Source organism: Chrysemys picta, chromosome 3 (genome assembly GCF_011386835.1).
Source record: "Chrysemys picta bellii isolate R12L10 chromosome 3, ASM1138683v2, whole genome shotgun sequence".
NCBI classification, from domain to species: domain Eukaryota; kingdom Metazoa; phylum Chordata; order Testudines; family Emydidae; genus Chrysemys; species Chrysemys picta.
In genome coordinates this window covers 20,688,876-21,842,308 of record NC_088793.1, presented here as the reverse complement: position 1 = coordinate 21,842,308, position 1,153,433 = coordinate 20,688,876, and the positions used below count along the sequence as shown (strand labels likewise).

General features: G+C 42.0%; 6 protein-coding genes and 3 long non-coding RNA genes across 31 annotated transcripts; 5 read left to right on the top strand and 4 right to left on the bottom strand.

Annotated features, from left to right (window-relative positions):
* The first annotated feature begins 247,640 nt into the window (after window positions 1-247,640).
* KLHL29 (kelch like family member 29) lies at window positions 247,641-788,557 on the top strand. 6 transcript variants are annotated; one of them, XM_005297329.5, is made up of 14 exons: window positions 247,641-248,019; window positions 329,072-329,181; window positions 449,402-449,707; window positions 599,488-599,629; window positions 600,428-600,967; window positions 695,045-695,183; window positions 711,715-711,914; window positions 717,336-717,595; window positions 741,214-741,412; window positions 745,833-746,015; window positions 748,401-748,581; window positions 761,624-761,817; window positions 776,387-776,531; window positions 788,282-788,557. In XM_005297329.5, the coding sequence occupies exons 3-14, from the start codon at window positions 449,447-449,449 to the stop codon at window positions 788,463-788,465; spliced, it is 2,628 nt and encodes an 875-aa protein (XP_005297386.1). In that variant the 5' UTR covers window positions 247,641-248,019; window positions 329,072-329,181; window positions 449,402-449,446; the 3' UTR covers window positions 788,466-788,557. The 6 variants fall into 6 exon arrangements, 2 of the variants coding, with proteins under 2 accessions (XP_005297386.1, XP_005297384.1); XR_010599378.1 differs by lacking the exons at window positions 761,624-761,817; window positions 776,387-776,531; window positions 788,282-788,557 and adding exons at window positions 750,462-751,168; window positions 752,084-752,708; XM_005297327.5 differs by lacking the exon at window positions 329,072-329,181 and having other exon boundaries at window positions 247,645-248,019.
* Window positions 788,558-807,760: 19,203 nt separating this feature from the next.
* On the bottom strand, window positions 807,761-963,618 carry ATAD2B (ATPase family AAA domain containing 2B). Of its 4 annotated transcripts, none has more exons than XM_008163070.4 (28): window positions 963,274-963,618; window positions 942,526-942,680; window positions 938,671-938,717; window positions 936,453-936,606; window positions 933,846-933,948; window positions 933,192-933,300; window positions 925,830-925,946; window positions 924,403-924,478; window positions 910,987-911,085; window positions 909,331-909,442; window positions 908,801-908,916; window positions 906,796-906,970; window positions 903,973-904,061; window positions 903,429-903,588; window positions 900,662-900,752; window positions 893,458-893,769; window positions 881,954-882,083; window positions 878,597-878,783; window positions 875,342-875,527; window positions 868,648-868,783; window positions 868,130-868,311; window positions 865,752-865,911; window positions 854,932-855,054; window positions 848,806-848,943; window positions 825,748-826,449; window positions 814,048-814,175; window positions 813,125-813,253; window positions 807,761-811,257 (listed from the first exon to the last, which is right to left on the bottom strand). In XM_008163070.4, exons 1-28 carry the CDS (start codon window positions 963,418-963,420, stop codon window positions 811,216-811,218), a joined length of 4,305 nt encoding a protein of 1,434 aa, XP_008161292.2. In that variant the 5' UTR covers window positions 963,421-963,618; the 3' UTR covers window positions 807,761-811,215. The 4 variants fall into 4 exon arrangements, 3 of the variants coding, with proteins under 3 accessions (XP_008161292.2, XP_008161291.2, XP_065443671.1); XM_008163069.4 differs by having other exon boundaries at window positions 868,115-868,311; window positions 963,274-963,610; XR_006174082.2 differs by lacking the exons at window positions 807,761-811,257; window positions 813,125-813,253; window positions 814,048-814,175 and adding an exon at window positions 831,336-831,426 and having other exon boundaries at window positions 826,370-826,449; window positions 868,115-868,311; window positions 963,274-963,610.
* Window positions 963,619-965,340: 1,722 nt separating this feature from the next.
* On the top strand, window positions 965,341-1,008,506 carry UBXN2A (UBX domain protein 2A). Of its 10 annotated transcripts, XM_065587594.1 has the most exons (9): window positions 965,341-965,394; window positions 970,030-970,254; window positions 977,477-977,677; window positions 982,873-982,926; window positions 986,039-986,174; window positions 995,164-995,273; window positions 997,775-997,909; window positions 1,003,996-1,004,157; window positions 1,007,211-1,008,506. In XM_065587594.1, the coding sequence occupies exons 4-9, from the start codon at window positions 982,886-982,888 to the stop codon at window positions 1,007,398-1,007,400; spliced, it is 774 nt and encodes a 257-aa protein (XP_065443666.1). In that variant the 5' UTR covers window positions 965,341-965,394; window positions 970,030-970,254; window positions 977,477-977,677; window positions 982,873-982,885; the 3' UTR covers window positions 1,007,401-1,008,506. The 10 variants fall into 10 exon arrangements, with proteins under 10 accessions (XP_065443666.1, XP_005297390.1, XP_065443668.1 ...); XM_065587592.1 differs by lacking the exons at window positions 965,341-965,394; window positions 970,030-970,254; window positions 977,477-977,677 and adding exons at window positions 977,981-978,968; window positions 982,381-982,495; XM_005297333.5 differs by lacking the exons at window positions 965,341-965,394; window positions 970,030-970,254; window positions 977,477-977,677 and adding an exon at window positions 977,688-977,817.
* LOC135982174 (uncharacterized) lies at window positions 986,814-988,191 on the top strand. Its single transcript, XR_010599377.1, has 2 exons — window positions 986,814-986,949; window positions 988,062-988,191. It is a non-coding gene; the product is annotated as an uncharacterized LOC135982174 (long non-coding RNA).
* A 1,084-nt stretch (window positions 1,008,507-1,009,590) lies between the features above and the next one.
* Window positions 1,009,591-1,075,812, top strand: MFSD2B (MFSD2 lysolipid transporter B, sphingolipid). 3 transcript variants are annotated; one of them, XM_042848680.2, is made up of 15 exons: window positions 1,009,591-1,012,840; window positions 1,019,052-1,019,107; window positions 1,020,468-1,020,593; window positions 1,023,428-1,023,552; window positions 1,028,350-1,028,473; window positions 1,031,273-1,031,351; window positions 1,036,090-1,036,268; window positions 1,047,380-1,047,470; window positions 1,047,567-1,047,688; window positions 1,049,455-1,049,538; window positions 1,058,749-1,058,829; window positions 1,063,450-1,063,559; window positions 1,064,906-1,065,049; window positions 1,069,721-1,069,897; window positions 1,071,029-1,075,812. In XM_042848680.2, exons 1-15 carry the CDS (start codon window positions 1,012,603-1,012,605, stop codon window positions 1,071,084-1,071,086), a joined length of 1,794 nt encoding a protein of 597 aa, XP_042704614.2. In that variant the 5' UTR covers window positions 1,009,591-1,012,602; the 3' UTR covers window positions 1,071,087-1,075,812. The 3 variants fall into 3 exon arrangements, with proteins under 3 accessions (XP_042704614.2, XP_005297462.1, XP_065443662.1); XM_005297405.4 differs by lacking the exon at window positions 1,019,052-1,019,107; XM_065587590.1 differs by lacking the exons at window positions 1,058,749-1,058,829; window positions 1,063,450-1,063,559; window positions 1,064,906-1,065,049; window positions 1,069,721-1,069,897; window positions 1,071,029-1,075,812 and adding exons at window positions 1,050,640-1,050,749; window positions 1,055,848-1,056,887.
* On the bottom strand, window positions 1,063,252-1,074,006 carry LOC112058901 (uncharacterized). Of its 2 annotated transcripts, XR_006174081.2 has the most exons (3): window positions 1,073,866-1,074,006; window positions 1,070,244-1,070,316; window positions 1,063,252-1,065,191 (listed from the first exon to the last, which is right to left on the bottom strand). It is a non-coding gene; the product is annotated as an uncharacterized LOC112058901 (long non-coding RNA). The 2 variants fall into 2 exon arrangements; XR_010599375.1 differs by lacking the exon at window positions 1,073,866-1,074,006 and having other exon boundaries at window positions 1,070,244-1,071,033.
* LOC135982173 (uncharacterized) lies at window positions 1,065,187-1,069,339 on the top strand. The gene is made up of 2 exons (XR_010599376.1): window positions 1,065,187-1,065,321; window positions 1,066,275-1,069,339. It is a non-coding gene; the product is annotated as an uncharacterized LOC135982173 (long non-coding RNA).
* Window positions 1,075,813-1,080,748: 4,936 nt separating the features above from the next.
* Window positions 1,080,749-1,108,707, bottom strand: LOC101948404 (WD repeat and coiled-coil-containing protein-like). Of its 3 annotated transcripts, none has more exons than XM_042848678.2 (4): window positions 1,108,417-1,108,707; window positions 1,102,612-1,104,545; window positions 1,100,171-1,100,288; window positions 1,080,749-1,082,489 (listed from the first exon to the last, which is right to left on the bottom strand). In XM_042848678.2, the coding sequence occupies exons 2-4, from the start codon at window positions 1,104,523-1,104,525 to the stop codon at window positions 1,082,443-1,082,445; spliced, it is 2,079 nt and encodes a 692-aa protein (XP_042704612.2). In that variant the 5' UTR covers window positions 1,104,526-1,104,545; window positions 1,108,417-1,108,707; the 3' UTR covers window positions 1,080,749-1,082,442. The 3 variants fall into 3 exon arrangements, with proteins under 3 accessions (XP_042704612.2, XP_005297393.2, XP_065443661.1); XM_005297336.4 differs by lacking the exon at window positions 1,080,749-1,082,489 and adding an exon at window positions 1,095,193-1,095,881; XM_065587589.1 differs by lacking the exon at window positions 1,080,749-1,082,489 and adding an exon at window positions 1,095,193-1,095,881 and having other exon boundaries at window positions 1,108,310-1,108,688.
* A 9,892-nt stretch (window positions 1,108,708-1,118,599) lies between these two features.
* WDCP (WD repeat and coiled coil containing) lies at window positions 1,118,600-1,145,797 on the bottom strand. The gene is made up of 3 exons (XM_005297337.3): window positions 1,143,844-1,145,797; window positions 1,128,247-1,128,367; window positions 1,118,600-1,121,115 (listed from the first exon to the last, which is right to left on the bottom strand). Exons 1-3 carry the CDS (start codon window positions 1,145,764-1,145,766, stop codon window positions 1,120,949-1,120,951), a joined length of 2,211 nt encoding a protein of 736 aa, XP_005297394.2. The 5' UTR covers window positions 1,145,767-1,145,797; the 3' UTR covers window positions 1,118,600-1,120,948.
* Window positions 1,145,798-1,153,433: the final 7,636 nt, after the last annotated feature.

Genomic DNA, 1,153,433 nt, shown 5'->3' with positions numbered 1-1,153,433 from the left:
TGAGGGGTAAGCAAACTGGATAATAAATTCATACTGGTCGGGGTTTTGACCAGGGGATGATGGTACAGCTCTGGGATCCTTGGCTGGGAAGCTGGTAGTCATTTTGGCTGTAGCCTCTCTATTGTTGGTTCATGCAGTGGGTGGTAAGTCTGAATGTAACTGCACCTGGGTGTGTCCCTACCTGTGTGAATGCTGATGGAAGTGTATGACTGGGACCAGGTCCGCAGCTTGTCACAGCAACACAGTGTGAGAGGGAGCCCAGGCTGATGAGTCAGAGGGCTCAGTGGTACCCCAGTTCCAGGTGGCATCCTGGGGGGTAACCTGTCACAATGTCCATGGTGGGGAGATGCCTCCAGAGATTACAGCATTCTCTGAACCAGTCCTGATGGCAGGGACAAAGGAAAACAGTGGCAGCTAACACAATCACATGAGAACACTTTTTCATCAAGTTCCACATTTGATTTTCACTCATTCAGGTGAGTAGCATGACATACACTGCAACCACATGCAATATCTTTGGAGACCATATTGTAGTAAGTGTATGAAGTTTATATATCACTGTGGGCCAGAGATTGTATACAACTTCGGGGGAGGAGGGAGAAGAAGTGGTGCCACAGCTCTGCCAGGAACTAAGGACAGTGTGGGATACTTAGGGTGAACCACTTACATTGTAAACACATCCGAAGAGATACCACCCACTAGAGATGTACACATTCAGTGGTTCAGACTGGATTTTTCAGAGACCAACAAAGAACTGGCTTTTGGCATAGAAGGATTGCATTTAAACTGACTCAGAGCCTTCTTTCTGATCCAGCAAATGGACAGGACCTTCTGTCCAAGGGCCTGGACCCTTGTAGAATGGTTGGAAAGACTTTGGCCTACTAGGGTTCCATAGACTGATAAGTGACTTCTGATATCAGCTTTTAGCATGTGTATAGGAACTTGTAATGCTTTTACCTTAACGATAAAGGTGCTTGCTCAGAAACTGCTGTTTGGTAAATTGTAACTGCTGGCATACAGTGTTCATGGCCCTTGGAGAGAAAAAAAAGTGCAGGCATTGGCCTTTAGGCAGACTGGCATGCTCAAGATATTACAGTATCAGGCAAGGAGCTGTGCAGCCTTAAAATTCCCAGTCAGAAGGGAGTAGATGGTGGCTGCTCTTTGGGTGTGGTGCATGCTGGTGAATGGTTAACCCTGTTCCCTGAAGTCAGGAGGGATTTCCATCCAGCCCTCTAGCTAGCAGCACTCTGATGCTCCCCTCTCTGCCCATCCACTAATCAGTCAGGGCTCATGGGGGTAAGACTGGCTCTTTCACAATGCTGCTGATCTCTGGAGCCCCTTTAGGACACAATGGACCCCTGGGGTTCCAGGGGACAGTCTTTGAGCCTGAGCAATGGTGCCTGGTCCTTACACTAGCCATGACAGTGCTGGAGATGGCAGGGAGTCACCTTTTTGTCCTTCCTCCCCCTTGAGCACACATCTAAGGGCAGAGTATAATCTAGCCCACAACTGTTATAGGGCCTCAATTTACACCCAGTGGATTTCCATTGACTTCAATGGCTTTGTATAGGGTGTGACTCAGAATTTGGTTCTTTCTGCACTGAGACACCTACATCTAAAAAAAATCTGGTCAAATTCTGCTTCTCGTTTGTACTGATGTAACCCCGTCATGAGCTGCACTGGTGTAAGTGAGCAAGAATGTATGGGAGCTAAGAGCAGAAATGTGACCTTCAATTTCCAGGGAGAGCAGTAACAGTTTAAGAAATTCCTTAGTCTTTCCTTTCATTATTTAGCAGATAAACATTTTATATTAGGTAGATCATCATTCATGGAAAACAAATCCCTTCCCTGGGGAAAAAATAATATTCTGTTTATGCTGCACATTGCCCAGCCTCTGTTAATTTGACTGTAAGAACATGTTTCATGGGATTAGTTACTGGATTTGGGAGCATTATGGCTTCACCTTTCTGATTTAAGAAAAATAAAACCTTCTAGTCGATTAAAAATACTCAAAAACTGGAAAGTAATTATGAATGCATTGGGTTGGAATTACACACCAAAACATAACCTAGAGAGATGTGAATACCACAGGGTATCTGCTAGAAAAAGCAAACAAAACTCCTTTTTACAATGGTGTAAAGAAAATATTTCCCCCTATTGTTATTGCTTTGTTTGTCACCAAGCTAAATACATTTTTTAAACTAAAAATAATTTCTTACAACAAAACTGAATGGGAAAAAAATGAACAATTATATGAAAATGGCAACAAGTTTTTAAAAAAATAACTACCAGTCCAAACATTCAATGAGTGGAATTCTGGCATGCTTTGGGTTTGGCCAGAAAAATGGGATCAGATTAATGGGGCATACGTGCTGGCGGCAGCAACTTATGCTTGTTTGTTTGATTGAATACAAATAGCAGCAAATTGCTGGTATTTGTAGAAGAATCAATTACATTACAAAGATTCATTGCATCCCTTGTTGGCCAGGCATAGATGTGTATATTATTGCCCCTGTTCAGCAGGGTGCTCTCAGTATTGTCTTATACTTGTTTCCGTTTAATATACATAAGTAAGTGCGGCCTTCAGTTACTCTGTACATCTCTAACTACAAGTCATGCTCAGCTAGCCAAACACTCTTCTCAGTTGCCTGCTCTCTACAGATATGTCAACATTGCAATTAAATACCCATGGCTGGCCCCTGTCACCTGCCTCATGTTCATGTAGCTTGGGCTGCAGGGCTATAAAATTGCTGTCTAGATGTTCAGGCTTGGGCTGGAGCCTGGGCTCTGGGACCATTCCTCTTCATGGACCCAAGGCCAATGGGCCTCATGCAGCTCCCATTAAAATCAGTGGAATGATTCTCACTGGAAGCTGGATCATTAGGCATGGGCTTAAGTGCTTTTCTGAACTGGGGGCCTAAGTTTCCTTCTCTCACTCATGATTACATGTTATTGTGGGATTCCATGGTCTGCAGATTCATCAATTAAGTTTGTAAATAAGAATATTGGGTGGGTGGGTGTTTGCTTATTTATTTGTTTGTTTTCCTTCATTGCCGGTGCAGGAAACTCAACCCAGGTACTATCTGATGTTTTTCCTATCACCACCTGTAATAAAGGATCCGCCAGTCAAATTAAACTCTCAGGGCTTCTCTACACTTACCGGGGGATCAACAAGCGATGATCAATGCATTGGCGGTCGATTTAGCAGGTTTAGTGAAGACCCACTAAATCAACCGCAAATTGCTCTCCCATCAACTCCTGTACTCCACCGGATTGAGAAGAGTAGTGGGAGTCGACAGGAGAGCGTCTCCCGTTGACATTGCGTAGTGTGGACCCCGTGGTAAGTAGGTCTAAGTTACATCGATTTGAGTTACTCTATTCACATAACTCAAATTGCGTAGCTTAGATCGAATTTCCCCTGTAGTGTAGACAAGACCTCAGTAAACCCTTTGCATCCCTGCTGTCTCCAGATTAACACCTGTTCAGTCCCATTGCCCATAATGGATTTTCCGCAGTAGGACTGATCGGTCATATAAATGGAACACATTGCTACAGTCAAAAAGAACAGATCCCACTTCTAATTGGCTTGGCTCTTCAGGGCTAAACAGCAATAAAAACGTATTTTAGTCACTCAAGTAAGCAGATATGACTCTGGATACATACGGGGGCAGAATAATTGGATAGGACGGTGCCATTTTTAGGCATTTTTTCAGAACAGAACTATACTTTAAGCACCCATCTGTTACAGCATATGCAAGTTGAATTACACATACAGTTACAGGAGATGAGAAGGGTAGTTTACTACTTGCTTATCCAGTTTCTCCCAGTCCAAGCTTCCTTTACCGTCCAGGTAAGCCACCAAAAATGGGGGAATGTCATTATGATCATGCTGTGTTTTGGTTTTTGTTTCTCCGCAATGGAAAGGCGAATCAACGCCCTTGTCTAAGCTGGCATAGAGGACGGTCAGAGGAGTGGGTGATTTTATATGTGCAGAGGAAGAGGATCTGTTTCCAAATTCCCTGACAACGAGAACAATTTGAGCAGAGGAAATTTAAAATGGGATTAGACCAGCCAGAAGAAAAATTACTATATAAAATTACATATATAAAAATTAAGTGAGCCAAAGTTTCCAGTTTCCTTTATTTAAATATGGTTACAGATAAATTAACACTAACCTGATTTTGTTAGCTGAAAAATTAACATAAAAAGAAATAAAAATTATCAAGTATCCAAAACCTGCCAAAAAAGTTATTGCTTAGAGACCTTTTCTTGGTGTGAAAACTAGATTCTAATTTAATTAAAAAAACTACTTTTCTGCGGTCTGACAAACCTATTTTCTTGCTGATTACAGAAGCAGACAATTGATGCCCAAACTATCAAAGGTTGTATTGTCAGTATGTTAATCATCGTGTTTCTTAGCAACCACACTTTATTTACAAGTAACAATACCTCTGCAGAAGGCTGCCACATTTAATGACAAGCAGCTGTGTGGGGAGGGGGGGAGGGAGATGCACAGAAACTTAGCACCTTTGGTATTAAACAGTTTATGAAGCGGGAAGAGACCTACTTTTGCTGATATTCAGGCCTTGTCTATACTACAGGGCTGAGTCATAGAATCATAGAATCATAGATTATAGGACTGGAAGGGACCTCGAGAGGTCATCGAGTCCAGTCCCCTGCCCGCATGGCAGGACCAAATACTGTCTAGACCATCCCTGATAGACATTTATCTAACCTACTCTTAAATATCTCCAGAGATGGAGATTCCACAACCTCCCTAGGCAATTTGTTCCAGTGTTTAACCACCCTGACAGTTAGGAACTTTTTCCTAATGTCCAACCTAGACCTCCCTTGCTGCAGTTTAAACCCATTGTTTCTGGTTCTATCCTTAGAGGCTAAGGTGAACAAGTTCTCTCCCTCCTCCTCATGACACCCTTTTAGATACCTGAAAACTGCTATCATGTCCCCTCTCAGTCTTCTCTTCTCCAAACTAAACAAACCCAGTTCTTTCAGCCTTCCTTCATAGGTCATGTTCTCAAGACCTTTAATCATTCTTGTTGCTCTTCTTTGGACCCTTTCCAATTTCTCCACATCTTTTTTAAAATGCGGCGCCCAGAACTGGACACAATACTCCAGCTGAGGCCTAACCAGAGCAGAGTAGAGCGGAAGAATGACTTCTCGTGTCTTGCTCACAACACACCTGTTAATGCATCCCAGAATCATGTTTGCTTTTTTTGCAACAGCATCACACTGTTGACTCATATTTAGCTTGTGGTCCACTATAACCCCTAGATCCCTTTCTGCCGTACTCCTTCCTAGACAGTCTTTTCCCATTCTGTATGTGTGAAATTGATTTTTCCTTCCTAAGTGGAGCACTTTGCATTTGTCTTTGTTAAACTTCATCCTGTTTAACTCAGACCATTTCTCCAATTTGTCCAGATCATTTTGAATTATGACCCTGTCCTCCAAAGTAGTTGCAATCCCTCCCAGTTTGGTATCATCCGCAAACTTAATAAGCGTACTTTCTATGCCAATATCTAAGTCGTTGATGAAGATATTGAACAGAGCCGGTCCCAAAACAGACCCCTGCGGAACCCCACTCGTTACGCCTTTCCAGCAGGATTGGGAACCATTAATAACAACTCTCTGAGTACGGTTATCCAGCCAGTTATGCACCCACCTTATAGTAGCCCCATCTAATTTGTATTTGCCTAGTTTATCTATAAGAATATCATGCGAGACCGTATCAAATGCCTTACTAAAGTCTAGGTATACCACATCCACCGCTTCACCCTTATCCACAAGGCTCGTTATTCTATCAAAGAAAGCTATCAGATTGGTTTGACATGATTTGTTCTTCACAAATCCATGCTGGCTGTTCCCTATCACCTTACCACCTTCCAAGTGTTTGCAGATGATTTCCTTAATTACTTGCTCCATTATCTTCCCTGGCACAGAAGTTAAACTAACTGGTCTGTAGTTACCTGGGTTGTTTTTATTTCCCTTTTTATAGATGGGCACTATATTTGCTCTTTTCCAGTCTTCTGGAATCTCTCCTGTCTCCCATGACTTTCCAAAGATAATAGCTAGAGGCTCAGATACCTCCTCTATTAGCTCCTTGAGTATTCTAGGATGCATTTCATCAGGCCCGGGTGACTTGCAGGCATCTAACTTTTCTAAGTGATTTTTAACTTGTTCTTTTTTTATTTTATCCGCTAAACCTACCCCCTTCCCATTAGCATTCACTATGTTAGGCATTGCTTCAGACTTCTCGGTGAAGACCGAAACAAAGAAGTCATTAAGCATCTCTGCCATTTCCAAGTTTCCTGTTACTGTTTCTCCCTCTTCACTAAGCAGTGGGCCTACCCTGTCTTTGGTCTTCCTCTTGCTTCTAATGTATTGATAAAAAGTCTTCTTGTTTCCTTTTATTCCCGTAGCTAGTTTGAGCTCATTTTGCGCCTTTGCCTTTCTAATCTTGCCCCTGCATTCCTGTGTTGTTTGCCTATATTCATCCTTTGTAATCTGTCCTAGTTTCCATTTTTTATATGACTCCTTTTTATTTTTTAGATCGTGCAAGATCTCGTGGTTAAGCCAAGGTGGTCTTTTGCCACATTTTCTATCTTTCCTAACCAGCGGAATAGCTTGCTTTTGGGCCCTTAATAGTGTCCCTTTGAAAAACTGCCAACTCTCCTCAGTTGTTTTTCCCCTCAGTCTTGATTCCCATGGGACCTTACCTATCAGCTCTCTGAGCTTCCCAAAATCTGCCTTCCTGAAATCCATTGTCTCTATTTTGCTGTTCTCCCTTCTACCCTTCGTTAGAATTGCAAACTCTATGATTTCATGATCACTTTCACCCAGGCTGCCTTCTACTTTCACATTCTCAACGAGTTCCTCCCTATTTGTTAAAATCAAGTCTAGAACAGCTTCCCCCCTAGTAGCTTTTTCAACCTTCTGAAATAAAAAGTTGTCTCCAATGCAGTCCAAGCATTTGTTGGATAGTCTGTGCCCCGCTGTGTTATTTTCCCAACATTTATCCGGATAGTTGAAGTCCCCCATCACCACCAAATCTTGGGCTTTGGATGATTTTGTTAGTTGCTTGAAAAAAGCCTCATCCACCTCTTCCATCTGGTTAGGTGGCCTGTAGTAGACTCCTAGCATGACATCTCCCTTGTTTTTTTGCCCCTTTAAGCCTAATCCAGAGACTCCTTGGTAACTGAACTAGTGGTACAGCACCAGTGTAAGTACAAAACAGTGTCCACTCTAATCATGGTTTGGGGTCCAATTCATTTGCACTTTTGCCCACATTAATATGCTAGCACTGTACTTCATGTCTTCAGTTGCCTCTGGGTACCCATCCCACAATTCCCATCACAGCATTGGCTTCTGTGAGATTTTGAAAGGTTTTCTAGGAACCAAGGGAAATTGTGGGAGAAGAAGTCAAACTCCCACAATTCCCACATGGCACTCCCAGCATTAACCCAGTGCCAGGGCCATTCCCTACTATTTTGTCTTAAAATGAAAACTCTATCCTTCATCTTCTCGGGTCACTGCTTGCCATTCCTGGCAATGCCCATATCTGCCACCTCAATATACACTACATTATTGGGTAGGACTAAGTTCAGGTGGCCCTAGAACAATTCCTTCGAAGGTTAACCAGAGCCTATATGTCACCCTCAAATCAGATGGCAGTACGTTTGTTTGTAAGATAGTTTCTTCCAGAGACATGCCAGTGATCAAATCCATGGAGAGGCAGAAATAAAATATTTTGATGTTTACTGTGAAAATAGCATTCCATAGAGCTCTATAGTGTGTGGGACATCTTTCTTCACGGCCAGCTTGAACCCCTTTGGTCAAAACCACCTAAGCAATCATCTGCTTGGGATGTGGAGTCTGTGCACTGTGGGAGGACTGTTCACACCAGTTAGGCAATTATTCCAGGGATATCCATACTGACCCTAGGAACACAGGAACTGCCAGATAGGATCAGATCCATGGTCCATGTAGTCCAATATCCTGTCTTTGACAGTGGCCAATACATGATGCTTCAGACGAAGGTGCAAGAAACCTCACAATAGGTAGGAGGGAATAATCTGTCCCATTAAGGTCTCAACCTAATTCCTAATAATTAGGGATTGGCTGACGCTCTGAAGTATAACTTCCAAAATTTTTGTTAGCATTAACTATTATAACACTGGATATTCTTGTTATCCATATAAATGCTTTTCGAATGCTGCTCTTTTTTTTTTTTACCTCAGTGACATCCTTTGGCAATGATTTCCTAATCAGGTGTTGCATGAACAGGTACTTCCTTTTGTCAGTTTTGAATTTTCCACCTTCTAATTTTATCAAATGTCTCTTCGTTCTTGTGTTATGAGACAGGGACAACACCCGTGGAGACTGGCAGGCTGGAGAACCACACAAGGCCAACCATACAAAGACATGGCAAGTATCTCAGTGCAGATGGGTTCAGAGTGGCATTGGCTGACTCCACAGGGACCCACATCTGGGCTCAGTTATCTAAAAAGATAGTCACTTGATACCCTACTGAGGGTGAAGCAAATGGGGAAGTAATGAGGGAGTACTCTAGAGGAAAATTTCTTCCTTGGAAACTTTCTTTAGCACTCAATTGTGCCATTTAGGCACAGTCCTGTAGTGGGGTAGAGTCATACAACTGTCAGGGAAACCGAATCCTTCCCTAAACTCCCAATCAATGTGCTAGGGGAATATGGCAGCTCCATAGGGAGGAGGAGTCTCCTCACCCATGTACACCAGCCCTTCTCCATGGTCCAGTGCGGAGTCATGGCCCTATATCCTCCCTACCCCTTTTGACATGGCTGGAGAGAGCAGTCCCTGCATTCTGCAAAGGGCAAGGAGAGCAGTTGTGTCTGGCTTCCCGCAGGTCATTCAAGACCCAGGGAAAGCTCCTTTTCCTCATCACAGTCACAGTGGGGCCCTTCGTTATGATGGCAGTGTTTTCTCCCTAATAACAAATCAGCTGCGTTAGTCATATCACTCTGGAAAAGTAACCAAATGAAAAATAAATCACCATTTCAAAGCACTGACAGTGCTACTGACAATGACATTCAACAAAGCACATCAAGCAGACTTCACTGAGGAGTGTTTGATAAAGTTAAAAGCCTCAGGAGACTTTGAAGTCTTCTAAGCACCCAGCATAGCTGCAGTTACTTACTGTTATTGCATCCAAGAAAGAACCACCAATATGCTACTCAGATATCCCGGAGAAAGACTATCTCATATATACATATATTTATACACACACACACACACACACACACAGAAAATTAATGACTTTGTATGAAGTAGCACAGGCCTGAAGATACTGCTAAGGTTTCTGTTTTGAAGGTCATCTGAGAGCCAGAGTCCTTACATTGACTATAGCAACAGAAGAAGTTAACTTCTTCAAATCAGTGCAGACAAGCTAAGGTCAATTTGACCAAGAGCAACGAAAAGTTCAATTAAATATTATACTGACATTTTCTATATTCTAACAGCTTTCATCCAGGGATGTCTAGATTGTTTATGAGCTTCCTAGCAGCCATGTAGGGTGCAGAAAAGATAATTATATTTGTTTTAGATATGGGTAAATGGAGGCATCTGGAGACTAAGGATCTAATTTTCAGAGGTGCAGTGCATCAGCAGTTTGCACGTACTTCAGTGGGACTTGCTGTTGCTCAGTGCTGCCGAAAATCAGATCCCTTAGAAGTCTAAAGAAGCCTTCAGCTGACTAACAATAGGCACCCACTTTTGAAAACTTATTTTTACTGTTAATTACAATTCCTTATCCATAGTAGTCCCATTAGAACTAGTCACAATCTTTTGTGCTAATCCAACTCAAAGTTTGCTAACCCTGTTGTGACACCCGGGCAACCCCTTATTCACCACTGTTATAATTAAGATATGTTTTGCACAAAGTATGCCTTGTGAGGTATCATTTTAAAAGTCTTGATCTACTAGACATTAATATCTCATTGGATTGTATGTGCTGTATTAGGGCTGTCAAGCGATTAAAAAAATTAATCTTGATTAATCGTGTGATTAATCGTACTGTTAAAGAATAATAGAATACCATATATTTAAATATTTTTGGGTATTTTCGACATTTTCAAATATATTGATTTCAATTACCACACAGAATACAAAGTGTACAGTGCCCACTTTATATTTATTTTTATTACAAATATTTGCACAGTAAAAAACAAAAGAAATAGTATTTTTCAATTCACCTAATACAAATCATGTCGTGCAATCTCTTAATCATGAAAGCTGAACTTACAAATGTAGAATTATGTACAAAAAATAACTGCACTCAAAAATAAAACAATTGTAAAACTTTAGAGCCTACAAGTCCACTTGGTCCTACGTCTTGTTCAGCCAATCGCTCAGACAATCAAGTTTGTATACATTGATTTGCAGGAGATAATGCTGCCCGCTTCTTGTTTACAGTGTCACCTGAAAGTGACAACAGATGTTAACATGGCACTGTAGTAGCTGGTGTTGCAAGATATTTACATGCCAGATGCGCTAAAGATTCATATGCCCCTTCATGCTTCAACCACCATTCCAGAGGACGTGTCCATGCCGATGACGGGTTCTGCTCAATAATGATCCAAAGCAGTGTGGACCAACACATATTCATTTTCATGATCTGGATCAGATGCCACCAGCAGAAGGTTGATTTTCTTTTTTGGTGGTTCAGCTCTGTAGTTTCCGCATCGGAGTGTTGCTCTTTTAAGACTTCTGAAAGCAAGCTCCACACCTCATCCCTCTCAGATTTTGGAAGGCACTTCAGATTCTTAAATCTTGGGTCAAGTGCTGTAGCTATCTTTAGAAATCTCACACTGGTACCTGCTTTGCATTTTGTCAAATCTGCAGTGAAAGTGTTCTTAAAACAAATGTGCTGGGTCATCATTCAAGATTTCTATAACATGAAATATATGGCAGAATGTGGGTAAAACAGAGCAGGAGACATACAATTCTCCCCCAAGGAGTTCAGTCACAAATTTAATTATGGAAGCATGTCCTCTGGAATGGTGGCCGAAGCATGAAGGGCATACGAATGTTTAGCATATCTGGCACGTAAATCCCTTGCAATGTCGGCTACAAATGTGCCATGCAAACACCTGTTCTCACTTTCAGGTGATGTTGTAAATAAGAAGCGGGCAGCATTATGTGCCATAAATTTAAACAAACTTGTTTGTCTTAGCGATTGTCTGAACAAGAAGTAGAACTGAGTAGCCTTGTAGGCTGTAAAGTTTTACATTGTTTTGGTTTTTGAGTGCAGTTTTGTAATAAAAAAAATCTACATTTGTAATTTGCCCTTTCACAATAAAGAGATTGCACTACAGTACTTGTATGAGGTGAATTGAAAATACTATTTCTTTGTAATTTTTACAGTGCAAATATTTGTAATAAAAATAATAATATAAAGTGAGCACTGTACACTTTGTATTCTGTGTTGTAATTGAAATCAATATATTTGAAAATGTAGAAAGACAACCAAAATATTTAATAAATTTCAATTGGTATTTATTGTTTAACGGTGCAATTAATAGTGCGATTAGTGGGGAAAAGAACCAGTAAACATCCACATTGTTCTTACTGGAGCATTTAGTGCATTTTGAGGACGAACACCACATGTTGTGATAGGTATGTGTTGGGGGGGTGATGTTGATTATCATAGTAGTGGAGATGCATGTGCAGGTTTTGTATCTGTTGTTCTGGCAGGGTCTGGTGCCGCTTTGAGTTGATGTGTCCTCGTCTGTGGAGAGCTTGCTTCTGATGATGAGCTTGGTGGGGTTGGGGAGTTGTTTGAAAGCCAGAAGTGGAGGTTCAGGAAAAATTTCTTTCAGGACGTGGTCCCCATCAGGTATGGGTTGTAATTGTTTAATTATACACTATATGGGTTCCAGTGTGCGGTGTTAGATGACAACTAGGGTGTGTGTGGTCGAAAGGTTTTATTTTCTGTATTGAAGCAGGTTTTCTCGAGGGATCTGGATGGCCCATTCCATGACGTGATCTACTTCTCTTGTTTGGTGAAGGCACTTTGAGTGTGTTCAGTTTGTATCCTGGACTTTCTACTCTGAGCCTATTCCATGGTATCTGAGCACCTGGCTGTAGATAACAGATTTCTTGGTGCATTTGTGGTTGTTACTGGAAATATGGTGATCAGTGACTTTCTCGTATCTAGTTGTCTGTAGGGTCGCACTTTTGAAGCAGATCACAGTACCTAGGAAGTCGGTGCTGGTATGGGAGTGTTCTAGAGAGATTTTGCTGGATGCATAGTGGCTGTTGAAATTGTGGTGGAAATCTATGAGGGAGTTTATGTCATCAGTCCAGAGGATGAAAATATTGTCAATGTATGTCAGGTTTATCATTGGTTTCATGGTGCAATTGTCCAGAAATTTTTCTTCAAGGTGGCTGATGAAGAGATTAACATATTGGGGAGCCATCTTAGTATCCAGGGCTGTTCCCATGGTTTGGACAAAGTGTTTGTTGTTGAATGTAAAATGATTATGGATAATAAAGACACGGATGAGTTTGGCGGGGTGTTTGGGGTGGATATCTGAGAGTATGTCTACACTAGCACTTTTGTCAGTGTAACTAATGTTGCTCAGGGGTCTGAACCCCGCCTCCCCGAGCGACATAAGTTACACTAACGGAAGTGCTGGTGTGGACAGTGCTATGTCAGGGGGAGACGCTCTCCCACTGACATGGCTACCGCTGCTTCTTGTGGGTGGTTTAATTATATCAATGGGACAGCTCTCTCCCATCAGCATAGAGCGGCTACACAGGTGATCTTACAGTGCCGCAGCTGCATTGATACAGCTATGCTGCTGTAAATTCTCTAGTGCAGACATAGCATGAGTGTTATCCATTGTCTTGTAGATATTTGAGGCAGGCAGCAATGCTGTCATTGTGAGGGATGTTGGTGTACAGGGAGGTGACATCCATGGTGGGAAGGATGGTGTTCTGTTACTGTTGCCGAGTTTTTAGAGGAAGTTGGTTGTGTCCTGTAGGAAGCTGGCCCGTTGTGTGGTGAGTAATTTGAGGATGATTTCTTTGAGCCATGATATTCCTTCAGTAAGAGTGCCATGGCTAGATATGATGGCTCTGCCTGGGTTCCCTTCTGTGTGTTTCTTGGGAAGCATGTAGATGGTCCCTGAGGTGAGTTCATGGGAGATGAGGTTGTAGAATTTTTCTTTTGGGTTGTTTTTCTTGGATTTGTGGTCTTTGTGCAATTCCATTCAGATTTAGCTACAGAGTTGTAATGTGTTAAAAATAGTCATTCTCCTTTTCTTACTTACTTTCCATAGGGAAATTTTGGCACCCTGTCCCAATCACTGAACTTTCTAAAGCACCTGGGCCTGTCATCACCACATAATCTGGGCTAGTAATGCCTGGGAACTGCCAAAACAGCTGTAGTAGGATGAAGATGGGGTGAAAGCAGTGACAGGCTTTCCCAACAACCCCTTCCCCCGCCCCCAACATGCCTGGCATCTCTCCTGGGGGCATTGTATGAGGCAGGAGCACCTACAGCACCTCAGACCAACCACACAGCCCCAGTGTCCCATTTTCCCCTTCCCCACAGAGGGCACAACATCGATCCAGAGCTCCCCTACTTCCAGGCTGATGAGAGGCAATAAAGAGTGATGCCAAGCTCCCCTGTCAGCCCCCCAGACGCAGCACATGGGTACCCACCCCTTAGGGCATTATATTGGGCAGAAGTTCTCCCAGCTCCCAGGCTGATGAGAGATGCTGAGCCAGACACTAACCATAACCACCATCACCTGCAGGTCTCAGCATATGGTGCAAGAAGCCCATCCTTCCATCCTGGGATAACAGCCTTCTCCTGCTGATAACTATTACAGTTGCTCCTTTAGTTGAAGTGACAAAAGTCTGTGCTGCAGTGCTGAATGCTCAGAGTTTGAACCCTGCTGCAGTGTTTCTTACAGTTGTACATAATAGAATTTTTTTTTTATCATTCTCCTTTTGAAAAAAACATAGGAAATTCCATACAAAAAGGTAAGTTAAAAGAACATTATTTAGGGTGCAAAATCAAACACTCAGAAGTTTTGTAAGTGCCAGATTTATGGTTTCCCATGAAACTTTAATTTGGCCCCTTGTGCATGTACATTATGGCACAGTCTGCAATTACATGATCACATATTAATTTTTTCCCAGAACACCTGCCTATTGCACAGGTTGGATGCCCAAGGGGTCCAAATTAAGGTTGCACAGACCATTGTAAATCTGGCATTTTCTAGTATTTGACTTTGCAATCTAAATAACATTCTTTTAATTTTATCAAAGTCTGCCTATAGGTTAGGCCAAAGGAAATGCTATGCCACCAAAAAAATACAAAGCAGCCCCCAAGAAATAGCAGAGTTTCAAAAACAATGGTATTGCCACCAAGGAATATCATCGAAATCCAAAGAACAAACTGTAGTATTCTATGAAGAACTATCTGTGTATCAAGGGCTATAAGAAAAATAGTGTAAAGCTATCATCAAATCAATAATGATATTTAAAGATGCCAAATTTTAATAAAAACTGAACTCGCAGTGTGCCCAGCATTTCGGTTACTGTTGTGGCAGTGTAGCAAAACTTCATAAACACAATTTAATCAGCCCATTATACTCTACTCTATATGAGCTATATAATTAATCTTGCTAAAGGCAGAGAAGAGGTTCCTTTTTTTCCCCTCTTAAGTTTAATTCTGTCAAGCAGCTTTGTGATCATTAATAAAACCTCAGTGCATTCACCATTATGCACCCTTGGAAATATGATGCTTTTTCACAGCAGTTTACAATTAAAATTCGAAGTAGAAAATTCAACCCACATTTAAAAAAATACTGGACATGCCTATGCTAGTAAATAGGACAGGATATCACATGCGTGGAACAAAAGTCATGCATGAAATACGTACTTGTCCTTAAATAGGCATGAGACTTTCATGGCATGAATCTTCCATAGGTGATCCTCACCCTTTTGCCAGAATCAGTAACTCAAAAATGACATTTATATACCTCCAAACGAAAATACACATCTATTCAATACCATAAATTGAACTGATATAGATTGTGAACTCCGGGGCATTTTTAAAAATGTTTTTTCTTGCTTTTTGCTTATCTTTTTTAATTAACTTTGTATTGAATTTTCCATAAAGGAAGAATATAACCAACCAGTAGAAGTATTATAATATGAATTTTACTTTTCTAATTTACTTCAGCTAATTTGTTTGATTTCCTAATGAGCCAAGTTGCTCTAACTTCAGCTGCAGTCAGTCATACAAATAGTGGAAACAAAAAATTCAAAGCATCAAAAATAAATTAGACGAAACACTTAATAAACTCCAGTAAGGAAGAAAGATAATGTGTACCACCAAAAGCTATATACCACATATGTGACAATATTAAAAAAATAAAAAAAATAATGGTTCAGCCAACAATGGGAATCATATAGTATACATGGTGAGTTTGTTCTTATATGATATCTTAATGGGAAAAAATTGTCATAGGAAATTAGGACCAAAAACTCCAAGAGCAGTTTATCACCTTTTTACAGGCGCAACTGCAAATGCAAAAGTATGAGCACATTGCCACGTGCAATTGCTGTACTTGCTACTGAATTTTTTGCACATGCAGTTGTGAAAATGTGCATGTCCTGTGTGAATCAAACACATTTTTTCAAAGCTGTGCTATATGCAAGAAATGGATGGCTCAGGAAATTGGTAGTGAGATTTCAGAGACTGTTTCTTTAGGATCACATGTTCCAATCCAATTCAGATGAATAGTGATCCAGAGCGGTCACCTTTTATGTTTGTATGGCAGCTTAGGTGAAATAAGTTTAGATCAGTGGCCCCCAAACTTTTTAAGTCGCACTCCCTTTACCCCTAATATAATATGCCCATGCCCTTCCCACCCCCCTCGGGAGCTGTAGTCAGGAGCAGGGATGCAGCCGGGGCCGAGGGGCCGGGCCCTTGGGCCGAGGCTGGACACATGGCAGGGCTGGAGCAGAGCTGGGAGCAGAACGGGGCTAGGTGGCGCTCCCTCCCCGCCACGTATGGGGGCTGGCCTGGGCCCCGCCGCGTCCCCATGAATGTTCCTCTGCACCTCCGTAGGGGAGCGTGCCCCACAGTCTCTGGTTCAGATTATTCCCAGGGGACATATGTAAACCATCCCAAAGCCACCACCATAATTAGTGTTGCTTAGTAGTTTCTTTGGCAGTCTGAGCAAAGCTCGAGATTTAGGCCATGTCTCCATTATGAGCACTTTGCCAGTATAGGAACACCAGCATTCTATACCAACAAATCACATCGAGTGTGGCTGTAACTATACTGACAAAGAGGCACTTTTTACTGATAAAATAAAACCATTCCCCATAAGCAAAACAAGCTATACCAGTAAAAGCACAACTATGTCAGTCAGGGACCACACCTCTTCACACCCCCAACTGACACAGCTGTGCCAGCAGAAGTCTGTAGTGTAGACCTGGCCTTAATTACTCTCTAGTTGCCCTGAGAAGTGAAAGGGTTGAACCACACTCAAGGGACACAGTGGGCATGCTTGCGGTGCTGTCCCTATTGTACCAATTTTGAAAGCAAACTCAGGGTTTCTTTCTGAAAAGCTGTCAATTTGTCACCTTTCATGAGCATATAAATTTGCTAAAAAAATTCTCAATAATAGAAAAGAATAAAGGAGGATACTCTGATGTAAATCATAAAATCCTGCATTTGGGAATATTTATTATTTGCTGGAAAACAAGAATTTAGCTTTGACTGAACAGCAACAATAAAGGAGCAAAATAAAGGCTCTAATTAATCACTGAGTGCTTGTCATGCTGACAACTAAAGAATTGGAAAGTTACAAAGTACCAAAGCGAAACAGCATCAATCATCTGATGATGGCAAATAAATTAATCCAAAATCATTGGGTGCCATCAAGGTCTGGGAAGGGGGGAAAAAGACAAAGGAAGTATAGTAGGGGGCATCAAACAGAAAATGTACACCTGACCCTGTTTAAATTCATATTACATAACCCTGGCAAACCACCACCATTCCCAGCCCTGTGCCAATCATAACAGCCAGATGCCACATTTATTTACTTGGGGGATGACAGCCACAGCTTATTTATAGCGGAGTCAAACAGGTTTATGGTTACAATACAAACCCGCTCTGTTAGCATGCAGCATATGCAGTTAATTAATCTCGCCAGCAAACAGACTTTCTCAAACGCAGAAGAGCACCATCATGGCTGTTATACCACAGCGCCATAGGTTTGCACGGTGCTTTACTGACACGGTCCCTTCCCAGCAGAGCTTACAATTAAAATCACACAGACAACATAGCAAATAATGAAAACAGTCTCCTGGAAGTGGCTGCAGGGAAGGGGCAGATAACAGCAAATGATGGGGAGGGAACACTGTGTTGTATTACAAGGAAAGCATGTGGCAGATATGGTCTGTTTCATAGCCAAAGGCTTGTGGGAGGGATAGCTCTGGGGTGGAAACTTGTCTGAAAGAGTTTTGAGGCTAATGAAGAGATTTGAAGGAGAATATTTTGGGGACTTCCTGGGAGGATGGGACCAAGACAGAATTACCCCCAGGAGCAGAGGTTCTGGTTGGGTTGATCACCTGCTGCCCTTCCTGAAAACTGGGGTGCAGACATTGCTGACACCAACTCAGCAGAAGGCTGCAGCTGCGTGACTGTGTGGTGCTGGTGGTGGCCCCACAGAAAGCCCTCTCATGGAGTGGCACGAGGGTCTCCACACACAGGGCCCTCTGTTGAGAGGCAAGAACTTTGACAGCAGGCTCCCTCACACAGAGTATTCTGCTGAGCAGGATGGTGAGGGTGTGTTAGCAGAGATGCCTCTCCACAAGAGCCCTTTGTAGGGTGGCAAGCAGGGAAGCGAGTCAGTGGTCTTCAGATGGGCCAGGGCATACCCTGTTCTCAGACTACTTCTCACTGTCTGCAGGCATGTTGTGGTCTGATCTAGCAAGAGGGAAGCTAAGGCCGTGGGGGGGGGAGGAAATCTTGTCACCACAGCAGGGTTCTGCTGAGGTGACATCACCCCAAATAGAGCTCCTAAAATGATTATGTTCCAGATGCCATTTTTTAATTAATACTATACTACCCATATCAAATAAATATTGTCCACCAGATAATCCAATCCACTTTAATCCAATCCACTTTCCTCACTCGTGCCCGGATTGTTGCCTTCAGCATATCCTCCAGCCCTTTGTCCAGCCAGATTTAAATGATTCAAGTGATGGTGCTTCCACCACTTGCCTTGGGAGGCTTTTCAAGAGCACAATAGAACTCAATGCTAGGACATTATTTCTAATACACCTCTACCTCGATATAACGTGACCCAATATAACATGATGGATATAATGCAGTAAAGCAGCACTCCAGGGGGCGGGGCTGTGCACTCCAGTGGTTCAAAGTAAGTTCAATATAATGCGGTTTCACCTATAACGCAGAAAGATTTTTTGGCTCCCGAGGACAGTGTTATATCGGGGTAGAGTGTATTTATACTAAATTTCACCTGGCTCCTGGAACCACACTATACAACTCCTCTCCCTCCCACCCTTCAAGTAGTTTTGTAGATGCTTAGCATATCCGCCTCTTAGTCATAGTTTGGACAAGCAATACATATTCAGTTCATTTCAACTCTCTTCATACATCAAACCCTCTAGACCATTAATCAATTTCCTTGCTCTCCATACTGTAGAATAACATCATAAAATCCTAGCAATTAGAGGCCAAAAAAGACCTGTGAGATCATCCAATCCATCTCCCTGCCAGTGCTGTGTATTTCTTAATTTTTCTGACAAGCTCATTTTCAAAGTCCTGAATCTGGGGCCTGCCATTTCTTCTGTCGCTTCCTCCAATTTGTCAATAACGGGACATCAATAATAGATTTTGTTTGTAAAAAACAACTCTTTTCAGGGGAACTTTTTTTGTGATCACACTGTCAATATTTCTTTCAAGACAATTTTCAAGGGTTGGCCTCAGTGAAAACTAAAGTCCTCTCATTCATATTCACATGCCGTGTTAAACATGCAATGCTCCAGTAGTTTAGTTTTCCCACTCTAGCTTCCAGCTGCCTTCAGCACTGAGTTGAAAGAACTAAGTCCTAAGGGTGAGAAGTTATTTAGCTTCCTCGCTATCCTACCTCTGTGTGTTTCCAAAGAAGAGAGACTATTGTCATTCGTGCCAAGAGGTGACAAATTATATGTGGCTAACTTTCCGATACAATCATCTATCTCCCTAAGAATATTGAGACCACTGGAGGGAAGCAGTGCATGAGAGACCTGAAAGATACTGAAAGCTGTGGCTAGATTTTCACATATAACTATAATAAACCGATGATTACGCTTAAGTTAGAAACAGATGGGACAAAAATCTGGACCCCTCCTCACTTCCCCTTAATATGTATTGATTGATTTATCAATCAATCAAAGGAGCCCTACCCACCATGGGTTTGGGGTCATGTACAATATTTATTTAAATATATACAATGTTTTACTCTTTTCCAAGAAACAAAATGCAAAGAATATTCCTCAAAAAACCTCAGCAGTTACACATAACCAATCACCCCTCAAAGAAACACATCTTGCATTTGTGCAGTGGAAGTCAATAGGTTTGGGCTCTGTCAGATAATACTAATACTTGGAACTTTATATGTTCATTAGCTAACCAACCTTCACATCACCACAGTGAGGTATCAGAGTATTTTTTGTCTCCATTATACAAATGGGAAAAATGAGAAAGAGCACAAGTGATTTGCCAGATATCACACCATAAGACGGTGGTCAAGCAGTGAACAGACCCCGGCTCTACACAGTTCCATGTCCAGTACTAGCCCATACGGCCATTCAACAGATCAGCCAGGGAACTAACCACCAGAATTGAGGGAACTCTACTGAAAATCCCCTGCCTTCACCCATCATATATGTAAATCTAGCATTGGTCACTGGATTTCCTCATTGACTTCCATGGGAACAGGATTGGGTCTCAAGAGAACAGTTTGCTAATGACAATGAAAGATAGATAGACTTTTGCCAACAGGTGCCTGTTAGTTATAGAATTAGTAAGTATCCTTTCTTCTGTTGGTTGGCTGGGTTGCTTGGTGTGTGTGGGGGGGGGGTTGTTTTTTGTTTTTAAACCCCACATCAATGCGTCATTTAGATTTCATGGTTATTACAAATCAACACAATTTGAATTACAATAGTAAAATTTAAGTGTGCGTCTTTAATAATCCTCCTTTGTGTGCATGCAATGTTCAGTGCAGTGCTTAATCGCATGTTCACCAGTCATTCTAGATGTATCAGAATAGGATAGGTTGTTCAGAATATTGGGCTTCCAGGGGAAATAGAATGTGCTCCTTTAATTAAAACCTGTGTCATAATGCATATGCTCATGGAGGTGAAGTTAAAATTGAGCCTACAATCTTAACTTTAATATTTCCTGACTTTTGAGTTCTATATAGCCTTAGCATTGCTTTAACGTAGCTTACTGCAGTGAATGTATATAACAGATCTTAATTATAATACAATCAGACCAAATTGTTCAAATCTGGGTGCCTAAAGTTAAGCTTCAATATGTGTCTTTAAGTAAATGTGACCTGATTTTCAGAGGTACTGAGCAACTGCAGCTCCCACAAAAGAAAGAGGCAGAAAAAGAAAAGAAAAGTATGGGAGTAAAAAAGGTGTTAGGTTTGTGCTACATGATTATTACAGTATGGTAAATAAGGCCCTACTGTGTGATTTTGTATCTGTCCAATCTATTTGGCCTCTTTTAACATGTGCTAAATATAGAGTAAATGCAGCAACAAACAAGAAAATGAATTGATAAGAAAACAAGCACAGCAGTACCTTGCAGGAACTGTATAAAAATAAAAGTCTTTAAGAGCTCTTGAAAACATATCCTTAGATTTTTCATTCTGAAGCTCAATGGGGAACCACTAGTCCAGCTCACCAGTGCTTAGAAAGGAAGAATCGTAAAGGGGATTGTACACTATGGAATGTTCAGAGTGGATCAGCACAGGCATTTCTGTAATAGAAGAGGGGAATTCTGGTTTCAGTGTCCTTCAATGACATACATTCTGGCCTTACCCACTGTCCCCTAAGTAATGTATGCTACTTTATACTGCACTGTATAGCGGCAGTGTCAAGTGGCTTTAATGTAAATGAGAGTCAGGCAAATGGTGATAGTATAAGACAGGGGATACGCTCAGACTGGGGGGTTCCTTTAGACAAATTGTACTTTGAGACAACCCTACACACACACACACGCAGGACTCAAAAGAACTTTAATAATATAGATGGTTGAAAAACTGATTTTGCATCCGAGAAAAAAAACATTCAGGGGGTTCCATCAAAAGGAATCTGACTCCACACCACCACCTGTCTGTTATAACCAGGAGATGATCATTTAAAGTAATAGAGATTGGGGATGAGACAACATAATGGGGAGTGGTGATGGACTGTCTTGTTTATTTTCATTTACTCTCACACCTCACTGATAGTATAATTTGTACAAAACAAAAAGCAATTCAGTTACAAACCCAAAGACTCACAACTAACCCACATTAAGATGCAGCCCTTTTAATAATACAACAAAATATAACAGTCATCACCCAGTGCATGAGCCCATCCAGGAATGGATCTTAATAAAAAAGTCTACCATACAAAATATAACCCAATGCCAAACATCCAAACTCCCTCATCCTGCTCCTTGGGGAGAAGATGTTATATTTTCCACCATTTCTTCCAGGCCCTTAGAGAGTCACCTTCATCTTTTCTGGATTCAGCCTCAGCAAACGAGCTCCCACCCAATCCCTCCCGTCAATCAGACTTGTCACAGGCAGGTCAAATGAGATGGATATTGGAGCTGGGCATTATCAGCGTATGGAAGGCACCACAGCTCTTATCACTTCAGCAACCCTTCTAGCAGCCTTATATACACGTTGAACAGAAGGTCTGGTAAAACAGAACCTCAGACCTGTTTACATCTATGATGCCAATTCAACTCTAGCCCAGACTGTTAATGTCCAGTGAACTTTGGAGATCTCTGTTCAGTTCTTGTAGAGATGAGTTCAGGGTCCAAGATGTGGGTCCAGATGGCAATGCCCTTTACCTCCCCAGAGTTTGAGCAGAGTTGGGATTGGGGTATATACAGAGCCAAGGTTAGATTTTCAAAATAGAATCACAGATTCATAGAAACATGGGGCTGGAAGGGACCCCAAGAGGTTATGTTGCGGAGGGACCAAGTATATCTACACGATCCCTGACATGTGTAAATCAATGGAGCTCTATTTAATTCAGCAGTCACCAACTGAATAACTGGCTCATAGCTCATAGCTCACTACCTGTGGTAGAGATGAAAGAAGAGATCATCTAAGGAATGTAAGAGAGGTACCCAGCTGCCATTGAAAGTCAAGCAGTCTAGGCACCTTAAATGCATTAGGGCTCTTTGAAAATCCCAATGTTAAAGAGATTCTGGTCAGTTATAGCAACCTTTAATCTCCATTGCAGACTGTGGAGACAACATGAAACTGAGATCCACAAAATTATGGCAGAATTCTGAACCCCCTCAATGTTTGGAGTGTTTAGATTCAGGAATCCAGCTGAGGTCTGTACCTTGATCTTACTGTACAATTTGTATGGCACTAATGGGTTCCGAGGACTAACTCAGACTGAATTACCTTTCAGCCCTGGGAGTAGCTTCTCCCGGTTACAGTTGTTGGGACCAATGTAGGGATATCTACACTTCCACTGCTTGAGCTCAACTTGCTTTGGCCTCCAGTCTTCATGACTGTAAGTCTGGAACTTTTCACAAAAGCACACACTCCCTAACTAAAAATATATACTAATAAAGCAGAGAAGCTTTTTCAATTTCCACTAATAACATGAAGATGCTTTTTGTTTTTTATACACATAGAGATCCATCTCCACCCACAACAGCTATGTGGCAACATGTCACCACAATTTACAAAGGAAAACATCACAATTCTCCCGAGATGAAATCTGCAGGTAGGAAGGCCCTTCAACTATCAATAACAAAGAAAGAAAGCAGCGAGATTTTGTAATTATATCCAGAAAATCAAAGAGCAACCTTTTACAAATCAGTGTCATTTAACCCTTCAAGAGTAGTTTGCATGTGATCCTATACTTCCCAAGCCTACTAAGGTCCAGGGGAAAATATCAGTGTAGCCTTGGCTCTCCTCTGAGATCCAGCTCACACGTAAGATTCTCAAAGTGTGTGAAAATAAATTGCATTACCAATAAGGTAAACAAAATGTAACTGTGCCATCCAATTATAACATTATACAGCACCACAACATTTAATCATTATTTTTCTTATTAAAGCCATTCCAAAATGCTCCCCCTCACCTCCTCCAGCGCAGTGCTACTGTTGTTATTAATTATTTGTTTTGCAATAGCGGAGATAGAGCACAATATTCTTGCTTTTAAATGATAAATATGTGTCACATTTGACAGTAAGAAAAGCAGTCACTGCATTTGTAGGATTCTAGAAACTAGGAATTATCACTAAGGCTGTTTAAATGAATTTACAGTGATAGGGGTTCATACTTGCCTATCGCCACACATACGAGAAGGGGAAATGGAACCAAACCGGAATGAGACTATCTAACTTCATCTCCACCCTCCCAACTTTCGTGCTTCAAATAAAATGGGACAAAGGTCCAATTTTCAGATTTTGTTTTTTCAATATAAAACCCCCCAACTAGTGATTTTTTTCCTAAACCAAAATCAAAGCCTGCACCCTCAGCTAGGCACTTAGATGCTACAGTGGTGAGGATTACATAAGTATTGGGCTAGATAGATAGATCTCATCGCTATTTGATAGAACCATTTACTGAGTCTTTACAGACTCCAGGGATTCACTTTACAAACTGGGGCCCAGAGATGATTTGTTAAACCAAAACCTGCCCATTGAAGTCATATTAAAAAGGAAAATAGAACCACATTTGATTTGACCAGTCTCTACCAAGGAGGCAAAGCAGAGAGGGGAGACTGGCTGGCTCAAGGGTCTGCTAATAATCTGTAGAGTCTATCTTCTGTTCAAAGGTCACTACTGATTAATAGCTGTCACTATCTGACAGCTGTTTTGTGGCCTGTGTTAATGAGTGAGGATGGGGGTTTCATCACAAATCCAGACCTTGTTGGCAGTCTCATCAGAGACAATTTGAATGGGCACAGACTGAACTACACTGCAGATGGTCTCTTCAGACCAGGGTAGAGACGATTTGATTGGACAATGTGGGGAAACTTGACCTGTGATTGGTGGTGCAGTAGTTATAAGGGATGGGATATGTCCCAGGAATGATGTGTATGCAATTCTAGAAATGTTGCAAGAATTCTGCTCCTGAACAGAACCTAGATGCTAAATAAAGCCTTTACCATATGGTCGCAGTGATTTTTTGTATGCTTCAGTCCCCTGCCACCACTGTTTCTCCTTCATGTCCTATCCACTGACCCCAGCCAGTTCCTTCCATTGCAGTTCCCTTCACCATCCCACTCCCACATCCTACAGCTACATCCTCCTACTCCAACTCTTTGCCACCATCCAGAAACACTGCCACCTCCCACTTTCTCTACATAGAGCTCTCTCAGACCATCCCTCCCAGTATCCCCAATTTGATTTGCTATCCAACAGCCACCAAATCATTACACTCACTGCCTAACAATTCCCCAGACTGAGGTACCACCTCATCCCTTCTAACCATCCTATTGACAAACAAAAGACTCCAGTTTCCAAATTTGTCAGTTTGGCACTTGCAGTAAATTCCCTACGTCTCTGAAGAAAGCAAAAGAAGGTGAATAGGTAAAGGACATAACCTGCAAATGAAGGCACCGTCAGTGCATTTCCAGACTCACTTAGCAGCAGTGATAGCAAAAACACATGCACACACATGTAATTAAGTGCTCAAAACAGAAGCAATTTCACAGTGAGAAATCCAGATGGAAGGTTAAACACAAATACAGGTGACATTATATCTTTGGTGCCAGTGGTAAGTGGCCTTGCATCAAAATATTTACATATCCATTGAGGAGCACTGGGTTTGTATATATCTGCCAGGTTAATCAGCATGACATTAACCCCTTCCTCGCTGATTTTTGCTGCTACATACCAAAAGCTGGGAGCTGATGATAGGCAGCGGCAAATTAGGGGTTTGTGAGGCCCTGGGCCAGAGCAAGTGGGATTCCCCACCCCCACCAGCGCTCCTGCTGGGGAAATGGGGTCAGGGTGCGGGGGCTTGCCCCGCTCCACCCTCCTGGCGCTCCTACTGAGGAGCGGGGGAAGCTCCCGTGCCCTGACCCGCTTCCTGGCAGGAGCGCTGGTTGGAGCAGATCGGAGCACAGAGGCGCCCATTTTTCTGGGGACCCCCCAATTGGCTGGGGCCCCTGGGCACAGGCCCCAATAGCTAATCCGCCACTGATGACAGGGGGTGGATCACTCGATAATTACCCTGTTCTATTCATTCTCTCTGAAGCATCTGGCACCTGCCATGGTCAGAAAATAGGATATTGGGCTAGATGGACCACTGGTCTGACCCAGTATGGCCATTTTTGTATGTTCCTGTGTACATGGTAGCATTCTCCTGAAGGCTGATGACCCAATAAAGAACCAGCACTTTACAGTGATACACCTGATACATGGGGTAGTCTCTGACTCGCATCTTGCCCCATATACTAGGGAGCACTCAGGCAGTTAAGCAGGGATGGAGCGTGCCTCCGCAACTCCTTCTGCATACGGGAAAGATGAACACTGGACCATCCTTTTAGATGGTGCAGATTTCTGCTTCTGATGCACCCAGCGTTTGGGGTGAATTGCATCTACAAAGGTGTTAGGAAGGAGAGGTCCCTGCACTTCTCAAACACAGGGGTCGCTACTATATCTGGCCTTTGCACCAGAACACAGAAGGTGGGGGAAGGCCCCTTTGAGCCTTATTTCCCCTCATCCCCCCTCTCATACCCACACGCCCTAAAGCCAGGCACAATCTTGCTCAGCATTTGCAGCAATTTGACAATTAAAAAATGTACCATGTCCGACCCAAGAGGCCACTTCTTCAGAGGAAGCAATGCATTGACCATAAGCCCCCTCCCCTCCTCCACCCCCTGAACCGATACCAAGTCTCCATTTGTGTAAGGCCTTAATAAAAGGGCAAAGTCAGATATTGTGAGACCACGGAGCCCATGGCTTGAGGCATCCCCTTGTGACGTTGTGCAGTCTATATGGTTTTATAAAAACTTGATAATAAGTCAATATAATGTAACTGAGATAGTTTTAGAGAAAATACGGTAATAAGTGAATGTAAGTAACTGGGATATGCCTCATGCAAAAGGTCTCTTGTAAGGTGTCATTACAAATCTTATAATCTACTGAGTGTGATCATCTGATTTGTATAAATGTACCACTCTTGTATCTAAAACTAGAAATATAAAATGTAACTCTGAGGGCCTATTGTAATTGTGTAAAGTGTGGACCATTAATGATGGTTTGGAATCTTGATGACTCCCATTGTCTGCAGATGGCTGTATTTACCTGTGAGTCTTCCTGTATATGTGTGTGCTGGCAAGTGAGTAATGAAGTCTTGCAGTGACATGTGATCATGTCACCTGAACTGGAATCCATCTTTAACCTGGTGCTTTTCCAGTGAGGGGGGGTGGAAACCCAGAGAGACAAAGAGTTCCCGCCTTATGCAAAAGATATATAAAGGGGGGGAAGAGAACAGAGAGGGGGAGAAGCCATCATGGAGAATCCCCTAGCTACCACCTGAGCTGCAACAAGAGCTGTACCAGGGGAAAGAATTGTGCCCAGGCCTGGAAGGCGTCCAGTCTGAGAAAAACTTACTGAAACATCTCTGAGGGTGAGATTATCTGTATTTAGTTTGATTAGGCATAGATTTGCGCATTTTTTTTATTTTGCTTGGTGACTTACTTTGTTCTGTCTGTTACTACTTTGAACCACTTAAATCCTACTGTCTGTATTTAATAAAATCACTTTCTATTTAGTAATTCACTCAGAGTATGTATTAATACCTGGGGGAGCAAACAACTGTGCATATCTCTCTATCAGTGTTATAGAGGGTGAACAATTTATGAGTTTGCCCTGCATAAGCTTTATGCAGGGTATAACGGATTTATCTGGGTTTAGACCCCATTGGGAGTTGGGCATCTGAGTGCTAAAGACAAGCACGCTACTGCGAGCTGTTTTCAGGTAAACTTGCAGCTTTGGGACAAGTGATTCAGACCCTGGGTCTGTGTCTGGAGCCAGACGGGAGTGTCTGGCTCAGCAAGACAGGGTGCTGGAGTCCTGAGCTGGCAGGGAAAACAGGAGCAGAAGTAGTCTTGGCACATCGGGTGGCAGCTCCCAAGGGGGTTTCTGTGATCCAACCCGTCACAGCATCCCCTGGGTTAAGAGTGCTTGGAATGTAACAGAGAATCTCAGTTTTCATGTGACAAGAAAGCACACAGCTAGCCCTTTCCCTCCAGATGATAGCCTGGAAACGCTAACAATGTGAACAGATACAAGCTTTCCACTGATTTTCTCCCGCAGATCATAACAGAATCACAGCCCCCTCACAGCCAGCCGGGACTGGCCTTTGGGATATGGAAAAAGCAGAGCTAGGTCTCTTGATTGTGGGGAAGTTCCCAGACCAGCTGTAAGAGGCAGTGCCACCTAGGCTACTATGGTCACTGCAATCTCCCCTTTAACTTGCATCTCAGCCACCAGTGTAACCTCTAGTCACAAGCCGGGGCAGCCAACTAGAGTAAAAGGTCTGATGGACAGAGCAAGGGTCTGATCTCAGCCATAGACCTCTCCGGCCTTGGTCAAGTCACATAGGACTCAATTTTCCAACTTGGGTGATAAAAGTTAGTGACCTAAATCCAGAGGTGCTGAGCATTCACAACTCCCATAAACTTTAATGGGACTTACAGGGGATCAGCATTTCTGAAAACACGCCTCTGTTATTTAGGTATATAAATATGGAGTTAGGTGACTAACTGTATCCACCCAAGTTTGAAAGTGGTGGCCTTAACCTCTCTGGGCCTCAGTTTCCACATTTGTAAAATATCTAGCTCACAGCAAGGCTGTGACAATTAAATATCCAATGGACCAGCCCCTGGGCACTTTTCTGGTCCTTCCCTCTGTGGTGATGCAACCAGGTCTGGAAGTCAATACTGCAGCCCTTAGGCTGCTCTAACTTACTTACTTAAAGGTGCCCTACAGCTCCCTTTGCCCTTTTACTCAGCCCCTGGCAGTTCTGTATTTAGTGCAGCTCAGCCAGATCGAAAGGTTAGGGCCAATGTGTGTAAATAAGACACAAGACTCATCAGCCTCCTCAGAACCCCAGAGTGTTTGAACCACCACCCCTTGCAAAAGTTATTAAAATGTCGGCGACTACTCATAGCTCCTGCAGTAACAGCTGAAGGCTAAGGGAACAAGGCCTAAATATATCCTCCGCCTTAATTAACAATAATAAATAATGTTTGATTAATTATTATTAATAATATCATAGAATACTCAGGTTGGAAGGGACCTCAGGAGGTCATCTAGTCCAACCTGCTGCTCAAAGCAGGACCAATCCCCAGACACTTTTTTACCCCAGTTCCCTAAATGGCCCTCTCAGGGACTGAACTCACAACCCGGGGTTTAACAGGCCAATACACAAACCACTGAGCTATCCCTCCCCCTTACGATTTGTTTGTAATACCAAATCTTCTAGGAGCCCTAGTCATGGACCCAAACCCTGCTGTAAGTGTTCTAGAATCACAGAACAGAAAGATGGCTCCTGCCCCAAAGGTTTACAATCTAAGTATAAGACAGGAGACAACAGATGGATATAGATCCACAGTGTGCCAGGTACTATCCAAACATATTGTAAGACACATTCCTTGTCGTGTAGCACGTACAATGTAGGAAGATAAGCAGCAAATGAACAGTCATGACTGCTTTTCCCTTGGAAGTGGGGAAACAGGAGGTTGGTGACAAAATGTGTGATAGACCTGGTAAAATGCTAAGTTTGGTTTTGCTCATATCAGAAAAAAGGCGTGAGTGTAAAGCTCTAAGTAGGACCAACGGGAGGGGAAATTAAGCTGAATATCAGGGAAAAGTTCTCAACAGTGAGATCTATTGGTGTGTGGAACAGTCTTCCATGGGGATGATCTATTACTTTCAACATTTAAAACTAGGTTGGACAAAACTAGGTCATTCTGCTTTGAGCAGGTCGTTGGACTAGATGACCATCTGAGGTCCCTTCCAACCCTGATATTCTATGTTTCTATGAAAGCAATATAATTCAGGGAAAAGTGCTGCACTAGCAACAGATTGTCTTACATGTCATTTCCATGTCTAATGTCTGTGGTTATATGATAGCATCATGAATTATTTGGGAGCCCTTTTTAAGTTTTAGAAATGTCTGATTGTGGCTCTCTCTCTCCATTCATTCCTTGTGGGCATTAGCTCCTGGTAACAAAACACCTAACCTGCATATACAGGTTAGATATTTCAATAACCAGCCACCTGCAAATATTAGCTTTTTCATGCATCACTCAACTCCATTTGATTTTCTGTAAAAATAATTGTTTTAAATTCTTTTATATCTATTTAGGGTGTGTGTGTGTGTGGTCTTTTATGTAAAAAATAGATAGAGAAAGAATGACCTTCAGTGACAGCTAGCTATTTGCCTGTAATTCACATGCTGTATAACGTTCATTTTACAATGATTTCATTATGCAAACTGCACATCTCCTCTTGAGAAACTTAAGTCTAAATATTGAAAGCAATGAGAGGCATTCAATTTATTATGTTGCTAAAAATCAGGTACAATGAGGTTTTAAAAAATAAACTAAACAGATTTGAAAATCTGAGCAGTTGGTTTTGGGTTTGTTTGTTTGTTTATTTATTTATGTAATTTACTAATGCTGCACAAGGTTTGATACACACACACACACTGGAATAACAATTCAATAAAATGTAAAGGCCTTCTCTTGTACTGTGAGAATGGAAAACTGAAGGGGAACAGAGCCCCCTGACAGTCATAAACTTTTGTTTCTCACAGCTTAGCAAAAGGACAAACTCCTTTCTGTAAGCAACAGAGGGAAAAAAAGGAGCTTTCAACAGAGGCAATTATAAATATAAGCACCCTTTAAAGACTCCCTAGGTAGGAGTTGTGTGGATCCACACCACTCCATAAGTAGATCTAAATGTTACAGAATAGTCTGATCTTTTCTCATCCTCCAAAAGGGAGTTGACGCTAAAGGCCTGATTTATGATTGCCCAAAGGTTGCTTGACATTGGATGTGCTAGCACATAAGGGCAGGAAATTTCCCTACAAGCACTTTTGAAACGGGAAATGTGGCCCTGAGAAGAAAATCTAACGAGGGCATTCCTGACCTCCAGCTTATTCCCTGCTGCCAGAATGACCCCGTGGGGCTATAAGCCATGGGGCACAGGTTAGGACAACCCTTGGGATGCTTTGAACTGTGTCAGAGACCAAAACAGCTCCTGGAGGCACAAAGGAGTTGTAAAGCACTTTTGCTCCTTTCTTAGTGCTTGAACCAAGTTGAGCTCTGGGGTAGGGATGAATTTAGCTGTAAATATCATATTGCCCCCACAACAGAAATGAAGGAAGTAAAGGAAGTGGCCAACCAAAAATAAAGGAGCCAAGTCATGCATTTTCACCGCTGACATTTTGCCTTCCCTGGAATCATGTAATGCTGCTCAATGTCCCAGTCCTACTTTCTACTCTTAGTCTCTCTTTCCAGCTTTTACTTTGTTCAATTGCCAGTCACAGAACCACAGCTAATGAACCACAGCTTCTGCTCAGGTCATTAGCTGTTCCAGAGAGAAAGTTAATGAACCCTAGTATATAAAGACAAAATCAGGTTTTCCTTTAATAGTTTCCATACCAAGAGCATAATTTTCTGTTAGCGCAATCCCTGGATGATTTAGTTTTGAGTCCTGCCTTTTGCTCAATCTGATTTTGGAGAACATCAGGTCATTAAGTGTACGGAGACAATGTTCAGATATAGCACAGAGATGGCAGAGGTAGTTTTGGGGGGGAAGGGGAGGGAACGGGAGGGTGGGAAGTAAACCATGTAGTTTAGAAAGCCATTTGTGGAGAATTCAGCTATTGTTTATTTATTTATCTGGATTTCCAGAAGAACGAAAAGCAGCAACTGCCCAGAGCATGAGGTACCCCAGACACCTGTCTGAAAAATTACATTAACCAGCAGCTTATGTCTTCCCCAACAGCCAGCACAAGTCTCCCTCCCTGCATACAGATCAATACCCCCATCAAATGCCATCCAGATAGCTGGACCTTGCAGTCTATCTATCTAGGATACTTAAATGGCCCCCTATCATATCCAAGTGCTTTATGGACATTGAGGTATTTATCCTCACAACACCCCTGTGAGGTAGGGAAGTGCTATCGTCCCCATTTTACATATGGGGACCTGTGGCACAGAGAGGCTGGGACCTGCCCAAGGTTAGACAGGGAGCTTGTGATGGAGCAAGAAATTGAACCCAAGACCTAGGCTAGCACCCTTACCACTGTAGCATCCTTATTCTACTGCAGTGTGCCCTAGAGGTTAATAGACCAGGGCTACTTCAGAAGAGAGTGGACAGCTTCTTTCAGAATTGAGCGTCCTGCATGGAGAATTCTCTATAATCAGCCCTGTCTCTTTTCAGTTGAAAGGGATCCATCTTGAGAGGCTCCACTGATCACAGATGTGGGCCGTGTAGCATGGAGAGAGAAGCAATCTCTCCACTAAGATGGTCCTGGAGACAGCCAAAGCAGCTCACAGAGTACTGGTGTCATATACTCCCACCAAGAAGCACGTCCGCTGTATTCTGCGCCCATTGAAACTTTCAAATTGATTTAAGCTGTACTTCCATGGAGAGCACATTGCAGCGATCCAGTTTTGAGGTGACTGGGTCACAGTAGCAAGGTTCACATCAACAAGAAATACTCGCAGTCTTCTAGCCAGGTGCAGATAGTAAATGGCCATCTGGGCACTGCTGCCATCTAACAGCTTCTGAGGATACAGCAGCCCCTCCAGACTGCGAGCACATATCACAGATGGCAGGCCCACTCTCATCCTCTCCATATCATCTGGTTGATTCCTCTCCTCCCCCCTATGCATACTAGTATCACCCGAATCTTGTCTGAATTGAACTTCAGCCCATAGTTCTCATGCATGGCCCAATCTCCCGCTGGCACCGGGCCAGGCATTCAACAGAACTGTCTGTGTCAAGTGTATTGGTTAGAGACATAGGGCTGAGTGTAGCCAGCATACTGAAAGCACTGCAAGTCCTTACTAGCCCACCTATCAGTCCCATCTAGACAGTGAACAGGAGGGGAGAGGAGATAAATTCTTGCAGATGTTTCCCTAAGGGAAGAAAAGTATCCTTGGCATATCACTGTCTAGAATCACTCAACGGGGCAAGCATGGAGCCACCCAAAGGCAGACTAGCCTACCATTGATGCACTCTGCAATGGTATTGAAGGCTGCTCGCAGGTCAGACAATATCAGCATGGACACCTGATCTTAACCATTGCCCAACAGTGCTACCAATACCACCCTGGCAATTTCAGTTCCATTCCCAGGTCTGTGCTAAGCTATAAAAGGATCAAAGAGCTCTAAGATAATTAGATACTGTGAGAGCTGTCTCACCACAACCTTCTCTACTACACCTCCACTGAATACAGCTATGATATTGGCCAAGAGTTAGCCAGATTGTCAGTGTCACGTGATGTTAACCATGATTTCTACCTGATCTCACCTTATCAATGGTACAGTATCAATTGCCTATCAAAGTCTCCTAACAATCAGCTCTTATATACTGCATTTTGCAGAGATCAACTCCAGTTTTGTTTTTACAGCACACCATATCCAGAGCTAGAGTCACCGTGGCAGCCTGAATCCCTGCACCCCAGGAGTGGATTCATCCCAAGGGACAGCAGACCAGAATACTGCCACCATCCTCCCTTCAGCTTTTTCACCAGGAGGAAGTAGTTTTAGATGATGGGTGGGGCCTTGCAGAATTCAGTGCATCTCCCAAGCCGTCCTAGCGAGGCAGTCTTACCAGCCAATACTGCTCACTTTTGGAACCTATTTGTTGTTTTGGCAGAAGGAAGTCTGTGGCCTCTTTTTACTACCAGCAGTACCTGATCCCCAACTGACTTCCTACTGCTAACAACCAATGCAGAAGACAGCACAGACACTGGGCAAAACCTAGCCAATAGGTTTTCCACTCAACCTTTAGCTCGCCAGCAAAGGATTTAATCACATGAATACGCTGCATATACAGAGCTTTGCTCTTTATCATATGTAATGAGCTGCCATTAAACTGTCTATATACAATGATCAAGTGGCCAGTACTATACTCTCATAGGTATAATATTTGTGTACCTTAAGATCACCCTTAAGCTGTGATGGGATTTGTTAGGCCAAAAACAGATCTATTTTCCTAAGAATGTACTTCTTACAAATTCAGGTGATTAGGTTAAAATTAAACTCAAATATAAACCACCCTGGGTTTGGTCTGGCATAACCAGAAACTCACCAGGTTTTTGCCTGTCATTGGCTCTAACTTGACAATCTGGCATGACTGGCAGAATCAGTCCGTAATGCACAAGTAGTTATGACGTGCACTCAGATACTGTAGTGATAAGTACAGTGTAGATTAGAGAGGGAGGCTGATGTGTTAAGTCAGCTGCTGGCATTCTGCTAGTAAAATAATATTGGACCTACTGGGATAGATTCTGGCCCCTCTTAAGGCTGCCTTGCTTCACTCCAGTGGCAAAAACTGCTTTAAAGCCGTCTTACCCTGTTCGCTGAGGATTCTATGCAGATACCTGGCGTAAGGGAATCCCAGTGCAGAACTAGTGTAGCTTGCCTGGTGCCAATTCCTGAACCACTACCCCCATCCCAGGTGCACAGGCTGAGGGATAAGGGAGATGGCCAGAGTGCACAATCTCCAGATACTATAATAGCCCCTTTTTGGCCATTGCAGCCAGCATAGCACAGAGCAGCCCTGAGACTGCAATAGCCAGTTCCTCAGGAATAGCTCAGCACCTGGCAGTTTGAGATCAGATATACGGAGAGATACGGAGGCCAGTCCTGTGTATCTGGTATATTGTGTATGCTTGTGTAATTCATAGATCAGTGGGTATTATGTGTCTCCCTCTGTTTCCTTTCCACAGAGGATGTGAGTCTATCATAGCTCCAGTTGTAGAGACTAGTTCTTCAGCTCAAGCTGTGAAAATTTATGCTTGTAACCCTGGAGGTTCCCATTTTAAACCCTGCTGTCAGCCAAGATGGCGGCTGTCACACTTACCTGGATTTACTTCCCACAAAACATTGCAGGTGTCATTGCTATATACAGCAGCTACAATTTTTTCCAAGATCTTGAAGACAAAAAGGAAGAGAGGTTTGGTGTGTGTGTGTGTGTATAAGCAGGGTTCATCTGAGTGTGATGTTTTATCCTTTACCATGCATCGATATGGAAAAGAGTGTATGACTATACTGTCACAAAGGGTATGTAAATTCAGCCGGCATGAAAAAGTGACTTCTAATCAAATTACGGGATGTGATTATATATCATACTTAGACTTGAGAGAATTCGATTTTTAACTTTTTATAATTTCAACAGATAATATCAATGTTTAATTTTTAGCTTTGTTATTTTTTATCTATTTAAATTTTCATAGTTGCCGGAAATTATGGGTGGAGGGGTCAGACAATAATTATTTAATGCCAGCAGGTGTTGAGATTCAAAATGTAAAGCTTTACAACCATTAAAACACAAATTGCCAACATCACATATCAAAATATACAAAGTAAATACCCTTAAATCCAGTGTACCCATGTGTTTAAGTACTAATGTAATGTACAAAAGTATATTTGTACTTAAATACATACGAAAGTATTTTGAAGTACTCTACACACTTGTGCTTAAGTATTCTAAATATTCCGTACTCATACTTGTATTGAAGTACATTTTAAAGGTACCTAAAGCAGAGCCGGCAGACACATACCTATCAGTGTCCTACATTGAGGGAACAAGCCTAGGGTGAAGCAGAAAACATACACCAGCCCCCGGGCATGCTCCAACGCTGGGAAATTGGGGCCTAAACAATTGCTTAGTGTGCTTCTGCCTTTCATTGTTGCTTTTTTCCCTTCTCTTCCACCACGTGCTTATATTATTTAGGTAGTTATCCATATATTGACCAGACAATTGCAGGGAATATTATACTTGAAAGTACTTGTGCTTATACTTGTACTTTTACTATAAATACACAAGTGCTAGTTCCACAACATATTTATACTTGTACTTCTGTAATGGTGTCCTTGGCATTTATACTTAAGTCCTTTTTATCAGTACTTACGGCAACACTGTTAAATCAAACCCTAATAATTTCTCAAGCCACATTTTTCTTATGTTGCCTATTTGTACATTTCAGTTATGATCAATGGAAATTTTTTCTTGGTTTGTGTCTGTACAACGACATGGATGTTTACTGACACTTACAGACAAAATAATCTAATCTTTCTAAGCCTAATTATACTCAACCAAAAAGGAACGCAGAAAGGTAGAATCTATTGTGGAAATAAAATCTCTTCTGCTTAAGAGAGATTTGTGGGCTGAAAAATTAATTCAGAACAGCAGAAACATCTATTTTATTAGCAGAATTTGCCTCAACTAAACTGTATTAAATCTAATCAGTGCAGGAGATGATGACAGGCACCATGTTGTTATTTTGCAGCATTGGCAAAGGCATGGTAAACAAGGGAAGTAATTTAATATTTTTCACCTTGTTAAACTACTTAACAAGCTAGCTGATTACATACTGTACCTTTAAAAGGCAAAAATCAGAGAGCTCATTCAGAGAAACATCTCTCTGAGACGAGGAAATCATATGATGGAGGCTGTATTAAGATGTTTGCAGCTATATATTAAGTGTTGATTTTGATTGTCAAATAGGATTTAACTGCTAAAGAGACACTGTCAAGTGTTTAGGCCCCATCTTCAACCTACCTTTAAAGCAATATATTATGTTAAGAAATAGATGGGTTTAATTCAAGCAATGTGGATTTCCATAAGTACATAAGAATGGCCCTACTGGGTCAGACCAAGGGTCCATCTAGCTCAGTATCCTGTCTTCCGACAGTGGCCGCTGCCAGGTGTCCCAGAGGGAATGAACAGAACAGGTAATCATCAAGTGATCCATCCCCTGTCGTTCATTCCCAGCTTCTGGCAAACAGAGGCAAGGGACACCATCCCTGCCCATCCTGGCTAATAGCCATTGACAGACCTTCCACCATGAATTTATTTAGTTCTTTTTTGAACCCTGTTATGGCCTTCACAACATCCTCTGGCAAGGAGTTCCACAGGTTGACTGTGCATTGTGTGAAGCTGAGGACCTGGCCCACGGTTTTTATTCCATTGCAATGTCCGAGTTTTTTTCCATACTGAATATTCATTTCACCCTTTCAAGAATAGTGTTCTCTCTCTGTGTGTGCCACTCGTTTATGAGGATCCATGGGTCAAGCTGGGGTTTGGGATTACTGGGACTACTAATTCATGCAAGCATTAATTAATAATAATTATTACAATGATGTTTAGTATGGGAGTGTGCAGAAGCCAACCACGATCAGGGCCCCATTGTGTTAGGCACTGTCTAAACAACCCTGCTCCAAAGAACTTACAGACTAAATAAGGCTGTGTCTACACTGCACACCACTGGCAGCAGCACGTAGGGGATGTGTAGCTACACCTCACAGTGAAAAGTAGGCTGCAGTAGTATGTAGCTACACATGTCAGTGTAAGGCTCTGGCATGGGGGAGGCAATAGGGAAATGCCCCAGAGCCTTTCCCCACTGCTTCCATGCTGTCAGAGCCTTCGCTGATGCTAGAGTCCTTTCCAGAGGCCCCATTCAGGAACAAAAGCTCCACTTTGTTAAACATCACAGGCTGACGAGTAGAGAAAAGAGGGAGACAATTTGTATGAGGGTCCCAAGCTCAGGGGGGGTTCCCAAAACATCTGTAACTGGGGTGAGATGGGGTGAAATAGAAGGCAGTAGGTCCCCAGCAAACATGATGTTCCGGGTCCCCAGCTTTCTCTCGACGGGCCTCCACATTTCTCTTGATGGGCCTCCATCCCTTACCTAGATGTTCTTGCCAACAAGCAACATATAAAGGGTACAGGGAGAAATGCAGAAAGTCAGTGGATTAAGGCAGAAAATAGGAGAGCAACTGTGATTCCTGCTTTTCTGCTGAACTCCATTCCTTCTGTCGTTTATCTGTTTCTTCTACTGTGACTAGAGCTAGATGAAATTTTTTGAATTTCAAAATTTTGATGAAATTTCAAATTTCTAAATTCAAAAAAACACACAGGGAAAAATTTGATGGGTTTTCTGTGAATTTTATGCCCTGCTCCCTTTTACTGGGGACATTTTTTAAACTTCTGAAAAAATTGTGACATATCCTCCCATTTTTTTTAACCAGTTCTAGCTATTAACTCATTCTCCTAATCCTCCCCTACTCTACCTGCCTGTGTCATCCGTCTGTCACATCCTGTCAGACACCTAGATTATAAGCTCTCTAGGAGAGGGACAGTCTTCTTTGTTTTTTTGCTTCTTGTGCTATACAGCGCCTAGCAGAACAGTACCCTGATTTTGGTTCAGAATTCCAAGCCACTACCATAATATCCGTAATAAAGATGAAGAGCTTCAGGTGTGGCACAAACAACCACCTCCCATTATACCTCTCAGTAGCAGCACAGGCCCAGATAAACTTGAGTGACATGCACTATCCAAAAAGGCGGAAGACTAATGAGTCTTAAACTATGTCAACAATTAATAGTCCATGGGAGAATACAGATGACACTGTGCTATTTTCATGGTGCTCACTAGTATCATATAACACATAAAATTAAACCAGCAAGGACACATATAATATATATAATAACATGTTATTTTTACTTGCATTATGAGGCTTATTTAAGTGTTTTTCTCCTATCTCATAGAACTGGAAGGGACCGTGAAAGGTCATCAAGTCCAGCCCCCTGCCTTCACTAGCAGGACCAAGTACTGATTTTGCCCCTAACTGATCAAACATGACCTAAAACAAGAAACACTTGAATGTAGTATATTTTTTCCCTCAAATCTTCTCTCCCTGAGTAGCCACAAAAATAAAAAGTTTAACATAAAATCTAAACTCAAAACAAATAAAATAACTCTTTGGAAGCTCATTATTCCCCTCTCTCTCTTCTTTCTTTAGCCATCAGCCTCTCTGACACAGATGAGGGGGAAAATACACATAGGGCCCAGTGCAGACCCAAAGTAGTATATGACCAGCAGGTGTTGTTTGGAGTTTTATTCTAGGATCCCTCTTTTTTCTGATTCTCCTCTCTGATGATCAAACCACGACTCTCACATCCCCATTGCCATCTCATAATCTCAAAACATTCAGAGTTCAACTTTGGTTTGGATAACGGAACAAGAGAATAGATGCTGGGTCAATGCTTATTATGTAAACTATCCAAACCTCTCGAGCACGTACAATAAGTAGGGCCCTACCAAATTCACGGTCCATTTGGGTCAATTTCACGGTCATAGGATTTTTAAAATTATAAATTTAATTATTTCAGATATTTAAATCTGAAATTTCAGTGTTGTAATTGTAGAGGTCCTGACCCAAAAAAGGAGTTGTGTGGGTGGGTGGAGGGTCGCAAGGTTATTGCAGGGGCAGGGCCGGCTCCAGGGTTTTGGCTGCCCCAAACAGCCAAAAAAAAAAAAAATCCCGCGATCGGCGGCAGCAATTCAGCGGGAGGTCCTTCGCGCCGAGCAGGCGTGAGGGACCGTGTGCCGAATTGCCGCCGAATAGCTGGACCTACCGCCCCTCTCCGGAGTGGCCGCCCCAAGCACCTGCTTGCCAAGCTGGTGCCTGGAGCCGGCCCGGTGCAGGGGTATTGCAGTACTTCTACCCTTACTTGTGTGCTGCTGCTGGCGGCAGCACTGCCTTCAGAGCTGGGCGGCTGGAGAGTGACCGCTGCTGGCTGGGAGCCCAGCTCTGAAGGCGGTGCCACCAGCAGCAGCAGCAGACAATTAAGATGGCATGGTATGGTATTGCCACCCTTACTTCTGCACTGCTTCTGGCAGGGCGCTGCCTTCAGAGCTGGGCACCTGGCCAACAGCCACCACTCTCCAGCCACCCAGCTGCCAGAAGGAAGGGTAGCAATACTGTGACCCCCCCTATAAATAACCTTGTGACCCCTTCCCATAGCTGCTTTTGGGTCAGGACCCCCAATTTGAGAAATGCTGGTCTCCCCCATGAAATCTGTATAGTATAGTGTAAAACGCACAAAAGACCAGATTTCACAGGGGAAGACCAGATTTCATGGTCCATAACACATTTTTCATGGCTGTGAATTTGGTAGGGCCCTAACAGTAAGATTGGATAGCTCAAAAGAAAGGACTTATGAGCTTTCCAATACTTCCTCAGTCCCAAATGATATCACTGTTGTTTATTATTTTATTAGAGCAGTGTCTAGAAGCCCCAGCGAAGATCCAGCCCCCATTGTGCTAGGTGTCATAAAACACATGGTTATAGAGAGTCCTTGCCTTGAAGAATTTACAGTCTAAATAGACAAGGCAGACAAAGTATGGAAGAAGGAAAGTATTATCCCCATTGTAGAGAGCAGGGAATTGAGGCTCAGAGAAATGAAGCCCCAGGTCATACAGGAAGTCTGTTTCAGAATTGGACATTGAATCAAGTTCTCTGAACTCCCACCACATCATCTAAATCAAAAGGACATCCTTCCCCTCTGTCTGATAACCAGAAGTGAAAAACAAAGTTTGTGTCATTCTGAGGAATGTGGTTGAATGTAAAAGCTAAAGGTAACAGGGAGCAGAATTTGACACGTGATCTCTTAACAGCAGATGATGCAGCTTGCTGAGCCAACCCCAATATAATATCTCCACTAGAGAGGGGAGGACAAGAGTAAGAGAGAGGCAATGGAGGGCGGGGGAGAGAGAAATCAAATGGAGGAGGAGAAGGAAAGAGGTGCAAGTGAGAAAAGGAACAAGGGGGAAGGACAGACAAACAGAAACGGAGAGAAAAGTGAAGAAAACAGAGGAGAGAGGAACGAAGGCAGAAAGCAGAGTGGTAGAGACAGAGAAAACAAAAGAATCTGGAGAATATCCCTCCTGCTGGAAAAAGTGTGCTCTCATCAACAAGCTTAAAACACTGATTAAAAAAATGATTTTAAAAAATCATTGAGTTGATTATTAGGAATTATCAGGAGTGATAGGAAAAGCCCAAAAAACAGGCTAAGTGGAGAACAAAGAAAGTAAAGCACTGAAGAAGATGAGAAAGAAAAGCCTCATTTCGTATGGCATTAAAAAGGTTTTCAGTTTGCATCCATGTCCAAGTCATTTTGCATGAGAAGACTATTCACATGAGTAGAGTAATTCATGTCTATAAAATGTTTGCAGGATCAGGACCTTTGATTCAGGACTTAAACCCTTAATCAGACTCAGCTCGGTGCAATTGTTCTCTCTCTTTACCCACACTGCATTTAATTCTGGATTGCCTGAAGTTCAAATAGTCTTCCAGGACTTTATTCCTGTATTCCGTCTTATGCCTAATCAATTTTCACCCTCCCCTATCTCCATAGCCCTCTGATAAATTACGTTACACATCTGTTGATACTTTCTAAGATTTCGGCCTGCTTGAACATCCGAGTTTGAACCCGGAGTAAACAGCTTGCTGCAGCCCTAATAGCCTAACACTTGACTTAACACTCTTCAGCTGGAATCCTTAACAAAATGAGGCTTAACCTGGTTTAAATTAAATTATGCTGCAGAGGGCACTGCATATTGTGTGCTTGAGTCAAAGGAACAAGCCATCAAGCAGGTCATCCATATCGAATTATCTGTGCAGATTTAAAGATAGAATATAAATTTATGCAAAAGCAGACAGAGGCAGAGGAAATAACCTCTTTAACTTGTAATAAAGGCCGGTGTGTATGCTTCTGTGTGGAATTTTTATAGGACCCTTGTTGGCATGGAACCGTAAGTCATTCCACTATGTACGGTGAGAATGGACGGGATCGTATGGTTTGCTTCTGGTGTAGTTAAAACAGTTTTTGTCATTAATGGCTCCCGATGAATGCAGATGATCTGGAAAAAAAGTAGTGTAGCACACATGCCACATGGAAAGTAATATAATGAAACAATGATTAAAACTGTACAGAAGGGAAATATAAACACACCAAACCAGAGAGGGGAAATAAAAGAGCCGGCAATGAGCAAGAAAGCTAGCAAAATGAGACAGAAGGGTTTCAGATTGAATGGGCCTGATTTTCTAGTGTCTGTATTCCACATATATCCCTTAAGTTAATGAGGGCTGAAGCCACCAAAATGCTGACCTAGCCATAGGTAGATTCATTATAAACAATCGGTGCCTACACAAATAAAGACTTCACACTCATCAGCTAAATCTTGTGGGGAAAACAACTCAGGATCTCATGCTTCAAAAACAACAAGGAAGTCTCCATTAGTTGTCCGTAGAGATGACTAAATAGTAAAAATCAAACCAACCTCCCCCTCCCCGCCTCAAAAAAATCTGCCATTGATTCACTATTTTTTCTTTTTTCAAATAAAAATACCAAATTTGCTTTACTATGATTGGTCTGGGTTTTATGGCCAGGTATAACGAGGGGGATTGGTGAGTCTCTTCCAAGGTCCACTCACAAAATAATCTCCATCCATGAGAGTCCCCAGAATGAGTCACTGCTCAGAGTAGAGTATGTTAATATTTAAAACAAGATCGTGCTGCTCTCTGGGCTCGACTGAGCTCCTTGATCTGGGCTCCCCCAGCCCCATTGGTTCTGCTATGCTCCGCAAGCATGACTCCTTCTTGATGGGGGGGGGAAATAATGATGGTGGTATCTCCTGGGACTACCTACTTGGGTCACCAAAATAAGCCGTCACTCAGAGTAAATAGTGCAGATGTGAGTTTCTCCTTCTCTTTTCTGACATGCAGAATGCTATTATTAACAGCATTGACACTGAAATGATCATCACGGGGCATTTGAGTTAACCTCTCACTGAGATGAATGGGGCAATCCAGGCCTCTGAGTTATCATTCCAGCTTTCTGAGGACTCACTACACATCTCTGAATTGGTTATATTCAGCTCATCTTTATTTTTAATGAAAGATGAAAATCTGGAGAACAAAGCCATAGCTTCAGAGACGTGGCAGTACAGTGTATGGGCATATATCAGTTGATTCCAAGCCTTGTATTCTTCATAACTTATGATGATTTGGGCCACTCATTCAGGAAACGTTCACTAAGCCTTCATTTTTCAAGAATTTTAGTATGACTGATTATTCGTCTGAAAATTCATACAGGCAAGTATTTTATAAGCACCCCTACCCTGTCTGAAACATGAGTAGGGTTTGAAGCCAGGATCCTTTGTATGGCAGCACAGATTCCATCGCTTGCACTAAAGGAGTATCCCTATGAATAGGCAGTAGGAGTGTTTTCTAGTATGCCAGCTACTAAAAGGGACAGCAACATATACTCTGTCAGTGTGTGACATGTTATTTGATCTTTCCTATTCATTATCATCCTGTTAAAAACTGTCAGGCAGCCAGCAAAGAAGCAGAAACAACATCATGTCACTTGAGTGACCAACCACAGAACACAAATAATGAATAACAAACCATGGAGAGTTGAAGTGGTGTCAACAAACCATTGCCTGGTAAGATTTTGTCTGAACAATTCAGCAACTACTTACTAGTAGCATCCTGTGTACTCTGCCCACTCCCCTATTGCCTTCAAGGACCCTCTATGCCTCCACTTTTCTCTCCTCTCCTGGCCTCCTAGTTTTATTGTTCCCTTCTGAAGCCTGATCTCTGCAGCTGCTTGGCATTCTGTTCCCTTGTCTTCTATCCCAGCTCCCTCCAAATCACTCACTGGAGCGAATGACTGGTGGGCCAAAAGCTGACAAGCAGGCCTACTTTGGTAGCCTACTAAAAGCCACAGACCCTAGCAAGGAAGCCAGGTACCAGGAGGAGAGGAGGGAAAGTTGAAAACTAGAGGTTAGGAAGTTCTCATGGAGGGATTGATACATCCCAGTAATTGTCATATCTAGCATTACCTCTTGCTTGCATTCCCAATAAACAGACCAAGGTCTGAATGGACCACAGAATGTAGTTCTCTCTCTCTCACTCCTAGACTTAGCCCCTTCAGAGCAGGAGCAGAGTTTAAGTCACAATAGCAAGCAAGACAACATGAGGACGTTTACACCACCATCCCCCACATGCTATACCTGTCCCATAGGGACAGGAATTCAGTCTCCAGGGCTGTCAACCTGGAGGCAACATAACACTGAGTTCACACAGAAACAAAGGCTGAAGAAAAGACAAAGAGAGAAACAAAACTGACATAAGGCGAATTTGTCCATGAACCCCCTTTCAGAAATATAGCTCACTGACTGTTTTGGGTGCTAACTAGGGATAGGTGAATGTTTGCCCAAAATTCAAACTGAAGCCAAAGCTGTGTGGAAGTTTGGAATGGTTCCGATAACTTTAACCCTATTGTTCTTTCACTTTCGTGTTCCTATACTGCCTATTTCTATCTGGGAATAGAGGTGAAGTGTCACAACATAGTGCCATGAGAAAGGCTCTTGTACTATTCACAGCACGGCAGGAATATCTGTAAATTTCAGAAGATAACCTATTCTATTTGTGACAGGTTCGGTCACAGAGATCCCCTTGGGACCGTCACCCGATGTGCTGAAATTACCTCTGAGCCCATTTCCCCTTCCAATTTGGGACTTCCAGTACTCTGTCTTGTTGAGCCAGACACACTAGCCTGCTGCAACACAGACCCAGGGTCTTGTCCACACTCCAAAAGCTGCAGACTTAACTGAAAACAGCTCAGCAGGTTACCTATCTCCAGCACCCAGACACCCAATTCCCAATGGGCTCCAAACCCCAAATAAATCCGTTTTACTCTGTATAAAGCATATACAGGGTGAATTCATAAATTGTTCGCCCTCTGATAGAGAGATATGCACAGCTGTTTGCTCCCCCCGGTATTAATCACTTACTCTGGGTTTATTAATAAACAAAAGTGATTTTATTAAGGGCTGGTCCACACTAAGCCCCCAGTTCGAACTAAGATACGCAACTTCAGCTACCTGAATAACATAGCTGAAGTCGAAGTATCTTAGTTCGAACTTACAGGTACTTACCATGGGTCCACACGCAGCAGGCAGGCTCCCCCGTCGACTCTGCCTACTCCTCTCGCAGAGCAGGATTACCGGTGTCGACGGCGAGCACTTCCGGGATCGCTTTATCGCATCTAGACAAGACATGATAAATAGATCCCAGATTGATTGCTTGCCGCCGAACCAGCGGGTAAGTATAGACGTACCCTAAGTACAAAAAGTAGGATTTAAGTAGTTTCAAGTAAAGACAGAACAAAGTAAGTCACCAAGCAAAATAAAGCAAAATCACGCAAGTCTAAGCCTAATACATTAAGAAACTGATTACAGGTAATATCTCACCCTCAGAGATGTTCCAATAAGCTTCTTTCACAGACTAGACTCATTCCTAATCTGGGCCCAATCCTTTCCCCTGGTACAGTCCTTGTTAGTTCCAGCAGACATCTCAGGTGGTAAGCAGAGGTTTTCTCGTGACTGGCCTCCCCTTTTGTCCTGCTCCCCCTCCTTTTATAGCTTTGGCACAAGGCTGGAATCTTTTGACTCTCTGGGTCCACACCCCTCCTTCTAAATAGAAAAGTATCAGATTTAAGATGGATTTCATTATGTGGTGACGTGGTCACATGTCAATGTAAGACCACTGGTCTCCATTCCTCATAGGCTGGCCCACATGTACACAGGAAGGCTTTCAAGTAACTGGAGCCATTTACAACTGATTGTTTCTGGAGCACCCTTAATGGCCTCCACTTAATATGTTTACATCAGTGATACAAGTTTATATCTTATTCTCCTAACTCCAGATATAGAAATAATACATGCAAACAAATAGGATGAACACCCTTAGTAGATTACAAGCTTTCTAATGACACCATACAAGGGGTATTTAGCATAAAGCATATTCCAATTATGTCATATTCATAAGCATACTTCCATAAAGCATATGGAGTGCAACATCACACTTTTAACATTAATATTAATTACTTACAGTTTGTGCTGGTGCCCATGAAATGCCAGACACTTTCCAGAGTCTAAGGATGGACAGACAAGTAAGCATTGTTCATAGGAAGAAAGACAACAAAAGGAGTATGCTTCAGGTCAACACGTTTCCTTATATCCAACACAGCAAAAGTTGATCTCTAACAGGTCTGACTGAATTTCGTTTATCAAAAGATTTTTTGACAAGAAATGGTCTTTTTGAACAACCTCCAAAAAAAGTTTGTGAAAAAAGTTTTTATGGTTTAAAATTTTCTTTTTTTCAACAAATCAATTAGGAAAAAAAGAAATCAAATTAATTCAATTTGAATGTAATAGAAATTAAAGGGTTTTTTCAGTTTGGGGTTTTTTTCCCCCATCTTTGTCTCCCTTTTCCCATTTTTTCCACCGAAAGAATGAAATAGAATCTAATGGAAAATTAAACTGAATGTAACCCATTTGATAGAAATGAAAATGTTTCATTTTTTAATTGTTTCATTGATTTTTTTTTATTGATTGATTTTTTTGCAGTAACAGATGCCCACATTTTGACCAGTCCTAGTTCTCAAGTGGAACTTGAAACTGGAGAGGATAGGGCATTGTGGAGCAGTTCAGTGTTGCTGAACCTGGTATAAGAGGTCACAAAAAAGGCACAGATACAACTGAATGAAACAATAAAGTGCAGAAATACTGGTGAAACTTGGCAATGACAAGTTCAACAGGGAACAGCAGATTTATATAGAACCTTTAGATTTCCAAACCATCCAGTACTGTGGTATCTGAGAACCTGTCCTCATGTACCATAAAAATACTGAAATTTGAAGTTTGTTTGAATCAAATCCCCAAACCTTTAGAGGTTTGTCCATTGCTAGCGATAATGCAATCCCAACTGCAGCCCCTGTCATGGCCTTGACACAATCCAACAACATACAAAGGGGATGGGGGAGGAGGAACTATATTATCTGCTGCGAGTTACTGGAGTGAAGAAGAAAAAAACCCTCTTCATCTGCTTTCTCCTGAAGTGTCTCTCTCTCCTCAACCTTGTAACAGATGATTCTGAAACTGTGCTCTAACATCACCTGAAGCACAGTCTGCTTCAGGGAAGAGGAAATGATTTCTGCTGCCCCTGCTTGACATCTGCAAGCCCATTGTCAAATACCACAGAAAAAAATGATTTTAGTGTAAAGGACATGCACACGCACGCGCACACACGCACACACACACCTTCAAAATAGCATTTTTTTTTAAACTCCAGAAAGTGAAAATCCCAGCATTTTCAGGGACAGCCCAGATTGACATGTTTTGCTGATGTTTATCTATGCGCTCGGATTTTTTTTTTTTAACTCTTTTCACACAAAATTGGCTATGCATCCCTTATTCAGAAACACTGGAATCTTCCTCCTCATACCGGTCTTTCCACAAAAATTACACTCAGAATATTTATACCACTTTCTACTCCAAAACCTTAACCAACCAAAAATAAAACCCCAAACTCTGAAACAAATCAATCTTTAAAAAAAACCAAATACATTAATACATGCTTTTAAAAAATAACTCTACCTCCAAGCAGAATTTTTACCCTGAAAAGTAAGGAGTGCCAGAGATTCCATGAAGTCTGTTAGAGACTTCAATATTGCTATAGATTTTATGTGGAAGGCACTAAGATACTCCCGTGATGGATGGCAGTATTAAAACCTTAAGGCAAGATAAGATTGACAGTCAAGGAAATAAAGGAAGGACTTGATCCAGAGATGCCTGAGATCTGCAATAATATAGCAACATTTTGTGAGTGATGTTGTCCATTTTCTCATGTAAAATTATCCATTAGAAACGTGGGGACCCTTACACCCTAGGTATTACACTTCAAGGGTTATAGCTGTAACCTTGTAAATGATCTCTGAATGCAATTGCAAATTGGCACCTGGGATAAAATTTTCAGAAGTGCCTCTGTGACTTAGGTGCCAACTTCCCAATGACTTTCAGTGGGATTTAGGGGCTTTTGAAAATTTTAGCCCTGGTACCTCCACCTGGAAATCTATAGGACAATAAACAATGTCCACCCAATAATAGGACAGTTACAGAATGAGTAAAATTCAGTAGGTACACTGGGATTTTTGAACTACTAAATGATATCCCACAAGGATTGGGGGAGGAGAGAGGCCTTGGATGACGAGATTTAGTGATAAATAGCTCACAAAATGAAATTATTGTCTTTTAGGTGTTTGCAAATTGATTGCTTAATTATTTGTTCCATTATCTTTCTGGGTACTGAAGTTAAGCTGACTGGTCTGTAATTCCCTGAGTTGTCCTCATTCCCCTTTTTATAGATTGGCACTATATTTGCCCTTTGCTGGCATTAATATTGTTTCCAACGCAAATATCTCAAACCTCACCAATCAATGTCTTGTTTACAGGTGGAAATTATGAAACACATAAAGGCTAAGACTTCAAAATATGTTCCCTGTAGGTAATCTGTAGGCCCACTGGGCTTGCAGACATCTGAGGTGTAGACCACTAGTCCTGAACTGGAGAGACTTAGAGGTGTCAGGGCTAATCTCTGCTCTCGCTTTCTTTTTTAAGAACATTTCCAAAAAGCAAGTTGCTGCAAAGATGATCTAGAGCCACATTGGCGCATCCTCATGTTCTGTGCTGCAGGCTGCTCAGTCAGACAAGAATCAGGCCCTGCAATCACAATCAGGCTGAAGAATGTTACCAAGTTTGTGGTTTTCTCGTTCCTGTCTATCCTTCTCCTTCCTCTTCTCTTATTTTCTTCCCTAGTTCCGTCTTCCCTCTCTGCTTCAATTCTTCCCCTCTCATTTTATCTTCTCTGTCCTAATTTTCCCTTTTTCTTCCCTCTTCCTTTCCTCCTCCACTTTGTTTTCCCCTCTCTGATTCTTCCTCCATTCTTCTAGCCCTCCTCATTTCAACAGTGTACTCCATTTTATACTTACATCATTATGTATACTGGAGCAATAATCAAGAGACCAGGCTAGAAATACAACATGGAAATCCCTGATAAGACAGGCTAGAAAGAGCTTTTGTGTTACATTAGCATCTTTTGTATTATATAGCAAAAATATCTTATTATTTTGCTAATTTACTACACTGGTCACTAATCCAATGTGCAGGTCATATACACAATGTCTATTAGCTTTCATTATTGCTTTCTGTATTGTATTGATAACCCAGTTTTTGACCCAAACTCTTACTTCTCCATTTAGTCTATATTGTAATTGAGGGCATTCTCCTTTTTAAATCTAATTTTCTTTTATAAATGCCAATGAGAGTTAGGTTTTTTTTGTTTTGGTTTGTTTTTTTCCTCAGATGCCTAACCAGGGTGATTTATTGCAAAGCATTTTCCATCCCATCTCCTATTGTGTTTTCAGGTATTGAAATATACTGCATAATTTTTCAAGGCTTTTAATATTGCATTTGCAAATTATAAATACAGAGCTAATAACAATGTATTTCAACTGTACAACTGTCTGTGAGGCATTAATTCCAGGATAGTCAGGAATAACAGCTCTCCCAGCCATATGATCATCTCTAATTTGGAAAGCTGTCTGATATTAAACACATTAAAGACAGAATTCTGACCTAGTTTTATCAGGCTGGAATGATTCAGTGTTCACTATTTTCCTTCCTAATATCAACCCTTCTGGTTATTTTCCACCATGAAAACAATTTCCATGTAAGGAAAAATGCTGAGTTTAAGCAACAGTTAAAGAGCTTGACAGAAACAATTACCCTTAGCCAAATCATATTTTATTCATCATGGGTCCAATCCTGCTGAGACGCTTGGCATTAAAGGGAGCTCAGCTCTTAGCATAAGGTATATATACATTCACAAGAATAAACCCTTATATACAAGTTTGAGTACCAAAGCTCTGAGCAATTAATTGCTCCAGTTCTTACAAAAATGCTTTTTTCCAAATGTCTCTTTTTCCTTTAACAGTCCAAGAGGTGGTTGAACTACCTGAGCTTTTGTAAGTTATAAATGAGTGCCTTAGGGCCTGATCCAAAAGCCACTGGAGTCAAGGAATGTCATTCCATTGACATTAATGGGCTTTAAATCAGGCTCATTATTACAGTTGGTCAGAAATTTTTTGACTTTTTTTTTTTCATCTAAACCAAAACTTTTTGTGGAAAATGTATCAGCTTTGATTACATTTTCATGGGGAAGATTTCTCAGGTATAAGCTTGTATTTCTGATCAAACCAAAATGAAAGTAATACCACCCCAGAATAGCCGAGTCGTTAGGGCACTCAGCTAGGCTATATGTGACCTAGGTTTAAGTCTCTACTTTGTCTAATTCAGAGCAGGGACTTGAATGTGCATCTTATACAGCTCAGGTGAGTGCCTGAGTCACTAGGCTAATTGCTATGCCAGGAGTACAGGGTTTCTTTCATTGAAAAATAATTGTAAAGGTCTTGTTCTTATCCCAATGTAGAATGAAAACAAATGCTGAAAGTGTGAAATTTTTCACAAAATGGAATCCTTGTTTTCTGGCCAAACATATTCATAATGAACGAAAAAATTGGTATTTTTGTGCAAGGTGTCGGGTGTCTCCTGACAGAGACTGAAGCATCCTGAACTCTCGCTGAAGTCATTGGGAGCGGAGGACAGACAGCACCCCTCAGGAGGTCCCTTGTAGGAACCTGGCCCATTGGACTGATCCAAAGCCCACTGAAGTCAATTAAAAGACTCCTATTGGCTTCAATGGCCTTTGGATCAGGCCCTGTATATCTATCTTTTAAAATGTGGGATATACAGGTCATTCAAAGGCTAATTTAGTGAAAGGTGGGAGGAGAGAATGATTAACATGGTGAACCTGCATTTCCTTAATTATATTTTAATCCAAACAAGTCAGGCCAAGTATTCCAGCACATCATTATAAAGAGATACTTCCTTTTCACGTGGCTGTCTGGATTCATTATAGAGTCTTGCACAGATTCAAATAGAGTGGAACTTGCTTAGAGTGACATCCTCATTTTCACAGGACAAATTCACTATTAACGGTTCAGTGTAACAGCGACTGCAGTTGGCACACTGCAAATGGCATTGAAACTAACTGGAGTTTCAGTATAAACGGAGTTTCATTCCATTATTGTTTCCAAGTTCATTTAAGTGGGTTCTTTCCACTATATTTTTATGGAGAAGTAGCTCTTTATTCCACCCTACGATAATGAGGTGTACTCTAGCACAAAATATGCATTTTATATAGAGAGAGCCCAAATTGACAGATATATGATAGCAAAACTTTGATTTTGAACTGAGAATGACTAGTGATGGCAATCCACAAAAATTGTCTTCATTACCTGGTTGGACTATTTATATTAGTGATAAGATTTCGCCATCATTCGCATTGATGCAGCACTGTGAAAGGGATAAACAGGTGGAGAATGCTGTGGCAAAATGTGAAACAGAGGCAAAGAAACCAGATGCTTCTGTGCTCATCACACCAATCTGGAGGTTATCACTTTCCGAAAGTGAATAATAGCATTAAGGAACAAGGTGCATAACCTACTGCTTCTGCTACTTTACCTGCTTTAATACTTGTCTTCAAAATCAAAGGGTTCTACCCAGTTAGCTGCTGCAGCTGGACTTGTAAATAGAGCTCATATATGCAGGAGTGGGACTGACATATTGCACCCAATAGAGGACAGTGGATCTCATACACAGAATTCAGCCAATAGCATTAGCTGCAGCCCACATAGCAAAGGTCAAATTTTTGTTTTGCCACCTCAGACAGTATCCCCTTACATTTGTCTCTGTTGGATTTCATTGTGTTGTTTATAGCCAATTTCTCCAATTTATCAAGATCCCTCTGAATTTTAGCTCTATCCACCAAAGTGTTGACACAAACCTGGGAGGAGATTGCCATCTGCAAACTTGATCAGTATGCTCTCTATACCTGCATCCAGGTCATTAATAAAGATGTTAAACAACACTGGACCCAGAACAGATCCCCGTAGAACCCCACTTGAGACTCCCGTCCAATCTGACATCATTCCATTAATAGTTACTCTTTGTTTGCCATTGTTTATCCAATTATGTATCCACTTAACGGTAGTTCTGTCGAGCCTGCATTTCTCCAGTATACTGATCAGAATGTCATGTGGGAATGTGTCAAAATCCTTCCTGAAGTTCAGGTATATTATGTCCACTGCATTTCCTTATTCACCAAATCAGTTACCCTGTCAAAGAAAGAAATCAAGCTGATTTGTCATGATTTGTTCTTGGTAAATCCATGCTGGGTGCTAGTGATCACCCCTTCATCCTCCAGCTATTTGCAAGTTGAATGTTTTATACATTGCGCTTGAAGGTTTCCAGGTATCGAAGTCAGGCTGACTGGTCAATAGTTTCCTGGCTCCTCCTTTTCAAAGATGGGTATTACATTAACCCTTTGGGCCCATTTATTTCATGTAATTTAATACAATACACCTCCTATTAAATTTGTCCCTTTCATATATAATATTGTATCTGCCTATGAAATGGGCATCAAAAGCCTCTTTCACTTGGGTGTATTCTTTCTTTTCCTCATCAGTGAGGGGCAGGGCATACAGGGTTTCTTCAGTAGCGTCCCCCATAGCAAATATATGGGCATTTGGCTGGTATGCTTTCTCTGTTAAATCAGAAGCCATCTGGAATTGCTCAAATATGCAGGTCCAGCAGGGTCAACTATCTGATCTACCAAAATCATTTGCAGTATGGGCTCCATTGCTGCACTGAGACAGGACTCTGCTTCCTTCCTGCTGCAGCTTTCACAGGTCTCTATCTGTGAGGAGACAAATTAAGAAGCAGCTAGAGACCCCACATTAATTAAGCTCCCCAGTTGCAACACATACTGGTCGTCTTTGCTGACTGTGGAGGACTAGGAATGCTGTAGCTACTCCACAGTTTACATTCACAAAACCCTTGAACAGGGTATGCATTTCATGTCCTTAGATGTGGCATGTCTGGAAATGGCATTCGTACTTTGAATGCTGGGCGACTCATGGAAGGGATACAAAGGGGGGCACTAGCTAAGGGAGGGGCACATGACCCCCCCCCACATGACTCATCCCTGCCCCCAGCCCGGCCCCTCTGTGCTTTCCCTGACCCCTTCCCATCCCACATTACCTGGGGGGCCCTCTGTCCTCCTGCTGTGCTGGATACCAATTTCAGGAAAAAGGAGGGTGGTCCCATGCTGGCAGCTCCTGAGGTGCAGCTGTACTGCCCCAGCCCTTCCACGGAGCTGCATCTCCTGGGGTGTGTACAGCCCTGCTGGAGGACAGGGCTGGGAGTGGTAGCAGTACAGCCGTGCTGCAGGAGCTGCCGGCACAGGGCTCTGGCTCCTGGGAGCGGCGGTCCCACATTCTGCTCCTTTCACCACTGCAGTTCCCAGGAGAGCCACAGGGCTTTCCCAGGAACCACAGCAGCAAAAGGAGCAGAACGTGGGATCGCCGCTCCCAGGAGCCAGTGCCCTGTGCTGGCAGCTCCTCCAGTGGGGCTGTACAGACCCCAGGACATGCAGCTGGAGGCAGGACTGGGGGCAGTACAGCCGTGCCGGAGGAGCTGCTGGCATGGGGCTGCCTGGCAGCCCCATGTTTTACTCCTTTTGCCACTGCAGTTCCTTGCTGAATGTGCGCCCCCCCCAGCTGTCTGGGGAGGGACATGTGACCCTTCTTGCCCCTCCCAGGCATCACCTGAGCAAGGTGAACTCCGAATAAGCAAATAGAAGCTACATGCTGTGCTCGACAGCTTGAGAAATAGCTGATTTACCAAACAAACTCTTAATCCTTCCGTTGTAAGCTGTTTGTGCCAGGGACTGTTGTTTTGTGTTTATATGGTGTCTAGCACACAGAGATTCTGATCTGTGGCTGGGGCCCTTAGGCATTAACATCATACTACTACTACTACTACTACTACAAAATAATAAATAAATTGATGTGTTTGTGAAAAATCAACTTCCCTTTTTCCGATTTGGTTTAGTTATTGTGGCCTCCTGCTCAGGACACCCAGAACTGTGAGCCACTGTGTTACCACTCTGCCTCAGCTGGGGAGAGCTTTGCTACTGCTAAGCCATGTATCAGTTCCTGACACACCAGATTGTCTGCCTTGCCAGCAAACTCTTCAGGACTTGCCAGTTCTAACTTTACCTTGCAGGTAAGACTCAGTGAACACTTCTGAGTTCTCCAGAGATGTCTCCCTGCAATGCCCACTCATTGGACACTCACAGAAATTAAGTTTTCTGCCTCCAAAGAGACAGTACGCACCAGCCTGTTAGGTTAGTGGAGAATAGAATATGAGGATTGGAAGAGACCTCAGGAGGTCATCTAGTCCAACCCCCTGCTCAAAGCAGGACCAACACCAACTAAATCATCCCGGCCAAGGCTTTGTCAAACAGGGCCTTAAAAATCTCTAAGGATGGAGATTTCACCACCTCCCTAGGTAACCCATTCCAGTGCTTCACCACTCTCCTAGTGAAATAGTGTTTCCTAATATCCAACCTAGACCTCCCCCACTACAACTTGAGACCATTGCTTCTTGTTCTGTCATGCATTCTTCACTCTTAATACACAGCACTGAGATGGTCCCTGGATATCAGAGAGACAAGGTGGGTGAGGTAATATCTTTTATTGGATGAACTTCTGTGGCGAGAGAGGTAAGCTTTTGAGCCTACATAGAGCTCTTCTTCAGGCCCAGACCTGAAGACAAGCTCTGTATAAACTCAAAAGCTTGTCTCTGTCACCAACAGAAGTTTGTCCAATAAAAGATATTACCTCATGAACCCCATCTCTGTAAAAAAATCTCTATTTTTCTAAAGACCAGGGGAAATATTAAATAGAAATTTCAAGACACTATCATAAGGCAAAGGCCTTCAAAGCAGCATTAAGAGTTGGAGAACCCAAGATTTCAATATATAGTGTGACAGACCCAGACTAGTGGGGTACAGGAGTCTGGTAGAGGGCAAATATACTGGTCACTGGATGAGTTGTTTTCTGTTCCCTGACTGACCAGAGCAGGGGCTGCACTAGAGTAATCAGGAACCTGCTAGAACCAGTTAAGGCAGGCAGGCTAATTAGGACACCTGGAGCCAATTAAGAAGAAGCTGCTAGAATCAATTAAGGCAGGCTAATCAGGGCACATGGGTTTTAAAAAAGGAGCTCACTTCAGTTTGTGGTGTGAGTGTGAGGAGCGGAGAGTGAGAGTGTGCTGCTGGAGGACTGAGGAGTACAAGCGTTATCAGACACCAGGAGGAAGGCCCTGTGGTGAGACTAAAGAAGGTGTTTGGAGGAGGCCATGGGGAAGTAGCCTAGGGAGTTGTAGCTGTCATGCAGCTGTTACAGGAGGCACTATAGACAGCTGCAGTCCACAGGGCCCTGGGCTGGAACCCGGAGTAGAGGGTGGGCCCGGGTTCCCCCCAAACCTCCCAATTGACCTGGACTGTGGGTTCTTCCAGAGGGGAAGGTCTCTGGGCTGTTCCCCAACCCACATGGTGAATCTGAGGCAAGAAAATCTGCCAATAAGCACAGGACCCACCAAGATAGAGGAGGAACTTTGTCACAATAGATTTGTAACAGGTAATGCTGAAAACAATTGGAAGGGATATTAAACTTATGTTTCAGGGTTCAAGCCAACTCATCTATTAAAGATTAAAATGAGATTTCATATAAGAGGCTGACTATCTCATATCTGCCTTCCCTGGGGCTTTTACCATGGTAGTGGCCACTATTGTGGACTAAATGTACCTCAGCTTTGATCCAGTATGGCAATTCCTATGTTCCTTTATTTTAATGTGTGTCATATACAACTGAGTAGCTACAAGGTTGTTTATTAACTGCTTATTTAGAAGTACACAGACACATTTTAGAAGTACATTCAAGTGATTTTAAACTTCATAAATGAAGAAACAATGAGCTGAACAAGACTGAGGTCCAGCTACTAATCACCTTATTCACACTGAGTCACACCTTTCCCACAAGTAGTCTGACTGAAGTCCATAGGGCTACTCGTGGCCTATTCAGCACCTATAAGGTGCTATTCAGCATGAGTGACGGTATTAAAATCTGGTCATAGACATAAAATATTTATACAGCTGTTTGATCCTGCTGGTGTTGATCCCAGTTAAGGCTTTTGGAGAACAGATGACTCAAATAACTTGTATTGCTGGGGAGTTGGCTAGTTAAATAAGTTTAGAACAGCATCAAATGATGCGGAGAGGTTTTTATATGAAAGGGCCAGAAAGCTTCAAAATGGGTATTCCTGCAGGGAAATAAAGCTGCTTACAGAAGAGCTGCATGATGAGAAAGCACAAAGCTCTCCAAGCTAGCCAAGGAGGTTGCACCACCATGAACTGAAGGGTTCTATAAAAGCTTTGAAAAGTTTACAGAGCTGTAGATGTCAAAACAGGAGACTTTCGGAAAGGGATGGCCTGTGCAGATGTCCACTGGTTGCTTAAACAGTTGAAATTCCACAGGCAGAACCAGGATGTCCCAAGACATCTATACCTTATGGATTTTGGGTTCTGGAAACCCATAAAAATGGTGTGGTTTCCAATCTCAAATCACAAAAGAAATGCCCTGTTTTTTCCTGGACTATGAAAAAGTTATCCATGAAGTACAACTCCTATTCTGACTTGCCTGTCTCAACTATTCACATGAGGCAAGGATTGTCTTCTGATTGGTTCACATCAGATTTAAAAACAAAAGAAGGGGAACCAGTCATTGGACTGTCTCTCAAACCTTAATACAACAAGCTTAATACCTTCAACCAATTGCTTTCTACACGCCGAAAATCAGTGGGAGAACTGGGAATGAGAGCTCAGTGAGTTGGCCATGTATGATTCCCTCCACTGGTAACAAAGAATCACCACAGTTAAGCACTTAATTAACTAACTGAAACCTCCATCTGCTGGCACTAAGGAGGCTGGCCCTATGATCCTATATGATCATATTATACAACTGGAAATCAAAGCCTCACTAGGCTTTTAAAGATGAGTGGTTCTTTAAAACCATTTTAATCAAATAAAAAGTTCTTCTGATTCCAAAGGACCAGCCACACACCCAGGTCAATATATAACTCAGATCTTACCCAATAATCATGCTGTTGTCAGTCCTCTAATATTTAAAATCTAAAGGTTTATTTATAAATGGAAAGAAAGAAAGATGAGTTAAAATTGGTTAAAGGAATCAAATACAGAAAATAATTGCAAAGTTCTTGGTTCAGGCTTGAAGCAGTGATGGAATAAATTGCTGGCTTGTTAAGTCTCTGGTTGCTTTCAAATCATTGGAAGGTCCTCCGTCCCTTGGTTAGAATGCTCCCATTAGTATAAGTCCATAGTCTAGAGGCTTGGGTAGGAAAGAGGCAAAATGGAGATGTTTCCAGCGCCTTTTATAGCTTCTGCCTTGTGGAGGGAAATCCATTGTTTGAAACAAAGCCCTCAGCACAGCTAGTTGAAAATCACAGGTGACAGGATGGTGTTTGGAGTCACATGGACAAGTCACATGCCCAGGCATAATTTTGCTTAGGCACAGCAGTGGCCATTACCTATCCTTCAGATGGAATGTTCAGAGGAAAGTCCATTCAGTGTAGATGGGCGTCTTCCAGTGTGAGCTAAGTGTTCTTCTGATGGGCCACTTAACTTGAATAGTCCCTTCAAGATGTACAGGCTAAATACCTTGTGGGTGTTACCACAGGAGCAAACATATTTGAAATCCAGGTATACAGCCAATGTTTATAACTTCAAATACAAAAATGATACATGCATACAAATAGCATAATCATATTCAGCAAATCATAACCTTTCCATAGACACATTACTTGAAAACCTTTGTACAATATTTGTTACAATTATATACAGGGCCGCCAAGAGCGGGTTCGGGCCCCAGTGAAAAAAAATTTTTGGGTCCCCCAGCAAGGGCAAACCGGCTAAACAGGGCCGACAAGAGGGGGGGAAGCCGGGCCCCGGCCCCCCCTTCCAGTAATTTGTACCGGCTTTCCTCCCCGCCCCCTCGTCGACCCTGATTATATAACAGAGGTAGCAACAATGATCTACATGGTTATGTTTTAAGCAGATAATGTCACACTTGGTTAGCCAATACTTGATGTATTACTATTCTGCCAAGGCAGGCCTACTCTAGTTCACAGCCTTTTGTTCACACCCTTAGTTATGCCTACGGCTCCTGCAAGGCCTACACCTGATGACATGGGATACTGATCTTATAAGTGAGATTAATGCATGCAACAACTCCCAAGCATTTCATAAAGTCTAAACACATTTTTATAAATGTAATACCTAGTTTAACAATACTAATACACAGGCAAGTGTTCAGTGAGGCCTAGGGGCCTTGGCATGAGCCAGCATCTGGTCTGCCAGTGTCACACAGAGCTCCAGTGTGGTGTTTTCATTTGCCTCCATTATTAGGAGGCAGGTTGCACTAGTTGTAGCTTTTGTGCAGTAGCTACATTCAAATCCAGGTAGAACAAGTGGCAATAGCCTGTGCTAGGTGTAAGCATGATTCCCATTGGCTCAATTCTCCTCTAAGAGAACAGGGCACAGGGTTGCCAATTTTGGTTAGATGTATTCCTGGAGATTTCATCACATGACATTAATCTTTAATTCTTGCAGACTGCAACTTTAACAGGGCATTTTGATGGCCAGTCAAAATGAAAGAAGGTCTTCCTTGCCCTGAATATACTTTTTTTGTACAACCTTTGACATGAAGACCATCCTGTTCTCGCTACAAGTCAGATTATATTACTCAAGCATAAAAAAAAGCTCTGTTCTTATTTCCAAATCGGGGTTCTTCTTCCAAACAACTGAGTTGCAACTGTGTGTTTTGCTTTGTGTGAGACCCATCTTTGCCATTTGCTTCTTTAGTGCTCTCACAACACACCATGGCTGCTTATGGTAGCAGTGTAGAGTTGCCACAAACATACAGTCTTATACTTCCCTTTTTATTCAATGAGGAATATAAAGAATGAAAGTTAAAAGTTCTGAGGTGAGAGAAGGGGAGAACAGATTAAGAAATAAAGTGCTCTCAAAGCAAATCTTACAGCCCCAGTTAATTGAATAGTTAAACTGTCTTGGCATCCATTTGAAAGTTCCAAAGTATATCCCCTTTTGATGTGCCTTTTTTCTTTCTTGCCTCCCTTGGCTTGTGCTAAGCCCAAAAGTCTGGCAAACTGACGGCGAGCTCTGAAAACACTCAAAACTGGTTCACCCTGTGGATTTTCTGAGGATATCCTAGCTTGTTGTCTGATGCTCTTATGCTGCATATAAATTTGTATGTACAACTGGGTTGGTGGGGTTGGCACATAAGACCTTGCAGACTTTTCGGTGCTGGGACAGATGCCTAAAAGAGAGACTTATTTGTGGCAGGTGCCTGATTTGCCTCCTCTCTGCTGCTTGTAAAGTGGCAATGGTGGAGTAATACCTTTCTTCTGTGAAATTCTGTGAGCTCTGTCCCTGCGGGAAATAGCACAGTATTGTGATGCAGATTTTCTGCCAAATCTCACAAATCCCTCACTGCAGGGATTTCCTTTTCAGACGTCTATAGAGTGCTCACATTCAGCATAGAAGGGCTTATCACTTCCTTTTAGGAATATAAGAACCAGTGGCACTCCACAGCCTGCAAAAACCCACCTGGTGAGCAAGCTCTCATTTATTCAATTTTTCAAATCTTGTCAAGGTCTGCTCTAGAGAAGGAGAGAGTCTGATAAGTTATTTGCCATTACTTTAAAATATGCCTGCCTCAACATTGTTTCAAGAGATATGTGCTGCTACACTTTGGAATATATAATTTAAAGCAGAATTATTTCTATTGTTAAATGTATAACCTAATAATATGTAACGATGTCTGATATTTACATGGTACCGTCTGGCTATCTGGATATTTATATGGCCCGAATCACAAATTATCAGAGTGCTTTTCAAGTAGTTAAAAACGGAGGGGAAATGTGGTCCAGTGATTAGAATGCTAGTCTGAGACCCAAATGCCTGGGTTCTGGTCCCTGTTCTTTCACAGACTTCCTGAGTGACATTTGAAGAAGTTACTTAGTCTCTCTCTGCCTCATCTTTATTTAGTCTGCAGGAGAGAAGAGTTTTGGGGGGGGGGGGATTTGATAGTTGCTTTCAACTACCTGAGGATGGATCTAGACTGTTCTCAGTGGTACCAGATGACAGAACAAGGAGTAATGATCTCAAGTTGCAGTGGGGGAGGTTTAGGTTGGATATTAGGAAAAGCTTTTTCACTAGGAGGGTGGTGAAGCACTGGAATGGGTTACCTAGGGAGGTGGTGGAATCTCCTTCCTTAGAGGTTTGTAAGGTCAGGCTTGACAAAGCCCTGGCTAGGATGATTTAGTTGGGGTTGGTCCTGCTTTGAGCAGGGGGTTGGACTAGATGACCTCCTGAGGTCCCTTCCAACCCTGATATTCTATGATCTTCCCATCTGTAAAATGGGGGTAGTAGAGCTTCCCTGCCTCCTGAGGGTATGTAGAAGATTACACTGGGCATGGTGTAACAGGCTCTTTCCCTATCTAATGCCTTCTGCTGACTCCTGTCCTGCAGCCATCTTTCTTCTTGTAGTTCAGCCTTCTGGCCAGGTAATGATTTGGTCCCACCCATTTCGGGGTAACAGTCCAACAAATAAAGGTCCAAATGTTCTTACAAAAAGGTCTTCAGCCCCGACTCTGGGCCCTAGAGTCCTCACACTGGTATTCCCAGGGCTTTGTCATCTTTGTTCCCTTCTCCAGCCTCATGCTACATCACCCGTGGCTGGTAGAGGAACCTAGGCTTTTCCAGTCCAGGGATGTTGAAACAGGGCATTTAAAGTTCACTACACCAGGCTCTTTGCTACCACTTCTCCCCCACAACTGCTCTAGGTTTACCTTCCCTTAGGGCCCTTCCCTGGAATCCCCTAACAAACTCCCAAACCATTCAATATACATGTAAAACCATTTCTACCTGCTTTGGGCTTGACCTTACCTCCCTCTCAACTTCCCCCTGCTCTGTTCCCTGTCAGAATGCCTCTGAGGGGTCTCTCCCTGAAGGTCCAGTTCCTGCCCTTTTCTCAGGGATTTCCATCCACTGCACTGGCTGTTCTGTGCCACCCCTGGTCTGCTGTCAGACTTCTCTATTCAGGAGAGGGTACCAGGGCCAATTCTCTCACTGGGCTTCCTCCTTGATCCTGCCAATCTTTCCACTTTCTAATTGCAGAGGGTGATTGCAGAGATCCTCATTCTCCTCCCAGTAGCCCCCTCTGCGCCAAACTTCCACTGTTTAAACTAACCACCCAGCTCCTCTTCTACCTGAGACTCATCTTTAGTTAAGCCTGGCCCCTTCTCCTGGTGCAGCCAAGTAACATAATTGGCCTTTCAGTCCCATTTTAGCCCTTTCAGAGCCTGTGTGAGGTACACACACCATCACAGGGTGTTGTGAAGCATTGAAAATTATGAGATGCTTGGATACTACAGTAATAGGGACAATATAATTGCATAATATCATAGCAATAATAATAACTTCTTCCTTCTCAACCTGTGGGAGAAATATTTTCATTCCTATATAGGTTTTGTTTAGTTTATATATTCAAGTTGATTGAAAAAATGTCAGTTTTTCATGGGACATTTTGGGGGAAAACGGCCAAATTTTAGTTCTGATCTTTGGGAGAGGACTAAGAACTGTACCAATATGGAAGATCACATATAATCAGACCATAACAGGTTCACTCTGCTGTTAGGACCTATCCTTTCTCCTTCTGCTGTGGAGAACCTCTGTCTACAGCCATCCCTTGAAGACACATGTAACTTTGCTGAAGGTGGGAGATAACTGCCTAGCCACTTAACCTCTCTAACAATGGTTTGGTGGAAGATTATAATAATTTTTCAGCTTCCAACAGTGACAAGCTGTTGCCTGCATGCTCTGCCCCACTGCATTGTTTACGAATGATATGAGGCTAAAGTAGCAGCGAGGAAAGATGCTAAAGCAGTGCTGATCTGATCTAAAACACACTCTGACCTGGAATGAATGCAACATAGATTTTTAATACTTTACCTGCTTGTATTTCTTTGGGGCTATATTTTTTGACATTGGTCTTCAATCTGCCAGAATTGCTGTTGAAAAGCAAGCAACTTGTAACAATCTGAACACTTCCTCACAGAAAACATTTCTGAATAAGTCTAAATATTCCACTTCCAGTGCTTCTTGAGTACTAGGAGAAGTGAACAGAGCCACTGAGAAAAGCAGAAGACAGGATTATGTGGTAATAACAGAATGGCATCAAATGCTAAAGAAATCACACCGGGTTATTTAAACATAATTCCTTGAGCCTCACGATAGCTCCTCTCAGTGTATTTTGCATATTATATATATTTATATATATATACACACACACATACACACACACACACACCGCATAAAAAGGAATCAATACAGATAGCAAGACATAAGGAAGAACCTGTAAAAGATTCTGCCATGGAATTCAAAAAATTGAGTTTTTAGCTCAGTGTGGACTAAGAAATTCCAGTTCCACTAATGCATCTCATTGTAAATTAAGGTTTTAAGCAGCTGTTTTGTATTTCTGTAACATAATGCCTGATGACTCCACTTCCCCTTGCTGGTTTCACTTGGGGCTACATCGATGCAGTTTGTGACACAATCTGGCTGTACATGATATTACATAGAAATGTTTAGCATATTTGTCACTGAGTTTTTTTAATGGCTTAACATAATTTTGTTATGAGGTCCCTACTTGGGGTTATGAAGTAGACACGTTTGTTTTGTTTTGTCTTTTTGTACAATCATTCTACCTAACTTAGTCATTTTTATATCTTTTGAGTGAGCCGAGTGGCTGCTAAACATTTCATAGATGGATGATTATTGCTCAGTTTTCTACCAGACATCTATGAAGAGCATTTTTAACCTCCAGCGTCTGATACTTTTTCTCTCCATGTAAATCTTTGGATCTTTCGAGACTCATTCTCATTTCATCTCCTGTTCCCTCATAGTCCCTACATTCAGAGGTGAATCTTTGGATGGGCGGACACATGTTGATGAACTGTGTTCTGTTGTTACGGTGTCTGCAACTCTCCAGTAGTTTTTTCTATTATTGATGGAGCGTCATTTATCTCTGTGTAGGCATATATGGTTGGGGTTTTTTTGAAAAATTGATCATCAACAGGCTAGTTGTTTGTCGGGGGGGGGGGGGGAATTGAAACGTTGTGGATTTATCATGGCAAATACAAAAGTCAGAATTTTAGTCTGAAAAAATAATGGGACACACTTTTTGTTCAAATTATATTAAATGGTTATTTTAAAAAGCACCAAGACTTAATTGAAATAAGAAAAATCCATTATACACAGACTGAATATAGACATAATTCTTATAAAATGATTTTAAGTCTTATTTGGGTAAAACAACTCAAAATTACACATTTTTAGAGATCTCCTGTCATCTCTTTATATAAAGAAAAGGAATGTTCTATAGAAGCATTATTTGTTGGTAGGATCTTGGAAGCCACAGTTAATCAGCTACTCTTGGTTCACATTTGGGAAATTATCTTTGCATCATTAAGGGACACAAGTATTTTTAATTGAAAATTAAAGGAGCTCCTCAGAGGACTACTGAAGAGATATATTTATCTATCTTTCAGAATTTTCAAGACACATGTCAGACACAGTGTGACAAACAAGCAGCCAAAAATATTGCACTCATTATGGACTCCTAGTATAACATGTTTACTTGCAGTACATTATCCAGCCACTTGATGTCTCTGGGTGCTGTCCAGAGTTCCAGTCAGGCAGTATCCATTGGCAGACAAAGAAGACAAAGCTAAAACTCAAACTAAGTGGAACTCTGCTTGTCTTGTATCAATAGTTTGTAGCTGGTTTGTTTATAAACATCAATTTAAGAACGAGTGTGATTCTATATATCATGCCTTCTGCAACATGTCTAATCTCTTCTGTAATCCTTCTGCCAGGTGGAGTCAGCAGCAACTAGGGGTTCCTCTTAACACAAAACTGAACTGGCTCAAGCCCCCACTCAGTAATTTGGAAAACCTGGGAGCCTCCAACAGGCAATACGTCCCCTCTTGCAAGCACTGAGTTTGTGTACAACAAAATAAAACTTATTAAAAGGGAAAACCCCACAACCATGATTCAAACGCATATCCTAGGCAAACATTCACCCACAATGCATTAGGCAGTGTCCTCTGCCTCAGTTTCTCACTTTGCAGTGTGAATGTCCAATAAACTAATGTCCCTTCTCCCTCTGCTGCACCCCAGTCACAGTTGGCGGTCCTTGGTTAGTGAAGACCCAGAGTTCAGAAGTGCATTCACGGGGTTCACCTCCCAATTCTGGGGGGGACCATCAAGCAATATTTCTGCTGCTGCCTCTGCAACTGACTCACAGCTGCTGCTATTTCTCTGCTGCAGTCACTGGCCACTGCAGTCACTGGCCACTGCAGTCACTGGCCAGTCTCTGCTGCCACTGGCTGCCTCTGCTTGCTGCTCCCATGACATCACATTCTGAGGCTCCACTCTTAACCCAGCTCTCAGTAATTTCAGCAGGTAGTGGGGAACCTCACAGCCACTGCAGTCTCTGTGTTGTCTTTCACTGTCACCACACAGTCTAAGGTGTAGCTCTTAGACCTGCTCAATAGTGATGTCAGCTCTAGGAATCCTCAACTGGAAACAAGGAATTTCAATCGAGTCTAACCAGCTTTGTCATTAAATGCTGGAGAGGAGCCCCTTCAATAGTGTCTAGGACTCTTTGGGCAGCATCCACACCACCAGTTAGTAACACCTATCCCCACTGACTCATTTTCACTGGGATTTGGCATCCCTACCCTGGCTTAGCAAGTGAGGTTCAGGTTAAGGTGACTCCCTCAATCAGAACATGCTAAGCACAGTTCTGCAGCCTGTTACTCTTACAGCAATGACTCCTGCATTCAAACACTAGAGTGATTTGCAACCAAAACCAGCCAAAAATGGATCATTTTGCAAAGCAACTCCCTCTGCTGAGCACCTAGGCAGACTAGGCATTTCCATGCCAATATGGTCTGCTCCTGAAGTGTTTTCCCCGGATCACTAGATGTCAGGGGAGAGCTCATTCAGACCCTGCTTACACTTCCATGCAGCCACACACAGCTGGCAAACCCTTCCTAAATGGCTACATGGAAGCCACTACCCTCTTTTCCAAATCCCCCTTCGAGATTCATTCCTCCTGTGATGCCTACCAGAAATCTTGATGATTAGCTTGAGTGGCAATCAGAAAGAGCTGACAGTATTATTGTATTTAGATTTAAACAATAAAAACTTCCCAGGCAAAAAGCTCTAGCCATCCTAACAATTTATTAAACTTAACATAATGATCACCACCCAGCAGCCTTAAATATGCATACATAGTAACACGTTAACTGAGCCAGCCAGCAGCATTAAATATTCATGTTCAGATATCGAACTGAAACAGACAGAATTCAATAACCATACGCGGGTGACAAATTAAGTCTTCCAGTCAATAAATCTAAGCAATTTAAAAATCCCTTTCTCCACCTTCAGGAATATATCCTCATCCTTCCCCCAAAAGTACTTTCAAATAAATATAATTCATTAATGTATTGTCTTTAACTTTCAGAAGTTTTGGAACCAGGCAGGTGTACACTAGCTAGTCTGTGAGACAGTGTGATCTTGTCACTGTTAGGTTTATGCTTTCTCCCTCTTGTTATATTGCTTTGTTTTGCCTTGTTTCAGTTTGGCTTGTAAACAGATCTCGGCCAAGACTGTTTCTTATTATGCATTTAGGCCTTCTGGGTTCTACCATAATGCAAATAAATAATTCACACCTATTGTAATTAAGTGCAATTCTATTGAAGTCGAGGGAGTTGCAGCCACTTGTACTCTGTGTTTATGTGGCTGTAAATGTGAGTAAATATAGAGAGAAGGAATCATAAGGGTCTGAAAGAATGTGGGTTTTTAAAAAAAACCCAACAACATATCAGCCAAATGATGCAGTCCCCCCCAGGCAAAACTCCCACTGGAAAAATGAGAGTTTTATTTCAATAGATACTGTAGAAGTTAGCCCTATATTAATAAAAACATTGTCTCTTTTGTAGTTATTAGTATTATTTCTTATTTCTATTGCAGTAGAACTACAAAGCAGCTACAAATATTTCTATTGCAGTAGCATCTAGGAGCCCAACCAGAACCCCATTGTAGTAGGCACTCTGTAAACACAGAAAAAAGGCCACCTTTCCCCCCCCCCTCCCCCAAGGAGCTTACAATCTAAGTTCTTTCCAGGGTGTGTTCCCTCTTCACTGATTTTTCATAAGTATTGTCAGAATGCTGCTTTCTGCAGCACGGCTCAATGTACGAGGGTGCTGTCTGAGGATCTCCACCACCATTCAGGGGGTCTTTCAGAGGCACACTTTTTAAGACCAAGGGCCAGATCATCAGTGTAAATGCAGTTTCATTAGGCCCAAGGATCCTGAGCTTTAGTCTGTGATAGGGTGCAGTGAGTGCCATCTTCATCTGGTAGGCCCTGGCACTCCTGAAAAAATGAATTTCACAGAAAAGTCAACATCTAAATCTTCATCCTACCCTATGATGCTGCAGTGTCAAGTATCTTAGGAAAGATCATGGTGCATCAGATCAAAACTCAGTCTTTACTTTGAGTTTTCTGTAACACTTGGCCAGGAGCTCAGCCAAGTGAATTTTAGTTTCACGAAGGATGCTAGACTGAAAACCCTGGAAACTAAAGGCTCCTAGTTCTCCATAGAAGCAACACCTTAGAAATATCCTCCACACCATCTCTCCAATGTGCCTGAACTTCAGGCTGCAAGAGCCATCTATTGAACTAAGAGCATAGTTCAATTCTTTTGCTCTTTTAATCTGTGGCATCTACACTGAGGCTGAAAAAAAGTGCCACTAATGCTGGGTTTTGCAGGATTTAGTGCCACTGATGCTGAGTTTTGCAATGTGGGCACTCATCCACCAACAAATGGGATGAGTTTATTGCTCTATATATACACATTCATAACCTAAAACCCAGCTATTTCATTTGTATTAAAAACCTCTCACAAAAGAAATTACATGAAGAACCCCAGGTACCCCCATGCCTTTATTTGCAATGAATGGTTCATGACTCATCTTGACACTGGTCTAAATTAATCCCCGAGTCTGCTAAAGCCATTTACCATTGCAAAAACTCAAAGCAGCCTGCACCATAATAGGGTATTTAATGGAGATAAAAATGCTCACTTGATTTATCTTTTTTACTGTTGATGTTGAGGTTTTTTGGTAGGGGTATTTTTGTTGTTGTTTTTTGCTTCAGCAGCTTTCCCTGCTGATTTGTAGGGGCTTGCAGAGACTTTGCTACCTCAACAGTACCTGGAACCCGAGGTAAAGCTTTTTCAAACTGTTCGGCCACGAGTAAAACTATCTGGGCAGTGAAGCTGAAACAGTACTAAATTTTTTCAGCTGTCCATAACCACCTAAATTGGAGGTATACAGACACTGCTCTGAAACAAAACACAAAGAGGGTAGAGAAAGCATTTTGACAGGATTCTGACTAGAGAGCTCACAAGGCCGACTTCAAAAAGCTGTAACAAGCGACACACTTTAATCTTAGTTTTGGGGAATTGCTGTTGTTATTGGTGCTCTTTTTGCTTTGACTGTACAGGCTAAGGGTCACATTCTGATACCTTTACTCAGTGAAATTTAATGAGGCTACTCAAGGAGTCAGCTGCTACCCAGGATAAGTCAAGGTGGCCAAATCTTGCTCTTAGTTATTTAGCTCAAGACTCCTGATATGATGGGGGGGGGGGAAGGCAGGCTTTTCCCTGCATCGCAGAATGAAACTGATCTATTCAACCATTTATTCGATGTTATCATTCTGTTTCTGTGCAATACAGTCTGAGATACAAACCTGGGAGTGGCCCTGGAGTGGGTGCACCAGGTGGGGGAACCTCACCATTCTTGCATACCTGGGAAGGGACCAATCATTGTGATAGCCCTTGTACTCCATCAAGCTTGAGGACTTCTACTTGTGTAAGACTACCTGCCAGGCCAGAGACCCACTCCACCTCTGGTGGGCCTGTCTCCATGCAGGGGGAGCACTCTGCACCAGCCCTAGTGTGATACCAACATCATACCACCATCTGCTGCTCACGGCATTATGGTTCAGAGAATCACAATATCCTCAAGAGCTGCCTTGGCTCTGTGCCGGCTCTAAGAACTCTTTGCAATTCCAAAGCTCCTCATCTCTCCAGTGTGCAGGAACAATACAGCCCTACTGGAAAATCTCAAAGCCCCTATGTTGGAGTAATATTATGGGCCAGATTGTGCCATCCTTATTCACATTGGTGAGCACTCATTCCCGTAAGCAGTCCATTTGAAGACGTGTGTGTAAGTGCTCACTGACAAAGGTTTCACAGTCTGGCCCTAAGAGTGAGAGTATTTGCCCCAAAATGATCAGATTCAAAGCTAGCTTCTTACAGGAAGCATAGCTCTGCCCCTTTCTGCAGCAGCATTCAAGCAGAGCACCGAATGACAGCAGCACACAGCATATGAACAGAATACAAAATACTGTGAGTGTGCAGCTAAACTTACATTAAGAGGTTCTGGGCTGGAAAGACAACTTAGCTACATGGCCTTAGCAGAGCAGCAGTTTAGAAGAAAAAAATAACTTTTCTATTGATCATATGTCACTGTGACCAGGGTCCAGGAGAAGGAGGAGGAATGTTGATATTACTCAATTAGGACAAATGGCAAAGAATGGGGCAGACAATCCCCAAAATTGGTGGTTATTCCAATGCTTAGATCCACCAAGCTAGCCACAAAACAGCTTCTCCAATACCTTGCTGGTTACACAGAAGCCAAAACAATTCCCTTAAAAGCAACCCAGCCTTTCGTCTCCCTCCCAGACAGCCAAGTCAAATACGAAAGTCCTACCAATCCAAAGGATCGGACACATAACCTCCCAGGTTAATAAATATTTCAGATCTTACCCCAAATACACATATATAGCAATTCTTATCAACTAAACTAAAAGTTATTAATATAAAAGAGTATTGGTTAAAAGATCATTACATACACGCAGACGTGAGTACAGTTCTGAGATCAGTTTCATAGTAGAGATGAGGAGCTTTGGAATTGCAAGGAGTCCATAGGTTTAGTCCAATGTTCCATTCTCAGAGTGATCCAGATGGGACTGGAGATCTCAGTCTTACAACTTAGGTTCCCCTGAATAAAGCTCAAGCAGATCTGAGATGAAAGGAACAGATCCCAAGAGCTCTTTATACAATTCATGGGCAGCACAAAGTTCTTGGATGAACAATAGGCCTTTGATGTAACCTTCTGTTTCCCAAACATCAGTAATTAACTACATGGATTCACATAAACTGCTTAATGGGTAAATTACCTTATCACAAACTTTAGAGATATATATATAGACATGACATTATTTCACCCAGGTTTCATCTAAACGTTAATATTTACTTTTGATCTCTGAATTGACAGAATGCAGCACTAGACAGGAATTATTTGGTTACATTGTTAACCTCTAACAAGATATTGGTAAACAGACTACTACAATCACTATTTTCTTCCAATTCTTTAACAGTACAAGTTTACATTTCAAAGTTCTAGCCTATTTAACATGGAATGACCCTAATTACTATTTACATACTTTTTCTAACATGTCTCTAAAGGTTGAATCTGGGTCATTTAGCCTGCTTAACCCTTTCTGGCCATGTGTCAGTCACATTGGCAAGTGTTATCTATTGAAAGACCCATCTATAAAATGCACAGGGGCAAAGGGACAGGGTTAACATTGCTATGATAAACCTAAAAAAAATTGCTGACTTTTGTGCCTCAATCTTAATTTGCATGAATGTAATTCTTTCTAGTTAATTTCCTTTTTTACAAAGTAAAATGTGACAGTAATGTATTTCAGTACATACTTTCACCATTAAACAATTGTATTCACTGAAAACAAGGGGACAAAATTTTATCCTATGTTTTGAACATAGTCACCTCTGACTGACACTGTCAGAAATTTTAGCCCCAAAAGTAATTGTTTTTGTAAGTTAGAAGCCACCCAAAATAGATGCTTCAACTGAAAGCATCTTCTTAGATATTACATTAATAAAAACAGCTATTGCATAAATGCATTGTGGCAAGAATAAATGAAAAACTGGAAACACATTATGTGGACATAGTACAGCACAAAGAAATTCAAATAGGGAACAAAATGAAATATTATCTTTATTTGGGAGGCATCTGTTCCAGCAAGAAACGGAGACTCAATACTCAAAACAATAGGGTTCCATATTGAACTATAGGAATTTGTCAGTAGCAAATCCTATTTGAAGCTTATTAGAAGCAGTCAAGTGCATAAGAGATATTGTGGTTCTACACCACTCCTTTTTCCTGTGAAGGTCTTGAATCTAAGTATTGATCAGGTTCAGAAGTGCTTAGCTTTTAAAGCACACTGAGACCAGGCATAAGAATGCCATTTCTGCACCACTCTGAAGAATATAGGTACTGTATTTTCTAGGTTAAATTGTTTAATCTTTACTCACCCTGCTGAGCCCCATTAAAGTCAGTTGATGTTGTTGGAACGTTAGGAAAGCCCCCGAGCCTGGGGTAAGCTGGGGATGCTGCAAGCCCTTTCCAGATTGGGGTGGGCAGAGTCACACTACAAAGTGGTGCTGGGGGTACAACTGCACCTATGTTGTTTCAAAGCCAAATTTCTTCGAACAAGACAATATACACTCACTCTTCTGAAGGACTCTATACACACCAGGGTTGGTGTTTTTAAACAAGACTGAGCTATCCAGGCATGAAATAGCTGAAACAATTTTCTTAACAGCTGAAAAACACTTGGCTAACTCAGAAATAGCTGAACCAATTTTCTTCAAACTTTCCAGTGCAGTACACCTCTGGGCTAACACTCCCAAATGCTTTTTTTTTTTAAGGGAGAGTAATACAAACATAAAATAAGGATTAAAGACCCAGTCCTGCAAACAGCTAAGCCTGTGATTGACTTCACTTGTGTGAGTAACATTACACACATGAGTAATAGTTGAAGGGCCAGCCCCTGGCAATGGTTGTATCTTTTTAACTTTATACCCTGCTACAACACTATAATTCATAAATATGGAATAAGCTAAAGTCCACTGTATTTTATAAGGCTGTAATTTCTGAGAGGGTGTTGATAATTTTGTACAAAACACCCTAAAGCAAATCTAGCTGGCTAAACTTGCAGATATTGCCTTTTGCACCTGCCCTTAATTCCTATTTCACATGCAGCTGTGCATGCAAATTGGAAATGTTTTCATAAGAGCACATCAAGTGACAAGTATAAATCAAAATGGGAAACATTTCTGTATGCAATCATGCAATGAAATGAACAAAACAGGTTCACATACAAACTAATACCAGGTTTTTCTGAAATTCAAGAAAAAGTTTTAATACGCAGCTTGTCAGTCCCTCTGGCTAATCAACATAGATAACATGCCCATTTTGTGCACTTACCTGTGATATTTGAACTGTGCGTTGTGGCTCTTTTTCCTTTCACTCTAAAAAGTGTGCGCAAGAATCAGCCGTTATGCTCTGACTACTTTGTGTTACTCTAGTGACACAAAGCATGTGTACAGCCTGGCATACTGGGGAATCTAGCTCAGTGTTTTAAATGAAGCAGATGAAAAACTTATTCTACTGATGTGAATAAAATAAGGCAAATTACTGGAAGATTTAAATGTAAAGGATGTTATTTTGTCTCTCCAATTCCCCCCCCCCCCATCAACTCCTCCCAGGTTTTAAGAATTATGCAAGTACATTCAGTGGTCTTGAAAGTAACGAATGTATATCAATGCTGGAAAACATCTATGCAAGCATCCCAATGCAAATCAGTCCTGACTTGAAACCTTGCTCCTATCCCTGTTCTGAGCCCCTACTAAGCACAGAATGCTTGCCACACCTGAATAGGTGGTGGTTTTATGATATGCCTGAGTACCGTATACAATAAGACCACCAAAATCCACTTGTAACCTAAAGTGCAATCTATGCTGACTTTACAAAGGAGTTTGGCACAAAAGGCTTCATGAAACTTCCCTTGGCGTTGTTTAAAGATAGACCATATCCTTGATAAGGTAGACTAGATCCTCAGCTAGCGTAAACTGGTATAACTCCAATGTGGCCAGTTATGTTCTACCATCATTTGACCAGACATTGGGGATGGGCTCCGACTGTGCCAAACCCACGGCCACCAGGGTTTCTCCAAGTTTCAACATCATTCTTGGTGGACACCACAGCTGGACACAGTATTCCAATAGCCCTTGGACTAGTGCCAAATACAGAGGTAATTCAACCTATCTACTTCTGCTCATTGTTTATACATCCTGGGATTGCATTATTTCCCATAAAGCTACTTATTCTGACCCTGCCACTGGTTTATTTTGTCTGCTTTATATATACGTAGGCAAGCACCTCTATAGTAATGACTCCTATTGCTGCCTAAATATTTAAGAAAAGTCAAGGCTCCAAATAAGTCTTCCACAATGCAAGTTTGATACCAAAACAAAAAATTAACAAGGTAGGGTGCATTATATTATTGCTTATTTTAATTCTGGAATAGACCAAAACCTGCACAGCCATATTTTATGTTTTCCTGAAAGCATAAGTTTATGCATGTTCAATGAAAACTAATAATTTCTTAGCTAAAATAGACGATTGTACATCCCAGTGGTTTTATTTCAAATACACAGTATTTCATCTTACAGTGCAGTTGTTTAAAAGATTGTGTATCTTGCAAAAAAATTTTGTCTTACCAACCATGTAGTCAATTCAATCTCCTTAATATTTACTGGATCTGTTTGGTGCATGCATTCAGTTCTTTCTAATTTGTTCCTCCTATGAGAGATGCACCCAGATCTATTAATTGAATTTACATACGTTTCTCCGTTGTCCTGCAAAGTGCTCCTCTTAAAGAGATCAGAGTTAATCTCCTCTGCAAGGGCAAATGTAATATTTGTGTGCACAATAAACTGAAATACAGATCATGGTCTGCTAGAGCTGAATGAAATTCACTATTTATAGGTTGCAAAATTCCACACAATACCTTTCACCATTTAATTTCCATAATTCTGTATCACCTACTTTCTTGTAGTGTCAAAAATGGCTGATTTAGCATCAAAATCCACTAACTTTTCAGTGTGAAAGCCATCTTCATTCAAACACTGGGTCTATTTTTGTTCAGAAACAGGCCAATTTCTTCTAAAAAATACCCAGCCACTTTAACAAAATTCTCCACAGCAATGGATCAGTTTTCAAGTTAATAACAAAATGATGGAGAAACCTTGAGTTCTGAGTGGTATAGCTGATCATTACTAATATTTCACACCACTCTGTCATCTGTTATAATAACTTTCATTGTATTTTGCAGTTTAAGAATTATATTTCTCAACTGTAAAACTTAAACCAATGACCTTTTCATTACCAATGTTATAAAGCTCACTGATACCGTAGTAGTTGGCTAGATTTAAATGTTCTGTTGTAAATAGAAATGTCCATTTTGATGAAAAAGCCATTTTTCATCTAAAAAAATATTTTGAATGACTTGCCTAGTCTAACAGTTCCTTTCAGTTAATAGTGCCTGGAAGCCAAAGTTAGAGTTTACCAAAGCATACACAGGTGGGCTGAGCATCAAAAAAATCCCTAATAATTTTAAGCATTGAGAAGAATCATAAGAACATCATGTGAGGTGTTGCGTGTCTGTGTTCCTGAGTATTCCGAGTGCATAGAAGCAAACTTTGATGAAGAATATCTGAAAGCAGATCTTGTATGATGGCAAGTCAGTGTTGTATTCATTATTAGGCTGAAACAACTTGAAATAAATCATGCTTTTGAAGAAAGCAAAAAGAATAGGAAATGGAAATGAATGATTCAGTATATTATCTCCTTAGGCTCTCAAACAGAGAGCCGGCTGCTTCATTTTCACAAGCACTTTAATTTCAAGAGACAAAGGTCTCATTTCATTTCTAATATAATTGTTCTACTCAATGAAATTTACATTTTAACCTAGAAAGACCTTTGTCACAGGGCCCACCACTCACCACTGGTCTGGCATCTCCTCCTGGTCACTCTGGGGATTAGATCTTGAGGTTGACACCCCTTTCCACAGCTTGCACACCATCATTCTGTCTCTCTCACAAGTCTGCAGCTCCTCTCCAACCCCCGGAACCGCAGCATCCTTTCTGTGACTCAGCCCTCTAGCTGGGTCACTCAGTGTTTCCCTTCAAGGGTAGCAAAGTCCCTTCTCCTTAACAGTCCTAGGCAGTCTTCCCTCTCTCTGCCCCATGGTGCCATTCCCTCAGTGGCTGGTAGGGGAACCCAGACACGCATTCTACTCCAGGTTCCAGTCCAGGGACACTCAGCTCAGCAGTTCTGGGCCATTCTCTCTCAGGCCTCACTGCTCTTTCCATGGACTGCTTCCTACCACTCCTAGCTCTCCTTCTCCCTCTGGATGTACCAGCTCCAAAACCCTCCTCCCTTTTCCCAGAGAGTGACTGCTAGTTACCTTCCTGCAGCCTTTCCCAGCAATCCCTATCTGTTGCCAGCTACCTAGCTTAATACAGACCCCGCCTGTTCCTGAACAGCTGAGCTTGCTCTCAATTAGCAGGTGCAGCTTGTGGAGTTAATTGGCCTGCCTGGGCACCTTAACCCCTGTGTGGGGTGGTCACCCCCTCACACCTTTTATGCCATACCCATACCCCTCCACCCCACATAATTTTGATTACCTTGATTTTCTTTGACCCAGCTTCTGATAGCCTTCCTCCTATTGAGTGGCATCTTATTCTATAAGTGGTTCCACTGATTTCAATAAGACCACTTGCGGAGTCAGGCACTACTCAGCATGAGTGAGAGTATCTTTGAATCTGGTCCTTAGTTTGCATTACTTCTGAGAATTTGAATAGGGGGGACAGATAGGAGGCCCCATAACTCTTGGGAATTTCACGAAAGTAATAAAAATAGGAATGTGCAATTGTGCTGGGACACCAGGTACATTCAGACAAGGGATGATAGTTCGAAAGTTATGGATGGGGATCCTTGCCACTCTTAGACAGGGTGTGAAGTGCAGGGTGCGGTTCCAACTGAGCTTTTCACTTTTTGCTACCATTCTCAGAATAACCTTACCCAGCTGAGGAGACTGAGGGGGATATGAAAACAGCTTCCAAGTACATAAAAGGAGGGGGGAAAGGAGGGGAGTACAAGGAGGAGGGGGAAATTGTTCTTGTTAACCTCTGGGGATGGATCAAGAAGTAATGGGCTTAAATTGCAGCAAGGGGGGTTTAAGTTGAACATTAGGAAAAACTCCTAACTGTCAGGGTAGGTAAGCACTGGAATAAATTCCCAGGGAGGTTGTGGAATCTTCTTCATTGGAGGTTTTTAAGAGCAGGTTCGACAAACACCTGTCAGAAATGGTTTAGTTATTACGTAGTCCTGCCTTCAGTGCAGGGGACTGGAGTAGATTACCTCTCGAAGTCCCTTCCAGTCCTACACTTCTGATCTTATGTCCTCTAAAGAATAAATCAATTCTGTCAGCTAAAGCTTCCTGCACTGACTCCTTTCTTATGTCCTTCATGTAGAACCAGATTGTGCCATGTGATGTACATTTCAGGCTACCCCAGAATTCAGTGGGAGCAGTGAGACTGTCTGGCATCTGAAAGCAGAACTGGCCTGTTAGATCTTCATCTCACATAACATTACCAAATAGAGAGCTGTGATAATGTTGGCCAGGAAAAAGGAGGTCACACTCCCTTGGGAAGACATCCAATGGAGAGTTTAAAATGATGGGACTGCAGTAAGGGAGGGGATCCTGGTATTTTAGCATTGAGATGGGGGAAAGCACCCCAAATTTTAAGATTGGGCTCATATGTACGTGCAAGGCACAGATCTGCCTTGGGGGAAGTGCAAACCTGCCCCATCCCAGAGGTAGCTCCAGGAGGAACTCTGCCCTAGTGAGGAAAAATTCCTCCTTGATTAGGGTTACCATCCATCCGTTTTTCCCCGGACATGTCCGGCTTTTGCGTCTCTAAATAGCCGTCCAGGAGGAATTGGTAACAAGGTTAAAATGTCCGGGGGTTTTTTCTCCCTCGCCTCCCTCCCTCCCTTCCATGCAGAGTGCGGCTGCTGATTGGGCGGCTGGGCCGATTAAACTGCTCCCATTGGCCTCCAGCAGCCAGGGCCCTCCCCTGCTCCTCCCTCTCTCTGTCTGCAGCCCTGTGTAACACACAAACTGACCCACCGGGCAGCATGTTTTGCAAACACGTGGAGCCAGAATGGTAAGGGCAGTCAGGGAGCAGGGGAGTGTTGGATGGGTCCCCGGCCTCCACCTGCCACCCCCCCTCTGCGTGTCCCCCCCCCGTGGGCCCCCTCTCCCTGCCTGCCTCTCCCTTGCCTGCTTGTACTGCCAGAGCCAGCAGCAACTGCTGTCTGCTGCCCCTGGGTCCTAGTGTCCCCATCCACTAATGGGAAGACAGGCTGCCCTTACCCTGCCCTTCCACCCTAGCCCTGAGCCTCTCCAATGTCCCAAACCCTTCAGCCCCAGCCCTCATCCCCCCCACATCCTAATCCTCTGCTCCATCCCTGAGCCCCCTCCTGCATCATGAACCCCTCATCCTCAGACCCATAGTCCTCACCCATGCATCCCCTCCTATCCCCAAACTCCCTCCCAAACCCCTCCCCCTTCCCACACACCCTCTCCTGCCCTCAAACTCCCTCCCAAAGCCTGCACCCCCTCCCTTTGCACCGCCTCCCACCCCCAAACTCCATCCCAGAGCCTGCACCCCTCACCCCCTCCTGCACACCCACCCCCTGCCCCAGCCCGGAACCTGCACCCAGCACCCAAACTCTATCCCAGAACCTGCACCCTGCACCCCTCCTGCACCCTAATCCCCAGCCCAGGACCTGCACCCCAGACCTTCCCCCCCCAACCCCCCTCCCAGAGCCTTAGGCAGGTGGGGGGGAGTTCTGGGCACCACCAAAATTTCTACAACCCTGCAACCCATGCGAGTGGATAAGGGTTGGGGCAGTCAGGGGACAGGTAGGGTCCTAGGGGGGCAGTTAGGGTGGGGGGTTCTCAGCAGGGGGCAGTCAGGGGACAAGAAGCAGGGAGGGTTGGGGTTCTGAGGGGGGCAGTCAGGGGGTAGGAAGTGGGAGGGAGTGGGTGGGGCGGGGCAGGGGCAGGGCTTGGGCGGGGCTTCCCCCCTCCCCCAGTGTCCTCTTTTTTGATTGTGGAAATATGGTAACCCTATCCTTGATCTCTCTAATGAGAACACATCAGCTTCTACCAGTGTACTTGAGGTCTGGCAGGGTTATTGCCATACCTCTTCCCAACCCTCTCTGGGGAGTCATGTACTACAGGAGACACATGAGGGGAAGTAGTATGTGTATTTCCCCAGACACCTAGAGCACAACTCTGCCCCACTGTTATGCAGGACTGTAGAGGGAGGTCTGCAAAGGAACAGGGTGCAGGGCACAATCTGGCCAGTGGTTAAGCCAGCAACAGCTAATGGAAATGGGTCTCAACTTGAGCCCTAGAACCAATTAACCCTGAGCTTTGGGGTGATTTGAAATTTATATTCAGATCTGAGTACTGTGTCATGGGGTAATAATACCTAATAATCTGGGATAGTTCTGTTACATAATTAGCCATTCCGCTTTCTTTCTGGCCCAAACACAGGGTGGACATCAACAGACTACAAATATTTCTGATGTTAATTCAATCCCTCTTCAATTTCCAATACCATCCCTGTGCCTTTCAGGGATCACAGGAGCCATACTGGGAGATATGAACACGCTCCAATAAAAGTCTTGCATTTAAAAAAGTAATAGGGCATAAAATCCTCACTGTTCACCCTAACCAATTTATAAAACATTGTGTTTACTTTGTATGCATTTGCGATAACAGAACTGACTATAGAAAGGGAAGATGAGTTTGCTAAGAACAGTATATTCATATTCAATAAGTTTGCATTATTTATAACAACTGGCCTATTGATATGTGTACAAATCTATTTTGCTTTGGGTTTCTTCATGGGAACTCCTGTATGTTGCTTTGAAATATTTCCTCTAGATGTCTGCAACAATTTCAATATTCGAAATTAAGAAACTGTATACACAGTCACATGTTTTTAGATAGTCCCCTCCCCAAAGAGCTTTCTATCTGTTAGTTGTATGTTTGTATGGTGCCTAGCACAAAGGGGGCACTACTGCAATACAAATAATGCATATTAATAATAATAACAACAAGAGGTTGTGGTTTTCAGTGATTTCAGCAGGAAGCTGCTGGGTGCTCAGCACGTTTGAAAAACCAACCTGCATTTATTTCAGTGCCTAAATATGGATTTCGGTTCCTACATTTCCAAATTATGGTCTCAGAACATAGGCAGTTAATGACTCAATTACAGTTGGGATTTTCTAAGGGAGTTTTGCATCCAGCGCCCATTCAAATTCAATAGGATTTTGGTGCCTAACTTCCTTGGGCTCCTTTGAAATTCCCAGTCTAAATTATTACAGAGGGTCCAGTATTGCTAGATGTTGAGCATCTCTGGCTCCCATTAATGTCGATGGGAGTTGAATTCACTGAGTACCACCAGGGGACACTTAGCATTTTGTAGAATCAGCCTCCTAATATATTGATTCGTATTCTTCAGCACGCCAGGCGTCATTGTTACAAATATACCCTTTCACCAAAAGCCTTATTTCTCCCTTGCTTTTAATTATTTTTTTTCAAAGAAGATAAACTGGAAAGTATGAACTAGAACATAACTTAGCTTCTTTTCTTTTTTCCTGGCCTTAGGCAAGATGACTAAGAAAAACTTATGATAACATGGAAAAGAAATAATTTTTAAGAGCATTCACATAACAAGTAACTGCTACTGTGCGATAGCAGCAAAACAGCTTTGTTCTAACAGTACTGAAAGCAATTGACTATCAACACTCTCCATAAATCTTGTACCCGAAAAAGAATTAATTGTTTTAGTAAACAAGTTATGCATAAAAAATGCTGATCCTGTGTATGTGAGTCCACAGCAAAATTTACAGATCGAATGAAGTAGAGCCCTTTTCATTCATCTCTGTTTTGAAGAATCCCATTTCAATAATTCAACTGAGAAAAAGAGCTACTTCACATTATTAGATTCACTCAAAAATATTAATCTAGGAGCCTTTGCATCCTTGTTTCACAGTGATGAGTTTTGGGTTTAGTTTGGTTTGGGGTTTTTTCATGTGCACCATTGGAGTTAGTGTCTGCCTATATCACAGTGGTAACATAAGAAATCACAGCTCCATGCAGTCCCCAAGAACATCAGTTTATGAGCCAGGGAATAGGCTGGATATCGATTAACAGGGAGCATTCCAAAAGCACAAAGGGGAGCTAATTACACATCTCCCTTTGTGCCTTGGAAAATCTCCCTCCCTACTTACATTGTGAGATTAGTCCTCAGCGCTAAAGCAAAAGAAGAAAATAAGCTAGTGAAAAATTAGTCTGTCCATATTGTAGGAAGCAGAAGTTAATCAAAGCAAAGAGTTTCATGCAGCCGTTGAAACTGTGGTGGAATTAAGGGGAAATTGCTGTTTTGCTTTTGGAAGATGTTGGACTTTATAAATAATCTCCGTAGTGGGTGAAAACAAATCAGTCTATAAGGTAAAACTCCCCAGTAGAGAATGATTCCTGACGTGCTGTCTTTATTCTCAGGGTATCAAAATCGGTAGAGGCCAATATATATACAGGCAGTCTTCTCAGCTATGTATTGTCCTCTAGCCATCTCTTGACAGAGGCTTGTACTTTACCTTGTTTTTCTAAAGGTCCTTCCTCCTTTTTACTCAGTGCTGTTATCATTGTTCACACATTCTCTCTGTGACTCTGTTTTTCCTTTCCATCCTCAAATGTCAAAGGAAATGAAGTCATCAGCATGGCTGTTCTCCCTTTCCATATGGAAATCTTAAAGGGACAATACCGTGTTTCCACAAAAACAGTATAATATGATGTCAGATTATTTTCACTGTTGCTAGAGTCAGTGTTTTTGTCCCTAGGTATGCAGCCCAGTGATCCTGTGACTGTTTCAGTAATATCATATTTAAATGCTCTTTCCCAGTCTTGCCAATCTGAGGTGTGCATTATAATGGTCTGCCAGGATGTTGTTGTTTTCTTACTGCTTGGGGTGAAATGTTGATGTTTTAGTTTTAAGGATAAGGGGGCTTATAATATATTTTTCTCCCTCTGAATTAGTAATGGAATAAATGATGAAGGCTCTGTATTGGAGTGTGAGCTTGGGCAGTGTGCCTGGCTCTCCATTTGGCATTCAGATGTTTGGCAGGAAAACATCTCGGAGGGAAAGTGGCATTTACCCAGACCATACCATGGCAGAGAGTCTGGCAATGATTGGGCCTGCCTAATTTCTTGTTCTAAAATGGCTTCAGTTATTTTTGTAGGTGGATACATACTTTTTTCCATGTTCTATTCACGTCAAGCTTTTCTTTACCTGAGCAGTATATTGGCTTTTGAGGCATTCGCTCCTGACCTACCCTGCACATTAACCTATACGCTCCCCCAGAATACAAAAACCAAGATTTGAAACCAGCCTAAAGGATTTGGACAGATAATTGAAGTCAGTGGAGCCACTCAAGAGCTTAATGCTAAGCACATGTGCAAAAATTTGGAGGATCAGGGGCCTTCATGTCTATTGTATCCCCTTCTCGTCTTTTTTTTCTAGTAGAAACATGTGCAGCTCACAAAGCCACCAGCAGAAATGGCCCTGATCACTAACATTATTGGCAGCCTCAGCAGAGAGAACAAGGCCTGAATGGGCAAAGAGACTAAATTAGTCTCTCACTATGAGTGATAGTCCTCCCAGGACAGGGATGAATCACATTGGGAGGACAGTGTGCGAGAAACTGGCACTATCATTGCCCATCCTTATAGCTGCTATGAGGATAAAGAGAGCTTTAGTCGCTAGAGCTTTTACTCTAGCACCTTCAAAGAGCAATAAATTCACTTAGAAAACTGTAAAAAGGAAAAAAATAAGGCTGGAGGTCCATAAATAAATCAGAAGGAAAACGAGGGCTAGCATCCTAAAGCCCTGAACCAGCATTGCACTTAGCACAAATATAATTTTACACGTGTGCGTAATCCCATTAGTTTCAATGGGACAACTCACATGCTATGTTGGATCGAGGCCTTAGTCTCTATTTATATTGGATAGAGACAGGGCATTAGTGTATTTCTGAGAGCTCTGAACTTCAAGGCCTGGGAATCACTGACATTTGATGCCTCACCTGGGTGTCATAAACTGCCCTTCCTAATCTGTGCTTCCCTAAAGGAACTAGCACAGTCAGGTGCTTTATTACTTACAATTTTTCAAATGCGGAATATGATTATAACAGGAATAACTGCTGTTTTGTTATTTCTATTCCCGGACTGACTAGCTAAAGCTGGGATGAGATGTTTTTCTGAATGTGAATTCTGTCTTTGTAAAAGATGCCATAGGCGTCGACCTGTTCCTGTTCCTCCAACTTGTTATCACCGGGAGAAGCCACTACGGTATGTGTTGTCTGAAACTGAGGCCTGGTCCACAGTACAAACATAGGTCGACATAAGCCACGTTAAGTCGATCAAATAATGTCTGTGTCTACACTACCAAGTCCCTTCTGCCAACCTAAGTGGCTTGTAAAGTCGACTTCTGTACGCCACCTCCCCGCGAGGCGTAACGCTTAATTCAACATCTATGGTTCGACGTGGGGATAGTGTAGACACTGCGTTATGTAATTCGAAATAATTGGCCTCCAGGAGGTATCCCACAGTGCTCCACTGTGACTTCTCTGCAGAGCACTTTCAACTCCACTGCGTGTCAGCCTATGGTTGAACCAGTCCTTACTGCTGTCCAGGCTGCCTGTGAATGGCTTCATGAGCCAGGGGAGCAAGGGGTAGGTTGGGGCTCCCAGGATCACGATTGGCATTTCAACGTCACCAATGATTATTTTGCAGTCTGGAAAGAAAGTCCCTGCTTGCAGCTTTCTGAACAGACCTGTGTTCCTAAAGATGCGCGTGTCATGTACCTTTCCCAATCATGCCACTTTGATGTTCATGAAATGGCCCCTGTGATCCATCAGCACTTGCAACACCATTGAGAAGTAACCCTTTCAGTTTATGTACTCTTTGGCAAGGTGTTCTGGTGCCAAGATAGGGATATGTGTTCCGTCTATCACCCCACCGCAGTTAGGGAACTCCATCATGGCAAAACCATCCACTGTGTCCTGAACGTTGCCCAGAGTCACTACCCTTCTTAGCAGAAGTCTGTTAATGGCCCAGCAAACTTGTATCACAACAGATCCCACAGTAGATTTACCTACTCCAAATTGATGCCTCACTGACAGGTAGCAGCTTGCAAGCTTCCACAGAGCTATCACCACTCACTTCTCCTCTGTCAGAGCAGCTCTCATTTTATTATTGGTGTGCTTCAGGGCTGGGAAAAGCTCTTCACACAGTTCCTGGAAAGTGGCCTTATGCATACATTGCTCATCATCCCATAGCTGCATAATAATGATGCGGTCCCACCAGTCAGTGCTTTTTTCTAAGGCCCAGAAACAGCGCTCAACAGTGTGAAGGTGATGCATGACTGTCGCCAATAACTGTAAATTGCTTCATTCTATGTCTTCCAGCCGTGCTGCTTGCGTGACATCATATTGCTCCACATGGTGGCTCCTGTATTGGCTGTGTAAATACTGCAGGATAAGGCTCACAACAATAGTGTACAGATGAGTGGGGTCCATGCTTATCATGCGATGGCATCCGCATGGATAACCCAGGCTTACAAAAAAAAGGCGTGAAAAAGGCTTGGTTTGTTTGCTGTTGATTTCAGGGAGGTAAATGCATCATGGGAGGCTAACGCCATGTTCCCATAACCACCATTTTTGGACCCATAAGGCATTGCAAGACTAACCCAAAATTCCACTCCTCTACATGCACTGTGGGATAGCGACCCATAACGCAGTGCTCCATGCGTCAATGCAAGCCCTGCTAGTGAGGAAGCACTCCGCTGACACAATGAGTGTAGTGTGGACACGTGCTTAAATCGGAGGCTCGCTGACGACTTACATGAAGTCAACTTAACTTTGCAGTGTAGACATGGCCTGATTCTCCATTCTTTTGAAAGAGTTAACTAAATACAAGCCAGGGTTTCGAAGATCGTTCTATAATACAGGGCTTGTGGCCTTTGAAGTTATTCCGGGCTTTAGAGAATTTTTTTTTATCAGTTGTGTCAATGTAATGTATAGCTAGGTATATATATATATATATGTGTACACCCATGTATGACAGTCTGGGGATTCTGTGTATGTGCACTTATGAAGTCCAGTTTAATGTTATGAAGTCTGTGTGATTATACCATTAATGCACTGTACACTGTCAGCTTAGACTGCATCATCCCTCTCATGGTAAAGGGTGAGGGTCTGGCACATGGCTGTCTGTCCCTCAATGGGACAGCCATTAAAGGGCCATCAACGACCGAATAACCTTGCCCTTGCAGAACAATAGAGCCACCTCTGAACTCTGGGTCTTTGCTGACTAAGGACAACCAACTGGAGGAGGGGGCGCAGCAGAGGAAGATAGGAATCGCATGTTAAAAGGGACATTCATTCATCAGACTTTCAAACCACAAGGTGGGAAACTGAGGCAAAGGACACTGCACAAAGTTACTATGTGTGGGTGTTTGTGCCTTTGAATTGTACTTGTGGTATTTTCCCAAATTAATGCTAGGTTCCCTTTCTCTTTTAATGAATTTTCTTTTGTTATACACAGAATCAGTGTTTGCGAGAGGGAAAGTAATGCCTCTCAGAGGCGTCCTAAGGTGGTGTTTAGTTTTCCCAGGTTGCTGGGTGGGAGTTCAATCTGGTTCTGTTTTGTGTTGTGTTTTGTATTCCCTCTATTTTGAAATTATGAACACACCTGAAATTCTAATAGCTACTCAGAAAATATCCTATTGGCTAGCCATATTTCCTGCTATCATCAAGCAGAATCTCATAGGCAAAATGCTCTGGATGTGTAATAATCCATTGGTTGGAGCAATGATTAGGAAAGTGAGAAAAAAAGTTTCAGGGTAAATGAGAATTCAAGATTATAATGTGCCTAATTCTTTCACATACAATTTACCAAAATTCTCATCATAACACTACTAATTCAAAGGCTTTGTAAATAACTTGACATCTGGAAGAGATGAACAACAAGAGGAAAGTGGCCTTTTCACTTTAATGCTCAGTGAAGTAATTATGGTTGAGAAAAAGAAGATGAGTTCTCACTGGCAGTTGAAGTCAAATAATTACTGTGAGTACGATAGGTGAAAAAGGGTCATTGAAACAAAGAACAGGAAATTGCACAAACAGATAAGTTCAGATTTCAGGTTCAATGAGGAAGAAAAGACAATTTATTCATTTGGAAAATGATTCAGATGATGTTTGAATATATGTAGTTGAAATCTAGTCTTTTTAAAAAAGGACTGGAGAATTTAGTATTTGCTGAATGAAACAGACCTCCTACATTATGATCACCGAAGGTAAGAACAGTACCACAGTAGGAAGACACTATTGTTTGATTCCTGAAACTATTAGCTAGCTCAGAAATTGTAATTACTGTTTAAATAAGCTTCAGGGCTTTGGAGTGCCAGGAAAGGAGGAAGCTTTTCTGATTGGCTGTTTTTTCAAGGCTGGCTCTCCAGCAGAAAACAGCATATACCAGTGGAAAATCTGTATACATTTATACATGGAGAGAGAGAATACATGATGATATTGTCTGGTATTAGAGCCTAGTCTAGAGCCAATAGAAATCAAAGGGAATCTTTCCACTGACTTCAGTGGGAGTTATCTCTGACTCTAAGGGTATGTCTACACCGCAAAGAAGTCCTCAGAGTCCACTCAATTGACTCAAGCTCTCGGGGCTAAAAATAGTGGAGTAAATGTTCCCACTCTGGCTGGAGCCCAGACTCTGAGACCCTCCCAACTCTCCAGGTGTCAGCTCCCAGGCTCCATCCCAAGCAGGAAAGTCCACACTACTATTTTTAGCCCAGCAGCCTAAGCCCAGAGTGTCCAAGTCAATTGAATAGGGCCCTGAGAGTTTTTCATTGCAATGTAGCCATACCCTTCGTGGTCTAATGAAATGATTTGGCAATGGCTGAATTATTTACAAGTGATGAAACACTTGCTCACGAGTTCTACAGCTCATCTGATCTGATGGACCATCATCCTCTATCTAAATCTGAATCTTGACAAAATCTTTATTCCAGTCCTCCAAACCAACAGACATTCTGAATATGCTACACATTATACAGGGGGGAAGATATTTTAGGAACATTTTGGAGAATTTTTTCAGAAATGTTAATGGGACTACTTTTTTGTATCTTCCTTTAAAGCAAGGTTGTCTGTATACTTGTTTAAACTTTTGCCTAAAAAAATTATAATAAGGAAAGGTTTGATTCCTCCCCTCACCTCATCTCAGACACCGTTATAATAAAAAATGGCTGACCTATTTTTCTTTTAGCAATCTTTCGAAATATCACCTTCGGGCAGTCTGGAAAATATGAACCTAATAGGTGACCATGTCAGAAGAATAGGAACAACTTGAAAGAGGGAGTTATCTTCACGTAACCTTAACTATAGCTGTCATCAGGGCCAGATTTCCAGTTAGGCTCAGTAGGCACATGCCTAGGGGCGCCGGCGTTCTAGGGGGTACCTAAAAGTTAAAAGTGGGTTATGTGATTGTTTTAATTGCATGTATTTTTGTCATTGTGTTGAATACATACTTTAATTATCGTTTGTTTATTTTTGTTTAATTTTTTACAGAAAACGTGAAGGTCAGCTGTAGACAGGGGCACTGAAGATAATGTGCCTAGGGGTGTAAATCTGGCCACAGCTGTCATACTGCTCCAGTGGACAGGAAAAAAAATGAGTGGACAATAAGACATGAGCCAAACTCTGCACTTAATTACCTCCAGCTCATTTACTCCGGTTGCATCTCTGCAGCTGCATGGGACTGAAAACCAGTCAACACAGAATTTGCTGCATAGAGAAAACAGTGATACTAGATATTATTTTATGTTGTATACTTCAAAGGGAACTATGAAAGGATTTGGAACCTGAACCCAATGTGCTCTTCAATTAATTTCAATGAGTTTTCTGCACACAGAGTACTGACAGGATCAGCTGTTTGGTAGATCAGGTATAATAGATTGCAGTTTGATATGTTTTGATTGTCTATATGAACAAAAGGCAATTATATAAACAAAAGGCTCGGTGTTTGGAGCTCTTCAAAGCCATCTTTGTTGTTGGAATTTAAACCTCTGACTACTTTTGGATTTCCCAGCATACAGGAGTTCAGATCTTCGGGAAAGGGAGATTGTTCCTTCTTTGACATTTTCCCAGAAGGTTTTATTTATTTTATTTGTTTATTGGCATTTTCATATCAGTCCCTCTTTCATTTTTGCATCACCAGCATTCATTATTTTGTTTAAGAAAAGCTACTGTCACTCTTGCATCACCCAATATAGATACCAATGACTATATTGGTCGAAGACTTAAGATTTCTGCTATTGAGAGCACTTATTTCAAAAGCTACATTCCAAAGTTTATTATTTCAAATATTTCATAGGTAAATGAATGCAAATGGATCAAGTTGGTACCAGATGATGTCTGTCCAGTAGTCTATGTCAAGGAAATTTACTAGTCTCAGTCCAAGTCCCAGTGGGCAAATGTCATCATATACAAAACCCAGCAACTATAGCTGTCTCATATTGCCCATTTACTCTCTCCACACTGGCAGTCTCAGTAAAGAGGGAAAGGTCATAATAGGCATGGAGAATAAACTACTCCCTCACCCTCAGAGGTGATCCCTGCATGTCAGAATTGAGCTATGTTATCTGAGCAGTATTGTTTTGTCACTGATGGTATTGTGTCAATTCCATGGATATGCAGAAGTCTGTATGACTGGGGTGAAATTCTGTCCCCCTTGAAGTCAGTAGGAGTTTTGCCATTGACTTAAATGGAGCCAGGAAGTCAATCCTAGATCTTCAGATGGAGTAAATTAGCTGAGAATCTCAGCCCTGTGTCAATCAGACACAAACTAGCCTGGGGGGTAGTGGGGCAAGCTGTAGACATGATATATCTTGATTTTAGTAAGGCTTTTGATACTGCCCCACATGACATTCTTATAAGCAAACTAGGGAAATATAGCCTAGATGAAATTACTGTAAACTGAGTGCATAAGAGGCTGAAAGACTGTATTCACAGAGTATAGTTATCAATCGTTCATTGTCAAACTGGAAGGATGTACCTAGTGGGGTCTCGAAGGGTATGTTTTGGGTCCGGTAATATTCAATATTTTCATTAGTGACTTGGATAATGTAGTGGAGAGTATGCTTATAAAATTAACAGATGACACCCAGATAGGAGGGGTTGTAAGCATTTTTGAAGACAGGATTAGAATTCAAAAGACCTTGAAAATTAGATAATTGGTCTGAAACCAACAAGATGAAAGACAAATGCAAAATACTACATTTCGGAAGGAAAAATCAAATGCACAACTACAAAATTGGGAATAACTGGCTGGCTAGTTGTACTGCTAAAAAGGATCTGCAGGTTATAGTGGAGCATAAATTGAATATGAGTCAACGGTGTCATGTAGTTGGAAATAGAGGCTAATATCTTTCTGGACTGTATTAACAGGAATGTCATATGTCAACACAGGAGATAATTGTCCCACTTTACTCAGCACTGGTGAGGCTTCAGATGGAGTACGGTGTTCATTTCCAGCCGCCATACTTGAGGAAAGATATGGATAAATTGGAGATAGTCCAGAAGAGAGCAACAAAAATGATAATAGGTTTAGAAAATCTGACTTATGAGGTAACTGGGCATGTTTAGTCATGAGAAAAGAAGACTCAAGGGGGAACGGATAACAGTCTTCAAATATGTTAAGGGCTGTTATAAAGAGAACGGTGATCAAGTGGTCTCCATGTCCAGTGAAAGTAGAACAAGAAGTAATCAGCTTAATGTGCTGCAAGGGAGATTTAGGATAGATATTAGGATTTCTAATGATAAGGGTAATTAAGTTCTGGAATAGGCATCCACAGGAAGTTGTAGAATCCCCATCATTGGAGGTTTTTAAGAACAGGTAGAACAAATACCTGTCAGGGATGGTCTAGGTTTACTTTGTCCTACCTCACTGCAGGGGACTGGACTCGATGACCTCGCAAGGTCCCTTCCAGCCCTACATTTCTATGATTCTATAAAACCAACACAAATGCAACTAACAATAAAACAACATTTTGACAGTATGTTCTAGAACTACGGGGAGAAACATTTTACCATCAGTTAAATTGATATACTGTGTGTTGAATGTAAGAACAATGAAATGCCTGACTATATTATAATTTATAATGGCTATAGGTAATATCTAGGGGCCCTGCTTAGAATTCCTTATTCAGGCAGGATTCTCACTGACTTCACTGTGAGTTTAGACTGAATAAGGACTGCAGAATTATGTTGTTGAATATTTTATTTTACATTGCACAATCAGAACAGATTAGCATGGTGGTTAAATTAACAGGCGTGCCCTTGTGTGATTGGGGTTATGAACAACATATACTTCTGACTTCTAACTTTCTCTTTGCTCACTGGTTCGACTTTGTAAGAAAAAATCCTTCTCTCACGGGCACAAAAAATATCCTGATCATTTCCTGAACCTTCAGCCCTACCAAGTTATAACAGTTTGTATTGACAGATCTATCTCCTGAAAGGCACTTCATAGAATTAAGAACCAACATTTGTTTAAAAACAAAAACAGTCTTCACATTTATTATACTATCTACTGACCATCAGTCAGGACTGTGATGCTGTATGATTGAAACATGACCAGTTGTATCATTAATCTTGCCACTGTTAGAAATTGCAACAAATCTTATACAAATTATGTCATGTAAGATATCAACGGAAAAGTCACAATCCTCTTTGTATGCATGTATCATCTTTTTATCTAACGTTATAACTATTGACGATGTACCGGTATTTCAAATGTGTTTGCTCCTGCAGTAACACCCACAAGGTAATTTACATCCAGTCTGGCCAGCACAGTGTGAATGAACTATTCAAGTTGACAGCCCATTAAGAAACACTTAACTCTTACAATAAACCATGGAAGAAACTCGTCCCACCTGATGAGCCTTCCTGTGGACACTTTAGCCAGAATATAGGTAATGGCTGCTCCTACAAATCATCAAGACATGTGACTTGCTCATGTGACCCTGGACTCCATATTGTGCCTGTAATTTTCCTGCCTGTAAGGGCACGTCTACACTACTGCTTAAATTGATCTAACTTACGTCACTCGGGGGTTTGGAAAAAAAACTCAGTGACACAAGTTTCGCGGTGTCCACTCTGGCGCTATGTTGGCAGGAGATGCTGTGTCACCAACGTATGTTCTGCCTCTCGCAGAGGTGGAGCAAATTATGCCAATGGGAGAGCACTCGCCCGTTGGCATAGTGTGTCTTCACCAGATGCTCTACAGCAGTGCATCTGCATCGGTGCTGCTGCGCTGATGTAGCACTGTAGTGTAGACTTGCCCTTAGACTGAGAGCATCCCCTCCACATGGGTTGAGATATAAAAGAGCCTGGAAGCATCTCCATTTTGCCTCTTTCCTGCTCTGATCTCTGGGCTTGCACTAAAAGGAGCATTCCAACCAATGGACTGAGGACCTTCCAATCTTTTGGAAGTTACCAGAGATTTTACAAGCCAGCAGTTTATTCCATCACAGCTTCACACCTGATACAAGAACTCTGCAATGATTGTATGTATTTGATTTCTTTGACCTTTCTTTTCTCTTATAAATAAACCTTTCGATATTAGATACTAAAGGATTGGCAACAGCATGATTATTGGGTAAGAACTGAGTTATATATTGACCTGGCAGTGTGGCTGATTTCTTGGGATTAGAAGAACCCTTTGTTTGATGAAATTGGTTTTAAATAACCACTCATCATTAAGTCTAATGTCTGGGTGGCGAAACAAGGGCTAGGATACTTAAGGAGATTGCATTTCTGACTTCTTGTTAACCAGTGTGGTGAGACAGAAGTTTATGTTTGTTACTAGCTTGATATATCTTACTTTAGAATAACCACCAGTTTGGGGTGGGTCTGCCCCATTTCTCAGCAGTTTGTCCTGTGACCCACTGAGGCATGGTGACAAGGATACTGATGATTAAAGCCACTGGAGGAGAAATTAAACAGTAAATTTTAAAAACAAGGGCTGGCCCTGCTATCCCCTGGATTTGCCCATGGGGAATTATCACAGAGGTTTTCAGAAGTCTGGGTGTACTGAGACTGAGCAAAGTGGAGCTAATAAAAGTTTGGTGCATTCTTCCCAATCAGCTTGACCTCTAGTGCATACTAAGCATGAGAGGCCAGATCCTCCTCTGGCATATAGTGGCATAGCTCCACTGATTTAATGAGAACCTATCTCTACATGCCGTTAGGAGTTACATCAAGGCAAACAGAAACAGAAGGAGGGAGTGCAATGAAGTGCAGCAAAAGTTATTTGTTGCTAGGGGCCAGGCACCAGTAAATGCAACTCTGCCCAGGAGGCAGCCGGGACCATAGAGAACTATACTAGGGACTCGTCACTCTTTCTTTTCCCACCAAGAGCAGGCAATAGCTGGTGTTGGAGGCTCTATATTCCTTCCCAACAAGCACAGGCAGTGGGAGCCAAACACCACCATGGTCTAGAGGCAGACAGTTTCTGGCACACCACCTCTCTTTCCCTCAGAGCTTGAAATAGCCTGAAGAAGGTTGTGGCAACAAACCTTGTAGGAATTGGAACAAAGGCTGGCAAATGTGTCCCAGTTTGAACACTGGGGCCAGGAAAACTCTGTAGGGTGTGAGTAGGGCAGGAGCTGATGGGAGGACTATGAGGTTCCCAGCTTATTTGAATACAAAGCAAAGGGGTGTGAACCTATGAGGACTAAAAGATAAAATACAATCAAAGTTTGATGCAGACCTCCTGGGAAGCAAAACCACTGCATTTCACACAGCCCTAGATGGATCCCTCACAACAATGTGTTTCGAATCTTTACATTTCAGTCTACATTATCTTCTGCAGCCCTACTGAAAATGGCATAACAGGGCATGACAGAGTGTAACATATTAAAATGCAACACCTCAGAATACAGTGGAATACATCAAAACCATATAAAATACCATCTCTGCTAACAGAAGGATTTCTGAATTGTCTATGAACATTTTTGATCTGTGGATAATTCTCAACCACAACTTAAGTTTAATCAACCTCATAACTTCTTCAGTTTTATTCCACACAGGCAACACAATGCATAAACATAAAGCACCTCCTCCTGTTTTTCCCCCTCAGGGGTATCTTTATATGTGAGCAACCATTACATGCTCAGGCCCATGAAAAGTACTAGAATTAGATTTCTACAATACTTTTTATGGCTGAAGTCTGCCCATGCATTCTGAGAGGTTCTGTGCTTTTATTTTTTTCAGTGCAGAGGAAGCTTGTGGCATTGGTCATGTAACTTCAATTTAGTTCCCCATCACCTTTCTGCATAGTGATGATTCTTGTGTAACGGAGATCAGTGATTTTTAATTGATTACATGCGTTTTCTTAACTTATATATGTGTAGTGGGCTAACTCATTTGCCACTGCTCCTCAAAAGCGAAAATTAAATCATCAATGGAAGAAGCATAAAATGTTGTTATATGGCTCGATGTTTCAGATTAATGTGAAAGTCAGGAGCTTTACGTGCATGGTGCTAAACAACAACTATTTATTTATTTTAATAAATCGTGCAAGAAAACTAATAAGTGCCATTTATATAGTGCCTTTCATCCAAAGAACCTAGGACACTTGAAAAATTTTACATACCAATTATATTCCACCCTCAATTTTTGTGCAAATTTCCCATTCCTTAGTGGGGATTCTGCATGTGGTAGATTATAGCCTAAATATACAGTACACAGATTATTTCAATCACTGACATGCAGCCACCTCTGGAGTGGGATGTGCAACCATTGAATAACACACAGCAATTGTTAACCATCCAGGAAGCATTTTAGTCAGAGGGAAGACACTCTACAATACATCTTTATTTGATGTTGAATCTGTCATACTAACCTAACCTCTACCCCAAACCACTTAAGGCAACACTGCCTTCTTTCAAATTCATATCAAGCCAGTCAATTTACTCTATCCTTGATTTTTTTCCCCAGAAAAGACTTGGAAGTTGATGGGAACGTCTCAAGAAATTGTTCCTCTTCCACTTGGTTTCATGTCTCCTAAATGTTTTCCCAACCAATGCACCTCCTTATTGTGCACTAATGCCTCAATGAATGCAGTCTTGTCATGGCAGGACACAGAAGCTTTCCTTGGCTAGTTGTTGCTCTTGGGAGGAATGCAGACTGAATAAATGTTCCAAAATCAGTTAAAATATCTGGAAATCCCACGGCATTTAATACAAACAGTATATGGAATGACTTTGTTTTGTCATACTATCCAGCCACCTGGAAAGTAGATCACTATTGGTCTAAACTGTTCTACTGTCAGGAAGTATAGTGTTTAAAATACAGTATTCATCTGTCATCCCTAGTTCAAGAATTTATGATGTGGACCTTTTCCCTCATGACCTTACTTCACCTCCTCAGTCTAACCAAAACAACAGTTAGAGCAGGTAACTACACAATTTCTTGTAATCTGTACTGCAGGGAGCTATCAATGACACTAACTCTGCCTATGCTATTAGGAGTCTGACACTGGAAAAGCTCTGTAATGGCAGAGTACGTTAACACTGTGAAGTGTGTGCATTCTATCGTGAGTAAGCCACCATCTTGTGTATAGCTAGTGTTTTGTATCTCTATGTACTGGGTTATTTACTGAGTAAAAAGTTGTCTGCCTTTTTTTACTTTCTCCTTTTCAGAATTTTTCTTCTTTTTTCAACTTCAGCTTCTCAATTTTCTCTTTCTAACCTCCTAATGTTTTGGGGTCTATCTCACCCCAACAGGCACAAAAATGTAAATAAAACTTTCCGTGCCAAACCTCTTCCTACATCAGATGTTCTTAGACTAGGATGAGGTCAATCTTTCCACAGTGGTTTTATCATCCAACTTGTTGTGGGTTTTGTGTAGCAAAAAAAGTTTTTAAAAAGGTAACAGGGTCACACTTTGTTGTGTTTGTGCCTTTTGTATTGTTGCTGTTGCTATCTGTTTTCAATGTCTAAACATGGAGTCAGTTAGACCCGACACCTGTACAGTTTGTAGCTTTTTAAAAAATGTGTTTGATCATGGTTTAAGTTAGACTCCAACATAACGTGCTTCTGAATCTAGGAAAGTTTTAACTTGTTCACCAATTTATAGTTCACTGGTTACAATAAAGCCAGTTTTAAATGCATCCCATGTGTTTTTTTCCCCAATTCTGACATACTAGGGGCCTCTAAGACCTCAATACGGAAATGGTTGGGTGATTTTGGTCCAATATGAGGGCTAAACATAGGATTTCAGATTTCTCCGTGATCAGCTCAAATCTTTAAAATCTTAAAATGGAATGGTGCTTTTGACCCCAGCCCTGCAACAGTGCACAAAATGTGTGTGACGGTAGAGAAGCAGCTAAGAGCCTCTCCCACTAAACCCCAAGCATGGGGCAGACCCTATTGTAACTCTTTGAGCTCCTCTCCTACAGGTTCACACTAGGCTAATAGTATCCCTTCCCCCACACTACTCAGGTGTTTGTGTGGTGGGGGGTGAGGTAGGGTTGGCTCCAGTTACCAATGGTGATCTTCTGAATTATGCTCTCATGCAGTGCCTGAGAATCTGTAATTCCATGGCCACAGAATTTGTCACACTTTGTTGCAGAACTGAATTCAAGACTCTAGGCTGTTTTACATTGTGTTTGCGAAAACCTGAAGAAGTGAACTGTGCATGACTGATGCCTTGATATATGCCTCTTGTGCAGGCAGCCTGAAAAGATAGCTGTGAGAGGTACGGACTTCCCCTCTCATAGAGGGATGGTCTTTTTTGAAACCCACCAACCGCAATTTAAAAGTTAACTATTTCACTGCTGATCATTGAAGCAGACACATCCAGCTAATGTGTTCATGCCACAATCCCAGACTGTTGCCTATGATTCAACATACGCCAAAAGCCAGTTTGCTTCCAACAACTGCTGCAATGCTGTTAGACACTGTAAGTCCAAATATCTTTAGCGTCTGAAAACCTGAAAATGGGGAGAATAAAATAAATAAAATTTAATAGCACAGTATGTGACACTTTATGACTGGATTATTCATGTTCAATTCATTGTAAACCCTCATTTTTTAATTTATCTGAGGCTGCCACAGAATTTCCACCAGAGCGTGGCAAAATCCAGGGCCTCTGCTGCAGACTTGAGGTCCAACTGGCCACCGAGTACATGGGACCTTGCTCCCATGCCTACCTTTTCAATAACTGCCCTCCGTTCTTGTGGGTGCAATCTGTAGCCATATGTTTTGCACCTGCAACTAATTGCAGGCACAAACCCTGTCATTTAGCCATCTGTGCATCTCATTTGCACCCATGTCTAATCTGGGCTAAAGGCCAGTTGAAAATTGGACTCTTAGAGCTTGATTCTAATCAGTGCAAAAGAGAACTGGGCCCTTAGATTCTCCTACCAGCAAATATATTATTTATCATGACATTTTTTTAAAGTGGAAAGAGCCTGGGAAATGGAAAATACCTCCTAAAAATCTTTAGGCTAATGCGTTGCTGGAGTCCATCAGTTGCCTGTTAATCAGGTGGTCACTGATGTTAACCAACAGCTGCAGAGGAGTAGAGAAGAGTAAATGGGGGCTGGGAATCTTTCTTCACAAAAAATGTCTTTTTAAATGTTCTGATTATAACAGCTCCTTCAATTAGCGTTAGTTCCATACTGCATGTGTGAGCACAAAGTCATAATGCACCTTCATTCAGCATGTTTGCTTTGGTTACGGCTATCCAACAGCTTACGTAGACATAAGTTATGTCTCTCAGAGGTGTGAATTATCCGCCCATTTAAGCGACATAATCTATGCCAATTTAAACACTGGTGTGGACAGTGCTATGTCGGCAGAAAAGCTTCTCCTGCTGACGTAGCTACAGCCGCTTGCAGGGGATGGAGTAATTTTAGAGCAGCTCCATTAGACAGCTTACAGCGACATAGCTGTATCAGTGCAGCTGAGCCACTGTAAACTCTCACTTACTCCACTAAAGCTATGGCTACACTAGAAACTAATGTGTGCACTGGGGCCAAAGCTTGGGCGTGCTATTAAGAATTCAATCCCTGGTCGGCAGCAGGGGTTGAGATTATAATGCAGCAATGGTCACAGGTTAGACAGCTATGCTTTGGAGAACCTGTTGGGCAGGTGATCTGTGGATCAGCACTGATACCCTTTGCAGCACCCACTTGATCACTCACTTTCTCCCCTTTAATACCAGCCCCTCTTCCTAAGCAGCCTCTGACGGCACCATTCAAAGGAGTATGAGTGCATGTGACATGAGTTTGCATAGAGTGACATCAAATTTTTGAATCACGGCCATGTGGAGGTGAGAGTCCTCCTAGGTACAATATGCAAGGGACTGCCAGTCATTCTGACTGCTCTCCTCCTACTCCCACTCCATCTCCCTTACAGGAGAGCTTAGTCCCATTAACAAAAGGGTACCAAAATACAATGAATGAAGTGGGTTTCCTTAAACCACTGAAACCTTCAAGGCTGGACATCAGATCCTAATCTCCCCTCCAACAATCTCCTAGCAGAGAAGGAATTCTGCTCTTCCTCATGCCCAGACATGTCTGAGCCAGTATTTCTACAGCCACCTTCTGTGAACCGTCTCCAAAGATCCTGACCTTGCAATTCTGAGTGATACACAAAATGGTGCCTCAGGTTGTGCATTCTACTGAAAGTAAGAGTGAAGAATACCCTGTGTCCAGGACAGGGTAAAGAGCTGGGAGTAGTCTTTGCACTGAGGAGAAGTCAATCTCCAACCCCTTGCACCACCTTGTCCCCTTGTCTACACACAGACATTAAACTAGCTTAGTTGAACTGGTGCAGCTTTATGTGTAGACATGCTTATATCAGTTTAAAAACTAGTTATAATGGTTTAGCTTGTGCTTTTACATTTAGAGACACAAGTTATATTAGTTGAAACCTGATTTAAATCAGTTTAAGACTGTCCAGCCATAAAGTGCAATGGTTTAATTAAACCAATATAAAATCACAACTATGGGGCTTCATCCTGCATTATTAAGATCAATTGGAGTTTTCCATTGATTTATGTGGGAGCAATATTAAGCCCTTAGCACGGCTCCCAGCACTGTTGCACTGTCTACACTGGTGCTTTACAGCGCTGAAACTTGCTGCACTCAGGGGTTTGTTTTTTCACACCTCGAGCGAGAAAGTTGCAGTGCTGTAAAGTGCCAGTGTAGATAAGCCATTATTACACTGATACAACTTTGTATATTTACCTGGTTTTATTCATAAGGGAACTGTGAGGAAAAAACGGGATGGGGGAGTGAGTAAAGGAATATGTCTAACTGAGGAGAACATGATTCTTGGCATGCTAATGAAGCCATTTGTTATTTGGTCCATTCTTAGCCCTGACTCCTGCTCATAGTCAGAAGCAAATGGGGCTCCCACGAAATCCCTGTCCTGGTTATTGCTAAATCACATGAGCTTGTACATGTATCACTCTGCACATGTATTATTATTAATCTAGTGCCCAGGAATACACCTAACATAAGTCAAAATAGATTGACATGGGGGGTAATGGATAGTCTAGTGGCTCATTCATTGAACCTAGCCTAAATATATATTTTAACTAATTAGTTTATGTATTCCTCCCATCAACCTCACTGAAGTCAATGGGTTTAAGACTGCAATTTAATCCTTCTTCTTCAAAACAAAAGGTATTACTGGAATTTCCAATACATGCTGAAGTTTTAGGGGTCTCCAAATGAAATTAATAGGCAGCAGGTTTAAAACAAACAAAAGGAAAAAGAAGAACAGGAGTACTTGTGGCACCTTAGAGACTAACAAATTTATTAGAGCATAAGCTTTCGTGGACTACAGCCCACTTCTTCGGATGCAAAAGGAAGTTCTTCTTCACGCAGCGCACAGTCAACTTGTGGAACTCCTTACCTGAGGAGGTTGTGAAGGCTAGGACTATAACAGCGTTTAAAAGAGAACTGTATAAATTCATGGAGGTTAAGTCCATTAATGGCTATTAGCCAGGATGGGTAAGGAATGGTGTCCCTAGACTCTGTTTGTCAGAGGGTGGAGATGGATGGCAGGAGAGAGATCACTTGATCATTGCCTGTTAGGTTCACTCCCTCTGGGGCACCTGGCATTGGCCACTGTCGGTAGACAGGATACTAGGCTAGATGGACCTTTGGTCTGACCCAGTATGGCCGTTCTTATGTTATGTACCACACTATATAACATTGCAATTACAGACATTCTATTCTAAACTCTTCTTTTTGATAACTAAAAGGGGTTTTTCCTTAAGAAAAAATATCTTGGGCTTGATATTTCTCATAGTTGGTCTCAACTAAAGATATTTTGATTGTATATGGGGCATTGGAATTTTGGACAAGATCCACCCAGCCATGTCTTAGTTATATAAACACTGAAAAAAATACTTACCCCTAATCATTGTTCTCTGAAGATAATAGATCCAAACTCTTGGATTATAGCCCCGGGCCTTGAGCTATTGCAGTTGGGTAGCAAATTTAAATAATTTATAATTCATGGATTACTCCTATTCATGTTACCCCAAGATGGGAGGGGACTATGAAGTATTCCAATCTAGCACTATCCATTTCAACAAAAGAAAATAAACAGAAAAGAAATCAATGCACGCTGCAGGATAGTTGGTGTATGAGCATGAATTGATTAGAGATTGTGTCCTCAGAAAACATCTACAAGGAAAATAATGCTCTCTTCTCCAAAGGTACCAGTTTTAATAGAACCCTACTGTTGAAAACTAAAATCTTGAAAGAGGTCTATCCTTCAATCTGAACAATCATAGGTTAAGGAAGCTAGAACACATCTGAATAAGCGTGAAAACTTCAAAGGGCAAGCAAGACCCTTTATATGGACATGAATAGTCTGCAAACAGGGAAAGGAAAATATTCTGAGCCACTCTCAGTATGAACAGTGTTAAAGATAACTCCTGCATATAACATGCACAATTGGCTAGGAATCACTAGTGCAGATAAATAATGGAGATTTATTACCTGACTCATAATTCAAGTAGAGTAAACTGAATTACAGAGTAAATGTCTCAAAGGACAGTTCTCCAGCATACTCTTGCAAATTCAGAGCATGTACTCCAAGCCATAAAACCCCATTTATGGTTGATAGAATATGGCTTACAGCTTTTAAGGTATGAGAAACTGAATATAGTGGAAATGTAATTTTCTATACTCTGAAAAAACAACGAGGTGGAATAAACAGTCATAGCAAGACATTAATATATCCCCTGAGATGAGAAAACTGATCACATTAAGACAAATGTTATAGAAGATATAACATACAGGACAACAGAGGAGGTCGAAAATGAATCAGCCCTTGAGCATGTATGTCTTTAAGAACTAAAGAGTTACTATACTATACATTCTACAGATCGAGAATACTGAGCTGCTAGTAATGCAACTTCTGAGGGATAGTTGCCTGCCCTGAGACAGGTATGGAAGAGAGACAGACAGCTGATAGGAGAGCTCATGTTACCCTCTCTCAGGAATCCTCACCCCTCCTACACCCAGAGAATTATTTTCCCAAATAGCTAGAGGGACTATGGTAGGACCCAAAAGGATCAACTATCAGTTCATAAAACTGGACTTTGATCAACAGGGCAAAGAGAATTCTTCATTGGTCCCTTAAGTAGCCATGATGAGGTTCACAAGCCAGGTTTTTCTCTCACTCACATTAGCTTTACACTGGTGTGACTCCATTTTCTTCAGAGAAGTGACTCCAGGTTTACTTCAATGTAACTGGGCGAAGAAAAGTCAGGCAAAACTTGCAGGATTAGACACTTCCATCTCTACTGAAGAATGCCCCAGGTAAACATGCATTATGAGACAATGGGTAAAATTTTCAAAAGGGCCTGAGAATTAGGAGTTTACATCCAATTTTCAAATATGTCAAGGCCGAGATGAAGGTGGCCAGGTCTACTGGTTAGAGCCAGAGCTAGAATTAGAGAGTCAAGCCAAGGGTCAGGCCAAATGTGAGAGCTGGAACTGGAAAGACAAGCCAAGGATCAGAGCTGGAGCTAGAACTCAGGGCCAAGGATTGGGAACAAGGCAGGAAAACAGGAACCAGGAACAGGTCAGTGAACCAGGAGTCAGGCAAGAAGGCAAGATCCAATGTAGCAGTTGTGCAGACGGCATCCTGTGTCTCTCTTTGGATTTAAATAAGAAGCCCTGACCAATCAGAGTTCTTGGTGTTCCTCCAGAGAGGCCCAGGGAAGCCGTCCCGGATGTATCTTCAGGTATCATGGTCTCTCCTGTTCAGCTGGTTAGCAGCAAGCCGTTGGGTGGGTGCAAGACAGTAACTGTTGAGTACGACCCTTGAAAAACCAGGTTCAAGCACTGTGGTATCATGACAGTGCCCTCTCCCCAAGAGAGCTCCTGGTTGGAACCTGTAGTTTACAAAGAAAAGGATTTGACTTGTGGATGCATGATCTGTACTCTTGTATGTGAATTCTGCATATGGTAACAGCGAGGACCAATCATCTTGATGAAAGTTGGATTAGTAGTGTAGGTACAGCTCCAAGATTTGGTTTACTCTCTCCATTTGCCATTGGTCTGAGGATGCAGAGGAGAGGTGTGTGGACCCCCAGAATTTAGAGTGTCTCGCGCCAGAACTGAGAGATGAATTGCAGACTATGATCAGAGATACTGTGATTTAGGAGACCATGGAAATGGACAGTATAGATTATCCATAATTGGGCTGTTTCTTTGGATGAGGAGAGGTGGGCACAGGGAAGAAAATGGGCCATTTTTGCAAGGCTGTCTGTGACTGTCAGGATTGGTATAAACCCATTGGTCTCTCACAGTTTTATAATAAAAATCTAATGCTATACTTGCCCAAGGCCTAGGTCAAGTTTCCAGGGGTTGAAGGAGGCTGAAGGGTTTACCATGTGATGTCTTGGCATAAGCACCCATATTACAGGAAGCAACAAACAACTGTGTTGTAGAATGCATTCAGGGCTGCCAGAAGAAACAGGATACAAATGTTGGGTTTTGAACTTCCCTAGTTGTCCCTCTAGTGGGAAGTCATGGCATAGTGGTAGGGCCGCCAGGTACAGAGGAGCAGGAGGATTTTAGATACGGTCCTTCAAACGTAACTTAGAATCATAGAATATCAGGGTTGGAAGGGATCTCAAGAGGTCATCTAGTCCAACCCCCTGCTCAAAGCAGGACTAATTCCCAACTAAATCATCCCAGCCAGGGCTTTGTCAAGCCGGGCCTTAAAAATCTCCAAGGAAGGAGACTCCACCACCTCCCTAGGTAACGCATTCCAGTGCTTCACCACCCTCCTAGTGAAATAGTGTTTCCTCATATCCAACCTGGACCTCCCCCACTGCAACTTGAGACCATTGCTCCTTTTTCTGTCTGACTTCCTCCCTAGTGTCATGTGGTTCTTCGTTTATTGCACTTGACTCTTTGGAAGTTTTCCAAAGCAGAGGCAGAATGGATTAAAGAAAATAAATCCTGTCATATGGTGGCATTCAGGAAATTATGGGGTTTAAGTGTATGAGGTGGGGATGGAGATAGGAGACAGACTTGTTGAAAGTCTCTGGGTAAGGATAAAAGGGGTAAAAAACAAGGGTGATGTTATAGTAGGGGTCTACTACAGACCACCTAAGCAGGAAGAAGAGGTGGATGAGGCTATTTTTAAACAACTAATAAAACCATCCGAAGCACAGAATTTGGTGGTGATGGGAGACTTCAACTACCCATACATCTGTTGGGAAAATAACACAGCAGGGCCCAGATTATCCAAGAAGTTCTTGGATAATTGGAGACAATTTTTTTATTTCAGAAGGTGGAGAAAGCTACTAGGGGAGAGGCTGTTCTAGAATTTATGTTGATAAATAGGGAGGAACTGGTTGAGACTTTGAAAGTGATCATGAAATGGTAGAGTTCATGATTCTAAGGGAAGTAGCCTTTTATTCTTTTGAAAGTGAATTTTGTAATGTGGTATTACACTACTGTGGGTTTTGCTCTGTTGGCTCCAGTTTCAGATCAACAGAGCGAAAGCCACCTCTGCTACTTGTTTCAGATTTAGAGTTTCTAGGAACACATAAAGACTAAAGATAGTGACCACACACAAATGTACAAGTACAGGGTCTAGTCTGCTTTACAAGTTTTATTAAAGTTACAATTAAAGTCATGATTACCCAAACATATAGAAATTCTATAAAGTCCTATTTACAAGTTACAAATATAGTCATACTCATATCTTCCTAGATTGTGTTAGGGTCTGATGGGTCTCATGGATTGATCATCAGTAGAGGGATGGTTCCTGTGGAGTTTCCCATTGAGAGCTTAGTTGTCCTAATCTGGGAACCCTCTTTTTAGAATATGATTCTGAGTCTACCTCATTAGAATTTACACACATAGTGCCCCACCACTTAGGGCATGTGTTAGAAAAATGTGACTTCTGGGTAGCTTGTAAGCAAAAAATTACTCTTACTATTAATTTTTTTGCAATATCACCTATTAGTACATCTTTTCCCACAATCTTGTAGCATAGGATCATTCTCTGGTCACTTACTTATGTCAAGCATTTCTTAAGCCTATGGCCTAGTACAGCTAAGCTAAAATTTTAGAGGCCTCAGACTGTAGGCCTTGTGTTTCAGCCCTACTTAGATACCTAATACATAAATATCCCTTCTAACTACTGATCAATCTTATACTTCTATAATCCTACAATTTAACTCTATTTAGCATATATATGGCATAACATGTTAGTTAATCAGAACATTACACAATAAATGAACAATAAACTAAAATCATTGGCTACTAGTCTAAGGGGAAGAACAGTTCAAGAGAGTTGGCAGTTTTTCAAAGAGGCATTATTAAGGGCACAAGAGCAAACTATCCCACTGCATAGGAAAGATAGGAAGTATGGCACCCCGGCTTAACCAGGAGATCTTCAATGATCTGAAACTCAAAAAAGAGAGTCCTACAAAAAGTGGAAACTAGGTCAAATTATAAAAAATGAATATAAACAAATAACACAAGCATGTAGGGACAAAATTAAAAAAAAAACAAGGCACAAAATGAGATTAAACAAGATAGAGACATAAAGGGTAACAAGAAAATATTCTATAAATACATTAGAAGCTCTCAATGGGAGGGGAGAGAGGAGGCAGACAATAACAGAAAATGTGGAAATGGCAAAAATGATAAATGACCTTTTTGTTTCAGTTTTCATCAAAAAGCTAAGTAGCAATTGGACATCTAACTTAATGAATGGCAGTGAAAATGAGGTAGGATCAGAGATTAAAATAGGGAAAGAACAAATTAAAAATTACTTATACAATTTAGATGTCTTCAGGTCACTAGGGCCTGATGAAATACAACCTAGAATACTCAAGGAGCTGACAGAGGAGATATCTGAGCCATTAGCAACTATTTTCAAAAAGTCATGGAAGATGGGAGAGATTCCAGAGGACTGGAAAAGGGCAAATATAGTACCCATCTATGAAAAAGGGAAATAAGGAAAACCCAGGGAATTATAGACCAGTTAGCTTAACTTCGGTACCTGGAAAGATAATGGAGCAAATAATTAAGCAATCAATTTGCAAACACCTAGAAGATAAAGTGATAAGTAACAGACAGTATGTATTTGTCAAGAACAAATCATGTCAAACCAACCCCCTAGCTTTCTTTGACAGAGTAACAAGCCTTGTGGATGGGGGGGGGGAGCAGAAGATGTGGTATACCTTGACTTCACTAAGGCTTTTGATACTGTCTTGCATGACCTTCTCAAACAAACTAGGGAAATGCAACCTAGATGGAATTACTATAAAATGGGTGCATAACTGGTTGGAAAACCATTCCCAGAGAGCAGTTATCAGTGGTTTGCAGTGAAGATGGAAGGGCATATCAAGTAGGGTCCCACAGGGATCAGTTCTGGATCTGGTTCTGTTCAGTATCTTCACCAATGATTTAGATAATGGCATAGAAAGTACACTTACAAAGTTTGTGGATGATACCAAGCAGGGAGGGGTTGCAAGTGCTTTTGAAGGATAGGATTAAAATTCAAAATAACCTGGACAAACTGGAGAAATGGTCTGAAGTAAATGGGATGAAATTCAATAAGAACAAATGCAAAGTATCCACTTAGATAGGAACAATCAATTGCACACATGCTGTAGTGGGGCGGACTGCCCCACTCCCAGAGTATGGGCTGCGGCAGGCCAGTGGGCCTTCGCAGCTGGACAGCCAATGGGAGAAGAGCTTATTGAGAGCCAATCAGGGCCCAGGTTGGAGACAGCCAATCAGGGCCAGGCGCAGCCCTATAAAAGGCTGCTCAGGGAGAGAGCAGTCAGTCTGTCCCAGGCCTTCAACAGGGGAAGTTCTGTCTCCAGAGGTGAGAGACTAGCACCGCGGACAGCGCAGTGCTGGCCAGGCTTGGGAGCAAAAGGGAACTCTAGCCTGAGGCCTGCCAGGCTGCAGGCCCTGAAGGGAAGGGCCTAGCGGATGCAAGGGGCCATAGGGGAAGCGGCCCAGGGAAGCAGACAGATGAGGGGAGAGAAGGAGGACAGCGAGGCTGCCGCCAAAGGGTAGTGGGCGGGCCTGGGTCCCTCCCTTTCCCCCCTTGCAGTACATACAGCCATCGGCCGTAGGGAGCGGCCATCATAGACCCACCAGATCCCCGACAAGAAGGGATTAGACTCAAAGGGTGTGGTTGGGCGTGGTGGCTGGAATGTAGGACTGCTGATCACCCAATCCCCGGAAGGGAATATGGATGGACTGAGGGGCACTGCCAGAGGGCAGTGGTCCTGAAGAGGATGCCGCAAGTTGGTAAGTGACATGGGCTCAGAAGCAAGGGCAAGACAACAGGCGGGACACCACCAGGAGAGGGCGCTCCACTGGACTGAGCTAATTCCCAGAGGCAACCAGTAGGAGGTGCCGCGGTGGTGAGTCTCAACCCTGTTACACATGCAAAATGGGCAACAACTGCCTACGATGGAGTACTGCAGAAAGGAGTCTGGGGGTCATAGTGGATCACAAGCTAAATATGAGTCAACACTTGCAAAAAAAAAAAAAGAAAACATCATTCTGGGACGCATTAGCAGGAGTGTTGTAAGCAAGACACAAGAAGTAATTATTCTGCTCTACTCTGCACTGATTAGGCCTTAACTGGAGTATTGTGTCCAGTTCTGGTGCCACATTTCAGGAAGGATGTGGACAAACTGGAGAAAGTCTAGAGAAAAGCAACAAAAATGATTAAAAGTCTAGGAAACATGGCGTATGAGGGAAGACTGAAAAAAATGGGTTTTGTTTAGTCTGGAGAACAGAAGACTGAGGGGAAGACATGATAACAGTTTTCAAGTACATAAAAAGTTGTTACCCCTGAGAATAGGACAAGCAGTGGGCTTAAATTGCAACAAGGGTGGTTTAGGTTGGACATTAGAAAAACTTCCTAACTCTCAGGCTGGTTAAGCACTGGAATAAATTGCTTAGGGAGATTGTGGAATCTTGATCATTAGAGATTTTTAAGATCAGGTTAGACAAACAACTGTCAGGGATGGTTTAGATAATACTTACTCCTGCCATGAGTGCAGGGAACTGGACTAGATGATCTCTTGAGGTCCCTTCCAGTCCTATGATTCTATGATTTTCAATTTTCAGCGAGACTCTGAGCTAATAAGTCTCAGCTGTTTCCCTTTGTTTCTGACACCTGTTGTGATGATTGTGCCTACAAATTTACCTTAATTGTGAGCACAACTGTTAAAAGTGAGTGAAAGTTCATAAAGTGTTACAATAACATATAATAATAAATGTTCCTGGGGAAAGTTGCAAAAGGTAGACAGACTAAATTAGTACAAACAAAAAGGCCTCCTGATATAACTGTAGGACTGTGTTAAGATGGTAAACAAGAACAGTGTGAGACTCAAAATTAAAAAACAAAAGTTGGTATGTCAGAAATTAGGCCTAACTGGTATATAAAATAATGAGGGGATAGGCTGTTCTGTCTATCACTCCCCTTTGGGGTCTTTGAGAGGAAAATTGATGGACAAATGGATGGAAGCTACCATCCACTGGCTGACTAAAAGGTGAGAGGAGAGGAAGAAGCGAGCTTCACCATCATGGCTGCCATCCCCACTGTCTCTTCGAACCCTGAGCCTTTGTCATTCTGATCCTGAGAGATGTCCTGACCAGACCAGGCCAGAGAGAGGGACCACAGAGAGAGGCCACACAGCCCTGAGGGAGAGGGCCATTATATTGACTCTAGCCATTGGACCACACAGCCCTGAGAGAGAGGGCTGCCACATTGACTTTGACCACTATGCCACACCACCCTGAGGCTACGGGTGGTCAGGAGGATTCAGCCACGGGGCTATAGCAACCCTTACCCATCCCAAAAGGTGTTGCCACGCAACAGGGACACACACAGGAAATGGAAAAAGGGGCATGTCACATAGGAAGTATACATGGGAATAGCGCTAGTGTGTAGGGACAAAATCAGGAAAGCCAACACAAAGAATGTGTTACAGCTTGCAAAGAATGTTAGACAACAAGAAGGAGTTCTCCAAATATGACAGACAAAAGAGTAAGAGCAGGATGTGAGTCTTCGCACAAAAAATTTAACATGTGACTGGATGACTAGCAAAGTTACCATAAACAATAAAGGGTAAGGGATGCAGATCAGGATAAGTAAAGAACACATCAGATATCTTCTGACCAATTTGAATGAATTCAAGTCAGTGGGCCTGATGCCATTCACCACAGGGTACTGAAGGAATTAGCTGAAGAAGTCTTGGAGCCACTGGCAATAATCTTTGCAAACTCATGGATGACAGGAGAGGTCCAAGAAGATTGGAGAAGGGCTAACATAGTGCCCATCTTTAAAAAGGGGGGAAAGGAGAAGCCAGGGAACTGTAGACCAGTCAGCCTGACTTTGATACCTGGAAAGCTACTAGAGCAATGTATAAAACATTCAATTTGCAAATACCTGGAGGGTGGATCCAGGATTTGCGAATACCTGGAAGGTCATCACTAGCAGCCAGCAAGGATTTATTAAGAATAAATCATGCCAACGCAGCTTGATTTCCTTCTTTGACAAGGTAAGGTTTGGTGAATAGGGGGAATTTGGTGGACATAATACATCTGGATTTCAGCAAGGCTTTTGACACAGTCCAACATGACATTCTGATAAATAAGCTGGAGAAATGTGGCTCAGCGGAACTACAATTAAGTAGATGCATTTTTGGCTTAAAACCACAAAGAGTAACTATTAATGGAATGATGTGAGGTTGGAGGGAGGTCTGTGGGGTTCCACAGGGATCTGTTCTGGGTCTGGTGGTGTTTAACATATTTACTAATCTGTTTTTTTCAGATTTTTAGATAATACAAAGCTGAGGGGGTTGCCAGCACTTTGGAGGATAGAGCTGAAATTCAGAGAGGTCTTGATAAATTGGAGAACTGGGCTATAGACAACAAAATGAAATTCAGCAAAGACAAATGTAAGATACTACACTTAGGGAAGAAAAACGAAATGCACAAATATAGAATTTGGGGATAACTAGCTTGGCAGCAGCACTACTGCGAAGGATCTGGGAGTTGTGGTGGATCACAACCTCAACATGAGTCAGCAATGTGATGCTGTTGCAAAAAAAGCAAATGCAATTTTAGGCTGCATTACCAGAGGTATAGTATGCAAGTCACGGGAGGTGATAGTACCACTCTACTCAGCACTGGTTAGGCCTCATCTGGAGTACTGTGTCCAGTTTTGGTCACCAATGTATAGAAAGGATGAAGAGAAACTGGATAGGATCCAGAGGCAAGCAACAAAGATGATCAAAGGGATGGAATACAAGCCATATGAACAAAGGCTGAAGAAACTGGGTATGTTTAGTTTGGAAAAGAGGAGATTGATGGGGGGCATAATGGAGGTCTTCAACTACTTGAAAGACTGCCAAAGATGTAGCTTTGTAAATATTTGGGCAGTCCCCCCATGAGCCAATATTTCAGGAATTAGGGATGGAGGGTATCAATTCTGGATTGTGATTTGATTCAAGGCTCAGTGTTCTACACAGAGGCAAAGGCTGCTATCTTTCTTCTTATAGAGAGGACTGGTGCTCCAGCTGGTGATGTTGATTTACAAATGAACATTTTAGGTAGGTTTTCTTGGTGATAATCTCATAATGCTGACAATTTGGGCTCTGACATAGTGTAGATTCGGCCAAATTGACTCTGAGCTCCTGATTGCAAATCCATTGGGCAATCATAGGCTTGGTGTGGTGGGAGGATATCTCCATTTTTCTTTTGAAACATATCAGCGAATTCTTGGTATTTACAGAGGAGTTCTGCCATGGGCACTGTGAGTATACCCTTCTGGGTAGCCACTCTTATTTGAGATGTTCTTGGGTTGGAGGTTGGATCAACATCAGTAGCTGGCAAAATTCTGAAGGGAAGCTGATTCCTTGTCTTTGCCAGTGGATGAGGGGATCGTAGAGTGCCAGTCAGGTGATCCCAAGGATCAATGGGAAGTGTGGAGAGTGTATCACCCCAAATTGCAATATTTCCCTGTGCTCCTGGACAAAGATTTCCACAGAGACTGGCTCTTGGATTATGGGTCCTAAGGACAGGAGTGAGCCATCAATAGCCTTGATCAGATGATCTTAGGCTGTAAGAAGATTTGCAGTGTGCAGGCTGCCACAATTCTATAAAGTTGTCAGCTCCTCCTAAATAGATCAGGGCCTGCTGTATTGGGATTCACAGGACCTCTCCAAGGATACACAGCTGAATTGATACTGGCAGGTGGGAGTCCTTCTTAGGAAGTTGGGTTCATGAGCCAGTCAGAGTTGAGGTTTCAAGCTCAGGGGCTTCTTTTGATTTTATGTCCAGGCTGATCCGCCATATTGTGGCTGGGTCAGTTCATCTCCTGAGTTCTTTAGGATTCATATGGGACAACCGGAAATAGCATGACCAGATTTGCCACAAATAAAAACATAGGTGTATTTTCAGCACCCTTCCTTCTCTTTGCAGGCAAGCTGCCTGAGGGCCAGGTCTATCTGCATTGGTTCAGTAAGCAGGGCATACATTGATGGACCTGCATAGAGACAAGATGGCTGTCAGGACCCCTTCTTTTCCTGTCTTCATTCTCATAATCGGCCATCAGTTTGGACTGCAATATCAATGAAATCATCCAGGCCTGCACAATCCTCTACCCAGGCCAACTCATCTTTAATTTCTTCCTGAAAGCCCCATTGGAATTTGTATCATTCTGCTGCTTCATTCCATTCAGTGTCTAGAATAAGCTGCCAGAAGTGTGCCATGTAAGTGGTGATGGTGCCCTGTCCTTGCTGAAGCTTCCTTAAAGCAGCTTCTGTCAAGTGGACACAATGAGGGCCATCATACATTGATGATATTCACTGAAGAAAAGTTTCCCAGTTTGACAATAGCAGGATATTGCTTTCCAGCAAAGGAGAGACCCAGTTCAAAGCTTATCCAGACAATAAACAAGTTACCAGGCCTAATCAAAAGTTTAGGGCTGGGGATGGAATAAGAACTAAATCCCCAGAACCTCTGACAATTACCATTAAACCATTCCAGCAGGGGTATCAAGGAACTCTGCTCCAGGACACATACCATGGATTGTGGCGGCAGCATTGTGTTCTCAGTGCAGAATTGGCTCATCTACTCCTCCAGCAGTTGATTCTCACTGGTCAGTTGCGCAATTCAAGCCTGTAATGCTTGGTTCTCTGCATGGAAGCAGGCGGCCCATTCAGGCAAGCCCAGATCTTATCAGAGCTGATAAGGTTGAGGTTGACTAATTGGTTCCATCCTCATTCCTTTCTTGGGCACACCTCTTGGGGTAGTGGTCCACGCAAACCGATGAGGCTGAGATGGAGGTGGGCAGGTCTAGTAGTTGGACCAGGAATTTAAGACAAGGGTCAGAGTTGAAATCAGAATCCGAGAGTCAGGCCAAGGGCAGAACTGGATTCAGGGATCAGGAACAAGGCAGGAAGTCAGGAACCAGCAGCAAGGCAGGGAAGCAGGTTTCAGGAGTCAGTCAAGAGAGCAAGGTCCAACACAGCAGCCAAGAAGAGCCCAGCTGTGGAGACAACCTCCTTTGCCTCTTTTGGGATAAAATAGGAAGCCCTGACCAGAATTCCCAGTGTTCCTCCAGTCAGACCCTGGGAAGCCCTCCCTGATGTATGTTCAGGTTTCATGCTCTCTTCTGTGCAGCTGGCTAGTTGCAAGGCACTAGCTGGGAGCAGAGAGGCAGCAATAAACCAGGAACCCTGCAGACCCTTGTTCAAGACCTATGGGGTCATGTCAAAATGTGTTTAGGAGGTTAAATCCTGCTGATTTTCAATGAGATTTTGGTTCCTACGTTTCTTTGTCAGTTTTAGAAATGGGACACAGGCTTCTAAGTCATGTGGACACTTTTGAAATTTTTACCTAATGTCCGATAACACATTTATAATGTTAACTTAGCAAGATATAAACATTTGCCACATCTTCCCCTTTATCTAAAAGATGAGACAAGCAACACTATGGAACAGGTACATTTCTCTCACCCAAATTAATTCAAAGCTAGGAAAAGTCTATTGGTTCTTACTCCCCAAGGGTATATGCTAACACACACATAGCTTAAAATTCTCAGCAGCCCAGGTGACACTTTAGGCAGCAGCCAACTGATGTGAGTCCATAAATACTGTTTCCTAATAAATCCCCCACCTCTTCCCCTTGATTAGGTGGCAATGAATGCTTCTGAACTGTAATTTTTCAACAGTGCTAGAATGCAAGTCAAGGGCTGCTCTCAAGCTACCAGAAAATGAGAGTCTATTTCTGGAAAAAGCCAAACCCGTGAGAGTGTATGGACTTCCCTAGGAAGTTCATTTAAGTGAATACATTAGAGTCACTGCATGCTGGCATGCCACAGAAAACTACCGAACATGAGGCAAACAGATGAGAACTTGTGCTTTCCACAGAATAGAGTCTCCCCTGACTGCAGAGAGTGTGATTAGGGAGTGGATCTGACATATGTAACTGAAAAGGCTAAGTTCTTCAGTCACTAAGCAAAAAGTAAAAGCACAACCAGGCTGTGACTCAGTTACCAGCAGGTGATAAGCTGTTGTTCAGTGTTTCCAAGTGCATAGAGAGGATATTGCCAGATTCCTCCATAGGTCTGTGATCATATTCATGGTGGCCAAATTCTTTTCTCTTACACCAGTTTAAATCCTAAGGAATTCATTGACTTCAGTGGATCTGCTTCAGATTTACACCAGTCCGGTAAGCATAATGTTGCATCTTTACTGTATCCAAAAACACTTGACATATCAATTAAAGAAATGGAGTTGAGTCATGCACCTGGCACAGATGTGTGCCGATGTACAGCAAGACATGGATGGCCCAAATATCAGAAAATACATCAGAGATTTTACCAGGTTGTTGCTATTCAATGTTCAATAGATATTAATAGGAGAATACATATACCCTGTTATCGGTTTAAATGATCTGATCATTATAACCCTTAATAAACATCTGGAATCTAAACATCATTATCCTTAACAAACATCTGGATCCAATACACATTGACATCAATGAAAACTCCTCCATTGACTCCAGTGAGTATTGGATCAGGCTCTAAAAGTGGGGAAAATTTCCACAGATTCTTTCTTTCAGAGCACCCTTTAGAAACCAACTTGTACCTCCCACTCAAATCTTTTGTTTTTTTCTCCACAGCTCAAACACCCTCTCATACTCTGAAATAATTATTAGCTGGAAGTACATTCTTGATTCCTACCATTCCAGATGAGAATGACAAGTCGTTTCCAAAGGAATTTGGGCCATCGTATTTCCCCAGGCTGTGTTTGAAAATGTCCCTTTCACTGACATTTGAGTAGGGCTTAAGCAACTTTGCAGTTAAGGGATATTAGGGGCCACTTTGCCAGCATGAGAAGTGATGATATGTTCTCTGCAGAAATTTCAATGAATCCTCCTTACCCCTTAAAGCTGTCTGAGCACAGGAAAAAGATATTTATGAACCTTCATTTAAATAAAAGCTGATTTTGCTTGACAGTATTTTATTTGCTTTCCACAAGGAAGCAAGATTTTGCTCACAAGAATGTTTGCAGAGAGAGAGTCGTATGAACACCTGGGCAAATATATATTCTCCCAACTATTCACACTGGAAGTTCTGCCAATATGTATCTGAGCCACAAACGTATTCCAGCTCTCCTACAGTTTCTAAAAGTTTCATTTATCTAAATAGGAAATAGAAACCATGCCATGTCATTTAGGTTGTCAGGCGGAATCTGTATTGGGAATGACAGATACTTGAAGCCATAGCTGAAGTGAACAGTTCTCAAGCAAACTGACAGTTGAAATTTCATCACAAGAAAAGTCCATTGACTATTTTCAATTGATGTACAAATTCATAAAAAATAACCTAAGCCTCTCCACAAATAATTTACAAATAAAAAAGCACTAAATTTGTTCAATAAATTATTTTCTGTTAATTGATGTTCCAGCAGTATCAACCATTTAAGGTGTGTGAGGCTGCCGTTTGGTTCTGCTCCACAGTAAAGTCCATATAACATGGGGAAAAACACCACTTGATTTAAATGATTCAGTAAATTGATAGTCATGTTGAGCATATTTATAGTGGCACTTTAACCATGTAAAGTGCTGTAATGAATTAATCCTCACACTCTCGCATGGTAAGTATTGGTCATCACATTTTGTACATAGGGCAACCTGAAGAAGAGAGGTGAAGTGTCTTGCCCAGGGCCAAAAACATGACCGTGCCTGAGTCAGGATTAGAATTCACAACCTGATGGGTGAAATCCTGGCTCCCTTGCAGTCAATGACAAAATTCCCATTGATTTCAAAAGAACTAGAATTTCAATCCCTGAATCTTAACCCTGTACTCTGCCCTCAAACCATGCTGCTCTGCTTTCTTTGTATGTAACCGTCCTTGTATGTAACTCTCTGATCAGTATGTATTATAAGTTAGCCTTTGCACTGGAGCTACAGAGGCTATGAATCTGCTATAGATGTCAACTAGGGGACTTAGTCCTCTAACTTAAGCAGTAGGGGCTCATTCTTTAGCTCTTGAATTCCCAGGTGCAGTTCCCAGCGACATAAATTATGCCCCTATGCTGAATTAAGCACCCCATGGAGAAATCACTAGCTTCCCTAAGCAAAGAAGATTAAACTGCAAACCAAAAAAGGCATGCACTTGAAAGAACATTGCATACTTTTCCCAAGTGCATAAGGGACACAACTCATAGGTACATTATTTAATAGGGTATTTTTAATGAGTCCTATGGCAGCTATTTTATGACCAAAAAAATCCTATTGTATTTTCCAATAAGGTCACTGTACATGCGAGTTCCCAAATTAATTCATTGGCCTCCCTTGAAGAGCAATTCTTAATGCTCTCTATTAAATTAAATCTCTTTGGTTTGAGAGAATGAATTTACTTACTCAGTTGTAAGAAACCTAAGAATATCACCAATCACTTTTTGTTATATCTCCACTCCAGCAACACTGGGTTATGCAGTGACTGACAACTGAGACTTCTGCTGTAGCTGAGAAGAATTTAATAAAATTGACTTTTACAAAAAAAAGTTGTTATATCCCAGAACAGAGTTGATAATGAGATTTTTAGCTAACCACCTTTCACTTGACAAATTATGAAGAGATAATTTCCTCCCCCGCACATTAGCCTCTTCCTCATTAATGACTCGGCTGAAGTCAACTACTCCTTCACTTGTAGTTAATGGTACACAATCTTTGTCTTCGGTTAGACTCTGATAAAGAAAAATGTGTAACAGAATAAAATCAATGGTCCCTATTTAAAGTTCACAGGGAAATATTTTGGTTTAAATTAAAAACTACTCTCACTTAAAGGACACATAAGGAATATATTTCAGCGAGAGGTCATTAGTCTAAAACAATGACAGTTCAATGTAGAATTGGAAGGCCAAAACCTCCGTGGTGTTGAGCACCTGAAAATCCCCGGGATTGGCCCAATGAAGTCAATGGGAGTTTTGTCATGAGTGTCAATGAGGCCAAGACTCCAGCCTGGGACTTTCAAAGGAAAAGCAGGTGTTCAGCCATTGATTGTGTTAATAGAACATTACAGCCAATAAGATATATTTCCAAAAGTCAGAAAATTCAAAATTATGGTCTCATATCAAGAAGTACCCAATCCCCTTGGATTTATTTAGTGGTATTTTTGTATTGCTGCATAAGGTGTTGAGTGTGCATTTTGACATTACACCCCATATTCTTTATGGAAATATGCTTATGACATGGATATGGCATAACTGAGATCTATTTTATGCAAGATGGGTCTTGTAAGGTATTATCGGAAAGGTTATAATTTCCTGAATGTGATTATGCAATTTGTATGCCTGTATCATTTCTGTATCTAAAGTTAGGAATATTGACTAAGTAACAATTACAACTGTGTGTGTATTTGGGAGACAGCCACGAGGCAACAGGCCATCAGCCTTCACGGGCCATTAGGAAGAAACAATAAGACTTTGAAGATACTAATCTCTCTCCTTCCTGAGAGGCGTCCTGGGACATATCTGTGACACTACTAGGTCAGGTGGTCCTGTCACCTGGTACTAAACACAATCTTGGATTTCTAGTAATTTTCCACTAAAAGGAGGGGGAGGTCAAGACTGGGAAACAAAAGAATCCCACCTTGTGTAAATCTTATTTAAGGCTGATGAGTACTGCAAACAGGACTCTTCTCCATTGCCTTCCTGCCCAAGAAGAAAGACTGCTGAAAGTACCTGAAGAGACAAAGGAACTGAGCTGTGGGAGAAGTAAGGGCTGAGTCCAGACTAAGACAGGAGTCTAGTCTGTAAAGAGAAATAACTAGAACTCTAAGCTATAGAAACTCTGCAACTTGCCTAAAACAACATTTAGGGTGAGAAATTACTTCTTGAAACCAGTCTCCTTAAGATCTTAAGCTTAGTATGTGTGTTTTGTTTATCTGCTTGGTAATCTGCTTTGTTCTGTTTATTATCCCTTATAATCACTTAAACTCTGCCTTTTATAGTTAATAAATTTGTTTTGTTTATCACTAAACCCAGTTTGTACAATTTCTAACTGGGGAGGCAAGAATTGTGCATATCTTCCTCCACGTTGAGGGAGGGGGCAAATTTATGAGCTTATGTTGTATAGATTTTTCTACAGTGCAAGACAATGTTATTTTGCAAAAAGAACAGGAGTACTTGTGGCACCTTAGAGACTAACAAATTTATTAGAGCATAAGCTTTCGTGGACTACAGCCCACTTCTTCGGATCAGTATAGGGTGGCATTGGCACCCTAACATCAGGCATGTCTGGTTATGTGGACTCTCTCCTCAGACCCTACGCTATCAGCACTCCCAGCTATCTTCGAGACACCACTGACTTCCTGAGGAAACTACAATCCATCGGTGATCTTCCAGAAAACACCATCCTGGCCACTATGGACGTAGAAGCCCTCTACACCAATATTCCACACAAAGATGGACTACAAGCTATCAGGAACAGTATCCCCGATAATGTCACAGCTAACCTGGTGGCTGAACTTTGTGATTTTGTCATCACCCACAACTATTTATTTGATATGCAAACTAGATACAATCAACTCAGGATTGAATAAGGACTGGGAATGGCTGAGCCATTACAAACATGGAATCTATCTCCCCTTGTAAGTATTCTCACACTTCTTATCAAACTGTCTGTACTGGGCTAGCTTGATTATCACTTCAAAAGTTTTTTTCCTCTTACTTAATTGGCCTCTCAGAGTTGGTAAGACAACTCCCACCTGTTCATGCTCTCTATATGTGTGTATATATATCTCTTCAATATATGTTTCACTCTATATGCATCCGAAGAAGTGGGCTGTAGCCCACGAAAGCTTATGCTCTAATAAATTTGTTAGTCTCTAAGGTGCCACAAGTACTCCTGTTCTTTTTGCGGATACAGACTAACACGGCTGCTACTCTGAAAAATGTTATTTTGGGTGTACTTTCCAGGGGGGAACTGCACTTGAGTGCTGGGCAATTTCCTAGCTGAGTCTTCTCATAGAGAGCTGTTTGCAGACTGTGTGTGATTCTACAGCTGATACGTCCCTACCTGTGTGTGTGCGCGCGCGCGCTGCCAGGGGCTAGAAAGCCTAATTCAGCAAAACAGGGAAAGGGAGCCCAGGGTAGTGGGGCAGGCAGGCTCAGTGAAACCTCAGTACTTCCAGTGGCATCCCAGAAGGGGGGGGGTCCAACCCGTCACATGCATTTTAAACCCAATCCTGCTACTCACGTTCATTTCAGGGGTGAAAAACTGGCCCCTCTAATATCAGTATATATGTGCAGCCTAAGACTCAATACTGCATAGTGCTTGCAACTGTGAATAGTCCCATTGTCAGTCCATCTCTCTATCTGGTATATCTAAAGCACCTATCACTAAGCATGTAAACAGAGAAATAAGTTATGGAAAACCATCATGAAAATCCATAAACAGCAGTTTTCCTCTCTCCACTTTCCAAAGGATAAGGGGGCTGGGAAGTGTTTACATGGTCTTTTCTGTTTGACCTAGGAGTTGCTCCTAAATAACCAACTAATTTGGTTATTGTAAACCTCCTCCCTACTCTTTGTTGCGTTCACTCATTGTGTTATGTCTAAAATGGGACTGAACCCCTAAGGGCTCAGCCATATCGATTATTATTAATTTATTATTATTTTTATTATTATTATTATTCCCATAAATCCCAATGATTGACCAAGGCCTCATTATGCTAGGCATTGTACAACACAACGAAAAAGACAGTCCCTGCCCCCAAAGAGCTTATTTGTTGTCTAAAGTACACTCTGGCATTGTATAGAATAAATAATCCTAATAATACATAAGACAGATGCCATGAGGACTGCTCTTCATGCCTGAATGTACCATGTGTGCCCCAAATTTGTGATCTTGTCTCTGTTTTATACCAACCCAGGATATCAGATTAAACTCTCCCTCTCCCAAATATTGCCAGTATTCATACCAGGTCCTGTAAAAATAGTGACAGATACTATACCTCCTTTTAATGGGCTACAAGCAAAATTAAATACTTAAGGATTCATTTAACCTCAGATGATCAGTACATGTACAAAGCAAATTTTGTAGAGATAATTCATCAGCTTCAAAGAGAAGCTTGCGTACAGATACGTTTATTCATTAGCTGGCTGGAGAAAGCCAATGAAGCATGAACTGACTACCTCAAATACATTATCTTTGCTAGATGCTGCCAGCTGTGGTTCCTTCTTCCTTTTTGTAGTACTTGAAATAGAATCATGACTTCTGTTATTTGGCCTAGAAAGAGGCTAAGTTTGAAAAACTCAATAATAGCTGAAGGATAGGCTAAGTCCTGATCTTCAAAATTATTATTATGAAATCCAGTTCAGAGCTAATTTTTCCTTGGAGAGTTGAGCTCATATGGTGCTGGAATTGCCCTACGTAGATAAGAGCAGGTGTGGGTAGAAAACCTTAAAGCTAGGGAAAAGTCTGCTTGGAAATTATTTGATTTATCTCCCCTCCCCAATAGCAACAACCCTAAATATATGGGAAAACATTGTGCAATACATTTACAACCAGATCAGACATTGATATGACACAATATGCATTACCAAGCTGCCAATTTAGAGCTATGGGATACAAATATGGAACTGAAGGGTTTTATATATTTCTTTCCGGCTATGATGAGCTGACTTCTTGTCCCTCAGTGAGAATAGGATCAAATGGAAAACACCAGATTTTCTGGCAATTACATTTCTCCCTAGAGGCACACTCCTCTTTGAAACAGTTCTCACTGGGCCTGATCTAAAGCCCACAATAGTCAGGAGCCGTCTTTCTATTGACTTCAATGGGATATGGGTCAAACCCCGGTATTTTGACTGTCATGACAGCCTCTCAAGAAACTTATATAAAGCACTCATCCAGAATGACATACATTTATTTATAATAAAAGTATGTTATTTTTAATGCACTTCAGCTAGTTTTAAAAATTGAGATGGTTATTTCCTAGTGCCGGTCTATGTAGCCTCTGCATTTTAGCTGATAACAGTATTGCTATAAATGAATTATAGCAGAGCAGTTGCCTTTTCAATATTTACTTTGCATAGCTAGGTAATGTTACCTCAGTATTTGCACTGTTCTCTACACTGTTTCCATAGTACTCCATGCTAACCTAGAAGCAATGAATCAAATTCATTTGGATCCCAATTTCAACCCATGAAATGGCTTAAAACGAGTTCTGGGTAGTTATTTTTTAAATGTCATTTTATACCAAAAAAAAGTTCATTCGATTTTCAATTCATTTTCTTACCACTTCTTTCCTGCATTAAGTTAGCAGCTCCAGATTCCTCATCACATGCTTCACTGTAGGTATTTCACAAATTAAATACAATTGTAAGATGAAAGTCTTTATTTCATGAGGAAAGGCATATATATAATTTATGTGTTTGGGCATTTTCGGGTGGGTTGTTAATTATTAATTATTAATATAAAAATGAATAACAATTATTGTTATTTCATTTTCACCTCAGTCTCCATTCCATATTTATTCTTTTGTTGCATTTTAGGCTAGAAGAGATAATACAAGATGACTGTGCTCTTTTCCCAAACCATAGTCTGTCAGATTTTTGAATTAACAATGCCTAGTCAAGCAGCATAGTAGAGAAAGATCTCATATGCCAATTTCCCCCACTTGGTAACCATTTTCCAGTCACTGGAGGAAACAGCCAAGGCCATTCGCTCTCTTGAACCATGGAAGTGAGCTGAACTCTGCTGTATAGCAGATATCCAGGGGCAACAGGTAGTTGAACAAATTATAATATAGACACCAATAAGTTGTGTGCTATTCTGGAGTCTGTTGGCCATCTGCCTTGTTATAAATAACAGCTTACATTTTTTTTTTACTGATTTTCACTCAACCCCAAAACTCTCTTTAATCACTTCATATTTTATTCGATTTTTTTTAAACTCCTTTTGTCTAAGCCAATTTAAAAATCAAATACTTATTTCAATATCCAAAAATATACAGGGCCAGATCCCCAGTTTGTGTAAATTGCCACAGTCCCACTGAAGTCAATGGAGCTATGACTATTTACACCAGCTGGATATTTGGCCCACATTTTGCAATAGTAATCTCAAATGAAAAGCAATGTAGTGTTATATTGTCAAGGGCATTGGGAAATATTTTAATGATGACCACCATAAATGTCACATACACACCTCAACAGAACTGCCCAAAAGTTGTTAATATATTGTCAAGCAATCTTTATCAGGATATAAAACAACTATCAGCCAATAGTCCATCAATATCTGCCTTCTTCATAGTGTACACCAGGGGTCGGCAATCTTTCAGAAGTGGTGTGCCGAGTCTTCATTTATTCACTCTAATTTATGGTTTCGCATGCCAGTAGTACATTTTAACGTTTTTAGAAGGTCTCTTTCTATAAGTCTATAGTATATAACTAAACTATTGTTGTATGTAAAGTAAATAAGGTTTTTAAAATGTTTAAGAAGCTTCATTTAAAATTAAATTAAAATGCAGAGCCCCCCGGACCGGTGGCCAGGACCCAGGCAGTGTGAGTGCCACTGAAAATCAGCTCGCATGCCGCCTTTGGCACGCATGCCATAGGTTGCCTACCCCTGATGTACACTATCATACATATTCACCTCAGATTTAGACCTCATGGTAGCCATTAACAGTCATGCTATCAAGCAGAAATAATATTTTATGTCTAATGCACAGGATTGGGAGTTAGAACATCTGGATGCTAGTCCTGTCTCAAAAACGCTTTCTTTGTGATCTTGACAAATCTCTGAATTTCTTTTTGCCTCAGTTTTCCCATGTATGGAATGAAGATACTAGTAATTCTCTTACTTACTAGCATGCTATGAAGATTAATTTGTGAATGTTTGTACAATACTTTAAGATGCTTGGTTGGAAAGCACTATACATGTAAATTATTAATTATTATTATTATTATTATTACCATCCTATCTAGGAAAGATAGGATCCTGTTGTGGATGAGATGTGTAATGAGATGTATATAAACCTATATCTTCAATGGGGATACAGAATGCAGCCAGCACCCCAATAATTCTATGAATTAGAGAGGAAAGTATGTGCAGTCTATGTTTTCTTCTATAAAATTAGAGCTGTACACATGGCAGAAAATGAATTTATAAATGGACCTTATTTGTGGCATAGTGTGATTTGTCGACTTTAAGCAATAATACAGTGTTACATTAACCACTCCTGTATTCACACCCTACACACTATTGTAATAACCTTTATACAAAATATGCCTTGTAAGGTATCATTTGAAAACTAATAACTCACGGATCATTAATATTCTTGTGTTATGTATGTAAGTGACAGGTATTAAGAGTTATGAATATACACTGGAATTATAACTAAAGTGTGTGAACTAGGTATGTCAGGGGGAGTTGTTAAACAAAGGAATGTGTGTTTACCTCAATTTACATATAAGTAATAAACAGAGCCATCAAGCTAACAGGAGGTGGAGGCAAATCTCACACTAACAAGTGGGGGAGAAGATAGCATGGTGTCTACACACAGCATATGAATCCATTTCAAAGGTTTACTGGTCTATAAAGATAGGGGGGCTGAACCATGTGTAATAAGCAATTGAATCAACTGATTGACTACAATATTACTGGATTACAAAAGTGTATAGAATGAGGTCTTTTCTGAAAGCTAATGACACACCAGTGATTAATATCTTTGTGAAATGTATGTATTAACACAATGTAAGGAATTATGGATACTCAATTATATCAGGTTATACAGTCTGCCAAGACAGGAGGGACTGTCACAACCTGAAGCAAATACTCACCAGCAACTACACACCACACAACAAAAACACTAACCCAGGAACCTATCCCTGCAACAAACACTATTGCTAACTCTGTCCGTATATCTATTCAAGGGACACCATCATAGGACCTAACCACATCAGCCGGGGCTCGTTCACCTGCACATCTACCAATGTGATATATGCCATCATGTGCCAGCAATGCCCTTCTGCCATGTACATTGGCCAAACCAGACAGTCTCTACACAAAAGAATAAATGGACACAAATCAGATGTCAAAAATTATAACATTCAAAAACCAGTCAGAGAACACTTCAATCTCCCTGGACACTCAATAACAGACCTAAAAGTGGCAATTCTTCAAAAACAAAACTTCAAAAACAGACTCAAATGAGAAACTGCAGAAGTGGAATTAATTTGCAAACTGGACACCATCAGATTAGGGCTGAATAAAGACTGGGAGTGGATGGTCACTACAAAACCAATTTCCCCATACTAATTTCCCCCTACTGTTACTCACACCTTCTTGTCAACTGTTTGAAATGGGCCACCCTGATTACATTGCCCTCATTACCACTACAAAAGTGATTTTTCCTACTTTGGTATTACACTGTTGAGAATAGCCCACTTCCACCTTAATTGAATTGTCTCGTTAGCACTGACTCCCCACTTGGTAAGGCAACTCCCATATTTTCATGTACCTGAAATATATATGTGTATATATATATACATATATATATATACACACACCTGCCTGCTGTATTTTCCACTCCATGCATCTAATGAAGTTGGTTTCAGCCCATGAAAGCTTATGCCCAAATAAATTTGTTAGTCCCTAAGGTGCCACAAGTTCTCATTGTTTTAACCATCTACCTGTCTCCTATGTAAATTACTTACGGTGGAATCCGAAACAATGTGAGCCTCATCTACACACAGGAAGGGAAGAACAGCACGAGGTCACCTTGCCTCTTGAAACAAGTCCATTGAACTCTGAAAGATATAAGTAAAGACAGAAGCCATCTTTGACACCCATCACTAGACAGACACAAGGAAACAGAGCTCTTTCGAGCTGAGAAAGATCTGTCTCTCAACCAAGGGAGAGGAGGTGTTGAGGTCTCTGGAAACTGAATATAGGTGAGAAACCTGCTTTGGCAAAGATTTTTTACCTAAGAAGACAAGGGAAGTCAGCATCTTGTACTTTTGCAAAAGGTCCTGACTGAGGGAAAGTCAGCCTGGCTGGGAAGAAACCATCTTGAACAAAGCCTGCTTCTTGCTAGATTAAGTTTTAGACCTTTACAAGTGTATATTGTTTTGTTTTACTTGTAACTCTTTCTATCTCATTCTTCATACTTGAACTCATTTAATTCTACATCTTTTTCATTAACAAATTTATATCATTTTTACCATAAACTATCTCAGTGCTGTGTTTAAAGGGAAGGGTGTATTTACCCCCAGTTAGGTTAATAAGCTGTGATATGGTTTTGTCATTTTAAAGAAACAAACCAACCATACTGTTTCTTTGAATTGTCCAGGAGAGGGCTAGATAGGGTGACCAGATATCCCGATTTTATACGGACAGTCCCAATATTCAAGACTTTGTCTTATATAGGTGCCTATTCCCCCCACCCCCCAACTCCCTGACCCGATTTTTCACACTTGTTATCTGGTCACCCTAGGGCTGGACATTGCAGAGCACATGGTCTGGGGAAAATTTGGAACTGGCAGTGTTTTGGGGTCACCCTGCAAATAGTAATCCAGGCCAGTGGAGGCCAGAGTGAGGTTGTAGGGCTGTCAACAGGCTGCTGGGGTCAGAGCTGCTGAACCAGGGATGTCTACCACACACACACTCAGAGTGTGCACGACTGGTGCATGCTGTTTGGTTGGGAGTGGGTTGGGAGCTACAACAGCAAAGCATCATGAGGCACCCAAGAATACAGGGCAGGCAGTGACACAGCCCCTCACTGGTCTGGATTTGCACCCCAAACCAATCGGACATGACATACAATCAGACTGCTACTAGTGAATCAGAAAACAAATGAGCAAAGCAAAGAGATAGAGGCTTAGGATGCTCCTCTTGCATTACTTAAGTTTTATGTATCTTAGTGTACTCTAAATGAGAAGACTACAGATTTCTGACCATCCAAATGAAACCTTCAACTGGGCATTTCAAAACTCCCAGGATTTGTTCAATTTATATAGCAGGATGTTTGTATCTAATAACAGATACAACAAATCTCCTGGTGCAACCTGCTGCAAAGAATGAGTTAAACTGTGGAAACTGAGTATTTAAACAGCACCTACCTACTTGGCAGATATGCTCCTTGTGCATATTAAGAGGCACATCCAGTTACTTGTTGGAAAAAATACATTTCACTCCTCTTACCTCTGCAGAACCAACACAGCTAAGAGAGAATGAGAATGAGTCTATTTCTACTTGTGCATCATCAGCAGAACAGTTTACAAACTTCCTAATCCACTGAAGGCAATGAAGCTGCACAGATGTCATCGAGGGTAGAATTAAGACTTGGTGGGAGGAGAGAGAGGAGAGAAATCATCAGAGTCTCAGTTTTCTTGGACCTTGTCTACCATGTACACCTGTGCAAAGTGAGAGTAATAGGCTCCCGTGTGAGAATTCTCCATGCACATACACAGGTGGTAACATTTTACACCCACTTTGCACAGGTATTTATACAGCGTAAGGCACAAGACAGTGGAGAATGAAGTATACTGTTATTGTATAATTTGCCCTATGGAGTCATTATGGCTGTTGATGTTGCTCAAGATGCAAAGAAGTCAGCTTTGTTCTGAAAGCTCAGGCTGAGTTTGCTGCACTGGTTTTTAGGAAAATAGATTTTATTTTTACTTGAACTCATTGAGACATGATAAACATTGTGCCCTATGATATGACTTTTACAGAGTCTCTTTCATAGAAGAGCCTCACTTTAAGGGCTTAATTATAGTTCTTGAGATCCTTCAGCACCCAAGAAAAGAGGCTGGAGACATTAGGCCTCTAAGTCCTAATGCATCATCAACATTGGGAGATAGCCCATGCTATCACCCTTAAAAATGGGTATATAGTGCTCCTCAATGCTGCTCCGCTGGAGTCTGCAAATGCACAGGGGAAGGGATAGAGTTATTACCATGATCCATGCTATGCCCAGCAATGCCCTTCGGAGGCAGCATGTACTAGAGGCAGTGCTAGCTGGCCTTCCTCTGCAGCATATGCAGCAGTATGATGCGTGGGTCCACTATGGGAATGCGAGGGGAGAAGGGGCTACCTGTATATTGTCCAACCAGACACCTGCACACAGGCTGCAATGACTTAACTGCACTATGGTTTTCCAAATTTTAGAAATGTTTCAAAAAGAGCATCATGCCCTGCAGTTAGAGCAACCTGCGAGGAAAGGTATTAAAATACTGAAGAAATAAAGAGACTAAATTGCAAAGGATGCCATTCACACAGGAGGGGATTTTCTTTACCACACTCTTTCTACTGGTGATATAATGCTGTTCAATGATACTGTAGTGGCAATCCAGTTAATAGAATAAGGGTCTCTGCCATGGCTCTCTGAGCCATGTGGCTAATTTTTCACTTTCTATGCAGCAGTAGGTGCACCAGAATTAGGGCCAATTTATGCCTTTGGATGAATTGATACAAGCTCTTATTTACTTCAATCTAAAGGGAGGATTTAGCTGTTACAATTTTCACTTCTAGCATTTCAGTGGATCACTGCACAGTTTTCACCCATCAGCATGGTATGAGGTCATTGTGTTTCATCCTAATTTAGAGCAGGATCCTTCTTCAATTAGAGTCAATGACAAAACTCCCTTTGTCTTCAAATCAATGGAAGTCTTTGCACTGACCTCTTCAATGTACACTGGACCAGTAACATTAGAGACAGATTTTTCAAAGGTATTTAGGCACCTACAGATGCAGAAAGGCACCTAATGAGATATTCAAGAACACTTAGGTGCCATACTCCCAATGGGAGTTAAACATCTAGCCTTCAATCTGGAACTCTTCACCAAGGGGGCAAAAAGCCTGTCTCTTTATTTGACTAGAAAGCTCTATGTTTCCTTCTTGTGGTTCTACATCAGGGTTTCTCAAACAGGGATCGCCACTTGTGTAGGGAAAGCCCCTGGCGGGCCAGGCCAGTTTGTTTACCTGCCACTGGTCGCAGATCGCTGCTCCGGGCCAATGGGAGCTGCTGGAAGAAGCAGCCAGTAAGTCCCTTGGCCCGTGCCGCTTCCCGCAGCTCCCATTGGCCCGGAACAGCGATCCGCGGCCAGTGGGAGCCGCGATCGGCCGGACCTGCGGACAGAGCAGGTAAATAAACCGGCCCGGCTCGCCAGGGGCTTTCCCTACACAAGCGGCGACCCCTGTTTGAGAAACTCTGTTCTACATAAACTACAATTAAAACAGATATTGACATTATGAAAGAAGACCTACACACCAGCAATTTTCAATAAAGTGGCATTCATCACAATACTCTATTTTAAAGCAGAGGGCAAAAAAAGTTGCCATGGAACAGGTTGGAGGTTGTTGGCTTATCATTTTGCCACTGAGTTATATGACATTACAAAAGACCAAAACAAGAAGCCCTGAACAATGAAAATCTTTTGTAAAGTACACCCAAGCAGTGGGGGCGGAGGAGGGGAGAGGAATAGTGCAATACACCATTTCAATCACCTAGTATTAGCTGGAAGAAAAAAGCTGAGTGTTTAACCATATCAGATAAGCAGGGGGGAAAGAAAGTAGAGTACCTGCTAAATCATCCTTATCCAGATGTGATCAGACTTCTGCAGAAAATGTGAAGACTGAGTTCAATTAAAAAGACTGAAATTGCCGTAATTAAAGTTGATAAGGTTGTTGTCATTTAAAAGCTAATAGAACTGTGCAAGAGAGGGGTACTAAGGTTTTGCAGTGATGAGGGTCATATGAGTAGATAGATAGATATAGATAGATATGAAAGAGAAGGGAAGTTCAATTTAATTAAAGGGGTAAGGTACCCTGAATTTAAGAGAGGCTGTTCTAGTCTCCATTCTGCAGAGAAAATGAAAAGGGGGGCATTGGAAGTAATGCATAACATTGCTACTGGATGGCAGAGAAAATCAGCTAATGCACCCCAAGATGTAAGAAAGTCAATGGACCACTGAAGTCTGTAATCACACTAGTCTGTTTTACTTTGCATTTAGCCTAATTTCATAAGATTCCAGGCCTTACCCTAAACCTGCCCAGGTTTTACTGACTTCAGTGGAGTTATTCCTGATTTAAACCAGTGTAAGTGAGATCAGAATCAGGTGCTTTACACTCATCTGATTAAAAATAGATTTCACAGAGCCACCCAGATAGCTTAACTTTACAAAAAACAAAAGAATAGAGTCAACAATGGAGTTTCTACCTTACAGGAGAAAAGTACACACACCTGCTACTGTCTAATACATTAATTGCTACTCATTAGGCAGTTCCCTATGTAATAAGAATGTAGCACATAGGTATTCTGGAAAGAGACTAGTCTTCATGTCCTGGCTTAATCAAAATACAGAAATTGCCCATGGGTCAGGGTTACAAAAAGTTATACCCCTATCACATGACCATGGTCAAAATCCACTGATGCCTCCTACTGGCCACATTATGATCTGACACTTTTTCATAGCAAATGAAATGTCTCCAAATCCATTACAGTGTCCGTGGAAAAAACACTGCTTGCAGTTAAATAAGGAATGGGTGAATCTAACATGGCAGGGTGGTAAGATTCAGTTTTGTCCCTGTCCCATCCATACACCAGTAGCTGAACAACCATTTTTGACACAATGCACCACTTGTGAGGAGCAGGGGATTTCCGTGTTTTACACCCATGTCAAACATAGCAGTTTCTGTAGCTTAGATAGAGCATTGATGTCTGGTTTCTATGAAAGGAAATCTAAGTAGGATGTTTTACTTTGAAATGACATTACCAGTACACGACACACAGTTTTATCCACATCTTCAGTTGACAGCTTACTCTCTGTAAACTGTACAGAAGCATCGTTTGGTCACAAAAACTGACAGTTGGGAATCTAATTCAACTTTTATCCAAAGCTGATGTATGAGTCCCAACAAACTTTCCAAGTTTTATAGAGCTCTCTAACATACAGATGAAGAAATGACTGCCTGACTATACAGTAGTTAGGACACACATACAAATAAATCAGTAACTAAAGAAAATATGTCCCTGTCCACCCTATAGCTTAAATCATACTAGTGAGAGCTGTGTTCAAAACAGTTGTCAACCATGATTCTACAGAACTGGGTTTGACTGATAACATTTCAAAAGTGCCTAAGAGGCTCTCAGTAGTACACAGCCAACAGAGTCACTAAAGTACTATTGAAATTTTTACCTGATATCCACTTCCCAACACAGTTGTTCCTAGTACAGATTTCCTGTCTATTGGGGAGAGAGGCTTTATTTCATTTTTTGAGAATTGAGTTACTTAGATTTTCAACTGTCTTTTTGTTTGATGTCTGTATACAGGGTCCTGGTGCATGACTGGGGCTCCTAGTTGGTATGATAATACAAATAATAATAAATAATAATAATAATACTCCCAGCCTTGCTATAGACTGGTAGTCGATAGCAAGCTTTCTAACCACAGCTGTAGCATGGTTTTAACCATATCAAGTGTGGACATAAATCTTATTACAATCATATTAAAGTACACTGATATTTGAAGATGGTTTCAGACCCAGTTAAAAGCCACCCTGTGGACAAGGCATTATATGCACGACACACAGATGAAAGGTACAAGGAAACAGGACCTTCAGTTCTGCAGCAATATGGCCAATGAAAGATTACTGCACCCATATGATCCAGTCAGTGCACTAGTACTTCAGACAAAGCTTGCAATAAATTTGAAGAGAGCCCTATAAATCTCAGAAGGTGAAACTGACCCAAGACTGATGATAAATGAACTGAGATTCAACTCTCCAAGTGATAATTCAGTGAGAAATAATAATGAGCTATGCCTGAGGATGAGAGGCTGAAATAATCCCCGGGACACAGAGGGCTTCTCCATTCCATATTAAAAGAAAGAAGATATTGTTATCCATGTGACACAATTCCTGTAATAGAAGCTCACTTCATAACACCTCAGTGCTTCTCTAGCACTCTTAGCTTTTCTCTAGTGCTGCTAATTAAAAAAACAAAAACAAAAAAAAAAGCCACTTCCCGCATTGATTCATTAATATGAACGGTTTTGGTTACACACACGATAAGCCCACGTGACCCTGTACTTTCCTTACTGTTATCCTCAACTTCCCCTCCCCTCCACCTCTGCTATCACATGCTACACCTACCTGTTGCCACCCCCCCATCCCAGGCTTCAAAGTCCGAGTTCCAGCCCAAGCCACAACTTCAAAACACTGTCTATTCAGCTATTTTAGGGCACTAGTGTGAGCCCTGCTAGCCCAAGTCCGTTGACCTGGGCTGGAAGGCTTGCTCCAAAATGCTGCACAGACGTACTTGTAAGGTCTTTGGACCAAAACTGTCTGCTAATGTAGGTTTATAGAGTGCCCAGCACAATGGGGTGCCAGTACTGATGATTGGCTGTAGGGACTATTGTAATACCAATAATTAATAATAAAATTAACTCTTATAGCGCACTTTATAGTAATTAATTGCTCCTCACAACACAACTGTAGGAGCAGTATTGTTGTTCTTCAATGGGAAAACTGAGGCACAGAAAGATAAAAAAGAAATTTTTGCTAAAATTGTGTCTACAGACACAATCTGCACACACATCTTCTTCTTTGAAATTTTGGCCGTAAATCACTTGTCTGAAGTCACATAGTAGGTCAGCAGCAGTTAGCATTAGCAGTACAATAGAGTTAAGAATTATTATTCATGAATAGTGTACTGACTGCTACACAGAATTTTACTTCAACCATGTTCGTACCCGGTAAGGATTTTTTAGAAGGGGAGATCGCTTTTCATAACTGTTCATATGAGCAAAGACTTGTTCAACAAATCATCACAGAAAACAAATTTTAGAATCATTTACTAATGAAATGCTTGAACATCAAATTGTGAATATCAAATACTTTCAGAAATAATAGTAGCAAAATATGTCTGCACAAAACATTGTGGAACAAACTCAAGTATCAAACAAATTTGTAAATATTACCATCTGTTTGTAGACAGATAAATACAAACAACTAAATGTGTGACTAACAAAGTATGCCAGTCATCACCTTGATCATTAATTTGTGTGTTATTTCCCTGTCCCTACTCTTTATTTGATCCTGTGCCTTTTAGACTCTGAGCTCTTCAAGGCAGTGGCTTTTTATATGTGTGTATGTTTTGTACAGCACTCAACACAATGGGGCTTCAATTCTGACTGAGACCTTTGGTACTACCATAATATGGATAATCACAATAATAGTAGCAACCTGCATGGAACATGGAGGGTGGAGGCAAATCCCCCCCCCCCCCAAGTGATGACAGAAACAAACAGTGGAAGACTGATTCAAAGACCATCACATCTGAAGGACTTTGGGGCCTAACAGGCTGGCAGTAAAGGCTGTGTCCCTACAGTGGACTATATACTAGTAAGCAAATGCTGACACAAAAGACAGTAATTGTTAAAAAAAAGATGTAACAACCTGCATGGAACTTGAATGGAGGAGTACAGGTGGCAGAAGGGAAGAGTTTGGAGGAAGCACCAGGAAGTTAGTCTGTGTGCACATGGCTGAAATACTATCTACTACAGTTGCAGTACCTCTGTAATCAGTTCTCTTAAGAAAGAGCCAGTTTAGTATTAGGAATATGGAATCCTCTCTTGTTATTACCCAGCACACAGTACATGTAACAAAAATAGAAAATTTACAAACAGGAAAAGGGGCTAAAGACATCCAATAACTTATGTGTTGTAAATTGTGCACTTCGGCTCTGTTAAGAACTCTGGAGTTCTTGGCACACAGCTGCATGCTCAGTCCACCAGACCAAGCTGCCTCCCATTTTAATTATAATGAGGGCAAGGATTAAATGTTGGACAGGTACACAAAGCCATTTTGTCATTAGTCCCTCACCTAAATACTAGCGAGAAAAATATTTATCTAATGCTAAGTGAGTTTGCTAGCACCAATAAGAATAAAGCATTCCAGCATTCCCTTGCTGTTACTTTGAAGGAGTGGAACAGAATTTCCATGATTTTCTATTAACAGATCTGGATTCATTTTGATATTGTGAGATGGGGGTAACATTTTCAAATGTGTTTAAGTAGAAGCCTAAGTTTTATTTTCAAAAGAGATGTATGCATTTTGGAGCCCACATCTCATTGCCTGTCTCTGAAATTTAGGTTCCTAAGTGCCTAAGTAACTTTTGAAAATAGGATTCTAAATTATTTAGGACCAGATTTTTAAAGGCATTTAGGGACCTAATTCCCATCTCAACATTTTTTTAAAATCTGAATCTAAAAACATTTTTAGGCTTTTTTGAAAAATTTTACCATAGTCTATTGACAAATCATTTCCAATAACTTGATCAGCATCTTATGGTATACAATAGTCACCAAACCCAACCTACATATAGGTCAAGAATCTGTATCCATTAAGGGCCAGATTTAAAAAGGTAGAAACTCAACATGTTGAGTGGTGAGCTTCTTTGATAGCATAGCTACAGGTGTCACTAGAGGAGCTTCTGGCCCCATGCTCATTTGGAAATTGGCTTTTATTTATGTGTCTAAACAGGAGCTGAGATCTTTTGAAAATCTATTTCCATGTGGGGACTTGCAAATTTGCGCTAAAATCATTTGAAGATTTGCCCTCAAGAATCTACATGTAGAAAGTTTCCTTGTAGTAATGGGAATAGATGGATACTACAATGTGGCCAAAATTTTCGCTCTTAGGTGCAGATCTTACATATATGTCCTGATTTTCAGAGACACTCCCATTGCCCTTAGCTCTGAAAACTAGGAAGCTGCTTCAGCTGTGTCATCTCCAAGAGAAGAGAAACAAACATTGCTCAGCTAGCACAGTGGCACAGGAATGTCCGTTCTCAGCCTCGCAATCCAACCTTCCACCAGAAGATGCAATAAGATAAAGTATTCTTCTCTTTCTGCAATAAACTTGTGTGTTCTATGTTGCTGTTCACTGCTAAACAACTGCAGTATCTAGACCAGGGGTAAGCAACCTATGGCACGCGTGCTGAAGGCGGCACACGAGTTGATTTTCAGTGGCACTCAAACTGCCTGGGTCCTGGCCACCGGTCAGGAGGGCTCTGCATAGAATCATAGTCTTTAAGGTCAGAAGGGACCATTATGATCATCTAGTCTGACCTCCTCCACAGTGCAGGCAACAGAATCTCACCCACCCACTCCTGTATCAAACCTATGTCTGAGCCATTGAAGTCCTCAAATCATGGTTTAAAGACTTCAAGGTGCAGAGAATCTTCCAGCAAGTGCCCCACACTGCAGAGGAAGGCAAAAACCCCCCAGGGCCTCTGCCAATCTGCCCTGGAGGAAAATTCCTTCCCGACCCCAAATATGGCAATCAGCTAAACCCTGAGCATGTGGGCAAGACTCACCAGGCAGACACCCAGGAAAGAATTCTCTGTAGTAACTCAGATCCCACCCCATCTAACATCCCATCACAGGCCATTGGGCATATTTACTGCTAATAGTCAAAGATAAATTAATTGCCAAAATTAGGCTATCCCATTATACCATCCCCTTTTAAAAACCTTATTTTCTTTACATACAACAATAGTTTAGTTATATATTATAGACTTTGTGACAAAGTTCCTCCTCTATCTTGGTGGGTCCTGTGCTTATTGGTAGATTTTCTTGCCTCAGAGATTCACCATGTGGGTTGGGGAACAGCCCAGAGATCTTCCCCTCTGGAAGAACCCACTGTCCAGGTCAATTGGGAGGTTTGGGGGGAATCCGGGCCCATCCTCTACTCCGGATTCCAGCCCAGGGCCCTGTGGACTGCAGCTGTCTATAGTGCCTCCTGTAATAGCTGCATGACAGCTACAACTCTCTGGGCTACTTCCCCATGGCCTCCTCCAAACACCTTCCTTATTCTCACTACAGGACCTTCCTCCTGGTGTCTGATAACGCTTGTGCTCCTCAGTCCTCCAGCAGCACACCCTCTCACTCTCAGCTCCTTGCACCTCTTGCTCCCAGCTCCTCACACTCACACCACAAACTGAAGTGAGCTCCTTTTTAAAACCCAGGTGCCCTGATTAGCCTGCCTTAATTGATTCTAGCAGCTTCTTCTTAATTGGCTCCAGGTGTCCTAATTAGCCTGCCTGCCTTAACTGGTTCTAGCAGGTTCCTGATTACTCTAGTGCAGCCCCTGCTGTGGTCACTCAGGGAACAGAAAACTACTCATCCAGTGACCAGTATATTTGCCCTCTACCAGACTCCTGTACCCCACTAGTCTGGGTCTGTCACAACTTATAGAAAGAGACCTTCTAAAAACGTTTTAATGTATTACTGGCACGCAAAACCTTAAATTGGAGTGAGTAAATGAAGACTCGGCACACCACTGCTGAAAGGTTGCCGACCCCTGATCTAGACAGATGGATGACTGACCTTCTGTGGTCCACAAATTTCATAGACTGCACTTCTTACCCATTCAACAAGCAAAACAATTGTGGCACCACCAGTGGAACAAGTAGGAAAAACATTGGGAGTTGCAGCTGCAAGTTTTCCTTCCTCCCCAACACTATGCGCACCTAGAGAAACCATCTAGCCTCCAGGCAGTAAATAGAGGCAAAAGACAAGAAGAGAGAGAATGAGGTCTGGTATTCAGCTCTGACGAGAGGACAGTCAAATGTAGGTAAAGTTAGCACTAAATCCAATGGGTGCCTCTGCTGACAAAGAATGGAAATCCATTACCTTTGAATGTAAATGCCAGCCCTGTGGGTGACTGTGACAATGTTCTAAGGCTTTCTTTTACTCATCAAAGCATTTTAAATATGTTAAGAGATTTCCTCAACAAACAATTCTTGCATATTGGAGCCTCTGATCATTGTTACTTCAAAGCCAAGAATGTCGAAGCATGATCCTGACTCTCACCAGGAGAAATCACTCATGTAAACTAGGAGGCAAGGTGTCATTGTACTGTGCATTTATACTGCTGTATGTGTTCAAGTGGATATAGGTTCTGCTGAAGTATGCTGCACATAAAGTCCTCTCCTGGTTGTGGATTTGATATTTCTTACACCTTTCCCAGCTGCAGAGTTGATAATGTGCATGACCCTTGGAAAGGAGCACAGCATGGGAGGGTGCAAGGAGATTCCAACGTTCCCTGTGCAAAGATTAGAGGCAACCGGAGTCCCTGTATTTAAAGGAACTCAGAGGCTGCTACCTCTGTTTGTCTCCCAATCCACCTCAGTGGGGGCGGTAAGGAGGCCACTCCTCCGAACCATGCTGAAGAACAGGCTGCAATTGGAATGGTACAACCAGCCCACTCCTGCAGCGCTTCCACGGGGTTGATGCAGCTCCACACCCTCCCCAATGCAGACCAGCAGGTAAATGGTACCATCTGGCCCATACAGGATGAATACACGATGGCCAGAATTTGAAGTCACTGCTCAGCATCTCTGAAGTTCAGGTCACTTATTTGGGGATCTACATGTGGCTTTAAGAGCATCATATTAGGCACCATGTTTGAATATTTTGGCTGGGATGTGTAGTGGCAGTGACTGCCATAGTTAAAGTTGAATAATGATTTCTATTCCAGCATTGTGATTTCCAATGCTTCCTTTCTGGGCACCTTAGCAGTTCCACAGCTATGGGACTTCTGCTGGGGAAGTTTGAGAAAGAAGGAGTTGGATGGCCCAAGAATCAGAGGAGAACAGGGGGAAAGGGTGTTGAGAGGGTCAGGTAGCCAGAAAAGTTTGAGATAGAGAAAGGTTTGGGTGTTGGGGGTGGGATCAGGTTGGACAGAAACCCAATAACATTGATTCTCTTTATGTGAGAAACTTAAAGCAAATAAAAATTTCTATGTGAACCAAGGGAAGCCTGTAAACTCGATGAGCCGGGTACATACATTTGTCAGCACCCTAGAAAACTGACTGAAAACAAAGGGCTAGAATGCAACTTTCCCCACAGCAGTCACTGTCCATATATACACTGGGGGCTTGATCATCGTATGATGTATACAGACCAGCTCTGCTGACTTCAGACATGTTGCTAGATAGCTATGGTAGATAAGCTCAGACCTGATCAAAATGTGATGCTTGTGTTTCTACAGTCATACAATTCTGACAGGCTTATATTGGGGCTGAGTCTGTTGTCATATCGGGAACATTCCTTAAGGAATATAAGGGCCATAGGAAGGAAATATCACAGGGTGACCCCAACTATAGGCAAAGTTCACGGCGCACAGGTAGACCTTCCATCAAAAAACCCAGTACCAAAAGGAAAGGTGACTGCCCTAAGTGAGAACTGGCCCTAGAAGAAGAAATAACCTAAACTATAGAAGCCTTAATGTTAGACTCCTGCCCCTCAATTAGGACCCTGCATTGGTTCTGTAGCCTTCATTGGAGACTTGAGATGTAACTTTTCTATTCTCCTAGGTGACGAGAATTTGAGTCTGAGGCTGTTCCATTTAGAGGATAGTACTCCAAGATTGGCTCCAGCTGGACAGAGTCTATATCCTCATCCAACACTGCAAGGAGCAAGAAGGAATGATGTTTAGAATATCTATCCAAGAAGTCACCAGCTCCCAATGTATTAGAGCCAAAAGGAGCCATTAATAACAACAGTGTTATTACCAGTAGCTCCTTTAAATCAAGAATAGATGTAATCCTTGTTACAGGAGTGATCTACATCTTGATATATGTAAATAGTTAAATAGATATGGTGCCAGTAAATAGTACTTCAAAATATATAGCATAAAGTCTAGGTTTTGTAGAACCAATAATACTTGTTGTTGACGGCAGATGGCTTCCTCAGGCTGCTATTTATATCGGCTCTTAACAATCCTGACTCCTTCCTCTGATACACTGCAATCCTAGAATATGTCTGGAACATGAGGAACTTCTCCTCACCAAATTCAAATGTCTCAAATGCTTATTTAGCTTTTCTTTTTCTTCATCATCAAATAAGCGAGACTCAATCATGCAAGACACCAACTCTGCCTCAGCCCTGGGAATGGCATGAGGAGCATCCAATGGTTTTGATCAACTCTTAATCTTCCTTTTAAGGTCTGAACCTGCTGACAGACATTTTGTAGTCTAGGGTCTATCATCTCATATTGGCCGCAAACTGTGTTTAAAGAGAGCTGGATATGAGGAGAGTATGATTTAGAACAGGGGTCGGCAACCTTTCAGAAGATATGTGTCGAGTCTTCATTTATTCACTCTGATTTAAGGTTTCGCGTGCCAGTAATACATTTTAACGTTTTTAGAAAGTCTCTTTCTATAAGTCTATAATATATAACTAAACTATTGTTGTATGTAAAGTAAATAAGGTTTTTAAAATGTTTAAGAAGCTTCATTTAAAATTAAATTAAAATGCAGAGCCCCCCGGACTGGTGGCCAGGAGCCAGGCAGTGTGAGTGCCACTGAAAATCAGCTAGCATGCTATAGATTGCCTACCCCTGATTTAGAAGCTGAAAAACCAGTCTCCCTAAAATGGCACTGATGAGAAGCCAATTCCTTTTCCAACAGAAAAATGTACAATCTATACTCCCCATGCACTCTCCTTGGCATAAAGGCAACACATACTGAGACATCTTGAATGAGTTCTCAGATAGGCACTCCAGATAGCAAATGCATTGCCCCAGCAGAGGCATCTTGCTATTGCAAGACAATACTACGTTAAACCCCTTTATTTCCAACTTATGATTGAGCCCTCCATTCCACAGAATTTACTTCCAAGGGCTGGGCAACATATGTTGTATATAGGGCCGAAGCCCAAGAAGGATATAAAGAAGGAAGGTCTAAAATCTTTTGGCAAAGTAGCTGTTTAAAGCCTTTCAGAAGCCTGTTAAAAGTTTGTTTTAAATGTGCTTTTTGTGAGCCAAAAAGTTTTCTACACAATTTATTTTCTTGACAAAAGAGATGTGTTTTAAAACCAGACCTGCCATGCTGATCCCTCCAACAATGTAGCTTTTTCTTTTTTGCAAGTTGTGGTTGCTTCTTAACACTGTAATTAAGTCTGAATAATGCTGCCAAAGTAAATCATGTACTTTGTACAATTACTGTAGCGAATGTAAGGGGAAAATATGACGTGAGCTTTGTTAAACTTAAAATACACTTGGCAACCACTTAATCAACTGCTTTCTCTTTCTGAAAAGCTACTATGTTAAAGATGATGCTTCACCTCTCCAGAACAGAATAATGTTACTTCAGATGTGGAGAAACATATCCTGGCCTACCAGCTACCACTCAGTTATTTATCATTATTATGAGTATTAGTATTAGTATTTATATTACCATAGCCTAGGAACTCTGTTCGAGGAACCCATTGCGAGTTTTTTCTAGGCATCACAGCAAGGAAACTTTTAAGAAGGGATTTGAAGGAAGGCAATGAGTTAGTTTGGCAGATGTTTACAGGGAGTTTCTCCCAGGCATGAGGGTCAGCACGGGAGAAAACAGGAAGGTGCCTGTTTGAAAATTTAACAAGTGGGCGATGGAGGATGGCATCATGGGCTGGTCAGAGGTGGGAGCAAATGAAACATGATAGGTAGGGGGGATAAGCTGGTAAGAGTCTTCAAAGTGAAGACAAGTAGCTTATGTTTGACACAATAGAGAAGGAGAGAAAAGGGAGGGATGCAAAGATAGGCAAAATGGTGCTATTACATTTATATATAAAATACAGCCTGGGAATTAAGAAATATGTGAACTATTCCCAGCTCAGCCAGTGACCTGCTAGGCAATCTTGGGCAACTCACCTGAGCTTTCTGCACCTCTGTTTCCACTCCCACCTTTTGTGTGTCTTGTCTGTTTAGGAGCTACTGTAGTATATATTAAGAACAACAATTAATAGAATAAGGTGGGGTAAAACATCCCAAATGCTAATAATTTAGATAAGGACAAAGTTCATGGTTATTGGTTAACCTAGTTTTGTTATTCCTGTGTTTTTATTAGTGTTGGTTCCTTTCCTTTAATATTTAAACATTAGTTATTTTCAAGGTGGTTTCAATTTCTTTTTTCTATATTTTTTTCTAGGATCCTTGTAAACAGCTCAGTAACAGTATTAGAATCTGGCCCTTTATCTTTTTAATCCGCTTCCCCCTACCTTGTGGACACTGCTTTATTTTTAAACATCTTTAGCAATATAATAGAGGAACTCAAAGATGACCACTTTAAAGTTGTGGAACTCATTATTCGTAGATGGAACCAGGGAGATGAACTTTAGTCTTGGAGAACTGCCAGAATGATGGAAAGGGGTCTTACTATGAATTAGAATTAGTTTCTAATGTGACAGATTTTTGTTATCAATTTGCCTGGAGCGTCAGGTGATTAGGCTGACGCCAAGATTGTTTGGGGAGGAGATGACGTAACACACCAAGTGTTTAAATTTTAAAGCTTTATTAATAAAATAATAAAATACAGCCGAGAGTGCTAGAAAAGCTACCACGTCACTCAAAGGAAGGAGGAAAGCATTAATGCCGCAAGCCCCAAGTCCTAACCCAAATTCATACTCACATACGCCCAACCCAAAGCTGGCCAGGCCTGGGTGTAACGTAAGACGAAGAAGAGGGGGAGTGGTGGATGGGAGTTCTTGCCCTGGGCCCAGGTCGTTCGGGGAATCCGCTGTAATCTCCGAATTGCTCCAGCTCTCGGGAGGGTTTTTAAGTACTGGGTTTTTTGGGGGTGTTGTTATTCAGTGCCCTCTGTGCCTGGTGCTTTTTATACCAGTTTTAATTAGCTTGCTGTGGCCTTTTTGGCTGCTTAAAACACACTGGCTTTGGAGAACTTGTTTGGGTATTTTGTTCGCCTTTACCGTCGCCACCTCATTCACTCTGTTTTTGCTGCTATTTTTGCAGCTTTCCGTTTTAGTGTATTTTTTTTTTCTTATGGCTGGCTGAAAACTGTGAGAGTTAAACGCAGGTACAGATTTTTTGTTTTGCGCTGTGACTTTGGACTGGGGCCAGTGTCTTATCTTCAGACTGAGCTTGCTAGCTGCAGTGTTGAGTTAACCCGTTCTCTGCTCTCTTCTTCTTTCTCCCCCCCTCAGCCTCATATACCTGCAAAAAACACTTCCACTCCCCACTTACACACCTTTGACCCTTCCCAAAATGCTTTGCAATGCTTGCAACAGCGTTTGCCACATACAATGCTAATCTGCCTTCCCCGGGGATTCCCTGAGGGAGGGGGCCATTGGGGTGTGACATTCCCCCCCCCTTGACCTCGAATCAACATTTTGTCGGTAGGGGTCACCATTTAGGTTTAGACCTCCCCTCCCGCTGGATACGGTGGCAAGGGTTACTGTTGGTTTCTTATTTAAACAGCAATACGGCATGCACCAGATTGTTAGGACAGCAACAACTGCATACACCAGCCAATAATGACTTTTTGGCTTTTATAGTACCATAGGATAACATTTCCCTTTTGACATAGATGTCCCATCCGGATGGCTGTGGTAAAGGCAGCTTTCATGTGTGTTTTAACATCGTGGAGGAGGAGGCATCTGTCTGGAATACAGAAAGTTGCTTTTGGGTGTGTGCCAACGGAAGAAACACATTGGGCATTATTGATGAAAAATTAAACAAACATAGTTAGAAATATTAACAGTTTGTTGCAGAATGGTGGGCCAAGTGTTGCCCTCTGCAATCCATATGTACTGATAGAAGACATAGTCAGCACATACTGCTTAGCCATGTTATTGGAGGGAGCCACCTTCCACACGTTGCGATGGACCACCCAATCACAGATAACATGTGATGCCACATTTTTAGAATGCTAAGTCACAATTGCCCTTCCTCCCCCCGCCAGTGGATAATTGACCTTTTTTTTTTTTACCATGGCCAATTTTGAACAGTGGTAAAATTAACAAAGGAGGACAGAAGCGTTGGACACCCGAGGATGCCCATAGATATGTGCCACTATACATACATGATTTTGCCCTGATGAATTTTGCAGGCTTGAAGCAAGCAAGAGCGGTTCCGCCACTTTTGTTTGGGGTGTTTTTAGGCTCCCGCTATTACTGCTTTGTTCTGTTAACAAAGCAAGAGGGAAAGAAAAAGAACAACATAAATGCACCTACTGGGCAAACTGAGGCGCAGATGAAAACTCCCTACATTATTAGTTGTTTCGTTACAGCCCTGGCTTTCGTTATGGATGTTGTTTGCCTGGTTTAGGAGGTTACAACAACCATATTACATCCCAAGATCAGTCATTGCTATTGCTTGCCAAAGGGCTTCCCATTCCACTTTTACTTTAGGCCACCACAGGAGAAACAGGGTTTGTTTTTATGGGGTCCAGGGGAGGTTCAGGGCCACTCACCAGGTATTTTGCTGTGGCCCTACTGTGTTTATTTGCAAATGCACTGTTTCCCAGGCAACTCCTCTTTAGCCTTGCGCCACACTGTGGCTTGGGCCCCATTAGCAGCTTGAGCCAGGGTGAGTCTTTGGAGGGTTGTTTTTTTTTTTTAATTATAATTATCCAGATAATCCCATGGATAGCTAGAAACCCGGATGGTCCAGGCAGATGGCTGGTTTACAACCGAGGCCCACAATGCCATGACCAGAAATTTAGGGAGAAACTTATGTTTTGAGCTGATTGGCATGTGCCCATTTCTATTTGCCTGGTAGCTGAAGCTGGCACACTACCAGGGAGATGCGATTTACAATGGAGTACAGACCCACCCACTTGGCGTTTAGAGTGTGGGCCACCTTCCCCAGCTTTTGCAACATTACCTTGTTTTTAATTTGCTATTCCCAGACGTCTTAACTGATGATATTTTTACGCTTGCCTTTTTTGTTATTGAAAGCGGTTTTTACGGCTTCACAGGTTTTACATAGCTTTTTTTTAACTGGGCAAAGCTGAGACTTTTTGGTTGTGGCAAACAGTAAATGTAATTATTGGTAAACACAGTACTTACATTACATTTACATTTGTTTATTAGCGGGCTGCTAACATTTTTTTTTTTAATACTTTTTTTTAAGAATTAAGACATACCCATTGCCCATTATACAGTACTTTGATTTTATTATTTAATTTATTATTTATTATTTTATTTTATTAATTTATTATTATTCCACCAAAACTGTGACAGATTTTCATTACCAATCTGCCTGGAGCGTCAGGTGATTAGGCTGACGCCGCAGGATTGTTTGGGGAGGAGATGACGTAACACACCAAGTGTTTAAATTTTAAAGCTTTATTAATAAAATAATAAAAAACAGCCAAGATTGCTGGAAAAGCTTCCATGTCACTCAAAGGAAGAGAGAAAGCATTAATGCCCCAAGCTCTAACCCACTTTCATACTCACATATGCCCAACCCAAAGCTGGCCAGGCCTGGGTGTAACGTAAGACGAAGAAGAGGTGGATGGGAGTTCTTGCCCTGGGCCCAGGTTGTTCGGGGAATCCGCTGTAATCTCCGAATTGCTCCAGCTCTCGGGAGGGTTTTTAAGTACTGGGTTTTTTGGGGGTGTTGTTATTCAGTGCCCTCTGTGCCTGGTGCTTTTTGTACCAGTTTTAATTGGCTTGCTGTGGCCTTTTTGGCTGCTTAAAACACACCGGCTTTGGAGTATTTGTTTGGGTTTTTTTGTTGGCCTTTACCATCGCCACCTCATTCATTCTGTTTTTGCTGCTATTTTTGCAGTTTTGCGTTTTAGTGTATTTTTTTTTCTTATGGCTGGCTGAAAACTGTGAGAGTTAAACGCAGCTGCAGATTTTTTGTTTTGCACCATGACCTTGGACTGGGGATAGCGTCTTATCTTCGGACTAAGCTTGCTAGCTGCAGTGTTGAGTTAACCCGTTCTCTGCTCTCTTCTTCTTTCTCCCCCCCTCGGCCTCTCGTACCTGCAAAAAACACTTCCACTCCCCACTTACACACCTTTAACCCTTCCCAAAATGCTTTGCAATACTTGCAACAGCATTAGCCACATACAATGCTAATCTGCCTTCCCCAAAAACTCCCTAAAAAAGGAGGCCATTAAAATGGAACACTAAGCAATGAGTCTTCAGCTGCATCTAGTCTACACTCCACACAGCTAATGAAGGAGTGGAGAAAGATGGCTGTAATCCACCTTTCTACTCCACCAGTCCTAGCCCCATTGGAGCCTAAATGGTTCCTGATGTAAATTAGAGCAGCCTCAAGACTGTTCTAAATTATTCTGCTTGCAGAATCCAAGAATCTGGCAAAGCACCAAGTGTGCTGTCTCACTGGCCAGCACTCGCCTGACATGCCCGTCCACTGTTGGCAGGGTTGGGTAGGCTAGAGCTGACAATACTATCTTTGCATCATCCTGTATTTCCCTGTGCCAGAAGGAACCCGTGGCTGCTCCCTTAGAGTAGCTTTCAAGCTGCTTTGGGCCACTTCAGACAGTGCCAAGGATTGAGGTTCAGAATGATTAAAAATTATCAAAGCCAACTCTAATGTAAGATAATCAGACTCAGTTGGGCGCATAGACAGTTTTGGTGCTACATAGATTCTGGGTTAAAACATGATATTACCACTCCTGCTACCTCCTAGTCAGTCACTCCCTGGGAGAACCATTACATCACATTTGTTAGACAAGCATTTATACAGCCCCTTCTCTCTTTAGCTCTCATTTTGATGATCCGCTGGTTAATTAATTAAAACACTCTGCCAACTCCAGCACAGGTTTTCTAACTCAGTGAAATGGACTTCAGCTATTTCATGAAGTTGGATGGATAATGGGAGGCAGGGGGCATTTGTGAAAATATCACTAAATTTTAACTCAATTTTTTTCATTTATGTTTGAAATTTTGATGAATAATGTGGGCCAGCTCTGTCTGTGAGTTTATTGTAGAATATGCTGTTATATGTGATTATTCTTTCAGACACTGGAAAATATGAATGACCTATTTTTTTTTAAAGACAGCTGGGTATTTTTTAAGTATCTCCATCCCCAGACAAAAGGATCTTCCCCTCTACAGAGTATCAGTGTGGGGAGGAAGGGAACTGAGCCCAAGAAAGAACTAGGGCAATTCAGGTTAATACACAATTTTTCTTACCAGAAGGTAAATCAATAAATGGTTACCTAGATCAATTTTCTGTCATATCTATGCAACATTCTGAGAGAATGTAACAAGGGAAACCTTTGAGGATGTGGCAGAGAGGAATAGAACTGGCATTTAGATGATTGCCCATGTACCTAGGGAGCTTTGAATCACTAGGTTTTAAATGTGGGGGGAATTTTTTCATAGATAAATTCAGGCCCACATGAGACTGAGTTGTGTATGCATTGCACGTATGCAGTACTGCACTTGTTGTTTATGGTCACTGATTAACTGTACAAAACATTATTCCATTTAAGTATGAAGGTCTCCTGTAAAATTAAAGAAATGTATTTATGGAAGATGCCATATGTACATCAGTTGTGTATTAAGGTCATTGGTATAAAATGAATGATAGCATCTATCATGACTATCATTACAGCACCGATCATAAAATATATCCTGGGTCATCTTGCCAGAAGCAAACAGCCTCTCCAGGATAGAGCTGAGGTTGATGTGGGGAAAACTTACACTGCTGCTGCCTGTGCTCTGCCTGTACTATGGATAGAGGACTTCTAGGGCTGTTAAACTGGCTCCCTGCACTGAATTCATTAAATGCTAGCATCTGACAGATGATGGGTTAGATTCACCAGCCTGTTAAGTCTGCTTTGCCACTCCAGTGGTGCAAAACAGACTTAAAGCTAGCTTTACTTGGCTATTGGGAATTGCACTGGTGTAGGAGATTTCCCAGGTGGCATAGGACAGCCTGGCTGTTCCTATGCCTCCCGCTTTCACTGGCCCCAAAATAAAGAGTCAAGAACAGTGGCATGGCCAGGGAGCTACTATATACCCCTGATCACCCCATAATCCAGTTGCCCTAGAGGCCCAAGGGAGCTGGTACCTGCCAGTCCCAGGATCAGAGACCTATACAGGTGGTCTAATACCACAACTGCCCTTCCCCATCCCTCCCCCAGATACACCCTCTTCCAGCATGGCTCAGACAGTCTGGTGAATCTGAGCCTACATTTAAAAATTCCATCCACTCAGCTTCTAAAAATGTCTGTATCAAAGTTGGAGAGACAAAGTAACAGGGTTTAATTTTTGTACTGTGTTAAGCAGCTGCTTTAGATTGCATGTAGCTACTGGATCCTCATTCAAAAGTGCAGCACTGGGAATGATTGGGGAAATCAGAGCAAAGGTTTGGGTTGCGGGGGCAGGTCTTTTTGCTTTTGGCGTCTTATCTTCGGACTGAGCTTGCTAGCTGCAGTGTTGAGTTAACCCGTTCTCTGCTCTCTTCTTCTTTCTCCCCCCTCGGCCTCTCGTACCTGCAAAAAACACTTCCACTCCCCACTTACGCAACTTTAACCCTTCCCAAAATGCTTTGCAATGCTCGCAACAGCATTAGCCACACACAATGCTAATCTGCCTTCCCCACAAACTCCCTAAAAAAGGAGGCCATTAAAATGGAACACTAAGCAATGAGTCTTCAGCTGCATCTAGTCTACACTCCACACAGCTAATAAAGGAGTGGAGAAAGGTGGCTGTAATCCACCTTTCTACTCCACCAGTCCTAGTCCCATTGGAGCTTAAGCTGGATAACATGGAGGCGCCCACATGGCACAGTGCAGGTGAGTCAGTGGAAGTAAGGACTCCTGATGAAAGTTTCCATCTTGTTCATTTGTGCCAGATTTTTCAAGCCTACACATAGCTAAAATAATCCAATGGCAACAGGAGACACTAAGGAGAAAATTCCTACCCCACTACCTAGAGGGGTAGCATCTTTTTTCAACATCCTCAGAATCTTAAGCTCTCTCTTCTCCTCCATCAGCAAACAAGTATTTAGAAAATACAGACCCTTAGGAAACCTAATCACAGTAACTTAGACCAGCCACAGGTGCTTATTACAACCCTGTGGTCACTGTCTGGTCACCAGAGAGAATGAGTTCATTACGACATGCAGACGGATTTGACAGACAGCTGGACATCTAAGTACCTTGTTACTAGGTAGAAACCAAGGTCAGCAGGAAGCATTATGCTCAGCAGTGTTTTTGCAGGGTGGGGTGCCAAGTTCTGACATCTGGATTAGCTGTTAGTTTGATGGAGAACAAACTGCTTAGTAATGTTGTGATAGAACCAAGCTACAGTTTATAGCTCTGAAAGAGACAGCCAAAAAAAAATTCTCATGCAATTATTTTACTTCATTCCAAAAATGTGTTGTGCAAAGCACAGTAGCAGTTTGGGAGGAAGCTTTCAGGGCTACAGCAGGAGGCATGCTGGGATCTTTGCCTTCCCAAGAGGGAGTTTAAACACCTGTGCTCCAATAGGTAGAAGCAAGGAGGATGGAAAATGGAGGATGCTGAAGCACGGGCAATAATTCTGTTGTCTGTGTTTCCATGAAGGCAGGACCAAAGAAGGCTTTAATATCCTTTGTAGGTGTAGCATCTCATAGTAGAAAATCCAGGGACAACAAACAGGTATGGGATTAATGCTCTTTTATTAGCAGAGTTCTAGCAGTCTGCTCCACACGCCAACAACTGATGTACTAGACTAACCTCCAGCTGTGCTGAGGTTGTCAGATTTGCAACAGGGAGCTGAAATACTAACCTAGGAATAGGCCTGAACTACAACATTCAGATCCAGACCCAAACTTAGCCAGAGTTCATGGATGGTTTATTTCCATCCATTGTGCAGACAAGGGCCAGTATCAACGTTCAGATTTTTTATCTGGGCCTTTCTCTGGTGAATGAAAGGAGTATGTTTGTTGAGGAGTTTAAATATTTGTAATAAAAAAATAGCTTTGGCCTTCCCTAGGAAGTTTAATCCTACAAATTCCAGCAGGAAGGAGTGTGAAGAGGAAAGGAGCCAAAGGCTAATATCCTGCCTAGTGGTGTTTCCTTGAGGGTACACTGGAACAGATTAAATCACCTTCCTGAATCTCTCTGCCCTCGTGTGCTTGGCTTGAGGTACATGTGTACACATACACACATGCTCCTCAGACAACGAGCCTCAGTTCACAAAGAAAACAGAGACAAAAGTTTGTGCCACTTAACCTGGAACTACCTTATGTTGGAATAAAAAAATGTATTGCAGGATTATTACCACCACATTGTGGTATCAGAGGTGATCGCCCCTTCGAGTTAATCTAATACATTGTTTTTAGAGAGGGAACTGGACAACTCAGGGCAATGGGTATGGAACAATTACTCGGGCCATGGTCCTTCAGACTGACTGGTCATATGTGCAGCAGCAGCTCCAGGCACCAGCGCTCCAAGCACGTGCCTGGGGCAGCAAGCCGCGGGGGGCGCCCTACCAGTCCCTGCGAGGGCGGCAGTCACGCAGCCTTTGGCGGCTTGCCTGCAGGAGGTCCGCCGGTCCCACGGATTTGGCGGCAATTCAGCGGTGGGTACGCCAAAGCCATGGGACCAGCGGACCTCCCGCAGGCAAGCCGCCGAAGGCTGCCTGACTGCCGCCCTCGCAGGGACCAGCAGGGCACCCTCCAGTACAGAATTTAAAGGTAGTTGTGGGCTAGTTTATGAAAGAATAAATATTTAAGCACTATTAAACAGCAATGTTTCTTTCTGAAAAAGATCATAATGTACATAAAATAAACATCAAAAACTGGAAATTTGAACTATAAGGCAGAAAATGTCTAGTATGCTATTTCAGCTTGGATTAAGCTGAAGTGGAGCATAAATCCATCAAAATATTGCTTTCCTCACCTGACAGTCCCTCACAACTGGATGGACACCCCCCCCACACACACACACACACATACCACATTGCTCTAGCTGAATCCAGAAAATGTTGAGACATCATTGATACTTCTTCTGCAGCACATGCATCAGACTGATCCCTCTTCCATCCTCTACTTCCATCCTCCACTCCTGTGGATGATTTCACAGGGTACAAGGCAGTGGAGAATCAAGCCCTCAAAAACTAAAGCTTAATTGTTTATTATTGCCAGGCCAATACTCCAAATGTTCCATTAAGTTCTTCCTAAGCAAAGGAGCAGGGGTGGCCAACCTGTGTCTCTGGAGCCACATGCGGCTCTTCAGAAGTTAAAATGTGGCTCCTCGTATAGGCACCGATTCCGGGGCTGTAGCTACAGGCGCCAACTTTCCAATGTGCCAGGGGGTGCTCACTGCTCAACCCCTGGCTCTGCCACAGGCCCTTCCTCCCCCTCCCCTGAGCCTGCCATACCCTCGCTCCTCTCCCTCCCCCCCCCCGCCCCCGAGCCTCCTGCATGCCACAAAACAGCTGATCGGGAGGTGCGGGAGGGAGAGGCACTGACTGGCAGGGCTGCCGGTGGGCAGGAGGCACTGGGAGTGGGGGGTGGAGATGAGGAATTGATGGGGGGCTGCTGACGTATTACTGTGGCTCTTTGGCAATGAACATTGGTAAATTCTGGCTCCTTCTCAAGCTCAGGTTGGCCACCCCTGCAAAGGAGAATTTAGAGCAATTCATGAAGTGAATGTTACATATTCTGAGGATCATCTATGGAGTGTTTTATTTGATCATTTGGCCTATCTAGCTCACAGCTATTATAATGAAATTCACAGTATAAATTTTATGGTGTTCATTGCTTCCAGATATACCAGTGGAATCCCCTCTGTCATTGCTATTGCCCAGCATAGAGGAGAACAGAATTTGGCCGTAGGTGTCAGAAATGTAAAAGGCAATGCATACATTTTTAATGGGATAATTTGCAGTATACATGTTATATAAAAAACAGAGCATTTCTAAAGGGGTCTCCCGTCCCTCTATAAACCTGTGGTCATAAAAGTCCATTTTCTCATCATACATTGTAAATTATTTTCAAAGTTGGATTTTGTTTCATTCCATATGTAGCTGGACTTTACTAGTTTCCTCAGAGGGACGATATTAAGCAGTTGCTTAGATCATGAACTCCAAGCTAAAAAGCATAAAATTCCAGACAACGAAATTCAACCTTTTTCAGCCATCACTTCTTTGCTTTTTTTAATACATTAGGACAAAACTCAGAATTCTTTCAAAAACAGGAAACATTTCCAGTTCCTACTTTTTTTCTCTAAATAGAATGCCGAAAGAGTTAACCTTTATATTTATCTATCTGTCCCGCTCAGCCTACAAGTATCTCAAAGCACCTTCCAAGAATCAAATAAATTTAAAATCAGAAGTAAGCAAAAAGGTTTACAGCTAAATTCTAAATCTCTCTCTCTCAAACTCTTCCCAACGCGACTAAACATTGAAGTACTGGACACTTGCAATTCGCGGATATGAAGTGACTCCAAGAAGAAAAGAATAATCTTGCGCTTTAGCACAGGAATGAGAGTCAGGAGAGTTCAGCTGTATTCCCAGCTCTGCCACCGCTTTCCTGTGTGTCTGGGGGCTAGTCACTCATCCTCTTTGTACCTCAGTTTCTCCATCAAATAATAAAATAAATTAATAACCCCACTGTGTTCCTGTGCAGCTTAGTATTCATAAAGTGCTATGAAAATCCTTCGGTGGTAGGTGATATGGAAATGACTAGTGTTAATAATAATTATTACTTGAAATTTAATTTAAATTTCAAGTTGAAAGATGGGTCACAGCTTCAGCAGCCATTGATTATTTAGGAGCCCCAAACATGTACCAGAACCCCATTGTTCTAGGCACTGTACAAACACAGAACAAAAAGATAAGACAAGAGACAAAGATGAATGCAGACAGACAGATGGGGGAGTACAAAGAAACTATAAGCAATATTGATCAACATGACAGGCAGCTTTCCTACAAGACGTTACTTGATACACTTCTATAGTACAATAGTACTGTATACAATTAGTTAGCTCAATTGCTTATTCTTTGGGGTTCAGATCCCCTATTCTTCTCCTGGGGTGTCTAGACCTGATTGTCACAGATGGCTAGCAAGGTGATTCTTTGGGAGACATTCCCTCCTTACAGACTCATTTCATATCAAAAACATGTCTTAGGGCCCTCAGCTTTCTTTTGCAGAAGTGGCGCCCAGCTGCTTGTACTGAAATCGTGCATAGCTGGTAGGCTCACGAAGGACAACTGGTAAAATTGCACATTTTCAAAAATTACATTCACATGGTTCAAAAGCAAACTGTATAAAGGTCTGTACTTCAACCAAACTGGGTACAGTAACGAATTCCCAGAGATTTTGAGGAGAATGACAGTTAAACACAACGAATGGCATGCCTGCCACTATAAACATGTGATTGAATGAGACGTGCCATTATTATTATTTTTGTATTATTATCTAGAGGCCCGACGTCAGGATGCCACTGTGCTAAGCGGAGAACAAACACACAGCACAAGATAGTCCCTTCCCTGAAGAGCTTTAGATCTAAATAGATAAAACACTCCAAGAATTGGGGGAAAGGAATTTTACAGATGGGGAATTGGAGCAAAGAGATATTAATTAACTGGCACAAGCTTTACACTGGAAATTTGTGGCAGAACTGAAGACTAAAGATGGACTTTCTCACTCTCAGTCCAATGCTTTAACCACACTGCTAACCCTCTATGGGTATGTCTACACTGCATTGTAAACCAGGTCTGTGGGATCTAGGCTTGTTACTCGATGTTTCCAAGTCTGCACTCGAGCATCCGCACTGCACTGTAGACCTGGGTTTACAATTGTTGGATCCAGGACTTACAGCCATGCTAACATGCCTCCACCCTGCACTATGCAGACCTTCTGACTCAGCCAGGGCCACCCAGAGGGGGGGCAAGTGGGGCAATTTGCCCCAGGCCCCACAGGGGCCCCCACGAGAATATAGTATTCTATAGTATTGCAACTTTTTTTTAATGGAAGGGGCCCCCGAAAACGCTTTGCCTCTGGGCAACCCTGGACTCAGCTCTCTGCCTTAAGCTGCATCCACACTGCAAAACGACAGGGCTTGGACTCAGGCTCTGACCTAACCCCCCAGAAAGGTCCTGGGACCTGAGTGCTTGCAGAGCCAAGTCACACTGATTTGTGTGCAGACAGAAGGAGGGCTTGGGCTCAAACCTGAATAAGATCCCAGTCTTAGTGTGAAGTGTAGACATCCCCTATTAGTCTCTATTATCGCTCCATCATAACATTCTCCAAAATGTTCTGATAAGGGTACATTTTCTCATGCTCGCCCTCAGTGCAAAGGCAAAATGTTTTGAGTGATAGCTGAATTATATCTGGGTTGTTAGAAGAGTGGGGAAATATATGTCTGTCCTTTTTGACAATGTTAGATGCCCCTTTTCACTCAATAACTCAAAAACAAATTCCTTTTTATCTTATATTTAACTTAGCTAAAAGTGAACATTTTTCCTGCTGCACCTGTGTTCAGTTGGAAATGAAAAGAAAAACAAAGTAATGTGCAGAGATAATATGCCTCATGCAATTTTGCAACTTCTCTTTGTGATTCAGATTTTTTCAGACACATCAAAGGAACTTGTCCTCCCTGAGATCAGAGGCCACTTTTCTAATGTTGTGACTTTAAAGACAAACCTGGTTTTTAGTTCTCCAAGGGTAAAATAATAAAACCTTACATTTACATTTGTCTTTAGTCTTTTTAGATTCTTACAAACAAGGGTTTTCTTAAACATTTTGCTGTTCACCTTTGAATAAAAACATTAACGTTGAGCACTTAGATAGGACTTATATCTTCAAAACACTGCACAAGCAGGAATGAATTTGCCCTTGCAACGCCCATGTAAAGTGGGTCAGTAATTAGTATTAACCTGATTTTGAAGACAATGCAGCACAGAGGGCTGATTCTCCTCTGTGCACTCTGTCACCTTGTGTCACCATTTACACCTGTGACATGGAAGTGTAAAATGCTTCCCAGTGAGCACAGCTCACTTTGCAAAAGCGTAAATGGCTCCATAAGGCAAACGAGAATCAAGTCCAGTATATGTGGGAGGGGGGCACTCATTGGTAGTATTCATCATGAACAGGCTGGCAGCATTATTGGATGACAGACCTGAGGCGTGTACCCTGAGGTTCACATGTGCTTATCCAGCCTTCTGCCAATCTCTGCTGGCCAGCAACTCCTCCAGGTGGCCCATCTGCTAGAGCTTACAAAAACCAGGACAACACAGTGCTTGCTGTGAAACCGGCAGGAATGGGGCCTGAAAGCAGAGACATTCCTTGTTCTCCATCACACATGTTTACCATGTTGATTTATAAAACTTGGATAGTTTTGTCCGTTCCCATGAATGCAGGGTGTGCTGTCATCCCGGTGGACAAAAGGCAAGGAGCTATTTTGGGTGGCCAGGACTGGAGTCAGTAATTTTTTTCTGCAGGGTGACTAGGTAGAGGGGCAAAATGTTATGCAAGCCTGGCAATAAAATGGTATGGCCAGCCCTGGATATCATTAGATATCTTCTATCTGTTGGTTTGACCCTGATTTCCTGTGATCCTGGCAGTGCTACTTTATATACAAGGGCCTTGACTGTGATAGGCCTGTACGTATGCAGTGTTGTTGTAGCCATGTTGGTCCCATGATACTAGAGAGACAAGGAGGGTAAGGTAATACATTTTATTGGACCAACTTCTGTTGGTGAGAGAGACAAGCATGAAGAAGAGCTCTGTAAGCTCAAAAGCTTGTCTCTCTCACTAACAGAAGTTGTTCCAATAAAAGATATTACCTCACCCACCAGGCCTTTATGTCGGCATATAAGGGGGTGGGGAAGACAAGGTGCCACTCCTCCCCATTTATTATTCATTATCAATTTGCATTTTAGTAGCACAGAGGAGTCCCGGCACAAGGATCCCATTGTGCTAGATGCGGTACAAATAGTGTCCCTAGCCTCTGTTTGCCAGAAACTGGGAATGAGTGACAGGGGTTGGATCACTAGATTACCTGTTTTGTTCATTCCCTCTGAAGAACCTGGCATTGGCCACTGTGGGGAGACAGGATACTGGGCTAGATGGGCCCTTGGTCTGACCCAATATGTCCATTCTTATGTTCTTAAATACAGAACAAAAGGACAGTTCCTGCCCCAAAGATCCATAATTGTAGTCTCTGTACTTGGGGGAGTGCTCCCTAAACTGCCCCATGAGATGCGTGTGATCCCAAAGGGATGAGGGACACTCAGTACATCCCATGGTACATATTTACCTAAGGGAGCAGGGAGGAGCATAAAAGAGTAGTGACAATGGCTGTGCCCCTTCCGCATTCGCCTGCAGAGCAACGCCCCCACAGGCCACACCATCCTGAGGCACAATCTTCCCCCAGGCTCCCTTTGGAATGGGAGGTTCATCATCGCCGCTGACTGGGGTTAGTGACCTAAAAGCCACAATTTGGCCCCAAGCTTCTTAGGAAAGACAGAATGAGCCTGGAACACAATTTACTAAGAGAAGAAAGTAGAAGAGATGAGCAAGAAGCAATACGATACAGGCTGTGTATGAGCTTTGTAAAAAAGAGAAAATATAAGCAATGATAGAGAAAGGGACCAAGAATGTTTATTAAGAAGCTGTCGAGAGGAGGGGAGCTTTTTAGGAACGATCTGAGACAGCACCGAGGTATAATGAAACAAAGCAACACCAGAAGTTTGTTCAACCAATGTTGGGGCCAGAGGAGGGGGAAGGGACAAGGAATGAAAACTGTGCCTTCTGCAGCTCTGGGAGTCTGTGCTGGGGAAGGAGTGGGAGAAGACCAGCCAGTCTGTGTGCTGGGTATGGGTGGGAGCTGTGAGGGGAGGAAGCCATTTGGGACATTAATGAACAGGGAGATGGCTGCAGTGGGAGAAGGTCAGGAATAATAATTAAAAAAATGAGAAAGAAGCTTGCCTTTTATATAGCACCAGTCATCCAAAATGAATCTGTTTATGTACTGTCTTTGTATTGATACAACTATGTCAGTTAGAGGTGTGATTTTTTTAAACCAAATATTTATACCAGTACAAAACCTAGTGTGGACACAGTTATACCAGGATAAAAGTGCCTTAGGCTAGGTCTACACTACCCGCCTGAATCGGCGGGTAGAAATCGATCTCTCAGGGATCGAATTATCGCGTCTCGTCGGGACACGACAATCGATCCCCAAATCGACGCGCTTACTCCACCAGCGGAGGTAGGAGTAAGCACCGTCAACGGGGAGCCCCGGAGGTCGATTTTGCCACCGTCCTCACAGCGGGGTAAGTTGGCTCCGATACGTCGAATTCAGCTATGCTATTCGCGTTGCTGAATTTGCGTATCTTAAATCGACCCCCCCCCCTGTAGTGAAGACCTGCCCTTATATTGGTATAGCTTAGGGTAGGTCTATACTTACCTCCGGGTCTGGCGGTAAGCAATCGATCTTCTGGGATCGATCCCAGAAGTGCTCGCCGTCGACGCTGGTACTCCTGCTCGGCGAGAGGAGTACGCGACATCGACGGGGGAGCCTGCCTGCCGCGTCTGGACCCACGGTAAGTTCGAACTAAGGTACTTGGACTTCACTACGTTATTCACGTAGCTGAAGTTGAGTATCTTAGTTCGAAGTGGGGGGTTAGTGTGGACCAGACCTTATTCCCCTTCTTGTACAGGAATAAGGTATACCAGCATAAGCACATTTATACTGGTATGATTGTCTACATTAGTAGGTTTCTACCACTTTAACTTCGGGGAAGCAAAAGGCATAATTGTGCAAGAACTAGAAGGTATCACACACCTTCTATGCACAATTTTTTAAAATAATTGTGTTTGTTTTTAATTCTATTTATCAGAGTCTTACCTTTCAACTAGCACCCAGTATAATCTGAAAAAGCCACACTAATTTAACCAAGGGAGTAGATAGAATCACTTTATGTCCAGCATGTAAATTCGAGGAACTGCTTAGATTTAGTGGAGAAAAACTTGTAATATCTTAATGAGACAATTGATAAAACTTGGAGAGTTGGTACATCTCCCATATGGTTAGAGAAATCAAAGGACACAGCAGATAAAGATCTATATTATGCCAATGTAATACACTGACAGGGAGACTAGGTCTAATAAACATGCTGAACTAAGATCAACGTGAGCAACATAAACAAGTCATTGTCGGAAGAGTACTCCCAACGTTCATAATACATATTCTAAATCAAGTAACTCATAAAAGGTGTTGATAGACAATTCCAGTGGGACATAGATCAAGAGGTATCTGTGGAGCCATCATAAATACAGCTGTTGTGGCTAAATCAGAAACTAGCAACCTCACTGAATATAGTTCAAGAGCAAATGCATTAAATGAAAGAGCTGCTTGGGATGGAAATCTGGAAGTTAGAGCAGAGATACAGGAGTCAACTTTTATACCTTATTTTGCTGCTGACGCACTGTTTGACCTCGGACAAGTCACTTCCGACTTCATCCTGCAAGATGCTGAGCACTCTATATCTTACCAGCATGGCACTTAGGCATGTGCTTAACTTTAAGCATTTTGAATAGTCCCACTGACTTGTGAGCTTTGCTGGATAGGGGACAGAGTGCTCAGGACCTGGCAGGATTAAGCCCTGTAGTGGCACTCCCTTCTGCATTCCCTACACTTGTTTATATGCCCAAGCGGTGAATCAGGACAGAGCTGTGGGAGGGCATGGTCTGGGCTAAGGTGACCAGATAGCAAGTGTGAAAAATTGAGACACTTTTTGGGGAGGAGGTATAATTATATATACACAAGATAAAGCCCCTAATATCGGTATGGTCCCATTAATATCGGGAAGTCTGATCACCTTGGTCTGGACACACTCAGGTTTTGGCTGCATTAGGACTCTGGAAAAGGTCCAATCCTTCACCAAGCTCCTCTGTCTTCCTGTCTCTCTCAGTCATGTTTGTGAATATCCTGCTCCCAACTTCTGACCCTTTTGAGTTGTTTTTGTTGGCTCCAGCTCTGCTTCATCCCCAACTACCCGCGATGTGCCTCATTCTGCCTGGGTGCCAGAGCATGGTTTGGAAATGCACTGAAGCCACCGATGCCAACATAACCCTTCCTATTGGCACTCTTCCAGCCTTCACTGAGCACACCCACACCCACTCTGCCCCCCCTCCGTTGAAAATCTCATCACAACTCATCTCCTACTTGTGACCCCAAATAATCACCATATTGGGAATTGCATATATGAGGGTGGTTAAAATCGGGTCTTTAATTTGCTGGGCCTGCTTCTTCTCTCTCTGGCACCAGTTTTACACAGAAAACCCCAGTGATTTCAACAGTTACTCCTGATTTACACAGGGATGAGTGAAAGGATGATTTACACAGGGATGATGTGCCCCATGTAAAGTGGGGATAATCATCCTTACCTACAATGCAGGGGGATTGTAATGTTTAATTAATTAGTATTGTAATTCACATGGAGTGCCTAGCAGTCTATAAATGAAATGAAAAGGCACCCAAGGGAGTGCAGATAAAATTGTTCTTCCCTGAAATTTTCAAAAAAATTTGAAAAGAAAAAAGTAGACAGCCCCAAACCCAGATCCAACCCCCCTGAACATTTTGGTATTTGAGATCTGGATCCAGATGTGGATTTGGGACCCCTCTCCAGAAAGAATGTGATGAAAGTGAAGGATTTATTGTGGCTTTCCTCTTGAAAGCAAGGAACACTGACATTGTCCTTAAAAGTAAATTGTTGTCAATGCAGCCAAAGCAAGTTCACAAAGGGGCCTGCTTTAAGTTTAGTCAAGTAAAGAAACAAGTGAAAGAACCTTAGACATCACTGACCCAGAGCTTCTTTGGCATTTATAGTCAGAAAAGCTCAGAATATGGACCCAATGAATTGCGAGATAAATTCCCAATACAGATGGTTAACTTGCCATTCTGCCCTTCAATAGTGAAAAAGTCAGAAAGGTGACAGAGTCAGATGTAGAGGGCTATTCCCTGATCAAAAGAGCAAAGTATGCTATTTAATAGCAATGAAAATGCAGAGGAGGGTGTTTCTTTTACATTGTTGGATCACGTGAATTATGACTCTAATGGGGACCATAGCTTTCTATACTAGTTGGACTGGAAAAAGAGCAGGGCTTTGGAGCGGAGCCTAGAGCTGGAGCAGCTCTGGGGCAGTGGAGCTGCAGGTTTTTGCCTGGAGCTGAAGCAGAGCCGGAGCACAGCTCCAAAGCCCTGAAAAATAGGCACTCTTCTTACTGCAATCTCCATTTTCAAACATGACTCCTTTCATATGACATCCAAACATACTTAGGTACTCAGATCAGCATGTGGGTGCATAAATGGGTTATGTTGTGTCATTGTATAATGGGGTGGCACCGACCTCTTGCGAGTGGTCCCTCATCAAGTCTGTGCATGCCTGCAGTTTTCCCTCGATTTCTTGGCTCCCAGTGCCCCCGCATCAGCCACTACACTTGTCAAGCATGTCTTCAGTGACTCAGCCCTCTGGCCAAGTCACTACTCTGTCCATGTGCAAAAACTAAACAAAACAAGTCCCTTAGCATCATAGAATCATAGAATATCAGGGTTGGAAGGGACCTCAGGAGGTCATCTAGTCCAACCCCCTACTCAAAGCAGGACCAATCCCCAACTAAATCATCCCAGCCAGGGCTTTGTCAAGCCTGACCTTAAAAACCTCTAAGGAAGGAGATTCCACCACCTCCCTAGGTAACCCATTCCAGTGCTTCACCACCCTCCTAGTGAAAAAGATTTCCTAATATCCAACCTAAACCTCCCCCATTGCAACTTGAGACCATTACTCAATGTTCTGCCTTTGGGGTACACAATCCAACTGGGCCTACCTCAAAGCCCTGTAGCCTTCCCCAGGCTCAGTCCTTTAAACAGCCCAACGGAGCCCATCCTGGTATCCTCAGTTGATCGTGTCCCTGCCACCTTCCCTGGGCTCAGTCCTCAGTCTGACCAATAGGGCCTATCTCAGTACCTTAGTTGGCCAGCTTGCGTGCAAAGGTTCCTGCTCTGGGATGCAGCAGCACTCCCAGGGCTTTCTCCCTGGAGGCTCTTCACATGCCCTTTAATCCTCTGACCCCAGCTCTCCAGCTGGGTCAGTCTCAGTTCAGCCCTCTTCCAGGGGTAACAGTTCCATGTACAGTCCCTTCCCTAGGCCTGTCTAAACTCCTTTTTCAGGGCACAGCCTCTTCCCCAATGGCTGTTGGGGGGGAGGGAGAGGGACTCAGGCTCGCCCACCCACTACTTCAGGTCCCAGCCCGGGAACCCTCTAAGTAGCAGCCATTTGCTACATCCATTTAACTAACTGCATTTCCCTGGGCGACTGCCCCATAGCCTGTTTTAATTGAGTCCTGGCGGCCACTCACTCCCTTCCTTGGTCCCTGCTAGAAACTACCTGTCTTTGCCCTTGCAGCCCCTGTAGCCAGTCAGGAGCAACTTTTGCTCCTCTAGTCCCTGCAAGCAGACTGAACTCACTTTGGCTATGCAGCTCCTTTTATATGAGCCTCTTAGGCACTGATTGGCTGCCCCTTGCAGCCCCTCTTATTGGCTGTGTCCCACATAGCCACTCTAGGCAGCTTGGAGGACCTCTCTATTGTTTTTTTCGTTTTTTTTTCTGAGATGAGTATGGCAGGGCCCAGAGGCCTCCAACAGGAGGCCTCTGGGCCTAGTCCACCCCATCACACATTGTTATTTATTATTTCTATTATAGCAGTGTGTAGGGACCAGAGGCAGGATCATGGTCCCTTTGTGCTAGGCTCTTACAAATAAATAGCACAAAGACAATCCCTGCCCCAAAAAAACTCAAAATTGAGGCACCTAAGTGTCCATTTCTATATCCAAATGTGGGATTGAAACATCCTTTTAAAATACATGTTTGAAGATTGCATTCTGTGTTTCTGATAAAGTATGGGGAAAGGTCTGCAAAGGGTGATTAAAGTCTAATACATTCATTATTTAGTGGGTATTTATTTTCCTGTTCACTCTAGCTTCCATTCCCACAAACCGAGCAGGAGACCAAATTCTGATCTCAGTCACAACAGTGTAAATCCAGAGTTAACACCACTGGGAAATCAGTGTAGTTACATCAGATTTGCATCACTGTAACTGAGATCTGAATCTGGCCCAAAGGACGTACGTTTAAAAACATACTCAATGTACTAGCCAGCTTTTTCTATTCAATGCTTAACTCAAAGCAGCTAGAATGAAGCTCTTACACAGCTATACATCTAAGGGCTATTTCTGTCCTCAGGTAGATGAGCACAGATCTAATTGAAATCAATGGGAGTTACTACCTTACCTATGATGGGAGAGGTGGTCCTATTAGGTTATTTTTCTTGGCATGACTTTCATATAAGTAGCATGGTAGCGCTGGATCTGCTTCTTTACACATATATGTTTGATGCTGAGGTCTTCTAATGAATATTCTGCAATCACATGCCAATGTAGGAGAGGAGTGTATTCAGTACAGAGGGGCAGATCCTTCCTCCTTTAGTGAATGTAAATCAGCATGGCTCCATTGACTTCACCAACTTGAGTGACACTACACCAGTTTACACCAGCTGAGGATAGGGCCCAGAAGAAAAACAAAGCCTACCCCCAAAAAGCCTTTACTGTGTATATTTAAAAAAAATCTTTAAAACAGCTAAACATAAGCAAATGATTCTGGTTTCCAGCAGAAAATGTCAACAACACAAAAGTACCATCCTCGTTAGCACTCATGCCTGCCCCCCATGCCCCTCTCAGCTGGCAGATTGAAGGAACAAAAGACTGATCCCAATCCCTTAGGTGTTTCCTCCAGATTAAGGATGAAGTACATTGGCAGGACAGAATGAGGAAGGTTCACTGATGCTGTACGTGCTTCTATGTGTGGCAGTGTGGTCCAGGAGTTTGGGCACTGGACAGGCAACCTGAACTGTTATCTGCCCTTAGGCAAGTAATTTAACCTCTCTGTTTCCTTTTGTTGGGCTTATCTAACTTGACTGCAAACTCTTTGAGGCAGCACTTAGTAGGCGTTTGTACAGTGCCTAGCACAATAAGACCTCAATAGGGATTGGGGCCCCGAGGAGGTACTGTAATATACACAATTAAAATGGCTTCTGTCGCCAAGGTGGTCCCTCCTGCAGCTTTCCCTGATAAAGTCAGGTGAAAAGTGATGAATTAAAAAATATCAAAGCAATTTGTTTTAAAAAGATGGCAAACAATTATATTTGAATTAAGTAGGTGATTTCCTGGGCTAGTGGAACCCTATTTTTAATGTACAGTAATGAGCGGTGTAAACCCTGCACCTGAAGCCTTAGAGAGTGGGGAGCTCATTATTGATTCCTGTTAGTGAACAGAGAGAAGAGCAGCCCAGAGCTGCTTCAGAACTCCAGGTGGACTGAGGCTCCATTGGAGGAAGCTCTCTGCTGGCATTATATATATATATATTTAGTTTGGGGGCAATAAAATGCTATTGACCCTGTTGGGAAATGAAGGTACAACAGAACTACACCAAATGTGCCTGAGATGAGGGGTCATCCTGACTGAAACTGTAATCAGGCACAGCTGGGTAAGGAAGCCTGGCTAGGAAAAAGGGAGATGGGGAGAAAGGGTTCTTGCTTTCTGCTGGAAGTGCTTCTCTTGCATTAAGGACTTTCTTAATGGTCTACATACTACTAGTCCCTCTCTACAGACTCAGCACAGAGGCAGGTCTGAGGTGGTGGGCAGAGCCAAGGCAGCAGGCAAAGCTAGACCGAGGCTTGGGCTAAAGCCACAGATAATAGCAGCCCACCTTAGGTGGCGGTCTACTTTAGGGTAACCAGATAGCAAGTGTGAAAAATGGGGACAGGGGGTGGGGGGTAATAGGTGCCTATATAAGAAAAAGCCCCAAATATCAGGACCGTCCCTATAAAATCGGACCATCTGGTCACCCTAGTCTCCCTGCCCAGCCCCACAGCTAAAATCACTTCAGCTGGGTCCGGTGGTAGAGCCCCCAGAGCAGCCCAGGCAACACTTCCCTTAGGGGCTGAAGACAGATTTGCCAGAATTCTTGAACTCCACCAACTCTTGACAGCAAACTGTGAGTTGGGAGCTGGGAAGGAGGGAAGTGACAGAACACATTAGTCACTCACAGCAGCCAGAGGAGGACTGAGGTTGGGATTATTGTTAAAAAAGCTCCTTCAGGGGATGGAAATCTTACCTAATAGATATTTTTAATATATTAAGTGCTGGCTTTCCCAAATCTATTCTATTGTTCCTCTTTCCTTCTCTTTCTCTCCATAAAGTTCTCTTTGGTTTAAGCCCCTGGACTCAGAGCTTGTGAGTGAAGAAGTACTGTCCATCAAGGGCACGCAGAATGGTAGATATAGTTTCCCAGGTTTCTGTGTTGGGGCCTGAGTAGGAGTTATTTATGTTTTGAGAAGGAACCCCTAGAAAACTGAATCAGGCCCTTTTTGCTGTCAGCATTAGCAGGCAGAAGGGTCACAGCAGTATTACTGAGATAAAGAACTACCGGATATATTAAATACACCCATCTTCTGGGGAGGTTTACAGAAAGCTCCCCATGTCTTTTCTCTGAATGTTTTGTGTTTGGGGTGTGGGCTTTATGAAGGATCAGCCTTTGAAAATCTCCCCCAATATCTCTTTGAACCTGTTTCCCTGCGTGTAAAAATGGTGATGATGATGATAAAAATATTTATATTGCACTAGTGCCTAGAGGGCAACGGGGTCAGGGTCCTATTGTGCTTAGTGCTATACAAATATATGGAATAATGACAATCTCTACCCCCATGACCTTGCAATTGCTTACCTACATCAAAGAGTTCTTGTGAGGCTTAATGTTTGTAAAGTGCTTAGAAAGCCTGTGGTGAAAGGTGGTCTATAAATGCAAAGTACTATTATCAAAGGTAACCGATTCTTTTGTGGTTCAGGGAAAGCCACAAATAAACATACAATGCTGCACATCAAAATTAAAAAAATCAAAACAAGTCATCATCAAACAGGAAAGAAGAGTTTTGTCACCATGGACTCTGATCAGAGAAAGTGGTGGGTAGGCATCAGTTCAATAGTTCAATTATACAACTTCAGATCCAAAGGAAGCTTCAGCTCAGCATCGCCTAGTGATACTATTACTGAAAACTTTGCAAGAATGAAATTGAATTTGAACAGTGCATAGGGGAAGTAATTTACCAGAGGTCTTATTCAGGAAACATTAACCTTATAAATGCCATGGTCATAGGAGCACTGATTACTGGGGTAGTTGCTTATCTCGGAAGACATCGATCAGCTGCATTTATTTATTCACACCTTAAAACACAGGAGAGATACGGCTTTGAATAGACCATAGTCAGTTGTGGAAGTGAGCTTTGTGGTTTCATATGAAGGAACATTTGCTCATGTTGCACAATTTGAAATTGGAATTGCCACACGGCATCAGACCAGTGGTCCACTTAATCCAGTATCCTGGCTAACAAAGTTAGCAGCAGCTGCATCAGTGAAAGTGCTAGAAACCCCATCAGTAGGAAGTGATGGGATAACCAGCCTCAGGGAAGTTGTCTCCAATAGTTGGAGGTTAGCTTATGCTCTTGAGTGTTAATTTATATTCTTTCAAAAACTCTTGTTTTGTTCTTTGGGTATTTTTTTAAATGTTTACCATTATAGCTCTTGGTCTTGTTATCCATGTACAAGACATAATTCCTCGATATGTGACTGTAGGCTGTATGGCCATCCCTGTCACTGAGAGAGGCCACGCCTCCTCGCTGTCACATACCTGTAAAGGTGAGCTCAAAAGGGGGGAAACTAGCTGCCCCTAGTGTTCTGGCCCTCCAGCCAGGCAGAGCAGTATGGCAGTCTATGAGCCCTGGGCCCTCGGGGCAGTAAACAGTGAGTTGGCTGTGGCCTGCAATCATGGCAGAGCGACTACGCAGTCTATGAGCCCCAGGTAAGGGTAAGCATCAGCAAAGTCTAGAGGCTCAGGTCAGCGTGAGCACCAGGACAGTCTAGGGCAGTGGTGGGCAACCTGTTGCCCATCAGGGTAATCCCCTGGCGGGCCGCGAGACAGTTTACATTGACCATCCGCAGGCACAGCCACCCACAGCTCCCCATGGCCATGGTTCGCCCATTCCCCCATAAAAAGTAAGGAAAATACATGACTGATCCTTGATGTGTAGCAAATATACTAGAAGGCAGCATGTGTGACCTTTTGAACGTGCACTAGGCAGTTAGTCACTATGACCACTTCCCTGATGGAAGTACTCTATGTAAAGAAGCCTGGCAGGAGAACATGGCACTCAACGAGTAAAGCCCTTAATCTTGCTAGACAGCTGGGATAAACATTTATATAGGAAACATTTTCAAAAGACTAGGCAGATTATAAAGGCACTAGGAGTCACTGAAATCTTGTTATACATTGTTCACTGCATCACTTTAGATTTTAGTTTGAACTTACACTGTCAGATAAATTCCATTTATCTCCTGAATACTTTTCCTCACTGTGAGTGTTTGTTGCTATGAATTCACACCTTCAGTAAAGATTTACATTTCTTCCTTGATCGAGATGAAGATAAATGCTCAGTTTCAATCATTCTTAAGCATCTTTTTTTCCCACTTAAAGGGGTCACTGTTTCTTCGTGTGACACTGAGAGCATGAGTTGCTCGTTTTGGCAGGTAGGGCAGAGAAAGATGATGATCTTGGAGTTAAGGCAGAGGATTGGGTCTCAGGAAAGCTATGCTGAATTCCTAACTCTTCCTATCTGACTTTGGATAAGTCACTTAGTTTTTCTGGGCCTCAATTCCTCATCTGTCAAATGGGGATATTACTACATTCCTTCTCCCTGTTTTGACTATCTAGATTGTAAGCTTTGGGACAGGGACTGTCTCTTTCTCTCTGTGCGTATGAATGTACGGGATGAGCACAATGGAGCCACAGTTTTAACTGGGGCATCTGGGCACTACTTTAATAAAACTAATAATAAAATAATAACAGGGGTTTAACTGAAATTATTACTTAAAATGAGTCCATAAATACAAAGTCCCCAGGTGGTATTTTTAGAAAATTCCCATAATCATTCCTGCACTTCCATTTGATCTTCCTTCTCACTGCTTACAAAATAACCTGAGTGCCATTTTCCTTCTCCATTTATAGTCTACCTTCTCTTTATGTCCAGCTTTTTCAGTGATGCCATTAAACTAGTACTGAGAGATGCACCAAAACTGGAAACATTTATCTAAACCATCCCACAAACATTGATGTTTCAGATAAAATGGGACCTTAGTACAAAACAGGTCCAATTTTAGTACTACAAAAACAAACTGAACTGACACTCAAATTTAGCTGACAAATTTAAATGACACTGCTCAAACTCTACTAGAAATTAATTCTTTCCACCCCTTTCAATCCCTCTTTATTGAAAAGGTCTGGAGGAAAGATATCCCATGCTCCCTTTCACCTTTTTCTGTACCTTTTCCAGTTCTTGAACATCAAACTAAGAAACAAACTCTGCCCTCAAATGAGCCTGCTTGGTTCCCACTTCATTTAGCACATCCAAGGTCAAATATTAGCCCTGATTCACACTGGTTTAAATCCAAAGAAATTCTATTTAAGCCAACAGAGTATATTTTGCATACCGGTACACGTGAGGCCAGAATCTGGTTCATTGTCTCTAAATATTTAATATGGAGAGAAACAATGGAGAAATTGGTGTACAGAGAGGAAAAGACTTAAGGAGTTGAGGCTAGATTCTGTGCTGTGTCTCCAAAAGGAGAGGAGGGACAAAGAGGGCTTTAGGCTACATTTGCATTCCCTGGATCCAGAGTTACTGTATGGGCTTAAACAGCCCCTGGTGCAAGCAGGGCAACCTGAGGGCTGTCTGAGATTATCCAGGACTGCCTACCAACTGTACTGCAGCCTAAAATCTTTGCAATGCTTCTCTCATTCTTGGCACCTCCCCATGCTAGGGCTTGGAAGGAAGTGCAGTATAGGATTTCATGCATAGGTTTGATATGCTGCTGCCTGTGGAGAATTCTCTCCTGGTCCATTGTGGCTCATTTATGGCTCCTATATGCTACTGGAACAGCTTCCGGAGCCTAGACCAGAGACTACAATCAGCTCCTTAAAGTCTCCATGGAAAGGACCTTGTTTAAAAGAGCTGGACATTTGGTTTAACCTGCAAGGGGGGGGGGGGGGGGAAATCCAGAATTCCTAGAACTACTGAAAACGCAAAGTGATATTTTTCCTTCCCGGCAGTAGTAGTAGTACACTGAAGTTATTGGTAAAAGCATTAATTTATCACAAGGCTTTAAAGATCTCTATCTCTGTCAGTAATGAAATAAACACGACAGGGTAGCCAGACTGTTCTTGTTTATTATGTGTGTTATTACAATAATTAAGATTAATAGTGATTACCTGTCATGTTTGTTGATATTTTCTTGGTCAAGTAATTGTCATTTAATATAGCTTACAATCTAAACAAATGTCTGGATCACCACTCAGTGGTATATAATCCCTCCCTTCTATGCAGCAAGGGCATTGTGACAAAACTCACAGACATCAAGAATTAATATGCAGTAATCAACTCACTGGAATTTACAGGGCGAGTAATGTCGGGATAGGGGATTATTTGCAAATATATTTGCAAAATCCAAGATGAGATTCAATCTGACCAGACTGTTCCTTTTTCACTTGCTTGTGACCATACATGCAATCCTATTTTGTTCACACAAATATCTAGTCAGAGAAAAATAGTGATTTGCAAGCAAACTGAGTTAATGAGCCTCAGCAAGATGGAGAGTGGAAGATGGGGACAAACTGGAGGCAGAGCAACTGAAAGGATTCTTGCTTAGTTGCACAGTTCTAAGAACATGAAGCAGGGTGTTTGCAGTGGGGACAGATATAGAAGCCGGAGGATCAGTGCTCAGGGACAAACCACTCTATAGAACCAGGTCTACACACAGCATAGGCCATACTCATGGTCCTGCAGCCAGTTAGTTGGCTGCAACCAGGGCCGGCTCTAGGCACCAGCAAAACAAGCTGGTGCTTGGGGCGGCACATGTCTAGGGGCGGCATTCTGGTGCCGGTCATGCCGCCCCTAAAAATGTGCCCCGGCCACCCTAGCTCACCTCCGCTGCTGCCGCTCGTGCGCCACGGTGCGCGAAACAGCTGATTCGCACGCCGCTGCTCCCCCTCCCTCCCAGGTTTGAGAGCCTGGGGGGGAGGAGGCAGGGCTGGGGATTTGGGGAAGGGGGGAGTTGAGCCAGGGCCAGGGGTGGGGTAAGAAAAAAACGGGGGAGGGAGGGGCGGCCAAAATTGTTTTTGCTTGGGGCGGCAAAAATCCTAGAGCCGGCCCTGGCTGCAACAGCAACATCAGGGAAACCCCATCATAGATTCACAGTGGAATAGTTACTTTCTTCCTCTAAGACCACGATTAAGCAAATCAATGAGTATATATTTAACTTTAAGCTTGTGCTTAAGTCCTCTCATTAAAGTTAGGCAATATGCTTAAATGCTTTGCTGAATCGGGCCTTAAGTGGATACAGGATTCCATCTAATCCACGAGAAATTAATCTACAGGGAAAACTGGATTCCAGTGAGAATATTCTAATACTTTCTCCTTGTGTGCACTTTCTGTCCCAAATCGTTGAGTAGTGTTGCTCTAAGGTTTTAGACAGCTGCAGCATTCCGTCCCAGAGGGGCTTGCAGTTCAGTGCTGAGGGAACAAATATATTAGGCTTGACCGAGTGTGCAAAGTGAATTAGCATCCTTTGGGAAGTACAATGTTATAAAAATGCAAGGTACTGTACTATCATTAAAGTGATTAACTAAGTTACCATTAAAATGCAGGAGGAACTGACAGGCTGAGAGTCTGACAAACAACTAAACAAACAATTACAAGAATCTCCATTTTGTGAGCTGGGCTTTAGCCAGTTTTGATATACACAGCCGTGAGTATCACGTGTACATTGGCGCAGCATAAAGATGCTGGGTAAAGATGCCTGGGTCTGCTAGGGTAGCAAAACATACAGAGCCTTGCTGTCCTCTGTGCTGAAAGAAACACTTAGGTTATAAAAGTTTGATGTAACCGAGGGAAGTGGGATCCCGGCACATAAACGCTAAAGAGGATAGGGGCCAGTATGGAGCACTGAGGGAACCACAATTTATCTCATCAGGCTCAAATAGAGCACTGTCTAACAAGATAAACTGAGCACAGACAGAGAGGAAAGATTTAAACCATGTAAGTACCATAGCAGAAAACCCTGCATACACCTCAAGTTGCTCCATGATCTTGAGAGGCCAGAGCATTTTAAACCATTAGAAATAACAGGAGACAAACAGTAGCTTGTTGTCATGATGAGAATGGCAAAGTACAGCAGCCTTCCTTATAGTAGCTGTCTGCAGGGGATTAGTGAGGACTTCATATAGCACAAAGAAAGAAGGTGTTAACACATCATTAGGGCATCAGGAGAATCTAGTAATGCTGAAGTGCCAACATTCTTAGCAAGCACAGACAAAAGAAAACAAAGCAGAGACCGCACAGTATATTAATAAACAAATATAACACAGAGGGAAGAAGGATGGTCTTGTTGTTAAGGTACAAGGGCTTTATGACAAAGAAACCACTGTAGATATTTTGCAGCTATTAAGAAGGATAGTCCAGTGATTAAGTTGCTAACTTGGGACTCTGGAGAGCAGCATTAAGTACCCTGTTTTGCTGCAGCTACCCTGTGTGATCCTGCGGGGGGGGGACTTGTCTCTACAGAGAGTTAGTGCGCAGCAAGCTGGGGTATACACTGACAGCATCCTAGCTTGCCACACGCTAACTGGCAATGTGGACCTTGCACTGAAAGTTCCAAAGTGCACTTTCAAACAGGAGTAGATCAAAGTGCACTATGGAACTTTTAGTGCCTGGTAACAGGGTGCAGTAAGTTAATGTGCTGTAGGTTTACACCCCAGTGCTGTAGGTTTACACCCCAGCTTGCGTACTAACTCTCACTAGAGATAAGTCCTTAGTTCCTCTGTGACTCAGTTCCTCATCTGTAAAATGGGGATTTTAGCACTTCCCTATCTCACCAGGCTGTTCTGAGGATAAATACATTAACGATTATGAGGTGTTTAGATGTTACAGAAATTGAGACCTTATAAGCACCTACAATAGGTAGGTATTCAAACACTGACAATTCATCTGTCTTATGTCTTTGTAGATACTAAAGACTTTGGGTCAAGTTCATCCCTGGTGCAACTCCACCGATGAGGTCATGATTTTCCAACTTCTGCAATGTCTGTCTTTATCTTACTGATGAGAGAAATGACACCCAGACCTACTGAAGAATGAGGGAGAGGTGATGAGAGATGCTCCTGTGCTTAATATCCAAAGTGACAAGTCTCTTGTAAGAGATTCTCTTGTACAGAACACAGCGATGAGGCTTGAAAGCAGCCAGTTGTTGGATTAAATAGGGTAATTGCTGTACAATTTGGTACAAGCACTTAACTCCCCTATTCCAATCCTCAGTTACAGTAACAAAAATTCTTTTATTTTGCCTTTTGTGCTTCCTGGCTTTCAAATGCTCCTTTCTTATGCTGCTCAAGAGAAAAAAGGGGAAGAGTGTTGACTCATTTCCAGTGCAAGTGGTACAGTGTTCCTCATGCAATACGTTCTACTGATTCCTAAACTATAACAGCCTTCGTCTAACAGCACAGCTGAGTCTATGACTACATTTCCGCCTTGTGAAAACACCATTGGTTAAGATGCAAAAGAATGTTCATGAATGATCTTTCCTGGGGTTCCAGAATTATATCTTGAACTCATCTGGTAAATTACTCACCTGAGCAGACATGGGATACAGGTCAGGGTCCCATCATTGTGATTAACTTCAGTGTACACTTACTTACCAGCGACAGTGGTGAGCATATGGGGAAAGAACTCACGCTTGTATCTTTAAGATCCCGTGATGTTGGAAGTTGAAACCCCCAAGTCTGACATATAATTGCAAAATGTATCTGGACAAAACTTTACACAGTTGAACGCTGAGATCCAAACCCAAAGACAAGATAGCAGGTTCAGTATAAGGTGCACTAATTTCAGTATTTTCGTTGTCTAATTAAAAACTACAGGTTAGATATTAAGGGCCAGACTTTAAATTACATTGTTGCAAATCTGGAACAACTCTACCGACTACATTTAAACATATGGAGATACAGCAAATTTATCCTGGTATAACAGAGCAGAATTTGCTAGTGACCACATCACATACAATAATTGTATACATTTATGCACAGTTTCAGCTTTGTAAACTCTGTAATTTGAATCTGCAGAAATTTAAATAGCAAATGCAGCCTCCCCTTCCTCCCTCAAATCCCACCACCAACCCTGTTACTTTTAGTCACCTTCCAATGCCGAACTTATCTTTCTGCAACAATTACATTAAAATAAGTAAATAAAATATAAAAGTGATGCAAGATACAAGAATAATAGGAACTGACCCAACTTGTGCTATACCCATGAAAATCCTCATGGCACTACATTTTGTAAACTGTGTCTATCTATTCCTCCCTCCTCTGCTCCTTCTTTCACTCACACTCACTCATGCCCGTCACCCCAATTGGAGTATGGGCCGCCAACCACAGATCTCCAGAGTCCTCTATCCTGGGCCATTTGCTCTAACTGGTTCCAGCTATAGTCCATTTTTATGCTATCAGCCCAAAGGTCGCGTCGCCAGGTGTTTCTTGGACGGCCTCTTTTCCGCTTGCCTTGGGGATTCCACCGCAATGCCTGTCTAGTGATGTTGGTTGGCTGCTTGTGTAGTGTGTGTCCTATCCAGCCCCACCTTCTCCTTCTAATTTCTTCCTCTGCTGGAAGTTGACGGGTCCTCTCCAAGAGGTAGATGTTGCTGATGGTGTCTGGCCAACGGATCTGGAGAATCCTTCTAAGGCAACTATTTATGAAAGTCTGGATCTTCCTGGTGGTTGTTTTAGTTGTCCTCCAGGTTTCAGCTCCATACAATAAGACTGATTTCACGTTGGAGTTGAACAGTCAAATCTTTGTTGCCAAAGACAGCTCTCTGGAGCTCCAAATGTTCTTGAGCTGCAAGAAAGCTGCTCTTGTCTTACCGATCCTTGCTTTGATGTCTGCATCCGTGCCAACCTGTTGGTCGATGATGCTGCCTAGGTAGGTGAAGGACTGCACTTCTTCCAGAGGGCTTCCATTCAGTGTGACTGGATCATTACTGATGGAGTTAAACTTGAGGATCTTGGTCTTGTCCTTGTGGATGTTGAGGCCAACCTGTGATGACGTGGCTGCCACTACGTTGGTCTTCTCTTGCATCTGCTGTTTGCTATGCGAGAGGAGTGCAAGGTCCTCAGCAAAGTCCAGGTCATCAAGCTGGGTCCACAACGTCCACTGGATTCCGTTCCTGCGATCATAGGTGGATATCTTCATAATCCAATCAATGACAAGGAGAAAAAGCAAGGGTGACAACAAGCATCCTTGTCTGACTCCGGTTCGCACCTGGAAGCTGTTTGTAAGCTGCCCTCCATGGATCACTCTACAGTGTATGCCGTCATATAAGTTCTTAATCAGGTTAACCACCTTTACTGGGATGCCATAGTGCCGAAGGAGCTTCCCGAGAGTCTCTCGATCCACGCTATCGAATGCTTTCTCATAGTCAACAAAGTTGATGTACAACGAGGAGTTCCACTCCATAGACTGCTCGACTATGATGCGGAGCGTTGCTATCTGGTCCGTGCATGATCTATTTTGCCAGAAACCTGCCTGCTCATCTCGTAGCTGTGGATCAACGGTATCCTTCATTCTCTCTAAGAGGACTCGGTTGAAGACCTTCCCTGGCACCGACAGAAGTGTGATTCCTCTGTAGTTGGCACAACTGCTGAGGTCTCCTTTCTTGGGGATTTTAATAAGGTATCCCTCTTTCCAGTCTGCCGGAATCACTTCTTCTTCCCATATCTTCTCAAAGAGGGGGTACAGCATTTCCACTGAAGCATCCAGATCTACTTTCAAGGCCTCTGCTGGGATATCGTCAGGTCCAGCCACCTTCCTGTTCTTCGTCATAGTGATGGCTTTTCTGATCTCATCTCTGGTTGGTCTGTCACAATTGATTGGAAGGTCTTCGTTGGCTGGGTCAATGTCTGGTGGATTTAGTGGTGCTGGTCTATTCAGGAGTTCCTCAAAATGCTCCGCCCATCTATTCATCTGTTGTTCTATTTCTGTTATAGACTTTCCCTGCTTGTCTTTGACGGGACGTTCTGGCTTGCTGAACTTTCCAGACAGTCGCTTGGTGAGGTCATACAGCTGTTTCATATTACCGTTGTATGCAGCCTGCTCCGCTTCTGCTGCCAGTCCATCCACATAATCTCTCTTATCCTTCCTAATATTCCTCTTCACTACTCTATGGGCTTCAGCATACTCTTTTTGCACTTTAGCCTTTGCTGCTCTAGTCCTGCTGTTATTAACTACTGCCTTCTTTTTCTTTCTATCTTAGTCAAGGTCTCTGCTGTGATCCACTCTTTCTGCTGGTATTTCTTGATCCCAAGCACTTCCTGGCATGCTGATCTAAGTGTCTCTCTCACTTTCTGCCATCTGTTGGATACACTGTCTTCCTCAGACCGATCCTGTAGTACTGAAAACTTATTCTTCAGTGTCAGTCCAAAATCTTCCTTGATCTTATGATCCTTCAAAAGGCTGACATTGTACTTCACGCTTCTATCTGACGTGTCTATCCAGTTCTTCTTCAACTTCAGCTTCAATCTGGCCACCACTAAGTGATGGTCGGACGCTACGTCTGCTCCTCTTCTAACTCTAACGTCCTGCAAAGATCTTCTAAACTTCTTACTAATACAGACATGATCGATCTGGTTTTCTATCGTGTCTGCTGGCGATACCCAGGTACTCTTGTGGATCCGCTTGTGAGGAAAGATGCTACCTCCTATGACCAGGTTATTAAGTGTACACAGATCCACAAATCTCTCTCCATTCTCACTCATCTCTCCCGAGCGTGGGTCCCCATGACTTGTTCATATCCTGTATTGTCAGGTCCAATTTTGGCATTAAAGTCTCCCATAAGGATGGTGATGTCTTTGTCTGGGAGAATCTCTAATATTTTCTGAAGTCTGTTGTAAAAATAGTCTTTGTCCTCCTCTTCACTGTCATTGGTTGGAGCTTAGCACTGTACAACATTCATCTTAATCCTCTTCGTTTTAGTTCTGAAGGATGCTGTGATGATCCTGGAACCATGTGCCTCCCAACCAATCAATGCTCTCTGTGCCTACTTGGACAACATGAAGCCTACTCCCTGTGTGTGGGGTGCGTCGCTCTCTTCATGTCCGGAATACAGCAACAGCTCTCCTGTCAACAGTCGTATCTGTCCAGCTTGCGACCATCTTGTCTCGCTAATGCCTAGTAGGGTCAGGTTGTTGCTCCTCATCTCTGCTGCGACCTGCGCCGTCTTTCTTAACTCGTACATGGTCCTCACGTTCCATGTACCGATGGTAATCCCCAAGGTTGCAAGAAGGGTAATCGGCTTTGTGGCTTCCTCATGACTTTCACCACCCAGCGTCATGCGTCTTCGCGTCGAAGACCCTTCTTTTTCCAGGCTAAAAGTCTCTGTTATCTCTATTTTTGGCGTTTCTGTAGCAAGTTGATTTTTTACGGGGTGGAGTTGCTAGCCCCACGCCCAACCCTCCTCCTTTATCCTGACTTGGGACAGCAGATGGCCCCAAAGGATCTCTCTGGTGGAGTTTGCTCCTTCTTTGTCTGGTATTATCTCTTCCTAGGCCACATTCAGAAAAGCATTGGTATTCAGGACAGCAGTTGCCTATTGAAGTCAATGGCACTTAAGCATATGCTTAAAGTTAAGAACATATTTAAGTGCATTCCTGAATGAGAGCCTACCACATACCTCTTGAGAGCTGCTCAGCATGTTCAGCTCAAAGGGAGCCTAGGACATTCAGCACTTCCCAGGATTAAGTCTGCAGTTGCTAAATTGTTAAATTCCTTGGGGCAGCACCTGTCATCTCCTTTGTGTTTGCAAAGCAGCATACAGACCTACAGGATAAACCAATAATAATATGCCCCAGCAAAGCAGAGCTTCTTCCTTACATTTCTTGTATTGATTCTGCTCTTACTTATCATCAGTGCAAATTAGGAGTGACTCCTGCAAACATAATGGAGTTGTACTGGGAAAACCAGTGTAAGTGAAATTAGAATCAGGCCCTTTGCTCTCAATAAACTCTTAGGTCTTACAGAGACTCCTATGCCCAAAACATATGTCACCTCAAGTCACACAGCATGATTTTTATCCAGTTTCAGAAATAAAAAGTAGAAAAAATCTTTACTATCATGCATGGAAGAAATGAGCTCAAAAGCTGTCCTTCCTGAAACATCCCAACAAACATGTCCCTCGAGGGTTCCAAAGAGACAGTAGCATTTCTGTGTGTGCTAAGTGTTCTCTACCTCTTACTTCTCCTTACAAGTCCATCTATCTTACCTTATAGCAGGAGTTCTCAAACTAAAGGTCTCCCACCCAGAGGGTTTGTGAAGATCCCCCTAAGCAGGACCACAGTCCCCCATTACTGAACTCCTTGGAACAGTGGAAGCCAGTGAACATGGACACCATTGCTGCTTCATTAGGAGCACACAACAGCCCTCAGCTCTTCGCCTGCCCCTTTTCCTTACACTCGGTACCCAAATGAGGTAGCACTGGTGGCTGTCCTCAGGTCTCAGCCTGGTCACCTCCACAGCTTGAGTCACTGCAGCCAAAAGGTGTACGGTGGAGACAGTGGTCTCATGTGAGTCATCACTGTATTGTCTGTTGTATGTGCTCTCTTTAGATATATGCAACCAGCATCAAGGAAGAGTAGGCTTGAGATGAGGTTCAGATATTAAGGAGTTGTAGTCTTCCCAGCTGCTATGAAGACATGCTGGTATTTTAGTGAGGCTTTAGACACAGTCCCACATGACATTCTCATAAGCAAACTAGGGAACTCTAGTCTAGACTAAATTACTATAAACCTGGTGCACAACTGGCTGAAAGACCATACTCAGAGTAGTTATCAATGGTTTGCTGTCAATCTGGGAAGATAAATATGTAGTGGGGAGTACCAGGGTCAGTACTATTCAATATTTTCAGTAATTACTTGGATAATGGAGTGGAGAGTATCCTTATAAAATTTGTGGATGACACCAAGCTAAAAAGGGTTGCAAGCACTTTGGAGGATAGGATTAGAATTCAAAACAACTGCAACAAATTAGAGACTTGGTCTGACATCCGTAAGCTGAAATTCAATAAAGATAAGTGAAAAGTACTACCTTTAGGAATTAAAATCAAATGCACAACTACAAAATGGGCACTAAGTGGCTAGGTGGTAGTACTGCTGAAAAAAATGGGGGTTATAGTAGATATGAATATGAGTCCACAATGTTCAAAAAAGGCAAATATCATTCAGCAGTGTAGTAACAGAAATGCTGTATGTAAGACATGGGAGGTAATTATCCATCTCTACTCAGTTTTGGTGAGGCCTCTGCTGAAGTAGTGTCCAGTTCTGGCTGCCACGCTTTGGGAAAGATGTGGATACATTAGAAAGAGTCCAGAGGAGAACAACGAAAATGACAAACTGTTTAGAAAGCCTGATTTCTGAGGAATGGTGAAAAGAACAGAGCATGTTGAGTCATCAGAAAAGAAGACTGAGGGGGGACCTGATAAGGGCAGGGATCAATTGTTCTCCATGTCTACTGAAGGTAGGACAAGAAGTAAGGGGCTTAATCTGAAACAAGAGACATTTAGGTTGGATATTATGAAAAACTTTCTAACTCTAAGGGTAGTTAGGCTCTGGAATAGTCTTCCAAGCAATCCCCATCACTAGAGGTTTTTAAGAACAGGTTTCACACCTGTCAGGGATGGTCTAGATTTCCTTGGTCCTGCCTCAGCTAAGGGGACTGGACTTGATGACCTCTTGAGGTCCCTTTCAGTCCTACTTTTCTATGATTCTGTGCCATCTTAGCTCTGAAATGAAGAAAGCCCTGATTACTCATTACATTAAGGCTTGTTTATGCCACGGTGTACTGTACAGGGACCTCATTATATAGCTGATGTAAGGGCTGTACACTTCCTCTCCCCACTCCCACCTTTTGGCAAAAAGAGAGAAGGCAGAGCCTGCAGCACCATTCACTACATTTTCGGGCAGTCAGAGGATTCCCCAGTCTCCAGTATAAGTTAGAGAAGTTCTGACTTACACGCTCTCCTCTCCCAAATATCTACCAGAACCTATGGGCTCAATGCAGGAACTACTGGGTGAAATTCCTTTGTTATACAGGAGGCAGAGTGGATAATCATAATGGTCCTTTGTGGTCTTAAGATATATGAATGTGACTATTGAGAGTGCAAATGTCCCAACTTTGTCCTGCCACAACTTGTTCCAGCCCACAAGCAGCTATGGAGTAGCTGAGTATTGGGCCCTTTAGTCTCTCAGCTGTGCTTTCTTGTGATCCTTCCTGAATTCCAGAACTATAGTGACAGCAGCTCATTCATGGACATTAAATCTTTATAGTCCATGATACAGAATATGATACATGCAGAAGAGAAAGGATATGGGATAGTGGAAAGAACCTGCCCTCAGCTGAGAGGTGGGTGCTGGTTCCTCTTTACTCCTATGGTAGCCCTAGAAGTAATGTGATTCTGGCTGTAAACATCCTCACCCTACAGTGGAAGGAGACAGGGTGACCAGATGTCCCAATTTTATAGGGACAATCCAGATATTTGGGGCTTTCTCTTACATAGGTGCCTATTACCCCACACCCTCTGTCCTGATTTTTCACACTTGCTATCTGGTCACCCTAGAAGGAGAAGGCAGGAGAAAGTGGCAGGGACCTAAAGAAGAGAGGATAAGGGAATGGTAAAGGAGACAGAGATTTCACAATAGAGAAGTGAACCAGAATTTTAAAGAATGAAGATGAAGTCACAGAAAGAAAATGCCAGCGTTAAAAAATCAAGCTCAGAGAAGGAAAGAAAAGGGAGGGGGAAACAATCTTGAAGGGAAACAAAGAAAGATGTTCTCGTGAGTAAATAAACTGATTTAATATTTGAAAGCATCAATCAGGAAAATTGATGGAAAACACTAAAAATATCGAAAGGCATACAGCTGGTCAAATTATTCAATGCAAGTAAATTGTCCAAACTCATTTAGCATTTTTATTTGTTTGTGAATCATTGGTGAACAAACCCTGATTTCTGCAAATTCATTACTAGCAAGTATTCGCCAAGTAGTCTAAATGAAAAATTCAGTGTCATGGAAGGATGTTGACTTTAGCCATTCAATATTTGCAATTTTCATGGCGCATGACTGGTTGCTTATGTCACTGGATATGAGTTTTGCTCCCAGATTGGATGACTGACTTTAAAAAAAAAAAAAACAGAAGAACAAAAAATAACAATTGGTGAACCGAAAATACTTACTCCATGGGTATCCTTCTTCACATGTGATTATGGACAATGAATTCTCGTTCCTCAAGTGTTTCAGTGAACAAAACCCCCTTTTCACAAATGTTCATTAGTAGCAAATAATGAGCAGTAAAAATGGCCGACCTGGGCAGATGTTCAGAATGTTCATGCACACTGGTTTAAACACTCAGAGACTTTAAGGCCAGAAGGAATTACCATGATCACCTAGTCTGACCACCTGCACATTGCAGGCCACAGAATGTCACCCATGCACTCCTGTAGTAGACCCATAAACTGTGGCTGAGATACCGAAGTCCTGAAATCATTATTTAAAGACTTCAAGTTTCAGAGAATCTACCATTTACACTAGTTTAAATCTACAAGTGATGCGTGCCACATGCTGCAAAGGAAGGCAACAACAACAACAACAAAAACCAGGGTCTCCGCCACTCTGACCAGAGTGAAAATTCCTTTGTGACCCCAAATATGATGATAATTTGGACCCAGAGCATTTTAGCAAGACCCCATGGCCAGACTCCTGGGAAAGAATTCTCTGTAGTAACTCAAGCCCTCCCCATCTAGCGTCCCATCACCGACCATTGGAAATATTTGCTAGCAGTCACAGATCAGCTACCTGCCATTGTAAGAAGTTTCATCAGACCATTCCCCTCCATGAACATATCAAGCTCAGGCTTGAAGCCTGTTAGGTTTTTTTGCCCCCACTGCTCCCCTTGGAAGGTTGTTCCAAAACTTCACTCCTCTGATGGTTAGAACCCTTTGCCTAATTTCAAGCCTAAACTTTTTGATTGCCTGTTTATATCCATTTGTTCTTGTGTCCACACTGGATGCTTAACTTAAATAACTCCTCTCCCTCTCTGGTATTTATCCCTCTGATCTAATTAAAGAGAGCAATCATTTCTCCATTAACCTTTGTTTGGTTAGGCTAAACAAGCCAAGCTCTTTGAGTCTCTTCTCAGAAGGTAGTTTTCCAGTCCTCGGATCATCCTAGTAGCCCTTCTTTGTGCCTGTTCCTTCTTAAACAGGAGAGACCAGAATTGCACACAGGGTTCCAGATGAGGTACTTTGTATAATGGTGGTAACACTTCCATCTCTCTACTGGAAATACCTCACCTGATGCCAGTGCCGCCCAGAGGATTCAGGAGGTCTGGGGCAAAGCGGGAGAGCTGCGGCCAGGGCCAGCTTTAGGCACCGCGGGCCCGACTCGAAGAAGCTGCCGCCGAAGTCCCGGCACTGTCTTCGGCGGCATTTCGGCGGAGGATCCATCCTCCGCGGCAGCGATTGAGCTTCCACCGAAGACAGTGGCGGGACTTCGGCAGCAGCTCTTTCGGGACATTGCGGGGCCCTCTTAGGGGTGCGGGGCCCAATTCCAGCCCTGGCTGCGGCCCTTGTACTCACCCGGCGGCAGTCCGGGTCTTCGGCGGCATTTCAGCGGTGGGGGGCCCTTCAGTTGCTCCGCATTTTCGGCAGCACTGAAGAACCCGCTGCCAAAATGCCGCCGAAGACCCAGAGCGACTGAAGGCCCCCCCCGCTGCTGAAATGCCGCCAAAGACTCGGATCGCCGCCGGGCCAGGGCTCACAGGGCCCCTGCGAGGCCCGGGGCAAATTGCCCCACTGGCCCCTCCCCTCTAGGCGGCTCTGCCTGATGTGTCCTAGGACTGCATTAGCTTTTTTTCCACAGCTGCATCACACTGGTGCCTTGTACTCATCCTGTGATCAACCAATACACGCAGGTCTTTCTCATCCGCTGTTGCTTCCAACTGATAAGTCCCCAGCTTATAGCATGTTAGTCCCTAAGTGCATGACCTTGCATTTTGCGTTATTAAATTTCATCCCATTTTTATTACTCCAGTTTTCAAGGTCATCCAGAATGGAAGCCTCAGCCCTGAAAAATACTTAAGCACAGGCATAACTTTATGCACATAAGTAGTCCCAATGACATTAATGGGATTATTGACCTGATTAAGTGTTAGAGAAGAGCATAAAAATGGAAAAGAAAAGAAAAAGAGAAGGGAAAGAAGAGAAGGGAAAGAGAAAAAACAGACAAACAAAATATTGCATATTAATGTTTCTGCAAATGATTATGCTGCTAGAACCAAGACATAAATATGCAAGTCTGCAGTTCATTAAGACACATTAATCCCATATTTCGTTGTCATTTACATTTCAGACTAATTAGGAGGAGATAAAGTGAAGAATTTCCTATTTCCAATTTGCAGAAAAAATATTTTTGCCGCTATTCATGTGACGTTTCAGTGTAGCTCACAGATTTGTTGTTGTCACTTTGAAAAAAAAAAAAGAAAAACGCTGTCGTTAGTTAAAGTAAATATTCATCCAAACGATTTCTGAGGGACTGTGATTCCAGGCCTCTTTGATTTATGACTTTTTAATCAAGCCCATAACTTGCTCTTGTCTGCCCTCTTTCAGATATCAGCAGCCTCTACTGGTCATATGACAGTGTATCTTCAATGAATTTTGAGTTTTTCATGGATCAGGTCCATGGGTTTTGAAAAAACTATTAAGGAATGTTGAGTGCCACTGCTGTCTGGTAGCATTGATCCTTGACTACTGTCAGTCAGAAACAAAGATGAAGCTCTTCTCTAGTGCATCCGAACAGGATTTTCTCCTACCCCAACCCTGTATTATAGCTGTGAGAGAGAGCTGGGCTGGTGGGGAGAGGAGGTGCACCACCTGAAGAGAGGCACTGAGTAGGAGCTGAGTTAGAAGCAGCAGTTGACCTACTATTGACAGACTTCTTCACTAAATAGTTGTGGAACCAACAAGAGGTGACACCATTTTAGATTTGATATTGGTGAGTAGTGAGGACCTCATACAAGAACTGGTTGTAGGGAACAACCTTGGTTTGAGGGATCAGGAGCTAATTCAGTTTAAACTAAATGGAAGGCTAAACAAAAATAGATCTGCAACTGGGGTTCTTGATCTCAAAAGGACTAACTTAAAAAAATTAAGGGAATTAGTCAGGGAAGTGGACTGGAACAAAGATCAAGGATCTGAATGTGGAGGAGGCTTGGAATTACTGTAAGTCAAAGTTGCAGAAACTGTCTGAAGCCTGCATCCCAAGCAGCGGGTGGAAATTTGATAGGGAAAGGTTGCAGACCAAGCTGGATGAGCAAGCATCTCAAACAGGCGATTAAGAGAAAACAGAAAGCCTACAAGAAATAGAAGTTGGGATGGATCAGCAAGGAAATCTGCCTCTTGGAGGTCAGAAAGAGAAAGAAGTTAAGGACATAGAAGTTAACACTAATTAGGATAATATACAACATGGTTTTACAAAATTTGGATCGTGCCAGACCAACCTTATCTCCTTCTTTGAGAAGATAACTGTTTTTTAGAGAAAGGAAATGCAGTAGCTCTACTGTACCTGGATTTCAGTGAGACATTTGATACAGTTCCTCATGGGAAATTATTAGTTAAATTGGTGAAGATAGTGATTAATATGAGAATTGAAAGGTGGATAAGGAATTGGATAAAGGGGAGACTACATCAGACTGGAGGGAGGTCACTAGTGGAGTTCGTCAGGGATCGGTCTTGGGACCAATCTTATTTAACATTTTTATTACTAATGTTGGCACAAAAATTGGGAGTGTGCTAATAAAATTTGTGGATGGAAGACTGGAATATCATACAAGAAGATCTGGATGACCTTATAATAGAAATAGAATGAAATTTAATAGTGCGAAGTGCAAGGTCTATTACAGGAGTGGGTGGCTGAGGTTCAGTAGCCTGCAATGTGCAGGAGGTCCGACTAGATGATCACCTTAAAGTCTATGAAAAAGGAACAGGAGTACTTGTGGCACCTTAGAGACTAACAAATTTAAAAATGTAGATTGTAATGGATTTTTTACCTTTAGTCCTTTTGGTATGATGTCCATCTGCTTGCATTTGGAAAGGAAGATGATGTCTGTCTGTATCTGTATGAGTTTTTTCATGAGGTTGATGGATTTTCACTCCATACGGCTAAATGCAGTGCCTTGCATAATGACAGGTTTCAGAGTAGCAGCCATACAGACTAACACGGCTGCTACTCTGAAACCTGTCATTAAAGTCTATGGTCTCCCCTGTACTGTCTGTATCTGCAGACCAGCATGCAGAATGGGAGGGCTACATCTCTGCCCCATCATAATCTATCTGTAGCCTAGGGCTCTACAGTCAGACTACAGTCTACCTCCCCATGCCATTGGATACAATCAACTAAATTATAGCTATCTCCTAAACATGTGTGTAGGGGAGAAGAGACTCTCTTTCCTACATTCATCTACACAGGGTGTCCAGACTTAGAGCCCAGAGTTCACAACCAACAGGAAGCTCTCACTACTGTCTCGTATATTGCAATATTGACAATACAAGCCTGGACACTTCTGGTTACATCAGCCATCTTTATTTGTGTAGTGCCATGTGACCCACAGAGGTTGCCTCTTGTTCCCTAAATGTCAGACTGGATGATACAGTGAATAGGGCTCAGACTTCCTGTGTGACTTTGGGTAAGTCATTTAGTCTCTTTGTGACTCCGTTCCCTATCTGTAAAATGCATTTCACTACCTCACAGAGAATAAGTATATTAAAGTTTATGAACTGCTCAGCTACTATGGTAATTTGGGTCATACAAATGCCTAAGCCTGTGGTTCTCAACCAGGGAGGAGTAGGTGTACCCCCAGGTATACACAGAGGTCTTCCAGGGGGTACTCAACTCATCTAGATCTGTGTTTCTCAACCTGGGGGTTGTAGCACCCAGGGGGGTCATGGGACAAGTTTAGGGGGAACATAAGTGTAGGGCCTTAGTGAGTGGCAAGCAGGCCAATTGCCCAGGACCCCAGGCCAGAGGGGGCCCCGTGAAGCTAAGTTTCATAGATTCATAGATTCTAGGACTGGAAGGGACCTCGAGAGGTCATCGAGTCCAGTCCCCTGCCCGCATGGCAGGACCAAATACTGTCTAGACCATCCCTGATAGACATTTATCTAACCTACTCTTAAATATCTCCAGAGATGGAGATTCCACAACCTCCCTAGGCAATTTATTCCAGTGTTTAACCACCCTGACAGTTAGGAACTTTTTCCTAATGTCCAACCTAGACCTCCCTTGCTGCAGTTTAAACCCATTTCTTCTTGTTCTATCCTTAGAGGCTAAGGTGAACAAGTTTCCTCCCTCCTCCTTATGACACCCTTTTAAATACCTGAAAACTGCTATCATGTCCCCTCTCAGTCTTCTCTTTTCCAAACTAAACAAACCCAATTCTTTCAGCCTTCCTTCATAAGTCATGTTCTCAAGACCTTTAATCATTCTTGTTGCTCTTCTCTGGACCCTTTCCAATTTCTCCACATCTTTTTTAAAATGCGATGCCCAGAACTGGACACAATACTCCAGCTGAGGCCTAACCAGAGCAGAGCGGAAGAATGACTTCTCGTGTCTTGCTCACAACACACCTGTTAATACATCCCAGAATCATGTTTGCTTTTTTTGCAACAGCATCACACTGTTGACTCATATTTAGCTTGTGGTCCACTATAACCCCTAGATCCCTTTCTGCCGTACTCCTTCCTAGACAGTCTCTTCCCATTCTGTATGTGTGAAACTGATTTTTTCTTCCTAAGTGGAGCACTTTGCATTTGTCTTTGTTAAACTTCATCCTGTTTAACTCAGGCCATTTCTCCAATTTGTCCAGATCATTTTGAATTATGACCCTGTCCTCCAAAGCAGTTGCCATCCCTCCCAGTTTGGTATCAAGTTACATGCTTCAACCCCATCATCTGGGGCTCGGACTTCAGATAAGGTTCACAAGTGAAAAACAGGCTCAAGTATCACACTGAAATGTAAGTACAATATTTATATTCCAACCATTTTATAATTATATGGTAAAAAGAAGAAAGTAAGCAATTTGTCAGTAAAAGTGTGGCTGTGACACTTTTGTATTTTTGTGTCTGATTTTGTAAGCAAGTAGTTTTTAAGTGAGGGGAAACTTGGGGTATGCAAGAAAAATCAGACTACTGAAAGGTGTCAGGTATCAGAGGGGTGTTTGCCTCTGTTTGTTGCTTTTTACAGATTCAGACTGAGGGTCCTGTGGCACCTTTAAGACTAACAGAAGTATTGGAGCATAAGCTTTCGTGGGTAAAAACCTCATTTCTTCAGATGCAAGTCTGAAGTCTTGCATCTGAAGAAGTGAGGATTTTACCCACGAAAGCTTATGCTCCAATACTTCTGTTAGTCTTAAAGGTGCCACAGGATCCTCTGTTGCTTACTACTGAAAGGATGAGAACCACTGCCCTAAGCCATTAAGAGACTTCAACACACATCTTATTCAGGGAGCTGTTTAAAAAAAGCCACACTTTCTTTTTCATTACTAACAATATCAATGTTAATATTCAATATTTTGGAGGTCTCCGTTTCTTGAGAGTCTCCTAGAACCATTCAGCTCATCTTCCAGCCATTGTCATTACATTTATTTCTAAGCTATTTTCCTCTAACTTCATGTGCCTTCTTTCCTCTTAAGGTCATATGCCATCTCTCATCTCTTCTGAATTCTGCATAAATCAGAACCCTCTCTGCTTGCTTCTCCCTGAAAGTGAGTTAGTAACCAGGCAGTGTGGTCACCCAAAAGCGATGCCTGCTTCTGCCCACCTCTTCACCCCTTCCAGATTCATTCTTAAGTTTTCAGAATGTTTGGAAAGCATTTGTCAATTTTCCAGTCCATGGTATGTTGTCTAGATATTTGCTTTCCCTGACACATTGTGCCATGCCTTAGATCAGAAATATGTATTTACAGGACACCGATGCTGATAAAAGATATGAATTTTGCATTCAACAAGAGAAGAGATTTTTCGTTTTTCATCAGCCTATAAGTCTTGCTCTCAAATTCATTTCTTTCCAGTGGATACAATCTAATGCGGTGAGAGAGTATCCGAGCAATCTCAGTGCAGCACCTGTTGAAATATACATGGCCACCTCCTGGGGTGTGGATAAAACCTCAAAATGGAGAATAAATAACTTATTATAAAGAACTAGATTTCCTGTCGTTATTCACGGTAATATGAAAGGGCTCCTGCTTTATAATTTAGAAACTCTATCAGGGTCATACCTTTACAGAACATTGAAGGCATGTATCAAGTAAGCATTTACTTTTCCATTAGGAAAGATGTGGGGGGAGACGGAATGCAATGCAGTTATATTTAAGCCACACACAAGCAAGAAATCCTGAGACGAAAAAGCTATATACATTGCCATACAAACAAACAATGATCTTGTTTTTAAGTTGATCATGAGAGGAATATATTAAAGAAGGACATTAATGGCCTTAAACAAGAATAAAAAAGCAAAACAATCTACTGAGCCTGAGGGTCACGGAGTCAGGAGACATCAACATGAGAACAAATTTGTGCTCCTGGCCCCAAGCCAGGGGAAGAATGAGTTCCAAATGGAGGTGATGTGTTCCTATTCTGTGCAAGGCAGGGCACTGGCCACATTAATCATCCATGGTGTCTTAGTGGCAAATCCATGGACCAATAAGGCAGCTAACACTGAATTGAGCTCCCTGACCTCTTGGCCAGAACAAAATCAAATGCCATGATATCACAGCAAGTGGAAATGAAAAATACAATGTAGCGAACAACAACAACAACAACAAAACAGGAAAAAGATTTGAGGATACCTGCAGTAGGCTGACATTTGGACATGTGTTTCCATTTCAAAACAGATGGCTATTATGTGAAAGCCATGAAATATGACATTTTTCAATAGCTAGCAGTGGGATTCTTGTTATATCTGTTACATGCTCTCTGCGTGTGTGAGAGAGTGCATTCATTTATTACACCCTTGCACAGCCAAAAGCAATCTAAACTGCCTGAAGACTGAGCTAGTTTCCTGCTCTTGCATTCCTGACTGGGTTTTTGTGTCCCCAGTTCTTGGGGCTGGGTTTTCAAAGCCATCTAGGGGATATGGACAAATCTCAGCACCGACTTCTTTAGCCATTGTCTCAGACAGAGCCATGTTGCCCTGTGATCTAAAATAAAGTATCTCTCTGAGGTTGCTGCTTGTTCATTCATAGATTCCAAGGCCAGAAGGGACCATTGTGATCATCTAGTCTGACCTCCTGTGGAACGCAGTCCATAGAACTTCCCCAAAATAATTCCCAGAGCAGATATTTTAGAAAAACATCCAATCTTGATTTTAAAATTGTCAATGATGGAGAATCAACCACAGCTTTTGGTAAATTGTTCCAATGGTTAATTGTTCTCACTGTCAAAAATGTATGCTTTATTTCCAGTCTGACTGAGGATAAAAAGAACATACACTGAAGTTATTTCAATTTATTCCATACTTAGCTGAGCAGCTGAGACATATTTACAGGCTCCTCTGATGCTTTCAAGGTTTGACATGTTATAGAGCACAGATACTCGGTGGAACGATAAGTAAAAGGACCAATAATATACAATGAATTACAATAATTATGAATAATTTTGAACAGTCTTGGGAGCACCAGAAACTCATCATCTTTATGAATAAAAATAAACTGAGCAGGGAAGGGTCATCTTGTGGTTAAGTCACTGTACTGAGAGTCAGGAAATATGGTTTCAGTTCTGAGCTATACCATAGGTTTCCTGTGGGACTTTGGGAAAGTCTCTCAGGCTATGTCTACACTACTGCGGGAAGTTGACCTACACTATGCAACTCCAGCTACGTGAGTTGAGCTATGTAGCTGGAGTCGACTTACCTTAAGTCGAGTTACCGTGGGGTCGATGGGAGAAAAATCTCCCGTTGACTTACCTTACTCTTTTCATCGGGGGTAGAGTACAGGGGTTGACTGGAGAGCGATCTGCAGTCGATTTGGTGGGTCTTTACTAGACCTGCTAAATTGACAGCCGGTAGATCGATCTCAGAGCATCGATCCCTGCCGTAGTGTAGGCCTGCCCTCAGTTTTTCTGAGCCTCCACTCCCCATCTGAAAAACTGGAATAACAATACTTGCTTACTTCCCTGTTTAGATACCAAGCTTCTCAGGGCAGTGTCTCCCCTAATGTGGATTTGTACAGCTCCTAGTACAATGGCCTCTCAGTTGGGGCTTCTAGGCTACTGGAATACACATAACAAAATGGTACATTTTGAATAGCTTTATCAATTCATATAATTAAAAGTGTATTTTCGCTGAGCACGCCGGGTACCTCAGAGGTTGATGTGCTGCCACAATGTTAACATTGATCTATCTCAGGGTACATCTACACTACAGCGGGGAGTCGATTTAAGATACGCAAATTCAGCTACGTGAATAGCGTAGCTGAATTCGACATATTGCAGCCGACTTACCCCGTTGTGAGGACGGCGGCAAAATCGACTTCTGCCGCTTTTTGTCGGCGGCGCTTACTACCACCTCCGCTGGTGGAGTTAGAGCGCCGATTCGGGGATCGATTGTCGCGTCCCGACGGGACGCGATAAATCGATCCCCGAGAGGTCGATTTCTACCCGCCGATTCAGGCGGGTAGTATAGACCAGACCTTAGGCTATTAGAGAAACAGATAGGGGAGGTAATATCTTGGGCTGTGTCTACACTTACAGCAACATGTAGAGTACATATACTTCAGGACTCCCGAGCATAGATATAAATAGCAGCATAGTGAGGCACAGAGTAGTGAGTAAACATGCAGCAGAATATTAAGGTTATACCCCACACAGCTCTCTACACACCAAGCAGTGCCTTCCCCATCTACACTGCTTTTTTAGCAGTGTAGGATGCAGCTGCCTCCCCCATGCTAGAGACTGCCATTGTTACACCTAGCTGCCCACCATAGGGTGGATGCAGCCTGCTTTTCAGTGCAGCATATAGTTACACAACTCACATGCTGCTATATTTATAAGCATGTCCTAAGTGACTTGCTTAAGGTTACATAGTAAGACAGTGACAGAGCAGGGAATTTAACCTCCTTTTCCTAATCCCCGTGCTGATGCCCTAACCACTGAGCCATCCTTCCTCTCAAAATTGCTTTTCCTCCCTGAAAAAAATCAGGATCTTCTTTCCTGCCTCAACAAAAAAAATCCATCAGGTGACTCATCCTGCAGCATCTAGCTGTGGGGCAGTGGCTCAGGTGAGAAGGGGGTCCCCAACAAGTGGTGAGCTGGGCAGTCAGTTGAGGAACCAGGTATACTTCAATTGCTCAGGTCTTGCCCTAGATCGTGTGAGGGATTGGGAGTGGAAGTAGGTTTCTCATGAGTGCTGAATGATGGGGGAAGGAAATAGGGATCCAGATTTCCTCCCACTCGTTCTGGGTTGGCTGGGTTTCTGAGCAGGCAGGCACTGGTGGGGAGAGACTTCACTCGCTATTATTTTAAAATCCATGATGGAGTTAAACAATTGCAGAGATAAGTTACACAGGGCAAGAGAACTAAAGAGCAAGGTTTTAAAGCGAATATAAGGTTAGGAACTTTTTTTTTAAGGCGACTTCTCCAGGAAATACTAGATCACAAATCAACAAGAAAATATAGCTGTTACTGGTTCTTTTAGGACATATGTCATTCTAAAGTGAGAGCAACTGGTGAGTCAGGCCAGAAGAGGAATTTAGCAAAATAGGAACTTGGGCAAGCCAAATCATCCTCTCTTTTCCTGCTGTTTGATTGTGTTTTAAAAAAACTGAGGTGGGAAGGCTAGTTTTCATTTTCAACACTCTTTTGGAGATCACCCAAAATATTTAATGCAGGTCAGCACCTCAGCCAGGGAACAGGAGGTAGTTAAATTACAGTTGTCCAGGCTGGTTGTTGAGCTGTTGTGGGTGGCCGAACAATAAAACTTTTCCCAGACTGGAAAAAATATCTGTTTTCCAATGAACTTTACATAAAAACATAAGAACAACCATACTGAGTCAAATCAACAGTCCATCTAGCTAAGTATCCAGTCTCTGATGGTGGACAGTGCCAGATGTTTCAGAGGAAATGAATCGAATAGGGCAATTTCAAGTGATCCAATCCCTGTCGTCCAGCCCCAGCTTCTGGTAGTTGGATGTTTAGGGACACTCAGAATATGGGGTTGTATCCCTGACCATCATGGCTAATAGCCATGAATGGACCAATCCTCCATGAATTTATCTAATTCTTCTTTGAACCCAGCTATACTTTTGGACCTCACAACATACCCTGGCAATGAGTTACACAGGTTGGCTGTGCATTGTGCAAAATACTTCATTTTGTTTGTTTTAAACCTGCTGCCTATTCATTTCTTTGGGGAACCTCTAGTTCTTGACTTATGTGAAAGGGTAAAGAACACTTTCTTATTCACTTTTGCCATACCATTCATGATTTATAGACCTCTGTCATATCTCCCCTTAATCATCTCTTTTCTAAACTGAACAGTCCCAGACTTTTTAATTTCTCCTTGTATGGAAGCTATTCCATCCCTTTAATCATTTTTGCTGCCCTTCTCTGTACCTTTCCCAATTTTAATACATCTTTTTTTGAGATAGAGTAAAACCTGTAACATCAACAGACCCTGGTTGCTGGTGGGCAGGATCAAACCTGGGACCTTGTTAGCTCAATGCCTGAGCCTCTACTCTATGAGCTAAAATCCACATGGTCTTTAGCTCAGGCTGTAGCAGACTCATTTATCTCTATGTGGTCTCGGTGCAACTAAAGGGGACAGAGCACCACACCCAAGAGGTGTGTGGGTTACAATGGGACAACCAGAACTGTTCACAATCTTCAAGGTGTGGGCATATCATGGATTTATATGACATTATGATATTTTCTGTTTTATTGTCTATCCCTTTCCTAATGGTTCCTAACAGTCTGTTAGCTTTTTTTGACTGCTGCTGCACATTTAGTAGATGTTTTCAGAGAATTATTTACGATGACTCCAAGATCTCTTTCTTGAGTGGTAACAGCTAATTTAGATCCCATCATATTGTATGTATAGTTGGGATTATTTTGACCAACATGCAATACTTTGCATTTACCAACATTTAATTTCATTTGCCACTTTGTTGCCAGTCCCCAGTTTTGCAAGATTTCTTTGTAACTCTTAGCTGTCAACTTTGGATTTAAGTTATTTGGTATAGTCTGCAAATTTTTCTACTTCACTGTTCACCCCCTTTTCCAGATCATTTATGAAAGTGGTGTTCAACACTGGTCCCTTTAGAGGTCCTTGGGGGATCCTGCTATTTACCCTTCTCCATTGTGAAAAGGGACCATTTATTCCCACCCTTTGTTTCCTGTCTAACTGATCAATGAAAGGACCTTCCTTCTTATCCTATGACTGCTTAGTTTCTTTAAGAGACTTTGGTGAAGGACCTTGTCATAGGCTTTCTGAAAGTCCAAGTATACTATATTGACTGAGCCCTTGCCCATATGTTTGTTGACCCCCTCAATGAATTCTAATAGATTGGTGAGGCATGATTTCCCTTTACAAAAGCCATGTTGACTCTTCCCCAACATATCATGTTTACCCATGTGTCTGATCATCTTGTTCTTCACTGTAGTTACAACTTTGTACACCGATTGAGAGACAATGAGTCAGAGAGATACAGGAAGGATGCTCAAAATGGTAGGAGCTGCAGAGGAGGAAGATATTGTGCCTACATGGGCTGTACAAACAGACATTGAGAGGTTTGTGCAAGAACAGAGAGGGTGAGAAAAGCAGAAGAGGGAATAAAAAGGCATATACTTACAATCTAACTTCCTCGGGGTAGTCTGTAATTTGGAACTCTGTCTTTATTCTGTGTTTATATAGCACCATGGGGTCCTGGCCCATGACAGGAGCTCCTAAGTGCTAGTGCAATATTATTATAACAAATATTATCATTATTATTAATAATGATGACGATGTAGGCTGGAACAAGCCCATGAATTATTTTGGATCCAGATTCTGATATGATAGGGAAACCAGTGGCATGGTTTGATGAATTTGAAGAGACAGTTGTGCTTCTTTGTTTGAGAAGATGGGCAAGTTTCAACTGTGGCATCTTTCTTCTCCACGAGCTCCCCAGGTTCCAGCTCCTCAGACTCCAGCAAGTGCAGAACTCAGTACAACACGCTGCTAAAATACTGCTTTAATTTTGATAGGTAGTATTTCAGAGACTATTTGCCTCCCCACACTATCCTGGTCCTCCTGCCCACAAAAGTTCTCTTCAGAATGAAAAGAGGATGTTTTACACAGCATGCCAAACACGCACCTCATTTGGAGTGTTTGGTTTTCAGCACCTCTGAAAAGCAGGCCTCTTTTATTTAGGTGCCTAAATATAGTTAGGTGACTAAAGCTAGGCTCCCAAATTTGAATTTTTGGTTGAAATTACAGTTTGCAATAGCTGATGTTATTCTGTCCATAATTTGGTACAATGTTGAAAACTCTGTCTCACTATTTTACAAATTTTTAATTTTGTATATGCAATTCACACCTAACAAAAAGCCAGGTGACAACTTTCATCATATGTTGTTTTGTTACTCCTGTATTTGTTCTTTTAGTACTAGTTTTTGCTTAATATGCTTTTCCCCATCACTCTGCTCTTAGCCTGTGTGTAAAAGGGAGAATCTACTCCAAAATATATACTTCGTACAAGAGAATGTTTTCCATATTTATATGATCTTTTATTTCAATCACTTCTGTCTGCATACCCTCTTTGCAAGGTGGGAACAATGTGAAAAATTTAGTTTGTCTCAAAATAGTTTAGGCTCCAAACTTAAACAAGTCTTTGCCTGAGTAGTCTTTACTCACAAGTGTTGCTCTACTCAAGCCAGAGGGGAGGACAGATAGCTCAGTGGTCTGAGCATTGGCCTGCTAAACCCCAAGGTTATGAGCTCAATCCTTGAGGGGGCCACTTGGGGATCTGGGGCAAAAATCTGTCTGGGGATTGGTCCTGCCCCGAGCAGGGGCTTAGATTAGATGATCTCCTGAGGGCCATTCCAACCCTGATATTCTATGTCAAAGGACTACACACAAGCATAAGGACTACTCAGATGTATGAAGGACTCCCAGTTGGGTCTTAGATTGAAAGCAACATATTTTGTGCCAAAAATAACTCATTAGGAAGATAAAAGTCTGAAAAAATAAACATCATGTGACAATTTTAAAACACAGCTGTATCTTCTAGCTAATTCAGCTGGAGAAAGACATGTTAATTGTCTTAATTAACTAGCTTAATTTGGTCATAGAACCACAACAGTGTTGGGCTGTTCTACAATTTTGCATAAGTAGAAAATTGACAGAGTTCCAAACTACATTTTAAGTTGGGTGTGAACTTAATGCACATGCAGAACCATACAGATGGGAAGGGAGAGAAAGGAAACACGTGATAAGAGATACAGTTCTGTTCCTATGCCTCGGATTTATTTCTTGTCTTCTCCTATATATTGATCTATTAATTTCAATTTAATCTAAAGGGTCTATTCCCCTTAATTCTAGGCACATACACATCAATTAAAATATAGAAAGAGATTTTAAAAGTCCCTGGGGAAAAAAATGTTAAATTAGATGAGACAGCTCTGCCTAATATATCACCATAAGAGATGCCAACATCCACAATAAACACAGCTCTTGACTCTCTCCCTGGGAGAAGAGCTAAGTGGAGTGCCAAAATGATTAACAAATCCAGGCTCTAACAGACCAAGGAGGTGATCTGAGAACATCTACCAGAAAAACATGCTGTAGAAAACTCCATCCCATTTAAAACAGAGGTGTCTAGGCTGAACACCTACACTGAGCACAACTATATTCTCCCAAAGAAACAAGTGAAAGCTTTATAGGTTAAAACCCATGACTTGAACTCCAACCAGAAGCTAAGGATATGTCTACACTGCAGTTAAAAACCTGTGGCTGGCCAATGCCAGCTGACTCAGATTCATGGGGCTCATGCTCAGGGGCTATTTAACTGCTGTGTAGACATTAGGGCCCAGGCTGGAGCCTGGGCTGTAGGACCCTCACAAAAGGGCCTCAGAACCAAGGCACTGAGTTTAGCTCTTATAAATAAGGTAATTTGTTTTCTTAACCATACTGTAGGATATTATTGCTAATGAGTTCTGAAGAAGCTCAAGTATGAAGTGGCTGAGCTGCTAGCAAAAATACACACTTTCTCAATAAAAACAGCTACTACATCAGAAAATTGGAGGATAGCAAATACAGAACCTATATTTTAAAAAGACTCTGGGGTGATCCAGAAAATTACAGTCCCGTAAGCCTTACATCTGTACTTGGTAACAGTGATAATTACAAGTAGAGTATCAAAATTACCTGGAAGATCATGATAGACTGATCTAACCAGTATGGTTTCTGGGAAGGGAAATTGTGCCTCACTAAGCTTTTAGAATTCTTTGAATGTGTCAATAAAGTAGTGGATAAATTCACTTTGATTTTCAAAAGTTGACAAGGTCCCTCACAAGAAGTTATTAAAGAAACTAAGTAGTGTGAGTGGGGCAGGTGGCAAAGTATTGGAATGGATCAAAAACTGGCTAAGAGACAGAACACAAAAAGTAAGAAGTAATGGTCAAGTTTCTTCATAACAAACATTTAACAGCAGGGTTCCTCAAGGCAGTGCATTAGGTCTGGTGTTGTTTAATATGTCTATTAATGACCTGGAAAGGAAACAGAACAGTGAGGCAGCAACATTTGCAGATGTCACAATGTTATTTAGGTTATTCAGGTCCAGAGAAGACTAGAGGAACTTAAATTAAGTGAATGGGCAATATGATGGCAGATGAAGTTCAAAGTAATGCACATCGAATTGAAAAATACCAAACTACTCATACTCTTTACAGTTTTCTAAATTAGCTATGATGTTAGGAAAGGCAGGTGGACATTGTGGACAACTCAATGAAGATTGCTGCTTAATATGTAACTGCAGTCAAACTAGCAAAAACTGTGGTTGGATGCATTAGGAGTGGGATGAAGCATAATATGAAAATATAATGTCATTATATAAATTAATAGTGTGGTCTCTTCTGGACTACTGTGCCCAGTACTGGTCACCTGATCTAAAAAGGATATTTTGTAAGCAGGATCTGAATGAGCTCCCCCGACACGTAGTGATGTACTGGGAGAAAAGACCTCAGGAGCAGATTATATTTGCATAGACACCTACTTTGTCTAGGTGACCAGCATACAGACCTGCTTTGCTGAAAGTAATCACTGTATTGAATACAGGGGTAATGAAATGTTGCTATGCTTATTGCATGAATAAAGGGCAGCAGAAGTATATTTAGCATGACCTAATTGAGAGGGTAACCCTAATGTTAAGCTCAGTCACTAAGTAGGGAGTAGTGATGCCAAATCCAAGTAAAATAAAAATCAAAGAGGGTAGGTATATGCATACCTGTCTGATAGTGAAGACTGTTTAAAGAGTCCTAGTTACCATTTGACCTTCTTCCTCTAGTTTAAATACAGTGTTGATCAGACTCAATTTAGAGCTCTTGTTTCTGCTCAGTGATTAACACAGCTGAAATCACTGATGAGCAAGTCTAGAGGCTGAGGCTTAGACGTGGTGTGGAGACAGTATTGCAGCAAAAGACAAATGCAGTTGCAGTGAGGTTTGCTGCTACCCAGTGAAATCACTGAGAGTTAAAATCACTAAGGACTGAGCTACATGGTGGAACCTCAGAACATAGCATCAGAGACAAGAGGAGATAGCAGCACAGCAGCAGATGCATTGCTTGACTCCACTTCCTTTAGAAATGGGGGATGAACACCCCCTGAATTCTGAGATTTCACTGACTTTGGACAACCAACTGGGAGTGGGGTGCAATGGAGAGACAGGAGAATGGCATGCCAAAGGGACATTCATCCATTGGACTTTCCCACCACAAGGTGAGAAACTGAGGCAAGGATACTGCCTAACATACTGTGGGGCAGGTGTTAGTTACTTAGGATTTGTACTTTTGAATCATTGTTGTGGTGTTTTCCCAAAATAATGCTGAGTTCCCTCTCCCTTTTAATAAAAGGTTTCTTTTGTTATTCACTGACTCAGTGCTTGTGAGTGGGGAAGTATTGCCTCTTAAAGAAACCTGTGGGGGGTGGTCAGATTTTTTCCCAGATTACTGGGTGGGAGCTCAAGCCAGTTCTGTTTTGTAATGTTAAGAGATACCCCTAGATACTGAACCTGGCCCTTGTTGCTGCCAAAACTACCTGGTAGTTACAAAAGTAGAGGTTCAAAGAAGGGTGTCCAGAATGATTAGGAGCCTTGGAAAACTCTCATATGAAATGAGACAGAAAAGACTGGGATTGTTTACATAAGACATCAGATAGAAAAGAGAGAGGACTTGATATAAGTATATAAAATAATGAATGGTATATAGAAGCTACCCCCCTTTCTGCACCCTGAGCTGTTTTCATACTTTTTGAGCTGAACCCTCAATCTTTGAGTTATAACACTGGTCTACAATTTGAGAAGTCGTCTGCTTCAGAGATAAAATGTGCTATTTATTATGTATTTTGATGTGCTGAATTCAAATACGACAATTAAAACAACTGATTGGCTACTGTTTCTAAGATATTTAAGTTTTGACATTTTATGTCTATGTATATTGTGTAGATCATAGAGTTTTAATCATAAATTGTAAACCTAGGTCTTTTCATGTGTTTATGGTTGCTTTACATGATAATATTTCACCTGTCCTGTTTATGTAACACTTTAAAAATCAGCAAAAGGGTTATATAAATAAAATTTATTATGAAACAAAAGGCAAAAAACTATTATGTACATAGTTTAGTCCTATTCAGTGTCTACTCAGTGCTTTTTGGCTTGTCTCTTGTATTCATTAAATGGAGCATCTCTTGTCACTGTCCAGCAATAGTCTGCAAGCATTGATGGGCTCCATTTGCCCTGATAGCCTTTCTCCATTGTTGCAATGTCCTGGTGACATCACACGCCGTGCTCGTCGCTCACTGCTCCGCAGTTCGGTGGAAAAAAATCTAGATGAGAGTGCAAAAAATGTATCTTTAGTGACATGTTGCAACCAAGGCTTTTGTATGCCTTGAGGAGGTTTTCCACCAACAACCTGTAGTTGTCTGCCTTGTTGTTTCCGAGAAAATTTATTGCCACTAACTGGAAGGCTTTCCATGCTGTCTTTTCCTTGCCACGCAGTGCATGGTCAAATGCATCATCTCGAAGAAGTTCACGAATCTGAGGACCAACAAAGACACCTTTCTTTATCTTAGCTTCACTTAACCTTGGAAATTTTCCACGAAGGTACTTGAAAGCTGCTTGTGTTTTGTCAATGGCCTTGACAAAGGTCTTCATCAGACCCAGCTTGATGTGTAAGGGTTGTAACAAAATCTTCCTTGATTCAACAAGTGGTGGATGCTGAACACATTTCCTCCCAGGCTCCAATGACTGTCAGAGTGGCCAATCTTTCTTGATGTAGTGGGAATCTCTTGCACGACTATCCCATTCGCAGAGAAAACAGCAGTACTTTGTGTATCCAGTCTGCAGACCAAGCAAGAGAGCAACAACCTTCAAATCGCCACAAAGCTGCCACTGATGTTGGTCATAGTTTATGCACCTCAAAAGTTGTTTCATGTTGTCATAGGTTTCCTTCCTATGGACTGCATGACCAACTGGAATTGATGGCAAAACATTGCCATTATGCAGTAAAACAGCTTTAAGACTCGTCTTCGATGAATCAATGAACAGTCTCCACTCATCTGGATCGTGAACGATGTTGAGGGCTGCCATCACACCATCGAAGATGTTGCAGGCTACAAGATCACCTTCCATGAAGAAGAATGGGACAAGATCCTTTTGACGGTCACGGAACATGGAAACCCTAACATCACCTGCCAGGAGATTCCACTGCTGTAGTCTGGAGCCCAACAGCTCTGCCTTACTCTTGGGTAGTTCCAAATCCCTGACAAGGTCATTCAGTTCACCTTGTGTTATGAGGTGTGGTTCAGAGGAGGAGGATGGGAGAAAATGTGAGTCCTGTGACATTGATGGTTCAGGACCAGAAGTTTCATCCTCTTCCTCTTCCTCGTCTGACTCAAGTGAGAATGATTCTGGTGCATCAGGAACCGGCAGTCCTTCTCTGTGGGGTACTGGGCGTATAGCTGATGGAATATTTGGATAATGCACAGTCCACTTTTTCTTCTTTGACACACCTTTCCCAACTGGAGGCACCATGCAGAAGTAACAATTGCTGGTATGATCTGTTGGCTCTCTCCAAATCATTGGCACTGCAAAAGGCATAGATTTCCTTTTCCTGTTCAACCACTGCTGAAGATTTGTTGCACAAGTGTTGCAGCATATGTGTGGGGCCCACCTCTTGTCCTGATCTCCAATTTTGCAGCCAAAATAAAGGTGATAGGCTTTCTTAACCATAGTGGTTATACTGTGCTTTTGTGATGCAAAAGTCACTGCACCACAAACATAGCAGAAGTTATCTGCACTGTTCACACAAGTACGAGGCATCTCTGCTCACTTTGGCTAAACAGAAATGTGTCCCTTTGCAAAATCAAACACTGACAAATGAGAGGATGACACTGTATGATTTCTAGAGCTGATATAGGGCAATTTGTTCAGCAGAGTGATGTAAGCTTCGTTATGATTGCATCATCCATGACTTCTAGGAATAACATGATGCAATTCATATCATGTATGACGCAATACCAGCTTCAGATTGCATCATTCATTGTTTTGCCTAAAAGGCAAGTACTGTCCTAACCCAGTCATATATTTATTCATAGATCCAGTCAAAGATGTATTTTAGTCATTTCTGGTTTAAATTGAGATCCCTTCCCTTTATAACTCACTTATCCTCCACCATTCCCAAGTCAAGGGTCGTATATACTGACCCAATAGCATATCTTGAAAACTAGAGCCAATCAACAATTTTAAGCATCATTTTCATTCTCAGTGACCCAGAATTAGTAAAGTTTGACTACATTTATTTCAGAAGCATTTTGGCTGTAGAGCAGTGTAATTTTTGGTTGTGCCTCCCCCCAGCCACAACCAAGACAGGCTGAGTGGCCTGCTGAAGTGAATCAGGGGGTGGAGGCAGCACTCCCTCCCTGGACCTGCCCTATGGAACTGGCTTGAGCCCCGCTGGTCCCTGCCCCCAAAACAGAAGTCATACTATTCCTATGGCTGAAGCCCCCCACTGGGCCCCAGAGTTTTTATAGCATTTGGGGAGGGGGCTACTGCACAGTTCTGATTGATTGCCATCAAACTTGCTTGAATTTGAGCAATTTTACCAGGTGTCCTATATTCAGCATAAGGGAATATGGTCACCCTATCCTATACACATCTTTCTTTACACATTACAGTATCTAACGAAGGCGAAAGCTTACGTATTGTTGACTACTTCATAGAGTGGATTTTCTATCTATTCTTTTTTCCCCCATGATAGATAGCACAGCTCTCCTTCCTCACATTTACAAAGATTTTTCTCAAATGAACTATGAATAATTAAAATCTAACTCCATTTGTTCTTTTTTCCTTAATTGAAGAAATTAAAGATGTATGCAGTATCACTTCAAGCACTGCATAGAAAAAAGGTATACATTATTTTATTCAAGTATAGTACTTTAAACGGTACAGTGCATATATTTTTTTCCTAATTCATGCCTAGTTCTAGATAAATATGTGGCATATTAAGCTAATAAAAACAATTTCATCAGACAGTGGTGTTTGTGACATCTGCACGCTCTTATTTCTACAGCTTTCTGAATGGTAATATCGTTTATCTCCTACGCTTTTTCTTTTCTCCTCCCACCTACATTGAGTTATTGCATTTATATTATTAATCAGCCTGTCCACAACTAAATAGCTGGAATATAGATTCATTAAGAATATATATATATTGATACTTCAGAGTATAAGCCAACCACAAACTGCTTGGGGTTAGGAAGAAATTTCTCCTCAGGGCAGGATATTGTATAAATGTCCATTATGAGATTTCTTGCTCCTTCTGAAGCACCTACTGATGGTCGCTGTTGGAGATGGGATATTAGACTGATGATTTGGCAGTTCCACCTTGGCAATTCCTCTCATACTAAACTACTGCTATTGGAAAACTTATGCAAGTGTATCATTGGAACTGAAGGAAAAAAGAAAAAAGTCAATGGAGGATATATTCCATATGGCCCCTTTGTCAATTAATTCCTTCCATGATCAAAGCAAAGATTCTGGAGCAGTGTATGTATTTGCACACAAAGATCTCTCATTGACCTCTATTTTCTATGACCATTACAAACACACCTCAGTTATGCACTTCCTATATACTCTAGAGTGCATTTTCACCGATAGTGGCTTAGAGGTGGTGGTGAGAAAAAACTAAGAGAATCCGAATGTTGATTTCCAACCTTTATTAGTTTGCCCAACACCACTTTATTTTACTAAGAAAGAAAGAAATCCTTAGAAATTCCATAGAAGTATTTTAAAGAAAAAGTTGCTAAGTGACAACTGTGACAGACTAACAATTTCCTTCAGTATCTTGAATGGACTTGTTGAATTAGGTTTAATACCTGTGGGGTCCATTGTGCTAAAAATGCAATTGTGTATGTGTTGTGGCATTGTATGTACCTTCTCTAGTAGGAAGGGGATGCTAGTGTACTTCCTCTGTTATCCACCCTTTGAAGCCACCCCTTAGAGAGGTACATATATACTAGTTCAAACTGGATTCTCCAGGGACTGACAGACAAAGAAAAGATTGTTGGATAAATAGCCTGGTTTTAAACTAGCTCACGGACTTTTTTCTGATCAAGCAAACAGACAGGACCTCTGGTCCATGGAGGGCCCCAATCCTTAAGGAAGGCTTAGAAGGGCTAGGCCTACTGAGGCCCCATAACATTGTGTGCTTGTTCTGAGCTGTAGCTGTGAAGAACTGGTAACCACAACAGTGAGGTGTTGAAGGACTGCTCCTGCCAGAGTCCATGTTACTGGGGAGGTGAACTCTGGTAAGCTTATTGGCATGTGTATGGGTTGTTTTATTATTTTAAAATGTTTTATCTGCAGTGATTTTTTTACCTTAAGAATAAAATAGGTTTGCATAGAAAGAACTATGTGGTATATATAACTGTTGACAATCACTCTTATCAGTCTCTGAAGAGAAAGCAAGCAGGTGTGTTTGAGCAGCAGCAAAGGTAGGGAACTGTGTAGCCTGGAAATACCCCAGTCAGAAGGGCCAGATGTGCGTTTCCACCCAAAAGTCAACGGTTGGGGAGCTCAAAGCCTGATAGCGGGTGCCCTGGCTGAACCACTGAGGGGAAAGACAAGATCCAGTTGCCCTGAACAGTGACAACAATGTATGTCGTTTACAAGGTTTTAAACTGTCAGCCGACTCAGGCTCGTGGGGCTGTTTCATTGCTCTGTGGACTTCCGGGCTTGGGCTGGAGCCTGGACTCTGGGACCCTGAGGGGTGGGACGGTCCCAGAGCCCAGGCCCCAGCCCAAGCCCAGACGTCTACACAGCAATGAAACAGTCCCACAAGTCAGAGCCCGCCAAGCCCTAGTCAGCTGGCACCGGCGAGCAGTGAGTTTTTCTTTGCTGTGTAGATGTACCGCTAGGGTATGTCTACACTGCAATAAAAACACCCATGCGTGGCCCAGGTCAGCTGACCCAGGCTCACAGAGCTCAAGCTGCAGGGCTGTAAAACTGCAGAGTAAATGTTTGGGCTCCAGCCCAAGCCTGAACAACTACACTGCAGTTGTATAGACCCACAGCCTGAGCCAGTTGACATGGGCAGCCACGGGTGTTTTATTGCAGCACAGACAGACCCTCTGTTGTTTGACACTAAATTGCCTTTCCTTATCAATTTTGTTCTTTCCATTTTTTTCCTTTTGAATGGTGCCTAAACCAGCACCACTCTCTCTTTTGTTTACTTTATTGTTTGTACACCAGCATCACTGATAATCTTAGCAGAGCTCTAGGGATCAGTGAAATTTTTGATATTATTGATATCTACCAATGTGATATAAGCCATCATGTGCCAGCAGTGCCCCTCTGCCATGTACAAGGGCCAAACCGGACAGTCTCTACACAAAAGAATAAATGGACACAAATCTGACATCAGGAATCATAACATTCAAAAACAAGTAGGAGAACACTTCAACCTCTCTGGTCACTCAGTAACAGACTTAGAGGTGGCAATCTTGCAACAGAAAAGCTTCAAAAACAGACTCCAACGAGAAACTGCAGAGCTTGAATTAATATGCAAACTAGATACCATCAATTTAAGCTTGAATGGAGACTGGGAATGGCTGAACCATTACACACATTGAATCTATTTCCCCATGTTAAGTATCCTCACACCTTCTTGTCATTATCACTACAAAAGTTTTTTTTTCCTCCTGCTGATAATTGCTTATCTTAATCAATTAGCCTCTTAGAGTTGGTAGGGCAACTCCCACCTCTAAGGTGCCCCAAATACTCCTGTTCTTATTACTCAACCAGTGCTCCCTCTTCTGGCTCTGAAAAATGGAAAGCTCAAAACAATGTTGGAATACACCATAAAGGTCATGGGCCTGGTCTATGCTACAAAGTTAGGTCGACATAAGTTGCCTTACGTCAACCTAATTGAGCATGTATCTACACTTAAATTTGCCTCCCACCCATGTAGTGCCCCATTGCACTGATGTAGTAACACCAGCTCCCCAAGCAGTGTTGAGCCATGGTTGATGTATGGAGGTTGACGTATGGAGGTTGACACAGTACAAGTCTAGACACTTATCTATGTCAACCCTAACAGTCCTCCAGCAGCTGTCCCACAATGCCCACCACTGATCACGCATCACAATTATTAATTCCACTGGCCAGGAGCCACATAGACTGGAAGCCCCCCGCCCATCCTTTAAAACCCCTGCACATTTTTTAAATGCCTTTTCCTGGTTGTCCAGCGTGGTGAGCACACCTCTATCCGCTCTGTTGTGCGTAACTGCCCAGCTGACTTTGCCAGCTACATACTCCACATGCACTCCTGCCTACGGCAGGAGATATTGGATTTCCTTGGCCTGTCGGGAGAAGAGGCTGCAAAGGTACAGCTCTGAACCAGTCATAGAAACATTGACCTCTATGAGCAGGTTGTATGGGGGATGCAGGAGAAGGGGTATGACAAGGATAAGCAGCAGTGCTGTGTGAAAAGCCAAGGAACTGCAGCAAGTGTCCAGGGAGGCCAACCATCAATCTGGTGCCAAGTCACAGACCTGCTGCTTTTACAAAGAACTGCATGCCATACTTCTCAGAGACACCACCACCCCGCAAACCATGTGGATACCTCTGAGGAGTCCAAGTCACAGGCCCCTGCCATGCATGGCAAGGAGGAGAAGGTGGACAAGGAAGAGAAGTATGGGGGCAGGCGACCTAGAGCCAGAACCTATTTTTTACTCGACCGCAGTCCAGCCAGTCCCTTCAGCTGAGCACAGGAGATCCCGAGGCAGGGAAAGGAACCTTGGGTAAGAGGGTAAATAAGTTTCCTGTTACAGTGATGGGACCCCCAACTTAGCAGGATGCAGCTATTGACTTGTGATTGATGTACCTGAGGCAGTGGTACAAGAGTTGCTATCTGCTCTTCATTCCCCTGGAGAGTTAGGCAGGGGCGGGGGGGGGGATTCGGAGCAGTTTGTTTATGTACACAAGGATGTCCCTTGACTCCTCCTGTGAGATCTCAATGAATTTTTCACGTGGGCACACTGCAATCCCCTCCCAAAGGTTTCTAGGGGTGGCAGCCTTATTTCTTCCTCCACCATAGGCCAGTTGGCGATTACAGTAATGGTGCCTGCCACAGTTAACAGGCTAGCAACATATGGGCACGGGTGGCTTTGAGATGCCAGCAGCAGCATTCTCTGTGCCTTTGTTACCCTCAGGAGTGAAATACCAGCTAAAAACCATCAGCTGTGAACAATGGTGCCAGTATTCAGTGCCCTTTCCCTATACTCCTAATTTCATGCAATCAAGCAATTCTCTCCTTGTTTTCCCCCAATCCCTGGTGGGCCATACTCACCATGGCTTAAGCTGAGCAGGACACTGGGCACCAGCACTCCAAAGCAGACGTGTCAATAAGCAGTCTTGTTTAACACTTTAAGGGAGCAAGGGAATGGGAGAGTTCTGAATCTTACCTTTCTGGTCCTACTATACAGATCGTGGTACCTCGATTTATCTGTAGCTGAGGCCATGAGGGGTTCCCCCTCCACACCAGCAGAATGACTGACCCAGATAAGAAGAAGGAGTGGGGAAAAGAGAGATGGGAGGTGACGTTCTGAGAGCTCCTGCAAGCCAGCGCTGCATCAGACCTTGAAGAGACAGCCAGAAGGGTGAATATTGCAGACTGACTCAAGAACGAAAGAGTGGACAGCAGAGTCGTAACTAGATATTTTAGCGCCCAGGATGAGCAAGCATATTTGCGCTCCCTACCACTTTTTTCCATCCGTTTTCCACCCAGAGGCGATGCATGGGGGAGCACACAGGGTCACGTCCACCCCCCGCAGATTTTTCTTGCTGGCACCCCCCAATCCAGACAGGGTGGATGGCCCACTGAGGTGAGTTGGGGAGTGGAGGTGGCACTCCCTCCTCAACCTCAGCCCACCAAGCCCCGCTACGCAGGGCTTTACATGTCACCTCTGTTTCCACCCAGTTTTTCAGCCCATGGCTTTGTGCCCTGGTGGCTGTCCCACTCACCCTGCCCTGGTTACGGCCACAGTGGACAAGAGAAAGGCACAGGAAAAAGAGGGAGATGCACCAGGACATAATGGAGCCTCTCCATCAGCAAGCTCAGAAGCTGCAGACTCTTGTAGATCTCCAGGTTCAACAATCCCGGGCTCGACTCTCATTGCATTCTGGACAGCCACGCTTCACATACATCAACTGTGGCTCTCACAGATCAGTGTATGTGTAGCTTGAATGGACATCTATGTTCCTTCCTAGTATTTATTTATTAAGGTTCCTAATTTTTTTAAGTTAAAATGTGTTCACTTTAAAGTTCTTCAGATCTTTTTTTAGTTGTTTTTGTAAGTGAATAAAGCTTTTGTTTTGAAAGTTATTCATCTTTGTTAGCTTACAAACACCTGGTGCATAATGCCTGCATGCAGTGAAAGTAGTGGTCCTGTACACTCACAAGCAGCAGAATCAGTGTCAAACAGTGTAGTCATCATACCTGTAGAGGAAGCACCCCAACATTAATATGTGCAGTCGCCGTGATATATGCACAGATGTGCAGCATGTACTACACAGTTCCTAACAGGCCTCCAAACTGCAGTGCCAGGTTGAGCGTAGCACACCACAGTATATTTCAGTGTCCTGCTGGTAAAGTGCTTTTTCAAAGCCTCCCTAAGCCATATAGCTCCCTGTTGAGCTCCTCTGATAGCCCTTGTGTCTGGCTGTTCAAACTTGGCAGACAGCTGTTCCACCTCTGCCCTCTACCCCTGCAGCAACTTTTCCCCCTGGGCTTCACAAATATTTATGGAAGACACAACGGGCAGCTATAACCATTGGGATATTTTTCACACTGAGATCCAATCTGGTGAGTAAACAATGCCAGTGCCCTTTCAATCTACCAAAGGCACATTCAACTGTCATTCTGCCCCTGCTGAGCTGGTAGCTGAATCTTTCCTTGGTGCTGTCAATGCAGCTGATCTACGGCTTCATGAGGGGTACGGGGAAGGCTGGATTCCCCAGGATCACTACTGGCATTCCAGCATCACCAGGGGTAATCCACCAGTCAGGCCAGAAGGTTCCTGCTTGCAGTTTCTGAACAGACCTGTGTTCATAAAGATGCACATCATGCACCTTCCCTGACCAGCCCACACCAAGGTCAATGAAGTATCCCTGGTGATCTACCAGAGCTTGCATAACATGGAAAAGTAGCCCTTTCTTTTGAGGTACTCCGGGCAAGGTGATCTGGGGCTAAACTAGGGACGTGCATGCCATCTGTTGCTCCACCACAGTTCAGGAACCCCATAGCTGCAAAGCCATCCACTACCTCTTTCACATTGCCAAGAGTCACAGTCCTACACAGCCAGAGACGATTAATGGCCCTGCACACTTCCATGACAACAGCTTCCACAGTCGATTTTCTGACTAAAATGACTTCCCACTGACTGGTAGTAATCTAGCATTGCAAGTTCCCACAGTGTGATTGCCACTTGCTTCTCAACTGTCAGTGCAGCTCATTCTGGTGTCCCCATGTTGGAGGGCTGGTACGAGCTCGGCACACAGATCCAAATGTGGCCTTGCACATCCAGAAGTTCTGCAGTCACTGTTTGTCACCCCAAACCTGCATTACAATGCAATCCCACCAGCCAGTGTGCATTTCTGAGGCCCAGAAGCAGTGCTCCACCATTTGCAGCTACTCTTTGACCACCACCAACAACCTTGAATAGGTTCTCGATATGTCCGACAAAACTGACCACTTGGAAATCATCATGTTCCCTGCGGTTCTTCATGCAGTTCTGCAAATACTGGAAGATAGTGAGTCCTGTGCTTGCAATGCTCCTGACAATAGCACAGAGATGTGCAAGCTTCATGCTTCTGTCAGAGATGGCAGACAGCAACAAGTCCTGCATGGGTTCATGGGAAATGGAAAATAGGCCTGAACATGATGGGATAGCGATATTATAGGATGGAGATCATTGCATTATGGAAAATTGATCCCTTGCTCCCAGTCACTCCTGTGTAACTCGTTTCTGCCCCACAATGCATTGCCAAAACTACCCAAGACACTGTGCTGAACAGTGGCAACTTGCACAGAGGAATAACTACCCATAGTGCACCGCAGCACTTGACACAAGCACTCCCAGTGAGTACACGCAGCACCAATGCAAGGAGTCAGGGATGCAAGCACACAAGCGATATACTAACTGCAGTGGCTGTATGCTGATGTAACTTAGATCAGCAAAACTTTGTAGTATAAACATGGCCTACGTCCTGCTTGTTTACTCACAATAGTAGTTCTGTTCTTGCCTTACTCGCGGAAATAAAGTAAATCGATGATGGGGCTGCAACTGGTCCAAACTAGAACTATTAATTTTATTTAATTAATTTCCCAGGCTTTTTTATTAAAATGTTTAGAATCTGACATTAATACTACTAATATTAATCTGACAATTTTTACTAAAAGCAATATTTTAGTAAAATCAGAAAGAGATACCTCCCCAGATCATAACTATAAAGTGCAGTAGATCAAAATCTTTTTCAGTCTAAACTACTGGACCACATCAATTTACGGATCAGGAATAAGGAGCCTAGTAGTCTGACTTTAAGTTTATTATTGATGTATATGGGTTTTTTTCTAGGTGCACTTCTAAGTGCTGTACAATTTCAGATCCCTCAGCAAAGACTAGACTGGCAATACTAAATATGTGCATGCTTTCATAATGATCTACTGTATATGCTAAAAAGCTGGCCAGCAATCTATTGACTTTCAGAACAGCTACCCTGACCAAAGAGTGCAGCAAAGTAGGCAATTCTAGTCATATATTCATACAGAGCTAAACTGTCTTTGCCATGGCTGGACATCTTCAGAAGCAGAATGTGAAGCAGATTGAGACTCAGAGTTGAGACTCTCTGCCTCCAGGTTCACCCTTTACTCCTATATCTGACCTATACCTGGCACAGGATGTTTCCCCTGACACATTTATAGGGGCCAGCATGCTAGGGGGTGCAGCCCACACCATTCACATGTGCGTCGGACTGGTTGGGCAAATGAAGGTGACATAGCAGCCCCATGAAGGCTGCTTTCCCATTACCACAGGTCCCAATGGTATGGGTAGCCCACGCAAGGGAATATTGGGGCTGCAACATTCTCCCTCACTTCCCAGCATGGCTGTGCAGAGGCCGTGACCTGGCCCTCCCTATTATGAACTTAGCCCACTAGGTTCACATTTTCCATCAAAATATTTTAGGCCAAACTAAGGAAAAAACAGAGGCCTGGTTGTGCCTGCAGATCCACCGTGTGATGGCTTGATGTACTTTGTAAACTAAACAATGTAAAATAAGTGCTACTGACATAGCATTCCCTTAAATGTTACATGTGTAACTTCTATCAGTCAGGATTTATTAGCCATGAATCCTGCCTACCTAGCTTCTTTTCCTATGAGTTCTAGTGTCCATAGGAAAATTTAGGGTGGGAATTGGAAAATATCCTTGTATGCAAATCAGCATAGAAGAATACTTTTTAATTTATTGTTTGGATATTAGGTGCTATGACAAGATAAGTCCTATGATGTGTAATTGGCCCAGTGAGGATTTAGTGGTGTGTATAATGTATACGCTTTTATTAAAGTACAAAAAGAAAATTACTTTGTCAATCATTTCCAAGCGGAAAAAAACAGGGCCTGGAGGAAGCATTAATTCTGCTACTGTCACTTTGTGCTGGTGTAGCCTTTTCTATGCAAAGTGTTGCTACTGTACTTTGATCATAAACAATGTAGAATTTTCATTTCTGATCTGATACATACAACTGTTCAGACTGCGCGCACACACACAAGCACCATTTAGCTGGGTCGGGGTTACATGCATTACATGTCTATTGTTGTCTCTAGACTACCACAAAGAGGCAAATCTGTTAAGCTTTCTAAGTACAGTATCTATCTATCTTAGGCATTCCTAATGCTTCTGTCACACCCATGTTATCAATGTGCATTCCTTTTTAAATCTATTGCTAGCTTCTTCCACCTGCTCAAAAATAAGCAACCATCAAATAATCATCATATGAATAAAAGTATTTCCTTATCTTTGTTCTTACTTTGGCCTTATCCGCAATGAGATTAATTAAGTTCACAGATCTCTAATGAAAAAAAAAAAGTCTCTCACATCTCTCACAGCAGAGAATAGCAAAGGTCTTACCTCTTGGAGCGCTCCTTTACAACAGAAGAAGCAGACACAATGAGGCTGCTCTACACCGACTCTCTGCAATCCAGATGCCCACGGTTCCATCCAACCACTGCAGGGAACAAGGTCAGAGATCTCTGACTCCTGCCTTAGTCATTTCATCTCCCATGCCAGCTTTCAGGTGATTGTACACTGTTCTTGGGAAGTAGAGCAAAACCATCCACAAAGCAGACTTATGCAGCAAAGTGGAAAGTTTCTCTCTTCAAGCATAATAGAAACATATCATCCCAGCACTTGAGTTTAGAATATTTACTATCTTTTTATGACATCTAATTTGGCCTTAAGCACAGTGAACTTCCATACGGTGGTCAGACTAGTTTCTATGCACAGAAACTCTGTGGTTAAAAACGTTCTTGAAGTACTGATTCATGCTGTCCCATCTGTGCATGAACTGCCAACTACATGGGACTTGACTCTAGTTCTTACTGAACGGAATAATTCAATACACCATCTCTCTTTGGAGCCGTATTCCTGATAGCAGTAAAATCATCCAAGAAACTCAGTGAGACGATCGAAGGCTGATCTTATTTAACATGTTTCACAAGGATAATGTTGTAGGATGGAATTTTCAAAAGCATTCAGTGTTGGCCTAATTCTGCTCCCATCAATGGGCCCTTTACTATTGATTTCAGTTGGAGCCAATTTAAGCCAATGGTGAGCACTTTTGAAACTGCACAGGATAGGTAACCTTAACTCAGTCATTTCCTAACTTTTAAGTGCTTGACTTTGCAACCTTAATGATGTTCCTTTAATATAGGTTTGTGTGTGCAATTTCCTACATCTTTATAAGATAAAAAAGTGAAAAAAAAACTAGAAATTCCATCATGTGGCAACATATTGACACCCACATGGTTTAGCAGCAGGGTTGGAATCTTCAGAGCCACAGCACAAACTCTGCTACGTCAGGTAACAAAGTAACGAATAGTGATAGTAAGTCATGATCTTCTGTGCAGGCCAGCCACTAAGGCAGGGGTTCTCAAACTGGGGGTCGGGACTCCTCAGGTGGTCACGAGGTTATTACATGGTGGGTCACGAGCTGTCAGCCTCCAAACCAAACACCTCCACCCCAAACTCCATAATTTATAATGGTGTTAAATATATAAAAAGTGTTTTTAATGTATAAGGGGGGCAGAGGGTCGCACTCAGAGGCGGGCTATGTGAAAGGCATCACCAGTACAAAAGTTTGAGAACCACTGTACTAAGGGGAGATGAAGCACCTATTTTACCATGTGTCTTACAGCTATTTGCTGACTATTTGCAGAGGACTGTTGAGACTCATGAATCCTGGGTTCTATTTCAGGTTTAGAAGGGAAATAGTCCATTGGAGCCCCTGGAACCCCAAGCCTGTCCTTGTTTCTCCCCCTTCTATTCCACATCCCAATCCTAGTCCTTCCCCCTCCTCCAGCTCTTACCAGCCCCTCCGAACCTATCCCCCATGTTCCTCATCCCCACACTCTCATTCCTGTTCCCAATTTCAACCCACTCTCGGTTTCTTGTCGCAGTCCCCCACCACTCCCAATACTTTGTCACATTCTTTCCCCTTTTGCCCCCCACCTCAGGCCCAGCTCATCACTCCCTCTGCATTGAGAGCATGGGAGAGACAGTCTCCCATCTCTCCATTCCTGTTCCTGGCACCACAGCAGCCCTGGCTGCTGGGAAGAACAAGTGCATGGAAAGTCCTGTTCAGCCCTTGAGTCCCTGGGATGGAGTATATGCAGTGCAGATAGAAATCTTTGGAATATTTAGCTGCTGGCTTCTAATAAGTCTATACTTAGAATGTGCAAGCAGACATATTGAGAGGCTCATAGTTTGGCCAAATTAGGGCAGATTTTCACAAGGATGGCAAAAGGCACACCCCTGACACAAAAGCAACCAACCTGCCAAATTTCAAATCACTGCTCCAAAGCATGGGGGCACTGGACCTTGTCAATAAAACAAGGGTAAAAAAAATGTACATGATCAATACAATGTATTTTTCCTTAACCGCATTTGGAGAAACAGCTGAACCATTTTTGCTGAAATTTACCCAAACGTTCAATCTGAGGCAGGCACCTGGCATGGAAGTTTTCAGATCAAATAGTTAAAGTTTGGCAAAACTACAAGCAACTGAAAACAAGGTCTTATCATGGAAACTGTGAATGACCTTAACTATAGGCTTGCTCACTGCACTGCCTATAATCCACCTCCTTTGATACTGCTAGTTAACCACAGAAGTGGAGATATATACCAATAATAATTTGAATAGACTCTAGGATTTCCTTTAACCCTAAATTTCCTACATTCAGTGCTTGACTTTGCAACCTTAATGTTCTTTTGAGGTGGGTTTTGTGTGTGTAGCTCAAAAGTGCATGTTAATTAGCCTGTTGGAGTTTGCTAACGAAAGAGAAATACTCAATGCTCGTGTGTGTGTGTGTGCGCGCACATGTCCATATAACAATACAGTCACTACCAAGCAAGTTGCAAATTCAGGTTCTTGAAAGTAACACTAGAATTAGAGCTGCAAGAGTAACTGATTTTTTTAGTTCTCTGACAGTTCAAAAAAATGGCAAAATGAGGGGAAGGGGGGAATTGTTTCTGCTGAACCCAAATCAAAATACTTTTGAAATTTTCAGTAAATCAAAAAATTGGGGGTGGGGAAATTGTTTCAGGTCAAACTGAAAGTTTCATTTCATTTTCAATCTTATTTTAATTATAAGATTGAGAAGGAAATTTCAAGACAAAGTTTCAAATAAAGAATCAGAAGATCTCAATTCAAAAGTGTGAAGATCAAATGTTTCAATTTCAGAATATATTTGTTTGTTTTCAACTAAAACAATTTGGCAACATTGATACAAATTCACAACATGTGTTGGTTTATCCAAATCTGCATTTTTTTTTCAGCTAAAAAACCTTTGGCCCACAAATTTCACACCACTCTAATGAGAGCATACAATCTTGTTTCCTTTGTTACCCAAGGAAAGGGAAATTCTTCAATTCCCCAGTGGCTGGCAGGGGAATCCAGGTCTATCCTTTAGACCGGGTTCCAGCCCAAGGACCCTACAACCAATAGTCAGGTCTGCACAATCCTGATCCTCACTGTTGTATCTTTGGGCTACTACCTACTTTGTCTTCTTGCACCCTGTCACATTTTGCAGTCACATTCTCTGCAGCCCTTTCTGTTGCCAGCTTCCTGGCTTTATAATAGCCCAGCCCACACCTGCCTAGATGAGCTCCATCAAGGGTTGCTTCTCTAACCTAATCCCCTCATGCCTGGCCTAATCACACTAATTAACCCTTTCTCAGCTTCCTTAATCCTCTCAGGGCTGGTGTGTGGTGAACACCCAATCACAGTGTCATAATACTTTGTCATTCCTATCCTGGCACATGAAATGTGCTTCCCTGCACTGTTTCAAAAGAACAAGCATTTCAGACCAAAAGAATAGTAGTGATAAGTTGAATCAACATCCCTAATATCAGCTGCCATGCTTGGTACAATTGTTTTAAATGATCCTGTCATATATTTTATAACTTCAAATTAGCAACATGGAGCTTTTTTCTTTTCTTTTCTGGTTTGTTTTAAGGGTGGCTGATATTTTTTTTGCTTGTCTAAACTTCATTTAATTCAGGTCCCATCTGCCTCTCTTTGATTTTATTTCCAAATCCTAAATAAAAGTGATAACTCTCTCTGATAATTGTAACAAACCTCTCTTGTCAGTTATTGGTTTGTGGAGGGAAAAAATCCTTAAAAACTTAGCTGACAGCTCTAAACAAAAACAAAAACAGAAACATAAAAAAAATAATCCCGGCCTTTCAAAATGGCCCAATATATTTGTCACAACCTCTTTACCGAGTTCATGTATCTTCTTTATTGTTCTTCATAAACAGGCTATTGGATCTTTCTAGTTTCCAGTGTGAAAAATGAAGGAATTTCCTCTCATCCTTGCTTCCCTTATCACATAATTGTTTTGTTCGGAGCAGTAGGGGAGACCAATATAAATGTCTCTGCTGTTTTATTTGTCCTTTTCAAGCTCATTCATACTTTTCTCCAGGGCATTTTTTCTCCCTTTCTCTGTATCTGTTTACCGTTCTGTACATCAAGCGAGCTAAATTGTTTGAGATTTTATTGCAGAGTTTTATGTAATGTAGATAAAAGAAAAAATATTTAAAAGTGAGATTTCATGGTGTCTTGTAAGAGGTAAAAACAGTTAGGGATGAATTCTGCCACTGGTAATACCAGTGCAACCACATGGAATTCAGTGCGGAGGGACATTCTCAGACCTGTTAATCTTCTGGACATGCTACATAGGCCATCTTTTCTCCCCGACACTTAGGACTATATTGTCACAGCTCTTACTCTGCTCTAGAGATGAGAAAGTGTCAGGAAACAGCTGAGTGTAGCCAGCTGAGAATTCCTCCAGCTTGAGGGAGCTCACAGCTGATGCAGGGATTGTAATATGAGTGGTACTAAAAAACAGGGGTCAGGTTTCAGGAGGAACCTAGTTTGGCATGACTCCAGGGACACAAGCTGGAGTGAGGCTGCTAACAGAGAAACTCTAGAGCCTTAACATGTAATACTGGCCTGTCAGCATGTTTAATAAAGATCTCTTTCCTCAGACTCTGCCTGCCTTCCTGCCACATCACATTGCTAATGCAACAGGGTTAACATACCCATCCCCTGTACTTCCCCCACCTTCCTGGCCCCCATAGAGAGAAGGGAAGATAACACACTGTGGTCTGGCTTCTTTAACCTATGACAGGATTCAGACCTTCCCTGGCAATAAAAGCCATAACTTGCTCCCTGATGACTCCTCCCTTTGCTATGCTGAGTGGAAACTTGTCATAGCTGGACATCTGGGCCTCCATTTTCACACAAACACTTTTAGGCTATGTCTACCTTGGTGCACTTACCCGAGTAGTGAATCATGCTCATGCTGGTGCGTGCCAGCCAAATCCACCCCAAGAGTTCACTTTTACTCTGCTGGAAACGCATAGAACACTGTTTACATGCACGTACCTGCGTCCACACTGCTGCTCTAGGTACACAAGGTTAATGCTACCACTTCAAGTTCTAGGGTTCTATGCATCACACACAGCCACTCTAGGAACCACTTTGTAGTACTTTGTTGGTACTGTTCCACTCTTTCACACATCTGTTTTTGGCACCTCCAGATCATATTTCCCCTTACTTTTACCCATGCAAAAGTGGGTTGAAGTCATGAATTAATTAGATGATATCTTTCTCCTTACTGCAGGACAAATGTTTATGCAGTGGACTAGGCACTCAGGGAAATGCTGGATGGCATTTCAGCAGCATTTTCTGACAAGTCAAAGTTGGCATGTCTTGAGGAAGGATGAAAATTAATTTATGACACAGTAGACAGATATATTGAATGCTGCTATTGCAATGGAATCCCCTTTGGTTTATCATAGATTCTGGTGCATGAGAACTAGCACGATGTGGTGCAATCACATGATCCTGGAATGACCAGTAGTGGTTGTGGAACTTCTGTGTGAGGTAACATATCCTTATGGAGCTATGTGAGAAGCTTGCACCAGCACTCCAGCACCAGAACATTCAATTCAGGGATCCCATACTAGTTCAGAAAAGGTGGCTATGGCCCTGTGGAAGCTGTCTACACCCAGACAGCTACCGGTTCATTGCAAACCACTTTTGAGTTGGAAAGTCCACTGCTGGGGTTGTGGTTGCAGAGGTTTTAAAGGCAAGTAGAGGTTTACCCATGTGTGGCTAGCATAAGAAAAGTCCCAGAAATAGTAGCTGCTTTTCAGAGTATGGGGTTCCCCAGCTGTGCATGAGCCCATAGTTTACCTGCAACAAGGGGCAAGTGAGCATGTGAACTACAAAGGACACTATTCCATCATTTTGCAAGGCTTGGTGGGCCATAGATGCAGATTCATTAATACTAATAAGGGGAGCATGGGAAAGATTCATGATGCCAACATGCTGAGGAGATCAGGTTTGTTCATGAAAAAGGAAGCAGGGACTTTATTCCCACACATGATATTGCGGCGTATCTGTGCCAACTGCTGATTTGGGGACCCCACATAAGCACTGCTGCCATGGCTTCCGAAACAATACCCTGATGTCCATGGCCCTGGAAAAAGGGAGTTCAATTTCAAGATCAGTAGTTGCAGGATGGTGGAGGAATGCACATTTGGTAGGCTCGTTGGCACTGCCTGCAAACCTGTCTAGATGTCAGAGTAGCCAACTCCGTGCATATGATCACTGTGCACTGTACAATATTTGTGAGGGTAAAGTTAAGTGTTACCACTTTGGTTTGTAAACCTTGTACAGATAGCCAGATCCTACACATGTGCACACTGGTCCTGGATCCAGGCAGGCAAGGGAATGCCATATGTCCACAGAGCCTAGCATAGCAAGGAGACGGAAGATGACATCGGCCTATTCTTCTGCTGAGGCCACTTTTACAACCTTTCTGGGAAGCTGTTTCAACTTACATGAGGGCACATGGCAATGAATGTATGGGGCTAAAGGGCTTCTGAAAGTTATGGTATAATGTGATTTGTACTTGCTCAAAGTTGATAATCTGTTTATGCCTGTCACATTGCAAACCTGAATAAAACCTGTCAGTACAGCGTACCTAGAATATATTTACAGCTGGAGGTGGGGTTTTGGATGTGCAGTTGTGGTGTGATGCATCCCTTGTCCACTGTATTTGTCCATCTCAACAACTTTGAAGAACTGTTGATACATCTTGGGTTGGGTCTGCTGGTGGCGACAGCATTGCTTCTGATTTTCTATGTCCTTAATCCCAATTTCCAGGTCTATGGGGAAACCCGCTTACCTGAATTTATACAATGGTTTAATGGTTCATTTAGCAAGCGTCACTGGGGAGGGTCACAGTCCTTTGAATTACTTTACTGACTAACACAATCCACAGCTGAATGGACACCTTTTAACAAAGGTGTTTAAGGTGAAGTGTTGATCTGGGGAAGGTGACAAATACAGCCATTGTGTGCCATTATTTCTTTTCAGTACCTGCCACAATTCAAACCTGTGTTGAAATCCCTGTTAATAGGTATCCTTAAATGTTTTTAAGGTTTGGGGACAGATTGCTGGGGGAAATGCAGCCATTCTGTCACTGTTTTGACCACAGGCGCCAACTTTTTCCTTTGCCTTGGGGTCCTCAACCACCGCTCAGCCCCAGGCCCTACCCCTGCTCCACCCCTTCCCCAAGGCCCCACCCTCGCCCTGCCTCTTCCTGTCCAGGCCCCACCTCTTCCCACCCAGTTCCGCCCCCTCCCCACTCCCTCCCCCTCCCAGCACCTCCTGCAGGCTGCAGAACAGCTGACCGCGGCCGGTGGGAGGTGCTGGGAGGGAAGGAGAGGAGTTGATTAGTGGGGCCACGGGCCCCCTGCAATTCACAGTTGTTTTAGACCCCTCTTAACAGGTCTGATGGCATGACTTTCAGATTTGTGTGAGGGGAGGGGAGGGGGTACAGTTGAGTGAGAGTCACTTTGATTCTTAGCATGTTCCATGTTGTTGTTTTTTGGTTTGTTTTTAATATTCAACCTGTGCAATAAAGGCATTAAGAAACATAGATACTTACCCTTTGCTGATGATGTGGAGGACACCAGCTATGCTGAAAAGTAGCAAATGTATTCCAGCACAGAAAAAATACCCACATCTTTCCCCATCTCTGATGTGTATCCCTCAGACTTATGAGGTTTCTGAACTTTGGGGGTGATTTTAAAAGATTTCCACAGTCGTCCCAGCACAATTTTCTACACCATGCACCAGGGTAGAAAACATAAGCCTCATTCTACAACCAAAGACATACTCTCAGTTCGCCATACACAAGAGAGAAAAGACACACAGAGTGAATTAAATTTGAAATTTTACTGAAACTATGAAGTAGATGATCAAATATATAAAGAAGTATAATATGAACAAGTAAAAGAACTTCTATGTACAACATATGTTGGAGATCTCTTGCTGCCACGACTAAAACATCCTTGGAATTTCTAAATATTAGATGGCAATTTCTTAACTTAAAAAGTGTTGCATCCCACATGAGGGAATTCTACATTAGACCTTGTCTTGACAGATAAAAAGGAACTGATCAGAGAACTAAAAATTAATGGTAGCTTAAGTACATGTCCTGACTTGATTACATTTATAATGTACAAACAGAATAAAGTCCAGACTAGTGTTATATATATTATTATATATATTAATATATATATATACTTGGGACTTTAAAACAGCCAATTTCACAAAGCCAAAAACAGTTATTAGTCAAATCAGCTTGGAGGAAGAATTTAATCAGAAAAATGTGAATTACAATTGGGAATTGTTTAAGAATTTTACTAGAAGCCTAAAAAGACCACAATCTCACAATTAAGGGGAAAAGCCATATTAGTTTAAAAACCAACCTAGTTTAGAATAGAAGTGAAAGCAGCTATAAAAATTATATACACACACAAACATAAAACAAATTGAAGAAAGGGAAAGTTGACAGTAATGAATATAAATCAGAAGCTAGAAATTGTTGGAAATTGATAAGGGAAGCAAAGGGACACAAGAGGAAATCTATGGCCAGCAAAGTTAAACACTATAAGAATGAGTTTAAGTGTATTAAGAACAAAAAGAATCCAAACAATGCTATTGGTCCATTGCTAGATAGAAATGATAGAATTATCAATAATAATGCAGAAAAGGCACAAGTGTTCAATAAATATTTCAGTTCTGTATTTGGGGGGAAAACAGAATATGTAATTGTATCATATGATAACACACTTTCCATTCCACTAGCATCACAGGAGGATGTTAATCAGCAGTGCTAAAGTTAGACATTTTAAAATTAGCAGGTCTAGATAACTTGCATGCAAGAGTTTTAAAAGAAGTGGCTGAGGAGCTCACTGGACCATTAATATTGATTTTTAGTAAGTCTTGGAGCTAAGGAGAAGTTCCAGAAGGCTTGAAGAAAATTAACATTGTGGCAATATTTAAAAGGTGATAATGGAATTACCTGGGCAATTATAGGCTGATCACTATGACATTGAGACTGGGCAAAATAATGGAGCTGCTGATACTGGATACAATTAATAAACAATGAAAGGAAGGTAATATAATTAATGTAAATCAACGTGGGTTTATAGAGAATAGATTCTGTCAACCTAACTTTATGTATTTTTATGAGATTAAAAATTTGGGTGATAAAGGTGATAGTGTTGATCTAAAATACTTAAACTTCTGTAAGGCATTTGAATTGGTACCACATGACATTTTGATTAAAAAAACAGAATGATATCAAATTAACATGGCACACAGTTAATGGATTGAATGCTGGCTAACTGATAATTCTCAAAATGTAATTATAAACAGGGAATCATCATTCAGCAGGCATCTTTCTAATGGGGTCCCACAGGGATCAGTTCTTGGCCCTACACTCTCAATGTCCTGGGGGAAAAAATCATCACTGATAAAGTTTGCAGATGACACTAAAATTGGGTGAGTGGTAAATAATGAAGAGGGCAGCTCTTTGACACAGAGCCATCAGGATTTCTTGGTAGACTAGGCACAAGTAAATGATATGCATTTTAATATGGTGAAATATAAATGCATACATCCAGGAACAAAGAATGTAGACCATATTTACGGCATCGGGGACTCTAACCTGGCAAGTAGTTTCCTTGGAAATTATTTGGGAGTTGTGGTGGATAATCAGCTGAACATGAGCTTCCAGCGTGATGCTGTGACCTAAAGGTCTAATGTGATCCCTGGACATATAAACAGGGGAATCTTGAGCAGTAGTAGAGAGGTTATTTTACCTCTGTATTTGGCAATCTTGCAACTGCTGCTGAAATACTGTGTCTAGTTCCGGTGTCCACCATTCAAGAAGAATGTTGATAAATTGGAGAAGGTTCAGAGAAGAGCCACAAGAATGATTAAAGTATTAGAAACCCTGCCTTATAGTGATGGAGTCAAGAAGCTCAAGCTATTTAATTTAACAAAGAGAAGGTTAAGGGGCGACTTGATTACCATCTAGAGTTAAAGGTGTTATCATGACTTTGAAACTGTCCAACAGTAAACAGATTTAAACAAGGGCTTGGGATCTTAGCTTGGCAAACACACCATTAAATATTTTTTAACCTTTTAGAAAAGAAATCAAGGAAAAACAGTTAAAGCATTTGAAATATAAACAATAAAGCAACGCTTTCATTTTCATAACATCCCCTTTCCCTTTAGCTGGAGAGAGATTCTAGAAGGAAAAAAACCCTTGACTGATGGACTTTTACATGGTATCGAATATGGTAGTAACTGTCCTTTTTGGGGAAAAGAGAAGTTGGTTGAGATGGGCTGGAGCTGTTATTATTGCTGTAGTTGTGAAGTCCAATTCAATTCCCTAAGAAGCAAACAAGACAAACACACACAAAAGGGGAGAGAAAAGAACAGCATAGCTGAAAAATGCAGGTGCTATCTGTGGTGTTGCCTTTCGCTTGCAACTTCATTTCTGGAAAAACACAGGCACAACAGGTCTCATCAGCCCCTCCAAGCCCTGGCAGATTTGTACCAGAATCAGGCTGGTTAGGGTATTGCATTTAGTTACCTCTTTCTGGTCACAGGCTTGCAGCAGTGTTTTAACACATACTGTCCTGGTGGCTTCACCAGACTTTTATTACAGAAGGGAAAAGGAGAGACATTGGAAAGAAAAGAAATAAGGTAGGGAAGGAAAAAGACACAGACAGGGGAAAAGGCAGGAAAAGTCTCACAATCCAAGTGGTGGTTGGGATTCAACCAAAACTGGTAGAAGGGAAATGTCACCTGCGTCTCTTTCTCTGGCCCAGTCTGGTCAGGACATCTCTGAGGATCAGGATGACGAAGGCCTGGGATCTGTGGGGGTGACAGCCAAGATGGTGAGGCTTGTTCCAGTAGCCAATTTTTCCTGAAAGTCTCTTTCTTTAAGGCCCTCAAAAGGGAGAGATGGGTGGAAAAGCCAATCCTTTTATTATTTTATCCACCACTTACCTAGTTTCTGACACATCAGTTTTGGTTTACTGATTTTCAGTTCCACACTTTTCTTGTTTACCAGGCATAATCTTAACACAGTCCTCAAGTTATAGCAACAGACCTTTTTCTTTGGACTAATTCAGTCTTTCTGTTTTACTTTTGTACTTTTTCCCATTGACATTTGTTGTTACAGGTTATTGTGAGTTTTTTATGAACTTTCACTCACTTTTTACAGTTGAGCTCACAATTAGGCTAAATTTATAGGCCTCATGTTCTCAACATAATTGAGGCACAGACAAATTAAATGACTTGCCAGTAGTCAAAGGAAGTTTGGGACAAAGCCAAAAAATATAGAATCATAGAAGATTAGAATTGGAAGAGACCTCAGGAGGTCATCTAGTCCAACCCCCTGCTCAAAGCAGGACCAACACCAACTAAATCATCCCAGCCAGGGCTTTGTCAAGCCTGTCCTTAAAAACCTCTAAGGAAGGAGATTCCACCACCTCCCTAGGTAACCCATTCCAGTGCTTCACCACCTTCTTAGTGAAATAGTTTTTTCTAATAATATCCAACCTAGACCTCCCCCACTGCAACTTGAGACCATTGCTCCTTGTTCTGTCATCTGCCACCACTGAGAACAGCCAAGCTCCATCCTCTTTGGAACCCCCCCTTCAGGTAGTTGAAGGCTGCTATCAAATCCCCCCTCACTTTTCTCTTCTGCAGACTAAATAAGACCAGTTCCCTCAGCCTCCTCATAAGTCATGTGGCCCAAGCCTCGTAATCATTTTGTTGCCCTCCACTGGACTCTCCAATTTGTCTACATCCTTTCTGTAGTGGAGGGCCCAAAACTGGATGCAATACTCCAGATGTGGCCTCACCAGTGCCGAATAGAGGGAAATAAGCTCTTCCCTCGATCTGCTGGAAATGCTCCTACTAATGCAGGCCAATATGCCATTAGCCTTCTTGGCAACAAGGGCACACTGTTGACTCATATCCAGCTTCTCATCCACTGTAATCCCCAGGTCTTTGACTGCAGAACTGCCACTTAGCCAGTCGGTCCCCAGCCTGTAGCAGTGCCTGGGATTCTTCCTTCCTAAGGGCAGGACTCTGCACTTGTCCTTGTTGAACATCATCAGATTTCTTTTGGCCCAATCCTCCAATTTGTCTAGTCACTCTGGACCCTATCCCTACCCTCTAGAGTATCTTCCTCTCCTCCCACCATAGTGTCATCTGTGACCTTGCTGAGGGTGCAATCCATCCCATCATCCAGATCTCCTGAGTCCCAACCCAATGCCTTAACCACATCATCATCTGTAGTAAGTGAAGGCAATGTAGTAAGTAAAGGCCTAATGAAGGCCCTGAGGCCTGAACTAAAGTAATGGTCAAGACTTTGCTAATATGAAGCAAAGTTAAGCTGTGAGCAAGAGGCAGGCCCTGCTCACAGAAGTTGGCAAGGAAAGGGCTGATGTTGCAAAAATATATATTCATTTAGCATAGTTACAGTATAAACATGGTACCAAGACATACCATACCGGAACATTCCACAGATAACATGGAACAGGCCGACCCATCCCAATGACAGGGGCAAAAGGGTAAAATGATGGATAGAGTTGTTTTGATCGAACCAACAGGTACAAGGTGCGAGGCGGCACCTTACTGCATAGAGGGGTTGTACCTTGCTACGTAGAGGGGTTGCACCTCAATACGTCAGGAGTGACGTGTAACTTGTTTGTACCTGTGTATAAGAATGTGTCCCTGGGATGGTGTCTTTGTCCGGCCACGGGGGCAGTGGAAAGTCCCACCACTGAGCCGGGTCCTTGCCAAGAGGCACTTTTCTCGTAGTATGCCCTGAATGAGGCTCAGAAACCTACAGGGAACTGCAATTGTGTCCGAGATCGCAATAAACCTGGCCGAGGTGCCTTTATATCTTAGTAGACTCTGTGGTTATTGGGGGTTCTCGTCGGGTCTGCTGTGTCAGCTATCTGCGCAGAGCTGGGGCAGCACACAGAGGGAACACAAGCACGCAGCCGAGTGATATCAACAGGAGAAAGCAGAAGCACCACACCGGTAGCATCTGACAACATCATCCTTCCTCTCTTTACTTCTAGAGGTCAACAGTTAAGTCTTTTCAAGGACTGTGGCTGCTTTAGCTTAGGTTCACCTTCATAATAATAATAATATTTGGCACTTAAGTAGCTCTTTACATCTTCAAAGCTCTGCACAAACATTAACTAATTTAATATTGCAAGACCCCTGTGAGGTAAGTACAGACTACACTTCTCAAATGCACGCTCTCTCACTCTCGCTCTGCCTCTTAGTGTGCAGTCAAAATTACAAACAAAATGAATAATGCATTTGTGTGGTAACCATGGTAATCACCTGTATTAACTACTGTAAATAACAGTATATCCACCAAGTCATCATAGAAGCAGACCTACTACAGTTTCGGACGACAGCTTAGGCGAAGATGGCCTAAAGGTGATTAGTGACTTTGGATATTTCTGGTTTTGGGGGCCCTACCTGTGCCTGAATGGTCCAGTAACAAGGCCCTGAGCAAGGATATAGAAGACCTAAGTTCAATTCCCTGCTCTTCCAGGGACTTCCTGTGTGACCTTGGGCAAGTTACTTGTCCTCCCTGTGTCTCATCTTCCCATCATAGCACTTCCCTACCTCATAGAGGTTTTGTGAAGATAAATATATTAAAAAGTATGAAGTGCTTTGACATCCAGTGGCACTGAGACCACTTTGAGAGAGAGAAATTAATGAGTCTGCTCTACAGTCTTAGCTATCAAGCAGTTGGCTTTTAGCTCATGCAGTAGAGACTCATGCACTAAGCTCCAGTGGCCCCAGGTTCAATCCCACCCATTGACGACCATGGTCTGTTGGTGTTACAAAAGCAGCAAATAAGTGTATTATCAAAGGTTCAAGATTCAAGAGAAAGGATAATGGAAATAAAAGGGCTGCATATAAAACAAAATCATAACAACCTTTCTAGAGAATAAACTTAACATAACAGCCTAACCTTCTGTCTAAAGAAGTTTATCTCACCCAAATGTGCTTTGCAGTGTTTCAACCAAGATTGGTTGTGATCCTGTTTTCATGAATGTAATCGCACTGTTTGATTACTTTGTATGTGCAGGATAAAGCGGTGCCTTCTCCTTATGTTCCCCAAAGTTCATAGTTTGTACCTAGGAGTCAAGACAACCCCCCACCCCCCACCCCCCATAGCTCAATTTCCAGTAAGCTCCTTCCCTGTTGATTTCACACACACCCCATCGACTTTATATGTAAATAGGGCTCCCATTGTGTTGGTTTACAATGCTTAATTTGCATGCAGACTAAGACAGGCAGGTGACTAAACTTCCTTTGCCTGACAGGAACCAGTTTCAACTCTGGCTTGATATAGATTTTAGGAACATATTTTTCAGTGTATATACATAACTCCTTACATAGTATCTGTACATACATTTCACAACAATATTAATGACCAGTATGACCCTGGAGTTCATTTAAGAACTCACATGAAATTCTTTGGTGCATTAGAATGTAAATATTCTTGTAACCCCTTTGCCAGCTGGCATTGAAGGGTTTATGGATTACAATGTGTGCTAAGTAAACAGGACACTAAGAGATTTTCTGCATTCAAATTGGAATGCTACAGGCAACTGCTGCATGTTAGGTATACCTATGCTTGGAAGGATTCAATTTTTATCAGTAAATGTTGGTAAACGTCAATTTCACCATACACACACAAAGCAAAGAAAAATATTTCCATTGATGATCATTGAATTTGCAGCTAGGCATAGGAAGAAAAGTGCTGCTTGAGAACATATTTGAGTTGATTTAAGGATATTTGCTTTATATATTTTGACATATTTGTGTTTCAACAGTTATAAAGTTTTAACTTTTTGAATCTTAGCCTCTACTCTCATTAAATAATCATTGTCTTATCCCCCCATTGTCTGATTCCCCTTATAACTTCCCGCAATTCTAAAAATTTAAATCAACAAAAATAAAAATAAAAAAGCTTAAACATAAACATCAATATTAGCCGTTGAAATTATTAAAAAATAAAAATTGAATTCTGTCAAGCATAGCTATAGCTCACAACAACTAATGAAGAGGTAATTGTCCATTATTTACAGCATAACTGAAATGAAACCTGATATCTCCAAGTTGACCAATGAAAACTTTAGTTTGTGGGACAAGTGGGTCGGAAGATTGCCAAAGCAGGAGGCGCCCCCAGAAAACATGGTTCCACAACATGGCTGCCTGGACAGGATGCTGCATGGTGTATTGTGAAGACTGAGAAATGTAGAGAAAGATTGTTGGCCAATAACTCCCATGTGTTGGGTTTACTGTTCATTGTGATGTGACTTTGTGGTGCATTGCTCTATGAGAATAATAAAATAGTAATTTGAAAATGTCCTGGCATATCAGGAAAGACTTCATCTCCAGGAATGGATTATTTCCCTTTTAGGATTGAAGAGCATGGGCTCAGACTCATGACATTCTTTTCTAATCTAGATTTATTTACAGTATGACATAGTTCCTGTTACTGCTTTAAGCAAGGATGACTAAACCACTAAAATAACAGTGACACTTCCAAAGGTGTAGCAGCACTTTCAGAACTCCAGTAATACAAGTCTCTCTTTAAGACCCAACACCCAAATCTACTCAGTTTTTCTGCCTCTTCAACTATGGTGGTTTGAAACTAGTATAGTGAAAGCAGTTCTGCTCCCTAGTGTGGATGAAGTTATTATACAGGTGCATATAGCAAAATAGCTTATTCCCTTAAAATTATTCCTATGGGTCATAGAATCATAGAATCATAGAATATCAGAGTTGGAAGGGACCTCAAGAGGTCATCTAGTCCAACCCCCTGCTCAAAGCAGGACCAATTCCCAGCTAAATCATCCCAGCCAGGGCTTTGTCAAGCCGGGCCTTAAAAACCTCCAAGGAAGGAGACTCCACCACTTCCCTAGGTAACGCATTCCAGTGTTTCACCACCCTCCTAGTGAAATAGTTTTTCCTGATATCTCAGATATTTATTTCAGTAATATTATTTGTTTCAGATTGTTATTCCTTTTGCTACATTAGTATCATATGAGCTGCTTTAAATACAGACTGCTTGGCTTAATTATCTTGGATCCTTTGTGTGCTCTTCCAGTCTCATGAGTAGGTTAACGCTCACATCATACATGTGTTCATACAATTGTGCACAATGAATTGCATAATTCGGGGAATTGCAGGGGAAGTGGAGCACATTACAAAGAAATTATCATTAATCATTTAAACTAAACAGGTTTATAGTGATACACTGATACGAATTTACAGATCTGATTCTACAGGTCTGTAGTGATAGACTGAAACTTCTACTCTGAGTGCTAGATTCGTTACCTCAAGATTTGCTATTTTTTGTCCAAACACACATACAAATATGTACAATATACATGCCCGATCTAGCAATGCTTTATCATGTGGTTAGGCCTTAGTCAATGGGAGCGCTCACATGAGTCAGGGTTATAGGTCTAGGTTCTAACTCTTTAATAATACTTCACATTTCTATGACAATTTTTTTGCCACCGTGTTTCACAAGCTTTATATACACAGCACCTTAGGCACTTCTGGGTGGAGAGGGCAGTAGATAACCAGAAAACAGAATAGAGGACAAAAGTAGAGGGGAAGGAGAAATTTTGACAAAGGACAGGAAGGTAGCATGCAAACCCAGACTTTTGAAACATGCCAAAGGATATTAGGCCCCAATCTTGCAATGATCTTCTGTAGGGCTGTGTGAGTATAGATGTTCACCTGCACAGAGCTCACTGCAGGACTGGGGCCTTAACATCTATACAGGAAGAGACAAACCCTCAACTATTAAGGTTTCATTCGAAAGATCAACACACATTACTTAATTAATCAATCTATCAAACTTAGAAGGATAAAAGGCTGAGTTCAGGTTGCCGGAATTTGACCCTGTGAGTCTAATAAGTACTCCAAACCTGATTCTTCAACCACATCAGCATCTTCCCTATTCAGGAATATATTCTTCTTTGGAAGCTTCCATTAAAGATAGAAGGAACTTATGTAAATCTCACTGTTATAGTCTATGTTTTGGTAGGGTTTTGTTTGGGGTTTGTTTTCTTTTTTAATGTACGTGCTGCTATAAGTTTATGTTAGAGAAGGCATGTTGAATAAGTGAACCTTGCTTGCACTTGAAGCCAAAGGTGGTGAGGTTTGTTATAGTCCTTAGTTCTTGTGGGAGTTTGTTGATTGGGAGGAGAATATACCTTCTTAATTTGCTAATGCTATTTTAATAACAGCATGAATGGAAAGGAGATGTAGTTTGTTAGCCATGTTTTCATTTTTGATTGAAATTAATTGGGGAATCTCATAAAACTTCTAATGCTGAGCCTTAAAATGGATAAACAGAATTCAGTTAGTTTTCCAGCATATTCAAAGGCAATCTGACTTCTTTCCACAGCTAGAACTGTGGCATTTGTAATACAGGTCTGATGTGCATTTGAAAGAAGTTCTATGAATGTGATGACAGAGAATCAAGTGCATCTCCCTCTGGTGGCCAAAGCTCCAAATGAAAAAGGAGCAGCATTGACCTTCCAACCTAATAGTAAATACAGATTTGCTTACACATTAAAGAAATGTGAATACAACTGTGAATGTTTCCCCCTTCCTACCAAAAACTACCAGCATTAAAGAAGAAAAGAAAAAAAGAAACGTGAAATTGTTAAAAAACCTTTCATTGTCATGTTTCTATATAACTACAACAAGACTTTGTTCTATATAACTACAACAAGACTTTGGAGGTCTTTATTAAATTAAAGCTAAATTAAAGACAACAATATTCCTTCTGACTATTTAATATTTATGTTTTTGACTGTTGAAAGTCTTTGACTCAGTTCAGTTAAATAAAAGGAGCTACTGTATTATATTATTTGGATATCATTGACTATACCAGAGCCTAAGCAACCAGAGGGACAGACATTGGTGATTGTGGCATGAAACAGGAAAATGAAGGAGCAGGAAAAGCAATAATCAGCAAAGGCAAACAGCAAAAGAAGGATCTAAGGAGATGTGAGGGAAGAGTTCCCGGTTTGTTTGTCTTTTTCATCCTGAAATGCAAATACATTTAATTGTTTATCAAAGGGAGCTGATAACGCTTCTGCCTAGAAAAAGAAACTTTCAAAAATTGAAGATCATGTTTATGAAAAACAAATGGGAGTTTAAAATCTTTTGCTAATTTAGAGACACTGTTTCATAGAGAAGGCTCTTTTAATTGTAGACTATACCATGGATACCACTAAAAATAATGAGCATTTACCAGGCCACAGCATTGACATCACCACAGCATTCTGCATTATTTCCTATGATTCAAATATATTACCAAATACAAATTTTAAGATCTTTCATGTTTTTCTGTACATAAAGATCAACCATGTGCTATCAGTTAGAAGGACCTTTATTTTCACATATAGAGAACATGAAATCAAGAAGGAACAAAAGTAATCTCCCCTGCAAGAGCAACTGATTCTGATTGCAGGGCTTTAAATGTGTCCGTGTGTTTCCTGTAGCATGCTACATCTCAGAAAAAAATCTCCACCAAAGTCTTCAGCCAAGGAAAGGTCTTAGAAATTTAAAGGTCCAGGACACAAAAAACACACCACAAGACCACATACTACTGCAGAGTAAAAGCTCTTTTTTTAGTGGTGACATTAACTTGCACTTTCCAAAGTCCTTTGCACAGAAATACAGTATACATCCGTTTATTAGAAGCCTTGGCTTTTGTTAACTTGAATTATTTTCCACCTATGGCTTTAACCTGAGGGCATCTTCTCTATACATTTAATTACTTTCCATTTTAGATTGTGTGATGATAATAACAATAACAAAATTTTTAACTTTACATAAGTGTACCCGGATACAGGTGAATGGGAAAAGTATGACAGTTAAACAAAGGTAGCAACTAAGCAAAGATACTTAGCCAGGGAAAACCCTCCATTGTGTCTCTTGGTAAGATTTAACATCCTCCTGTTAAAGAAAGAAATGAACCATAACTTATGAAAGCTCGACTCACTAGAGATCCAGAGAGGTGTGAGGGGTTTGCCATTCCATTTCCCCTGGAAATCAATTACATTCTCCGACTACCTGCTGTCATATAAAGCCAGCATATTACTGTGCTCTCTCACTGATCAGGTCTCTGTTATAAGATTGTTGTTTCCATTTTCAGTGAAAACTAAAATTTGCCAGACATTTGTTGGTGAAAAAAAATGTTCAATATAAAAATGGAAAAAGGTTTGGTTGAAAATTTCCCCAAAAACATGGATTGGATTTCCCACGTGCCCTCTCTTCCAAAGAGCATTACAACCCCCCCCCCAATTAAATTTTGCAGGGTTCTCATAGGGTATAACAGCAGGACTCCACTTGGGTATATCAAAAGTCACTATTTAACCTGATAGCTGAAAACTGCAGTGTCATTTATTCCCCCTAACTCCTATCCCGAGTAAAATACCCTGTCGTACCTAGCGTCACCATAAGGGGATTCCATAAATCCTGTCTGGACCCACAGTCATAGATGAGGATCCTGATAACATTATATACATCACTATAACATATGACATTTTTGGTATGATCTTGGTCTGACAGCGAACAGAACTCTATCTAAAGCTGTGTTTATATTTACATCCTGATCGGTCTTTTTCATTCCGTGAAATTCTACTTTGAATTAATGCTCTGGCCAGTTGGATCCATTGTTTTGTTACCTATTGCAAACAACATCTTTGGTTTTAAGTTTTACATTGCAACCAGTTGCCAATGTGATGAGCATCAGATAAATGTTTATGTTTATTTAATTAATTTATTAAATGGCAAATCCCTTATGGAAATTCTCCTATAGAATTCCCTGGTCAGGTATAGCAGAGTAGCCGCCCCTGTAAACGAAATTGGGCCCATCTCTCTCAGTCCAGTCCAGTTGCGCCCTAGCTTGGTATAATGTGGAAGGTGGGGCTACCCCAGGAGTTACAAAGGAGAGACAGCCCCGAGGAATGAGAACGTTCAGAGTTCTATGGGGGGGGAGTTCAGCATTTAGCAAGGGAGAGAGTCTATAACCCTGAGCTGAGAGAGAAGAACAGAGCTAAGACCCTCTGGGAAGGGGATGCCCCTGAAGGAGGGAGCAGAAAGAGTTCTCTAGTGTACAGTGGAGCCAAATCGGGTTGATGAAAGCGGAAAGTGGGGGTCACCTATAGACTTCCCCAGGACAGACAGCAATGGCCAGAGAGGGCTGGAAAGGGCTGAAGGTTGAAAGCGGCAGAAGAAGATGCCTGCTGGCTTTCTGAGCCAAAGAACTGAAGCTAGAGGACTGGAGAGGGCTGAACACTGGAGAACAATGTAGGGGTGAGTCCGCTGATGTCTCCAGGCAAGAGCTGGAGCCATACCTGGGAAGGAAACAGGGCAGAGAAGCATCCCGACTGGAGGAGCTGGGGTGAGGAATGAGGAGAGAAGACAGATTTGTACTAGAGAGTTGGGCTGTGGGGAGGAAAGCCAGAGCCATACTGGAGAGCTGGACTGTGGTGAAGGAAACCAGAGCCATACCAGAGAGCTAGGCCGCGGTGAGGGAAGTCGGAACCGTACTGGAGAGCTGGGTCATGGTGAGGGATGCTGGAGCCGTACTTTGTGTGTGGATGGACTGTTGGGACTCACAAGATTGAATTTACTGTTTGGAGTGTGCTGTGGAATTCTAGACTTTGGTTGTGGGACTTTTGTAATAAACTAACCCCTCAGAGGATTATTTATATTCAGAAAGTTTGTGTGGAGTCACTGGTGGCTCCATAACAAAAGGGGAAACTGACACAGGTGCACTGATCATACCACAGCCTGCTGCCAAAGGGTGCCCCAAGCAGCGGCTGTCCTATTACATAAGTTGGAGAATATGAGTGGCCCCTGACGGGAGGGGAACTGCAAGTGCCTGGAAGAAAGGAAGTAAGGTGGAGGGGGGCACATGGAGGCCACAAGGGGGCATCCTGGAGGCAGCCACCTATGACACAGGGCTATATATTTCTCTGAAATTTTATAGACAGCTTAAAATATTTAAGATGTTCTCACTTTTTCATTAAATTCTATAGAGCTTTTCAAAAGGATGCACTTTGAATTTTCTGATAGACTGGCATTGAGGTCAGTGTCCATGTTTGCAAGGCTTTATAATATACAGGTCTAACTCTGATCTTCATTTTTACATCTTGATTGCATTCCATCATAGCAGCCAGACACTCCAGGTGGTGATTTTAGGGCAATTACTACAATTCTCAGGTGGTCACTCTGCATTAGATTTCATGCTTTATAAAACAACAATAATCACTCAGAAATATACAGCCTTTCACATCCTATTGCTTAATTAAGGAGGGTGTTTCGCAGTGCAGATACTGTTACTAGACTGTGGTTTTTAATTTTACTGTACAGTAAAACTTCGCTAATTCACAGTAATAACTGGCAAACTCACTGCAGATTAATGAATTTTGTGAATTAGAAAGTAAACAAACATGATAAAAAATGTCAAGAATACTGCAACACGCAAGGAACTTTGCTTATTCTGACAAATATAGTTTCGTTTTAATTATGCTGATGCTTGATAGTTTATTGCAGCAAAATGTAATGGAGGATTAGACCTGAGTCCTACTATCAGCATTCTGTGATTGGACTCTTGAGTGTGCATTGAGCAACATTGACTTTACCGAGACGCCGTACGACAGCCCCCTGGGTGGAGCTCATCTCAATTTTGAAAATTTAGTAACATGACACCCGAGCTATTGCATCTTTGCTGAGTCTGGTGGGTTTTGTGGTGATCAAATTTGTGGAATTGTGGAGTGAGAAATAGTGAGCTTCTCTTATAAAAAAATACTGTAACTTTTAAAGCTGTGTTTGCATGCTGTTTAAAGGAACACTGGTAAATAGATAAATCACAATTCGACCTGCTTGAATAAAATTACTGTCATCTGACTAGCAGTGTGCTCTGATCTCAGATACCTCTCATTTTGTTTAGAAGTCCACAGTGTGACTGCTGGGACATTCAGAGTGATAAACTACACTAACCAATATTATTTAGAAGTGCTAGTGTTTTATGATCTTGAACTCCCCCCTCCACAAGAAATTAACAAACATTAATATCCCGCGCTGTCTCCCCAAATTATTTTTATGTCATCAGTGCTCACCTTCACATGGAATTAAAAGACTCTTCCCCACCAGGTCAGACCAGTTACCATCAAACTTATTATGCCTAGTGCAGTGGTTCTCAAACTTTTTGTATTGGTGACCCCTTTCACACAGCAAGTCTCTGAGTGCAACCCCCCCTTATAAATTAAAAACACACTTTTATATTTGACACTATTTTAAAATGATATTTGTATATTTGTTAATATCACTTTTCACAGCAGACTTCCTAGTGCAGACTTCACAGCAGACTTGCTAACTAGCTGGGAGGAGTGTACTCACGACCCCTCACATAATAACCTTGTGACCCTCTGAGAGGGGTCGTGACCCCCAATTTGAGAACCCCTGTCCGAGTGCTTCCAGTAATGGCCTGTGCCGGAAATTTATAACAGAAAGAGTGGGGAAGGAATTTCTCAATGAGCAGGCTATTCCATAATTGCCCATTTCAAGGTTTTTTGCTCCTTCTGCAACATCTGGTGGTAGTCACTGCCAGAGACAGGATACGGGGCTAGATGGGCTACTGCTCTAATCAGGTGTAGCAAATGCTGTTGGCGAAATTGTGGCCCTATTGAAGTCCTTGGGACTTTTGACTTTGATGGGGCCAAGATTTTGCCTTATGTTTTTAAGGCAAAATCTACCTTTCATGTGTGCAAGGAGCACTCTAGCCCCACCTGAACTGTAATATCTGAATATGTGTTATCATTGGTCAAAAAATTACCCTGCCCCTTTTTAAATTCAATTTGCTTATCTGACCCCCAGAAGCAGCGAACAGAATAGGCTGCTGGCATGACATGTGAAGAAATATTTCTTTTTGTTGGATTCAAATTTACCTGCCATTTATTTCAATGTAAAACATCTCTTTCCTCTTCCTATGGGAAAATGAAAATAGAATCAACAGCTATGTTTTTATTTATCCCCTTCATAATCATAAATACTGCATTAAGTCTTCCTTTTACAAGGCTAAGTAATCCTACATTGCAAGCTCTCATCACAGGCCCAATCTGGCTCTTATTGTAGAAAATGGCAAAACTCGTGTTGATTTCCCAGGGAGCAGGAGTAGGCCCGGTATATAAGCTCTCACTGTACATCTGGCCATCTGTGCCGAAGTAAATAAAAAGAGCCAAAGTAAAGTAAAGCTGAGATGGAAACAGAAGAGGGCATGGGGAAGTACCAGCAATTCCTAAATATAAAAAGATAATCCGTTCTACAAAGGTGCTATAAACAATAGATAGTAAAGAATTCAGAACTATATATGTAGTCTAAAAAGCATAGTCATTTTCTTGGATTCTTTTTCTTCTTTATAAAACTGCTAGAATTATTTAGGGTTGAAGGAGGAAAAAAACATTTATTCATTTTTTTTATAAAGTTCATTTTATTTTCTCAAGGACAGAGGCTTATTAATTACTATTCTGATCCTGCAACTTTTTCTGAGCAGCTAGTACAATGCCCTATTATTGAAGAAGCCTATTAACTTCAGTGGCGTACCATGCTCTACCCCTTTGGAAGAAGCTGCAGCATTAGGGTGTGAGGGCCCACTCCTGCAAACTTGATGACGTGGCATGGGTGCCAATTCAATAAAACATCCCTAATTCAGGAAAGAATACATGCTTAAATCTTATTGAAGTCAATGGGACATGGCGTTTTCTTGAATCAAGGCCATAAAGCACACAGCCATACGGAGTCCCATGAAGTACAGGTGATAAGGTTCACAGGATCAGACCCAAATTTTGGACAGCCTCCAATGACACTTTAAGTTAGTCTCTCTTTCTTCCTCCTCCTCTTCTCTTTGCCACAAGAGCTATTTTTGCAACATACATTCTCTTGTCCACATCCAGAAGAAAAAGAATCCAAGAATTATATTCGTTGTTTATAGAGGTGTACAGAAAAAACATTTTAATGGAAGAGAGTTCTTGCTGGGTTGCAGGATTTTAACAAGTGACTACATAACTGGATTACTTTGTCCCTGGATTTGTTAGTCACAGGATTAACTCCAGACTGAACTGCAGTTTCTATATCAAGTTATTGACTTTAAAAATTCTCATGCTGCTTATCAAAACAAGCTGCACTGAAAGCACGTCCTTTCTACAACCCAGTATGGTGGGAAAGCCAACCTCCCCCTATACAGCAGCCCTTACTGTTACCCTAGTAGGTCTTTGAAGTTTGCTTTATTTAGAGACCCATCCCCAAGTCACACTAAAGAACCAGCCTTTGCTGTCTTCTTTCCTGAAATAAGCAAGGTCTGGAGAGCACAAGGCCTGCTTCAGACAGGATTTGTTTCTTATTTGAAGTAAGCTAGGGGCCTTTCTATGGTCTTTTGCGCTAAAGGCATGATCCAATTGCCATTTAAAATTAGTGAAAAGACTCCCATTGACTTCAATGGAAGTTGGATCAGGCTCTAGATAAGGATATAACATAGGTGAAAATACCAAAGATGAAGAAAACATCTGTCTATCTCGGTATTTACTCAGCCCTTATCACAATAATATTGTGAGTAGACGCGACTGGATTTCTTTTTCCCCCAAAGCCAGACAACTTTTCACTGACAATAGACAAAAACCAAAACAAATTTCATCTGAAAGCCAAAAAATGTTTGGATTTCAATGAACACATTTTTGGGGTTTGGGTTTCCAATGAAAAATTGAACCTATCTGAGGAAAGTTTAAATTTGAGGACAACTTTAACAACACACCACTCAGTAGTTTTATATGTCATTCAGGTGGCTGGAGTTTTCTTTCTTTCACTTAAAATTAGATTATTTTATTAAAATTCCATAATCAAGTGCCTTCCAGTAAAGGCCACTGTCCTGTAAACATTTGCACACATGTGAAACTGTATACCCATGAAAACTCCCATTAAAGTCAGATCTCAATCAATAGAACCCAGATGTTCTGAGTCCCAGTCCAGTGCTGAGTAGTATCACTAGTGACTACCATTATATAATTACAAAATGGAGACTTTCTGGCCCAGTACTACAGCTGTGCCATGCCTGGAATTGCCATTGGCTTCAATGGTAGTTCTGCATCAGTGTTTCTGAACACTGACAATTGCAGCATCACATCAGACCCTAGTATTTCTTCACTGAATGCCCTGGGAAATATGCACTAGTATATATCCTGCAAAGGGACCCAGACATGACCCCTGTGAGATTGTGCTGTCAACAGAAATAGAACAGCTCTTAAATAAAAATAAAGGCCATTCAAATGAGTTAAAAAGAAAGCAACATGTGCTTCTATTATTCTGACCTGGCAAGATGCAAAATATTAGATATCCAAGATTTGGTACAACCTAATTCATTAATTTTTCATTATTTTTGGTACTGTTTAATATTCGTCATGAAAATCTTCAATAGTCTCATAAAATTTCAGAAATATTTTTGTACATCTTTTATTCCGTCTCACATCAAGTCCAAGATGCTGTTTTGAATTTCATACTATAATGACATCACAGGCAGTTCCTGTGTCCACATTCCAGAGAAGCCATTGCATTATTAATTAGTATTATATACACATTTATATAACACCCATATTTTCCCCCGTAAATTCAATACTTTTACCACTGACCATCACTGAGCCATTATAATTCTTTATAATGGAGACATATTTAGGATGTTGAGTATGAAACAGAGTCAGATTTTCTTGGGATAGGGAACCACAACCAAAGTTCACATTTAGCTTTTGTGACATTGCTTGGTTTGTGACATTATGGAAGTTTTACTTAATTATCAATCAGTAACAAAATATAGAACAATATTTACATAAATAAGGTGACACTTTAACATCATGTCCTTCTGATTACTCTCTGGTCTTCCCCACCACTTCAACTCCTACATGACTTTAGCAGCCAATGGTCTGAAACACCTGAGGTTAGAAATGAATGCTTTATACTAGAGCTGGGTGAAGAACAGGAAAACTTTCTCAATTTTGCATTTTTTCTACCAGCTCTACTTTAATACCATTTAGAAGCTGGGATTACAAACTTTCCAATATCTAACAGCTTTGGTCCCAGCTTGAAGAGTTCTCAGAACAGCAGCCACTGATGTCAGTTAGGGCTTGAAGCGAGGGGTATAAAGGCTAGATGATAATCAGAATGTTGTGCTTTTAAGGTCTGATAACTACTGAAAGTGAATCGCAAGGACGAGAAAATACAGCTATACACTCTTAGGCTCCAACCCTGCAACCACTCATACTCTTGTTTAATTTTACAGCCATGAATAGCTTCATTTAAGCCAATGGGACTGCTTGTGGTAGTGCCTCCCAGCCCGGGTAGACAGACGCACTAGTTCTGCTCATGCTAGCATATTAAAAATAATAGCATGGATGTTGCGACAGGGGCCAGCTGCCTGAGCTCGGACCCAGGGAGTCAGGTGGGCTTGTACTCAGACAGCTAGCCTGTGCCATCGCCTGTGCCGCAACATCCACACTGCTGCTCTTTGCCAGAGGATATTGTGAAGGCCAAGATTATAAAAGGGTTCAAAAAAGAACTAGATAAATTCATGGAGGACAGGGTGTCCATCAATGGCTATTAGCCAGGATGGGCAGGGATGGTGTCCCTAGCCTCTGTTCGCCAGAAGCTGGGAATGGGCAACAAGGGAGGGATCACTTGATGATTACCTGTTCTGTTCATTCCCTCTGAAGCACCTGGCATTGGCCACTGTCGGAAGACAGGATACGGGGCTAGATGGACCTTTGGTCTGACCCATTATGGCCGTTCTTATGTTCTTATGCTATTTTTAGAATACTAACTCAGGCAGAACTACCATGTCTGTCTGTCTCTCTGGGCCTGGAGACACACTCCCAGCTGCAATGTAGACATGCCCTAGAAGTTTGCAGGCTCAAAGCCTTAGATATTATGGGGTCCCAGCTTTTCAAGGTATAAGCTTCATCATTTGCTATTTGTATTATTGTACAGCCTAGGAGCCCTACTCATGGACCAGGGCAAGGATAAGAACAAGGGAGTTAGCTGTGTGCTTGGATAATAAGGTCAATCTTAGATCTTATGCAGCAAGAATCAGTAAGAGTTAGATATAGCCTGGATGTGAGGACTTAAGGAGAGGTCAGAGTAGAAGATGACACCCAGGATATGGGCCTAAGTGAAGCCAGGATGGGGGTGTTGTCCACAGTGATCCAGAAAGGATTTTGTTTTATTTTTCGTGGCTCTCAAGATATCATACCTTAAAATAGTCATTGGTGCACCAGACCAGGCAAAAATAAAAGTCATTTACCAAAGAGGCCAGGGTGTTTTTAGCATCCCAAATATCCTGAGACAGTCTGTCATTGGTCAGTGAAGAGTGACTACATTTAAATTCAAAGTTCTTACCGTACATTTCTTACTAACCTTAAATTTCTAAAAAGAGTAGCCATTTATTGGAAGTCACGCCAGCTAGCATAAAAGTTATAAAGGTTAGCAATCCACATGTATCAGCTAATCAGCAGCTGGAGGTAGGAAGAAATCTCTCCCCTGGTGGTAGAAGCTTACTCAAATATTAAATGGAGTCCATCGTTGTGCTTTGCCTTTAATAACTCAGACGGTGTTAGCCATATCCTGTCCTAGAGCCTGATATCAATGGGAATTTTAACTCAGTAAGGCCAGCAACATCAGCCCCATAATGTGTGTCCACTGTTTTGCTTAGGGGTTAATACAATGTCAAGTTGGGCATTTCAGTTTGTAAACAACTTCTGAGCACAGGAAGGATTGTTTGGCAAATGTGTAAAGTAGGGAGGGTGAGGGTGGGAATCTAGGAGAGATGAGAATTCCTAGGAATCAGACTTTGATAGAGGACAAATGTCAAGGTAAGTAACTTTTTATTTTTTAGTTAGCTATTTTAAAGCTGTCCCTTTAACTTGGAACTGCTGTACAGCTGCAATCAAACCACTTTCAAAGAAGAGTTATTCTATAATGTCTCTAGCCACATTGAAATGGTAATTTAGACATGTTATTCATATGCTAGGTTTCTTACAAAGGAGGAAATAAACCAAAGGAAAATGCCTTTCATCCGTAGTTAAAAGAAAATGAATTTGGGAGAGGCCTTAAAATAATTGATGGGAGTTAGAAATTGCCCTGTTTATATAGGGGCTGAGGTGTAGAAGGTGTTATGGAGTAGTCTTCTGCAATTCTGGCCCTCCAAAAGCATATAGAAAAGTTGCCCAATAGACCCCCCTCAACAGAAGGCATAGGAAGGACATTCCAAGGAGAGGCCTGCGGGTCAGAGTCCATAGTCAAAGGCTGTCCCTGTGTGGGCTACTGTCTCCTGACAGGAATAATTCATGCATTGGATTGTTGGTGTGAATGGCCCATCAGAATAAGAACATGCAGTAGTGCGGCTTTTATGTAGTCTATTAATATGATATAATATTACAATGGTCCCTGGAGGGCCCCATCAGGGATCAAAGTCTCTTGTACTAGGTGTTATACAAGCATGTAGTGAAGAGTGAGGCTCAGCCCAAGACAGCTTACAACTTGGACCCCTATCCTGCAAACACCGAGCCACATGGGTGATTTTACTCCCATGAGTATCCCCACTGAAATCAGAGGGGTTACTCATGTGCGGAGTTATACATGTGATTGTATGTACCCATATTCATGACTGGGACACAACCTGGCCCTCCTGTAAGTGTTCAGAGATTGTTCTTTGTGTTGTCAATCATAAACCTACTTTTCCTAAGGGATTTTGTGGCAATCATAAATCAGCTACTTACAGAATATGTCTGCACTACAAATTTAATCTAGCTAAGGTGAGTAACAATAGCAGTGAAGGTGCATCGGCACTGGCTTAAGCACTGGCTAGCTACCCGAGTACCAGCCCTTTGGATGAGTACTCAAGTTGTTGGCCTGTGCTGGGGTCCATGCCACTGCGTCTTCACTACTATTGTTACCCATGCCAGCTAGATTAAAGCTAGTGTTGCTGTGCCTATGTGTGCTACAGTTACATCTTAATTTACAGTGTAGACATATCCATAGAGAGAATTACTTGAATTCTGCGGCTGCTGCTGCTGCTGGAGATTCATCATTTGAAGTCCAACAGTTTGAATACTTTCAATATTGTTAAATTAACAATCTCTCTATATATTTATATGGAGAAAAAGGGAATCTATCCCTACAAAGAAAAAGATGCAGGTCAGGAAGTTCCTCAAATATTCATCCTTTTATACGACACAGTACTTTCAAAATAAAATAAGTTGCCCTTTATAATATAGATTCTGGGCTCTTATGTGACATACTCCATAAAAGGCAATACAGTAAATATTTTAATTTAGAAAGAACAATAGACGAGGTATTTATAACATGATTTGCTTACAATTTTTTGAAAGGATGATTTTTTTTGTTGGATCTGATACTGAAATTACATAGGGGAAATGGACTAGATGAAGAAAAGGCTTCACTTTTGCAATAGGCTGGCATTTTCAAAAGTGCCTAAGGACCACATTATTAAAAGGATTTAGGCATCTCAAGGCACAAACAGGTGCCTACTAGGATTTTCAAAACCACTAAGCAGGTTAGGTGCCTAAAGCTTCATTGCAAACAATGGTAATTAGGCGCCTAACATAGATGCTTTTGCATATCCCAGTAAGTCTCTATGTCCATCTTTAGGCACCTACATAGCTTTGTAAATCTGGCCCCTAGCCATGGAACTATGGGCTTGATCATATGAGATGCTAAGTGCCCTCAATAGAAGTTGGCATCAGGGGGAGCTTAGGGCTCTCATTATGTGATGGGATTGGGCCATAGAGATACATGTCTTCGCTGACTGAAATCAAGGTGGGTGTTTACAAGTAAGCGATTTCTGTGAAAACCATAAGTAATATAAAAAGAAAAGTCCTTGCAGAAAATGACATAGTATTAGTTAAGTGAAAAGATAGCACTACACTAAACACCATCTCTGAAACAGCTAAATTGGTAGCAAACCACTTTTTAGAGAAATTGCTGTTGATGTAGATATACTACAGTGTCTCCCAAAATACCCATCCATACCACAAGACATACAGAAATATACTTTCCAAAAAGATAATTGCATCTCATTTCTACAAAATATACCACTGAACACTTTCATATGCTGCGTGTGTTGGGCCCTAACACATTGTATACATTAACATGACTAGGGCTTGATTCAGTAAACACTTACACAGATAATTTACTCATGTGTATAGTCCCACTGGACTAGATCATCCCCTTACACAATAAAAACCCATGGGAAGGGGCGTTGGGGAGAGAAGAAGCCTGCACAAGGATACATTCATGGAGATACCCCAACCCCACACCGACAGAAGGGTTTTCTCTGTCCCCTTGACAAAAAAGGCTGCAGGGTCTCCCCAGAAAACTTATGAATTCCCAAGGATCCGCACAGAGGTTCTTGCATCTGAAGAAGTGAGGTTCTTACCCATGAAAGCTTATGCTCCCAATACTACTGTTAGTCTTAAAAGTGCCACAGGACCCTCTGTTGCTTTTTACAGAGGTTCTGTGACTCTGCATTAGTTCCGGCTTTTGATGCCATCTCCCATCCTATCCCCTGGCTGCCCTGAACAGATAATTGAACCTGTAGATTCTCTGAGGGAGCTGGAAGGACACAATGTGTGCTCCCTTGGCTCCCATCTTCTGTGAAGCTCAGAGTGCCCTCCTTCAAGACAGAAACTGGTGGGATGACACTATGGAGGCAGCTTAGCCCCCTTCCATGGGAGAAGAATGATACACACATAGGAAGGCTCCCTTCCGCCCCCCCCCCTCCCCCATGTTCAGGTCTCGGGGCCATTGAGTTTATGTGAGTAAAGTTAGTTGTGAGCATAAGTATTTGAAAGATCAGAGCCACAGGTGGTAACTTTCAAATGTGTTTGAAGTACATGTGACACCTGCTATAGTGTGCTCTAAGGTCCCGATTCAGCAAAGCGTATAAGGACATGCTTAACTTCTAGCACTTGAAACCATTTAAGTCAATTACACTTAACCACATAGTCCAGTGTTTTGCTGAATTGGGGCATTAGGACCTGATCCAAAGGTCCACGGAAGGCAATAGAAGACTTGTATTAATTTAAATACATTTTGAATCAAACCTAGATTAGACTTAACAGTCAGGCCCCTGTCCCATACCCCTCATGCAGGCTAAACTCCTTGTCATTTCAGTGGGAACTCACCTGAACATACCTGGGTTTGGTCCCGAACTGTGGACTGCTTTTTTATGAAAGGAGGGGAGACTGCTGGAAGTTCATAAGAAGTTCAGTTCCCTGCTTTTCCACCCACCCCAATATGCTCAACAAAGATCATTCTGTAGCTAGAGCACTTCTCTAAACAGACCTTGCAGAATTCAGGCTGCTATGGATTTCACCACAGTATCAAATCTCCTACCCCAAGACCACAAGGGACAATTTTTATAGTGGCACAGTCCTTTCTCCACAGTGACTGTGGATGGTTCTCAGAACACCATGTCAGCTTAATGAATGAGGAAATGAATGAGCAATGGATCTTGAAACCTCTAATTCATATTCCTAGATGATGGGACACTTTGCACTTATGCAGCACTTTTTTCATACGATCTTAAAGCACTTTGAAGCCCTGTGGTCAGCCGCACCTTAAGTCAGGTAGTTAATGGCAATACTACTACACCCAATCATTTGTAGAAGGGTAGACTGAAGTTCACAGGAGTTTTATCCAAGGTCACACCACCAGAATACAAATTGTAAGTGAAATGTACATATTTGTATTGGGCTGTATCAGCCTTTCAAAACTGTCATAACAATTTACCAGCTAATAAAATATACTCACCCACATTGCAACAGTGATACTTGCCTATTTTAAAAAAAATACTTACTGTTGTTGAGCTGAGTTTTGCCTACAGGGGTTAAAAGAAATAGAGTTAAAAACGTACTTCTAGGCAACTTTTATTTTGTGGGTTTTTTTTTATCTAAAGGTACATTAGCTCGCGTCCATACTAAAAAAATAAAATATCAGTATACAAACGTACTCTTTTTCAAACACAGGAAACTAAACTCACACATTGCCTGAAAGTTGCTGACAAGCTCCAAGGAAAGGTGCCCTTTTCCTTTCACTGTCAAACAGAGGTGATCCTGTCATTTCCCTCCACCTTCAGTGGTTATGTCGTTGCTGAGGTCAGTTTTGAACACGACTTGGCTGTTTATGAAATGTGAAATCAACATCAACAATCAGTATCAAGTTCAAGAAGAGAGCCCTGGGCTAACAAATAAAAAAAATCCTATTTTTTCCCCACAATCAGAAAAATCTATACACGGCCACTACCTAAGGGCTTTCATTGCCTTGGGCACAGATGGAATCCATATTTAGAGAGTGCAGTCTAAACATTTTCACTCACTGCACTCATTTATTTTAGTGGCAGTCTTCCCTCTACCAGACAATGTTGCCAGTCATGAATCCCTATTTAGATTAAACATGAAAGGGGGTCTATCCTCCCATCAGCACAGTGGGGATTTATTTATACAGCCCAAATTAATGTCCTAATCAGAACTGACAGAACAGAACTCAAAATATCCCATCTCTGGAGAGCTAAAGAAATATAGTCTGAATCTGATCATTTGAGAATCAGCATGGCCACATATTTCAATAAAAGAATTCATGGAGGAAAGTGCTAACAAGAATGAGGTGAATAGTGTGTGTGTGTTAGGGTGACCAGATGTCCCGATTTTATAGGGACAGTCCCGATATTTGGGGCTTTTTTTTTATACAGGCTCCTATTACCTATTACTCTGTGTGCAGGGGGTGGGGGAGAATTATCTGAACATTCCGTTGAATTCTAAAGAGAATGTAATTCAGCTCTACTGTGACCCTTCTTATTCATTTGAAGCTAATACTCATAGAGCAATATTTTTATTCAAAAGAATGTGTGTGGAAAGCACCTATCTCATACATACTTGTCTGACTATACATTTGCATGCACATGTTTTCATTCTGCAAGTTTTTGCACGAGCCTGGGTTATGATTCTCCAGCCATCTTGCTTGTAGAACATGTGGTTACCCTTTCAGACTACTGCCAAAGGGGTGGGTGGGAGAAAATTCCACTTTCCAAAATGTTTTTTTCTGTCCTTAATAATCAGGAACAATTCCTTTCTGGGACTGTCCCCATTGCTTGTGAATGTGTGTGTCTCTGTGTAATAGTGTACCAAAGCAAAGCTTGATAACACCTAAGCTCTGCACAAAGGAAGTGACAGAACAGGGTTACACATAACCAAATCTTTATATAATCTGACCAGGTTTAGACTTGTAGTATTTGCTCATGGGGTTTGTATATCCCTAAAGAATCCTCTGAAGTTCAGTGTGGGTAATTAACTATTCAAACAACCTAGTGAAGGATGTGGTGGATTCACCATAACTTGAAGTCTTTAAACCAAGATTGAATGTCCTTTTTGAAAAAATGCTCTAGCTCAACTACAAGATATGGGCTTGCTGTAGGAATTACTGGCTGAAGTTCTATGGCCTGTGTTATGCAGGTCATCAGATTAGATAATCATAATGGTCCTTGGATTTCAAATTTATGAATTTACATAGATAGCCAGAATGTTATGCAGAATATACTAAATGAAGACATTGTTAATCAGGTATAGGGCATCACATCACTCACACAAACACACTATATAGTATATAGGAGCTGTCAGTAGATTTTTAAAAATAAGGTCAGAAATTAAATTCTAGACCTCTGCAAAGCATTATCAGGAGCAAAAACAGCATCAGCACTTTCATTCTCACCCTCACCTATATGCAGGGTTTCACATAAGCAGGATAACCTACTATTAAATCACTGAGCTGGGATTGCAGAGATCTAGGATCAATTCCCAACTCTGCCACAGACTTCCTTTGTGACATTGGGCAAATCACTTAATATTGCTGCCTCATTTCTCCACTTAATGGGATTTTGTAAGGACAAGCTCATTAACATCTGTGAATCGCTCAGATATACCACAGTAATGGAGGCCAGTACCTACAAAGATAATGTGTAGTTGCTGAACAAACATCTTCTTGCATAAATTTAGGCCTATATATTAAATTAAAGAACTCAGGAAGTAGCAGAAGCAGCAGTCGTAGCTTCCACACATATACAGGTTGTCACAGGGCTATTTCTCTCAGAGCTTAAATGAATTGTTTGACAAGACTCTGGTAAATGATGTCTCTGTTAAAGTAAATTTGACTGAATATTCCTGGACACTGTTTTTGTCCTGTCTTCCAGCTCTAGTGATACTGTAGGTGATAGAATATATGGACTACACCAGTATATGGTAGGAGGGGACATAACGCTACTGCTTAAAAACAACACCATAGACACTATTTCTCCAAACACCAAGCCAGAACTCTGGCACTAATACAATTAATTCAATGACAGTGAAAAAGGATAGGATCAGAGGGCACTTGAAAACAAAGTTAAACAAAGTCTTAATAAGTTTTGAAAAATTTCATCAGAAGGGCTGACTTTTCTACAATAAAGCCCAAACTAATAGGCACTGCCACATAATAATTCAAGACTCTGGACACCACCCATACAGTAAAGTGATTTTACTTTTATTACTGTCCATCATAAATCAAAATGACTCCAGCAGAACCCCCTTCTGTCTTCTGGGGAAGTTGTAGCAAGTGACTTTGTCATATGTAATAGAATTCAACTCGGTATATATATTGCTTGTTCTTCTAGGAATAGGTTCCCTTCACACCCCCACCCACTCCAAAGACAAAGTCATTTCAGCTTACACAACTAAAACCACATTAACTCTTATTTCACCAGTTTCAAACAAATAACCCGGCACCTTTGCAAATAGAACTGTGCATGTACACACAAACAATTTGTGAGAAGGTGGCAGGTAAAACCTGAATGTCTACGGAAACTCAGGTATTTTTTAAAGTCTGAGATCTACAGAATATAACACCAGAACTAATACTCTTGTGGAAAAAGGCAAAGGAAATTGTTTAAAATTCACTAAAACTCACTGCTGATATCCTGCTAAAGTGCTTCTTGCTCTGTCCCACGCGGAGAGTATCAAACTCACAGTGGCTTAATCAGATGTGCTCCTCTTCTTTATAAAAGTCATCCAAACAGAGAACAGAAACACTACCATGTGACTTAGGTAACCAATCAGGACTTGAGTGAAAGATTGTGAGTACAGAACACTTGAAGTGAACAGTTCATGAACAACCCATGCACAGGAACATGTTCACTCACATTTGTTGAATCACATTAATTGACAACCACATATAAAACACATCTATGCCATGGACATTTTACAAAGGGAATGAAAGGGCTATATCTGAGGAGGAAGTTGTTTCTTAGGAATTGTTTGCCTAGTTGTCACTAATAAGCTCCCTGAAAACTACTCTATAAAAAGACATTGTTCGAGGTGCATGTGTAATAGCAAATATCAACATTAGAAAATCTCCTTGCTCACAGAGGGTAACGGCAAAGATGTATGTTTGCTACAAGTCTGCTATCAATATCGAGGCCCAATATAACCCTTGGGTAAGAGGAGCATTACGGGGATGGACCACAGGTAGGAGGAGGTGTGGGACTAAACAAGGTCCATGGCAATTGGGACACAGAAATGGGGACTCAAAATTGCCTCAGTCCTTCTAGTGCTGCCAAGGCGAAGCAGGAATAAATTTTCTCTGGAAAGTCTGTATCTTACATGCAGGTTTTCAGGGCGGGAGACCAGGATGCTGTAATACAGGTACAGAGAACACAGAGTTTCTGTGTATAGTTCAGCCTATGAGAACTCCTCCATAACTTAACACATTTAAAGCTAGTCTGGAGACAACATTTGACAACATAATGTGGGGAACAATCCTGCATTGGCAAGGTAATGGACTAAAAGCCTTAACAGGTCTTTTTCAACTCTATTTTCTATTCTGTTTACCCTGTTGTGATCTTTAAAGGCCTCAAGGCCAGATATTTAAGAGTATTTGGGGACTGCGATGGGGCGTATAAGCCCCACACCGGGGAACCAAGGGTTAACGAGCAGCTCTGTGCCCAGAAGGCCCCGCTTAGCCACACCTGCTGGGCAATGGAGGCCCAGCTCAAAAGGGAGTAGCCAGCTCAAGCAAGGTGGATAAAATAAGGGAATGTTCATATACTGTTTTCTCCTGCTGAGAGGCTGCAGGAATGCCACACCATCTGGACCAAACTCTGTTGCCGAGCCGCTGCAGACCCCCTTGGAGACCAGGAATGGTGGGTTGTGATTATAGGACAAGAGCCTCCGGGTCACTGTCAAGAAGAACCATCCCTGTGAGTCCATAAGCTGACCCTGTTGTGACTTTGGAGGAGAAGAGGCTGAGGTTGGAAGGGACCCAGGGAGTAGGCTTGGTGGTGTCTGCCCCCAGGCAGGGCCGGCTCTAATTTTTTTGCCGCCCCAGGCAAAAAAGAAGAGCGCTGCCCCCCACGAGCGCCGCGCCACCGACCCCCCCGCGAGTGCTGCGCAGCACCCCTGAAATCCCAGCACCACTGAAATCCCTGCCGCCCCCGAGCACCACGCTGCCCGAAGCCCCGCCCCCAGAGTGCCACGCTGCCCGAAGCCCTACCCCCCTCCAAGTGCCGCACCAAGCTCCCGCCCCCCTCCAAGCGCCGCGCCGCACCAAGCCCCCGCCCCCTCAGCGCCGCGCTGTGCCAAGCCCCCGCCCCCTAGGGTGACCAGACGTCCAGATTTTATCGGGACCGTCCCGATATTTCCTTGTTTGTCCCGCGTCCCGACCGACATGCGGTCGGGACAACTGGACAAACAAGGAAATGCCCCGAGCCTCGAGCCCGGAAGTGCTCGCGCCCCCCCCCCCTGCCCCGACTCCGCCCCCTCCTCCCCCGATTGGCTCCCTCCCCGAATCCCCGCCTCTTCCCCGGGCTCACCATTCCCCCTCCCTCCACAAGCGCTGGAGGGAGGCCCGGGAGACTCAGAGGCAGCGCGGGGCCGGGGTGAGTAACAGTCCGGCCTGGCCCAGTGCAGGCAGGACTCGGGTGGTTGGGAGAGGAGGGGGGCGACCCGCGGGGCCAGGCGACGGGGGAGGAAGCGGCCATGGCGCTCGGCGGCTCTGGCGCCCCCGAACCCCCCGAGCCGGGGCCTGCAGCAGCGCGTGCGCTGGGCCCAGCCCCTGGCTAGGCACGTCTGGGCTGCCCAGCTGGTGCTATCCCGCGGCGGCCCCGGGGTGGAGGCATCGGCAGCCCAGCCCCGTTCGTTCCCCTGCGGGACGGGGGGGCTGGGGCCTGCTGCCCCCACTCCGGGGCCGCCGCAGGATAGCACCAGCTGGGCAGCAGCCCAGACACTGGCCAGGGGCTGGGCGCAGCGTGCGCGCTGCTGGGTCCCCGCAGCAGGCCCCGGCTCGGGGGGTTCGGGGGCGCCAGAGCCGCAGCCGCGGAGCGCCATGGCCGCTTCCTCCCCCGCGGCAGTGGGAGCTGCAGCAGCGGCTGCTCCCGAGTCCCGCTGCCCGGGGGGACAACAACAGCCGCCGCCTGGCCCTGCGGGCCGCCCCCCTCCTCTCCTTACCACCCGACTGAGTCCTGCCTGCTCGGGACCAGGCCGGACTCTTACTCACCCCGGCCCCGCGCTTCCCCTGAGTCTCCCGGGCCTCCCTCCAGCACTTGCGGAGGAAGTTTTTTTTTTTTTTTTTTTTTTTTTGGCCCCCCCCCCGCCCCGCCCCGCCCCCCCCCCCCGTCCCGATATTTGTCTTTGGTGATCTGGTCACCCTACCGCCCCCTCCGAGCGCCGTGCCGCGCCAGCCCCCGACCTCCCAGCGCTGTGCCAAGCCCCCGCTCCCATGAGCGCCATGCCACGGAAACAAAAAAAACCCCTCCAGCACTGCCCCGACGAACCAATAAATAAATAAATAAATAAAAACCCGAGCGCCGCCACGCCCCAAGATGCTGCTCCAAGCACGTGCTTGATCGGCTGGTGCCTGGAGCCGGCCCTGCCCCCAGGCCACATATCTGACCTGCCAGTGACAGGGTCTTGGGCTAAACCCGGTGGAGGAGGGAGGGTCCAGGTTCCGCTACAGCTGACCCCACAGACTCTCCCTGTACTGCTGCAGACTCTCGCCATGGGGCAACACTGTCCCTCCCCCCGCCCCGACAGGGACTTCATGGGATTTTCAAAAGCACCTAAACTCATTGATTTCAATGGATGCTATGCACCTAGATGCTTTTGAAAATACTACTAGGTGCCTAAATACCTTCAAAAATCTGGCCCCAGGTCCCAAGCCTCATAACATTCAATATTTAACAGTCAAGAAGAAGTCATTTTGGGCCCATTCCTAATGTCTCAGGTACAACTCAGATGGATTTCAATGGTAGTATTTCCTGAGTAATGGCTGCAGGGCTGGACATTTTATAGACCATAGAAAAAATAAATTGACAAGAATTCCTCTATAACCAGATAATAACTAAAGGTTATTGTTTCTGTTAATGTCAGCAATAAAAACCCAGGAGGACTGTACAATCTTACATTTAGATGGGTAGCTGAACAATAATCCTACATAGCAAGTTCATATTATGTTTTACTTTCAGATGCATTTAAAATGTAAAAATATGTAACAAGATAAGCAGTTAAACATGAGAGGAAAAATCCCAAGTAAACTTGACAATCTTGTGCTCGAAGCAGGAGTTCTGGCTTAGTCACTGAGGCCTGATTTTCAGATGTGCTGATTACCTTGGCTTCGATTCAGTGAAAGTAGGTGCTCAGCACTTCCGAACATCAGGCCTAAAGAGTCTCAAGCTGGCCATTCAAAATTAGAGGCTGCTTTTGAAATGTTGAGTGGTAACCTCTCTCTGGTTCAGTGTGTAACACAAAGACAATACTTTTCATTAGTGTTTATAAAGGACTTAAAGATGACCATGAAGGGAAGCACTGTGGAAGTGCAGAAGTATTGTTATGTAGCGTGAGCTGGTGAGGTTCCCATCTTGCTCTCAAATACTGCCCACATACTATTTAGAGTCCAAAGTCACCGGCTTCTTGGGGTTTGCTTTTATTAGTACGTGCCATAAAGTTCAGCTCAAACCTCCCTCCAGCTTGGCTGTTCCTAGGGCTCAGACCACAGGACTGCTCTATTCCCACTCTAGAACCTTCGTCTCCCGAAAGCCACTCCCGCCTCCCTTATCCAACCACCTGCTCCAGTGAGCCAGCAGAACCCACCATATGTGGATTCTGCTGTAAAAGGTTAAAAGGATGAGGTGTTTCACCAAAAACTTGCAGTCTGGTATGTACGGCTATACAGTTGGGGTTAAATCCTGGCTCCACTAAAGTCAATGGGAGTTTGCCATTGACTTCCACCGGGCCAGGATTTCGCCCTAGACATAATAGCAATATAAAACGTATATTTATTTTAGACAGCTAATTCAAGTTGCAAACCTTCTACAAAAAGATTTTTAAATGTCAATTTCTATCCCTCTGATTTTTTTTAAAATGGAAAATTAAGGATAATTGAAACACATATGCAGACAAAACTTAAAAGCACAAGTACCAACTATCATTCTCACTATGAAAAACAAATGAAATTATATTATTATAAAAATGTAATACACTGGGCCTGATGTTTACTCACATTAAGGCCCCAACACACTGCTTTGAAAACAGGGCCAGCTCTAGCTTTTTTGCTGCCCCAAGCAGCAAAAAAAAGCGCCGCCCCCAGGCCCCCCGCCGAGCGCCGGGCCGCCCCCCCCCAGCCGAGCGCCGCGCCGCCCCCCTGCCGAGCGCCGCCGGAACCCCCCCCAGAGCGCCGAGCCCCGCGCCACCCCCGCTGCTGGAGCCCGCCCCCGCCCCCTGCCAAGCGCCGCCGGAACCCCCCTCCAGCGCCGCGCCCGCGCCGCACCCCCCCCCGGAGCGCCGAGCCCCGCGCTGCCCCCCAGTGCCGAGCCCCGCGCTGCCGGAGCCCGCCCCCGCTCCCCGCCGAGCGCCGCCGGAACCCCCTTCCGGCGCCGCGCCCACACCGCCCCCTCGCCAAGCCCTGCGCAACCGGAGCCCGCCCCCCCAGCGCCGCGCCGCGCCCCCCCAGCGCCGCGCCGCGCCGCCGGAGCGCCCCCTCCCCCGCAGAATGCCGCGCCGTGCTCCCCCCGCCGCCCCTTACCAGGTGCCGCCCCAAGCATGTGCTTGGGTGCCTGGTGCCTAGAGCCGGCCCTGTCTGAAAACCTCGTAACAGGCTGCTGGAATGAGTAAAAGACTTATTTGGAAGTTCATATATCAAATTTCTCAATACTCCTTTACACTGCTCTGGCATACTTCACTAGAAGAGGTGTGTTCTGACCAGGGCTGGCTCCAGGGTTTTGGCCGCCCCAAGCAGCCAAAAAAAAACAAAAAAACCCCCGCGATCGCGATCTGCGGCGGCAATTGGGCAGGAGGTCTTTCGCTCCGAGTGGGAGTGAGGGACCGTCCGCCGAATTGCCGCCGAATAGCTGGACCTGCCGCCCCTCTCCGGAGCGACCGCCCCAAGCACCTGCTTGCCAGGCTGGTGCTTGGAGCCGGCCCTGGTTCTGACAACATCCAACATGTGAACTTCCAAAAAAAGTCTTGTGGTCATTCCAAAACTCTGTTACTAGAATTCCCAGCAGCAGAAAAATTACAGTGTTTCAAATATGTAATACTAGTCTCCCCATTTTTGAGGATGACGTTGACAATCGCAGTTTGTTCCAATGGGTCTTCACATAGCTCCATAGAACAGTTTGGAAAGAACATTTACCGCACTGATCACAGAGGCATTGGCCTGGTTGAGTTAACTGAGCTGTGCCTTGATTCCATGCCTGGAACTGCACTTGGAGCTGTGTGACACAGTTCTTCTCAAAGTCATGGACACTCACCCTTACAGCGTAGTAAAATATCTGTGTACATGATAAGCAACAAGGAGTCCTGTGGCACCTTATAGACTAACAGACGTATCGGAGCATAAGCTTTCGTGGGTGAATACCCACTTCGTCAGACGCATGTGGTGGAAATTTCCAGAGACAGGTATACGTCTGACGAAGTGGGTATTCACCCACGAAAGCTTATGCTCCAATACGTCTGTTAGTCTATAAGGTGCCACAGGACTCCTTATCGCTTTTTACAGCTCCAGACTAACACAGCTACCCCTCTGATACTTGTGTACGTGATAAAGAAGATGTCCATTGGTTCAAAATGGAACTGGCACTTAAGACACAAAGTTGTGATGCAGAGCCAAGTTTCCTTGCCTCTGGTGGCAGACACTTCTCTCTGGCTACTGCTTAAACAATCTCTGGTGGCTAATAAAAGTTCTTTGAAAATTAAATCTTTTTGCTTTGGACTTGGACCAGATTGTGCAAAAAGGCAGGAATTTTTTAAAGCATCCCAATACCCCTAAAATCAATAAAAATGTCCCTCATCTCTCCTTTCTGCAGCACACTCACTCCTGAGACCTGGGGTTTATCACAGGAAAACTGGGTAATGTTTGTGGGAGCCCCTTGATAAAATACTGGCACTACCCTGGTACCTGCATTGTGCTGCCAACAGCTGAACTGATTGCAGTGTCATCAGCTATTTTGAAGAACGGAACAAAATGTACAGTAAAGTAAGTAGTTCTGTATGTCCTCTGATATTGTACCAAAATATGGGCCTGATGCTGTGACAATGCAAGACACCCTTGGTTTCAATACAATCAGTACAGATAAGGGCAAATAGCAGTACTCCCATGCTAATATAGGGTTTTAATATAGTACTGTACACTAGCATGCAAAAATCTCCCCTTTCTGGAGAGTAAGAGGATCCACTTGCACGCTACCAGCTGACTGTCTCATCTCAAGGTGCTGCCCTTGTATCTCAGGATTTTCATAAACAACCTTCTATCTTCTCCTCCAGTCACAGCTCCACAACTTGTTTAAAAAACAAAACAAAACACAGCTTCTGGTTCGCTGTAGACTGACCCTCTATTTCATCAGTATCCAAACTTTTTAGGAAATTAAATGTGGGAATCTTGTTTTATCAATATTTTTATTACCCACACAACCCAGATTATTAATCCCTATAAGAAATGCTTGGCAAGCTGCCAGCCCTTTTTGCATAATGAAAGTTAGCAATCACATGTTGTAGATAGCACTGGGTCATTCCCACTATCAGGAACAGTGTCCGAGGCTCAGAGAAATGTACTGAAAGATCAGGCACTGATCTTGGTTTTAAAGCAATATATGCCACCGTGCACACATTGATTCCACTGCTCTATGAACAGGATACCCAGAATCATTTTTCCATCCACCTGCCCCCTCACAATGCCAGGATGCAAATGGTTCGTTGGGAAATTAGGAAAGCAGGTTTTTCTTCCAGAAATGCACAAAACAGGAAGAAAGAAAATGAGTGCAACTGACCAGAGTTAAAATGAACTCCCTTCTCCTGAAATCATCACAGTTAATATGACAAGAAAATGTAAATGCTTAAATTAACTGACAATACAGTATTTATTGTGAAATGTATATTCACTGTTAGTTTGATCAGTGGGGAAAACTATGGGCCATATTCTGAGTTCCTCTGGTTTAAAACTAGAATACCTCCCTTGAAGTCAATGGAGTTACTTTGTATTAGATCAGAATCTGGCCCATTTCCCCTGAATAGAGCAAATTGGTAATAGTAATATTTTGAGGAGGAAAAAATCCAGAGCAAGATTTAAACTTCCTCTGCCTTATAAAATACTGTGAGGTGAAAGAGTATGAAATACTTTCTAAAATAAAAACATTGGAAAGTGGTGAGAACACTTGAAAAGTGTTGTACCAGTGTTAACTAGTTAATTATCACAAGAGACCAGTGAGGGAGTGAAATGGAAGCACTTATGCTAAAAAAAATAAATAAATAAAAAACAAGGTCTGTCCCACATAACTGCAAGATTTTGTAAATAATAAACAGAGATGATTGGTCAAGGTCATGAAGCAAAGTACTAAGTATTAAGGGATAGCAAGACAAACCAGTGCTCCAAAATCACTGTGTATAATTAAGGATTCTGAAGAACCTCTGCATCATGCTCTCTTCTGTCTTCACGCATTCACTCTGAGAACATTCAAATGCCACGGGGAGACTGACATGCTACTTGTTAGGTCAACAGTCCCATTGAGATTTCTTCTCATCAGATTCTGGGTCAACTACATACTCTGGGCAAATAACACAGCACCAGGGCAAATAACATTGAACTGGGCTGTTGTATTTTAGAAAACAGAAAACTTGCATGGAAATCAAAAGAGTGTGTCGCTTGTGTTTGTTAAATAATTCAAACTGTTCTGAACTTCTGACCCTCACATTGCACAGCAGTGTAAAAGACTGAAGATTTCAGTGTTAATACACCATATATCATCAGCAAGAATTTGTGGGTATTAACACAGTTCATTCCTATTTCAGAGTGAGACCATGTTCTGCTAAAAGCATTCTAATAGTAATAATCATCATCGTTATTTTTAGAAATCTCTTCCACTATTGCAATAAGATATTTTCATTTTTGTGTGTGTGGATGGGAAGAGGGAGGAAAATTAAATTGTTCTTTTAACCTACCTCTCTGTTGCCTCCTAGGCAGTAAAAAGGATATGTGCTTTCTTCAAACATTTTTTCATTGCCCATTTGTGTACAGTGGAGCTTCCCTGCTCTTCGTTGTTCTGGATGATACTTTAGCTGTTTTGTGGCATCTCTCTCTCACAGTACATGTGTTAGAGCATATATATGTCCTTATTACGCATTCTAGAATTTTTAAAAAACTGATTGGATTACACTTATTCTATGTCTATATGAACTATGATAGTGTTCTGTATGGTTTTAAACTATTGCATTTACAGTACATGCACAGATTAGAAAATCCCTATGATACAGCGTATCATATAATATATATAATCTGCAGTATGTACATATATGTTATACTGTACAAGTGTACATGTTTTTAAAAAAAATCTGGAATGAAAAGTGCATTGGAACTTATCCAAAAACTCCCACCGACTTCACTGGGCTTTGAATCAGGCCCATAGATAAATGCCCATCTTTCTCATAAAATATAGTATACATATTACTTTTGAAGACGACTGGGAGGTTCATGACATTTGCAGAAATATATATATATATGTATATATACACACTCACATAGGCATATACTACACACGTGTATACACATACCCATCACAGTATACGTTTCTTAAAATGGCATAAACCTGCTACTCTTAAATTATGGGAAACATGCAGATAATCTCTTCGTGCTTTTACCTGGCCTTAAAAACACGTTTTGTTTAAGTGGATTTCTAAGTAACATAACAGGGAACGCGCTAAACGCCTGCACGTGGTTATTCGTGTACCGTCTAAGCAGGAAGAGTCCGGTTTTATTCTCAGGGATATTCATGGACAGATGATTTAGCGTGGCAGCCAACAACCATGTGCTGTATGTGTGCACGGGTACAGACGCAATGGATGGCCGTGGGAAACATGCCTGAGTCCCGGCGCAGGTGGCAGACAGAACTCCCCTATCTCGCTGTTTCTTTACCAGCCGCCCTCTGATCCCACATGTGTGTCTAACTTTCCCGGCGAGTGCTGCCATTGATCTCTCGCTCGGGCTCTCCCTCGTACCCCCGGGAGTGAATGCACCTCCCAGCCTCGCGGCTCAGCGGCCGCCGGCCCAGCCCCGCTCCCTGGGAATGCCCCCTGCCTGGCAGCCCAGCCGGAGCCCGGGGCCACAGGCAGAGCCGCGCACGCCGCAGCTTGGCGGCTCTCCTGTGCCGAGTGCCCGCTGCAAACCCCTCCCGCAGGGGGCGGCTGACACATCGGCGGGGAGCCGGGAGGAGGGCTCGGCTCCGAGGAGTCCCCGCCTCCCCCCTTGGCCCTCCCTCCTGCTGCTGTGATTGGTTTCGCCCGCCCCTTGCCTGGGCTCGGAGGCCGCCTCCCTCCCCATCTAAAGCGGACAGTCTGTGAACAGGAGGGAGCCAGAAGGGAGCATGGTACCGACTCTGCACCAGCCTCCTCCTCCGCTCTGCGCACACAGCCCCGCCGAGCCCCCTGCTGCCTGCGCCGCCGCCTCCTTGTCGCCCAGGCTGCGGAGCCATCTGACCGGCTGGGCAGCAGCTGAGAGGCAGCCCCAGCGGTGCGGGGCTTCGCATTAGGGGGGGAGGCTGCAATGCATAAGCCGCCGCCTCCTCTTCCTCCCGCCGCCGCTGCTGTCTCGGTGCATCTGCCTCCAGCCTGAAGAAGACACCGTGTAGCCGCTTCGCCTGCCAAGGACACGAACCCGCGTTTGCCCCCCGGTGCGCACCGCCCAGCGGGGAGAGGTAGGAGCCGGGCAGAATCCAGGGCAAAGAGGGATGGCTAGAGGGGGCTGTGCAGCCCTGCCCGGAGGGCTGGGGGGGCTCGGCCCCCAGGTGACAGTCCTTGTGTGTATGTGTATGTGTGTGTGTGTCGGTGTTGTGTGCCCCTTAATAGTGTTGTTGTTGTTGTAAAGCTTGGGGTTTGCCAGCAGCAGCAGCCTCCCGTGTATTGAATGCCTGGCTAATGAATCCCTTGCGCCTGCGCTTGCTCTCTGCATTAAAAACTTCCTGCCTGTGTGTTTGTGTGGCAGCGAAAGGAGGCGGGTGCCATGGGGTAGTTGAGTTTTGGGGAGGGGTGTGTGTATTCCCCCTCCCCTCCATCCCTATACAAACTCCACTACAGCCACACAACAAAGTGAGCACCCCCTCCCCACACAAACAGCCCAACCCACAACTTCCCACAGTTGGTGTAGTCGTGGGCACCTGACACATCCAGGCGAGGGGCTGCTGACAATATTTTAAACGAGGGTGGTGGTTATTTTTTAAGAGGCATCTGTTGTAAATGCCTCCTTGAAACGCACACCCACAGCAAAACCATCTACCCCAGAGGCAGAGGCTAGCTTTAAAACTGCCTCAGAATGAATACAAAAAATGGGGAAGTCTTTCTTTCCCAAATGAGAGCTGCCAGATCTGTATGCCCTCATTTTTACATGTTGCCTTGAGAGTATTTTTTAAAAGCATGACATGAATATGTTGATATCTGAGTAACTTCGAGACAAAACATTGATTTTTTTTAAAAAAAGTGAAATCAATACATCACTTCTAAATCTGTTTCCCACTCATTGTGTAGTCCCAGATGAAATTTATTACTTGTTTTTTATTTATCCTTGTACAGTTTTGTAGGTGTTCTGTGCATCATCCCTTGGGTACCTTTTTTTTAATCTGAGGTCTTGTTAAGGTTGAGAATAGAGTAGGACTTTTTTGTTGTTCTTGACATTGAGTGGATGTGACTGTCTTTGTCATACTATAATGCAGGTCTGTGGACATCATGATTTTTGGTTCAGGTCCCCAAATAAAGAGCGGGAAAAACCTTCTTGGGGGCTTTGCTGAGGAGTGGTGTTGCTATTAATACTCTCCATACATTCTGCATGCTTATGATCTGTCTTTTTTCCTCCCTGTAATCTTGTTTATTAAATAGTGAGTTCCTAGATTTTTGAGACGTTATGATCATTCTTTTACCAAAAAATGCTGAAGGCTTGCTTATGTAAAATTCGATTGGTTGTTGTTGTTTTTTTTTAAACTGAAAACTGCTTAGAAAAATAGTATTCTGGCAACTAGCTTAAGGGAGGAACAATCCAAATTTTTCATCAGGGAAGGAAAACTAAGATGTGTGAATGCTTGCTGTGGGCATTTTATTTATGTTTCTAAGGTTCATGTATATAAAACTGGTAAACTGAGAAACTGTTTTTCTTTGTTGGGTATATCTTTTTAAAGTGTGTGTGTGTGTGTGTGTTTTTTAAAAATGGTTTAAATATACTTAGCAGGCTATCTTTTGAGGTCAGTTTTCAGCTACTTAAAAGCCAAACTACTGTAGCTTTAAGGTGACTGCAGATAACAGTATTACTGTCTCTTATAATTAGCAATCTGCTGAAACTTTAAATCCCCCTTGATAGATGTTATGATCCGTGTGAGAGAAGCAGCAGTTTTGCAGCCAGCTTTCTTTTCCCCCCTTAAATAAGGCAACAGTGTGTCTCTTTATTGTATTCTGGATTAAATTGATGATGACACTTTTTTCTTTAGAAAAGTAAAGGACAGCTATATTTTACACTGATGTTCAACTGCTTCAAACTTTAGTTATGCTCAGTAGAATACTTACTCTTCCCTGAATAACTAATGTACGTTTTTTTTGTTATAACCTGTCCTCGCGGTAGCTATTTATGGAAGTCTTTTCCAATGTACAAGGCAGACATGAAAGTAATTTGGCATACTGACCTATCTAGATCAACACTTAGCAAGTATATGTAAATTTCAACTTTCATTACCTCTTCCTCATAAGACCAGTTCTGACATTTTAACAAGAACTCATACCTTAAATTTGTAGGTTGCCTGTATTATTCAAGATATTTGCTCTTTTCAAAATGTGTAAATATTATTATAATTTATTTTAAAGCCAATTATGTCCAGTGGTCATTTTACAGGTAATGGTCATTAAAGTTTCATTTTGACCTGTTGTAGTTCATGCTCTGCAGAACTCCAAATAAAGTAGTTAAAAATTAATGATATAGAAGTTAAATTGGATTCAAGTGGGCTTGGAAGAACTAGTGTGTATCTGTCATCCTTTGTAACTTATGAAATGCAAGTACGGTGTGTCAACCTTTCCCTTGACAACAAAACCCATGAACAAATGTTCAGCATGAATTATATTGCTTAAATAAAATCTATGGTTGTCGTAGTTACAAATAGAGTAAGGGTTACTAGTTTTCATCTGAATGCAGTGGGGTGGGGGGAAAAATTTACATTCCTCATGAGAGGTGGTCATACTTCAAGTACCCAATATGTGAGAGAACCTAATTCACTATTCTGCTTTTGTAAAAGACTTGCTGGACCAAAAAGTGGTAGAATGTAGGAGAAAATCTTTTCTTTTTCTATCACTAGACTCATTCTATCCCTATTTCTACCTGCAGAGTAGTATTCAGTAAAATTGCTGCTCTTACTTTCCAAACAACAATAAAAAGTATATTGCATGTAGAGTGACTGGAACTTCTAATGATTAAAGGAATGCAGCACATGCTTCAGTGATACACAGTTCTAGAATTTAGATTTGTGTATTTATGGTATGGCATCACCACTACTAGCACTTTTAATGTCCACTTACAGTAAAGAACACATTTTCCGCTGGCGTCTTTTATTTATCCATGACTTCCTTGCTGATCTTGGCAATTCTTTTTATTTTATTTTATGTGCTCATTTGTACTGGGCCCAATTCTCCTGTCTCATGCAGGTATTAATCCATTGACTTTGCTAGAGTAATTCCACCTGTATACTGTTTGAGAACAGAATCAGGCTCTTGATATCTTGGCACCTAACTGTTGGCATCAGTCCCAGTGCTGCTTCTCTCATCTATTGTTCACTCATCTGAAATTCAATTTTGTCCATTACTACTTGTTTTTCCTGACCTTTTAATTTAGTTCCTAAAACGGGTGTACCCGATGTTTCATCAAGCACACCAGAAATGAAGAGTTCCCTTTCTCTCTCCCATCTGACTCCAATAGAGGTTACAGGTGTGTATGTTAGGAAAACATATCCTTGGATGTGTAAACAGATTAGTCCCATTTCTTCCCTGCTCCTCCCCTGGCAAGGTATGACTGCATTGTACTATTAGTGTTTCTTTTTCCTTTACTAATTTTATTAAAGAAATTGAATTGTTAACAATTTGACCAGTAAAAAGATGTTGTTGGATGTGTAATGTAATACAGGCGAGCTGAATAATGTAGGTCATGGATTAAGGTAAATAGCATGCTATTCTAAAAGTTCTATGAATGACTTGTTTGGTGACAACACGCTGTTCCACTTGGAATTATTGCTATATGAAGCCTTTGGAGTCTTCAGAACCCTATCATTCCATAAACTGTGTGCACTCAGTAAAAACCTAATCTTGCAGTTACTCTGGTGTGTAGTCCAATCATGTCAGTGGGGCTACATGCAAAAGGACCTCTTTCCAATAGTGCAAAGACTAATAATCTATCTAGTTTAGTATAATTTCTCCAATATAGAGGAGCAAATTCTCTTTGGTGCTGATGGGTTTTTGCCTGGAAGCATGAGAATTTGATAACCATTAGCCGTGGTACTATAACAATAGATTCTATGATTATTCATGTGTCTGATACTTTTATGTATATTTACTAATCTCTCTGCCCAAATAATACCCTGCAGCAATGAGTTCCATATTCATATATATCCTAAACGTCCAAAAATAAATGAGTGGATTGATATTACACGTTACTCTTTAAATAAAGGGTAGTCAAAATTTCGGGGTCCATTCAAATGCATCTGGCAGTCTGGATTTGGTCTGCCTATTGACTACCCCTGCTTTAAATAAACCTATGGCTAGTTCAAATGATCATATTATACTTGTGCAATTCTCTTGGCTGTTTTTGTGAAACCTTCTTCTTAAAAAGACAAAGGACCAGCTTCATTAGCTCAGTTAGCTAACTGTGTTAGAAGTACCATACATTTAGAGCCATTAATTACTGCTGTAAGGGACGGTAATGCAAATTTCCTCCTAGAAATATCTTACCAACAGCATCTTTAACTGCAGGAATATATGAAATGTAAATAGCTTTGATATGCCTCTATCATCTTTACATTTCTTCTGTTTCCAGTGGTGCAAAGGCTTCTTTCTGAGCTATAACAAAATGTATTAAAAATCTAATATGGGAGTACTGTGTCATTGGATTAATAAAAAACAGCATGCTTCACAAATCTTGAGTACATGTTGTTGTTTAATTGTAGGTTATTGTTTGTTGTTTTTAACTATGGTTTCACCGGAAGTTTGAAAACTGTTCATATTACCCTGTATGAAGCAAGTTCTCTTCAGACTGTAATTTGTGCGTGGTCTTGATCATAATTTAGTTTCAAGTCACACTTTTCCATAAATATTTTTGAAGTTTTATTTTTTTTAAGCTTGGAATTAGATATTTAGAATAGCTGGAATAACAGCTTTCTTGGAACATTTTCCCTAATAACTATGTTATGTTTTCTTTTTGTTTTTATTGGGACACTGGGTCTAGATTTTAAAGTGATAAATTTGGCTAGTTACCATAACTGGCTTTAACTTTGTAATGTCTGACCTCTTCCTGACACCATTAGAAATTTGAGGCAACCTGCAACCTTTACATGCAGTAATACTGACTTGCACAACAGTTTCATCTGTAATCTATAGGGGTTATAGAGAAGATTAATCCCTTAAAGCTTGGGTACTCTATGGTAAACTCATCATTACTTTTTGCAGTAGTGTCACATGTTAAAAATGAATGCTGACTCAGTCTGCAGTAAAGCATTTTTATAACAGGTGATTATAAAATGAAAGGGCTATTACCAGTGCCTTTTTGTTAGGGATATTAGCGTGCATTTTTGTGTTTATTTGTATAGATCATGATTCTTTTCCCTGGAACGCTAGACCAGAAAAGTTTGCCTAAATGTGGGTGAAAAGTGCACCTTTGGGTCCAAGAATGTTACTCTTTCTAAGGGTATGTTTTGAAACTGAGACGATGTAGTCAAATGAAAGGAAATCTTCCACTGTATTGTAACAAATGAATCTTATTAATCAACTGAAAACTGTCAAACAGATGCATGTTGCAGGAATCTGCATCGTAAAGCGCATATATAGTGCGGAAACTCTGTAAAGAATCCCTCAAATTCACACACAAATAATTCAGATGATACTGCTCTTATGCAGTAGGGCTCATAAATTCAAGATCTGCCTAATATGTCGAGCTGGACTTTAATCATACATCTATTGATATTTTTGAACATTGAGAGAGACTCATTATCTGTGTTCAACTCTAAAAAGCATGATTTGCATCACAATGCAGACAGTAAAAATCCTGGACTTAAAGTGCGATTTAAAAGCTTTTGCTTCAGACACTTCTTAAGGTCTGTGTTGATGAGTAATTAATATTTAAATCAGATAATACCATTCTGAGAGATGCTTTGTCAGACCTTGTTATAAGGCTCTGATTTTGTTTTTGGTCTGTGAACACTACTAGTGGATATGCAGATCACAGTGTGCTGAACTGCTCAAAGAAAAGTTTCTTTTCAGTATGATATTCAAACGCACTAGCTTCTGTAATGAAGAATACACAGAACTCAAATGGTTTGGTTTTCCATTTTGAACAACAGTCGGATAAACTACAAATAAAAAAACAACAAGGGAATGATGGGGAAAGGTTCATTTAAACCCACAAAATCAAGTAAGGTATGGCCAGGTAACTTGATTAAATGTTCACATGTTGAAACAAACACAGCTGTGTTTCTTTTAACTGCTTATTGAAATATAGGTGAGAATATATGACATGACAATTGGAACATATATTTTTTTTTAAAGAAAATGATTTGTGTGCGACACACTTCTTTTAACCGTATTTCTCAGCTAGTATATTCCTACACCTGTCAAGTAATGAGACCTGCTAAGTTGGAAGGTTTTAAATTAAAACAGTTCTTGGGTGTTTTTTTTTTTTTTTTTTTTTTGTTTATCTAGTACAAAAAAACCCCCACTTGTGACTCGTCACAAAATGCTTCAAAAAATAACTTGCAAGCTAAACGGGATTCTGTCAAACTTCTTGCTCCCCTTCTATGGGTTGAAAAGCAGTACAAAAAATGTCACCTCAAGAAACTAACTTTTTATCTTTTCCCCTCTCGGGAGCGTCAGATGGCCCTGCAACCAGAATGAAAGCACTCCCTGTACCACACTCAATATAGATGAACAGGACTATCCTGTGTAGTGCCTGCTCAGTGGCTAAAGTGCTGGGGCTGGGAACAGTGACAACGAATGAGGGATTTTTATTTATTTTTGTGGCTTTGCGTGTGTAGTGACTTTCTGTACGTGTTTGTTTTGCCCCCCCCCTTCTGCCCCCCGGGTGTGTCCGGCTTTTGTTTAAGAAGATAAAAATGGAAGCAGTAAGGGCCTCATGTGGAGGGATGTTGTAAATGTTGAAGTGGTGGGATGGAACAAATTTACCTCCTTTAAAAATAAGGTACTAGATAGTCCAGTGGTATGCCAGAGAGTTGCCAAAACATAAAGGTAGATGGGTGTGTCTAGTATAAGAAAGTGAAACTCTAAAGTAAATGTTTCCTTTTTAACTCTATAATACTAGCTCTAATGCTTAAAGGTGATCTCAGCGGGACCTGAGGGTCATATAAATGACAGTCACAACTGTAGTAAGCCATTTTTCTCCCCTCTTTGCCATCATAGCTGCTGATGGGGGCAGATAAGGAGGAAAGGAAGGTGGTAGCCATAATGAAGCCTGTTTAGTGTTCTGTGTCCATTGCTGAATCATTCCTCCCCTCATTTTTCCCCATGCTAGCAGGGAGCATTGTGCAAGTGCTCATAAGGTTGACTCACATCCCAGGAAAGGAGTTTGAGGCCTATAGGACTCTGCCTATTGCAGGTAGCCTTAGACAAAGGTGGTGTGTTGCTTTTAGTCCTAGAAACGCTCACTGGAGTAGGCAGGCACAAACCCCTCCAAGGCTCTTGTTGAGTGATGTCTAAGGCCTGGTCTACACTAATCCCCCAATTCGAACGAAGGTACGCAACTTCAGCTACATGAATAACGTACCTGACATCGACGTACCTTAGTTCAAACTTACCGCGGTCCAGACGCGGCAGGCAGGCTCTCCCGTCGACTCCACGTACTCCTTGCGCCAAGCAGGACTACCAGAGTCAACGGGGAGCACTTCTGGGTTCGATTTATCGCGTCCAGACAAGACGCGATAAATCGAACCCAGAAGTTCGATTGCCTGCCGCCGAACCAGCGCGTAAGTATAGACAAGCCCTAACTCATCAAGTATCATACTAGTTTTAGGCTTAGCACATTTTCCCTTTTTAACTCTCTAACTGTGGTTATTTTGACATTTAAAGACACTTCCCCTTGCCACCGCTCCCCCCTCCCCACCCCGTTTCACAAACCACTTGACCTCTTGCATCTGAGAAGCTCAAATACTAACACAGGCATTCTGTACTCTGTCCTCCTGGGAGCAGAGGAGTACCAGACATAGTAAGAATATTGTGTGTTGAGGGATTATGAGAAACACTGTACTTGCCTCTTGAGGAGACGGGAGTAGAGAGTGTGTGGTTAGTGTTTCCAGTGCACTCTGACAGACTTGCTAACACAATGAAAGGCACAGTGTTAACCATACTGCACTGCCCTCATTCTTTTTTTTCAGACCCTATTTTTAGCTATTAATAGAAGAAAAATGTATGGAAAATCCACTGCTAAATTGGTCTCTCTCTTGCACTCCTTTTAAAAATTTTTTTTTTTCTCTTTAAAGATTATTTCAGATTTCCAAACATCAGGCATGCTGATCAATATTCCATTAGAAGTGAATTAATTTGGGAGAAACTTGCATGTATTCACATGTGGTATTGCTTCTTTTTCCGTATCCTCTGCTTTAATAACAATTTAGCCAGGCATGCCAATTGATCTTCTATTAGCAGCCACTGTCTATCTTAATTTTTTCTATCAATATATGTTGCTGGTACAATTTTTGCAATAGCCTGCTTGTAGGTAGGGGTGGTAGGTCAGTAATATTAATATGTACTTTGTTTCTGTTTTTAATATTTAGGCATTATAGTATTAGGCTAGGGGTCAAATGCTGCTCTTAGTTATTCATGCAATTCCTCACAAATCAGTGAAGGGGTGTACTGGATAAAAGAGTAGAATTTGTCCCTTGTAATCAAATTCTGGTTTCATGGACATTAATGTCAGTCTAGATTTTTCTCTAGATATATACCCAGAATTGCTAACACCGAGTGTTTAAAAACAATCATGAGATTATTCAAAATAATACATTTTGGGATTATTTTTAGTTTTGCTTTTTTGTCTTTAGGTTCACTTTTTTTCCAGCTGTTTTTTCTACAGCCATGAGGGCTATAAACTCACTTCTTAAATATAAGATGTGTCTCTTGTTATCTCATGATTCCGAGAGCTCTGGCTTCAAGGGAAAACATCAAGTATTGTGAGAGATGGAAAAACTGTATACCGGTGTGGCTGAGAGTAGAATTTGGCTCTAGTTGAAGCTTCTGGACACGCCTTGGTTTATTTCATTTTGTGAGTTTGTAGACATGCAACTGAACTGAGGGCCAAATTCTGAGCTAACTTGCATCTGGGCAAGCCTGATGACCATGGAGTTAACATGCTTTAATGTATGTTTGGTAACACATGATACACTTGAATCACAAAGAGCAAACCTCCTTGTATTATCAGGCCCAAAAGTGAATCCTCCTGAAGCTTGTGCAACTATTTAACTAAATTCCATCCTCTTTGCTGGAGGCAAGAGATAGCAAGAGAGAGATTTGTTGAAGACTGTCTATATTTGCTGATCTCCTGATGGATGGGATAAAGCAAGTCACTTAAAACATTGGTTTTGGGCTTTTTAAAAATGTTTTTGTCCAGATCAATATTATATAATGGGCCAAATTCATCCTTGTCTCAAATCTGTTGAAATAAATGAAGGTACATTTGGGGTTGTAAAATCCTAGGTAAACATTGGGCCTTGTCTTCAAGATTATCAAATCACCAAAGTAAATAAAAGCCTATTTTCTAGTACACCTTCCTATGTTTAAAAATACAATTTTATAACTAAACTTCTAGGGGGTTGGCAGCCTTAGCTTTGCAACATCAGGCTTATCTCTCCAGGAATGAAATGGAATCATTGTTTGGAGGAGAAAAAATGCTGGCATAGGAGGTAAGAAAACAAAAAGGCTTTCCTGAAATGTGTATTAAAAAAAAAAAAAAAGGCTGCCTTTCAAAGCAGTGGGGTCACTACATAGCTGAATCTCTAAGCTAAAGAAAACTATAGGCTATTTGCTGTCATAATGTCCCATATTAGATTTTTTTCATCTTTCTTAGACAGAAGTGCTTTGCAGTCTGTGTTAAAATTTGTGATCTTCACAAAAAGAAATTGCATCAAGTTTAGGGAAAATTCACTTGGTTTCAATATCACACTTGAATGGTTCACACCAGCATCCATCAAGACTTTGAAAAGGGATTTTTAGATAACAACAACTCGCCTCCCCCTCCAGAAAACCACTAAAGTTGCCATAACTAAGTTATTGGAGTGTATATTATCTTTAAAGAACATTGGGATTTAAGTTTAAAAACAGACAGAGTCAAAGTGTGCAACACTTCCTGTTCATTCTAAGAATATTGTATGGCTGCAACTTTATTGGGCCAGAGTTAAGGTTGTGTTGGCTAGAGTGCAAAACAGTGCCTTCTCTGAGAAGTACAGCTTTAGCTCTTAGCTTCCTCAGTGTTTAATGCTTCCTTTTTGTCTTAAATACCTCCTCAAAAGGTAGTATATATTTGAGGATCATGTATATGGAACCTCAGTTTCACATTAAGGATTTTTATTTAGTTAATTAGTTTTTGTTTAGTCTTTTTACCTGGAGCTCGGGAATGGATGGAGGTGTTTTTACATTTTTTTCCCCCTTCTCCCCTTTTTGTTGACTTCCTGAGGCTTGGGACAGAGGAGCCTCACTAATGCACAACCCAGGGATTGGCAACCTTTGGCAGGTGGCTCGGGCCGGCTTGTTTATCTGCCGCGTCTGCAGGTTCGGCCGATCGCGGCTTCCACTGGCTGCGGTTCGCCGCTCCAGGCCAATGGGGGCGGCGGGAAGCAGTGGTGAGCACATCCCTTGGCCCGCGCCACTTCCCTGCGGCCAGTGGGAGCTGCGATAGGCCGAACCTGCGGATGCGGCAGGTAAACAAACCGGCCCAACCTGCCCAACCCGCCAGCTGTGTGCCAAAGGTTGCCGACCCCTGGAATAACCCATAATGCCCACAGGAGGGGATCAGCGCAGGTGTAGGATTCTGACTGGGTAAGCTTATCAATCCCTTACGCTTGTTAAGAGGATCATTTCTGCAGGGATAGTGGAGAGTTCCTGGGGCCTCCTATGGAGGTCATGGTGGTGAGGGGAGGAATCCCCCTATCAATCTCTAGGAGGCAGTTTGACTTCCTTTAGAACCCCAGCCCCCACAAGCTATAGTAGCTGACCCTGAAAGCCTTAGCAGGTTTGTTGGTGACCATGCTGCTTCTGTCTCATTGGGCTTCTCCATTCCAAATGCACTAACAGGCTCCTTTGCCTCTGAGCCAATTTTGGCTTGTCTGGATCCTAGTAAGGCCTGTGGGGAGTTGTGGAGTGACCACCAAAAAATTGCACAAGACTCTCACGGGGGGGGGGGGGGGGGGAGGGTGTCTTACTTGAAATGGGAGAAATACCCCACTAACCTCCTCTCTTCAGTTGCCACCCTCATTCCTCCCCCATAGGCCATCTATGGGCCAGAAGAGTGGAGCTCTTGCAAAGTTGAGGATGTATGTATGCAAGTGGAGGGAAGTAATAAGAAGACAGGGAGCCTTGAAAGATGTAGAATACCCACCTCTTTTCCCCCCTTCCTGAGGCTCTGTGCAGGAAATCATGGGCCCCAGTGGTGTTTCTAGCATTACAGATGAGCCAGAATTAGCTTACCAGCACCTGATGTGTCATGCTGACATTTAATATCTAAAAAATCTCAAATTTTAATGTAAATCTAAGTTTCTAATACTTGGATCTCTGCACTAGATATCAACTACATGAGTCTTGTGACCCATAATTTCTCTCATTATGTGTAAAAGTTTTTGTTTTTTGCCTCTTTTGTAAGTAGGAGAAAAAAAGCTTTAATTCTGAAAACTTCTCTTTGCATGTTGTAATTCATGAACGCTTTGTCCACCTGACCTTAATTTAGGCAGAAAAATCCTACTTCAACCTAAGCTTTCAAGTTTGAGGCCAATATTCTGTGGTTCAGCTGGACTGAAGGGTCTGACAAATTTGGGCTTATAATGGAAACTCAGTTGAATCTTTAACTATGAAGCAGCTGCCGCCTCTCCATAATGCTGTATTCTTGCGTATCTTGATCCACAGTTTGACTTGCTGTAAAGGGAAGTTGCCAAGCTAAGAGCAGGATTCTTGTAAATCTTCATGCAGGAACGGATGGCAGATTGGTCAATTGACTTTCCAGATGTTCATATATATACTCTGCTATTATTGTGACAGTCAGGCATTGAGGTGATGGTTTAATCAGGGTCTTAGGCACTTTTGCAATCTAAAGAAGCTAGTAGTGTAGAAAAATCAATTGGATCTAAATAAGATTCTGCTTAACCACTTCCTTCCTGTTGCTTTCAGGCACCATGGTTCTCTTCCAATCACTCGACCTTGTCAAACATGAATATTTGATGGGTCATATTTCCTCCAAGTATTCATAAAAAGGTTATTTGTAAAGGATGGCACGCTGAAAGTCTTGCAACTATCTAAACTCCGGTCCTTCATAGAATAAAGGTCATATACTAAACCTGAGTTTGGTTTTGGATTTGGGGCAGAGTTGTAACCATTTGGACTTGACTATAGCCCTTTCCAAAATTTGCTTTAGGGGTATGATAATTCTTACTTTTATGAGCCAAAATCTACATTTGTGGACATCAGAATAAGGATTCCCATTGAAGTTAATGAGAACAATATGTGTATCCTTGGGCAGATATTTGGCCCTGTTTGTTTTTTTGTTTTTCACTACTAAATTGCTATGAAGCTTAAAGACAATTTTTTTGGATCCCTTGTTCTTGCCATGCATACTGGTATAAAAACAGGAGGGACATTTAATTTCAGCTTGTCGTCTCTAATAAGCAGGAAAAGATTCATTGCTGTTAGTATCAAAACGGAATACCTAGAATTAGTTGTGTACAATAGCAACTGTTGAACAATAGTGATAAATTATACTGAGTTGCTGGGGTATGAAATCTTATATTCAAGCTTTAAGAGGATATTACAAATGTAACACCACATCCCCAGATGGACAGTTGGCTGCAGGGACCCAAACATGGGATCTCTGGATCTTATAGCATCAGCGTCTACTTCCTGAGCTCTGTTATTTTAAATTGCCTGTTAGCCAAGGCTGTAGCAGGGTCAATATATGACCTAGCCACCACTAGAGAGGGACAGAGCACCGCACTGTGTGGGTGTGGGATACACAAATGAAGGGGTTTCTTTTTTGTTTGGTGTCAAAAAGGATAAACTGAAACCCTGATCCTGCCAGCTTAAATCTATGATTAACTTTACACAAGTGAATAGTCCCATTGACTTCAAGTTAATCATATGCGTAACTGTTTTGTAGGATGAGGGCCTAAAAAGGGATACTGAGAAGCGTTCCACAAACACCATGGAACTAAAACTAACAAATTTTACTACTCTAAATTAGCAAATAAACTTTGTTTTAAAATTAAAATTCTATATAAAGCTGCAAAGAGGGTGGGGTGTAGGGAAGGTAAATGGAAGCATAAATATCTTTTTGAGGAACCTCTCTGCAAATCAGTGCTGCAGGGAGGAAAAAATGCTTCGGTTAATCTTACACCACACATCCACACTTCTTTCCTGTGGTGTAAGTGTTTTGTACTACTTAGACTCTTATAGCAGTAGCTCTGCAATTTGACTTTGGCTGTACTGAAAAACTCTTAAGTGTATAGTGAACTACACTGGGTATAGGTTAGTTCTGATACAGATCTAAAAGACATCTTGCATTCTATGAAATCCTGGTGCTTCTTAGCATTGTAGTTCATATCCTTTCTGCTCAGATTTCTCTAAGAGTTTATTTCGTTTAGATTTTTATTCCTTAGACACAAGAAAGGGAGCGTTCGTTTGTCCAAACAAACAAAACCCCCATCAAAACCCACAACAACAAAACCATGTAGTTGTTATAGTAAATTGTGGCTACATTGAGGATAGCAGTGCTTTCATATTTGCACGGTTTAGAAACGTGTATGGATGAGATACTTAGTAACCAAATATAGTCTTATTAGGGTCTGTGGGTATCCACTTTTGCTGGAAAGCAAGGCTGTGCTTTCCCTCATTAAAATTAAACAGAAATTTTCAGAAATATGTGAAGTCTCTGTAGATTCAGGAACTCTTGGTGCTACTGAGGTGGTCCACACTCAAGTCCACAAGAGGGCATTTTATCACCAATTACTGGAGAAAATAAAATGGTTTTAAAGGGAAGATATAATATTAATAAAACATGGAAGGAAAAAAATATCCTAAATTATGCACTGATAGCTTCTTGCAGTTGATATGTATAAATGTTTATTTTCTGGATGAATTTGGTATGTTGCTGGCCAGATATGTCAACATAATCTGTTTTCCCCCCTGTTCACTGCTTGAATGATTTCACATCTTACCTAGAACTCCTCTAGAGATGGAAGAATTTTTTTTTTTTTTACAAGTGTCTTGCAGCTGGTTCAAAACCCCCCATTAGTAATCAAGAAAATTGGACTATACATAGTACAAGTATGACAAACACTGAATAATCACAGTGTACCTCTGCTCACCTCCTTCTAGGGATCTCAAGAGGCAAGGATTCTATTCAGGAACACAGCTCAGCTAGGAGATTGGAATTTGCAAATACACCCAACCGTAAATCCACTGAATCTTAAGGAACATTTGGCAGCCCGGGAAGTATACATGTGCCAGATGGACCTGATGTCTTTTATTTGGCAGCAGTTAATGCAAAAGGCATAAAATGATTGGGAGATTGGGGGCGACATCCTAGTTGTCGCTCTTCTTTTTATTAAAAAAAATGTAATTTTCTCTCTTGTAAATGTCTTTGCATTTTCCTCCTCTCTTCCTCATCCCTCTGCTGGTAATGATGGCATCTGTGCTGAAGGTCAGGCTGCCTAGTTCTCAGATTTGTGACCTTCCTCAGCCTTTCACAGTGCACATAATGAGATTAATTCAGTTTGGTTCCCTGTGGACAAATATATTCGCGCTATAGCTGGTTTGCAGCCTCAGCATATGCCAAAGATTGAATGGGCCATGGGGATGGAACTGCCAGACTAGCGATGATCGGGCTTGGGCAGACATATTGGCAAGGCAGTGTGGCAAAGCTTTCACTGCCTACTCTGTACTTGTTCTATAGATGCAGAGGGTTTAAGGTTCAGATTGCCCCTCCCACTGAAAATCTTGCAGGAAAAACCTGGGAAGGGGAAGGGGAGTTTGAGTTACCCCAGGTATAGGCTTCCTCAAATTGTTCTGGACCAGGCTGTGGATTCATGTGGAACAAACGGGTTTCTGTCCCCAGTCCATGCAGATGCCCTTAGTTCGGTAATGAGGCCTTCTGCTTGCACTGGTTCTGGAGTCTCCCGCCCACACCCTTTAGTGTGGAGCCAGTCATGCCATCAGGGCTTCCCCGGCTGATGGCTGTCCCTGAAACAACCATTAACAGAGATCTCTGCAGCATGGAGAGAGCCATTAGTTGCACTGGCGTCTTCTGTGGTGTCAGTAGGTGGCAGGGTGATGCAAAGTCTCTATTTCTCCATCTCTTCTCTGTATTCAGAGCTCTCTGGGGGAGGTCAGAGGGGGTGCTGGAAGGGTGCTGTGGAATTAGATGACTCCTTCCCTTTCCATGGTGGAGAGCTGAGACCCTCCACAAGTGGCTTTTAAAAGGACATAAATTCTCACACCTTAAAAATGAGGGGGCGGGTGGAATTAACCAAGACTAGCTCCTCTTTGATCAGCAACAGGCAGTCTCCTAGTCAAATGTCTGAATATTTTAAAACTCTTAATTCAGATGAGATATATTTTGGCCAGGAAATATTTTTCCAGCTATATTGATGTCCCAGCAAATAAATGATTTTATAAAAGCATTTTAGTATCCCTCAAGGACTGGAACTTGGAGTACTATTTTATTTTTAGCTTGGGAGACATTTGCTTTCCAGAAGTGTCCTAAAGTCACTTGTTGCTCTCACCCTGTCACTTTTGGGCAGAACACTGGATTTGGTAGCTTAACGTCTACTAGAATAGTAAAAGGCAAGTTGTTGCTGAGACTTAAAGAAAAAATGTCAGGCATTTGATGATTAGTGCAGAATAGTATATCTTTCTTTTCAAGTCTCTTATGTGTGGGGATAAGGTGAATTAAGGCATAATTTTTGTGGAGATTTGAGTGAGCCCAACTCAGTGCTAAGTCAGTAGATAATGAGATAGATGTTGGGAGAAAATGTATGGAGAAGACAATGGGGGTGGGAGGGGAGTTGGGGGTGGCTTGTGGAGGAGATGGATGCAGAACCCAGTTAGTGTATATGTGAGACAATCATAGCAACAACATGCACTCCCATAACATATTAATAGTTCCAGTGTTCAGATTAGTGAAGGAATCTTAAATCCTGGTTTTCCCCGCTGTTCTATTGGGATCCAACATCATTGCTGCCTCCAAATTCATTAGCAAAGTCTGCATGACCTCTAGGTGTAGCTTTGAGGTTTCCCACAGATTGAAATGAGGGCTTGACCTGGCTTCTGTTCATGTCTTGGGACTGTGTATTACCAGTAATCATGGCATATAAGAGCTACTTCATTGGCTTCTGAGATATAGAGAAGAGAAACTATGCTACATTTTAATTTCAGCATATCTTTTTTGGCTGGGAGCACAACTCCGTGAAACAAAGCTGTAGCATCCTTTTTCTCAATAGGCATACCATGCAGGACATCAGCCGTCTATGGCAGAAGTAGTTGAGAGCCTTTCCAGACTAGACAGAAATCTACTTATAAAATGTTATCCTATGTCTGAATTAATGTATTGCTTCAGCAGAAGTCTTTATTATTGTAAACAACTACTTGTCACCTTTTGTAAATATGTGTTCTTCACTTCAGCCTCGTTTTAAACACTGAATGATTCAGGGAACATTTCCATTGTCTGACAGTGGCTTAAAAAAAAACCAGTATGAAAGCCAGGGTCATATAAATTGCTTCCTGGCCCACAGAGCAGTTGCTACTGCAGGGGTCCACAAACTTTTCATGGTTGCGCCCCCACCCCCAGGTTGCCACCCCCCACAACCCAGGGAGCCAGGGCTGGGAGCGGGACTGTGGTTCGGGAGAGGGGTGTGGAAAGAGGTAAGGGAGCCAAGGCTGGGGCCGCAGCTGGAGGTGGGGCTGGGAACAGAGCTGCGCTCAGGGGCTGAGGCTAGAGGTGGGGCTAGGACGAGGGCTGAGAGTGGAAGCCATGGTCAGGCCACGGTCGGGGGGCCGAGGCTAGGGACAGGGCTATGGCTGTGGCCGGGAGCAGGGATGCATCTGGGTGTGAGGCTGGAGGGGGGCTGGGTGGTACTCTCTGCCCGCTCCCTGTGGGGGCTAGCCCAGGCCCCACTGCACCTCCCAAACATTCCTCTGTGCCCCCCTAGGGGGTGTGCACCACAGTTTGAGTGCCTCTGTGCTACTGCCTCATTGCTATCCACTCCTTATCTCCAGCAGAAAAGGAACCCAAGTAAGATAATACTAGCAAGGTTACAGATGGTTACAAGTCGCTGTGGAGTTGAAGGGCTTAAAAAGATCCTGCGCCTGTTAAAAACTAGTCCTGATTTGTGGAGTCCTGTGTCTGCAGAACAACTGTTGGGTGTCTTCTATAGAAATGAAGGAAGAGAGAACATACCTTTAGAGCAGTGGTCTCCAACCTTTTTAGGCCCAAGATCACTTTTTGAATTTAAGGGCAACCCAGAATCTACCCCACCCCTTCCCCGAGGCCCCTTCCCTTCCCTGAAGCCCCACCCTGCTCACTCCACCTGGTCACCCCCGTCGCTCACTCTCCCCCAGCCTCACTCACTTTCACTGGGCTGGGGTTGGGGTTCGGGAGGGGGTGCAGGTTCTGGGCTGGGGCCAAGGGGTTCGGAGTGTGGGAGGGGGTTCCGGGCTAAGCCTGGGGCAAGGGGTTGGGGTGCAGGAGCGGGTGAGGGGTGCAAGCTCTGGGAGGGAGTTTGGGTGCAGGAGGGGGCTCCAGGCTGGGGCAGAGTGTTGGGATGCAGGGTGCTTGCTCTGGAAGGGGGGACAGGACAGGGGGTTGGGTGCTGGCTCTGTGAGGGGGCTCAGGGCTGGGGCAGGGGCTTGGGGTGCAGGAGGGGGTTAAGGGTGCAGGGGCAGTATGGGGTGCTGGCTCTGGGAGGGGGATCAGGTCTGGGGTTTGGAGTACAGGAAGGGGTTTGGGGTGCAGGAGCAGGTTTGCTGGCTCTGGGAGGGGGATGGGGGTTGGGGGTGCGGACTCCTACCGGGCGGCACTTACCGTAGGCAGCTCCCGGTTGGCGGCGCAGTGAGGCTAAGGTAGGCTTCCTGCCTGCCCCGGCCCCACGCCACTCCCGGAATGGACCAACACGCTGCTGTGGCCCTTGGGGGAGGGAGCAGGGGGCACGTGGTTCGTGTGCTGCCCCTCTCTGCTCCCATTGGCCACAGTTCTCCGTTCCCGGCCAATGGGAGCTGGGGGGACGGTGCTTGCAGGCAGGAGCAGTGCACTGAGACCCCGGCCCCCCCACCGCGGGGCTGAGCTGGCCTCTTCCGGGAGCGGCATGGGGCTGCGGCAGGCAGGGAGCAAGCCTACCGGCAGACCCGCTGCACCACTGGAGATCGCGATCGACTGGGAGAGTTCCCAGGATCGACCAGTCGATTGCAATCAACTGGTTGGTGACCACTGCCTTAGGGCCTGTGCTCATGCTCGCAAGGACAGGCCCTTAATCTCTGAAAATGTAAATCCATAATGTTATAGGAAATGTTGATTTATCTTACCTTTAACAGGGCCTGCCTGACTTTCAGTGAGTGGGTGCCCCATGCTTACTGAACGCCAGGCCCCTTTGAAATGTCTAGTGAGGCACCCAAAATTAGTAGTCATTCTAGGAAACTTAGGGCCATGTGCAGAAATTTCTGACAAACGTCTTCTGAATATGAAAGAGTGTCATAGGATTGAACAATCTAGCACTAGAATTCATTCTCCCACTGAATCTCTTATTCTCTCTATTAACACAGTCATCCAAACTACTCAACAATTTCATTCAGTATTTCTTTGGAGAACAGCTCTGGAAAAAGTTGTTAAAATTACTGTAACAGCAGACATAAAAACATTATGCAGCTCCAAGTACAATCATACTGAGGGATCATACCTTTACAAAATAGTCTTGCATAGCTTTTATTTTAAAATGCTTGCTGTCTATCTGCCATGCCTTTTTGCTCGCCTCTTGAGTAAATCTAGCCCTTCTTTTATGATAAATGCTGATATAAATGAAAGATTTTTCAGATTCAAACCTTTTGATATTTAAAACGTATGCAGATAAAATGTCAAACATTCCTTTAATGGAACTGGATAACAGAACAAAATGTTATCCTAAAGTAAAGCAAAAAAATCGTATTTTAAAGAGACCCTGTCATCTTGAAATCTAATTAGTTTCATATACCACACCTTCTCTAGAGTCTTCCAACCATTTTTGTGGCTTTGGATTTTACAGTTGTTACTTTTTTTCTCTGAAACTATAGACCAAATTAGGGTGGATTGCTGATTTAAATGACTAAAATTGGTGATTTAAATTGCTTTGATTTATATCAATCAGGAAACCTTGATTTTATATCATCCATTTTAATTGTTTTGCATTTGTACTTTTTAGTTATTTGCCCAAAGAAAGGCTGAATTTCAGTGTTTGGTACCTACTAAAAAAGGTTGATTTGCAACTAAATATAGCCTTTACACTAAATTTGGTGCGCTCTCTCTCTCTCTTTTCTTTTCTTTTTTCTTCTTTTGCTAATCAGGAGGATATGTATACATACTTCTTAAAGTAGTTACATAGCTTAACTTATATCTGTCCAGACTCTTAATTTTTACCTTTTTATTATATTAGAAAATGGTGAACGATTTATTTCTTTACTAGGTGATTATTTTTTACTTGGGATTTATGTAAATGTTTAGTTAGATGGACATTCAAATTCAATTTAAAATGCACAAAAACAAAATTTGAATTTTAAAAAGAATTAAGCTACCTTAAAGGTTCTGAATACTTAAGAAGAAGAAGTTTTTATCAAAACACATTTTTTCAGTTGTAAAATGAAATTCAACAAAGGCAAATGTAAGAAAAACCAAATGCACAAATATGAAATAAGGGATCCCTGGCTTGGCAGCAGCCCTGACCGAGAAGGATCTGGGAGTTGTGGTAGATCACAATCACAACATGAGTCAACAATGCGATGCTGTTGCAAAAAAAAGCAAATGCAATTTTGGGTTTCATTAACAGAGGTATAGCATTTGCAAGTCATGGGACGTGATAGTACCGCTCTACGTGCTAGTTAGGCCTCAACTGGAGTACTGTATCCAATTTTGGTCACTGCTGTATAGAAAGGATGTGAAGAAATTGGAAAGAATCCAGAGGCAAACAACAAAAATGATCAAAGGGATAGAATGCAAGCCATGAGCAAAGGCTGAAAGAACTGGGTATGTTTTGTTTGGAACAGTGGAGATTAAGGGGAGGACAAGTCTCCAAATACTTGAAAGGGCGACATAAGAAAGATGGAGACAAATTGTTCTGTCTTGCCACAGAGGGCAGCACAAGAGGCAATGGGTTCAAACTACAGGATAGCAGATTTAGGAGATTTTTTCCTTGGATTTTGTCCAACCGTTCTTACAGTTAGATTATGGAACACACTACCTACGCAAGTTGTGGAGGCTCCTTCACTGGAGGTTTTCAAAAAGAAGGTGGATAGCCATCTGTCTTTGATGGTTTAGACACAACAAATCCTGCATCTTGGCAGGGGTGAGGGGGGATATAGACTAGATGACCCTTGAGGTCCCTCCTAACCTTGTGATTCTATGATTTATAACTAACTGATTTATTAAACAAAGGAAGAATTGTCTGTAGTTAGTGAATTGAATTGATTGTTTCTGGTCACAATGTCCTTCAAGATTTTAGAGCTAGTAGATTTCATCCTCTCCTATCTAATTTTTATTCATTGGGAAGAGGAGAAAAAAACAAAAGGAAAAGTGTATGCTGCATGTGCTTCCCCAAGCCTGCACTATGGTTTGGAAATGGTGGATCTTGTGGAAATGGAAGAAAAGAAGATACATGTAGTAGAAAATAGTACATGGAGGAGAATGGCAGGCAGGTGGAGGGAAGACAATGTGTGCATGGAGGAAATTTGGGGGAAGATGAACTTGGGACTCTCCGTGATAGGCTGGAGAGCACAAGATTGAGTTGGGCTGGGCATGTTTTAAGAATGAGAGAAGAATGACCAGCAAAGAAAGCATGGGAGGAAGAGGACATCAAGGAAGGACATGGAACACAGAGGATATGATGGAAAAGCTCCATCAACAGAAGTCTGAGGAGAAAAGGACTAGAACTCCAAAACCTATTAACCTGTGCCATGGAGTAGAAAGAGTTGCGAAGAATCATGGGCACCTCTTACCCCATGTAAACAGGAAATGGAGTCAAGAAGTGAAATGAAGATTGGAAGAGGAAAACTAGCTCTCCTGCTTTTTCAACTCCCAATCAGTTTCTTAATTTTGAATGGCCTAGCCATTGAACTGAACTAGTTGAATAAACTGAAAGGAATAAAACATTTTGTCTGCACCCGCAGAAGAGGCTACTGCTGACAAAAGCTGGTTTGGCACTTTAACAAACTCTAATTCTTGGTGACTTCCACCAGTTCAGTGATCTGACTTTCTTTAAAACTTGGCAGCAAACATGTCCTTCTTAATATTATTTTTTGTATTTAATTTAAATGATTTTAATAGATTATAGTACGTTTAGGACTGAACTTATGTTGTTTAAAATTCAATTTTAAATTGGATTATTTAAAATATATATTTAAATAGTTTTTATTTTTTTTAAAACCCACTTTTTAAAAAATCCCTACTGGACAAAATGCTAATATCCAGCAAAGATTGTGGGAGGGAGGGGAGGACAAATTCAGGCTGGAAATAAGGCGCAAATTTTTAACAGAGGAGGGTAATTAACCATTGGAACATTTTACCAGAGGTTATGATGGATTCTCCAGTTCTCCAGCACTGGAAACTTTAAAATCAAGATTGGGCGTTTTTTCTAAAATATATGCTCTAGTTAAAGCACAGCTATTGAACTTGAAACAGGAATTAATATAGGGAAGTTCTATGGTCTGTGTTATACAAACTGTCAGATTAGATGATCGCCGTGGTCCCTTTTGGACTTAAAATGAACCTATAGGAAAAATGAAGAAATATATTTTTGTTACACTCCCTAGATTACTGTAAAAATATAAGTAAAACGATCTTCAGACAGAAGTATGAAATACCTAGATGTATTTAAAAAGAAGGGACCTCTCCAACTTTTTTTTTAAGTTAGCCCTATGCATTTTTGAATTCAAAGTCTCCAATACAAGAATCCTTAAAGTTCAATTTAACCATTAAAAGAATTAAGAATAAAGATGGAGAAAGTACAAGGAGTGAAATACAACTTGGACAGTTCATTTAAAAACAGTGTACCCTCTAATGAACATCCTGGCTCACAGTGAAATATCTGCCACGTTGATTTGGGGACTGAGACTAAAACCAAACTGGCAAGATAGTCTTATTCTAATATAAACCACTACAGTTCCATAGAGTGTGTGTTCTTCCAGATTCCATTTACTTTTAACAATTCCTACATGGCATAACTCCAATGACTCTTCTGCTTAGCCAGAGCAGGAGACAGAATTAATCAATTAAAAAAATACGCAATTTACAATCTGCATTAACTAGGTGTTTTGACTCATTAGACCAAATAGCTAATACAATTTAAAAAAGAAAAGGCAAGAGTGTCCAAAATAAATAAAATAATGCTCCATGTAATGTGCCAGCAGATTCTAGCTTCTCATCCAGGCTCAAGTATTTAAAAAAGAAACATGTCTATACCATTATGAAGCTAACTGTTACAGCTACAGTACAGACCATTTTACTTGTACAGAAAGTGACTCTTCTACTATTTAAATATAGGGAGCCTTTTAGAAAAGAGCAAGCATAAGCCATTGTTGGAAAATCTGGGACTTCATGACATTTAAAGTTTTTGTTGTTGTTGCTGCTGCCTCATAAATATAACTAATAGATTTTTTTTTTGTCTAATTCACAGCTGAAATAATACACAATAGCTATAATACATGGTTTTTCTATCAATGTAGAATGGGAAGGCCATAATAATCTTACATGTATCGTCTTTCATTCTGAAGGATTCCCAAGGGACAAGAAATATCATAGGTTCTTTACTCTAGAACCATCAAATACTGCCTGAACATTCAAGATGAAGCTGTATGCACTCGATTTTAGTTGAACACTCATTCCAATACAGATATGTTCATGTAACTCAGAGAATATATTTCTTAAAACTCTCAATATGTTAGGGTAAACCTATTTAATTTTGAATCTGAACAAACATCCAGAAAATCAGATTCAATTGGAACATAGGAATTGCCATACTACATCAGAGCCATAGTCCATCTACTACCGTATCCTGTCTCCAACTGTGCACAGTACCAGATACTTCAAAGAAAGGGGCAAGAAATTTTGCATTAAACTGACATGAGATAATCTGCCTCCCGTATTAGGTCTTGTCCTAATTCTTAGGTTTTGAGACTAGCTGGAAGTCCTAAAGGGGGCATGATCTTTCTCTTCCAAAACTTATTTGCTATTATAACGCTGGATATTCTTACTGTATAATTGTCCAATCCTTCATTCAGTCTTGCTTAGTTCTTGGCCTTAGTGACACAACAGTACTTCAGTGAGTGACTTCTGTGGCAGAGAGTTCCACAGCCCATGCATTGTGCGAAGAAGTATTTCCTTCTATCTGTTTTGAATTGGCTACCTTTCATTTTTATTGTATGTTTTTGTGTTAGGGAACCCAATCTGTCTCGTATCTTCTCTGTAACATTCATTATTTTATATACTTTTATCATGTCCCCTCTATTTCAGCTTGTTTCTAAGGTGAATAATTCTAGTCTCTTCAATCTATCTCCATATGAGAGTCTTCATGCCCCGTATCATTCTTATTGCCTTTTTCTGAACTCCTACTGGTTCTTCAGTATCCTTTTTGTGATGGGATGACCACTACTGTATGCAGTATTCCAGATGAGGCCACACCATTGATTATTTAATAGCATTATAACGTTTTCTGTATTATTTCCCATCTTGTTAATTGTGCATGCTAAAATCTTGTTTGCTGTTTTCTTTGCAGCTCACACTAAGCAGATGTGGTCTTTGAGATGTCCACAATGGTTCCCATATCCCTTTAGATACCCCTCTGGCATCTGATATTCAGAGGACATACTCTGGGATTGCTCTGTCTAGCTATACCACAAGCATTTGGATATTAGATATGGAATGGGTTGAGGTGCACTGTAGCTCTGTATGCAGAGTTTTCTAGCTACATTTTAGTAGCAACAAGGAAAGTCCCATCTTTAAAGTAATGGTTCTGGAGAGATTTCTGCAGATTAGAGCCTTTTGGAATTCTGCATTTGGGAATCTGACTGTTGTGTCCCGAAACTGGGGTCCTCCAAAGAAGGTTACATCAAGACCTTCATTTCTCATTTCTATCATCTGTCAGCCAAGGATTCAATCCCATAGTTACTCCCCTCCCTCACATATAGGTTCTCCTTTACTATATCTTGTTTATTTCAGTGAGACTCTGTGAGGGAAGAGCTTTGCTTTGGTGAGTTACTGTCTTCAGGATTGGGCCTCAATTCATCCACAAAGAAGGTCATCATATGGAAGTTTAATAAAAAGGGAATGGGAGGGAAGGATTATGTGTATAATACAAGGACTTGGTATACTGATCATGCCTCCTCTACGGGTTGGCTTCACTGCTCAACTGCTCAAGTTGTAGCATCTGTACGTACAGCCCTGGCTTATTACAACATAGTAGCATCTTGTGTTAAGTTTTTTCTTTTTTGGTCTTAATTGTCAAACCAAACACTATAAATCAAGGATTCAAGACTTCGATATCACTAGATTTCCTACATCTCATCATCTGTTTTCTCTGATTTAATCTAGACTTACTTTATGGGAGAGGTCTCCTCCTCTGCTCCCACACAGAGCTTTAAACAATAATTCCTCTCAAGTCTTTTTTAATAAACATTTTGATAGAAACAAGCAAATGTGGCTTTGACTTGTCATTTCAGGTATCTGGACAATTGCCATGGGGATTCTGCTGCTCTGTTCAGTTACGCTGACTTTAACGGACGTAGACTGATTGTACGAAACATCCTTGCCATTCTATTAGATACCTAAAAATATCTACAAACTGATCAACTTCATAGAGATATTTTCCCTAAGATAGTGTTTGTCTTTATGCACATTTGTCAGTGTGTATTTAACAAACACATGGCCTATTGTACATAGTCATAAGTTTAGCGTAAAGTAAATATCCATTTTCTATAACTAGTAAATACTTTATGCTGTAATGCCACAAACATGACTACTGAAGAAATAAAACATTTGCTAGTTTATTATTATTTACATATATAAAAAAGCAAATATTTTATTGCTTGTTTGTGCAATTTGTTGTTTAGCTCTGCATCATACTCCTGTTGCTGGTTGCTAATTAAAGTCACATCAGATATGCTTCAAAGTCAGATTGAGTCATAAACACTGTAGGGAAGTCATGCCCAAGGTCAGCCAGTAGCAGACATGGGAAACGAACTTGAGTCTCAGTCTAGTGCTACACCCTCTAGACTACACTGCCACATCTGCCTATGGTGGCAGACAGACAATACTTTCTGGTGTTCCAAAGTGCTGTGTGGCTGAAGATCAGGGGTCGGCAACCTGCTGCCAGCTGGGGCCCGCTCAGCCCGCTGCCAGCCTGGATTACGGAACTCCAGACCAGCAGTGGAATGAGCCACTGCCAGTCTGGGGTCCCGGACACCGGCCCCTTGCCAGCCGGGGTTCCGGCTGCCGGCCCCGCTTAGCCCGCTGCCAGCCTGGATGGATGGAACCCGGGCTGGCAGCAGGCTGAGCAGGGCCAGTAGCCGGGACCCTGGCTGGCAGGGGCTGGTCTGGGGTTCCGTCTGCTGCCCACGCTGCCAGTGTGGCACGCGAAACCTTTTACTGGCACGTGAAACCTTAAATTAATGAAGACTTGGCACACCATTTCCCAAAGGTTGCCAACCCCTTCTGTAGATTTTTCATAAACTGATTCTTTCCTCAGTTTCTAGTAAACATTGTACTGTGATAACCCCCGGTGTGACATCCGGCCCATAGAGGGCAACGTAATCCCTCTAGCACAAGCTCCTGGACTGCCAGAGGTCAGAGAGGGCAGAATCTGTATATGAGCAAAACAGCAGGCTGGGAGTTAATGGCAGTGAGGTGGCCAGGCTCCTCAAGAGCTAGGATTTAAAGGCTGAGAACTGACCTGGGAAGCAGCTCCTTGCTGGCAAAGGGGGCAGGGGTGGTTGTGACAGACAAATACTTGGGTATAGGTGCAAACAAGGGGGCTGCATGGAAGGTCCAAACAAGATTGACTAAGGGACTGAATGCTGGCTGGGGAATGGGCGGGCCAGCATGTGACTGCCTCCTGTAAGGAGTAGCCCTGGCACTAGGCTGGAGGAGGCCCCCCTTTGTACCCTGCACTGGTCTCCATGTTGCCATCTCATGGGATTTCTGCCTGGCTGGAGCCAGTCTGGCAATTTGAAGCCAGAAGCCCCGGCCCTTTGGGAGCTGTAGCCCTGCCGGTGAGGGGGCGCTTGGATTGGCTGCCTTCCCTGCCTCCTGAGGAAGAGCAGCCAATCAGAGCTGCTGCAGGAGGCAGACGGCGCTCACCCGCCCCTCAAAGCTCACACTAGGGTTGCCAACAGTCCCATGTTATAAGGAATGTCCCTTATTCAGGGCCAGCATTAGGGGGTAGCAAGCAGGGCAATTTTCCAAGGCCCCACACAACAGGGGGCCCTGCAAAGCTACATGACATGATATCTGCACAGTCACTCTGGGTAAATGTAACGCGAGTATTACAGTAATTTAATCTCTAAAAGTGGAAATAAATCACACTAAAGTAGAGGTTTTAAAACTGTGGGGTGTGTCCCTTAGGGGTGTGTGGAGGAACATTTGGAAGGGTGAGCTGTGATGCCAGACGGCTCATGCTTCAGCCCCGGGAGGCAGGGCTCGGACTTTGGCTTCAGCCCTGCACGGCAAGGCTCAGGGTGGGGGCCCACTTCTTAGTTTCTGCCCTGGGCCTCAGCGAGTGTAACGCCGGCCCTGCCCTTATTTAAATAAAATATTGTCTGTCCCATACTAAATAAGCACAGGATACCTTTCCTCCCATATTTCAACCAGGGTAGTGCCTCTGGCTGGCAACTTGACCTGGTGCACAGTGTCACAATGCCACTCAAATTTGGCCCAGCCACCCCTTGGACCTCTGAGTTTCTCCTGTATTTTTGAATTACAGTGTTGGCAACCCTAGCAGACAGCCTGCCCCCCACTCCTCTCGTGAGCAATGGAATGGCTTCTGTACAACCCTCAGCCTTGGGAGGGGGAGATGGTGACTCCCCAGGGAAAGGGGTGAAGAGCCCCTACAGTTGTAGGAGGAGCAGAAGTGAGGCTGTGGGGCAGATGTAGGAGGAGATTTGATATGAAGACTTCAGGAACAGGCTTTGTGGGGGGCAGAATTAATTGCTAGGCAGAAGGATGAGCTGATGTGGGGGTTGAAGCTCCTGCAGCAGGAGCCACAAGCACCTTATTCAATAGATGTGGGAGCACTGATAATACTGACGTGCCCATTGGGTATGGAGAGCTAAAAATCAAGTCCGACTAAACCCTTCCCCCCAATATAATCTTTTTACAAAACTGATGTTTTGGGGCCAATCTCATGATTCTTTGGTGGTGTGGGGGATGGGGTGGGTGCTGCAAGGCTGCTTGTGCATTATGGTGAATTTTAGGTTATTTTTTCTCTGCCTCTTTAAAGGAATAGTGCATAGCCATCCAATAGCTGGAGACACTGGGGGGCCTGGCCCTCTAGTTAATTAGCATTTTTCCTTGCAGTTTATTTCTGTGTCTAGAAATAATTTGAGGAAAATATTATTAAACCATTCCAATCACGTTCTTAAATACAACTTGATCATGCTGGGTATAGGGAGCAGGGAGCAGAATGGACAAATGACCCTTCTTCTTTTGTACCCAGGGGCCTTGATTGTTTTAATCTGCTCCTACATCTCATTTCTTCCCATCTGTAATGAAGACACTGAGGCATGAACTCAGACAAGTCCTAAAGTTTTGAATGGTGATCATGGCAGAAAACAGGTACGAACACCTGCACCTCAGTTGGTGCTGGAACTAGGGATTCTGGAGGTGCTGCTGTACCACTTGGCTTGTTGTAATAAGAAACACCAAATACATGGTTTCTATCAGCTGCATCCCACTCTAAAAATTGTTCCAACCCCCCTGCCAGGCCTCTTAGGAAACATTCTGCATTTTGGACAAATCTGATGTATTCATTTCCCCATCCCAATTTTACATGTAAGTTAAGTGAGAGACAGCACAAGGTCACTTCAAGAGTAACTAGCAGGCACTAGAACCTACTTCTCCAGAATGGCAACCCCAACACTCATCCACTGAGCCATACTGTCCATTCATAATAAACATGTCCAATTATGCACCTACCTGTCTTGTTGGTGACTGTCGCTCCAACTCCTAGTCCACATTTCCTTTCCCAGAGTCAGGAGCAGAGCCCAGGAATCTTGCTTTTCCCCCCAACATTCTACTGGCAAAGTGTGTCACATCCTTCTCTAGATGTTGATAGGGTTGCCAGGCGTCGGTTTTAGACTGGAGCGCCCAGTCGAAAAGGGACCCTGGCGGTTCCGGTCAGCACCGCTGACCAGGCTGTTAAAAGTTTGGTCGGCGGGTTAAGGCAGGCTCCCTGCCCTGGCTCTGCATGGCTCCCAGAAGTGGCCGGCATGTCCCTCTGGCATCTAAGCAAAGAGGGAACCATGGCCGATAGGAGTTGCGGGGGCAGCACCTGTCCATGGGGGCAGTATGCAGAGCTGCCTGGCCGCCACCGCGCCTAGGCACCTAGGGACATGTTGCTGCTTCCGGGCAGCTGCCTGAGGTGAGCACTGCCTGGAGCCCACACCCCAAACTTCCTCCCCCACCCCAACCCCCTACCCCATCCCTGAGCCCCCTCCTGCACCCAAACTCCCTCCCGGAGTCCACACCCCCTCCCATGCCCCAACACCCTGCGCCAGCTCGGAACCCCCTCCCACACTCCGAACCCTTCAGCTGCAGCCTGGAGACCTTCCTGCACCATGAACCCCTCATCCCCGGCCACACCCCAGAGCCGCACCCCCAGCTGGAGCTCTCACCCCCTCCGGCACCCCAACCCCCTGCCCTAGCCCAGTGAGTGAGCGAGGGTTGGGGGAGAGCGAGTGATGGAGGGAATGGGGGATGGACTGAGCGGGGGGCAGGGGCTCGGAGAAAGGGCCAGGCAGGGGCAGGGCCTCAGGGAAGGGGTGGGGCAGGGGGCAGGGCAAGGGTGTTCAGTTTTCTGCAGTCAGAAAGTTGGCAACCTTAGGAGTTGATCCACATAAATAACTGTTGTCCTCTTAGCCCAAATGGCAGAGGTTTGTGTTTGAACATCTGAAGGCCCATGGCAGAGGGATGCGTATGGCTGCACATGATAGTTTTCCAATTTTTAAAAAAGAAAAGCTCATTTATTTAAGACCGTGAGAAAACATCATTTAAAACACATTTGATAGTTAAAAAACATTTTCAGTTGTGGGGCAACACAACAAAACACAAGTGTTCCATACTTTGGCTATGTGTCACATTTTTATGGCACATGACACACATTGGCAGGTTTGAAGGTTGAGCAATGCTCTTAATAACACTGGACTATAAAGTGATAATAGTCAAAGTCTCATGTGTGCGGAGCTTGCTTACGTGATTTTAGCCAAAGAAGCTGGTCAAAACAGAAAAGGAAGGAAAGCAAAACTTTCTAGAACTACAGAGTAAAGTGTGCTCTGTTAAGTTTTAAACATAGCATGGAATGGCACCCTCTTTCTAATCAAGACAGACTGCATTGCAAGAGTGACCTGAACAAACAGGAGGAAATGAGGCACTGATTCAGTCATCAAAGAGTAGGGTTATCATACGTCCGGGTTTCCCCGGACATGTCCGGCTTTTCGCTCTTTAAATAGCCGTCCGGGGGGATTTCTAAAAATGTCCGGGATTTCCCCCCGGTTGGCTATTTAAAGAGCAAAAAGCGGCTGACATGGTGGCCGAGTGCCGCTCGCACTGGGGCCTCGGCAGCCAAAGCCCCTTCCTGGCTCCCCACATCCCCTGCAGCCATAGCATGCCACGCGGCAGCGCTGGGGGGCGGGGCTGTGTGCCTGTGAGGGAACACGAAGGCGGGGCTGGCAGCGGCGGCCAGAGCACCTCTCCCATTTCCCCCCTCCTCCACAGCCTTAGCACGCCGCCCGGCAGTGCTTGGGGGGGGGGAGCAGACACCTGCTCTAAGTCGAATGGCATGGTAAGGGGGCTGGGGAGTTGGAGAAGGGGGCCAGTCAGGGGACAGGGAGCGGGGCGTTTGGATGGGTCTGGAGTTCGGGGGGGGGCTGTCAGGGCGGTAGGGGTGTGGAGAGGAGTTGGAACAGTCAGGGACAGGGAGCAGGGGGTTAGATGGGTCGGGGTTCTGGGGGGGCTGTCAGGGGGGCAGGGGTGTGGAGAGGGGATAGGACAGTTAGGGACGGAGCAGGGGGAGTTAGATGGGTCGGGGGTTCGGGGGGGCTGTCGGAGGCAGGGGTGTGGAGAGGGGTCGAGGCAGGCAGGTGGCAGAGGGGGTTGGATGGATCAGGAGTTCTGGGGGTCCTGTCAGGGGGCGGGGAGCAGTTGGATAGGGCATGGGAGTCCCGGGGGTCTGTCTGGGTGCGGGGGTGTGAATATGAGGTGGGGGTGTGGATAAGGGTCGGGGCAGTCAGGGGACAGGTAGGGTCCTAGGGGGGCAGTTAGGGTGGGGGGTTCTCAGGATGGGGTTGTCAGGGGACAAGAAGCAGGGAGGCTTAGATAGGGGTGAGGTCCTAGGGGACAGTTAGTGGCAGGGGTCCCAGGAGGGGACAGTCAGGGGACAAGGAGCGGGGTGGGTTGGGGGTTCTGAGGGGGGCAGTCAGGGGGTGGGAAGTGGAAGGGAGTGGATGGAGGCGGGGCAGTGCGGGGGCGGGGCTAGAGCAGGGCTCCCCCCCCACCAGTGTCCTCTTTTTTGATTGTGGAAATATGGTAACCCTATCAAAGAGTAGCCGTAGAGATTATACAAACCAAATCTATTATGCTCAAGAACTAGTAGTCTCATTGGAGTGGATCCTAAAACAAGCAGGTTTTTCTATTGCTAAGGCATCTTAGGTGGATTTTTTTTTTCTTCAGGGAAGTACAGCTATCTCAAAATCTACACTTTCCGAGAAAGAGGTCCAGGGCCAATAAATATGGATCATCTATCATGCAAGTGACCCCCAGGTCGGTATTCCTACTCTCCTGTGATAGAAGATCACCCACATCAGTAATTTAGTACCATTGCAGAGACTGCAGTATTTTTACAAAAACAGACAAGTGAATTAATCTTCTATGAAGTGTCATAAATAATTTAAAGCAAACTACAATTGTCAAAATAAATGAACAGAGCACATTCTGTGATATTTTAACTTGTTCACTCACTTGCTAATTGGCAAATTCAGTAATTCGCAATGAGTCTCCCACTCATTAGTGAGCATTAATTAGATTTGACCATAATAACTATTGGCAATTTCAAGATTAGGGTGAGAAATAGAAATAAAAATTAAACAGGTCAGAATTGGCAGTCTGGTAAGCACCTGTTGACTGACTTTACATTTAAAAGCATAGAATAATGACCTACTGATTGGATGTAGGCACATGTCTGCAACCATTCAGGGGAACATCACTGTTCTAACCTCAGTCACAGCCCAGTTATATTGCAGCTCAACTTTGATTTGAAAGTGTCATAAATATTATGTGCTTTTTTGGTGCTGCCTAACTGGGGTGAAGAAATCCATCAGTCCACCCTTCCTTTTATCTTCCTGACTATTTTGAGAAGGGGAAGAGGATCTTTGCTACTCTTGCCTATAAGTACAACCCCCTGCAAACAGCATCTGCCTCTTCTGTTACTCAGAGCTTTCCCAGGAAGGTGCAAAATGAAATTGATGTAATTCTTGCCAGGGTTTCAGTTGTCCACAAGGCTGTGGATAGCATTCGTGAAAACTGATCGTAGTAGTGTTGCTGCTTGGAAAACTCATAGCAATGTCAGTAGCATGGAAGATGAGTGCAGTTTTAGGAAGAAAGCACTGCATTGGATCATATATGCATGGCTGTCTTTGCAATAATCAAAGCTAGAGTTTTTTGTTGTTTTTTTTTTGGGGGGGGGGGTGGTTAAGTTAAAGCATTAATTCTGCAGAAATAAATGCCTTGGTTCTCAACCCAATCCCACAGCCTATTCACCAGGAAAGGGTTCCTCCTTCCCATATGTGTGTGAATTTTTCAAGTCCTAATATTAATAGATCTAAGGAAAGAAGCATGAGAAGGAGACTGAATTCCATAGGCTTCAATTTAATCTGATCAGAAGCTGTAACTGTAGTTTGTAAGGGTACTATAGCCTATCTACATCAACACATTTTTGGGCACCAGTAAAACAAACAAGAATTATGTCAATTTCATTCCAATGCTGTTGGTGAAAGCTATAAGCAGGGATTGGTAAGGGAGGCAGGGCCAATCTGCCCCCCTGCCCCAAAGCTGGAGAGTTAGTGGAGTAGTCTTCAGTGCCCCCTCCCCTCCACTCCCCCCGCACTGTCAGTCTCCCTAGAGAGGAGGTTTGTGAGGTAATACCTTTTATTGGACCAACTTCTGTTGGTGAAAGAGACAAGCTTTTGAGCTTTTCTTCTTCAGCTTTGTGTAAGTTTGTCTCTTTCACTGGCAGAAGTTGTCCAATAAAAGATCTTACCTCACCCATCTTGTCCTAGTGTACTAGAGAGACCAACATGGCTGCAAAGAATCTCCCTAATGGCAGCCAGGAGTATGAGAGGTACAAAATTTCCATCCCACTGAGTCTGTCCCTAGGGGACAGGTACAATAGCCACTCTGCTTTTCTCCCACCACCATCACAGCCATGAGTAAGACTCTGATGCAAGGAAAGAAACTTCCAGAGGCTGATGTGAAAAACAGAGCATCAGAGCAGGGTCTAGAGACCGCACTCTTCCTCTTCAGTAGCTGGGAGTGGGGATGAGCTAGTCTTATCACAAGAACATTATCCCTGGACCTCGCCAGGGTCCTGCCCTGCTAATATTTCTTATCTGCCTCTAGCTAGTAGGTCAAGTTTTCAGGCCCTGATTAGCCCTTCTTTTAAGATGCACCTTCTTGATGTTCTCTCTCTTCCTGAACTTTGCATTGGCATTGGCTAAATCCTGCGTTCAAGAATATTCTTTTTATTGGTCTGGTGAATCTAGCACAGAGGTTCCTTTTCCTTTTCAGTTGTTGCTTGGTCTGGGCCACAACTTGGCTAGAGCATGCTGCTGGTATGTTGATTATGAATTTGTCCTAAGCCTCTTGAGTGGAATACAGTTTTAGATTACAGAATTACCAATATAGCAAAACAAAAAAATGCAGCAAGTAGAACTGAAATTGGATGGGTTGGTTACACTTTGTCGCTAATGTTCGCTGACTACATGTTGCTGCAAGTTTTGTAAGTCTTTCGGATAATGTCTTTATTAGTCTAGTGCTGAACTTTTTTGTTTTTTATTTTCAGGGAATTATTCCATTCTAAAATAATACTGAATGACTTCAGTTATTTTAGGGAAAACAAAAGTGAATTTAGTACTTGTGGAAAACAGCTATGCTGGCAGCATGGAATAGCTAGAGCAAGAGGAATGGTAGAGTAGTATAATCCTATATGCTAAAAAGTCTAATGTTCTTCAGAGCCTTAATTGATCTGGGCCCAGGCCAATCTCAGAGACTACCTTCCTCCCATGATTTCCTGCTGGCAGCTGCAGTCAGTGGGGGTGCTCAAACTGGATCCCCCTCATTGTCTAAATAAATAAATTAAATAAATAAAAACAGGGGGTTGTTGGCAGAATGTCTGCTGTGTTGGCCTCAGGACTCTGAAATTTGCTCCACATCCTTGGTCTGAAATATTCTGGGTTTTTTAAATTGCTGCTTAGTAGTCATTGTAAGCTTAATTCCTAGAGAACCTAGGCCCAGATTTTTCAAGATATCTAGGCATTATTGCTGTGCTCAGTGTCACACCACCTAACTAATTAGGGGCCTAAATCTCTTTCAGAAAGGATTTAGGCACTTGAGTCTAAATTTCCTCAATAGTTGTTGGGATGTAGACCTTTAATATCTATTGGCTATTAAATCTCTTTTGAAAGACACTAAGGCCTGGTTTACACTAGGAAATTAGGTCAGGATAACTGCATCGCCCAGGGGTGTGAAAAATCCACATCCCTGAGCAACACACCACTAGGTTGACAGGAGAATTCTTCTGTCAATTTATACTCTTGGGCAGATGGATTACCTACGCCAATGGGAGAAGCTCGTCCATCAGCATAGGTAGTGTCTTCCCTGCAGCTGCGCCTCTGCAGTGGCGTTTTAAGTGTAGACAAGCCCTGGGTGCAGCCACCCACAAGTACCTTCAAAAATCTGGACCCAAATGTGTTTCTTTATGTATGTTCTTTATTGTTTTAAATATAACGAAAGCAAGTCTGATACAATCTGATCCTACAAAAATGTCTTAATCCCCATAGAATTCAGTTGAGACTGATAGTCTTCTAAAATTATTCTGTAGAATTGTATAGCAGGACTATAATTAGCTAGGACTTTTCCATGCGGGTAGAAGGCTCGCACTGTGTCTTGTGCGTGTCTACTGGAGCATAGAATGTCCCCTGCTCAACTCTTTACTTTTACATAATTGTACTCGATTGGATATTAAATAAGCATTCATGCTTAGCTCTCTTTATTTTAAACTGCTTTGCATAGTTTGCCTTACCCATGGTGCCAGAATGCATCTATAAAAAGTTGCCAGTGTGAGCAAAAAAATAATAGTAATAGTAATTTAACCACCAGGAAATGTATCCTAAGATCTATTGGTATGGGAAGAAAATGGGCTAAAAATAAGTCTGTCATTTTAATACTATGATGATGAGAATCTGATAGGAGTTTTTCCCCTTCTGTTTTTCCCTTTTGTTGGTTAATATAAGATTCTGATTGAATAGGGATTAGGAATTTTAGCGAGCCAGGAAATAATTCAGACTAGAAATAAGGTGTAATTTTTTAATGGTGAGTGTAATTAACCATTGGAACAACTTATCAAGGGTCTTGATGGATTCTCCATCACTGACAATTTTCTAAATCAAGATTGGATCTGCTCTACAAATTATTTTGGGGAAGTCTTATGGCCTGTATTCCATAGGAGATCAGATTTGTTGATCACAGTGGTTCTTTCTGGCCTTGAAATCTATGATTCAAGTACACAAATAAAAGAAAATACACTTTTAAACAATTTCTTCCAGTATTTACTGGTGCTGAGCACATCCTTCTTGCTGCAGAAGGACAGAGAAGAGAGCACTGCAATAGAAAATGTGTGCTTTTGTTTTAAAGACAGCAGTAATAGGATTTGTTTTTGGTGCTTAAATATGTCAATTTTTGTAAAGAGCCAGCAACCCACCTTGTTTTTAAATGTTTAAATAATCGTTCATATGCTGTGCCTTATTGAATTATGAATATGTCACAATTCAATAAGAAACAGCACATGAAGGACACATATATTGTCTTAACTTGAATTTTAAAACCAGACAGGAAAGTTGTCTGTCATTATTACAAAATAATGCTAGAGAACTCTGAGCAGCAGAGAGGCACATCATGATGGAATCCAGCCAGGAGGATTAAGGTATTTTAGAATGTCTTTGCCTCAGGCTTAGTCTAGTGGTTGAGGGAGCACATAATTCCCCTCTCCCCCCTTTTTTTTCCCTGTACAAGGCAAGGGGAGCCAGTCAAAATTCTGCTGTTGCTGTGGAGGGATATGGGGAGTGCCCCAAAACCAAATCCAGTCTGGTCTGGTGGAGGCCTGGGAACAGGGAGGGCAATTTAGAGACATATGGACACAGAAAGGAATGGATTGTGGAAGAGTGTCACCATCTGTAAGGCATTAGATACTATCTCGCATGACCTTGTATCAAACTAAGGAAATACATCCTAGATCAGTGATTCTCGGGGGCACTCAGCGGTCTTACAGGGAGTACATGAACTCTTCTAGATATTTGCCTCCTTTTACAACAGTCTACATAAAAAGCACTAGCAAAGTCAATACAAACTAAAATGTCATAGACCATTATTTGTTTATACTTTTCTGTATACTGTACACTGAAATGTAAGTACAATATTTATATTCCAGTTGATTGATTTTATAATTATATGGTAAAAATTAGAAAGTAAGCAATTTTTTCAGTACTAGTGTGCTGTGACACTTTTGTATTTTTATGTCTGATTTTGTAAGTTTTTAAATGAGGTGAAACTTGGGAGTACACAAGACAGATCATACTCTTGAAAGGGGTACAGTAGTCTGGAAAGGTTGAGAGCCAGTGACCTAGATGGAGGTACTATAAGGTGGGTGCATAATTGGTTGGAAAACCATTCACAGAGAGTAGTTAGTAGTGGTGGTTCACAGTCCAGCTGGAAGAACATATCAAGTGGGGTCCCACATGGATCATTTCTGAGTCCGGTTCTGATCAATATCTTCATCAGTGATTTAATTAATGGCATGGAGAGCACATTAATAAAGTTTACGGACGATACCAAGCTGGGAAGGGTTTCAAGTGCTTTGGAGGATTGTTTTGAATTTTAATCTTATCTGGACAAATTGGAGAAATGGTCTGAAGTAAATAGGATGAAATTCAATAAGGACAAATGCAAAGTACTCCACTTAGGAAGGAACAATCAGTTCCATACATACAAAATGGAGTACTGCAGAAAGGGATCTGGGGGTCATAGTGGATCACAAGCTAAATATGAGTCAACAGTGTAACACTGTTGCAAAAAAAGCAAACATCCTTCTGGGATGTATTAGCGGAGTGTTGTAAGCAAGACACGAGAAGTAATTCTTCTGCTCTACTCCGTGCTGATTAGGTCTCACCTGGAGTATTGTGTCCAGGTCTGGGCGCCACATTTCAGGAAAGATGTGGACAAATTGGAGAAGTCCAGAGAAGAGCAACAAAAATGATTAAAGGTCTAGAAAACATGACCTACGAGGGAAGATTGGAAAAAACTGGATTTGTTCAATCTGGAGAAAAGAAGACTGAAGGGGGACATGATAACAGTTTTTAAGTACATAAAAGATTGTTACAAGGAGGAGAGAGAAGAATTATTCTCCTTAACCTCTGAGGATAGAACAACAAGCAATGGTGCTTAAATTGGAGCAAGAGTGGCTTAGGTTGGACATTAGGAAAAAATTCCTAACTGTCATGGTGGTTTAGCACTGGAATAAATTGCCTAGGGAGGCTGTGGAATCGCCATCATTGGAGATTTTTAGGAGCAGGTTAGACAAACACCCGTCAGGGATGGTCTAGATAATACTTAGTCCTGCCATGAGTGCAGGGGACTGGACTCGATGACCTCTTGAGCTCCCTTCCTCTCATTATGTTTCTAAGAAAATGAGGGTGGACTTAATCATTACCCCTTATTTGAACGGCAAAAGTTTACAGTCAGGATTATAGTAATGAAAACATATTATTTCGGTATTGAGGCTGGATTGGCAGAATTCTGTGGGGATCTTCACTTGATATTAAGTGGGTGCTGCCAAGTTAAGTCCTGTTTTAGACAAACATACCATGTTGCCTCAGATACTAACAACATGTTGGATTTATTAAAACTGATCACTTGAAATCCAGTTCATTTTGTGGGGTTTACTTGTTGTTTCTTCTTTGCATGTCATCCTTGTTATTTCTAATGTGACTGTGCCCGTTGTGCGTGAGCACTAGCAAATGTATTTACATAAGATCAGTTAAAGGAACTATTTGTTCATCTTGGAAAACCAAAGAAGTCAGTTTCACTTTTAGATTCAGTATTTTGGGTTGTAAACATTGCAGTGGAATTTTTATTTGTGTAAACAATTCTTCCCCCTTAGAATTGGAAAAAAAAAATAAAGTGAAAACTTTGCATTGGTTTAAAGTTTTCTAAAACTTGTTTCTCCAGAAATATAGATCTGGGGTCAAAATTGAGTTGACATTGCTCCTTTAATACTTGCACTATCAAGTTCCACAACATAATTTCTCTTAATTAATCCCCATGTTCCAGTGCCTCCTTTATCTAGTCTGTCCACTTCTTTAAAATAACATTCTTCGTAGCTATTTTATTTTGCTTTCAAGATGTTGAGCACTTGTTCCCTTCTCCTAAAATCCTTTCCAAAAGAGATTAGAAGGGTGACTTGCTGCCTGTTTTTAAATCCTCTTTGAGAACTTTTTATTTTTTTCCCATTTAATATTTTTCCGTTTTTTTTCTAAGGCAGTTTGCAGCACAACACTATTCGTATAACTACTGAGAAGCTCACATTTTGGAAGGAAAACATAAAATCTGTTTAATCTTTTTTGAGATCTAGTTTTGATGCTATCCTGTTTAGTAAGTAGTCAGATGGCAGGTAGGCTGGGCACAGGCCTCAAATACACAAACATTCAACTTGGTTAAGATTTGCTCAGGCTTCTGGAAATATCTGTTAACACTGGCAATCTCAGAGATTTAACACGGGTATTATATAGTATGGACTATAACACAGATCTTATATACTATAGGATTGACTAACATTATCGAATTATCATTTTACTGGTGTGAGAAGGTATGCTACCTACCCGATCAGGTGCAATTTATGAAAAACTACTAGAGAAGATTTATACAGAGCTATGCGGTGGGGATATTTGGGGTGGAGGAAGGTTGAATGCAACGACAGATTTGGGGTTGTAATTCTTTGCATTGATGTCCACTGAAGATACCTGACTAATTAGCCAGCGTAACCCCTCTCCACCTACTGCAGCTGATCTTTAATCAGTGCCCAGTTCAGGGATTCTCTCTTGTCCCAGATTCCCAGAGCATACCAAATCAGAATCACGGGTCCCAGACACATGATGTTTGTTAGTTTATCTCTTAGGTCTGTTTGCAAAGTACAAGTCACGTTTTGGATTTTTTTTTCTTTTTTTCAAATGATATCCATTGTCTTGTGGTATGCAGTAAAATGCATCTAAATCCTTTTTTGCTTAGACTATGGAGTACATGTTATAGCCTCTTAATTTTGTTGTAGGCATGATCTAATGCAGCTCAACTTGCCAAAAACATAACAAATGGTGAAGGCCTTTATTAATCATTCTTTTCTCTACTCTTCATTAAATTGCCATAATTAGTGCTAGATGAGCCTTCATATTAGCAAGGAAAAAATGCAGACAGCAAGATGAAAGCCTAGTCTGCATTGAGCGCTATAATGTAAGTGTTGATGAGATAGAATTGAAGAGGGAGGCCATCTCGTCATTGTTGTACTATTAAATTTTGCTCCCAAAACAGTAGCATATAAAGCTCCATCTATGTGGCTAATCATGTTTGCATTGTTAAGCATTTCCATAGCACAGCAGTGTTCACAGTGCTGCTTTAGATTAGATTAGCAACATACTGTGTTGAATAGATAGCATTTGAGTACCAATGTGTCAAATTACATGGCCAGAAGAGAAATTGACTGAAGCAGAATCTCTCTTCCTTTCCTTTCCACCCCCCAAAAAACCCACAATCTTGTCTCTAGGAAACTATTTAAACTCTTATTATTTTAGGGTTAACAGCCAGTGGTGGTGGTGCTGTTGAGAAAAGCTGATCTGAAAAAGAAAACGTCTCTCTGTATTGGAGAGAGAGCAATTTCGCATTCTCTTAAATGTTAATTTTAAAAACAACCATACAATCAAAACCAAGTGAATCTTGCATATCCTATAAAGAGAAAATTCACTGTAGCCCAATTGCATAGCAATTTTATGATCAAATCCGAAATGCAGAGGACATACCACCTGCTCTCACTAGTCTAAAATTCAGCAATAGGCTATCAAAGAGAAGAATTGCTCTTCTCCTGTACATATTTAGATCCCAATTAGGGAGAAATCTTCTGGATATTAATAACTGGGATGGAAGGTGGTCCAACATCCTGTCGTGTATATGTGTTGTCTATTCATATAGCAGTGGGGTACATGCCTACGAAACTATATTTTTCATAGCTGATTGCCACTTGGATGTCATTTTTTCAGTCTCTATATGTGTTCAGAATTCTTGCCGCGTTGCTTGCCACACTGTGGGATTGTACCTTTTTGTTGTTGCTGTTGTTATATAGCTCCACTTTAAAATATGGTTGTGGCAGCATGCATTGCCATGAAAGCGATGTTTGTTTTTAAGCATGAGCTACTGTGTTGCATGCCAATTAATCTTTTCCAAAAATTGTTAAAATTATAGAATGGAGAAAAAAGATCTCATAGGCCAATTATAATAGTTTTATCCTGACTCGAGTCCAAAGATTCAATCCCATATTAGTCATACCAGTGTGTTTTTTAGTACATTAAGAAATGTCATGACTCAGACAAGCAGACACTCAATTATTAATGACTTCTCTACAAAAAAAAAAAAAAATTAAAAAACAAGCCACAAAACAAAGTGCTAATTAAGACTTGGTAACTGAGTTTCTATAAGAGTGAGATCTGCTTCAGTTTGCTTCCCTGCAGAAGAGAAGTTGATTCTACTCAAAAAGTAAGCAGACCTGTTGATTCTATGCAAGTCAGAAAGGAGCTTGTGCATTAATGTGTGGTTAGAGACTGGATGTGGAAATCAAATACCAGGTGGTTTATAGGAGGCCAAAGGAAGTTTCGTTCCAGAAGCAAGTTTTAATGTTTTGGTCCCTTTATTGCCGTTGCTCCTTTTGGTACCTTGTTGTCTTGCTGACTTCAGACTGCTTTTCATTGATTTCCAAGGGGTATCATCCTAGACGGAGTACCTCAGATTTTGTTGGTTGTTGCTATCAGATGCCTTGTTCTTGTCTCCAAAAAAAGGACTGTAGTGAGTTATCCCAGAGCCGGTGTAAGAGCCAAATGTCTTAAATACAACCAAGTTTTTTGGAAAATTTAAAGGAAATGAAAACAAAAGTAGAACAGTAATTAGGACTAAGCCTCCTTAGCTTCACCTAGGCAAGTCCCAAACCCCTTGAGATAATCTAATGCTTGCATCAGTAATCTGCTGTGCCTGTCAGTTTTCCAGGCCCGTTTTCTAATTATCGAGCATCATCAACCTCCAGTCCCTGTGTGAGTGACCTTCAGTCTGTCAGGAATGTCTTCCATCCCCCACCCCTTTGTCCTTCATGCCTGCAAATTTAAATTCTTGGAGCCCGTTAGGTTGATGTGGTGTTAACTGTCATTATCTTATTAGCTAAGGAATCTTGGCTTTTATTCAGATCGAGCAGGTGATGTTTATGCCAGTCCACTACCTTTGAAAATGAATTCCTCTTTAGTTACCTGGGCAAATAGTTATAAGTCTTCATCTCCAGTCTCTTAACAAATATTGATTCACGATTGCCTTTGGAACTAACATTAAATTATCTGCTTCCTCACCCACACCTTTCTTGCCTCCTCATTTTGGATTTCTCTTATGTTTATGTAGCTTTGCTTTACAGGTAGGTTGCACCTGTTGTTTTTCCATGCTTCCTTCTCCATACCCACTTTCCATAGCCTCTCTATATTCCCTTCATTGTTACATCAAGGGTTTTCAAACATTTTCACAGTGTCCGACCTTGTCTAGTCCCATTCATGATCACCTGGTCTCCCCTTTCTTTCCATTAGCAATTTGTAACATCTGTTTGGTAACTATAGCAATTGCTTACGTGGAAAAGTAATATTAAGGGAGTACTTGATATAGCTTAATGAAATACGGCATGCTATCTACCACAGCAGTCCTCAAACTGGACTACAGAACATTTGTTGGTCTCATGGTGCTGGTTCTCCTCCTTGTTTCATTCTCATTAATTCTGCCATTGCCTTAAAATGCTGATATTTTCCATACATTCAATTTTCTCAATCCCATCCATATAAAATGTCAGCTGGCAGTATCCAGACTGTCAAATGACTGATCTTAATAAAGTCCAATACTCATAACATTACCGGCTTTTCCTCAAGAAATTCTGTAATTGGAGGAAGGCTCTAATTCAGTTTCTTGGAAGAATAGACTAAGAGTGTTCACTTAAGATCTCAGCATGTCTTTTAATCCACAGACTCACTTAAAGAGTGGCTTGAGACAGGAAGCTCAATGAAAATCAAGAATATTAAATTCAAATTAAATCCCACATAGTCCCTCTATTTTAATTAAGTTATTTTATGTCTCCTCTATGTTTCCTTTCCAGAAATAAGTTGCCAAGTATTCAAGGTTGCATGAGGGGAAACTGTTAATGAATCTTAAGTCACAGCATTTCAATGTTCTCAATTAAAATTAATACTAATAATAGCCTAAAGCTTGGCAGTGCCTGTGCAGAAATTCATCATCAGCCAAAGTTGGCTGCTAGTGAAGTCTTCTTCTTGTAGACTTGAATTAGCTGAAGGATTCTTTAGGATGCAAGCATTCTGTCCTCTTTGAGTCAAATGCTCTGGAGCAGAACTCTTCTGTATGAGAGTGCTTTTGAGAGGGTGGTGTAGGTTATCAGCTGCTTTCAGTTAGGTTCTAATTGCACAAGGATCAAGAAACTTTTTCATCTTTCTCTTTTTAGAGTTTATTGAAGTGGGAGAATACATCTCTTTTTGGTAAATGGAAATTGATTTGATTCAGGGATCAGAACTTAATGCATCTTGATTGGTTTAGCTCCTTATGGGCTGATCTTGGTCACTTCTTCATTGATGCAATTACAGGGAAGCAGTAAATGACATGACAAAGAAAATGTGCAGAGGAGTCTTTATATGTTAAAGGGTTGTGTTGTTCTAACTTGAAAGCTGATGCTGGAAAGAGTGGCACTGTGGAATAAAATCTTTGTTTTGCCCCACTGACTCCATATTCAGTTTGCTTGGTTAACAACTTTGCTTTTCTCCATAGCAGTTCTGAGTGTCAGGATGGGTTCTCTCTGGTTTAGTCTTCATCACCACTAAAGGTGCTACAGGTTGACTTACTACTCCTGGGAAAATTCTGCACTACTGAGCACATGCATAATTAATGAACTGGGCATATTTTTGAATTTTTGTGCAGAAAAAAAGCGTCTATTGAAATGTTGCTGTAGTTCCACCTTTTGCCCACCAGAGGGCACTGTGGTGATAGAACACAGCAGCAGCTCCCGGCCAGCAAAGGAAGAGAAAGAACCTGCCTTCTTCACAGCACCTGTCAGGCCAGGTCAGGAGACAAGGGCTATGAAGAGACTGACATCATGGGGTGCTCATAAGGGGCACATAAGGGCTGGGGCAGGGTGCAGGTGCCGAATGGGAGTGGAGACGCAGGGCCACAGGGGGCAAGGAGGTGCAGGGCCACATGGTGATGGGGGAGGAGGTGCAGAACTACATAGGGACAGGGGAGTGGCTGGGTGGGCGCACAGAGCCACATGGGGACAGGGAGAGGGGGGTACAGAGCCACATGGGGACAGGGGGAGGGGTGCAGGGTCACATGGGAATGGGGGGAGTGGGTGTCTGAGTGGGGGTGGAGGGACACATGAGGATGCAGGAACACATGGGGACAAGGACAGATGTGCCTGACTGAATGGGAAAGGCTAAGGGTCAGCCAGGGTCTGCATGGGGGAAGCTCCCTTCCCCGCCCCCCACCCCCCAAAAAACCTGTTCTATACTTTTTCCACCCATACCGAACAGCCCTCCAAGTTCATACCAAGGCTCCTTCCCAGCAATTTACTTCTCTCTACCTCAACTACTCCGTTACCCCTGAGTCCCCCAAGCCTTTGCACTGCTTCTGAAGGGTGGGGGAAATATTTTTCTGTATTGTGGCTTAAATGAATTATTACTCAGAGTTCTGAATAAATATGCCTAGTAAGGAATCTATTTGTTAAAAAAGATTTCTTGAATTTTGTTGTTGTCTGTATTGTTACAGACATACTTGCTGACAGGTATTTTGAAAAAAATGACCAAAAATAATTGAAACTGGTGTGATTATATTGTGTTATTTTGACATAAAATATGAGAATTTTGCAGAATTTTAAAATATTGTGCACATAATTTTTATTTTTTTGGTGCAGAATTGCCCCAGGAGTAGACTTATGTGCTCTTTTACACTTGTGTAATCCTACTGAAGGCTACTGATTGCTACAGCTAGTGTAGAAAGCACATCCTGTTAGGCTTTGTCAGACAAAAAATGCATTGTGCATCAACACTCTGAAGTCTACACTGGTTTTCTATTTGCTTCTCTCTGCATTTTAGGGTTTTGGTATTGATCTATCAAGCCCTATATGCTCTGGGTCCTGAGACACAGCCGACTTTCCTGTGAACCACCTTAATTGTTTGAGTTCAGCTGGGCCACTCTTGCTGACATTGCCTACATGGTGTACTAAAGATAGGGTCTCTCCATTGAGAAAGTGCCAACATTGGCACTTGCTTCCCTCACTGCTCCAATAGAGGTAGTTTGTTAAGCATCAGGGTGCAATGCTATTTTTGGGCTTTACGTAAAAAAGGTGGGAGGTTGTGCTGGTGATTACTGTTTGGCCATGTACTTAGCCTATTGTAGCACATAATTGTCTTTTATGCCTACTTGGTAAAATATTTGTAACGCTGTATCTTTCCCTAGGAACACTTTGGAGTAGGCATATTTTTAATAGATCAAAACTAATCTTTATAATGAATGTTCACTTCCATAGGGGTCTGAAGTGGATTGTCTGTCTTGCTATTAGGGTTGTAACACAATTTTGATCCATTTGAAAAAATTGCATGTGTGTGATACATACGGAATACTGTTTGTTCAGGTAAAAACACATTTTGTGTAGATGCAGTGTCATTGTGTGTATTCTTTTGTAGTCTGTATGTTAATATATATTTTCTGCCTTAATGTTTCTTCTGCTAAACATTATGAAGCATTAAGTAAAATATCATCTGCATTTTTAACCTGGCTGAACAGTCAACCTACTTTCAAGCTCATACTCTTGATGGGTGCTGAAATTTATCTCAAACCATGATTGAGAGGAACAGCTTGTCATTGTGGAAGATTAATGGCATTGCCACCTGCTGTGCAGCCTTATAAGTGGTAACAGCAATCCACACTGGAGTGTACTTTTAGCTGAGCCTGAATTCAAGTTACAGATTTTTTTTATTTTACTTTTTTCCCCTGAAGCAAGGATCAGCTGAAAGAAAAATTCCTACGTGCCTTTAAAGACGTAGGAGCACAACCAGAAAAATTGCTTGGAGCAGATGCTTTCCAGTAAGGATGTGGCATGGTATATTGGTGGAAAGAGCAGATTGCAGTGTTGTTTATGTTTCAGTTGTGTGTAATAGTTTATATAAACAAATGAACATAACAGTCTTTGCAGACTAGGCGCTTTCCCGTTTGGAATCTAGTAAAGAGTTGCTTCAGATGTGCAGCGGCCCCTTGGATCAAAGAGTCATCCAGACTGCAATGCTTTGTGAAATCCTAAAATTCCTGCAGGCAAGTCCCACCTCCCTAAATCTATGGTTTAAGTCTTGTTAGTACTAAATTAACACCACACCTACCTGTTCCCTAACTGGCTACCCTTGTTGATGGTTATAGCTAATTCTTGCTTGGCTTCATCTTGGGTCAAAACCTCACCATGAATAAAGTTAAGCATTCAAGCCATGCCTAGACATACAACGTAGATAAATCTTATCCAGTATCTGAGAAGTAAATGCACTCGATCAGCGTGAAATATACTCCAGCAATCATCAGTTATCCCTCCATTCCCGAACTCTGCCACAAACATGCTTAAACATACTCCTTGCCTTGTGAATACCATTCTAGGCCTGGCCTTATATAGGGACTATTAGATAGGAGATAGCTTAGGGTGTGTCTACACTACAAGTGCTACAGCAGTGCTGCAGCTATGCTGATGTAGTGCTGCAGTGTGTTACGACAATGAAAGATGTTTTTCTGTCACTATAGAAAATCCACCCCTTCGAGAGGTGGTAGGCAGGTCAATGGAAGAATTCTAGCGATGTCTTCAGTGTGGGGTTAGGTCGAGTTAACTATGTCACGTAGGGTGTGGAATTTTTCACACCCCTGAGCAATATAGCTAGGTCGACCTAAGTTTTAGGTGTACACCTGGCCTCAGACCATAGAAACGCTGCCCACGTGAAACATGCTTATCTTTTTATCATTGCCAGTAAACATTCATACGTAGCTGTAGCCAAACTATGACTTCCTAAAAAGCATGATCCTACTAGAGTGGACAATAGAGAACTTTAAAATCATGCGTCGGAAGCAGAGACTGGTCCTGCTTCATTCATTAGGAGTCTGAATAACAATGTTGGGCACAAGTACTGCTTAGAATTGGGTTTGGCCTGGTGTATGTTTATAACAGAAGTCTTTCTGAAAAGACTGTCTGCTTCTAGCATCACATGATACCAACCCTTCAGCATCTCTCGTGGTAGTAAACAGGGTAATTTACAACTTTTCATGGTGGAAATTGCACACAGGCTGAGGGAAAGCAGTGGAATCTACTAACAACCTAAGAGTTACAAAAGTTGCTTCTAGTTGTGAAAAATCTGTGAGATGGCCGTAGGGGAAAAAATCAAATACAATTGGTATTTCTAGCTACCTGCTGGGAGTAACCAACATGCTTAAAAGTTGCCGACATTTTTGACACTGGTAGTATAAAAGCCCTATGTGTCAGACTGCTTAAAACCGGGTGAAATTCTGTTGACAGAAAAGTGTTCATGTTCTATATTGAAATTTGTTCCAGGATACTGACTGTTCCTAAAAACATAGGGCTGTAGTTCTCCAGTCCTGCTGGATGTGGAACTATGGGGGAAGATATGTGGTTTAGCTGGTAAAATGATTGATGATTTAGGCACTTAGTTTCCAATTGTATTTGATCATTTATTCGCGGTGAGAAGTGCGGCCATGTCTAGTGTTCTCAACTCTCTGGGCTGAGTAAAAGCTTGACATTTCCTTTTAAATGATAAAAATATAAGTTTCCAATGCCTATCTTTTGAATGGAATAGCAGAAAGTATGTGCATCGCCTGCTCTGTATCTTGCATATAGCATGCTTTCTGACTGCAGCATGACATTAACATCGCTTGTCTTCAAAAAATGTTAACACGTTATGTACATCCTTATGTGACAGTGTAATAGGACCACTATGTCCAACCTTACCCCTCTCTTTTTACACACTGAAGAGATGATACCAGTTGAAGTAATGAGTGAGGCAAATACAGCAACTTCCTCTGTGAAGATAAACCCAGTACTCTTATTCTGGCAGGCTGGCATCTCTGAAAGATATAGAACTGTCTCTTCTACTTTGGACTAAGGAGAAATGAGATACTGTAGATCTCCAGTTCCCACAACTACTGCTTTGTTCTAAACAATGTGTAAGTGGCCACATTGCTTAACATGTCTGTATAGGACATAATGTTTGATGACAAATACATTGCACAAATACAAAATGGAAAATGACTGCCTAGGAAGAAATACATCAGACAAGGATTTGGGGGTAATGGTGGATGACAAACTAGATATGGGTCCACAAAGCAATACTGTTGCGAAAAGAAAAAAGAAAAGAAAAAGTGAATGTCATTCTGGGATGTATTAGCAGGAGAGTTGTAAGCAAGCCATGAGAAGTAATTCTTCCACTCTACTCAGCACTGATAAGTAAGGCTAAGATTTTGTCATGGATATTTTTAGTAAAAGTCACGGACAAGTCACGGGCAATAAAGAAAAATTCACGGAAGCCCATGACCTGTCCCTGACTTTTACTAACAATATCCATGATAAAATGGGCAGGGACAGGGCAGCTATGGGATGGCTGGGAGCTCTGGGGCCCCCACCACTAATGGGGGCTTAGAGCTCCAGGGTCCCCTGCCACCAGCGGCAGAGAGGAGCTGCAGGGTCCCCCTGCCCCCTTCCCAGCAGTGGGGAGCGCTGTGGGAATCCCCCTGCCACTGCCTCAGTGGGGAGCTGCGAAGGTCCCCCTGCCCCTCCCCCATGGCAGCCGGGGGCTGCGGTGGTCCTCCTGCCCCATGGCGGTGACAGAGAGTTGCTGGGGTCCCCCTGCTCCCCTACGGTGGCAGCAGGGGAGCTGTGGGGGTCCCCCTTCCCTCCTGCGGTGGCGGCAGGGGAGCTGCCAGTGCCCCTACCCCACAGCGGGGATCCCCCGCAGCAGCCGGGAGCTGCAGAGTACCCCCCTGCCCGCAGTGGCTGGGAGCTGTGGGGTACCTCCGCTGCTCACGGTGGCTGAGAGCTTGGGGGCCTGCTGCCTCAGGCGGCGGAAGTATTTTACAGCTTCCTGCCACTGCAGGAGGCAACGAGATCCTGCAGTTCCCACCTCCCGGGGCTGAAGTCACGGAGGTCTTTGGAAGTCTCGGATTCCGTGACTTCCGCGACCTCTATCACAAAACTGTAGCCTTACTAATAAGGCCTCAGCTGGAGTACTATGTCCAGTTCTGGGCACCGCACTTTGAGAAAGATGTGGACAAATTAGAGGAAGTTCGGAGAAGAGTAACAAAAATGAGTAAAGGTCTGGAAAACATGACCTATGAGGAAAGATTGAGAAGACTGAGGGGGGACATATTAACAGTCTTCAAGTAAGTAAAAGGTTGTTATAAAGAGGAGAGTGATCAATTGTTCTCCTTAACCACTGAAGACAGGACAAAAAGCAATGGGCTTAAATTGCAGCTAGGGAGATTTAGGTTAAACATTAGGAAAAACTTCCCAACTATATGTGTAGTTAAGTACTGGAACAAATTACCTATGAAGGTTGTGGAGTCTCTGTCATTGGAAATTTTGAAGAACGGGGTTAGAAAAACACCCTCTCATGGGGAGCCGCAATCGGCCGAACCTGTGGAACCTGCGGACGTGGCCGGTAAACAAACCGGCCCGGACCGCCAGGGGCTTTCCCTACACAAGTGGCTGACCGGCTTTGAGAAGCACTGGTCTAGAAAATACTTATTCCTGCCTTAAATGCTGGAGACTAAACTAGATGATCTATCAAGGTCCCTTCCAGTCCTAATTTCTATGAAATACCTGATCTGGTATGCTGCACAGATTTACATTTGTGGGGGAGGAAATACAAGGAAACATTTGGATGATAGAATAACTTATTTTTATTTATAGGCTCACATTACTGATGTATCTGAGCACCTTGCATACATTAGCAAATTCTCCTGAGAGTTAAGGAAATATCCTAATCCCCATTTCACAGTTAGGGAATTGAGCCACAGAGAGACTGGCACTTATCAGACAGGATATCTGTGCCAAAGCCAAGAATAGAACCCAGAACTCCTGAGTCCCAGTCCTCTGCCTTAACTACAAGCATCCATTCTTTTAGGGAGCTAATAAATCCTGGAACATTTGAGTAATCAGATTGGCATGATATTGGGCATTGACCTTAGGCACTGAACATTTTCACTTGGGATTTAAATGAGTTAGAGGCTGTAATGCTCTCAGTGATAATACTAAGAACACTTTTACTGGAGTGTTGGAGAGTATTTTGGTTTTTGATACATCACTTTAATGAGTTTCATAGAAGCAATGCAGTTGTATTTATTCTTTGATACCAAAAATGTGGATTGTTTTGCATTACAGTTATATATCTGCAAAATGGGGATTATAATATTTCCTGTGTGGAATTCTGGCTCCATTGAAAGCAATGAAAGTTTTGCTGTTGACGTTGCTGGGGCGAGAATTTCATCCCCTGTAGTGTTATGAGGCTAAATTCATTAATTTTAGTAAGGCACTCAGATGCTATTCTGCAAAGCAACACAGACAAGTCTATAAACAGAAACAATCCATAGGTGGTGCAGGGTTTGTATGGTGTGCAGTCTATGAGATATGTGCTAATATAGCATTAAAGGCAAGGGTTTAAAAGTTGACCAGGGAAACTTTAATTTTATTTAATTTTATTTTGTGAGTTAAGCACTCAACATTCTTTTAAGGTAGTTTTTAAAGACTAAAATTAATTTTGTTCTAAAGGCAAAAGCGCAGTTAACAATCAGAAAAAAAGTGACTAGGTAAACGGATGAGATCTTGCTCAACAAGTCTGCTCGCTTTCTGTATTTCCAATTGAATTGAGAAATGTTCCTGCCTGCTCTGCAGAGCCAACACAGCTTTGAGAAAGGGAGCTGCATGCTTCTCCTGATGCTGAATAATCATCAGAGTTATTAACTGCACTGCCAAATTCTGCCATCAGTGACATCTGTGTAACCCCACTGATGATGATGAGAATGCCCAGGTGTCACTGAAGGTAGAATATGACTTGCAGGAGTGTTATTCCTGGTGGTGATGCACAAAAAAGGAAAGAGCCCAGTTTGACTCTGAGTATTATTGCGGGGCTGGCCAGGAGGGGAAAGGAGGAAAACCTCTTTTATTTGTAAATTGAGCAAACTTCATATAGAAGCACTGCGCAATCATAAATATGGGATCCCCTTGGTGCTTCTTTTTAGAGTAATTTTTCAGAGTGAAATCCTGTTTTAAGCCTTCTAAGAACAAAGACCTATTTCTGAAGGGTGGGGAAAGAAAACAAAAGGGAAAATGCTAGAACTCCAGCCAATTGCTTGTAGCATCTCTCATTTTGTGAAAATAAGTGTGAATGAGTTGTCGTTTCTGGAACAGTTTCCCTCTGGATTTATGGTATAGCATGTATTAAAAAAAAAAAAGGCAAAAAAAAATCCCTGCTGTCCAATTAAATATTGGAATTTTGAAGAATTAAGGATAGTTATAACTAAGTACAGCAATTTTTCACTTTTAATTACCTCAAAGCACTTTGCAAGCTGCAAATAGGTGCCATGTCCCATAATCCACAAAACTGAAATGCAGGCAAGTCTGGGACAAAACCAAGGGTATGTCTACACTGCAATTAAACACGCGTGGCTGGCCCGTGTCAGCTGACGTAGGCTCATGGGGCTCAGGCTACGGGGCTGTAAAACTGCGGCATAGATATTTGGGCTCGGGCTTGAGCCCAAGCTCTGGGACCCCACAAAGGGGGAGGTTCCCAGAACCTCGGCTCTAATCTGAGCCTGAACATCTATACTGCAGGTTTATAGCCCTGCGAGCCCGAGTCAGCTGACCCGGGCCAGCTATGGGTGTTGAATTGCAGTGTAGACAGATCCAAAGTGGCTGTTAAATAGGGCACAGTGTTAGGATAGGAAAAAGTTTCAAAATTACATTTAGGGATGATACTAACTAGGAAACATGGGTCCATATGTGACAGTTAAAGGATCTATGTGTATGAAGCTAGGTGTACGGTTGGGGCCTTAAGTAGGTATATTATGTTTCTAATTCTGCCAATATATCTCTCTGCTCTGCACACAATTCCCTCCCTGCCCTCCCACCAAACAAAAGAGGGGTGTTTCAAATTTCTGTATTGAATCTTTCAAGTTTCGTACTTTGAGTTACTTACTTACTTATTGTCGATGTGGTAAAGTGGTGACAAGCGGAAAGCTTATCCTTTTAGTAAACACATCAGTATCTTTTCCATCTGGAAATTATTTCACAATTTCCTTTTAACTGGGGGAACAAAAATAATACCCACAAAACATGTCAAAAGAAAACCGAGTTTTTGAAAGGTAGCATTTCAAGGGGAAAGGAAAGCATTCTCTCAAGTTGTCCTGGCTGTTGATAATCTTTTCTTTTATATTCTGACATCAAGTGCTCTTAACTATAAACATATGAAACGCACAGATTCTAAGAAATTCTTCAGTTAAAAAAGAGGCTGTACACTATCAGTGTGGGATACCATCATCTCACTTAATAGAGATTGTAATGTTTTAGCCTTTATGGATGTATCTGATGGGCATCAGTACACTGCACCTGGATTTCTGGAAGGACGTGATTCCAGTTAGAGATTCAAGCAGGGAACAAAACTTGATTGGTGCAACCAGAACATCTAACTAATTGCATGGCTGTGAACCTAGCAGTTCTAAGATCTTACTGCCTATTCGTTCAGTTAAAAAGAGATTGTAACACTGTCTGTAATAGTGCTATCTAGAGACTTACAATAATGTTAGAAGTCTAAGGCTAGATCCAGGAGTCAGTTTATCCAGAAGGGACCACCAGATTAGCTAGTCTGACCTCCTGGATATCATAGGCCACCAACCCCACCCAGCACCCGCACTCTAAACCCAACAACAGAAATTAGACCGAAGTATTACAGTACATTCCACAGGAGTTCTAGGAATTATATTATGTGCCCCTGTGATGGCAGGGAAATGATTAAGTGAGATATATCCAGATAATCCTGGCAAGTGGCCCCCACCCACACATCACAGAGAGAGGCAAAAAACATCCAAGATCATTGCCAATCTGACCTGGAGGGAAATTCCTTCCCTTTCCCACATATGGTAATCAGTTAGACCCCAAGCATGTGAGCAAGAACTAGCCAGCCAAGCACCTGACAGAGAGAATTATCTGTACAAAACTGTTATTGAAGTTTGTCACCAGGCCCGGCTTCTCCTGCGCTCCAAAGCATGCACTGCCATGCCCCGTGGTTTGCGAGGAGGTTTTTTTTCCTTAACAGAAGTTAGCAAAACAAACAAAAAAACAGTCTTTTAACTCATTCCTTTGCTTCAGGCTTCAAGGCCACTTCTCCCAGGGTTGTCTGGCACTCCTGCTCCTAGGAGCTTCCCAGTTTCAGCCAGCCCTGCTCCCTTCTGGGAGCAGCCACCCCAGGGCTGCTTCTCTGAGCTCTTCCTCCAGGGATCCACCACAGGAGCTAACTCCACTCTTTTTCTCCTCCAGGACACAGTCTATCTTAGGCTATGTCTACTCTGAGAGCTTACAGTGACGCAGCTGTACCGATGCAGCTGCATAGCTGTAAGGTCTCTAGTGTAGCTGACGGGAGACAGCTCTCCTGTAGATGTAATAAATCCACCCCCCAATGAGTGGCGGTATCTGTGTCGGTGGAAGAACACACTAGCTCTTATGCTGGTGTAGCTTATGTCGTTTAGGGGGTGGAATACTCACTCCCACTTATGTCGGCAAAATTTATATCTTTCAGGGAAGGTTAAATATAGCCTTAGTTCATCTCATCTGCCCACTAGCAACCCTTTATAGGCCCAGGTGGAGCCCAGCCCTTTTTAATTACTTGGATTGGACTCCCCTGCCATGTTACTGGGGAGCTGGGTTTAGTCTATCCACAGGGACCAGCTATCCTGTGACAAATTCGTTGAGAGTTTTGTGTGTAAAACAACTAAAGGATTTGGGTACATTGGACTCTCCGGTTTGGTGGCTTCCTTTCTTTGGCAAGACGTTCTTAGAAAGCTGAAACATGTGAGAGGCCTGCTTGCAAACTGGCAACTCTGCAGTTGTTACGAAACATGTTTAAGAGATTCAATCACTCACTGGAGTGACTGATACTCAGGATTCCTCAGGATTCTGTTTGCAAAGCTGCTGATTTTTATATTTGACCTTAGGATGTGGGTTTGGCAAGCAACCATATATAGACTCTGGGTTTTGTTTGTTTGGTTAAATGTACTATTGCTTAGCGAAATACTTAATATGAATCCTTTTTCTACAGAATTCGCTAATGCTCAACACCACACTCCCTATAATCTTTATCAGGTAATTACAAATTTCAAACAAAATACCCTAAAGGCAATAAGAGGCTTTATCTTAGAAACACAAAGTCCTACATGGAATAGAGAATAAATGCTCATTGAATACTGTGTTGGTGTCTATTCCAGCCACTTTGTCCTTGCTCTGAAGAAGGTGAGGTTGTTGACCTTAAATATGATAGAGGCTGTTTTTAATATTGAAAGGCAGCACATTCTAATGGATTGAGCCAGGGAATGAGAGACACTAGCTCATGAGTGCTACTCCTATATTGCCTTGGGATAATTCGTTTCTGTTCTCTGTCTCAGGCTACGTCTACACTACGGGGGGTGGGGGGGAGAGGGATCGATTTCAGATACGCAAATTCAGCTATGGGAATAGTGTCACGGAATTCGACATATCTGATCCGACTTACCCCGCTGTGAGGATGGCAGCAAATCGACCGCCGCGGCGCCCCCGTCGACGGCACTTACTCTTACCTGGGCTGGTGGAGTATACGCATCGATTCGGGGATCGATTATCGCGTCCCAACGAGACGCGATAAATTGATTCGCAAGAGATCGATTTTCTACCGCCGATCCAGGCGGGTAGTGAAGACCAGCCCTCAGTCTGTAGCTGTAAAATGGGGGTGGTGATAATCTCTTTCAGCAGAGCGTAGTGAGGAATTGGATGTGACTGAATTCTGCTCTCATTGAGGTCAGTAGAAAATGTAGCCACTGACTTCAATGTTTGGGGCCCTTTACCAAAGCATTTTGAAGGTACTGCAGCTTTCTGGGGTGAGGAAGATCCCCTGACATGTACCCAGAGCTATGCAGGGGTCACTCCCCCACCCCCCACACCTCCTCTGGAGGCCCATGCAAGCTATGTGGGCTGGGGCAGAGAAGTATTCCAGGGAGGAGCCAGTCCCCCAGGCCAGCAAAACTAAAGCTGGCAGAACAGACACAGACCAAAGCAACCTGAACAGGTTCTGCAGCAGGAACCAACAGGTGTCATCAGCTGCTTTTCACAGTTCTCATTCTGGTCATTCCCTCTCCAGCCCTCTTGCTCACCTCATTGTCACTGCACCTGTGTTTCATGCCCCGTCCTTTTCGCCACCTTTCCTCCTTCATCCCCCTCTCTTCTGTGTCCTTTCTCCCTTCCTTGTCTTTCTGGTTAGCTGACTCCCTCTTAACAAAATCTTACCCCCCCCCCCCCCAATAAACTCAAAACTGACCAACATCAATAAAAATGACACTAATGTTACATTTGCTGCCATCACTTCATCACTTTGTGTAAGTATGTGTTTGTGTGTGTGTGATACCCTTACTCTTATCTGTCTTGTCTATTTAGATTAAAGGCTTTTCTGGGCAGGCGCTGTCTACTACTATGTGTTTGTACAGTGCCTAGCACAAGAAGCCCTGAAGCACTATCTTAATAAGCATAATAAATAATAGTGAATTCAGAGTGCTATGCCTGTTCCTTTTTGGTATTGTTTGGCACTTCCCCTCTTAGACCTCTCCTAATTATTTAAAAGGGAGTAAATAGCTTGTCTTTCTTGTAAATGCTGCATTCAGTTAGAGAGGATTGCTTATCTTCATCCAGATATTTCAAGCTGAGAGCTTTCCAGAATGGTCCTTAAAATTCCACATCCATCTCCAGTGCGGCTGACATAGCAATAAAGTCCACTGGCAAGTAGAGGCTTACTCTAGAGCAGTGCTGCTTGCAGTTTTTTTGTTGTCTGTCACTTTTAATGCTCATGCAGACTGCCGTAAAATTGCAGGTGCTGCTAAGGTCTATAATTAGCTGATGGTGTCTTTAAAAAGTTGAAGTTTTGGACTAGCTACCTTCCTTTGCTCCCCTTGGGTTACAATGAATGTGACTATCATAAAACATACAGCAAAAAAAAAAAAAAAAAAGTGTTCCATCACCAGAACTCTGAGTTAAAATTATTGCATTGCACTGAAGGGAAGCACTTGTTAATTTCCTTTTTAAGAGATTTCGAAATTGTGCTGCCACAGTTGGTCTGGGTCTTTCTAATTTAATGTCTGGACTTTTTTTTTTTTTTTTTAACAGGAAACTATTCTTTCCTCCAGCTATATTCAGTGCACCATTCCTAGAATTTTATAGAGAAAGGAGAATATTTAGGTCACATGAAGTATTCTGTAGGAAAGCTTGTTTTAGATGTACTCTAATTTCATAACAGTTATAAAAGGGGGAGAATAGTCGCCTCTTATGGTACTATGTGACAAGTGGCTCAGCTAAGATATTAATTAAAATATCTGAAATGCTGTGGAATGCTGCATTACACTGTGAGTGACCCAGAACAGACATTTTGTGAAATTGTTTATGGGAAAAGTGAAGTTTGTTGGGTTCGCCTTTTGTGTCTAGGGATGCAGAAGGGAGACGGAGTGACACTTCTTGGGGTGCCAGAACTGGGAGTTACTTGTTACCCTCCTGTCTTCAACAAGAAGAAGAATTGCTGGTGTTTCACAGGGTGTCAGTTTCCTAACACTGCCGGTTTGCTAATCACCCAGTCACCACAGGGCTCTGTCAGCCCTTCCTTTGCCTTGGAGGTTAACAATAAGTGTACCCCAGCTCTCAAGTACCTTTGAAAGTGTTCCTCTGTCACTGGACACTCATAGAAAATTACCAGGTTTGCTGTCCCCAAGGGAACGGTATACTCACAGTTTGAAGGGTGTCAGGATCAGGTCCTTTACAACAACACAGCACTGAGATTTATTTATAGTGGAAACAGTCATAAATCTATTATCAAAGGCTAAGATTTAAGGAAATAGTGATTAGGGATAACAAATGGAAACAGAAATGATTACATATAAAAGAAAAGTATAACATGCTTTTTAGAAATTAAACTTAATTTAGCAATCTAACCTTTTGTCTAAATAAGTTTATCGCACCCCAAAGCCTTTTCCAGCATTTTCAACCAAACCCTGGTTGAGATTCTGTGCAGTATCAAAGGGTGTCATTTTGCCTTCCCCTCATATTCACCAAGTCAGCGTTGCCATCCCTCCCCCACCATTCCCCCATCCCCCCCACCCCGGCCTGGAGACAGCACAACCCTGTTGTGGTTCAATCTCTGGTCTCTTGCTTCGCTGTTGATTTACCATCCCCTATTGACTTCATAAGTAAATGGTATTTCCATTGTGTTGACTTAATCTACATGGTCAAAAGAAAGAGTGGTGAATCAACATCCTTTGTCTAACCTAAAATCTGTTTGCCAGCTCTGCATTGGATGCTGACTTCAAAATATATTTTAATCACATATAGACAACTCTGCAAACATCATCCATGTTATGAGGATCAATATTAAATGAGCTTTTATTAGAGACTTCACATGACATCATTTATGGATAAATACTGTGAAAGCAGAATGCTAGCTGTAGTGAGCTTGTCAGGCCTATTAGGAGTTGATGTTACACAACAGTGAAGCCTTTGTCAGTTGGCACCAAAGGCTGCGTGAAAGGGGGTCGGTAACATTGGGAGCGCTTGACTTGACTTTAATGATGTGACGAAGGGGAAAGAAAAATAACTAACAAAGCAAAGCAAACATCATAGATCATTTACATTCAAAATGTATGTGGTCTGTCCTAAGAGTGATCTCTCTGTGGGTCTTTAACATGTAACACACTGTGATCTACCAAACGTGTAATTTTTCATGTATTTTTAATTTTACTGTGAAATTAAAATAAATATATAATTCTCTCTCTTTCATTCTATAGTTATGATATATCTAGGTTTAAAGAACTGACCTACTTCTACGATTTTTGATAAGGAGGGCGAGAACATATTTTGAGAACCAAAGGGGTGCAGGCTGCAAGTAAAGGTTAAGAACCACTGGTGTAAAGTGTTCTGAGATTTACACGCAAAAAAGTGCTATATGTGCAAAGTATTTATTGCTGAAAAACAGGTTGCCGCTGAAAGACCGTGGAATGACTCTGCAGAAACAGGTTTCAGAGTAGCAGCCGTGTTAGTCTGTATCCGCAGAAAGAAGAACAGGAGTACTTGTGGCACCTTAGAGACTAACAAATTTGTTAGAGCATAAGCTTTCGTGGACTACAGCCCACTTCTTCGTATGCATCCGAAGAAGTGGGCTGTAGTCCACGAAAGCTTATGCTCTAATAAATTTGTTAGTCTCTAAGGTGCCACAAGTACTCCTGTTCTTCTTTCTGCAGAAACAGGTTCAATCGGCAAGGTCTTTTTCTCAGAGGTTGGTGTTTATACCAAAAAAAGTAAAATAAATCATCATCAGAAAGTTAAAAACTGGTCAGGTTAAGGTTCTGTGGCCCCTATGTGTGAGTCTCAGTTTCCATTCTGTCTCCCAAGCACTGCTGGTAGTATAGCCCTTCACCTTTGCAAGCTAAGTTGAAGTGAACCTGTTGTCCACCAAGTACCAGCTAGTTTCCCAGCATTTTCTCCCAGCCTCCTACTGGCTCTGTTAGGTAATTGTTCTGCTCTTCGATTTGTTTGCAGCAGTTGCAGGTAACAAGCATAAACAAAGATAGGCGAGTCACAAAGTAGATTTTCCTCTGGGGGATGATTGTTGTTTGTAGTCTAAAAACCACAGATGCATGATCAAAAATTTTTTTTCCTTAATTTTGCATTAATATCCTTGAGGATTACAATGGTGTAAACACGCTGTTAGATCCGCAGGCATATGAGGCAGTTTTAATAATCCATCCCGATTTCCCCTTTCCCCCTCTCCCCCCCACATCCGTCTCTTTTGTGTGAGAGGTATTCGGTGTACTTAGCACATAGATGCAACTAAAGTAATGTGGTGATTGGTTGACTTTTTGTAACCAAAAGCTATAATTTTGAATTATCCCTTGGACTGGAATTCTGTTTTGCAGAACAAAAAACAGGGCTCTGATTGTTTGCATTTCTTTGTACCTACTGGGAGCACTGAAGAACAAGTTGTTGTGGGACTGAAAGATGAATGGGTTTAAACAAGTTTTCAGTAATGCAAGTCGGGGGGGGGGAAACCCGGAAACAAAATGTAACTGTTTTTCACATATGGAAAATGATCTAATCAGGAAAAAGATTGCAGCAGAAACAAGGTTGTTTGAAAATAGAGTATTTATGTCACTGTATAACAATACACAGTTGTGGCTTACCTTTCTGTTCGAGTGGTGTACAGTGATGGGATTGTAAATGTCACTCTGTGCTAAATGTATGCAAACCAAATTCTATGAAGCAATGATTTAAAATAACAACCGTCTTTCATCTTTGGAAAAACCAACAAATATTATAAAAATCTAAATTGTCTGGCAGAAGTAGCTTATCTTCAGATCCTGACAGGATTCAGCATCTGAAACGTATAAAATGTGCTTAGTTTTAGCTTTCGAGCCTAGATTTAGTGAGATGCTCAGAAGGAAATCTTTGGACCAGTTTATATAAATTGTAAAAATGGGTCCCTCTGTAGTCATAAATAAACTATTTTATCAACTTTTGATCCATTTATAGCCAATGATTTTTATCAAGTAAAGAACCCAACCCAGGCATTGTCTGTCCTTTTAAGAATTAATTGTGAACTGCAATACTTAGGCCTGGTCTACACTAGGGGGGGATTGATCTAAGATACGCAACTTCAGCTGTGAGAATAGTATAGCTGAAGTCGACGTATCTTAGTTCGACTTAGATTGACTTACTTTGCGTCCTCGCGGCACGGGATCGATGGCCGCTGCTCCCTCCGTCGACTCCGCTTCCGCCTCTTGCCCTGGTGGAGTTCCGGAGTCGACGGGGAGCGCATTCGGGGATCAATGAATCGCGTCCAGACGAGATGTGATACATCGATCCCCGATAGATCAATCACTACCCGCCGGTAGTATAGACATACCCTTAATCATTTGGGAGGGAGGACAGTCTCATAGTTGAAGCTAGGAAATGGGAACTGAGACTTCAGCACCCAGAGCCTTCAATGAATGCTGCACAAACAGAGCCCCGGTAGAGCTCCATAGGGTGCAAGGAATCAGTCACACAGAGCTCATTGTAGGATTGAGGCCCTAGTTTCCAGTTTAGGATTTTTCTGCTAAAAATGTGTGTTTAGATGTAGGTCTGGCATCCTAGTTATCTGTTGAAAAGACCACTAGGGCAAGATTAGATCAAGCACACCAGTGCAGGTTTGTATTTAACATTGGTTTTTTTTCTCCCACAACATCACTCTGTCTTGTTTCAAATATCCCTAAGCCATGGGACATCCCTTGGAAGGCTATTTCATGGTCTAGTATAATAGAGCTCACTGGCAGGAAATGATTCCTGATACTTGGCCTACATTTTTCTGGTCAGATGGATCTTCCATTTAGTCAGAGTTTTACCATATTCACTGCTGTCTACTCTTTTTTTCTTGCTTATATTGATGTAGAGAAACATGAAAGTTATATGAAAACTATATTTAAAAAAAAGGCAAATGCAATAATACATCTGGAACCAACAAGACTTGTGCCAAACCTTATCAAATTTAATGATTTTTAATATTTCTCCCCTTTTTCTTGCGTCCAGTTTATAGCTTAAATCACAAACTTTTGGGGGCAATGACTTCCTTAATATTTGTAAATTCATAAAGTGCCATGTGCACAAATAGCACTAGATTATTACAGTGGAGTCACCAGATGGTGCTGTCACACATAGTTTTAAAAGTCCTTTTTCTTAGTGTGTGAGCATTCTTCAGTCTATGAAGAAATGTTGCATTGTCAGTTTTATTATGGAGTTTATTTTTAGAAGAGTGGTTACAAGCAGTAATAATAGTTTGCTGTCTACCTTGATCTCTCTAACTAGAGAAAATTCTTGGGACAGAGTTGTTCCATGGGAGATGCACATTGGTGTTGGGTTAGGATTCCTGGAAGAAGAGAATGCCCTGCATGTTGTTTGACCACCACCTCTCAAGGACTAGTGTATATAAATAAATAAAACAAGTTACATTAAGAAAAGTGAATATCACTGACCTCTCTCTTCCAATGCAAAATCAACACAGAATCATAGAAATATAGGGCTGGAAGAGACCTTAAGAGGTCATCTAGTCCAGCCCCTTGCACTGATGCAGGACCAAGTAGACCATCCCTTGCAGGTGTTTGTCTAGCCTACTCTTAAAAACCTTCAGTGACTGGGATTGCACAAGCTACTTTGGAAGCCTATTCCAATGCTTAACTATCTTCATACTTATGTTAGATGTTAGGAAAAACTTTCGAAATGTCTGTTCCTGCAAATTAAGTCCAAAACTTCTCCTACCTTCAGTGGACATGGAGAACAATTGCCTTCTTTGTAACAATCCTTACCGTACTTGAAGACTGTATGCAGGTCCCTCCTCAGTCTTCTTTTCTCAAGACTAAATATGCCCTGTTTTTTTTTTTTTTTTTTTTTTTTTAACATTTCTTCATAGGTCAGGGTTTCTAAACTTTTTATCATTTTTGTTGCTCTCTTCTAGACTCTATCCAGTTTGTCCACATCTTTCTTAAAATGTGGTGACCAGAACTAGATACAGTACTCCGGCTGAGGCCTTGCCAGTGCTGAGTAGAGAAGGACAATTACCACCTGTCTTACATATAACATTCCTGTCAGTACACTCCAAAATGATATTGGTCTTTTTTTCAACTGCATCAAATTATTCATATTCAATTTGTTATCCACTATCACCCCCAGATCCTTTTCAGTGGTACTACTGCATAGCCAGTTATTACCCATTTTGTAGTTTTGCATTTGATTTTTTTTCTTCCTAAATCTAGTACTTTGCATTTGTCTTTATGTAATTGTTGATTTCAGACCAATTCTTCAGTTTTCCAAGATTGTTTTGAATTTTCATCCTGTCTCCAAAGTGCTTGCAACTCCTCCTAGCTTGGTGTCATCCACAAATTTTATAAACATACTCCCCATTCCATTTTACAAATCATTAATGGAAATACTGAATACTACTAGACCCAGGACTGACCCCTCTGGGGACCCACTACATTTGTTCCCCAAATAATGACAGCATACTCTTTGAGTATGGTGTCAGGTTCCAGAGGGGGTAGCCATGTTGTTCATTCAGCCAGTTATGCACCCACCTTATAATAATTTCATCTAGACCCCATTTCTCTAGTTAGCTTATGAGAATGTCTGTCATGTAGGGCTATATCAAAAGCCTTACAAAATCAAGATATATCATATCCATAGCTTTCCCCAATCCACTAGGCCAGTATCCTGTCAAAGAAGGAAATATGGCATGATTTGTTCTTGACAATTTCATGCTGACTATTCTTTATAGTCCTCTTATCCTCTAGGTGCTTACAAAGTGATTGTTTAATAATTTGTTCCACTTTCTTTCCAGGTATCAAAGTTAGGCTGACTGGTCTATGATTCCTCGGGTTCTCTTTGTTCCCCTTTTTAAATATAGGCATTATGTTTGCCCTTCACCAGTCTTCTGGGTTCTTACCCATCCTCCAAGTGTTCTCAAAGATAATTGCTAATGGTTCTGAAATTGCTTCAGTTACTTCCTGAAGTACCCTAAGATGAATTTAATTGGGTCCTTTGACTTGAATACATCTAACTTACCTAAATATTCTTTCTTTAACCTGTTCTTTCCCTATTTTGGCTTACTTTCCTTCCCCTTTATCAGTGATGTTAATATTGTTAAGTGTCCTGTCACAATTTACCTTTTTAGTGAAGACTGAAGCAAAATAGGCATTAAACAATTCAGCATTCTTGATGTCATCCATTATTAGCTGTCCTTCCTCGCTGAGCAGACAACCTACACTTCCCTTTGTATTTCTCTTGCTCCTAATGTATTTATAGAGCCTCTTCTTTACTGCTTTTTTGTTCCTTGTTAGGTTTAATTCATTTTGTGCATTAGCTTTTCTGATTTTGTCCCAACATGCTTCTGCTATCCTTTTTGTATTCATCCTTAGCAATTTGTCTATGTTTCCATTTTTTTTTAATAGAATTCCTTTTTGATTTTCAGGTCATTAAAGAGCTCCTCATGGAGCCATATTGGCGTCTTACTATTCTTCCTATGTTTCTTGTGCATCGGAATTGTTTACAGTTGTGCTTTTCATATTGTCTCCTTCACCACCCCATTCCATATCCCCCAGCATATCCATTAGTGGAATCCAACTAAAGCAAGTCGATAATTTTACCTATCTCGGCAGCAACATCTCCAATGATTGATCTCTTGAGAAAGAGATCACGAACAGGTTACAGAAAGCTTCTCAGTCACTAGGAAAGCTATGCAACAAAGTCCTGAAATCCCACAACATAACCCTGTCAACAAAAATAAAAACTTGACAATGCTTTTGTGCTCACATCTTTCCTCTATGGCTGTGGGACCTGGACACCATACAAATGGCATATCAATCAGCTAGAGGCCTTAAATATGTGGGCTCTGTGTGCCATTATGGGGATCTGCTGGCAAGACAAAATTACCAACCTGGAGGTTCTCCAAAAGCATTGAGGCCATGCTGATAAAAGCCCAACTACGCTGGGTTGGACACATCATTAGGATCCCTGAACATCAACTCCCCAGAAAAATTTTCTATGGAGAATTGGCACAAGGATGTTGGAATCATAGCCAGCCCAGAAAGTGCTACAAGGACAGCACCAAGAAAAGCATACACTTTGGTGCAATAAAACCAGATGATCTCGAGCAGGCTGTGTCAAATAGATCAGCATGGTGACACACAACACTCCGAGCTTTCCAAGTATTTGAAGAGGATGGAAATAATTGATTATTAGTTGAAAGGGAAAATCATCATACCACTACTATAGCTACCAAGACGCTCACCAATAACTTTGTCTGCCTGATCTGCTCACGAGCATGCGCGTCACTCTTTGGGCTTCAGAGTCACTCTCACTCCATAATCCACAAAAAGAGAGAGCATGAAAACGTCATTGTTGAACCGACGGACTATGTGAAGATTGTCTCCTTGAGAAACTGGCAGTTCTCCTGAGCTCCTTTATCCCTTAGGTTTTCTTCCCATGGGACCTTACCTACAAGTTTCTAAGTTTGTTAAAGTCTGCTTTTTGGAAGTCCATTGTCCTTATTCTGCTGCTGTCACTCCTTCCTTTCCTTAGAATCATGAAATCTATCATTTCACGATCACTTTCACCCAAATTGCCTTCCACATTCAGATTCACAACCAGTTCCTCAAACAACCCCTCAACATTTCCAAGCTCATCATCAGAAGTAACCTCACCACATGACAGGACATACTGACTCAAAGCAGCATCAGAGCCTGCGGAAACAACAGATGCAAACTCTCCAGACATATTTCCACTGCTATAATGATTAATTCACCCCACAACACACCTTTCAAGATCCCTAGATCCTACACATTCCTATCACAACATAGATGCACTGGACGAGGTACATCACGAAGCTCCAAAAACAACTATGTGGTTGAAGCCGGACTGGCACTACTCTTTCGAATGAACTCACACAGAAAAATGATAAGACAAAAACACTCTATCACCCACAGGCGAACACTTTTCAGTCCTCATCCTCAAAGGAAACCTGTGCAATATCTTCAAAAGACAAGCTTGGGAACTTAAATTCATAACTCTGCTGAATACTGGAAACCACGGTCTTAAAAGAGGCACTAGTTTTATGGCTCATTACAACAACTTGTAACACACCCTGCTGCCTACTAAACCTTCTTTGTCCTACAGTGGCAGAGGTGTTAATTTCCTTTTTCATTTTAATTGGTTTCACGTACTGTGTATGAACCCCTTATGCTTAATAATCTGTCCCATCTTGTATTTAGCTTGGATACTCTAGTTACCTTCTCCGGATCTGAGGAAGAGCTCTGGGAAGCTTGAAAGCTTGTCCCTTCCACCAACACAAGTTGGTCTGACGAAAGATACCTTACTTACTTCGTCTCTAAAATTATATTTGTCCATTTCTTTTATCACCTGTGTGTTTTTTCTTGTTGCAGCCATTGTTCTAATTTTCTAGAAACCTACTTTCATAGTTTGTTTTGCTTTTAGTAGAGAACTTTTCAGTTTTGGGTTTCCTGATGGCTTTCACCAAGACTCCTCACTTTTACCAAGACAGAGTCCATAACTTTGCCATGCTGTTTGCCAGAATGGCTACCTTCCTGTATTAGTGTAACTTAATTTTTTTTTTTACAAGGATAGGTTGTTGCTCAATCACAAAACTGGAGGACCAGTTGACTGTTTTGCATCTGGTCCCTACCCTTTGACCTGTCTGGCTTGGGTGGCCCTATCAGGATTGAAAACTCCCACCAACATAGCTTGTTGATTCAGTGCTGCACACAAGCATTCCCACTCTATCAAGGTGCAATCCACAGGGAAGATATTCCTTGGACTTTATTGCTTTTAAATGTTAAATAATTTCTATGCTTTCTTAGTATTACACAGTCAGTTAACTCTCTGCCCCTTAGCCAAACTATACGTATCTACTTTTTTAAAAAAGTTGTAATGATAATCAATTCATCCCCTTAATCATTTATGTTGTTTTTCTCTACTTCTCTAACTTTTTTGGAGTGAAAAACAAGTGCTGCCAGTGTGTACAATAATGGACTGTCCCTTCATAGCACAATGATGAAATGTCTCTGCATCTGAAATCCTAAATCACATTGGCTTTCAGCCATATAGTATTGCATGCTGATCTCTAATTGACTATCCACTAACTCCTCTAGGTCTCTTGGCGGTATTATGTTCCAGGTTTCTCTCTCCCATGGAATGCCTGTACACTTGTGTGTACATAGAATCATTTCTTATTATTACTTTGCAGTTGTGTTCTAACTGGCACACAAATGCTATTCCTAGGGTCTCCTTATAGTTTAATATGTCATGTAGCTAAACCAAAAAAAGCCTCCCAAAACTCAAACCATGTACACATATGCATCAGAGGCTGCATCTACACTGCACTCCTCTTTCGGTAGTGTGTAGAGTACATACCCATGTAGCTCCCCTAGTAGGGGTATAACTAGCAGTATAGACTGGGAGGCATGCTTAGGCGAATACAGTAAAGCAGGGTAGGCAACCTATGGCACGCATGCCGAAGGCGGCACGCGAGCTGATTTTCAGTGGCACTCACACTGCCCGGGTCCTGGCCACCGGTTCGGGGGGCTCTGCATTTTAATTTAATTTTAAATGAAGCTTCTTAAACATTTTAAAAACCTTATTTACTTTACATACAACAATCAGTTAGTTATATATTATAGACGTATAGAAAGAGACCTTCTAAAAATGTTAAAATGTATTACTGGCACGCGAAACCTTAAATTAGAGTGAATAAATGAAGACTTGGCACACCGCTTCTGAAAGGTTGCCGACCCCTGCAGTAAAGACATGCCTGAATGGTGTGGGTATGTATTTGAGTATATTCCCAACATGACTGTCTACTTGCCAAGCCGTTGCCACCATGTCTACACCACCACAGGGAAAGGCTTCAGCAGAGGGGAAAGGCTGTGGCCAGGAGAAGCAGCAGGGAAAGGCTTGGCCTTTTCCCCGCTGCCTCTCCTTTGCCAGAGCATTTCACTGGCATGTGTAACTACACACCATGGTGTGGACATGGTGTGCTTTTCACTGCAGCGAGCAGCTACACATACACTAGATGCAGCTGGCGGTGGTATAGAAGTGTAGACGTGGCCTGAGGTTTTTCCCTGAGACTATATTAAGCAATGTTGTATAAATATACTCTTGAGGGAAGAAAAGAATTCTACAATGCTTTTCCTGTTGCTGCTTGTTACAATGTGGGGGGTTGGTTTTTTTTGTTCCTTTTTTGAAGTAGGTTAAACTTAGGCAACCTTTTATCATCTCCCAAGAGGTGATGGCTGCTAACATTAAGATGCTACATTTCCTCCTTTACCAGTTGCAAAGCTGTGGAAAAGTGTAGGTTTGTCTCCTGGGTCTCATCAGTTCATTTAAAGTAGCCAGTTCATTTTGTGTATTTGGACGACTGGCATTTTTGCTCTGTGAGATACTGGTTAGGTTAGGCTTGTACTTTTGAGAGCGCTTTAAGTCTTAAATAGTCTTAAATACAGAGCTGTAGAAGACCCAATCTAAGTTAAACAAAAAATCATAATTACTTATTATTATAAGAAATGAACAGAAAATAGATGTTTCAGTCCTGGGTGAGGTAGCAAATACTTTGCCTCCTGGAAACAGTTATTAAGAAAATTTTATTTAAGAATATATTTTTATAAAGTTCACCAGGCCATGTTCAGTTAGCTACTTGGCTAGGGTTGAAATGGTTTAAATCAATGGTGCAGTTATTCATACAGTAGAAACTAAAATGATGCTCCCCCACTAGTCTCTACTTTCTTCAGAGGAAAAAGTATCTTAGGCTAGGTCTACACTAGGGGGAAGGATCAATTTAAGATACGCAAATTCAGCTACACGAATAGTGTAGCTGAATTCGACGTATCCGATCCGACTTACCCTGCTGTGAGGACGGTGGCAAATCGACCGCCGCGGCTCCCCCGTCGACAGCGCTTACTCCTAGCTGGGCTGGTGGAATGCGCGCGTCAATTCGGGGATCGATTGCCGCGTCCCAACGAGACGCGATAATTTGATCTCTGAGAGATCGATTTTTACCCGCCGATCCAGGCGGGTAGTGAAGACAAGCCTTTAGATTCAATTCCCTGCTCTGTTACAGACTTCCTGTGTGACCTGGGGCAAATCACTTAGCCTCTTTCTTCCTCAGGTTCCAGTCTGTAAAATGGTGATAATAGCATATGGCCATTAAAGTTTGTGAAGTGCTTTTGTGATCTACTAATGAAAAATAGTGTAAGAGCTGAGTAGTATTATTAAATAAAACAATCCCATAGGCCTGATCCAAGGCCCATCATGAGCTTCAATTTAGGCTCCAGGGGTATGTCTACACTAGGGGGGGAAAAAGCACAGCAAGTCTCAGCACCTGGGTCAACTGATTTGGGCTGGCGGGGCTCCTGCTACAGGGCCAAATATAGCACTGTACATGTTCCCATCAGGCTGGACCTCAAGTTCTGAAACCTGGGGAAGAGGGTGGATCTCAGCCGGAGCTCCAGCCCAAGCGGGAAAGTCTAAACTGTGGTTTTGAACCCCATAGTGAGAACCCGGGCTCTGATGCTTGTTTCCGCAGGTTTTTTTCTGTTTGTTCTGCAGTGTAGATATACCCTATGAGACTACACACAACAAGATGAGTAAATAAGAAGTAAAGAAAGGTGTTTTTTTTTTTTCTAATACTGAATGTAGACAGTATTAGTGGCTTATTTTAATCTCAGAGCCTTTACGATATTAACTCTAACAGAATTGATTTGATGTGTTATCTGAATAAATAATGCTAAAATATAAATGAACTTTCAGTACATCGCCTGCAGAGAAATTGGGTCTGCAGTAGTCTAATGAGTGTATACATCCTCATTTGAGATTTTACATGGAGTTTAAAGTGAAGAGGTAGAAAGTTTACTCTCATGTGATGAGCGCTACCTTTTTTTAATACAACTGCATATATTAAATAATGGATTTGCATCATAGCAAACTAAATGCTGCAAACCTGAATATTGTTTTCGAAATGCTTTCTTCCACTGTGTCTCTGTATTACAGTGCTCTCTGGGTTTAGCCCTTTCATCATATAACAAACAAGTCAGATCCCAGTTCAGCAAAGCACTTAAAACATGTTTAAGTCTAATTGAATTCAGTGGAACTTAAATTAATGTTTACATGCTTGCTGAACTGGGGCCTCAGTTTGCAACTGTAAAAAAGAGTTGAGGAGAGTGTTGAAATCTAGATTTCCTTATCCCTCCAAACCACTACTAGTCAACTTGCATATCTTCCAACTTGCATATCTTGCACTGTGCAAGCCAGCTGGGGTCTAGTAGATTCATAACATGCTATCCCTCTGGAGATCAGAGTGCAAGATTCTAATTAGGTCCTTCAGGTCCTCAGCTGGGAGTGCTGTGGAGTTACTATACTTTACTCCTGGGGGAAGAAGAGTCTTTTCAAAGCTTTGCAGTGATACTTCTGGACAAATCAGGATTAGCACTAACTGGCTCCAAAGGGAGTTTTGCTCAGTCCTCCTTGTCAAGAAGACCTGGAGTCTTCAGGGTGGAGGAAGGAAGGAATCTTGAGGCTCAGAAGTCCATAGAGGAAGAACAACAAAGCATTCTATGGAAGTGTGAGTTTTACATTTATTGTAAAAGAAATGTGTCATGCTAATTAACCATCTTCACTAACTGAAAATCCCAGTCCACAATAATCATCAGATCATAAAATGGCTTAAGGAAAATTATTTCTTCCAATTCTACAGAAGCTGTAAAGTGCATGATCAGGCAGAAAAATACCTTCAGAATAACTAGGTGTACAAAAACATATTCCCATAGAATTTTATTTGTCCTCTTTTTAGCTATCATGCAGATATTGGTGCCTATGAATTTTTTTTCAGCATTTTTGAGGGGTTTTGCTGCCAAGGTAAATTCCTTCTTAATACACTTGACTCCCAGTCCCTGAATAGATGCAGTTTCTGTGACAATTCTGAACCAGATTTTTAAGCACCTTTTTCATACTACATTTACCTCTGAAACCTCAAGTTATGAGACTTAGAAAATACAGCCTTGAGTTGACTAAATTAACTTTTCCTGATCCAAGAGATTAAATGTTGCTGTAATTTTTTAAGTAGAACCTGTTTAAGTAGAATTTGCCATCAAAGAAAATCTTGTGAAGTTGAGCAAATAGGATTTAGGGAAAGAGTTCTCCTGGGGAAACTGATTAGTTAATACTTAAGTAATCTTTGTCTTTTTGTCATCCCCACTGCACTTCCAAACCTGCAACAACACAAATGATTCTTGGATCAAGGTGATACTTGAGTCCTTTATTGGATAAATATAAAAAATAGTAGATTATTTGTTTTTATTTTGGCCTGAGAACAGGTATAGACTCTTGTGATTCCTTTAATAAAACTCAAAGTAGGTCATAATCCCCAGCACTGTCTCCTTTAACTAGTTTTATTCTCAGTTTCCAGAGTTTTAATTACAGTGGTTGCTCCCATTAGGTGGTCTTGTTTCATGGCAGGATGTTAGACAGCATTCTCACTCTCAGTCATTTATGTGGACTGCGGGTATGTCTGTCAAACCATAATGAGCAATGAAAGAATGAAGAATGTTAATTTAACTGATGCTGCTTTTGCTGTTAACGGTAAGTACCACCAGCTGCACCTCATAAACATTGCTGTTTGTCTGCCTGAGCCCTGCTATTCAGTGAGGCCTGGCTTGATTGATAGAGGCGGAATTAGAATGATGGGTTGCGCAGAGCAACTTTCCTGTAATGCTACTTCTGTGAGTGGTTTTTTTATTGTGAGAGACAGCTCCTAAATTTTAATTGCTTTTCGAACTTGCAAGTGCTGCTTGTGTCAAATGTTGATAATTGGTTTATGACAGAGGTATTCTAAATTAAGGAGAGGTCAGCACAGATAATTTGCATATTACCTACTAGAACAAAAAAGGTTCTGTTGAAGTGACACTTCGCTACTAGGAGGACTTCACTCTTATGTGTAAAGTTTCCATTACCGATACATGATTTCTTAAAAAATGAGTCGTACTAGGAAAGGAATATCTTGAATAGCAGAGTGCAAAGTCTATAATTAGTGAAGTTACTGAACAATGTACAACTTTATGAAGAGTTTGGTTCCAGCACATTCAACATTCATGATAACCTGCAAAATAAAGCTGGACGCTTCTGTAAATCTATCCGTCTCGGTATGTGTTAGGCAAAATATACACTTTGCTTCTGCTGAATGCTTCATCATTATATCGGCCAATATCAAGCAAAGAACATAACACTGGTCACTTGTGCTCTGGTGCCACCCTCACCTTGTGAATCTCTCCTTCCTTTGGTAGCCATGGGGCCTGTGTTCTGGTTGCCCATATGGTATGTCATCCTTTCCAGTGGTTCCCTGCTTGGTCTCAATGCCTTGATCTTTTCCTAAACTGTTTTTATTTTTTGCATGACCCCTTATTTGTATATTCTTTCCCCTTCTCACTTTTTAGGCCAGTTTAGACACCCTTAGTTTGATGATGTTTATTTGCATTTTACTCTGTGTGCATGTGCATAAAGCATTTAAGGAGTGGGAAGGGAAAGTAAAATTAAAATTTTAAACTTTCTCAGTAACATTATATTATTTTCCCCTCCCTTCTAATACCTATCCCAAACTCTGCATGCTTAACTATTAAAAGGGACAATAATCTATGACCAATCAAAGTGCCATCAAACACTTGATTGGGCCACCATTTAGCAAAAAAAAAAAAAAAAGCCATTAATATTTTCCAACACCCTACTTAGGTATGGAAGTACAGAGCCTTCTCTAGTTCTTTTGTTTTCTGTATATCGTTAATGAATAAACGGAAGAAGGCAGTGATGGAGTGCTGGGATGGGAATATACAAACCCTAGAGTGAGCTAGGTGAGGAAGGTGTTAATAATTTGGCCTTCAAACAGAGGACTGCAGTTAGTTCCTCTCTGCAGCACCTGTGAGAAATATTCAGCTTAAAATAAACAACCTTCCAAGTGGAGAAGATAAAAGAGAGGAAACAGACTTTGGAGAGCTGGCCACCTTGCCAAGTGGAATACAACCCTTCCAGGCTCAGAAGGACCTATCCTCACAAGGACTGAGAACTACAGCTACAAGTAGAGGACTGAGTTTTGGTCTGTAATTTGGGTTAGGGGTCAGAATGCTGGAGGAACCCATGCCCTGGTTGCATTTCTTGTCCCCCATTTGTGCCTGCTGGCTTGTTTGCAGGCAGATGCTAATCCAGGGGTTTCCTGGTGGTATGGAAGGCTCATTTTAGAGTGTCTGTCTGCTTCCAGAGTGGGACAGAGTACACCGGTTTCCTTGATATAGGGGAAGGCCTCTAGACAACTAATTCGTGGGATTTTGTTCATCTGAGCCGGTGTATGGACTGACCAATGGGCGAATAGTAGCAGCTGACCAAGGCTTGTCTAAAGAAAGCAAAGGCCTTGTTATGGACTCTGTGACTTTGGAGACTAACCTCAGCCTACACTTGGCTTGGAACAATGATCCTTATTCAACTAGATTTAACTTGTGAATTTAAATAAGCACCGCTGTCTTCCCAGCTTCCCCGTGGAGGCATCTCTGTCATTTATTTGTCTGTAGCCTGCTGATCCTCCCACTGAGGGCACTGCATGCTTGCCTAGAAGCCACAAGCCAGGATCAGAACTCAGGAATTCTTGGCTCCCACTCCAGTGCTCTGACTGTGCCTCTTACATGAGTCATTACATTGAGCATCACCCTTCTCCGCCTTCCTCTTCAGGTGTTTATCTGTCTTCTTTCTGGTGTTGATCTCATCTTTGCCACCAGTAGAGCTACGATAACAAACGTTCCCTAGTAACTGGATTAGATTTTCTGTCTTTAAAATGGGGTGAGGGAGGAAGAGAACTAGTTTTCTAAGCTTCTGATCACACATGTGAGGTAATTATTAACTTCAGGCGGACTGCATTAAACAACAAATAAACAAAATCTTTATTTTCAACAACTCCATCACCATTGTGCTCATTTTCCTCAGGCAGGGCATTCCAGATAGACCACTTAATGTACTACTAACCATTATCTTCTCATCTAGTTTGCTCAGTATTGACAGATAATAGATGATCCCATTACAAATAAATTTGACACTGCATCCACGAAGATGTGAAAATTGGAGTCTCTCATCATGATTTAAAATGTGTGCTCCCTTGCTCAAATTGGGTGTAAGACTCTACTTGCAGATAAAGTAGACCAAATTGCTGGAAAGGCTGCTTCAGTGGCATACAGGTTAATGTAGATGTATTATGTCTTTATGTAACCCATAAGAGGATAACTTTTTAGCAGATGATTTGGGCTGAATGTGCACTTGATCAGGGATCCTCATTTATAACTCATGGTCACACTACTAGTATGGCATGAAGTCACCCCTATAATCATGAAGATTAATTCTATAGCTATACAACATAGATTGGGAGGAAAGATCCTGAGGTCTTGTGATTAAGGCACTGGATTGCGGACCCAAGATACCTGGATAATATTCTCACTGGCCCCTTGTGTGCGCATGGGCAAGTCACTTCAATCTCTTTCTACCTCAGTTCCCCATTTCTAATAATACTTCCTTTCATGCCCCGCCCCATCATTTTTTTTTAAAGACTGTATTCTCTGTGGGAAAGATACTGTCTCTTCCTATGTATATGTACAGTACAGAGCATAATCTGGCTCCAATATTAGTTGGGGAATTGTACGCACTATTGCAATACAAATAATAAATAGTTGCCTTTGTTGGGGGGAGGGGAATAATTTCCCTGCAACTTTCCATATGAATTGCAATAACACCTTGGTCAAAATATAGCAAATAACCTACTGACACACACGTGACTTAATACAAATAGAGGAAGAAGTGACATGATTCATGTGTAACCATGAGCATATGTCCTCTTTTCTTTGTAACTCTTACCCCCCACATCCTTTGCCACCTTTTGCTGTGCTATGTCTGTCTTTTGAGTGTAAGCTCCTTGGATCATGGACCTGTCACCTTTATTTGCCTGTGTCACTTCAGTGGTTCATACTGCAAGCCTCTGTGAAACGAAACAGCCCCACTGTGCAATACAGTGAAAAAAGGCTTGTTTGTTTGTTTGTTTTTGTTTAGTCACTTTCATGCAAAAGTCCCCTGTCTGGGACACCCAACGGAGCAGGCGAGTGACTGTTCATGTGACCAGCCTGCACCGTTAAATGCTCCATGGATCGCTGTTTTGAGAGCTTCTGATTTTAAATGACAAAAGAGGGACAGAGAAATTGAGTGAGAAGTTCTGAGCTGAGACTTTAAATGAGATGAAGTGTGTGACAAAGGAAGAATGTTCCCAAGTAGCTGGAGATGCAGAGGAGAAGGCTCTTGCACCTGTAGTGGGATGAGTGTGTGGCAAGATGGACAGGGATTAATGTTAGCTGAGCAGAAGGAGCAGTGTGAGAGACATTCCATTAGGTAAACTGGAGCATGTTTATTTTGGTCTCAACACATACACACATCAGTTTATTGAATAACAAGCTTCTAATAAATCTTTACAGACAGGATGCAGAACCATTCCTGGGTCTATAGTGCATATAACATTGGCCTTCCAACTTGTATTGTCTAAACTCACTTTTGAAAAAAATGTCTACCACAAATTCCTGACTAACAAATCAATATTCGTGTAGACCTAAGAGGACTTTCTCCCTTCCATGTATCTATATAAATCCAGCTAATCGTGGTGAGAGGTGTAAGTGTGTGTGTATCAAGGGAAGTGTTTTAGTTCTACTGCTTACCTATTAGTGGCTCCCTAGATAAGATCAAAGGAGTGAGAATGGAGGTAAAAATGACATAACAGGACACAAGTTTGCTTTATACTTTGGCAAAACACATTAAAAGTGGCAGGGGTCAAGGTGGTTGTTTGAGGGTTGGCAGGCTGTCTCAATGGCTTAAGCAAGTGATTTAACCCACTGTGCATTATTATCCTTGTAGTTACACCACCAGCCATTTGATTGGCATTTCTGGGTTCAATCCTTAGGTTGTTGCCGGGTGCATTGAGGAGAGACTGGGAAGGCTCTGGAAGAGTGCTGCCTCCTATTCTCTATCCCCAATTCCATGCATGCACATCTGGACTATGATGAATTATAGTGACTGTTGGGAGAGTTTTTATGATGCTGGGCCACTGTGGTACAGGAAAACAGAGGCAAAAAATCTATGGCACCACTGCTGCAACTCCTCTAAAAGATAGATTTTAATTGTGATTTTGTGTGTGTGTGTGTGTGTGTGTGATGTTGGTCGTGTGCATGCATTCCACAGCTTCACATGGTTCATTCCTCCACAAGTCTCAAATCCCACCCATCTGAAGTGTTGGAAGTAGCTAGAAGACTTTGGCTGCTGAAGCAACTATCTTTGCTCACAAGGATTCCAGTTACCCCGCTCTAGGATGCAGCAGCTCTTCAATACTTCATCTTTTAAAACACATTTTTCTTTCCTTTGTATTAAACACCCTCAGCTGCCAGTGTCTGGATTTTTGGCCAATTCTGCTTGTGTTTTTTGCCACATGCTTTTTTTTTTTTTTTTTTTTTAAATGTGGTGTTTATTTTCATTTAGACTTCAGTTTAAATCTAGTGAAACCAGAACAAGCCCACAAAGTATAAGTTGACTGTAGAGACCACATAATAGTGGGGAAAGACAGATGTGTAGTGCTTCCTCAGCACCACATGGAAAGGCCGCAGACCCTGGGTTTATATAGCCTAAGTCACTTTTCATTTTTATTATTTTAAATTGAGCAGCTCAATATTTATTCCACTCTGTATGCATCCGAAGAAGTGGGCTGTAGTCCACGAAAGCTTATGCTCTAATAAATTTGTTAGGCTCTAAGGTGCCACAAGTACTCCTGTTCTTTTTGCGGATACAGACTAACACAGCTGCTACTCTGAAACCTGTCAATTTTCATGGCATATCATCCTTAACTCAGTTGAATGACATCTATAGTACCAAGAGAACAACGACATCTATAGTATCAAGAGAACAAATTCTTGCTGTGAACACATTATTTTAGATTGTCATGGGATCCAGAACTCCCATCTGCTTGCTTGACTCTAAGGTACCCGGCCGCCTCCCACACGCAATCAGCTTCCTTCTCCCTCTTCACCTCCAAAGAGCTTTTTTTAAGGCAGGAAGAGCCGGTAGTCTGTTATATCTCTGTGGTGGCATCCCCCAAGGACAAGTCAGGGTGCTGGTAGTCTCTTAAAACATAATGGGGAAAGGCAGGTTAGGGCTCCTATGAGTGCATGAGGATGCTGCCCACAGCTAGTCCGTGCCTCTGACTGGCTAAAAGGGATACCATGTCAGATTTTCAGCTTAAGGCTCAAGCCCCAGCCAAAATAAGAGTAGGGGTCTTTTCCCCCCTCCAACCTTAACACCCCAAGTGGTCGAGTGAGAGCACACACAATGCATCTTCACATCCCTCTGCTTTAAATAAGTAGAAATCACTTTTGTCAAACCTTCTGGACACATGGGAGAAATTCAGCTAGTTAAGGAACAAGAAGAAATACCTGTTACTTCAGCCAGAATGTAATAGGGATCTTATCGAAGTTACTCCTGTAGGTTTTGAAATCCTTTCTGCAGGAATCTTTTTAACCACCTGTTTCAGGGTGCTGTCCAACTCAGGCCACCCCACAATGGGGCAACGCAGTCACCCCATCTCATGTTCCCTAATTGGCACTCACTCAGGCATTTCAAAATAATGTTCCCTCTCTTGGGTTCTGGCATATTAAGCCGTAAAATAAAATAATCAGTTTGGCCTTTCTAGGCACAAGCCGTTCTTCCCAAGTCCTGTTTAACACACACTTCCTTCCCGTTTTGCAGCAGCAGGCCAAGGAGGTTTCTTCCTAGTTTCTGCTGTCTTTTGGCTCTTTGCTAAACCCAGCATGGTTCCTTTTAGCTCTGTGATCAAAGTCTTCCTGCCTGTGGTGCATGGTTTCTCTACCGTCTTCCTTTTTAGGACAGGGTTTCATAGTCTGCTATCATCCTGGCTCTACTGCTGCAAAGCCTTCTTGCTTCCTTCAGGTCTCTGTATCCGTGTGAACACACAACCCATCTTACAGAATGCATGGCCTGGCTACCTCCTCACATGACCTTTGATTATCTGACTCAGCACAGGCCAGAGCTTGGGGGAACGAATGGGTTTGTGCCAGTTTTGCTTGCTTACAGAGAAGGCCTGAAAAAAGTTTCTCAAGGGCAAAAACAAACATTGTTTTATTTACAATGGACATTTTAGGTATTTTCTATCTTGGCAGACTCTGGAATACCAGTAAAACTTTTAACATCTCAGGATACAGAGGCTGAAAGTTGAGCAACAGGTGTAGAAAACAATTAAACTTTAAAAGTCTTTATTCTTGTTGGTGACACCTGTAATTCCAATGTCTAACAGCCATTTTAGTGAGAAGGTGAATTTTGGTTAAGATACAACAGCCACTGCTTCAGTTAAGAGATTAGAGAACTCTCAACATACTGTGTGCCTCCGAGACGCTCACCAAATCCTCAAGAAAGCCAGAAGATCATAATGAGGCATGAAAAGTTCGCTGTGAATTTTTAAGGACATCCAGCTAGTGTAGCAAGCTGCTTGTGTCCAACTTCAAAGAAACTGTATTGCTGAGGTGAACGAATTTGCTCAGAATACTGCCTGTTCATAGAAATAGACTTTCTAGAGTCTATTTTTTTGCATCTGAATATCCTGTCTTTGAGCGCCACATATTGCAACATCAGTTTTCACTCAAAATTTTTTGGGAACATTTTAGATAATTTAGAACAGACAAGAACTTCTCCTTTGCAGCATGACAGTTATCTGTATGCGTTAGCTGCTAGAGATAAACATTGTCTGGATAATGTAATGACCATTAATAATGGTCTAGAGTGGTCCAAGGCAAGAGAAGGTAATCACATCTCATGCTTTGGGGGTCTAACCTCAGGCTTCATCTCCATGTGCAGCATTGCACAAATAGGCATATTAGAATTTTAACTTTCATTTAAAGCAGTGAACGCTTTGGGGTTCGCAAAGTGTATCAGGGGGTCTCAGAAAAAATTCTGTAATGGCGGACAGATCCGTCCCTTGGGCCGTCAGCCCAAGCCCCGTGACCATAACTTCCTGGCAGAACATAAACTTCGGTTGGATCAGTACACTAAAACCAATATAACTGCACACCTAAAAGGACTTGGCACAATGTTCAGGCAATACTTTCCAGTTATGTCAGCTGATAGTGACTGGATTGGCAACCTCTTTGATGATACCACTTTCTCAACGCAGATAATAATAAAATAAAAATAATAATATATGGAGATATCCTATCTCCTAGAACTGGAAGGGACCCTGAAGGGTCATTGAGTCCAGCCCCCTGCCTTCACTAGCAGGACCAAGTACTGATTTTGCCCCAGATCCCTAAGTGGCCCCCTCAAGGATTGAGCTCACAATCCTGGGTTTAGCAGGCTAATGCTCAAAACACTGAGCTATCCCTCCCCCCAATATTGAGCCCTGAGGAAAAAGAGAAATTGATTGAGATCTCCTGTGATTATGAACTAAAAAGGAGTTTCAGGAGTCTGTCATTGATCAACTTTTGGCTGAGTTTAAGAAACGAGTACCCCCTGCTGGCAGCAAAAGCTACTATAGTTTTGTTACCATTTTCAACAACTTACTTATGCTAGAAAGTATTTTCCTCATATGCACATCTGAATACCAAATACAGAAGCAGACTCAATGCTGAACCAGACCTGAGACTTTATGTTTCTCCAATGGTTCCAGACTTCCAAGAGCTATGCAGATCAAAGCAAGTACATCCATCACAGTCAGGAGATTTAAACTTCAAGACTCCTTATGAGAAATGGAAAGGGAGGTGGATATTTTTTGCTGTTTCTAAAATTAAATAGGCTGCTAGTGTTGTTTTTAAAATTATTGTGAAGAACAAGTTTAAGCTTTGTTGTAGTCGTGCGTTGTTTGCATGGACTGCTCAAGACCCGAATGCTTGTGGGAGGAATTCTTTATTTGAGTTGGCTTCTTAAATACCTTCATGCTGTTTCAGGTTTGGTACGCCTTGATGAAATATGTAGGAGGATTAATCAAAGTGATATGAGCTACAAAAGTGAAATCTTGGAAGAGTGTTGCTGTTTTCATAATGTAATAAAATTAATAATATAATAATGTAATAATAAATGTGTTATAAAAAACCCAAATTATTTCCAATATCACTGCTTCTATAATTTATGCACAGGTAAGTGAGAAAATACCTGGAAATGTTCTGTTTTAGGAGGGGGTTTGCGAGATTTGATATTTTCGTGAAAGGGGTTGGTGAGTTGTTAAAGTTTGGGAACCACTGATTTAAAGCATCAAGTGTAGACCCCTTCAGGCAAGATACCAGATTAGATTGACCACTATTCCATTATGAAATGGCCGGTCATCTTTCCCTATAGAGCTGGGCACCCAGAAATAATCTGTGGTCCTTGTCTAATATCGATTGTGTGCACAACTTCTAGCAAAATGCCCCTCTCCCCTCCCCTCCCCTCTCCTCCCCTCCTCTTTCCCAGTAAGTGCTTTGTTTGCAAAGGATTCTGGCGAGCTTTTTTGTAATACTTATTCATTGCGTTTGAGTCTGTGTAAAATAGCTTTGTTTATGATCTGATATTTTTAATAGCATATTTCACTGTTTCCATTTAAACTGAGAAGTGACATCTTTGTTTTTCCCTTTTAAAAGGCAGCATAATCCAGATGCCTGTCAAAGGAATTGTTGATGTAGCATTTTATGAGCAATCCTTCTGTTTGAGTTTATTTTTGTTTTGTCAGAAATGTTTGCCAAGCTCTTGTGAACTCCCCGTGAATATTACTGAGGTATGCTCCCTTTGTAAGAAATGATTATCCATGCAGGAATACAAATTGTACAGTCAGTCATAATTCTGGGCCATGAAAATTTTTTAAAGCTATGGAATGCATTAGGAGGGGTGGGGTTTCATTTTTGTCTTCAGTGTACATTATCCAGCATTGGACATCTTTAAAATCACTTTCTGTCTCACCATTGACTTACGTGCTGAGGTCTGTGTGCTCCAAAAGATGGAGATGATATCAGCCCACAACACCCAAAGTAATTGGATATTTGAATGCTAAGCTACACTCCCATCTCTGACATACAAAGATGCTCATTTTCTGCAGTGCTAAACAGTGGCCCGTCTACCTGGTGTCTTATGTTCACAAGGTAGTTGATGTCTGAAAAAATAACACATTAAAAAGGAAGTGATAACTATCGGGTAGGGAGTTTAAAAAACTCTCTCCTCTCTAATTTGGCTCATACAGGACATGCATTTTGTTTTAATGGCTTAGAATTTTATGCTGAATCTGCAGTTGTTACAGTTGTTTTCTTAATGCAATCTGCTATTGAACCACAACTAAATTTGATACGATTTAAAAAAAACCATCTTTTAGAAATCCTTTTCAGGATTTTTTGCTGCTAGGTATGTAAATAGCAGCAAGTTTAAACACACTCTCTAATCCTGTTTTTGTGTTGCCCATATAATAATTTTGCCTGCTCTTTGGGACAGCGGGTGGTGGAAGTGGTGATCAAGCAAGGATTTTGGCATAAGCCCTTCTTTATAAACCATTTTCATGGTGGAGGATTACAGCTCTCTCTCTCCCCTCCACCCCCTTCAGACTGCCTCTGTCTAGCTGTGCCTGCCATTTTTCCCTCTTCCCCACCTCCATTTACATTAAGGAGCAATACTGCATCTGGCTGTGCTTAGAGCACCCCAGAAGTCAATTTGGCTCCGTGTAGGTGTGAACCCAGTCCGCCTGCATGGAGCCAGTTGCAGATTGGGGCCTTCGCTGTTTGGGTATTTGAATAGTGCTTAGGACACTATTCTGTATGGAATCTCTGCATGCTAAACTAATACAACAACCTCTCCCAACATTTTGCTTTTGTTATTGCTGTTCTCTCTAATAGCACATCATGCAGTTGGGGGTGGGGAGGGGGCTTTATGAGTCCTTAGAATCTATCATCTCTTGCTTAAAACCGTATGTTGCGACATACTTCTCTTATAGATATTGTACTCAGAATTTGTGCCATTCTCATTAAACTCCATTAAAGGAGATATAGCCTGGCCCTGTGGATAAGGCATAGGAGTGGAGAGGCCTAGGTGCTTTACACTTACTTGCCATGTGACTCTGAGTAAGTCACTTCAACTGCTTCTATTTCTGTTTCCCTTCCCTCCCTGTGGCGTATCTATTTGGATTGTAAACTCTTCGGGGCAGAGACTGTCTCTTAACGTGTGTTTGCACAGATTGTGTTTGAGGCTTCTAGGTGCTGCCATAGTAAAAATAATTGATGGTAATACTCAGTGGGGGGAGGGCCATGAATGCTCACATCTCATGAGATGGAGCATGTGACTGTGGTGCAGCTTGTAGGTAGAGCCCCTGAATCGTTTTGTGCTTATTCAGAATGTATCTAAAATGTAAGTAGTGTGTATCTGTCAGTGCAAAGTGTGTGTGTGTGTGTGTGTGCGGGGGGGGAACGCTTAACTTGAGGTATCTGGAGGAAAGAACCACTGATTGCATTGTTCAAGGGAAGGAAGCTAGCTGTAAATTGGGAATTAATTTATACTAACTCATTTACCTGTCCAAGGATCTCTTGTCACTGTAAAAATTTTCTCCATACAGCCCAAAACTCAAAGTAAAAATGTGAAATCAATAGGTAGTGTTATATTCAGTTAAAATAATTGTATTGATTCCCAGATAATGGCAGCAGTTCATTCTTGCAGGGATACATGCCACTTCCTGTCATGAAGATTACTTTCACATATATTACATCTGAAAGAGGGAACATAGGCATAAAACTGCTTTGTTATTATGAATAGTGACTTTACACTAGGCATTAAAACTATATATATATTTATTTGAAATTGATCTTCTGGGATTATTTTTACTGCATAGGCATGTTTCAGTACAGTCATATAGCTTTTAAATTATCTTGGTCCACTTTGTCTTGTGCATGTGCTTGTGTGCTCTCTTTTTTTGTAGCAGTTTATTAAAGAGAAGATTGCCACAACCCCCTGGTTTTTTTCCATCTTGATAAGAGGGTTAACACCATGTTACCTGGGGTATTGGCCATTCTCTGTTAAACCCTAATAATCCACCAGGAACCTGGCTCTCTACACTTCATGGAGATTTTTGTCACCTCTGGGAGATTAAAGTTCTTCATGCCGATCATGGTGACATTTAACTTCTCCGATTGTGGAGCTATTTTTCACTTGTGCTGTGCTCATTGGAAGGCTCTTCTTATTAAATATAGATTACTTCATCTTCAGATAGAAAATAGCCTTTTTTTTCTTCAACTCTTTCTAGGTAGTCTGGTTTCCCAGAAATCTCCTGCTAAATGCAAGGATTTGCTGTCCTGCAGTTTACTTACTGTATTACCAGAGATTGAATTTGACACAGATTCTGGAAACCACAAGGTAAGAGTACAATTATTTATTTTTTATAACCTAGAAAACAGTTTGTTTTCATGATAGCAAGTCCACCTATAAAATCTTTTCAGCTTTCTCCTTCATGACCTCTTGTCACCTAACAAATACAATTTGGGCCCTGTTTTATCTTTCAATGACTGCAGTAAATCTGTATCTGGGCAGATGCAACTGAATTGCTGCATTACAATATAAGAAGTGGGGAAGTAGGGTAAAAACTGATTCTGCAAACACTACCATGAGGAGTCATATTTCAATTCAGTGGGATGACTCAGAGAAGGGAGTACAATGTCAGTACTAAGACTTCAGAATCAGGCCCTACATTATGTAACCTTTACAATAAGAAGCTATAAACTGGGTGGACAAATTCTATGTCTTAATTTATATACGTGCATGCACAGGCTTTATTATATATTACACACAAAAATATGTTAAACAAACATTATTAAGGTTGCAAAGATAAACACTCAAAAGTGAAGAAACACCAGAATTAAGATTGCCTAAGTTTTTTTTAAACAAAACAGACTAAAAAAATAGAAATTCCATCATGCGGCATCCACGTGGGTCATCAGCACAGTTGGAAGCTTTAGATCCACTTCACAGACCTCTGCTACTTGAGCTAAAGAAGTAAATAATAGCAGTAATCAGTTGTAATCTTCTATGTGGACAAGCACTAGCGGGAGATGAGATTTGCCAAAGGGTTTTACAAATACCTGCCGACAGCAGAGGAAAGATGGGACTCTGGAATCTTGGGTTCCAATCCAAGGCAGGGTGCTCTATTGGACACACTCTTCTGCCTGTTTCCCCCAAGTGTGACCCCCTTTGCCCTTAACCAGACCCTGTCTAGACATGTCTCTTTCCCACCCGTCTCCTTGTTCCAGTGCTATTCGCTTTACCTAGACCAGCAGTTCTCAACCAGGGGTCTGAGGCCTCCTGGTGGGCTGCGAGCAGATTTGAGGGGCTCTGCCAAGCAGAGACTCACTGGGGTTCAGGGCAGAATGCTGAAGCCCCGCCACCCCACGCCCTGCCACCTGGGACTGAAGCTAAAGCCTGAGCAACTTAGCTTCACTGGGCCCTGTGTGGCGTGAGGCCCCAGGCAGTTACCCTACTTGCTACCCCCTAATGCCGGCCCTGGCTTTTATATGCAAAAAAACAGTTGTTGTGGCACAGGTGGGCTGTGGAGTTTTTATAGCATGTTGGGTGGGGGGGCTCAGAAAGAAAAAGGTTGAGAACCCCTGACCTAGACAGTATCTGTCTCCACTTCTCAGGTTTCTTATCCCAGTCCCAGACTTTCTCTCTCCCCTCCCAGACTCAGTCTTCTTGTCCAGCTATTTCCAGTTCCCTCCACCTCTGATCCTTGTCCCCAGTTTTCTTGTCTAGCCCCTCCTAGTTCCCAGTCACACCCCATTCCTCATCTGATCTCTCTCTTCCCCCTCAGCCCAAGTTTCCAATCACTCTTATGCCCATATTCTACGTTCCCCCAATGGCTCTGTCTCCCTCCCATGGTTCCTCATCCAGTTTGTGTCCTCACCTTGGCTTCTTCTCACAGTCTCTTTTCCCAGTCTCTCCCTGCCACCTACCAGTCCCCTCCCCACCCTAGGTCCTTGTCCTGTGCTCCTTCCCAGGTCTGGCTCCTGTCCCCTTTGCATTTGAATTAGGCAGCTTCCTCTTCCATGCTGTCTGGATGTCCGCAGGGGGTTACTGAGGGAACAAGAGAGGCTTCCTGCTCTTAGTTCTGGTGCCCTGATCCCGACCTGGCACTGCTGCTGCAGGAACTGCAATTACAGGGAAAATCCTCCTCATCTCTCTGCACCTCCGGCTGGAGCATGCTCACCGCGCTGCCAAATTTCAAGCCCCTGCTCCAAAGCATGGGGGCATTAGGGCTTCTCAAAAGGTCTTTACTAAACTAGGGTTTAACAGAGACAAAACAACCTATTTTTCCCTGGTCTCAGTCTTGGAAATGGATGAACTATTTTGGCCAAAATTTTCCTGAGGCAGACAGACACCTAGTGTGGAAAATTTCAGCCCAGTCTCTTAAAGTTTGGCAATATTTTAAGTAAATGAAAACAGGATCTTAGAATGGGAAGTATCGGGCATTGTTAATACTGGACCTGCCTATAATACATGCGCACACATATGCAAACACATTACATTTCTGAGACTTGCACCATCCTTTGGTGAAACCATTAGCTTGCAGCTTCTTAATGTGTGTTTTACAAATTAAGGGCCTGATCTCACACGCACGTATCGGTTGGGAGACCGTGTGTATATGCACATTATTAGAGTGCTCGGGATAGAACAGAGAGATATATAAAATGGAATCATTTTACTGGCAACGGAGATTAAAAATGAAATGTGATCATAGCCCAGCTGTATAAATATAAAATAAATGTATTTGAAAAATAAACCAGAATTGCGAGTGAGGTTTTCGCCTGGAATTGTATTCTAGTTGTAGTAAAAGTAAATGTTCAACTATGTATTTAAAAAGTAGCTCTGTTTCTGTATGTGTTGGTAGAGCATATCTTGGGCCACCATCCAGGAGACAGACCCAGTATGGATACTCTGCCAAGCTTGGCTTGGCCAGGGGTGTGTCAGCTGATGAAAAGGTCAGCAGGGAGAGGAAGAGATCTCCTGCCTGCTTTGCTGACTAGCTCATTGGTGGGTGGGGAGGGAAAAAAGAGAGAAGAGTCCCTGTTGCAGTGCTCCAACAACAACTAGTACTCTGGCCAGGGTGGCTGGAGCTTCATGTGGAAGTACCTTGGCTTGATATGTGCAGGGAAGGAGATGAAAACAGCGGCCCAAGAGGCAAACAGGAGTCAGGGGAGTCTGAGGGAGAGTGTTTAATAGAGTGAGATGGGAAAGTACAGTTAAGAGGAGGGAAAATGGGCTAAATGAGAGGAATTTGCGTTCGTACAATACAGACAAATGAATTTTTCTGTTGTGCTAATATCACAAGTTCAATTCGTTGGGCATGTGGCAGTATAATACACTTGATATGAAATTAAAAAACCTTCCTCTGATGTTCCGAGGATGGTCCTTGGCTGGCTACCGAAGTAAAGATATTGCGACATTCCTCCTACTGATATTTCTGAAACAATGTACTGTGCCTGTTACTTGATGATAGGAGAACTCTTGTGGTTTTGTTAGAGCAAATTATAATCTATTAATAAAATTGTCATGTGTATATTCGTATGAAGTCTGAAATCTGACATCGTTAGTTTCTCCCCTTACGCTGACTTTCATCCGGAATCATAATTTTTTCTAAGGTGTCCGAGTCTGTCTCCTTTTTCCTTGTCCATTGCTGTAGTGGGCTGAGAGTATGAATGACCCTTTGGTCTTCCTGGCCCATTTTCAGATGTTCTCAGTCTTTGTTGCTTCCCTTAAAATACATTTTAATCTTTTATGTAGGGGTAGGGGGGCTGTTCACACATCTTGTTCGAGGCGTTATAAATCCTGACTATGGTGCAGAGTATGGAAATAAATCTTCAGTATTCTAAGTGGGCAGTTACATAGGAATCTTTGGTCCCTGATTCAAACTGACATCAGTTTTGACTATATGTAGCATTAAAAAACAAAGTAATTTGAAATGGAGGAAACAAGTGTGAGAGCTGTGATTGTAATGCAGTTGTTTTAATAGCTGTGGCTCCTCCAGCACAGCAGAATAATTGCTTTACAGAGTACTTGCTACCTGAGGAAAGTGTGGGAGAGGCATGTAAACGATAAAGTGAGACTTCTATTGACCACATGCTATTAGATGCTTGTCTACTCTACCACTGAACAGCATGGGTTTTAGCTGTATGTTGCAGTGGAACAGTGGGTCACATCTAATGTGATACTGTGTGTAATCTATATGGTAAAGAACAACTGACAATATAGTGCGGAGAAACAAAAGGGGCCACAAGAACGTCTCCATCCTCTGAAGTATAAGAGCGCTGCTTTTATCTCTGACACAGCCTTGCTGCTTTAACATTTCTGTTCTGCATCTTAGGTGGTTTGAAGCAAAGATTTCAGTTTTCATTGACTCATTCAGGTGGGGAGAAAAGCAAGTAAAACAAAGTTGAAAAGGCTAGCTGCACTGGCGTCCAGTATCTATAACCTTAAGTAGGAGTCTAATGTGATATGTATTGGCATATGGCACAGAAACTAAGCAGGTTTCAGAGTAGCAGCCGTGTTAGTCTGTATCCGCAAAAAGAACAGGAGTACTGAGCACCTTAGAGCCTAACAAATTTATTTGAGCATAAGCTTTCGTGGGCTACAGCCTACTTCTTCGGATGCAATTAAGCAGAAACTAAACAGTAACTCTCCTTCACACTGTGGGAGATTCACTTATCCAGAAAAATTCAGAGTTCTATATCTTAAAAAGAGATTGGATTTTTTTTTTCCCCATTAACCATTGTTATACATGTTAAGATGAGGCAATCTAATCACGTCTGCAAATCTGCTAAACAGTATTATTCTGGGAAGCATGCTCCATATGCACGGGGGGGAGGGATAGCTCAGTGCTTTGAGCATCAGCCTGCTAAATCCAGGGTTGTGAGTTCAATCCTTGAGGGGGGCCACTCAAGGATCTGGGGCAAAATCAGTAATTGGTCCTGCTAGTGAAGGCAGGGGCTGGACTCAATGACCTTTTGGGGTCCCTTCCAGTTCTATGAGATAGGTATATCTCCACATACACTCCCAGTATTGCACAATGAGCTAGTAGCATGATTTCAGGAAGGGAGGTGGATTTTCTCTAGCTGAGACACAGGAAATACTAACAAATATTCTATGAATGTTGATCAGGAGTTGCCTGTCTGAATTCTGTAAGTGAAAGGGACCAATATGGTCCTGTTGATTTATGTATTTATATAGCTTTTATCGATAGCCACAATTCTAGCCACAACGTCATAACTCCAGGCTTACCAGTTATATCTGGGTTCTCGTCCCAAGGAAACTGAGGCACACGCTTCCTTTGTAACTACTGTGCCTCATCTTCCTTGTCTTTTTAAAATGGAGAGTCTATCCTTCTAATTCACAAGGGTGCTGTGAGACCTCCAGAAACTGTTCAACATTTTTAGTTCCTTGGGAAAAAGACACTGTAAAAAGGTCAAAATATGTACGTTTATAGTATAAAATTATGTTATCTCTGCAATGTTAATAGGTTGTTTTTAAACCAGAGAAGTACAGTTTCTAATGTTTTGTGTTACTATACAGATTAGATGCTTATATCTAAATCACTTGTTAGAAGTCAAAGCAAAGACACATGAGGGTTGCTATGAGGCTGCCATCTTACGCAGTCAAGGTTTAGGACTAGAAACAAAGCCTGGAAACGTGATATCTTTTTAAATTAAGTTCCTTTTACAAGAGCAGTTTAAAATATTTTTGCCAGCTTTAATAATAATGAGCTCATCTAGGACTGAGATGAGTGATAATTATGAATGGATCATGAGTCATCAGGCCATGATGTTGCCTGGATTGCAGATTTTATTTATTACAAATGAAATTGTTCACCACAGAGGATATTTTTGTGCATGCAAATTATATGGAGTTCTGCTGGATAGTTTTTTGATTTTTAATTGACCTTACCCTCAAGGCATTTCACATTTCTGTCCTTCCCTTCTAGTTTGCTCTTATGTCACACCTGTACTTTTGCTCCATCAGTGGCCTGAGCTTCACATGTTTGTTTGCTTACTTCTTGCAACAAATGTTGCCATATCTTCTTCTGTGCTGCCTCTCATCAATGGGCCTGTTTCCTGAGATGAAGGAACTCCTGATCTCTTTGCCAGATTCAATTCCTCCACAGTGCACAGAGGAACTCAATCTCTCGGTAATGGCTTGTGGGATGGATGGGGGGGAATGTTGGCACTTGCTTTATAAGTTTAATGGGTTGCGGGAATTATAACTGTATATTAAAAATTGTATCCTTCTCCCCTGACTCTTCATATCCCACTTTTCTTCTTAGACTCTTATTCATTAAAGCACTTAAGCACCTTCTTCACTGTAAATGCATGAACAGTCCCTTTGTATTCAGTTGGACTACTCAATGGGCTTAAAGTTATGCATGTGCTTAAGTACTTTGTTGGATTTACACTTTAGACTAAATTCAGCTGAGAAAGGACAGCATCTTCCCATGTGTTTGAGAAACACCTAGGACAATGGATATTATCATAGTATAAATATTAAAAAAACTGTGCACCACTTATTCTTTCTGTTGTGGTATTAATGTAGGTGCTGATTCTGACTCTGATCCTGAAAAGATTTGGGTGCACGCATGATTATATGCATGTCATTAGTCCCATTGACCAAATTCTGCACATGCTTAAGTTTTGCAGGATGGGGCCTCTGAGAGATGCTGAGCTGCTATTGCTGCTTTTAACACTGGCAGGCCTGATCCTGCTGTTGCTGATGTAGCAATGTGGGTTAGTGCCTAGGCCTGGGGTGCTTAATAATAATACTTATTACAGGAAAGCACCCATTGACTTCAATGGTGCAGAACTGAGCTCTTTCAACTGATGTTGTAGGTACTCAGTGCTTCTCCGGATCCACCTCTGTACAGAGTAACGGATATTCATCCTGGCACAGTAGATTTGAAAGTGAACTAAATTTATGTTCAGGATTCTGGCTTAAAAGATACATATTTTAAAATGTATATGAGGCCTATGCATCTATTTCCTAAATTTAATGTTTCAAAACCTAGATTGTGGTCTCCGATGAAATGAGACATTTAAACCATACAACGTATTTCAACACAAAATTACCCAGACTAAAATAACCATCACTATGGTAGATGGAGCAGATACCTCTGTTTCAAGCTGCAAACGCTTCTGCTGAAGTCAGATGATACAGACTTGTCAAATTGTTCAAGAAAGGAAAGATCACCGTGGGATAGAATTAATTTGCGGCATCTCGTTTACCATTTTGAGTTTTGTCAGGAATTTCCCCCCATGCAGTCTGAAATGTCAAGTGAGAGATTTTCAGTGAGAGGTAATATAACATATTAAGAAAATGTTATTGATCACAGTATGCTGTTACTGGAAGATGGCTTTTTCTAACTGGAACACAAGGGATTTTCTGTTGTTATGATAGGAAAATATATTGTAACATGCAAAAAGGATCATTATAAAAGTCAGAGTATCTTAGCACTAAATTTTTCTCTAACAGTGTTGAGTTTCTTCACAGCAAGATCAAGATTTTCAGTGGGAAGGGGGAAACCTTACAAATAAAGCATCACATTCATAAAGGAAGGCAGTAAGAATTATGTCCACCATCACCAGAGATCAGAAATTACAAAGTAATAGGCATTACTGTAAATCACATTGTTGTGAACATGGACTATTGTGAAACAGTGGGGCTGGATTAGAACCAGTTTATACATACTCTCTAGTCACGTGTATATTTATACACATGCACAAAATTTTGTATCCATAATAAAACATTATACTCCTCTTAAATAAAAACAATTGTAAACCAAGATGTTTTATTAGGCTTCTAGTATAAAAAAGTTAAGGGGAAAATCTTCATTGCATACAGAAGGTTTGCTGAGCAAATGTACATCAGCACTTCACAAAGAGTCGGGTAGCAAGCTGTCTCACTCTGTAGCAGGGTGCCCAGTTCGTGCAACTTTTTAAAAAGAAGAAGTCTTAAATGTATTTAAAGAGGACTCCCACAGCATAACCAACAACACTGAGCAACTTTTATATATATGTTGTGCAATATGAATATAAATTATGACTGGTCTCAAAATAGAACTTCAAGAATAGACCCGTCATGAATATGATGCCCAATAAAGTTATTTCAACATATTCCTAACCAAACTCTCCAAAAACATGTAATGCAAAACATAACTCTTCACCAAATATATTATTTCAATACCATGAATAATATTTATGTGGTATATACACAAAAAACCACATGCCTATTTCAAATGAGCCATTGCTGGTCTGCACAGTAAACCAAATAAAATAATGTTCTCAATATTTGTTTTCTTTTGTCCAGCTCCACTTTCAACAGGTCTCTAGTGCCTTCCTCAGTCTTTGATGCAATCAATCTCCACTTCAGTGGATTTGAAAATATAAACTTGACCAAGAAAATTAATTTGTGTTACTGCAGCTGGTTACTAACCCACTGGCGGTTCCCATATCCCAGAATGATTCTTCACTTCAGCAGCCCTTTTCTTCACAAACAAAGCACTGTAGCATCTCTACAGAAATGCCAATTTTTTTCTTGTGAAATTTTCAGTATTTGGTTTCTACTTTGTAGACTTTAAGCAAGTTGTTCCTGTTTCTCTCAGGTATCCAAAGTCACAGGAATGGTTCTAGGTTATGTGAGAGCTTGAGTTTTCCCATCCCTACCCCCGCACATGGAAGCCTTTGTGCAGCAGTAAAAGAGAGCTTGGGTTCTCAAGCAGGCAGTCAACATAAAGAATCTAAATTTTCAGATACATTTTTCCCAGGGAGTTTAAAAATTTTCAAGCTATAGATTTTCTCTCATTAACTGCACTGAGTCTGTTACAATCTGCTGCAGCAATAAACATGACCTCAAGTGTAAGAGCACTGGGGATTCTCTACACGAACTCTCTCCATTGACCTCCAAGAGTATATCCATTTCCTGGTCAACCACTCAAGTCTTTTCATTAATTAAATCCATACCTGTTGATCATGGCAGTTTCAGTACGAATTCTGAAAGCATTTAATAAAGATTAACTTACCCTCACAACACCTTGATGAAGTACCTATGTGGAAAGAAGGGATTATACTGAAACTACCAGGGAATTTTAGGTAGATGGAATAGGGTTATCTGAACTGGAATTTCCCCAGAACACAAGGGAGGGATTTTAACCCTGAAGAAAGTGCTATGTGATCTTACCATGACTGCAGTTGGTTAGAATATCAGTTGTACAAGTCAACCAACAGACTTTGTTGCAAAGGATCATCATCACTAGGTTGGAATACAAGTTCATTACTGTCGCAGAAGGAAGAAAGCCACTAGCTCAGGGGCGGGCAAACTTTTTGGCCTGAGGGCCGCATCGGGATTCCAAAATTGTATGGAGGGCTGGTTAGCGGAGGCTGTGCCTCCCCAAACAGCCAGGCGTGGCCCGAGCCCGGCCCCTATCTGACCCCTCCTGCTTCTCACACCCTGACAGCCCCCCCGGGACTCCTGCCCCATCCAACCCCCCCGTCCCCGTTCCCTGCCCCCTGACAGCCCCTGGAACCTCCGCCCCGACTGTCCCCCACCGCCCCATCCAATCCCTCCTTTCATTCCTGACTGCCCCCCCCAGGATCCCTGCCTCCATTCAGCCCCCCGTTCTCCGCTCTCTGACCGCCCCGACCCCTATCCACACCCCTGACCACCACCCCAAACTCCCCTGCCCTATATCCAACCCCCACCCCCTGCTCTCTGTCCCCTTACCACGCTGCCTGGAGCACCGATGGCTGGCAGTGCTACAGCCACGCCTCCCAGAGTGCCAGGACAGGCAGCCACGTCACCTGGCTGGAGCCAGCCACACCACCGCACAGCACAGAGCACCGGGTCAGGCCAGGGCTCTGCAGCTGCGCTGCCCGGCAAGAGTTCGCAGCCCCGCCGCCAGCGGCGCAGTGAGCTGAAGCTGCAGGAGAGGGAGAACTGTGGAGGAGGGGCTGGGGGCTAGTCTCCCGGGGCAGGAGCTGAGGGGCTAGGCAGGAAGGTCCCACGGGCCGTAGTTGCCCACCTCTGCACTAGCTGAATGGTCAGCATCACATCTTGTAAGGTGATCTTTGGTGGCCACCAATACAGGTGAAAGACCAGACTACAACCTAATGGGATCTTATCTTGAGCTGACATGGCTGTAGGATCAGATGAGCAAGTCCCACAGCCCATGCTGCAGGAGTTAATTTTCACAAGTTAAGTCAGCTTCTACTGCAGCCAGGCTCCCCACCATTTAAAAAAACAAAAATGTACTCATCTGCTTATTCTCCATGGAAGAATTCTTTTGTAGCCCTCCCTTCATACCTACAGACATAGACACAGAAATGAAAAATAAGCCTTTTGAGCAGGAGCAATTCTACAAAATAAGTGTAGCATTTGAGGAGATGGCTGGTATTGTGTCCCCCTCAGACTGGGTAGAGTTTCATCATGTGCTATAGAGCAGTTTTTGACATAAACACAGCTGTGCAAAGTTTCCTATAAGCCTTTTGTGACCATCACTACAGAACACTCTCTTTAAAATACTATTTGAATCAGCTAAATCGGGCTAGCACTGTGGATGAACTTTGGTGCTTAGTTAGACATGACTGTAAAAGAAATGAATTATTGAAATATAAATCCTCTTAGTTCCCATGTTTCTGTGTTCATGGAGTGAGAGGTTGAGGGAAGATGAGGGAGAGAAGAAAGCCTGTGGCAGAACAGATTGTGCTGTGTAAATGATAGCTAAGTTTTTTTGTTTTGTTTATTTGAATTGGAGCTTGGTAGATGATGTAAATATATGTATATTTTACACCAGGGGTAGGCAACCTATGGCACACGTGCTAAAGGCGGCACGTGAGCTGATTTTCAGTGGCACTCACCCTGCCCGGGTCCTGGCCACCAGTCCAGGGGGCTCTGCATTTTAATTTAATTTTAAATGAAGCTTCTTAAACATTTTAAAAACCTTATTTATTTTACATACAACAATAGTTTAGTTATATATTATAGAGGTATAGAAAGAGACCTTCTAAAAACGTTAAAATGTATTACTGGCACGTGAAACCTTAAATCAGAGTGAATAAATGAAGACGCGGCACACCACTTCTGAAAGGTTGCTGACCCCTGTTTTACACTTTCACTTCATTTTGCACTGAGTGTAAAAAATTTAGTTTTAAGCAGAAAATTAGACAACTTGCAAACTCGTTTTAGTAATTTTCTGAAAGAGGTTTGTATAGTGATAAGAACCTTTAATTGTAACATACTAAAGAATTGTATTTCTTCTTACTGATACATGAGCAAAAACAATTGCACTGAGTGTCTCTTATGTTATTAAAGAAGGATAGAGTTCTTTAAGCATGCAAAAAGATTTCTAATATTTCACTGGTTACAGGAATTAAAAACTGCCTTCTTCACAGACTAGATAAACTGAGAAATGCAGAACCCCTCATCTTTGCCTGCTCTAAAGTTATAGTAAGAGGATTTTAGTAAGATTAGAATCTTCCATTGCCTACTTAAAAGTCTACTCATAACTGCTTTACATCCCTATGAAGGGAAAATCTACACTAGCTAGATTTGAATAATAGAATTGCCATTAATATCTAGCATAAAAGGATGATTGGTTGTATATTTGATTTACGGGAAGCTGAAATTGACAAAGTGTACTGTATGTGTGAGGGTATATTTATGCTAGCAACCCTTGAAAACCAATCCAATCTTATTATGTTCACTAAACATTTAAATGGCTAAAACAACAATTTATGCTGCAGTAAATCTAGTTACTGTAATTCTGATAGTTGTGATAATGGCTTTGGGTTAGTAAAAAACTGTGCAAACGTTCCACATTCAGAGCAAGTCTGACAAGTCACCATTTAGTTACTGGCTGTTATGGGATTATCAGCTTTGAACCAAAGGAAATAATTTCAAATGTACTAGGGGTTTAAGGTATATTGTTTCTTCATCAATTGCTAATACAAGAATTGTGTTTTCCAATTTATGTGCAAATGGGCTTCCAAAATCTTTACTGTGAATTGAGATTTTGTCAGTTTTTTTTTTCTATTTTTTCTATTATTTTTGTTTGTTATTTTACCCCTGTTTTGCTAATATCCATCATATTGCATATGTGTGCAGCCGTTTCTTGATTTTGCTTTGCCTGCAATACCTAATTCTCTGATCTGTATTGTCTGGTTGCTTCTCAAACAAGGTGTCCTTAAGATATTCAGCTATGCATTCATTTTTGAAATGTTCTGGAAATTATTTGATTTTAGGAGAATATCTTGTTGATTCAAATCAGACAAATTACTTAAGGGTGTCTAATGTGTTTTGTGTATTGATAAGTCTAGTGTATGTACTGCACTCATCATACTTTGATATGTATCTATCTAGGACATACAGTAGCTCAATAAAATTCATTTGGCTTAAATATACGATATTAGGTTGGGCTTCCTGCTAAGTAATTTCATGTTATGAGGCATTTGTCCCAACTTGCCCACATAGTTCAACTGGAGTAGTTCACAGACTTGGTGCAATGGGCCCTCTTGTAGGGGCGGTTTGGTGTTGTTATTCAATTACATTAGTAGTCGTTCATGCTGCTTGGTGCATTTGGAGGGCACAAACCAAAACTATTTGTCAGAAGTATATTTTATGAGCTTGGGATAAATCCTCTTTGGCAGGGACAGTTTAGCAATATCCCTCCAAAGTCGCCCCTTTCAACCCAAGCTGTGCATTTTTAGCCATTTATTTCTCTCTCCCACTTGTGGAATTCTTAGCCACCAAACCTTTCAAATTAAAGTATTCCTCATCCAATCTTAACTCACTACATAACTTTTTCATTATTATTTTGAAAGAAAATGTTTAATACTAAGAAAATGCAGATGAATAACTCACTCAATATGCTTTGTGGGCTTGAACCAACATGATCCATGCATCCAAATTATGGCAGCTTTATCTAGTGTGAATGAGATGCTACTTACATTTGCAGGTAAAAAATCAACAACTATTAATTTGGCAGAATTATTTATTTCTTACTGATGATTTTTGCAGTGTATCTAATCAGAGTGCTCATGAATAGAAATGACACAATTTAAATATAGAGGCACTGCTGTACATTGTATGATCTTGTTTTCTCAAACTGTTCCATAATGCAGTGAATAAATTTATCTCTTCTGAAAAGACTTTTGCAGAAATCACACACAGTGCGTTCACCTCTATTATTTAATATGACTGTTTTATAACTCTCATAAATCGGTGATTTTTCAGGTGCCAGTAGCAGAAGGAGAAAGGAGTTCATTCTGAGGAGAAAAAGAAGAAAGGCAAAATCATATGGAAGCTAAAAGTGAAGCTAAATGCACCAGAAGCACTTCAGTGAAAATGAGCATTAAAAAATAGTTACATAGATTTTGCTGAGATCATTCCCCACCACCCCCATGTCCAGCAATCCCCAGGTAAACATATAGAGGGCGCTCTCCCAGTGTATATCTCTCCATTCCCTTGTGGAAAGGAGGTGGTGGTGGATCAGCAACACCTGGTCTCCTTAGGGTATGTCTGCAATTAAACATAAGGCAAGTAGGATCCCAGAGCTTGAATTTCAGCCTGAGACCAAACATCTACATCACAATTAAACAGCCCCTTAGCCCAGCCTGAGACAGCTGACAAGGGCCAGCAGCAGGTGTTTAATTGCAATGTAGACGTACCTTTAGAGGCCCCTCCTAGGGGCTTCACAGAGGGAGAGATGTATTCTAGGCAGGCTTGTGAAGGAGTGGGCAGGCAGTGAGGTGTGGATACCATTGGCCTGTCATCCCCAGTCCTATGGAGAATCTCTGGAAAAGAGTGGGATGGGTGAGAAAGGATTGGGTTTATGTCACTGCCAAATGACATAAGACAGCATCCAGTCAATGGAAGATCTGGCCCGCAGTGTGTAAGTGCCTCCATTCCCCTTTAGACATCACACTACTGACCAAATAGAGGCCTACATATGGCTCTCAGCCTAACCTTGGCAGTGGCGGTTGAGGTGTTGAGAATCCTTGGGACAGAGACTTCCATATTGAAAAGAAAGTGAGTCTGGAAGCACAGTGTTACAGATAGAGTTGGTTGAAATGTTTCATTGAAATTACTCATCCAAACTTCACATTTAGACTTTTAAAAAAAATCAAGGACATTTTTTTAAATTAAATTTCTTTCATGTTTTTTGCACAGCTTTAGCTTCAGCATTAACATTGGGGATCTTTATTTGTCTTGGGTAATTGATAACTTAAGCAGAATGGAACCGCCATAATCTTAGAACCGCCATAAAGAACTGGAAACCAATGCGTTAAGGTGCACCCGAGTCTTGTTAGTGTGTGAAAGATACATTCATTAAGTATCTTAGCAATTCACATTATTTTCCCTTTCTAAGCACTTTGATGTGCAGTTATGCACCCTGTGTTAGACCAGCTCCTGGTAACCAGAATCTCTCTCCCCCTAACCTAACTGCCTTAAATCACAGTAATGCATTTCTCAGTACCTGTCTTTGGTATTGTAAACGCATATTTAGCGTCCTTCATTGTGATACGCTACATAATTTTACAAAGCTGGAAAAAGCAGAGCCTGGAATCCTCAAGGGAAGGTTGAGGACAGCCCAACTGAATCTAGCTGCTACTTTAATATTCCACCTCTTTTAGACTTGTGGTATTTTAATCCCACAATGAATTTCAACATTTACATGTGCTTGAAAACCTTACTGGGAACCAGCACCTCCTAATCTTCTACATTTCTTGTGATTAGCACTGCCTACTAATCCTAACACTAGACCCAATACCAACTGTTAACTGCACTACTTGTTTTCCAGCTAAATCTAATCCTTCTAGCAGTCTGAGACCGGCATTATATTGATCGCTCTTAAATTGTCAGCTGTAAGATGTTGTTGGGTTGTATTTTTTTTTCTTCGTCACAGGCTGATAAATGCAGTGATTAGTATGAGATTATTTTGTATATGATGAATGGTACAAAAACAAAACAATAGTCTCTTTTGTATGTGAGGAAGTATTTCACTTTCTACTTACATTAGTACTTAGTAGCAAGATGTGTATGTGCAATGACTTTCCTTAGTGGCAATTCCCCCCTCCCCGCCCCCCACCTTTAATACATTTGTTTTAAAGCTTTTGCTATTAGGTTATGTAGACTTTGTTTAATGTGCTAGGAAAGATAACACACAGTCAAACCCATCCAGGTCCCAACATGCAGACAGCTTTAGAGACAAACATCTGGTTCTAGCAAAGGTTCATTGTGTGTTTATCCACCCAGCAGCAGTAGATTTTGTACCTCAGTCATATTGAACTACCTAGATGAATTAAGAGTAAAGAAGCTTCTATTGGTTTTTTTTATGGAAACTTGTGTAGGTGTATAAAATCTCCAAGAGCTGTTCAGAATTTACATTAGGAGAGAGCAAAAGAGACTGCACTTGATCTTAGCTCAAAGAGCCGAGAAGAATAATTCTTTGTTTTTTTTGTTAGCAACAGGACCCTCTCCCCTAAATAGTTTTTAAATTGCACTGAAAATAACAGGGAAATTAGACATAGAATATGAAATTACACTTCTATATAAATGGAGCTGATATGGCTGGCAGTTCCCTAAATGTTTCTGCTGTCATTGTTGTATTTAACGTGTCAGTCACACAGCCCCAAAAAAGGATAAACAATTTTTGTTATTGACATGGTTCTCTTACCTATGTGATGGTCTTTGTGGTTTTAAATGGGAGAAAAATCTAAAATTGTCTATTGATCAAAATAAAGGTTAAAAACTCAAGTACATGCTTTTTCTAATTAACTTACTAAAATACATGAGTATTTAAACACAAAACCCTCCATTGCTACTAAGAGTTGCTGTCTAGGAATTGGAGTGGGGGTCTGTGTGTCAGGAGACCGGGGTTTTAACCTCTACTCGGACAAAGACTTGCTGTGCAACTGTGGGCAAATCAATTAGGCCAAACTGCCTGCAGACTGCATCCTATCCAAATGGCCATAGATGCTCATGTTCCCTTCTAAAAGTGCCTTTGTGAATTTTAACTTTGTCCAAAAGGAACTTTTAATGTGGATAAGAGTGTCCATGCAGGGAGTTAGTGTGGAATAGCTATTGTACTTTTAATCCATACCCTAGCTTATTTTACACTATCTTTCCTGTGTAGAGGAGCAATTAGGCTCTGAAGAACCTAAGGCTAGGTCTACACTACCCGCCTGAATCGGCGGGTAGAAATCGATCTCTCGGGGATCGAATTATTGCATCTCGTCGGGACGCGACAATCAATCCCCGAATCGACGCTCTTACTCCACCAGCGGAGGTGGGAGTAAGCGCCGTCGATGGGGAGCCACCGAGGTTGATTTTTCCGCCGTCCTCACAACTGGGTAAGTCGGCTCCGATAGGTCGAATTCAGCTACGCTATTCGCGTAGCTGAATTTGCGTATCTTAAATCGACACCCCCCCCCGTAGTGAAGACCTGCCCTAAGTCTCACTGAAAGTAACACATCTGAGTCACACCGGACTTTCAGTGAAACTTCGGCCCAGATTTGAAAATGGGACTTAGGCTTGTGGAGTCACTTAGGTGCTATTGAAAATTTTACCCCTTTAGTGGTGTAGCTTTAAAAAGAATTTTAAAGGATTGTTGCTACAAAAATAGTTTTTATAGCAAAAAACTGTTAATGTTAATAAACCTTATCAGAGGACTGTAAAAAGTTTTAGCAAATGTGAATCATGAGAATTCAGACATGAATTTCTAAAGTGATGATGACTCATAATGTGTGATGAAATGGAACTGCCGTGCTTTTTAGTTAATTCATTGCTACACATTTTTGAAATCCTTCCCTCCTACATATCACATTTTTTTCAGAGGTTGAGAGTTACAGATGCCAGCAGCCGAGAATCAGGCTTCATAGTCAGATTCTTGCAGAGGCTTGTGCACCTGTTGGTCTCTTTGGGGAAGCTCAGCAGGGGGCAATGAGCCCTCTAGCTATTCTGAATTGCTAGCACTTGCAGCTGCAGGAGGAGAAGATAAAGTGAGAGCTGATCTGGGAACTCTGGAGATGTTCTACAGTTACATGTAAAGAAGCCTCGTGAGTTGCTACATGTGCAACTCTCAGTAGAATGGAGCTAGTAACACCCCTGTTGGTGGAACAGACACTAAAGTTCAGGGTCCTAACGCTGAAATTATTGTTCCTGGCTTCAGTGGGAGATTGTTTGTTTGAATAAGGACATTGGATTTATCCCCCAAATGTAAGGAGAGACTGGGAAATGACTGACAAGGTTGAAAGTCAGGAGAAAAGCATAACTGTTTCCCCCCACTTGATCCCCCCCCAAAAGGGCAAATCCTAGTACGAAAAAGTAAAACAACAATTTCGGGAGAATATGCAACTAAGTAGAAAGCTGGATACCTTGGAGAAAGCACAAAGCACGGGAGAGTGAAATTTACAAAAGCAGTTGTCCTATTGACCTAGTGACTTAGTATATAAGATTTATGTGCTTTTGAAAAGTTTACCCATAAACTTCTGTTGATAACATTCCCAAGGACTCTCAAAGTTTAAGCAACACTGAAAATGTCTCTTGAAGTCTCTGAAAATTCTTTCTATCTATTCGCCCCTCCTTCAGGGTTTCATGCACTGTATAGCACCTATCTACAGTACATAAAGAGATTTCCAGATTATGAACACGAAAAGAGAAAACATACTTATCAAGCATTTCTCTGCTTTAACAAAGTGGGAAAATCTGTTCCTTTGAAGTCTTACAACTGAAAATCATGTTGAGAATTGATTGATGTGAAAGAAATTGGCTCTTCCATTTCCTTAGCCCCTACTTTGAATTCCAACTACAGAACATGCATGTTGGGCTGATGAACCCATTATTGTGCTTCTGCTTTGCTCCATCTGGTGAGAAATTATTTTGTACAATATGGGCTGTAAAAATCAATATTCCAGTTGATGGAGACAAGGGAGCATAATACAGGTCAATGCTTAGAGATCTGTGATGTCTTAGGTGCAAGTTTGCTTTATCTATTTTTAGATTTTGGTCTTAATCTCCCATATTTCCTACAAATGGCCTCATTACCAATATCCATACTGCTTTGACTTTTACTGGTAATTTTTAAGGGGCACAGTTGATCAAAGTTGCTGAGGTCCAACACTGATATTACAAAGCATGTGTCTGTAGAAAAACACTTCTGTAAAGAAACAGTGTTCTCCCCTCCCCCATTACAAGGACTATAATTCATTCTTTCACTACCACAAATGCAATTTACTTGGTATTTTGTGAGCTTCTCAAACAATATTCTGCAGGCCACTGTGTACCTGAAGTTCCCCACTAATAGCAGCAGGAATACTGAAGGTTAAGGCCAAAAAGGGAAGACAAATTTAAACTTAAAAACTTAAACTCAGCTCCTTGCAAAAGGCTTTTAACGGCAATTGGGCTTTCTCAAGTTCAGGAACCTTGAGACCCACTGATATAGGGCCCTGAATCACAGCCAGATAGTAACAATTCTTAACCAGAAATGTATTTCACTACCAATTCTGTGTTCAGTTAGTTTATACCATTTGGGGGAAGGTTGTTTGCACTACTGCAGGAGCCTGCATAGGCATCTATACCAGTGTCATAGGCTATGCAAGTAGGAAAGCATATAGATGTGCAGTGTTTTAACTACTTGAAACCTGGGGACATATCCCACCAGATCAAAATCTATTTCAAGGTCTGTCAACATCGAGGTTTCACCAGGTTGCCAGAGTGGCTCTTTGAACATGCCCGTGAAAATAATTGTAAACAATTAATTTTAATTATAGCTGGTTCAGAGTAGATCGTTGAATAATGATGTGAGGCTGGATTTCATATAAAACATGTCTCGGTGCTGTCTGAAGCAGGGGGTTCTCCAACTTTTTCAGAGTGTGGAGTTTCCCACAGCTCCCAACTCTCCTGTCATTCATAATCACTTAGTATCATTGTGGCAACTATAGCAATTTCCTACATGGGGAACAACATGCCAGACACTGTTTAATGTAGTCTGAATGGAACAAGTTTTGAAAAATAATCCTGGTTATTTCTTATCCTTTAATCTCCCTGTGATGGAGTCTGTCATGACTTTTCTGCCCCATGCTGGAGGCTTTGACACCCTGATACTCCCTGCTCAGGAAAAAACCCCACTCAGGCTGGACTTCCAACAAGACTTACTCCTCCAGGGGCCTAGGCGGGCCAGGAGGAGACACTAACCAATGACGAGCCAGGAGGCCATTTAAGAAGGCTTGCCTGCAGTCATCTCAGGGAAAATGTGGGAGGGACAGGAGAAGAGCTCCTTAGTCCTAACCCAGAGCCCCCACGCCAGACCCAGCCTTTTGTTTCAAGTGCCATGTCCAAGCAGGTACCATTTGTGTGCCTTTACCGGCTTAAAGGTGCAGATAGCCAGTTTCTGAGTTTTTGTTGATTCACATTTTAAAGGTCCTCTTGCTCTGGGCAGGCTGCCATGCTGTCCTTCCCACTTGTTGTTTCTCTCCAGTCTGGAAACTAGCAGAGATAGCAGCAAGTGACTAGCCATGGACCACAAATTGAGACCATCTGGTCTAATCACCAAAGAAATGGGTTTAGAGGGGATTCTTTTAACACTTAGAATGCACTTTAAAATGGCCTCCATCACCATAGTATCTGAGAACTTCACAATTTTTAATGTATTTATCCTTGCAGTACCCCCATGAGGTAGGAAAATACTATTAACCTCATTTTACAGATGGGGAACTGAGGCACAGACCACGTGAGTTGATTAGTGCCATAGAGGATGCTTGTGGAGGAACAGGATCTGAACCAGGGTCTCCCACAGCTCAGGCTAGCACTCTAACCACTGACCAATCCTTCCTCCCTGCAGCTGAACTTCATTCTGGTTTTAGAGCGATTCCCTGCTTAAAATGGGGTATGCCATTAGAACCAGTAGTATGAGAGGCAGTATGGTCTAATAGATAGAACACTGACCTGGAGCTCTGGAAACCTGTATGCAGTATGACTTCTCGTCTGCGTGGTCACTTGACCTCTCCATTCATCTGTTTCCCCTCATCCTTTGTCTGATATTGTAAGCTCTTCTGGGCAGGGACAGTTTTTTTGCATTTGTACAGTGCTTTGTACAATGAAAATTCTGGGTGTGACCAGAATTTAGGCTGTTTACATATATGCAGGAAAAAACTCCCTTATTCTGAAATGGCTGCACATGGGGATGTTCGAACTGCCCATATCTGCTCTAGGTACGTGGCACTCAATTAGCAGTACTATAAATTTGGACCAAAATTATATATTGATCAATGGGGTTGGATTTTGTTTCTGCAAAGACTAAGGAATATTGATAAAGCCAAGCATAGGCACTGACTCTGTGGGTGCTCCAGGGCTGGAGCACCCACGGGAAAAAATGGTGGGTGCTGAGCACCCACCAGCAGCCCCCATATCAGCTTCACCCCCTCCCCCTAGCACCTCCTGCCTACTGGCAACCCCGCTGATCAGCGCTTCCCCTTCCCTCTCAGCTCCTCCTGCCCGCTGCAATCAGCTATTCTACAGCATGCAGAAGGTGCTGGGGGAGAGGGGGAGGAGTGAGGTCACCGCACGCTCGGGAGAGGGGGTGGGAAGAGGCGGGGCAGGGTGGGGCCTTGGGGAAAGGGGTGGAATGGGGCCAGGGCCTGGGGCACAGCCGGGGGGAGGACCCCTCCCACTGTATTAGAAAGTCAGCACCTCCGAAGCCAAGTGCTTCTATGAGCCTCGTGAAGAAATTCTTCTTCTGAACTGAACTTTCAGCTCCACAGAAGCCCAAATTCCAGAACTTTTAATGTCTTGCTCAGTATAGCCTTAAGTGCTGATAATACTGTAGTATTTTATCCTATCTAGCTACTTTTTATGATCCCTAGCAACACAATTTCAGGTTGCCTTTCAAGTATTTGTGGATTTATTCTTACAATGCCTACCTGTAAGATACAGAAGTATTAATATTTCCCAAGTAGCTAATGGCAGAGCTGGGAATTGAGCCCAGGTCTCCTGAGTCAGAACTGAGTGCTTTAGATCATCCCTCCTCTGTCACTAACAAATGGAGTAAACTGTTTTCATAGCTTCCTGTGAAGGCGAATTCCATTGCTCAGACTGGTTGTGCTCATGTTAACAGAATCCATTGGTTGCCATTAAACAACCAGCACTTGCTGACAGTTTTCAGAATAGGAAACAACTGCCAAATATCAGATACCATTCTTTGGAGATAGAGGGAAAATGTCAGTTTTTTAATGATAACCACTGTACAAAGTTTGTGTTTAACCCTCTTTCTTTAGCTCCATTGGCAGGATACAGTGACCACAAGAGAACTGGCAATCTGCCATCATATTATCTATAGAGATAACCCTTTTTCCAGGATAATAAACCTCTGACAGTATGATAATCCTCTGGACCCTCTTTAATTCAATTAGCAAAAAGAATAGCAAAATTTTATTGGAACTCTAAATTTAATATAACTGATTCATTGTCTCTGATGGAGACTGACCACAGACACATTTTGTCAGCCTTCATTGTTTTTTCCCTTGTGTTGCCACCTAAGTCTGTGCACTGATTATTTGAGCAGAGTTCTTTTCAACCAGCTTCCTACTTCTTTAATCTTTCTAGAGGAACACATGCCTTTTTGCATAGTTCTTTCATCTGAAATTGTTCTGTATTTTTCCCTCTTTCATTTATTATCTTTCCACCTCTATGTATCTGCCTTGTTATTAATTGCTAGAGTAATAAGTGGTCAATAGGAAATCTATTAATTATTTTGGCTTAGCCCTGATATTTTGTTTGATCTTTCAAACGTGAACACAGTTTCATGTCATTCTTTCCCCTACCATTTCATAGTAATCTATCCCTCTTTTAACATTTACTACAGTGCCCATTACTTGCTTTTTTGTCTCACTTACTGTCTCCTTTCTTTAAAGCAATATGAAGATCAGAATATGTGCATACAGAACATAAGATACACAACAAACCGTAAAACAGAAAGACAAAAATGTATTACAAGTCATGTCAGAGTTTGTAATTCTTTTTTCTTCAGATTTTCCTGGCATAATGGTGTCTAGCATCATTCATTGAATAGTCTATAATTCTGTGAAAAGAAGAACAGGAGTACTTGTGGCACCTTAGAGACTAACATATTTATTAGAGCATAAGCTTTCGTAGACTACAGCCCACTTCTTCAGATGCATATAGATTTATATAGATATATAGATGCTTATATCTCCTCAATATATGTTCCATTCTATATGCATCCGAAGAAGTGGGCTGTAGTCCACGAAAGCTTATGCTCTAATAAATTTGTTAGTCTCTAAGGTGCCACAAGTACTCCTGTTCTTCTTTTTGCGGATACAGACTAACACGGCTGCTACTCTGAAACCTATAATTCTGTGGTTATCCAAACAACTTTTTACAGTATTCTATATGGAATAAAAGTTAAGTAAACCATCTTTTCTTTTTCAGTATACAGCTTTATGATTTCAGGTATATTTAGTATGGAAGAAATCCAAGCATTAAAAAGGATTGGAATTATCCTTCCAGGTGAGTCCAACTAATTTAAATGCCAATCTTACTGTAAATTGTGGAGCATGGTTACCTTTTTTTAAATCATACCTTCTTGGTTAGAACCTCACTCAATTTAATAAAAACAAATATTAATTTAAAAAAACCTAACATTGTAGAATGGGGTGTGGATTGGGTATCCATGGAACTAAACCTGGAGTCAAGGGACTGGGTTAAGCAGCATAGCTGGAGAGGTACGGACAGCAGAGGGTAAGAGTTAGTGGGGAGTCCTTTTCCCTCTGTCACAGTTCCAGGCAACTGCAACTCTATTTTCCCTCAATGGTCCGGTAAGGGAACCCACTCTAAGGCTTCTGGCTCCCTGAATGTCACCTCTCTGGGGTGGAGACCAGCGTCTCTCTCCCTTTCGACCGGGTTATTTCCAGTCTGCACAGTTCCCTGCCTTCACTGTGTTAATCCCCACCTGCTTGCTTTCCCTTCAGAGGCTATCAGGTGTAATTGCTACAGTTATAAGTACCACACGGTTCTTTCTATGTAAGCCTATTTTATTCTGAAGGTAAAAGCACTACAGCAAAAACATATTAAAAACAATAAAATAACCGACATGCGTGCTAATAAGCTTACCAAAGTTCACCCTAACATGGTTCTGGCAGGAAAAGTCCTCCCCCAACCCCCCCAGGACTGCGTGCGGTTATAAGTTCATCACAGCTTCTACTCAGAACAAGCATCCAGGCTGATGAGGTCTCAGTAGGCCCAGTCCCTCCAACCTACCCTAAGGATTAGGGCCCTCTGTGAACCAGGAGGTCCCATCTGTTTGCTGAGTCAGGAAGAAGGTCCTGAGCCAGTTTTAAACCATACTATTTATCCAAAAATCCTTTTTTTGTTGTTCCCTGGATAATCCAGTTTGAACTAGTATATGCACATCTCTCCAGTCAGATGGCTTCTCTGGAGATGTTACAACCTGAGTGAATTTGCCTAATCACCCGCTGCTGTTCTCCTGTTTACCCTTCCCATAGAAATACATATAACTCGACAATAACATACACAATTGCATTTTTAATACAATGTACCCCAACGATATTAATCCTATTTCAGTAAAAGTTTATCCTAATTCCATATGGTTTGTTCAGGATATTACAGGATGTTGTCAGTCTGTCACACCATCTGCAAGGGGGACTTGGCAAAAGAGGCTTGCTTTCCCATGTAGGGTCCTACAACCTCCTGTACAGAGGGATTTTTGTTTTTGCATACCATAAGGAAAATTGCTAAAGCTTAGAACCATTCCTGCAGTGTCAGGAAATAAGGGGGAAACGTAAAGAACAAAATAAAAGCAGCTGGATTTCTCCTATTATTTAGGCCTATTGCTAAAAAAACAAACAAACAAACATTGAAGGTGCTTTGTTGTTGAGTCCAGTTACAGTAAACCCTTGCACCTTCCCATCATAAAATGGTACAGAGGAGGTGGAAATATTTCCCCATGCATGTAATGTTGAAATCCAAGTCCCAGTTTTTTTATCCATTTGCAGAGAAGATAAAACATTGTACATGGAGTCATTTTGCCTTGTCTTAAATGAAAGGTTTCATTTCCATTTTCTGCAAATGAATTGCGAATGAATTTCTGACATCAGTTACACAACATGAGCCTTGATATAATAAACACAGCATTGTGATTTCAGTGTAGAAACCAGCTGAAGGTGAGAGACGTCTCTTAATCGCACTCGCCTATCTTAAAGCACAGAGGAACGTGCTTTAAAAAAAGAAGTATCAGCAAAGTAAATTCTCTTTCCCTCCCTTCTTTCTTCAATGTGACAGCGCCTCTGGAAGCTATATTATAATCGCCATTATATTATTCATGCAAATGAAAAAGTACAGCTGAGCTATTGCTGAGCTGAGGCACTGGCTTGCCTCTGTGAGCCAAGGACAAGTTTAGCTGGAAAGAATGTTCCCTTATTTTAGTGCTGGCTTTATGGCAGTGCCAGGATCCTGTGGTGCAGCCCATGAGCAGCCCATAAATCTTAAGAGTGAAGCTTTGATGGGCTGTGCCACCTCTAGTTTGTAATACTAACACCTCTTAAAAACAACGAAAGCACATGGGGTTTCAATGATGCTGTGTCAGTCTGAGGAACAACTGCTTTCTTGAGTCTATGCTACGGGGCAGGGAAAGATTGACAGCTCTGCAGACTGAAGTTCTTGTGTCATTCACAGAACAGGTCCAAGACAAGGAATAGCACCGGAGCAAGCTTTACTTTGCCACCATGACGCTATGGATCAACTCTAGCCTTGTAACTGCCAGTAGGTCATTTCTTGGACTTTTTGCTGGGTTTGCCAATTGTTCTTTTGGTCTTTAGGAATTAACTCCGAAGTGGCAATTGGGCTAAGACTGACAACTCGTTTTACGCAGACCTGAATAGTCATTGGACAGTAATTAGTTACTGTTGTACTAATCTACTAAATTTGAATAAGCTTTCTGGAAGTGAAAGGCATCCTAGCTCATAATAAATCATCAGCGCCATCCAGTATGCTGAATTTTTTAAGGCTATTTTAAAGAAATGGCTTGTTCCAACTCCTGTGAGTGCAGTTATTAAAGATAAATATGCATTGGTGCTTTTGTTTATAAAGCACTCACCTGGATTTTATGGGTCTGTGCACATACATCCTGAGTTCCCTCTCAGGAGCAGAACTTGTTTATAATGCTGAGGGAAAGAGGGTTTGAAACCATTAAATGTTAGAAAGGTGCTGCTGTCAAATACAGGCTGTAGGTAAGTGGTGCTGAGTACCCCAAATTAGGGATCATATGGCACTCTGTGTGTGTGTGTGTGTGTGTGTGTGTACACGAGTATGTATGTGTACACACACACGTATATACACTGTACTTGATGAGCAGTTTCTAGACCTCATTTAGATTCCACGTGGGTTTATGTCTCCATCCACTTGGATCCTTTTGAAGATTTCAGACCTGCAGGTACAAATAATAACTGCATTAAGGTAGGGCCCACATTATGCTAGGTGCTGTCCAAACATATACAGTAGTGAGATACAGTCTATTTCTCTCCACTCCCAGAACACCTTTCTCCAAAAGAGGGGGAGAAAGTGGGGAATCTAATAAGCCTCTTCAGAGTTATTGTGTATAGGTGTTGAGGGGGAGGGATAGCTCAGTGGTTTGAGCATTGGTCTGCTAAACCCAGAGTTGTGAGTTTAGTCCTTGAGGGGGCCACTTAGGGATCTGGGGCAAAATCAGTATTTGGTCCTGCTAGTGAAGGCAGAGGGCTGGACTTGATGACCTTTCAAGGTCTGTTCCAGTTCTAGGAGATAGGATATCTCCATTTAAAAAACTTAAACTCCCACTGATTTCATTGGGGCTGTCTGAGTGGCAGCAGGGATCCACAATATGTCGTCAGGATCAGGGCCATAGATTATTTTCTTCTAAACTGTAATTGCTCTTGCCCTTCAATTGTCCTGGGAGCACTGTAAGTGTTGCCAATTCTCACAGTTTTACAAGAAGTCTTACAGTAGTTGGTGTTTTTCTTAGAGCCTGACCTGATGGAGTGCCATGGCGTGACTTGGCTATGTCTACACTACGAGCTCGGGTGTCATTCCCAGCTCACGTACACTTACTCACGCTAGCTCCCATCTGAGCTAGCACACTAAAAAAGTAGTGTAGCTGCAGTAGCACCAAGCAGCAGCAGCACAGGCTAGCTGACCCAAGTCCATACCCAGGGGGGTCAGGCGGGTTTGTGCTTGGGATGGCTAGCCTGTGCTGCTGCTGCCATTGCCCATTCTGTCCTGGCTACACTGCTATGTTTAACATGGTAGCTCAGATGAGAGCTAGTGTGGGTACATGTCTGAGAGCTGGGAATCGCACCCCTAGCTTAGAGTGTAGTGGAGTCCCACAATTATGTAAGAATTTCAGCTTTCACTTTAAAATAAAAAGTAAGTTTCTAGCCCTCACGGCTGTGGAGGAAAACGCTCAAAATATGAACCCTAAAGAGTCAAAGAGAAATTAAAAGAATACAAAATGTATTTATAAATCTCATGATTTTTAAGCCAGCCTCAGGAGTTTGAGGCCTGACTCATGATTTTTGAATACCAGTACTGCTATTGCTTTTCTTCATTTTCTTATCCTTTCTTTTCTCACCTCCTCTCTTTTCTCTTTGGTTGTTCCACTCAGTTTCACTCCTGTAACATCCATGAATATAGATGGTCCAAGAGGTGAATATAGTTGGAACCACTTGGTCATAGCGACCATAAAGTAATTTAAATGTTACATCCTTGTTGGGAGGAAAATACCAAAGAAATCCACCATAGTAGCACTGAACTTCGAAAAGGGAAATATAGAAAAATGAGGAAGCTAGTTAAACAGAAATTAAAAGGAACAGTCACAAGAGTAAAATGTCTGCAAGTTGCATGGAAATGATTTAAAAATAGCATAATAGATGCTCAAACTAAATGTATACTCCAATTAAAAAAAATAAAAGTAAGAGGACTAAAATAATTCCACCATGGCTAAACAGTAGAATAAAAGAGGCGGTTAGAGGCAAAAAGACATCTTTTAAATTTTGGAAATCAAATACTAGTGAGGAAAATAGAAAGCAGCATAAACAAGTGTAAAAGTATAATTCAGCAAGCCAGAAAAGAATCTGAAGAATAACTAGCAAAAGACACAAAAACTAACAGCATTTTTTAAGCACGTCAGAAGCAAGAAGTTTGCCCAATAATTAGTGGGGCCACTGGATGGTTGAGTGCTAAACAAGCACTCAAGGAAGACCAGGCCTTTGTAGGATGTGGTGAAGATTGCCGCACCTGAGCCATTCTTTTTAGGTGACAGATCTGAGGAACTGTCCCAGATTGAGGTGTCGATAGAGGAGGTTTTGGAACAAATTGATAATTCAACAGTGATAAGTCTCCAGGAAAAGAGTTCTGAAAGAACTCAAATATGAAACTGCAGGACTACTAACTTGTATGTAACCTATTGTTTAAATCAGCCTCTGTGCCAAATGACTGGAGAATAGCTAGTCTAATGCTGATTTTTTTTTGTTTTTTGTTTTTGTTAAGGCTGAAGAGGTGGTGCTGGCTGATAAATCTAACTTCAGTACCAGGAAAATTGTTTGAAACTATAGTAAAATACAGAATTATCAAACACAAAGATGAGCATGATATGTTTGGGAAGAGTCAATATGGCCTCACTAATCTATTAGAATTCTTTTGAAGGTGTCAATAATCATGTTGTCAAGGGTGATCCAGTTGATATACTGAACTTGGACTTTTGGAAAGCCTTTGACAAGGTCCCACAGCAAAGGCTCTTAAGCAAATTAAGGAATCATGGGATAAGAGGGAAGGTCCTCATATGGATCATTAGCTCATTTAAAATATAGAAAACAAAGGGTAGGAATAAATGGACAGTTTTTACAATGGAAGAGCTAAATAGCAAGGTTCCCCAACAGTCTTAACTGGGACCTGTGCTGTTCAACATACTCATAAATTATCTGGCTAAAGGTGGTGAATAGTGAGGTGGCAAAGTTTGCAGATGGTACAAAATTACTCAAGATATTTAAGTCCAAAGCTGACTGCAAAAAGTTACAGAGGGATCTCATCTGACTGGACAACAAAATGGCAGATGAAATTCAATGTTGATAAGTGTAAAGTAATGCACTTTGGAAATAATAATCCCAACTATACACGCAAAATAATGGGTTCTAAATTAGTTGTTACCACTCAATAAAGAGATTTTGGAGTCATTATGGATGGTTCTCTGAAAACATCTGCTCAGCATACAGTGGCAGTCAAAAAAGCTAACAATGTTAAGAACCTTTGGGAAAGGAGTAGATAAGACAGTAAATATCATAATGCCACTATATAAATCCATGGTATGTTGAGAAGGGCAACAAAAATAATTAGGGGTATGGAAGTGCCACTGTTGGAAGACAGGATTCTGGGCTACATGGACCATTAGTCTCAGCCAGTATGGCCATGCTTATGTTTTTTATTATAGGCACCTGTTATAAATAATAGTTTTGTAAAGTTCCTTGTTATCTCCATTGTTGCAACTAAAACCTTATAAAACAAATTGTATACATGCCATCCCACCGATGCCATCCCACCGACCCACTCTTCTTTCATAAATCTGCAACAGAGCCTACCTTGATAAGATAATGTCCTTTTGTTCAGATTCAGATTGTTTTTGTAAAGGGGATATTTCTTTTTTTAAACTAAGAACATGAAATGTGGGGAAGCTGTTTTGGTAACTCAGTTGTGATATATGTGTACTCCTCACCTTTACTCTAAATTGTTTTTAATATGGTGGATTCCAAATGAACGGCCCACTATTGTTCCATTTCCTGTTTTTTGTTGCTTTATTTAGTACCAATCTAACATTTTTTACTTTATTTTATTTAAAGTTTTCCCTATCTGTATTGTTCCGTGTCCTGGGTTAAAGGAACTATGTAAGCCCAACATTTGACTTTCTAAAGAAGATAATAATACTTAAGCTAAAAAATTACCTGTTAATTTAGCCACTTAGTAGGTTAAATACTGATTATATGCACAAAGTCGGTCATAATCTAGGTGGTTTTGTGTGTGTGTGTGTGTGTGTGTGTGTGTGTACACGGCGCCGTAAGATATCCCTTTTTATTCCTCTCCTCTGATTCCCATACCATCCCTGAAATATCAAACCTCCTACCTGTGAATTCTGCTCCTAGAGATGGACTAGAAGAAAGTATCCTCATAAAAGCATTTGCCCTCATTTGCTGTCTTTCACTGTAATGTGACACATCTGTGACCCTTGTCTGAGCATTGGTGTCTTTGATATTTTGCCCTTTTTAGTCCCTTTCATCTGAGGAACTTTAAGGACTGTCTGTCAACTGTCTAAGGCTCTCAACGTTCCATTGATAGTGATGTCACATGACTCCCCACTAAAATACAGGTGTCACACAACCCTAGAAGAGCTGCTCCAGCTGGACACTCATCAGGCTGCTGTGTTTGGGACCCTCCTCACTAGGCCACGTGTGTTTTAAACTTCCTGAATCTGAGCAGATCCCAGGCGCTGCCTCTGGCTTTGGGTTTCTAGACACATTCTCAGGGTGCAGATCCTCTGTCTAGCATCCCTTTATGAAGACTGAGACCTGGCATTCCACCTGCCTACACTCTGAAACTACTGCTGACTCCCCCAAAGTTGCCTAGAGCTTCAGCACACCATCTTCCAGAGCTCTAACGCTGTGGGCACTCTGGGTGTACAGGTCACCTCTTCAGGTGTACATGGTAGGTGTAGTACATAATACACAGACAGGCTTTTCAAAGGTTTCTGCAGCTCTTCACTTCTCCTCCAAGTCATGGTGTGAGTTAGAGTGCATGCAGGTGTGTGTCTCTGGGTGTGTGTCCATGCATGTGTCTGTGCACTCTCATCTCAGACCCCTGCAGACGGTGCCTTCTGTTCTCTGTCTCCAGAATGGCAAGTGAGAGATCTTCTCCTTTATAACCTCCTGTCCCCTTTGTCAGGTGACCCTCTCATCAGAATTGTCAGGTGAGCCCTTGTTTATTTATGTCCCCTCTGGAGTCCAGACTTGAGAATTGCTTTGGTGGCAGCCATTTCTTTGCCTAAGGATGTCTCATTTGAATGGACAATTGTCAAAAATTAACAACCCTCCATTGTTAGCCCTGTGCTTGGTGCAGAAATTTCTCCTTTAACCTCCGGTAGGTTTTAGCTTAATGTGCAGACAAAAGACAGCAGAAAAGGCAAACCAGCTCCACATTCAAAATGAGTTTGCCATCTGACACAGATACAGAGAGTCCACAGTATCAACCAGAATCCATAAGCTGTACACAGATTCCCCCACATCCTATCACTCACAATTAAAGTACAGTCTCTTATGGCGTGGAATGCAGCAGTTTATCAGCACGTAGACCCTGAATTAGGAATGCATCCTTTTCCAGGAGTGCACTTGGCTGCACAGATTCAATTTACACTATTGAAGTCAATAGGAGTTAAGCATGTCCATAAAGTTGTGTGTAAGTGGTTTCTTGAATCAGAGCCACACAGATGCTATACATCAGTTTGTTTCAGGAAGTGAGGAAAAAGGTGAAGAAGAAATTGTTAAGAAAAATGGAATTATCCAGAGTTCTTAATTTACCCCGCAAAATCAGGTGTGGCACCCCTAATCTTACAGACGTGCCAGGGGATATCTGTACAGAACCTTGGTTTTACATCTGACGTGCAAAGACTGTGCTTTCAACAGGTTTCAGAGTAGCAGCCGTGTTAGTCTGTATCCGCAAAAAGAAGAACAGGAGTACTTGTGGCACCTTAGAGACTAACAAATTTATTAGAGCATAGGGCTGTAGTCCACGAAAGCTTATGCTCTAATAAATTTGTTAGTCTCTAAGGTGCCACAAGTACTCCTGTTCTTCTTTTTGTGCTTTCAACGGCTCCTGAAACTGGTTCAGCATTGCCTCAAAAGGAAGAATGCAATCCAGAGAGCCACCAGGATGAACTCCTGTAGCACCTAAGTGCACAATTAAGCGCTTCTGCTTTTAAAGAACTAACCCAGCTCAACCCTGCCTAGCTTGTGAGATCTGATGACCTCACATTGCAAGATGGTAAAACTGCCAGACATCTCATTCCCAAACCTGGCTGTCTTTTATGCAGCACAATACACTCTTCTTATACCACTCTACTATGGCTTGTAGTTATTGTTTTAATTAACATTGCTCTTGTAAGTAACTGTACTGCATTTTGTCTGCTGCAAAAATACCAGCTCATGTGTGGTGAATTATTCTGACAGCTGGCTGTCACCTAACAGCGGGGAGAATAGCAAAGCATTACTGTCTAGACCTACTTGCAGAACTATTATGGTGAAAAGGAGTAATCTTACAGGAGAGGTACCCATTTCCGAGATCTATTTGTACGTTCTGACTCTTCTCTGCATAATAGGATTACACATTTCTTATCACAACCACAGGCTGGATGCATGCCAGCCATAAACTGTGCATAGTGTAACGATATGATTGGAGGCAATTTTTCTCTCTCTGTCTCTGACTCCTATTCTGGGTTAAGAAAAAACTGTCATGTTAGACAGAGCACCACATGTGACAGTGTATTTATCACTTTAAACGTCACTGTGGATTGTTGGGCATAAGGAAAACATCTCAGCTTGTGGAAACTATAATTACAGATAAAACTGCATAAAGAAAGGCAGAAAGCCTTACATTGAACAGATAAAAACTGTCCTTAATGCATTTATTCTAATTTTGGACAGGAAAGTTGAGGCCATACTATCATATTGGGAACTTCATCTACTGATACAGTTGTTTGTAGTTGCAATTTTTGTAGTTGAACAATTCTGTGCACAGATTACACTCAATGATTATTTTAGTTAACATTTGTATATAGTGCCATACAAGACCAGACAATGCAGTGATGCACACTGTATTAATGTCTAGACTTTCATTGTTGGGTAGGTTAAATATTGGGACCTACAATTGTATAAACCTAAACAGACTGGGGGGAAAAAACCTTCCATAAGTGTCACCACTTATTTACTCAGCTAGACTGCCACAAAACTGAACTTTGGAGTCTTTCTTCTGATATGTTAATGTGTGGACCATTGTAGCTGAAGTCTCTGGTTTGAATATATAATAATGGTCTGTCTTTTTACTTCAAGGAATTCTGACCTGTCTGGGGACTGCTGATTCTATATGGATGTGTGGCATGGAGAGCAGATCAGACTAGAGGTTTTGTTTTAGCACATTTTGCTTTTATTTAGTAGATTTAGTTTAATGGGACTGTTTCCTTAGCTTTACTAAATTCTAATCGTGTTTAGTTACTGTTAATGTAGCTGTAAGCGTCCAATTGCGGCCTTAAAGAAGGGCTTTCATAACAGAACAACAAAAAGCGTTATAAAAATACTTACCCAGTATATATCTTCCTTTTTCTATTAATGAAAGTAGTTTAAACACAGTTGTTGCTAATAGGATTTGAGTATGGTTTCCCTGATCAATTCTGACATGGATATTTAAAGGCTACTAGCCAAACCATACTAAGAATACCCGTCTTATGTCTACGCAATAGAAAGCTACCATGTTGCAAGACCTTGTTACAGTATGATAGTTTAAAACATGATTCTTTCTGGCAGAGTTGGACTGGGATGTTTAAACGTGTTGGGAACTCTCATGTTGTAAATTGGGCCGTCCTATACTGTAGCATTCAGTACCCTAGATGGGACCATAGATAGCCTATAGTGCGACTTTATAACCCTGTTCTAATGTGGCTCTCAGCCAATAATATCTCCATCTAGTTTAGTAAGGAAACAGTGCTAGAACCCTGCTTGAAACAACAGTGTGTCAATGTGGTAATGGTTAGCATGGTTCCTCAGCTGTCTACGGGACCTTGTTTAAGCACAAAATAGAAGACCTTCTAAATGACAGGGGAAGCAGGGGAAGGGAGACTGGGTCTCCCACTTCCTAGGTGGGTGCCCTAACCACTGGTTTATTGACTATTTCTCTCTCTCTCTCTCTAAAAATGTGTAATGTGCCAGGCTCCAATTATATGTACTGCCGGGTCTGAGCATGTTACATACAAAAAAAATATGTTTATTTCCATATGTATTCCTAAGGCTAAAGGTAAGTGTAAGAATCAGATAAATAAACAATGTTAGTAAAATTGCACATAGAAACACAGCAGAACTCAAGTGCAGTTATTTCAGTGTCTGATCACTTGCTGTCTTCCCTCCTTTATTTTAAACCAGGGGAATTCAATGTAAAAAACTGTTAATGCAACATTAAGGTTGTGAATTTAATATACAAAAGGCAGGAAATTCAAAGTTATGGTTCCCAATGTAACTGTAATTCTGTCATAATGCATATATATGAAGGCATAAATTTCTCACCATATACAGCAGTATAAAATTCTGCATGTGCGCAAAGGGTTCATTACAATTGTTATGGGAATTACAGTTTTGTGTTTCCTGACAAGTGCATTTAAATTCTGAATCTTAACATTCCATTAACCTGTTTTTTTTTTTTTGCCAATCTACAGTATGTTCTTTGCGTTTTCCTTTTTCCTGAAAAAAATAGAACTCCTCAATATATTTAAAATCAAAGAGCTGTAGGTAGAAAAATATCACTTTACCAGATTGTTATATATGTATATATCAGCAGACCTGATACGATATATATATATATATCCATATCAGGTCTGCTGCAGCTTTATTATGACTAAATGTTAGGCCACTGATGTAATAGTAAAACTGTCACTAATTTCATGGGGACTAACCATGGGCCACTGAGGAGGCCCTCTTGACTCTCTGTGACTGAGGAGAAGGGTTTTTTGGTTTTTTTGCTGCAGAACTGTTATGGATTTGCAGAGCGTGTGCAGAGATTATTTGCCTCCTGTGTGCCATGGAGCCCTGATCCACAGGAGATCCTAGAGCTAGGAGGGCAGGAGTGGGACAAGGGTAATGGATCTGTTGCTATGTGGTTCCTGCTTCTGAAGAGTGCTGACTGCTTCTCCCCTCCCAGTCTCTAAGGTGCACGCTGGATGCATCTTCACTTCAGTTAACTTGAGTGATCCACACTCTGGTCATTTCTCTTGTATTACCCTAGCATAAGCTAGAGTGGCCATGTTGCAAATTAACACTCAAGTTGCTGCAATGCCCTGTGTCCACGCTGGCACCACACTTGAGTCTCATGTAGCACTGACGTCTAGGGGCAGATCCTATGGTCTGTAGCACGTTCTGTGAATTCTTTTGCAGTATGCTGTGTGAGAACTTGTCTGTCCTTTCTGGGCGTGAGGCCGGAAGTGATGTTGGCCTAGCAACTCATTAAACCACTTCTGCCCTGGCATGCTCCACAGTTCTGTCCACAGTCTTCGTTATAACTGGTGGCAAGGTCTGAAACCAGCTCTGAGCAATGACCCGTGACAAACATTGGTATCCGTGCAACCCATCTAGGTGTTCATGCTGTGCACTGGGGAGGATATGGATGCTATGGTATTTAGTAATCAAGAAAAATTGGCAAAAAGAGGAAGCAATGGGAGTTAGAGGTTGTAAACCTGTAAAGGTTGTGGGGAGTCGGACAGGGAATTCCACAAACTGAACATTTCTCTCTTCAAAGCTCGTGTTAGTGCATGGCCATTTATATTATGTGTTTAATGCAAAATTGGCCTTATTTCTGAAACTCTTCTGGTTAAACACTTTATCTTGCCGCAGCCAACTGCTGGAAACTCCACACAAAAACAAGAATAACCAAATCTTTTAAGACTTAGTAGCTGAACCTGTTTCAAATATAATAAATAGCAAAAGCCATTGTTTACGATAAGTGTTATCTGATTGCTGGCAGACCTGTGTTTATTGCCTTTGTGCATTACGGTCTCTTGTAATTTGAACAGCCAAAAATTGTATTCCTTTATGCAGTGTGTGAGGCGATTTGTAAGTAGTGAGGCATCTATAATTACACTGAGTGGAATTGGAGAGCTTCATAGAGGCATAAAATAAAATTGCCTGTTTTTAATCTGAGTAGTTTCACATCAAATTTTCCACGTTTTTTACATTTCTCAGAACAAATTTGTTTTTCTTTCCTTGGATAATCAAGGGAGGATCTTTAGTGAGTGAACTCAGACCTATTCTTTCTACAGACAGTTCTCTCATACTTTTGTTTTTTTGAAGCATATGTGAAAAGTCAAATGTTAGGTGCTTATTGTGCTAGTGGTCATCAATGAAAGCTGTAAAGTAGGTTCCGAGAAGTGTCGACGAACATCTGAACTGAATTAATCATTCGGAATATATTGTGATTGAGGATTTTTTCCCATTAAAGACTGTACCTGGACCTCACAGTTCATTTTTCCTATTCTGTCACTTCTGTTTAAAGCCCATGCCATTGTTTCACATGAATGAAGAGCACAAAACTCAAATTTTGTAAAATTGGAAGCTGTGGAAGGGGAGAGACAGCTCGGATACAATTCTCCTTATAGTCAGTGTACTCTTGACTTAGTGGCTTTTATTGCTTATTTACATGCATAGTTTGTCTGTAATAAACTAACTTTTTCTTTCCTCTGAAGGTCAAGGAATATTCATATATTATTTACACCTTGGACTGTCAAATAATATAGCACTTTACACATTCAAAGCATTCTAAACTAATCCTTCTTACAGTCCTGTGAGCTAGAGAAGTGTATGCTCCTTTAAAAAAAAAATCATAGCTTTTGAATAACCAGCTAAAGTTGGAAGACAACACCCCACTGCTGTTCACTATCTCTCTCATTAACTCATTTGTATTTTCTAGGCCAAAACAACGGGAGTAGGAGAATATGAGAGTTTCACCCAAAAGATTCTTCATAGATGAGTTGTTACTTCTCAGGCCAATGGAAAATTCTGTAAATTGTCATTAACCCACCCACACTAGGAACTTTCGTAAATATCAGGAGTTGGTAACCAGTGTTACTCACCACAAAAGGTTATGATCAAAGATTTTGAACCAGCTAAGGAATGTGTGCTCTATGGATATTTCCATCAGTGTAGCTCCACCAGCGTAATGATACACAAGCAAACCCTCAGTGTGGATTCACTCCACTGGCTACACTAAGAGTGCATTTACATACACTGTGTCTCTGCATCAGTATAGCTATAGCTGTACAAATACACACAGTATAGGCAGGCCCTAGAACTGTTATTTTTTAAAGACTACTTAGCAAACATAATGAGCAACACAGAGGGATTTTTATGCTTTTAAACCAAAGTCTTGAAGTTGCCCTTATGAAAGAATACTGTACCTCTTGTACTCTTGTATTTGTCTTGACTCCAGGCATTTTATCCTAGTGTAAACATTGGATTCTTGTGGTTGCTTTAGTATACAGAGAGAAAGCAGGTTCTCCAAAACCCAGCCTCAAACATTTGATATGTCATAGAATATGAATGTAGAAGTAGTTAGTTAAATCAATTAACTGAATGATAGGACTGTGCAGCCAGTTTTCCAACAAATCCCTATAGTTGGGGGAATGGGAGCTGTTCTTTAGTAACATGAGCTGCATTAAATAAATAGAGAAACATTGTAATGAATGAAACTAGATATATTAGAGATGTTAAGGAGAGTAAAAGGAAATTCTTTGGAACTCTTTAACTAAACAAGGAACATTAGCCACCTGGTTATGTTTTTGATATCGGACTATGATCCATACATAATATGCTGATGCCATCTACTAAACTAGAGAAAATTCAATTCAGTGATACTTTTACAGCATGACAAGCTCTGTAAGCGTTGCAGCGGAGAGAAAAAGTGACAGATCACTCAGGTATTTGTTGGAGGTAGGTATGATGGACAGGCAAACACCTATCTTCTCCCGGTTTGCGGATCACTCTGGGGCTTCGGGAGATAGGCATCTGGACGCCTAGAGGGAGGCAGCAGTGCATATGCCCAGAAGCAGTAACTTAGGCACCCAGGGAATTTTTTGTCTGAAAACTTAGGAGCTGAGTGAGTTTAGGCACCTACAGGGTTAGGCGGGAGTTTTGTGGATTGTAATGGAGCCTACAATTCAGAGTTTGGGTATGTCTACGCTGCAGTTAGACACCTGTGACTGGCCTGTGCTAGATAACTCCATCAATCCGAGTCTAGTCTAAGGAGCTGTTTAATTGCAGTGTAGCGGTTCAGGCTCAGTCTGGAGCCCAGGCTCAACTCTCTCAGAGCTCAAGCTCCAGCCCAAACATCTACACCACAATTAAAAAGCCCCTGATCCTGAGCCCCATGAGCCCAAGTCAGCTAGCACAGGCCAGCTGCGGGTGTCTAATTGCACTGTAGATGTACCTTTAGGAGCCTGAGTGCCTTAGTGGAGCTGGGCCTCTATGCTTTAGTTCCCCATCTGTGAAGTGGGGATAATAGGACTTCCCTATCACAAAAGAGTATTTGTATTTATTCTCTCATTAAAGATTGTGATGTGCTTAGATAATACAGTAATAGGAGCTGTAGAAGTACCTAGGATAATTCGAGGAAGCCATTCTCATTTTGGTAAGTGCTTCATTTTAAAGGCTCACATGCAAGTCTCTGCTCACTCTCCGTAAGTGTGAACATTCTCTTATGAATCCAGGTTTCTGATTAACTTAGTATGTCATTTGCCAGCACTGCCTGAATGAGCCTGTGAGCCCAATTAGCAGCAGAAGCAGAGCTAACACTCTTCACCTGCTGTGCTTACCAGTCTTCAGATCAGGAAAGGAAGGGAATATATCAAAGACTCATGGATGAAGGGAAGCTTAGAAAAGGGTTGAGAAAGGGTGAGTGAAATAGATATCTTTTATGGTTACTGTGACATTCCCCTCTGGTGTTATCTGGACTGGTGATCTGCTAGGTCACTCCAATCCTGGACTCTGGGAGCCAGCCTTACCCTGCTGTGCTGTGAGAACCCCCACTCCTGGGCTGTTCACGCACAGCCTCTGGCAAGGAAGCTGCTCCTTGGATTGTGCAACTGAATGACACTAGCCGATATCTCCGGTCCCAGACACAACCCTAGGAACCTCTGTCTTGCAGTTATGCCCACTGGACGCTGCAAGCTTATATGAGTTCATCAGTTTAACAAAGAAATTGATATGTACCAGGCTTGTTATCCCAAGGGGAGTCTCTGACATGCTTTAAACCAAACACATTGCTTCAGGTAGAATAAACAAACAGATTTATTTACTACAAAGATAGAATTTAAGTGATAAGTCAAAACATAGCAAGTCAGATTTGGTCAAATGAAATAAAAACAAAACACATTCTAAGCTGATCTTAACACTTTCAGTGTCCTTACAAATTTAGATGCTTCTCACTACAGGCTGGCTGGTTGCTCTTCAGCCAGGCTCTCCCCTTTGATCAGCGTTTCAGTCACTTGGTAGTGTCTGTAGATGGAAGAGAGAGAGAAAGCATGGTAAAGTCTCTCCCTTTTATCATGTTCGTTCTTCCTTCTTGGCTTTCCCCCCCCCCCCTTCAGAGTCAGGTGAGCATTACCTCATCGCAGTCCCAAACTAGCCAAAGGAAAGGGGGTGACTCACTCAAGAGTCCAACAGATCCTTTCGTTGCTACCTAGGTCAGCATCCTTTATTCCTGTGAGGCTAGGCTGGGTTTGTCCCATACCTGCCCTGATGAGGTGTGAACTGCCTCTGTGCTATGGAGAGTTTTTGCCTGGGCTTATTTTAAACCATGAGGACACATTTTCAGCCTCATAACTCAATACATGAAATTATAACCTATAACATTACGTAACAACAATGCTCAGTGCATCATGAGCCTTCCAAAGACACCCAACATGACAAACTTTGCATTGGATACCACACAATCATTTTACAAGGATGAACATGGGGGTGCTGGGTGTTCCCCTGAGGTACAGAGCGTCACAGTTACTAAAAGAGAAAACAGAACAAACAGTGACAGAAAATGGAGACCTATACAGATGTGTAATGTATTAGACCTAGGGGAGATGTTACTACAGATCATGAAGTGGGTTAAAAATAACAGTTTCTGAGCTTGCTGAAGATGTGCCACCAGATTGCAGCCCTCCTTGTTTACTGTAAAGTGTGTTGGGGAGACTATGGGTGAAATCCTGGACCCATTGAGGGCAATGGCAATTTTGCCATTGACCTTAGTGGGGCCGGGATTTCACCCTAGGTAGTCTGAGGAATTAGCATTAGATTAGGAGTCAGGTCATCTTTGTTTCTTTGGGAGGTTCTGCCACTCATTGTCTCCAACCCCTTTGACAAGTCACTTAATCTTTCTATGCCTCTGTTTCCCCAGCTATAAAAGGGAGATAATTGATTAATATTTGTTAAATGCTTTGGAGATATAGAGTGCCCAAGCAGTATTAAGCCAACATTTTCCTGTGTTAGTAACCATGCTTGCCACAGCTTTCTGCTGCATGAGCACTTTAAAGAAGGTTGTTATTCATAATATGGTCAGATAGACCTCTTGGGGCCCTAGGAGCATTTCTGTGCATTTTTATTGGTGCCTGCTTTTTAAAACTTAGTCTGTTTTCTGAGATCATAGAGTTTGTGTGACTTCATCTGCCAACTGCTAGCCAGCTACCAGTTAGAGCCCACACATCACTGATCAGCTTGGCAATAGTGTAAATAGAGAGGCATGACGTAGCCTTAAGCAGCTGGATTGTGTTGGATAGAGAAGGGCACTCATGAATTCCCGATGACTTAATTCAGTCTGGGTGAGAACAGCTTCCTCTGTGGCCTTGGGTTTTTCCAAACATGAGTATCTAAAGCTAGAAAATTAAAGGCGTGGCTTTGTTTTCCATAGGGGCTGAGCATCTTTATTTCCCAGCTGTAAAATGGATATGATGATAATGCAGTGTCAGAAAAGAGGAGAGTTAATCCCTCTTTCCAATTGGTTTTAGCACCAGTCTGCTTTTCAGATACATGTTCTTCGTTCTCAGTTTTCTGAAATGAATGTAATGCTCCAGATCCATGCAGAGAATATCACACTAGCAGATATCTCACCCGCGGGAAGTGTGCAGAATTATGGCAGACTCTGACCAAATACAGAATTGGTGACCATGAACTAGCGGTGGAAATTGGGAGGCACAAAAGCACAGTGTAAACCCAGGGAGGAGTGACTTTTGCAGCGTGACAGAGAGGTTAAGATAAAGATACTTTCTCCTCCAACATCCAAAATACAAGGAACCACGAGGAATCATCCTCCAATCATCAGGAATCATACACAACTTTTAAAAAAAATGGAGGAAAAACTCTGCCTGAGTCTTAGAAAAAAGAGAGATGGCATTGTACTATATAGCAGCCTGCCACCAGCACAGCAACGGGCAGTAATGACAAATAAAGGAGGTAAAACCCCCAAGACTGTGTTAATTCCCTCGTGGGCAGATCCTTCATAGATTCCAGGGCCAGAAGGGACCATTGTGATTATTTAGTCTGACCTCCTGTATAATTCAGGTCATAGAACATGTTTAAAAAAAAAAAAAAAAAAAAGCCTGAGGTGGGAGAAAGGATTTGAACAGGGGTCACCAACCTCTCAGGAGAGTGCTGTGACCGCGGAGTTTTCAGATATTCTGATGTAGGGCTCCCTCAGTCTCTCCTGTTCTATTCTGAATAAATAATTTAAAAGACTCATTGGGCCAGAGAGAGAGAAAATGACTCTAGTCTGGTGATTCAGGCCCACACCTGGGAGGTGGCAGAACCAGGGTCCTGCCCTCCTGCTCCAGTGAGCCACTCTACTCCCCTCACTTTACTTTGTGTGGAGTGAGCAATTCATAGATTCATAGATTCTAGGACTGGAAGGGACCTCGAGAGGTCATCGAGTCCAGTCCCCTGCCCGCATGGCAGGACCAAATACTGTCTAGACCATCCCTGATAGACATTTATCTAACCTACTCTTAAATATCTTCAGAGATGGAGATTCCACAACCTCCCTAGGCAATTTATTCCAGTGTTTAACCACCCTGACAGTTAGGGAACTTTTTCCTAATGTCCAACCTAGACCTCCCTTGCTGCAGTTTAAACCCATTGCTTCTTGTTCTATCCTTAGAGGCTAAGGTGAACAAGTTTTCTCCCTCCTCCTTATGACACCCTTTTAAATACCTGAAAACTGCTATCATGTCCCCTCTCAGTCTTCTCTTTTCCAAACTAAACAAACCCAATTCTTTCAGCCTTCCTTCATAGGTCATGTTCTCAAGACCTTTAATCATTCTTGTTGCTCTTCTCTGGACCCTTTCCAATTTCTCCACATCTTTTTTAAAATGCGGTGCCCAGAACTGTACACAATACTCCAGCTGAGGCCTAACCAGAGCAGAGTAGAGCGGAAGAATGACTTCTCGTGTCTTGCTCACAACACACCTGTTAATACATCCCAGAATCACGTTTGCACATTTGCTTTGAATTGCCTAACTCATTCTTACAAGAAATCACATAGGCATGTAAGCTGCCTGACACCAAGAGTGGGGTTCCCGGTTGTGAATCATTAACCAGAGATAGGCACCTCCCTGCAACCTGGACTTAGGTGCCTATTTCCATGACAGGGATGGGGTTTAAGACACACTGCTCTCATTTGCCTCTCCCATTGGTTAGTTTAGGTAACCATGTGTGGTGGCTTTTTTGGATCCCATTCTGTCTCTCCCCATGCATTGTAGAGGCAACATAGGTACCTAACTCAGACTTTGTGGATCTCCGCAGACTCCTGTGATTTGCTAGGTGCCAAAAAGTTAGCTGTTGCAATGCTCAGCATTGCAGCACCTACATCCCTTTGTGGATCTGAACCAGAGAGACTTAGGGCTTGTCTACACTTGAAACTCTGCAGCTGCACAATTGGAGCTCTTCATTGTAGACACTCAATACACAGGCAGTAGCTAGGTCAACGGAAGCATTCTTCTGTCAACTTAGCATTGTCTACACCGGGGTTAGGTCAACTTAGCTATGTCATTTGGGTGTGTGATTTTTTCACACCCCTATGCAATGTAGCTGGGTCAACCTAGCTTTTTAGTGTATACCAGTCCTACAGGTATGTTTACACTTTGAGCTGGGGCATAATTCCCAGTTTGAGGAGACACGGGTGCTAGTTTTCAAACAATTGTGTAGCTGCAGCAGTGCGAGTGGCTAGCCACCCAAAGTACATACACCTCAAAGACCCAAGGCATGTCCTTGGGGTGGCTAGCCTCTCCCACCCCCATGAATATGTCTCCTGGAGCTGGGAATTACACCCAATATCAAAAGGTAGACATGTCGTTCAGTGGCTTGCTCAAGGTCAGTTGGGAAGCCTTTGGAGGAGCAAGGTTTGAACCCATATTTCCCAAGTCCGGGCTAGCACCAAAACCACTGGGTCATTTTTCCTTTACATCTTTAAACCTAGCTCAAACTCCTGAGGCCCTGTAGAATGTGAACAATCCAGGGCAAGGGACTTTGTCTGCAAAGGCCATGCATGACTATTTACTTTGTCAGGAGAAGTGTTCTTTTCTAGTTTCTCATGTGTTCCCTCTGTTCTTGGCTTGCTTAGATGATGATATCACTCTCAAAGCACTGGGCAGAAGCTCGTCTCCCTTTCCTCAAAAATACGGCAGGAACAGCAGCTGCACTGGCATGAATCTTTCGTTCTTCCCACACTGCTGTGGTATGGCATTAGGAGCCAAAGACCAAGCCTGATTTGAGCTCTGGTCTTATTCATTGTAGTCACGTGGGAAGATGTATGCTAAAAAGTGAATTTGCTGTGTCATTCTTTTAGTCACACAAGCCAAGAAACAGTTCACTCCTGTTTGCTCACAGGCTTTGCATAAAAAGCACAACAAGTGAGGTAGATCTAGCCTAAAGAAGAAGAGACTCTAACGTTAGCACAGCATGGCACAGGGGAAATGAAAATAAGATATTGAATGCATCACTTCCAGGTCACTTGTCAAACCCAGCCTAGGTCAGTGGAGACCTGAAGTCCTTGCCATCTGTCAACTGTTTCTTGTGACTTCTGGTACAGGAAATGATTTGTTGGCATGCCCACATCACAGAAGTGAATATGACAATTAACACCTTTTTGGCAGCCTTTGAATACAGCCAAAAGATTGAATTAGCAATTCATTCCCTGTGCTCTCCTCTGTAGAGGTGGCCCTTCAATCAGACATGCAGCAGGGGCTCGTACATCCTTTCTATTGTTCCTCTCCTGTGAGATCCCAGTCAGTTAGGTACCTTTGTGTTTGTTCTCTTGTATCAACAATTGTGCTTCCTTGGTCCTTTCAACTAACTCCTCTTATTGGTCCAATTATGCTGGTGTTCCTTCTTTGGTGTTATGTAATTCCTTTAAAGATGTACAGTAATTGCTTCTGCATTGTACATGGCTCAATCAAGTAGGATTCCCAGGTAAATTCTCCTGTGCATGCATCCAAAATTCATGCCAGCAGCCTTCCATAATTGACAATTAACTTGTGAATCCGTTCTCACACTTTTCTTTCACCTTAAGCACCCGCCATGTTGGATCTCTGCCACCTCATATTTCCTGGATAAAGTCACTTGTTTTAGAATGTGCCTGACTCAATTGTTGATCTCTTGCAGAAGTGAAATTGAACAAAAACAAAACATATTGGGGTTTTTTAAAGGGAAAAGTATCTGTTGCTTAAGAATAGTGTTCATGGAGGAAAGAGAAAGTGAAAAGCATTGATCTCTCCCCAAATAAATAAAATAAAAGCTTGTTGGGGAGTTACCTATTAGATGACACAGTTGGTCAATACCCTTGGCAAAAGAGTTACATTTGGGTTATTCTGATGCCTGAAAAGGTTCTATAAACTATTTGCAGGGATACCTTATTTCCACTCCATGTAAACACATAAAATTCCACTCCAGTGTGGCTGTGAAATTCTAACCTTTAAAAGTTATGAGCTGTGACAGAGAAAATTATAAATTCCCATTTGTTTTGTTCACTTGTGTGTGTGGAAATTTTGTCTCAGCCCAAATGACATCAAGTCCTGTGTCTTCATGAAGCTTTTTTTCTTGATTCGCTTGCAGCTGGTGTGTGTAAGTACAAATTCCGTTACCGCACCTGCAGTAAATGAGCAATATATAAATGTTTCCTAACTTAGGAGGATATCCATTAGTGGTTGAATTCAAACCTTTAAAAGTCTCTTGTTTCCTGATTGTTAGGATACGATAACTTCTATGTGCGATTTTTAGCATGTTCTGAAGTGTTAGGCCAAGTACAAAGAGAAAATGAGCATCTAGGTAACAGTTGTTAAGGTACTTGAAGAGCAGTATGCTCCTAATAAAAAGGGCTCTGTAAATAAATAGAAGCTAAACCTGGTTCAATGTAGCAACTCTTGTCTTACATATATAATACTGTAGTGGAAGGTTATAAATAGTGACTGATCAGGCCTGAATCCAGTGGCTTTGGGCCTTGTTGGTACTTCTTCATCCCAAGGCTTTTTGCTGCAAAGGTAACAATGATGATAGGCCACTGTGTCACAGGAAAAGGTGAGTGGAAACCAGTCAATACTTGTTAACAAGCTTCCTTCCCCCCCCCCCCCCTTTAGCATTTTCCTGGGACTGAGAGATATATATGTATTGTATCTCAAAGAGCTAGAAGGGACCCTGAAAGGTCATTGAGTTGAGTCCAGCCCCCTGCCTTCACTAGCAGGACCAAGTACTGACTGTACCCCAGATCCCTAAGTGGCCCCCTCAAGGATTGAACTCACAACCCTGGGTTTAGCAGGCCAATGCTCAAACCACTGAGCTGTCCCTCCCCCCTGGCTCTGAGATTAGGATGGATCAAATTTCTCTGCTGCTTCTTCCCATCTCCTGACCCAGGATTAGGGTGTTGAAGGCTTCCCAGTTTTAGGGGAGTGACCAGAGAACAGGTCCTAATCTAAATTGCCTCAGAATATGAGTTTGAGAACCTGAAACTGTCTTAAGTGAGAATGTGGGTTTGGGGCTCATGGGATAGAGTGGGCTATTCCCTTCAGACTGGTGAATGAGGGAGCTGTTCCCATGTTGGGTTAGAGGAGGGAAAAGACCTAACAGGGACCTTATGACAATGCTACTCCCATAAATGCTCCTGACTTGCTATTCCTGTAGTGTCCCAAAGCAAGATAAACCCACAGGTACTAGTCAGCTGTCTAGTGGCTGAAGCACAGCACTAGTAAGACATGGGTTTAAGGTGACCAGACAGCAAGTGTGAAAAATCGGGAGGGGGGTGGGGGTAATAGGAGCCTATATAAGAAAAAGACCCCAAAATCGTGACTGTCCCTATAAAATTGGGACATCTGGTCACCCTACATGGGTTCCATGCCTGACCTGGATGCTGAGTTCCAGTATGACCTTGTGTAGTTGTTTTAAAGCTAAATTGTGCCCTTGTCTTGCTTCCCCACAGAGGGGGAGTAAGACCCATTCCACCACACTGCTTGGCTAAGACCCATATCCTCTGGACCTGTGAAAAGTGCAGCCCACGCTCTCTGGATGCAGTCTCTGTGATAGTGGATGGTGAAAGCGAGAATCAAGACCTTGTCTATCTTTTCCCTCCTTTTTCCTCCCTTCTGTCCCAATTTGCCAGCCAGCACAACTGGAACAGCACAAGGAAATAAGCAAGCTGCAACTCTTTCAGGGCTGCAGGAAGTTGCTTCCCCTCCTTTTTCCCCACTCCCACACCAGAAAGTGTGGGAGAGCATGGAAGGACTAATTCTGTTACATTTAGGTCCTGGGGCATCTCCTGCACCTACCCCCCACCTTCCAAGGGCTGAGAGTAAACACTCTGGATGGGATAAATGGCAATGGAAATCTGTCTCCATTTTTTCTGTACAGTTTCTCCCCCTCACGTTATTTTAATTTCTCACTCCCATTGTTATCAGGTCCACCTTTCAGTTCCCAAGGGAGTCTGTGAAAAGTATTTTTATTTACTTTAGCTTTGAAGATTTGTAACTTCATCTGTCCCATAACTTTTGTTTCCTACAGTGTTTCTCAGCCCTCCCCCTCCTCCTCCCCTCCAAAAAACATGGAATTCACAGCATGCATTAAGGTCCTTCTGGAAAATGTCCTTCTTCCCTAAATATGATGCAATATTAGATTTATCCTGTGCTGATTCTTTCCTGTAGGCCCATAAGATCATATGATTTTCATCTAAATCCATCTAGACCATTCTTGATTCCAAAAATACTTGAACAGATTGGAGGATAGGGATCCCAAACTGTTTATTTTCCATTGGACAGATAATCCATTTGGCAGTTCAAAAGTATATATGTAATATAATTTCCCATTTGGTTTAACCAAAAAGCATGGGCAACATATCAAATAATAGTAGTACTTGCACAGTGCCTTTCAGCTAGGGTGACCAGACCTCCAGATATTAGGGGCTTTGTTTTATATAGGCATCTATTGCCCCCACCCTGAAAAAAAGTGTTCCAATTTTTCACACTTGCTATCTGATCACCCTACTTTCAGTCAAGGTTCCAAAAGCCATTTACAAGGTGGGTCAGGAATTTCTTCCGCGTTTAATAGATGAGTTAACTGCCCACGATCAGAATGAGCTAGTAGTAGAGACTGGTAACGCAGCCTGCATCTCTTGACTCCTACCCATGAGATTAAGTTGCATCACTACTGTTAGTCTGCTGGCCAATGGCAGAATCATGACCTTGGCTGCCAAAGTGTTCTAGGTTAGCAGTCCACTGGACTGCTGATGTCCTGTCTAAACTCTCCCAAGGGACAAAGTTCAATCAGCTTTCACTTCTAAGAGCATTACCAGTATATAATACTAATCCTATGTAAGGTTATTCTTAGCTTGTAAGGGGACTTAAAGTAGATTTTTGGCAGCAGAGATAACCCTTTTGAGATCCAAAATTTAGAAAATATCACTCTGGAACAGAGACTTTGTCAAAGTCGATAAGCCAAATGTACCTTTTAAAAAAATATTTACAGTCTAGTTACTAGTTACAATCATACTGCTCTCCTGATGATTGGAAAAATCCATTTTTGCCCCATGGACTGCAGCACACAGGTGCTAATAGTTAACATGCAGTGAAGTCTGAGTTATTGCAATTCCTGGGCAGTGATTGCTGGTCCACATTGGTTTGGTGTTTTTTTTTTAAATAGAGACCATTGTGCCTTGAATTAAAAAAAACCTGCCTAGTGATTGATCCTCCCGGGCACCTTTCTTTATGTTACACCAGTCTCTTGTGTATGGGACAGTAAAATGTGCATTCAAATAAAAACTGAGCTGGTAGATGAAATTTCAGTTCTTCCAGCCTTGACAGTATAATTTTGATTTTTTTAATGTTAAGGAAAAAAGGGGAAAAAAAACCCCCTCTTCATAAAATTGTAACAGATTCTCTAAAAAAAGAACAGGAGTACTTATGGCACCTTAGAGACTAACAAATTTATTTAATTTGTTAGTCTCTAAGGTGCCACAAGTACTCCTGTTCTTTTTGTGGATACAGACTAACACGGCTGCTACTCTGAAACCTAATAGCTTCTCTGTAGCACACCCAGGGTGCAGTCAGGATTCTCCTATCCCTGATATTATTTTTAATTCAAATAATTAGAAACATTTTCAGGGTCACTCAAACTCTCAGAAAACTATGGATTTATTGTGGCTATAGATATTATGCTATTAGGAGGAAATAGGCCAGGGTTCCTATTCATTCACAACCCTGTTCTATACCCTTTTCCTTCATATTATGTTACCTCCCTCCTGTCTCCCCTCAACCCTCTGTTTGTATTTCTCTCTCTCTCTCTCTCTCTCTCTTTGTATATTGTGGGGGTTTTTTATTGTGTTCTTCCCTGATATGCCGCTCTGCTGTGTGCACTAGAAGCAGCAAAGTGAAATTGACTAAAATCGTGATCTAAAGCACTGGCACAGAGTGCTTTCACAGATTAGGATTTTAGTCCATTATACTCAGCTTCTACCAGAGCAGAGCACTGTAACAAGGAAACACAATGCAGGAGCCAGAGGTTGTGGCTTGGAACCTTAGCCTCAATCCCTGTGCACAAGAGAAGGCTAGCAGGTACCTTGGGATGCACTTTTTGTATAACTTTTGTTTTTGTTGAACATGTTATATAGAGTATCAGGGCTTTAAATTTACTAATTAGGACTTAAGTGGAAAGGAAGAACTATGAGAGGTAGTAGGGAGACTCCTTCTCTTCCATAGATCATACTTTTTGATGACATATTAATCAGAAAATATTCTTGTTCAAAAAAACTTTAGTCTTGGTGTTGGGAATGCTCCATCTGTCTGACCTATTTGTTGCCACACATCCTCTCCATTTCTCATCTGCTGTCCTGGTTCTTTCCTTTCCCATTTTTATAGCATTTTTATGTTGTACTGAAAGCTGAAGGAGAGAATGGACTTAGATTTTGTTATTGTCTGAACAGAATTGCAGTCACAATTGCTGTCAGTTTCATACTGCTGCTATCGCCACTGCATGTAAAACACCAATGTTTCAGGGACAGGATCTAGGTCCTGGTCAATTCCATAAGCTTCTCAAGTTGCAGTTTATGGGGTATTGGGAAAAGGTGAGTTTAATGCAGTCTAGTGCCATCATAATTAAAGCCCTCGGGAAATATGTACCTTACACTAATTTTGAAAGAGCCATTTGAATGACTATTGTCCTTTTAAAAATTTGGTAATGTTATTAGAGGTTATCAAATATGGGATAAACACACAATATATAGTGTATAATGTCCATCAATTTAAGGACATTTCGTTTTGTAAATATAAACACTGTCATTGTTCAGTTCAACTGCACCTTGTATTTCCCCTCAGTGGTCCAGCCAGGGCACCCACTGTCAGGTTTCCAGCACCCCAGCCATTACCTTTTTGGGTGGAGACCTTCATCTGGCCTCTCTGACCAGGTTATTTCCAGGCTTCATAGTTCCCTGCCTTCGCTGTGTTATTCCCAGCAGAGACAAGCTGCTCAAACACTCCTGCTTACTTTCTCTTCAGAGATTGATAACAGAGCGATTGTCAACAGTAATAAATACCACACAGCTCTTTCTATGCAAACCGATTTTATTTTTAAGGTAGAAAAGCTCTACAGAGAAAACATTAAAACAATACAAGAACGCACGTGCATGCTAATAAGCTTATCAGGGTTCACCCCACCACGAACATGGATTCTGGCAGGAGCAGTCCTTCAAATCCTCACACACAGGGATTCCTTGTGGTTACAAGTTCACCGCAGCTTCATCTCAGAACAAGCACACAGTCTTATGGGGCCTCAATAGGCCCAGGCCTTTCAATTCTTCCTAAGGATTGGAGCTCTCTCCGGACCAAGGATCCTATCTGTTTGCTGGATCAGAAAGAAGATCCTGAGCCAGTTTAAAACCAAGTTATTTATCCAAAAACCCTTCCTTTGTCAGCTGGCCTCTGGAGAATCCAGTTTGAACTAGTATGTGAGCCCCTCTCCACAGAGTGGCTTCAAAAGGCTGATAAAGGTGGAAATAGATTAGCATCCCCCTCCTGTTAGAGAAGGTACATGCAATGCCACAATAACATACACACAATTGCATTTTTAATACAATGTTACCCCAAAGGTATTAACTCTAATTAGGTAAGGTTAAACTTCATTGAATTAAGTTAATCTTAATTCTATAAGGTTTGTTCAGGATGTTACAGGATATGATCAGTCTATCACAAACACCTTTTATTGGCTATGTTTAAATCCTTTTTGAGCGTTTGTGTTCCGTATTATTTAGGCGTGGAGGGAAGCAATACCCATTGTTAGAGGAAATTCTCTCTTTCACAATGATGAAATATTTCTCTAGCACGGGCTGGGGTTTGTGCCAGTGTCTGTCTCTTCCTAAAATTCGGAGAATCTTACTGCTGTTCTGCCCAGATGCTCCCATCTTCCCCCACAGGCTCATTCCTCCTCCTTTGAGCACTACTATGTCCGACTCCTCGTCCCTCTCTTTTCCATGCAGCACTATTGGCACTTCTTCCCTCCTGCTTCCTTTCTAATTTATGATGCATCGCTCTTCCTCTTTCTTTGCCTTGGATTCTTCTACTCATCCTCTATGACATTAATTTTCACACTAGCATCCCTTCTCACCATTTAGCCTCCTACACTCTGGCCCTCACATCCTCAACTGACCTTTGACTCTGAATCAGTTCTGTTATGCATGAAATTGGCCACTCGTTGACCCTTATTCCACCAGCACTGCTCCTTCTCTTATTTTTTTTATCACAGAATTCCCTCTTTCTGATCACTGTCCTATTTCCATCGGTATTGTGTGCTTCCCTCCAGCACCTAAACTTTCTTCCTGCCTCCTCTGTAACTTCTAATCTAATGCATCAGCATCCCTGAGTTCTCTGCTACTCATGTTCCATTCCTTTCCTCTGTGAACCCCATTTTTCTCCTTCACAATTGACTTTTCTTCCTCTTTCTCTCACTGCACTGTCATCCCACCAAACCCTGGCCTTGGCTAATCCCTGTAGCCTATTTTTTCTGTTCCTACTATCATACAACCAAATGCCATGAAAGGAATCATGTGACCCCTCCATTGGATTTCCTCCATTATATGCCTGTTTTCTTCTTTTATCACTGCCCCCTCACTCACAAAGCAACTCTGCTTCTCCCTCGTTGAGTTCAATGCCTGTCATCCCCATAATCTGTTCATCACCTTCAACTACCTCTTCAAGACTGTATTCCCCCTACATCATCTGCCTCATATCCAGGATCTTGCCAACACCTTAAAGGAGAAGGTTGACAGGATCTCAAATGATATTCTTCTGTCCCATTTACTCCCCTCTACTGCCATGCTCCTCTCCCAACTTCCTCATCTTTCATTTTTCTCAGTCACCAAACTTGAGATCTTCCAACTACTCTCTTCTTCCATCTGGCAGCTTGGCCCTAGCTCCTCCTCCTTTGTCCTGCTACCCTTTCTACTTCCTCACGCTGAACCTTTTGTTTCTCTGTGTAGAAACATACCTTGGTATCCTTGGAAAAGCTGACCATTTCTTCTTTGTGTCTCTAACTGCTGTCCTATCTCCTTTTGTCTCCTTCACTTATAAACATGTCTAGCACGTTGTCAACAACAACCACATGAACTTCTTCACTGCAGATTAACTGCTAGTTCTGCCCCAGTCTGGCGTTTTCCCTCTCTACCCCATGTGAACTGCTCTCACCAAAGTTCCAGTGGACTTCTGTAAACGAGGTCTGGAGGCCTGAATTCCATCTCCTTTTACTTTTATGCTGTTTCTTATACTGTTAATCTCTCCTTCCTCCTTGGCATCTTGTCTGCCCTTGGTTCTGCAGCTCTGTCCTCCCTTGAATATTCTCCAGTCTCTCCACCCACATGTTCTACATCTGCTTTGGCAGCAATTTCTGCTCTTCCAATCATCATCTATTGGAGTCCCTCAGTGTTCTTCACCTCCTCCTCTTTTTCCTCTAGATTCTGTCCTAGGGTGACCTCTTCTTATCTCCTCTGCTTTGAGGAGAGACTGACAGAGCAGCCTGGGAGATAGGAGGAGAACCAAGATAGGAGAGTCATGGAAGCCAAGAATGTCAGGGAAGGTGAAATTATCAAAGGTGTGTGTATATATATATATATATATATAAAAGGTTGTAAAAAGGTCAAGGAAGGTCTGGATGTATTCCAGTCCTTCAGACATAGTCAGGAAATGATCATTAGGGACTTTGATAGCAGTTTCTCTAGAGTGCACAGGGGAGAAGGTGGGCGGAGGGGATCCAGCAGAATCACCAACTTGTAAAAATATTTACAACATAAATATGCCTTAGATTAGTAACCAGTTGCCTTAACGACTGTTGGATTATACTGTAAATAGATGTGTAATGTACCTAATGACATATTTGAAAAATGGTTAATGAAGGGTTCTGATGGGAGTTCCCTCTTCCCTCCCTAAATAAAAGCATGGGAGGAAGAAAAGAAGTTTTTCAATAGGGGTGTTTTTGTTGACTGTCCTAGTCAGTGATAACCCTGCTTGCATATGCTAACCTAACCTAATGCACTTTTCTGACCCATAGGTCTATTTTGGGTTCTATGTGGAACCATTTCCATGCCAGTGATCATAAAGTTCTTGTAATGAATCATCTGCATTTGGGATTGTTAACATGTCTTGAGATAGTTCTGCACACAAACTTTTGGTTCTTCCTGATATAACAAGAAGGGGACAGCAGTAGGGTACCTTTTCCTCTACACTGCACCCTATAAAATTGTTGAGGCAAAGTGCCGAGTTATGCTGAGCACCACATGGGAGAAAGACAGAGGAGAGAGTACAAGCAGTTAACCCCTAACACACACAGTAACATATTTTAACCATGGTCTGATTTATTAGATAGCAACGCTATGTCTCCAGCAGGTGTATGTAATTAAAACTTGGCCGATTCACTTTCAAAAAATGCAGACATGCTGCATTTTCTATTAGCACTCTTGATCTCTGCTGGCTTACCTGCCCTGCTAGCAGTGCTGACCTGTGACAATGGACCTCTCCTAATGTGGAGTTGCGGGGCAGAGGAGGTGGCTGTTTATAAGCATAAAGGAAAATTTAAGCTTATATTTAACTTTGCATTAAAAAAGTGTCTAGACATTTCTTCTTTGCAAATAACCTTCAAAATGTAAACCAACATAATTAATGCACAGTGGCCACTAGGGCTGAAAACTCATCACCAATTTCATTTTCCTAATGGTTGTCAGTCTCTCACAGTCGCCCAGGACTGGCCTTCAAGGTCTGGAAATACTATGGCCATCGGTCCCTTGATTTTCAGGAAGACCCAAGATCAGTTCACAGCTGGACAGAGCAGGGATGCCCAGGCTACTGCTGATAGAACTCAGGTTGGTGCTTGTATAACACCGACAGACCCCGGTCATCGGCAGGCGGGATCAAACATGGGACCTTTGGAACTTAGTGCATGAGCCTCTAATGCGTGAGCTAAAAGCCACTGGCTGTTAGTTAAGGCGGTAGAGCAAACTCATTCATCTCTCCTCCTCCCCTCCTCAGTGATCTCGGTGCCACTAGATGGGACAGAACACCACACCCAGGAGGGGTGTGGGTTACACTTGCTCCCTGTAGTACATTGTGTGGAATTGAGCCAGCTTCTCTGCTGAGCAGCCAGCGTTACCCCTGACCTCAGGCCAGCTCAGGGGTAGCTAGTAACATGAGAGGCAGCATGGGTTAGTAGAGTGAGAGCAAAGGAATAATCTCTGCTCTGATGCAGTTTCCTGCTGGGGTCACTAAGTGAGACAGACCACCCTGCAATCTGGATTGGTAGCCATATGGTAGCAATTCAGCTGTGTAGCCTGTAAACTTACTACTTGTGTCTGTGCCCAGAGTCTGATTCTACATGAGGTCGGCCTGCATGCGTGTGCAGGGTAGTGTTAGGCTCTAGTGTTTGCTCTCTGGGAGGCTTCATGGAGAGTAAGGTGGCAATAATCTTGTGTGACAGACCTCAGGACCATCTAATGGGACTTCACCCAGCTTGCTGTCAGTTCCACTGGCTCAGCTGGCCAGCAGCTCCACAAAAACCAGATGATACATTGTGTTGTGTGACACAAACGAGCAGACCCTGAAACCAGATTACCCTATTTGAGTGTGAATTGTTCTGGGATTGTTTTATTTCTAATTAAGGCAGAGTGGGTTGTGAGCTGGAGGGTGGCCAGAATCAGTGTTTATATATATAAAATCTTTGGGAGGTTGGGACATGAATGGACTGCTCAGCTGGTGGCTGGATTGATGATGCACAGGATCATTTGTGCCAGATTTCTCCCGGAGCTGATGTCTGTAAAATCCTGAGTCTGGAAATTGTTGCTACTATCAGCCCTGTGAAGTGTTGAGTGGAGTATGGAAGTGAGATCTATGGAAGCACCTGTCATATAGTTACTTTTGTGCCTTTCCTGCGTGCCAGGTTTTCCTAGCTATTCTGTTTCTTCTGCCAAAGCATGTTGCAGTCTTGACCCTCGGAACCAGGAGTGTTGCAAGCATGTAATATGTTGGTTTAAGCATCCCTTAAAACCTTTAATTCAGAGGTCCCCAAACTGTGGGGCCCACCCCCGTAGAGGGGCATGGAGGAACATTTGGGGGGCGTTGCATGGCCTGGGCCAGCCCCCCTGGAGTGGGCAGGGAGGGAGCACCACCCAGCCCCGCTCCGCTCCCAACTGCGTTCCGGTCCTGCCCCTAGTCCCAGACCCGCCTCCAGCTGCGGCCCCAGCTGCAACCCCCTTACCTTTGTCGGGTCCCCCATACGGACAAGGGTAAGGGAGGACGTGATGCTGAAAAGTTTGAGGACCACTGCTTTAGTCATTCTACAACTGGTCAGTCCTCTTCAGACCACTGGCATATCATTATCTGGTGTCTAGTTGCACACACTGAAACCATCAGTTTTCCTTTGAAAGCTCCATTTCACATTTCAAGAGTATATATTCATTCTCTATCATTTGTTTATAGCACACCAACCACCGTAGCATATAGGCATCGGGAGTTGTATGACTTGATGCGAGGAGGCTGCTTCAGCAAGCACATCCCTTGTGGTGGTCTCAGATGATACATAACGGTTGCATCATGTTCCACTAAACTGGGAATAATGTCGCCTAAGCAGTAATCATGCACATACTGTTTCTGTTCATGAAGGTGCTGATATATGTATGCAAAATACAGTTCCACCTGGTAGGGACGTCTTGGATTAGTTTAAATAGCCTTTTCTTATTTTAGCTGTATTCTAAACAGGCTATTCACAGCCTTGGAAAAATTGCTAAAAGGAACCCCCCGTCTTCTTCTGCACACTCACAAAGAACTTCTGTTAAGTTCCATACCTTTTCTAGAAACCATAAACTATAAGGTTGGAATAAGGCATGCCATATTTATAAAGCCACCCTCGTCATCTGTTCCAATGTGCACTGCAGTGACAGTAAACCCTGTTCTCTGTCCTTAGCCATTCTCATAATTGTGGTTCAAGTACATATTGCAGATTTTTAGCTAAAACAGACTGACAAAAGGCTTCCAGAAATGACAGTTCCACTATTATTAGGGCTTTATTGAAGTAGTCAGAGTGGCTGATGAATGTTAAGCAATGGGATATAAGATTAATTGTTGGATGGCATGTTGCTAATTCTGGTTGCAGTAGGACAATGAGGTCACTAGTATGAGTTCTAAGAAGATTCCTAGGAGGTAACTTTTGGTAACCTCGTTGTTTTGTTCTAAGAAGTAAGACGTGTGTTATCCTATAGAGAATAACTTACATTTAAATGCTGTTGAGCAGAGAGCGAGGAGGAATGTGACCATGGATAAGCTCACACATGCAGCCTACGGCATTTCCAAACCCACAAGACTTAATTGGCTCGAAATTAGGCTGAATATCTTCTTTCCCTCCATAGTGTCTTATTTTTTCACATTGTTCTACTTTTTTTTATGCCTGTGCAGACGATACGTTATGCTGGCATTGGTTCACTGAGTGTATTTGTCAGCAGTAAAATGAATGAAATCCTAGAGGCAGAATTTGAACCAGCTGCTGCTGTTTACCAACCAGGCTACCAGTGACCCCTTACATCTATAAATACTTTCCCAGTGAATTAGAAGCAGTGAACTAAACCCTATTTCTTTTACTCCTGTTTCCCTGATTATCTTTCTCACTCTCACTTTTTACTTTTCATGTTCTCTCTCTCTTTTCTTTGCCACCTCAAAACTGTCAAACCCTGCAAGAGAGGGATTAATTTCAAATGACGTAATTAATCATTTGTTAGGAGTGTATCAAATTGTTTGCCTGTGTAGACCTGTAAAGAATTTAACTCTTCTCTTGATATGTGTGATGCTGATTTTTGACAGTGATGGTTTTAAAGTACAAGTCTGGAATCTTAAAAATACCGGATCACTGTTAGAGTTTATCACTCTTAATAAGGAGCCAATTTCATGTCATCAATTAGTTAATATGTTGTAATGTCATCTTAGCTTTAGGTGAAAATATGTGTAAAAAGATCACAATATCCATCCTAACCTACCACCCATACTCTTTATTTTTATTTATTTAGGCTAGTTTTAGAAATTGGAGTGGGACAGAGTTTTATCTCAGACATGATACTCAAGTTACATGTTGTTCCAGTTTGGGTTTCCCCCAAGGAATAATATTTACAATATTGCCAGCCTTAAGCATTCAAAAATCTTCAGTCAGATCCCAAAATATCATGAGGTTGGATTAAAAATCATGAGGTTGTTTTTCAAAGTTGGATTCTTTTATTTGCCTTTCAGGTATATTGGGGTAATATTTTTCAATCTTTTTCTCTGCAAGATGAGGGTTTGCATCTTACTTTTTCTTTTTAATGAAAACTGAACTTTCCTAGCCACATGCCTCTAAAAACTGGTGCTGTAAGAAAAACACCAAATATCATGACAGTTGCAACAAAATCACAAGAGTTGGCAACACTGCATTTATAACAAAACAACTTAACACAAGCGTATGTGTACTCATGCGCGTGAACACATACGCACACACACTAATGTGAACAGAGAAACCAACCTAGCTTGTTGTTCAGCCCAACTCTGTGATCCCAGATAATTTAGTTTTTCCTGCCCAAAACCGTTCTCTCCCCAGCTGTCTTGCAATCAGCCATTTTTACAGCCTTTTTCACTGCACATCTTTGTAAGAGGAGGAGGAAATTTCTCAGTGGTAACACTCTTTTCCTTGATGACCAGATAGTGCCCCTTGTGGTTGAAAAGAGTGCCACACTATAACAAGATGGCCCCAACCACACATTTAGGGACCAGTCCTGGAGCTCTTCCTCATACACGCAACCACATTAACTTTGTGATCCTCCTGGTAAGTGTTGCAGGATCAGGCTCTTAGCTCATAATTGCCCGCTTTATTAAGAAGAATTACTTACAAACACACTTTCAAACTTATTCAAGGAAGAAATTCTTTTTACCTTTTGGACGTATGTCCTGAGCATCATAGGTAGAATTTCCTTTCTAAGACAACCTTTGTGAGGTTGTGAGGAATAAAGATACTGGCCACCTGACCCTGTAGTAGTGCAGATTATTATTATTTTTTTGTTTAAAGGAGGAAATTAATTGTTAGACTTTGTTGTCTAAATGGCTGAGCTTTGCCTTTTACCTACAATCTAAAAGGAACATTCAGTTATTGTTGAAAGGAAAGATTGTAATGATATGGTAAAATTGTTTCTATTTTCTTCTTGAAAGACAAAGAAAAATCCAGTAGAACAGATGGGAATCTGCAGACCTGTAGTATTTAAAAATAATTGCTCTACCCAATATAAGGTGCCGAACTGCTATAATTTCAGTGTGGTTTTGCTTGTCCACTTCCTGGGTTGCGATGTTGTTTGATAGGCTAGTCCATATTTCCTCTGCTAGATTAATTCTTTTGGAAGTGGCATCCTTTTTATTCCCTGGGTTGCTATCACAGCAAGGGGAAGAGGAAACGTGTGATGAATGAAGAATGTTCACATTTCTGTATGCCACACATGACGTTCGGGATCCCTTGGGATTTGTTTGTGTTCTTGTATATGTGTGGATGAACATCTGTGGAATGACAGCCTAACAACTTCCTACTGACATTATAAAGGGACCATAATAGCATTAGATTTTTTTTAAGCCCTAGCTCATTTTGTTAACTCTTTCAGCTTCCACTTGCTTCATGCCCTTCCTCACGCTTTCAGTTGATAAGAAAGTTGCAATAGCCAGGGAGTTGATGAGACCTTGAAATTAAAACCAATAATGTCAGAGTGGTAAGCCTTGATCTATGGGGAACAAGAGTTCTGATTTGAGCTCTTTTCCTAAATCTATATTAACTTTCTTTTTGCTTCATGATTGCTTTTTATTCCTCTGTTTCCCTCTCTCATCTATTCCTTTGTGTTCTATTTTCTATTCTTTTGCAGTAAGATAAAGAACATCCCATTTAGTGAAATTGACAATTATAGCTCCACAACCTGGAGAAGTAAAGATGAATATACTTTGTGCCTGATAGGTAAACCTATAAGCTGAGAAGTCTGCAGAGATGTTAAAGTTCTCAGTAAAGTATTTCAACACCTCAGGCCTTATACGAAACTCATGGGAAGTCAATGGAGAGACTCTATGTATGCATGAAACACACAAATATTCAGATTGTTGCATTGCCTGGTGCTGTCCACTACCACACTCTTTTATTTTAGAAATGTATATTTTCATAAGATCTGAGTCTCGCATTTGTAAAATAATTTAGCTCTCAGCAACAGCTCCTTCATGCCTGTATTTTGTGTTGTTGCTTTTACTTTTTAACTCTACATTTTAATTCATGTTGGCTATTATGATATTGCAGTGCAGATAATAAACTCGAGAGTCTAAAAACTGGTCCTTTTGCTCTGATGGCTTCATCATGTGCTCCAGAATCTAAGCCGGCAGTTTAAAAACACGTTTGCCTCTAGCCGTTATGAATTGTCAAGACAGCCTTCAAAATGTGAACCAATGCAATGGTATTTTCCAGAATCTACAGGCATCCTGACACGATTATTCTGATTGCTGTGAACTGCGCTTTTTCATTCATTTTTGAGAGGATGTTAATTGTGAAGATTAAGGATGACAATTTAAATGCCATCATTGATTATTTCACTGCGGATAGAAGCATGCTACAGAGAAGACAGATAAACGTGTTTTGAAGATTTGCTCAATCTAATGTTAGTGGCATTTCATTTTCATATAATGAGTGGGTGGAGCTTGGGGGAGAGTACCATCACTCATTTTTGCAGTCTGACTCAGAGTCCATGTATGCTGTTCCCCTCTGATAACCTGGTTACATCGATTTGAAGACCAGAAGGGATCATTATGATCATCTAATTTGACTTCTGCATTAATACAGGCCATAGAGTTTGACCTAGTGATTCTTACATCATCCAGCCCTGCAACTTGTGGTTCAACTTTGAGGTTTTTCATTTCCTTTTTGACAGTTTAAAGTCTTTCAGTTTCACTCCATAGTGGTTGTACCATTGGTTCTCAAACTGCTGCTGGGCTGCAGAAATTGGGCTAATAGTATATTTCCACCTGCTAAGTTACATTAAAAGACATGAAATAATTTCCAGGGAATTAATTCTCCATGAAAGCAATTGCTGTACTTGCTACAGGGATGTTATCTGATTGTGAACAGGGGTAAGATGAGGTCTGCACCATGACAAATGCGAGAGGAGATGCTCCATAAGTCAATATCTCTATAAGATGTAGTCTGCACTGAAAACATTTAGGAAACTGTGCTCTACACCAATTGTCAAACTGCTCCTAAGGCCTTCTTACAAGGCAATTACAGAGATCCCTGGAGGGTTGAGGTCTATATTATAGAATTTGGAATACGTAGCACGTCGGTGCTCTGAAATGTCAGATGCTACTAAGTGACTTTTGATAACATTCAAGGTTTTTCTAATAACTAATCCATAGATTTTTAAGGCCAGAAGGGGAGGACCATTATGATCCTCTAGTCTGACCTCCTGCATAACACAAGCCAAAGAATTTCACCCACTAATCTCTGCATCAAGCCCATTAACTTCTGTCTCAGCTATAGTACATATTTTAGAAAGACATCCAGTCTGGATTTAGAAATGGAGAGTCCACAATGTCCCTTGGTAAGTGGTTCCAATAGTTAATTACTCACTGTTAAATATCTGCACCCTAGTTCTAGTCTGAATTTGTCTAGTTTCAGCTTCCAACCATTGGATGTTGTTATGCCTTTTTCTGCTAGACTAAAATGCTGGGTCTACTTTCCAAAATCTCTTCCCCAGGTAGATACTTAGACCATGGTAAGGTCACCTCTTTACCTTCTCTTGGATAGATTAAATAGATTGAGCTTCTTAAATCTCTCCTATAAGGCATGTTTTTCAGACTTCACATCATTCTTGTAGTTTTTTTCTGAACCCTTTCCAATTTTTTTTAAACATCCTTTTCAAAGTACAGACACCAAAACTGGACACATTATATCAATAATGGTCTCATTAATGCCATATACAGGGGTATTACCCCCTCCCTACTCCTACTTGATAATACCCTGTTTACATATCCAAGCATCCCTCCTAGCTACAGCATCACACTGGGAACTTGTTCCATTGTTTATCTATCAAGAACCCTTCTTAGCTATGGTGTATTGATTTTCCTACCCTGTTCTCAGGAAAAAAAGTTATTTAAAGGTTAGAAATCCCCTTCATGGCTCAACTTAATATTGATTAACATAATCTTCCAAGCTATTAAGATCTATCAAATAAAGTATTCAGAGACTTTGAAAAATGCACACTAGCCTGCAGGTAAATAATAAAATATCTAAAATTCTTAACTCTTAGATTAGACTGTTCAGCTACTGCATGTGAGAATTACGTCAATGTGCTAAAAATCTTTATATATTTGTATTTGGGGAATTGGCAGAATAGATGTTCATTTATGGTAAGCCAAGGTTCTGTATGTTAAGTAACCCAGTAGTGCACATCATAGACAAAGAACCTAAAAAATTTCAGTTTTAAACCAGTAAATGTACCAGTTTTGTGTACTGAAAGCTCCCACAGCACTTTATAAATTATATATGCAGCAATCCAATCATAGAATATCAGGGCTGAAAGGGACCTCAGTAGGTCATCTAGTCCAACCCCCTGCTCAAAGCAGGACCAATCCCCAGACAGATTTTTGCCCCAGATCCCTAAGTGGCCCCCTCAAGGATTGAACTCACAACCCTGGGTTTAGCAGGCCAATGCTCAAACCACTGAGCTATCTCTCCCCCTTTTGAGCTATTCTCCTCCCCCCCTTTCCACTCAGCAATGAAATGCGGGCAGCTCTGGGGTAGGACATGGCAGTCTTTGAACAGAACGCAGCAACACTGCACGACTGTAAGATGGACATTAAAGAAGAATATTCTATCTAATTGAAACTCTGTGGAATGTAGGAGGACAGAATGTAATTATCTGATTTGAAATTTGGCCAAGACACCTAGGGTTAACACTCCTACCACGGGATAAGTGCCATGAGTCTGACTAGTGTTCATGTTCTGTGCTTTACATCTCATCTGAAAATAGTCATGAAAGCTAGTTCAGCTGTAAGCACAGAACAATAACAGTCTGACATAAATAACTTCAGTTTAATGGTGTATCATCCTTTGTGCTTTTAAGATCTACAGCACCATTGTTATTATTTATTATTAAAGTTATATATGTACATCATGTACTTTAACAAAATCTAACTTAAGAAATTGAACACATCTTTTGTAAGTTACTATTTTCTGGGGTGGGGGTCCTGCATTTGAATAGATTATTTTTACCTGTCATATAAGAAAGCGTTTGGGTTTTTTATATGGGACCTTTTCTCAGATTGCAGCCTGCAGCAAATATTTTAAGTAACATCATAAAACACCCCAAACTGAGCTTTATAATGGAAACCTGACCAAACTTTTCTTACAGTGCTATAATTGCAAGTATAGTGGTAGTTTCTATTGTTCTCCTCACATGAATGTTATGTCTTTTTGGTTGGCAATGACTAGACAATTGGAAGCAATTTATAGTTCTGCTTTGTAAGGCTGAACATCCCCTTCCTCATGCTGTTGTCTCTGACAGCTGGATGTTACTCTCTAACACCAAGGAGACCAAATGTCTCTGGTTTACTGTGTGCTTTATTACATCTTTACCTACACTTTTGACCTGAAGGCTAACCCTTTGTGTATTATGGGGTGTTTTCTTTGCTGATCTAGTGGCAAAAAGCTGCTTAAGGTGGACCTATAATGCCCCGATCCTGTTAATATGACATTACTTTTGCAGTCAAAAGAGCAGCCTGTTCTGATATTTACCCTGAAAATTGAATTATGTAAGTGCACCAAGAATATGGGATGGGTGCTTGTCTGCTTTATGGTAATTAAAATAAATACACCCGAGCAGGCAAGGTCAGGCCTTGGAATGGTAAAATCCTATGTGTAAGGTTATATTCATCTCTGGGATTAGGTAACAGAGAGAAATTTGTAGCTTTTTTTTTTTTTTACTGGATACTGGATTTATTCTTGACTTGTTATCTCTGACCCAAAAGTTTTCTATACAGTTGCAGTAGAAGATCCTTTTAAAAAATACTTCTTGTTTCAGCTGATTCCTTGGCCAGTAATTTTGTGTCTTTTGCTTTTCTCCTGCAGTTTTCCTAGTCTTTTGGATAAAATAATAAAAAAACACTTAGGTTTTTTTCCCCTCCCTGTAACATTTAGCCTATCTCATTATAGCAAAATATTGCATTTTACATGCCAAGCATTAAAACCTGCTTTCTAAAAATGGTAACTGTATTTAATAACTAATTACTCTAATGATCCTGCAGAAGTGCTTGAGACCTGTTTTAGTAGTGGTGTCAATTACAACCATCTGCACAATGAATAAAGGAACCATGGCCCAGCTGTAGAGTTGAAACATGTTGGCATTTTCCTACGGGCAACCATATGGTACTTAACGAAAGCGAATTGTTCACACTGCAAACTGCTCTGCTCCTGATGAATGATAACGTTTTGTTCTGGAAAATAGTTCCACAAATGCGTGGAGTATTTTTAAATGCCGGAGGCGTCTGTAAGTGACAGGCTATAAAGGGGAAGGCCCTTGGAAAAAAAAAAAAAAGCACACGCTGCTTAGGAGTTCTAGCACATCCTTCCTGGTTCTTAATCATAGTGTCCCCTTTGTGAATATGCAACCCTGAATCTGTAAATTGTATTCAATTTAGTATAGGAAGGATAGAACTAGAAATATAATTCTGATTTGCCATAAGCATGTCAGAGCTTGAAGTTGGTATGAGCTTTAAAATAGCAAATCTGAAGCTGTGTAGAATTCATAACATTTTGCCTTGCGTATGTGCAAAAATGTGTGCACCATCTAAAAGAAGCTTAGAGTTGCATGGTAACTGCAATAATTAGGTTTCACACAGGAGTAGGGTTACCATACGTCCTCTTTTTCCCGGACATGTCTGGCTTTTCGGCAGTCAAACCCCCGTCCGGGGGGAATTGCCAAAATGCCGAACATGTCCAGGAAAATGGCGGCTCTGCTCCTCCCCGACTCTTTGGCTCTGTTTAAGAGCCGGGCTGCCCGAGCGCTACCGGCTTGGGGCAGCCCCCGTGCCTCCAGACCCTGCGCCCCCAGCCGGGCACTTCCCCGCCCGGGCTCCGGCGGCGCAGGGTCCGGAGGCACGGGGGCTGCCCGAAGCCGGTAGCGCTCGGGCAGCCCGGATCTTAAACAGAGCCGAAGAGTCGGGGAGGAGCAGAGCCCCCGTGGCTGGAGGCTCTGCTCCTCTTCGGCTCTGTTTAAGAGCCGGGCTGCCCGAACGCTACCGGCTTCGGGGAGCCCCCGTGCCTCTGGACCCTGCACCGCCGGAGCCCGGGAGGGGAAGTGCCCGGCTGGGGGCGCAGGGTCCGGAGGCATAGGGGCTGCCCAAAGCCCGAGCGCTACCGGCTTCACGGTTTGCCGGGCAGCCTCCAGACCCTGCGCCTCCGGCTGGGTGCTTCCCCTCCCGGGCTCCAGCTGCGCTGGGGAAGCGCCGGCTGGGGGCACAGGGTCTGGGGGCTGCCCGGCAAACCCTGAAGCCGGTAGCGCTGGGGCAGCCCTTTCCCCCTGGCTGGGAGTGGGAGGGAGGAGGGGGCGGAGTTAGGGTGGGGAAGGCGTGGAATTGGGGCAGGGCTAGGGGTGGGGAAATGGGCGGGGCCAGGGCCCGTGGAGGGTCCTCTTTTTTTATTTATTAGATATGGTAACCCTACACAGGAGTGCTGGTTATAGACTGGTCTCTATTTCCTGGCCTTGGTCACCTGACATTAGGCAGGGTGGCAGAATGTCTCATGAAATGTGTCACTTTCAAATTGACTCCACTGGTCACTGTTACAGCACCAACAAAATGTAGGTCTTTTCTTAGAAAATTGCCCTCAGTCCTTCTCCTTAGAAACAATAGTGCATTTTGTTTTCCTGTTTGTGCAATGGAGGGCTCAAGAAACTGGTAATGGGATTCATAGCCTTTCACTGGTTTGAAATCTGAACCAGATCAACAGTGATAGAAAGCTGTTGCCATTTCATAGTTGATAAGTAATTATCTGGACAATGTGAAATGAATTTGGTCTCAGTACATTTCGTACTGTCCATCTTGCACAAATAGCCATCATCAGTTACCTGAATTAACGATTTTATTAGTGTCAGAAATTAGCTATTTTTTCATGTTATTACTTTTTAGTGAAATACAGTTGTTAAGGAATTTTGTATATATTTGATGTTCTGTTTGGATGGTTAATAATAATAATAATAAACATCCCAAACCTGGGAATTTTAAACTGTTCTGTGTGATATATTGGACGGCTTTTGTGAGCATTGCCTTGTTTCTGTGTTGATGCATATTGATGGGGCAGTAAAGGGCTACTTTATTATTTTTTTTGTTAATTAATCCATCACATTTCACAAGCGCTGAAGTAACTTGAAACAACTTGATAGATCTTGCTGTTGCTTATACAGATGAAGTTGTAACAACTCTTTGCCTTGGACTTCAAGGTTCTCATTACACTTCACACTACAGCTACAGTTAGAACCTGAGAGTTACGGACACCTCGGGAATGGAGGTTGTCCATAACTCTGAAATGTTTGTAACTCTGAACAAAGCACAGTTCTGGCTTCAGATCCAACAGCTGACATCCCAGGCCAGGTTTCAGCAGCAGCTGAGCTCCCTACGCAGCGCTGGCATGAGTTTGCAAGCTTGTCCCGCTCCCTGCAGGTAGGGTGTGTGTGTGTGTGTGTGTGTGTGTGTGTGTGTGTGTGTGTGTGTGTGTGTGTGTGTGTTCTGCTCCTGCTCTGCTGGCTCCGGCTGCCTTGGTCTGCAGTCCCAGCGTCTTGCTGTAAGTGGCTGCCCTGTGCGTGGGGATGGGGTTGAGGTGGGAACAAGCAGATGTGCCTACCTTTGAGATGCAATACAGGCAGAATACAGTATTTGCTTTTTTTTTTTTTTTTCTCTGCTGCCCTCCTGTTTGGTTACTTCCAGTTGACCGGTCAGTCCGTAACTCTGGTGTTCATATCTTTGAGGTTCTACTGTATTTGCAAATTCACAGTAGCAGAAGAGATGCAACTCAAGAGATCTTGGAACAGGAGGACTTGAGCTAAAGGAAAAGTCTTTGTTAGCTATTAGCAATACAGGGTTGCGAAACATTGTTGAGAGACTCTAGATAATGCTATTGCAGATGGACTTGCTAATACTGAATGCCCAAAAGTTAGCACTAGAAAAAAAAATGCTTATTCTTAGCTGGGATGCAGTTTATTGTGGAGGCAGTGTCTGTCACCTGTAAAATGTGGGGTGGGGGAGGTTCCCCCTGGAACTCTCTCTATGATCTATTTTCTGACATGCAGTTATTGCCTACAGGTTCTGCCCGACTATACAGGAAATCAAATCACTGCATGGTGCAAAAACACTGCAGGGCCTGTGAAATACAAACAGCTGTGATCTAAGATGCACTAGCCAGTTAATTACTGAGTGCAATATGCTTTATACTTCTTGGTATTTGATCTGTTACAGAATCACCATTTGGTTCAGTAAATCTTCCTTACTTTTAATTAATAGTAACTCATTGGTATTGTAATAATTTCAGTCTAACGTTTACTTTAAAAAAAAAAACCTTTGTGCAGGAATGTAGTGGGAAATGTTTCTTTACCTGAGAGGCAAATGTTTATTATAATTGGGAGGAAAATATTACTAGTGTTTGTTGAGCGCTGACTTTATGCTCTATACCAGGGGTTGGCAACCTTTCAGAAGTGGTGTGCCGAGTCTTCATTTATTCACTCTGATTTAACGTTTCGCGTTCCAGTAATACATTTAAACGTTTTTAGAAGGTCTCTTTCTATAAGTCTATAATATATAACTAAACTATTGTTGTATGTAAAGTAAATAAGGTTTTTAAAATGTTTAAGAAGCTTCATTTAAAATTAAATTAAAATGCAGAGCCCCCCAGGCTGGTGGCCAGGACCCAGGCAGTGTGAGTCCCACTGAAAAGTAGCTTGCGAGCCATCTTTGGCACGGGTGCCATAGGTTACCTACCCCTGCTCTATACTATACAGAAAGGAAGACACAACCCCCTGTGCAAGCTTGTATTCAACTTCAAACTCAGTCAAGGCAGGTTAGATATACCTGTACAACACCTGATAACAGCTCAGCCTTAGTTTACAAGCTTATTTAAAGAGTTAACTCCTTCGGGCAGAAATCTTGTCTGCTTAATAGCCATAAAGCATCATGTATGCCTCTGGAGGTATATAAATGTATGTCTGAAGGATTTGAAGGAAGAGAGAGGTAGGTCATACTAGGTGTAAGGGAGGCATGAAAGACTTTTAGAGAGTCAGTGGGAGATAGATGCAAAGTGTCTATAAGGAGGGAAGTTGGGACGAGAATAAGTACTGAGAGTGTCCAGGGGGAGGAATGAGAGTGCTGATGTATGTGGGTGAGGAGTCATGTAGTAACTTGAAGTTTATAAATATTAGGTACCGGGCACATAGCACTAGTCATAGTATAACTTCCACAATGTTTGTTCCTGAAGGGAATGAATTAAAATATTACAAACTATGGATACTCCCAGCACTGGGCTACTTAGCATACAGGTAGCCCATGATGTTTTCTTACCAGGAAATATGCAGAGAGTAGATTAAAGGGAAACATAATGGTGACAAATTTAGTCAACACCCGGGTTTGAGAAAAGGGGTCTGAAGCACCCATCCCACAATGTTGCCAGCTCCTATGATCTTATCATGAATTTTGCGATATTTGGTGTTTTGGTAATTTGTTTTGTTGGTGGGGGTGGGAGGTTGGTAAAGGCTCAGTTTCTGGATTCATGTGAGTAGGTGAGAATCTCAGTTTTCATTAATACATTTTTACAAGATTCTAGCCCTCATATTTATGGAGAAAACCTTGAAACTGTGACCCAAATGCACCATAATGGCTCAAAAACCAGAAGGCAAATTAACATAATCCATTTTTTTATAATCTTGCGATTTTTTTTAAACCAGTCTCTGAGTTTTGAAGACATGAGGCTGGCAGTACTGCCACCAGCCACAGCTGTGCATCATGTAGCCAGTCTCCAACACACCACAAAGGAAACAGCCATGTATTCCTTTGAGAGTCCATATCTTCAAACCTTTCAGTCAGTTAAATGTTTTAATGCTTGGTCACTCCTGTAAGGATGGATGAGTTGGGCGGGTGCTACTTTTACTCACAATCTAATATGGCAACGCTAGTAGAAGGAAGCGTGAGCACTTCGGGCTGATGAGAACACTATAGGCAGCATAGGTCATTGGTGTTGCCAACCATAGGTACCGATTCCATAGGTCCTCCAGAGCTGGAGCAGCCACAGGGATAAAAACAGTGGGTGCTCGGCACCCACTGGAAACCCCGCGGATCAGCTCCTCCCCTTTCCCGTTCCCCCCCCCCCAGCGCCTCCTGCCTGCCAACAGACCCCTCTGATCAGCTCCTCCTCCTCCCTCCCCAGCACCCCCTGGGAAATCACAAAGCCGGTGCCTCTGTTGCCATCTCTCATGAATTTATCATGAACCATGTGGTTTTTGGTCCCTGCTGCAGGAGCTGTTGTGAAAATGTTTTTTCATAGAGTTGAAGGCCATAAGGGACTAGCTAATTATTTAGTCTGACCTTGTGTATATCACTGGGCACCAACCCCACCCAGTACCCAAACACTAAACCCAACAACCAAAATTAGACCAAAATATTACAGCCCACAGGTGACTATACTGTTATGTGCCACAGCTAGAGAATAGGAGGGATTGAGATGCGTCAGTGCTTGAGGCCATCCCAGGAACTGGCCTGCATTCAGTGATGTAGAGGAAAGTGAAAAACTCCCAAGGTCATGGCCAATCTGATCTGGAGGAAAATCCCTTCCCAACCCACACGTGGTGATCAGTTAGACCAGGGGTGGGCAAACTACGGCCCACGGGCCGGATCCGACCTGCCCCTTAGGCTGGACAATGACATCCACTCAGGGATGCATTCTTATACACAGGTACAAACAAGTTACACATCACTTCTGACACATCGAGGTACAACCCCTCTGCGTGTTGGGGTGCTGCCTTTCTCCTGGTACACCTTGGTTTGAACAAACAAGTCTATCCGTCATATTCTTTTGACCCTGTCTTTTAGGATGGGTCAGCCTGTTCCTCATTATCTCTGTGGAATGTATTCGTACTGGAATGTTCTGGTGCCATCCTGGCACATGTTTATCCTATTAGTACTTGATACCCTTTAGATATGTGTATACGTCCAATTAGCAGCCTTCTTCTTGCCAACTTTTATGAACAGGGCCTACCTCTGGCTCACAGCTTAACTTTGCTTTATGTTAGCAAAGTCTTGACCATTACTTTAGTTCAGGCCTCATACCAGGCCTCTGATACCAAGGATTTATGTTTCAGGGCCTCATCTTACTATAGCGCTCTTTGCCCCGCCTCCCCCAGGGGCCACAGGGACATGGTGCTGGCCACTTTCAGGAGCGGCGTGGGACCAGGGCAGGCAGGCACGGAGCCTGCCCTGGCCCCGGTGCATGCCGCTGCCAACCCGGAGTTGCTCCAGGTAAGTGGCACCGGGCCGGAGCCTGCACCCCAAAACCCTCCTGCACCCTGCCACCCAACCCCCTGCCCTGAGCCCCCTTGTATGCCCCGCAGCCGTCCTCTGCCCCAACCCCTTGCTCTGAGCCCCTTCCTGCACACTGCACCCCCTCCCACACCCTGCACTCCCTCCCGCACCCCAGCTCCCTGCCCCAGCCCTACATTCATGGCCCTGCATGCACTTTCCACACCCAGATGTGGCACTTAGGCCAAAAAGTTTGCCCACCCCTGAGTTAGACCCTAGTATATGAGCAAGAACTAGCCAACTAAGCTCGTGAGAGCAACGAGCACTGTCCCACTCTGCCCAGCATCCCTTCTCCAGTGTGATAAACTCTTGCTTTAATGTGTTTTTTGGAGCACATAGAAAGCCCTCTTACAGAATGTCTTCATAATCCTTACTATTATTAAGGCCTCATATTACTACTTTCGGAAATAACTATCATTCAGCCATCTTAATGGGTGTGATTGCTCAGAGCTTCCACAAAGTCAATTCAAGCATAGCTAGGATTAGGACTCAGGATTTTAATATAACAGATCCAAGTCTTGTCCACTTTAGTACACTGATTTTCACAAGGAATATGCCAGATTAGGTGCTTGTGTAACCCATGCTAACGCAGTGTGGCTCTCTGTCACCTTCTACGGCTAGGTCAAATCTAGAGGTTTGATTCTGCTATTGCCACTATGCTAATAGGCCTGGTTCATCAGCTCATAGCCCCTGGGTTCCATCCCCAAAGATGACCAAACTGGGCATTGTTATCCTTGGCTAGACAGTCTGTAACGACTAGACCACACTCTGCTCCCAGCAGTAGGAATTAGCAGTCCTATGCCTAGCATTCCATTACTGTCTCACCTATTGGCAGTGTGTATAGATAACTCCCAGCCCTCTTTTAGAAAATAATTTCTAGTTAGCAAAAATATATTTCCAGAAAACAAATACCCATGTTGGTGAGTAAAGGCACACTGTTCAGTATTTTAGTTTCCAAAATTAGGCATACAGGGTTTTTTCCTTAAACTTAATAATAAAAAATGAAGCTTTAAAAACAAAATCCTAATGAAAAGTATTTTCTTTGGGTCTAGACCTTTTTCTTCACTTGCCAACTCCCTTTGGTTAGGGGATTAAAGCTCTTGTGTTCATCTCTTGGTTTTGTTTTGTTTTTCTTTAAGTAAACTTGTGTATAATTTTTTCCACTAAAAGTCTCCCATGCCATGGCATTTCAGTTACATTCAGTATTGGCAGTCTAAACCATATGGAACTATACTAGTGCATGAGTACTAGAAGGTGAAACTAATTATGAACAATGTGAAACAGAGCTTATCTTCACTTCCGAAACAAAGTGAATTGCAGAAAGTAAATGCATAAGTGGTGAGAAGTTAATTATATATTTTAAAATCTTGCTTACTTTTAATAATCTAAAGTGGTGATAATAATATATGTAAGAAGATATAAGTAATATATGTATTAACTTAATACTATCCCATTTAAATACCATGGTGTATTAGTAAAATAACGAACCAACCAATCCCCTTATGCCTGTGTGAATCTGACCCAGTGTCTGCATTAATATTTTCTAAAAGAAGCAAAGATAACTCCATTGCCAAAGCATATACAACACTTTGTTTTTGTTTAAATACTTTCCACCAGAACTGACAAATTCTATTGATCAATACAATAAATTATTCTAATTTCCAAACATTTCCTTTGACGTGAAATACCAAATAAACTGTACATAGTCTCAGAAGTGACTGAAAGTCAGATCCTCCTCTGGAGCTCACTTCCTTAGAGGTTTTTACAGTGTAACATTAAACTGAAAGTGACAGAAGTGAATTTAAGACATGGCAGATAGTCATTGTACTTTTGAATGTTTTATCCGCTTAATCCTCATTCTTCTTCCCTTTACAGAGTGTGTTAAAATATAGGCTAACACTGTGATAATTGCTGCTTTGTTGATTCAGTATAGGCTGGTTTGCAGGTATTCTTCATTATGAGATGGTTACTTATATTGAAAAGGCAGAACCTCTATTGCATGGATAAAACTGCTGCAAGTGTAGATTTTCTGCCATTGGCTGGCAGTAGAGAGATATATATATAATTTTACAGTAGGATAAAACACAGCTTTCATTAAAGCAACCAGCAGCATATAGTTCCCTTCAAGTTTCAGTACTGATAAAGAGAGCTTCTGGCACAGAATTTGACTTCTTACATGGTCAGTAGCCCAGTACACAATATCATGCCAACCCTTTACTTCATCTCTTTACCCAAAGCTTACCTGTCTGGGCCCCATGCTAGCACATCCTGTACATCTTAGCTTCCAGTGTAATTTAAAGGAGAGGACTGCATGAGGAGCCTCTGTAGTTTGTCAGTTCTAGAACTTTCTGGTACTGGTACGTTACCTTTCATCCTGGAAGATCCCCGAGCTCTTTACAGACTCTGTAGAGGAGTCACTTCATCCACTGCAGAAATGCAGACAGTTCTGAGGTGGAATTGACAAAATCTCATTTTGGCCTGGACACAAAGGAAACAGCATTATTCTTAAGGGTGGGCAAAAAAAATGACATGGGATCATTTAATGGCCATATTTTTATAATTATTTTAAATAATAATTTTAAAATAATTTAAAACTTGTTACTTTTATTATTTATATTGTGGAAGTCTCTAAACACACCAGTCATGGACACAGACAGATAGGGAAGCACAAGGAAACAATAAGATAACACTGGTCTGCACGCTAAGCAGTGGTCCCTGCATACCGGCTGCCTGTCAGGGGTTTTGTAGGCATCATGACAAAGGACAGAGATTGTGAGGGATTTGTAGGATGACAAGGAGGTAGCTTTGTGGATGTTCACAGGGAGCACCTCCCACACTTGAGGGCAGCATGGGGAAAAGCATGAAAGTGCTTGTTTGAAAATTTAACAGATTGGTGATGGAGGCTGGCCTCATGGGCTGATCAGAGGCAGAGTCAACAGCATATTAGAGATGATGGGTTGGGTGGAGATGGGCTGAGAAGGGCCTTGCAAGTATGAGTACAGGGACATAGATAAACTACTACATAGGGACATAAGACTAAGGGACTTCCTGGGTCATCATGTTCAATCTCCTGCTATCACAGGCAACCCCATCATAACACTCTGTTCATGAATTTATCAAGCTCCATTTTAAAACTAGTTAGGTTGTTTGCCCCATTGTTTATGAACTTTCACCCACTTTCTACTGTTAGGCTCACAACTGGGGTAGGTGTACTAGGCCCCACTTACCACTACACCACACTGCTCCTATTGGAAGGCTGTAGTTTGTTTGATATAATGGAGAAGGGGAAGCCAGGAAGGCATGCAAGAGATGGACATTATGAAAATGACAAGCTAGGAAAATGATCTGTGCAGCAACATTGTGAATGGATCACCAGCATCACTTCCTTCAGTTCTTGGCCTTGATAAATCATGAGATTTACTGTGATTACAGCCCACGTGATGCAACTTATCTGAGGATGGGGAATGTTGCTCCAGTTCTAAATGAGCCAAGTTGTATGCATTTTCATCTCAAGGAACATAAAAAGCTATTTAAAAATTGATGTGTATACATTAGAACTGTTCTCTGGTCCTTCCCCTACCCTAGTTTTCAAAAGTAGTGACTGAAAAGTCAGTATAAAATTACTTTAAAGGGAACAAACTAAAAATTACCCTCTGTAGTTTAGAAATAGCGGCATCACTTTTCTCATATTAGTGCAAAACACATATAATTAACACAATGCAGTGGTAGCACGAAAACATTTTAAATGCATTTAGGGGTGGAAACATGAGATGCGCTGGCTATTATGGAGAGACAGTAGTATTGCTATAGCTAAAGTTATGGAGAGACAGTAGTGTTGCCTTTAGGTTTCATAAATCCATTCTGAAGCCTCCCACTCCAATTCCTAAAAATTTTTCTAAGAAAAATTGATTTGTTCTAAAAATTGCCAGGCTTACTCTGAAGGCCAAATAGAATTTTTCTTCAAAGTTTAAAAACAATGGTTGAACTGTTTTTGATCTGGGCATTAAATGAGACCTGCAAAAGGGGTAGGGGGAGTGGGCTTTATGTTCTTTTTTCTTCTTCTTCTTTTCTTGCTTGTTTGTTCAAATTTCAGTCTCATACAAACATCATACGCAAACGCACCCAACCAGAGCTCTGAGTGCCCTTGTGTACATTTAAAAACACAAAAATGTAGGAGATTCAAAGTAAAATGTGATGATTTAGAACCGCGTGAAAAGGAGGCCTGAAAGCATAGTGGTGGTTTTGTTGATGATGATGATGATGTTTTGATTTGTTTAAAACAACTTTTTAGGAGCCTTTCTCTACTCGCCTTTAACATTAGAAATAGAGGGTCAGCCTGCCTAGGCTGGGAAACTTGAATGACTCGAGAGCTAGTGCAATGTTGAATTTTTGAAAGGAGAATGGAGTTTCAATCAAACTGTTTAGAACTTTTTTTTTTGTCAGTTACTATTTAACTTCAGTGCCTAAATCACCACACAGACTTTCACCGATTTCATTAAATAGATTTTCTAAAACCAATTTAGTTACGGTAATTATTTTGGTGCAAGTCGGTGCCCAAACCATGTCATCTCAGAATGAAAGTAGTTAAAGGTGAATTATCTAAAATACACGTTCTCAATCCATCTTTAACAACTTTTATTGTGAAATACAAATTCTCACACAAAGTCTTGTACTGAAATAGCTGAATAGATTTTAATTTGCACCTTTTGATATTTTGGTGCAAGCCTGTACAGAGACCAGCCCTAACATTTTGACTAAAGGAAGCCTTTGTTAAAGATTCAACAGCCTTGCACCTTCAGTTAAGATGATAAGAGCTAATAATAAATATCCTTTAGCACTCTCAGAGGTTCTCCTAGAAAATCAACATTCCTGATGTGTTTAACTTAAAAAAAGCAAGCAAAAATGTAAATAAATGAATAAATAAATTTCAGGCCCCCTGTATCTTAAAAAAAAACCAACAACAATTAAAACAATCAGATAATTTTCATTTGTAGAAAAAAAGAAGGGTGTGGGGGGAAATTTTCTAGTTATTAACATTTTGAAATTTAGACTTCTATCTATGATTTTTTCCCAGTTTTGAATGAGTCTAAAGCTGTTGCTTTAGAGTCTGATCATCAACCAAGGCAATCCATCTGTTGCCCTTTGCTTTTGATAGTGATACTTCTTCTGGGCCCCTAGAAGAAGTATTTTTTCTATCAGCCTCTGGCATGGGGAAGGTTTATGGTCTGGTTGGTAGGTTCCAAGCAGACCTGCCAAGCACCCAAAACCACAATTGTTGGTCTGATTTTCAGAGATGGTGAAGAGTTGCTGCTCCCAGGGAAGCTAGTGAAACCTGTGGTTGCTCAGGATCTCTGAAAATCTCTAGCTGTGATTTGAACATGTATAATAATATTTCCCTGTAACTATCCCTATGGAACACAGTTTTAAAAAAGAAACCAGGTGACTCTGATAAAACGTTTATTTATAACGTCTATCAGAACATTAAATTGTTTTAAAAATCAAGTATCTTTCAAAATATCTGAGAGTTGGAATAACTAATATAAAACGTTGGTCTTTCTCCCATGCCGACCCCCCAAAAAATATTCTAGAACCTTTACTCCAGATTTCTGCCAGGAGTGGATACACGGCAACTTTCTTAACTGGTTGGCTGGAGAGCTGCCTTTATTTTGAATTCAGCTACCTTAGAACAGTATCTGTGGTCCTTTTTGCACTGTAGGAAATAAAGCAGGAAATTCTTAATCTTATGTGTGAAATTTCTCCTGTGTTTTGAGATGTTAACATAATCTAAATGACTCAGATGGCAATAAGATATTGCCCAAGGGTAAAAATAGTTTGTGAGACCGTGCCATAGTAGATAGTTCGAAGCTTGAAGATATGTTGTGACGTTGCACAATCAAGTTATTTTCACCTCAGGGCAATTTCTGTTTTGCCTGAGGGCAGTTGCTGCGATTGCCCCTTAAGACTGCTGCTACTCATGAGAAGAAGCAGTCATTATACTTTGCCAACTGCATTGCGCTCACCATCTTCAAAGCATTTTATTAAATAATACTTAAAGCACAGCTGAAAGGTGAAGAAGTATTAGCCCCATTTTATAGTGTAGAGGGGGAAATTGTGGCAGAGATGTTAAGACCCACAATTGTGGAAGAACCCGCTAATTTTGGGTGCCCAACTTGAGAACTCAGGCTTCCCCACAAATGCTGGGCACTGCATCTCTGATTGAAGCTGGTAAGATCTGCAGGTTCTGAACACCTCTGAAAATCAGACCCCGCATCTCACCTCTCACTTTCATCCTCCCTTGTGGAAAAATCAGTTTATTTATACCTCCTCTAATACTTTTATTTCAAATAAAAGTGATGTAGTTTGTACTGACTAATATGGATACCTGTGTAGCTGCATTATCTACTGCCCAGATGACAAACTGTTTGTTGAGCACTGACAGTGCACTCAGCACTGTACAGAACAAAAAGGGTAATGGGGAAAGGTTCCTTCTTCTAGAGAGACAAATAATACTAAACAACAGTTCACAGCTGAAGCACCACCAAGATGGAATCACGGTGATACAACTGGGTGAAGAAAAGTGGATTTGTGTGTGTTGGTTTAATGTATAATAAATAATGAGGGGCAGATTAGCATTGCTTGGCTTCATGATTGAGGAATGAGTTGGAAAAGCAGAGGGTGGAAATCTATGTGAAAAGAATAATGTGGAAGAAGCAACAAAGATGAGAATGAGAGAAGGCTACAGAGAATGATGAGAGAAGGCAGGAGCCAGGGAAGACGGGGCAGTAGGAAGAAAAGAGGTTGGAAACACAGGCAAGGGTGGAGCTATGCAGAGTTTTGAAGGCAAGAATAAGCAGCTGTAAACTTGGTGAGCCAATAAAAGGATTCGCTGAGGGCAGTGCTGTGATCAGAGCCTCTGGGTTTTTTTTATGTGAACATTAATTCTTCTTTTGGGGTCCCACAAAATGAGGCCAACAGTGGAAAGAAGTTGGAACCAGTGAAGGAAATTTGCATGCCAAGAAGTGAGGTAGTTCTCCTACAGACCATTCTAGGGTGGAAGTGAAGAAGATGTAAGAGTTCAGGATACTGTTAGGTTGCGGTAGCAGGAAGAGCTCTGGAACAGGCCCGATTTGCACCAATGGCAGGATTTTGAAAAGGATTTGGCGTCAGCCTAACTCTGCTCCCAACGGAGTCAGTGGGAATGGAGCTCGGCCAAAGGCTTTTGAAAATCGAACCTCTTCCCATCAAAGGGCACTTTTGCCAGAAGGACAAAGCGTCCCTGAGCCTTCCCCCAACAAGCAACTGATAGGGAAACCTTAGAAATAAATCCCCCAAATTAAGAATTTAAATTTGCAAGGCATGGCCTGAGCACAGGACTGAGAACCAAGGACAGTTGAGTTCTGGTCCTAACTTGGACACTGTCTTCTTAAGCAAGTCACAAAGCCCATTGTTTTCAAGACTGACTCCTAATTTTTTGGGTGCACACTCTGACACCCACAGTGATTTTTTTTACTCTATGTAAACATGTCTTGTTTATAAAAGAAATACTCACACTGCTTGTGTGTTCCAGGCTCATAAAAGCCTCTTTAGGTTAAAAACTACCGTTGAGGTTGGAGTTCTGAATGTTTTCATATCTACTTAAGTCTTTATTACAATCTCTCTGTGATGCCTCTTGGATATTTTGCAACTCCTAATATAAGACATTTCACCATATAGCTCTTAACTGGATAGAGGGCCGGCAATGTAAAGTTTGGTAAAATAATGTTCGTAAAGTTAAAATCACAATGTTATTTGGTTAGTGTATTTCTCTAACCTTTTTTTTTATTATTCTGTTTTTTCTCTGAAATGCACTGATCCATGTAAAGGGGGAATGCAGTATTGGTTTGGAAGAGGGACAACAAACCTGCATGAGGACATTAAAAAGTTGTTTTGATTATATATTATTTTCTGCCTTTTTATGAATGTTTTCCTTATTTTTTTTTTTTTGAAAGGGGCATTTAAAATACAAATGTAAAAAATACTAAGAGCACATGCTTCCAAAACCATTTTTATTGAAACATTACTCAAGTATTCATTTAGCTATAAATATATATTGATTCAATTTTGTGCCCGATGGAGGGAAAGTGCTTTTGATTCGTTTGAAAAATTGTAAGCCTTATGACATACAGTACTGTTGATTTACAGCAGAGCTATATTGGATTTCTCTGTTATGTCTGAAAGTTAGATATCAGATGGAAAGTTATTGCTCTCCTGCTTACTCTAAAGAATTGCTCCCAGACTGTTCCTTTTTTTTATAGTCATAAAGTTTAAGGTCAGAAGGACCACCTGATCATCTCATCTGACCCCCTGGTCATAGACCACCAACACCACCCAGCACTTACACACTAAACTCAACATCTGAAAATAGACCAAAGTATTACAGCCCACAGGAGACTAGATTATTATGTGCCACAGGTGGAGAACACGGGAGGCCAAAGTGCACCAGTGTCCAGGAAATGATTAAGTGAGAGATATCCAGTTAATTCTGGCTAGTGACCCACACCCACACACTGTAGAGCAGAGGTGGGCAAACTACGACCCAGGAGCTGCATCCAGGCCCTCTAGACCCCAGTCCCCAGAAGGAGCTCAAGGGCCAGATTAAAAATGTTTTTTTTTAATCTGGCCCTCGAGCTCCTTCTGGGGACTGGGGTCTGGGGCTTGCCCCACTCTGGTGCTCCAGCTGGGGAGCAGAGTAACGGGGTTGCCCCACTCAGCGTGGCTCCCAGAAGCAGTGGCATATCCCCCCTCTGGCTCCTATGCATAGGGGCAGCCAGGAGGCTCTGCACGCTGCCCCTGATCTAAGCACCGCCCCTGCAGCTCCCATTGGCTGGGAACCACGGCCAATAGGAGCTGCAGGGGTGGCACCTGCAGACAGGGCAACACACAGAGCCGCCTGGCTGCGCCTTCGCATAGGAGCCGGAGGGGGGACATGCTGCTGCTTCTGGGAGCTGCTTGAGATAAGCGTCGCCCAGAGCCTTCACCCCTGACCTCCTCCTGCGCCCCAACCCCCTACCCCAGCCCTGATCCCCCTCCTGCCCTCCGAACCCCTCAGTTCCAGCCCAGAGCACCCTCCTGCACCCCAAACCCCTCATCCCCACTCCAGACCCCGCACCCCCAGCCGGTGACCTCTCCCCCTGCACCCCAACCCCCTGCCCCAGATGTGGCCCTTGGGCCAAAAAGTTTGCCCACCCCTGCTGTAGAGGAAGGTGAAAAAAAATCCTAAGGTCACTGGGGGGCGGTTTCTGACCTGAGTGAAAATTCCTTCCCAACCTCAGATATGGCAATCAGTAAGTAGACCCTGAGCATGTGAATCAGCCAGCCATACACGTGGGAGAGAGAATGCTTGATGTCACCTCAGAGCCATGTGCTCATGGTATTTAGACTCTTTTATTGGTTGGGATAACTTCTGTTGATGCATAACATGAGTTGAGCATTTGCAGTGATTCCTGAGAGAATGTTATATTGTGTGTATTGTGATCTTGCTATGAAACTAGTGCACACATTACAAGAAAAGTATATTCACAAATAACCAGTAAAATATTGAAGATTTTAATAGAAGAAAAAAAATCTTCCTAACCACCCTTTTATCCACAGTGTATAACATTGACTAATTACACATGGATATGAATGTGATGCTCAGGTACCATGGTGATGGTGGATGCATTAGAAACAGCTAGTGCAATAAAAGTTGGTATGCAGATTTCCCTTTGTCTGAGGTACATATAAGGCTTCTTTCACATTAGTGAAAAAGCAGGGAAAGCAACCTGGTCCAGTCAATAGGACACAGAACTGAGTTGGCAGACCTCGCTTTTATTTCTGTCTGTGCTCATGACTGTGTGTGTGACTTTGGGCAAGTCACTTCACCTCTCCCTGTAAAATGAGAAAAATATTTACCCTACTTTTGTATAGCAATTTGTGATCTACAGATGAAAAGCACCGTGTAAGTGCTCTGTGTTTATTTAGAAGAGCAATGAAATTTCATTGGAATGACTGCACCATTATTTTCAAAAGACTGTAAAGAACTACCTCACAATTAAGGTGACCAGATGTCCCGATTTTATAGGGACAGTCCTGATTTTTGGGTCTTTTTCTTATATAGGCTCCTATTATCCCCCACCCCCATCCCGATTTTTCACATTTGTTCTCTGGTCACTCTACTCACAATAATAGCCAGAGACACCTTGGAATAAGAGTATTCTGGTTTTTGTGCCTCTTATATGGGGTGGCACCACTCCACAAGAAGAGTTTGTTTAATAAAAATAATGCAGAGTGATACTATTGCCAATTTATATTCATGAATCGAGCACTTATACTATTAAATCCAAGGGCACTTGAGATCATTATAACAATAATACACTTTGCGTCACTGGATTAAGTCACACTTTGGAGTATCTGTACTCCCTGAAGTCTTCTTAGTATCTCTTGGATACAGTTGCTATAAACATATACAATGGTACTTTCAGTGGCATACCATAGATAATTGTGAAATATGAAATGTGTTTACTGATTTGCCTTATGTAAAAAGATTGTAAATATGTGATCATTTGTATACTTCGGGTCTGATATAGTCATGATTATGAGGCCTCTCTCTTTAATATATAGTACTCCTTTAATAAACAGGATCGTATTGCAGTGGTCTGATGTTTGCACCATTTGTATGAGCAGGACTTGGGGCTTATTTTTTTAAAGGTGGTGAGCACCTTAAAATTATTTCCTTAATTAACAATAATTAAGAGGATGCCTCTTACAATTTGGATTTCAGGGACTCTTCTCTACATTTGAGGTATATACGGTCTGCTCCCACTGAGCTCAATGGAAAGAGTCCATTGACTTTAATGGATCAGGCCCCTAGTCAGGCCAGTAAGAAAAACATGAAGTCATCTGCACAAGACATTTAAAATCTTTCTTGGTGATTGACTGAGCTGCTGCAACCCCTGTTGTATGGGGTCTCTATGGAGATTATTAGCTAATTTGGTTGGGATTTATGACCAGACCCACTTTTTTCTGTCACAATGAGGATATTTACATAATAACATTTAAAAATGTTAACATAAGCATCCTGAAGTAGCATTAGGAGTCTGAGATGAACCCTCCCCTCCCCCTGCCCGTCCCAAAAAAGAACATTCGGAGCTCAGTCTGTCAGTTTGTCCATGACTCAAGTGGTTGTTCACGGGGATGTAGCTCGTGTAGTATTTAAAATCGTTCACATCTCTTGGGTCCCCTGACCTGTTGAACCTGATCACAGTAAGGTTGAACGAAGGATGGAGTAGGAATATTTGACCCTGAATATTAGTAGGTTTAATTCAATACAGTAATACGTTAAAGTTTTAGGCTATCGCAGCTTGTAGGGCAGAGGTCCCCAAACTGTGGAGAGCACCTTTAGGGAGGTGCGGAGGAACATTCGGGGGGGGTGTCTGGGGCCTGGGCCAGCCCCCATGGGTTGGGGGCAGAGAGGGAGCACCAGCACCCAGAGCCCCGCTGCCAACCTCACATCTGCTCCCGGCCCCGGCTACTGGCCTTGGCCCCCAGCCGAGACTCTGCTTCCGCCCCCACCCCCAGCTGTGGCCCCAGCCTTGGCCCCCTTACCCCTGTTTGCGTCTCCCCCTCCTGGAGCCGCAGCCCCACTTATGGGGACGGGGACGCCGGACAGAGGTAAGGGGGGGTATGAGATAAAAAGTTTGTGGACCACTGGTGTGTAGGTTTGTGGAGCTACATGCCACAGTGAAAAGCAAGCTGTATCCATGCATGTAGCTATATGTCTCTCATTGAAAGACTCCGATAGCAGGGAAAAGGTTTGGCAGCTCCCCATTGCCAGAGCCTTTACCTGCAGTGAGGAAAGGCGCTGGCAGGAGGGAGACAGCCAGAGCCTTTCCCTGCTGCTGGAGTTTTTCCCTGCTGCAGAGAAAGGTTCCGGCAAATGGGGACAGAGCCTTTCCCTGCCCTCCCCACTACTGGAATCTTTCCCTGCGGTCGGGAAAGTCTTCAGCAGCAGGGAGGCAGCAGGACATTACACTGCTAAAAATAGCAGTATGGATAGGTAGGCACAGCTTGGGCGAGTAGACAGCCATGCATACGTGCTTGCGTAATACCGACACCCCTGAGTCTTTACTCACCTAAGCCACACTTCAGCAGCTACACTGCTGTTTATACCCTGTCCTAGGGGAGCTGTGCGCATATGTACTCTGCATGCTGCAGAAAGAAGTTTGAATCCTAGTTTAGTTTGCACCATAGCTACATTAAAGACATTATTATATAAAACACATACATATAATATCATATATATACACCTCTACCTCAATATAACGCTGTCCTCGGGAGCCAAAAAATCTTACCACATTATAGGTGAAGCCGCGTTATATTGAACTTGTTTTGATCCACCGGAGTGCGCAGCCCCCTCCTCCCCCAGATAACTGCTTTACCGCGTTATATCCAAATTTGTGTTATATCAGGTCGCGTTATATCGGGGTAGAGGTGTATATATATAGAGAGAGAAATATCTAATGTAAATAATGCCATTTTGCAAGTAGTGTTCATTTTCAGGCTAAAATCATTAGTATCCTAAAACCAGACTCTTGGATAGTTTTGGGAGAAGTCTTTTCTACCAAAGGTATGTTAATGTGAGTTTGGGGAGCCTAAGGGTTCAGAAAACTTCAAAGACCTCACTCCAGGGTGTTTTTTGCATTGGAATGATTGGGTCTAAAGCTGTCAGTCCCTCCCGCTGAGTCGCCTCTTCCCTCTCCCCTACCTCATGCTTTTTTTCTGATATCTTGAGACTGCCATGACTTGAGTGTGGCTCTGAGGAGCTCATAGACTGCTTCTCTGGAAACACAATTCTTTTTTTTTGTATCCGTCTTGGCAAGTGCACTTGTGTCTATATCTAGGCCTGATTGTGTAGAATATAACTGAGTGATGCTGAATTTGCAAGGAGAACAACCAGAAGCTGTATTGATTTTTTTTCTTTCTTTTTGTTTGCTTTTACATCTTGAGATTGAACAAGAAACTCTCCCCGTTTCTTTCTCCCTGGAATATTTTCACCATATTTGGATAATATTTACTCTTCCCATGCACTTTGTTACTGTCTTCTTTGTTATATGTCTGTACAGCACCTAGCGCTGTTGGACCCTAAATTATGTTTAACTAATAACTCTGAAAAATTGTAACTTAATATTTTTCTTACATAAAAATTAGAGAGGACCCAGAAAATCATAGAAAAATGTACCATAGCATAGTATTAAAAGGACACACTGTCAAGATATAAATATCTTAAAAACAAGTCCTTTCCTGTGTTAATAACTTTAGTTTATCACAACTGAAATATTTTTAAATCAAATTTGTTTCTCACCATTTGTGCTGTTTATTTTTTAATCTCTACTCAGTTTGGACAAAGAAATTTGATTGGCCACTTCACTTTATTCGTGGCAAATGTAACTTGTCGGTTATTATGGCTGAGCGCAATATTGTTGTGTCTGGATTTCCAGTGGTGTAGAGGAATGTTTAATTCATAAAAATGCTACTTTGATTGTTCTTTTCCTTTTAATTGCATGAAATTATTTCTATTATATTCTGCAGTTCAGCAAGTAATCATGCCTCTCCCAGCCAAAATGAATAAATATGTGTTTTGGTTTGGGGGGAGGGGGTTTGAAACCTAAACTAAGTTGACAACATTTGTTCAGGGGAGAATAATCTAGTACACATTGTTCATTTATTCAGAAGAGTTGTTTTCCCAAGAAACACAAGATTCCACTTAGCAGATCACTGTGGAGTTGGCTGGATGTTCAAAGACTTGTCAAGGAAGACGAGCTTGGATATTCTGCTACTCATTCTTTCAGGGTTTACATTTTCCTCCAAGTTCTCAAATTTGCATCAAGGCACCGTGAACATTAAGGCTCTAGATATAGTGGGAGAACAAAATGAGTCGGTTCCTAGTCTTCAAGCAGCTTTCCAACCAAGGTTGAATTCCAGAAAATTCTAAAATCAGACATCTAGGTCCCCATTGGAATTTTGGCTTCAAACGCCTATTCATGTCTGCATCAGGTAGCAGGATGTCTCAGCTTCAGTCCTAACTGTGCCTTCAGTTTTCCCCTTTGAATGAAGGTTAGCCGGCATGTTTGTCCATTTCATGCAAAATGTGCCACAAATTTGGCTCATATATGCATCTGGGTTAGATTACAATTTATCAGAAATATTGCAGTTTTAGCTATGTCTGAAGGCTTAATACTGCATAACCTCTAGTAGTGTTTGCCCTCATCCAGTCATTTATCATAAGACATATGAATTTTATGTTCATTCCATAGTTCTCACAAGGGATTGTGTGTGATGTTCCTAAAGTAGGCCAGCAGTAAGCAATCAAATGCGTGGCTTTTCTCATTTCCACTTTTCTCATTTTTTAAAGAAAAGACTAGAAATAAACGTGGAACTTTTGTATCTGATATGTATATGTTATGGTGTCAGACAAGTAGGAAAAAAGTCACTGGCTAATGAGTCTTAATTGTACCAAAACATCAAATCATTGTCATTTCCTTTGCAGTACTTGGCACTCATTAAATTAATCCACTCTATTACAGAAGTATTTTAGAGAGAATACCATGACCCTACTGCTTCTGTAATAATAATAAGCTGAAGACATCAGTGTGGCACTATTAAGAGTATTAGAAAGCAGTTAGATGTGTGGCACATATGACCTGAAGCAACATCATCAGTCTCAGGTAGCATGTTTGAAAAAATAAATTACTTTAATTAGAGAAGGGAAGGGACTGAGGCAAACCCCCAGATCTGAACATCTCTGAAGTTTGGTGCTGTATGAAATTCAAACCCAGATCACAAGCTGAATTCTTGCAAATGGCTCCATTTGTCCTCCAGGTAGGAGGCCAAACCAAAAAAAATGCAGATGTTGAATTTGGGGTGGGGAGTGTCAAAATCTGCTTGCTGCTTGGTTTCTTGCTGTTTGAGTCCATCTCTGACTTCAAGCCTTCAAATCCTGGGGTTTTTTTCCCCCTATTTTTTTCTCCTAATATTGCTACATTGTGAGCTGTGTTGTATCCCAATCCCTTTTTTTATAGCACTGCCGTCCAAAATTTCTGTCAGGAGTTGATCTGACGTTTAACAGTGTTATATTTCATACTATATGCGTATATACACCAAATGATGATATGCAGTACTTGTCACTAGGGAATGGCTGGCTTTGTTAAACAACTCCCTTGCCAATGGTAAAAGTGATCAGCCATAGGAAAGAGATGCAATGAGGAGAAGAATGGTCATAGGAGTATTGCAGCGCAGGAAGAACCTCAGGAAGAAAAGGATGAACTCTAATTGGCTCTGAATGCAACAGCCTACCTATGTAGCAAAACAGGCTTCCAAAACCATATTGGCCTGGTGCTCCATTTTCTGCACTGCCTTGCCACTGAACAAAGCCTTCTTTGTTTGAAAACTGTAGTCTTCATTTTCAAAGCCCTCCATGGGCTGGCACATGCTACCTTCTGAGGCTAGGGGATTCAACAGCACTCCAATAAATGGAGGCCAGTACCAAAGCACATTTTGGCCCTGAATAAATAAGCAAAATGAAAATCTGTCAATGAGACATTGCACAGAGCTGAGTGTTCGTTGGCTGTCGAGTTTTCAGTAACTGATGTGTATGTGTAACACACACACCTCCTGGGTATGGTGTTCTGTTCCATGTAGTGTCACTGAGACCACTTAGAGAGAGAGATAAAATGAGTCTGCTCTGCAGCCCTAGCTAAGAGCCAGTTGGCTTTTAGCTCATGTGATAGAGGCTCATGCCCTAAGCTCCAGAGGTCCCAGGTTCAATCCCGCCTGCTGAGGACCGGGATCCTCTTGGCATTACATATGCATACATTGCAAGTGGAATGCAGGAATTTAACATATAAACATTCTGTTGAGAGCCAGTGTAATCCATGTGCCTAATAGAGAGATATCTCTTTCAGAGACCCATTGGAGGGGTGTAGGAGTGAGTTGTGTCTAGGCCCTTGTTGCTAGGCAAATTTAGCACTCCACAGCCAGAAGCTTCATAGCTGGAATTGGTTGTGGTCGTTTTGGGTGTGCTCCAATAGGTTCCCTGTTGCTGGGGTCAGACTCAGACTCCATGAGGACAAGCAGTCAGGGCAGCTGCTTTACAAAGGGCCATGGCCCTGTGTGAGTTGGGAGAAGCTGAGCCCAGGAGCAGAAAGTAGGCTGTTGTCCCTAACTCTGAAGCATTTTGCATCAGGTTAGTGATATTGTTAACTTTCTAACAGGGAAGCCTGGGCAATGTTACAGGAGTGGGTGGGTGAGATTCTGTGGCCTGCATTGTGCAGGAGGTCAGACTAGAACAGTGGTCCCCAACCTTTTTCGTCTGGCGGGTACCAGACGACAAGCCACCGTGGACTGTGGCCAGCGGATGAGCATCTGCCGAAATGCCACCGAGAAGCGGCAACATCAATAGGCGTCGCTGCCGACAAGCAGCGTCATCCAGAGGCGTCGCGGCCCGAAATGCCGCCAAAAATCAGCGGCAATTCAGCGGCAACGCCTCTGGATGCTGCTGCTTGTCGGTGGCATTTCGGCGGATGCTCATCTGCCAGCCAGTACATGGGAGCACATAGATGCCCCAGCAGGCGCCATGGTGCCCGCGGACACCGCGTTGGGGACCCCTGGACTAGAAGATCATGATGGTCCCTTCTGACCTTAAAGTCTATGAATCTATAAATTGTATGCTTTGAATGTTGTTTTGATTTTAGCCAAACTGTTCTAGTTAAATTGTCTCAACTAGTCTGAGTCACCAACTTTTCTTTAAATGTGATAACAGGGAAAGAGTCATTTCTATTTTGCTATTCTCAGTTTTGTATTTTCTTGTAACAGGGTTTTCTTTAAATCTATACACTTTGCTGAGTGGTTGGTTAATCCGTTAGCTGACTGGCTAACAGTGATTTCAGCAGAGGAAGAGTCTGCATGGATTCCAACTGAAGAGCCCTACAAGCAAGTGGAGGGAAGAAGATGTTGTTTTAGACTCAGCAGACTGTCTAGATTTGGTGATCAAAGACTCTAACTGAGACTTAGGTGAACTAAACCTAAGCTTTTGGGAACTTTCAGTTTCTTCTCACTGTATTTCTGTGGGGACTGAACTGTTCAGATTTTAATTTGTTTTCTTTATTTATGTTTATGTATAACTGACGATAATGTCTGTGGATTATAAAATAGCCATGTCATGCTGTAAAAAATAGATTATAAAATCTTATGATAAACAAATAAAGTTATTTAATTAAATACATTTCTTTGGTTCCTTTTGGGACTTGAATGTAGGGAGGTTGACCCTGTGCAATCCTTGCTGAAAATCCTTAGAGACTGAACTCTGGGTCTCCAGCTATCTTCTATGGGAGTTGGGTATTTTTAGGCACTGGGGAAGGGCAATGAAGTGAACAATAGTCCACCTAAAGGTTACACCAGCACTTTGCTGTCACTTGCAAAAAGGAATAACAACATGTTTCTTGGCCTTACTGGTAGGCCCAAGTGCTCAGGTATCCCAGGGATAATCATGGGATGGATTGTACTGTTTGTATCTTCTGAATCCATGAATTCAACAATTTCCCCCCCCCCTAGCTGCTGCTGAAACTGTTTCTAGTAAACTGATACACTGACTAAGACTCCTGGGGGTCGTCGTGTGCCCATCACTGGAGAACAGAATTAAAATTTTAAAAGAACACCATCAAGTAACTTTTTTGAAATACAACTAGCATCTTTTTTATCTGTGTTGGGTGAAATGCTCTCTTAGAATCTGAACAATTACATTTTTTTCTTTAATGTCCTCTTCTGTTTCACCATTCACCATCATTGATATCCCACCTGCTCCACTCACACCTTTCTGTGGCTGAAATGTAGATAGTATTTTTGTTTCGGTTTAATGATATCAGCTTACCAAAATCTTTTTGCGCCATGAGGTCAGGCCTCCTTTTGGCCTAATGTTAGTTTAGTTGCTGTTTTTCAGAGAGTGTGAAATGGTTTTGGAGATGGTCATGAAAGTTGTGGCATAGGGGCTAGCTAGGGTGACCAGATGTCCCGATTTTATAGGAACAGTCCCAATTTGGGGGTCTTTTTTATATAGGCTCCTATTACCCCCCATCCCCATCCCGATTTTTCACACTTGCTGTCTGGTCACCCTAGGGCTAGCTAGTAGGCAGCGACTTACGGAGTCCCTTTGAGCTATGGCTCTGATCCAGCAAAGACTTACACACGTGCTTCGCTTTAAGCAGATGAGTAGTCTCATTGACTTCACTCTGATTACTCACCTGCTTAAAGTAAGCCATATCTTTATATGTCTTTGCAGGATCAAAGCCTTTATCATTGTGGAGTATGGGGAGAGTTGGAGCTGTCTATGCCCGTAGTTTCTGCATCTGTGCTTAATGTACCTAGTGCACAAGACTGTTGTGAAGATAGTTTTACCCAAATTTAATTTATCTGGGATCTTTGGTGAAAGGCATTATATAAAAGTCCCATGGTTCTATGACTGTCTTATTTATATCAATCTTTATTGTAGTGATTCCTGGAGCTTTTAATATCCTTACTTTATAGTAGTATTTAAAGAAAAATAACATTTAAAAACCCGTGAAACTTTACTATTATAATGAATATTTTATTCTTTGTTGCTGTAGTAGCCAAAAACCCCAGCATCATTGATGTACTAGGCATTGTAGAAACACACATTGAGAGAGAACCGGTTAACACTGGGTCTTACTGTATAAAGACTATAAAATAGAGGAAAGGAAATGAAAAGTAATTCAGCACAGGGGCATAGTGGTCAGAGTGATTGGCACATGTGTTTGGTTTTTTACTTTTTTTTTACCTTTAACCCTTTGTTAACATTATTTTCATTTATTTGTATTACAGTAATACCTAGGGCTGAGAATGGACCCCACTGTGCTAGACACTGGGCAAACACAGAATAGCAGACAGCCCCTTCCCTTAAGAGCTTACAGTCTAAATAGAGACGACAGAAAAAGGATAGGGGAAAGGGATATTATAGACTAGCAGAGTGAGGATTTGCAAACAACATGGGAGTTCCATTATTTGGGGAGTGGGGTGTTCTTTTTTGTTGCTGGGATTTTTTTATTTCGTGGTGGGGTATGGACCGGGGGGCGGGGACTAGCTAACCAGAAAGACAAGGGAAGGAAAAGGAGACATAGAGGGGAGGCGGGTGAAGGAGTAAGGCAGGGAGGAGGGCAGCATGGAGGATAGGTAGAGTGAAGCTGAACTGCCCAGACCGTGAGGGAGGGGGGAGCTGTAGCAAACAGCCAGTAGCCCAGGGGAGGGAACATCCAGCCTATAGCAAGCAGCATGAAGATGTAACCCAATGATAAATATCTGTAACAGGTCCCCCTTTGTGCATATCCACAGAAGATACAAGTTGCTACAGAGCCTTGGCGCTTCAGCTCAAGCTGTAGCAGCTCATGCTTTTGGCTCTAGAAGTCCCCAGTTCAATCCCAAAAGTGTGCTAGAGGTGTCTGAATACAGGTATAAGGTCTAGCAGCAGACAACCTCATGGACAGTATGACACAAGTAGGAGGAGAGCAGGGAGGGGTGGAAAGGGCAACATCAGTAACTGAAGTAGAGTTACACAATGAATGGGTTTGGCCCTCCCCCACATAAAGTCTGACACAATTCTGCTGCTCTGTTCTGTATAGGTTCTTGTACTGTGCTTATCACCATAGCATCTGAGCACCTTCCATTAGTGCATTAAGCGTCATGACTATACCTCTGTCACCCACTTCCCATAAGTCATTTACAGTTTTATTTCTCAGTGTGAAAGGGCCCTCAGCACAGGGAATGCTAGGGCATCGCACTGAGCACTTAGCTAATTACATCAGGACCATACTTCATGAGATACAAAACCAAACCAAAAAATTAAGATAAGTTTTAGTATTTAAAGCTCTGTGTGCAGAATGCTGTGCCTCTCTGGTTACTTAGGATTTTCAGCTCACGTTGCTCAAGCTCGCTTTATTTTTTATTTTAATAACTTTTCAGGTCACCTTTAAAGTACAGTACTTGCATTGCACGGGAGCAGGATAGTCAGGTTTTATTGGATCTTTCAGAGAAACAATGCCACAAGATTAAAAGACCAATAGTGCCAGCAAGCTGGGCTTCACTGGGTTCTGAAAAGTGCTTAAATGGAGTGTTATTTGCTATTTCCATAGCTGAAAAGGACTGAACAGTCATATTTCTTTTTTTAAATGACTGTGTGGATAATTTTTTTCTCAAAGCAATTAAATCTCAGTCATTTTGCTAATGTATAAAATTCCCTAGGGGAAATTCGATTTTTTTCCTTCCATATTCAGATTACTGACACAACATGAATTGAGTTCTGTAGACTTTACTGTAACCTGTACTTTAGCCGGTCAGTGTAATTTATTACAGAAAAGCTACGTATTATAATGGCATAGCTTTTCTCCGACTGGTGTGTTGCCTACATTATGCTATTTTACAGCAGTGCTACACAATATTTTACCAGCCTCTGTGTAAATCCTATAATCTGTGAAACAGGAATGGCAGGAACAGCTTCTGTCTGACTGATAACCCAGAAGCATGTGCTTTATGTGGGTGCCTTAGTAAGATGGGGCAGGTTCCTTAATTACTGCTTTGTGTATGACCTGGCTCCTTTTAGTGGCTTCCTCCCAAATAATAGTGGGGGTGAAAGCATAAGTGTCCTCCCTCAAGGTTTTTGTCTGTTTGTTTAGGGAAGCCGCTTTAGGTAGTGGCAAAACCTGCGCAGGAGCCCAGTTAACAAAGACAGATGAAGAAATATACAGAATCAGCTCGTATCGTGGTTTGTTCTCACCCTCCTTAGCTAGTGCTCTCTCCTTTGGGCAGTATTTGTTCCTATGGCTCCAACCCTAAAAGGGAGGTGGGGAAAAGGGTAGGTGTGGGAGAAGAGAGAGGGAACAAAGGAGGATCGCATGGAGGGTAGGTAGAGTGAGACTGAAGTGGAGAGGGCAGGAGGTGGTTGACCTTAAAAAGGATGGGTCAGTGTTTTGGGCAATACCCCAGAACTTGGGAGATCTGGGATTCCTGCTCTGCTACAGATTTTCTGTGTGGCACTGGCCACGTCAATTAGTCTCTGTGTGCCTCAGTTCCCCATCTGTAAAATGGGATTAATAGCATGTCCCTACTTTACATGGATGTTATGAGAATAAATACATTAAATATTGTGAGGTCCTCAGGTATTACAGTGGTGGAGAGGCCATATATAAGTACCATAGATAGATAGCTTCCTTCTCTCTGCCAACAAGGTTGTGTGTGTTTTGGACAGTGTCATATACCTAGCTTTCTGCCAGTTAACCTCCTTCCATCCTCAAGTGTACTTCCTGTGGGAACCTTACTCCTAGGTGCATATCGGTAGAAGTCTGCTTAAATCTGAGCTGAATCTAACCCTACAAGTGTAAGGAATCCAGAATGTAGTATAAACAATATCAGTGGCCTTCTTTGCTGCTTCAGTTGTACGTGAGTAAGGGCCGGATCCTTTCTGTGTGAAGTCTGGTGATCACCCTAAGTCAGGGGTCGGCAACCTACGGCACGTGTGCCAAAGGTGGCACGCGAGCCGATTTTTGATGGCACGTGGCATGGGCTGAGACACTCAGCCCGCCGCCGCTCTGGGGCTTTCCGCAACCGGCTCCTGCCAGCCGGGTCCCTCTCCCCCCCCCCCCCCCCCCGCCGCAGCCCCACTCAGCACCCGCTGCTGGCCTGGGTGAAGGAACCTCAGGCTGGCAGCGGGCGGAGACCCCAGCTGGCAGGAGCCAGTGGCTGAAACCCCAGAGCGGGAGCGGCTGAGCCGCTCAGTCACTGCTCTGGGGTTCCGGTTGCTAGCCCCTTGCCAGCCGGGGTCCCCCCCCTGCTGCAGCCCCACTCACCTTGCTTCCGGTTGGAGTTCCAGCGCAGGCCCCCTGCCAGACAGGGTCCAGGCCTCTGGCCCTGCTCAGCCCTACCAGCCGCCAGCTCCACTCACCTCAGCTGCTGATCTGGGGTTCCAGCCACTGACCTCCTGCCAGCCAGGGTCTGGATCTCCAGCCTTCTCAGCCTGCTTTCTGGCCTGGAGTCCCAGCAGGCCACCCTGGGCTCTGCTCCTGGACTTGGATCAGTGCTCTGCAGCCTCCCCACTGTGGCCCACTGTCCCCAGCCTGGGACAGTGAGGGTTGCACCCAAGGCAAGAGGGGGTGCAGCTCAGCACCCCAATCTTAAAATTACTTATATCAGACTCCACTGTGTTTGACCTTGTGCCTGCCTTCTATCGCCATGTTTTTTCCCACTGAGAGTTGAAGGGAACATTTGACAAAATGGCAGCTCCTAAGAAAGCGAAGCTAGATGTCCGATCATTTCAGCCTGCTTGGACAGACGCATTTGGATTTATTGAAAAGAAGGACTGTGCTATTTGTGCTTTCTGTTATGAAAGTGTTGTTTGTCGCACATCAAGTGTTCGACGACATTTTGAAATGAAGCACGAGAAAACCTTTCTTGATGAAGCAGACAAGACTGAATCAATCAAAAAGGCAGTAGCAGCCTATGAGAAGCAAAGCAGTGTTTTTAAAAGCTTAAGTGTAAGTAAAAATCAAGCTACAGAAGGAAGTTACAAGATTGCACAGTGTATTGCAAAACACGGAAAGCCGTTTACAGATGGGGAATATATAAAAGAAGTTTTTCTCAGCAGTTCAGAGATTTTGTTCAATGATTTGCCAAATAAAGATACAATCATATCTAGAATAAAAGAACTGCCCATCTCTGCCAGAACAGTTGAGAGATGCATAAGTGAAATGGCAGAAAACATTAAGGAAAAGCAGACGACTGCATTGAAAGACACAGCGGTGTTTAGTGTTGCAGTTGATGAGAGCGTGGATATAAACGACGTTCCACGTTTGGCAGTTGTTGCAAGATATTGTGCTTCCAAAATCCAAGAGGAACTTTGTTGCCTAAAACCCCTTCATGGCACAACAAAAGGGGGAAGATATACTGGAAAATTTTGTAAACCATTTTGAAGAACGAGGAGTTGACATCAAAAAAATATTTTCTGTGACAACAGATGGTGCTCCTGCCATGGTCGGAAAACAGAAGGGATTTGTAAAGTTACTTGAAGAGCAAGTTGGCCGTCTGACAGTCAAATTTCACTGTAGCATCCATCAAGAAAACCTGTGTGCTAAAATTTCTAATTCAGAGCTTAATAATGTGATGAATACAGTGGTGCGAATTGTGAATTTCCTTGTTGCTCGATCTGCTTTGACTCACAGACAATTTTAAGCACTGCTAGAAGAGATGGACAGTGCTTATAACGACATCTCACTTCACAGCAACATTCGGTGGCTAAGTCGTGGCAAGGTTTTGGTGCGTTTTGTAAACTGTTTTGGTGAAATCAAGGCCTTTTTGTCAGAAAAAGAACAAACTGCCCCGAACTGGATGATGACAAATGGCTGTGTAAACTCATGTTTCTAACTGATATCACCGCTCACCTAAATGAACTCAACCTCTGTCTCCAGGGTGCAGGGCAAACAGTTCTGGATCTTTATGAAGCCTGGAAAGCATTTGTTGTGAAACTAGCAGTTTTTTCCAGGGATATTCAAACGTCTACTTTCTGCTACTTCCAACTCATAAAAGAACTATCGACACGTTGCACTGTCAATGTTGATGTGATTGGAAAGTACATGCAAGAACTGGAATCAGAATTTTCTGACAGATTTCAAGATTTCCAGCGATTTGGTCCAATGCTTTCTTTTCTAATTAAACCTGAAAAGTTCAACGAAAGTGACTTGGATTTGTCTGTATTTCAGTGGATGGGTGTTGAAGATTTCGAAATGCAACTCATTCAGTTAAAAAGCTCAGAATTGTGGGCATCAAAGTTTGGAGATCTGCGGAGCGCACTTGAAGCTACCGAGAGAGATCATGGGGCCTCTGTTCTGACCTGCTGGACGTCCCTGCCAGTGAAATTTAACTGTGTGAAGAAAATTGCGTTTGCAATGCTTTCAGCATTTGGATCCACATTCCTGTGTGAACAGGTATTTTCACACATGAAATCTGTCCTTTGTCCCTCTCGGAGCTGGTTAACAAGTGATCACTCAGAAGCCTGTGTGCCACTTAAAGTATCCAAATACGTGCCAGACATTGGAAAACTCAGCAAGGAAAAGCAAGGGCAAGGATCACACTAAACTGATACGATCTGCATTTTAATTTAATTTTAAATAAAGCTTCTGAAACATTTTGAAAACCTTGTTTACTTTACATATAACAGTAGTTTGGTTATATATTATAGACTTATAGACTGTCTAAAAACGGTTAAAATGTATTACGGGCATGCGAAGCCTTAAATTAGAGTGTATAAATGAAGACTCGGCACATCACTGCTGAAAGGTTGCCGACTTCTGCCCTAAGTGAAGAAGATGCACTCTGTCACTGAACCTAAGGCTGCATTTGTCTTTGTACTCGGATGCCGTGTTAACAAGAAACTTCAACATAGTCATGAGTCACTAGAAGGCAATTAGACTGTTTTATGAATAGTGAGTGGGTGCTGGATAGTATCTCCTGGTTCTGTAAGCCCATCCCTAGAGAATGGAGGAGCTTTCTTTTAGATATGGAAAGTTCTTTAGAGGCCATAAAATAGACTTCTAATACCAGTCTGACACTCTGCACTTGTTCTCATAGAACATGCAGTTAATGTTACATACAGAGTTTGTTTAGACCTCCTGCCTGGATGAAAGAAATGCTGAAGTTAAGTTCCATTATTCTGGAAACTTTATGTAGCAAGGTGCACCTCTTCAAATGACTGATTAGCTTTTTGTTATCTTGTTGCAAATCTTAGCATTGGTATTCTTGTACTTTATTTTAAAAGGCTTTTGCTCTGTGCAATTGAAAATACTGTAATCTCCTTATCAAATACTAAAGCTCTTTACTGAAGCCATTTTGGAACAGACTACAATTGTTTTAAATTGCAAATTTTTCTCTGGCTTGAAGGTCTGTGTTTTTGGTTTGGGTAGTGTTTGGGAAAATATGTCTCAGAAAATGTTGTGTGAATGCACTAATTATGCCCCTATCTGTGAAGATGATTGTTTTTGCTAACACTAAACATTATGTGTGTTGTGGTTTACACTGTAGGGCACTGCTAGACAACTTCAGGATACAAGAGAACCTCCCCAAAGAGGGGTGGCAAAGAAGAACGAGGAAATTATTAAACAAATTGTTCTGTTTAATCTGGCCACAATAGGTAATGGAGCCAGTATGGGAATGTTTGAGAAAAACATGTCTAATAATAGACTATGTCTTTTAAAACGTATGCCAAATCGATCTTATAGCCTCTTTGGATGTCATTATTGACTTAAGGTACAGGGAATCTGGTGGGTATATGCTATCTGCAGTAAAGCAACTGATGTGGCACCACATCTGAGTGAGTTTGTAAACTGTGTGTTCTGTAAAGCGGCGCAGACATTTATAATGTATAAATAATATATAGTAATGGGAAAAATAGCAACTTGAACTAATATGCCATAACGTGGATCAAAAATTGGTTAATAAACTGGGAATGATGAGCAAGTGTTCCCCAAATCGGAAGCAGACTCAAGTGAGTTACCACAAGTGGGGAGAGGGGGGCCTTTTTTTCTATGATGGTTTATCACCATAATATTTGAGCACTTTGTGTGAACAAATTAATTTATCCTCATAGTGTCCCTGTGAGGTAGGGGAGTATTAGTGTTTCCATTCTACATATGGGGGGACCCCGAAGTGCAGACAGGCTAAGTCACTTGCCCAAGGTCACGCAGGAAGCCTATTGCAGAGCCCTGACCTGTGGAGTCCTAGTCCAGTGTCATAACCACAAGACCATCCTTCCTCTCACATTCAGGTAGTATGTTTATTAATTAATTTTAAATCAAACATAATCAACTTCACTGGGGATCAGAGGTGTCCAGCCTCCCTGCTATACACTTGCTAGGTTCAGGGCCGCCCAGGGGGCGGCAAGTGGGGCAATTTGTCCAGGCCCCGGGCTCCGCAGGGGCCTCCACGAGAATGGCTGAGGCTCTCTCCCTGGCCCTGGCCCGACCCTGCCTCCACCCCTCTCCCGGAGCCTCAGCACATCTAGGAGCGTCCCTGGCTCCGGCGGGGCCTGAGCTCCTCCCCGCTCAGAGACGCGTGGTAAGGGGGCGTGGCTGCGAGCTCCGGGCCGAGCTCACTGCCCAGGGATGCTCCTGGATGCGGCTCGCTGAGGCTCTGGGTGAGGGGGAAGCCGGGGGTTAGGGGCCAGGGGGTTAGATAAGGGGCAGGGAGGGGGCAGAGGTTGTGGGGGGCTGTCAGGGGACAGGGAATGGGGGGGATTGATCGTGGGTGTTCTGGGGGTCTGTCAGGACTTGGCGGGGGAGTGGATAGGGGTCGGGGCAGTCAGGGGACAGGGAGCAGGGGTGGGGTCCTGGCGTGGTGGTTGGGGGAGTCTCTGGGGGACGGTGAAGGACAAGGAGCAGGATGGGTTGGGAATTCTAAGGGGGGGTGGGCAGTTGGGGGGCAGGAAGCGGGTGGGGGTCGGATAGGGGGCAGGGACAGTCTATTTGGGAGGCACAGCCTTCTCTACACTAAAGCTCATTCAGCAGTTTGAGGTTTGCAGAAGAGCCAAGCTGTTAGCTTTTCCATTACGGCTGCCGTCCCTTTCACTTCTCAAATGCCAAATTATAGTCTATATTTAATTTCAGTGCCATAGGGAGATTCATGTCAGGGGAGGGTAGCTTCCACTGGGGGAGGGATCACATGAGAAGAGCAATATCATACACCACCTACCTCCTTCCCAACCCTACCCAGGGAGACCCCCCCACACATTCCCTGAGGCTTCAGAGGAGTTAATTCAGTGGTTCTCAAACTTTTGTCCTAGTGACCCCTTTCACATAGCAAACCTCTGAGTGCGACCCCCCCTTATAAATTAAAAACACTTTTTTATATATTTAACACTGTTATAAATGCTGGAGGCAAAGCGGGGTTTGAGGTGGAGGCTGGCAGCTCGCGACCCCCAGTAATAACCTCGTGACCCCCTGAGGGATCCTGACCCCAGTTTGAGACCTCCTGGGTTAATTTAATTTTAGCACCCTGTGTCCATTCACATGCATGTGCTATTTTGAGCATTTCAATTTTCACAACATAGGCTCATCCCAGATTCTGGAACAAGCTCAAATGCTCAGTTCGTGGAGTATGTACATAGTCTATACTAAAGACAAACCTACAGTAACCGTCTCCAGTTTGTGAGGGACCCCATGGAGCCAGTCACTAGGAAACAGAAAAATGCATGGAGGTTAAGTCCATTACTGGCTATTAGCCAGGATGGGTAAGGAATGGTGTCCCTAGCCTCTTTTTGTCAGAGGGTGGATGGAGATGGATGGCAGGAGAGAGATCACTTAATCATTACCTGTTAGGTTCACTCCCTCTAGGGTACTTGGCATTGGCCATTGTCAGTAGACAGGATACTGGGCTGGATGGACCTTTGGTCTGACCCAGTATGGCTGTTCTTATGTTCTAACCTAAATGAACCCAAAGTTATGGAGACAGATATAAGTCAAGGAAGCCAGCAGAGTATCAGAAACCTGGAAAAATCTCTGACTGGATGGGCTCAGGCGTTTGGTCACAAGCTGAGGTGGTTCAAAAGTTTTGGATTTTTTTTAAGCAGAATTTTGTTTGTTTCTTTAAACAATCAAACACAACAAGCAGCAAATATTTGGCCACACACTTCTGAAACCCCAAACCATATTCAGGTTTTGGCAGACTAATTTCAGCTTTTCAATTAAAAAAACCACAAGAAATTTTGAAGGAAAGCAGACATTGTCCGTGATTTTTTCTGATTTTTAAAAACCCCTAGTTTTCGATCCAAAAAAAGTTTTGACGGAAAATATTTGTCCAACCCTTTTAATGAGCTTTAGTGCCTTTTAGCACTAGCTGATGCTGAGAACCAGTGATACCTTGTAAAGAAGTTTTCTCAAAACTGGGTTTGTGCCGAGATGCGGAAGGTTTATTTTTCCCAGGGCCGCCCATGGGTGGGGGGGGAGCAAGTGGGGCAATTTGCCCTAGGGCCCGCAGGGGCCCCCACGAGAATATAGTATTATATAGTATTGCAAATTTTTTTTATGGAAGGGGCCCCCGAAATTGCTTTGCCCCAGGCCCCCTGAATCCTCTGGCCGGCCCTGGCTAGGTTTCTACTGAGGTGCTGTGCCTGGATCCTGTTTGACTTCTGGAAGAGATGAGCTTTTTCAGTCTCTTCTCTGCTCTGCTTCACTCACCCAAGAGCCTCCCAGCCACGGTGAAGTGCACAGGTGTACAGCAAAGAAATCCCTGGAAGAGAGGTATTATGAAACCCTCTGTCTGAATGGTTTGAAGCTGAGGAAAGATTAATTTGGGTAGTTATTAGGAAGAATATCTTAACAACTAAGATCCATTGGTCACTGGAATGACCCAACACAGACAATTTATAGAGCCTCCAACTATTAACAGGTTGGATACGTTTAGAATAAGTAGGTGTTTTTTCTGCACTATAGTTTATCCACAAGATATTGTGTGCGATAACAAAAGTTTTCTTGGTGAAACTGGATGGCCTGTGTTTAGAATGTTAGACTAGATTATAATAATGGTTCTTGTGTTTTCTGGCCCATAAAAATATATGTGTGGGTAAGTCTGATGGAAATAATGTAATGAGTCAGCCTGCAAAATGCAAAGGATCAGACTCGCTGAACCAAAAGATATCATTGTGGCCCAGCTTTCACTGATTCTTTGATGGGACCTGAGTCAAAGAAGAAATAAATAGAATTGTTAATGGAATGCAGTGTACCTGGTGCACCTAAGATCTGTGCTTTACCTTCTACCTAAGTATAGTACCATTATATTTACAGTATGGGTATTTATGCATGTGTATTTTTAAGTTTTAACATGTCCATGTAATTGCAAATTTCTTACTTAGGATGTGGGGGTCTTGAAAGCATTATCTTTGGCTTCGTCATTTCATATTTCAAGATATCAAAATTAGATTTTGCCTTTGATATCTTTTCCCAGTGCCTAAAACTGACTTTAACTCTCCGATGATACAGAACCATTATGACTGTTCTCTGGGGGTTTAGTGTTATGGTCATCACATCACTGCTGCTGGCTCTGCTGCTGACATCAGGCAACCAATTAGGTTTCACTGCTTTGCAGATTTGGACCTGTGACATTGCTCCTGCTTCTCCAGAGGTCTAGAATTTCTAGGTGAATTGATATAGTATACCATCGGTTCACTACTGCTGCTGTGGGCATATACTCCTCTTCAGAGTGGCAGAAGTTGTATGTCCCTGTAGCGCGGTGAACACCCTGCTCCGGCCCTGGAAGGGTGAAAGCAGCCCTGGAGAGTGCTGCAGCAGGGTAAGAGTGATTAAGAATGGCTGGGGAAGCTGAGTGGGTAGCTGACCACAGCTGTGGCCAGCTTAATCAGGGCCCAGCTGGCCCTTAGAAGAGGTCTGTGGGCCAGACGCTAAGAGACTCTCTCTCTAGCTTTGAGAGGGAAGGACCTAGCTGCTGGGGAACCAAATACCTAAAGTGGGATAGGGCTGTGGAAAAGCTAGAGGAGCTGGGGAGCTCCGGCCTGGAAAGCCCCATGCTGCAGGCCTTGATAAAGGCCGGAAGGAGAACTGGGGATGCAGAGGGCAGCCCATGGGTAGGCACAGGCAGCAGGTCCAAACCCCCCTTGCCTATGAGGAGTGGCTTTTACACTGCAGTCTGCCCCAGTGAGTGGGGGCTAGATGGTGACTGGCAGTAGCCCAAGACTGATGCGAGGTGGGAATAGGGGGTTGGGGGTTCCCTGGGTAGGGGAGACCCAGAGACTGTGGGGTACTGCAGGGGGCAGAACCCTGGCAGAAGGGGCACTGGGGTCCGGGAGGGACATGGGGGCCAGCGGCAAGACGAGACACCGGCCCGCAAAGGGCGCTCCTGAGTCGAAGAGCTAATTCCCAGGATGACTGACAGGAGGTGCTGCGCCAGTGAGTCGTCACCTCGTTACGGTCCCCATCAACAGAATTTAGATCTACCTGTCATTTTGTTATACCACTGTGAAAATGAACTGCTTTATAAGCGTGCCACTAATGCAATACAATTGTTTGTTTTAATATATCTAATCTAGTCCGTCACAAGTTATTTATATACACAGTTGGTTTTCTTTCTGATGTTTTTAGTTGAGGATGTGGGGGAAATAAAGACCAACTAAGCAGGAAGATGATCCATTGATTCCCACCTCTTCCTCCACCCCAAAAAGAGTATAACTAAAATAACTAAGTGGCAATGATGTAAAACCACTATAATGTACATGAAGTATGTGACTGCAGCAAACTAGGTAGCCAGATACAAACATTGTAGAATAGAAACACAAGATTTATCTAAAAATAAACAAAAAAGGAACAGAAATCTGTGCTTCAGTTTCTACACACAAGCTGTTCAAACAGTCAGGTCTCAATACTAGATTTAAAAGTGTCAATAGAAATGGCCTTGGTTTTTTGCATGGTTAAAACCTGGCAGCAAATTCAGTAGCCTGAATGATGATAATGCTAAAAGGCTTACAACAGACTGTCCTTGGTGTATTTAAAAACAACAGAGACAACAAGCATCTGTTGACCTGAGGTCAGGATGGGACTCTCAGGTCACTGTTGTAGGCTGGGGAGCTTCTTGAGAAAGGAGCAAAATCCATGAAATTATTTCATTGCTTAACCATGCAGTGAAAGGTCAAAAGATAGCAGGCATCTTCAGATTATATTTAGTAACTGTGAGAATCCTGCATGTAGTAATTGCTTTGCAACAAATACATTTCTACACATACACACACACACTGCTCTTACCTCTCCTGAAAACGATAAAGTGTGTATTAGCAATGTTTCCATTGTGCAACAAGCCAGACAGATTTTTTCTGAAAGCAAAAAGAAATGATTCAAAAAGTCCAGGTATGATTATCATGAGATGATTCTGAGGATGCAGGGACAGGACAGTAGAAACTAATAAAGATTTGATGCCTCCAAAGATTAAATGTCCCTTTGATACACTCCTGTAAATTGAAGTGACTGCTGTTGCTGTTAAGGTTGGCTTAAAACATATTTTTTGCTGGTGTTGACATCTACTGGATAAATTTGCAACTGGCAGGGTGAATGTTATATATTTCATGGAACAAGAAAACAGCATCTATTGCCTCTCAAGAAGTTTAAATTCTGCACAACGCGCTCTCTTATAGGGTCATATACTTTTCCTGGTTCCTAATATTATTTCCCCCCAAACACTCTGTGAATAAAAATTGAATTAAAGACAGTAAATTGCAAGAGGGTTTGAGCAACAAATAGATAAAGCAGCTGCAGTCTTCCCCCTCCCCCCTGAGACTTGAATTTTTGAGTTCTGCCTGAGGCTTTAAGTGAAATTAATTTATTAGCTTCACTGTGGTCACTGGCGAACATCATTCCACATCACAAAAATACCACATTTAATTTGGAGTAATTGACCAATCAGGAGCAAAATCCACGAAGTGAGCTGACTGGAGACTGAATTCCATTGTACCCCTGGGGTGGTCAATTGGTTGGGTGAGATTGCTGAGGTGTAACAAGCTCATATTACATCTATCTGTATATTACACTTGGCCTGTGAGGAAGGTAATGCACCATTCTGATGGTACCTCACACAAGCACCAAATCTAAAATGAGTTAAAATGATTACATGTTGCTGTAACTCAAGTTAGTCTCTGAGTAAATGAATGAGCTATGTACTCAGATGAATTCCACATCCAATAATTTGAACTTCTCATTTACAGCAGTACCCATGTGTTTCTTTCCTTTCATTTTATGCTAATGTTATATTGCCAAATGCAATTTTTCAAATATTTAATTTTTCATTAGCACTTCCAGTGATTTACCAGTAACAATAGCGCAAATTGCTAGTAAAATTAGCCTCATAGGAAAACTATCAGAATGCTGTGTGTCTCTTCTTCCATTTTTTAATTAACTTTATTTCATGAAATAAAGACAGGAGGAGAAAAAATCTTGTAGGATTGTTTATGTGGCAAATATATGAAAAAGAATTGGGTGCAGACTTTCAGTACATATAGGCAGTTGGCACATGTATGTGACTGTATTTACAAAATTACACAAAAACTCTGACCAACTTCGGTTAAACATAACATGAATTATTGCTACCCAGGATCAATGTTTAAGGCCTTTAAGTTTTCAAAACTGAGGGCTTAAAGTTAGACTCCTAAATTCATATTTAGGATTAATTTTTGCTTTGATTTTTCAGAAGTGCTGAGCATTCACAAATTCAACTCAAGTCACTGAGAGCTGTAAGTGCTTATCACTCTTGGAAATCAGGCTTTTTTGTGTGTCCCTAAATGTGGATTTAGGCGCTTAAGTTTAGGGACCCAAATTTGAAAATTTTGGTGGCTGATTTCTTTTTATGTCAATATGATTGTGGGCACACGCTGTAAATATTTAGGAAAGTGCCACCAATTCCTGAAGTACTAATGTAAAAATAAGAGACGTAAGAAATGACCATGGAACAACAGATGTCAGTGATTACTTATAACAAGCCCTGGAGCAGTATAGCTGAGAAGTGGTTAACTTTGGCTTTGGGGTTTTAGTATTCATTCATTAGGATAGTGGCACTGTCCCTGTCATTCTTGAGGTGCTGGCTTTCAGAATAAAAGAAGTAAGCGATTCGTTTTTATTAAGCTAACTAAAAATAAAATGGGTCAATTTTATATATAGTTAGTTCAATAAAAAGGTAATGATCTGTGACTGCGTACATATGGATAATATGGTCTCCAGCCAACTGCAAAATGACATGCACCAGGAATGGAACTCATGACCTTGGACTTGAAAAATATCCGCCTCTGTTAGGTGAGTTAACAAGAACAATCCCATCAGTTCAGTCAATGAAAGGATACTGATACATAATCAGACCTGCAGAAGCAAATGTCTCATGGAAGCATACAGAAAAATCTGCACCCCCAAAACCTCTCTTACTATTAAGGACCAGAGAACATTATGAGAGTAGAGGAAAAAAGTGGTTCTGAGATAAGGAAAAGGATGGTCAAGGGGAAAGGGTGGTAGCCTCGGACTCAGAAGACCCAAATAGAGAGGAAGGATAGTCCAATGATTAGAACGTTATCCTAGGACTTTATAAACCCAGGGCCAATTCTCTGCCCTTCCGCAGCCTTCCTGTGTGACCTTGGGCAAGTCAGTTAGTCTCCCTGTGCCTCAGTTCCCCATCTGTAAAATGGGGATTATAGCATTGCCTTACCTCACAGAAGTGCTGTGAGGAAAAATGCATTAAAGATTGTGAGGCATTTTGATACTATGATAATGGGAGTCTGTATAATGTTTCTTCGTAATTGTTATTGAAATATTCTGCAAACTCTATGCTTTCATTGTTTAATAAATATTTAATTCCTATCTCTTGCTGTTGTGTCAATGTAGCCAGTGCACTGGAATCTGATGTGCTGCTTCCCATTAACCAGGTTTATCCGAAAACTTGCAGCCAAAAAGCCCCAGCATCAGCCCCAGATGAGGTAATTTACAGCCCTCTTTGGTGCCACTCACCTCAAGGAGGTGTTAACTTTCAAAGCTAATTGAAGCTATTTATCCAGACCATTTATGAATATGTTGAACAGCACAGGTCCCAGTATAGATCCTTGGAGGACCCTACTATTTATCTCTCTCCACTGTGAAAACTGATAATTTATTCCTACCCTGTTTCCTGCCTTTTAACCAGATATTGATTCATGAAAGGAAATTCCCACTTATCCCAGAACTGCCTACTTTGCTTAATACCTTTGGTGAGAGACCTTGTCAAAGGCTTTCTGACAGTCTAAGTATACTATACACTGAAACATTCTTGTCCACATATTTGCTGACACCCTTAAAGAATTCTAATAGATTGGCGAGGCATGATTTCATTTTACAAAACCCGTTTTGATTCTTCCCCAAAATATTGGGGGGAGGGATAGCTCAGTGGTTTGAGCATTGGCCTGCTAAACCCAGGGTTGTGAGTTCAATCCTTGAGAGGGCTACTTGGGGATCTGGGGCAAAATCAGTACTTGGTCCTGCTAATGAAGGCAGGGGGGTGGACTCAATGACCTTTCAAGGTCCCTTCCAGTTCTAGGAGATAGGAATATCTCCATTAATTATTATTGTGTTCATCTATGTGTATGATGATTCTGTTCTTTACTATAGTTTCAACCTATTTGCCTGATACTGAAGTTAGGCTTACTAGCCTTTCATTGTCAGAATCACCTCTGGAATTTTTTTTTTAATTGGCATTACATTAGCTATCCTTCAGTTTTAACTTATTTAAACGATAGGTTACATACCACAGTTAGTAATTCCGCAGTCTCATATTTGAATTCCTTCAGAACTCTTGGTTGAATACCACTGGTGACTTATTACTGTTTAATTTATCAATTTGTTCCTCTATTGACACCTCAGTCTGGGACAGTTCCTCAGATTTGTCACCTAAAAAGAATGGCTCAGGTGTGGGAATCTCCTTCATATTGTGTGCAGTGAAGACCAATGCAAAGAATTAATTTAGCGTCTCTGAAATGGCCTTGTCTTTCTTGAGTGCTACTTTATCACCTTGATAATCCAGTGGCCCCGCTGAGTGTTTGCCAGGCTTCCTGCTTCTGTTGTACTTTAAAAAAAAATGCTGTTAGTTTTTGTGTCTTTTGCTAGTTGCTCTTCAAATTCTTTTTTGGCCTGCCTAATTATACTTTTACACTGGATTTGGCTTTCTGTTTTCCTCAGTAGGATTTGACTTCTAATTTTGAAAAGATGTCTTTTTGTCTCTAACTGCCTCTTTTATTCTGTTGTTTATCAATGGTGGCATTTTTTGGTCCGCTTTTTTTGTTTGTTTTTTTGTATTATTTATTTTGGGGCATGCAGGGACTGAAGCTCCATCACCCTTTCCCAGGGCACTCAAGCAGAGTTTAAATATGGGGAAATTCTAGCAGTAGAGGGCTAGTGCGGCACAGGTCCCTTTCCTTTCCTTTCCTTTCCTTTCCCTGGTTTGCATCAGCAACATTTCCCCAAATCTCCCCTTTCCTCCCTCCCCATCTTGGCTGGTGGAATGTTAGAACCGCCTCCTGTTTCCATCTGCTTTAGTCCCTTCTGCTAAATGTTGCAAATAGGAGCCCTGCCACATGTTCCCTCACCCAGCAGGAGCATCAGACATTCAACTTGGTTGCAGATAAAAGCTGCAGCTTCTTCCACAGATGTGGAGGGCTGCAGTGGGCACCTGGCTTCAGGCAGTTAAGTGGCCTCTCTGTTCTCCATTTGTTATGCAAACACCAGGGGACTCTGGAGCCCCCAGGGGGAGAAGGAGGCAGCAGCAACTGATGGGGTGTTAAGTGTCAGAATTTACTTTCTGGTGGTTCTGATGCAACCTGTGTCTCAGAAGATATTAGTGTCGATTCTCATTTCTGGTTTTCTGGGACAGGTAGAATCATAAAAAATTAGGGTTGGAAGAGACCTCAGGAGGTCATCTAGTCCAACCCACTGCTCAAAGCAGGACCAACACCAACAAGGTACTGCTTGTTGTTCCTGTGAGTCTTCCAGTGTATCTGTTGTTGGCACTGGCTGACCTGGTCTTAAGTGCCTGCTAAAATGTCTTTAACTTTCTCCTGTACGTGTTTCAATATGGTATGACCATGGCTCTGGAGATATGGCTACCACCCCTTGGTGGTTGTCAACATTGTGTTTTCTCCATACATATTGGGTCTCCATAATAAACACAGATAGTGGCTTAGATGTTCAGTCATAGTATTTCTTTTGTCTTTCCCATAGGTGCTTTAATCTTGTGTGAGACAGCTGAGGTATTTTGGGTTGTATCAGTGCATGTGACAATGGAAACATTGTTCTCAACATCCTCCCCATCAGCAACTGTGATGGGTCCGTATTCCATACCTCTCAGTGGTGTATTTCTCAATTCCAAAAGAGCTAAGCAGGATCTCTACCCACTGCAGCTGTTTTGTGAAACATAAATTTTGTTGTCTGAATGTTTCTCTCAGCCATTCCATTTGATTGTGGGTATCAGGACTGAAGTGAGGAGTTATAGTCCCCAAGATCTTTTCAAGTTACCCATTGCTCTGCTCACAGATGGAACATGGATATTCACTAACTCTGCTGGGATGCTGTGTTTTGCAAATCCAGCTCTCAGTTTAGCAATCCTGGAATGTGCTGACTTGTCTGGCAGACACAGGACCTCTGGAAATTTGGAGAAGTAGTCCACTAGGACTAGATACAAATATCTGCTGAAGTAAAAAATACCTGCAGCTATCTTGTGCCATGGTGTCAGGAATCTCCTGAGATTATAATGGTTCTTTTTGGTTACTTGGTCTACGTTCCTGACATACTCTGCATCCTTCTGTAAGATATTCTGTGTTCGGTCATACCTGACCAGTACATTATCTGCTTAGTTCGTGCCTTTGTTCTCTGAATGCCTTGATGTGACTCATACAAGCAGTTAAGCATTCCCTGCATTGTATTATTAGGAATAATTATCTTGTCACCAGCCATTAACAAACCTTGTTGTAATGAAATAGTGTCTTTCACCACCCAGCATAAATGTAGTCTGGGATTCACTTTTCTTCTGCAGGGCCAGCCCTCACATACAATAGCATGTCAGGCTTGCACTACAGGAACTTCCCATATGTTCTCCTTCAGTTTGTTTAACGAAGTGTAAAGGTGGCCTGATCATCTGGTTCTTTAGTATGTTCCACTGCAGCTCTCGATAATGTGTCTGCAATTAACATTTCTTTACCGGCGGTATGTTTTAAGAACATATTTTTGTAACTGAAGTAGCATGTGGTATAGCCTCACGGGTGCTTTTCCAAGAGGTTGGAGAAGATTGCCTCCAGTGGTTCTGATCAGACTGTATCTCAGTCTATACTCCATATATGTACTGATGAAATTTCTTTGTGACAAATCCAATAGTCAGTAGTTCCATCTAAATTTGGGCATAATTTTGTTCTGCTCTGTCAGAGCTCATGATGCATATGAAACGAGGCCTCTGTGTTACAGTAGACAAGCTTGTAAACCATCTTTGGATGCATCTGATTGTGTGGTGACTGGCTTGTTGGGATCATGGAATCTAAGTATTGGTGCATGACAGAGTGCTGTCTTTAGCTGTTGCAGTGTATTCCCATGATCATTGCCCAGTTATGTTCTCATGTAGTGGTTGTCTTAGTGGAGTAGTCAAAGGTGCTTCACCTAGGATGCATTGTGCAAGGAATCTAATAATCTCCAGGATCCTCCATAATGCTTTCTTGTCTTATGGAGGTTTCATGTTAACTATGTCTTCAACCTTATTGTCATCTGGCCTGATTCCTTGTGATGAGAGAATGTGTCCCATGTATTTCTCTTCTTTTACTATGAACTGGATTTTATCTGGGTTGAACTTGATATTCTCTGCTTGAGCCCTTGCCATCATTCTCTTCAGTATTTGATCATGTTCTGCCTGAACTGATGCTGCTATTATCATGTCATGGCTATTATATGGATGCCTGCAATATCTCCAAATATTTCATTATTCTTTTGTTGAAACACTTCACTAGCTGTTTTTATTCCAAAAGGTAGACGGAAAAACTGTATCTGCCCCAGTATTGAAAGTGCATAGTTAAGTTGACTCTTATGTGATTTGCCAATATCCGCCTTTCTCATGTGGAATAGCGAATATGCTTTTACCAACTAGTTGGCACTGAACATTGGCTGGCATGTGGGTGGAGTAATACTGCCTCAGTACAGCCATATTAAGATCTCGTGGATCCAAAAAATCCATATTTAAAGTCTGGGTTGATGCCACCAGTAGCATTTCCCCAAAGAACAAAGAGAGGGGCGACTTTCAGACTCGATGCAAACCCCACAACGTCAAGTGTACCTGAGTTGTGTACCCAACACTGTGTAGGCTCTTTTCACCTCCTATTCCTGTAGAATGAATGGGCGAGGGGGGGCGGGGGGGGTGGAAGAGTGCAAATGGCTTCAGACTTCCAAAAGTAGGATTACCTCATGATGCTGGGGTACATGAACAGCAAATACCAGCACGTGTCATTTAACCCCCTGAAGCTGCGTAGGAATTAGCATCTGAAAACAAATGATAAACTATGGAGAATTATCAGATTTGAAAATAAATTTCACTTTGAAATTCTAAGATGTTTAGTAAGAAAAAATTAAATAGAATGTATATATTTTAATTGCTCTATTAAGAAGATGTCTACTTATCTTGGGATGAAACCAGACTTACAGGATTGGGTATCATTGACAATGTGGCTGTTTTTATTGCCTTAAATGTTCTTGGGTCCTTATCTCTTTTCTTATCTCCAGAGAAATCTCCATATCCCTCCTAAGTATTTTAGAATAATAAGTCTTTGCTTTCCTATAATGTTTACAATCTGAACTGCCAAATCTGCCTTGTCATTCTTGGGTACAGACTTCGTTACCCAAGAATGACGACACTGTTGTGTTGGTGCTCTGATTTAAAAAAACAAAACAGCAGCAAAAAATCCCATTGTATTATCCCCTGCAGCATATAGTTAGAAAAATTAAATCCTCATTACTCTCTTAGATCTTCTGCTCTTTTATCACTTACTGGTGGGGTTTTTTAGATCTGACTAAGGTGGCTCAAGTCTGTCTGCCTTGCCTTGGATTTCACAGGAGCTTTATAATTGTTTACCCTATTTACAAGCCTAAATCAGGGATTTACAAAAGTAGACCTTGCTTGATAATAAAGTGGTTTCCTTGCCCCTCAAATATTTCTAGTTCTTATCTTTCTACACAGCTGCTTGTAAGTTCAGCTTTACAAAATCTCGATTGGATTCCTACCGATGTAGTCTAACAAAGAAGTCTTTCACTGAAGTTGTCCAAAATAAATAGATAAGTTAAGCAAAAATGTGAAAATGGATTAGTTGGATCTATGTAGGCCTAGAACAATGATTCTGTACATGTATAAGAAATTCCTCATAATGTATAAATACTGTTGAGCATGAATAAAACATTTTGTTTATTTATTGCACTTGTATAGAATAAATCAACTCCCAAAGCTGGCTCACCCTAAAAAGCATAGGAAAGGTGATGTCCCAACTTTGACCTGACCTAGCAGACTTATGGAATTCCACTTAGAGATGGAAAAGCACCACTTATTGCAGCAAGATTTACTATAATCTGTAGTATTACATAGATTTACTATAATCTGTAGTACTATAATACTAGATGAAATGTACAAATAGGCATTGTTATGAGTTTATAACTCACCCATGATGATGATTAACAGAGCTATCTGACCTAGCAATTTTATACTGTATTGTTTCAAGGATTTTTTTAAAGCTATATTTATATGGTTATGTGTGTGTTGTGTGTCCTTAAAATTTAAAATATCCTGAGTGCTTGTAAACATAGGTATATTTTGGGATAATGGTGGTTTCTGATATGTGAACATTGTGTGGTTAGCCCTATGCTGGAGGAAGAAGCGACTATCGGTATGCTCTGATAAAACTGCATCCAGTAACATTTTCCCTCCAGCATGTATCTGAAATCATTCAAGCATAAGTACTTAGACATTTTCTCCCTATCAGTTACAGTTCTTCATGTTAGAGCCGATTACATCAAGTCTCTCTCCTCCTCCTCATCCCTGTTTTTGTGTAGATCTCATAAAATACTTATGCTATGCATATACTTAACTGATTGTGAAGCTTTCTAATAAGCTATTTGATATGTGCTTCTGTTTGTCCAGTCTGAACATTAATGATGCAGTTTAGCTGCTTATTTGAATGTTTCATTTCTCTTTTATTTTCTTCCATTCCTCTAATAACCAAGTAGCCACTTCGGTAGATGCCTCCAGGCTTTCATGCAAATGGCATATCATATTTCTCTCATTTTACTTTGTTTTTTTTTTAATATTAAATTTAGAAACAGAAGCTTATCCAGGAAAAATTTAAATTAAAAGGTTGACCTTTAGTTTTGAAGTCACTTAATGAAGCTGAATCTCTAATAGTCCAAGAAATCTGATTCTGTAGCTTTAGACTGGCTGCAAGCCTGTTTTTCCGGACAGGCATTTTAAGGAGTCTGAGGCTAGATGAATGTGAAAAGCAAGGGGAAAGCTGCCCTAAGACATAGGCTGGGCTGTCATTTAGAAGAGCATGACCGGGAAAGTTTTTCTACAAAACAGTAAGTGTTCGGCTTGGGGGAAGGAGGACTCTGATAAATGTTGAGCACATAATATAAAATGTTAAGCACTAAAATTTACCTTAATGATCTGCCTAAACCTAGCAAAGTCTGTGCAGTGCAATGCAATTGCAAATGCTTCTAATGTAGCTCTTGCTTGTTTGTTTAAGATAATGTGTTCAATTCCACAGTTAATATCTAAGATATATGCTGTGAATGGGACGTAGGTGCTTTTGAACATAGGATTTAGTCTTTACGTCACTTAGGTGCTTTTCAGAAAGTTATCCTTGTCTAGAAATTTTATCCGTAACGTCAGTATAACATACCCTTCTCATTCCAGAGTTGGAAGGGCTTTGTTGACTCCTTTTGAAGTTCATGGGCTTCACATAGTTAAAATATTCTGCTTACATACATACTTGATGATTACCTGCTCTGTTCATTCCCTCTGGAGCACCTGGCATTGGCCACTGTTGGAAGACTGTTCTTATATAAAATACCTCTCATTTTAGTCCCATAGTTACCTGCATTCTACACAGACATGGTGTCCCTAAGTTTTTATTATTGAATTTTATTGTTGAAAATTACTTGCATGAGAAATAATCATGAAAATCTGGTTATAGAAAGAGTTATTTACCTTTATGGAAGGAATCCCACTGCATTTTAACTGTCCTGCATGGATAATAATTTTGTCTCTCTCCTTTCTAAGGGCTTTATCTACATTGAGTTGCACATTTGGACCTTGACAGGTTAAGAGAGATGAAAGTTTATCTCATAGTTTTGTATATAAATCCCCCCCTTTCCTGTAAATGTAAGATGTGGGGAAGTGATGCCCTTCTTTTATTAGCATTGTAGCAGGGTTGATGCAACCAATATGATGTCAATAGCCTTACACATCCTTTCCCTGAAATTTTAATGGTTCTAAATGTTTGGTGTGAATTTTGCACAGCACGTGCAGTGATGAGTTATTCTTGGATTTAGTGGACATTGGTATAGACTGGTGGGTTGCTCCCTCTTCCATATCTGTATATCAGGTTTCAGCTTGCCAGAGGATTTTTAGACCATTCTGGTGGCTAGATCTCTCTTCTCCAGCCTATTACCTTCCTCTAAACCGTCCACCTAATTCCATCTTGATCTCCTTTCTGTCTCTAAATTTATCATTTCATCCAATAACTGCTGGGTCATCCCCTCCCCCCCAAAAAAGTATTTGTTCTTCCCATTGGTTGCGCGCTCGCGCACACACACACACAACTTTTGATTGCATGTGACAAACAGGAACAAGGGTTGCCCTGTCTATTTAAAATTAGAGGTATTCTAATCTACAGAAGCGGTTGCATCTTATGTGTAGAAGGCTGTCTTGTTGATGCTGCACCTTCACAAAGCTGTATGCTGAACAGCGGATTAAGACAGTGTAGAATGTGCTTCACCTATGCAATGTGTAATTTCCCCTTCCACAGAATTCCAGCCTGACCTTGGGCAAGTTACTTACTCTTTCTGTGCCACAGTTCTTCATCTGTAAAATGGGGATAATAGCACTTCCTAACCTCATGAGGTGTTGTGAAGATAAACACATTAAAGATTGTGAGGTGCTCAGATGCTATGATAATGGGCATCATAGACATTAAGTCCAGAAGGGACCATTATGATCATCTAGCCTGGCCTGCACAGAACGCCACAGAACCTCACTAACCCACTCCTGTAATAGGCCCATAACCTCCGGCTGAGTTACTGAAGTTCTCAAATCTTGATTGAAAGTTATAGAGAATCCACCATTTACTCTAGTTTAAACTAGCAGGTGACCTGTGCCCCATGCTGCAAAAAAAAAAAAACAGTCTTTGCGGGGAGTGGGGAATCCTTCCAGACCCCAAATATGGCAGTCAGTTAGACCCTAAGCATGTCGGCAAAACCCACCAGCCAGACACCTGGGAAAGAATTCTCTGTAGTAACTCAAAATCATTCCCACCTCATGCCTAGTCTCCAGATATTTGCTACTAACAGTTGCAGATGGGCCACATGCTGTTGTAGACAATCTCTTCATGCCATCCCCTCTATAAATTTATCAAGCTCAGTCTTAAAACAATTAAGATTTTTTACCTCCATTATTTCTTATGGAAGGTTGTTCCAGAACTTCACTCCTCTGCTGGTTAGAAACCTTTGTTTAATTTCAAGCCTAAACTTATTGATGGCAAGTTTATACACATTTGTTCTTGTGCCAGCACTGGCCTTTAAATTAAATAACTCCTCTCCCTCCCTGATGTTGTTCCCTCTGATGTGTGTGTATATATAGAGAGCAATCAAATCTCCCTTCAACCTTTATTTTGTTAGGGTAAAGAAGCCAAGCTCCTTAAGTCTCCTCTCGTAATGTAGGTTCTCCATTCCTCTGATCATCCTAATAGCCCTTCGCTGTACCTGTTCCACTTTGAATCAATCTTTCTTAAACATGGGAGATGAGAATTGCACACAGTATTGCAGATGACGTCTCACCAGTGACTTCTGTAATGATAATAACACTTCCCTATCTCTACTGGAAATACGTTGCCTGTTGCATCCAAGGACTACATTAGCCTTTTTCACGGCTGCTTCACACTGGTGGATTGTAGGTATCCTGTGATTGACCAATATACCCAGATTTTCCTCTTCCTCTGTTATTTCCAACTGATACATCCCCAGCTTATAGCAAACATTCTTGTTGTTAGGTGTTAGTCCCTAAGTGCATGACATTGCATTTTCACTATTAAATTTCATTCTGTTTCTATTACTACAGTTTTCAAGGTCATCCAAATCTTCTTGTATGATATTACCTCCCACTTTTTGTGCCAAGGTCATTAATGAAAATGTTAAACAAGACTGTTCCCAAGACTTATCCTTGAGGAACTCCACTATTAACCTTCTCCCAGCTTGACAGTTCACCTTTCAGCATGACCTGTTGTAGTCTCCCCTTCAACCAGTTCCTTACTCACCTTTCAATTTTTATATCAATCCCCATCTTCTCCAGTTTAATGAATAATTTCCAGTGTGGAACTGTATCAAATACTTTATTGAAATCCAAGTAGATTAGATCTACTATTTTTTCTTTGTCTAGAAAATGGATTATCTTCTCAAAGAAAGAGATCAGGTTGGTCTGGCATGATCTACCTTTTGTAAAACCATGTTGTATTTTATCCCAATTGCCGTTTGCCTGTATGTCTTTAATGACTCTCTCTTTCAAGATTTGTTTTAGGATCTTGCATACAATTGAGATCAAAGTAATGGGACTGTCACTTTTGGAATCTCTCCCCCCCCCCTTTTTTTTTAAATATACATATTATATTTGCAATCCCCTCCCTTTTTAAATATACATATTATATTTGCAATTCTCCAGGCATCAAGTATGACTCCCAAGTTTATAGATGCCACTGGGCTTTCAATTTCATGTACTAGTTCCTTTAATGTTGTTGGATGGAGGTTATCCAGGCTCCCCGGTTTGGCCCCATTAAGCTGTTTGAGTTTGGCTTCTACCTTAGATATAATTTCTGTTTCCATATCCTTGTTCCCATTACCCACCTTGCCACTGCCCCAAGCTTTTTATTACCCTTATTAAAAGTTGAGGCAAAGTATTCATTTAGATGTTGGGCCATGCCTAGATTATCTTTAATCTCCACCCCGTCCTCAGTGTTTAGTGGTCCCACTTCTTCTTTCCCTGTTTTCTTTTTATTTATATGGCTAAAGACCCTTTTACTATTGATTTTAATTTCCTTTGCAAGGTCCAACTCTGCTTGGCTTTTGGCACTTCTTACTTTTCCCCTACACTTTCTGACCTCCAAGCGTTTATCCTTCCATTTAGTTTAAACTGAATTAATTCATGATTGATTACTCATTAAAAATGTGTAACAAAAGAAAAGTTTTTTGAAAAGAGACCATGCCTGGAAATTTTTAGCCTGGAAAGTGAACATTTTGGAGCCACTGAAAACTGAGTTAGGATGGATATGCATATACATCCTTAACTATAATGGTTGCTGCCATCCCTGCTACTGACGAGAATAATTTGCAATCCCATTTCAGTGCAGTTTTTCAAGAGATCTTACACAGGGCTGTGATCAATACCATGTAGAGGGATGTAATAATTATGCTCCATTCATTACATAGTTTCAGTGGGATAAGCTTGAGTTATGAGTGTAGGTGTGTTTGCACATTATGTCACTCTGGCCTCACCAATTAAATAGGGGAGGGAGATGACCTGCAAGGCTCCATAAATATATTGCAAAATTCAATAACCTGTTCATGAGCAACTTCCTCTCTCTCTCTCCCCTCGCCCCACATAGCAGCTGTTTATGGGACTATTTTATCTTAGTTTTTATTTAAAAAATAATAAGAGCAAGCACTGGCAATTGAATTCTCATTCATTATGTAGCCATCACCACAGTCTCTCTTTTGCACATCTTGTTGCTGTCAGATCTTTGTCGTCAGCCAAAAGTGATGTGTCTAAACTAGTAGCATATGTTTGATGACGTACATAGAAGCAGTGACGTTTCCGGTGTTTGATCTTAACTTTTATTGAGAACATCAGAAAATGTTTTTAAGAATGGCAGCCATGGCGTGGAAGGAGTTTGCTCATAAACAGGGTTTAGGGTCTTAAATAAACTTAATAAAAAGGTTCTTTGCAGCCCTTTCCTCTGCTAGTTATTGGTGTAATTGCCTGTCAGTATCATCTGATCGTGGAGCTGCTGGGGGCATGATGTCTTAGATCATTCAGTAGAAACTGCTAGGTGTTGACTTACGTGTTTACCACTGCTCTCTGCTGAGTGACATGTCAATTCTGCTCAAGTAATAGTGCGTTTGTGGGGGTGCACATTCAGGCATGATTTGATTCACTCTAGATGGTTGGCCTACAGAAGATATAAACCTGAATACTAATTCAACTATGGAGATTCCCCTTTAGCTCAGCTGGAGCGGGTCATTTGATTCCCAACCACCTTCCAAAACAAGAGCCCACAAAGATGTCCCCAGACACACGTGCAGGTTGCACAGATTTAGGGGCAAAAATGTAGAGAGACAGACTTCTCCAGAGATATAAAATAATAAAGTACTATGATGCTGGCAGGCCACGGGCCAGCTCATGCCAAGGCCACTGGGCCTCACTGAACACTGACAAATGCAGAGCTGGAAACCAGTCTGGCCTGCCTTTGTGTTAGTATTGTTAAAATAGGTATTAGAGTTATAAGAATGTGTTTAGCGTTTAGACTTCATGAAACGCTTGTAGGATGTTGCATGTATTCATGTTACTTATAATTAGGATTGCCAGGTGTCTAGTCAAAAAGGGACCCTGGCATCTCCGGTCAGTGCTCTGACCGGGCCGTTAAAAGTCTGGTTAGTGCGGTGCTGGCAGACTCCCTGCTCTGGCTCCACGCAGCTCCCCGGAAACAGTGACGTCTCTTGGCTCCTAGGCAGAGGGATAGCCATGGGGGCTCCATGCTCTGCCCCTGTCCTGCCCTGAGCACTGGTTCTGCAGCTTCCATTGGCTGGGAACCATGGTCAATGGGAGTGGTGGGGGCGGTGCCTGCGGGTGGAGGCAGCGCGCAGAGATGCCTGGCCGCGCCTCTGCCTAGGAGCCGATGGACATGTCGCTGCTTGCAGGGAGTCGCCCGCAACCCATACTCTGGAACCCTTCCCGCACCCCAATCCCTTGCCCCAGCCCTGAGCCTCCTCTCGCACCCAAACTCCTTCCCAGAGCCCACACTCCTCACCCACTCCTGTGCACCAACCCTCTGCCCCAGCTTGGAACACCCTCCCACACTGCAAACCCCCAGCCCCAGCCTGGAGCCCCTTCCTGCACCCCAAACCCCTCATCCAGAGCCCCAACCCCATCCTGGATCCCACTCACTGAACCCCTCATTTCTGGCCCCAGCCCAGAGCCCACACCCCAGCCCAGAGCCTGTATCCCCTGCCCCAGCCTGGTGAAAATGAGTGAGGGTGGGGGTGAGCGAGCGACCGGGGGTGGTAGAGTGAGCAGCCTCGGGGAACGGGCAGGGCCTCAGGAAAGGGCCAGAGAAGGGAGGCGGGGCAAGGGTGTTTGTGTTCGGTTTTGTGCAATTAGAAAGTTGGCAACCCTACTTGTAATATTGGTATCCCATGTTATAAGGTAATATTTAAGTGTTTGCTCTGGAAATATAAAAATGTTTGCTAAGACTGTAAATGCCCTCAATCAGAAGAGAAGCATTACCAAGTGTGAAATACTAGTTTACCACAAGAGGTCTCATCTTCTCCCCAACACAAGAAGGCCTATAGACACTAGTCAAACCACTTTGTTGATTGCTTCCCCCTAACCCATGAATCATAGAAGATTAGGGTTGGAAGAGACCTCAGGAGGTAATTTTAGTCCAACCCTCTACTCAAGGCAGGACCAATCCCAACTAAATCATCCCAGCCAGGGCTTTGTCAAGCCTGACCTTAAAAACCTTTAAGGAAGGAGATTCCACCACCTCCCTAGGTAACCCATTCCAGTGCTTCACCACCCTCCTAGTGAAATAGTGTTTCCTAATATCCAACCTAAACCTCCCCCACTGCCACTTGAGACCATTGCTCCTTGTTCTGTCATCTGCCACCCCTGTGAACAGCCTAGCTCCATCCTCTTTGGAACCCCCCTTCCAAAGGTAGTAATAGTTGAAGGCTGCTATCAAATCTGCCCTCACTCTTCTCTTCTGCAGACTAAACAAGCCCAGTTCCCTCAGCCTCTCTTCGTAAGTTATGTGCCCCAGCCCCCTAATCATTTTCATTGCCCTCCACTGGACTCTCTCCAATTTGTCCACATCCTTTTCATTTGGGGGGGGGGAGGGACAAAATGAATGCTGGGGGAAGGGAACAAAAATTTGTTAAGGAGAGATTATCACTATGCTGCTTGGAATTTGGAGAGGGCAATATTTCTAAGCATAAGCAAGGGATCACCAGCTGCTTGGCTTGGGTTAGCCCTAAAGGAAATACAGAGCTTGTATGTATAACAGCTATCACCTTTTGGAACTTAAGACTGTAACTCATTTGTGTGTATGTTTTCATCCTTTAGCATTGTAAATAACTCTGTCCTTTTTTTTAGGGCTTGTACACACTTGCACTTATGTCAGTATAACTTATGTCACGTGGGGTGTGTGAAAAAGTGCCCCCTGAATGATGTAAGTTACACCAACCTAAGTGCTGTTATGGACAGTTCTGTGTCGGCAGGAGATATATCTACTGCCTCTCACAGAGTTGGATTTATTATGCCGATGGGAGAGCTGTCTCCCGTCAGCACAGAGCGTCTGCACTAGCAATGGTGCATCAGTACAGCTATGCTGCTGCAGCGATTCTAGTGTAGACTAGCCCTTTGTTATTGGTCCTTTCATTAGTTTATTATAGGATTGGCAACAAGCATGGTCTTTGGTGAGTGATCTAGTAAGATCTTGACCTGGGGTAAGTGTTTGGGACTGGGAGTAACCTGAATATTGTTGTGATTTTTGGTATCACAAAGACAAGCTTCCTGGGTGGCTAGATAGACTGGCGTGTCCAAGGAGACTGTCTGTGACTCCATGGTAAGGCTGTTATAGTGCTTGAGGAATTCACACTTATTTGGTTGGTGAAATCTAATTGTGTAACATACAACCAGTTTGGGGTTTGTGCCCAGTTCCTTGACAGTCTGCCCTGAGGTTGGCACTCACAGTAGTGAGCCCCTCTCCACAACTTGACAAGTACATTTTAAAATTGTAAATTTGAGTTGATAGTGCCCCTTTTGATTACAGTGTGTGAAGTATTTTTAGACCATGATGCAAGAGCTGCTATAAAAGTTTTAAATTATTTAAGTCTTAAAGCTACATTTCTGGTATGACTTTTCTGTGAGATGGCAGTCATTGCTCACAGAAAATCTCCCCCCCACTATGTTTTTAAAAGTTTTTTATTTAGACAAAGATGTTCTATTTACTGTACCCTTGTTGATGCACAGTGTGCCTCTAATTTTTGCCATAATCAGAAGTTGGTATGTCACTTCCATGTCATTTCAAAAAGTTTGAGAGGCATCCTCATAAACTGCATGTCAGAAGGGCCATGAAATTCTGTTTGAACAGGACACAAGTATCATGAGTTTATTGAGAGCTCCCCCAGAAGACTGAGAGCCCCCCCTTCACGTATTTCTGAAGCATAGGCTGCTCAGGGCAAACCTTGCCCTGCCGCCCTTCCCAGGAGAAGCAACGCCACCTCTTGGATGAAGAGGTGCAAAAGGTTCCTAAACAACAATTACAAAAGTTGATATGTGGGCCTCTGCACACAATTTTACTAGTCATAGAGTAGAAGGACAAACCTCTGCAGATGCAGTTTTTGGCAGAATTTTTCTTGTTTATGTTCTTGAGGAGTAGTCCCATGTTATAAGGAATGTGATATAAATCCCCTCTAGTACAATTGGAGAACATTCTTTAAGCGTAAATGGTATATCTCTGATGGGCCACGTTCATCTCTAATACGCCAGCTTTACTTGCCATTCTGTTGTATTACCAGTTGTGTTATTACTAAAGTTGTTCACTTGCTACTGTCTTACAGTATGTCTGAATTATATCTCTTGAGGACAGTCTATTAGTGGCTTAGGTTTGAACTTTCTAGATACGTTTTTTTCCACCTTACACTTAAGATAAAGTAGTCTCACTCAACAGCGTGAAGACATTTGTGGTGGACAAGCTAATAGGAGCCGCAGGACAGCTTGTGTCGGTGCTCAGAAATTCTGCTCATTCTGTGATTGTTCATGATGATAACATAAGTAAAACCACACATAGTGCAATGCTGACCTTATCCAGCAGAAAAATAACAAGAAGTAATATCTCTTCAGCTATCATAAGCTGGGATATTTTTCTTGTCCATTTTTGTTTTATGCATTCTTAAATACAAAATGAGTTTCACTGATCTCATAATAAATTGGATTGTGTGATGCAAGTAAAATAGATGAGTTGCTGTAATGATTTATTAATGCGAGAAACTGTATTTAGCATTTATATATAATATTCTTCACTTCCTAATGCTGTACAAATGTCACAGTGTCACTTGGAGGATATTCCCATTTTAATCAGAGAGGGTTTAGTGACTTGCTCGAGGCCATGTGTAGCGGGATTTCAGGCCACCGGGGGAGAAAAAGGAGGGAGAACACCCCCTTTTTGTGAATGTAGCTCCTTGTGGTCAAGGTAGAGAGGCCTAGCGGTCAGAGATCAGGTGGCTGTCCTTATCCTCAGAGCAGTGAGGCTTAGTGGCCAGAGTCCATGAAGCTGCCCTTGCTCTCAAGGCTGCGAGGCCTCCTGGCCAAAATCCATGAAGTTGCCTTTGGCCTCAGGGCAGTGAAGCCTAGTGGCTGGAGTCTGTGTAGCTGCCTTAGTCCTCTGGGCAGCGGGGCCTAATGATAGGTGTGGAAAGGGGTAGAGGGATCTGGGCCCATCCTACTCCACTGGGTCCCAACCCCAGGCCCTATGGAACCAGCAGTCCTGGCTTCAGGTTCAGGTTCCCCTCTCAACAAACTTCCTACCCTTGGTTCTGGATCCCCCTCTGGGATAGCGGCCTGCCATATCCCTCATCCTCCACAGTTGCCTGGGGTCCCGCCATGGATTTAGCACCTTCAGCCTTCACAGGCTGGCACTCTAGCGGCTCCCTGTCAGGAGACTGCAGCGTGTATCCACTCTCCTTCTCAGTCAGCCTTGTTTTATATACTGCTTCCAACCAGAGCATGCCAAGCAGGTGCATGGGAGCATTGACTCCTGGGCCCAAAGTGCGTGGCCAACCCTTGCTAGGCCAGTGCAGGCTTGGTACACCCCATCACACAATGTAGTGTGAAATTGTCAGAGCTGGGATTAGAACTCAGGAGTTTCTGCTTCCCTGTTCTGTGCTGAGATGACTTGCCCGCTGCTGGTATAATTTGCAGATGACACAAAGATTGACAGAGTAGTAAATGATAAGGACAGGATAGTCGTACGGAGTGATCTTGATTTCTTGGTAAACTGAGTCCATTCAAAGATTATACAGCTAAATGCAAAGTTATACATCTAGAAAAAAAGAATGCAGGCCACACCTACAAAATGGGGACTGTATCCTGGAAAGCAGGGACTGAAAAGGAGCCTTGTGGGAGGTCAGAGAGGACAGACAATTCACTGTGAGCTTCCAATGCAATGCTCTGGCAAAAAAGGACTAATACGACATTTGGATGTATAAGAAAAGTAGTAGTGAGTAGGACTAAGGAGGTGATTATATCTCACTACACGGATTTGGTGAGACTGATACTGTAATACTACATTCAGTTCTGGTGTTCATATTTTTAAAAAGATGTTAAAAAATTGGAGAAAAGAGGCACAAAAATTATTCAAGACCTGGAGAACCTTAAAATAAGAGACTTAAAGAGCTTAATCTGTTTAATTTATCAAAAAAAAATTGAAAGGTGACTTGATTACAGTATATAAGTATCTTCACGAGGAGAAAATAGTGGGTACTAAAGGGCTCTTTAATCTAGTAGAGAGAAATATGAAGTAGAACCTCAGAGGTTACAAACACTTCGGGAATGGAGGTTCTTTGTAATTGTGAAATTTTCGTAACACTGAACAAAACGTTATGATTGATCTTTCAAAAGTTTACAACTGAACATTGACTTAATACAGCTTTGAAATTTTACTATGCAGAAGAAAAATGCTTCTTTTAATCATCTTAATTTAAATGAAACAAGCACAGAAACAGTTTCCTCACCTTGTCAAATCTTTTTTGTAAACTTTCTTATTATTTTAGTAGGTTACATTTTAACACAGTACTGTACTCTATTTAATTATTTTTTTTTGGTCTCTGCTGCCTGATTGCATACTTCCAGTTCCAAATGCGGTGTGTGGTTGACCAGTCAGTCAGGGCCAGATTGACACTTTCCGCACACCTAGGCACAGCATCTTAAGTGCCCCCCGCCTACAGCTGACCTTTGTGTTGCACCCAGTTTTAGAGAGGTAAGGTGGACCTAGAATGCTGGGCACATGCCTCCTGTGACTAATTGGAAATCCGGCCCTGCAGTCAGTTTGTAATGTTGGTGTTCGTAACTCTGAGGTTCTACTGTAAAAAGAACCAATGGCTGGAAGCTGTAGCTAGACAAACTCAAATTGGAAATAAGGCTCAACTTTCTACCATGAGGATGATTAACCATTGGAACAAACCACCAAGGAGGGTGGTGGATTCTCCACCTTGATGTCTTTCAGTCAAGTCTGGATGCCTTTCTGGAAGATCTGTTTTTGTCAAACACAAGTTACTGGGCTCAAAAACGGGTAATTGGGTGAAATTTAATGGGCTATGATATGCAGGAAGTCAGACTGGACAATCTAATGGTCATTTCCGAACTTAATGAACTCGGTGAATGGATCTATGAATCTGTGTGTGTTGAAATAAATGAGCGGCAGGAGCAATGACAAATATAAAGGCTTTCTTTTCATCTTCTCCTCATTGGGATTGGTGGGGTGGACATTTCTTTGGTGCAAGATCCATGAAAGATTTAATTTTCAAAAGGACATCTTTAGGAAGCTGTCAGAGAGGTTGGATGATGAATTGGTTCTAACTTGGTGTTTCGTTCTTTGTGTATTGTCTCTTGAGATCCTGCTAGAAAGTTTGGGCGTGTGGAATTCCCTGGAAAATGAGTGACTATTCTCTCCACCACATGCTCAGTCAGTATTCTAACGCTCTCATTTCGATTTTTAATTAAGATTGCTACAAACATAATCCCCTCTTCTGATGTTTGATTGGCACAATTTCACCTGTACTGCGAAATAGGCATGGTGGCGACTGGCGGGACTGGCCCAAATGATTGAGTAGGAATTTTGCTTTGGGCTTACTTTATAACACTTCTTTGCTTTTAACATTTCAGGCGAGCTCTCGAATTCTCTTTGAGAAGAAGCCATACTCGACCGAGATGTCACGGCACCACAGCCGATTTGAAAGAGATTATCGCACTGGGTGGGATCGCCGAGAATGGAGCTCCAATGGGAATCATGTGAACAGCAGTAACTGTAACAGTACAGCGAGCAGCAACTGCAACAACAGACCTGGGCTGTTGCCTTTGCCAATTGTTCCCTCTCGACTACCTACTCCAGCCACGGCTGCTTGCACCACAGTGAACAGCGACGTGATAACGAGTCTTGTGGCCAACTCATCCGCAGGTTCAACTACCAAAGTAAGAATTTACCTGTTTTCAGTAATGATGAGTTAGAGGAAACTACAGATGGGGCAACACTTGTCCCCTTCAGAAGCCCCTTGTTTATGATGTGCCATGGGAATAAGAAGTCCAATGGCCGTTTGCCTTTTTCCTTCTGTTGGTCATTATGTGTGCTGTTTGTGTAGTAAGATGACCTTCATGGCTGGCGGATCGCCCACTTCATTCCATCACTGAACAGAGAGAGCAATCAGTTCCCTATATCACAGAATGAGTTTCATGCTTTTATTAATTTTTCTGAAGCACTTAGTTCTCAGTTTTGTTGTTGGGAATGATCCACTTTGTTTGTCTAATTACCCGAGGAGTGTTCCAAATGGAGCCACAGTTTTCCTACGTGGATCTATTTTTATGTCACAAAGAGCAGAAACTGAGCAAAGTGCATAGGGGTTGTTTGTTTTTGTTGCTTGGCCCTTTCCTATAAGTCGTCCAGAGTGCCTTTCCACATTGCCATCTATAACATCATAATAGGAATAGTGGGAACCCACCGTTGAGACAAGGCTGTCTGGTTTATACATAAATACAGTTTAAGAAGGAAGAAAATTTTAAAGAGCAAAGAAATAAAATCACTAGTGGTTTTTTATTGATTTTATTCTACTGACTAGTAGTGTTTTTTGGCTTTCTTTTAACTTGTAGCTCCTCTTAAGTCTACAAAGCAAAAAATTTTATATCGGTGAAAAGTTGTTTGTTGCCTTCCTGCATACAAAATTGACTAGGGAAGCTGAAGTGGGGGTGGAGTGTGGTGGAAAACCCTAGCAAATTGTAAAGGTATCCGTAGCTTTAGCCAAGCGAGCCAGCTGCCCTGCTGCTTTTCTTTTTATGATATTTAAATTTTTCTTTCAACTTGGTTTCATGTTAATAAATGCAAGTGCCAAATACAACAGACGCAGACAGGGGAAAAGAAGACAATGAAGTTATTTAAAGTAAGCCAAGAACAAGCTGAAATTTTACTGTAATACCATACCATATTGATTTTTTTCACACAGTAGAAAAACAAGGTCAATGCTGCAGAAGGAAACAGTGGGCCAAAGTTTACAGCGTGAATGTTTTTTAAAATGGTTCATAGTATTTTTCATTTATTTTTATTTGACAACAGGCAGTAAGTTCCCAATGAAAATGAATATGGGATTTCCCCAGATGTCCTCCACAATAGATGCATTTTGGTCACGCTTTGTCTGGAGAAGATTATAAAGCAAGTTTTGAAGCCAGCACAGTGGTTTCATTTATCATGACCTCTGTACTGCTAAAAGTCCAGCTGCTGGCTGGGGTTGATCAGCCTATGCTGCAGATGTTTAACAGCCCATTGAGGCTGAGCTATGATACTAAAGTGTTTGCTTCTTGGAGGAGGGAGGGAAAGATCAGCATTTTAAGTGTTTTGTGATCATATGTTAAATGTGAAGCATTTTCTAAATTATCTTATTAGGCAATTTCCTAGATGAGTTTTACTAGTAAGAATGGTTTTGACACCACTAGATCAATGGGAAGAAAACAAATGGTATGTAGGTGATATAGGATGATCTTTACCAGGAAAGCTACTAATCGCCTGTGTGGTCTCCCATCCAATTCATGTATAAAAAGTCCCAGTGTCCCCACTCTCTCCTCTGTTGCTGAGGATTACCTGAGCAAGTCTGACAACTAAAACCACATGGATTGAGGGGGAAAAAACTTTGGAAACAGAAGTGGGTGAGGAATCTGAATAGTTGATGTAAGGGGATGTTGTCTAGGAAACTTCCGACAAACTACATGAGAGAGTTTTGTAAATGAAAAAGTGTGCTCTCTGTCTCGCATACTGCAGATTTACACTTGTGGTTCAGCTCAGATGATTAGTAGTATCCCAAACCGATGAGTTTGCCTCCAACCGTTGACTATCCAGCTAATGGTTAACCATAAAAATGTAAATCCATGTAAATGGAAAATCACAAACCAGAAGAATGTACAGTTGCTTGGTCTATTTTAAAAACAGATATATACCAAGTTCTGAGCCCAATATTGAGCCCAATAACACTGATCTACAATTTTTGAGAAGTCGTCTGCTTCAGAGATAAAATGTGCTATTTATTATGTATTTTGACGTGCTGAATTCAAATATGACAATTAAAACAACTAATTGGCTTCTGTTTCTAAGATATTTAAGCTTTTACATTTTATGTCTATGTATATTGTGTAGATAGTAGAGTTTTAATCATAAATTGTAAACCTAGGTCTTTTCATGTGTTTATGGTTGCTTTACATGATATTTCACCTGTCCTGTTTATGTAACACTTTAAAAATCAACAAAAGGGTTATATAAATAAAATGTATTATGAAACAAAAGGCAAAAAACTATTATGTACATAGTTTAGTCCTATTCAGTGTCTACTCAGTGCTTTTTGGCTTGTCTCTTGTATTCATTAAATGGAGCATCTCTTGTCACTGTCCAGCAATAGTCTGCAAGCATTGATGGGCTCCATTTCCCCTGATAGCCTTTCTCCATTGTTGCAATGTCCTGGTGAAATCGCTCGCCGTGCTCAACGCTCACTGCTCCGCAGTTCGGTGGAAAAAAATCTAGATGAGAATGCAAAAAATGTATCTTTAGTGACATGTTGCAACCAAGGCTTTTGTGTGCCTTGAGGAGGTTTTCCACCAACAACCTGTAGTTGTCTGCCTTGTTGTTTCCGAGAAAATTTATTGCCACTAACTGGAAGGCTTTCCATGCTGTCTTTTCCTTGCCACGCAGTGCATGGTCAAATGCATCATCTCGAAGAAGTTCATGAATCTGAGGATCAACAAAGACACCTTCCTTTATCTTAGCTTCACTTAACCTTGGAAATTTTCCATGGAGGTACTTGAAAGCTGCTTGTGTTTTGTCAATGGCCTTGACAAAGTTCTTCATCAGACCCAGCTTGATGTGTAAGGGTGGTAACAAAATCTTCCTTGATTCAACAAGTGGTGGATGCTGAACACTTTTCCTCCCAGGCTCCAATGACTGTCCGAGTGGCCAGTCTTTCTTGATGTAGTGGGAATCTCTTGCACGACTATCCCATTCACAGAGAAAACAGCAGTACTTTGTGTATCCAGTCTGCAGACCAAGCAAGAGAGCAACAACCTTCACATCGCCACAAATCTGCCACTGATGTTGGTCATAGTTTATGTACCTCAAAAGTTGTTTCATGTTGTCATAGGTTTCCTTGATATGGACTGCATGACCAACTGGAATTGATGGAAAAACATTGCCATTATCCAGTAAAACAGCTTTAAGACTTGTCTTCGATGAATCAATGAACAGTCTCCACTCATCTGGATCGTGAACGATGTTGAGGGCTGCCATCACACCATCGATGATGTTGCAGGCTACAAGATTACCTTCCATGAAGAAGAATGGGACAAGATCCTTTTGACGGTCACGGAACATGGAAACCCTAACATCACCTGCCAGGAGATTCCACTGCTGTAGTCTGGAGCCCAACAGCTCTGCCTTACTCTTGGGTAGTTCCAAATCCCTGACAAGGTCATTCAGTTCACCTTGTGTTATCAGGTGTGGTTCTGAGGAGGAGGATGGGAGAAAATGTGGGTCCTGTGACATTGATGGTTCAGGACCAGAAGTTTCATCCTCTTCCTCTTCCTCATCTGACTCAAGTGAGAATGATTCTGGTGCATCAGGAACCGGCAGTCCTTCTCCGTGGGGTACTGGGCGTATAGCCGATGGAATGTTTGGATAATGCAGTCTACTTTTTCTTCTTTGACACACCTTTCCCAACTGGAGGCACCATGCAGAAGTAACAATTGCTGGTATGATCTGTTGGCTCTCTCCAAATCATTGGCACTGCAAAAGGCATAGATTTCCTTTTCCTGTTCAACCACTGGCGAAGATTTGTTGCACAAGTGTTGCAGCATATGTGTGTGGCCCACCTCTTGTCCTGATCTCCAATTTTGCAGCCAAAATAAAGGTGATAAGCTTTTTTAACCAGAGTGGTTATACTGCGCTTTTGTGATGCAAAAGTCACTGTACCACAAACATGGCAGAAGTTATCTGCACTGTTCACACAAGTACGAGGCATCTCTGCTCACTTTGGTTAAACAGAAATGTGTCCCTTTGCAAAATCAAACACTGACAAATAAGAGAGGATGACACTGTATGATTTCTAGAGCTGATATAGGGCAATTTGTTCAGCGGGGTGATGTAAGCTTCATTATGATTGCATCATCCATGACTTCCAGGAATAACATGGTGCAATTCATATCATGTATGACGCAATACCAGCTTCAGATTGCATCATTCATTGTTTTGCCTAAAAAGCAAGTACTGTCCAAACCCAGTCATAGATTTATTCATAGATCCAGTCAAAGATGTATTTTAGTCATTTCTGGTTTAAATTGAGATCCCTGCCCTTTATAACTCACTTATCCTCCGCCATTCCCAAGTCAAGGGTCGTATATACTGACCCAATAGCATATCTTGAAAACTAGAGCCAATCAACAATTTTAAGCATCATTTTCGTTCTCAGTGACCCAGAATTAGTAAAGTTTGACTACATTTATTTCAAAAGCATTTTGGCTGTAGAGCAGTGTAACTTGTGTTTGGCTAAAGCATATCTTCCAGAAGGGCATCCAGTCTTGATTTTGAAGACATCCAGAGATGGAGAATCTGTTAGCTCTCTTCCTACCTTGTTCCAGTGTTAGTGACCCTCCCTATTAAAAATGTCTGTCTAATTCTACTTTGAATTTATCTGGCTTCAGCTTTCAATGGTGATTTTATATTTATGGTCAGACCATTGATGAAAATGTTGAATAGCTTCAGGCCTAGTACTGATCTCTTCAGAACCCCACTGGAAACACCTCCATTCAATGATGATTCTCCATTGACAACTACTCTTTGAGATCTGTCAGCCTTAATCCAATTAACATGTGCTTTATTGATAGTGTATATTGGTATTTTTTAACTGCCCTACAGAAGTCTAAGTATATTACATCTACGCAGTTACTTTTGATCTCATCAGAGAATTATACCAGGTTTGTTTGGCAAGACTTATTGCACATAAAATCTTGTTGACCACTACTAATTACACCTCTACCTCGATATAACGCTGTCCTCGGGAGCCAAAAAATCTTACCGTATTATAGGTGAAACCACGTTATATTGAACTTGCTTTGATCCACTGGAGTGCGCAGCCCCGCCCCGCCCCCCTCCCCCAGAGCGCTGTTTTACTGCATTATATCCGAATATGTTATATTGGGTGGCGTTATATCGAGGTAGCGGTATATATTTCCATCCTTTTTATTCTTTATTAATTGAAACCCTAGGTGAAAAATCAGAATGGATAAAAGGAAATATATTTTCACAGAACATGTCATTAGACTGTGGAACTCATTGTGACATGATGTCATTGAGTCCCAGAGTTTAAAGATCCATAGGTGTTAAGTCCAGAAGGGCCCTTTAGAATACCTAGTCTGAGCAGACAAAATTATAACAAGAATATCCAGAACTATAATAACTAATGGTAACAAAAAGAGTTCTGGAAGGAATATAAAACTTTGTTTTGGGGTTTAAGCCAATTTCTAACTATTAGGGATGAGGTGAAACCTTCATGGAATGCAGGTCATCCCACATCTGCCTACTGTGAGGTTCCTTGCACCTTCTTCTGAAGCATCTGGTGTTGGCCATTGGTGGAGACCAAATACTGGATTAGACAGGTCTGATTCATTGTGGCAACTCCTGTGTTCCTAGAAGGTGGCCCCAAAAGTACTTGTGCTTCACATCACAGACAAAACATTGATATGTGTGTGGACAGACTATATTACTAAAGATATGATGCAAATCTTCAGTGTTTAATATTACTCGCCGGACATACCAATAACTTGCTAACCGCAAGTGAAATTCCTTTCAACAAATCACACGTACCTGTCTCTTATTGTCTTGAAAAATTGCATGTTTGGCCTGGGTTATTTAAAAGAAAAATGTGGTAATTTTTATTTTTTCATTTTTACTGAACAGAAAAATAAAAAAGGACTTCAGGCTACTGTCGCCCTTTTCATCTGAGGCTCTGAAAACACTTTTCAAACATTGTTTAAGCCTCAATGCCCCTCTAAGGTACGTTAATATTATAATCCCTATATAACGATAGAGAAACTGAGACACAGAGAAATTGTGATTTTGCTCAAGGTCACTGAGCAAATATTCTCACCTTTTTGTCAAGTTGGGGCTCCTGACTCTCAGTCCTGTGTGCAAGCCACTGGGCTATAGAGCTTCCACCTGGGGATGGCTCATTCTGAATCCTAAGGTCAAAATCCCCAGTTGTGGAGTACTTTCTGCATTTGGCGTCCTTTAATTGCTGAAATGTTTGGCAGGAGAAAGCGGGTGACTCGTAGCACTAAAGGGCAATGTGCAGCTTCATTTTGACACACTCTTATTCCCATCGCGTATGATTATTTGGCTTAGTTTTTTCTCCCAGGGGTTTATTTGCTAGTAGAACTATCAAGGAAATACCCATAAAACTGCAGCATTATTTAAGATATTGGCAATGAAACACTCTAGAATCCGATTAAGGGCGCCACACAATATTCCAACCATGTTATCTGTTCATATTAGCAGCACCTCTATTCTCTGTTGCTTTTCCAAATTACTTTCTGTGTTACTTGTACAATTTTCTCCATCAAAGCTTCTGCATCACAGCTGCAATTTAGAAGTGTTGTCATGGGCTGTAATTTGAAATTTTATTACCAAGAGATTTTTTGGTTATAGAACATTTACTTTTATCATCTGGATATTATTTTTAAATGCCTGAAAAGATTGATACGTCAACAGGATCTGTGCGGTGTCAGGCACTGTCTGATTATTTTTTGTTCGGCATTAATTTAAAAAACCCTTTGCCTGGAAAATGAATTGATTCCTAAGCCCCCACATGCTTAATGATTTGTTAATTTCAAGGTTAAACCTATGACAATGGGTATAAAAAATCCAGTCTCAAATTCTGATAGGATTTTCTCCAGCATAACCGAGGGTAACTGTCTGTAGTGTAGTTACTCTGGGCTTACCGGGGAATAACTGAAATCAGAGCCTGGCCTTCTGTGTTTACAGTGCTCCCATATAATTTAAGGGTTGTGTGTTGTTGCTAGCAGAGTTTTGATCCTAGGGTGGTTCGGCTCAAAGGAAATGTGGGAGGAGAGAAGGAGAGTGCAAAACGTTTTGTTAACCTCTCTGGAAAGCAGCACAGGGAATGCAGAGGGAGAAATCACCCTCTGTCTCACCATGTTCTGGCTTAACCAAGTCAGATAAAACAAATGAGCAGGAAAGTGGGGGAAATTCTTGTTTTAAAGGAGAAACAAATCTGTATGGCTGGAGAATGCATTGTAAAAGGAAGTAAGATAAAATACTGTAGAGGTAAAATGTTAACACATTTATTTCCTTTGAGATCCAAAATAATTTAGTTCCCCTACCTCAACTGGTAAAAGGTTCTCACTCTTCAGTCTGTTACCTGCCGACTGTTTACTGTACATAGAATCATATGATTAGAAGGGACCCCAAGGGTTATCTAGTCCAGTGGCTCTCAACCTTTCCAGACTACTGTGCCCCTTTCAGGAGTCTAATTTGTCTTGCATAACCCCAGTTTCACTGCACTTAAAACCTACTTGCTTACAAAATCAGACACAATAATACAAAAATGTTTCAGCAGACTTACTGAACTTCGGTGTATAGAGCAGTATAAACAACTCATTGTATGAAATTTTAGTTTGTACTCACTTTGCTAGTGCTTTTTATGTAGCCGGATTTAAAACTAGGCAAATATCTAGATGAGTTGATGTACCCCCTGGAAGACCTATGTGTACTCCTGGTTGAGAACCACTGATCTCATATAACCCTCTGCCAAGATGCAGGATTTGTTGTTTCTAAACCATCCAAGACAGATGGCTATCCAGCCTCCTTTTGAAAACCTCCAGTGAAGAAGCTGCCACCGCTTCCCAAGGCAGTCTGTTCCATTGTCCTGCTGTTCTTACAGTAAGGAAGATTTCCTGAGATTTAATCTAAATCTGCTATGCTGTAGTTTGAACCCATTTCCTCCTGTCCTTGGTGGCAAGAAAGAACCATTTTTCTCCATCTTCTTTATGGCAGCCTTTCAAGAATCTGAAGATTGCTATCATAGAATATCAGGGTTGGAAGGGACCTCAATAGGTCATCTAGTCCAACCCCCTGCTCAAAGCAGGACCAATCCCCAGACAGCTTTTTGCCCCAGATCCCTAAATGACCCCTTCAAGGATTAAACTCACAACCCTGGGTTTAGCAGGCCAATGCTCAAACCACTGAGCTATCCCTCCCCCCTTAATGGCCTCTATTCCAAACGAAACATATCCAGTTCCTTCAGCCTTTGCTCATATGGTTTGCATTCCATCCCTTTGATCATCTTTGTCGCTCGCCTCTGGATCCTTTCCATTTTTTCAGTATCTTTTCTATACATTGGTTACCAAAATTAGACACATTACTCCATCTGAGGCCTAACCAGTGCTGAAGTAGAGCAGTACTATTACCTCCCGTAATTGGCATGTTATGCCTCTGTTAATGCAACCTAACATTGCATTTGCTTCATGTGCATCGCATTGCTGACTCATGTTGAGGTTGTGATTCACTACAACTCCCAGGTGCTTCTCAGCAGTGCTGCTGCCAAGCCAATTTCCCCCCCAATCTGTATTTGTGCATTGGGTTTTCTTCCCTAAATGTAGCACCTTACATTTGTCTTCATTGGATTTCATTTTGTTATCTATAGCCCATTTCTCCAATGTATCAAGATTCCTCTGAATCTTAGGTCTATCCTCCAAAGTATTGGCAACCATCCTTAGCTTTGTGTCATTTGCAAACTTGATCAATATGCTCTCTATACTTCCATCCAAGTCATTAATAAAGATGTTAAACAACACCAGACTCAGAACAGATCCCTGTGGAACCCCACTTGAGACCTCCCTCCAATCCGACATCATTCCATTAATACAGTGGTGGGCAATAATTTTTGCAGGGGGGCCACTCCATGAATTTTGGGTTGCACATTTCTACTATATTAATGGAGGTGGTGCGGGGAATGAGAGGGAGTTTGGGTGCAGGAGAGACCTCCGGGCTGGTGCAGAGTGTTGGGGTGCAGGAGAAGGTGAGGAGTGTGGGCTCTGGGAGGGAGTTTGATGCAAGCGAGGGCTCCAGGCTAGGGCAGGGGATTGGGGTATAGGAGGGGGTGAGAGATGCAGGCTCTGGCTGGAGTTGCTTACCACAGGCGCCTCCTGGCCGGCAATGCAGCAGGACTCAGGCATGCTGCCTGCATACCGTGGCCCCACGCCGCTCCCAGAAGTGGCGGCAGCTGGTTGCTGCTGGCACATCTCTGTGCGCCCCTTGAGGGGAGGAGGGCAGCGGGTCTCAGTGCGCTGCCTGTACCTGCAAGCACCACCCCTGCAGCTCCCATTGGCCGGTTTCTGACCAATGGGAGCTGTGAGGATGGTGCTGGGTGGGGGTAGTGTATGGAGGTCTTCCCTGCCACCGGGGGCACGAAGAGACATGCCAGCAGCAGCCAGCCACTTCTGAGAGCAATGTGGAGCCACAGCAGGCAGGCAGCCTGCCTGAGCGCCCACTGCGCTGCGGGACTTTTAGCGGCCCGGAGATTGCGAGGGGGCAACCAAAGAGCCTGGTAGGCTGGACAGAAATGTTAGATGGACCAAATCCCCCCTTTTAAAATATGGGCACTATATTAGCCCTTCTCCATTCTTCCACGACCTCTCCTGTCATCCATGAGTTTGTAAATATTGTTGACAATTGCTCCGAAATTTCTTCAGCTAATTACTTCAGTACCCTCAGGTGAATAGCATCTGGCCCCACTGATCTAAAATAAAAATATATATGGAGATATACCTATCTCACAGAGCTGGAAGGGACCCTGAAAGGTCATTGAGTCCAGCCCCCCCTGCCTTCATTAGCAGGACCAAGTATGGATTTTTGCCCCAGATCCCTAAGAGGCCCCCTCAAGGATTGAACTCACAACCCTGGGTTTAGCAGGCCAATGCTTAAACCACTGAGCTATCCCTCCCCTTGATTTCAACTTGGTCAGGAGATCTCTGACATGTTCTTTACTCATCCCTATCTACATCCCTTCCTCTTTATTGTCTGTGGTAACTTTGCTGGTCGTTCAGTCATATGTTATTTTTTGTGAGAAGACTGAATCAAATTAGGCATTCAGCAGCTCTGCCTTCCTATCATCTTCCATTACCAGCTCACCTTGTCCATTGATCAGCAGACCAACACCATCCCTGATCTTTCTTTTTTAACTGACATATTTGAAGAACCCCTTCTTGTTGTCTCTAACATTTCTTGCGATCTGTAACTCATTCTTTGCCTTGGCCTTCCTTTCTAGTGAAGACCTGCTAAATTGACCGCCGATCGCTCTCCCGTCGACTATCACATTCACAACTAATTCATCCCTGTCGGCCAAAAGTAGTTCCAAAATGGATAGCCCCCTAGTTGCTAAGAATTTGCAGGACGTATTATGTTTTGCTGCAATAGTCTTCCAACAGATATCAGGGAATTTAAAATCCCCCATTAATAAATGCTCATGTGTGTTAGCTAATCTTGTTACCTGCTTGCAGAATGACTTATCCACTTCCTTTTCCTGATTTGGTGATCTATACTAGACCCCCACCATAATGTCACTACTGTTCTTTTCCCTTCTTATCCTTACCAGAGATTCTCAGGTCTGTTGCTCACTTCCTCTTGGACCTTGGAGCAAGTTTATACATTCTTGACATACAGTGCAACACCTCCTCCTTTTTCCCCATACCTATCCTTTTGAAACAAGCTATATCCCTCAATGCTGGTATTCCAATCATGGGAGTTGTCTGTCCCACCAAGTCTTTGTGTTGCCAATTAAGTCATAATTTTCTTCATTTACCATGACTTCCAGTTCATCCTATGTGTTCCAGGCGTTGAAGATATTTTGCAGACTACCCTGTTGCTTTTCTTTTTGCCTTTTTAATTTAGTTGTAATTTCTAGAAATTAGCCCCTTTCCCTTGTCTTCGTTACTTGAGCCTAGATGCGCATTGGCCGGATTTTTTTCACTGCCCCCCGCGCACTATATGGCCTAGTTTCCTGGAACATCAGCTCGTTGTCAAAGAAGCCAAAGCACTACCACAGTTTGACGGTCCTTGCCTGGGCCTTTTCCTTCAACAGGGAGGATGGACAAGAACACCACTTGTGCCTAAAACTCTTTTATCCTTCTTTCCAGGGCCATGTAGTCTGCAGTGATTCATTCAAGGTCATTCTTGGCAGTACCGTTGGTGCCCATGTGGATAAGTAGGCACTGGAAGCAGTTGCCCCTCACCTGGTTCACACTCCAGTCAACCACTCAAGGCCCACTTGGAACAAAGCATTCCCACTCACACTTTTCAAACAGACATACACACAGTCAAACAGTTCCTGTAACTAGCTTCAGTCAAGCCAAGGATGGGCAAACTTTTTGGCCCGAGGGTAGGGAAATTGTATGCAGGGACATGAATGTAGGGCTGAGGCAGGGGTTTGAGGTGTGGGAGGGGGTGTAGGAGGGGGGTATGGTGTGCAGGAAGGGGCTCAGGGCAAGGGGTTGGGGTGCAGGAGGGGTTCAGGTGTGGGCTCCGGTCCAGCACCGCTTACCTCGAGTGGCTCCAGGGGTGGCAGCAGTGCGCAGTGAGGCTAAGGCAGGCTCCCTGCCTGGCCTGGCCTCATGCTGCTCCCAGAAGTGGCCAGCATGTCCGGCAGTGGCTCCTGGGGGTGGGGTGGGAGGGAGGGAGGCGGCTGCGCCGTGCGCTTCTGTTGCCTGCGGGTACCACCCCCGAAGCTCCCATTGGCCACGGTTTCCCGTTCCCAGCCAATGGGAGCTGTGGGGGGGCGGTGCCTGCAGGCGAGAGTAGTGCACGGAACCCTCTGTCCCCCTCTCCTCCAGGAACCATAGGGACATGGTGCCGTCTGCTTCCAGGAGCCAGGTTGAAAGCCCTGACTGGCCAGATCCGTCCTGTGGGCCAAAGTTTGCCGTCCCCTGAGTCAAACACTGGCCAAACAAATGGTCATAGTAGACAGACACTCAGGTATTCAGATATACATCGCTGTATTTAGTATTGTAGGATCTTGTCCTTTCAGTTCTGAGATAACTGCCTAAGCTGGTGTTTGGCTTCTGTAAATATTTAAAATATCGATTAAGCAGAGGAAAAGTAAACATGAATTGTTTTTCAAGTTGTGCCTTATGTTGTACATGACCAATTACATGCAACAATTTGTTGCTCTACACAGTCACTAAAATGTATGTACTCTTACTATTATAAAACATAAGCGGCTTGCATAAAGAGAGATTATAAATATTGGAATATGTGCTTGCTAGAAAACAGTAAATATGCCATGATAAAATATACGTGACTAGCAGTGCAGCTTCTGTGCACTGGGCTACTGTAGGGTCTCATGGGGTCTGGTATTGACAGCTGGCACTTTTTTGTCAAAATTTCTGATGGAGCACTGTTCTCCTTGGGTAGTCCGTCAATTCTTTTGATCTGGACACAGTGGAACAGCACAGACCAAGTGCAGAGGTGAGAAGTCACACTTCAGAGCCTTCCTTTCTTTTTTCCTGTGGCAAATTACTATGATTCCAAGTCAGATTTCAGACTGTGTGTGTCAAAAAGTACAACTGTTTGTTCTAGGGAAATGGACTTGCAGGGGAAAAAAAAGTTTAAAACGTAGCACTGTCTGTGCTTCGTGGTTTTCCAGGTGCAAGCCTTTCCTCTGTCAGGCGAAGGATAGTGTTGTACATACAGGTCTAATTGGATCACTATATATGTTTTTTAAATCTGCCGTCTCAAGAAACATCAAAAGATCAGAGCAATGTTCCCAGGTGCATTAGCACCAATATATTTGTAAGGGTAGACAGGGGCATTTTTCCCTACCCTCCTTGTAGTTCACTGGGTCTGAAAGTTCAGTAGCTTTGCATGATTTGGTAAATACCTTATGATGTGATGTGTTATTTAATGTGGTCCACAGCTTCCAGACTTCTGTGTGGCTTCCCCTTCTTTAGGAATTTCCCAATGCAATCAGTGCACTTCTTCTTCCTTTAATCTTCCGCACCTTCAGAGGCACAGGGCATATGCTATTTTCTGCTATGTATGTTGGTCTTGTGCTGGTCTGTTCAGGCGTCTGAGAGTCATGATGGTGGATCTGGCTTCTTTCTCTCTCGTTCTACATAATGTTTCTCCAGGTCTCCCACTTTTTCTCTTCCCAGGTGATGTCCATATTATCACTTTTTGTGGAAGTCATGCTGGTGGCATCCTTAAAGCATACCCTAAATAATTTCATTGTAGTCTTCTTACCGTGTTTGATGCTGTAAGTTGGTTGCTCTACTTGAATTTTCTCATGTTGTTGTAAGAAAGTCTGTCCAGTGGACTCTGAATATCTTCCACAGGCATTTCCTTTGAGTTGATCTTATCAATTTTGGCTATAGGTTTCCATGATTCTGCTCCATAAAGGAGGCCAGACATGATGATGGTATCAAAAATTAATATTTTGCATCTGTGCCAATCATGCTACTTTTCCAGTTTTTTTCAAGTTTATGGAAGTTGTTTGCTGATTTTGGAATTTGTCACTTGGCATCTAGCATGGTGTCACCATCATTGCACATCTCACTCTCTAAATAAGTAAAAAGACTTACTTCTAGCATTTCTCCATCTACTCTGATGCTTGCTTTTGGGACACTGATAGTCACATATTTTGTCTTGTCCTTCTTGATAAACAAACCAGTTTGTTTTGCTGTGTCTGCCAAAACCAGGGTCTTTTCTTCCATTAAGTTGTGTGTTGAACTACATGGACAATGTCAGGAAAAGCAAGGTCATCCAGTTGTGCTTTATCATTTGTCCTTAACTATCTTGGTTGCCTTCTACAGTTACTTTCCTCATGACAATAGTCATTGACCAGTGCAACCAGTAGTGGGGACATAATACATACACCCTTGCCTTACTCCAGTGGTCAGTGCAAACCATTGGCTGTTGATGTCACCATCTGAAACTGAACATTTGGCCTTATGTAGGTTTTTGATCATTCTAATTATTTTTTGCTGGTATTCCATCATATGCCATAATTTCCCAAAGACTATTTCTATATAAGATATCAAAAACCTCCTGAAAATCTATAAAACAATATGGTCTGCACATGACTTCTGTGGTGTAAAATCTGCTTGTTCCTCTCTATGCTGGAAACCTGTTTGTTTCTTGATACATTCCAAGATAATGTTGAGCATGATTTTCCTAAGAATAGAGAGTAATGTGATTTCTCTCTAGTTATTGCAGTTGGTAAGGTCACCCTTCTTTGGCAGTTTGACTCTAAGTGGAATCTCTTCCACTGTGTTTGGTTCTTTTCTTCATTCCATAGTCGATCCGAAAACACAAGGAAAGTATGGAGGGATATATTTTTTTTTTTTGGTCACTCATTTTAAGCATTTCTCCAGTAATATTATCTAGGTGTATTCCCATTTTTGAGTTTTCTTCTGGTTTTCTAACTTCTTTCATTGTGACATATTCAAAATCAATATCAAGCTCTGGTGGTAGGTCTTCATCACATATTTCAAGTGGTTCATTTGGGCTTGTTCTATTTAAAACAGCCTGAAAATGTTCTGCTCGTCTTTTCCTTTGTTCTTCCTCTGTACTAAGAGTCTTTTCATTTGCATCTTTAATAGTGGATTTCCAGTACGGCTAAAGTTTCCTGTTAGCTGATTGACTTATAGAAGGTTGTAAGGTCACCTCTGTGGCTAGCATTCAGCCTCTGAACATTTACTATCAATCCCTTTAATCCCTTCTATTACTCCTTTTTGCCTCTCAATTTAGAACTCAATCTAGAATCACTGCACATACATATGTAATGGGCTATAGGCTAGTAGCTGCATGCTGCCTTCAACTGCACCATGCATTCTGGGAACCAAACCACCAAAGGAGGAGAGCATAGTTTCACTGCAACCTCCTGCTAACTCCCAGATGCTCATGGTAGGGGCTTTTGTGGGGGTGAGTGGGACATGGACCTGGCAGAGGTAAGGGGAGGAGCTGGGGAGCAGCTGCATTACACAGCATGCTCGTTGGCTCATGGCAGGTTTCTGATTAGAAATTGCCTAAAACCTGCTGCTGGTTGAACCCAAACAGTGACGTTTTCTACATGGCTGCAGCAAACGTGTCCAGCCGCTACACAACTGCCATGGCAGCCAGGAGGAGCTGTGTTCCCATAGGGATAGGACAGCTAAGATCCACAGGCTGAAGGGGTTGACCCCACTTCCATCTCCAAAGGGGAATCATTTGACCTCTTATTTTCCAATTTGACTGAAACTCAGAGGAGGATTGAGGAGTCTCCTAGGCCCTCTCCTGGTGGCTTTTCCTGCTTACTGAAGATTGGACAGAACCAGAAGACAAAATCTCAACACACCCAAGCTTTGGGGAATTTTGGATTGACTCTTGATCTGAACTCTGCAGTTCAGACCATTTCTTTTTCATGCCCAATATACTGCACAGCTGTCACTTGCATTAATACTTCCTGCTTGGTGAATGTCTCAACAGTGTGGACGCCTACAAAACTTGTGTTGTTAATTTATAAATTTCTCCTTACAGCTCAGGGATATTTTACTGGCTTGAGACGATTTAAATTTGGTAAGCACCGATGCCCTAATTAATCCATATAGTTAGTAAATAACCATGCTCGTTTTTGACTTGCAATGTGTTTATCATCTGTTGAAAGACCTAAGAGGTCAGGCCAGATTCTAGTCCCAGCTCCATTTGAAGATGAAAGGCAGTGTGTTTGCAACACTAATTGACGTAGCGAAGTAATTACAAAATCACAAACATGGCAATTTTGGGTAAAGGGGGGGGGGGGTGTTTCCAGTCCTTGACGTTTGGATCCAAAAGTATCTTGACTTCTGAAAATGATAAATATCAGTAATATCCAGTAATCAAAATGTGTGCTGGCCAAGAGGTGAGCACTTGATTCTTTGAAGTCCTTTTCATTTCCAATTCCTACCTTTCTTTTCAAATTTTGTTTTAATATTGCTTAATATTAACAGTCGATACAATTGACACAAGAAATCTTAATACCAGTCATTGTTGTCGTCATCAGAATTCCCCTGGTTTCAAAATCTTCCTTTTTTAAAAAACAAAACAAAAAACCTTTGCACTTGTATGTAAGGTTTAGCTTCTTGTTTGTTTGTTTGTTTGTTTATCATTGCAAATGCTTAATTTTGCCAGGTGGTCTACAGAAATTTCTTTAAAGAGAACTAATTTTTTTTCACTCAATAAAATGTTGACTGCAATCATGCGTTGGCAGAACAAAATTAGGAAACATTTTAGAGGGGTTGGAGAGGGCACCAATTTTCTATGGGATCTCCATGCAGACTCTGATTTTGAGTCTGCAGTTTTGCAGCTGTGGTTGGATGGTTGAATGTCTACATTCTGTCATTTGTGTTTGCAGTTTGTGATGGGCAAAAATTAGTAGCTCTTTTTGAAGCCTAATCTATATCAGGCAAAAAAATCTTCTTTGTTTTATTTTTGTTGGGAGGATTGTTTTGTTGATACTACCATTTCATTTGCCTTCCTCAACTTAGAAATTGCTTGCAAACCAAGAAAAGTGAACTAAGCCTGACCAGTTAGCTCAGAGACCTGTGCACCTCTCTGCATGTTATTTCTGAGGGGGTTCACTTACCGTGTTTCCTTTGGCTTCACTTGTAGGTTTTTCCAGTTACAGGGTTGGTTTTCTTCTTGGCTTGGAGGTTAACACTTACCAAGTCATAAAAGCCTGGGTCTTTTTTGTTAGCTTCTATAACATTTTGTTCTTGGAAGAGACACACTTTCCTAAAAATAAAAGGCATGTGTTTTAATTGGTGTGTTGGAGGAATTCACTGTTCAAAATTCTCCCACAAGTTTATTTGCCTCTTCTTTTTTAACTGTGTTCTGCTGCTGTCAGGCTGAAATATATGTGCCTGTTACCCACTGCGATGTAGTATCTCCAAACTGATGCACTTTTGAAAACAAAACAGAGAAGTTCTGTTAAGAAATATGTGCTGTCTGTAAAGCAGCATTTGTCTCTAAAGTCCAGTGCACCCACTGTATAAATAATAAATAATAAATTTCCCATGTCGCAAGGCTACTTTTACATTCTGCGATCCTGGATCTTTCATAATAATCCTAAAACAAAACACTGAGAAGTACATGAATAATAATTATTATTCTTAAGTTGTTGCACAAATATGTCAAGAAATGGAGGCTTTTTTGGCTTGGTAACTGCAACATTCTAGAACATATGCTGTTTATACAATACTAGTATATACATATAAAGTAACTTTCATCCCAAAAGATTCCAAAGCATTTTACAAAGTATATCCGTACAGAGGCACTGAAGTACTGCCCTGAGTGGAGTGGAGATCTCTGTTCTATGTTCAGGGAAGGAGAACCAGTGACAGGCCCTCACTATTACCCATTTGCCTTGCCCTCTTATATGTGGTTTCCCCTCTAGACTTTGTGAGCTGCATTGCCTATCATGTTACATGTTACATTGAGTAGCAGCTCTATGTAATATGTGGTGGAAGCACTATAGACTGCTGTAGAAAGGACTCTGTGAAGGAAAGATTCAAAAAGATAGAAAGGTAACATTGGGATATACAGTATAAAGGATAGCCCCCTTCTGTATTTCCTGCTTAATTTAATTTCTAGAAGCTTGTGATTGGTCCTGCCAGAGGCTTTCAGTTAGGGCTTGGCTCTGTAGCAATGGCATGAAGCAGTTACACTGAATATTGCTGGACTCAGTCTTTCTGTAGTCTGCCTCCTTACTGTGATCGTCTCACGAGGCTGAGTTGGCAAGGGAGGGGCTTCGTATATGTATCGTCTAAGAGACGATAACTGTCAAACTCCTCAGGATCTCCTGACTACTTTTCCCTCCCACATTTTCAGCTCCCAGTCATCAGGCTCAGCATGGCAGCCACCTTTCTACCCTTGGAGAAAGACTGGACAAGGCTCCTTTCAAAGCTGGTCAGTGGGAACCAGCAGATTGGAGGGAGAGACGTCCTTATTCTCACCATTTTCCCCCAATTTTCCTATTCTAGGCCAGTTAACTCAGATTCCCCTGACATTTTCCAGTGTCTTAATTGGCTTTACTGGAGGCAGCACTTCCTATTTGTAACTGAAAAATGTTGTTTTATGGAACATTCTAGTGAAAACCAAAACAAAACCAGCATTCCCAGCACCTGTGTAAACCCTTCCTTGCATTTCAGCAATATTTCTATATAGACTATCCAAATCAGCCCGCTGCTGCAGTAAATCCCTCAGTAGAGAGTATCCCTGAGAAGTAAAATGAGTAGAAAATAAAATAAATGGGTAGGAGGAGCATGAATATTTTCACAAAATTTCATTTGTTTTTGACAGTTTTCCGGTTAGCTCTGCTCATAATGGAAATGCCTTAATGTTGGCATGAGTTAAATGGGTTGTAATTGGGATTCACAATTTCAAGCCTACTGAGATGAATCCGGGCATGGTGGGGGACATTCTCCCCTCTGTTTGTGCTATTCTTTTAACCTGCTTGCAGACTCAATAGGACAATGGTTCATCAGTTTTGCATTGTGATTAGAGTCATTGCAACCAGGAGAGCTCATGATTCTCATTCTTCCTTTTTAAATAGAAGCTGCTGTTCTAGGGAACACAGTAGAAGCCACAGAAAGAGCCTATTCCTGTTGTTTAGTAGAAGTCTTTGTGGCACTGATTTGCAGAGAACCTCAAATAGCTAATGCCTTCAGTTCCCATGCCAGAGTGAAGAATGTGGTCTTATACATTTCTGGTGCCAGAAAATGAATTTTTGGGGTCTGGAAATGAGAGACCATGTTAGTTATCGGATGAATGCTGACATATTTCTAGTATGAAAGAGCATGTTAATGCTGACATATATCTAGGATGAAAGAGCATGTTATCAATTAAGTGCTGAAGTAGAAACATCTCTCACTACCTGCACAATTGATTTTTCACTTACAAGATTGTCTATTCACTCTTTCACTGCAACATTGAATAGTAAATAATAGTTCTTTCTGCCAGCCATGGTCCCATAAACCTGTGCTAGTTTCCAGGACTGGGAAAATTCCAAGGCTATGGTTATATCTTTTTGTTAAGCCCAATTTTCGCCTCCCCTCTTCCATTTCCTTCCACCTGAGATACAATTTTCTGTATATTTTGTTCTCTGGAAATGGATCACAAATCCCTTTTATTAACAGAAGTCGCCTGATTACTGTCATTTCATGAATAGAGAGTTTCAAACTGCCTCGGTGATACCCTCATGTAGGGTTGCAAGAAAACTGCTCCAGATTCTGATTGTCCTTCAGCATTTTAGTTTATCTAATGAACCAAGTGCAGTTTTCAGCCCCAACAAATAGCTGCTGCTAAACACCTATGTATCATTCCACATGTGGAGATGACGCTGCAAGCAAAATTCAAGTGGTCCTCCTGCATGTGTGTATCTCAGGATGTGATGGTTTGGGCCTTGGTTTTCAGTCATAGTTAATAGATGGTTTCATGATTGTGAGGCTGTCCTGTGGCAGATATTGTGTTTTGTGGATTTATCAAAACGTGTGTGCAATGGGTAGTTTGCTTCCACGTGACAGAGCCTGGACTGAATTCCATGAGTCTACGTTATGTTTGGTAGACTTTTTATCAAAAGAAGACATACAAACAACACTTCGGTCTTCCTTGCTTGTGCTGCTATGTGTATGGGCCCAGTGGCTCACCTTCCTCACCATACCAGCCTTAACAGGCTGCCAAACTTCTACAGATCTCTTGAAGTACAGTTTAATCAGGTCCATTTGATGAGTGGCTCAGGGTTAATACTGGGTATTGTGCAATTAAGATTCAGTCACTATTACCAATGTGAAACCATTACTATAAAGTGGTTATTCAGTCAGCTGTGTAAAATGAGCTGTTGATCTCAGTCCATTTCACCTCCACGTATGTACATCATCCTTGTTTGTAGTCTTTTATTTTGGAACTGGCCTTTCCTGGACAAAGTTAAGGCACATTGATGGTACAGTGTGAAAAGGCTTGCATTGCTACAGCCCATCTTCTCTGTATGTATCTCTATACCAAGGACATTGGTCTTCAAGGCTGAAATCTTTCACTAAGCCAAAACTAACTATGTTTAAACAAAAAAAAAAGCCATTTATGAGAAGTGGATCTAAATAGTCTTGCACGCCGCCTTTTTCAATTTATTGAGGGAAGTATCTCGTTTTTTCCCCATATCTTTCAGCCTTTTAGATTGTTAAATCAAATTGAGCTAGTTGCGCTGAGACTGGGTGATTAGAATAGAAGTTCTGAAAACCTTCTCTGTTAAGCGACCGTCTGAGCTCTCTCACAAGACTCTCTGCACAATTGGTTTGCTTAAATTTGCTGTAATAACCTTTTTAAGAGTCCTGTGCCCGTTCTTCATTCATCATCACAGACACTGCTGTGCATTGGGATTGTGTTATCTGTTGCCTTCCTGAATGCCTAACATGGTAAAAGTGATTTTTTTTTTCTGTTGCAAGTTTTTACTTTCAAAGTATAAACTTACATTGCTATGTCTCTCTTTCCCTTTTTCCCCCCCTTAAAGTTTCTGCTTGTAAGTATTGAACAAGCATGCAGAGTAGCTCTGATAATGAGGTAATTTGAATTCAGGGATGAATCTTCACTGTTAAGATGGAAGCTGTTTATGCTGTAAGGCGACGCTTTCTGTCTCTGTGTAAGAGCGAATGAAATGCCCTTTATATCATCACTGGTTGCCAGCCAGCCAAGGGTACAGTGTTGAGTGCAAATGCAATTGCATGCCCTGCTCACCCTCTTTCTCAAGAACAGCAGCAGATGTTGACAGTGAATATAGTGAAGAGGGAATGGGTAAAATAATGAACTGAAGTGGTAGCTTAATGGAATTATTAATGGGATTTGTGATCAAATAATGAACAAGGACTGATTTTATTAATATAGGTTTTACACATGTAAACCTATGCCAAAGATTATAAAATTCTTTTCCTTCTCTAGTAAAGGGTTTATAGAGTACATTGTGTAAGCAGAGTTCTCTGAACTTCTTTAAATATTGCTCTTTCTCCCACTTATCACACTGTACTTGTCAGTGTGCAGCACTCCATATAAATCTGTATAATGCACCTGAACAGTTAATTAAGCTGCAGGAAAATCTTGAAATTAAAGTAAAAGAGGGGTAGCCGTGTTAGTCTGTATCCACAAAAACAACCAGGGGTCTGGTGGCACCTTAAAGACTAACAGATTTATTGGATTTTTACCCATGAAAGCTTATGCCCAAATAAATCTGTTAGTCTTTAAGCTACCACCGGACTACTCACTGTTATTGAAATCAAAATGAAATTAAAATTAAAGTTGAAGGTGTGCATTGATAGTTCAGTGTTTTGACTTCATTTTTGCCAGAGTAAGAAGGGGAAACATGTTAGATAATGCCAGATGTTAAAGAGCAGAGCGCTCTGTGCCTTGGGTCATCTGATAAGTTATGTGCGTACAAGTTGGTGGCATAGGTGCTGGAACTAGGGGTGCTCCTGCACCCCCGGGCTTGAAGTGGTTTCCATCATAGACAGCGGTTACAGTTTGGTTCAATGGTTCAGCACACTCATTATGAAAATTGTTCCAGCACCCTTGGTTGGTGGTGTCATAGTTAAAAGCTGACATTTAAGAAAATGTTGGAAGGACACAGTTCTGTCCCTGCTTATCCGTCCTTTTTTCTTTTCACATTTCCTCTGCCCGTGCATACCCTCCGCTCTTCCAATTATAGCAGCCTTGATAACCTTTTGTCTGCTTTTTTGACAGGCATATCCATGTCTCCCTAAAACATAGAATGCCCTTCCTGAGCTCATCTGCAAGACCCCTATCCACTTTGCATACAGATTCTTATTAAAGGCCCCTTTCTACCATGACACCTGCAAGAACTAACCTGCAGATTATGGTTAGGCTGTGGGTACTTGGTGAGAATATGTATGTACGTGCCATGTAATATATATGCACATACCCAGTATTGTCCAATATCCACTGTGTATGTATGTATAAAATCCCAGATAGCACAGTATTAAAATATTGTTACCTAACATAGCCAATTATCTTTTACCATTTTACTTGTTTGTACCATTTTCCTCTGCTCGTTGTCTTCTTGTCTTTTAGTTTGCAAGCTCTTCAGGGCCAGGACCGTGCCCTTTCTGACATTTTGAAAGTGCCTAGAACCTCTACACCCTCTTCTGTTTGTCATTTTTTGTTTTTTCCATTTGGCAGACTTGGAGCCCCACCCCGTCTTAGTCCCTTTAATTTAATTTAGCTTGTAGTTAAAGGGGAGGGGTCTCTTTGTTATACTTCCTCTCTTGTGCACCAGCATCAGCAGTGATATTGGCACAACACTGTGAGTGTGGTTTAGTATTGAACAGACACATTGGTTTATGCAGTCCCTAAATATGGGGGGCAATTGATGATGAGTTTTACTTGAATTAGTTCTCGCTTTTAGAGCAGTGGATTATTTTGTTTTGTATTGTGTATCTAGAATCCAGGGAACATTCTTATTATATAAACTATAATAGCTGTAAGGTAGTTCAATGGCTACTAGGTGGTCGTATTCTTCTTAATAAAAGATATAGAAGCCAGATTTAAATAGAACAAGCTGGTTATTTATGTTCAAATACCCTTAACTGAAAAATTCTACCTGTCTACTGTCGTGGAGGAAGTTATTGGTTTTGTAAGGTATATAAAATATATATTTTTTTCATTATTGCCTATTGTTATGGGAAAGGGGGATCAATAGATGTTGGGCTAGTACTTGATCATTTTACAAGGTTTTACAAGGTTGATGAAGATAAAAAGGGTTAGATCCAAGGTTGTTTGCCAAATGTGGGCGTTCTCTTTTATCTGTGTAATAAAGGACCACATATGTCTTAAAATGACTGCAAGTGTGTCTTAAAACGGTATGTATAAGAAACTTGGTGTGCCTCAAAGGAAAAGCTTTGCTGTGGGGCCATTCCAGCTATGCTTCACGGTAACTTTCAGGTATGTTGCTTGCCATTAAAACCCTATATTCACCAACAGCTCTCACCACGTGGTACTCGTATCTGCGATACCACAGATAGGGCTCAATACTCTAAGGTGCTGAGCATTCTGGCCCTAGTCCAGTAAAACACCTAAGCATGTGCTTAAATTTAAGCATCTGTGTAATGCTATTGATATGAATGAGACTATTCTCATCCTTAAAATTAAACAGATGCTTAATTGCATGGCTGGACTGATGCCATACATATCACAGAGCGGCAACTGTTGGTAAATATTGACATTTTAATGGCAACAACTATAATTCTAGGTTATTGCTGCAGTTCTGCAAAACAGGCAGGCACAAAGTCAAGGTTAAATGTATAGTATCAGATATTGAGACTAATTTACAGTGACTTTTAATGCTTTCTACTTGAGAAATGTGCTGACTGTGATTTTTATTGTAGAATCATGTCAGGGCTTGGGGTAGATGATATTGGGTAAAATATATTGTACCCATAATTCATATTAATGGAAATTCAATAATGGCAACCTGTCATCCACTGAGATTAGAAATAAGTGAAAATATTGTGCTATAAAAACATTAAAAAGGCATTATGAATTAGATTCTATTCCACCACTTTGTGTTCCATATAAATAATAGAGGGAAAAGCCGGTCCTTGAAGTTTTTGGATTGTCCATTTTGAGAGAGCCCAGCAATTACTTTCTAGAGCTGACTGTGCACCATTGATCTGACATATGGATTTCATAAATGCAATGGTCTGGTAATTTAATAAACTTATTCAATCTACGTTTTTAAACAGAGTATAGTACTTTGAAAAATGATTTCCTTTCAAACTAAAATGAACTCTTATGGCTTTTAAACATTAGATTGTGATTTTTGCTTCTACTTTTCATTAAAATACCTTCTGGTTTCACATTTTTTTCCTAGGATGGTATAGAAGCCAGTGATTCATGTTTCATTATATTAAATACTCATATTTCATTTATGTTTGTTTGGAAAAGAGTCATGAATTGAGACCTTAGACAAACTTTATTTGGCTCTATATTGGCAATAAAGATTCCATCTGCCCACAAAGTTTACATCTACTAAAAACTCATATAATCCTTGGATGTAATTGTTTAATAACCTAGGTTTTGCCATACTATACTGGATAGAATGTAGCCAGTACTTCAGGCTCCAGACAGATATGGGGAAAAGTCCACAATGCGTCTGATAAATTGTGCAGTGCAGTGAATATTGTGTGTATTTGGGGCCGGGAATTTCCTCTTAACTCCTTTTATATTCTCAAGCATGAGATTTGAATACATCTGTTCTGGCATTTATAACCACAGTATGTCATAAAACTGTCCAGCTATGCATGTAAATCTATAACATCGGTGTAGGACTTTGGCTTATAGAGATGAAACATTGTGGTGGCAAATTTCGTTACTCAGGCTTGGGGTGAAGGGGATGGGTGGGAGAAGGTATAGTGATCTGATTCCTATTAACTTCCAGAGAAACCTCACATCTAAATTTCTCCCCTATCACTGAAAATGGATACCTGTTTGTCTAATCATATTGTGCTATGGAGCATACAGAGTATTTAATGAACAAGGTCTGATGTGTTAAATGAGTTCTGAACCTTATACTTCAGAACCTGTCCCTTCTCCACAGTCTACTCAGCATTTATGGTATCATGACACATCATTGAAAAGGTAAGTGCCTAGTCCTGGGTTAAGTGCCAGATTTAATCTAATTGTTATCAAGACCAAGAAATGACAGCGACAGAAATAATTATGTTCTGCTGAAAAGAAATGGAGAAAAAATGTATAATCTTCAACTAAAGGTGCAGATAAGGGAGAGTCAGGCAATTATATATATCATATGATTTTGACCTGTGTTTTAATTGCGCTTGACAATGTTTAAAAGGTACTACAATATATCCTAGCCAAGGAATAACTCTGTTCAAAGAAAATCCTTGCAACTGTTACCTTATTTGTATTATGTGTTGATAAAGTCGCCATTCAGACATGAGTTCCTGCGCAAAATCAATAACACATCTGCAGCACGGTCAGGAGCGCCGCCAGCTTTTTTGCTGCCCTAGGTGGCGGAAGGTCTCGCCCCCGACAGAGGCAGCGGAAGGCCCCGCCCCCGAAATACTGATGACAACCGGGGCAGCCAAAGATCCGGCTGCCGCAGTCACCACCTCCAAAATGTTAGTGCCCTAGGCGACCGCCTAGGTCGCCTAATGGGTTGTTCCGGCCCTGAGCACGGTACAATAGGGGAGGCAGTTTGGTCCCTAGGGTTGGCAACTTTCGAATCACACAAAACTGAGCACCTTTGCTCCACCCCTTCCCTAAGGACCCACCCCTTCTTCAAGGCCCCCACTCACTCCATGTTCCCTCCCTCTGTCGCTCGCTCTCCCCCACCCTCACTCACTTTCACTGGGCTGGGATGGGATTGGAGTGTGGAAAGGGGTGAGGGCTCCGACTGGGAGTTGTGGGCTCTGGGAAGGGGCCAGAAATGAGGGGTGCAGGAAGGGGATCTGGGCTGGAGTCAAGGGTTTGCAGTGCAGGAGCGGGCTCAGGTCTGGGGCAGGGGATTGGGGTGCGGAAGGGGGTGTGGGCGCCATCTGGTGGTATGGGCTCTGGGGTGGGGCAGGGGATGAGGGGTTTTGGGTGCAAGAAGGGTCTCAGGGCTGGGGCAGGGGGTTGGAGTGCAGGAGGGGTGCGGGCTCCGGGAGGGAGTTTGGGTGTGGGACAGAGCTCAGGGCTGGAGTTGGGGTGCAGACTCCAGGATGGGGCTCAGGGCTGGGGCAGGGGGTTAGGGTGTGGGCTCTGGGAGGGGGTGCGGGAGTGGGTTCTGACCTGGGGCCAAGAGTTGAGGTGCGGGGAGGGGGTTTGGGCTGCAGGCTTCAGCCAGGTGGCACTTATCTCAGGTGGCACCCACTCAGCGGTGCAGCGGAGCTAAGACAGGCTCCCTGCCTGCCCTGGCTCTGTGCTGCTCCCGGAAGTGGCTGGCATGTCCGGCTCCTAGGTGCAAAGGCGGCCAGGTGGCTCCGCACCTGCAGGTTCCACTCCTGCAGCTTTCACTGGCCGCAGTTCCCAGCCAATGGGAGCTGCAGAGCCGACGCTTGGGGCGGGGGCAACGTGTGGAGCTTCCCTGATCACCCCTGCACCTAGAGGCCTCAGGGATATGCCAGCCACTCCTGGGAGCCGCGCAGAGCCAGGGCAGGCAGGGAGCCTGCCTTAGCCCTGCTGCACCGCTGACTGGACTTTTAATGGCCCTTTTAGTGGTGCTGACCGGAGCCACCAGGGTCCTTTTTCGACCGGGCATTCCGGTCGAAAACTGGACACCTGGCAACCCTACATTTTCCCTTTCTGCTCTCCATTTTCCCATCAGTAAAATGGGGATGATAAAAATACTTTGCTAATTTTTTCTCAGTGCTGTTACGATGATTCTTTAGCCAATTTTATACAGCACTTTGAACAAAGTGCCTAAAAAGGTGCCTAAAAGATTTAGACCCAACTAAATTCAGTGGGTTTGGGGTACCTGATTCCTGAGTGTATTGAAAATTGGGCTTATAGCAGGAGCTAGATCCTCCTGCCCAGCCCCTGAGCTCCTGGCCCCCGGCCCCTCCCCCGCTGTTCCCCCTTACCCGCAGCCTCAGCTCACTGGGTCAATGCTCTGAGCAGCGGGGCTGCGAGCTCTTGCCGGGCAGCGCAGCTGCAGAGCCACAGCCTGACCCAGTGCTCTGCGCTGCATGGTGGCGTGGCTGGCTCCAGCCGGGCAGCACTGCTGCCTGTCATGGTGCTCTGGGTGGGGGAGTTCAGGGTAGTCAGGGAGCCAGGGGCTGGATAGGGGGTGGGGCGGTCAGAGGGCAGAGGGTCCCGGGGGGCAGTTAGGAAGGAGGGGGTGTTGGATGGGGCAGCAGGGGGCAGTCAGGGGCTGGGGTTCCGTGGCGGTCAGGGGACAGGGAGAAGGGGTGGTTGGATGGGGCAGGGGCCCCAGGGGGCCAGTCAGGAATGAGAGGAGGGGTTGGATGGGGCGGCAGGGGGTACTTGGGCAGGGGATCCAGGGACGGTCAGGGGATAGGGAGGGGTGGATGAGGCAGGAGTTCCAGGGGGCCGTCAGGGGACAGGGAACAGGGGCGGTTGGATGTGGGGTGAGGGGCCAGGCCAAGCCTGGCTGTTTGGGGAGACACAGCCTTCCCTAACCGGCCCTCCATACATTTTCGGAAACCCGATGTGGCCCTCAGGCCAAAAAGTTTGCCTACCGCTGAGCTAGATTCAACTTTAAACAGGGTAAAAGCAGTGTCCCATATTCCTTAAAGTCATTGGGAACTGCTTGGTACTCAAATTTTTGAAAATCAGACCACTTATTTGGGCACACAAATATGGATTTAGGAGTCTAACTTTTTAAAGATCTTGGCCCAAGCATTTTGCAGTCCTCCAAAGAAAGGGGCTTTACAAGTGCAAACGACTATTCAGCCAGGCCAATAGCTTAGTGGTGGTGCTATGCACCTCTTGTGCCCTATCTGAATTCAGCTTCTCAATCTTTGGGCAAATTCAGGAGTTGGGAATATTTCACCAACCACACAACTCTTCAATGAAGGTCTAATCCAATGCCCACTGCAGTCAGTTGAAGGACTTCCATTGAAATCACTGGGCACCTGATTGGGACTTAAATCAGGAGTTAGGTAGCAGGCATGGCAAATATTCCAAAGGTATTTTCCATCTGAGCAATGGGTTACTGAAGTGAATAGTTTCCCTTTGGCTTACTGGGTCATTCTGTGTTTTTTCCTCCTCCTTTCCCAACTGTCTCAGAAGTTTCCTCTGTTCCGCGCAGAGCTTTCTTTCTGATTCTCCATCTTTTTATTTTTTTATTTTTTATTTTATTGTATTGTATTTGCTCTTTCTCTAATGCAGAAAAAGCTGAATTTCTTTTTAATGAAATTTCCTATATGAAAATGGAAGGTTTCAAAATGGCTCATTGATTTTTTGCTTTGTTGCTCGTTCATCAAAAATGAAATACAAGAGACATAAATGAGACCCCGCTCGTCTCTTGTTTTTCGGTTTGTCTGAGATGGCTTTATTTCTCACCCTTCCTGTGCAGACATGGTTTGCCTTTTTTTTTGGTTTTGTTTTGTTTTCCTCCTCACATCTCATCTGTTTTTTCATTTTACAACTTTCCTTTCCACCTCCCCCTTCCTCCACCCCGAACAGTTTGTGAAATGCTTCTCAGAGGCATCTCTGTGTTATATCAGGAGGCAGCATGGATCTTATGGCATACAATGGGAGTTGCGTGATCTGGGATATACTATTGTTTTGCTGTGTGACCTTGGGCAAGCCACTTAAACGCTAGACCTCATTGACCCCATCTGTTAAAACAGAGATAATGATATCTTCATACAGTGCTTTGAGATCTAAACATGAAAAGCTCTATATGCTGTGAATACTTATTAATATTATTATGTTTTACCTTCTAAAGGGGGGAAGTCATATGTTGCTTAAGCCCGTTTGGCTCTAGTAGCAGAAACTTTGCCAAATACTTAGCAATAGCATTTTTTCTACATACGTTTGTTTCCCTCTTAATATCTCTTTTCATTTTCATTTTGGTATTTCTCATTATTGCTAATTTTGCTCATTTGTTTCACGAATGAGAGATATTTGGCCCATTGCACATAGCGTACTAATAAACAAGAGCTCTTGTATTTCTCATGAGATACAAAAGAGAGAGAATTTCGTTCTGGATTGGCAGATACATTATCATGCTGAAGTTTATTATTGTGAATAATTTCTATACAGAAGCTACACTGAGTGTCAATTTTTTGACAAATTAACAGCGAAAACAGCATAAACATACTGTTTATGATCAAACTGTCCAATTTCATTTATGGGGGAATAGGGTTGTGTAGGGGCATATGGAGGTAAACTAGGAGAGGGTATGGGATGTAGGGAGCCATAGAGTGGCTGGAAGGAGTGGAGAAGTGTGGGCTGGAGCTCTGAAGTAAGCGAGGAGAATGGAGCAAGGGGAAAAAAGGGATCTGGAGCTGGGTTCAGATGTGATTAGAAAGGGAGCAACATTCTGCTCTGACAAACTACCTGTGGTTCATCTGAGAGGATCTGTACTCTAATAATCCTTAAATAAGGTTTGTAAACTCTGTCAATGCCTTGGTACATTTTAAATCCTGGGCGTGCACATAAGTAAGCAAATTTGTTACTAACAAGCTATGCTTCAGCCAAGCACAAATTATTTGGCTCAATACAGGTGTAACCGGGTGAAATTATATAAGAACATAAGAATGGCCCTACTGGGTCAGACCAAAGGTCCATCTAGCCCAGTATCCTGTCTTCCGACAGTGGCCAGTGCCAGGTGCCCCAGAGGGAATGAACAGAACAGGTAATCATCAAGTGATACGTCCCCTGTCGCCCATTCCCAGTTTCTGGCAAACGGAGGCTAGGGGCACCATTCCTGCCCATCCTGGCTAATAGTCATTGATGGACCTATCCTCCATGAATTTATCTAGTTCTTTTTTGAACTCTGTTATGGCCTTGGCCTTCACAACAGCCTCTGGCAAGGAGTTCCACAGGTTGACTGTGCGTTGTATGAAGAAATACTTCATTTGTTTTAAACCTGCTGCCTGTTAATTTCATTTGGTAACCCCTAGTTCTTGTGTTACGAGAAGTAGTAAACAACACTTCCTTATCTACTTTCTCTACACCAGTCATGATTTTATAGACCTCAATCATATCTCCCCTTAGCCGTCTCTTTTCCAAGCTGAATAGTCCCAGTCTTATTAATCTCTCCTCATACTGAAGCCGTTCCATACCCCTAATCATTTTTGTTGCCATTTCATTTTCTGAACCTTTTCCAAGTCCAATATATCTTTTCTGAGATGGGGCAATCACATCTGCACACAGTATTCAAGATGTGGGTGTACTATGGATTTAAATAGAGGGAACATGATATTTTCTGTCCTATTAGCTATCCCTTTCTTAATTATTCTATTTGCTTTTTTGACTGCTGCTGCACATTGAGTGGATGTTTTCAGAGAACTATCCACAATGACCCCAAGATCTTTCTTGAGTGGTAACAGCTAATTTAGACCCCATCATTTTATATGTATAGTTGGGATTATGCTTTCCAGTTTGCATTTATCAACATTAAATTTCATCTGCCATTTTGTTGCCCAGTCACCTAGTTTTGAGAGATCCTTTTGTATCTCTTCGCAGTCTGCGTGGGTCTTAACTATCTTTAGTAATTTTGTATCATCTGTAGATTTTGCCACCTCACTGTTTACCCCTTTTCCAGATCATTTATTAATATGTTGAATAGGACTGGTCCCAGAACAGACACCTGTGGGACACCACTATTTACCTCTCTCCATTCTGAAAACTGACCATTTATACCTATCCTTTGTCTCCTATCTTTTAACCAGTTACCAATCCATGAGATCACCTTCCCTCTTATCCCGTGGCAGCTTACTTTGCGCAAGAGCCTTTGGTGAGGGATCTTGTCAAAGGCTTTCTGAAAATCAAAGTACACTGGATCCCCTTGGTTCACATGCTTGTTGACCCCCTCAAAGAATTCTAGTAGATTGGTGAGGCATGATTTCCCTTTACTAAAACCATGTTGACTCTTCCTCAACAAATTGTTCATTTATATATGTCTGACGATATTGTTCTTTATTATAGTTTCAACCAGTTTGCCCGGTACTGAAGTCAGGTTTACAGACCTGTAATTGCCAGGATCACCTCTAACGCCCTTTTTAAAAATTGGCCTCATATTAGCTATCCTCCAGTCATCTGGTACGGAATGATTTAAATTTAAATGATTTAAATGATAGGTTACAGACTACAGTTAGTAGTTCTGCAATTTCACATTTGTGTTTCTTCAGAACTCTTGGGTAAATACCATCTGGTTCTGGTGACTTATTGCTGTTTAATTTATCAATTTGTTTCAAAACCTCCTCTAATGATACCTCAATCTGGGATAGTTCCTCAGATCTGTCACCTAAAAAGAATGGCTCAGGTCTGGAAATTGCCCTCACAACCTCAGCCGTGAAGACCGATGCAAAGAATTCATTTAGTTTCTCCGCAATGGCCTTATCGTCCTTGAGTGCTCCTTGATTGTCCAGTGGCCTCACTGGTTGTTTAGCAGGCTTCCTGCTTCTGATGTACTTTAAAAAAAATTACTTTTTGAATCTCTGGCTAATTGTTTCTCAAATTCTTTTTTGGCCTTCCTAATTGTATTTTTACACTTCATTTGCCAGGGTTTATGCTCCTTTCTATTTTCCTCACTAGGATTTAACTTTCACTTTTTAAAAGATGCCTTTTTGCCTCTCATTGCTTCTTTTACTTTGTTGTTTAGCCCCGGTGGCTCTTTTTTGGTTCTCTTATTTTGTTTTTTAATTTGGGGTATACATTTAAGTTGAACCTGATCTAGACTATTCTCAGTGGTACCAGATGACAGAACAAGGCATAATGGTCTCAGGTTGCAGTGGGGGAGGTTTAGGTTGGATATCAGGAAAAACTTTTTCACTAGGAGGATGGTGAAGCACTGTAATGGGTTACCTAGGGAGGTGGTGGAATCTCCTTCCTTAGAGGTTTTTAAGATCAGGCTTGACAAAGCCCTGGTTGGGATGATTTAGTTGGGAATTGGTCCTGCTTTGAGCAGGGGGTTGGACTAGATGACCTCCTGAGGTCCTTTCCAACCCTGATATTTTATGATTCTGCAGTTCTGCCTGTCTAACTGGCTCTGCATGTGGAACTGGGAGGATCTCAGATAATGCTACCATGGAGGTCCTGGACTTCAATCTCTTACCTAGCAGTCTAAATTTGGTCTCCAGGACTTCTCTCCTATCCTTCCCTATGTCATTGGTACCTACATGTACCACAAACACCAGCTCCTCCCCAGCACTACACATAAGTCTATCTAGATGTCTCAAGAGATCCGCAACCTTTGCATCAAGCAGGCAAGTCACCGTGTGGTTCTCCCAATCATCACAAACCCAGCTATGTTTCTAATGATCGAATCGCCCATAACTATTACCTGTCTCTATCTAATAGCTGGAGTTCCCTCCCCCAGAGAGGTATTCTCAGTGTGAGAGGATACCAAAACATCATCTGGAAGGAGGGTCCCAACTATGGAATTGTTCCCCTCTGCTCCTCTGCTTCAGTTCTCCTTCCCTGGGACTTTCATCCTCCTCAAAAGCACAGAGGCTGTCAAACCATCTATGTATCTCTGTCTCCCTCAGGTCCTCCAGTTCAGTCACTCATATTTAATGGCCTGTGATATCTAGTGGTCCCTCCTAACCTTCAATTCTATGGGGATGTATACACTGGATTTTGGATGTGTGATTTCCAGTGTGGGCAAACAGACTTGTTCTAGTTCAAGTAATCCAAACTAGTTGAGGCTTTTAGGCACAAGCCAATAAAAATGTTAAATCCATCATCATCATCATCATCATGAAAGAACAAATGCACACACATATAGAGATTTGGGTGTTCCCTTACTTCAAGCTCGGACCTACGAACTCGGGTGGGTTTGGACTCAGGTGGCAAGCCGGAGCCACCATCTGTGTCACAACATCCACAATGCTATTTTTAGCATGCTAACTTAGCAGAGCCAGCATGAGTCTGTCTGCAGGAGCTGGGAATCACACCTCCCAGCCACAGTGTAAACATACCCTATATATTATAGATTCATAGAAATCTAGGGCTGGAAGGGATCTTGAGAAGTCAAGTCCAGCCACCTGCACTGAGGCAGGACCAAATAAACCTAGACCACCCCTGACAGATTTTGTTCAACATGCTCTTAAAAACCTCCAATGATTGGGATTCCACAGCCTCCCTTGGAAGTCTATTCCAGAGTTTAACTACCCTTATAGTTAGAAAATTGTAGAAATAGCTAATCTAAATCTCCTATGCTGCAGTTTAAGACCATTACTTCTTGTCCTACCTTCAGTGAACATGGAGAATAATTGATCACAGTCCTCTTTATAACAGCCTTTAACATATTTGAAGACTGCTATCAGGTCTCCCCTCAGTCATCTTTTCTCTAAACTAAATGTACCCGGTTTTTTTTTAACTTATCCTCATAGGCAGAGCCAGGGCTGAGCCTCGGCTCCTCTAGGCTTGTAGTTCCTCTAGTTCATAGTTCCGGCACCTCTGGGCTTGCCACATCAGTTATGAAAGTAAAACAATTACTTGAGCCCCGGCACCTCTTTCATTACAAATTAAGCACTGCTCATAGGTCAGGTTTTCTAAACTTTTTATCATTTTTCTTGCTGTCCTCTGGACTCTCTCCAGTCTGTCCACATCTTTCCTAAAGTGTGGCACCCAGAACTGGACACAGTACTCCCGCTGAGGTTTCATCAATACCGAATAGACTGGTGCAATTACCTCCTGTGTCGGACATACAATACTCCTGTTCAGACACCCCAGAAATACATTAGCCTTTTTCACAGCTGTATCACATTGTTGACTCATATTCAGTTTGTGATGCTCTACACCCCTGATCCTTTTCAGCAGTATTTCCACCTTCCTAGTTATTCCTCTTTTTGTTGTTGTGCATTTGATTTTTCCTTCCTAAATGTAGTACCCTACACTTTATTGAATTTTATCCTGTTGCATTCAGACCAATTTGCCAAGATCGTTTTGAATTCTAATCCTGTTGTTCTGTTGCAACCCCTCCCAGCTTGGTGTCATCTGCAAATTTATAAGCATACTCTCCACTCCATTATCCAACTCACTAATGAAAATATTAAATATTATCAGACCCAGGACTGAACCCCTGTAAGACCCCACTAGTTATGCTCTCCCAATTTGTCAGCAAACCATTGATAAGTACTCTTTGAGTATGACCATTCAATCATTTGTGCCTTACAGTAATCATGTTGACCACATTTCCCTAGTTTGCTTATGAGAATATCATGTGGGAATGTGCCAAAAATCTTACTAAAATCAAGATATATCACAGCTACACCCTATCCACAAGGCCAGTAACCCGTCAAAGAAGGAAATTAGGTTGGTATGACATGATTTGTTCTTGACAAACCCATGCTGACTTTTCTTTATAACCCTAGTATCCTCTAGGACGGTGCTTACAAATTGATTGTTTAATAATTTGTTCCAATAACTTTCTAGGTAACAAAGTTAGGCTGACTCGTCTATGATTTCCTGGGTCCTTTTTGTTGCCCTTTTTAAAGATCTATTTGCCCTTGTCCAGTCCTTTGGGACCTCATGCTTCCTCCATGACCTCTCAAAGATAATTGTTAATTGTTCCAAGATTTCTTCAGCTAGTTCCTTAAGTACCCTAGCATAAATTTCGTCAGGCCCTGCTGACTTGAATTCATCTAATTTACATAAATACCCAGCCATCCCACAGCCTGACTCCTGCACCCCTCACACACCTCCAGCCCCCCCACACCCCATGCCCTGACTCTTGCACCCCCCCACATCCCCATCCCCACCCCCACCCTGAGCAAACAGGAGCTCCTGCACCCTTCCCCCCACATTCCCACCTGCACCTCTCGCACCAAATGGGAGCTGTTCCGGGTAAGCGCTCCACACCCAAACCTCCTTCCCCAATCCTGAGCCCCCTTCCTCATTCTAGCTCCTGGCCAGACCCTGCACCCCACCCCCAGCTTGCTCCTTCACCCCCAACCCTGTGCTCAGTGCACTCCCACCCTCAGCACAGTGCAGAGAGAGAGGAAGAGAATGGGCTTGAACCAGGGAGAAGGTAGGTACCCACTCTATGTGGGCAGGGCCGGGACCCCAGACCGGCAGCCGCTCAGCCCACTGCCGGTCTGGGGTCCCGGCGGCCGTCCCCTTGCCAGCTGTGATCCTGGCCGTAGGCCCCGCTCAGCCTGCTGCCGAACTAGGTTAACAGAACCGGCAGCGAGCTGAGCAGGCCGGCGGCGTAAGATCAGCATTTTAATTTAATTTTAAATGAAGTTACTTAAACATTTTGAAAACCTTGTTTACTTTACATACAACAATAGTTTAGCTATATAATATAGACTCATAGAGAGAGGCCTTCTAAAAAATGTTAAAATGTATTACTGGCACGCGAAACCTTAAGTTAAAGTGAATAAGTGAAGACTTGGCACACCACTTCTGAAAGGTTGCCAACCCCTGCTATATAGAATAGAATAGCATGTTGCAAATGGTGAGTATCTAGTTTTCTGCCTTCTTATCTTTCTGTCTCTCTAGAACCTTGTATATCTCAGCCCCAAACATAATAAAATATGCCATTCTTATGTTCTTATCATAGTATCCAAGTGCCTTCTTTGTAGTTATGACCGGATGGTCTGAAAATATGTGCTTTCTTTAAGGCAATGCTGAATCCCTATTGGTCTTGAGGCAATAAAATCCTAATATAGTTCTCCAGAAAAGCATTCAAGCATCTGTCTTGTGCTTACACATGTTACCAGTCTGTTTTATTGCATTTTTCATCCAGTTGCTATTTATGTCTTCCAGTGCTGCCAACCACAGATGTTCAAATATCATGAGTCAATCCCCTCAAAATCATGTGACTGGCTTAAAAATCATAAGATTTTTTACAATAATCTTTTTATTTCCCATCTGGCTTGTGAGTCCGTAGGGTACACTCTACTCACAGTTCCAGCTCTCCTCATGACCATGAAGCTTAGAAACATATTTATTTTTTAAGTGAAAGCAGAGGTGTGTGTGTTAAACCTGTCTGTAGAAGCTGGGGCTTTTAAATAAAAACACAAAAATCATGAGACTCAAGATGAGATTGTAGAAGTTGGCAAAACTAAGTTCTGCAGATGACCATTAATGCATGATTTGTTTGGGTTTTTCAGTGCTATGAGAAAGCAAGGTGCCATATCTGCCTTGTCTCTCATATTTTTTGAGGAACAGCGAATTGTCAAGCTAAATTGCCAAGCTGTCACACCTCTGTTACTATTACTAATAGTCAGATTATTAAACCTTTAAATTTTAAAATTATCACATGCATCTACTTTTGCTTGGACAGCAAAACTGTTTAATTTCACTTCTTGGTTCCAATGCACTGACACAAGGCTGTGCTGTATGTTTGCCTCTGCGTTCTCAGATCTTCCAATGAAAAGGGCTATACCAGTGTAAAGTAGAAGGCTATCTTGCAGGCCAAAGTGTGGGCTTTAAAAATGTCTTGACTTAAAGTTCTGTACAAATTTATCAAAACACTTCAATTCTGCTGTCACCCTCTTCCTCTCCCAAAACCATTTGTTCAATAACCTAAATTTCAGACCCCAAACCACTTAGGCAGTTATTCCATTTCTCTCTTTTTTTCCCCCAGATGCAGTTGAATTCACCCCTTTGCAGAGGGCTGGTGCAAGGCCCATGTGCTGCTTAAGCCCCACTTAAGGGATGCAATTTTCAAAAGTTCCTAAATGCCATTTTCAAAACTGACTTAGGCACTTATGAGCCTAAGTCTTCTTGAAAGTCAGTGGAACTTAGAATATGAAGTGCTTAAGACACTTTTGAAAATAAGATTCAGGCTGCCAAGTCACATAAGCACTTCTGAAAATTTTACCCAGGCCCTATTTTGAGGTCCTTTATAGATGGCTTGTGCTACGTGTTTTCCTCCTCCTGCTCTGCTGCTCCTGTACATGAAATCAGATTGCTGCTGAATTTTTTCCAGCTGTTCTCCCATAGTCACACAACCCTTACTGGTATTTTAAACAACATTCACTACTCTCCTCCCAGTACTGAAATCTCACCCCCATCACTTAAGTTAATGCTATGGAAATATAGTCCCTTTTCCTTAGTGTCATGCATTGGGAGGTTAGGTTCCTCAGACTTAGGGCTTGTCTACTCTACAGTTTTGTAGATGCAAGATAAGCCGACAACCAAAAACCAATCTAATTATATTGCTTGTGCATGTTTACACCATGTTCCTTCCATCGGCAGAGTGCGTCCACAGTTGGTGCTCTAGCATCGACAGAAAGAGCAGTGCACTGTGGGTAGCTATCCCACTGTACTACTCACCATCTTCTGCAGCTAGGATTTGTGGGAAGGTGGAGTGCATCACAGTGCATCATGGTTGTGGGCTCAACATCCCATGATGCCATTCTTTCCGTCCTAGCATTCCATGGGCCTCTGACTGCATTTCACACCATTTTTCAACACCAGCAGTTTACTGTATGCTCGCCATCTCTGTCTGAAAGGATGGATCCTGCGCTGCTCTCTACTGTTGTAGTCACTGTTATGAACGCATTGCGGAGGATTAATGCTAAGGACCCTTTGGCAGAGGATTGGCGAGTACATCCAGGAAAGTTTCCTAGAGATCTCTCTGGAGATCTAATGGATTGCATTAACACACTGCTACAGCACACTGCTTAGATACATAAGGGAATGTGAAGCACATGCAAACACAGCGAGTCTTGTACATTTCTATCCCTTCACCCACTTCTAGAATATACAAAGCAAAGGGCAGCTCTACCTCATATAACCGAGCAGCATCAACTCAAAAAGGTCACTTACCTGGTCTCTCCTCTCCTGCATCATGCGCACCAGAGATGGAATGCTGGGACTGGCTAGACCCTTCCAGAGTGGAAATGAGGCCCTGACTCGCTGCACCACAGACGACCCTGCCGTGTGCTCCACATCATCCTCCAACTCGACCTCCTCATCCACGACTTCATCCTTGGGGTTGAGTCCATTGTCTGCTGCCTCCAGCCCCGCCGAACTATCCAAAGGGCTCTTGGCGGTGGAGGTGGGATAATCCCCAACAATGGCATCCAGCTCCTTATAGAAGCAGTAGGTCTTCGGCGCAGCACCAGAGCAAGTGTTTGCCTCCCTCGCGTTCTGGTACGCCTGCCTCAGGTCCTTTATCTTGGCACAGCGCTGATGTGTGTCCCCTTCGTAGCCCTTATCCAACATGAGAAATCTGACTGTAGGTATCAGAGTTCCTACTGTTGGACGGAGCTGGGACTGCACAACCTTCTTTCCCTATAGAGACAGCAGTTCCAACAACTTAGATGCTCTCCAAGTGGAAAAGCGTTTGCTGCATGGAGCCACCCCAGTCATCTGGGAAGACATGATGTGAGCTGCCCATGCCGAGCACACAGGAAGTGGAATTTCAAAACTTTCTGAGCCTTTAAAGTGGGAGGGGGAGATGCCTGTGTATCTGGGTGCAGGGCAGAGGAGTTCAAACTGCTGACCAGAGTGGTCAGGACGGCCATTGTGGGACACCTCCTAGAAGCCATTTACAGCGACATAACCAAGTGTGGTGTCTACACGGACACTTTGTCGATATAACTTTGCTGCAAAAAGCTCAACACCTCTCTTTGAGGTGGTTTTATTTTGTCGGCAAAGCAGGAGAGTTTTATTGTCAGAAGGAGCATTGCAGTGTGTACACCTCCACTGTTTTGCCGATGAAAGCTGACTTTTGTTGACAAAATTGTGTAGTGTACACAAGGCCTTAGATTTCAAATGCTTACCTAATTATTCAAATTCTAAGCAAGGTTCCTTTTGTTTTTAAGGTATATACATAAATTTGCCTGTTTTGCTGCTGTTCTTTTTTGGGTTGGAGCTGAATTTCATGATTTTTAAAAGGTGGGTATTTTGTTTTTTAGCGCATTAGGAGAAGATGGTTCATTAACTGATACAGACTTTCCGGGCAGAACAAGACTTATCAGCGACTTAAAAAAAACAAAACACCAAAAGACTGAACAATGTCTCATGCTCTAGGATAGTTGGCTAAATACAACTATATCGAAATTGCTAACTCAATAGTGGTGAAAGAAGAATGCAGATATGATGTTTGATATTTTCTTTAAATGGCAGTTCTAGAAAATTGTACTTGGTTTAGTAGAGAGGCATTCCAATATCCATAGTGGTATCCATTTGCTATGTGGGATCTGACTATATGGGATACCTGACTACTGTGTCTGGTATCCTGCATCTGACAGTGGCCATCTGATACATCAAAGAAAAACAAACTTTCCTCACACTGTACCTGAACAGTTCTGTGCTGTTATACAAACATATTGGTGGGGAATTCCTGCCTGACCCTTATTGCAGTCAGTTTTGTTCCACGAAGCCAAATATTTTATTACCCAGGTTACTTTAGCATGCATGCCCAAAAATATTGCTGCTATTTGTAAAATTAACCAACTCGCCTATAAGTCCTGCTGCAGTGTTTGACTCTTTGACCTCCTGTTGCAATAAATTTCTCGGGCTGAGTAAACAATATAAAGTCTTTCCTTTTTATTAATTAGACATTCACTGGCCTTTAATTTCACAAAATGACCCCCTATTCTTGTTTTATGAGGGAGTTTAAAAGCAGAACCCTGGTCAGTTTCCTTTATACCTCTTTGTCTTAAATACCTCTCTCAGGTCCCTTTTAATTCTTCCCCTTTCCAAAGGGAGATGACTACAAAGATTGGGAAAGCAAACCATGTGCTGAAGACTGACAGTGAATGAAGCTGTGGTGCAGCAGAAAAAACTATAATAGAAGTATGCAGTATAAATGTCTTGTCAGGACTCCTGTGTGTAGCACATATGGAAGCTAAAATCTTTAAAAGAAAAGAAATGGAATTCATTAGTGAAAAATTCTTGGAGTAAGGTGGTTACAGCATGTGGCTCATAGATTAGTGCTAAAATTTCCAGATGTATTAAGTGCATTCAGGAAAGGGCATAGTATTTGCTGAGCATTTGACATGATTATTAGTCCTCCCACTGCCTGGATAATTGGGTGGCATGCTAGAATGAATACAAGGAAAATGTATTAAGTAGGTGGGGGAGAAAATAGTTGGCATAAGGGGTTACTACTTAAGTCTTTAACTTCAGGAATCCAGAGTTCAATTCCAATGGTAGGTTTGCCAATGAGTGCCCAATCCTTAACGTTATTCTACACAAGTTGGTATGATTGTCTCAGTCTGAAAATGCTCAGGACTAAAATAATATGGTTTATGCAGGTCAGAACTTAGATTGGCAGCATAGAGTGAAGAAGAATTTGTGGGTAACCAGTGCAATCAGTTCTACACTTCCTTAAGCACCAACGTTTAGCGTGGCCTACTGAAGGAACCAATGTTAACAGAGCTTCACTGATCCACAGAGAGCCTAAAACCTGTGTTGTAACCAAGATACCCTTGAAATTTGAGAAGAGGGAAATTTTAAGCTAATAATCATGGGAAACCTGCTAATACTGAGGTCTATATGACTTCCATGTGATGGAATGGAAGCCTCAGTGCTTTTGACTGCATGATTGGACTGGATAAAGCACTAGAAAACATGCTAGGGACCAGTCATGCATTATCAGGGTTGGACTGGATTAGCTAATGGCTCTTTTTCCTGTGTAATGTCTGTGATCTAATGAGGAGGGCATGTAGCTGGAATGAACTAAAGAGAAATTACACAGTGGATAAAGATATTACACCGAAAATAAAGGGTTCAGGTTCCTGTGTGTATCCTTAGTCATAAGAAAATCCAGTCTTCCAGTGTGTACTAACACCTTTAACTCACGTTTTCTTAATCTTCAACCTAAAATAATTTCTTCAGTGATTTGAATTCTTTTTCCTGATTAATTTTATTGGACTGTAGAGACAAACATTTAAAGAAAGGAAGTGGTAGGGAGGCAAATGTTAATGTTATAGCTTTTTAATTAGAAGTCTTTTAAATTACGGCAGTGTTTTACTATGGTAAGTTTTCAGTGCCATTTAGATTCTAAAATACCTGCCAATTGGGAAAGCCAAAAGTTCAATTGTTGATTTTTTCCTCCCTTCATTATTTTCCCAGCAGAATGGCTTTTATGGACATTTTGTTTACACTGTTACCTGTTGATGCTTTTCCTTGTGATACTACATAATGCTGCACATGCTTCAAAATAGCTTATTGTGTACTAATCACTTTTGTACCCCACAGTTGTCCGTGTTTGTGTGGGACCAAGGGAATCAGTTATATTTCCTTGTGGATGCAATAGGTTGCTTAGGGCTTACAACTACTGGAAAAGGAGCAAAAAAAAACCCCACAAAACAAACACCCTGTTCTGCTTTTCTTTTGTCTGCTTACTGTTTGCTTCCTGCATTCACACTGTTGGTTGGTGCCTGAAAAGATCTGGAACAGTGACATTACTTGACTCTGATTTGTCACTCCATTGGAGAGTACCAATAGTAATGTTAAAAGTCTAGCACAACCCTCTGTTTCATGAATATTTTAAAGTGTTTGCTGGCATAGTTCGTACTGAGTGGTGTATTATATACTGTACATAACACTAGAGTTCTAGATTATAGTTGGAGGACAGGGAGAAAAGATGATGTTTCATCTTTGGGTTTTTATATTATTCTTGGACACACACTTGATTAAGTAACATAACATTGACGGGAAAGTTTTGGAAAATTATCCTCCACTAGGTCAGATTTGTATATCATCCAATGAGATTTGACTTTGGGGTAGGTCAACTATATAGTTAACAATAGATGTTTTAGTCTTTTTTGTGATAATGTCCCTACTTTTTAATTTTTACATTGTTGTTTGTTTTTAAAATATCTTCATACTGTTCAGCAATTTTTATGTAATAAACACTGGGATTTGTTCACAGAGGCTTTTTTCTTTTAGTTTTGGCAACAGAGGCTACTGTGGGGGGTGACTTTTTTTTTAATCTTACATTATAGTCTTCATCATATGTATGTGAAATGATGTGAAGTAATAATCAAAGTACATACCATCTGATCTAAGTAGACCAGACACTGCAAAGGCCCTGTCGTTGTACTCAGCAAATGCCTACAGTGTCTGTCAATATTGTTTTGTATTAAACTACTGGCTGTGTAGGTCTGCATGGGGCATTAGAAAAGGTTATAGGACCTTTGATGTTGCATATCAGGCCACCTGTTGTTTATCAACAAGATAAGATTTGGCATGCAAGCTAGCCAGAGGTATTCACATTATTTTACCAGAGTTCACTTTTTCTTTAATGCTGGTGCATTTTGTATTTCTGTATCCACATACTTTGATTACAGGATGGATTTTGTTGTTTTCTTTTGTTTTCTCCTCCCTGCATGGTTGCTGATAAAATCCCTATGTTGCTCATTTCATTATATTATTTATGGCCTGCCTGGGTGATGTTATTGCTGTTGATTACTCACAAAGGTTATTTCATCAAACTGTTTTCACGATGACTAAGAAATGGAGAGGTAGAATTCTATAATTAATAATTAATGCTGCCAACATGATTTGTAATAGATGTGTTTTTCAATATACAGAAATGAATAAACACTTGAATGCTTTTTATTTAGCTTTTAATGTCTTTGCTGTCAAAAATGCTACCCTTTTCAAGCCTTCCATTTTTAGGCTACATTTAGTAACCTGTCAGATGCAGGTTAACTGCATAGATGGACTGAATTTAAAGAATATAATTGACAAGTGCCCAGTTCAGCAGAAAGGAGACTCTGCAACAGGCCCATAGATGCTGGGAGGGAAAGCTCAGTGATTTGAGCATTGGCCTGATAAACCCAGGGGTGTGAGTTCAATCCTTGAGGGGGCTATATGGATTTGGGGAAAAAATCTGTCTGGGGATTGGTCCTGCTTTGAACAGGGGGTTGGACTAGATGACCTCCTGAGGTCCCTTCCAACCCTGATATTCTATGATTCTATGCTTAAGAAGAACATCTTAAGGCTTCTCCTAGATCCAGGGGAGGTATTTCTCTCTTTGATAACATCAGTATAATGCCTAAATTGGTGGGCCCAGTTCAGAGACTTTCTTCAATGCTCCCTCTTCCCCAGGGTCATGGTCGAAGCTGTTCCTTTCTGAGGGGCACAACAACAGGCTCTGCCCAGCTTGATTGTTGCATTTGGCAAATGACATCTGAAAACTTAGTGAGCATGCTCCGTGCATCCCTCGAACTCCTAACCTAGGAATAGGGGTCTTCCCTGGCTGACTGATGTTCCCTCAGTTGGGAAAGAATTTTAAATGGTCTTTGTGGCTCAAATACATCTCTGTCTGACAGCTCTGTTGCATAGGGTTGTTTTAAATGCAAGTTAACTGTCAAGACTGAAGCCTACAACATGAGGTGAAAACTTAAATAGTAAACTTCTGCTTTTCAAAGTTTTGTGGCTGCTTACTTTCAGGCTTCCCCCTTATTCACCCTGGGGCACATTAAAGAAGGAGCCAGCGATCCATAGCAAAGCTAGAGTATCATGGGACCTAAGAAAGGGGTGAATCATAACTAGTAACTTGCTGAATGGCTACCCTCCCCCCCATCCCACTTGCTTCTCCATTGGGGCATTTGGCATATATTGTTTAAAATGGATGCAAATATTACCTGGTTGGAAGGTCACCTTTAAAAGCCAGACAAATCACGCAATAGTTATCTGACAGATTCTAGCTAAGAGAGCACTCCATAGCCATCGGCCACACAATAAACACAGATGTGGCCGAGACAAACAACAGGCAAGAATGAGAATTTGAACGTGAAGTGAAAGCAGTTTTTGCATGTAAATGTGACTGGAAAATTTAGTAAACCGAGAAAATTTATCAAACACTTAAATGGATGCCTGTCATATCCAGCATGATTCACAATAAGAGAGAGATCTGTAATACAACACATCTACAAAGTGAAACAACTGTGCTGTAACCAGACAGCCAACATCTTAATAGTTCAATTAATGTGTTTGAGTAAATAACGTTATTTTATAACACTTTAAGATTCCAAATCATTAGCAGACTATTTGTGTAAACTTGACCTTTCCAAATAAGTTTTAAAGCAAAATATTTGAAGATCTGTTTCTCCATTATTTGTCAAATGCTGACTTCAAAGTTGTGTATTTCTCTCTTCTGTAGTTGTTGATGAATCACTAATGCCTTTGGCTGTGTAGAGAATGAAGGTCTGGCTTTGTTTCCAGGTGCGAGTGATTCATCAGTGGTTGCTGGAGAAAGAAAGAATCCCAAACTCTAGTCTTAGTAGGTAAAAAAGCTTTTCAGTTCATCTTTTAATCTTGAAAAATATAATGAAACACTGAGTGAGGAAAACAAAGAACGTTCTATAAATGCTTAACTGCACATATTGAGGAGAGATTAGTATGAATTACCTGGAATATAATAGTTATCAATCAAAAATAAACACTAGGTAAAGGCAATTTAAATGTTGCAGCTTTTTAGGTCAGTGAACTGAACACTTACTTGGGCGAGACCTATGGTCTAGTCCCAGCTGTGGTTTGTTAATCATTGTATTGTATGTGGTTATTTATTCTGCAAGTTGCTGAGAACTCTCTCTAAAGACAGTGAGATATGAAGGTGCTCAGGTGAGACTCAGCACCTTGCAGGATTTGTCCCACTATATGCTGGTGTATGCATGCATATGAAAATCTTCCTATGCCGTCCCATCTGGTGTCTATGACCTAAGCTTTTCTTTGCATAAGAAACTAGTGTAGTGTAGAGTAGTGATTAAAGAGTTTCTCCATTCTAGTTTAGTTTGGAGCAGGGGTCGGCAACCTTTCAGAAGTGGTGTGCCGAGTCTTCATTTATTCACTCTGATTTAAGGTTTCGCATGCCAGTAATACATTTTAATGTTTTTAGAAGGTCTCTTTCTATAAGTCTATAATATATAACTAAACTATTGTTAAAAGCTACAAAGAGTCCTGTGGCACCTTATAGACTAACAGACATTTTGGAGCATAAGCTTTAGTGGGTGAATACTCATGACATGCATCTGACAAAGTGGGTATTCATCCATGAAAGCTTATGCTCCAAAACGTCTGTTAGTCTATAAGGTGCCACAGGACTCTGTCGCTTTTTACAGATCCAGACTAACACGGCTATCCCCTGATACTGAACTATTGTTGTGTGTAAAGTAAATAAGGTTTTTAAAATGTTTAAGAAGCTTAATTTAAAATTAAATTAAAATGCAGAGCCCCCCAGACCGGTGGCCAGGACCCGGGCAGTGAGAGTGCCACTGAAAATCAGCTCAAGTGCCGCCTTTGGCATGCGTGCCATAGGTTGCCTATCCCTGGTTCGGAGTGAGAGAGAGCACCAGGCATGGAGTGTTGGGGAGGCAATTGCTAGCACCAGCCCTGAATGTGCCATGTAAATGAGCCAATTGGCTGGCGTGCGTTCCTGTTGGCTGACGTTTGTAGTGGCTTCTGCAGTTGCATTTGGAAAGAGGACACATCTTTTGTACTGTGGGTGGTGCACATTTCACCCTAGAGTAACAAAAGTAATGAATATTTGCAAAAACTAACACACGCAAAAAAGTTATAAAGCAGATTTCAGTTCTTGCCTAAATGTTGAATAAAAACATATGTGAAGAAAGCTGAGAGAGTCTATTCAGAATGCCATGGATAAATTCCAGGTGTGCTGTAGATTATAACACACTGTATTTTAAGGTTAAGCAAATAAAATTTGACACTCAGTAGGCTAAATATATATTCAGGACCCATATGGATATGTTTTATCTTTTTACCACCCATACACTCTATCCACTTCTTTGAGGACGCACACACAGTATACAGATTCTAGGTCTTGTGTTACTTGATCCACATCTACATCAAACTGCAATTATGATCACACCAGTTATAGCACCTCTTTAAAATGCTCCGAAGATGAAGTGAATACTTGCTTGATGACTTACTGTAGCTGATATTTTGTGTTGCCACCTAGGAGACTGTTCAGAAGTAATGTCACCATTCACTACTTGTGCTAGCTTTTGCTGCATGAAGGTGTATCAATCTCAGAAGTGAGCACATGTGGTGGAGGTGGCGGGGGGGGAGCGTCTGTGTTGCAGCTGGCATTGGAGAGATGCTGCAGTGCCAGGAAAGCTGTCTGTCCTCTCCCCCTGGATACAGCTAAGTACAACCATTGTGAGTTCTATGCTGGGGTTGGGGGAAGGTAGCATTATGGTCATAGATCTTCTAATGTTTCTCTTTCCTTAACATTCTTGATCTTTCATATTCCAGCTGCTTTTCTAATCCATCCCAGGGTCACACCACTGAACTGATCATCTCAAATTCTTTTTCCCCCCATCCCCTTCTCTGATCCCATCATCTGCAATCATTCTTCTTAAGTGCTTTGTAGTCCCTAAACTATTATTTCCCCCTTCATTCCTTTTGTCCCGTAACACACCTTTGCCTTTTGATTCTCTGCAAAAGAACAGTCTCCTACGAATATAGGCATCGCTATGCCAGATTGGCCCAGGGTTCATCTTGTCCAGTATCCTCTCTGACAGTGGCCAGCATCATATGCCTCAGAGGAAGATACTAATAACCTCCCACCCCAAAAAAAACCATAAGGTAACACAAGGTCTAGAGGCCATTGGTGCCTAGGGTTTTGTCACTGAATAATAATAATATAGGAGGTGGACAAAACACTGAACATCAGGCGGTGGAATTTTAATGACAGTGTGGTATATTTAGGATATATAGATTTAGAGGGTAGTTATAGTCAGAAAAATAAACATGTAGTAATTGTTCTTATATAGGTCCTTGAGTCCTGTTGAATAAAACGAAGTTTTTGTCTGGTATTTGTTACATAGCACTAACTACTATGGAACAGGAGAGGTAGATTATATTCTGCCTTGTGCATCAATAAAATAGCCAACTGCATTTTAATTGGAGATTCTTTTTTACTGGTGCTGGTGGATAATGTTGAGATTCCTTCTGAGACCTCTTCAACTCAACTTATTCAGAACATCTTTTTCCAGTTCTGGGAGAGCACCTCATCCAGTTTTCTGAAACTCCGTTCGACTCCAGACTTCATCACTCATGTTCCCTTATTAAGCATACAGCAAAGCTATACTGAGATGATCAGACTCAAGTGTAGGGGGTGGTTATAAGGTGGATCTCACATCCAAAAGTTACAGAAAAACCTTCTTCCATCTCATTGCATTTACTATACATTACATCACGCATTTTTTGATTGACTTGGTTACTTTTTAGGACCAAATCCTTGTGCAGCTACTCTGTCCATGCTCAACCTCCCCTTTACATTCCTAAATTATATTGTCCCTTGTTAGTAAATGGTTCCCTGGGTGTTCCCCCTCTTACCTTAGCTAGCTCAAACATTGTCTTTTTCAACCTAATGATTTGTTTACCTCCCTAATTCTGTTCTCCAAGAAATGAGGCCTCCCTCTCCGGTGTTAATTACTCATGTCAGGCCAGACCTCAGCCACAGTAAGTGGTTCAGTGGAGGGGACTATGGAGACTTGACCTGCTGTGTGAGGCTTGAGAAAGTCACTTCACCTCTGTGTCTCTTTTTTTCCCTTTCGCCCATTTTGGTCTTGTTTATTCAGGTTGTAAGCTTTCCGGAGCAGGGACTCTTTCTTATTATGTATTCTAATAGGTCCTACCTCCAACCTCAGCTGGGGCCTCCAAGTGCAATTGTAATACATATAAATAATAGTAATAATTCATAGTAAGAGGAACAAACTACCCAGCTTGACTTACAGATCCCAGGATGTTAGCAGCAATGACAGATAGGAAAGTAACTTGCTGCTGCTGCTGTTGTTTTGTTTTTAAACTGCATAAGATTTACATAGAGATCACAGAAAATAAAGGCTGCCCAGTTGTCAGATTTACAGTCACACTTAAACCAACAACCTGCAATTAATAACTTCTATTTATGGAGAAAATTGAATCAAGTCTACAGATTAACATATGAAAAAGTAAATATTCCCCCAGAATAAACATTACGTTGAAGATAGGAACAGTTTGTATTATATAGCATATGCAAGCTCAGAGCAACTATAGTAGCTAAGTAAATATTTAAGATACTGTGATGTGTGGTATTGAACACACAGTAGTGCATTACTAGTTATGCAGCACTTATCAGTGTTTCTAATGGAACTACCAACTTGTATATCACCGTAGCTCAGTAAGTCATGGCTGTATATGGTTCTTGAATAGCTATGAAATTAGTAATGGTATTTCTTTGAACTGTAGTTTTTAATTCCAGAAATGGAAGTTAACTTTTTCAGAGGCTACTAAAAACTGCCTTTTTGTTTCATGAAATCAATTTTAGAATTATACTGAAGGAGAACCCACAAGTTCTAATTTTTCTGCACGTTATGGAATGAAGACTTTAGCAGTTAGCATAACTCAGGCTTTACTTTCTCCTATCAATTCAGCCACTCTTCTGACTTAAAAGATGGTTTTATGTTTTCCCCAGTTTTGCTTATCTTTAAAGTTGAACGGCTGAGAAGGAATCATCTGCTAGTGTCTTTCAAATGACTTCTTACTTGTAATTAAAACCTTTTTTTATTAAGTAGATTTCTTCCATTTTTTCTTCCATAAATTAAGCTTCTTGAACTGATTTTCACAGATTCCACTCTAATCCTGAAAGCAGCTTTGTTTTCCTTCATAGCTTAATATGGTGTTTCATGTTTTATTTTGTCCAGAGTGGAAACCAGACTAGAACTTAATAGGATGAGAGGAGAGACAGTGTCTCATTGGTACATCTTGTCTTGGCACTGTAGTGATGCATGATACAGCTGCTCTCAGAGACATTAGAGATGGAAGAGACCTGTTCTGTCATCCAGATAAGGTGCCCAGCAGTGCTTCCACTGTAAAACTCACTTCATTAGGATTTGATATCTTAACCATTCCAAATAGTAGCAAGTTGAAAAAAACGGCTATAAAAGTGATTTAAAGACAGGTGTGGCAGCAGCCTCAACTCCAAGATTTCTTGCGTTTTTTTTTTTTTTAATCTAGCGTTTAATGTTACTGTAAATGAGACTTTTTCATCTAATCATTTTGGGGCTTTTATTCTGTTGTTGACATTGTTGCCTAAGCCCTTTAGTCTGCTGCTCTGTGTGCTATTTAAAGGTTCCCTAAGATTGTCATGACATTTTAAAAAAGACTCCCTCTATTACTCCAGGGTTCCTCTCAAAATCTTTTTTTTTGCGGTCAACTTCAATTCCGTTTATTTTCGACATGTGTTTCCTACTTCATAGACCACAATGGAGAGCTTTACATTTCTGTCAGACTTCATGTTGCATGTTCCAATCCCTCAATACTTGGAAGTTTTCTTTGTCTTTCCTGATCTCCTTACCTACATTACCCCAACTCTGTTTTTAATGGGACCATTCACAGATTAAGGTACAACTCAATGTGAGGGTTCCATAATTGGGACCAGTAGTAGTATTTATTATTGTTTATGTTATTATAATAATTGCTACTGTTTTATTAATATTTTATTCATCACTAATCTAGATAGTGCCATTTTTCAGTGTGGACTTCGTAATATAGATACACAAGACAAACGTTTCTCCTCTGAGATGTTTGCAGTCTAAATACTTGACCTTACTATGTTCTTTGCTCCTCCAACAAGGTCCTGAGTATCCTCAACCCCAAATTAAAATTAATGAATTTGAGCTTGCATGCATTGAAGTCAATGGCAAAAGTCCCATAGACTTCAGTGGAATATGTCATGCAGTCTGGAGTGGCTCACAACTGTGAGTGCCTATCTCAGGGAAGACTGCCAAAAAACAGGGGCAGACACCCCAAACTGGTGGTTTGTTCTATAATTAGATTTCACCAAGCCAGTAACAAATGTGAATTCCTGGAACACTATACCAGTCTTACCGTATAGTCACAGACAGTCCCCTTAACCTCTCCAGTCTATCTTGCCACCTAGACAAACTGAACTTCATGATAAAAGGTTAGTTAAACGTAAAATCACACTACATGAGGTTTCTCCAAGTCCCAAGAGACAAGTCACATAACCCAGAACAATTGGTACTCCAGATTTCACACCAAAGACAACACTGGCAGCAAATTCTATAGTAACCTAAAGATTTACTATAGAAACTAAACTCTAGAAACTTTACTAACTAAAGATTTATTAGCTAAGGAAAAGAATGAGAGTTATCGAGAGGTTAAAGCAGGTAAAATATAATAACAGGTAAATCACAGTTTGTAACTCTCAGTGGTGGGAGTGATGTCATAAACTGCCGGTTTCCCAAAGGTCTTTCAAGGCTACCCAGAATAATTCTTGGGATCTCCATTTTCTCATTCAGTTATTCTGCCCTATTGGAATCCAAAGAGTCCAGAGATAAAGGATCTTTCTTTGAATCCATATTTATAGTATTTTCACACAGAAAGCAAGCTGGCAGTGTATCTATACATGTGGGCTTTTCCTTTGATGAAGGTGGGTAAGGAATGCACGTAGACTTTTGACCTCCAACCATATACATAATGGGCACTCACTTTGAAATTAGCAATTTCTATTAAAGTCCTTAAGTCCATCATTAGCATTTCACAAGATTTCTTTGGTGGATAATTTAGTTACAAGGGTATGTACCATGTAAATGTTTGCTATTACATATGACAGGAACAGATAGGATGTTACATGGATTGTTTTCACTTATTAGTTTTATGAAGTTTGAACACCCAAAACACTTATACGTTTACAATCGCTTTAATTTCATACACAGTGAATTGACCTGAGTACACTCTAGCATGATCTGGTCAGCCAGCATGACAGATATGCGTTTTGGCCCAGTGGGAATCAAGGATGTCCCACACTTTATAGAGTGGGCCCTTAATGGATAGGAAACATAAGTAGTAAGATTAAAATAGCACTCATAACATGGTAAGTGGTGCTTAGAGAAAGATGGGCAAACAGATAGTGAGTAGGAGGTGATAAGGAAGTGGAGCGAGACAATAGTAAAAGTGGAAAAAGGGTGGATTACTAGGAATGGATTATTTTACAAGGAAAGCAAATTGAGCACATTGTTTAGTTTTTCATCTTTCTTTTAAATCATCCTGGTCAGGGTCAGAAGTAAAGGCTGCCACGGCAGAAGGTTGGCCGAAAGAGGTGCACTTTGATGATGGAAATGAAAGAAGAAGAGAGTGGTATGGGGCTATGTACAGCAGCTTTGTCCCCTTTCATAGACAATGATAGTTGGATATTGGGAAACAGCATGGTCTAATGGTTGGAACACTTGACTGGGATTCAGGAGACTTGGCGCTATTGTCAACTCTGCCATGACCAGTTATGTGACCATTGGCACCTCACTTCACTCCTCTGTTTCTTCTCCAACCCTTTGTCAGTTTTGTCTGGTAACATTTAATCTCTTTGGGGCATGTGTGTATAGTACATGCATATACAGTGCCTAACACAGTGGGACTCCGATCTCAGTTGGGACCTCTAGGTCAGAGGTTCTCAAACTGTGGTCCAGGGACCACAAGTGGTCTGTGAGCTCCATTCAGGTGGTCCGCAGATAGTTCCCTCTAAGGTGCGTGCCTGGGTGGCCGCACATGAGAGAATGAAGGTCCACCCACCTAATTAGTGAAACCGCACAGGTGTGGCTCCACTAATTAGGTGCCTGGAGAAGATGCACATGTAAGGTGAGGTTGTGGCCTTGTGGGGAATAGTGGGTAGGTGGGAGGGGGCAGTGGGTTGAGAAGAGGGGGTGGGGAGAATTTGGGATGTGCAGAGTTGCGGCGGCCAGAGAAAGAGGCGACTATCCCCAGCTCCAGGGCTGCAGCTGCCAGAGAGAGATGGCCCTCCTTCCCAGCCTCAGCTCTGTGGCTGCTGTGGTGGGGGAGAGAACCGCCTCCTTACCAGCCACAGCTCGGGGGCTGCCATGGCGGGGGAGAGAGAGAGAGACCCCACTCCTTCCCAGCACCAGCTCGCAAGCTGCCGCAGTGGGAGAGATGCCCCTCCTTCCCAGCCCCAGCTCAGGGGCTGCTGCGGCAGGGGAGAGAGGGCACATCCATAACATTAGAAAGGTGAGACTACTGATATTAAAATATGAGTTGTGTGCTTTTATCTGTAGAACAAAAAAGTTTATTATTATTAAGTTTTTTTAATATATATATAGCGCTTTTATCCAAAGTGCTTTACAATAGTTATCCAAAGTACAAACAACATTTGGAATGATCATTAAGTGGTCCGCCGAGACCCTCACCAATTTTCAAGTGGTCCATGAAAAAAAAAGTTTGAGAACCACTGCTCTAGGTGATACTGTAATACAAATTATAATACTTTCACTTGCCAATATGCCAGGGGATCTCATTCCTGAGATGTCCCCTAAATTGAGAACTGCTATGTGATGTTCAGAGAGAACTATCTGCCTTTTCTACCAGCAAGTCATTCAGAAGATTTTCTTTTATTTTGTTGTGATAGTTTCTGACATCACATATTAAATTGCAGCTCATCAAATTATGTCCTTTTATGGTAGCTGTGATGTGCTGCTGCATTACAAAATGTATGGTTAATTTCATTCTAAAGTATTATTTCATATCGTTTCATAACCCAGTGCCATATTTACTGATTTCTGTATTCCATCTGGAATTTATCAGGCTTTCTATGATGACTGCCAGTAGCCCAAAAGTTTCTCTCTTGATCTTCTCTAATACCCTAGGAAAATTTCCATCTGGTCCTAGAGATTTGTTACTTTTTTAGTCTCTCTAGGTTATTTTCTTCCTGTCTTGCTGCTGCTGAAATCAACCAGGGTAGTTATGACACTGGCATTTTCCCTCTTTTTACAAATACATTTAGAATTTACTTATTTATTTTTAGCTCTCTGGGTATCCTGCAGTTTTCTTCAATTTTCTTTCTGATTCCAATTTCTGTGATTGAAATTCTTTTGTTATTCTCCATTAGGAATTGGTAAAACAGCAAAAGCAAGAAATTAATGTCCCTAGCCCCTGGGGCTTTTCACAAAGTTAGATGAAATTAAAGTAAAATAATGAGTAGAGATACAACTGTATTTTTTTCTCCTTTGATTTTCCTTTCATAATTTATTAGTAAATATTTTTTCCATTCCATGCTTTCTTATGGTGCGTGACTTGTTATCATTTGAGTGAATTTACATACCAAATGGATTTTAATGTTATTTTTCAGCTTAGGGTCATGACATGTATTTATTATTATTGAAACACAAGTGGTTTTAATTATTTTAGTGCTACTTGTGCAACTCTGGATTGCCGCTAGCTACTGAACTTCTACAGTTTTTGTTCATGTTATTAATAAGTACTATTTTTAATTTCATGAAAATTTACTATTTCTCTGCTATTTAAATTAAAACAATCATTTACAATAGAAATGGAGCTTTTAATAAATTCCAGGAGACTTCATTTCACACTTAGTCTGGGGGGTTGAGTTCTTCCCGGGCTTTAACCATCAGCTCAAATCAGATCAAAATTACCCTTTCAGAAGTCATAAGGTAGGTTTCCAATCAAAGATGATGTTCTTGTCTAACTGCTAATGGTCATGGTAGCATCAGTTTCTCCTTTCTCCTAGTTGTTAATGGACTGTTTACATGCAAGAGTGTTGACTTTTGGTCATAATATATGATGGCTCTGCTTCTGTGTATTCCCACCAGGTTATGGCTGAATGCTCCGCAGCATTAAAAATATGTGTCTGGGCATGACACATTAATTTCAGTCCATTCACCCAGGGATAAACCTTACAGCGAGGAGCACCTTTAATCAGTGGGATTAATCAATCCTGAAATCATCAGGACTGCTCCCAGAGTAAGGTATTTCTCAAGCTGAGTGAAGGTGGTGGAATTTGGCAATAGAACAGTATTTTTCCTTGGGATCTGTATTTTCAGTGTTGCTCTAGAAGAGAGAAACTCCAGCTAATGCAGATGCTGTAATGTAAATGGTGTGAGGTAGAAAGGGATGTTGAATGCCAAGTAATTTTATCCCCAAAATTACTAAAAATATATAGTCTAGAAAAACAAGAAATGGTAGGGGCCTAATCTTAATAATTGTCTCTCTTAATGCCAGTTCAGGGATGTGACTCAGACTGTTGTAGTCACATGGGGTTTTCTTCCCTTGTTTTAGGGGATACCATGATAAAAGACAAGCAAAATAATCATAGTTATTAACTATGACTATTTTATTATCAACGAAAGAAAAAACAGAATGCAAACAAGTAATAAACAATGACTACTTCAGTTACAATCTCTTCTGTGAAGACCTTTCAGCAAAGCTTACCCCTTAGTAGTGGGTCTGCTCTGGTGTGGACTCTAGGTAAGCTAAAATCAAAGTACATTATTCCCAATCAGTAGTGAGTCCTACCTCAGTATCTAGTACTGCACGTCTACTCAAGTGACACCATCATAAGACATAATCACCTCAGCTACACCATCAGGTGCTTCTTAACCTGCACAATCTACCAATGTGATATATGACATCATGTGCCAGCAATGCCCTTCTGCCATGTACATTGGCCAAACCGGACAGTCTCTACGCAAAAGAATAAATGGACACAAATCAAACATCAAGAATTGTAACATTCAAAAACCAGTAGAAGAGCACTTCAATCTCCCTGGATACTCAATAACAGACTTAAAAGTGGCCATTCGTCAACAAAAAAATTCAAAAACAGACTTCAATGAGAAACTGCAGAACTGGAATTAATTTGCAAACTTGACACCATCAAATTAGGCCTAAATAAAGATTGGGAGTGGCTGGGTCACTACAAAAAGTAATTTTCCCCTCTATTGATATTCACCCCTTCTTGTCAAGTGTTGGGAATGGCCACATCCACCCTAATTGAATTGGCCTCGTTAGCACTGATCCCCCACCACTTGGTAAGGCAACGCCCATCTTTTCATGTGCTGTATATTTATACCTGTTTACTGTATTTTCCACTCCATGCATCTGATGAAAGTTTATGCCCAAATAAATTTGTTAGTCTCTAAGGTGCCGCAAGGACGCCTCATTGTTTTTACTGATTCAGACTAACACAGCTACCCCTCTGAAACCTGCTACCTTTGTATGTCATAGATAACTAATTAAATCCCACTACTTCTCTGTTTACCAAGGTCAACTGATGTCTCCACTCCAGCTGTTAGTACCTTAAATTACAATAGCATTTCAATATCTCATTAAAATTGTTACCAAAAAAATTTAAATCTATTCTCTTGGCTTTTGCAAACTCCATCTCATCAACAATGCTGAAGTCTTCAGTGATGTCATCACATTACAGAAGCAGTGCTGAGCTGGGAGGCTGCTGCTTCTTCATGCTGTGTTGTTGATTCTCTGTTCTTCTTAGCTGTCTGGTTGCTGCTGCTCTTTGCTTGTAGAGGTGCCAGGAACAGGCTGAACTAAGAGGAGAGTGCTGTGATGAGAGTGGTGCTGTTTGCTCTCTCAATTCAGAGAGCATTATACACTCCCTTTCCATAGTCTCGCTGAAGGAAGAAGGTATACTTCTTTCAAGGGCTTGGTTAGGTTCAAATATCAGATGCTGTCACTTTTCATTGTCTCAACAGCTTCCTGGGATTGTCTTGTTTGTATCTTCAGCTCATGAATATGCAGTCTGCTAATGCATAGGCAGCGGGAATGTAATTGCTTTTGTCCTTGTGGTGGGAAACTCTCAGAACATCTTTAAATCTAGAGTTTTAACTCTTTCTTTTGTTCAGTCCATTTTCTGAGATCTCTTTGAATTCCATCGGGGTTTACTAGGCAGGCTCCTATTTCCTGTATAAAGGTCTCTCTGCTCTCAAAATAGTATTTTTAAATTTAATTCTTAAACACAATCTTTAAACTTAAATAGTTATCAAATAAATTATTGGGGTTTCTTCTTACCAGTCTTTAGAGAGGTGACTCTTGTCTCTCTTAGTTTGTTAAGGAGTTGCTTCAGCGCTAGATAACTAATTCACAATTAATATCAATATTTTATACTCAAGTGGTTTTTATGTTATGTGACAGACCCAGACCAGTGGGGTACAAGAGTCTGGTAGAGGGCAAATATACTGGTCACTGAATGAGTAGTTTTCTGTTCCCTGAGTGACCAGAGCAGGCTTCAGTAGAGTAATCAGGAACCTGCTAGAACCAGTTAAGGCAGGCAGGCTAATTAGGACACCTGGAGCTAATTAAGAAGAAGCTTCTAGAATCAATTAAGGCAGGCTAATCAGGGCACCTGGGTTTTAAAAAGGAGCTCACCCCAGTTTGTGGTGGGAGTGTGAGGAGCTGGGAGCAAGAGGCGTAAGGAGCTGAGAGTGAGAGGGTGTGCTACTGGAGGACTGAGGAGCACAAGCGTTATCAGACACCAGGAGGAAGGTCCTGTGGTGAGAATAAGGAAGGTGTTTGGAGGAGGCCATGGGGAAGTAGCCCAGGGAGTTGTAGCTGTCATGCAGCTGTTGCAGGAGGCACTATAGACAGCTGCAGTCCACAGGGCCCTGGGCTGGAACCCGGAGTAGAGGGCGGGCCCGGGTTCCCCCCAAACCTCCCAATTGACCTGGACTGTGGATTCTTCCAGAGGGGAAGGTCTCTGGGCTGTTCTCCATCCCACATGGTGAATCTCTGAGGTAAGAAAATCCGCCAATAAGCGCAGGACCCACCAAGATAGAGGAGGAACTTTGTCACAGCTAGTAACCAGTTATGGCATAAAATGACCTTGCTACATTAGTACATATAACAATATAACATAACATAAAACAAACATTGATATCAGGCAGTTATATGAAGGCTTGCATTTAAATACATAATATTTGCAAATATCCATTTCAAAAGACGTTTGTTATCTTAAGCATTTGAGGAAAAGGTTTTTACCTTTCAGTGGAAATTATTTAGAAGTAAAACATTTTTCAACCATAAATGTTCTTCTTACATTTGTAGAATGAAAACTTTAGATAGCTTATAAAAGAAATCAGTTTCAATAAAGATATTTTTAGTATTCTTTGTGTGGGTTTAAACTAGAGGTTTTCTTTGCAAAGGGGAGGGACGAATTTATGACTTAGTTTATAGCTCTGATAACACACATCCTAAGCATTACTCCTCTTTGGAATTTCCTGAATAAAGAGCATCCTTGCCTTCTTTTACACAATTGGTTCTTTTTCTAAAACATTAGTATCTTACAATCATATCTATGCCAAACTAGTATCTTACAGGAGAGGGATGTGTCTTTTTCTTTGATAAGATACTCTGGTTGGCTTGCTGCCTTTTGACCAAAGGGTTTCTAGATTGACAACTCACTATTTACACTAGTACATTTACAATTTGCAGTTAAAGACTCCTATCAAGTACTCTATACAAGCATGAATCCCCACAACTAACATGTATATACATCTTTCAAAACATAGTATAAAAGAAAATAGTATGGAATGCTAAAGCTAAATAGAAGCTATAAAGCTGCTTTCCAGAATCTGTTTAAACACACGTGAAGGAAATAAACATAGTTTTATGGGTAAGGAGATATAAAAATAATAATATTAATAATAACAATCGACAATAACTAGATCTTATGGAGTATTTTTCATCAATGCATCTCAGAGTGCTTCACAGTTTAATGTATTTGTCCCCACAACACCCTGGTGAGGTAGTGTGTGTTCTGCTATCCCCACTTTACAGATGGGGAACTAAGTCACAGAGAGGCTAAGTGACTAGTCTAAGGTCACAGAGGAAGCTTGTGGCAGAGCAGGAATTCCCAATCTGGGTCTCTCAAGTCCTAGGCTACTGCCTTGTCCACTGGTGTATCCTTCCCTTCCTTATCACTCAGGGGCTGTCTGTGGTTAGCAGAAAACAGATTCTCTAGAAATTTCCTTAGATTGGCTATTTCATATAATTACATAAGCAACTAAACATAAGCATGTAAGCTATGATATTCTCTAAGCATTGTAAGTAATTCTTAAAAGTGCAGGCAAGTTTGTTCTAACCTAACATTGTAAAAATAAATTATAGTCGAGATTTATCCCCCCAAGAGAGTCTGCTGAACATTGGTTTGGGCATTACCTGTGCAAATTGTCCATTAAGAGTATATACACACATTTACTAACAGATAAAATATTTTGGGGTATTTTTCCCCCAAAGGACAGCTCTGCCAGTTAGCCAGGGGTGAGAATTGTGTGTGTATGTTCTGGTGAACAGCACATTTAACATAAATATCTTAATTATCAGGGCCTCAAGCATTTTGCAGTTTGGATAAGTGCCCAACAGCATTGTATGGGAATGATGGATGGTCTCATAGTCCTCTGTCCCCAACAATGCCCCTCTTCTCCAAGGATTCCCCCAACTGGCACTTGTCTTGTGAGTGAGGCCAGTGTCTTACCTACTTCCCTCCAAGCCAGTGGTGGGCAAACTTTTTTGCCCAAGGGCCACAACAGGGTTGCGAAACTGTATGGAAGGCCAGGTTGGGAGGCACAGCCTTCCTTCCCTAACAGCCTGGCCCCCGCCACCTATCTGCCCCCTTCCACTTCCCGCCCCCTGACTGCCCCCCTCAGAACCTCCAACCCATCCAACCCCGCCCTGCTCCTTGTCCCCTGACCGCCCCCCCACCCCAACCGCCCCCCGGGACCTCACCCCCTATTCAACTCCCCCTGCTCCCTGTCCCCTGACTGCCCCGACCCCTATCTACCCCCCCCCTCCCCGCCTCCCGACAGGCCTTTTGGGACTCCCACATCTATCCAACTCCCCCTGTTCCCCATCCCCTGACAGCCTCCCCAGAACCCATGACCCATCCCACCCCCCCGCTCCTTGTCCCTTGACTGCCCCAACCTCTATCCACACCCCCGCCCCCGCCAGGCCCCCAGGACTTCTACACCTATCCAACCGCCCCCCGCTCCCTGCCCCTTACCATGCCGCTCAGAGCAGCAGGAGCTTGCAGCCACGCCGCCGAGCCAGAGCCAGCCACGCTGCTGCGCAGCGCTTCCCAGCAGGAGTGGCGTAGCGAGCTGAGGCTGCGGGGGATGGGGAACAGCAGGGGAGGGGCCAGGAGCTAGTCTCCCGGCTGGGAGCTCAAGGGCCGAGCAAGACGGTCCCGCGGGCCATAGTTTGCCCACCTCTGCTCTAAGCTATTCAGACAGTTGCTCTTAAGTCTGTTACACCTCCCAGAGATATTGAGAGAGGAAGGCAGTCACATTTCTTCTTTCTCCCCAGTGTCTTTGATGGGCTTCTTCCCTCCGACCCCAACACACACTCTTTCTGGGGCTTCTTTATTCAATTGATGGGTCTTGGTTGTCTAAAGAGAGAACAAACGGGGCTCATGTAGGGAAGTTCCATGAAGAGATCTGTCACTGGGAATGAGAGGGAGAGTTCGGAGCTCTAAGGCAGCATTAAGTTGGCGAGAGGGGACTGATGTTGACGGTGATATTGCTACTCCCGTCCCTACTTAACCTCATTTGTTGCCTCAGCAGCTGTCAGCTCTGCTGGAGGCAAGAGAATGGGGAGAAGTTACTTGCTCATCTGCCCTCTCAATGCAGTTTTTTCATCCTCACGCCGCTGGAGGCTGGTATTTTTATAATAAAAAAACCTTCCCACATTTTTTCCCGCAAGGGGTCTGGGTCTGGTTTCTAAAGCAGGGGATAGTCTCCACCAGATTAGATAATTTAGCAATCTTATACATCACATAGTTCCACCAGCTCAAGGAGGTAAAAGCCTAATGCAAGTGCAAGGTCCCTCAGGCCTTTTCATTTTAGCTCTGAATGTTCACATTTTTGCTTTCAAAAAGGAGCAATCCCTAAATAAAGATCTTCTTGCCCAAAACACGAGCTTTTCCCAAGGTGTTCGCTTCCTCTGTGGCTTTTCATCTTGAGAAAATTCAGTGAGTGTTTATGGGTAGAGAACGAAACTATCCCACGCCCACGTTTTGTGCTAAGATGTTAGCGATTGGCATGGCTGTCTCGGAATTTGCCCCAGTGTCTTTGGATCGACTTCTGCATAACTGGAGGTAGCATCTTTGGACCCTTGGCAATGGTGTTAGCTTTTATTAGACTTGTGCTACATAACACAAAACACTGAAAGGATAATATCTGTTTCTGGTAGTGGCACCAGGCAGACCAGTTTTTATCCCACATACACAGAGAACTTCCATCTAATGGCTAGGTACCTTTTTCCTTTGGTACTATTAAAAGTTTAAAGGTCATTACATTTGGGTGTAATGCTGCTAGAATGAGTGCTGAACATCTGATTTTGGGAGTCCTATCTGAAGCAACACTCTCACAACCCTTCTCTGTTTGTGACTCTTCTCAAAAGGTGGCAACCACCTACATGTATTAAGAAGCCTGGAAATAGCACTGAATCATACCTATCTCTTCTAATTCATGAATGGGGACTGGTTTAAGAAATTCATTGTTTGGAGATGTAAACCATGCCTGCGCGGTATGGTGCTCTGTTCTGCTGTAGTGGTGCCTAGCCCAGCTGGAAATTGAGTCTGCTACAGCCTTGGCTAAGAATCATGTGGCTTTTAGTTCATGCGGCAGAAGCTCATACGCTAAACTTCAGAGGTCCCAAATTCAATGCCAACGACCGGGATCTGTCAGCGTTACACAGGCAGCAGAGTTAGAGATGGCACTGAGGATGAGAACTGAGGCTTGTGCATTCGTGAGTGGGGAGAGGTGAGTATGTAGTTTTGGGGGCCTGGAAGAATGAGGCTCCATGTAAGTGCATATGTTGTGTTTGTCATCAGGACAACGCAAAAAATTAACTTCAAACAGCAGAGCTAGCATCCTGGCCCCATTGAAGTCAATGGCAAAATTCTTATTGACTTCAGTGGGGTCCGATTTCATCCAAGGTCTTTGGGTAAGCAGAGATCCCAGAATGTCTGAGTCACTGCAAGGGGGAAAAAGCCTGGCAGATTTTATGCCTTGGCTTCACAAAAGTCTATATGATCTCTACAGGAGTTCACGTATAACTAGTTTTTACAAAAAACATACTTTACCATTCCCCTTGGTGAATGAAAGATGAGATTGTGTTGGATGGAAGCCAGCAATTTAGCAAATCTTTTAATTCTTTGCATGTGAACATTTTCTTCTAAATTTAGGATACAAAGAGTTCTTTTACAGGAATCCTGGGAGACTGCAGCAAAATCACTTCAGACAATGGAAGAAATATTATTTTTTAGACCGTCTACTTCAGATTCCGGCAGCTTACTTGGTTTCCTAGTAAATGTAAACCCAGCTACAATTGTCTGGTTCACCTATATTTCTCATTTTCTTTTTTTATTAGTCATTGTAGTTACCTAGATAATTCTACTTCTTAATCAATGTCCTCATATATCTGTTGTATTACTGTACGTACTTTGGATATTTTAAATCTCAATGGCACTTCAAGAATAAACCAGGAATTAATTTGATAAGAGGGTTTTGAATGTGCAGCAATTAAATGAAATCATTTTCAAGATAGTTTTATTGTATAAACCTTGTACAGATATAATACAAGCTATAAACATCTACCATAATTTTATATTAAAGAAATTCATTGTATAGCTAGACACTTTATAAATCCTCTGGGACCTTAAAGTATTAATTTAGGTTTTTATAGACTTTTATTGCATATACCAATAGTGATCCAGCCACCCATGGGAGTATCTTTAAGGCAACAACATTTTCAGAAACTATTATAGTAATTGTCCTAGGGTTCTTAAGCAGGATAGAACATTTTACACTACTGGAAGGCTAAAGTTTTGTGAGAGTGGGAGGTTAACAGTCCTTGACTTTAAACTACCTTTCTAATCAGAAATGTTTAAAATTATGTGTGACTTCAAAATGGATTTGGGCCCCATTTTGCGACCCTTACTGAGGTTGGGTGGTGTCAGAGTCTGACTCCTTAAATAGATGGAATAAAGCAATAAGAGTAATGTGAAGCTACGTCAGTAGTTGAGCAAATGAGAAGTTAGTTCTTGAATTGAGGTGGCATGTCAATTATCTGGTTAGTTTATTCATTTATGTATTTAAATTGTACTGACTTGCTTTTGGATTTTTAAATAACAGAGATTATTCTAGTGTGAGCCAGGGTTCTGCTGCCTGGAAAGTCAATGATAAAACTACCCTTCACTTCAAGGACAGTAAGGTATCAGCCCAATCTTCTTGATCCACTCTTGTGCATGCTGAAATCAAAAGAAGTCCTCAGTTGTGACACTAAGATTTTAACTAAAGCTGGCTAACATTTCTGTTTTGCTTAGGCCCTATCTACACTGGCAAGTTTCTGCGCAGTAAAGCAGCTTTCTGTGCTGTAACTCCTGAGGTGCACACACTGCCAAGCCACTTAGTGCGCAGAAACTGCGCAGTTGTAGCGCTTTAAAAAAACCACCCCGCCGAGAGGCATACAGCTTTCTGCGCTGGGACTCCAGCACTGTGGTGCCAGTGTAGACACCGTGGTCGATTATAGTGCTACGATTGGCCTCCGGGAGGTGTCCCACAATGCCTGTTCTCGCCTCTCTGGTCATCAGTTTGAACTCTACTGTCCTGCCCTCAGGTGACCAACCGTCAGCCACACCCCGTATATTCCTTTGGAATTTTGAAAGTCCCCTTCCTCTTTGCTCGGTGATACATGCAATGGTCTCAGAGCATCTTTCCAGGTGGCCATGCCTGCTCCACGCACCAGGCGATCCCCCGCTTGGAGCAATGCCGAGCTGCCGGACCTCATCAGCATTTGGGGAAAGGAGGATGTCCAGTCCCCCAACTGCGCTCCAGCTGTAGGAATGAATTATGATACCTATGGACAGATTTCATGATGCATGACAGAAAGGGGCCATGATCTGGACACATTGCAGTGCAGGCTCAAAGCGAAGGAGCTGCGGAACGCCTACCACAAGGCGCGGGAGGCAAACTGCTGCTCCAGTGCTGTGCCCACAAGCTGCCGGTTCTACAAAGAGCTGGACACGATATACGGCAGCGACCACATGTCCACTGCAAAGACCGCTGTGGATACTTCGGTGGCTCGCGTGCCAGTTGAGAGTGGACTGAGCCAGGAGGAGGAAATCTTGGACAAGGATGTGGAGGGGGAGGGGGACCCAGAGGCAGAGGACGACTCGGAGGTCAGAGATGCATACAGCCAGGAGCTCTTTTCTACCCCGGAGGAGGCTAGCCAGTCACAGCTGTTGGAGCTTGGCGGAGCACAAACAGGAGAGGAGGCCCATGGTAAGTGGATCTGATTTTGGGAATTGCTGAAGCAAGTTGTTGGGGGCAGGAGGGTTGCAGAAAGCAGGCTTGTCTCCCACTGCATGCCTAGTCTGAGCGGCGGAACAGGCTCCCTCACTTCACAGGAATCTCCCTCAGATCTCCAGGAAACTCTCGTGGAGATACTGGGCAATCCGCTGCTGCAGGTTCTTCGGCAGAGCTGCTTTGTTTCTTGCCCCATTAACGGTAACTTTCCCAGGCCACTGTGCCATCACAGGCGGGGACCATTGCTGCACACAGGCGAGCAGCATAGGGGCCAGGGTGGAAGCCGCAGGCTTGGAGAGGACCTTCTTTGATTCCCTGATCACCCTCAGCAACGAGATATCTGCCATAATGATCACATCCTGTGGAAAGTGTGGGGACAGGGAAGATTATCAGGTCCACCCCTACAGTGCTGTCTCTCCCCAAAAACCATGTGCGCAGTGTACAGTAGGGTCCGGGAAGTGTGATTTACCTTGCCACTGCGGCTACTCACCATTTTGAGGGTCGTGTGGCTCATGTGTGCTTGCCTGGGGTCAGCCAGTTAGTGACAGGTGTGTGAGTACTGGCTGTGTTTTAAATCACTGAATCATTGTTGTCTGTGTGGCAAACAATACTGCTTCTGTAAAATGTTGCATTTAAACTTCACAGAGATGACCTTGGGAGCCCAGCCTCCCTCTTTGTTATCAGTGGCTGAACGGTTGCGCAGAATTAGAAAGTGGCCAAGAAGAACTAAGGAGAACTTTCTGCGTGATGTTATGATGCACTCCGCCATTGAGAAACAGGAATTGAAGGAGTGGCAGAACAGCAAGAAGAGGGACCAAAAGAAGAACGCAGCACGCCAGAATGGAGCCACGGAGCGGCTCTTATGGAGCGCCAAGTGGACACGCTCTTCAAACTGAGCAGCTCCGCGCCCACCCTCTCCTGCAGCCACTGTCGCAAATTTCTTTCCTGTGTGCACGCCCCCCCCCCACACACACACACATCGCCAACACACTCTTATCAATCTCCTGGCTCCAGTCTATACCTGTGGCATTTCACTCCTCCCACTTCACAGTCCAGCAGTGTGGACTCCCACTACCCACTGCACTCAACACCCATCCCTCTGCAGTTTGGCCCTGCTGAAGTACAGCACCCGCTGCATCGTACTCTAAAGGAGAAGGTTGTATATGATCCCTGGACATACGCAAATCTGTAGCCGTCACGGGACCTTTCCTTCTCCTGGGACCTTCCCTTTCCCCATCCCCCTCACTGGTGATGGCTTTTTTATGTTTGACTCTCTCCTCTGGTTGTTGTCTTTTAATAAAAGAATTATGTTGGTTTGAAAGCAATCTTTATTCTATTAATTGAAAGCAAAAAGAGTTCTGCAAAGCAACATATAATTATGTTAAACTCACATATTGCATCATGTGCACCGATCACCTCCTAGTATTACAAGCACTGAACTCCCAAGTATATAAACAAATATTAGTGGCTTTCAGCTTCAAATTGCTGCCTCAAGGCATCCCTGATCCGTATGGCCCCTCTAATAGCCCTGGTCTCTGGCTGTTCAAACTCAGCCTCCAGGCACTGAGCCTCTGCAGTCCAGCCCTGAGTGAAGCTTTCACCCTTCCCTTCACAAATATTATGGAGCGTACAGCACGCGGCTATAAGCATAGGAATATTGTGATCGGCCAGGTCCAGCTTCCCATAGAGGCAGTGCCAGCAGGCTTTTAAACGGCCAAAAGTACATTCAACAGTCATTCTGCACTCGCTCAGCCTATTGGTTAACCGCTACTTGCTGCTGTCAAGTTGCCCCGTTTATGGCTTCATAAGCCATGGCAGTAAGGGGTAGGTGGGGTCTCCCAGGATCACAATGGGCATTTTGATTTCCCCTACAGTGATCTTCTGATCCAGGAAGAAAGTTCCTGTTTGCAGCTTCCTGAACAGGCCAGTGTTCCGAAAGATGCGTGTGTCATGCACCTTTCTGGACCAGCCTGCGTTAATGTCTGTGAAACGCCCACAGTGATCCACAAGCCCCTGAAGAACCATTGAGAAATACCCCTTGCGATTAATGTACTCAGTGGCTAGGTGGTCTGGTGCCAGAATTGGAATATGCGTGCCATCTATTACCACTCCACAGTTAGGGAAGCCCATTTGTACAAAGCCATCTACAATGTCACGCACGTTGCCCAGAATCAAGGTCTTTCGGAGCAGGATGTGATTAATGGCCCTGCACACTTCGTCAACACAAGTCCAACGGTCAACTTTCCACTCCAAACTGGTTAGCGACTGATCGGTAGCAGTCTGGAGTAGCCAGCTTCCACAGTGCAATCGCCACGTGCTTCTCCAGTGACAGCCTAGCTCTCATTCTCGTGTCCTTGCGCTGCAGGGCTGGGGCGAGCTCATCACACAGTCCCATGAATATGGCTTTCCTCATGTGAAAGTTCTGCAGCCACTGCTCGTCATCCCAGACGTACATGACGATGTGCTCCCGCCATTCTGTGCTTGTTTCCCAAGCCCAAAAGCGGCGTTCCACTGTGGTCAGCACCTCCATGAAGGCCACAAGCAATGTCATATCGTAGCTACTATGTGTGGCTAAATCAATGTCTCACTCCTCTTGCCTTTGTAGTTTAAGGAATAATTCCACTGCCACTTGTGACGTGTTGGTCAGAGTGAGCAGCATATTGGTCAACAGTTCGGGATCCATTCCTGCAGCCCAAAGAGGCAGGGCGTGCAGTACACAAACTGTTGAAAGATGGCGCCAAATGCGGATGGAAGCACAGGGATTGCTGGCATGCTAAGCAATGCAGTACGGGTCATTGGGACAGAACCCAGGTTCCCCGCAATTCCCTCTGTCTTCCCACAAGTCGTAGCGACATAAGAGAAAGAGATGCTCTGTGGGATAGCTGCTTAGAGTGCACCGCTCCGAATTCCGCTGCAAGTGCCGCAAGTGTGAACACGCTATTGCGCAGGCAGCTGACAGTGTGAACACAACAGTGGTTTCTCTTCAGCGCGCTCTGAGCGGCGTTGTAACTGCCGGCGCTATAACTCTGCCAGTGTAGACGTGCCCTTATATTCTTTGTCACTCTAAAGATTTTCATTTTAGATTTTTCAGGGCTAAGATATGTAAACTAAACTCTTACATGTACAATTTTAAAAAACAATGGCATAATCTCTGAAAGAGAGGAATGCTTTTATTTCGTGTCACTCTTTAATACTCCTCCAGGTTAACACCACTCCCACCCCAGTCAAACAAGGAAATAAACAAACAATTCCACCTGAGTGAAGTTCAATGGAAGGCTGGTAGCAAAGGAAGTAGATTGCTTTAAAGTTGCAGCAGTTCCTTTTCTAGGTTTAGATTGATGCACACTATACAATATTTGAAATAAGGATGTCCCTATGACATTAGTCATTTTGAATAATTTCATATAGTACCAAAAAATCCTAATATATATTCTAATCATACGTATTCTAAAGGGCTCTGAGGGCAATAGCTCTACATTTTGAACTTGCACATATGTCCTTGGTTAGTTATATACCTCTCCTATGACTCCACAATGGCATTTTCTATTTGGTGCAGTGGCTTTACACATAGCCTTATAAAGGCATTAGCAGAATATATATATTAGTGTGTGTGTGTGTGTGTGTGTATATATATATATATATATACTAAATTGTATCCTGAAATCCCTTTCTATCATATAGCGCAAGCCTACATTTTGACTTCTTATACTTTGAAGGTGACCTGCAAATGGAAAGTTTGGCTGATTTATAATATACTGAAAGGTGTTTCTGAAAATTACTTCTTCTTGCTTTATATATTAGAACTATTTTGTACATAACTTATTCCTTTTTGCTGGACAACTCCTTGTCATCTATCAACCAAGCTTACTTGTGAGAACTGTAGCTCATGATTTGAGGACTTCAGTATCTCAGCAAGAGGTTATGGGTCTATTACAGCAGTTGGTGGGCGAGGTTCTGGGGCCTATAATGTGCAGGAGGTCAGACTAGATAATCATGATGGTCCCCTCTGGCCTTGAAATCTGTGAGGATACCTAGGGGCATCAAAACCAGGACAAATGGTAATTTTATACAGACCAACTAAATCACTGACAAAGTGGTCTGTCAGAGAAGCAGCATTCTCTTCTGAGGGCTCTGGAAGTTCCCACTCCAGGTCTTTAGTACTCACTGGAGTCCTTCAGCAGAAATAAGGAAGAAGAGACTTGTTATTCCTAATATTGCTGTAGTAAGAAGCGCAGTCAGGAAAGTAACAAATACTTTCCTCATGGATTGTATTTTCTAAATAGAGAACCAACCTAATTCTCAGTTACTAAGGGACAAGCCCCGCTCATTGATATATTTAGCTTTCCACAACCAAATCCGTGTACAACTTTTTATGAGTGATGTACCTGAGTATTCGGATTCTAATATCTAAACTGTATTGTTAAATCTATTCACCTAAATTTGGGTTATTACTGATTATGTACTCTATGTATCATATGACTTTTAAAAAATTAACTTTATATTTGTGGATAATCTAAGCACTATACCCAGATGTACAGACACTCTTTTCCCAAGCTATGTATTATATAATTTTTTTAACATTAGCTTTAATAAAATTTTAAAATATAAGAAAGCAGAGAAAAAAAATCATTCAAGCCTGCTTTTTTTAAAGATCACCTTCAATTATAAGAATAGCATAGTTTATTATGTGTTATCTCATCTGAGACTGATTAGTTGATGAGTGCTGCTGATTCGCCCCCATCCCCACCCTCCCCCTCCCCGCCCCAGTCTCAGTACACATTATAAGCTGGTTTGCATCAGCTTTAGCTTGTATGCATTTGTCTTTTTTTCCCCCAGTTGTCTTGCTCTCCAGGGGAAGGTCCTTTCTGGCAAAGTTTGACCCCTCCGTTAGACTTTTACCCACCCATATACTCTTAGAAGCCTGTAGTTTTTATGCTCACAGAACGCCAGTGTTGCGCTAATTAAAAGGAGATTCCTGGAATGTGTATTTCACCGTAAACTATGCAAAAATTCAGTGGTATGATGATGGCATAAAATATTTTGAATAATGGTACATCTATCTGTTGCCCCAACCAATAGCCCCTTTACGTCCAAACTTAAGTGCTTGTAACATTTTGAGGCACTTAATCATCTAAAAGTAATTACTCTGAGACTTGGAGTTTTATTCCTTTATACAGAGACTGGCCTAAAAGCCTTCTGGAAAAGACAGGGTCCTTGTGCTGTTCACTAGTACTCCCCCTCCCTGTTCCCCTGACCCCCAACACACACTCTGCAAAAATGTTTTATGGTCTCAGACTGAACCATGTCACCCTGGTGGAGAAAACCATCTGAAACTTTTAAATCCTCACAAATTACATATGTTATAAAGCTGGGATGTTTCAAACCCAATGAGATCAGCAGGGGGATAATACATAGAAGATCCAATCTGTATGATTCCCTTCCTGCTATCCGCCTACCCTTACAATTGTTGTTATACTGAGTTATTAAAAATGGACCCAAAAGAAGACCATGATATGGTGGGCATGTTACTGTGTGCCAAGGTGGAACTGAGAGAATTGATCAGAATATCTGGCACAGTGATTCAACTGATTAAAGACAAAAGAAGAAAATCTGGTCACACTCTCAAACTGCTTTGAGCATATTTTTCACCTGTGTCTTTACATAGCTTAGAATGGAGGAAACTTTAATTACAAGAATGAGGGACGTTTTCTGAGTAGTCTTTGAAATATGTGTTTGTATCCAAGGATTCCCATCACAGGAAATATGAAGACCCAGGAAACTCTGCATGTTGAAATCACTGAGATTTTTCCTGTCCACACTCTTGTTGCCTCCAGTGCTGCAAAACCTCAGGCTGACCTGGGATGCATAGGAAAATCCTGCCTACCTGGAGATATACGGTGAGGGCAGGGGGTACTTGTGCAGAGTCTCAGTACCCCCAGCCTGTTCACATGGCCACTTCTTTTTCTGTGGCAGTGTGACTTCTCTGAACCCATACTTGGAGCTCAGCACGCTGAAGAGGACTAAGCAGAAAACAATACAGCCAGGGTCAGCATTACCTTCCATGAGAAAATTCCTGTATGTGCATGTATCATTAGGGGAGTATACTATGGACAGCAATTGGTGCTGCAGCCCTGACCCGGCACTTCCTCCATATTTAATGTGCAGACCCTGAAGCTTTGAGACAGAGAGGCTTCCAGAGGGGGGCGGGGGCGGAGAGCATGCTGCAGAGGTACTGCTCTGTCATGCTGTGCGTTTTCTACAGTTTTCTCTGGGTTTGTTTTTTGTATTATGAGCTATAGAAATTAGAGAGGATTAAAAGAAAATTCTGTGCCCATCCTTTTGCCAAGATTAGACCTGTATCCTTCAGTGTTCTTCCAGCCTGGTTTTAAAATGACCCCAGTGACTGAGATTTTTTTACTACTTTTGCTGGAGGCTGTATTCCATAGTTTTGTAGCTCTCACCAAGAGAATTCAGCTAAATATTCTTTTTTTCTGATTTCAGCCATTATACAAAATTAAGATGTAGGCGTCACGGTGTCTGGAGTGGGTCACGGCTGTGAACACCAACCTCAGGGAAGCAGGGCAGAGACCCCCAAACTGCTTGAATGTTCTTTAATTAGATTTCACCATCTCAGTAACAAGTGTGAACTCCTAAAGCACTATGACCAGGACCAGCTCTAGGCACCAGCAAAACAAGCTGGTGCTTGGGGCGGCACATTTTTAGGGGCGGCATTCTGGTGCGGGCCATGCCGCCCCTAAAAATGTGCCCCGGCCGCCCTAACTCACCTCCGCTGCTGCCGCTCGCGTGCCGCTGCTTGCCCTCCCTCCCAGGCTCTCAAACCCGAACGGCCGCGGCGCACAAAACAGCTGATTGGCACGACGCGGCCGCTCGGGATCTCCCCCTCCCTCCCAGGTTTGAGAGCCTGGGAGGGAGGGGGAGCAGTGGCGTGCGAATCAGCTGTTTCGTGTGCCACGGCCCCTCGGGATCTCCCCCTCCCTCCCGGGTTTGAGAGCCTGGGAGGGAGGGGGAGACCCCGAGTGGCCGCGGCGCATGCGCTGCTTCTCCCTCTCCCTCCCTCCCTCCTAGGCTTGAGAGCCTGGGGGGAGGAGGCAGGGCTGGGGATTTGGGGAAGGGACGGAGTTGAGGTGGGGCTGGGGGGGGGGGGTAAGAAAAAACAGGAGGGGGGGGCAAAATTGTTTTTGTGATAGATGGTTGCTATACACCAAAGATTAAAAAATATTCAGGTTGCTCACAGTCCCAAGAGACCAGTCACTTACCCTGTTAGGATATAGATATTCAGGCCTGTCTGTAAAGGCCTATACTTTAAGAATTTAGGTGTATTCTTATCAGTTAGCTAGTTATAGAGGTATAAAAGAAGAATCAAAATCACTGTCTTTGTAAGGGCCTTCTCTTACTGTAGGGTTACCATATTTAGTGCCTCCGAAAGGAGGACACTTTAAAGGGGCCCCAGCCCCGCCCCCAGCCCCGCCCCTGCCCCAACTCCGCCCCCTCTCCAAAGTCTCCGCCCCCTCCCCTGCTTCCCGCGAACATTTGAGTCGCGGGAAGCGTGAAGCAGGTAAGGGGACGTGTGGGGGGAGGAGGCGCGGCCCACCCCCGGCACCGCAGGTCCCCAGCCCGTCCCCCGAGCCCCTGGCCCGGCACCGCCGGCCGAGCCCCCAGCCCGTCCCCTGAGCCCCCAGCCCAGCCCGGCACCGCCGGCCGAGCCCCCAGCCCGTCCCCCGAGCCCCCGGCCCGGCCCCGCCGGCCGAGCCCCCGGCACCCGAGCCCCCGGCCCGGCACCGGGCCCCCCCGAGCACCGCCGGCCGAGCCCCCGAGCCCCTGGCCCGGCACCCGAGCCCCCGGCCCGGCACCCGGCCCGGCACCCGAGCCGCCGGCTGAGCCCCCGGCCCGGCACCGGGCCCCCCCGAGCACCGCCGGCCGAGCCCCCAGCCCGGCACCCGAGCCGCCAGCCGAGCCCCCGAGTCCCCGGCCCGGCACCGCTGGCCAGGCCCCCCGAGCTCCCGGCCTGGCACCCGAGCCCCCGGCCCGGCACCGCATGTCCGATTTTCCCGGACATGTCCAGCTTTTTGGGATTTCCCTCCGGACGGGGATTTGGAGCCCAAAAAGCCGGACATGTCCGGGAAAATCCGGACGTATGGTAACCCTACTTACTGTGACAGTCTGAGGCCTGGTTCTTAGGCTAAGGCCTTCGGCTAAGCAGCAGAGGCCAGCAATAAACTGGGAAGTGTTTGGTCACATCCTCACATTCCAAACTAGTCACATTGAAATAAGGTGCTATTGGGCTGTTAGGAATACAATCCTGTCCTGATATTCCTCTCACCTCCAGAGAAAGGGAAGAGCCTAGAAGATGTAAAAGGAAACTTAGTTTGATAGCATCCTGTCTGGCAAGAACTCGCTTATCAATAGCTAGGATGTGAAATCCTCATTTCTGTATTGTTCTATCACTGTAGTCTCCACTTCCCTATTGTTTGTCTGTATAATCTCTGTCTGGTTCTGTGATTGTTTCTGTCTGCTGTATAATTAATTTTGTTGGGTGTAAACCAATTAAGGTGGTGGGATATAATTGGTTAAATAACCATGTTACAATGTGTCAGGATTGGTTAGTTAAATTTCAGTAAAATGATTGGTTAAGGTATAGCTAAGCAGAACTCAAGTTTTACTATATAGTCTGCAGTCAATCAGGAAGTAAGGGGGGGGGATGGAAACAGGGAATGGGGGTGGGGGAACTGGAATCATGTTTTGCTAAGGGGTGGGGGAAATGGGACCAGGGAATGGGAACAGGGAAACAGGCAAGGCTCTGTGGTGTCAGAGCTGGGAAGGGGGACACTGAGGAAGGAAACTGGAATCATGCTTGCTGGAAGTTCACCCCAATAAACATCGAATTGTTTGCGCCTTTGGACTTCGGGTATTGTTGCTCTCTGTTCATGCGAAAAGGACCAGGGATGTGAGAGGGTGAAGGAATAAGCCCCCTAACATACCCCAAGTAAATTTGTACCTTACATCTCACACTAAAGACATCGCTTGTAGCCAATCCTATAGTAAAGTAACTAAGGATTTATTAACTAAGAAAAGAAATGAGAGAGTTATTACAAGGTGAAAGCAGGCAAACATATATACATAAATGAGTTGCACTCTATGGTTTCAATAAGTGGCAGAGTTTTAGCAATCTATCAGCTCTGAATGTCTTGTAGGGCTAACCCAAGTTGACTCTGGGGATCTCTGCTTCTGGTTCATAGCTCTGGCCCTGTGAGAATCCAGATAGCAAAAGAGATGAAAAAATTTCTTGTCAGCTATTTTTATTTCCATCTTCCAGAATTCAAGCTGATGGGCTGAGCCCCTTTGCAAGTTGAAGGACATAAATTCACACCGTGTAGAGGTCAAGCATAGGAGTTTATTACACACAGCGCTGGCGGAGTGTCACTTGGCTTATTAGGCTCAGAGACACTGTCAATCAATTGATTACAATAGAATATATATATTTTCCATAGGCGGGGGAAGGTGACGGGGTAGGCAGTTCCACACCCCGGGATAGGTTTTGCAGCAAGACAAGATAGCACATTAGCCAAAGGTTAAAAGGTTACATAATGTCTCCGCCCATGGTCTCAAGTTAGCAAGTTAACATTTAATTAATACTTTGATAAAATGTTATTAGTATAAAATATATATGTTGAATTCTGATTTGGGGTCCATAGGAATGGAGCAACTCCTCTGATTGTCCAACCGGTATATTCCTAAGGGTTAAAGCAAAGAAACAGTGAGAGTATATGGCAATAGAGATTGTCTCCTTTATGTCTTAAGGCAGGGCATTGGTCCCTGGGAACGGAGGTGGAAGGATGCCATATTTTATACTGACATGTGCCAATTTTCATAAACTCAAGGTTGGATCTGTGGGAAGAAGGTTCCCTACAGGAGAAACACAATAGGAACAGGGGTCCTTTGTTCAATTTGAAACATTGGATGAAACATAATTATTCAGTTATTGCTTCAACATCTGGCATTTCTACTGACCAAGCATATCTTAGCAAAGGCAATGTTATCTTGTTTAGCTTTCTCTTAGCTGATCACTATTAGCTAGGCCACTGGTCTCCAGACCAAACTCTGGACTTTGAGTCTGGAAAAGAGTTGGTACAATCCATATACCAGGTTGTTATATAAAATGCACATGGATTTTAACCCTTCACAAGTAGCCTCTCCAAGAGTGTAAAGGGTAATTTACAAAGTCTTTGTATTGTGATGTCCACAATGGCCCATTTAGTTTTGATAGGTCGTCTTGATAGGCAAGAGATGATCCCTCCTGACTAGGTTCACAGTTTCAGAGCAAACATTTTTTATAGTCATAAACTAAAAACTTAAATATTACCTTATAGCATCCAAAAAGAAATTATAAGTGAGATTAATGCATGCAACAATTTACAAGCATTTCATAAAGTGTAAACACTAAACACATTATTATAAGTCCGATACCCATCTTAACCATATTAACACACAAGTGAAACAGACTGGTTTCCAGCAATGAATTTGTTGGTGCTTGGCTGAGGCCTAAAGCTTTGGCAAGAGCTGGCACCTGTTCTGCCAGTGTCACAATAGGAACAGGAGGGTATCTTATTGTTTATGTGTTTGTGCAGCACCTAGTACGGTGGGGCCAGGATCGAGGCCCTTAGGCCCTTTCACAATACAAATTAATAATTATTATTATTACTAATAAAAGTGGTAGTAGAGATCATTGTGAGAATATGCTTGTCTATATTGGGAAAAAGAATCTCATCAAAATACATTACATTAATCAGTTTCTCACCTCTTTCCCCTTCCATACCCAAACATACATACACCCCTACCAAAAAAAGAAAAAGGTCTGAAATTACTGGTGGGAGCTGGATTTCAGTTATTAACATACGATATGTATACTGAAATGCCTTATTTTAGCTTGACATGAGCCAAGTCCTACAACTTCTGTGCAGTCCTGCCTCTCTCCTTACTCAACAAAACAAGTATTTCAAAAGCTTTGCTTTAGGGGGTGGAATGAGTAGTGACCGCAAGGTTTGGCTCTCCATTGCTTCAGCGGTCATATGTGAGATTTAATTTTGTTGTATAACTGTTTGGCAGATATATAGGCAACATGTTAATCTTCATAACTTTCAAGCTGGTACTTCCATTTCCAATCTTACTTTTATTTTAATGGGGAAAAGTTAAGCTTTTTAAGAGTATAATTTTTCAAATGGTATTTTGATTCAGGGGCCTGGTCTAAAACTTTTATCAGCATAACTTTCATTTAGGGGAGTGATTTTTTCCCCCCACCAATATTGCAATGCTAGTAAAAGACCTACTGTGGAGACAGTTATACTGATCTAGGTGTGTGTGTACTATACTGGGAGTATAAACTTTTTTATTCCAATACTGCATCCACGCCAGAGCATTTTCCCATTTTATCTATATAATATATGTATACCAGAAAATCCTTCCAAGTGAAGACAAGGCCAAGATCTGTTTTAAAGACATTACCAAAATTCAAGCATGGGGAAAAGGTCAATTTCTCAAGTTAAAAAAAAAAAGTGCATTTTATCGGTCGCCTTTGGAGAGTTTTGGACTGTTTTAGAACATACTCAGAGAGGCCAGTCTTCTTTACAGCATATCCTGCAAGGTGCTGAGCAACCTCCATTCCCATTGAAGTCATTCAGAGTTGAGGGTGCTTTATTCTTCAGGCTTGGGCCCTTAATCGTTTTACATTTACCAACTAGGAATGGGGAAAGGCTAATTCTGTCCAGTAGTTATGGCTGCAGGGAGGTTAATTAAGCATTCAGTCATTGTCCTTATTACCTCCTTTATTTTAATGTAGCGGCCACGTGGAATATGTGGGGTTTGCATGTGTATGTGCTTTTGTCTTGTAAAACAGAATGATGACTTCATTTTTTGCCATTGAAGGGGATTTTTTATAGCTTTTCTTCCTTTCTAATGTGGACCATTGCATTTATTTATGACTCTTTCACTTTTTGGTTTGGAATCAATAAATACCATTGGTTTGTTTGCCCACTGGGAAGTGCACATGCAGCTTCACCTCATTCAGTACAACTCCTGTTTAAAATAGAAAACTTATATTTATTTGTGGTGTGAATGCAGGGTGAGGGAGAAGTTTATCCCAGTGTATTATCTTGAGTGCTATAGTACCTAAAGGGTGATGTTATAGAAATAATTGAAAGTAAGTACTGCAAGACTGTTGAGATAAATTTTGACATAAAAATGTAGGTAGGTTCATAAAAGGTTGCAGTGACAATTCGTTATAGTGACAGCTTTTCAACAACTATATGTGCCTCCAGATGGAAAGGAATTTGGCTTAATGAATTATAGGCAGCCTGTGTTAACACAAACTTCTTTTATAGGAACAGATCAGAAGAAAGAATAAAGTTATTCATATAGGCATGTGTTAAATAACATCATTGTTAAAAACACAGAGTTGAAAGAAAGAGGGAAAAGTGCTAAAGCTGTTAATATTGAAGGACCTTCAGGTTCACAACCAGGACACTGCACAGTCGTTCATTTACTGGCTGATAATGAACATTGTTGTCAGCAGACTGCAGAGGCTGACAGTCTTCCGGTGACAAGATGCTAATGTTACAGGACCTTCTTTAAGGGTGTGCATCCTTGGCTGAGCTGATACAAAGAATATTTGGGTGGATTTGTAAAGGAGGACACTTTTGGTTTGTTTTTCAATTTTGTTTTAATACCTTTTCCTAATGCAAAATTTTAAATAGAAAAGAAATGTACACACCGTTTTAATGTATTTTATGCATTCTAATACTGATACAGCATGTCCACTGGGAGCTATTTGTTTACCTGAACAGTTAGATATTGGGAGATACAAAAGGGCTTGACAGGACTCCTAGGTTTTGTTTCCAGCTCTGACAATGACTGGCTGCAGAATGCTGGGTAAATCACTTAACCTCTCCTTCGCTATCCGGAAAATAAGGATGATACTTATCTCCCTCCCTCAGGGGGAGCAGTATGGCTTAATTAAGGATTGGAAAATGCTCTTAGTTCCTATGCTCTTAGTTCCTATGCTGAAAGGTGCTTTCTAAAAAAAATTATAATTAAATAGTAAAAGCAAAAAAATCTGTGTCAAAGTAATATAAAGGATTAAACCACCTCTAAGAGCAGTGACAAAGTTAAAGTCACATAATTTGTGATGTCACTAACAGAAGAGTATGACTAGAGGTTGAGAAAAATAGCAGATCTGAATGGCCCTAAAATAGCAAATCCATATTTCCATTTTTGCCAAAGTATTATAGCTCTTTCAGTAGGAAAGACTAACCATGGTTCATATTCCATCTCATGGGATTTTAAGCACAGTGAGTTAAGAACAGAGTTACAGCGTTAAATCAGAATTCCTGAGTCAATGCCTGTCCCTTAACATTATTTCTAGTAAAGCAAATTAAAAGCCACAAGATTTAGTTTTCTATATGCAAGAATAATTTCTGTAAAACCCCTTTGCTCATGGTCTAGTAGAACATCAAGTTACATATCTGAGCTCTTGTATGTCTCCGAACAGACGAGGAATATGTCTCTAAAGGACAAGTCTCTTGATGCCGGTGGCTTTAACAGAATCCAGAAAGGGACTGTTTTTAAAAAAGTCTGGTATACAATTGCATAAAGAATATGCATGTGCATTTACCACAATTGTGGTGAATTGCACAGCAAGTATTTTCTCACACAAAGGGCCAGATGTATAACTGGACAATCCAGTGCTTAATTTGTGCCAGGGCTTGCCAGGGCTGAGCCCCGGCACCTTTAGGCTGGGCAGTTCATAGCCCTGGCACCTCTGGGCTTGCTGCATCAGTTATGAAAGTAAAAAAATTGCTTGAGCCCCGGCACCTCTTTCATTACAAATTAAGCACTGGGACAATCATTTATCAAAATCCCTGGTTCACTTTAATTGTGCATTCAAATCAGTGGTGTACATTTTTTGTGCATACAGTTGTGCGCTTGATATCTTGAAAATCAGGATCCTTGAGCTGTATAAGAGCTTTTACTTTCAGAGCATTTTTTACATTCAAATGCGCCCCCGCGCGTTTATCTTTCCCCGTTGGTCTTAGTGAAGCTGGTTTTTAAATGTCCAGTATGTGTCAGATATGGATATTGTTCGTTGCATTCTCACAAGAGTAGGGAGTCTTTCACAGTAACCATTTGTGCCTTGCATTTTTATAATAGCGTGACAAATTTTGTGAAACAGTTTTTACCTGTACCTAGACACGCTCGATTCTGTGTTAAGCATTCCCACTGAACACCAACGTGACAGGTAACCTGGAACTGTGTGGCCTTTGTGCTCCATCTTCCTTGTCTGGTTAGGCTGTAAGCTCTTTGAGGCAAGGAGTAGTCTGTTACTTTGTGTTTGTAAAGTGTCTAGACCATTCTTGATCAGTCCTTAGGCACTACCATAATAAACATTAATGTAAAGAGAACACTGACTAGCGCCAGGGTGTCACTGCCAGTATTTTCCTTCCTTCTAGGTATTCATGTCTCTCTTGGAGTACAAAGCCACATTGTATGACACAGAATGACAAGCTGTTCTATATTAAGTAAGACATGAAAATACAGCTCATTAGAAGCCACACGGTTGATTGAAAGCATAATAAATGGCAACCTAACAACAAAGATTGTTTCTCTGGGTAGATAATCTGATTAGTAAATATTTATTTCATTATAAAACCTTTTTTAATATTTTGGATCCAAGTTCAATCAATGCAACTAACTGACCCTTTGAACAATTTAAATTGGATCTGGAAGTTCTATAGTTTGAACCAGAGATACTGCTAAACAAACAAACACATTCTGAGCAGTTAGAGGTAGTGGAAAGAAACGTAATAGTATTTATTTAGAGAAGCTTCACAGGGCATACATTGTTTGATTAGGCAGCTTATTTGCTTTGAACTCCTAAATCGTTTAATCTTAAATGTTTAAAAGATGCAGCCCACCCCTACACAACAACAAATGTCAGTCCTTCAGTTACTGGTCTTCTAGAACAAGCAGTATTACTGTGGTTCATTAACCTATTTTTTTTATAAATCAGTGGTGTAGTACATTGCACTGTACCTGGTCTATTCAAGCAGGTAAGCAAGTGCATTCTGCCTGGGCCTGCCTGGTATTTTCAACTGTCAAGGGATTAAGATGGTGTGCTGTAGCTTGAATATCATGTTGGGAATTGTCCATACCAAATAAGAATGTGATTTGTACTTTCTTACAGAGTGTTCAATTATAAAACATACTTGGAAATTGTTAATTTCTGTTGCAGTTAATCTGGCCGAAAGGCAACAAGCAACTAATTAGTGAATTCCACTGTTGACTTTTGAACCAATATAAGACGTGAGGAAGACCATAATCTGGTTTTATCAGCAATGCAGATGTGTTAGATCCACCAAAGTGAACCTCACAAATTGCAAGACCTTACCAACTGCATTCATTATAAATATATATCGCACAGAAGCTGCACTCTGTCTTTATGAACTCTTAAATGTAATGTTCAAGAGCTGGGGAAATAATAAAAGCCCTCTTCCTTTGTCCAGGGGGAATGTTTCAGATAAATGAATGCAGATTTAAGTAGGAGAGTAGAGTGCATTCTCTTACTGGAGGTTGTGGGTTTAGCTTTAAATTCAGAAAGTGCTTGGGAGAACCTTATAAAATGTAATAACATTCCCCCTCTCCTAGCACACACTCTCAAACTGATATTGTACTGCAGGAACTTGAGATTCAATAGTGTACTTACAGAGCTGCTGCGCTTATTACTTAGATATTAGAGATGCCCTGGTGATGTACAAACATTTGAATTCCAAAGGGAAATAAAGTCTGTATTTTCAGCTTATTATCGGGCAATATTGTAGACACTCTGCAGCGGATGTCTGGGAAAAAAATCATTTTCTCTTTCCCCCTAATTTTCACCACATAACGTTTTCCCCTCTGCTTCATACCTCTGCTGCAAAAGAAAACATCCGCTTACATTTCCAGTCTCCTAGGCGAGGTATTACATCCATAACTCCTATTATTGTTAATGTTGTTTGTGCTCATAATTCGTTGTGCTAGCAGAGGTGGCCAGGATTTGAAATTATCAAGCCACCTGGCTCCGCATGGAAATCACTGAAAATGCCAGAGAGCAGTTTGCTAACCAGATGCTATTGCCTCTCCTCTCTCACCCCATCTGACATTCTGTTTTAGCTTTCCCCCGCCAAGTGGGCTTCTAAGCATAGTTGCTCACCTGCTTACACAGCTCTAATGCTATTGCTTTAAGGGAAATCAGAACAAAGCGGTACCACACATGCACAAATGCACCTTGGAATGAATGGGTTGTGGATACAGAGCCCTTGCCGCATCCTTATAATCTCATTTTCACTTGCACATGCTCCTGTGGTGTTGTGGGAATATACTGGGTGCTTGATCACCTGAATCCCAGTCTTGTTTTATTCTTCTGTCTACAAACAAAATAAAAATTCTCTGTTCTTGAGAAATGTAGCTGGGTGGACGGGGTGAGCACTTGAGCATGTGTAGTGATAGGGTAAGATTAGGAAGCAAGCCCATCCAGAGGGCCAGCAGCTGATCAATGTTTCCTACAACTCAGTCAACAGTCATCTCCCTTTGCTATGGACAGGAGTCCATATAAATGATCCACGGTGGGATCCTGGGGCCTGGGAAGACGATTTAGCGGTAGACTCATGAAAGGCTTACATGAGTGTAGGCAGCCAAAGCTTTTTGGCATTTTCTCTCATCCTTTTCCCTTGCCCACAGAAAGGTCCTCGGGAACTGAACAACCCTCTACTCTCTTAAAGAAGCAGTGGTGGGAGCAGCATCAGTCGGTTGTGCCATTGGTAGCCTTCCCACTGGGCCTTACTGCCACTATATATTAATACTCACCTTAATTAAAAACTACTTCTGGGTTTTACATTTAATCCCAAGAGTATGTTTATATAGATGCATTTCGAGCCATTTTCATTAGAGGTAGAGTGATGGATAAAGTGGGGAGGGATAGCTCAGTGGTTTGAGCATTGGCCTGCTAAACCCAGGGTTGTGAGTTCAATCCTTGAGGGGGCTATTTAGGGAGCTGGTGAAAAAATCTGTCTGGGGATTGGTCCTGCTTTGAGCAGGGGGTTGGACTAGATGACCTCCTGAGGTCCCTTCCAACCCTCATATTCTATGATTCTAAGTGCACCATGCATCTTAGGGGACCCCTTAATATGCTGCACCTTCTCCTCTACCCAACACATACAAAATCTTGTTGCTAAATAAACCCGGAGGATGAAATCTTAGTCCAATGAAAGTCAATAGGAGTTTTAACAGTGACTTCAGAAGGGCTAGAATTTCACCCTAAGGTTTTCTCTAAAATGTGATAGCCCTTCCTTTTGTTTGGTGCTTCACTGTGGCTGTGTATTTTATAATGTGATTACTGAAATATTCATATAACAGTTGAGTGTATATGTGCATTTCTTATTATACTTATGCCAACAGTAGCACTGTACAGTGTAAGCTAATCTCCTTTCTATTTTATTAAGCCTGTTGGGGCTATACCCTAGCTGATTGGAAAGTGTCTGCCAGCTTGACCTTCTGGTATGATTTATGACTGTTCTACAAAAGGCATTCTCATTAAAACTAATTATAAAAAGTTAAAGGGATACTCTTAGCCTGCTTAAGTGAGTTGTGACCAACTTCAAAATTGTCCTAAATCCCTTCAGATTGCAAATATTTAGCTAAAACACAAATACACCTTCAAGTCTCTCTTGCAAAGAAAAAGTGTGTAAAAGAGATTGAAGTATAGTACACACATTCTGTAGTCAATGTTTTTGTATTACCTACCTATCAAATTTCATAGAATCATAGAATATCAGAGTTGGAAGGGACCTCAAGAGGTCATCTAGTCCAACTCCCTGCTCAAAGCAGGACCAATTCCCAGCTAAATCATCCCAGCCAGGGCTTTGTCAAGCCGGGCCTTAAAAACCTCAAAGGAAGGAGACTCCACCACCTCCCTAGGTAACGCATTCCAGTGTTTCACCACCCTCCTAGTGAAATAGTTTTTCCTGATATCCAACCTAGACCTCCCCCACTGCAACTTGAGACCATTGCTCCTTGTTCTGTCATCTGCCACCACTGAGAACAGCTGAGCTCCATCCTCTTTGGAACCCCCCTTCAGGTAGTTGAAGGCTGCTATCAAATCCCCCCTCATTCTTCTCTTCTGGAGACTAAACAATCCCAGTTCCCTCAGCCTCTCCTCATAAGTCATGTGCTCCACACCCCTAATCATTTTTGTTGCCCTCCGCTGGACTCTTTCCAATTTTTCCACATCCTTCTTGTAGTGTGGGGACCAAAACTGGACACAGTATTCCAGATGAGGCCTCACCAATGTCGAATAAAGGGGAACGATCACGTTCCTCGATCTGCTGGCAATGCCCCTACTTATATAGCCCAAAATGCCGTTAGCCTTCTTGGCAACAAGAGCACACTGTTGACTCATATCCAGCTTCTCGTCCACTGTGACCCCTAGGTCCTTTTCTGCAGAACTGCTACCTAGCCATTCAGTCCCTAGTCTGTAGCAGTGCATGGGATTCTTCTGTCCTAAGTGCAGGACTCTGCACTTGTCCTTGTTGAACCTCATCAGGTTTTTTTCGGCCCAATCCTCTAATTTGTCTAGGTCCCTCTGTATCCGATCCCTACCCTCTAGTGTATCTAGTGTATTTCAGCAAAACCAACAAATAAACTCAATTTCCATAGATGTTCTGGCATCACTGATGAAGCTGGTGAACCAAAACCAAAAAAAGAAATCTTAATTTTCTGCTCCATTCAAAAGAAGGAGAAAAAAATCCTTATTGGCAATTTTTAAAACAAGCAAGGTAAAGACAGATAAATACTTTATTGTTGTTTTTGTTAACCGCAGTATTGTCCGTCCCAAGTGTTAAATAAAATCATGAATCTGGACCCAAAAATCTGAGAGTTTGAGAAATAATAAATTTTGGATTCTTTTTACTTGCTTTCTGGATTTTGAAGCTTTGCTCTGCAACTCTGAGTGCTAGAAACACTTTTCATATTTTTATTTTTTAATGACACTTGGCATTCTGACACAATCACAATACTCCAGAATTTGGGCCATTAAGAAAAACACCAACTGTTATGAGACTGACAATAAAATAGTGACAATTGGCAACACCGTAGTGGTTTCAGTTATTTTAGACCATATCTTCTGAAAATAAGGGAAATTACCGTGTAGAAAACCTTCCCTTGCTAAACATAAAGAGCTGGCAGTACAGTAGAAGTCCATTTTTATCAGTGATGTACCAGCTGTGAGAGTTTTCACATTCAGTGGTTCATTTCTACCAGCCTAAATTTCTTTCCTCTGAACATTAGATAGATAAGGTGCATGATGGATTATCTTTGGTGGACCAACGTTTGTTCGTGAAAGAGACATGCTTTTGAGCTACACAGAGCTCTTCTTCAGGTTTAAACATGGAGCACATTACCAATACACAACAGTTTAGGTCAGCAATTGTGCAACAATACTGGAGCCAACTCACTTTATGGGCTGTTGTCCCAACCCCCGACATGGTTACTCTGCTTTCAGTACAGAGATCACTGGATTCTCTTCTTACTTGTGACAGGGTAAATAGAAAGTAATTCTCCTGAAGTTAATGAAATTACACCAGTGGAAAGCTGGTGTAAAGGTAGAGGAGAATCCCCAGTTTGTAAAGCATTTTAGGAGTCCTTTAGGTCAGGATAACAGTAATAAGGGTTATTAGTAATTGCTCCCTAACCTTTTCTTGTGTTATGTTTCATTCCTTTTCATTTTACATTTGTTCTGAGTTTTGCATGATTAAGTTTCTGCTACCAAACCCATTGCTTTACATGTATGCGCATATTGCTACTTGACAGTACTGGATGTCCTGTCAGTTGGATGCATTGACATTCAAGCAGACAGAACATTGGAGAATGTGTATTGACATTTAGGAATTCTCTATATCAATCAAAGATTTTTTTGCTCACATGAAAAAGAAAAATCCAAACCAAATAACCAAAAAGTCCCTATGTAGTCTGCAAGCTCAGAATGTGTCTTCAGCTGCTGAAGATAGTGGTAAAGAACACACACTCTTTTATCCTAAATAGCATTTTCCTTAGCAAAGTTCTAGTGTACAAATCATTGAGATTGATTGATGGCTGGAGGTTGGCATGTGAGGTTTTTCACCCTTGGTTTCATACATTGTGTAAGTTACAGGAAAAAAACTAGAACAGGAGTACTTGTGGCACCTTAGAGACTAACAAATTTATTAGAGCATAAGCTTTCGTGGACTACAGCCCACTTCTTCGGATGCATATAGAATGGAACATAGGAAAAAAACTAGGCAGTCTGAAGAATTACACAAGGCTGAAATCATTCAAGCCTTGGAGATAATTAGATAAGTTGGAGGAGTCTAAGTACCCCACATGCAGAACAGAGTTGCTAACTGAGATTAGTTAGTAAGGTAGCCCATTCTGCTACAGACTGATGATGTAATTGTTTATGCTGCACATATTCTGCCATTTATGCACATGCATTATAGCAAATAAACACTCAGGATCACATTCGGACCTTAGAATGTGCTTTTCCAGTGGACATTTCTAAGGGATGAATTTTTGGTTTATGATTTTTCCTACCATGTCTTGGTTTTAGCTTCGCAGGGTTAAGAAGGTTAGCTCCAGCGGTTCTGTACTGTAAACATTAGAGGCTTGATTCTTTCTGCACTAAGGCAGTGTAATGCTTCTTTGGTATAAATCTGAACCAAGCCTTAGAAGTTGCTTTTAGAAATAAAATTTGCTGAATAAATAATTTTAGTAGTAACATTCTTTGGGCGGGAGGCATGGTCCTAACTGCCCTTTTTATATCCTTTTTCTTGTTAAAGCTCCTTTACTTTTCTTGTTCAACAAGAAATGCCTTCTCTGCATCAGATACCTACCTTCTGAAAACACACCCTTTCCCCAAAGACTTGCATCAATGATCTCTGAAAATATCCATGCTACTTCACAGGGAGCTGGTCTCCAGTGTATTTGGACGTCAAACTGTCTAGGCTTGGCGCAAACGCAGCCTCATTTATATGCACAGCATCACCCTGCACTTGGGACAGCGCTCAGCAAATAAAAGCATGAGTTTTATCTGTTCTATTTTATGGTAAAAATTAAAAAAAAAATCACAGTCTAGGATTGCCTGTTTGTCCCCACAATCTTCCGCATTTTTTAAATTTTCATGCCACATGCTTTAAATATTTGTATTAACCTAGGAAAGCTTTTGGGCCTAGATTCTCAAGTCGCCTAAGGCCCCATTGCACAAAGAGACCTTAACCCATCTGGATAGTCCCAGTGGAGAATTCCCCCTGGATAGGGGGATTTCCTATGGCATACATCTGGTGGAGGCAGCATAGTCTCCTCCAGTGCTAGCTGCTCTTCCTTCCCAACCCCAAGAATAAAGCTGAGGGAGGGGTGTGTTAGGGGCTGTCTGGAGGAATATCAGTAGCAGAAGGTAAGAATTCTTACACCATCAATATGAGTTAGAGTAGGACCCCTCTTTATCTAACTTGCACCTGGGCTTGGTGGCCCTGAATTAGGGATCTGCAGGTGACTCCCTGCAGTCACCGTCTCCACTTTGTCCAAGCCCCGCTTGGATGAAGAATCAGGGCTGTGGTGTTTGCCTGCTCTGGAGGAAAGAAGCACAAATGGGGGATTTTAGGAGCTATTAGACTGTCTGTTCCAGGGAAGTGAGAATTATTGTGAAAAGCTACAAAATAACATCTTTAGCAAAATATTGAAGTACATAAGCCACAGTGAAACTAGGCACCCATTCAGTCCATTTGCCTAGAAGTCTGTAGGTCCCATTCCAAGACAGATGAAAGCAATAATAATTAGTAAGACAAAAAAAATTAAAGATAATCTGCATCCAGAATATTTGAATAAAGTGCCTGAGTTTGGAGTGGAGAGTAGGAGCTGTGTATAGAGGAAATGGTGGGGCAGGGGAGGGTTTGAAAGGAGGGTTGTTTTAGACCTACAGTACCAGCTTTGTTTGCTGTTAGAAGTGTGTATGTGCACATTTCACCATCCCTTCCTCTCTGCCTGTCAGCCCCGTTCTTCTTGAACAGCAAGATATACACGTATACTGTTCTCCACGGGATATCGCATAGGTAAATGGCAATTAATCTGCAGGGTGACCAACCAGCTTCAACACCCCGGGGCTCTAGGTTTGTTTGTGCTCATGAGCATGTCTGCACATAACACCTCTCTCTGTTTGGAAGCCACTGGAGTATTGAAATATACAGGGTTCCCGCCCCTCGCAGAGGTACTGATTGCATCCAAACTCGGCATTCTGACCTGTTTGTTATATAAACATACATGAATATAACCCTAGTCCATTTGTCCCTGATACCAGATGTTCTTATAATTCACAGATATGGAGGAGTGGGAGGTAATGTCAATGAAGAGGAGAGATTATAATGGTCAAGGATGGCCTGACCTGCTTGGTCTTATACTGAATGGTTGAATGAGGCAACAGTGCAAGTCCCTCAAGGAAAGAGTTCTACAATCAGGAGCACTGAACTGAGAAGACCTGACCTCAGTATAACGAGGGGCCAGGGAGCATGAGCAACCCAGCTGCCTTAGCAGGATATAGATGGCCACTCAGGTATCTTGGGCATAAATTGTAGTTGGCACTTTAATAATCTTGCAGCCCTTGCTTTGGCAGGCTAATATATTTTTTCAGAATCAGGAGGACATTTGAAAAATTTATTTTCTAGGCTAGGTTTTAATTTTGGGGCCTGCCAACCTCGGCAATGTCCTTTTTAAAATAAGGTCACTGCGAATTCCTTAGCCAATAGAATGTGTACATCTTCCCAATCATTTAAATCTTTGAGAACTAATGTAATTCACGATGCTGTACAAAATGCTGTAGCATATTCTCAGGGTTGCCAACTCTCATGATTTTACTGCAGGTCTCTCATCCTATTTCATGGGGGCGGGGAGGTTCTTAAAGCCCCAGCTCCGGGGATTGTGTGATTATGGGAAAATGTTAGCTTTCATTTTAAAAAATAAAAAGGATATATCTGGTCCTCCTGGTTAGTGAGTAAAGCTCAAAAACAGGACGCCCTATAGGTTTAAAAAACCCATAAAGCAAATGAAGAGAACCCCAAATGTTTCATTTTCAAAAATCTCATAATTTTTAAGACTCACGATTTTTGAGGGTCCTGACTCATAATTTTTGAATGTTTGGGGGCAGGCAATGCTGTATACTCTAAGGAACAATCTCCACTAACAAGGAAGTAGACTAACTGGTCTAATAGAGCTTTCATCTCTGAAGAGATCATAGAAATGGAAGTTTATTTAACCTTGTTTTACTGTATTTGATTCTCTAGATCAGGGGTCGGCAACGTTTGGCACGCAGCTCGCCAGGGTAAGCACCCTGGCGGGCCGCGCCAGTTTATTTACCTGCTGATGCGGCAGGTTCGGATGATCGCGGCCCCCACTGGGGGCGGCGGGAAACGGCGCGGGCAAGCGATGTGCTGGCCGCGCCGCCAGGGTGCTTACCCTGGCGAGCCGCATGCCAAACGTTGCCGACCCCTGCTCTAGATGAGACCAAATTAATGCTGTCTAGTAATGGTGCTAGGGTTCAACCTATACATTGTATTTGTACTGCCTTGATTGTACTAATTTCAGTTCAGTCCTGCAGTTGCATATTGCAATGAGAACATTGGTGACTTGCTCAGTGCTCCATGTTTTGTGACCAGTTTGTATTATGTACAATATCCATTACTTTGCTTGATTCTTTACTTCATGAATTATGGTAATTACAGTCTCCAGCTTATCAGCAGGGAGCTGCATTCTCCTTTTACTCAGTCAGGTGTTTCAATTATCTCAGTCCTTCTGTATTAATTATTTGCTCTGCCTCCCAAGATAGAATCCCTAACAAAATTAGAAGTCTTGCTTTCAGAACCTTCCAAATCACTTAGAATAATAATAAAAATAACAATTATAATGATATTCTTGGTGTCAGTATTGATCCTGTGTGACACTTTTCCCCAGCCTGAAAGTATCAATTTATGACCACCCCTTTGTCTCTTACCTCAAAGCTTTTCTTACAGCATGTCGATTTTCTTCCTGTCCTAGATATTAACCTGCAGTCAGAAACAAGGTCAAAGGGTTTTGCAAATCCAAATAGCTAATCTTTGCTGTTCTTTCCTTGTCAAACATGGCAGTAAATCCTCAACGATATCCAGAAAGTGAAGCATGATCTCTCTCTCTCTCTCTCTCTCTCTCTCTCTTTCTCTTTCTTTTCTCCTTGCCTGAAATAAGATTGAAAAATAAATAATTAACCCATGCTGACTGCCTGCATTGAGTAGTATTTTGAAATTTCATTTTATAATAATGCATTTGTTCCCCACTCCTCATTTTCCATTTGGTTTCTGATTCAGGAAAACTGTCACCATCTTACAAAGTCATTTTAATAAGCTGTCTTCTGTTTTCCTGGCTCCTTTGAGCAAAACAGAAGAGGTTAGGATTGTCAACTTTTGAAATTTGTCAAATTTTGCAAGTTCATAGTGGAAGCTATTTTTATAGATTTCTGCAAACTTGAATAATTTCTTGTTCAAGGTGTGTAAATGAACACTATAGGCAAATGACTTAAAATCTAGTGGGCTCTGTCAATTAGTTCATAGAAAAATGAGTCCTGTTCAGATTGCCTTCTTTAGAAAGAGCCCTGTTCAACAGTGTGTAAATATTAGCAGACTTCAGATCTGTATAATGGTGTTCAAAGTGGCTGAATGTTAGGGATTTTGTTATACAGTCTTCTCAAAAATGTTTCTTTTTTAATAAATCTCATTTTAAAAAAGTCTTTAGTTGGTGTGGTCATCGGAAGAATAACAGTTCTTTGATGTTTTGTCTGAAATCTAAAGCAGGTTGGTAGCTAGACAGTAAGTGACAGATTGATTGTGCTGCACGTATTCAGCATCCCCGGCCCTATACTATTAGGGGTTCCTAATGGAACATGGTTGAAACTGCAGCTGAAACCTGAAAACTACAGCAGCACTGCAGAAAGAGAAAATGGGTGGGTTACCACCCATCATTTGGTGGCATAATATCCCACTTCCCAGGTCAAGCCAATAAAGAGTGCAAACTAACCTGTATTTTAGCAATAATCCGTGCAAAGGATCACATACGCCATAACACAAATGCATGATCTTGTACCATAAAAAACTCATGGTGGATTGCTGTTCCTTATAATGCCTTGTCCGCTATTTGTCATACAGTTGTTTTGTCCTTTTTAAAAAAAATTTCCTTGAAATGTAACCGGGAGGTTTAAAACTTGGCCCAATTTATAGAAAAAGCATGGAACAAATCATGTAAAATTGACCATTAAACATCCTAGAAAGAGTGATGTCTTTTTAATACTCTGCAACAGCTCTGCTATCGTAGACTGTGTTCAAATAAATTACCTATCTGTCTACGTATTTCAAAGCCACTCATGGCTATAATATCTAGGGGCCTAAAGTGTTTCCATATCCCCCTACCACAATCCCCTGAGCCAGACAGCTCCCTGAAGCAATGGTGTTTTTAACAAATAATGATTTTTTTAATGCAGGCAAATGAAGTTGAATACAACAAATATGTGGCATAATAAGAAACCTTTTATGAAAGATAATTTAAAGTTACCTTGGTATTGCCTACAGCTTCACTGCACTTGTACTCAAGGTAATCAATGAATTTTGCATGCATAGAACAAGGTATTCTAAACAAGAATACAATGGTTGGAAAGTTAAAAGATTAAAGTGCAGCTCAAGGAAAAGAATCTTCTTCTGTCTCCCTTGCTTACCTTCCATAGTAAGTGAATAATTGACTGACTCATCTCTGGCTGTATCCTCTCTTTGGCTGTGGTTTATAGTTGCTTTTGTATCATTTATTCATGTGTGTTGTTTATGGTTGCATGTTAAAGGCCGAGTCTTATGCAAGAATGCAAGAACTAACGTCAATTTTAAAACCAGAGGCCTGATTTTCAGAGATGCGAGCACCTCCCGCTCCAGCATTCAGCATTTCTGAAATTCGGACATTGTGTCTATGTGTATATGAGACAATGGATGGATAATGAGAGAGTGATGGGGGAGCACAAGGAAACAATGATACAATATTGGTCAGCATGACAGGTAGGGGTCTCAGCACTCCCGCAGCCTAACCATTGTCGAGTTTTTTGTAGGCATCACAGAAGGGGAAAGTTTTAAGAACGTGTTTGAAGGAGAACAATGAAATGGCTTTGTGGATGTTTACAGAGAATTCCTCCCAACTCTGAGAGGGAACATGGGAGAAAGCATAAAGGTCCTTGTCTGAAAGTTAACAAGCGGGAATGGCATCATGGGCTTATTGCAGGCTGGAGTAGACCTTTTGATAACTGAATGAGAGATGGTAAGTTGGATGGGGAGGTCATGAAAGGCCTTAAAAGCGAAGACAAGTAGCTTATGTTGATAGAAAACAGGGAGCCAGTCTTCTTCTTATCAGATGCGGAGATTGCCAAGCCAATTCACGAGAGGCTCATGAGCAAAGAGCAGAGACCTCAGAACACTATCAGATCCAGTCTGAGGGCAGTCATCAGTTATGTGAGACACGGTCCGTCTTTGGCCACAGCCACATCTGAGACCCTCTTGTTGGCCCCAGGTGTGAAGGTAGCTGCACGTTGACCCTGACCCATTCAAAATCAGTTCAGAGAGCCCCAGAAGCGGTGTGGCAAATCAAAGCTGAGCACACGCTTGATTGGGTCAGTGACAAGGGATTGGTTTCTGACATCAGCTGCAGACCATTTTTCATACCACATTGACATTGCAGAGAAACCTGGGAAGGTCAGGTGGGTCCACAATGGGTGGTCGAAAAGGTCTGTGTATACTGCTAGGCCCAGGTTTGCCCTGATCATCTCAACCATTCTGACTGTAGCAACCTACTAACAGATATGGAAGAGTGATGTTGCTTAACATGGGGAGCTTCAGAACTGATGTGGGTTGAATCCTCCCAGTTATGATGAGTATGTTTGTATAAGTTGTGTGTCAACCAACTTGACATGTGACAGATGGAGCCAGACAAGAGCACAGTATTCTGCTGCAAACTAACAGAGGGATAAATCAGATGATCAGAGAGTCTGAGCATTTGCTCCCCGTGAACTGAAGTTCAGCAGTCTCTCTTTGAAGTCTGGTCCTGAAGTTTTTTTGCTGTAAGATGGCTACCTTTACATCTGCTATTGTGTGGCCAGGGAGGTTGAAGTGTTCTCCTACAGGTTTTTGTATATTGCCATTCCTAATATCTGACTTGTGTCCATTTATCCTTTTACGTAGTGACTGTCCAGTTTGGCCGATGTACAAAGCAGAGGGGCATTGCTGGCACATGATGCCGTATATAACATTGGTGGATGTGCAGGGGAATGAACCGGTGATGTTGTAGCTAATCTGGTTAGGTCCTGTGATGGTGTCACTGGTGTAGATATGTGGGCAGAGTTGGCATCGAGGTTTGTTGCATGGATTGGTTCCTGAGTAAGAGTTGTTATGGTGCGGTGTGTGGTTGCTGGTGAGAATATGCTTAAGGTTGGCGGGTTGTCTGTGGGCGAGGACTGGCCTGCCTCCCAAGGTCTGTGAAAGCGAGGGATCATTATGCAGGATGGTTTGTAGATCACTGATGATGCGTTGGAGAGGTTTAAGCTGAGGATTGTAGGTGATGGCCAGTGGAGTTCTGTTGGTTTCTTTCTTGGGCTTGTCTTGTAGCAGGAGGCTTCTGGGTACACGTCTGGCTCTGTTGATTTGTTTCCTTATTTCCTCGTGCGAGTATTGTAGTTTTGAGAATGCTTGGTGAAGATCTTGTAGGTGTTGGTCTCTGTCTGAGAGGTTGGAGCAAATGTGGTTATACCTCAGCGCTTGGCTGTAGACCAGGGGTCGGCAACCTTTCAGAAGTGGTGTGCCGAGTCTTCATTTATTCACTGTAATTCGCGTGCCAGTAATACATTTTAACATTTTTAGAAGGTCTCTTTCTATAAGTCTATAATATATAACTAAACTATTGTTGTATGTAAAGTAAATAAGGTTTTTAAAATGTTTAAGAAGCTTCATTTAAAATTAAATTAAAATACAAACACCCCCGGACCGGTGGCCAGGACCCGGGCAGTGTGAGTGCCACTGAAAATCAGCTCGTGTGCTGCCTTCGGCACGCATGCCATAGGTTGCCTACCCCTGCTGTAGACGATGGATCGTGTGGTGTGTCCGGGGTGGAAGCTGAAGGCATGAAGGTAGGCATAGCGGTCGGTGGGTTTTCGGTATAGGGTGGTGTTAACGTGACCATCACTTATTTGTATTGTGGTGTCTAGGAAGTGGACCTCCCGTGTAGATTGGTCCAGGCTGAGGTTGATGGTGGAGTGGAAGCTGTTGAAATCGTGGTGGAATTCTTCCAGAGTCTCCTTCCCATGGGTCCAGATGATGAAGATGTCGTCAATGTAGCATAGGTAGAGAAGGGGCATGAGTGGATGAGAGCTGAGGAAGCGTTGTTCCAGGCCAGCCATAAAAATGTTGGCATATTGTGGGGCCATGCGGGTGCCCATGGCGGTGCCACTGGTCTGGAGGTATATATTGTCACCAAATTTGAAATAATTGTGCATGAGGATAAAGTCACAGAGCTCAGCAACAAGTTGTGCTGTGTCATCATCAGGGATACTGTTCCTGACAGCTTGTATTCCAAACTATTGTTGTATGTAAAGTAAATAAGGTTTTTAAAATGTTTAAGAAGCTTAATTTAAAATTAAATTAAAACGCAGAGCTCCCTGGACTGGTGGCCAGGACCCGGGCAGTGTGAGTGCCACTGAAAATCAGCTCGCCTGCCGCCTTTGGCACGCGTGCCATAGGTCGCCTACCGCTGATCTACGCTATGAGCCAGAGATATGATTACCAGCTCGCAGACACATATGTTAACTTTCATTGAGCTAGCATGGGGATTAGTGGCAAGAGTAGAGATATGGCTCAACTGTGCCAAGTACACTCACCCCAAAACCAGTGCATATGTACTTGGCATGGCTTAGCCATGCCATCGCTATCTCTGCTACTGCAGCTGCATTATTTTTACTCACGTTAGCTTGGTTAGAGCTAGCATATGTATGTGTCCACAAGCTGCAAATCACGCCCCTAGCTTGTAGTGTAGATGTAACCTCTCTGATCAAGGCATAGGACTGATGATTGCAAGATCCAAATTCTCTTCCCATTGTGCTGAAAACACTCACAGGCAAGTCATTTAAATCTCTCTCTGCCTGAATTTCCTCAGCTGTGAAAATCATGATAACACCAACTTTCCAAAAGAAAACCTAATATTTAAATTTCTTATTGTACAGAATCGGTTTCCTTGGCTGCTTTTTTTGCTCCTGTTTGGAAGAAAGAAGTTTGTATGACTAGTCTGTTGGTACAATATACAGCTGCATAGACTGCCAGTTGTTAATATATACACTGCCACTTTATATCACCTCCATGTCTGGGAAGAACTGTCACATTTAAAAAATACAGTTAAACTGTGTGGGGCCAGGAAGATGCCCAGGTCTGTGTAGTGATAGAGGAGATTATGATCTAAAAATATTAACTTGCTGCCATGCTGTTGAAAACAAAGGGATAACATCCTCCTTTTTTGGCAGAAAATCGATGTATAACATCAAGACTGTATATTGACAACTTGATTATAAAGGGCACTGAATACGCTTAACCCTGGAATAACACAAGAGTGGAATAGAACAAGACATTTATGCAGCACCAACAACTCTAGTATGCATTAAATCTTACTTGCTCTTTTCATTTATGGCTGGTGGCATTATATTGCTGTTACTTTTTTTTTTTTTTTTTTTTTTTTTTTTTGGTGACTTGTGTTTTGCCTTTAGCTTTCTTGAATTCTTTGGCATCAGTAGTCATTGGTGAATGGGTAACTAGGTGTTAATTTTGTGTGCTGAAATTTAAACGCATCATGTCAATCCTCCAATATCCTGGTGCATCAGCTAGTGTGGTTGTGGGGAAGACGTTGGTTTATATCTGAAATAGAATGAGTGCTAAATTGCCTGGCTGTCTGACAAGGTGCAGCCTGGATTAGACTGCTGACCAGATTCCAACTTGGTGTTCATGGGCACAATCCCATTGAAGCCAGTGAAAATGCAGTATTTGCATCAGGTTTCAATTTGGTCCTCTGAGCATAACAGCAAAGGAACAATTTTCCTGCCATTTCTCTATATTTTACTGCTTACGTTTTCTACCTCATTTTATACATTTTCACTCTCATACCACGAATGGGTCCCCAAGTGTGGCCTGTTGAGTGCTAACTGATCACATAGTGCTGGGTATCCTACTTGTTTCCAGCTGAAAGATGAGAGAGAAATTAAATGAAAGGCCAAAGTAGATTAAGTGATTCCTGTGACGTTGTGCAGTCTATATGGTTTTATAAAAACATAATAAGAAGTGAATATAATGTAACTGGAATAGTTTTATAAAAATATAAGTGAATATAATGTAACTGGAATATGCGTCATGCAAAAGGTCTCTTGTAAGGTATCATTACAAAGCTTATAATCTACTGAGTGTGATCATCCTATTTGTATAAATGTACCACTCTTGTATCTAAAACTAGAAATATGCAATATAACTCTGAGGGCCTATTGTAATTATGCAAAGTGTGGGCCATTAATGGTGGTTTGGAATCTTGATGACTCCCATTAACCAGGACCATTGTCTGCAGATAGCTGTGTTTACCTGTTAGTCTTCCTGTATATGTGTGTGCTGGCAAGTGGGTAATGAAGTCTTGCAGTGACATGTGATCATGTCACCTGACCTGGAATCCATCTTTAACCTGGTGCTAGGGTGACCAGATGTCCCGATTTTATAGGGACAGTCCTGATATTTGAGGCTTTTTTCTTATATATGCACCTATTACCCCCCACCCCCTGTCCATATTTTTCACACTTGCTTTCTGGTCACCCTACCTGGTGCTTTTCCAGTGGGGGGGCGGGGTGGAAACCCAGAGGGACAAAGGGTTCCCGCCTTATGCAAAAGATATATAAAGGGGTGGAAGAGAACAAGGGGGGAGAGAAGCCATCATGAAGAATTCCCTAGCTACCACCTGAGCTGCAACAAGAGCTGTACCAGAGGAAAGAATTGTGCCCAGGCCTGGAAGGTGTCTAGTCTGAGAAAAAGCTTACTGAAGTATCTCTGAGGGTGAGATTATCTGTATTCAGTTTGATTAGACATAGATTTGCGCATGGGATGCGCATCCCATCCCGGGGGGAGGGATAGCTCAGTGGTTTGAGCATTGGCCTGCTAAACCCAGGGTTGTGAGTTCAATCCTTGAGGGGGCCACTTGGGGATCTGGGGCAAAATCAGTACTTGGTCCTGCTAGTGAAGGCAGGGGGCTGGACTCAATGACCTTTCAAGGTCCCTTCCAGTTCTAGGAGATGGGATATCTCCATTAAAATATATATATATATATTTTATTTTTCTTGGTGACTTACTTTGTTCTGTCTGTTACTACTTTGAACCACTTAAATCCTACTGTCTGTATTTAATAAAATCACTTTTTATTTAGTAATTTACTCAGAGTATGTATTAATACCTGGGGAAGCAAACAACTGTGCATATCTCTCTATCAGTGTTATAGAGGGCGAACAATTTATGAGTCTGCCCTGCAGACTTTATGCAGGGTAAAACGGATTTATTTGGGTTTAGACCCCATTGGGAGTTGGACATCTGAGTGCTAATGACAAGCACACTTTTGTGAGCTGTTTTCAGGTAAACTTGCAGCTTTGGGACAAGTGATTCAGACCCTGGATCTGTGCTGGAGCAGATGGGAGTGTCTGGCTCAGCAAGACAGGGTGCTGGAGTCCTGAGCTGGCAGGTAAAACAGGAATAAAAGTAGTCTTGGTACATTAGGTGGCAGCTCCCAAGGGGGTTTCCATGATCCAACCCGTCACAATTCCCTTTCCTCAGAAAGGGACGAAACATTGAAGACAGTTAAAAGTACCTAAATGCTTTCCTTATATGACCTTTCTATGTAGGCCATAGCTGTAGTGGCCACAACAATTTTATGCAATCACAAATGAGTGGCCCATGAATCAAACTCTGTTATGATGTGATTTGCACTATGAACAGTTTGAGAAGTCCTGTTTACACAGAAAAATAGTCTCCTTACTTGTGTGTCTCTTCTGCTGCTTTGCTTCCTGCCTCTTCTATATTGTCTGACCCTGTCCATTACAAGCTCTTATAGCATGTTTGTCATATAATAATCCACTGTGATGTTAGATTGCATATCCCCATCTTGTTCTATTCGCTTGTCCTATTCGCTGTTCCTCCTCTCCCCATTTACATCTTTTTGCTGCAGTGTCTCCACTAACATTTTCCTCAGAACTCTTCACTTCCATATCACAGGACCTTGCCTTATTATTTCTTTGTAGTTGGGACAATTTTCAGAGGCTCCTAAATGGTTTAGGAGCTTAAGGCCTATTTGCAGAAGTCATTTAGATATTTGGGGGAGCTAAGGCTCATTGAAACTTTGAAAGTCACTTTTGAAAATGGGACGGAGGCTCTTTAGTGATTTAGATACTTCTGAAAGTTTTACCCACTAAGCATAGTCTAGTTACTCTTCCTTCCTTTTTATTTATTTTTTTTTTTTTTACCTTTTTGTATGACAGTAATTCAAGGTTGCCAGTAATCCTCTCAACGTTCATTGTTAATAGGGTTAGCAGTCAGTGGTTCAGCTGTGGCAATGCTGAGTGCTCATCCCCAGAGTGTTAATTAAGACACATAGATCTTGTCGCCATGTAATAACATTCACTTTATCTAAATGTCAACTTGTCTGATATGGATTTCATCAGACTCTAAGGCCGCTTCTAAAAGTTGTCTGGTTCTCCTCACCTCATAATAATTTTACTCTCTCTTTTAAAAAAAAAATTCTTATCCCACTTACTTCCTGGTCTGTTGCATCATCTAGCCTTTGAGGAGTGAGGGAACTCCTCATTTCATCCTCACACTATTGGTAATTTGGGCACCCACACAGTCAGTGCTTAAAAGACGCCTTCCATACTCGATAGGTACTGAGGTGATTGCTGTATGGTCAAAGTGAAATAGCTTTGCCATTGCTATTCCACTTTGACCACAGGAAAGTTAAATAACAATTTTGAGTTCCATGTTAGCTTATATCCAAAGATTCCCAAAGCGCTTTACAAACGCTGAGTCTGGCGCATCATTGTGAGGTGGTGAATTAGAACCATAGAATCATAGAATATCAGGGTTGGAAGGGACCTCAGGAGGTCATCTAGTCCAACCCCCTGCTCAAAGCAGGACCAATTCCCAACTAAATCATCCCAGCCAGGGCTTTGTCAAGCCGGGCCTTAAAAACCTCCAAGGAAGGAGACTCCACCACCTCCCTAGGTAACGCATTCCAGTGCTTCACCACCCTCGTAGTGAAATAGTGTTTCCTAATATCCAACCTAGACCTCCCCTACTGCAACTTGAGACCATTGCTCCTTGTTCTGTCATCTGCCACCACTGAGAACAGCCGAGCTCCGTCCTCTTTGGAGCCCCCCTTCAGGTAGTTGAAGGCTGCTATCAAATCCCCCCTCATTCTTCTCTTCCGGAGACTAAACAATCCCAGTTCCTTCAGCCTCTCCTCATAAGTCATGTGCTCCAGACCCCTAATCATTCTTGTTGCCCTCCGCTGGACTCTTTCCAATTTTTCCACATCCTTCTTGTATTGTGGGGCCCAAAACTGGACACAGTACTTCAGATGAGGCCTCACCAATGTCGAATAAAGGGGAACGATCACGTTCCTCGATCTCCTGGCAATGCCCCTACTTATACAGCCCAAAATGCCGTTAGCCTTCTTGGCAACAAGAGCACACTGTTGACTCATATCCAGCTTCTCGTCCACTGTGACCCCTAGGTCCTTTTCAGCAGAACTGCTACCTAGCCATTCGGTCCCTAGTCTGTAGCAGTGCATGGGATTCTTCCGTCCTAAGTGCAGGACTCTGCACTTGTCCTTGTTGAAACTCATCAGGTTTTTTTTGGCCCAATCCTCTAATTTGTCTAGGTCCCTCTGTATCCGATCCCTACCCTCTAGTGTATCTACCACGCCTCCTAGTTTAGTGTCATCTGCAAACTTGCTGAGAGTCCAGTCCACACCATCCTCCAGATCATTAATAAAGATATTAAACAAAACAAAACCGGCCCCAAGACCTACCCTTGGGGCACTCCGCTTGAAACCGGCTGCCAACTAGACATGGAGCCATTCATCACTACCCGTTGAGCCCGACAATCTAGCCAGCTTTCTATCCACCTTACAGTCCAAAGTATTCTTTGTATTTTACAGATGGGGAAATTGAAGCACAGAGAGATTAAATGACTTATCCACGGCTGCTCAGCACGCTTGTGGAAGAACTAGGAACAGAACTCTCATCTTGTGATCCAACTCGCAACATCAGCCTCCCTTGCAGAAAAAATGTTCATGTCATTAGAAGCACAATAGGAAATGGTTATGTAGAAAACTAAAATGTGTGTGTGCATGTGCACGCGCATGTGTTTTTATATACCATCCAATCCTAAAATAAGCTGCTTCTGCAGTGGAACATTGCAACTATTTAAAGTGCATAGCAACACTACAAAACAATTTCAGACAGGAAGTGAAGAGTATGTTTTCCAGGTAAAGGTACAATGGGAATCTTGGGTAGCAAGTGTGAACTTGGCCTTGCTTCCTGGCAAATTATTATTGATTATTATTATTTTATTTATGTATGTGTATTGTGTTATCACCTATAACTCCCATTCTGCTAGGTGCTGTGCTCACAGTTAACTAATAGATAGTCCCGGCACCAGAGACCCTTTCAGTTTATGAGGCGAGACAACAGGTGGATGCAGCAAACTGAGGGAGAAGGACTCAAGGTAACAGTGGGATAATTATATTTACCATAATAAGCAATGGTCACATTGCACCAGTTCCCTAGCCATTTGTATTCAAAATTCTGGCCCTTTCACTTCTGAAGAGTGCCATGGAATCTTTAATGACCACAAGTAATCAGGACTTCAGTTTTACATCACATCTGTACAGCATTGTTTGGAAGCTGTATGCTGCTTTTTGAGACAGTTTACCCAGGTGTTTTGCTCTGGAAATAATCCTGCCTTTGGTGATGGGATGCATGCCGTTATTAGAGCACATTTTCATATACTCGTTTGTTGTTGTAATTTGTGTAGAAGGGCCATAAGTTAAATCTCTAATTCACAACAAGTTTTAATGTAAATCGTATCCCATTACAGTACATCATAGTGATATAATACAATATGCTAGTTTGCCCTAAGTGGATGTATTTGTCTCTGTGTTCTGGCTCAGATAATAGTTACCATCTGGGTGGTGTTTGTTTGGGTTTTTTTAATCGTTTGCAAAGCTTGTTGTTTTAAAGCTGAAATGAGTAAATTTGAAGCTGATTTAGGAAATCGCCCGGAGAATCAAAAAGAACATCAGCGACTTTAAATGATTTACATTTTTAGCCTATTACTAAGAACATTTCAATAGGTCAGCTTTAAGTCATTGTCCTCCCCTCCTGCTCTAATGCCCATTGTTGTGTATCTTGTAAAACAGTTGCTCTTTGGCTGAGCTTTGGATGGCAGGATTGAGCCCCAAATGTCAAATCCTCTTCTTTTACCTGGACTTAGCATTGTGAAGGATTTGGGTGTGTTCCTCCCTGTGTGCAACAGAATGGACAAGAAAACGTTATAAGGATTGGAAGACCTTTACAGCCTGACACAGAATTTCAATGTGCATATTTCTGACTCTTCTGAGCTAAAAATCTGTCTTGTAGAGGAAGAAACCACTGTATATAGTATATAATATACATTATCTATGTATCGCTATCTACATGTATCTGAAAGTACATGTTCACTGGGTGTTTACATAAAAACATTGCCCTGCATTCTGTCTATCCAGAGCAGCAGTCACCATAGGATCTAGGCACTGAACATAGTCAGCTAAGACTCGAAACAAGAGCTCTTCTCTCTCCTAGAAGTTTGGTGGCTTGTATTTCTGTTTCATTTTATGTTATGAAATTATTCTGGTACCTGCGCTTGATGGGGAGGCATTCACTAAAAGGAGGGTTTGGTATGGTCCCTAGAGGTTCTCAGACAAGTGCACGTTCTGAGCTGCTATGGTAAAGGGTTAAACAGCCAAGGGCCCAGCACTGAAAATGCCTATTTTCTTGGTGTCTCAATCTAGGTGCAGCTGATTTCTTTGTCCCTAGTGAGCCATGAATGATATGGTAGTCCCTGTACTAATCTGGTTCAATCCTAAAACAAGGTTTAGGATTTTCAATTGGATCTGGTTTCAAGGAACCAGGGATGTTGTGCTGCAGTATTCCAACACATTCCTTTACTGTTTTGAACCCATAGGGCAGTATTCTGGATGTGGATGGGAAAATCTAAGGGAGGCTCCAAACTTGCATACAAATTAAGTGAAGGATGTTTCAGAAAAGCACATCTGGAATCTAGCTCATTCCTCACACAGAGGACGGCATGTGTTGTAAAATGATGGAAGTCCATGAGTTTTCAAACCACCCGAACATAAGAACGGCCACACTGGGTCAGACCAAAGGTCCACCTAGCCTATTATTCTGTCTTCTAACAGTGGCCAATGCCAGCTGCTCTAGAGGGAATGAACAGAACAGGTAATCATCAAGTGATCCTTTCCCTATTGCTCATTCCCAGCTTCTGGCAAACAGAGGCTAGGGACATCATCCCTGCCCACCTTGGCTAATGGCCATTAATGGACCTATCCTCCATGAATTTATCTATTTCTTTTTTGAACCCTGTTATAGTCTTGGCCTTCACAACATCCTCTGGCAAAGTGTTCCACAGGTTGACTGTGCGTTGTGTGAAGAAATACTGCCTTTTGTTCGATTTAAACCTTCTGCCTATTCATTTCATTTGGTGACCCCTAGTTCTTGTGTTATGAGAAGGAGTAAATAACACTTCCTTACTTACTTACTTTCTCCACACCAGTCATGATTTTATAGACTTCAATCATATCCCCCGTGAGTCGTCTCTTTTCCAAGCTGAATAGTCCCTGTCTTATTAATCTCTCCTCATGTGGCAGCTGTTCCATATCCCTAATCATGTTTGTGCCCTTTTCTGAACCTTTTCCAATTCCAATATATCTTTTTTGAGATGGGATGACCACATCTGCATTCAGTAGTTAAGATGTGGGCATACCATGGCCCACCATATAATTTCCATACCCAGATGTGGCCCTCAAGTCAAAAAGTTTGCCCATCCCTGGTCTAAGAGGCAATATGATATTTTCTGTCTTATTAGCTATCCCTTTCCTAACGATGCCCAACATTCAGTTCACTTTTTTGACTGCCGCTGCACATTGAGTAGATGTTTTCAGAGAACTATCCACAGTGACTCCAAGATCTTTTTCTTGAATGGTAACAGCTAATTCAGATCCTGTCATTTAATATGTATAGTTGGGCTTATTTTCCAGTGTGCATTACTTTGCATTTATCAGCATTGAATTTCATCTGCCATTTTGTTGCCCAGTCACCTAGTTTTGAGAGATCCTTTTATAGTTCTTCGCAGTCTGCCTGGGACTTAACTAAAAAGTTAACAACTATCCCAAGAACTGCGTAAACATCAGTCTAAATCACAACTCTAGTGCACAACTGTCTGCAGGAAATACACTCACCACCCCAAAGATACAAATACATAGGGTTACCATATTTCAGCAAGTAAAAAAGAGGACGGGAGGAGCCCCCCCCAGCCCCTCCCACTTCCCGCCCCCCCCCGAACCCTCAACCCTCCCTCCGCTCCTTGTCCCCTGACTGCCCCCTCCTGGGACCCCTGCTCCTAACTGCCCTCCAGAACCCCACCCCCTACCTAAGCCTCCCTGTTCCTTGTCCCCTAACTGCCCCCTCCTAAGACCCCCCACACCCTAACTGCCCCCCAGGACCCTACCCCCTACTTGTACCCTGACTGCCCAAAACCTTATCCACCCCCCCCAGAAAGCCCCCCCCCCGAATTCCCGACCCCCCCGTCTCTTGACTGCCCCCTCCAGAACCTCGCTGCCCCTTCTCCGACCCCCTGGCCCCCTTGTTGTTGGCCTTTGCCTAACGTCTCTGTGAGCTTGCTCAGGAATGGCCTGAGCCATTCGTCCCGGCACGCTGGGGAGTGGGGGAGGAGCTCCAGACTGCCGGAGGCGATGTGCCAATGCAGGGAGGGAGGGAGTGATCTCTGCTGCAGGGGAGAGGAGGGGGAAGTGGAGGAGGGGCTCTCTCTGGCTGTCGGAGCCCCATGTAAGTGGCACCATCCGGCCGGCTGCCCTGTTAGCCGCGCGTGCTCTGCATGGGGGGGGAAGTCCGGACATTTACAAATTCCCCCTGGACGCTATTTTTAGCTCAAAAGGCCGGACATGTCCGGGGGAATCCGGATGAATGGTAACCCTACTAATACAGGTGTACATTTAAAAATGGGAGAGACCATAATCTAACATGTGGCAATAAAGTGCCCCAATCAAACTGAATCTTGGAAAGTCCCAGGGAGTGCACCTCTCTGTTTTCATGCCAGGATTTCCCCCCTTTCCAAGTATGATCTGTGATCGCTCATTGTCCCTTCTCTGAGACAAGGAGTGCCGAGCTTGGTGGTTTACGTTTTCTGCATGGAGAGGTTCTAAAGGTTCAGGATCTACACCTGCTTGTGGTTTGCCATTGTCATGAGTGTTTTGGCAGCTCTGCCATGGTTGATAGTTGGCTGCATACAGCTAGTGCTAAATTCGCTTGGAATGGAGCTTGAATGAGTAGTTCTAGCATCTGTAACAATAATCCTCTGCACAGTGATGGGGCATCTTCTCTGTACTCCCTACAGTCCCAAACAATCTCTTCAGCCTTAGAGTTATACAAATTTTGAGTCACATGAATTTGCCCAGTTTGTGGCATGTAGCATAAACCATTACTCCTTTTGGTGATCTGCTGTGTCACTCATGCAGCATCCATATTCTGTAGCTATCCTAAGCCTCCTTTTTGTTGACTCAGAATCACTTATTAGTTTTGATAAACTAGTTTTCTAGTCTCCTTTTGGTCCCTTTACTATATTAGCTTTTCCTTGTGTGTGTATATATAAGGGAAGCCAGAATTTGGCTTGCAGTTTTTCCAAAAGTTATAATATTCAACCACATTATAGCTCCCGAACAGGACACAGTACATACATATAATGAAAGGGTGGTCTCTGTCCCAAAGAGGTTGCAATCCAAATATATGATGAACGACAACAAATACATACAACAAACAAATGGGGGAGGGGGGGGCACAAGGTTTTACTTAGATCAGGGATGGGCAAACTTTTTGGCCTGAGGGCCACATCTGGGTATGGAAATTATACGGTGAACCATGAATGCTCACAAAATTAACAATTCAGAGATATTCAAATAAATTTTATTTAATAAAGGAAATAAACATCAAACCTTACTTTTATAAATATTCCATCATAAAGTATTACAATAACTAAACCAAACTTACTTCCTTTCCACGCCCTCTTTGATTAATGTGAACAATGCAGCTGGCACTCCCTGGCCAACGACTCTTTGTTTTATCCTCAGCAATGGAAAATTAACACTATTAAAACAGCAGAATCACCAAAGCCAACAAGTAGCAGGCACAGGGGCTTGCACATTCCAGGCTCTGATGGCGTGTTTGGGTTGTGCAGCCACAGTAACAAGCGTGCTCTCGTGCAGGTCCCACCTGAACACGTGGGAGAGTCAGGCAAGCAGAGTGGGGCAAGCCCCCAACCCCATTCCCCAGCGGGAACGCCAGAGCGGGGCAAGCCCACCCTCCCGGGGGGCCGGATTAAAAGGTCTGAGGGGCCAGATGTGGCCCGCAGGCCGTAGTTTGCCCACCCCGACTTAGACAATTATGATTACAAGCAGTCATGGTCAACACAGTTATTTTCATTGTTCACAGTGCTCTTATATAATAAAAAGAGCAAAAAAAGTTACACCCTAGAAAACATTACAGAAATAGCATTGCAATGTGGCTTAACAGACAACCAAACTGATGGTTTCTAGAGCTAAGTCCACAGCACTACCTGGAAATAACTATGAGCTGCAAAAGCCCTCTGGGGTTTACTTGAAATGAGCCCAAGAAGTATTTTTCATTGATTAGAATGTTCAAGCTCGCTCTGTCACTGGCATAGGTTTTCAAGTGCAGTAAAGTTTATCTAGGCCAGATACTCAGCCACAACATAAATTGCCCTTCTCGTCTCCTCTTGCCCCTCCAGTCAGTATGGATTAGCAACCTAAATGGGGAGAAATAGAACAAATTGAAAATGAAAGGATTGGGGCATACTTAGCTATGCCATGAGTTCTTTTGATTGCTCTGCACCCTAGTATGATGTGCAGCTTTTCCCATGTTCGTCTCCATCACCTTTATCAAATTAAACTGTATAAAATATATGCCGGATAATTTAAATTTTGCTTATTCAGGAATTTCAGAGATGAGGCAAGGAAATTTTATATATCTGCATAGCGAAGAATCTTTATTAAGTGGAACCAGATTTACTTCAACAGAAGAATGGCCAAGAGCTTTAAAGGAAATTAAAACGAGCCATAACAATTGGAATTCACACAGGAGTATAAAGGATCTTCCTAAGATAAATAAAACATGCATTAAAAAAGCATTGAGCAGGAAAGACTGTGATAATGGAGATTATATCTCAAAAGCAAAGGAAAACAATTGGGCAAATAAAAATAAGACCTTTGAATGCAGAACAAAACTCTGTCACCATGCCTACCAAAACTCCGGCTTCAAGCAGAAGGCTCACACATCCGTCCCATATTTTGTGTGTCTTTTTCTCTCATGTAGCAGTGGCTTTCATCCCTGTGTTCTCATGCCATGGAACTTATTAAGTATTGGTAAGCATACCCAGTCCCTGGGAGAAGAGCAAAGCCAGCCCCCAAGCAGAGTCAAAGTTAAGCTTAGTTGAACTTCAAAGTGAAGTTTGCTGTGTTGACAGCATGCTGGGTTAAGGGAGTGTCAGGGGAAGAAGAACAGCAGCTGTGGGGTGGGTTATCAGCTGTGGGTAACCAGGATGAGGGTGAATGGAAGGAGAAAAAAGGAAAATACTAGGGAGACAGTGTGTGAGCAGGTAACAGGCTTGAGGAACAGGTCTTTGTCTAACTCTAGAGCACCTCATCACTATAGAATCTGGATATTAAATAAAAGATGCACCACAGCAGCTCAAGTAAGGATGGTCTTATCTACCACTGTTCCCGCAGGCTCACACGTTTGTGAGGATCACATCTTTGTAAAGAGGCAGAACCATAGTGGAAAGGGTGGTGTCACTTGGTCATTTTGTAGCATTAACTAGGAGGAGGTCTGGGCAAGGAGGGGTGTCTTTAATTGTGCTCCAAATAAATGAGACAGTAATGGATCATGATCTCCAGAGGCAGAGGGCACCAAAGACCCAGCGCGTTCCTAGTGATTGAAGTGTTCTCTACGGGCTGCAGAAAGACAGGTGGTCTCTCGGGCAGCTAAGCTGCAGCCCGTTGAGGGCAAACTGGCTGCAACATCCCCCCCTACTCCTACCAGTTACGCATGTGCTATAAGTTCAAATTCTCTCCTTAAATGGCTTCTCATCCCTGTTCCTTGCAGTGCTCTGTTAAACGTGTGATCAGATCAAGGTGCCAAACTCTGATGAAAGAGATGCTGAGCATCACATCGCCCACCTTTTCAGTGCCTAGAAATCACAGGAATAACGCTGTGATTCACAAAGCCTGAGTTAGGTGCCCAGGCTTCTTTATCATGAATGGGGACACTGGGATTCACAAAAGCCAGCATGCTAGTTGGGGAGCCACCTAAGCTAGCCAACGGGAGATGCCAAGGAGAGGGATGTGTGCTAGCCCACTCCTCTTGGGAGATAAGCATCTCTCTGAAGCCTATCTCTGCTAGTGATTGTCAGTGGTGAACCCTCTCTTGGAGCTGGGTGCCTAAGGCATTTTGGCAGGAAGCTGGGTGGGAAGAGGAGGAGCAGTCCTACCAGATCAGGCCCTGCACACGAGTTAGGCAGACAAGTGCCTATTTCCCTAGTTTGTGAATCACTCTGGGTCTTAGGCGGGAGACAAAGGCAGTGCTTAATTTGCGTCAGAGCTTGCCAGGGCTGAGCCCCACCACCTCTAGGCTTGGCAGTTCAGAGCCCCGGCACTGCTGGGCTTGCTACATCCGTTATGAATGTAAAATATTGCTTGAGCCTCTTTCATTACAAATTAAGGGAACTTTTTACTGCAAAAACTTAGATGCCGAGTGAATGTAGGTCCCTACAGGTTTGGCAGGAGTTTTGTGATTTTTGCATAGGTGCCTAAGTCTGGGGTTTAGGTGCCTAAGTCCCTTTGAATCTAGGCCATAAGCCTTTTAATTAACCCTAAAGTCTTTGGGGCCTGATCCAAATCCCACTGAAGTTGAAGGGAGTATTTCCATTGACTTCATTGGGCTTTGGATCAGGTCCATGTGTTTTGTACATATCCAATATTCAGCTCCCTATTTGTGTGCACTTGAAAGGAGAGCTGTTACGTCTGTCCAGGTTTCATCCCTTCTTAATCTACTCGGTGATATCTGGAACTCTTTTCCAGGATGTTTCTGCTCACCTCCTCCTCCAGACTGTTTTGATGACTTAAAGCATATAAGTAGAAGCCTTCACCATCAAACAAAGCCCATCAAATACACATCCTTTGATGTACCTCAGGTCTTGGAGTGAAACTGCTCAAAAGCATCAAACAGAAGAACAACAATTACCAATATTGTGTATAGACTTCTAAGCTTTTAAAATAAAGCTTTCTTTCATGTCTTCCATGAGTTAAAGGCAAGAGATAGGCTTTGGCCCTGATTCTCCAGAGATATGCCTTAAGATAATATTTTTTTCCTTGATTCCTTTTCAGGGTTTTTTTCATGCCACTTTAAAGTCAGATTAACCTTTTTTTTAATGACAATTAGGAAACAGACTAAAGAGTCATAAAGAGAAAACTAATAATCCTAAAATAAGCAAGCTACAGACAGTGTGGAGAACATCTAATGAACTGAAAAATTCAGTGTCAGCATACATCTGATAAATGTGTCGTTAAGATCACTTTTCCTTGCTCCATATGGATTCAATACATCTTGTGCCCAGTGTCCTTATTTTTGTGAGAGTGGTAACGTAAATCTATCCCCACAAGGAACAGCAAGTCCTAGAGCTCTCAAGGGCAGAAGTAAATGTTTTGTAATAATTCTCTTTTTCATGTTACTCTTCTAAAGGGAATTTTTAATCCAGTGGTTCCCAAACTGTGAAATCTAACAGAAATATTTCATGACTGCAGATATTTGAGCCCATGTAGTGCTCTTTTATTTTTGATCATGAGGTCAACAGTACCATACTGGATGGGCTGCCAGTACAATGAGACAAAGCAGCCCATCCAGCTCTTCCCAGCCTGAGAGAGACCAGTAAAGGAGAGGGACCAGGCCAACCAGAGGATGCCCCAGACTAGGAAATGAACCAGAGTCTAGATCACTTCTGTCGTGACTGACCTGCCAGCCTACAGCATCCATCTGAGACTGACCTGCCACCCAGAATCCTGAGAACATCTACATAAGCCTTGTCTCCTCCACCTTCACTATCATGTCTCTTCTCCCTTTGTATCTGTCTCTTTGTTAAAATCAGGAAAAGCAACCATCCCGCACAGCTTGGAACTTAGCAACTAAACTAACCCTTTCCTCCCCACTGAAAAGGACTGTCCAACTGATATTCCCTTAAAAGCAGGCTCTGATATGTTTGGGTTAAGTTTGCTTTGCGTAACCATTTCATTTCAGTTTTAAACCACACTGTAACTTGGTTTAAATTCTTTTCTTTTACGTGTCTTAGTTAATACATACTAAACTTTGGCATGAGTTTCTTAGTGTGTTTGCCAGGAAACTAACCTCATTTAAAACTGTTTAATGTTGGACTGTTTCTGGCTTTTGTTAGTACCTTTAACTCTTTGCGCCCATTTATTCCATCAAAATTAATACAACGGGACACATCTCTGTTTTTCTCCTTAACCACCAAGTCCAAATACAACCATCATCTTTCCAAGTAAGAGGAGTTAGACGTGAATCCCCTTGGAACCACTCATTGCTGCTCCTTAATTAGCAAGAGAGTTTGCTATTGAATAAAGCAGCCCTTTGCCCTCCTTACTGAATTTCTCTGTAGCCTAGCCTTCCTTTTTTCTTCCCCATCACGAATTTTGCTTTGCCTTTTTCATAGTTTCATAGATTGTAAGGCCAGCAGACCAATATGATCACCGACTCTGACTTTTGCATAACAAAGCCATAAAATTTCACTAGGTGATTCTTGAATCAATCCCACATTTTGTGGTTGAGCTCAAACACATTTTTAGAAAGATATCCAGTCTTGATTTAGACTTGTAATGGGGAATCCACCACATCCCTTGGCAAGATGTTCAAATGGTTAATTACCCTCAGTTAAAAATGTGCACCTTATTTCCAGTTTGAATTACTATCTACTTGAGCTTCCAAACTTTGGATCTCATAGTCCTTTATCTGCTTCATTAAAGAACCCTTGACTGTAAGAAATCTTCTCCTTTTATAGCTACTGATTGACCATGATGAAGTTACCTATTGTCCTTCACTTGAATAAGATGCCCTTACAAGCCCTAGCCAAATCTCTATACTCGTGTTTGGTGTTGTGGGTACAAAGGGCAAGTTTACATATGAGTTGAGGAGTTCAGAACCAAATGATTTAATCCGCCCCAATTATTAATATTATAGTCTGAAGAAGCAAAGATTACATGGACTAAATAATAAATCATTGTTTTTTATGATAGAGGATCAGGGATGTGACCCCCACTATTAGTGTCATGCTATAAAGGTTCTTTCTATGCCTTAGATTATGCCATGATAGATACAAGCAATCAAAATCAAAGTTATTAATCATTTTTTCTGCAGGGAAAATTAGAAACAAAAATAAGCAATAAAATTTAGTGTGCTAGTTCCATTACTCCTGGTTGAAAACTTCCATTGGCGATCATACCTCCCATTCAAGTGAGATCTGCTGTTAGATGTGTTACTTTAGAGGACATTTGTCTGTAAGGAAGTTGAATTAGGAGTTAATAAGGTAGAGCCTCTGTAATCATCGTAGATAATCCAGGCATTTTTAAAGACAGTTTTTAATGTTTAAAGGAAGGTGAATCATGCTTTTTATCGTAGATAAACTAGAAATATTTATAAATAGACAAAAGTAAGTCCCACAAAGTTTGGTAGCTGGAGAACTTTAATTCCATTACTTGATGAAGCAGCTCTAAGAGTATTCACTTAAAATCTCAGTGTGTTATTGAACCCCCCAATTTGTTTAAAGAATAGTTTGAGACAGAACATTTAATGAAAACTAAGCATCTTAAATTCAAGTTAAATCCCCCACAGTCTCTCTGTCATACCTTAGTCGGCTTACGTTGTCTAGCTATTTGGGGTTTAACAGGATAAGCTGTTAATAAAACTCAAGTTACAATAATATTTCAACATTCAAATGAAATCATTTTCAGTGACAAAGTTAACCCTTGGCCATGCTTGTGTAAGACTTTATCTCATTCAGTGAAGCTTGGGACTTGGTGGCACCATTTTTTCAGGGGAAGTGCTGAGATTGTAGGGTTCTTCTTGGGTCTTGCCTCATTGATGGTCCTTGCTTTGTCTGTGTCATTTCTGAGCTTTGTGTGAGCTTCTCAAATTGCAGTGAGTGACCTTGCATTGGCTTGAGCCTCCCATTCTGTGTTGTGTAATGATCTCCTTTGTCTTTTCCCTTCTTACCTTCATCAGTACATGCCTTTGAGGGGCTTGGTAGGATTCAAATATTGAGGCTTGTTGCTTTTGCATCTCTTTGTCGGGCTGGTCTCAGTTGCTTCTTCATTTAAAGCTCTATTTTGGATGGTGCAGAACACTCTGGCTATATCCAGCAAAGAACTTAAGTGCATGCTTAACTTTAAGCACACAGTTAAGCACTTGATCCATATGCTTTAGGAGTTACATATGCACATCAGAAGGTATTTCTGATTCTCTGTCTTGGCAGGGACATCTCTTAGACTCTCTTTGAAGTTTTACTTTGAAAACTTTTATTGGGTCCATTTTCTGCAATATCATTCCAGTTCCACAAATGTTTGAGTACTTGAAGAGCTCTTTCAGTTGAGTATAAATATAGACAGACTATGTAAAAGTTTCTTAGCTTGTTAGAAAAAGTACTTTAAAGGTTTATATTATTAATATAACATACTCACTAGAAGTACCAAAATAATCTCTCCAAAATGTAGCTTCTTCTATTAACACTTCTTCAGGCTGCTTCCTGTAACTTTAAGTTTGATCAGTACATTTCATAAGCATTCAAAATAATTACCTCCTCAGTTAAAATTATATATTTGAGTGACTTCCCAAGTATTAGAAAGAAGAAAATATCAATTATTTCTAACAACATTTTTGTTCTGTGATTGTGGCAAGTGCATGTCCATTGTACAGCTCAAAATAACAATAAGTATTTATAATAAGGAATATTTACATTTAGAATTGAAATATTTATATAATTAAGAAAATAAGCAATTTACAAAATTTGAAGGAGAACATAAGCTTCTATAGTTTCTAAGCACTGAAGGACAAGACAACAGGTTTTCGCCTTTAAATAAAATCATGAGTTTACAGTGATTCTAATAAATTTTATCAAATGTTTCCTGCTGTGTTGTGGGAGCTGTGTGGGTCCCAGGATATTAGAGAGATAACCGGATGAGGTAATGTCTTTTATTGGGCCAAATTCTGTTGGTAAGCGAGACAAGCTTTTGAGCTTACACAGAGCTCTTCTTCAGGTTTCAAATGTTTTCTAACTCTTAATATCTGGCTGATAAAAATGTCTTCCTTAAACTCTTGTACTGTGTGAAAAAATGATAATTGTTTTATATGAACTTTTATTCTAGGATTAGTCTCAAGAGAAAAACTTCAAATAATTTTGTCAGGAATCAGGAGGAGATAAGATGGCCCATTTGCTATGGCCAGGTTTATGGTTGAAACAGATGACCAAGATTGCTTTGTACTCAGTGTATTCCTCTCAAAATGGTATTTCTAATAAAACCCAATTCTTTCTTTTGTTGTAAAGGGTAAATCTATCAGGGTTTATTAGGCTAGTCATTTCTTGACAAAAACTTATGTCTTCGCGGCACCTTGAAGTTGTGACTTCTTTTAAAAGAAGGTGGGTTTTTTTTGTCTTTTTGGCTTTGTACAGATTTTAATATAATTAATGATTAAATCTGAGTTTACATAAAGCAACAAACATTCTAAATATATTTCTTCATAACACATAGGAAGTTGCACAAAAGGTTTGTGGGGGAGCAAGAAGTAGGATCCAGGTTTCCTTACTCTCTTATCAACTTTTGCTATCCTTCTTCCCTTTTTATTCACTAGACTCACTAGAGGTTTTAATTTTACAATATTGCTATATTAGAATCTAATTCTCTCATACTGCTGTGCTCCAAAACTCTTTATGTTGTGGAACAAAATTAGTCTTTTTAACAAGTAATTACGTAAATTACCTTAATTAGATAATAATATAAGGTCAGCAACAAAATTATGTATACTCTAGCTGAATCATTATAACGCTGATGACAGTAAGTACCAGACACTATGTTCCATCCTATCTTCTCCCCAAGCCAAGGGCTTGTACAATTCCCCTGCAGTTTACTCAGTGTAATTTCTGTCGAGGTGTTTATCACAGTAGATATGGCTGGAAAAGTATTTGGAGTAATTAGTTAAGTGATTTAATAACTGCTGAAACATCTGTCTGACTTAATCTCAGCAAGGTAGCCATTTTAATGAATTTAAAATATTCTCATAGTACAATAGGCAAAATAGCTACATGGAAGTCAATGGAGTGATATCAGGGAGGAATTTGGCCCGTCTATTAGTCTTGGGTTGCCTACTGTATAGGCCTTGTAGTTTTGAGATGACCTGGTCAGGTTCTAACTCAGTTCAATAAGTCGTTAGGTGCTTGTAATAAAACTCCATTAGCTCTTTCAGCTGTGCCATTCTTCTAAAGAGCCTGCATGGCTCTTGTAATGAGCTGGATGTTTCCTTTGTATTTTCTCTGACCCTTGATGTGACTCTGTTACAGTCTTTACACTTGTTAGGACTCTAATGAGGATCCAGGAAGGTGTTTTCTTCAAGATTCCATTATTTGTCGTTTCAGCAAGCTGCACACTACACTTCACGATTTCAAAGCCAATAAATGAAGCTACACCTTTACAAACAATTCTTTATTTAAAGGATTTAAAAAGAAAATATACAATGTAATAATTATTGAGAGCTATCATTTTGGTAAATGCATACAGCTAGATATCCGGGATAAAAAAACCAGCCTTATAATATAGGCCAACCATGGAGACTAAAGAGTGGCATTACTGTAGCTGTAGTCCTAATATATTTAATTTCCCACAGGTTGAAAATAAAGGTCAGGGGGATTGGTTGTGGGATAAAGAGCCTTTCTTCTCTAGGTCACTGGTTGGTATTTGGCTTAGTTCCACAATGTCATTGGGTATTAGCAACATTACATACCATCTAATAGCTGTTTGGACTACGTGAAACAAGTTTCAGGTCTCAGTTCTGTTCTTAATGGACAGCTGGTGAAAAGCAGTATTATGACTGGCAGTCTCAGCTGAAAGATCAAGGGCTCAATGATTTTGTAGACAGACCTACCCTGTCATCACTACAGATGATCCCATCCAGTCAAAATTAAGGCACAGTGGCAGAGTGGTGTAGGGAAGCTTGCATTGCTAATACTGGTCCTGTTCTGTGCATAAACTTTAGGCAGACCAGACTGTGAGTCAATAAACCAATGAACGAGGACCAGGCAGACAGACAGACATTGGATCCCTGGATAGGGGTTTTCTCATGTATATTCTCCATGGCTATTCCAGAAGTTGTGAAGTAGCAATAGGTAGGGATTGACATCAAGGCCTGGGAAAGTGAAAGAACCCAGGAGACTCCAAAGAGTAAGGAGGACAGCAAGGAGGGGGTGGAACAGAGTGGCAGTGTAGTAGAGGAAAGGAGATTGGTAGGTGGTGGGAGACAAAGCACGAATTCATTATTTCTGTCCTTGAGTTCATAAAATATTCCTACCCTTCACTAGTTCCGAAGTGATGTTAGCATGTTGAGCCTCTTCCCCATAAACACCCTAGATGGCAGAGGATTAAATAAGAACTGGTGACTTCAGTGATCATTTAAAGTTGATCAGTGCAAAATACTTTCGTTACCCCTGAGTTGCCATTGTTTGTTCAACTCTATGAAAAAATGAGAGGAGAACATTGCTTCAGACTACTGGCCTGGATGATTCCAGGCCACCAGTTTGACTAGTGACGAATGATGGGCTTTAGGAAGAATAGACAAGATATGACTCTGAAAATATGCATTTCAAAACAGAACACAACAAAGCAGCTTGAAAGTACCATGTTATTTGATGGCTGCCTGCTTTGATGCTAAGCTTCAATGATGTGCTTGAGTGCTTAGAGACTGTGTTGACACAAATAGCCTCAATTCAGCAGAATCTAGGGTTGGGACTCCTGGAATTGTTATCAAAAAAGCAGAGCTTACGCCCCTTCTGTTTAAAGAAAGGAATGAGGACAAGTAACCTGTATAGCTGCTGCTTCCCCTACCTCAACTCCCCCTCCCCATTTTTAAAACCAGTCTCCAACATGTTGATGAAGAGGTAAGAATAAGATCTGGCCAACTGCAGGTTTGTGTGCAATGGACAAGAAGTATTGTAAGGTTACTTGGCTGATTTGGATGGGGAGGCGGGGGAAAGGTGTTTGATGGAAGTGGTGTGAACGGTGTTCAAAGAAATATCACAAGGAAGCTCTGCTTAAGTGCAAGATGTTCTTTCTTTTTCTACATCACAGGGATCACTGCTGAGTGAGACATCCATGTTCCTGGGCATCTTACAGTAGAAAAAAGGATAATGTGTGAAAAGACATTGGAAATAAGAACACTTTTTTCACCACTTTCAAAGAATGTTCAGATTTTTTTTTTCTTTTCTTTTTTCCTGGGTTGATCTTTTTCAAAGACCCTTTGAAATTTTTTTTGGTTTTTGTGATGTCTGAAAAGTTTCTTAGAAATGAGGACTAAGAAGTTTTAAGTTCAAAAATTTTGGGAAATGTTGAAGGCATTGTCAGACCCCAGTTTACTTCTTAGTATTTTCATCTATGTTTTTCATAAGAGAGAATGTTTTTGTGCTACTATGTTGGTCATAATATACCAGAAAACCATCTAAGAATGAATTTATTGGTGACATCTGAAATACTATGCATCAAAGCATAAACATGAATGCTTGAAAAGCTGAGCTCTCGAATACTTAAAATCTAGTTACTTTAACTGGAAGTAAGCATGCAGTTAAATCAGTTTTAACATAGTCCTACAACACTCAAGTTCTCTTTCCTTTTGGTAAGAATTCATTTATTTGTTACCTACATTTGCAGAAAGAAGCAATAAAAAAGCATTCAAATGAAAATACTTTAGGATTTTATAGTAGTTGACTATTGATTTGTTGAATCCTAATTCTCCCCTGTGTTCTTTATTTTCCAAAAGAGGGTCACGAATAGCACAAATATATTGAACTAGCAGGCATTGGTCAAAGAGAGAAATACTTCAATAGTTGCAATGCTGTTTTTTTTTTTTTTAAGGAAACTGCATATTGTACGGAGGTGTAAGTATATCTTGGTATAATAGAGAGGATTCAGAAATGGGCATCAAAAATGACCAGAAGCATGTGAAGTAAGATTTAAAATATTAGGGAGGTTTAGTTTAGAGATGAATAAGAGGGGACATGATTTTGTATGTCTCTGTCTGGTTGTACGTACGTACATATCAGTGTGTGTGTGCATAAAGCATAATAAAATAATTAATGGTGTAGAGCAGTAAAGTATGTGTTCCTTTAAAAGAAGCAGTGGAACAGTCAATGAAACTGAAGGGCAACAAATTTAAAACTAATAGAAATATTTTTACATAGTACATAATTAACCCGTGTAACTCACCCACAAGATGTCTGTCTTACAGGGCTTGCTATACTTCTGCTCCTTTTACAGTCTGTCTGAAGCACTGACTTCAGGCCTTGATCCTCTTGTCCTTAACTGTCTCAGCATACATTCTCGTGATTTTTCCACTCTCAGACTGGGGCCTGGCTACATTGCCCTGTGTATACCAACCCCTTATCGTTTTGCAGGTTCAACTGGGGTTGGGGCACCTGTGTTTCTTCCTTTTGGGAAGGGGTGGCCAATGATAGAATTACCAACAGCCTTCTTCAAACAGTGTTTTTATTTAGCAAAGCATTAGGGAAAAAGGCATTTTAGTACAACAGTATTACGTACATATTTAGTCTTATCTCACCTTACACTTCACTACAAGCTAAGTTAGATAGGCTTTCCTCTTAGGTTTCAGGAATAGAATGGACTTGCATTCTTTTAAGAATCCAAGGACCAAACCAGGTCTCAGTTTGTATCCCATTCTGTTCCCTTCTTCCAGGGAAACTGGGCTTTCTGAAAGCATGCACTTTCAACTATTATGCTGTGGATCCAATTATTATGCTGCTCTGTGGTCTTTGTTACATGGCCAAGGGGTGAGATCTTCTTTTTGCCTCATATTTGTTTTTTTCCTCTCAGCAAGCCCAGTCATTTTTCAGCAGTCAGACCCTTTCAGCCTTAATGGCTTGCAGTCACTAGTCTTGTGGTTGTATCTACTTGTGGAGAAGAGTGTATAAGCTCCCAGGGTATGGGCGACCCACCTAGTAAGTGGAGCAGGACTTTGCCTGGTGGTTCCAATGGCAGTTCGAAGTAATGGTGAGCAGCTATTCAGGAGTCAGGTACCAGGCTAAGGATGAAGCCAGAGTCAGGGTCAAGAAGCCAAGCCAAAGGTCAGGACCAAAGTTGGGATCAGGAACACCAAGGCAAAGGGTAAGCATTCTTGCCAGCAAGTTAAAGAAGTATGGGCTGGATGAATGGACTACAAGGTGGATAGAAAGCTGGCTAGGTCATTGGGCTCAGTGGGTAGTGATCAATGGCTCCATGTCTAGTTGGCAGCCGGTATCAAGCAGAGTGCCCCAAGGGTCGGTACTGGGGCCGGTTTTGTTCAATATCTTCATTAATGATCGGGAGGATGACGTGGATTGCACCCTCAGCAAGTTCACAGATGACACAAAACTGGGAGGAGTGGTAGATATGCTGGAGGGTAGGGATAGGATACAGAGGGACCTACACAAATTAGAGGATTGGGCCAAAAGAAATCTGATGCAGTTCAACAAGGACAAGTGCAGAGTCCTGCACTTAGGATGGAAGAATCCCATGCACTGCTACAGACCAGGGACTGAATGGCTAGGCAGTTCTGCAGAAAGGGACGTAGGGGTTATAGTGGATGAGAAGTGTATGAGTCAACAGGGTGCCCTTGTTGCCAAGAAGACTAACGGCATTTTGGGCTGTATAAGTAGGAGCATTTCCAGCAGATCGAGGGATGTGATCATTCCCCTCTATTCGGCATTGGTGAGGCCTCATCTGGAGTACTGTGTCCAGTTTGGGCCCCACACTACAAGAAGGATGTGGTAAAATTGGAAAGAGTCCAGTGGAGGACAAGAAAAATGATTAGGGGGCTGGAGCACATGACTTATGAGGAAAGGCTGAGGGAACTGGGATTGTTTAGTCTGCAGAAGAGAAGAATGAGGTGGGATTTGATAGTTGCTTTCAACTACCTAAAAGGGGGTTCCAAATAGAATGGATCTAGACTGTTCTCAGTGGTAGCAGATGACAGAACAAGGAGTAATGGTTTCAAGTTGAAGTGGGGGAGGTTTAGGTTGGATATTAGGAAAAACTTTTTCACTAGGAGGGTTGTGAAGCACTGGAATGGGTTACCTAGGGAGGTGGTGGAATCTCCTTCCTTAGAGGTTTTTAAGGTCAGGCTTGTCAAAGCCCTGGCTGGGATGATTTAGTTGGGAATTGGACCTGCTTTGAGCAGGGGTTTGGACTAGATGACCTCCTGAGATCCCTTCCAACCCTGATATTCTATGATTCTAAGCTGAAGTCAATAAGTCAAGTCGCAGGCTCAAGGCAGGGAGGCAAGGACTAGGTTGGAGAGGACAAGAGTCAAGGTGGGACAAGGCTGGAGCAAGGAGTGGAGGAAGGACTGGAAAATGGAGCAGGGCAAGTGCATCTGCAGGCCTGGTACACGATGAGCAGCCACTGTGCTGCTGCTGCAATGATTAAATAGCATGCCACTGGCTCCTCTGCATAATTGGGAATCCAGGACAATTTGGAGAAGGCTCATTGGGCCCAGCTGAGCTTCCTGGGTTGCCTAGCATCAGGATGGGAACCAGATGTGCTCCTGACAGTTTGCTGAAACTCTCTGCTCCCCTATAATAGTCTAACACACCATCTCAGAAATCTAATACATTAGCCACATGATGGGATACAAATCAATATTTGTTACCGAGCACCCCCACATTTGTCACAGTGCCATAGAGGTGAAGAGCGCTCTACAGTTAAAAAGGGGATTAGACGTTTAACTGAATAATGGGAACATCCATGGTTGCAGGAGAAATGATAAAAATGTATGAGGGATATAAGCCCTCATGTTTCAGGGTTGATTGTATCTAACCACACTAACTGTGGGGTTAGGAAGGAACTTCATCGATGAGCAGATTATTTCATAATTGCCCATTTGGGGCATTCTTGCACCTTCCTCTGAATCTTCTGGTACCATTTGTGGAGGATGTGGGACTGCTATATATTAGTGCATGTGCACTAATTATGTTCTGTGATTCTCCAGTTCATGTAAGGGAGATTTTTGTCTGACTCCATGGAGCTCAGTCAAAAGGAAAAGCAAAGCAGGAAATGAAACAACTAGAGATAAGATACTTCCTGGGAAAACTCTTCAACGGTCACTAAGAAAACAGTGGCTGGGCTATTCATTGGGAAGGGCCCACCTGCCCAGTCTGGAACCCACCTAAAATCAAAAGGACACTAAACAGTAAGCCTCGGCCCTTTTCTTAATTACGCAGAGAGGCATTGTGGAGGGACTCTGAAGAAGTAAGGCCTACCCGGCTAATGTCAGGTGGGTGGGAGGGATGGTCAGCTCCACATACATAGGCCAGTGCTCCTGCTGTGAAGAATAAATGCTACTTTGTTTTGAAAAGTCTGGTCACTGGGTGCCACTGTTCACCTCTCCCGAGGAGCAGAACTGCAGGTACCAAACATAACTCGACCCTGCTGAGGTAATCGCATGTTAGCACACGGTGGGTTGCAAACCAGATCCTACTCTAAGACGGGGAATTGTATCATTCCTCCCTAATGGAGAGGCACATCACCCGTAGGGGGGTTACACATGGTGCAACTGTGACGCCAATCACTCTCAGAGACTAGATGGCTACATAGTGTTTGAGGTAGGAATGAGAGTGGGGTGGATGGATTGGAGGCAGTAATCCAGAGGACTGAACTGGAAAAAGGAACAGTAGCAGCTCCAAATCAAAATATTAGGTTGCTCTTTTAGTAAAGTGTTTTCAGTGCTCTCTGTCTGTGCCTGCAGGGCTGTGAAGTGAAATGGAGGTGTCCTCCTTGAGGGGACTGGTTTGGTGGAGGCGCCAGAAGAAGGAGCTGGGTATCCATTGCAGGATGGGAATGGCAAATGGTGTTCCTGAAAAGTTATTTCAACAATCTTTATTTGAGGCCCCTCCGTGGTTAGCTCCCTACACTCACAAGTGAGGCCTGAGTTCTGTTTCTCGGTCCAGCACAGAGCCGGGCAAATGTTTTGTGGCAAATAATAAATTTGCCAGAAGTACATTTCTCAAGACACCGAAACTATTTGTGAATTCAAGTCGAATTTGGCGAGTATTTTCAGCTGAAAAAAACCTGAAAAAAATAGAAATGTCAATGTTGTGTTTCAACATTTTGTTTTGAATCAACATTTCATTTTGGAAATGTCATTTTGCCTTGACCTGAATGACTTTTTTTTTTTTTCCAGTTTTTCATTTTGGTGAGGGGGAAAAATCCGTTTTGGTTTGAAACAAACTGGATTTTTTTCTAGATTTTTCAATATGGCCACCAAACCAAAAAATCAATTATTTGCTCAGCTCTAGTCCAGTCCCTCACTGAGGAACTAGATATTCCTGACATAGACAATTTACTTGATGAGCAGCCAATGGTCTGGTGAGACAGGAATCTCACTGAAGAATGGTATAGAAGAAGTCTAATGGGAAACCCATCTGACACTTTTTTCAATGGGGCTTTTCTTTATATATACATATATGTATTAGATTTTTTTAAAGTTATATTTAATTGATATAGCCAATTTGCTGGACACCTTAACAGTGGACAATTAACTTTGAAATGTCCATTACATAACCTTGTCTCTGAATTCAAATAGCCAGATCCATATTTAATGTAACTGCTGTAATTTCAGGAGGTTGTCAGCAGACATTAATGTGTCCTCTGCTATGCTCTCTTGCTGTCTAGTGATAGGGCCTGAAACTGTTTGGACTGTTGTTTAAAAGTGCAAATATTTCAAAAATACTACTAACAAGCTGAATATATTTTGATTTAGCGAAGGCCACAAATAACCTGGCTAAATGAGACATTAATTGCAAAGCTAATTGTAAATGTTTTTATTTCAGGTCCCTGAATTCACACTGACCGTATTCCACTCCCTTGAATTACCCTAGTGCGTAACACTATGACATTACAGCTGCCCCAGAGCCCTGCTGATCAGAGAATGATTTGCCAAAGATTTTTAAAGAATGATTATCATAACTAGGGTTACCATACGTCCGGATTTTCCCGGACACGTCCGGCTTTTTGGGCCTCAAATCCCCATCCGGGGGGAAATCCCAAAAAGCCGGACATGCCCGGGAAAATAGGGAGGGAGGGCCCGGCGGTGCTCGGCAGAGGCTGGGGCGGTGGGTGTGTGGCCGGGGGCCGGTGCGGTACTCGGCCAGAGCCGGGGCCGGGGGTGCGGGCACTTGGCCAGGGCCGGCGCGGTGCTTGGCCAGGGCTGGGGCCGGGGGCGCAGTGCTTGGCCGGGAGCGCGGGCACTTGGCTGGGGGCCGGTGCCCCAGGGCCCAAGCTGGGCGGGAGACACCAGGGCCAGAGCCTCTTGGCCTGGGACGGCCGGCCGGCCACCGGAGGGAGCCGCTCGGCCAGGGGGGCCGGACTGGGCCACGCTGCACCCCGCCCGAGCCCCAGCTTACCTGCTGCCTCCCTGTTTCAGGCTTCCCGCAAACATTTGATTTGCGGAAAGCAGGGGATGGGGAGGAACAGGGGACGGAGCGTTCAGGGAGGGGGCAGAGTTGGGGCGGGGCTGGGGGCAGGGAAGGGGCGGAGTTGGGGCAGGGCCAGGGCCCCATGGAGTGTCCTCCTTTTTAAAAATTAAAATATGGTAACCCTAATCATAACATCTCAGAGGTATAGGGTTAGAAATCCGTTGCAAAATCAATCCATAAACTGTAATAGCTGTGATATCAGCATGAATGATGAATGCTGGGGCATCACAGCTTACATTGTCTCTGAATGCCATATGGGTGCAGGGTACTTTTAAAATTAATTTCCTGCTGAATGCCCCTCTTAGAATTGGGAGCAACTCAGCACGCGCATGCGCACACACACACACACACGCACACACACACACACACTCTTAGATTGCTTGGGGGGAAAACACATGGAGGACACCTTTAAGAAAACCCACTAGTGTGGTACTTTATAGTGTCTATCTTGCAGACTGCAGCGCAAATTACTGTACTCTACTAATAGACACAGTAGAAAAAGCAAGTTGCACAAAAAAGAAAATAAGATATATAGCACTTTTTACAGTTGCAATGCACACAGCATTTTGTGTAACCAAGAGATAATTGTGACCTAAACTTCCCCTAATGACTCCATCCTCTAAGCAGTAGTGAGAATTATCCCCTATTCCTCATTTTTGATATTTTTTCAGGTAATCTCTTCTTCTCTGCTTCCCCTCCAACACTCTTTATGCAATTTTGTATCCCTCTCGAATTGCAGAATTGCATTTTGTAAAGCAAATGGAATTTGAATACATATATATAAAATGACAGGATTGATATTAAAATTTAAATAAAATATTACCATTTTTTAAATAAATTGCTTCAATAGCAGCAAATTAACAGTAAATTGATAGAGAAAGGTAAGCACAGATCCTTTAAATCATAGTGAAGTTTTTAACATTCAAGCTAGAAGTGTCTCAGTTTAACACATCATTGGTTAGTATTATTAGAAATTTCATTGGGTTGTGGAGCGTATTATGGTTATGGTCTAAAATTGAAAGTACATAGACTCAGGACTTCTACAGTAGGCTGAGTTCTTATGCAGTTACTGATCAGTGTGCAGCAACTGACATGCCTTGTTAATAAGCACAGGCAAACTGCCACTAATACCCTATTTGCCGCTGTACAGAATGATTTTTAATGGTACTTATTTTCTTGTTTATAGTTCGATATCAATCATGAAATGGGAACTGAGAAACCAGTAAATGTCATTTACTACTTCTCAACTGGCATGAATTTATCGTCTGCATTGCATTTAATCACATTCATCTACTCTCCTCAAAACAGGGTAGGGGATTAGAGTAAAAATGTGGCTTGAATCATTAAGAAGCCTGCTTAAATTAGTAGCATAAATGAAACTAGCAAAGCAGTTCCAATTAGTAGTTAGAGGAATACCACTGATGATTGTCTGACCTCCACTTTTATTATTTTGAACTTTATTCTCTGAAAATAATTCAAGCATTTGCTTTTCATGATCTGCCAAAAAAATGGAGAGAAAGTTTTGGATAAAGAATTAAATACTCGGAGGACATTAATTTGCAAATCATTGTTGCTTCTTTCAGCAGCAGATTTGACTGTCTGTCATTTGACTCATGTTCCCTGGAAGTTCTATAAAAGTTATGATGTGACATTTATTCTTTGTAATGTAGAAGTTACACTAAATACTGAGGGAGTGTTTTGCCAAGATCATGAGGCTGATTTGATTCAGCTGATTGTTCTAGCATTTTGTATAGTGAGTAGGGTGGCCATATGTCCCATTTTTATAGGGACAATCCCATTTTTGGGGACTTTTTCTTATATAGGCTCCTATTACCCCCTATCCCCGTCCCATTTTTTCACAATTGCTATCTGGTCACCCTAATTGTGAGGGACCTAACAAGCTACAGAACAGTCTGTTGATAACCGCATCCTGTGTGGTGCTAAAAGAGCATCACCTGGTACATTAGTAAGGTTCCTCAGCTCCTGTCTAGAAGGATTTGACCCCCTTTAATGTTAAGCACCTTTCTTTAAGAAGTTCCTGAAAATCCATATATTATACATTGCTTCCTTTTGCATGTCAATTAAAAACAAGTTATGTGTGTGTGTATTTGTGGCATGTTTGTGATAAGAAGCTGCTGGTTCAGGAAAACAATTTGTTTCGGTGGTTTATGAGATACTCAGGATAAACCAAAACCTGGCATCCAATCACCCCAGAATGCTGAGGAAGTTCAAATCCAACCTTTGCAGTTTAGTCCCTTTTCTGTCAGGCATGAAAGGAGTTAATTGCGTGTGTACATACCTTACCATTGTGATAGGGATGTGTTTGGTTAAGTGCAGATGAGATGCTGGGTATGGCTCTTTTAAGAAAAGCAGCAAGTGGATCAACTGCACTTGTGATAGAATGCTGCACTGAGACATTCCACTGTGGAGCACTTCTGAGCCAGACAGTCTGTTTTCTTAACGGAGCCAAGACTGGGATCTGAAAGACCGATTGCTTCTCTGCTTTTAATTAGCACCGATCGAATACTATTAGTTGAATAATGTATTTGATGAATAATGCTGTTGTCTGTCAAATAAATTATTCAATGAATCTTTTTTGCATTATCCAAACAGCTCTATAGATGGTTGAAAACATCCATTGAGTAATATATTAGAATGATGCATTGTTTTTCAAACATATTATTCAACAAATAATTGCATCCTGCATTCAACAAGGTCTGTCCTTAATTATAATTTGCATGTATGTAGCAACTTCTGCCTACAGGATCACAAAGAATGTAGGTAGCAGCAGAGGTGGGGTGGGAGGGGTGGAGAGAAGTGGTTCTGTGGCTTTGGTGATTTTTGTTTGTAACTCCTGTAGTATTTCCCTGTTTGCTGTATAGGATGCTGATCAGGTGGTTTCGCAGTTTCTTTGAGAGTGTGTGACACAGTCTCTCAGCATAGTCTGTGTGATATGTAGATTGTAATGGATTTTTTACCTTTAGTCCTTTTGGTATGATGTCCATCTGCTTGCATTTGGAAAGGAAGATGATATCTGTCTGTATCTGTACGAGTTTTTTCATGAGGTTGATGAGGACATCATGAGGACATCAACCTCCTGTAGTATTGTGTTTTTAAGAGTATGTCAAGGGCACTGAGAGCTTGGAATGGAAGTCCTTTTTGGTATTGGACTTTTAGACTGATATCCAAATAAATATACACACAACACCACACAAATGAAGCCACCTTTGAAGGTTGGATGGTATGCAACCATCACTATGCAACATCATGGTGATGAGAGCACTGGGACAAATCCCAACTCCGATGAAAAGAGTCTTGGGATCTTCAGTGTTCTCAGAGCGTAGACAGACCCTTAGTATTTATAGTCACAACCTTACTTAAACTCTGGATTTAAGGAGTTCAGGGATTCCTGACCTGATGTTTAGACTACTAACTGCCTTAGACAATTGAAAAGCTTAGGACAACAGAGAACGTAGTTTGGGGAACAAGCTCAGACTGACATTAGGGAATATAGAGCAATGGCTTACTACTACTACTCTTAGAAATCAAATATATCAATAAATGGGAAGTATGACTTAGGCTTCAATGGTATACAATTAAACAGCCGATTCCACTTCTCCTCCCTGAGTTCTATGCTAACAACACTTTCCACCTTTTGATGTTACTGGATTTTACCTGGTTTAAGTCTGTCATGACTAAAGCTAGTTACCATGTTATGTTTGTTCAATATCCCATGTGAACAGAGCCATTTCAGTTGTCACTTTTGTTGGCAGTTGAGAGGGGTCTGAGCCGTTGTGAAGTATGAATCCTGATCTAAATTTCCCCAAAGTTTTGGACACCTTCAGATTTGGAACTCTGTTTTCAGCCAATTTCTTACCAGCAGATTCAACGGAAAGCTGGGGGATGGGCTAGTCGTGGCAAATGAACTACTCTTAGGGTACGTCTACACCCAGCCGCTAATTCGGCGGCTGGCAATTGAAGTTCTGGGTTCGACTTATCGCGTCTTGTCTGGACGCGATAAGTCGAACCAGGAAGTGCTCGCCGTCGACTGCGGTACTCCAGCTAGATGAGAGGAGTACCGCGGAGTCGACGGGGGAGCCTGCCTGCCGCGTGTGGACCGAGGTAAGTTCGAACTAAGGTACTTCGAACTTCAGCTACGTTATTCACGTAGCTGAAGTTGTGTACCTTAGTTCGATTTGGGGGTTTAGTGTAGACCAAGCCTTAGTCTCTTTTTCGGCTTCCTCTGCAACATAGGGCCCGGGTCATTTGCAGGTTTAAATGAGTGTAAATGGTGGATTCTCTCTAACTTGAAGTCTTTAAATTATGGTTTGAGGACGTCAGTAACTCAGCCAGAGGTTATTGGTCTATTATGGGAGTGGGTGGGTGAGGTTCTGTGGCCTGCAATGTGCAGGAGGTCAGACTGGATGATCATGATGGTCCCTTTTGGCCTTAAAGTCTATAAGTCTACCATTTCACTTACCTTTTCCAGGTGAAGGTTGGGGTACACTGGTGAGGGAGTCTAAGAAGACTGTTGTGCTGCTACCTGTGCTGTCCTCAGGGAAAAGAAAAGTGTCTATGCTAGGGGTATGGGTTCTGCAGTCAGAAGTGGCCTAGATGAAGCTATGAGTAGCACAGGGAGAAGCACAAAACAATGGCTACCAGCTTCCTAGAGCACGTGAGATGAATGTGACCTAGAGAAGAGGAGGGGAACCATGACCAGTGAGTGTTCCAAATCTTCAGTGTTTCAAATCTCCTGTTCAGATGGCAGGTAAAATTTTGAAAAGTGTCTAAATTCCATTTTCAAAAGTGATGTACACACCTAGACCCAGATTTTCAAAGGTATTTAGGCACTTGAGGATGCTGATAGGTGCCTAGAAGGATTTTTAAAGTACCTAGTTTAAAAGCTTGAAATCTATGGCTACCTAATATGCTTAGGCACTGTTAAAAATCCCACTGGGTGCCTATCTGCATTTTTAGGCACCTAAATATCTTTAAAAATCTGGCTCTAAGGGGCGTTGGCAAATATTACCCAGCATGCACAGTACATACTGTCAGCTGGGTATGCTGTGACAGTCTTTTGGGAGGCACAAACAAATCTATCAAATGCTAGTTGTGGAGTCAAACCTGGTATATTCTTAAGTAATCCACCTTTTAGCTGTAGTCATTCTATGGATAAATGGGATTGCAGCATCTAGGAACTGTCACCTTTCACTAAAATTCTCTGAAACAAATAAAATAATAAAATTCCGTGCCTTGTTTTGATTTGGGAGGAGAAACAAGTCCCTTACTATTACAATTACATTTCCCTTTAGCTCCCAGTTAGCAGAATTAAAGAATAATTTAGAGGTTCAGAGGCTCTCCATGAAGTATGAAATAAACCAGTCACAGTAGTAGTTTCAAACTAGTTTGGGGACCTCAATGATAGCCAAGGCTCCTGAATAAAGGCCCATTAAGGTCATCTGGTTTTTGTCTCACCAAAATTAAGTATGTGTTGATGTCAAGTACCAGGCCAAGAACATTTTAGAAAAATCCTACTGGGTTATGTTGCTCCCCCTGGGAATTTTTTTACAACAGCTAACTGTCTCTTGTTTTGTGTATCTGCCGCAAAATAAGATAGGCTGTCGATCTAACTAACTTAGCTATATTTTCCTTTTATTAAAGTTAAACCTCCTATAATCGTGGATTTAATTTAATGCAAACTAAATTGTGTCTAGACAACATGATCTGACTCTGTCATGGAAACTTGTATTTAATAACGTTCCTCATGCACTAAGTAATAGCTTTGTTGCAGCATATTAATACAGTAAGCCTTATTTGTTTTGTTAATAATGCAGATTGTATGTTTCCTGTTTAGAACTAGTAACAAGGTTGAATTTTACACACCCTTAGGGAGAAGGTTAATTTATTTATTTATTTACTTATTTATGGAGTTGTTAAAAACTAAAAGTGGATTTTATGTGTGGATGAGAGAGAAGGAGAACACAAATTCTATGAAATCTAATTGGCATAATGAGTGACACTCCAGGGTGAGAGCATTAAATGATTACCCAAGGATAAAGAATAGTCCTGAGATCCAGGTATATTGCCTGAAGCTGAGCAGAATGCAAAGTGAAGGCACTATTTTTACCCAAGAGCAATTTTTACTGTTCCTGACCCTGCACGCACTTTCTGTTTCATTGTTTTCATGGGCTGTTTTTGTGCCCCATATTTATGCACTGAGTTACCTATAGAGATATAAAGGTAAGAGTGGATTAAGACTATATAGGAACTCTTTCAAAACTGAACACCTCCGCACTTCCAAATGGGTTTACGTAATGCATGTTGTTCTGTTAGGGAGCGCCTATCTGCATTTTATTTTACAAATCAATGAAAGTAAGTGTGCGCGAGAGTGTGCATGTGTGTGTTTAAAAACATCAAATCAAACATTGTGTTGATTTTCTTCTGACACTTTTTGCATTAAAATTACTACAGGAAAATTTGACAGATTAGAGTATTACATCTTCCTTGGTTTTGGTCTTCCTTCTCTTCGCTCAGTCTCTTTTATCTTTCTTTCTACCTTGTAACTTGGAAGATCTTTTTTCCTCTCTCACGATAGTTTTGCTGTAATGCTGTATGACTTTAGGATAGAAGTGTTCAGCTTTGACTTAACTCTTCTCCCACTGAAGTCAGTGTTAAAACTCCCATTGATTTCAATGAGAGTAGCATGAGGTCAAAGCGGAGTGCTTTAAAAAAATCCCCACCCATATTATATACAGAATGTTAGTTTGGTTTGTTCTCTAAGACAACTTTTTCTTCCTTTCCTGTTTCTTCCTTCCTTTAGTACTTTTTTCTCTGGGGCTTTTTTCAAATTCTCTTTCCGGTGTCTTATTTTCTTTCTCTTTTTTCCTTTTCACCCCATTCCCTCTAGCGTACAGAAACGTACAGAAACAGATACATACACATTGCTCTGATTTTGTTAGTTGTTGGGACTTTTTGTTGGTTAGTCTTTTAATGGTAGCTGTTTGAAACTGCTTGGGTGTGTCAGAACACTAGAAATGGTCCCAGTGGAGAGTGGACAGAAGATGGGTAATACAGCCAAAGGTGTCATGTGATGACTTGCGTTTCTCATGCTTCTTTGTCTACCTCAGCTGCCCTCTGTTCACAAAGTCATCTCCCTAGAATTTATTCTAACAATCCAAATCCCTGACCAACTTCAAACAGCTGCCTTGTTTTAAAAATCAACCTGCCAAAACAACCATTCCTTCCGTCTCTCTAAATGTGGAAATTTCCCGCAAAATAACATTGGCCTGAGGCCCATGATAGGCAATAATCAGTCCTGTGTCAGTGACAGCTTTCAGGACAGATATCTTGTAACTATGCACAGCTAGAGAAGGAGTTTCATGCCTTTGGAAAGGGAATATTTCCAGTTTCTGATGATGGGATCCACAGCACTTGCTTATCAGCTAGGCCCTGAAATTCATGATATTTTTACATATAGAAAAGATTTTTTCAGAGTTTTTTAAATGTATTAGTTATATATACATTCTCTTGATATTTTATAGTTGGACCAATGCTAACTAAAGCACCCGGCCTTTCTGGTGGAGGCAAGATTCAGTGCTGGGTTTGGGTTGGATTTTCAAGACATTGAAATGTCACAATTTTAAAACTTGATATCTTTCTGTTCTGCATAGCCAGAAAGTACAGCTGTATTCCACTGAGAAGGGGGGATTCCCAGCTTCCCAGTGGAGTCAATACTCAGGGCTAGCCTTCGGAAGGTCCAAGATATCGGAATTTGTGTGTCAGAAAGCTATTTGAAATCAATTTTTGGAGGTATTTTACATTTATTAGCTTGAATTTCTCTCTCCCATTGAGCCTTGCACAATTGAATTTTTGCTTACTAATACACAGGAGTGCTGCCAGCTTTTCCGCCGCCCTGAAATGCCGCCCCCCCACAGAGGCGGCGAAAGGTCCCGCCACGGAAATACCGCCGCGGTCGCCGCCCCCCAAATCGCAGCGCCCTAGGCGACCACCTAGGTCGCCTAATGGGTTGCGCCGGCCCTGCTAATACATGTATACAGATTCATTCATAAAATGAAAAGAAATTAAAAGCAGATGTGAAAGTTCCTGAGGACTCGTTCTATAGCAGATAAATCATATTTAAAATAATAATAATAACTTTCAGTTTTCAACCCAAAGAATCCCAAGGCTTTTTAAAACATAACTGATATATAAACTATATAAAGGGATATGGCCCTGATCCTTGTTTGGTGGCTCTAAGCACTACTTTAGTAGAAAATATAACCAGATATTTGGGATAGATTAATATTTGTATTCTGATCTGTTAGCATTTCTATTAAATCTGACAAACATTTGGACAGTCTGTATGAATAAATACAAAAAGTGCCTGTTCATCATATTTTTATGACAGTTTGGTGAGTCCTTGACATCTTAATGCTCTTGAAAGAACTGGTGCAAAGTCTCTGTTTAATTTGTAGTGCTGAGTGAATTTATTTTGCCTAACTTTGATCCCATTTGCACATTGTAGATATGAAAGTTCAATTCTAACATGAATATAATTGGGTGTTCCTTCCACTTAAGAAAGAGTGTGATTAGGAGGGCATAGGAGGAAAACAAACATGGAAAAATAAGGTAAAAAATTGAGTTGAGATTTATCAGGAAGGAAAACAAATGCAGGGAGACTGTGAAAAAAGGAGCAGAGGAGAGAGAATTATATATATATATATATCTATATATATTGCACATACTAATGAGACACTTTTGGAGGGGAAAGAGGTTCTTATCCCCAATACTGATGTGTCTCTGGCTAGAAAAACATAATGTTTTAAAATATATTCACATTGTGGAGGGAAACAAAAACAATTAGCCTTAAATTACAAGAGAAAAAAATACATTTGCAATCCTGAATTAGTGTTGCAAGCTCAATAAATAGAGACGTTTGCAAAACCTTAAACCCCACGAGAGTCACCTGTCCTTACTAATTAGCATCTGAAATGCACTAGAGACTGTGAGCTAGTAGGATATAACACAGAGGCATGCTCACACACATGTGCCTACACCCCAAGGGCTTCTGATGACACCAAGTGAATTAATCTAGACTTGTTTGTCATCAGAATCCGGAGCAGTCCTCATGCAGCTGTTTCATTTGTAACCTGCCTGTGTGGGGGGGGCAGGGGGCATGTGTGCACACACACATGAATATTTGAAGGATCTCTCAAAATTTTAACTTTTTCAATGAACTTGGTGCTCATAAAGATGCAAGACTGATAGCGCCAAGGACAGAGATAGAGATTCCACAACCTCCCTAGGCAGTTTATTCCAGTGTTTAACCACCCTGACAGTTAGGAACTTTTTCCTAATGTCCAACCTAAACCTCCCTTGCTGCAGTTTAAGCCCATTGCTTCTTGTTCTATCCTTAGAGGCTAAGGTGAACAAGTTTTCTCCCTCCTCCTTATGACACTCTTTTAGATACCTGAAAACTGCTATCATGTCCCCTCTCAGTCTTCTCTTTTCCAAACTAAACAAACCCAATTCTTTCAGCCTTCTTTCATAGGTCATGTTCTCAAGACCTTTAATCATTCTTGTTGCTCTTCTCTGGACTCTCTCCAATTTCTCCACATCTTTCTTGAAATGCGGTGCCCAGAACTGGACACAATACTCCAGTTGAATTATTCCCCTCTACTCCTAGATACATTCCCTTCCCCTGTTCTGAAGCCTTCCTTTGCCTGAAGAGGTTTGGACATGGAGCCCCTTTGCAACCCATCCAACACTGCTCCCAGCTGTACCACGGGGGTTGTGGCAGAGTTGTGTGAGATGGCACTCCTCTGTCTCTGCAGGTCTGTGATCGTCTGTGAAATAAAGACCTACGTCAGGGATTAAAAATGAAAGTGATATTTGTACTTCATTTAATTTCATAGTTATTAATCTTGTTGGCAGCTGCATCCTTGGCAGACTCAGGTCTCTCATAAATACTTCTTGTTGGATGGTAGTTTCTTTGAGGGCTCTCAGTTCATGCCTATTGCAGATGTCACAACATTAGGTACGATTCGGTGCCATTATATGAGATTGCTGTGCCTATCCTACATTTATCATCACACACTCATTTCTGTTACTGTGTACTCCCCTGTCTCTTGCCTTATGCAGAGGTTGTAAGCTCTTTGAGTCTTTTTATTATGTGTTTTAACAGAGTTTAGCACAATGGGTTCCTGATTCCCTGCACTCCAAGGTGCTACCACAATATAAATTATAATAAATAATTTCAGCACTACCCATCATTGTGATACCGAGGCTTTCCTTGTCATGTGTGAAGAACTGTTGTGAAACAAAAACAATTTCATTTAAAATGGTCAATATATTCTCTTACAGAGAGGGGGAAATTCTGACATTACAGATTTAACAAATCCCAGAAGTACAGACATGTTTCTTATTTTATATAGTGACTTCTACTTAATGTGATCCTGGTGAACTAAATCCTGTTTCATTTGATTGGATCCTCAGTAACCAAATCATTTGTATTGTATTTTCCCTGGTATTTTGATCATTTCAGCTGTTAATTTGATCAGGATTGATTGAATCAGTCATTGAAAATGAATCAAATAATTAATCACGTGAAGCAATAGAAAAACAGACATGTTGCCAGTCTCTGTTTTAATTCTTTCATCAGTACACGGGATGGGGGTTTCTTTGGCAGGAACTGGAGATAGACATTTTCATAGTACTCATATTGCAGCCATACACATATATGCACTCCCTTTTGAAGGCTCAACCTTATGTATAAGCACTATTTTGTCACCTCTTCTGTTTCATGTGTATATGAAGTTGCTATAGGGGAGATGGGGCATAGTCCTGTTCCCAATGACCTCATTGGGATTCTGATGAATTTTAGGGGTATTGTGAGTTGGTCCATATTAAGCCAAGATGGTGTGGCATTGTCAGTATATAAATGAGACGCAGTTCTGTGTTTCATTCTAACCAGATGGATGTTCTACTGTGTGCTTTCAAAGTGGTTGGCAGTGGCTGGGATTGGGACTGGAAAACGTCAGCCCAGAATAGACAGTGGTGAGGTTGGTGGGTTGGGGCAGGGACCTTGATGCAAGAAGGATGGTTTCTGTCACTAGTTGTTGAGGGGGAAGGAGGTTATTCCATCCTTCATTCAGCAGGGTCACAATTTTCAGTGCTCTTTGGACTTTTTCTAATCCTAGTTGGCATTTGTGGCCAAGAGTGCCATTTTGATATTCAACTGGCAAGATATTTTTACCCTTTCTTTCTAATCCCGGGATTATCATAGCAAACCAAGCCATTGTGGCATCTAGATCAGATTATTACACATGCTTTACCTGAGACTACATTTAGACCACTTAAAATTTACAGTAAATGCAGTGTGCGTTTGCCTACCTGTTAGGTAGTATTATCCAAAAAGAATATGTTACCTGAGTTCTCCAGGAACTCCACTGGCTTCCTATCCACTTCTAAGTGCAATTCAAAATATTGACTTCGATTTGTAAATCCCAATAATTAGGTTTAGATCTGGCTGCCTGAGACACCACCCATCTCCTAATCAGTCACCACAGTAGGTCATTGAGGTCATTTTCTGAACTCACAGTAACTGTCCATCGATTTAAGCATTTTGGGATTGTTGGGTTGTCCCCAATGGAGGGCCCTTTAATACTAAAATTTGATTCCATCATTGCTGACAGTCTCTGATATTTAGAGGTCACTGAAAGGCTCCTCTTTTCTCCATTCCCCCCCCCCACACACACACACACACGTTGTCTTTGAGGTAGTGAGTTGTGTGTGGCAGGGTTCTCTTGGTGTTGTGGAATATCCTTTTCATTGTTTTTGGCTTCTTGGAGAAAGAAATCACAACTGTTGTGTTTTTATTAAGTGTGATCAAATTTAATTTGAAGATAAATAATAAGGCTGGGACATTCAATAGCATTTACCATTGTCCTAACTCTGTTCCCTCTGCACTCAATTCTTCTCTCCTGGACTCCAGTAGCCACTAACAAGCACTTTTGAAAATCCCACCCTACATGAAATATATACACCTCTACCCCGATATAACGCTGTCCTTGGGAGCCAAAAAAATCTTACCATGTTATAGGTGAAACCGCGTTATATTGAACTTACTTTGATCCGCTGGAGTGCACAGCCCCGCCCCCCCAGAGCACTGCTTTACTGCATTATATCCGAATTCATGTTATATCAGGTCGTGTTATATCGGGGTAGAGGTGTATAATAAATGTCGTTGAGTCCTGTGTCAAAGGAAATGAAAAATAAAAAAAACCCTGAAAGAAGTTGTTACCTTTTAAAATTCTCCAATATCCTCTGGCAACCAACGAGAAATGTTTCATAAAATGTTGTAGTGACAACAAATGTATCGAGGGATCGTCCGGTTCATATCTCAAAAATAAGAGGAATGAATTTGAACGAAAAAGTGGAAGGCATCTTAATACAACTTCAGCATGCCTGTCGGCAGTGCTAGTCACAGTAACACCATGATCTGTTTTAGTTACCCTGTGTGGCTCTGGACAGCAAAGTATTAGAGAGGCAAGGTAAGCAAGGTAATATCTTTTATTGGACCAACTTCTGTTGACAAGCTTTTGAGCTTTCTCAGAGCTCTTCTTCACATCTGAGCCTCTCACCCACAAAAGTTGGTCCAAAAAAGATATTATCTCTCCCCCCACCTGTTTCTCTAACATCCTGAGACCAACACGGCTACTACAACACGGCATGCAGCAAAGTATGTCTAATAGCAATGTGCTAGATTTATATTTCTTGGTATGCAAAGCTTTTGCCATAAATCTCTTAGAAGAATGAAGCTTGAAGCAGCTCAAGTATTTGTACCAATATGAGAAGTCAGTTCTACAGAGAGAAAACATATAGGGGAATTTGGCAGTTTCCTACTGGTAGGTCGGAGGTATGGAAACAAACCACACTTACCAGCCTCTTGTTTTGATGTAAGGCTACAATCCAGTAAAATTAACATGGTAATTCTGTATTCCAGAAACCTTATATACCAGTAGTGTCTTATAAGTCAATCTAAACAACCATCTAAGGGCCCGATCCTGCATTGACCTACTTTCATGATTAAAGCTACGTGACTGAATGTAAGCAGGATTGAGCCCTAAGACTTTATGCCTGCTTGGCAGCTCCGTTTTGGGAACACAGTCAGAACAGCTTGTGGAACGTTAACCTCCTTTCAGAAACCAACAGAGAAATTCAAGGGTAAGGATATGTCTACACTTATAATGCTACAGCTGGAGTGTTGAACCTGCACCACTGGAGACTGCTTCAGTGTAGACACTCACTGCAATGATGAGAAGGGTTTTCCCATCACTGTAATTAATCCACCTGCCCAAGAGGCAGCAGCGAGATTGATGGAAGAATTCTTCCATCATCCTTGCACTGTCTACACTGGGGGTTAGCTTAGCATAGCTACGTCTCTCAGGAGTGTGGCTTTTTCACACCCCTGAGAGATGTAACTATGTGGATGTAAGTTCCCAGTGTAAACCAGCCCTAAGAGTGGTGTTTTGAACAGATATGTTGGAATCCTAAGGCCTGGACTACACTAAAAATTTAGGCCAACCCAGCTATACAGCTAAGGGGGATTGAAAATTCCTCGCTCCTCAGCAATGGGTAGTTAAACTGACCTAATCCCCCGGGATGGACACTGCTATGTTGACGGAAGAATTCTTCTGTCAACCTAGCTACCACCTCTGGGGCAGGTGGATTGCTTATGCTCCCATCAGCATAGGTAGTGTCTACACTGAAGCACTACAGCTGCAGCATTTCAAATGTAGACAAGCCTTCAAATGCATTTTCTTCAATCCAGCCAGAAGAGAAGTTTGTAATAAGAACTATCCAGATATATGATTTTGGATGAAAAAAAAGAGAGCTATACTCTTAATATTTTTGCTGTAAAACATGATTATTTTTTCTCTGTGTAGCCCAGATGTTTAGCGTGATTGATGCAGTTCCAGCAAACAAGCAGCATTTTGGGTGTTACCGTGTATGCATGAAAAGGAATGGATTATTAAAGTGTATATTCTCCTTGACAGGTGCAGATCTCTAATTCTGTTTTGCACCTCTTAATTTTAGTGGCCATATAACTCACCTTCAGAAAATGTTTTAATTGAACATTCATATTGAATTTGAGTAAATTCTAATAAGTGGGGTTTCTTCCATGCCCTGTTAATGTATGATGTGAAATTTGTTGCACATAATGTACATGTCCCAGAGCTAAGTGTTTTATCTTGTAAGTCAGTTTCCCCTCATCCTTCAGGTGGCTTTTACTTAAAATGTAGACAGTAAATAAATTCTATTTTGGAAAGTCTTTGTTGTTCTGCAAAAGAAAAGAGAATCAAAATTATAATATGAAAGGATTTTTGGTTGTTGTTTTTTATTTACAATTGCTCAGTGAGTTCAGAATTCACTATCCTTTAATTATGCATAGAGTAAACAATTTATTAATGGAAGACTATCAAAGCTGGGATTTGTAATTCACTTTAGGCCATATTAATCCCTGGTTTAATAATTCTGTTGATGCTAATGGAGCTACATCAGGGATGAATTTGGCCCTATGAGTTTATATTGCTACTTGCTATAAAAAGTAAACATACGGTTTTCACAGTGCTGACTATCCTTTTGTTTGAGAGTTGACCAAATATACTTTGATCCCACTTTTAGAAAAAGAATTCTCTGTTGTCCATTAAAGAAAGCTCTCCCGAGAACTGGATCAGATTATGGAAACTCGGGTGAGTGCGCATAAGTGCTAGTTAGGAAGTGAAATTTACGAAGAAACAAAATAGGCCCTTGACAATAGATGTATCGATCAAGCCAATATCATGCAACACTATTCAACAAACCCACTCTTATATTTTTTTAATGTTCCTGCTGTGTAGGCAAGGAACATGCATTTTCCTGCCAAAGAGAGTGCACTACAATTGAAACACTGAATTCAGAAAGGTTTGAATGTAAAAGGTTTGCATCCAGACCAACAAAAGGGAACACTGTAGAAACAACCTAATGCATGAATTGGAGTTTTAAGTGACATAGCTTTTCTTTTTAAAACACCCTTCTGTATTTCTCTAATGCTATAATCCTTATTGATGGTGGCATAAAACAGAGTAAGGAGTTCAGGGCAGTTGTTTAATTTTCAACATGGTCCCTTGTTGGGCCATTCCAGGGTTGCTTTGTTGACTCGCTCAGAAGTCAACTGGTATGTTAATTTCATGCATGTGAGAATGTGCTCAGAGGAGAAAGTGCTCCGTTCTTACTCATTAAAAAAAATGAGGTTCCTCCCTCCGTTGTAGCATTTGCAGAATCACAAAGAGCAAACTTATGCTTTGTACATGTTCTTCTGGGTGATGATTCACTGGCTTCTTATTATGAGAATTTTTTTATATCTATATTTCATTAATTTGGATGGAGTTGTGCACATCCATGGTAGCAGAGCAGGAACTGCTTGAGCTGAAACAGAGCTTCTCTGCATGAGTTTAGGCCAACGTTGCACTGAGGTTCTGAATGTGCTGGGAAAACTTAGTTTCACAAGCTGGGCTTTGGATCCATATGCCAGCAGTGTTCCTTCCAGATTGGTGGACATTAGTGGTCAAATATTTGATCCTCTAATGATAGAGCTTATCAAAACCTTCTTTAGGAAAGCAACAGAGGGTCCTGTGGCACAGATTCAGACTAACACGGCTACCCCTCTGATACTTCTTTAGGAAAGAGTGCCATGACCTTTGTTCAAGAAACCTTGGTGCTGACAATCTAGTCAACTATAGAACTTTTTCTGTCTTCCATTTCTGGTTAAGACAATGGAAAAGCCTGTGGTGAGACAACCCACAGTATTTAGACACCTTGGATCTCCTTGACCTATGTCAATATGGCTTCAGACCTATGTATGGCACTGAGACTTACTGGTAGTATTAGTCAATGATCTCCTCCTGGTGATGGATAAAAATCAGGTGCTCATGCTGATACTGTTAGATCTATCAGCTGCCTTCAAAACCATTAACAAGGAGGTGCTGCTGACTTGCCTATGGACCCAAACTGGCGGAGTTGGGATTGCCTTGTGATGGTTTGATTCTTTTCCTTCTGAGAGATCAGAGAAGGAAGGTTTGGGTAATTGCTTTTCTGGCCCAGGGATTCTCAAATTGAGTTCTATTACATGACCTTTCCTGATCAATGTGTATATGAAGTCTTAGTCAAGAAGGGGGTGGGAGTTGATATATTTTCATTATGTTAATGATGCTCAGCTCTCTCTACATTGTCTGATCTAGAGGGTTTAATTGAATGGCTATCTCATGTTATGGTAATGATTGGAGCATGCATGAGAATGAGATGGCTGAGGCTCAATCCAGACAAGATTGGGGTGATTTTGGTTGCTTAGGGGAAGCAACCAGAGGATATGGGGAAAATTATATCAGCCCCTCTGATTAAGTATGTGTTTGCCATTTGTCTGTCAGCTTGTCTTCTTAGACTCACAGCTACTGATAGATGATCATAGCAGCAGTGACGAGGGGACTGTTTTCCATCTGCAGTTGTAAAGAAGGTTGCAACTCTCTCTTGGATGTGGACCTCACCACTCTCATCTGTGCCCTTGTGTCCTGGAGATTAAATTATTAAACTGTATGGGAGGCTGCACATTAAATCATTTTAGAAACTGGAGTTAGTGCAGAAGGCAGTGCCTTCCTGTTAAGTGATGTATTGTATCTCACTTTGAGCATATCCCACCAATGCTCCATAATCTTCATTGGCTGTCTGTTGATTTCTGGATGGAGTTTAAGGTGCCAGTTATGAATTATTCACTCAACTCTACTAAAATTTAAGACTTCTTTTATTTATTTATTTATTTTATCTTTTTTTGCTGGGTACCAACATTTTTCCTGTGTGTTAACTATATTATTCTCTTTTTCATTGCTGCCAGATAAGCTTTGAAAAGAGAGTACCAATGCTGCATCATGGTTGAATTGGCTGTTAATGAGAAATGTAAGGTCGATGAGTTCTTCTCTCCACTCATGAACAAGTTCCCGAATGAGGTTTTATTGCAGGATAGCTCATTTTCTGCCTCTCCTGCACACTCCTCTTGTTTTAGATTTTTAATTCATTACGCTAGAGTTTTAATATATTTATTTCCCTTTTAAAATAGCACTATTTCCTGTCAATGGACCAGCTCAAAGGCCTTCTTAAAACATAAGAATGGCCATACTGGGTAAGACCAATGGTCCATCTAGCCCAGTATCCTGTCTTCCGACAGGCGCCGGTGCCAAATGCTTCAGAGGGACCAAACAGAGCAGAGCAAATAATCGAGTGATCCACCCCTTATTGTCCAGTCCCAGCTTCTGCAAGTTATATTTTAGGGACATCCAGAGCATGGGGTTGCATCCCTGACCATCTTGGCTAATAGCCATTGATGGACCTCTCTTCCATGAACTTATCTAATTCTTTTTTGAACCTAGTTATACTCTTGGTCTTTACCACATTCCCGGCAAAGAGATCCACAGTTAACTGTGTGTTGTGTGAAGAAGTACTTCCTTATATTTGTTTTAAACCTACTGCCTGTTAATTTCATTAGTTCTTATGTTATGTGAAGGGGTGAATAACACTTCATTAGCTTTCTCCTCACCCCATTTATGATTTTATAGACCTCTGTCATATCCCCCTTAGTCGTCTCTTTTCTTAGCTCAACAGCCCCAGTCTTTTTAATCTCTCCTCTTGTGGAAGATGTTCCATACCCCTCATCATTTTTGTTGTCCTTGTCTAGGTCCTTTTTCCAGTTCTAATATATCTTTTTTGAGATGGGGCAATCGGAACTGCATACGGTATTCAAGGTATAGGTGTACCATGGATTTATATAATGGTATTATATTATATATCCCTTCCCTAATGGTTCCTAACATTCTGTTAGCTTTTTTGACCGCCACTGCACACTGAGAAGATGTTTTCAGAGAACGGTCTACAATGACTCCAAGATCTCTTTTTTGGATAGTAACAGCTAATTTAGACCAATGTATAATTGGGATTCTATTTTCCTACCTGCATTACTTTGCATTTATCAGCATTGAATTTCATCTGCCATTTTGGTTTAGATGGAACACATCCTTCCTGTATAGGCTCCTCCTTTCCCAAAAGGTTCCCCAGTTACTAGTAAACTTAAATCCCTCTTCCGAACACCACAGTTCTGCCTGTCTTATTGGCCCTGCACATGGAACTGGAAAAAATTCAGAGAATGGTACCATGGAGGTCCCGCACTTTAATCTCTTACCTAGTAGCCTAAAAATTTGGCCAGCAAGGTCTCTCTCCTACCTTTCCCTATGTCACTGGTACTTAGATGTACCATAACCACCAGCTCCACCCCAGCACTGCACATAAGCCTATCTAAATGTCTTGAGAGACCCCCAATCTTCACACCCAACAGCCAATTCACCATGCTGTTCTCTCAGTCATCACAAACCCAACTATCTATATTTCTAATCTTATCCCCCATTACTATTACCTGTCCCTTCCTAATAACAGGGATGCCCTGCCCTGAAGAGGTATCCTCACCATGAGAGGATACCATGACATCATCTAGAAGGAGGGTCCCAACTATGGAATTATTTCCCTCTGCTCCAGCTTGATGTTCTCCTTCCCCAAGACTTTGATCCCCCTCTAAAGCAGTGAGGTTGTCAGATGGTGGGTGGACCTCGCTACCGTGTCCTGGTAAGTCTTTACCTATGTACCCCTCCACCTTCCTTAGCTCCTCCAGTTCAGCCACTCTGGTCTCAAGAACTTGTACTCGGTCTCTGAGGGCCATGAGCCGCTTGCACCGCATGTACACACATGCCACCTGCCTACAGGGCAGGTAATTATACATGCTGCACTGGGTGCAATAAACTGGATAGCCACCACTCTGCTGCTGGACTTCTGCCAGCCTTTTATGTGCATGCTGAAAATACCTGCTTTATCCAATATTTAGGAATGAGTACTACAGATTAGATTGTAAACTCTTTGGGATGGGGACCCCATCCACTAGTGTTCTTTGTACAGCATCAACACAGCAGGGTTCAACTCCTGTTTAGGGCTTCGAGTTGTTGCTGGTTACAGCTAGTAATAACTAACTGTTTAAGGGGAATTTGCTCATTACATTGTAGCTGTTTTGATCCCTGATTACCTCTATGGGAGTGGATGTTTGCCTCTGTGCATTTGTCTGTCTGTGCCTTTTTATTTTCAGTGTGGGGAGAAAATAAAGTAGGTTGCATATTGGATACATTATCTCGGTATTAAAGTGCCATTCCCAATCTCTTTTGGATAATTGGAACAGAGAATCGCCACTCTTCATCCATCACTTTAAATGAAGGCCATAGTAAAATAGCTTCAGCTGCTGGGAATCACAAATAAGAACACTTTATCCATTTCAGTTCCCTTTTGCCCATGAAACTGTTTGAAGAGGTTTTAGCACTTTGAGCAGCAGCAGGAGGCATGTCAGCAGTTTTACAAGCCCCTTGGGGGATTGCTAAAGTGCACTGTAAGGACCTCCCAGGAAGTGTTTCATGTTCTTGGTTTTTTTTTTTTTTTAAATTCAACGGACATATTGTGTAGCGTGTTATTTGTATCATTTGATCCTGGATTCTCACTGACCGTAAAGGTCTCATTGACCAAAAAACTAGGTGTCATTTCACTGTAGCGTTCTAAACCATGTTACCTTAAGGTAACAAAGGCTATTCAAAGATAGGTTATCTTGACAGCTACTAGTGACCTAGTAAACCTATGTAATATGGGCTAACCAGGTGACTGTGGAGCAACTCTGCTCTCAGTTACCCTCATGAGACTCTGGAGTAATTCCATATCTTTCCATTCATCCTTTATATTTGTAATGGAATTAATTTTCTTATAAATTGAGAGGGATTGTTTCTGACAGAGTGTTTTTTGTTATTTATAGCCAGATAAAAGGGCTTCTGGCTTTATTTCTGTGGTTTAAGAACCAGTCTAATCCTAGTTTTGTATTCTCTGTATGTCTTCGAATAATATAATCACTACATTTTACTCTTTTGAAAGCTGCCTGTTTTGAAGGACTGGGGCATAGGCAGACTGGTCTAGCAGTCACGGCGGGGCTGGTGCCCACAAGTCAACGATGGCCAGGAGGCGGTAGGCACTGAGTAGGGGTTGGAGTAATCGCTAGAGCCAGGATCGATAAGCAAGAGTCAGGGTCAGAGTCAGGCAGGGGTTGGAGATCAGAAAATGAGGTGAAGTCTGGAGTAGCAGCAGGCCAGGAGTCTGTGGGGTTGCCCAGACAACTTCATGAGGCATCCAGTAGGGTTAAATAGTATGTGTGGGCCAATCAGAGGGACGCAGAGTACTGTCACTATGGATGTTTTGGGCAATACATCCTATGGCACCTAATCTCCATGGTGCTCCTTGGATGTGGCTCTGCATGGCCTCATGATGGTGCTGTGGGAACATCAGCTGTCTCAAGCTCCACAGGACCAGGTTCTAGTACCATGGATCCAGACACCAGCCAGATTTAAATGGGTTGGGGGTGAAGTCTGAGTGGGAAGATAATCTGTCTCCTGTGAGGTTTGTAAGGTAATGCACCAAATCAGGATTCGATTGCATTCTTAATGATAATCCAAGGAAACTGAGCAAACTGCTTCAGGAGAGGAAGGCTTTCCATCAATTTTGAGGTGAAAGTCACTTTTATCATTTCATCAATCCCCTGAACCATCCATTTTTTATTTAGGCCTAAGAATTGACTTATCCTGACAATGAAACCCATGCTACCATTTTTTACTTAGAGGGTTACATTATTTTTCATACATTATCTTTCAAACAGATCCTTGCTGCATTTTTGAGATTCATCTGATGCTGAAAGGCTCCAGCTTACATGTGGCCTATCCGGGAAAAATCAAACTTCTTTTCATTACTCTTGATTAAAAGGGAAGGCCCTTTATAAAAAAAGAAAGGCGTACGAAAGAGAAAAATGCAAGGAACCAAACGAAGCCCAGTAGAGTGATGGAATTGTTCAGCCAATTGTTAGTAGATCAGTAGTTACTATAGCCACAAACTAGCCAGTCTATTGTCCAAAGCAATTTCAGGTTGCAATAATTTATTTACATTTGATTAATTTACTGTATTGACCTTTCTATAATGCATGTCACTGTGGTATCTGAACACCTGTGATAATCCTTTGAACTTTTATAATGCTTTTGACCTGAGAATCTCAAAGTGCTTTACTAACATTAAAGTATTGAAATTTACAACACCCGTAGTAAGGAAATGAGGTATAGAGTGGTTAAGTGATTGGTTAAGACCATGCAGAAAATCTGTAGTAAAGCTAGGAGTAGAACACAGGTCTCCTGACTTCCAGTCGTGTGCCTTAAACACAGATCAGCCTTCCTCCCCATTGTCTGACTCTGTTGCATTCACTCAACTTGCAAGGTGTAAGATGCAGTTCTATACGGCAGCTCATGGGTATTAGCTTATTTAATTAGTTTAACTCTAAGCTAAATAAGACTGCTTATTGACACTTCTGCTTCAGAGTGCTTGTGCACAGCACCACTCACATCACCAGCCATGGTGAGTAGTGCCCTCCAGGGGCAAGGGAAATGGGGAGAGAATTGCTTGGTTGCGTGAAACTATGAGCATAGGGCAATGGCACTGAATACTGGTACAATTTTACCCAGGCAGTGGTGATTTTAGCTGATATCCCGCTCCTGGGGATATCAGAGGCACAGAAAGCACACCTGCTACTGGCATCCTGAAGCCACCCATGCCCGTATGCTGCTAGCCTGTTTGTTGCAATGGTGCCTGCCAAAGTTATTGCAGATTGGTGTGGGAAACTATTCTACTATGGAGGAAGCTATAAGGCTGCCACCCCCAGAAACCTTTGGGAGAGAATTGCAGAGTAGCACCATGAAAGTTTCATCGAGATCTCTTCAGGAGGATTTAAGGGACATCCCTGTGTACATAAACAAACTGCTCCGCATGGCCTGCCTGCCTAACTCTAAAGGGGAATGAAAAGCAGATAACAACGCTACCTCTTTATTGTACCACTACCTCTTCTAGTACGAGTAAATTAATGAAATGTCAATAGCTGTGTCCTGCTAAGTTGGGGGCGCCATCAGTACATCATTGTAATGGGAAATGCATTTACGTACTTACCCAAGGTATTGCCCATGCTCGAATGCTGGGACTGATTGGACTGTGGTGGAGTCTCAAACAGGTCCTGGCTCGCATCATAGCTGGATCTTCTGGTCACCTGTCCCCCATCCTCCTCTTCCTCCTCCTCCTAATTCCTTGCCTGGGGTCTGTGTCTTGGGCTCCTTGGAGGTATCCATGGTGGTCTGCAGGCTCCTGGTGGTGTCTCCTCCAAATATGGCATGCAGCTCTTTATAAAAGTAGCAGATCTTCAGCTCAGCATCAGTTTGATTGTTGACCTCCCTGGCCTTCTGGTATGGCTGCTGCAGTTCCTTCGCTTTCATGCAGCACAGCCGCTGATCCCTGTCGTACCCCTTCTCCTGCATCCCTCGTCCAATCTGCTCATAGATGTCCACATTTCTATGGCTGGTCGTACCTGTGCCTGCACAGCCTATTCTCCCCTCAGGCCCAGGAGATCCGATATCTCCTGTCTACTCCAGGCAGGAGTGTGTAGCCAGCATGGTCAGCTGGGCAGTCGCACACAACAGTGTAGAGCTGCTAGGTGTGCTTGCCAAGATGAGCAATCAAGAAAGGGTATTTCAAAAATTCACAGGGTTTTTAGGGAGAGGGGGGCTTATGGTCTCCGTGATCTCTGGGCAGTGGAGTTCACAATTGTGACAAAAGCAGTGTTGGGCATTGTGGGACAACTGCTGGAAGACTGTTAGGGTCAACATAGGTAACGAACCAAGTGTCTACACGTGCACTGCATCAACCTCAGTACATTGACCATGGCTCAGCGCCATTCGGGGAGGTGGGGTTACTGTGCTGTCATAATGGGGCACTTACATCAGTGGGAGACAAATTTAAGCATAGACACATGCACTACTAGGTTGATGCAAGGCAGCTTACGTTGACCTAACTGTTGTGTAGACTAGTCCTAAGCACCTTTATTTATACCACCACACGTAAAGCTAGTTTCATTTGATGTTTAGCTGTATATCAAACTGATAAAAGCAGCAGGAAGTTCCAAACTAAAGCTAACAGACTCTTCAGAACTCACCTCTCTGTATTGAAAATGTAAAATCAGTCACTGTTCAGAGTGTTCATAATGTAGCAGGTTTCAGATGCAGTTTAACCCTCAACTTACAATTTATATACCTTTTAAAATGAAACTTTAAACAAAACTAGGGTTACCATATTTTGTGCCTCCAAATGGAGGACACTCCACGGCCCCCGGCCCCGCCCCCAGCCCCGCCCACACACCCCGCCCCCTCCCCAAAGTCTCTGCCCCCTCCCCTGCTTCCCGCGAATATTTGATTCGCGGGAAGCCTGAAGCAGGTAAGGGGGAGGAGGCGCGGCCCAGGCTGGCCCCCCCGGCGTTTCCAGCCTGGGTCGGCTCGGGCCCTGGGGTGCCGGCCCCGGCCGACCACCCCCGGCCCGCCCAGCACTGCCGGCCCCCGGCGGCCCGGCGCACCCCTCGGCTCCCCGGCTCCCCGCGGGCTCGGCTCCCCGCCCCGCGGGCCCGGCTCCTCGGCTCCCCGCCCCGCGGGCCCGGCTCCCCGGCCCCCCGCCGGCCCGGCTCCCCGCCGGCCCGGCTGACCGGCTTCCCGCCGGCCCGGCTCCCCAGCTCCCCGCGGGCCCGGCTCCCCGGCTCCCCGCCGGCCCGGCTGACCGGCTCCCCGCCGGCCCGGCTGACCGGCTCCCGGCCCGGCACCGCGCCTCCGGCTCCCCGTCCGGCACCGCGCCCGGCCCGGCACTGTGACCCTGGCCCGGCACTGCGCCCCTGGTTCCCGGCCCGGCCCGGCACCATGCCCCCGGCCCCTCACCGCCGGCCCCGGCCGAACTCCACCGAGCCCTCCCGATTTTCCCGGACATGCCCGGCTTTTGGGGATTTCCCCCCAGATGGGGATTTGAGCCCCCAAAAGCCGGACATGTCCGGGAAAATCCGGACGTATGGTAACCCTAAACAAAACAAAACAAAAAAGTGAAAAAACTCCTACCTAGATTGTGTGCGATTTACCTGTAATTAAGAACACAGAGTGAATGATACATATAAAGGGACTCTGAAAATATGCTGAGTATTGATTGAGTATTCTCTGTGGTCTATTGTGTGTTTCAGCCATTTCTGAAATGCATGCTGTTGATGAGATGGGCTGTAATAGACCTTCTAGAGACCTTCTTGTCTTTTCATATAAATAGGCATTTGGCAGCGTTTTTAAATGCATACCTGATAGAATTCTGTTTAATGCATTTCACTTTTTTCATGTGTTCCTTGTTTAATTCCAACAAGCATCTGACATGAAAGCTAAAGATAAAAGTGTGACATAGTACAATTAGCTTCTGTGAAGTCTGCATAACACTAATGGAACACAGCTCTTCCCTATACACAACTAGCATAATGCAGACCATTTTTTAGTCATTTGTGTTATACATGAGAAGCTGAAATGAGTACTTTTGTGCCCCCGCACACACATAACCAAGGTCCCTATGTCTGATAATATTGGAAATAATTAATCTTTCCAAATATGAAAAGCAGTAATTTCTGCAATCAAGTCAGAGACATGTAACACTTGTAATGTAAACCTTTGTACAGTAAGAAAAATAACCTGGAATTTAGAGCAGAGTCTAGAAATACAGTAAATATCAGGAAGTTTTGTAAGCTGCTTTCGCCTTTTTCCATCCAGTATTGTCTAAATTGTGCCTTATTAGTGCGTGTTGTGATTTCATACCAACAAATTTGTAGCTGTTTCTAGTCAAATAAATACAAGCTTAAGAGTGCAGTTTGAAATCAATGTGCTGGACTTGTGCATTTAAATCCACTGAACTGTTAAGAAACGGGATTTGTGAACATGCTTTGTGAAAATGCTCTCTTGAAAAAGTTCTAATATTTTGCTGAAGCAAAATAGATTTATTATTGTAGCAAACCAGCAGGGTTCTTCCCACTGTGGTCATGCTTTTTTGTTTCCTTTGGCCTAAGTAAGTGTCTCTCCTACATTTCATAGTTATAATTAGAAATAGGTTCGAGCTATGGAGTTTGAGTCCAGATGCAAATGTGAATTTCCCTAAACTTCAGGGTGTGTTTGGATTTAGTGCTGTGGTTTGATCTGCTGGAGAGACAGCCTCAAGCTGTGAAGTTTGGGACTGAATTTTCCCAGTGTTTGGAAGGGGGTTGGACCTAGTGCTCTATTTTCAACCCACTTCTGGATATACTATGGGGGTTCTGCTACAGTTATGGCATATGTGTGGCCCTGTATCCTTCAGGATGCTGATATAATTTCATCTGCCTTTAGAGCTACTCCACTATTTACCCTAAAACAATTTTAGTGGTGTCCGGGTGTGAGAAAAGTTGCGCTGATAAGGTCTGATGGTTACTTCATTATGTTCTGCACCTCTTGATGATGATGTTACAGTTAATTTTTAAAAATGCTTTATAAACACTTCAGCCAGCCCCAGAACTTACAACAAAGAAGCACAGCACACAGCTGCCAAATTTAAAATAGGAGCACTTAGAAAGATGCCACAGATGGATTGTGTCATATATGGGGGTTAAATATGAATGTTGGGTTCCTTCTGGAAAAGGTCTTGCCTCCTACCCTCTACTGATTATATATTGCATTTGCTGCTGTAGAACATAGGCGTGGGGTAAATATAAAAGGTACAGGAGAATATATTGCACCCAGTTTGCTGGCAGGGAACAACAGCATTGCATTTCTTCTACCAGTTTTCAGTCCTGTGGAGGGCAGGTCGGCAGTGCTCGGTGTGGTATCTGCAGTGCTCCATCGTCTGTGCAGAGTGGCTTGGCAGCAGTTGAGTGGTGCAGCTGTTGAGCGGCGCAGCTGCACAGAGAGAAACATGTCTGGAGAACAGCTGGTCAAAAAAAAAACCCCAACCATTTTTTCCCCCTGTGAAAAATTTCTAACAAATTTTAATTTGAAATTTTTCACATGAGATTCTTCACAGGCAACTGTCCAAACTGAAAAATATTCAAAATTCTGATTGTTCCCTCCCCCTCCGTTTTTTGCCATTGAACTACAGTATAATAGAATTAATGCTATCTAGAGGATTTTTTTCCCTTCATTTTTTCCTCTTTCTCTTTGTTTTTTCCTCCTGTTGACATTTTCCAAAGTCAAAAATGTTTTGAAATTTTACAGAAGGAAAAAAATGTGAAAAAAAGAACAAAACCAAAGCCTGGGCTTTATTCATTTTATTGTGCTTAGTGGGAATAATGGGTAAGGCAGAAGGTGAGAAAAGTGGTAAAAACAAAAAATTAAAAATGTAATTATTGATTTTGGAGGAAAAAAAATAGAAACCAAATTTTCATTTCATGACTTCTCATAAAAAATCATCAAAAATTACATTTTTATAGGAAAAAAGTACAGTTTTAACCAGAAAATGTTTCTCTGGAGGAGGAGTGTTGATGTAGCCGTGTCGGTCCCAGGATATTAGAGAGACAAGGTGGGTGAGGTAATATCTTTTATTGGACCACCTTCTGTTGGTGAGAGAGACAAGCTTTCAAGTTTACACAGAGGTCTAATTCAGGTGAGCTCTCTCACCAACAGAAGTTGATCAAGTTAAAAGATACTATCTCACCCACCTTGTCTCTCTCAAGCTATACTGTGCTAGCAGCTGGCCAGCAGGGAGAGCAGCACAAAGAAGGCTGTTTGCCTCCAGGCAGACTCGGGGAGGGAGAATCATAGAATCATAGAATCATAGAATATCAGAGTTGGAAGGGACCTCAAGAGGTCATCTAGTCCAACCCCCTGCTCAAAGCAGGACCAATTCCCAGCTAAATCATCCCAGCCAGGGCTTTGTCAAGCCGGGCCTTAAAAACCTCCAAGGAAGGAGACTCCACCACCTCCCTAGGTAACGCATTCCAGTGTTTCATCACCCTCCTAGTGAAATAGTTTTTCCTGATATCCAACCTGGACCTCCCCCACTGCAACTTGAGACCATTGCTCCTTGTTCTGTCATCTGCCACCACTGAGAACAGCCGAGCTCCATCCTCTTTGGAACCCCCCTTCAGGTAGTTGAAGGCTGCTATCAAATCCCCCCTCATTCTTCTCTTCTGGAGACTAAACAATCCCAGTTCCCTCAGCCTCTCCTCATAAGTCATGTGCTCCAGACCCCTAATCATTTTTGTTGCCCTCCGCTGGACTCTTTCCAATTTTTCCACATCCTTCTTGTAGTGTGGGGACCAAAACTGGACACAGTATTCCAGATGAGGCCTCACCAATGTCGAATAAAGGGGAACGATCACGTTCCTCGATCTGCTGGCAATGCCCCTACTTATACAGCCCAAAATGCCGTTAGCCTTCTTGGCAACAAGAGCACACTGTTGACTCATATCCAGCTTCTCATCCACTGTGACCCCTAGGTCCTTTTCTGCAGAACTGCTACCTAGCCATTCGGTCCCTAGTCTGTAGCAGTGCATGGGATTCTTCCGTCCTAAGTGCAGGACTCTGCACTTGTCCTTGTTGAACCTCATCAGGTTTTTTTCGGCCCAATCCTCTAATTTGTCTAGGTCCCTCTGTATCCGATCCCTACCCTCTAGTGTATCTACCACGCCTCCTAGTTTAGTGTCATCTGCAAACTTGCTGAGAGTGCAGTCCACACCATCCTCCAGATCATTAATAAAGATATTAAACAAAACCGGCCCCAGGACCGACCCTTGGGGCACTCCGCTTGAAACCAGCTGCCAACTAGACATGGAGCCATTGATCACTATCCGTTGAGCCCGACAATCTAGCCAGCTTTCTATCCACCTTACAGTCCATTCATCCAGCCCATACTTCTTTAACTTGGCGGCAAGAATACTATGGGAGACAGTATCAAAAGCTTTGCTAAAGTCAAGGAATAACACATCCACTGCTTTCCCCTCATCCACAGAGCCAGTTATCTCATCATAGAAGGCAATTAGGTTAGTCAGGCACGACTTCCCCTTCGTGAATCCATGCTGACTGTTCCTGATCACTTTCCTCTCCTCTAAATGTTTCATAATTGATTCCTTGAGGACCTGCTCCATGATTTTTCCAGGGACTGAGGTGAGGCTGACTGGCCTGTAGTTCCCCGGATCCTCCTTCTTCCCTTTTTTAAAGATGGGCACTACATTAGCCTTTTTCCAGTCATCTGGGACCTCCCCCGATCGCCATGAGTTTTCAAAAATAATGGCTAATGGCTCTGCAATCTCACCCGCCAACTCCTTTAGCACCCTCGGATGCAGCGCATCCGGCCCCATGGACTTGTGCACGTCCAGTTTTTCTAAATAGTCCCGAACCACTTCTTTCTCCACAGAGGGCTGGTCACCTTCTCCCCATGCTGTACTGCCCAGTGCAGCAATCTGGGAGCTGACCTTGTGCGTGAAGACAGAGGCAAAAAAATCATGGAGTACATTAGCTTTTTCCACATCCTCGGTCACTAGGTTGCCTCCCTCATTCAGTAAGGGGCCCACACTTTCCTTGGTTTTCTTCTTCTTGCTAACATACCTGTAGAAACCCTTCTTGTTACTCTTAACATCTCTTGCTAACTGCAACTCCAAGTGGGATTTGGCCTTCCTGATTTCACTCCTGCATGCCTGAGCAATATTTTTATACTCCTCCCTGGTCATTTGTCCAATCTTCCACTTCTTGTTCTGGCTACTGGGTCTAGCTCTCCCCACTGCTCTAGGAGAAAGAAGGAGAACCCCCGGCACCTTCCAAAGCTCAAGGGAGAAAGGTGCTATTGGTGAGGGGCTGGCGATTAAGAGGAAGCAGAGCCTAGAGGTGAAATGAGGGAGTCAGAGGGGATTGGGATGAAAACAGGGGGAAACGTTAGCTAGAAAGATGAAGGGCAGAGGTAGGGTGACCATATTTCCGAAAGGGAAAACAGGACACCTGTGGAGCTAGTTTGAGCGCCACCCTCCCCCCCTCCTGTGCAGGACTGTCCCAAGTCCTTCACCCCGCTCATGAGGAGTCGCTGCTCGCCCGAGCCCTACCCCCCGCACACACACACGAGAGGCTGGGGCTGGCGTCACTGCTCACTAAAGCCCTGCTGCCCCCGCCCAAGCCTTGCCTCCCCCACCTGTGCGGGCATCACCACTCCCCACCCTCACCCCCGATCATGTTGGCAAGAGCAAATGTGACAAATGCCCACTTTTGCCAAAAAAATCAAGACACCCAGGATGGTTTAAAAAAGGGACTGTCCTGGCCAAAATGGGATGTATGTTCACCCTAGGCATGGGGACATTCTGAGGTAGGGGGAGTAGTGAGAAATTTGATGGATTTGGAGTGGAAGGGGAACAACTGATGGACTTGGTGGAGAAGCAGATGTATTTTGAGGGGCTGGAGATGGGGGAGTTGATGGGTTTGATAGAGGGGATTTCAGGTTCTGCTGAGGGCAAAGGGGTTTGCAGTTCTGACAGAACTTGCAACTGGGACAGCAGCACCAAGAACATTTATAGAGCCAGCTTCTTGTCCCTCAGCTTTAGGGCCAAATTACTCCTCGGAACATAGAGCAACAAGTGGTCAACCTGACAGACAGGATTTATGTGCTTGAGGGCTCTAAATATTGTTTCCTCAATGCTCATTCACTGACTAATCGGCAGCTTGTTCCATTTGTTTTATGGTTGCTAATACCAATAAACACTTTTAATCCCCCAGCAATGAAATAGGCTGCAGTTCTAGAAAAACTGGACCTGCTGGAGCACTCAAAGGCATCTTTTCAGTAGGATCATGAGTTGTTTGGGAGGAACCAGGGAAACTGTATGGCTGCCTAGCTGAACATTTAATCCTGTGTGATTGTTTACATGATTGTCATTCTGATTATGCCCCCGTCCATGATTAGTGAGCCTTGCTCCTTTCACTCCTTTACAGTTATGTTAACAGCTCTAAAGAACTGCCAGCATAGCCACTTTGCAGCAGACAGTTACACTGTGCTTTTTTTATTATTATTAGTGTTCAATTTTAGGGGTTGCCAGACACTAAATACTAAGTCTTCTCTTTATAGTTCTATGGTAATTTGTCCTGCAGTTATAAAGTAGCTCTTTTTTTTCCTCCTGCTTCCTGCTAAACAAAAACTCACTTTTTTTTTAAAGACTGAGCAAACAGAAAATTGTTCCATTTTTTATATAAACGGTGATTATATGAACAGATATTATCAAGGTTAAAAAAAGAATGCAGAGCAATTTATTTCTGAAAATCCTGGTTGGGTTGGGTTTTTTTTTTTTTTTTTTTTTTTGCGGGGAGGGGTTGTTCTATTACATTTTTCCAGAAATATTTTTTCAAATGCTGTTTGTATTGCAGTACTGACATTTAGTGCAAGTCTGGGTAAAAATGATATTTAAAGATCTTAAGATATGTTCTTGTACTACAACAATAAATGCTGCTAGCTTTCAGGTACAATTAGTATTCCATCTATTCTTAACATTTTTATTCCATGTATTCTCTCTCTTTCTGGTAGACGCCTTGCATTTCCAAGACTGAAAATCAGCCTCAAGGACTTGCAACTAGTGTTAGGTGGGGACAGACACCCATCAATCAGTCTACACCCTGGGACACAGATGAACCACCCTCTAAACAGATGAGGGAGAATGAAAACCCAGGTATGTTTTCAACCTTATTTGTAATTCTACTAGGGAAAATAGTTCAAAGCAAATTCAATACACTATCTCCAATTACCTCTCTAAATTAGACTTTATTGTAAGTCATATATATATGTATGTGACTTATGAATATATATATATATATACACACACACACACTGCAGCTGGATTTTTCTCTCTCGTTGTAAAGACCCCCTCAAGTTTCCTATACACCAGGTATCAAGATGCCTGCAAGTTCATTAATGTGTTTTTCCCCTTCTCTGTTTTTGCCAAAGTAAAAAGCACTGGGTAGTACTTTAAGATCTCTTTTATGTCCAGAACTACCTAAAACGATTTCCAGCTTCCAAACACACACTGTACATTGTGCAGCTATGCCAGATGCCTAATTGCAACCTCTTTGTAGTGGCTGGAGCACTACTATTACACATGCAGGGTGTTTGTCAGGGAGCCATGAAAGCACGGTGGGGAAAGAGGTTAATTTTCTTGGAAGCATATACTTAAGCTGCATAAAGCACGAAATACATAAAATTGTAAACATGCTGCATGTTACCTGATCAGTATTTTAACAATTGCACTCACATCACTGCAGCAATTTTAGGCACTTATCAGTTTGGAATAGTTCCAGATCCTGCACCACTTTATATATTGTAAAGAAAAAAGAAACCTTAGGTGCTACTAAAAGGTTCATTTATGGGCAGCATTTACATAAAGAGAAAGTTTGTGTGGTGGGGTTTTTTTGGGGGGGGGAGGGGCAAAATTGTTCTTATTGCTAGCTTTCCTTTTTCCTCTCTGTTCCAGGTACAGCACCATGGGTTACAACAGTTGCAGCGGGTAGTCAGCCAACTCTTATAACTCATTCATATGGAATGACTCAGCCTCCAACCTTCAGCCCAGCAGTGAACGTCCAGGCCCCTATCATTGGAGTTACACCCTCACTCCCTCCTCACGTTACCCCTCAGCTTCCATTAATGCCAGCTCATTATCAGCTTCAACAGCAGCCTTCACAGCCTCTGAATAACATGGTTGTGAACCTGCAAAGCCAGCCTTTGTACACTAACAGCCAGCCGATCATGTCCTCTATGACTGGGGTTGGTCAGGTGACTCACCCAGGCCACACTGCAGTAGGGAATGGTCATATGACTTGCCCTATTCTGCCTCCACCACCACCTGCTCTGCCTTCAGCTGCCCTACCCAATAGTGTTCCAGCTACCAATGGGCAAGCTGCTCCTCCGCTTCCTCCCAACCAGACGGGCAATCAGGAGACCACAAATGGGGTACAAATGCTACGGACTATTGGCGTGGGAAAGTACGAGTTCACAGACCCTTGGCATCCAAAAGGTAAGTCAGACTGGACCTCTTAATGTTGTTTTTGGTACATGGTGCCACGATACACGGGCTCTCAGGAATGAATTAGGCCACAGTATTCAAGTTGTGCCAAGAAAGCTGTAAAAGAGGTGTAGCCTAGCCAATAAAAACATCTTTACTCTTGATGTACTTGTGCCAGTACTCCAGCATCAGTTTCCTGTCTTGTGCTCTGCAGTAGCTTTTATGAATTAAAGATGACAAAACCAATTCTTAAGAGGGGGAGAAAGAAAAGCTTGGACTTTTTTTAGTATTGAATGACACCTTTTAGGGTCCATCAAAGAATCTGGTATTCCACATCTCAAAGCACATGAGATAGCTGCTGTTCAGTGCTGCACAGTTTCTATGATTCCTTTTGAGATGTAATATATTTATTTATAAGTCAGACCACTTTCTTTGGCTTGAATTGAGCCTGAGCTACAAGAGTAAAAACTTGTTTTTAACTGTTTCCTTCCTGTGCATTTCAAAGGGAACCAAACAAGTGAAAGTTACATTACTGGAGCCAAAGAAAGCCAGGAAGTTCAATGTTAAAGGTGAAGGTCTATGTACTATCCACTTCATTGGGCTTAAGTGTTACAATAATTTATGAACAGTGGATCTTCAAAGATTGATCCTTCCTGAAGAGCAGCTTCAAAATGTGCTACTGTACTCAGGCACAATGGAATGTTATGTTCAGAGTTTGTCTGATACCAGACCCTGGAATGTTGTTTTAATCTAGTATCTGTGTGGTGATCATTTTTATTTCACTTTTTGGGTTTTGCCCAGCTTCTAAAAAAATCATTAATATACCATGTGTGAAGCTGAAACAAAATTTAGCTTAAAAAAACACAAACATCCTGTCAGCAAAATCTATTTAATTGATGCAAAAGACCACAAAGAATCCATTAGGTCAGTGGTGTTATTTTTATATTTGTATTTAGGCAAGGCTCATGTGTAAATTATGTACTCACTATGAGCTATTAAAGTCTATTGTGTAAATCTGTGTTAAGGCCAAGGGATCTTTATTAAAAAATGGTTAGCCCAATAACCCTTACTGCTTATTATATAAATTATATTTTGGCAGGTGCAAACCCTTACCAACACCTCTTGAGAAACCAGTACTGCACATGCTCAGCAGTTATTTTCCAAAGCAAAATATTGTGACTGCTTTCTAGTCTTTCAGTCCCAAACTACCAAATACAACTAAACCCCATTGCAGGCTGTTGGCCTTCCTTATTTTTCTCTCCTGTAAAAGCTAAATGAACTTTGAGTGATACAAGTACAGACAAGCAGTTGAAAATGGGTAAACTGCTGTTTTGAGTGTTTTTTGTCAATTGTTTCCCTTAAAACAAATCCCTCTGGTCCAAGACCTTGTTTTCCCAGATGGTTTTACATGTTATAAACGATTGGAAAAAAGGGACTTCTAGACAAAACCTGAGAGATTCTTATCTGTGGTGTTTCTATTAGATCCTTCTCTATTATACTGAAGCCATTCCTTTTCCAGAGCAATGTTTCTCAACCTTTATGGCCAGTTACCTCAGTTTACCAGACAAAGGTTGTGATTACATTACAGCGGCTGTAGCAGCACAGCTACATCGCTGCAGCTGTGCCGCTGTAGCGCCACAGTTTAGATGCCTCCTACATCGACGGAAGGGATTTTCCATCAATGTAGTTAATCCATCTCTCTGAAAAGCAGTAGCTAGAAGAATTCTTCCATTGACCCAGCTGTATCCACACTGGGAGTTAGGCTGACCTAACTACATCGCACAGGGCACAACATTTTTCACAGCCTTTAGGGACATAGCTAGGTCGATCTAATTTTTAAGTGTAGACCAGGCCTAAGGCCTGATTCAGCATGTGCCTAGTTGTAAGTACTTGTGTAGTCCCATTGAAGTCAATGGGATTGCTTAAAAACCTTGCTTAATCAGTGCCAGTAGCTTCAGGTGTTCCAGATGCAACCTACCACTCCCCATCCAATTGTGGGCATTTAACTTGCAATATAACTCTGGCTGCTTCAAACCATAGTCTAATCTCATTAGGGTGACCAAATCACAGCACTAAAATATTGGAACACATTGGGGTGCCGTCAGCCCCACCCACAGTCAGCCCCACCCCTCCCAGGGTCTGCCCCCCCCTCTGCCCCAGGTCCCGCTCCCTCCCTGTTCGCCCCCCCTCCACCACGCCCTTCCTCATCCCCCCAGCCCCCTGTTGGCTTGCTGCGTCCCTCCTCCGTTCCCCTACCCACCTCTTGCCTTTTCACCCTCGCCACCCGTCACTCGCCTCTTCATCCTCCCGCCCACCACTCACCCCTACGGCGCCAACTTCCCCTCTGCTGGGTGGGTGCTCACCCACTCCCCACCTCTTCCCGCCCTCGCTCCGCCCCCATTCCACCCCTTTCCCCCAAGTCCCCGCCCCTGCCCTGCCTCTTCTCCACCTCCTCCCCTGAGCGTGCCGTGTCCCCACTCCTCCCCCCTCCCTCCTGGAAAGCGCTAAGCGCCGCCAAACAACTGTTAGGTGGCGGGAAGCACTGGGATGGGGGGAGGAATGGGGACGCAGTGTCCTGGGGGAGTGGGGGAGAAGAAGACGAGGAGGGGGGGAGCTTGGCTGCAATTTTTCCCTGTGAGTGCTCCAACCCTGGAGCACCCACGGAGTTGGCGCCTCCCTCACGCTCGCCTCCTTATCTGAATATCGGGACAAATGGCATCCCAATCGTACATTGATCGGGATGCGGGACAAAGGGTTAAATATCGGGACAGTTCCGATTTTATCGGGACATCTGGTCACCCTAAATCTCATGGCGGAAAATTCATTATCATGGCAAGCTTTTAATTCTGGTTTTCAAACTCTTGACTATCAATGAAGTTAACGCTGCTCCAAACTCTAGGCTTGCAGCTGTAAAAGTACACCTCTACCCCAATATAACGCGACCCAATATAACACGAATTCGGATATAACATGGTAAAGCAGCGCTCCGGGGCGGGTGGGGCTGCGCGCTCTGCCGGATCAAAGCAAGTTCTATATAACACGGTTTCACCTATAATGGGGCAAGATTTTTTGGCTCCCAAGGACAGCGTTATATCGGGGTAGAGGTGTAGTCTCAGCTCCGTTGTGTGTTAGAACACAGACATATGAGGCAGGGAAACAGTGGGATACTTGAGTTCAGAGAAGCTCCTACTTAAGGTGAGGAAAGGGTACAGAGAATGCCAGTCATACAAGGCCAAAGCAGAAGAACTTAGTACCCCTATGTGTGATTGGGAACCTTTGTACCTAGGACATGTTCAGAAGCAGAATACGGAGAAAACCACCAATTCTAACCAGTGTTAACTGCTAACCGATTAGCCGTGATATTTTTCATAAATTGCTGGCTAGACAGCTGTTTTCCCGGGAATTAGATTTAACTAGCTTCCCTATGTAGGGTCATCAGCAACTAATTTATTCCCTGTCTTTTAATGGTAAAGAGAGACAATGAAGCATGCATATTCAAATGCCTCAAAAGCAGAGCTTGTTTTGCAAAAAAAAAAATAGGGCATTTCTTCCTCCACTTCTAATCTTGAAAGCCTTTATTTATAAAACTATAATTTGACTTGGCAAATCTAATGTCAAACAAGCATATACCAAAAAAAAGCGGGGGGGGGGGGGGGGCGGCAGGGGGCCAGGGAGGGAAGAGAGAAGAAAACTGAGTTTTGAAACCCGACCTTAAAAACTTGCTGTGGTAGAGTAGGATTTTATTGTAAACCATGTGGGTTTGGATGTGGGTTGTTTTTTTTTTTTTAAATTGTTTTAATTTCTCCCCTAGGGGATTTAAGGCTCTACAGTCCAATTGATTTCACGCTCTTACATGATAGACGGCTTGCTCTCAGAGAAGGAATGGAAACACATGTGATGATATCAAGCTGTTGAAACATTTAAAGTCAGAACTGGTTCTTTACCATTTTTTAAAAGATTTTCTCTCTTTTTGGGGGGAACCTTGGTCAGCAATATAAGAAGATCTGCTGCAGACAGCCTTAGGATCTCTCTTATTAAATTCTTGAGATTTTCTATTTTATTGTTTGACTTGACAGTCCAGTCTTGCACAGGTCTGAATAATTACAGAACAATCCCCTAATTGAAAGAACAGATCTTGCCAGTCAGTACTCCCCTTATTCTGATTTTTTTAGACTTCATTAGTGAACTGATTTGAAATTTCACATTTTGTTTCCTATAATTATGTTTCATTTGGCTGAGTTGTATTCCTGTAGGGGCCAAATTAGAATGCATTCACTCAAAACTGTGTTTCTTAATTGGTTACTTCTATTTAAAGCTAAGCAAATAAATTACAAAAAATTAAAGGCACTGTTGATATGCTGTTTCATTTGCAATAGGTCAAAGTGATCTTCTGTAATGTATGACTGAAGAAGTCAGATTGTTTGTGTTTTCTGGAGTGTTAACAAGAATAGTTACATACAGCAGATTTTCTTTCTATTTACGGTGTAAAGGACCAATCCTGCGATGTTTACTCATGCAAGTATTCCCTTTAATTGTAATATGACTTCTTGCATAAATAAAGATTTACTCACATGAGTCAGGCTTGCAGGATTGGCCTTTAAGTCTTTCTTCCTAACTGGGTTGTGGGAGGCGATCCTGTGAGGGTTTTTTGTTGTTTGTTTTTGTCACATATTAAATACAATTTTTTTTATATTTAGCCTCATTAATGGATTTCCTATTTTAAAAGCAGCTATTATGGGAAAAGTAAATAGTATTTTAAAAAATAATTACTTTTATGCATCATGTGTGAAGAATTGTATCTCTGTGCTTTGTGAAATGTGTGGGATCTATTATCATACATGATCAACAGTAGTACTGAGATGTGACTGGTTTAGACAGTAACTGCCTTTGGGCTGAATTTACAGTAAGCATTTCTAGCTGTCATCCAAAGCCATGTCACCTTAATACAGAAATGTCTCACAAATATTCCAGTACAGAATTAGCTATTGCACTTCATCCCTGTTTCAAGTCCTGTTCTGTCTTGGAAAGATAAGTGTCATGGGAATTAGAAAGGAAAGTATATTCAGAAGTATGCGCTGAGGATCTACTGAAGCTCACATAAATAAATGTGTACATGCTTGCTGTAGAATATGAAATTATAGCAAGTCAAGAAGAATGTTCAAGTACAATTTTAGTATCTTGGGGCTAGACTGTCACTTGCCCAGCCCACCTGCTTGGAGGAGGAAGGGGATGTTAAGTCGCCCCTTTACTCCCTCACACATGCTACCTGCATTGCAATTCATAGCACAATGTAGGAGAGCAACCTCTTCAGGGCTGCTGTTTCACCTTCTGCACTGTTGAGCCTGGAGTGGGGCAGAGCACAGCTGAGCCAGCACATGAGATGGGTGGAAGTAATACGTATCAGATAAAGGAGTGGAACAGATTACATCCCTTCTGGAGTAACGGGGGAACTAGGTACCAAACTGAGATTGAGTCCTCATGGGGCCGCACAACCGCATGTTTCCTCTTACTGAGGGCCTGTGGAAAATCCACAGAATAGTCCTGCCATGTGTACAGTACTACATTCAAATTCCAAGACAAGCTCTGAGAACTTCTCTCAATATGAAAAGTGTATTTTTAAAGCAATTTGATATAACGTCAACCATGGAGGCTAACAAGGTTCTGTACTGCAGTGCTTTCCCCTGCAATTTATAATTAGTCTTGAGAGGCTTTGGTTTTAATTTATGAATTTTGATGGATAATATTGCTGTTTATTTCCAAGTATTTTTCTTTTATATTTTATTGGTTTTATTGTTTTTTTAACTAGCAAGGAAAATAAATCAGATGCTAATTGTGGTTCAGAAAGAAATAACTGTAGAAGTCATCATAGATAAAGAAATAAAATCTGAGCATTTTTTACCTATAATACTAATTTCTCAACACTTCATTTTCAAGCATTATCAGACATCATGAATTAAAACCAAGGTGATGCCTACAAATGAATACTGTTGCACCATCACTGACCTAATCAAAGGGAGCATTTATACTCTTCACCCTTGACCTCATTACACTGGAACTCTCATTAGCCCTCAGACAATACTAACTTTTATTCTTTGTAAATGTTGACTTGGTACAATGCAGGGTTTTTTTGATGATAATCATTCATTTCTCTTTCTATGCAAAAAATGATGTTTACTGACTTAGGGCTTATTTTTAAAGGGGCTTCAACTTGACCTGCATTTTTGTGACTGTAACTAATTCTGAGCGGAAAATTAACTGCAGGTGCAAAAGCTAACTTTTAGCCCTCTAACTACCTAAGAGAAAGCAGGGTCCTGTGGTTAAGGCTTTGGATTGAGACACAGAAGATCTGGATTCAATTTTTGACTTTGCCACAGACTATTTGTGTGCCCTTTGGCAAGTCATTTATTCTACGTGTCACACTTCCCTGTTTGTATAATTGTGATGATAATACATCCTCTCTAATCTCCTTCATCTGTTTTGTCTATTTAGACTGTAAACTCTTCAGGGTAGTAAATGTCTTTTACTATGTGTTTGTAAGTGCCTAGGACATTGATGTCTTGATCTTGTTAGGCCAAAATACAAATAAATAATAACCTGTAGGCCCAATGTGGTACCTAGATATCAGCATTCTAGCACATTCACCCCCTGTTTTTAACTTGCAAATAACTGCATGTACAATATCAGACCCTTTAAAATATAATCTTTCCAAGATTAAATATAATGATTTTAGGGAAGCTTTAGGCACTCAGACACCACAGTAATCAGCAGAACGAGGTTGCAATAATAATTTTCACCAATTCATGCTCCAGCGGGATTGTTTTCAAAGTTCACCACTGTATCTTAATGCCACCATGTGTCAATTCTTCACATACAGAGAGTTTTAGTGGAATAGTCAAAGAGAATTTGTAAGTCCTACATCACTTACAGAATGGATGGTATAAAAGATAGGTATTTGATCTGTAGTCAGTTTTTTTTTTGATTGATGAACTGGCAATCCAGAGCAAGTGCATGTCTTCTAATTTCTGATTTACAACCAGCACATGAGAATCTAATTGCTACAGTGTATTTTATTGGGATATTTGCAAATTAATTAATGAGAGTTGCCTAACTCTCTTAAAAGTAATCTGCTGCCTGATACCTTGTTTAATGCTACTTTTTTAAATAGTCAGACCTGGTACCCTTGAGTTCACCTCCTTTTGAAAGTAATGTGTGACCAATCTTACCTTGCTTATGTCTTGTACTGGTAGGTGGTGTGGTTCTGCCACCATAAGACCCTGTCCATGATAGAAATGGGGATATATTTGAAAATATGATTTAAAAAAAATCTGAACAATTGAAACAATTTCTCCCTGCCCAACTTCTTCAAACAATGGGTGGGGATTAAGGCTTTGAATGGGGGAATTGGTTTTGAATGTGGACTGTGGAACAGGTCTATGTCCAAAATGGTTTTGAAAAACCACACTCAAGACGAGGTTCCACAGAATATGGTTTCTGAATCCCTTTAGCCTTGCCCATGCCAACGTCAGCCAACTATTTTCAAAATAAATGTAGGGGGAGTCATGTCTGACCTTTGTTTAGTTTTATTTTCAAACACTGCTTGCTCTGTAATTTGGTCTTGTCCATTCAGTGTTGTAGCCACATGGAACAAAGTACGGACTTTTTTTTAGAGTCCTACAGTTGTCTGGGTCACCCTTTGGATTCACACCATGTAAGCAGCAAATTCCCATGGATGATTTGCAAAATTCTTTGGCAGGCATTAATTATCATGCCTTGGCTACTGCATTTTCCTCCTCTCTGGCCTTTCTGACACCCTGACTTCACCCACGTGAACCCACCAAAAACTCTGCTTCAGAGTTCATTTGGACCATCTTAAAATCCCTTCACTGGCTCCCTGTATCCGCCCAAATCAAATTCAGACTCTTTGCTCAAGGCTCTTAAATTTACTTTCTAATTTCTATGAATCTATCTTGTTCCCCCTCTTTGTTCCCCCTCTTCCTTGCCCTTCTTTCTTAGCTTGTGCCACTTATATGGATGTTCCATTTGTGTCATTTTATATGCCCACCCGTCTACCTGCTTTCATGCTATTCCGTATGCTTAGAACAACCTTCCTCGGGTTTTTCTTTATCAGTGACTAAGACACAGTAACAAGATAAATCACAAATTTCTGCCCGGAGCTTGGCTGTCCCTGGCGTTTCTCTCAGGATTTCCTCCCTTGCCACGGGAGCAACTTCCACTTCCACTATAACTTCTTTAATTTTCTAGTAGAGTTAACAAGAATATACTGAGTCAGCAGAAGTTCAGCACCTTACCCACTCAGCATTAACCTGTGCAGATGGCATATCAAACAGGTGGTGATTGTCAAATACACAGAAGCATCACAGACAGTGCTGGAGGATGCTCAAAAGATGTGGACACCTGTATAGCAGAAGCCACCGCTATGTTCTGAGCCCTTCAGCAGCTTCTGTGGAGACTGTCACAGAGTCTGGTCCAGGGGTCCCCAATGTGGTGCCTGCGGGCACCATGGCGCCCGCCGGGGCGTCTAAGTGCACCTGCGTAGTGGCCGGCGGACGAGCATCCGCCGAAATGCCGCTGATTTCCGGCGGCATTTCGGTGGTGATGCCTCTGGATGACGCTGCTTCTCGGCGGCATTTCAGCGACGACGCCTATTGACGTTGCCGCTTCTCGGCAGCTTTCGGCAGATTCTCGTCCGCCGCCACGGTCCTCCGTGGCTCGTCATCTGGCACCCGCCAGATGAAAAAAGTTGGGGACCACTAGTCTGGTCTATGCCTCAGCCTGTAACCTGTCTCCTGGAGTGACCCCTCTAGTGTGCCGGACCCCAAGGACACATACACAGTTCCACAGGAGCAGGCTCACGGCCTCTAAGGCCAGGTCTACACTAACCCCCTAATTTGAACTACGGTACGCAACTTCAGCTACACGAATAACGTAGCTGAAGTTCGAAGTACCTTAGTTCGAACTTACCTTGGTCCACACGCGGCAGGCAGGCTCCCCCGTCGACTCCGCGGTACTCCTCTCGTCTAGCTGGAGTACCGCAGTCGACGGCGAGCACTTCCGGGTTCGACTTATCGTGTCCAGACAAGACGCGATAAGTCGAACCCGGAAGTTCGATCGCTCGCCGCCGAACTACCGGGTAAGTGTAGACCTACCCTCAGACTCAGAGATTGGGCCTTTGACATCAGTGATCCATGTCTCTCTCCATGGCTCATTCAGCCAAGCCAGACTCCTGTGGGAGGCTTGTACTGTGCCCCTTCAGGGCACAATGCTCTCAGTGAGTATTTACAGTGACACAGGCAGCCGTTTCAAAATAAGGTCACCATTTATTAGAAACCTGGCACACACAATCTGAAAGTCCTTCGGTTAGCCCAGAGAGGCAGAAGTTATGCCATAGTCCACCCTGTGCCATGATGAGTCGGCCAAGCAGTCATGGCCTCCATCTGCAGCTTTCTCTCTCTTCCTCTTTCCCCTCCTCCGTTTCCTTATCTGTCTTCCCAGGGTTTTCTGCTGTTAGGTGCCGATGGTTCAGTCATTGGGGTGTCTCTTTGTCTTGCTGGATGTTCTGATTTAGGGTCAGTTTCAGTCAGTTCTTTAATGACCTTACTTATTCCACCCGGACGTACCTCATGCTTCCTGCGCTGTTTTAGCAGGAGACAATGTTTTTTACAATGCGAAGTGCAGTGGGAAACTGAGGCACACATAGGATTCATAAAAATGTTTCAGAAAATTCTCAGTTGGTCACAAAGACATCATGACATGAAGTTTACTGTGAAGCTGAAGATTAGAACCACGTGTATGCCAACTGTATTGTACAGCTGTGAAATTCTCAAACTGGGGGTCGGGACCCCTCAGGGGGTCATGAGATTATTTCATGGGGGGGTTGCGAGTTGTCAGCCTCCACCCAGGGGTGAAAGTAGAAATAGGGACTTACCGGTAGCCCCCGGAAGGGGCGGGGATGGGGGGTCAGAGCCAGCCCCGGCCTGCCCTGTACCAGTAAGTGCCCTCCCCCTCCCCCGCCAGCGTAGCAGCAGCAGCCAGGGGCTGTGGCAGCAGTTTAAAGGGCCCAGGGCTCAGCCGCCGCTACCACCCCGGGCCCTTTAAACCACTGCCGGAGCCCCGCCATTACTCCAGGGCTCTGGGGGCTATTTAAAGGGCCCAGGACTCCCCTGCTTCTACCGCCCCGGCCCTTTAAATAGCCCCCGGAGCCCCGCTGCCGCTACCCCAGGGCTCCAGCAGCGGGGCTCTGGCAGCCCTTTAAATTGCCACCTGGGGAAGCCGGGCCGCCCCAGTACGGCGCACCGGCTCTTGCCGGTATGCCGTACTGGGGCGTACTGGCTTACTTTCACCTCTGCCTCCACCTGAAACCCTGCTTTGCCTCCAGCATTTATAATAATGTTAAATATATAAAAAAGTATTTTTAATTTATAAGGGGGGTCGCACTCAGAGGCTTGCTAAGTGAAAGGGGTAACCAGTACAAAAGTTTGAGAACTACTGATTTACAGGGAGGCTACATTCCTTTGGGATTTGATGTTATGATAATGGCAATTTAGACAGACGAGCCCTGCCATCCTGTTACTGTTCTCTGCTTTATACTTTATCTGTGTAGCCCATTACACATCTATGGTGCTATTGTAAGCATCACAATATATATATACACACACACACGTTCTGGAGATTCTGAAGTGGGCTATCTTAGAAGAGAACCAAAGGCCTAGACACATGTGGATTTATTGAAGTGCAAATGTTTGGGAGTCTCGCTCAAAATGTTTGGGAATATAGGAGACCATTGGTCACTCATCTGAAAACAGAGCAGTGTCTGAACTTTCTTCAGAAGAAGTGTGAAGGAATTATTTCCTCCTTTTTGTCAACCAGAACAAGAACCAGAAGGATTCTGTCCTATATTACATTGTTTTTAAAAGTCTCAACAGGCTTGTGAAATAGAAACATTTCAGAACAGAAACGCTGCTCACCCTGCTGTACCTTGAGATTACAGATGATATGGTCCTCTAACCCACGGCAAAACTGGGCTTTGAACAGCAGCTATTTTAAATAATACTAATACTGTAGGACTTATATAGCGTTTTACATCTTCAAAGCACTTGACAAACATTAATTTAAAAAATTAACTGCTTAACTGGAAATAATTGATGTTCAGGTTTTGTAAGACAAAAGGACATAAGGACCTTGTCTGAAGCAAAAGCAGGAGTAACCATTGTAAACTTAGATTTGGAATAAGGAGATAGACAACTGCCCATTTGAAATATTTTGTTGTGTGTTAGTTTGAGATGTTCTCATATGCAATAAAGTTATTACTGATTTCTGTTCTGTATGTTTAAAATCCATAAAAATACATTTTCCAAAGTAGGAAATTCTTTGAACGGCAATCATGGTGGTTTGTGTAAGAGAATTGTTACCAGCAATAGGTTTTTCTGATGCATTTCTGCACATTTGCCACAAGGATGTGCAGGTAAGTCCTCCATGTTGCAATATATGAGTTTAATGATCTGTATAAACTTGTATTCAGTCTGTCTTCCATTATGGATATATTCAAAACCTGTTGTTGTGCTATTTATATATCTGAGGTTGACAACATATCTATCTCCACCCTCTCCCTCCCCCCCCCCCCAACACCAGTGACACCACACCATCTTTATGTTTGCAATTTAGAGCAATTGTTTTCCTAACTGGATGCTCTGGGAAGAGTGGAATGTAGGGTAAATTCAGGACAAGCAATGAAGTACATGAGATAGCAGGAATGATGCTTTTACATATATAAGTCCCTGGGCCAGAGCTACACATAAAGCCTCTGCAATATTGCCTTCTATCAAATGAGTTCAGAAGTCATAGGATATGTCAAAAGCAATTAGCTTTTCAAGTAAGAGCCTCACCTCTGAGGAGGAAAAAATCCATGGAATGTTTTCAGGAGCCGGAGACTCAAGATAGTGCTTTGTCTGAGAATACATGCATGCACTTACCAAGACACAAAAATCTAGTGTATTACAGGGGTTGGTTATCTGATAAAGCCTAACACTGGTAAGATTTCCTTCCACGGAATCTGCTCTTGATAGAAGCACCATGTAAGTCTTTATGTAATGCATCATTATTTTACCTTTTTGTGAGGACTGCCTTCTTGACACACCACGTGCAGCAATACAAACAAGTGAACTCAAGGCGTTATCAAAGATCCTTTAATTTACTTTCACGGTGGTAAAGTGGTACTGAGAATGCCTCCTGACCTTAAGAATAAAGTCAGTTCAGAATTTCACCAAAGCCCGGAAATCATTTTACCATTTCTTTTTCTTCCCAAACTCTTGGAATAAAAAGAAAGGCTTAAATTCATTGGATGTGAGCGAAACACGTAGCTACTATTTCAATAAGACTTGATGTTCCTTAAAGTTAAAATTCTCTTTCTTTTCAAAGCCTATGAGAAAGGGCAACATAGGAAATACTTGTACAAAGTACAGTACTGTAGTTATTTATGAAGTGAAAGGCAGCTATATAAGTGGACAGAAATAATTTCTTACTATAATTACAATGCACAATATAAATATATAAATATTTATTACAGAAAATAAAGCTAATTTATGGGAGAAATGGCTACTTCACGTGTACTAATGAAAATGATTTAATACAGTGCTTTTCATACGAAAGTACCTTTGCAGACTTTACTAAATTATCAACTATAGGCTTGCTCCTAATACCCTTGGACTCAGGGGGAGCAAGATTGGGCATGAGGAATTGTTTTACTCAGCATTGGAGTGTGGCCATCTCTGGGGCAGAATGTGGCAACACTATAAAAGTTTAGGACAGGAAGTGAATAAGTATATTGGACCCAATTGAAACAAAAAGGAGAATTTTAGGAATATAGATTATAATTATCTAAAAAACCTAGAATAATATGCTAACTCCTGGGGAGTAATGACATGGGATATTTAATGGCCACATCTGATTAGGATTTGGGTGTTCTGTCTCGTTCAAGAGGCAGTGCTTCTAGTAGCATCGCATCCTCTAAGCATTTAAGCATTGGATCAGTCCTAACTTAGAGAGAAGAGTGCCACTTTGAACTGCCAGCACCACTTCCACTTGTATTTGGGCTTTCCTGGCAGTTTCCTATCCAAGTGCTGACCCAGTCCCAAACCTGATCAGTTTATGAGATCTGATGATGCTGATGATGATCAGTTTCTGAGATCTGATGCTCACCACACACTCTTTTTTCCAGGCATTGGTTTGGCCAGACTGCTTTTAGGAGAAGAATTCTCCATGCAGAGGTCCTTTAGATATTCCTTCCCCTAGAGTCAGAAATACTGTTTCTTGGTGTTACTAATGTAGTGGAAACATCATAGCTAGGAACCTCTGTAAAACGGAGTTTTATGAGGTTTTTTATAGAGGTGAACCACCCCCCCCCCTTGGATGTGTTTGTTGGGGAAAGAGTAATTTCTGTTTCTGGTATATAATGATACAGTGAATTGGTGTGCATGCATGCTTGCTAAGCACTGCTCACTATTGGATGGAATCAGAACTACTGAACTGTGTCTCACGAGCCTATATTGAGATTTATTTGCTAATGTAGATTCTCCTTTAGTTCAAATGGTAGGGGTCTGCACTTTTGGAGCAGGAAGATCTGAGTTCTTTTACTATGAACAAGACAGCTCTAAAGTGTTATTAATAAAAAAAAATCCTTTAATCCACTTTCACAATGGAAAGTGATGCTGAGATCACCTCCTCATTGTAAAGTCAGCTCAGAATTTTACCTCAATGAGGAAAACGTTTTGCTGGCAAGAGGACCAATCAAACCATCCTGATCTGAAACTGGGGGAATTAAAGGACCAAATGCTGAAGATGAGGGAGGGGGGTTCTTTTTAATTTATGAAATTACTAATAAACGTTCATGATAAGTGACACGCTAGGTTCGCTGGCAGAAATATTACCCCATGTAGTTAATTACCATTATTTTCACTGCTCTGTTCTATTTCACATCATAAAGTGGGCATTATGAAACGAACCAGCTGATTTGGATAGTGAATGTTCAAACTGGGCAAAGGTTGGATGAAAATGCACCGTCTTGGACACTGATACTGATACTTGCTAGTCAATAGTCAGGTTTTCAAAGTAAGGACTTATACAGTCAATCCTTCAGCTACACTTTCATTCACCTAATGTATATCTTCACATCCCTGATTCCAATATTGGTGCCCATCCACATGACCACTTCACACCTAAGTGGCTGTGTGCATTAAATACCTGATTCTTTGTGCACCTATTAGGTATTTGCAAACCGATGCTTTTTGCCCAGTTTCACGTGCCTAACTTTGAAAATCTGGCACCAAAGAGAATTTCTGTGGTGCTGGTGTTATACATTGGATTGGTAGACTATTAGTATCATTGTGCAGAATTAAGTGTTTTAAGTAAATTGTGTTTTCGTATGGGTCAGGTTGATCTTGTAGCAACTCCCACAAGTGCAGAAGGGCTACTTATAAATTAAATAGATTCTCCTCCTGTCAAGCCTTTTTTGGTATACTAAGGAAACAAAAAAGAGAGGAAAATATAAATCAAAATAATGTGAATGTAAGTCCAAGTTTCAATCTTCTGTCTGTTGTAGGTAATTACCCGTTAATTGGCTAAATGACAGTTTTCTATTAAAGAAAAGTTTTGTTTAGCTTTATCATGATGAGAAATTATGTAATTGCTATCATCCCCACATTGAAAATGATGAAAGCATTGCTCTTGTGTGATACTGCTTTTAGCCAGTATAATATCAAAAATGATAACAGTATGAAAATTGCACTGGCTGCTTTCATATTGTCTGTGTTGAATACCTCAGTGATATGGTACAGGTAATGACAGGTACTTTGCAATGGATTCATTTGCTCCTTTTTCTAGGCTTAATACTACAGTGAAATTAAAGCACAGCATTACGCAAACCAGGCGTGCCTGGATACAGTATAGACCCAGTGTTAGAGACTGAGCACTGTTAGACTTTGCTATTCTAGTTATGATAATTAGATGATTATAAATAGGGGTTGGACATTAAATCATTTGTTTCGGAGTTAACAAGTGAAGAGGAAGTATTTTTAATTTCAGACCATATTTGTTGATTGATTTTTTTAAATTAAATTCTGCAGAAGCATCTGCCCCATATTCTGGTCTTGATGGTTTAGAGATTCTAATTAAAAATAAAACAAATAAATACCAAAGTTGTTTAACTTAGACAAGCGATTGCTGTAACTGTGCTGTAACAGTATTTTCTTTGTTGCTATGGCTTGGATTTTTGTACAAATTTTGCAAATATAATAAAGCTACTGGAGCGCCTCAACCAAGGAAATGGGTATATTCAGGGCAAATAAATTACATTACTACTGAGCTCTACAAAGTGCATTTATCCTTGTGAATTTATATAGTTTTAGCAAATCTGTCCCAAAAAAGGGCATGTTTTTGACTGTATTTTAACTGCATAGACATTATTAATATTTCAGGATGTCCAAGTCAAATCTGAGCATATTGCAAATCCAAGGGAGGGGATTTAATTTTCTGATGACCTATGCCATGACCGCTGCTCCTAACAGACTAAGAAGAGTTAACTTTTGAAAGTTGAGATATACGCTAGATATACAGTCCCGTCTGTCACAGCCAGTATTTTTAACAAAGAGTCACATGTAATAATTTCAATAAAATACTATGGCAGGCACATATGAGTCATGTTAAATAGTCGGTGTGCCTCAGGATAAAGTGACAAGCTGAATAAGGAAGGAAAAGGGAATAACAGTGGTTCTTGTTTAATATAAAACTCCCTACAACCAGTTTCCTCCTCTCCATCCTCCCTCTTTGCCAACATTTGGACCCTTTTTCTGTGGACAGGTTTTTGTGGTGGGGGGAGTCTTTGGGAGCAGGGTGGGGTCTGGGACACAAGGGTGTTCTCTTATGTGCATTTTGGTGAATTTTAGGTTATTTTACTCCTTTTCTTTTTAGAAGGGTGATGAAGGGCAGAGAAAATTACCAAAATGTTATGGGAATGCTTAGGATGTGTGCTCTCTCTGTCTCTGTGAGCAAGGGACTGAGTGAGAGGGTGCTAGAATTTCAGACCCCCAGCTTACCTGAAAAACTGTCCCTTCATTATGTCACCCTTCCCTGCACTCCCTCCCATGTCACTGTGATCAGAGAGATGAGACCTCCCCTCTCTGTGGGGAAGGGAGCACAGGGAGTGCTATGTGTTCACCTCCCCACAGCACCCCTCATTGTGCTTCTCCTTGTTCCCCCAGCCCTTATGTCAGGCTCTCATTCTTTCCTTACTTTCTTGTTTCAGTTCTTGAAGGAGAATGTTGCATCTCTCAGCCTGGCCTCCCCAGCCCAGTCACCTGCATCATGCCTCTCAGATTCAGTGGAAGGAGCTGCTTTCAGCTCCCACTGACAGCACCTGAGGAGAGCCAGTTTTGGTGCTGGGAAGAGTTCTGAGGGACCGCAGAGGGAGTGAAAACCTGCTCACATGTTGTCTGGATAGTTGGAAAGGTGCTTCCACACATTGTCAGTGCTCTAGCAACGCTGAAAATACCCAGGAACAATTTCCAAAGCTCAGGGCAGTTCCAGGCTAACTGGGTCTGTCACATAAGAGCTGGCCATACAGTCACTACACTGGTTGACAGTAGTTGTCAGCAACAGGTCCTCTCCTGAACTGGTGAAGAAGACAGTTTAACTGGTGGTGCAGTTGGGACATGGCCATTTTCAACACCAAGAGAGAGAGCGTGATTAAGATATGATCTCAGCCCAAGTGACTGTGCTTATTCACTTGGTCTCAGTCACACTCACATATTGCTTAAGAAATAAGGTTGTCAAAGCCAAAAGGAAACAACAGAAAGCCAGTCCTCTTCAGCTAGTTCAACACTAGCATCTTAAAAATGTGTACAAGAGAGTGAAATTGGGGGGCAGACTCGGGGCTTGGACTTGAGCCTGGCTGATTCTTTCTGGGGCTCAGGTAAGAACTTGGACAGTCTTTCCCATGCTGCCCTCAGAAATCCACTTTTTTCTATCACATTCTCAGAAGGACTCTTAGGGCTTGCCTACAGACAAAAGTAGTATCACTTTAACTATATGTACATAGTTAAAGCAGTGCAGCCCCATCCCCTACCCCCAGTGTGGATGCTGATATACCAGTATAACAATGCTTATACCAGGACAGGTGATTCCTGTAAGGAAAGGAAAATAAACTATACCAGTATAACTGCATCAACACTAGGGGTTGTACCAGTATAACTATTGTGGTAAAAAAATCACAGTCCTAAGCAACATTTCTTATACTGGTACAAACCTATGTGTAGACAAGGCTTTAGTTCAGAGTACTGTGTATTCTAGGACCACAGATTCCAGGCTCCATAAGCAGGCATTGTCAGAACAGAGTGTAGCAACTCCAAAGGAGCTATGTCATTGATGCGTGGGTTAAGGGCCCCGAAGTGCACACTAATGAAACCATTATCTTCTCAGTGATTTGTGGATTAGAGCCATTCTTGGCAGACTCTGCTATGATCATACATTGGAGAACATAGGATTTCAGTGACATCTTTATGATTTATTTACATATTACCATAAAATAATCAATTTAACACACAAAACTCCATATTAAAAATTACGTTAAAAGTTTAGGTCAAATGGCTGAGAGATGAGGATTTGCAGACTGCTCAACCCTTGATACCAAAAGGCTTTGAGAATAATGTGAGAACAGAAAGGAAATGTTATCCACTGGTTAGAGCAGGACTGGAATTCAGAATTCCTGGGTTTTAGCTATGACTGTGCTACGAGTTCTTGCACAGCTCACTTACTACACATGCCTATGGAAATCAGCAAGAGCTGTTGTGATAAATGAAGGTGGGGGTAGCTCCCTTTTAGGGACCCAACCAGCCAGTTAGCTATAAAATCCCTCTTAGTAGCTGTCCTCTACTTGCTTTACCTGTAAAGCATTAAAAAGTCTCACTGTGATGCATAGGTAAAAGGAAGAGAGTGGGCACCTGGCCAAAAGAGCCAATGGGAAGGCTAGAACTTTTTAAAATTGAAACAAGACTCCTCTTTTGTCTGTCTATTGTTGTTCTTGGGGAGAAGCAGACACACAGCAATGATGCTGTAAGAAACTTGGGGCCAGGTATGAAAAATCATCGGTATCATACCTAGAAACTACTCATTTGAAATCCCAGATATGTAAGTAGATCAGGAAGTGTCTAGGAAGACGCGATTAGGTTTGTCTCTTTTTATTTCTTTATGACTTATGGACTCCTCTGTGCTAACCCCAAATGCTTTTGTTTTGCTTATAACCTTTAAGCTGGACCTCAAGAACGATATTCTTAATGCTTAACTCTTGTAAGTGGGGGTTTTTTTAATCTAGCAATAGACTGAGTTTCCAGGTGTATTTTCTTTCTTTTTGTTTTTAATAAAATTTGTCTTTTTTAAGAACAGGATTGGATTTTTGTGGCCTAAGAGGTTTGTGCACATGTTGTTTAATTAGGTGGTGGCAACAACTGATTTCCTTTGTTTTTTTTCTCAGCTCTTCCCCGGGGAGGGGGGCGAAAGGGCTTGAGGGTACCCCACAGGAAGGAATTCCCAAGTGCGCTTTCCTGGATTCTCAAAGGAGTTTTGCACTTGGGTGGTGGCAGCATCTACCCATCCAAGGTTAGAGAAAAGCTGTAACCTTGGGAGTTTAATACAAGCCTGGAGTGGCCAGTATTAATTTTTAGAATCCTGGCGGGCCCCCACCTTCTGCACTCAAAGTGCCAGAGTGGGGAATCAGCCTTGACAGCTGTAATCAGAGTAGAACCTTACTTTTGCAAGGCCTAAATACTGTTTAAAAATCTGGGCCTTAATGTTTTACTGCAGGGGTGACCAACCTGTGGCTCTGGAACCACATGTGGCTCTTCAGAAGTTAATATGCGGCTCCTTGTATAGGCACCGACTCCGGGGCTGGAGCTACAGGTGCCAACTTTCCAATGTGCCGGGGGGTGCTCACTGCTCAACCCCTGGCTCTGCCACAGGCGCTGCCCCCACTCCACCCCTTCCAATCCCCTCCCCTGAGTTTGCCGTGCCCTTGCTCCTCCCCCCCCCCCCCCGAGAGCCTCCTGCATGCCATGAAACAGCTGATCGGGAGGTGAGGGAGGTGCTGATTGGCCGGGCTGCCAGTGGGTGGGAGGCACTGGGAGCAGGGGTGGAGATGAGGAACTGATGGGGGGCTGCTGACGTATTACTGTGGATCTTTGGCAATATACATTGGTAAATTCTGGTTCCTTAGGCTCAGGTTGGCCACCCCAGTTTTACTGTATGATGTTTTATGGGTCTCGTATCAGGCCCCATTGACCCAAGTATAGCTTCCTTACAGAACTCTGTCAATGAAGACTCAACTGTGATACATCATGTAGGGTACTGAGTGCCTCCCACAAGTTGCTGACCACCCTGAAGTCTCCATGAATTGAGATCTGGATTGAGCCCTATTATTGCTTATGAGACTGGAGCAGATCTGAATGATGGAAAGACTTATGGCAGCCTGTTAGCTCTCCTCAGCAGGGAAAATTAAAAAATGTTTATTAATAAAAACCTTTGACATGGAATGCATGATATGTACCCCTACACAAGGTCCATGATTAATAACACTAATTATGAGGAGTTCATTACAGTCTCAAGAGGCTATGTTGTGTAAACCAACCAGAGAGTCATTGTAAATTACCATTATTGTCCACTTTAAGTACAGCAGCTATCTATAGCAATCTGGAGAGAACTACAGCGGTTATATACAGTAACACCACTTTTTTTTTACTAAACTGTGGTATGCTTTTACCACTAAAGACTATGAAAATATAGTGCCCCTCTCCACAGCTATGGCACCCGTAGTGATTCACTGAAGAATGGTGCAGTAAAAAACTACACAGCAGTTTTCAGCAGAGGATGCTAAGCTCCTTGCCAAAGCTAGAGAGAAACGAGACAGTTTTAAAATCTGTTTCAAAGTGGTCATGATTCTTATTTTATTGCAGATGAAACAATATATAAGCAGATGAATTTCCCACGCTGGTCCAGAATTAGACACAGTGGACTATCTTCTCAGCTGGTATAAATCAGCACAGTTCTATTGAAGTCAACGGAGCTACACCAATATAAATCAACTGAGGAGCTGGCCCATTGTATATATTGCAAACGTACCTCTTCCTATGCTTTGGTTTTATTGTTTACTCAAAAAACAATACCAAAACATTAACCTTGCTCTAGGTTTTGTCCCCAAACTTGAGTTTTCTAGAAACTCCTTGCAAGACCTCTTCTATCCCAGCCCCTAGTTACCACTGCCCCAGCATGAGTCAACAGTAATTTCTCTGCATCCTGATGCAGGGTTCTAGTACCTGAGCATAAAGCAACCAAGAGAGAGACACTGTATTTCTAGGGAGGGTCCTAGAAACCGTCACCAAGTAATGTGGTCATTTAACACCAATATGTGAATATGAAAGTTCTAATACCTATTGTGCTTTAAACCCTGTACTTAGCATTCTCTTGTCCCACCACTGACATGCCACCAACTCTGGGGTAGAATGTGGCAGCTGTTAGGCAGCATTCAGCAACCATAGTTAGTATAACAAGTAAAAAGAATACCACATTGAGCTGGAACTGTAAAGGGAGAATTGGGATTTGGCTAGAATTACAGGTTTAGCAGCCCTACTGATGTAAAAAGTGCCGTAGGGTTATTAAGAACCTCAATCAGTCATAACCTTGGTTTTACATCTTGCCTAAGAAGGCACCTACAGCAGAACAGTGTCTACTAGGTAATATCGGGACACTAGTCTGTACTGATACAGAGTGATGAGTGCCACTGGCTTTTTCACCAGTGCCGCCACCTGAAGCACTTTGTTGGCCTCCCCTCTAAGAACTGACCTTGCTTTGCAGTTGAGATCTGAGCAGATATGACCATTGGCTTTCTTAGTGATTTGATACTAAAATGCTGTGCACTGTTTTTAAAATGTATAGACATAATTTTAACAAGCCCTTCATTTTGTCCAAGGTTTAAAAAGACAGTTGAATTTTCCTAGTTGTCTATCAAGAGGAGTAGGTGACAGAAAATAAATACACAGAAATCCTAAAGACCAATTTTCATTTTGATATCCTACCTTATTTCTTTTCTATTTTATCTAGGTACTTACATGGCCCTCTTACAGTACTATCTAAATGCCCTTCTTGCTGTGTATAGAGTCTTTTGAAGAGAAAAAGCCCTTGCTTGACAGTCTCTCAAATGGTATCAAATGTCCTTGCTGGGAAAAAGAGCAACTCAGTTTTAGGAGGTGCTCAACTTCTGATGTTAAGATTATCCGTGCTCTTTAGACAAACATGACAAATACAAATGAGAGGAAGAAAAAGGATAGAGAAGAAAGGTAAACATCTGTCTCATTGATGCTTGCTTTATTCACATGCTGCACAGCATCTGGTCCATAGACAGGTCAGTCGCAAACAGGTGTGCTTTAGCCTCTAGGCCCCAGCTCATTTCCCCATTCTGGGATGACATCTGGCTGGTATGCTCTGGTTTCCTCCCACCTGTAAGCTTTTACATTGGGCCAAGGCAGCTCATGCCGTCTCAGCCTGTTATGCTGGTTATGGTGATGACACCATGCAGTTAAATTAATTTCAAAGCTGGTCAGGCTTGGAATCAGTTAGACAGAAAGGAAGATAGGAAAGGGAGAAAATAGAATAGGAATGAAGTCACACAGGAGGATGATGAATAGCAGGAATGTTAAAACTTGCATATCCTGGGACTGACACAGCTACAACAACACTACATATACTAAAGGTTGCTCGGGATCCATTCAATACTGCAGCAATAGTCTGACATTCTCACTGTTCGTCTTGCAACCTGAGTATACCAGAAATCACACCCAAACCCCAAGCAAAGCTAGTGCCTATTCAACGAGAGGACAAGATCCCCAGAGGACCCCCACAACCCTAAGGAATTGCCTATGCTTTTCTCATTAGAATGTCTAGAAGGGCTGTGGTTAACCATAAGGTTGAACGAAATGCTTTGACCTGAAATAATATTTTAATTAACTTTTTGATTTGCCAAAAATTCAGGAAAAATTCATTTTCAGTTTGACCTGAAACGAGTTTAAAAAAAACAAAAACGAACTTTCCAGTGAACCAAAAAAGTCTATTATTCGCACAGCTCTAGTTATAGCCAAGGCTCTGTCCCTGGAACTGTTTGCATGTGAGCAGGTCCCTGTGCACTTAGTGGGTGCTGGAGTTTGGCTGCAGAGTCCGTTGCAAGATTGGGGACTTAGACTGTAAACTCTTTGGGGCGTGGACTGTAATTTTAATGCATGTTTGTGCAGCACCTTGCACAGTAGGGAAATATTCCTTGATTAGAACTGTAGGGGCTACTGTACTATAAATAATAATCTTGGCTTTGCTGTTCTACCAACTTTTGACCTTGTAAGTGTCGTTGAAGATCAGTTTACCAATATGCTTGAACCTAAAAAAAACTCAATTCATGTTTTAGCTCCCTTTTATAATTATTTTATCTATGTGTATTTAATATATATATATATATATATATATATATATATATATATATATATATATATATATCAGGGGTAAGCAACCTATGGCCCGCGTGCCAAAGGTGGCACGCAAGCTGATTTTCAGTGGCACTCACACTGCCTGGGTCCTGGCCACCGGTCCGGGGGGCTCTGCATTTTAATTTAATTTTAAATGAAGCTTCTTAAACATTTTAAAAACCTTATTTACTTTACATACAACAGTAGTTTAGTTATATATTATAGCCTTCTAGAAAGAGACCTTCTAAAAACGTTAAAATGTATTACTGGCACGTGAAACCTTAAATTAGAGTGAATAAATGAAAACTTGGCACACCACTTCTGAAAGGTTGCCAACCCCTGATATATATAATACATGTGTAATGGTCAAGTTGGATTTTGTCACCTTTTACTTACTTTGGATCAGCAAGGGTTTCTAAAATTATTTTAAAAAAACTTTTTAAAATAAAATGTTTTCACAACAACTGCTCTCCTGAACTACAGTAAAACAGAGGCTAATGCACAGGTCAGTCTTAGAAAATTAGGATGGATAATGAAGGTTTATTGCCATTAGTTCCATAATGTTTATCACTTAAGTAAATTATTTTTATTTGGTTTTATTTACTTTCCCTTAATGCAAATTAGCTAAATCACCATGCATACTAAAAAGCTCTTTTGCACTGGGATGCAGAGCAACAAAATGGCAAATGAAATTCAGTGTTGATAAATGCAAAGTAATGCACATTGGAAAACATATGCATACAAAATGATGGGGTCTAAATTAGCTATTACAACTCAAGAAATTGATCTTGGAGCCATAGTGGATAATTCTCTGAAACCATCCACTCAATGTGCAGAATGTTAGGAATCATTAGAAAATATCATAATGCTACTAAATAAATCTGGCCTGCATCTTGACTACTGCATGCAGTTCTGGTTACCCCATCTCCAAAAAGATATATTAGAATTGGAAAATGTATATAGAAGGGCAACAAAAATTATACTTCTGTATGAGGAAAAATTAAAAAGCCTGGGACTATTCATCTTAGAAAAGAGACGACTAAGGGGGGATATGATAGAGGTCTCTAAAATCATGAATGGTGTAGAGCAAGTGAATAAGAAAGTGTTATTTATCCCGTCATATAACACAAGTACGAGGGGTTACCCGATGAAATTAATAGGCAGCAGGTTTAAATCAAACAGAAGGAAGTACTTCTTCACACAACACACAGTCAACCTTTGAACTCATTCCCGTGGGATGTTGTGAAGGCCAAGAGTATAACTGGGTCTAAAAAAGTTCATGGAGGATAGGTCTATCATTGGCTATTAGCCAAGATGGTCAGAGGGCCCATGCTCTGGGTGCCCCTAAATTTCTAGCTGTCAGAGCTGGGACTGTACGACAGGATGGATCACTCAAAATTGCCCTGTTCTGTTTATTACCTCTGAAGCATCTGACAGTGGCCACTGTCAGAAGACAGAATACTGGGCTAGATGGACCTTTGGACTGATGCAGTATGGCTATTCTTATGGGGGGAGGGATAGCTCAGTGGTTTGAGCATTGGTCTGCTAAACCCAGAGTTGTGAGTTCAATCCTTGAGGGGGCCACTTAGGGATCTGGGGCAAAAATCAGTACTTGGTCCTGCTAGTGGAAGCAGGGGGCTGGACTTGATCTTTCAAGGTCCCTTCAAGTTCTAGGAGATAGATAGGATATCTCCACTAATAAAAAAAATAAATGTTATCTACTCTAACTATAGAGTGTATTGTAATGTAACTTCACTTTTGAAATTTGCTACCAGTGGACAAAAACTAAAACCACAACTTAAATAAAGTGGAAGCATGTGAGGGATGTGCTGCAGAACAGCCTGCTTTTTCTGGTAGTCTCAATGTGAACTGTAGAACAGGATCTTGAGGTAACTTAAGGTGGGAGGGTGTGAAAGAAAGACCACAAAGAAAAGAGTAACACGACTGTTGGTTTGAGACAGTTCAAATTCATTCCATTGGCAGACGACTTGTAAGATAAAACATGGGCTGTCCTGCAACTATTTTGCTGCACTCCAAGTGCAAAGCTACACTAAAACTGGCATAGGCAGCAACAGAATGAGCTTTTGGTGTAGGGAATCTTCCAGTGGTGCAAAGGGGGTGTAGTGGCTCTGACCCTCCCGGTTGCCTGTGTAGAGGGTGTGGCCATGGAAAAGGGGACATGGCCAAGTCTTCCCTGCATCCCAACTGTGGTCAGCCGTAAGGGCTGTTCTAGATTATATCTGTAGAGTGGCCAGTACATTATATCTAGATAATATCTGTAGAGTGGCCATAGAGCCCTGTGCGGATACAAAATTTGTATCCACATCCGATCCGCAGTCTGCAAAAATGGTCCGCTGGTATAAAGCAGATATCCACAGATTTGCAGGGCTCCAGATACAAAATTTGTATCCGTATCTGATCCGCGATCTACAAACATGGTCATGGATAGTGGATATCTGCAGATATAAAGCGGATTTGCAGGGCTGATAGCTAGTCGGAGAGTTAAAGCCACTTTCCTGTGCTCCCCAATCCTGAAATGCACTGTGTGTTGCTTGGGCTCAGCCTGTGTATTTTATACACACAAATACTTCTTCTCAGTGCAATGTAATCACATGTTCTCCTTTTACAGAATATTTTCCCTGACCACATGTGATGGGGGGGAAAGCAGCTGTAGGGAGTCTCAGGTAAGACAAATGTTTGCTAATATTTAGCACAATCAACTCATACTTGAAGAAACTCAGAATCCAGTGAGACAATCAGGATGGATTTTTCAGAAATCTGGAGTGGTGGGTGAATCTTAAACAGGTTTCATTTGCAAATTTAGGCTTCAAGGAATCTTGTCTGTTACCAATCAGTGACTAGTTACATGGGAATGGAATCCACTATAGGAATCCTTGCCAAACCTAGATGAATGTACCGAAGCTAATTTTGAAGTTGGACGTCACTTTCTGAGCTTCATCTTTAGGGTTTTTTATTTGTAACCTTTTCCCAGGGTTTAATCAGTTCACAAGGGGAAAAATAATCCATAGACAATAGTGGAATTAGCTTAATCACAGTTTTGTAAGAAAAGCAATAAAGATATTTCAGCAGTGCTAGAAAACCTTAGTACTTTAGACGCTTCTTTACTAAACCACTCATAAAAGCTTCAGCATAATAATCCTCAGCAAGATCAACAGAGCAACAGCCCTTCCCTACCCCTCATCCTTTGCCACGGTTTATTTCATAGGCACCTGACTGTTGTTTTTATTATTTAGTTACTATGTATGTGCATGTGCTTTACAGTGTTTAAAAACAAGCAAACAAAAATACTAGTCCTCTGCCCCAAGGAATTTACCGTTTAAAAGCCCAATCCTGCAAACATGTAAAACCAGGTACGGGGCTTGTTAATAAGAGTGGCTCCAGTAAAATCAAAGGGATTATACCTAGTATGTGCTACGCCTGGCCATAAGAGTTTGCTGGGTGAGGCCCTACATTGCTACATGAGACTTCAATTACACTTACAACAGGGAAAACTCTTATAAGGTTCTAGAGGTTGTTTGTCTAGATGCTCGTCTAAGCAGCCTCACAAATGCTCTCCATAGTCTATTCTTTTACTCAGCAAAGAGTCCTGTGGCACCTTATAGACTAACAGACGTATTGGAGCATGAGCTTTCGTGGGTGAATACCCACTCTGTCGGATGCATGTAGTGGACATTTCCAGAGGCAAGTATAAATATGCAAGCAATATAAATATATTTATACCTGCCTCTGGAAATGTCCACTACATGCATCCGACAGAGTGGGTATTCACCCACGAAAGCTCATGCTCCAATACGTCTGTTAGTCTATAAGGTGCCACAGGACTCTTTGCTGCTTTACAGATCCAGACTAACACGGCTACCGCTCTGATACTATTCTTATCCTGTGATCTTAGCTATGCTCCCGGTATGTCCCGTAGGTCTCTTAGCAGTGTTCTGCCTCCTTACATGTCTTGTCTGCAAGTTAACAGAAGATGTATTGGTCTGTGCTAGTTTCTAAGTTCAGGCTCCTGTTCCCAAGTGCAAAGCTCAGGTTTCCACCTTTGTGCCAAGGGTTATTTGAACCGTCCTATTCCTTAAATCCAGTTCAACTTTCAGTTTTAAGCAGTCGCAGTTCCATTTTGCAATTAAATTAGGTGAGGAAAACCATAACTTCGAATGGATAGGAGAGCTGCTTAGGGGTACTGGACTCAAAACCCCCTCTATACTCAAATAAATGTGTTAGTCTCTAAGGTGCCACAAGTATTCCTGTTCTTTTTGCGAATACAGACTAACACGGCTGCTACTCTGAAACCTCTATGAAAAGTTTCTCTTCATCAGCGAGCTGGATTGTGGCCTCTGAGCTCTTTTTGGCCTTTCTCTGATTCTTATGGAATTGGAAAGAATGCTGGACGTAGCAGCTTTCTCCAAGGCTCATGGGAACCAGAATGGGTCAGAAGATAAATACAAAAGATAATTTTTTAGGGGTGCAAATGCAGGCCAATTGGAGCTCCTATATATTTCTGTAGTAGAGTCTCAGCTAGTTCAATATTTCAAAGGGCAGGGAGGTTTCCCTGTGTGAGGGGTAGCAACTTCATTAACTAATTTTATCTTGGGACTTTTATAACCTCATCCTTTCATATGCTCATAACATTGTGAAACACCCTTCTATGGAACTTAAAACATTCCATGCTTGGTCTCAGTCCAGGTGTGAATTTTTGCTGCTGTTTTTGTGTATATGTGTGCTTGTGTGTGTATGTGTGTGTGTGTGTGTGTGTGTGCACGTGTGTATGCACACATGCTTCAGGAAAATCCCTTCCGCTGCAGATAAACATATACTTTCCTAGTGTGTTAGGAGCCATTTTGCGATCCAGCAACTTAAAAAACTGCTTCACAGCAAAACTCCATATCTTGCAAGCGAATAGCACTTACTGAGGTATCTGTGCTTTACTAGATTTGGGTGCCCAATTTTAAAATAATAAAGCTATAAGTAAATGGAGCATGCTCAAAATGTTAGCAGAGACTACTAAGCCCTGCCCCTTTGTGACATCATAACAAATAATTTCCCATATGGCCTGTATATATTCCACCTCCTGTATTTTTCCAGGTGAAGGATTACTCCCCACTAACATTTACAATAGCTTATTTTTGGTTAAACATTGTGATTAGTAACCCTCCCTTTGCAGGCTCCCCACTTCACATCAAATTCAACCTTTTTGACTTTGCTTTCAAGTAGAGCTGGTCAGGAATTTTTTGACAAAATATATGGGTTTTGATGAAACTTTAGTCTGGAGCGTTTTTCAGGTCCAGGTGGAATGGGGGGCGGGGGAGAGAGAGAGAGAGAGGGAGAGAGACACCAGAATAGCCAAGAGCTGAGTGATAACAGCATGCACCTGGGTTTCCCACCGTCTCGGTGAATGTCCTAACCTGCTGTTCTGGGGTGGGTCTCTCTGCTTTTCTGCAAAAAATATGAAAGGTCTCATTTTCATTTTGGTGCAGAATAAAAATCAAACTCTGGAAACTTTTTAATTTTGCATGAAGCGGAATTTGTATTTTCCAGCTAGCACTACTTTCATAATTACCATCCCTCCCTACTTCTTAGACCTGATCTCTTCTCACATCTGTTCTGAATATGACACCATCCTCACTGCCCTTTTCATCTCCTTCTGTCACAAACATTGCCAGTGCCTTCTTCATTCAGGACATACCGGTATACATGTTTAATGACTGCCACCAAATCCACCACCAGTTGCCAGAAAAAATAAAACCGTGGGGCTCCTTTCTAAAGCACAGACCTCTCTCACTGGAGTGAACTGAGTGACTCTGTTAGTGGCTAACAAGCAGTAGGCTCTTATCCTATATGTAGATTGCATTAGATGAAGCAGTCACTTAGCCAAGCAGCAAATGGGCTGCAAACTCCCTCTGTATCACCATTTGTCAGTGAAGATAGAACCCTGGATTTTCAGCTCTAAATCATGCACCTCTACTAATTGAACTAAATGCGTACTTGGCTCTCGTCCTCTATGCGTATATCTACACAGCCCACAGCCGCAAGCCTCCAAGCCTGGGTTGACAGACTAGGTCTAGCAGGCAAGGCCGGCTTTAGGCACCGCGGGGCCTGATTCGAAGGAGCTGCCACCGAAGTCCTGCCGCTGTCTTGGCGGCAGCTCAATCACTGCCGCAGAGGAAGGACCCTCTGCCGAAATGCCGCCGAAGACAGCGGCAACAATTGAGCTGCCGATGACGACAGTGCTGGGACTTCGGCGGCAGCTCAATCAGCTGCCGGTGCCTTCGGCGGCACTTCAGCGGCTGCCGGAAACAGCGTCAGGACTTCGGCGGCAGCTCCTACAGGACGTTGCGAGGCCCTCTTAGGGGCGCAGGGCCCGATTTCAGGGAATCGGCTGAATCTCCCTAAAGCCGGCCCTGCTAGCAGGGCTCATGCTAGCACTATAAAAACAGCGGTGTAGACAGCAATTTGAAGTGCACAAGCCCCGCTAGCCCACGTCTGTTGACCTTGGCTGGGAGGCTCCCTTCTGTAGGCTGTGAAGGCATACCCTGAATGTACCAACCACGAAAGGGAGACATGACACAATAGCCTGTGTGCTACACCTACTTTACTGCACTAATACTAAGGCATCCTGCCTCTCCACTCCCCACCTTGTCAGTTTACAACCCTCACTTGTCAAGTCATCTCCGGATTTAGATTGCAAGCTGTTGAAGGCAGATACTATTTCATTACTTGTTTTTGAGAGGCCCCCCGCAAACAATTGCAAAAAAATAAATAGTAAAAAGGTGGGATTTTTGTTTTACTATCAAGAATTCTCAGGTCATTTTCTCTCAGCAGTTTTAAGTATTTGTCTCTGCAGTGGATGTGGGTAGCCTAACATTACAATGGCATGTTGATTCATGTAAGGATTTTTTCCTGCTTTCAAAACTCAAGAAACACGGTGCCTGCAGCAGGAATTGATCTGACCATAGCATTTCTGAGCGACACCCTGATAGATTCTATAATGCACTTAGCCTGGCTTACAAAATGGCAGTCAGACAGGCATATTAGCTGTATCCTTTTAGATGCAGGCCTTAAAGTTAAATCGTGTTGGCTAATCTTCCCTCAGGGGAAATTGGCTTTTTGTTGTTTTCCGCCTCCCCCCCAACCCAGTATAAAATATTTAATTGATTTTTAAAGTCTCATTTTCATTAGGACACTGGGCATTTTAATTGGCTTAAAGGAGGCACTCCTATAGAGAGTCTATTGATTAGCATTTTCATGTCAGAATATTTTTAAATGACACCACTTCCAGAGGCATTTTTCTTTGAACATTCATGGAATGCCAAGGCCATAAACACAGACTGTAGATGGACATGGATTTCTAACTTCTACCTGCTCTTCCCTCCCCATCCTTCTCAATTCCTTTAAAAAATAGCAAATGTCTGAAGATTTTTTAGTGCATCTTTTCCACAGTCCCTCTAGGCCACCCTGTGTTAGACATAAGGTTAGCCATGTCACAGTGTTAGTCACATGGAAGCAAGCCAAAATCACTGCTGGTAATATGATTGTTGGAGACATATCTAAGAAGGTTCGAGTCAGTTGCAAGATCTCATTAGTTTTTGGGAAGCAGGCTCTCTGTCAGAAAAAGTATTTTAGCTTTATTTATTTATTTAGTCATTCCAGAGAAGTTGAAGTGTCTGTTTTATAATGATTGCAATGTATATTTTTGACAGGAAAACCTTGGTGACCTCTGTGAGGGTTTTGTCCTCTCTGGTTTCCTGTGTTTGCTAGATTTAAATGAGTCACAATTACCAATTTCTGATGTGACAATCCCTGAAGTTGAAACTGTAGAGCCTATTTTCTATTTTACATCTGCATCAAGCTCAGTTTTCTTAGTTAATGGTGTTACTGATGACCTAAAGTCATGTTTGCTTTACCTTCAAGAGCATCTCTTGAAGACACAGTTCTTTCCATTCATGTTACAGCTTCTGCTCTACAGAGTATTAGTCATATTCAAAACCGTAAAGTGCTGCCTGGTCTCTTTCTTTTAACTAGCACACTGAATGTTAGAATTTCTGTAATGAGATGGCAGCAATATGTTTGTGAATTTTTATTTTATAATAACAATTCCTTCAACAATACAAACACTCAAGTTACAAGACCTTTTTTAGCACTAGAGTACAGAAATACTTGAGAGCAAGAATGTTGAAGTGAAGGCATTTCAGAGGTGATCCCAAGCCAATCTTGTTACACTGCTTATCACCAAAATCCAGTGCTTAGAGGCAGAATATTTTTGAGCAAGGGCCAGGCTTTCATATATTTTGTCTGTATTTTCCTTTATAGAAAGCTTCATAATGGTAATTTCCTTTGCCTGGAACTTGGGCCTAACGGTACTTTGCATTCATTTGGACCCTGGAGATATATGTAATTTCAGAACGTGGACCCTTGAGACATACGTAATTTTAGAATGTTTCAGATGTTTCTTCTGACCATTGAGGCACTAATTTTAAGAAATCACCATGAATTGCTTTGCTTTCTTAGCATGGTTCAGCTTTATCCTTAGTCAATAGACATCTTATCAATCCTTGTTCAAAGGCATTCTCTTGCTTCCCCTGGGCTAATGCTGGTGACAAATAAAAGGTCTGCAAGCCTGGGTTGTGATTTGTCAGTCTGAAGTTATTCAAGGCAAATGTATAATAAACAAATTTTGAAAGTCCACCCTGTTCATTAAAACTCCCAACAGTCATTTGGAAGTGTGGTGGGGTTTCACAGGGCTCTCAGCTTCATAGCCTGGCCCACGATGTTGCATATACAAACCAAAATGTAACATAAAGAACACTTCTTTCATCTTCACAAAGAGTTTGTGTCATGCAGTTTTAAAGACCTTCAGATCTTGCTATTTCTGAAAGTAAGATCCATCATCTTTTGGAATCTCTCAGTATATATTTCAGAACTCGCTTAGCAAATCGTCCTTTAAAGTGCTGAGTTAAATTTCAGTGTGGGCTAGTAACAAAGTTTCTTTTTCTTTCTTTCTTTTTACACCTCTACCCCGATATAACGCTGTCCTTGGGAGCCAAAAAAACTTACCACGTTATAGGTGAAACCGTGTTATATTGAACTTGCTTTCATCCACCGGAGTGCGCAGCCCCGGCCACCTGGAGCGCTGCTTTACCGCGTTATATCCGAATTCATGTTATATCGGGTCGCATTATATCGGGCTAGAGGTGTACTTACAGGGGTCATTAGAGATTATCCCTAAAGTTCAGAATAGCAGAATTGCCTTCCGAAGGCAGTGTCTGGCAACTATCATCGGTTTCTTTCCTGTGCTTAAATTGGCTTTTCACTTGAACCAAGAAATAATTCTTACCATCACTTTATCTTAATTCTAAAAACTTCCCTGTAGAACAAATTCAATTTTCTTTAATGTCAGTATGGTTAAAAAAAATTCACACAACTGAATGGTTTCATAAGAGCAATTTTTCTCTGTTAATGTTAAGAATGTTCTAAGGCTATGAAACTAAAGTACTATCTCAGACACAAACTCTTTGATACTTCAGTAGTAATTATAGGTCATTTCAAAAACTGTATACCTTATTGATTTGTCCATGGGTACATGAAAAAAACATAGGCAAAGCCTCCACTTTAATGTGCATTCAAATACAATATTCTGCAGCCAAGATACACCCTCTAAAGGAATCTCTACATCCAGCTAACCAGATCTCTGTCCCTGATTCCTGCTATCTGATAGGCTTTTAACACAGCCATTAGTCTAAAATACACAGACATCCCCAAATGGGAAAATTATAAAGAATTCCTAAGTTGAGCAGGCTTAACCATTTGAGGATGCCGCAGAAAGAAAAACATACCAAAACAGGCATTAAAAAAACACATAGATTAGCTCTGATATGCAACATGCTCTGACTAAAAGAACAAGAAATGACATCAGCAGTGTTGTTTGTTAGCACCACACAGTGAGACAGGTGCATTGGGTAGAAAAAATAAAGGCACATGGTGAAATGCTGGCATCCATTTCAGTGGGGCCCATGTTGCTCTGGGTGGCATGGGTGGAGTCGTCTGCCTCATCCTCATAGATGCACTAACCGACTTTTTGTAGACAATACTCTGAGAACCTTAGATATTATCCAGCATTGAAATGTCTAAAGGGGAAAAAGATCAGATAAACGTATAGAGGTTCCTGAAGGTATAGCATCAGGAGAAGCCGTGGCCACGTTTCCTGAATACATGGTGAAGGTTCTGGGGATGGATCGTTTTCAGATCCTTTTACAGCATGCCATTGCCTGTTCTCACCTTGGAAAAACCAGTCAGATAACACCTGAGATTTGGAATAGAAAACTATCAGAACAAGAGTTCCTCAGTCATCAGTCCTTAAAGCATAGTATGATGAGTGGAACTGGAGAAAGAAGATCAGGTTTCTGGAGGGATTTAGTTCTGCATGTCACCATAGCTGTGGGATGCAAGTGGGATCCCGGCCACTTGCACACAAACTCTGGAGCCGCCCCATGTAACACTGGACACTGAGCATACTGAAAAAAACCTCTCCCTTACACATCTACCTGCCACATCACTTACCGTTACTGAAATAAAACAGTTACCATGAAAAATTGACTCTAGAGTGTTCAGAACTGTTATAGACTTATCTTCTGCAGGTTAAAGCATTTACAGCTATGTGTGTTAGAGAGACAGAAGCTATAGGCACTGAAAAACTGTTATTTATCTGAAGGAAGCCAGGTATACCCAGGCCTGATTTTCAGAAACAATGTATGCATAATTACGGCAGAATTGTCTTTTTGACCAAACGTTTTGGCTTACCAAACTGCATACATAGGAGTTACTATGCTGAATCACACATGTGGTCTGTCTAGTCCAGTATCTTGTCTCCAGAAATGGCCAGTACCAGATTCGTCAGAGGAAGCTGTGAGAAACCATTCAGGAGGCAGCTGTGGGAGAATCTTCTCCTAAACTCATCATTCTATTAAAGTGGGGGTCATCATTTGAGTGTTCCTCCAGCAGATGCTGCAGAGTTTCTGCCTAAGGAGGAGGTAGAACATACCCAAATGTTGGATGGATGGAGGTAATGGGATTTTCTGTCTGTTAGAGGTTATATTTTTTATGCTGGGTTGAAGAAAAGGTTATTCCTCCTGCTGGGTTTTTTTAAAGAATTTATGTGCCATGAATTTTAATCACTTGCTGTTGTTGCTTTCTTCTATGGCCAATCCAAATTGCACTGGGAAGTCGAGAGGTGGTTTTTCTTTAACTGGAATCTATGGCCCAAATGCTGCCCTCATCGGTATTCCACTAGCTTCAGGTGTAATTGAGAGAGGAATTTGGCTCTATATCTTTTAGCTGTACGGGTATAGAGAATAATGCAACTAAGCATAAAATACAGTTAATTGGAATGGTGCAGAGTAGTCTGAATTAAAAGTACTGCTTAGGGAGTAGCAGTTGCTTAGAGCTAAGTATTTGTGGAGGAATTGTCTCATCATTCTGTAGACTGGAGTAGGTTCTTGGCATGGCTTATGGCTTGATTGTACTGGCCATTTTCATGACTTCAGCAAATCTGCAGATCCCTGGCTGAGAACAAAGCTCAGACTTTGCTTCCACCCCCCAACTTCATGCTAACAAATCTTCAAAACACTCTGTTAAAAATAACCCTCTATTGTGTTTAGTTTCTCTTTAGCTAAGGCTCTCAGTTGCTTTACAAAGGCAGGTATAACTATCCCCCTTTTTTTAGATGGGCACTGAGTTGCGGTGACTTGCCCAGGGTCACACAATAAATCTGTACACAGCTGGCAATAGAATCTAGGAGTTCTGATTCTCAGCACCCTCGCATAGCCATTTGTTTCCTCCCTTTTTGAAGTGTGTATATTTACAATAAATATATATAACACACAGTATTAGGGGTGTGTATGTAATGTGTGTTATATATAACATAATCTTATTGCTAGAATTTTACTATAAATGGAATTGTAATTTGCACCCTGCAATACATTGAAACAAGTTGTAACTTTCAATATGAAGAGGGCTTATTTAGGCCCTGATCCTCCAAACACTTATTCATGTGCTTAGCTTTACGCATGTGACTGGTATGGGGCTGGGGCTTAGAAGAGTGTTACACTAGTGTGTGTGTGATCCTGTGGATTATACATCAAGACTACTACAGTGACTGTTCAGAAGTTATGTCAGTTTGGATGAGTTTGAATTTGGAATAAGGGTTTAATCGTGATGGTAGGAGGGGCTGAAAAATTGTCTAGACTTTAGAACAGGGGTAGGCAACCTATGGCACGGATTTTCAGTGGCACTCACACTGCCCGGGTCCTGGCCACCGGTCCAGGGGGCTCTGCATTTTAATTTAATTTTAAATGAAGCGTCTTAAACATTTTAAAAACCTTATTTACTTTACATACAACAATAGTTTAGTTATATACTATAGACTTATAGAGAGCGCCCTTCTAAAAACGTTAAAATGTATTACTGGCACGTGAAACCTTAAATTAGAGTGAATAAATGAAGACTCGGCACACCACTTCTGAAAGGTTGCCGACCCCTGCTTTAGAAGCATTTTCTTAAGGTTTGATACGGTAATTTATAGTGGCATATGGTTTTTGGTGTGTTATCATTACGTTATCATGTGTTGATATGCTTATCCTAAACCCCAATTTAAAAAAAAAAAATCCCAGCCTAGAGAGGAGGGAGTGAGGCAAAGTTTGGACTAGCCTGACTTCTAAATTACTTTTCATTCCTGGAATGGTTTCTCTATGATAGGATTAAAAGGTTGTCAGTGCACGTTCATACTGCCTGCCCTGTCCTCTGGCTAAGGATAAATAGAGGCTTGGCAGTTTCCAGTACAACATATTGTTTAACCTCTACATGTACCAATATTTACACAGAAATTTTAAACAAAGCATTCATCCTTTCCTTACCGGAGAGTAACAGGAATACAAAGTGGCTAGTCATGTCCATTGCATGTCTCTGTTCCCTGGGGGGTTCCTTTTCATTATCTCTCAGCTGTCTCCTTTTGTTTAATGTGGGAGTTGAGTTATGAACTGCTCAGAAATTCTGGACCCATTACAGGAGTGTGCTTTGCAGAGAAGGCTCTGTGTTAGTTATTCAGTGTTAGCCTGTCTCTTACCCAATGGAATAGAACATAAAATGAAAGATTCACCATTCTATATTATACAGCACAGGAATTCAATATTACGATGGCCACTCTACCAACTCTACAATTGAGGTTTTGTCCCAATTTCCATTTAAAACCTCCAATTTTCTATTTCCCCCAACTTTTGTTTGGAGAAGCCTTTTATTTTTTTAAAAAAAGTATATAGTTAAAATAGCTTAGTAGAAAAAAATGTTTGGTGAAAATTTTGTAGATCCAAATTATGCATGTGGTATTTCATTGCAAAATGTACCCCAGCATCTCAAGATATTTCTCTCATGTTTTCCCAGCAAAGAATAGAGTTTAAAAGTCTGAGAGTGGTCCGTGTGATACATGATTTTGGTGTGTGATATGTTATCTTGTGTTGATATACTTATCCTTAAACCCAATTTAAAAAAAAAAAATCTCAGCCTAGAGAGGAGGGAGTGAGGCAAAGTTTGGACTTGCCTGACTGCTAAATTACTTTTTTCATTCCTGGAGTGGTGGATAAAGTAGTCTTCTAACAAAATGGAATTTTTAACAGAAAAAATAGTTTAATAACAAATCTTCACATCGTGGAAGGATCCATATCAGGCAAGCGGGGTTGGAAATACATAACTTGATTGGCTACTTAATGTGTTGCAGAGGGAAACAGGCTGTCAGATCTCTAAGCTGATTTACCTTCGCAGCACCAAGATATCAAAGCAGAGCCTTCAGTGGATCAAGTGGCTCTCCAACATCCCTGGAGTCTCCGTACCTGCTTTCCCTGATATTTCAGCCACTTCTACAACTCCCCTACTGCCATCTGCAACCTGCGTGCCTACTCCATCACAGCCTCCACTGCTATCCTCCAGCACTCACTGCAACCCGTTTCCACCACTGCTTCTGTGCTGTCCAGCTCCACCCTGCCCCTAGTCCCTTTTGTGCTATTCACATTTCTCCTCATTCCCCAATTCTATTTCCCTTCTGCTCCCCAAGGTTGTTTTGGTGCTGCCCAGTGAAATTTCCAGTGTATGGCTGTGTGACAGTGAATGCTGTATTAAGCTTAGGGTCAGAATTGTATATTTAATCTTAGCTGGTGATTTCCCTCATTTGTAATATTTGTGGGGGTTTTAATGCATGACGCATAACAGCATGTCTTCTTTGGACTCGTGTAACGCCGACAGACCTCAATCGTCAGTGAGCGGGATCGAACCTGGGTTCGAACCTCTGAAGCTTAGTGCATGAGCCTCTACTACATGAGCTAAAAGCCACATGGTTCTTAGCTAAGGCTATAGCAGACTCATTAATCTGTAAGTGGTCTCGGTGCCACTAGAGGGGGACAGAATACCACATCCAGGAGGTATGTGGGTTACACTAGCACTTAGCAACTTGAAATGCTAGCTAACTAAGTCTCTTGTTTGGTAATCTTATATTCATAGATTCTTCCATTTTAAGGCCAAAAGGGACCATTAGACCATCTAGTCGATCTCCTGTATGTCACAGACCATTAAATGTCACCCCGTTACCCCTGTATTGAGCCCAATAACCTGTGTTTGGCTAAAGAATATCTTCCAGAAAGACATCCCCTCTTAATTTGAAGACAATTGATATTTTTGTTTCTTTTTTTGGCTTTATTGTTGTTATTTATTTGTACTGCCATACTGCCAAGAAGCCTTAGTCATGGACCAGGATTCCATTGTGCTAGACCCTTTGCAAACACAGGACACAAAAAGATAATCCCTGCCCCAAAGAATTGACAAGCTGAGTACAAAACAAGAGACGACAGATGGAGATAGACATTCAAAGACGGGGGCACAAGAAAACAATGAAGCAGTGTGGATCAATAGGATAGGCAATAGTTTCAGAACACCACCAGCCTGTTATCAAGCTCAAAGGGTATTTTACAATTTTATAAAGTATGTACCTCGATTGCAAATCTTATTAACTGGCAACACCCTAGAAAATACCACATTTTCTGTATGAACACCATAGCTTTGGATGATGATTCTAATAGGTTGGGTGGAATTTTTTGTTTATATCGTCCTTGTGGTTAAATTTGCAATAGAGATGTTGGAAGACTTTGAGTACCAGATATTATAGTTTGACTATATAGCGTTTGGGCCAAATTTACTGCTGACCTAACCCTTGGTTTTAATGGATTGTATTGATTTCAGTAGAGATGCACCTGTTTACACCAATTGGATTTAGCCCTCATGTGTGTAATATATACACCTCTCTCTGTGTGCCATAATGCCATTTCTGAAGTCAGCAGGAAGTATGAGCTGGATCACTCTAGTTATAAAAGAGAGGGGGCAGCTGGCAGGGCATATTCCCTGTGAAGACTCCAAGACTCAAGCGCTTGCTCCCCCCCCCTCCCCCCGGTCCAGAATAGCCTGAATTTGGTGAGTTTTTGAGCACATGGCAGAAGACACCTGCTTGAGGGGGCTTTTGGAGAAGTCTGAGATGATGAAGGGGGTAGGTGGCCAGCTGAGTTCCTGTGGATCGGATGATTTTGATGCTGCTGAGATTTAATTTAACTGTATTTATTGTATCATTATGATGTTAGGATGCCTAGAGCCTTGAATATTTTAAATCTAAATAAATAAATACATGGGGCTACCATTAAAGAGAACTCAGAAGCTACATCTGAAGCAGAATGCCTCTGCTTGGCATTGTTAGTTGTAGAAAGCGTATAACACCAATTCTCTGAAACATTCTGAAGCTTTCTGTTTGCTTCCAGCTGCAGTTTAAGGTGATCTATGACGCCCTGGATGGTTTGGGTCCTGCCTGTCTGAGAGGAGGCCATGCTTCTAATTCTGGCATATCAGTGGAGGCCAGCTGGAGCACTCTTACATAACACTCCCTATGTTTGAAACTTTAGAGGATGGTGGGATGGAATTTTGGAGTTCACCTTATCCACTGGCTGCCAGAACTCATCTGCTGGGCTTGAGTCCATGGGGTATAGCCCATTTCTCTTCTTATGGCTTTGTCTCAAGGGGAGGGGGGTCATTGTGGATACCAGTCCTTAAAGTTGACTCAGTACAAAGTAGCATAGCAACCAGGGAGTATGTGAATGGGTGTCTTTTGTAAATCAATTAATGAAATAAACCCACGCCAGTTACAGGTATTAGATATCAGGAGAAGAGCTAAAATGTATTATTTTACTTTTCTTCTAAGAACACAAGACGTTTTAGTGACTTGTGCGATATTAAATTAAAATTTAAAAAAAGAACTCCACAGCACTTTTACTCTGTATTCAACAAATTTTCACCCATGGCTGGGCTGCTTTCAGGTTCAGCTTCTAAATTGGGTGCCTTAAATAACTTGTCAGTCTAGCTTTCCTGCTGGAAATCAAAAAGTTGAAAGCTTCACACAGTTGCTGCTGAAGAACTGTTGAATGTGCAATGGCAGCTGAGCTGATGGAGGAATGGGAAGGAAGGGTGGGTAGCAGGTTGGCTCAGAGTATTTGGGAAAGCAAAGCAAAAAAGTTACACACAGAATGTTTTTTTTAGTAAAAGCATTTGGAGAGACTGTTGGTCACCTTTGATCATCCTTGTGTCAAAGGCACATTGTGAAAGTATGGCCTAGTCTTCACTTACCGGCTGGTCCGGCGGCACGCCATCGATGTTCTGGGATCGATTTATCGCGTCTGGTTAAGACGCGATAAATCGATCCCGGATCGATCCCGGAAGTGCTCACAGTCGGCGCCGGTACTCCAGCTCGCCGAGAGGCATCGACGGGGGGAGACTTCCGGCCGCGTCTGGACCGCAGTAAGTTCGGACTAAGGTACTTCGAATTCAGCTACGTTATTAACGTAGCTGAATTTGCGTACCTTAGTCCGAAGTCCGGACTAAGTGGGGACCAGGCCTATCACTGACTATTCAAAGGGAATTTTCAGTGTAACTAATAGACCTAGGAAAGTCATATCCCTGTTTTAGATAATGGAGAGCTTTGGATAATTGAGCTTTAGGAGGAGGCTGGGCTACTTCCTGCTTGTGAACACTGATCCTCCATCTGCATTACAGGTTCTAGATAAGGAGGGTCCCTCTGTAGCTGTAAAGAACAGGGCGAAAAGGGTATTTCAAGGTGGGGGAGAGCTTAAGATAGAAAAACTAAAGAGAAATCCTTAGGTTGAGAAACACTCTCACCTCCAGTGCAGTAAGAGGAAAATAAAAACAAAGAATTTTAAAAAATCTGCAATTGCAGTAAGTCACCTCAGCATGTGTTTTATGGGGCTTTTATTACATATATCAGGTCTACTCTGGGGCTCAAAATCACATGCATCTGGTCAGATTACTTGGTAGTGCATGTACTGTAAGAACCTAAATAGAATGCAATTATTTTAAAAGGAAATTATAGTCCCACTACCTTCTGTCTAGCTAATGTCCCGATCTTTCTCTTTTTAACTTTTATCGACTCTTTTATCTTATTTCTAAGATGGCTTTCACGTTCCTATCTACCTTGCAGTCCCTTGGTATGTACAAAGCCAATTTGGTACATGGCTCAGTGCTTTGCCTGTCCTTTCTGACTGTTTACAGCTGGTTTATTAGGTAGGCTTTGTCTTGGGCTATCACTGCTGAGAAGAGGGGCTAAACTGCTCGTTTTGCATTAGGCCTGTGTACTCATGTGGAAATATCCAGCTATACCCCTCAGCAGAGATATCTGTGTTAAAATTAAACCAACTTTTAATCTGAAAAAAAAATTAATTTATTACCAATGCAAGGCTATTACTTTTACCATATAATCCAATGTAAGTATGTGATATTACCTCCACCAAAGAGTCCTGGGTTCTTGATTAAAAAATGCCAGGGGGGAGTGCGTGCCTCGCAACCGCTTATCTGCCCAGTTTTCAATTTCACCTGTTACAATATTCCATTTGGACTCTTTCTGAGAATTTGCCAGCTGGAGTGAAATATTTGACTTTCAGATTGGGCTGCAGTTTTGGAGTGAGAGACCAGACATATGAGGAATTCTTTCTCTTTCCCTCATACCCTCCCATGCCCTCCCCAGAAATACCCTATCAGTGCCTTTGGCAACATGGTGATTAGCTATAATGGAGAACGGTCAGGGAGAGATTACTGGCTTTATGAGGTGGCATTTTTCAATGTGACTGTTCTTGGTACCTTCCAGTCACTTAGTCCTCTGTACCCACAATGCTATTTGTTTATTTTGATTTATTATTTAAGTGTCTCTGTGCCAGGCTCCAGATGCTTTTATTTCACGTTTTAAAAACAACATGAAATGCACAGTATGTATCAAATAGAATGGACTTACTCACGTGATACGTTATAATCTTTGTCCACTATAATAATAAACCCATATATAACCATCCACTCACTCGCCAGATGTCCATGAAGAAAGATGCATTTTGCAGCATGTCTAGAAGGTTAACAAATCCAGACTCTGGTGTACCAAATGAGAGCACAAATTCCACAGTCAAGGTCCACTCGTGGAGAATGCTTTGTCAGCATATCCCTTCCTGTTTAAGCTAGAGTGCTTCCACTGTGAAGGTATCAGGTATCAGACATGGTGAAAGGTGATTTCCCTGGCAAGCAAGTCCCAAATCATTTAAGGCTTTCTAACCAGCACCTTAAACTGAAGCCAGCGCAGTTCACTGATCACTGATATCATGTACTCTCAGTCTGAAGCAAAGGCACCTATGCAGGCAGCCCAATTCTTCACTAGGTTCATCTTCTCCATAGTATCACAGGATAGCCTCTAGTAGGTATATGCAAGTCTTTCTTTGGATTGGCTTGAGAGGAAAGACTGCCACACTGCAGACTGCATGTCTATGACCAATGCACAGGTTGTGATAAACACTTGTACGTTTTCTACCATATGCCATTCCCCATATTTAGTCCTGATTCACTAGGTCTCCAAATGTGCCCAGCAAATCTCTATAAAAAGTTTACTGGAGTATAGCTGAACTCTTAAAGGAACTTTAGGCGCAAAGATAAATCCTGAAAGGTTTAATCTGTTTGGCTCAGGTTAGCTTTTCTCTTTTCAATGCTTGCAGAAGATGGAATCTCCTCCTCCAGTCCAAGAGTAAGGAAAGTTAATCCCAATTGCACTTTGAAGTCAGGGGGTAGGGCGAATACACACAGCGATAACAATTCTGTTCTTAGCATCATATCCTTAATGCTTATTGTTCTGATAATGTAATTTACCTTAGAACATTTTCTGCATGCTTTTACACCTCCACCCTGAATTTGTAACCCTCAATGGATACCCCCGACTGTATGATTTTAACCAGATCAACCAAGGCTGCTATTGAAAGTTTGTGTGTTTTAATCTAAAGGAGGGTTTTTAAAAAATAATAAAAAAAATGGCTTAGCTCCAGACACTATCCAGCTAGTGCTCAAAGATCCTTCACTCACCAGTCATGTAGTTCCTTGATTATACTTCCTCGGAGTTAATCTTTTCTATATTAACATGCAACTAGAAATTTCATGCTGATCAGTCATTTTTCTCACTGAGCACACTATGCAGTTCATTTGTGCACTGAACAACATAGTACTTAGCTGAGCGTATGCAATATTAACAAAGGGAGAAAAAAAGAAACTGACTGTTATCTGTGATCTTCAATGACAGCAGCTGTCCCTGCTGTTACTATGGTAGCCTGTTCATATGCATAGATGCACCTGTGAGAGTCCTTATTCTGTGGTCTGCTGGCTTTTAGTGTTCCCCTAATACTTTGTCTTGACCATTCTGAGTTTGGACACCACTCTGGACGTGTGTGTGTGTGTGTGTGTGTGTGTGTGTGTGTGTGTGTGTGTGTGTGTGTGTGTGTGTGTGTGTGTGTAGTATTTATCCACCCTCCCAAAGACAGGAAGCAAACATGTTGACGACCACTCCTTGGAAATAGGAGGAAACTGTTGAGGGAAGGGTCATTACTTCTCCAGCCCCCATCTGAAAATTGGGGGACAAACTGCCTTGGGTAAGGGGAGAGGGAACCAGCTCCAAGCCCTTAAATCAGGCTTTTCTCAGAAGCACTTCACAGCCTACCATCGTAGCAGCAAGGAAGAGAACTGTTTTCATGGTAGAACTGAGATGTTAGATGCAAACTATAAAAAGTCATATGTACATATACTGAAAAAAATAGTTTGGCTCTTATCTGTCAGTCACTTTCTGGTATTGCGTATTTACAGGAGGCAGTAGTATCTGCCTTTCTCTCTCCTGTATGAGGGTGTTGGGCATACAGTATTATTGTACAAAAAGAAGTGGAGTTCTTGCTATTGTTTTCTTTCCTCGAGTCTAGACAGAACAGTGTCAAGTTTTTTCCCACTACCTGACAGTCCCCTGGTTTTAGTCAGTTCATGTGCAAAATCCCTTCAGGTGTTTTATGATGCACAAAGCTATAGCCATAAAATGGATCTATCTAGAAGGAGTATTTCTATTAATTGCCCCATAAGCACTTCCTTATTTTATTATTGCTTAATTATCTACAGCCTGTTGCTGCAAAATGGCATGTGTAATAGATGCTTTTGTGTTAGCTTGTGTGTACATATTATATAAAGGAAATAAATTTTGTTTTAGTAAATTCTGTATTACTGATGATACAAAGTGACTTTATTTTAGCATGTCTTCTCTAAATGTGCTTTTGATTTTTGGAGTGTTAGTGATGATATTATTACGTACATTGCTGTTAGCTATTGACTGAATGATTGCTGTTGTATTCTGAATGTGCTGATGCTGAAAATCTGCGATATAAATAAACTTCCTCTGGTAGCATCATTATAATAGCACAAGCAGCAGAAATTTATGGAAAGAACAGATTAAATGCTTAGACTTAAATTCTTCAGTGTGCAAGTCAGCTTAAACTGCTGTGTCTGAATTTTGGCTTGCTGAATCAGGTGGAAAAAATCAAAACTGACACATCGCTTGTCTGTGCATTTTTACTATGATATATTATGTTACTAAAAGAAAAAGCTCAAAAGCTACCATTGATAATCCTGGCAAAATTTGGAACTTAATTATTAAAATCTGTAGTTTCTTTTCAGAATGACCTGGGACTTGGTGCGTATATCACAGCAAGGAAATGTAACATCCGTATGTAGTTATGGATTGTGACGTGGGGCATTTTTATGTCATAATTTTATGTAATAAAGGAGCGGTTTTCAACCTCTAGTCCTCGGACCCCTGCCCCTGGTGGTCCGCAGACTATGTCTAAGGGGTCCGCAAAAGGTAGTAGTTACTATAGAATTGTGGTTTTCAACCTGTGGTCCGTGGACCCTGAGGGTCCACAGACTATTTCTAAGATTTCCAAAGGGGTCCGCACCTCCATTCAAAATTGTTTAGGGGACACAAGTGAAAAAAAGTTGAAAATCACTCTAATAAAGCATTCACTATACAAGTATGTTTATTAAAGCATCAGATATGAAGGTCAAGAATTTGACACAGTTAATTATATTGATATAGCCAATTAACATATAATAGCATTAATCATAACACACATGAGCATTTAGAAAACAATTATCATATAAAAAATTCATAATTAATGTTGGTTACCAATAGATGTTTAAATTTATTTATTTAGATTTATAAACATCTCCGTAGCTGGCCATTTAGAGCTCTGGTCCCTTATCCCAGAAATTTAAAAAGCACCATACAAAGTACAATATCAAGAACTTTCCATAGATAAATATACACCCACCAAACCTCTCCAGTTCTCCTATGTAATCTCTTCCCTGCTATGGAAATGATTCCCTCAAAGTCAGCTTTACTTAGCTGTTGACAACTCATTTCTTAGTTACTTATACTGTGTGTCGGGCATCAGTGCTTTCCATAAATAAACTGAAACATACTATTGCAATTACAAAATATGATTAGTGGAAAAAAACAACTTTTTCTGGTTTGCTAATAGAAGTAAGTTTATTCACTCCCTCTCTATAACTTTATTGGCATGGTAAGTTACACCAGTATAATATGCTCAATATGATATTCACTGCTAAGGTAAGTTAGTGATCACTGTACAAGCTTTTTCAAAATTGGCTTATCTCACAGGTCACAGTAAGACAAATACAACAGCAAGATTTCTCTTTAAAAGTCTAGAAACAGAAGGTGGTGGGGTGGAAATTGTGAATAGCAAGCATTATATTAAAAATAAAATGATATTTAATTTATACATTTGTAACAAAGCTTAATTTAGTACTAGTAAATTGCTTAAATGGATAGGTGTGCAAAAGCCAGAGAGTATAATCATTTGTAACAAGTATTATAGCAACACATTAGCAATGCTGTAGTTATGGCTGTGTGGGAGGCATTTTCATATGCCCTTGTTTTCAGATTTTTATAATTGTTTTGGAGAAAAAAAACTTTGGGCTGAAAATGTTCATATTCTGAGTGCTGTGGTGCATTTTTAAATTGGCAACATTCTGTTTGGCCATTTTTGAGTTATCGGTGCATGATAAAACTGTTTTTCTCCCGTTTAAATTTTTTCAAATGTTTTGGGTTTTTTTTGTATGTTTGGTTTTTTGGTGTTTTCTTTTTTTGTTTGTTTTTTTGTAGGGCTGTCAAGCGATTAAAAAAATTAATCGCGATTAATCGCGCTGTTAAACAATAATAGAATACCATTTATTCAAATATTTGTTGATGTTTTCTACATTTTCAAATATATTGATTTCAGTTACAACACAATACAAAGTGTACAGTGCTCACTTTATATTTATTTTTAATTACAAATATTTGTACTGTAAAAAAAAAAGAAAAAATATTTTTCAGTTCACTTAATACAAGTACTGTAGTGCAATCTCTTTATTATGAAAGTTTACCTTACAAATGTAGAATTATGTACAAAAAAACTGCATTCAAAAATAAAATAATAACTTTAGTGCCTGCAAGTCCACTCAGTCCTACTTCAGCCAATCGCTCAGACAAACATGTTTGTTTACATTGACGGGAGATACTGCTGCCTGCTTCTTATTTACAATGTCACCTTAAAGTGAGAACAGGCGTTCGCATCGCACTGTTGTAGCTGGCGTCGCAAGACATTTACATGCCAGATGTGCTAAAGATTCATATGTCCCTTCATACTTCAACCACCATTCGAGGACATGCGTCCATGCTGATGACAGGTTCTGCTCGATAACAATCCAAGGTAGAATGGACTGATATAGCTCAGTGGTTTGAGCATTGGCCTGCTAAACCCAGGGTTATGAGTTCAATCCTTGAGGGGGCCACTTAGGGATCTAGGGCAAAAAATCAGTACTTGGTCCTGCTAGTGAAGGCAGGGGGCTGGACTTGATGACCTTTCTGGGTCCCTTCCAATTCTAGGAGATAGGTATATCTCCATTTTCATCTGAGTCAGATGCAGCCAGCAGAAGGTTGATTTTCTTTTTTGGTGGTTCAGGTTCTGTAGTTTTCACATCTGAGTCTTACTCTTTTAAGACTTCTGAAAGCATGCTCCACACCTCGTCCCTTTCAGATTTTGGAAGGCACTTCAGATTCTTAAATCTTGGGTTGATTGCTGTAGCTATTTTTAGAAATCTCACATTGGTACCTTCTTTGTGTTTTGTCAAATCTGCTGTGAAAGTGTTCTTAAAACAAACGTACTGGGTCATCATCCAAGAATGCTATAACATTAAATATATGGCAGAATGCAGGTAAACAGAACAGGAGACATACAATTCTTCCCCAAGGAGTTCAGTCACAAATTTAATTAATGCATTAATTTTTTTAATGAGCATGATCAGCGTGGAAGCACATCATCCGAAGCATGAAGGGGTACATGAATGTTTAGCATATCTCGGACGTAAATACCTTGCAACACTGGCTACAAAAGTGCCATGTGAACACCTGTTCTCACTTTAAGGTGACATTGTAAATAAGAAGCAGGCAGCGTTATCTCCCGTAAATTAAACAAACTTGTTTATCTTAGCAATTGGTTGAACAAGAAGTAGGACTGAGTGGACTTGTAGGCTCTAAAGTTTTACATTGTTTTGTTTTTGAGTGCAGTTATATAACAAAAATAATCTACATTTGTAAGTTAAACTTTCTTGATAAAGAAATTGCACTACAGTACTTGTATAAGTATTTTTCTTTTACCATTTTTACAGTGCAAATATTTGTAAACAAAAATAATAATATAAAGTGAGTACTGTACACTTTGTATTCTGTGCTGTAATAGAAATCTATATACTTGAAAATGTAGAAAAACATCCAAAATATTTAATAAATTTCAATTGGTATTCTATTGCATTCCAGTGCGATTAATTGCGATTAATTTTTTTAATCGTGATTAATTTTTTTGAGTTAATCACCCTGAGTTAACTGCGATTAATCGACAGCCCTTTTTTTTGTTTTTGTTTTTTTGATACTTGGTTTGGTTTTGGTTTTTGGGGCAAGCTGGGGTTTTGATTTATTGACGTGGAAGGGGGTTTGGGTTTTGGTTTCATTTTGAGTTTGTAATTCAAAATTGACTTCAGCCCCAATCTGGCACATGCTTAAGATGTCCCATTATGGAGTCCCATTTAAGTCAATGGAACTTAAGCCTGTACTTAACTTTAAGGGAGATAGGGATAGAAACTGTAAAAAACCAAACACCCCTGAGTGACATAATTACACCAACCTAACCGCCCCCAGGTAGACAGATTACCTTCTGCCAACATAGCTACCTTCTCGGGGAGATGGGTTAATTATACTGACAGGAGAGCTCTCTCCCGTCAGCTTAGAGCATCTTAATTAAAGTGCTAAAGCGGCGCAGCTGCATTGGTGCAGCTGTGTCGATGCAGCATTTTAAGTGTGAACGTGTCCTAAGTTTCCCAGACTTGAAAAAGAGCTCTGTGTAAGCTCAAAAGCTTGTCTCTGTCACCAGCAGAAGTTGGTCCAATAAATGATATTACCTCACCGACCTAGTCTCTCTAATATCCTGGGGACTGACACGGCTGTAACAACACTGCATATACAAAGATTATCATTTTCTCTTAAACCCTATAGAACTTTTCCATAAGAGAAACAGTGACTTATCATTCTTCATATAAATTCTTCATCTTCGTGTAATTGGTGTGATTCATCTGCCATCAGCACTAATAAGTAATCAGTCCTTTGTGATGAAAACTAATGGAGAACAAAAGCATAAATTGATGCTGCATAGTTTAATGTATAAAACCAGAATATATTCTGATAAAAATGTTATAATCCATAAAATATATAAAAAGACAAAATCTATATAATTGTGGTAACCATCACATGAACTACTGTATTACATGTTGATATATAATATTCAAACCACTGTATATAGGTTGACTTTGTACTGCTCAGGCTCTGCCTTCTACACTGACATTATAGGCCCTGATCCAGCAAGGAATTTAAATATGCATCCGAAGAAGTGGGCTGTAGTCCACGAAAGCTTATGCTCTAATAAATCTGTTAGTCTCTAAGGTGCCACAAGTACTCCTGCTCTTCTTTTTGCGGATACAGACTAACACGGCTGCTACTCTGATTAACAAGGAATTTAAGCATATGATTAAAGTTTAACACATAAACAGTTTAATTGACTTCATTGGGACTTCTCAGGTCCTCAAGTTAAGCACATGCTCAAGTGTGTTCTAAGTACAAAGCCAAAATAACTGGATAATGTGTATATGTGAATCATTTCTTTCCACAGTAAGGTGGGAGGGTAATAATATTTATCCACTTTTCAAATCTCCAAATCTTCTAATTAAAGGTGCTATATAAGTGCAGGGTGATATTACTATTGTTATAGTCACCAACTAGTGGTGACCCTTGGGGAACACCACTAGTTACCCCTCTCCATTCTGAAAATTTACCATTTATTCCGACCCTTTGTTCCCTGTCTTTTGACCAGTTCTCAGTCCATGAAAGGATCTTCCCTCTTATCCCATGACAACTTAATTTACGTAAGAGCCTTTGGTGAGGGACCTTGTCAAAGGCTTTCTGGAAATCTAAGTACACTGTCCACTGGATCCCCGTTGTCCACATGTTTGTTGACCCCTTCAAAGAACTTTAATAGATTAGTAAGTCATGATTTCCCTTTACAGAAACCATGTTGATTTTTGCCCAACAATTTATGTTCTTCTATGTGTCTGACAATTGTATTCTTTATTATTGTTTCAACTAATTTAATTTGCCCGATACTGACATTAGCCTTACCGATCTGCAATTACCGGGATCACCTCTAGAGGCCTTTTTAAATATTGGTGTTACATTAGCTATCTTCCAGTCATTGGGTACAGAAGCTGATTTAAAGGACAGGTTACAAACCATAGTTAATAGTTCCGCAATTTCACATTTGAGTTCTTTCAGAACTCTTGGGTGAATGCCATCTGGTCCCGGTGACTTGTTACTGTTAAGTTTATCAATTAATTCCAAAACCTCCTCTAGTGACACTTCAGTCTGTGACACTGGATCTGTAAATCCTCAGATTTATCACCTACAAAGGACGGCTCAGGTTTGGGAATCTCCCTAACATCCTTAGCTGTGAAGACTGAAGCAAAGAATTCATTTAGTTTCTCTGCAATGACTTTATCATCTTTAAGTGCTCCTTTTGTATCTCGATCGTCCAGGGGCCCCACTGGTTGTTTAGCAGGCTTCCTGCTTCTGATGTACTTAAAAACATTTTGTTATTACCTTTTGAGTTTTTGGCTAGCTGTTCTTCAAACTCCTTTTTGGCTTTTCTTATTACATTTTTCACTTAATTTGTCATTGTTTATGCTCCTTTCTATTTACCTCACTAGGATTTGACTTCCACTGTTTAAAAGATGCCTTTTTATCTCTCACTGCTTCTTTTACATGATTGTTAAGCCACGGTGGCTTTTTTTAGTTCTTTTACTGTGTTTTTTAATTTGGGGTATACATTTAAGTTGGGCCTCTATTATGGTGTCTCTGAAAAGTGTCCATGCAACTTGGAGGGATTTCACTCTAGTCACTGTACCTTTTAATTTCTGTTTAACTAACCTCCTAATTTTTTCATAGTTCCCCTTTCTGAAATTAAATGCCACAGTGTTGAGCTGTTGAGGTGTTCTTCCTACCACAGGAATGTTAAATGTTATTATATTATGGTCAGTATTTCCAAGGGGTCCTGTTATAGTTACCTCTTGAACCAGATCCTGTGCTCCACTCAGGTCTAAATCGAGAATTGCCTCTCCCCTTGTGGGTTCCCGTACCAGCTGCTCCAAGAGCAGTCATTTAAAGTATCAAGAAATTTTGTCTCTGCATTTCATACGGAGGTGACATGTACCCAGTCAATATGGGGATAATTGAAATCCCCCACTATTATTGAGTTCTTTATTTTGATAGCCTCTCTAATCTCCCTTAGCATTTCATCGTAGCCATATGCTACAGCTACCAGTCTTCTTGAGGAGATAGGGAAAGGCACCTTGTTGTTAGTTCTTGTATTACCATAGTACCTAGGAGCCCTAGTCGTGGACCAAGCCCCATTGTGCTAGGCACTGTGCAAACACAGAATAAAAACAGAGTCCCCATCCCAAGAGTCTTACAATCTAAGCATAAGGCAAGAGACAATAGACAGATATAGACAGACAGAGAGCATAAGGAAACAATAAGACATTATTGGTCAGCGTGGTAGGCCCTTTTTTTTTTTTTTTTTTTGCAAGCGTCACAGCAAAGGAGGGATTTGGAGATGGATAATGAGGTAGGGTTTTGAGATCTTTATGGGAAGCACCGCCCAAGCATGTGGGGCAGCCTGGGAGAAAGCACAAAGGTGTTTGCTTGAAAATATAACAAGTGGGCAATGGAAGCTCACATCATGGGCTGGTCAGAGCAAGCATCGACAGCTCAGTAGTGAGTGAGAGATCACAGATCGGGTGAGGATTGACCATGGAGGGCCTTCAAAGTGAATACAGCAGCTTATGTTTTGTGCAATAGAGAAGGGGGAGCTAGTGGAGGGATTCAAAGAGAGGGGTGACATGTTCGAAGTGATGAATTAGGTAAGCGATCTCAGTAGTAGCATTGTGAATGGATATGAGCAGGGCAAAGTTGCATTTGTCAAGGCCAGAAAGAAGGACGTTGCAGTAATGAGATGTGAGATGATGAGAGCCTGGATGAGAATTTTAGCTGTGTGACTGAATAAGAAAGGCTATAGCTTAATGATGTTATACAGGCAGAATCAGCAGGTTTTAGACATAGCCAGGAGATGAGGACCTAGAGAAAGGTCAGAGTCAAAGATGACGCCCAGGTTACGGGCCTGAATGACAGGCAGAATGGATTGTTATCCACAGTGATGAAAGGAAGTTGTGGGAGGCATTGTGAGGGAAGATGACAAGGGGGTTGCTGGTGCTGAGGGAGGGTGTGCGGTTGTAGAGACCTAACAAAGAAAGGGAGAGATGAAGCTGAGATAGGTTTTGTATTCTAGTGAGTTTTGGATGTTCTTGAGGTTTGTCTATCACTTGTCTCATGCTACAAGCTTACACATTACAACAGTACTTCATTGTGGTCATTTAAATATGTATTTTCAGGGCCGGTTGGGTTACTGTGCATTAGTTTTTCACATTGTTTCCAGCAAGTAGCTGAATGTAGTGTGCTGTAGAATATAGCAGCTTTTGTGAATTTTTTGCTATGATTATAGAATAGTTCATCCATAACAAAACCAGATCTCGGTCACCAGGAGATTGCAGCAACAAAAAGGGCATTTAATCATTTGGTTAGAATAGGAATAGAGAGGAAAGCACATTTCTGTTGCTGTGGTCTGACTACAGAGGAGAAGCAGCCAGAAATGAGCCACCAGGATAGGATTCCATCCATCTGCTCCCTCCTTTCCTGTTTTCTAATTTTTGTACCACTTTAATTACGATAAGCAGAGGTGCTTGACAGAAGCTCTTTGTTCTGATAGGTGTATTGGGCCCCTTGATTTGGAATGCAAACTTTAATTTCTGCATTCCTCCTGCTGTGAACAGCAGAGGAGCACTACAGAAGCAGAGATAGGTTATAATCTCTGGAGGTCCTTTTCCCTCACACTCACACTTGGAAGGACAGGCACGTTTTCCCCTCAACTCTGTCAGATAAGATACTCTGAAGTGGAACCTTAAAACCTGTTTCACGTGTTAGTATGCAATGTCTGATGCTTTCACGTTTCTCAAAGGCTTCTAAAGTTGTTGAAGCTTCGTGACAACTTAGCTATCTTTGGGATCAGAGGGCTCAGCATCCCTTGGGCCTGCCACATCTGATGGTTCATTTGGCAAGGGGAACACTGGTTTAGAGCACTGGCTCCCACTTCCCAAGACAAGTGGGGAATATATTAATTGCATGGTATATGTTGTCATCTGTACGCTCTGGAAACAATTAGAGAAAAGTTTCTTAATTTCCAGGGGAAGCAGAGCCTGTGATTCTGTGAAGCAAACTAAGGCTTTGTCTATACTTTTGTCATTCAGAGGTGTTAAAAAAAACACACACACGTGAAAGACAAAAGTTTTGTCGATGACAAGCACTACTTGTTGTTAGTTCTTGTATTACCATAGTACCTAGGAGCTGAAAATAATGTAATGCTTTTTGTTAGTCCTTATTTCTGATCTTAATGTGTTACCTGTAAGGTATTCTGGAAGTGACATTTATAAATTGTTTTCTAGATTCTTCTGGATGTGATTATATACATCTGTCAGGAAAGTGGTCAATTGATCCTTTAAATATACTAAAAAAAGCACGCATAATAATAATGCTGCATTTCTCTGGCAAGTTTTATCTATGATCTCAATGCTTTACAACTGTTCCCCTAGCTTACAAAAGAGAAAACTGAAGCTAAATGACTTGCCCAGTGTTACACAATGGGACAGTAGCAATAATGGAAATACAGACTAGGAGTCCTGATTTTCCTACTTTAATCACACCCTCCAAGGATCAAGGGATACTTGCATGTCTTCCCTATGCTAGCACACAGTGCAGTATAAAGAGCAGCAAATTAATGCCTGAGGGTGTGTACTTAAGAGAAGTTAAGCTTCACCAGTTTAAGCAATCAGATCAATCTGCCTTCCTCATAAGTTAATGCAATGAGTGGGAATCATAATGTACCATGAAATAGGAAGCTTTGCTGTGAAGGTAAAAATATTCTGGTGCTTAGATAAACTCTAGAAGACAATGGCTTTTGGTTCCTGAACATGCACTATCAACTTCAAATAGTTTAATAGCATAAGAAATGACTTTTGCATCTGGACCGCTTCTAAATGAGGGTGTCAGGCATAAATGAATGCATTTGGACCACTAAAAGCAAATGGAAAAAATAAAGGGTAGATGCAGAGGCATTTCAGTTGTTCAAAGCAACTTATTTGCAGTTGTTCTTTGAAATCACCGAGTAATCCGTGAGGTATATCAGCATATCTGTGAATAAACTTCCTTGATATTTTTAGGCACTAGAAATTCTATTATCAGGCAAATATAGTTTAAAGTCATTATTCAAGCTACAAGAGGCAACTATATGTCTTAGGAAGTTGAAGATGCCACACTGGCGGAGCTGATGTTTCTCCAGATTTCATGACAACATAATCTTGTTGTTAGGTCTTCGTAGTAATTGAAACAGGTCTTCTAATGGATGGAATAACATTGTAGTGGTTTTTACTACTTTATACTAAGCCTATCTTATAGGAGTCACACCTTAACAGTGAAAGTGCAGTATCTTATTTCCAGGAAAGTTGCAGGGTTACTGAAGAGTCCAAATGACATAATAGTCAGGGATGTGCCTTCATGAAAAATGTAGCAAATTACTTAGATTTTTTCCCCCTAGAGTGTCAACTAGTAAGATTCCCTGTAATAATAAAAGCGGGAGGTGAAAACCTTACTACTGTGAATATTGATTCCTGGATAGTACACTGCTTATCCCGTAGATGACCCAGATCCTCAGTTCCCTACGGGTTTTGAATAGTAGCAGACAGAATGTGGGTTACATAACTGATCTGATACAGGTTAGTGACTTTGCTGACATTTTTATTTATTTTATTCTTTTAACTTGCTCCTCAGATTAACTGTCTTTCATTTATTCAAGAGAAGCCAGAAATTATTCAGTGGGATTGGCATTGACAGCATAGTATAACTGACTGTTCCACAAAATGTTCTTCCTAAACATCAATTTAACATAGATTCAATTAAAAAGTTACTTCCAGCAAAGACCATTTTTACTTAGCAAGCCGGTTAGATTTCTCAGCAGGTTAAGTGAATTGGTTGTAGCTCCTTCATGTAATATGCTGTTGGGGCTATATGTTGGTAGATACATATATGTGCAAGGACTTCTCTGAAGCCCACGATGACAGTATCTCCATGTGCTATAGGGAAGGTATAGCCACTTGGAAAATTAAAACAAAAATCAGAAAAAACTTGCCAATTTGTCCAGTATTTATCTACAAGATGCACTGTTGCCAACCGCAAGAATACAAAAATCATGAGTTAGCCCCTCCTCTCCCCCCCAAATCATGAGATTGGCTTTAAAATCATGATTTAAAAAAAAATGGGGTTGGGTTCTTTTTATTTTCCTTCTGATTTCTGAGCCTTCAGGATGTGCTCAGATCAAATTATTAGTTGTCATAAGATTCTCAATTATATCTCAAGACTTGGCAACACGCTGGTCAGGATTAAAAAAAAAAGAACACCTATAATTTCAGTGTAAAATGGGAAATTCCAGGAAAATTTTTCATGGGTGTCCCCTCCCCATTTTTTCTTTGATCAGTTATAAGGTGATTAGACCTGTTCGTTATGCCTTCTCTGTAGATTGTTCCCGTCTCTGTACTCTCGAGGAGCACAAGCAGAATAGAATAAAAGTCCATTCATGCTCAGAAGTTTCTAGTCTTTTCTTGGTTTCTGTTTCTGTGGGTTCATACATAGAGACTAGATGATCTTCAATGTCTGTTTTTTCTTTTTTGCAACCCTCTGGCCTGCTAATTCAGTTGCATGCCAAGTGCAGAGGAGAAAATTCAATATGTATAGTAGAGACAGCAACAAAAAATTCTGTCTAGTAAGAGCTTTTTTGTCGTAAAACCTTCACCAAAGTGACTTGAATGTTCTCACTCAGATGTGTTCTTTATCCATTTTTCTTACAGTTGAGTGGTGAGGGAGTAAAACTTTTAATGTGGTAAGAATCATACAGTATCCTGTCTACAAAGTGGATGGTGGGAGTAGGAGTGTGTGTAATTACTACTACTGACAGTAGAATTATGCACATTTATTAGAATAATAAAAGGTAGATTTAAATAACAGATATTGATTTTTAAACATAGAAGAAGAATTCTCAAAATGTCATGGAGTTATGCAAGTTATAGATAATAATTTGGTCCAACCTGAGGAAAGATGCCTGAAAATGAACCCCTATACTTGTAATAGACATCTAGATAGAAAATAAGTAAACTACTACACCTCCTGTAATAACTACTACACCTCCTCCATGTCTGATGCCAGTGACAAAATATGGGAAAGGGATTTGTTAAGAAATTAGAGTGTATTTCTGCAAATGTTGAAAATAATAACAATAATTATTAATAAATACTCTTGGGCCAGAAGGTTAGATGGTTAGATAGCATGCTTGCCTGTGCATTGTAAAACCCAACATACTTGAAAACCCAGCATACTTGGTTCACTTACCAAGAGGATAATCGTCCAAAATATTCTTCTAAATTGTATAAACGATTTCAAATAGTAAAGAGAAATTCGAGAAACTTATCAGGATGGAGCAGCCTACTCTGAGCCATGACCTTAAGCACCTTGAACAAATATGGGATTTATTTTGGTCAGATGCAGTAGCTACAGTGACTTATATATGTCAAGCACATCCTGTTGCACCAAGTGGTCATACAACATTCAGCTCTGGGGCAGGGAAATAACTTTAGCATCTAAAGTTATTTCAGACAGTTGTGGTTTTGTTAACTTAATTTAATGCTGCATTTGGAATGAATCAGCAAACATTTTTATTTAAAAAAAAAATTAGGCTTGAAATTAGTTCACTATTTCATTTTATTATCAAATGCAAAATACCTGTGTCAATCCCTTAAAAGATTAAGGGACAGAGGTTATGGCAGCGGTGGAGCAAAACCATTATGAATTCAGATTGCAAATGCATATGCAAGGCTGCCTAAGAACTGCTATTGCATTAACCAGAAGGCGGGGGAAAGCCAGAATTGTCCAAAGCGGAGAAAAACTTATCCCCATTTGTAAACTGCAAGGTCTCACAACTTAAATGACACATTATAAACAACATGCATGCTGGGGGGGGGGTGGGGGGGGAAGGTGTCCTTTGCTACAATACTTCAATACTTCACTAGTGGTTACTGGTTAGTAAAGCTACCTTGGTTAATAGCTACCTTGATTTAAAAGTCTACCTTCATTTTCTATGAATAAATTATTTCTTTGTCATTGTTTTTGTCAGCATTGTTAACTACGGAATATATTCAGGCTGGTCATTTTAAGTGTCCCTCTTATCAGTATTGTGCCTGGAATTCATTATCCTCTTATCTACCTGCCATTTCTCTCAGTAGAGAGGTAAATGGATTGATTACTTTCCCTGCTGAATTGGTCAGGATGTACAGCAAATTCTCTTCAGCTTTACAGCTCATTCATCATGGATATCCCCTTTTTCCCACCCCCAACTTAAATGTTTAATTCTCTTCATAGTCAGTGGAAACCATGAGCAGAGATGAGAATCCAACAGAAGTACCTCTTATCACACATTTACTGCAAAAACCTGCCATTGCAAAACCATGACTCTTCTTTTCTCCCTGATTATGCTGCTCAAAAGGAACTGCGTGCCTCTGAGCCTCTAATTCAGCAACATGTGCATTTTCTAGAATATTGACTGACCATCATTACTCTCTCTGTGAATTATGAATGTGTTTTATAGTTAACTCTTCTGTGGCATTTGAAGGCGATGACACTACTCTGTTAAAAAATTAAGGGTGATGTTGGATGTGAGGTAGCTAAATCATCTGTATACCGCACAGTATACAAAACAACTCGGCATTTAGCAGATACCCTAGCTGTGAGCCAAAAGGGTGTGGTCTGAGCTGAGGAGCAGGAGTCAGAAACTGTCAAAAACTGAAAAGTCTAGCACCAGGGTATATTGAGGTAGAGACTGTTTCCCTGGAGCAGTTGCAGTCCCCCCTCTGTTTGATCAGGTGACTGCAATTCCCTTTGGAGACTTGCCATCCTTAGCAAAAATTTCCAGGCATCAGCAACTTGCCTTTAGACACCCCGGTGAGGGATCAAAGAAGCAGCAGCTCTGTGGGGCAAATTAAAAGTAAAATGATCCAAGGAGACCCTTCCTCCCACGCACACACACACACACACACACACACCTCTATCTTGCTAGGAAATTCCTCATCTGTGCCTCCCCTATGTGAGTAAGACAAAAGGACAAAACCCAAGCAGGGTCCAGCCCTCACTCCCAGATCCTCCCTTTTTCCCTGTGCCCAAAACCCTGTTCATTTTAAACTCAGAGTTGCAGATATCTCCTAATCTCTTTCGGACTCTGACTGAGGATGCTGTAGCTTGCCCATATCCAAAGCTCTGGTCTGGAAAGAAAAAGGCAAAGGTTGTGAAAAGATAACCTTACCCACTGGCAGAGTCCCAGAGTCTGGGCTCCAGCCTGATCCTGAATGTCTACACCACAATTAAACAGTCCCATAGCCATGTCCCACAGGCCCAAGTCAGCAGACACAGGTCACCCCAGGGTGTTTAATTGCAGTGTAGACATGCCCTGGATCCCAGATTCTTCCTCTGTGCATAACTAGTCTCAACTAGAGTCCTTTCCTGTGCAGACAAATGGCCACCTGCCATATTGGGTAAATGGGTATCGGCCGTAGTCCGAGACATACTCAGTAGAATTAACCAGAATAGCCAAGTTTTGTTTCAGCTTATTCCATTGCTTTGAAATATGCATACATATCAAAAAAGAAGGTATCCCATCTCTTTCAGACTGGGGTTATAGAGGAGATTCCTACCCCTTGAGAGAATGGGCGGGAACAGAGCACTTCTGGATTTGAAGTGCCTGAGTAAGTTTATGTGAAAGCTGAAGTTCAGGCAGGAGCTGTATTGCAAGGGAAATTCTCCTAAGCCAAGTCTTCAAGAAGACACATTGCCATATCCCTAACTGCTCATTCCACAGCAGGCTCACTCAGTTTGCTTATAGTTCATGTTTCAGATAATGATCCTTACCATCCACCTTATCACAGCTCCATAGAATCATAGGACTGTGAGGGACTTCAAGAGGTCATCTAGTCCAGTCCCCTGCACTCAAGGCAAGACTAAGTATTATCTAGACCATCCCTGACAGGTGTTTGTCTAACCTGCTCTTAAAAATCTCCAGTGATGGAGATTACACAACCTCCCTAGGCAATGTATTCCAATGCTTAACCACTCTGACAGTTAGGAAGTTTTTCCTAATGTCCAACTTAAACTGCCCTTGCTGTGATTTAAGCCCATTGCTTCTTGTCCTATCTTCAGAGGTTAAGGAAAACAATTTTTCTCCCTCCTCCTTTTAAAAACCCTTTATGTACTTGAAAACTGTTATCATGTCCCCTTTCAGTCTTCTCTTCTCCATAAACCCAACTCCATAAACAAACCCAATTTTTTCAGTCTTCCCTCATAGGTCATGTTTTAATTATTTTTGTTGCTCCTCTCTAATTTGTCCACATCTTTCTTGAAATGTGGCGCCCAGAACTGGACACAATATTTCAGCTGAGGCCTAATCAGCATGGAGTAGAGCGGAAGAATTACTTTTCGTATCTTGCTTATAACACTCCTGCTAATATATCCCAGAATTATGTTTGCTTTTTTTTGCAACTGTGTTACACTGTTGACTTATATTTAGCTTGTGATCCACTATGACTCCCAGATCCCTTTCTGCAGTACTCCTTTCTAGGCAGTCATTTGCCATTTTGTATGTGTGCAACTGATTGTTCCTTCCTGAGTGGGGTAGTTTGCATTTGTTCTTATTGAATTTCATCCTATTTACTTCAGACCATTTCTCCAGTTTCTCTAGATCATTCTGAATTTTAATCCTATCCTCCAAAGCACTTGCAACTCCTCTGAGCTTGGTATCGTCCGCAAACTTTATAAGGGTACTCTGTATGCCATTATCCAAATCATTGATGAAGATATTGAACAGAACTGGACCCAAAACTGATCCCTGCACAACTCCACTTGTTATGCCCTTCCAGCTTGACTGTGAACCACTGATAATTATTCTCTGGGAATTGTTTTCCACCCAGTTATGCACACATCTTAGGTTGCATTTCCATCTAGGTTGTATTTCCCTAGTTTATTTATGAGAAGATCATGTGCGACAGTATGAAAAGCCTTACTAAAATCAAGATATACCACTTCTCCTTCTTCCCATCCACAAGGCTTGTTACCCCATCAAAGAAAGTTATGATGTTGGTTTGACATGATTTGTTCTTGACAAATCCATGCTGTCTGTTACTTATCACCTTATTATCTTCTAAGTATCTGCAAACTGATTGCTTAATAATTTGCTCCATTATCTTTCCGGGTACTGAAGTTAAGCTGACTGGTCTGTAATTCCCCGGGTTGTCTTTATTCCCCTTTTTATAGATTGGCACTATATTTGCCCTTTTCCACTCCTCTGGAATCTCACCTGTCTTCCATGACTTTTCACAGATTAATCACTAGTGGCTCTGATATCTCCTTGGTCAACTCCTTAAGTATTCTAGGAAGTATTCCATCAGGCCTTGGTGACTTGAAGATATTTAACTTGTCTAAGTATCAGCGGGTAGACGTGTTAGTCTATAGCCACAAAAACAACAAGGAGTCTGGTGGCACCTTAAAGACTAACAGATTTATTTGGGCATAAGCTTTCATGGGTAAAAGTGGTTTTTTACCCATGAAAGCATATGCCCAAATAAATCTGTTAGTCTTTAAGGTGCCACCAGACTCCTTGTTGTTAACTTGTCTAAGTAATTTTTAACTTGTTCTTTCCCTATTTTAGCCTCTGATCCTACTTCATTATTTTCACTGGCATTCATTAATTTAGATGTCCAATCGCTACTGAACTTTTTGGTGAAAACTGAAACAAAAACGTAATTTAACACTTCTGCCATTCTACATTTTCTGTTATTGTTGCTCCCCCTCATCGAGTAATGGGCCTACCCTGCCCTTGGTCTTCTTCTTGCTGCTAATGTATTTGTAGAATATTTTCTTGTTACCATTTATATTTCTAGCTATTTTGATCTCATTTTGTGCCTTGGCCTTCTAATTTTGTCCCTACAGACTTGTGTTATTTGTTTATATTCATCCTTTGTAATTTGACTTACTTTCCACTTTTTGTAGGACTCTTTTTTTTATTTTTAGACCATTGAAGATCTCCTGGTTAAGCCAGGGTGGTCTCTTGCCATATTTCCTATCTTTTCTATGCAATGGGATTGTTTGCTCTTGTGCCCTTAATGTCTCTTTGAAAAACTGCCAGCTCTCTTGAACTATTTTTCCCCTTAGACTTGCTTTCCATGGGATCCTACCTACCAAGTCCCTGAGTTTGCTAAAGTCTACCTTTTTAAAATCATTATATTTATTGTGCGGTTTTCCCTCCTACCATTCTTTGGAATTATGAACTCTATCATTTCATGATCACTTTCACCCAAGTTGTCTTTCTCTTTCAAATTCTCAACCAGTTCCTCCCTATTTATCAAAATGAAATCTAGAACAGTCTCTACGTGTTGATGTAGATCCTGGTGATTCTATTAGAACTCTCAGACAGGAAGTGGTTAATATTGACACCTTTTTAAATGGCCTGACTCAGCCACCATCCATTAATGTGGCCCCAGTGAACACTTGGCATGCAGTAGAGGATTTCATGATAAATAAAGAGAAGAACTAGCTCACAGCTGTTCAAACAATTATTCATACGGAGGTGCAGAAAGAGACAATTCATCACAAGACATTTTAGCTCCCAGGAGCAAAAATGGAAGTCAGTGAAAGTCATACAGATGATTCAGTCTTCCTCACAATCCACCATACAGTGCCTCCTGAGTCTCTTGATGATGACGATGTCTTGCATGCAAACCACCATGGATCAAACTCCATAAGAGATGGAAATTCTGACCTTACTGTCATGGCCAACCAAGTTCAAAGCCCTGTCAGAATTACCCAGGGCAGATCAATAGTGGATGAAAAGAGTTCCTCAGAAGCGGACAGATCCTAACCACATATGGTGACCTGGATGAATAGGAAGAATACTTGAACATGGTAATAATCCAAGGCATAGAATCCTTCCATACTCAAGAGAGACTTTACAGCTATACCAAACAGTTCACCCATCATGATGTACCTAAAAAAGTAAGTGGGAAAGGTGAATCCAGGTTGCTCACTCTTGAGATCATACTCATATGTACAGAGAATCTCTTTTTGCCTGTGTATTGCACAAATGAACAGTCAAAGCAGGCAAAGAATAGACCAGGAATAATTGACCCTACTTCCAGAGATGTAGACAGTACACAGCTAGAACATTGACAAGCAAGGAACAGGTCTCTTTGTTTGTAGGCACAATAACATATCAACTGTTTTTGCCAGGTGACGAGATTAGGGATCGGTATCCACAAAAGTGTTATCCCATTCCTGGCCAAAGTACCTGCTGTATGACTTTCTGTTATACATCCCAGCCATAAATACAAAATGCTGTTACCACTCAAGAAAGAGATCTGGGGGTTATTGTGGATAGTTCTATGTAAACATCTGCTCAATATGCAGCGGCAGTCAAAAAAGCTAGCAGAATGCTAGAAACCATTAGGAAAGGGATAGATAATAAGACAGTAAATGTCATAATGCCACTATATAAATCCATGGTACGCCCATACCTTGAATACTGCATGCAGTTCTGGTTGCCCCATCTCAAAAAAGATACATTAGAATTGGAAAAAGTACAGAGAAGGGCAACAAAAATTATTAGGGGTATGGAACAGCTTCCATATGAGGAGAGGCTAAAAAGACTGGAACTGTTCGGCTTGGAAAAGAGACGACTAAGGAGGGGATATGATAGAGATCTATAAAATCATAAATAGTGTGGTGATAGTGAATAGGGAAGTGTTAATTACCCTTTCACATAACACAAGAACTAGGGGTCAACCAATAAAATTAATTGGCAGCAGGTTTAAAATAAACCAAAATAAAAATACTTCTTCACACAACACACAGTCAACCTGTGGAACCCACTGCCAGGGGATGTTGTGAAGGCCAGAATTATAGCAGGGGTCAAAAAAGAATTAGACAAGTTCATGGAGAATAAGTCTATGACTAGCTATTAGCTAAAATGGTCAGGAATGCAACCCCATGCTGTGGGTGTCCCTAAGCCTCTGATTGTCAAGTGGACGACATGGGATGAATCACTCAATGAGTGCCCTGTTCTTTCCCTCTGAAGCATCTGGCACCAGCCACTATTGGAAGACTCTGGACTAGATGGATCACTGGTCTTACCCAGTATGACTATTCTTATATTCTCATGTATGCTGCTCCTACTTCTGCTCCAGATAATACAGAAAGTCAGGAAGAGGAGAGAGCTGTTGATTTGGACAGCATTATATTTGCTGCAATACATTGCTTATATATTTTTATAAAGTGCCTGGCACAATGGGGCCCAGATTCTTTTTGCAGCGTCTAGGTGTTACCATAATATAAATAATGATAAGTGCAGAGACTGTGATTATCGGGCCTAGTCAGCCTAACAGAACTGCCCCTGTTCCTGACATTTAGAAAGGACCTGTTTACCTAGCGTCCCATCACACAGCTCAACTCTGGCAAAGCTGATTGTCTAAAATGTAAAAGGAAACCATCTAAGAAGAGGCAGGTAAATCTTTACTTTTTTGGCTGCTAGAGAAAAGTCCACCAACAAAGCGGTTTAAGTTGGCTAAAGTTTAAAAACTGGCGAACTAGTAGCAGCAATATATCAAGAGCAGAAAAATATATTACATGCTCACATTACTTCAGGACTGCCTCACTCTGGATTTAAAGACACTCAATTTAAAGTATCAGCTGTACTCAGTGTACTGGAAATGTCCAGAGGGAAGAATATATCACTTCAGCCAGACATCAAAAACTCTCTAAGCAACCCCTTGGATACTTCCCTGTCTCTCTGACATGTCCTCTTGGATGCCTTGCCCACATCTCTGTCTCTGACATATCCTCTCAGATGTCTTATTATTGGCTTAAATGCAACATGGCCAAAACCAAAGTTCTGATCCTTCCTCCCATAGTTTTCCCATTTCCCTTCTGTCACACTCAACAATATCACCATCCTTCTCTTTGCTCAGCACTAGGCATATTTATAGTTACATTTATCAATGACCGGTCAGATTTCAACCTCCAGAGCTAGAAGCATGCTGAAGGCCCATCATAGGCCCTGTGGAGTTTACTGCTTGAAGAAAGAAAATTTCTGGTAAGCACCAAAATTCCTACATGGAATTGCTAGTAAAGGAACCACGTTAGTTGTGGGGCGGAAACTGAAGTTAAGTTGTCTTTATCTCCGGACTGTCTTAATTTGTCAGAGTTATTAACATCCTTACCCCTTTATCATTTCCTGCATTTCTCACCGTATGTTGTCACCCTTTGCTTCATGCTGCTACAGGATTTAAATGTAGAGTCAGAGAACAGGGTATTTGTTGTCTTCAGAAATGTCATTTGTCCTGCATCACGGTATTTGATTTCCTAGCACTTTTAGCTCAAATTCACAGTTCACAGTGCGGGTAATGCTCTGTCTCAGTGACCCCATCGCACTGTGGCACAGCACTGTAATTCTTTCAGGTCGTATGTGCCCATGAGAACAGTTAAAAGATTCAAATATTAAATTCTCCCACAAAGAATGATGCGTATTTCAGCTGAACATTCTTTATTTAAAATTTGACAGACCCAGACATGGAGTGTTGCCATACCAGGTGCATAGAAGAGTGATGCAGTTTTCAGTTTATCATCAGGCAAACCAAAAAATGTTTCAAATTTGCCTGATTTGTGGTTAGTAAATTTAAAAAAAAAAAACCAAAACCCTCAAACCCAGATTAGCAACATCTCCTGGATGTTGAGAGCATATTGTCATTGTAAATCTATCTGTGGAAGAGCCCTCAGTGTCAGCTGTATGCTATGATGGTTCATCTAACAGAGCAAGGTGCAACAATTTGCTATCTTATCTCTCTACCTGTATGTCCTGACCAGATGCCATAGCCTAGACACTAGTCTCCTTTCACAGCAAGCACAGCAAGATCTTTTAAAGCCCTGCTACCTTTTTCTCCTTCCTTGTCTATGTGAGGCTTCTGCTTCCCCATGTGGTGTGATGTTTGCAGCAGACTAGAGCAATAAAAGGTTGTTTTGTTGTCCTGATCAAGAGAGTCACAATTTAGTACTCTGAACACTGGACTGAGAGCCAGGAACTCCTGAATTTTGTTCCTGGCTCTGACACTGGTTATTTTTGTGGCTTTGCTCTCATGATTTCAAATTGGAGAGCCTAAAGTTAAGTTACCTAAAAAGTAACCTAATTTTCAGAGGTACTAAGAATCCACAACTTCTATTCCTAATGAGGCTATAGCAGGGGTGGGCAAACTACTGCCTGCGGGCCAGATCCGGCCCCTCAGGGCTTTGGATCCGGCCCACAGGATTGTTCCCCATGGTGCCGCAGGCCCCGCGCTGCTTTCAGAAGTGTCTGACACCATGACCCTGCAGACCCGGGCGGGGAGGCAGAGGGCTCCGTGCATTGCCCTTGCCTCCAGGCACCGCCCCCCCGCAGCTCTCATTGGCCGGGAACGGGAAAACGCGGCCAATGGGGGCTTTGGGGGAGGTACCTGGAGGCGTGACAAGGGCAGCGCACGCAGAGCCCTCTGTCCCACCTCCCCCAGGGGCCGCAGTGCTTCCTGGAGCGGCGCAGGGCTGGGGACAGGGCAGGCATGCAAGGAGCCTGCCCTGGCCCCGGTGTGCACCGCTGCCACCCCAGAGCCCCTTTAGGTAAGCGGCGCTGGGCCGGAGCCTGAACCCCTCCTGCACCTCACCCCCCAACTCCCTGCCCTAAGCCCCCTGCCTGCACCTCGCACCACTCCTACACCCCAACTCCCTGCCCTGAGCCCCCTCGTATACCCCGCACCCCTCCTGCCCCCCAACCCTCTTCCCTGAGCCTCCTGCCACACCCCACACCACTCCTGCACCCCAACCTCCTGCCCTGAGCCCCCTGTCACACCCCGGACCCCTCCTGCACCCCAACCCCCTTCTCTGAACCTCCTCATATGTCCCGCACCCCTCCTCTGCCCCAATCCCTTGCCCTGAGCCCCTTCCTGCACACCGCACCCTCTCCCACACCCCGCACTCCCTCACGCACTCCAACCCTCTGCCCCTGCCCTGCATACAATTTCCCCACCCAGATGTGGGCCTCGGCCCAAAAGGTTTGCTCACCCCTGGGCTATAGGGTATCAGACCACATATTTTTGTGCCAAAGTATGAATTTACTATAGATTATGATCCAGAGACTGGATTTACTTTAAGCACACAAGTTTGACAATAATGGCCTCAATTTCTCTTTGCCTGTTTTCTAATGCATAAAATAGCAATAACACTACTTCCTTAACTCATCGGTGTCTTGTAAGTAAGGCTGTGTGAAATACTCAAAGAATTTTGAAAATGGGAGCATTTTAAGATTTTATGGGGGGTTGAAATACAAAAAATATAGAATCTACCATTATTAGCCTATTTTAATTCAAAAGGGTGCAATTTTCAAACAAGCTAAAAATATTGAAAATTTTCTTTTGTTTTTCAGCTTTTATATTAAACACCACCTACAATTTTGCCATTTTGATTTTTTTAGAGAAAATGCCACTTAAAGAAAGATACAGCTCAGAACAATTTAAAAAAAAAAATATTTGCCACTTTCATAGAATCATAGAATAATAGGGTTGGCAGAGACCTCAGGAGGTCATCTAGTCCAATCCCCTGCTCAAAGAAGGACCAACACCAGCTAAATCATCCCAGCCAGGGCTTTGTCAAGCTGAGCCTTAAAAACCTCTAAGGAAGGAGATTCCATCACCTCCCTAGGTAACCCATTCCAGTGCTTCACCACCCTCCTAGTGAAATAGTGTTTCCTAATATCCAACCTAGACCTCCCCCACTGCAACTTGAGACCATTGCTCCTTGTTCTGTCATCTGCCACCACTGAGAACAGCCGAGCTCCATCCTCTTTGAAACCCCCCTTCGGGTAGTTGAAGGCTGCTATCAAATCCCCCCTCACTCTTCTCTTCTGAAGACTAAATAATTCCAGTTTCCTTAGCCTCTCCTTGTAAGTCATGTGCCCCAACCCCCTAATCATTTTTGTTGCCCTCCGCTGGACTCTCTCCAATTTGTCCACATCCCTTCTGTAGTGGGGGGACCAAAACTGGATGCAATACTTCAGGTGTGGCCTCACCAGTGCCAATAGAGGGGCATAATCACTTTCCTCAATCTGCTGGCGATGCTCCTACTAATACAGCCAAATATGCCATTAGCCTTCTTGGCAACAAGGGCACATTGCTGACTCATATCCAGCTTCTTGTCCACTGTAATCCCCAGGTCCTTTTCTGCAGAACTGCTGCTTAGCCAGTCAGTCCCCAGCCTGTAGCGGTGCATGGGATTCTTCCTTCCTAAGTGCAGGACTCTGCACTTATCCTTGTTGAACCTCATCAGATTTCTTTTGGCCCAATCCTCCAATTTGTCTAGGTCACTCTGGACTCTATCCCTACCCTCCAGCGTATCTACCTCTCCCCCCAGCTTAGTGTCATCTGCGAACTTGCTGAGGGTGCAATTTATCCCATCATGTAGATTATTAATAAAGATGTTGAACAAAATCGAGCCCAGGACCGACCCCTGGAGCACTCTGCTTGATACTGGCTGCCAACTAGACATCAAGCCATTGATCATTACCCGTTGAGCCCAACAATCTAGCCAGGTTTCTATCCACCTTCATCCAAACCATACTTGTTTAACTTGCTGGCAAGAATACTGTGGGAGACCGTATCAAAAGCTTTGCTAAAGTCAACATATATCACATCCACCGCTTTCCCCATATCCACAGAGCCAGTTATCTCATCATAGAAGGCAATCAGGTTGGTCAGGCATGATTTGCTCTTGGTGAATCCATGTTGACTGTTCCTGATCACCTTCCTCTCCTCCAAATGCTTCAGAATGGATTTCTTGAGGACCTGCTCCATGATTTTGCCGGGGACTGAAGTGAGGCTCACCGGTCTGTAGTTCCCTGGGTTCTCTTTCTTCCCTTTTTTAAATATGGGCACAATATTTGCCTTTTTCCAATCATCCGGGACTTCCCCTGATTGCCACGAATTTTCAAAGATAATGGCCAATGGCTCTGCAATCACACCAGCCAACTCCCTCAGCACCCTTGGATGTATTAGATCTGGATCCATGGACTTGTGCACGTCCAGCTTTTCTAAATAGCCCTTAACCTGTTCTTTCACCACTGAGGGCTGCTCACCTCCTCCCCATACTGTGTTGCCCAGTGCAGCGGTCTGGGAGCTGACCTTGTCTGTGAAGACCGAGGCAAAAAAAGCATTAAGTACTTCAGCATTTCGTATAACACGAGCTGAGAGAATAAATTGTTTCCTTGTTAAAGGACATTGAAGATGAAAAGCTCTACACATAAATGCTAAATATTAACATTATTATTTAAAAAATAATTTGAAAAGCAATGTTCATTGAACTAAAGTTTGATAATATATTTTACATTTAATTAATTTATTTTTTTGCTTGGATTCATACTACTGTAGTGGCATTTTACTATTAAGAGATTTCTCACCGTTCTTGCTATAAGAATAGTCTCTTTGTGCGCCTTCAGATCATACAGAGTTTCCTCTGAAACGTTGACACCTAACTTAAGAGGTTAACATCAAGGTTTTGCTTTGTTTTCTCTACAGCTATCTTGGATAAATACTGTATAGTCTAGGTTTCATGAGAACAAAGAGACATAAATAGCTTTAAATCTTCTGATAGAGACATTGAGTGTTTTTATTGTATGTGAACTTTGAGGAGGCCATTTTCAAACTGTGATGGAATTCTAAACTTCTGCTTCATAGTAACTTTTAATACAGGATCAGTAAGATTGAAACGACCTACTTTGAGATTGGCATTTAGCTATTGTGCACTATAATTTAAATGACAGGTCCATTCAGCCCCTTGTAGGCTACACATAGAGTCCTGTTACATAAACATTGTTGGGGCTTAGATTTAATTAAATTTAATTCCATGTAGTTTCCATGCATACTCATTCTCTGTGTGTGTGTGTGTGTTCAAATGCCTGTTGCTGCTGTTGCTGGGGAGGTGGGGAGTAACATTAAATTCTGCCAGTGCAGAAGCACTAAACATTTCATTGTCAACGGAGAGATTCAGATTGCTGGGTAGAGCTGGAATACTAAGCCCTAGGCTGGCTGAAGCTGTAGATGTTAAAATGGCATGTGCTTAGTTTCTAAGGAAAACCGAACCACATCACTTTTATCATAAAATTCATTTAGAGAGAGCACGCCATGTTCCAGGTCAGAGAGAGAGAGACATTTGGTTACCATGCGAATGCTGCCAACAAAGGAGAGAGACAAGGTAGGTGAGGTAATATCTTTTACTGGACCAACTTCTGTTGGTGGAAAGGACAAGCTTTTGAGTATCACAGAGCTCTTCCTCAGGTTTGGAGAAGGTAACCAGTGTCCAAACTAAATACAAGGTGGGCCAAATTGATACACATAAGGGGTTCACACATGCTGTAGGAGACCATCTAGAAATGAAGGGCAGAACTAAGAGGTAGCAGGCTGTAGGGTGTGTATACAAATTGTTGTAATGAGCCATAAAACCAATGTTTGTTATGTCCATGGTTTTTAGCGTCCGGCAGAGTTATGAATTTAAGCTCCCAGACTCATCTTTTGAAGGTATTGTTCAGGTAAACTTTGAAGACCAGGACTAAGCGGTCAGATATGGAGTGATCACTTTGTGAAAAGTGTTCACCCATGGGTGATATGGTGTTTTTGTCTTTATCATTTTTCTGTGTGAGTTCATTCGAGAGCATAGTGATTGTCTGGTTTCACCCACATAGTTGTTGCTGGGGCATTTGCTGCACTGAATGAGGTACACCACATGTTGTGATAGGCATGCATAGGAACCCTGGATCTTGAAAGGTGTGTTGTGGGGTATAGTGGTCATTTTAGCAGTGGAGAGATGTCCATTAGGTTTTGCATCTGTTGTTCTGGCAGGGTCTGGTGCCACTTTGAGTTGTTGTGTCCTGATCTGTGGGGAGCTTTCTTCTAATGATGTCCATGGCGAGGTTGGGGGGTCAGATTAACTGCTCAGATTAGTGTGGAATGTGAGTTCTGCAGAGAGGTGCTTCTTCCAGCTTGTGTCCCTGGGGCAGGGAGTCAGTGTTTTGTTTCAGAGTGGTAGCCATGTTAGTCTGTATCAGCAAAAACAACGAGGAGTCCTTGTGGCACCTTAAAGACTAACAAATTTATTTGGTCATAAGCTTTTGATGGCTAAACCCCACTTTATCAAATGCATGGAGTGAAAAATACAGTAAGCAGAATATATATTATAGCACATGAAAAGATGGGAGTTGCCTTACCAAGTGGGGGGTCAGTGCTAACAAGGTAGATTACTTGTTGAATTGTTTGCGGTTTAAGGGCTAGCATTGAAATCTTCCCCCCCGTTTCCCCTAGGTGACTCTATGCAATATCACTCTCTTGACGGTAATAGAGGCAGCAAGGGAGCAGATGCTGCAAGCGTCTAGGTACAGACCTGGCCCTTTCGCTGCAATGCTGTATGCTGCAATGATGCCAGCAGAATTAATACTGGAATGGTGCGGGAAAGTGTCCTACCGTGGTGGATGAAATGAGGCAGCCCTTCCCAGAAACCTTCTGCAAAGGATTGCAGAGTACTCCATGAAAGCTTCCTAGAGATCTCCATGGACGATTCCCAGGCCATCTCGGGCAAATAAACAGTCTTTTTCAGAGAGCACCCTCGGTGACCACTAATACCCACTTCACCTACTTTTTTGTTCAGATTAAATATAAAAAATAATAGCATGTAACCCCAATAGTTTGATTGGAAATGTGTACTCACCAGATGTGCCTTCCCCAGCATCACGCTCCACCACCAGCTGGTCCTGTGAAGGGATGGGCTCCTGGGTTAAAAACTGTTCTTGACTTTTGGGGAGAATGGATCCTCCTCTTGCCTGCCTCACATTCTCCTCCTCCTCTTCCTCGTGAACTTTAGCATTTCCCTTTCCTTTCACTTATGCTGATTCAAGTTGAGTTAGCTTCTGACATCATGTAACAATGGTAAAAATTCACAGAAAAGGTAATTCCTATCTAACACTGAATTAGAAACTTGATCAGAATAAGAAAAATGGTACTATCCCTACAGCTACTCTATCTCTGTCCCTCTCTCTGCATCACTTTAGATCTCTGGCTAGTATCTTCCCAGACTTTGATTGCTGACTTGCTGATACCTATTTAAAGCGGGGCCAGCTCCAGGCACCAGCTAAGGAAGCAGATGCTTGGGTCAGCCAATAAAAAGGGTCGGTGGGTCCCTCAGTCCCGCTCTTCCTCTTTGAGCTGCTGCCGAAGTGCCGCCGCAGAGGAAGAGAGGAAGTGAAGGACCGGCCACCGAACTGCCACCGAAGAATGGAGCGATGCACTCGAGCTGCCGCCGAGCGGCTTTTTTTTTTTTCCCCGCCGCTTGGGGCGGCAGAAAACCTGGAGCCGGCCCTGATTTAAAGGAACAGTACACATCCTTATAACCTGGGTATCTCAATGGAATGTTAACTCTGAAGCTTATTCATTATTTTTTGAAATGTCCATTGCTGATCAAAGCACACAAGAAAGAAGAAGAATGACCATATGAAAAGCTACATAACTCCTGTGAGTGGCATCTAGTTTTGGAACCACAAGTGGGCAGAACTTAGGTTGAAGAACATAACAATGGCCATACTGGGTCAGATCAACAGTCTGTCTATCCTAGTATTTTGTCTTCCAACAGTGGCCAGTTCCAGATACTTCAGAGAGAATGAACAGAACAGGGAAATTTATCGAGTGATCCATCCCCTGTCATCCTGTCTCAGCTTCTGGCAGAGGTTTTGGGATACCCAGAGCATGGGGTTGTGTCCCTGACCATCTTGGCTAATAGCCATTGATGGATCTATCCTCCATGAACTTATCTAGTTCTTTTTTCAACCCAGTTATAGTTTTGGCCTTCACAACATCCCCTGGCAATGAGTTCCACAGGTTGACTGTGTGTTGAGCAATGGGGGAAGGAGGACGAGGAGCAAATGCAGGGGCGGGGTTTTGGGGGGAAGGAGCGGGGCAGGGGTGGGGCCTCAGGGGGGAAAAGGGAGTGCAGAGGAGATTCTGGCACTCCTCCTGGAGTGTCCGGTTTTTAAATATTACAAACTTGGCAACCCCACCCACAGCCCCTCAAAATGTTGTCAGCAGAACTTGGGTTGTGAGCAGAGCTAGTGATTACGATCATTTTTTCCTATTCTAACACCTGGAGTCTACATCTAAAGAATAGATAAAAATTAGCTGTTTTTTTATGGGTGGGTTATTCCATAACTGACTCCCTCAGGGTTTTTTGCACTTTCCTCTGACATATCTGGTAGTAGCCACCATCAGGAATATGATACAGTAAGTGGACAATTGGTCTAAACCAGTGTGGCAAGTCCTATGTTTCAAAATTGACCTTTTCAAGGGAAAAGAGCTAGATTAATATAACCTTTCATCAGGTTATCATGAACGACAGAAGAGATGAAAAACAGAACATGAAGTTTTGGCTGAATCAAGCTACCAGCTCAAATGTTTTAGAAATGCCATTAGCTTGCCTCGGGGCAAAGGTATTGTCACTATTAACCCAAAGGAACATGATCATGTTGTACAAGTTAACAGCTCTAGATGTCAGACTTCCAGTTAATGTGAAAAATAACTCTGTCCACCACTTTAATTCTAACTGCTTAGTGAATTGAAGTAGCTATCTAAGCTGACAAATCACAAAGCTGTACAAGCACTCCCAAATTTGGTTCAAGAAAGAGGTGGAAGGCAGCCTTCTCAGATTTTTTCTTAAATACTTCTTAGACAAATACATTCCATCATGGCTTGACATCTGCTTATGACAGCTGGAAATCTCATTTCTATATAAATATTGACTTGCTGGCCAGATATGGTTAATACTTGAGTATTAACAATCAGTGCTTTGTTCTTGTGTGATTCTCACGTTTGATTCCCAGTTTGGGGCAGAGAAAAGGGGATTTTAACTTAAGCAGAGGCTTTTTTTGTCTAGAATCCTAGTCACATGGGAAAATAGCCTTGATTCACCACTGTGTTAATATAGATTTACTTTGGTGTAACTCCAATAAAACTGGAGGAACAAATTGGTGAACCAGGCCCAGGATTTTTTAATATCTTCTGAGTCAAGATCTGAAATCCAAGCAGTATGAGCCTTGACAGTGAAAAAGAAGGATTGGTTAATTGATTTGTTTTTTTGTTAGATGCTCTTCTAACTACAGATGAATATTTTTGATAAGTTCTTGGTTAAAGCAGTTCTTAAATACCTTTATAGGGACATCTGAAAGAATTATTAACAAAACAGTGCTTAACTACAGAAACTCCCCTCCCCACTCCCAGCCCTTCCATTTAAGTCCAGACAAAATAGGCTTGAAATGTAGTAGGTGACAAAGGATATTTTCCAGAAGGAGAAGGACTGATGATAATAAATAAATAACTTTTAAAATTGCATGAAATCCTTTGGCGAATGCTGATTTCTTAGGTTCCACCTTGGAATATCAAGCAGTTGACTCCTTCGTGATTCTTTCAGTCTCTCTCTGGAAATATTGGGGCAGTTCTCTTTCTTCAGTTTGTTTCTTGAGTTAGTTATAGCTTTAAGATAATGTGTCTTTTTCCAGCAGGGCAGAGAGGAGGATGGTAAAGGTTTTGTTTTCTTTAAGATGTTTAATAAAAATCAGGAAAGTTTTTAGGATCTTTAAAAGATGGGGGAGGGATAGCTCAGTGGTTTGAGCATTAGCCTGTTTAAACCCAGGGTTATGACTTCAATCCTTGAGGGGGGCCACTTAGGGATCTGGGGCAAAATCAGTACTTGGTCCTGCTAGCAAAGGCAGGGGGCTGGATTCAAGACCTGTCAAAGTCCCTTCCAGTTCTAGGAGATAGTATATCTCCATTAATTTAAAATAATAAAAAAAAAGTATATAAACTTCCTTCCCTTTTTGTAAATCTGTTAACATTTTTAACATTTCAAAAAGGAAGATAGAGAACTAAGATTAAATACAATTTCTGATGAATAAGTAATTTCTCCGTATGAAACTGGTAATAGAGGAGTCAAAATTGCTATTTTCTGTTTGAAAAAAATGCACATTAAACCATTCTACTTTATTTGTCTTTATGGCAAGAAAAGCCATTTGAAGAGTATAGTCTTGGTTTTAAAACATGATTTAATGAACTGACTTGTTTTAAAAGCTCCTCATGCAATAAGTAATCACAGTACATGCAGTAAACAGTCTCCAAAGTGTAATTCATTTCCACCTTCTCCCCAGCCCCAAAAATGTTGCAATTCAGATTAGACTTTGAAAGCCATTCAGCTGACCAATCAAATAATGTCAATTGATCAGTCACTTGATTGCATATTATTTGAAAAGTTCAAATATTGTCAAATATTCCAAAAAGAATGCCCTGATGTAAGCAGACTGCACCATGGTTCCTTCAGTTAGCAAGTCTAGGAATGTCTTGATCACTCACTTTACTAAATGATAATGCCACTTCACGGTCTTTCGGAGCTGGATGTGATCAATGGCCCTGAACACTTCCATCAACACAAGTCCAGTGGTCAACTTTCCCACTCCGAACTGGTTAGTGACCAATGGGTAGCAGTCTGGAGTAGCCAGCTTCCACAGTGCAGTCGCCACATGCTTCTCCAATGACAGGGCAGCTTTCATTCTCATGTCCTTGCACCGCAAGGCTAGAGTAAGCCTATCACACAGTCCCATGAATGTGGTTTTCCTCATCCAAAAGTTCTGCAGCCACTGCTTGTCATCCCAGACATGCATCATGATGTGATTCCACCACTCAGTGCTTGTTTCCCGAGCCCAAAAGCGGTGTTCCACTGTGATCAGCACCTCCGTGAATGTCACAAGCGATCTTGTGTCTTTGATCTCACCACACATAGTAGCTATGTCTCACTTCTCTTGCCTTTGTAGTTTAAGGAATAACTCCACTGCCACTCGTGACATGTTGGTCAGAGCGAGCAGCATACTGGTCAACAGTGCAGGATCCATTCCTGCAGGCCGAAGAGGCAGAGCGTGCAGTACACAAACAGTTGAAAGATGGCACCAAATGTGGATGGAAGCAAAGGGATTGCTGGGAAGCGAAGCAATGCATCACGGGGCATTGGGACAGGACGCAGGATGCCCCACGATCCCCTTCGTCTTCCCACAACTCTTAGCAGCAGAAGAGGAAGAGATGTTCTGTGGGATAGCTTCCCAGAGTGCACCACTCCAAATACCGCTGCAAGTGTGAACACGCTATTGTAGAGGCAGCTGACAGTGTGAACACACAACAGCAGTGTCCCTTCAGCCCTCTCTGAGCAGCCCTGTAACTGCCGGCACTATAACTCTGCCAGTGTAGACATACCCTAAGGGTACTCTTTTGTTACTGTTCTACTAAATTTACGAGATTTGACTATTTTTGACATTATTTGACAGGACAATTGTCGTATTATTTTTGGACCAACCCTAGATGAGAATTACTGTTTATCAATCTCAATTTATTCTTAACCTATTAAAAGAGACTTTCAAAATTTGTTTCAACCAAACTTCTAATGCTGGGGGATTCAAAAATGTTTGGTGCTTCACTTTAACAGGCTTCAGAGTCACATTCTTTGATACTGAGCGCATTGAAGGTAGGTAGGTTCTTTGGGATGTGAACTGCATCTTTGACTAAGGAAGTAAGGGGGCAGCTTATTATTGTTTCATGAACCCAGTGCTTTGATTAATCTAGTCAAATATTAACATGCCTAGTGGGGTAGACCAGAATGTCCACTAAGCCTTTGGATATATAAATATTCATATACTAACATCTGCCACAGCTGCATATTTACAGTTCTGTTTTCATGGGAGTAAAAAAGTTTCTTTGAGGAAGGTCCAATATAGCAGAGGATTTCTCTCTTCATATCTGTCACTGAGGAAGTTCCATAATTGATCATTTTAATATCTTTCATTACATTATTAGCCTAGTGCATGAGGATTTAACTCCCACATGACTGCCATTAATGGGCTCCTCTTGGTATATATATGTATCTATGTCTATGTGGCGTTAGGCTAGTATATTTTTTTAATTATGTAAAACAACCTCTGATACTTTTCTAGTCTGGTTTCAGTCATTGGCAGAGTCCTGAAACTATCCCTTTATATGCGGTTAATGCTCTTTTCTCATGCGGCCTTGGATTTTTCTTCTCATCCTTCTTGACCTCCGTATTGTTTTTGTTGCTGTGGAACATTCCATCCTTTTCTATGACTTAGCACAAGTCTCTGGCATTTCAAGATCTTGCTGTCTTGGTTCCCCAGCTGCCTAACCAACCTTTCCTTATTCATGACTCCCCGACTGCCAGATGTCTTCATCTTGGTGTCCCTTTCCATTAGGTTCAGTCCCTGCCCTTCTCCTCTGAACTCTGTGTTCCAATTTATTTTGCCACCTCCTTTCTGATATTTAATCAGCAATATTGTTTCTTTATGGACTATGCATAAATCTATAATCCCTTCACATTATCAGCCTCTTCCTCATCAATTGTTGCTCTTACTTTTTTAATTTTACATGGTTGAACTCTTTCAGGCTGTATACTTTGAGCATATGGATGATTTTTGATGCACAGTATTCCTTGAGTAGTTGTGATATTCTCTTTTAAATGTCAGAAATGACTAAAAAGGACCAGTTTCAGGTAGAGTCCATTCTAGTCACTAATGACTAAAGTCCAGTTCTTGATGTACAGGCCTTTTGTCAGGTTAGGTACAATAGTGTTTGTCACTGGGTTCTAGACATTGCCTTTTGTGCTGATGAAGTCCCCTTTTCTCTCATTGGAGCTCTACTTGATACACAGTAGCTTTAAATGTCTATATTTATTTCAACTAATTTCCAGAATAAATGCTATAAACCATGAGAATTGGGAATAAATGTCTACTTTCTGGGTTTTTTCCCAAGTTTCTGAAGGGAAAACAACAGAAGAAAAAGTGTTAACAAGAGGAAATTCTACAGTTATAGGTCTGGACTCTGATTCTTTCACTTACAAAAGTGTTAATCGAGTAGAACACAAAAAGCCCAATGGAGTTAAAATGTTGTAAAACCAGGAGAATCATATCTCCACCACCCCCCCCCACACACACACACACACTTCCCTTGCAGAAAGCTTTTCCTGCTTGAATGTGAACCCATTCTTACCTAAGGTAGGCAAATTCCTGCAGAATAGATAAAGTTTAAGGGTCCAGCAGTGTACTATGTAGCCATTTTATAGTATTGGTCTCCTCCCTCAAAATATTACCTTTTACTAGTATGCAATCTGACCCTATTACTACAGATGTTAGTATCGACATTTTCCTTTTATGACAAATTATATATAGGGTAAAATTTACAAAAGCACCTAAATCACTTAGGGTATGTCTACACTGCAATGTAAGCCCGTTATTCGAATTTAGGCTCAAGCCTAACTTGGCTTCCATCTACAGAAAAATTGTCCTAACCCAGGCCTTGGATCCAGGGCCCAGGACCCAGTGGGGTTGGAGAGTCCAAGTCCAAATCAAGATAGGGCCCAGGATTCAAGCCCTATTGCTTTGCAGTGTAGATGCTGCCCCACTGGACACGTGCTCTTGGAGCCCACCAAAAGGATCCCACAATCCCATGAACTGACTTTCTTTGTCCTTGGACAGTCAAGTTTGGTGGACAGTCAAGTTTTCCTGGTGGACACTGCACCATGAACAAGGAGCTAGAATGGCCACATTTGGGAGGGTGCTAGGAAGTCTGGGATATGGGTGGTTGGACTCAGGTCCACATAATGCACTGTAGATGCTGGAGCCCCTGATTGGGACCCAGGATTCAACAATTCCTAATCTACAGTTATGAATGAGTGTAGATGCTCAAGCCGTAGATTAAATCCAGTGTCTCCTAACTCGAGTTCTACTAACTCTATGGGAATGTCTACACTGTAATGTAAGCATAGGGGTAGTGGACAGCCTACACTTAGTGGAACTCAAGTCAGCTGACCCTCGGTTAGAGAACTCAGGGCTTGAGTATGTACATTGATTATCAACCTTAGGTTAAAAATTTTGTACCCCAGGCCCAAACCCTGGGCTCCAGTGTCCACACTGCAGTACGCAGACCTGAGTTCAACCATCCATATCCCAGATTTCCTAGTCCTCCTGAAATGGGGCCACTCTAGCCCTTTGTTCGTGGTGCAATGTGGGAAAACTCGAATGTCCACCAAACTTGACTGTCCAGAGGACAAAGAAAGTCAGCTCATGAGATTGTGGGATCCTTTTGGCATATTCCCGGAGCATGAATCCGGTGGTGCTGCATCTATACTGGCAAGCAATAGGACTTGAACCCTGGGTCACAGCTTGATTCAGACTTGGACACTCCACCCCCATGGGGTTCTGGGGCCCGGGGTCCAAGCCCTGGGTTAGCATGATTTGTGTGTAGACAGAAGGGGGGTAGCATTAAGCCTGAGTTTGAACCCTGGGTTTACATTACAATGTAGATATACGCTTAGAAGCCTAAGTCCCAGGGTCCTAAGAGACTTAGCCACTCTGGAAAATGTAACCTAAATCTTCTTTTAAAAAATGCAGAAGACTCCTGGCTACTACTTCATTTTCAATCTTACTTTGCACTTACAGTATTACATATTTAAGGGGGGGAGCGGTTGCAGCCTACTCTAGATACCATGTCAGTCTTTAGCAATTTAGTGTTATAAGGAATGCACTAAATTATCCTAATCACATTCTACTGTGATATATTACCACCTTTAAAAATACTGCTAGGAGGAAATAGCAAGTACACAAGTGATAGTTACGAAATAAAGATCTAACACTTTTAAGGAAAAGAAAAAAAAACAGGTTTAGCAGACTAGAATTTTTTTAAGAGCCTAAAACCATCAACAAATCCATACTTTTTCCTTAATCTTATTTTGATGGTATTGTATGTTAGTTTCAGCATAAATGTATTTGAATATATATATATATATATACACACACACACCACCATACTGGTGTAAGTAAGAGGAGAATCAGAGTCCAAAACAATAACTGTAGACTCTCCTCTGGCTAACTATGTTTCTTCTCCTCTACTACACTACTGTCTCGACTGGACCCTGCGGACACTTACTACCCCACCTAGCGCTTGCATACTTGAGTTCTCATACTGAAATACATTTGACTACTTACTGTGCTAAGCATTCCATTTGATAGTAAAGGCCTTGGCTACCCTCAGGGGTTATATCAATTTAACAAAACCAGTGCAGAAACTAATTTAGTTAAATCAGGGCAATCTCCTTGTGTTGGCACTTACATCAGTTTCTCTTATAGCCGGTGTGCATTTGCAAGGCTGGGGCTTGGTGTGGATGGAGTGTCATTGAGGCACTTTCAGAAGGGTGCCCCAGCCGGACAATTCCCATTGCCTGTAACTGATACCAAGTGCTTGCCTATACTGAACCAGCAAAGCACATTAGAGGGGTGTGATTTGTAAAGCGCACTAACGTGCTGCACTCTAACTGGAACAGAACTATGTTCTTTACAGATCACACCTCTTTGGCACACTGTAGACAGGCCCCAACATTCCCTGCTCTGCAGGGAGGAAATAAATCCTTTTCCTGCTCCCCCCGGCATCACCAAATGGGAGTAATAAATTGAGTTAAACTAAATCAGTATAAGGAACTCCTAAACTGATTTACGATTGTTCACACAGAGAGGCTGTATAAGCTGAATTAAATCAACTGTATCAATTTAGTTAAATCAGTATAACTTTCATGTATAGACAAGGCCTAAGTATTTGCCAGATCAGGGCTTGAAGTAACTCTGTTAAATTGTTCCAGATTTACACTACAAATGCATTTTGGTGTGCAGCTTGTAGTACTTGACTCTGGACTAAGAGATCATGAGTTGTCTCATCAGAACTTGGACATCTTCCCAGAGCTGAAACTGCATTGCAGTACTATGTTTGTGCTGCATTCCTATGTGTAATACTTTACTTTTAGTATGTTAGCAGTAGAGATATCTGTTAAATAGTACAGGCATGAGGTCATAAATGGTAAATACACTGAAGTAGTTATGTCAAACTAACATTTCAGTTTATAGGGTGACATGCTTGAAGATTTATAATGCCCACCTGGTGACGGTATCTTAAACTACAGATTTCTGCTGCCCACCTTTTTTCGTTGCCCATGTGGAAATTAAAATCCTCTTGCACTTTATGAAAAAAGTTGGCTTTAGCTTTTCTGTCCTCTGAGATTCTGCTATTTAAAAATAAAAATTATAATGTCCATTCCTATACATATAAACTTCAGCTGTGTGCATAATGACAGCTGAATTTGCCTATGTAGTATTGCAGTGACTAGTCACTAACTCATTACTATGTAAACCACTTTAAGATACCTTGAAAGCTGTTATAGAATTCACTTTTAAATAACATTTCGCCTGCAGAAAGTAGGATGTTTCACAAATCATAAGAGGTTTTGTAAAGTATCAAGACAGGTGGCTATAAAGAAGTGGCAATGTGCTACCACAGGGTGAAAATCGCAGGCATCAAATTGAAGTACTTTCATATATTACATTAGATATGGGATACTGGGGGAGTTTCTATAGGGCCTGGAAAGTCGAAATATGAATAGAAAAGATGCTGGCATTCATCTTAAGGTAGTTTGTATGCCATAAAAATACATCTAGGCACATGTGAATTTGTGAGAACAGCCATATTTACTATTTATTTTTTAAATGTTAGTCTTCCTACTGCCATGCAAAAGAAAAAGATTAAGGGTGAAATCTTGTTCCCATTGAAGTCAATAGGAGTGTTTCCATTGATTTCAGTGGGGCCGGGATTTTCCCTAAAGTCTTTTATTTGTGCTTGTAAGGTATAAATAGGGCCCTACCAAATTCATGGCCATGAAAAATGCATTATGGACCATGAAATCTGGTCTCTCCCAGTGAAATCGGGTCTTTTGTGTGCTTTTACACTATACTATACAGATTTCACAGGGGAGACCAGCATTTCTCAAATTGGGGGTCCTGATCCAAAAGGGAGTTGGGGGGTTGCCAGGTTATTTTACTGGGGTCGCAGTATTACCACCCTTACTTCCGCTCTGCCTTCAGAGCTGGGCAGCCGGAGAGCGGCGGCTGTTGGCCAGGCGCCCAGCTCTGAAGGCAGCACCCCCCCAGCAACAGTGTAGAAGTAAGGGTACTTAGATGGCATGCTATGGTAGTGTCACCCTTATTTCTGCGCTGCTGCCTTTAGAGCTGGGCGGCCGGAGAGTGGCAGCTGCCGACTGAGGGCCCAGCTCTAAAGGCAGCATCACAGAGGTAAGGGTGGCAATCCCATACTATGCCATCTAAGTTCCCTCTAAGTTGCGCTGCCGCACAGCAGCCTATCAAGGGCCACACAGGTAGGGAGAGGCGCCTTTCCCCCAGCCTCAAAGCTGCCACGGACAGGGGAGAGGCACCTTTCCCCCAGTCCCAGCCTCAGAGCTGCCGTGGCGAGAGAGGGCTGGGGGAGTCCTCTTTCTCTGCCGCAGCCCTGGGGCAGCCTACACCTCAAACCCCTCATCCCCGGCTCCACCCCAGAGCCTGCACCCCCAGCCGGAGCCCTCCCCCCCAGCACCCCAACTCTCTGCCCTGCCCTGAGCCCCCTCCCACACCCCAAGCCCCTCATCCCCGGCCCCACCCCAGAGCCCGCACCCCCAGCCAGAGCCCTCACCTCCTTGCACCCCACCCCTCTGCCCCAGCCCTGAGCCCCCTCCCACACTCCAAACCCCTCAGCCCCACCCTCGCCACACATCACCTCCATATTGGTGCACATAGCAAAATTCATTCCGCACATGGATATAAAAAATTAGAGTGAACATTACATGCCATCCTTACTTCTGCGCTGCTGCTAACGGCGGCTCTGCCTTCAGAGCTGGGATCCCAGCCAGCAGCCACCACTCTCCAGCAGCCCAGTTCTGAAGGCAGCACCATCGCCAGCAGCAGTGCAGAAATAAGGGTAGTAGTACTGCAACCTCCCCTACAATAACCTTGTGACCCTCCCCCCAACTCCTTTTTGTGTCAGGACCCCTAGAATTACAACATCGTGAAATTTCAGATTTAAAGCTGAAAGCATGAAATTTATTATTTTTAAAATCCTATGGCCATAAAATTGATCAAAATGGACCGTGAATTTGGTATGGCCCTAGGTATAAACACTACACAGCTGAGTCCAATTTTAAAAGAATGTGTATTTAAAGGAATGATGAGCATTGAGAATTGTAACCCCATTTAAAGAGGGATTTCTGACTGGAGCAAATCTGAGTAAAGGAACATTTTGTTCATAAAAAATGTGCACGTCCAAAATTTCTTCCTATTCCCTTTGCTCTTGTGGAAGAAGGAAGGGGGTGTTGGATTTGGTTTGGTTTGTTTTTTGGGGGATTGGTTTTCAAGAACATCTTTCATTTTCTCATTCTCCCTCTCTTCTGGTTAATCCCACAAGAGACTCACAAACCCATATGTAGTCTTGTAAATATACTATATAATACAGCCTCACATATACATATGCACAAAATTGTGCAACTGACAAGTTGTGTGATCATCCTTATCTCTATGCTTCTGTGTTTTAACCTTTTGCCCCACCAATTGATTGTTCTTTTTAGACTGTAAACTCTTCAGGATAGGAACTGTATCTTCCAGTGCAGTGCCTTGTATGTTTGGGGTTCTGCCACAATCTAAATAATACATAGAAACTAATATACAAAAAACTTAGTTATGAAGCCCTTAAGGTTGCTGTGCACATAACATACCAAATACAAACCCACAAAGAAAGGAAATGAAGGCAAGCCACTTAACAATACATATTCCGTATTCCTCCATCCCGACAGACAGACGTTACCTCTGTTGCAAATACTGTACCCCACAGACCATGTGCCACAGCCTTAACTCAGCCCCCCCCCCCTTAGGGATTCCATTATTCCATCATCTTCTTTACCAAGCAACCACCTCCAAACACAACAGACTACTCCTTAGCATTCTGCACACTACTCCTTCCCAACACTATTAGTTGTGGATATGTGGTGTAGTAGTTTGGTGTGTTTGATTAGCTCACCTTTCTACCAGTGTTTGTAGAATGTTGTGTTAGAGATACAATCTGACATTAAGAAACCCTGATAAATTGTAGCCAAGACCAATTTCAAAAAAGACTTCTCATTCAAACTGTATTACACAAAACCAAACAAAAACTACATAGAAAAATCAAAGGGTATAAAAACTGACTGTACTGGGAGATGTACCCTGAAAGGGCAGTTACATGCAAAAGACAAACAGAAGAGTGTGCCCCTCTTCGAGTCTGTTAAAGAACTCATTTTTACTGATGGTAGGACTGTGCAGTGATTCTGTGCCTCTTTGAGGCTCCGTTTCACACATTTTCACTCCTTTCTGCTCCAAAAGGGTTATCTTCTCTGTTTACCCCCAGCCCGTTTCATCCTGGTTGCTGCTCAAAAGAAAGGGACTGGCAGCTCCAGTCTACTATTTAGCTGTCTCATGTGTGTCCAGCAGAGCTGTGAGCATTCCCAAAACCTGGCACTATGTTGCTCTAAAATATTCTGGATTAAACCCATAAGGTATGCTTCTGTAATGATTCCCTGACAAGTTGTCAATACCCTGTATGTATAACACACTGGCTAAACGTGTGAAAATGTGTACTGTGGAAATGTCTACTTTCTCTACTAGATAAGTAAATAAAAACAAAATCCATTTATTTGCGTGTGACTATTGGTGACATCATAGCAGGATTTTTTAAAACCTTCTCAATCCATTGCTGTTTTTGAGCACTCAGCAGCTGACCTCCCGGTAATCTGTCCCATAACATCTATCCATCTCCTCACCGATCATCTCCTACCACCATGACCTACCCCCATTCTTTCCATGAAAACTTTCTTGAGGTTATTTCCATCTCTATGCTTGATGTGGCCAAAAGGACGTACATATCCACCTGTTGATTTCCGACAGCAGGCTCCGCTTCTCTCCAATAATATTTCTAACACAGACATTTGTCTTGTTTTCCATCCAGGAGATACACAAGAGTCTCTGCTAGCACCATATTTCAAAGGCTTCAATTTTCTTCTTGTCAGTAGCATTAATCTCCCACAATTCACATCCATAAGTCGCTGGAGGGGGGGTGGAATTAAGCTTTTTACCAGTTGAACTTTTGTACATTTCAAGCTGCCACCATTTTTCCAAACTTTCATAAGGGAGTTCCTGGCTAAGTGAACCATTCCTAGTCGTCTTCCTCATGGCTAGTCCACATAAAAGATAAGAGCCTACTACTGCCATCAGCTAATGAAGTTATTCCTTTAAACTCAAATGGTAGAAGACTGGATTTTGTTGTTGAAGGTCTCAGGTTCTATCCACTAAGAGCCCACTGAATATCTAGAGCCACACATCGAGTCTTAATATTTTCATCATCATCATGTTTTTATTACGCCTCTGGTGTTTAGTGCAGTGACGAAGCTCCTCCACTCCTGTCTGTTTCTGGCAAGTCTTTCAATGTTCCCCAGCTGTGCCCCAGGTTTTTCAGCTTGGCTTCCACAGCTCTTCGCCATGTTGTTTTCGGGCGGCCTCGTTTTCGCTTGCCTTCAGGTGTCCATATTATTGCTACTCTGGTGATGGAATCAGTTTCCATCTGAAGCACATGACTGATCCATCTCCTCCGCCTCTTGGCAGTGATGGTGCTCAGATCCTCTTGGCTGCACTTTGCCAATAGATCTTGGTTTGAGATTGTTCTGGGCCAAAAGATATGTAGGATTTTTCTGAGGCAGGTTGTATGGAATGAAGACAGTTTGGACATGTCCTACTTTCTTATTCCCCAACATTCTGCACTATAAAGTAGTGTTGAAAGTACTCAGCTCTGATAAATCTTGAGTTTGGTTTTGGTGTTATATTTTGATGATTTCCAGAGTGCATTTAAGCTCCCGAAATACTTCATTTTATACATATACTATTTGTGGAGGGCAGATCCCTACCCCAGTCAGGAAAGGGTTAAAAGAGCTCCATTTGGGCACAATTGGCCTCAAACCAGTGCACCTGTGGGGCTTTTGGAGCCTGGAGATGGGCAGGTCCTTAAAAGGGAAGATCCTGGCTCAGTGCAGGGCAGTGCTCTGAATGAGCACAATTGCAACTCAGAGCTCCTTGGCTTCTGGAAGCGGGGGTTGTTGACTGAGGAAACAACTTGAGAGCTTTGGCCACCTATGCTCTCGCAAAAAGGAGAGGGCTGGTACTTTTCTCTTTTTTTTTTTTTTTTTGGTCTTTGGCATCCCAAAGGCCTCAGACTCTGGTTATTGTGGGCTGTGGAAGTATACTGACTTTTTGTTTTGGATTCCTTTAACTCCACCCACAAAGGGGCCAAGTCCTTGAACAGAACAGCTGGAGGGCTGTGTCCTGGTCTCTGAGAGGGGAGCATTCCTCCCTGGAGAGAAGTGCAGAGGGGCATCAGTACACTCTTGTGACTGTAGACTACGCCAGCTGATACCCAGAAGCCATCCTGCTGTGCTCTGCAAAGACGACAGAAATTTCCTCAGAACTCATGTAACTCTTCTTTTGAGTAGGGGTCCCTCAGGAGATACTGACGGATCAGGGGACCAGCTTTACATCCCAGGTAGTGCAGGAGCTATGGTTCCTGGTGAAGATCAAGTTGTTAAGAACCTCCGTCTGTCATCCACAAGCAGATGGATTAGTTGAAAGATTCAACAAAACCCTGAAGACAGTGGTATGAAAAGATTTGTAGCCTCTGATCCCAAACATTGGGACTGGCTACTTTCTCCTCTGTTTACTATAAGAAAACCTTCACTGGGTTCTCGCCGTTCAAGCTGTTGTATGAGTAACAGCCTCGAGGAGTATTAGACCTCCTACAGGAGGGCTGGGAATAGCAGGACCCAAAGGCAACCAGTACAGCCCAGTTGTTATCCAACTTAGGGAGTGCTTCATGAAGCTGGGGCGGGAGTTGCTCATGAAAAGCAGTTAGGGACCCAGCAGGCACAAGAACAAACATACAACCAGGGTGCATGCCTACGGATCTTCCAACTTGGGGACCAAGTACTGATATTGCCTCCCAGCACGGATTCAAAGTTGCTAGCCAGGTATCAAGGACTTCTTGAAGTGTTTCATCAACTTGGCCCTGTGGACTAAGAGGTCTGCCTGCCTGGGAAGTGTAAAGAAACTAAGCTATACCATGTGAACCTGCTAAACCCTTGGAAAATTAGAGAGGGGATGTTAATAACTCCTTACCCACCAGAACCATAACTAAGGCCTCAAGCACCCAATTCCCAAGAGCCAGTGCAAATGCAAATGGGCACTGAACTTCTACCTGAACAAAAAGTCAGACCCAGCTGTTACACCACCACATCAAGCTAGCCCTGGGACAGTGGGTTGGAAATAACCCTGGGCCCTTACCTCAGAAGATGTGGGAGATAGGCCGGGAGGAATTGTAGGCTATGATGGATGTAAGAGTGGTTGAGGAATCCCAAAGCAACTGGCAAAGGCCCATCATTCTTGTTCAGAACTGATGGTTCAACATGTTTCTGCATAGACTTTTGAAAAGTTTATGCCATCTGGGAGTTGAATGTGTACCCAGTGCCATGAGTGGACAAGCTATTGGAATATTTAAGGACTGCCGGGTATATCAGCAACTTGGATCTTACAAATGGGTATTGGCAGAGCCCATTTTCAACTTCATCACAAGAGAAAACAGTCTTTTTAACACCCTTTGGGCTCTTCCATTTCAGGACAATGCCCTTTGACTTACATGAAGCAGCTGCAACATTTCAACAGTTAATGGACGGAGTACTCCGAGGTCACCAACACTATGCGGCTGTGTATTTAGATGACATAGTTACATACAGTGACAACTGGAATGACCACTTGCAACAGGTATGGGCAGGCCTCCAATCCCTGGCTGAGAGCCTCACAGCCAGTCCAGCAAAATGCAAACTGGCAAATCAGGAAGTGACTTACCTGGCTTACACTGTGGGTGGATACCAACTTAGGCCTCTAGTGAGCAAGGCGCAGGCATTGTCAGCATATCCCTTTTTTTAGATGAGGAGGCAGGTGAGGCACTTCCTTGGGTCAGCTGGCTACTAGAGGCAATTCATTCCCAGTTTTGCCACCATCACCGCCCCTCTGCAGACATGATAAAAGATGGGAATCCAAGGAAGGTCCCTGACACAGCAACCGGTGAGAAGAACCTTAATGCCTTGAAAGACTGACAGTGCCAGGAACCTGCCCCCTCCCATTCAGATTTTTCCAAAGAGTTTGCTTTATAGACAGACACCTCTGATGGAGGCTTATGGCAATACGTTCACAAGAGGTGAACCCTGAGGAGTACCCAGTCTTGAATCTAGTTTTTGTTTGGACTCCTTTAACTTCCCCCTTTGCAAGGGGGCTGACGCCTTGAACCACACAGCCAGAGGGCTATCTCTCGGACTCCAAGACAGGAGGCGCTAGAGAGGCATAGCGTGCTAAATTCTTCTATTTTATACTCATAGTATTTTTGTTTTAGATAATGCATTATGCCTTTTGAAAGTGTGGGGTTTCATGGCTTCTCTTTTAAATGTCATACAGTAATTTGAACAGTTATAAAATGGCTGTTACAATTGATGAATAAATATTGACTTCTCTCCAAGTTGTACTTTACTTATATCTGCCTCGCGGTGTGAGGAAAAGCCCTCAATCCTGCTCCTGTGGAAGTCAGTGGGAGTTCTGCTATTGACTAAATTGGGCATAGAATAGGGGGCTAATTCATTAAGTATGTAAAGTGCTTTGGTCGCCTCAGTTGACGGGTGTCATGCAAGTGCAAAGTATTTATTTATTAACCTCTAAAACTATCTGTAATTTCTGTTGGATACACCACTAATTAATTGTAAGAAATCATCTCACTTTTTTTTAAAAACTGTGGACTTTTGTGATTTGTACAGTTTGGCAAGCAAGTGTTTCCTTTCTCTGTGTGTGAATACTTCGTATGTCGTTTTTGTTTTTTATTCCATCTGAACTGGTCAACACTTGACAATTGCTGACATGTAGGGGAGCCTTTAATTACACTATCAGTTGCACAGATGGGTGCTTCTTGTTCAGAGCTTTCAAAACTAGAAAATGTTCAGTTATTGCCTTGCACTATGTAAGGACATCAAAAAAGGTCTAAAAGCTATCTACTAGTCTTCTGCTACAGGCAATTAGGATAAAGCTGAATCCATCCCAGATCACACAGTAATAAATATTTTAGCTGTCCCATAAGCATCTATTGATATTCAGATCTATCTTCTGGCAAATAAAACAACCAGGGCTAGATTTCTGTTTAAAACCAGGCAACTCTGAGTTTCCATGCTTGGATTTGTATCTCTCTGTCTCTGGAGAAGATAGTGGTCTGACTGGAAACCAGATTACCGTCCTACATGAAATAGTGGCATGTTGCGTACAGAACAGAGGGCCGCATTGGCAACTTGCCAGGATCCCCTGGGCTATGCCAGATTTGTCTAATGTGGAGCAGATTGCTGCCAGACTCATATTTAATCAGAAGGGACCCTCAGAAGGCTACAGATCTTGGCATATGATGCTCCATCTTAATCTGCACATCTTGATGGACCTCTGCATGTTGGAACTGTAGTCTCACTGCTTGTCCGTCCAGTGATCGCAGGTCGCATTGGAGAACACATAGACCATATTTTTTCTATAATTGTCTTCTTTTTCCCATTCTTCCTGTCACCCCACGTATAGAGTAAAACCACTTCATTTCCCAAGCTAATCAAACAGGTTTTCCTTAGAGAGATTGGCAACCCCCAGCACTCACAAACTCTCAGGCATATTGTCTACTCCACTAATTTTACAGTATAGAAGATTTTACTCTGAGAATGTGTGAGTCAAGATAGCTGAAGTTTGGCTTCTTATATGGGCCCTGAGTACAAAACAGACTCCTTTTATATTATATTTTTTAAAGCATACCTTATGCCAGCAATGATTTCTCCAGTAATACATTTTAAATGAATATTCTGCAATCAGATACTTAGCTCTTTTTCATCTCTGGATGTAAAAAGAAAAGGTGTTAAAATTATACACTAGAATTATCTCCATGACATAGGACTGGAAAATGTCACCTGCATAACATGTGAAGAGGTTTCTGTCCTCAGAGTACATCCTAATGTCAGCTAAAATGATGACAATGAACTGCAAATTGGTGGGGGAAAATGATGCTCTAGCATTCCAGAGTTTTGAGTAACTTGAAGAAGACTAATTACAGGCCTAATCCTGCTCAGCTTCCTCCTTATTGAATAGTAGTCCCACTAACTTCAGTGTCCATTACTCACATGGGGAAGCCATGCCAGAGTTGGCCATATATATGAATAATGGAAACCCCTTTTTAGCACCACAAGGCATCTCCTCATCACTGGCACCATTCTTGAAAATGGGAAAATCACTGACTAGAAGATGAAGTGTCTTTTGAAGGAAATGATCTTATGTAACTATCTGTTCAATGTTGAATTTAAAAATGATCTAACACTCCCTCCAGCAGCTAGGTTATTGCTTTCTTTGTCAGCATACATATTTAAAGTTGTCCACAATACTAAACTGACAGAAAACTCGGTCAGTGAGTTTGGGTTTTGGTTCCCCAGTACAGGGTGCGGTGGGTTTTTTTTAATTGCTCATTTTATCTGATGTTGGGCCATATGGAAGTGAACTGCTCATAATATTGACCAGAAATCGATATGCATTGGGGTCACAATGGCAGAAGATCCCGGCTCTGCAGCAAACTGACTATTTGGGAGGAAGGTTGGTCTGCTGTGGACAGGTCACAATAAACACCTATAATTGTTCACACTGGGGAGGAGAGCTTTATATGAATGATTCTCTGCTTTACCCCAAACTTCAGACTCATGCCAGGGTCACAGACCAATGGATGGGAGCTCTCTCCTGCCCTCTATTGTTGGAAAGTCACTTATCCCCCTCCTCTCTCCTCCTACTGTTTTCTTGAGGAGGCAGGAGAGAATGATGGGCCTTTTCCTTTCCCTGACTCCTAAGTACAAATCTGTTATCCAAGGAGATGTTTTTGTCTTCACAGCATGTGGAATCTTCTCCATCTGTCAAGTGGGGAATAACCAATCCCCATGTCACATCATGCTGGAATGTACAGAGTGATCAGCACAGTCATAGACAGGTGTGCAGTGTCAAAGTGCCACCTTGGAATAGAGAACAGCCTTAGCAGCTGCATAGCCAGGGAGGTCTAGGTACTTCTGATGGATGAGTCTAATAGCGTGTCTAGGCATATCATTGAAACTTGCCTACACAGTTAAATCAGTCCTGTCATTAACACTATTGCCAGAGTAAGGGGACCAATTCAGCGTAGCATTCCCCATTCTTTTTACTCTTTTTGTCTGTGTGTTCATGTATGTCGGGATGGGGTGAAGAAGGGTTTTTCAAAAGATGCTAACAAAATGTGAGACCCAGTGCAATATCCTGCCAGGTCACATAGCTGGCTATGGTTCTGTGACTTGCCCTCAGAAATAACCATGCATCTCAGGAGGGGGCATTCATCTTGTTTTCCCAGGGAGCTACTCAAGTGAAGCAGCTCACTACTGTACAAAATTTTCTGTCATCATTACATACCTGACTCATTGTTTTTGCTTCATAAATGAACTTCTCATAAGAACTTCTCAGAGTTTAAACTAAACTAATGAATCTATTATTACAAATGGAAGGAAATCTGAGGGCATTATTAAGGAACAAGTTAAGCCTCCAGGGGTTGTGTTGCCAGTCCCCACTGTTTGAAATACAGTCTAAATGTGGGTAACAAGTTACTTTGTAGGCTGTTATAGCAGTATGATGGGTAGTTTGGAATAGGGTTGACTAGTTTATTTCTGCTCCCTTTGCTGGCTCTTCAGGAGTAGAACACAAATAATGTTGGTCCTACTGCAGCATGATTATTGGGCTTTTTTGGCTTAGTTTGTAATTTCTCAGTTGAGTGGGAGGGACTGTTGTCCAGTGGTTAGAGTTGGAAACTGGGAATCAGAGATGCTGAATTCTGTTCCTGACTCTGCTACTGACTCACTGTATGACCTCAGCAGAGTCACTTCAACATTCTATGCCTCTCTTTCTCTTGTGAACTGGGTATAACGGTGTTTAAAGTACCTCCTAGCCATGTTGTGAAGACTAATAGTGGTAAAGTGGTGAAGTACCTCTCACCCCAAACTTTGCGGAGCTGTTTGGAGGCAGGGTTTTAAATCGTATCCCTTTTTTGATTTTCCTGTCCTTAGCCCAATGGCAGAGCCCATGGAGCTATGGGAGAGCAAGCTGGATTCTATTCTATATCATATAATATATAGATATTCCCTTTCCTCTATTTCGCTAGCTGTGCATATAAGTGGCTCCCTAAAGAAAGAAAGAAAGAAAGAAAGAAAGAAAGAAAGAAAGAAAGAAAGAAAGAAAGAAAGAGACTCCCTCTTTAAAAGCAAAGAAACCAAAAGAATAAATGAATAATACCCCGCTGCGCTCCGTTATGATTCTTTTAGGGAATCCCATCTTTAGGAGGAAAAGATGAAAATCGGAACTCCAAAAAAGAGAAGCAAGGGAAAGCTCAGATCATTTTTCACTGCCAGGACTGCAGTGTACAATTCATCGGCAGGCATTATTACCTGGTGAAAAAATTTGTTTTGCAACTGAGCCTGAGTCCTCATAAATCATTAATGCCTGGCTAAGCACAGTATGAGCATTACAAATATACTGAGAATAAGGATACATTCTGATATAGCCTTGTATCCAGTACTAATGCCTGCTAGTTATTTAGTAATACAAAGGGGGTCTCAACAAGGAAGATCAATGAATCAATGGAGCTTCCTGACTTTCTCCTTTCTTCCTTCTCTTTTCTCCCTGCCTTGTCTCACTTTGATTCAGAAACTGAGCTACATAATAAAAAGGACTGTTCAGGGCGGTCTAATGGGTCAGACGGGAGAGGGGGGAATTATAACCTCAAAATTGCAGTGGCAAAATAGAAGCCTTTCTGCTGCTTCTCAGGGTTTGTTCAGGTTTATATTGTTATGAGCCAAACTGAACCTTTGCTGCAGACCTGTGTTTTGTGATTTGCATCCCTTAATGAATGCATGCAGTATACTGCACAAGTAAATCCTGCTTGCAAACAATGTAGACAGAGAGTCTAACAGCTACAGGGTTGGGTGTAATCAATGAGTGCTGTGTAAAGCCCAAGTAATCAGGCTTTACACGATGTATTGTGTAGGGTCTCAGGCACTTAAAAGCAACCATCCCAAACATGGGGAACAGCCCCTCAGTAGCCTCTGCTCCAGCCTGTGAGGAGGTATAGTGGTTGAATTCTGAATCCTAGTGTGAAGGAGTTCTTGGCCATGGTCATGGATCCAGTGACTCCCATCCCTGTTGTCTTTAATCTATCCACAGGTGTATGCATTGCTGCCAAATCCCACACACCTTCCATCCCAGCATGTTCAGAATGGTATTAAGTACCACCCACCCGCCCAGTCTGAAGGAGCGGCAAAGGTCCGCATGGTTGCTCTACCTGCAGCCCCCTTCTCTTTCAACATCATAAATGCTTGACTTAGGGGATTGGAGTGCCTAACCCTGTGCACAAGAGTAAGCTTTATTCTGTCTGACTGTATCGAAGGAAAAGATGTATCGAACTCAAAGGATCCATCTCCTTTCCCATTACCTGGATCTCTTATATGTGGAGGATTTTTTAATGGCTAGGCTATGTAGATATGGCTACTGGGGAAAGGAAGGAGGATTGACTAGGGGATTAAGAAAGGCAGAAGTGTAGAGAAAGGAGGAAAGGAAATTGGATGGGGAAATTTGAAAAAGAGATACAGAAAACAAAGGATGAAATATATAGGAGAAGAGACAGAATCAGAAAACATGTTTGAAGGAGAAAATGAGGTATAAAGGTATAAAATGACAGAAAATTGGTCTGAGGAAAATCCAGTTACTGAAAATTAGAGAGGAAAAGATTGAGAAGATCTAGCAAAATGTGGTGTACATATGAAGAGAAAAGGGAAATTAAAAATAACAAAAAACCCAACATGTTTAAAAATAGCATCTAAAGATGTTCTTGTGGAACCAAAGACCTCGGTCACTTAGGCCTATTCAGGCAAAACACCCATTGGTGCCCCTGGATTTTCAGCAGGGTTTTTGACTGAACAACGCCTGCAGGGTTCAGGCCCAGCTCAGGCTTTGGCCCATGTTCTAGAGTCCATCATCAAATGTTTGCCACAAGCAAAAGCTTAAAACTTCTCTAGATAAGAGGGAACACTTTCATCCCCATTTAAGTATTGCATTTGCTTGAGCAATAGTGTTATGTTTTAGTTTAAAAGAATGTGTTAAAAATAGTCCATGGTGTAGCACCCACAGGACAGAGTGGTATATTTTCCTCTATTATAGATCTGACACAAGCCTACTGTTATTTCAGTGCCCTCTCTAATGATCTGCTTGTTCTCCAGAGAATGCTGACCCATTTCAACGCATATTAATTAGCCTTTCAGACACTACTGTGTTTCCATTAAATAGATATAAATGTGCAAGGTGACATTTGTTTACTTAGTCCTGAAAAATGTTCACCACAGATGTTGGGGTTTGGGTGGATTTCAGTTTGCTTTTTAATGTAGCAGTTGAGTATTTGCATGCTTTTTTGTTGCTGTGGGATAACTGGCTTCTCTAAAATGACACTTGTTTGATGAGTTTCATTTTGGAGGCAGAAGAAACATGACTACAGCATAAGATTATTTGGTCCTGATTCTCTTTTACACTAAGGCCCCTTTATATCACTCTGCAATATAGTGGGCATAAATACAATTAGAGCCCTTTAAGATGCCTTTACACTGTAAAGGGGGCTTGCATGTGAATGAGAATTGTACCCTTTAGATGTAAAGATCTATCTGAAAATGGATCTGTACATGATTTTATGATTGAGGAAATGAGGATGTTGACCTATTGCAAATATATATATATATAATGTGTGTGTGCATGCACGTGTGTGTGTATATATATAGATATATATAGATGTGCATATATAGATATAATGTGCATATATAGATATATGTATATATAAAACACATTAATATTAAAGTCAGTTTTATCATCTTGATCACTGTCTTCGACCCCGCTACTCCCCCTCAACTTAACTGTATGTTATTTGTCCTGCTAATTATTCTGGTCTCCAACCTTAGTGAAAGGCTTTCACCTAAATGATCCAACAGGCATATAGAACATCTAGGTTGCTTAATAGTTCACATTCACATATGAAGACATGTGGCATGCTGTTATTTCATTCTCTCAGTACCGAGAGGCTGTGTGAGAGGAGGCATCATGCGAGGTAGGTGCTTACTGCAGGACAGAAATACTTTCAGAGGTTATTTTTGTCATTGTGAATCTCTTGTGATGTGCGAAAGTTGATTGTTGCTGTAAATGAAGCTATCAAAGGCTACAAATTAAAAATGCTGAAATGGTGAAAATCCTCTGAGTGTAAAAAATGGGAAATAGTAAAAAAGCCAATAATTTACTCTCTCTCTGATTTTTTTTTTTAATCATAAGAATGCTGTTAAAAGATTGGCTTAACATATTACATTGTCACCTATAGTGTAAAGATATTTTATGAGCTGCATTGATAATCCTGGTTAAACTTTAATACAATATAGTATAACATAATACTTACAATTAATACTATTGTATTTTGTAGACTGAGAAGCTTCACACATTCTTAGTATGTTTGAGTTTAGGATATGCTATTTTTGCAGGGTTTGTGGTTTTATTCTTTTGACACATATCCAGTTCATATTACATCAAAATGCTATGTTTTTACTTAATATTATTCCAATACATTCAAAAGTTAGTTGCATTTGGAGAAAAATTATGTAGTTCTCACATTCTGTTATAACAAATTATATTCAACTTTTCTGTGATGATGCGTTATCTGTGTGTCTCATTTGCTGATGCTCGAATTTTTAAATTTTTGTTTTTAACCCCTACAAGTTTAGGATTTTTTTTTTTATTATTTAGACCTACTGGTTCCTGCTTATTTTTTTTAATACCCAGTTTGTTTATTATTTCTTTGACTGTCAGTGTTGAGCCAGTCTTGCCAACAAACAATATCAAGTGTTTCCTATTTCTCTACTTCTTTACAAGAAAAAAATAAATAAAAACTCTTAATGGGAACCCTGGCACTGTCTGTCTTCTCTGTTCTGCAGAAATGTTGAAGGAGTTGAACCAGCAACGCAGAGCGAAAGAGTTTACAGACCTGAAAATTATTGTTGAAGGCAAAGAGTTTGAAGTCCACCAAAATGTTCTAGCTTCCTGCAGCTTGTATTTCAAGGACCTGATTAAAAGGTTTGCCTTCCTTCCAGCTGTGATCTGGTCTGTTCTTTTGTAGGGCGCATTTGTGTCGCTTTTTTCTTCCCCTCTCTTGCAGGTTTATGAAGATTGAATCTCCTGTCACAGAGCCAGTAGCCATTCTTTCCACCTCCTTTGAATGTATTTTCAAACCGAGACTCAGATCCATTTGTTACACATCTGACTCATACAGTGTAATTATTTCTGATCAGTAATGGCCTATTTTGGCTGAAGAATGTGTTCCATCACTAAGAATTCTAAGCTTAAAACAGAACTATTAGTAGTAATCCAGACCACATGATAGAACTATTGCTATCAATATTTTAAAGGGATTCCATTACATAATACAAAACTTTATCCTTCAGGCTTCAGTAAGCCATAAGCTTTCCTGTGAATGATGCTGAAACTTCATAACAATAAAGTATTTAGACAATGTTAACCCCTTCAGCCCTGAAATCTTCGTCACATGCCATGTGTGGCACTTAGGAGAAAGGGGGTTAATATTTATAAAAATATTATTTGGGGCCTTTTTAAAGGCAAAAAGTCAATTGGCAAATTTTCATAGGAAAAATTGGAAAGAGACAATGTTAGATTAAAAATATAACTCATTTTATATTTAGACTAAGAGGAGTTTTTCTTAAGCAAACACTGCTTTAGCTTAGAGTAGATGTAATATGTACATTTCTAAACCTCATGTCTCCGCCTTTGCATTCCCCCCCCCCCAGTTTCTAGCTGATTGATTCTAAACAGTGCATGATAATCTTTTTTTTCCATTACATTGATTTTTCAATTTGTATGCTTCATATACTCGATAGGAATAAATTGGTGCTTTCATATTATTAGTAAGTTAGAGTAGCAAGAAGGGAGGGATTAAAAAAAACTACCACCAGGATAACTTTCATTTTTCTCTCAATCATCAGCAAATTAATGCAGCTGCTGATTTTGCCTTGCAGTATTTTCCTAAGCAGACTGAGCCTGGACTGTGCTAAAAAATGGAATTACAGAACATTTTGCTTGCTTTCAAATTCTGTATTTAAATTTTACCAACTAACACAATAGTGATGGTGTTTTATTTCAGGATGGCATATTGGCTGGTATCTCCTTTTCAGTGTATTATGTCCTTTTGCACAAAGCTGTTTTTCTAATTGTGCATATATATTACATTACTATGATATAATTGTGCTTGACTGCCTTATCAATTATTCATAAAAAATATGTTGGCCTGGTAGCTTGTTATTTTCCCTCTGTAAACCTAATGATTGCTAGCTCTAGCTATGATAGATCTCCTTTCTGTCCTTTTTCTCCTGTCTGCTCATTATCACTTGCTAGTTAAGGCTACAGTATATGCCTCTCACAGAGATAAGGTATTCAGTCTATAGGGAAAGGAGATCTTAGACATCATTTATAGAAACCCAGTAATTGATTGGCCAAGGCGTGTCATTTGGATTTGACTGTGAAGATGTTGGTTCATCTACAAAAGTCATCAGGCACCATCTATTTCTAGAGAGACTCTGGGGAGGATTGTAATTTAGTTGTCGAATGGAGATGAACCATAGACTGAATGCTGATTTAACAAAGAGCAATCATTTAAAAAAAAAAGTCTTAAATGCAGTTCTCCTCTGAAAAGTGACTCTGCGAAAGTGGAATCCTGGAGTTCCACGCTTGTCTCTCTGTGACTCATATCAGACTCACTCAGTTTCCAACTGAAAAAGGTGGCTGTTTATTCCCCCTGAATTGCAGGCTCTGAAAACTCAACCAGGAATTTGAAAGTCAGCTTGTGTTCTTTTCCTTCTCACACATCGGCAGCAGTTGTAAAGTGTTCTCAGGTCAAATTCTGACCTCAGTTAGACCATTTCAGCCCCACTGTCTTCAATATATGGCCTCACTCTCACTCATGTAACCTTGATGAATGCTTATGGGGCTACACAGGGGGATCCAAGGCAGCAACATTTTTATTACTGGTGATGACACTTGAATAGGGAGGAACCCACCTTGATGCCAGGTTGAGTTTTCAGGCTGTCTGGTGGGGAAAATAGGAAAAATAAATGTTCACCTGTTAAATGTGCAAATTGGTGCTAGAGTCTTTGAGAGACCTTAAACCTGGGGCCCTGAGGTGCCATTTTAAAGATGCACTTTTCAGGGACCCCATGGAAGTTAATGGAGTTGAGGACACTTAACTTGCAAGAGGCAATCAGCACCTTGTGGGAGCATGCCCTTAGTACTATAAAATCATGACAGTTCACAATGGCACTATATTTATAAATATAGCATGTTTAGAATGTTCTCTTGATAATGGTCACCTGTTGCTAACAGCTCCTTTGAGGAAAGATGAAACACAGATCACACGAAAAGCTTAATGTGATTTATATTGCACTCTTTCTATTATCATAAAAATAAAAACAGACACAGTTGGATTAAGTGGCTGAAGAATAAGTAAATGTCTTTGTATTTCCTAAATATTTATATAAAGGACATTGAGTTCAGTGGTACAATAGATATAAGATCTGATTCTGCTCCAGCTGAAGTCAACAAGAGTTTGGTCCCTGACTTCAGTGGGAACAGGATCATCCCCATAAAGATGCTCTGGGTATGTGTCTACATGTCCCCGTGGATATACATGTTTGCAAAATACCTTTCAATGTACTTGCATCATATATCCTGTACTATGGACAAACTACTGCCCTAACACATCTGGTTATCTGCATCTGATACCACTGAGTGTTGTAGGTGAATATCTGAAGGCAGAATAGCAAGTAACACCCCAAATGAGTAAAAACGGAATGTTAGAAAATAATTAAGGCCAATTACAACAATGTCTTTAAAGGATAAATCCAGCACTCAGACTCAGTGTACCACATTGTAATGAAAAACTGAATATACATTTTAAAACAAACATTAATTTATTTATATGCCATTAAAATATTTATATTTTCAAATAAAAACACATTGTTCTCCTGATCCTAGAAGATCTGTTGGTTCTTAAAAATGGCTTGATCCTGTAAGGTGCTGAGCCCTCTAGCCCCACACCAGCAAAGCACTTAAGAACATGAGTAGTCCCATTGACAATGTACTTACAATTAAACACAAGCTTATACGCTTTGTTGGGTGAAAGCTAGAGTGCACCGGACCAAGCCCAAGTTGTGCTTTCAGCCAATATTTAAAAAAAAAAACAAAAACAGACTCCTATGCTGAACAACCCAACAATAACAAGTCAATGAATTGGGCTTCTTCACTGTCTGGCATTCTTTCCCCATCCTGCTGCTATACCTATATGCTTCATTCCTACAAGCAGGCAGCATATTGAAATGTGTCTGAACTCTGCTCCAGGTTTCTTGTACCCTCCATGCTCACAAGAATGAAGCAGACAGGCAAAGCAGAAGGATTGGGTGAGATGTGTGTGCCCTCAAACCAAAGCACAGCTGGCAGGCCTAATTATATTACTATCATTCTTATGCCCCTTTACTTTGTAGCTTTCTTAAACATCAAACTCTTGGAACAGACTTACTACTCTTTATGTTAAATTTGTAAGGATTTTTTTTCTTGGTGACTCTTTTGGTTAATGTTTAGAACTTTCCTCCTGAGAGAGATGTATTTCATTACTTGATCTTATCACTTGCTCCTAGAGCTGGTGATAAGATAGACAGCATGTTCAGCCCTTGTTGGAGGGAGTCCTCTGGCTAATCAGGTGGCATTACTCAAGATCCTATTCAGACTTGGCCAACAGGAGGTTACTGCAGTAGACGACCTTGGGGGGGAGTGAATGTTAAACAAGGGTGAGAGGTGGAGAAACAGGAGGATCCCCTGTAACCTAAATAATATCCACATATCTTGTATGTGTGCATTGGAGTTGGCCCCTAACAGATACCCCAAGCTGAATTCTTTCCAATTATGGAAGTAAGGTTGAAATGCAGACCTGAATCTGAGTTTTGTGGCTCTGGCTCAACCCGTATGTGTATGCTATATGTGTGTATATGTCAGATACATCTGTGATCATCTCTACATGTCTAGAGAGAGACCAGAATCCAAACAGCCCTCCCTCCAACTTTGACACACACACACACCATATATTTTTATGGGGGGATAGAGGGCATGTTTCAAAATCCAAATCTTAATTTTTGCATTGGGCTCCATCTCTACAATAGGCCAAACCAAAACCCCATACCCAAGCATCCTTCCCCTCCCAACTTTGGCAAGCTTGTCCACATTCCAGAACCAGATTTTACAGCTTCATTTGTAACTAGAATTCCTTGTTTTGACTGTGTGTATGTTTCTTTGTTTTGATTGTGTGTGTGTCTGGAAGAAAGGGATGGAAAATCCCATGATGTGGTATAATGTTTTTAAACTGCATCCTAAGTAGACAAATACAGCTGCCATATAAATGGAGTGTATGATGCTTCTAGGGCAAAGTGAACTTCACCAGAGCTCTTTAATTAGCTTTATTTTTTTTTCTAAACCCCAAGTCCTGGAATCCTTACCAAATTCACATTGATAGGAAGCTCTTGGCTTAAAATCCCTTTCTTGGCCCAAATACTAGCTCTTATAAGCAAACCTCAGAGTTGTATTTCTTTGTGAGGCAGCAGTACAGAGAAGTTCAGATAGTATTCTGTACCTTCTAACTGTTCAAGATTTGCTTTTAATGATGCTCTTAACTTTGTAGCCCCGAGGGCTGGCTAATTCCAGTAGCGTACAGCATAAAATACACACAGCAGGAGATTAGATCACAAAGCCAAGAATTTTGATGGAACATAATCTGGCAACACTCTGGTCCTCTTTCTTTTCCAAAGGAGCAAAGTCACTTTAGTTCATGACTAAATTGTTTTTCCAGGATAGCCTGCATATTTTCTCTGTTTTGTTTTTCTAAAATGGGGTAGCGGGTCCTCTTTCTGTATCTGGGACCTGGGTCCTAAAGCTAGAGAGATAGAGAATTTTGGACTGTTAGGGCCAAATTCTGCTTTCTCTTGCACCCTTGTAAATCCAGTGTGACTTCATTGAAGTCATGGGAGTTACTCTGGATTTACACCATTGTAAAAGAAGGCAGAATTTGGTTGCAAGAAGGAGAAATCTGCCTCTCTCCATCTGAAACAGTATGACAAAACTGCAAAAGCATTCAGGTGTCGGGAAAACAGACTGTCTGGTTTGTGTTTACCTTATGAGAAGCCAAAAATGAGAAATAGCAGATGAAAATAAAATCCACTCTTAGCAACCCCTTCCTGTTTTGCTTCTTATCAAGAACTTTTGCTTTTAACCCCAGTTGAGAAGTCGGGAGCATATCTGCATCTGCCTCTTTCAGCTTCCCTGTAAAGATAAAACATTTGTGAAAGTAAATCCTTTATTTATTTATTTATTTATTTTTTATTTGAAAGAGGAGGAGAAGGTCTTGAAAATCAGATACGTTTTTCAGGTGCAATCAGAGATGTACTGTACATAGAGGGATATCATCAGTCGTTTCTGTTAAACCATTTATGGGGCCTATGAAAAAGGGAAGTTTAATGGAAAGTACAAAGTGTACTGTTCCTTTGCTGCGAAGGTGCAAGTAATGCTATAAATGCCTTTCCTCTTAAACAAGTAACTCATAGCTACAGTATGTTGGGCTTGAAATACTGCCATGGGAAGTAGATTTATGCTCCTACAAGTGGCAGCCTTTTTTGTCATTGCTGTTCTCCTGCCGTTTGTATTTTGTTAAGCAGCAGCAACACTCACACCCTAATGACACAGCTGGCCGCTAGGGTTTGATACTACGCAGCTGCCAGGCTCTGAAAAACATGTTTTCACTGAGCAGAAATTTACATGCTTCACTATGAACGAACTGCAGGTTACAAATACTTAACTGTGCTTCTGAACCAAAGGGCCAAGGAACTGACACAGAGTCCAGAGCAGACATTTCAGTGTGACTGTATTCAGCCAAGCAAACGCAGTCGTGGATTGGTGGGGTGACAGGCTTGCTCTTGATGCTTGCTCTGCATTGGCAGGCAGATAAATTCATTCTATTTTGAAAGACAAAACCTGGCAAGTGAGGCAGGGCAGGTCCATCTTGAAGCTCAGGCTATGGCGTGGAAATCAAGCATCTGCCTCAGGACAGTTCCAGCTTGCAGAGGTACCATGCAAAATCACTTAACCTCAGCCTCCTCTCTCTCTTTGGTAGGCAGGGGCTTCTCACTCACGTAATTTCTAGACAGAACTACAAATCCTACAAATCTTATCCAAGAAATGACAGACTAATCACTCCCTTGCCCTCACTCTGGCTAGACTTATCTGCAAGCCACATTGCTGTCATGCAGCCGCTCGGAAGACACTGATTCGTGTGACCTAGCTATATTTACTTACATCTCAGGGCCCAGTCTGGGCTTGACTGTGTTGTGGACTTGCAATTTACCAGCAACGGGAAAGAGTTATGTTACAAGAGCCAGTTCAAGCTAAATGGATCAAAGACAGATAGGCAAAAACTGCACAGTCCAGGGACTGGAACCACGCTGTGGTTTTTGGCCACCCCCCAAAAGCTTACCTTGACCTAAAATTAAAATAATCAAATATGATGGTTCAGGATGCTAGAAGGTAGCTGTAGAGGGTCAAGGATGACTCTGACCTTGCCTATGCCACCTGTGTTTACAACACTGCACAAGTTCATTTTGAGGTGGGATTTATTTATTTATTTTTGCCTTTCTTTAACATCCGTTATTGGCCACTGCTGGATTAGAATACTGAATTTATGTTAATGATATGATCAGCTTTTGCCAAATTCTTTGTTCCTGTTGCACGAAACACTGATGAGCAAAATGTGCAGAGCAGTCCTTGAAGTTTTGCTATAGGTAACAAATCCCCAGTACCAATAATAGGAGATATGTGAAAACACACTACCTGTTACGTGGTATAATACCTTTCACTTATATATTTCTTAAAAGTGGTACATGCCTCTTCTAAGGGTTTGCCTCTACAGGGATACTCAGAAAAGTGAATTAAGCTAAACCAATTAAGGCCACTTTAATTTTGAATTAGAGTGCCCACACAAGGATCTAATGCAGTTTAACTAATTCACTTTAAATTCACACATTTAGTTAATGCAGATTAACTTTCCTGAATGTCCCCATGTAGACAAGGCTTAACTGTATTACAAAAATGTAACTGTAAGACCCTATATCAAAGAGCTAGCACCTTGCAAAATTCATTCTAATCCTTGAAATGCCAATTAGGGCCTTAGGGCTACTACCTTAATATAAATACGTAATCATAATAATTAATAAATATTTAATTATTCCCCCCAGCGTTGAAAGAGAGCCTTAGATATACCTACATAAACACTTGTGTAAATTTCACCGCATCCAATGAAATAGATTTGTTATTATTTGTATAATGCCAACTGTGTAGTAAGCTGTTTTATTATTGTGCAGTAAATATGATCAGAAGAGATCAGATCTGAGTGGGATGAGGGGAACCTTTAGTTTTTCAAGAATTAACTTCTTGCCGGTCATGACATTTATTTTTAATTCTTCTTCCTTTGTCTAAAATCCCCAAAGCAAAATTTTTGTTCCTCAATATATTTTGCTGTTTTCTTTTCAAATAAGGCTTTTGCAAGTATGTTGGTGCCCAGACTCTTAATACTGTGGCCCAGTTTTTCATTACTCCACAAGTAGGGACTCACTTTGTCCCCAGGCCCTAGCAAAAGAGTCCAGAGACAGCAAATGTTGCTCTTCCAAGAGCCATTGGCTCATTCTCTTGCCACTTGTTTAAGCTGACCTCTTGAAGCTTGTCTGTTTCTTAAGTCTCAGCAGGGAGGCAGATTTATATTTCAGTCTGTGATCTCAGCTACTGTAGCATTACACCCTTCAACTGATCCTGGCCTTGCTTTTTTTGAAGCAGCCCGTATAGAGCAATTAGATCATGTTCCATCTTTGAATAGCCTTAAAAGCATATTTGAGATTTGCCTCGTTTGTTTGTTTGTTTGTTGTTTTGTTCTGGCCATGTCTCTTGTTAACAAAAGCATTTGTTGTTAATCGTATAGTTTGTCTTGGTCTAAAATTATCATTTGTCTGATTTGTGGATGGTGCATTAGGAGAAAATGCCCGATACACAAACAGATTTACACCCATGGAACTCCACTGACTTTACTGGGGATTGAACAGCTGCACACTGTGAGAGCATTTGGCCCCTGGTATGCCAAACCAGCCTTGCCAAATTCTATTTGCCTGGAGCAAGTAATAACATTATCTGCATCAATGTCATGGTAAAGCGTGGACAAGTAGATTTTGTGCCTGGTCAGGTAAATTTTCATGATGAATTTGCAAGGCTGTGTTTAAACACTAATTTATTTAATCTCATGATTTTGCTAGTTCTTTACCCTAATCACACTATAGCATCATTACAGTACGTGTTTTTCTTGTTTCATGAGACAGATGGATAGTAGCTGAGGCTCCAGATAATATTTATCTCTGAGATAGCGTAAAGAAGGCAGAGATTTGCAAGTTAGTACATTTTGATATCGATAAAATAATTCCAAAAGAGAAGCCATGCTAGGGTATAATTTATTTTTAAAAAATCCTATATAATAGAACATCCACCGCCTTATGGCACATGTATTGCAATGATGTTGCTCTATAAATGTCCCTTGTTGTCGTCATTTACATGACTGATTATCCTGCAGCTGTATAAACTCTAGTAACTCAGTAAATAACGTGTGACCACAGTGTGTACATGCATCTTGGGGTCTGTGTTGTGTAAATCCATGTTGTGTTTGTGTATCTGTACATTTATATCTCATGATGAGCCTATAATGATACAGAATCGTAAATCAAGCTCTTAGGCATGAAACATTGCTTTCCATGCAGAGTACAATATCTGTTCTCTACTTAGCTAGAGGTAAGCTATACATGTCATTAAGCCTCTTTTTTGTTTATCCCAAGATAAACAGACATGTGACTTTGAACCATTTAATAATTTTGATGATGAAAAGTCAAACAGTGGACAGTTAGTATGCAGCAATGCTGCACTTTGTTCTTATTTGCCTGGAGTTTCAGTACCTCCAATATTATGTTCCACAGTAACCAAGATATTCCACCTAAATTGTGTAGACTTGAACAAAAGTTTTTAATGAGCACATAACTAACAGACTCTTCAGCCTCATGAGAAGCTGCCAATCCCAGTCTAGTGTTCTCTATTTGGTAATCAAAACAATTTGACAGAGATAAAAAGAATTAGCTGTTCTTGGTTTAAGTGCTTCATCTCATATTCTAATCTTGGGTTTCCTGTTTCCTTTAGACTCAAACAAAGTGTCCAGGGAATGAAGCAATTTAATTTCTGATTTTTTTTTTATCCCGTTAGCATAGGTAGCAAATGTTTTGCTCTAGTGAAATGAGAAAAGAGAACATTTGCTCTTATATTAATTATGTCCCTCACTATGAAACCAAAACCAATAAGAACAGAATGTCACAGTACATTTAGGAGGTGGAGCAGAAGCTGGAAGTTCATTAGGTAGTTGGATATAGAAGACAGCAATCCTAAGGGCCATATACTACGGTCTGTGTGTGCAACTTCCAGCCACACCAATGGCATCGGGGGGGGGGCAATATCATGGCTCTCGGATGCAGGTGTCAACATATGTTGTAAAGAATAGAATGCATGTTCCACTGCCCTCTGGATAGAATCAAAACTGCTAATTTGTTTGGGCCACAAGCCCTATTATGTTAACAGAAATCTCCTTTAGCACAAACCGTAGAGGCATGTGCTTTTCAAGAACAGGGGTATCTGAGTTCTATTGCCATTAAATTCCAAGTGGCCAAGATGTGCAGGATAATGATCAATAGGGAAGTCAAAGATGCCCACAATAGCTGAATCTATCTGATAGAAATCAATTTAATTTTCTTGGCTGATTAAATTTTGTTTGTTTGTTTGATTTGTGATGGGCCCTGGATAGAAACAGAGAAAGAGGCAGACTCTAAACACTGCATGCTGGTGGGGTTGTGGGGGGTGTACAATACCAAAAATGTCTTTATTTTTAGGTTAATCTTTTATTCGGTGCCCATTTTCATAGGGAGAAGCTGTGATGTGTGACATGCGTTTGAGGTTGCACCCCATGTAGTCATACTGCTGCAGACGTGAAGAGATGTCACTGAAAGGTCTATTAGTCTCCCTGTTCACATACAGCATGATGAGGCAGTGTGGGATAAAGTTTAACCAACTGTTCCGAGTCAGAAATGTACATTTACATAAAGCGTTTTGCATTATTCATGTGCATTCCTTGCAGGCGGCTCCATTTTGAATATTTTGAATTTGTTTTATGCAGTGTTGTTGTAGCCGTGTTGGTCCTAGAATATTAGAGACAAGATGGGTGAGGTTAGTCCAATAAAAGATATTACCTCACCCACCTTGTCTCTCTGAATTTGCTTTGACTTTTATTGTGACTATAGCTTGTAAACAGTGAGAAAACTGGTTTCTCCACTGCTCATAGGTAGCTTTTCACATTTGAAGTGAAACTGAGTAAGACTGTAGCCAACTCTAAGAGGCAACCAGACCATTAGTCAATCAAAACAGTGTTGCAAGCCAGTTAGAGGCAACAGTATCGTTGTCTGTAAATTGATGAAGTGAAATACTAGGAGAACTCCATATATAAGGGTACTTCAGCTGGAGTCTAAATGCTGCTTTGACACTCAAAGCATCTCGTTATAAAATTTTTCGTACTGCATCACAGAAAGGTTATGTTAAAAAGAACCTCTTAATAAAATGATGCAGTGAAGTTATTTTATATAATACACCAAGTGCATTAGCTCATGAATAGAATTTATTTATATATATATGTATTAAACTTTATTCAGGAGATGATGAAGAAAACTTAGTTATGTCTGTACTAAGCATGAAACACTAGTGCTGATGTTTGTCTCTGTGTGCTGGATCTCAGGAAATGCATTTCAAGGACAAAATTACTGGTAATACCAAGAATTCAGAGTGTGTGTGTGAGTGAGTGAGTAAGTAAGTAAGTAAAAAATTTTCCAGAGCACAATCTTGAACATTGCAAGCAAGGATTTTTTCCCCCTTCTAATATTAATCCTACTTTACCAGTGTGCATTTCTATTAGCTTCCCTATATAGATTAACTCAATGAAAGGGCCAATAACTTTGTTCTTTGGGTTCCAGTTTATAACTGAGATGTCCTTTGCTTTAAAAATCTCCCTGTGCCTATGACCACTCCAGCTTAAGTTATTACATTGAAAGTTGTAACTGAGCTAAGTGGACAGAGCATGCCCAAGGACCCTGGCTTTATTTAGGTAGAGCTAATTATCCAAAAAGTAAAAAGTTGTTTTGTTTATTTAGTAACTCTGCACTATCTGTGCAGAACTAATATGTGGTTTTGCTTATCTCTTCATTAAATTTTGTTTTCACATTTTTTAGGTCTACAATCACCCCATGGGAGGCTATATGATTTGTAAATCTGAAAAAATTCCCTGACAGCTACAATATAGTTACGTTGTAAAAGAACTCTCTTAGCTTGTTTAAATATAGACCTAATCTAACCTTTTTGCTGCTTAGCCCAAGATGCATCTTTTTAAAGTTCTATTCTAAATCACTTCCTAATTTTAATGAGTTTATATATCAGGAATTACCGGCTTTTTACTCTAGCTGTTCTCTGAGATTGCAGCAATGATAAAGTAAGGTCTAAAATTGTTTATTACACATTATTCTTTAGAAGCAAAACTTTTTGCCCCCAGTGGCTGTTGGAAGAGTTATTGATTTTCTGTCACAATGTGAAATGTTTGACCTTTATAATATGAGCGATGATTGGAAGGCCCATAAAATGACATTGTTCCATTTAAACTTAAGAGTTCACAGAGCAAATAGCAAAATGTGCCTTGTTTAACTATGTCCATGGACCTAAAACATACATTACCCAGCTTCAAGCTAGAATAAAATCCTAAGGAGACAGTCTATCAGATGTCCAAAATGCATTGTGTATGTGCATGTTCTTATTTATATCTATAATGAGCTTCCATTAACATGTACTGTGTGTGCATGTGTTTATTTGTGTGCACTTTTGTCAGTTACAGACAAATTCTCCCCAACAGAAGTTTTGCTGTTGACCTCTCTGAGAACAATGTTAGACCATTAGGGTCTCATCTTGCACCCACTGAAGTGCGTGACAAAACTCCCATTGATTATAATCGTGCCGGATCAGACCCCTTGTGCACATATGTTTTTTCACTTGGTCAACTGTGTAAGCACTTACAGCAGGGCTAAATTCTCCTCGTGGTTATACTTGTGCAACTTCCTGACTTCACTGGGGTTGCACCAATATAACCGAGAGGAGAATATGGCCCACATTTACGAAGTCTGCTAGGTGCATAGAGGATCTTTATATCCCGCTGCATATAAAATAAGAAACACGGGAACCACTTTATGAATATCATTATACAATACATCAGAGTTAGAAAGGAAATACCTAGGAAAAATTCTATTATAAAACCATTTCACTAAATCAGACCCCAGAATCCCGTTTCAAACCACACTAATACTCTCTGTGATTTCTCAGTCATAAGGCAGTCTCCACACACGTTTCTCTTTCTCTGTTTCTTTGAAAACTCACTGTTGATCCCTTAGGACTTGCTTTAGACAATAATCCATCTGGTTTCCAGGCTGAGTAAATCTACAGAGCCCAGGTCATCAGCATGGAAGCCATGCAGGCTTGTTATTTTACTTTGTTGGCTGAACCAGGCCTGTTTTCAGTATGCATCCCAAGTAAGTGATGCCTCTAAACCAGTGGTGGGCAATCTGCGGCCTGTCAGGGTAATCCACTGGCGGGCCACGAGACATTTTGTTTACATTGACCGTACACAGGCACGGCCCCCCGCAGCTCCCAGTGGCCTCAGTTCACCGTTCCCAGCCAATGGGAGCTGCGGGAACGGTGAACCACGGCCACTGGGAGCTGCGGGTGGTCAATGTAAACAACCTGTCTCACAGCCCGCCAGTGGATTACCCTGACGGGCCACGTGCGGGCCACAGGTTGCCCACCACTGCTCTAAGCTGTGCCCCTGTTGCCCAAGCACCACAACATGCTACTTTTAAAGCATCCGAGGCAGAAACTGACACAACTCAGTTTCCATTTCTGGCTGGTTGAGTAATATGAATAATCTCTATTGCTTTGTATTATACTTGCCATAAGTGGCTTTTGTGATTGAACACCTTAGCTTTGTTTTGGTATTTAATCAATTGCAGCAGCCGTTTATTGCTTGGTGTATTACAAAGGAAAAGAAATTATAACTTAATTATTTTAAAGACTGACAGGCTGGAGTCGTTGCTTAAATTGGTATTTTCTTTATTCTTATGTCAGTGGCAGGCTACTGGTTTTGCACTGTCTGGCCTGTTCACTGCTGCAGTCACAGTCGGAAACTGCACATGATTAGTCACCCGAAGAGCTTTGTTACCATGTCATTGCACGCACTCACCCCCACAACATTTGCCAGCACAAATGGTATTAATACCGTAGACAATTATTTGCTTGCAACAGGCCTGCCTATCGTACAAGGACTCAATCCTGCCATTGCCGAATGCCATAAAATCCCATTTAAATTAGTGAGTGCTCTGGCCCAGATTGTTAAAGGTATTTAGGTGCAGTAATGCCTAACTGATTTAGGGTCCTAAATCTCATTTTCCAAAAGGGATTTAGGCACTTAAGAGTCTGAATTCCATCAGAATGCCTAAATCCCTTTTGGAAAACGAAATTTAGGACCCTAAATCAGTTAGGTGTTGTGCTGCTCAGCACACCAATACCAAATGTGAGCATCTATGCCCAAACATTGAATAACCTTAACCAAACCTGCCTGATGAACTCATGTCAAACTCTATGGTAGAGTAAGAGAACTTTTTTACCTCAAGGTACTTCAGATACCAGGGAATCACTCTGATGCATGGCATCCGAAGTACCTTGTGGTCAAAGGTTCTCTTGCTCTACCATTAGGTAGGTTCCCTCTCTATACAGACCTAGAGATTAGGTACAGGGGATTGTGTGAGAGAGAGAGAGAGAGAGAGAGAGAGAGAGACTGTATTATGGGCTTCCTCTCAGGGCCCAACCAATCTTTACTTCTCTATCTCATCCCAAGAGGAATTGTAGCCTGAGCAAAATACTGCTTACATGCATGACAGTTCTGAGAGCATACAGCACGCCTGTTAAAAAGTCAGGGTTTAGTACAATGGGTGCAGGTTGGGCAGTATAAGCAACCTGCTTAACGTACATGCTTATGCATCTGCTTTTGGAATATGGCATCACCCACAGGCTATGTCTACACAAAGGGATGACCCAGTGTTTAGGGCACTAGCCACGGACTTGGGAGATGTGGATTTAATTTCCTGCACTGACACAGATTTCCTGCACGACCGTGGGCAAGTCATTTAGTTTCTCTGGGCATATCTACACAGTATTTTGGCGTGAGCCTCACAGACAGGCCAGCAGGGCTTGCAATAGTGCTCTAAAAATAGCTGTGTACACAATGCTTTCCAAGTTGCAGTTCAGGCTGGAGCTCAGGCTCTGAAGCCTAGGCAGAGGGGTGGGGTTCAGAGCCTGAGCTCCAACCTGAGCTGCATCTTCAAAGTGCTGTCTCTACAGCTATTTTTAGAGGGTTAGCACAAGCCCTGTTAGCCCAAGTCTGTTGACCTGATCTGGGAGGCACGATCCAAAATGCTGTGTAGACATACCCTCTGTAGTTCAGTTCCCCATCTGTAAAATGAGAATAACAGTACTTTGCTTCCTGGCCAGGGTGTTATGAGGATAAAAAGATTGTGAGGTGCTGAATATTTGTGGTAATTGAGGCCATATAAGTACCTTAAATAGAAATATGAAGCAAATTTAAGACTCCAATCCTGCAAAGACTTATGCATGCGCTTAATTTTACTCACTATCAGTACCATTGTATTAAATAGGACTATTCACATACATAAGCTTTTGTAGGGTCAGGGCCTAAGTATGGCTTGTTCTATTACCTGAAACCATTGTCTAACTCAGAGGTATTAAAAAAAGTGACAGGGCATGCCTCAAATTTACAGATCCCCCAAGTTGCTTTGTGGATTTTTGTATGTGTTTATGGGGAGAGGGGCAGAATCAGAGTATGAATTTTTACAAGGGAAAGAAAATCTGGCCTTGTATACTTTGTCCTCTGGTTCCAGGACTAGAAGGGGATATCTGACCATCAGCTTCTTCACAGCATTGTGAACCTTGAACATGTAGGTTCCCAAGCAGTTGCTAGAAGTGATTCTTGCTTGTATTTAAAGCTGGCCCTGGCCAGTGGATAGTAACGTGACCATTTATTATGAAGAGTTTGGTGGTCTCTGTGATGCACATTGGTGCTGGTCGTGCGGTGGTTTTCACGAGAACTGTAGCAGTGATGGAGTGAGCGGACTTGGATTGTCTGGTCATTAGGAGAAATTAATGTTTCTGTAAGAAGATGCTGAATGGCTCTAACCACTAAAGGAGTTTATTTTCTTACTTTAACAGATTTTCCCCCCATTCTTGACGTTACCAAATTTATTATCATTTTTGTCTTTCAGGTGTTACCTGTCCTTAGTGTTGCAGCTACACCAGCCAACCATGCATTAGGAACTGGGCCCTTATTTTAATATATTACTATTACTTTTTGTCCCATAGTTTCACAAGCACTAATGCACACTTCAAATGCAGGAGATATTTTGATCCCCAAATTGTTTAGCACTTTATGCAGGAAAAATCGTAGGCCACAGTCATGAAACTTCCTAGAGGATGGCTGCTGGCTTCCTGTGGCAGAGCTGGTTATTGTTTTCCCACCCCCCTCCCTTCTTTGCTCTAACCATTTTGTCTGTCTATCTTGTCTTGTATTCAGTTTTCAAAGCAATGCCATGAGGGGCTTCCTTTTTTAGTACGTATAAGGGAACAATATATTTTTAGAACAAAAACATATATATTGTTACATTAACATTGATTGCGGAATCAAGCCAAAAAAAAAAACCCAACAGTTTTTACAATCTTACTATTATTATGGCTGATAGAAAAGGTACTTAAATAGATCTCAAAATGTGCATGACATTTAAAATATTATTCCATGTTCTGGATGGGGATATGCTCTTGAAAAACTAGGTGACCTTTTCTCTTGAAATTTAGAATGTTTTTGCCTTACTATGTCATATTATGCACAAAAGATGAGATATTAACTCTGAATGTTAAAATGTATTGTTTCCCTTTGAAAGCTAACCCTGGTCCTCATTCTCATTAATGTTGGCTCATTCTTTTCTTTTTCTTTCTTTCTTCCTTTCTTTTTTTTTTTTTTTTGCAACCTTCTTTTGCATGAAAATGCGGAGTAGCAATAAACTGATTTTTTTTTTGTAAAACTCGCTTTAAGACTCTTCTCTTTCAGATCCAGTTAAAGTCTTTAAGTTCAGTTATTTTAAAATACAATACTCTTCAATTCCTTAAAAATATGGAGAAAGTTAATGAATCAATTTTCTAGCCCTCACTAATTGGTAAACAACAACAAAAGGGGGATGGCATAATGTCCTGTAAGAATGTCATTGTCTGCTGTTACCAGGTCACCACGAGAAAGTAGCAGAGGCGGGGAGAAGCTGGAATTGGCCATGTCAAACCTCACTGCAGAAGTCCTGGAATTACTACTGGAGTTTGTTTATACAGGTTCTTTGATCATAGATTCTGCCAACGCAAAAACTCTTCTGGAGGCTGCCAGCAAGTTCCAGTTTCATACTTTCTGTAAAGTCTGTGTGTCATTTCTAGGTAAGTGTCATCCCCATTCCATCTTGTGAGTTTATAAGCCTTAGGATGTTTTTTTTTGTTTTTTTTTTAATTTCGTAGTTCTGCTAGGAAATTCACGATTAAATGTTATTTGAAACACAATAGAACTTCGTTTGTTTGGACTGAGATCTGAACGTAAAATGTTCCCATTGCTGCAGCACTAAACTGATTTACAGTCAGTAAAGTTGTTTGTGCAGCTGAAAAAAAAATCCAGCTGCATTCACATTTTGGATAGATTTTTTTGTTCCTGGTATCAGCATCCCATTTAATTTGACAAAGGTTGCACTTTATGCAGACACTGAGTTCTAAAATGCACATGCATGTCCCACTCATATGGTCATTACAGTAGATTATAGAAGCTATGCCAGACTAGGTTTGTTATAACAGTAGATGAATATGGACTCCCCATTAAGGGTCAGAGTCTGCCGTTTTCCTGCACCCCTGAAAAACAGATTCTAAGGGTCGGGTGAAAGATCCTTGTGGCCACTGAAGTAATAGTCCTGGCACTCTCCAAAGTCTTATAAATGAGATCCATCTTAACCACAACAGGTAGAATGGTCACACTTTTATATTAAGGTTCCGTTAATAAATGATTAATAGATATTATAGTCAATGGTTATATGTTGATATAGAGTCTCAACAGGAAGATAGATTACCTATAACCATGCCTTATAACCATCTATAACACCTTGTACTGGTATGCCCATAACTACCTATAACACATGGTACTCATTTCTGTGACATGCTTATAAGATCTATTAATGTTTTGTTAACCCTGTATAAACCATTTATAAATGGAATCTTATTAATATAAAGTTTGACCCAGATGTTGTGTTGCTTTCAATACACACCATATCAAGACTTTTTTTCATGCCCTTGTTCTCCCCTTCCCTAAAACATATCTCTTAACTCTTCCTCATTGCAAGACATGTCATTCCCTTTGGAACCAAAATTTACCTCTGTCCCACATGAACCTGGAGTCATGTCAAGAGTTTGTCATTGTAAATTGACATCAGAAATGCAGAGTCTTGAAGATGAGCATTTAGAAAATGTTACACATGTTCAAAAATCAAAATCCAACCTTGGGTTTGGTTCATCACTGTGTTACTGCCCAGTGCTATGCTGACCTAACTGACTGCAATGGGGCTACACAAGTGTAAAACTGGAGTGATGCAGTAATGAATCAGGCCATTATTTCAAGCTCCATCTTTCAATAAATTTTGTTGTCACTTGTTTAAAAATGTGAAATTCTTGTTTAAAATGAGTGTGTTATGGTAGGTTGAAAACTGTCTCTCTCAGTCCCAGTTTGTTGGTTGTGAACCTTGAGTATAGGTTCTTGCACTGACATTGCTTTTCTGTAGCTTCCCTCCAGTCCATTTTTAAATGAATATATCTTACAGCTTTCAATGATCACTAGATGTATTTAAGTACATTGTCACTAAAGAAAGATTCAGCCAGAAAAACAAAATACATTTATTTCACTAAATCAATGAGAGATTTCCCTTTTCCAATATTTAATATTTTAATTCCGTGAACCGTGTTATGGTATGAACTAGGAGAGTTGGATATAAGTTTAGTGATATATGGGGAGTCACCAGAGTTTTAGATTTTCATTTGGAGAATTCATACAGTTCATTTGGAGAATGAATTTGTAGCTTTGACTGAATTGTGCTTCAGATATAGCGGAGTCTTTGCCATATAAATGTTTAGGAAAAGTATTTTGTTTTGGGCAATGACCTGGGATTTGTAATTATCCCCCAGTAGAAGCCAACTGAACCTGCAGAATTGGAAAATGGCCCTTTCTTTTGGACATAATGGCTTCAAGCACAGGGTATATTTCCTGTGCTATGTTTGCTAGTGGTTGATGATAACAAGGATTAAAGATTTTTCTTACAGTGCCTGGTGCATGAACAAGCATTCTGGTGCATGAACAAAGAGAAAGGATGGCTTTCTTGTTTTGTTTCAGTGTTGCAGAGGAAACTGGATTAAAAACAACTCCTAAAAGCCACCCCGATGTAGTTAGTCTGTGCACCCAGGGAAGAAAAAGGTTTGGGGCATGTGAACCAAACCAGAATTCAGGAGATATATCAGTATCTCAGTTGGGGTCTGTGAGGAGGGGGCTGCTGTCACAGGAGTGAACTAAACAGAGGGATTCTGGGACTTACAGTACAGTCTGGAACAGTAAGCTGATCACAAAGCATGTTGAGTATACAAGGGCCTCCTTTCCTCAGTCTGAGAGAGATGGTGGGACCTGCTGAAGGTCTGTATGTCAAGGAGGCAACTAGAGAAGAGCAGAATCTCTGATTTTTTTTCGGAGAGAAGAACAAGTTTCCAAAAGAAGCCTGAGAGGAAGCAGTGAGGGGAGCATTTGGGAGCCCTGCATGAAGAGAGGTCCACCCAGACCCTGCCCAAGAAAGTGTTCTGGATTGTTTTTGTTTACTCCAGATGGGGAATTTTTGGGTCAGCTGAAAAACCAGACCACCCAGCCAGTGAGGAAACTGAGGCACTAGACAGTTTGACGATGGGAAAGTGAGACCATCACAATGGCCTTGTGATCTTTTGGAGGATAAATTACATCCAGAAGCTTATAGATATGACCAGACAATATGCCACTAGAGGCTTGTGTGAACAAGCAAGGATGGACTCCCATTAACTAAATGGATCACAGCCTGTAACGGAGAGGTGTGTTTGTGCTGATTTTAGTAATGCCTAGCTCATATGCTCCATCCTCCCTAAATTAAAAAGACAATATTCAACACAAACAGATGGGACCTCACACTAATTATTGAACTCCTGTTACATTGGTACCACAGTTCTGCCAAGTAATCTTTCATGCATACTACCAATCTCTCCCTATATCCCTGCTCAGGCATCCACTCCATCCCCAGATACTTGGGATAAAAGATGGGCTTTGCAGCATGCCTGGAAGGTTAACAAATACAGACTCTGGCAGATCAACATAGGGAACGAATTCCAAAGTCAAAGCATAAGTAGAGAATGCCCTGCCAGCTCAAGTGCCTCCGTTGATCTCCGTTGCAACAGTCTGTCAAAGGTTAGAGAGGTGATCTTGTATTTAACCAGGTCTCAGACCATTTAGGAATTCGTAGGTTAAAACTGACATCATTAAATTACACCCAGAAATCTGTTGGCAGCTATCCTGGAGCACTGGGGTAATGTGCTCTCTACTTAACAATTGAATAATCTAGGGGTGGAGCCCCATGTGGAGAGCAATTCAAGTCTAGCCTTGAGATGACAAAGGCATGGATAATTGTAGCAAGGTCTGCATCAGAGGGAAAATGGAGCACTCTCTTATTCAATCATAGATGGAGCAAAGTGTTCTCCAGCCTTTCTTTGTTGCCTAGGCATCCAGAAGTATTTCAAGATCTAATCAGACACCTATATGATGAACTACAGATGCAAGTAGTTGGTGAACCCTTTCAATTAAAGGTGCTGAGATAATTTTTGACAACTGCTTCCCCCAACATTATTATCCCCCAAATGCTTCCCCCACTAACATTATTTCAGTCTTACCCCAGTTGAACTGCATCCGGCTAGCCTACATCCGAGCTCTTATCTCGGAAAGGCACCGAGTCATTTGTTCCACTGTACCAGCCATGTTAGAATTGATGAAGTGTCATCAACCTGTTGAATATATCGCAGCCCGCACCTCTTCACAACCTTCTTGATGGTCTTATGTACATGTGGGAAAGGATAATGATATAGAGCCCTTGGAATGCCACAAAAAGGTTTCTCAGGGAAGAACAGCAATTGTCCAACACTACCCTCTGGTCCTTCTAAAAAAGGAAAGACTGGGCCACTCAGAAACATCTGTCTACATCTACAAGGGATTAAAGATAGGTAAAATACCAAGATCAGATCTAGAAAAGTCAGCACAGATATATGATCATCATCCCCCATTCAGAGAAGATAGGCCACAGCCAGTGCAGTTGTCCTATACCCAAGCCTGTTACCCGATAAACAGAAATCTGAGAACTCAAAGACCCCACTTGCAAAGGTGTTGAAGTAGGCTATCTGCTCTCGTATGAGTAAAGGCTTATTCCACCAGATGTTTTCCATTGTGCAGAATTAAAGATATGTGTAGGGCTATGCCCTGGTGGTCTGGCTGGGGCATTTCTTTTAAAAATTACAAGATTGATGTGACTCCGGTGTCAGATTTGCTTTTTGGCTTTAGTTTTCCGAATATTGGTGGTGATAAGAATTTAGATTTCTATTGCCTGCTTATTTTATCCACCTAGTTTTAAACAGGTTTGTGTGTATATGTGGGCTTGTTTACCCATTAAAGTTAATCCAAAGTAAGGCAGGGTGTGAGTTTAATGCTGAGAAGCTATTGCTGATTAACTCCATGTATGCACACTCTATTCCAGAACAAGAGTGCTGCATTTTGGGAATATTTTTAATATTTTCTGAAACCCAGCAAGGGGTCAGAGTCTTGGAGCCCAGGATCCAGCCTAAGCAGGAACATCTACAGTGCTATTTTTAGTCCTACAGCCTGAGCCCCACAAGCCATGACCTTGGAGCCATGGGTTTCTCTTTGCAGTGTAGACATACTTTTTTAGGCTTTGTGCCTTGAATCTTAATAAAATGTATTCTGCTAATGCCTTGGCTAGTAAAGCTGAGACTCAATAACCTGTTAGCCTCTCTTGCACAAATTTCCTATTGGTGATTTTTTTTTCAGAGGAGCTGAAAGGACAGCAAAGTGTACAGCATAGCTCATCCTTAACATACTACTACACACTGTGCCGTTACTTGTTTGCCAGGAAGCAGATAATGCTGTCTCCTCTGTGCATGATTTGCTTTGAAACACCACTACACAACATTTAACAGAAACCATTAGTATAATCTGTGTTTTGCATAAGGAATGTCATCACATTCTATAGTAACAAAGTTCCTGTGGGGAATTTTTTTTATTATTATTTGAAGTGGCTTAGTAGCTAAGTAGGACATAAATTATCATGAAGCAACTGTAGCATCCTCAAAAAAGTCCTCAGAGTCGTTTGAGTTTATTCTTAAAGCACCTGCACTAGGGTTTACGTCTTTGCTGTTTCTTAAAGGAACATGGTAGGCATTAGAATTAGCAGTGGTCTCACTACTTGAGTCCTACTAGAGAAGAGGTCCTTAATTATAAGGTTATGTCAACAGTTTCTCCCAACCACACCACTAGACCAAACAAGCCCAGAAAATACCTTCCACCCAGTTAAAGATTTAAGATGCAGATCTAAAGGAACTGCATTTGGTAGACTTTTTTCTTTTAATGGTGACTCATTGGAATAAGCTGGGTGCTATTCAAAGTGAACCAGAGTTATTTACGTTCATAGCATCTATTTGTCAGTGAAATAATGCCATTTTTCATTCATTCATTTATATTTTATTTGCTCCTTTTAGAAAAACAATTGACTGCCAGCAACTGCTTAGGAATATTAGCCATGGCTGAAGCTATGCAGTGCAGTGAACTATACAACATGGCCAAAGCATATGCCCTACAAATTTTCCCAGAGGTGGCGAATCAAGAGGAGATCCTTAATATCTCAAAAGACGACTTCATTTCCTACATGTCCAATGACAGCCTGAACACCAAAGCAGAAGAGCTGGTGTACGAAACAGTGATAAAATGGATTAAGAAGGACGCTGCACTCAGAGCTCAGGTAAAAATAATCTGAGAAACCACTCTCCTCCATTCTCATAAATACCTCTTTAAAGTAGAAACTATCCCCATGCAATTTGAAATGTGAAGATGAATATAAGATGGGATTGTGGAGGTAAAAAGAGAGCAAGCGACTCCAGGTTATGCACAAATTGTATGCCATTTCAGAATCTGATTTCCCCCATCTGATTGTTTAGAATTAAAAGCTTCTCATTTGCTACACGTATATTAGAAACATAGACTCTTGGAATTGTTGGCTGCAGACTTGGTCAAAGATAAATCTTGAAGGTTTATAATTGCATGATATGTCACCTCAGGAAAGGGATACATTTTTGGGAAGGCATGCACATTCAGTAACAGTAGGAAGCAAAAATCCTCAGTAAATCACAATTTTTTTTGGTGCTGAATTCTAATAGCATGACCAACTTATAAGTACACTATGTATAAAAAATTATACTGTACCTTTACTGGCTATTCAGATACCCCCTCTGGTAGTATATAAATATTTATTAGGGTTAGCTTGTCTGCACCATTTGTCTGAGTTATGCAGTTGCCCTTAACTTGTGAAGTTAAATGTATTACCTTGCCTAGCACTATCTCCAGATAAGTGTTATAAATAGTGACTGGTTTTGAGGACAATAAAGGCAAAACATGGTCCTTGAGATAGACGAATTACGTTGGTGACACTTAAAAATCTGCCATTCTCCTTAGATATAACTAAATAAGATTTGCAGTTAGCTGATCTTGGTAGCTAACTGTGGTGATAAGGGGATGTCCGAGTACCTAAATTGATTGTTGGTTTGAACCCCAACCTTAGTATTGGGTCAGAATGTTCCCTCTTGCAGATGGGCTCTGTCCAAGCCCGCCCAGAAGGGAGAATGCCTCCCCCATGTTATTGTCACTTCCCCAGTACCCTGCTGAGCTTCTGTTTGGGGGGTGGGGTGGGAGGGAAGGCCAAAGCAGGTGCTTGGCCATTTCTGGCTATCAGGCTCTGGGTTCTAGACTGTCAGCCCTGGTGGTTAGAGCGGTGGTTGAGAACAGGTACCAAGAGCCAAAGCTGGACATAGAATCAGGACCAGGCTGAGAGTAGTGCTGAAATCAGGGCCCGAAGTTCAGGCTGTGGGTCAGAACTGGGGTCAGAATCCGTAGAGAAGCCAAATCAGGATGGTAGTTGGAGTCCGGATGCAGGTCAAAGGTCGGGTTGGTATCAGTCCAAGGGTCTGGGGTCAGGAGGCAGGTGCAGGGCTGAAGCAAGTCAGGAACAGGGTTGGAGCAGGGCAAGAATAAGATACAGACAAGGCTGATGTGCGCTGGAACAAGGCTCGAGCAAGGCTGGGGCAACAGGATCGAGGGCAGGCTGGAAGCCTAAGGAGTCTGTAACACCACGTGGCAGCTGGAGGGTTCCTAGCTGAGTGGTGCTGTTTCACATACTAACTTGTGGCTCTGGCAGTGAGAGTGAAATACATTTGCCTGAAGGTCATCTGACCCCACTCCTGCCCAGGAATAGGCTGCTGCAGCATGCCTGAGTTAATGAGTCACTGCAGGCTTTGCTGAAGGGGTCAGTCATTTTAACTAAGTGAACAGCCCTGGTCTTGCTGCTGTTTGGCTCACACTGGCAGCTCCAACCTCAGCTGATCCCACTCTATTTCCCCAAAGAAATACAACCACGACTTGATCCATTTTAGAGTATGTCTACACAGGAGCTTTAGGTGTAATTTCTGATCAAGCTGGCATGCTACAAATAGAAATGTAGCCACAGTGGCGGGACGGGCTAGCCCGCCCAAGTATGATCCCGTCTGAGAGCATAGCTATGTAGTCAGGTCGCTAGTTCTTCGCGCTGCCGCAGCCGCGTGTCTGTTTTAGCGTGCTAGCGAGATCAGAGGTAGCGCCGATAGAACCGTCTGAGGTCTGGTGTACACATACTCGCAGAGTTGCATTAGCTCCCCTGGATCCTTTCCAGGGTTGCTTAAAGAAGGAGGATGGTCCAGTTGTTAGGATACCAACCTGGGACTCAGGAGACTTAGGTATTATTCCTTGCTTTGCCACAAACTTCCTGTGTAAACTCAACCAAATCGCTTAGTCTTTCTGTATCGCAGTTCTCCATCTGTAAAATGAGGTAATAGAACTTCCCTACCTCAGAGGGGTGTTGGGAGGATAAACGATTGAAGAGGTACTCCGTTACTGTGGTAATGACTTCCATGTAAGTACCTAAGATAGACGTGCAGCCACAGGGGACTCGTCTGATGGCAGCACAGTTCCTGCAGTCAGTCTGTGGCTGTAGGGAGCCACCTCAAAACTTCTTCTCTCCTCTTCAAATGGACAATGTACATGAGACTCTGAGGGGAACTTCACAGAGTTTTCTTGCCTCTGTGGCCACCTTCTAGGCTTCTCTTCTGGAGGGGATTGTCTGGGCCATATATATTATTATGATTATCGCAAAAAATGTATACGCTGCTGTTGATTTACTGAAATGGGCCCCTTCTCAGCTCCCACTGGCCTTGGGAAATATGCAGTACTGTTTGTGTGTTTCTCTGCTTGTTTAAAGTTTGATGAAGACAGTCCGTTCTGAGCTGCTCCTGTACTGAATCAGAACTTAATGGAAACTATGGGATTATTCTCGAGGGCAGTAGTGGAAAGAACCTTGCAGAATGAATCTGTTTCTCTGTCACAAACAGAGGGTGTCAATCACCATGCAATCTAGGTTATGTTTTCAAGATTGCTGGTTTAAATATTTCTTTCTGCCTCCTGCTGTGCTGATGTTATGAATTTGGTTTTTTTTTAAGTGGTGGTTTTTGTTTTCCCTCTCACTGCTGCCACTGCCACCACTACCTCCTCTTCTTTCACTTTCATGTTGCAGCAATCGGGGTGTTTTTTTTTTTTTCCAAGTTGCATTCCTTTTTGCATTCCTGCTTCTGAAGTGCTTTTATAGCTCTATTTGTTTCTCCAAATTTCTCACTGTGGTGTTTGATTTCCTGTGTTTTTCTTTCAATTTTTTATATGTATCTACAGGGAGATGAGTGTTTTGAATCAATTAATGTTAAAGGTATCAATAGTTGGCTGCTTTCATGTCCAGTCCTACTGCTAAGCCAGGTTTTAAGGGTGGCAGGCTGGCTGCTCTAACTTTTTCTTACCTCTCTGTATCCTGCTGTATTATATATAAGGCTCTTAGTCAGAAGCTTATTTTCTGAAAGCAGAAGCTCTTGCTTTTTAGATTTACCATGAAACACCCTCTCATTAAAATTTTATAGTGGCATCTACATTTTCAGAGCTCAGAAACAAATTACTCTGGGGATGGATATAAAGTCAGACTAACCAGTCTTCTGTCTGATAAAGATGGTCTGTAGAAATTTTGATGATGCCTCCTTCCAGCATGAGAAATGCCGAGCCCAATCCTACCAGATCCGCAGTCCCTGAATTCATTGGGAGTCCAGGGTGCTCAACACCTTTACAGAATCAGACCCACCATTTCTGCCGAATCTGTCAGGGTAATGCGTTGTGTACATTGACCACTTCTCAAATGTGAATGAATATGTCAAGTTGTCTGGAGTGGCTCATGACAGTGAGTGCCAACCACAGGCAGACTGTTACAAACCAGGGCACAAACCCCAAACTGGTTGTGAGTTTTATACTTCGATTTCACCAACCAAGCATCAGGTATGGACTTCTCAAGCACTAAAACAGCCTTAACATGGAGTCTCAGACAATCCCCTTGGGTGCTCCGGTCTATCTTGCCACTTAGGCAAGTCTGCCTTTTGGTCCCCTCACCAAAAATCACAACAATATTCAGGTTACTCCCAGTTCCAAAGGACCAGTCACTTACCCCAGGTCAGTGGTTCTCGGCCCATGGGCTGCTTACGGCCCAATCAGCACACAGCTGCAGCCCATGTGACATCCTCAGGGCCATACAGGTAGTATATACATTGTGTGGATGCAGTCCACATAACACAGAGAGAGCTGCATATGCAGCCCACAATGGTAAATAGGTTTAGAACCACTGCCTCAGATCATTTGCACCCTAGATGTCTCACCAAAGACAACACTTGTAGCTAATCCTATAATAAACTATCTAAAGATTTATGAGCTAAGAAAAAGAAATTAGAGTTATTTAAAAGGTTTAAAGCAGGTAAACATACACAAACAAAGAGTTAAAGTCTTAAGTCTCAAAAGAACGAGGAGTACTTGTGGCACCTTAGAGACTAACAAATTTATTTGGGCATAAGCTTTCATGGGCTAAAACCCATTTAATCGGATGAAGTGGATTTTAGCCCACGAAAGCTTATGCCCAAATAAATTTGTTAGTCTCTAAGGTGCCACAAGTACTCCTCGTTCTTTTTGCTGATACAGACTAACACGACTACCACTCTGAAAAAAGTTTCAAAAGGTAATAGAAGCTTCTATGATAATCGAGCTCTATATGCCTTTTAGGGCTAACCCAGGCCAAGCACTGGGGATCTTATGCTTAGTCATCCTTGTCTCCCAGAGTCCAAGCAGCATTAAGATATAGTTTCTTCTTCTTGTCAGGGATTTTTTTATTGCCTTCCCCCCAGAGTTCAAGGTGATGGGACGAGTTCATGTGCATGTTTCCTCTTCATTGGGGGGGATGAGGGCCAATAACAAAGTCTTTTGTTTTCTGATGTTCCACAATGGTTTGTCTGATGTATATGAGCCTTTTTTTCTGTTGGGCAGGAGGAGATAATACCTCCTGTGGCAAACTAGTACTTCACATGTGGTAGTGCTTCTCTCTTGACTGGAAATTTACAGTTTCAGAGAAAACACTTTTATAGTTATAGAGCAAACACTTAAATATTATCTTATAACATGGGATACCGCTATTATAAGTGAGATCAATACATGCAGCAACTTACAAGTCTAAACACTAAACATGTTTTTATAAATCTAATCCCGGTTTTAACAATATTAACGCACAGGTGAGCCAGACTAATTCAGCTATGTATTTGTCAGTGTTCAGGTGAAGCATAGGGGCTTGGCATGAGCTGGCACCTGGCCTGTCAGCATCACAGGATGCTCTAACTTCATTCAGGGTATAATGGGATTGATTCACCCAGGCTCTGTCACTGAAGACCCCTTGGTACAGGGAACCAGAGGGTGCAGGGAACCACAGCAACTGCTTCAGTAACCAGCCAGCAAAGCCACAAAAGTGGGAGGCCCGAGAGACCAGTTAATATGCTGGTTCAGGGCAGCCCCCAGGCAGCCTCTGCTAGTGGGGGGGTCCTGTGGAGCTCCAGTTACAAATTAAAATTCCGCTGGAAGGCACAGTGCACCCCTCACTGCTGTCCTTGACCAAGGGTGAATCCTTGCAGGGGTACAGCTGGTCAGGGGTCTGCAGTTTAATGGTGGAGAGTATGAAGGGCACACTCTTTAAACCACTATATTCTATCCTGTATTGTATATGGATGGTGTGTCATATGTGTGCATGGGGCTTTTTGAAAATACATTAAGACAAGGTCTTTGCCCAGAAGCGCTTGCTGTGTAATTCATAAAGTTGACATAGTGAGTAAAGGCATCGACGCATGGGAAGGCAGGTGTCGTGGTTACAGAGTGAGCTATGTTTTAGATCCATTTTTCTCCTTCTAAAGTGCATGGAACCCTGTGGTTCAACCACTCTGGGACTGGATCTCTGGGCTGCAATCCCCCTGTTTCCCAAGCATGTTAATCCTGTAGGCCCAGCTCCGTTTGGCACTTGTAAGCCCTTTTCCTTAGGGAGCTCAAAACAAAGCATTATTATTCACCCAGAGTTACATAGCAGGCAGAGCAAAGAGTAAAACAACAAAAGGCCTATATGCCTGGTTCTTACCTGCACCTCATTCTTTCCTTGCAAGTGCTGAGTGAGTTCTACTTAGCCCAGACATCCCTGCTCCTGGACTGGGGGGGGAGGGGCAGGCTACCTGCTGCATCTTCTCCCTCTCTGTGTGTCTCTGGCAGCATCTCCCCCGAGGCAGCTGCTGGCAGCCCACTCAAGCCCCCTTCCTTCCTAGGCCTGGGGGGCTTTAATGGTTCAGTATCCCCTTCATGCTTAGACTGAGAGATGGAAATCATAAACCTAGCCAGACTGGTTGAAAGCTGGCCAGGGGCATTCCCCAATTAATAGTTCCCCGCATTGTTCCCTTAAGGAGCCTTATTTCTGTCACGGTCTTGTTCCTGTTTGTTCCTCCTTCCTCCCCCAAACAGCCTCCTTTGATTGATCTCCATGGAGTCAGGCAGGATAATCTCAACTGGGTGAACTGAGATGATATTTATAAAAAAAAAATTACACATAGCTCTTCATTCTCCACAGCAGGGAGTAAGTAGGGTGACAACTCCAGGGAGGAAAAGCTCTTTGGAAAGCTGCTATTGCTTGTGCACCACCTTGGTTGTAATCACCAGAGTCCTCATATTATGTTAGCTTCTTCGGGGGAGGTGAGGGGGAGGTATATTTTCAGAAGCACAAATGGGATTTAGTCCCCTGTTCTCACTGCAAGAAGATGAGGATCAGGTGCCTAACTGTTCTTTGTGCCATTGAAAATCTACTCCTTGGGTATCAAATTCTTTTTAGTGTTGTTAATCCTCTTAAGGCCAGGCTCAAAGTGGCAGTGGGGGGCTCCTGAATGGACATGGGCTGTGGAAAGCAAGGTGAAAGGATATACCCTCGCCAGTTTTAATTCTGTTAAGTGTGCCGTTTAGGAGTCTTACGGTGCTATATAATAGAGCTTTACTGCTTTACAGAAAACTGCATCTGAGATGTGCTACAAAGGGAGAGTAACAGAGCTTTCAAAGGTCACCGATCCATCTACATAAGACTGATAGTGAGCTCAAATAATGAAATATTTATTAAACTAATATTTGGTAAATAACTGTACCCCAGTGCTTTGGAACGGTATGCCAACTGCATATGGCAACATTTATATAACTCTTTCAGCCCTGCTAGTAATGCAGTTGCATAAAATCAATCTAACTGAGAGAAATGGCATCTGATGTCAGGTTCCTGAATGGTTAGGTAATTTCCGGTGGCAGTGAAAGCAGACCACTGGTTGTAGGGATTCCTTTTATTTGTCACTCGGAAATCTCGCAATAGACTGACACATCTAGAAAAGCTGGATTTGCTGGTTTTCTGTTTATTTCTCTTCCAGACTGATTGAGGAGTTAGTAGGGTTTATCGTGGTAGTTATTCCTTTTAACCTTAGTTTACCTCTGGGGAGATCATACAAAATACATATTGCATAATGAGGCACTGTCATGTGAAAAGCATCAAGGTATAGGGGTCGGAGCACAGGCAGGGCTTAATTCCAGAAACTCTTGTGCTCTAATCCTAGCTTAGCCGTAGTCTCACTGTGTGGCCTTGGGTAAGCCAGTTTACCTACCTCCACTTTCCTCTCTGTGAAATGTGTGTGTGTGGGGGGGGGGGGGGGCACGCAGGGGAATACTTGTCACATGGAGTGTTGATAGGGTATACTAGATACTGGGCCAGATCCTCAGCTAGTGCAAACCAGTGTTGCTGGGCTAACAGTGAATGGATTTATGTCAATATACTCAAGTTGGAGATCTGGACCAATGTCTATTCAAGACGTTAAAGATCTAAAGTAGTAAATTTATTATCTGACCAGAGTGCCATGTGCTATGTCACCATTCTCTGTGATCCATACAGACATGATAGTGGGCCCTTTTTAAAAAAATACTGTTTATCATCAAAATGTTCACTTATAAAATGAAATGTCTTACCCATAAAAAAATTAATGAGCTGTCTATGAACTTGTGTCCTTAGAGCAAGCTCTGTCTAAATAGTATCTTAATGGCACCTGAGAACCAGAGATTTGTAGACAAATTGAAGGTAATTTAGAGAAGAACAAAACAAATGATTAAAGGACTAGAGGAATTGATTTTGAAGGAAAGATTAAAAGGATTGAATATGCTTGACTTGGTCTAACAACAGCTAAAGGGGGATAACTGTCTACAAGTATTTGAAGAGGAAAGGAGAGGAATTACCTAGGGTGATGCAAGGGAGCATAACCACTGCAGGGGCAATGGGATAAAATTGAGACAAAGCAAATGCAGGCTGAATGAACACCATGCACACCAGTAAGTTTAGTAGCGAGGAGTGATGGAAAGGGAAGACAATGTGGAGAAGGAAAAGTGGCATTATGTCAAATGTTATATACGCCAATGAGCTACCTTTTGACAATTAAAGAGAATGGCAATAAAATGACTTTGGTTAGGATGCAGAAAATGACGAGGAAGAAACAGTGGATTTCTGGAAGGAAGAAAAATGGGCAACTCTCAAGGTGTCTGGATACCATAGTCGTGGAGAATTTTAAATACCCAGCTAACACATATCGTCAAACATGCAGCATCAGAAAGGTTCCATAGTTATGAAGAAGCTTAATGATACAGAAAGTATCAAAAACACTCTGAGCCTTTTCCTTAGCAATGGGTAGAAAATGATAAGAAAACTCAAAATGATGACATTCAGTACCAGGAAGCTACTTAAATTCATCATAGTAAGAAATTAATTCACTGAACAATGCAGTCCAAGAGTGTTAGCTTTAGGAAAGCAAATATGGGCTAAGTATGAAATGAAGGTTGGGATTTTCAAAGGAGCTGATAGGAGTTAGGCACCCAACTTCTTTTAAAATTTAATGAAATTTGAGTGCCTAGCACCTTTGGAAACCCCATCCTTAGTGACTACAATAATAGCAGAATGCATTGAAAGCCTCCCCTTTGGAAAGCAGAAGAGTCCTAATGGATGCCATAATTGCAGCGTAACAAACTCCAATTTCTCTGAAAGTGAAGAGTGCAAGGAATGAGATGTAATCATTGTGTCTTCACATAGTGACAGACTGCTCAAAGATCTGGGGTTTAAATAAGTCCTTTTCTAGGGGGCCAAACAAACAAGAATCCACAGAACCAATGCAGGCTTGGAGAGAGAAGAACAAGAGTGGGAGGAAACAGAATGAGTGAGTTAATACTAGTCCCAGGGGCCCAGGGGAATAATAAAAAAAACACATCAAGAGAAGAAGTGATACAAGAGGGAAAACAGGTCCACTAATTAATAAAGCAGGGTAAAGGTGGAGTTCTCTGTTACTCACTAACGGCTGGTATACGGCACTCTTTATTTTTAAGGGATACTACCATCAACTTGAAATCTAGTTTATTTATTTATTTATTTATTTTTAAGTTGAAAGTAGCTTTGGGAGTTGCACCTGTCCTGAAATCCCCTCTCAGTTTTTTGTGGCTTTACCAACACATCTTCCTACTTTTAACAGTGTTTTTCTTTCTTCTGTTGCTGAGGAAACTGAATGACTAAGGCCTCCATCCTGTAAGCACATGCACATGCAGATTACTTGCATTCCACGTAGTCACACTTATGTCAGTGGCAGAATCATGAAGAGAACTCCTGACTCCCAAGTCATCCGGTCCAAACATTAGGCCACACTCCCGGCTTTTCTGAATGGAAAGGGAAATGAAGTTCAGGATTGCATTATAAATAGGAAAAAAATCTTTGTATGTGTGTATCACTATGCTGTGTGTGTCAGGAGCGCTCTTCCTTTTTAAAGCACGTTATAAACACCATTTAATCTTGACAGCATGCCTTTGTGGTACATATGTGTGTGTACAGGTGTATATGTGGGTGTATATTTATAACCGGAACAAATGAAATGCCAATCACTGGTTGTTGGATGGTTTGTTACTTTCTGAGGACATTTATTTTGGTAGAGTTATTCTGCTGACTAAAGACGTTTGTGATAAGATTCTTTATTAAAATGTCTGAGTGTGAAATAAATTCTGAGTGTAATGAATTAATGATTCATCATCCTGTGTGCTTAAATATAACCTCATCACATTACATCTAGAAATACATGTTCACGTGCTGCTCCATGAACTGTTTGGAGAACAGGATAGCAGCTCCTTTTCTGCAACACTGATGACATTATGGTGTTTAGTCAGCTGTGCTGCCATAAAGATGTCATGTTAAAACTTCGTTTCAAGAAGTGAGGCGGGTGCTATTTTCCTCTTGCTGTGCATGGGATTTCTACATGTAGCTCCCTCCCACTGAGTCACTGCGTGAGTCCGGGGCCTGGGAACCAGACTTCATTCCAAATGTTCATCTCATTATGTTATAAGGTTTCCAGCTATAATGATACTCAAGCTTTATAGTTAGTGGATTTTCAGTTCAAAGAAATTGAACCAATGCAAACTAAACAGTAATAAATAGTAGACAAATGCTGTGCACACCAGAGAACAGAGATTTGATTTGGACTTGTCCTAACACTTATAAATATGGAAGAGATTATTAGAAAGAATGCGTGCCCTTGAGGCACCCATGGGCAATATGCATTGAAGTGGTTGCCCTGATCACCAGGTAGCACTGTGGTGCCCCAAAAATAAAGCTTTGCTTTGTTCTAGTGAAGCTTCGAATCAGCAACTGGTGCTGCTGTCTCGAGAACTCTGTTTAAACTTTCAAAAAACAGCCAGTTCCCCATTGTTGTTGCACTTGGACACCTATAGTTTTGCAAAGGCTTTTTGGTGTCATATAGGGAGTTCTAGTTCAGAAGATCATGGAGGATTTCCAGCAGCAGCGGGAAGGTGGGGACAGGTCAAGACTCTTGCCTGACACTAACCCACAGTGCCTTGTCTCTTTGCCACTGGAAACTTCTTGATTTCTAGCATTCATTGCCAGTGCAGCTCAACATGCAGTTCGTCATCTGACCACCAGTCCAGGAACTAAGGGATAACCTCTTCTTTTTAAAAACATGTTCCCCTTACAGGTCTCAGTGTGTTATTGTGGGTGTAGCATTGCTACCACTCAGAGTCATCTCATAATTGTTTAACAGTACCGCTGAGTTTTTGCCGCAACTGTCAGATTAGAATTTTTTTATTTTGTCTCTAAAATCCAGTTGAATTTGAACCCAGTCTCTGTGTGAGAGGGCAGAGAAATCTTTTTAAGGCTGTGGTGTATTAATCTTCTTAGTCTCTCTGATGAATTGAATGTATTCCTAGTTTAGTTTTAAAATGTTAAAAAATAGTCTCTTAGAATTATGCATTAACAGCTGAAACAGCAGTGTGTTGGACTAAAAACCTTAATATGGATAATCTTACTTCTGTATGTGTACTTCTAGCTAAAATATGTTTCTTTAGGCAGCTAGCACAAAGCGTCTTTTGTATGAAAGAATAGTAAAACAGAGACAGAGAGATGAGCTATAAGGCATCAGGGAAACATTATTTTGACCTCTCTGGGCATTACTTCAAAAATGTCAAAAATCTTGATAGCTTTCCAGTGTAATATTTAAAGAGCAGGAAATTTGATTCTGCAACAGTAAACATATTTCCTAAAACTAGCAGTATACTATTGTGACAATAGCCTAAGCAGAAGCACAGTGATAGTCGTTTAAAGAATACCTATGAGGATTTTACTAGCTTGGGGATTTCAGAGTAAAAAGCAATTTTTTTAAATGTGATACTGAAGAGAGTTTTGAAAGTCAGGTATCAGACTAAAGCCCACTTTCTATAAACTGCTAATAATACAGATATAATTACTAGGGGAAGAAAGGTCACAAAAAGTTTAACAAAGTAAACCTCCTCATTCAGACCACCAAGCAGAAATGTAAATGGCATTAAAATATTCTGTGATCCAATTGGAGAGCTGTTCTGACTGCAGACGTGGAGAAAACGTATGCAGAAGTTAGGTGGATAAACTATGCAAGGTTAGATATATGGATGAGACATCTCGAATCAGCAAGAAATAATCTTGATGGTACAACAGGCAGTACCATCATTCTGAGTCAGTACTGACCCAATAATATTTAACACTTACATCACAATTTATATCTTCACTGTGCTGTGAAAACTGTAACCAGTGAATATCCCATTGTAGTACTGGGGGCATTATGGTGTCAGAGGTGCCATCCTTTCAGAGGAGATCTTAAACACACGTCATGACTATGTGTGGTCATTAAAGGTCCCACAGGATAGGGCCATTAACCACAAAGGCTTGGCCAAATTCCAGATTGGGTTATTGCTTTCTGCCTACTAGAAGCCCAGCGACATATGCGTACCACTGCTCAGTATGATCTGATTGGTATAACCCTGAGCTATCCCACTGCATGCCACCTTATGGTTTGTTTCTCTCGCTCACTGTGTCACATCTAAATTTAGATTGTAAGCTCTATGGGGCAAGAACCCTGTCTGTTTTGCAACATAAAGGCATTTTGTCCTGGGTTTTATAAATCCTCGGGGACTCAAGCTATGTGAAGAAGCTGCTGGCCAGCTGAGCTAATGAAATCGATAGCAGTCTGGCAAATGTATATGTGCCTCAGGAGCCAACCCACACCAAATCTGTCTACTCCTTCCCTCGTAGCCAGTCCCCCTTACTCATGAGTTGTCAAGCCAGCTCTCCTCCCCTGCCACCCCCCACCCCCCAGGGAGAGCAAACTCTACAAAGAGTCAGTGAGGGGGTCTAGCCTTCCATCCCAACTGTCTGTGATTCTATGAGCCATAGCCTCAGTTGGAATAAATCAGAATAGCTCCATTGATGTCAATGGACCCACACCAGTTGAAGAGCTGTCCTGTCTGTTCCCATACTCGTGCCTCATTCATTCTTTGTATAGGGGGAGGGATAGCTCAGTGGTTTGAGCATTGGCCTGCTAAACCCAGGGCTGTGAGTTCAATCATTGAGGGAGCCATTTAGGGATCTGGGACAAAAAACTGTCTGGGGATTGATCCTGCTTTAAGCAGCAGGTTGGACTCGATGATCTCCTGAGGTCCCTTCCAACCCTGATATTCTATGATTGCAATGATTGAATTTAAATGGTGAACTCCTTGGAGTAGAGCCTTGTCTAAACAATGGGCTAGATGCTCAAGGGGCTGAGATGTGGTCTGCCTTTTACCACCTGAAAAAATGAATTAACAGATTCATAGAATTTAAGGCCAGAAAAGACCATTATCGTATTGTAATCTAGTCTGACCTCCTGCATAGAATTACACCAATTGATTGCAGGTGCAAATCTGAATATTTGCATCTCTGACTATCCAATTTGCACTTGCATTCAGAATGTGAGAAATGAATGCTCTAAAAAATGTGTAGCCACAGTGGAATTACAGGCACAAACTGTAAGCCCATACTTGCATCCACAAAAATGGAGGCTGCTCTTTGAAAGTTTTGCCGTGTACATTTTGAAAAGTGCCCTTCACATCTATTGTACTATTTTATTATTAATAGTAATAATATTAATAATGTAAAAGGGAACCATATAAGTTTTATATGTGTACAAGGATAAAGGGAAGGAGAAAGAAAAGGAAGAAGAGCAAATAAGAGATGGTAAGAAGGCTGAAATGCTTAATAGTACTTATTCCAATCTTCAATAAAAAGGATAATGGTCACAAGCTATTTAATACACTCATAGCTAACGAGGCTATGAAGCAGTCACAAGGCAGAAGCAGAAAGGAATAGGCTACAGAATCCCTAGACCACTTGGATGTACTTAAATCAGCAAAGCCAAATGAAACTCGCCATCGACTATAGTGCTTAAAGGCGCTAGTGCGAAAAGCCACTGGTTTATAAAAGCCTCTACCATCCTCTAGAGACAGTGAGATTATACATACCCTGCAAATCCCTTGGTAAAAAACAATAAGATGACACATACCCTTAATGCTAGCAGTGATGAAGCAGAGCAGCAACTGTGTGTGCTCTCTTTCTCACACACACATACAGCTGTATTTCTGTAGCTGTTTGGGTGGGGAAAGAATAAGAGTGAAATGTGACATTAGCTTTGATATGTGACATTAGCTTTCATGCTGATGAGAGAGAGCGACATGTTCTAATTATTATTAGCCTTCACAATGAGCCACAAGCTCAGACAGAGGAAGAGAGGGAGAGAAACACAGTTAGAGTTTCTCACTAATCTAATTAAGGAAAGGTGGGCGAAAGAGAGAGTGTGCTTTGCTAATTCAGCAGCCGTTGCCTCATTTATTCTAGGAGGCCTGGGGGAAGAATGCAGTATCTCTGCGGGTGGAGTCAGGAGAATTGCCTCTCGTTGCTGGAGGGGAGCTCTCCCCTAAATGCCAATTTAAGCTAAACATGGAGACATCCTGGTGTCTAACCCCAGGTTCTCATTTAATGACATGAGTATTTGCTTGCGTTTTGTCTTACTTGGCAGTATGGCTGCGTCCTGCACAGGGCCTATTGGAGAGGCAGAAGGGGCAGCTTTCTGATGAACTAGGATGCTTAGGAAGATTGTTTGGCCTGCCTTAGCTGTAGATTTGTGCATATTCCAATTTCTCCATTACTTAAACTATTATTTAGCTATTCCTTTTAGTTCATTACTGCATGTGATTAGCATTCCCATTAGAGACTCACTGGCTAAACTTTGATGTCCCCATCAATAGCCTCAGTATTCCTGGTGTCCTGATTCTGCATTTCATCTTGGCTCCTCTGTAAGGTTAAACGCCCCCAGACTTCTTAAAAAAGGCACTTCCTGAAATCGGAGCTTTGCCTCCCACTGCCATATGTCGACTGTGTTCCCTCTCCCACAAGTTAGCATCATTTTAATGGCATTAAAATGTCTGCAGCCAAGTCCCTGACATTTGTGACTCTAGGGAAAGGGCAGAACTTCCCTCCCCTCTCCCCCTGCAATAAATTTTAGTAGAGGAAAGAGTCACGGAAGCATCTTTTATTTCACTGTACGGAACAGTGGCAGATGGCAGGGTTCAGATTCTTACCTGTGCCCAGCTACTCAACTGATCTTCTGCCAGGCAAAATTTAGGGGCACAAGTGAGGTCATTGAGTCTCCCTGATCCTGGGGCTGCTTCTGTGGGGCCAACCTAGAGTTTGGTGTAGATTAGAGTAGTCTCACACAAGTGGCCTTGACCCCCAAGCAGACAGATAGGAATTGCTACAGGGCAACCTGCTAAGACCGCACCTCCTGCATGCTTCCCCCGCCTTTGACATGCCCCCTATGCTGCAGGCTGTAGGACGGGTCGCATAGACCCAGGTATAGATGGCTCTATACTCACTGAGGACGCCTCCCACCCCAGAAGAAGAAACCCTGTTGTTTTCTACTCCCTTTACACCACTTCCTTGATACAAGTGGAGCAGCGTGATGCTCAGGATTGAACCCAAAGGGTCCTTCCTGGAAGCGTTTGGCCTTATGCAAATACATCTCCCAAATTTCATGTTGTATTAAGGAAGTCTCCTGAATTAGCGGTTAGACTAAGGTAGACAGCATTTGCTTCTGGTCATCTTTCTGTCACTCTGACATTGGGCAAGTCACTCTAATCGTTTTGCCTCGGCTTCCCCATCTGTAAAACCTGCCTGCCTCCTGGCGTATTGTGAGGCTCACAATAATTAGTGTGTGCACAACATTTTGAGCTCTTCTGACAAAAAAGATGCTTCAGAAGTGTAAGGTGTTATTACTGTGTTATTTATTATAGTTGTGAAGTTCAGAGGTGTTACTGTTATGCAAACACACACTCATCTCTTCTCAGAAAACTGGACATTTCAGACTGCCAAGCACTTCCATGTCTGTTACACTCTGTTAAATGAAGTGATTGGATTTTGTGAAAACCCGTATTCTTCTCTCTGCCAGACTGAATCCAAAAATATGCTCATTTTAACTTAGTTTATATCATCACGGTGACATGGCTCTAAGGAGGTAGGTTAGTGCAAACTCCTACTGGAAAGAGATAATTGCATGTCCTACCAAACTGATGCCTCTGTTTTAAATTTATTGTAGGGAAATGGGAAGTGGTAGAAGATGTTCCTGTGATGAGTATGATCGCTTATCACCTAGCAGGGTGGAACCAATTGTGCACAGTAGAACTTGAGAAATATTTCTAACCAACAACTGCTCACTCATCTTTCCTTTCTCCATCCCTGTATCTATACGTTCTTCTTCCACTGCAGCTGTCACCTGATTCCCAGACACTAGAGGCACTCACACACTAAAAAAAACGAGGAGTCCTTGTGTCACCTTAGAGACTAACAATTTTGGGGGGCATAAGCTTTCATGGGCTAGAACCTACTTCATCAGATGCATGAAGTGAAAAATACAGGAGCAAGTATAAATACGTGAAAGGATGGGGGTTGCTTTACCAAGTCTGAGGTCAATCTAACGAGATAATTCAATTAACAGCAGGATACCAAGGGAGGAAAAATAACTTTTGAAGTGGTAAAAGAGTGGCCCATTACAGACAGTTGACAAGAAGGTGTGAGTAACAGTAGGGAGAAATTAGGATTGGGGAAATTAAGTTTAGGTTTTGTAATGATCCAACCACTCCCAGTCTTTATTCAGGCCTAATCTGATGGTATCCAGTTTGCAAATTAATTCCAGTTCTGCAGCTTCACATTGGAGTCTGTTTTTGAAGTTTTTTTGTTGAAGAATTGCCACTTTTAGGTCTGTTATTGAGTGACCAGAGAGAAATGTTCTCCTACTGGTTTTTGAATGATATGATTCTTGATGTCAGATTTGTGTCCATTTATTCTTTTGCATAGAGACTGTCCAGTTTGGCCAATGTACATGGCAGAGGGGCATTGCTGGCACATGATGGCATATATCACGTTGGTAGATGTGCAGGTGAACGAGCCCCTGATGGTGTGGCTGATGTGGTTAGGTCCTATGATGGTGTCGCTAGAATAGATATGTGGACAGAGTTGGCACCGTGGTTTGTAGCAGGGTTTGGTTCCTGGGTTGGTGTTTTTGTTGTGTGGTGTGTAGTTGCTGGTGCGTATTTCTTTCAGGCTTTGTTGGGGCCTGTCTTGTAGTAGGTGACTACTCGGTACCCTTCCGGCTCTGTCAGTCTATTTCTTCACTTCACCAGGTGGGTATTGCAGTTTTAAGAACGCTTGATAGAGATTCTGTAGGTGTTTGTCTCTGTCTGAGGGATCGGAGCAAATGTGGTTGTACCTTAGAGCTTGGCTGTAGACAATGGGTCGTGTGATGTGTTCTGGATGAAAGCTGGAGGCATGTAGGTAAGTATAGCGGTCAGTAGGTTTCCGGTATAGGGTGTTTATGTGACCATCGCTTATTAGCACTGTAGTGTCTAGGAAGAGGACCTCTTTTGTGGACTGGTCCAGGCTGAGGTTGATGGTAGGGTGGAAATCGTGGAAATCTTGGTGGAATTCCTCAATGGCCTCCTTCCCATGTGTCCAGATGATGAAAATGTCATCAATGTAGCGCAAGTAGAGTAGGGGCGTAAGGAGACGAAAGCTGAAGAAGCGTTATTCTAAGTCAGCCATAAAAATGTTGGCATGCTGAGGGGCCATGCGGCTACCCATAGCAGTCCCACTGCCTTGAAGGTATAAATTGTCCCCAAATCTGAAATAGTTGTGGGTGAGGACAAAGTCACAAAGTTCAGCCTCCAGATTTGCCGTGATGGTATCGGGGATACTGTTCCTGATGGCTTGTAGTCCATCTTTGTGCGGAATGTTGGTGTAAAGCGCTTCTACATCCATAGTGGCTAGGATGGTGTTTTCTGGAAGATCATCAAAGGATTTGAGTTTCCTCAGGAAGTCGGTGGTGTCTCGAAGATAGCTGGGAGTGCTGGTAGCGTAGGGCCTGAGGAGAGAGTCTGCATAGCCAGATAATCCTGCTGTCAGGGTGCCAATGCCTGAGATGATGGGGCATCCAGGATTCCCAGGTTTATGGATTTTGGATAGCAGATAGAATACCCCTAGTCGGGGCTCTAGGGGTGTGTCAGTGTAGATTTGTTCCTGTGCTTCTTTAGGGAGTTTTTTGAGCAGATGATGTAGTTTCTTTTGGTAATTCTCAGTGGGGTTAGAGGATAATGGCCTGTAGAATGTGGTGTCAGAGGGTATGTCTACACTACGGGATTAATCCGAATTTATATAATTCGAATTTGGGAAACAGATTGTATAAAGTCGAATGTATGCGTCCACACTAAGCACATTAATTTGGCGGTGTGCGTCCATGTACGGGGGCTAGCGTCGATTTCTGGAGCGTTGCACTGTGGATAGCTATCCCATAGCTATCCCATAGTTCCCGCAGTCTCCCCCGCCCATTGGAATTCTGGGTTGAGATCCCAGTGCCTGATGGGACAAAAAACATTGTCGCAGGTGGTTCTGGGTACAGCCTCACCCCTCCCTCCCTCCCTGCATGAAAGCAACGGACGGCAGACAACCATTTCACTCCTTTTTTCCTGGGTGAACACTGCAGACTCCATACCACGGCAAGCATGGAGCCCGCTCAGCTCAAGACAGCAGTCATGAACATTGTAAACACCTCGCGCGTTCTCGTGGAGTTTATGCTGAGCCAGGACCAGAAAAACGAGGCGAGGAGGCAGCGGCGGCGGCAGCGCAGCGACAAGCCTGATGAGGACATGGACATGGACATGGACACGGACACAGAATTCTGTCAAACCGCGGGCCCCAGTGCTTTGGAGATCCTGTTGTTAATGGGGCAGGTTCTATCCATGGAACGCCGATTCTGGGCAAGGGAAACAAGCACAGACTGGTGGGACCGCATAGTGTTGCAGGTGTGGGATGATTCCCAGTGGCTGCGGAACTTTTGCATGCGTAAGGGCACTTTCATGGAACTTTGTGACTTGCTGTCCCATGACCTGAAATGCCAGAATACCAAGATGAGAGCAGCCCTCACAGTTGAGAAGCGAGTGGCGATAGCCCTGTGGAAGCTTGCAACGCCAGACAGCTACCGGTCAGTTGGGAATCAATTTGGAGTGGGCAAATCTACTGTGGGGGCTGCTGTGATGCAAGTAGCCAAAGCAATCACTCAGGTGCTGCTACGAAAGGTAGTGACTCTGGGAAATGTGCAGGTCATAGTGGATGGCTTTGCGGCAATGGGATTCCCTAACTGTGGTGGGGCGATAGATGGAACCCATATCCCTATCTTGGCACCGGAGCACCAGGGTACCCAGTACATAAACCGCAAGGGGTACTTTTCAGTGGTGCTGCAAGCACTTGTGGATCACAAGGGACGTTTCACCAACATCAACGTGGGCTGGCCTGGAAGGGTTCATGACGCTCGCGTCTTCAGGAACACTTCCCTGTTTAAAGGGCTGCAGCAAGGGACTTACTTTCCAGACCAGAAAATAACCGTTGGGAATGTTGAAATGCCAATAGTTATTCTTGGGGACCCAGCCTACCCCTTAATGCCATGGCTCATGAAGCCATACACAGGCAGCCTGGACAGGAGTCAGGACCTGTTCAACTACAGGCTGAGCAAGTGCAGAATGGTGGTAGAATGTGCATTTGGCCATTTAAAAGGTCGCTGGCGATCGTTACTGACTCGCTCAGACCTCAGCCAAACCAATCTCCCCATTGTTATTTCTGCTTGCTGTGTGCTCCACAATCTCTGTGAAAGTAAGGGGGAGACCTTTATGGCGGGGTGGGAGGCTGAGGCAAATCGCCTGGCTGCTGATTACGCGCAGCCAGACACCAGGGGATTAGAAGAGCACACCAGGAAGCGCTGTGCATCAGAGAAGCTTTGAAAACCAGTTTCATGACTGGCCAGGCTACAGTGTGAAATATCTGTTTGTTTCTCCTTCATGAAAACCCGCCCCCTTTATTGACTCATTCTCTGTAAGGAACCCACCCTCCCCCTTCCCCCAGCTTGCTTTCAAACCAAATAAAGTCACTATCGTTTAAAAATCATTTATTCTTTATTAATAGATTATAAAAAGAGGGAGGGAACCCAGGTGGGGTTTGGGAGGAGGATCGGCGGGAAGGAAAAGGCCACTAAAAAAAGGTTAAAAAAATGACAGCCTTTTGCTTGGGCTGTCCACTGGGGTGGAATGGGAAGGTGTGCAGAGCCTCCCCCCCCCCCCCCCCCCCGCATTCTTACACATCTGGGTGAGGAGGCTATGGAACATGGTGAGGGGGTAGGGGGGTTATACAGGGGCTGTAGCGGCACTCTGTTATCCTGCTGCCGTTCCTGAAGCTCCACCAGACGCCAGAGCATGTCTGTTTGCTCACGCAGCAGCCCCAGCGTTGCATCCTGCCTCCTCTGATCTTCCTGCTGCCACCTCTCATCTCGAGCGTCTCTCCTCTCCTCACGTTGGTCCCTCCTGTCCTCACGTTGGTCCCTCCTGTCCTCACGTTCACTGGCTTCTTTCCTATACTTTGAAACCGTGTCCTTCCACTCATTCAGATGAGCTCTGGATTCCATGATTTCTGTGAACATCTCGTCTCGCGTCTTCTTTTTCCGACGCCTTATCTGTGATAGCCTTCGGGATGGAGGAGGGAGGCTTGAAGAATTTGCAGCTGCTGGAGGGAGGGAAAAAAGGAGAGAATTTTTAAAAAAGATACATTTTGCAGAACAATGCTTATACTCTTTCACGGTGACCAACACTATTAACATTACATAGCACATGTGATTTCTGTGCAAGGTCACATTTTGCCTCTTAATACTCAGTGCCTGTGGCTTTGCTGCTAGAGATCACAGACGCCGGTCCGGGCAACAGAATTTGGCTTGCATGCGGCCATGGTAAGCCATTGTCTTTCGGCTTCTGCGCCCTCCTTTCCCACATACCAAGCAAAGCCCGTTGAGTGCTGCGGTTTTCCTCTTAACATTCAGCAGCAGCAGAAAACAAACTAACCACACACACACCCCCATCCAATTCTCTGGATGATCGCTTTTTCCCTCCCCCCACCGCGTGGCTGGTATCAGGGAAGATCCCTGCAGGAACCAAACTAACACCCCCCACCGCGCCATGAATTCTCTGGGATGATCGCTTTACCCCTCCCCCCACCGTGTGGCTGGTATCAGGGAAGATCCCTGCTAGCCAAACGTGAAAAGCTCTGGGCCAATTCCCCCGCCCCTGCGCTTGGCTAACTGCAGGGAAGGATTTCTTTTCAGCCACAGGCAAACAGCCCAGTAGGAACGGCCACCTCTGTCCCCTTAATTAAATTCCCGTATTTCAACCAAGTTACCATGAGCGATATCGCTCTCCTGAGGATTACACAGCAAGATAAAGAACGGATGTTGCTTGAATGCCAGCAAACACCAGGACCATACGCTGCCAGGCTTTGTCATGCAATGATACCAGATTACTTGCTGCAAGCATGGCGCGGTCAAGTGTCCTACCATGGAGGACGGAATAAGGCTGCACTGCCCAGAAACCTTGTGGCAAGGCTTTTGGAGTACCTCCAGGAGAGCTTCATGGAGATGTCCCTGGAGGATTTCCGCTCCATCCCCAGACACGTTAACAGACTTTTCCAGTAGCTGTACTGGCTGCGAATGCATCCCAAGTCCTCAGGGCAAAGTAATCATTAAAAACCCTTGCTTTTAAACCATGTTTTATATTTTAAAAGGTAAACTCACCTGAGGTCCCTTCCATGGGGTCATGGTCTTGGATACTGGGTTGGGAGGGTACTTCAGTCAGGCTGAGAAAAAGATCCTGGCTGTTGGGGAGAACGGAGTGCTGGGTGCTCTCTGCAAGCTCGTCCTCCTCCTCCTCCTCTTCCCCGTCCGCAGAATCCTCAGGTGTAGCTGATGAGATTATCCCCGCCTCAGAATCCACGGTCAGAGGTGGGGTAGTGGTGGCGGCCCCCCCTAGAACTGCATGCAGCTCGTCATAGAAGCGGCATGTCCGCGACTCTGACCCGGAGCGACCGTTTGCCTCCTTTGTTTTTTGATAGGCTTGTCTGAGCTCCTTGATTTTCACCCGGCACTGATCTGAGTCCCTATTGTGCCCTCTCTCCATCATGCCCTTGGAGATTTTTTCAAAAGTTTTGGCATTTTGTCTTTTTGAACGAAGTTCTGCTAGCACTGAATCCTCTCCCCAAATAGCGATCAGATCCAGTACCTCCCGTACGGTCAATGCTGGTGCTCTTTTTCGATTATCGGCCTGCATGGTTACCTGTGCTGATGAGCTATCTGTGATCACCTGTGCTCTCCACGCTGGGCAAACAGGAAATGAAATTCAAATGTTCGCGGGGCTTTTCCGGTCTACCTGGCCAGTGCATCCGAGTTCAGATTGCTGTCCAGAGCGGTCACAATGGTGCACTGTGGGATAGCTCCCAGAGGCCAATACCATCGATTTGCGGCCACACTAACCCTAATTCGAAATGACAAAATCGATTTCGGCGCTACTCCACTCGTCGGGGTGGAATACAGAAATCGATTTAAAGAGCCCTTTATTTCGAATTAAATGGCTTCATTGTGTGGACGGTGCAGGGTTAATTCGATTTAACGCTGCTAAATCTGAATTAAAGTCATAGTGTAGACCAGGCCAGAGAGTTGTCTAGCAGCTTCTTGTTCATATTCTGACCTATTCATGATGACGACAGCACCTCCTTTGTCAGCCTTTTTTATTATGATGTCAGAATTGTTTCTGAGGCTGTGGATGGCGTTGTGTTCTGCACGGCTGAGATTATGGGGCAAGTGATGCTGCTTTTCCACAATTTCAGCTTGTGCACGTCAATGGAAGCACTCTGTGTAGGAGTCCAGTCTGTTCATCACTAAGGTGATGAACATGGTCTAAACAACTAAACAGATAGATGGATTCCAGAAAGCAATGAGCACCTGCAGCTCAGTGGAAGTTTTGGGTGTTAAGCGCCTCTCAGGCTCAACCCCTTAATCTTCAAGAATATTTCCCTGAATCTTGGTCCCAATCCCAATTGGGGCCTTTGGACGCTCTGATAATATAACTGTTTACTAATAACAATCATCTTTGTTGCTTTTAATAGTCACCTTTCTTTTACTGTCCTTCTAAATATGCAGCCATAGTTAGTTCTTATTGTCCTGATATGTTCCCTATACCCAGCTCCATAAATGCATTCTCCAACTCTTCTATCTCTCACTGTGAAGTGTTCTGTGATATGCTGTAAGATAAACAGTGATTTAAAATCAGTTCTCAGTGAATGGACTCTTCATTTATCAGCTGCAATTTTCACTTTTGTGGTTTTATTTTCCTTTAAGCAATAACCGGCGACAGACGGCTTCATTTCTTCCAATGTCCTTTGCACTACAAGGTTTATTTTATTTATATAGAAGATGGGGTGTAGTGTCAGTATTTGCGTAGCATCCACAGGAATCTGATTTCTAGGGAAACTTTGAAGTACGTGATTTGTTTCACCAACAAATAAATCCTACTAATTAAAAGATAGTTAACAAATTGGATGGTGTTTTTCAGTATCCACCATAGAGGCTATTCAAACCCAAGCTGCTCATCTGCTTTTTTCACACACAAAATGCTAGAAAAGCCATTTGTTTTCAGTGTAGCAACCAGTCTTAAATTTCAAGGTGAATTCAGGAAGCTAGGAAGATTAATGCCTGTCTCCTGTGCATAAGGTGTTATATTGAGCATAAGTTGAGAATCTGCTTTTACAACAAAATCTCTGTATAACAAGAATTGTCAGCTTTTGAAGATTGTTTTTGTCTCCATATGGGACCCCCCCCCCAAAAAAGCCTTCAGAGTGGAGCAGCTAAGGAATGTGTTGTCTTTGTGCTACCTGAACAATAATGAAGGTTTGGGGAGTGTATGCAGGACCCATGAAAATCAGGACTGTGTACAGCAAAGCTCAGGTACTAAGGGCAGCTCAAAGTATAATATATTCCCAAGTTGGGTAATAAGGGGAAGTGTTTGTGATGGGGGAGGAGGAAACGCCAAATGGTTGAAATCAAGCACTAAGGCTGCCATGTGTTCTTTCTCCAGTATGCTGCGGAGTTGCTGGCAGTGGTCCGCCTCCCCTTCATCCATCCCAGTTATCTGCTAAATGTTGTTGACAATGAGGAGTTGATAAAGTCTTCAGAGGCCTGCCGGGATCTAGTGAACGAAGCAAAACGTTATCACATGCTCCCACATGCCCGACAAGAGATGCAGACACCAAGAACCCGGCCCAGGCTATCAGCAGGTAAAGCAAAGCTAGCTTCAGAGGAAAAGCTCTCTGATCTGACACTTCCTGCAGTCCAAGACTGAATGGTTCAGACTGTCTGTAGTTTGCATAGGAAGGGAGGAGTAAGTGTCATTCCTCTTCCATTCACCACCTTTCACGAGCACAGGATTGGGAGCCAGGGAGTCCAGAGTTCCGACTCTGTCTCCTTCTGTGTAGGGTGACCATACATCCCGTTTTGGCCGAGACAGTCCCTTTTTTTAAGCCCTGTCCCGGCTGTCCTGACTTTTTGGGCAAAAGTGGGCATTTGTTCCATTTGCTCTTGCCAAACTGATCAAGCAGCAATGGCAGCCCCATGCAGGGGGGGAGGCAGGCAGGGCTGGGGCGAGCAGCGACGCCAACTCCAGCCTCATGCAGGGGGGAAGGCAGGGCTCAGGCGAGCAGCGATCTCGGAACAGCCTTTGGGAACTATGGTCACCCTATCTAGTACGTGCATCGCTGCTCACCCAAGCCCTGCCTTCCCCTGTGCAAGGAAGGGGGCTCAGGCAAGCAGCTTGGGCCAGCTCTGCGGGCGAGGGGTGGGGTGGGGAGGAGGTGTAGGTCTCAGGCCAGCCACTCGCAGTGTCCTGTTTTCTCTTTGAGAAATATGATCACCCTTCTTCTGTGGCATTTAGGCAAGTCACTTAAGGTCCAAAAAGTTTCCCCTCTTTTGGCTTACTCTATTTTTGGGAAGCCCAACTTTTTAGACACATGCACCAAAATGATCAAAGTAGGGTGCCTAAAGCTAAGCACTTGAATCCATATTTAGGCACCTAAATGAGTGGTCTGATTTTCAGGAATGATTAACTTCAGTGGCAAGGTGATCAGCACCTGTGAAAATAGGGCTCTAAGTACAGTAACTCCTCACTGAAAGTCGTCCCGGTTAACCTTGTTTCGTTGTTACGTTGCTGATCAATTAGGGAACATGCTCATTTAAAGTTGTGCAATGCTCCCTTCTAACGTTGTTTGGCAGCCACCTGCTTTGTCCACTGCTTGCAGGAAGAGCAGCCCGTTGAAGCTAGTGGGGGATTGGAACCAGGGTGGACCAGCAGCCCCCCTATCAGCTCCCCGCTCCCCTAAGTTCTCTGTGTGGCAGCCACCCAGCAGGCTATCAATTGCCGGGCAGTTCAGCTGTCCCTCCCCCCACTGCCATGTGCTGCTCCTGCCCACTGTGCCGGGGGAGGGAGGGATTAATGTCAGGGTGTCCCCATCCCCCCTGCTGCTGCACCCCACTTACCCCATCTCCATAGAGCAGGGGGAATACACGACAGGACTCAGAATGGAGGGAGCTTCCTGGCAGCAGCTGCCGTCTCAGCTTGCTGATCTACTTAAAAAGGCAGTGTACTGAGAGTGGGGTCAGCATACTTAAAGGGGCAATACGCGTCTCTCTCTCACACACAGGATGTGTCTCTCTGTCTGCCATGCTGTCTCCCCTCCCTCCATTCGTGCTGCCTTGTAGAGTGTGAGACTACATTAACAACAATGTGTTAACCCTTGAGGGCTCAGCCGAGTGCTAGTTCATCATTTAGCAGTAAGGCATTCCCTGGGAAATATCCCACCCTCTTCCACCCTCTAACTTCACCACCTCAACCAAGCTTCACAATCATCATCGCTGTGTACAGTATTAAATTGTTTGTTTAAAACTTATACTCTGTGTGTGTGTGTGTCTATATATATATATATTTATATATATATATATATAAAAATAAAATATAGTCTTTTGTCTGATGAAAAAAATTTCCCTGGAACCGAACCCCCCCCCCCCCCCCATTTACATTAATTCTTATGGGGAAATTGGATTTGTTTAACATCATTTCGCTTAAAGTCACATTTTTCAGGAACATAACTACAACGTTAAGCGAGGAGTTACTGTATTTAAAGTTGAGCCCCCACACCTAGACAACACTTCTAAAAATGTGGTCCTTGTCCTCTCTACCTCAGCTTTTTCAGGACAATAATATTTCCTTACCTTCCTCTCAGGATATTGTGAGGATCAGTTGATTAATTATTGTAAAGCAGTTTTCACTTTCACAGCACTGTGTAGATGTATTCTTATTTCAATACCACAAGTCTTACAATATCAGATCAGGCTGTTTGTCACATTCAAATCAAAAGGATCACACAGATATATTATGTTTAAAACACACATACACACAATCTATGAAGAAAGCATTGCTTCAAGAAGCTTTCCACATGGGGCATACATGTGTTTTTTGTCTAGCAAAAATAAAGAAGAAGCAATTCTCCAGTGTAATAAATCAATCTGTTTCGAGGTAGTGTTAGAAAATTTCTAAATACTTGTTACTCTGGAAGTTAGTACAAATAGTATGTATCAAACAACTGCAACAAATAAGCATCAGATGTGGAAGAAATAGGTGAAACTTTCCTGTGTGTTTTGCTTGGTGCTTCTTCCGAGCAAGTACAATGACAAGGCTAAGCAGACTTCCTGATGTACATGGCTATTGAAGCTAGTACGGTATATGTACTGTATATCAAGCCTCACCATTTGCAGCTTGTGGAAACTGCCTAATCCAAGCACTTTTCAGAAGGAGGAAACATAGATGACTTTCAATAACAATTCACACTAAAAAGTCTTTTGCTGAAGACGGCTAATGGTGTGATGTTTGAAGATTTTTGAAAAATGCTTATTTTATCTTTGTATATAAAATTATAGATGTAATGCAAACCTTTTACAGAAGCTTGTTGATGAGGGGAAAGTAATTCTTTTGGGATAAGGGAGGGTGATTATATTTTTTTTAGGTCAGAGTCTAATTATATAGAACCATTTATTTTGCATATTGTCTACATTTATGGATGCACAAAGGATCTCCAAACACCCTTTGTGGGTCTGCTGCAGGGTGTGAGATGCCCTCTCAAGGTCATTTATTATCAGCATATTATCTTTAGCACATCAGATTACATTTTCTGGTATGTACTAAAAATAATGATCTCTCATTACTAAGAAATATTTGTTTAAAACTGTATAGTATTTTAGGTTCATATCTTAATAAGAGAGTAAACTTGTTTGAAGAACACTTCAATATAAAAACGCAAAAATCCAGATGATGGAGGACAACAATCCAATATCCTGGTGAATAGTTCTTTGCACCAGGGCCTGCTGTTTCTGCTGTTACATTGAGCACTAAATCCAAAATATCTCAAGCACTTGACAGTGAGTGTTTCAGGCCAGAGGGTGTCAAGCAGTTAAAATGTGATGTACCATAGGGATCTGGTATAGGGGCAGATCCTGAGAGTCTTGCTCAGATTTACCTCAGTCCAGGCACTTAGTAAATTGTGAGTTAAAACCTCAGTAGATGGGCCCCAGTAACTACAGTGGTGTATCACCCATTCTCACTAGCAGGGAAATTGGCCCACTGTACACCTAAGATTAAAGGTTTTGGAAATCTCCATCTGCGCAGGTAAATCTAAATCAACAAGCTCTTTAAGGAATGGACTGCCTCTTCGCTGTGTGTTTGTACAGCACCTACCACAGTGGGGACCTGATCCAGGACTGAGGTTCCTGCGCACAACCATAATGCACATATAACAATAATAATTAATAACTAGGCAAAGTTTGTTTGGGATAATGTAACCTCTGGTGTGATGTTCTGTCCCATCTAGTGGCACCGAGACCACTTAAAGAGAGAGATTATGAGTCTGCTCTGTAGCCTTAGATAAGAGCCCACTGGCTTTTAGCTCATGCGGTAAAGGCTCATGCACTAAGTTCCAGAGGTTTCAGGTTCAATCCCACCCACCGATGACCAGGGTCTGTAGGTGTTACATAAGCACACAAAAGTATTTTGAAAAGGGGCCCCTTTGAAGGAGTGGATGGAAAACAAACTTAAATGTTGAAGAAATGCAATCAAGAGGGATAAAGCCTAAAAGTTTTCAATACATCAGTCTTTGGTGTGAGGATACATTAATCAAGGACAAAGCCAGATGGCAGTTTAGATGCTTAAGATCAAATCCTGATCCCATTGAAGTCATTGTCCATCTTTTGATATAGAGGCCTTTATATTATCTTCCCTATTGTGTGGGGGTGGGGTTGTATGCAAATACAACTGGTTCCAACCCTCCTTATTAAATCCTGCTATGTTTAAATTGTATCTCCTCACTCACCATTATCACCATGTCCTTTTCACCTTCTCCCCACCCGCCTCCTGTTTTATCATTCAGCCTACAATATTTTTCATTTTAATAAGCTGCAACAATATTCAAGAAACCAAATTATAAATGATAGGCTAGCTGCAGACTATTGGAGACCAAAAAAAGACTTGTTTTTCTAAGGGTATTTTTAATGGGGATAGAGAACTGGATTGACTGCAAAGTGCTTTTAGATAGCTTACCTCCCCGGTGAGAGATGACGCTTTCTTAGAATGTATTTTGGTTAATTGCATCCTAGGTGTGGCCGAGGTAATAGTCCTAGTGGGAGGTCGTCAGATGATTGGCATGAACCAACGAGCTTTAACGGCGGTCACTTGTTTAAATCCTCAAAACAATAAATGGTACCCGTTGGCCAGCCTGCCTTTCTACGATCGGGAGTTTTTCAGTGTAGTCAGCGCTGGAGACAACATCTATCTTTCAGGTAAGTAGCATACACATTAGGAGCAGAAAAGCACTCGCTCCTCGCAATCTGTATTGTACAGTGTAAGCAGGGAGAAACGGTTGCCAGTTTTATTCAGCCACCTCTCGGGGAAAGGAAAAAACAAACAAATATGCTTTTATCACTCTCCATTTCACTTCAGCTCCAATTTCGTCCCAGAGCAGTCAACAGCACATTTTGCAGTTATATAGAGAATAGGTTCGACAACCATCAAACCTGTGAAAGAGGTTTCCAGGTTGTAGTAACATAGTTTAAAACAGTGGCTGAAGTTGGGTCTAAATGGTGGGTTGCTGCATTCAAGATTGACTGAGCTGCTGAATATGTGACCTACACTTAAAATATTTGTTTACAAGAGTGTTGTTGAAATCTTTCTTTTGATAGAAGACTGTAGCCCTATAATCTTGTTAGGTTCAATGCTCCTGAAGCCACGCTCCTGAAAAGGGTTTATCTAAAAGAGTTGCCGACTACAATTTGTGCTTGAAGTATAAAGGCGTCTGTTTATATTCAATCATATGGTACATTTCCTTGGGTTGGGGAAAAAAGCAACCTCCAGTAGGTAATTGTAAGGATCCCCCTAGTGGTCCCTGGGTGTAAGTTTGAGTATGTCTGAGAATAGAAAGAATCTCAGGCAAGGAGTGGTTTGCATGGTTTTGAATTCCCTCATCACTTCTCCTTATGCTGACTAGAGAGATGTTAGAAGCCCCAGGAGCTGAATAAAAATTATTGCTACCAATTTAGCCAAATCTCTTTGTTTTCCTACCGGTGTTAAGTTCCCCAGTGGAGGTCTTTGTGCAATGCTGGCCATTTTGTTAACCTAAAAAGAACAGGAGTACTTGTGGCACCTTAGAGACTAACAAATTTATTAGAGCATAAGCTTTCGTGGACTACAGCCCACTTCTTCGGATGCATCACAAGTACTCCTGTTCTTTTTGCGGATACAGACTAACATGGCTGCTACTCTGAAATTTGTTAACCTAGTTTCTATTATCAGAGGGGTAGCCGTGTTAGTCTGAATCTGTAAAAAGCAACAGAGGGTCCTGTGGCACCTTTGAGACTAACAGAAGTACTGGGAGCATAAGCTTTCGTGGGTAAGAACCTCACTTCTTCAGATGCAAGTCTTGCATCTGAAGAAGTGCGGTTCTTACCCATGAAAGCTTATGCTCCCAGTACTTCTGTTAGTCTCAAAGGTGCCACAGGACCCTCTGTTGCTAGTTTCTATTAAGAATCGTATTAGGAATCCACATTGCAGACTGTGTAATAACCAGAGTTGTGCAAAAGATTAATAATGAAACCCAACCCCCCAAAGTTTATTAGATCCCTTTCTTGTGAACCTGGTGAATCTGGGCCCGTTTATGGTACTGGGTGGAAACCATGTAAAAGTCAGGAGCCTCACACAGTTTCAGTGCAAAACTTGCTGAGTATCACTGGGTTTTTTGCTTTACTCAGATGTGAAACACAAAGCAAATGTAAAAGTAAAATAAAGTAAAACACCTGAAACTGCTGTGTTCCACAGTGGATAACACAGGAGGTTTAATGAAATATCCTTTGGTAAAGCATTACTGAGGAAGAAACATGGTTTTGTCATTAAGGCATAGAACTGAGACTCTGTGTTCTGTTCCTGGCTCAATCACTGACTCCTGGTGTGGTCTTAGATAAATCACTTTGCCTTTCTGTACCTCAGTTTCCTATTCTGTAAAACAAGAATAATAATATGTACCCACCTTATGAAGTGTTGGAAAGTGAAACGCTTTGGGACCTTCAGTTAGAAAGAGCTACAGAAATATCCAGTACTAGTATACTGCTTGATCATTTTAAATTCTTTGGCAGTGCCTATAACACTGGCTCTGCACTGTAACAGAAAACCAAACTAAACATGGAAGTGATGCCTGAAAATTAGGAGTTAAACCTTAAAATCCCCTAATACTACTTTATATGTGTACAAAACATGTTGTTTTCATTCTTTGTCACTTAACTGAATTAAGCATTCTGGATTTCAGAGTGGACAGTGTCTAGCAAGCCAGTCAGTCTCTGCCACATGACACCTTCTTACAAGTGTGTGGTAATTTAATAGATTGGAAGTTATTTATTGTTGGATGTGTATATTCCTTAATGCACATGTCCGTCTGACATCTTGATATCCTCATCTCATCTTAAAAAAAACAAACCTTTGAGACGCAAAGACGCAATGACACAGATCTGCTTCATAGGAACAGATGCTCCCTATTGAGGGTGATTTATTTTAATTACTCAAATGTCATTTGAAGAGCTTTTACTTAGTAACTGGCTTTGATTGCAACATACAGTGAACTACTTGCATCCAAGTTCTCACTTAATTCTCTCCTTTTCTCACCCATGCCTTGTTGGCAGGTGGCATGGAGTCTGGTGTCACGCTGTCTGATGTCTGGTGTTACATGTCCTTACTTGATAACTGGAATCTCGTATCCCGAATGACAGTCCCAAGGTGTCGGCACAACAGCCTGGTGTACGATGGGAAAATTTATACCATTGGAGGTGTTGGTGTGGCAGGCAATGTTGATCATGTGGAAAGGTAAGGGTCTCCTCCTAAAGAAATTATTTGACATGTGATGTAAAAGCACAATGTTGACTCAAATTAGTTCCAAAATTTTGATTTGGTCAAAACAAGCTTTTACAGAAGATAAGCAAAATAGAAATATTTACTCTTTTTTTAAAAGTTCCAGTGAAAAAAATTTTTATTAAAACAAAAACACAGTAGCTTGTGGTGTGGGAACTGGAGTTGAGACATACCAAATTCATCTTATATAGGCATCCATTACATGGGAACACCTTTTAATCCATATTGAGGTGTGCTGAAAAGAGCATGGTGGGAACCAGATGTTTCATTTAACTTTTGAATGCTTGACTTTGTAAACTTAATGCTCTTTTAACATAGTTTTCTTTATGTAATTACACCTCTACCCTGATATAACGCTGTCCTAGGGAGTCAAAAAAATCTTACCGCGTTATAGGTGAAACCGCGTTATAACGAACTTGCTTTGATCCACCGGAGCGCGCAGCCCTGCCTCCCGCCCCCCTCCCGGAGAGCTGCTTTACCACTTTATATCTGAATTCATGTTATATTGGGTCGTGTTATATCGGGGTAGAGGTGTGTATATATAATAATATATAAATATTGCATATAAAAACTATATTAAAAGAAAATATTAAGGTTGCAAAGTCAAGCATGCAAACATTAGGAAATCCTAGAATTAAGGTTGCCTGTGCAATTTTCATTTGTCCTCCTTGTGTATATGCATTATGATTAGAGCTATGCGAATAACTGATTTTTCAATATACTGGCAGGTCCAAAAAAAGCCTTCCACAATGTTTTAACATGGGCAAAACAAAGTATTTCTCTCTTGCTGCATTCTTAGTAAAGACTGAACCATTTTGTCTAGAATTTTCCACACACAAAAAATCAGCATGAGGCAGACACCCAGCATAGAAAAATTCAGCCCAAATGGTTAATGTCTGGTAAAGCTGAAGCTGAAAAAAGGTCTTAGTATGGGAAGTGTCAGGCAACCTTAATAATAGGTGGGGCTATCAGCAGCCCCTCCTATCATGTAATAAGAAATGCCTCTGCAACCTTAAACCTGCCTCTTTGTGCTGTAGGATCATGCTGTAATTGCATGATCACCTACTGTTTTTCTCAGCATGGATCATGAGCAGGGTTCAAACCGAGTTTCTTCAGCTCCACATTACAGATTTTTTGAGCATGAGCTAATGATTAAGTAGGAGCAGAAAAACGATATTGGCCTCTATGATGACCAACTTCTAGAGACACACACACTTTGTAGTGGGTAATACAGCTATTTGTGAAATGTATCGCAATCTCTGACTCTACAACAGAACAAGTATTAGTGACAGATAGCATAGCTAAGTAGACATTCATTCTGAAAGGCACTGGGGACTTGGTACTACTATTGTAAAGACCTTGGTTCTGTTCTCAGTTCTGCCAGAAGTAACTGTGTACAACCTCTCAGTAAAATGGGAGAATCAGACGTATTTGCCATGATCTCCTGGCTCTTAGACCAGTGCGCCTTCCCCTGGGCAAAAGAGGATATGAGTGGTGTGGAGCTTGGTCTCTGTCTTCACATTGTAACATTGTACCTGAGATGTGGCACACATGTAACAGGACTACCAAATGTCGTACAAGGTGTGTGACATTTCGCATGTCTGAGCCCTGGTCTACACTACGAGTTTAGGTAGACTTTAGCAGGGTTAAATCGAATTAAGCCTGGACATGTCCACACGACGAAGCCCTTTCTTTCGACTTAAAGGGCCCTTTAAACCGGTTTCTTTACTCCACCTCCAACGAGGGGATTAGCACTAAAATTGGCCTTTGCGGGTTGGATTTGGGGTAGTGTGGTTGGAATTCGATGTTATTGACCTCCGGGAGCTATCCCACAGTGCTTCATTGTGACCGCTCTGGACAGCACTCTCAACTCAGATGCGCTGACCAGGTAGACAGGAAAAGCCCCGCGAACTTTTGAATTTCGTTTCCTGTTTGCCCAGCGTGGAGAGCACAGGTGATCACACAGAGCTCATCAGCACAGGTAACCATGATGGAGTCCCAGGATTGCAAAAGAGCTCCAGCATGGACAGAACGGGAGGTACGGGATCTGCTTACCATATGGGGAGACGAATCAGTGCTAGCTGAACTCCGTAGTAGTAAATGAAATGGCAAAATATTAGAAAAGGTCTCAAAGGCCATGTAGGATAGAGGCCATAACAGGGACACACAGCAGTGCCGCGTGAAAATTAAGGAGCTAAGGCAAGCCTACCACAAAGCCAGAGAGGCAAACGGAAGGTCTGGGGCAGAGCCGAAAACATGCCGCTTCTATGCCGAGCTGCATGCCATTCTAGGGGGTGCAGCCATCACTACCCCAACCGTGTGCTTTGACTCCGTCAATGGAGAAACAAGCAACAGGGAAGCGGGTTCGGGGTACGCGGAAGATGATGATGATGATGATGACAAGATAGCTCACAGCAAGGAAGCGGAGAAACCGGTTTCCCCAACAGCCAGGATATGTTTATCACCCTGGACCTGGAACCAGTAACCCCCGAACTCACCCAAGGCATGCTCCCAGACCCTGAGGGCACACAAGGGACCTCTGGTGAGTGTACCTTTGTAAATATCACACATGGTTTAAAAGCAAGCTTGTTTAATGATTAATTTGCCCTGGCAATCGCAGCCAGTACAGCTACTGGAAAAGTCTGTTAACGTGTATGGGGATGGAGCGGAAATCCTCCAGGGACATCTCCAGAAAGCTCTCCTTCATGTACTCCCAAAGCCTTTGCAAAAGGTTTCTGGGGAGGGCTGCCTTATCCCGTCCGCCATGGTAGGACACTTTACCACGCCAGGCCAGTAGCACGTAGGCTGGAATCATTGCATAACAAAACATGGCAGCGTATGGTCCCGGTGTTTGCTGGCATGCAGACAACATCCATTCCTTATCTCTCTTTGTTATCCTCAGGAGAGTGATATCATTCATGGTCACCTGGTTGAAATGGGGTGATTTTATTAAGGGGGCATTCAGAGGTGCCCATTCCTGCTTGGGTGAACAGAAATGTTCCCTGCTGTTAGCCATGCGGTGGGGGGGGGGGAGGGGTGAAGAGATCATCCCAGAGAATTGGGTGTGGGGAGTTGGGTTTGTGCTGCATGTTAACCCGGAAACCCCAGCCCCTCCTTTTACATTGCAAACCCATTTTAAATGGCCAACCCAAAAGGTCCGTGGTATGGGAAATGAGGGCGCTACTGTTTGAAACCATTCCCACATGTTATGAGGGTTAAAAAAGCCAAAGACTGTGGCTTACCATGGCTGCCTGCAAGCCGAATTCTGTTGCCTGGCACCGCGTGAGTGATCTCTCACACCAAACCGGCAGGCCCTCAATATAAGAGGAAAAATGCGACCTTGTAACGAAAGCACATGTGCTGTGTAATGTGAACAGCAAAATTTAACGTGAAAGAGTGTACCCATTGTTCTCTAAAATGTGTCTTTTTTAACCACCTCTCCCTTGTCCTCCACCAGCTGCAAATGTTTCTCCTTCGCAGAGGCTAGCAAAGATTAGAAGGAGACAACGGCGGACTCGGGATGATATGTTCACGGAGCTCCAGATGTCCTCCCACGCTGAAAGAGCACAGCAGAATGCGTGGAGGCAGTCAATGTCAGACTACAGAAAAGCACAATATGAACGAGAGAAGAGATGGCAGGCTGAATCGCGGGATGAACAGAGCAAGTGGCGGGCTGAAGATGATAGGTGGCGTCAGCTTGCAGACAGAAGGCAAGAGTCGATGCTCCGGCTGCTGGAGCATCAAACTGATATGCTCCAGTGTATGGTTGAGCTGCAGGAAAGGCAGCAGGAGCAGAGACCGCCGCTACAGCCCCTGTGTAACCAACAGCCCTCCTCCCCAAGTCCCATTGCCTCCTCACCCAGACACCCAAGAACACGGTGGGGGGCCTCCGGCCACCCAGTCACTCCACCCCAGATGATTGCCCAAGCATCGGAAGGCTGGCCTTCAATAAGTGTTAAAGTTTTAAAGTTTTAAACTGCAGTGTGTCCTTTTCCTTCCCTCCTTCCCCACCCCTCTCGGGCTACCTTGGCAATTATCCCCCTAGTTGTGTGATGAATTAATAAAGAATGCATGAATGTGAAGTAACAATGACTTTATTGCCTCTGCAAGCGGTGCTCGAAGGGGGGGGGAGGGTGGGATGGTTGGTTTACAGGGAAGTAGAGTGAACTGGGTGGGGGGAGCAGAGGGTTTATCAAGGAGAAACAAACCGAAATTTCACACCGTAGCCTGGCCAGTCACAAAACTGGTTTTCAAAGCTTCTCTGATGCGCACCGCGCCCTGCTGTACTCTTCTAACTGCCCTGGTGTCTGGCGGCGCGTAATCAGCGGCCAGGCGATTTGCCTTAACCTCCCACCCCGCCATAAATGTCTCCCCCTTACTCTCACAGATATTGTGGAGCGCACAGCAAGCAGCAATAACAATGGGGATATTCTTTTCTCTGAGGTCTGAGCGAGTCAGTAACGATCGCCAGCGACCTTTTAAACGGCCAAATGCACATTCCACCACCATTCGGCACTTGCTCAGCCTGTAGTTGAACAGATCCTGACTACTGTCCAGGCTGCCTGTGTACGGCTTCATGAGCCATGGCATTAAGGGGTAGGCTGGGTCCCCAAGGATCACGATAGGCATTTCAACATCCCCAACGGTTATTTTCTGGTCCGGGAAGAAAGTCCCTTCCTCCAGCTTTCGAAACAGACAAGAGTGCCTGAAGACGCGCGCATCATGTACCTTTCCCGGCCATCCCATGTTGATGTTGGTGAAACGTCCCTTGTGATCCACCAGGGCTTGCAGCAGCATTGAAAAGTACCCCTTGCGGTTTATGTACTCGGTGGCTTGGTGCTCCGGTGTCAAGATAGGGATATGGGTTCCGTCTATCGTCCCACCACAGTTTGGGAATCCCATTGCAGCAAAGCCATCCACTATGGCCTGCACGTTTACCAGAGTCACTACCCTTGATACCAGCAGGTCTTTGATTGCCCTGGCAACTTGGATCACAGCAGCCCCCACAGTAGATTTGCCCATTCCAAATTGATTCCCGACTGACCAGTAGCTGTCTGGCGTTGCAAGCTTCCACAGGGCTATCGCCACTCGCATCTCATCCTGGTATTCTGGCGCTTCAGGGCAGGGGAAAGCAAGTCACAAAATTCCATGAAAGTGCCCTTACGCATGCGAAAGTTTCGCAGCCACTGGGAATCGTCCCAGACCTGCAACACGATGCGGTCCCACCAGTCTGTGCTTGTTTCCCGGGCCCAGAATCGGCGTTCCACAGCATGAACCTGCCCCAGTAACACCATGATTTGCACATTGCTGGGGCCCATGCCTTGTGTGAGGGCTGTGTCCATGTCAATTTCCTCATCACTCTCATCGCCACGCTGCAATCGCCTCATCGGCTGGTCCTGGTTTTGCTTTGGGATGTCCTGGCTCTGCATATACTCCAAGACAATGCGCGTGGTGTTCATAGTGCTCATAATTGCCGCGGTGATCTGAGCGGGCTCCATGATCCCAGTGCTATGGCGTCTGGTCTGAAAAAAGGCGCGAAATTGACGGAGGAAGGGAGGGGCGACTGACGACATGGCGTACAGGTACAGGGAATTAAAATCAACAAAGGTGGCTGTGCATCAGGGAGAAACACAAACAACTGTCACACAGAATGGCCCCCCCAAAGATTGAACTCAAAACCCTGGGCTTAGCAGGCCGTTGATTTCACGGAGGGAGGGGGAAGCAAATGAATACAGAACAAATCTGGTCCATTTATTTTTTACATCTTAAGCTGGCAGCAGACAGTGCAGCATGACTGATAGCCCTCGGCATCTTCTGGGTGCTTGGCAGAAGATACTGTATTACAATTGCTAGCCATCATCGTCAAGATGGTTCAGTAGGACTGCCGGCAGGACTGAGTCTCCAGGAGACAAAGCATGTCTGCCCAGGTGCCTATGATTGAACTGGAATATGACGACGATGGATACCAATCGCAATACACCATCTACGGCCAAAAGGCAAGAGGCTGCTGCTGTGTAGCAATGCAGCCCCACGTCTGCCAGCACCCAGATAGCCGATGAAGGCTACCAGTCATACTGCACCGTCTACTGCCAAAAGGCAATTAGCTGCTGCTGTGTAGCAATGCAGTACCACGTCTGCCGGCACCAAGATGACATATGGTGACACTGAGCTGAGCTGAGCGGGCTCCATGCTTGCCGTGGTATGTTGTCTGCACAGGTAACCCAGGTAAAAAGGCGCGCAAATCGATTGTCTGCCGTTGCTCTGACGGAGGGGGAGGGGCCTGACGGCATGTACCCAGAACACCCCGCGACACTGTTTTGCATCATCAGGCATTGGGATCTCAACCCAGAATTCCAATGGGCGGCGGAGACTGCGGGAACTGTGGGATAGCTACCCACAGTGCAATGTTCCGGAAGTCGATGCTAGCCTCGGTACTGTGGACACGGTCCGCCGGCTTCATGCACTTAGAGCATTTTATGTGGGGACACACACAATCGACTGTATAAAACCGATATCTATAAAACCGGCTTCTATAAATTCGACCTAATTTCGTAGTGTAGACATACCCTCAGAGTAAACCTTTCCATGCAGTGTTTGCAATCCCATCATTGCAGAGGTGAAATGAACAAAAATGAAACTGACTTTGTTGATTGTCTCAGTGAATGAGAGAACACAGGACGTAAACAAGCAGCATAAATAGTGAAGAGTAAATTGCTAGCATTGTGCATGCTGTACACTCCAAGCTGATGATGAGTGGGCCCAGGGGGACTAGAACTGTTTCATGGGTTTGCAAAATTTCTTCAAATTCCCAAACCTCTTCTCCTGTAATTTAAAGCCAGGCTTTTTTTACAAGGGAAGTGTAGAGGGTTTGTTTGTTTTTTAAATCCTCTTTTAGATAAAGAGGAATGACACTGATGCAAGCAGGTGTCCTGTGTGCACTAGTAGACTGTATTTAGTTTTGATTAGGGTATGTCCTTTTGCCTAGTCTGTTTCTTTCTCTGCTCTGATTCTCATGTTCTCTCTTAAACAGACCATCAACAACAAAAAGAACAGTTTGTATTTCCAAAACCAGTGACTGTGTAGGCTGAGAATTAGGCAAAGCCGGTCCTTCCCCTTCCTAATACTAATACTAATAGTAGTACTAATAGTTAGTCCTGCCACAAGTGCAGGGGACTGGACTAGATGACCTCTCGAGGTCCCTTCCAGTTCTACAATTCTATGATTCTCCAGACCCCCGTCCCTCAAGATAAGCCTCCAGCCCCAAAATAAATCTTATGACTCTTGGAATTGTTATCACACGTCTCATCATATTTGGTATTTTTCTTAAATCCCCAGCTCCCAGAGTCATACGATTGCATTAGAATCTGAGCTTACATTTTAAAGGTGAGGCGCACACGTCATAGCTCCATTGAATTTCTAACCCTTGTGGTTGTGGAGAAAAGCTTTAAAACATACACCCTAATGGCTCAGAAGCCAGAAGGCTAATAAGAGAACCCCTAATGTGTTTTTTAATCTCATGATTTTAAGGCAATTCTCATGATTTGGAACTCTTGGGGTTGGCAGCACTGCAAGAATGAACTTAACTAACTGAGACCACGTGGTGCCTGCACATTGTGATCTCACAGAGACACACACGTTTTGATGAAAGATTTTGTGGCTCAGGCCCCAACAAGCCTTAAACTGAGCATGCTAGAATATTTACAGTTTAAAAAAGCAAGGCTAGTGTAGGCTTGTTATGCATGCTTATCTAGTAGAATAGTAGGCTTTCTCCATATCATTTCAATGCATTCTGCCTCTGCAGGGGTAGGTAAGCCCTTGTGATGGGGATTTGTTAAACTCGCAATTATAATTAATCTGCTATTATCGATAAAAGTGACTTATGAGAAGCAACGGTAGAACAGAGTGCATGCCTAGATTGTGTGTCCCTTTTGGGTTATGCTGGGAGATCAGCAGTTTTTAAACATTAAAGTGAAGTAGAGGGATTAGAGAGTGTGTTAGTTTCATTGCTTAAATCATTTGTGTGCACGTGTGTTGTGCATTCGGTTTTGGAATTGACATTCTGGGCTTTTAACAGTGGAAAAGTGAGGAGAGAAAAAGTTCACCTTAAAAACTGCAACCCACAGACTGACATTATTCAAACAGAAACATCTCCCAATTGCCCCAACATCCTAATTTTAGAAGGTACTCAGGAAATTGAAGGTAGATGAAATAATTGTTCCAAGTCTTATGAGCAATGAGGCATTTTGAATCTGGGTCATCTCTTTCAGGAGAATCATTAATGTTCAGAATAATGTTAATTTAATTGCTCAATTTTCTGATGTCACATGCACAATTAAAACCCAACTCAGAACTTCCCAGTTCCTTCCTTGTGTGTGGGGGTGTGTGGTTATGACCTGCACTAATAGAGAGATTACGTTTTCCACTATAGTGTGGATTGGACATTGCTCTTTGAATGTGCCGGTTTGCTTTGGATGGGGCACAGAAATACAGCCTCAGGAGACCATCTATGCCTTTAGATCATTTATTATCCAGACTAGATAGTATTACATACAAAACACTGCATTACAAGAATGTTGAAGTTGCAAAGTCAAGCACTCAGAAATTAGGAAGTTCCAGAATTAAGACTGTCTGTGCAATTTTTAGTCAGCCCCTTTGCGAGTATACATTATGATACTGTTATGAGCTGGGGCCAAGATTTCATTCTTTGTTTTCTAATATGTCTTTAAAGAGCCAAGCATGTGCCACTAAGATGGGCAACTTTCTTAAAACCTAAATAGATATATAAATAGACAGATATGTGTAATGCATTATTATTATTTATTAATTTATTGAAATAATGTGTACGTGCCAGCTGAGCTGATTCATAAACTCACTCTGTGAAATGGATGTTTTAAGCACATAGACTCATCTTCTGTGGGATTGGATTGTTGGGCTATGGTTTTGGAAGAAGGTTTTTAAGGAAATAGCAATGACACTACAGTTCTCAATCGAGCCCCTCTGGCAATTTTGTGAGTAACAGGAAATAAGTCCCTAGATGTTTAAGGTGAGAGATTTTCACATCAACCTGTCTGCTTCTGTTACTCCTGAGGGAACTCTGTGCCAAAATATTAAAGATTATGCGCACAGTATTTTAAAATTCTGCAAATGTTATTGGTCAGTAAATAAATGGGGCTCCAGCACAGCAGTGGGGAGCACAGACCACTGGCTGCATTGAGGTGGAAGATCACCCTGAAGCCCCCACCTCCCTCAGTACAGGGACTAGGCAGTGAGGCTGCACCTGACCCTGACACAGCACAAGGGCCGGGCCTGCCCCAGAAGCATCCTAGGGCCCTGCCCCTATGCTCTAGGTGCAGTAGGTGTGGGTAGGCAGGGCCAGCCCACCAGGATCCAAGTGTGGAGGGGCTTAGTTGGGGGGGATCCAGGTGTGGGGTGAGAGGTTTCTGTGTTGGGCAATCTGGGTGCGGGGGGCTCAATGGGAGATCTGGATACACAGGGGCTTGTTGGGGGTTTTGGGTGAAGGGGCAATGGGACACTGCAGGGGATCCAGGTGAAAGTGGTTGGGGCTCAGCGGGGGTGGGGGTCTGGGTGTGGGGAGAAGGGGCTTGGTGTGAGTGTCTGGGTTTGGGGGGCTCACTGGGGTGGGGGGCTCATCAAAAGGGGTCTAGATGTAGGGGGATAGGGCTTCTTAGGGTGAGGGTTCAATGGGCCTGCTTAACGAAGGAGCCCCAGCTTCTGCTGAGGGGACACCGCATACCGGACTCCCGCTTCCCCCCACAATTTCCCTATCCTCTGTTCTTCACCACCCCCTCCCTTCACTCCAACATTCCCCTGCCCTGTTCCACCCCCCTTCCTTCCACACTGCCTCTTTCCCCCACCCCCTCACTCCCCTTCTCTCATTTCCCCCACCCTTTCCTTACCCAGCCACACTGCCAGCACTCACTGTTGCACAGAAAACAGGAAGGATCCCAGCACACAAAAGGAGAGCACAGCTGACACTGGTGGCAGCATTTAGCTGCAGAGTCAGCGGAGCCGAGATGCAGCCTCCTTCCTTCAGCTGGGCAGCTCTGCGCTTGCAGAAATGAGGGAGGGGGGCAGTGGCACATAACCATTTGCCCCCCCCATGCCTCACCTCTGTTTGGGGGGGCAGTCCCCCCAAAAAACTGCATCGATGGCAGTCCCCCCACACAAACATACGTGGCTTCCCTGACATTTTCTGCAAGGAAGTACAGGAATTCTACAGGGGCGGGAGGGGAGAGGGGCGTTTTCTGCCGGTGCGCAGTCCCGCAGAATCCCCCCAGGAGTATTCTGTGCTTGTGTACAAATAACGGATGGAGGGAAGAAGAGGATCTATGAACTGGGTTTCTAGATAATGGATGGGGCTTCTTAATATGTGAGAGCTGAAAAGGCAGCATATGCTGACTATATATATGACTAAATGTTTATGGATTTTGATACTTCATAGTAATTATCTGTCTGAAGGGTGTTGAACGATGAAGTATGTTGTTCTGATACAGGGCCTCTAGATTTATCTAAAATTGGCTGACTACTTTGATTTATATGTGCACATGGAATACAGTTTAAAAAATTAAATATAAAAATAATTTGTAATTGTCTCTACACACAGTTTCAGAACCTACTGTTATATTGATGTCTTAACAAAATTACATCTAGAACCTTGTCTAAGAATAGTTCATTAAGATCCAGAACAGTCAGAAGAAAATGAAAAAGGCAAAACCATTAATTTGATTTTAAACATCATGTGAGCCATCTGGAGTGCAGATCGATACTACACAATGAAGCTTTATTTTGTATTGCATCCTTCCTGAAAATTGTATTCCAAAGTTAAATAATGTACAAGATAGTGAAGGGTTGGTGATCTATAAACTACTGATAATGATAGCATAAAGACTTTATAATGTGAATAAATTAAAGCATTCAGTCATAAGGCTGTTTAACCTTAGAAGGAGAGAAATTAAGAGGCCGAGGAAAAGGGGGGGAAACGTGTTTTCAGATGAGGTATGAAAAGAGTTGGAGAGTCCATAAGGCAGAGAGCTGCTCCAAAGGACAGAAGTTGCAGAGTAAAAGCCTGTCTTGCCATTAATGCTGAGATTTTGGGAAAAGGAAGAGAAAGAAAGCACATGCTAAATGAGATGAGTGAGGTGAGAGAAAGATCAGTCCTACGAGGGAAAGCTGAGGAATGCAGAATTTTCAAAACAAGGAGGGTTATTTTTATTTTGCAGGTCTAGTCCATAAACTGGGAGGAGGCCAATAGACCCACAGTGTTTTGGTAGGCCCGCCACCAGAGAACGGTGTGGACAGGCTTGGAAACAGGGAAGCAGGAGCTAGCATTGGCATAGTAGAGAGCCAGAAGTACTGTGAGCACTTTTGCAGAGGGAAACCTTCGGGTGGATGGGATCCAGTACTGTAAACAGCAGAGTCAAATGAGAGGTCTGAGTCAAGGAAAGAGTTCAAGGTGGATATTTTTTAGGTTAATTCTCTTGGCTGTAAGCCGTTGAACATAGTGTCAGGAGATACTCACCACTATTGTAAAAGTGGCAGGTAAGTTAAAGATGGAGATAACAAGAATGAAAGGAAGAATGTAAATAGAAAGGAGCAGAAAGCCAAGGCATGAACTGGCTGTGATTCTTCACTACACAAGAAAGTTGCATTGATTTAGCTTTATTCTACTTTTAAACCAATGTAGTTAATCCAGTGCAAATCCCTGTGTGGACACTTTAGGAGCTGACTGAAGTTAAACCAGAATGATCTAGTGTTTGGAAAACATGCCAGAGAGAGACTTAAGAAGCTCAAACTACTTAGTCTGCAGGGTCGGACTGGGAGGCTCACTCCCCGATGTTATGTAGATATACCCTGGCAGACTGAGAGATGTGTCACAAAGGGAGAATATCACTAGGAATAAATATGTCCGTTTCAGAAAGAGATTCTGAAGACCAGGAATCTAGAGTATTTGCATGTTATAAGTATCCATCCTGTTATCAGGCGCCAAAACTCTAAATGGGTGATGAAGGCTTGTGTGTTTGTCATCCACTGCTCCGAGTTACTACCATTTAGGCAACTACTATTTGACTGAATGTACCATTACATGGAAATATTGAACCATGTTGTTCTCCACTGTCTCCAAGGCTCATTTTACTGGAGCTCTTTGGATCACTGCCACATTATTTAAAAAAAATAGATGTTTGATCTTGTGACATTGTCTAAAATGAATCTTAATCCATTGTTTATTAACTGCACATCCTTATGGTCAATGGCTTAATTAAATCAGATACTGATGACCTTAAAACTAATTTAGTGCTCTAATGAATATTCTTTTCTGTTGCGCTACATGTTAAAAATGGATGCAATGAGGAAATCTTATTCCAGTAGCAAACTCCCCATTAACATTTGCAATATCCTGCAATGAAGTGTAGTAGTAGCTTGATACATACAGTGGCAATTAAATGAAGCCAATTTACACATGCACAAAATGTGCATTAATGGCTAGTTAACTAGAGTAAAAAGAGCTATCATGTTGCATTATGTTTGATGATGTGATGAGTTTCACAAGCTAAACAATTTAAGTATATTAACAATTCCCTGCCTCTGGTTGCTGTTGGATATCACCACACTGATTTGCAAGAATAATCTTACTGTATTCCAATTAGTAGAAATTAATTAGTGGAAGTCATCTTGACAAAGGTGTCCTAAGTTTCTTTAGCCCAAGCTATAATTAGGCTTGAGAGGCATATGAAGAAATAGATCTGGTTTTCTCTTTGCCTGTATCATTATCTTCTTTAAAGGATAGAAAGTAGCATTAATGGCATTATCTACCAAAACAGTTGGATTGCTTTAGTGTTAGAAGGTATGTTTTCAGGTCTGTTTTATCTGTTTGCCTAGCTGCCTATCTCTCAGTCTGTTTTATCTGTCAATCTGTCATGCATTTACAACACATCCATCGCTGTATTATCTGGACTTATTCCTATTGCTTTTGTTTTAGGTATGACACAATCACCAATCAGTGGGAGACAATTGCTCCTCTGCCAAAGGCCGTGCATTCTGCAGCTGCCACTGTTTGTGGTGGCAAGATCTACGTGTTTGGTGGGGTGAATGAAGCTGGTCGTGCCGCTGGAGTCCTGCAGTCATATGTTCCTCAGACTAATGCATGGAGTTTTATAGAGTCTCCAATGATCGGTAAGTGATCAGCATTTCACAATTTGAAAAAGAAATAAATGTCATGATATAAATGTCTGTACCACAAAATAAGTAAACCAAAAGGGTTCAATGTAAATATGTCTTTAATATAAGGCTGAGGAAAAGGTGTTTGTAAGAGCAATGTTGGATGTTGTTGGCAGCAGTATGTAATATATTAACCTGGAGATGCAGTGGTCTGGATCCTTCACTCAAGGCAAATGACACTCATTAATCCCCCTATTTATTTAGCTAGAAGGGGTGGGTTCATGGTGGGGACAGAAAGGGAAGTAACACAGATATGGATACTCTATACATTATACAGTGCGCTAAAATGTTGTTATGCCATCAAATGTCACTTCATGCCTAAAACAATGCCATTCATTTAATGGATTATTATTACTGTTGCTGAAATCCCTCTTGTCCCAAAGGAAGCGAAGGTCTTTTTTGCAGTAACTCATAGATGTTGTTCAATGGAATTCACCCTGCAGGATAGAAAATCCACAAGATAGGTGGACTATGAAGATCCAGCACTGTTTTTATTAGTTATGTTTACAGTGCCCAGGAGAGTGCTACATGCTTTACAGAACAAGGGGGACTGTAAAGCATGTAGAAAGACAGGGGGACTAACATTTTCAAAAGCACCTAACGGCTAAATCTTTTAAATCCATAAATAGTCATCAGAGCAGGGACTTAGGTGCCAAGCAGCTTGGGTGTCAGGACTTAGGTGGCTTTGTGCATGTCCACCAGCAGAAATTAGGGTCCCTGGGGGACTTTATCATAGGTGCCTACTGCATTAGGTGGCATCCAAGTAGAGGTTTTGAGGATCTAAATTTTGCACCTAGGCACCTAAAATGGCATTTAGGCACTTGCATCCCTTTACAGAGCTAGCCCTAAGTGACTTAGAAGCCTAATAGTATGTCTGTACTGGATCTGGAAGATATAATTTCCAGCTCAAATAGACATACACACATTAGCAATGATCAAGCTAACATGCTAAAAATGGAGTGGTGCAAGTGGGGAGATGGACTAGCTGCCCTGAGTATGATCCCATCTGAGAGCCTATGTATGTATTAGAATAGCTAACCCCTCCCACCACTCATGCTACTGTGGCTAGACTTCTGCTTTTTTGCACACTAGCTCCATCAGAGCTAACACAGGTATGTCTATGAAGGCTGAAAAATTACACCTCCAGCTCCAGTGTAGACATACTCTAAGATCCATTCTCAAAAGTGACATAGGCACATAGGAGTTTAAATAGCATTGACTTTCAATGGGACTTCGTTTCCTGAGGCCCAGATCCTCAAACGTATTTAGGCACCTAACTCCCAAGCACCGGAACAACTTTGAGGATCCAGGCCTAAATTGCTTTTGAACATGGGACTCTTCTGAAACTTCAAACCAAGGGTACCTTGCCTAAAGATTTTAAACTCAGTGTTAGCTAGGATGCAACAGTAGGGTGCAGCACTACAATGACATGGTTATTCAGGTGAGGCCCAAGCACATATGGATGTCCAAAATAAACTACTTTTCCCCCTTTCTGTATATTAATTATTATTATTATTATTTTATTTATGTATTTATTTATTTACTACATCCCTATTTCAGGCATCGTGGAAGAAGCAAGTTTTGGGGAGTCAGTTTTCGCCTATAAAATCTGTGTTTATAGCTTCCCCTGCGGATATAGCATTGCTCTTTTCCTTTTCCCTGGCTGTGCTTTGTGTCCAGTCTAACGTAACATGACATGCATGGGATGTAGCATGAAGCACCCAGCGGGAGGGCATCAACCACCAACAGTCATATTTATGTATTACAGCAATGCTAACAAACCTATTTCCTGGCTTTTTCCATCACATGGACACAACGGCTGCTGTTCCTATAATCGACTGAGTGACATTATGAGGTTTTTCTGTGCTCAGAGCATACTGCAAAAATGAATGTATTATGCAAAAAAGTATTCTTTTTCCTTACCGAAATAGTACAAGTGCCACAGGAGCTGAGAATTCATTCCCTGGACTCGTTATATTGTCTAGCAGGTGTCAAGGCCGTGCGTGCTTGGAAAAATCATCCAAAAATATCCCAAGATGGGTACATCATACATTTTCAAATAAATTGTATTATTTCCCAACAAAAATACATCAAAACCATCAATGGGGGTGGGGAATAGTAATTGTGCTTTTTTTTTTTTTTTGGGAGAAAATGTAAGTAATGAGTTAACTATATTCTGAAAGTGTAACATGCTGTGATTTTTATTGGGAAATAAATACTACCAAATTATTTGCAAATTTATAAAGTCATTTAACACAAGAGACTGAAAAAATTGCTCCCCTACTGGAGGACATCTGTGATAGTGATACTATGCTTGATCTTAACCAAAAGGCCCTGAGATTATTGAAAATATACTTTATTTTTGCAACTGTGAAGTAGTAGTAGTAGTAACCATATTGATAAAATGTCCTCCCACTAAAGCTCGGGGGACACTGTACAGAATGACATTCCACATGCAATATGATGAACCTTTCAAAACCAATGCAAAAAACAAAGACAGAGAGAATGGGACTTGGTGGTCTTTTTATAAAAGGAAAATGGGTTTAATTCCAGTAGAGATCATATTTCATGCCCATAATAAAAATGTGCTGCTCTCTTGACCCTAGATAAGATAATGGACTCTTTAAATAAGTGTTATATGTGCTCGAATTCCCAGAATACAAGCAGCTCTTGAATGTAACCAGGACCAACCCTGTAAAGGGCTTTTCCACAACCAGTAATACTAATTTAAAACCAGGCTGTGATTCCAAGGTATTCAATGACAAGAATGCAGGGAGGGCAAGTATAGAATCATAGGACTGGAAAGGACCTCAAGAGATCATCTAGTCCAGTCCCCTGCACTCATGGCAGGAATAAGTATTATCTGAACCATCTCTGACAGGTGTTTGTCTAACCTGCTCTTAAAAATCTCCAATGATGGAGATTCCACAACCTCCCTTGGCAATTTATTCCAGTGCTTATCCACCCTGACAGGAAGTTTTTCCTAATGTCCAGGGCCCGCTCCAGGTTTTTTGCCACCCCAAGCAAGAAAAAAAAAGGGCTGGGGGAGGAGTGCTGCCGTCAAAGCAAAAAATAAATTAAAAAAAGCCAGAGTGCCCACATGCTTGGAACGCTGGTGCCTAGAGCCGGCCCTGCTAATGTCCAACCCAAACCTCCCTTGCTGCATTTTAAGCCCACTGCTTCTTGTCCTGTCCTCAGAGGTTAAGAACAATTTTTCTCTCTCCTCCTTGTAACAACCTTTTACGTACTTGGAAACTATTATTATGTTCCCCTCTCAGTCTTCTCTTCTCCAGACTAAACAAACCCAATTTTTTCAATCTTCCCTCATAGGTCATGTTTTCTAGACCTTTGATCATTTTTGTTGCTCTTCTCTGGACTTTCTCCAATTAATCCACATATTTCCTTAAATGTGGTGCCCAGAACTGAACCCAGTTATCCAGCTGAGGCCTAATCAGCACGGAGTAGACTGGAAGAATTACTTCTCATGTCTTGCTTACAACACTCCTCCTAATACATCCCAGAATGATGTTTGCTTTTTTATTTTTTGCAACAGTGTTACACTGTTGACACATATTTAGCTTGTGGTCTACTATGACCCCCAGATCCCTTTCCGTAGTACTCCTTCTAGGCAGTCATTTCCCATTTTGTATGTGTGCAACTGATGGTTCCTTCCTAAGTAGAGTACTTTGCATTTGTCTTTATTGAATTTCATCCTATTTACTTCAGACCATTTCTCCAGTTTGTCCAGATCATTTTGAATTATAATCCTATCCTCCAAAGCACTTGCAACCCCACCAGCTTGGTATCATCGGCAAACTTTATAAGTGTACTGTCTATGCCATTATCTAAATCATTGATGAAGATACTGAACAGAACCGGATCCAGAACTGATCCCTGCAGGACCCCACTCATTATGCCCTTCCAGCATGGCTGTGAACCACTGATAACTACTCTCTGGGAATGGTATGACATATGGTAGCTCATACTTGTAAGTCCATCACTTCCAGAAAGTTGTGTGCTAACCTATCCAAGCCAACCTTGTCATGAATGTTGGGATTTTAGGGGAGTAATTTGTTTTAAATTATCTCAATGCTAGTGAAACAAGCTGGAGACCAAACTCCTCCCTCCATAGAATAGATACAGCATAGGCAGCAATAGTGTGAGCTCTTTCACACAGCCCAGCCAATCTGCCTCCAGTCTATGCCACTTGGATTTGTCCTAGGAATAAGAAGGTAGTCCCAGCTCTATATTCTTTTAATCCCTGGCTTCTCTGCTGAGCCTGCCAGTAAGTGTACCAAATGAGATACTTGTGCAGTAGGACTGAAGCATGTTTCCCATAGGTCACGAAACAGGCAGTAATAACTTTTTGATGACTGCAGACCTGGAAATATACTCAGTGGAGTCTGAAAGGCTTTGTCAACACTGTGGTTAGACACTCTGTGGCTGACCCGTGCTTCTGACTCGAGCTCACGGTACTTGGGCCAAGGGGCCATTTAATTGTGGTGTAGACGTTCAGGCGTGGGCTGCAGACCAAGTTTTGGGACCCTCTCACCTCGCAGGGTCCTAGAGCCCAGGCTCCAGTCCAAACCTGAACATCTACACCGCAATTAAACAGCCCCTTAGCCCGAAACCCCTGAGCCCAAATAAGTGGCCTGGGCAAGCCGTAGGTTTTTAATTGCAAAGTAGACATACCCTTTGTGGACTTGAGATGATGTTGATTGGCAGGATTCTATAGTTAAACAGTCTCACATCTCTTCTTCCCAGTCTCTAACATCTAACAAAGCTGCCACTTAGTAACAATTCTGGTAACTGTAGTGCCACAAAATCAACCAAGCATTCATACTTGCACTGCTTACGTTTTTATTTCTTGCTATGCTGTCCTTACAGCGCTGAAGAAAATGTATTTCACGCACAACTTCCTAAGGCTTGTCTTTTTTAACAAGACCGCTGTAGACATGCTGAAGTCAGTGATTGTAAATAAGCATAATTATCTTGTCACTTTGTGTTTTAGTTCACTTCGTGTCTAATGCTAGGGCACTAAAATGTACCCTTTATGCAATATCAAATAACCAGTTGCCTACATTAACTCAGCTATAAGTTTTGATTTGTGTTTCTGAATGGGTTTTCCATTTAAAGATTATATGCAAAATAGGAGTTTTATTTACTTAGCACCATAGTTACATTTTAAAATCTGGTGAGTGCTGTGGGGAAGCACAGGTCAGGGACCCATGAACATTTCTGGTATCTAGTCTAAATTTAATTTCTTATACCATGTCCATCTCTGGATCATTAGGTTCCCCCCATGGAGGCAAGGGGTGGTGACTTTAGGACTCGCTTCTGGCAAGTGTTTCCCTAGCTGCGTCACTGGTGGAGTTCCCCCTCTGTTCTTAAAGTGGGTAGCTCTCCCCTGATGGCGGAAGTTCTCCCCAGACTGGTGGATGGGGATGGGCCTCCTCTGGCTGTAGAGTGAGAGAACAGGGCTTCAGGCTCCAGGCTCCTTCCCAATGCCAGCTCTTCAGACTGGGCAGGCAAGCACTGGCAGGAAGGGATAGGGGCTGCAGGATTGCCATTCAGTGCAGCTGCTGCTTGGCTTCCTTTTCTTGCATGTAGGATGATGTCATGGGACTACATCTGATGTCTCCCATGTGCTCTTGAAAGTGCTTGTGGGGGCAGGTGCATCGAAACACAGAAGAGGATTACCCAGTAGCAACAATACCCTGGCAATAGCTGGTGCAACCTGTCAGCTCAGTCCCACCCTCTGAGAGGGCTGAAACTGTCAACAGGATGAGCCCGCTTTACCATTTCCAGTCAGGCCCTATCAAATAATTCCATCCCCCCAACTCCTGTATCAGATTCTTATTACCATGATCACACCATTATAAACAGAGATGGCCTAAGGATTTGAGGAGCTGTGCCCAAGCTCAGTGGTTTCCTCGACACACAGACAGTGTTTGGCAGGATCTTACCCCAACGCACACACCTTCCCCTTCACCCATTCTCCTGCTGCACCTGCCAACCTCTCCTGGCTGGGTCGGTTTATATCAGTTCACATTTTGCAAGAAACATACTTTTTTTTTTTTTTTACTAAAATGGAAGCCTAAATTTTGCTTTTGTGGCTGTCTCTGCTAACCAGGGGCTTGCACAAGTCTCTACCAGCTCCTCAGTGATGTGTTGTCATGGAAACTTTCTCTTGGTGAAGATGGCAATACTCTATTAGATTCCTTTCAGTAAGGTTGGATAAGGAAAGACATTTAGGGCCTGAGGAGAAACACCAGCTATAATTTCAATTTATGTCTGGCTGTCTCTCTCAAGAGGATCTCAGGTATACAGGGTTATGTTGTTCACTCTTTTGCCTCAGAAAGGGCAGACAGGCACTAGAGGCGTTTGCATGTAGGCCAAAGATGTGCTTGGCATCCTTTTCTCCCATGGTGGGTATCACTGCTTTCTGGAATGTGCTGAGACAGCGCATGGTAAACAGCAATTTAGATACTAGGGAAAGATCTGAGGCCAGGTCTCTGAGGCCTTCATCACTGCTTCATAGGAATGTCTGAGAGAATCAACCGGCTAATTATATGCCCAGCCTGAGTGTTCAGTGAGAGCACTAAGGCTGTCCTGAACACTTTGAAGACAATATTAACCATGTCTGTACAGTTCTACTTCATAATTCCAGGGCTTATTTTGCCTTGTTTAATTTAAAGGAGTAACAATTCCTGTGATTTTCTTTTAGAAATTCAGAATCAGAGAAAGTAGAGACGAGAAGGTCATGCAGAAGACTCCCTAGTCCAGGAGTGGCCAACCTGTGGCTCTGGAGCCACATGTGACTCCTTGTATAGGCACCGACTCCGGGGCTGGAGCTACAGACCCCAACTTTCCAATGTGCCGGGGGGGTGCTCACTGCTCAACCCCGGGCTCTGCCCCCACTCCACCCCTTCCTGTGCCTCCCCTGAGCCTGCCAAGCCCTCGCTCCTCCCTCTCCACCCCAGAGCCTCCTGCATGCCACAAAACAGCTGATCGGGAGGTGCGGGGAGGGAGGGAGAGGCACTGACTGGCAGTGCTGCCGGTGGGTGGGGGAGCTGATGAGGGGCTGCTGACGTATTACTGTGGCTCTTTGGTAATGTACATTGTTAAATTCTGGCTCCTTCTCAGGCCAAGGTTGGCCACCCCTGCCCTAGTCCATCCTTCTGCCAGGGCTGGACTGTTCCAGACAGCATATTTTCTAGTGCTTCATCCAGCTTAGTTTTAAATGTATCAAGCAATGTGTCTTCCACCGTGTCCCTTGGGAAACTATGCTACACCCAACTAGATCTCAGAATTTTTTCCCAGTGTTAAACCTAATTTTTCCTTTTCTGCATTTCACTTAGCTATAATCCACATGTACCACTCTAAATAATGCCTCTCCCTCCTTGGTGTTTCAATATTTATTAAGGTCTCTGTTTACCAAAGCTGATAACATTTCGGCTCTTCTAGTCTTTCTTCACAAGTCAATCCCTCCAGCCTCATGGTCTGTTTTGTTGCTGTCCTCTAACGCCCTCCAGTTCATCAGCATTTTCTGGGTTAGTTGGTGTCCAGACCTGAACAAATTATTTCAGGTAGGCTTTTTGCTTTTGAAAAATACAAGAGTAATTTCCTTCATACAGAAAAAAGGTACTATTGTGACTGAAAGCAAGAGACTTTGCTAAGGATTCATTTAAGTGCCTCTGGTGTATTACCTGTCCTCTGAAATTACAGAACATCATGACCTACTACACACAGTAAGCAGAAATCCTATATTAGACAGAGAGGGAGCAAGTGCCGGTTAGCTATTTGGTTTAGATGCGCATGGAGTGTGTGTTTCTTACCCCTTGGGTTAGTCCCTAGATTTGCTCACCCCTCCTCTTTAGATTTTCTGCACTGTCACCTCTGGTGCACACTCCATTGATCCGAAGCTGGGTGTGTGCTTGGTCAGTGGTATAATACTCATTCCCATTTTCTCCTTCCCTCCTGTTCCCACGAGGGCATTGGCTTCAAGGAGCTGCAGCAGCTCCTTGCCAAATGTCTGAAATCTGAGAACTGGCTGCTAATTACAATATTTGCTATGTTAAGAATCAGACTGCAGTCTCTGGGCTGCTGAGGGATGTCATCTTATTCCATTCCTGTATGTTGATTTGCTACACAAGGCATGAGTTTTTCTGCCTTAGATATGCAGGGAGAAGTGGAGACACAGTTTTAAAAGCAGATTTGGTTTCCATTAACTAGTTTTCCAGTCTGTTTCATAAGCATACATATATTCACCTCATAAGGAATTCAGTGGACTATTCAGTAGGAATAATATCTGGATACAGTCATACAGTGGTGTGCCAGCATTTTTTTGAAAAAAAAAATGTTTTGGCTGGTGTGATTTCAATAAGATGTTTACAATAGGGATCATTTCCGCCATTCATTTTAATACCATTTCAGGCTGTAACCAAGCACTGGTTTGGAATGCAATGTAAGATCTTTCAGCAGTTGCTGAGAGTGCAGGAGGACATTTTAGAATTCTGTCTTACTGAATATATAGTTCATTAATGTGATACTGTAGCCATAAGCCATAACAGAGGGCGCATATTGTTATTTTGAGGTTATTGGTATATGTCTCAGATAGGCTAGATTTTCAACCACCCAAGAAGTGCACCTGCCCAGTGATTTCCTACAAGTACAAACCACATCCTGGAATAACTTACTGCTAAAAGAATATCACTCACTGAGTTTAAACTCCCCCTTTATTTTAAAGAGCAACAATTGCAGTGAACAGAGTTATGCAGTGAGTTCTTTCACTTTGAACAATAGTTCTTAGCAAAATGATAGGGGAAATAATAAAGCAGTGGACTTTTTTCCTACCATTTAAAAAAAAATCCTAACTGTTTTTTGCATTTAAATCTCAACTAACTTTCTGTTGCAAAAACTATACATGGAATACTGGGCAGTGGATTAAAGTGTCCAGATGTCTTCAAACTGCTGCTGAAAGGGTTCTTTGTGGGAAGGACAACGCTTTTCTCTTTCAGCCCCTTCTAGGTTGACCATATTTCCCAAAGGCAGGGGCTGGCATTGCTGCTTGCCCCCTCTCCCCACCTGCGCACATTCCCCCACACCCCACTTTTTTGAAAGAATGGGCATTTGTCCCATTTGCTCTTGCCAGCTTGATCAGTTTGGCAAGAGCAAATGGGGCAAATGGCCACTTTTTACCAAAAAAGTCGGGACGGCTGGGACAGGGCTTAAAAAAGGGACTAGCCTGGCTAAAACGTCACGTTTGGTCACACTAACCCCTTCCTCCTCCTTTTTTTTTGTCCTTCCCCATTTACCCATTCCCCCACTAGCCACTTAATATATAGAGTGCTTTGGTTTTATTCCTCAGTAATGTGGCCCAAACTGTCTGTTCATGGGAGCTCAGCGACACATCTATCATCATCATCAAAAAGGGCCAGTCAAAACATGGCTTTGGACAATTAGCATCTGGTTTCATCACTAACCTGCTAGCAAGTGACCTTTAAGGGAGGGAAATGGAGCATGTGGAGTGTTTGAATAAGGTTATCCAACCTTGACGAGGAAAATTGAGAAAGGAAGGGGAATTGGTGCCATCCAAGTGATGTAGGAGCTAAGGATGGATATTGGCCATCCACCTGGAGGAAACTGGAAACATTTGGTTATCAAACCATGACATCTAGGGGGAAATTATGAGTCTGGAGATAAATCAGTGCCACTTGTGGGAGTTTACTGCAGCCACAGTAATACAAAATATGTTGGTTTATATCTTTTCTGATCCCCATCTCTGTGGGGTTCCCTTATATTTTTATAATATAAAGTCCTCACCAGAGATCAAGAGTTTGCTTGCTATGAACTTATTCCTTCCTGAAACCTCTCAAATTTACTTTGTACTTACTTAGAAATTGTGGCTAAAGTTGAAAACAATAAAAGATTATGAATAGGTGAAATACTGAAAATAGTGATAGGAATCAAAGTTGATTGACTCTAGCAAATGAATGAGAACCAGCCTATCTGCTTATATAAAAAGAGAAAAATATCACTATTTAAATAACCAAGGGGGTTTCCTCTTTTTTGCTGATAAATAGGAATATGAAGGCAGCAATTCAGCCTCTTGAGAAGTTATTACTTCTGCCTTGAGGAAGCCCAAAATAATTTTCCTGTGAGATTTGGAAGTTTAATTCTGAGCTCTCTTTTGTGGGCTGTATATATTCTCTTGCAGAATGTTAGCCAGAGAGAGACCAGAAAAAATTGATAGTTAAATATGGAGAACACACACATTTTGATCTTGAAACAGATGGGATAAGAGGTGTTGGGACAGATAAGTCTTTCTGCTGTTATAATGGCTTAGTGGAGTTGAGAAGATATTGTTCTGTCTTCTAAGTGAATTAGTTTCTTCCCAGCTTTCTATTACATGATTATTATTTTTTTAAATCACAAAGAGCAATGACATTTTCCTAAGGGTAATTTGTTTTTTCGACATATGCATATAGATATTTGGTTAGCAACAGACTCCTCCTGTCTTTTTCCAGTAACTTGCTTTAGCCACTTCAGTACTTTATACACTTGGTGACAGGTTTCAGAGTGGTAGACTTGTTAGTCTGTATCAGCAAAAACAACGAGGTGTCCTTGTGGCACCTTAGAGACTAACAAATTTATTTGGGCATAAGCTTTTGTGGCTAGAGCCCACTTCATCAGATGCATGAAGTGAAAAATACAGGAGCAGGTATAAATACATGAAAGGATGGGGGTTGCTTTTGCGTAGAGACTGTCCGGTTTGGCCAATGTACATGGCAGAGGGGCATTGCTGGCACATGATGGCATATATCACATTGGTAGCTGTGCAGGTGAACAAGCCCCGGATGGTGTGGCTGATGTGGTTAGGTCCTATGATGGTGTCCCTAGAATAGATATATGAACAGAGTTGGCACCAGGGTTTGTAGCAGGGTTTGGTTCCTGGGTTGTTTTTGTTATGTGATGTGTAGTTGCCAGTGAGTATTTGTTTCAGGTTGGGGGGCTGTCTGTAGGTGAGGGCTGGCCTGTCTCCTAAGGTCTGTGAGAGTGAGGGATTGTCCTTCAGGATAGGTTGTAGATCCTTGATGTTGCGCTGAAGAGGTTTTAGTTGGGGGCTGTAGGTGACGGCTAGTGGTGTACTGAGAAGTCACCTACTATCAAGACAGGCCCAACAAAGAAAGTAACAGAACATCACTAGCCGCCACCTACAGCCCCCAACTAAAACCTAAACTTAATTTCCCCGTTACTAATTTCTCCCTACTGTTACTCACACCCAGGGCTGCCCAGAGGATTCAGGGGGCCTGTGGCAAAGCAATTTCGGGGGCCCCTTCCATAAAAAAAAGTTGCAATACTATAGTAACATGTATTTGGAAATGTAAAAAATAACCAGCGAAATACATTCAAAAATTAATTTTAAAATACATTAAATACATTTATAAACATTAAAGGAGGGGGTGCCCGGCTCAGAGGGGCTGGGCTCGGAGCTGGGGGTCGGGAGGTGCCTGGCTCAGAGCCACTTACCATGCCGCTTACCCCCACCTCAGTGAGCCGCGTCCCGGAGCTTGCAGCCCCGCCCCCTTACCACACGGCTCCGAGCGGGAGGACCTCAGGCACCGCCCGAGCCACGCTGCTGCAGCGCTGTCCAGGGCCGCTCCTGGATGCAGCGTGCTGATGGGGGAAGGCGAAGGGGGAGGTGGGGAGAGCCTCCGACATTCTCGTGGGGGCCCCTGTGGGGCCTGGGGCAAATTGCCCCACTTGCCCTCCCACCCCCCCACCCCCCCCGCGCTCACACCTTCTTCTCAACTGTCTGTAATGGGTCACTCTCTTACCACTTCAAAAGTTATTTTTCCTCCCTTGGTATCCTGCTGTTAATTGATTTATCTCATTAGACTGACCTCACACTTGGTAAAGCAACCCCCATCCTTTCATGTATTTATACCTGCTCCTGTATTTTCCACTCCATGCATCCGATGAAGTGGGGTTTAGCGCATGAAAGCTTATGCCCAAATAAATTTGTTAGTTTCTAAGGTGCCACAAGGACTCCTCGTTGTTTTTTCTACACTTGGGACGCTTTACTAACTGCTTACAGACAGCTGACATGCAATGACCCCTGGAGGCTGAAACTAAAAGTTTGAGCATATGCTGTACCCCAGCTTTTTGCAGGAGTCTTTCCTGCTAAAACTTGAACAATAGCATGCATCACATCACAGCCACTTACTTTCAGTGTAGTCTTTGCAAGGAAACTAACTTAGGCCCTGTTCAAGACAAGTGCATAAGCATGTGCTTACCTTTAAGCATTCATGCAACTCACAATGAAATAAAAAAGTCCACTCAAAAGTGAGGAATAAAAGTTTCCTTAATTCTGTCCCGTGTGCATATGCCTTATGATACAGATTTTAAAGACATACTCACGTACTACTATAAGGCGTACACACAAGAGGGCTGACTTAAGGTTTAACAGGCAACCTTAATTCTGGCATTTCCTAACTTGTGAGTGCTTTGACCTTGATAATGTTCTTTTAACATAGTTTTTGGTGTTTGTTTTGTATGTAACATTCTGTGTTTTTTATTTTAAATTAAAAATGCAAAGGAAAAACAAATTTCCTCACTTGGAACCATATTGACTCCCCGTGCAGAGCTGAGATCTCTAGATTCACAGCACAGTCCACTACCACCTGAGCTACCTCAGTAACTAATGCAGCATACGCCTGTGTTGTCTATGTGGTCCTGCCACTGGAGAGGGATGGAGACATACTTTGCTACTGATTTCCCAGCTATTTGCTGACCCATAAAGAAATGTTAAGACTTGGGACTCCTTGGTTCAATTGCAGGTTCTGTAGGAGCGTGTGGTCTAGTGGTTACAGATCCTTCAGCCCCGCCCAGTGCCAGATTAATGATTTTGCCGCCTCCATCCCCATATTAACTTATTTTAGTTTTTTTACAAATTTGTTTGAACTAAAATGAATCTAAATATCATTAAAATAATTGAACATTTACAAGTTTCATTATAAATAAAATTACAAGTACAGCGGACCCTCGTTTGAACACGCGTCTGTATAGCACGATTTCGCTTATAGCGCGGGACTGCGCATGGATCCAAAACTGAGAACCGCTTAATTTCTTCCTTCCGGTCATATTGTTAAGGTTTAGGATTCTCGTGAGTATGTTTACTAGATGGTGTTGTGCCATCACTGGTGATTTCAGTACGCACTATGATTGGTAGAGTCGTGGTAGATTACAAAAATGCTGCTATTATAAATTTGCCGCCCCTGCAAATTTGCCGCCCTAGGCCTAGGCCTTGTCGGTCTAGGCAATAATATGCCGCTGGCCCCGCCCCCCAGCCTCTCCCTCTCGCCTAGTGCAGAATGAATCTTCAGAGACTAGCTGCCAAATTCTACTGAGCATGTGCAAACTGAGATTTTTCAGAGGCTTATAACTTGGCCAAATTTGGGCACCTTTTCACTGGAACAACAAAAGGATTGTCCCTGACACAAAGACTGCCACTCTGCCAAATTACAAGTCCCTGCTCCAAAGCATGGAGCTGCTAGAACTTCTCAACTCAAGATTTGAGAAGTTTTTTAATATGTGCAGAACAACAATCTCGTTCTTGGAAACTGCTGGACCCATTTTAACGGAAATGTTAAATAAAATAGCCTGAGACAAACACCAGGCAGGGGAAATATCAACCAGCATTGTTAAAGTTTCCCAATGTATAAGCATATAATGTGTTATAATAGGAATATATGGAATAAGTCTGCTAGCTACATTTCAGATATTATTTATTAAAATAATGATATGGTTAACTTTACCAAGTATCGTCTGATAACTCTGCAGGTAACTCCTCAGTGTTAAAGCATTCCCTGGAAACTTCAACAGAAATCAGTTTAGGACATTTGGGGGCCTAACATGTCAGAAATGCTGAGCACTCACAACTCCAATTGAAGTCAGTGGCAGCTGCAGATCGTGCTCTAGGTTATGTTTGTAGGAAAGATTAAGGGAGAAATGTTAGGCCCCAGAAAATATGCTTAGATGTGTTGGGACCCACCCACAAGCAACAAAGGAATACAAAAGATAATCTATTTTTTAATACTATTAAGAAGTGGGATTCTTTGCTCTAGGATTCATCTGTACTGAGCCACTGCTCAGAAATGGAAAGTGAGTTAAGATTTGCAGCAATTCAAAACTCTGCAACAAGTTGACACATTAATTTCAGATACAAGAACAGAGCTTTCACTGTGGCTCAATTAGGGTTTGGAGAGGATAATTGTAACTGTACCAGTTTAAAGGGGGGGAGGAGGGGCTTACTGGGGAATGAAGGACTGATGAACTTTAAAAGTGCCTTTGAGAAGTTTAGGAGAAACGAATAAAAACAAAAAAGACTTCCTCATTTTTCTTTCCCTAGCCTTGGAGGTTTAGAGAAACGTGACTTATCTCTAAATAAAGGGAATGTATAAACAAAAACAACTCCAAACTGAGCCTAGAAACTGATCTCAGTATTGCTTTCCATTGACAGATAACAAATATGCTCCTGCAGTCACTCTCAATGGGTTCATCTTTATTCTTGGAGGAGCTTACGCAAGAGCAACCACCATCTATGACCCAGAGAAAGGCAATATTAAAGCAGGTCCCAACATGAACCACTCCAGGCAGTTCTGCAGGTGAGAAAAACCATTAAGATTGAATTACCAGTGCCTCAGTATTTTCTACTGGGGGGGGGGGGGAAATGACTATATAATAATAATAGTGAGAGTGGTAGGGGGATGGGAGATGTATACAATATGTTTTTATTCATCTTCATTATGCATATTTAGGGATGTATTTTAATGCCCTTGTGCATCATACTGAATATTTGTCCCTTAATATTTAAGTACCATGATTTGCAATGTGAGACTGGGAGAGGCAGAACTCTTGGGTTCTAATCACTGACAGGCTGCATGACCTCAGGGCAAGCCATACAAATGCTCTGTGTATCAGTTTACCGGTCTGTAAAATGAGGATGATAATACTCAGTTCACATGGGTAAGGCTACGTTTTTGTCAGGGAGTTCAATCCCTGTTTTCCAGAGACCTCCCTGACATTTTCTGCTTCAGTCTCGGGGGCTGCGGGACTGGAGCTGGCAGCCAGCGGGGCCCTGGCAGGGTTCCAGTGACAGGCGACAGCCCCCCTCAGGGTCTCCCTGCAGGTTTTCAGCAACAGGTGACAGCCTCCTCAGGGGGCCCTCCTCAGGGTTCCAGGGACAGCCTGGCCGGGAGGGAGGAGAGAGAACCCTGCAGCTCCCAGCCACCATGGTAGCAAGGAAAACCATGGAGCTGCAGCAGTAAAAGTCACAGACAGGTCCCAGCGTCCGTGAATTTTTGTTTATTGCCCATGACCTGTCCATGACTTCTACTCAAAATAACCATGACAAAATCTTAGCCATAGAAGCCATCTCTCCTGACCACCAAGGCAGCTCCTTAGCCATGGAGCCACACTGCATCACTGCTAACACATGCCTAAACGTTTATATTTTTTAAAACTCCTCTTGTATTTTATTTTTGGTTTCAAAATAAGGACAGAAAACACCTTAAAATCCAAAGAGCCGTTTCAAATGTCAGTTCCACATTTTTTGTATTTAAGAGAGTGCCATCTTTTTGACTGCTGAGCTGAATTTTGTCCTGCAGCAAACAGATTAAAAAATCACACACCAACTTCCAGCCAATGCCACTGGGTTCCTGCTGCTTCTGTGCTAATTACAGATTTTCATTGTTCCTCTGTATTAACAAGAGTGAAATTGAATTGAGGAGAACCCCGCTGTGTTCAGACAGTAGTTAATGATATTTTTCTCTAAAGATTGTAAACCAGAACTAAAGGGTGTGATGCAGTTTACATGAGTTGCCTCATTATCTAGGATTTAAATAAATAAATAAATGCAGATGTTATTTAACAACATAAAAATTAACCACATGTTAATGTGATCCTCCCTCAATCAGGATCATACAAAGCCTGGTTTGCTGGGAAAAGTTTGTGCACCTCATTTTTATATTTTAACCAGAAGGTTTTTATCACTTTAATAACTAGCTAGTGTGATTGCGTATAGCATGGGAGGGGTGACTTGTCAAAAAATGTAAAGGTCAATTTAAATCTCTTTTTTAATGACAATTTAAAATAAATTGTTCAGATCCCCAAATCATGAGCAAAAGAAATATCAATTTCAGGATGCCTTTGGGACAAAACGTAATCCCATTGTAGACAATGAGACTTTTGGTATTGACCTGAGGCAAGATTTGAATGGCACAAAGGGTAGTTATATACCAAGCTTGCTTTGAAAGTCAATGGGAGTTAGACACATAAGTGGCCTTTGTGCCTATAGAAAATCTCCTATTGTGTGTTTAGGGTGAACTGAATCTTTAGAGTTTCCCAAACAGCATGAAAATATGTGTTTAGCAACATGATCATGGTCTCATTTTCAGCCTGTATTTGTACTGCTGGATGTTTGGAGGCCCCCAACCACATGTTCTGCTGCAGTCACAGATGACAGCAGCAGACACGGGCTGGGAGCTGTGGTTATCGCTCTTTGCACCGTCCTGATGGTCACCTCCCTCCACACTGCAAAAGAGTGGGAGAAAAAAGCCTCCCCTGCTCCATATAGCTCAGAAGTCCTCCCTTTGCAGACAGCTATCCTCCCTTTCCAGTTCATTCTTCAAGGGTTTATTTTTCTCCAAGCAAAAAGAATACAGAATGTGTTTCTGTGTCTGATTAAAAATTCCATTTTCCTGCTTACTTAGAATTCAGGCTGCATGCAAATAGAGCTGTGTTACAGAGATTCTCCACAGGGTAACTGCAGCAGCACGGTGGGGCCAGCAATGATTCCAGAGAAGCTAATTTAGTACCAGCAATTCCCAACAGACACAGAAAAGCAGTTTCGGCTCCTTCTCCAACTCTTAGCCAGTAAGATTTGTTATATGGCTCTGCCGAATGGGAACCCTTAATAAAACGTAGATTCAGGCTGAACAGTACAACACAAACATGGTGGGGTTGGGGGTTTTTTTTCCTTCTTCACCTTTTAAATAAATTCTGGTTCTTGGTCAGTGAAGCATAACTTCACTTCTTAACTAGTGGGCCTGCTAACTTGTCTCCAGCCGATTCATTTCCTGTTACAAAGTTAGGATCAACTTCAGACACTGAAATGGGTTAGAGTACAGCTTGTTTGGAGAGAAATTCCCAGGTGGCTGTGGTTATGGAGTATGGTTTCTTAATAGTTGCCTCTTCTCAAGCCCACAAATTTGAAAGCTGGCCTTTCAGCATGCAGTGTCAGTTTTTCTACAGCTGGGAGAAAAGTGGTAGAGAGGGAAAACCTAGGTCTTCTAGCAGATCTGGAAGGAAATGTGTGGTTGGGACTTGAGACAATGGACAGCTGATTAAAATCACAGCAACAGACTAATAATAATCATCTTTCATTTATATAGCAGTTTATGCCCTGAAGGATCTCACTGTGCATTAAAGCATAACTGATATACAAATGATGCACAGAGACTGCCTTGGCTACTACTAAAATGCAGCCACCTCTGGGTTGAAGTGTGGCAGCTGTTCAGCAGCACACAGGAACACTACACAACAGTTTAGGAACACTATCCAACTGAAAGCACTGGGGAAATATAGTTAGATAGAATATAATTAGAATATGGCCAGGGCACCAGCACTAATAATGCAACTACAAAAAGTTCCAGCACATCTTTAATGACCATGAGTGGTCTGGACCTTGATTTTCTATCTAATTTGAAAGATAACATCTGCGGCAGCACAGGGACACCTAACAAAACCTATGGAAAACTTGGGCATTGAATCTTGAGCCTTCTAAAACATAGCGTCTTGGCTTCAAAACTTTCTGTAAACATGGGCAGAGTTACCAAATTAGCACAGTTAGCAAAGTTACAAAATTCAGAGAGAGCCTTGTGGAGATTAGCATCCATTAAACTGTCACCTCCAAGTGGGTGTTCCTTGGAGGTGCCCCATCCAAGTATTAGCCCACTTTGTGAGCATCCTTCTGTTGCTCTTTTTAGTCAGATTTTCCCAAAACCTAATTATTTGTGGATTAATTTCTTACTTGTAAATACTTGAAAGAGGAAGGTTTTTTTTTAAAAGAAATTCTATGTATATTTACCTGCTAGTCTTTAATTGTCTTTTTGGATCTGTTCCAATTAAATTAGTGTGTGTGGATCTGTGCCCATTCTCAGTATCTCCACGTACTAAAAACAGTTTTGAAATGTTCAGTTAACCAGAATATGATGCACAAGGACAAACCAATTCAGCCATTTAAAAATGTCTTTTTATAACCTCAGAAACAACTAGAAAGTTTTTTTTCCAAATGTTGTGAATGTCCAGCCAAGAATGAATGTTTTTTGGCCAGTTTGTATAGGGAATTTTATAAGTCTCACAATTTATAGTAGCCTGTAGCCATACCATCTTGTGCTGCTGTCTTGTGTAACCCTCACAAGCTAAGAAAGGTTGGGCCAGGTGAGTTCTTGAATGGGAGATCTCTAAGGAACACCAGACCTAGCTGCTGTGGACAGTAATGCTGATGATTCAGGAGGTAGGATTCTTCCCTCTTTGAGTTAGTACTGACACCGTGCTTCATCACGAAGCAACGGTGCTGCTGGGGTTGGTCTTTTTTGGATGAGATGTGAAAGGCCCCTAGATGTCTTTGTGAGAATGTGGATGTTAAAAACCAATGTCATAGCCAAATTTCAATTTAGGCAATTGATATTCTGCCAAACGAGGGCCCTGATTATGGAAAGCACCCAAGCTGCTTGATACCTGCTTTTCTGAATAGAGAAAGACTTAAGCGCACCGTTAAGTACTTTCTTGAATCAGATCCTAAGTTCCACCTCTCTGAGGCTGCACTTGGATAAGCTATTCATTTCCTGTCCTAAACATTATATACTTCCTATCTTTTCTTAATGATCATTGGCTGTAACATAAGCACGTGATCTCAAAGAAATGAGAATTATTGTGGGTGGAATCAGACAATTGTTCACAAAAGCAGTAGAGCAAAAAACCAAGATGGCTCATGCAGTGCACACAAATTCACACACTTATTTAAAAACCAGGGATGGAGTCCTAATGCATCACTTGTACATAGTACTTCTGTAAAGTGCTCTAAGAGCCTCTGATGAAAAGTAGTTACGTATTTCTCTTGTCCTACGGGTGAGTAAAGAGTAAAAGAAAGGCTAAGGTCTAGGTTTACAGAAGTACTTTGGCGCCCAAGTCCCAGGGTTAGGCTTCGCTGTGATTTCACAGAACTGCCAAACTCTGTAGATGCGTAAACTTACTTGGTACCTAAGTTCTTGCAGTTACCCAGTTCTTTGGGTACCTAAGTTTCTGCCTCTGGGTGTGTGCGTTGCTGCCTTCCTCTAGCGTCCAGATGCCTATCTGCCACCTAAGCCCCAGAGCGATTCACAAGCCAAGGGAATACAGGCATTTAGCAGCCCAATTCACCTGCAGGGCCTGATCCGGTTGGTGTGCTCAGAGGCTGCCTAACAAAACAGCTGTGGGGGAAGAGTTCCCTCCTAACTTCTAGCCCAAAGGTTTGGGTACTCACCTGGGATGTGGGAGACCACCTAGTTCAAGTTCCCCCTCTGCCAGAGAAGTAATTTGAACAGCGATCTGTCACCTCTCAGGTACATGCCCTAACACAGTGGATCTTCTGATGTGGAGGTCCCTCAGTCGCTCCTATTGAGGCTGTTCCCCAGTGGATAAATATTCAGAGTGAGACTGACGCTGGAGCCTGGAGACTAGAGCACTCATCCAAGGGCCAGTCTCCCTGCTCCACGATGGCACAGCTTCAACAGGAGAGACGGAGGGAGCCACAGATCAAAATGTCCCATAGCTCAATATTTAGGGCACTCACCTGCGAAATGGTAGATTGTTGCTCAACCCCCTTCTCCGTATCTGGTGTGGGGAGACTTTAACTGGGAGGTTAACTGAGCCCCTTAACCCCCGGAGTAAAGATTATGAGGGAATGTCCTCTGGCTTCTTGCAAAAAACACATTAGGTGCCTAACTCCGAAGAGTGTTCACAGTTGAGAATCACTAGCACAACTAGGTGCCTCCTGAACCCTGTACACGGTGGGGGACAAACTACGGCCCACAGGCCGGATCCGGCCCATCAGGGGTTTGGATCCGGCCCACGGGATTACCACCCCCGTGGCGTCATGGGCCCCGGGCCGCTCCCAGAAGCACTACATCACTGCGGCCCCTGGGGGGGGCAGAGCGCTCCACGCGCTGCCCTCGCCTGCAGGCACCGCCCCCCACAGCTTCCATTGGCCAAGAACGGGGAACTGCAGCCAATGGAAGCTTTGGGGGAAGTACCCGCAGGTGAGGGCAGCTCGTGGAGCCCTCTGCCCCCCCCCTTCCCTAGGTGCTGCAGGGATGTGGTGCCGGCCACTTCCGGGAGCGGCGTGAGGCCAGGGCAGGCATGCAGGCAGCCTGCCCTGGCCCCAGTGCATGCCGCTGCCATCCAGAGTAGCTCCAGGTAAGCGGCACTGGGCTGGAGCCTGCACCCGAACCCCTCCTGCAGCCCACACCCCAGCCCCCTGCCCTGAGGCCCCTAACCCCTTGAGCCCCCGCCGCACTCCATACCCCTCCCTGTACCCCAACCCCCTGCCCTGAGCCCCCTCTTGCATTCCGCACTCCCTCCCGCACCCCAATTCCCTGCCCCAGCCCTACATTCGTGGCCCTGCATGCAATTTCCCCACCCAGATGTGGCCCCCCAGGCCAAAAAGTTTGCCCACCCCTGCTGTACACATAGGGTATCTCCACATTGCACTTAAACATCCGTGGTTGGCCCATGTCAGCCGATTTGGGCTCCCGGGGCTCGGCTGTGGGGCTGCAAAATTGTGGAGTAGACATTCGGACTCCAGCCCGAGCCCAAATATCTACATGGCAACTGTACAGCTTGATCCCTGAGAGCCTGAGGCAGCTGGCATGGGCCAGCCGCGGGGGTTTAATTGCATTGTAGACATCCCCTTTGGCCCATTGGTCTGACCCAGTATGGCTGATTGTTCTTGTATGTTCTTATGGGCAGTTTTAAATGAAAGAAAATAAACCCACTTGCCTCAGGAACGGAGAGGAGAGATTGGAACCAGTCTAGCGCATAGCCATCCACCACCCTGTCTGATTTCCAAGCAGGAGTTGTGGAAAGTATTTCACTTGAAGATGGAAAAAATACCTCGGTTATGAAAAAATTACTCTCAGCCATTTGGCATTACAGTGACTCCTCCAAGCTCAGCTGTTCTTGACCTGGGCTGTACGCTCCGCTCGCTACAGCTGCTGCCCCCGAGAGCAGGCATAGGGGCTTGTTGCTTCCACGGCAAAGTTCTTCTGCTTGCAGCTGTCTTTCTCTTCAGGTTCTGACAGCGTGTAATCACTTAGTGTTAATGGCACCGAACAACAAGCTTGCATCCTAATTATTGTGATTATTCCTTTCTTCATACATTAGCCTCGGTTAATTTTGTTTTTACAACTGAGGGGCAGGGAGGAGAAGAGCAATATTGTTGCCCTTAGGAAGAGGGAGTAATGAACATACCACTTTCCGTTCACCTGCCTTAAAGTTTTGGACTACACTTAGATGCTCAACTGCCTAAAGTCCCCTTGTTAATCTAGCCCTAAATCCAACATTTAGGCACCACTAGCATGCTGAGAACACCTGCTCAGCTTCCACCAACCCTGTCAGCGCGTAGAGGCCCCTAGGTGCCCCCAGTTTTTGCTGGTGAGCATGCATAAACATGCCTCAAGCCTGACCCTGCCTAGCTGTTTGATACCTAGCTCGCACCTACCTTGTGTATGGAGCCTCATTCAGACAGAGGAGGACTCGGTGGTGCTGCCTATCCTTATACCCAGTGATTGGGGCAATTATCTGGGTTGGTGAAAGGACCTGGGTTCACATCCCTGCTCCAAATCAGGCAGAGCAGGGATTTGAACTTGGGTTGCCCACATCCCAGGTGAGTGCTCTAACCACCAGGCTATTGGGCATAACCACCACCGTTGCCTCCTTTTCTTGTGCAGGTTACATGTGTACCCTGCACACCTACCAAATCAGGCCCCTTAGGCAAGCGCAGCAGGGGAACAGCAGGGCTTAAGTGTGAGTTAGGCACTGAGCAGCTCAGTGATTTCATGCCTTATGGTGACTTTGCACGTGCCATCTGGCAGAAACTTAGGCAGCACACTGCCATCTTCTGCTTGAGAAAAGGCTGACCCGGCTTAGTTGCCTGACTCCAGGAGCATGGTTGGGGCTGTGAATCCCGAGCAGAGACAGATGTCTCAATCCAGCCCAGACTAAGGGTTTGTCTACACTTGAAATGCTACAGAAGCACATCTGCTGGGCTGCTGTAATGTTTTCATGTAGATACTCACTACATTGAAGGGAGGGGTTTCTCCCATCGGCCTAGTTAATCCACCGCCCCAAGAGGCGGAAGCTAGTCAACAGAAGAATTCTTCCACTGACCTAGCACTGTCTACATTGGGGGTTAGCTCGGCTTAACAACATCGCTCAGGGGTGTGGATTTTTCACACCCCTGAGCAACGTAGCTGGGTCAACGTAACTTTCGAGTATAGACCTGGCCTTAGGGGCCTGCCTCACTCTGGCTGAGTGGTGGGTTTTAAGCGCACACATAAGGGGTGGAGCTGTATACAACGGGTTGCCCCTCTGATTGGCATTTCCTACTAGCTAGCGTAGATGGCTCACCACTCAGTCTGTGGGCTTTTGTGTATCCCGTTCTTAGGCACCCAACTCTCCACAGGCATTTTATAGGGAGCTTGGACACCTAACTTGGGAGTGTGGGGTCTACTGGACCTAAAGTCAGGCTTTGCAACACTGAGCCTGAATCTCCTTGGTGGAGCTAACCCTGAGATGCTTTTGGAAATTTGATGTGTAAGCTATATAGGTATTTTCCCCAGATGTATTTACTTACATGTTTTCAGTTGGATCCCCTTTTATTGCCTATGCATACTGCTAACCTTTCAAGGTCCCCGTGTTCCTATTATTTTGTCTGTCCTCCCTGCTGGTGGTAACACCTCCCAGTAATTTGCAACTTTAATTTAGTGGGCTGCTTACATAGGTTTCCAAATCATTAATGATGATGTTAAATAAAACCAGACCAAAGCATCTCCCTCTGCGTCAAATAGTGCCTCTTATAATTACCCCTTATTGATGATTCTTCTATCAGTTTTTTTTTAACCCATGTGGCAGTGCTCCTAGCCAAACCAATTTGAATTAATTTTTTCAAGTAAAGTGTTGTAAGATTACCCTAGCAAGGGCTTTAACAGAAGAATACAGATACCACAGCATCTAGTGCCAGTCCCTGAAACCGCTGTCTTCTTCTGTGTCCGTTTGCACAGCTGGACTAGTAGCCCAGTACATATATAGCCAATTCCCCCTTTTTTTTTTTTCCTTTTTTTTGCAAAAACATGCTGAAACTACTGTTTTCACATGCCTTCTGTACCCTTACTCCGGTCAGTATTCTGTACCTATTGTAACAGAGTGACCCCGGTAAACTGTTGTGCCAGACTGTCTTGTGAATAGGGACGTGTTATTTACCCTTTCAAATACAAAGGAACTAGGGGGTCACCTGGTGAAATGAATAGGCAACAGGTTCAAAACAAACAAAAGGAAGTATTTCTTCACACAACACACAGTCAGCCTGTGGAACCTGTTGCCATGGGATTCTGTGAAGACTAAAAGTATAAATGGGTTCAAGAAAGAATTAGATCAATTCATGGAGGCTCGGTCCATCGAGGACTAGGTGACAAAATGGTCAGGGATGCAACACCAGACTCCAGCTGTCCCTAAACTCCAAGGAGCAGAGACAGGCCACTGGGCTAGGTGGCCCATTAGCCTGATCCAATGTGGCCATTTATATGTTCATATTGTATCCTTTCGAGCCTTTAGAAAGTAATCTTTTCTAGGGCAGAGATGAAGTCTCAGTTTGGCACAGGTCACCATTGTACAGAACTGTGTCACACGTCTTTATCCCAAATGTAGCCGGCTAAGTGTGTCTTGTATCTTGTGTTCTTTAGAAAGTCCATGTTGTTTAGTTCTCATAATTCCACCATCCCAGGTGCTTATACATAACGGACTGTCATGCTACTAATAGCAATTATGTATTAGTAGCAGTATTACAGTCGTACTCAGAGTTCCAATCAAGTTTGGGACCCCATTTTGGTAGGCTCTGTGCAAGCGCATATTAAGCAAGCTTCCCTGCCCTGCAGTGTTTACAATTCAAGACGCTGATCCTTCAAACAATTGTGCACTTCATGGCATTATTCCTTACATAAAGTTACACCTGTGGGTAAGGATTAGACCCTTAAGACAAGATGTAATGAGTCAGTGTAACTAACAAATGGATGGAGGGGCTGGGAGTGTTAGGAATATATGACTAAATAAAGTCTGGTTGGAGGTTCCTAGTTTCAGTCTCGTTCTATCTCTTTTATTTTATTTATTTATTCATTTAGACAGAGTAGATGGGTGAGGTAGTATCTTTTATTGGCCCAACTTCTGTTGGTGAGAGAGAGAGAGAAGCATACGCAGAGCACTACTTCAAGTCTGGGACAGGTAGTGTCAACAGCTAAATACAAGTGTGGAACAGATAAGGAGTTAATACATGTTGCAAGAGACCATTCAGGATGAAGGGGGCAATTAATACCTCTGCAGTTATAGGACAAAGAAGGGTTAGTAGGTTACAAATGGTTATAAAAAGCCATAAATCTCCAGCCCTGATTTTTGGTGTCAAGCGGAGTTATGAATTTAAGTTCCCAGGCTTGTGTTCTGAAGGTGTTGTGCAGGTTTCTGTAGAGGATGAGGATCGAGAGGTCAGATAGGGAGTGATCATTTTGAGAAAAAATGTTTTGGTGTTTTTGTCTTTTATCATTTTTCTGTAGGAGTTCAGTTGAGGGCAAATTGTAAGGCTATACAGAATAGATATTAGCAATCTCACACTGAGTCTTTGCTTTTTTGAATATTGGTACAACACTTGCTTTATTCAAATCCTCTGGTACTTCCCCATTTCTATGTGACTTTTCAAAAATAATTACCAGTGGTTCAGTAAATTCATTAGCAAATTCCCTTAAGACTCTGGGCTGTATATCAGCCAGCCCTGCTGATCTGTATATACGCGTTAATCAAATGTTTCAAGTATCCCCATTTACCTCCTTTCAGATTAACTGTTATTTTGACAAGATCTTCATTATTTCCTACTTACTTATGTAAGTAGCTCATACTCGTCTTGTTTAAATCCTCCCCTCATCACTGTTTTCAGTACAGCTTTGTTTTTATCCGCAGAGCCTGATTCCTACTGAAGACATTGGCCACTTCTTGTTCTTTACATTCTTTCTTCAGAGGCATTTTGGTTGGGTGTTTTTTCATGCTGGCATCTTTTAGGAGTCTCCATTTGTCCCATCCTTAAATTTTAACTCTTCCTCCTTGTGCTGCAGCCCGCTCTGTATGGTTCTTATTGCTTCAAAATGAGCGCGATGAAATCTGTGAATGTGCTACTTAGTGTTAAGTTCAGCGAGCCCAGTCATTGGCACAGAGCCTCTCCCTTACCCTCCTTCGTTCAGTTTGCTTTATCTGCAATATATTTAAAATTTGCAAAGTTTTAAAACGTGCTAATCTTTTTATAAACTAGGGCACCCAGCTCCCCCCCCCCCCCCCCCAGATGTTGTTCGGTATTCATAGCCATTGATTGGCTTTGTATGCATGCTGTAATGCCGTCTGCTAGACAGCACTCACCCCAGCAACCACATACAGGCAGTAAGATGTGTTTCTGAGTCTGAGAGAGGAAAATGGGGGTGGAGAGGGTTTGGCTCAGGGGGAAATGTGGTCATGACCCCAACCTCCACAGTGTACAAAAGAGGTAACTGACCATTGAAGGGGTTGAGTCAAGAAAGGGTTTTCATTGAGCTTGTAGTCTGGGGGGGGGGGAGGGGATGTTTCCTCCTTTACAGCTTTGGCAAAGACCGGTGGTATAAAAGAGGCATTTTTTATGCACAGGACTGGGAGCCAGAAACTTCTAAATAGCAGCTACATTTGTTTATACACTTGTATGTGGTGCATATGTGTGTATCTAGGCCTGGTACTTTGCAACAGTAGCTGTGCTGTTGATACCCTCTATAGGCTTGAGTGCGTCATGTCTTCTACGGTTTCCCTGCTGTATGTTTAAAGTGGGAAAAGCTTACTTGGGGGATGGAGGGGCAGCGCAGGTAGGGGAAGGTTATTAATGGAAGGGGTGTTCAGCCTTCTAAAGCTGCAAGTGTGTCTTGCTATTTTAATAGTTATCCAGTTAGGCTTGTGTTACAAAAGGACACTAAAAACTACAAGAAATGTGAACTGTTTTACAAGATACTAAGCAAAACTTTTCTTTTCTTTTTGTGTATAGTGCTGTGGTTCTTGATGGAAAAATTTATGCCACCGGTGGAATTGTTAGCAGCGAAGGACCTGCGCTGGGGAATATGGAAGCCTACGACCCTAAGACAAACACGTGGACGCTTCTACCCAATATGCCATGCCCTGTGTTTCGACATGGCTGTGTAGTAATTAAAAAGTACATTCAGAGTGGTTGATGCTACCAAGGAGTTGGATGGAGAACTGGTTTTGCCTGCCAAGAGCAGGCAAGAAATAAAAAAAGCTATTACAACAACAAAAATAAATAAAATTAGAAGAACAAAAACACAAAAGCAACGAACATATTGCTCTAAAGTTTTGAATATTCTCTACATTGAATGTAGAAAATCATCTTCACCTTTTGGTGAACGAGGAGCAGAGAGCTCCGTGCTATGTAAGATAGTGTAACTTAATAATACAAGTGTGTCACTAGATGTTGTAGTGGCACTTGTTACGGATGTAGGCTTTGGGTCAACCCAGGTGCAATAGAATTTCACATATTTTTTAACTGGGGGAAGAGAAAAATCTGCATTTTACTCCTAGAGAGCAAGCTTGATTCTTAACATAACTGTGCAGAAGATTAATTTTACTATTACACATTAGGCATCAGGCTATTTGAAAGAAGGTCAAAGTGTCCTTACCACTTTGATTCCTACATTTGTTTTTAACAAATACATGCTTTTCAATACCAATGACTGAGATATATCTTGTGTGACAGCTGGCGTAGGTTGATGTCAGTCTTCCATCAGATCAAATAAATACTGCAGTTCTTTAGAGCAGCACCAAAAAAGGAAAGGAAGAGAGAGAAGAACTGATTGTAATGGCATTCTATGTGAAAAGGGTTTCTTGGGTTGTATGGATTTCTGCCCCCTACATGGCAGCATTTGTGTGTTGGGAGTGGAGGGTGGTTTCTACCCTGTTTTCTACTGTATGAGCAAAACTTGACAGTGCTTGCAACCTCTAATGCAATTGTTATTTTTAGATTCCAGAGGCATTTTCTTGATTAAACTAACCTCTTTAAAATGTTCTGATTGGAATCATGTTAATAAAACAAACCATATGATGTGGGATTTCCACATTTTCAGTAAGTTATTTAAGAAGATGCCTCATATACGCATTTTTGGATCACAATCAAGATTCCTTATGTTGGGATATATGCCACTATCTTTTTGTTTTTAAATTACATCTAAGAGGACATCTTAAAAAAAACACAAAAAAAACCCCCTATCTCCTAATTAAAAGGTCTGGAAGTCTTAAATGCAAACTTCTCTCATTAAGGGGCATCAGAATGAGAACGTTTCAGAATAAAAATATTCACACTTTTTAAACACACAAGTTTAAATCCCATGATAGAAAATGGATTGGGTGAAGCCCAGTATAAAAGACACAGAATGATTACTGTGTAGAGTTGTAAGTATATGCACAGCACAGGGGTTATATTTTTATATATATATATATTAAAACATTGTCTATCCAGAGAAGCATTGTGATGTGAAAATTCTTTATAAATTTGTAAATGGAATGATCAAATGGGAGATGAGCAGGGATATAATGGGGGGAAACAGATTCTTACAGTTAACACATGGAAAATAACCCTGAGCAGAGGATTTGTGTGATTTCTTTCCAAACAGAGCAGCAGAAAGAGAAAGAGTTACTACGTTTGCCTTCACAGTTTTAGATTCTAAATGCCATGGTGGTAATTCTATGGAGAGATTCCTTTGCAGAATGCCTGTATGAGACACACTACGGTCAATATCTAGTTGAATTTCATACCAAATATGTTAGCCTTTTTGTATAGGGGAGGTCTGGTTACAACTTTGGGGAAACCAATGCAGATGGTTAGCCAATCACCTTAAAGTTATTTTATTAATAATTGTTTATAAAAGAACAAAATAGTATGAAATTTGTATCTTGCAGTATTTAAAAATAATGTGCTCAATCAGGCGATAGGGTGACTCACGTCTCTCTCCTTTTGATAGTGAAGTTCCAACCTTTGTTATGCAGTTGTTTTGATTATTTATTCTTTAGGGAAAAAAATAAGCACAACAAAATTATATACATACTATGTCATTTAAAGTATTTATGTCAAACAGGGTACAAGTGTGAACCTAAAGATTGGAGCACAAGTTTCTAACTGCCTGGGGCAGGACTAATTTTAGTGTTGGTGTGTGTCTACCTCCAAAGGAGGTGCTAGCAGTCAACAAGACCTAACACATTCAACATTTCCAATTTAGCTTATTTCTTCATTTCTCACACTGGAGCAAAACTGGCTATTTCTGTGACTAATATAAAACAACCAGGGTTCTCTGTAATGGCATTGTATATAGTTTATGTTTACTGTTAAGTTCTTGTTATATTATAATAAATATATTTATAGATCTAGATTCATCATCCAGATTGGATTAATTTTGTTAAGAGTGAAGACAAGGCAATGCCACGTTAATGTTACATTAATTTTCCATGCAACCATGGAGGAAAATGCTTTTGTTCCAGCTGGATCCGTCTCTGGTCCAATTTTTCTTGCCAGTATTTAACTGACTACTAACTTCCAACATACCTGCCTCCTACTTTAAAAAAAAAAAAAAGCTTATAAATAACTCTAGGATCTATTTATCTAGACGGCCTCGCTTTCCCCCACTCCATTTTTCCAAACCTCTATTAAGTAAAGAACCAGAGGGCTCGTTTTCTATCAAGGTTTATACAATTATCTTGACGCTTTATCTTAAAACCTTACTAAACTGCTTTATTTAAGTGAGCCTGGAGTTGTGCTACTTGGTCTTGTAATTTCTAAGAGATGAAAGCCACTTTTGCCCTGTGGTCAAGTTCCTTTGTAGCGCCGAGTGGGAGTTCAGCAATCCACAAAAGGACACTTGTCTCCAAGAGCACTGAAGTGAAACAGTTCATGGTTCCTCTGATGTTTCACTGGATGTCATCTGTAAAACACTGGGTTGGGAACTAATGAGGAGACAAATATAACTCATCCCAGCCACCTCTCCAGTGGGAGAGGCAGTGCATTGCAGTGGAACATTTCAGACCCATAGTAGGAACAAACGTCTGTTATATACATTTACAGAAATAATTAAACTATTGAGTTTGTCTCAGCTTTGTTCAGACTGCGACTTTGCAAGTATTTAGAAGCTTGACTGCAGTTTTCAAACATTTTTGTTTGGTCTTAGTGGATCAGGTTGAACAGCGCATGAAGATTGCTAAAAACCTTGCTATTATGCAGCCCTGACCCAGACCACACAGGATAAGTTGCCAACCTTTTCATCAACACTGTGGAAAGACGGTCTTACTCAGCACCAGTCAATAAGGCTGGTAGGATAAGCAAAATACAGGCTATTTGCTTTACTTTTATATGAAAATTATTTTAGTTGTCCTCTGGGAAGTTATCTGAGAGTCTGTGCTAAATGAATCATGTGCACAGATCTGCTAAGGGGTTTTGTCCTTAAAAGCTTTTAGAAACTCCATGGACAGGCTGGCTCAGTGGACTGGTAACGATACCAACCCTTTCACCTCTGGTTTACTAGTATGACTCTAGATCAGCTCACTGGGGACTGAAAGTTACCATGTAAGGGATGGTTCACTGCCTCCAGTGAACGCCACATACTCCCACAGTTCCCAGGGTTGCGGTTTTCCTCTTTCTGATCATTTCATTGAGTAGTAAACTTACCAAGTGAATAAAGTCTTAATGACAAGCAAGGAGACACTATCTGGGTGACTCCTGAATCTCAAATCTTTCCTGAGTAGTTTCTAATGAAAGGGCAGCGGTTCCCTTGGAAAGGTGCTACCTTACCCCTCCACACTACATTCAAAAGGTGGTTTAATTTCCAGTCCCGGCAGCTCAAACCCCAAATAGGATGTGTAGTCCTGTGCTGGGCAGGTCATACCAACCTCTGAAAAATACCAGTAAGGGGTGTCTTTAATACTTTGACAACACTTGTATAGCCTGTCATGCAAATAAAGGCTCATAGAATGGGATGAGCTCCTTAAACTAAACCCTTAATGCTCCATTTCGCCTTTCTAGGGTCCGGGAGCTTTAAAAGCAGGTATTGAACCCTCCTTTCAGCTGTAATGGAGATACCAGGGTGTACAGAAAATGCAACACTAATTTTTGATCATCTGGAGGGTCCTGGTTAGAAAAAATGAAGAGCTAGAAAGAAAATTATCTCGAGAGAAGTAGGCAGAGATGTCTGCATGGTGGGTCTATCATCTTATTACACAAGGCCTGGCGATACCAAGAAAGAAGTGTCATCTCTGGTTTGAAGAACCACTCTTTGTATAAGGCTAGATTAAACACTGGCCCAGATAAGACTTCATGCAAGTGAGGGCTGTCACCTGGGCCAGAAAAGAACTGGGACTAGATTCTTTAGCCAAATTATCCTTAATGACAGAATTTAGTCTCTCTGCAAGTATCGAAGTCAGACATTGGCTCCAGCTGTTGGAGACAGAAAAACCAAAGGAAAAGTGGCAGATAACAGTGGAGAATGACGCTGTCTCAAGCTGCCCCTGAAACAAGGTGTAAGTTGTCTTCTCTCGGGTGACACATTCCATGTTTAGAGTTGACGTTAGCTTGGGGGAAAGGTTACTTCTGAGAGAAAGGTAACAAATTCCATCTTCCGTCAGCCCACAAGTTCAAGTATAGCAGCTTACTTCAAGGAATTACAAGTTTTGGCTCAGCTAGTGCCTAGGAGAGAGAAGCTTTGCCACTGACATCAAGCCTAATGTCTGCATTTGTTCCTTATTAGAGGAATAAAAAAGGTAGCCAGCTGCTTGTGGTTTTTAATTTTGTCATCTTTCAATGTTTTACTAATATCCTCGCCCCTTTCCCAGTTCACAGGTGAGATCTCAAGGGCTACCTTGACAATGTCAGTCTCCTTTACGACGTGGCTGGAGGACAGTGCTGGCTGCCCAACTGATAATGCATGTTCTGAAACCTTCCTTCTTGCAGCCATTTGAAGAGCTCTCTCTGGCCCACAAATCAGGCTAGCAGCCTGAATTCCAATGTCTGTTTTGTAAGCCATAAAGTTGTTATAAAACCTAGGTTTTGTGATGGTGACTTAGGCCCAATCTGGGACATCAGTCCTGAACCATGTCTACCACAGCAATACATACACGTTCTCCACTGTTCAGTGTGTGCAGCCTTACATTTCTTCTCACCCCTTTGTGTGGCCACAGAGTATGGATACGATTAAGCTTAGCTGGCAACTGCAAGCTGTGGGAGCCTTTGTGTTTTATTTTTCCCCTGTGGTAAAAACAGATTTATAGAAATAATAGTTCTTAAAGGGTAGGGACTGGCACCTTCTTCTCAGGTTGGGGACCATGCTCACGCAGAGCGGTGCCCAGACTATGATCTGTGCGGCATGGGCTGGTTTACCCCATAGTTGCAGAATAAGAATCTGTTGGATGAAATTATGAAAGTGGAAGACCAAATGCTTTTGATTTTTAAAATCTGAGAACCAGGCGCTTATTATAGAACGGGCCCTATCCCACAGTCAAAATAATCAGACTTTGGCAAGCTGAGTCTCCTGATTCATTCTGTAGCCACTTCATTTTTACTAAAAACTACCGTTGTAAATAATTATTAATTTTCTTGTTCAATTCGTGCAGTATCCCCTGTTATTTATTAATATTAAATTCAATTTGATCTTGTTCCCACCTTTTCAATATGTCACAGATTTTCATATTGGCAACATATAATTGCTATGTAGAAGTGTAGAGGGGAAAGTAGGAAGATTCCCATTCATATCGGTCAGTTAGCCAGTTCTTAATCTATTTAACATGTGCTCTATTGATACTGCATAGTGCTCAAATTTTAATCAGAATGTCATGAGGTGCTAAGACAAATTACAAGAATCTAAGTATTACATCGACGCAGATTACATCAATTCCCTGGTATTAGAAGATTTATTAAAAATTAACATCTGCAGGGCAGAGATCTCCTCAGCCAACTCTTCAGGCCTTCTGACTGAAAAATGTTTATTCCAAGTAGATGATGTTTAATAACCTTCCATTACTAATGCACTGGAAACTACTTCATCATTCTCTTATCATACAAACCTATGTTCCTGCTTCTTTCCACATACAGAAGAAAAATGTGCTGTTCCCAAACTCTTAGCTCAATCCCCATTGCCAAAACTTGAGATGCTCCTTAGAAGACTACAGTGCCCTACACACCAGAACCCCAGTGAATATACCCTACACAGCTCTCTACGTGGCCAAGCAGAACCTTCTACAGCTATACTATTTTTAACAGTGTAGTGTCCGACTGTTGGAGCCTTTTCATGCCACAGTGAAAGACTCCGTAAGTGGGAAAAGACTCTAGCAGAGGGAGGAAGCAGAAAAAGGCCCCAGGCAAATGCCCCCTGCCAAAGTCTTTCCCTGACACATGTACCTACACACTGCAATGAGTGAGTACCGAGTTTGCTTTTCATTGTGGTGTGTAGCTACAGGTACCTACATGCCACAGCAAGTGTGGACAGGGTCCGAAAGGTGACTATTACAATGTATAAAGGACTTTCACTATGAGAAAATACCAGATAAGGGGTCTTTCATTTAGCAGAGAAAGACAAAACAAGAACTGATGGTGGGAAGCCAAAGCCAGACATTGAATTTGGAAATACAGCACAAATTTGTAATGGTGAGGGTGATTAACCCTACCAAAGGAGAGAGTGGGTTCTCCATCTCAATGTCTGCAAATTAAGACTGAATGCCTTTGTGGAAGATACGCTTTCGCTAAAAACACAAGTTATTGGGCTCAATACAAGGGTAACTGGGTAAATTTAATGGCCGCTGATATAAAGCAGGTCAGACTACATGTTCTAGTGATCCCTTCTGGCCTTAAACTCACTTGAGAGCAATTCCGGCCTGAGGGTCTTCTCCTTTGAGAAGCTATTTGTTGTTAGATTTTGCTAATCTCTTCTATTTCTTCACATGTAACCCAAAATGTAAAGAAATGTAGTAACAGTGATTAACTGGTTCACTGAAAACAGCACAAATACTGTAGCATATTCATTCTCCTGGCACAAAGTGTAAGGGGAAAATCAGGAACAGTGGCTTGGCTAGGGCCAGGGAAAGAAGCCAGCCTAGACTTAGACACAGCAGCAATACATTACAATCTTTCCAGATATCGTTCAAACCCAGTGGCTGTGTACACACAGGACAGACTTTGAGAGAAAGCAGGTATGCGACCTCCAGTACCTCTGTAACTGAAATTATGATCCATTTCTTCTGCCTCCTTTTCAAACAAAGCACTTGATTGGCAATTAATAGAGCTGTATGAATAATTATTTTTTTTGGTTCACTGGCAAGTCTGAAAAAGTAATTAACAAATGGTTTTGGATCAAACAAACAATTTTTCAAAATCTTTGGCAACCCAAGAAATTGAAAAAAAAAAATCCATGGCAGGTCAAAGTTTTGTTTTGACAAAATGAAACATTTTGTTTCAATTTTGACCATTTAAAAATGTTTTGTTTTTAATTAACAAAATTTTGAAACGAGGTAATTCAAAGTGAAAAATCTAAACATTTCATTTCAAATCCCTTTTTTATAATTTTTTAGAACTTTTTTCGTCCAAAACAATTGCTGCAAGCAACACGAATTCCCAAAACATTTTAGTGTCACCAAAGCTACATTTTTTTGCCCAAAAAGTTGTGTCTACAAATTTTTGCGCAGCATTACTCATTAATACTTCTGCCACCTTTACCCTGCCAGTATGTGTTGCTTGGATTCTATGGGCCTTAGGATTTCTATCCTCTACTTCTAATATGATTTAATATGTAAGAATCCTATTGCCTCATCAGGCCTCTGCACTTTACTACTCTTAGAATCATAGAATATCAGGTTTGGAAGGGACCTCAGGAGGTCATCTAGTCCAACCCCCTGTTCAAAGCAGGACCAATCCCCAACTAAATCATCCCAGCCAGGGCTTTGTCAAGCCTGACTTTAAAAACCTCTAAGAAAGGAGATTCCACCACCTCCCTAGATAACCCATTCCAGTGCTTCACCACCCTCCTAGTGAAATAGTGTTTCCTAATATCCAACCTAAACCTCCCCCACTGCAACTTGAGACCATTACTTCTTGTTCTCTCATCTGGTACCACTGACAATAGTCTAGATCCATCCTCTTTGGAACCCCCTTTTCAGGTAGTTGAAAGGAGCTATCAAATCCCCCCTCATTCTTCTCTTCTGCAAACTAAACAATCCCAGTTCCCTCAGCCTCTCCTCATAAATCGTGTTCCAGCCCCCTAATCATTTTTCAGAGGGGTAGCCGTGTTAGTCTGAATCTGTAAAAAGCAACAGAGGGTCCTGTGGCACCTTTGAGACTAACAGAAATACTGGGAGCATAAGCTTTCGTGGGTAAGAACCTCTGAAGAAGTGAGGTTCTTACCCACGAAAGCTTATGCTCCCAGTACTTCTGTTAGTCTCAAAGGTGCCACAGGACCCTCTGTTGCTAATCATTTTTGTTGCCCTCCGCTGGACTCCTTCCAATTTTTCCACATCCTTCTTGTAGTGTGGGGCCCAAAACTGGACACAGTACTCCAGATGAGGCCTCACCAATGTCGAATAGAATGATCACGTCCCTCGATCTGCTGGCAATGCCCCTACTTATACAGCCCAAAATGCCATTAGCCTTCTTGGCAACAAGGGCACATTGTCGACTCATATCCAGCTTCTTGTCCACTGTAATCCCTAGGTCCTTTTCTGCAGAACTGCTGCCTAGCCATTCGGTCCCTAGTCTGTAGCAGTGCATGGGATTCTTCCGTCCTAAGTGCAGGACTCTGCACTTGTCCTTGTTGAACCTCATCAGGTTTCTTTTGGCCCAATCCTCTAATTTGTGTAGGTCCCTCTATATCCTATCCCTACCCTCCAGCGTATCTACCACTCCTCCCAGTTTAGTGTCATCTGCAACCTTGCTGAGAGTGCAGTCCTCGCCATCCTCCAGATCATTAATGAAGATATTGAACAAAACCGGCCCCAGGACTGAACTTTGGGGCATTCCGCTTGCTACCGGCTGCCAACTAGACATGGAGCCAGTGATCACTACCCGTTGAGCCTGATGATCTAGCCAGCTTTCTATCCACCTTATAGTCCATTCAGCCAGCCCATACTTCTTTAACTTGCTGGTAAACAGCTAAAAAGCCCTTCTCAGAAGAAATGGGCAGGGGGAGGAGGGGGAAGTGTTTGATCTAGGGTGACCAGACAGCAAGCATGAAAAATCGGGGTGAGGGTAAGGGGTAATAGGACAAAGCCCCAAATATCAGACTGTCCCTATAAAATCAGGACAGCTGGTCACCCTAGTTTGAATTGTCAGAAGCTGTCAAGGGACACAGGGAGATTGTATGGAGGGAGTCTGAAGAAGTTGAACAGGAAATGGTAAGCCTTGGAGAAAATCAGTCATTCATGAAGACTTGTTCATTGTTTTAAAATGTCTTTTTCTGTGAGATGCTTTGGTTCTAATACTTGGCTTTAGGAAGACTGTCTGTTCACTGGCACATAGCACCAAGAGCAAAGGGTTAAAGCAAAAAAGAATTATGTGCATTGGTCTTACCTATACTGTAATCTTTCATTGCCAACTTCTGTAAGTTCTCTTCTGCCCAACTACCTCTATCCCTGGGCTGCGAGAAACAGACTGCTCTGCTGCGTTCTGTCACTCCTTCAGTGTGTCTCCCTGTCAACGCTCACAAACACACACTGGCAGCCTGACAGCCCACCCAACCCAACCCCTTCTTCCCTAGGCAAGCATTTTTAAGGTTGGAGTATCCCCTTTAATCCTACATATAGGACTGGGAAGAATAAACCTTCCCAATGTAGCTGGAGCCAAGCCAGGGGTATTGCCCAATGAACGGCTTCCCCATTCTTTCCACAAGGACCCTTGGTATTCTCTCTGGCAGAACCGTATCTTTGCCATTATTTCATTTCCTATCTGTTTCCCCTTTCTAGTCTCTTAACTGTCTGCTGCTAGGCAGGAAAATATCACAGAAGGAAACTGAAGAATGCCTGCTAGTTATAAAAAAAAAAAAAAATACAGCTATTTCCTTCACTCTCTCCTGGGAGAATTGCATGAGTCTATCGCAGGAGACACGTACTGGTTAGAGGCCTGAGAGCTGATGCAAAGAGAGCAGGTAGGGTCAGAGATGCAGTTAGGTCGGGAACCATTCTAATGATGGCATTATTTAAAAAAGAATGTGACCACATCATAACACTAAGTTATATTGAGAAAGGGTGGAATCAATGTTGTGCAGAGGTGGACAAACTACGGCACACAGGCCACATCTGGCCCACGGGACCCTCCAGCCCTGCCCCTGAGCTCCTGGCCCGGGAGGCTAGCCCCTTCCCCCACGGCCTCAGCTCACTGCGCTGCCAGTGCAATGCTCTGGGCAGCGGGGCTGCGAGCTCCTGGGACAGCGCAGCCGCAGAGCCGCAGCATGACCCGGTGCTCTGTGCTGTGTGGTGGCATGGCTGGCTCCAGCCGGCACGGCTGCCTGTCCTGGTGCTCTGGGCAGTGCCGCTGTAGTGCCGCCAGCCACCAGTGCTCCAGGGAGCGTGGTAAGGGAGCAGGGAGCGTTAGATAGAGGGCAGGGGAGTTTGGGGTGGTGGTCAGGGGCAGGGGTGTGGATAGAGGGCGGGGTGGTCAGAGGGCAGGGAACAAGGGGGTTGAATAGGGCAGTCGTCCTGTGGGGGCAGTCAGGAATGAGAGGAGGGGTTGGATGGGGCAGCCAGGAGCAGGGGTTCTGGGGGTGGTCAGGGGACAGGGAGCAGGGGAGGTGGATGGGGCAGGAGTCCCATGGAGGACATCAGGGAACAGCGGGGTTGGATGGGGCAGGAGTCTTGGGGGGGCCCATCAGGGGGTGAGAACCGGAGGGGGGTCAAATAGGGGGCAGGGGCCGGGCCACGACTGGCTGGTTGGAGAGGCACAGCCTCCCCCTAACCGGCCCTCCATACAATTTCAGAAACCCAATGCAGCCCTCAGTCCAAAAAGTTTGCCTGCCCCTGATGTTGTGCATGCAACTTTAACTTCTGATGCTTCACTTTGCAATCTCACTATTATTTTAATACAGTTTTTGTACTGAATTATCAATATTCATTGCCATTCTATCATGCCTTCCATCCAAGGCTTTTAAGGAACTTAACAAATCCTAGAGCTAGATTCTGCCATCCTTCCTCACACTAAAAATCGTATCTTACTGCTCAAGTAGTTCCAGTGGAATCAATGGGAAAAGATACTTGTGATGGGATGTATAAATCCCTTGCCACTGCACCTTGAGAAATGGCAATCTTGGAGCAGAAGCTTTAAAAGGGAGAAGCTTGGTTCAGAAGAGCCCAGCCCTGGGCTGGCAGGTAGACAGACCCTGCACTGCTAGCTCCCCGGAAGGAGCACTTTGGAGGATAAAACTGGCAGAGGGTTCTTGCAAACACTGCACAATAGCCTTGAGTGCACACAGCCAGACTATCGCTCTTCAGGTATTTCCTGAAAGGAGGCGGCCAAACAGGAGAGTAGTGAGTAAGAGTAGGGAGGTGATTTTATCTCTGTATATGGCATTGATGCGACCAATATTGGAATACTGCAGCCATATTTTTTAAAGGATATTGAATCACTGGAGCAGGCACAGAAATTAGCTACAAAAATGATTTGAGGGCTGGAGAAAATGCCTTACAGTGAGGGACTTAAAGAGCTCAATCTGTTTAGTTTACCCAAAAAAAGACTGAGGTGGCAATTACAATGTATAAACACCTTCATTGGGAGAAAATACCAGGTAAGAAATTGGTCTTTCATGTAGCAGAGAAAGTCGGTATGAGAACCCATGTCTGGGAGCAGAAGCCAGACATTCAAACTGGAAATACAGCACAAATTTCTAATGCTGACAGTGGGGGATTAGCCACTGGGTTAACAGGGGCCAGGCCAATTGCCCCCCCCCGGAAAAATAGGTACACAACGCTCCCCACAACCCCCGTGCCTGCCAAAGAGCAGGGGCATAGGGGCTTGCCTAGTTCACCTGGTGCTCCTGCTGGGCAGTGGGGCAAGGCCCCGCACCCCAACCCAGCCCCCCAGCAGGAGCACCGAGTGGGCAGAGGAAGCCTGTGTCCCAATCCAGCTCCCTGTCAGGAGCGCTGGGCAGGGGAAGCCCCCGTGTCCCTACCCAGCTCCACAACAGGAGCGTGGGGGGGGGGGGAGACAGGAGGGACTCCAGGCAGCAGGGGTGGGGATCCCCCTTGCTCTGGCCCAGGGCCCCACAAACCCCTAATCCACCTCTGAATACTGAGGGGGATTAAGCTTTGGAACAAATTACCAAGGGAGGTGGTGGATTCTCCATTGCAATGTCTTCAAATTAAGAGTGAGTGCCTTTCTAGAAGATATGCTTTAGCCAAGTAAGTTATTAGTGAAATTTAATGGCCTCAAATATAAAGCAGGTCAGACTAGATGCCCTAATGTGTCCTTTTGGCCTTAAACTCTATGAATAACTTTTGATGTTTCTGCTAGAATGATCAGCAGTTAAATAGCTGATTATATTTAAATCGTCACTAGGATTCAGAATCAACAGACTAATTCCCGTCTCTGATTTACTATTGAAGACTGGAAAGTACAACACTGCAGCAGTTACACTCAGTTTTTATTTTTAAGGTTGTTTTCACAGTCCTGAGAGAGATAAAATTAATAATGAAAACTCCACTTCTGAACAAAATTCTAGAGCAAGAAGTAGATTAAGGATGAAATTCTACAGCCCTGATGCAAGGTGAAAGCTGTTAATTTTAGCTCCACTATTACACTGTGGTATTTAATGAAAATTACTTTGTATATTTGTGTTTCATATACTTAAAAATTGTAAAATTGTTTCCAAAATGTGATACTTTAATACAATTCAGCATCTCACCATCTATCCTTTATCCTATTACTAAAATCAATGAATATTTGTTGTTCTTCAAAGTGGCTTCTGCATATTCCTATAAGTCAGAGTCTACCCATGTGAGCAAGAAGATGTAAGCCCTACACTATACAGAGACAGCCGAGGTGTTATCTGAAAGCTGATTTTGGAGATGTATGAATGGCTCCCTAGTTTAAGATGCATCGAGATTTGTACTTAGCAGAATGAGTACTCCATTTCATGCTTTAGTGACTGAATTTAGTCGAAATTTAATACTAACTCTTTCTAGGACAAATTAATTTTCTGCTTTTTTTGGTCTAAAATTTACTAACTTTGCCAGAGGAAATACTTTTCAAGCAAGCACTTTTTGAAACTTCCCCCGAGTTTCATTTCCCCACTTCCACACACCAATAACTGAAGAATCCTACAAACCCCTCTCACTTACTCACCTAATGTTCAGAGATAGGACAGTTTTCAAAATTCACACTGATGCAAAATGTTTCCCTCCTACTCATCACACCTAATTTAGTTCTGCAAAGACAAGCTGACAAATTCAAGTTACTCCAACTACTTTCATTCTCAAACATCACCCCGTCTACCTCACTGAGATCCCAGCTGCATTACTCAGCTGCATCCCACCAACCCCCTGATCCGAAGGAGCCAAAGAAGCAGTCTGAGAAGCATGGGAAAGAGGCAAGAAGTTCCCTACAGCACTGCTTGCTCAACGACCCCTGTGCCCTAGCACCTTGGGGAGCTCTTGAGTGTCTTGCAGAGAAGCATAAAAATGTATGGCTGGAAGGGACCTCGAGAAGTCATCAAGTTTAGGCCCCTGCACTGAGGCAGAACCAATTAAACCTAGACCACCCTGACAAGCATTTGTCCAACCTGTTCCTAAAAACCTTCAGTGACAGGGATTGCACAAGCTCTCTTGGAAGCCTATTCCAGAGCTCAACTACCCTTATAGTTAGAAATCTTTTCCCAATATTTAACCTAAATCTCCCTTGCTGCAGATTAAGTCCAATACTTGTCCTACTTTCAGTGGACATGGAAAGCAACTGATCACCATCTTTATAAGAGCCCTTAATGTATATGAAGACTTAGGTCTCAGTCTTCTTTTGTCAAGACTAAGTGTGCCCAGTTTCTAAAAAAAATCTTTCCTCATAGGTCAGGTTTTCTAACCCTTTTATATTTGTTGCTCTCCTCTGGGACTCTCTCCAATTTGTCTACATTTTCCTTTAAGGGTGGTGCCCAGAATTGGACACAGTACTCCAGCGAGGCCTCACCAGTGCCCAGCAGAGCAGGAATTATCTCCCATGTCTTAAAATATGACAATCTTGTTAATACATTCCAGAATAACATTAGCCTTTTTTGCAACTGCATCAAATTGATGACTCATATTCAATTTGTGATCCACTGTAAGCCCCAGATCCTTTTCAGCAGTACCACCTACCCAGTTATTCCCCATTTTGTAGTTGTGTATTTGTTTTATCTTCCTAAGTGAATTACTTTGCACTTATCCTTATTGAATTTCATCTTGTTGATTTCAGACCAATTCTCTAATTTGTCAAGGTCATTTTGAATTCTAATCCTGTCCTCCGAAGTGCTTGCAATCTCTTGGTGTCATCTGGAAATTTTATAAGCATACTCTCCTCCCCATTAGCCGAGTCATTAATGAAAATATTGAATAGTACTAGGCCCAAGACTGACCCCTGTGGGATGCCACTAGATACGTCCTCCCAGTTTGACAACAAACTATTGATCTTGGAATAACTTAACAGCTCCAAGATTCCTTCAGCTAGTTCCTTAAATGGTCTAGGATGAATTTAATCTCTGTCTCAGGATCTTCTTCTTAACATATGCGCAGTGGGCTGGTGACCTTTGCCATCAGTTATTGAAGTCTCCATTCCACTACCTTACTCTTCCCCACCCCCTTTGCTCTAACAAACCTATGACTTTTGAGTGGAACGAGGAAATGGAGTTGAGCCAGGATAAAACCATTGTCTAGCTCATGAAACAAGTCTGACTAGTAGAATGGTACAGTAGTATTCTCTTTACTGGGACAACCTGGGATGAATTTGCCATCCCACTTAAATAGAAAAACTATTTTTAATCTTTATTTAGCAACTTTTATATTTTAAAAATAGCCTTAGAATTTCCCTACTCTAAAAGTATTATTTAATGGTACAGCATTATTCAAAGGTGGCCACACTGTAACTGGAATTTAGCAGTGGTCATTCCCATTCACTGTTATTGGGCTGAACTGAAACAGACTCCCTGGAAAGTGCCCGGTTTAAGTGAGCATAACATACATTAAATTATATATTTAACAAAAAATCATACATGTAGAAATGCAACAGTGGCTGGATTAACAGCTGTTGAAACGAATTTCCGGATTCTTTTCCATTTTAATTGTGCACCCACAATGATGTATTGAGGTTTTGGTTTGGTTTAAACAAAAGAAAAGAAGTGAGGTGTTCCTCTTCACCAGTTTACAAACTTCTTGCTTAGCAACTATTTCGCTTCCAGATCTCGTAAATTCCTTTTATATCAATTTATGTGCAGGCCTAGATTAAGGCCTAGACTCAATAGGCTGATGCCCAGGGACCCAACTGCTGGAGTCACAGGACAACAGAATCTCAGCCTTCATTACAAAAATTTCCCCCCCACACCTAGACTTCACAGTTGTAAAGAAACTCTTCAAAATATTATCTGAGTCTATCTAAGCCTCTCCTGAGTCTGTAGACAGCTTGAAACAATGGCTGCAATAGGTGTGAACTGCCCCGTTCATCTTAACTGAAAGGTTTGATCCTGGGTAGGGGGGAGAGTGTCTGTCAACAGAACAGGATTGTAGTTGGGAGTTAGGGGAACCCTTGCTGGTGCCATCCTATCATAGTACTTGCTGGAGAGATATCAGCAGGACACACACATACACGCTCTTGCCCTCCCTCCCCCCGCCTTTTGCTCTTATAGCTGCGTGCTAAACTCTCCCTTCACGGAGATAGATCACAGCCCGCCTAAAGACAGAGCATCAGGCTCCAGGGAAGGGCCAGTTTGCCACAAAAAGAGTGGTACCAGTCCCCTGCCAAGCCAGCACCCAGCTCTGGTGTGGATGATCCTGCAACTACCAAATCAAGGAGGGTTTGGGCTCCTTGCAGGACCAAACTATGGACAGTTATAGGGGATGTGTCCAGAGCCCCGAATACACTTAATCTGCCCCGTCCATATGGGTTTAATTAAGCTATGCGGGTACATACCTGTAGACTTAAGCTGTAAAATCCTATTTGCTCTTGATTCAAAGGGACTACAGTTTTCACCAAGAAAATTTCCTATTGTGCCTGCTCAGTATACAGTTTTCAACCAGTAATCTCCTAAACGAAACCCAATGTGCTGCACAGCGGAGGATGCTAGTCCAAGTTTAAAATTCAGGTCTCTGCCCTGAAGAGTCTGTAATCTAAACAGATAGTTTACAGAAGGAAGAAGAGCAGAAGCTCACAAGTATATGGTCATTTTCATTATTTTAGTTGCGTAATTTTGTTTTTTAAACCATTGCCTGTTTAGTTAACATTTCATGAAGAGAGGTTATATGCCTCTTGTAATAAGTAAGATTTATAGAAGGATTTGAAGGAGGAAGTGGTGAAGACACTGCAATGCAGTGTCAGGGGTCAGACTTTGCTCATATTTTCCAAAGAACTTCACTCAAGACAGAGACCAAGCACGGAAAACTTGAGCCCAAACAGTTTATACTAGTCAAATATTCACATGAGCCAACAGGGTTTTAATGGAATCATTTTATAACTCAACTATGACAGCCACAACCAAGCTACTGCTTACTACTTCTGAAGCATCATTCATCCAAAGGTATCAAAGCACTTTACAAACATTTATTACATCTGACAATTTGCTTCCGAGGCAGATGATATCCCTGTTTTGCAGATGGGTTAGACAAAAGAAATGGGAATCGAATCTAGCAGCACCAATATGTGCTCCAGATCACAATGCCTCCGACAGCACACAGTTTGAGACAGCCATCAGGTTATATATGGATAGTTCTTGTATCACTGAATTGCACTTGCAGTCCCAGCTGAACCATATCCAGTTCAAGAGAAGGTCCAATTGCGTCCCTTTGTGCTGAATGATTGTTTTTATGGACACCTATCCATTAAATTACTATCCATTAGATAGTAATTTAAAAGGCTACTGTGAAGAGTTAAAACCCAAACTGACCTCAAATTATTCTGCCCTCTCAAACGTGGAGATGTTTACATAGAACAGACTCATAGGTGTTAAGGTCAGAAGAGAACCATCATGATCATCTAGTCCAACCTCCTACACATTGCAGGCCACAGAACTGCCATCAGTCTTAATTGCAAGATCTACTCAGGACAGGCATTTGTGATTCCAGTCACAGTGAAATAGAGACGACAAAAATTCTCAGTGCTCTTTAGTCATGGAGACCAGGTAAAACAAATGTAGTTTAACAAATGTAATTTCAAGAGCTGTGCTCACATCAGTGTTGGGGTCACTAGGCCTACCTGAGCCAAAGTTCTTCCATGTTTAAACTCTGTCCTTCCATGTTTAACTCTAATCAACCTCAAAAGCCAAGGGCAGGAATTGGAATGTGTAAACAGTCAGTTAGCAATTACGACCTTGCTCATACCAGGTACCAAGCGATAATGATGAGGTTTGCATGTTTCTAGCTGGAGAAGGGGTAATAAACTAAGGGTAAACAGGACCAAATAACTGTTTAGAGGAGTGTTACTAACAAGCTAGATTTATAGCCCTAGAATGATTTAATTGCTTAAATGTATAAACATGCCTTCGGTGGGGAGGGGGAGTAGAGGGAGAGATAGAGGGGGGGTGGTAGAGAGGGGGGGCTTAGTTGTAAAATGTATAAGAAGAGAGAAACTGTTTTTGCTGGTGTGCTTGATTTGAGACTTGCCTGTCTCCTTGCACCACTTTGAGATCTCAAATAATCTTTGATTGTTTCTCCACCCCGGTATGTTTATTGACGCAAAGCACACCGGGCAACGAACCCCACTGTTGCTGTCCTCGGGCCTCTGTGCCGGCAACATCAGCAAGGCACAAGTTTCATTCCTTTTACACCAGAGCAGTAGACACAAACATGTTGTAGAACAGAGGAGAGCAAACTACGGCCCGCAGGCTCATCCTGCCCAGCCCCCGAGCTCCTGGCCTGGTCAGGGGCGGGGGTGTGGATGGTGGTTCGGGGGGAAACAGGAGGTTGAATGGGGGCGGGATCCTGGGGGGGCAGTCAGGAAGAAGGGGGGATTGGATGAGGAGGTAGGGGGCAGTCAGGGGACAGGGAGCCGGAGTGTGTGGATTGGGCAGGGGTCCCAGGGGGGCTGTCAGGAATGAGAGGAGGGGTTGGATGGGGCAGCGGGAGTCTGAGGGCAGTCAGGGGACAGGGAGCGGGGGTGTGTGGATTGGGCAGGGGTCCCGGGGGGCTGTCAGGGAACAGAGGGGGTTAGATGGGGCAGGAGTTGGGGGGGGCAGATAGGAGGTGGGGTCCAGGCCACGACCCCCTCCCCTAACTGGCCCTCCATACAATGTACAAAACCCAATGCGGCCCCCAGGCCAAAAAGTTTGCCCACCCCTGTTGTAGGACCTGAGTGTACCTCTAACTGGTCGAGACTCTATTCAGATCCCCCTGAAGTTACTGTTTGCCAAAAGAGTGGCACTTGAAATCTATCTAAGCTATTGGGTTGGTGTATAAAAGCAGAACGGGAGAATCAGACCTGAAATAAGATGTTACCAACCTTCTTATCCCACATCCCCTTCACATGCACAGGAACTTTGTATTCCCGAAACACAAGGCAAAAAAGGGGAACAGGATCAAAAATTCAGTATGCCAATTCCTACAATTAGGCATAATCCTAAAGAACTGCACATCTGTATCTGCTCCATGTTCTATAAATTACACACAGCCTTCTAGCTCCAGGTAAACTGCCCATGTGGCCCTCAGCCGGGCAAAGTCTGGGTAACCCTTGATTTACGTAATCTCTCTATTGACAGTTTGTCCCAATTTGTATTTCAGCTTGGATTTCTAAAAATAACCTTGGAGTCTTCTAGAAGCATATCTGTAACCTGGGTTGAGTTAGAATTTTAGCTTTAAATGAACTAAACCACTCCAAAATGTTAAAACAATTTGGAGAAGTGAAAAATGTTCATTACATAGGAAGAAAAAGAGTTCAGCTGGGGAAAGGACTGTGAGACAAAAGAAATCAATGGCCCCACTTTGATGCTAATGTACAGCAAAGCAGCACTACCCACTTGCCATTACCCTACAATTTAACTTAGCTCATTTCCTAACAGTAGGGAGATTTTTTCCTTCTTAAGGTTATTTAATTATAATCCACACTGCAAATTTCAAATAGTTAGCCAAAATTAAAAGTGGATGTTTTCCTTTAACAGGCAAACATTGAGAGCAAAGTTACTGACTAAACTGCCTAAACAACCAAGCAGTGAGATCCCAGAATTAAATTATGCCTACTGAAACATCAATGAAATCTCTGGCTTGAAAAAGGCTGACATTCGGTTAGGAGATTACCATTTCATTGAAATGCAAGAACATTTTTAATGGAACCAAAGCCATGTTTTTCTTGTCATCTTTATTCAAGTATTTCACAGCAGTTATATTACAAATTACAGTAAAATGTTCAAAATTTCCAGAAGTTCAAAAATTAAATAACTTACTTAAAACTAATGTAAAATGAAGTTAAAATGCAAAACATCAATTTTAACACAATTCTGAATAAAACTATAGAATCCAAAATATATCATAGTTGATGAAAGAAGTTGACTTAATCCACAAAGTAGACAAACATTAACCAAACAATAGGACTCCCCGATGTCTAAATAACCCAATGTACAAGATACACAAGATGCAGGTACAAGCCCGAATTCAAGCTTATGTTGTGATTACAAACAATAAAATAAAATGACTATCAGCTGCAGGACCTGACATTCAATATATTGAATGTAAAAGCCAGAGCTGACCCACCAACTTAATCAAAAAATGGGAAGACAAGATAATACAAAAAAACCAATAATCCTATAAATACATTGGCATATGAGAAAAATCAACAATACAAAAGGAGACAAAAACAAACAAAAATTAATCACAGGTGAGATTCAAGCTTGCAAATACTATTAACTCCACAGCCACCAACTTCACCCTAGAACAGTTCCACTACCTCCAATACAGTCCCAATGGCCCACAAAGTTTACCTCCACCTGGCTCTGCCACATTTTACTGATCCAAGAAAAAGGCCTTGCACAGGAGTTTATTTGCAATTTTCACATCAGAAAACAAGGAATAGAGGTCGATTTGTACAAATTCTTGCCAGTGCTATATGGCAAACGAAAAATTAAAGATGTACAACAGTAAACAAGTTTAGACCACATGGATAGATTAACAGCTGCTTTAACTCTATACCCACCAGGCATCTGTAAAGGAAAAGAAAAACCTGATATAGTAATGTGATTATTTGGGCCATAAAGGCAGGTATAATTTTACCCAAGAAAAACATTTAGATTGGCTAATTCTTTTCAAAAGATCTAAAATATTGAAGTTGCAGCTCCTCAGTTAGTAAAGTTGCACCTTTCAGTTTCCATATCAACTTTTAAGGACTATTAAAAGTTATTTTAAAAAGAACTGACCTGTTGGAAGCATTTTAATGCTAGGCGCGAGCTTTAATGCTATGCGTGAGCTTATATTTGCTAGTCAAACTCACTGATGACTAAAAACTCAATTGTTTAATTCATACAAATTAAGCAACATGTTAAAAATGTATGCAGTTTTACCTTTCACAAGTCCTGCTACTACCTGAACAAATACTTCTCTGAATAAGTGAAACTGGAATAAATATTTGTTAAAAAAAAAAAAAAAAAATCTGCAGCAAGAACCTGAGACTTGCAAAAAACCCTTTTACCAGAAACTTGCTACAAAAAATCTGCTACATTTTATTTAATCAAATCTTAAAGTTTGTAACAATTTCCATCAAAATACAAAATTGTTATTAATGTACCAGACAGCAAAATATCTGAAACAGGAATGATGGTAATAAATACTAAAGGAAACATGAAAAAAGTCCCCATAATCAAATTTGAGAGAGCAAAGAACGCCTTGTTTGAAATATGGGGGTTTTGTTGCGTTGTTTGTTTTTTGTTGTTTTTTTAATCGCACTTTCTCACCAAAATATACAGTGTTTCTACATGGGTTGCATTTAGAATAGTATGATTAGATGCATACTAAGCCTTCAAACTTTTTTCTCTTAGATATTAAGAAAACAAGTGGCATTTTGGGGGAGAAAAAGGTCAAACTAGAATTAGAAGGCTTAAACATAAAACACAAAGAAGCACTTTGGATTACTGCAGTAGCCCAAGGCCCAAGTTTGTTTTTCTGCAGTGACATACTACTACTAGCCAAAGACATGGAGACAAGTACCTTAGCTTCAGCATGTAAACGGTAGCAGAGTGTTACAGTTTTCCGTCAACACTGTTGGTAACTAAAATAGAAAAAGCTGAGGTAGCTCAGTATCTCTGCAGTAGTCCAAGACTGTTTTCTCTAATTAAAAACAAAACACGTGTTGCATATTTTGGAAAGACGCTCCTGCAGCTACATATAACAGTTATAATGAACGGTAACATATGGTAACACCAGCCAACCTGTCTACAACATTTTCTACTTATTTGTCTGAAACAAATCAGCCCAGGTAATGTTTTAACACTGAGCCTGTGATAAGACTTTTACTGCAACGTCCTTGCCTCTTGCAACTGCCTAGATTGTGTGTCTCCAATTTCCAGAAAGGAAAGTTTTGAACTACTGATACACTCACTATTCAGCTATAGAGAACTGCAATCCACACAGCCCAGTTCAGAGGTCCACAAATGGCCAATGATCATATAAAGTATCTTCCCCGCCCACCCCCCACGTTAATACTGCTATACATGGCCCAAGGTGTGGGAGCCTGGATTAAATTGTACTTACAGTGAGCTAGGGCTCCAGGACTTTTGGCTAACTGTCTCTCCTTTCTATGTCTATTCAGCAAGTCTTAGCTTTAATAAAAAAAAAACTTTAGAAAGAAACCTGCCAGAATTAAACATCTTTTGTTTCTAAGAACTAAAATGGACAACAAATAAATAGAATTGTGGGAAAAAAGAATAGCCCCCATAATGAATATTCTCTTCACTTCGTTTTCAGCAACATACGAGAGTTTCACTGTGTAGTTTATTTCAATAACAAATATACCAACAGAATAAAAGAATGTCACTGTTTTGGTAAAGTTGTGTTGCTTTTTTCAGTGTGTCTTAGTTTAGTTCTGTAGAGTAAGACAGGCATTTTAGAATCATAATACTGGTTGCCATTCAATGATGAGGAAAATGCAAATCATCCTTTTGGAGCTCTTCATTCTGAAGACAGCTTTCTAACTCTGCCATTTGCTACAAGCCCAACCATTTGAATAGCCTTATCTTTCTCAATTGACTAAAAAGGCACATTAAAGGCAGTTCTAGAGAGCCTCATTTTCAAATTACTGTACATCCAGTTACTAAAGTTTCCTACCACAATGCATCACTGCCATCTTTGAAACAGGTTTCTGTCCATTACCCCAGAGAACAAGAAAAAAAACTGAAAAGGAAAATTTAAAAAGTTGTCCATTTAAAAAAATTCAACCTAGTTAGATCTGCTCTATCCAGGTTCTGTGTTGGTTGGTCTGCTCCACTGTGTCTGAAGTTTCCCAAAAGATAATGCATGTAGAGAGAACAGGAGCAGAAATGAGAGCAGTTTCTGTAGCACCAAAAATCTCCAAGTTGTGGTGTTGTATTCTTTATTTATATCAGATACAACTGTCTGAAGTTCTGTTTGGTTCTTGTAGGCTGGTTGGTTTCAGGTACCTGAGACAATAGCACCAAATTTAACAGAAAGAAAGAGAGCGAGCACTTAAGACCAAGGCTCTGCACATACTTGGTGCAATTGGAAATCGAATGGCTCAGAAGACTGCTCTCCCATGAGCAGTTTAAGAGGATAAACCCACCCATCTCAAAGACATCACAGGAATGTTTCAAACATATGAACTGTTCTTTCCATTTCCTGCAAGAGACACCAAGCATTAATTATATATAAATATACAGCAACAGAAATAAAGTTAGTGTTATATAATCAGATCTACTATGATTTTCTTTTAAACCTGAACAAATAATTTATAAGAAAATAGACAATTCTGTTAACCATTTCTGCTAGTAGATGGAAAACAATAAATGGGAGACTGTTTTCTGCATTAATGCTTCTTTAATTAGTTTTCCTAGTTGATGGTTAATGGGAAGACGTGGGTATACTAAGATAAAACTTCAGTTGATACACCCTCCATGTATTACTAAATGAGGAAGGCTGAGGTATGGACCAGAGCTGCTGTCAAGCAATACTTCTGTTTATTGATTTAAGGCCAATCATTTATCTGAAACATGACCACTGAAAAGTAGTAGTCTTTTTCCACATCATACAAAAATGTAAGGTTTCATAATAACCATCTACTGTCCAGTGGTTAGAAATGAATCTAGTATTTTTTAAAACCTAATCTTATAAATGGACTATAGCAGGGATTGGCAACCTTCGGCACGCGGCCTGTCAGGAAAATCCACTGGCGGGCCAGGACAGTTTGTTTACCTGCAGCGTCCGCGGGTTTGGCCGATCGCAGCTCCCAGTGGCTGTGGTTTGCCGTTCCAGGCCAATGGGGGCTGCGGTAAGCAGCACAGGCCGAAGGATGTGCTGGCTGCGGCTTCCCGCAACCCCCATTGGCCTAGAACGGGGGACCGCGGCCAGTGGAAACTGTGATTGGCCAAACCCGCAGACACTGCAAGTAAACAAACCGTCCCGACCCATCAGCTGATATCCCTGACGGGCTGCGTGCCAAAGGTTGCCAATTCCTGGACCATAGCAAAAGACAGGTTCTTCAGTCTGAAAAGCCTTTTTAAAGGAAGATATTTAAGCCCTAATTGCACTTTACATTATTAAAACACTATGCTTACTCAAAAGTCCCAAAGTACTTTACAAACGCTTCAGATATAGAGCTTCTGAAATGCAAACATTTCTAAGGTGAAGGTGACAGTGACAGAAACAACAGGCTCACAGCCAGTTTTTGAAGATTTTCTGTTGCAAGGTTGCCAACACTTCAATCTCTCTGGTCACTCAGTAACTGACTTAAAGTGGCAATCTTGCAACAGAAAAGCTTCAAAAACAGACTCCAATGAGAAACTGCTGAGCTTGAATTAATATGAAAACTAGACACTATCAATTTAGGCTTGAATAGAGACTGGGAATGTAAGAGCCATTACACACATTGAATCTATTTCCCCATGTTAAGTATCCTCACACCTTCTTGTCATTATCACTACAAAAGGTTTTTTTCTCCTGCTGATAATTGCTCATCTTAATTAATTAGCCTCTTAGAGTTGGTAGGGCAACTCTCACCTTTTCATGATCTCTGTACGTGTATATATCTCTCCTTACGATATGTTCCATTCTATGCATCCGATGAAGTGGGCTGTAGCCCATGAAAGCTTATGCTCAAATAAATTTGTTAGTCTCTAAGGTGCCACAAGTATTCCGCCTCTAGAGAATGAGTTGATACTATTCTCCAGTCTTATATCTGAATTTTATGGATTTTGTCATTTGCATCCTCTTTATGTTCTTTAAGATCGCATTTAATGAGACAGAAACAGAGACACCCCAGCATGGGTTTGATTGTTTGCAAGGGAAGGATAGGGGGATTGGGTCATATCAGAAATTAATGGTCACTGTGTTCCTTAAGCCATTATTGCTTAAGTTTCTTTTTATCCTTAGTAGTTAATATAGTTTTCACAAGAGGATTTCTAATGTGCACCAGTTAATACAGAAATATTGCTACCCAAAGTCTATTGCAAAATTCAGATGAGAAACAAGAGAAATTGTAAAACTTTACCTCTACAAGCTGTGATTTGTCATAATCTTTACGATGCCGATAGATGCACTGACTAAGGAGTGAGTACAGCCTCTCAAGTTGGTCAACAGTCAGGTTGTTACTTCTCTTAACCAACAAATCCAGTAGTTTCTGTTAAGAGGAAAAACATAACACAAATAAAGAATCAAGTTTTTCATATATTCATTCTTGAAATCTGTTTGAGACTAATTATTACATTTAATTGTTTGTGGACAAAGCAGAAATGTGCTAGAAGGATATTTTATATTCAGAACAAGAACATGGTTCAGTATGTAAATAATATAACTGCTGTCAACCGTCTTAAGAGCAGATAACTCTTAATGGAGATCTTCTTTACATTTGTTTGTTTCAGTATGCAGAGATTCTCTAATTACTACACTTATGGAAAACATATTCACACTTGGGAGAAGCTCTCTGTAAACATTCAAAGCCCTTCTTAAAAAACTCCTTTGTTGTGATGCCTACAAAAAAAACAAACTAACTTGATGGGGGGCGGGAAGAGAGCAGATATTAACTCCACTTCACCAATCAACACAACTACATCATCAACCCCTATTACTGCATAATTGTGTCTGCACAAACTGCACTGGAAACACTGGACTGGACTTTTATACCATAATTATTAAAAAGCTTTTATATGTATATTTATTACTGTATCTGCAGATACAGCAGTAAGATACAAATGAGTAGTTAATTTTGTTATGTGGTCACTAATTAAATAAAAATTGCTGGATAAAGAAAATCTTCAAACAATAATGCTGACAGAAAAGATTATACTTTCTGCAGTATAAAATAAGGGAAGTTGGGTCTTCACAATTTTCTGTACAGAGTATAAAAATATCTTCCATGGTGTTTGAAAAGGGTTGGTAGTGGTAATTATTAAATTTAGTTCTCAGTCCCATTACCTTTAATCTGTCATGGTCAACAATTAGAGGGGGTATGATATCCAATGGCTCCTCCGGAACCTGCTCCAGACTTGCAGGTTTTGGGGGCTCCAAAGTGACTTTTCGAGATTTCTTAAATTTCGATACACCTGCAATTTGGATGCAAAATTATAGCACATCAGGAACAACTGATAAAAAATTAAAGTAAAGTAAAATATTTATTAAATGTAAAACATTTCCAATAGTCTTTCAACTATAATGTCCCATTCAAACTCCCACTAAAAATAGCTAATGGCATTTATATAGTCCATACCACCATATTATCGAGACATTGAAATTAAGATTTGACCTTGTGTTACTACTGACAGCTGTGAATAGGACAGAATCATTTGTAAACAATGTCCTGGTTTTGGAAACCTGGCTGAAAATATAAGAAGATAATTAGAATTTACTATTAAAGCAGCTACTGCCCATCAAAGTCAACAACAGATCATCTAGTCTGACCTGCTGCATAACACAGGCCACTAATTTCTGCAACCAGCTCATATCTTCTGGTTGAAATACTGCATACTGAAGGACAATCTTTATTGAAAAACATCAACTGTTGGAGAATCCACCACTTTCCACAAGATGTTCCAATGTTTAATTACCCTCACTATTAAAAGAGTACCATCTTATTTAAAGTCTGAATTTGATTTATTAAAAATGTTTTAAATCAGGCTTTTGAAGAACGCACACTATGGAAATTGTTATTAACTCGTACTTTTTCACCCTTACTGTCACCAGACATTTCAACATTGTGTGACAGGATTAAACAGGCAAAAAGAATTGCATGGGTCAGAGTTTACTCTGACATACCTTGAATCTATTTATTGTATCACCCAGCAACAGTTTCACTGGTTAGTTTAATTCACAATTCATTTCTCTATAAAGTGGTGTCCCCTACAGTTCTAGTTGCGCTTGCTTTTCATTTCTACTTGGTTCCATTTTAAAGACGTATGAATTGCACTCATTGCTATGTGGAGGGCACTCTGGTATGGCAGACATTTTTTTATGTGAGACAAAGCAATGGATTTCTCAATTTTATTAAATGAAATAGACAAGACAGATTTTTTATTAAAAGGCTTAAAGTAGCAACTGAGCCATACTTTGGCCAGGGTAATTTCAACTGGCGATGCTATTGTGATCTCAGATGTCATTCTATCATCATATTTATCATTGGATTAGATTTCTTGTCTGTAGGTCTACTATTGAGACTTTGTTTTACCATCTGAAAAATAATGCCAGGTGCTCAAGACAAGCCACTTATAGCTGCTGATATATGCTTAAGGCACAGGTAGGTTAATTAGCATAATTCTCTATTATCTGGTATACCTTCACATAAATATGAAGGATGCCACTCGTCCAGAACACAGAAGCACATATCCTAACAAGTATAAGAAAGTCACAATGAGAGCTGGGCAAAATTTTTCAGATGCAACTCTTTCACCAAAAAATTCAGATTCAGGTCAACTGAAAGATTTCACAATGCCATGTTAAATTCACCAACCTGTTTCAGTAGAAAAAAATAATCCAGACAAGTTGAAACATTTTCAAAAAGTTGAAACATTCAGTTTTGATTAAAAATTATGTTTTGTTTCTTATTTTGCTTCAATTGTATTTTTTAAGATACTTGGAAATAAATGTTTCGTTTGAAACAAAACTAGGGTGGGTTTTTTTTCTTTTAGGTTTAGCTGATTTTTTTTTTTTTTTTTTTTAAACACCTCGTTTTGCTTCACTTCAAACCAAAATAATTTTTCTTCCTCCCAGACTTTTTGGTCAGGCCACTGAAATGAAAAATTGGATATTTGCAGAGCTCTAGTCACATCTCCCTGAGCTTTAAAAGTTCACAGCGATTCCCAGTAAACTTCTACATCAATATTAAGGCTTTTTTAACTTACATTTTAAGTAAGATTTCCAGATTGACCGGCTTTCACCTAATACATCCCTAGTGTTCCCTTACATTCCAAATGATTAGTTTAATTACCCTTCTCTCATCACAACATTCTGAGAGAGAGAGCAAGAATTCATCATAATTATGCCCTAATTGTAGAATAAACTTCCTTCTACTATTTCAGATTGCCAACTGGTGCCAGAATTGAAAAGTAGTTTAAAGAAATATGTTTATGGTAGCATTTATTTGTTCTTAATAATTGATGTTTATATTATTTTATTACAAAGCGCTCCAAGACTTTTGCAAGTACTTGTGTTATGGGGCTGCTCTCTGCCCCACTCCAGAGCAGGGCATGTTTTCTTCAACATACTCTCAGTCAATGCCAGCCCAGGAGGAGTGATAAGGAGGAGGCATACACAAGCAGAGGCAGGAATAGCAAACTGTCTCTTGAGCACACTAGTTCACTGGACTATCCTACACCACAATGCAAACCCCTTACTGGTTTCATTTAATGTCTGTGACTCGTGTTTTCCTGACAGCACCTCAAAGCCCTACAATAATCACCCCTGAGGAAGGCTGGACACTGCTCCACCTGGAAATCATTGGGACTGAAGGGGGACCATTGGGTATTGACATAAAACATTCTCTTCTCCCTACTGGGCCATGTGTGCTACCTCCCCAGTACTCTCAAGCTTCTAATGGGCTAGGGAACAAGGGAGAATTTGGTCCCAAACTTACTCTACCACTATACTAGCTTCCTTTCTCCCCCTTCATTTGTCTCTCTTTCACCATCTAGTGGAGAACTGCACCCATTCTTCTGCACATAGTACTTTCTCAGTGGGGTAACAAGGAAGTGAAACTGACAGCTGTGTTCTGTTCCTTCTGGGTCATTAGAGAAGGAGAGGTTACTCACCTTGTGCAGTAACTAGAGCTCCCTGTGGATGCTCCACTTTAGATGCACATGAACCCTGAGCCTTTGATCGAAGCTATTTGGTAACAGTGCGTATTCAGCTTGCACATGTGCCCTATATATCCTTGTGTCCAGGGCTAAATTCAGCCGGAGCTGTCCAGAGCAGAGCTCCGGTAAATATTTTCAACGACTTGAGAGTTTTTATAGCATGTTGCGGAGGGGCAAGGGGGGCTCCGGGAAATAATCTATAAGAATTTAAGCCCTGCTTGTGTCCCATACTGAGGCTATAAATGGCCGCATGGGCAAACCACCCTCAGTTCCTTCTCTACCACAAAGTCCCACAGAGAAACTCTGAAGCGCGGGAGAAGGAGGATAGGTAGTAGAGCACCCACACAGACCGACATCTCAAAGAACTCCAGTTACAGCACAAGATGAGTAACCTCTCCTTCTTCGAGTAGTGTCTCTGTGAGTACTCCACTTCAGGTGGCTCCACCACAGCAACCCCTTAAGGAAGTGGGAGGTTCAGAACAGAGTCCAGCACTGAAGAGAGGTCTGCATTGCCTACTGCAGCATCTGATCTAGCTGCGTGAACCAAAGCACAATGGTAGGAAAAAGTCTGTAGTGAAGCCCATGTTGCAGCTCAGCAGATTTCTGCAAACATCCATGAACAGGGCTACAGATGTAGACTTATCTAGTAGAATGTGCAGTCACTCGTACAGAAAGTTGAGCAACAGCCAAGCCACAACAGGTGATAATATATTCTGAGATCCATTTATAGTCTCTCTGCATGAAGAGACTGGATCCTGTAGACCTATCTGCAATAGAAGGAGGAAAAGTCTAGGGGACTTCCTGAATTGTTTGGTTCTGTTCAAGTAAAAGGCTAATGCTCTCTTAACATCTAGGGTATGGAAGGAAGGTGGCTTGCTGCATAGAGAGTTATGAGGCTTAGTAAAGAAAACTGAAAGGTGAATAGTTTGGTTAATGTGAAACTCACAAGAAACCTTAGGTAAAAATTTTGGATGGGGTTGTAATGATACTTTCTCCCTGGAGAACACAATAAATGGAGGGCCTGCCATTACAGCCCCACTCTCCCCAAACTTAAAAGCAGAAGCATTGCCCACCAAAAAGGCCACTTTCATAGACAAATGTAACAGAGAGCACAAAGCTAGTGGCTCAAAAGCTTGTTTAACAGTTAAGGACAAGGTTGAGATCCCAAAGCAGAGTAAGATCTCTAATCATCAGAAAAAGATTCATAAGGTCTTTCATGAACCTCCTTGTGGCTGGATGTGCAAAAATTGAGAAACCTTCTACTGGCAAACAGAAAGCTGTTATTGATACTAATTGAACCTTGATGGAACTCACATACAGAGACCAATGTCTTCAATTCCAACAGATAATCCAAGAAAAAGATGACTAGAATGCGAAAGATGATGGCAGTTACACCAAAGATGGTATCTGCTTCATTTCTGGAGGCAAGTTTATCTTGTAGATTTTCCTGATATTTAACAGCACGAATTATACTCTCAATGAACAGGATGTTTTTAGTTCCAAGAACCATTGAGACACTATGCTTGGAGTTGCAGAACATTCAGATTTGGGTGAAGTGTTCGATCCACATTGAGACAGTTGAGAATCAAGTAGGAGCTGCCACAGAGGGTCAGAGGTGAATCTGATAAGTTAAGGAAACCAAACTTGTCTTGGCCAAGTTGGTGCCTTCAAAAAGACCCTGGCATGGTCCTGCTTGATCTTGTTGACAACCTTTAGAGCAATGGCATTGATGGATATGCACTTCTAACTGCCCTCAATTCCAGCAGATTGATTTGCAAGCACTGTTCTTGTTGTGAGCATTTGCCCTGGCCTGAGTGATAACCCAAACGTACTCCCCATCCCAAGAGAGAAGGGTCCAATGTTATGACAGTACAGGGATTCTGGATTAATGGGGTTCCTGCACAAACCCTGGAAGGATCCTTCTACCAGGTGAGTGATTGTTGCACCCAGCTTGGTTTAGACACCTGTTTGTTCAGACTGTGTCTGTTGGGCATGTAAAATGTCCTGAGCCACACCTGGAAACATCAAAGATGTAATCTAGGGTTCTGTGTTATAAAAACAGAGACTTGAGGACTGTGCTGCATTCTTTGGATAAGGTTCTTTGGAGCGAGGAACCTATTGGGAGGGAGGATAAGCCATCATCAAATCCAGAAATGCTCCTCTGAAAAGTATTCACGGTGTAGGGGTCAAGGCCAATTTCTCCACATTTATTTGTAGGCCTAAACTGTGGAAAAGTAAAGTTGTTGTTTTAACTGCCAACAGCACTTCCTGATAAGACTATATCCTTTGAGAAGCCAGTGGTTGAGATAGGGAAAAACTGTTATACCTAGACAACGAAGGTGGGCGCTACAACCACCATAATTTTTGAGAAAACCCTTGGGGTGGAAGAAAGGCCAAAGGGTAGGATCGGGTATTGGTAGTGATCGTGAACAACTATGAAATGAAGAAATCTTTCATGAAAGGGCTGAATCGCTACATGGAAGTAGGCATCTTTGAGGCTGAGAGCTGCAAACCGTCCTCTGACTTCAGGGAGGGAATTATAGCTGCTAGAGAGACTATTCTGAATTTCAGATATCTGACATTCTTCTTCACTTGTCTGAGATCTAATATTGGCTGCCAACATCTGTTTCTCTTGGGTACCAGAAAATACTTTTCCTTTGTGTTGAAGTGGAACTGGTTCTGTGGCCCCTAGATTTAGGATTGATGTGATCTTCTCTTTCTGCAACTGATTGTGAGGGGGGTCCCTGAAGAGGGATGGGAGGGTAGGATGGAGATTACTCTGGTTATACTCCAACACCCGGGAGGAGTGAGAGAAATAGACCTGGCTGCAATGTTGGCCACATCAAGTGAAGCCTGCAAAGACATCTTCACCAAAAGCTGATCCTCCTCTTTAATTATGGCTAGGGCTGTCGATTAATCGCAGTTAACTCACGTGATTAACTCAAAAAAATTAATCGCACTGTTAAAACAATAGAAATGTATTAAATATATTTGGATGCTTTTCTACATTTTCAAATATATTGATTTCAATTACAACACAGAATACAAAGTGTACAGGGCTCATTTTTTATTACAAATCTTTGCACTGTAAAAATGATAAAGAAATAGTGTTTTTCAATTCACCTCATATAAGTAACGTAATGCAATATCTTTATCATGAAAGTGTAACTTACAAATGTAGATTTTTTTGTTACATAACTTCACTCAAAAAAAACAAAATAATGTAAAACTTTAGAGCCTACAAGCCCTCAGTCCTACTTCTTGTTCAGCCAATTGCTAAGACAAACAAGTTTGTTTACATTTACAGGACATAATGCTGCCTGCTTCTTATTTACAATGTCACCTGAAAGTGAGAACAGGCATTTACATGACACTTTTGTAGCCGACATTGCAAGGAATTTACATGCCAGATAAATTAAACATTCATATGCCCCTTCATGCTTTGGACACCATTCCAGAGGACATACTTCCATGCTGATGATGCTCGTTTAAAAAAATGCGTTAATAAAATTTGCGACTGCACTCCTTGGGGGAGAATGTATGTCTTACACTCTGTTTTACCCACATTCTGCCACATATTTCATGTTATAGCAGTCTTGGATGATGACCCAGCACACGTTCATTTTAAGAACACTTTCACTTCAGATTTGACAAAAACGCAAAGAAGGTACCAATGTGAGATTTCTAAAGATAGCTACAGCACTCAATCCAAGATTTAAGACTCTGAAGTGCCTTCCAAAATCTGAGAGGGACGAGGTGTGGCACATGCTTTCAGAAGTCTTAAAAGAGCAACACTCCAATGCAGAAACTACAGAACCCGAACCACCCAAAACAAAAACCAAAAAAAACCCCCCAAAAAAACAAAAAAAAAAACCTCTCCCAACTTTCTGCTGGTGGCATCGGACTCAGACGATGAAAATAAATACGTGTCGCTCCGCACTGCTTTGGATCATTATCAAGCAGAACCCGTCATCGGCATGGACGCATGTCCTCTGGAAGGATAGTTGAAGCATGAAGGGACATATGAATCTTTAGAGCATCTGGCACGTAAATATCTTGCGATGCTGGCTACAACTGTGTCATGAAAACACCTGTGGCCACTTTCAGGTAACATTGTAAACAAGAAGTGGACAGCATTATCTCCTGCAAATGTAAACAAACTTGTTTGTCTGAGTGAATGACTGAACAAGAAGTAGGACTGAGTGAACATGTAGGCTCAAAAATTTTACATTGTTTTATTTTTGAGTGCAGTTATTTTTTTTGTACATAATTCTACATTTGTAAATTCAACTTTCGTGATAAAGGGATTACACTACATTATTCGTATTAGGTGAATTGAAAAACACTATTTCTTTTGTTTTTTACTGTACACATATTTGTAATAAAAATAGTATACAGTGAGCACTTTACACTTTGTATTCTATGTGGCAATTGAAATCAATATATTTGAAAATGTAGAAAACATCCAAAAATATTTAAATAAATGATATTCTATTATTCTTTAATCACACGATTAATAGCAAAATTATTTTTTTTAATCACACGATTAATCACTATTAATTTTTTTAATCATTTGACAGCCCTAATTATGGCATTAAACTGATCTTGATGTTCCTGTGGTAAATGGTCAATAATAGCATTAAACTTCTGGTTATTCAGGAAGTCATATTTCGACATTAGCATTTTGTGATTTGCAATCCTAATATGTAATGTCACCAAAAAGACGCTTTTATGATCAAAATAGTCCAGTCACTTCTGATCCTTGTTATATGGGGCAGCTTTAGGAATATGCGGTCTACACCTTTCATTAACTGTGTCCATGACCAGAGAATTTGATGTCAGGTGTAAAAACAAAAACTCGGGATCCCTGGCCCAGGTGTAGTATTTTTTAATTGGCACTCTTGCAGGTAGGGTGTGCTGCTGCTGGAATTTGGCCCTATGGTCTTGGCTGGCTCAAGGAGAGCTTCATTAAATTGGTAGTGTCACCAGCGCTGAAGTAGAAGTATGTAATATGTCCAGAAGCTAGTGATGGGAATCCTGGATTTCTTCCAGGGGAATTTGAAGTGTGTTCACCATCTGCTTCAGCAGGTCCTGGAACTGCTGAAAGTCATCAGCTAATGATGATGATGGAAGCATTACTGCCTAATCAGGCAATGAAGAAGAGATATTTGTATGGTGGGTGACCTCCTTGTCCACCTTCGCCACTTGCTCCACAAAGGTCTCCTCTGCTGATTCAGCATAGAGGGGACGAATGGAAGGTACTGGAAAATGAGGTCTTCTATGCTCCTTATGAGACTGAATTAGGGACCCTGAAAACTGCAGATAGTATTCTGCCCATGGGTCCCAATAAGGCCAAAGAGGAGGTCCATAAGGCACGGGGGGAGGTAGCCATTGCTGATGATCCCACGTATTAATAAGCAGAGAACTTATAGTCTTCCTTCCTTCCATCTGCAGAGAACAACATCTCCTTGAGCAAATACTATTATTTGAGCAAATAAACTGGAAAGCCTTGAACAGAAAGCTGTGAGTCTGACTACGAATGCTCTTCTACATATTGTAAAAGAAGTTACAACAGTTCTTTCTGAATGGTAGAAATTGGGAAGTAGTGCATCTGAATACAACATGCACAGCTGATGACTGAGCAGCTCTCGGTACTGAAAGATGTCCGGAAGTTGCAAGGATGGGAAACTCAGGAGGGTACCGGAACTCCTGTGGTACTTGGAGCACAATCGAACATGGTACAGGCACTGAAGTTGTTCTCAATGTCACTGTCCGAGTTGTTGATCATGGGTCTGAGGGTACTGCAGATTCCAGTGAGGCTACTCTCTTACTAGCATAGGCTCTGATGGCAGCCACAGTAATAGTCTGATTCCATACCCTTTGTCGGCAAGGTATGGGACTTAGATGAAGTCTTAGAGTGCTTCATGGTACCCAAAGTACTTGGCGCCTCAACAGCACTCCTCACAGGGCCCTGAGGTCTCTGGTTCCTGAATCATCTTTGAGAAAGAACTTCCCATTCTCCTTCACTTACCTGCCCCCCTCCTTAGTCTTTGAGTGGTAAACTCTTGGTACCAATGAAGCAATTATAGGTACCTTGCTAATGGAGAGTGTCAGAGACCAGGATCTCAACGCTGCCTTCACCTTGGAAGCTCTCGTGATCATGATCTCCATGTAGACAGGACATTAGCAAAGGGCTCCTGTTTAGGGGGTTGCCTGTCCGAAGTCGGTCTTAAGGCTTTCTCCATCACTAACACATTATACTTAAATCTCCCTGTTTTTGTGGGATCTTCCCTTAAAACAAGTGCAAATATTCCACTTGCTGGGGATATGTGAGTCTCCCAAACAATATGCTGAAAATGCTCATAACTGACGGGAATCACTTTTCAACATGAGAGGCACGTTTTAAAATCTGGTGAGCCTGGCAACCCAGATACAAGAAAAAAAACCTGACACCTCAGTAAGGGAAAAAACAAAAACAAAATTCCCCCAAGAAAAAGGGAATAACAGTTCCAACAACTATAAAGTACTAAGAATCCTACCAACTAACTAAAGAACAAACACTATATACTACATTCTAACTCTAAAGAGGAAAACAGGCACACCCTAAACTCTCTCTGTTCAAATGTGATTGAGAAAGAACTTAAGGCTGTTTACCCAGGTTGCGCTACATTGCCTTGGTATAGGGCACGGAGATGTGACGGACGCATGTGCAGGCTGAACAGGCAATGCTACCAAAAATTTCGGATCAAAATTTTCCATGGGTGAAATTTAAAAAAAAAGTAGGGAGAAGTATGGATAAATGTGGAATTCTCACAAACCTACAGAAAGTTTAAGCCACTGAAATCAATGGTTTAATGGTGTGATGCTCCCAGATAGATTTTTGTGAAAAATAAAGTTACTTTTAAACTTTTTCCCCCACATTTAGATAAAAGATAAAACAACAACTCTGCTGGAGTTTAGACAAGTAGATGGATATATTATTTAAAGTAAAAACTTGAGAAAAAAAGTTTTAAGTTTTAAAAATAAATTATACTTTGTTTTAAAGTATATTGAATCATGTCATTTACGATATCAAAAGTTTGCTGAAGCTTTGTGCATTGAGATTTTTACAAAATGCACAGGTTCATTTTTTTAATATATAAACATGAAGGTTCAACCAATACATAGTATTTGTCTTCACTTTCATTATGATATATAGTTTATTTATGTTCATAAAAACTGTACAGTTCAAAGGCACTCATGAAATAGCTCAACTTTAAAACCGAGCCCTTAGTTCCCAACAATAATTTTTCAAGTCACTGCAAAAGTGGGTCTATTATATCTCCTCTATATAGCAACATCAAGTGCAGATTCAAGGCAAATTCTCCAAATCTCTCCACCTGATTAAACCAAATTTCTCATCTTTCCTCCCAAGCCCTCCCTTCTCCAACACTGTGTAAATTTTTAATCTCTTTTGACACCAAAGCTTGAAAACTCGGTCATATTTGACTTTTCTCTCCTTCTTCCACATCCAAGCATTTGCCAAACCCTAGTGGTTCTTTCTCTACAACATCTCCCAAGATTTACTCTTCTCTCTTTATTGCTACTTCTGATCCTGTCCTGCCACAGGTTCTCTCTTGCCTCAACTATTCAACCCACCTCTCTTCTTACAATACTGATTGTCACTTTGGTTTTCTTCAGTCTATACATAATTAAATTTCTAAAAGTATTTTCCTCCTCTGTTACTCACACAACATTGCCCCCAGTTTGAGTCCCTTCACTGGCTACCACTTGCCTTCCACATCAAGTTGAAGCTTATGTTCCTAACTTACAAGGCCCTGCAAAAATCCACTCCTCCTGACAAATCAGCACTTTTTCCTGTTCATCTTCTCATGTACACTGCCTTGCTCAAGTTTCTAATCTACACATACTCTTCATCTCCTCCTATCACTTATTACTGTACCTTATTCCATGCTACTCCTATCCTTGGAAAACACTTCCTAACCTTATACACTGAGGAATAACGACACCTATCATTTAAAAACCTTTATTAAAACTCATTTATTTTGCAAACCCTAACACTAACCTTTTAAAGATACATTGTTCTTTTACGTATTTATGAACAGCTAACAAAAAAGCAAGCGAACGAACACCTTTTACTTCTCTCTTCCCCTTGGGCCCCCAAGAGATGTTGTTTCTCTGCTTTTATTCACCATTATCCTTCCCACCTCTTTGTCTATTGTCCTTTCTCTGCAATGTCTGTCTATCTATTGATTGTAAACTGCTCCCAGCAGAGATCATCACTTGCAAAGCAACATATACACCTCAGGCAAAAAGCCTTTGTTACAAATTTTTTAAAGATATACTACTCTCAACCTGATTTCATCAAAATCCTTCAAATTTGCAATAAGGAAATCCTGTAAGATTATGTATGTTCTATATTTTATTGAATTAAAACCCAAACAGTGACACTGTAAATGCCTGGATCAAAAAGCACTATGAACCCACAACATACTAAGTCCCATACTAACAGTGGGAGGAATTTAAAAAAAACCATTATTTTCAGTATCACAAAACGTTACCTGTATATTTGCAGTTTCCCCACAGAAACCATACAGAAGCATATAGAACATTGTCAGTACTGAGGCAGACTTGTTAATCTAAGGAAATGTGACCAAAAAGGACGTTTAACTCAGGATGGAATTATGTTATACGAATATTAGATGTTCAAAATGTTCAGGTTGCAGTTCACAAAACACACTATTCACTTGCTATTGCAACAAAAAGTATACCCATCTATATTTACTTTAGCATTAATTTCAGTACTGGACATACTGAAAACAAACCATACCTTCTTTATCAGGTTCAATATCTTTAGTCTCAATGTCTGTGCTGCTCACTGGTGTCTTTTCATTATTGCTGTATTGTGGTACTTCAGTATTAGACTGTTTCACCAAATCAGCTCCCTGATTTTCACCAGAAGCTTCTGTTTTTTCCTTTGGCTGATCTTCAGACACAGCTTTTTGCTCATTATGAGGCACATCATCATTGTCACATGCTGAAACATCAACTGGTTCTGCTTTACCATTCTGACATTCTGGAACAGGTATCCCCTCTAAGCTGTGTGCAGATGCCTCACCATTCACGCAGTCCCACTTAGATGGAGACTCCTTCCTTGATTCCTTTTCAGCATTCACAGTAAGACTGTCATTTACTAACAGGGATTCATTTGAACTCTCTTCTTCTGTTGATGCGAAACTGTTTTCTTTTCCTGTTGTCCCATTGTTAAGTCTCTGTTCTGCATCTATATCCATGATATCACAAGAGGACTCATCGTTTGTCATAGACAGATCTCCCATTTCCTCTCCATTCTCCTCAATGCAGTCTGTGCTGATTTCTAGTTCCCCATTCTCCAGCAGCTTCCTGCCCTCCCCATGATTTTCATCATCGGCAAATTTTGCATCATCTTCATCTTTCTTCAGATTGACTTTTCTCTTTTTAATAATGCCTTTACCCCACTGCGAACGTCGTCTTGATTTCCTCCTTATTCGAACTGAATTGGAAGAGACAGAAAACATGTCACTTTTAAATGCACATACATCTGCAACACATGGGTTAAGATAATTGACATCCACCATTCTCAAACTTTCCACAGTGGGGGATTTTCAAATTAGCACTGAGCTAATTCTGCTCCCACTGAAATCAACAGCAAAACGAACTCCCACTGGCTTCAAAGAGAGCAGAGTCAGGCCAATGCCGACCACTTCTGAAAGTCCCACCCATCGTGGATATTTTACACTAGCCAAATATGCAGGAAGCACTAATTAAATTAATCTGTAAGGCCACTCCTCTTTCCTTCTTCACATTCCTCATGAAAACCTACTTCTATTTAGACCACTAAACATCAGGCAGACAATTATAGCTGTGGAATGCAGAATTTGAGAAAAGCCAATTTTACTTTACATTTTTTTTTTTTTTTTAAAATCTTCGGATGACTTGGAACTATTATGTTGTGCAAGAATTAAGCTGCATAACCCCATGACCTTATTTTCATTACCCTTGTCCTCCCTTCTACTGTATGCTTTGTTTCAAGGCAGATTACATACTGTCTGGGATGTGGCAGTATCTTTTAATGTGTGTATATGCATTGTCTAGGACAGCGGAACCCCAATCTCAAAAGGGGTTTTTGGTTATGTTCCTAATAAAAACTTCAAACAATAGCTCAGGAAGAGTATTCACCTGTAATGTCGAATTTCAGTGTATCTTGTAAGAGCACAGATGATGAGAAAAAGTGTATTTTAGTAGATTGAGCAAAAGACAGGTAGATGGGAACTCCTGGATTCCAATTTCTGCTATGATACAGATTACTTATGCTCTTTGGCAAGTTATAACCACTTTGCAAGAGCTTTTCCATCTAAAAATGGAGGCTGCTATACTTAAAGTGGTCACATTGTTTTCTCTGGAGAGATACTGCCAGCACAAATCAGTATTAACGGGAAGCTCTCTCAAAGTGACAGTTTCTTTCATTTTGAAAGACTAAGTCCATTAACTATACCTACCCACCTCACCGGATCAGTTATGAAAATCAGTGTTCATAAAGTTGCTCTGAAGATGCTAGTACCATGTGAGTGCTGCGCATTAAATGACAAGAGGCCAGAGAAACATAACTAAATGTAATGTTGAGAAAGTCTTCCCTGATAGTGCCACTTAATCTGATAATGTAACTAGTTTCAAGCCTTTACTAACTACAACATTAATAAAAAATGTCATTAACTTTTTTAGTTTAAAAAGTTCTTAAAAGGACACATTCACCTTGAAAATCAGAAGTTAGGGAAGTGGATTGGACTGAAGAACTTGTGGATCTAAAGGTAGAGGAGGCCTGGAATAACTTCAAGTCAAAGTTGCAGAAACTATCAGAAGCCTGCATCCCAGGAAAGGGGAAAAAATTCATAGGCAGGAATTGTAGACCAAGCTGGATGAGCAAGCATCTCAGAGGTGATTAAGAAAAAGCAGAAAGCCGACAAGGAGTGGAAGATGGGAATGATCAGCAAGGAAAGCTACCTTATTGAGGTCAGAACATGTAGGGATAAAGTGAGAAAGGCCAAAAGCCATGTAGAGTTGGACCTTGCAAAGGGAATTAAAACCAATAGTAAAAGGTTCTAGAGCCATATAAATAAGAAAACAAAGAAAGAAGTGGGACCGCTAAACACTGAGGATGGAGTGGAGGTTAAGGATAATCTAGGCATGGCCCAATATCTAAACAAATAGTTTGCCTCAGTCTTTAATGAGGCTAATGAGTAGCTTTGGGATAATGGTAGGATGACAAATGGGAATGAGGATATGGAGGTAGATATTACCACATCTGAGGTAGAAGCCAAACTTGAACAGCTTAATGGGACTAAATCGGGGGGCCCAGATAATCTTCATCCAAGAATATTAAAGGAACTGGCACATGAAATTGCAAGCCCATTAACAAGAATTTGTAATGAATTTGTAAACTCAGGGGTTGTACCGTATGACTGGAGAATTGCCAACATAGTTCCTATTTTTAAGAAAGGGGGGGAAAAGTGATCCGAGTAACTACAGGCCTGTTAGTTTGACATCTGTAGCATGCAAGGTCTGGGAAAAAAATCTGAAGGAGAAAGTAGTTAAGGACATTGAGGTCAATGGTAAATGGGACAAAATACAACATGGTTTTACAAAAGGTAGATCATGCCAAACCAACCTGATCTCCTCCTTTGAGAAGGTAACAAATTTTTTAGACAAAGGAAACACAATGGGTCTAATTTACCTCGATTTCAGTAAGGCATTTGATACGGTTCCACATGGGGAATTATTAGCTAAATTGGAAGAGATGGGGATCAATATGAAAATTGAAAGGTGGATAAGGAACTGGTTAAAGGGGAGACTACAACGGGTTGTACTGAAAGGAAAACTGTCAGGCTGGAGGGAGGTTACTAGTGGAGTTCCTCAAGGATCGGTTTTGGGACCAATCTTATTTAATCTTTTTATTACTGACCTTGGCACAAAATGTGGGAATGCGCTAATAAAGTTTGCGGATGACACAAAGCTGGGAGGTATTGCCAATACAGAGAAGGACCAGGATATCATACAGGAAGATCTGGATGACCTTGTAAACTGGAGTAATAGTAATAGGAAGAAATTTAATAGTGAAAAGTGCAAGGTCATGCACTTAGGGATTAATAACAATTTTTTTTATAAGCTGGGGACGCACCAGTTGGAAGTAATAGAGGAGGAGAAGGACCTCAGAGTATTGGTTGATCACAGGATGACTATGAGCCGCCAATGTGATATGGCCATAAAAAAGCTAATGTGGTCTTGGGGTGCATCAGGCGAGGTATTTCCAGTAGAGATAAGAAGGTTTTAGTACTGCTATACAAGGCACTGGTGAGACCTCATCTGGAATACTGTGTGCAGTTCTGGTCTCCCATGTTTAAGAAGGATGAATTCAATCTGGAACAGGTACAGAGAAGGGCTACTAGGATGATCCAAGGAATGGAAAACCTGTCTTATGAAAGGAGACTCAAAGAGCTTGGCTTGTTTAGCCTAACCAAAAGAAGGCTATGGGGAGATAGGATTGCTCTCTATAAATATATCAGAGGAATAAATACCAGGGAGGGAGAGGAATTATTTAAGGTCAGTACCAATGTGGACAAAAGAACAAATGGATATAAACTGGCCATCAGGAAGTTTAGACTTGAAATTAGACAAAGGTTTCTAACCATCAGAGGAGTGAAGTTCTAGAACAGCCTTCCAAGGGGAGCAGTGGGGGCAAAAGACATATCTGGCTTCAAGACTAAGCTTGATAAGTTTATGGAGGGGATGGTATGATGGAATAGCCTAATTTTGGCAATTAATTGATCTTTGACTATTAGTGGTAAATATGCCCAATGGCCTGTGATGGGATGGGATCTGAGTTACCCAGGAAAGAATTCTCTGTAGTGTCTGGCTGGTGATTCTTGCCCACATGCTCAGGGTTTAGCTGATTGCCATATTTGGGGTCGGGAAGGAATTTTCCTCCAGGGCAGATTGGCAGAGGCCCTGGGGGGTTTTCGCCTTCCTCTGCAGCGTGGGGCATGGGTAGGGTGACCAGATCACCACACTAAAATATTGGGACACACTGGCCCTGCCCACAGTCCACCCCTGCTCCTCCTGGGCTCCGCCCCCTCCCCACTCAGCCCCCCCACTGCGCCCTTCCTCATCCCCCTGCTTGATGCGACCTCCTCAGTCTCCCACCCACCGCTTGCCTCCTCACCCGTCACTCACCCCTACGGCGGTGACTTCCCTCTCCCGGGTGGGTGCTCGCCCACCTGCTGCCTCTTTCCGCCCCTGCAGCGCCCTCACCTCGTCCCCATTCCACCCCCTTCCCCGCCTCTGCTCTGCCTCCTCCCCTGAGCGCGCTGTGTACCCACTCCTCCCTCCTGGAAAGCGCTAAGCGCTGCCAAACAGCTGCTTGGCCACGGGAAGTGCTGGAGAGGGGACGCGGCGCGCTGGGGGGAGGGGGAGGAGAAGGAGGCGAGGAGGGGGGAGTTTGGCTGCAATTTTTCCCCGTGGGTGCTCCCTCCCGCTGGCCTCCTTACCCGAATATTGGGACAAATGGCATCCCGATCGTACATTGATCGGGACGCAGGCCAAAGGGTTAAATATCGGGACAGTCTCGATTTTATCAGGACATCTGGTCACCCTAGGCATGGGTCATTTGCTGATGGATTCTCTGCACCTTGAAGTCTTTAAACCACGATTTGAGGATTTCAATAGCTCAGACATAGGTTAGGGGTTTGATACAGGAGGGGTGGGTGAGATTCTGTGGCCTGCATTGTGCAGGAGGTCAGACTAGATGATCATAATGGTCCCTTCTGACCTTAAAGTCTATGATTCTATGATTCTACCTGAAAAGTGTATATACTATTGTTACGAGTAACCTCTAAGAATACTAGAGCTGAAAGAGTTTTGAAAAGAAAAAAAAAAAAATTCTCCCAGCTTAGTTTGTGTATTCAACAGCACTTTCTACACATCAATTTTACTGTATTGTTAATGATCAGCTGCATTCGTATCATGCACAACTTTGGTGCAGCTCATATACACTTCTCCAGGTTCTACAATAAGGCATTCACCAATAACAGAAGCAGAAAAATTCAAACTGAAGGGGCAGAAGCAGGTGTACACAGAGAGAAAGCTCCACTTTTGGGGGACTCCCAATATGCTTGCTCTCAGGCCTACTCAAAAAGATGGTCTAGGTATACTTGGGCCTGCCTCAGCATGGGGAGGGGGGGGGAAGGAGGAGGAGGGACTAGATGATCTCTCGAGGTCCTTTTGGACCTATATTTTTAAGGTTCTATGACCCTTACAAAATACAGCAGGGGAGCAGAAACCTTACAACAATTCTTTAAAGGAATTTTCAAATAGCAGAGGACTTACTTTTTAAAAGGTTCTCCATCAGAAAGTTGAATTTTTAAAAACTGTTAATTTAAAACAAAAAAAGCATAGTTCCTTTAATGTCGGTTCTTTGCTGCAAGTAAAAGATTAAATATTTATCATCTCCCAATTGCTATATCAGATGTGGTCAGTTTACCAGCATAATACATTTGTTCTGTCAGCACTGCAAACTCATCCTGGGATCAGAGCCCATGAATCAAATACTTAAGCACATGCCTAAATTTAAGCATGTGAGAAATCCCATTAAAATAAATGAAATTATTCATGTGCTTACAGTTAGATGTGTTTAGTGCTTTGGAGAATCAGGGCCAGAAAGTCTAGCTGGGTTCTTTCCAGTTAGTGCATCACCACCATAATAGAAGTTGAAGACCAAACTAGGCCTTGCCACATCTGTGCAAGCTTAGCTTCATAGGTGTAACTAACCGGGACATAGTGATCATAAGAAGTGATTCACAAGAAAAAATCCTCCCAAGCCCTCTCTTTCAGCTGTATTGTCTTTTATTGATAAGAAAAAACAGAAAACTTATTTTTGTCACTAAAGCAGCACACACAGAGGGAACCAATCTGTTGAATAAGACACTGCATTTTTAAAGAGTTACTTCCCAGAGAAGAAGTGATTTTATGTTGCAATACTGACAATATTATTTCCAATTTAATACCATCACTGAGAAATTAAAAATGAAAAATTGACGGTATTTGGTGACACATTATACAGTGGAAGCCCTTCTTGCTGACTGTATTAATTATAGCTGTAGCACAGATCAAAACAATAATCCAGTTATGTTGCCTTCTATTCACTTTAGTCACCCAAAACATGGCTAAATCTGTACTCCTTTCCTTCCTTCCCAAACTCTCCTCACCTCCCACTTTGTGGTCTACATCACTAAGTCTTGTGACTTAGATGTTGTCTTTAACTCTGGCATTATCTTAGACGAGGGGTAGTCTATTTTTTGTCAAGGTCCAAATTTCTTGGTCAAGGTATAGTCAAGGACCAGACTCCAAAGAAACTAAAAAAAAAAAAAAATGATGATAATAAGTAAATAAAAAGATTTCAGGATCCATTCAAAAGCATCTGGACATTTGGATTTGGCCCACAGTCCACCTATTGACTACCCCGGCTTAGACTTCGACCTGTAAACCAGGCAGTGACCAAATCTTGCTGCATCTTCCTCCACACTCTCTAAGAGCCAGCCCTTTTCCTCTGTCCATATAGCTACAACTCTCTCCAGACTTCGTCTGTTCCCATCCTGACAGCTGCAACCTTCTCCTCTCAGGTTTTCAAGACCCCAGTTAGCACTCCCCTCAGGTCCACTGAAAACATTACTGCTAAGATCATTCTCCTGATCTGTCAAACTGACCATGCCACCCCTCTCAAGTCTATTCATTGGCTTTCCCTTTTTTCACCAGGTCAAAAATACGCTTCCATGGCTTACTTTTAAGGCCTTTCACAGCTTGGCTTCTCCATACTAATCTATTCTATTTTCACATGGCGCCCCACTATCAATGCTAGCCTTTACTGCCCATTTGTCCACTTCTCAAGAACTTTTGTGCTATCTTCCATGCTCCCCTTTATGCATGTGCTGCCATCCTCGAATTAGTTTGTAAGGCCATTGCCTTGTCCCATCTACAAATTTCTCCTTAAGATCGATATCTACTGCTATGCTTATGAGTAACTGCCAAATGATAACAGCAAAGTAAATGGACAATTGTTGCTACATAGATTAATCTTATTTGTTTATACCTTATTTTCTATATGAAAACAATTAACTGATTCAAAACCATCTGCCTATGCATGGAGCCTATGTCCTACCCGACTGACTCCATGATTCTCCACACTAAACAAACCCAATTTTTTCAATCTTTCCTCAGAGGTCATGTTTTCTAGGCCTTTAAATCGTTTTTGTCGCTCTCCTCTGGACTTTTTTCCAATTTGATTTGTCCACATCTTTCCTGATATGTGGCGCCCAGAACTGGACACAATACTCCAGCTGAGGCCTTATTAGTGGTGAGTAGAGTGGAAGAATTACTTCTCGTGTCTTGCTTACAACATTTCTGCTAATACATCTCAAAATGATTTTTTTTTGCAATATTATATTGTTGACCCATATTTAGTTTCTGATCCACTATAACCTTCAGATCCTTTCCTGCAGTACTTCTTCCTATGCAGTCATTTCCCACTTTGTATGTGTACAGTTGTTTATTCCTTCCTAAGTGGAGTACTTTGTATTTGTCCTTATTTAATTATCCTATCTATTTCAAACCAGTTCTCCAGTTTGTCAAGATCATTTTGAATTCTAATCCTGCCCTCCAGACCACTTGCAGCCCCATCCCGTTTGGTGTCATCTGCAAACTCTGAGTGTACTCTGTGCTATTATCCAAATAATTTATAAAGATATTCAATAGAACTGGATCCACAACAGATCCCTGCGGGACCCCACTCAATATGCCCTTCAACCTCTATTGCAAACCATTGGTAACTACTTTCTAAATACGGTTTTCCAGCAAGTTGTACACCCACCTTATAGTAGGTTCATCTAGGTCAGTGGTTCTCAACCAGGGATCCAGGGCCCCCTAGGGGGCCACAAGCAGGTTTCAGGGGGTCCGGCAAGCAGGACCAGTGTTAGACTTGCTGGGGCTCAGGGCAGAGAGCCAAAGCCTCACCGCATAGGGCTGAAGCCCGGGGCCCAGAACCCTGCCACTTGGGGCTGAAGCCAAAGTCTCAGCAACATAGGTTCGTGTGGGCCCCTGTGACATGGGACCCAGGCAATTGCCCTGACTTTTATATGCAGAAAACCAATTGTTGCAGCACTGGTGAGCCATGGAATTTTTATAGCATGTTGGGGTGGGCCTCAGAAAGAAAAAGTTTGAGAATCCCTGATCTAGGTTGTATTTCTCTAGTTTATGAGAAGGTCATGTGAGACTAAAAGTCTTACTAAAGTGGAGATATGTGACATCTACTTCGTCTTCCCATCCACAAAGCTTGTTACCTTGTCAAAGAAGGATATTAGGTTGGTTTAACAGGATTTGTTCTTGACAAATCCATGTTGACTGTTATTTATTACCTAATTTTCTTCTAGGTGCTTACAAATTGATTGTTTGATTATTTTCTTCATAATCTTTCTGGGCATCGAAGTTAAACTGATTGGTCTATAATTCCCTGGATTGTCCTTATTCACCTTTTTATAGATAAATACTATATTTGCCCTCTTCCAGTACTCTGATCTCTCCTATCTTTCACGAGTTCTCAGATAATCGCTAATGGCTCAGAGATCTTTTCAGCCAGTTTCTTAAATATTCTAGGATGTATTTCATCAGGCCTTGCTGACTTGAAGACATCTAACTTGTGTAAGTAATTCTTTACTTGTTCTTTTCCTATTTTAGCAGCAGATCCCGCCCTGTTTACACTTATGGCTCATTATGTTAGTCCAATCACTGCTAATTTTTTTTGTGAAAACAGAAGCAAAAGAAGACATTTAACACTTCAGACATTGCTGCGTTTTCTGTTATTGCCTTTCCCTCCAATTACTAAATGAGGTCTACCCAGTCCTGGTTTTCCTCTTGCTTCTCATGTATTTGTTAAAATGCTTTCTTGTTACCCTTCACATTCATAGCTAATTTAACCTTATTTTGTGCCTTGTTCTTTCTAATTCTGTCCCTGCATGCTTGTGTTATTTTTTTTATATTCATCCTTTGTAATTTGACCTAATTTCCACTTCTTGTGTGATTCTTTTTTGAATTTCAGATCGTTGAAGATCTCTTGGTTAAGCCAGGGTGACCTCTTACCATACTTCCTATCTCTCATATGCACTGGGATAGTTTGCTTTGTGCCCTTAATTTATCTTTTAAAAAAACCCTGCCAACTCTCCTTTCCATTGGGCTTGCTTCCCACAGGATCTTACCTACCAATTCTCTGGGTTTGCTGAAGTCTGCCTTCTTGAAATCCATTGTTTTTATTCTGTTTTCCCTCCTCCCATTCCTTAGAATCATGAACTCATGATCACTTTTACCCAAGTTGCCTTCCACTTTCAGACTCTCAACCAATGCCTCCTTATTTGTCAAAATGAAATCTAGAACAGCCCCTCCCCCTTTCTCCAATGTCTGAAATAAAAAATTGTCTCCAATGCATTCCAAGAACTTGCTGGGTAATCTGTGACCTGCTGTATTATTTTCCCAACAGATCTCTGGGTAGTTCAAGTCCCCATCACTAAGACCTATGCTTTAGATGATTTTGTTAGTTGTTTAAAAAAGCCTCATCCACCTCTTTTTCCTTGTTAGGTGGTCTATAATAGACCCCTACCATGACATCACCTTTGTTTTTTACTCCTTTTATCTTTACCCAGAGACTTTCAACAAATCTGTCTCCAATTTCCATCTCAACCTCAAGGCAAGATCTCCTCCCTTTTTTCCTTGTCTGTCCTTCCTGAGCAAGCTGTACCCTTCTATACAAATATTCCAGTCATGGGTATTATCCCCCAAGTCTCTCATGCCAACTATGACATAGCTGTGTTTATTCACCAGTATTCTAGTTCTTCCTATTTATTCCTTATACTTATTGCATTAGTATACAGATATCTAAGATACTGATTTGATTTCCCTCTATGTTCCCTCTTGCCCCTGCTATAATTGTCCATGCTCCCCTGCAGATTCCGGCCCTTCACCAGGTCTCCATGTTTTTGACTTACCTGTGGGCTTTTGTCTCCTGCCTCCGTCAAACCTAGTTTAAAGCCCTCCTCATTAGCCAGTTTGTATCCAAAGATACCTCTTCCCCTTACTCAACAAGTGAACCCCATCTCTGCTCAACAGTCCTTCCCCCCAGAACAGCACCCCATGGTCAAGGAAGCCAAAGCCCTCCTGGTTACACCATCTGCACAGCCACGCATTCACCTCTAGGACGCATTAGTCTCTGCCTGGTCCCCTACCTTTGACCAGAAGGATTGAAGAATCACGACCTGCACCCCCAGCTACTTCACCTTTACTCCCAGAGCCTGCCAGTCACTTCTGATCTGCTCAGGGCATACCCTGCAGTATTAGTGCCTAAATGAATCCATGGGTAGTAGTCAGAGGGCTGGATGATTCTTGACAATCCATCTGTAACATCTCAGATACGGGCCTCTGGCAGGCAGCATGCCTCCCAGGATGCTACATCAGGATGACAGAAGGGTGCCGCCAACCCCTTGGCAATGGTGGCTGCAATCCTCCCAGACTTGGGGGTACACAGCTTTTCCTCCTCCATCTTTGCAGGCAATTCCTCATCCCTTATTGCCAGGTTAGAATAACTGTTTTTCATCACTATGGTCAGTAGGTTGGGAGCAGGGATGGAGCACAGTCTGCTGCCTGAAGTAACCAGCAGCCAGTGTCCTCCCTGTGACAAAGTCATAGCCTCCTACCTCGGTGTGCATGGATGCTATTCAGCCTAGCCACCTTCTCCTCTAGCTCTCCGCACCTGCTTTCTGAGAGATTTCACCAGCAGGCACCTTTCACACTAGACAATTTCCTCAGCCTAGTTTTCTATGAAAGGGAAATGCAGGCCACAGTCTACAAATCCACACCAGGATCTGGACAGAGGCATCCATAGCCAGGGTCTTTGTCTGGACACAGGTGCAGGTGGAGGAGACAGGAGCAGCATTGACACTGGCGATGTGGCCTTTCCTAATCACAGTGTTTATATTGCGACTCCTTCCTACCATTTGCTGTCCCCCGTTTGCTAGTTCCTCTTGGTTGCTTAGCCTCTGGCTTTTAAAACCTTCTCTCATATGGCAGCCCAACCCCATCGTCAATCACACAGGGGGAGAGCGATCTCAAGGCTGACTGAAACTGACCAAAGATGATCTAGGGAACAAAGGCTCAAACAGTCCCTAAACACACAATCCCAACTGACACTGTAACTTGAAGTAACCCAAAAGAGAAAAAAAAACAACGAACCACAAACAAGCTCACTCACTCCAAGATTAGAAGAGAAGATCGAATAGGGATATGGTAACAGTCTTCACATATACAAAAGGTTGTTATAAAGAGAAGGGTGATAAATTGTTCTCCTTAACCACTGAGAATAGAAGTAGTAACGGGCTTTAGGTTAGACTTTAGGAAAAACCTCCAATGTTTAACTACCCTTACAGTTAGAAACAAATTACCTAGGGAGGTTGTGGAATCTTCATGATTGTCTAAACCATTCTTAAAAACCTCCAAACGCCTGTCAGGGATGGTATAGATAATACTCAGCCCTGCCTCAGTGCCAGAGACCGGAACAGATGACTTGTCAAGGTCCCTTGCAGTCCTACATTTCTATGATTCTACCCATCAGCCCCACTCTCTCCATCACCAATTACTCCACCCTTGCTCACTTAGGTATCTAAACAATTACACACCTTTTAAAAAAAAACCTATTTCCTATTATACATAGCAAGAAGCTTGATGTTCTCATAATTTTCATTCAAATTCTTTAAAACTGATACTGAAGTTCAAAAAGCTCCATAAAAGTGCACTGGGTGGGTGATGATGGTAAATTACTTTGAAGATTAAAATAAAATATATCTATTATATTCATATTAATACATATATATGTGCATGTATTACAATACACACACACACACACACACACAGAGTCTTGCCTCTGCTTTATTAACAAATTGTTCTCAGCCCAACCCTAATTAAGATTATTTTTGTCTATGTTTCACACAAGAGGGAAAGTTCAGTCACCATTCAGTTCACAGATTTTTGTTTCCATTTTATTTTACAAACTTCTAATGAAATGAATGGGCAACATGCATGACAAGACAAAGCATATGAAAAAATATTCTACAAGCTTTGTGTGATAACTTATTGTACAGGATACAACCTAGTGTGGAAAAATATTTGCTTTTATTACAAGTATATGGATCTTAAGGTCCTACAAAGATGACCTGTAGTAATATAATAGCTTATGCTTACACAGCACCTTTACAAATACACTATACAGACTAAGAATACATCACACACTACTGAAATGCAGCAAGGTGTGGATTGGGAAATTCCAACTGTCCCTTAGTTCCTTCACCAATACAAAATCCAGGTGTTACAGGATTCCATAGTAGTGGGAAATGAGGGCAGATCACTGAATCTCTATGGACAACAAATCTAGAAGAAACACATTCACTGTAAGGTAAGTAACCATATCTTTGAGTGCTTGTCCATATATATTTATACATCCCATTGTTGATAACTCACAAGCAGCGACCTAAGAGTATAGCTGAATAATGATTGTAAGACAGTCCTGCTAATGAGTACATCAGATATATTGATGATGTTACACCAGAATAATGTTGGATAAATGTATACACTGAACTCCATGTAGCTGCCCTACATATCTCTACTATTAACACTTTTCTCAAAAATGCTACCAGGGCTGCTTGAGCAATCACAGAGTGGGCTGTAACCCTCAATGGTAGATCTAAATTGGCTATTTCATAGCATAATTTAATGCATTGAGAAATCCAACTAGAAAGCGTCTGTGTTGATATAACCTGTCCTTTCACCCTATATCCATAAACTACAAACAATCTAGGGCCCATTCTAAATGGCTTAGACCTGTCTAGGTAGAAGGAAGGTGTCCTAATTACACCTAAGTTATGAAGTTTACCTTCCTCCTTGTATTTGTTGGAATATGGATGTGTGAAAGAAAACAGACAGATATATTATTTGATTGAGATGGAAATTACAGACTATCTTAGGCAGGAACTTCAAGTGAGGTCTCAAGGTCACCCTATCTTTATGAAATACCATGTATGGAAGTCCTGTCACAAGTGCTTGTATCTCGCCAGCTTTTAGCAGATCTCTCTGCTACAAAAAAGGCAATTTTGATGGATAAATTAAACAGGGAACATGTAGCTAGTAGCTCAACAGTTGGACCCATCATCAACCAGTCAGTACAATGTTGAGATCCCAAGGAGGAGAAGACCCCGAACTGGGGGAATATACCTGCATAAGGTCCTTCATGAACTTAGCTACTGTAGAGTGTGAGAAGGTCAAATGTTCCTGAATTGGCAGATGGAAAGCTGAGATGATTGCTAGATGGACTCTCAAGGAGCTCACAGATAGACCAGAGATTCTTACCGATAGAAGGTATTCTGATATTTCAGGTATCTGAACCTGACAAAGATAACTGATGGTGGTGTGCCTAGACCGCAAATCTCTTCCACTTAGAGTAATCAAGCCTCACAGAGTCCTCTTTACAATAGGTAAGAATATTCTGTAACACAGACGAACAGGTCATCTCCACAGATGTTAAGCAGCCAGCATCCATGCCATGAGGTACAGGGAAGGTGGACCCAAACGGAGAATCTACAGTGTCTTTGGGATACCACATTGGGTTGAAGAGGCAACTGGATTGGAGGTTGAACAGAGAGATTCACTGAGATTTTGAACTAAACAACCTTGGCTTGCCTGCTGCTATCATGATCATTCTGGTTGAGTCCTGTCTGAGCGTTCTGATAACTATCAAGATTAGAACAATGAAATCAGATGGTAAGCATATATTAGTCCCAGGGACCGGGGGATCAGGAATGTGTTGGATGAAGATCTTTGACTCCGCCCTGATCTGGAACAGAACTTGTGACTTTTTTTTGGTCTTTGAGGTGTTCCGGGTCTATGTTTGACCATGCCTGATGAATGTATCTTGAATAATGGTATCTTTTACTGACCACTCATGGTCACTTTTAAACTGTCTGCTTCAAGACCGCTGACGTGCTCAGCACCGAAGGAGGTACCCTTTACTACTGATAATACCAGTGAGTCTGGTACTGAAGAAACTATAAGGTCTCTCAACACAGTGTAGGATTTCAGTATGGAGTATGCCAGTATTGTTGGTAGGTGCATAGAAAGTGTTGGTACCGGGGCCTCAGTGACAAGAGGTTGGAAACAAGTAATTTCTGAGATACTGATAGTCTACATATGCAGACAAGCCAGTAGGAATAATCTGAGGATGAGTGCTCAGGATTTTCATCCCCAGCCACTCCAGGATCTGAAGAGGAATGCACTGGCCTCCTCAAAAAGAGCGACTTCAGGTGAAACTCTAGCCTTGAGTTCTCTAAGAACAATTTACAAATGGCACATCACAGACATAATAAGCATTGTGTGTGCCCATTTTAAGAGGCATTAGTGTCTCTCATGAAGGGCAGTTTCTAAAGCCAGAGATTTGTGTTCAGTCATGACCGGCCACGGTACTGGTAAAATTTCAGACAAAGAAGAAAAAGTTTCTTCTTAGATATCAAAAATATCTAAGATTAACCCTAATGACTAAATACGTATCTATTTACAATACAACTGATAGACCACACAGTAGGCAAGAAGCTCGGAACTGCAAGTTCCAACTCATAGCCAGTGGCAAGCAGTGATGGTTGGAGGGATAGCTCAGTGGTTTGCGCGTTGGCCTGTTAAGCCCAAGGTTGTGAGTTCAATCCTTGAGGGGGCCATAATAGGGATCTAGGGCAAAAGTCTATCTGGGGATTGATCCTACTTTGAGCAAGGGGTTGGACTAGATGACCTCCTGAGGTCCCTTCCAACCCTGATATTCTATGATTCATATAAGGAACTGAGGAACGGTTGGGGATAGCCCAAACCCTATATGCTCTTGGGTGGGAGAGACAAGGACATTCAGCACACAGGTGCAACCCCAATGAACACAGCTGGCCAGAACAATCTGAACTTGAGTACACAGGGGGCATACTGACCAAAAGTATATATAGACAAGTATTCAAAAGATGAACCTGACTTCTCTTACTCAAGAAGGGAGACCGGAAACACAAATATGTAATCCTTTCATAATTTAGCATAAACCTTCTCCCATTCCAATCATTATATATCATCAGAATAGTTAATTTTGGGATAGGACAGACACACACACAAAAATTAAAAAGAAAAATTATGCCAATTAAAAGAGAATGAAAACAGATTAATTCCATCTGTGGAGTCCAGTTATATACAGTCAATCTATATGGTGCAGAGCCTTAGTATTCCTGTTGAGCATCTCCATAAGTGGTAGCTACTACAGGTGTTGACATGACTAGCCAATCCAGTTGGCTCTTCAGACCCACTAAATACCATCCTTCATATAGCAATAATGTGAGGTAATTATGAACAACTGCAAAGTACAGCCTTTTACTTTAAGTTTATTAAAAAAAATCCAGACAGATGTTTCAAATCATTGGCTAGAAAAGAATGTTGTGAAGTCTTTTCTCTGCAAGACTGGTTTCTCTGTCAAAAGGGGAAATGAAAATTAATAAAACACAGAACCAAAGAACATGGCTCAGAAAATAAAGCATGCAAAAGAAAAAGGTGGAAAAGAAAATTACAGGTAGAAAGTAAAAAAAAACGATTCTGTAACAATGTACAGCAACCTTTAACCCAATACTTTACACAATTTAATGCATAACAATCACATACTTTGTTTACCATTTGTACTAATAAATGCAGTGTTCGTGGTCAAATTGTTGATTTGAGTATAAACCTTGTGAACTCAGAAAAACTCATTTGCAACAGAAAAGGCTTTTCCTCAGTAGTCCCCTTCCTGACCTGACAGAAATGTAACATGGTTGATGATCAGAATGTTTACAGACATAGGAAGACTTCTCATACAAAGAGAGGCTGAACAGGTTGGGACTATTTGAGTTAGGGAGGAGACAAATATGAAGGGTGTTGAGAGAGAAGTGTACAAAAGAAAAAAAATACAGAAAAGGTAATTCAGGAGCTCCCATTGGCTGTATCGTAACACAAAACAAAAAGATTCAATTAAACTGAAAGGCAGCATATTTAAAAAGAACAAAAATATATTTTTACACTATCTATAATTAGCCTATGAAACTCACTGCAACCAGGTATTGAGAACAAGAGTTTAATGGGATTAAAAAAGCAACTAGAGAGTCAAGAGTAACAAAAACATCCATAGTTTCATTACATAGGATTTTTTTAAATCAGAAGCTATAAAATCTAATTCTTAAAGGCTTAGAAAGGCATTAACTAATGTAGTTAAGAAGTTTGCCTCAAAAATCAGCAATATATGATTGTCAACTGTGGGATTTCTTGCACCTTTCTGTGAAAACATCTGTTTCTAGCTCATGTCAGAGATATGAAATTGCTCTAAATGGAACACTGCTCTGATCCAGCATGTCAATTCTTGTATGTTCCTAATACAAAACTATGTATGGCATAGTCATGATCTACGGCAGTTGTCGGAGCTCAGGCTAGAAAACCAGGGACTCCTGAGTTCTAATTTCAGGTAGTAATTGCATCTGCAGCCACTGCTCAAACACTCAATGTCAATAATACTTACCTCTACCTCATTATAAGACTGTTTTGAGGATTAATTAGTGTGTGTAACTCACTTTGAAGATGAAGTATCAGAGGGGTAGCCGTGTTAGTCTGGATCTGTAAAAAGCGACAAGGAGTCCTGTGGCACCTTACAGACTAACAGACGTACTGGAGCATAAGCTTTCGTGGGTGAATACCCACTTCATCAGATGCATGTAGTGGAAGTTTCCAGAGGCCGGTACTCTGATGAAGTGAGTATTGACCCACGAAAGCTTATGCTCCAATACGTCTGTTAGTCTATAAGGTGCCACAGGACTCCTTGTCGCTTTTTGAAGATGAAGATTTTTTTAAACTGTTTTAAAAAGTTTCCTCTAAAGTTCAGGAGGCTTGTCAACTAACCCACCCCCTTAAGAGGCTGCACCATCTATTATTTGAAATGAAGCAATATAGCAGAGACCTATATGGCTGGGTCTATACTTCTTGCCCACAATTTTTTTTACCTTTGTTATGCTATCATCACTGCAGTTCTATCAGAAGCAGCAACACTTGGAACACTAGCCTGATAAGGCATCAGCAGCTACCAGCATTTTAACCAGTGTCAGTCATCTTAACCCTTCAGATCCAGGTGACAGTTAAAATGCCATTTGCAAATACTGGTGAAGACTAATCTATCCAAAGCCACAGCTTTTACTTAAATAATACACTAAACATTGGTTTTATTCAGGAAGTACTTCCCCCCCCCCCCAGTCATTTCCTTGGTTGGTCTCAGCAACAGACAGCTTCGCAAACAGCATGGTTTACTCTAGTAGGATAAAGTCAGTAATATTTTTCTCATATTATTTTTACTTGCTGTGAAATAAATTTTAACCTGAAGTTTGGAATTTAATTCTATTTTTAATACTTCACTAGCTTTAAAATAAATCTACAAGAATTTTCCTTCCTGCAATTGTCAAGCACGGATAAGACATTTGGAGCACCTCTCACTCCACATAACAAGCTGTGCAGGTTCTTATGCAAGTAGAACAGCACTTGGTCAGTCTACTCCACCAATTTAATACAGTGCTATTGAATACAGCAAAAAAGCAAATCTTCCCCACAGGGACCATCTGGATGTAATATTGAAGCATCTGACTGTAAGACAGCAAAATAATGTGCTACAGGCTCCATCTACTGGCAAGACACAGCAATATGAACTAAGTTTTATTACAGCAACATTGCAATAGTTAAAGGGGCACTTCTAGCTGTTGTAGCCTCCAAAATCTATTTTTAATTGCTTCAGCAGTGACTAATTTACCAGCTACCTGGGACAACTACTCTCTCTCTCTCTCTCTCTCACATATACACAGACACAGTCACTCATGTCATACCACTGTAAATCCCACTCACCCTTCACTCATGTGTTCCCACAAAACTTACACCCAAATCATATCAGCGTCACCTCCACATAGGGCAAAGTTAGATGCCATGGTGATAAAACACCTTTGAGTCCACATGAGCCCTGTCTACACTACATCTTTCCTTGTTGCTAACACTGGTGGATCTGATGAATTACAGGTTCCCTATTTTGCCAGGGTACATAGAGCCTACACAAAGCTATTTTTAGCAAATATTCCCCATTGGAACGATTTAATGTACACAATTGTAAAAACATTGAAAGCTGCCAGAGCCTAGGACAGCCACCAAGGTAGCTGAACTAAGGATAACAAACCGTATTGGGATTTTATATTTTTGGTATTTATTTTAAATTAATTTTAATCTGACACTCCAATGGCCTATTTGATAGCCAGGACCTCGGAATTGCTATAGTTTCATTTTATAATTGCAATCTCTACTATTTTCTTTTATATATTTAGTAAACCCTGGGTTTTGTCTGTATAGACAGCAGAGCTCTAACAGCTTTGGAAAAGGATGCAGAACTTAATACCAAAGAAAAGGCAAGATATACCCCTCAAAAGTGCCAATAAAAGAAGATTCTCTCCCTACAAAAATATTTTACCCACAAAACTGAAAAGTCTACCCTGCACTTACATTATTGCTTAAGAAATCTGACTGACAGTAAAAAAAGAAAAATATTATAGAGGCCTGGGTAAGAATGATCCATGTTTTCAAGGTAATGTGAAACAGAATTAACTATCTAGTCAAAGTATGAAAACAGTATGCCAGGGATATTATGAAAATACCAACAACACTGAACTTCACATATGGATAGTGAGGCACAAGAGAAGTAGTAAACACAATCAGAAGCATATGGTCAAATTTATCTCTTGGTGTAAACCCAGAGTAACTTCATTTACTTCAGTGGATACCAATGTATCAGAAGAGAATGTAGTTCATAATAAAGAATAGGCTAAACTGAGCCAAGTTGAAGGCATCTGTCAGTTGGTATTTTCAGGAATGAATTTTCATCAATTCCTATTAGAATAATCCTTTTAGGTCATCTACAATGTGACAGCTTCAACCAATGGTAGTAAAAGTGGAAGCCACAACTTAGATGCAGCTCAACTGCCTTTTCCACCATGTCATCTAGGGTGACCAGGCAGCAAGTGTGAAAAATCGGGACAGGGAGTGGGAGGGTAATAGGCACCTATATAAGACAAAGCCCCAACTATCGGTACTATCCCTATAAAACCGGGACAGCTGGTCACCCTAATGTCATCTAACCCTGAGAAACACAATTGCACTGATATAGAGAGAGACCTTGAGCTTTAATCAGTGAGAAACAAGCATTCCAAAATACATTACTAACATTAAAATTAAAAGTATGGCACCAATTTCACAAAGTAGTAAATAGGTGAAATCCAAATGATAGGACTTTGTGATATAAAAACGCACAAGTCTTGGTTATTCTTGACCATAAATCTTTATTTGATAAAATGTAACTTCAATTCTTTGCTAAACTTGTTCTAGTAGTAGTTTTGCATAAACAATCCTATTCTTTTTTTACAATTTTGCAAAGCCATTGAAATATCGGAGGGGAAAAAAGTGTCTTCTCCAGTATGGTTCCCAAGGAGAAGATGCACAACAGCTTGCTTTATAAAAGGGTTTATTATTATATGTTTCATATGACTTACCCCAATTTTTGGCAACTATTCTCTAAATGTTATAAACAAATCTCCTGGAAGAGAAAATTGATCAGGAAGATGTTGCAATTGCATACAAAAAGACTACACCAAAGCTAGATCAACAACATATAAGGAAAAACTGAATTTAGTTTCAGACTTAAAGAAAAAAAAAAAGGAAGTCTGTTTCAGAAATGCTAACTATAAAGAAAAGTTTTGGTCCCATATAATCAAATTATATCAATCATTTTCTGATATTACTATTATGTTTCTAAGTCAAGTGTTGCCAAACTTTTTTGATAGCAAAGACTATCTCATCCCCTTCTAATTTCACTGACTTGTAAATCACAAAACAGCCTACTCTGGCTCTAAAATAAATTATTCTCCCTCCATTCAGAATCAGTCCTTTCCAAACCAATCATACACACACTATCCACACATTATGGCAGTCACCAGAAATCTGTAGAAGGTACTTCGGTTTTAATCTCTCTTCCAAAGGATTTCCTTTTTTCCTTTCTATAAAAAAAATAATCTAGATAATAGTTAGTCCTGCTTCAATGCAGGGGATTAGACTAGATGACCTATTGAGGTCCCTTCCAGTTCTACGTTTCTATGATTCTATGATTATCTTCTGCAATCTGTTTTACCACCACCTCACAAAATCAATTCTGCCCCACAATCTCGTGCCATTCAAGCTCCCTTGTTCCTTGCTTAGTCTGCTCTTCCTTTGCTTGAGGCTGTCCCCTCACTCCCTCTGCTCCCAACTTCTTTCTCATGCTTGTTTCTAGGCCTTATTCCCCTCAATTCTTTCTCACTAGGCTCCATATCCTGTGCCTCCACCTCCTGGACCCTCTTCCCCAAGATACTGTTGGTCCATCCTGGCTATTCATTCAATTCTCGGTTTCTTCCACTAGTTCCCAGATACCTCACCCCAGTCCTGTGCAGCAGCCTAACCCAGCTCCCTTCTTACGACCTAGGTTACTGATTGCCTCCTGTCTGCTCCCAATCTCAGCCAGACCCCTAGTTTTCTTCTCTCCCACTCTTCATAGTTCCAGATCTTCCCAAGGACAATGCCTTGACAGTAGCTCAGTTTGCACTTGTATATTGGAGAAGTTGGCAGTTCCTTCAGCTGATGGCTCCTCTCTGTGCCCCTGAGACAACTACCAATGGGTCACCGATAGAGGGTCAGGAAGAGAGAGGAAGGAAGCAGCAACTTTTTTTTTATACAACAGTGACTAGTGGCAGCTGACCCTCCTTTCCACGAGAGTCCTGGCTGGAAATGAAGGAAGGAAACAGCAGCACCGCACCTCAACCACCACCAGGAAGCACTCTGTGGACCACAGTGTGGCAATCCGTTTTAGGGCACATAAAGACTGAGTGCAAACAATCATGGGCAACCTTCTTGTCTACCTTTATTTGTGTGTCAAGTGTCCACATTTTTCTTTATTCCTGTGGCAAAATGAAATCATAGAAAGCAAACTTCTGCTTCCACTATTTTAGAACATCTCAGACATAAACAATTACTTCATATTGCTGATTCTTTAATTCCTTAAGCATAGGAACTGAAGGAATGGGCAAGAAACAAAGCCACAAATACAGGCCACAGACTGAAATTATTTGATGCCAAGTCTATCCTATATATTTCCAAAACATTTTTTGGTGCCAGGAAGGTAGTAATAATACTATGCAAAAAACATACACAAAGCGGGTGAGGTAATATCTTTTACTGGACCAACTTCTATTGGTAGAAGAGACAAGCTTTCAAGCAAGAGAGATCTTTGTCAAGCTTATCTCTTCCACCAACAGATCTTGGTCCAATAAAAGATGTTACCACACCTTGTGTGTGTCTCGTATCTTGGGACCAACACTCATGCCCGGACGGATGCATGCACACAGCCCCTTCCCCCCAAAATACTCTAGAGAAAAAGGAAAGGTCAGTGAAGAAATTCCCTTCTTCAATCTATGTGAACTTCCCTAAGAAGTTATCCAGTTTTTGCTTAAATATTTATAATTGACCCCACAGTTTCAACTGGAAGCTGATTCACTAGCCTTAGTGAATTGCCCACATACATTCACTCTCATATGCCCCCTTATTCTGGTTTGTCAAATAAGCTCACATAGTACAATTTTATAACCAAGCTCACCGCAGCTCATTTAATTACTTCTATCAGTAAACCTCTCAAGAATAGTTAATAGTCCCTATTATTACCTAAATCACATTCAGAAAACCTATACAATATACCATCAAACATAATATAAGATACTTTTGTACTTTAGAATTGATGTCCTGATTCTGCAAGGTGCTGGACAACCTCATCTTCCATTCATTTAAATGAGGTAATTTGAGGGTGCCCATCAGCTTTTAGCACTGGACACTTAAATTAAATTAAATTAATGGAGATATACCTATCTCCTAGAACTGGAAGGGACCCTGAAAGGTCATCAAGTCCAGCCCCCTGCCTTCACTAGCAGGACCAAGTACTAATTTTTGCCCCAGATCCCTAAGTGGCCCCCTCAAGGACTGAACTCACAACCCTGGGTTTAGCAGGCCAATGCTCAAACCACTGAGCTATCCCTCTCTCTTCCAACACTTAAGTTGCTCACAACTGGATCCCTGCAAGCAAAAAAAAAAAAAAAAGCCTACCAATATCTACCATAAAAAAACAGTTTGTAGACAACTTAACACAGGAAATATTTACTTATGTACAAATGTGAAACACAAAAAACGTAAGCTGAAAACCTGCTTAAGATAATTCTAACCACAGAGAAAGATAATTTTTTACTTATTTTACAGGGAAAAAAATATTTTTAAAGCTATTGTAATGCTTGTATTTTTTTGCATTGCAAAAACAGTTTGAAATCCTGCTTTCCACTTCCTTTCAATGGTTGCCTAAGCAGAGATTTAATGAAGTTGGAAAATGGATGCCTCTTAAAGACACAAGCGCTGTGTGGCTAATGTGGTTTTTCTACAGTAGAAATAAAAAAGAAATCACTAACTAAAACAGATATTTTATAGAAATAATAGTCCTTTTCTAGGTGTGTATCAAATCCATGATCATTGCTCTCTGGGCTAGTGGTTCTCGCTTCAATACAATGTGATCTGAAGTACTCACATGCACATTTATTTGCAGAGTTGTGCCAAACTGCTATTGCATTTTTTTGTTTGTTCCGAAATGCCTCTTCAACTCTAGTTTCTGTTTTCCGTACAGTGGAACCATGAGGATTTATTTGCTCTGCTGTTACTGATAAGCCTGCACATAAAAGATAAGCATACCTATTTAAATAATCTGAGCTGCATAAACCAAACACAAAAAGAAGCCTAGAACATAGTATTGCATTAAAAACATAGCAATTAACATATTTAGATGAACATTGCTAAACCAAGATTTAAATGAACAATATTTGCTTTTAGCAGGCAATAGAATTTATTGGACATAAAATGTTAAAAACTGTCAGATATGATGGCTTAAGGCTTTTCTGCATTGGAAACGCTGCAGCAACATAGTTGTGTAGCACTTCAGTGTAGACACTGCCTACGCCGATGGGAGGGGTTCACTCATCAACGTAGGTAATCCATCTCCCTGAGAGGTGGTAACTAGATCAACAGAAGTGTTGTCTACACCCTGTCAGCTTAACTACGTCACTCAGGGATCTGGATTTTTCACACAACTGAGCAATGAAGCTGGGTCAACCTAACTGTTTAGTGTAGACCAGGCCTTAGAAAAATATGGCTCTCTTTGTAAGTCACATGATAAGCAATTTTAACAATTAATTCCATATTTTGGAACACAAACCCTATTCTTTTTTTTAAATCCATATTTTCCTGTCCTAGCCCAGATTATCTAAATAAAAGAATAAGATCCAAAAGCAATTTCATGTTGACAGTTTTCTATTTCCACTTATTTTAAATAAACTATTTAAAGTAAATACAAATTTGTATTAGCATTTTATAAAGGATTTCTATTCATGACGCAATGTTCAATAAATTTTCCAGTCTTAGGATTCATTATATTCCCTCAATACATTTGGGGAAAAACTTTCCACATGAACAATTAAGATATTTAAGTAAAAGTTTACATTATTACTGTATTTTATATATATTATATACACACACGCATGCACACTCCCTGTTGCAAAGTGTATTTGTTTCACAGTCTACCTGAATCCTCATATCAATAACAAGTAACAGAAATGATGACTGCTTTTTGCTTTTGCAACTAACAGTCAGGTATAGTTGGTTACATTCTGTGATATTAATTAATCCAATATTTTCAGCCATTCTTTCCTTTTTTTTAATTCATGGCTGTAATTCTGCTGTAGTGAACCTATTACCACATTGTTTAGGTATGTTTTATAAAAGATCCCATAGACACAGAGTTAAAGCAATATTTATGTAAACATTATGATTTGCTACATACCCACTGCTGTGGCACATGCCTTTTATTACATGGGTATATAGACCAAAGATCCATCTAGTCTAGTGTCACGTCTCTGCTGACAGTGGCCAGCCCCAGATGCTTCAGAGAAAGGTGCAAGAAACCCCAAAGTTGGCAGCTGTTGGATAATTTGTCCCACATGGGAATCTTCATTTAACATCCAATAGTTAAGAGATTTTCATAAACCCCAAAGCAGTAAGTTTTATATTCCTTTTAAAACTTCTAAAAACTATTTACTGAATTATAACTCTGTATATTCCTATTATGTATATCAATGTCCAATGAATTTGACATGGGGATCACTCTGGTGCAAAACATGCCTTTTGCTATTCCCGTGATAAAAATGCTCAAATTTGGCCGAGTTATAAACTCTTGAAAAATCTCAGTTTGCACATACACAGATGACATTTGTTAGAGTGTGATAAGTAGTTCATGATCATGCAATTAAAGACTATGATAATGCATGTGCAGAAAGGGGCCCTATTAAAGTTGCACAGGCAGCTATTTTTGCTAGCAGTTCAGTCACTTCATTTTTAAGCTCTAGAGAACTCTTGGGTGAATAACTTTCTGGACCTGGCGATGTATTACTTCTTAGTTTATGAATCTGCTCCAAGATTCTCTTACTCTGGCAGCTCAATATCATTGACTCATAGTCTTTAAGGTCAGAAGGAACAATCATGATCATCTAGTCTGACCTCCTGCACATTGCAGGCCACAGAACCTCATCCACCCATTCATGTAAGAGACTGGCTGAGGTACTGAAGCGGATAGTACCTCATCTTTGCTAAAGGGCAGATTTTCTTGGTATAAACTGTCATAGCTCTATTGATTTCAGTTGATCTGTAACAATTTACACCAAGAATCTGCCGCTAGGTATCTCCTTATTGTGAAGACTAATGCAAAGAAATCATTTAGCTTCTTAGTAATGTCCCTATCTTCCTTAATTATTTCTTTTAATTCTTGTTGATACAGCAGATGCCTTCACAGGCTTTCCAGATTCTGATATACTTAAAAGAATTTCTTGTTTGATTTTAGATCTTCACTTATTTCCTCTTTGGATTCCATCATAGCCCTCTTAATTTTTCTTACATATTACCTTCTGGAGTTTAGACTCCTTTTAATGGCTTTAGTTGGGTTAGATTTCCAAATTCTGAAGGGTATTTTTTTGGTTCAAATACTCTCTTGAAACTTGATATTTAGGTTTACTTCTTGCATTCCTGCTTCCCTTTTTGTTCAGAGGTACATAGGACTTATGAAACTCTACTACAAAACCCTGCTCTATAAAACACATTATAATAATAATACTGGTCCATTACTAGACAGAAAAGGTAGAATTGTCAATATTAACACAAAAAAGGTGAAGTGTTCAATAAATATTTCTATTCTGTATTTGGGGAAAAGACAGATGTACTTTGGAGCACAGCAGTTGAGCTCAAAAAGATCTTGACAAACTGGAGAAATGGTCTGAAAAACAGGATGAAATTCCATAAGGACAAATGCAAAGTACTATATTTAGGAATGAAAAATCAGCTGCACAAATACAAAGTGGGAAATGACTGCCTGGGAAGGAGTACTACTGAAAAGGATCTGGGGTCATAGTGGATCACAAACTAAATATGGGTCAACAATGTAATACAGTTGCAAAAGAAGTTATTGTCATTCTGAGATGTATTAGCAGGAATGTTATAAGCAAGACACGAGAAGTAATTCTTCCACTCTACTCAGCAGTGATAAGGCCTCAACTGGATTACTGTGTCCAGTTCTGGGTACCATACATTTCAAGGAAGATGCGCACAAATTGGAGGAAGTCCAGAGGAGAGCAACAAAAATGGTCTAGAAAACATGATCTATGAGGAAAGACTAAAAAAATTGGGTTTGTTTAGTCTGAAGAAAAGAAGACTGAAAGGGGAGACAATAAGAGTCTTAAGTATACAGAAGATTGTTATAAAGAGGAGGGTGATAAAACTATTTTCGTTAACCACTGGGGACAGGACAAGAAGCAACGGGCTTAAATTGCAGTAAGGGAGATTTAGGTTAGACATTAAGAAAACTTCCAGTGATTAACTACCCTTACAGTTAGGAACAAATTACCTATGTAGGTTCTTAAGAACAAGTTAGACAAACACCTGTCTGGGATGGTCTAGATAATACTTAGTCCTGTCTCAGTGCAGGGGTCTGGACTAGATCACCTATCAATGTCCATTCCTGTTCTATATTTCTATGATTCTATATATTCATATTATGATGATGAAATACTTTCCATTCCAACACTAAATCAGGAGGATGTTAAACAGCAGCTACGAAAGTTAAACCTTTTTAAATCAATAGGTCTGGATAACTTGCATCCGAGAGTTTAGAAGAGCTGGCCTAGGGGCTCTCTGGACTGTTAATGTTGATTTTAAATAAGTCTTAGAACATCTGGGAAGATCCAAAAGACTGCAGAAAAGCTACCATTATGCCAATACACTTCTACCTCGATATAACGCTGTCCTCGGGAGCCAAAAAATCCTACCGCTTTATAGGTGAAACCGCGTTATATCGAACTTGCTTTGATCCACCGGAGTGCAAAGCCCCATCCCCCCAGAGTGCTGCTTTACCACATTATATCCAAATTCGTGTTATATCGGGTCACGTTATATCGGGGTAGAGGTGTATTTAACAAGTGTAAACAGGGCAACCCAGACAACCATAAGCCTGTCAGTCTGACATCGATTCTAGGGAAAATAACAGAATAGCTAATACAGGTCTATTAATAAAGAATTAAAGGAGGGTAAGATAATTATGGGTTTGTGGAAAGCATGGGTTTGTGGAAATTAGATCCTGTCAAACTAAGTTGGTATCTTTTTTATTAGGTTACAGATTTGGTTGATAAAGTTAATAGCATTGATGTAATAGACTTCTGTAAGGTATGCAACTTGCCACTGCACAACATACTGATTAAAGAACTAACGCAATACAAAATCAATATGGAACACATGAAATAGATTAAAAACTGGCTAACTGTTAAGTTTCAAAACAAAACTGTAAATGGGGAATCATCATTGAGCAGGTGTGCTTCTAGTGTGGTTCCAGAAGGATCAGTTCATGGCTCTACGCTATTTACCATTTTTGTCAATGACCTGGAACAAAATCACCACTGATAAGGTTTTCAGAGGACTCAAAATGGGGTAGTGATAAACAACAAAAAAGGACAGGTCACTGATACAGTGTGATCTGGATCAATTGTTAAGCTTGATGTAAGCAAACAATGTGTGTTTCAATACACCAAACAAAGCTATACATCAAGGAAAAAAGAATGTAGGCTTTACTCACAAGATGGACTTTATCCTGGAAAGCTGTGACTCTGAAAGAGGCTTGGGGCCATGGTGAATAATAAGCTGAAAATGAGCTCCCAGTGTGATCTCATGGCCAAAAAGGCTAATGCAATCCTTGGATGTAGGAACAGGGGAATCAACAAATAGAGCAGAAGCAGAGAGGTTATATTACCTTTGTATTTGGCACAGGTGCAACTGCTACTGGAATACTTAATGTCCAGTTTTGGTGTCAATACAAGAAGAATGTTGATAAACTGCAGAGTTCCAAGAAAAGCCACAAGAGTGCTTAAAGGATTGGAAAACATGCATTATAGTGAGACTCAAGGAGCTCAAGCTATGTAGTTTATTAAAGAGAAGGTTATGGAGGTAACTAGATCACATCCCAAGTTCCTAAATGGAGGAAGAGAATTTGGATTTCTGAGGACTCTTCAACCTAGCAGTCAAAGCTATAACAAGTTCCAATAGCTGGATGTTGAAGCTAGACAAATTTAGACTAGAAATAATATGGAAGTTTTTAACCGCGTGGGTAATTAGCCATTGACACAACTTATTGCTAGATGTGGTCGATACTCCATCACTGGACATCTTTAAATCAAGATTGGATGGTCATCAAAAAAAATATGCTCTATTCCAACAGGAATTTAGGGAAGTCAGACTAGATGATCACAATAGTGCCTTCTGGCCCTAGAATATATGAAACTGTTGTTTTCTTAAGTAGCATCCATGCCAAATCTAAACTTTATTTCCTCTGCTTTTGATTTTAGGGCTATTTTGACTAGCTTATTGATATTACTGAAACCTCCCTTTCTAAAGTTTAGTGTCATTGTGTTAGTTTTTGATACCTTTCCTCCCCCGTAGGATGTTGATTATAGTGTGGTCACTTGGGTCTATGTTGAGAATAGCATCTACTATGTGCTCTAGAAGGCTGTTTCAAGAAGCATTAATTTAAAATTTAACAAAATTTCTTCTTGGCTTATTGTGATATTTGACCAGGTTATAGGTGAATAGGTGAAGTCCCATTATTATTTTTTTTTTTTTGTTAAACTTTGCTGCCTGTGTGAACTCTCTCAACATTGTGCACTCACTATTCTTTTCTTGATCCAGAGGTATATTTGTACTCTTGCAGCTTGGGATTTGAATCCATATGTATCCAACTGCAATGCTCTCCGATCAGGATATTTATCCCACTAGATCCTATGGAAACTTTTTAGATACACCACCAACCACGCTTCACCTAATCTGTCCTTTCTGTATAGTTTATAGCCAGGTATTACATTATTCCATCATGTTCAGTAATACCTTTTCTATCAATGATTTTTTCCTCTGCCAGGCAATTTAGTACACCCGCTTTTGCTTTTAAACTTCTCAAATTTTTATACAAACGTTTATATTTTTTAGTTTTGCCTTTATGCCTATTTTTATTTAACTATGTTATCTGATATTTTGCACTACAATAAATATTTCTTTAGATTAAAGTTCCAAAACTTACCTCTTTTTCTTCTCGCTTCCTTGATTTCTTCACACATTTTATTAAATTCGGGATCCAGCTCAGCAGCAATTATGGCATGTGCTGTGTCCTTCAAGGTACAAGCTCTGTGTCTAATTATTTTATCTATAAAAAAAAGTTATTATAAGACATTAGTTTTACTTATTTTTACACAGATTCTTATATATGTGTGTGTTTTTACTATATTTTAATAATATAGCTACTCTGAAACCTTTCATAGCTATTACAGTAACAATACATACCTTGAAATGGAAGAAAAAAACCCAGCAAATCAAACAAATATAAGAAAAATGAAGACAGACCACAGTCACATTAGGTCTGAAAGCCGGTGCCCCTGTGGAGTACATGTCGCACTTCAGTTTCCCTTTTTCCCCCCCTTTTCTTTTTATTTAAATTAGTAGTTCGCATATGGATCACACGAATTTAAAAACAATTTAACTATTGGGCAATACAGAATTTTTCTAAGGTGGAAAACTGTTGCTTTGAGTTGATCATTGGTAGAGTTTCTCCAATGCCAACAAGTGGGCTTCCACCATCCTAAATAGATTAATTTATATCATAGTAGAAAGTGATGCCTAAAAATTTGTCAAGCTTGGTAGACAAAAGAAGAACCTATGCAACAAAGTGTTAAGTTCTATTTCCCGTGGTTTCCAAGCAGATATGCTATGGGATCACAAAGCCAGCATCACCAGGAACCCTCATCAGAGAATCAGAAGGGGGAAAAGTACCATTGAACAATTAGATGTGGCCTTGACTGCTTCAAGATAGTACAGAGTCCCTGTAATTAGGCCAGAGGATACTGTGGTATTCTCCCATGACATCGTTCACACAGGGCCTGCTGCCACCTCAATGAACGCATCTTCAGCGACAAACAAACCAGGAAGTCAGTTTGCTGAGTGGGTTACTGAAGTGAGTATTACTGGTCTATTTAGTTTAAAACACTTAAAAATTACAAGGGACTATGGAGACCTCAGTCTTATATGAAAAACCTGGAAAAGTCATTTATTCCTGAATCTGCTGTATAAAAAAACCTTCCAGAGTCTAGTGTCAATAGTATTAAGATTTTTAGTAGTTTTCTACATCACCCGCCTACTTCTTTGCTTCAGATTATGGTTGCCTTTTTATTTGTAAAATAAACATCATACTGTAACAGACTCAAGGTTGTGCTTAACTGACTATTATGCTGATGATATTGATATTTGCTTCTTTGGTGGCTTTAACATTATGAACGTAACTGGCAGAAAGTAAGTCTGCAGAGGATTGCTGTGTATTCAGTTGGACCTGGGGGACATGGCACCAAGGAAACTTCACTGTCCAAATTGGAGCCACAAGTATTAAAAGTGAAAGAATATTTCTCAAGAGATTACTGGTTTCCACTAGTTTCAGATGTAGACAAGACAGTACTCCAACATCAGTTTGCTGGAAAATGAGCAGAGATTGTAATAGGAAAAGCTGCACTAGGGAGAAACAGCATTGTGGGATATGTTTTACTCAGCTAAATGCCCATCACCATTTTCTATCCAGTTATTTTTTTTTTTTTTAAGTACAAACTAGATTGCCAATAACCCATCTTGAATTACTTTTTCTGAATGGTATAATGATTTCAACAGCAAACATTAAATACTAATGGCTAAATTATATTATTGTGCAATTAACACATTTAATCTAACTTTGAGAATCACTACAGATAATCATTAGAAGAGCATAAGAGAGCAATTAAGGATACCATTATTTAGAACTTTTAAAGTAGTGATTTTTGGGGCAGAGAGAGAATTTGCTGAGTCAAAAGCCAAAGTAGAGAAAACTCATTAACCTGGTCTCTTAGGCACTATCTGCACTTCTTTGGGAAGTCTCCCACCATTGCATTATCACCCTTACAGGGACAGCAACAATAAGAATGTTGCTAGTGTTGACAGGACACCTGTATTGGCACATGAAAATATGTGTGCTGCAAATTGAGGGTACTGAACCAGTACATGTGATTTATAGAGGGTATGGTGGATGCAAGAATCATCAGGTGAAATTTGACACTGGTTATCTAAGTGCTGAGGAGCCTGAGCTCTTGTATGGGTCACCAGCTCCTTTCTTCTTTAGTACAAGAAAGGGGAATAAAATCCTCTCTCTGAAGGCTAGCAGTTGAGGCTCTATCACACCCAGTTCCAACAGAGAATGTATTTCTTGATGCATGAGACTCACGAGATTATTTCCTGAAAAGGGATGGGGAAGGTATGAAATTGGAGGGTATGTCCCTCTTGGATTAACTACAAGACCCAACAGTCTGATGTTATTGCAGTCCAGACATCCACAAAGAGAGGCAGGAACCAAAATAGAGGGAGTGGCAGGAGAGAGGGATACAGATCCACATTGTCCTGTGCAGATATACCCAACCAAAGCATCAAAATTATTGCTTCTGTGACTGAGATGGTTGGATAGTAGATAAGGATGGTTCTCTCTTTTGGAACCTCTCTCTTTTCTGAACTGGCTTGATTGTTTCTGATGGTTAAAAACATGAAGTAGTTGATTGGGATTTCTGCCTAGAAGAGAACTGGGATTGACAATACTTTCTTCTAAAATTTGGGAAGTCAAAGCCCAAAGATCTGACCATGGTCCAACAATCCTGGAAGGAGTGCAATTTTGTGTTTGTCTTTCGACTGAACAAGTCCTTCCCATTAAATGTCAAGTCTTGCACTGTAGTCTGCACTTCCTTAGGGAGTCTTGACACAGACAAACCTGAATTCCTTCACTTGCAAATTCCAATAGCCAGCAATATAGCTCCCATGTCCATAGAGTCTAGAATTGCCTATAATGAGTGGTATTATATGGTACCTTCTGCATAGATCAATTCAAACTCCTTCAGATCTGAAGGTAATTTGTTCAAGAAATCTGCCAATAATTTGCAACTATGAGCTGAAGAAATGCTGAAGAATAAACTTTTCAGCCAAAAAGATCTAACTTCTTTGGTTGTGTCTCTCTGGAGGTGGATTTGTGTACTGGCTTGGATTTTCCACCACCAGGGATGACTGTGTACAGGATAAAAGGTTAAATTAGTTTAAAAAGAAAAAAATGTTTTCTGTAGGCCATGGCAGTCATGGGAAGGCCTTGCAAGGCAACGGCTTAATTGGAAAATCTGGATATAAAACGTAACTGATAAGATAGAACAAAAAAAGGTCCCAAATACCAGGAATAGTTAATAATAAGAAAGGATTTAACAGGCAGTGACACCAAACTGGCCAAACCTGGTTTTTAGCCAAGTTAGCAATAGGCAATGATTTCACTTGTTTATTAAAGTGTATAAAAGGGTAACCTCTTAAAGTATTCATTGCTAATACCAGCCTAACCAAGTTAGGACTGACCATTGTGGGTCTAAACCCTTGAGGTTAGCCTGTTTGTAAGTATCTTGATTGAATGTTTATAAATTTGATTTAATTGGAGATTGGTCCTACTTTGAGCAGAGGGTTGGACTAGATGACCTCCTGAGTTCCCTTCCAACCCTGATATTCTAGGATTCTATGATTCTAAATATTTTGTTACTGTTTGGATTAGTAAATTGCTTATTATTTAGGCTTTTTAGGAATGTATACAGCTATTGTATAAATACCATTTGGCCTCTGGATTTAATAAGGAACTTATGGTTAAATTAGTGTAGTGGTAATACCCTGCATAAATAGTCATTCCAACGCTGCATCAGAAGTGAATAGAAATATTCAGATCTCTAAGGGGAGAATTGGTATTTTCATTCACCCTTCTGAGATTGCTGTGATAGATGGTGGGTGATGGCCCATAAATACTCCCCTGGCTGGAGGATTCCCTTATTAATTGGGAGGGCTATTCTGCTCTGTGCAGCTGGCTGCAGGATATGAAATAGCTTGTATGTTTTCTCCTGTACCAGGTCCGAGGAATCTTGCAGAGCCTCTTTCACTCTCTTTAAAAGCTCTTGATTCATCTTAAAATCATCCCCCTTATTGGAGGAATGTAGGAGATCATTGTTTTGTCCAGCGAAGATGATGAGAAATCTTGGCGTGGAGAAGTGTCATCCTGCACTCCTCCATCTTCCTCTTCGGAGATAGGTTGTTGAAACTTCATAGCCACTTGATGTACGGGGGAAGGAACAAGTCCCTGAGGGCTTTTCTGACACAATTAAAACGCAGGCTCCTTCAGAGAAGCTGAATGATGGCTTGGGTTTCTTCAGTGTTGAGGCCAGCCGGACCAGTATGGAATCCATACAGGTAGGGCACATTGGCCCAAGAACCCCAGAGTTATGAACACTAGAGTTACAATCTGATCAGTCAATCATATACCTCATTTGGAACTGGAAGTACACAATCAGGCAGCAGCAGAGACAAAAAAAGGGGAGGGGGTGGAGCTCAAATACAGTACAGAACTGTGTTAAACGTAAACTACTAAAAAATAAATGGAAAACACATTTTTTCTTCTGCATAGTAAAGTTTCAAAGCTGTACTAAATCAATGTTCAGTTGTAAACTTTTGAAAGAACAACCATAATGTTTTGTTCATAGTTACTAACATTTCAGCGTTATGAACAACCTCCATTCCTGAGGTGTTCGTAACTCTGAGGTGCTACTGTACTCCCTTTCTCTTGAAGGAGTCAGTGGAGGTGACCGAGGTTCCAGAAACTGCTCCTTGTTAGGTACCTGAAGATGAAGAGGAGGAAGGTGAAAAATCCTCCAAGAGTGGAGCTGAGCTGGAAGGTGCCACTATCCATTATAGAGTAGATGGCTTCGTATGACCCTGAACTCAGGGACCCAGCAATATCTTCAAATGACAGACACTCTAGGTTGCTCTGGTGGAGACTTTGATCTAGCCAACAAAGGAGAATATTCTAATAAATGAGTCCCAGGTCAGGAGTCACTCTTATGTCACATGTGTCCCTAAAAGAGACAGCCAAAAACATTCCTCGTATATGTGCGTGAAGGGTGTTGAGCTTGGTACCATAGGTAGTATTCACTCATCAGTGGTTGATAATCTCAGTACCACAGGAGTTGACCTCATAGTCTTAGATGTTCTCTGACCTGGTGCCAAGGAGTCTGAGTACAGTTGCCCCAGTAGCGGAGCTTTGGCACATGTCGGGGTATGATGTAGCTTCGATACCAAGTGACCTAATGCCAAAGATTACTTTAGGGACATCTTTAAATGCAAAGCCAGTGTGAAGACTGAAGTCTCCAGTGCTGCATTTATTCTCAGTGCCAATTTGCCTGATGCCACCTTAAGTGGATTCCTCTGTATCTGTAATTCTACCTTCCTGTTGCATGGAACCAAGGAATGGGACAGAGACTTAGAAGTGGTTCTGAAAGAATGTTTTTTACTTCCTTTGGCAGCAGGGGTGTCTGACCTCTTCACCTGCTAAGTTTCCGAGCTCTTGTGACAGGAAAGATGCTTCGGGGGGGGGGGGGGGGGGGGGGGCGGCGGAATGGGAAGACGACACAGAGCTCAGAGTTACCTGCCTCATCTCTGAGGCACTTTCAGGCTGGGTCTGTTTCAGGCTGGGTCTTCAGCATAAACACTAAAAATCCTTGCAGCTGTGGCATGTCAAAGTCCAACTGTAATCTCACAGATTTCGCCATTAGAAAGAGTCTTAGTATGTACTCAAGATTTTTGAGTGCAGTTCCTCAAGACCCAGCAAATTGCACACTTTGAAGGAATCTCTCTCTCACCTAAACAAAACACACAAGCATTGTATCTATCCATGAGGGGATTTATCTTCCTACATGATGGACATAACTTGAAGCCTCGCGAATGATGTTCCTGCATAAAGGCCTTTGACAGTAATGTAACAGTTCATGGGCTAACTAACAGCACTAACCTAAACTATTTTTTTCCCAATGTGCTAACAGAATTCTAAATAACTATCCTAAATAATAAAAGAAAAATATTCACAAAGAAAACAAACACCAACAGCTCTCTCTACTAAGGAGGACACTAAATTGTTCCAACTCTCAGAAGGGGGGCTATTAGAAGACATTGAGTAGCGAGCAGGGACACAATGCCCTTTATGTCCGCGGAAGGGAGTGTGGAGGTGTGAAGGGTGCATGTGCAACCCCTGGTGGACTCTCCTCATAAAAATATCTGACTCCTGTCCAGAAGGCATGTGTGCACCATGAGTGGAATCCACATGCACAGGAACTCATAGAAAAACTATCCGTTTGGAATTCCTACCCAAAACTGGAAATAACATGAAATAGTTAAATCTGCTTCTGAACTATTAAACCAGCAAGTGTTCCCATTTAACTACTGGGGAGAAATAACATGGGAAGTCCCTATACTGTCTCAAGAAAAGAAAAATATCAGCTATACAGCTCTATTTTATATGAAGTATAGTGTGACCAGCAACCTTCTAAGGGAATGCTCTGACTAGAGGAGTTAGCTCTTGGAACAGACAATGACCTATAGCAATTAATGAACAACAAGTTCTTGAACAAACAGTGAGGTATCTCACAAAAGGGAAAACCTCTGAAATAACGCTAATGGGTGTTATGTTAGGAGTGCTTGGTATGGAGCACTAATCTTAAATGGAAAGTTGTCACCCAAGGAAAATGAATGGATAAAAACAGCATCAAGCAAGATGTAAAAGCAGCCTGTCTCCCTATAGTAGAGGGATGCAGTTATTGCCTCGGTTTCCCTCTTGGTTTCCTTCTGGTCTGTAGTTTTCAAGCAGTTCTGGTGAGTTGAAGTGACTTGGCTCGCCAATTAGGTCATAAATACTGACCTTTTAGTTCTGAGGAAGGGGACAACAAAACAGTCTTCCACCCTACCTCATGTTGGACCATAGCCCTTCCCCCAGGCATGATTATTTCAGCTCTTTGCCAGACACAACAGCCCCTTCAGCCCTGATGTCAAAGGGTTCGGAGAAGGGGGCATTCCTCCTGCTCTTGCTGGAATCCACAGCGTAGGCTCCCACATACATCAACTCCAGCCTCAGTCCACACTGCAGTATCCAGCCAAAGCCTCGTCCTCTCACACTTCATACACACCCTTCCTGCAAGGGGGTGGGGTGGGGGGGTTAATTCTGCCTCTAATCCCCTCCGAGGCCCTTTCCCTCAGCCTCCTCTAACTGTTTTCCAGGTCTCCTGCCTGGTCACAGTTGAAAGTTTCATCCCAGGTACTGCTTCAACCTTGGACTCTCCCAGGATTGCACTATATTCAGTCCTGAAGCCACCTGACCTCAGTCATAAGGGTCACTTAATCATCTGAATCCCCATACTACAATTCCCAGGACCTCTGCAGATTACATTTCCCAATACTGAAGCACTGAGCCTCCAGTGACACTTGGGCTGGTGTTGCCTGGTTTTGAAGGGGCCAACACATTCTGTTAAACTCATTTCATTCCCTAGGAATAGTTGCAGTGTAAGTGCATTAAATCTGACCCTACAGTATCAGATTTTTGCCATTAGGAACAACTCCTACCTATTAACAGGGTTATGCAATTATGCAAGTCTCCATAGTCCCAAACACTGCAAGCTGTACATGGAAATTCAAGGAAACTACTTCAGCTCAAAATCTAACTGGCCTAAGAAGTAAGTGCACTGTTGATGCATATAAGTTTTGTATCCTAGGTTCCAATTTTTCCAAAGAACAGCACTGAATGATAAATTTCAATCGAACCAGCTAGACAGAATCTTCATCAGTAACAAAGATCTTGGAGAAATGCCTTATATTTGAATAGCAGCACCTACTGGTTTGCAATTTGCATTTGTAAGGAGGAGGTCGAATAAATTTTCCTGCCCAACTTCTTTATCCTTGGGAGTGGACTTGTACCTCCCTTGACGTGACCTGTCATTGGCTACTGTCATGACAAGCAAGTTAAGGGCAGGATGCAAATAAAAACACTTGAATCCCTACATAAATACATAATGATTGTCCATATGCTTTCTCATAGATGTCAAAGATGTTGGGGTGTTCCACAATGCAGCAGGTTCCAACAGTGCATTGTTAACAGAGCTACTCTTCCTAAGTTCTAGGACTTAAAAATATCCACTAACTGGTGCATGTTTTCCTGCACCAATTCGGCCTGTATATCTATGGCCAATGCCAATCATCTAAGGATGTCCTCCTGTGCCTGAAAGTGTTCAGCCCTGGAGAGGAAGCATCTGTTACCATGGTGTCATCTGGTGATGAGGAAGATGAAGGAAGAGGTGTCACTGGCCTCTCTGGATGCAGTACCAGACCTTGCACCTGTTCTGAGGTAGTGTCCTCCACCTGAATCTGCAATGTAGGTGGCTGGGGAGGTGATGCCATGGGTGGGTTGGGTGCTCTTGCCCGGAAGTGGGTTGAAGGTCAGGACCTTAAGAAATAAGGAACATCCTATGGATACCCAGGCCACTGTGGATAGGGATAAGGCATCAGTGGCCAGTAGGCATTGGGCCAAGAGCCTGTCTCTGCTGCGGGAAGAGTCATGGATGAGAAAGGGGTCAGGATGAGAAAGGGGTTCTCAACTGTCTTTTAGACTGGGAGGGAGGACCTCAAGCTTGACTACGATGAATTCGCAAAATCATCCACAGGTAATGGGGGAGCAACCCCTGGCAGAGCAAGATAGAGTCCAGCCTCATCAGAGTTCCAATGTGCTGGTTGCATCAGCCCCAAGGCTGACAGAGAAGTTGGTGCCCTGAAGGACTGGCAAGGGCAATGCATTCTCATTTGGTACCAATGCCAAAAAAGGCACAGACACTGGTGTCAGTACTGATCCAGTAATGACACAGTCTGCACCATGACGACTATTGGTGCCACAGATGACTGCTGTGCTAACGAATCCCTCAGCACCGGTACCAGCGCCAGCCTCAATTATGTACTCAATCTGATATGCACTGCTGAGGGCAGTGTTGGCAGCTGAGATACCTGTGGAGTTAACCTACTGATGGCTGATGAAGTCGCAGCACCTGAATATTCCCAGACAATTGGAGAATGAGGATCCAAAAGGCAACGCACATCTGACATTGCCTGATATGTCAAAGGACTGGATAGCACTGGTGCCAATGTCACTGGTACCAGACTCAGCAGACATCCCATGGACAGAGCCAGAGTCGACGGTACAGCCCCAAACTAATGTTGCCTTGGTACTGGAGAGCAGGTAGAAGGGCCAGTTCCATCACGTGTACCTGAAGAGTCATGGTGCCAGCCTGCACTGATTCTGGCAGAGGAGGACTCTCTCCAAGTTCTGGAGTGGCCATGGTCTGTTTTATTGGTCATTTTCTCAGAGGCCCAAGGGAGATGAATGATCCCTCTTCCTCCTAGAGGAGGCCTCAGAGTCTGACAGAGGAACATCGTCTTGTTATGGTTATGATGTTGGCTGAGGAGGCAATACTGTGCCTGGTGCCAACCAGGACTCATGGCATGCTGCATCAGGTGCTGCTTGAGATTCAAAGTCCCTTGATACCTGCATTCTTAAACGATTTGCAAATAGAGTACCTTTCCTTAATGTTCCCCTCTCTAAACACTACACATGAGGATCACTATTAGGAACAGCCACCCCACACGCCAGACAGAGCTTAAATCCTGGTGAAGGCATTCCACCTGAAAAAACACAGCTACTCAACCTAACTTTTCTAACTAAGGCACTACTAGATAACTGAGTATTATGACTATTTACAACAAAATTTCAGAAGAATGAAACACAAAATCCGAGTCAAGAAACACCCCACAAACTCCAGCTCAAGCTGAGGGCAGTGAGAAGGAATGGGGGGGGGGGGGGGGGGAGAGAGGGAGAGAAAGAGGGTCAGAGCAGCAGTATCCTTAATAGTCATATGAGGGGCCATAAAGAAAAGGTGCAAGCACCGGCCCTATGGCTACTGCTAGGCAAACTTTTCTGGCTTTGATGCACTGGACACATGCATACCTGAGTGGAACATATCTGCAACCACTCAAAGAACTATTTCTTGTTTTGTCTCATGGTATTTAATGAAAACCTTTTAATTCACTGTCTTCATTTGATGATAGGATCAGTTTTCCATTCTTCACACTATACTAACAAATGCTTTAAAGGGGCATTTTCTTTTTCATTTTAAAACCTGACTTGAGCTTTCGGAAGCTGTCAGATCAAACGCTTATTTAGCAACATCCATCTTCCCAATGCACAATAATGCATTCTTTACAACAAATACAGAGGATGACATTTCCCATATCTGCAGGTGGACAGCCTTCACACTAATGTCCTCTTGTAGTTTTGTTTTAATTGGAAACAGCCACATGAAAAACTGCCACTTAAATACATTTGCAAGACAATTCTTCCCTAATCAACTAAAACAGACCTCTTTGTTTGGGATTAGTTCTGCTCCTTTCCCCACCTCCAGGGGTGAGTTCTTAATTTAGTGGATGAATTTGGTCCTCATGAAAGTGACGATCACAGCTGGAGGCAAATGCTTAGCATGGCAAGGTGCTATGCAGGATTCTCCATATAGCTCTGCCAAATTATGTGATGGTTTTATTATGTGGACAGATGTCCCCTGAAGACCAAGAAGCAACTTCCAAATTTATTTTCACTTCGGACCTACTCAATATTGGAACCTGATTTACCAGAAGTGAATGTTAAGTGAATTGTAAGTGCTTTAGCCCTACTTTGCTTACTAGTCCCTGCACACTCACTGAACTACATAGCTCCTAGAATTTTTCACTTAAATTCTAACTGTCCACTTAAGAGTCTCTCAGAATATTAAAAACACAGACCTTCAGGGAAAAATTACTTGTTTAGCTAATTTATAACACAGTATGAAGTTTGATTTGATGCCTGAATAATCATACACATGATTAAACAACTATTTTTCAAATTTAGGTAGACCAAAACTATTTCCTTACCTCCAGGGTCTTTGTCTGGATTATATTCCAATGCATTGCTACAGATGAGATCAATATCTGTTAGGAAATCCTTGGCAGTCAAATAGTTGTGTTTATCAATTTTGGTTATTACTGTTGACAGGTCCATTGGTTCTTTGATAACTTCAAGATAATCTGAAACCTACAATCAAACAGCATACTGAAGTGACACAGGGCCTTATGCATTTCATCGGCACACTTTCCCACGTTACACACATATTTATGCAGCATACTTAGTACTAATTAAGAAATGTGCCAGTTCAACATTTTGAGCATTCTCATTTTCAACACATCTTTAATTCAAACATTTTAAACACAGAAATTGAAATTATAGTGCTGGTGTTAGACTGCTAAAGTTATAGTTCCTTCAGAGAATCAATGATACGTCTAATTTTCAGAGCAAACCAAATTGGTGCTGCAATTAAAGCCTCTTTGATATTATTATTGTCCTGAACATGAAAAATAGTGGCCCTACCCCCACACAAAGCAGAACTGTGAAACTGTTTCTCCATTCTCCATTTTTTGTTAGTTTAAGTAGTCAAATCATTAATCTTTAAAAATAATTTTCTGGAAAACATTTGCAATAATAATATGTATGAACACCAAATCTAATTTCGCCACCATGGACTTTACAGCAGGGCTTTCTCAGAAGAAGGCCCCTTGTCTGTGGAGTTCACTGCCTTCTATGGTGCACCTCATCATGGGTTCAGCAGCCCTCCAGGCAGAGTGAAAGGTATTTAACTGAATTAACTGTATGACGGGGGGTTAACTCTTGGCAAGAGAAGATACCAACAGAGCTCTACTAACTGTAGCTCACTGAGATATGCATGTATTTATTATTTATTCTTTATTTCGATTAAAACAAAGTATGATTCTGCATGAGTGCTTCAACGTAATTAAGATTACAATCAATTTAAAATGTAGGTAGGCCTCAGTGTTTGTGTAGTCCTGAATATTTTTAAATCACCCATATATTAAGGTGATGGTTGCCAAAAAAAGGAAATACATTTAGATCAAACTGTAATGGCTCCAGAGGAATAATTTTTGATTAACCAGGTAAACATGCATTTTTAGAAGTTCCAACAAAAAATATATCACAACATAAATCTTAGATTAAGATCATACTTCAATGTCATATACAATACCTATCTACTGGCTAAATGCTTAAACATATATTTAAAGTGCATTTTCTATTCTGAACAGGCAGTAAAAATGGCATCCCCAAATGTAAACTGTCCAGTTTGCAAGTAGAATGATATTTTTCTAAACAGAGGCCCCTGTTAACTCATCCTGGGATCTAAAAGTCAACCTGTATTTTTTCAAGTGTATCACCACCAGTAATAGAATCTTCATGTGAAACTGCAAATTTATATAGCAGATTAGTTAAATAAGAAAAGGAGGTCTTCTCGTTAAGGCACTAGGGACTGGGACTTGAGAGATCTGGGATTAATTCCTAGCACTGTCACAGATTTTGTATAACCCTTTGGCAAATCACTAAATCTCATCTGTGTCAATTCCCCATCTATAAAATGAAGATGATAATATTCCTTCTGCATAGTTGAAGAGAATAGTTCATAGTTTTTTAACAAACAAGTTAAGTTACAAATAATGTTCAAATACTGCATCTGGCTTGAAGCTGGTGGAGGACTGGATGGGGCCTCACATAAATGCCTGTTAACTCTGCATGTAATTTAAAGTGCAGTTCTTCTCTAAAAAATTACACTAAAAATGACATTGCAGGGTCCCATTTTAATTGTCTCTCAATGACTTACAGAATGAATGTTCAGATTGGAAGTAGAAGAGTGTTTTTTCTTACTGCCATCCCTACAAAGTTAGTCTTCTATCTGAAAGCCAAGCTAGGCTCTCTCCTTTTCACACACCAGCACAGTAATAGACTTGCAGGCCAAATGATGCCCTCAGTTATAACTGCAACCCCACTATCTTCCAATTATGTCCTTCAACAGTAAGAGCTAATTTTTGTTAATTAAAGAAAGCAAATACAATTCCAAATACATCCTGGTAGCAGATTTGATGAATAAGGTGCTACCATTTTTATAATGCTGATTTTCAGAGTGGAAAAGCACTTTAAACTGACTAGTATAGGCTAGAGTAATGAAAGTTTCTCTGCTGAACCAGTAGTGTGTCCAAGAATATGCTTCTGATCACTCACACTGTGGTACAGAAGGTTCTGACTAAGCCACCAGTTGATTACTGATGGGCAGAATTGGCTAGGTCATGGATAGCAAGGATATCTGGGATATTAATCTATCCATGCCCTTTTTAATTAATAGTATTTTTTTTCTAATAGGTTCAACTTCATTTTTTGCACGTTACTGAAACAAGACCTCTTCAATATCCACCGGTTTGCTGAAGATGTTAAAGCGTTTGTCTGTGGCCAGCCTCTTGGTAACATCCCTGAGAAACAACCGCAGTTCTCTCAATGTGTTCTCCTCCTGGTCCTCCATTCGTTGCTTTTCTGTTTCTGAGAGCTGGCGGGGAGGAGACGGTAATGCAAGAGGAAGAACTTCCAGAGCACAAAGAGCTAGGGAAGAAAGCAGGAAAAAGTCAGAAAGTAGTATTAGTAGTAAGAGGGAATTGTAGGATTACACCTTTCTGGACTTTCACAATGCATTTAATCAAGGGGGGGGGGGGGGATTTCCCATTTTCCTTCCGACTTTTCAACCTTCACCATTTAACCACCTTCCCATCTCACTCAGTATAATAGAAACAAGCGAGTTCTGCACATTGATAAACTGGCAGTTAGGGTCATGAACAACTGAATTTCCCAAAACCATTTAAAAAGAAAAACATTTTACAGTACAAAACTTTATTCAAACAGATTCTCACACTCCCGTGGCTTTATTGTAAAGTAGCTTACCAGCCTGTTTCCTTTTGGGAGGGGGCATTGATGCCTGATTAAGAATTAACTCCTGGAAAAATCTCAATCTGTCTTCTTCACTTGGTCTTTGAATATAAAAAACCTCTTCATACTGGATTCTAAAGATACACTTCACCTGCCAGAAAACAATGTCATGAAAAGTCAAAGGATTCAACTTGTTCTTGAACTATTTGATCAATGTATATTTTAAATACAGAGGATCAACTTTTCAAAAGACACAAACTGGCCGTACCTGAGAAGTTACCGAACCATTTCCAAAGAAGCACAACGTCCAAGGAAAAAAACGGTTACCTACCCTTTTCGTAACTGTTGTTCTTCGAGATGTGTTGTTCACATCCATTACACCTTAGGTGTGCGCTGCGCTGCGTGCACGGACGTCGGAAACTTTTTCCCGCAGCGGCTCCCATCGGGCCAGCAGGGGTCCCCGCCCTCCGCCAGAGTGGCGCTCCACTCTAGAATATATATATATATACACACACCTGCTGACCCGACCCTCCCTCGGTTCCTTCTTGCCGGTGACTCCAACAGAGGGGAAGGAGGGTGGGAAGTGTAATGGACGTGAAAAACACATCTCGAAGAACTACAGTTACGAAAAGGTAGGCCGGCCTTTCATTCTGTCCGCAATCACAATGAACAGTTGTGTCGACTTACGAAATGGCCTGGTCCATTCCAGATAGAACGCCAGGGCCCTACGGACATCGAGGGTATGCAGGCTGCGGTGGCTCGGGTCCGTATGGGGTTTGGGGAAGAACGCTGGTAAACAAATGTCCTGCCCCATATGAAATTGCAAGACCACTTCAGGGAGGAATTTGGGGTGCGGTCTCAGCTGCACCTTGTCGTTAAAAAAAAAAAAAAAAAAAAACTGTATATGGAGGTTCCGAAGTGAGGGCTCTCAACTCCGACACCCTCCTAGCTGATGTAATGGCCACCAGAAACGCTACCTTCCATGAGAGGTGCATGAGAGAGCAAGAGGCTGGGATTCAAAGGGTGGTCCCATGAGCTTAGTTAAGACCAGGTTAAGGTTCCATGTAGGGACCGGCGGGCGTGAGTAGGGGAACATCCTTTCTAGACCCTTGAGAAATCCGACTACTGTGGGGTTGGAAAATACCGAATGCCCCAACTCTCCCGGGTGGAACGCCGATATGGCGGCCAGATGCACTTTAATTGAGGAGGGGGCAAGCCCTTGATGTTTGAGGTGCAGCAAGTAGTCCAGTATTGATGGGATGGAGGCCTGCAGAGGCTGTATGTGATTAGGCTCGCACGAGTGGAAGAACCTGTTCCATTTGGCAAGGTAAGTCGCTCTTGTGGTGGGCTTCCTACTATCAAGGAGAATTTGTTGGGCTTGGTGGGAGCACCTATTCTCCATAGCATTTAACCACAGAGATTCCACACCGTGAGATGTAGTGACGGTAGGTTCGAGTGGAGTAGGCGACCCTGGTCCTGTGTGATGAGGTCTCGGTGCAGGGGTAGGGCAATCGGGGTGGTCAATGACCGTTCCAGCAGGGTTGTAAAGCAACGCTGGCACGGCCACGCCGGTGCGATGAGGATAATCACCGCTTTGTCCCTGTGGGTCTTGAGCAGGACCCTGTGGATGAGCGGGAAGGCATACTTCAGGCTCCCGCCCCACTGAATCGCTAAGGCACTGCCAATGAGCCCGGGCTGAAGTTCTGGAATGAACAAAACCGAGGGCATTGGCTGTTGTCCTTGGTGGCGAAGAGATCCACCTGGGGAAAACCTCACCTCCGGAAGCTTGAATGCAGGACGTCCTTTCTTAACGTCCATTCGTGCATGTGATACGACCTGCTGAGGCAGTCTGCTAACCTGTTTTGAACCCCCGGAAGATATGTTGCCATCAATTGGACTAAGTGGGCTATACAGAAGTCCCATAGGAGGAGCGCCTCGTGACAGAGGGGAGAGGAGCGGGCCCCGCCCTGCTTGTTTATGTAGAACATGGCGGTAGTGTTGTCCGTCAGAACGGTCATGCTGTGGCCTTCTATGGTAGCGTGAAAGGTCTGGCAGGTGAGGCGAACCGCCCTTAACTCCTTCACATTGATGTGGAGCAACTTTTCCTCCCTGGACCATAAGCCCTGCATTCGTAGGTCCCTTAAGTGTGCCCCCCAGCCCAGGTCTGACGCATCTGTTACTAACGTCAGGGTGGGCTGTGGTGTAGTGAAGGGGACCCCTTCGCAAACTTGCTGTTGATCGAGCCACCAGTGGAGGGAGTTCGAGACCCGAACTGGGATTGTCACTACAAGGTCCAAGGGGTCTCTGCTGGAGCGATACGTTTGGGCTAGCCACAGCTGTAACAGTCTGAGTCTCAGGCGGGATGTTTGACTACCTGTGTGCAAGCCGCCATGTGCCCCAGGAGTTGCATACAGCACCTGGCTGTGGTTGTGGGAAATTGCTGAATGGAGATTACAGCTCTTTGAATGGCCAGGAACCTGGGAACTGGAAGACTTGCTCGTGCCTCCACCGAGTCTAGGACTGCTCCTATGAAGTCTAGTCTTGGTGTGGGGATCAGTGAGGACTTGGGCACATTGACCAAGAGACCGAGCTTGTGGAACACATGTAACGCCAGTGTCACATGGGAGCAAACCTCGTACGCTGACCTGCTTGCGAGGAGCCAGTCGTCCAAGTATGAGTATACCCGCATCTTTCTTTTTCGAAGAAAGGCTGCCACCATGGACATGCATTTCGTGAACACTCGAGGGGCTGTTGCCAGGCCGAAGGGCAAGACCGTAAATTGGAAATGGTGAAACGCAGGAACCGCCAGTGAGCGGGGCGGATGGCGATGTGAAAGTACGCATCTTTCATATCGAGGGCAGCGTACCAATCCCCTGGATCCAGGGATGGGATAATAGCGCTAAGAATTTGTTTAGTTTGCGAAGGTCCAAAATGGGGCAGATACCCCCTTTTGCTTTGGGGATAAGGAAATATCTGGAGTAGAACCCTTTTCCTCTTAGGTTCTGGAGGGACTTCTTCCACCGCCCCTGCCCTGAGGAGGACCTGCACCTCCTGCATAAGGAGTTGCTCATGACAGAGGTCCCTGAAGAGGGACGAGGAGGAGAGGTAGGGAGGAGGTAGGGGGCGAGGAGAACTGAAAAGCGTATCCCACATCCACCGTGTGAAGGACCCAACGGTCCGATGTTATATGGGACCAAGCACAGTAGAAATGGGACAAACGGTCCCTGAAATATATGGGAGGATCCAGTGTGAGGGTCGGTACGCTGTCATCGATCGCAACTTCAAAATCCTTGTTTGTTGCCAGGTTGCAGCTTGCCCTGGCCTTGGTTTTGGTTAGGCGTGTTGTTTCGCCTGTTGTCTCTGCCCCCTTCTGCAGTACGGTTCCTGCCTTGGGCGAGGGTGGTACTGCCTCTGCTGCGGCGGTTGGGGCTTAAAGGGCTTCCTCTGTGTTGCTGGAGTGTGCATTCCCGACAACTTGAGGGTCGCTCGGGAGTCTTTGAGGCTATGCAGCCTGGCATCCGTTTGGTCTGAGAACAAGCCTGACCCTTCGAACGGGAGGTCTTGTAAGGTGTTTTGCACCTCTGGTGAAAGGCCTGAAGCCTGTAACCACGCTGAGCACCTCATCACCACCTCTGATGTGATTGTCCTGGCAGCTGCGTCCGCAGAGTCAAGGGAGGCCTGCAGAGAGGTTTTGGCCACCGCCTTCCCTTTGTCCATGATGACTGCAAACTCGGGTTGCGAGCCCTGAGGCAAGTCCTTAAACTTGGAGACTGATGCCCAAGAATTGAAATTGTGCCTGTTCAGGATCGCTTGCTGATTAGCGATCCTTAATTGGAGGCCCCCGGACGAGTACACCTTTCTACCAAACAAGTCCAAGCACTTTGCCTCCTTGGCCTTGGGGGCCGGGGCTTGTTGGCCATGTCGCTCTCATTCGTTGACCGCGGATACGATCAGCGAACAAGGTGTAAGGTGACAAAAGAGGCAGTTGAACCCTTTGGAGGGGGTGAAGTACTTCCTCCCTATGCCCTTTGGAGTTGGTGCACTGGAGGCCGGTGTTTGCCATACTGTCTTATAATTAGACTATCATTTTTATGAGTGGGTGTGCAATTCTGGAGGAGCCTTTAGGGCTTAGGATGTCTACCAGGGGATCCTCCTGCTCTACCATCTCCTCCACCTGTAAACCCAAATTGAGGGCTACTCGGCGGAGTAGTTCCTGGTGCACCCGATGGTCAGTCGGGGGAGGGCCTGATACTGCCGTGCCCGCCACGGCTTCATCTGGCGAGGAAGAAGAAGTTAGAGCCTTCTGTGCTTCCTCCTCTAGCCCTTGCTGCATCTCCTCACCGGCTGGGAGCTCCTCTGGAGTCTGTCCAGCTGAGCGGGCCTGAGACGGTACCAGGCTCGGTGCCGTGTCGGCTCTCTCTTGCTCCGGTGGTCTGGAGACCATGGTCTCCTTGTGAGAGGAGAGGCGCCCCTGCGGGGAGCGGGACCGGTGTCCTGAGAGGCCAGATCTCGAGGCCCTGGATGGGGGGCCTTGGTGCTGGTGGTAGGCCCATGGAGTCCAGAATGGCCACTGTCCTGGCGTGCCCCACTGTGGGTGCCAAGGGGCTTGGTGCTGCTGGCTGGTGCCCTGTGGGTATATCTGCTGGAATGGCCCGAGTGACTCAGAAACCACGGACGGTGACCTTGAGGGTCACGGCGGTGCCGTGGAACGGTGCCGGTCCGGGCCGGAGAGCGGCACTTTCTTGACTGGGACCGGGATTAGGAATGGTGCCTTTTCGACCCGGACCGGTGCCCTTGGGACCGGGAACGACTGCTAGTGGTCGGTCTCGGGGATCGCGTGACTGAAAAGTCCCGGTGCCTGTTCGGATAAGGAGCCGGGGAACGCTGGACCGGTGCCGGGCGTTTGCTAGGGCAAGACGCCTGTGAAGCTCTCTGTGCCGAGCGTAGCCGGGAGTCCACCGAGGCAGAGCTCGACCGGGACCGGCGCCGTGAACGGTGCCGAGATGGTGACTTTGATGGGCGCACCATTGCCGGTTTGCCTCTGGATGGTAGTCTCGGTGTCAGCCCCGGATGCTTGTCTTTGGCCTGGAGGGGGCTCTCCACGAACAATTCGATGAGGTCCCTTGCTGCCTCAAACGTGTCCGGCGTGGAGGGCTGTTCCAAAAGCTCCTCCTGCCCTTCCTCCTCACTCGAGGCGCTTATCCCGGGGCTCGACGGGCCTTTCGGCGCCAGAGCCACTGGCACCGGGATCTGTCCTGGGGCAGCAATGCCCTTTAGCGCACTCGAGTCCTTCACAGGCGCTACCTTTTTATGTGGGGAGCGCCCTCGGGCCTTGGGTTGGCCCTTTTGATTTGGTCGGCGAAGACGACCGGTGCCGGGGGCGGTCCTGTTGTTTTGGTGCTGTAGGCTTAGGGGGCCCCACCGGTGCAGGATCACGAACTGATGCCGGGGCACTCCGCACCGAGGCTGACGGTGCCACGGTCGGATGAGTCGAAGTGGAGGGCTGTAATGCAGCCTCCATGAGTAGCTGTTTAAGCTGAAAGTCTCTCTTTTTCTTAGTTCTGGGCTTGAAAGCCTTACAGATCTTGCAGCGCTCTTTCTGGTGCAATTCCCCAAGGCAACGGAGACACGAGTTGTGGGGATCGCTAATCGGCATAGGCTTGCGGCACATGGTACAAGCCTTGAAGGCTTGGGCGTGTGGTATGCCCCGCCGCCCAGGGCCGGTGTCGGAATTTAGCCAAACACCTAAAACAAAGGAGCTTAACTATCTTCTAACAAACTGCTAACTACTAATATTAACTGATAACTATTAACGCTAAGGGACACTCTCAGGCAAGAGATAAGAGTTGTTCCAATGCCGTCACGGACAGTAAGAAGGAACTGAGGGAGAGTCGGGTCAGCAGGTGTATATATATGCTAGAGCGGGGCGCCGCTCTGGCGGGGGGGGACCCCTGCCGGCCCGATGGGAGCCTCTGAGGGAAAAAGTTTTCGATGTCCGTGCATGCGACTCGCACACACCTAATGTGTAATGGACGTGAACAATCACTCAAAGAAGAAAATTAATAATCTGGAATGGTTATTCAAGTTTCCACAACATGCAAGTTAAAGAGGCAGTGCAGCTACAGTTGCTACTGCAATGATAGGAGGAGGAGAAAGAGAAAATTAGAAAAGAAAATTGTATTAATACATTAAATTTTAAAACAACTAAAGCTACACTGCAGTCGCTGAGTCAAATTCTACTCTTTCTTACATTGCAATATAATCGAGACTAACTCCACTGACTTCAATGGGTTTTTCTGGAATTATACCAGTGTAACAGAGCAAAATCTAACACACAGTCTAGAATAGCGGGAGCTCCTTTATGGAGATCAAAGAAGATGGAGATCATTCTTAGTCGTAGAGGAAATACTGTCATTCAAATAAAGACAAAAGGATTTCAAGTTTGTTATTTCGGATGTTTTCTGTGCAGAAGATAATGTTTGCAAGAATTAGCACATATGAACTAACCTTAGACTTCATGTAAGGCAATTTTAGAGCTGAAATAAAATTAATTTAGCAATTTCAATGTGAGATATTTTAAAGTAAATTATAAGAACGATAGCATAAAGTTCTGGTTATGTACAGCTGTTCTATATTAAAGTGTCATATATTCTTAAAAAGAGACACACATTGGTAATGCTTCCACTCTCAAAAAATATGTAACACTCACCTCTTCAGGTAATTCACTATACATGGTTTCAGAGGTAGACAGCAGAAATATCGGAGAAAATGACGGTATGTCTTGCAGCAAAGTTAGAAAAGTAGCTCTCACAGTTTCACTGACAGCTTCCCACCAGTCACCAATATGAGGCATGTAAACAATACTTGGTACAGTTCTTCGAGCTTCACGAAAGATCTAGTAAAGAGAAACACTAGTATTTAAATTCAGAAATTAAGTATTACGACACACACAATAAAAAATGAAAACTTATGGGCTTAGGTAATGCCTCCTGGTGCCTTCAATAGACATCCTCTCATCAGCTTAATTAGCTCAAATTACAATAAAAATGCTTTCCATTCAAGTTTTTATGAATATATTGTTTGCTTCATCAAATTACTTTAAGCCAGTATGCAAAACAGCTACAGGTCATATAAGTCAACATCCTGTTTTAATAATCTATTATAACAAAGATCCAACAAGCAAACCACATGGAAAGTTAAACTGTACCACATTTTGCAGCAGAAGAGAAAAATGTGAAATGTCACAACAAATACAAGATGAAATGTCATACTAGCTTTTTAAGATTTGTAAGCACTATGCCGAGTCCATTAAGTAGCTTTGTTCTGGCTCAGGCACTTGTAAATACAGTGCACTGAGTTGGTTGCTGGTGGTTAACCAAATAGAATGTTTGACAGGAGGACTGACATTTTTCAAGAGCAAGGAAACATTTTAATTAATTAACTTTAAGTTTCGGGTTTGTTTATCTTAGAATTTTAGCAGCTTTGCTATTATTCCCCATGGCCTGCTATTTTTTCCTCGTAGGAGAATCAGTGTTCAGTGTATCTGTTACACCTCAAAATTTCACCCTCTATATCCCACTCTATGAGTACATAAAAACTCAGCTCAATTACCACTTCCCTTTGTCTCCTGGCAGCCCAGATATTCGGACATCATTATGATAGTAGAGCAAGAAATATTCCTCTAGTTTATTTTAACAAGTCCATATCTATTTGTAACTTTTTTTTAAACGTTCATTTTAATTCTGGTGGCAGATTCTTCAAGAACTCAAATTGTTTCTTCAGTTTGAGTTGTACTGCCCACAACAATTGCTACAAACTCTTTCAACTCCTTATCGGTGATTACTATTGATTCCATTCAGTTTGCCCAAAACACTTATAGAAAAGAATGACAACTTAAGGATTGTCTTTCTGGTCCTAAGTTTGACTCCAATCAGGAGTGAGAGATAAGGATGCCATTCCTTTTTTACAGTATTAGAGCTCTGAATCAGAATTTTGGCCTTACTTGTTTACTTCTTCCAGCCACGCCCTCTTTTAGGTGTTGAATGTGATATGTTAAAAATAAAGCTAACACACGTTACCACAACATAAATTTGTGATAACTCTGTGAAGCTTCTCTTCCACACAGCTGCTTGCTAACAGCATTATGGGACTCCAGCCTCACACAATTATTCACTAAACTGATAATGTGCGCACGGAGAGTTTAATGCAAAGAAAGACTTCAGTGGCCTTCTAGTGTAAGCCCACCATAATTGGCCTGTATATTTTGGCATACCAAAGGATCTGCCCTTAACAGTTAAAATTACAACAAAATAGTTAAGGTAGATACTATATATCATCAGAAATATTGCAATACAGGATTCTCTTAGGGTTTCTGGTTTAAAGATCATATATGAAATTTTAAATTTTTAAGCCAATAAATTCCAAGAAAAAAATGTTAAAAACAGAGTTAAGGCTGAGAATACATATGAGTAAGTTTAGGATTAAAAAAATCACATTATATTTTACCCTTATGTTACTAATACACTTTTAACATTAACCTTAATACTTTTAAACAATTTTTTTGTCTTGCATAGATCTAGATATAAAATGGAACCAGGCATAAGCAACTCTCAATGAAAAAACAGTATTCTTAAGGCATAAAAACATTTTAGTAATTAGACTTGATTTTTATGCTTCTTAGAAGAATGAGTAATATTTGTAATGAAAATTTCAAGAAAAAAGTCACGTTCGCCAGTTCTGGGTTATCTCATAAAAATACATTTATGATCATATCATACTGTATGTGCACATCTTCCGTAGTAGTAGGTCCTCAATCTTTATATCTTCCCTCCCTTCCCCCCACCTATTCACTTCTCACTTCCTTTCTTAATCTCAGTATCCTCTCCTTCATATCGATCTCCTCCTCATTCTTCTTTTCACACAGATGAATAAGGCGTCAACTAAATACCATTAACCCAAACTCCCAAACAGTGACTCTCAAACTTTTTAGGAACATAGGATGTAAATAATAAATCAGGCTGTTTTAAAAAGCTTTTATGAATACTTGTATGTGTTTATTTCCTTGTCAACGAAGACAGATTTCTGTGCATGCACAGTTCAAACAAACCTATAGAAACCAGTTTTCCTTGGAAGTTACAAGGTATTGCATGGCTATAATATAGTTGTGGTCGCATATGAGGATGGAAGTCCATTCTAATAGTCCCTTGCAAGTCTTCCTTTGGCAAGAATCAGTATAGGAGAATTTGGCCTTCTTAAATCCCTCAGAATTGCATCTTCCACCTCATTCGTGGTCAATCTCATGCTCCACTTCCTTCAACCTCAGGTCTATAAACTTTCTGTGAAAACAAATCTTCTTTTGCATGCTAAACATAACCCCACTATGGCAGTTTTGTTCTCACCTGATGCAAGACTGCAAATCTCCAGGACCATTCAAATATTTTCTCATTTGTGACAAAAATCAAATGAGCAGACATCAAGAATACACCATAACTTTTGATACTGAAAACTTTTGTTTACTCTCTTCAACAGTTTTTAACGGTTCGGTTCTGTTCCACATAGGAATGTTCAACACAGAATTGACTACATGTCTTAACTTAGTTGTCACACAGACATCCGGCTGCCCAAGCAGGACTTTGAGACAGATCTAACATATGACTTCTTAAGATATAGAACCTTCTGCTGTCACCCGCCTACCTAGACAGATAAAACTGTTTACCCAGTCAGTGTCATTGCCATCTACATGCAGCATCGGCAGAAAAATCAGAATTCCTAATTATAAAACTATAAAAACTTTAACAAAAGATTTTTAATGTTATCATATTAGAATCTTCCTCTGCGTTAGCTTGCAATGGCACATGTACATTGTCTTTTATCCAAAAGACCATAATTGTGTATATCATACTTTATTGGAAATAAGTTTGAATAAAAAACAGCTCTATGATGCTCAGATATTATGTAGACTCACCTGTGCACATGATTCTTCAGGTGTTTTGGCACTAACTGAATAAAGTGCTGGCAGATCTAGCCTGTGTACAGAGAATTTTTCAAGAGAGTGCAATAGTGCTGGAGCAAGGTGAGAAGTTTGACCAGAACCTCTCTCTCCTGATAGCAGTAATCTTGGCCTATAAGAGGTTGGCTGGTGGTAAGCTGACCTATAACAGAAGTAATATTTTAAAAATATCACCATGTATCATTATATAAACATATATGTTTATCTATACAGAGTTCCTGGTGTTTCAGCTTTTATTTAGTAATGTTTAAAATTTTAATTCTTTTAGATTTTTTAATTTACTTCATCTCAACTAATACAATAATAGAGATCTTCTATTGGAGATCCTACAATGACTGTACTGTGCTAACTTTGGCATGCCTCAGTTTCAGCACTGATTACCTTGGGTCTTGTCTATACACACAGTTGCAACAGTGTAACTGATTAGAAGTTGATTTAATTAATCAGTGCAAAATCTGTGTGGGTATTATTAAATTGATGCAATCCTAGATTATAATCAACTGTCTTAAATATATTCCTTACCAAAAGCAGCTAAATCAATATAATCATTCTTAAATACATTTAAAGGTTCACATGTGAGTTTGCACGAGTTTAAAAATGCAGCTTTAGAGTCCTGCTAATCCACGGATATCCACATCTGCGGATATCTGCTAACCGTTTTTGCAGATCGCAGCTTGGGTGCAGATACAAATTTTGTATCTGTGCAGAGCTCTACACCACACACTCGCCCATACGGAGCAGCTGTCACCCAGTTCTCAGGCTCCAGCTCAGCTCTCTGAATTACGCAGCAGCAGGCTGCGATATGTGGCAATAGTCCGCTGGGAATTCTGGGCGTTCTAGTCCCCAGCTTGCTCAAAACGGAGGAGGTAAACTACAACTCCCAGAAGGGAGTGAGCCAAGCACCATTCTGAAAGAGGTGTAGTTGTACTTTAAACTAGCGGGCAGCAACAGCAAGCGTTACGGAGAGAGTAGTTGTTGCCGCTGTCTGTCCAGGCCGGATCTGTGTACGTTAGATCCGCCACAGCTGCATAGGGGTGTCTGAACCCCCCACTGGAAGGGCAGTGTTGCATAGGAGGGCCCAGAATTGTACCCTCCCTGCCTGGAGCAGAGAAGGAGATATGGCGGGGGTGGAGCAGGAGGTGAGGCAGGAGGTTTGTGGGGAGAAGTGGGGGGCAATAGGAGGTTGGGGGCTTGGCACAGCCCTGTGTCACTGCTGCGCAGTGACCCGTGCAGCTGTTAGTAGAACCCTGCAAATCTGCGGATATCCATGGACAATTTTTGTGGATTGCGGATTGGATGCGGATATAAACATCTAGCTTTAGTCATGTGTGAAGCAAGGTGTTAGCTAACAAAGGTTACTTTTTAGCAGCCCACAAAAGACCAAAATGAAGGATGAAAAATATTGTCTAAATACCTGTCAGCTGTCTAAGAGCAAGTTATGCTGTTTATTTTCTGGGGTTTTTTAGGTGATAGTAGGTGAAGATATAAAATTATCTAAGTAAGCTCTTTGTCCGCTCTAAGAACAAAGTGAAATTGACACATTAGTTTTCAGAATTAAAAATATTGCACAGGGGCTGTTTATTTCATGCCAATGCATTTCCAACTGCCAAGACCCCAAGATTCAGCAAAGCACTTAAGAATGTACTTAACTTTAAGCATGTTCTTAAGTCCCATGATTTAAAAGGATTTATGAAAATGCTAAAGCACTTTACTGATTTTGGGTCTAGTATCTAGTCTAGTATTTATATTGCACACTTCTTACTAATAAGCTTCCAGCTGGGAACACACACACCTTTAAAGATTGCAAATGTGAGTCTATCAAATTACTTTGTATTTTTGTGAAAGGGCAAAAATCTTAAAGGATTCTAGTCAGGTATTAAGGGAGAGGGGTTTAAAGCAGTGTCTCTTCCCATTAATATTACCTTTATTTGAAAGCTAAATTTTAAAATTAATTTAATTTTCTCTTTATTACTCTGTTTACTCTTTAAAATTCATTCAGCTTGAAGAGTGAAACTAGATTGCTCAGTTTTACTTTATGTTATCGGTCAATCACTTTCTAGTTGCCATGCATTATGCACAAAACTTGTCTTTTGCTTTACAAATCTGATGGTGAAGGTCATAAATCCATCCACCAAAAAAACGTATAATGAAATTTAAAAATTAGTTATATGTGTACATTTTTCTTCTCTTTTGTTTCAACTGAAACCTGAATTTTGGGCCTGCAGTGCTTGACAATGTACCTTCAGGGAAAGAGCAAGATTTTTATTTTAAGCGAATCAGTTATTTTTAAGTTCATGTTACTGCAAATACTGTTTAAACATCACTGTTCAGAAATAAAAAATTTCTTTCTTCCACAAGATGGCTCTACTAAACAGTGCCCTTTACTGGCCTCGCATTTTCTTTAGTGAAATAGGCATCAACAGAATCTATACAAAATACTACTCTAAACAATTCATACTAAAATTAACATTTCTAGGTTTTTGTTGCTGCATCCATCTTAATAAACAGTTGTGTTTCATCCAAATTTAATACACAAATTCTAACCATAATGTCTCTGCAACTTTCCTTAGAAAAGCAGTTAAGAACACACAAAGTGAGGAAAAAATTAAGAGGAGGCTTTTTGGAATACAAGGAAATTTGACAGGAATCAAATTAATTTGTAATATCAGATTTAAATGCAATAAACATATATAACAACTTATATTGGTCCACTGACGCTCAATAGTACTTCTCAGTAAAAAAAAAAGCAGCTAATGTATTGCACACTTAATATTTCCCAAAATACACCAGCATTTTTGCTTCCTTACTAAAACAGCTGGAAATTCAGGTTTATAATCTCCACAGCAAATGTCTCAAAAATATCCCAGGGGCCAAGCATGGAAATTACATTCTTAAAATGCTATGTACCAAAGGCCAAACACTACTCTCGAATACCCATATGCTGTTTGTAATACCACAAAGTCATTATAAAACATTTAAAAGATTTTAGTTAAACTAAGGAGATCTCTCAAGCTAAATAGAGCTCAGCATGCAAAAAAGGTTTAAATGGGGACAGAACCAGCTCACAGTTATCCAGTCTTACTACTTCCCAGGAGTGTGAATGGCTTGGAAAATTGCTCATAAAGACTTCAACACAGAAATCTCTCCATAAACATATCCCGGTATTTTAAACACATTTAGATATAAATATAAGGATATTGCCATGAAGCACCTTTATAAACCCTTTCTTTGAACTCTAAGTGCAAAATATCAGCGTATGACCTTAGAATTTCAGATCTCCTATGAATTTCACAGCTAAATGAATATACTCACATTGTAAAATGAAGGTAGGGTTTATGTATAGCAGCTGACGATTGTTTCTTTGGTGATCCTGAGTGACAGCCTGTCTCAAAAATTGAAGCATTTTCATCTTCACTATCGTCTAATATTAGACTTGGTGCATCTGTTCAAAATGAGATGTTTATTAATGTTAGACTTCTGTCACCTCTTGGTACACTTCAACAAAAAGACATTGGACATTTCTTGGTTAAAAAAAGTTTAATACATACTACATGAAGTGGGAAGAATATGTTTAAGAAATTACTACATGTGATTTTAGTAACCAATACTACCCAGAAAGTGTTAAAATACAGAGTTTAGTCAGAAATTCAAATGCCCTTTTACCATCAAGCAACGTGCCATTTTCATAACCACAAAGATACAAAAATAAGTTGTGTATTACAATAAATAAAATTGCTGGTTTAACTCATTACAAAATGCTTCCTCTTGATATATTTTGCTGCCAGATTCATTCAATGTTTATGTTATTGACTTGAACTTACTTACTGACTATGCATAATTGTGCACAATAAATAAGCCCCCAAAATTTCAGAAGTATACTTCATATTTCAATATTTTTCCTAGTGATAAAGTGGACAACTTGTGTTTGGGAATGGAGAATTGCTTTCTACCACACACAAATTTGATAAAGAATATCAAAATGGTCAATGTCAGTTCAAGTCAACTTTGTTTTCATATCCTGGGGTCTTAATCTATTTTGATTCCTTCAATAACAAGTCATTCTCAGCTATTGAATTTAACTATACAGGGCTTCTTAAATTAAAGTAAAAGACTGAATACAACAGAGAAGAAAGACTATGCAAGAAAGTAAACTGAAAAACCCTGAGCACATGAAACCAATCAGAAAAGTCATTTGGTAGAAGATTCAGCATGACTGGAAATCTACATTCCAAATTAATTCAAGATAAACAGGAATGACAAAGCAAAAACCAACATTGCTGGGTTGGAATTAAACTGGTAAGCATATACCATGTAGCTGTCATTCAAACTCAAATAGAGGGAAAAAAATTCTAGACATCACTTACTTATGCTAACAATCAACTGGAATGTGGCATACGAGCACAAATATTTAAAACTATTACATGTAGATCATAATATTGTAGGACTGGAAGGGCCCTCGAGAGATCATCTAGTCCAGTCTCCTGCAATCATGGCAGGACTAAGTATTATCTAGACCAGGCATGGCCAAACTATGGCTCCAGGAGGAATTGGTTACGAATCTGAAGGTGGAAAGCAATTTGGGTGAAAGTGATCATGAAATGCCATATTTCATGATTCTAAGTAAAGGAAGGAATGAGAGCAACAGAATAAGGACAATGGACTTCAAAAAAGCAGATTTTAACAAACTCAGAGAATTAGTAGGTAAGGTTCCATGAGACAAAAATCTAAGGGAAAAAGGAGGTCAGGCGAGCTGGAGTTTCTCAAGGAGACCACATTAAAGGCACAACTGCAAACCATCCTGATGCAAAAGAAAGACAGGAAGAATAGTAAGATGCCAATATGACTCCATCAGGAGCTCTTAAATGACCTGTAAATCAAAAAGGAATCCTACAAAAAGTGGAAATATGGACAAAGTGCTCAGGTGGAGTACAAAAGACTTAGCATTAGAATGTAGGGACAAAATCAAAATGGCTAAGGCACAACATAAGTTACAACTTGCGAGGGACATAAAAGACAAGAAGAGGAGGGTCTTTAAATACATTAGAAACAAGAGAATGACAAAGGAGAGCACAGGTCCTGCGCATTTAGTGGGCAAAGAGTGCTAACTGATGACATCAAAGAAGCTGAAATGTTTAATGCCAATTTTGCTAAAATGATTAATACTATGTTAGAAAACTGTGTAATGAATTATGTTAGAGAAATTAATACTATACATACACATCATTATAAGACTGTAAAGGAATGTGCATTTTGAATGTGTCTCTGCTGATACAGCATTTCAGAAATTAACTGAAACAGCTTCAGGGTTGTGTAACCCATGAAACCTGGTTTGCATGTCTTAGTTGTAAAATTTTTGGTCTGTGCAAATAGGGTAAAGCAGAGCACCAAGGCGGCTTCAGATGTGCCCCCCCCAACCAACAAGACAAGCCAAAAATCCAGCCAACAAAAACAGACCAATAAGAAGGATAACTATTTTAAGATAAGAACTGGATAGAGCCAACTGGATTGAAAGCAGAGAATGGATGACAGAAGTGGACAGATGAAAGCAAGTTTTAGCAGGATAAACAAAAATCTATTAGTTTAGGCTAGTTATTGTGATTTATGCATGATAATATTTTAATTAGATAGGTACACAGATGAGGCAACTTGGTAAACTGAGTCTGCACAAAGCTACAAAACAAGGGATAAAAGACAGGTGCTTAAAAACAAAAGTAGAGAAGACACAGGAAAAGAAAACAGCAAAGACCTGAAATTTGAAGAGAGTCACCCTGTTCCTAGGAGAGGTAACTTGATCAATTAACTTTCTTGCCTTATATTTTTCTGCCTGTATATGTAATTTATAGGTAATAATAGTGTTGTCCTAAAACATACAAAATAAAGGTTAAGAGAAACTGTTTAAGCCTAAACTGAAGTGGATCTTGGTTTTCATCCAATAGTGACCACATACTCAACACAATATTAACTTCAATGATGAAGGAACGCAACCCAAAATAGGAAAAAACAGGTTAAAGAATGTTTAGATATGTTTGATATATTCAAGTTGGCAAGGCCTGATGAAATTCATCCTAGGGTAATTAAGGAACTAGCTGAAGTAATCTCAGAACCATTGGCAATTATCTTCAAGAAACTCAATGGAGGACAGATGATGTCCCAGCGGACTGGTGAAGGGAACACAGTACCCATCTTTTAAAAGGGTAGCAAAGAACAAACAGGGAATTATAGACCAGTCAGCCTAACTTTCATACCTGGAGAGATACTGCAACAAATTATTAAACAATCGATTTGTAAGCACGTAGAGGATATTAGAGTTATGAGTAGCCAGCAAGAACAAATCTTGCCAAAGCAACCTAATTTCCTTCTTTGACAGGGTTACTGGCCTAGTGGATGGGGTAAAGCAGTAGACATGATATATCTTGATTTTAGGGTATGTCTACACTGCAATTAAACACCTGTGGCCGGCCCATCAGCTGACTCAGGCTCATAGGCTCGGGCTATTGGGCTGTTATATTGCATTGTAGATGTTCAGGCTCAGGCTGAAACCTGGCACTCCACGAGGGTCAAATGTAAGACACGGAAGGTAACTGTCCTGCTCTACTCAGCACTGGACAGACCTCCGCTGGAGTTTTGTCCAATTCTGGGTGCCACACTTTTGGAAAAGATATGGATTAATTGGAAACAGCCCAGAGAGTAACAAAATGATAAATGGTTTAGAAAACCTGTCCTCTCAGGAAAGATTAAAAAATGGGCAGGTTTAGTCTTGAGAAAAGAAAACTGAGGGGATACCTGATAACTATCTTCAAATATATATAAAAGAGAATGGTGTTATAAAAAAGAATGATTAATTGTTCTTCATGTCCCGGAGAAGAAGTAATCGGCTTAATCTACAACAAGGAAGATTTAGGTTAGACATTAGGAAAAACTCTCTTACTTACACTCTGGAACAGGCTGCTGAGGGAGTTTGTGGAATTCCCATCACGGGATGTTTTTAAGAACATGCTCGAAAAACACCTGTCCAGGATGGTCTAGGTTCACTTAGTCCTGCCTCAGTGCAGGACACTAGACTTGGTAACTTCTTGAGGTCCCTACCATCCCTACTTTTCTATGATTCTATCTGTTTATGATTAATACTCAAACTCAATGAAAACTTCCAAACTCTCTTTGGTAAAAATAAGGAAAGATCAGTAGGAAGGAAAACAAACGAATATATAGACCATTTAACCATAAGCATAAAAGAATCTTTAGAACAAACTTTTTGTCATTGACTGCTTGGAAAGTACCAGCACAGAGCAAAAGTAACAGCACACAGACTTTGAAAAAACATGACAAAAAGAGCAATTCTTTTCTCTTAACAGTGTCAATAACAAAGGGCTTCTAAGGTGGTATTTCCTGGAGGTTAACAACTGGGTTTGTTAAGGAAGCTCTGGAGAAGAATTTAAGTAACTCAAGCCAGAAACTGCTCTCGAGTAGGTAACTAGAAGTCAGAACTCCAGGATTCATGGCTCTGTCACTGACTTGCTTTGTGACATTGTGCAAGTCATTACTTCTCTGCATCTTGGTTTATCAATATCCATTCATAAAATGTAAATATATTACCATGAGCCTTTTCAGATGTTGTACTAACACTAAAAAGTACTAAGCATATGTTAAAGTAAGCAAAGAATAAGGGCTGAAATTCTCAACTACTCCTGCCAGTAACTAACTTCCCAAGAAATGACCTGGGTCATTGCTTAAACATAACTAAACACCCAACCAGGCACTGCCACAGACCCTTCTTTGCAGCCTGGACTCACTCCGTCACCAACAACGGGAAGCATGACTTGGAAGCTCTACCTCTTAGCAGTATATCCCTTCCCAGACAGCAGAGACTCAGCACCAGGGCCAGGAGCTGCCAGAGTTGCTTTGATATAGCCTTATCCCATCCCCTCAACAGTAATCTCATTTGCAAACACAAATTCATCTACTCTCTCTCTCTCTACTCCAGATATGTCTCCTTCTGTCCAAACTAAAACTTCAGCCTGTTTCTCTGACATTTCCTTGTGGATATCATGTCAGCTCAAGTTCATCATAGCTTAAACAGAACTCCTAATCTTTCCCCACCTAAGCCACCCCCCTTACTCTCTGACCTCCCTTCTAAATTACTGTGAACAGCAACACCATACTCTCCATCATTCAGGCCCATAACCTGGATTCATCTTCAACTCAGACCTCTCTAGATCCTCATATCCTGTCTGCTTAAATCTTGCAGGTTCTTGCTACACAACATCTCTAAGACATGCCCTATCCTATACATGCACTCAGCTAAAATTCTTGTGCAGGTGCTCATTATCTTGTGTCTCAGTTACTGAAACATCCTTTTCTCTGGCCTTGACAAATGCAACCACTCACATCCATTCAAAATCCTGCTGCAAAGATCATTTTCCTAGCCTGTCATTTTGACCATATCACCCTTTTCTTTGAATCCGTCCACTGGCTCCCCCTTCTCTAACGCATTAAAAAAAAAAAAAAAAAAAAAAAAAAAAAAAAATCACAGTTACTCACCTTCTGTAACTACTATTCTTCGATGTGTTTTTCAAGTCCATTCCAATGTAGGTGCACTTTGCCGCAAGCACCGCCGCCGGAAACCTCTTCCTCAAGTGGTATCTGTCAGGTCGGCTCTGGTGCTCCCTGAGGTCGCGCGCTCATAGCGCTGGTATAAAGGATCCCACCGACCCGCAGCCCCCTTTCTTATCAGCTAACTGGCAGATCGAGGTGGAGGGGGTAGGAATGGACATAAGCAACACATCTCGAAGAACAGTAGTTACGGAAGGTTAGTACCATTTTTTCTTCAAGTGCTTGCTCATGTCTAATCCAATGTAGGTGACTCCCAAGCAGTTGTGCAGGTGGAAGGTTCAGAGTTTATTGGCAAGCTGATTGTAATACTCCTTGGTCAAATCCAGTATTGTCTCTAGCCTGTTGGGCGATGGCAGAGTGAGATGTGAAAGTATGAAATGATGACCACTTTGCCACTCTACAAATGTCCTGCATAGGAACTTGTGCCATGAATGCTACCGAAGATGCTTGAGCCCTTGTAGAATGTGCTGTCAGGGCACAGACAGATCTGCTTTGACAGATCATAGCATGTGCAGATACAGGAAGTGATCCATGATGAAATTCTCTGCGCTGAGATTGGAAGACCTTTCACCACCCTGTATGGAATGGCCACAAATAGCTGGGTAGATTTCCAAAATGATTTACTCCTTTCTATGTAGAAAGCTAGTGCACATCTGATGACCAGCAAGTGGAACCTCTGATTCTCTCTGTTGGCATGTGGTTTCGGACAGAAGACCGGTAGGAAGATATCCTGGTTACTATGGAACTGTGAAACCACCTTTGGAAGGAAGTCTGGATGCGAAAGCAATCGGACCTTCTCCTTGAAGAATACCATGTAAAGAGGTTCTAAAGAGAGCACCAGGATCTCCGAGACCCTTCTGGCAGAAGTAATGGCCATCAGGAAGGCCACATTGCAGGATAGGAAGAGCAGAGAGCATGTTGCCAATGTTTCAAATGGCGGTCCGGTCAGTTTTGACAATACGAGGCTGAAATTCCAGGGAGGGATTGGTTGCCATACCAGAGGATACAATCTCTCAATACCCTTAAGAAACCAACTACAGATGGAGTTTGAGAACACAGAATGGCCGTTCACCCATGCATGAAAAGCCGAGATTGCATCCAGATGGACCCTAATAGATGACACGTCTATGTTATTTCAGGTGGAGTAAATAGTCTAGAATGAATGGTGCTGTTGATTGTGTAGGTGAGACACTTCTGTGTAGACCAAATCAAGAACCTTTTCCACTTTTCCAGGTAAGTGGCTCCAGTGGAGGTCTTCTGCACCCTAAAAGCACCTCATGAACTGCAGAGCATGTTAGCTCTGAGGGGTTCAGCCATGGAGCTTCCAGGCTGTGAGGGACTCGAGGTTCAGATGACACAGACAGCCGTGGTCTTGGGAGATCAGGTCTGGAAATGGAGGTAGACGGATTGGTGTTTACACCAAGGGTCTAGGAATGTGGTAAATAGTGCTGGCAGGGCCAAGCTGGGGCTATCAGGATGACTCGTGCTTGGTCCTCAGCAAGACCTTGTGTAGGAGAGGAAAGGCATAGAAGAGATGACCCATCCAAGGAAGGAGGAAGTCATCTACGAGAGACCCAGGGCTCTGACCCAGGAAGGAGCAGAACTGAAGACACTTCCTGTTGTGCTTCATCATGAACAGATCTATCTGGCGATTACCCCACTTCTGGAAAATGGCTTTCACAATATATGGATGGGTGGACCACTTGTGGCTGGAGAACAATCTGTTGATGTGATCCGCTAGCTCGTTCTTGTGATTCCAGCAGATAGGAGGCCTTGAGGTGGATCGAGTGGGCTATGCAGAATTCCCGCAAGCTAAGTGTTTCCTGGCACAGGTGAAAGGACCTCACTCTTCCCTGCCCATTGATATAAAACATCACTGTTGTGTAGTCTGTGAGAACTGATACACACCTGCCCTCCAAATGGGGTTGGAATGCCTGGCAGGCCCAGCAAATCGCCCTGAGCTCCCTGGCATTGATATGTAACGAGCTCTTCCAGAGACCAGAGGCTCTGAGTTCTGAGGGACTCCAAGTCAGCCCCCCCAGCCCATCGGCGAAGTGACTGTGACAGGAGACGCTGATGGTTGGGGTCTTGAGAATGGAACTCCTACACACACTGCCAGCAGATCCAGCCACCAATGGAGGGAGGCAATCACTGATGAGGGAACTGTGATGACTGCGTCTAAGTGGTGTCGGCTTGGTTAGTTTACAGATGCCATCCACATCTGGAGAGGTCTGAACCTAAGTCTTGCATGCTGCATCACATAGGTGCATAATGTCATGAGGCCCAAGAGCTTCAAGCAGTTTCTTGCTGTGGTAATGGAATGATTTCTGAGGCTCTTTATAAGCATCCCTACTGCTTGGAACTGTGCTTCTGGGATGAAGGCTCTTGCTTGAACTGAGTCACAGATCGCCCTAATGAACTCTAGCCTTTGAACCCAGGAAAGAGTAGACTTCTCTCACATTTATTAGCAGACCTAAATCCTGGAAAGTTGACTGTATTAACTTTATGTTGGACTCCACCTGGACCTTGGTCTGACCTTTGACCAGCCAGTCACTGAAGTAAGGGTACACCTGAACCCTCTCTCCTCAAGAAGGTGAACCTGAGGAACTTTCTGTATCCCTGAAAGATTGAGATATGGAAGTAAGCATCCTTCAAATCATGGGCAGTGTACCAGTCCCCTGGTTCCAGGGAAAAGAGGATGGAAACCAAGGAAACCATGAAGAACTTTAGCTTCTTCATGAATCTGTTGACCTTTCACAGGTCTGGAATCGGCCTGAAATCGCTGTTGGCTTTCAAAATTAGGAAATAGCGGGAATAGAAGGATTCCTAAAGAGAGATGGGGATGCGGACAACTAAACTGAAGGTTATATCCCAGTGCTATCATGCATAGCACCCAGAAATCTGAGGTAATACGGGCCCATGCCTGATAGAAATGGGATAAATGGTCCACAAAAACTAGGGAAGTTGGATCCCAGTTCTGTCCTTGTACATCGTCCTTGAGTGTCCCATCGAAAGGCCTGCTTAGACCCTGCAGAGTGTCAGGGGGAGGGGGAGAAGGCAGGTGTGGACCAGGATTGGTGCAGAGGTTTTCTCCTAAAGCCTCTGCTCCTATTGTAGTCTTGCCAGGTGGGTGGTGGGAAGAAAAGACGAGCCAGCTGAAGCATATCATCATGTTTCCTCAAGGATGCCATGTATAAAGCCCTAAAGGCTTCAGGATGGCCCTTGAGTCCTTTAGGCTGTGCAGCTTGGAGTCTGTCTGCTCAGAAAAGAGTGACGTACCCTCGAAATTAAGGTCCTATGATGACTGTTGAACCTCATGCTGTAGGTCCGAGGACTGAAGCCCAGAGCTTCACATTGCCACCACTGAGGCCATGGATCGAGCTGCAGAGTCCGCAGCATCCAAGGCTGCTTGCAGGGACACCCTTGCCACAGATTTGCCTTCCTCCATGAGAGCTGCAAATTCTTGCCTGGACTCCTATGGTAGTAGCTCCTTAAATTTCAACACAGAGTCCCAGGAGTTAAAATTATACCTGCTCAGGAGCACTTGCTGATTTGCAATCCTGAGCTGAAGGCCATCTGTTGAATAGACCTTTTTAATGAAGAGGTCTAATTTTTTGGCATCCTTGGCCTTGGCACTTGCTGACTCTGTTGTTCCCCACTCATTGGCTGCTGACACAGCCAAAGGTTGTGGTAGATGTGTATAAAGGAATTCGCACCCTTTAGCTGAGACAAATTATTTTTTTTCCATTTTCTTTGCCATTGGTTGGAGGGACGCCGGGGTATGCCATAATGCCACTATGGGGTCCGTAATAGCATCGTTTAGTGACAATGCCACTCTTGAAGGGCCTGTTACCGCTAGAATGTCCACCAGGGCATGGGAGGACTCCCTGATCTCCTCTACCTGGATACCCAGGTTTTGAGCCACTTTCTTGAGGAGTTCTTGATGCACCTTGTAATCATCTGCTCCCGCGACAGCCTCACTTGTACAGGCAGAGGACACTGTTCTTCACCCTTGGCACTAGACAGGTTTCGTGGTGTCGGGTGTTGATATTTGGCATAGATCTTGGTACCAGAGCCTGGATCTCACTCCAAGAGGAGCGGTGGAGGTGTTTTGGACTCTTACACCACAGAGTATGATCTTCTGGAATGGGACCCTTGCATCGGAAGAAAAACCCAGGGGTTCTAGAAAGGCCACTATACTGGTATCTGTCACTGTCCTGGAGGCCAAGCCGGGTAGTGCCAGCTGGAGTTATGGTGCCGGCTCCTGAGAGAGGTGTACGACTCCGCCTCCCCGTCAGTCTCTGAAGATTCCTTTCCTGGAGACCAGGGTGCAGCAGTGCCGACCAGTGCCAGCAAGCAGTGCCAGGAGGGAGGAGATTGGGGATGGGCCATCGTGGCCAGTTTCCCTTTTGAAGGCACCTGAGGCCTCGGAGCCACGGAGGTTCCTCCCACCGGTGCTGCCACTGACAGCTCCTGTAGGGCTGGGAATGGTGGTACCGGTAGAGAGAGTAAATCTCTCGTTGCCTGAAATGCCTCTGGCATTGACGATACCACCCAGGCAGTGGAGCTCTGGTGGCTCTCCTGTGGTGGAGAGTCCATAGGTGCCAGAGACAATAGCGCCACACGAGTTGTTAGAGACACCGAGTGGCCTGATGCGGTTCGCACTCTACTAGTGTGTCTGTGCTCAGGGTTTGGGGAATCGACCTCTATTGGTCTTTTTCTGCTTCCTTCTTGACACCGGTGATGGAGAGCAGTGCCAAAGTCCCTCACTGGCGCACTTTTCTTCGGCACTGAGGATGACCAACCGGGGATGCTGAGGCTCTCAAGAAGAAGGAGCATCTTTTCTCAGTGCCAGAGAGGAACGGTGCTGAGTTTCCCAAAGAGCTGGGGCACTCCTTACTGAAGCTGAAGTACTCAGTGCCAAGTCTGAGTGACCCGGCTCCAAGGGAGGTTGAAATGCTGCCTCCATGAGGATAAATCTGAATCTAGTGTCTCTATCCTTTTTGTTGCAGGGCCTGAAGTCTTTGCCGATCTTGCAGCACTCCTACACGTGAGCTTTCCCCAGGCACTGAAGCTAGCTGGAATTGGGGTCACTTGCAGGCATAGGCTTGTGGCAAGAAGCACAAGGCTTAAACCATGGAGACTAAGGCATGCCCCTCTACTGGTCAGGGATTAACCCTGCTGAGTGGTGTTCGCTAACCTATTTAACAACTGAAACTTAACTACTAAGAATAAAAGATAACTATATACAACGAGGTTAGAAAGTCCACATAAGGAGTACTTGTGAACACAAGGACGAGGCAGTTGCAGCAACCATCACGGGCAGTAAAAAGGAACCAAGGGGGCTGTGGATCGGCAGGAGCCTTTATACCGGTACTATAAGCGTGCAACTCCAAGGGGCACCAGAGCCAATCCGATAGATACCACTGAAGGAAAAAATTTCCAGTGGTGGTGCATAGGGCAAGCACACATCTACATTGCAATGGACATAAGCAAGCACTGGAAGAAAATCAAGTTATTTGTCTTCACTTTCCAGGCCCTTAATGGATAGATTGGGGGATAAATCATGATCTCCCATTTGCTAACAAAATGTCAACTCCCACCTCCAATCAGCCCATGATGCCAGTCTCCATCAACCACTTGCTAAATTTTCAAACAAGCATTACCATGCCTTCTCCGAGGCTGCCCCTCATGCTTGAGAGAAGCTCCTCATAAACATCGGCTAAGCTACCTCCTTCAAATCCCTCTTTACAGCTCTCTTTTGCTGTGATGCCCACAAAAAAACTGGACAACGAGCCACTGCTGTGTCCATACCACTCCCCATCATGCTGACCAACAGCATTTCATTGTCTGTCTCCATCTATTGTCTCGTCTTAACTTCGATTGTAAGGTCTTTGAGGCAGGAGTCATCTTTTTGTTCTGCATTTTTACAACACCTAGCACAACGAGATTCTGGTTCTTGACTGGGACTTCTAGACAGTACAGCAATACATTAATAAATTACAATTATTATTACAATTAATTATATGTCCAAGTAAATAAGCAAATCAAAGTCAGTTCTGGCATAAGCTGGGGCAAACTTGATTCAGTACATTTCAGGCTAGGAGTAGGACAAGGATGCTAAAAGAAAAGCTACCTGAAATTTTTCCAACCTACATCAGAATAGTTAAGAGCAAAAAAAATAAAAATAAAAAAAAACTAAGTACCTTCTCTTTTGTCACCTTGACTAAATTCAGCATGGGGAAATACTTTGTGTAAAACCACCAGGAGGTTACTGAAGGTTCTTTCCAGCAGCGGCCTTATGACAAGGGATAGTGCATGTCCTGAAGACATCACGGCACGTTGGGAAGCAGGCACAATATTCTGCATTGCATGGTAAAAATCTTGTGCGCTGAGAACTATTGAAGAAACATCAAGCTGCAGTTTCTGACTGCTCGCGTAAATCTGCGGATAGCGCCGTCGCAAGGCAATCAAGGCAGCCTCAGTGCAAAGTGCTTTTATGTCAGCTCCACAGTACCCTAGTGTACAAAAAAAACAAACATACATATGTTCCATAAAGAAGCACCAACATTTTGCATATGTACAACCAAGCCTGAAGCTAAAAGAGCAGCCAGTTGCACTTCATGGTCACAGACTCTTTCACATTGCATCAAGTGCAAATTAACCCAGGGACTGATTACAGCTTAAGAAGCAAATGTTAAACCCTTATTAAAACTAATGATACCATTATCTGGACTACTGTCAAAGACCACCAGAAAAAAAGATACCTGTGGATAGCCTATGGAAGAAAGGCAAATGCAAATACAAAATAGCATCCACTGATATTCCTATACAGCAATGTGATATGGCAAGAAATTAATATCATGTCAATATCAATATTTTCCAAGATTTTATTACAGAATTTACTGTAGCTTCCCCCCAGCTTTGTGTCATCTCTATTCCTTTTCTTTTTTATAGTCTTTGTTTTATACACGAATGCATCCGTTGCAACTGTAATTGCGTGAAATAGAATTGTAAAAAGTTATAGGGAAGCCTATGTACAAAATGAAAAACTTATTTTGTGATTATTTTTTTAAAGCAGCAAATGGTCCAAATGAATTTTAGGAACAAAGTGCATATATCCACAAAGCATCTGAGAAAATGGAGGATATTAAGGAAAAATACTTAATCAGAGCATATAAGTAGACAGGAAAATTCCCTCACCTAATTCGTTCTTCATAGCTGCTAGAAGAAACTAAGGTTTTACTGTCAAGCACAACACTCTCTCTCTCTTTTTAATTTTATAACTCTAGTTGTATGGAGAAAGATAGCAGAAAATCGCAATGGCCCTTGAGAGGGGGAGGGGAAGGGGGAGCGGAGCAGAGCCAAGCGGCAGCGTGCTCGCTGCTCCGTAGAGGATGCAGAGAGGTAGGGATGGGCCTTGGCGAAGGGGGTGGAACAGGGCATATCTCTCCCAGCCCCCTGCCATGAGCCGCTCAGGGCAGGGTGCTGGGAGCACCCCCATGAGCTGAGCACCACAGCCTTCTGCCCTGCACCTCCCCACCCCAACACACACCCATCCCTCTGCCCTACACCCCCACAGCCCCATCCATCTGCCCTGAACCCCCCCACACACACCCCCAGCCTTCTGCCCTGCACCCCACACACCCCGTAGCCCTCTGCCCTGACCTCGAGTTGCCCCCAACACCCAGCCTTCTGCCCTGCACCTCCACACACACCCCAGCCCTCTGCCCTGACCCCTGAATCCCCCCCCACACACCCAGCCTTCTGCCCTGCAGCCTCTACCCTGACCCCTGACACCCCCCCCCCGTCCCCAGGTCTGGGGTCCCGGATGCCGGCCCCTTGCCAGCCGGCGTCCCGGCCACAGGCCCTTCTCAGCCCACTGCAGGCCTAGGTGAACAGAACCACAGGCTGGAAGCGGGCTAAGCAGGCTGGTGGCGTAAGATCAGCATTTTTATTTAATTTTAAATGAAGCTTCTTAAACATTTTGAAAACCTTGTTTACTTTACATACAACAATAGTTTAGTTATATAATATAGACTTAGAGAGAGACACCTTCTAAAAAACGTTAACATGTATTACCGGCACGCAAAACCTTAAATTAAAGTGAATAAATGAAGTCTCGGCACACCACTTGTGAAAGGTTGCCTACCCCTGATTTAGAGCCTTACATACAACTGTATTATATAGGCCTAAAACTTTTAAATAGTCTTTTGTGGTACTAATTGATAGTTTTGCTGCTTTCAGGACTAAAACTATTGGCTTTCTAATACTGCTATGCTTCTATCCTTCATAATAACAGATGTATATATTTTGGTGCATTTTGTTTTACCTCCGCTGAAGTACAGAACACCAATTTTTAAACCAATTACAAGATTATTCTCTTATAGAAAAAATTTTATAGCGTATTTAACCCAGCATACAGAACGATACAATTAGCAGGGATATAATTTATTAAATTCTACTCATTTTTATAGATTTTTATAGAATCTATTCACAATTTTTAAAAAATTGGCCAAGCATCCTTTAAAATTGCATATCAAATTTTTTTTAGACCTCTTTTTAGAAAAACAAATCATGGTTTTCCTGCTCCTCTCTATGTTTAGGAGGGTCTTCTGGCAGGCACAAAATCCTCACCACTGAAATTGTTTATGCCTGCCTTCCTGCCTTGTTCCTCTCTTACTGTGCACACACGAGCCCACTCACTTTGTTACAGGTCTTACTACTACCTCTGGTAAACACCCGTTTACAAGGCCTGCACCACCAACAAAAAAAATAAACATGATAATACAAAGTGATGACAGATGCACTAAGTAAACAAACTGGGGGGATGACTAAGAATCTCTCCCGATTTTCTAATTTTTTAGTCATATTAATTTTAAGGGTTACTAGTAATAAAGTAGGTAAACATTTTTAAGATGAAACTGTGGTTTTAAGCTGATGGTATCCCATTAAATTCTATAGGGCTTTTCCATAAAGATTTGAATGTGAGTCAAAGTATGTGATTATAGTCAGAACATTATCATAAATATTGGATTCCATACACAACTTTTTTGAATAAACTTTTTCCATTTTGGAAAAATGGCTAGTAAAATGGTAAAAAGTTATAACTGTGTAAATAATCACAATAGTTGAGTACAGGTTAAATTAAAAACTATCTTGAATTTCTTATTAATAAGCCATAGCTCAAGTGAAATCAAACAGATTAGATACAAGCAATCTTATTGTCCCTCATTTTGTTAGAGGATAAATCGGTCATTTATTTTCTTTCAGTTAACTAATTATAAGTGGCTTCTGATTAGAATTCATTGTTCAGGTACTAAGGCCCCAATTTCACAATTAAATCCATGTGGACAGACCCCAACACGTGGCAATCTATTTTCAGGGTCAGGGCATTCAATTGTACTGGATAAGTTAGAATTTGTGTTGTACACTAAAGGCTGCTTTGCCTTTTTAACTTTGTGTATTATTTTACCAGTTCACAATGGTCCATTTGCTGATAGAACAGCACAATAGATTGAACAAATGAGTTTGGGGAAAACTAAATCAATGTTGTTAAGGTCAAACATGCATTAGGGTTATATTGCTCCTCTAATCTCCCTTTTATCGTAAAAATCCTGTTTAAGCATCTCTGACACAAATTAAGACTCAGCAAATCTAAAGCTATGTCCTTTCCAATTCTTCTATTAATAATGCTATAATACTCCTTACAAACAGTCTTTTTAATCACAGCTTGTACATCTCCATGGAATTGCAAAATTAGGAAATAATAGCCTATGGCCTATTTTGAAAATTAAATTCTCAGGTGATCAGATATACAATTAGTCTCCAGTTCTATTGCCCTATTTCTCAGGAGAAACTGCATTTGAAGAGTAATAATTCATCTTTTACTGAAGGATTCTCTTGTGCATACTTGTATATTCATTTGAGTGACTGACAAGACAACTGCAAGAAAATATCTTGCAGAACATTACAGGTTTTTTAGTATTAAGCAAATACATACTATGCCCAGAAGATGTAAGAACATAAGTAAGTTGTCAAGGCTGAATATGAAACATGGCTTTTCACTCTAACCTTGAAGGAACTCATTTTATCCTCAATTGTCACTGTAGTAATAAAACTAAATTTTAATGCATTTCCTTCTGCTTTTTAAAAATCTAGGAGATAATTCTGAATTTGGGGTGGGCATAATCACTGGCTTTCCTTGTGATAGAACAAAATTAAAGTAATCCATTCTGTGCTCCCTACCACCACCAGATTGTATCAAACAAGCGACTTTTTTTTTTTTTTTGGCATAACTTTCAGGGAGAAGCACAGTAAGGAAGCAGGCTCCCATACAGCCTACTACAGAATATGCATCAGACTTTTACAGAAACTTGCTAGTCATCTTTTCCTGTTTTTTCTCTTGGAAACGGATTTTTCCCCAAACTCTCTCCTCTCCAATGCCCGCCCCAAAAACCAGTTATAACTATTTCTACAACAAGAAAAAAGGTAGGATCTTCTTGTCAAATTAGGTCAAGATTTTGGCCTAACATCATCATAAGAGCATTATGGTCCAAATTCTGTGGCACACTGCACAGGAAGCATGCCAGCACAGAACTCACTATGAGGTTGAAGTGAAAGATACCACCATAGCTTTCTCACAACAGTGGGGTGAAAAAACCCCAAACAGTCATCTCTCTCCATCACTGTATTAAGATGGGAGAGAAAGAACCAATTGGTAACAAATTAACTCTTTTTCTTGTAAGTTGCTTAATTATGATAATGAACATGAAACAGAATATTGCTAAGAAGTGTCTTGACTCAGTGTTGAATTTCTTTAAAATCCTTGTTTAATATTATTTTAATGGCCTACCTAGGTTTTGAAAGGATATACCTGATTAACAGAGATGCTGGATGGAAGAGATCACAACTTTGCTGTTGCTAATATGGTTTGCTTTCTAAAAGGTTGAGTTAACAAGACAATTGAGTACCTATTTACCTAGAAGGTAAATATTCAAAACAAAAATATGTACAAGAAATGAGCACAAGTCACAAACTTCAGGCTGGTTTGCGCCCATCTCTAACACACACTTAACTGCATGAAGACCATACGTTTTTCCTGTGCTCATGACTTTTTCCGCTTCCCATCTTGTGGCCACTTTGGGAATTTAAAATTCCCACTAAAACTCCAAAGGTCTGGTCTTTTATGTCACTTCAGTTCTCTCCCTGAGTTGCTGCATCCTATTAATCTCACAGGCAGCCCATGGCTTAATACTGCAGCTCTCAAGCCACTCAAAGAAGTTTTTTCAACTATTTAACAAACCCAGATATAAAAATCTCCAAATGGCACACGTCATTTTTAAGACATCAACTCATGAAATCCATGACAGTTGTGACAAAAATCTAGCCTTAGGAAACAACCTGCTATTGCCCTACAAGTCCTGGTTCTGTTTGTCTTATTTTTTTAACAATTAAATAAGCCCAGTCATGTTTTTTTTAAAAGTTGTATGGGAGGTATACATCAACAAGCAAGCTATCCACTCTCATGACTGCTTCTCAGTAGAGGTCAGTTATATTTGTAGCATTTTGGTAGTTTTCTTCATTAAGATTCAGGTATTTGTAGGTGTTGCCAAGTTCGCTAAACAAGGTAAAGGTAAAATCATGCTGTACCAAAACCCTGTTGAGTCTAGACTGGGTGGTGGTGGTGGTGGGGTTTTTTTTTTTTTAAACTTTGTCCACTCAAGGGGAACAAGAGCAGACTAATAGCTACTGCATCAGTGTGAAAAGAGGACCAAAACGCAGGTTTGCATGGCTCCAAAGAATCTAGAAAGCCTGAATAAAAGGTTAGATGTTCGTGACATCATGAACAAAAACGATGAGGCAATCTCAGGGCAAGTGAGACAAACTAGCCTTATTGTGACTGATGTAGAGACTTTTTATAGTAGATACAAGGTTCTGATCTTGGAAATGCTGGAAGACATTAAAGCTCCAAGATACAGAAAGGAGAAATTCAAGTGCACAATATTAGAATGGTGCAAGAACCAGACACACCAGATTCTGGGGATATTTCTTATTCTGGAAAATTAACAAATTTTCCCCCAGAACCAACTGCTTTTACTTCAGCACAAGGAAGGTCTTGCAGTAAAACCTACAAAAGGCTGTCCTTGTAGTCTGAACATCTTAAAATATGCAATTGGATTCTCAAGGTGGACAGAAATATGGTGAACTTTCAAAGGAACAAAACTGGATTTTATCCCAGATATCCCCCCTCTCCCATTAAGTGGCACCAGGCCTTTGAAAAAGTCAAGCAGAATTTACATTAAATGGGTTTGGCACATGCTGTCTTATACCCGGCAAAGCTTAAATTGGAGTTTGCTGGATAGTTATATTTTCTCCTCACCAGAAGATGTTGAGGTCTTTGTGGATCAAAAGCGGAGGCATGCTGCTTCGAAGATGGTTGTCCCTGTGGATGAAGAGGATAATTCGGATGTACAGTAGCTGACTGAATGGACTGATGCTCAATTTAAAGTTCTTATTTCTTTGATGATGGATCCCATTGAACAGTTATCTGAGATTATCCTTGTTCTGAGAACTTCAATGCTTGCCCAAGCAGATGGTTGACAGAGGATGTATCTTTATATGACAAATTGTTGTGAGGAGGTTGTGGTGTGTATTTTAGGGTTATTTCCCCGTTAAAAATCTCACTACATGAACATTTGTTTTTATTTCTGTCCTGCTTTTAAGCAGCTGGCTTGAACAACCATCCTCCCATTCAGTACAGCAGGTCTGAGTGCTCCAACGGTATATTTAAGATATTCATGGTGCCTGAGTCTAGAGGACAAAGTTTTTTGCCCTATGCCTGCCACATGGGTATATTATGCAGTAGTAGACTCTGGGGGATATATCTTAGCTTTAGGACCTGTGGTTAGTTTGTGAGTCTTTGTCTGAAGAGAGCATGGCAGAGATTCAATAAAAACTACTGAAATTTATTTTTGTCCACATATAAGGCAGGAAAACTGTGCCAACCAATCTCACCTGTAAAGTTTTTAAAGGAATCTTTACCTAAAGATTCTGCTTCCCACGTGCTTTTATTTTTGTTGGCACTAGTCCTACAAAAGGACATTGGAGGTTATGTCAGGAAAACATTATCTACTGAATTATTACTTTCAAACTACTATTGGGTATTTATTCTGTACATTAATCCTTCTGATACAATCATGCCTGATTTTTCTGATTACAAATAAGGGTTGTAGAAAGTATAAAAGTTTCAATAAAAATAAAATTGAAAAATAAATAAAAAAACAAAGCATCTGATGCATGTTCAGAACTTCAGAAGCAAGTGTTCAACATACTTTACAAGCTCTAAGAAAAGGTTTTATGGAAAGAAAAGGCATCTACAAGTGATAACACTAATATGGTACCACTCACCAACACATTTTTCAGCTAGCTCCCCCAAGAAAGGATCTGACAGTTTGGGGTTCCAGTCCCTGGTATGAATTTGTAAAATGTGCTTTCTTGCCTGATAAAGAAGTATTTCAGCATTAGCAAGCAAAATCAGCAGCCAACAGTAAATCAACATATTTCAAGCACTTAGGTCACATATTCAAGAGGAGTTAATAATTATCCTAATTGTGTCAACACAATGTCACAGGAACATGTAGAAGAGTACAACACAAATTCTCAGGAGGAAAGGGAGTTTTGTGGCATAGGAAATACCTGTGTGTGCTGATTCTCTTAGTGGCAACCACTATACTTCCAATCAAGAGTTTCTGCCATTATAAAACGCCTCAGTATTTAATCTTTTACAAAGATAGTTTATTATTACAGAAAAATTCCATGAGTATTACACTAAAAAAATCAAGTTTTAGTCGATTAGATTGAAACAGCCTACACATTAAATCCAATATCAAAAATATATTTATGCAACATGTGGCTGTGAATATAAAATACTCAAACTAAGAAACGTAAAAATATGTTCACACTGCAATTACAACTCCTGTTTTGTACATGTGCAATTTTCATCATGATGCAGACAGCTAAGTGTATTTCTTCACATATATATAGTTATCTATTTATATTATCATAGCACTCAGCAGCCTCAATCAGGATTGGGCTAGGCATTGTACAAATCCATACAAAGATGAAGTCATTTCGCCAGACAGCTTACAGTGTAATGTGATCAAGTTACAACTGCAGTGGGAACCTTTCTGAATTTGCCGGTGTGTGTGCTTAAATTTACTGTTATAATGATGCATAAATGTCGATTTTTTTATACATTTCCTTTTTTTAAAAGAGATAAATGCTGACACACAAACACAATATTTATTTATTTTACTGTTCAGTATTATTACATTCCAGACATGCAGAATTTCAAACATATCTGTAGGCCTGGAGATTTGCAGCTAGGGTTACTGAAATGACTTTAAAGTAATTTGCAAATAACAAAACAGTTTTATGTACTTCAACATGTGATGGATGCCCCCACTAACTAGGTGAAGAGGGGCTTTCAAAACTTAATTCACCAAGCTTACCTTTTTTACTCAAGTCCCCGAAAGTCATGAGTCGCCAGCTCCACTAGAATGCCCCTCAGAGCAGAACTACCAAAGAGCTTCAGTGGAGAATGAAGCCAGCCCAGAGAAAGCTCAGATAAGGTCTCTAATTTTTCACTTCTAAAAGTACATTGCATGGTTTTGGAAAAGTGAGGCATGGGGCTTTACCTTGTCCCTTCTCTGGGCCAGATCCACACTTCAGTGAGATTACAGTAGCTATGATGTCACAGCACGGACCATACTGACTAGGGCAGTGGTTCTCAACCAGGGGTACGTGTACCTCTGGGGGTACTCAGAGGTCTTCCAGGGGTACAACTCATCTAGATAGTTGTAAAACTAGACAACAGGTTACATAAAAAGCACTAGCAAAGTCAGTACAAACTAAAATTTCATATAATGACTTGTTTACATGGCTCTACATATTATACACTAAAATGTAAGTACAATATTTATATTCCAGTTGATTTATTTTATAATTATATAGTAAAATGAGAAAATAAACAATTTTTCAGTAGGTGTGCTGTGACACTTTTGTATTTTTATGTCTAATTTTTAGTTAAGTGAGGTGAGGTGACACTTGTGGGTACGCAAGACAAATCAGATTCCTGAAAGGGGTACAGTAGTCTGGAAAGGTTGAGAGCCACTGGATTAGGGCACTGCAACAGAGTATGAGCTGGCAAACAGACTTCAAGGGACCTAAAAAGAAGAAGGAGGAGGGTGGCTAGCAGTTTTTGAACTGAGGAATCCTCTTTGTTTAGCTAGTGGGCATTTCTATTTTTCCAATTTGATTCTATTTGGAAACTGTGTCTTAGAATGGTTTAGTAAAATATTAAACGCTTGTGTATAAGAGCCTCAAAGAGGAGCGACAGAGACCGTTTTAAAAATCCCTCACTACTAGCAAACTGCAACGCAATTATTTGCTCTTGCAGATTTCAAGAATTCTGAGCTTTGTGTCCAGTTCCATGCTACGTCTGTCAAAATGGATGAAACCATAACTATAATAGAATCAAGTTAGTCCAGTGTTAATGTTTGCACAGTACTTTGAAGAGATATAACACTGTGCAAATTGCTATGTATTATCAACTTGTTAAACTCTCAAAATGTTTTATTTTGTGATGAAATTTCTCATGTTTAGTCTCAGATGAAAGTTGACACTTCCAGTGAGGAGTCTGAGGTAGAGGAAGATTTGTACTTTGTTGCTATGGTTTGCCTGGAGAGAGTCTTCTGCAAACCTGAGACAACAGGAAAGAGGGTCTACTCAGTCTGCTGTTATAGATTGTTTTGGAGAAATTTCAATAAATTTAGTTGAGCTGTTTGAGTTGTGAGAACATATGTCCTATCTCAGAGCCATTAAAATGCCTTTTTTTTCTTAAATGACTTTTAAAACATTTTTAAAACTTTAAATGTACTATGAACTGAGTTTTGCAAAGAGGGTAAGTGCCTTTGAGATGTCTAAAGAATTCTAGTTTCCAAATAAATAAATAAAAACACACTGACAAAAAGGACTAGCAATGGACAAATTGTTGTCATTTTTGAAAACATACCAAATGCCATTTGATAGAGATCTGTATCAAATATGTGGATCTTCAGAGACACCCACTTACTTCACTCTAGAAATTTTTACATTATCCCTTTGTAACTTTTACCTTTTGATCAGGCAAGTTGAAAAGAAATTCCCTGTCAAAACGACCAGGTCTCCTGAGTGCAGGGTCTATAGATTCAAGTCTGTTTGTAGCACCAATTACGACAATTTCTCCTCTATTATCCAGTCCATCCATGAGGGCAAGTAGGGTAGACACTATAGAGCTAGAAGAAAGTTTTCAAAAACAATTTTTTGTAAATATCATCAGGGTCTCCTACATAATAGGCCATCAAGGGTTGTCTAAATTAAGTTATGCCATCCTCCCTGGGCTGCCCTATGGGGTCATAGCATTGTCCAGTATCACTGCAGACAGAGTTTGCAAGGTGGTCTTGAAAAGGTTTTGCATGGGCAGGGGTAATCATCACTTAGTCATAAACAGGGCTTTTAGTGACCCTTTACACCACGTTGGATCTTTCACCTGGTGTAAAAGTGCCAGAGGAGGGGCAAGGATCTAACCCAAGAAATAATCCAAATGAAGCTTTAAAAAAAGATACTTTAAATTTACCAAAATAAAAACATAACCCGCAGTAGTATATTAAAAACATTACCTGTGAATCTGGTCTTGTCTACTAGAACGAACTGGGGCCAAACCATCTATTTCATCAAAGAAGATTATAGCAGGTCTCATCAAGTATGCCTGGTGGGTAGAAACAGGAATGGATATTAGCTGTTAATTCAAATTTCTTCTGCAATGGAGTAAAAACAAATTCTCTTCACTATGTGCTGGTAACACTTCCACGGGCTGTATGTTAAAAGCTTGCATTTGGGGAGGGGATAGCTCAGTAGCTTGAGCATTGGCTTGCTAAACCCAGGGTTGTGAGTTCAAACCTTGAGGGGGCCATTAGGGATCTGGGGCAAAAATCTGTGTGGGGACTGGTCCCGCTTTGAGCAGGAGGTTGGACTAGATGACCTCCTGAGGTCCCCTCCAACCCGGATATTCTATGATTCTATGATGCTTTTTTAAACCCAGCTCTGAGAATAAATCTGAAGTTTAACAACTAAGTTGTAATATTAAAACAAAGGAAAAAAGTTAGACTGTATTTTCCTTTACCTAAGGAAGATGGCACCAGTGCCATAGTTTTCCTGCACTCTTGAACAATCCCAAACAGGGTGGCACTGATTCATAATGTGAGAATCCTGTCTTTAGATGACTGAATTCTCAATGCCTGGAGCAATGCAGGAGATCACATTTTTTGTAATTGTTTTAAATGTTTATTTTTGAATTTTTTGTTTTGTTTTTTAGAATATAAAATTGCAGTAAATAACCATAACAAAGAAAAAAGTATAATACTGAGGTAAAATGAAATCAAGGGACTAAGAAGCACAGGAGAAAAAAAATGACATGGTGGGATTAAAATACATTCTTGTAAAACAAGAATATGACCCCCAGATACATTCATTTAACTTGTGATATACATTTCTTCCTCTCATACAAAGCTGTTTCTGTTAATGCTGTAAACCATTTTCTTATGCTAGGTTCTGAGCCTCATTTCCAGTATCTCAATTACTCTTGCAATCATAATATTTATTTAACCTATACTCGACACTCTAGATTATTCTTCTATTACTTTATAAGTGTAATAAACACAATCAGTTTCTTGTCATGTTTTAGTTAGCTGCTACTGGGTTTGTAGATCTTTACAAATCTAAAGATATAAAAACAAGTTCAGAAATGGGCATTGTATGTCCAGAAATGTGGCCTTTTTCCCTAAGAAAATAAGTAAAGAAAATAATTCTTGTTTTGCTTTACAGCCAGCCTTTAAGTAAAAAAGGGGTACTTTCTGACTTTTTTTTCTTCAAATAGTGGAAGATTTCCAAAATATATATTTATAGTCTTCACTTGAGCAAGAGTATTTCCAACATAGTTAACTGACAGTTAAGCATTACATTTTTAAAAAAACCCACAACACAACATAAAGAGAAAATTCAAAGCAAGAAAAAAAGCATTGTTTATGCCTTTAATGCTCTTCTATGAGTCATGAAGACAGCCTCCATAATTTGTTTTTTTGCTTGTGTTGTATATTAGAAATACAGGATGGAATTTTCAAAAGCCCTCAGCGTTGGCCTAATATTGGAGCAGAGTTATGACAGTGCTGATCACTTCTGAAAATCCCCACTCAAAGCCCACATTTCTCTCTTCTTGCTCAAGTACTAGGGAAAACTTTGGAGGAATTGGAATGTGACTTCACATCAGACAAACTTGAGTTTCAGTGCCACTAGCTCCGAACTTCTGAGAGAAGCAATATCAACAACCATAACATCCCTACGTCCTCCTGGGAAAGCTGCAGCTTTCATCATTCTGTGATACCATATTCCCATTTTTAACAAGAATGGCAAATCCTCCAAGAATAGAAAGTTTTAAGATCAGATGTGATGTTTCTAATGTAAAACAAAAGCAAAATATTTTTAAAAGCTCTTTGAGGTGATGAAGGGCATAATTTTTTGTTTTGCTTTGCAGCCAGACTAAGTAAAAAAGGTACTTCCTGATTTTCCACTAGCACCTTTTATTGTCTGAAGTCCCCCCCCCCCCACAGCCTTACCTGGAAAACATTAAGAAATTAAAAGTCTAAGTCTCTTAATTATAGAAAGCATTGTATTTTTCTACAATATTATATTTGTTTAAACTAAGTACACCTCTACCTTGATAAAACGTGACCCGATATAACACAAATTTAGATATAATGTGGTAAAGCAGTGCTGGGGGGGGGGGAAGGGGGGGAGGGCACGGCTGTGCACTCAGGCGGATCAAAGCAAGTTCGATATAACACGTTTTCACCTATAACGCTGTAAGATTTTTTGGCTCCCGAGGACAGCGTTATATCGGGGCAGAGGTGTACCTCTATCCGAAACCTGCATTTGTGCAAAAGATTGGATTCCACTGTTTTACCTGAATCTCTCCCCTCTCCATCATCCTCTCTAGCTGAATGAGTAAAGGATTGGTCATACCAAAGTGTCTGAAGCGTACTCTCAAAAACACAATTCTTAAATCAATCTTTACCATAGTATATGCGCTGAATATGCCAGCCAGACACCAGGTCAATGATTCAAATCATTCTGTTGTGATTTCTACCCACAGCCATCATGACAACTATGATACTAGTAGCCCTGGGCAGGTCAGGAAGCTCCCTCTTATATTGTTTTTTAATATATCCTGATTGATAACACTTAGATACAATGCAATATCATTTCATCACCATTGCTCTACCTTTTCATCTAAATTTAAAACTCTAGCAAATCCTGCCCCCTGTACTGTAACTTATATAAAAGTTTCCTTTTATCCAAAGACAATTTTGGCTGCATGAAACGCATTGAAATGAAAAATATTATACGGAAAAAAAAAATCTATCAAAAGTATCTGAACATCTTCCAACCTGATCAAAGAGGAGACGAAGTTGCCGTTCAGATTCACCAACCCACTTGCTGAGACAGTCTGCTCCTTTTCTCATAAAGAAAGCCACCTTTTTGTCTCCTTGACTGCATTCATTAGCTAGAGCTCTAGCTACCAAGGTTTTACCTGTTCCAGGAGGACCATAGAACAAACAGCCCCTGAAGATAAATGGATCAATATTATAGTCACAAATTTATTTTTTGTCTCTTGAAAAACTTCTTCAAGATAGGGAGCCCAGAGAAGAAAAAAAGACTAATCTTTTCATCATTACTTGGCACATTTAAGTTAATCTTACAAAATCTAAGATGCCACAAACTAAAAGAAATGAAAAACTATTAAGACGAGTCTTGTATTTTGTAATATTATTAGTTTTTTCTTCCTCATTTAAAATTTTGTGCTACATCAGAATTCAATTTTGTTTCCGCATATGTTTCATAACATGAAAAGTGCAAGTTTTGTTTCATGCTTTCAAATTATTACATATTTGCTTTGCAAAGCACACAGGAATCTGGTGGATATTAAGAATCTCAAGGGTTATTTTATATCAGGTAAATACTTCAAATGTTAAACCTGCAAATGTTCTCTGATATTTGCTGCAAATGTTCTCTGATATTTGCTTACACAGAAGTAGATTCTAATGCTAGTTTCTTAAAATTAAAAAAGACTTTAATCAAATTCCCAAATTACAAAAATTCCACATATCTTTTTAAGCTCCTCAGATGCCTGTCCATAAGGATTAAAAGCAGAATACATGTTATTTACAGATTGCTTCCATAAAAGAAACACTGACATTCAATTTGACTTTAAATAAACCCACCAATTTTTAATACACTAAAAACAAAAGAATGCAGAATTTTAAGGTTGACAATCATATTGGGGGAGGAGGATCTTTAATTTTTGTTTTTACATGAACCTCAATATTTTTAATAGCTTTCTTATAAAGCATGTATGGTCCTTTCATATCTTCAACTGATCACTTTCTTCTTTACAAATAAGTTTTGACTAATGCCAGCATGACAGGAACAATACAGCTAGAGATTCGAGTCTGCTTTGTACACTTAACATTGTCAATTAAGTTCTATTCACAGAAAAACATGTTTATACTACCTCCTAATTTTTTTATTCTGCAACTTGGTTAAGTCAGAACAGTGTCTTTCACTTAAGACTCTCAGGCAGGAGGCAATTAATCATTCAAAGAATTTTCACGTTCTCAAACTGGTTCCTCCCATTAGTTTCCCCTACCCAGTTGAATCCTTCAATAGCAGGATGTCTGTTTTGGGACTTGTTTAAACCAGCACAAAATTAGTAAAAAAAAAAAAAAAAAAAGTTTGAGAGACTTCAAGTGTTTTTTTTTGTTTGTTTTGTTTTTTTTAAATTCATTCAAAACCTGCTGGCAAAATCATCTCTTGCCCATTGCTTCAACACTGTTATCTGGCCATCAGTCATATCACAGATTCTATTCCACTGTGCATTAAACTTACTGTCCTTGTTTCAAGGCCCTATATCACACACAGCCTTGACTAATTTTCTCATCTGGTCTCTGCTAGTGTCCCCTCAACCCTGCTCTGTCAAGGACACCAGTTCAATAACCCTTTTGTCTCCTTTTTCCAGAATTGTCTCCATGTCATCATGCTGATGATGATGACTGGAAACATGCTTCCAAAATGAATGTCAAACCTCCAACCCTCACCTCACCTCATTGAAAAAAAAAAAAAAAAAAAAAAAGCTCACTTCTGCAGCAGCCTGCAAAAAAATATTTCTCTAATTAAACCACAAAGAGATACACCTGCAATCCACATCTTCTTGCCTAGAATACTGGTGTATAGTATAGTATAATCCTCATTTGTCTATCCATCTATTTACCTTGTGTGCTCTTCAGAGAAAGGACCAGTCCTTCTACATGTCATCCTATTAAGTACTTTTAGGGGGTGCAATGAAATAAAAAAATAAAAATAAAAAAACCAGCAACAAAGAATAAATCCACCTACCTTGGTGGCTGTATTTTGAATTTTTCGAAGATTTCTGGATAGAGAAGAGGAAACACTACCATTTCCTTTAATGCATGGATATGATGGCTCAATCCACCTATGCTATCAAAACGAACCTAAGAAAACACAAAACATGTAAAGCAACAACTTTTTATTTTTAACATAGCATGTATGCAAAAATGTATGTACTAGAACAGTAAAGTTTTCTCAAACATAAAAATTCAAATAAGAATCCACTAACTTTTAGAAATGCAATTATCTTTAGAGATAACCAGAAGACGACATATATATTGTGAATATGACCTGTTTGCTTCTTTATGATGCATTTCACCAGAGAATTACACACACAGACTAAAATCAAGTGCTTTCTGGCCCAAAATTGGTGTATAGACATCACTGGGTGAACAGATAGACTGGTTTTGCATTCACTTCAACTCTGATTTTCACAAAGCTGCCAATTAGGATTTCTGATTAATCTTCATTATCTCAAATGCATAATTATAAAAGAGACAAGTCTTAACAAATTTTACCGATTTGTCAAGAATCATTGGATCAACATCTGCCAAACTTGCACCAACTTTTACTCGTTCTCGCAGGATTCCACTGGCTAAGTCTTCTGCTCTGAAATTCATAGGCAGACATCTGTTCGACAAAAGCAAGCAATTTAGGTTGATGTTGAATATGAGCAATAAAACAAGTAAAGATGGCTGTAACTGTCAGAACTAAAAGATTAAGATACTAGTGCAGCTATCCCTCTCAAGCAAAATCAACATTAAACTAAACAAGTTTGTTCCTGTCCCCTTCAACTTAACCCAACATATTTAAAATTATGATTCTTAAAACTACAAAGCGCTCTTAGCCGATTTTGCACAACTGTTTTTTTTTATTAAAGCACTCTGGTTCTTAAAAGTTTTGTTCATTTGTTTGTTTTTAATGGTTTCAAGGTTCTTCAGGATGGAAGAGGGAGACAAAGGAATGGCACGGTGGTGAGAAGATTATGACCAGCAGAAGGAAGAGGAGATGGAGACAGAGAGCTTTGCTGACTCATAGTTTCTGTACTGATATAGTTAAAGTAGCACAACCCTCTAGCATCAGCACAGTTATATCAATATTTAGATGTTTATCTTGGTATTACTTGTAGAGATCCAAGAATTGTGTTTGGATCTGTGCTTAGAAGGAAAGGAAGGGAGGAGACAGGGAGTTCAAGGTAGAGGGATAGAGGAGACAAGCGGGAATGAATGAGGGAAAGCAAGATGGAGAGGAGCGTGGAGGGTGAGGTGGCAGTATGGGGGAGGGAGAGTATTGTATTGGTAGGTGAAGCTGCCAGACTGGCTAAGAACAGATCTGTTGGAAAGGGTGGAGAGTGTCCATTTAAAATGCAAGTAGAAATCTGAAGAATATGACACGAGAAAGGTTTGGTGGGCACCCAGTGTCACGGCTGGAAAAGACCTCCGGGGGATGGGGCTTTAAGACAACTCCCAGAACGGTTACCGCTTGTCTACATCCTACATAAGTATAAGCAACGAAGAGGGTCTTGGTGCCCCAGACAGCCCCCCAGTCTAGTAACAGGACCCATTCAGTCCCAGCTGATAAAAAGAGGAATTTGTTAATTTCTTTGTTAAGTTATCACCATGGTATCTTTTACATCTTAGATAATTGTTGAGCAGGAGCTAGGTAAGAGCATTTTTTTATGTTTGGGATGCACATGGTATTACAGTGATAGGAAGGGGTGAGGAGGAAGAGAGGTGGTATTTGGAAGAGCTATTGATTTAACTCCCTCCAAAACTAATTAAAAAAAGAAAACACCAGAGTAACCCTGGTTCTTTACACGTTCAATGAAACTCCATTTTTAATTGATACAAAATTTGGTTAACAGTGTCTTACACAGACCTTTATTTGGGTTTTCTTCTTTACTTTATAATCTGCACTGTTTAGAACTATCTACTCATAAGACTTCAGTATTATATTGTAATATTTGTTCAGTAACTAAAACAAGCCCCCCCCATATTCTTCTGTTGTAAGTTAAATTTATTGAAGTTTCATAAGTAAGAAGTAACTTTTCTAAATAGTTTGCTGAATCAAAGCTATCACTTTTCACACTAACTAGAATATTACACCATAATTCTGCTTTTTCCTGCCAGGCCCATATAAACTGGCCCTTACAAAGACTCAGCAAGTTGTGATACCTGTTCCTTGCTCTGGCCATGCTCTTAGACTTTCTCCTTTCAAAGCGTTCTTCGTCTGAAGAGGTTGTATCACTGCTATGAATGGCATGTTTCTTTCTCCTATTTAAAGAACAAAATAAACATGCAGCTAATAATGCATTTCACTTTTTTAAAATGTTAAAACAAAATAAAAAGGATTTATGTAACAGCACTGTTCAAGTCTAGCAGACATTTTAGCAACTTTTTGTTCCATAAATAGTTGGCATATCAAAACAATCAGATGTCTGATTCCAACTTGAACATTTCTGAGAGGGAAGAAAGCCCTAGGGACATGTGGCTCATTCCACATCACCAAAATGGAGAAGTGAACTATAATATCAAACGTTTTCAGAGTTTAAGGTTTCTAATGGACCTGTCATCTGATAAAACCTCCAAGCTACATCGCTCATCTCTCTCTGAGGCTAATAGAACAAAAACATCAGGAGTGTAACATTTTAGCTATTTAAATTCCTTCTTTTTAAATTCCAAAGTTCTTTTAAAGTCTTATAGTCAGTTTCTTTTTCTAAACGCTTTTCATACTGAACATTAAAATATTTTTAGAAATTGTTTATATTGTACTTGCAATTCTGAAGTAAAGAAAAATAAAATGTGCAATACAGGTTATTCTTCAAACTCCATACAGGTAACTTCTCTTCATTTTAGTATAGTACAGTAATCTAGAGAACTCTTTGAAAAGATTGGGAGCTGTATTATATCCTAGACATAAACATATAAAAATAGACAAATGCAGTTTGAATTTAGGCTGCTAAAAAAAAGTTGTTTCATTTATATTTGTATGAAATAACAGAAGCATCTGGCTGCTGGACAGAGTAGCCAGAGATGTAATTCTCAAGGATCTCTCAGTGGATATAGAATTCCATCACCTATATGAATATGGTATTCTGCATTTGTTCAGCTATTCTAGCTGAGACACAAATAAAGCCAGCCAAGTTCAACAGTCCGACCACCAAGAGAAATCAGACAGAAAACTATGTCACTATGGTGAGTTTTTATGGAAGACTCTACAACAGCATTAAACAGGATAAAATGGAAAGGCAAAATAGACCAGAAAAAGTTGCAGGGAGGCAGTGATCAGTGTCTTTGGTATCCCTGCCATAAATTTGGAATCTAAGAGAAATTAAATTAATACCATCTTAAAGAGGATGATGGCTTAAATATATAATGCCTCCAGCCTGTCTTTTTTCTTACTTACACAAGGAAAGTACAGGGAAGAAATGGTTACTTATCCTGTGCAGCAACAGTGGTTCTTTGAGATGTCTCTCTCTATGGGTGCTCCACTCTAGGTGTGCTAGCGCCCCCTGCGCCTTTGATCGGAGATTTCTCATAGAAGAGTTTGTTAGGCCTGCACATGCATGGTAGTCAGCCTCATGCCGTTGTTACACAGCACTGCACGGGCCAACCGACCTCAGATCCTTCTCTATCGCAAAGCTCCATAGCAGAGAACTCCAATGCAGAGGGGAAGGAGGGTGGGTAGTGGAGCACCGATAGGGACCCACATCTTGAAGAACCACAGTTACTGCACAGGGTGAGTAACCATTTCTTTGAGTAGTATCCTTACGCGTGCTCCACTCTAGTGACTACCAAGCAATTCCCTTTAAGGCAGGGGCAACTTCGGAGTCGAGTCCAGTAGCAAAGAAACTACAGCCTAGCCAAACACAGTATCAGCAGTGTCACAAGTTATAGCATAGTGTTCAGCAAACGTATGTATAGACACCCAAGTAGTAGCTTAACATATCTCAATATGGGAATATTCTTGATGAATGCCACAGAGATGGAAATGGACCTTGTAGAATGAGTATGTATATTCAAAGGTGTTTGAATATCGTAACATTCATAGCTAGAATTAGTGGAGCCAGATATCCACTTGGAAAGTTTTTGATTAGAGATTGCAGACCCTTTTGACTTATCTGCTTGCAAGGAAAATTATCTGTGGGTCTTTCTGAAAGGTTTTGTCCTATCCACACAGAAGGACAGGGCTCTCCTGATGTCCAGGGTGTGCAGGAGTGCCTCCTGGTTATCTAGATGCAGTTTGGGTTGGAAGACTGGCAGGTGAATGGGTTGGTTAATATGAAATTCAGAAGAAACTTTAGGTAACAATTTGGGATGGGGTTGCAGTGTGATCTTGTCCTTAAAAAAAAAAAAAAAAAAATACTGTGAAAAGGGGGCATGCCATCAGGGCTCCTATTTTCCCAACCTGTCATGTCAATGCGATGGATATCAGGAATGCCTTCTTCACTGATGAACAGAGCAGTGAGCAGGTAGACATCAACTCAAAACAGTAGACTTCTGAGGCATTTACAGACCAGAATGAGGTCCCAATCAGGAGCTGGACTGGTGGATAGATGTTTCCAAGTCCCCTGAGGAATCTCGCTGATGTTGGATCAGCAAAAACAGAACAACCCTCTATTGGGAGGGGTGGGAGGGTGAAAAGCCATGATAGCTGCCAGGTAGACTCTTATGGAGCTCATCAATAGTCCTGAACTTTTGAGTCAGGACGTAGTCTAGTATATTTTACAGCAATGAGGACACAGCAACAAACAAATCTGTAGCTGGCGGCGCCCCCCCCCCCCCTTTGCTAGGTAGGGTACCGATAAGGAAATGTAACAGCACGCTAAACTCGGGAATGGAATGGAAGCCCTCCTGCAGATCCGAAGGGACTTCGGGGACTCTTGTCGCCTCGCAGCCTATCTCCGGGCAGCTGACACCTGGCCAGCCTCAGCCACCAGCAAATTCAAAACCAACACCCTCACTTGCAGCCTGCCAACACGAATGAGTTGTGTTTGTGTCTGAGTATAATTGCGCAAATAAGGGAAACAAATCAACCCTCAGTGCTGCTCGAGTTTGACCTTTGTCTGTGTTTATTTCTTGCCTGGTTCCAAGAATGGGTAACAAAATCTTGTCCATTTTTAAGAGTCTGTGTAGCAAGTAGACTGTTTCCTGCTTTGTAGTAGTACTCTTTTTACTTCCTCTGAGCAGGTAAGTCTCTAATCCTGTGAATCATCTACCAATCATGTTTTGAGAAGCAGCACTGTGAGATTGGGGTGAAGGATGATCCCACCTTCCTGGGAGAGGAAATGCGGAGCAGCATGAAGAGTGATCAGTGACCAAACAGCCAGCTGTATCAGGTAAGGAAATCACGTTTGTCTGGGTCAAGTCATAACTATTAGTATGACTCTGGCTTTGTCTTTTCTTTTTATTTTGAGCATAACTTTGGCTTTTAGAGGAGTTGGTGGGAATGTACACAGGAGAGTTGACGACCAATGAAGGTGAAAATCATCCCCCAAGGATTTGTGACCCAGTCCACCTCTTGAGCAAAACTGGGTACATGTCTTGTTTAACTCTGTGACGAACAAGTCTATCTGAGGGGTGCCCCGTTGATGAAATATGTGGTGTCATATGCTGGGGTCTATTTCCCCACTCATGGTCTTGGAAGAAGCACCTGCTGAGTTCATCCATGGTCACATTCTCAACCCCCGCGAGATAGGCCATATCTGGTTGCATATGCACCAATTTCAAAGCTTGACAGTCTTGACGCAGAAGGAGGGGATCTTGCTTCTCCTTGCCAACTGATGTAAAACATGCATGATATGTTGTCCGTTATGACCTTTATGTGTTTGACTCTGATAAATGGTAAAAACTGGAGACAGGGGCATCTGACTGCTCTGAGTTCCAGGAGGTTGTGTAGCAGCATGGTCTCTTGCAAGGTCCACTCATCCTGGGTTGTGTGAGTGTTTAGATGCACTCCCCACTTTAGCAGAGAGGCATCCACCACTATGATGACCGTCCGTTGCGGCAGGATGTGCAAATGGAACTCCTGCACACATATTGTGATGGTCTTTCCATCAGTTGAGGGATTGTTTTACAGAAGTAGGTATGGAAAGAAGCATATTTAAACGGTGTCTGGTGAATAAACAGTTCTGAGACACCCTTGAAGGCAGCGCATTCTGAGTTTTGAGTGTTCTGTGACAAAGGTGCTGGCTGCCACGTGCCCCAGCAACTGAAGACTGTTCTTGACTGGAGTTTGGGGGGTTGAACTTATCTATGTTGGCTATGCTGGAAAGGGCCACAAAGCTGTGCAGAGGAAGGTAGGGTCTTCCTGTTACTGAATCACGATGTACCTGCACGGGATCAAAGTGAATTTTTGAATGTTCAATTGCATGCCGAATTCATGGAAGAGATCTATCACCTCATAAGTTACCTGAGCCACCGGTTCCAGGGAGCGACCTTTCAGCAGCCACTTGTCCAGGTATGGGACTACTAAAATACCTTTCCTATGGCTGCACTGCTACTTCTGACATAACTTTTGAAAAGTGCCTCGGGGGAGATGAGTCAAAAGGGGTGCACTCAGTATTGAAAGTGGTCCTGGCCAACAGTGAAACGTAGGTGTGACGTTGGCAGACCAGAGTGTATTCAGTCCAATTCACTTGTATATTATAGATCAAAGTGATTGCTGAACGTAAAAGAGTGCATTTGATGTTTAGACTTCATGAAACTAATGGGAGGTTACTTGCACTGTTTTCACTCGTCCTGTTATAATGCAGTAGCAAACATTTTCATTGTGTATACTCCTGTAACTAAAATAACCCATCAAAGGTGGACTGTGGAATGCTAATGAAGGACTTCAACAGAAAAGTGCTAATTCCAAAGGAAGCGGCCATTGTGTGTGATAACCAGAGGTCAAAGACACTGTCATAACTATAAAGGGAAGGGTAACAGCCCTCCTGTGTAGAATACTATAAGATCCCTCCTGGCCAGAGACACCAAAATCCTTTTACCTGTAAAGGGTTAAGAAGCTCAGGTAACCTGGCTGACACCTGACCCAATAAGGGGATAATTTCAAATGTTGGTGGGGGGAAGGCTTTTGTTTATGCTCTTTGTTTTGGGGGTTGTTCGCTCTTGGGAATAAGAGGAACCGGACATCAATCCATGCTCTCCAAATCTTTCTGAACAAGTCTCTCATATTTCAAACTTGTAAGTAACAGCCAGGCAAGGCGTGTTAGGTTTATCTTTGTTTTCTCAACTTGCAAATGTTCCTTTTGCTAGAGGGTTTACCTCTGTTTGCTGTAACTTTGAACCTAAGGCTAGAGGGGGTTCCTCTGAGCTCTTTGAATCTGATTACCCTGTAAAGTTATTTTCCATCCTGATTTTACAGAGATGATTTGTACCTTTCTTTATTTAATTAAAAACCTTCTTTTTAAGAACCTGATTGATTTTTCCTTGTTTTAAGATCCAAGGGTTTGGATCCGTGTTCACCAAGGAATTGGTGGAGAAGTCTCTCAAGGCTACCCAGAGAAGGGTTATAGTACTTGGGAGGGAGATATTCTGGGGGGGAAGGAGGTAGACAGAGTTTCCCAAATAACTCAAATAATTTGGGTGGTGGCAGCAAAAGCAGATCTAAGCTGGTAGTTAAGCTTAGAGGTTTTCATGCAGGTCCCCACATCTGTACCCTAGAGTTCAGAGTGGGGAAGGAACCTTGACAGATTCAAAGTGCATTCCTCACTCACTGCCATCAAAGGAAAAGCCCACACGGGCTCGGCTTGTTTTCTGTCAGAAGAAGTTATAAGTATGGATTCAAGGAAAGATCTTTCATCTCTGGACTCTTACAGGGAAATGTACCAGATGCAAAACTGAGGTCTCCAGAGACAATCTGGGTACCCTGAAAAGACTGCAACCATTTGGAATTACAAACTGTGACACACCTGGGGGGGATAGCTCAGTGGTTTGAGCATTGGCCTGCTAAATCCAGGGTTGTGAGTTCAATCCTTGAGGGGCCACTTAGAGATTTGGGGCAAAATCAGTACTTAGTCCTGCTAGTGAAGGCAGGGGGCTGGACAAAATGACCTTTCAGGGTCCCTCTTCCAGTTCTATGAGATATGTATATCTCCACATATTTTTTTTATTTTAACCTCTCAATAACTCATTTCCTTTTCTTAGGTAATAAATCTTTAGTTAATTTACTATAGAATTGGTTGCCAATTCTTTGTTTTAAGATCTGGAGTACCAATTAATCTGGGGTAAGCGACTGGTCTCTTGGGACTGGGAGCAACCTCATGTGGTGTGATTTTTGGTTAAACTGACCATTATCACCAAGTTCAGTTTGTCAGAGTGGCAAGATAGACTGGAGAGTTTAAAGGGATTGACTGTGACTCCATAGTAAGACTGGTATAGCTAATGATCCAACCAGCAGACCAAATTCAGTGATGAATCCTGTTCACGTGCCACCTGAGGCATGTTGCACATAAGCTAAGACGACATTTCTAGCTTGATGAAATCTAATTAAAGAACGTACCGCCAGCTGGGGATGTCTGCCCTGTTTTCTGACAGTCTGCCCTGAGGCAGGCACTCTCAGTTGTGAGCCACTCCAGACAGCAAGAATAGTTTGTGGATGGGTGGATCACAATATGGAAATATGCATCTTGAAGGTTGAGGGCTAAAAACCTATCCCCTTACTCTAGTGACAGGATAATCACCGCAGGTGTCAGCATTTTGAATTTGTGCGCATTCACATAGGTGATGAGTAGCCTCAAATCTGGGATAGGTCTCCAACCTCCACACTTTTTTGGTACCAGGAAATATCTTGAATAAAACCCCTTTCCTCTGTGGTGCATGGGGTTTGGTTCTATAGCTCCCAAGTGTGAGAGAGTCTATTTCTTGATGAAGCAAGCTCTCATCAGAGGGGTCTCTGAAAAACAACAGGGAATGGGGGTTTGTTGGTTAAAGTGGATGGTGTATCCTGTTGAGATGATCTCCAAAACCCACTTGTCTGTAGTGACTGACTTCCAAGCCCTCCTGAAGTGGTAAAGGCAGTCAAGGCAGGTGACTCAGTGCAGCTGGAGAGGATGAGGATGGTAGTTCAGGCCCTCAACCAGCCTGTCAAAATTGCTGCTTGGAGGTGGAAGGGTGCAATGTGGGAGGCTCAGAAGTAGACTGTTTCCTTCGCTGGAATCTCTGTATCTTTTGATGCTGTTCACATGGCTTCTGGGAGGTAAGGAATTGAGCAGGATGGGATCTCTGAGCTGTCTGGGACTTGTTGAGCTTTCTCTTGTAGGTGGGTGTATAAATACCAAGAGAAAGTAAAGTATCCCTAGAGTCTAACGTTTGCAGAGATTTATCCATGCTGTCCACAAACAACTTAGACCCACCAAAAGAAAGGTGTTCCACCATATTCTGGACCCCTTTTAGAAATCTGGAGAGTTCAAGCCAGAAAGTCCTTTTCATAAACTACCATTGTAGTGATCAGATGGGCGGCAGTATAAGTGGCATCAAGGGAGGCTTGTAGACATATTGCGAAAGGCCAGCTACTTGCCAGAACAACTGTATTAAGTTGATCCCTGAGCTCTGCTGGTAGGTGGTCAACAAAAGAGTTTTGGTATATTTTTGTGATTGAATTTTGCCATTTGCACCTGGTAATTGGCAATTCTAAATTGGAAGGACACCGAGGAATAAGATTTCCTCCTCAGTAGGTCTAGACATTTGTGGTCTTTTTCACGAGGCATGCTTTTAGCATAGTGCTGCTTTTCATGTTCATTAACTGCATCAACTGCCAAGGAGTTAGGTGAGGGATGAGAAAATAAAAATTCGGAGTCCTTTGCTGGGACATAATACCTCTTATCCACTCTCTTGCATGCAGTAACTGAAGTGTGCCAGATGATCTTCGCTGGGTCCAGAAGAGCTTCGTTGACAGGCAAAGCTAAGTGGGCAGAGGTAGGTCAATAGAGGATATCAAGCAGCTTATGATGAGGTTCTTTAACCTCCTGGAAAGAGAGCTGCAAGGAGTCAGCAATTCTCTTGACCAGAACCTGGAAGTGCTTAAAATCATCCACCAAGGATGGAGGAAGAATCATAACCGCTTCATCCAGAGATGATGATGAAATATTAGGAGAGACCTCTTCATCAGTATTAGTGGCCTGCTCCTCAAAAGATTCTGCTTGAGGGGCGTGTCTCCTGGAGGGAGCAAGTGATGCAGGTTGCCTCTCTCTGAGGAGTGATGATTAGGGCCTTACCAAATTCACGGCCACGAAAAACACGTCACAGACCGTGAAATCCAGTCTTTTGCACACTTTTACCATCTACTATACCGATTTCACAGGGGAGACCAGAGTTTCTCAAATTGGGGGTCCTGACCCAAAAGGGAGTTGTAGGAGGGTCGCAAAATTCTTTTAGGGGGGATTGTGGTATTGCCACCCTTATGTAGTAAGATGAGGCCCTGAAACAAACTCTTGTGTCAGAGGCCCAGTCTGAGGCCTGAAGCCTGAACCAAAGTACTTCCAGGCATTGCTAAGCAAAAGCTGGGCTGTGAGCCAGAGGCAGGCCCCACTCACAGAAGTTGGCGAGAAGAGGGTTGTTAGAAGCAGGTGCATTCACATGTAAGTACTAATAAGAGGAACTTGTGCCAAGATGGCACCGGGACATCCCGATATGAGGACACTCCACAGAAATAACAAGGAACAGGCAGGTGCATCTTAAACACAGGGTCAAAAGGACAGCATGATGGATAGATCTGTTTGTTTGAAACAACATGATCAAAGGGGGAGACAGCACCCTAATGAGCCATGGGACTGTACCTCAATACGTCAGTAGGGATGAGTAATCTGTCCTGTAACTGTATAAAAGTAGGTCCTGGAGTGCACATCTTTGTCTGGCCTAGGGGGCAGTGGAAAGTCCTGCCACTGACTGAGCCGGTCCACTGCCAGGGGACACAAATTCGTAGTATGTCTTGTAGAGTCTACGGGAAACTATTACTGTGCTTCGTTTGACAATAAACCTGACTCGGGTTCCTTCGTACCTTACTAGAGTCTGTGGTCTTTGGGGAATCTCTCAGGGTTTGCTGCATCAGCTATCTGCGCAGAACTGGGGCAGCACACAGAGGGAACACATACGCAGCCGACCGTTATCATCATCGAACACGAGCAGAGCACCACACCAGTAGTTACTGACAACACCTTATTTCTGTGCTGACTTCAGAGCTGGGTGGCTGGAGAGTGGCAGCTGTTGGCTCTCTGAAGGCAGGACGCCAGCAGCAGTGGAAAAGTAAGCTTGGCAATGCCATACAATGCCATCCTTGCTTCTGTGCGGCTGCTGGAGGTGGCTCTTTCTTCAGAGCTAGGCTCCCGGCCAGCAGCCACCACTCTCCAGCTGCCCAGCTTTGAAGGCAGCACCGTCATCTGCAGCAGCACAGAAGTAAGGGTAGCAGTACCTCTACCCCTCCAACAATAACCTTGCGAGCTCCCACAATTCCTTTTTGGGTCAGGACCCCTACAATTAAAACACTGTGAAATTTCAGATTCAAGTAGCTGAAATCATGAAAAATGCTATTTTTAAAATCCTAGGACCATGAAATTAACCAAAATGGACCATGAATTTGGTAGGGCCTGCTGATGCGCAATGCCCTGGAGAATTGTTGGCAATAGGCCAGCCAAAGGTCCCAATATGGCCAAGGAGGTGCATAAGGTGGAGGTGGCACCCACAGGTGCTCATACTAGTGAGATGTTGGTTGCAAATTTGTACCACGAGTAGTTATAGTTTCATCAGAGACTTCTGGAAAGGGGCCTCTATAGGAGTGAGAGAACCCTGAGTTGATATTTGAGACACCAAGGCAAGGTCTTCATCAGCATCCTTTTCCTCAAACTCACTCTGGAATGATGGTGCACCTGGAGATCTGAGGTGAAACCACTGGTACTGGGTGAACCTCAGGCGATCTTGATGTTCTCAGTACTGACAGCATGTTGGAGCCGAGCAGTAGAAAATCTGGTGTCTCAGAAACAGCCAGGTCTCGGGGAAAATGGAACTCCTGTGAGTGTGTCATGGGTACTGACTCTGTAGTCTCCACCAAGGTGGTGGCGGCTGAGGGTGCTAACAGTACCGTGGGTTTCGGGTGCTCCAAGGGAAGTGTATTCGGAGCCTGAGAGGGCTTCTTCAATATTGAGGAAGAATTCTTCTTGCCATCTTGGCCTGCTAACAGTACTAATGATTAAAGAAAGCTTTGCAGTCTTTCAGTCTAACGGTGCTCTGGGTACCTGAGGAACCAGCAGACTCATGGGTACCCAATTGGAGAGCAGATGGTGCCAGAGTGGCTGAAGACACAGACAGACAATCTCGGCTTTTTAGAGGTAGATTCCCTACCTAGTGAGCCCAGGGCATGGCCCTCAGAGGACTTCTGAGAGGAGTCTTGCGTCTTCCTCTTAGATGCCCTGGAGGAGTGGGGCTCTGATATTATGGAGGCAGAAAATTTGCTTGGAGACCAGTGTACAGGTGGGAACTCTTGGCCCAGGTCACAAGCCAGGCATAGAGAGCTCTCAGTCATGAGGAGACAAAGTTTTATCTCCCTGTTTTTTCTGGCTCTGGATTTCAGTGCCAGACAGATGTGTGTTTTCCCCAAGGCAACAGATGCAGCAGGAGTGCCCATCACTTACCAGGTTCACCTCCCAGCACAACAGAAAACATTTGAAGCTGGGAGAACTGGGTAGAACATCCCAGTGAACAAGAACTATCTAAATATAATATATAATAGAGAATTTTTTTTTATTTTTAAAACTAGGAAGCCAAAACTACTTCTATTTACTAAATAACTAAACCAGGGGTTCTCAAACTTCATTGCACCGCGATCCCCTTCTGACAATAAAAATTACTTCAGGACCCCAGGAGGGGGAACCGAAGCCTGAGCCTGCCCAAGCCCCACTGCCCTGGGTGGGAGGGCCAAAGCCCGAGCCCCACTGCTCCGGGCGGGGGGGAGCCAACCCTGAAGCTCAAGGGCTTCAGCCCCAGGCAGGGGGCCTGCAACCTGAAACCTGCCACCCAGTGCTGAAGCCCCAGGCTTTGGCTTCTGCCCTGGGTAGTGAGGCTCAGGCTTCATCAAGTCTAAGCCAGCCATGGCAACCCCATTCAAAGGGGGTTGTGACCCACTTTGGGGTCCTGATCCACAATCTGAGAACCGCTGAACTAAACTAATGCTAAGAACTACTACAACTAACTACTAGAACAAGAATGAGGACAAAGTTGAGGAAATCTCAACGGGGATAACTGCCAGAGCTCCGTCTCAGGCCGCAGTGGTTGAGAAGAACTGAGGCAGTTTGTCAGTGCAGTACTACATAACGAAGACATGGGGCACAGGCTTAACTAGCACACATACACAGGCCAAATGGACACTGCTATGAGAAATCTCCAATCAGAGGCATAAGGGGAGCTAGCACACCCAGATTGGAGCACTCATAGGGACACTATTCACAGAAGAACATCTGTTCAAGAAATGCTTTATCAACATTTTATTTAAAGAGATAAAACTAGTTGGCTGGAACTAATGGACAAAACCCTTTTTAAAATCAGATCTTTAAAAACCACATTTTTTATCTTACAAACACAGGAAATTATTAAAACAAAGAATTTTAAGCATTATTTATTTGTTTCCCATATTCGCACTCTTTGCTCTTCTGTGAGCTTGGACAAGAAAACTGTCAATTTCAATGTGGTCTACAATCAGTTTCTACTTCATTTCACTTAAAAGGTAGAACAGTATCATGCTATTATATTTGGGTTGCAAACACCACAGGAGGCCTTTTTGTTTAAAAAAAAATCCTATTAATTTCAGTTCGTAGAAAGTTCATTTTTATAAACTCTAAGGTCGGGCTCTAATTGTGTGCCTACAAAAAAATTGCTCAAGGCTTTGGAGTTCAACTTACTATACACCAGTTTTACCTGGCAATAGAGCAAGTCAAAAAACCAAAATAAATTAAAAAAAAAAAATCTTTTCTGTTTATTGACATTTGGATCAACTCTACTTGGAAGAAATTTTAACTATAACAGAACAGAAAATATGATTGCTTTTTTTTTAAATTGTATTTTGTTTCCTTTATTTCTTTAGTACAGAGGGAAATTTGCTGCTTTAAAAGACATAACAGGCTGTGGGACTATAAAATTGCAGTGTAGATGTTCGGGCTTGGCACTATCAGGTCCCAGAGCCCAGACTCCAGCCCATGCATCGACACTGCAATTTTATAGTCCCACAACCTGGGCCCCACGAGCCCAAGTCAGCTGACACAGGCCAACCATGGGTGTTTTATTGCAGTGTAGATATACCCTAATATAGCACTATTTGAGACTGCTACAGTATACAAATACACAGGTTCTTTCAAGGAACCTGTTTCACACCCGCTATTCCAGTCTTGGGCCTCTCCTAAGCAGATTGCTTATAATTCATAGAATATCAGGGTAGGAAGGGACCTCAGGAGGTCATCTAGTCCAATCCCCTGCTCAAAGCAGGACCAATCCTCAGACAGATTTTTGCCCCAGATCCCTAAGTGGCCCCCTTAAGGATTGAACTCACAACCCTAGCTTTAAGTATCAGGGGGTAGCCGTGTTAGTCTGTATCTACAAAAACAACAAGGAGTCTGGTGGCACCTTAAAGACTTTAAGGTGCCACCAGAACCCTAGCTTTAGTAGGCCAATGCTCAAACCACTGAGCTATCCCTCCCCCAATCACACAGAACTTCTACTTGGCATTATGATACAACCATGACATTAATTTTCATTTGTTCCCTAATCAGAATGTGATCCTAAGGCACAATCCAAGACCCATATATTCATGTGATCAAACTATGGAATTCATTGCCTCAGAAAGTGGCTGATGCCAAGTACTTAAGATTCAATATGGGATTGGATATTTATAAGGCTATCAAGAATATCTAGATTTGTTACAATTAATAACAATCTTGGAAGGGATATTAAACCTTGTGCTTCAGGGCTTAAGAACAGGATGAGACCTATGTTGAGGTCAGGTTATCCCAAATCCACCTACTGCAATATTCTTACACCTTCCTCTGAAGCATCTGATGCTGGGCTACTGTCAATAGACAGGATACAGGACTAGCAGGACCTTGGGTCTGTTCTAGTCTAGTAATTCCTAATGTTCCTATATACTTCTGCAATTAAAAGTTTTATTTCACACTAGACTGCTTCATACTATTATTCAGATTAACTAACCATCTTCCCATGAAGGTATTCAGCAATCATTTTATTTATAACACCCTGATGCTATTATACTGATTTCTTTTTTATTAATTATAGGAAAATTCAGCTAAATTGGTCTTCAATTATTTTCAGATAATACAAGAAACAACAGGTTACAAACAGAAGAGCTTAAAAAAAAAAAAAAAATAAAGACTTAGGCCCCAAACCTGAAATGAGCTTTTCTATCTTACATAAGTTTTGGATGAACACAGGAGTCCACCTACATGAAGCTCACTGCAGGATGAGAGCCTTCCTTATTAAACCCAAAGAATCAGAACTATCACCCAGAGACAGAAAGTTTCAAAATAAACAGCTAACACAATATGCTGAAGGAACACAAATATCTTCTACCTCCAAAAAGCTTGTGACATTTACCTGATATGGCTTCTTCTTGCAGGAGATCTGTGAATATCAAACAGTGCATTTTCCCTCTTTTTTTGATGAGCCGGCACTAAGAAAAAAAGGTAACAGCCTTGAAACATCAAATACAAAAAAGGGTAACCACATGACAATCTAAGAAAAAAACCACACTTATTTTAATTTATAACAAATCTATACAAAAAGTGCCTATCCTGAGCTCTAGGTAACTTTGCCGAAAATTAGAAATACCTCACCCAAAACCCAGAAAATAAGACCATAATGAAAATAAGCTCATCTATATCCCTCTTCCTCACAATCCTCATCTTTTATTGTGACCCTCTCGCTCCAAAAGCCATATGAAGAAATGGGCTTTGCAGCATACCCTCACTGTCAGAAGATTTGGATTATTTCAGATCAAGGGAAAGAATGAAAGAGATAGAGTGGTCTTCACGAGGGGCCTCCATTACCAGTTCCATCTCTTTTCAAACTCCTCAGCTGATTGCAGCTGTCACAATATAGCAGAGACAGAGAGGTGGTTTTTCAAATAGGCAGAATTCATGCCACCACATTCTGCAACAGCTTCAGTTTCCATATTGCTTTAAGGTGTAATCTTATGTGCAGTGCACTGTGGTAGTTTAATTTTGAAGTGCTATACGCATGAACAGCAGCAAGGTCTACACCCAAAAGAAATAGGTGCAATCTCTTATCTAGACGAAGACTGGAAAACGCTGCTTGTGATAAACTAACAGCATCCACGGATTCAACACTATCCCCAGTTACACACAGTAGTTATGAATGGTGGGCACGCAATCTCACTGAGAGGAACAAACTTAACCATCACCATATCTTCCATTCCGATTCCCCCAACCTACCAGGATCACCATCTCCTTATCTAGATTGAGCTTTAACCAGTTAGCTCTTATCTATGTCCTCATCTACGCCAGACTCTGAGCCAGGCATGCAACAGCACTAGGTAGGTCAGATTAGATAGTTATAGAATTGATACCACCACCACACTGAATATACCAGAGTATCTCTCATTAACCTTCTCAGATGCCCCGTATACATATTGAACAAAAGGGGAAGCACGATGCAACCCTGTGCAACTCTGCATAGAAGCTCCCTTAGGGATGAAGAGCAATTATCCAACTTCTGTCCCCTTGTCCATTGTTCTGACCAAGGCAACACAATAGATCAGAAGTGTGTGACCTTTGGCAAGACACTTAACAAGTCTGTGGCAGGCCTTGGAATAAAAACCTTACTTTCCTCACGTCCAATTGCATGCTTTAACAATCTGACAATGTTTATTCAGTAACCCAGAGAAACCAGCGCAAAACAGTTACAATACTTAACAGGGAAAAATCTATGGTATCTTTGAGCTCTATCGAAGAGCAAGTCCAGCTAATATGAGTAGAAAGGTCATCTATGGCCTGATTCCTTACCTATTGGAGGTGCCTGGTACCTTTCCACAGTTTTTCTTTGCCTTAGATTATAAGGTCGATCATTTTCTTCTCCTTCTGCCTCTTCTACTTCTATATCTCCATCTTCCTCTTGAGATTCTAGAAAGAAAAAGCCAAAAACATTTTGAACCGTTCTATTACTTTATTTCACAGCAACCTTGCCCCTCTCACCCTCTCCCCAAAAATAAATCCACAAAATAAATTCTAAATGCATAAGGATCATTTTCTTCACTGATTAGAACAAACTAATCACCATTGGGGCCATTGGAAATCCGCAGGATGTTTTGCCAAATTCCCTACTGGCTTCCATAGGATTTTTTTGGAAAATCAGCAGGATATAACAATAATAAATGTAGTAGATTTCTATATATTTACCAAGTGGTTTTACATAAAATTAGTTTATTTTACCCAGTTGGAGGGTGGTTTTGTTTTTCACTTTAATAATAATAATCCCTTGCCTACTTGAGACATGTGGCTGGTAAAATGAAGGCAGCTGGGAGACTAAAGAAGTTAGCCAGCTGGTGAGCATTTGTGGGGCACGTCCATCTTACTGCTACTGATTAACTATGGTGAGGGAAGGGGACAAAAGAGAAGCACTTTCTGTGCTGGGAACTTGCTGAGGAGTGTGGTAGGACTCTGGGTTGGATGCTGTGTTTTGAAATCTAGGCTTGGTTGCTGACTGTTTGAACAAGGTTGCCCTGCAAGTAGGTGAGTCAGCACCTGCTTTTCTTTGAAGGGCTCTAGCTGGGCTCTTTGAAGAGAGAGCAGTACAGTTTTTTGTGAACAGGCCAGTGATTACAGACAGCCGAGTGTGATGGGTTGAGTCACCCATTATAGCTGTGTGTAAGGCCCAGGCTTTAACAAGCATGCAAGCTCCAAATGGCTGGTAAGACAGATGGCTGGTGATGCAAAGGGAGTTAGCCAGATGGTATTTCTGGATCACTTCTGTCTTATTGCTATTGATTAACTTTGACCACTATCCCATGTCACTCATCCACGTGGGCACTAATGATACTACCAGGTATGACCCTGAGCAGATCAGCAGTGACTACAGGGCTCTGGGGGCAAGGGTGAAGGTTGTGTTCTTGTCCATCCTCATGGCTGAGGGTAAGGTCCCAGACAGGGGGATATGCATCCTGGAGATTAATGCATATTGACACCATCTGTGCAACCAGGAAGCTTTCTCAACCATGAACGCTATTCCAGGAAGGACTGCTGGGAGGAGATGGGGTCCACCTACCAAGAGGAGGAAGAGCATCTTCAAGAGCCAACTCACCCACCCACCTACAGCTCATATTACCCGACATGGAGAGAATTTTGAGCCCTGACCAAGCTGGCTTCTGCCAAGGCCATAGCACATGCGACCACGTACTCGCGCTGACCACATTTGTTGAAAATGGCTTCCAGAGAAACTTGAAAACAGGCACTGTTTTCATCGATCTAACAGCAGCATACAATACGGTATGGCACACTGGCCTGCTTGTGAAGGTATCATGGGTCCTGCTACCTTTGGTCACAGGAGTCAAACTGTTCCTCTGCGATAGGCAGTTCAGAGTCCATATGGGGGAGAAGACAAGTGCTTGGAGATGACAGGGCACCCTGCGTATCATCTCCGGCACTCGGTGTCTGACTCCACTCCCATGGCTTCCAGTTCTAAGCAATATTGCGCCTCCTAATGTAAGATGAGAGGTTGCCACTGGCAAGTTACTGGAGAAAGTATGTGCCAACCCAAGCCTGCCGCTGCACAATGACCTTTTTAATAATAATATAATAATAATAGGATATCTCCATATATGAAATCTCCTAGAACTGGAGGGGACAACGAAAGGTAATCGAGTCCAGCCCCCTGCCTTCACTAGCAGGACCAAGTACTGATTTTGCCCCAGATCCCTAAGTGGCTCCCTCACAACCCTGGGTTTAGCAGGCCAATGCTCAAACCACTGAGCTATCCCTCCTCCCCCAACACCAGCTGCATGTTTGCCATCACGTCACCCATTATGGTCTCATCTGCCACGCCAGGATGTTAGGGCGGGAACACTCTGGCGAGAGGAATGGGTATCTGTTATAATCCCCAACCAGTTCCTCATCACCAACCCCACAATTTGCCCACCTGGTTTTGACCTGCCCCGTCGCCAATGGTCCCCGTTGAACAGGTTCCGGACTGGGCAAGGTCTCTGTGCAGCTAACCAGTATCGCTGGGGCCTTCGTGACGCCCTTTGTGCAGCTGCAGCACAACACAGATGATGACACACACTGTCGATGAATGCCTGCTGACTAGGTTCAGTGGTGGCCTAGAAGAACTGCATCAACCCACTGAAGATGCCATTGCTTGGCTAGACGACTATGCACACACTAAATAAATAAGTGAGGAGAGTTTTAAACTAGGTTCAAAGGAGACAGGTGACAAAAGCCCACAGGTAAGCATAAAAAAGGCAACTAACAGAAGGCTAGAGGTTTGGGGGGAAACCTTATGAGGGGGAGGCATGGAAAATTACGGTAGGATCTCAGGAGCAACAAGAGAATAATCAGCATGGGAATCTGCTCAATATCTCACATGTCAACACACAAATGCAAAGGGTATGGGCCATAAACAAGAAGAACTGGAAATATAAATACATAGGCTAAATCATGACTTAACTAGCAGCATAGGGACTTGGTGGGATAAATCTCATGACTTGAATATTGGTAAAGAGGGGTATAGGTAGGAAGACAAGGCAGAAAAAAAGGGAGGAGGTGTTGAAAGAATATATACACTTGTTCTGAGGTCAAGAAGGAGGTTGAGAGACAGACCAGTTGAAAGTCTCTGGGTAAAGACAAAAGGTGAAAAAAGATGGATGATATCATGGAAGAGGGGTCTACAGTAGACACCAAACCAAAAAGAGGAGGTGGATGAGGCATTTGAAGAACAACAGAAACATCCAAAACACAAGACCCAGAAGTAGTGGGGGACTTTAAGTACTCAGAATCTGTTTGAAAAGTAATACAGCAAAACACAAAAGGTCCAATAAGTTCTTGGCATGTACAGGGAATAACTTTTTGTTTCAGAAAATGGATGAAGTAAACAGAGAGGCAACTATTTTTGACTTGATTCTGACCAATAGGGAGAAATTCATTGCGAATCTGAAGGTGGAAGGCAATTTTGGTGAAAGTAATCATGAAATGATAGATTTCATTATTCTAAGGAGAAAGGGAGGAGTGAACGCAGCAGAATTAGGACAGTAAAAATCAAAAAAGCAGATTTTAACAAACTCTGAGAATTAATAGGTAAGGTTCCATGAGACGAAAATTTAAGGGAAAAGGGAGGTCAGGAGACCTGGCAGTTTCTCAAGGAGACAACAGTACGGGCACAACTGCAAATCATCCCAATGCAAAAGAAAGATAGGAAGAATAGTAAGATGCCAATATGGCTCCATCAGGAGCTCTTAAATGACATGCAAATCAAAAAGGAATGCTAAAAGATGTGAAAACATGGACAAATTGCTAGGATGGAGCACAAAAGAACAGCACAAGCATGTCTGAACAAAATCAGAAAGGCTAAGACACAACATGAGTTACACCTTGCAAGGGACAAAGAAGATAAGACTAGTTTTTTTAAAATACGTTAGGAACAAGAGACTAGTGAAGGAAAGAGTAGTGAGGAAAGAGAGCTAATAACGGATTATACATCAAGAAAGCTGAAGTGTTCACTAAAAGGATTAATGAGGAGTAGATACTCAGCACAATTAATATTAAAAAAATGGGGAGGGAATGAAAGCCAAAATAGGAAATGAACAGTTTAAAGAATATTTAGATAAATTAAATGTATTCAAATCGGCAGGGCCTGATGAAATTCATCCTAGGGTACTTAAGGCACTAGATGAAACAATCTTAGAACCATTAAGAATTATCTTCAAGAACTCATGGAAGACAGGTGAGGCCCCAGCAGACTGGCAAACATAGTATCTATCTTTTAAAAGTGGAACAAAGAGGATCTGGGGATTTATAGGCCAGTCAGCCTAACTTTCATACCTGGAGAGATATTCGAACAATTTTTTAAACCATCAGTTTGTAAGCACCTATAGGATGATAGGGTTATAAGGAATAGCCAGCATGGATTCGTCAAGAACAAATCATGCCAAATCAACACAATTTCCTTCTTTGACTGGGTTAGTGGCCCAATGGATGGGGGGAAGCAGAAGATGTGATATATCTTGATTTCAGTAAGGCTTTTCATAGTCCTATATGACATTCTCATAAGCAAACTATGGAAAAGTGGTCTACATGAAATTACTATACAGTGGGTGCACAGCTGGTTGAAAGACCATAGTCAAAGAGGAGTTATCAATGGTTCACTGGCATATGAAATGGGGTCCCCCACAGATCAGAACCAGGTCTGGTAGTATTCAATATTTTCATTAATTACTTGGATAATGGAGCAGAGAGTACACTTATAAAATATGCAGTTAATAGTAAGCTGGACGGGTGCCAAGCACTTTAGACGACAGGATTAGAATTCAAAACAAACTTGACAAATTGGAGAATTAGTCTGAATTCAGCAAGAGGAAATTCAATAAATATATGTGCAACATACTTGCTTTAGAAAGGAAAAATAAAATGCACAGCTACAAAATGGCTAGGTAGTAGTACTGCTGTGATGAAGTGAGAATGTTCTTAATGTTTTCTCTGAATACTGTGTGTGGGCTTCAGTTTTCCCAATGTATTATTCAAGTATCTAGGTGAAAGGATAAGAGTGTGTGATCATAGCAGTGACCCCTAGACTACTGACTGTCTGCCTGGGCACAAAGAATGGACAACACTCTGTATCATCACAACTGATGGCCAGAGCCCATCTTCTGCAAGGAGCCAGCCAAAGGCGTTGGAGAACAAAGAGACCAGATGACCTGTTTGCTTGGGAAAGAGACAAAGTATGGAGGTGGGGCTGCTGGGCATGAATGAGGCTGGGCATGAGTGAGGTTGGGCTGCTGGAAGGAGTCCATCTGCTGGTCTGGGTGTCAGGAGAAGAGCCCAGGGCTCTGGAGCCCCTCAAGATGGACTTTGCTGTAACTTCCTGGTTTCTGTGTTAACAAGATCTGTTCTATGCGATGTTCCTGACGACTAATAAAGCCTTCTGTTTTACAACACTGGCAGAGAGTCACTGCTGACTGCAAAGTTGGGGTACATGGCCCTTTGGGGGTTTGTAAGGCTTCCCCAGGTGTCCCATCCAGGTAGACTCACTGTGGGAAGCTCACTGTGTGAACAGGGGTGCTGACTGCTCCGAGGTCAAACCCAGGAATCACTGAAGCCGGGGAGGCCTCTTGCCCTGGTGAGTGTGTGCCCTGAGGGGAGACACATTACACTATAGTCCTGACTGGCTTCATTCAGATTACTGAAACTGTGACTCCGTGCCAACTGCTGAAAAGGATCTGAGAGTTATAGTGGGTCAAAAACTGAATATGAGTCAACCAAGTGATGCAGTTGCAAAAAAGGCTAATACTCTGGGGTGTATTAACAAGAGTATCAAATGTAAGATACAGGAAGTAACTGTCCTGCTCGATTCAGCATTGGTGAGACTTCACCTGCAGTACAGTGTTCAATGCTGGGCACAACACTTAGAAAAGATGTCAACAAAGTGGAGTGTCCAGAGGACAGCAGATAAAATGATAAAAGGTTTAGAAAACTTGATCTAAAAGGAAAGGTTAAGAAAACTGGGTATGTTGAGTCTTGAGAAAAGAAGACTGAGCGGGGACCTAATAACAGACTTCAAATATGTTAAGGACTATTATAAAGAGGACAGTGATCAATTGTTCTTCATGTTCACTGAAGTAAGAAGCATAGGCCTGATCTACACGGGGGGGGGGGGGGGGGGGAGAAGAGAGGTTGATGTAAGATACACAACTTCAGCTATGGGAATACCGTAGCTGAAGTCGACATATCTTATTCCGACTTACCTCCCATCCGCATGGCGCGGGATCGACGGCCGCAGCTCCCCCATCGACTCCGCTACCATCGCTCGCTCCGGTGGAGTTCCGGAGTCGACGGGGTGCGCATTCGGGGATCGATATATCGATCCCCGATAAATCGATCGCTACCCGCCAATATGGCGGGTTGTCTGGACGTACCCTTAATCTAAAGGGAGGGAAATTTAGAATAGATATTAGGAAAATCTTTCTAACTATGAGGGTAGTTACGCTCTGGAATAGCCTTCCAAGACAGGTTGTGAAATCCCCATCATTGGAGGTTTTTAAGAACACACTGGACAAACACTTGTCAGGGATGGTCTAGGTCAGGGGTCAGCAACCTTTCAGAAGTGGTGTGCCGAGTCTTCATTTATTCATGCTAATTTAAGGTTTCGCATGCCAGTAATATATTTTAATGTTTTTAGAAGGTCTCTTTCTATAAAAAAAAAGTCTATAATATATAACTAAACTATTGTTGTATGTAAAGTAAATAAGGTTTTTAAAATGTTTAAGAAGCTTCATTTAAAATTAAATTAAAATGCAGAGCCCCTCAGACTGGTGGCCAGGACCTGGGCAGTGTGAGCGCCACTGAAAATCAGCTCGCGTGCCGCCTTTGGCACGTGTGCCATTGGTCGCCTACCCCTGGTCTAGGTTTACTTGGTCTTGCCTCAGCACAGGGGATTGGTCTTGATGGCCTCTCTAGATCCCTTCTGATGGTACAATTCTATGATTTCCAAAAACCTAGAATACCTTTGCTCCTCTTTTCATTCTCCCAAAATTCCCATGATAACCAAAAGAAATCAAATATTTGATAAAATACTAAAATAATTACAACTTTAAAATTTGCAGCCTAATTCCTATTAAAAGCTCTTTGAAAGAAACCTAAACACATAGGCTAAAGATATCAGCTGGATGTTTCTACTAAAATAATCACTACTATAACAGTTAATATCATTTAAATTGCCTCCACTGAGTTTCAAAATTTACACCCCACTGTGGTTTACACTACCCAGGGCAACTGTTTCAGTTCTAAGATACAGGAAATCTGGTTTAAATTGTTCCATATTTGTAATGCCAATTTAACAAACTTTTTTTCTTTTAAACAAAAGCTTTAGTTCAGTTTGTGATCCACTATAACTCTCAGATCCTTTTCAGCAGTACACTGAAACCTGCGGACACCATAAATCTTTGCTAAAGAGCAGAATTTCTATATTGTGTATTTCCAATGACCCAGTTCATTTTCTATTAAGCAAAAGCAAATTATTACTAATTCTCTCTATTACAGTACAGTAGTACTGTACAGTATTTGTATCAATACACTAGCTATTTTAAGAAGTTATTTCTTCTAAACAGTATGTTTCATTAGTGTTTCAAATGAAGCCCTATAGTTAATCTGTACAATCCATACCTTCTTCTTCCCCTTCAGTGGACACTTCGTGATGGTTCTGAATTCCATAGCTATTTCTTCTCAGTGATTTCCGCCTTCTCTTCACTCGAGAATACATGTCCATGTTTTCCTAGAACAAAATGAATTTGCTCATTAATTGATACTATTCCTCGTAACCTGCATTGTTAGCCCAAATAGTAATGGTAATACCTAAGTAGTGCTTTCCATCTTCCATGTGCTTTACCAACAAATAACCCTGAGAGGTAGGGTAAGTATTCTCAGCTTACGAAATGAGGAGGATTGAGGAATGACTCTCCCGGGGCCACAGATGTGTCAATGTCAAAGCCTGTGTTTAGAACTCAGGCCACCATGGTGCCCAGTCCTGTTTTCGACCACTAAACCACGTTTCCTCTCCAATTTAACAACACTAGCACTATATGAGAATGTGTCAGTCAATTCCACATTAACCAAACAGGATGACATATTAATATCTTTCTAAAATTAAATACACCTAGCATCAGTGTTTATTTATAACAGTGAGCATTAGCTAGGAGTTGAAAAAATGCTTTAGAATTTTAACATACTGTAGGCAACAGACGTATGGAGAGTTATAAAAATATACATATAGCCACTGGATGTTACCTTTATCCAAAATTTGAAAGATTCTGAACTTACAAATTCTGTGTCTGTCCACATTCGCAGCCGTTCTACTTCTCCAGACCTCCTATTCCGCCTGATGTTAATATTGTCCATTTCTTGTAGTACAGCTTCAGCAGTACTAAATATGCACAATATTTAACATAAAAGAGACAAATATTCAGACTTAAAATAGAAGAGCTGCAGAACTTTTACACACAAATAATTCTATGTAACGCACTACACTAAAATTATAATTTCTTTGCAATCATTCCCAGAATTATATATGGAATAAAATCTACAGATTAACTAAAATTTTATTTCAGTCTCTCCTGCAACTCCTTGAATCCATCAATTAAACTAAAAATAGTCAGCCATAATAAAGAAAATTGAAAGAAGAGGGTAAAAGTATACAAAGTGTCTGCATAAAGAGAAAAAACGATTATTTTATGGGCTTTGAATCAAACTCTAATATCAATTTTAATTTTAAGTGTGTGTTCTCTTTGTCAGTTGTGGGGGTTAATTTTTAAATCTGGTGAGTCTGAATGGTATACTTGTGAAAAGTACCAGACTGACAGCCTGTGACACTGAAGCTTTTCATCCACATAACCAGCGTAGCACAGGTAGCAACACTGCACTCCTGTAAATGTACCTCAGTCCTGTAAGCTCTATCAAATGTCAGCATTTCTCTGAGGCAAGGGCTAACAAATAAAGAAATTTTTTTAAAATGACCAAATATGTGAAATAAAAGAGACATATAGAACTCCACTGCTCATTAATTTGCCTCTGTTGCATCACTTAACTTAATCATTGTAAAATTAGACTGCAAGCTCTTCCAGAGAAGGACTTTTACCTTAAACGTCTTTAAAGTGTTGTTAAACTGATGGTGCTACGGACTGAGCAGGACGGACCACTTCTCGGGAAGGAGATGACAAGTCATCAGCCAGGCCCAAATCAATCATCTACTTATTTGTCATGACTGTTAAATTATTGCTAACTGTAGTGAAGGTTTGTGTACTGTGGATACCTGTCCACTGAAAATGTACGAAAGCTGCATAACAGTTGGAAACTGTTATCAACTTTCAATCATTTCCAGTCAGCACTTTAAAGGTAAATCCAAAGAGTGTGAAATCCTGAAATCAATGGAGGTAAGGATAACTATTTAGAAGTCTGGTGAAACTTTTGGGAATTTGTTGGAAGAGGGTCATTCCCTTCCACCAAACCTGATAGTGTGTAGTGTGACCACCATACACACACACACACACACACACACACACACACAGGGAGAAACCCCTTCAACAAGAGTCAAAATTAAACTAAAAATCAAGATGTTAAAATAAGGAAAACAGAGGAGGAAAAGGGACAAAAGCTTAATATCATGCACGGTTTTGACAGGACAACTAACAAACAGGTTACACATTTAAACATAAGAAAAACAGAAGTTTGGACCTAAATGAGATAATAAGAGACTTGAACCACCACTACCAATTGACAAAACAGAAGATAGAAACAAAGTGTAGAAAAGCATCAAACACAATATGTGACTGATACCACAAAACTGAAGAAAGCGATTAGTGGCAAGTCTTGTCAATACAGCTTTAGGGACTTCCATAGATCAATTTATAATTGTATACTTGTGTAAATACTAAGTTTCTCTCTATTTAAGTTGAAAAAAGCCTTATACGATTTCTATTACACTGAATGGCACTGTTAATATACAAAAGAAAAAAAAATGATGGAGGTTTTGCCATTAACATTAATAGGGAGAGAATGTCACCCAAAAGCATTTTTTCCCTTTGAATTTATAATCAATACTATTAAGTATTTCTGATGTACAACCTAACTGATCTAGATACATTCAAGTTATTGTTTATAATTTTGGACATTTTGGCTCAATGTAAACACAAATGCAGGCGTCAGTATCACAATCTTATCACATTACCATCTTTATAGTAGATTGCTTTCCTATTACTATATTGAGGAGGAAGAGGAGTTGAATAAAAAAGGGCTTTAAATTCAACCAGGGAAAAAGTAACTCAAGAGAAACTTATAAACTGATACCAAGTGATTACTGAGAACATTGAAAAAAGCAGTTTCTGTGAAAAACTAAAGTTCAGCAGAATACATTTTTTATCAGTAATAAAGATCATACTTAGCAGTTACAGAACATTTTTCACGTTTAAAACATTTTGCAAACACTGATACTCAGTATCTCTCAAAGGTACATATTATACCCAGTTTACAGAAGAGAAAACTGAGACAGAGGGGTTAAGTGACTTGCCCAAGGCCACAGAGGAAACCACTTTCAAAGCAAGGAATTCCTGGCTCCCACTCCTGTGTTGAGATCAACAGACTGTGCCTTCCTCTCTGATCAACTTTATCTGCATTGTAAAGTCAAAAAGTGACACCAATCCTGTATGGAGTATCTCATTAACAACAAGTGGTAAAGAAACAGCTACGAACTTGTTGACATTTTATAATTCAGCCATACAAGCAAGATGTATTTAACTTCCAACCATTGTTGTTACTGTTGTTCACTTATTTAAATGACATTTAGATAGAAAGCTCTGTATTGCAGTTCTAACTGTTTAAAAAAAACCCATCAAGATGCTTTGTGACGTGTGCAACTGAAGTATCCACACATACCTGTTTACTAGCTGATCAAACAATAAACTCTGATTCAAAGTTTCAAATCTGTTTTTCCTGGACCGACAACTTTTTCTCACTTCTATATCTCCGTTTATGCAACCATGGTCCCCATCTCCCTTTTTTTCCCCTCGAAGGGGATGGCTTTTGAGAGCTAAGAGAAATTTGTATTACTACTTCAAAATGCAGGAAACAACATTCTTACAAACAAGAATTCAATAATCAGATTACTTAACAAGGATAAGAAACCAAACAATATTAAGAAACAGAGTCAGTTCCCCCTGAATGTGCATCCTGACATTTACTGTAGTAGGAGTTATCTGTTTTAAGTCCCTACCAATGTTATTTTACTAACTGTACTTCTGTGCCATTTGGGCTATTTACTTGTACATAAATATATATTATTTTGTGGTAAGTTTGTATTTGCACACCAAATATTCAGTATTTTAAAGTTAACATTAAGACTGTCAGTCAACCTTCGCAGTTTCAGTTCTTACTCTTTTCTTTAAGTACAGTATCAAAAGGTTTTATTTTACTGATACAATACAATTTTATTTTGCATAGAAATCTATGTATGCTACTTTGTCCAGTGCCTAGACTATGGAGCCCCATTTTTAGTTGGTTCTTTAGGCACTACAATAATAAAATTAATAAATAATTATCAAAATACTTAATGGAATTGAATATACTCTCGGACTCAATGCATAACTAAAGGAGACAGAAATTAAGAAGTATAGACATGAAAACTGGATACGTTTTCAGTTGAGATTTTAAATGAACTGGCAAACTGCTAAGGTGAAGATTCACAGGAACACTGTTCTAGGTGGCAGGAGCTGCAGACGTAGCAGGTCTCAAAAACAGTCGTGAAACAGCATGCTGGGCCAGAGAAGGCCAGGTATTAGGTAAGCAAAGGGACTGGATAAATTAAAGATATTACCTGCAAGAAACAGGCCAAAACAAGTCCATGAAGGTAAAATTTGGGATCAACGGCAGGTCTACACTTGTAACTGCACACCCAGCTAGCTAGGTAGAAATACCAGTGTAGACACTGAGGCACTGCTTAGGCAAGTAGACCCTTAGGGTATATACCCTATACGGCTCTCTACATGCCCAAGTAGTGTCTTCCATATCTATGCCGCTATTTTTAGTAGTGTGGTGTCCTGCTGTCAGAGCCTTTCCCTGCTGCAGTGAAAGACTCCAACATGGGATAAGAGACTGGCAGGGAGAAGGCAACGAGAAAAGGCTCTAGCAACTCCCCACTGCCGCAGCCTTTTCCCAGTGCCTCCCACTGCCACATGTAGCTACACATCGCAGTGAGTGTGGATGCAGCCTGCCTTTCACTGCAGTGTATAGCTGTACGTAACCTACACGTTGCTGCGAGTGTAGACAAGCTTATGGCCAGGAGACACCAAATGGGAATTCTGAATTGGGAAGAGAGATGGAATTATGTTTGATGATGCTCCTTGTGCCTAAGAATACAGTTATGTCACAGAGGTCATGGATTCAGTGACTTTTCGGGACCTTCATGACTTCTTCTAAGCAGGGCTGGAGCAGCTGTCAGCCATGGGGCTGCCCGCCAGAACAGCTAACCCGCAGCAAGCCCCAGGCCCACTGAAGCAGTGGTTCCCCACCGCCACAGCAGCGGCTAGGGGTGGAGCAGCAGCAGCCAGCCCCTCCCGGAGAAGCAGCGGTGGGGCTGGAGCAGCTGCAAGCTCCAGCAGTCCTGGCAGTACTCTGTTCCTATCCCAGTCCCCCTTCCATGGTATTTTTACTAAAAGTCAGGGACAGGTCGCAGGTAGAGCCCTGCTAATCTGTTGATATCCGTGGATTGGATGCAGATGCAAATTTTATATCTGGAGCCCCGCAAATCTGCAGCTATCCACTTTATATCCATGGCCCACGTTTGCCAATCGGATGCAGATACAAATTTTGTATCCATGCAGGGCTCTAGTCGCAGGCTTCCGTGAATTTTTGTTTATTGCCTGCGACCCGTCCCTGACTTTTACTAAAAATACCCGTGACAGAATCTTTACCTTACTCGTGCCCAAAGGAAGCATCCAATAAATTATCTGAAGGAATCAGAGAGAAAACAGTTTCTTGTAAACACAGGGAGAAACACACCAATGAAGGTGTCAAAATATATACATTTGAGAATCATCAATATAAAAGTAGTTAAGATTAAATATAGATATAAAATAACCAAAGGGAAAACACTCACATAAGCTACGTCCAGTTGGTAATGTAGCACCAGCCTGAGACGTTAACCTGGAAAACAATTATATTAAATATGCAAAATATATCAACATTTCATTTACTACATAAAAGCGACAATGCAACCAACACTTTTGAAATAGAAATCCTTAAGTGTTATACATTGAGCATAATTTAAAGCATTTGTAAAATATGCTCTCAAGAATTTGGCTTGCATCTGAAGTTGGAACTGAAGTTGGCATTGGCCACTGTCAGAAGACAGGATACTGGGCTGGATGAACCATTAGTCTGACCCATCCTTGTGTTCTTAACATTATTCTAATATTTTATTTTTATACTAATAAACAATTTTAACTAGTATCACCATACTGAAAAAGATATATCAATATCTGCTCCACTAATAGGCTACACCATTTCACTTATGTCCCCACCTGTTAAAGAAGCCCCACACAGGTTCCAGAAACAGTACTCTTGCTGCTGCTAGTCAGAAGCAAACACCATTTAAGCTCTTAATGTTTTGGTAGATAACTGAAACCAATGAAAACTGAGCAATAAAAATGTGCAGGGCAAAGTTATAAAAACAAAAAAATTAAATCTATTTAACAAATCTAATAACTGAAGGAAAAAAGACTGACAAATCAAGATTACTTAAATCAACAGTAAAAATATTACTTAAGACCTCAATCATAAGTATTCTGTGTTTCTTTTTTTAAAGTTAGTTTTCCTAAAGGAAAGTTAACTCCCACTGGGTTGGTATGAGAGCCAAAACATGATCCAAATCTCTTCCATAAATTACATGATTTAACAAATTATTGTACCATATATTCAGTCTTGATTTTTACATTAGAGTAAAAGATTGTACACCTCTACCCAGATACAACGCGACCCGATATAACACGAATTTGGATATAACGCGGTAAAGCAGTGATGGGGGGGGGGGGGACTGTACACTCCAGCGGATCAGAGCAAGTTCAATATAACGCGGTTTCACCTATAACGCGGTAAGATTTTTTAGCTTCCAAGGACAGCGTTATATCGGGGTAGAGGTGTATTTCTTATCTGTTAAGACTAACTTACTAAAACATAAGTTATACTCTTAGAATTAAAATGTACAAATGCCCTAAAATTATGATAGAATATTAGCTGAAAATATCTTGTTGGTACCAGTACATATAAAATCAAGATAGATTAGTCAAATCAGGAATTTATATTCATATACCACCTGTCATCCTGAAGGATCTTAAGTGCTTTACAATGTGTATAAAGGACCACTGAACTGCAACAACTATTGTCCACAGTGGAAGGCAGGGGGGATAACTGATTTTAGGTTGGAAAATGAATAAATTAACCAGTTGAAAAAGGAAAAGGGAAATCATTTGACCCAGGCTCCACTGCCCCTTTACTCTTGCAAAAATTACTACTTCTGAAGAGATGGATTTAACTAGGACATGGGCTTCTACTATTATTTACCTGGGAAAGGCATACCAATTTTTCATAAACCAAGAGACTCACCATGGTAGACCTCAAAACCTTGTCACGGTGATGGATCAGAACACATAGGAGAATTGCATCTGCAAATCATGATCCTCTCAGGCATTTTTGATAAACAATTAGTAGTAATGGCTTTATGGTCACATGTATTTGTTGCTTAATACCAAAAAGCAGAATCTCCACACAGGTTATTATGCATGGCTCTTCTGGGATTGTTCAAGTAGCCCATTGCTAAAATTTTATTTTAATCTCAGTTTTCTACTTTAAATCTAGTTTCTGTAACAGACCAAGATCCAGTCATTAAACACATCATAGCACTTCTTAAAGGACCAATGATGTTAGCTCCAATGTCCTGGCCAAATTTCAGTTCAGGCAAATTGAGTTCACCTAAGTGATATTCTTCCAGGATCAATTAAAAAAAAAAAAAAAAACTCAGATTTTATTTAAATTAACATATTTTTTTAAAAATAAACCTGTATTTTATTTAAAGTTAAATTTGAAATTGACAACCTATGTGTAGGCCTAAACTTATTATAATCTATTATAATTGTTTACATTAAATAATAAAATATTAATCAGTACATGTTTGCTGCCCATTTTAAAGAAAGTCAAACCACTGGACTGGTGGAAGTCACAGAATAATCATCTGGAACTGGAGTTTTCTGAAGTGATAAATGTTTTTGACAGCAGTAGCCTCTTCTGCAGGTGCAAGGAGAAGATTTTTTTCATTTCACTTTATTCAACTAGTTCAGTTCAACGACTAGTTCATTCAAAGTTAAGAGACCAATTGGGAATTGAAAAAGCCGGAAAGCTTGCTTTCCCCTTACAATCTATCAATAAAAGACGAGGTCTGAAAGGATGAGACCTACACTAGTTCTAAAATCTTGAAGGACAGATGACAGAAACTACCAGTTCAATTCATTAACTATAGATAACAGTTCCTTTTTTAATGTAAAATAGGTTTTGATAAACTTTTATACTTCTTTTTGTGTATCCAACACATTAAAGGAAGTTTATTACAAATTAAAAAAATGTGCATTTTAATCACATTTGAATTTCCATCCAAAGAGAGCTTGACAAATCACAAGTAAAAAAAATCTAATAAGAAATTCACCATTTTCTAACATAATAAAAATGTAAGAGCTAAGAATATGAAAAAATTCAAGTTAGCTACGTAATTATTTAAATAAATGTGTGTCAATATAGTGTATCCCTCTGATTAGCAAAAAGAAGCACTAAATTTAGCATAAAGGCTATACGTAGTTGCAATTCAACATATCTTATTGGTTATCAACAAATGAGAATCAACCTTTCTTTAGGAAAATAATTAAAAAGTTCAAAAGCAAAGCATGATTAAAATCAATGATTTTAAACAAGGTTTCCAGTTTGCTGCTTTAAATGATTAAAATCGGTGATTTAAATTGCTTTGACTTAAATCAATCCACCATGTTCTTTTACATCTTGTCTAACAGCTAAACTGTTGTGTAGTGCTGGTGTAGACTGTTAAATGACCCAGCATATCAGAGGTGGCTGTATATGCTCCAAGATGATTTCTGAAGGAAGCATGCTATATAATAAGCTGTAGTCATCCAGTTCTCAGTTTAAATAATCACCTGTCTTATCCACATCAATTTGAATCAAATTTGGTATCTAAATGTGTCCCACCTTAGGGAGTGTTGCCTTATAATTAGCTATTGTAGTTCCCATATGCTAACAGTAACAAGGATGACTTTGTCTCTCACTTACTGAGTTTAAAACAATATGAAACAAAGAATGTCTAGTCCTATACAATATGCAGTAGCAGTTACAAGGGCCAAGATCAGTGTTCAAACAAGCTGTCCCAGGCACAACAGCTTGAGGCTTTTGCTTGGTGTCCATATATTCACATAATTACTTGTATCCAATTGAACCTCTTTAAACCTGGAAACTTTTTCTTAAAATTAAATCAATCGGTCAGAAAATGAAACTAATGTCTCCTTCAGTTTTGGTTATATGGAATGCATAGTACTTTGGCCTGCTTCTAATATACTAAACTCCTGAGTCAGCCATGAGTTGTCTAACAATGGAGAGGCTAAAAACACCATTGAAAAGGAGAAGGCTGGACCATCTTGCATACAAGAGGATGAAAACACCCATTTCCTAATTTAAATTTAGGGTCAGCTGCTTATTCCTTGAGCACATAGAACTCCTAATGAAGTCACAGAGTTCTGGATGCACAAACAACATAAAATTGGACCCTAACACCTTCCACCATTCCCATTTTAACAGATAAAGTGGTGTCACATAAGGAGGAACGCAACCCATAGGATTCACATAGTTCTCATTCCAGAAGACAGACAATGTAGACTATACGAAAAGTGCACCAGATTACCTGGACTGTCCAGCTGAAATGCTCCATTCCTCTCGCTGCCCAGTATTGCGTGATTTTGATTTGTCTTTGCACACAGGATCAGCATGTTTCAAGATACGTTTGGCTGGAGGGGATATGTGGCTATCACTCAAACTACCATCACTACCTTCATCTTTCTGAAAGAGACAAAGCATCACTCCACATTTGATTGGTACATTTTTACACTTCCCTTAACAAAAATAAGATTCCACTACTCACCTAAAGAAAGTCAAACCCAGTTCACACAAACATAGCAGTGCTTTATTGATGCTCATGGAACACATGTACGGTAACTCCCTGCTTAACGTTGTTTCGATCTTACATCCCTGCTCAATTACAGAACATGCTCCATTTAAAATTCTGCAATGCTTCACCATAATGTCGTTTGGCTGCCTGCTTTGTCCACAGCTGGCAGCCCCCCTATCAGCTCCCCTACGCCCCTCCTACAGTGCTTCCCGCCCACCAGCAGACCCAGTGGATCAGCGCCTTCCCCCTTTTGCCCCCCCGCCTCCTGCCCGCGGCAATCAGCTGGCTTGTGGTGTTCAGGAGGGAGGACTCGGCACACAGGCTCTCCCTCCCTCCCCTGTCTCCTGAACACCACAAACCACCTGATTGCCGCAGGCAGAAGGCAGGAGAGGGAGGGGGAGGCTGGCACCGAGTCCTCGCTCCTCCCCACTCCCTCCTGCCCCCTGAATGTTGCAAGCCAGCTGATTGCCACGGGCAGGAGGGCGGGGGAAGGAGCAAGGATGCAGCGTGCGGAGTAAGGGGGGGGGGGGGGGGAGGAAGAAGAAGCAGGTTAAGGGTGGGGGCTTGGGGGAAGGGGTGGAGTGGGCCGGCCGAGGGTGGAGCCCCTCGCCCCTGGTGCTTGCAGAGTAGGGGAAGCTGCAAGTGCTGCGGCACAACGTGCTTCTCCTAGCCTACAGCACCTTCAGCCTCCTTGCCTGCCACATTGTCTCCAGTGCCAGTGGGCTGTGCCTGTGTGGGGTAGGGCAGGGGCACCTCCCAACTATAGTACTATACTGTATGGCAAAAAAATTTCCCTGGAACCTAACCCCCCCCCCACCCCCCATTTACATTCATTCTTATGGGGGAAATTGGATTAGCTTAACATCGTTTCACTTAAAGTTGCATTTTTCAGCAACATAACTACAACATTAAGTGAGGAGTTACTGTACCTTAAAAAGCATTCAGCATGTGTGCCTAACTCACCAGTTCACCTAGCAAAGACTTAACCCTGGACCTGATGAGCATAAAATATTAAAATTCTGTACTTATCAATAATTCTTTATAATGCTTCTAAACTACATATTTCTAGTTTTCCAAAACCCAATGTACTGTATCCCTGGAAACATTACTGCCCTCACTATTGCTGTAATTCATAAAACACCTTTTCTCTCTATTGTATTACTGAATTTTTTTAAGTAGCTATTAGAACAAGAAACAGCAAGATACTATGACCGGTTCTCTCATATACCTTTAGCAAAATGATTAACACATGAATTCTAAAGCATCCATCACCAAAGTGTCTGGGCGATTTTAGGTTTTGTGTTTTCAGTTAAAAAAAATGTGCAAATATTGAGATATCTATCTCAATAAAAAATGAAAAGTGTTATAGATATTTTCAGAAGCTTTTATCAGAAATCAAAAATATTTAAAAAGAAACTAAATGCTTTTACCTCTTTCAACACTCTTCCTTTACAGTTTTCAACAACAGTATAAAGGCTTAGTAGAAAGAATACTTCTAAGTATCATACTATCCTGAAATTGCTATTAACCACATTGATCCATGAGGAAAAAAGCAGACAAGGGAGATAGCAAGATATCTTAACAGACCCAAAAATAAGTGACATACACGATTTCTACCCAACTAAAAACATCCCTTCTTCAGCGGGAATTGTCCATAATCAAACAAAAAATGTAAACATTAAAAAAATGCAAAAAAAACCAGCGGATTTCAGTGAAACATCTTTTCCCAGCAAAGAAATCACTCAAAGTCAAAGATCCATCCATCCATCCTAAGTACTGTGTACTATCTTTCTAGAGGGTGGATTAACTACAGTGATGGAAAAATTCCTTCCGTCATTGTAGCAAGTTTCTACACTATGGTACTACAAAAGCACAGCTGCCGTACCAAAGACAAGCTCCACTTTCTTTAGGCTAGAAAGCTGTCAGGTAAACTTTTCAAGACTTGGCCCTTCTCCAAAGAAAACTGGCTGTGGGTTTCAGTAAAATACTGAAGTCATCTTTTATTATGTCTACTATAGTAAAAATCCACTGATTTGCCACAATGAAATGATGTATATATTACTGATAGGGTGCTGATAGTTAAAGTGTAGTGGAAGAGACCTATTGTCATGGAGAATAGAAAACTATATATTCACAGTATGTTCTGACACAGTATGGAGCTTGTATCAAAGTTAAGCTAAGAATTCAACAAAAGAATGCTGATTGTCTGACAGAAGAAGAAGAAGGAGTCCAATGTAGAGGCTGAGCCACTTTCACATTCCAGTATGAAGCCAAAAATGACTCCCAAACTGCATCAAGTGTAAGCTAGTCACACAACTGGCAGAAACAGCACATGAACATGGGCAACTGCTGACCCTTTCACGGCAGAAATGAAAGATCTATGCACAAAATGCAGCACCATTGTAAGATATAAAATAAACAATGGTGATGGAAGTGGAAGCCAACAGGAGACAAATGAAAGTAGGTAAGATAAGAACATAAAGAGGTAGGTGGCCATGTAGAGCCTACCCTGACACTTCAAGAATGGAATCTAGTTTTGGATCACTGTGAAAAGATCAGAAAATACAATGAATGGCAGAGGCAGATGAGGATACTAAGATTTAGCAAGAACCAGACAGAGCATATTCAATTGATGGTGCCTCTATATTAATATTAAGAAGTGTACCCAATCATTTTGCCTATTGTTATTTTTCCTCTTTGCAGAAAGTCAAAACATCACTAGGACTTTGAAAGCACATTAGATATATGCAATAGAAGTGCAAAGCACTTTACAAGTATTAATGGTTTTAGCCTCAACACTACTGTGAAGTGCTCAAAGACTACAGGAGATAACTTACTCATCATAACAATCCAGCCAGAAGAAAACAAGAGGCAACTTCAGAGACCTGCATAGGAAATGACTGTACAGGTAACACTAGAGAGTTTTCCAGTGAAGGAGGCAAATTAAAGAAGAAATAATCAAGACTGTGGGAATGGGGAATTTGGGATCACACAGCAGCAGTCTTAATGTGGAGATTACGCAGCTTTTATTGCAACAGCAAGACACCCAATCTCCTAGGTAGCAGGGCTATTGGGAATGTCAGGAAATGTTTAAACTAGGAACAAAGTAGAATTTTACTCATACAAAAACTGATTATGCATCTCCAATTTACCCATCAGGCTTTATGGATTGCCTAACTAGAATGACAAAATGCAATTACTCAAGGGTAAAACAATTAAGAAACATGTATTTTGGAGGAGGGTTTGGCAGGTGGAGTTTTGGAGATGCTCCAAAACATGCAAAGGGAGAGATACTATTACAGTATTGGGCAACTGGCTAAGATGCAGCCCCATAAATGTCATATTGTAAGATCTTCTCTCCATTTACAAAAAACACACATTTTTGCCCATGTTGCATGGCATATGTTAATTAACCCATGTTAAAATCGCAATTCTAACATTTGTTAGCTAGTTAAAGTAACCCTGCGGGTGAGCCTAGCAAACATGTAAACTGTAATTGCCTTGTCTTCACTAGGATCCAATACAAGCTAGCTTGACAAGGATTAAAGAGACACTTTTTTCCCCAAAGAACATACAGATTGGCTTTTTGCAGATCTAACTCCTTATAATTGTTTTTTAAGTATTCATCTCTTATCCAACAATGTGGAATCAAATTTTAAAACTTTAAAATAAAGCAGTGGTTTTGGATCCCAAAATTCTATTAAAATTCAGATAAATCGGTACTAGAACTCTCCACTCTAACTCCCTAACATTAAATGGACATCAAGGCTTGTTTAAAGTTATAAATTAAATGTTCATTACCAAATCTATTTTGCAACCAGCAAGGTCTATACCTTGAATCCACTGAACACTCACAAAATTATAGTGCTGTACCATAACCTACAGCCACATCTGTACATGCTGTGTGAACTGCCAGAGATGTGTTCTGTGCTATTACTGAAGTGCACCACTAATGCAAGTCAATCTTAATGAACACTTCCTTTCTGAAATGCCAGGAGTTACCCTGTGCAACAGAGAAGCAGAGTTGCAAGTGAAGTCACAGCACTGGTTTGAAACTAGCCTGCGTGGTACAGGAGAACAAAGCTGAGTAAAGAAGAAAAAGACAGGAACAACCACCTAAAACCGCCTAAAGCCATTTGATAACTTGCTGTAAACTTAATACCACACCATTATTAAAAACAAAGCAGGTTTTTGCTTAACATAGGCTACAGTAACTTTTAATTATTCTTTATTACTTCTAGAATATTAATTCCTAACCTGTTTAGAAAAAGCTGCAAAATACTAGCACCTAACATTAACCTCATTAACCTGAGTGTGAAACAATCAAGCCCACTTCAAATACGAAAAGCAACAAACCCTGAATTAGATTTGATGCAAGAGATGTTGCAGTCTATGCAACGTTTTTCACCGTGAAACCCTGAAAGCTAGCACAAGGAAAAGACCTAGGTTATTTTGATTCCCACACACAGTAAAAGTTAATCTGAAGTGTTGGGTCCAGATCAGGCGGGAAAACAACAGGACCCTTTCAGGTTTCAGAGTGGTAGCCATGTTAGTCTCTATCAGCAAAAAGAACGAGGAGTACTTGTGGAACCTTAGAGACTAACAAATTTATTTGAGCACAAGCGGAGGAGAGCCGACCTCAGGGGCAGGAGGTGGTGGCAGTGACTCAGGTTCAGGCAGAAGAGTTGAGTCAGAAAATGATTCAACCCTCTCAGGCTCAGAGTGGATGGGCTTGGGTCCAGGTCAGACCTAAAAATTAGACCTGAGCAGACCTCTAGGGCCAAAAAAGAAACAAGCACTGAGATAGGCTCAAGCTTCAAAATTAAGTCAGCACTGAAACAGCTGTGCAGGCACTAATGCAATGAGTAGCCTTAAGACTATTGTGAAACTGGGGCACTGGAGCAGGCATCTCATGTGGTGATAGCAATGCTGTCATCAGAGTGCAGAGAACACCCACTAAAATATCTTGGTAGTGCCAGGGTGTTGGCTAAAACAATATCGAGGCAACACAGTGGCAGGAACAAAAACTCTGTTCCAAAGCACCGAGACAAATGTCAGACTACTGCAGAGAAACACGCACTAAAGGACCATGAAAATAAAGAAGTTCTAAAGCGCATGGAAGCACGAGGCCTGAAAAATTTTGCACAACTATACTGGACCTGACTGGGAGAAGAGGATACCCAGTGAACCTCACTGTGATCCAAAGAGCTGGAATAATAAAGCACAGTCTCCTCCAGGAAGCTCCTTTACCAACCGAAAGTAAGGAACTGACTAAAGTTCGGAAGGTGCCGTTTACACTCTCTCTAAGAGGAGCACAGTGGTCATGCTCTTCACTACTACTGTTGTGCTCAAGAATAAAAACAAAACTTCACAGCTAGGGGAGTTTGGTTAGTCTCATACTAAGAAGCAAAGAGCCAGCGGTGAGAATCCTGCACAGGTGGTGAGCCAAATTTTATGCTAATCTAATGCCACTTAAATTAATGGACTAATGCCAGCAAAGAATCTAAGTGTAAAATATGCACGCAGGTTTATAATCCATTAACAGTCCTCTTACTTGGATGGAAAAAGGGGAGAACGAAGGGAAACTGAATTTACACTTTAAAATATATACTGTATAAATACACACATACACACATGTGCGCAGAGGAGTGTTTCCTTTCCCACTCTATACTTTTAATCTACAATCATATCAAAAACGAAATTCAACAAAAAAACTGCTTGCATGCAGTATTGTTATATTTTCAACTGTATCCTTTCCTTTCAATATTTTTAATTTCTGTTCTGGAGTTCTTCTATCCTGCAGAAAAACATATAGCAAGATCCAGAGGCTAGAAGTTTAAGGTAGACAAATTCTGAGTAAAAATAAGGCACAAAAGAGTGACAGCAATTAACCATTTGAACAATTTACCAAGAGTAACGGTAGATTCTCCATCACTGGGAATTTTTAAATCAAGACTGGATGTTTCTCTAAAGATATGCTCTAGTTCAGGGGTTCTCAACAATTTTTTTGGTGGCCTCAACTCTTGCTGGTGGCCGCTCTGACAATCTTTCCTAAAATATTCATTAACTTTAAGGAAAATAAATAAATATGCACATATACATGTCTAAATCATTGTAATTTATGTAGAGGTTGGTTTTTTTGGCAGACTCAATAATAAAAAGAATGTACAGTTGTCACTGTTATTTATTGGACCTAAACAGAATAGAAACACAAATAAGGTGCTTTGCACATTCTTGTCTTTTTCTTGTTGCTTCTTTAATATTTGTATGTTTGTTAATATCACTTTTCATAACTAGCTGGGAGGCTGTGAAAAGTGATATTAACAAACATACAAATATCAATTTTCACAAGGGACAAATTAAGACCTGGATGGGGAGGTGGGTAGGGAGACAGAGGGGCTAGGGCAAGGCGGGGATAGATGGAGGGCCGGGGAGGCAGCGGGGTAGAGGGGGTAAGCCGAGGGCCGGAACCCGCTGCCATGTGACTGGGGTCCAGAGCCAGAGCCTGAAGCCCAATGACTGGAGCCTGCTGCCTACCACCCCAAGGCTGAAGCCCGAAGCATGAGCCTCACCACCCCTGGGAAGGTGGGGAACTCACTGGCTGCCTACTCCTCCAGCGTTTGTGGGCTCCAGAGAGGGGCAGGGCTCAATGCCTGCTGGTAGCCCTGGGGGAGGGTCCACTGCTTCCCTCCTCTCCCCCCCTCCCCCCCATCACTGCCCAGGAGGCTGTGCCCGCAAGAAAAGCCCCTGGTGGCTGTATGCGGCCTCAGTGGCCACATTTGAGAAATGCTGCTCTAGTTCAAACAAATTAATTCAGGGAAGCATTATGGCCTGTGTTACACAGGAGGTCAAACTGGATGATTACAATGGTCCCTTCTGGCCTTCTCAACTATGAATCTATAATGCACCTATCACAATGTTGTTACATGTATTTATAACATTTATTTTTAAATATTAATAAATTAAAGAACTCTCCAAACTAGAAACTAAAGAAAATAACTAAAATGATCCTTCTCAACCCACTTCTTTAGAAAAAGACTATTCAGTAAATAGATCAGGCCTTGCAGGATGGCCCAAGCATCAACAAACTTATGCCTTGATGAAGCAAGGAAGGGGAGCAAACTCCAGAGCCCTTCACCGATAAATGCCTGCCCCGAAGCTTACAATGGGGACTGTTATCTAAAGCATTTCAGATGATCAACTGTCAAGTTAATGGACGGAGAGAGGCAATCTCTAGCATGTAGAGGATACTAAACATAAAGGATTTATGGTTTTAAAAAAAAAAAAAGTTACAAGCTGCTATCTAAGAGAAAATGAAAAAAAGATATCTTGGCTACAGCAGCTGTCTGGATATCCAGAAGCAACCACTGTTCCCACAGGTTTACTGATTGAGGAAAGTTGCTGATGCAGGACCAGCATATGCTTTCTCCATCAAAGAGGCCTCTGACACTTCTGGGTGTTTCTCAAACCCACAAGTGCCACCTTTGTTTTATCTGAACTGCACTTCAACCAAAAAATGTATAGTTCCAATTTGATCTAGGCCTAGGCTTGAAAAAATTTACCATTTCCTGGTAAATACAAAGGATTATGAATTAACCTAGAAGGTCATCATCCACATGGATAATGAAGTTGTCAATTCCGACAAGCCTTCACAATTCCAACCAAGCTGATAAGTAACTCAGTTCGCTCAGGAAATCAGAGGTATAGTAGTAAAGCAACAATATAATCTAATCTCATGATTTTTACTAAGTGGGCACTCTAATTCAATCTAGTTTTGGAATAAGAGTTCTGATACATTTAGGCCACTTCTACAACTTGAGAATTTCAGAAGAAGATTCCCATTTGTGCAACTACTGATTCAGCGGCACTGAAATTTGTATCAGTGGACACCCTGGTATAAAAAAAAGTTTCCATCATGGTAAAACCAGCTCTCTCAATCATCTATTTTATTGAATAATATGCCACACCATTCCCATGTCCAACTAGGGTGACCAGACAGCAAATGTGAAAAATCGGGACAGGGGCAGGGGGTAATAGGAGCCTATATAAGAAAAAGACCCAAAAATCGGGACTGTCCCTATAAAATTGGGACATCTGGTCACCCTACATCCAAAAAATTATTATACTGTTCATACCATTTCAGCAAAACTTGATACAATAGAATTTTCCACCTATTATTTTACTCCCTTCAACATCTATAATCTTGTCTCCCTCTTCTACTATTCAACATATTCAATTTCAAGATTTTTAAATTAATTTCTTAACTGATTTCTTAACTACATAGTTTTAAAGGTGTCCAAACTATTTCAATTACTATTCTCTTCTTTCTCATTTTACAAATACCATATTAAGCTCCTGAAATGTACTTGTATTAAACAACTAAATGTTATCAGGAAATTTGCTTTACCGACTGATATTCAAAAGTATCTCTACTTCTGCCTTTATCTCCTTGAAATGAGATTTATGATCTGTAGACATTAACATTGCTCATAAGAGCAATGTGTTTTTACTAACCTTAGAAAATCTGGGGTCAGTAGCCACTGCTTATTTGTATATTCTGAACAGCAATGCAAACATGTCTCAGGGTATTGACGAACTGGGCTACTAAAGGATTTTATTATTTAACATGGATGTAACAAGTAGGGAAGAAAATGAAGAGGTGACCTGCTAAAGAACGTATCTTGTTTCTACCATACCAGGCAGGCCTGTTGTGATGCCCTATTTAGAATACTACTAGTTTTTTCTTGAGGGAAGAGGGATGTTCTACTAAATACTATACTATGTGGGCTCACTTTATAAGCAATTTTATTCCTCAGACATAAAAACATACATACACTTTTTCCAAAAGAAAGTCCAGGTCTAGATCACATTGGCACTGTGAATTTTGTGGTTGAAGTGCAGTTCAGATAAAACAAAGGTGTAGTTTAAAGCTGTGTAATTCTGTACACAACTGCACAACTGAATCTAGCCTAATTAGGCTTGATACTCTTTTGTATCTGTCCTTGTATACCAATACACTTTAACAACCTATTTGTTTTTTCTGCACCTAGCCTATGAAACCATCACAGCCAAATACACACACAAATGCAAAACATACATTTTGAAGAGTTGGCTAGGAGAGCAGATTTAGGGGGGGGGAAACTATAACAAACGTTCTGAATTCCATTGTCCTGCCTTCTGGGAGATTAAAACCTTGCAGAATTTTCCACCATGTTCATACATGCCCCCCCCACCCCATCACCAATTTGAGGTGGAAATCTGGATCTTCAATTTTACATGCTAGGAGAGAAGGAAAGAATTCAAGATTACTGTCTATCATCCACATTTCAGCCTATTCTTCCTGTTCTGGGTTCAACCTCTAACCTTTATAGGGAAGCATTAATAGCCTGCTGGAACGGGCACTGGAATGGGACTCAGGAGACCTGGATTCAATTTCTAACTTTGAAACTGGTCTGCTGGGTGATCTTGGGTAAGTCACTTCCCTCCTTATACCTCAGTTTCCCCATTTGTGAAAAAATGGGGATAAGGATACGGACCTCCTTTGTACAGCACTTTTAGATCTACTAATGAAAGTGAGGCAAGTGATAAGTATTGATCATAGTTAATAATACTTATTATATTTGGGGTCAGTCATTTTGACTGAGTCATGGAAAGGTTCCATAGCTTCCTTGAGCTGTGTGTGTGTGTGTGTGTGTGTGTGTGTGTGTGTGTGTGTGTGTGTGTGTGTGTGTGTGTGTGTGTTTGGTTTTGTTCTTGTATGGTTCCAGATCTTTGTTGTTAATTAGATCAAGTTAGATTTCCCAACACTGACAGTAGTGTCATTCTCCAGTAATTTGCCAAATTCCTTCAAAACTTCTTTCAATTGCTTTTGTAAATTTAGTGCTTTCTTTTACAGCTTTTTTCAAAATTATTTGACTTAAGTTCTCTTCATGCTCAGTGCAAATGTAATCATATTTTATGGTAGTTGGAAGAAAACAGAGCAACAGTCTTACTAAAAATTCCATCAAGTGTCACTGGAGAACTAAACATAAAGCCTGCTTTTTCTATTCAACCAACCATGAAGGCTGATCGTGGATGCCAAAGTATTTTTTATCTTCTGCAATGAAGGTAGGCATAGCGGTCGGTGGGTTTTCGGTATAGGGTGGTGTTAACGTGGCCATCGCTTATTTGTACTGTGGTGTCTAGGAAGTGGACCTCCCATGTAGACTGGTCCAGGCTGAGGTTGATGGTGGGGTGGAAGCTGTTGAAATCATGGTGGAATTCTTCCAGGGTCTCCTTCCCATGGGTCCAGATGATGAAGATGTCATCAATATAGCGTAGGTAGAGAAGGGGCGTGAGTGGACGAGAGCTGAGGAAGCGTTGTTCCAGGTCAGCCATAAAAATGTTGGCATATTGTGGGGCCATGCGGATGCCCATAGCGGTGCCACTGGTCTGGAGGTATATATTGTCACCAAATTTGAAATAATTGTGCATGAGGATAAAGTCACAGAGCTCAGCAACAAGTTGTGCTGTGTCATCATCAGGGCTACTGTTCCTGACAGCTTGTTTTCCATCTGTGCGTGGGATGTTTGTGTAGAGAGCCTCTACATCCATGGTGGCTAGGATGGTGTTTTCTGGGAGGTCACCAATGCATTGTAGTTTTCTCAGGAAATCAGTGGTGTCACAGAGATAGCTGGGAGTGCTGGTGGCGTAGGGTCTGAGTAGGGAGTCCACATATCCAGACAGTCCTTCAGTGAGAGTGCCAATGCTCGAGATGATGGGGCGTCCAGAATTTCCAGGTTTGTGGATCTTGGGTAATAGATAGAATAACCCCAGTCGGGGCTCCCGCCAACCTTAAGCATATTCTCACCAGCAACCACACACCGCACCATAACAACTCTAACTCAGGAACCAACCCATGCAACAAACCTCGATGCCAACTCTGACCACATATCTACACCAGCAACACCATCACAGGATCTAACCAGATCAGCTACAACATCACCAACTCATTCACCTGCATGTCCACCAATTATATATGCCATCATGTGCCAGCAATGCCCCTCTGCTATGTACATTGGCCAAACTGGACAGTCACTACGCAAGAGGATAAATGGCACAAGTCAGATATCAGGAATGGCAATATACAAAAACCTGTAGGAGAACACTTCAACCTCCCTGGCCACACAATAGCAGATGTAAAGGTAGCCATCTTACAGCAAAAAAACTTCAGGACCAGACTCCAAAGAGAAACTGCTGAGCTCCAGTTCATTTGCAAATATGACACCATCAGATCAGGATTAAACAAAGACTGTGAATGGCTATCCAACTACAGAAGCAGTTTCTCCTCCCTTGGTGTTCACACCTCAACTGCTAGCAGAGTACCTCACCCTCCCTGATTGAACTAACCTCGTTATCTCCAGAATGATTTATACCCGCCTCTGGAAATTTCCATTACTTACGTCTGAAGAAGTGAGGTTCTTACTCATGAAAGCTTATGCTCCCAATACTTCTGTTAGTCTTAAAGGTGCCACAGGACCCTCTGTTGCTTTTTACAGATTCAGACTAACATGGCTACCCCTCTGATATATTCATGATGAGTGCTTTAATCATTTATTTAAATTGCTCACTTTGTGCTAGGTTGAAAGGTGACATTTATTGCATAAAAAAAGATTGTGACTTTCTTACCAAAGTCTTTACTTTCAATTGTTTGTATTCCATAATCACGGACCGATTGTTGGGTTTTTTGGATGTCAAAGAACAGAAAACATTCCTGATGTTAAATAGCTGCTGGCCAGCCTTGGAACTGACTTCATAATGATTGATGCTACGTTTCAATGGTGACTATGGCATCAGAAATACCTTACTTGCAGAATCATCAAAACTTTCAGTCTTTTGCTCCTCTGCTTCAATAACCAATCTTTAATTTAGTGTCACATTTGATAAATCTGAAGAAGCCTATTTTCTGAACTTTTTAAAAGAAGCATGAATCCTTTCCCACTCACTACTTCATTCTTGACAATGTTTACATTTTACATCAGAAGAATCATTTTCATTACTTTAGTATATTCAATTTCTTATTTCCTACAACTTCCGGCATGTCAAGTCATACAGATGTTTACTAATCACTAAAAACTAACTCCTACAGCCCAAACTCCAAGGCTACACATAGCAGTTTAGAACTACATTTAGAAGCTACTGAATTAATTTAAATCTAAAAAAAGGGGGCATAATCTATATAATTTGTAAAAGTTCTTTTGGATTTATGATGTAAGGTGCTACAGAAATATCATACAAGGTAGACAGCCAAATTTCTTCCTCTCTACTGCTACTGAAACAGCAATGTGTTTGTGGTATGTATTTTTAGTTAGGTCAAGAAAGCCTAAAGTGTATGGCTAGGCACTCCTATAAATCTAATTAAATAAATAAACGGAATGATTTTGGTGAAGATCACTGAGCAGGAGGATCGGAAGAATGCTGGGACCTGAAACGTCCATAGCAGTGCGACAGTGACCGGTAGGGTTGTGGGAATTGAGACAGGAGGAGATTTGGTAGGGGCAGCAGGAACACTCACTGAGGAGCAAAAAACGTTCCAAAGGTAATGAGGCTGTAAGTTAATGTGACAAAACCAGGCTCAGAGACCAGGAAAGTGAGTCAAAGGAAAAGGGAGAGCAAAACAAGAAGCCAGCAGACCAGGGAGAAAATAGAGAAAAAAGGATGGAGAACTATACCTGGAAAGATACAGAAGCTCATGGTCCTCTCTCTGCACTAGAAGTGGTGTGAGGGCTTTTACTGCCCAAACTGGGAGTAATATATTAGTAATAAAATATATAACACACTGAAATGACCAGGTCATAGCTACAACCAGAGTGGCAGAAGACTAAAGGTCATCCACGCCTAGGTACTGGATACTTGGTGTGAAAAGAGCTTTATAAAGAGTTATACAGTAATAAATTCAATTACTGGGCTGAACATCAACAGTTTATCAGTATATAGCAGTTTAGGGCAGAAAGTACAGAACAATATACCACATCCAATTGAAAGTGCAGGGGGAATTGGGTGATCAGAATGTAATTACCTCATCTAATTACACCTCTACCTCGACATAATGCTATCCTCAGGAGCCAAAAAAATCTTACCGTGTTATAGGTGAAACCGCATTATATTGAACTTGCTTTGATCCACTGAAGTGCGCAGCCCCGCCCCCCCGCCCCTGCTTTATTGCGTTGTATCCAAATTTATGTTATATCGAGTAGCATTATATCAAGGTAGAGGTGTACCTTGCAGAACCCCAAGCTAAACACAATTCTGGCAAAAAAATGCCATGGGATCTTTAATGACAAGTGTCTGTGAGTGTTTTAAGACTCATCTGAAAGATGGCAGCTCCATAAGCAGCCTCCATTAATGCTACACTGGGATACTGGTTTAGTACTCAGAAGAAAGAGCGCAACTTACTAAATCACCAACACCATTTCCCGAATGTTCTTTGGAGGTCTTATTCACATATTAATTAGGTCTTATCCTGCTTCATTTCTGAGTTCCAAGGAGTTCAAAATCCAGAATAGTATGACTGCAGAATATGACCAGCAGTGTCAAGCAAAATGTGTAATTATTTTTCTATATGAAAATTAGCCAATAGTGTGTGACCCAATTCCCAAATTATCACAGGCAAAATGATTTGGTAGACTGCTTTTGAAAAACTCTATCCCCACATGTCCATTTGGGCACATTAAGTGATATAATGTCAAATAGGCTTTAAGTATACTAGAATATTGGCAGGAAGTTGACCACTTGGAACACTTGCTCCATTTCCCACTATGCACAGATGTGCGAATAACAGTACTAAGGAACAAATTACATGATTTATTCCTGAATTTCCCATGCCAGGTCTCAAAGTAAGGAACACCATTAAAACAAGAAAAAAAACTAGCTTTCATTACCACCCTAAAAAGATGGGTTTCCTCAAGAATCTGCCTTTAACCAAAATCTTTTTCATAACTTCATAAGAATTGTGCAAGTTTTATCTGAAATACTCCCATTAGCATTACTGAAAACAGTAAAACTAAGACTCAACTCAGTGATTTGAAAATACAGGAGCAACTTTAGGAAGGATATTTTTCTTTAAAGAACTTTTAAACACAAGTACAAAGCAGTGTCATTTTCTTTTTCCTACATGACCCAAGCTCAGTGAATTTTCCAGCGTCTTTAGTTCAAATACATAGAATAGCCATTAAGAGTGTTAGGCACTGTCATATAGGTAACCATCAGAGGGAAATTCCAAACCAACAAGTCCTTACAACTTGTAAAAATGGAAGGGTAAGTGAAAAAGGAAAGACAATAATACTCATTAATCTGAATCAAGCGTTTTTCAAAACAAAAACAAACATGTTACGTCTTTTGCTATTCTGTTTGAAAGGAAAAAATACTTCTTTAATTTTTACAAATTATTACACAAGTTTTAAAACTAATATTTTTAAATAAAATAAGTCAAAAACATGTCAAAAAATATTTTAAAGTGTTTCAATTGTTGACCATTAAAGAGTAATTGGTATTTTTAAGAGCTAAAAATATACCCTGCAGAAGAATCTGTAAAGTTATATTATCACACCTTTAATGTGGAAAGAATTATTTCAATTAATTTTTATACATTTAGAAATTGAATCAAGAGATCTATATTTACTGTTACTATGAATCATAAAAATGCTGTATAGTGCTTATGTTCCATGTAACTACAGTGCTTTATGTCAATTCCCAGTTCTGTTTGTGTTCCTATTAGCAATTAAGTACAATGGAGAGCTCTATGTTGCTTCTGAATAAACTGAACGTGTTGGCAGTCCTCCTTTTAGCTAGGAACTTGTATTACAGTAATCAGAGTGCCCTCAAGTAGCTCTTAAAGTACTTTTAATACTTCCTTGCCTAATTAAATTAGGTTAATCTACATTTCTAAAGTGTCTGACCAATACAGTGGCATGATTAAAAAAAAAAAAACTACAATAATACAGGGCTTTTAGTTTTTTGCAACTGTGTTAAAGAATCATCTCTCAATATTGTGGAATAAGGTAAATTTAACTTCAGTGGCTAATTAAACTCAATCATTGAAATCACAATTCCTATATCAGCAAAAAGAAGAACAGGAGTACTTGTGGCACCTTAGAGACTAACAAATTTATTAGAGCATAAGCTTTCGTGGACTACAGCCCACTTCTTATATGCATCCGAAGAAGTGGGCTGTAGTCCACGAAAGCTTATGCTCTAATAAATTTGTTAGTCTCTACGGTGCCACAAGTACTCCTGTTCTTCTTTTTGCGGATACAGACTAACACGGCTGCTACTCTGAATTCCTATATCAGTATCTAAAAGACATCGAAAAATTAGTTTTGTAAATTAACAATAGAAACTCAAACACTTGCATGTATTTTATGGTAAAAAAACATATACTTAAAAAGTGAGGTTCAAAATTGAAGTTTATAAACCTACTTTCATAATTTTATAATTTTGAATAGTTGTGATAAATTTGATAAATTTCGTTCCTGTCAGAATGTTTAAATATCAAGCAATACAACACTTGCAAGTCAAATTTTAATAGTAAAATGGTAATTTTTTACTTTTTACATAAAAGGCAACCAAACCTCCCATTATACTTACAATATTACAAATTAAACATGAAAACAATACACCTCACTTCCTCCTCTTCACATTCTAATGTACTAAATACTGCCATACCATTACAGAGAATAAAAATCTGATTACTTGATCTATTTAGCGAGTTGATTTTCTTAATCTTAATATTTGGTCAATACATAGTGCATGTATTACATCTGAGTCTTTGAATCTACCAAGTAAATCACCTGAAACATGTTATTCAACAACATACTAACATTTAATACATTAGACATTTAAATCTCATACATTCCTTTCCCCTACATTTGGGTCTTTTCAAGTGTAGCCTCATAAATATGTGCATATAACCTAAAATATATTAGAAAATGCCAAGTAAAACCACAAGGGGGGGGGGGGGACATGGAAGAGCAACAAAACAGATGAGTGCAGCTTGTAGCCCCACATCTACTGTATCAGGTATGGCCAACATTTTTACAGGATACTGTTATACTGTTGGTTCAATTTTAATCAATGGTATGGAACACAAAAATAATCTTAGCAATTCTCCCTGACTGGTATTTGCAAACATATTCAAGAAACAGCATTCCACAGGGATCCCAAGTCAACACTCTTGTGGAAGTAAACTCAGGCTCACAAAGGTATAGACAATATTTTTGATTTATAGAGCACCTGGAGTCTGCTGCAACCTTTAACTTCCAATTCACCAGACCTCCAGTAGAGCTGGGGTTCTCAGATCACAAATCTATGGTAGGCTTTAAAGAGAGACATCATTACAACGAACTTGAGAAGTAAATGAAACAATTGCCTCCAAACCCACACACATGCTAATCTACCCATTTCCCCCCCAATGCTGCAGCTACAACACTGTCTCATAATAGTAATTTTATAAATCATGGCTTGGTGTGGGTTTTTTAATTTCAGCTACTTTTTTCTATATAAATATTGACATCTAACTGTCCTATTGATTTTGGCACATTTTAATCACAGAAAATTGTTAGATATTTTTAACATTATTTCATGGAGATCTGAAAGCTTACGAACATATGAATAACTACTGGGTCAAGACCAATGTTACATCTAGCCTAGTATCCTATCTTCCTACAATGGCTAGTGCCAGATGCTTCAAAGGGAATGAACAGAACAGAGCAATTATCATGTGATCCATCCCGATGTCCAGTCCCACCATCTGCCAGTCAGAGGCTTCAGGAACACCCAGAGCATGGGGTGGCTGGCATCTCTGACCATCTTGGCTAATAGCCATTGATGGACCTATCCTCCATGAACATACCTAATTCTTTTTTGAACCCAGTTATGCTTTCGGCCCTCACAACAATCCTTGGCAACAAGTTCCACAGGCTGATTGTGTATTTAGATGCAGTAGCACTTTCTTTTGTTTGTTTTAAACCCGCTGACTACTCATTTCATTGGGTGACCCCTGGTTTGTGTGTTATGTGAAGGGGTAAATAACACTTCCTCACCATTTGTGATTTTATATATCTGTCATATCTCCCCGCCTTAGTCATCTCTTTTCCAAACTGAACAGTCCCAGTTTTTTACTCTCCCCTAACACGGAAGCGTTCCATATACCTAATCATGTTTGTTGCACTTCTCTGTACCTTTTCTATATCACATTATCAATTTCTTAGACCTTAATATTAACAACAGCTTCCCATACTTAAAACCACAGTGTAAAATGCATACTGAAAATGAAAATATGTATGCGCTAAAATTCTGAAAAGGAAGAAGAGCAAAAGCTTCTAACAAGTTCTGCTAGCTTTTGGCTACTGTTTTTCTAAAGAAAAAAAAAGACTAACACACAACAGTGAATACTTGGAGTGTCCCTGAGATTAATGTAAGAGTGCTCCAATGTATTCCAAAACAAATCCATTAGGTCATGCAAAGATACACACTTGCCTTTAGAAACACTTCATTTGTATAAGTATCTTGGTATGGATGTAGTGATTTTCAGGACAATTTTACTTATCCCTTTCCCTCACTCCATAACAAGGAAATCATTTGGCTGTGCATTTTAAATCAATGGAAAGGAACACTATCAGTCCCTAGAAAAATCATGGAGCAGGTCCTCAGGAATCCATTTTGAAGCACTTGGAGGAGAGGAAGGTGATCAGGAATGGTCAATATGGATTCACCAAGGGCAAGTCATGCCTGACCAACCTGATTGCCTTCTATGATGAGACAACTGGCTCTGTGGATATGGGGAAAGCGGTGGGCGTGATATATCTCGACTTGTATCAAAAGCTTTGCTAAGTCACCCACAGTATTCTTGCCAGCAAGTTAAAAAAGTATGGATTGGATGAATGGATATAAGGTGGACAGAAAACTGACTAAATCATCGGGCTCAACGGGTAGTGGACAACGGCTCAATGTCTAGTTGGCAGCCCGTATCAAGCTGAGTGCCACAGGGGTCTGTCCTGGGACCGGTTTTGTTCAACATCTTCATTAATGATCTGGATGATGTGATGGATTGCACTCTCAGCAAGTTCGCAGATGACACTAAACTGGGGGGAGAGGTACATACGATGGAGGGTAGGGATAAGGTCCAGAGCAACCTAGACAAATTGGGGGACTGGGCTAAAAGAAATCGGATGAGGTTCAACAAGGATAAGTGCAGAGTCCTGCACTTAGGACGGAAGAATCCCATGCACTGCTACAGGCTGGGGACCGACTGGCTAAGTGGCAGTTCTGCAGACAAGGACCTGGGGATTATAGTGGACAAGAAGCTGGATATGAGTCAACAGTATGCCCTTATTGACAAGAAGGCTAACAGCATATTGGGCTGCATTAGTAGCCAGCAGATCGCGGAAAGTGATTATTCTCCTCTCTTCGGCACTGGTGAGGCCACATCTGGAGTACTGCGTTCAGTTTGGGGGCCCCCATTAAAGAAAGGATGTGGAAAATTTGAGAGAGTCTAGCGGAGGGCAACAAAAATTATTAGGGGTCTGGGGTGCATGACTTACAAGGAAAGGCTGAGTGAACTGGGCTTATTTACTCTGCAGAAGAGTGAGGGCGGATTTGATAGCAGCCTTCAACTACCTGAAGGGGGGTTCCAAAGAGAATGGAGCTAGGCTGTTCTCAGTGGTGGCAAATGACCAAACAAGGAGCAATGGTGTCAAGTTGCAGTGCGGGAGTCTAGGCTGGATATTACGAAAAACTATTTCACTAGGAGGATGGTGAAGCATTGGAATGGGTTACCTAGGAAAGTAGTAGAATCTCCATCTTTAGAGGTTTTTAAGGTTTGACAAAGCCCTAGCTGGGATGATTTAGTTGGGGCTAATCCTGCTTTGAGCAGGGGGTTGGACTAGATGACCTCCTGAGGTCTCTTCCAATGCTAATCTTCTATGATCTTAGTGCTTAGCAGCAGTAGACTCCTCTACACAGCAAGCCAGAGAGGGTTAAGTCAAACTTTGGCTCACAGGGTATACCAGGCCCATGGGACCGGCATACTGGAATGTGTGTGAGAAGCTTTACCAGCTATAGCGCAAAAAAACAGCACAGAGCAGAAACTGAAAGAAAAATCAGATAGAGGAAAAAAAGAAGGAAATTAAGACGAAACAGGAGAGGACTGAATAAGCACATTCAGTTTACAGCTGACACCTAGTCAACAGTGTTCTTTAGTGTTTGTAAACAAAGGGAAGGGGAGAGGGTTTTTAACAATTCTGGCTACTACTGCTTTTTTTCTACTTGTCTCCATCTCTTCCCCTTAGCAGTGAATGGGATGTGGTCTCTTGGTGCATCACTGTCAAACATTTTGATCCTCAGCTGTGTCATTCCTGTATTCATTCAGCCCTAAGTCTTTCTAGACACATTGAGTGCAGGGACAACCTACAGTGTATCATGTTTAGAATATGGTTTTCAGGTCAGAGCACAATAACCACCAGCAGAAAAGTTGTAATGCAATCAATTTTCTTCCTATCACACAAAGAGCCCCCTCTAATAAATGTGGACAAGGAGGAGCATATATCTGTTGTCAGCAAATCTTTCCAGAAACGATGGAGAAGACAAGCCTCCTGAAATCGGCAGTAGATCTCAATTATAATCTACAAAATGTTAGTTTCATACATTAGGCTGTTGGATTCAGCTGTGATTAGACCATACAATCAAAGCTCTGATTATAAATCATGTTGGGAAAACAGCTAATTAGGCAAATAGGCAAAATTATTATTTTCCCTTGCTTTTCAAGGGAGGGATTAGAATACGGGAGACATGTGCAAAGCAGGGCTGTCAAGGCTGATACGGATAGCTGTCACAGGTGAGCTGAGGTCAATATTTTGTAAGCTACTGGAGGCGCAGCTCCCAACTTTTGTTTCTTGTTGTCCCTCCAGTGCAGTCCCAGGCGCAGCCAGAGAGGGAGCTTTGCTCCGCTCCTACCTCCCCGATCCCCTGCCGGGCACAGCAGCAGCCTGTCTGCTCCCCTCTCGCACACAGATGTAGCTAGCCAGCGGCACGAGAACTTTTGTCCCTCTGCTCCCAAGTCTTCCCCCACCCCACGGCTACAACCCCAGTCCCCCAAAGCTCCCGCCACACAAATCCGCCCTCCAGCCCCCTTCTTCACCCCGTGAGCCGCCGTCCCTCTCCCCAGCTCAGCGGAGCACACCCGAAAGTAGCCCAGCTGCACCCCTCGTCCCCCCGCAAATTCCAGCTCCCCTCGTCCTTACCGCCCCAGCCCCGCACTGCCGAGTGTGGACGGATCCTCTTCCCCCTGTCGCCCCCCAAGTCACTCCCCCACCCCGGGCAGAGACAGCCGCGCCGGTGCTCCCCTCCCCGTCTGCCCAGCTCTGCCTCTGCCTCCCCCCCCCCCGGCCCCGACAGAGGCAGCAGCAGCGGTGCCCTCCCAGCCCTTCTCCGGCCCGCCGCTTCCCTCACCCGGGCCGCCGCCGCCTCCTCTAGCCCGGCCTTGGTGCCTCTCTTGGAGGAGCGGGTCCGGGACGAGATGAAATGGCTGCCGGCTCCGGCCGCGGCGGCCGCCGCTTTGCCCAGGGGGCGCAGGGAGCTCTTCCTGGTGTTCACCATGGCCCCGGCGAAGGCGGACACGGGGAGCCGCCGCCGCGGAGGGAGGGCTGCGGGGCGCCTCCTCCCGGGGAGCGGGGCGGCCGGGCAGAGAGACACACCGAGCGCGCCGAGTTCGCCGCCGTCTTCTCGGCTCAGTCACACACTAACTGGCCGCCATTACTCTCCCTCTCCCTTTCTCCGCTCGGTCACCGCGAAGCCGCTGGCTGCCGCTTGGGGGCGCTGTGCCGCTGCGCAAGCCCGGCGGCCCCTGCTGGGTACTCTCTAGCCCGGCGCCGCGCGCTCTATGGGTCCTGCTCTGCGTGCGGCGGGGGGAGGGGGGTGTCTGGCTCAGAGTCAGCCCGGCTGCCCCGAGCTCCCCTGAGGGCGGGGCCTGTGCGTGCCTGCAGCCCAAGGATGGGGGAGGGGGGTTCTAGCTGCCTGCAGCCCCCAGGGAGGGGGGGCGCCTGGCTGCAGCCAGTGCCTGTTCTTCAGGGCTGTGCGGAACAGCCTGAGTGAGGCTTCCTGAGACGCGCGCTGCACAGGCTCTGAGGCTGTGTGAACAGCAGGGGGAATCCAGGGTAATAAAGCCCAGGTCTTATCGAAGTGCTTTACAAAGAGGGTCAGTAGCACCATCCCCATTTTGCCAGTGGGGAAACTGAGGTACATGGATGTATACCCTAAGTCCCCATGAGTCCCACTCCAGTGCCCTAGTCACTAGATCATCGTACTGCCTCTCCCCATCCAGCCGTTTCATTATTTGTATTGCAGTGGCACCTAGAAACCCAAACCTAGATTAGGGCCCTGACTGCTTTCGGGATTGTTCATGCACATAAGTGAGCCCTTGCCTCAAAGTAAGACCTTACAGTCTATATAGAGACAGACAAAGGGAGTGTCGGCCTTATTTTATAGGTGAGGAACCAAGGCACAGAGAATAAGTGACAATGCCACACAGGAGATTTTAACTTTTGTGTAGTATTGCTGTGTATTGTTAAAACACTGTTATGTCTTATCCAAAGGGTGGCTGCATTTCAACCAGGAGAGTGGTGCTTCCTGTATAAAGACCCAAACTTGCAAAATTTACTTAGTCAAGCAGTTTATTTTAAGTCAATGGAATGACTATTTATGTGAATAAATGTTCCCAAGGATGGGACTTCCACCACTTTCTGTGGAAACTATGCCACGGTCTAATAAGTTTCACTATTAAGAAATTCTCTCAATAGTCAGGACAAGTGTACACTACAAAATTAAGTTGGCCTAAATTACGTTGATGTACAGCCACCACAGTAATTGAATCGGTTTTACATCTCCACACTACAATCCTTGTGTCAGCGGTGCGCGTCCTCACCAGGAGTGCTTGCGTCAAGTTAACTGCCAGTGTGGTGCACTGTGGGACGGTTTCTGAAAGGTAGCAACTAATTGCGTTGACCTAACTACATCGACTTAAGCGCTACACATCTTGTGGAGCTGGAGTTATTAAGTTGGTGAAGTGAGCGAGCTACATCAGTGGGAGCTATATTTTAGTGTAGACGCTTACAGCGTTAGGTCGACATAAGCTGCCTTGCGTCAACCTACATCTCTAGTGTAGACCAAGCCTCAGACTAAATGGGCTACTTGTCTTGCTGGTTGTACAAGTCTCAGATAAGTTTCGGAATTTTTTGCCAGGTAGCCTCAGTCCACGTTTGATGTTTATTGCAGTGTATTGGAATGCTAATTTTTATCTTATTTATGTACTTTTATACTAGACCCAATAATCTCCTTGGAGAGGGGAGAAAATAATATCTGCTATAACATGTTGGAGGCCAAAGTGTTTTACAGACTATTAATAGGATACAGTCTAATCCCTTTTCACTGATGTGAGGTATATGCAATTAGATCCCCTCCTCTCTCACCACTATTTTTTGCCTCCTATTGAACTTGTAGCTATCACAGTTCAGACACAGTCACAAACCCAGGGCTTCAAGAAAGAAGTATGGTTGGTGTTGTGAACACAGAATTGTAAGTAACAAACTTCTGGAGTTTAATTCTAGTTCTGACACTGACTTGTTTGGTGCCACTAGGCAATTTGCTTCAATGCATTCTGTTTCCCCAACTATACAATGAGGATACTAAAATTTACCATCACATGGCACACAGTTGTTGTTGGGATGTATTAATCAATATTTTTAAAATCCTTTTGAGACTGAAATTACAGTATTATTCGAGATATAAAACAAAGAGAAAAACTGCTTATATGCAGATGGGATTCTGCTGTTTCTATATAATACCCATCATCTTTATATCACAGTTAGAAAATCTTCTGAAAACATGTGGCAAGACATGTTTTAAAATAAATATTACAAAATATTAAGCCATACCAGTCAGATATTTAAAAAAAAAAAGTGTTCTACCCAGATTTTCAAACATAATGATTATTTACCCTGGGTTAGGTTTCAAATATATCTGAGTAATTAACTATTGTATATCATCCAAAAATCACAATAAACTTTATATCTTGCTTGCACTTTTACCAGGTACAGAAGTCTGATCAAGTGATAATGTGTGCTGGGGATTGGAAATTATTCTGATTGTCTCATTTGAGATTCCCATTTTCAGAACTTTCAGTTTGCTCTAGCAACTTTACCTCAAACATGCTCTTATCTATTGTTTAAATCCACACGGGACCTTTAAAAATTTTAGTTTGAGAATCAGTGAGCTGAGTTTTCTTGTATTTTCTTTCTTTTTCATATATATATTGAGTCTTCATGAAAGGTGACAGGAGCTGCAGGACAGGAGAGGAATGTTCCCTACCAAATGTATGGTGGGGACTGGACCAGAATATAATTTGGGTGAGGGGAGCTAGTATCACAGTTGATGGCAGATAATGTACTTTTCCCGTACTGCCCTGCAGTCTTAATAGTGCAGTGGATTAGTTCAATAATAGTTCACCTTTGGACATACTGGGTTCAAATTCTGGATGGAACAAAAAGCAAAGTCATTTAATGGTCTCCTCCTGCTTTTTTTGTGTGCTTCACAAAAACATCACACATCTTGGCTGAATAAGCAGTCTATGATCAAGAAAAGCTCCAGAATACAATTACACAGAATGTTAAAGATTATGATTGCAGTGTATTGGCAGAGCTATTTAGGGAAGCTTGCACAACATCTGCTTGCAACATGCCTGACTCAAGCCAACACCCTCAATTTCATGAGCACCAAAATTACTGATGACTTTTTAAAAGTAACATGAACTTCATAGTTGTCCAAGTTGTCTCCGTAGTTGGGCTCCTGTCCAATTCTCCTTAAAGTTAAAACAATTCTCTTAAAAGCTACACTTTTATTTTATGATTTACTAATCTTTTGTTCTTGTCCATTTTTTTTAAATATTCTGATCTCATTCCTGCAAACTGTACTCAAAGGAGTAGATCTTTTGAAGCCAATTGGACTACTCGTACTAAATAGACTGATGCAGTTACAAAAATTCCTGCACGCTGCTTTGAACCTATATCCTACAACATCTAATTCTTAAATGTTTTATTCCCATTATGTTAGAGTGGTGGTGAACAGGCATGTTTCATGTTGGATGTTTTCGCCCCAGATTGCTTTTGGCAGGTGCTTTATTTTCAGGTTTCCCTGTTCTCCAGATCCTACTATAAGGAATGGCTAATATTATTCTGATTGGGGTGCCAGCATGTGACTTTCCACTCTATGTATCTTAGTTTGAATACCATTCACACATTCACATTTTCAATACTCAATATATAAATTAACAGATCACAAATTGCAAGGTTTGATTTTTTTTTTTTAGCACAAAAGGCCTAGTAACATAGGACTAACATTTTATATACATGCTAAGAGTCTAGATTTAAGAGCTGTTTAACAATAAAAAGTGAAGCCCTGGGGAAATGGATTTAAAATGATGCAGGAATTTATATGGTGCCACCCTCTTTTTAGATTGTTTGTTTCAAGTACTATATAACTATACAACAGAAGGGTTTAACAACCAATTCTGGTCCTGTTCAGTACTCCTCATTCAAGAAAAGCTCCCAGTGAAGTCAGTGGGAACTTTGCATGAGTAAAGAGTGTTGAATTTTCTTTGAGAGAAAGAGAAGAAGATAAAGAAAGAGGAGAGCAAAAGAGAATACAATGATTATTATTTATTTGTATTATAGTAGGGTGCGGCAGTCAAAACAAGATCCGGTATTTGTGTTGGGTGCTGTATAAACATTGTAAAAGATTTTCACTTCCATATTTTAAGGTGGAAATAACATGTCAATTGAGGATTCATAATTTGGTCTTGCAGACAGGTGTCTAAATGCTTTCAAAAGCAAATGCCTCAAGAAAATACTAGGAATTACATTTATTTAATTTATAGAAATGCCAAGATTCGTCAGAGAGTTCATGAACTTCTCTCCAAAGTTATCCAGAAAAGAAGACACAAATGGCTGGGACATGTGCTAAGAATGAAGCCAGAGCATCTGCCCTAGCAGATGTGCCACTGGGCAGGTGGAGGAACACGTAGAGGGAGTTAACTGAAAGAATCCATCAAAAGGGAAAACTTATGGGACCTAACAATGTAGAGGACATGAAAGAGCAGCCTAGGATAGGCAGGGATGGTACAGCTGTGTTTGAATTGGTCTAGGAAGGATTCAGAAGATTTTGTTCTAGCCTATCAATGTTTACAGTCTAGTCGTAAAAGGCACACACAAGTAAGGTGCAGCTTACAAATGGGAAAATCCTGCATTCCTTACTTAGGACTTCAATGGGGAGTTCGCCTGGAGAAGGACCGCAGGGTTTGATCCGGTGTTCATGTTTGCTTCAAACCTGGGTAATATTACCAAGGTTGATCTTGTAATATCTCTCACAAGTTGGAAAATTCCCAAAATACTAACCAAATAATCTTTTAGGAATCTATTTATAGTGTCCTGTGTGTTCTCCTTTGTCATGCTGCCAACTTATCTTGATTTTAGCTGAATCTTGGGGGGGGGAATTGTTCATGAGGTATTTCACTGTTGTAAACTTGCTAGAAGTCCTTTTCTCATAATACAGTATCTTAATACAGTAACTCCTCACTTAAAGTTGTCCCACTTAACATTGTTTCATTGTTAGTTGCTGATCAATTAGAGAACAGGCTCGTTTAAAGTTGTGCAATGATCCCTTATAATGTTGTTTGGCAGCCGCCTGCTTTGTCCACCGCTTGCAGAAAGAGCAGCCCATTGGAGCTAGCTGGTGGGGGCTTGGAACCAGGATGGACTGGCAGCCCCCCATCAGCTACCTTAAGTTCTCTGTGCAGCAGCCACCCAGCAGGCTATAAATTTCAGAGCAGTTCAGCTGTCCCTCCCCGCACTGCCTGCTCCTGCCTTCTGCCTTGGAGCTGCTCCCAGGAGCCTCCTGCTTGCTATGCAGGGAGGGGGGAGCAAAGGGGTACTAATGTCAAGGTGTCCTCCTCCCCCCGCTCCTGTACCTTATTGCCACAGAGAAGGGGGGGGCAGGACAGGGCTCAGGACGGAGGGAGCTTGCTGGCAGCAGCTGCTGTCTCAACTTGCTAATCTATTTAAAAAGGCAGTGTACTTAGAGTGGGGTCAGCGTACTTGAAGGGGCAATGCTCGTCTCTCTCTCTCACACACAGTGTGTGTCTCTGTCTCTCTCTGCCATGCTGTCTCCCCTCCCTCTATTCGTGCTGCCTTGTTGAGGGCTCAGCCGAGTGCTTGTTCATCATTTATCACTAGGGTGACCAGACAGCAAGTGTGAAAAATCGGAACAGGGGGCGGGGAGGTAATAGGAGCCTATATAAGACAAAGCCCCAAATATCGGGACCGTCCCTATAAAATCGGGACATCTGGTCACCCTATTTATCAGTAAGGCGTTCCCAGATATCCCACCCTATTCCACCCTCTGATTTCACTTCACCACCTCAACCAAGCTTCACAATCATCATTGCTGTATACAGTATTAAATTGTTTGTTTAAAACTTATACTGTGTATATGTGTGTATAAAATATAGTCTTTTGTCTGGTGAAAAAAATTTCCCTGGAACCTAACCACCCCTCCCCATTTACATTAATTCTTATGAGGAAATTGGATTTGCTTAACATCATATTTCTTAAAGTAGCATTTTTCGGGAACATAACTACAACGTTAAGCGAGGAGTTACTGTACATTAAAATTGCACTGATTCTCATTTGAGAATTGTCCATACAAATACTCACTCTTGGGAGAAGGGTGCCCTTGGCATAGGAGTTCAGAAACCTCAAGCCAGTGTGCTTTGGGGCAGTGCCCAGAGGACAACCAATCAAGGTCGGGGGCCCCATAGTGCTACCACTGTACAAACACATAAAAAGACACAGTCCCTCCCATGAGCAGTTTACAATCTGATCAAAGAGCACAGATTAGGCTGCATATGTGGATTTTTTTTTTAATAAATACATTTCAAAATGAAATAGTTTGATGTCTATTCCTCCTTACCAGCCAAGAATATAAGGTTGAGGTTTTCCCTGCTACAATAAATAACATCACTGCAACTTGAAACAAGTGTTGGGGATGTGGCTCTCTGCATGGCTTTAGATGTTAATGATGACCCCATGTACCCGCAATTTCAAAATGAGCTTAATATCACATGCTGCAATTACTTAAAATAACATTTTTTTTATGAAGGTAAGGTGGTGTTACAAGACCAGATGCATCCTAACATTCTACAAATACATTAGAAGCAAGAGGAAGACCAAGGACAGAGTAGCCCTGTTACTCAATGATGGGGGAAAGACAATAACAGAAAATGTGGAAATGGCAGAGGTGCTTAATGACTTCTTTGTTTCGGTTTTCGCCAAGAAGGTTGGTGGCGATTGGATGTCTAACATAGTGAATGCCAGTGAAAATGAGGTACGATCAGAGTCTAAAATAGGGAAAGAACAAGTCAAAAATTACTTAGGACAAGTTAAATGCATTCAAATCACCAGGGCCTGATGAAATGCATCCTAGAAAGATAATGGAGCAAATAATTGAGCAATCAATTTGCAAACATCTAGAAGATTATAAGGTGATAAATAACAGTCAGCATGGATTTGTCAAGAACAAACCGTGTCAAACCAACCTGATAGCTTTCTTTGACAGGGTAACAAGCCTTGTGGATAGGGGGGAAGCAATAGATGTGGTATATCTTGACTTTAGTAAGGCTTCTGATACTGTCTCACATTACCCTCTCATAAACAAACTAGGGAAATGCAACCTACATGGAATTACTATAAGATGCATGCATAACTGGGTGGAAAATTGTTCCCAGGGAGTAGTTATCAGTGTTTCACTGTTGGGGTGACCAGATGTTCCGATTTTATAGGGACAGTCCTGATTTTTGGGTCTTTTTCTTATATAGGCTCCTGTTATCCTCCATCCCCTGTTCTGATTTTTCACATTTGCTGTCTGGTCATCCTATTCACAGTCATGCTGGAAGGGCATAACGAGTGGGGTCCCGCAGAGATTGGTTCTGGGTCCAGTTCTGTTCAATATCTTCATCAATGATTTAGATAATGACATAGAGAGTATACTTATAAAATTTGTGGACAATACCAAGCTGGGAGGGGTTGCAAGTGCTTTGTAGGATAGGATTAAAATTCAAAATAATCTGGACAAACTGGAGAAATGGTCTGAAGTAAATAGGATGAAATTCTGGGCGCCACATTTAAAGAAAGATGTAGACAAATTGTAGAAAATCCAGAGAAGAGCAAAAAACATGATTAGAGGTGTAGAAAACATGACCTATGAGGGAAGATTGAAAAAATTTGGTTTGTTTACTCTGGAGAAGAGAAGACTGAGAAGGGACATGATAACAGTTTTCAAGTTCCTACATAAAAGGTTGTTACAAGGAGGAGGGAGAAAAATTGTTGTTCTTAACCTCTGTGGATAGGACAAGAAGCAATGGGCTTAAATTGCAGCAAGTGCGGTTTAGGTTGGACATTAGGAAAAACTTCCTAACTGTCAGAGTGGTTAAGCACTGGAATAAATTGCCTAGGGAGGTTGTGGAATCTCCATCATTGGGGATTTTTAAGAGCAGGTTGGACAAACACCTGTCAGGGATGGTCTAGATAAAACTTAGTCCTGCCTTGAGTGCAGGGAATTAGACTAGATGACCTCTCAAGGTCCCTTCCAGTTCTATGATTCTATGATTTATGATACCCTTAATTGTGATCCAAATGTCGCTGTACTATTCCCTTCAAACTGGAATGGAAGTTAACCCTGTTAAAAAAAATCCCTAGGGAAATTTCAAAAACAAAGAAAGATAACAGTTAGGACAAACCATTCGGATGCTTTAATTTAATTGACATCTCTGACACACTTTATACCAGCTATTGTAACTCAAAAAATCCCTTACGTTGAGTTCTTAACTAACATTTAGTGTTATATATTGTTTTCACGGTGCGCAGCAGTTGCAACTGTCAATCATCTTACTTTTACTGTGACAATTATTATTACAGAGCACCTAGAGCCCCAGTAAAAACAACAAGGAGTCTGGTGGCACCTTAAAGACTAACAGATTTATTTGGGCATAAGCTTTTGTGGGTAAAAAGCCCACTTCTTCAGATGCATGGAAATGACTCCATGCATCTGAGGAAGTGGGCTTTTTACACCCGAAAGTTTAAGCCCAAATAAATCTGTTAGTCTTTAAGATGCCACCAGACTCCTCATTGTTTTTGTGGATACAGACTAACGTGGCTACTCCTCTGATACTTAGAGCCCCAGTATCATTGCAGTGTCACCATACAAGGTGTTGTATAGACATATAATGAAAAACAGTCTCTGCCCTAAAGAGTTTACAATATAAGTAGACAGAGGGACAAGGGTTGGAAAAAGGATAAATTTATTTACCCTATTATCTATATGGGGAGTTGGGACAGGGAGATATTAACTAACTTGCTCAACGTCAATTAGAAAATCTGTAGCAGGAGCGGAACCCAAAGCTCCTTAGCCCTTGCTAAGTTTTAACCATTCTTACTGGAAGTTTGTGTTCTGTTTTATACGCTTCGTTACCATTTGGTTTCCTCATTGTACTTTCATCTTAAATTGTGTTTCATACTCAGGAATTCACACCATAGCTATTATGTTACTACCATATATATGTGTTTGGCACTATTATACCATACATAAGAGTAGCTCAAACTGTCTTGACAGTCTCATTATTTCTTGTGTTCTATGCTGCTTTTAAATTTTCACTTAGATTACTTTTTCATGTTGCAGATTTATAGTCAGATCAGATCCCATTTGTGTCAACTGCTCTCACTTCATGGATTTAACAGCTGTTCATTAATGCTTATTCATCTTTCTGCCATAAAACCAATAACTCACTTTCCCATTGTGCATCAAACTTTACAGAAGCATTGACTCCTCTAGCTTTTTCCCACTGTGTGGCTATAACACTCTTGTAAGAGAGATGTGTGGGAGGAAGACTTTTAACTCTGCATTTCCTTGTTTTCCAATGTTTGAGTTTTAGGAAGTATATTCTTGAGTTCAGAAATGGCACAAGAAGCAGATGGCACTCTTGAACACCTGAAATCTTAATTCTACGTTAACAGAGTTTTTTAGATTTTAATTTCCTTATCTTCAAATATTTCTCTCACCAACACCACAAGAGGAGCACCTGCTTTTTCCATAACAATCTCCTGTCTACCTGTATCAGATGCACCATTTGCATTACCTTTGACTTTGAGCTTTTTTCAGTGTTTGTTGTTACCATTTTCTCTACCCCTCCCGTTATCTATTATCATTCTCTGTGCTATGCCAGCAGAACCCCCAGCGGAGATGAAATATTAGCCAACAGAAGCATAGCTACACCACCTTCCTGAACGACATTAGCCAAGACAACAAAAGTATTCTTCTGTCAACATAGTTGCATCTACACCAGGGGTTTTGCCAACACACGTAGGTCAATTATGGAGTGTGGTTTTTTCACACTGCTATCCGGCATAGCTATGCTGGCAAAACTTTGTAGTGAAATCTAAGCCTAAAATAGGACCAAGTCCTTCAAAGTATTGAGCACCTCCCTGTCCTGAAGTCAGTGTAATTTGAGGGCAGTCAGCACTTCACACATAGGTGCTCAGCACCTCTCCAGAGCAGACCTTTAGCTTTTAAGTTCTTCAGGACAGAGATCATGTCTTTACTAATTTTGTAAAGTGTTATTAATTTAAGGTCCTATGTAAAGCATAATAATCAACTACTGGTTTATCCCTAAACCTTAATTTGTGAGATCTGAGGACAGGACAGCTTGAGGAGATTCTTGCCACAGAGCAAGCATCCCACAGAAATGGAACACAGAAAAAGTGACAAAAACATTTTTGTCATTGGGAAAACTGAGTGTGGAATGACTGTGGAATATGCTCCCATATGTTTTTGCTAGAATCTCATTTTCCATACATTCTGTCATGACAATCTGCATATGCATACATTACTTCAAAGGTTTCTCTCTCAAGTTGTTAGGGTCACGCAATACAGGTGATGTGTTGGCATTTAATTGTGTTACATGTAGGTAATTATTTTTTTCCTCTGGTCCGGCTTATTTTTGTTTAATTTTCTGTTAAATAAAAGAAAATACCCCTTGCAACTCATTTTCTGTTTGTTTTTAAATATGCTGCTGTGCACTGCTTCTTCTGTTTTCCTTTGATGAGATGGGTGGTGACAGCTCAAACAATGCTTTAGTTTGTCAATGTCCAGATTCACTCCTACATCATGAAACAAGCTCACGGGTTGTTATTGTTTTCCACACCAGAGCTTCTGATCCCTCATGACAAAAGGGCAGAGATGCTTGCATTCATGTTGTGAATACCCTGTTAGAGTTTTTTCAGTGAACTCATTGTAGGCTGTTTGCTCTTATCACTTACCACACAGTAAGGAAAGGACCATTTATTCTTGTGCAGCTCATGTAGTTCTTACCAGAGAATAAGTTGCATGAAATGCACGAACGTTGTTTTAGTGAAGTCTTGATCATGACCACGCTTTTAACTTGGCAATATTTTTTCGTATTGTTTACATTATAGTGGAGCTGAAAAGATCGCTTTTGCTTGGGCCCCTCCTGCCCCACATGCTTTTTCAATAGTTTTGATCTTGCAGTGGAAGGTATGTTAGGAGAACTACTAGGGGGCTAAAACAGACATTGAATTAATTGGGTCACTACTTCCCATTCAGGGAGGCCAGTGGTAGAGCAAAATGCCACCAGCTGCATTATTATTTATAGCAGTACTTCTTTAATATCAATTTTCCAAATCAACTATCTGACTGCAGTTCAGGACTCAACACCATTGCTCCAGGCACGTCTCATGGCTCCCTTCATGCCCACTTTGGTTCTACATACCTTTGCAGAACTGGTATGAGTTCCAAAATTAAAGTAAAGCACTTCTGTGTTAAGTTAAAGTAAAGCCTAAGTGTTTTGCTGAACTGGGGCCAGAGTGCTCAGCACTTTGCAGGCTCAAGCCCACTGGGAGGACAGTCTAGCTGTATCACAGCAGTAGCTTCTTAGATTTGGACAGTTTTGTAAAAATGTTGGCTCGTTCTTTAACTTTTGTAAAAAGTACCAACATATTAGTGAGATATGTGATATAAATGTCTTTAACATGGTAAAATAATAACACTTGTACTAATCTAGTGCCCTCATCCAAGGACCTCAATGCAGATTAAAAACTTTAAAAAGTACAGTAGAGCCTCACTAATTCATACTTTGAGACTTGGCTGATTTTATAATTTGCACTCACAAAAATGGCAATCTCACCCCTATTCTCAATACAGATTTATAAGCAGACAGCTGTAATGAGGGCCCTGTCTACACAACCAGCTAGTGCATGGCAAGCCAGGGAGTAAATCTACAGCACACACTGTGTAGACCCTACTACCAGGTGCTAAAAGTTCCTTAGGGTGCTTTGGTGAATTCCCATTTCAAACATCAAAGCTGCTGTAGGAGGGTTCACATGTAGATTCACACCCTGCCTTACCAGGTACTAAATCACTGGTAGTCAAGCCCTTCATCCCATTTTGGAAAGCGTAATTGTTTTTACAAAATATCTTCCAGAACATTTAATACATACTGATGTATCATAATACAATTAAGTGTAAATTACAACTACTGAATTAAAGATTCTGCTCTTCTTACTCACAATGAATGGTACCTTATTCTGTGAATAAACTTTATTGCAGTGGGGCTACTTGCAGAGTAAGGTACTAGTCAACATAAGGGAGTTCATAATCAGGCCCTAAATGAACAAAGTACATTCAATGAAGTACTATCTTTGCTTTTTAAATCATCTTTGCTCACACTCACTAATTCACAATGGGTTTCCTGTTAATTAGTGTGAATTGGCAAGTTTTGGCTGTGTTTAATTTAGGTTAACTTTAAGTATTTTACAGTGTATCAGTGATTATTAAAACCTCTTGTTAAAAATGTGCATGCAGGAGTGAGTGCAAATCTTGTGACAACTGCTGCTATCAGTCAACTCTGCATGTGCTTTTAGTCATTGGCTCACGTTGTGTTTTTTTTTTGTTTTGGGTAGTTTCTGATATCAGCTTGTAACTGAGTTTGAGTTCTTGAAGTAGCAAGATACAGCGTTCAGGTCACACAGCATGGTATAAAGAAGGAAGACTCCTCTAAATGCCTATTGGATCTCTGAATATTCCATCCCATTCTCCTTTTTGCATCCCCTCTGCAACCTTGAGCCACTAGTTTGCAACCACCATGCCGTTCTTTTGTACTTTGTACAAAGCCCAGACAGAACTCCTTTTGGAATACAGTATGTCAACACTAGTTCTTAATTGGTCCCTCAAGCAAAATGAGAGGTATTCTATTCCCCAAGGGGTTCAGAGTGCTGCTTCTACTGCAGTTCCAGCCTTTGCCCAATAAAAAATCAGAAAGACCGAGAATTGGATGCAGGTCCCTTGTACTCCTTTACATAGCTGTGACAAACACTCCCACTGTGTTGCAGTGTTGTTGGATACAATGTTTTGAGTAAGACAATGTTTATCCATTACTAACCCGTCTCTGAATGTACCTTCATGTACTTTTTGCCTACTCATGTTCAGATAACTTGATATTAATAGTTGTTGCAATGGAAGGAAGTAAAGCTGGCTGTGCATCATCAGCCTCTCCTATCTGATTTTCAGAGATCCATTTATAACAAAATATATTGGCCTCACCAGGAGAACATTTGAAAAAGGAAGATAAACAATTTGCATAAAATTGTGATATAATTAATTCTGCATAATTCTAGATCTGTAATAAACTCTACATTGGCAGCCTCCTGTGTCTGTGCAGAGCTCTTTCCTAGATATTTGTACCTGCTGGTGTTATCCACTGGTGCTACAGTGGTGCACGCCTCCCTAGTAGATAGGCAGCAGCTTATTTAGGTTTGAAACAGTGGGATTTTCACAAGTGTGGCTACACTGGTACAACTATCTCCAGTACAGACAGGCTCTGTGACACTTGACAGCGTCCTGAAAAAATAAGAAAAAGAGACACCTGATTTTTAAATTACTTCATTACATATCTTGTATAATGATGACTACTTAAAACTATAGGTTCAAATCTAGAGGAAATAATTTCTCCCTCCATGTAGTGGTGTCTTTCAGACAGAGATTTAAAAAAATAAGGTTCTCTAGGGCTGTTCACAATATCTTTTCATGACAAGGATAGGCACCCATCTGACTGAATTCTTCCACAATGTGCATGATTATTATTTTCATAAGTGCCTTTTTTCCCCGTGCACTTTACTGGTTTCCCTCCTCTCTCATCCTGCACTGGGGGTTGCTTGCTCTCTATTCCAGATTCAGTTGCAGCAGTGGCGCTGAAACAGTTTTTATAGTGCGGGTGCTGAGAGCCATTGAACAAAACTGTAAACCCTGTAAAAATATATGAATGGAATATATTTATTAGTCCATTAATTTATTATTAATATAAAAATATTAATGGAAACCACTTCAAGCCAAGGAGTTCCAGCAACCCTTGGTTGCAGCGCTGTAGTGCTTCAGGATGAAAGTGCTTGCTATAGGTGTGTAAATGATATATACCAGGGGATCCGAGTGCTTTATAATCAGGAATTAAGTCTCACAACCCCTTTCTGTATCCCCCACGTAGGGATTAATCAGAGACCTCCAGTAACCCCATACAAAGATAACACTGCAGACGAGGAACAAAAACAACATCAGGGTCGCGTCCCAGCCCCGCGCCTGCCCACCTCCCGGAACCCAACCAATAGGGCAAAGGCCCTGACTGCTTAACAGCCGCTGCAGCTATATCCCCATAGAGCAATGGAGGACAAAGAGCAGGTCACGTGAGGTAAGAGGGCTCCACCCCCTTCTATTCTCAGCCCCGCCCCCGAGTGGGTGGAAGGAAGGGGGCTCCCCGGCCCTGCTGGCTGGGCCGGACGGCGGGTGTGTGGAACGCGGGGGGTTGATACATTGTAGCGCCCGCGCCAGGTGAGCGGAACTGGGGGCTGCGCGGGGTCCCCGGGCGGAGCGCGGTGGCGCCAGCAGCGAGTGTGTGACTGCGCTACACAAGGGCGAGCGGCTGGCTTCAGTGTTGCGCAGGCTGGAGCGGCGGGCCGAGCCGGGTAATCCCCGCCCAGAGGTGTGTGCAGGTGCTGCCGGGGGGGACTGAATGGGCATCGTGAGTTTTGCCTGCTCGGAAACGTACCTGCACTTTGTGTCGAGTTTGCAGTGTCTAGCCCTAAGGGGACAGCCTCGCCAAGGCGGGTACCTACCCCCAGCAGGAGAGAGCCCTGGGAGTTTTGCGGCTGAGTCTCAGCTACGCACACAGAGCAAAATCCTTCCCTCCTTGCACGTGTGAGCGTTAGAAAGTGATGCAGCCCCAAGCTAGGGAGACACCTCGGGTATAACACTAGAGTGGTGTCTGATTTCTTGCTGCTTATTGACACCCGCCCCCTGCCTCAGGGATTATTTAACTGACCCACCCTTCTGTTTTGAAAGTGTGTGATTGTGGCTTGTCAGAGCATGGTGATGAACAGGTCTGTCCTTCCTTCCCCTTGGTTTTGTTGCTCTGGTGAGGTGGCGTCGTCGGTTATTCTTGGAGACCTGAGTAGTTGTAAATAAAATAAGGCAGCGTACACAAGCCTGATAATGTTTCCTTGTGCCGTTGCTTGCATTCTCTCGAAGTGAGTGCTGGGTGGTATACCAGGCGTAGCTTTGCTAAATGTCAATAGGACACTACAAATCAGTCATTAAAAAGAGTCTGGCAGAGCTGAGGTTGCTAGTTACTGCCGAAGACAAGTCTGATCTGAGTTAGGGGATGGTCCTGGCAGCGGATGCAGTACGTTGGAGGTTTGCATAGCTGCCACATCACCCAAATGGATGGCAATATGCATTTAAGGAGGCTGGAATTTTATCCCCCTTTTTTGCATTTGACAGTTCAGATGGTGGGTACGTGATCTTGTTAAGATTATAGGTTTATATGCTCAAAGGTTAGAGTAGCTTGCTGTATGTTTGGATAACTTATGGCTTATGATATTGCATACATGTCACTCTAACTGGAGCTGATCAGAACCCTTCCACACAGTGACTTTTTGACTAATGAAGATGTGGAAGATAACAGTTTTGGTTGAGACTTGGAGGTGGGTTTTTTTTATCATCAACATTTCTGTTTTAGAAAACAAAACTATTCTCCTTGGGCAAGAATGGAGTGGGAAAACCAAAATCTGAAAATATTTTCTGGTAGTGTTCTATTTAAAAAAATAAAAAAGGGGGGGGGGGAGAGAAATAAGGCACTTGTCTTTGTTTCCTTGTACTCTTTGGGTTGGGGATGGTCTCTTCTATGTTTGTACCGTATCTAGCACAATGAGGTCTTGGCCCATGACTAGGGTTCTAAGTGCTATGATAATTAATAAAACAGATAGTAAATGATTGGTCCCTGCTCCAAAGGATTTATAATCCATTTTAGTAGCTGTAGAAGGCAGTGTTTATGCTCTTCCTCTCATGGCTCTGTCACTTCTTCCTCCTAAGGAAAAATATTAATTTAGTGTATCTACTCCCTGCACTCCAGATATGGGCATGCTAATGTAGCTGTCCTTTGAAACAAGAGAAGCAGTGAGATTGGATCTAACTGTTTTCCTCACTTGAAACTTAGTTTGTGGGAGGATAACAGTTATAACTGAGAAACCACTTTTATTAGAAATTCTGTACCCACAAGAATGCATATGACAGGTCCCTGTTCCAATGAACTTGTAGTCTGAGGCTTCAGTCTCATGGTTGGAGTCTAAATGATGGACTTGAGAGACATGTGAGGGTGTAATATACACGAGGAAACGGGTTGGGGGAAGGAATGATATGACTTACAAGTATGATTACACAGATACAGATGTGCATGTTTTGATGGCTGAAAAGTTTTTAAAGTGTAAGTGCACATTTTTGTGAAACTAAAGGTAAACTTACAGTATATAGTGTTGAGTGATATCTAGAAATGTCCAACAAAACTTTGACTCTGAGTGAAATTATTTGTGTGAATTGGGTTGATTTGTCTTTAGTATGCTCCTGGGGGAATTCTGCACCAAAAAATTAAATTCTGTGCCAAAAAATTAAATTCTGTGCACAATAGTTTGAAATTCTGCATATTTTATTTGTCAAAATAACACAATATAATCACGCCAGTTTCAGTTCTTTTGGTAATTTATTTCAAAATACCTGTCAGCAAGTATGTCTGTAACAATAAAGACAACAAAAAAGATTCAGTAAATGTTCTTTGACAAATTCCTTAGTAGGCATATTAATACAGAACTTTGAATAATAATTCATTTAAATTACAATACAGAAACAGATTTCCCACACCCCTCAGAAGCAGTGCAAAGTCTTGGCAGAATCAGGGGTAACGGAGGAGCTGAGGAAGATGGAAGTAATTGCTGGGAAGGAACCTGGGAGTGAATGTGGAGGGTTGTTGGGTGTGAGCGGGAGAAGTATGGAACATTTTTTGGGTGGGGAGGGATTGTTAGGGAATTGGGAAGCCTGGCCCATGCAGACCCTGGCTGACCCCTAGCCTCTTCATTCAGTCAAGGAACATCTGCCTGTCCCCATGTATCTTTGCACCCACACTCAGCTACCCTGTCCTCCCCTATTCCCATGTGCCCCTGTTCCCTTCCCCCCCCCCCCCAGCCACCCAGCCTCTCCAATCCCTATGTGGCCCTGTCCCCACTCAGCCTCACTCCATCCCCATGTGGCTCTCTGCTCCTACCCCGCCTCCCCCGTCCCCATGTGGCCCTGCACCCCCATTCCCATTGAGCCCATGGCTCAATGCTGTCACCAACTAGCTCCTATGCCCCTGCCCCAATCGGTCTCTTCTCCCACTAGCCCTTCTGAACCCCAGTCTGTGACCCTTCCCCAGCAGCTCCATGTGCCTGATCTCTGTCCCCCCCCATCCCCATATCCTGTGCCTCCTCACCTGGCTTCACGGGCAGGGCACTGTGAGAAAAGTAGCCTCTCCTTCTTCCAATCCAGGGCTGGCTGCCCCCTCTTTTGGCACCACAGCAATCTTTGGTGGGCAAAAGGTATAACTGCAACACCTCTTTGGCAGAATGTATTTTCTGCAGAGAAAAAAAAAATCAGTGGGGGATGTGAATTCTGCGCAACTGCAGTGGCACAGAATTCCCCCAGGAGTATTAGAACAAACTTAAGTGCTAGCTCCTAAATTCTGTAGACTTCCTTGCCAGCAATGTTTGTTAGAGTGCAAGTCACTAATTCCTCCTAATATTAAAGAATTTGACTTCTCAGACTAAATACTAATACAATCTAAATATAACTAATATAATGTAATGTAGTAATTTTTACTCCAAACTAAATAATTATTCCATTGTATAAAGCCAGTTGTGTCTTTCACAGCTGAATAAGTTTGTATACTGCTTCTATAAGTGCACGGCCTCTTTAGCATAGTAAAAACTTAGTTTTGAAGACTTGCTTCTGCCTGTCATGTGTTTTATAGTAATTCTGATTACATTTTAACTTCATTTTTTCATTACTGTCAAATTATGTGGATTCTAGACTTGAATATTGAATATATGAATATTCTATAAATATTCATCTTGAAGTTGAATATGTATAGAAGTAAATTTACTTTGTTTTTAATAATTCAAATATTTAAAAAATGCAGATTTTTAGGTAGGTCAGATATGTAAACAAAACTGTATATAATGTAGCTTTGCTTATATATGTGCTATTACAGCACTGTATAATGGAGCAAGGACATTTTATATGCAGTGTTAGAGGGACACTAACTGTAGTCTTTTGACTGATACAAGAAATATTGCATAATCTAACCAGTTAAAGAAAAGAATAAATACATTTAGAAACTTATTACAGTAGTATTGTTGCATTTCTGTTATAAACTTGTTTTTTTGTTTTTAGGGGGTTTATATGTAAAGTTGAGAAAATTAATATCCTGTTTAGCATAAATATCTATTTGGCTAACTAAGATTGGTTTTTATTCTCTCACTAATAAGCCCCAAAAGCAAGTGTAAATTAGGGGAGGAATACTGATCCTAACTCTTCAGGTTTTGCCTGGCTATTTCAGAAGTACTGGGAGTGGTGTTACCTGTTCTCTATTCTGTAATACCTATGCACAATGTGGTGCTTTGGAACCTGATCCTGCAAAGTAGTGAGCCCTTTCAACAAAGCACTTTGCAGGATCAGGCCCTTAAATGTGGTTCGAACCTCACTAGGAATTTTTCTGCTACTATTGGCTTGTCAGAACTTTAGTTTTTATTTTATTTTTGTGGCTTAATATCTCTTTGTAGAGAGATCAGGAGATAGCACAAGAACAGTATGGTACTTTTCAGTCTGCTGACTCAGCACACTAATCCTGTTGTATATTTAGTGCTTGAAAATCCAGGATTTAGTCTCTTGCCACGTATACAACAGGAATCATGACTTGATGTAGCAGTTTCTGGGACACTGCACCAATTTATTGGAGAATAGGGAAGCCTTAAGGGAGGAAATTGAAGGACACTGCATCTTTTGCTTATACACACTGTTGAATTGAAGGTCATTGATGGCAATAAACAGTTACAAAGGATGCCTGCGACGACATTATGGTTTTCTGCAACCATCTGAGGGCGCACTGCTGTCAAAATCTGAGAGACCAGTTTCAACCAATTAGGTGAAAATGAGGATGACTTGTTTTCTAAATTAGCATAAGAATGAGGGGATATTTTTGCATCAGTGTTGTGTGGTGGGTTTTTTTGGGGGTGGGGGCTAGGTACACTGAGAAAATGTAATAACCCAATTTTCCTCCTTCTAATGTTTGAGGCTGAAAAGGGTGGTAGGTATATTCATGACCAAATTAGAAGCCACAGGAAAAGCAAAGAACCATCTGGAGACTAAGGAATCTGGAATCTGAAATCTTCCCATGTGAAGTATCGACACAGAATAACTTTTAACCATAGAGAAAGTGTAAACAATGTATAGCCTTCAAAAGTGTGCTAAATGTGTTAAGAATTTTGCCTGTTTCTTAAAAATTTTCTTTTCATTATTTAGGGGAAGCAGCAGCATGAAAGATGTAGACAAAATTGAAACTTTAAAAGAAGAATGGTAGGTGCTTATTTTTTTTTCTTTGTATGGTTCTGTCCTGTCCTGTACCATCTCTTTATTTATTCAACATACCATTAATTAATAATAAAGCAAACCTTCTGTAGCTTTTATGAAAAAATATTATTGATTTAGTGACTGTGCTTTGATATGCACATGTTTTATTTGGCTCCTGCCTTCAGGAATGAAAGTTGAATTAGAATCCAGTGACATTTTATGGAAAAAAAAAAAAATTTTTTTTTCTTTTTTTTCTCCAGGCTAGCACATCCCTTGTTGGTTTGTTTCTCACTGCCTCTTGAAGTACAAAGCTGTCATAACTAACCGTCTGGCTAGAGCAAACGTTTCTGCTCCTATTATCCCACATCACTGAGTTCTTTTTATTATAAAGCACTGAGGAACACTTGCAATTAAAAACAAAAGCACTGTGTTGAAGATCTGTGTTCACTTTGTCCATCTGCTCCACATACATTTTAGTTTTTTTAGAAGAGGGAAATTGCTTTTGCAGAATACTTCTCATATAACTGCAATCACAAATTGTAGGGGTGGAAGCTTTCCAAGTGGCTGCATGAACATTTATGCTTACAAGTAAAATCATAAATCTGTCTGCCTTTCTACTTTGATCCATTGGAAGCCTTTACATTATATGTGAAGATGTTTAGTTTTTATGCCTATTAAAGCATAAGGTTTTAAGAAAAAACACTGTAAATGCCTTAACAAATGCTTATAGTTCATCTGATCTTTTGTGGGAGGGGTGAGAAGGACAATTCATCGTAATGATGTAGTGAAAATAGGGATTGGGGGTGGGAATTATTAACTTTTTCTTGATGTCACTAAACCAACACTTAAAAATGTTGATCTTCTGTCTAACAATTGTTATGCTAATATTGATCATATTGCAAACTCTGCAATGAAGAGTCTTGTTAATACAAACAGACCTAATTAATATACTGAGCCATTCAAATGAACAATATTTTTTCATGAACATTCTAACATGAAGTCCTAATTTAGGAAAAATATTCAATTTTCTTTTATACAAGAGTTGGGATTATTTGAACTGTTTGAAATACTTCCTGAAGTGCTAAATTAAATAAACTTGTCTGAGCTCCTCAGTAATGCTTATCGTAGAAGTCAAATACTGCATGATCCTGTCTGAGAACTTAAACTAAGAGGTAATCAATCATTCTGAATGATTGATCTAGTTTCTAGTCACTAAAAAGGTAACATAGTAAAGAGGAGTCTGTTCCTTTACACAGTGTACATAGCACTGTGGGTGGAAATTTGTACTTAATAGTAAAATGTTTTTGTAGGCTTTCACATCATGCTCACTGCCAAAATATCAAAGCCTTTTGTTGTATAGGCTTTCAGTAGGCTAGAGTAGCACTGGGGGACAGTTATACCCAGGTTTATCAATTGTAGTGCTAAAGACCACAAATGTCAAAGGTTTTAGGGATGTGGGGGTGAAGGGCAAATAACCAGAAAATTAAATGAGAATAACTGATATAGAGACCTCTTTTGTTTTGTACGTGACTTTTGAATTTTATCTCTGAAGAACTTTGCATGTGTTTTTGCAGAAGTGGCTCAATGAAAGCTAACTCAGACAACAACAAATGTTTCTTAGTGGCAGGGTTGACTCTGACATGCAAGTTTTCCTGTTACTACAGCAAGTCAGAAGAGAACACATCCTCTCAGAGTTGGATTCCAAATTTAGAAGCTTCAGTATGGATGAATTTAATTCCCTTTGTACTCTCTTTGCACGTCAGAAGAATGGCATAATGTGAATCTACTATAGGCCGAGCCTTTTCATGAAAAGAATGTGACATTGCACTCTATATGATTTTATGAAAATATGCTAATGAGTATGACTATAATGTAACTGGAATATGCTTCATACAAAAGATCTCTTGTAAGGTATCATTACAAAGCTTATAATCTACTGAATGTGGTCATCCTATTTGTATAAATGTACCACTCTTGTATCTGAAACTAGAAATATGAAATATAACTCTGGGGGCTTATTGTAATTATGCAAAGTGTGGGCCATTAATGGTGGTTTGGAACCTTGATGGCTCCCATTAACCAGGATAATTAACTGTGGATGGCTCTGTTTGCAGGCAGGCCTTCCTGTGAGTCAGGCTGGGAGGAATGAAGGCTTGGGGTCTTACACTGACATGTGATCATGTCACCTGAACTGGAATCCATCTTTAACCTAGTGTTTTTTTTCCATTGAGAAAGAGGGGTGGGAACCCAGAGGAACAAAGGATTCCCACCTTATGCAAAAGATATATAAGTGGGTGGAACAGAACAAAGGGGGCAGCCCTCATGAGAAATCCCCTAGCTACCATCTGAACTGGAACAAGGGCTGTACCAGGGGAAAGGATTGTGCCCAGACTGGGAAGGCATCCAGTCTGTGAAAGAGATGTTTCAATAAATTTCTGAGGGTGAGATTTTATCTGTATTCAGTTTTATTACTGTATTAGGCTTAGATTTGCACGTTTTTATTTTATTTTACTTGGTAATTCACTTTGTTCTGTCTGTTACTATTTGGAACCACTTCAATCCTACTTTCTGTATTTAATAAAATCACTTATTAATTAACCCAGACTATGCATTAATACCGGGGGGGGGAGGGAAGAGCAAACAGCTATGCATATCTCTCTATTAGTGTTATAGAGGGCAAACAGTTTAAGTTTACCCTGTATAAGCTTTATACAGGGTAAACGGATTTATTTGGAGTTTAGACCCCATTGGGACTTGGGCATCTGAGTGTTCAAGACAGGAACACTTCTGTAAGCTGCTTTCAGTTTAAGCCTATAGCTATTAGGGGACGTGGTTCAGACCTGGGTCTGGCTCAAACCAGGCAGGGCACTGAAGTCCTAAGCTTCCAGGGCAGGAAAGCAGGAGCAGTAGTAGTGTTGGCACATCAGTTGGCAGTTCCCCAGGAGGTTTCTGTGACCCAACCCGTCACACAATAGTACAGCAAACAAAGCGCATTAAAATAGTCCACAAGGCTGTTCTAGTTATTGTTTTCTAACAAATTACAAAATACATTTTGGTACATAATTTCTTGTGTCCTTTTAATGTCTCCTTAAACGACTCATTTATTTTTATTTTGTAGGGTGTGTAAACAAGGAACTGATGACCAAATTCCTAATGGTACAGAACAAAGCTGTGAATCTTTTGTTGATAACCTTTTTGAAGAAGCTCAAAAGGTTGGTGCTATATGCATGCCACCAGCTAAAGTTAAGAATGAAGTAAGTGGTCAGCCTTTTAATTTGTATTAATTTGTTAACATGTGTCTTCACTGTAATCAATGTTTTATCATGCTGGGTATAAATTCCAGAAAACCAGCAGGGTTTCTACCCAATGTACCTGGTGAAGGTAATGTACCAATAATAACTACCAAGCAGACTTCCATGTGGAAATCATCTGGTTAGCTAGGAGAACTTGACATTGAGACCAAATCCTGTGGAACTGGAGTAATGAACCCTTTATTCTCAAGAATGATGGAAAAGCATGCAGAAGAGCATCCCCATGGCAGTGTATAGCAGAGAGGAATATGCAACGCAAGGTTTTGATGTTGGACAGAGGTGACAGTGCCATAATGTCTTATATGTGTTCCTCCAAAATGTATTGAGCTTATTTTATGGTGTTCCTAAACTAGTTGAACACTTCACTATGCTAATGAGAATATTAGTGAAGTCTTCGCACATTCTAATTTTAAAAAGTAATAATTCAGTACTAACTGGGATTCTAAAAGTCTATTGGTCAGTTTTGGGCTACTTAAGTGTCTGGGAAAACTGGTTAAAGTAACAACTGTAGTGAAATCAATGTAAGAGTGTCCACTGCAAGGATTTAGCTGAATCAGTTTGTACACTGATTAAATAGGTACAATTTATTTTTGGGTAGATAAGGCCTAAATGGACAGTGAGCAGATGAGAAATGAGATGTGACAGTGGGATGCTTGGCACTGGTCTGTAGCTCTGTGTCTTTCTCTCACACTCCCTATTGTTGCATGGGGATTGGGAGGTGTAGTAGTTCCGGGGTGGGGCTCGTCCCTTCCTGGGGTGCCTGAAAGCCAGGCCGCCCCGCTACAAAGCGAATAACAGTTAAGGCCCTGACCTTTGGGTAGGGGCTAAGCACACAATTGACAGTTCAGAGTTCAGGCCCCTATGCAGGGACTGAGCACACAATTGACAGTTCAGAGTTCAGGCCCCTATGCAGGGACTGAGCACACAATTAACAGTTCAGAGCTCAGGCCCTTATGCAGGGACTGAGCACACAATTAACAGTTCAGAGCTCAGGCCCTTATGCAGGGACTGAGCACACAATTAACAGTTCAGAGCTCAGGCCCTGGGTCAGGGCGGGGCAGCACACCAATAGTCAGTCAGTGGCCCAGGCCTTGTAGCAGGGGCTGGGTCAGTTTGGGTTAGCCCAGGCCCTAGGTCAGGGCGGGGCAGCCAACAGATAGTCGGTCAGGGGCCCAGGCCCCTTGGACAAGGAGGAGGAGGAGAGACTGCCACCCAGCGTGGGGTGGCGGGGGGGGGGGGGGAAAACACAGGCCCACCCACTCCACTGTGTTCCAGCCCGGGGCCCTATCCGCAGCAGTCCGTCTGCCACGCAGTCAGTGGGGATCCTGACCGCAACACACTGACATGGGTTCGGGGTCTGCTATCCCCGGGCCACTTCCCATCTCCTCCTCCATGGGTACCTGCTCCTCCTGAGTTCCGTCTGCTGGGTCGCAGATCATAGGCTCCTCCGGGCCCCAAGCACCAGGTAGGTCTGTCGCTCCCTCTGGGCCCTCGGCGGGGGGAAGCTCAGACCGCTCCTCAGGATACCGGGCTCTCGGCAGGCTCGGCCAGTCCTCCTCAGGATACCGGGCTCTCGGCAGGCTCGGCCAGTCCTCCTCAGGATACCGGGCTCTCGGCAGGCTCAGGTCCGTGGGAGCTCGGGCACCAGCATCTGTCCTCTCCCGCTGCCGGCCAGCTACTGAGCGCTGGGGCCTGGCCTTTATACTTCCTGTCCCGCCCCTTGACTTCCGGGGGGCGGGGACAGGCCGCGGTGGCTCCGCCCACTCTGGCGGCTTTTCTGGCTCATCGCTTCCTGGGGCGCCTGGAAGCCAGGCCGCCCCGCTACAGGAGGGACAGGAGTTAATAGGCTTTTTGGACTAAGGACATTCCAAGGAAGAATTTGGAGGAGGCAAGGGTCTTGCTACTGTACCTTCACATGTAAAAAAGTATTTGTAAAGGAGTATAATTTGGCTGGGTGCCCTACTCTCTTTAGGTGGAGCGTGCCCACTGCTCGAAGGCAAGCGTTAGCTACCACCAATTTGGTAAACTTAATGTACCCTCTCTACACACATTTTCCCTCCACCAATCATACACCATTTGAATGCCTATTATGTCTACTTTGATGTGAGGGATTATGTTGTTCCGTTACCATAGAAACGGGGATAAACAATGACACCATCAGTATGTCTAAATATTTGCATTCATTCCTGTTTTATGACTGTATTATTTCAAGACATAAAACTGGATTTCTTTGGAACCTCAAAGCATCACAACAGCTATCTAAAGGGTAAAACAAAATCTAATACATTTGTACAGGTATCATTGAAATGTAATAGCGCTGGTGATATTTTTAGTCAACATCACTATCATCTTATTCATCAGCATGACTCTGTCAAAACTGTGTGGGTTACCACACTCTTCATTGAATTGGCATGTACACAGTTCTGTGCAGTAAAGATTGTTCTAACTACAGACACCATTGATTATGATGTGTCCCCCAACTGGTACAGGCACAAATAAGGTCTTGTAGAAACTCAGATGCCATTAGGCCCTTGAAGAATACAGGAAGTAGTTCTTCATCCATATTTTTCCATCCATGTTGCAAGGGTAATCCAATATCTGGTTTACCTGTGTGCAAAGAAATCCAAATCGTTGTTTGTTCAAGATGCTCTTTTGATATGCTCTTCAAAACTCCCCTCATGTGGTGGGAGTTTGGCCACGACTTGTCCTTTTTGATGCCTAGATTGAGGTTTAAGCAATTCAGGTCTCTATGGGTCTTTGATTTCTCGCTCTTGTCATAGAGCACTGCACCAACCATTTGTTCATTTGAAAGCTATTCATCAGGCTCACTTGCCAGAAGAACATCCACAAAACATTTGGATGACTTAAATTCCTGCTGCAGATTACTAGCAGCTTGAATAGCATCAGCTAAGTTTATTGTGCTGCATAAAACAATCGTAGACTCACTTTGTCCTTGCTGTGCATGGAATGAATTTGCAGAAACAGTGGTGGTGGTTTTTTTTTTTTTTTTTTTTTTTTTTTTCTCCTTTTTTCTAAACTTGCTGGTAATTTGCTATTGGACTAGCTTGCGGTTTCTACATCTGAGGAAAGTAGGGTTTTATACCTCTGTAGCAGCTTGAACAGAAGGACCTTCTTGTACATAACATGCAGATAATGATCTTATCAGCTCATTGACTCTTCAGTGTCATAAGGTGACTATTGTTACAGTGTAACTAGATGGTTTGCGTTAAGATTAATTTTACTCAAGTAGGAAGAAAGGCCATGTTGAGTGATTTAAACTGCATCCTTTGCAATTAAGTCTTCTGCACGTCATCTCGTCTTTGAAGTGCTGCCTCTTTTTTATATTGGTTGCTCTCTCAAATGTTTCTATTTTATGAAGTTGTGTTGGTCCCAGGATATTGGAGAGACCAGGTGGGGTGAGGTAATATCTTTATTGGAACAGTTTCTGTTGATGAGAGAGACAAGCTTTTGAGGTTACACAGAGCTTTTCTTTAGGTCTTCATTTTCTCAACCACCTTGTCTCTATTTTATGAAGCTTTTCTTGTTTTCTCAAGCAAACAGTGTAACAGGACCAATGGCAGGAAGACCTGCTTGCTCTGGTGGCTATAGAAGCAGGTGACGAACTGTCATGCATTGCATCCCCTTCCTGTCAGTTCTTTCTCTGCTTCCACAACATATAATGCTCAGATTTAGAATCTGTTTTCTTTTCTGGTTCAATACAATTCTGACATGTGCCATGTTCTATTTGCATGTGTAGTTCTAAAAGCAACCCCTGTGATAAAGAGTTGCACATCATCTAAACTAGAAAATTAATCCAGTAGCTGCCAATACAATTAATCTCTCTTGGCTTTTGCTGCCAACACCACGGAATTCTGCCCAGTACTGGTTGCTTCGGAGAGGTTTACATTCTTTGTGTTTTTCTTGACAAATAACACACTTCTCAAAGTTTGTGGAGTCTTTTTCTCTTTAAGATGTTTGTAGCCTCCTGTCTACATATTCTATAACTGCCCTGTAGAGGTAAAATACCCAAAGTATATTGTTCGTAATGCAACACTGCTACCTCCATTTTTTTATTTTGCACAAGTATACAGGTTTGTGTTAAATTGGATAAGAGCATAAGAATGGCCTTACTGGGTCAGATCAAAGGTCCAACTAGTCCAGTATCCTGTCTTCCGACAGTGGCCAGTTCCAGGTGTCCCAGAGGGAATGAACAGAACAGGTAATCCTCAAGTGATCCATCTCCTGTCACTCATTCCCAGCTTCTGGCGAACCAAGGCTAGGGACACCATTCATGCCAATCCTGGTTAATAGCCATTAATGGACCTATCCTCCATGAATTTATCTAGTTCTTTTTTGAAACCTGTTATGGACTTGGCCTTCGTAACATCCTCGGCAAGGAGTTCCACTGACTGACTGACTGCGTTTGTGTGAAGAAATACTTTTTTATGTTTTAAACCTGCTGCCTATTAATTTAATTGGGTGACCCTTAGCTCTTGTGTTATGAGAAGTAGTAAACAACACTTCCTTATCTACTTTCTCTACACCAGTCATTTTACAGACCTCAATCATATCTCCCCTTAGCTGTCTCTTTTCCAAGCTGAAAAGTCCCAGTCTTATTAATCTCCCCTCATATGGAAGCCGTTCCATACCCCTAATCATTTTTTTCCCCTTTTCTGAACCTTTTCCAATTCTCTTTTGAGATAGGGCGACCACACGTGCACACAGTATTCAAGATGTGGACATACCATGGATTTATATAGCAGCAACATGATATTTTCTGTCCTATTTTTCTACCGTCTTCTTAATTATTCCCAGCATTCTGTTCACTTTTTTGACTGTCGCTGCACAATGGATGTTTTCAGAGAACTATCCACAATGATTCCAAGATCTTTCTTGAGTGGTAACAGCTAATTTAGACCCCATCATTTTATGTGTATAGTTGGTATTATGCTTTCCAATGTGCATTACTTTGCATTTATCAACATTAAATTTCATCTGCCATTTTGTTGCCCAGTCACCCAGTTTTGAGAGATCCTTTTGTAGCTCTTCGCAGTCTGCCTGGGTCTTAACTATCTTTAGTAATTTTGTATCATCTGCTAATTTTGCCACCTCACTGTTTACCCCTTTTTCCAGCTCATTTATGAATATATTGAATAGGACTGGTCCCAGAACAGACCCCTCGGGGACACCACCATTTACCTCTCTCCATTCTGAAAACTGACCATTTATACCTACCCTTTGTTTCCTATCTTTTAACCAGTTACCAGTCCATGAGAGGACCTTCCCACTTATCCCATGGCAGTTTACTTTGCATAAGAGCCTTTGGTGAGGGACCTTGTCAAAGGCTTTCTGAAAATCTAAAGTACACTATATCCATGGATCAGCTTGGTCCACAGGCTTGTTGACCTCCTCAAAGAACTCTACTAGATTGGTGAGGCGTGATTTCCCTTCCTAAAACCATGTTGACTCTTCCTCAGCAAATTATGTTCAACTATATGTCTGACAATATTGTTCTTTATTATAGTTTCAACCAGTTTGACCGGTACTGAAGTCAGGCTTACAGGCCTGTAGATCTGTTAGTATCAAAATTGCTATTTTTGTGTAGTCAGCATTTGACTGAATCCCAGTATGAAGCTGTGTATTATCTCTAATACTCCCCTGTGCAAAAGTGTCACTGAATTAAAAAGATAGTTTCTAGAATATTTCAAAAGCTGATATGCATGCATAGGCAATTACATATTAAAACTTTCTACCAGGCAGAGTAGATGCTACATTGTATGTACAGAATCTTACAAATGGAGAAGTATTACATTAGGAATTAACATGCAGTACAAAGTATGGGCATGCAAGCACACCTTCAGTGTGAGATTGGTCTGATCACCAAATCTCAATTGAAAATATAGAAAACTATTATTCACTTTTCAGATATGTTTACAGTTAAGAATGTGATGTGGAAACAATTCATGTTAGTATACTGCAAAATGTTGTTCGCCTTTTTTGCTAACCACCATCATTTCTGGGGAAAAAGTAGTTGCTCATGCAAGACCAATAAAAAAAATCTTTTCATACATTGTTTGGTAACTTTGACCAATAAACACCACATTAAGGTGTTGAAATGAACTTAAACAGTAAAAACTGTAATCATATTGCAGTGCTTCTAGAATTGTGCAAAAAATGACACTTTCTCAGTTTGGATACCATTGTTTCACCTTACCTACAGGCTTATGGCACCACTTGACAGCTCCACGTCATACCTCCTCTAAATGTAGATTAAAATAAGCTTTCAAATGATACATAATATTGGTGCGTGTAGGGTGAGAACTTAAAATTCCAAAAATGGCCCTTTTTTTGAAAATTGCCACATGCCTATTGTGCATGCTGCAAATTGCTATTCATCCTGTAAATAGGTTTATTTACATGGAGGTAGGAGGGGAGTCATGGGGGACGCAAAGAGGGATTCTTCTCATCAAAAAGCTTCTAAGATATGTTTGCATAACACGTACTGTGTAGGTTTGGCACACGCTTCTAATTTGACACAACTTCAAACCTAATTCACATGAATTTCCAGTTAGTTGAAAACTGATTTGAATTCTGCACTGGTACTTAATATTTTATATACTGTAAGTGTGGCCAACTGCCCAGGTACCTGTCAAGACTATTTAATTTCAGGAGACTTGGATGACCAAACACCTTTTAAAATGCCGTACATACTATCTGAAGACACTCCCGGTCAAATCCTCCTCCAAGTCTCATTGACATTGGAAAGATGCATTAGGCAGTAGTGCAAAGTCTACAAATTAGACAGGTTAAATAAGTTTTTGAAATAGTCAGATGTGCTCTGGCAATATTTTAAATGACTTGTGGATTATGAAAATTAACTCAGTATCTGTTCATGAAAGATTCTGTGTATATCTGTATCAGAGGGGTAGCTGTGTTAGTCTGAATCTGTAAAAAGCAACAGAGGGGCCTATACTTCTGTTAGTCTTAAAGGTGCCTCAGGACCCTCTGTTGCGTATATCTGGATTCCCCAGGGTATAAATTGTCTGTCTAAAGGAATTCTTTCATGACCCATACTACTTCTGATCTGGATAAAAAAATTGCTGTATGTATTCTCTCCAATACCCGTACTTTGAAAAGCCATCCAGAATAGGTAGGACAAGGCTCTAGTTGAATAAACTCCCAATAGGACATGTTAGTTCTGGTACTTGGACTTGGACTTCCAACTTGGGAGCCTGGGTTCTCAACCTGGGGATCGTCCATTGGTATCAGGCGGTTGGATTCCTCTTGCCCAACCCAAACTGCTAAATGGAAACAGAGTTCCAGAATGGGGGAGTTCTGCTATGGAAAAGTGGGTACCAGTATAGAAGAGATTGAGAGCCACTTCACTAGAGCATCCAGGTTAGCTCCTGACACTTTGAGATCTTTCATCTGAGCATCATGAAATCCCTAAAGCTGCCTGCGTAGATCATGGTACAATGGTTCCTTAACAAATTTGGGTTTGAATGGCTCTCTGGGACGGCCACAAATTCTGCAAGTCACAAACATAACAAGATGGTGTAGCACAGTGGTTCTCAAACTTTTGTACTGGTGACCCTTTCACATAGCAAGCATCTGGGTATGACCACTCCTTATAAATTAAAAAGACATTTTTATATATTTAACCATTGTAAATGCTGGAGGCAAAGCAGGGTTTGAGGTGGAGTCTGACAGCTTGCGACTCCCTCCTCCCTTCCCCCCACCCCCAATGAAATAACCTCGTGATCCCCTGAGGGATCCCGACCCCTAGTTTGAGAACCTCTGGTGTAGCAAGCAATCTCTAGCGGCTGTATTCCAGGTAGTGATGATATCTGCCAGGAGGGTCAATGAGATTCCAGTCCTGATGGCTGACGCTTTCTTATGGTTAAAGTGACTGTTTTTGTGGGTGGTTTTTTTTTTTTTTTTTTTTTTTTTTTTACATCTACATTCTAAATTTCCTCATAAAGTTGTCCGACTGATTGACTAAGACTAAAATCAGCTGGACTGCATTTTCCCTTGACTGCTAGCTTTATGTAGCTTAGCCTCTCCTGGTAGTTTAGTTGTGGAAAAAGGGTCATGTCCTCTGTAGGCAGGGCTAAAGTCTTACCTACATCTTCTAGATTTGTGGTCTATGGAGACAAGGGTAGAAGTAGATTCAGTGGATCAAGCTTTTGCATATAAAACTGTTATGAGCTTGTGGGACAATTACCAGTAAGCATAATTTTGAGTGTAAGTAACCTTTCAGTCTAATAGTCTGTGTTTATATAGCAACTCTTATCTAAAGATCTGTAAAGCACTTGACAAACATGATTCACAGTACCCCTGTTAGGAAGGTCACTGTTACTACAGATGGCAAACAGAGACCGGCTTCAAGTGGCTTGCTCAAGATTACAGAGCAAATCAGCCAGAGATGGGAATTAGCTGCAGAAATCCTGTGCTCTAACGTCTCTCTCGACTACACCTCTCAAAATTCAAGTGAAAGTAGAATGCTGAATGATGCAAAACCTAGGATTCTAGATCTAGCATTTCTCAAGATAAGAGTTGTTCGATAACTTTTTAGTGCCCACAATGTGGCATTGGGTGGAAGACTAAGATGATGTGTACAACTGGAGTAATGTGGTTGATAAAGTCTTGCCTTGTGAACTTTAACCCAAAGGCCTTTTACCATTCTGATTCTGCTTTTCAGAGGTGCAAGGTCTTCTGCTGTCAGGTCTAGAAATGAAGATATTTAGAAATTAGAAATGTCATTTTTGTCCCTTGCTGTTGCTATGCGTTGTGCTGGCACTGGCCCAAGATGGATTATAGTGAGACTTGTGCCGGTGTAATTTTCAGTCCCTTGAGTGGATGAGCTAAAATCATAAGGAGATGCTAGTATATTGAGTTGTTTTTCAATGACGTCATTGTTTTTACTTCACAGGCTGATATCATTATTAAACTATGGAAAAATGGATTTACAGTAAATGACGGTGAACTCAGAAGCTACAAAGATGTTGCAAACCAGCAGTTCTTGGATTCAATTAAAAAAGGGCAAGTGAGCTTTGTCTACTGAGCCAGATTGTGTTAATGTACATTGTACTGTAATGCTGCATGATCTTGTAGTGTATAAGCAAAGTAACTGTGTTACAACAGTTCTGTATGAATTTATACTGCTGTTGTCTAAACTGGGCATTAAGGGTATGTCTGCACTGCAGCTGGAAGGTGTGATTGCCAGCACAGGTAGACAGACTCATGCTGGCTCAGCTTGAGCTAGCACACTGAAAAATAGCAGTGTAGACGCTGTGGCACAGTTGGCAGCTCAGGTTAGTCACCTGAATCCAAGCCTGCCCCGCTCCCTGGGTCTGAGCCCGGGCTGCTAGCCCAAGCCGCTGCCTGTGCTGAAACGTCTACCCTGCTATCTTTACCATGTTAAACTTGTGCTAGCTCAGCTTAAGCTATCTACCTATGCTGGGAATCGCACCTCCCAGTTGCAGTGAAACCTAATCTAATGCCTGGTCTACACCTACAAGTTAAATTGACCTAGCTATATTGCCCAGGGCTTTGAAAAATTGTGTGCCCTGTGCGACATAGTTAGGTTGACCCTAGATACAACCCCCGTTGTAGATGTATATAGGAAGAGTTCTGTTGACCCAGCTACCACCTCTCAGAGAGGTGAATTAAGTACACCTCTACCCTGATATAACGTGAACCGATATAATACGGGTTCACATACAGTGCGGTAACCCCAGGGCTCCAGCAGCGGGCCTCGGGCAGTGCTTTAAAGGGCCCAGGGCTCTGGCTGCCAGCCCCTATAAATCACTGCTGGAGCCCTGCTGCCGCTACCCCGGAGTTGCGGCAGCAGGGCTCGGCCGGCGATTTAAAGGGCCCGGGCTCCCTGCAGTAGCCGGAGCCTGGCGCTCTTTAAATCACCTCTGGAGCCCTGCCGCCGCTACCCCGATATAACAGGTTTCACCTATAACGTAGTAGGGATTTTTGGCTCCCGAGGACCACATTATATCAGGGTAGAGGTGTACATTGAGGAAGAAAAAATTCTTCTGTCAATCTAGGAACCATCTACAGTACAGTGCTGCAGCACCATAGCTGTGGCACTATAGCTGCTGTAGCGTAGCTATATCCTAACACTGCAAGAATTAATGTCCCACCAATGTAGTAGCTTTTAGATGCTATGGTTACACACTCAAAAGTTCTGAAATAGACAAAACAGAGTCCATGCCTTACTCTTACTCACTGAAGATCTTACTCTAAAGGTACAATACAGAATAGAGGACACATCCAAGTGCCTGCCAGTAGTTGTGGCTGAACTACTATATGAAACTGATTGATTAACTTGAGTGTAGACCAGGCAGTACTCAAGAGGTGCTTTCATTGTGGTTGTGGATACTCAGCCTGGTCAAGTTTGAGGCATATTGGTGGGACATTTGGGAGGGGACGGGACATCTGCGACCGCTGCCCATGAATTTTTGTAAAATTTAACGTTGGTCAGGGTTTCAGTCAATTACCTCCCCCCCACACACACACACACATTAATTCACTATTTAAGCAAAATCTAAATCAAGAATTTTTTTTTTTTTTTTTTTTTTTTTTTACAGCTATATGAATTTATTTAGCCGTTGTCTTTTAAATTACAAATCTTCCTTTCCACGTTGTTTCAGGCCTAATTCAGTGTTGGCAGCACTTCAAAAACATTGTTTCATAAATATGCTATAAAATTATTCTCTGTGAATGCAACATACAAGAATATGTACTCCTATCCATAATCACAATGAGCAGCCTGTCATTAGCTGGGAAAGTACACAACTCTGAATCTATAAATACCCATATGCTGCTAGGGGAAGGCAAGGGGGGTAGGGTGGACAAGCTTATCTTCTAGTGAAATAATTACAAGCTGTAAGCTTTCAGATGGTCCCTGGAAGGTAGTTAAATGTGAATAGAATATTGCTAGCCAAACAGTGTTTATCACGAAGATCTATGATCTTTAGTGAATTACTCTATAGAAAATACTAAAATACATACCTTATTTTGCTTAGTCTGTAGTTACACCTGTTAATCAAATGGGTTTCCATATTATCTGTCTTAAAAAGGAATTCTGTGTCAAAGGTGGTTTTTATCCCGTTACCAAAGAATTAACATGCTGTAATGATGTCTAGTATTAACATTTCACAATTTTTATTAAAGATACTGGGGGTATATTTCTTAGTGTTTTGATACTTCATGATATCTTTTTTTAAACTGAACTATAGTTTACACAATACCCATGATGTGTTCTTTGCTTTTTTTAGTTTTTTCACTTCCTAGTTACCTCATAGGCATCCATTGCAAATTACTGAATTATCTCATTAGTGTGATTTACAGATTATGCTGAGTACGTGTTCGTAAAATAGTTGCAGTATCACTAACTCCTTTTGTATGGATAAGCTAGCCACATGTTAGTCAGAGCTGTGTTTCAATTTTTAGACCAAATATCATTACTGTCTTCTCATCACATGCAGAGAGCCTTATTTTAATTTTGTCCATATTGGGTTTTTTAAAAGGGAGTTGCCATTTGAGTTACAAAAGACTTTTGATGATGAGGTGGATGTGAAGGTGGAAGATAAAAAAGATGAGGTATATGTATTAAAGAAGCCAATATTTCACCCCTTTTCCGGACAAGGTTACCGGTTAGGCAGGTGAGTGGTCTGATGGGATCTATGCCTTCTGAGTGGGTTGAGGTCAGGGAATGATAACTCATATCTTCATCCTTTATATGCTATCTCTAGTAGTATTTTCTCCAATGACGCTATCCTGCCATACAAGGATTTAAATAGAAACACTGAATTTCCTCTTTAAAGACAACTATGCAAGACGCAGCCTATGAAGAAAAGGTGAATATGATATTCACTTAGAGGTTAGGACTACAAGGGGCAAGAGTATCTCGACTAAATTAGCAAATTCCTTGGTATTCAGCCATGTAATTTATCTCAGTAAAATAGTGTTTAAAATTACTTCAGACCATACATTAAACTGATTTATTTTTCTTTTTAATCCCTGTCTCTTTAGTGCAGGAATTCTAATGATAGTTTTAAAACTAGACTGAGCTTATAAACACTACAAATGGCATTGTGGTTTAGAGGATTGATCTTGAGTATAACTGCCCCAGGAGCTTCTGAATGCTAAACCCAGAGATGCCACTTGAGTGCTGATCTGGGGACCTCTCTGCCTTAGTTTCTCTATCTGTAAAATAGGGATATTGCTTACCATATGGGGGTACTGTGCAGCTTGTCAGTACAATCCTTTGATGAATGTAACTATGTATGTGCCTCTTATTTCCAATAACCAGTCTAAAAATATCCCAATTGATAACTGTTCTTGTAATTCTAAGTGAATTAGTGAGTAGGGTTACCATATTTAGCAAATAAAAAAAGAGGACCCTCCATGGGCCCTGGCCCCGCCCATTTCCCACCCCCAACCCCGCCCTAACTCCGCCCCCTCCTCCCTCCCACTCCCAGCCATGCGAAAAGGGCTGCCCGAGCGCTACCGGCTTCACGGTTTGCCGGGCAGCCCCCAGACCCTGCGCCCCCGGCTGGGCGCTTCCCCTCCCAGGCTCCAGCTGTGCTGGGGAAGCACCGGCCGGGGGCGCAGGGTCTGGGGGCTGCCCGACAAACCGTGAAGCCGGTAGCACTTGGGCTTCGGGCAGCCCCTATGCCTCCGGACCTTGCACCCCCAGCCAGGCACTTCCCCTCCCGGGCTCCGGCAGCGCAGGGTCCGGAGGCATGGGGGCTGCCCAAAGCCCGTAGCGCTCGGCTCTTAAACAGAGCCAAAGAGTCAGGGGAGGAGCAGAGCCGCCGCGGCCGGAGGTTCTGCTCCTCCCCTGACTCTTTGGCTCTGTTTAAGAGCCGAGCTGCCCGAGCGCTACCGGCTTCGGGCAGCCCCCATGCCTCCAGACCCTGCGCTGCTGGAGCCCGGGAGGGGAAGTGCCCAGCCGGCGGCTGGGGTCCAGAGGCAAGGGGGCTGCCTGAAGCCCATAGCACTTGGGCAGCTCGGCTCTTAAACGGAGCCAAAGAGTCCAGGGAGGAACAGAGCCGCCGCGGGAGGGGAAGTGCCCGGCCGGCATTTTCCTGGACATGTTCGGCTTTTTGGCAATTCCCCCCGGACGGAGGTTTGATTGCCGAAAAGCCAGACATGTCCGGGAAAAAACGGACGTATGGTAACCCTATTAGTGAGAACTCTGTGCTCCAAAATACTGTAATAAAGTAGATGGTTTTTCATGGGCCTGATTGTTAACTAAGTCCTTGCCTCAGAGTCCATAATTAACACTTGTTAATTCGATTGAAGTTATATCAATGCTCCAAATTGTTTGGTGCAAATTAAACTGCCTGTTAAAATGATGTCTGCAGATATGGAGGGAGAAATGGCAATGGCAAAACTTTGGGCAAATATGAAAGGGGCCACCAAAATTGAGATAAATAGGAAAAGCAAAATCTGGCCTGAATAGTGCTGGAATTTGATTAAATGATTGAGACAGATTGCCGTCTTAAGTGGTAAAAGGCAGGGTTGTTGAGTTATTTGTTGTGCTTTGTCATGCCTGTAGCACAGGGGTGGGCAAATTACGGCCTGCAGGCCGGATCCGGCCCACAGGATTGCCACCCCCATGGTGCCACAGGCCCCACGCCGCTTCCGGGTGTGGCATGAGGCCAGGGCAGGCATGCTGCTGCCACCCTGGAGCCGCTCCAGGTAAGTGGCACCGGGTTAGAGCCTGTATCCCGAACCTCTCCTGCACCCCAACCCCCTGCCCTGAGCCCCTGCTGCACCCCACATCCCTTCTGCACCCCAACCTGTCTGAGCCCCTTCCTGCACTCCGCACCCCCTGCCCCAGCCCCAACCCCCTGCCCCAGCCCTACATTCATGGCCCTGCATGCAGTTTTCCCACCCAGATATGGCCCTTGGGCCAAAAAGTTTGCCCACCCCTGCTATAGCAAGTAGTGATCCTGCCTTCCAACAGACAAACTAAAATCTGGAAACATAATATTCTTAAACTTCTGTGTGTTCTGTTTACTAGTTTCATACAATGAAACATTTTACCACTTGCTCAGCATTTTTGTTGTTAAGGTTTGTAAGTTAAAATGTCTTGGTTTTTTTTTTTTTTTTTTTTTTTCCTGTTAGTCGAATCAATGGTATATTGTAGCTTGTTGTCTTTGTAAAAGTAGTAAATATGATGCTAGTCTTGGAAACCTAGGCCATGCTTGGGGATGAGTGGGGTGGGTGTCACGCACTTGCTTTCATAAATTAACACTTGCTATCCTATAGAATGTTATGATTCATTAAGGCAGGTATTCATTACTACTGAGAGAGAGGGTGCTATTTTCACTGATTATAGGAAAGGACAGAATTCCTGAGGCAGATCGTGGGCTACAGCATTAATAGTCCAGGATCTGCTCCAGTGTGACTTCAGCTGCACTATAAAATTTAGGTCTGGTCTACACTAAAAAAGTTAAGTTGACCCATCTGTCTTTCAAAGATGTGAAAAATTCACATCCTTGAGCAGTGTAGTAACACCCAGTGTAGACAGAGCTAGGTCGACAAGAGAAACACTCCCATTGGCATAGGTAGTGTCTACACTGAAACGCTATTCACAGCTGCAGTATTTCAAGTGTAGACAAGCCCTTACTCTCCACACTTGCAGTTGTGTAGTTTACCAAGAGAATTTAAAAGAGAATTGTAGAAAGAACCAAACGTACAACTGGACAGTCTCCTTAAACTTGTGACTGATACACAGAGTGAGTTAAAGCTTCTTTTATTAATATCCAGCAGTCCTAATAGACATGCTACCAACACTTCTGTTGGGCTAATTCTTAGCCCCAACAATGGAAGATGTGGTAGGGCAAATATTGTAGTCCTGGCTTGGACACATCTGCCAGTGACTTCTTGAGGCAAAGTTTCTATTGAAAGATGAGATGGCAGGATTGGAACCAGTCTGTTACACTTATGCATGCATACAAATATTCAGCTGAACTACTATATTTTTTTCTTTTGTTATGCAGGAGGGCTCAATGAGACCTAGTTTTGAGTCCATTAAAATACTTTATTATTAATGGTGTAACTAATGGCTATATTATTTTTTATCGTCTGTAAGTTAGTATGCCGGTGTTGCCCTACTGTGTTTAATGGTTTTGTGATTTGTAATAGAAAAGTTTTGGTTCTGAATCTCTGTAAGCTTAAGATGTAACTTTAAAATTATATCCCAGAAATACATTAAACAAAAAGACAGACTAAAATCTCTTGTGGCAAAAGCAGATTTACCCTCTAACCTCACTAGGGTAAAACAATGTGTGTCATAAACCTTTTACCATTAGACTGGGCAAAGCACTAGAAAACTTACTTTGAGGAGCAATCTTATATTGGCAGGGGACAGATCAAAGGGTCTAATGTCTTTTGAGAATCTCGTAAATTAAAGATGAGAGAGAATGTAAAATGAACAAGCCTTTAAAAGCAATAATGTTTCTTAAAGGTAAGAAGACTTGTATTTTAGCCTCCTTTCCTGCCACTAGAGGGCTTTAAACATCAGTTTTGCAAGACGGTGATTCTAGGTACAGTACAGTAACTCCTCACTTAAAGTCGTCCTGCTTAATGTTGTTTCACTGTTACATTGCTGATCAATTAGGGAACATGCTCGTTTAAAGTTGTGCAATGCTCCCTTCTAACTTCATTTGGCAGCTACCTGCTTTGTCCACTGCTTGCAAGAAGAGCAGCCCATTGCAGCTAGCTGGTGGGGGCTGGGAACCAGGGTGGACCGGCAGCCCCCTATCAGCTCCCCGCTCCCCTAAGTTACCCGTGCAGCAGCTGCCCAGCAGGCTATCAATTGCCTGCCAGCAGTTCAGCTGTCCCTCCCCCCACTGCCCTGTGCTGCTCCTGTCCTCTGCCTTGGAGCTGCTCCCCGAGACTCCTGCTTGCTGTGCAGGGGGGGGAGAAGGAGAGAGGGGCTGTTAGGGTGTCCCCCTCCCCCCTGCACCCTGCTTACCCTATCTTCCATAAAGCAGGGAGGGACACACAACAGGGCTCAGGATGGAGGGAGCTCTCTGGCAGCAGCTGCAGTCTCAGCAAGCTGACCTAATTTAACAAGACAGGGTACTTAAGAGGGTACTTAAAGGGGAAATGCGCATCTCTCTCACACACAGGGTGTGTGTCGGAGTCTGCAATGCAGTCTCCCTTCCCTCCATTCCTGCTGCCTTGTGTGAGGGCTCAGCCAATTTCTAGTTCATCATTTAGCAGTAAGGCATTCCCTGGGAAATATCCCACCTTCTGACTCCTCCATCTCAGCCAAGCTTCACAATCATCATCACTGTGTACCAGTATTAAATTGTTTAAAACTTAGTGTGTGTGTCTTTTGTCTGGTGAAAAAAATTTCCCTGGAACCTACCCCCTCATTTACATTAATTCTTATGGGGAAATTGGATTTGCTTAACATCGTTTCGCTCAAAGTCACATTTTTCAGGAACATAACTACAATGTTAAGTGAGGAGTTACTGTACAGGAATACACTTTAAAAAGCTAACAGCCTAGTTTTCACTTATTCCCCATACTTGGATAAACATTTGGCAGCTCTGAAGTATTTTTTCTGCAGTAGAACTAGCTGCTCTAATAATCAGTTATAAGGTGTCAAAAATGGCTTCTCAATCATATTTTCGCGAGACAGTTGACCACTTCATACATGGGTAGCTGAAGTTGCCCATTGTTAGATTTAGATGTATTTCTGTTTTCCCTCAATGCTGCACATGCAACATTTATTTTTGTGGTCTGGAAAACCATTGTAGTTTAATTAGGTGCTTTTAAGGTTAAGCAAGAGGAACAAAAGAGCAGGATATGAGAAAAGAGACTAGAAAGGTGGATTAGAACTGATAGATGACTGCTGACAAGTGATTTTAATACTGATTTTGAATGATCAAATTAACCTGTAAGACTTTTTGGTTTTCCATTGTACCTCTGTGTTTTACCTAAACCTAAATATTTGTAGTCTAAGTGCAATACATCTCTGATCGGCATTACATGTTGTTGTAATCTATCAGCCATGATACAATTTAAAAAGTTAGACCACATAAACAGAGGAAGCCATATTTAACCTTTAATATCTAAAATTATTACATTGGACCACTTATTGCAAGTATGTTTATAATTTATAAGATTTAGGACTAGCCTTTATTTCAGTGTTTAGAGATTTATTCTACCACCCTTAGAACACAGTACACATCACTAATGGGTGATGTGTAATCTATTTTTTATGTTTTATAAAAAGGTAAGTACCGCACACATCACAGTTAAGCCCTCCAACAAATTACCGTTAGCCTGCAAATTCTTCAGTCAAACTCCTGAAAGTGTTACTTTATTTCCTCTCAGTGAAGGAGACATAGGCAACGGAACATCAAGTCCTGTTGTTTAGGCATTTAATTCTACATCTTATCTTTATCACTTAAATATCTCTCTCAATCTCTTAAATAATTATTTAAAATAGTCTTCATTTTCATTAACAGAAATAGGATCTTCTCTCCCTTAACATCATGTTTGAAGCTGTCAAGTTGAAGAGTTGTTGCATCTCTCTAGTAAAGCCTCAACCTCAATTTGTATTCCTAGGCTTGCTGCACATGAGCTGTTAGTACACTCTGACAGGATTTAGAACCTCCTAGAAATGTTTCAGTTCAGTCAAAAAAATAGATGTGGTAATGACTGCTCTAGCTTATGATTTTATGTGGATTGCATAATCTTGTTTGGCTCTTCTTTCCAGTGCGACTCCAAGAATAATTTCTAAAGTGAAAAAGGACCTTGAAGCTGAGAACAAAAGGCCTCTTCCTTCAGTAACGCTAAGCAATTTGGAACCAGTCACTAATATCCAGATCTGGTTAGCAGATGGGGAAAGGATAGTACAAAAGTTTAATGTTTCTCATAGGTAAGATTATCTTATCACTGTCCTATATAGGCACTGGAGGTGACTATCCCATTAACCCTTTTACATTAACATGTCTAGAAATTCTGTAAGTACTTATTTGACCCCTCATCATCTGAGTTCCTCTGAGTTACACAAAAATAAAAATGACTTTTTTTTGTCCTTCCAAGCCTGTAGGATAAACCGATCAAATTCCGTGTGTACCCGTGTGCAGCAGAAGGGAAAACAAAATGTAACTGCCAATGAATATAACAGACTGCCAAGTTAATTGATCAAGATCTGCATAATACCAATTTATCAAGGCATAACTGTTGGATTTTTGTCATTTTACTGGGAGTTAAGTGTTTTTGAGGAGTCTATAATTCCTTGATGCAGGTTCTGTTATAGGGGATCTTTTAGGGGCAGTACAGACTTCTATTGTTTTGTTTTAGTTTATCTTTTTTGTACAGCTCATTTATTTTTAAGACCATTGGTCTTCAAAAAGACAAGTGTCTTCCAGGAAGTTCCTCCAAAGAATTTGTATGAGAAACTCACTAATAAAAGCAGTTGATTGCTCATGGCTGGGATTAAACACTAGTGGCAGGTGAGGCTGGGCGGACAGCATGACAGACCTGAGGGCTTGAAAAATCCACTTGCCTGGGAAATAGAAAACACTCCCTGGTAAATGCCATCAATGTTTAAGTGCGTACGCTTTCACTCTTTAAAATCAAGTAAATTTTTCTAGCCCTTATGGCTGCAGAGAGAACCTTCCAGATATGAACTTATTCTAACCTAGTGTCTGCAGGCTGAGGAAGAGGATTCAGAGCCACTGCTCCTAGCTTTCCTAAGCATCAGCAGAGGTGAAAAGGACCAGAATCCTCATCAACTTTCATTGCTGCTATTGAGAACCCTGTGGGCAGCAATGATCTGGGCAGATTCAAATTGATTGTGTTGCTGAGGCAATCCGTTTCTGGGCCAACCTCAGCAGCAGAGGCTGGAAGGGAGAGGTAGAGGAGCAGAAATGCACACCCTACAAAGCAGCCAGGAAACTGAGGAAGAAGAACAGTAGTGGAAACCTCATCCACCCTTAAGCTTATGCCCAAATAAATCTGTTAGTCTTTAAGATGCCACCAGACTCCTTGTTGTTTTTGTAGATCCAGACTAACACGGCTACTCCCTGATGCTTGTCATCCACCCTTCATCAGCTGGGAGGTTGAGGTAAAGGGTGAAAAACAGGAGATAATGTTTCTCGTCTCTCTCAGCAGTCAAGGGGAGTTATGGGAGGTGATCCAGATTTTAAGAACAGGAGTACTTGTGACATCTTAAGAGAGACCCCTGAGCAGGGTCCAAGGTCAGAACGCTGGTGGAATCCCAGCATCCTGCAGGGGGGAGAGCACTCATCTAGGTGTCTGTCCTGACAGTGTGGGTGGAACACTTCAAACCAGTCTGTGGCTAATATGTCTACTGGGTGTCTAGTAAAACTTCCAAGCCCTGCAATTGACTGTGATAAGGCAGTAGTTCAGTGTACACACTTTTTTTTTAGGGGAAAGTAGGATCAACTACTAAAGGAGATTGGGTTGAAGAACTAAAACCTTCAGTGACCTTTCCTATAATTTACTATGCTGATAGCACTACTGTAATATATAGAATGAAGATCTTGTGCTATATGTCTCTCTGAAGCGATTAAAGTGACCATAAAGCTTATCTTCAACACCAGTTCAGGTTGTATTTCTCTCTAGTACACTGTATATTGGTTTATATCCAGTCAGGATGGCAGACTAAGGAAGACTTAGCAGTTGCAGGCTGTCTCTGAATTCAACAAGATACTAGAGGTCTGCGAGGATCCATTTGTTAGTATTCACTGTCTCTAAAGGTCTCTAAAGTCGTATAATCCAAATAAGTCCATTACTATAGTGGATCCTTCTTATTAATGAGGGGTGCATTTGCATTTTGATTATTAAACCCATTATTGGAGGGCTCAATATTTTTCCTATTCCAAAATGAATAGGATTAAAATTCTTAATATAAATTTTCATCCTAGTGCAAATAGATGCATCTTAAAAGTTCTTCAGACCAGTCTTATCTGACAAATTTGTACTTGTTATGAGTAGAACAGCCCCTTTCACATAACCATATTGTCAGAAAACATTTAAAACAGTTACACCTGTAACGCAACCCAGTATAACATGAATTCGGATATAACGCAGTAAAGCAGCGCTCTGGGGGGGCAGGGCTGTGCACTCCGGTGGATCAAAGCAAGTTCGATATAACGTGGTTTCACCTATAACGGAGTAAGATTTTTTTGGCTCCCGAGGACAGCGTTATATCGGGGTAGAGGTGTACTCTATCATAACTTGTATTTGTGCTAGTGCACCAGTGAGCTTCTGTGGTCTGTTGTACATATACATGCACTGTATTTAAAATTTTCTTTTTTATAGAAATGTTAAGGCAAATTCAAGGGACTTGTCTTTATGGTGCTATGATATCCTTAACCATTATTATCATAAACATGTTTTTTCATTGGCAGTCCAGAAAAAGGCTTAAAGCACTCTCTAGTATATGTACTGCTGTGCTTGGGTTAAGGTTTGAGTTAAGAAAAAACCATTGTGCTTCTGACCTTAAATAGTTAAAGTCTAAATTCCACAACTTCCATATCTAACATTAATGTAGTTCTGGTGAAGGGTCCCAGGGCACATGCCTGAAGTCACAGAGCAGGTAGAATTTCAGGGTATTTTATGTGCAGAATTAAGGAGAAACCAGAATGAAGGCACTAAAGAATTTGTAGTGTTCAGCTAGCATGCCAGTTGCTGAGTCATAGTGAGTGCTGTGGGAATGTGTTGTGTAGGTTACCTATAGGGGTTTATTGCAACTCGTGGCTGCAAAGAAGAATATGTATAATATAGAAAAATTAGTTCCACTAGCTGTGCAAGAATCGTACTTTGGAAACTGCCACAGAGCCTGCATAAGTGCTGCATGGAGTGCATGACTTGTGCTCAACCCCCACACCTCTTGAAAACAATTGACTCAAATACTTAGAAGCATTGTAACTTGCTGGGTTTTTTTTTTTTCCTTTTCAGAATAAGCCATGTCAGAGACTTCATAACAAAATATCAAGGATCGCAGGGAAGTGTTCCCTTCAGCCTGACCACATCTCTTCCTTTCCTAGAGCTGCTGGATGAGACTCTCACTCTGGAGGAAGCTAATTTGCAAAACGCTGTTATCGTTCAGAGACTTCAGAAAACTGAGCCTTTCAGAAGTTTTTCATAGTCTTTTTGGTTTTAAGAGTACCTTGATTATGATAGTAGAACTGCTGCTACAAGTAATGGCCAAAAAAACATAAAGACTTACCCGAACAAATTAGCTTTCAACTCACCAAAAGGCTACATATAAGTTGAACTAAACTAGACAAAACCAAAAAAAACCTGAACAGCAATATCTGGATGCACTGTATCATCTCCACAAAGCTGCACTCTTCTTAAAGAGCAAAATGTGTGTGTTGTGCTGTAGTTTGAGGTATTTTCTAAGCATTTCAGTGTTTGGAGACCGGCAATAATGAAGCAGAGGTCACCTAGTAAGACAGGGCCCATCATCTAAGTTCCTCCTAGCTAGAAAGCACTGATGGCCTTTTAAAGGGATGTTTGGGTTAAAATCATGATTCTAAAAGACTTGTGTTACTAACAGCAATTTAAGTGAAAATTAAGTCTAATTTAATAGTTTTATTTTTTTCACTTCAGTTTGGACAGTGAAACTAAACCATTTGGTTTCATTCCTGTTTCTATCAGTCAATTTCAGGTTGTGATTCTCTTACACGAACGTTTAGATTACAGATGCTTCAATGACAGACTTGCATTTAAACACTTTTCACTGTTTCCATAGAAACTCTTATTTTAAAGAAATCATGAAAAGCTACTGCAATTAAGTTTAACAAAATCTAAATTTTGGGACTTCCCTTTCAAAGCCTGTATTACACTTGTGCACGTGAGAAATCTCAAGACAAGAATGAGTTGGCTCCATTGCATACTGTACATGAGGTATTACATCATAAACTCCTGAGGTTTGCTTTTCCTAATGGTTGAATTAGCTGCTTGCCTCACTGGCAGCTCTGTTCCCATCCCCAAGACATGGAATGTCATAACAGGTGTGCTTTGAACTACATGTGCCACTAGCAGCATGATCCATTCTGAACCATGCAAGACACAAGCATGACACGCAGAGCTGGTAGATGGAAGATGGTTATAGAGAAATATTATAGTGAAAATACAAACCATCTATGCCAAATTGCCAGCTACGGGCAGAGCTAATTTGCACATGTAAGTCTTCCAATAACCTTTTAAAACCCTTATTTGGCAATAAAGCTATTTCCTGCTCCTCTATTCATTTGTTTGTTCTTTATATCAGTCCTCACTTTCTGTTTGTTTGGTTTATTTTGCAACTTACAAAATATGCCCATCGTCCGCTTTTAATTCATGTCCCATGGCCAATTACAATTAGTGTGCCATACAATACCTGTTGAGAAACCAATATAAGGACTGTAGATGTGGATTTTTTTTCCCCCCCCATGGATCCTTCAATGAAGAGTAACTGGTTTTGTGCTGCATTCAAAAGGGGAAATTGTTTGGTTTAATACTTTTATTCACTACAGTTAAGTGAGAGGGTTTGGTTTTTTTGACGGAAATATAAGATTACGGCATTGCAGTGACCTTAGTTCTGCATAAATCCAAGAATTCTTGAACCCTGGATGACCTGCTTTTTTTTGCTACATCACCCATACTGAGGTGTGTGAAGCTGTCCAGACAACGTGAGTGGTATGGTTTGAAATTTAGCTTCCAAATACTCATTCAATGGAGAGTCAGGTTAAACAAATGTATCTTTAAAAATTACCTTTTTTTTTTTTTTTTTAAACAAATTTATTTTGTACCACTTAATGAAGTTAATTACTTGCTCTTCATTCAGCTTGGATAACACAAATGTATGTCTCAGTTTTGCTTACTGTTAATTTCACTTGCTGACTCCTGTTAGCACACACAGCACATGGAATGTTCAGTTGCAAGCATTCTCTTTTTGACCCTGATGCTAGTAAGGGTTCTAAAACCACTCTCCTTTCATTTTCTAACAAAATGGAATTTTGGATGCAAAATATCCTAATAATTCCAATCCTGATAAGAACTGTGCAGGGATAGCTTAGTGGTTTGAGCATTGGCCTACTAAACCCAGGGTTGTGAGCTCAATCCTTGAGGGGGCCACTTAAGGATCTGGGGCAAAATCAGTACTTGGTCCTGTTAGTGAAGGCAGGGGGCTGGACTCGATGACCTTTCAGGGTCCCTTCCAGTTCTAGGAGATAGGTATCTCTCTCTCTCTATATATATATATATATATATAAAATGGAGAGAGAGAGAGAGATCTCTCTCTATCTCCTAGAACTGGAAGGTAGGTGTGTGTGTGTGTGTATGGTTTTTTTTTTTTTTTTTTTTTTTTTTACAGGGGGAGGGATAGCTCAGTGGCTTGAGCATTGTCCTGATATACCTAGCATTGTGAGTTCAATCCTTGAAGTGGCCATTTTGGGATCTGGGGCAAAAATCTGTTTGGGGATTGGTCCTGCTTTGAGCAGGGGGTTGGACTAGATGACCTCCTAAGGTCCTTTCCAAGCCTGATATTCTATGAAATCAGGTGCACTCCTTTAAAATAAAAAATAGTGAGTACAGTAGACACAGGATTATCAAATTAAATGCATTTGAATCTCTAATGTAGAACTGTATAGGAAAATGCATGCATTTGATTATAAGAGGTCAATGTTCTATTACATAGAACGTGCATGACACCTCTAAATAGCAGTATCCTGCTCCTGCATGTGTATAGTACAATAAAAGATATGAAATATCTTCTGTTGGTGAAAGAGACAAGCTTCTGAGTTCCTCAGGTTAAGGAAAGGAAATAGATATGCAATATAGACATTTAGTAAGAAGAGTTAGTGCAACACAATTTAAGTACACAAAATCAGATTAAATGTAGGCAGTTGTTCTTTCCAAAAACATGCTAATAGGGTAAGGAGCTGTGTATATAACTATTTTGCAATATTTGTTCACTTTTATGCTACCACTCCCTACAAAGACCAGAATATCTGTTTGGTTACTGGCTCTGTGATGGATTATAATCTGCATTTTCTTGAAACTATGATTGTAGCTGCAGTTGCAAAAAAGACTTTTAATAGTACACATGTGATGGTTGTTTGTGAATCCAAAGCCTTAACATAATTTGGAAAGTCAAAATGGCCTAGAGCAAAGTGACTGAAAGATACTCTAACCTCTCTCCCCTCTGCAACAAAGGTACAATTTAAGCAAGAAACTGAAAATGAGGTCAGACACCTGCATTTGTGTATTATTCCCCTGCTTCTGTATTTCAACACCTGGAAACACTTTAAAACTAAATTAGAAATTGCTTCATGTGCTGGGTTAAAAAAGTCCTTTTTTTTTTTTTTTAATGGGGCACTCGACTTTTGCTTAGTTTAGCCTGTTTCTAGAACAACCTTTGGATTAAGGTTAACAAGTGAGAAATGCTGGTGGAGTGGCTCAAATAAAGACTAGTTAAATTTACCATCTGTTATAAACCGCCAGTGCAAGGAATTTTAAGGGCCTGATCCAAAGCCCCTTGAAAAAACTTCTGTTGCCTTCAATGGATTTTGAACCAGAATCTAAATATGAAACTGAAATTGTAGCCTAAACTTGACTGGGTGAATGAAAAATAAATCATACTGTCTGAAATTATACTGGCCTGTCTAGGTAGTTCTTTGAAATGCCTAGTTCTTTAGATCATAAAAATTTGCTACTACAAGCATTTTTGGCAATATAGGTTGCAGAGGGAGTGAATAGCAAACATTATTGCTTAGTTTGCTTGACTGTTCTGAAGCTAGGGAGCCCCTGTTTAGAGAATTCAATTAAATAATTACAGTAGTTGAGCTGTTAAAAATCAGTCTGGCCACCAGGTGCTGCACCTGTGGACTGGTTTATAAATATTTCTGGGGGAAAGAAGTCCCTATTTTATTAATTCTAAAAAAGGGTGAAAAAGTGAGCCTTACGCTGCATCTGCAACCTGAAGTTCTTTCAAAATAACTAATCCACTCCAAGGCTCCAGTTGGAGGAACTATTGCAAAGCTTTGCTAATCAATACATTTAGTTTCATGCCCAAAGCAGAAAGATTATTCCTTTGCCCCTTGGGGAGCAAAATTGGTTATAGAAAATGTGTTGTACAGAAACAAAATAAGTAACTCGAAAAGCACCCTCACCCTCGGCGTAATAGCGTTGATATGGCGCTAAAACACCCATGCCAAGTTTCAGCCTTCGGTGACTATTTTTGATTGTCCAATTGCTCGAAAACAAGTGTGCTGACAGACATCTGCTGTGTTAGAGCCAACTAAAAAGCCACCTTGTAATTAACAATGGTGCTGTTGGATGGGTTGGTTATTTATATAAAGGCACACACTGCAGGCGTTTTTTCTTATACCTTCCTTGTGAGTGACTATGGGTCTGATCTGGCTCTTAAGTTATTTTGGTAATATGAGCCTGAGCGTTTTAAAACAATATAGGTGTGCAGGCGGCCCCCTGAAGCCCAAGTATAAAATATTTAGACTAAGCGCTAGATAATATTTGAAACTAAATTAAGGTAAACTCCGTTTGAGGGGAAAATGGAACTGGGCATTCTTATTCTCCGATCCTACGGTCAAGAGCAATTTAACCCTGGGTTCTGGCACGGCTGTGGCTACGCTACAGAGCCTAGGCAGGGGCACGTTCTCTCAGAAAAGGGTCTTTCACGTGGGACGATTTTAAAACTTGTACTTAAACAAATACGGGGCGGGCAGCGCCGAAGACGCACGAGATGAAATTGAAATCCAGGGTCGTGCAACCCTAACGTTGCCGTTCGTGGACAGCACTGGGATTGGGAAAGGAGTTAGCATTTCAGATCTGTGGCCCCGTCCATGTGACGGTACAGGAAATGCTGGCGCTGTACAGTCCGGCGCTCCAGTAAAATAAAGTCTGACTTTTAATTTTGCAAGTTGTTTGGAGAGAGTTTATTTATTTTTTCTTCCCTAAAGGCGAAGAACAACGCAGCGCCTTCTCCCCGTGGCTCAGGGTTTGCAGCTCTGCTGGGGAAAGTGTCCAAACAAAGTGTGCTGCTCACCGCCCTGATCCGTGCTGCGAGATGCAGCCTGGGCATCTTACAGGGGAACGACTCTGTGCATGCCAGGCAGGTGGAGGCGCCCTCCCAGCTCCGCCGCATCGGGGGTGGTTGGACACCTTTGCACTGGGGCTGCAGCAGCAGCTCCTCCTTCCCGCGCCCGGAGCATGCTAGCAGGGGGGATCTGAGTGCAGCGACCCTGCAGGGAGTCTCGGTCTCCAGCCAGTGGCGGAGCAAGAGCAGCAACCACCGAGGCTCCCCAGGGAGCTGCGGCCCTTAACTGCTTCTCCCGCGCCTCCGATGGCTGCGGAGGGGCCCCCGAGCAGCTACGAGCTCGGCCCGGCCCCGCCCCCCGGGCTGACAGGTGCTGAAAAGCCCCGCGGCGGACGGCTTGGGGGGCGGCGGCTGCTGGGGCATGGCCGGTGCTGGAGGGGACACCCCGCAGCAGGGGGACGGGCCTGGGAAAGCGGCGCCGAAGGCCACCCTTCTCCCAGAGGAGCCGCCGCAGGAACAAGCGCTCAGGCGGTCCGCAGAAGAGGTGAGCGGCTGTGACTGCCCGTCGGGTCCCCAGCATCGCCCCTCGGGGCTGCTGGGCTTGCAGTGCTCCGACCCCCTTTGCTCTAGGCCCTTTCCCCTGCCTGCACCTGAACGTGTTCGCCAGGGACCTCCCTGAGAATCTTAATTACAGTGTCCTAGAAATAATCCAGGAGCTCCGGCTCGCGGCGTGCTGTTCCCGCAACAGGGACTGGCTTGAGTGGGTTCCAGTGATCATCCTCTTTGCTGGACTCCCGCCCTGTGCAATGTGAACGAAACTCAGATAGATCCTCAATGAACGGTGACTCTTTTTTTATTTGTTTGCCCCGATGTAATTTTATTACTTTTCCTAAATTCCTGCCCCTCCAAGAATAAACTTCTTGTGTAGCAGCTTCTGAGGTAGCACCTCCTCGGGGGTATCAGAAACACTAGATGCCTCTTTGACTGAGAACTTTGTCACCAAACAGAAAGCAGCATTGGAGTGGTTTTTATGTCAGAGATATTTTATCCACTGGGATTTGAGAGAACACGATATAGATAGATAGATTAGATATGTATTCTTCTTAGCATGGATCATATTTCCCCAAGTGCTAGATATTTTCAGTGTTTGCAGTGTTGTAGCAGTGTTGGTCCCAGGATATGAGAAAGACAAGGTGAATGAGGTAATATCTTTTAGTGGACCAACTTCTGTTGGTGAAAAGGCAAGCTTTTAAGCTACACAGAGCTCTTCTTCAGATATTTTCAAAGTGTTTCCACAGAAATTTTTCACCCTTATCCCTTAATGTTGTGCTATACTCAGAATATCTTTTTTCAGGAGCAAAATGCCCAGTGTCTCTCACTCCTTGGTAATAGTTACGGGGGGGAATGGAGTAATTTTTCATCCATCTTCTTTGTGAGCACGTTTCCCCTTCAACAGAGCAAGAGTCACAGACTGAAGGATGCAATTTTGGGGGGAACCCCTTTACTATGTTGTTTGTAGCATATGATTGGAGAAGTGTGCGTTGAGAGCTCTAACAATATTCCAGGATGTATTTGTATCTTCCTAGAATACAGTTTTCCAGGGAGGCAATAGCTATAAAAGAAGATGAATATTTCCGTTTAAATTGCTGCCTGTGTGCATTTGTCTACATAGATATGAGCATGTGCATTCAGTTTAAAAATGGGCCTATTGTTCCATTACCGGTGTGAAAAATTAAGCACACAAATTGAGAAATGCAGTTAAAGCTGAAATATCAACCTTGCTACACAGAAGATAGCAGCGTTAAAATGTCATCTTAAATATTTACCTCATAATACATTATAAACTGGAATCAGATAGGTAACACCATATACAGCTTTGTAATATGCCATAGCCAGACTGAAAAAAACAACTTTTTAAAAGGGAAAAAATCAAGATGGAAAATGCCATCCCTTTAATTTCTGCAAATTCATCTTCAGAGTTAAATTCATGTTGAGAGACAGGGTTGGAGGGAATCATTATACTGGGAAAGTTTCTCATCGTGTTGAATCAGATAAACCTTGACTTAAACTATCTGAAAGTCTCAGCTGCTGCTATCCCTTCCCATTCCTCTTAAACCACTATTGGTTTTGTTCTGGACCTGCTTGATAAAGAAGAGCTTGTGACAAAATGTGTATACACCCAGCCACAGTCCATCCAGCTACTGAAATATCTTCTTCTAGTTGCACAGGATTGCTTTTGCTAGTTGTCTTCTGTACCCACAAACACTTATTACTAATATTCTATTCAGTTTCAGTTCATATTAGTGAAGGAAGTAAAATTCCCAAGAAAATGATATGTAGTTATTCAGTTACAAGATTAAAGACACTATTGTATATTAGAGAGACTTTCAAATTTACCTAAATTAAAAAACATCCACCATTGATCCACCATTCTAATTCAGAAGTGGAAGCGCTCATTTTCTGTGTTAAACCTTCTTGCTTTACCTTAGATTCATAGAGCTCATGGCCAGAAAGGACCATTGTGATAATTTATTCTCACCTGCTGTATAAACACAGGCCATAGAACTTCCCTAAAATACTTCCTAGAGTGTATCTTTTAGAAAAAACATCCTATCTTCATATAACAATTGTCAGTTATGGAGAATCCACCATGATCCAAATTATTCCAATAGTTAATTATTCTCACGGTTAAAAATTTACTCCTTATTTCCCGTTTGAATTTGCCTGGCTTCAACTTAGATATGTGTGATTGTTTCATTATTGTATTTTGTACAGTTTTTAACTCTACTGTAGTAAGTGCAAGGTTTCAAAGTGGATCTGAAGATAATAAGGAAAGAAGCTCAATCTTTCTTGCCTTCCTCCTCTTCCCCTCACTCCCATTTTTAAAAATAAATATTCAGGCTGGAGCTTTCTCTCCCTTCGCCCTGCTTCTGAAACAATCTGTAGAAGCAACTTGAGACTTAAATAACTTTGTTCAAATACAACTTAAAGAATCTCTCAAAGCAAGCCAGACTTTCTTTCAATCCAAAAAATCATGAGTGAAGAATGAACTTACTGAATGGCTAATTCTCCTGTTTAAAAAAATTGGGTTTAAGAGCTATTATGGTTACTTTTATTACAGCTGTGCCTAAAGGCTCCATATTGAATTAGAGCCCTATTGTGCTAAGCAGTGCACAAACACATAGAAAGTGTCCCTCTTCCGAAGAACCCAGAGTCTAATTTTTGAGATAAGAAGCAATGAATGGGTGGCATTTACAAACAAGGTGAGAAAGGGAAGGAAGGATGAAAGTAACATTGATTTAAAATCATGTGCTTGCAAACCTTTGTAACAGACTCTCATATAGATCTGGAATGCAGGCTTTGCACCCTCTTATCATGTTGATTTGTGCCTTGGGTATGAGCAGGCTCAGTGATGGTGAGGCAAAAGGGCCAAATCTAACCCAGGATTCTCTTGCAATAAATGATTTGTGTTCAGCAATGCCAGAGTAATTAGAAACCTCTTTGGGTGCAATTCATCAGAGCCTACCACTAATGTCACAGCCCAGAATTGCAAAACAAATACAAGGAGAAATTGGGGCTGAATGCCTCTGAGGTGGAGCGCAGTTTAAAATGCTGACAAAAGAAAACTGAGACAAGCATAGCACTTAATTCCTGGAGACCAGTGGGTCACTGTGTTAGGCACCATACGACAAATAACTGAAACTTGATCCCAGCCTGTTACATCTTGCAATCTAAGTTTAAGATGAGTCAATAGGTGGATATAATAGATAGGGGTGGGGCATAAGATAACAGTGAGACAGTTATCAATAGTGTAATAAGCGGTGGTCACAGCACCCCAGCTGCCTAACCACTGTCAAGTATTTCGCAGGTGGCTCATCATAGGTGAGTTTAAAAGAGGATAATGCAGTGGCCTGGTGCATTTTTGCAGGGAGCTTCTTCTCTGCATAGAGCCAGTATGGAAGAAAGCGCGAAAGTGCATGTTGAAATAATTTCAAATGGGCAATCAAGGGTGGAATCTTGCAGTTTATCCTTATATTTAAAAGGCAATATTAAAAAAAATCCAGCTTTCTGTCCTGTAAAGACCTACCACTCTAAGCCTTTCTACAAGAAAATGTCTAATACAGTTCGTCCTTTATAAAAACAATATATTTGTATCACGATAACATCTAGAGGCGCCAACCAAGATCTGGAACCCATTGTGCAAAGCATGTGTACAAACGCATAGTAAGACACAGTCCCTGCCTCTGTGAAATAGATGAGACACATAGGGTGGGAGAAAGGAAGTGTTATTGTTCCCATTTTAGAGATAAGAGTACTGAGGCTCAAAGATTAAGTACTTTGCCTAAGGCCATTGAAGAAGTCTGGCAGAGCCCTACCCAAAAGACCATCCTTTGTCCCATTATAAATCCCTTGGGCTGTTCAATGTGGGCTTACAGTTTCAAATCTTTGCAGTGTTTAAGCATGTAGTAATGCACAACTGTATGTTCAAGTATCAGGGGCCAATTAAATCTCTAGTGAAAATTAAATATAAAGAGGGGGATTTGCACCCCGAGTATGAGACGTTCAAAAGTGTTCATCTCAGCATGCTGCTCCAAACTCTTTTTTTCCCCCTTAATCTACAACACTCTTAAACAAGAAGTCTCCTGTTGGGGAAGTAGCATCCTCACTGTACAAGTGGGAAAAGTAAAGCACAGAGTGAATTAGAGAAATGGTTAGAATTTAGGAATTCCCAGCCATTTACTTTCACCACTAGATTCGCTGCCTCAAACACCATTGCCCCTTTCTAAGGCTATGAGAAGCAACATAGTCTAGTTGAATGAGCACAGGAATCAGAAAACCTGGTTCTAATCCCTACTGAATCTTTGGCAAGACATTTAACTTCTCTGCCTCTGTTTCCTCATCTGTCATGTGGCTTATTTCTTGCAAGGATAGATGAGAATTGTTTGAGCAGAGCTTTAAACCTGCAAAACTCTCTATAAGTGAGTGATATTGTACTAAATATAATCAGATTCCAGCCGCTCTTTTTATTCAAGCAATGGCATTCGTAGCTATAAACAAAATTAGTCACAGGTGAAAGCCTCCATTAACTGCTACTGACAAAAATGTTAACTTTGCTTGAAGGTGATCTGTAAGTATGCTACCCAAGCAGCCTAGCAGTATCTAGAAGGTGAGCAGAATTTCAATGAGACTTCTTAATCAAAAATGTAAAAGTATTGAGATCCTTAACTTTCTAGCCGTGAAGCTGACTGGAGAAATGAGAGTTGCTCAAGTCTGTAAGTCTCATTTTTTTTATTTATTGCTAATTATTTCACAATGTAATATAACTATTCTAATTTCAAGTTCTTAAATATTAACTGTGGTGGACTGGAACTGCTATATAATAATTTTTAATACGGTATGTCACCTAGTCAGTGAGGTGAAGTTACTGTACGGGAAAGTCTAATAACTCAATGTAAGTGAATTAATGCATTGGTCTAGCTGAATAGGGGGCTGTTGGAAAAACATGTAGGAAAGCAACACAATGGATCCTGACAAACAGCCTCCCAAGAAATACTTAGTGGGAAATTACAGGATGATGGACTACTTCCAGGCTCCAGCCCAGATTAACACAACTGTGTTGCAAGTGCTGAGAGCCAACAGTTCAGAGGGCTATAAACAATAAAAAATGACTTAGTCTCTGGGCAGGGGGGTGATGAAAAAGATTGAGCAGCTTTTAAAGGACACTGTCTCTGAAGCAGAGGGAAAGGAATTGTCTTTTAAGGGAACAGATTATGCCACCCGGACGCTAATGCTCTCTGTGTTGGGAGAGGAGGGGAGGTAGGAACCTTATACCTAACAGGATCCCCTGCTGAGGTAATCATGGTTAGCACCTCGGGACTGCTGCTCAAGGCATGGTCGGAGAGTGGAAGAATCGTGTAATTCCACTCCAAGAGAGATGATAGCTTGAGGCCCAAGATGTGAGAGGTGTATGTACTCAAAGAGGAGTCAGAGATGTAGTTAGACCAGTAGCGGTGATTTGTACATGGAGATCTTGCTCTTTATCTGTATAGACATCACTCAGAAACAAAGGACTTTCATAAAACTAATACACTTGTTTACACCTATTTATATAGAATAGTTCAAAGGAGCAAGGCCAGATCTTGAAAGATTCTGTTGTCCATTAGTTCTTTATCAGTAAGTACACTATCACCTAATAATAAAAAAACCCGATACATTAAAAATGCTTTCAGAAATAGGTAATACATATCAGAATAATAAAGCATTTTATTGGAGCCTCGTCATTTTATTATCTTAATCTGACTGCAGTGGAAGCATGAGGTTATGTGCATTCAGTCCAGATATTTGGCCACAACCAAGGCAGACCTAGGATTACCATTGCTATTGGAAGGAACTTGAAAAGGATCAACAGTTTTTTAAAGAGGGATTGAATTTAACCGTTAGAATTCTCAGAAATAGTTTGAGTCAGGATCTTAGTGTGTGGCTCCCATGGTGACTGGCACTCTATACTGAGATTAGCGTGTGGATATTTCCCACCTATGTTTTCAGCTAACACTAATACAGTAAATCAGAGCTTTTAGAAACATTTGCCAATAATGTGGCATTTTCCCCTATGAAAACACGTTATCTTTCATCTATTAGACTCCTAACACTTTGTCTCTGAATTATTATTTTTTATAATAGGGTACAATAACTTATTCTGTTCCTTGATTTTTCTGCCAGTTACTTTCAGTCTAATAGGTATATTTTTTGCTTAGCACGTTTCATCCATACATCTCAAGGTGCTTCAACAAAGATGGACAAGTATCTTCAGGTAAAATTTTCAAAAGCGCATAAGTGATTTAGGCGCATAACTCCTACTGAAAAGCAATGGAACTTAGGCTCTGAAGTCACTTAGATCCTTTTCAGAACTCTACCCATTCTGCCTATTTTTTAACTGAGGCACAGAGAAGTTAAGTGACTTGCCCAAGATCACACTGGAATTCTGTGGCAGAGTGAGGAATTGGACCCAAACAGTGCTCACAGTATGGAGAAAAAAGTTGGAGGGACCCTGAATGTCAAGCAGCTTGCTTTTTAATTTAAATAGTAGTGAGAAGCAAGGGGGTCACAAGACAGAAGTCCGGTAGCCCCTAGAACAGGGGTTGGCAACCTTTCAGAAGTGGTGTGCTGAGTCTTCATTTATTCACTCTGATTTAAAGTTTCGCATGCCAGTAATACATTTAAACATTTTTAGAGGTCTCTTTCTATAAGTCTATAACATATAACTAAACTATTGTTGTATGTAAAGTAAATAAGGTTTTTAAAATGTTTAAGAAGCTTCATTTAAAATTAAATTAAAATGCAGAGCCCCCCAGAATGGTGGCCAGGACTCAGGCAGTGTGAGTGCTACTGAAAATCAGCTCGCGTGCTGCCTTCGGCACGTGTGCCATAGGTTGCCTACCCCTGCCCTAGAAGAAGTAAGGGGGCCCAGAGTCCTGCAACCGTCCTGTAATTCAAAAACTGGACCCAGACCTTCTGAGTCTGTGTGCAGATCCTTAACTGAAAGACCATCCCTCTTCTCTGAATATTGTCTAAGTAGAATAATATGAGACTATTTATTGATTTTTGTGGTCTGAAAGAATAGATACATATATAAGCAAAAAAAATTGATATCTGATAATTACTCAACATTTTGCCATCTGAATAATTCATTCTTGGGCAGAGATAACACCGATCCTCAGCAAGTCATCCAAGACCCAGGAGCTGCCCTATAGATAGTGTCAATACTCTAGAAAGTCTGCCTGATTGCTTCTTATCATGTGTTCATGGACTCACTGCACTTGAATGGTCCATGCCCACTTGCGGCCCGTAAAAAGTGTGCTTTTCAGAATTAGCTCACGGGAAGTCAGTGTACCTGGACTCCAGTTCTGGTAACTTGGAACAGGCATTGAAAGCTGAATCACAGTGTTCAGACTTGGTTTCCTGAAATAAGGAATAGCAACCAGTAGCCTGATTCTCAGTGGTGCTGAGCATTGAAGTCAGTGGGGTCTCTGGATGTTCAGCGTCTATGAAAATGCTGAACTTCAGATCACTTAAATAAGTGCCTGAATATGAGTTTAACCATAAACTTGTGAAACTTTTACTCTTAATGTTTTGCATTTTCTCTTAACTTGTCTGTTCTTGTTCTGTTTCAGCTCAGACAGGAAGACAGACTCTCTGTTTGCAGCAAATTATGCTATGCAATAGGAGGTGCTCCAAACCAAGTTGCAACAAGTGCCACTGCTTTTTTTCTACAGATCTACCTGTTAGATATAGCACATGTAAGTAATGTGCAAAGTGCTTTCTGGCTCCAACTTTGTTCAATTACGATGTCATCACCTATTTAATTTTCCTGTATCTAATATTAAGATAATTCAACTAATATACCTTTTAAACTATATTCTGTTGTTGTTTTTAATTGTTCAGCCCCTGTTGAAACTCTTTTGAGCTTAGTGACAAAACGTATTTAGTAATTATGCTTGATAAATATAATAGTATCGAGATTGGATGGTAACGGTGCTTGATTATCTGGTCCCTATTAGTTTAATTGTTTGTCACTCCCACTAAATAAACAGAAAGGAGCCATTTGTTCCACAGTTTCTCCAGCAAAGGTCTGAGCTCCACTTTTTCCCCCTCCCCTCAACTTTTTAGGGGTCACATACCTCATTTTACAGGGATTACATGGAATTCTTCCCCACATAGAGGATTGAGCCATTCTCTTCCAAATCCCAGCTGTGCTGTTCCTGTGGGATTATGAAGCCCACTATGCGAAATCTTTTATATTCAATCTGAGCCATTCCCAAGAAATTAACATTCAGAGTTAACCCTTTGCAGCCTTCAATTTTACCATTAGAATTCCATCCATCTAATTTACCCTCATAACCTATCTAGGTATGTATATAATCCCTCACCACCTAGAAACCTTGGACCAAATTCAGAATTGCTGTAAGGAACTACGAATTGCACGCTCTTATAAGCAGGTGTGAATTGGTCCCTGTTGTATTTTAATATTTGTATCATTGCATTTAGGGCCCTGGTCATGGTAAGCACTGTGCAAACATGTATACAGAGATAGATCCCATGCTAGAAAGTTTATAATCTCTCCAAGTTTCCCTTCAACACTCTATAACCTAGTCCAGAATTCATTTCCTTGCTAACCCATTGTGTTATCTGAGCAATGCCAGTGCATGAACCTTCTCATCTGAAGCTGTCTGTGTGCCCCTCATCACCATAGTATCTGAGCACCTGTATCTGTATCTCTTTGGCTCATTGACTATCTCATTTCTAATTTCAGTGGAAGTTTATACCTTTTATCCCTCCTCCGTGCCTCTTAAATCCGTTTCTCCTGCTGTTATCTAGTGGAGCTGGATGGAAAATAGTAAATATTTTTGGTGGAAAAAATTCAAAAGAAATGAATTTTTTTTTTAAGTTGGGGGGAACATTTTTCAGTTTTTTCAAAGGGGGAAAACCCAAATATTTGCATAAATTTGTTTAAGAATAAAGACCATTTTTTGTTGTTGGAAAAAAGTTTGGATGGAAAATTTTCAACCAGCTCTTATTTAATATTAAATTTTTCAATCGCTATGATTGAATTCTAACATAGCTTGGGATAAATTTTGTATGAGACATGCACTGCAAATGTGTGCAGTGTCTGCCTTTAACAAATCATGGTGTATATCCTTGACGTTTCAAACCTTATCCTCACTTTGTCTGTCTTTGCTCTTCCCTTCCTATTGAAACAGAGAAGAGCAGAAGATTTCGTAGGCAGTCTCGTTAGGCAGCTCCAGTCTCAATAAAGGTTTTGTTTTTTAAAGCAACATGGCTTAGCAAAACCGATGATATGCATATTGAAATGACTCTCTAGTCACTTAGCTTGGTGACAAGGCAATGCTAGAGTAACTACAGCAGATCCCACCTCAGGTGTCCCCTGCTCTCTTTCACCCCCCATGACTCTGTTGTTTATATGTGAATTCTTGCACTCAGTACAGATATACACCTCTACCCCGATATAACGCTGTCCTCGGGAGCCAAAAAATCTTACTGCATTATAGGTGAAACCGCGTTATATCCAACTTGCTTTGATCCGCCAGAGTGCGCAGCTCCGCCCCCCCGGATCTCTTCTTTACCGCGTTATATCCGAATTCATGTTATATCGGGTTGCGTTATATTGAGGTAGAGGTGTATGTAGGAATGACTACATCCCACATAATTAATCATAATCTGAAAAATACACACTTGCTTGGTAAATTTCTTTTTTTTTCCATTTGATTTTTTTTTTAATGTGGGAAAACTTTAAAATGTGCTTCATTTGACCAATGTGCTCTCTTCTGTTCTTTGGCATATACTGGATTTTAAGTAACAGTTTACATTATTCACTTGTGACCCTAACTGCAACTGTTATTAAAAAACAAACAAACTAGATGTGTTCCAAGTTATCCAAATTCATCTTACTCAGGTTTAGTTGGGGAAAAAAAGTTGCATACAGAAATGTTGTACAGAACATACAGAATAAGCATTCAGAAGAAACAGTATTATTTTGGAATATTAACTCTAGTAGTCACAGTTCAGTTCTTTGTAGAAATAAGCCCATCATGCCAAAACCACTTTCACAATTAGCACCAGTTGGCACTCTTATAGGTAATCTCAGTAGAGATACTAAGGGCTGAATGGGCATGGGAAATGAACTATACTCTTGTCTGCTCCAGCTCAGGAGCAGAAATTTAGAAATGGGGTCTTGTGGGAGAAGCTTACCTTACCTCTACTTCTGCTGTATCTGGTTTTATGATTAAACCACAGACTTCAGTCTCCAGTGTTGTCTTGCCAACACCTCTTCCGCGCATTAAATTCACCTATGATCTTTCTCTCCTGGCCTTTTCCCCGTCACACACATTCTCTCCTGCGTAGTGCCTGTATCTCAGTGTCTAGTTTGTTGTCTCGCAACACGCATTGATGGTGGAGGGCTAGTTATTCATGATTTTTAATAGTAGTCGATGTGTGTTGTAAGTGAGCTATCACTACACTTTACATAAAACACTGAGATTCTTTTTGGAAAGTTGTTTTATGTTGTTTCATTGAATGATGGATCTTGTTTAGAGCACTGTGTCTATACTTGCAGATTACTCCGTTTCATGCCTCTTTGGTGCTGTTCATTGGCAAAGCCTGGGGTGCAGTTACTGATCCTGTTGCTGGCTTTTTTATTAGCAAAAGTAAATGGACAAAAATTGGCCGGCTTATGCCTTGGTAAGCAGAAAATATTTTGCTTTTTTTTTCCTCTTTCCTTTAATCCTAGAATGGCTTCATTGAATTAAACCTTTTTTGTTTTGTTTTTGCTTTTTCCTTTCTCAAATGAAACTGATTTTAGTATGGATAGAATGAATATGTAAAAAAACCCCACTCCTGTCTGCTTAGAGGATTGGGCCAAAAGAAACCTGATGAGGTTCAACAAGGACAAGTGCAGAGTCCTGCACTTAGGACGGAAGAATCCCCTGCACTGTTACAGACTAGGGACCGAATGGCTAGGAAGCAATTCTGCAGAAAAGGACCTAGGGGTCACAGTGGATGAGAAGCTGGATATGAGTCAACAGTGTGCCCTTGTTGCCAAGAAGGCTAACGGCATTTGGGGCTGTATAAGTAGGGGCATTGCCAGCAGATCGAGGGACGTGATCATTCCCCTCTATTCGACATTGGTGAGGTCTCATCTGGAGTACTGTGTCCAGTTTTAGGCCCCACACTAGAAGAAGGATGTGGAAAAATTGGAAAGAATCCAGCGGAGGGCAACAAAAATGATTAGGGGTCTGGAGCACATGACTTATGAGGAGAGGCTGAGGGAACTGGGATTGTTTAGTCTGCAGAAGAGAAGAATGAGGGGGGATTTGATAGCTGCTTTCAATTACCTGAAAGGGGGTTCCAAAGAGGATGGATCTAGACTGTTCTCAGTGGTAGCAGATGACAGAACAAGGGGTAATGGTCTCAAGTTGCAGTTGGGGAGATTTAAGTTGGATATTAGGAAAAACTTTTTCACTAGGAGGGTGGTGAAAATTTCACTGGAATGGGTTACCTAGGGAGGTGGTGGAATCTCCTTCCTTAGAGGTTTTTAAGGTCAGGCTTGACAAAGCCCTGCCTGGGATGATTTAGTTGGGGATTGGTCCTGCTTTGAGCAGGGGGTTGGACTAGATGACCTCCTGAGGTCCCTTCCAACCCTGATATTCTATGATTCTATGATTCCTGTTTTCAGCTGCACATCCATAAAATTACAACAAGCGGCTTTCTTGGAAGCTCCCTGAAGAAACCACTCAATTGTTTAGAGATGGGCCGAAACTGAAACCTCAAATCCAAAATCCTGTTAAATTTGGGTGGGAGAGGATCTGAACCTCCAGATCTGACCAAACCCCTTTGTGGTTTTGATTCTGAGTTGGATTCTGCATCAAAAGGGGCTTATTTTCCACTTCTGGTTCAGATACATCCAAACTGTTGGAAGATTGGCCATTCGTTAGATACTTGTTTGAGCCCTCACTCCGGCACTGCACCCATCTCAATGGGTTCCCATCCTTGCATGCATGCTTGGCTGGAGCTCACCAACTCTAACATGGTAGGCCTAGAGACTCAACAGGGTATGTCTCAGGCCACCTTGCTGAGCTGCTTGCACTGCCCTAGTGGTCAGTTCCGTTCTCATCACGGGCAGTGCAGGATCTTCCCCCGTCAGCATTCATCCCAGCTCAACACAAGCCAGTCCCACCGGCCATTTCCCCACACCTCTCGGTACTCTTTTTTTACGTCTTCACTATCAGCCCCCCTAATTAAAACATTTAATTGGAGGGTGAAAATTGTCATGATTTTTAACAAGGAACCAACTGCTGGAAGAGTTTGGAGCTGCCAGCATTGTTGTAGTTCACAGAACTTCATTCCCCCTTTTCATACTCCCACCTCAAGCAGCTAAATGTGGTGTAGCTGCAGCTCCAGCATGCTCAGGGACTCTGGTCCTGCTTGCATTACTCTCCTCTGAAGCACACTAAAGCCCTTAGACAGCTCTTGCTCTATTTTGACCTTCACTAAATCTATATGTAACAATTAAAAGCAAGTATCACATACACTTTTCATGTGGTGTAAGGAGGGGGGAGGTATACCCTAGTGTTGAACAGAAATATAAATATTACCAGTGGGGGAAGGAGGGTAAAAGGTGGGAGTGTAAACTGGAAAAGAATGATGCATGTTAGAGGACCCAAACTCTCCCATGATGTGTTGTGGATTCTTTTTTCCTTTTAAAAACAAAAAGAAACAGGATGGCTTATGGACTCTGGAGTCTTTTGCCTTTGTCATTGATTTCAGTCTCATAGATTCAAAGAAACTACTGTCAGAGTATTTGAGTTAGTGACTAGACCTGTGCAAATAACTGATTCTCTTCCTCCACCCCCCCCCTCCAGTTTGTTGGCCAATTGGAAAATTAAAAACAAATAAACAAAAAAGAAATCCAAGTTGACCCAAAAGAAAAAAATTAAATTTTTAGTGAACTGAAAAAGTTTCGGGTTGAATAAAACATTTAGTTTAGCAGTCCCTAGCTGCTAGAAGCTGGGAATGAGCAACAGGGGATAAATCACTTGATGATTACCTGTTCTGTTCATTCCTTCTGGGGCACCTGGCACTGGCCACTGTCGGAAGACAGGATACTGGGCCAGATGGAACTTTGGTCTGACCCAGTAGGGCCGTTCTTATGTTCTTATGTTTGAAGGAATTATTTTTTTACCTTTTTAAAATAAAGTTGAAGTAAAATTTCAAATGAAAAATTGTTTTGAATTGAAAAATCAAAATACTTTGTTCATTCACGAGCACTAAACTCACTGTATGAAAAAAATTAAGCTAGAAGAAGATCATGATGAGGTAGGGTGCATTTTATAATAACCCAGTGGGATTAGCTGTTTTCGGAATCATTTCTCCGTTCTGTTATATCCTGTAAATACTGTCTGTTCAGGACAAAGAATAGTGTTAGAATGACTCTCAGCCTAGCATCACATAGACTTATCAGCCCCTTGCATTAAACTCCCTAGTGTACAACTTGCACTTACACTTCACTTATCTAATCAAGCCTTTAAAATACGCTTTCCAAACAGCCGTTGTTTTTCTGGAGGAATATTTTTTAAATGTTGTATTATCACGGAAAACTCTTTAACCCTATAGTATACAGCACTGCCCATTTACATCAACTGAAGACCTGGTATTGTATTTCTAATTAGCTTAAAACACCTTTTCTTGGGGTTTGATTTGATTAATATTTGTAGAGTGAAATTATTACAGCCATTTAAGTTTTTTAAGTGAACTAGGTAATTATGCAAACTTCACTCCTTGCCCCATCTGACAGGTGTATTTAATAAAGGAGGAGTAGATTTTTTTATTAAAAAAAGGTTAAGGTTTTATTTAATACAGTAACAAGCCATCAAAATGTTGGTAGTCTCCCTTGTACAGAGTGTGATGTTTCAAAGGAATGAGCAGGTGCTGGGATAAGGGATACTAACACAAAATGTTACACATTAGTTTCCTTCAGGAGGAACCACAGATAGACTTGTGATTCAGCAAGGCATTGAATCACATGCCTAACTTTAAGCATGAGTATTGAAGTGAATGGGGAAGGGAAAGTGAAGGGTAGGAAGGGGGAAAAACAAGAAAGACAGTTATTTTTGTGAAGTAGCACAAAAGTTTGCTGTAAGAACCATTTTGGGGACAGGGAGGGTGAGTTTCCCCAACCTAATTGCCTTGGGATGCTTACATCACATCCTCGTTTACTGCTTCAAGGACTGCCCCAGTATGAGCGAACTGAGCTGTGACCTAGAAACCAGGAAAGGCAGAGAGTACCAGAACCTGGCTACTTTCCTTGCTACTCTACACATTCAGCTCCCAGTGTTGCTTTTCATCCCATAGAGCAGTGTGGAAGAGCCATTGTTTTGCTGAACTATTTACCTACATTATTCTTTTGTAGTCCACTTTTTCAATATACCATTGCAAAAAAATCAGCTGACCCCTAATGTCAATAGGAGAAAACAGTGAGAATAGGCCTGTTGTGAAGGGATTAATCTGTTTTCTCTTTTGTTTGAATTTTTATTGTGACCTTGGTCATCTAATTGCATTGTTTAATGTCTGCTTTGCAAGAATACTGGAGAACACTGCTGCTGCAGGTCATGCTGTGGGGAATGAATTGCATTTGATACAATGAAATTTGAAAATAGTGTTGTTTGTCTGATAGCCTTATATTAACTTGGCATATTGCTGCCTAGTGGCTATACTTGAATTCAAGTTTCCATGATATTTTTTTTTAAATCATCCTTACTCATTAGGGGGCTGATCCTGCTGCTGTTGGAGTCATTGGGCGTTTTGCCACTGACTTAAATGGGAGCAGGCTTGGCCCTACAATCGTATTTCACAGGGATGGACAAATGTAGGTCCTAGGCAGTTCTACAACGTGACGCATGGCTGCCTCTCACCTATCACACTGAAATGTCAGGTCAGCAGTGAAAAGGCTAAGCTGAGAGGAGAGTTGGAGGTGCCAGGAGGGGGAAAAAAAGACCCTTGATAATAAAGAGGCTTGTATTGGCAGGTGGTGAAGCATGTTATAACATGTGACCATGTGGCTTGGTTCTCAGTGGGGCTTTTCAGTAAAGGTCTCGGGGTGTGTGGTGGGACTAAGTATTGACCTCGTGGTTATACCATAATAGCAGATGAAGGTTTTTTTTTCCTGTTAATTGTAAATACATCATTAAATATAACTAATCTTTGCTCCTTTTCTTTAACTAATTGTATTATTTAACTCTGGGGTGTGTTTTGGGGGAGTATGATTTAATATTGTTATGTATTGAATTATGCTGATTATGCATTAATGGACTGAATAGTATTATATATAAACTGTGTCAAATAGTGCATCTAAAGCATTTTGAAAAACTGCACAAAATTAAGTTATTGCTTAAGTAGGTGCTGGGAAAATTAATTTCTTTTTTTGTCAACCCACCAAGATGCTTTCTAATTAAAGTGACATGAACATGTCCTTCATTGTAGGATGTTGGGGTGTACGCCCTTCACGATTGTGTCCTATTTCTTCATGTGGTACTTGCCTCCTTTTGTAGCGGGAAGAGTTGTGTGGTACCTGACTTTCTATTGTCTTTTCCAAGCATTGACGACAGTAAGTAGATCTAGATTTACAACATTCTCAGCAATAAAATGCTTTCATTTTCTGGCTTTGCTTTATGTGCCTTCTGATTTAGTGGATTGGGGGTTTTTGCACCCAGTTTGCACATTGACTTTCAGTGAGACTTAGAGTTCTAAGTGCCGAAACTACTTTTAAAAATGGGATTTAGGTATGTAAGTCACTTATTGCGTTTGGAAGGCAATGGAGAATCAGGCCCTCAGCTGTGAAATAGTTACTAAATAGTCATTCTTGGATATCCCTGGATGGGGAGGCTTGACTTCTCCACATTGATTTTAACATGAAGGGGCCTTACACCAGGTTAGCGGCAATATGTAATTTATGTATCATCTTTCATTTCAGTGGATTCCAAAGCACTTTTCTGACAGACTGCATGCCAGGGGTAATCAATAAGTGGACCGCGGGCCAAATCCGGACCACCAGACACTTTTGAACAGATCCCAAAATCTTCTTATGTAGTTATTATTATCATTATCGTCAGGGCTTAAATTCAGCTGGAGCTGTATATTTCAGCCCCCCCTGGAGTTTTTAAAGCATGTTGTGGGTTGTGGGGGGCTCCGGGAAATACTCCGTGAGAATTTAAGCCCTGATTATCCTTATTTTTGTTATTATTTTCTCTGGAGTCTGGTGATGTGCAAAACAAGACCCAGGTTGTGAGAGGACACATGCACAGGAGAGGGCATGTGGGTATGTGAATCTCTGTTACAAAGTAATCTGCAGATTTAAAAAGCTGGAAAAACACTAGCTGAGAGCTCTCTGTCCAAATATCAACCTGACCTGATCTTGCTTAAGTGATTAAATCTCATCTACATCGCAGTTTAACATAATGTGGCTGCAGGCCACCAAAATACTTGAACTCCTGAGTGACTTGGACTTTTGTCATTCATGCAGATCACTGGAAGTTTAAGGGTCTGCTATATTTCAGTTTTTGGTTGGAGTATTAAGCTCAATTCCTTTGTTATTTTCTATGATGATAGATTGTCATTAAGAAACCCACAGTGAGTTTAAATGAGCAAGAATTTTATTCCCTGTCTTTTGAAGGAAAAGATCTACTCCACCCTTATAAAATGCTATTTGTGATTTCAGCTTTAAAGCCTGTTTGTACTGAACGTAAGGCATCAGGGCTAGTCAGAAAGAAGGTTTTAGTTACAGCTCAGTAAGAAAACATCAACATTTGCCACATGTAATAGAGGCAAGTATGCACTTTGCGTGAATAGGGTACCATATGTCCTTCCCAGATATGTTCTCTCCTATTTTATCACATAAAGGGACAAAAGGCTAGTCCTGTTGGTTTAAAGCACAAGATTGGGAGTCAAGAGGTCTGGTTTCTCTTTCCAGCTTTGCTGAAGACCAGCTCTGTGAATCTGGGCAACTGGTTTAATCTCTGTGCCTCCGTTTTCCCTTTAATAAAATAGGAATATTATTACTTACTTCTCTTATAAAGAGGGCGGTGGTGTGTATTTATTTACATAGCACTGGAAGCTTATTAGATGCTTCCGATAAATATATAGGCGAGGTCACTGTCTCAAAGGGTTTGCCATCTAAATAGGCAAAAGAGAATAGGATGGCTAGGGACAAGAATAAATGCTAGAGCTGGAATATTTAGCATACGTGTTGTTTCAAAATTTTGGAAGTTATTTTTTGTTTTAGTTTAAAACTTCGAGGTGAGAATTTATACTATATCTTTACTGCCAAAAAGGTATGTATTTTACAGCAAGATAACTAACTCTCTCCTATTAGGAAATGCTAGTAGTAACAAAACTCTGTAGCATTTACCACAGTGTAGCTGCATGAGGCCAACCACGAGCATAGGCGCCGACTCCCTGGGTGTTCTGGGGCTGGAACACCCATGGGGAAAAATTGGTGGATGCTCTGCACCCACCGGCAGCTCCCTGGCCCCACCCCCCCGGACCCGAGCTCACCTCCGCCTCCGCTCCACTTCCTCCTCTGAGCACGCTGCCGAGCCCTGCTTCTCCCCCCTCCCTCCTAGCGCTTGTGCCGCGAAACAGCTGTTTAGCACGGCAAGCGGTGGGAGGGAGGGGGAGGAGGAGGAACACGGCGCGCTCGGGGAAGAGGCAGGGCCGGGGTGGGGATTTGGGGAAGGGTCCAATAGGAGCAGCGAGGGGGCAGAGTCGGGGCGGGGCCAGGGACTAGCACCCACTGGCGCCAAGGAAAGTTGGTGCCTGTGGCCATGAGTGGTGTGGTTATAGTGCTGACCTAACCTAGCTACATCACAGAAAAAACTACAGAGCCTTTTGGCCACTAGGCTTTTACTTTGGGATAACTAACACACAGTAGTTATCTTGCTGTAAAACAAACAAAAAGACTTTCTTGGCCGTGAAGACAGCCTTAGGCAGTGTCTTCACCAGGAAAAAAGGTTCATTCTTTGTGTTCACTAGCATTTTACCTTATGTTAGTTAAGAACACGGCTTTTTTCCTAGTGAAGACAATCCCTAAGAGTTTTTGGCATCCTGAAAGAAGAGTGGTTTTTAAGGAGGAAGTTGAAGGAGCACAAAGCGGAGGCAAGGTGTACTGGGTACGTTATTTATTATTTATGTGACCGTAGCACGTTGGAGCCCTAGTCATGGACCAGGACTCGATTGTGCTAATTGTTGGATAAACACAGAACAAAAAGACGGTCCCTGTTCCAGAGATCTTATAGTCTGAGTAAGGGAGCAAATTCCTGTGCCCAATTACACATTGTTCCAGGCTATCAGAGGAACTGAGTACGCTACTCTGTAATGCTTTCCTATGTGGTGTTCTTTCTTTATGTAGTTATTCCAAGTACCGTATTCTGCTCTCACCATGTTTCTCAGCCCAGACCAGAAGGAGAGAGATTCAGCAACAGCATACCGTGAGTTTGACATGGGTTTTTGTTTTAAGTTTGGTGTCTGAGTTTGGTTAAAATCCATTTTATTGAAAGTAGTCTCCTGACATTTGTGTGGCCTAATATTGGGTTTCTAGACAAAGAATTATTAGGCTCTGATGGAAAAATGGGGCATCATAGGGGTTTTTTTTTAATGTGTCTTGTAAATATTTCCATCTTCCTTCATGTTTTACAACTGTTGGATTAGCCACAGACTTTCCTCCCAGGACATAAGTTAGCCACAAGAAACTACTCTTATCTATAGTGTTTTCTGGATTTCTAAAGCCAGTTGTTGCTATATGAATAATGGTTGCTAATTATAGGTGATCTGCAGAGAGGAAAAATTAGTGTTGATTATTTTTATAATGACATTTAAATAAGGCCTGAAAGTCTCTTTTTTTTCCTTTTTGCCTTCTTTGGATATTTTACAGTAGAAATTCAGGTCTTGTCTAATCCGTTTTTCATAGAAGACTTTGTGGGTGACAGGACAGCTGGTAGACTTGACATCATAGAACCAAGAAAATTAAATGTGACCAAGAAGGAAAGTGACTTGTCTAAAAATTATCTATCTTGTTTTGGTTAACCTCATTCAACTGTAACACCCATCAAATAGTTTGGAAGAAAGACCTCTGTTAAAACAGTCAGTTGATCATAGAATCATATAAATGTAGGTCTGGAAGGGAACTTGAGATGTCATGTAGTCCAGCCCCTTGCTGAGGCAGGACCAAGTATAGACCTCTTGTCTTCCAAAAAGTTCTCCAGGAAAACCATACAAGACTTGCTGTTCCTTTTGTTTTAAAGCTAAAGGAAAAAAAAGTCTTAAAACTCCCTTTCAAGCTTTCTTTATACATCATAAAGAGCAAATAAGGGCACAGTTAATTTTTCCTCCTCTTCACATCAGCTTTAAAGTTGTCATTTCCCTCCTTCCCGCCCCCCACCAGTCTCTCCCCCTTATATGTGAGTATAACAGTCCATTTCTAGGTATCCTGGCCAAAAGCAGTGAAAGTGAAGAGAAAGCCTGCTATTTTCCTTGGGCCAAATTACTCAAGCTCTACATGAAAAACTATGTCTTGACTTGGCCTTCAATATTCCCTTAGTGCGCTTCGAATTACATGGCAGATTTTTTTGGGGTGGGGGATTGCTTTTGCTTTTTTATTTTATTTTATTTTATTTTATTTTATTTTTTCCCTGGTTGTGCTTGTTTTCTTACTGACAAGAGGCTTTCTTCCTCCATTTGTCAACCTAATCCTCAACATGCTGGCTAGACTAAATGTAAAACAAAACTGTGTAACCAGAATGGTATGGCCAAGTTTTTGAACAGACACAAATCCGAAATTTCAGAGTTATGATACCCACAGCATTCATAACTCTCCCCTGAGGTGCAGTACATATGTGATCTTTCATGTTATCTAATATTTCAACAGGAAGCATGGTCTAGTAATTAAAGGACCGGATTGGGAATTGGGAGATCAGAGTTCTGTTCATATAGACAGAGTTCTCTGTGGGAGAAAAGGGAATAAACTTTGGGAAAGTCACTTAAACAGTATGCCTTAATTCCCATCTGCAAATTTAGCATAATACTTACCTCTCAGGGATGGCATGACACCTGTACATTAATATCTTTGAACTCCTGAAAGGCAGCATGTATAGACAGTGTTATCTTATTGTTTATGATTGGGTTTTATATGTCCAGTTGTGCAGTGCAGCCATGTTATGGCAGTGGCATGAATAATAACTTTGAATTGCCTGACTTGTGTGTGGGGTTTTTTTTTTAATATTTCTTTGGCGCTGAGATTTCTTGCAGTGCTGACGTTGACAAGGGAAATGGTCTCTTTTTACAAGGTCTTCTCAAAAACATTCCCCTCTGGCTCCTCTGCCTGATCCAAAGATCACTGTTTGTTTGTAACCTCTAGAACATCAGCTAAAGGAATTTGTTAAAGAAAAAAATGCAATGTAATATATGATAGTGTGCTTTTTAATAACATTGAGGCTATGGCTACACTACAGCTTAAGTCGACATAAATTATGTCCCTCAGGCATGTGAATTAGCCACCGCCTTGAGCGACATAATTTATGCCGACTTAAGCGCTGGTGTGGATAGTGCTATGTGAGCAGGAGAGCTTCTCCCGTTGCCATAGCTACTGCTGCTCGCTGGGGGAGGGGCTGGAGTAATTAAACTGACAGGAGAGCTCTCTATTGTACCCATAGCCTGAGAAACAGAGGTACCACTGCCCTCTACTGGAAGAAGTAGAACTCCTTAACCATGTCAGTTCTATACTGTTGCCCGCTATTTGAATGCATGACAAAGGTAGATACTTTCAAAGTTATTTTAAGGCAAGTTCTACTTAAATTTAAGAAGTAGAACCTACCTTAAAACAGCTTTGGAAGCACTATTTTCTTGGCTAAGCTAGAAATTAACCATTAAAATGTAATAGATTATAATTCACAACGACTTTGAAATATGCCACCTTTTCAGCCCAACACTGCTTAGAAAAGAAAATGCATTTGCAGGTGAATTTCTATTGCATCTTATGATGGCTTTCTTCTTATCATATGCAAGCATTAGGTACAGCACACCTTCACTAGCCACTATAGAGGTTACAAATGAAGAGGTGGCATTATGATACAGTGCTGTGACTCATCTCATAGCAGATGACAGAACAAGGAGTAATAGTCTCAAGTTGCAGTGGGGGAGGTTTAGGTTGGATATTAAGAAAAACTTTTTCACTAGAAGGGTGGTGAAGCACTGGAATGGGTTACCTAGGGAGGTGGTGGAATCTCCTTCCTTAGAGGTTTTTAAGGTCAGGCTTGACAAAGCCCTGGCTGGGATGATTTAGTTGGGGATTGGTCCTGCTTTGAGCAGGGGGCTGGACTAGATGACCTCCTGAGGTCCCTTCCAACCCTGATATTCTATGATTCTATGCTCTGTAGTTACCCATTGCACCAGATGCTCAGCGATTTTTGAAGCTCTGCATGGCATGTCCAATTGAAATTTTAGATTGGGTTACAGCCAAATATTTTAGGTCAGACTCATATTTGGATCCGGGCTAGCCAGCACTTTTGGTCAGCCAGTCAAGTTGGGAGTGAAATTTGGGGTTGGTGACTTAACCTGAATCAAGAAAACACGTCAGGTGACCCATAAGATCACATCCTCCATTCCATGGTCCTCTCTGTTTGAGAAGATAGCAGCAGTTGCTGGAAGTCCCACACTGTGGAGAATGAAAGCTCAAAACAGGAAACCTCTCTGTCTCTCTTAAGTAATGGCTCTGCACCGTCTTTCATCTAAGCCCAAACAAGAGTACTCATAACACACATTTGAAACAAAAATTCTCTTTACACAAATCAGGAACTATCTCTTTAAGTCATGCATGTTTGGAAATTGAATCCAGTTTGACGGGATGCAATAATGAGAAACCTGAATTTCGGATTTGTGCTCAGCACAGCAGACTTTAAGTCAGTAATGTCTAAGCAACCCAGTTTAGGGGGAAAGAGGATGCTATAGCTATATTAATTATGCATCACTTAGAGTCAGTGATGGTCCATGGATCACAGTTTGAGAAATGATGAACTAGGCAAACATGGCATTATAAAATGAGAGAACTGACTGGCTTGATCTCTCTGGAGGCTTTTCATTTAATGCTATAATACTGAGATGTAATGGATTTATCATTCTCTAGATCCTTAAAATGATGCTGTTCCTAAGATACTTGTCTCCATGGTGGAGGTAACTCCTGCCCCAAGACAGACGAACAAATTAGTTAATTCACACAGGTCATTTCCTACCAGACAGAAGGAATACCCTGGAGCTTTTGGGCTGATTGAGGAGATGGTATTCAATTTTGTGATGGCATCAGCTGCTGTCGTCACCAGTAGAAGTTGCTCTGATTAAAAACCACAAAACAAAACAAAAAGGGGCCCAATACACATGTGCAGTTAGCGCAGTCACATGCACGCAGTTCTAAAAGTCTGGTCCTCAGTCACTTTAGATATTAAAACTTAGCACATAAGGGCTTCATGTTCTTCACAAACATCAACTAAGATTGACAGGGTGACTGTGAGGTAGGTAAATATCAATCCCATTTACAGTTAGAAAAAGTGGGTACAGAGAAGTAGGTGACTTCCTAAGTCACTGTTAGATCCAGGATTAGAACACAGGTGTTCTGGCTCCCAGTCCTGTGCTCAGAGAATGCCTCTCAGCATTTAAGCTATATTTCAACTGTATTCCCCTACATACATTAGTCCCAGCCATATAGCTCTTACTTATGTTCTATAGCAGGGGTTCTCAAACTGGGGGTCGGGACCCCTCACGGGGTCACAAGTTTATTCCAGCAGGGGTCATGAGCTGTCAGCCTCCACCCAAAACCCCGCTTTGCCTCCAGCATTTATAAATTAAAAACACTTTTTATATAAGGGGGGAGTCGTACTCAGAGACGTGCTATGTGAAAGGGGTCACCAGTACAAAGGTTTGAGAACCACCGTCTCTAGTAATATAGAGGTGGTCGGAGAATGGGAGGTGGAATTCCAACTCCATCAAGGGATGCTGACCAGTTGTAACTGATGTTCAAGTTCTGCTGGTTTTGTTGGTGCCATTTGTGAATGTTCCCTGTGTAAAAGGAACATCGCTTGCCTCAATCAGTTCACTCTTTAGTGAGAGAAATAGCCAGGCTTCGTAACAGCGGGTGAAACAAGCTCACCTCCTAACACATGTTTCTGCTTCCTGTTACAGGAATGACTGTGGAAGTGCTTGGAACCTTGATGGGAGCTGCGCTCCACGGGCAGATTGTGGCAAGCGCCCATGCCTCTGATCACTGCACCGTGAATCTCACCATAAACGCTGCTGACTCTTCCAGTTCTCTAAGCAACGCTTCCAACCTGGCTGAGCCCTTGGGCCTCCAGTCTCATGGAGTAAGTGCATGCGGTACAAGGACACTAAAATCCCTAGGGGAGGTTACAGTGGTGTTGCAGCACATCATCCTGCGGGATATACATGAGGCTGACATGCTTAAGGGTGGTGACATCAGAACCAAGACAGATGCATCATTTTGAACAAGCCTTGCTGTCTGTTCTGTTTTTAATTGCTTCTTAGCGTGACAACCAAATTATGCCGAGGAGCTTTGCTGAAGATGCTGAGACATGGATGCTGAGGAGGTGTATGGCACCTTTTCTCTCCCCTAAAGACTGGCTTGCTGTTTAAAATGGAAGCCTAAATAACAGGGCTGTCAATTAGCTGCCGTTAACGCGTGCGATTAATGCACAGCACACTTAACGCGTTAATTTTTTTAATGCGCTTTAAGTGCAGACCCTCTGGGCAGGAGGGCAGCATCAGCTGCTGCAGAGAACCTATGTCTGGTTAGGCGCAGTAACGCGAGCTGCCAATGGAGAGTGGGAAGAGAAGGAGCTAGAGAAAGACGTGGTTCTCACCCCAGCCACGGAGGAGTAGCGATCTTGACCCCCCTCCAGGGTGACCATATTTCTTCAAGTAAAAACAGGATGACCAAGGGCTCATCCAAGCCGCCCCCCTACCTTGCAGGGCTCACCCGAGCCACCCTCCCCATGCCTCCCAGGGCTGGGGCTAACTCCCCCCCACCCCGTGCCGCCCGCATCTGGGGCTGAGTCCTGTACTGCCGCATCTGGGGCTGACCCCCCCAAGCTCCCCACTACCCACGGCGGGGTCTCCCCCCCCGCCCCAGCTGTATGCCGGCCACAGTTGGGGCTAGGGCTGACCCCACTCCTGAGCCCCGTGCTGCCTGCAGCTGGGGCTGACCCCAAGCCCCGGGCTGCCTCTCTACTCCTACTTGAGATTCCCCTGTTTATCCATCCCCGGATTTATTTTCCCTACATATTTGGCACTAGTGCAACCAATGCTGGAATATTGTGTCCAGTTCTGGTTCCCGCAATTCAAGAAGGATATTGATAAATTGGAGAGGGTTCAGAGAAGAGCCACGATAATGATTAAAGGATTAGAAAACCTGCCTTATAGTGATGAACTCAAGGAGCTCAATCTACTCAGCTTAACAAGGAGAAGGTTAAGTGGCTTGATTACAGTCTATAAGTATCTACATGCAGAACAAATATTTAAGAATGGGCTCTTCAGTCTATGAGAGAGGTTTAACACTATCCAATAACTAGACAAATTCAGACGGGAAATAAGGTGTCAATTTTAGATTGTGTGGGTACTTAACCATTGGAACAACTTACCAAGGGGCGCAGTGATTCGCCATCACTGACAATTATTAAATCAAGGTTGGACATTTTTCTAAAAGATATACTAGGAATTATTTTGGGGAAGTTCTATAGCAGTGTTTCTCAAACTGGGGTCGCCACTTGTGTAGGGAAAGCCCCTGGCGGGCCGGGCCGGTTTGTTTACCTGCCCCGTCCGCAGGTCCGGCAGATTGTGGCTCCCACTGGCCGCGGTTCACTGCTCCAGGCCAATGGGAGCTGCTGGAAGCGGCGTGGGCCCAGGGACTTACTGGCTGCTGCTTCCAGCAGCCCCCATTGGCCTGCAGCGGCGAACCACGGCCAATGGGAGCTGCAATCGGCTGGACCTGCGGACGGGGCAGGTAAACAAACCGGCCTGGCCTGCCAGGGTCTTTTCCTACACAAGCGGCGACCCCAGTTTGAGAAACACTGTCTATAACATGTGTTATACAGGAGGTCAGACTAGATGATCACAATGGTCCTTTCTGGCCTTGGAATCTATGAAACAATGAATTTGCTCACATCACAAAATTGCCATACAAATTGACAAGTCTCTGCACGAGAGGTTTTCAAGAGAGGACTGGCTGGATGTGTGGCAGGGCAGGATTGAAGTACACTGGCAGCCTTTTGCCTTGCGGTGACTGTTTTCATTAGTGCTGTTGAGTAACCCCAGTCTTTGAAATCCCCTAAACAGCATTAAAGAAAAGAACCAGACATGAATAAAAAATCTGAGGTCATTTGGGAATGTTTGTGTGTGAAAATCCTACTCTTGTGCATTATTGGGGCAGGGGGATATAGTGGGTTGAAAGAGTTGTTTTGCAAAGTGTTGAGCTCCAAGTGATTTTAGCCTCAAAATTACAAAAAAAAAGATAATGTGGAGGACAAGAAGTAGTTGGGGCCAAATCTTAATTGTCTCCATTTCAGGGATGTGACCCCACTGTTTTAGTCACATGAGGTTCTTCTGACTGTGCCATAGGGGAAAGCACAATGACAGACAAACAGAATAGACACAATAATTAGCTATAACTCCCCCCCGTTACTTTAATAATATAATAACAAAAAACAAAACAGAGCACAGCCAGTAAGCAATGGCTACTACAGATACAATCTCTTCTGTATGTATTTCAGTGAAGAGCTCTCAACCGAGATTAGACCAGTGATACTCAGACCTCAGTGGTTCGGGGGCCAAATTAGTGATCAGTATTGCCCCAAAGAGCCACAGTAGTGTGAATTCATTGTTTCATTCTCACAGCAAAATGGCTGGCTAAGTATTATTAATTTATCAATTACAATTGGTTAATAACATCGTAAAAGCATCCTCATTGATTAATAACTTAGATTGGTTCATAATTAAATCACACAGTATTTTAATATCACGTGCTGTAAAGAGCCTCAGGAGACACATTAAGGAGCCACTTGTGACTCGCGAACTTCAGACTGAGTATCACTGGATTAGTCCTTAAGAAGGGGTTCACCCCCAGTGGGAACACTCTTCTCTAGGAGAATTAAGACCGAAGTACATTTTCCCAAAATCAGTATGGAGGCCTGTCTCAGTGTGTCATAAATACCGTATTTTCCGGCGTATAAGACGACTGGGCGTATAAGACGACCCCCAACTTTTCCAGTTAAAATATAGAGTTTGGGATATACTCGCCATATAAGACTACCCCTCTTCCAACGCACACCAAAAAAAAATTAAAAAAACATCAGATTTGATTTCAATATGGTAATTTTAATTCAAATGCTTATGACATGCAGGTACTTAGCAGGAAAACTGTCACTTATAAACATAAGGCTGTTTGTCATCAAACATGTAAACATAAAACAGTGCAAGTGGATTAAACTTTTCCTAATTCACTCTAAAGCTGAAAGGAAGGATAAGACAATAAACCCATGGGAGCTGCCATGCTGTTTGTTTTCTAAGCTGTCAACCAAACTGGAACTGATGATGATAGGAGGAAGATAACAAACAAGAGAGAGAGAGCAAGTGCCGGGCAAGTCCCTGGCGAGTTAGCAACGCCCATCATAACTGCAAGCTACGGTATTTTTACAGGTTTTGCTGGCGTGACAGTTTCCCTTTAAAAGCCTTCAAAATCCTCCTGTTCGTCATCTGGTATCATAAGTACATCAATGACATCTTGTGATACATTTGTAAGGCAGTCATCGTATGGATCGAATTCCGTATCAGATGGTGTGGTCTCAGCTTCGGCTTTCTCTTCATCTTGCCACAAGTAGTCGTCCTCCATACCATCTAATGAATTTGATATGCCACGCTTCTTGAAAGACTTGATTACTGTTTCTGCATCAATATCATTCCAGGCTTTTATGACAAACTTGCACAAAACATCCAACTGTGGAGCACGCATGTTTCCTCCTTTTGTGAATGACTTTTCGCCGCTAACCATCCATTCATTCCACTGTTCTTGAATGCGATCTTTAAATGGCTTGTTTAGGCACACATCCAGTGGCTGTACCAACGATGTCAATCCTGCAGGAATAACTGCCGCATCTGTGTTTAGTCTTGCAAGCATTTGCTTGGTGCTGGGAGTTAAATGAGCCCTGAACATATCCCACACCAGTAGACTACATTTTTGAATAAGTCCACCTGGTCGCCTGCTCCATACATTATCAAGCCATAGCTTTACCCCTTCTTCATCCATCCAGCCTTTTTCATTCACATGTACAAAACAACCAACAGGGAACTTGAATTTCGGCATTGTTTTTCTTTTAAAAATAATCATTGGTCTCAGTTTGGCGCCATCAGCTGTGCATCCTAGTACCACTGTAAAACTGGACTTCTCATGTCCTGTTGTTTTAATTAAAATTGTTTTTTCACCTTTTTGATGGACAGTTTTATTTCCAACCATATCAAAATTCATTGGAGTTTCATCCATATTTCCAATACTACTTAACGCATAGCCATGTTTAGTGTGCTGTTGTATTACGTATCGATGGAAACTATTTACTTTGCTATCAAGATCTGCAGGTAATTTTGGGGCAATTTTCATCTTTTGCCTCAGTACCATATTATGCCTTCCCATGAATCTAGTACACCAGGATACAGTGGCCTTAAATCTGTTGCTGTGATCTGGGTTAGATTTGGCCCACTGAAGTGCAAACAAATGTATTTTATTTCGTGTCACTACATAACCGTTTTGGCGATGCTCATTCACCATGTCTGCTACATGTTTTTCGAGTTCTGGCCAATGTGGAGTGCCTCTTCTTAATGCACACTTACCCCTTGGCATACTCTTTAATGCTTTTTCATTTGCTTTCCAGTCCCGAACCATCTTTTCTGTTACTCCATTTTGTCTTGCAGCAGCGCAGTTATTATGTTCCATGGCAAAGTTTACAACTTTAAGTTTGAAACTGGCTTCATATTTCTTTCTTCTTGCTGGTGGAGCCATGATGGGGTTTTGACTGTTGGACATTTGTATACTGTACTGTATGTACTGGTGCTATACTGTATGAACAGGTACAGATACTGGTGCTGTACTGTATGTGGTACCCAGTATACAACAACCAGCCAATCATGGCAAGCGATGTACCTTACCGGCGATTGGCTGGTTGTTGTATACAAAGCCTGCTTGGATTGGTCAGCTCTCCCTGCCTGCCCAGCCCTCCCTGTCTCCAAGACTATCAGAGCGGTAGCGCAAACACGCCTCTTTCACCCGTCTGGCCCGCCCTTGTATCCTATTACCTCCTTCTCTGCCTCTCAGATCTCGCACATGCGCACCTGCGCCGCTTCACTGCAGTCCTCAGGAGCGAGATCTGAGAGGCAGAGAAGGAGGTACGGTAATAGGATACAAGGGCGGGCCAGACGGGTGAAAGAGGCGTGTTTTTCTGGGCACAGCGCCGCTCTATCTCTTTTTTCCATACCCCGGGCGTCCCGGACGCCTGCAGCTTGCTCCGCCCTTCACTTACACCTTCCCGGTGAGGCGCCCCCTCACCTCGTCATCGGGCGGGGATGCGGCCGCGGCCGTTTTTGAGCTCCCCCCACCATATGCGGCGACCGCAGATTCTCCAGTCCGGCTCGGAAGTTTCAGCACCCGCCCTATAAGACGACACCCGGCGTATAAGACGACCCCCGACTTTTGAGAAGATTTTCCTGGGTTAAAAAGTAGTCTTATACGCCAGAAAATACAGTAACTAAAACAATTTATAGACGGGCTAAGGAATTTCATTTAAGGATCAGTGAATCCTGTTTGATTTGTCATGGATAACCTAACCACTTTATACCTGGGCAAAAATGAAGAAAGCATTTAACTCAGTTACTTAAAAGGAAGCCATTCAAGGAGCAGTTTTGAGACAGGAAAATTAATAAATATTCAAGAATCTTAAATTCAAAGTACAGTAGAACCTCAGAGGTACAAACACCAGAGTTACAAACTGACCGGTCAACCACACACATAATTTGGAACCAGAAGTACACAGTCAGGCAGCAGCAGAGACCAAAAAAAAAAAAAAAATACGGTACAGTACTGTGTTAAATGTAAACTACTAAAAAGAAATAAAAGGAAAGTTCTAAAAAAAAATGATTTGACAAGATAATGAAACTGTTTCTGTGCTTGTTTCATTTAAATTAAGATGGTTAAAAGCAGCATATTTCTTCTGCATAGTAAAGTGTCAAAGCCGTATTAAGTCACTGTTCAGTTGTAAACTTTTGAAAGAATAACTATAACATTTTGTTCAAAGTTACAGACATTTCAGAGTTACGAACAATCTCCATTCCCGAGGTGTTCCTAACTCTGAGGTTCTACTGTAAATCCTGCTATTTTTTCTCTTTTTACCAAGATTAACTCATGTATCCTTTTGGAGTTCACAGTCAAAGCAATCCAGTGTTTAATAGGAGAAGCTGTTAATGCCTTACATTACAATAGGATTTCAATAGTCCATTAAAATTATTACAAGAAACAACTCTAATCCCTTGGCAATGCTCTTGCTGACTCTATCTCACCAACGATGCTGAAGTCTCGATGATGTTTTCGTGCTGCAGAAGCAGTGCTGAGCTGGAAGGTTGCTGCTTCTTGATGCTGTGTTGTTGCTTCTTTATTCTTCTTAGCTGTCTGGTTGCTGCTGTGTGCTTGCTTGTAGAGATGAGGTGGCCAGGCTGAACTGAGCGCATAAGAAAGCGGAACCATGTAAGAGCATAAGAGCACATAAGAGTTTGTAAGAACAAGCATGAGAGTGCATGTCCCACTTCCAAGGAATTTATACTCTTCTCTTTGCATAGTCTCACTGAAGGTGGAAGAAGCACACCTTTCAGGGCTTGGCTGGATTCAGATATCAGATGCTGTTACATTTCATTGGCTTATCACCTTCATGGGATTGCCTTAGTAGCATCTTCATCTCATGAATATGCAGTCTGTTAACGCACATGCAGTAGAGCTGTAATTCTTCAGCTTTATAGTTGTATTGATTTTTGGCTTTGTGGCAGGAAATTCTCAGAACATCTTTAGAGTTTTAACTCCCTTTTATTCAGTTCATTTTCTGAGAGATTCCTTTAGCTCCATCAAGGTTTTGAAATTGTTTCATATAAGTCAAAACGCAGTCCAAAAAGTATTTTACTGTTAAAATAGTCTTTTTTTAGTTTAAATTATTATTCAAAAGAGTCTTTAAACTTAAATGGTCATCAAATAAGGTATTGTCTTTTCTTAACAATCTTTGCAGAAGTTTTACTTGTCTTTTTTGAGTTTGGCAAGATGTTTAAGCTTTGCCAGGTAACTGATTAATTCCCCAGTGAATATCAATATTTTATACTCAGATGGTTTCTTATATTAACCTGCTACAGCATTCAAATGACCTTGCTATACTTGTACATAAAAAACCTTACGAGTCACAGAATAGTAGTCTCAGGGAGTTACTATTTGAAGAGCTAGTTTTAGATACAAATCATTTGCGAATACACATCTCAAAGGAAGCATATAACATCTTAAACAGTTGAGGGACAGATGGGTTTTCCCCATCAAGAGGAAAGATGAGTCAGAATTAACCAATATCTTCTGTAAAACAGTTCCCAGCCATAAATATTCTCCTAGAAGTTTAAAGAATGAAGACGTTAAAGTTTTATAAAAGAAATCAGTTTTGATTAGGATATCTCTAGAAATCTTTGTGTGGGATTTAAAACTAAAGATTTTCTCTCTGTAAAGACGGAGAAAGAGGCCCAGTTTTATGCCTTAGTCTACAGCTCTGAAAACACATCCGAAGCATAGCTTCTTCTCCTGAATAAAGAACAGCCTTACATTCATGTATACAGCTGACTCTTTCTCAAACATAAATAGCTTACAAAGTTTTGGGGGGTTTTTTAGATAAAGATCATGTCTGTACCAAACTTTTATCTTGTACATGGGGGAAGTAGCCTGTTCTTTGAGAAAATGCCATTGTTGGTTAATGGGCTTTTTTTGACCAAATGGTTCCTAGATTTGCAACCTACCATTTGTAGTATATCTATAGGCTTGGCAGAACTTTATTTTTTGATAATTTCAATGGCTAATATCAATGTTTACTTTTTAAGCATTTTTTTCTACTTTTATCAATTTAAATTTTCACAGTTGCACAATTTATGGGTTTTTGGCATTTTTTTCTATTTTAATCTATTTAAATGTTCATGGTTACAAGAAAATTATGGGGGAAGTACAGCTGGGGGGGGTCAGACAGTAATTATTTGTTGACTAGACATTGAGATTCAAAAAATTAAAGTGCTGTAACTGTTAAAACACAAATTGTCAACATCATATAATGTCAAAATATACAAAGTAAATATGCTTAAATCAAACTTTAATGATTTCTCAAGCAGTATTAGTAAGGCTTTTGTGACTGTCTCACATGACTTTCTCATAAACAAACTAGGGAAATATAGCCTAGACAAACCTACTATAAGGTGGATGCACAACTGGTTGGAAAACCGTATTCAGAGAATAGCCTGACACTTGTCATGACTCTCTTTGATTGAGACAGCAGAGATTTCCTAGGAATATCCTTAATTACAGTAGTTTGAACATTTTCATTTAATTAAATAAATATAAGCTACCAAAAACATAAGAATGTGAGCTTTATAGTCTCCAAGCATCAATGTATAAGAGTAATTGTAAATATCTCCTAAAATTCAGTAAAGGTGAAATCAAGATTGGAACATCATACACATAAATTATAATAATTTTATTAACTAATTTTGCATCTGTATTGAGGTCTCGCCCATAGAGTATGAAGACATATTGGCTGCAGTGTGCTGACCACAAAATCTGTAGCTAGATTAATCTCATTTGCAAAAATTCCGAGCCATCCGACGCATGCTGCATATCTCTGACAGACGAATGTATATGTCTATCGCTAGTCTCAACATAGTTGCTTTTATATAAACATGTCCTGGCTGCTGACATACTAGACCTTTTGTTCATGGCCGGTTTACTTTTTGGTAGAAATGTATACTTACAGGTCCTGGATTTATCCTGAAGTAAATTTTATTTGTAAATAGTCTGCAGCCGTGAAAGTTCTTCACACAAAGGAAAAGAGCACACAGCTGGCTGTACGTACCTGGGAAGTTCTCCAGTTCCAGCCAAGCAACCAGAGAAAGACTGAGATTTTCAAAAGTGACTAGTTATTCTGGGGACTTGTCTTCGCTACAACAGTTAGCTCATGTTAGAACACTTGAGCTCGCCTAGCTCCAGTGAGAGCGCGACCAGACTTCAGAACTACAGTGGAGTTTCATAGAGTGATTGGATTAGCAGCACATAGTGATTGGTTTAACTACTTATGAGTTGTTGTAACCCCTTCACTTGCTTGAGCCTCAGCATCACTCAAGGTTCAAACTCGGCCCATGGGCCAGCTACCTTGAGTTTAGAGCATCACTCAATTTGAGCTAGAGATTTTTGTGTGTAGATGGAAGTTGGATTAGGGGTAACACTCAAGTATAACTTGAGCTAACTGTGCTGTGAAGACACACGCTGAGTGCCTTAATTTTTGGATGCTCAACAGAAGAAACTTTAAAGGGGTCTAATTTTCTGAGCGTGGGTGCTCCACACTTTCTGAAAGTCAGTGTCTTGAAATCTAGCTATTGCTTACTTATGGTCCCTATTACTGTATTACCCAGGCAGGGCTGGCTCTAGGTTTATTGTCGCCCCAAGCAAAAAAAATTTTGGCCACCCCCCCCACCCCACCCCTGGGCTCTCACCCCCACCCCACCCATACCCCCTGCGATCCCAGCCCTGGGCTCCCCCCACCAGTGCTGACTCCACCACGCCCCTCTCGCCTCCAGCCGGTCTGGCACTGGCAGGGTCGGGTAAGCAACTGGCCTCCTGGGCCATGCCTCAGCCCAGGGTCCCTCCAGCCAGGGCTCCTGCCTCCAGGAATGCCCGGGACCCTGGAGGGCAGAGCTGGGGGACGGCCCGGCAGGGGGCTGAGGAGCCGGGGCAGGGTAGCCCCAAACAGAGCGGAGCCCCAGAGAGCAGGACGCGGGCCCCGCACAGCAGCGCCCTGCCCTCCATGGGCCCGCTGCTGCTTCTGGCCACCCTGCCGCAGTCCCTGGGCAGCTCGGGCCGCTTCTCCTAGCCCTGGCTGTGGCGCTGGGGGGGGCGGCCGCCCTGTGGCATCTGCAGGCAGCTCCGTGTGCCCCGAGGGGCAGGCCCCAGCCCAAGTGTCCCCCGCTCGGAGCCTGCCCGGCCCAGCCACAAGGTGTGGGAGCTGCTCCCCCACAGCGCGAACCACAGTGGCCGCAGGGCGACACGCTGCTGCTGCCAGGGCCGGTTCTAGGCTTTTGCTGCCCGAAGCAAAAAAAGACAGCCAGAATGCTGCCCTTGAAAATGTGCCGCCCTAAGCACGTGCTTGGTTTGCTGGTGCCTAGAGCCGGCCCTTTACCCAGGTGCCTCACAATCTGTAATGTATTTATCCTCACAACACTCCTGTTAGGCAAGGAAATGCTATTTCCCCTTTTATACAGATGGGGAACTGTGGCAAAGAGAGACTAAGTGACTTGCCTCAGATCACGCAGAAGGTCTGTGGTGGAGCAGGGAGTTGAATCCAGGTCGCGCCAGTCCTAGGCTAGCATCTTAACCACTGGACCGTCCTTTCTCTCCGTTGGGCACCCTGACACTGAGATATCCAAAATCATTAGTCACTTTTGACAATCTTAGCCCTGGTCCATAAGCAGTGCTGTTAGAAATGTGGTTTCGAGGTATAATAGCCAAGGCAGTAGTTAGCCTACCATAGCCAGTGCTTAATTTGTGCCAGGGCTTGCCCGAGCTGAGCCCCGGCACTTCTAGGCTTGGCAGTTCATAGCCCCAGCACCTCTGGGTTTGCTGCATCAGTTATAAATGTAAAAAACTTGTTTGAGCCCCGGCACGTCTTTCATTACAAATTAAGGACTGACTCTAGCTGACTTAATTGGAAGATGTGGATGCTCAGCAGCACTGGGGATTGGGGCCTGCTATTGTTACAGATACAGGGCTGGTTTTGTTTTTCCAAAAATATTGTCCAGGTCAGCTCACGGCTGGGCCTCACCTTACCTTAACCTGAAAATTTTGAGGGAGCCAGGGTTCCCCATAATGGTCGTAACTTGTGCTAACCCCTGGAAAATGTCACTCTGTCCTTCATAAAACTGTAGCCTGCTCTGGCCAAATGAATAGGATGCTTATATCCTAACATGACACAATCCCCATTGTGTTGTATGTAAATCTTGCCCATGCTAGTATTAAAATTATTTCTATCTAGGATCTGTAATTTGTCTTTCCTCAATGTAGTGTTCTGTTCACTTTTGTTGAGCCGGAGCAGTGCGATCAGGCTTTTACTGTCCTTATCTGTAATAAGTCTCTTTCCTTTTAAAGAGAGAAGTCTACATGATTGCAGCGGGAGTAATAGGAGGGGTGTATCTATTCGGCATTGTCATCCTTTTCATTGGAGTAAAGGAGAGAGACGGTAAGTTAAATTCAAATACATCTGGGTTTCAAAGTGATTCTTTCACACTTAGCTTTGGAAAATATGACATTATTTTATGTATTCCACCCCTTGTAGATCCTTACGCCTTAAATTCAGACAAAGCAATTCCTTTCCTTAAGGGACTGAGACTCACAATGAAGCACGGTCCGTACTTGAAGCTTACAGCTTCGTTTCTTCTCATCTCAACAGCCGTTCAGGTAACTCCAGTCTTTGCAAGTCCATGCATCGGACTTGTTCTACCCATAGCATGAACGAGTCAGAAGCAGCAGCTGGAATGTAAATAGCCCTAGACTTGCAAGTAGAGCTGGTGATTCGGTAGATGGTGTTTTTCCCCTCTGAGTCAATATGGAACGAATGCCCTGCGGTCATGCTAAGGGGCATTGCGCTGCTGGAGGTAATGTCTTTCAAACAAGAAATAAAACCTAAAGCCCTGACCACTTATTAAAGATTCTCTGGCTTTTTTTCATAAAAGGCCCAGTTTGGCTAATTATATACTACCTACCTAAAATCCCCTAGTTTCAACCAGCTAGGGAATGCTTTTTCACTTCTCCCAAAGCTGTTCTACAGCATGTGCCGCAATAAACCATTGCCCCATTCCTTTCCCTATGTGACTCTGTTTTAATAGTGTCTGAAGTGGTTCCTATAGAGTATTTTGTGAAGGAAGGCACGATGTACGTGTAAGATGATATTCCATCATCTAGGCATACAGTACTAGTTCTAGTTATAACTAGAGCCACAAAATTCAGATCTGGATCGCCTGCTGTATTTCAAACCTCCCAAAAGAAACATTGATAGATGTTGTATAAAAACCTGAAACTGATAGATTCTCAACCCACATTCCCCAAAGTTCAGTTCTATTTTGATCCAGAATTTTGAGATCTGTGCTCATCTCCATTAATCATTTAAGTGTGTTTCCTTCACATTCATTACCTTAATCATTAGGCCCCTAACAAATTCATGGCCATGAAAAACACGTCATGGATTGTGAAATCTGGTCTCCCCTATGAAATCTGGTCTTTTGTGTAGTTTTACCCTATACTATACAGATTTCACCAGTGTTTCTCAAACTGGGGGTCCTGACCCAAAAGGGGGCCAGAGGGGGGGTTGCAAGGTTATTGTAGGGGGGTCACGATATTGCCACCCTTACTTCTGCGCTGTTGCATCCTTCAGAGCTGAGCGGCTGGAGAGTGGCGGCTGCTGGCCGAGGGCCCAGCTCTGCAGTAAGGGTGGCAATACCATACCCTGCCTTCCTTACTTCTGCGCTACTGCTGGAGGCGGTGCTGCCTTCAGAGCTGGGCTCCTGGCCATCAGCCACTGCTCTCCAGCCACCCCATCCCCAACAATACCTTGCAACCGTTCCAACCCCCTTTCGGATCAGGACTTCTACAATTACAACAATGTGAGTGGCAATTTGCCCCAAGCCCCCATGAGAATATAGTATTCTATAGTATTGCAATATTTTTTTATGGAAGGGGCCCCCGAAATTGCTTTGCCCCAGGCCCCCTGAATCCTCTGGGCGGCCCTGCCACTCTGGATTAGTTACTGCACTTCAGAGGGTTGCCATGATTAATTTCAGCTGAGGGGGACAGTAAATTGCTTAGGAGCCATGGCTTTAATTAAAACATGCATGGTATTACTGTCTAAGAGGCAGTCTGTGGAAGGGGAGTGCAACTTTTTTCAGCAAACTGCTCTCTGTAACTAACCAGTTACAATAGGCAAACTCCAAGGTTGCAAATAGACTCCTCTCCCCTTCCAATAAACTAGTCTTCCATATTGCAACCTACTAGTTTGCTACATTCAGGGTCTGATCCGTCTGACATTACTCCATTGTTTTCAGTGGAGTTACTTCTGATTTAAACTGGCGAGAGCAGAATCAGGTCCTAAAAGCTTGGATTTATTTGATAACTGATTTTGTTATAGGTGATGTAACGAAATTCTTTTTGATGTTGTCTTCATCTCGCAGCTTGAGCAGAGCAATTTTGTCCTGTTTTGCACCCATGCAGCCAGTCTTCACAATCACTTCCAGTATTTAGTGGTGACCATCTTGGTGAGTTGCACTGAAACAAATGAGCATTTTTTTCAGGGAGCTTTGTTTCTTTGACAGAGGGGGTTGTTCAATGGAGCAGCTTTCATCTAAGCAACTCAGGTTAAGTGACTACAAATTGCTAGCACCTGCTGGCTGTTGGGAATGAGTTTGATCACCATCCCATTCCTAGCGGACATCATGGAACTTTTAGGGAGGGGAAAGGTCTGGAATATTCAATTTATTCCTTAGTGTTCACCTGTACCTACGAGCCACTTCCTGCCTCTTGAAAAGGCGAGCCATTGTGCATGAAGGGAGGTCTGGAATTTTAGCTTCTGTTTCCCTCTCACCAGTCTGATATGGCGAGAATTAAACAAGTTTCCCTTGTGCATTCACACATGTGGGCCCTCCGTGCCAGGCAACCTGCAGGGATAAATATTTAAAGTATTCACAGATGATGTGAATTCCTGTATAAAGGCATCAGTGCTGCTTCACAGATACCTTTACTGAGCCCTCTTCCTTAGCGCTTTTGAGTGGAGTTCTGTCCAGCCTTACTTACATGGGTGATCCTCTTGCAACTAAGCTAAAAATTGCTCCTGTAATGCATGCCTCCCTCTCAGTGTACGTTGGTGAAATGCTGCAGCTCTCATGCTTCTGATTAAAGACCTCCGAGGACAAATAGAAAGTTTAATGTGTAATTGCTGGGGTATCTGTCTGCTGAAAATGCTTCATGTAGACCTTTCCCTTTCCTTTGTCTGGCCTATTAAGTGCTGTACCAACCTTTGTCAGAGAAGCTCCTGCTTGCTCCCCTCTTGGGCCTGGCTTCTGCCAGGGGGACTGTTTGGGGTATCTGAGAGGAGCCTTCATTGTTTCCATTTTGCCCCCCCCTTCCTCTTCAACCCTTTTAATGCTTCCTTTCTTACACTGAAGCACTGCAAAGGCTGATATTTTCCAGTGACTAAAATTAATAAGAGGTGGAAGGCTCACTTCTGCAAGTGCTGGTCCCTGTATATATTCCACTGTGGGCTATGCATGCACTCCATGTGCTTGAGACTGGATGATTCTTGTTAGTAGTGTCCCTTGGTCCTCATATGCACTCTTTCCCTCCTTGTGCTCTGATCTGAGGGTGTAAGCGGCCATGCGGACCAACTGCCTCTCCAGTTCCTTCTTACTGTTTCATGGTCTGAGTCTGAACTCTCCAGTGTCCAGAGGGCTGATCCTCCTTCATCAAACCTGTAAATATTATAAACTGTAAATATTGAATATAAAAATTCTTAGTTAGTTTATTAGATAATTAAGTTTTGGAAAACACGCCCCCCTTCCCAGTATGGGATCCAGTTATGGGCAGGATTCTGGCCTTCAAGAACTGTGTCTCCTGTCCCTGTTCCTTCCCAAGGCAATGATCACCGGATATGCCTCTACTGCTTCAGAGAAGCTCATATCTCTGCTAAGTAAAGTATCTGTCACTCCTCCCCACCCTGTGTAGTAGTAAATTAAATTAAAATATATGGAGATATCCTATCTCCTAGAACTGGAAGGGACCCCAAAAGGTCATCAAGTCCAGCCCCCTGCCTTCACTAGCAGGACCAAGTACTGATTTTTGCCCCAGATCCCCAAGTGGCCCCCTCAAGGATTGAACTCACAACCCTGGGTTTAGCAGGCTGATGCTCAAACCACTGAGCTATCCCTCCCCCCAAACATTTTATGTTTGTAACATTTTATGTTTGTATTTTATATAATTTAAAATGAATAATAACGTAGTATGTATTAAACGTATTGGTGTATGATTTGATCATATCCTGCCAGCCGGCCTTTTTAAATAGCAAAAAGGAATGGCCTAATGGGCCATTGGTAGGGATACATCAGCCAGAATCTGTGTCTGGACTAATTTCAAGGCAGTAACAGTTCCTTTGAGGGTCACCAATTTGTTGTAGGTTTAGCATTTTAAAATAAGTGAAGGAATGCCATGATTGTTTTCTTTTGCATTGCAATTTGATGTTCCTGTTCAAAATGTTCTGTGTAAATTAATTCTGTTTTGTGTGTAAATGAGGAATGTGTGAGTTAAGAAATAAGTGTGAAGGCCATTGCTGAACCAGATGGTCTAGGGAGGAGCCGGAGACAGACACAAGGGCGCCAGGAGACTGCAACACACCCCTATTCAAAGGAGGGCAAATTAATGACTCTAAAAATAAGACAGGCAATGGGAACAAAATAGTGGTAATAAAACCCAGCATGGAATAACTCCCTAAAAAATGTAATAAAAAATACAATTAAAAAAAAACAATTTAAAAAAACAAGCACTTGTCAAACAACAATTGATTACCACATGACGGTGCAATACTCATTGGTCCCAATGAATGAAAATCACTATATAAACAGGGTGCCTTGCCATGAAACTTTGGGTTCGTCCTGCCAAGACTTCCACGGAGCATTGTGTCGCAACCGACGGAACCCGGCTCCTCCCTACTCGTGATCAACCTAGCTGGCCACTAGATTGATCTGGACTCTGAACTGGTAACTATAACATCGACTGGCGGGACAAGCATGGGAGTTCAGACTTAGGAAACACCTCATGGAACCAGACTGCTCTGCACAGTGGTTTGAGGCATTGAGGAGCACGCTGCCCAGCACTGGCACTTCAGACACAGTGACAGGCAAAAGTAGAGCCAAGCATTTCTCCTCTCAGGTTCACTGCAAAGGCAAGAAACCCTCTCCAAAGCCTAGAGAAAAATTCCCCACTAGATCCACTTCTACAAGTGTGTTGGGGAATCAGCCCTCCTATAAACTGGGTGACTTTTCACACCTGGACCAGGGAAACTTGAAAACCCATCAAGGTCATGGTACCGACCCACAGGCTGCAAAGATAGAGGGCGCCTCCCCTTCAGCACCGTCAGCAGCAGCAGGACCATTGGTGCTGAGTCAAGAGAGGCATGAGCCTAGACAGTCTGACCTCCACTACTAACAAAGGGGCCATTGGTACTGATGCACACTTCTGAGCCAACACTGAAGGTTAAAAGAGAGAAGACGCCTCATGGGGGCAAATATACCCTTTCAGAGGACATCACCATCCTGCCAGATCTGGAATCTCCCATCTTATCAGGCCCAGTTCTTACAAGGGAGATCATGACACTGTCGGTCCATGAACATTATGAAAGAAGCTGATCTCCTGTTCCCTTTACTAGTCAGGGTATTTCACCTTTGGAGTTGGAGCTCCTGTTCTCTTCGCCAGGCAATTCTGATATGGGAGAAGGACTGTCATCAGTTCCCCGGCAGCAGGAAATTCTGCAAACTCCCCCCCGACTTCCTGCAACCATCGCTCCTCAGATACAGGGGGAGGGATCCCTGTACAGATTCCCCCCCCCCCCACCGGATCCACCACTGAGCCACCTGCACCCAGATTGCTCCACACAGAACCCTCTCAACCCACACCTGGATCCCCCCCCCACTAAGCTCCTCCACACTTGGATCCTGCCTGCCCACACCTGGTGTACCTGACACGGAGAGGCAGGGCCCTGGGGTGTTTCTGGGGCAGGCCCGGTCCTTGTGCTGTGTCAGGGTTGGGTGCAGCCCCACAGCAGAGTCCATGTCCCCAGGAGGAATGGCACAATGATCTCCAAGCTCTGTGCAGCAAGTGACCTGTGCTCCCCAATGCCATGCTGGAGCCTCCACATTTATTTGACAAATAAAATTTGCAGAATTTTAAAATATTAAAATATATTAAAATAAAATTTTAATTTTTTTGGGGTGCAGAATATTTTTTTTTTTTGGTGCAGAATGCCCTCGGGAATAACTAGGAATCTGCATGAAGGTAGAAAAGTCCATTTCAGCTCCAACACAGACCACAGAATTCGTTGGAGCAACTGTAGAAACAACCATGACCAGTTGGCCAGAGCTTACTTCCATATGGACAGATTTCAATCTATGAACATCCTGATCAATCAGCTGAGACAGCTCCCACAAACATCCTTGTCCTCCTGGGTTACATGGCATCTTGAACCTATGTGACACCATTCATGAGCCTCTGACTTGACTGTCTACAAGCCTGGTTTTGAGCAGTATATGTGCCAAGCACGCACAGTATGGACCAGTTAGTTACACTTTGTGACGCTCTGTACCTCAGCGGAACACCCAGCACCCCCATGTTCATTCTTGTAAAATGATTGTGTGGTACCCAATGCAAAGTTTGTCATGTAAGGTGTCATGTAAGGTGTCATGTCATGATGCACTGAGCATTGTTGTTATGGTAATGTTATAGTTATAATTTCATGTATATAGTTATGAGGCTGAAAATGTGTCTTTGTGGCTTAAAATAAGCCCAAGCAAAAACTCTCCAAGAGCAGAGGGGCAGTTCACGCCTTATCAGGGAATGTATGGGACAAACCCAGCCCAGTCTCACAGAAACAAAGGACGCTGGCCTAGGCAGCAACAAAAGGATTTTTTGGACTCTCGAGTGAGTCACCCCCTTCATTTGATCAGTTTGGCACTGCGATGAGGTAATGCTCACTTGACTCTAAGGGGGGGGGCAAAGCCAAGAGGGAAGAAAGGACATGATAAAAGAGAGATATGTTTACCATGCTCTTCCTCTGTCTTCCACCAACATCTACACACACCACACCAAGCGACTAAAGTGCTGATCAAAGCGAAGAGCCTGGCTGAAGAGCAACCAGCCAGCCTGTGGTGAGAAGCATGTAAGTTTGTAAGGGCACTGAAAGTGTTAAGATCAGCTTAGAATGCGTTTTGTTTTTATTTCATTTGACCAAATCTGATTTGTTGTGCTTTGACTTATAATCACTTAAAATCTATCTTTCATAGTTAATAAATTTGTTTGTTTATTCTACCTGAAGTATCAGAGGGGTAGCTGTGTTAGTCTGGATCTGTAAAAAGCAACAGAGTCCTGTGGCATCTTTAAGACTAACAGATGTATTGGAGCATAAGCTTTCGTGGGTGAATGCCCATGAAGCGTGTCAGAGACTCCCCTTGGGATAACAAGCCTGGTACATATCAATTTCTTAGTTAAATTGACGAACTCATATAAGCTTTCAGCTTCCAGTAGGCATAACCGGACACTGCAAGACAGAGGTTCTTAGGGTTGTGTCTGGGACTGGAGATATTGGCTAGTGTCATTCGGTTGCAACTAGCTGGGAGCAGCTTACATGCCAAAGGCTGTGCGTGAACAGCCCAGGAGTGGGGGTTCTCACAGCAGAGCAGGGTAAGGCTGGCTCCCAGGGTCAAGGATTGGAGTGGCCTAGCAGATCACTGGTCCGGATAACACCAGAGGCGAACATCACACACTCCCCACCCATGATACAAGGTTTGGTGGCAGGACAAAGAACAGGTCCTTTCTCTCCGCCACCGGCTCAGAAAACGCTAATTGTGGATGCCTCCCTAGTAGCCTGGGGTACACATCTGGACGAACAAATAGCACAAGGAACATGGACACCTTGTGAGTACAGGGTGCACAAAAATCTCATGGAACTGAGAGCAGTCTGAGAGGCCTGCAAACAGTTCTCACCATTCATTCCCAGCACATTCAGGTGATGTCAGGCAACATGACAGCTGTGTTCTACATCAACAAGCAAGGAGGAGCAAGATCTATGCCCTTTGCATAGAAGCAGTCTGCCTCTGGAATTGGTGCATGCGTCATCGGGTTACCTTGTTGGTAGGTCATGTTCCAGGAATTCACAATGCATGAGCAAACAGTCTCAGCACTTCTTGATGGATGACAAATGGGAGATTCACAATTCATTGGCGAAAGACCTATTCCAACAATGAGGATTTCCGATTCTGAACCTGTTTGCGTTTCAAGACAAGAAATGCACAATATACTGCACCGCAGGGTGTACAGTCATAATTCCAAGGGAGATATCCTTCTACTCCCATGGATGGGAAATTTGATGTAGTCTCCCTCTACCCCATCCCACTCTTACCTTAAGTTCTCAGGAATGTCCAGCGGGACAAGGCCATTGTTCCCATATGGCCAAGAGAATTCAGTTCCCCATCCTTCTCGATTTGTCATCTTGTCCACCAGTCCGCATCCAATCCTTCCCAGATGTCCTCCCCAGTATAAGGGCAAGATCAGGCATCTAAATCCAGAGTAACTTCACCTCACAGCCTGGTATTTGGATGGGCATTGAACATACAGCAGAAATGTTCGACAGCTGTTAAAGCCATCCTGAACAATAGCAGGAAAGAATCCACCAGAAGGTGTTACTTAGCTAAGTTGAAAAGATTCTCTGTTTGGACTCAGTGTCACCAAATGTCCTCAGACGAAATGGACATTCCCATTACTTTAGACTGTCTGCTCACCTTGAAATTTTCTGGTCTTTCCCATAGATCTCTACGGGTTCATTTGGTAGCAATTAGTGCCTGCCACCATCCTCTTGATGTCTACTCCGTCTTCACACATCCAGTGACTGTGCGATTTCTGAAAGGCTTGATCAGATCTTCTCTCCAATAGCCAGACCTGCCCCAACATGGGTTCCAACTTGGTCCTTTCCATGCTAAGTATACCACCATTTGAACCACTTGAAAAATGCTTGCTTTTATGTTACTCTAGGAAGTTAGCCTTCCTGGTGGACATCACCCTTATGGCTGACCCATTATACATCATGTTCCATAAGAATAAGACTGCACCCTCAGTTTGTGTCCAAAGTAATTTCAGACTATACACTTACTTGTATGTTTTTTTTGCTAAGCCTCATACCGACAATTAGGATCAGAGACTCCATTCCATGGACATACCTTGGGCATTGGCATTCTATCTTCAGAGACAAAGCTCTTTCTGAGATTGCCTGGGCTCTTTGTGGCCCTAGTGGAACACATGAAAGGACAAGCGTTATCTTCACGAAGACTATCCAAGTGGATTTCAGGCTGTATCTTGCTCTCTTACCAGTTATCTCATGCACCTCCACCTGGCGGAGCAAGGCCCACTCCACCAGAGCAAAGGTGCTTCACCAGAGCAAAGGTGCTTCAGCTTCAGGAAGTATCCCTCCTTGATATATGTAAAGAAGCCCTGTGGCGTTCTATTCATATCCTCACAAGACACTTGTATCTTGGAGCAAGCCTCCTCAGTTAAGCATAGAAGTGTAGGATTGCAAGGGACCTCAGTACGTCATCTAGTCCAGTCCCCTGAACTGAAGGCAGGACTATTTAATAAAACATGTAGGTCAGCATTCCTACAGATAGTACAGCAGAATTCGTTGCACCCTCCTGCATCATGAGTACTGCTTGTCAGTCATGCACAGTGAAATACACATAGGGACCAGCACTTGCAGAAAAGTTACCTACTTTCTGTAATTGGTGTTCTTTAAGATGTGTGCTCCCTTCCTGTATTCCATTACCTGCCCTCCTCCTTTGCTTCGGATCGTAACACTTGATTTACAGTATAGATGGAACTGGAGAGGCGGTCAGTCAATGCTGTCCCTCCTACCCTTGCATCAGAGCATGGGAATCAACAGACACTACTAGCAAGAATCTTCTAGTCTCAGATACATAAAGCACATGCATATCCCACAGGTAATACAGGTAGGGACCACACATCTTGAAGAACTCTGGTTATGGAAGGTATGTAACCTTTCTTTTCTTATATCCCTAGTCTCTGCAGGTATTGGAAAGATATAAATACCAAGGAGGGAGAGGAATTGTTTAGGATGGTACAAGGTGGGGTAAAGCTAGGAATAATGGGATGACATTTTGGCTTTGATCAATTGCAATACTGGAGATATCCACGCTCAAAGGAGTGAATCCTGTACTTACTTCAGCTTTCCTTTAAAGGATGGTGTTGTGTTTAATTCTGTCTATTGTGATAGACCCAGGCCACTTGGGTACAGCAGAGTAGTAGAAGGCAGATATACTGGCCACTGGATAAGCAGTTTTTTGTTCTGTGACTGACCAGAGCAAGGGCTGCTCCAGGCTAGGGTGGACACCTGACTCCAATTAGCCTGCAAAGAGTCAGGTGAGGCTGTTAAGCTAATGTGAACACCTGACTCTAATTAAGGCCCCTCTGATACTATAAAAGGGCTCACTCCAGTCAGGCCAAAGAGAGCCAGGGAGCCAGAGGAGAGGAAGTGCGGCTGAAGGGCTAGGTAATGAAGACACCCTCAAACCACTGGAAAGGGAGCCCTAAGGTAAGGGTGAAGAAAGCATTAAGAGAGAGAAGCGGGGAACTGTGGGGAAGTGACCCAGGGAAATGTAGGAACTCTGGCAGTGAAAGGTCGGCTGCCAACAGTTGCTGCCCTTAGGGTCCCTGGGCTGGAACCCGGAGTAGAGGGCGGGCCCGGGTTCCCCCCAACCTGCCACTACAGAAACACCTCCTGGGAGGGGAAGACAGGCCCCTGTCAGGACAGGAGGCTGAACTGTTCTTGAATAAGCCCGTAGGGACAACAGAGACTGTGGGAGTTCTCTCACCAACTTCCTTGGTGGCTTATGATGAAAAGGGCTCAGTAGACTGTACCCTGGCCCTAGAGAGAGAAGGGCTATGTGGAGGGTCGCAGTGAGCCTCTGAGGCTAGCATAAACTGCCTGGAAGCGCGGGACCCACAGGGACAAGGTTGGAGCTCTGCCACACTATATAGATATATATATATATATATATATATATATATATATATATATATATACACACACACTGCCTTCCATTTAAACATCTGAAAACTTGTGTGTGTATATATATATATATATATATATATATATATATACACACACAAGTTTTCAGATGTTTAAATGGAAGGCAGTAGCATGAAGTACAATTAGAATTTGCTGGGGGATGGACTGAATGACTTAGCAGGTCATTTCTGTCTCTAATTTCTATGGCTTACGTTAAGAAAGGGAAAATTTAAGATGCTTATTTGGAGAAAATTTCTGTTCTTAAAATGTATTTGAATAGTCTATCACTTATCACTTGGGACATTTAATAGTGCACTGGACAAATCACTGGGGAATGTACTGTATTCTTTTCTATTTAAATTCTTATATTGTACCCATCACCTTGGTGTTCTGTGTGTCTGCATGGGACAGTTCTGCATGGAAATGAGATGGATTAGATGACCTAATGAGTCTTTTTCATCTCTTATTTCTGTGATTCTTAGTTGTCTGTTAGCGGTGAAGGGAGCAGGAATGCCAGAGTCCTTCCTTAGTCCCAATCCTTCGCATAGTACAATATAGTGTGTCACTGCAGCCTCTGGAGATAACCCTACACCTAGTCAGTACTGTACAAATATTTTTCCATCATCTATAGGTATCAGCAGCGGTGAGCATTCCATTCTGGCAGTGGTTTCTACAGCAATTTGGCAAGAAAAGTGCAGCATGTGGGATTTCCGTAAGTAAACCATTATGAAAATCTACGCAACATGGCATCTTACATGTCAATAGCAGCTTCTTCAGGAACCGTTCACAACTTTTGAATAAAAACCGACACCAGCTGAAGTTTGCCTGATTTCAGGGTTCATTTCAAACCTTGAATTGTACCAGTTCAGGCAAACGCCAAGTTTTTCAAAGAAATTTTCCAAGAGATGGGTTAGTGAGTGAAGACGAGATGCAAACTTGACCCAAAGTCTAACCAGGTTCCACTTTGTATCTGTCTCACAGAGATGAACCTGAGCACAGAGTTTCAGATTCAGATCTGAACTGCCCTATGTTCAAGGGCTATGTTATCTGAGATTTAGCTTGGCCAAATTTGGTTGTTTCAGCTGACTAACTCAGTCATGGGGGAGGGAGTAGTGAAACCCCCGTGAACTGAATCGGGGGCAGATCTAGCACGAACCCCTTTGAACCAAAAGGATGAGCTTCCTGCAACGTTGGTTTTCCCTCTTCCTGCAAGTGTCCACAAAGTAAAATAAATCAATGAACTGCTAGCGTCTTAGCAATCCCAGAGGAAAGAAGCCTAATTTAACTGTCACAGCTTCCCAAGGCAGAGCCAAGATGCCTGCCTGAGCTTTTGCTGATTTTTTTTTTTAACCCTTGACAGAGGGCAAGCAGCAGAGAGAGTTCCCATTGCTATCTGCCTTGACTCCTCACTCTGGAGCTCAACTTGAGCTTTCAGCCTGGACACGTCATACAGGATGAGGCGCTTTAAGTCCCTGGGAAGGAGGCAAGGAAGAAACTGGGAGCTTTATGCAAAACTCTGCCTGTAGATGAGTCTTGTCACTGGCTGGATTTCTCCCCTGATTCTAGCTTTTTAAGTGTTATAACCTTTTTAATAACCTCAAATACTTCACGGCTGGTGGTAGCTGTTGGTGTAACTAATAGCAGCAATTTGTTGAAGCTAAAATCTATATATTGCAGTGACGTCTGATGAATTGGAGATGGGCTGAAAGCAAAACACTGGCTTCAAATACCTCTGATCTTTGGATGCTTTGAAATATGCATGTGAAATTCACAGTTCAGGACCGTCCCTGCTTCTGACTAGCACGCCTCAGGGGAACAGAGTTACCTCCTAGGCACTGTCTACGCAGCAAAGAAAAGTGCTTTCTTCAATCCAGTTGGCTCAATGAAGTCAGTTTACCATTATTGGAAAGGCCCCTCAACACAAACAAATCATGGTCTAGCACTTTTACCATTGTGTTAGCTAGTTGTGTTGCAGACTAAGAGGGAGCTGGATTGAAGAAAGCACCTTTTTTGCCATGTAGACACACCCTCGTATGGCGTGAGTACTTCCTGTTTGCTCGGTGAAAGTCTCTTGTCTGGCAGTGAATCCCAAAGGCTTCCTTCACCGTAAGCTCAAGAGAACCTGTAGCTCTTCTATCTGCTCACCGTCACTGTGAAAGCAGAATTGCCTCATTAATTGCAACTGTATTTCTGTCACTGTAGAAGGTTCTGAAAAAAAAATCTGAAGAGAGGTGGTTTTCCCGCCATAATTTCAGCCCCCTTCAGGGTGAAGGGAAGAGGGACTTCTCTGAGGTGATTTGAAAATGGGATGGTTACCTGAAAAACTGAGCACCTGTATAGACTCAGCATTATAGTATAGTTCTTGTATTCAAGATGATGGATGTAGACTCCTTTTTTACCACTCCTCCTCATGTTTAAATTGGTTGGAGGGGGTGGCTTAGTGGTCTAAACACCAGGTCTATAATATCTAAATTTCCTGGAACTACAGATTTAAACCTCACTAGAGTTAACCCAGCCCTTCGTCCATCTGGGGTAAAGAGATTGAGTTATGTGTGGTGCATAGTTTTTTGGGTAGATATTTAAAAAATGGAGGCCATTTCTGCTCCATGTGGGTGTTAAAGATCTCATGCAGTTTTTTCTGTAAAGGATTGCTCCAATATTCTTGGCCAAAATTTCCCTTCCCTCTGCCCCACTGTGCTATGCAGGTTACTACCGTTCGGCCACAGGTGGCTCCATTTCCATAGTGCTGCTTGTCAATCGTTTGTGAAGTTCTTCTGGATGGGAGGCATGTTCTGACAACAGAATATTGCCGTTACTGCTTCTGGTGGGTCAGGGGAAAGGGGGAGAGTGATCACCTCAGGATTTAAAGGTCCTTTTGTTTTAGAAGTAGAAAAAATGAGATGCATGGGATGCTTATTGCAGTGATATTTTCTGCAGCTTAGAGAACTCTGGTCCCACATATCTGCCTTTGCACAAGAGATGCTTTTGAGAATTACCATTTCAGTTCTGCCTGTCCTGGGTCATGCTCCTTCCTCACTAGAAAAATCAATTTTAAATCAGTATTATTATTGATTTAAAAACCTCTCTGGATGTTCTGGCTCCCGAGTGGGCACACAACGTTGAGCACAGAGTTAATCGTCAAATTGTTTGCAGGCAATGTATGATCTTGTATTGCTGGAGTGCTCTCTTGTGGTGAAGTAATGATTGTGCTACAAGCATTGTAGGCTAATGCAAAGGCTGTTTATGCTGGGAACTTGTAGTCTCGGAAGGTGGTTTGCTACTCCTTTGGGTTTACCAACAAATGCCTGTTCCTTAGATGGGAACTGCATTTAAAATGTAAGACAAGTGTCCCCTGCTTAAATGGATTAGACCCCAGCAGGCAAGGTGTCCAAGATCACCGCTTTCCTTGCAGAAGAAATAAATAACAAGCGCGAAGTAGAAGCACCCTCACTGAAGTTCTCTGCTCATGCCCTCAGCCTCCCCAAGCCTCAAATATAGTGCAGAGAATCAAAATGAGCAACACAAACCCAAGAAGCTTTAAATATTTGTTATTTAACATAAATTACATTTTCTGCAGACCTCAGCTTTGTGCTTTGTGACGCATTGTGTCAATTATTTACAGGAATGTGAGGTGATAGCACAAGACTGGTACGGACAACTGGGGAGTATGGCTTTTGAGTCCACATTTTAAATGGGGAGTCTCTAACTCATATTAGCCCATTGTTTCAAATGGAAGCGAAGATGCTAAGCACTGCTGAAAATCAAATCCAGGTCATCCAAATTTAGATTTCCAATTCTGGAAATGTGGGCCTTCATGATTTACCCGAGGTTATAGTGCGAGTCAGTGACAGACATGAGGAAGGTGGTGGGGTAAATTGTCCTACTGCTAGCCACTAGACCATATTGCCTTCCTAATGTTCGTTATTTATACTTAGTATCCAGGTTTTTGAAAAAGTCACTGAAGACCAAAGTGTGCCATAGCGCCTTGTAAATCAGTAATTGATTTCACCTGTGAAATGGGTTATTTTAAATCCAGACATGACTCAAAGCCCCTTGCAGTGCCTTGTCTGTACTGGAAGTGTTCCTGTTGTTGAAAATAAAGGGGAGATGGCAGCACTGGCTGACTTGTTCTGTTCTAAAATATTGTCACTTCTAGAGCCCTGCGCAGGACTATTTTTTTAATCTCGCTCCTGTCTTGCTGTGCAATACCCACTACCACTCCCACCCACACCCTCATTGTTTCTTGCATTTTTACGCTGCTCCCACCCACAAAAATCGTAGATCCCGCAAATCCTAAAAGAGAGACAGATTTTTTTAAACAGTTGGTTTATATATATATATAGATAGATATATAAACAGAATTCAGACACAATTTTTACCACTAATAAAACCACAAATCTTGCTTAAACCATGTAAACAATACTTTAACTCTTGTTATAATAGACATCAAATCTCTTTCTACCCCTCACTTAAAGTTAAGTATTAAAACGTTTATATAAAAAAAAGATTGTGTTTTCCCACAAATTACTAGTCTGGGATTTTGCCCACCCATTCCCACCCACAACAAAGTACATTTTACCCACTCCCGCTGTTATGGCAGTGGGCCTGCAGGACCTGTGGGATCCCAGTTCTGCTGCAGAGTTCTAGTCACTTCCTCCCTTATGCTAAGTTAAGTAATGAACTAGGACCCTGTGGGAGCACCATTCTCAGGGCCGGCTCTAGGCACCAGCAAAACAAGCTGGTGCTTAGGGCGGCACATTTTTAGGGGCGGCATGGTCGGCGCCAGAATGCCGCCCCTGCTGCTCCTAAAAATGTGCCCCGGCCGCCCTAGCTCACCTCCGCTGCTGCTGCTCGCGCGCCAGGGCGTGCGAAACAGTTGATTCACGCACCGCTGCTCGCCCTCCCTCCCAGGCTCTCAAACCTGGGAAGGAGGGCAAGATCCCGAGCGGCCGCGGCGCGCGAAACAGCTGATTCGCGCGCCACTGCTCCCCCTTCCTCCCTCCCTCCCTCCTAGGCTTGAGAGCCTGGGAGGAGGAGGCAGGGCAGGGGATTTGGGGAAGGGGTGGAGTTGAGGCGGGGCTGGGGCTGAGGTAAGAAAACGGGGGGCGGCCAAAATTGTTTTTGCTTGAGGCAGCAAAAATCCTAGAGCCGGCCCTGACCTTTCTCTCACAACACTGACACTTTAAGCTTTGTTGGACCATAGCAATAGATAAACTGATGTTTCACAATGCTGCCTCTTCTGTGTGAAAAAATATATTTTCCGTTGTATGCCATATACTTTTCATATACCTTATCTACCATTTTTCTTCTGGTTCGTCTTTCCCTCTCTTAGTGGATGATTCCTTTTGCGGTCATGCTGGTTACAATCCCAAATCTGGTTTTGGCTTACGTGGTGGCCTTTGTCTCTGGTCTGAGTATTGCAGCATCTTTGCTGTTGCCATGGTAGGCAAATCTTATATTTGAAGTGCGTATGTGTGTGTACTGTGTGGAGTTCACCATGTAAACACTCAGAATTTGGCATCCTTACCACCCAGTGGTATCTGAGAAATTAGAGTTTTCCCTATATTTAGACTAGGAGAGATCTGTGATAACTATGTTGTAATCAGTGTCACGTGTCAACTGTTAATGTCTGGTATGTGTGTACATATATGTAAATGCTCTCTGAAAATATTCATAAATTAATTAGTAACCTACATGTGTCTAGACGTCCTGAGAATAGTAAATCAATCAGTCGTTTAGATTTAGTTTTTAATAGTACTCTAGAATTTATATTGGAAATTGCATACAAATCAATTAATGCTACACAATTAAGAATGTAGCATGGGCAGCCTGCACCAAGCTGTAGATCCCTACAAAGCAGCCCTATGATGGAGAGCAAATGCAGGAGTGTGCTACAGGGGCAGGCATAGGTGCTGACTCCGTGGGTATTCCGGGGCTTTGACTTTAGGTCAACAACTCTAAATCCTCTGCATCAGTGGGAGAATAGGCCCTTTTAGTGTCCTAACACTGCTGCTTTGTTAATGCACTCTAGTTAGTTATATGATAGGGCTTCTCATAGATTCACAATCACCCAATATCTAACTCAGATATTTTTGTACCTTTCTATTATCATAGAATCATAGAATATCAGGGTTGGAAGGGACCTCAGGAGGTCGTCTAGTCCAACCCCCTGCTCAAAGCAGGACCAATCCCCAACTAAATCCATTTCTATTACTTTAAAAAAGAGGTAAATATTGTAACCAGGCGATGTGAATAAAATTCTACCTTGGGGTTTTGTTCGCTTACTAGATTACAACTTTGTGAACTACTGTTGTTGTCATGCATTTCCTATTAAAACTTTTTGTCCTCCTTTCAAACAGTATAACTTTCTGTATTTGACTAGCTCCCTGCAGAAGTAGTAAATTAAAACGTCATCAAACTCATCTCTGAAAGAAGGTTTTCTGTTTAGTAGTTAAATTACACAGCAGTGTGCTGCAAATGTTTTAACAAGTGCCTCCCTCAAAAATGTTCCACCTCAGTCAGCAAATTTTACCATTACTAATTTTGGTCTGTTGACCTAGCAGTGCAGAGTTAATATCTTCTTTTCTGTTTCTGTGTTCTTTGCCATCTGACTTTCTCTGTTTGTAATTCTCAGCCTAAATATCATATAAAAAATAAATGATCTCGTTTGCACAATTAATTCCACAAATCAAACCTTCAAGAAAAAAGACTCTGTAAACTCTATATTAAAGAGGCTCAGAAACTTCCGCTTGAGGCTTTTACACTCCTCTTCTCTTGCTGGTCTGCAGGTCAATGTTGCCCGATGTAGTTGATCACTTTCGCCTGCTGAATCCTCATGCAAAGGGACCCGAAACCATCTTTTATTCTTCATACGTCTTCTTTACCAAGATGTCGGCTGGGATTGGATTAGGAATTTCCGCAGCAAGCCTGGAGTAAGTGATGTTTTATATCCACTTAGTTGCTGTATTAAAGGGCTCTGAGGTGCTGTGTGGTAATTGCCTTCTCACCATTTGTGAAAACTGGGAGCTCAAAGACCGAGTCTGGTTGCCAGCTTGAATTTATAATGGCCGAATCCTAAACACAAAATTGTTATCTGACAGGTCAGACTTCTGGTCACCAGGACACCTGGTGGCCTGTTAAGAACTGTTTGGTTTTATATTGTTTTCTTTATGTAAGGGGACTGTTGCCCCCTTACTAACATTCAGTGGGGGTAGGGTGACCAGACGTCCCGATTTTGTCGGGACTGTCCCGATATTTGCTCGTTTGTCCCGCGTCCCGACCAATGTTTGGTCGGGACGCGGGACAAACAAGCAATTTTTGCCCTCCGCTCTGGCTCGCGCCCCCTCCCTCGCCCCAACTCCGCCCCCTCCTTCCCCCATTGGATAGCTCCCCAAATCCTCGGCCTGGCCCCACCCCCTCAACTGCCCCATTGGATCCCTCCCCAAATCCCCGCCCCCTACCGAAGCACGCCGCATTCCTCCTCCCTCCCAGGCAAGCGCTGGAGGGAGGAGGCCCGGGGACAGCGGGATGAGTCCGGCCTGGCCCTGGCCCTGGCCCAATCGCAGGCAGGAGGGTGGGGGGTACCTGCAGGGGGGCAGCCCCGGGTCCAGCCTGGGGAACCGGCTCCCTACGCGCCCATGGGTGGGGGGGCAGCAGCTGTCCGCGTGGGGACTCTGGTTCCTCGGGGCTTCACCTCCGCCACGTGCGCTCCGGCCCCGGAGGGGTGTAGTTGGCGCTGGGTGCCAGGCAGATGCCTCTGCCTGACACGCGGCGAGGGAGAGGCGGAGTAGCAGCTGGAAGGGCCGGTCGGGCTGCACTCCCGGGCCCGCGGGGAGCTGAAGCCTGCCAGGGAAGGGGCTGCCACACGCTGGCGCGCCCGCGGCCAGCCCAGGACGGTCTCCGCGCAGGGACTTGGCGGGGGTGCTCCCCCTGTCCGTGCCCATCTCCGCGGCATCGGGCTCCGGGCAGGGGTTGTTGCATCCCGGGACCCGGGGGCCGCTGTTTACCGGCACCAGCCTAGGCGCTTTCCGCTTGTTCGTGCTTTTTTTTTTTTTTTTTTCTCCCTACCGGCTTTTTTATTTTTTGGCTCCGCCCCCTTCCCCCCCCCCCCCCCCTGCGCGTCCCGATATTTCGCCTCTCTGATCTGGTCACCCTAAGTGGGGGTGTTTTGGTTGGCTAGCTCCCAGCACTAAAAGGGGAAGGGTCGATGGCAAATCAGGAGCCTGAGACTGACAGTCCCCAGGAACAATGGGGAGAGGCCAATGCTCCAGATCAGCCTGATTGACAGGGCGGGCAGCTAATCAGGGAGTCAGGAGGCCAGAGGGGGTCCCGTCCTCCGTGTGAGCTGGAATTGCCTGGGTCAGACAGAGTGGGGCCGAGCTAAGGAGAGAGCAGGGGACCGAGCTAAGCTGCTGGGAGCAGAGCTGCAGCCCCAAAGCCAGAGCACAGCCAGAGAGATCAGAGCTGCCCTGGGAGCAGAGCTGCAGCAACCGGAGCCAGAGGGGCCAGACAAGCAGCCAGGAAGCAGGTCAGTGCTGGGAGCAGAGTCACAGAAGCAGCCTGCAGAGCAGACCTGTGCTGGGGGCAGAGCTGCAGCAACCAGAGCCAGAGAGGCCAGAGAAGCAGCCCAGGGAGCTGGAGGCAGAGCAGCAGCAGCAGCCGTGCTGAGGCCGAGTGGAGCCGGGGCTGGAGCAGTCCGGAGCTGGGTGCGGTGAGCAGCTGGGGAGAGTGAGGGGGACCCTGGGCAACGGGCCCAGCACAGGGAGACACCTCAGCCAAGAGGCCTTGCAGGCCAGACTTGGAGGGGGGATCATAACCCCAACCGGGCAGAGGTGACGCTGGGAAAAAGGGTCCTGCCACCTAGAGCCTGAGAGCGTGTGGCCACCGCCAGAGCAAGTGTCCAACCCGCAGCGTCTCTGCAGCACAGCCAGGGCCTGAGAAGGAGCCTGGGACCTACAAGGAACAGACTGTGAACTGCCCTGACGTTCCAGAGACACTGTTTGTAATGTTCCCTGCCACAGAGCAGGGTGATGTGTTTTCTTTTAACCTTTCCCATTTTTCCTTATTCTTTTTTAAAATTAATTGTTAATTAAACAACTTGTATTTGCTTTAAATTGTATGAAATGATCAGTGGGTCAGGGAGGTGCCCAGTGCAGAGAAAGTACCCCGGAGTGGGGACACCCTAGCCCCTGTCCTGGGTGACCACCGCAGGGTTGGGGGTCGAGCCCTCCAGGAATCCTGGGCCCAGCTTTGTCGGGGTTTACGAGGACTCTGCCAGACAGGAGAGTGGAAGGGGAGTCCTCAAGGGCAGGGAGGCCTCTGGGTAAAGGAAGTGGGAGCGAGGACTCGGATCCTTTCGCTAGTCCACTTCACCGGGGTAGTGCAGAAGCCAGGAAAGTTCCCCACAATAGCGGGACCATTCCCCCGCTTACATTTAGGTAGCAGCATGGACTTAATGGTTTGAGCACCAAGAGTCAGGAGACCTGGGTTCTGTTCTCAACTCTGCCTCAGGCCATCTTTGTTATAGAATCATAGAATATCAGGGTTGGAAGGGACCTCAGGAGGTCATCTAGTCCAACCCCCTGCTCAAAGCAGGACCAACCCAACTAAATCATCCCAGTCAGGGCTTTGTCAAGCCTGACCTTAAAAACCTCTAAGGATGGAGATTCCACCACCTCCCTAGGTTGACTTCAAGCAAGTCAATTCTTTGGCCCTCTGTTTCTCCTCCCACTGTTTGTTTAGTCTGTTTAGATTTAATTTTATTTTGAACAAAACTAGCATTTTTTCTAGGAAAAGCAGACCATGCCTTTTAAAGCTTTCATGTCATCAAAAACCCAATATCCAATGGAAAAATTTCAACCAGCCAGATTAATGTCTCGAATCACTTTTCAAATAGAGCCAGTGTAATTAACCAGATATTTCTGAAATGTGCTTGAAAAGTGGAACTGGTCACTACAGGGCAGTTTTAAGCTGTCCTCCAAATTCTTGCACAGTGCTGTGACCCTACAACCTCCGCTCCACGCTGACCTTGACTTTGCACTATAGAGGTCACGTTATGTAGAGCAGGAGATCAAGTCCCAGTTGGCAGTTGTGATTTAACTATGTGTCTTCTGCCACTGCTACTCCAGTTTAAGACTGGAGAACCAAAATGAGAAGAAAGTGGGATGTAGTAGCTCCCGTGTAGACTGCACTGGGAACCACTTGTCAGTACTTATCTGTCCACAAGATGTTATGAATTTGCAGCAGATGCTGCAGTGCTTTTTTTCCTCAAGAAAACAAGTCTCTGTGTTTTAGTGACTACATACGGAGAGCTCATAACTAACAGAATTACTGTCAACTGATTAACGCTACTTCACTCCAGTTAGCGAGCTCCCAGCAGTTTGCCATCTGCTGGAGTCCAGAGCTGACATTTATGGGAGAACATAGGAGGCAGTTTGATGGAAAATGGGTAATAATTTTTCATAGGTGCATGTTCAGGATGAAACGGAATAATTCCACAAGTTGGCACTGAACAGCTCAGGGCATCAGTAATTGTAATATTATGCACACCTCTGGCCCTGATTCAGCCTATCACATAAGTACATGCTTAACTTTAAGCATCAGAGTAATCCTGTCCCTGTTCAGCAAAGCCCTGAAGCATGTCCTTAGCTTTAAGGAGGTAAGAACTTCTGTTGATGCCAGAGGGACTACTCACCTCCGTTTAAAGTTAAGCACATGCTTAAGAGCTTTATTGAGTAGGGAAAGGATTCATTTATCAGACAAGCTCCCCTATACAGAGACTTGGCAGAATTAAATTTTTATTTTTTTATAATTCTGATGGATAAAATCAATATTTATTTTAAGCATTTTTTCAATTTTTATCTATTTAAATGTTCACAGTGGCACAAAATTATGGGTTTTAAGTTTTTATTTTATTTTTATCTATTTAAATGTTCACAGTTGTGGGAAATTATGGGGGGAGATCAGACCATTATTTAATGACAATAAATGTTGAGATTCAAAAAGCTACAGCTTTATAATCGTTAAAACACAAATTGTCAACATCACGTCAGAATATACAAAATAGATCTCCTTAAATCAAACTCTGATAAGTTCTCAAGGATCATTTTTTCTTATTTTGTCTCTGTGTACATTTTGATTATTGTCAATGGAAATATTTTTTTCCTCAGTTTGTGTGTGTACAGTGAAATCAACATTTATCAATAAAAATCTAATCCTTCCAAGTCTAGCTATATAGGATTTCATTTCACTATTGTCTCTCTTTGTTAATATTAAGTCTGTACAGTAGTAACAACAGCATGTAGTTCCATGCTTTGACTGCATAAAGGTAATGAAATTATTTCAGAGAAGGCACAAAGACAAGGAGTGGAAGAAAGGGGGCAAAGGGCTGAAACCAATGACAAATCTCATGTTGGTAGCTGTAGGATTGACTCCCCTCCCCCCAAAGGGAGCAGATAAGATATAAAAAGAGGAAGTGTAAGAAGAAATTGGAGCAGATGTTCAGTTGGTGGTGTGAGGGCAGGAGATCGGGGAAAGCCCTTAACGTGACCAAGTGCCTTTTAGGTAGGGGAATAACAGCAATGTCCGTATGTGTGTTTTTATAGGTTTGCTGGTTATAAAACAGGGATGTGCAGGCAATCCAGCACTGTGATCCTCACACTGAAAATCCTGATTGGGGCAGTCCCTGCCATCCTCATTGTTATAGGCTTATCCATACTCCTCTTCTACCCAATCACTGAAAAAAGTCGAAAAGAAACTGAATTTGCACTCGAGCTGTTAAGGTAGGTTTGACTCAGCAGCAAAGGGAAATAATATCGGAGCAGCCTCTCTTACAGGATGCCAGGGTTCAGGGTGGGGGAAATTATTAGCTACTATCATAGTTTTGGGTTTTTTTTAAGTTTTTAAAATTCTGTAAATTAGCAGAACATTACGTTTTTCTAGTATAGGGTTCTCAAACTGGGGGTTGGAGCCGTCAGCCCCTAGCCCAAACCCCGCTTTGCCTCCAGCATTTATAATGGTGTTAAATATATTTTAAAGTGTTTTTAATTTATAAGGTGGGGTCACACTCAGAGGCTTGAAAGGAGTCACCAATACAAAGGTTTGAGAACCACTGTTCTAGTATCTTACCTTTGTTGCAGAGTCCTTGCGTATATAGGGTGTCTTTGTAAGAGATTACTTCTGTTTCGTTTCCCAAAGTAATCTGTAAATTTAAATGATACAAAATAATGCACAGAAATCGCATACTCCACCAGCCTTCCATGGGTGAAACATAGCACAGCACCATTATACTAAAGTTTAAGCTTGGACGTGGAGAATATTGTACCCAGTGGAAACCAGAAGGGGATATTTCTTAGGTCATGTTTAATTATATTCTCCTAAGCTATCTGCATATGGAAAAAATGTGACTTTTTTTTTCTTTCTGGTGTGTAAAGAAGGTCTGAAATCTTGTGGTAGGGTGAGATTTAAGCTTTTGTTCTGTATGTTTTTTATATTTATTCATATTTTCTTTTCCTTTCCTTTTCTTCCTGGAAGACTCCTGGTCCAATTAAAAAAAATAGGCCAAATATCAAGGGTGAGGGGAGTAAACCCTCAGCTGTCATTGAGCATCTTTAAGACAATATTAAGTCCTCAAAATATACTGTAGAACAATCCCCCCTATCTGGATGATGGATTAGGTAATATAATAGGTCTTTGCTGTTTCTCCTTTGTATGATCTTAAAATACCAGATGTGGAAATTGGTCAAGACAATATAATAAACATACCTTGCTAGAGGTTCTCACCTTCTCTCTGTTTATTATTTGAGGTTGCTAAATTTTAGCCTGTAAGTTTAGCTAAAAAAATAACAGTAAAATTACAGCCAGCAGGGAAAAATAGAAATCTCTTCACCTGTGATCCTCTCTGCTTTTTACAGAAGGAGTCATCCGAGCACTGACAACCTTTCCAAAAACGAAGAGGATACCTGGATATGAAAGTTCGGAGAGAAGTGACTTTTCAAACCGAAGTCTGACCTCAGATTCCAAAGCACTGTACTTGGGGGGTGGGAGGAAGGAAGGGAAAGTCTTCTGAGTTATACCACTTAAGTTTTATTAGAGGATACTGGAAGCACCAGTACACAAGTGCAAAGGGCTCTGATACATTAATGGTAAGGATCTGATTTTGACTGACAAAATACGAAGATTCTGAGGACAGCCAATAGGGTGCCTCACGGGGATGCTCACAGTTCATAAGTATGTAAACTTCATCCAGTGTTCTGATGCCCTTAAAGTGGTGTTAGAAAGATTCAGTAGGTGGCACTCTTCCCTCTTGTCAGTGCTGAACCAAAGCCCCAGCACTGTACTGAGGATAACCTGCTTCTGAAGATGCTGTGTTTTGTATGAGACATAAAACCAAAGTCTTGCAATCACTAAATTTCTTCTGGAACTGTTGGCAAGATCCAGGGGTATTTAAATTTGATGTCCTGGCCAAACTTTAACTCAGGAGATTACATTCTTCTGACCTAAATTATCCTGGTCGCCTCTGTTGGATACAGTATTCTTCATCACTTTTTTCTAAACTGTTTGCTGCACATTTGCTACGTGTCACTCCAGAAGTGTCTGCATTTCGGTGGCTGATGGACGTGATCCTTGTGTATAATTTGTTTAAGTTTGTAAAGCCCTTAGGGATTCTGAGGATGAAATGTGCTATAAACATGTAAGATTTAGTGCTTCTTTTTGAGTTCCAACAAGCCCTGGATGCAGTTGGTAACAGAGCCGCATGTTGAAAACATTCTCACAAATAACTGCTCCAAACCTGATTTTAATGTGACTTTATTTGGGGGGCGTTAAGTCAAACTTTTACATTAATAGAGGTCTACATTTTCAAGAGTGATTGACTAGTGGTCTTGGGTGCCTCAGTTTTTGAGTGCCCCCTTGACACTTCATAATGCCCAGTTGTCAGAGTGTGGGTGCTCTGCCCTTTCTAAAAATCAGGCCCACTTCAGGCAGCTCATGTTGGAGCACCCAAAATCACTAGTCACTTCTGGAAATTTAGGCCCTACATTTTTGTATTTTACTTGTATGAGGCACACATTCCCACCAGGGCCGGCTCCAGGCACCAGCGTTCCAAGCAGGTGCTTGGGGTGGCAATCTGAAAGAGGCAGCAGTCCGTGTGTTTTTGCCACCCCAAGCAACGCACCGAATTGCCGCCGCGGACGGTGGGGGCAGTCCGTGTGCCGTTAGGGCAGCAAGCACTTTTCCGCCGCAGCGGTAATTCGGCAGCAGCTTCTATGTTCAGCTGCCCGCGGCGGCAATTCGGCGGCAGTTTCTGTCTTCCGGCTGAAGACAGAAGCTGCCGCCGAATTGCCGCCGCCGCGGAAATGCGTGTGCCACCCTAACGGCACATGGACTGTCCCCGCCGTCCGTGGTGGCAATTCGGTGCGCTGCTTGGGGCGGCAAAAACAGTAGTGCCGGCCCTGATTCCCACATACAGAACGCTGTCCTGCATCTATTGAGAGCTGCAGCAATGCTACAAATTCTCAGCATATATGTAGCAATTTAGAATAACAAGCCTGCACCGGTTATCTAGTTGGTGCCTTTTTGAGCCAAGGTGCTTTAGAAGCATTAATTAAAGCCTCACCACACCCCTGTAAGGGGTACATACTATTGTGCACATCTTGCAGGGGGGGAACTGACCCACCGAGATTAAGAGCTAATCCACCTCCCATTGGAGTCAGTGGGAGTTGGATTAGGCTGTAAGTGATTTGCTCAAGGTCATCCAGCAATTTAGTGATGATACCAAGACTAGATTCCAGGAAGCCTTTTATTGAAAGACATTGTGAAGTGAAATTAATGCATTCACTGGGGTCTTTTGTTTCTTTTTAGTAGTAGAAAGTTCTCAATCCAGTTTAAAATCTAATGCCTGATTTAGCGAACCGTCTCCATTTAGCAAAGCACTTAAGCATCTGCTTAAGTTCTATTGACTTTAATGAGACTTAAACACATGGTTAAATGCTTGTTGACTAAGGATGGACTTAACCACATGTATAAGAGTTTTATGAATTGAAGCCAAAATCTCCTTTTGGTTTATGTCATGGACAAAACAGAAGTATCTGTATACTTGTGGCATTTGTCTTTGAGAGACTACAAATCATAAGCAGCTTTGTCAATTTGGAGTCTGATAGAATTTGAAACCGAGAGATATTATATTCTAAAATATTAGTTTTCTGTTATGCAAGTAATATTACATAGCAGCGAAACTGTAGAAAACAAACAAGTTAGAAGTGCCAATCTATACCTGTAGGTAATTTTGGTGTCTTTAAATATTCCACTTTTAAGACAACAAAGTATTAGTAGAAGCCAGGTTGCCTATTCAATTTAACTTTTTGCAATGCAAATGTTACTAGCTAGAGCAGGGGCGGGCAAACTTTCTGGCCTGAGGGCTGCATCGGGTTTCCAAAATTGTATGGAGGGACGGTTAGGAGAGGCTTCTCGCCCCCTGATGGCCCCCTGGGACTCCTGCCCCATCCAACCCACCCGGCCTGTTCCCTGTCCCCTGACAGCCCCTGGAACCCCTGCCCCTGACTGCCCCCCGCTGCCCCATCCAATCCCACCTCTCCTTCCTGACTGCCCCTTAGAGACCCCTGCCCCCATTTAACCCCCCCTGTTCCCCGCCCTCTGACCGCCCTGACCCCTATCCACACCCCCGCCCCCTGACCACCACCCCGAACTCCCCTGCCCTCTATCTAACCCCCCCTGCTCTCTGCCCCCTTACCGTGCTGCCTGGAGCACCGGTGGCTGGCGGCGCTACAGCCACGCCACCCAGAGCACCAGGGCAGGCAGCCACGTCGCCTGGCTGGAGCCAGCCACACCACTGCGCAGCACAGAGACCGGGTCAGGCCCGGGCTCTGCAGCTACGTTGCCCCAGGAGCTCGCAGCCCAGAGCATTGCATCGGCAGCAGTGCAAGCTGGGGCTGCGGGGGCGGGGGAACAGCGGGGAGGGGCTGGAGGCTAGCCTAGGAGCTAAGGGGCTGGGCAGGAGGGGCCTGTGCCCACCTCTGAGCTAGAGAGCTAGCTCCTCAGTTGCTATAAATCCATAGTTTCAGGTCAATGGAACTACATCCATTTATACAAGCTAAGGACCTAGCTTGGTGGGTTTTTTAATAGAAGGGTAGCTGAAACTGCAGACCATGTTTGATTAGACATTTTTAAGGCTGCATGTCTGTCATGGAGGTTACGGAAGTCACGGATTCCGTGACTTTCCATGACCTCTGTGACTTCTGCAGCGGCCAGTGTGTGGCTGGCTCCAGGGCTGCCCGAGCAGATCAGGCCTCCCCTGGGCCAGCAGCACCAGCCACTGCTGGGACAGTTTGGGTATGGGAGGGGGCTCAGGGCTGGGGCAGGGGGCTGGGGTGCAGGGCAGCGCTTACCTCAGGGAGCAAGGGGGTGGGCCAGCACATCCCTGCAGTTCCTAGGCAGAGGGGCCAGAGGGCACCGCGCGCTGCCCGCACTTGCAGTTGCCGCCCCCGCAGCACCCATTGGCTGCGGTTCCAGGCCAATGGGAGCTGCGGAGCCGGAACTCGTGACGGGGGTAGCATGGGGAGCCCCCCGGCCTTCCCTCCCCCTAGGAGCTGCAGGACACGTGGAGCCAGGTAGGGAGCCTGCCAGCCCCGCCAACCCTCCCTCCCCGAACGGGTCCCGGGCCATGTGCCACCATCCCCCAGACCCTCTGCCAGCACCAGCAGGGGTCCCGGGCTGCGTGCCGCCACCTGGCCTTCCCCCCAGCACCAGAGGGGGTCCCGGGCCACGCGCCACCACCCGCCTTGCCCCCAGCACCAGTGGGGGTCCCAGGCTGCCCGCTGCCCTCCCCACCCCCCAGCACCAGCAGGGGTCCCGGGCCGCACGCCGCCACCCCGCCTCCCCCCCAGCACCAGCGGGGCTCCTGGGCCACCCCCCATCACCTGCCACGCCCCCGGACTGCCCCCCCTCCCCGACCACCTGTGGCCCCCCAGCCCAAGTTTTAGTTAGAGGTATATAGTACAAATCATGGACCGTCATGGGCCATGAATTTTTGTTTACTGCCTGTGACCTGTCCATGACTTTTACTAAAAATACCCATGACTAAAACATAGCCTTAGACATTTTTTAACTTGACCATGGCCTGTGCAATGTGTACTATATCAGCTGTGCAACTGGGTTTACAAATTGCATAATACACATCAGACTTCAGCCCTATGCAGTGTGCGCTTTCTGAGTTATAAAACCGCACCTTACCTCTGCTTCTGGCAAGAAACTTGTCAGGGTTTCTAATGGAAATACAAATAGTCCTGACCTTGCATATGACAGTGTTAATGAATATCATCAAAATATGGCAGAAATTTTTGTAGATAAAACATATAACTATATTTTTATAATTTGAATAGTGCTGAGTTATTTTATCGTATTAATTATCAAAGTTGTATTTTTGTTCATAAAATGAATGTATTTTTGTAAGGTTTAAAGAAAAAGCACTAACAATGGATTTGGAGAAGGAAGCAGGATAGCGATTTTTTGTATCGTTTTTCAAGGCTTACTGTTTGCACTGTGAATGAATGGATTTTTTTTCTTCTAGCAATTTTTTAAAAACTAAGCACAATCATTGTCTATACCCTAAACGTGTGACAGAAAGAATCAGATCTCTGTATTATTATGTGTGTATATTAAATATTTACAACAAGTACAATCCGGATTGAGTAATAACTCTCTCTGCTATAGCTGAACCTTAGAGATAAGGCTGCTAACACAGGTCCATATTCAGTCCATGATGCATACAGGGATTTCCATTTGTCTTTTACATTCATACAAGAGCAGAATTTGAGTGGAGTCGGGCAGACCTGGGGCCCCAATTTTGCAGCCATGGACCTTCTTGACTGGGAGCTCTTTCGGGACCGTTGGGCCCATAGTTTGTTTCAGAATCTAAATCCTAATCTCCTTTTGGATTTGCCTTTATGGGTTATGCATCCATAAAGTTCAGAAATATGTAAATCTCCTTGGGAGACTGCTAGTGAGGGAAGCTCTTGAGTCCCTCAATGAATGACACTTGTACAGTAATTTGAAACAATTGCTCAGTTTATCAAGGACAAAATAGTACAGATCAGTGATTTCCAAGCTTTTCAGGCAACAGAATCCGTTATATTACAGCTCTCACTGTGACAGTGCATCGTTATCTGACAGGGTTCGAGGGATATTAATTTTCTAACAGTTTTTGTTTGAAGTGTAATCTTATAATCTTATAACCAGGTTCTCCCAACCATACTAAAAACAACACCCTCCCCCCTCCAGTTAGAGTTGGAGTCCAATCCTGCCCCATTGGAACTGATGAATACCTGGTGTTGCTTTTAATGGGAGCAGGAGCAGTCTTGGCTTTTTAAATTGTGCATGCCCTTACTTAGCCCGCTCCAAACCTCAGTCCTACCAGCTCCAGAATTTGGAGGGCCCCAAGCTCCACTGTGGGTTAGAGTGCATACAGCTGAATGGGAAACAAGCACTGACAGTGCACTACGGCCCAGCATTAAAACAGGGAAGGGAGAGCCTAGAGAACCAGTGATAAAAGCCTGAAGCACCCAGGCTTGTATGTTTATAAGTGATTGGGATAGACCAAGTGAAGCAGGTCTGTATGTATAGCCTTGTGTAGTCTGAGGCTTTCTAGATCCAGTCTGTAGTGATTGATGCAGATTCCCCATTGATTTTCTATATTTGTGAGCTACCTCAGATAATAAACACCCCCTTAATGGTGGAGAAATGGTGGTTTAACTTTGATCAAACAACTCCTTTCAACTTTATATATATTTTTTTCTGATATTGAAAAAACATTTCTGGCTTGATAACATTCCACCAAAGCCCATGAGGCTCTTTGCAAATATCATGAATTTCTGAGCTTTGGTTTTCCTTGACAGTGAACCGATGCTTGTTAGCAACCCAAGCATCCCCTCATCACGGGCTGCGGGAAGAGGAGGAGGAGTGTTTATTTTGCTTTACAGAGAAGTCACTAAAATGTCCACTGTTGCAATGGAAACTGGGAGTTGCACTGTTGCATTTCCTGTAAGAAGAATTCCCAGATGTAAGTCCCAGCTCACATTTGTGTGTCAAATGTCTTTCGTTTTGGAAAACTGATGCACTCCTCAAGACAGGCAGATCAATGGAGTTCATGTAATTGTTGGCGGGATGCGAGAGTCATATTTTCATATATTCTGCTCCAAGATTCCAGTGCTTCATTATGAGCTTTTTGTTATTTTTTTCTCATTCAAAGAACATGTTTCAGATACTTTGACAGCATGTGCTATATATTTCTTATGCCTATACAGGTAATATAGGTATAGTACATGTTCATAATATATAAAAGGAGTACTTTCATATTGGTTCACGTATAAGTCCATACATCATCTTGCATTGAATCCAGTGTGTAAGACACATGCTGTTTGCATCACCTGTTGCCTATTTAGATAGCATATTAAACACATATGGCCAAGAGATGAATGAGGTAGACAAAAAGGCTATGTCTACACTTGCATGCTTCCCTGGGTATTTGTCCACGTACTGCTAGCGCATGAACCCTGTACCCCTACTAAATATCCTCACATGCTGAGTTGGGCACAGGTACATACTGTGCACAGGCATAACCCATGTCCACGCGTCCCCTTTTCGGTATGTGACAATAGTACTACCTTTTCAGGGGCAGTATCCCAGAGTCCTGTGTGTCACAGGAGACACAATGGGAACCACCTTGTTGTGTGTTGCTGGTACTGTACATCTCCTTCATACATTTGGTGATAGCAGGTTCTGGTCATCTTTCCCTTCTACCAAACAGCGCTGGAGATGTGGAGCAAGTGTACGATAATGTGGTTCTGCTACTGCTCACTGGACAAATGTTCATGCGATACAGTATCGGATCCATGACGGAACTGGTCCAGAAAAATTTGAGATAGTGAAGATGGCTGATCCAGAGGGGGAATGAAAATCCACTGTGGTCCCAAGGAACAGGTGTGTTGAGTGCTGGGTTTCCAATGTTATGTCCATGGGTGAACTGCCTAGTTCTGGTCCCAGAGAACCAGCTTGGTGTGGTGGGACCACATTAACTTGGAAACATGGGCTGATGACTAGTGGCTGCAGAACTTCAAAATGAGGAAGCAGACCTTCACTGAGTTGTGTGAGGAGTTTGCACCAATCCTCCAGCACCAGACAACTCGATTTCTGAAATCCATACCAGTGCAAAATTGGGTGGCTATCGTCCTTTGGAAGCTGGCAATACCTAACAGCTATTGGTCACTTGCAAAGCAGTTTGGAGTTGGGAAGTCAACTGTTGGAGCAGTGGTTGTACAGGTTTGCCAGGCTATCAATACTGTGATCTATCTGTGCATTCTTGCCATAACTGAAGTCCCTGAAATTATTGTGGGATTTCAGAGGATGGGTTTCCATATTTTGTGGGGCCATTTATGGAACACACATCTCTATACTTTCCCCTCAGAAAGGGGCCAGGGAATATGTGAATTGAAAAAGTTACTATTCACAGGTTCTCCAAGGCTTAGGAGGCCACAGGAATCGGTTGATGAACATGAATCTTGGGGACACCAGAAAGGTCCATGATGCCACGGTACTCAGGAGGTTGGGGTTGTACTGCTGGGGAGAACAAGGACTTTATTCCCCCAAAAGGGTGTGATTATGTACAATGTTTCTGTGCTGACATTTATTTTTGGGGACCCCACATACCTACTCTTACTGTAGCTCATGAAACTGTACCCCGACATTGCTGACTCAAGAAAAAGGGAAGTTAACTATAGATTTAGTAGCTCCAGAAAGGTGGCTAAGTGTGCCTTTGGGCGGCTGAAAGCCCACTGGTAATGCCTCTGGACCAGTCTGGATGCCAATGTGGCCAATAGGGTTTGGATTATTTTGGCATGCCGTGTCTTGCAGAATGTATGCGAGGCTAAAGGAGAATACTCCCACTCTGAGTAGTCACAGGACAGATCTGTTTCTCAAAGCGTGTACAGGCAGCCAGATCCAACCCATGTGCACACAGCGCAGGAAAATTTGTGATGCTGTGTGTTAGTACATCATGGAACAGGAGAGAGCTGGAAGATGATTGGGGTCTGCCGAAGGACACTACTGTGATGTGATGGTGCTGTTGGAAAAGCTCAATAGAGCATTGCCACATACTTCTGTTGTGAGACACCTTGGTGGGTTTCAATCCCCTGTAGCCAACATTAACATACTGATTGAAAAGCAGACAATTGGGGAGGGCCCTCAACGTTAACACCTTTGGCCATGGTGTTGTGCTGAGGAAAGTTTTAATGCACTTTGAGGGCATCCTTGTGCAATGTTTTATGGGGTGATGTGATGGGGCAGCTGCCCATCACTGGCAGAAAAGGGGTTAAAAGCAGCCCTATGGGGGCTGTGACAGTCAATTAGAAAGGGGCGGAGAGGAGCAGCCAATCATAGCCTGGCAGGCTCATATAAGAAGGGCTGAAGGGCAGAGCAGAGTTCAGGAGCTGAGTGGAGCTCCAGGCAAGAAGACCAGGCTCCTAGCAGGAGAAAGGAGTGCCAGCACCTAGGACAGAGCAGTGCTGCAAGCAGGGACTGGGGGAGCTAGAGAGAGCTCCTGGCTGACTGCTAGGCTCTGCAGGCTGAGGCCCTGAGGTAAGGGCAGAAGAGGGTGCTGGAGCCACATAGGGTGACCAGACAGCAAATGTGAAAAATCGGGACAGGGAGTGGGGGGTAATAGGAACCTATATAAGAAAAAGACCCCAAAATTGGGACTATCCCTATAAAATTGGGACATCTGGTCACCCTAGAGCCACATGGGAAGCAGCCCCAGGACAATGGACTGCAGTTGCCAGTGAGGGAGTGGCTGGACAGAGATTGCAGGTCCCCTGGAAGGGGGGAACACAGAGTGTGGCACAGCCGGAGGGCAGTGTCAATGAAGAGGATGCTGCAGTCCTGGGAGTGGGGCAGGTCCTGGAATAAAAGTGATGGTGGCAGGGCATCACCAGAGGAGGGCGCTCTGGTGAGCAGAGCTAATTCCCATGACAGCTGGCAGGAGGTGCCAGAGTGGTAAGTGAACCCCGTTACAGGCTTTAACATTGTTAAAGTAATTTTGTAAAAGTTCTGTAAGGTTTGGAGAAGCATTCCTTCCTCAATGTTTTCTGACTCTGTTGCTCTCAGCACTTATGAGGTGCTATGCACCATTGCTCTGGTGGAATGAATACTCCCATGGTTTCCAGTGGTGACTGTTTGCTGGGGATAGGGGAGGAGGGGTAGTGAAAGCACTGCACTAATCTTCAGTGTCAATTTAGTTTTGTTTCCCTTGTCTGTATTGACACTTAAATCGTTAAAGCCATAAAGCAGTTTCAGTTAACTTATCTTCCGTTTTTCATTCTGGCGCTTTGGACAGTGGCAATTATTTCACAGCTCACTTCATTGTCATGAATGCTTTATTTATTTATTTTCAAGACATTAGGAAATGCATTGGCCGGGGGAGGAGAAAGGGGTTGTGGGAGAGAGGAAATTGATTGCATTTCCATGGCACCAGAAGTCAGCCATGTGTTGAGAATTCTGATACCCCATCCCAAGCCTGTGGGATGTATCAGGTGGATCATATTCAGAAAACAAGGCGTACACACAAGTGAAGTGAACAGTAACTTTTATTTACATACCTACATCAAACATAGAGCTAAAATGGTTTGTATCAGGAACAAATGAACAAAAAAAATCAGATTTCCTGGGAAGTAGGCAAATATTAATGTCTTGACCCAATTTCTCTTCTCGACAGAGGCAGCCAATTAGAAAGGGGTTGAAAGGAGCAACCAATTGTTGCCTGCCAGGCTCATATAAGAAGAGCTGCAGGGCAGAGCAGGACTGTTAGGTTGCTGATACCATAGAGTGGGTGTGGAAGGTTGGAGGCTTGTTCTTTTAGGGGGTGAGTAGAACTAGGAGTGAGAGGCAGGTACTAAGGGGATGGAAGTTTTGTGAAGTAGACCCACAGGTCCCTAGTAAGTTGACGCCAGCAAACTGATTTTGTGTAGGCCATTGAACAGCCATTGGATGATAACTCTGTCACTACCACCCTGGGCTGGATTCGAATCCCTAATTTAGAGGCAAAAGGTAGGCTAGCCCATTATCTAATCCCCTGAGTCATCACTCCCTCACTTGCTTGATGGTCCACCTCTTATTGTTACTTGAGGTTTCTGGCTGTAGGAAGCTTTAACTTTTTTATTTGTTCTCTTTGAAATTGGGCTGTGAGAAGCCATTTATTTTGTGTTGGACTCTTACCACACAAGGAGTTACTTTAGCAAGCAGCTGGATTGTAACCATTGGCCAATCTGTTTCTACCCTGGACAGAAAACAGACTAGCCATGTTGTAAACATTGCCTTAGCTAGACCAGCAGCACTAATGCTATAGTCTCTAATCCTCCAAAGCCCTTCCTGTTGATTCCTAGAATTAAATATGTTGAGAAGAAAAATAGTCAGGGAAGGTAGGTGGATGCATATGAGGATTCATCTTAAAGTATTCTATAGAATGCAGGAGCTGAAGAATTCCTGAACTGGACAGTTATGATTTTGCCCATGTAAAGGGGACACTGCCAGTTCAAGTTTGACCCAAAGTTTGGTTTAAAGGAAAACGCTTTAAAAACATCTAAAATCAGTAAAAATATTTTCAGGATTTAAAAAAAAATCCACTGGAAACTATTTTGTTTTATATAAACAAACATTATTTCATTACTCCCATCCTCCCACCAGCTGGAGCTGGCCAATTTTTTTCAAACACAAAATGTTTTAAAAATGGCCTTTTTTTCTCTATCAGAAATGCTCATGAACATTTTTTTATTTTCTTGGTTTCATCCCCCTCCCCCACCCATCCAATTTTTTCCCCAATCAAATTTGAAAACAAAAAATTGCAGTGGGGTGGGGTTTTTTTTGGTTTGTTCTGTTTTTTCTCCTTTCCCTTTTTAAAGTGAGGAAAGAAAAAAAGGGGGATGGATGTGGATGGAAAGTAAAATGAAAAACTGAAAATTTTAGAATAAAAAATTGTTCCTTTTTGAACACTGCAGAAAGAAATTACTTGAAAGTGTCACCCCATTTCCTTCCCCCATTTTTCATCCAGCTCTATTTGCAATCCTATGTTCAACTCTAAATTCTATTAGCTGTAGCCTGCTAGTGCAAGAGAACCAAGAAGTGATACTAACTAGAGTTTTTGTTGTTGTTGTTGTTGTTTGCACTGTTATAGCCCTGTTGGTCTCAGGATATTAAAGAGACAAGGGTGGTGGGTAAGGTAATATCCTTTATTGGACCAACTTCTGTGGGTGAGAGAAACAAGCTTTCAAGCTTCACAGAGCTCGTCTTCGGGTCTCCTTTTCACTGTCCAATCTGAGAAAAAGGCAAAGAGTAAACAAATGTGTAAAAATAAGTCAGATCAGTTGTTTAAAAGCTCATTTTTAAATAGGCTAGAGTGTCTGTAATGCAGCTGACAAAGTTATTTTCAAAATGTGATTGTTAAGGAGAGGAAGTGCCCCTTTAAAATTGTTTGTTACCCTTTGTGAGCCCCATAGCAGCACTGAAGTTTCATTGGTCACAGCACACTGCAAATAAAAATCTGGATTAAGCAGCATACTAATAGTGAGGCAGAGCAGAACAACAAAGCAGTCATTTAAATGGAATCCTTGTTTCTGGAGCCTTCATTAGTGATTCATACAACAGCCAGTGGAAAGAGTGTACTATTTTCAGTCTGCCTAGAAATTACATATGAAAAATTAAAGGTGGCTGCTGGTAAAGAACACTATTTCTCATTTCTTTTGAACATACTTTTGTATGAGGCAATAAGATTAACACTTAATCCCAAGGCCTTTCAGCAATTCGCTTTAACATCATTCTCTTTTTATGGGGTCGGAGGGAGAGGGCTGGATGGATTTATTAGGACAGATTAAAAAGAGTTATACATGTATCATTTGATTTGGAGGGAACATAACCAAATAAAATATTTGAACTATTTTAAATATTTGATCTAAACACCCAGGAAGAAGAGGAATTATTTAGTGAAATAAAAATGGCCTATCTAAACCTAGGAGCCATGGGATGAAATAGAAGATGCGAAAATTAAGTCTACCCAGAAAAGTTACCGGATGCTAGATTTATTCAGCTGTGGAATACTCTCCCAAAGGCAGTTCTCTGTTCTCCCAGCGTTATGCTGTAAGTAGAAGGCCACATTCAATTAAATTAAAAAGTGGCAAATTCAAAACCGATACAAGGAAAGTGTCCCACAGCCTGTAACGAAACTGTGGAACTCTTTGTACCAATATATCATCTAGGCCAAAACCTTAGCAAGATTCAAAAAGAACCCGGACCTCTAGATAGAGAACAAGAATAGCCAAAGTTATGCTAGTTAATGCTAACAAATTTTGAAAGAGATATTAACCCTTATGCTTCAGCCATTAAACCATTCTCAAATTATTAGGAATTCTGAGCTGTAATGTGGAGGATAGATTATCCCAGCTCTGCCTAATGGAAGGTTACCTGCATCTTCCTCTGAAGCATTTAGTACTGGCCACTGTCAGAGACAGGAAACTGGACTAGATGGACCTCAGGTTGGGAAATTCCTGTGTGTCATAAGTGATTTGCTTGGCACATTGAAAACTAAACTGGAGAAAATTTGCATAAACTATCCAATAGGAACAATCCTGTATTGTACATTTGGATTATATGACTCAGTAGGCCATTTGCACATCTGTTTTTTGTTTTGAAATAATTGTGCAGGGGTCCTGGGGTTTGTGAAAATAAATCACTGCAAATAAAAATCTGGATTAAGTGACATAATAAAATGAACTGAGCAGAGCAGCAAAGCAGTCTCTTAAACTGAAACCTCTTTTCTAGAGCTGTCAAGTGATTTGTACAACAGGCATGTGTGCTGCTGTTATTGATGGAAGCATTGCAATGAAGCAGTGGCTTCTTCTGCTGTAGGGTTGTGTTCAAGATTAACATAATTTGAATCAGAACCAGCAAAAAAGGGAACCCTGGCATCTCGGAAACTTACATTGAAGAGCGTGTGAGCTCAAACTCAGCCAAATGCTTCACAGAACAGCTCCTGCTGCTACTGCCAAAGGCGCCGCCTGTCTGTACATTTTTGCCCCCGGGACGCTAGCTGTTTGCCAGTTTGTGTGGGAAAGGCATGGGTACAGGGAAGGCTGAAAAATTATTTTTTAAAACCAAACTGCCCAACTGAGTGAAGAACTAAACATATGTCTCCAGCACTGCACAGGCAGGAACCAGTCATAAAATGGGAGATACATTACTTTCTGGAGATTTTAGATGCAAAGTGGAATAAGGTGCTAGGCACTCTAGCTTGGATTTCCAGAGGGGCCCAAGAGCATTAGGCACCCAGCTCCAAGGTAATGATTTTGGATCCTAACTCCGTTTGCCTCTTTACAAATCCCAGCCTTAGTGTTCATTTTAGTTCCACCTTTGTCCCTGAGATGACAGGCACCTAGTCATACACATTGCTCACAGTGACTGAAAAATCCAGCATGAGTGAGTACTTTAACAAACACCAACAACAGAACAGTGTCCCCTGTCACAGCTACACTCCTCTCCTTCTGGGGCTGTTGGCTTCTAAGGAGCACCTCACACTGCTAACTTGCGGGGGGGAAGTGAATGGTTAATAAAAAGTATAAACATTGCAACTGCTGCATCAGCCTTCTGCCTTTCATCTGTCCCCGTCTGATCCAGTAACATTCCAACAAACTTTAAAAGCACTAGCATTATGGGCATTGCATCACGCTTCGTGTCAGTGTTTAGCAAGACTAAATTAAGACTGAATCTGAAAACAGCCAAGTCAGGGCTTTTGTCTCTTAAAAACTCCAGCTTAAACTTGACCCCAGGCCAAAAAAGAAAGATGCCTCGTTGATCTCATTCCAGTTCCACATTTGCCAAAATTGCCATGTTATAATTCAGCACAAGTTGCCATTTGTGCAGAATCTTCTGCCTGGCACATTAGCCCAGCATTTGAATTGGCTTTTCTCTGAAGTGTGGCTGGCCTACATGCTGGCAGTGCACAAGTTCGCACAACAGCTGGCTGCAGTGCTCCTTCTTTGCAGAAATAAATGAAGGTGGCTGTCAGCTGCTGTCTGCCAGTTCTTTCAGAACAGTTGGTCTGCCAGTGTTTACCGGGATCCATCACAAATGACGTACAGCACCAGCATTCCTATTGTCAAAGGCTTGCAGCTTCCAGAATGAATTAATTCTCTCTCTGCCCTTTATTCTTACTGAGGCAGAGTCTTCGATGAATCACTAGCAAGAGGAGGAAATCATACTGTTGAGTAGAACTGGCTCTTTGCCTGTGTGCCTCCCTCCTGTACCCATCCAGCTTATGGAAAGTGGTGCTGGCTTGATTAGGAGTCCAACTGGGAGTTAAAGCTTAAGTCTTTGAAGGAGCAGGAGCGCTAGTGGGAAAGATAAAGGTCTGCACCCATGCCGCATGTAACACACATTGGGGCATGGAGTACACTAAACCCTGCGGTGAGAGTAGTGTGCCATGTTTACTGCAACTCGGAGGCAAGCAGTGTAGGTGCTTCAGGAACTAGACCTTGTAGGCACTAGCCCTGGTGGGTCCCAATAACCACTCAGACACATGGCTACGTGAAAGAGTATTTTATTCGGACTGGCAGGAAAGGGAAAGTTTGCAGACGGCCTACATATAGAGACAGACAAACTGTTACAGTTCATGTGAGCACTGGGCTAAATGTTTGGGCCCTGGGACAGTCCAATCAAGAGTCAGGGCTCTTCAGGCCTAGTGCCTGGGGTACCATCTGTAGGCCAGTTTCTAGTCGAGCAAATAGAAGCTTGCAAGTTTCATAAGTTTCATTTCAGTGGCCAATGTCAGGTGCCCCAGACGGAATGAACAGAACAGGTAATCATCAAGTGTCACCTATTCCCAGCTTCTGGCAAACAGAGGCTAGGGACACCATTCCTGCCCATCCTGGCTAACAGCCATTGATGGACCTATCCTCCATGAATTTATCTGGTTCTTTTTTGAACCCTGTTATAGTCTTGGCCTTCACAACACCCTCTGGCAAAGAGTTCCACAGGTTGACTGTGAAGAAATACTTCCTTTTGTTTGTTTTAAACCTGCTGTCTATTAATTTCATTGGGTGACCCCTAGTTCTCGTGTTATGAGGAGTAAATAACACTTCCTTATTTACTTTCTCCACACCAGTCATGATTTTATAGACCTCTATCATATCCCCGCTTAGTTGTCTCTTTTCCAAGCTGAAAAGTCCCAGTCTTATTAATATCTCCTCATACCGAAGCCATTCCATTGTTGCCCTTTTCTGAACCTTTTCCAATTCCAATATATCTTTTTTGAGATGGAGCGACCACATCTGCACACTGTATTCAAGATGGAGTTATATAGAGGCAATAGGATATTTTCTATCTTATTATCTATCCCTTTCCTAATGATTCCCAACATTCTGTTTGTTTTCTTGACTGCCGCTGCACATTGAGTGGATGTTTTCAGAGAACTATCCACAATGACTCCAAGATCTCTTACTTGAGTGGTAACAACTAATTTAGCCCCCATCAGTTTATATGTATAGTTGGGATTATGTTTTCTAATGTGCATTACTTTGCATTTATCAACATTGAATTTCATCTGCCATTTTGTTGCCCTGTCACCCAGTTTTGAGAGATCCCTTTGTAATTCTTTGCAGTCTGTCTGGGACTTAACTATCGTGAGTAGTTTTGTATTATCTGTGAATTGTGACACCTCGCTGTTTACCCCTTTTCCCAGATCATTTATGAATATGTTGAACAGGACTGGTCGCAGTACAGACCCCTGGGGGACACCACTATTTACCTCTCTTCATTCTGAAAACTGACCATTTATTCCTACCCTTTGTTTCCTATCTTTTAATCAGTTACCAATCCATCAATTCCAAGCCAGTTAGTGTTTCTCCTTGCAGCCGCTCTGCACTAGCTCACTGCATGGGGGGCAGGTATAATAGCCATGGGGAAGCTAAGCCTCCCCAAACAGGATCTGGAGCACTACCAAAAGGGTGCCAGGGCCGTGGCCCCGCCCAGACTCCACCCCGAGGCCCCACCCCAGTGTCCTGCTCTTCCCCCATGTCCCCTGGGGGAAGGGGGCAGAGAGACCCATGGGCCAGAGTCAGGTGAGAAAATAATATTCCTTTGCTTACTGTTACCTGAGGTCTACCATGTGTGGCCCCCCACTTCCTGGCTCTTGCCTTTGGGGGCTCATGCTGCGCCTCTTCCCACCCCCGGTCTGCTTCTTCCCCCAAGCCCCGCCCCACCTGCTGCACTTGCTTCTCTGTCCCTTTCCCTTGCCCACCTGTCGCACCTCTTCACCCCCTCCCCCGCACCCCTGCCCCACCTGCTGCTCATGCCTCGTCACCCCCTGAGAGGAAGAGAGGCATGAGTGGTGGTGGGGTCCCTCGGGGGCGGGGGAGAGAGAGCAGCGGGGGGCTCCTTGTGGGAGAGGGCAGAGAGGCGTGGGCAGCAGGTGGGGGGGCCCCTCGATGGAGGCAGAGAAGAGGTGCAAGTAGTGAGCACAGGGGCCTCTGGGTAGGGGGTGAAGAGGTGTGAGTGGTGGGTGGGGGAGGGCAGCAGGTGTGGGGCTGGGGGCAGAATGTGGCCAGGGCCTCGGGCGGGGGGAGGAGGCTGAGTGGGGTGGGCCTCAGGACGGAGCAGGGGGCGGGACCATGGTCTGGCCCCCCAGGTGCTCAGGCCTAGCCTCCCCCAATGCGGGGGTCCCAGCCAAGCCACTGCTGCTCTCCCATTAGTCCCCCGGAGACCTGCACCAGCTGGCATTCACGCGGCTGTGCATACAGTTCCCAGGGAATCTTTTCCGTCTTCAGCTACCCCGCAGCTCCTGACTTACCCTGCAGCCTCTGCATCCAGCTTCGCTGTTGCTCCTTGCTAGCTCTGCAACTGCTGCTTTCAAAACAGCACCAGCTACTTACTGGTGCAGGACCTTTCCCCTTACCAGTCCAGGAGGGGGGAGGGGAGGCTGATGGGAGTTATAGTCCCTGCTTAGCAGATCCAGCACACTCATAAGGCTGGTACAGCAGCATATCTGGTCCCATGGAGGTAGACTCGTGGAGGGAACTGCGGTTCTCAACTCGGTGATGTGAGTGGTGTGGCCTTTATTTATTTTTAAAAAAGAGGTGGAAAAGCAGGTGACAGGAAAGGAAATCAGGGTGCCAGGCTAACAGCAGAACTATGGATGGAGAGGGAGCCAGCCCTGATGGCACAAAAAGAGGCAGGAATGGGCTTGACTGGAGGCCAGGAGCAGAGAGCCTTGTGCAAGCCCATTATGTAAAGAGGCGGGGATTTTAATTTTCTGCTCCAGTCTCATCTTTTGGTTTTGTTTGTTTAAAAGAAGTTTCTTACAAAAACAAGCGTTCTGTCTCTGGGGCTCAGACTTCCAAACACCCTCTTTAAAGTGCAATATAAATAAATACTTGTAATAAATAGCAGCACTGTTATTAACCCATTTCCGCCCCCTCTTCCTGTAGCAGACATATGGTATAGTAGAAACAGCTGATCCCATCCCAATGGTTAGCATTATGGTGCTCTCACACGGAGGGCGCATAAGGACATGGCACTTAGTATATGTGATGAAATATAACACCCTGGACTGTGGGTCAGGTAAGGTGGCTTAATGGCCACCTAACCTGCTGCTGTGGTGAGTGCTGAGATCTATAACGAAGGGAGCAATCCACATGCTTTTCAGCCAGCCAAATAGCTGATTGGTACAATGTATGATCTTCTGGGGAAGGGGGGCGCATGTGGGGGAATAAAGAAGAACATTTGGGGAGTTGCCAGGGAAACAATGTAAAATGTAGGATATATATCTTGGAAGCTTATGCCTGAGCCCTGGGTATTTGCACTCGAGGCTTCATGTTGTAGTTAACTCTTCTCCAGCCAACCTGGTTGTGGTTCCCCTAGGACCCCCTCAACACTGCTCCTTAACTGAGCACAATGGGTGCTGCTGACCCCTGCAAAAACGGCATACGCATCCCCAATTGACTGAAGCCGCTGCTTCTTCCGAACTCCCAAGCTGCCAACTCTCCATATGTTGTGAGCCACACACATGAAAAACCAAGGCTCAGATTCAGGGCCAGCTCCAGGCACCAGTTTAACAAGCAGGTGCTTGGGGCGGCCAAGGGAGAAGGGCGGCACCTGCGGCAATTTGGGGGCAGCAGGTCCCTCACTCCCTCTAGGAGCAAAGGACCTGCCGCTGAACTGCCGCCGCCGATCGCGGCTTTTTTTTTTTCTTCCCAAAATTGCCGCCGCCGATCGCGGCGTTTTTTTTTTTTTGCGCTTGGGGAGGCAGAAATGCTGGAGCCGGCCCTGCTCAGATTTTGCAATGCAGAAAGCTACTTCGAGGCAACGGCTGCAGTATCAAGATTGGGCCCTGATTCAGTGAGGTGCTTAAGTATGTGCCTTACTTTAAGCATGTGAGTAGTCTCATTGACTTCAGTTGGTCTCTTCACAGGCTTAATTATTTTGCTGAATTGGGACCTATAGCAGGAAGGCGCTTTTCCCTTTTAAGGTTTGAAAAGAAAACTTCTTGTGCTCTGTCCAGAGTTTTATCTGTGGTCAGAGCTACCACTGGGTATTATTTGAATTTCATTTACAGAAAATGTATCCTAGTGTTGGAAGAAAGTGTCCTTCGTTGAAGTGCCTGTGAGGGGCACGGATAATGACTCTGGCTGAAGGATAATTTTTAGTAAAGAATCTTTAGCTTGAATATGAACTACCCATGGCTGAAGATTATATTGGTCTATGGCCAATGAAGTAATGTCTGTACTTGAAGCTACAGTGTGAGTACAGTAGTTGTACTAATCTAATGGAACCCTTCTTGAAAGGTATTTCCTAAGATTTGTTTCCTTAGGGTTGGAAAAGCTGTTAGGAAGCTAAGAGGAAATCTGTTATCTAAGGCTAGTTCCTTTCTAGGGGTGAACGATAATCCATTTAACAGCAGCTTTAGCTGTATCTTTGCATTTCAGTAAGCCTTAGTTTTAGAGGAATTTTGTTCTGTTCAGAAATGTTAAATCCAGTTATTGTTTTTTAACGGTTGTTATGGAGCTTGCAATATTGTGAGATACAATGGATATATGGAAGTTTGCATTATTATCTGGCTTATTAATTTTTCACTTATTTTGAAAACATTTTGGGGAAACAGAAGATTAACTGTGATTTGAGAGTGCAAAATTCATTTAATGCTCAGGATCTCTTTTTCAAAGGCACCAGCTGAGTACACATTCTCCTAGAACTTCATATTCAATAAGGAGCCTTCAGAAATCTTAGATAAAAGAAAATGCAATAACCTCTTACCCCATACACATATATGGAAATAACTGAAGATTACTTTTTAATAAAATTTCAAAGAGATCCTGGCACCCACCTTCTGTGCATTTCTTGACATAAACAGGATTGTCCCCAACAGCAACAATACATCTGTCTTGAAGTTTCAGTGAAATTACAGTAATCTCAATACTTTACTTATTTTCTTGTATAAACTACATGTATCACCACTTCTAGGCGCATGTATGTCAAACATAAAACACAACTCTCTGTCACAGTATCAACTCCGGCTGCCTATATTGGTGGACATATTAGAAATGCCTATGACAGAGATGGCAAAAGGATTAAAAAAACCCCCACATATTAATGTAAATTTAAATTCAGATCCACCAACTCAAGCGAACTCCTGCTAGAATAGGATTTGAAACATGCCCTGAAGGATAACCACCACAGGCTGGATCAAGCCAATAGAGAAAGTGAATTCCAGAGTAAGTGTGAGGCATGATGTCTCAAGTAAGTTTTACATTCGTTTCTATCTTGTTTTTATTCACATGAGGGAGGGTCTAGAAGGAATTAGTTTTTCAAAAGAATGTTTATGGGGGAAAATGTTTGTTCTTGTTTTCAATGAAATTATTTTTAAACATTTTGTTTAAATACCTGTTGGGGTATTTTATTTGTTGCTTATTAATGCAATAATAATACTTTGCACTCCTTTAGCGTGTCACAACCATTTAATAAGCCTAACCAGTCCCATGCTTTAAGCCTGTGGACAACAGTGCCTTTCGTTTTTCACATGGGCTGCAGTTCTAGGTGATGAGTTACCGGTAGATGACAAATAACTTTGAATTGTTTAGTGTAATAGCTGCAGCAGTTACTGCTATAGCTATATTTATTTCAGGTACTATTCGTATACAGTACATTGGCAGCTGTGCTATGTACAAGCTGAAAAAAATTATAAAAGATGTCAAAGAAGGAACAAGACAATGTCCTTTTAAAATTGTCTTCATTGTTGATATTTAAGGTCTCATGACTGCAACTCCTAACTTATAAAGTTTCAGTTGTTTGGACCTTTGTTACATTCAAGCTTAGTTGAGAAGAGGATTATGGATTTATACGCTTTCCTGCATTCAGGACAATTAATCACCAATCCTATAAATCCAAGGATTTAATACTTTTGAGATTTCCAGTGAACTTATTCCAAATCTCTGTATACATATACAGAGCTATTCATTATTTTTTTTTGCCATAATGCTCTGATTGTACTGTTAATAGCTGTAGAATGGCTGAATTGTATTGATTGTCTGATTTAAAAAGTGACAGAGTCCTGTGGCACCTTATAGACTAACAGATGTATCGGAGCATAAGCTTTCGTGGGTGAATACCCACTTTGTCAGTATTCACCCACGACAGCTTATGCTCCAATACGTCTGTAAGGCCTTGGCTACACTTACCCGCTAGTTCGACGGCTGGAAATCGAACTTCTGGGTTCGACTTATCGCGTCTAGTCTGGACGCGATAAGTCGAACCCGGAAGTGCTCGCCGTCGACTGCGGTACTCCAGCTCGGCGAGAGGAGTACCGCGGAGTCGACGGGGGAGCCTGTCTGCCGAGTGTGGACCAAGGTAAGTTCGAACTAAGGTACTTCGACTTCAGCTACGTTATTCACGTAGCTGAAGTTGCGTACCTTAGTTCGAATTAGGGGGGTAGTGTAGACCAAGCCTTAGTCTATAAGGTGCCACAGGACTCTTTGTCGCTTTTAACAGATCCAGACTAACACGGCTCCCTTCTGATACTTGTCTGATTTAAGTTGCTGCTCCTGCAATATGTTCCATACAGGTAGATCCCAGTGCCTGTGCAGAGCTCCATTGACTTCAGGGATCTGTCCATGCAGTGCCTAGCAGGGTGGAGGTAGTTAGATTGTAAACTCTTAAAGTGGAGGAAACTATAACTTCTATGTTTGAAAGCACCAAGCACACTGCTGTCACTCAGAAACAACAAATACACCCCTACGCCTATATAACGCTGTCCTTGGGAGCCAAAAAAATCTTACTGCGTTATAGGTGAAACCGTGTTATATCAAACTTGCTTTGATCCGCCGGAGTGCGCAGCCCTGCCCGCCTGGAGCGCTGCTTTACCGCGTTATATCCGAATTTGTGTTATATCGGGGTAGAGGTGTATGTGAATATGACATTATTCAACGAAGTATATAGCTAATTAGTATTTCAGGTACTGGTATATGTTTAGCCACAGGATCAACTCCCACCCGTCGTGTAAGACATGTAAATGATCTGAAACTTCCTCCCCCAGTGAGAAGGATATTTCTTGCATCACTCAACCCTCCCTTATAACATCTCCAAGCTACTGTGATGTTTGGATCTGGCTCAGAACCTCATGGCTTAGGACCTCTGTACCATTGACAACTTTTATATGACACTGTACTTGACTACAGCACACTTCTAACATGCACCCAGCGTTGAGGTTTTGAGTTGCTTACATTTGTTCTAGATTAGGTGAATAATTCATCTGACTTTTTGGTTAAACAACTTTGGAGGTGTCCAAGGAATCAGTGCTCACTAGTGCATTTTGATTCCTTTTTGCACAGCAGGTGATCTTCTAAAAGAGCAGTATGTTGTTTACTAGATTAAAGTATTTAATTTTATAGGTAGAAATCCTGGAACCTTATTTACAGAGAAGCTTGCAATCCTCTTTAGCCCACTCCTAATCTAACTGGGTTGACACGTAAAATCTCTGTCTGCACACGGTTTTTATATGCAACAATAGATCAAAGCCTACAGGAACAGGCTCTTACATATTTTCTTCATAGTCAATTTTTAACCTGAAAATAGTGTAGTAATAGGATTGTGTTTAGACTTTAACAATATATATGCCTTGTCCATGAACACTAAAACTGATTTGTGAGCCTGGCTAGCTCAATTTGTGAGCCTGGCTAGGTCAGTTGGTAGCACATCAGACTTTTAATCTGAGGGTCCAGGGTTCAAGTCCCTGGTCAGGTGGTAAACTATTTACTAAGTTCTTAGAAATGTGTGTCTTTAGGGGGGAGGAATAGCTCAGTGGTTTGAACATTGGCCTGCTAAGCCCAGGGTTGTGAGTTCAATCCTTGAGGGGGGGCCATTTAGGGATATAGGGCAAAAATCTGCCTGGGGATTGGTCCTGCTTTGAGCAGGGGGTTGGACTAGATGAGGTCCCGTCCAACTGGACATTCTATGATTTGTTAACAACAGTGTATTTTAAATTGCTGTATTGTTTGCAAGAGAATAAAGAATCAGTCCCTATTTGAAGGAGAAAGTCTGACATTGAGCAACAAACTTGACTAGTTCTAAATCCTTATTAATTTAACGTAACCATATAAAGGTGATGGCCATTGCTGTACCCCAACAAATTTTCCAAGGCTTATACAGAAGAATAAAGACAGGGTAGAAGGAAAAGGGCAAATTGAGGGTGGGGAAGATGGTAATACTCTTGTAATAGATGTTCCAAATCTTGATCACACATGGTCATTGGGTTCCTTGGGTTTGGCTCCCACTCAGTGGGATCTGAATATATTGTGGGTTTTGCTAGGATTCTCAGGTGCGGCTTCCCCACAATGCTGCTTGGATGGCTTGCTGGACTTTTAGGGCTTGGCTCCCCCTTGAAATGACTCAGATGCCTTACTGGGCTCAGTTCCTTTTTGTTCCAGGAGGGGGAAAAAAAACTGGCATGTTCCAGATCCACCTACTCATGGTGTCAAAATTTGAGGCTGCTATTAGTAAGTGGTACAGATCTTCATAATATGATTGCCTCTTTCCTTTCTTACATGCTTTGAGGAGCAGGGAAACAGTTAATAATGTTGACATTTAAAGAATCCTCATTGCACACCTAAATTAATCCCTCATTGAGATGAAAATGGTAGTCCACACCTCTTAAAGGTACAATATGGTCTTAGGTTCCCTGCTAGTTCAGGCAGACATAGTTGCATGGGTCACATTTTCAAGGTCACGTCAGCAGGTACAAGGGCTAAGAGAACAACAAGACACATTTTTGTGCTCCCTTCTAATTTGAAAACAACGAGAAAAAGTTTCCAAATTTTGTATGTGAATATTTGCTATGTTTAGGAGTAATAAAACAAGCCAAACCACAAAACCCTACCATAAGTGACTGAAAAATTACTTCTCAACATACAGACGTCCCCCAACTTATGCAAGGCTTTCCGGAACGGAACAATTGTGTAACTCGAAAATCCTATTTCTGGCTTATGGAACTTTTTCCATAAGTGTGAATTTGCGTAAGTTGGGTCTTGCGTAAGCTGGGGAGGGTCTGTACTTAGTTACCATCTGCTAACATTGTTGTGGCATTGCAATACCGTGTCACATATGGTTCAAAGGGCTGATTTTGGGATAGGAGTGAAATAGTACATGTCTCAGACTCACTGTTTACAAGCCAACCCTAGAAACATTTGTACCTGCTTTCCACAAACATAATAACTATACGAGTGCTAGTACAGATGCAAGTGCTAGCACGAAAAGGGCTCAAGTTTTCATGACGTGATAAATATGCCCAATGCTGGTGCCCAAATATGCCTGTTATGCTGGTGCTTATACCATTACCAACACTGTTGGAGAAGAGGTATAAAATTTTCTTGCGTAGATAAGACAACTTGTCTTCAGAGTTTCTGAATAAAAACTGAGGACTTCAAGATCTGACCACCAGTTGGGGTTTTTTTTTTTTGTCTCCAATAAAGAAAAGAAAAGGCAGAACTGTCTACTTATTTTTTTATTCTGTGAGTTCTGCTGTAATTTAAAACCATAAACAAATCAGAGGCAAGATGGTAAGGAAGCCCTTTTTCTGAACCTTGTAGAAAGCCAGATGTCCAGCCACAGACACAAAGCCTGGTCTATGATTTCTAGCAAAAAAAAAAAAAAAAGTTTAAAACACATATTGCTCAGTAAAAGAGTACTAGTTTCCAAACTTGGTGTAAAGAGGGCCAAATAAATAAGAGAGAAGATTTATCGAGTGATGAACCCAACAAAATTGTATAAGATCTAGTTACAAGAAAAACTCAACAGACGTATCAATTATAATATACAGACAGTTATGTAAAGGAGCCCGTCCTGTGTGACAATGATTTAAAAACTGTCCAACTATAGCAGCTAATATCATCGTAATTCAAAATTACGTTTTACTGGTTGACTGTTCTGAAGAGCTGCTGGTGTCTAGACTTTTAGAAGAATGTTCTCTTAAGACTTCCAAAGAACTAGTGATATCCAGACTTTCTGAAGAAATGGGTCTATACCCTTCTGTAGAACTGATGATATCCAAAGTTTTGGAAGAATGGGTGCTATAGCCTTTTGAACTGGCATCTCTTATGATTATCTCCTGCATGGATCCGAATGTTAATGGAACAAAGCCTTCACTGTCAGTTGTGAGAACAATCCAGGTTGAACCTATGAGGACATTAAAATATCTATTTATTAACAATACTTTTTTTTTGCAACTCAGTATATTTTAGGCATAAATAATATTACCAAATACTGACCCTTTGATGCAACACAAAATCTGAAAATTGAATTTAACAAGAAAAGAATGTTTACTGTTTTTTCTAGCTAAGCCTAGAGGTGAGATAAATTGGATTTTCTCTGAAAGAAAAAACATGTATTGTTGTGTAAAATGCTACTGACTGAAAATCAGACAACAGCTGTGCAAAAGCCAGTTCTCTCAGACCAACTTTCCCACCAGAAGCCACAGCTACAACACATATATCATGACACAATTTCAGATTAGGAATGGGAATGAAATTCTGAACACTGAGATGCAGACGTGCCTTTTTCTTCTTTTCTGGTCTCCTGTTCAAATGAAATATTCAGAGGTCAAGCCAATATTTACTGCCAACAGAGCTAAATAAGATCAACTACACACTATAGTCTTGACATTTGAGTTAATATTTTAAGTAAAACCTAACTCAACCCCCAATTTGGCATCAAAGCCCCATCCTGGATAAAGGGCTAGCCTTCTGGTCTCTCTGAGTGCAGCCCCTCTGTTGTCAGGCCTTTTGCATTTATCTGTCCCTGGGTGGAATTCTACAATTCTCCCACTCTTACACCAGGACATGAGCTATAGTGCTCTTTGTATCAACTGTGGTTACCAAGCAGGTCTGACCGGGTTTGGCACCTATAATTCCTCCCTTGGGGGTGTCTGTGGAGAGAAGGGCAACAAAAACTGCTTAAGGGTATGGAACAGCTTCCATTTGAACAGAGGTTAAAAAGATTGGGGCTGTTGAGCTTAGAAAGGAGACAACTAAGGGGGGATATAATAGAGGTCTATGAATATCATAAATAGTGTGGAGAAAGTGCATTAAGGAAGCGTTATGTATCCCATCACATAACACAAGAATCAGGGGTCGCCCAACGAAATTACTGGGCAGAAGGTTTAAAACAAACATAAGGAAGTACTTCTTCACACAACGCATGGTCAACCTGTGGAACTCATTTATTCCTGAGCGAATTCTGTGCCAAAAAATTAAAAATTCTGCAAAATTCTGCATATTTTATTTGTCTAAATAACACTATATAATCACACCCATTTCAATTATTTTGGTAATTTATTTCAAAATACCTGTCAGCAACTATGTCTGTAACAATACAGACAACAACAAAAATCTCCCCTGGAGTAGAGAGTTAAAGAAACCCCTATGACAAGCCAGTTCCTGTTTCTCTGCCCCTTCCTCCCCAGAGCCCAGCTGAGGGGCCAGACACCCACACTCCCTTCCCCAAGAGCCCACCTGTGGGACGCCCCCAGCCCAAACACACACACACCCCGTCCCCCCGAGCCCATCTGCAGGGCACCCCCAGCCCAGACATTCTCAACCCCTCCCCCACAGAGCCCAGCTGCGGGGCATCTCCAGCCAGAAACCCACACCCCAAACTCCCCGGAGCCCAACTGCAGGGCACCGCCCCAGCCCAGACACTAGCACCCCCTACCACCCAGAAATCCAGAGAGAGAAACAGACTGATGCTGGGTCCTGGGCTTGTAGTGCATTTCCTGCACGCTGCCTCCTTCCTCCAGGGCATGCCAGGAACTGCAGCTGCCGGGAACTCTCCAGCTCTCCCTCCCCCTCCCCCCAGCAGTGTCTGCTATTTGCAAGCCAGGGCTCTGCTCTGTCCAGCAGCTCCTAGTGGCAGCCAGCAGCACATTTCTATGAGGAAAAAAAAGGAAATTCTGCGCAGAACGTTAATTCTGCGCAAATTGTGCAGTGGTGCAGAATTCCCCCAGGAGTAACTCATTCCTAGGGGATGTTGTGAAAGCCAAAAGTATAACTGGGTTAAAAAAAAAACCCAGGACAGAGCCATTAATGGCTATTAGCCAAGATAGTCATGGATGCAACCCCATGCTCTGGGTGTTCCTAAAGCTCTGACTGCCTGATCCTGGGACTAGACTACAGGGGATGGTTCACTCGATAATTGCCCTGTTCTGTTCATTCCCTCTGAAGCATCTGGTGCTGTCCACTGTTGAAAGACAGGATAATGAGCTATATGAACCATTGGTCTGACCCAATATGGCCATTCTTACGATCTTAAACAGAGTAGCAATCAGGTCAACAAACAGAATTCATAAATCTTTACAGAGCAATTTCATCACCCGCCCCATCCAATTCAAATTGGATATGGCAATACTAGTAAAACAATCATTTACTGTATGTAACTAGTGATTTTGAAAGCAATGTTAGTATTTAAACATGACTAAAGATTTCCCTACCTACACTGGCAGTGACAAATATGACCAGTAGCTCAAAGATTCCACAAAGTATTTTTATTAGATACTATGATATGCTTAGACATTTCCATAAAGATTTATTTTATAAGGTGTTACATAAACACCCATAAGATGTGCACATAATGTACTAAGCTTTTCATTTCAGTTCTTAGGTTTAAAAGAAAATTTCAAATTAATTTAATAAAAACCAACAGAGAGCTTGTTTATGCACGCGCGCGCACACACACACACATATATATGCTGCTTCTAGCCATATGGTTTCAATATAATGAATTTAAATAATTTTAGAAGGGAAAAATTCTTCAAGTCCTAAATCTCTGGGCCTGTTGCTATTTCATATAGTATTCTTATTAGTGTTACACACTACCTACATGCTTTCAAACTGTAAAAGTGTTACTGGATTAGAGGTGTATACTTTTGCTAATTTTCACATCCAATAAGCAAGTCTTCTCATATTTTATCTCATCACTTTTGCAATCACAAAATAAAACTGGTTTGAAAAAAAAAAAGTGAATTCAGTAAGCACATTTCCCAGCTGCTCCATTTACTTCTATTATGTAACACATTGCAAGAAATGTCACAAGAAGATTATTAAAAGCAAATGAACTTTAATCTTATGCTTAATACCTCATTTGAACCTCACTTTATAATTCAGGCATTTGAAGATATTACTACTAGTATGAGTAATGTAGCCAGTAATATTACTTATGTTCATTTAAAAAATGACAAAAACCATGATTTTTTTCTACTAAAAAAAAAAAGAACTTTAGACAATATAACTAATCATGCCTTTTTGATAAGACATAAAAAATAGAGGCCCTAGCCACTGGTGATCATTAAAGATTCCATGGGCCTTCTTGTAAAAGAAGTTACGTTAATCTCACTGTCCTGGACAAATTTCAGTTTAGTAATTAGATGCTGCATTTCCAAAATTTGTCTGCTTTTCCCTAGTGGACTTGGCATAAACGTCTGTGTGCGCCACTGTGTGCTGTTCACTAATCACCATGTTTCACTAGAGAGGTGGCTGCATTTCAGTGGTGGCTGAAGAAATAACTTTTTATACAGTATAAAGGGTTTTTTTAAATCTCTCAGTATTAAAGGTGCTATATGCTGTAATAACAAAATTGTATTAATAATCTTTCCTAGAATGTAGACACTGGTGAATGATGCACAATGATTTTATCTAGTCATAGGAATATAAAACATATCTGAACTCTAACCACCATGTATCTGAAAAGTCAGTACTTCTGAAAGTATGAAGCAGCAGCCTCCGTCTTTAAGAGCTGTGCACAGCGACATGCCAATGGACTTTTCCTGCAGGTGTTAAACTCTAGTTGTTGGAAAATACTGTACAGAACATTTCCAGCAGAGAAACATTTCATATCTCAAAGATGTATCTTTTATATCTTTGCCACAAACAAAACATCAGGTTGGATGGGGGGTATGTGTGAGGTGAGTGGATAATGGCAGAGAAGAAAAAAAACAATAATGTAAGATTGACAATGTCTGGAGAAATCAATCAGAAAAATAAGCATAACAAAATCCCCAAATCTGCCTTTGCGGTGTTAAAAAAGAATGACAAAATTTGGTTATATGAGAGTAGATGATGAACTTGACAGGTTAAAATACTGAACAGGGATTCTAAGAAATTATTATTTCAGACAACCAGACCTGTCAGTCAGAATTCTCTTTGTAAAAGCTACAAAGTCTGAATAAAAAAATGGGATAAATATGATTTTCCTGCACCTCCACCTGTTAGCTAAACAAAGGCAAATTGGACAGGAAATCTAGATTTTAGGTAAAAAGGAACTAATTTTAATACAAGAACATAAATTGGGTATTTTTAATATCTTTTCATTGTTTTACACCTTGTCTTTTTTCTAAATAAGACTGTATTTGTTGGTAATGCAAATTGAGAACGTCACATATCTGAACTTCATTGTATTGGATGAACAGAACTTACCATGTTGCATTTCAACAAGAGAGAGACTGAAAATCTGCTGAACTATACTTAGACGGAGTTTACCATCACATAGAATAACAGCTCGCCTTTCATCTATCCCACTTCCAGAAAGCTGCTTCTGTAGATACAAGGAAGAAACCATTAGGTATAGCTGAGTGTGTTTTAGTTACAGAGCTATTAAAATAGGACAGTTTCATCAAAACACCACCACACAGATTTGTTTTCAACAATAGTACCACTTGCAAAAATCACATACTACATTTGTCTGGACCAACTAGTTTGCAAGGGTTATGGTCTGAAATCCCTTTATTTATGATGAAAACATCAGTGAGCAATGGTATCAAAGTAACTACAATCTAAGGTTAGTGTGCATGTGGATGGAGGATGAGAGATCAGGCCACATGGCTGACATGGAACCAGTGGTAAGAATTCATCCTCACTTAGTCCAATTTTTTGTTGCTGTATTTGTTAATATTTGTTTATTGGAAACTTTAAATTTATGCCTTTTTGTAACTAAACTGACTTTATTTACAGTCAGTTTCCCTTTCTTCTTCAAATGCAACAAGGCTTGTGCAGTACATACCATAGGGGAAAAAATGTTTACACCCAAACAATTGTTTTCACCGACTTTTTAAAAACCTCATGAATTTATTTGTTTATTAATGGAGTGTGTAAACCCCCCTTCCCCCCCACACTCTCTAAGACTGAATGTAGTCTAGTGCTAGTCTACCTTAAGTACCACTGCCCAAATACAGTCTTCAGAATGTGTCTCCCACATGGCAGGTGAACGGGTTTTTAAATCTAGCCAGACTAACAGATGTTAGTTTTAAAGGTGCCACAGGACTCTCTGTTGCTTTTTACAGATCCAAACTAACACGGCTACCCCTCTGATACTATCAAGGCTATATACTGTGAGCGAATGTAACTTTATCCTAAATAAAATAGCCAGGGCACTTATAAGAATTCCCTGAGAACCCTTAATGTCTCTGTCAGGGCAAACATTACGAGGCGAATCTTGTCCCCTCTTCTGTACTGTCGAAGGACCCATACTGAAAAAACAGTTCAGTTACATTTCATGGGGGAGCTTGGAGGTGCACAGGAGTTGTTTATCTAGCTACCACTGTCCCACAAAGCCATTTCATTGCCTGGGGTTGGGGAAGAGGAAAGAAGAAAAAATCATTCCTTCATCGTTGGCATTCCTTAAATCTGCAATCTGGCAGTGCTCAGATAGCCTAGGTTTGGATGAATCTGAGTAGCAATTGACTCTAAACATGATATTGTGGTGATCCATGTTTATTGTGTCAATGATTTCCATAGTAAATATACTCATTTTACTGGTAAAAAGTTATATTTTCTAACTGTTAGGTTTCACACTAAACCTGTGATCTGAAGGGCAAACTAAGTTCTTTCCTTTTCACAAAATTATATGTGAAGAAGCATCTACAGGACACATTGTATACTTAGTTAAACTTGTGCAACCCCTTTGTATAGGTACAACTCAACTGGCTAGATTTCAATTTCAGATAGATACGGTAAATCTTTGGTCTTGGATTCCAACAATTGTTTAAACTCTTAAAAAATGAATGAGGGTAGCGACTAAAAGTGGGAGTAGGTTTAATTGCCTAGAATTTTTAGATACGAAAAGCGTTTCTTTTTAAATATGGAAAGAGCACTAGATCTTAATAGAACTTCATCAGAAGGCCCTGATCCTGTAACTGAATCGGTATATGGGGACCCATGCACTGAAGTAAATGGGAATCCACAAAGGTGCAGGGGCCTGGATCTGGCTGTAGGATATGAGCATAAGTGAGAAGATGGGGGTAATGAGTAGCAGACACTCATTAATAGGGAAATCATATTATTTACAGTGTTTAAAATCTCCAGAATAATGGAACCATTGTTGGCATAAATCGAACCCTATTAATAGTTAAACGATAACATTATCTTCACTTCTTTTTTAAAATATGGCCCTATGTGCACTACGTGCACCAGTGATGAAAATAAAGTATGGATGAAAAACACTGAAGCAATATACTTGTGAAATGGCAATATTTTTAGTTTAAAATCTCATGAGATATCAAATATTTTAATCTTTTTTTATTTCATATCAGCAAAATCTGACAATAGACAATTCTGTTAGCACCATGACCATAGATAGGGACTGGTATACAACTGGTAAAACATCTCTTCTGCATAGGAATTAAAGTCCCAATCCTTATTATACCACATAGAAATTAAGGCCCTAATTAAACCTAACTGAATGTAATGGGATTTCTCACATGTAAAGTTCAGCACATGAATAACTGTTTGCAGGATTGGGGCCTTACTGGGCATAATCTGGAACGAGACTCTTGCAGAGTTATACATTTTAAAGATATCTATAATCTTAAAATATATGGCCACAAACAGATTTTACACTGAGCTTTCAGCATTAAACTTACCTGATAAGTGATGTTAATAAAAGAGGGCTCCTGAGAAGATGGGTATGCTGGAAGAAATTTCTTCCTGGATTTTAGAAGTTCTGTTAGCTCAGAAAGGTGATGCTGTACTTCTGTAAAATTGCCACATAATTTTTCTATGTTCTTAGATAAATAACTTGCTTCTTTTTCATCTAGCAGAATGTTATTTTTAGGAGAATTTGAAATTTCTGGAACTACATCCGCCTGCCCTTTTGGAGATGCTGGTCTGTTAGAAAATGCAGTAGGTGTTCTAAGCCCATGTAGGGCCAATGATCGATTAATTGGTTCAACATCCAAAGTTTCCAGAGCTGGAGGAAAATCCATGGAAATCTTTCTTTCTTCGACGTCTCTCACACTTGACAACAGGCGTTGCTCATAAGTAGGGCTTTTAATTTCTTCAATAAGTTTTCTTCTGCTACTAGGAGATTGAATAATAGCATGACCTGGTATCAGGAGTCCGCTGCTTAGAGGATGAACTTCTGTATAGAGAATTTCTGGTGGCTCTCTTTTCACAGGTATGTTCAAAAAGGCATTCAAACTGGAGCTACCACTTGTTCCTGCAGATGCTGAAGAACCCTCTTCAAATATTATTTCTTTGATCATCAAACGGATGACATACTTGTCTGACCTTGAAGATGGCAGAAATGCAGGATCAGTGAATTTCTGCTTTCCAACTAAAATCAATAACAATTTATTGGTTAGGAAGCATAAGCCCTTTGGTCTTTCACTTTTCTCAAGCTGAATTTGTTGAATATTGGGTAAATGGGATGAAGTCAAAGAATAGACCAAAATAATGTTACAAGTATTGGAGGCTACTGACACAGTATGAGTTTTATGATCAAAAGCCATTATGTCGGGGACCAGAATGCCTGGGATGCTGACTTTTCTGGTAGTGGTAACCTTTCTTTCAAAAGTCACCAAGATCAGGTGTGAAGAGTCCTGGCCGCTTCCTGTTAGGTAGTCCTTGTGCCTAAGATGGATGAGAGGACTGGAACTAAGTCTTTGTTTGCTGGAAAGGATATGGGTTAGATCCACAGGAGCTGATGAAGGAGAAGGTACTGAAACAATGGGCACAGATTTTTCTGAGTCTAGTGATTTCCCCCCCACATCTATGGAGAACTCTTCATCACCACATAATACAGTAGACGGTGAAGGAAAAGAATTTGTTTCACCACCAGCTGGGACTTCAAATGCAATACCTGAATTTAAGCCACAGATCTTATCTAACGGAAGCTCAGTAGCAACAGCAACTTGGGAATCCAAAGTAGCTTCTACAGCACAGATGTAGCCTCCCACATCAAATACAGGGCAAAACACGCAAGAATTTAAAGTTTTCTGAGCATCATCCCATATATAGGAATGAAGGGCACTGCCTATAGCAACTACTAAGCGATTGCCTTCCTTAGTCCAACAAGCGCAGTGGATGAGACCACTACCTTTTATATCGGCTTTAATTCTGGAGTTGTTGCGACGAACCGAGTGTAAGACTGAGGCATCCCGGGTAGTAAGCACAGCCAAGATCTCTTTCTTTGGATGCCACACACAGCCCTGGGGAAGCACTGGAAATGGCTCACCAGTTTCGCAAATCTGAGAAACCAAGAGTTTATTCCTTTCTGAAATGTTATAGCTCAGCTGCCAAATAGTGATGTGCTTTTTATGCTGAACAGCAAGCAGAGTCGTGGTGTCTGTAGCATATGGGCCCCAGTAAAGTCCATGAACATGTTCAAACTGACCAATAACACTCGAGTCACCAAACTTTGGTTCTCCATTATGAAGGTGTAGAGCAGTCAGTATCACTTGCTTCCCATCCGTCCAAGCAATACCATGCACAGGGTGGATTGCCTGATACAAAGCATTAAGGCCAGTTCTCAGAAGTTTTCCTTTTCCCAGCTCCATTTTTTTCTAGTGAGAGGCATCTGTAATTATTAAAAACAAGTGATACATTAGTCTAGAGACTTTGATCACAACTCTGCAGTTAAATGAATCATTTTTTATCAGGTAAGTCGGAGATGGGGAAAAAACCACTAAGTCATCTAATGTATATCATCAGGCCAATGCAGCATTGTTCCTTTCAGTACATTTTCTAGTATTTGTATCTGTCCTGGGGGCAGTGTTGATATTCTCATTAAACTCCACCTGTCATAGTTCAGGGCACCTGCACCTGTATTACCCTTCTGTGGTCGAGCAAGGCCACTCGCTCTCAGGCTTCCAGCCCCCAATCTTCCCCTCTCCTGGATGGAGACCCGCATCTCCCTCCTGACCAGGGTTTTCCCAGCCTGCACAATTCTCTTCCTACACTGTGAGTTCCCCTGCAAGTCAGACAGCCAAAGGAGGCCTGCTTTGCTTCCTCCTCAGAGGTTAAAAACAGTATAATCGCCCATGGTTTAACTAGAGCAGGGTCAGTCAATTGCGCCTGTCTGAATTCCAATGTGGGAGCTGGAAGGCTGAACTCAGCTTGGTCATTGTGGCCCACTTTCCCCCAGCCTGAGGTCAGCACTCTGCATGGTGCCAGGCCATGAACTCACACTTTTAGACAGCCAGCCAAGGGTCACTGCTCTTCCAGACAGCTGGGAGCACCATTCTCCACTCCAGCAAGCAAAGAAAGTTTGCTGAAGGGGTTGCTCAGCAACCACCCACCTTCCTCTTCCCTTTGCAGGGGCAGAAGTCAGTGGCTCTCTTATACTGCTCCCCATAAGAGGAGAGGCAGCAGCAGAGATTCCTGGTTGGGCTCTCTGGTCCAGTCAGCTCTTGTCCTGGCTTTGTGCCTCAGCGTAATTTTGAATTGGTCATAGCGGGCTCTGATTGGCTAGTAGTGTCAACATCACCCACAATACGGTTACTCCTATCAACAGACCAACTGTGTAAAGGAAAGTAGGGAGGCAAAAATATTGGGGTGTTGGCAAAAATATTGTGGTTCAATATACAGCTGTGAACACGACCAATAAAACACCATGTTTTAAACGTCTTCAAGAAACAAAAACAAAAATTAGCCTCTTTCTTGTGTGCAAGCTGAGTGGAATACAAAACTAATAAAAGATGTTCAATTAATTCAGTTTTAATACTCTCATGTGTCACAAGTAAAGACATTTTTACAAACGTGATTGTTTGATAGTGTATATTAAAGTCATTGCAAGCTGTGTGACAAAATGCACTCAGTGTGCAGTCTTGGAGATTTTTCTACAAGGCGCTGCTTTTTTTTTTAATTTTACTTTTTTATTTGTCTACAGAGACCAACGCAAACAGGACAGTTAAACAAACCAGGAAAGCTCTCTCAGGGTAAACCAATCCTCTATAGAATAATTAATGGATTTAACCTCACGATAGCACTTCTGAGGTAGGCATTACAGTCTCCATCTTATAGATGAGGAAAGAGGCTGTAAGGTTTGTGGCCTGATTTTCAGTGGTGCCAAGCATCTGCATTGCCCAAAGCAAGTAGGTGTTCATCATCTGTGAAAATCCATTAGTGCCTTGCACAAGGCCACAGCAGAAATCTGTGACAGAGATGGAAATGGAAACTAGTTCTTCTGTGCTTTAATAACAAAGCCATCTTTCCTTGCACTCTAATTGCATAGATTAGTAGTTCTCAAACTTTTTCAGTGTAAACAGAGACTGTCTCATGGCTCACCACCCCTCTCATTCGCAATTGCATGGACCAACTCTCCTCTCATTTGTGATCATATAGCATCTGTGCAGCAATTACTGCAATTGCTTGCATGTAAAACTAATATTAGGAAAGTAATGTATTTTATTTATAATTTGATGGTATATTTACTAGGTAGAAACAAGAAGAGTTAAAGCCACATTACTAGCAAGCTCCCAAAGACTACCAGAAAGATCGACCACAGTGCAGCTTTAGGACAGCATGTCATGAAGCTGGTGCTCCCCGCTTTTGCACCACTCTTACTTAGGGCCACCCAATGTGAGTCTTGTTCACTTGTGTTGCTGGAGGGAACACTGGGCCCTTAATGATTTGTTACACAATATTCCTAGGGCTTGCCTACATTTAAAACGCTATAGCGGCACAGAGAGACCCACCCCCAGATTTCTCCCCTAGCTGAAGGAAGCTCTGTAAACTCCCTCCCCGCACCCCGCTTCCTGCACCCATCGCTCCTCAGCTGCAGGGGTAGGGATCCCTGTACAGGGAGCTGCGCCCGCATCAGCCCAACCTCTGTGCATCCAGACCCCCTCATACCCAGACCCTCCCACAGAGCCTCACCCCCCACTGAACCCAAACCACCTTGACCTGGACCCCCTGCAGAGTCCCATTACCACTGCACCCAGAACCACCCAACAAGCCCCCGTGCATCCAGATCCCCCCACACTCGGATACCCCCACTGAGCCACCCACACCCAGATTGCCCCACACCAAACCCTTTCAACCTACACCTGGATTCCCCCACACTAAGCCCCTCCACACTTGGATCCTGCCTTGCTGACCCTGTCTACTCCCACCTGATGCACGTGGAACAGAGGGGAAGGGCCCTGGGGTGTTTCTGAGGCAGGCCTGGTCCTTACGGTGTATCAGGGTATGGGTATGACTCACTGCTGAGTCTCAGAGTGGTAGCCGTGTTAGTCTGTATCAGCAAAAAGAACGAGGAGTACTTGTGGCACCTTAAAAACTAACAAATTTATTTGAGCATCAGCTTTCGTGGGGTAAAACCCACTTCATCGGATGCATACAGTCTGCTGAGTCTGTGTCCCGAGGGGAGCTGCACAGTGATCTCCCACCTAATATAAATTTAGGCCTGAATAAAGACTAGGAGTGGTTGGGTCATTACAAAACCTAACTTAATTTCCCCAATCCTAATTTCTCCCTACTGTTACTCACACCTTCTTGTCGACTGTCTGTAATGGGTCGCTCTCTTACCACTTCAAAAGTTATTTTTCCTCCCTTGGTATCCTGCTGTTAATTGATTTATCTCAGTAGACTGACCTCACACTTAGTAAAGCAACCCCCATCCTTTCATGTATTTATACCTGCTCCTGTATTTTTCACTTCATGCATCTGATGAAGTGGGCTGTAGCCCATGAAAGCTTATGCCCAAATAAATGTTAGTCTCTAAGGTGCCACAAGGACCCCTTGTTATGTTTGACAGTATCAGTCTTTACATCTCTCTGCCTCCATTTCCCCATGCATCTGTGAACAGCAGGCAATAACACACCTTCCCTGTCCTACGCCAAGGATCCTGGTCCATGTGCCTACAATGAGGCATGGTTATTATCTTGGGAACGAGCTGTCTGCTAGCAAGGAAGACTCTTTCCCACAAGCGCTTTCTCAGACTGTAGGTGCTGGGGCGGTGGTGACAGAGCCCACGTGCTGAGTGAGATACACCCCTCGCCCTGGTACTGCATCGCAGGGCTACTGGCTGTCCGGCTGTACCCTGAAGTAGGCCACCCCCACTGCGCCTATATCCCTTGCGGCATCAGGGGGAGTTGGCAGGGACGGTCAGATTCGTAGCCCCCTCACCCCCCACAGCAGGGGGTGGGCAGGCAGTAGGAGGGGTTTCCTCTCTCCTGGCACCTCCCACCCAGAACTACACGCCCACACTATCCGGCCCGCCCACATCACTTTCTCCGCCCGCCCGGCTTCTGTTCCCCACCCCTTCGCGGGCCCGCCCGCACTGCTTTCCCTCCCATCATTTCCCTTCCGCCCCGCTTCCCTCCCACTCGGGCCCATTACCCCGTTTTCCTCCTCGCTCCTTCCTTCCCCCGCCCCCCACGCGCTCACGCCGCACCCTCGGGACCGGTCGGACATCGGGGCGCCTGTCCGCCAGCGGCTCCTCTTACCCGAGCGGCTGCTGCGCCCGGCTCCCAGCGGGTGAAATGGCGGCGCTGGCTCGCGCTGGCCCCCGCAGACCGAGGTCCCAGCCCCGGCCGGAGTGGGACTGAGTCGTAGCACCCGGTCTCTCGCCTCGGGGCTCTTAGACGCTCTACCCCACCCTTCGTCGTTCCTATGCCCCCTAGCGGCACTCTAGCCTCCTGCGTGCAGCTCTGTGATCTGGTAACGAACTCCTCGTAGTGGAAAACTACAGCGCCCAGAATGCAATGGGGCGGGCGCGTGCCTTCCCCCCTCCCCCAAAGCCTCGTAGACTCATAGAGGCGGAGCCGGAGTCAGTAACCCGCCCCCTGGCTCCTGAAGGGGGCGGGGCGGGACTACTCTCCGTTTCACAAACAAGTCTCCTGAGGGTTGGGCTTGGCCAGGCCTCCTCTCCTGAAGCTCCCGCCCTGGGGACCACCTGACTGTCCCTGTTGGATGGTGCCAGAGCCCAGGGCGGTGCCTCTTGACTCTTGTGTGGCCAGGGGGTAGCAGGCCTGCCATGTGCTGACCAGGCCTAGCCCCGAATCATTCTTCCCCTGCCCAGGCGCCTGACCTCGCCACAGACTGCCCCCCGCCTTACGCTTCCCTGTGTTTCCCATGGGCGCTTCATGGGCTGTGTCGAGAGGAGGGCACTAAGGGTCCCTGCACGAAGGCCTTGGTGGTGCGGTATTGGAGGTTGAACACAACATCAGGACTCTGTTATTGCATCTCACACAAGATAAAGGTGCAAAAAAGGACACACACCTGATTTATTTCTCCCCCTTTTTGGATCACCTTTAACTCAAAGTGGGGTATATAGGGAATGCAGTATCTTTGGTCCGGAATCCTCAGTCATAATGTTACATAATACTTATATAGAGCCATCTGAGGCCTCTACAAAGACACTTAAGTCTTACCCACACTTCCTGCAGTTGTAAACCTTGCAACTTTGTCATCTCTTGACTGGACTGCTTCAATGCAGTCTAGAGCAGTGGTTCTCAAGCTAGGGCTGTCGCTTGTTCAGGGAAAGCCCCTGGCAGGCCAGGTCAGTTTGTTTATCTGCTGCGTCCGCAGGTTCGGCCAATCGCGGCTCCCACTGGCCGTTTTGCTGCTCCAGGCCAATGGGGGCTGCAGGAAGGGCGGCCAGCGCATCCCTCGGCCCGCGTCATTGGCCCGGAGCGGCAAACTGCAGCCAGTGGGAGCTGCAATCGGCCGAACCTGTGGACTCAGCAGGTAAACAAATGCTCAGCCCACCAGGGGCTTTCCCTGAACAAGCGACGGCCCTAGTTTGAGAACCACTGGTCTAGAGAATACACTTTACAGCCTTTTGAAACTTGAAGCAAATCCAAAATGTGGCAACTTGATTGCTAAGTAATTTGCCAGAAGCATGTTACACCTTTGCTTTGGGATCTGTGCTGGCAGACATAAAAAGGTCTAAAATTCGCAACAGAAAAGAAGGATGCTAAGAAGGCAAATGTGGTACAAACTCAGCATATCGAGAACAAAGTGAAACAATATGGCAAAGAATGTGAAGAGAAGAAATGCTATACCAATGCTAGGAGTCTGAGTAACAAGGAAGACGAATAGGAAATTCTCATTGATGAAATTTGGTACAGTTGGCATTATTGAAACCTGGTGGGATGAGTTGCATGATTGGGATGTTAAAATCACTGGTTATCCCATGTTTAGGAAGGAGAAAGTAGGTAAAGGGTGAAAGAGTGGCACTCTACATTAAAGACAATATTACTTATTTTAGAGTTACTGACAACTCAGAACCCCAGGATCTGGAATGTATATGGATCAATGTGGTAACAGCCGAGGAGAGTGTTCTGGTGGGGGTCTGTTACCACCAAATCAAACTAGATAACAAAATGAATTACTCCTTAAGCACCTGTCTGTAATGTGTGGAAAGAAAAATAGTGTTAATATGTGGTTCTTCCACTTGGGAGGAAGACATATGCCAGAGGTCTCATGCAGCCAGTAGTAGAACATTATTAGAGCTTCTAAAAGTTACAGATGATAATTTTCTAAAACAAAAGGTATTGTGCCTATCTTGGGGTAACTATTTTGGACCTCATTATGATGTATAAAAATTAATTAATCATTGGACTAAAAGTTGGTGGTTTCCCAAAGACTTGTGACTGGTTACATTCAATATGATAAAACAAAGGACAGGCCAAACCAGTAATTTACATTTAGTGCTTCAAAAGAGCTAATTTCCCCAAGATGAGGAAAATTATGAGCAAAATTGACTAGGATGAAGATTTTAGACAAAAAAATGTGAATGAATCTTGGGAATTTTTAAACAAAAGTTTACATCGCCAAAAAGCCATGATTCCACAACCAAGAACTAGGACAACTTGGACTAAAAATCTATCCTGGTTCAATGGCAAAGTGAAGGCAACAGTTAGAAAAAAAAAAAGCAATATATAACAAATGGAAAAGAGCAAAAATAGCAATTAATACAAATTAGAAGTTACAAAATGTAGACAATTGATAAGGGACGCTAGAGATATTAGGGAATAATCCATGGCTGGCAAAACTAAGGACAATAAGGAGGATTTTTTAAAGTACATAAAGAACAAAAGAAATCCTAGCAATGGTATGGGCCCATTACTAGATGGAGATGGTAAAATTATTAATAATAATGCTGAAAGGGCAGACATGTTCAATAACTATTTTTGGTCCATATTTGGAAAGAAGCAGGATGATGTTCTTGTATCACATGACAAAGTACTTTCCAGTCTATTAGCAAGCGAGGAAGATGTTAAACCAGATTGACTATGGATAAACATTTTTAAATTAGCAGGCCTGGATAACTTGCACCCAAGTGTCCTAAAAGAGCTGGCTGAGGAGATCTCAGGCCAACAGATGTTAATTTTTAATAAATCTTGGAATACCAGGGATATACCAGGGGAGTGGCAGACTGCTAATGTTGTGCCAACATTTAAAAGCAGCAAGCAGGATGCTTGGCGGGCAGGAGTTGCTGGGGGAAGGGATGTTCTGGTAGGGGGGCTCCTCCTCGTCCCCCCTGGCCGCCTGCCATTCGCCTCCTCACCCTGCTTGTCCGCCCGCCTCATCTCTCCACCCCCTCCTGCGGGGCCCCCCAAAGTGCGGGGTCCAGGGCGGTCACCCCGATTCGCCATACCCAAGGGATGGCTCTGCATCTAGGAACAAGGAATGCATGTGATATCTACAGAATGCAGGACTGTATCCTGGAAAGCAGCAACTCTGAAAAGGATTTAGGAATCATAGTGGACAAGCAACACCATCATTTGCCAGCCAGTGCGGTGCTGTGGCAAAAAGGGCACATGTGATCCTTGGATGTATAAATGACAATAGTGAGTAGGGAGGTGATTTTACCTGTGTATACCTGTGGGAGTAGGGAAGTGATTTTACCTGTTGGACCAAAACTGGAATATTGTGTACAGTTCTAGTGTCCACATCTTAAAAACTATGTTGAAAAATTGGAGAGGGTGCAGAAAAGAGCCCCAAAAACGACTTGAGGACTGGAGAAAATGCCTTTCAATGAGAGACTTAAAGAGCTCAATCTGTTTAGCTAATCAAAAAGAAGATCAAGAGGTGACTTCATTACAGTGTGTAAATACAGGGAGAAAATACTGGATACTAAAGGGCACTTCAACCTTGTGGAGTACGGCATGACAAGAACCAATGGCTGAAAGCTGAAGCCAGACAAATTCAAATTGGAAATAAGGCACAAATTTCTAAAAATTTGTGATTAACTATTAGAACAAATTACCATGAGAAGTGATGGATTCTCCATCTCTGGATGTCTTCCAGTTAATACTCGATGCCTTTTTTTGGAAGATATGCTTTAGCCAAACATGAGTTATTGGGCTCACTCCAGGGGTAACTGCATGAAATTTAATGGTTGTCAAACTAAATGATCTAATGGTCCTTTCTGGCCTTAAACTTTATCTATGAAAATCTATTGGCAACTGGATGGAGTAGAAGGTGTTATTTCTGTCCTAGAAAGCTCAAAATAGCATGGGTGCTTCCTACCTGACATGTCATGTGTTTCCTTCTGACATATTGCTTAGCTGAGATCAGCAGGCGTGCGCAAGATGAATGCAGGGAAGAGGGTTTCCTCCTCCCCTTAATATGGCTATGGTGGAAAAGATTTGTCAAACAGCAAGGTCTTGCAGTGCAACTTGAAACTGGTCAAACTCCAGTCTGATCTCCTCTGCAAGCTCATTCCATAGCTGAGAACTTGCAATGGAAGTAGACTGGGTGCCGTGGAAGGATTGGAGCAAAGGGGTGAGTTGGGCTACTGTATTTTGCACAGAATAGAGATTCTTCATTGTTGAAGCTTTCAGACCTAGATACTGTCAGTTACAATAAACCAGTCTTGAGGTGAGTAAATAAATTTCTAATGTTAAAAAAAATCTGAAACCTCAAATATCCTCCATATCTGCCTCTGCACAAACACACATAGATCCCCACAACTTTTCAGGTTATCATAAACCATGAAAAAGGGCACAAACTCCATTTTGTTTTCCCCTTCGCAGGTCACCTTTAAAAGTATAGAGGACAAAACATTTGTAGATGAACAATAGAGAACAATCCTGGCACAGAGGTGAACAGGAAATTAAGTAGATGCATTAGTTTCTTCCATCTCTCCCCAGGACGGGAGGAATGGAGACAAAACCCATTTGAGAGATGCTAGTCACTTTGTTTATGTTTTAGCTCTGAAAGGTGCCGAGATACCACAGTGTCATAAGAACCTGAATAGAATAGAGTAGAATGTGTAGAATATATGGTTTTGTGAGATTGATACTGATGCAGTTTGAGGACTAATGGGTGTTTTCAAGCCATTGATTAATAAGAAAACTTTTGCTAACTTGTTTAAACAGGAAGTGTAGCTAGCCTAGCAAGTTTCTTAGCACTAGGCATTTAAGAGATTTCTACTATACTGTTTTTTCCCCTATATTTAACATAGTGTTTAGCCACTAGGGGGCTTTATTTGTCAATATCAGTTTGTTGAGAGAGAAACTAATTCATGAGTACAATCATATTTCTGTAATAGGGTGACCAGATGTCCCGATTTTATAGGGACAGTCCCGATTTTTGTTTTTTTTCCGTATATAGGCTCCTATTATCCCCTACCCCCTGTCCTGATTTTTCACACTTGCTGTCTGGTCACCCTATTTTGTAACCTTACAGTGAATTGTGCTTAGATAATTTGCATACCTGTATTCTCCAAAACAAAGGTTTGATGTATCCTTAAATTGAATGTTAATGGTAATATTCAGAAATTAAGGTTTTAAAACATTTTGTTTCTTCAGGCTGGGAGACGTCATTTTAACTGTGTGCCAGTAGATGTCTTCATACTAGGTATTTCTTTTTTCTTCTTCTTATATCTACAATTATATGAGTATTCAGTTTAAAAGTTTAAAACATTATTATTTTTTTAACATGTACAATATCTTATATGCAGAACTGTAAAACAAAGTCATACATAGATGAATCAAAGAGTCCACAAAACAAACATTATAAAATATTTAAAATGGTATAAACATTATCATATGTCATAACAAACATTATAATATATTTACAATTGAAATTAAATCAGATGTAAGATCAATACACTGAAATGGAATTGTGTTAGCCTACCAGAGTGCTGAGATGCTATATAGTTAATAACAACATTGTTTCTCAGTTATGAAAGTCCCTGGATTCGGTTATGAGTATATTATTTGCATAACCACTGAATGATTATTTCACAATTACAGTACAGTATGTGAATCCCTGTACTCTGATTGGCTGGCAGCCATTGTTAGCCAGACAGCAGTGATTTGCATAATCACTATGGTTATTTCTTAACAATTGTACTGCAAATAAGCAAATCTCTCTGCTCCCCTTGGTTCGTCTCTTCAGAATTTTTAATCTGTTTGCCAACAACATAGATGATGCTTCAGTTTCTTCTGACCTTCAGCTGATGCTGAAAATCCCCAAGATTTACATGAAAGAGAAGGAAAAAATGGGGCAATTAAAATACTGTTTAAAAAACAAAAACAGTGGAATTCATTTTCCATGTTCAGGCTCAGTCCTAGCACACATTTTGTCTTTGCTAAATAATAATAATCTCTCTCACGTTCAGTCAATGGGAATTTTGACATTGGCTCTAACCTTCCACTCATCCCTCAATACCTGTAATTTAACAAAGTTGTGGTTCCCACAATAATGATCATAAATTTGTTGACCTGTAGGGAAGAAAAAAGGTTGGGGAAAGGAGAAGTTATAGATGAGGTCCCAGGGGAGGGGCAGGAGAGAGGTAATCGAGGAAGGAATAGAGGGGTAGGAGAAAATAAAAAGGTTATTTAACATTTTTTAAAGTACCACACTGCAGGTACCTACTCCAGTTTTATGATTTGTACATATTTTTTCTTCACTTTTGTTGTAAAATTGAATGTTTAAAATTTCAGCATAATAATAACTTGAGTGATTCCTGTTAATGTCATCATAATTATTTTCTTTGAGCTTATTATCCAGGATATGGTTATTACCTCATAAATCAGGTGCATTTTCAAGTTATCATTATAGTCTACCCTGTGTCATGGTTCAGGCTCCCAGCCTCCCTGTGACAGGCTCCACTAAAGAGAATGAACCAACCCAGATCCACCTGTGGTTGGTTAATTGGATAAGTAGCTGGGTGGTAGTTAATTAGTTAAAGAACGACAGGGTCTTATAAAGGGTTATGAGGGCTCAGGCAGGAGCCCAGAATAGAGAGAGGAAGCTCTTGGGGAGAGAACTCCTTGGGGAAGCTGGGTAGGAAGCTATTTCCAGTGGTGTCTCCTGGGGAGAGGAACTGTGCCCAGAACACAAAGAGGAAAAGCACCAGAGGAGAGAGACTATAAATCTCTCCAGGCAGGAAGGCTTGGGAGATACCCTGAATTAGCAGGGGAGAGACTGCAAAGCTGCAGGCTGTGAGGAAGCCTGAGGACTTACAGCAGAAGAAAGCTTGTTTACATACCATACCATAGAAAAAGACTTGTTTACATACCATACCATAAACTACCCCTCCTCCTTGAAGGCTGCATTGAACTTGGGAAACAGAGGCAGAAATTTAACCGTGGTTCCACACTAGGGCTCCTGGGGTGAGTGACTGCCATTACATCTGAGGGGAGAGTTTACAGGGGCACTGTCAGGTAGTTTAGGCCCCAAATACAGGGCAGGCTGTTTGGAAAAAATGTTAAAACTTAGTATCAGTAGGCTTGTTTTTATTTGTTTATATTATTAATTCAGTAAAAATAATTTTGGACATGAAGCTGGGCTGGAAGTGCCACATAGGGAACATAACAGTGATGGGTACATTAGATATACTGTTACCTTGTTGACTCCTGCGACTAGTCAAAGTTTGGGTCCTTGGGCATGTCCTGGTTGGGAGTAGAAATTGCTGATGGAGTCTGGTGTTTTTTTTGATGCAATCTTGTTTACTTACAAGGAACGTACAAAGTCCTCTTCCAAACACAGGAGGGACCAAAACCAAAAGGAACAGTTTCTTAGCTTATAGGTCGATGCTTCGTTCAGCCATCACCTCCGACCTCAATCTCTCTCTAGAGTTCTCCAGGGTCTCACCATACTTACAGGCTGCTTGCTTGGCTTTCTTGCTCAGGCCCTAAGTCTCTCTCATTCTGCTGTCCCTCACACTCGTGCGCATGCTTGCCCAAATGATACTCAACAAAACTTCTCCACTCCAGCCATTGTATTCAAAACTACCTGGTGGGTTCACATTTTTCATAACCCCTTTTTTCTCAGCTGTGGGGCTTGTGATTCTCTTCATAGTTATGTTAATTGAAGGGTGTGCTCACACCCAATCTCAAAGAGGTTGATGTAGTCACCAGTACCTCACAGCACAACAATACTTGTATGTAATTTAAGAACACCTGTTAATGATTGGTTGAACCCTTGTGTTTCAGAGAGAGGATCATAGAATTCTAAGAGGGTTCTTTTATGTTTCAGAGTAACTGAACAAAGAGTTACAAGCCACTTTCCCAAAACTCAGAAATATATGAAACAAAGAGCAAACAGGTTTCAGAGGGGTGGCCGTGTTAGTCTGTATCAGCAAAAACAACGAGGAGTCCTTGTGGCACCTTAGAGACTAACTAATTTATTTAGGCATAAGCTTTCATGGGCTAAACCCACTTCATCAGATGCATGGAGTGAAAAATACAGTAGGTAGGTATATATATTACAGCACATGAAAAGATGGGAGTTGCCTTACCAAGTGGGGAGTCAGTGCTAACGGAGCCAATTCAATCATTGACCCCCCACTTGGTAAGGCAACTCCCATCTTTTTATGTGCTGTAATATATGCACCTGCCTACTGTATTTTTCACTCCATGCATCTGATGAAGTGGGTTTTAGCCCACGAAAGCTTATGTCCAAATAAATTTGTTAGTCTCTAAAGAGTGAACAGTTTGTAACAAAAGGATTTTCCTATTGTGAAAAGTAATCATTGCAGAAGGCTAAAATTCAATTATATGGCTAGAGCCTTTTATCATGTCCAACTTTTCATTCCTTTTCTTCTGAAAGTTAACAAAATTATCACAAATATCTCCATAGGATGTTATATTCTCTTAGTATATTGCCTTCTTACAAACCATTCATGTTTTTCCTGTTTGTAAAGGTTTAAGTATTAGTTTGATTTAAAGGAAATGATTGGGGTCTCTAATGTGAAATTCTGGTTTGCCTTTTTTTCTGGAGCTATGAATCAGTTTTGTGTCTAGTATTACACAGAGATATATTCCTTTCTTGGCTCCATACACTCTCGTCTGTTAAGATAGCATGGTGTCTGCTGACAAGTTGGATGGATCCTTGCCAAAGGACATAGGTTGTCAGGCACTGATGGTTTTCGGTGGCAAGTTTTCATAACATTGCAAATGTCATCTCCTCTGCAGGAAGTCTTTCTGTGCCAATACAGAAGTATTGGCACCGCATGCCACCAAACATTTGATCACACCTGGCTGCTGATACGTATGTGTCAAATAATAGTGGAGACATAAAGTTCAAGGACAATTTTGGCTGTCTGCAAAACGAGGTTGTATTGCAGTAAGCACATCCAAATGTCAGTAACAGCAAGATACTGGCAATTCTCTAATAGATGATAACACCAGGGGAAAAGTAAATCTAAGCAAACTGAATCTGGATTTAACACAGACATTGTGGAATGACCTCAGGTTGGTAAAAAATCAAAGGCTCAAAATCACTAACCCACAACCATGTGTGTGTGTGTGTGTATGTGTGTGTGCAGTGCTCTTTTGTGTGAGGTAATGGAAAAGCAGCTCATGTTCAACTTGAGTAACATCTGTTATGGTCTACCTACGCTAGAGCACTGCACTATGTCAATGCTACATTTTAGGTTTACTAAGGGTTACTCAGCCCCTCCTCTCTGCAGATAGTGACGGTGAGGGGGAGGCCTATTTGTGTGATGTTCTGTCTTTGGAGTTGAATAAACTAGATCCTGCTGTTGAAGATATAAGCTTTCTAGGATTTATTAAAACCTTCCTTCAGGGGAAACTGAGGCAGGGATGTAATGGTGGCACTGCACGGAGCTGCCAGGGGGAACTCCAGGGGTGAGGGCTCCCATTACAGCCAGCCTCCAATCTTTTTTTGTTAGCCACTGTCATTGGCTGTGTCTTTGCTCTGTACAGTGGCATGCTCAGTACAATTGCATGGTATAATCTGACCTTTAGTTTGGTGTGGAGACCTCTGTTTGACCAGATGTTGTTAATCCTTTCAAAAGTGGTGTTTGCTTTTCCTAATCTCGTATGAACATCTTTATTTTAGCCACCTTCAAATGTCATCACACTTCCCGGTTACAGAACTCTTCTACCTCTTCGATTTCTTATCCAGTCACATACACCTTTGCATCTGTTGTCCAGTTTCCTATCTTCATAATCTTGGTTTTATCTGCATTTACTTTCCAATTTGGGCTGCTTGCTCTTCTCTCTCTGACATAAGGGCAATAATTCCATTCCCTGTCGTACTTAGTAAAGCAATGTTGTCGGCAAAGCCAAGATCATGTAACTCATCTCCACGATCCCATTTTACACCTTTTGTTGCTCATCACACAGTCTATTGCTAATGCAAAAAGGATTGGTGATAACACACACCCTTGTCTAATTCCAGTTATAATATCGAACCACTCACCCAGCCCAGTATCTGATCTTACTTCCATCATATCAACTCCTTATTATGTTGATCAGCTTGTCTGGTATCCCATAACTGCTAGCAATATTCCACAGTGTCTCTCTGTGGACACTATCTCGTGCTTTCTTAACGTTGATTAAGATGGGGTTTTGCCAAAGAGGAGCTTTGCTGATGATCTGTTGAAGAGTGAGTATCTGTTCACAACATGAGCTACATGGATGGAACCTCGCCTGTTCTTCTCGTAACATTTCATCCACTGTCTTGTTCATTCTATTCAGCATAACAGTAGCCAGTACTTTGCCCAGGATTGATAATAGCACAGTACCTCTCCAGTGCATACATGGAGTAAGATCACCCTTTTCTGGCAGTGCTACGATGATACTGCTATTCTAAGAGGTGCAGCACAGAGGGAATGAGTGCTGCTAAGGTGGCTTTAAACCATCTTTGTGTCCTCTTGACCCCTGGTTATTCTGGGGGGTGGAGTGGCCCCTGGAATAAATTACGGAGCCTGTCTAAGTTACAGCTGCCTCCCTGGGCTGGCCCTGTGGACTGCACTGCTGCCTGGAATTTCCACAGTGCTGCATGCTACAGCCCTGCTGTTGACACACACTTCCTGCTTCCAGCCCCACACCCAACACATCTCCTACACCAGGGCTTGTAAAGAGTCCTCAGAAAGCCTCTCAAGAAATTGGCCCCCCAGCTGGATTTGAGATTTTTAGAGCCCTAGATGCTGCTCTGGCCCTTTTACCCAATGTTAAGGGACAGAGGCTACCTTAGTATAAGAGTCCAATGGTACTGGTCTTGGAGAGGCCACATTTTAAAAACCTCTAAAAATTACCTAAAATTATTTTTACATACTTTTCCCCGCTAGCAATGCTGGGATTTTAAGGTCCAAGATTTTGTGACCTACCAGTATTAGCCGTATGGTATTGGGAAAGGGGTAGAAAAATTCTTGCCTTTAAACTGATGGTTTAAAGCTTCCATTGCTGGCCCTGATATGTGATATTGAACCTTAAACCTTTCATTGGTAGAAGACTGATTATTGCCCATCTCGAGCCATAGGCTTATGTAATTTTGGAAGAGAAATCCCACATTTTGGGGGAATAGAAAGAAACATGTCTTTTATTGCTCAGTACTGTGGAATGTTAGAATAAGTCCCAGGAGGAGATTCATTTATGGGGAGAGTGCAAGTGAAATGAGTTGTATGATAAATGCGGTTTATCACATAGATTTTACCATATGTCTGCTATATAAACAATGTTACCAAGATTCCCAAGGTGCAGGGAAAACACTTCTCAGAGATATTCACAGAGACAAAAATTCAGACTGTGAAGATAAATGTTTATAACAAACTTAAGGACTAAAATGCGTTGGGAAAAGATTACATAAAAATTCATCCTTCATTCCTTTAGCACAAAGGATGAAACAGGTATGCCTCTCCATACTTTCTGTCAGTGCATACCCAGTAGGAGAAGCAGTAGCCACACACAGGATGGACTGTAACACTTCACCCTTCCCTCCCCACTTCCTGGAAAAACAGTGAGAGTTTATTCAATTCCTTTGTTGTTCCTTCTCTCATCCTCATAATCATTATAGTTTGAGCTCCCACAAATCGGTCCATCTGCTCCCAGGATGTGCCTGTATTACGTAGTGTCTTTGAATGTCTTCGATCCTTGCTTTACCTTTTTTTTCCTCCTTTATTGCATGCTAAATAGTTGTTTTCCTAGGTTCCGCTATACAAATCCTCATGGCAGATGAGACACTGATATAGCTCTTTTAACAGTCATGCATCTTCACATAAAAATCATGTATTTCTCCAAAATGCTGCAAGTTTCCCTAGGATCCACTGGAGCAGCAAACTGTTGCCAAGCCAAAAAAGTGACAGCTTTCTGTGTATGTTAATAAACAGAAATGAACTTTAAAAACTTCCTTCAGTAACACCAGCTTTTAGTACAAAAGGTGTACCTGTTACTGCTGAGTTGCCCCACCCACTCTTGATATTTATCCATTATTTTCATCACACGATTTTAACTTGCCACTCCAAGAATATCTTGAACAGAATTAAAGTACCAGCTACAGAGAAACAGTCTTTCCCACCCACTGCTCAAAACCTGCCACAAGCCTTATGAGTGTCAGATGAAATAGACATGAATCTAGAGCTGATTCTGCAGCAGGGACCATGGAAGCCCAGATAGGATCTAACTACTGTGAAACTGGGCCACATGTATTACAGTTTCAACGCACTGAATATATGGGAGACAGTTTTCTAGTCATGCAGTTTCTGATACTGCAGAATGTCTTTTTTTATCGTCTCATAACAGAAGGGCATTCGCATTCTTCATCCTGAAATTATGTCACACTGCTTGGTGGTTGTATAGACATGCTGTTTTTGCAGGAGTGACTTCCACAGACTTCTGAACTGTCACTTCCATCCCTTATGATTATCTCTTGTTTTGCTTTGAACATTAATGGAACAAAGCCTTCGCTGTCTGCAGTGAGAACAATCCAAGAAGAACCTATAAAGAAATTGAGCATTAAAGAAAATGAATGTACTGATGTGATTACATACAATATACAATCACACTTTAAAAGTCCAGCAAATTAGCCTTCCTTTTCCTTGGCATTAAAACCTTGTCTATACTAGCAAAATTCATATCTGGCAATCCACTGTAAGTGAAGCTTCCCCAATGGTAACATTAATGGAAGTCCTAGTGTACAAAGGGCTCCGGCATTTTTACTAACCCTGCTCAGTGATAGTGAAAAACAAATTCAATTTTTGCTAATGTGGATGTCCCCTAAGCACCCCCACTTTCCTCCTCAAAACTTTTTTGTCTAGCCTTCCACAACTAACCTATGCTCCAATGCCATCTACTTCTGCTCATCCATCTGCTCATTCCCTCCTCCCAAATGATGAAGGAATGACAAAAATTAAAATAAATGATTAAGAAAGTACCTATGCTATATTTGTTTTGGGGATAAATAGAAACTTCCATCTCCAGGGCTTTCAATCCAGCACTGTTCAGCAGCTCTAAATTCAGGTGACATGCAGAAGAAAAAATGACTTTGTACTTTTCCCCACTCCTAATTATGATTAGGGCTGTCGATTAATCACAGCTAACTCACATGATTAACTCAAAAAAATCGCGATTAAAAAAATTAATCATGATTAATCACAGTTTTAATCACCTTGTTAAACAATAGAATACCAATTGAAATGTATTAAATATTTTGAATGTTTTTCCACATTTTCATATATATTATATTCTGTGTTGTAATTGAAATCAAAGTGCATATTATTTTTGATTACAATATTTACACTGTAAAAATGATAAAAGAAATAGTATTTTTCAATTCACCTCATACAAGTACTGTAGTACAATCTTTGTCGTGAAAGTGCAACTTATAAATGTAGATTTTTTTGTTACATAATTGCACTCAAAAACAAAACAATGTAAAACTTCAGAGCCTACAAGTCCACTCAGTCCTACTTCTTGTTCAGCCAATCGCTAAGACAAACAAGTTTGTTTACATTTACAGGAGATAATGCTGCCCTCTTCTTATTTACAATTTCACCTAAAAGTGAGAAGAGGCATTTGCATGGCAGTTTTGTAGCCGGCATTGCAAGGTATTTATGTGGCAGATATGCTAAATATTCGTATGCCCCTTCATGCTTCAGCCACCATTCCAGAGGACGTGTTTCCATGCTGATAATGCTCGTTAAAAAAAATGCGTTAATTAAATTTGTGACTGAACTCCTTTGGGGGTGCGGGTGGGAATTGTACGTCCCTGCTCTGTTTTACCCGCATTCTGGCATATATTTCATGTTATAGCAGTCTCAGATAAAGACCCAGCACATGTTCATTTTAAGAACACTTTCACTGCAGATTTCACAAAATGCAAAGGTAGCAATGTGAGATTTCTAAAGATAGCTACAGCACCTGACCCAAGATTTAAGAATCTGACGTGCCTTCCCAAAATCTGAGAGGGATGAGGTGTTGAGCATGCTTTCAGAAGTCTTAAAAGAGCAACACTCAGATGCGGAAACAACAGAACCTGAACCACCAAAAAAGAAAATCTGCTGGTGGCATCTAACTCAGATAATGAAAATGAACATGTGTCTGTCCGCACTGCTTGGATTGTTATTGAGCAGAACCGTCATCAGCATGGACACATGTCCCCGGGAATGGTGGTTGAAGCATGAAGGGACATATGAATCTTTAGCACATCTGGCAGGTAAATTTCTTGCGACGCCGGCTACAATGGTCCCATGAGAATGCCTGTTCTCACTTTCAGGTGACATTGTAAACAAGAAGTGGACATTATCTCCTGCAAATGTAAACAAACTTGTTTGTCTGAGCTACTAGCTGAACAAGAAGTAGGACTGAGTGGACTTTGTTTATTTTTGAATGCAATTTTTTTGTACATAACTGTACATTTGTAAGTTTCAACTTTCATGATAACGAGATTGCACTACAGTACTTGCATTAGGTGAACTGAAAAATGCTATTTCTTTTGTTTTTTTACAGTGTATATACTTGTAATAAAAAATAAATATAAAATGAGCACTGTACACTTTGTATTCCATGTTGTAATTGAAATCAATATATTTGAAAATGTAGAAAACATCCAATATTAAAATAAATGGTATTCTTTTATTGTTTAACAGCGCGATTAATCACACGATTAATTTTTTCAATCACTTGACAGCCCTAATTATGATATAAAGAGGTCTTGAAAGGATCCCATTTTCATATATCTGTTTTTTTATTATTGCTTGGTTTTTACCTAAGAAATATCAGGAATGTCAAGTCTTGTTCTTAGTGGGTTTTTGGGATGACTTGTTAGAGGTCTCAGAAATGTGGATTTTGAGCTTTCTTACTCCTCAGTTGAAGAGGTGGGTTGTTGAATCTCTGACAAAGATGTATTTTCTCCCAAGTGTTTCTCGGGCATTTGTATTAAATAGGTGATAACAATAACAACAACAAGATTTTTAAACAGACTGAATAAAAATCACTTTCCCTCTCAATTAATTAGGTTTCACTTGTCTAGTATTTCTGATATCATAAACCTACTAGTTCGCCAGATGTCCACAGATTCTCAGGAAAATATAGGGTAGACAGATCTGAATTTCTAATGTTTAAAAAAAGCAGAAAAAAAGAAGAACTAAAGAAAGAAAATCAAAACCATTCAGGTTTGCTTCATGCATCATATAGATGCAAAAAATAATACAAATCCATTTTCTTTCCTTTGTAAATCACCTTTTAAAATAAAGCAATATTTACTGTGTATGTTTACTGTTAGTGGGTCTTTTCCTTAATGGGCTACCTATTATGTTATCCTAGGACATAACATACACATATATAACAATTTGTCTGTATATCCTTTGTTTTATTCAGTTGGACATTTCAGAAGAAAGAACACTGAGAGCAGTACCACTCTGTGAACCTGTGTGTGCCATATTATTGATAAGGCCTACTTGTCTTGTAATTATGGAATAGAGGACCTTGAATAGCATCATTTGATATATAGGAAGGCAGGTTATGTTTCATTGTGTATATTTTAATAGTTCTTATACATTTTGCTTTTCTACACAAAATGAAAAAGATTATGGAAAAAGGAAGTATAAAAACCCTAAAATGCTGTGCTTGATTTTTTTTTTCAGTTGCAACATTGTGTATTTGGCAAAGCGAAATCTCCTTTCTTTATGCTATTAACTAAGCACTTTCACAAGCTGCTTCACTATTTCATGTTGTCATGTCACCTATAACGTCATAAGAAGATTGTCATTCCTAACCATGAACCTTTAATCTTTTTCTGTTAATACCTTCTTTCTAATTCTGGACAGACTTTGGAGTCCATAAACTAGAGGGCTGTAATTGGAAATGCTGCCACACAAATCAACAGAACTGCATTATCAGCCAAACTGATAAAACCTGTTTTTTTATTATTCTCTTGTGAGTTTTTATCCCTATTCATCTGAAAGTTTGAAAAATCACAATTGCAATAAGTTAACACTCGTGTTATATTATATCCCACAAAATGTTTTGTTACTTAGAGATAGGGTGGTGCAAAAAGTAATGTTAAAAATACGCTTTTACCTTGCATAACTATTACAGATGACCTGCAGAAGACTGAGACCTCCAAATATGTGCTGTTACCAATGCTGTATTTGACAGGCTATATTTAGCAAGGGTAATGGCATTATGCTGCTGGACTTAAGCATTTAGGGCAAGGCTAAGTTCATTCCTGATGCAATTCCATTCATTTCAGTGGGTTTGCATCAGTATGAATTTGGCCCACTGTTGCAGATTAGCATTTCAAAATGTTAATTCAAAAGAAAAAAATTTGGAAACCATCACTGCAAACTAAGGACATTTGTCAAAGTGTCCCATCTAATTATGTGGCGTTAGAGGATGGGATGGAGTTGAGTAACATTTTTGTTAACCCTTCAGTGTACTTTGTGTTTTGTTGCAAACTGGAAAAATCACCCCACATTTGTGGTACAGTCTGCTAATGTTCACAAACACTTGTGCCCAGGCCATCTCATGGTTTTGTGTCAAAACTATGCAAAACTTGTGGATTTACAGGGTTTCAATGCAAAACGAGGTGAAACTCAGCAATTTTGATGGATTATACTTTGAGCTTTGCAGCTCACCTAAATCCCAAACTCAAAAGAAAACTCAGGGAGCGCAACCTCTCCCCACTCCCGGTCAGTTCTTCAATTGATTGAAGAATCACATAAATCCCTCTGCTCTGAATCTGGTACATTTTGCATGGTTTGAGAGGGATTCTTGGTTCAACAATTCCCTTTGCTCTTTACAAACAGACTTCTTTTTTGAAGAGTGTAACAGCACACTGGACAGAAGAGACATCTGGAGGTGCTTCTGTGCTGTGGCATTTGTCTTCTATAAAACCTGGGGCATCAAAATGAAGAGTGTCGATGTTAACTAAATTATCAGCCTTTCTATAGGCTGAAAAGAGGCTCTCTCTCAGGCTTTCTTGTTAATTTTCATAATAATCTCTCCATGTCTTTTTTTTTTTTAATCAAACAGGTGAATTTGGTGCTCTTAAAATCAAGAACTGGTAGTGCTGGCCAAAGATGGGAATTCATCCCCTCCTCCCCATGCTAAAGCCACTTTGTGTTGCTGCAAAGGGATCTCTCTGAAAATACCAATTCCATAGAAGGCCTCCCCAGTAGGTGAACAGTTGGCATAGTTGCCTCTATTCCACCACCTGCAGCCACCTCCAGTGTAAAAGGTATGCTGATAAAGGGAGAGATGTCTTATGTCCCACCCATGCTTGGCTGCTAGGGCTACCCAGAGAGAGACCATTGCAGCCAGGGTACAAGTTAAGGCAGCCCAAGACCAAACCAGTTTCAGGGATCCCCAGTGTCAGGGAGACACCATCCTCAGTTTTTGCACTGGTCTCAGCATCAGCACCAGGATGAATCAGGCCCAGTGTAAGCAGTTGCTGTGCAGATTTTCCTACGCTAGTCTGTCCTCACTGACAGCACCCGTGCCATCCCTCTACTAGTCTCTGTTTAGCAGTGAGCTGCCAATCATAGCATATTACATAGGAAGGTTTCTAAGGTACAGAATGGAAGTTTTGGTCAAAATGAGAGAGAGAGAGAGAGAGAGAGAGAGAGAGAGAATCCCATCCCAGAATAGCCAATAGCCTGGTAGATATGGGAGAGCCAAGTTCAAGTATTTGATTCAGAGCAGGGGTTTAAACCTAGGTTTCCCTCATCCCAGGTGAGTGCCCTAACCACTAGGTTATTGGGGCCAGGATTGCCTTTGCTCTCTGAACATTTTTGAAATGTTGAAAATTTTCATAGGACAGGAAAATCATCTCCCACCCAGCTCTAAATATGAGGAATATTTATTTGTTGGTGGCAACTGGGCTGGGAGGTAGGAATTTATTGTTGGGTGTCCCTGTGGGAGGGAAGCCACTCAAAGAGATCACAGCTACAGACCAAGGCAAACATTTATAATGTATAGAACGTGTGATAAAACAAGCCACAGAAACCATTTCAGAGGAGAGGAGGAGAAATAAATGCCCTGCAGTGGCTGAGAAGCTGATAAACATTTGCAGATAAGGATTGGATAGTTCAGGGACCAGGGAGAAGATTTTCCTGGCTCCTCCCCATCTTTACAAATAAATCACAGGTGGAAGGTAAAGAGAAGAGTTTGGCAGATTAGAACTCCTGTGCTAATTTTAGATTACACTAATCCCAAGAATTTCCAGACATAAAAAGTGTAATATCCCAGGAATGATTTCCCCCCCGCAACCTCTCGTATCATCAGGTACATGGCATGTTTGTGGAAAGGGGTAAAGATGCCAAAAGGCTTTAAAAGGAAGCATCCCTGTTTACAAAGAACTTTGTGTTCTGATTATTTTCTCCGTCTCCCTCCGCAGAGGAATCTAACTGATTGCTCTGGTTTGGGGGCAGCATGGCAGGGCACACTTGCTCTTCATAGAATCATAGAATATCAGGGTTGGAAGGGACCTCAGGAGGTCATCTAGTCCAACCCCCTGCTCAAAGCAGGACCAATCCCCAAATAAATCATCCCAGCCAGGGCTTTGTCAAGCCTGACCTTAAAAACCTCTAAGGAAACAGATTCCACCACCTCCCTAGGTAACCCATTCGAGTGCTTCACTACCCTCCTAGTGAAAAAGTTTTTCCTAATATCCAACCTAAACCTCCACCACTGCCACTTGAGCCATTACTACTTGTTCTGTCATTGCCGCCTTACTCTGTCTTGACTCTGCTTAAGTCCACAAACAGCTCAAAGACATTTTTACTGGTAAAACACCCCATGCAATTTACAATATTTATAATTTACAATATTGCTTTCCACCATCCTTATACTCTGTACAGCCTTACTTACACCTACTGTCCTAGGGAGTCTTCAGCTCCTGAGGTAAGCAGGGAAGAATAATCAATCAATCAATCAATCAATCCAATCAATCAATCTCTCTCTCTCTCTCTGCTTCCTTCCATCCCAGTTCCTTCCTGTGCCTTTTGTACCATTTGCCTAACGGCCTAATTAGCCTCTTAGTTCTCTCCAGCCCGTCAGTTAGGCACAACTCTTCTTAATGAGGTCTTCTCTGGGGTAATTAGATCCGCAGTGACCAGAGTGCTGGCTTAGGTGCTGTTGCCCAGCACTCTGTCATAGGCAGCTATGCAATCATCCTTAACATTTAAGTACACCTCTACCCCGATATAACGCGACCCGATACAACACAAATTCAGATATAATGCAGTAAAGCAGTGCTCCGGAGGGGCGGGGCTGCACAGTCTGGCGGTTCAAATCAAGTTCGATATAACGCGGTTTCACCTATAATGCGGTAAGATTTTTTTGGCTCCTGAGGACAGCGTTATATCGGGGTAGAGGTGTAATTTTGGGAGATGTTCTGACAGGGGTACTAGAACAAATTTTATAGTGGTGTGCTGATGATGGAAACCAGGTGTTTGGTGTTTGTTATTACTACTTCAAGCCAGGACTACTAGATTCTGCCATGTTTCAGACAAGAAAAACAAGGGCTTATTGGGAAAAATGTCAAAATACCTATATATGTTTCCAAGTACAACTTTGATATTGAAAATGTCGTCTGTAACCCAGCCACCAGAAATATACAGAACGTACCATGTTTCATTTCAATAATGGGTAGATCAAAAAGCTGCTGGACTAAATTCAGATGGATCTTGCCATCACAAAGGAGAACAGTTCTTGTTTCTTCAGCAACAGCTCCATTTGAGAAATACTTCTGCGGAGACATACAGGTAAAAGAAAAGGTCATGTTAGAATACTAGCCACTTTTTACTTCAAGAATCAGGCCCTACAGCTCCTTTATCATTTTGGGTTTTCATCTTCTCTTTACTCCAAACAATGTATCTATATATTTATGGGAATAAGGCACCCATATTTGATTGCAATATTACAGGTTCTGTCTCACCAGACCCAAGAAGAGAGGGACTCATTTGGCTCCTGGCTCCTTAGAGTCATGTCTGCAGGTTGTAGCCCTTTATTTTATTTAAAGTGAATTTTATAAAATGGTATTAAATCACCATGGATTCAGCTTTGGCAGCTACAGTTTTAAGCTTAACAGAGTGAAAGTCACCTCTGCTGCTTGCTTCAGAGTTAGAGTCTCTAGGAACACATAAAGACCAAGAGTAGTGACCACACATACCTTCACTAGTACAAAGTCTAGTCTGTTTTAAAAGTTTTAAGTTATGATTACCCAAGCATATAGAAATTCTATAGAGACCTATGCACAAGTTACAAATATAGTTATACTCACATTCTTAACAACAGTGTTAGGGTCTGATGGGTCTCTCATGGCTTGATCATCAGTAGAGGGATGGTTCCTGCTGGAATCTCCCAGAGGGAGCTCAGTTTTCCCATTCTGGGCATCCTCTATTTATAATGTGATTCTGTCTACACCTACATTCTGCGTGTGTCAATAACAGTGTCCACCCTCTTTTCTCTTATTGGTCAGTGTCCCCTAGAAACTTAAGGGACCCCAATTTTCTATAGGCTGTGTAAGTTCCCTTTGTTCTCATTAGCATTGATGCACAACCTGTATCCCGTGGTTTAACACATGTGTCTGATATACCTGAAATATCTGTATGATATTTTTACGATCTAATATTAATCTTCTGAGTAATTTTGTGCAATTTTACTAGTTGGTACCTCTTTCCGCATAATCTTAGGGCATCGAGTTATTTCTTGGTCACTTATGTCATTGTTTCTTGTTTCCAACACCTAAAATAGCTAAGCTAAAGTCTTGCAGGCCTCAACCTACAGGTCTTGTGTTTCAGCTTGTCTTACTCATGTGTACTTAGTTCCTTACTTACTGAGTTCCTCTAAATACTGATCAATCTTATACTTTTATAATCCTACAAATTAACTCTAATTAACATACAATGAATATATGTAACATAACAAATTGATTAATCATAACATCACACAATAAATGACTACTAAGCTAAAATCATTGGCTACAACATGCAGCTCAAAACTGCACCAGCTTCTTTGATGCCCTATTGCCTTGCAAATTTAACTACTCCTGGGGGAATTCAGCGCTACTGCACATGCACAGAATTTATGTTCCCTGCACATTTCTTTGCTTCCTCGCAGAAAAATGACTTTCTGACAGGGAAGCAAAGGGAAGCCACGAGAGTAGTCATGTGACCCTTCCCAGCAGTGTGTTTCAGGTGCCCAGAGCAGCCAGCAGAGAGGTAAGTCACTATGGGGCAGGGGGAAGAACTGGGCAAGACCCAGGTGGTGGATCCTATCCTGCGCTGGGCTCAGAGCTGGGGAGGACGGGACTTCCTCTTCCCATGCATGGCATCCGGGGCTGGGTCAGTCACACCCCCAGATTTCTCCCTTAGCTTCAGGAAGTTCTGCAAACTCCCTTGCCCGCCCCCTTCCTGCATCCATCGCTCCTCAGCTGCAGGGGGAGGGATCCCTGTACAGGGAGCTGCTCCCCCATCCACCCAACCCCTGTGCATCCAGACCCATTCATACCCAGACCTTCCCGCCGAGCCCCACACACCCCTCACTCAGAACTCCCCCAATAAGCCCCCTGCACCTGGACCACCCCTATAAGCCACCCGGCTCCCCACCCCACTGAGCCCCAACCAGCTGAACCTGGATCCCCACCCCACTGAGCCCCACTCCCCCAGCATCTGGACCCCCCACTGAGCTCCCCACACCCAGACACCCCTCCCCCCCCGAGCCCCAACCATTTTCATCTGGACCCCCCTGCAGAGTCCCTTTACCATTGCACCCAGAACCCCCCAACAATCCCCTGTGCATCTGGATCCCCCCTGCACTTGGATCCCCACACACTAAACCCCTCAACACTTGGATCCTGCCTTGATGAGCCTGCCTGCCCATACCTGGTACACCTAGTAGGGAGAGGAAGAGCCATGGGGTGTTTCTGGGGCAGGCCTGGTCCTTGTGCTGTGTCAGAGTTGGGTGCAGCCTCACCGCTGAATACGTGTCCTGGTGGGGGAGCTGCACAGTGATCTCCCACCTCTGTGCAGCCAATGGCCTGTGCTCCCCAATGCCATGCTGGAGCCTCCACATTTATTTGACAAATAAAATTTGCAGAATTTTAAAATATTGTGTGCTCAGAATTTATTTATTTTTTGGTGCAGAATTTTTAATTTTTTGGCACAGAATGCCCTCAGGAGTATGTAATGTACTGGGCCATGTGTATAAGTGTCTGTCCTCTTCTGGGTGAATTTCAGTCCTGCTTAAGTGGATCTGATCATGTCATCCACTAGTGATTGGCCTACAGAGCTTACAAGCCTAATGCTACTACAACTAATAAGCAGCCTCCTTAATTCCAGTTGTACAGGTATGTGTTTGTCACACATTTGGCCCCAATACAATCCATCTCACAGCTCTAGCAGAACAGAGGGACTGTAGATCTGCCCTAATCAGGCAGCTGGGGAATCTGTCTTGACATGTCTGGTATAGCTTTCTAAGGAGGGGTGGAACTTATACTGGGAGCCAAACCAGACAAACCAGAGAATGGGGGAGTATAAAGATGGCATACAGCCAGCCTTGTCCTCCTTTTTGGTGCTGTGTTGGGTGGACTTTAGCTGGACTGAGGCCTCTGAATTCTGTTCCTACTGATGACCGCCCATTTTGGTCCAGATCCACAGAGATATTTAGGCTCCCAACTTTCATCAAAGTCAATAGAAATTAAGAGCCTAAATACCTCTGTGAATCCAAGCCCAAGTCCACAAGACCACAGCATGAGGAACAGCTGATGATTGTAAAGTCTAAGTAGCTATGTAATTGATATATATGCTTATATATAATTTGCTGTCCACTATTATCCAGAGACAAATTTCAACATTACTGCTTTTCAAGTGACTCTCTGCCATTATTAAATATCTATGGTTTGGATTATTTCCCCCTAAAACATACTACTGTATTTTTCTACTTTGAAGTTCACTTTATTTCCTGCCCTTATTTTCCCTTACTTTAGAACCTATTTTATTCCTCTGGCATCACTTGTGTTTGCAACACCTCCCAATTTAACATAATCTTCTAATTTAATTACTATGCTGTTGACCCCTTCCTCCTCCAACTTTTCCTTTTGTGTATTCAACATGAAACCAACTGCAGCACTGTAACATTTTAGGACAGAAAGAAGAGACACCATCTACCCTAAACCTAATTTGGGTTCTTCTCTAGTTAGTGTTTGCACTTTGTATCCTTTGATATTTCTTCTTGATGTCAAACTTCTTTTTAAATCAGTTCACAGCTGCATCTTCTATTTCTGTACTGAGTAATCTGTTCCACATGTTAATTAACCTTTGGCTTAAATAAATGTCTCCTAATCTCCTTTAATGCTCAATTCTTAGTTTCTATTCAAGCTCTCTTGCTGCTTTTGATTCTGTCCACATCTCAAACAGTTTTTCTGCAGCCACGTGCTCTTTACCCTGCAGCGTTTTAAACCCTTCCTAAACCACGTAGTCTCTTTTCTTTCATTGCAGCACATTAAATCCTCCTGGTTTTCACGTAACCACACTGGGTTATAAATACCATCACAGTGCCACTGAACTTCTGTGAAATTACCTTTTCCCCATTCTATTTTAAATAACTCATGCAGATGAGTACCTTAATATTATTTAATTTGTGTATTATGGTTGCTCTGAGAAGTCCTATTAGGATAGGTACTGTACAAATGTCTCTAAATAAAAAAAAAATCCCTGCAGATATTTGTATTCTTGTCCCCATGCTAAAAATAATTAGCAATTTGTTGTTTTGTAATGACTGGAAGAAAAAATTCCAAGTAATTTGAAATACTTCAAATAAGTCCCCTTTCTGATCTTAAACCACTGGTAATTTCTTTAATCTTTGTTTGTAGCCATAATTTATGAGACCTCTTCCCTGGTCATTTTAGTTCCCCTCAAGTTCTTGCTTTTCTTTTTAGTAATACTATATTGCACTTAGATTTATACACAGGGTTCAAGAGACATAATTTTCAGCAATGGGTATAATGAGTGTCCCTGCAGACCTTTGCATTTGCACTCAAAAAATTGATATTTGCATATGCAGAACAGATATTTGTGCACAAAAGCAAAGTGGTGGGTTTTTTTGTTCTTATGAGCTTGTACGATCCAAATGTACTGCCACATTTTGCCTGAATACTGGTAGAAACAAAAAAACGTTGTCTGATTTGCTCTTGCATCAATAACTTATAAACAATGATGGGCCTGAGCTGAAAAATTCTGACCCAAAGGTGATCCTTCATAGAATTTGAAGGGGTTTTGGATGTAGTGGAGGCCCATTTCTTCATACCAGTTATCTTCAAGTCAAGAATGATCAAGACAAATTCATCCCAGCTCCATCTCAATTGACTACAAATCAGTTGATTATAATTAGTGAAGTTATGTTAGGGATGAATTTGTTGCATTATGTTTTTTGCTTAATCCTGCCAGCTCTTATTGTAGCCTCCCCCGAGAAGTGAATCACAATTTTATAGTATGACTTACTCTTTATAAAACCACATGGACTGTCTTAGATCACTCTGCTCTGTCCAAGATCTTTTATCTTATTCCTGCCTATGATTTTACATATTTTCCTTGTACAGATTTCAGAAATCCAGATCTTTAGTTTCAGGTTTTTTTCTTTTCATTGCTTTTAAATATTAGTGTTATATTAGTCTCTCTCCAGTGGTCAGGCACTTCTCCTGTTTGTAGAGATAAATTAATCTCTGTTACATTTTATGTCTGACTGTTGGAGAATTCTGTTAGATCATGGGCTTCCTCTGTTTTTAATTGCTCCAAATTATTTCAGCCTCTTCTGATTTATCATTTAGTTTAAGTAACAATAATGCACCTTTTCTTTGAGGAACACATAATGCTTTACATACATTAATCAATTTAGCCTCATAACATTCTTGAGAGGTAGTTGATTATTATTCCCATTTTATAGATAATGAAACCAAGGCACAGAGAAATTAAGTGATTTACTGAAGCCCATACAGGTAATTTGTGGCAGTGTAGAGAATAGAACCAAGATCTCATGCCTCCCACCCTTGTGCTTTAACCCCAAGATCATTTTTCCTCCAATTCCATCAAGTTTCACTGTCTGTTCCTAGAAGCTGTATCTCTGATTCTGATGTATTGCTCTCTCTAGGAGGCTAAAAGGGCTTGTAGTTTTCAGTTTCAAAGTCTTTACTGTAAACTGCTTTATCCATAAACAAAGTTTATTGGAGGACTAAGGGGATACGTATACAGAAGTGACAAATATTTCCAGATACTCAAGTGGATATTATCTGCCCAGGCTTCTTTTGGCCAACTTCCTTTAATGTATCTGGTTCCAGCTCTCCCTCAACAAGAATCTGGCAACATGAGCAAGCCTTTCCCTCATCTGTCGCAGCTTAACCGCCACCAGATTTTACAGCTTTGTAAAAGGATCACATAGCTTGCAGCCAGGCAGCCTCTGTATTGCCAACCCAAACTTTCCAAACTCATGAGTCAGGACCCCAAAAATCACAAAGTTGCCTTCAAAATCACAAGATTTAAAAAAATGGATTGCATGTTTTTTCTTTTTGTTTTTGAACCTTTAGGGTACCCTCAAGTCACATGTTCAAGCTTTTCTCTGCAACCATGAGGGCTAGAAAACTTTTTTTTTTAAATGAAAGCTGAGAATCTCATGTAACCACATGCCTCAGTGAGCTGAAGCTTTAAGTAAAACATTAAATAGCGCTAGACTTATAATAAAATCGCAGTTGGCAACACTAATTTGCCTGGCACCTCCCAAAGAGCTATTGTTATTCTACCTTATTCTTATCCCTTTCTTGACAGCTTTCCAGAAACTCAGCAGCTAATGGTTTTTTACTGCTGTCCTGGGTTCTGCTTCACTGAGCCTTCCTGAACAGGTAAATTTGTAATGTACGTGATAGGAAAAAGTTGAAATACTACATTTATACTATGGTAGATGTGATATATCTTGACTAGGGCTGTCAACCGATTAAAAAAATTAATCACGATTAATTGCACTGTTAATAATAGAATGCCATTTATTTAAATATTTTTGGATGTTTTCTACATTTTCAAATATATTGATTTCAATTACCACAAAGAATACAAAGTGTACAGTGCTCACTTTATATTATTATTTTTTATTAAAAATATTTGCACAGTAAAAAACAAAAGAAATAGTATTTTTCAATTCACCTAATACAAGTACTGTAGTGAAATCTCTTTATCATGAAAGTTGAACTTACAAATGTACAGTTATGTACAAAAAAAATGCACTAAAAAATAAAACAATTTAAAATTTTAGAGCCTGCATGTCCACTCAGTCCTATTTCTTGTTCAGCCAATCGCTGAGACAAACATGTTTGTTTACATTTGCAGGAGATAATGCTGCCCGCTTCTTGTTCACAATGTCACCTGAAAGTGACAACAGGTGTTTGCATGGCACAGTTTAGTCAGCATCGCAAGATATTTATGTGCCAGATAAGCTAAAGATTCATATGTCCCTTCATGCTTCAACCACTCTTCCAGAGGACAGATGTCCATGCCGACGATGGATTCTGCTTGATGATGATCCAAAGCAGTGCGGACTGACGCATGTTCATTTTCATTATCTGAGTCAGATGTCACCAACAGAAAGTTGTTTTTCTTTTTTGGTGGTTCGGGTTCTGTAGTTTCCGCATCAGAGTGTTGCTCTTTTAAGACTTCTGAAAGCATGTTCCACACCTCGTCCCTCTCAGATTTTGGAAGGCACTTCAGATTCACTCACGTTGGTGCCTTCTTTGCGTTTTGTCAAATCTGAAGTGAAAGTGTTCTTAAAATGAACAACATGTGCTGGGTCATCATCCGCGACTGCTATAACACGAAATATGCAGATAAAACAGAGCAGGAGACATACAATTATTCCCCAAGGAGTGCAATCACAATTTAATTAATGCATTTTTTAAAATGAGCATCATCAGCCTGGAAGCATGTCCTCTGGAATGGTGTCCGAAGCATGAAGAGGTATACGAATGTTTAGCTTATCTGGCACGTAAATTCCTTGCTATGCCGGCTACATGAGTGCCATGTAAATGCCTGTTCTCACTTTCAGGTGACATTGTAAATAAAAAGCAGGCAGCATTATGTCCTGTAAATGTAAACAAACTTGTTTGTCTTAGCGATTGGCTGAACAAGAAGTAGGACAGCGTGGGCTTGAAGAGTCTAAAGTTTTACATTGTTTTGATTTTTTGAGTGCAATTATGTAACCAAAAAAAGATCTACATTTGTAACTTGCACTTTCATGATAAAGATATTGCATTATGGTACTTGTATGATTTGAATTGAAAACTATTTCAATTGTTTATCATTTTTATCATTAAAGACTAACAGATTTATTTGGGCATAAGCTTTCATGGGTAAAAATCCCACTTCTTCAGATGTATCTTCAGTCCATGCATCTGAAGAAGTGGGGTTTTTACCCATGAATGCTTATGCTCAAATAAATCTTTTAGTCTTTAAGGTGGCACCGGACTCCTTGTTCTTTTGTGGATACAGACTAACACGGTTACCCCTCTGATGCTTGACATTTTATCATTGTTTATCAATTCAGTATTTCTTTGTTTATCATTTTTACAGTGCAAATATTTGTAATAAAATATAATAATATAAAATGAACACTCTACACTTTGTATTCTGTGTTGTAATTGAAATCAATATATTTGAAAATGTAGAAAAGCATCCAAAAATATTTAATAATTTTCAATTGGTATTCTATTTTTTAACAGTGCAATTAATATCAATCAATTTTTAAAATCCCGATTAATTTTTTTAAGTTAATCGCGTGAGTTAACTGCGATTAATCGACAGCCCTAATCTTGATTTTAATAAGGCTTTTGATACTGTCTCACATGACCTTGTCATAAACAAACTAGGGAAATACAACCTAGATGGAACTACTATAAGATGGGTGCATAACTGGTTGGAAACCCATCCTCAGACAGTAGTTATCAGTGGTTCACAGTCAGGCTGGAAGGACATATTGAGTGGGGTCCCACAGGGATCAATTCTGGGTCTGGTTCTGTTCATTATCTTCATAAATGATTTAGATAATGGCATACAGAATAACTTATAAATATTATGGACTATACCAAGCTGGGAGGGGTTGCAAGTGCTTTGGAGGATAGGATTAAAATTGAAAATTATCTTGACAAACTGGAGAAATAGTCTGAAGTAAATAGGATTAAGGACAAATGCAAAGTACTAAATTTAGGAAGGAACTATCAGTTGCACACATACAAAATAGGAAATGACTGCCTAGAAAGGAGTACTGCAGAAAGGGATCTGGGGGTCATAGGTGATCACAAGCTAAATATGAGTCAACAGTGTAACACTTGCAAAACATGCAAACATCATTCTGGGATGTATTAGCAGGAGTGTTCTAAGCAAGACATGAGAAGTAATTCTTCCGCTCTGCTCTACACTGATTAGGCCTCAACTGGAATATTGTGTTCAGTTCTGGGCGCCACATTTAAGGAAAGATGTGGACAAATTAGAGAAAGTCCAGAGAAGAGCAACAAAAATGATTCAAGGTCTAGAAAACATGACCTATGAGGGAAGATTTAAAAAATTGGATTTGTTTAATCTGGAGAAAAGAAGACTGTGAGGGGACTTGATAACAGTTTTCAAATACTACAATGTTGTTATAAGGAGGAGGGAGAAAAATTGTTCTCCTTAACCTCTGAGGATAGGACAAGAAGCAATAGGCTTAAATTGCAGCAAGGGTGGTTTAGGTTGGACATTAGGAAAAATTTCCTGTCAGGATGGTTAAGCACTTGAATAAATTGCCCAGGGAGGTTGTGGAATCTTGATCATTGGAGATTTTTAAGAGCAGGTTAGACAAACACCTGTCAGGCATGGTCTAGATCAATGGTTCTCAAACTAGGGCTGCCTCTTGTTCAGGGAAAGCCCCTGGTGGGCCAGGCCAGTTTGTTTGAGAACCACTGGTCTAGATAATATGTATTCCTGCCATGAGTGCAGGGGACTGGACTAGATGACCTCTCAAGATCCCTTCCAGTCCTACAATTCTATGATTCTATGATTAATGATCATTCTTTGCTACTGTCTTCCCCCATTCAGTGACAGGGCATGTTCCTATCACACTAAGAATCTTTATTTTCTGAGTCATATTTGTCTCTTCCATTCATGAGTTTCTTTCACCAAACCTTAGGAGGTCTTGAGGAAAAACTATTATCTCAAATTCTTTCTTGTTTCAAAAAGTGCAGGTTATTCAAAAGATAACATTATTCAAAACTGAAAATGAAGTGAGAGATCTTAACCAGATATTGAAGTATGAATACAATCAAACCTCAAGAAATCTTGTAAGAAAATTGAGGAAAAGTGGTGTGCTAAATATATGAAAATTCTAAGGTCATTTCCAGTTGAGGGCTTGAAATGCACTAGCAACTGTTTTCCAACACATGGCTGGGAGGCTACAGTGGTCAAGTCCATGCTATCTATTTGTAACATGTGAGCTAGTATATTTATGGGCGGAATTGTTTACTAAAGCAAAGAGCAAATAGGTTTTTAAAAGCCCTTGGATTACATGTCTTATATAATCTGTTTGTACTATAAGTAAACAACATATTTTATCCCCACCCATCAGTCTGCCAATATCTTCAACTCTATCCTTTCCTCTTCTTAACCCTTTTGCTTAATTTTAATCTTGTACATCCTCCTGTACCACCCACATTCATTCACCTTGGTACACAGATCATCTCTATGAATTTAAGTCCAGCTACTGATGAGATGGTACAAATCAGAGTACACTGTCCACTCACAGTTGTAGGTAGCCCAGCTTATTACCTATGGACCAGATTGTGATACTCACTCACCTTGAATAGTGCCTTATTCCACCAATGATCCCATTAAAATCCATGGGGCATCTCATGTGTACATACTCCTTAGTGTCACTAAGAGTGGCAGAATCTGTTTCTATGGAAACACGCTATGTAATGCAGAAAACATCCTTTTTTTTTTTAAAGGCAAAAAATGTGCTTCATTTCCCCCGATCTACCTACAGCCTAGTACCTTCCTCTATTTCTTTCAGCTGTAGTAAATCCATGAACCATTTTGATAATCAGGAGGGCAGTTTTGAATTGGATTGAAGAATAGAAAGGAAGCCATGAAAATGATGGAAGATAAAGGTGATCTGACTCTGCTTCCTGGAGTGACAGACTAGTCAGGCAGCCTGAAGTTTAGAGAGCAGAGATTTAGGAAGACCATAAAAAATGGAACTGCAGCAGTCAAGATAGGAGGTGATTAATGCTTGGATAAGGATGTAAGCAAAAGCAGAGAGGACATGGTAAGGACAAATTCTGATAATGTTCTGAAACTGGTGATAAGCAGAAATACAGACAAGGGAGATGTGGAAAGTAAAGTAACGTTGGAGGTTAAAGATGACGCTGAGATTTCTTGCTTTGGAAGCAAAGTTAAGGCCTGAGTTAAGGAAAGTGATAGCTGAATCAGAAACTTGTTGCAAAAGAGGGCCATCTTACCCAAAAGAGAGTCTTCATTCTTGTATGTATTCATTAATAGAGTTATTATTGTATAGCTTGGATCAAAAAGTCAAGACAGTAATATAGACAGCTTGGTATCCTATATGTCAAGGTGCTGAGTTCTTCTAGTGAGATATATGCACTGACTGCATTAGGAGTTGATGGTACTCAGTACCTCATGTACCCCTTCCAACCTGAACATCTTGCAGGATCATGCCTTTAAAGTTGATGGAGATGGAAATTTGGGTGCCATGTACAAAAGCCTTGAGACTTTATTACCAATAAAGAGATTAATTTACTACCACCAATCTCCCTCGCCTAATACTGTATACCTATTCCTTAGCTCATTCACTTTACTCCTCTAACCTTGGTCTCCTGTCTATCCTCTGCCCTTGCCTTCCCACTTTTGTGTATAATCGTGTCCCAGGTTTTGTTGTTGTTCCCTATACTCGTCTCATAACTTACTGTACAACCTTGCTTTTCTCTTTATTTTATAATTGATCAGGTCAGTGTACATGTACAGTGTCTGAAGGGTGCTTATACAGGTATAAATTGAATTCTATACACTATCAGTGAGTGTTAAGTGGGAAATCATGATAGCTAATAATCCAAAATACATTTGGTTTTCTGTTTAATTTTGTGATATACCCTGTCAGTGATATCAATTTCTGAGACAATACTGCTTGTGAACAAAATGTGAGCTTAACAGTATTCTTCAAGTTACAGCAGATGAATCTTATCCCAGTTAGTGAGGTTTGCCTAAATGGCAGTCACCTGGAATCCTGATGGTCCAATTTCCTACTGTAATTTGTTTCTAAATGGGGCTAATTACTTGTTCTTTTTTTCTACAGAGAAACTGAGTGATAAAATATCTTGTTGCAAAAAGCACTCTCCGAAACAAATCTATACCACATTATTTTACTTACTCTTTTTTTACTTATTTAATAAAAACCTGTTACTGAGTCTCTCTGCCTGCCCTCCCACAATACTCACAAAACCATTCATCTCTACATGATGCAGCTGAAATCATATATGAAGGCCTGGAAGAATTAGATTTTAATTTTTTTGTACTTTTGACAGATAATATTGCTGCTTGTTTTAAAGGTTTTAAAATATTTTTATCAATTTACATTTTCATAGTTGCAGGAAATTATGGGGAGGGGTCAGACAAGACAATTGTGTTTTAACAGCTCTAAAGCTTTAACTTTTCAAATCTCAACATCTACTGTAATTAAATAATTGTTGTCTGACCATCAAATTGTCAGTATTGTGTCAAAATATACAAAGTAAATATCCTTAAATAAAACTCTAATAAATTCACAAGCTGCATTTTTCTTACTTTGTCTGTCCGTACATTTTGATTATTATCAATGGAAATATTTTTTGTCTGTGTACAGTGTACAGTGAAATTGATGTTTACCAGCATTTGCTGATAAAAATCTAATAGTTCCAAGCCTAAATATATGCTATTCAAAGTGAATGATGGCATCACCTCTATAGCTGAAGGCTATTACACAAGCTACAATTGTGACAGCTCCAAAGTTTGAGTGGTCATCAGGGATCCCACTTTTCAGTGATAAGACCCCCAAAATTCTCTAATAAAAAAACATAAAAATCCGCATTTGTCTGCGATTAAAATGAAACGCTGAACTTTAGTTTCCCTAGCCACAATATACGTAGGTATCAGTTGAACACATTATTGATATAGTTACAATTTTTAAGTTGACAGCTGAAGTCCCGCTGCATGGGGCTGACAGTTCATGCCCCGTCCATTCTCCTAATTATCCAAATTTTTGATGATCAGTTCTGGCCCTGGTCCCAATTAGATTAGATAATTGGGGTTTCACTGTATATGGGTTTTTTTTCCCCACAAAAGGTAAAAACTAAAGATTCTCTGTAAAAGTGCAAATTCCACATTTTTCCAAGGCAAGTGGATTTCTAGGATCCCTGGTGATCATGGCTCTCGCCAGTGTCCGTAATTTACATAGGATATAAGCCCGGGGACTACTGAATAGACGTAAGTGTCTCAGAAGTTACAGTTAGTATTGTCATGGCAAATCTGTAAAGAACATAGACTCCTCCTTACAGGTAGTGTAAAACAAATACCGTTTTTGGAACTTACTATGGAGAGAAATGGAAATTGTTAAATAATTTAGATTCAGATTTATCTTAGACCATAGTTTTCTTAATAGTTTGGTGTATATTAACATTGTCACATAATAAAGTTCATAATTGGTCATTAATTACTGCTGTTTTTTACTTATAATGATTTAAACCTTACTTTTATGTTTTTAAGTAGCCCTATTGTTATACTGTGTTGTAGTTATTATTGTATGTATTTTATAATACAGTACTGCCCAGATGCCTGCCTCAGTCAGGATTGCGCCCACATTGTGGTGAGTGCTGTACAAACCCATACAAAGACACAGACCTTGCAATGACAAGCTTACAAATAAATGCTGTACTACAGTATTACAGTACTGCAGTGTTACCTATATTTAGAATGTTTACCACAGAAAGGTATTTATACATAAGGCAGCAAGGCCATTTCCTGAGCCTTTTGCTGGATGAATACAGAGCCTGGCTGTAACTCCGTGGCTCAGCTGGTCTCTGAGCTCAGAGAGTGCTAATCAGCTCGTGAAGCAGGAACAAGACTCAGATGTCTGAATCCAAACTAATCAAAACATTTATTTTCTGAGAAAATTATTGGCGGTCTCTGAGGCAAAATATATCTGTCTGTCTGGATGTCTCTTTGCCATCAATCTCTTTTTCATTATCTTTGACCTCATATTGTATTGCTACATCTCAGAAGCTAAAAAGGGTTAGACTAGGTCAGTACTTAGATGAGAGACCTTCAAAGAACACCTAAATGTGGAAGAAACCTATTCATTAAGCTGGAGAGACAAGGTGGGTGAGGGTAATATATTTTGTTGGCCCAACTTCTGATAAAAGATATTACCTCACCAACCTTTGTCTCTCTCATGTCCTGGGACTAACATGGCTACAACACTGCAAACATTCATTAAGTGGCTCTTTTTCTGAATTAGTTTAATGTGGTGCTGTCTTTGGATGAGCTAAGAAACCAACCTGTTCTTTTCGTAAACAAAGAAATTCATTCTCCAATGGGGTCAGGCTGGCATCGTTTTACCAGCACCAAATTCACTTTGATTTAAAAGAAAAGCAATCATATTTCTTACTACTTGTGCAAAAATAGTTATGTGCAATCAAGCACTTACGTCGTAATTAAAATCTTATGCCGGTGCTAGATCCCATAGCCTAACTTCTATTTGGAAAAGAATTGGCCCCACTAATTCTAACCCAAAAGAAGGTGCTTCTTGCAAGACAATGAGATAGTAAATGTTCAGAAGGCAAAAGAGCTTCAGTTCACTATAAGGTACAGGAGCTTACTTTTTGGTGAATATAACACTAAAATATTTAAATTAGTATTTTTTCTTTTTATATTGGAGTTTATGCAATATATTCAAGTGAAATTATTGACTAAACGAGATCAAACACTTTGCTTTCACGCAGAGTGCCAACACATTAATACCCCAAAATGGCAAGAAAATAATTTCTAAAGTGTTATGAATGATGTTTGAATCAAGTAATCACTTCCTTACAGGATGTGTAGAGGAAGATTCTCTCCTTGGATGTGCACGTGGCTGTCATTAGTGTAACAGGAAACCACTGGCGCACATCTGAGAATCAAATTTGACCCAGAGATATATAATTTTAATACCACTACATAATAAAAATTAATATCTTATATTTCCGTAATGCCTTCCACACCAAAGGATCCTAAAGTATTTTCAAAAGCTACAAGATATACAAATAAATGTATCTAGTTTCCTATTATACTAATCTGAAGGGTGTCTCAATAATAACAATAATTAATTAATAATGGGCCAAATATTGAAGTCCTTACTCAGTTAAAACTCTCACTGAAATCAATGGAAGTTTTGTCTGAATAAGGGCTAGATAAGGACTTGATTATTTGGTATATTATTTATTAGTTAAAATAATTAGCAGTTAAGTACATACATATTTTTTAAAGAAATCAAGTTAAAATGGTAATATTTTTAAAAAAATTAAACTGTCCTGATGTGTAAATATTGTCAGTGAAAAACTAAACTAGAGATGGGCCAAGTTGCAAAGTTCAGCTCTTTCCCATCTGAACTTTGCAAAAGTCTAGATCTAAAGTTTTGTTTCAGCCCATCAGAGATATTGGCTAGCTGCAAACTTTGGATCTGAACCCAGATCTGAACTTCATAGGCTTGTTGGTGGGAGTAGCTGTCACATCCAGTGGGAGTGTTTGTGGGCCCATCTCTACACTGAACTAATTCAAAACCCTTTTGTACAGTGATAGTTAATGTTCTGTGCTCCTTTTTGATATTTGTATGCAACTCCAATTAGCCTCAGTGGTAGTTACATCTGAGCAATGAAGGAAGAAAAGACCCTGATTTCTTATGCAGAATCTCCTATAAAATTCAGCCAACTGGTTGCAGAAATGCAAGTGACTGTTTCAATGGCAAGTTATTTCACAACTCTGAATCAAGTTGAGTGTCAAGCTCTGATGAAATCTGCTAATTGGACTGTGAAAATTAAAATACATCCCCTTGCTTTAAAATAAAATGTTTAAAAAGAGAATTTTAAAAAAGCTACCTGATAAGAATGTTAAATTAATAAAAAAAAATTACCTGATAAGTGATATGGACAAAAGGTGGCTCCTGAAAAGATGGATATGCTAGAGATAACCTCTTTCCATTTTTAGTGGAGTCTGTTAGTTCAGAAAGGTGCAGCTGTAACTCAGTGAAGCTGCCACAGAGTCTTTCTAGATTCCTGGATATGTGACTTGCTCCTTTTTCACTTGGCAAGTTGTTATTTTTAGGAGAAACAGAAATTTCTTGAAACACATCCAGCTGCCCTTTAGGAGAAGCTGGTCTGTTGGAAAACCTGGTTGGTGTACCAAGTCCAAAGAGGGCCACTGACCGATTAATTGGCTCAGCATCCAACGTTTCCAAAGCAATGGATGGGTCACCGGAGACCCTTTTTTCATCAAGGTCACTCACACTTGATGATGAGCTTCGTTCATAACTGGGACTCTTCACTTCTTCTATAAGCCTTCTCCTGCCACTAGAGGATTGAATTATAGTACTACCTGGTATTAACAGCTCCCTGCTCAAGGGTTGATCTTCCATGGCAAGATTTTCAAAGAACTTCCGTTTTCCAAGAGTATTTATGGAGGATTCAAAATTAGAAAGTAGATTCTGGGTGGCATCCGACGGCACTGAAAAATCTTCTTCAAATATTAATTCTTTGATCATTAAACGAATAATGTACCTTTCTGAACTTGAAGATGGAATGAGAGCAGGGTCAGTGAATTTCTGCTTTCCAATCAAAATCAACAAGAGTTTATCTGTCAAGAAGCACAAACCCTTCGGTCTTTCACTTTTCTCCAATTGGATTTGTTGAATATTGGGCATGCAGGAAGAGGTTACCGAATAAACCAAAACAATGTTACAAGTATTGGAAGCTACTGCCACAATCTGAGCTCTAGGGTCAAAAGCTATTATATCAGGGACCAGAATGCCTGGGATGCTGACTTTTCGGGTGGTCGTTACCTTTCTCTCAAAAGTCACCAAGATCAGGTATGAAGAGTCTTGATTGTTTCCAGGGACATAGTCCTTGCGTCTCAGAGGAATGAGAGGACTGGGATCAGATCTCCGATGGTTTGCAAGGATATGGGTCAAATCCACAGGACCTGATGAAGAAGAAGCTACTGAATCAACAGCCACTGATTTTTCTGAATCTATTGATTTTCTTCTTAGGTCCATGGAGTATTCCTCATCCCCAAGTGCCAGAGTAGACTGTGAAGTTAAAGAACCTGTTTCAGTACCAGATGGCACATCAAAAGTAATGCCTGCATTTAAGCCGCAGATCTTATCTAACGGAAGCTCTGTGGCTACAGCAATTTGGAAATCTAAAGTAGCTTCTATAGCACAGATATAACCACCCACATCAAATATTGGGCAAAAGAAGCAAGCATTTAAAGCTTTCTGAGCATCATCCCATATGTAGGAATGAAGGGCACTGCCTATAGCAACCACTAAGCGATTACCATCTTTAGTCCAGCAAGCGCAGTGGATGAGACCACTGCTTTTGATATCCGCCTTAACCCTGGAATTATCAGAACGAACAGCGTGTAAAACTGAGGCGTCCCGTTTAGTAAGCACAGCCAAAATATCCTTCTTGGGATGCCACACACAGCCCTGGGGAAGCATTGGGAATGGCTCACCCATTTCACAAGTCTGAGAAACCAGGAGCTTTTTCTTTTCCAAAATGTTATAGCTCAGCTGCCAAACAGTGACATGTTTTTTATGCTGAACAGCAAGCAGAGCTGGTGTGTCTGCAGCACAACATGAGCCCCAGTAAAGTCCATGAACATGTTCAAACTGACCAATTACACTCGAGTCACCAAACTTGAGTTCTCCATGATGAAAATGTAAAGCAGTCAGTACCACTTGCTTCCCATCTGTCCAGGCAATTCCATGCACAGGATGTATGGCCTGATACAAGGCATTAAGGCCAGTTCTTAGAAGTTTTGCCTTTCCCAACTCCATCCTTTTAAACTTCCTCCCTAGAGGTGATTGTTCCAAGGTAAAAAATCCACAGGATTCATTTGAGCATCTTGATAAGGAAAATGAGTCCCTCGGCTGTTGAGTTGTTTCCCGGTAGGTGAATCGAGCCGATTTTTTTTCTAATAAGCAAGGAGCCTGAAATACAAACTCCTTCACACTGTGCTCTTCTAAGTATAAATCCAGGTGAAAGATGCTTTTACTATACTTTTCCCTGGGAGGAGTTATACTCTTCATGTGATGTCTAACAAGGTTTAGCTAATTACTGTATGCTTCAGTGACGTTTATCTCAGTAGCCTATTTTTAACTCTTAAATGCTGGGAGTATATTTAAAAATAACACTCTAATACCTTGACCTTCAGTGAACGAAGGGCTTCTTCAATGAATGGAGGAGAGAGATCTTATGCTGTTAAGCCTTGGCATTAAGCTACAGCATGAAATAATGACCTGACACTTCTTTATGGACAGGCTTTGAAGGAAAAAGTAAGATTTAAACATATCCATTAAGAGTAAGGGCCAGATTCCAATCTCTGATATGCAGCACATTTCAAAGATTCCTAAGGGGGTGTAGAAGGGGAAATAGGAGAGAGCAATCATACTCACTGGTTATATGAAATGTGTGAGAGAGGGAGACAAAAAGATAAGCAACATAAACTAGAAGCCAGGGCACCTGATCTAATTAGTGTTTGTTTCTCTGGATCAGATTCCCCGGCTTCTCATTTATGTCACTTCCCTTTTGGTCTCCCACGTGTTCATTTCTGCATATCTGTGCCCACCTCTTGTGAGCCTACAGTACAAGCCGAAAAGGGCAGGTTGTGGATTCTCCATCCCGGGCAATTTTTAAATCAAGTTGGATATTTTTCTAAAAGATATTCTCTAGTTCGAACAGGAATTAATTCAGTGATGTCCTATGGCATGTGTTAAACAGGAGTTCAGACTAAATGACCCAGTGGTGCCTTCTGACTTTATAATCTGGGTCTTTTTCTCTTTTGCAACCTGTTCCACTGGGTGTCTTTTGGCTGAGATCTCCTTGTTGCTATTGTTCTTACTAATGCACTTGTTGTGTCTTTTGCTCTTTACACAACAATAGTGATATGAAGAAAGCCCAGTTGGGTTCCAAATAACTGTGTGTACAAACACTTAATAGATCGTGAAAGGCCTAGCTATATACAACCTGCAGCTCTGGCTGGTTTCTGGAAACTTCTAAAAATATAAAACATGGTGAGCACCACCAAAGGGCTCACAGACTATAAGCTGGTGAGCCCTTTGGTGGCGCTCACCATGTTTTATATTTTATATTTCAAGGAACACTACCCTATTCCTATACATTACACTACTATTGGCTTTTTCTAGTTTATTATGTGCAGATTGCATTTAAAATCAAAACCCTGTCAGCATTATTGAGGAGAAGTCTGAAGTGATGCACGGCATAGATGCCCTCAATGAAAATTAGAAAAACTTTCAGCTGAAATACACAAATTGGAGGAGCACACTCTCCGGTTTCTGAATCCTTGCTGATCAAGCTTTGTTTTTGTCTACACCTACAGTTAAACCATGTTCATCACCAATTCAGTTTCAACTGTGGCTGACCAGGGAACTTCCATAATATACCCAAGGCTCAGGGTAAAACACTGCAGTGCCTGAGATTAGGAAGCCTGATTGTGCTGTGTTTCCATCATTCTCCAGGGATGATTGAGTGAGCTATTCAGAGGTTCTGCCAAATATAACAGTAGCTGTTTATCCACAGTGATTGCAGTAAATAAGGATTGAGATTACATTAAAATTTCCCAGCAACTCCACAGACTTGCAGAGTCCATACAGATTTTTGTGTGTGTTTTTAAGTCAATGGCTTGTTAACTGTTTCCCTACCTTCTGGATTTATTTCACTAACCCCAGTATTGGTATTCTTCAAAATGATTGTCTCAACTAAACTCTGAATGGCACCTTTGTTATCACAGCAGACTATATTGCAGCTGGATGGTAGTAGCTTAAAATGGGGGTCTGGCGTACAAGCAATTATATAAACTACATCTGCTACAACATGGCTGAACTGTTCTTTTTCAGATTAAAGGCTATAACAGTCTCTCTAGTGGGAAAAACCTGCAGGGGGGACAATGTTGTACAAGAAACTCTAAAACTTTTTGAGTATGCAGCTCATCGTCCCATAAGCCATGTAGGGTTTCAAACAGACAAAGCAAGTAAGGAACATACAGCCTTCCAATCATGCGGGTGTGCTGAGATCCATGGGAAAATCCAGTGATTCTTGGGCCATTCGTGTGGAAGATCAGGCTCTCTCTGCTACTCTTGGAACTTCCTCATCTCCAAGGGCATATGTCTTCCAGGAGCCACACTGCCATTGCCTTCTCAACCATGCCTGTGCCAAACCTTCCCACCCACCCATACCTCCAAGGGGCTACATGCTACAAGGACAAATTTGTGGGACTGGCTGCTGACAGACATCCCCACAGGGGATGGTGCTGTGTAAAACGTCTGCAGCTGGCCGTGAAGACCCTTCCAGCTGGCTTGTTACAGCTATAGGGACAACAGACTTACTGTGTTTATTTCTCTCTCTGATTAATTTACCAATGTGTTCAACTATTATAATGACAAACTCAGAAAATTTCACTAGGGTGGTAATGAGATTTCATAACACAATCAACGGTGATTTAACTATAGAGTGTTTCTAGTTCCATTAAGTCCATTTTTTTCAAACCCTAGCACCACCTAACTTCACCTTAACCAACAAGCGCACCAGATATTTCATATATTAGATCACATCGAAGGATAGACTTTTGAAGTAAATTAGAAAAGGCATTTAGTAGCTATGAGGTTAACAAATTTGATCTATTAATTCATTTCAGGAAAATTCAGTCCAAGACTACATTATCTTTTCTGTTTAGGTCTTTTCAAAGGTTTCTGAGACAGCTGCTATCAAGGAGAACCCTGAGGGTAGTAGTAATAGTAGTAGTTAGTTGTTTGTTTATTACCATAGCATCTAGCGTCCTAGTCATTACCAGGAGCCTTTGTGCTAGGAGCTGTATGACCACAGAATAAAAAAGATGGTCCTTGCTCCAAAGAGTTTATAAATCTAAGTATGAGACAAGACACAATGGATGGGTACAAACAGACTGACAGGGGAGCATAAGGAAACAATGAGCCAGTGTTGGTCAGCATGACAGGCAGTGATCTCAGCATACCGGGAGTAGCCTAACCATTGTCGAGTTTTTTGTAGATGTCATGGCAAAGAAGAGTTTTAGGAAGGGTCTTGAAGGAGAATAATGAGCTAGTTTTGAGATGTTTATGGGAAACTCTTCCCAAGAGTGAGGAGCAGCATGGGTGAGTGTATGAAGGTTTGAAAATTTAACAGGAGAGCGATGGAGTCTGGCATCTTAGGCTATTCGGAGACAGGAGTCAACCTCTCTATAGTGAATGAGAGATGACAGGTACAGCTCCAATGGAAGGGTGGTGTGTGTGGAGGGCCAGTACTCATGGGAAGGCACAGGACTTGCCCTCCTGTGAATCCCTTGAATTCTACACAGATTCCTGGGAGTCCGCCAGGTTTTGGACAGCCCCTGAGACCTTTCCTGTAGGGAATGGGGGAACCCCACCACCAAAGACATAATGTATGAGGATCTTTGCAAAGGGATCCTAATTCAGGCTTCCTTCTTCTCAGACCCTTCCCACAGGCTTTTCTGTGGGAGGGAGTAATGTGGGCAAAAGGTGTCCATGCCAATGTATGTACTCTGCAGCATCTTTGACGGCTTGCGGTTTGCATGCGTTTTCAGGGGTTAAATTAGACATTAGGGGGTGCCTGAACAGCTGTATGTATATAATAGAAGACTACTGAAAATGAAAAAGGAAAAAAATAATTGAAAAGGCTACAGAATTTAAAACAAGTGCATTCTCAAGTTCTACATGCAGGCAGTATATGAATGAAAGTCTGATACAATGTACTACAACTCATCATGTTTTGCTTCTTCAGCCAGGAGAATAAAAAGTAGAAGTAAAAAGACAATTTCCCCTCATTCAGACTGCGTATATTTCTATAACAAGAACAAGTATTTAATATTTTTTTCATGTGAATTTGGTGTGCACCGATCTCTACGACACACACACACAAAACATAGACCTGTCATTGGGAATTGTCATGGCAGCACCATAGATTTCCTTTAAAATCTCCTCTCTTACAGCAGCAATGTTAACAATCTGTCACTCACTTAAGACCACCGTAGTGTGATACAAAAAGTGAGGATGGCTGTCAAGCGCCTGCATAGATAGTGAGCCAGATTCGGATCTCATTAGTAGCATTGTAATTTCTGATTCACATTGGTGTAACTGAGATGAGAACATGGCCCCTTGTTTAGAACATTTTATATTCCACCAAGCTGGCAGTTTTCTCTCTTACATAACTGTTCTTATTATAAACAACACCTTGTGAAATACAGAGCATGTTATCCATTCAATGTGAATTGAAGGCACTCAGGTCCAGATCCTCAAAGGTTACAAAGGATGCCTCCCCATGAGATTTAGATGCCTTTAGGGATCTGGGCCTCAGAGCCACGTGGGAAGTTCTCAGCATCTCATAGGATCAGACTTCATTTTTTTTCTTTACTCATGGTAAAACAGAGAATAAAGCAATAAATCTTTCTTGGCCAAATCCTGCTCCAAATTAATTAAATCAAAGGTAGAACTTCCGTTGACTTCAACAGAAGCAGGAACCAGCCCCATATTGAATAAAATCTTAACAGTAACAGATTCTCCAATATTAATCCAAAGGTATAAATTGTCTAATACAATGTGATATTTTTAACTTCCAAAAATACTACTCTTGAAAGCAACCCACTCCATTTTTAGTTATTTTAGTTGAGGTATCATTTAATGTAATAAAGTCAAGAATCTTGAGTAACTTTCTTTAATGCTCGCATTTCTATGCCATTCCGAAGGCATCTGTTTTTTAAAATAGCCTAGCTGTCACAAGCTAACTGAAACAGTGTGAGAAAATATGCACAATTAATAAAGATACATAATAAGTAACCTGTCAGAGGAGATCTACTGGTGACAATATGTAAATCATATCCTCCTGAGGGGGATATTTCTCTCTGCCATTACTGCTCTCTGAACTAGACTTCACCCACTCTGCTGCCAGGAAGATTTTGTGTGTGGATAGCAAATTAGAGTGAGACCTAGTGTCATTTTTTAAATACAAGTGTTTCTTTTCTTTTGGCAAGGTAGCTTACTTTCCTTTAAAAAATGTTTATATAAATGTAGGACCTCGGGTTTCCCTCTGCAGATTATACCAGAGTCAAGGAGTAGATACTCCAAGTTGAAACTCAGTTTCCTTCTAATTCTTCTCTCAGGTAGGAGGAGATGGCAGGTGCGTCTTCCTGGAATTTGCTAGAAGTAGGCGTTGGCCCCATCTCCCAACCTGTAATTCCATGAGAGCCCAGGGGATCTCAGGGAAACCACCAGAGGCAAAGAACATCCACATGGAGGCATTTTCCACCACACTGCTCCTCTTTGATACACAAGGCTCTGGCAGGAGCCATGCTGTTAGGGGCTCCCTTGACCTTTGGTGCACTTGGCACTCCCTTTGGGTGTGGTTCGGTGTATGGAAGGAAATACTGCACAAGTTATAGTAGGACAGTCCAGCAAGTGTGTAAGGACCTGTGAGTCCCCCAACACTTCCTGTAACCAGCCTGCAGAGCTAGAACTTCATGCAGTACCTGAAGAAGGGTCTCTGCAGGCAGGGCCGGCTCCAGGCACCAGCTTGTCAAGCAGGTGCTTGGGGCGGCCGCTCAGGAGAGGGGCGGCACATCCAGGTATTCGGCGGCAATTCGGCGGACAGTCCCTCACTCCGCCTGGGAGCAAAGGACCTCCCGCCGAATTGCCGCCACAGATCGCGATTGCGGCTTTTTTTTGTTTGTTTTTGGCTGCTTGGGGCGGCCAAAACCCTGGAGCCGGCCCTGTCTGCAGGATTGGGGAGAAGGGGACCAAGCCATGGAGAGGGTACTTCTCCCCGACACCCAGCAGAAAACCATGGGCTTAGGCTCTCTGCAGCTTGCCAAAGTGCTGTACCTCATGACACAATACATCAGGAAGTAGGAGGAGGGGCAGGTGAAGTAAGTTACCTAAATAATATCACACAGCTACTTGGTTGTTATGCACATGCCATGTTACAAATATGTTTCCTGATATGTACAGAAATCCTCATCAGCACAAGCCCACTAATATCCCTTTCCAGAGCATGATTCCCCCTTTACTAACACCCTCCCAACCAGGGAATGCCCTATTATCCCTCCCTATCCAACCTCCCTCCCAACTATCTGATCCTCCTTCACTTTCTCCCTCACCATATACCATTCCCCAGTCCTCCCTCTATGGAAACCCCAATCAAATCATCCTCTGAGTACTCCATACTTCCCCTTGACAATCAAACTTCTCCACATCACACTCAGAAAGGAACATTTCCTGAGCGTGAACTGTATTCAGGTGTGGAATAGGCTCTTAAGGAAAAGGATGGGAGCCTGTTGCTTGGAACTGTTAAAATTGGACTGGGCAGAAGATTACCAGGAAACATACTTTAGGGAAGAATCCTGTCTCGGCAAGGAGAGGGGATTGAATGATCTAATGCAGGGGTTCTCAAACTGGGGGTCACAAGGTTATTACGTGGGGGGGGTCACGAGCTGTCAGCTTCCACCCCCAAATCACACTTTGCCTCCAGCATTTATAACTGTTAAACATAAAAAATGTTATGGGGGGGGGGGTCACACTCAGAGGTTTGCTGTGTGAAAGGGGTCACCAATGCAAAGGTTTGAGTACCACTGATCTAATGGATGTTCTCCATTTCTAACTCATCATTCACCGGCCAAATTATCCCTGGCTTTAGTGACTGCTTTCAGTCTGTCACTTTGCTTTTTATTAAAAAAAGAACATTTTCTAACTTTTTGTTTGCTTTCAGTGAGAACATAAATTTACTTACTGTGAAGTGATATTTCATTGAATACACCACATTATCAAATAATTTAGAGGCATTTTGCTTTGCTACAGTTTGCACACTCAGATCATTCTCATTTGAGAATGCTTGTTGCGACTTGTGAAAAAGAGAAGAGGATAATGACATTTCTAGCAGAAGAATTGTACCGTTTTGATGACAAATAGTTGCTGGACCTTCTAAATGTCACTTAGATGACCTATTCTTCACTATAACCCTGTTTACTCTAGGAAAATTATTTACTGTTGGCGGGGTGCATGCAGGAATTTAAATTTTACTGCTTTTGGAGGGGCACTTTCTGTGGCCCCAGGGCTGGAGGAGCTGTCACGTCCCACTGTGGCCCTGTGGCCAGAGGAGCTCTGTGCCCTTACTGATTATTGGGGGGCTTGTGCCCATGCTTGCCCCCCTTATGCACACCCCTGATTGTTAGCAAGGAGTGTCCACTCTGGGAGTTGACCAACTGGGTGTTGAAAATAGGTTGGCTGATAGTGTAGACAGGACCAAACAGGACAACACCCATTACAGAAATTGTGCAAGATGACGAGTTCCATCACAAATGCAGAAGATGGTTTGGTCCTGTCTGTTCTAGCAGTTAAATCATGTTCAATGCTGGCTGAGAAGGGTCCTAGGAATCCATCCATCCATCCATTTTCAAACAATC

Excerpts from the sequence above, each read along its gene's own strand:
- KLHL29 (XM_005297329.5), top strand. The coding sequence starts at position 449,447 with ATGTCACGGCACCACAGCCGATTTGAAAGAGATTATCGCACTGGGTGG. Across the intron at positions 746,016-748,400 it reads AGACAACATCTATCTTTCAG|GTGGCATGGAGTCTGGTGTC; the intron begins GTAAGTAGCATA and ends CCTTGTTGGCAG. Across the intron at positions 776,532-788,281 it reads CACTCCAGGCAGTTCTGCAG|TGCTGTGGTTCTTGATGGAA; the intron begins GTGAGAAAAACC and ends TTTTGTGTATAG.
- ATAD2B (XM_008163069.4), bottom strand. The coding sequence starts at position 963,420 with ATGGTGAACACCAGGAAGAGCTCCCTGCGCCCCCTGGGCAAAGCGGCG. Across the intron at positions 936,607-938,670 it reads ACCAACTGGACGTAGCTTAT|CTCTCAAAAGCCATCCCCTT; the intron begins GTGAGTGTTTTC and ends AATTTCTCTTAG. Across the intron at positions 868,784-875,341 it reads ATAGTGAATTACCTGAAGAG|GTGAAGTGTATCTTTAGAAT; the intron begins GTGAGTGTTACA and ends GTTTTCTGGCAG.
- UBXN2A (XM_065587592.1), top strand. The coding sequence starts at position 982,428 with ATGGTTTTCTGCAACCATCTGAGGGCGCACTGCTGTCAAAATCTGAGA. Across the intron at positions 997,910-1,003,995 it reads CAAGGTTACCGGTTAGGCAG|TGCGACTCCAAGAATAATTT; the intron begins GTGAGTGGTCTG and ends TCTTCTTTCCAG. Across the intron at positions 1,004,158-1,007,210 it reads AAGTTTAATGTTTCTCATAG|AATAAGCCATGTCAGAGACT; the intron begins GTAAGATTATCT and ends TTTCCTTTTCAG.
- MFSD2B (XM_042848680.2), top strand. The coding sequence starts at position 1,012,603 with ATGGCTGCGGAGGGGCCCCCGAGCAGCTACGAGCTCGGCCCGGCCCCG. Across the intron at positions 1,020,594-1,023,427 it reads ACCTGTTAGATATAGCACAT|ATTACTCCGTTTCATGCCTC; the intron begins GTAAGTAATGTG and ends CTATACTTGCAG. Across the intron at positions 1,036,269-1,047,379 it reads TGGGCCTCCAGTCTCATGGA|AGAGAAGTCTACATGATTGC; the intron begins GTAAGTGCATGC and ends TTCCTTTTAAAG.
- LOC101948404 (XM_005297336.4), bottom strand. The coding sequence starts at position 1,104,525 with ATGGAGCTGGGAAAAGGAAAACTTCTGAGAACTGGCCTTAATGCTTTG. Across the intron at positions 1,100,289-1,102,611 it reads TTATTAACATCACTTATCAG|AAGCAGCTTTCTGGAAGTGG; the intron begins GTAAGTTTAATG and ends TTGTATCTACAG. Across the intron at positions 1,095,882-1,100,170 it reads TCTTGTTGAAATGCAACATG|GTTCAACCTGGATTGTTCTC; the intron begins GTAAGTTCTGTT and ends ATGTCCTCATAG.
- WDCP (XM_005297337.3), bottom strand. The coding sequence starts at position 1,145,766 with ATGGAGTTGGGAAAGGCAAAACTTCTAAGAACTGGCCTTAATGCCTTG. Across the intron at positions 1,128,368-1,143,843 it reads TTGTCCATATCACTTATCAG|AAGTATTTCTCAAATGGAGC; the intron begins GTAATTTTTTTT and ends ATGTCTCCGCAG. Across the intron at positions 1,121,116-1,128,246 it reads CATTATTGAAATGAAACATG|GTTCTTCTTGGATTGTTCTC; the intron begins GTACGTTCTGTA and ends ATTTCTTTATAG.